We start from the raw sequence: 1,153,433 nt of genomic DNA on the forward strand, positions 1-1,153,433 counted from the left end.
AGATGTCCCACCCGAAATCTGAGGTATTGACGGGAGGCCGGATGGATGGGAATATGAGTGTAGGCCTCCTTGAGATCCAGAGAGTATAACCAGTCATTCTGCTCGAGGAGGGGATAGAGAGAAGCCAGGGTCAACATGCGAAACTTCTCCCTGACCAGAAACTTGTTGAGCACCCATCTTCTTCGGAACAAGTACCGGGAGTAAAAACCCTTGTTCTGTTGGTCCACAGGGACTGGCTCGACGGCACGAAGCCGGAGCAAAGCCTGAGCTTTCTGAAGAAGGGCGGTCTGGGTTAAGTTGGAAGGATACTCTCTTGGAGGCTGTTCCAGAGGAACTTGATGGAACTGAAGAGAGTATCCCTCTCTTACAATGGAAAGGACCCAGAGGTCGGTGGTAATAGTTGTCCATCGATGGTAAAAGTGATAGAGATGACCTCCGATGGGAAAAAACAGGGAGGGCAGAACGATGGAAGTTTTGCTCCCTACGAGACAGTCAAAAAGGCTGGGGAGCCTTGGGGACAGCAAAAGGTTGAGGCTTTTGTCGGGGCTTCTGCTGGTGCTGCCTCTTCACAGGCGAATGGATGGTGGGTGCCTAATTCGGCGGATAGCGCCTCTGATAGATCATAGGCGGGCGAGACGGACGAGCAATAGCAGGCTTGGGCTTCTGGCGGAGAATAGATTGAAAAAACTTTTCATGTTTGGACAGCTTCTCCGTCGCCGCCTCGATGGACTCATCGGAAAGGTTTAAAGGCTCTGGTAGAAACCCATTTACAAATAAGCAAAAAGACTTTATTAATTTGGAAATATTAATTGGGAAGAATACATGCTTTGTAAACGGGTTTCTACCAGAGCCTCTAATGTTTATAGATTTTTATCAACACAACTAATATACTATTTTATCCTGAAGCAAAAAAAAAAAAATAAAAAAAAAAGAAATAGAATTCTTTTCCTACCTTTGTTGCCTGGTTTCTGCTTTCCTCATGTTCTCATTCAATTCCTTCCATCCACTGTCTCTCTTCCTTCTGCGTCTTCCATTTGCTCTGTTACTGTACCTCTCCCTTTCTCCCCCCCTTCCAAATTGGTCTGGCACCCATCTTCTTCCCTCCGCTCCCCCATTGTCTGGCATCTCTGTCTTCTTCCCTGCCAGCATCTTCTCCCCACTCTCTCTTCCCCAATTCTTTTCAGGAAACAGTGCTAATTACATGGTTGAGAGTTTGCTTGGAAAATTATAAGATAGGGAATATATGGTTGCGAGATTACTTGGAAAATTACATGATTGGGAAAAAAATCAGATTACAAACATGTGTGATCAAGTTAAAGCATTCCAATGTAAGCTAGTTCTTGGGAAAAGCAGCTGAAAAATGAAGATTTCATGCACTTTCCAACATGCAACATACACAAATCAAGTTTAGGTGAAATCGCAGTTATCAAAAATATGTAGAAAAAATTTTTAAGCCTTAGAACTAAGTTTGATTTGCAGATTTTAAATCTTTTTGAAAACAAGTTCTTTCTTTCCTTCAATTTTCTTTCAATTTTCTCAATAAATATAGAATCAGTACCTATTCATATGCAAATGGAAGTAATTGAGATCAAGTGCAATTCAGATTTGAAGACAAAAATACAGTGAAGTTGGTTTGCTTGAACTTTACAAATTTTGCCAACCAGGCTTGAAAATACTCAAAAATACTTCTTGGTGTGAGCAGCCAGCACGGTTTCAGCAAAGGCAGATCTTGTTTGAAGAACTTGCTGCACTTCTTCAGGGGAATAAACAGGCAGATAGACAAGGGCGACCCGGTTGACATTATATATCTGGATTTTCAGAAGGCAATTGACAACAATCCGCATGAACGACTTCAGAAAATTGCAAGCTATGGAATAGAGGGTGAAATACTCATGTGAATTAAAAACTGGCAGAAGCATATGAAACAGAGAGTGGGTGGTAAATGGACAATACTCGGAGCACCAGTGGGGTGCCACAGGGCTTGGACACTTGCTCTTCAACATCTTTATAAACAATCTGGATATAGGTACGATGAGTGAGATGATTAAATTTGCGAACGATACAAAGTTAGTCAGAGTAGTGAAGACGCAGGGGGATTGCGAAGATCTGCAATAGAGAATGACACGGGGAAAAAAATCTGTCCCCGTCACCGGCCCACCATCCTCTGCACCGCCCTTCCCTTCACCGCCATCCCTTTCACCGCCCCGTCACCGCCACTGCCATCCTATTCACCGCCCCGTCACCGTCCCCGCTGCATCCATATAAGCCTTAGTACTGTAATATTTAGCTTATTCCTTTCTTATAAATCAAAGTTCCTGCTGCTGAACTAGAGAAAGAGATGTTCAGCTGGCAGGGCTTTGTTTATAAATTTTTATCAACACAACTAATATACTATTTTATCCTAAAGCAAAAAATAAATAAATAAATATAATTTTTTTTTCTACCTTTGTTGTCTGGTTTCTGCTTTCCACATCTTCTCATTCAATTCCTTCCATCCACTGTGTGTCTTCTCTCTGCGTCTTCCATTTGCTGTTACTGTGCCTCTCCCTTCACTCCCCCCCCCAATTGGTCTAGCACCCATCTTCTTCCCTCCGCTCCCCCATAGTCTGGCATCTGTCTTCTTCCCATTCTGTCTTCCACATTTCCCTTCAGGGTCTGTTCCTCTCCACCCTCCTTCAATGTCTGTCCTATTCCTTTCCACCACCACCCTTCCCTCCCTCCTTTACCATCTGTTCCTTTCTACCACCCTTCAGCTCCTCTCGCGTGGCCTATCTATCTACCTTCCTCCCTCTTATTTTCATGGCACGTTACAATGTAATTTGTGCAAGCCACTGGAGCCTGCGAGCTCGGTCCCTGTCCCATCCCCACAAACCATCTCGCTTCTGTGCTATTTTCCCCATTTCTAATATCTCCCCTATGTATCTGCCATTGCTCCTCCCCCCCCTGTGTCCATATACCATCCCCATGGCATGTCCCCTTTATGTCTCTGTCCCTATGCCCCATGCACATAATTTCCCCTCTTTCTGTTAACTTCCTGTGTCCAGATTTCCCCTATCTTCCTCTTCCATACCAGTGTGTCTCTTCTTTTCAACCCCATCTAGCTTTTTCCCCTCTTTCTTCCCCCCCCCCTACTTCTAGCATCTGGCTCACCTGCCTGTCCTTCCCTTTCTTTCCTGCTGTGGATTTTTCTTCCGTTTTCATCCCCTTGGCCCAGAATCCTTTTCCCTTTCACTCCCTCCTTCCAATTTGAGCCGGGAACACTAGCGATCGCACGGTCCCCGCAGCCACTACCTGCCTGCCCAATCGATCCTAGTGTTTAGCCAGCTCTCTCCCTTCTCCTCACCTTAGTTTATAGGTTTTCTTTTTCGGTGACCCGCACGCGCGGCTGCTCAGTGTTCAATCTTCTCTGCTGCAACTTCCTGTTTCCGGTTGCGTCAGAGCAGAAGATTGAACACTGAGCAGCCGCGCGTGCGCAGCTCTCTGATAGCGTGCGGGTCGCCGAAAAAGAAAATCTACAAACTAAGGTGAGGAGAAGGGAGAGAGCTGGCTAAACACTAGAATCGATTGGGCAGGCGGGTGTGAGCTGCGGGGACCGCGCGATCCTTCATGCCTCACTGCGGGGACAAGACCATTCACCGCCCCGCGGGCGGTGAATGGCCTTGTCCCCATCGCCGCAGCGACTGCTAGTTTTCTTCCCCGTTTTCGGCGGGTGACCCGCGGCTAAAATGCAGTGGCCGCGGGTAAACCGCCACCGTGTCATTCTCTAATCTGCAACATAACATAATCAGGCTCGAGGAATGGGCATCGACATGGCAGATGAGGTTCAACATCGATAAGTGTAAAGTGATGCATGTCGGAAACAAAAATCTCATGCATGAATACAGGATGTCCAGGGCGGTACTTGGAGAGACCTCCCAGGAAAGGGACCTGGGAGTTCTGATCGACAAATCAATGAAACTGTCTGCGTAATGTGCTGCAGCAGCGAAAAGGGCGAACAGAAAGCACAGTTACTTACCATAACAGGTGTTATCCATGGACAGCAGGCAGCTATTCTCACTAATGGGCAACGTGATCCAACGGAGCCCCGATGCAGACGCCTCACAAGCAGATTTGCTTGAAGAAACTCGAAGTTTTGAGTCGCCCACACCGCGCATGCGCAAGTGCCTTCCTGCCCAGCAGGGTGCGTCTCCTCAATTCAGATAGCTAGCAGAGAAGCCAACCCGGGGAGGAGGGTGGGACGTTAGAATAGCTGCCTGCTGTCCCTGGCTAACACCTGTTACGGTAAGTAACTGTGCTTTATCCCAGGACAAGCAGGCAGGAATTCTCACTAATGGGTGACCTCCAAGCTAACCAAAGTGGGAGGTGGGAGAGTTGGCAATTTAGGAGAATAAATTTTGCAATACTGTTTGGCCAAACTGTCCATCCCGTCTGGAGAAAGTATCCAGGCAGTAATGAGAAGTGAAGGTATGAACCGAGGACCAAGTAGCAGCTTTACAAATTTCCTCAATAGGTGTAGATCTGAGGAAAGCCACAGAAGCTGCCATTGCTCTGACCTCATGGGCTGTGACTTTACTATGAAGAGAAAATCGAGCCTGGGCATAGCAGAATGAGATACAAGCCTCCATCCAATTGGAGATGATACGCTTAGAGATAGGACGTCCCAACTTGTTCGGATCAAAGGAGACAAAAAGTTGAGGAACAGTTCTGTGCGGTTTGGTGCATTCCAAGTAGAATGCCAAAGCACGTTTACAGTCCAGAGTATGTAGAGCTGATTCTCCAGGATGAGAATGAGGCTTTGGAAAAGACACTGGAAATACAATAGACTGGTTGAGATGAAACTCTGAGACTACTTTTGGAAGGAATTTCGGATGAGTGTGAAGAACCACCTTGTCATGATGGAACACTGTAAAAGGTGGATCCTCAACCAACGCTTGAAGCTCACTGACTCGCCAAGCAGAAGTGAGGCCAATGAGAAACACCACTTTCCAAGTGAGATACTTCAGATGAGCCTTGTCCATTGGCTCAAATGGAGGTTTCATCAGCTAAGCAAGAACAATATTGAGGTCCCAAACCACCGGAGGCTGTTTGAGAGGATTGACATTGAAAAGTCCTTTCATGAATCTGGAAACCACTGGATGAGCAGAGACAAGTTTCCCTTCAATAGGCTGATGGAAAGCAGCAATTGCACTAAGATGGACCCGGATCGATGTAGACTTGAGACCAGACTGTGAAAGGTGCAACAGATAGTCCAAAACAGAAGGAGAAAAACTTGAGGCTCCTTGTGATGAGAAAAACACCAAGTAGAGAATCTAGTCCATTTTTGGTGAAAGCATTGTCTAGTAGTAGGCTTCCATGAAGCTTCCAAAACATCCCTCACAGATTGAGAAAACTGTAGAGGAGCTATGTTGAGAGGAACCAAGCTGTCAGGTGTAGAGACTGCAGGTTGGGATGAAGCAGAGATCCCTGATGCTGCGTAAGCAGAGAGGGAAATACTGGTAGAAGGTAGGGCTCCCTGCTGCTGAGTTGAAGTAGAAGGGAGTACCAGGGTTGGATGGGCCACCGAGGTGCAACCAGAATCATGGTGGTGTGGTCGGACTTCAGCTTGACCAGCATCTTTTGAATGAGAGGAAATGGAGGAAACGCATATAGAAAGAGATTCGTCCAGTCCAGAAGAAGAGCATCTGCCTCGAGGCAATGAGGAGTGTAGATCCTGGAGCAGAACTGAGGCAGCTTGAAGTTTTGGGGGGCTGCAAAGAGATCTGAGGTGTTCCCCACTGAGAGATGTGATGAAGGGGCGTGGAATGGAGGGTCCATTCATGAGGCTGTAGAAGACGACTCAAGTTGTCCGCCAAGGCATTTTCTGCCCCCTGAATGTAGACAGCTTTGAGGAAGGCGTTGTGGCGAATTGCCCAATCCCATACTTTCAGATCTTCCTGACAGAGGGAGGCAGATCCCTTGCCTCCCTGCTTGTTGACATAATACATGGCGACTTGATTGTCCGTGCGAATGAGGACTACACGGTCGTGAAGCACATGCTGAAAAGCATTGAGAGCATTGAAAATCGCCCTGAGTTCTAGTAGATTGATATGACACTGACGATCCACACTGGTCCAATAGCCTTGAGTACCATTGACCATGACCTTGATCATCTAGATGAGCCCCCCCAAGCTCAAGCTGAAGAATCAGTCATGAGAACCTTCTGATGAGGGGGCGTGTGAAAAAAAAAGCCTCTGGATAGATTGGAAGAGAGCATCCACCAGCACAGAAACGGTGTCAGTGCAGGTGTGACCTGGATGTGTCGAGTCAGAGGGTCAGAAACCTGCGTCCATTGAGATGCCAGGGTCCACTGAGGAATTCTGAGGTGAAGTCTGGCAAAAGGAGTCACGTGCACTGTAGAAGCCATGTGACCCAGAAGAACCATCATGTGTCTCGCCGAAATGGACGGGCGAGAGATCGACTGACAAAGACAGAGAACTTCCAGACGTTGAGGAGGAAGGAGCGCTCTGAGTTGGACAGTATCCAGAACAGCTCCAATCAATGGAAGAGTCTGAGAAGGTTGGAGATGGGATTTCGGAAAGTTGATTTTGAACCCCAGACTCCGCAGGAACCAAATAGTGCGTTGGGTCGCTAAGACGACTCCCTGAGACGTGGAATCCTTGATGAGCCAGTCATCCAGGTATGGAAACACCTGCAGACCATGTTTCCTGAGCGCAGCGGCCACCACCATCAGACACTTGGTGAAGACTCTGGGCGAAGAGGCCAGGCCGAAAGGGAGCACTCTGTATTGAAAATGAAGATTTCCCACCCGAAATATGAGGTACGGATGGGAGGTTGGATGGATGGGAATGTGAGTGTAGGCCTCCTTGAGATCCAGAGTGCATAACCAGTCGTTCTGCTCGAGGAGAGGATACATGGTGGTCATGAGTTCCACAAACTGAGCCTCCAGAAGGGACCGCAACAAAGCCGATATGGAGGGATTCGCACCAAAAGGGGGGCCTTCCGCACGGTCTCCACGCTCCTTCGGTGCCGAGTGCTTTTGCTTGCCAGCCTTCGGCACTTTGAGCACCACCGGTGGAACAGTAGGGGTCGGTACCTGGTCCGAGGAGACGGAGGAAGGCACCGGCGCCGAGGCCGAAACTGGCGTGAACGATGCCAGTTTCAGAAGACTCGAAACAGCCGGGGAGGCCGAGGGCTTCACAGATGGAGTCAAAGCACCAGTCGATGTCGAAGCTGAAGGATCCAACGCAGCTTCCATCTTGAACATGGACTCCCACAGAAGAAAGCGACGCTTAAACGCTCGCGCTGTCAGAGTGGAGCAAGGCTGGCACGATTTTGGAAAGTGATCTGGACCCAGACACTGGAGGCAGCGTCGATGCGGGTCCGTGAGCGAAATCGCACGCTGGCACTTGCTACACTTTTTAAAACCTGTTATCGGCCGGGACATAGGCCGGAAAAGCTCTGCCGCAAGGTCGAAGGCGCGGGGCCTAAGCCACGCGGCCGACCCGGTGTCGGAAGAAAATTTTTTTTTTTTTTTTTGAAAAAAGAAATCAAAGAAAGAAACAACACACGGCAAGAGTAAAAGGAACTCAACCCGTGGCGATGCAGAAGGCAAAAAATCGAATTCAATGGGCGCAGAAATGAAGTAAACTTCTCAGCTCCGCGGAAGAAAAAGAACTGAGGAGACATGCCCGGACCATCGGGCGGGAAGGCAATGGCGCATGCGCGGTACGGGCATCTCGAAACTTCTGAGTTTCTTCAAGCAAGACATGCTTGTGAGACGTCCGTATCGGGGCTCTGTCAGATGACATCACCCACTAGTGAGAATACCTGCCTGCTTGTCCTGGGATAATTTTTTTTTTTTTTGAAAAACAAGAAAAAACACTACGAAAATCAGCGATTCTGAGAAAAAAACAAAACAAAACCGCGGACTAAAGAAGGCACAAGTGAAATCCACTTCACGCAGATTTGAAGACGGACTTCTCAGCTCTGCGGAAATGTAAGAACTGAGGAGACACGCCCTGTGCTGGGCAGGAAGGCACTCGCGCATGAGCGGTGCAGGCGACTCGAAACTTCGAGTTTCTTCAAGCAAGTCTGCTTGTGAGGCGTCCGCATCAGGGCTCCGTTGGATCACGTCACCCATTAGTGAGAATACCTGCCTGCTTGTCCTGGGATAATGCTAGGAATTATAAAGAAGGGGATCACGAACAGATCGGAGAAGGTTATCATGCCGCTGTACCAGGCCTGGTGCACCCTCACCTGGAGTACTGTGTCCAGCACTGGTAGCCGTACATGAAGAAGGACATGGTACTACTCAAAAGGGGTCAGAGAAGAGCGACTAAGATGTTTACGGGGCTGGAGGAGTTGCCATACAGTGAAAGATTAGAGAAACTCGGCCTTTTCTCCCTCGAACAGAGAAGATTGAGGGGACATGATAGAAACATTCAAGGCACTGAAGGGAATAGACTTGGTGGAAAAGTACAGGTTGCTCACTCTCTCCAAGGTAGGGAGAACAAGAAGGCACTCTCTAAAATTGAAAGAGGATAGATTCCATACGAACGTGAGGAAGTTCTTCTTCACCCAGAGAGTGGTAGAAAATGAACGCTCTTCCGGAGTCTGTCATAGGGGAAAACACTCTCCAGGGATTCAAGACCAAGCTCAAGTTTCTGCTGAACCAGAATGTACGCAGGTAGGGCTAGTCTCATGGCGCTGGTCTTTGATCAGAGGGCCGCTGCGTGAGCAGACTGCACGATGGACCACTGGTCTGACCCAGCAGCAGCAGTTCTTATGTTCTTAGTTATTTACACTTATGAAAGGAAATAAGTATCAGATCCAGAATTATCGACATTCACCTTGGGTCAGTTTTAAAAGTAATCACTGTGGACAAAGATTTTTCCCGAAATAGAAAAAATAGCAGAGAAGAGATGCCAAATGTCAGGAAGAAAACATTAATTTTATTGTTCTCGTTTTATACTGTACTTTTCAAAATAAATCCAAGTTTCTATGAAAAATTACATTTTTGCAGTCCACAAACTTAAACCTTGCTCATTTGGCTTGTGTTTGACATGCTTGTTTTAGTCCCTCCAGATTGGCACAGAACCTTCCCCAGTGTTTTGCTCTTGATTATGCAGTTGGGGTTTTTTTTCTCAGGAATGCTAAATGGCGATTTTTTTTGCACCTTCCTTTTTCTTGGGAGCGTAAGCGGTTGTGGAGCAGCAGCATCTGTTTCGTCTGGTTTAGCTGGCAAACTGTGGGGACCGTTTTAGTTACCTGTTCCATCCTCCTCCAATGGTTGCGTAAAAAAAAAAAAAAAAAAAAAAATTCCTTAGATTGGAGGTCCTATTCTTCCAGTTGATATATTTTGCTAAAGTTCCTGTTTGACTATTCATCATACTGCACAGCCCACTTGTATGACTGCTAAAATTCAGTGTGTTCTCAGTCTCCAGCTGCTAGCAGAGGAGCATAAATCCATCCATCTGTGCCAGTCTGGAAGACTAATTTCTCCTTTTCAGGTCAGTATCCACAGTCAGATAAAGCAGTTACTCACCTACAGAAGATGCTCTCCAAGGGCTGCAGGATGCTTACCACCAGAACCCCAATGCCGAGACACTCCCCCATCTTCCAAGTTTATTAGTTATTTATATACCAGGTTGTCTTAAGCATTCTTTATATTCAGATACTCCAACCTTTTTTCCCCTATCTGTCCTGGCAGGCTCACAATCTACCTAACAAACCTGGGGCAATGGATTTGAACCCACAGCCTTAAAGTGCTTGAGGCCACTAGGCTACTCCTCCCTATTTCTAGAAACTTTAGAACAGGAGCATCCAACCTTGGCTTTTTCCAGGTCAGGTTTTCTGGATTTCCCAAATGAATATATATGAGCTCTATTTGCATATAATGGATACAGTGCATGTAAATAGACCTCATGCAAACTTATTGGGGAAATTCTAAAAACTTGACTGGACAACCCTGCTTTAGAAAACATCCTACCACACGTGCAAGAGATCACAAGGGAACAGGCAGTCTAATATAATAGCTACAGGCCTGTAAATAACATGTACACTATTTTGTTCATATCACAGGAAGGCAATATATCAATTCCATTACAACCCCTCCCCCTTGAAGAACACCCTTTATAGAATGCTGATGAGCACCTCTGAAGTGGGGGCGGCATCAGTTAGAATACTAGATCCAGCTTGTCCTTGGAGGAGGCGAGACCAGAGATCTTAGAGGAATTGTTCCCACACTAGTTCAAGTGAAGGGCAGTTTTAAGCAACTGGTTCCAGGGAAGGAAACTAGCTTTCAGTGTTTATTACTGTACTTAAGTCAAAGTTTTGACACTTTTACTTGTAAAGTACAGGATAACATTTGCTACTTTTACTTAGTTACATTTGATGCTTGCACTTAAAAGGAAAAAGTGGAAGGGAGATGTAAATGACAATTCCTCAGTAAGCCAAACTGGGAACAGGATTTTGCTACTGCAAATTTCATCACACAAACAGTGGATCATTTCATCTGAAATTTTGCCTGTTTGAACTGGTTCAATGAGCTGGATCACTTTAAAAATGGAGAGAACGCTGAAGCTAGAAGCTCGATGAACAAACATTGTAGTTGCACTTACATTTTTGACTTGTTTTTCATTAAAAACTTTTTACTCAAGTTAAACCTGGTACTTTCAACAATCCTGCTAGCTTAGATTACTCTGCCTTCATTGTCTTGCAGTAGAGGTGAGACGTCTCTTCAGCTATGTAGGAACATAGAAACATGACGGCAGATAAAGGCCACATGGCCCACCCACTCTCTCCTCCTCTCCCCAGAGATCCCACGCTTTCTTAAATTCAGTGTATGTGATGCATTTTAGGCAGAACATGGTCAGCCCATTCCCATGTGGTAAAAGTTGCAGCAGTTTACAGAAGCTGATCAACTACTTAGCAAAAAAAGTCTTTAATCTGTAGTTATACAAAATGATCTGAGAAGAATTTTAGTATCTGCTCAGCATCTCAGTATCTACTCCTGCTCAGCAACATTTAAAATATCACATACAACTAGATAAGACAGTAGGAGAACAAATAGCTAGACCACTGCCATGTATACATAACGTACATGATCACCCGACTCGTGATTGGGTTAAAAACAGCCTCAAGTACAGATGTGAGTGAATGACACAATAGCATTAGAAGTCAATTAGATGATGAAGGCCTGTCTCTCCATGGCAACAGCCCTTGCCCTAGTGTTCACAGAAGGCAGACTTCTGTCACCAGTTTAAGGGCATAACCACACTCTGCAGAACATAGTCTGGCACACTGTTATGCCGATGGCTTCATGCGTGCAGAGCCAGATTTTGAGCTGAGAAGTTTCTCCACCATGGTGCGGGCATAGCGCAGGCGACTGGCCAGTTCCTTGCAGCAGCCATGCTCTTCTATCAGGCTAAGCTTGTATGTGCGGAAATCCCGCTTCTCATCGATATAGGTGATAGCAGCCATAAGTGGGCATAGAATAATCTTAGTGTGGTCCTAGAAGAAAAACAAAATGTTTCAGGAGTCAAATTCCTACCTAGCAGCTTTCAGCAAACCCCGTTCATGGAAACACACTGGCCAGTCATGTTTTCAGAAATGCCGCATTGTAAGATTTATGTAAAATTCTCCAGCATATTCATTGTGCCAATCCTGAAAAACTGACTAGCTTCCCATACACCAGCGGTCTCAAACAAGCGGCTCGTGGGCCACATGTGGCTCTCCAAGTTTTATTTGCGGCCCGCGGTCTGGACTGGATCATTCCCTTCCTTTTGGAGCAGCAGCGGGTCTGGCCGGTTCGTTCGGTTCAAAGCCGCGGGTTGGCGGCTCCTTGCGCTATTCACTCCTGCATCGGAAGCCTCTCTGACATCACAACATCAGAGAGGCTTCAGACGCAGGTGCGGATCTCGCAAGGAGCCTCCACCCGTGGCTTTGAATGGAATGAGCCGGCCAGACACGCTGCTGCTCCAGTGGCGTACCAAGGGGGGGGGGGGGGGGGGGGGGGGGGGGGCGGTCCGCACAGCTGGTCACCCTCCACTGTTCTTCCTAGAGTGCGGCTCGTCTAGAGCAGGGGTGCCCAACTGCTTCCCTTCCCTTCTCACCGCTGCCATCGGGGAACAGGCCGGCACCATGCTCTTTGATCTCCCTGCTTCTCTCGCCGCCCGACCTCAATTCTGACGTCGAGAGGACGTTCTGGCTAGCCAATCGCTGCCTGGCTGCCCGGAACGTCCTTTCCAATGTTAGAATTGATGTCGGGCAGCGAGAGTTGGTCGGCCCCGTGGAGATCTCGGCCTGTCCCCAATGGCGGCAGCAGCAGCAGCCTATTCCCCGGCGGCGGTAGCATGGGGGAGGGCAGGAAGGAAGGAAGAAAGAAGGGGGGGGCAGGGAGCCAGAAGGAAAAAAGAAAGAAGGGGGGGGGGGGACAAGGAGCCAGAAACAAAGCAAAAAATGGGACAATGAATCAGAGAAAGACAGACATAGAAAAAGAAAGAAAAAGTTGGGGGAGGGAATGAGGTCTGGAGGAGAGGAAGCATACAGGAGGCTGAAAGAAAAGAAGAAATATTGGATGCACAGTCAGAAGAATAAAGTGCAACCAGAGACTGATGAAATTACCAAACAAAGGTAGGAAAATGATTTTATTTTCAATTTAGTAATAGAAATGTGCCAGTTTTGAGAAAGAAAAGATATTAAACTTTAAATGCGAGTGCTGCAGAAAAAATAGAGTACTTGGAGGGCCGCAGAAAAATAGTTAATGTCTTATTAAAGAAATGACAATTTTGCATAAGGTAAAACTGTTAAAGGAAAGTTTTATAAACTATAAAGAGTTTAACCTCATGCAAAATTGTCATTTCTTTAATAAGACATTAACTATTTTTTTCTGCGGCCCTCCAAGTACCTACAATCCAAAATGTGGCCCCGCAAAGGGTTTGAGTTTGAGACCACTGCCATACATTGAAACAACTCCAAGCCCCCAGAGACCAACTCCAATCCCAGCAGTTAATGGCAGCTTTCAGTCAAAACTTACAAGTCCTAATCTAGACGCAACACATTTCTAGGCATTCAGTTCTCAGAATATCATTATCTAGTGTCTGAAGCATTATTCCCATCAGCCATAAAACTCCTTACCTGGAAGAAGTTAATCTGAACAGTGCCATTGCTGAGGTGCAGGATGATGGCACTTCTGGTCCTGAACCATGTGCGGAGGAATGGAAGGCGTGCTAATTCATCCCCCTCACGAGGGGGAATGTTGGCACCAGCCTTCAGCAGGTGCTCACTCATATAGTTACGAAAATATTTTAGTAGAGTGATCTGTAAGAGAACATAAAGCCCATTAACACCTTCTTCTACAGCAAATTTGTGGAACCTTTTTTGTAATAAGATCTACATTAATGTTGATATTTTAACTTAATAAATGGTATGTTAGAAAATCCAGTGGCATTATCCTATAATACTGTACTATTTGGCATGTCAATGAGGGCTAAGAGCCAAATATCATCTAAGAATAACAGGCTTCTACTTACTATGACTGGGTTGCCATACAACAGATTACGAGTAATTGGAAAAACTGGGAGAGACTTAATTACAATTTCTGGTGGAACTCTGTCACATTTATAAAATGGAAAGGACAATAGCCACACAGCAGGGGAATTTTAGAAAATGGATATATTTATGTATACTTATTGTCTGTTTTAAAATGACTCAAGAAATTTAGTTACTTTAAGAAGGTTTGGGGTGGGGATGTATATTTTGTTCTAGATGATATGATTAAGAATTTCAAGTGTTATATTGAAAGTTTAATGGATATTTTATTGTACACTTAAGATTTAAAATGAATAAAGAATTTAAAACAAGAAAATTTCAAGAGATTTGGAAGCCATTAACAAAATATTGTAATGATTGAATATTATATTTCCCCTTAAAAATGCACATCCAGGGTAGGGGAGAGGGGTTTTCTGATTTGAATATTAAATAAGGTATATAGGAATGGGTTTATATAGGTTTTCTTAATTTAAAAAATGTAATTGATTAGGAAGGAGGGGGATAAATTCTGAAATGGTGTTTTAACAGAATATTAAGTGTTGTATTGGAGTTTAAAATGCTATAAATGCTGTTACACTTATTGTAAGTTTGTTTAAAATGAATAAAGAATTGGGGAAAAAATAATTGAACTTAATAAAAAATTTTCAGGATAAAATAAATTGGAGTAAATCAGAAGTTCTTCCACTTAATGTGCATTGTACAAAAGGTTTGTTTGACTCATTTCTCTTTCTATGGAAAGAGGAAGGAATAAAGTATTTAGGCATTTGGATAAAATACGCTGGAAGAAACAATGAAGGTAAATGAGAAATCTTTATTACAGACGGTAACAGAAATGTGTGAGCAATGGAATCCTTTACATTTATCTTGGTGGGGAGAGTCCAAACGATAAAAATTATGATTTTGTCTGTGGTTTGTTACCAAACGGGTACGATACCAGTTGTTTTTCAGGGGTCTTTTTACAAAAAGTTAAATAGTATTCTTACAAAATTTGTCTGGGGAAAATGGCTAGAATTGCTTTAGTGTCTTTACAAAAGCCAATTACTGAGGGAGGGGTAAATTTTCCCAATTTTTATAGGTTTTATCAAGCCTATATTTTGCGCCAAGGTATGTATTGGGTCCTCCCAGAGCCCATTGAAAATATTCCAGATTGGTTGTGGTTAGAGTGGCGACTCATTTTTCCTCTGAGATTGGGGTGACATTCGCTATCCTCCAGTCGTCCGGTATCTGTCCAGTTCTGATTGTCAGGTTTGCAAGTTTTTGCTATAACTCTCCGATTTCAACCTTCAATTCCTTTAAGACTCTCGGGTGAATTCCATCCGGTCCAGGGGATTTGTCACTTTTAAGTTTGTCGATCTGATAGTATATCTGGTCTAAGTCCACTTCAACTGTGGTGAGGCTGTCTTCTATTTCTCCTGCAAACACTTTCTCCGCTTCAGGTATTGTTGAGGTGTCCTCCTTCGTAAAGACGGACGCAAAGAAGGAATTTAGTTTGTCAGCGATTTGTTTATCTTCCTTGATGTACCCTTTTCTTCCCTGGTCGTCCAAGGGTCCCACTGCCTCTTTTGCAGGTTTTTTCCCTTTCACGTATCTAAAGAAGGGCTTGAAGTTTTTGGCCTCCTGGGCTATTTTTTCCTCATATTCCTGTTTTGCATCCCTCACCGCCTTGTGACATTTCTTCTGATCATCTTTATGTTTGTTCCAGGCTTCGGTTGTCTTTATGTATTTCCATTTTTTGAAAGAGTCCTTTTCTTTTATGGCTTCTTTCACCTGTTTGGTAAGCAATGCCGGTTCTCTTTTGTTCTTTGATCTCCGATCTTTGGAAATCCTCGGAATGTAGAGATCTTGTGCTTCTGTGATAGTATTTTTCAGTAGGGACCATGCCTGATCTACCGTTTCAAGTTTGTCCACCTTCTTCTCGAGTCGTTTTTCTACCATGGCTCTCATGCGATCGTATTTACCCTTTTTAAAGTTCAAGGTGGTGGTTAAGGTTTTGGCATGTTTCCCTTTCCCGATGTCAAGTTTAAAGTTGATTACATTGTGATCACTCGTTCCCAGTGGAACCATGACTTCCACTTCTGTTATCGGTCCCGTGAGGCCATTTAGGACCAAGTCCAAGGTGGCGTTGCCTCTTGTCGGCTCTTTTACCATTTGTTCCAGGAAGCAATCCCTTAGCACCTCCAGGACATCAGGCTGCACAGTGGTATAAACTGATATCTGGATTTATGAATAAAAAACCAAGAACTGGTCTTCGGGACATTTGGAGCATTGAGATTAAGCATCAAATTACTGCGTCTCAATTGCCACGAATTTGGTCTTGGAGGATGAGATATACAATGTTGGCATCTATAAGACAAACTTGTTTTTTTCTTTTACATAGAGCTTTCTGGACCCCTGTTCGTTTACAAAAATTAGATAGCCCTAAGTCTAACAGATGTTGCATTATAATCTCAAAGCAGGGACTTTAGATCATCTATTATTCTATTGTCCATTCATTTTGGCTTTTTGGAAATCGATTTGAAGCCAAATAAATTATTAGAAAATCCGGTGGCTCTATCATGATATATATTATTTGGAATGTCAATGAGGAAGAAAAATCAAATTTCTTCAAAAAATAATAAGCTATTATTTATGACAGGAGTCACCATTCAACAGATTACATTTAATTGGAAAAATTGGAATAGATTAAATTACAGTTTCTGGTGGAATTCTCTGTGTCATATATACAAGATGGAAAGAATGTTAGCCATACAGAAAGGAAATTTTAATAAATTTCAGGAGGTTTAGGGACCATTAATAGATTATTGTAATGAGTAAATTTCATTTTTCTCTTATTGGTGTAATTACAAAGTGTGGGGTGAGGGGGGAGGGATTTCTTATCTTGTATTAAATGTTTAGTTTAATGGAGCAGAATATATATACCGTATTTGCCGGCGTATAGGACGACTGGGCGTATAAGACGACCCCCCAACTTTTAGTTAAAAAATAGAGTTTTGTGTTATACTCGCCGTATAAGACGACCCCTTCTTCCTTCTCCACCCCTTTGTATTCCCCCATGTGCTTTCAGCGTTCTTCTCCCTCCTCTGTCTTCAAGTGCTTTCAGAGTCCTTCCCCCCCCCCTTCTCTACCGCCCCGGGTGCAGCACAGCCAGCCAGGTCCCCTTACTTTTGTGGCACTTCCCCGACCGACCGACAACAGTCCGGGTCCGACAAACTTCCCTGCCCTTAACCGCGAATCTAAATTACCTTCTTACAGCTGCTGTAAGAAGGTAATTTAGATTCGCGGCTACAGGGCAGGGAGGATTGTCGGACCCGGGCTGTTATCGGTCGGTCGGGGAAGTGCCACAAAAGTAAGGGGACCTGGCCGGCTGTGCTGCAACCGGGGCGGGGCGGCCGCCCCTCTCTCTTGGTACTCTCTCTCTCCTTACCTGCCATGCCTGCAGCAGAGCCGAACGGAAGTCTTCCCGACGTCAGCGCTGACGTCGGAGGGAGGGAGGGCTTTGTTTAAGCCCTCCCTCCCCTCCGACGTCAGCGCTGACGTCGGGAAGACTTCCGTTCGGCTCTGTGCTGCAAGCAGAGAAGGTAGGGAGAAGAAGAGCCGCGCGACTGAGTACATCCAGCCCCGCAAGTAAGGGCATGTAAACTGTACACGGCGTATAAGACGACCCCCGACTTTGGGGAGGATTTTAAGGTACTAAAAAGTCGTCTTATACGCCGGCAAATACGGTAATATATTACATGATATATAGAATTACATATGAAATAATAGGTATGGGAGGGAGGGTTTAAATATATTCTTAATATAAATTGATGATAGACAATCAAGTGATATTGTATGTGTTCAATTGTTATTTTCTGATGCACTTGTAAGATGTAACAATGAATAAAGAATTTAAAACTTAATAAAAAAATCTAACCTGTGATTTTTAACAAAGTCACATATCTTCATTAACAATAAAAAATCAAACAGCCACTTTAGACCTCCCTCCCATCTAACCAAATCCTTTCAACCCGATTTAATGCTTAAAAAATGGAACGGTAAGAAACAAAGATTGTGGCCGCCAGCAGCACTTTGCAAACCATCGGAGGCAGGCAGACACCGCAGCAGTCCCAGCGTCCAGCACAAGAGGGGTCCTTGGAGGCCTGATAAAAGCAAGGGGAGCTGTGAGGAGGGAGCCTCCAGTGCCACTAGCAGCACTCTGTAAACCATCGGAAGCAGGCAGACACCGCAGCAGTCCTGGCGTCCAGCGCGACGAGAGGGGTCCTTGGAGGGCTGATAAAAGCAAGGGGAGCTGTGAGGAGGGAGCCGCCAGTGCCACCAGCAGCACTGTAAACCATCGGAGGCAGGCAGACACCGCAGCAGTCCCGTCGTCCAACGCGACGAGAGGGGTCCTTGGAGGGCCAATAAAAGCAAGGGAAGCTGTGAGGAGGGAGCTGCCAGTACCACCAGCAGCACTTTGCAAACCATCGGAGGCAGGCAGACACCACAGCAGTCCCAGTGTCCAGCGCGAGAGGGGTCCTTGGAAGATCCATAAAGATCAAGGGAAGCCACGGTACACGGCCGTGTGTCCGAAGGGGCAGGACACGCCCCTTTTGAGCCTCTTCGGAGCTTTAGAGGAGCAGAGGGCAGGAGAGTAATTCCCTAACGATATGGGGAAAAGAAAGGCAAAGATAGTATCGACTTTGCCTTTATTAGAGCCAATAGATCGCCATTTCCAGTCTTTGACATCACCAATGTTAGGGAACAGAATGGTTCCATCTCCACATACTGCATCTCTCTCCTCAGGCGAACTGTCCCCACCTCGTCAACCAGCAATGAATTCTACTGGGAGTTTTGTTTCTGCTCCCAAAGAGGAGACAGCTTCACCTCCAGAACAAATATTTTTACCAAATGCGAGTACCGACATACATACAAACAAATATATCTTCTCAGGGAATGAAAACTGTCTCCTGTCCGTATGGTGATAAGAGTCAAGTCAAAAGTTACAAAAGCTCTAAGTCTAATAAATGTTGGCATTGTCATCTCAAAGCAGGGACTTTAGATCATTTATTGTTCTACTGTCTATTTATTTTGGCTTTTTGGAAATCAATATTGGGCCAAATAAATTGCTTATTAGAAAATTCAGTGGCATTATCCTATGATACTGTGCTTTTTGGCATGTCAATGAGAGCTAAAAGTCAAATATCATCTAAAAAAAAGCCAGGCTTTTATTAATGACAACAGGAGTTGCTATACAACAAATTCCGAGCAATTAGAATTGGACGAGGCTTAATTATAGTTTTTGGTGGAATTCATTGTGTCATGTGTATAAAATGGAAAGAATATTAGCCATTCAGAAAGGGAATGTTTAATTAATGTTTTTCCCTATGTCATGCACATCCGGGAGGGGGGAGGATGGGGGTCTGTTAGATTAATAAATTTAGATATAGTGGGGTTCATTATAGAAATTTTATGTGATTGCATTGTGATTGTTCAGGAGGGAGGGGGGACTAATTCTGTAATGGATATTAATGGAATATTAAGTGTGTGTTATTGATGTATAAAATGTGGTATTTATGGTTACACTTACTGTAAGTTTTGAAAATAATAAAGATTTGGAAGAAAAAAAGACTCTATACCTAATGATGTCTGGTTGGTTGTAAATAGGATAGAGTCCTCATTACAGAGCACAGTTACCAATCTTTGTCGATTTTCATCCGATATAATAGTTAAAAGTAAATGAACAACAAAATCAGTTATCTTTAATTATTTCTTGATTAGATAAAGTAGATAATTCTGTGATGGTTTTTCAAAAAACTGCTATTTCTAATATTAAAGATAACTTATCTATACATAATCAAATGGAAAAGATGGAGAATTTAGCTAGAGCAAAAAAAATTTAGATTTCCGAATTTCCCTATATCACATTATTTGGCACCTTTGGAACTCCTGAAGATGTATATGAGGGATGTTTTACAATATACTCAGGTGGAATCATTTACTCCTGATATCTTATACTACATCCCCAAGAGAGTTGGATAAGATTGTGTCTCCAGATAGTTTAAATATTTCCCAATTTCTAGAATCCTCCAAGGATCTGATTACGAAAAGGGCCATGGCCCATCTAGTCAGCCCACACTAATGGCCCACCCCCTAACTACCTCCATATTCGATTCACTATGTTTTCTCATCCCAACAATATTAATTTTTTGGACATCAGTCTATGCTATCGGAGCGGACAATTTGTCACCTCAATTTATTGTAAGCCAACGGATACCAATACGGTACTTCACTATCAGAGTTATTATCCGAGACCGCTGCGTGTAGGTCAGATGCTAAGACTTAAACGTCTTTGTTCTTCCGATAGTGATTTCAAAATGCAAAGCCATATTATGGCGCATAGGTTTAAACAACGTGGCTAACCCACTAAAGTTGTTAAGACGTGCGGTTAAGCATGCTTCTAATGCCATAGAAACATAGAAGATGACGGCAGAAAAGGGCTACAGCCCATCAAGTCTGCCCACTCTGCTTACCCACCCCCTGTCTATGCCCTAATGACCCAATTTCCTTATCTTGACCCTCGTAGGGATCCCACATGGGTATCCCATTTATTCTTAAAGTCTGGCACGCTGTCTGCCTCGATCACCTGCACTGGAAGCTTGTTCCAATGATCAACCACTCTCTCTGTGAAGAAATACTTTCTGGTGTCGCCATGAAATTTTCCGCCCCTGAGTTTGAGCGGGTGCCCTCTTGTGGCCGAGGGTCCCTTGAGAAAGAAAATATCATCTTCCACTTCGACACGTCCCGTGAGGTACTTAAATGTTTCGATCATGTCTCCCCTCTCCCTACGTTCCTCAAGAGTGTAGAGCTGCAATTTGTTCAGTCTCTCTTCGTACGAGAGACCCTTGAGCCCCGATATCATCCTGGTGGCCGTCCGCTGAACCGATTCAATTCTGCGCACATCTTTACTGTAATGTGGCCTCCAGAATTGCACACAGTAATAGCAATGGCTATTTCAACCAAGATCTTTAAATGCCACAGTGGATTAAAGAATTACTTGCGTTCTCCCTTTTTCCCCCTTGTCTATTCAAGTCCAGAATATTATAGGCCATCATTGGCACTTACTTGGTTATCATTCTGTATTCATCAATCGTCCGAGGTTTGCCATCAAGCGGGGGGAAAATTTAGGAGAACGTTTTAAAACTGTCAACCCCTCTATTGATTTCTCTCATACTGAGGTTGGGCACACTCCATGTAATGGATGTAGATATTGTCAGTACTCTTTTAAGTACTGACAAGGTCTCTATACCCAACACCAATATACAGTTTTCTTTACGTCAAAGAACAGACTGTAATTCTGCCCAAGTGGTATATGGCATATTTTGCCCTTGCTAGAAGCTTTACGTGGGCCAGACTCAACGAGCCATTAAGGCTCGCATTGCTGAGCACCTTAGCTGTCCGGTCCCATAGCTTTGTTCACCTTGAGTCTTGATAGCTCCTTGTAGACACTGCTGGGCGTAAACTCAAAATTTCGAAACGGGTCTTCCGAGTTTTCCCTCTTCGGCAGCTGAGGGCCGGATCCTGGCGCCTCGCAAGTGAAGACCGAGCAGAAGTATTCATTTAAAAGTTTGGCTTTGTCGGAGTCCGATTCTACTTAGTTCCCGTCGGGTTTCCTAAGGCGTACTATCCCATCTGTGTTTCTTTTTCTGTCACTAATATACCGGAAGAAGGATTTATCGCCCTTCTTGATGTTCTTCGCAAGGTTTTCCTCCATTCGGAGTTTGGCCTCCCTGACTGCCGTTTTGACTTAGCCAGATGGTCTTCCCTGGATTCTCGCTTCCCTGATTGTTTGTAGATGATGAACGCTCTTTTCTTCTTTTTTATGAGGTCTGAGATCTCCGCAGAGAACCACTGTGGTCTATTGTTTCTTTGCCGTTTACTTACTGATTTGACGTAGCGGTTGGTTGCTTCGTGTAAGGTTGATTTCAGAGTTGACCACATTACCTCTACATTATCTGTTTCGGCATGGTTTTGCAGTGCCCGATGGACAAAATCTCTCATGCTTTCGAAGTTTGTGCCCTTAAAGCTGAGGACCTTGGTTGATGTGCTTGACTTAGTGAAACCTTTCCTGAGGTTGAACCATATCATGTTGTGGTCACTGGAGGCCAACGTATCGCCTACCGAGATCTCTGTGACACTTTCTCCGTTGGTGAATATTAGGTCTAGTATCATCCGATCCCTAGTGGGCTCTAATACATTTGTCTCAGTCTCGCTCCCTTTATAGAGGTTAATAGTTTCCTGCTGCCACTGGTCGTAGCGGAAAGATTGTTCCAATCCACATCAGGCATATTGAAGTTTCCTAACAATACTGGTCTCCACGCAAAGTGATATTCTCAATATCTTCGACTAACCTTGTTGGTGACATTTAAAACAGAAATTGAAAAACTTATACTTAAATTGTACTTTGCAAGCAAGCATTGTTTTGTAGACAACAACTAATGATTTTTCCTGATGTGTCCAGACACACAACATAGGAGGAAACAGTTTCTACAGCTTAAACCTAAAGTTATAGCTGTGGGAGTTACTTTTTTTTAATTCCCTTGCAAGTGTGTTGTAAACTATAAAGCTGATAAATTTGTTTTTGTAGATCCATCACAATTGCAGAATTTTTTGATTGATAAGGTTTCACTGAAAGTTTCAGATATAAATGTAATTGTTGAAGAAGGTTAAGGACACAATGGATTTGGTCATTTTGCTTGTCAAGGATGATTGTAAATTGTTTCCTATACAATTGTTATTTAATTATATTTTTTGTACTGAGCGGCCCATGTTAATGTGGACTTGGCATAAGTCTTAATCTGAATTTTAAGTTGTTTTCTCTGAATTGTTTTCTTTTTGCTTTTCTTGATTTTTGTTATTGATGTAACAAATACTAATAAAAATATAAATTAAATAAGAAACAAAGATTGTGGCTGAAAATACAATAGGCTAAATGATTATACTATTCAAAGAAGGGGTCTCAAAGTCCCTCCTTGAGGGCTGCAATCCAGTTGGGTTTTCAGGATTTCCCCAATGAATATGCATGAGATCTATGTGCATGCACTGCTTTCAATGCATATTCATTGGAGAAACCCTGAAAACCCGACTGGATTGCGGCCCTCAAGGAGGGACTTTGAGATCCCTGTACTAGGGGATGAGGACATCTGCGGAAGACCTAGGTAAATAGTTGTTTCAATCCCATCCCAATTTCTAGGTGATTCTTATCCACATGTATTCCAACTAATCAATACTGGAAGGACTTCATAAATGTGGAATCGACCCAATTCCATCAATTTGTGACCTGGACGCTGATTAAATATTTGTCAATGGATGATTTTTTTGGTACAACTTCACCAATTTACAGCATTTGCAAGTGAAACCACATGCTTCAGGATCAATAACTAGATTACTTGCCAACTCAAAATGAGCTAGAGGTTTTGAGCAGCCCACCTTCTTGGTAAGTGCAGGAGGATATGATCGCATGTTGAGGTAGGATTCTGTATTATTCCTTTCTATATACTGCAGACTGTCACCATCATTGTACATAATCAGTCGTGTAGAGTCATTGAAGAGAACGCCAACACTGTTGTCACAAAGTTGATACCCTAGAATACAATGCAAACCAAGTACGAAAGTCAGGAGCATCCTTTTGGGCATTTTTATGCTGACCATCTCAGCAACAAGCTTAAGTCTTTTCTTGTAGCCTTTCCCAGCTACTAGAGGAAACGGCTGTACAAGAGAAATAAAACCGTAGCATTCTAGCTGGGAACTGAATGATTCACCAATCTGGCCCATAACTAAGAGTTTAGTCTTTAAAAAAGCACAAACTAGCTGTTAAGGAAAAATCCTTTTAATGCCAACCTGGAAAAAAAGCCCCCCCACACAATATCCCTAAGGTTTTTCACCTGTTATATCAACAAATGCATTATTTCCTCTCAGTACTGGAAGATATAAATTAATCCACTGTACACAACTAACCTCCATTAAGCTGATACTTTTATGCTGTATTTGAATTACTCAATACTCACCCAGGCCATACTTGTCTGAATAATCCACCCATTTGCTAACCCAGAAGATGGGATTACAGGCTGGATCTTCAGCTTCCTCTAATAAAATAAACACAGATTTAAGAGAAAAAAGCTAAAAGATATCAGTTCATCTCTAGTTACTCATTCCAAGACTGTCGATGGGTCTCAAGAGCTTTCATTAACTAGTTATAGCTTCCTTATCTTGCCAGACCAGACACAGGATTTATGCTCTCCTTATATAGGAGAAATTACCGTATATACTCAAATATAAACTGAGATGTTTGGACCAAAAAAAATGGCCCAAAAATGGGGGGGTCTCTGTTTATATTCAGGTCAGCACCCCCCCCCTCAGGACCTATTGCAGACCTCCAGCGGGCCTGAATACTTGGTGGTCAAGCGATGGGCCGGGACAGGAGGGAACTTGCAGCAGTCACTCAGGTAGTGGCTCTGCACAGGAAGATCACTCCTGTCCCGGTTCACCAGTGGACCGCCAGGGATTTGAAAGGTACGCCGGGGGAAGTGGTTTGTTTTGGGGTTTATTTTGGGGTTTGTTTTAGAGTTGGCTTGGACAGGAGGCAGGAGGTATCCCTCCTGTCCCAACTAACCACTGGATCACCAGACCTGGTGGAGGCCTGCAAGGCATCAGGATGGAGGGGGGGGACAGAGCCTGGAAGGGCAGGGAGCGAAGGGATAGGTGCAGTCGGGCAAAGCACTTGAATTTCCTGATCTGCCCTGGAACCTTTTTTAAAAATAGGCTTACGCCACCCTCCAATCTTCAGGTATTACAGATGATTTTAGTAACAGGATACAGATCACTAACAGCAGGTCAGCAATTTCATCTTTGAGTTCTTTTTGTACCCTGGGATGGATACCGTCTGGTCCAGGTGATTTATCACTTTAAACCGACAGTGCACTTCGTAGTGTCCATATCGGGTTCTGTCTGCTTCTCCTCAGTCAGAGCATAGCTGTTGCCAACATGCAGTTCAGGCCTTTGGCTCCTACCACCTAGATTCTAGGATCAAGACTTTTTTGGGGGAGAGAAGAGGCATTCAATCATTGAAAGCGAAGGTAAGAGGGAAAGGAACTGGACTCTTCTAGAAGTCCCCAAAAGCTATATCCTCTGAATTGGCCAGCACCAGCTCTCCAGATCAATTCAGAAACCAGCTTCACAAAAAGTGACTGGTCAGAATCTGCTGGAAACAAAATACAGGTAAGCATTATAGGGGCAGTGCTTGCAAGATGTTGAGCTCTGTCTTCATCTGCTGACAGGCACAACCCACTAGTTCTGGTCTGGTGGATAATCTGTGCTCTCTCTCAAATAATTTCTATACAAACCTGGGACTACTTGCTAAGTCTGGTCATCACAACTAAGCTGAAGACACCAATGTGCTCATTACAAGGATCCCAAAATCATTTTCATGAAAGCTGCTTCTTAATATGAAACCCAACATTACATACCTATAGTTAAGATTATTTTTCCCTTAAGTGCATCACTTTGTGATTGGCTACCTAGAATTTCATCTGCTTTATAGATGTCCATGTCCCCAGTCTGACAATATTCTGCGACACAATTATCTAAATAGAAAAGCACAGTTACTTACCGTAACAGGTGTTATCCAGGGACAGCAGGCAGATATTCTCGACATGTGGGTGATGTCATCCACGGAGCCCCGTCGCAGACAGCTTTTCAAGCAAACTTGATTGAAGATCAAGTTTGCTAGCGCTGCACCACGCATGCATGTGCCTTCCCACTCAGCTAGGGGGCGCATCTCCTCAACGTGGTCCTCAGTTCAGATAGCTAGCAAAGAAGCCAACCCGGGGAGGTGGGAGGGTTGTGAGAATATCTGCCTGCTATCCCTGGATAACTCCTGTTACGGTAAGTAACTGTGCTTTATTCCAGGACAAGCAGGCAGCATATTCTCGACATGTGGGTGACCTCCAAGCTAATCAGGATGGGATGGTAGGAGAATTGGCAATGTAGGAGAACAGATTACACAAAACAGACTGGCCGAACTGGCCGTTGCTCCTGGAAAAAGTATCCAGACAGTAGTGAGAGGTGAATGAATGAACCGAGGACCAAGTGGCGGCCTTGCAGATCTCCTCTATAGGCGTGGACCTGAGGAAAGCGACAGATGCCACCATCGCTCTGACTTTATGCCCCGTGACCCGACCCGGCAGCGGAAGACCAGCCGTAGCAGAAGGAAATGCAAGCAGCCAACCAGTTGGACAAGGTGCGCTTGGAAACAGGACGGCCCAACCGATTGGGCTCAAAAGATAGGATGAGGAGCCGTCCGGTGAGACTGGGTCCGTTGGAGGTAAAAAGCCAATGCTCTCTTACAGTCAAGAGTGTGAAGCGCCACTTCACTAGGATGAGAGTGGGGCTTTGGAAAAACAATGGACTGATTGACGTGAAAACCCGAAACCATCTTGGGCAAGAACTTGGGATGAGTACGAAGGACCACCTTGTCATGATGAAAGACCGTAAAAGGCGGTTCCGCAACCAGAGCTTGCAGCTCACTGACTTTGTGAGTAGACGTGAGAGCAACTAGGAACACCACCTTCCAAGTGAGGTACTTCAGATGAGTCTTATCAATGGGTTCAAACGGAGGTTTCATCAATTGAGCCAGAACCACATTAAGATCCCAAACCACGGGAGGAGGCTTGAGTGGAGGATGAACATTAAAAAGGCCCTTCATGAATCGAGAAAACAACGGATGGACGGAGAGCGATTTCCCATTAATTGGCCGATGAAAGGCTGCAATCGCACTAAGGTGGACTCTAATAGAAGTTGATTTGAGACCAGACCAAGACAAATGCAGCAGATAATCCAGCACGGAAAGCAATGGGGCAGACAGTGGCTCCATGCGATGTGTCGCACACCACACAGCAAATCTAGTCCATTTTTGAGTGTAGCACTGGCGAGTGGAACTTTTCCGAGAGGCCTCGAGAACATCCCACACCGATGGAAAAAACTCGAAGGAGGGAGTCAGGTGGAAAAGAACCAAGCTGTTAAGGGTAGAGACTGCAGATTGGGATGCAGCAGCGAACCCTGACTCTGAGACAGCAGAAAAGGAAACACAGGCAGAAGCAGAGGCTCCCTGACGCTGAGTTGGAGGATAAGGGAGAACCACGGCTGCTGGGGCCATCGAGGAGCTATCAAAATCATGGTGGCGTGAGCCGACTTGAGCTGCACGAGAGTCCTCAGAATCAGAGGAAAAGGAGGAAACGCGTAGAAGAACCGGCCCATCCAATCCAGAAGGAAAACATCCACCTCGAGGATGTCAGCATAGCTATTGCTAGCAATCAGCATTTTTGGTTGCCCTAACCAATGTCAGCAAAGGCCTATGGGAAATTATATCAATCTGACTCTGGAATGTTGATGCAGAATTCTGGGCTCCTGCACAGAATTCACAAACATTAATCATCCAGCCAGACTGGATTGTTTATCAAGAAGATGAAGAAGAGCCGCCAGGCGCTGAGGAGGAAGGAACGCTCTGAGTTGAATAGTATCCAGAACATCTCCGATGAAGGGAAGAGTCTGTGAAGGTTGAAGATGGGATTTTGGAAAGTTGATCTCAAATCCCAGACTCTGCAGAAACCAGATCGTCCTCTGAGTGGCCCGGACGGCCCCCTGAAATGTGGAATCCTTCATGAGCCAGTCGTCGAGGTAGGGAAACACCTGCAGACCATGGTTCCCGAGTGCTGCGGCCACTACAACCAGGCACTTGGTGAAGACTCGGGGTGACGAAGCTAGGCAGAAAGGAAGCACTCTGTACTGAAGATAAAGGTGTCCCACCCGAAATCTGAGGTATTGACGGGAGGCCGGATGGATGGGAATATGAGTGTAGGCCTCCTTGAGATCCAGGGAGCATAACCAGTCGTTCCGCTTGAGGAGGGGATAGAGAGAAGCCAGTGTCAACATGCGAAACTTCTCCCTGACCAGGAACTTGTTGAGCACCCTGAGGTCCAAAATAGGACGCAAGTCGCCCGTATTCTTTGGAACAAGGAAGTACCGGGAGTAAAAACCCTTGTTCTGTTGGTCCACAGGGATCGGCTCGATGGCACGAAGCCGGAGCAAAGCTTGAGCTTCCTGAAGAAGAAGAGCGGTCTGGGTTAAGTTGGAAGGATACTCTCTTGGAGGATGTTCCGGAGGAACATGATGGAACTGAAGAGAGTATCCTTCTCTTACGATGGAAAGGACCCAGAGGCATTTCCCACCCAGGAAAACTGGGGACTTCCCTCTCCTTCAGACTCATCGAGCTTTGGAACAACCTTATCTCCCCCCTTCGAAACCTAAGTGCTCTCCAACCCTTCCATAAACAGCTGAAAACCTGGCTTTTCTCTAAAACCTAACACTCCCCCCTCTTCTGACATCCTAACCCTCTAACATTCTCCTCTCCTCTGATCATCATCTAGCCCTTCCTTGGAGTTCCTTTCTCATTACAATTCCTGTAAACCGTGCTAAGCTCCACAACTATGGAGATGTTGCGGTATACAAACCCAAGGTTTAGTTTAGTTTAGGTCGGTGGTAATAGTCGTTCATCGATGGTAAAAATGATGGAGACGACCTCTGATGGGAAAAAGCGGGGAGGACAGAACGATGGAAGTTATGCTCCCTACGAGACAGTCAAAAAGGCTGGGGAGCCTTGAGGACAGCAGAAGGTTGAGGCTTTTGTTGGGGCTTCTGCTGGTGCTGCCTCTTCACAGGCGGGCGGATGGTGGGGGCCTGCTTTGGCGGGTAGCGCCTCTGATAAATCATAGGCGGACGAGACGGACGAGAGATAGCAGGCTTGGGCTTCTGGCGGAGAATAGATTGAAAAGATTTTTCATTTTGGACAGCTTCTCCATTGCCGCCTCGATTGACTCGTCGAAAAGGTCCGCTCCCGCACAGGGAACGTTCGCTAGCCTGTCCTGGAGGTTCGGGTCCATATCAATGGTCCGAAGCCACGCCAAGCGTCTCATGGCCACCGAACAAGCAGCAGCTCTGGCCGAGAGTTCAAAAGCGTCGTAAGACGATTGCATCATCTACAAGCGGAGTTGGGACAACGACGCCAGTACCTCCGAGTACTCGAAGCGAGCCTGAGAGTCCAGATAGGGCAAAAGCTTTTGAAGAATGGAGAGAAAAAACTCAAAGTAGGTCGCAAAATGAAAACTGTAATTCAGGACTCAAGAAGCCATCATCGAGTTCTGGTAGATGCGCCTGCCAAATCTGTCCATGGTTTTGCCCTCCCGGCCAGGAGTGGAGGCATAGACCTGGGAGGGATGAGACCGCTTCAGGGAGGATTCAACCAATAGGGACTGGTGAGAGAGCTGCGCCCCGTCGAAGCCCTTATGGTGCACCGTGGTACCTAGCATCCAACTTCCCTGGGACCGCAGGAATGGAGTATGGAGTCTCGAAGCATCTCATGAAAGTCTGGTCCAGAAGCTTATGTAGAGGCAGATGGAGAGACTCAACAGGAGGTTGGGGAAGATGCATCGTCTCCAAATATTCCTTAGAAAACTTGGAACCCGAATCCAGGGTGATATCCAGATCCACCGCCATCTGCCTCAGGAAGGACGAGAATGGCAACTGGTCCGCCAGGGCTGGGCCTCGAGACGGGCTCGAAGAAGATGAGGCGGCCTGGTCCGCCGAGGCCCGGCAGGGGGAGAACGAATCCCCGCAGTCCTCGAGTTCTGGCATAGGAGGAGAAGGCGAGTACTCCGGTGAAAACTCCAAAAATGGTTGTTTAAGACGAGGCGAGGCGTGTCTCGATGAATGCCTTGATCAAAGACCAGAGCTGTGTCGAGAAGCAGGCCTTGAGTGTCAAGGCGAGCGAAGCCCAGACGAGACAGTCACCGAGTAGATGGGACTGGAGGCTGTGGATCGAAGCAGCAGAGGCTGAGACGAAGCCCCGATGTGCTCCCCCAGGCTCGAGGCTCGGCATCGAGGAAGTCTCCGGTCCAGGCAAGCCGTGCATCGACTCTGCTCCTTGCGAGGCATGCCCCGAAGCCAGACCAGACACTTGCCGAGACTCTGTTCCCAGCAGTGAGAGTGTGCGCCGAGGAGGCACTGGAGGCGGCTCGACCTCGCGGGAGGCTTCTGCATGCCCAGGCTGGATCTGGGAGAGAAGCGTCGACCCAATCTTAGTAAAGAGCTCGACAAATCGCTTCTCCATCATGGCATTGAACGAAGCCAGCAAAGAGGGATCTGCATCAGCAATGGGACCTCCAGCACGGACATCGCTAACTCGGACGCCAGGGGGCTTGGGCTTAGAAGCCTTGGGCACCTTGAGCACCACTGGAGAAATGGGAGGCTGCGCTACCTGACCTGAGGAGACAGCGGAAGGCACCGCAGCAGGCGTCGGAGTCGAAGCCGGCACGAACGAGGCAGGCTTGAGCAGACTCGAGGCCGAAGATGTTGAAGCGGAAGTCTAAGGCGTGGCGCTGTGCGATGAGGACAGCTCCGGGGATGTCTCCATGCTAAACAGCGACTCCCACAAAATACAGCGACGCTTAAAAGCATGTGTTGTAAGTGTGGAGCAAGGCTGGCACGATTTCGGAAGATGTTGAGGCCCCAGACACTGAAGACAGCGTCGATGAGGATCCGTCAACGAAATCGCGCGCTGGCACTTGACACACTTTTTAAAACTGGTAACAGGCCGGGACATAGGCCGAAAAAGCTCTGCTGCAAGATCGAAGCTGCGGGGCCGTGGCCCTGCGGCCTGCCCGGTCGAACAATTGAAATAAATTTTTTTTTTTTTTTAAACAAGAAAACGCAACGTGAGCCAACGATAATGAGCCCAAAAAACCTCAAAACCGCGGGCACATAAGGCACAAGTGAAGGAACTTCGCGCAGAGTCGAAGACAGACTTCTCAGCTTCGCGGAAGAGAAAGAACTGAGGAGACACGCCCGGTGCATCGAGCGGGAAGGCACTCGTGCATGCGCAGTGTGGGCAACTCGAAACTTCTAAGAGTTTCTACAAGCAAGTATGCTTGTGAGATGTCCGCATCGGGGCTCCGTTGGATGACGTCACTCACTAGTGAGAATACCTGCCTGCTTGTCCTGGGATAAGCAGTGCCTCTATTGGGTCAGACCAGAGGTCCATCATTGCCCAGCAGTCCGCTCACACGGCGGCCCATCAGGTCCAGGACCTGTATAGTAATCCTCTATCTATACCCTTCTATCTCCTTTTCTATCAGGAAATTGTCTAATCCCTTTTTGAACCCCAATACCGTATTCTATCCTATCACGCCGTCCGGAAGCGCACTCCAGGTGTCCACCACCCTCTGGGTAAAGAAGAACTTCATAAGAACACTCGTAAAGATCAACCTCTACCGGTCTGGAGGGTGCTAAAGAAATGTGTCTTGACTTATTGGCTTTCTCCCGAGCCACCCTCCTTCTGGTATTGGAGAAATAGGTTACATGAGCTACTTCGCTGGGAAGCTCAGTTGGCTTCTTCTTCTCGACAACAGAGCAGTCTTTGTGAACACTTGGACTCCATATTTGAACATTCTGTCTCCAGAGAGTCTTATTCGTATCTTCAATAGACTTAAATTGTATACTGCCATTCTTGTATAAGCTCTGGTCCCAGTCTGTGCATTGTTTTGGGTGGGTTGGGAGTGGGGTGTTCGGGAGGGGCTCTGGGTGGGGATAACGGAGCCTTGATGTAACTGTGGAGGATATCAGAGTACAGTCCTCCAAGGTGGGTAGGGTCTATTCTATAAAATTGAGGTGTGTCCTTCTTTGTTTTGTTCTGGTTGTAACTGTTTAATAAAAAAAAAATAAAAAGATTTAAACTAAAAATTCACAGTACTTGGATGAATGCAGGAAAACAAAAATCCAGGGAAACAAACAAAAAAACAAACAAACAAACAAAACACAAAAAAAGCAGACATTTATTAAAAAGTCAAAAGCAGCTGTACTCTGTTGCAAAGGATGTGCAGTGAAAAGCAAGTGTCCTTACTTTTCACAACACATCCTCTACAATGGAGTACAGCTGTTTTTCTGATCTTTTGGTTTTTTTAAATAAGACATTTTTATATACAATTGTTTCCCTAGATTTTTATGTCTTTATATTTTCCTGTATTCATCTGGATACTGTGTATTTTTTTGTTCCATCGTTTTCCATGTCTTTTGTGCTGTGGATCTTGCATTTCCCCTTTTTTTTCATTCTATAGTACATCTCTACAGCAGGAAATATGGGACATCAACTACTTAACTACCATTCCCTGTATTAAGGGGAAGTGACATCTCTTCCTTTTTAACCATCTTACCTTGCCGAATAAGCGTCCTTTCAGAGGGTTTGGTTAAGTTGACACTGTTCAGCTGCTGTAACATTTCAGACAGGTAACAATCCGTGGGCTCAATCAGTTCTTCTTGTATGGCTTCATCAGCTTCAGGTTGCTTCTCCAATGGACTTTCAGGCCCTGAAGTAGGGAAGAAAAAGATTAGGTTCTTACCTCAATAATCTTTCTTGTAGATGTGTCTAACTGTCCTGAATGCTAGGGTTTTGCATCTGAACCCACAAGTTGCTTGCAGAATGCTGTCTATCATCTCTTGAACTCTACTTCCTTCCCAGGGAACTGCTCCTGCCCCCTCAGTTTGTACAAAAACAATCAAGTAGCACTGCAATGAGGCATATCTGGAAGGAGGAAAATGATGAAAAATCCCCGATACTACAATTCAGTTCTGTTCTGTAACAAACATTTCCATTAATATTATAGCATTCAAGTAACTGATCAAAACAGTACAAAAATTGTGTGCAACCGGCACTTCTTATATAGAACTCATAGCTACTCATATGTCCTGCTATCAAACAGACAAACCAGAGACTTTACATTTTTGAGTGTTTGCAGGACAGAGCTTGTAACCCTTCTGAAGTGCCTCTTACAAAAAAAGTCCAGGACTACCAAAATTGGAGCTCGTACATCATCCACAGAACACCAGTGCTGAAAGGACATCAAAGCCTTGATACAAGCTACCACCGTTGACAATAAGCAGGGTTGAAACAACCATGTCTGACTAACCCTTTCTTGTCACTGATGGGATGTACCAAAGCAGTACCTATCATGAGTGGGACCCCCGAAGGGCTGCCAGCCAGAAAACGCTCACCGAACAATGCGTTCCGACATGCTTGAACGTCCAAATGGTGGTGACGCACAAAGGAATGCAGAGAAGACCAAACTGAAGCTTTTCAAATATCCACTGGAGGCACAAGCGAAAACTCAGCCCGAGAGGCTGCCTGACCCCTAGTGGAATGAGCCTTGAGAAATTGTGGAACAAGCTTTTTTCTGAAGAAGATATGCGGAAGCAATAGTCTCCTTGATCCAGCGCACAATGTAAGCCTTAGAAGCGCCATCCTCCTTATGAGGACCTAAGAGTACAAAGAGATGATACGATTTTCGGAACTACTGGGTCCGCTGAACCTAAGAGCGAAGGACCCAACAGACATCCAGCTTGTGCACATGCCTCTGCTCCCGACTTCCTAACACTATGGACTGATTGACATGGGGGGCATGGCTTCGCGGTGTGCTGAGATGGACGGGTGAATGAACGGCTCCGTGGTGAAAGGCTAATATTGTGGATAAAAGTAGATTAAAAGTTGTATAAGTCGGGTAGAAAGAGTGTGTTTAGTTTTAAAATGGCTTCGGGCAAGCATAATAAAAACAGTTCGGCGGGATTAGGAGCGGGAAGCGTAAAGCGATCAAAATTAGAGTCGGTCTCCCCGTCAACGGTCCCTTTGCCATCGGAGGACATTGAAAATAGAGATTTGATGAAAGAGTTACAGAGCATTAAGGAAATTGTGCTGGAAAGTGCCAAGAATATAAAAGACCTTAAAGAAGAAGTGGAAATCTTAACGACGAGAATGCAGGCAGCTGACTTTAAAATAGAGCAGTTAGAAAAACGCGCTGAAAAATCTGAGGCAGAAATTCTGACATGCAAAAAAGATCATAAGGAAATTGACATGTTAAGAAAGGATCTGGAAGAGGTGTCGAATAGAGAAAGGAGAAATAATTTACGTTTGATTGGGGTACCAGAAGGTGTAGAAAAAAATGACCCTATAGTGTTTCTAATGAACTTTATACCAAAAATTCTACCGTTAAAAAATCCTTATCCGTTAGAAATTGAAAGGGCGCACCGAATTCCATCAAAAAGATTAAATAGTCAAAAGGGTCCCCGTCCGCTGATTTTTAAACTGCTTAGGTATCAACAGGTGGCAGAAATCATAAACCTGGCTAAAGATAATAAAGATTTGAAGTGCCAAGATTCAAAAATCTTTATAGTTCCGGATTTTGCGAAATCCACTGCCTATAAAAGAAAGCAGCTCTTAGACTTGCGCCCTCAACCAAGATCATTAGGTGCAAGATATGGGCTGATATATCCGGCAACAATGAGGGTGACCTATGAAAATAAAACTCATAATTTTGATGAGGCATTTAAATTAAAGGAATTCTTAAATCAATATAATTTGCCTATGGATTCTTGAACAATGATTTGGTAACTGAACTTCTTATACTTTTAATATTGCTCATGCCCATTTGTTTTGTATGGATACTTTAAAGGTTTTTGTTGTTTTTTTTTCCTGAAGTTTTGAGTTTATAGAGATTGAGAATTCTTCAACATGGAATTGATATAGTAAATTTGAAAAAGGCTTAACATTCTGAAAATGACACGTGCTCACTTAAATCAGTTATAATCAATAATGGAAGATCTGTAAATGGATATGGCAAAATGGAAAGTGATATAAGATGTGAGGTGCAGTACTGGGATTGTTGAGGATCGCTTGTAAGATACGGCTAGATCCTCACATTGAGATAATATTATTAATCTGACCTTTTGCTGAATTCAGAGGTTAGAGCTGTACAGGAACAGAAAAGAGATGCTGTGATTGCTCTACCTTGGATATAAAAGAACTTGAAGAGAATCTCCAGAAGATTTGCAGCAGTGTGTATTCTTGAAAAGGCTGAAAATGGAATGGATATTATATACTGCGCTTTGGGAAGTTTCCTCGACTACTACCGTATTTTCACGCATATAACGCATGCGTTATACACGATTTTTACAAACCGTGCGCGTTATACGTGTAAGCGCGTTTTACAACTTTTTTTTTCAATCCGATCCGGCATCCCCCCTGCGAACTGGCATCCTCCCCACCGCTCATGTCACCCCCCCTCCCCCGCGAGCACCGCAAAACATCTTACCCGATTGGGCACCGGCACCAGCACCAATGCACAGGATGTGCCAGTGCCCGAAGATCCTCCCTCGTTGGGTTGGGCTGGGCGGTGCGAAAGAGATCCTCCTTCTTCCTGCGCTGGGCTGGGCTGGACTAGGCTTTGAGCATTTGCGCATGCTCAAAGCCTTCTCCGAGAGCGAGACCAGAAGGCTTTGAGCATGCGCAAATGCTCAAAGCCTAGTCCAGCCCGGCGCAGGAAGAAGGAGGATCTCTTTCGCACCGCACCGCCCAGCCCAACCCAACGAGGGAGGATCTTCAGGCACTAGCATTGGCACATCCTGTGCATTGGTGCTGGTGCCCAATCGGGTAAGAGATGTTTTGCGGTGCTGGGGGTATGTAGGATCGTGGGGGAGGGGGGGTGACGCAAGCGGGGGGGGGGGGAGAATGCCGGTTTGCAGGGGGAATGCCGGATTCGAATGAAAAACAAAAATGCTCTCTCGGGTAAGTGAGCGGGGGGGGGGGGGGGGGGGGATGCCGGGAGGAGGTTTTAGCATGCGCGGTATACGCGTGTGCGCGCTATGTTAAATTTTTTTTTAACATAAATTTGTGTTCCCCGCACGCTATACCCATGTGCGCGTTTTACACGGGTGCGCAGTATATGGGTGAAAATACGGTATATTATATGATGAGAGATCCTGTGGTTGGATATGGCAAAATGGAATGAGTTATGAGTTATGGTGTGCAGTGCTGAGAAAATGGGGGTCGCTTGTATGATACGGTTGGATCCTCACTCGGTCTTATGCTGTTACTCTGACCTTTATTAAATTTAAAGATGGAGATGCATAGAAGATGGAAAGTGAATTGATGGTAGATACACCTTGGATTTTAAAAGAACTTGAAGATAGTTTTTCAGAAGATTGAAGGAATTGCAGCATTGTGAATACTGGGAAATGTCGAAAAGGGAAGAAGAGTATATGATGCACTTTGGAAAATTTCTTGAATTGCTATATTTTATGTATTGCATAATTAACTTCAAGGTTAAGATAATATTGGTAAAGAATGTTTAGTTGTATACCAAATTATGAATCTTCCATGGTGGCATGAGCCTGAAGTTTCATAATATGAAGTGTTTGAAGAAAAGAGAAAAGAAGGAGGAAAGGGAAGGGGAAAAAAAAAGAAAAAAAAAAAAAAGGAGCATGTATAGCCTTATGTTTATTTAAGGTAATATAATGTTGTACTAATAGAATATAACTCTTTAGTTGCCTTTATAACAAAATTTAATATGAGATGAGATTGAAAGGTTTTATTTTAGGTATAATCTCTTACTTGTTTTTTAGGTTTGAATGGAAGTATGAGTACATGGGGAAGTAAGCATTATAAAGGGTAGCAAATGTCTTTGTATGTTATCATTAAAAGAATAATAAAATGGGGTAATATTGAGTGGGAATTGAACTTTAATGAATTTGGTCAATAAATGAATTACATTATATTTTCTAGATCGATTAGTGTACTTAGGTGAATTAGTATGAACTTAGCCTAGGAAGTGTTTTTCATTTACTTGTTCCAATATGTACGTTTTGAAGCTGGCAATGATATATTGGGAGGGAAGGGTGGGAGTGGGGTGGGGGGGTAGTGGGAGGGTATTTGGGATGGGGGAAGATTACTTTGAAGTTTCAAAATGGAGGGAAAAGTATTTAAAGCAATGTTACTTACCATAACAGTTGTTATCCAGGGACAGCAGGCAGCTATTCTCACTAGTGGGTGACGTCATCCAACGGAGCCCCGATGCGGACATCTCACAAGCATACCTGCTTGTAGAAACTTTTAGAAGTTTTGAGTTGCCCACACCACGCATGCGCGAGTGCTTTCTCGCCCGATACACCGGGCGCGTCTCCTCAGTTCAGATAGCTAGCAGAGAAGCCAACCCAGGGGAGGTGGGTGGGACGTGAGAATAGCTGCCTGCTGTCCCTGGATAACAACTGTTACGGTAAGTAACATTGCTTTATCCCAGGACAAGCAGGCAGGTATTCTCACTAGTGGGTAACCTCCAAGCTAACCACAATGGGATGGAGGGAGAGTTGGCAACTTAGGAGGATAAATTTTGTAATACTGTTTGGCCAAACTGTCCATCCCATCTGGAGAAAGTATCCAGACAATAATGAGAACTGAAGGTGTGAACCGAGGACCAAATGGCAGCCTTACAAATCTCCTCAATCAGTGTCGATCTGAGGAAAGCTAGAGGTTGCCATTGCTCTGACCTTATGGGCTGTGACTTTACTGTGAAGGGGCAATCCAGCTTGGGCATAGCAGAAAGAGATACAAGCCGCCATCCAGTTGGAGATGGTGCGCTTAGAGATAGGGCGTCCCAACTTGTTCGGATTGAAGGAGATGAAAAGTTGAGGAACAGTTCTGTGAGGCTTGGTGCGTTCCAGGGAGAAAGCCAAAGCACGTTTACAGTCCAGAGTGTGAAGAGCTGATTCTCCAGGATGAGAATGAGGCTTTGGAAAAAACACAGGAAGAACAATGGATTGATTCAGATGAAATTCCGAGACCACCTTAGGGAAGAATTTGGGATGAGTGCGAAGGACCACCTTGTCATAAGAACATAAGAAGTTGCCCCCGCTGAGTCAGACCAGAGGTCCATCTTGCTCAGCGGTCCGCTCCCGCGGCGGCCCATCAGGCCTAGTGCCTTAACAGTAGTCCCTGATTAATTTGTAACTTACCTCTAATCCCATCCCTATAGTCATGATGAAACACTGTAAAGGGCGCATCCGCAACCAATGCTTGAAGCTCACTCACTTGACGAGTAGAAGTGAGGCCAATGAGAAACACCACTTTCCAAGTGAGATATTTCAGAGGAGCCTTGTTAAGAGGTTCAAATGGAGGCTTCATAAGCTGGGAAAGAACAAGATTGAGGTCCCAAACCACTGGAGGCAGTTTGAGGGGAGGATTGACATGGAAAAGTCCTTTCATGAATCTGGAAACCACAGGATGTGCAGAAAGAGGTTTCCCCTGAAGAGGCTGATGGAAAGCAGCAATTGCACTAAGATGGACTCTGATCGATGTAGAATTGAGGCCAGATTGAGACAGGTGCAAAAGGTAGTCCAAAACAGAGGACAAGAAGGCATGGTGAGGCTCCTTGTGATGAGAAAAACACCAAGTAGAGAATCTAGTCCATTTCTGGTAATAGCATTGTCTAGTAGCAGGCTTCCTGGAAGCTTCCAAAATATCCCGCACAGCTGGTGAAAACTGAAGGGGAGTTACGCTGAGAGGAACCTAGCTGTCAGGTGTAGCGACTGCAGGTTGGGATGAAGCAGAGATCCCTGATGCTGCGTAAGCAGAGATGGAAACACTGGCAGAAGGAAAGGCTCCCTGCTGCTGAGTTGCAGAAGAAGGGAGTACCAAGGTTGCCCGGGCCACCGAGGAGCAATCAGAATCATGGTGGCCCGGTCGGACTTGAGCTTGACCAGAGTCTTTTGAATGAGAGGAAATGGAGTTAAACGCATACAGAAAGAGATTCAGCAGACTGCCTGAGACAGGAGATGGCCGGTCACCCCCAATATCTGGCTTCAGCACCCCGTGGTCGGTGCAGTCCTTTTCGCCGCCTCCGCCTGTCTCCTGCGCACCTGGCTTAGGCGGCAGCGGTCTGATCGGCGCTTGCCCGGCCCGGAGTCTGGGAACTTCTGCCCCGGAGTCTCATCGTCCATCAGCCCGGCTTTTCTCCAGAGCTTCCTGCCAGTGTAGCACAGTCTGTGCGCTGTGATGAATGCAGCAACAGCAGGGCAGGGGTCCCCTGTCAGCCCAGCTCCAGTGGCGCCAGCACACACCGACAATCAGTACAGGGCGGCTTTTCCGCAGAGGAGGAAATCTTGTAGTCACTGTGGGCCTCATCTGGGGCAGTCTCCTTGGAGAAGAAGCCCTTTTTCTGGGAAAGTCATCACTCCTCCTAAACTTACTTGCTCCACTTCATCACTGACGCTGAAACTGTGGATTGAAGACAATGTTTTCTTTTCCTTTCCAATTTATGAATTATTTTTAATCTTATTTATTGTTTTGCCACTTGTTTTGTTATGTTCTATTTCTATCATTTAAATTTCTCCAGAATTCTATTGTTCAACGGTTCCTCCTTATGCATCTATTCCTTTCTCTCCTCTCTTCTACCTTCCAAAGTATTTAGATCAATGCAGTGCTGTTAGAATGTTTATTTTCTTATTTTTTCCTCTATCTCTACTTTTCACTTCTTTATTACTCTCCAGGGACTTTAGTTAGATTGTGAGCCTTCGGGACAGTAAGGGAATTTTTAAGTACCTTTCTTATTTATAATTTTTATGTATATTTTCTGTAAACCGCTTGGAACCTAACGGATTAGCGGTATATAAGAAATAAATTACATTACATTCCCCCAGTCCAGAAGAAAAGCATCTGCCTCAAGACGATGAGGAGTGTAGATCCTGGAGCTGAACTGAGGCAGTTTGAAGTTGTGGGGAGCTGCAAAGAGGTCTATCTGAGGTGTTCCCCACAGGGAGAAGATGTGATGAAGGGGCGTGGAATAGAGAGTCCATTCGTGAGGCTGGAGAAGACGACTCAAGTTGTCCACCAAGGCATTGTCTGCCCCCTGAATGTAGACAGCTTTGAGGAAGGTGTTGTGGCGAATCGCCCAATCCCAAACTTTCAGAGCTTCCTGACAATGGGGGGGCCGATCCCATGCCTCCCTGCTTGTTGACATAATACATGGCGACCTGATTGTCCGTGCGAATGAGGACCATCATGTCGTGAAGATGCTGAAAAGCAGTGAGAGGATTGAAAATCGCCCTGAGTTCCAGGAGATTGATATGCCACAGACGATCCGCACTCATCCAATAGCCCTGGGTGCTGAGAGCGTCCAGATGAGCCCCCCAAACATAGTTCGAGGAGTCGGTCGTAAGGACCTTTTGATGGGGAGGCATGTGAAACAGCAAACCTCTGGAGAGATTAGAAGAGAGCATCTACCAACGAAGCGACTGTAGCAGAGCAGGAGTGACCTGAGTGTGTCGAGTCAGAGGGTCGGAGATCTGCGACCATTGAGACGCCAGGGTCCACTGAGAAATCCGCAGGTGAAGTCTGGCAAAAGGAGTCACGTGTACTGTAGAGGCCATGTGGCCCAGAAGCACCATCATGTGTCTCGCCGAGATGGACGGGCGAGAGGAGACCGAGCGACAAAGATGAAGAGCCGCCGCCAGGCGTTGAGGAGGAAGGAACGCTCTGAGTTGAATAGTATCCAGAACAGCTCCGATGAAGGGAAGAGTCTGTGAAGGTTCTAGATGGGATTTGGGAAAGTTGATCTCGAATCCCAGACTCTGCAGAAACCAGATCGTCCTCTGAGTGGCCTGGATGACACCCTGAGATGTGGAATCCTTGATGAGCCAGTCGTCAAGGTAGGGAAACATAAGAACATAAGAACTGCCTTCTCCGGATCAGACCTTCAGTCCATCAAGTCCGGTGATCCGCACACGCGGAGGCCCTGCCAGGTGTACACCTGGCTTAATTTATAGTCCAAATATAATAAAGGTACAATCGTATTCTGTAAAGAACAATCACAACTCAATGTACGTTGTAGAAAGTTAGAGCAGGGGTTCATTCACTCAAAACATCACAAAAACAGGACAGTTGACAAAATCATAAATGAACAAAGAAAAATAAACGGAGAAAAATAAACCTCAATTGTGGGTCGCCAGGACTACACAAGTACCAAAGCTCACCACCTCATCATGGGTTTATGAAAAAAACTCCGTACAATTATAAATTGCTTTCATACTTTAATATCTCTTTAGAAGAATAGTTTTCAAAAAATTCTCCAAGGATTTGAAATTTAAATGTCCTGTGATTTTCTATTAGTAAGTGAGACAGCCCCAAGCTAACTAAATATATGGCAATCAGCTACAGCTGTGAATACATTCTGAACAACGTTTAGTAGCGTGGCTAAACACTATTGCAACTTAGCGTATATAAGAGTCAAACACTCATCTGAAGAAACATCTTCGTCCCGATAGATAAGATCTTCTATTTCGCCTGCAAGCAGGCTACTTCAGGGGATTCTTTAACAATGTTGTCTTCTAAAGAGATATTAAAGTATGAAAGCAATTTATAATTGTACGGAGTTTTTTCATAAACCCGTGATGAGGTGGTGAGCTTTGGTACTTGTGTAGTCCTGGCGACCCACAATTGAGGTTTATTTTTCTCCGTTTATTTTTCTTTGTTCATTTATGATTTTGTCAACTGTCCTGTTTTTGTGATGTTTTGAGTGAATGAACCCTTAATTTATAGTCCACCATATCCTTATATGCCTCTCTTAAGGAGATATGCATCTAGTTTGCTCTTGAAACCTAGGACGGTCGATTCCGCCATAATCTCCTCTGGGAGGGCATTCCAGGTGTCAACCACTCTCTGAGTGAAGCAGAACTTCCTGACATTAGTCCTGAACCTGTCCCCCCTTAGCTTCATTACATGTCCTCTAGTCCGTGTCAAATTGGACAATGTAAATAATCTTCTCTGCTCTATTTTGTCGATTCCTTTCAGTATTTTGAAGGTCTCGATCATATCCCCACGCAGTCTCCTTTTCTCAAGGGAGAACAATCCTAGTGTTATAAGTCTGTCCTCGTATTCCAGTTTCTCCATACCCTTCACCAGTTTTGTTGCTCGTCTCTGCACCCTCTCCAGCAGTTTTATATCCTTCTTTAGGTAGGGAGACCAATGTTGGACGCAGTATTCCAAGTGTGGTCTGACCATTGCCCTATAAAGCGGCATTATAACTTTCTCCGATCTACTCGAGATTCCTTTCTTTATCATGCCCAACATTCTATTTGCCTTCTTTGCCGCTGCCGCGCATTGTGCTGACGGCTTCAGGGTCCTATCTATCAGTACACCCAGGTCCTTTTCTTGTTCACTCTTCCCCAGAGTTGCACCTGACATTGTATACTCGTATTCCTTATTTTTATTGCCTAAATGCATTACCTTGCATTTCTCCACATTGAACTTCATCTGCCATTTCTCCGCCCATGTTTCTAACCGACACAAGTCGCTCTGGAGTTTCTCTCTATCATCCTGCGATCTGATCGCCCGGCATAGTTTTGTATCGTCTGCAAACTTGATGATCTCACTGGATGTTCCTTCCTCCAGGTCATTGATATAAATATTAAAAAGGATCGGCCCAAGTACCGAGCCCTGGGGTACACCACTAGTCACTTTCTCCCAGTCGGAGAACTTCCCATTTATGCCCACTCTCTGCTTTCGGTTTTCCAGCCATTTGCCTATCCACCTTTGTATATCCCCCTCTATGCCATGGCTTTGTAGTTTCCTGAGAAGTCTTTCGTGTGGAACTTTGTCGAACGCTTTCTGGAAGTCCAAGTATATTATGTCCACCGGCTTCCCACTATCAATTTGCTCGTTCACGGTCTCAAAAAATTGGAGTAAATTCGTCAAACATGATTTCCCTTTCCTGAATCCATGTTGACTGGGTTTCATCAAGTCATGTGCGTCCAAGTGCCGGACTATGCTATCCTTGATCAGTGCTTCAACCATCTTGCCAGGGACAGACGTAAGACTCACAGGTCTATAGTTGCCCGGTTCCCCTCTCGATCCTTTTTTGAAAATTGGGGTGACGTTCGCTATCCTCCAGTCGTCCGGTATCTGTCCAGTTCTGATTGTCAGGTTTGCAAGTTTTTGCAATAACTCTCCGATTTCAACCTTCAATTCCTTTAAGACTCTCGGATGAATCCCATCTGGTCCAGGGGATTTGTCACTTTTAAGTTTGTCGATCTGATAGTATATCTGGTCTAAGTCCACTTCAACTGTGGTGAGGCTGTCTTCTATTTCTCCTGCAAACACTTTCTCCGCTTCAGGTATTGTTGAGGTGTCCTCCTTCGTAAAGACGGACGCAAAGAAGGAATTTAGTTTGTCTGCGATTTGTTTATCTTCCTTGATGTACCCTTTTCTTCCCTGGTCGTCCAAGGGTCCCACTGCCTCTTTTGCAGGTTTTTTCCCTTTCACGTATCTAAAGAAGGGCTTGAAGTTTTTGGCCTCCTGGGCTATTTTTTCCTCATATTCCTGTTTTGCATCCCTCACCGCCTTGTGACATTTCTTCTGATCATCTTTATGTTTGTTCCAGGCTTCGGTTGTCTTTATGCATTTCCATTTTTTGAAAGAGTCCTTCTTTTCTTTTATGGCTTCCTTCACCTGTATGGTAAGCCATGCCGGTTCTCTTTTGCTCTTTGTTCTCCGATCTTTGGAAATCCTCGGAATGTAGAGATCTTGTGCTTCTGTGATAGTATTTTTCAGTAGGGTCCATGCCTGATCAACCGTTTCAAGTTTGTCCACCATCTTCCCGAGTCGTTTTTCTACCATGGCTCTCATGCTATCGTATTTACCCTTTTTGAAATTCAAGGTGGTGGTTAAGGTTTTGGCATGTTTCCCTTTCCCGATGTCAAGTTTAAAGTTGATTACATTGTGATCACTCGTTCCCAGTGGAACCATGACTTCCACTTCTGTTATCGGTCCCGTGAGGCCATTTAGGACCAAGTCCAAGGTGGCGTTGCCTCTTGTCGGCTCTTTTACCATTTGTTCCAGGAAGCAATCCCCTAGCACCTCCAGGAACTTGGCTTCCTTGCCGCAGTTAGAGGTTGCTAGTTTCCAGTCTATCCCTGGGAAATTGAAGTCTCCCAATATAATTACATTGCCTGTCTTGCATTCTTGTTTGATTTCCTCCATCATTTCTGAGTCAGTTTCCTCCGCCTGTCCTGGTGGACGATAGTAAAGGCCAATTTTCGTATCTGCGCCATATTGACCAGGAATTTTGATCCAGAGTGACTCAAGCTTCTCTTTCATTTCTGTTGTAACCATTTCAACAGAATCTATTCCCTCCTTAACATATAGAGCAATACCTCCACCTTTCTGCCCTACTCGATCTCTTCTATACAGTTTGTATCCCTGTAGTACTGTGTCCCATTTGTTTTCTTCATTCCACCATGTTTCTGTTATGCCAATGATATCCAATATGTCATGTCTTGCTATTGTCTCTAGTTCCCCCATTTTGTTACCCAGACTTCTAGCATTCGTATACATACATCTAAGTTCCCTTCGTGTTACCTTTTTGGACCTTCTACTCTTGGCTGTCCCTGTAGTTTCAATTACGGTATCATTTACTGCTCCTGTGTTATCACCCTTGTTTGTTGTGTGGTCGTCCCCTCCTGCAGACCATGGTTCCTGAGTGCTGCGGCCACTACAACCAGGTACTTGGTGAAGATTCTGGGTGACGAAGCAAGGCCAAAAGGGAGCACTCTGTACTGAAGATGAAGATGTCCCACCCTAACAAGTACCGGAAGTAAAAACCCTTGTTCTGTTGGTCCACAGGGACCGGCTCGACAGCACGAAGCCGGAGCAAAGCCTGAGCTTCCTGAAGAAGAAGGGCGTTCTGGGTTAAGTTGGAAGGATACTCTCTTGGAGGATGTTCCGGAGGAACTTGATGGAACTGAAGAGAGTATCCCTCTCTTACGATGGAAAGGTCCCAGAGATCGGTGGTAATAGTCGTCCATTGATGGTAAAAGTAATGGAGACGACCTCCGATTGGAAAAAACGGAGAGGGCAGAACGATGGAAGTTATGCTCCTTACAAGACAGTCAAAAAGGCTGGGGAGCCTTGGGGACAGAAGAAGGTTGGAGGCTTTTGTCGGGGCTTCTGCTGGTGCTGCCTCTTCACAGGCGGACGGATGGTGGGTGCCTGCTTCGGCGGATAGCACCTCTGATAGATCATAGGCGGGCGAGACGGACGAGCAATAGCAGGCTTGGGCTTCTGGCGGAGAATAGATTGAAAAGACTTTTCATGTTTCGACAGCTTCTCCATTGCTGCCTCGATGGACTCGTCGAAAAGGTCTGCTCCCGCATAGGGAACGCTCGCCAGCCTGTTCTGGAGATTCGGGTCCATATCAATGGTCCGGAGCCACGCCAGGCGTCTCATGGCCACCGAACAAGCAGCAGCTCTGGCCGAGAGCTCAAAGGTGTCGTAAGACATTTGCATCATCTGCAGGCGGCGTTGGGACAACGACCCCAGGACCTCCGAGTACTCGAAGCGAGCCTGAGAGTCCAGATATGGCAAAAACTTTTGAAGAATGGAGAGAAAAAACTTAAAGTAGGTCGCAAAATGAAAACTGTAATTCAGGACTCAAGAAGCCATCATCGAGTTCTGGTAGATGCGCCTGCAAATCTGTCCATAGTTTTGCTCTCCAGGCCAGGAGGAGTGGAGGCATAGACCTGGGAGGGAGGAGACCGCTTCAAGAAGGATTCAACCAAGAGGGACTGGTGAGAGAGCTGCGCCCCGTCGAAGCCCTTATGGTGCACCGTGCTGTACCTGGCATCCAACTTCCCTGGGACCGTGGGGATGGAGTATGGAGTCTAGAAACATCTCATGAAAGTCTGGTCCAGAAGCTTATGGAGAGGCAGACGGAGAGACTCAGCAGGAGGTTGGGGAAGATGCATCGTCTCCAAATACTCCTTAGAAAACTTGGAACCCGAATCCAGGGTGATATCCAGATCCACCGCCATCTGCTTCAGGAAGGATGAGAAGAACAACTGGTCCGCCAGGGCCGGGCCTCGAGACGGGCTCGAAGAAGACGAGGCGGCCTGGTCCACTGAGGCCGAGGACCGGCAGGGAGAGAACGAACCCACGAAGTCCTCGAATTCCAGCATAGGAGGAGGAGGCGAGTTATCCGGTGAAAACTCCCGAAAAGGCTGCTTCTGACGAGGCGAGGAATGCCTCGATGAATGCCTTGAGCGACGACCAGAACTGTGTCAAGAAGCAGGCATCGAGGCGAGCGAAGCCCAGACGAGGCAGCCATCGAGTAGATGGGGCTAGAGACTGTGGATCGAAGCAGCGGAGGCTGAGACGAAGCCCCCGAGGCACTCCCCAAGGCTCGAGGCTCGGCAGTGAGGAGGAAGGTTCCGTTCCAGGCAAGGTGGATGTGCCATGCATCGAGGGTATCGGTTCCAAAGGTGGCATGGGCAAAGACTCTGCTCCTTGCGAGGCATGCCCCGAAGCCAGACCAGACACTCGCCGAGATTCTGCTGTCAGCAGCGAGTGTGTGCGTCGAGGAGGCACCGGAGGCGGCTCGACCTCGCGGGAGGCTTCCTCGTGCCCAGGCTGGATTTGGGAGAGAAGCGTCGGCCCAATCTTAGTATAGAGCTCGACAAATCGCTTCTCCATCATGGTATGGAACAAAGCCGGCAAAGAGAGATCCGCATCCGCAATGGGACCTCCAGCACGGACATCGTTAACTCGGCCGCCAGGGGGCTTGGGCTTAAAAGCCTTGGGCACCTTGAGCACCACTGGAGAAATGGGAGGCTGCGCTACCTGACCTGAGGAGACAGCGGAAGGCACCGCAGCAGGCATCGGAGTCGAAGCCGGCACGAACGAGGCAGGCTTGAGCAGACTCGAGGCCGAAGATGTTGAAGCGGAAGTCGAAGGCGTGGCACTGTGCGATGAGGGCAGCTCCGGGGACGTCTCCATGCTAAACAGCGACTCCCACAAAATACAGCAACGCTTAAAAGCATGTGTTGTAAGTGTGGAGCAAGACTGGCACATTTTCGGAAGATGTTGAGGCCCCAGACACTAAAGACAGCGTCGATGAGGGTCCGTCAACGAAATCGAGCGCTGGCACTTGACACACTTTTTAAAACCGGTAACAGGCCGGGACATAGGCTGAAAAAGCTCCGCCGCAAGATCGAAGCCGTGGGGCTGTGGCCACGCAGCTTGCACGGTCGAACGATCGAAATAAATTAAAAAAAAAAAAAAAAAAAAAACAAGAAAACGCAACGTGAGCCAACGATAATGAGCAAAGAAAACTCAAAACCGCAGGCACAAGTAAAGGGACTTTGCGCAGAGAGTTGAAGACGGACTTCTCAGCTCCGCGGAAGAGAAAGAACTGAGGAGACACGCCCGGTGCATCGGGCGGGAAGGCACTCGCACCTGCGCGGTGTGGGCAACTCGAAACTTCTAAAAGTTTCTACAAGCAGGTATGCTTGTGAGATGTCCGCATCGGGGTTCCGTTGGAAGACGTCACCCACTAGTGAGAATACCTGCCTGCTTGTCCTGGGATAATAATTATTATGTGGAAATATGTGAGTATTAAAATTTAATTTGTATAATGGATTTCAAGATTTATTCTTTAAATGTTAATGGCCTTAATCATCCGATAAAAATGAAAAAAAACATTACTATATTTAAAACAGCAGAATGCGGATGTTTATTTCATACAAGAGACTCACCTTAATGGAGATGAATCAAAGAAATTAATTGGTAATTGGGTAAAAGATTGTTTCTTTGCACCTGCGGTGGGGAAGAAAGGTGGGGTAGCTATTTTGATTAACAAAAAGTGCTCTGCAGGATTTAATATGGGGGCTGCAGATCAATCAGGAAGATGGGTGCATGTGAACATGAGTGTGGGCAATAATACTGTGGCACTTTTTAATGTGTATGCCCCTAATTCGAATCAATTTGAATTTTTTAAAACTCTACAACAAATAGTTTTACCACTGGCTACTAATGACTTGTTAGTTGCAGGAGATTTTAATGCTGTTATGGACCCTATATTAGATAAAAAAAACAAGCAAAATTTTAAAGTCATTAGGGTTGGATAATTTTGTAAATTCTTGTAATTTAATAATAATAATAATAATTTTATTTCTTATATACCGCTATACCATAAGTTCGAAGCGGTTTACAAAGAGGGTCGTGCCGGAAGAGGGTGCAGTGTTTACAGCAGGAGACATATGTTTACAACAAGATACATATGTTTGGAACAGGAAATAAGCTAGGTATTGGAACCAGGGATTTGAGAAACATAAGCTTTGTGGAAGAGTGTGCATGATAAGTCGGAATTACAATGAATAATATACAGGGAAATTACAATGTGCATGAGATAATGGGGGAAGTTTACAGTGAGAAGAGGATATTACAAAGTGAGCAGGAACAGGAGATGATTACAATGCGATACATGATAATACAAAGAGAACAGGATATTACAAAGGGAACAGGAGGTGAATACAGTGCGATACAGGATAATACAAAGTGAACAGGATATTACAAAGTGAACAGGAACAGGATAAGTTTACAGTACGATACAGGTTAATACAAAGTGAACAGGTACCGGGGAGGTTTACCATAAGATAAAGTAAATTACAGAGTGGACCGGTACAGGATGTTTACAGTAAGATACAGGATATTACAATTTGAACAGGATACAAGAGTTAAACACTGATTTACGGGAGGAAATATACAATGTGAGTAAGAGAGGAACCCAGCCATAAGCGTTGGAGGGGGAAGGAAGGGTAGGGGTGGGCATTCGGAGGGAATATAGCTGGAAGAGGGGGAGAATCTTAGGTGGTGTTGAAGAGACGGGTCTTCAGAGACTTTCTGAAGTCAGTGTATGATGTGGCCTCGAGTATTGGTTTTGCTAGCCATGTGTTCAGTTTGGCTGCTTGGAATGAAAGCATTCTGTCTAGGTACTTCTTGTAGTGACATGATTTCAAGGATGGGTAAGTAAAAAGGTTAGCTCTGCGGGAGATCTTTTGTGGGCAGTTGGTGAGGATTTGGGAAGCTAGGTAAGTTGGAAGCATTCCGAAGATCGCTTTGAAACTGATGCAGGCGAACTTGAAAAGTATTCTGGATTCTACTGGCAGCCAGTGAAGAATTTGGAGATATGGGGAGATATGTTCCCATTTTTTTAGCCCGAAGATGAGGCGGACTGCTGTGTTCTGGATTAGTCTTAGCTTGTGGAGTGACTTTTTGTAAGCTCCCAAAAATATGATGTTGCAGTAGTCCAGAGTACTCAGGATGGAGGCTTATACTAGTAGACGAAAGGATGACTCGTCGAAGAATTTTTTGATAGTGCGAAGTTTCCAAAGAGTAGAGATGCATTTTTTGAACATTAGATCAGTGTATTTTTCTAGTGTTAGATGTCTGTCAAGGGTAATCCCTAGTATTTTAATAGATTGGGCAATTTCGTAATTTTTGCCGTTCACGTGGATCATGTTGTCTTTAATCTGCTCCTTGGGAGAGGCTAGGAAGGAGAAATTAGGTTCTTACCTGCTAATTTACTTTCTTTTAGCTTCTCCAGACCAGTAGAGGTTAACTTTACGATTGGGTATATATCTAATCATGACCAGCAGGTGGAGACTGAAAACAAAACTTTGGGACAGTATATCCTAGCCCCTCCTCTCTATTTCCCTCAGTCTGCCGAATAGCCAAGCAGAACCAAGAACTGGAAACAACAGAGAGAAAAAACAATACTCCGAAAGGAGTAACCAATAACATACCCAAAAAATGCTGTTGGAAAATGCAGAGGAGAAATTCCCGAAGGAAGAAGGTCCCCACAGCTCGCCAGCTAAGCCAGCCGAGCCACAGCCGCTGTTCTTCAATTCTCCCCGGCCCTAGAAAAATACTAGAACCCGCAGCAAAAACCAAAAACTGCCCGCGCAACAGCCCCAACAACAACAACAACAGACAGGGTGGGGACCTCTACTGGTCTGGAGAAGCTAAAAGAAAGTAAATTAGCAGGTAAGAACCTAATTTCTCCTTCTTTAGCACTCTCCAGACCAGTAGAGGTTAACTTTACGATTGGGACGTACCAAAGCAGTCCCTCTCACGGGCGGGACCCCCGAAGGGCCGATACCAGAACACGCTCACCGAACACCGCGTCCCGACGCGCCTGAACATCTACCCGATAATGCCGAACAAATGAATGCAAGGAGGACCAAACCGCAGCCTTACAAATATCCACCGGAGGCACGAGCGACGACTCAGCCCAAGAAGCCGCCTGACCCCTAGTGGAATGAGCCCTGAGAAACTCCGGAACCGGCTTCTGACTCAGAAGATAAGCGGAAGCGATCGTCTCCTTGATCCAGCGCGCAATAGTAGCCTTAGAAGCGCCAGCCCCCCGACGAGGACCCGCCAGAAGCACAAAGAGATGATCGGAGCTCCGAAAATCCCGGGTCCGCTGCACATAAGCATGGAGGACCCGACCGACATCCAACTTGCGCAGCTGTCGTTGCTCAGAAGAACCCTCCCGACTACCCAAGACCGGGAGGACCACCGATTGATTGACATGAAAAGGAGAAACTACCTTCGGCAGAAAGGAAGGAACAGGCCGCAAAACAACCCGCTCCTTTGAAAACTCCAGGAAGGGAGCCCTACAAGAGAAAGCCTGTAGCTCCGACACCCGTCTAGCGGAAGTAATGGCCACCAAAAAGACCGACTTCAGCGTAAGGTCCTTCAACGAACAGCCATCCAACGGCTCGAAAGGAGGGCGCACTAGAACAGAGAGAACCAGATTGAGATCCCAAGAGGGAATCGAGGGCCTTATGGGAGGCCTGAGCAACTTGGCCGCCCTAAGAAAGCGAATCACATCAGGAATGGCTGACAAACGCTGACCTGTCACCAGCCCCCGAAAAGCCGACAGGGCCGCCAGATGAACCCGAAGAGAAGACCAGGCCAGGCCCCTATCCAGGCCATCCTGCAAAAACTCTAGAATGTTAGGCAGAGAAGCGCGAAAGGAGACCACTCCCCGCGCTCGGCACCATTCCTCAAACAGACGCCAAACCCGTACATAAGCCCGAGAGGTAGAAAGCCTCCGGGACCCCAAAAGTGTAGAGATCACCTTGTCGGAATATCCCTTCTTACTCAGGCGGCCCCTTTCAAGAGCCAAGCCGTAAGACAAAAGGGAGACGGGTCGAACATGGGAATGGGACCCTGCGTCAGAAGATCGCACTCGAGAGGCAGAGGAAGAGGATCCGCCATCAGATGCCTCACCAGATCCGCATACCACGGACGACGAGGCCAATCCGGAGCCACCAAGACCACCAGCCCCGGATGGCGAACAATGCGAAGCAGTACTCTGCCTACTAATGGCCAAGGAGGGAACACATACAACAGCCCCTCCGTTGGCCACGGTTGGACCAGAGCATCCAGACCCTCGGCCAGACCGTCCCTGCGACGACTGAAGAAGCGGGGTACTTTGGCGTTGCCACTTGTAGCCATCAGATCCATCAGGGGCTGCCCCCAAGCACGCACTAGCAACTGAAACGCCTCGGCGCCGAGACACCACTCTCCCGGATCCAAGAAGTGACGACTGAGGAAGTCCGCCTGAACGTTTTCTACCCCGGCAATGTGAGAGGCCGAGAGGTCCAGAAGATGCGACTCCGCCCAAACCATGAGCCGAGCCGCCTCCTGCGCCACCAGAGTGCTCTTGGTGCCCCCCTGACGATTGACATAAGCCACTGCCGTGGCATTGTCCGACAGGACTCTGACCGACTTGCCCAACAAAAGGGAGTGGAAAGCCAACAGCGCCAGCCGGACCGCCCTGGTCTCCAACACGTTGATCGACCAGGAGGCCTCCTCCGTGGACCAGGTTCCCTGAGCAGAGTGACCCAGACACTGGGCCCCCCAACCCAGGAGACTCGCATCCGTAAGGAGCACCGTCCACTGCGGAAGATCCAGACCCACCCCCTGAACTAGGTGAGGGGTCCGGAGCCACCAACGCAGACTGCAGCGCGCCAAGCCTCGCAGGGGAACCGGAACATCCATCCCGTGCCTCTGGGGAGACCACCTCCGGAGCAGAGCATACTGAAGAGGACGCATGTGGGCCCGCGCCCACCTCACCACGTCCAGGGACGCCGCCATCGACCCCAGGACCTGGAGGAAATCTCGCGCCCGAGGACACCGGGACGCCAAAAGCAGGCGAATCTGAGACTGCAATTTGCTCACCCGGGCCTCTGGGAGGAAGACCTTCCCCAAGGAGGTGTCGAACAGCACCCCGAGGTACTCCAGACGCTGAGCCGGAACCAACCGACTCTTGGAAAGGTTGACCACCCAGCCCAGCGACCGGAGAAACTCCACCACCCGAGCCGTAACCCGGTAGCTTTCCTGCAACGACTTGGCCCGAATTAACCAGTCGTCCAGGTAGGGGTGTACCAGAATGCCCTCCGACCGCAAGGCTGCCGCGACGACCACCATCACCTTGGTGAACGTCCGGGGAGCCGTGGCCAGCCCAAAGGGAAGCGCACAGAACTGATAGTGCCGACCCAAGATCGCAAAGCGCAGGAAACGCTGATGAGAGGTCCGAATAGGAACATGCAAGTAGGCCTCCGTCAGATCGAGAGAAGTGAGAAACTCCCCCGGCTGAACCGCCAGAATGACCGACCGCAGCGTTTCCATACGGAAAGAGGGAACCTTGAGAGCCCTGTTGACCCCTTTCAAATCGAGGATGGGCCGAAAAGTCCCCTCCTTCTTGGGCACCACAAAGTAAATGGAGTACCTGCCCGTGCCCCACTCCGGGGGGGGCACCGGAACTACTGCCCTGAGATCTAGCAAGCGCTGAAGGGTCTGGCGAAAAGCCTGCTTCTTCCCCGGAGTCTGACACGGAGAAGCGAGGAAAAAATCCGGCAGAGAGCGGGCGAACTCCAGGGCATAACCGTCCCGCACCACCTCCAGGACCCACTGATCGGACGTGATCTCGGCCCATTTGGGAAAAAAGTCGCGCAGCCGGGCCCCCACCGGAACCAAGGGGGGCGCCGGCAAGGCGTCATTGTGCAGGACGGGAAGCGGGGGAACCGGCGGAGGGGTTCCCTGCCCCCCGACGGGCCCCCCGAAAGGGCTGCATGCGCTGGAAGAACCGACCCCGGGAAAACCCCGGAGACTGGAAAGAAGCAGCCCCACGCCCAGGGCGATACTTGCGAAATTCCCGCAAACGCCCCCGGGCCGCACCCCCCCGAGACGCCGGGCGGGCACGGTCCTCCGGCAAACGGGGAACTTTCGAGTCCGACAGAGTCTGAATTAACTTATCCAAGTCCTCTCCAAATAAAAACGACCCCCGAAAGGGAAATTTAGTAAGCTTAGCTTTGGACGCAGCATCCGCCGCCCAAGCGCGCAGCCACAACACACGCCTTGCGGCCACGCCAAAAGCCATGGACTTAGCCGAGATCCGCACCAAGTCATACAGAGCATCCGAGAGGAATGAGGCAGCCATCTCAATCTTTGCTACCTCCTGATCCACCAGAGACCAGTCGTCAGACTCTCGATCCAAGACCCGCTCCGCCCACCGAAACACGGCGCGAGCGACCAGTCCCCCACAAATAGCCGCCTGGACCCCAAAAGCAGAGACTTGAAAATTTTGCTTAAGGATGTTCTCCAATTTGCGCTCCTCAGAGTCCCGCAAGGCAGAACCGCCCTCAACAGGCACGGTATGCCGCTTGGAAATAGCCGAGACCACCGCATCCACGACTGGCGAAGCTAACGTAGCCCGATCCCCTTCAGGAATGGGATACAGGCGAGCCATGCTGCGCGCCAGCCGAAACGGCGTCTCCGGCGTTTTCCACTGCTCAAGAATAATATCCCGAATATCCTGATGCATAGGAAAAGAGCGGGAAACGGAACGGATCCCTCGTAACAGAGGGTCCCCCACACGCGGAGTCTCCGGCGGCGCGTCCTCAAAACGCAAAGCCGAAGAAACCTGTTGAATAAGGTCAGGCAGCTCATCTCTCTGAAAAAGGCGCACCACGGACGCCTCGTCACTGGAGAACGGGAAACCCGACAACCCGCCGCCAGCTTCCGTCCCCTCCAGAGGGTCCTGGAATTCCTCAGAAGGGTCCAGGTCCTCCTCCATACCGACACGTTCCTCCGACCACAAATCCTCGTCCCACGACACCCGCGGACGCTTGGACAAGAGAGGCGGCGGAGGGGACGTCACGTCAGACGAGAGAGGCAAAGCCGCAGGGAGCGCGGAGGAAACCCCACCCCCCGAGACCCCCTGGGCGCAACCGGGACCCCCAGCCGCCTGAAAATAGGCTTTGCATAATGAAAAGAAAAAATCAGGGGAAAAACCCCCCGAGGGTCCCAAGGGACTCCCTGCCACAGCAGGGGACCCAGCAGAAACCTGCCCCTGCTTAGACAAAACAGGGGGAAGGTCACCTGAGGTGGAAGACAAAATGGAGGGGCCAGACAGAGAAGATGGCGTCTTTCCCGCCAAAACAGCTCCCTCCACAGCCTGAAGCGGCTGAGAGACCTGAATAGTCTCAGCCGCTAAAACAGGCAAGCCGGCATCAGCTGTCAAAATATCAGCTGAGAGGGAATCCTCTAAAACCCGACCGTCGGCGGCTCGGGGAATCCCTCCGTGGGCGGACGGAGAAGACCGGGCTTCTCCACCGTTCCCTGCCGACTCGCGAGGCACCATCGGCGGGGAGCTCTGGGCGCCTGCAGCCGCTGCCGACGGAGCTCCTCCACCGCACCGGCCTGAACACCGCTTGCACAGGCCGGCCGCGAGTGCCTCGCGTCTGGAGCACAATGAGCACTTTTTCCCTTTAGAAGTGCTCATTGCTCCATACGCGACCTAGCTGTAAAAAAGTGCCGGTTAGTTGAAAAAATACAGTAAAATACAGTTTTCTTAAAGGGATACAACCCTCCAGACCAGCACTACCTCAGGATTTTTTTTTTTTTTTTTTTTTTTACAGAACAAACTCCACAGGCTCTCGAAGCAATATGCCTTGCTTGATTTAGGGGGCAAGGCTTACTGCTGAGGCTCCTCTAAAAAAATATGGGGAGGTGGAGGAAGTGGGGGGAGGGACCCCGCTCGTGACCCGCCGGGTTTGACACCCCCGAGGTCGGACGAACCCCCAAACAGAGTCCGTCCAAGCTCCGTCCGGCTAAAAAACAGGGACAATAAACCTCTAAACAAATTCCAACAGCCCTACCAAGGGAGATGGGTACAGATCACTCAACACCTGCTGGAGACTGAAAGAAGACTGAGGGAAATAGAGAGGAGGGGCTAGGATATACTGTCCCAAAGTTTTGTTTTCAGTCTCCACCTGCTGGTCATGATTAGATATATACCCAATCGTAAAGTTAACCTCTACTGGTCTGGAGAGTGCTAAAGAAATATTTGGTTTCTTCTGTGTTCAGTTTGAGTTTGAAGGCCTTCATCCAAAGTTCTATTTAAAGGATATTTGGCGTATTCTTCATTTTAATGATCGAGAATTTTCGTTCTGTTCGCATGTTCATAAATCTTTCTCTAGAATTGATTATATTTTTATTTCTGATAATTTAGTCCAAGATGTTACTAAAGCTTCTATAGATCCAATAATATTATCTGACCATGGCGGTGTGTGGATTAGTTTTAATTTTACTGACCACGATAATGTTAGGCCTGTTTGGAGGTTTAATAATGCATTGCTTGCATATCCAAAATTTTGTGAAGAATTTCAAGTAAAAATTGACGAATATTTTCAAATTAATAATACAGAGGAAGTATCTATAGAAATATTGTGGGATGCTTTTAAAGCAACAATGAGAGGACAAATTATATCTTTTTCAGCTTATTCTAAAAAGACAATTAAAAAAGCAATTTTTTAAGTTAGAACAAGAAATTAAATTTTTGGAGTCAAAATTGATTAGAAATTGGGAGAATTCTACGTTGCAAGCGTTATTAAGAGTTAAATACAAGTATAATGAGATGTCTTCTAAATTGGCTAGGAAAAATATTCTTTGTCAGCAAGCTTTGTATTATGGTAGTTCAAATAAGGCAGGAAGATTACTGGCTAATTTTCTTAAAGTGAAAAAAAGAAAGACGAAAATAAATGCAATTAAAGATGAGAAAGGAAATATTCATTTTCAAATTAGACCTATTTTAAATTAGTTTTTAAATTATTATAAAAAAACTGTATTCTTCTGAGTCTTATTTAAATAAAGAAAAGGATGGTGTAGAGTTTTTAAATTTTATTGAAGGTCCGAAGGTTCCTGATCATATAAAAAGAAGTTTAGAAGAACCAATATCACTAAAAGAATTACAAATAGCATTGCAATCTCTTAGAGTAGGGACCGCTCCAGGTGGTGATGGTTTTATGGTAGAGTTTTATAAAGCATTTCAAAATACCCTATTACCTTATTTATTAAATTTGTATCAGAATCAACTTAATAAAGGTTGTATATCGGGCACTATGGCAGAATCATTGACCATTGTTTTGCCAAAGTCAAATAAAGATCCCATGTTGGTTTCAAATTACAGGCCTATTTCTTTGATAAATGCTGATGGTAAATTATTAGCCAAACTTTTGACCATGCGTTTGGCAAAGGCTCTTCCTTATATAATTGGTATGCACCAAACAGGGTTTGTTGCTCAGAGACACTCTTCTAATAATACTAGATTGGCCTTGCAGATGTTATATTTAACAAAAGACGTAGGAGATCCGGTTTCTCTGTGTCCCTAGACGCAGAGAAAGCTTTTGATCATGTGGAATGGTCATTTATGTATCAGTACTTTATTATATCACAGCTCTAATTCGCATTTTACAAAACATTACATTAAAAACAAAATTGTCCTTACATATTCTGATTCAGTGTTCATAACACGCTGGAGAACCTCTTAGGGCCAGTATAAGACTAGCCGTATCTTCCCTGTATTCCTGCCTCAATTCAGAAAATGGCAGGGGGATTTTTCGCTATAAGAGTCCAGCGGAAAGAGTAAAGTCTGGTGCAAAAATGTGCAATTAGTGCAAAAAAGCAATGGTGCAAGTAGTGCCATAAAGTGCCGAAAATCACATTTGTTCAATGCCTTGGCCCCCGACCCGAGTTTCGTGTTCTTCTTCAGGAGGGGTCTACGTTGAAAATAAAAACTAAGATATGGTTTTATTAATCTTTTTAATCTAACTAAATATCTGAATCATACTAATACTGACATTTAATGGTACTTTCATACAACATTAGATTAGAATAAACATACCTACTTAGGCGAACTAAACCGGGTACGGCACCGGAACAGGAACAGACTGAGAAAGATTAATTACACGGATACGTATATATACTCTCACCTGTTACAAGGCCCCACTGACAAAATAGGACCGGAAATGACATTAAACCAGAGAATACCACGCATTTATCATAAATTTGACCACTCTATTTTGTCAGTGGGGCCTTGTAACAGGTATTGGCTGAAAAGTTATATTTTTAATGATATATGAAAGTTAATCAAGTGTATATTTATAAGTTCGAATGATTTTTCTTATACACTTGTTGTAATGTAAAAATGAATAAAGAATTAAAAAAAAAAACCATGCAAGTAGGCCTCCATCAGATCAAGAGAGGTCAGAAATTCCCCTGACTGAACCGCCAGAATGACCGATCGTAGAGTTCCCATGCGATAAGACAGAACTTGCAGAATCCTGTTGACCCTTCAGATCCAAGATGGGCTGAAAGGTCCCCCCCCCTTTTTTGGGCACCACAAAGTAAATGTAGTACCGGCCAGTGCCCCACTCTAACAGAGGCATGAGCACCACCGCTTTGAGATCTAGCAATCTTTGAAGCGTCTGGCGAAAAGCTCACTTCCATGCCATCTGACACGGAGAAGCGAGAAAATGTTCTGGCAACGAGCAGGAAAACTCCAGTGCGTAACCGTCCCGAATCACCTCCAAGACCCACTGATCTGACATGATCTGGGCCCACCACTGGTAAAAATCTCTCACCGAACACACAACGGAACCAAGGGAGGCACCGGTAAGGAGTCATTGGGTGGGTCATAGAAACATAACATAGAAACATAGAAATAGACGGCAGATAAGGGCCACAGCCCATCTAGTCTGCCCACCCCAATGACCCTCCCCTACCTTTCTCTGTGACTAGATCCCACTTGTTTATCCCATTTGGCCTTAAAATCAGGCACGCTGCTGGCCTCAATAACCTGAAGTGGAAGACTATTCCAGCGATCAACCATCCTTTCAGTGAAAAATAATTTCCTGGTGTCCCCGTGCAGTTTCACGCCCCTGATTTTCCACGGATGCCCCCTTGTTGCCGCGAGACCCTTGAAAAAGAAGATATCTTCTTCCACCTTGATGCGGCCCGTGAGATACTTGAATGTCTCGATCATGTCACCCCTCTCTCTGCGTTCCTCGAGTGAGTACAGCTGCAACTTATCCAGCCGTTCCTCGTACGGGAGATCCTTGAGTCCCGAGACCATCCGGGTGGCCATTCTCTGGACCAACTCCAGTCTCAGCACATCCTTACGGTAATGCGACCTCCAGAATTGCACACAGTATTCCAGGTGGGGCCTCACCATGGATCTATACAATGGCATAATGACTTCAGGCTTACGGCTGACGAAACTCCTGCGTATGCAACCTATGATTTGCCTTGCCTTGGATGAAGCTTGCTCCACTTGATTGGCAGTCTTCATGTTCTCACGACGATCACCCCTAAGTCTCGTTCTGCTTCAGTTCTTGTTAGGATCTCGCCATTAAGGGTGTAAGTCTTGCATGGATTTTGGCTGCCCAGGTGCATGACTTTGCATTTTTTGGCATTGAAGCTGAGTTGCCAGGACCTAGACCAGCGCTCCAGTAGGAGTAGGTCGTTCATCATGTTGTCGGACATTGAATTTATGTCTGTTGTGCTTTTGTCCACTACATTGCTTAGTTTGGCGTCATCGGCGAATAATGTTATTTTACCTCGCAGCCCTTCTGCCAAGTCTTTTATAAAGATGTTGAATAGGATCGGGCCCAGGACCGAGCCCTGCGGCACTCCACTGATTACCTCCGTCATTTCGGAGGGGGTGCCGTTCACCACTACCCTCTGAAACCTACCTCCAAGCCAGTTCCCAACCCATTTCATCAATGTGTTGCCCAATCCTATAGAACTCATCTTGCTCAGCAACCTGCGGTGTGGTACGCTATCAAATGCTTTACTGAAGTCCAGGTATACGATGTCCAGGGACTCCCCAACATCCAGCTTCCTCTTTACCCAGTCAAAGAAGCTGATCAGGTTGGATTGGCAGGATCTCCCCTTAGTAAATCCATGTTGATGGGGATCCCGTAGATTCTCCTCGTTCAGGATCGTATCCAATTGGTGTTTGATTAGAGTTTCCATTAGTTTGCACACTATTGATGCGAGATTCACCGGTCTGTAGTTTACTGTCTCCATCTTAGAGCCTTTCTTGTGGAGTGGAATGACGTTAGCCGTCTTCCAGTCCAACGGGACGTTACCAGTACTAAGGGAGAGATTGAAGAGCGCGGATAGCGGTTCCACCAAGACATCACACAACTCCCTGAGCACCCTGGGGTGTAGGTTGTCAGGCCCCATTGCCTTGTTAACCTTAAGCTTTGACAGCTCGCAGTAGACACCTGGGTGTAAATTCGAAATTACTAAACGAGTCATCCGCGTCAACCCTTGTCTGTAGCTGAGGGCCGAGTCCTGGCGCCTCGCGGGTGAAGACTGAGCAGAAGTATTCATTTAACAGTTGGGCTTTTTCCGAGTCCGCTTCTACATAGTCTCCGTCTGGTTTCCTAAGACGTACTATCCCGCCTGAGTTCTTATTTCTGTCACTGATATACCTGAAGAAGGATTTATCTCCTTTCCGGATGTTCTTCGCTAGAGACTTCTTCATGCAGAATTTGGCCTCCCTAACTGCTGTTTTGACGGCTTTTGACTTGGCCAGATAGACTTCCCTAGAGTCCTGTTTCCCTGATTGTTTGTAAGAGATGAATGCTTTTTTCTTCTCCTTGATGAGGTCCGAAATCTCCGCAGAGAACCACTGTGGCTTATTGTTCCTTCGCCGTTTACTTACTGATTTAACATAGCGGTTTGTTGCTTTTTATATGGTGGCTTTCAGATGGTAGAGCGGCTGGCGGAGGAATCGCGTCCGTCCGTCCCCTCCACAAGGACTGCATGCGCTGAAAAAGAAAAACCCCGGGACACCCCAGAGACCGGGAAGGAAGCAGCCTCTCAACCAGGGCGATATCTGCAGAACTCACGCAAACGCCTCCGAGCAGTGCCTCCCCGATCAGCCGGATTGGCATGGTTTTCAGGCAGGCGGAGTACTTTTGAGTCCATCAAGGTCTGAACCAACTTGTCCAAATCCTCGCCAAACAAAAAAGACCCTCGAAAGGGAAATTTTGTCAATTTGTAGTCTTAGAGGCTACATCAGCTGCCCATGCATGAAGCCACAAGGTACGACGTGCAGCAATTCCTAGAGACATGGACTTGGCTGACATCCGCAACAAGTCATATAGGGTATCCGAGAGAAGAGGCAGCCATTTCAATCTTTGCCACCTCCTGATCCACCAAGAACCAGTCATCAGACTCATGGTCAAGGCCACGCTTGGCCCACCAAAACACAGCCTGAGCCACAAGACCATCACATATGGCCGCTTGGACCCCTAAGGCAGACGCTTCAAATTTCTGCTTAAGAAAGGCCTTCAACTTATGCTCCTCAGAGTCCCTTAAGGCTGAGCCATCCTCTACTGGGCATCATATAGATTTAACAATGAGGAATCCACCCCTTACACTTCAACATTTGGAATTCCACAAGGATCTATTTTGTCTCCTCTATTGTTTAATATCTTCCTTGCACCTCTATTAGAACTTTGTCAGGCCATAGGCTTCATTCCCTATTCATACGCAGACGATATCCAACTCATACATCCTTTAGACCCAGAAAACACTACAGATATTTCCTCAATAAATCTAAAGCTAGAGCACGTACAAAACTGGTTAAACACAAATAAATTGGCATTAAATATTAATAAGACCCAATCCATCCTATTCAATTGGAAAAAAGATATTTTTCTTTCTAAACCTTTTCTTCTTAATAACACCCCCATTAATATGGTATCTTCAACAAAAATTCTTGGCGTTTACATAGACGACAAACTATCCTACCATGAACATATATCTTATATGATTAAAAATTGTTTTTTTAAATTACGGCAGATAAGATCTATTGCTAAATTTCTCACTCCTTCTTCTTTAAACATATTAATTCATTCATTTATAATAGCGAAAATTGACTACTGTAATGCCCTATTCCTAAACATCACACAAAAAGAAATAAGAAGAATACAAATAATTCAAAATACAGCAATAAAATTAATTTATAATTCTAAAAAATTTGACCACGTATCTCCACTACTGATAGATGCTCACTGGTTACCAGTAAATCATAGGATCTGTTTTAAACTAATGCTCCTAATTTTTAAAACTTTATCATTCAATGAACCTCAATTTATCTCTAAATCTTTAATTCCATATAAACCTCATCGATCTCTTCGCTCTACTGATCAATGCTTATTAGCAGTTCCATCTTTAAAAATCATAGGCACCAGAAGAGCAGATATTTTTACTGTTGCCAGTCCACAAAGGTGGAATAAACTTCCTCAATTTATTAGAATTGAAAAAAATATCACAACATTTAAAAAACTTTTAAAAACATATTTATTTAAAGATGCCTTTGATTTTTAATAGTTCCTTTAAATCTCTTACGTTTTAGTATTATTGTATATGGAGTATGATCAAGCCATTTTGTGCTACCTCTTTTACCCTACCTTTTGTACTTTCCCTTTTTCTCACAAAACCCGAAATTGTAACCTTTTATCCTTTCCCTCTCCCCTCATGTACGTTTTAAATGTTTTTTTTGTTATGCTAATATAATTACAATGTTAAGTTTCTTATCTCTTTTTATTATACTATGTACATCGCTTAGAAATTTTTATAGGCGATCCATCAAAAGATTGAATAAACTTGAAACTTGGTGATAGCTGAGCCCACTGCGTCCACTACTAACAACTTTAAGGTATCCCTATCATCCTCCGTGACGGGATACAGATGAGCCATGAAGCGTGCAAAACGAAAAGGCGCTTCCAGCGTCTTCCACTGAACCAGGATAATATCCTGAATATCCTGATGCATGGGAAAGGAGCGGGATGCAGAGTGGATCCCCTGAATCAGAGGGTCCACCACATGTAAGGTCTCCTGCATCTCCTCCTTGAAGTGCAACTTTGAGGAGACCTGAAGAATCAGCTCTGGGAGCTCATCCCGCTGAAAATACCATGGATGCATCCTTGCCAACAGACGGAACCACAAAGGCCCCGCTACCAGAATCAGTCCCCCCGAGAGGATCCTGGAGGTCTCCCAGAAGGTCCAGGTCCTCATCCACAGAAAATCGCTCCTCAGAAACAAAATCCTTGTCCCAAGCCGTCCTGCTCCAGGCCATCCTGCAATAACTCCAAAATGTGAGGCAAAGAGATGTGAAGGGGAACCACGCCACAAGCGGAACACCACTCCTCAAGATGATGCTAGATGCATGAATAGGCCCGAGAAGTGGAAAGTCTCCAAGAGCCCACGAGGGTAGAGATCGCCTTATCAGCATATCCTTTCTTGCTTAGGTGGTCCCTTTCAAGAGCCAAGCCATAAGACAAAAAGGACCGGGATCGATCATGGGAATGGGATCCCGAGTCAAAGGATCTGACAAGAGGGACAGAGGAAGGGGATCTGCCACAAGAAACACGATAAATCACTTTTCACAGGGGTAATATGTAACACTCATAGGACTGGTGCAAATATCAGTAATGCATCAACAAACCAACCCAATCAATCACTACTACAATTTATATATCAGGGTAATCTTGTTTAAATTACCATCGAGCCTCAAGAAGTGGCTTCAATTTTCAGGAAAAATTGCCCGATAGATATTTTACAGCCGCAAGCTTCACAATATAAATAAATATAAATGCTTAAATATTACATTGTAATAATTTTACTCATCTTAGTAAATGAAGTAGTGTCACACCCAATGCCAACATGCATGTTTCGCTGTCTGCGTCAGGGCAGGGTATCAACTACGAGAAACAAACATATAACCCTAATAAGTATAGCCTTATACAATTTATATCAAAAGATTATTTAAAGAGACTCAATACATTACACAACATTCACTGTGCTTGCTTACTCAAATTCATTCTTGCAAAATGGCGTATAAACACCAAAGAGCACAACTGATTTAAGGGAACAAAATCTCATCGCGCAGTTGCAAAACCATCCTACATCAGTTATGTGAGACACATCCAATCAAGTTCAGCGTTGAGACCACTGGGTCCTAATGTATTTAATTTAAAAAATCCACCATTGTTCTTTATGATTTAAAAGTGATTCAATGTTACCACCCTCCCACCCTGAAATTATTTGTTCAACAACGTTCCACTTAGTCAGAAAACACATATCCCACTTGTTCCCAATGGGCTAAGAGGCCAGAGCCTTTTTGTTCTTTAATCTAGATTTATACTCAGTCAAGTGTCTTAATAGGCCGCATAGATCTGCCAATGTAAATTTTATCAAATCTGCAAGTAATTGCATAAACAGAACTAGAGGTATTCGTACAAATTTTTCTAGTACTTCAGGAGGTATCCAAAAAGGATCTGCAATAAAATCACACCCAAGACCCGCTCTTCTGTCATGCACATAATTTCTTCACCTCCTAAACTGTACCGTTCCTTCAGGTTTTGCAGCACAAATGCATGATCTTGCATTTCTAAGCATTAAATTTTAGCTGCCAAATTTCAGACCATTCTTCAAGCTTCGCTAGGTCTTTCTTCATATTATTCTCACCATCCGAGGTGTCTATATTTCAGATTTTGGTATCATTTACAAAGAGGCAAAACTTACCAGACAGCCCTTCAGCAATATCACTTATAAAAATGTTAAAAAGAACAGGACCAAGAACAGAACCTTGAGGCACAGCACTGGTAACATCCCTTTCCTCAGAGCAATCTCCATTGACCGCTACCCTCCATTGTCTTCCATTACAGTTCCTGAACAGATCCACATACAACGGGCACCAGAGCCGGTCTGGAGCTACTAGGACCACTCGTCCTGCATGCCAAGCAACTCTACCACCAGAAGTCACGGAGGAAAAACATATAGCAGACCATCCTGTGGCCACACCTGCACCAGAGCATCCAGTCCCTCAGCCTGGTAATCCCTGCAGTGACTAAAAAACCTCAGTGATTTGGCGTTGAGACTCATAGCCATGAGATCCATGAACGGACAGCCCCACAACTGAACTGTCAAATTGAAGGTTTCCATCCTGAGACATCACTCGCTGGGATCCAGCATATGACTGAGGAAGTCCACCTAGACATTGTCCACCCCCGCTATATGGGTAGTAAAGAAGTCCAGAAAGTGAGCCTCTGCCCATTCCATGAGAAGAGCTGCCTCCTGTGCTACCAGATGACTCTTGGTTCCCCCGTTACGATCAACATAAGCCACTGCTGTGGCATTGTCTAAGAAAACCCACAAAGCTTTACTCTCCAGCAATGACTGGAAGGCCACCAATGCCAACCAGATGACTCATCTCTAGAAGATTGATTGACCAGGAAGCTTTCATTGGGGACCAACTGCCCTGAGCAAAGCAACAGACATTGGGCTCCTCAACCAAGGAGACTGGCATCTATGAGAAGCACCGTTCACTGGGGCTGATCCAGACTCACTCCCTAAACCAGATTGGAAGACTGAAGTCACCAGTGCAAGTTTGATGAACCAATCTGCGAAGAGGGACCAGAGAGTCCAGATCGAGCATCTGCAGGGACTATCGCCGAAGAGGAGCATACTGAAAGGGACACATGTGAGCCCGGGCCCAATGGACCACCTCCAAGGAGGTCATCAACCTCAGGACCTGAAGAAAATCCTGTACCTGAGGGCAATGAGAATACCTCAGAGAGCAAATCTGCAACTGCAACTTCAGCATTCAGGCCTCAGGAAGGAAGACTCTTCCCAAGCTGTTGTTGAAGAGAACTCCGAGATACTACAAGCACCGAGACAGAGACAACACACTTGGAAAGGACAACAACCCAGCCCAATGACTTCAGCAATTCTACAACCCGAGCCGTGTCTTGAGAGCACTTAGAAACATATAGAAAAATACCTAACACTAATAAAGCTGCAGAGCAGAAAAACTTCTGAGCAGAACCCCCCCCCCCCCCCACTTCTGAGCAGCTCCCTGGGAAGAAGGCAGATTTCAAAAGTTCAACAGCATTCAGGACCACTAGACACATCGAACTAGAAAGTACAGTTACTTACCGTAACAGATGTTATCCAGGGACAGCAGGCAGATATTCTCACATGTGGGTGATGTCATCCACGGAGCCCCGACATGGACAGCTTTCCAAGCAACCTTGATTGAAGATTTCAAGTTTGCTGGTGCTGCACCACGTGTGTGTGCCTTCCCGCTCCACTAGAGGGTGCATCCCCTCCTCGTGGTCTTCAGTTCAGATAGCCAGCAAAGAAGCCAACCCCGGGGAGGTGGGAAGGTTGCGAGAATATCTGCCTGCTGTCCCTGGATAACACTTGTTACGGTAAGTAACTGTGCTTTATCCCAGGACAAGCAGGCAGCATATTCTCACATGTGGGTGACCTCCAAGCTAACCAAAAAAGGGATGGAGGGAAGTTGGCAATTTAGGAAAACAGATTACGCAAAACCAACTGGCCAAACCGGCCGTCGCTCCTGGACAAAGTATCCAGACAGTAGTGAGAAGTGAAGGTATGAACCGAAGACCAAGTGGCAGCCTTGCAGATCTCCTCAATTGGCGTGGACCTGAGGAAAGCGACAGAAGCCGCCATTGCTCGGACTTTATGTCCCGTGACCCGACCATGCAGCAAGAGACCAGCCTGAGCGTAGCAGAAGGAAATACAAGCAGCCAACCAGTTAGACAAGGTGCGCTTGGAAACAGGACATCCCAACCGATTAGGATCAAAAGACAAGAACAACTGAGGAACCTTCCAATGAGACTGGGTGCGTTGGAGATAGAACGCCAACGCCCTCTTACAGTCAAGAGTATGAAGCGCCACCTCCCCAGGATGAGAGTGGGGCTTCGGAAAAAACACCGGAAGAACGATAGACTGATTAAGGTGAAAATCTGACACCACCTTAGGCAAGAACTTGGGATGAGTGCGCAGGACCACCTTGTCATGGTGAGAAACAGTAAAAGGTGGGTCCGAGATCAAAGCCTGCAGCTCACTCACTCTGCGAGCAGACGTGAGTGCAAGCAGGAAGATCACCTTCCAAGTAAGGAACTTCAGAAGAGCTTTGTCCATGGGCTCAAAAGGAGGTTTCAACAATTGAGCGAGGACTACATTGAGATCCCAAACCACCGGGGAAGGCTTGCGGGGAGGATGGACATTCAAGAGCCCCCGCATGAAACGAGAAACCAAGGGGTGGACAGACAGCGATATCCCATAAAGCTGCTGATGGAAGGCGGCAATCGCACTAAGATGTACACGAACCGAGTTGGTCTTGAGGCCAGACCGAGACAAATGAAGCAAATAATCCAAAACCAAAGACAAAGAAGCAGACAAAGGTTCCAACTGATTTGAAGCACACCACGTGGCGAATCTAGTCCACTTCTGGGCATAGAAGCTTTCCGAGAAGCTTCCAGAACATCCCTCACCGACTCAAAGGAAGGAGTCGGGTGGAAAGGAACCAAGCCGTCAGATGTAGAGACTGCAGATTGGGATGCAACAGCGAACCCCGACTCTGAGACAGCAGAGAAGGAAACACAGGCAGAAGCAGAGGATCCCTGACACTGAGTTGAAGGAGCAGTGAAAACCAGGGCTGCCGAGGCCACCGAGGAGCTATCAGAATCATGGAGGCGCGGGCCGATTTGAGATGGACAAGCGTCCTCAGAATCAACGGGAAGGGAGGAAACGCATACAGGAACCTGCCCGTCCAATCCTAAAGGAACGCATCGGCCTCGAGACGGTCCTGGGAGAACACCCTGGAGCAGAAAAGAGGCAGCTTGTGATTGAGGGGAGAAGCGAATAGATCTATCTGCAGAGTCCCCCACCGAAGGAAAATCTGACGCAGAGTCTGGGAGTGAAGAGATCATTCGTGCGGCTGCAGGAGGCGGCTCAACTTGTCCGCTAGGCAGTTTCGCTCGCCCTGGATGTAAACCGCACGAAAAAAGACATTGTGGCGCAACGCCCAATTCCAAAGGCGCAGAGGGACAGGGAACCCGTACCTCCCTGTTTGTTGACGTAATACATCGCCACCTTGTTTTCCATGCGTACCAGGACTACCTGATCTTGAAGTAAATGGCGAAAGGCCACCACTGCATTGTAAATGGCCCGAAGCTCCAACACGTTGATGTGGCAACGCCGTTCCGCACTCTACCAAAGGCCCTGTGTACGCAGACCGTCGAGATGCGCCCCCCAAGCATACGCCAAGGAGTCTGTTGTCAGGACAAGGTGATGCGGAGGAGCGAGAAAGAGCAACCCACTAGAAAGATTTGGAAGAGTTGGTCCACCAACGGAGCAAGCGTTTCAAGGAAGGGGTCACCGCAATGCGATGAGAAGCGAGATCCCGGATCCTGTCGCCACTGAGAGGCCAGCGTCCACTGAGGGACCCTTAGATGGAGGCGTGCGAACGGCGTGACATGCACGGTGGAGGCCATGTGACCCAAGAGGACCATCATCTGCTTGGCCAAAACCGTAGCCCGCAGGGAAACCTGCTTGCTCAGCCGTACTATTGTGGCCTGCCGAAGAGGAGGCAGGAATGATCGGAGGCGAACCGTGTCCAGCACGGCCCCGATGAACTGTAGGGATTGAGAGGAGCATAGCTGAGACTTTGGGAAGTTTACCTCGAACCCCAGACTCTGAAGGAATGTAATAGTCTGTCGGGTCGCTGAGATAAACCCTCCCTCAACGGGGCTTTGATCAGCCAGTCATCAAGGTAGGGGAAGACCTGAAGGCCCCGGGACCGTAAGGCTGCCGCCACCACCACGAGACACTTCATGAAGACCTGTGGGGACGAAGCGAGCCAGAACGGGAGGACCCTGTATTGGAGATGCAGATCTCCCACCTGAAAACGAAGGATCCGGCGACAAGATGGATGCACCGGAATGGAGAAATTAGGTTCTTACCTGCTAATTTACTTTCTTTTAGCTTCTCCAGACCAGTAGAGGTTAATCTTTACGAATGGGTATATATCCAATCATGACCAGCAGGTGGAGACTGAAAACAAAACTGTGGGACAGTATATAATATACTCCCTTCTCTATTTACATCAGTCTGCCGAATAGCCAAGCAGAACTAAGAACTGGAAAACAGAAAGAAAACAATACTCCGAACAGGAGTAACAAATAACATACCCAAATGCTGTTGGAAAATGCAGAGGAGAAATACCAGAAGGAAAATATCCCCACAGCTCGCCAGTTAAGCCTCAGCCGCTGTTCTTTAATTCTCCCCGGCCCTAGAAAAATACTAGAACCCGCAGCAAAAACCAAAAACTGCCCGCGAAACAGCCCCAACAACAACAGTAGGGTGGGGACCTCTACTGGTCTGGAGAAGCTAAAAGAAAGTAAATTAGCAGGTAAGAACCTAATTTCTCCTTCTTTAGCACTCTCCAGACCAGTAGAGGTTAATCTTTACGAATGGGACGTACCAAAGCAGTCCCTCACACGAGCGGGACCCCCGAAGGGCTGACACCAAACACACACACCGAACACCACGTCCTGACGCGCTAGAACATCTACCCGAAAGAGTCTGACAAAGGAATACAAGGAAGACCAAACCGCAGCCTTACAAATGTCCACTGGAGGCACGAGCGACAACTCAGCCCAAGAAGCCGCCTGACCCCGAGTAGAATGAGCTTTGAGAAACTCCGGAATGGGCTGCTGCCTCAGAAGAGAAACGGAAGCAATAGTCTCCTTGATCTAGCATGCAATAGTAGCCCTAGAAGTGCCAGCCCCCCTAAGAGGACCAGTCAGAAGGACAAAGAGATGATTTTATTTCCTGATCTCCTGGGTCCGCTGCACATAAGAGCGAAGGACCCGACCAACATCCAACTTGCTCAGCTGTCTTTGCTCAGAAGAGCCCTCCCAACTACCCAAGACCGGGAGGACCACAGATTGATTGACATGAAAAGGAAAAACTACTTTCGGCAGAAAAGGAAGGAACAGGCCTCAAGACAACCTGCTCCCTAGAAAACTCCAAGAAGGGAGCCCTACAAGAGAAAACCTGTAGCTCAGAAACACGCCTAGCGGAAGAAATGTCCACCAAAAAGACCGTCTTCAGAGTAAGGTCCTGCAAAGAGCAGCCGCCCAACGGTTCGAAGGGCGGGTGCATCAGAATAGAGAGAACCAGACTGAGATTCCAAGAGGGAAGAGAGGACCGCACGGGAGGCCTGAGCACCTTGGCCGCCCGCAAAAAACGAATCACATCAGGAATAGCTGTCAAACGCTGACCTGTCACAAACCCCCGAGAGGCTGACAAGGCCACAAGCTGAAGCCGAAGCCAGGCCTCTATCCAGGCCAACATGCAAGAACTCTAGGATGTTAGGCACAGAAACGCGAAGAGAGACCACTCCCCTCACCTGGCACCACCCCTCAAAGAAGTGCCAAATCCACACAGAAACCTGAGAGGTAGAAAGCCTCCAGGACCCCAAGAGTGTAGAAATCACCCTATCTGAATACCCCTTCTTACCAAGACAACCCCTTTCAAAAGCCAAGCCATAAGACAGAAGGGAGACGGGTCGAACATGGGAATGGGACCCTGCGTCAGAAGGTCGTCCAAGGAAGGCAGAGGAAGAGGATCCGCCACCAGAGTGTCACCAGATCTGCATATCACAGATGTCGAGGCCAATCTGGAGCCACCAGAACCACCAGACCCGGATGGCGAACAATGCGGAGAAGAACTCTGCCCACTAATGGCCACGGAGGGAACATGCACAACAGCCCCTCTGTTGGCCATGGTTGAACCAGAGCATCCAGACCCTCGGCCAGTCCATCCCTGCGATGACTGAAGAAGCGGAACACCTCGGCATTGCCACTCGTGGCCATCAGGTCCACCAGGGACTGACCCCAAGCCTGCATTATCAACTGAAAAGCCACGGGGCTGAGACACCACTCTCTGGGATCTAAGATGTGACTGAGGAAGTTCGCCTGAACATTCTCCACCCTGGCCATGTGAGAGGCCGAGAGGTCCAGAAGGCGTGACTCCGCCCCAAAGCATGAGCCGAGCCACCTCCCCCGCCACCTGAGCGCTCTTGGTGCCAAAACGATTGACATAAACCACCGCTGTGGCATTGTCAGACAGGACTCTGACCGACTTGCCCATCAAGAGGGAGCGGAAGGCTAACAGCGCCAGAGGGACGGCTCTGGTCTCCAACACGTTGATCGACCAGGACGCCTCCTCCATGGACCAGGTGCCCTGAACTGAGTGACCTAGACACTGAGCCCCCCCAACCGAGGAGACAGGCATCTTTGAGAAGCTCCGTCCACTGCGATAGATCCAGACTCATCCTCTGGACCAGATGAGAGGTCTGAAGCCACCAAAGAAGACTGCAGCGCGCCAAGCCTCACAGAGGGACAGGGACCTCCAAACTGTGCTCTGGGGTGACCATCTACGGAGCAGAGCATACTGAAGAGACACATGTGGGCCCGCGCCCACCTCACAACATCCAGGAACGCTGCCATCGACCCCAAGACTTGGAGGAAATCCTGCGCCCGAGGACACCGGGACGCCAAAAGAAGGCGAATCTGAGATTGCAATTTGCTTACCCGGGCCTCTGGAAGGAAGACCTTCCCCAAGGAGGTGTCGAACAGAACCCCAAGGTACTCCAGATGCTTGGAAAGGTTGACCACCCAGCCCAGTGACCGGAGAAACTCAACCACCGAGCCGTAACTCGGGCGCTCTCCTGCAACGACTTCGCTCGAATCAACCAGTCATCCCAGTAGGGGTGCACCAGAATGCCCTCCGACTGTAATGCCGCCGTGACGACCACCATCAACTTGGTGAACGTCCGGGGAGTCGTGGCCAGGCCCAAGGGAAGCACACAGAACTGATAGTGCAGACCCAACATCGCAAAGCAAAGAAAGAGCTGAGGAGAGGTCCGAATGGAAAAAGGCAAGTAGGCCTCCGCCAGAGCGAGAGAAGTCAGGAACTCCCCCGGCTGAACCGCCAGAAGGACAGACTGCAGTGTGTCCATGCGAATAAAAGGGAATTCTGAGAGTCCTGTTGACCTCAGTTTAAACCAAGGATGGGCCGAAAGGTCCCCTTCCTTTAGGGCCCCACAAAGGAAATGGCGTACCAGCCGATACCGCACTCCTGAGGGGACACTGGACAACTGCTTTGAGATCTAGCAAGCGCTGAAGGGTCTGGCGAAAGGCTAGCGTCTCTCATGCCACCTGACATGGAGAGGCTAGATATGATCCGGCAGAGAGCGGGCAAAATTCAAGTACATAACCGTCCCGCACCACCACTAGGACCCACTGATCGTACGTGATCTCGGCCCACTTGGGAAACAAGTTGCGAAGCCGGGCACCCACGGGAACCAAAGGGGGCGCCGGCAAAGAGCCATCGCACAGGACGGGAAGCAGGGGAACCGGGGGGAACTCCCAGCCCCCCCGACGGGCCCCCTGAAAGTACTGCATGCGCTAAGCCAACCGACCCAGGGGAAAAACCGGAAGCCTGGAAAGAAGCAGTCCCATGCCCCAGGCGAAACTTGCAAAATTCCCGCAGACGCCCCTGGGCAATGCCAACCCGAGACGCCGGGCGGGCACGGTCCTCAGGCAGACGGGGCACCTCAGAGTCCGTCAGAGTCCGAACCACCGGATCTAAATCCTATCCAAACAAAAACAACCCCCGAAAGGGAAATTTTGGAAAGTTCAGTTCTGGACGCGGCAACCGCCGACCAAGTGTGAAGCCACAAGGTACAGCGTGCGGCCACCAAAAGTCCCAGACTTAGCTGCACCAAGTCACAAAGAACAACCGAGAGGAACGAGGCAGTCATCTCAATCTTCACCACCTCCTGATCCACTAAGGACCAGTCATCAGACTCACGATCCAGGACACGCTCAGACCACCGAAACACGGTGCGAGCCACCAGTCCCACACAAATACCCCCAAGGCAGAGACATCAAAATTATACTTAGAAGTGTCTCTAACGTACGCTCCTCAGAGACCCTAAGAGCAGAACCGTCCATAACAGGCACGGTATGCCGCTTAGTAAGTGCTGAGACCACTGCGTCCCCCATTGGCGAAATTAAGGTAGCCCTATCCCCCTCTGGGATGGGATACCCATGAGCCAAGGCGCACACCAAACGAAACGGCGCCCGTAGGCCACTGCGCCAGCACAAAATCCCGAAAATCCTGACGCACAGGAAAAGAGCGGGAAACAGGACAGACCCCCTGAAGCAGAGGGGCCCCCATACGCGGGATCTCCGGTGGCGCTACTTCAAAAATGCAGCACCAAGGAGACCTGCTACATCAGGTCTAAAAACTCATCCCTCTGAATAAAAAGCGCACCACGGACGCATCTGCTCTGGAAGACGGGAAACCCGCCGCCCCGCTGCCAGCGGGCGTCCCCTCCAGAGGATCCTGGAAGCCCGCCAAAGCGGCCAGGTCCTCAATCATGCCAACATGCTCCTCCGACCACCAATTTGCAATCCAAGCCCCCCCGCAGGCGCTTAGATGAGGGAGGAGGAAGAGGGGACGCCAAACGAAAAGAGGGAGGCAAAGCCATAGGGGGCGCGGAGGGAAACCACCCCCGAAACCCCCCAGGTGCACGTGGGACCCCCAATTATCTGCAAAAAGAAAGAAATTAAATTGGGGGCAAAAAACCCCTGGGGGTCCCCAGGGACTCCCTGCCCCAGCAGGGGTCCTTGCTGAAAACTGCCCCTGTTCTTGCAATACAGGGGGAAGGTCACCTGAGGTTGCAGACAAAATGGAGGGGCCAGACAGAGAAAATGGCGAAGTTCCCGCCAAAAATGCTCCCTCCATGGCCTGTAGCGGCTGAGAAGGCTGAACAGTTCCAGCCGCTAAAACAGGCAAGTCGGCATCAGCTGTCAAAAAATCAGCTGAGAGGGAATCCTTCGGCTCCGTGGGCGGTTGGGGAAGACCGGGCTTCCCCACTGCTCCCAGCCGACTCGCGAGGCACCATTGGCGGGGAGCTCTGGGCGCCTGCAGCCGCTGCCGACGGAGCTCCACCACCTCACCGGCCCAAACTACCGAATTCAGTCCGGCCGCGAGTGCCTCGCGGCTGGACCTAATTGTGTCCCACTCCCCCGGAGAAGGGCACAATTGCTCCATACGCGACCTAGCTAGAAACAAAGTGCCGGTTATATGAAAAAATACAGTAAAAACCATTAAACTGACAGGGAAGCAACCCTGCAGACCGGCACTACCTCAGGATTTTTTTTTTTTTTTTACAGAACAGACTCCACAGGCTCTCGAAGCAATATGCCTTGCTTGATTTAGGGGGCAAGGCTTACGGCTGAGGCTCCTCTAAAAAAATGTGGGGAGGTGGAGGAAGTGGGGGGAGGGACCCCGCTCGAGATCCGCCGGGTTTGACACCCCCGAGGTCGGACGGACCCCCAAACAGGGCCCGCCCAAGCTCTGTCCGGCCAAAAACAGGGACTAGAAACCCCCTAAACAAATTCCAACAGCCCTACCAAGGGAGATGGGTACAGATCACTCAACACCTGCTGGAGACTGAAAGAAGACTGAAGTAAATAGAGAAGGGAGTATATTATATACTGTCCCACAGTTTTGTTTTCAGTCTCCACCTGCTGGTCATGATTGGATATATACCAATTCGTAAAGATTAACCTCTACTGGTCTGGAGAGTGCTAAAGAAATGAGTGTTAGCTTCCTTCAGATCGAAGGAGCACAACCAGTCCCCCTCGTCGAGCAAGGAATACAGAACGGGAAGGGAGAGCATCCGGAACTGCTCCCGAACGAGGAATTTGTTGAGCCTCCGGAGGTCCAGAATCGGTTGAAGGTCCCCGGTCTTTTTGGGGACCAGGAAGTACCTGGAATAAAAACCCCGCCCCCTCTGGGAGGGGGGAACCACCTCCACTGCACGAAGGCGAAGAAGCGCCCAGGCCTCCAGAAGGAGCAAGGGGAGCTGCGTCCGATTGGAAAGAGACACGCCTGGAGGACTGTCCAGCGGTAACTCCCGAACGTTCAAGGAATACCCCTCCCTGACCAAGGTCAGGACCCCAAGTGTCCGAGGCAATAAGAGCCCAGAGTGGGTAAAAGGCTCGGAGACGGCCTCCGATGGGAAGGAGGGCAGAAACCATCGCGGAGGGGGCCAGCTCCATCCGCTCAGCCCGTCAAAAAGACGGCGCCGGCTTAGACACCGCCGGGGTCTGAGGCTTCGGAGCAGCCCACTGCTGCTGCTTTCGGCAAGGAGGCAGGCATGAGAAAGCAGGAGTAGACTTCTGCAGGTACCTTCTGGGCGGTAGCCGATAGGCCTTAGAAGTGGACTTCAGCTTAGGCCGCACCAAACCAGCTAAGGAACGCTCGTGCTCCGAGAGGCGCTTAGTGGCCGCCTCGATCGAGTCATCGAAGAGCTAATTCCCCAAACAGGGTAGATTGGCCAAGTGGTCCTGCAGGTTGAGGTCCATGTCCACAATGCGGAGCCACGCCAACCGGCGCATGGCCACTGCAAAGGCGGAAACCCGTGAGGAAAGTTCAAAATCATCGTAGGCTGCATGGAAAAGATGCAACCAAAGCTGAGAAAGAGTGTCCATCAATTGCCCAAACTCCGCCTGGCGGGAGGCGGGCAAGTCACCCTGAAAGGCGGGCAGGGACTTGACCAAGACCTTAAGGTACGATGTAAAGGTAAAATTATAGTTCAAGACCCTGTTGGTCATCATAGAATTTTGGTAGAGACGCCTGCCAAATTTGTCCATGGTCCTCCCCTCCTGTCCCAGCGGGACAGACGCGGAGACCCTGGAGGGATGGGACTTCTTAAGCGAAGACTCCACCAACAGAGACTGGTGGGACAGTTGAGCCTTCTCAAATCCCGGGCAGGGGACAGTCTGGTACTTAGATTCCATTTTGGACGGAATAGCTGGAACCGCATAGGGGGTTTCCAGGTTCCGGAAGAATGCTTGGTGCAAAACCGGGTTCAACGGGAGCCGCAGAGACTCCCGCGGAGGACACAGCAGGTCCATCTCCGTCAGAAACTCCTTGGTATACTTGGAGTCGGCCTGGAGATCAAGGTCCGGCGCCCTCCCCATATCCCGTACGAACCTCGTGAAGGAGGAGGGGCGACACTCGGACCGACCCCCGGGGGGGGGGTCGAACGAGACCGAGGCGCCGCCAAAAAGGAGGGAGAAGCCTCTCAAGAATAATGAGGTGGCTGATCAGTATCCCCGTGGCCCGAACCCCAGGACGCCCCGCTGAGGGAACGCAGCGGGGACGAGGACAGGCGGCGCTTCGAGGACCCCCCGAGGCGAAAACCCCGGGGTCCGAGGCACCGCAGCCCGCTGACGCCGAGGAGACAAGCCCCGGGAAAAAGCAGGAGGACCCCTCGAAGTCGGGGCCTCCCGGACCGGAGCCCCGGACCAGGAAGGCGACTTAAACAGCTGGTGGTTGGAGAGGGACAACTCCGAAACCCGGAGAGCCCCTCGGGGAAGAGTCCCAGGGGCGCTTCGCCGAACGACGAGACAGGGTCAAGGCACGCGCCGACCAGCGCTTCAACCTCGGGCACTCCAAAGGCGAAGAACGCCACGAGGCCTAAGGCGAGAAGTCCGAGGAAGAAAGACACCGAGACAGACGCACCTCGTCCTCCGGAGCTTCGACGTGACGCTCAGGCTGGTCTGCCGCCTGTGAGGTCGAGGTCGGGGCCAGGCGGGCCAAGGCCAAGGAGAGCTCCGAGGATATCATGGCCCGAAGCATATCCTGGAGAACAGGCACCGACACCATAGCAGACAAGTCAGTGGCCGCGGTGCATTCCACCGAGGGCAACCTTGAGGAAGAGTATTCCCTTGAGGCGGAAGCATGCCTGGAGTGCTTAGAATGCCTCAACGAGGCCGGAGGCAGCGCCCCGCCGACAGGGACCCGGCTGCCGAACCGAACAAAAAAACAACAAAATGCACGTAGACAAGAAAACAATGAGGCGCACAGTGGCTCCGGCTGAAAAACAACAAAGACGCGGTGCTAGAAAGGCACGATCACACGGAGAAAAAAGAAACAGGACTTTCTGGCTCCGCGGAAAACTAGAAACTGAAGACCATGAGGAGGGGATGCTCCCTCTAGTGGAGCGGGAAGGCACACACATGCGTGGTGCAGCACCAACAAACTTGAAATCTTCAATCAAGTTTGCTTGAAAAGCTGTCCGCGTCGGGGCTCTGTGGATGACATCACCCACATGTGAGAATATGCTGCCTACTTGTCCTGGGATAAACCGAGTTATTTCCAGGGAAAAAGTCTCCTTAAACATGAGCTTAGCCAGGAGTACTCACCTTTGTTCAGAGCAGTTAGAGGTTTCCGTATGCTGGGATCAATGGCGCTGGGAGCAATAGAGAAGCGTGGAGGAACAGTCAAGCAGGTAGTAGGTAACCGAGTGGGGATATAGCCAGAAACAAAGAATTCATCATTCAATAACTCCTCAATTGTGGGTCGAGTGGCTGGATCTGATCGCAGCATCTTCTGGATAAGTGCAGCAGCTACAGGGTTAATATGCTGTATGGGGAAAAAAGGAAAAATTAGTTTCTTACCTGTTACCTGCTAACTTTCTCTCTTTTAATTTATCCAGACCGGCACAGAAACAGATGGTTTACGTTTCTCTGCCAGCAGGTGGAGACAGACTAACTTTTGGCTGTAGTATAAGTGGGCTTTGCAGTCTGACGTAGAACCAAGCAGAGCTAAGAACTTAACTGAACTATAAACACCAACACTCCCAGGAGAACATTGTCTAAAAGCAGACTGAAAACCCACCTTTTTGATATAGCTTTCAATCCTTAACACTAAGCTTCTGCCCTCCAACCCAGCCGCCTACACGGGAGGTTCCCCTGCTGCCGGTCAGGACAAAAAGGATTCCCTTATCCTTTTCTGCCGGCTTACCTGCTTTAGCAGATGGGGCAATTCAGGCCTCCGGAGCTCCATTTTTGCCGGGAAGCACCTCCAGTTTTTCTTTAGCCTCAGGTGACTTTCCCCCTGCCTAGAGGGGATAGCCACTTTGCTGTAGTTGATTTATTTGTTTCTGGATATACAAACTTAAATTTGCCTCTCAATCGATAAAGATTCTTATACACTACTGCAATACTCATATCTTTTTATACCAAAAATTAATCTAACTGCAGTACTCTAGAGCAACTGCAATTTTTTGATCAATTTTGATGTTGAGTTCAAATATAAAAAATTACAGTAATCAAGTTGAGGTAATAACTGAACCAACTGCGCAAACTGATGTTAAAAAAAGCAAAAACCTCACTAACCTAAGTTTCCTCATAATATATAAAATCTTCCTCCATAAATTTGATCTTCAAATGTAAGAAGAGAGTCTAAAAGAATACCCAAAATTTTAGACGTTTTATCTACTTGCAGGGTAAGACAAAGGAAAAAAGAGTGAATTCTGAAACCAAAGTACCTGAATGCAGCAAGATTCTTACCCTTGGGATACTGTAGTCATTTTTTTTAATCCGCATGTACGTTTCTTTTAAGCAGGAAGTCTCAAAAGGTGGCTTTCCCACTAGTAACGTGTACCTGCAGAAAAAGATTTTGTGTTAGTATGGCCTAAGCACCACTTTATCACATCAATGGGAGAAAAACCAGGCCTGACAACTGAGTTATAAAGCTGACCACTATTTGCCTATTGCAGTTGACTGTTCTAGGAAAGAGGACAGCATTTTTAAGCCAAGTTCTCTGTCAAACACTAAAGTACCTTAAGCAGTGGATTCAAAATGACCGATTTGTGTGTCATTGGTTCATAAGTAGTCTGAAAAAGTTATTTGTTTGAACTTCTGTAGCTTTTTCATTTTTCACATATGGGGTCTGAACTGTTGTATTCTATTTTTTCATTTTTTGCTCTAATGAAATTAAAGACACTTGTTTCTGGTAATTTGAGTCATCTTTTCCCAGAGATGTCACAAATGATTGAAAAATGCAAGAGAAATATTATAAAAGGTACAGGAAAAAACCAATTCTTAGTTTTTTGTTTTTCCAAATTCTTTATTCATTTTACAACAAGTACACAATATTACATCATTTAAAACTTTTACACATCACTTGAATTTCTTTCTATTGTCATTGTAAATACATAAATTTATTCCCTCCCCACCCACCCTTCCCTCAAATATTTCAATCAAAAATATCATATAAACATTGCAGTCAAATGCTCTAATCCGCCATTCAGCATATCACCAAAAATTGGAAAAAACCACACAAGACTTATTTACACCTTCTGGTGGAATTCATTGTGTCATATATAAAAAATGGAAAGAATAATTGCTATACAAAAAGGGAATTATAATAACTTTAAGAAGATTTGAGGGCCATTGACTACTTATTGTAATGATTAGACGCCTTGAAAGTATAATTATGGGGGGGGGGTTATAGTTATAATATAGGTTTAATCATTAATTATGAAGATACATATATATGTTAACTTTTTATTATAATATCTGTGAATAGTTTCAAGTTTAATAAATTCTTTGATTAGATTGCAAAATCTCAATTCAATGCGATTTACATCAGATAAAAATATAAAATAATAAAATCCACAAATATCACATATACTGCTAATTAACATTAAAACATTAGGAAAGAGGGTATCTTAAATTACAATATTAAAAATATAAAACCTAAACCTATACCCAATTTTATTTTTGAACACAGAGGATGGGAGATAAATACCCTCATATTACAGTGAACCTCCTTGTCCTATCCTAAGATATAGTAAGGGTCGGTGGGAGAGGGGGATAATTTATGTACTTCAGATAATAGAAAGAATTTCAAGTGATGTGTATGAATTAATTGATGTAATATTGTACACTTGATGGAAGATGAAAAAAAATGAATAAAGAATTGGAAAAAAAATATCATATAAATATTGTATTCTTATCTATTGATTAACCTTTAAATAGAAATTTATATCATCCCCCCTCCATATAAATATATTGTCAGTGGAAAATGATGTCTAATCATTACAATAATTTGTCAATGGCCCCCAAATCTTTTTAAAATTATTATAATTCCAATTCTGTATAGCAATTGTTCTTTCCATTTTGAAATGTGGCACAACAAATTCCACCAGAATGTATAGCTAAGATTATTGTAATTTTTCCAGTTACTGGTGATATGTTGCATGGCGACTCCTGTCATAATCAATAGAAGTTTGTTATTGCTTGATGAAATTTGACTTTTTGTTCTCATTGACATACCGAACAGAATAGTATTGTATGATAATGCTACATGGTTTTCTAATAAACAATTTATTTGAGACCAAATTGATTTCCAAAAGGCCATGATACAGGGACAATAAAATATTAAATGATCTAGGGTTCCTGCTTCCAGATTGCAGTGCCAGCATCTATTAGACTTAGAGCAATCCAACTTTTGTAAACTAACTGGGGTCCAAAATTCTCTATGTAACAAAAAGAACCAAGTTTGTCTCATAGATGCGGACACTGTACATCTCATTCTCCAAGACCAAATTCGTGGCCATTGAGATGTAGAAATTTGATGCTTAATCTCAATGCTCCAAATGTCTCTAAGACCATTCTTAGGTTTTTTTATTCATAAATCCAGATATCAATTTATACCACTATGCAGCTTGGTGTCCCATAAAATCCGCCTGAAAGCATAAGAACTCCAGACTATACTGATTATTGAGATTTTTCCATTCCCGGTCAAACGTACGAACAAAAAATTTTTTTTTTTTTTTTCCAAAATCAAAAACGCAACTTGAGCCAACAGGAATGAGCAAAAGAACCCAAACCCGCGGGCACAGAAGGCACAAAAAGGGAACTTCACGCAGAGAGTTCAAAGGCAAACTTCTCAGCTCCGCGGAAGAGAAAGAACTGAGGAGACACGCCCGGTGCATCGGGCGGGAAGGCACTCGTGCATGCGCGGTGTGGGCAACTCGAAACTTCTAAAAGTTTCTACAAGCAAGTATGCTTGTGAGATGTCCGCATCGGGGCTCCGTTGGATGACGTCACCCACTAGTGAGAATACCTGCCTGCTTGTCCTGGGATAATAGCCTGCTTCAGTTGCAACCATTTAAAACTTTGTGATTTATTAAGACCATATTTATGTTGCAACTGTGAAGAATCAAGCAGTTTATCATTTGAAATATTATCTAAAGTCCGTATACCTGCAATAATCCATTGCTTAGTTTTAATGCAGATTTTCCTTTGCACAGAGCATATGAAGAAAAATTTTTACCTGTTAAGTCTCCCCAGATCAGACCAAACACACAGGTATGCACTCTCCTGCAGGAGATGGAGACAGTGCCACTGACTAAATTATAAATTACCTTATTAAGGTAAGGGGAGGAATATGTAGAAGCTGATTAGGGGAGGAATATGTAGAAGCTGATAATGAAAAGCCTGAATTGCTTAACATATATTTCTGTTCTGTGTTCACGGCTGAAGCGCCGGGAGCGGGACCGCAGAAGACAAACATGAATAAGGATGGAGAAGTAATAGACCCTGATCGATTTTCAGAGGGTTATATTCGTGAGAAGCTAGCTAATATAAAAGGTAGACAAAGCAATGGGGCTGGATGGTGTACATCCGAGGGTGCTGAAGGAACTTAGGGAAGTTCTGGAAGCTCCGCTGACTGACCTTTTCAACGAGTCTCTAGAATCAGGAGTGGTACCGGAGGACTGGCGAAGGATGGATGTGGTCTCTCTCCACAAAAGTGGAAGTAAGGAAGAAGTAGGGAATTACAGGCCGGTAAGTCTGACTTCTGTGATAAGCAAATTAATGGAAACACTTAAAACAGAGAATGGTCAAGGTTCTGGAATCCTGTGGATTAAAGGATCGGAGGCAACATGGATTCACTACAAGTAGGTCTTGTCAGACAAATCTGATCCATTTCTTTGACTGGGTGACCAGAGAATTGGATAGAGGATGTGCGCTAGATGTGGTGTATTTAGATTTTAGCAAAGCCTTTGACAGTGTTCCACACAGACATCTTTTTTTTTTTTAATTCTTTATTCATTTTCAAATCTTGCAACAAGTGTACAATGTTCAAATCAATTAATTCGTACAAAATCACTTGACATTCACACAGACATCTAATAAATAAACTGAGTGCCCTCGGGATGGGTCCCAAAGTGATGGGCTGGGTCAAGAACTGGTTGAGTGGAAGGCGACAGAGGGTAGTGATCAATGGAGATCGCTCTGAGGAAAGGGATATTACCAGTGGGGTGCCTCAAGATTCTGTTGTTGGGCCTGTTATTTTTAACATTTATATAAACGATATTACTGAAGGGTTGTTGGGTAAGATTTGCTTCTTTGCGGATGATATCAAAATCTGCAACAGAGTAGACACGACGGATGGTGTGAATAACATGAAGAAAGACCTGGCGATGCTTGAAGAATGGTCTGAAATTTAGCAGCTAAAATGTAATGCTAAGAAATGCAAGGTCATGCATTTGGGCTGCAAAAACCCAAGGAAATGGTACACATTAGGGAGTGAAAAGCTTATGTGCACGACAGAAGAGCGGGACTTGGGTGTGATTGTATGTGATGATCTTAAGGTGGCCAAACAGGTTGAAAAGGTGACAGCAAAAGCTAGAAGGATGCTAGGTTGCATAGGGAGAGGTATGGCTAGTAGGAAAAGCACAGTTACTTATTGTAACTGGTGTTATCCAGGGACAGCAGGCAGATATTCTTGACATGTGGGACAGCTTTTCAAGCAAACTTGATTGAATATCTCAAGTTTGCTAGTGCTGCACCGCGCATGCGTGTGCCTTCCTGCTCAGCTAGAGGGCGCATCTCCTCAACGTGGTCTTCAGTTCAGATAGCTAGCAAAGAAGCCAACCCGGGGAGGTGGGAGGGTTACGAGAATATCTGCCTGCTGTCCCTGGATAACACCTGTTATGGTAAGTAAGTGTACTTTATCCCAGGACAAGCAGGCAGCATATTCTCGACATGTGGGTGACCTCCAAGCTAACTAGGAAGTGACGGTGGGAGAGTTGGCAATTTAGGAGAACAGATTACGCAAAACCAACTGGCCGAACCGGCCGTCGCGTCTCGAAAAGTATCCAGACAGTAGTGAGAGGTGAATATATGAACCAAGGACCAAGTGGTGGCCTTGCAGATCTCCTCAATAGGCGTGGACCTGAGGAAAACGACAGATGCCGCCATCGCTCTGACCTTATGCCCCGTGACCCGACCCGGCAGCGGAAGACCAGCCTGAGCGTAACAGAAGGAAATACAAGCAGCCAACCAATTGGACAAGGTGCGCTTGGAAACAGGACGGCCCAACCAATTAGGATCAAACGATAGGAAGAGTTGAGGAGCTGTCCAATGAGACTGGGTGCATTGGAGGTAGAAAGCCAACGCCCTCTTACAGTCAAGAGTGTGAGCGCCACTTCACCAGGATGAGAATGGGGCTTTGGAAAAAACACCGAAAGAACAATGGACTGGTTGAGATGGAAATCCGAAACCACCTTGGGCAACAACTTTGGATGAGAACAAAGGACCACCTTGTCATGATGAAAAACAGTAAAAGGCGGGTCCGCAACCAGAGCTTGCAGCTCATTGACTCTGCGAGCAGACGTAAGAGCAACTAGGAACACCACCTTCCAAGTGAGGTACTTCAGAAGAGCCTTATCAATGGGCTCAAATGGAGGTTTCATCAATTGAGCCAGAACAACATTAAGTTCCCAAACCACAGGGGGAGGTTTGAGTGGAGGATGAACATTAAAAAGGCCCTTCATGAATCGAGAAACCACCGGATGGACGGAGAGCAATTTCCCATCAATTGGCTGATGAAAGGCAGCAATCAACTAAGGTGGACTCGAATAGAAGTCGACTTGAGGCCAGACCGAGACAAGTGGAGCAAATAATCCAGTATGGAGGACCAGGAGGCAGAACGCGGCTCCACGCGATGCAAAGCACACCATGCAGCATACCTAGACCACTTCTGGGAGTAGCATTGTCTAGCAGAACTTTTGCGAGAGGCCTCAAGAACATCCCACACCGACTGAGAAAAACCAAAGGAGGGAGTCGGGTGGAAAGGAACCAAGCTGTTAAGTGTAGAGACTGCAGATTGGGATGCAGCAGCGAACCCTGACTCTGAGACAGCAGAGAAGGAAACACAGGCAGAAGCAGAGGCTCCCCGACACTGAGTTGGAGGATAAGGCAGAACCACGGCTAACAGGGATATCGAGGAGCTATCAAAATCATGGTGGCGTGAGCCGACTTGAGCTGCACAAGAGTCCTCAGAATCAGAGAAAAAGGAGGAGGAAACACATAGAGGAACCGGCCTGTCCAATCCAAAAGGAAAGCATCTGCCTCGAGACGATCCAGGGAGTAAATCCTGGAATAGAAGCGAGGCAACTTGTGGTTGAGGTGGGAGGTGAATAGATCTATTTGGCCGTCCCCCATCGAGCAAACACCTGACACAGAATCGAGGCATGGAGCGACCATTCGTGTGGCTGGAGAAGATGACTCAACCGGTCCGCAAGGCAGTTTTGCTCTCCCTGGATGTAGATCATTCGAAGGAAGATGTTGTGGAGTATCGCCCACTCCCAGAGCCGAAGAGCCTCCCGGCAAAGAGACAGGGAGCCCATACCCCCCTGCTTGTTTACATAATACATAGCCACCTGGTTGTCCGTGTGTACCAGGACAACCAGATCCGGAAGCAGATGGCAAAAGGTGACCAGGGCATTGTAAATGGCCCGAAGCTCTAGCAGGTTGATGTGGCAAAGACAGTCGGCGCTTGACCAAAGGCCCTGGGTCTGGAGGCCGTCGAGGTGAACCCCCTAGGCATACGCACAGGAGTCCGTTGTGAGGACCTTCCACGGCAGGGGAATGAGAAAGAGCAAACCTCTCGAAAGATTTGAACAGTGCGTCCACCAGCGGAGCGAACGTCTCAAGGAGGGAGTCACCGCAATGCGCTGAGAGGCGGGATCCCGGTCCTGCCTCCACTGGGACGCCAGGGTCCACTGAGGTATTCGGAGGTCAAGTCTGGCAAAAGGATTCACATGAACTGTGGAGGCCATGTATCCCAACAGGATCATCTGGAGGCCGTGGACTGAAGGGAGACCCTCCGGCACAGGTGGATGAGGGCAGCCTGCCGAGATTGAGGCAGAAATGAGCGGAGGCGAACCGTGTCCAGCACCGCCCCAATGAACTGCAGAGACCGAGAGGGGCACAACTGGGACTTGGGAAAGTTGACCTCGAAGCCCAGACGCTGACGGAATATAATAGTCCGTTGGGTCGCTGAAATAACCTCCCGTCGTGACGGTGCTTTGATAAGCCAGTCGTCGAGGTACGGGAATACCTGAAGACCCAGGGACACGGACCTGCGGCTGGTGAATCAGGAGAAGACAGCAACTGTCGTGGGGACTCCATCATCAGACAAGTTGACAGCCACATAGCGGGAGGAAGACTTGATCGGCTGTAGAAGACATAGTGAGCCGCATCAACAGGATCCTAAACAGTGTGGAAGAAGAAGATACGGCGGTGGTGATCCATGTGGGGACGAACAACGTGAGCAACAGGAACTACAACAGGGAAGTACTGAAGGACCAGCTCCGGATGCTAGGAAACATAGAAGATGACGGCAGAAAAGGGCTACAGCCCATCAAGTCTGCCCAATCTGCTTACCCACCCCCTGTCTATGCCCTAATGACCCAATTTCCTTATCTTGATCCTCGTAGGGATCCCACATGGGTATCCCATTTATTCTTAAAGTCTGGCACACTGTCTGCCTCGATCACCTGCACTGGAAGCTTGTTCCAATTATCAACCACTCTCTCTGTGAAGAAATACTTTCTGGTGTCGCCATGAAATTTTCCGCCCCTGAGTTTGAGCGGGTGCCCTCTTGTGGCCGAGGGTCCCTTGAGAAAGAAAATATCATCTTCCACTTCGACACGTCCCGTGAGGTACTTAAATGTTTCGATCATGTCTCCCCTCTCCCTACGTTCCTCAAGAGTGTAGAGCTGCAATTTGTTCAGTCTCTCTTCGTACGAGAGACCTTTGAGCCCCGAGATCATCCTGGTGGCCGTCCGCTGAACCAATTCAATTCTGCGCACATCTTTACTGTAATGTGGCCTCCAGAATTGCACACAGTACTCCAGATGAGGTCTCACCATGGCCCTGTACAACGGCATTATGACTTCAGGCTTTCGGCTGACGAAACTTCTATTGATACAACCCAATATCTGCCTTGCCTTAGATGAAGCCTTCTCCACTTGATTGGCAGTTTTCATGTCTGCACTGATGATTACTCCTAAATCTCGTTCTGCTGAAGTCCTAGTTAAAGTTTCTCCGTTCAAGAAGTACGTCCTGCATGAATTTCCGCTTCTGAGGTGCATGACCTTACATTTCTTAGCATTGAAGCCTAGCCGCCTGGTTGAGGACCAACTTTCCAATGTAAGCAGGTCCTGCGCCATATAATTCTGTAAACTGCATTCACTTACTATATTACATAGTTTGGCGTCATCGGCGAATAGTGTTATTTTACCTTGAAGCCCTTGAGTCAGATCCCCTATGAATATGTTGAAAAGGAGTGGACCCAGGACCGAGCCCTGCGGCACTCCACTGGTCACCTCCGATGTTTTAGAGAGGGTACCATTAACCACCACCCTCTGAAGTCTGCCACTCAGCCAATCATTGACCCATGCAGTTAGTGTCTCTCCTAACCCCATCGATTCCATCTTGCTTAGCAGCCTGCGGTGTGGGACACTGTCAAAAGCTTTACTGAAATCCAGGTACACGACGTCCAAAGACTCTCCCAAGTCCAACTTTCTTGTTACCCAGTCAAAGAAGCTGATGAGATTGGATTGGCAGGACCTACCCTTGGTGAATCCATGCTGACTGGGATCCCAAAGATTCCCTTCATTCAAGATCGTGTCCAATTTGCTTTTAATTAGTGTTTCCATGAGTTTGCACACTATTGATGTGAGACTCACCGGTCTATAATTCGCAGCCTCTGCCCTGCAACCCCTTTTATGCAGAGGAACGACATTAGCTAATTTCCAGTCCAGGGGAACTTTCCCCTTACTTAGGGAGAGATTGAATAGCTCAGCCAACAGTTTCGCCAGGACATCGCTCAATTCTCTGAGCACTCTTGGGTGCAAATTGTCTGGTCCCATAGCTTTTTTCACCTTGAGTCTTGCCAGTTCACTGTAAACTTCACCTGGTGTGAACTCAAAATTCTGAAACGGGTCTTCTGTGCTTTGTGTTGCCTTCAACTGCGGACCGTGTCCCGGTGCCTCACAGGTGAAGACTGAGCAGAAGTATTTATTCAGTAGTTCGGCTTTATCGGAATCTGCTTCCACGTAACTTCCGTCCGGTCTTCTAAGGCGTACTATCCCGCCTGTGTTCCTTTTTCTGTCACTACTATACCTGAAGAAGGATTTGTCCCCCTTTTTAATGTTTTTTGCCAGAATTTCTTCCACTCGAAGTTTTGCCTCCCTAACTGCCATTTTGACCGCTGTAGACCTGGTCCTATATTCTACCTTTGCCTCTCTTTTCTCCGTGCGCTTGTAGGAGAGAAACGTTTTTTTCTTCTCCTTAATGAGGTGCGAGATCTCCGTGGTGAACCATTGGGGTTTATTGTTTCTTTGTCGTTTATTTACTGATTTTATGAAGCGGCTAGTTGCTTCATGTATGGTTGATTTCAGTGTTAACCACTTAGCTTCTACATCATCAGTCTCCGCTTGGTCCTGCAGCGTCAGATGGATGAAATCTCCCATGCATGCGAATTCTGTGCCCCGGAAATTGAGTACCTTTGTTTTCGTGTTTGATCTTGGGAAGCCTTTCCTAAGGTTGAACCATACTATTTTGTGGTCGCTGGAGGCTAGCGTATCGCCTACTGAGACGCTTTCCCCGTTGGTGAGTACCAGGTCGAGGATCGCCTGGGCCCTAGTGGGCTCCGTTACCATTTGTTTGAGATGTGCTCCCTTTATGGAGGTTAAGAGCCTCCTGCTACCGCTGGTTGTCGCTGAAAATGAGTTCCAGTCTGCATCAGGCATATTGAAGTCCCCAAGCAGTACAGCTTCTCCTCGTAGAGTGATATTCTCTATGTCTTCAATTAATTCTGCGTCCATGTCTTCCAGTTGTCTTGGGGGTCTGTATACCACACCTAGATACAGGCATTTTTCTCTGCCTCTTTGTCAGGTTTACCCAGAGGAACTCCCCGGTGTACTTGACATCTGTGATCCTGGTGGTTTTGATGTCCTCTTTAATGTATAGAGCTACCCCCCCCCCTCCTAACCTGCCCTCTCTGTTCTGACGAAGTAGATTGTAGCCCGGTAAAGCCATATCTCACCCATGTGAGTCCGTGAATCAAGTTTCAGATATTTCAGTAAGGAAGCTGAAGACCAGAACGCAGAGGATAGCATTCTCGGAGATCCTGCCGGTACCCAGGGCAGATGAGAAGAGGCAGATGGAGCTGCAAGCATAACAGTCCCGCACCACCACCAGGACACACCGATCGGACATGATCTCGTCCCACTTGCGAAACAAGTTGCACAGCTGGGTGCCCACTGGAACCAAAGGGGACGCTGGCAAAGAGCCATCATGCAGGATGGGCAGCAGGGGAACTGGGGGGGTGGGGGGGGACTCCCAGCCCTCTGACGGGCCCCCTAAAAGGACTGTATGCGCTGTGCCAACCGACCCCGGGGAAAAACCAGAAGCCTGGATAGAAGCAGCCCCACACCCTGGGCAAAACTTGCAAAATTCCCACAGACGCCCCTGGGCAGTGCCATCCCGAGATGCCGGGCGGGCACAGTCCTCAGGCAGAAGGGACACCTAAGAGTCTGTCAGAGTCTGAACCAACTTATCTAAGTCCTCTCCAAACAAAAATGACCCCCGAAAGGGAAATTTGGGGAAATTCAGTTTTGGACGAGGCAACCGCCGACCAAGCACGAAGCCACAAGGTACGGCGCGCGGCCACCAAAAGCCCCAGACTTAGCCGCACCAAGTCACAAAGAGCATCCGAGAGGAACGAGGCAGTCATCTCAATCTTCGCCACCTCCTGATCCACTAAGGACCAGATATCAGACTCACGATCCACGACATGTTCAGACCACTGAAACACGGTGCGAGCCACCAGCCCCACACAAATAGCCGCCTGGACCCCCAAACCAGAGACATCAAAATTCTATTTAAGAAGTGTCTCTAACGTACACTCCTCAGAGACCCTAAGGGCAGAACCGCCCGTAACAGGCAGTATGCCATTTAGCAATCCAAAACAGAAACCACGCATCCACCACTGGTGAAATTAAGGTAGCCCTATACCCCTCTGAGCCAAGGCGCGCACTAACCGAAACGGCGCCCCGGTGTTTTCCACTGCGCCATCACGAAATCCTGAAAATCCTGATGCACAGGAAAAGAGCGGGAAACAGGACAGACCCCCTGAAGCAGAGGGGGTCCCCATATGCGGGGTCTTAGGTGGCACAACTTCAAAAATGCAGCACCGAGGAGACTTGCTAAATCAGGTCTAAAAGCGCATCCCTCTGAACAAAAAGTGCACCACTGACGCATCTGCGCCGGAAGACGGGAAACCCGATGCCCCACTGCCAGTGGCCGTCCCCTCTAGAGGATCCTGGAAGCCCACCAAAGCAGCCAGGTCCTCATCCACGCCAACACGCTCCTCTGACCACCAATTTGCAATCCAAGCCCCCCGTGGACGCTTGGATGAGGGAGGAGGAAGAGGGGATGCCAAATAAAAAGAGGGAGAGAAAGCCACAGGGGGCGCGGAGGGAAAACCACCCCCGAAGTGCATGTGGGATCCCTAACTGTCTGCACAAATAAAGAAATTAAATTGGGGGCAAAAAAACCCCTGGGACTCAGCAGGGGTCCCTGCTGAAACCTGCCCCTGTGTTTGCAATACAGGGGGAAGATCACCTGAGGTTGTAGACAAAATGGAGGGAACTGTGTTAAAATGACGAAGATCCCGCCAAAAATAACCCCGCCAGGGCCAGTAGCGGCTGGGAAACCTAAACTGTTCCAGACACTAAAGCAGGCAAGCCAGCATCAGCTGTTGAAAAAAATCAGCTGAGAGGGAATCCTTTTTCCCCTACGTCAGTGGTTTGGGGAATCCCTCCAGAGGTAGTGAAGGCAGACCCGGCTATGACCACACCGGCCCAAACCACCGAGTTCAGGCCGGCCGCGATTGCCTCGCAGCTGGACCAAATTGTGTCACACTTCCCCAGAGAAGGGCACAATTGCTCCATACACAATCTAGCTAGAAGAAAAAGTGTTGGTTAGTGCAAAAATACAGTAAACTGACAGGGAAGCAACCCTGCAGACCAGCACTACCTCAGGATTTTATTTTTTTTTTCCAAAACAGACTCCACAGGCTCTCAAAGCAAGGGGGCAAGGCTTATTGCCGAGGCTCCTCTAAAAAAAAAAAAAAAAAGGTGGGGAGGTAGAGGAAGTGGGGGGAGGGCTCAAGACCCGCCGGGTTTGACACCCCTGAGGTCGGACGGACCCCCAAACAGGGCCCGCCCAAGCTCTGTCCAGCCAAAAACAGGGACTAGAAACCCCCTAAACAAATTCCAACAGCCCTAACAAGGGAGATGGGTACTGCTCACTCAACACCTGCTGGAGACTGAAAGAAGACTGATGAGAATAGAGAAGGGAATATATTATATACTATTCCACAGTTTTGTTTTCAATCTCCAACTGCTGGTCATGATTGGATATATACCCATTCGTAAAGATCAACCTCTACTGGACTGGAGAATGCTAAAGAAATAATAAATTTATTTTTATATACCACCATACCCGGGAGTTCTAGGCGGTTCACAACAATTGGATAAGATACAAACAATACAAGTTATTAAAAAAACAAACCAAAAAAAACCCAATTGAAGGCAGCTAAGGAAAAGAAATACATACAGTGGTGCCTCACACAACGAACTTAATTGGTTCCAGGAGCAAGTTTGTTATGCGAAAAGTTCGTTATGTGAAACGCGTTTTCCCATAACAATACATGTTAAAAAAAATAATTCGTTCTGTAGCATAAAATATGCTAAGATGACATAAAAAAAGATAAATTTTTTGTTATTATTTTTATTTAGATACATCTAAAAACATAATTGTTTTTTAAAACAACACACATTTTTTAAATTTAAAGACAGACTAAGTAGAGTCTAATTTTACAGTGAGAGAGGGCAGAGTCTCAGCGGCAAAAACTGGGACTTAACTGTTCATTTTTTTTTTTTTTCTAGCATCGGGGAAGCGGCGAGAGTAGCTCCGCCCCCCCCAACGCATCAGCAGTAGGCGCCGGGCCCCTGCGAGCCGACGGTCCGCCACTGCACAGGGAGCCAGGCAGAGAGAGGGCAGTTAAGCGCAGTGCCTGCGCGGAAGGATGCAGCTCGGGCGACTTCGTTGTGTGAAACGAAGTTCGTTGTAGGAAGCAAGACGTTGTAAGCAGCGTTCGCTGTGCGAGGCGTTCGTTATGCGAGGCACCACTGTAATTTATAAAATGCATGTAGTATAAGAGAATGTGGAGAAAAAAAAAGTATTAAGCCCTAGCCTATTAAATAATTGAGTTTTTATCTGTTTTCTAAAATCGAGGTAGGAAGTGGCTTCTAACACACACTGGGCAAGCCAAATGTTAAATTTAGCTGCCTGAAAGGCAAAGATTCTTTCACAAAACCTTTGTACTGGCAAAATTTAACTGAATGAGAAGACTTCCCTTCAAATTGGCATAAATAAAATTCAATGGCTCTGTCTCAGGTTTTTTTATGTTTTGTTGTTTGTTTTTTTAAAGGAGCAGACCCCTACTGGCTTTCCAAGCTGTAGTCAGTGGGGAGGTGAGAGAATGGGGGAGGGACTCTGCCTTCCAAATATGATAACCCCCAAGGTTTAACAGGCCCCCATGTGGGACCTAAGCTCAATCTGGGCAATAAAAAGATCCCTGCCTATCCTCTCCAAGGCAAGGCCTAGAAAATAGAACAGAACGACACAGGCTTACCACCTCCATCTGCTGGAGACTGAGAACAGACTGGTTCTAAGAGGACTGCACAGCCCACTTACACTACTGGATAAAATTCAGAGTATTCTCAGTCTCCACCTACTGGTAGAGGAGTGTAAACCGATCCATCTGTGCTGGTCTAGAGGGACGATAAAGGTGGTAATGTAAGTCAGTGGTTCTTGGTCTCCATCACACAACAAGAATTCTAGTTAAACTTGGGAAATAAATTGAACTCAAGAAAATACCATAATTCTGATAAAACCTCAAAATGGTTAGTTGTTATAGCAAAGACTGGCCACACCTTAAGACTTCCAGGTTTACTGGAATATATCTGACAGACTTACCTCTTTTGGCGTTATACCCAATATAGATCTGGGCATCAATAAGGTGCCGATAGAGAATGACACGGGGAAAAAATCTGTCCCCGTCCTCGGCCCACCATCCTCTGTACCGCCCCGTCACCGCCGTTCCCTTCACCGCCCCGTCACCGCCATCCCTTTCACCGCCACTGCCACTGCCATCCCATTCACCGCCCCCGCAGCATCCATATAAGCCTCAGTACTGCGAAACACCATGAAGACAGAAGAGAGTCCTGCCATTACTACTACTGCACTGAGAATCTGTTTCAGTGCCTCTGCCCTGTAGTAAAAACAGAACATAAAATAAATCAATTGACTTGTCCTCCCTTGCAATGACGTGTCCCCCATATTCACCTATAGCTCGAATCAGGTCAATTGTGCACATTAAAAATGCAGGAGGATCTGGAACGTGAGCGCAGGCAGGCAGTGATACAAAAACAGCAGACACCCGACCGATTGCAGTGTTCCGCCATCTCTCTCCCTCCATCTCACCTTAGATGTAGAGTATGCCGGCTTTCTTTTTTGCCCAGCCGCACGTGCGGGTGCTCATTTGTTCAATATTCTTCTCTGACGCAACCGGAAACAGGAAGTTGTAAGAGAGGAGAAGATTGATCAACTCGAGCAGCTGCGCAAGCGCAGCTTTTTGAACGCGTGCGACTGGGCGAAAAGAAAGCCGGCATACTCTACATCAGTGTTTTTCAACCTTTTTACACCCGTGAACCGGCAGAAATAAAAGAATTATTTTGTGGACCGGCAAACTACTAGGACTAAAATTTTAAAACCCTGTCAGTGTTCTCCCCAGCGCTTTTCAGCCGGGTGCTCCGCCCAGCAAATTTAGATTACCGCCCGGCTGTCATCTGCAGAATCTTGCTGCCACCACTGCTTAATGCGCAGCCTGAAGAGCCGCCAAAAGACTCCTGCCGGGCTTTAAACAAAACAAAACCCAGCAAGTGACTCAAACCCGGCTTCCCTCCGAAACCAGAAGTTACGTTGGGGGGGGGGGGGGGGGGGGGTAGGGAAGAGAAGTCGGCACAGACCATTAGAGCCCCGGAGCATGCGGGAGATAGGCCAGCCACGGAGGGAAGCTTACTTGCTCTTGCTTACTTCGGGCCTTTTTCGCTGCCGGGTCCTGCCTACTTTCTGTTTCCACGAAGGCAGGACCCGGCAACGAGAAAAGCCCAAAGTAAGCAAGAGCAGCAAGTTGTAAGCTTCCCTCTGTCGCTGACCTTTGGGAGATAGGTCAGCGACGAAGGGGAACTTGCAACTTACCTTTGTCTGTAGCGAATCTGCCGGGTGTGTGAGACAGGGGGGGGGGGGGTGAATGGAAGGAGAAATAATGCTGTATCCAATTAGAGGGGGAGGGGGGAAGAGAAATGCTGGTGCTTCTGCTGTACCCAATTGGGGGGGGGGGGGGTTAAGAGAAATGCTGATGATGCTACTGCTGTACCCAATAGGGGGAGGGGGAAGAGTCATGCTGCTGCACCCAATTAGGGGGGAGGGAGAAGAGAAATGCTGCTTCTGCTGTACCAAATTGGGGGGAGGGGACGAGAAATGCTGCTGCATCCAATTGGGGAGAGAGAGAGAGGGAAGGAGGGAGAAGGAAGATCGGGAAAAGGAGGAAAGAGATGCAAACACCATGGGAGGGAGGGAAAGGAGATACCATACCATGGAGTGGAAGAGAGAGAGAGATGTCAGGGCATATGGGGGGGGAAGCAGGGCCAGATTAAAGGATAGGCCCAGTAGGCACAGGCCTAGGGCCTGAAATGGTCAAGGGGGGGGCTGTGCTTTGGGGCCTCACCCTTGCTGGATTCGCTGGCAACAGCAGCAGCCTCATCATCATCCCGGGCGCCCCCCCAAACCCAATCTGACCCTCCTATCTCTCCCTCCTTCCCTCATCAGTGACGTGCCAGAGGGAATCACGGCAGGAGAAAGCCCTGAAGCAGCCTGCTTTAGAGTAGAGCAGTGCTGTTTAGAGTTTCATGATGGGAGGGAGAGAGAGTTAGGAGAGTTGTGGGGGGGGGGGAGAGTAGCAGTCTGCCCCGGGTGCTTGGCCTGGCGTCATGAACTTCTTCAGCTAGCAACAGCATTTACAATTCACTGCTGTTTCCAGCTTCAGGCCTTCCTCTCTGCCGGGTCCTGCCTACTTCTGTTTCTATGAAGGCAGGACCCGACAGAGAAGAAGGCCCGAAGCTGGCAACAGCAGCGAATTGTGAATGCTGCTGCTTGAAGAAGTTCATGACGCCAGACCTTGGGTGACAGAAGGAGGAAAGGGAGCAGAGGGGGAGAGACTTGCTGCACCCAACTGGAGGGAGAAAGAAGATGAGGGAGGGAATGAAACGAGATGCCAGGGATTGGAGGGAAGGAGAAAAGTATGCCAGACCAAGGGAAAAGGAAGGAGAAGAAGTCAGAGCATGGAGGGGGAGGGAGAAATGGAAGGAAAGAAGTGAGATGCCAGAGAATCAGGGAAGGGAAGATACCAGACTGTGGGGTGTGAAGGAAAGAAAGAAGAAGAGAGAGTTGCCAGAGCATAGGGGACAGGGTGTTGACAGAGAGAGAAAAATGGAGAGGTGGCAGAGCTGAAATCAATCATGTACAAAGGAGAAGAGAAGGGGCACAGGATAAACAGTTTATTGAAGGAGCATAAAAAGAGGGAAGATGCCATATGGAACGGGGAGAGGGCGGACAGTGGATGGAAGGGGCTGATGCTGCATGGAAGACAGAGCGGACAGATGCTGGCTAGAAAGAAGAGTGAAGACAAGATGATTAAAGCAGAAACGACAAAAGGTAGAAAAAAATTTTTTTTGTTGCTTTACGTAGAATCAAGTAGTATTGTATCTATTGATTAAAGTTTATAAATAGGAAATGGAAATAAGGCAGTTTTTTGGGGACTAAACCCCTTTCCTCAGGTCAGGACAAGATACCATAACAGCAGGGGTGCCCAAATGGTCGAGCGCGATCGACCAGTAGATCCCAAAGGCAATGTGAGTCGATCACATTGCCTTGGCAATCTTTTTCTTCCTGTCTCCCTGAGCCAAGCCAGGCCAGGCGCGTACAAGCGCCGGATTCACAAGACTTCACCTCCGACGTCAATTCTGATGTCAGAGAGGAAGTTCTGGGCCAGCCAATCGCTGTCTGACTGGCCTGGAACTTCCTCTCCGACGTAAGAATTGACATCAGAGGTGAAGTCTTGTGAGTCCGGCGCTTGTACATTCCTGGTCTGGCTCGTGGAAGCAGGGAGAAATCGGCATGGTGGCTTAGGGGGTAGGGAAAGAATCGGGGAAGTGGAGAAATTGGAGCGAATGCTTGGGGGGGCAGGGGGAGAGAGAAAGAAAGAGAGACAGAAAGAAAAAAATATTGGATTTATAGTCAGAAGAAGGAAGTGCAAACAGAGACTTATGAAATCACCAGACAAAAAGGTAGGAAAAATCGGAGGATTTCAAACCTTGCCTCCTACGAGACCCGTAATAGCCGGCATTAGCCTGATGGTTGATCAGGAACGGTTTCTCGTCGAAGACAACGGATTGCACCTCGAGAAGGAACGAATCGGTGGAGATTTCTGGCTCCTGGTTTTATTGTGCCGGTACCGGACCTGTCTTGGTAAGTGAGAAGTTGATTCCTTCTCTATCCTGTCTCTACCTCTTCTGTCTAGTAACTTCTTAATCCGTTGTGAAGCTCAGAGAGGTATATAGGATTCTGGTTTCTGGAAATTGGAACTTTTGTTGGGTGCATATATAGATTGTATAATATGGGTCAGAGCACCACCGACCCCCTTCAGATCATGCTTAAATATTTTACAACTGCCTTTTCTGGTGATTATGGCGACCCTAAGATTTTTTATTGTTTTCTTCACCCTTATTTTTATTGTTGTCAAAGGCTTAGTATTTGGAATTTAATCAACTTTTTGTCATACTTGTCAAATTAAAAAAAAAAAAAAAAACAAAAGCTCTGGGGACACCTGACAAGACACAGAGAACGAGAAATTGGTGATGTTGAGAAATTACCCGGGGAGATGGAAATAGCATTAGGTTGGAAACCTGGGAAAAGTTGGTAAAGCAAGCCAGCATGATTGTTTTGCCGAAAGTTGCAGACAGGATAGTGTAAGTTGCTTAACAGGGTAAAATGCATGTGGATCAAGACAGAATTAAGAATGTGAGTTCGCACTGATGAACGAGAATAAGGACTGTGATTTTAGATATATGTTGCGTGCAGTGGATTTGTTACAGACAGTGAGCAATTTAAAGAAAGTTGAGCCAGATAGTTTACGTGTTCTCGCAGTTGTCAAAGTGTGTCTGCTGGTAATAAAAAAAAAAAAAAAAAAGCAACCGTTTGTCAGACATGTGGGGTTTGTGTTTGGCACATCCCTGCCTTTGTATCCCAGTGTTGGGGGATTTAAAGTACAAGACTAACAATGATAGAGGTTAAGTATCCATATTTTTCTGAAAATTGAAATATTTGCTAAACATGGGCTTGATAATTCAAGTTCAAGTTTTATTATTATTTGATGAATCGCCTATACAAACATTCTAAGCGCTGAACAATTAAAAAAAAAACAAAAACACATTTTAGAGGACAAACAATTTTAAGACACAAGTACAAAGTTAAATAACAAAGTTTTTAAGAGTTTTATAAAAGAGATAAGATCTTTTTCTTTTCTGATGTACAGTAGCAGTGCATTCCACGTTTGTGGCGCTGTAACAGAAAACATGTCATTTCTTCTTCTACCCACAATTTTTAAGGAAGGGACAGTTAATAAGTCTTGTGATGATGATCGTAGAGAATGAGGGGCATAATAAGGAATGATCATTCTAGACATGAATTGAGGCTCATTGAAAGCTAGAACTTTAAAAACCAAGAATAATATCTTAAAAGTAATTCGGTGGCTAATAGGTAGCCAATGGGACTTAATCAATAGCGGTGTAATGTGGTCAACTTTTTTTTTTTCCTTTATGAATGAGTTTTATTGATAACGGATGGATTGAGATTACTTCTTTTGTGCTAACAGTCTCCCTTGCTTTCCCGTATTGTGTCCTTATCCTGGTGTTCTTTATGAATTCTTTCTTCCCATGCATGTTTGTATAAAGTGTTATTATCAATCTGATTTTAAATACAATTGGAAACAGAAATACCTTTCAAATAAACTTGGTAGCTCAAACTCCAGAGGAAGGGGGTAGTTATTATGTAAGGACAGTGCAGAGTAAAGTAGCTACATCTAGTCTGCAGCAGTGCCCACTCCTCAGAGTGTAGTGGGACCCAGGTGGCAGACAAGGGTTCCAGGTCTGCCTGCAGGGAACATGGCTAAGTGACCTCAGGGGTGGTGTCACGTTAAAATGTCTCTTCTTTGTCTTCGCAGTCATACATACAGAGCTGTTCTGGACCTGTTACAATGAGCCTTTTTCTACCCAGAGAAGGAGGACAATGTTCTGCTTTCAGTAACCTTGAAATGACCTTGCACTTAACATTTAACATGTTTCTTTTTTTCCCCTTTGAATTGACATTGCCATACTTCAGAATACCTCTATATTTAACATTGTACACTGTATCTTACTTTACCTAGTAAGTTTTGCTTATTTTTCAAGATTGAAGCACACCCTAGCAGTTGCGTCCCTGTCTGCCTTATGAATGTAATTGGCAGGGCACCAAGCCAGAGTGATCACATTCTTACGTTTTCTCTTTCGGACGTTCCAGTAACCATTAATAGATGCCTTTTATGATTATGTGATTATTATGCCATGTGTTATATCGCACTTTACTTTGCCACTGTGTGCACACAATTATGATTCGTGCTATGATGGACGTTTGTTTTTGTATAACTGTGCATTTCTCTGCAGATCTAAGTTCAGCTCTGAATCCTTGCCAGCTGGAAGAAAAGTTCCACGCCTTTTCTGTTTTCTATGTTTGTTTATGCCCTGTAATCTTTGTGTTGTCTATCTGTTTGGTTTGTGGGGTACCCCGGGGAAACCAACTATACCATTGGCCATTTTTGGAGATTTTTCTCTCCCTTTTTGCATTTTTGTTTTTTTCCTATCTAAATTGCCTTTCTAGCTGTTCACGCCCATGCTGCCCTCTGGCGCCAGCGCTCCTTCCTCACCTCCTCTGGATCCCCTATCCAACACCACCAACTCATCCTGGACCTTTTGGATGCTATCCTGCTACCCTCCAAAGTTTCTATCATGCACTGCTGGGCCCACCATCGCCTTCGTGATTTCATCAGCCGCGGTAATGCCTTGGCTGACCGCTTGGCTCGCCAGGCGGCCCTCCAAGGTCCGCCCACACCCCCTCTTCTGTTATCCCTTTCCTCCCCTCAACCTTTCCTTCATTCCCTTTCCCCCCAGTACACTGACCCGAGCGCAAGTAGGCCACGCAGCAACCTGGCCATTGCACCCTCCCATCTGGATGGATTACTATACCTTCCTCCCACACATCCACCCCCCTCCTGTACGTCCCTCAACTCCTGGCCCTCACTGTTGTCCAACGTGCACACGATTTTTCTCATGCCGGTAACCCAGCTCTCCGCACTCTTCTCCGACAGAATTTCTATATCCCGAATCTCTCTCAACTCATCTCCCATGTTCTGCTCCGCTGGGTCATTTGCCTTCGACACAACCCCTCTTCTGTCAGACCCCCCGTTCCTGGTCACCAGCCTATCGGTTCACACCCCATGCAAGTCCTCTCTACTGATTTTTACCCACTTGCCCCCCTCCCATGGGTTCCGTTGCCTCCTGGTTTTCATTGATTCCCACACTGGGTGGCCAGAGGCCTACCCAGTGTGCACAGAGAAAAGTAGGGAAATAGTAAAGGTTTTACTCCATGACATCATCCCTCGCTATGGCCTGCCCCTAGTGATTGGCAGCGATAATGGCCCCGCCTACATATCACAAATTACACAAGCTGTCTCTCGGGCTCTGCAAATCACCTGGAAATTACATACGGCCTATCACCCCAGAGCTCTGGCCAAGTTGAACGCATCAATAGAACTATTAAAACCCTCCTCGGCAAAGCAGCAGAGGAAAGCCGCCTGCCATGGCCCAAACTGATTCCTTCTGTTCTATTTCGCATCCGCTGTACCCAGGTAAACGCAATCAGTTGTCCCCATTTGAGCTCATGTATGGCCGACCCCCGCCGATAGTCAGCCCAGACCCTGAGTCTCTTGAACAGATAGGGAACGCTATCACAGACGCAGAGATAAAGCAGCTAGGAAAGACCATTATGAAATTACAGAACTGGGTCATTTCTAGAGCCCCGCTACCAATTACAACCCCTGTCCACCTCTACAAACCTGGGGATCAAGTGTGGCTGAAAGTATGGAAGAAAGAACCGCTGAAACCCCTTTGGACAGGGCCTTTCACTGTCTTACTTGCTTCTCCCACAGCTGTCAAATTGTCCCGCCACAAGTCTTGGATTCACTACAGCCGTGTGAAGCCTGCTGCTGAGTATATTTGTGAAAAAGGGCCCACTGACCTTCAACTGAAAATCACGCGGCTGCCCCACACTCTGGAAGAGTAATCACGCACGTCTGATCCGGAGATCTGACAAGATATTTAACATGAACTCTGTTGTATATTTACTGCTTGTGATTTACGTCTTGCCAACATTGTCCATGTCCCCTACCCCTCCCACGCCTGGGTGTGCCCCTTGTGTGGCACTAGTGGACAATGGGGGCAAAACGGAAAATGTTATTAGATTCAAACTAATTATGAGTGTAAGGGTCAACTAGTGATCCCTGTATGTATATAAACAAGGTTGAATATTCTATATGTAATAATGGAGATTCACAGATTCTGTTTCGACCCCAGAGCAACTAATAGGGATACTTGGATAGAGGTCAGGTCAGTCTGGGATCAGGGCCCCCTGATTCAACAAACCCTGGTCACTAATCCCCATGTCCCGCCTCAGTCCTCTTTGATGCTTGCCATGCCATGGACCAGAACCCCACCTTCCTTGGATGTTGTGGTGCCCTAGCATGGAGGAGGGAATATATGCACAATGATAAATACATGTGCCTGGCGGGACAGAAGCCGTCCCACTGTGAAGGGTCTTCCGAACACTACTACTGTAACTACTGGAAATGTGTAACCCACTTAACTTCACTATTCTACAGCCGTTTAAATGGAATCTCGACGATAGCTTCCGGAAAGCTCGCTATCTTGTGGGCCTACAGATATATGGTAAGGGCACAGACCCTGGTACTGTCTTGCACATCAAACTCGTTGAGAGACACCGATCCCTGAACAACACAGCATTGTGTTTCCCAGACTTTTAAACATATGAAACTTGACCAACAAGACTTTGTGCCCTCTGCCACCACCCGCAACCTTTTCATACAGTTCGCTGAAGCCATAGGAGCCACCTTAAATCTGACAAACTGTTATGTCTGCGGGGGCACCCAGCTGGCCCCTGAAAAACTCCATTCTGGCAAAACACTGCATACAGCGCCTCGGACCATCCTTTACCACTCGTTGGACACCTGCAGTGCCAATCCTTATGGACTAAAAACAGCACCTCTCAGCCCGGATTGGACTTATTGGACCGGAGATCCTAAGTTAAAAATACCCAGACGATGGAATACTACTGGCAATGCTACCACATTAAATGTCTACTCAACCTGCCTGCTTCTGCCCCTTGGGCTGCACCGAAGGATACTACTGGATCTGTGGGAAAAGGCATACCCCACTCTACCCTCAAATTGGACTGGCACTTGTGTTCTGGGCACTATCAAACCAGCCTTCTTCCTCCTCCCGTTATCCGAAGGAGAACATCTGGCTGTCCCAGTATTCGATCAACGGGCCCGTTCTGAAAGAAGCCTGGAAATTGGTAAATGGGAAGACACTTGGCCCCCGGACGCATCATTGCTGTCTACGGTCCTGCTACTTGGGCTGATGATGGTATGTTTGGGTACCGGACCCCAATCTACATGCTTAACCGCCTCATACGACTGCAGGCGGTTTTAGAAGTTATCACCAATGAAACAGCTAGGGCCCTGGGAGCCCTGGCCAAAGCGAACACTATGATGCAAACCGCCATCTATCAGAACCGACTGGCCTTAGACTATCTATTGGCCGCTGAAGGAGGGGTATGTGGCAAATTCAATCTTTCCAACTGCTGTCTACAACTGGATGATGAAGGATTTGTGGTTGAAGAGGTCATAGATAAAACTACCAGATTAGCTCACGTTCCTGTCCAGACTTGGAAGGGTTTTTCTGCTGATATGTTTGGACTCAACTCACTGACTGATTGGGCCTCCAAACCGGGACTCTTTAAAGCCCTCACCATAATTTTCCTGGTATTCTCTGTCATATTTTGTGTTCTTCCTTGCCTGTTACCATGTTTATTGAAAACCCTCAACCGTACTATTAGGACTATGATTGACAAAAGTACCACCGCCCTAGTCCTGGCCCTTTCCTCCTATCACCCAGTCCCCACTTCTGATTTTTATTTTCAGTTTAGTGTTCAAAATGTGTCTGTTTTAAGAATTTATATCTGCTGTCTATATTTTGCACTATGGCCCCCTTTTACTAAACCGTAATAGTGGTTTTTAGCGCAGGGAACCTATGAGCATCGAGAGCAGCGCAAGACATTCAGTGCATCTCCCTGCTCTAAAAACCAGTATTGCGATTTATTTTTGAATAGTTGTTCCTGAGGTGACATTGCATAGAATCGTCTGCCTTGACCTCTTTGAAAACCCGCGGAATATAAATGATAATTAACATTTCCCTAGCAACAGCAGCAGATGAATCCAGAGACCAATGGGATAGCCCACATCTACCAGCAGGCGGAGATAAAGAAACTGATTAACAGGTGGTCCTATTGGCTGGCACACCTCCTGTCTCATCAGTATGCTCTATCTCCCAGCAGGTGCAAGTCGCTGTTCAACTAGCTCCTGGATTATGGCGGTGGCTGGATAACTAATTTCTCCTGTTGAGGTTTGCTCTTCAGTGAGACTGCATTTCTATTTCTCCTGTTGAGGTTTGCTCTTCAGTGAGACTGCATTTCTATTTCTCCTGTTGAGGTTTGCTCTTTAGTGAGACTGCATTTCTATTTCTCCTGTTGAGGTTTGCTCTTTAGTGAGACTGCATTTCTATTTCTCCTGTTGAGGTTTGCTCTTTAGTGAGACTGCTTTTCTATTTCTCCTGTTGAGGTTTGCTCTTTAGTGAGACTGCTTTTCTATTTCTCCTGTTGAGGTTTGCTCTTTAGTGAGACTGCTTTTCTATTTCTCCTGTTGAGGTTTCCCTCTTCAGTGAGACAGGGGTGTCCGGCTGGATGGTGCTGGCTTTAGAGGTTACACTTGGGCCCTCCCTTGTCCCTGCCTCACCCTCCCTCCGGTGATAGAGGGCCTGCCTTGGTCTCTCATTTCTTCTTTCCCTTAAAAAAAAAAAAAAGACACCACATGGGCTGAATTGCATTTCTACCCTGCATGTGCTGAGAGACCGGTATTTCAGGCATCTATCTGCACTGAAAGCGAGGTTGTAAATATTTGCTCACATGGTTGGAACTGTGCGTTTGCGGGTTTTGTCCTGTCGTGGTGTGGCATGGCGGTTTTGTGGTTTCTCGTTGCCGCACTGAATTCGGTGCGATGGTGACAATGTTTTCTTGCCTGTCAGGTATGACGGATTGGTGTATTGTATTCAAGGAAGGGCCCGGGTATATACTTCGGGTTACTTTGAAGAGTTGTTCCATTCCCGCGCGCGGGAAGCACGTTTGTTTACTGCCCTGTAGAGCACGTCGTGGCTTCGCAAGTTGGCTACGGGGGTGTTATTACGGCCGCTCTATGGAGCAGGCACATTTCTCCTTGTTAAACGGTATTACTGGTGTTCTCCTCGGACCTGTCATGCGTCAGGGTGTACTGCGGCTGGGTTTTGCTTGTTTCCACCGGTAAGCTGATTTTCAGGCATGCTGGGGCTGGTATCTTCTGGAGAGCATGGGGCTCGCGCTTGTGCTTCTGCGCTGGTGGGACCGCCACAGCGTTCAGGGAGTTTCATTGACCGCTGGCTTTGCTTCCTGTCTGCCGCGGCCCCGGTGACTTCGGGGTCAGAGGTATGGGTGGTTTCCAGCTGCTGCTGAGTCGCGTGAGCTCGGAGTGTGTTTTTCTCCCGAGTTGCTTGCTGGCATCGCAGGACGGGCGGGAGGTGCGCAGTGTGTTATTTCCCTGCAGTATGCCGTTGCATTGGCGCCCTTCTTCTTCTCCAGCGCGGCCTTGGTTCAAGGTTCCGCGGGATCGCACGTCCCTCTTGTTATGTTCAATCAGGGAGGCTTTGCTGTTCGTGCTGCGGGCGACCTCAGTGGGTTCTTTGGTTCTCATGAGTTGGCATTTGAGTCGCAGCCACTTCCTCTTCATTGTGGCCCATTCTGATCTGCATGAGGGCGTTTTGGAGGAAGACTCGGTTCTGTTCCCTGCTTCCAGGTTCTGCTTGTTCTGGCCTGTGTCAGGGGAAGGCAGAGCGCTGCAGAGTGCGATCAGAGGTAAGCGTGTCTTCTATTCAGGGGCATCTCTTACTCTCTCCTGGGGTCCATGCATGGCATGGATTTACTGCATTGCATATTTTCAGGCTTCTTTGTGCATTTATACAGCACTGCATGGGTCTGGTGGCGCTATAGACTTGGTTATTAGTGGTACTATTTGGAGTTCGGGATTGGAACAGTTTTGGGGCGGCTGTGCTAGGTGCCCTGGCGGAACTTGTCCACTTATGGTGGGGGGAATACCTTTATTCCTTTCCTATGCTTTTCCTGTTCCTACGCTATTGAACAGGCCTTTCTGGCGTTCCCCTAGTTCATGGTAAAGGCTACTCCGCTCCGATTCTTTCTGTACCCGAGCTGCATGCAGGCGCTCTCTCTTTTCAAATCTGACCCCTAAATGGGACGGTCTAGGGTCATTACTGGTATATATTGTATTCGATATATCGCCATTAGCTTGATAGCGCCTCACTCTGGTCAACCTGTCATTGCCGCTTTTCCGGTTTCTTTTCCAGACATTTGTTAAATGATCTCACGATTCCTGATTGCCCTCCATGATTCCGCCACATACTTCTTTTACCCATGTTTTTCTCCATGGCAGTGCTGAGGCTAACTCTTGTGGTAATCCACCAAGAACTGAAAGGTATTGGCGGGATTGACAGCATCCATTTAATGATATAGTATTGGAGGGGTGGCATTCATGGAATCCATAACTTGGCAGTTAGTTCCATCCCTATGATTTTTGTTTGGGTTCTTGCTGTGGTAGGTGGCGAAGGACAGCTCTTCGGCCTTTGGGGGTTGGAGGCATTCTAGCTTTCATATAGTGCGTTTTTCCTTTTAGGGACATATGGGCATTGGATCCCATTCTGCTGAATTAGTTTCTCAGGGTTACACATTTCTGCAGAAACTCTGGGAGAATATTTACATTTTCCCTATGGTCTCCGTGTCGGCACTAGGTTTGCTTGCCTCTCTTTAAGCAGCGCTTTCGGTTTTGGCACATGCCTTTTCACCTACCCAAGGCTTCAGGCACATTTTAGAAAATGTGGGCGGTGGTGCTGTTTTGGCGCTACCAGGTGATTCACCTAATTTATTCTTGACTGACTGCTTGATTTGGACGTCTTCCAGTCGGGCCATCTGACTGACACGAACTAGGTGGTTTCTTTTCCTCAGATCTTTGGACGTGAATCTTCGAATTTGCACAACGCTCTTTTCTCCTGTACTATTTGTAGATATATCGAGGAGAGGTTTTAGTCCTATAGAAGAGGTATGTGTTCTTCACAGAGACTAGGGTGACGAGTCACGGTCTCGCGTTTGCATTCTTCTTTGGTCCCCATGACCCAGCATCTGGGATTCTGTGCAGGTTATAGGATCCATATTGCTGACTCCACTGGGAACTTCGGCTTGCCTTCCCATTGTCGCGTTACAGCAGTCGCTTTTGTTCCGGTGGTTCCCGGTATTTCAGGGCTCCAATTATTTGGTTGGCTCCTCATGCATCTCTCTGTATGATTTGATGGCTCAGCAAGAGTTCTCTTTTAAATGGCATACCTCGGTCTTTACTGGACTAGCTCAGGGCCTCGTTACATCCCGGGCTGTCGGGTTGGGGGGCTCGGTGCCTTCCATCCTCAGCTCCAGGAGTCTGGTTTTATGAGGCACCTCAGTACTTGTTCATTCTTCTATTCTTGAGCAGGGTCTGGCTACCTTTCTGGAACTTCAGACCCTTCTTACTGAATACCGCTGAGAGTCTTTTCAGTAAGTATTGTGATGGGGGTATTTCTCTACAGCTTGGGCAGTAGGTGATGTACTCGGTTGCCAGGTACAGTTATTGTTCTGCTTCAATAGGTGGACCCTCATCTTCCTCTTCTGTTGTCGGCTCATTTTACGGATCAGGCAAAGAGTTTGGATAGTCTTTCTCTCCGTGTAATCTGAGCATGGCCCGTTTATTGTATGTTGCAGTGTACAGCACTGTGTACGCTCTAGGACGTGTACACGTTGGTAGTAGTGTATTTTCTACATCCTGGATATTGGGAATTTTGGCTCAGGCGTGCCAGCTCTTGTTATGGACGTGAGATCTCCTGGAACTAGACCTCATGGCCTCGTCTCGCAATTCTATGCTTCCTAGCTTCTTCAGCGGACACAGGGAGTGGGAGTTAGAGGGGGTAACAGCGTGGCTTCTTTCTCACCTCTGGTTCTCTTTTTCAGTGTTTACCCCTGGCTGATGTTGGCTGGGATTTGACATCTCAAGCTCGCTTTCCGGGCGCAGTATTTGTAGAATCTCTGGCTTGGCTGCGCCATCCTTGCTGTGTGGATCTGATGAGTCTTTCGTCAGCCGGACTTAAAAGTTTCCTGGTATCTCCGGATTTGCTCGCCTGGGGTCCGATCAACATGGATAATCGTATTTCTTTGGTATTACGACCTAGCTTTTGTGAGGTCATGACTGACGTGTAAGGGTTATGCGGAGCAGGTTGTTTCTTCTCTTATCCAGGCGCTGCAGACTCTTGCCTGTGGCTTCTGCTTCCTGTTGGAGGTTTTTTCCTTTCTTGGATACTTCTCAACTTTGCTCCCTTCCATGGTTCCTTTTTGGCACAGGTGTATGGCCAAGGGCTTAGCGTTCAATTCCCTTCAGCTTCAAGTGCCATTCTTATGGCACTTGAGGTATAGAAAATTTTGCATACGCTGACAGGTTAAAAATGCTGGGGCTGTTCTCCCTGGAAAAGAGGAGACTTAGAGGGGACATGATAGAAACCTTCAAAATCCTAAAGGGCATAGAGAGAGTAGATAAGGACAGATTCTTCAAACTGTGGGGACCCACAACCACTAGGGGTCACTCGGAGAAATTGAAAGGGGACAGGTTTAGAACAAATGCTAGAAAGTTCTTTTTTACCCAAAGGGTGGTGGACACATGGAACATGGTTCCGGAGGAGGTGATAGGCCAGCGCACTTTACAGGGGTTCAAGGAAGGTTTGGATAGGTTCCTAGAGGATAGGGGGATTGAAGGGTACAGATAGAACTAGAGGTAGGTTATAAAAGTGGGCAAAAACCACTTCACAGGTCACGGACCTGGTGGGCCACCGCGGGAGCGGACCGCTGGGCGAGATGGACCTCTGGTCTGACTCAGTGGAGGCAACTTCTTATGTTCTTATCTTGTTACAAGGGCTAGGTATATTGCTCTTCGATTAATTCTCAGCTTCATATAGTTCAGTTCCTAACAGGAGTACGGTATATTTGTACCCCTCTTGGAAAGCCCTGTCCGGAGTACAATTTTCAGGTTCTTCCTTGCTGTTTACCAAGGACTTCATTTCCTCCTTGTGCTGTGGAACACGGGGTGTCTTGTGGCCATGGTTTCGGCTCTGCAGTTTCCGAGTTGCTGGCCTTGCTCAGCGGGGATTCCTATTTCTGGTTTCCACACTCTGTGGTATCAGTTCAGATGGTACTGCAATTATTTCTAAGGCGGTGTCATCCTTTCTTTTATGACACGCTCACTTTTCCTTCCTTCTTCCGGGGAGGGGAAATGGGGAGCGGTGCTTTTATTCACTGCATTCTTTGAAAGTGCGTAGCATTCTCAGCGAGCAGGGTTTCTCATGACTTTTAGTTGTTTAGATTACCTTTATGCTTGCTTGATGGCAGGAAAGCGATTGGCGAAAGCACTTCATGACCATTCCGCCAGAGCGGTGGCTACTTCTTGGACTCGGTCCAGAGGTTTTTTCCTTGGAGGAGTTTTGTCTCGCGGCTGCTTGGTCTTCTGAGAGTGTTTTCTCTCGGCATTACTGGTTGGATGTGGGGGCGCATGCGGTAGATGCGTTTAGTGCGTCGGTTGTTGCGGAGCCGGCGTTTATTTCCCACCCTGATTGAGGATTGCTTTGCTACATCCCATTGGTCTCTGGATTCATCTGCTGCTGTTGCTAGGGAAGGAAAAATTATGTTCTTACCTGTTAATTTTCTTTCCCTTAGACGCAGCAGATGAATCCAGAGCCCCACCCTTTCTGGTATTTGGCTGTCGGTTTTTTCGTGTGCGACTTTCGTGATTGGTTGTTGTTGATGGTTGTATTCTGTATCGTTGCCTTTTGCGATTTGTTCTGGGAAAGAAGTTTTTTACATGCTATGCCTATTGATGATTAAATGTGCTTGGGCAAGGAGCTATACTGATGAGACAGGAGGAGTGCCAGCCAATAGGACCACCTGTTAATCAGTTTCTCTATCTCCGCCTGCTGGTAGATGTGGGCTATCCCATTGGTCTCTGGATTCATCTGCTGTGTCTAAGGGAAAGAAAATTAACAGGTAAGAACATAATTTTTCCTTTCTCTGCTTTGTGTTTTTTTTTTAATTTTATTGTTTGTAGATCATTTGGACTTGGTCATTTTAGAAGTAGCTCGCAAGCCCAAAAAGTGTGGGCACCCCTGCTGTAGAGCCATTTCTTGTATGACTGGATGAGCTATATTTATCTTGTTTTTTAGTTGTTTAAATTCATGCAGAAATAAATGGCTAGATTGAACCTAATGACTTCATTAATGCCTTTCCCTTTTTTAAACCTCTATACCATTTGAAAGAGGGTAAATACTTCTTAAATTTAGTAAAAATATTCTGGCACAAGTGTCAAACCTTAAAAAAGGAAGTCATATTGAGCATTGGAAAATAATAATAATAATTAACTAATAAAAACAGTATACATTTAGGGCTCCTTTTACTAAGTTACGATAGTGGTTTTAGTGTGCGCTTAGCGCGCGGAGGAATTGCCATGCGCGCTAGATGCTAATGCCAGCAATGAGTTGGTGCTAGTTTTCTCATGTAGCGCAGGGGTTTGCGCGCGCTAAAAATGCTAGCGCACCTTAGTAAAAGAGGGGGTTAATTTTCCCCACCACCAAATTTCCCCATCCCACCCCATCCGGCTACTTTTTCATGCCACCCGGCTGGAAAAAATTTCTGGGGAGAACACTGCCTGTTTCCGCCCCATCTCCGCAAGCTCGGTCACCTCAGTAACTATAGAAAAATAGACAAATATAGTGCAAAATGTAGACAGCAGATATAACTTCTCAAAACTGACACATTTTGATCACTAAATTGAAAATAAAATCATTTTTCCTACCTTTGATGTCTGGTGATTGATTTCATGAGTCTCTGGTTGCGTTTCCTCCTGTCTGTGTATCCTTTCTTTCTGCACTCAGGCCCAAGAATTGTCCCTTTCTATTCCCTCCCTCTTTCCTTCCCATGTCTTTAGTGCCCCCAGTGCCTCCTTCCCATGTCCTTAGTGCCCCCAGTGCCTCCTTCCCATGTCTTTAGTGCCCAGTGCCTCCTTTCCATGTCCTTAGTGCCTCCTTCCTGTCTTTAGTGCCCCCAGTGCCTCCTCCCCATGTCTTTAGTGCCCCCAGTGCCTCCTTCCCATGTCCTTAGTGCCCCTTCCTGTCTTTAGTAATCCCAGTGCCTCCTTCCCTTGTCTTTAGTGCCCCTAGTGCCTCCTTCCCATGTCCCTCTCACTGCCTTCCACACTTTGTCCCACCCCCACCCCCGAATCCTGCCTGCCTACCTTTCTCCCTCCCTAGCCAATGCCAGCCTGCTGCCTCCCTGCCGCTCAAAAAAAAAAAAAAAAAAAGCCTCCTTCCTTTTCCCCTGCTCATGCTGCAGCTACTAAAGCCAACAGGAAGTCTTTCCGACTCAATTCTGAAGTCGGAGAGGACGTTCTGGGCCAGCCAGGCAGCGATTGGCTGGCCCAGAATGTCCTCTCCGACGTCAGAATTGACGTCAGAAAGACTTCCTGTCGGCTTTAGTAGCTGCAGCATGAGCATGGCGGTAAGAGCAGGGGAAAAGGAAGGAGGCTTTTTTTTCGCGCGGACCGGCAGAAATTCAACCGGCGGTAAGGAGGGAGGGAGATGGCGGGGACCACGCAATCCTTGATTGCCTCACTGCGGGGACAAGTCCATTCACCGCTCCCCGGGGCAGTGAATGGCATTGTCCTCATCCCGAAGAGGCCACTATTTTTTCTTTCCCGTTTCGGCGGGTTGCCCGCGGCTAAATGCGGCTAGCCACGGGTAACCCGCCACCGTGTCATTCTCTAGGTGCCGCCAGCCTTTATCACAATTCAAGATAAGTCCTGGCATTTCTAAATACAGTAGGTCTGTGAAATCAAAGGAAACTTAAAACCAAGGTTCTGTATCACATGAAGTTAGCAGAGCTAAAGTCTCAAGTAAAATTAGAGGCATCAACTTCAGTTAATTGCTGCTTAGGAAGGGGGAGGGAGAACAAACACTTACATAATGCAGCCGATGGACCAAACATCAACTTCGTAACTGTGTCCCTTCTTCCCCAGCACTTCTGGAGCAATATAGTTTGGGGTTCCACAGAGAGTCTTCTTACGCTCCCCATCAAATTCTACTCTTGTTGCCAAGCCAAAGTCACCTAGTATGAATAGATTTATCATGTTTACGGAACCAGTTACTAAACTTAATTTCTGCCTACAAGAACTACAGTTTAAAGATCAGCATATGTAATTAAATGGGAGATGAGACCCAAGTTCTTTTCTTCAGAAGAATTCATGTCCAGATGGACCCGAGTGTACACCTTTCAGTACTATATAAGTGATTAGTAGTACAGCTCTCCCTTCGTATTCATGGGGGTTAGGTGCAGAGCCAGCCCACGAATAGTAAAAAATCACAAATAAGTTTTTGGACCGGCTCTGACATACCCCCACCTCCCTCCTGTATCCCCGGACCCTACCTGGTAGTCTATTGGTGACAGTGAGCAGGAGCAATCTTCCTATGCTCCTGTCCCATGCAGAGCCGTCATCTAAATGGCTCGAGACTACAATGGGAACTCACAGCAGCCATTTTGACGACGGCTCTGCACGGGACAGCATAGGAAGATCGCTCCTGCCCCCTGTTGCCGCTAGACCACCAGGAAAGGTCTAGGGAGGTTCGGGCAGCCTGCAAATAGAAGGGGGGAGAGAAAAAAAAAAATCGCCAAAATCGAATTCACAAATAGGGAAACCGCGAATCTGGAGGGAGAGCTGTAGTAGTATGGGCATAGCAGAAAATTTGAAGACACTATTTTCTACCTCATACCCTTCTTGCAATTAAGTATTTCATTTAAATTACAATAAAAAGTACAGTACTTGAAATGGGGGAGAAAAAGGGTAGATGAATGTTTCAGATAACAATTTAGAGCAAAATCAAAAACAATCTGAAGTGTGGCCAGCTAGACAGTCCAGACTAGTAGGCTCTGTCCCCAAAAAGCAGATGGAAGGAGGGAACACTGAAGTTTCTGCAAGCAAGTATGCTTGTGAGATGTCCGTATCGGGGCTCTGTCGGATGACATCACCCACTAGTGATGTTAACCTGCTTATCCTGGGATAATAGTAGGCTCTGTCCCCAAAAAGCAGATGGAAGGAGGGAACACTGAAGTCCAGTGACATCACTGCTACTATAAGGTTTGGTAGAGTCTTAGCTAATGCAACTAGTCTGTCGAAGCCGAAACTCACAGATCCAGCCACAAAACAACTTGAGAGCAACTTTATCCTCTAATGTTTGAGATCTGCAAGAACTTCTCTTTACAGCCAAGGAACAAGAAAATATAAGACCACCAGAAACTTGTGGAAGGAACGAACCGATCTAGAAGGAAATTAGCATGTGACCCGGAAGCTGCGACAGGCCGGCGTCAGTCTGGGAGCCCGGTGCGCTTAAGTCGGTTGTAGAATGTGGAGTGGACTTCTGCCTCATGGTGCGACTGAAAGTGATATTGAATTAAGTTATGATGATGAGGAGAGTACATCTTGTACTAAAGAAGAGAAGGGAGACCTCCAGTCTGCTATTGAGACCTTAGATTCTCAGACAGATGAATTTACAAGCACTACCGACACACAGGACATGGCTAAAGCAGCAGAGGCCAAAAGTGAAGGAGAAAGCTCTTCTGGAGTCCCCGCAGATGTGTGGAATAAATTTCAGGAATTACAGAAGTATTTTGAAATAAAAACTCAAGCAAATGAAAGAGCTCAGGGTCACAGAAGACATAGAAAAGATACATTAAAAATAAGAAAAACTGAAGAAACAGATAGCCAAGAGCCACCAAAAGAAAGTCCTCTGGATGAACTGAAGCACTTCTTTGGTATAAATGACAAATGTGAACCACCTGTGACCGCCAAGAAACTTCATAAGTCTGGCCTTGAAATCAGCATAGATTAGGCTGTGAACAGAGGGGATATTGAAAAAGCAGAGGAGCTGAGTGATGCCTTAGCCACTCGTAAGCTGGGTGTAAAAATTGCCCACGCTGTGGCTTGCCGTAACTTTATGAAAGCTAAGCAAGAGACTTCACAAGAATCTCAGAAGAGGAGGAAACTTGCTTAGGGATTTGAAGCCAAGAAAAGGTGGGAAACAAAAAGCAACATGGGCTACATGTGACAGTGTCCGGCACCTCTTTTGGGAAGATGTACGAGGATAATGGCCAAGAATGGGGTCTCTGGATTTGCAAAGACCATGTTAAATGAACATGGAGCTCATGTGTATTATAAGGAGAATGAACATTTACAGCGTCTTCAAGTAGAAAGAGTCTGTTGTGCTCTTGTCCAGTATCTGCTCAGAGTGTAAGAAAGTGCCTGGCTCAGGTGCCTTGAACAGTACAGGAACCTCGAGAGCCATTCATCTGGACCTTCAAAGAAAATGAGATCTGATGTACAAAGAAGAAACACAAATCAATGCACTGTATATTTTATGAGAACAATAGAGGCTGCTTTCCCAGTTAATTTGGCACTAGGAGGGGGCGTGGCTTGGGAGTGCACGCGAATGGACGGGTAAGGCAGAGGCTCCGTATATACAGACATTTATATCTTAAACTACTAAAATAAAAATTTCAATTTTAGTTTAAAATGAAGGAAATTGACATATAATGGCTTCAGGAAAATAGAATAAATCTGAAATGGTGGTTTCCAATACCGGCAGTGTCAAAAGATCCAAACCGGAGCCGGCAACACTATCAAAGTGTCCGTTGTCAAGGGACAAGAGCGACATCGATTTTTGGAAGGAAATTCAAGAAATAAAGGAAATTCTCTTAAAAAACGCTAAGAAATTGGATGACATACAGGAAGAAGTAACGACTTTAAATAAACGTACAGAAGTGCTGGAGATTAAAACTACTAAATTGGAAATGCGAATGGACAGTTTTGAATCTGAAAAGAGACCGTATAAGCTGGACAGAGATAAAATCTTTACACTTACTAGAGAGGTGGAGGACTGCCAGAATCGCATGAGACGGAGTAACCTGAGACTTTTAGGCATACCGGAAGGGGTGGAGAAAAATAACCCTGTCTCATTTGTTGAAAACTTTTTGACGAAAGTCCTGCCTCTCAAATCCAAGTACCCGCATACCAATGAGACGACCTGATACTTTAAAGGGTCCTCGCCCTATAATCTTCAAGTTGTTATGGCACCAACAAGTTTTAGAGGTGTTACGCATGGCTAAGGAACATGCGAATTTAAAGTGTCAGGATGCCAAAGTTCATATCGTTCCTGACTTTGCCAAAGCAACGGCAGATAAAAGAAAGAAATTTTTAGATGAGGCCGAAATTGAGAGAAATCGGAGCTAGATATGGTCTGATATACCCTACGATCATGAAAATTACTATTGAAAATAAAACTATGAGTTTTGATGAGCCTGTGAAGTTGGAAATGTATTTAATTCAAAAGGAACAACCAATGTCAGTTTAATTTGGCTCATTCATTTCATGGAATTGGAAATAGTTTTCTTTCTTAGATTTTTGATCTTTATTTATTATTCTTGTTTGGTGTACTTGAGAAACTTCTAAAATGACGGTTTGGTCCTGTATTTATTTTGAATGGTAATGGTGAAATGGAACTCAGAAGCTGCTTACAGTTAGGTTCTGTATGCACCTTTATTATTTTTTCAAAAGATGACTGTTAAAGTTAAGACTATTTTTTTTTTTAGGGTTTTTTTTTACATATTTTGAATAGATATTCTGGAAAGCTCTGCTCTATTTTATTTACCATATTTTACGATGAAGATATATTGATGTGCAGATCTTATAATTGTAGATCAAGTCACAGTTTATTATGAGTCAATGGAGGTTATGACAGGAGATCTGAAAAATTGATTTCTGCTGGAGGGTGTTTTCAACTGATTCTAAAGTTTTGGTTTTAACATGTTCTTTTAAGAATACTTTGAAGGGGGGAAAAAATATATATATATTGAAGTGATTATTAATGTTTAATTTCTTTCTATGGGTTTACTACTAATTTAACTCTTTTAACATCTATGTAGAGTTTGAGAGTCTCTTTTGTTATTTGAAATGGGGTTGGAAGATCTTTAGTCTTCTTATTCTGATTTTCAGGATTTAGAGTTTATTGCATTTATTATATGTGAAATCCTATATGATTATTACATACAATATTGTTTTATAATTGAGGTCTGTGTAGAGCTTCTCTTAGCTTTGCTTGATCTTGTATGTGCAGTTCCAGGTTTTTACTGTCGTTATCAAGGGTGGGAGAGGGTGGGATGGGAGGGGGTTTATGGGGATTTGATGATTGAGATGGGGATGTATTGTGGATAGATATAAATGAAAATGGTGTTTCTTCATTTCAGCTGATCTCAGTTTTTGTTTTTTTGTTTTTTTATAATAAGTGGAAGAGTTATTGTAAAAGATATTTGGTTTGATGGAGATTAAAATCTTTTCTCTCAATGTTAATGGCCTTAATCACCCAGTAAAAAGAAAAAAATTGTTAGCATTTTTGAAAAGACAACAGGCCAATGTATATTATATTCAAGAGACACATCTGTCTGTGATAGAATCTAGGAAACTCGAGGGTAATTGGGTGAAACACTGCTTTTTTGCTCCTGCTAAGGGGAAAAAGGCTGGAGTAGCTATATTAGTTAACAACAAATGTTCAGCTTCATTTAAAATGATGGATTTTGATCCTTTAGGAAGATGGATAAAAGTGGAAATGAGCATGGGAAATAATACTTTGACTTTGCTTAATATCTATGCTCCGAATTCGAATCAAAATTATTTTTTTACAAATTTACAAAAATTAATACTCCCACTGGCTGCTTCTAATTTAGTAGTAGCCGAGATTTTAATGCTGTTATGGATCCTTTTTTGGATAAAAAGCCGAGTAAAAATATAAAATCATTAGGGTTAGACAATTTGGTAAATGCTTGTAATTTAAAAGATATGGCGTATTCTTCATTTTAATGATCAGGAATTCTCTTTTTGCTCACCAGTTCATAAGTCTTTTTCAAGAATTGATTACATTTTAGTATCAAATTCAATGGTGCAACAAGTGACACAAGCTTCCATTGATCCAATTATTCTGTCTGATCATGGAGGGGTGTGGATTACACTTAGATTAGATAATAATGACTATAATAGATCATTATGGAGATTTGATAATGCATTGGTTTTGGATTCAACTTTTCTTGAAGAGATTAAGTAAAAAATTTTGGACTTTTTCCAAATAAATACTTCAGCAGATATTAATGCAGAAATTTTATGGGATGCGTTTAAAGCTACTATAAGAGGTAATATTATTTCATATGCTGCATATATTAAAAAACAACTTGTTAAACAATTTTCAGATTTGGAAAAAGAAATTAAATTGCTGGAGTCCAAATTAATTGAAAAATGGAATCAAGATACTTTGCAAGCTTTATTAAAGGCTAAGGGTAAATATAATGAGATTTCTTCAAGAATGGCAAGGAAAGATTTGATTTCTTTGCAAACCTTGTATTATGGAAAATCTAATAAGGCAGGAAGTTTACTTGCTAATTATCTTAAAGCAAAGAAGAGAAGAATAAAAATAATAGCAATAAAAGATGAGAAAGGAAATACGCATAATCAAATTAGTAATATTTTAAATCAATTTTTGATTTTTTATAAAGAGTTGTATTCTTCCGAGTCTTCAGTTGATAAAGTTCAAAAAGGTATGGAATTTTTAAATCTTCTTGAGGGTCCAAAACTTCCTGATCATATAAAAAGAAGTTTAGAAGAACCTATATCATTAAAAGAATTAGAAACAGCGTTGAAGTCTCTTAGAGTTGGATCCGCTCCAGGTGGGGACGGTTTTACTGTGGAATTCTATAAAACATTTCAAAATTCTTTATTACCCTATTTACTAAATTTATAGCAGTTTCAACTTACTAAAGGTTGTATTACGAGTACTATGGCAGAATCTTTGGTGATTGTTTTGCCAAAGCCAAATAAAGATCCCACTTTGGTTTCAAATTACAGGCAATATCATTAATCAATGTGGATGGAAAATTATTGGCTAAGACTCTGGCATTAAGATTGGCAAAGGCTCTCCCTTACATAATTGATGTACATCAAACGAGATTCATTGGAAACAGACATTCTTCTAACAATACAAGATTGGCGTTTCATACTTTAAATTTAACTAAAATGATGAATGAACCAGCTTTTGCTTTATCTTTAGATGCAGAAAAAGCTTTTGATAGGGTAGAATGGTCATTCATGTATCAGGCTTTGGATTGGTTTGGTATAAGCCCTGGTTTTGTTCAAATGATTAAAACTTTGTATAGCTCCCCTATGGCAAGATTATATATTAATAATAATTTATCAGATTGTTTTAAATTGCATAGAGGAGTTAGACAGGGATGTCCATTGTCTCCTTTGCTGTTTGATATTGTTTAGAACCCTTATTGATAGCTATTAATCAGGCAAAGGGGATACAGGGTATTCCCCTAAAGGAGTGGGAATATAAATTATCTGCTTATGCGGATGACATTTTGTTATATTTGCGCAATCCAGGTTCAACCATTCCATGTCTGTTAGAATTGATTGAAAGGTTTGGAAAGTTCTCAGGATACAAAATTAATTGGGGTAAATCTGAAATTCTTTCACTTAATGTACATTGCATAAAAACTATGTTTGATTCATTTTCTTTTGTTTGGAAGGAAGATGGATTAAAATATTTAGGAATTTGGATCAAAAATTCAGTGGATGATACAGTAAAAGAAAATGAAAAACTTTTATTAAAAAAGGTTTCGGAATTATGTGAACAATGGAATCCATTACATTTATCTTGGTGGGGGAAAGTTCAAACTGTGAAAATGATGGTGTTGTTTGTGGTTTGTTATCAAATGTGTATGATTCCGGTGTTTTTTTCAAAAATCTTTTTATAAAAAATTGAATTTGATAATTATTAAGTTTATTTGGCTTGGTAAAACTCCTAGAATTGCTTTGGTATCTCTACAGAAGTCAATTAAGGAGGGAGGGGTAAATTTTCCAAATTTTTATAGGTACCATCAAGCCTATATTTTACGTCAAGATATGTATTGGGTCCTCCCAGAGCTCATTGAGTACACGCCTGATTGGTTATATTTGGAATGGCGACTCCTGTATCCTTTACATCCTTGTCACATTCTCAGTATCAAGATGCCCAGATTGTATAAAGAAAATAGAATTTTATTAGACACTTGGAAAACTGTGAGGTATGTCAGTAACTTAACTGTTAATCCTATTAATAAATCAACAAATCAATCTACCGTATTTTCGCGGATATAACGCGCGCGTTATACGCGTTTTTACCTACCGCGCATACCCCTCGCGCGTTATACGCGTGAGCGCGGTATATAAAAGTTTTTCTACATAGTTCCCACCCCGCCCGACGCCCGATTCACCCCCCCCAGCAGGACCGCTCGCACCCCCACCCCGAACGACCGCTCGCACGCGCTCCCACCCGCACCCGCGATCGGAGCAAGAGGGAGCCCAAGCCCTCTTGCCCGGCCGACTCCCCGACAATATCGGGCCAGAAGGGAGCCCAAACCCTCCTGGCCACGGCGACCCCCTACCCCCACCCCGCACTACATTACGGGCAGGAGGGATCCCAGGCCCTCCTGCCCTCGACGCAAACCCCCCTCCCTCCCTCCAACGACCGCCCCCCCCAAGAACCTCCGACCGCCCCCCCAGCCGACCCACGACCCCCCTGGCCGACCCCCACGACACCCCCACCCCCCTTCCCCGTACCTTTGCTAGTTGGCCGGACAGACGGGAGCCAAACCCGCCTGTCCGGCAGGCAGCCAACGACGGAATGAGGCCGGATTGGCCCATCCGTCCCAAAGCTCCGCCTACTGGTGGGGCCTAAGGCGCGTGGGCCAATCAGAATAGGCCCTGGAGCCTTAGGTCCCACCTGGGGGCATGGCCTGAGGCACATGGGCCCAACCCGACCATGTGCCTCAGGCCGCGCCCCCAGGTGGGACCTAAGGCTCCAGGGCCTATTCTGATTGGCCCACGCGCCTTAGGCCCCACCAGTAGGCGGAGCTTTGGGACGGAAGGGCCAATCCGGCCTCATTCCGTCGTTGGCTGCCTGCCGGACAGGCGGGTTTGGCTCCCGTCTGTCCAGCCAACTAGCAAAGGTACGGGGAAGGGGGGTGGGGGTGTCGTGGGGGTCGGCCAGGGGGGTCGCGGGTCGGCTGGGGGGGCGGTCGGAGGTTCTTGGGGGGGGCGGTCGTTGGAGGGAGGGAGGGGGGTTTGCGTCGAGGGCAGGAGGGCCTGGGATCCCTCCTGCCCGTAATGTAGTGCGGGGTGGGGGTAGGGGGTCACCGTGGCCAGGAGGGTTTGGGCTCCCTTCTGGCCCGATATTGTCGGGGAGTCGGCGGTCCTTCGGGGTGGGGGTGCGAGTGGTCCTGCCGGGGGGGGGGGCAGGGCAGGGCGGGTAAACGGAGAGTCGGGACAGCGCACGGAGAGTCGGGGAGGGCGAAAGGAGAGTCGGGGTGGCCAGAGGAGAGTCGGGGCGGGCGAAAGGACAGTCGGGCAGCATGCGCGTTATACCCGTGAGCGCGGTATACAAAAGTTTTTATACATATTGTGGTTTCTGCGCGCTATACCCGTGTGCGCGTTTTACACGGGTGCGCGTTATATCCGCGAAAATACGGTATATGGCTAAACTCCACGATTCAAATTGGCGGATCTAAGATTGTCTGGAGGCATTGGTTAAGTGCAGGAATACGAACTTTAAATGATGTTATTTCAAATGGAAAGCTGCTTGAGTTTACACAACTGCAACATAAATTTGGGCTTAATAAATCACAATTTTATCGTTGGTTGCAATTGAAGCAAGCCATTCAGGCAGGGTTCCCCGAATGGAAAAGTCTTAATTCTCAATATAACATGGAATTTTTATGCTTCCAGGCAAACTTTCTGGGTCACCAGGCCGCGCAGTGGTACAAAGTTATTAGTGAATTGGTTAATAAAAAACCTAAAAATGGTCTTAGGGATATTTGGAGCATTGAGATTAAGCATCAGATTTCAGCATCTCAATGGCCACAAATTTGGTCTTGGAGAATAAGATATACATTGTCAGCATCTATGAGGCAAACTTGTTTTTTTCTTTTGCATAGAGCATTTTGGACCCCCAGTTAGATTACAAAAGTTGAATAGTTCATTATCTAATAGATGCTGGCATTGTAATCTTGATATAGGGACTTTGGATCATCTTTTATTTTTTTGTCCCTATATCTTGGCCTTTTGGAATTCGATCTGGGATCAAATAAATTCTTTATTAGAAAATCCTGTAGCATTAACTTATGATACTGTGATATTTGGCATGTCTATGAGGAAAAAGAGTCAGATATCGGCAAGCAATAACAAACTTTTATTGATTATGACAGGAGTTGCCATTCAACATATTACTAACAATTGGAAAGATCATAGCAGATTTAACTTTAATTTTTGGTGGAATTCGCTATGTCATTTATATAAAATGGAACGTTCAATAGCGGTACAAAATGGAAATGATAAAAGTTTTATTAAAATATGGGAGCCATTAACATTGTTTTGTAATGAATAAACACCATTTTTCTTTTGAAAATACATCATTTAAGGAAGAGTGGGGGGAGGGTTTGTACACTTGAAGAGAGGGTAAAATGAATTAAGAATAGTGTTGGGAGGGAGGGTGGATTATAGGTTTATATATATATATATATATATATATATATATATATATATATATATATATATATATATATACACACATACAATTGTTATTGTCTTGATGGATTTATCAAGTGTTGTTTTTGAGCCTATGTATGATTTTTCTTGTACACTTGTTGAATGATTAAAAAGGAATAAAGAATAAAAAAAATATATATATTTGGCACCAGGAACCCCACACAAACTACCTGTTAGAAACAAATAACAGGATTTTATTTATGAAAGGTTATTGTTAAGATCTTTGTCTCAGGAAATATTGTTTGCGTTTCTGCTACCACTGCTGTAGACAGACCTGTATAGGCCGATTCATAGGTATCAGGTTCCTGCACAGAAAATTGATCGAGTAAATCTGGGAACGGACAATGAGCACTCCACTAAGAAACACCAATGTAAAACCAACTTGTTTATTTCATAAAAGGACACAAGCAGAAGCTGTGGGCCCGACAGCACTGTGTTTCGGCGTCTGAGGAACGCCTGCATCAGGGGTCACTCGGTCCAACTAACATGCCAGATTAACTAAAAACACTGAAAAGCTAAGGAAGCACCCCACGCACTTGGGTGTGTATCTTTTACTCCTTGCTTGTGCTGCATTTTTTTTTTTTTTAATTCTTTATTCATTTTTACAAATTACAACAAGTGTTTCAATAAATGACAATTGAAATGGAATACATCACTTGAATTTCTATCATGTTTAATATTAAATCATAAAATGCTGATGGACAGGGGGGGGCAGAAAAAGGAAGGGAAGCCTACTGCTGGACAGTGGGAGCAGGGAGAGGTGCTGCAGGACAGGGGGGAAGAAAAAGGAAGGGAGGCCTATTGCTGGACAGGGGGAGCAGGGAAGAGGTGCTGATGGACAGGGGGGAAATAAAAAGGAAGAGAGGCCTACTGCTGGACAGGGGGAGCAGAAAAGAGATGCTGCTGGACAGGGGGGAGGTAAAACAAAGGGAGATGGGTTGCTGCTGAAAAAGGGGAGCAGTGAAGGGGTGGTGGTGGACACAGGAGAGGTAAAAGGAAGAGAAAATGGACAGGGGGAGCAGGCAAGGGGTGGTGGTGGACAGCCGAGGAAAAAGAAAGACAGATAGAAAAAGACAGAAATACAGAAAGCGGCTAAGGAGAGAGAGAGAAAGAAATAAATAAAGACAGACACACACACACACATATATTCTAGCACCCATTAATGTAACGAGCTATAAGACTAGTAAGATTATATTGTGTGTACATGAAAAATGAATGGAAGAAATTGCATTACAATTAGTAAGTACTATTATAATGGGGTTGGGGTTAGGGGTGGAGCTTGGGCTGGGGTACTTGGTTGGTATTTGTTAGACTTAGGGGGTACTTGGCTTGAAGAAGTTGAGAAACACTTGACTAGGTAAATATGGAGTTCATTCAGTAAGGGCCCATTTTACAAAGCCACAGTAGCAATTCTCCCATAGCAAATGCATCAAAGTCCATTCAATTCCTATGGACTTCAGTGCATTTGCTTTGGCAGAATTGCCATTACATCTTTGTATAAGGAGCCCTAAGGCAGGAATTACTGTCTCTGTGCTATGGGGATGCAAAGCATTAACTGATTCAACATGGAGTTTGAAGTTGGTTCAATACCACTCTCTCAAGTACAGTAGTTTTGAAAGAAATGGAAGGTTTGATACTGGTCAGTAGTTATTTGGAATAAGAGGATCTGCATTGCTTTTTTCAAGGGTGGCTTAAATGCTACTGGAATACGCCTAAGTGTCAAACCTTAAAAAAGAAAGTCATATTGAGCATTGGAAAATACAGTAATTAATAACCAACTAATAAAAATAGTGCACATTTAATTTTCCCCACCACCAAATTTCCCCATCCTGCCCCGCCCCAACCGGCTATTTTTTCATGCCACCCGGCTGGAAAAAATTTCTGGGGAGAACATTGGAGGCCCATTACAAAAATATGGGGAGGTAGAGGAAGGTGTGGGGAGGGACCCAGCACAAGACCCACCGGGTTTAACACCCCCGATGTCGGACGGATCCCCACACAGAACCCGCCCTAGTTCTCTCCAGCACAAAAAGGGGAATCAGGAGTACAGAAACAAAGTTCCAACAGTGCTAAGAGGGGAACTGAAAAGCCTTACCAGCGACTGAGGAAAACTGGAGTATTAAGAGGGGCATGCTATACTGATATACAAGTTTGATCTCAGTCTCCACCTGCTGGTAGCAGTGAGGCATATTACCCATTCGTAAGGACTATACCAGTCTACCAAGCAATACAGAAGCTGCATTTACTGTAAAGCTTTCCTGTTCTCTGTCACCACTAGCTGCTGAGTTTTCTGCACATAAAATTTGCATGCCATTAGTTTTCTGCGTGGCACAGTATTACACTCACGGAAGAAACCACATTGTTAAACATCTGTTAAGTGGCTTTACCATAAGCTCCCCTGTGTTAAAGGAGAAGGCAGCTCAATAAAGTCAGACCCTTAACGCACCCCAGCAGGCTACTGCCAGACATACAATCGGCAGTCCCCACCCAGATCTTTTACCTCACTCCAGTCTCCATTCTGTATCCTTGTCTGCCATATTCTGTCTACTCCCCATCCTCAGTCATTTTTCATCACAACCAGTCAGCCACTGGCCTAGCAGGTTCTTAAGAGCCAGTGATCTTACCTTTCTTTATTTTGCAGCCACCATAGTAAAACTTCCTCCTCCCTACACTGTGTGAGCTTGAACTAAACAGTGCTTGAGCTCTCAAGACCAAACATGAAAAGTTCCAGTATGTCTTAACTTGGAGCCATGTTGTGCACAGAGAAGCTGCAGCAAGATGGCACACAAATCCAAGGTATGAGAAGCACATTGCTAGTTGCAAGGGTGGATTGATGCCTAGGTCATTATTGAGCCCCAAGATAAACAGCTGAAATAGGGAAGAGATGTTTTAGCTGAAGAGATGTTACAAGATCTTTGTGTACCCAGAGAAGGAACATGCACAAGTCTTAAATTCCTTCAGAATATAAAATGCATAGGAGAGCAGCTTAGAAAGGAAATTTTGACATGGGGGAGGGGTTTGCAAAGCTGAAGGTAAAAGATATAAAGTATAAAGTCAAGAGTTGTTTAAAAGAAATACTTTTTTAAAACTTTGACAACCCCAGATGGATTCGGGGAAATGCACTGCTTATTGCTAGGATATCTTGAGATCTTGCCAGGACTCTGGGCTTGTATGTCAGCTCTTATGACTGGCTGAGTGTCTTATTGCAGCGGTTCTTAAACCCTCTTGACTGGCCACATTGAACCCAGGGGCTGCTCGTACTGTACCTATTTTCACCTCCATGTCGTCGTTGAGGAAGAGGTTGCCCAGCTTGAGGTCGCGGTGGATGACCCGGTTGGTGTGCAGGTACTGGCAGCCCAGGATGGTCTGGCGCAGGTAGTAGCGAGCCTCGGGCTCCGTCACCGCCTTCCTGCGCTTGTGCAGCTCCAGGAGAGACTGGAAGGGAGAGAGAGAGAAGAGCTTCAGACCCAGCCTAGCCACCTCCACCCTTAGGACTTCCCGCCCCTCTGGCCCTCGGGCTCACCCGCCGGCGGCAGAGCTCCAGCACGACGAAGACGAAGTCCTGGTCCTCGAAGAAGCCCTGGAAGCCCACGACGTGCCGGTGGCCGAGGCTGCGGTGGATGGCGATCTCCATGGACATCTTCTCCTTCTGGTGCGGCTTCAGCAGGAGGCTCTTGGGCACGATCTTGCCGGCGAACACCGCCTTGCTGTCGGCGTCGGTGATCTCGTAGCACTTGGCGAAGCCGCCCTTGCCCAGGAAGCGGCCGCGGACGTAGCGCCGGCGGCCGCGGGGGTCCAGCAGCACCTCGGGGATCTCCTTCGCGGGCGCGCTCTCCGCCACCGCCGCCGCCTTCTGCGGCGCTTTGCCGGCCACCGAGGTCATGGCTGAGCCGAGCCGAGCCTGTGCGAGCGCCGCCGCTGCCGCCGTTAGTTCAGAGCCGCCAGCGCGCTCCTCATTGGCCCGCACGATTTAAAAATCCAACCCGCCGCCGCCGCAAGGCACCATGGGAGCCCGGAGTCGACGGAACTTCAGCGACAGCGGCTGCGCGGCCCGCGAGGGCGCGAGGCGAAGCCTGGAACCGCCGAGCCAGCAACTGGAGCGTGCCACTTTTAAAGGGGGTCCCTCAAAGCCACACTCGATGATAAAAAAACAGAAATTGAGCGGTGACAACTAACTTTTGCTTCTTCACACTTTTCTGGTCCCGCCTGCCTTCTGGACTTCCATTTCCTAAACCCTGTCCTTTCATTACGCGCTCAACCTGCCAGCTACTTTCTACGTCCTTCAGTTTGTTAGTTGAACAAAATCCATGGTCATATTCTCCACTTACTGAAGGCATTGTGTTCTTACAGTTACAAAAACTATGCCAAGAATGCCTCATCCCCCTCCCTCACTGCCTCTGCAACAAGTCACATTGCCATACACCAACAGGATTAGTACTTTTCTCCCCAACTTGCAATAATTAGTATCATACAAACTGTTCATAAAAATATTTATCCCAGGACAAGCAGGCAGGTATTCTCACAAGTGGGTAACGTGATCCAACGGAGCCCCGATGCGGATGCCTCACAAGTAGACTTGCTTGAAGAAACTCAAAGTTTTGAGTCGCCCACACCGCGTAAGTGCCTTCCCGCCCAGTACAGGGCACGCATCTCCTCAGCTCTTACTTTTGCGCGGAGCTGAGAAGACCATCTTCGACTCTCTGCGTGAAGTATTTTCACTTGTGCCTTCTTTTGTCTGTGGTTTTGTGTTATTTTTACTCAGAATCGCTGGTTTTCTTTGTTTTCTTCTTTTCAAAAAAAAAAAAATTCCGTTCATTTGACCGGGCAGGCCACGCGGCTGCAGTCCCGCAGATTCGATCTTGCGGAGGCACTTTTTCGGCCTATGTCCCGGCCTGCAACCAGTTTTAAAAAGTGTTCCAAGTGCCAGTGCGCGATTTCCCTGACGGACCCTCATCGACGCTGTCTTCGGTGTCTTGGGCCTCAACATCTCCCGAAATTGTGCCGGCCTTGCTCAACACTTAAGTCTCATGCTTTCAAGCGTCGTTGCATCCTGTGGGAGCAGCTTTTCAGCATGGAGTCTTTGATGGAGCTTTCGTCCTCGAGGGGTGCTTCACCCTCGACATCATCCGAAGCTCTCCAGGCTTCCACAGCTTCTGCTCCAAGCCTCATCAAACATGCCTCGTTTATACCGGTTATGTCTTCGACGCCTGCTGCAGTGCCTTCCTCTGTCTCTTCAGGTCAGATAGCACAGCAGCCCATTCCCCCGGTGGTGCTTAAAGTGCCCAAGGCTTCTAAGTCCAAGCACTCTCACACTGCCTTGAGGGAGCACAAAGCCCGTGCAGGTGGTCCCGTTGGAGACGCAGATCCATCCTTGCCGGCTTCGTTCCAGACCTTATTAGAGAAGCAATTCATTCAGCTCTCTACTACCATGGGGCCGAAGCTTCTCTCACAAATCCAGCCTGGGCATTCGGAGGCCTCCCGCTAGGTCAAGCTGCCTCCTGTGCCTCAGTCGCATGCACACTCTCTGCAGGGAGCAAAGTCTCTGCGAGTGTCTGGTCTGGCATCTCGGCATGCATTGCAAGGAACAGTCTTTGCCCATGCCTACATTGGAACCCTTACACTCGATGCAAGGAGCAGAGTCTTTACGAGTGCCTCGAGGTTCTTCCACTCAGCCTCTTCTGCTTCATTCCACAGCCTCCAGCCCTATCCATTCTCTGGGGGTTTCGACTGGGGCACGCTCTTCTCGATTGTCGAGGCCTGCTTCTAGGGCACAGCTCGCATCATAGATCGAGGCATTCTTCGAAGCATTCATCCAGGCATGCCTCGCCTCATCGGAAGCAGCCTTTTCTTCAATATTCCCCACCGCCTGCATCAACCCTTTCGCTTCCGGATCTCAAAGACCCGGTGGGTTCTTTTTCTCCATCCAGATCTTCTTCTTCACTGAAGCAAGCTGCCTCAACATCCTCGAGTCCCTCTCGAGGCCAGGCTTTGGCAGATCAGCTGTCTTTTTCATCTTTTCTGCGTCAGATGGCAGTTGACTTAGATATTCAACTTGACACTGGATCTAAGTTTTCCAAGGAGTATCTCGAGACCATGCATCTCCCTCAACCTCCGGCTGAATCATTCAAGCTTGCTCTTCACAAGCTTTTGGATCAAACCTTTGTCCGCTGTCTGGAAACTCCTTATTCCATTCCAGCTGTTCCAGGCAAATTGGATTTCAGATACAGGACTGTACATCATAAGGGGTTTGACAACGCTCAATTGTCTCACCAATCCCTTCTGGTTGAATCTTCTTTGAAACGGTCTCACCCTTCTCAGGTGTATGCTACTGTTCCTTCGGGAAGGGAAGGCAAAACGATGGACAGATGACCTCCAGAGTCCTCAACTATAATTTTCATTTCATCACCTACTTTGAGTTCTTTCTCTCCATCCTTCCTAAGTTCATGCCCTATCTGGATTCTCGTGTGCATTTTGAATACCAAGAAGTCCTTGCATCCTTGTCCCAACTCTGCCTGCAGCTTCTTCAGTCATCCTATGATGCTTTTGAGCTGTCTGCTCGAGCTACTGCTTGGTGGCCATGCGGTGTCTGGCGTGGCTCCGGACCATCGACATGGATCCTAACCTGCAAGACCAGCTTGCTAATGTTCCTTGCGCTGGCAATGACCTCTTTGACGAGTCTATAGAGGCAGCCACCAGAAGCTTTCGGACCACAAGAAGTCTTTTGCATCCATTCTCCGCCCGAAGCCAGCTTCTCCTCGACCTGCATGCCCTCCTCAAATTTACCAACGGCGTTTTCCACCTAAACAGGCTCCTTCCATTCATCAGCCTATCAAGAGGCCACATCCTCAGAAACAGCAGAAGCCTCAACCACCTGCTGTACCTAAGGCTCCTCAGCCTTTTTGACTATCTAGTAGAAAGCATAACCTCAGTCATTCTGCCATTTCCCGTTTTTCCCCCTATCGGAGGTCGTCTCCATCATTTTTACCACCGATGGATGACCTCTGGGTCCTTTCCATCATCAGGGAGGGATACTCTCTTCAGTTCCATCAAGTTCCTCCAGAATATCCTCCAAGAGAGTATCCTTCCAATTCTGCCCAGACCACCCTTCTTCCTCAGGAAGCTCAAGCTTTGCTTCACCTCCGAGCTATCGGGCCAGTTCCTTTGGCTCAGCAGAACAAGGGATTTTACTCCTGGTACTTCCTTTTTCCAAAGAAGACGGGCGATCTGCGTCCTATTTTGGATCTCAGGGTGCTCAACAAGTTTCTGGTCAGAGAAAAATTTTGCATGCTGACCCTAGCATCTCTGTATCCCCTCCTCAAGCAGAACGACTGGCCTACACACACATTCCCATCCATCCGGCCTCCGGTCAATATCTCAGATTTTGGGTGGGAAATCTTCATTATCAATACAGAGTGCTCCCTTTCGGCCGGGCCTCGTCACCCAGAGTCTTCACCAAGTGCCTGGTAGTGGTTGCCGCTGCGCTCAGGAACCATGGTCTTCAGGTGTTTCCCTACCTGGACGACTGGCTCATCAAGGATTCCACGTCCCAAGGAGTCGTCCTAGCGACCCAGCGGACTATCTGGTACCTGCAGAGTCTGGGATTCGAAATCAACATTCCAAAATCCTATCTCCAGCCTGCTCAGACTCTTCCATTCATCGGAGCTGTTCTGGATACTGTCCAACTCAGAGCGTTCCTTCCTCAACAACGTCTGGAGGCTCTTCTCCATCTTTGTCATTCAGTCTCCTCTCGCCCGTCCATCTCGGCGAGACACATGATGGTTCTTCTGGGTCACATGGCTTCCACAGCACATGTGACTCCTTTTGCCAGACTTCACCTCAGAATTCCTCAGTGGACCCTGGCATCTCAATGGACGCAGGTTTCCGACCCTCTGACTCGACACATCCATGTCACTCCTGCTCTGACACAGTCTCTTTGCTGGTGGATGCTCTCTTCCAATCTATCCAGAGGCTTACTTTTTCACACGCCCACCCATCAGAAGGTTCTCACGACCAATTTTTCAACTGACGCTTGGGGGGGCTCATCTCGATGGTCTCCTTACTCAAGGCTATTGGACCAGTACAGATCGTCAGTGTCACATCAATCTACTGGAACTCAGGGCGATTTTCAATGCTCTCAATGCTTTTCAGCATCTACTTCACGACCGTGTAATCCTCATTCGAACGGACAATCAGGTCACAATGTATTATGTCAACAAACAAGGCAGCACGGGATCTGCCTCCCTCTGTCAGGAAGCTCTGAAAGTTTGGGATTGAGCAATTCGCCACAACACCTTCCTCAAAGCTGTCTACATTCAGGGGGCGGACAATGCCTTAGCGGACAACTTGAGTCATCTTCTACAGCCTCACGAATGGACTCTCCATTCCACGCCCCTTCATCACATCTTCTCTCAGTGGGGAATGCCTCAGATAGACCTCTTTGCAGCCCCCCACAACTACAAACTGCCTCAGTTCTACTCCAGGATCTACACTCCTCATCGCCTCAAGGTAGATGCTTTTCTTCTGGACTGGACGAATCTCTTTCTATATGCGTTTCTCCATTCCCTCTCATTCAAAAGACACTGGTCAAGCTGAAGACCGACCATGCCACCATGATTCTGGTTGCTCCTCGGTGGCCCAGCCACCTGGTACTCCCTTCTCCTTCAACTCAGCAGCAGGGAGCCATACCTTCTACCAGTTTTTCCCTCTCTGCTTACACAGCATCAGGGATCTTTGCTTCATCCCAACCTGCAGTCTCTACACCTGACAGTTTGGTTCCTCTCAACGTAACTCCTCTCCAGTTTTCTCAATCTGTGAGAGATGTTTTGGAAGCTTCACGAAAGCCTACTACTAGACAATGCTATCACCAAAAATGAACTAGATTCTACTTGGTGTTTTTCTCATCATAAGGAGCCTCAACATTCATCCTTATCTTCAGTTTTGGACTATCTGTTGCACCTTTCTCATTCTGGCCGCAAGTCTACATCGATACGAGTCCATCTGAGTGCAATTTCTACTTTCCATCAGCCTATTGAAGGGAAACCTCTCTCTGCTCATCCTGTGGTTTCCAGATTCATGAAAGGACTTTTCAGTGTCAAACCTCCTCTCAAACCGCCTCCTGTGGTTTGGGACCTCAATCTTGTTCTTACTCAGCTGATGAAACCTCCATTTGAACCAATGGACAAAGCTCATCTGAAGTATCTCACTTGGAAAGTGGTATTTCTCATTGGCCTCACTTCCGCTAGACGAGTCAGTGAGTTCCAAGCATTAGTTGCGGATCCACCTTTTACAGTGTTCCATCATGACAAGGTGGTTCTTTGCACTCATCCGAAATTCCTTCCTAAAGTGGTCTCTGAATTTCATCTCAACCAATCTATTGTTCTTCCAGTGTTTTTTCCAAAGCCTCATTCTCATCCTGGAGAATCAGCTCTTCATTCTAAGCGTACCATCTCCAATTGGATGGCGGCTTGTATCTCTTTCTGCTATGCCCAGGCTGGATTACCCCTTAACAGTAAAGTCACAGCCCATAAGGTCAGAGCAATGGCAGCTTCTGTAGCTTTCCTAAGATCTACACCTATTGAGGAAATTTGTAGAGCTGCTACTTGGTCCTCGGTTCATACCTTTACTTCTCACTATTGTCTGGATACTTTCTCCAGACGGGATGGACAGTTTGGCCAAACAGTATTGCAAAATTTATTCTCCTAAGTTGCCAACTCTTCCACCATCCCACTTTGGTTAGCTTGGAGGTCACCCACTTGTGAGAATACCTGCCTGCTTGTCTTGGGATAAAGCACAGTTACTTACCGTAACAGGTGTTATCTAGGGACAGCAGGCAGCTATTCTCACATCCCACCCACCTCCCCGGGTTGGCTTCTCTGCTAGCTATCTGAACTGAGGAGACGCGCCCTGTGCTGGGCGGGAAGGCACTTGCGCATGCGCGGTGTGGGTGACTCGAAACTTCGAGTTTCTTCAAGCAAGTCTGCTTGTGAGGCGTCCGCATTGGGGCTCCGTTGGATCATGTCACCCACTTGTGAGAATAGCTGCCTGCTGTCCCTGGATAATACCTGTTACGGTAAGTAACTGTGCTTTATTAGTATACATAACGCTTCTTAATCGCGTAACCATGAGCTCTACGCGGTTCTGTGTACTTCCAGATAAACATGACTAAACTTAACATGCCAATGTAATATCGAAACTTCTCTAATGTTGCTGTCTGTAGTCTCTTCCCTTGTATACCGCTTAGAACTGCTTGTGGTATGACGGTATATAAAAATAAAGTTACTATTATTATAAACAAAAAACAATATTTAAGAATGAAAAAAAGAAATTATTTGACCAAGTATTTTGAAGTTGAGTTCTGAAATATTTATAAGTGCAAGCTCCAAGCAATAACAATTGAAATTCTCTGTTATTTCTTTTCATATTTCTCATAGCTAACACATACACTTTGGTGTAGTCATCTACCACTGGCGTTCCATACAAATATTCAATGTCTTCATGAAATAGGATAAAGCCTGCGATGCTGTTCAACTCCTTGCAACAAAGTCTCGTGCATGTTTTCCTATTCTTCTGTGGTTATAACACTGTTATTAGTGGGGTACATAAGAATTGCCGCTGCTGGATCAGACCAGTGGTCCATTGTGCCCAGCAGTCCACTCCCACGGCGGCCCCCAGGTCAAAGACCAGTGCTGTAAATGATCCCAGCCTCACCTGCGTACTTTCCAGTTGAGCAGGAACTTGTCCAATCTTGTCTTGAATCCCTGGAGGGTGTTTTCCCCTATAACAGCCTCCGGAAGAGCGTTCCAGTTTTCCACCACTCTCTGTGTGAAGAAGAACTTCCTTACGTTCGTACGGAATCTATCCCCTTTCAACTTTAGAGAGTGCCCTCTCGTTCTCCCTTCCTTGGAGAGGGTGAACAACCTGTCTTTATCTAAAAAATCTGACCCCGCTTGTTATAATAAGCATATTGGAGACTCTGCACTGTTATTTCTGTATTAATTTATTGTTCATTTTCAATAGAACAGAGGACATAAAATGTGGTGTTTTTTTTTTTTTAATCAATGTACCATTGCTCAGTGTGAAAACATCAACATTAAAGCTATACCAAGAAATTTGCTCCTTTAAGCAAAAAATAATAGCAAATTAAACAAACAGAGTTTTATGTACCGGTAATCAGTAGCTTTGAGTGATCCCAGGATGGGCTTTAAAAATAAAACAAACAAACCTATTTTCTGATCAAGTACAATCAAATTCATGGGAAAAACACAAATTTGCACAATTTTTCCAACTTTAGGTTTTACTGGACAACCCTACCCCACACACACTTTACAGGCACAGATTCTGGCTCATACTCAGACCAAACTCAAACACACACCACACTACTGTTAGATCTGGCTCACACACGTACACATGCACTACCGTCACAGGATCTGGATAACACAGTGCATTCATACACTATCAGTCACACATACAGTGTGGATATCTTTTGTTTCATAAGTAAATCAAGGAAAAAGTTTGTTGTTTACCTGTAATTACATCACTTTCTTTTCCAGAGATAAATAAAAAGATTTGACGTAGATACGTCAACATTTCTTAAGAAAGAACTGAATATTTCATGGGGTGTCCTAATTTTTTCACATGACTGTAAATCAGAGCTTAGACATTTTGGGGGATCATGTACAAATATCCAGTACCAAACATGCCCATTTTCAAAACGGCAAAATGTCTATCTTGCTTTTTTTTTTTTTTTTTTAAATGGATGTTTATTCTCAGTGCATATTTCTTTCTGAACCAATAAAAAAAATGTCAAAAAGAAAACTACACACAAACCATTGGGATGTAAGAGGGGCCAGCATTCTTAGTAGATTGGCCTCACCGACATCCCAGCTGAGCAGTGGGACACCCTAGGGGGGCACTGTAGTGAACCTCACATAAAATTTATGGGTACATAATATCTCAAGTCTATTTGTTCATGATAAAAACCAATACACAAAACACTTTACATGTGCATTCAAATTATAAAGTGCTCAGTCACCAACCAAACAGTGTCATAAAAAATGCCAGCATTGGTTGTCAAGAAGGACCATCATAACACTACGGGGGTCCCTCTCACTGCCCTTCATACAACAAATATATAAATGAAACTGCTTCTTCTATTTGTAATTCAAAAAATTACTTATCTGTTTCAAATGGAGTCACTTATGGGGGCAGACGCTTGGCAATACATTGAACTAGACATCACTCAAACCCATTTCACATGCTGTGGAACCTTTAAAAATCCGTGTTCAATAAACTAGTTGGCCTCCCTTCAACTCGAGTTTCGCTCGAAGCGTCGTCAGGAAGGGGGCACTAAAAATAAATAAAACAAACAAAAAACAACAGTGTAACAAAAATACATACCCACAAAGCACACTAAGTCTGATTGAAAAAATCAAATCTAAATATAAGCTTAAATACAACAAATAAACAACTTAAACCCATAATAAGGTATATAATACAACCACTTACTAATACGGCCAAGGAGTTCACTGAAACTCGAAGGGGAACTGCGGAAAGGAGAGAACGCTATCAATAACTAGACTAATTTAAAGGAGCTGGAACCAAAACGTCACAATGACGTATGTAATGAGTCAGACCAATGGAAACACTGGCTGATCCCAAACCCGCCCTTACCGGACAAACTGACCAATCACAGTTTGAACCATTCGATGTCTTCATTAAGAGTCCCCTATTGCTGAGTATTGCTGTGCTCAGAGAGTCCCCCGTGGTTTAAGGATTAACAAGGAACCTCGGTTTATGGACAATGAGAACTATGTACAAAACTGGAACAGTATTCTTACACAATGTTCCATTGATCTCATGCTCATCACTATTGATACTCTCATCCCGGTTATTGAAACCCAGCAGAATGATATTCAACTGAAATTGGACCTGTTAAAATTATCTGAAGGAGATGAGTTGTTTTGCCAACATAAACGTGATCTAGATATAGCCACGGAAACATACCGATTAGAACAGAAATCCATCAAGATAAAAAAATACAAACGAGATGAATATGACTTCACTAAAGGGTATGTGTACCCTTGGATGAATCGGGGTGTGAAATCCAAGAAAGGGAGACAGGTTAACAAAAGGGTTAACTTTAAATTTTGAACTAGTGACTCCTCTTCAGATGACAATAGAAAAACTATAAATAAATAATTAACTCAGAAGAGTTCTGAGTCTATTCCTATTTTGTCTGATTCTTTTTTAAGGATTCAGCCACAAGTAACGCCATCCGTTATATCGACAGTAACATCCGAGTCAACCTCCAAGGGAGCGCGAACAAGAATGATCAAGAAATAGACAAGGGTATTTATAACTTATCTTCTAGAACATTAACTCCGCAGGAGGAAGAAATCTTGAAGAAAGGTCTATCTTATGTTCCTACAGTTAAATATGATGATTTCCTCACTCGTTCTCATCTGTATCGGTTCTTCAGAATTCTTAGATTGAAGGTATTCTTTAAGGAATCTATTGATGAAATTAATGAAGAGTCAACAGTGGTTTTACAGCATGATTCCAAATGGTTGCCCCCGCGTCCGCCGGATGTGTCTATAGCAGCTTTTGAAAGAATGATTCTTAAGGAATTAGAAGAGTTGGAGTCCCTTCAGTTTAAAAGCTATTGTAATTTGTCCAGTGTTCAACGTCAAATTCTGAACAGTCTCAAGAACGACAGCTCTATTATTGTGCAGAAAGCGGACAAAGGTGGTGGTATTGTGGTACAAGATTACTGTAAATATAGAACTGAAGCTTTACGTCAATTAGATGACGAAACGTTTTACAGGAAAGTATGCACAGATCCCACATTTAATTTAATAACTGAGATTCAAGATATTTTATCGGAAGCCAAATATGATGGTATCATTACACAGAAGGAGTTTAAATTCCTGGAGCAAACTAAACCCCAGATTCCTCAGATTTATTTTTTACCTAAAATACACAAGTCTACAGTAGATCCACCTGGCCGTCCCATCGTTTCTGGTATAAAGTCTGTTTTAGAACCTTTGTCTCAATATACAGACTTTTATTTGAAACCGTATGTTTCTTTGGCTGAATCTTATGTTAAGGACTCCACACATTTTTTGAATTTGATCAAAGAACTCGAGGGTATGGATTTGTATGACTGTTTTCTAATCACTGCTGATGTCACCTCTTTATATACCAACATTCCACAAGATGCTGCTATTGATCTTGTACGTGACATTCTTCGTCTAATGAATCTTTCTGATAAGAAACGAAATCTTTTGACTAAATTTAGTGCGCTGGTGATTTAGTCTAATTATTTTAAATTTGAAGAACAATTCTATTATCAGACTAAAGGGGTGGCCATGGGAGCCACCTTAGCACCCTCCATCCATTGCATATGTCTAGGTTCGAAGAAACTTTTGTCTACCAGTCTCAATGTATTAACAAAATACTGTTATGGAAAAGATTCATTGATGATGTCTTTTTTATTTGGAATGGATCTGAGGGAGAATTAATGGGTTTTCTAGACGATCTTAACCAATTTGATACTAACATCAGATTCACTTTCAATATACAGAGAGAGAAGATCTCTTTTTTGGATATTTAGATTTTTAAACAACAGAACAAGTTATATTCTACTTTGTATAATAAACCCTCAGACCGTAACACCCTATTGGAATATAGCAGTCATCATCCTAAGAAATTAAAAGAAGGCATTCCAATGGGACAGTTTCTTAGAATCAGACGTTTATGCTCTGATGATCGAGACTTTCATATCCAGGCCAACATCTTATTTGAAAAATTTAGGGAAAGGGGTTATCCCTTAAAAATTTAAAAAAAAGCCTGGAAGAGAGCGTATTTTTGCCACCGTGATTGGTTATTACGGTCGGCACAAAAAGACCACATTAAACCTTTGGTCTGTGTTCTCCCATATTCTCCCCGATGTCATCAAATTTGTCAGATCATATGTAAACACTGGGCGATCCTAAAAGTACACCCCCCTTTACAACAGATCCCGAAATTTGCCTTCAGAAGGGGTAAGAATATAGGTGAAATAATTAAACATAATAATGACCCCATAGTATTTAATTGTCATTGAAATTCTCCCCATTAGCCTTGTGACTATGACTAGAAGGTGAACTCTTTCTCAGGGAGGTTTAACAGCCTTCCCTTCAGAGTTTCATATCTGAGCTTTTTTACAAGTCAATTGGGTCACACTTTATAGACTTGTTTTCATTGAAACCAGTTTGTCCTATGATACCTATAACTTTTTCTGGTTTCCTTTTGTTTGATACCTCATAACCCTGAACTACTCATAAGGAAATAAGATCTTTCAATTTATTTGGCAGGACGACTCTGTTGTGATCCCCTGGACTAGGAAAAGGTATTTTCTTAAGTCCAATACTACCTGTGATTCGGCAGGAGTGATATACTGCATTGTTTGTCCCTGCAGTAAACTTTACATAGGGCATATTAAACGGAAAGTTAAAATACGCATTGGGGAACATCTTTCCAACATTAAGAAAAAACAGTTGCGAGAGGACATGGCTTCGACGCATACCAAGACGGCTGTGTAACTAATCTGCTCTGTGGAGGCAGGCTGATTATTGAGCTATTAGTGGGGAAAATTTAGTGAGAATCATAACAGTGGAGTTATTATTATTGTTAAAATGGCTTCGGGTAAACAAAATAAAACTTTGGTGGCAGCTGGATCAGGTAGTGGCAAGCGATCAAAATTAGAAATGACATCTCCTCAGTTAATACCGTTGCCATCGGAAGAAGTGGAAAATAAAGACCTTATGAGGGAAATAGAAAAAATACAGGAGATTGTCTTGGAAAATTCAAAAAATATAAAAGAGGTTAAGGATGAAGTAGCAGGTTTAACAAAAAGATTGAATATAGTAGATTTGAAGATTGATAATTTGGAGAAACGTGTGGAAAAACTGAAGTGGAAATGGTGCAGTATAAAACTGTTCATAAAGAAATTGATTTATTAAAAAAAGAATTGGAAGATTTGTCGAATCGTGAGAGAAGAAGTAACTTAAGGGTTCTTGGATTACCTGAGGGGGTAGAAAAAAATGATCCAATTGCCTTTTTACTTCATTTTTTGCCGAAGATTCTGCCAATCCAGAGCAAATTTCCGTTGGAGTTAGAACGGGCGCACAGGATCCCAACGAAAAGGCTAAGTACTCAAAAAGGACCAAGACCTATGATAATTAAAATGCTTAGATACCAGCAAGCAACGGAAATTTTGAAATTGGCTAAAGAAAATAAAGACCTTAAATGTCAGGATTCAAAGATCTTTATTGTTCCTGATTTTGCCAAAGTGACAGCTTATAAAAGAAAACAATTGTTGGATTTGCGGCTGCAATTAAGGGCACTGGGAGCGAGATATGGCTTGGTATACCAAGCAGTTATGCGGGTTACTTATGGAAATAAAACCTTCAGCTTTGAAGATGCAGCGAAATTAAAATAATTTGTAGAGCAGTGTGAAGTGCCTATGAATGCATAAGACAGTCTCCGGAATTATACATATATTATAATTTCTTTTTATTCTTTACTATTATATTTGGTTTGGGTTTTTTTTTTCTTTTCCCTGATTTGGGATGGAAAGCAAAAGTTTATATTATTTCATGATTCCGTTTATATAACTCAACATTCTCTGGGTCTCGTGGACACTTGAATTATCACAAGACTCTATAACAGTTGATTTTAAGTGTCTTCTTACCTGCAGTAAAGTTACAGAGGAAAACATGAATGTTGGATAGTTTTCTTTTTAATTATATTGTTCTTTTAATTTTATAAAAGAATAACTGCTTAGGTCACTAAATGCTTAGCTGAATATTTTTCAAATCCTGCAATAGACCGGCTCGCCTGTATGGAGGATGGCGCTGTGCATAATACTGAGCGTTATTGTTAATGAGCGTATGAGGGAGTCACGTGCAATTTCTATTGAGAAATAGGAAATATGAAGACGGTTCTATGAAGATCGGAAAAGAACAAGAGTATTGATAGGAAATGATTGCTTGTCTGAGGATGAGTATTGTTTACATCTTTTGATCTAAGAGTTTTAATATGCTGTATTATCTGGATTGAGTTTTCAACGTGACTACTTTAATGCGCTATTAGCAGATTGATATTGTGATCTATGTCATGATTTGGCTTATACCTGATATGGAGGGTGAAATAATAAGTGTGATAAGCTGATTTATGGTCAGAGAGAGTGCCTGTAAGTTACGACCTGCTCTCTGATGCTTATCATACGGATATATTGGCTTCTTAAAGATCTTAAAGACATATGGACATTACTAAGTGATGGAATGGTAAATTAAGGGGTTACTGCATACTACACGTGGACTATGAAGAATTCAATTGGATATCTTAAAATTGTATGATAACAGCAAATGTGGAGGTGACTTCTATGGATTTTTAAGGAAGACTGAATTTTGGAGAAGTTTATGCAAATGATACTTCTAAGTTATAATATATCCGACATGATTGACTTAAAATTGGTTTTATATGTGTTCATATGATTTAAATTTGAAGGTATGATCTAAGGAATGTGTCTTCAATAAGTATAAAGTATTTTTTTCTTTTAATAAGTTATGAATTTGGTAGAAAGGTTTATTGGATTTTACCACTCAGGAGAGTAAAAGGATTGGGTGGTTGTAGATTGGTGTAATAATTAACAGTATCTCTGTTTTAGTTGCTTGAGTATTACGTTTATTATGATAAAGTATGGGTTTGGGTGGAAAAATAATATAATTTTTTCTTTTTTATCTTTGGTTGAATGGTATTATATTCTCTTTCATGTAGAAAGATTAAGGGGAAAAAAGGAAGGGGGAAAGGGAAAGAAAAAAAGAAAAAAAAAAACACCCATAAAAGAGGAAATAATAATAAAGTAGATAGGTTGTGAAAGTTTAATAATTAACAGTATCTCTGTTTTAGTTGCTTGAGTATTACGTTTATTATGATAAAGTATGGGTTTGGAAGGAAAAATAATATAATTTTTTCTTTTTTATCTTTGGTTGAATGGTATTATATTCTCTTTCATGTAGAAAGATTAAGGGGGAAAGGGAAAGAAAAAAAGAAAAAGATCCCCCCCCCATAAAAAAGGAAATAATAATAAAGTAGATAGGCTGTGAAAGTTTATTTAAAATTTTTCCTCTTTTCAGATGATTCTCTTTCATTATTAAGTTATTTAAGTTAATTATTAGAATTGTTATAGATTCCAGCCTGTGGGGAGTTTATCTTTTGCTTAGCCTGTATGTGCATTTCAAAGTTTGCATTTATTTTAGGGGTGGGAAGGGTGGGGGTGGGGGAGGGGGATATTGGGAGGGATAGGGGGGTGGAGATGTGGGTTTGTTTAGATTATTGGTTAGGGGAAAAAGACTATAGATTATTATTAGGGTGGATATATATGGATACTATAATTAATTTATATAATGGGTTTTAAAATTCTTTCATTGAATGTTAATGGCCTTAATCATCCGATTAAAAAGAAAAAAGTATTGTTATATCTCAAGCAGCAGAACGCAGATGTTTGTTTTTTGCAGGAGACGCACTTGTCTGGAGCAGAATCTATGAAGCTATCGGGTAATTGGGTGAAGCAATGTTTTTATGCACCTGCGACAAGGAAAAAGGCTGGAGTAACAATTTTAGTTAATAAAAAATGTTCTGCAACATTTAACATGGCTAAGGCGTATCCTCTAGGCAGATGGTTGCATGTTGATATGAGCATGGGCATTACTGTGGCGTTGTTCAATGTATATGCCTCTAATTCAACTCAAATTGAATTCTTTAGATCTCTACAACAATTAGTTATACCACTGGCTACTACTAATTTAGTGGTGGCGGGGGATTTCAATGCTGTTATAGATCCGTTATTGGATAAAAAACCTAGTAGAATTTTGAAATCGCTAGGGCTAGATAATTCTGTACAGTCTTGTAATTTGAAAGATATATGGCGTATTCTTCATTTTAATGATCGGGAATTTTCATTTTGTTCACATGTTCATAAATCATTCTCTAGAATTGATTGTTTTTGTTACTGATCAGTTGGTACAGCAAGTCGTACAAGCTTCCATAGAACCAATAATAATATCAGATCATGGAGGTGTATGGGTAGATTTAAACTTAACAGATCAGGATAATTCTAAACCTGTATGGAGGTTTGATAATGCATTGCTTGCGGATTCCAAATTTTGTGAAGACTTCCAGGTCAAAGTTAATGAATATTTTTTGCTTAATGATTTGGAGGAAATTTCTGTTGAAATTTTATGGTATGCTTTTAAAGCAACTATGAGAGGACAAATTATTTCATATTCAGTATATAATAGGAAACAGCTAAGAAACAATTTGTAACTTTAGAAAAAGAAATCAAAGGATTAGAATCACAATTGATTAGAAAATTGGAGCAGTCTACATTTCAAGCATTATTAAAAGCAAAATGTAAATATAATTAGGTTTCCTCTAGATTACTAAGGAAAGATATTTTTTCTCAGCAAGCATATTATGGTAGTTCAAATAAGGCGGGAAGATTATTGGCAAATTATTTAAAAGCAAAGAAAAGAACGGAAAAAAAATATGCGCAATTAAGGATGAGTTAGGTAATTCTCATTCTCAGATTGGAAATATATTAAAACAATTTCTGAATTATTATAAAACCCTTTATTCTTCCGAGTCTTATTTAGGAAAAGAGAAGGATGGATTGGAATTTTTAAGTTTAATTGAGGGACCTAAAGTTCATGATCATATAAAAAGAAGTTTAGATGAGCCTATATCACTAAAAGAGTTACAAACAAAATTGAAGTCCCTTAGAGTTGGGACCGCTCCAGGTGGTGATGGATTTACAGTAGAGTTTTATAAAACATTTCAAATTACCCTTCTACCTTATTTATTAAAATTATATCAGACTCAACTAAATAAAGGTTGTATTTCAGGCACTATGGCAGAGTCTTTAACTATTGTTTTACCGAAGCCAAATAGAGATCCTACATTGGTTTCAAATTACAGGCCTATTTCTTTAATAAATGTAGATGGTAAATTACTAGCTAAAATTTTAGCTTTACGTTTGGCTAAAGCTCTTCCTCATATAGTAGGTATGCACCAAACAGGTTTTGTTGCTCAGACACTCTTCCAATAATACTAGATTGGCATTCCATATGTTATATCTAACAAAAAAAAATTGATGACCCGGCCTTTTCTGTATCCTTAGATGCTGAGAAAGCTTTCATGGAATGGAATTTCATGTACCAAGCTATGGAGTGGTTTGGTATTGGATCCGGATTTATACAAATGATTCAAGCACTGTATAGTTCCCCTATTGCTCGTTTATATATAAATAATAATTTTTCAGATGGTTTTAAATTGCAAAGGGGAGTTAGACAGGGCTGTCCTTTGTCTCCTTTGCTTTTTGATATAGTACTTGAACCCTTGTTATTAGCTATTCAGCAAGTAAAGGACATACAGGGTATTCCATGTTCTGGAATTGAATATAAAGTATCTGCTTATGCAGATGATATATTGCTTCATTTGAGAAATCCGGAAACATCCATTCCATGTTTACTTGAAGTGATTGATACATTTGGGAAATTTTCAGGATATAAAATAAATTGGACTAAATCAGAAGTTCTACCTTTGAATGTGTATTGTACGGAAGGTTTATTTGATTCTTTCCCTTTTATTTGGAAAGAGGATGGAATAAAATATCTAGGTATTTAGTTAAAAAACACACTCGAAGAGACAATGAAAGTAAATGAAAAGATTTTATTACAAAAAATAACAGAGTTATGTGAGCAATGGAATCCTTTGCATTTATCTTGGTGGGGAAGAGTTCAAACTATTAAAATGATGATTTTGCCTGTGGTCTGTTACCAAATGGGCATGATACCAGTGTTTTTTCAGGGGTCTTTTTATAAAAAATTAAATAGTATTCTGGTCAAATTTATTTGGCTGGGTAAATTTGCAAGAATTGTTCTAGTGTCTTTGCAAAAGCCAATTAAGGAGGGTGGGGTAAATTTCCTAACTTTTGTAGGTATCATCAAGCCTATATCATGCGCCAAGGTATGTATTGGGTCCTCCCAGAGCTTTTGGAACAGCTTCTGGACTGGTTATGGATTGAAAGATCGCTCATGTTTCCACTTAGACTTGGTCTTCTTCTTAGTATCAAAATGCCTAGAATACGTTGTGACCAGCCAGGTATCCTCCCTGCCCTGGTCTCAGATAGGGAAAAAGAAAATGGAGCAGAAAAGAAAGCCCGGAGAGGAATTTGGAAGGGACAGGTAGTTTCTGAGCCAAATAATGACATTGACCACCGGGGGAGCCCAAGAGGCCCTTGGAACACTGCCAGGGCTGACAAAGCAGGGTGTCGCCCTAAGGTATTTAAACTTGTCCCAGAGAACAGGCAGGGAAGCAAGCTAGGGAGGAGGTTTAATCCTTTTCTCCCTAGGGAGTCCCCTCCGCCAAGCAGGAGCAGCAAACCAGTTCCAATGGAGGTGTTGGAGGAGGGTCAAGCTGAAGAGCCCATGTTTCCAGGAGAACAGCCCATGGAATTTGAAGAAGGTTTGTCAGAGTTTGTTCCTGAGGTTACTGAAGCCATGCAGGTGGACTTTGCTTCCACCTTCAAACAGTGAGTGTAGTTTGTGGGTGCTGGACTGTTTGTGGAACATTTTTGTTTGCAAGCTAGGGAGTGATTTTTGGGGCGAGGTTTTGCTGATATCTTGGGAGGGAATTGTGAGAGTCAAATTAAGGACTTTTGTGTGCAAAACCTATCACTCCCCTTTTTCCTGGCAGTGAGTGAAACTGGCCAGAGGCTTGGAGGAACTTTGAAATAGAGAGTTGCGTGGGGACAGAAATCTCACCCGTCCCCACCAAAGTCCCACCCGTCCCCGTGAGGAATCTCACCCGTCCCCACCCGTCCCCGCGAGGAATCCCCTCCGTCCCCGCCCGTCCATATAAACTTCAGAAATAGTTATTTCATTTAATTATGCTACTGAATTAAAGGCTCTGGTAGAAATCCATTTACAAATAAGCAAAAAGACTTTATTAATTTGAAAATATTAATTGGGAAGAATACATACTTTGCAAATGGGTTTCTACCAGAGCCTCTAATGTTTATAAATTTTTATCAACACAACTAATATACTACTTTATCCTGAAGCAAAATAAAAAAAAAAGAAATATAATTCTTTTCCTACCTTTGTTGCCTGGTTTCTGCTTTCCTCATGTTCTCATTCAATTCCTTCCATCCACTGTCTCTCTTCCTTCTGCATCTTCCATTTGCTCTGTTACTGTGCCTCTCCCTTTCTTCCCCCTTCCAAATTGGTCTGGCACCCATCTTCTTCTCTCCGCTCCCCCCATAGTCTGGCATCTGTCTTCTTCCCTGCCAGCGTCTTCTCCCTACTCTCTCTTCCCCATTTCCTTTCAGCGTCCTTCTCCCCCCATCTTCCCCATGTCCTGTCAGCGTCCTTCTCCCCCCTCTGTCTTCCACATGTGCTTTCAGTGTCCTTCTCCCCCCTCTGCTTCCCCATGTCCTTTCAGCGTCCTTCTCCCTCTCTGTCTTCCCCATAGCCTTTCAGCGTCCTTATCCACCCCCCCGTCTTCCCCATGTCCTTTCAGCGTCCTTCTCCACCCCTTTGTCTTCCCCATGTGCTTTCAGCATCCTTCTCCCCCCTCTGTCTTCCACAAGTGCTTTCAGAGTCCTTCCCCCCCGCCCTTCCCATGGCCTTTCAGCGTCCTTCTCCACCCCTTTGTCTTCCCCATGTCCTTTCAGTGTCCTTCTCCACCCCTTTGTCTTCCCCATTAGCTTTCAGCATCCTTCTCCCCCCTCTGTCTTCCACAAGTGCTTTCAGAGTCCTTCCCCCCCGCCCTTCCCATGGCCTTTCAGCGTCCTTCTCCACCCCTTTGTATTCCCCATGTGCTTTCAGCATCCTTCTCCCCCCTCTGTCTTCCACAAGTGCTTTCAGAGTCCTTCCCCCCCCCGCCCTTCCCATGGCCTTTCAGCGTCCTTCTCCACCCCTTTGTATTCCCCATGTGCTTTCAGCGTCCTTCTCCCTCCTCTGTCTTCAAGTGCTTTCAGAGTCCTTCCCCCCCTCCTCCCGTCTTCCCCATGGCCTTTCAGCGTCCTTCTCCCCACTCCTTCTCTACCGCCCCGGGTGCAGCACAGCCGGCCAGGTCCCCTTACTTTTGTGGCACTTCCCCGACCGACTGACAACAGCCCCGGTCCGACAAACCTCCCTGCCCTTAACTGCGAATCTAAATTACCTTATTACAGCTGCTGTAAGAAGATAATTTAGATTCGCGGCTACAGGGCAGGGAGGATTGTCGGACCGGGGCTGTTGTCGGTCGGTCGGGGAAGTGCCACAAAAGTAAGGGGACCTGGCCGGCTGTGCTGCAACCGGGGCGGGGTGTGGCGGGGCGGACCGCCCCCTCCCTTGGTAGCCACTCGAACCGCGAGGCTACTCTCCTCCTTACCTGCACTGCCTGCAGCACAGAGCCAAACGGAAGTCTTCCCGACGTCAGCGCTGACGTCGGGAAGACTTCCGTTCGGCTCTGTGCTGCAAGCAGAGAAGGTAGGGAGAAGAGCCGCGCGACTGAGTACATCCAGCCCCGCAGGAACCCCGCGACCCTCGGAGGCGTCCCCACAGGATCCCCGCGACCCTAGGGGGCATCCCCACGGGATCCCCGCGACCCTAGGGGCGTCCCCACGGGATCCCCGTGACCCAAAGGGGGAACCCGCGGGATGCCCGCGGGATTCCCGTCGTCCCCGTTCCCGTGCAGCTCTCTACTTTGAAACACTTGTGCTGTGAAGATAAGTGACTTGAACTGTTTGGTTGTTTTTTTTTCTGTGAAACTGCCTGCTGTGGAGCAGTCAGTGCTAGGCCTGAATTGGGCTGCTATCCTCAGACACAGCTGAGGTTACATCATTGTTGAATGCAAGGCAAGGACTTGATTGTATGCTGTTTTTGCTTGCTAAGTTTGCTATTTTTTTCGTTTCTTTATGCTGCTTTATAAAACATTCTGACCAGCTTAGCAGCTATCTTGAAAAGTCTACTTACCTGGATATAAAAAGGAATAAAAATAATATTATTTGTTTGAATGATAATGGTGATGATTTTGTTTTGTTTTTGATTCCAGTTTGGAATCCGGTCCTGTAGGGTGGTTCCATTTCGGGCCACACGTCAGAGTGCTATATTGGGGTTTCCACTGTAGGAATTATAAAGTACTGTTCTGCTCTACAGTGGGCCACAACGTAAAGATAATAGAATATTAATGGACACTTGGACAACTATAAGATCTGTTGACAAATTAACTCCTGTTCCTATTGGAAAATCTACACATCAATCTTTATAGGTAAACTCCAAGATCCAAATAGGCGGTTTTAAGATTGTCTGGAAAGATTGGATTAAAGCAGATATACGATCCTTAAATGATGTTATTTCTAATGGTAAGCTGCTTGACTTTTCACAACTGCAACATAAATATGGTCTTGATAAAAAAACAAAGTTATAAATGGTTGCAGTTGAAGCAGGCTATTCAGGTAGGGTTCCCTGAATGGAAATCTCTAAATAATCAATATAGTTTAGAATTCCTATGTTTTCAGGCAGACTTTCTGGGACACCAGGCCGCACAGTGGTATAAAGTATTATCTAATTATTTGAATAAGAAACCCAAAAATGGACTCAGGGATATTTGGAGCATTGAGATTAAGCATCAGATTAATGCGTCTCAGTGGCCACGTATTTGGTCTTGGAGATTGAAATGTACAATGTCGGCATCTATGAGGCAAACATGGTTTTTCCTGTTGCATAGAGCATTCTGGACCCCTGTTCGTTTACAAAAATTGGATTGCTCTAAGTCTAATAGATGTTGGCATTGTCATATTGAAGTTGGAACCTTAGATCATCTATTATTTTATTGTCCATTCATTAAGGCATTTTGGTATTCAATTTGGGACCAAGTTAACCTTATGATGGAAAATCATGTGGCATTATCTTATGATACGGTTTTATTTGGAATGAGTATGAGGGCTAAGTGTCAAATATCTGCTGCTAACAATAAGCTTCTGATGATTCTTACGGGTGTGGCTATCCAACAGATAATGTATAATTGAAAGAATTGTTCTAGATTGAATTATAGTTTCTGGTGGAATTCAGTATGCCATCTATATAAAATAGAAAGACTGCTTGCAATACAAAATGGTTATTTTAATAAGTTCAAGGATGTGTGGAGGCCAGTAATAAGCTATTATAATGATTAATGATTATTTGTTTTTTTTTTCCTCATGTGACAATATTGGAAGAAAGGGTGGGTGGGCGGGTCATGATTATTTAAGAATATATATATGAATATCATAAAATATTAATATTCATGATATATATTAGTTGTATATAAATTTGGGAGGAGGGAGGGGATTAAATCTTTTTGATGTATGATATTGAAGATTTTTCAAGTGATGTTGTACTATAATTGTTCGATATTTACTGTACACTTGATGTAAGTTATAAAATGAATAAAGATGAAAAAAAAAAACAACAAAACACAGTTGCAAGCTCCGTTAGTAGCCCATTGGGTGGAATGTAATCATGCACTTGCTGACTTTCGATATACTGTTTTGAAACAGGTATATCTTCCCAGGGGCGGTGATATTTCTCACAGGCTGCTTTTGGACGATTTGAGATTTATTTTTGATTGGCAGACTTTGAGTCCGGGAGGTCTTAATGAAGACATCGAATGGTTCAAACTGTGATTGGTCAGTTTGTCCGGTATGGGCGGGTTTGGGATCAGCCGGTGTTTCCATTGGTCTGACTCATTACATACGTCATTGTGACGTTTTGGTCCCAGCTCCTTTAAATTAGTCTAGTTATTGATAGCGTTCTCTCCTTTCCGCTGTTCCTCTTCGAGTTTCAGCGAACTCCTTGGCCATATTAGTAAGTGATTGTATTATATACCTTATTATGGGTTTAAGTTGTTTATTTGTTGTATTTAAGCTTATATTTAGATTTGATTTTTTCAATCAGACTTAGTGTGCTTTGTGGGTATGTATTTTTGTTACACTGTTGTTTTTTGTTTGTTTTATTTATTTTTAGTGCCTTCTTCCTGACGACGCTTCGAGCGAAACTTGAGTTGAAGGGAGGCCAACTAGTTTATTGAACACGGATTTTTAAAGGTTCCACAGCATGTGAAATGGGTTTGAGTGATGTCTAGTTCAATGTATTGCCAAGCGTCTGCCCCCATAAGTGACTCCATTTGAAACAGATAAGTAATTTTTTGAATTACAAATAGAAGAAGCAGTTTCATTTATATATTTGTTGTATTGAGGGCAGTGAGAGGGACCCCCGTAGTGTTATGATGGTCCCTCTTGACAACCAATGCTGGCATTTTTTATGACACTGTTTGGTTGGTGACTGAGCACTTTATAATTTGAATGCACAAATAAAGTGTATTGTGTATATCATATCATGAACAAATAGACTTGTGGTAGCACTTGTTGCACTGATTTTTTAACACAAGCAATTTATTTTTTGAGCTCCTATTTTTGTGTTAGTACATAATATCTCACCACTACACCACCAGGACTTCAAAGGTAAACTGTGGAGGCAGGAGGGAAGCTGCTTGTTTGGAGACTTGACTTGCAAACAACCAAATTTGCGAATCCCAAAACCAAATATGGATTTATAAGGGAGAGGAGGGAATAGTAGGTGGCAAGTTTAGGCAAACTAGATAGGCCATAAAGTCTTTATCTGCCTCCATTTTTCTTTGTTTCGAACTTACAGAATCAGATACTGCTCTACTGGACAGACCCATCTCTTTTCTTAAGGGGGGGGGGTGAGCCATGCCATTTTTCATGCAGCCAGCAGGTAGGTGGGTCATTCCCAAAGGAGAGTTAGGATCCCACAGTATGCATCTCCTACAATCCAATATCAGTGATAAATATTGATAACAAACTCTTGACTAAGATTTTAGCAAAAAGGCAAGTAGTAGCCCCACACTTAATCCATGTGGAACAGTCCAGTTTCATGCCAGCTGCCAGGTCTCAGACATCAGGAGAGTCCTCAATCTGATCTGATTAGCTGGCCATTCTACCAACTCCAGCAATGCTCTTGTCAATGCCTAAAAGGTATTCAATAGGATCCAGTGGAGCTAGCTAAATTGGGGTGGGCAGTAATACAGCAGGCATTCTATAGTTAGCCTCTTGTTTGCATTAAGATAAATGGAGGAAACTCTTAAGATCTTTTGAATTACACAGGTGCCCTGAAAAGACAGTATTGCATCAAAGTACTTAACCCTGAAAACAAATCAATTACTAACAAATGTTACAGTAGCAGTTTGTCTAGCCACTGTATGGCATGAAGGCAAATTTCAAAAAACAAAAGGAATTGACCCCAAAATCCTTTTGGGAATTGATCCCAAAAGAAGAAAATCCAGAGAAAACCAAAAAAACTCTGTGGCGTGACGATGTTCCCAAATGGACTTTATTTGAAAGTATCAAAGTTCCAAGGTACACTAAAATCATCCACATAAAATAATTCCATCCACATAAAAGTAAATCATCCACATAAGAGCCTTAAAGGACCTAGTCTGCTAGGGATACAGGACCCAACACGGTCCACGTTTCGACAAAAAGCAGTGTCTCACTTCCAGTTCACCCACAATTGTTTCCCACGTACTCACCTTTATAGGACCCCCAGGGACCCCTGAAGAAGACTTTTTGTCGAAACGCGGACCGTGTTGGGTCCTGTATCCCTAGCAGACTAGGTCCTTTAAGGCTCTTATATGGATGATTTACTTTTATGTGGATGATTTTAGTGTACCTTTGGAACTTTGATACTTTCAAATAAAGTCCATTTGGGAATATCGTCACTCCACATGAAGGCAAATTTCTACATCTTTGGAAACTCCTTAACCATAGTGGGTGCATCTACTCACACTCAATCAACAAAAGTAGAGATGAAAGAAATGCTTCAACCAGGATGTTATTGCACTGAAACAAAATTCAGACTCAACACAGCCTGTTTCGGCACCTTAGTGCCTTCCTCAGTAGTCAAACTGTTGATATATTCTGTTGTTTGGAGAATGACGCTTCATATAATGGTACACAAAAAGCCCAAACACCGCAACACCCAAACATCGATCTCTTATGTCCAAATAAATCAAACTAACAGGAAGCATGAGATATCGATATTGCGGTGTTTGGGCTTTTTGTGTATCATTATATGAAGCGTCATTCTCCAAACAACAGAATATATCAACAGTTTGACTCCTGAGGAAGGCAATAAAGTGTCGAAACAGGCTGGGTTAAGTCTGAAGTTTGTTTTAGTGCAATAAAGTCCCGGCTGAAGCATCTCTTTCATCTCTACTTTTGTTGATTGTGATATTTCGTACAAGTGCTTCTCTGTTTCTTTTGGATTGCATCTATTCACAAACATGACAAAATAAATGGGTTACATCAAGTAAGTCTGACATAATCATGCATTATATTCGACCATGCCTTAACAGTTCAGGAATGTGTAGTGTAGAGAAAGATCTGTTCCAGGTGATATGTTTGCTGTTCTTAATAGTAAGGGGAGGAGAAGGGGGCAGGGGCGGGATGACTTTGGGTCAAGGTATTAACACAAAATTACATGGCAATTAACAGTAGTAAGAACAAGGCATTGACAACATGGCATAATGTCTGTTACTCACTTGTTTGCTTTAATAAACATTTAATGAAAAATAAAAAACCAAAGACTCAATAATCACAAAAGCAGTTTTTTAGTCATGGAAAGTCAAATGAAAGAGAAAGCAAGCTTGTTTTTCTTTCATAACTCAATTGTTCATCATTTAGTATAATGTAAATATATTATCTATGCTGTGAAAGGGGCCAGTTACCTCCCTAAAAAAAATTAAAAGAAATGTGAATTCCAATAAATCCATCATTTAGGAGATAATACAGTACATCAGGAAGGCCGTGTTACTGGATGACTCTGGCATAGTATACGAGGGAAGCTCCATTACTGGGCTGGTTGGAGATAAATATAAGCAAGTAGCCTGGAGGTCCATCTGCAGAGGTCAGTTGCCTGAACCTTTTACTAGTTAGAAATTTCTCTTAAACTTGAGTAAGAGGTAGAAATTTCTGATAATAGCTCTTTGTAACATCAATCATCAGCTCTTGTGTGCATTCTGGTAGCTCACCATGGAAAAGACCTGCAAGAGATGGGGGCGGGGAAGAGAGGGCCATGAGTTCCAGGACCGGCACTAAACATTTAACAAATGCAGAAAACCATATCATAGTGCAGGCTGAGTGTGTCACTCACCTAATGCTACTTTCTGTTTGGCTCTACTGTATAAAATTTAAACATTGTTCACTTACAGACCAATCAGACATCTTCTGCAGTTCTACAGCTCCCAACTGATTCCTTAAGAGGTCTAGATGGGGATCTGCATTCAGGGAAAAGTATTTGTACAGAAACAGAGCCACTGGAGTGGAGCAAATATTTTCCTTTACATCCCTTTCTAACTTTAGTCCAGTCACTGAAGCAATAATGTACAAGAATAGACTCCCTCATTGCAGGGGCTCTGAATGCCAGAAGACCCCAGCTGGGAATCTGGACCATCTGAATGAAATGAGCCACGAGGCTTCTCTGACCTGAACAAATTCAAAAGAAATTTCAAAGCAATGAGGTGTCTGTTGCCACCACAATATGGTTTAGTATGCAAACGATGCGAGGTATAACCAAAACAATAAAAAGAAACCTCAGCATTAGCAAACAAACACTTTCTGTTTGAACTTCTGCAATATACCAGCTCTGCCCTTTTAAATACATTTGAAGAACTTCCAAAAAGGCTTTACTTAAACTACTGGACCTGAGACTATGAGTACTTATGAAAACAGACCAGTCCATGGAACTTTGCTGAAAATGTCTGTATTTAGTTTAATAAAAGAAGCTTTCAGACTTGAAGCTGAAAAGCAGCTATGCCAGGGGCTACAAGACTCCCATTAAATGCTGTAGTAATGCAACAATCAGCAGTCTCCTTTTAAGCTGAACGTTCCTGACAGATTAGGGCAGAAATTGAGGGGGCCATGATCTCTCGCCTTCACTGCCTTCTCCTCCAATCTCCCCACCTGTCATAATTACCGCACACAAAACAACTTGAAATGGGATGACTTCGTCACACAGAAAACAGACAGAAGACCTTCACCAAATACAAAACAAGGGACTGTCACAGAAATAGAAATATGAAGACCTAAACTAAAGTGGAAACCCCCCAAAAATAAACTCAGCAAGTGTAACACTGGAAAAAGAAAACCAGAAGTACACTTCTTTTTGTACTGAACATAGTCAGTGGAACAGCCACAGGGCTTCTGGGCTCAGCTCCCTCCTCCTCCAGTATCCCTGACCTAGAACCGGCTGAAGAGCTTGGAGAGTTCTAGCCCTGATGGTGCTTTGGGATCCTTGTCAGCTCAGGTGTTTACGCCAGTGAATAGAATACAAAGAGATCTGCGATGCACATATCCCAAAACTAATAAATTCAAAGTAATATACCTTTCTACCTTTGTGGTCGGGAAATGTTTTTTTTCCATCATGTTGGTCCCAGTTTGTCTCTTCTGCTATCCCTTTGACTTTTCTCATCTCTCCTGTCTTATTTCATTTCTTCACTACACCTAATCTCTGATAAACTGACCGTTCCCTTTTAGTTCTTTCCGCCTCTGTCCACCCAGATTTCACCCTCTTTCTCGCCTTTCTTTTTAACCTTCTATCTTCTTCTCTCCCATTTCCCATCTCACTCCTTCCCTACTACCTTTCATTATCTAATCTAATCTAATCCTTAGGTTTGTATACCGCATCATCTCCACGTTCGTAGAGCTCGACGCGGTTTACAGTAGGAGAAATAGGAAGGAACTACAACAGAGGGTTAGAGGTAGAAGTGTGAAGAAAATTTAGAGGACTTGGGATGCCAAGATATAAGAGTTTCCTTGATTCCTAAGTTGGAGGGAGACTTACATTTTTTGAGAAAAGCCAGGTTTTCAGATGTTTGCGGAAAACTTGGAGAGAGCTCAAGTTCCGAAGAGGGGAGGTAAGGTTGTTCCAGAGCTCAGTGATTTTGAAGTGGAGGGAGGTCCCTAGGTTTCCTGTGTGGGAAATGCCTTTTAGCGAGGGGAAGGATAGTTTTAATTTGTGGGAGGATCTGGTGGTATTAGGGTTTGAGGAATTCCAAGAAAGAGGGATAAAGGGAGGGAGGATACCATATAGGATTTTGAAAGCTAAACAGGCGCATTTATAGTGGACCATGGCGATTATCGGAAGCCAGTGGAGCTTGGCCAGGAGCGGGGAGACATGGTCAAATTTACTTTTAGCGAAGATGAGCTTGGCCGCGGCATTCTGAATCCGTTGGAGTCTGTGGAGGTTTTTCTTAGTTAGGCTTAAGTAGATAGAGTTGCAATAGTCCAATCTGGAGAGGATGATGGATTGGACAAGGAGGGTAAAATGTTTTTGATGAAAGCAGGATCTAACTTTCCTCAGCATGTGAAGGCTGAAAAAGCATTTTTTTTACCAAGGATTGGAGGTGGTCATTGAAGGACAATGTGGAATCAATGATGATGCCCAAGACCTTGCTCGAGAATTCAAGCTGCAGAGAGGAGCCAGAGGGTAGTGGGATGGAGGTGGGTAGGTGATCTAGTTTTGGACCGAGCCAAAGAAGTCTTGTTTTGGACTCATTCAATTTCATTTGCACAATGTGGGCCCAGGATTGTAGGTTCATTATATAAGAGGATATGTTCTGAGACAGGTCGGTGAGGTTCGAATTGGTCTCGAGGAGGATGAGGATTTCGTCTGCATAAGTGTAAATTGTTTCAAGTGGGGATAGGTGGAGGAGTTTTAGGGAGGACATATAGATGTTGAAAAGGATAGGGGATAGTGGAGAGCCTTGCGGGACTCCACAATTCGGTTTCCAGGGGGAGGATGAGGTGCCATTCATGTTAACAATGTAAGAACGAGAGCGGAGGAATTTAGAGAACCAACCTAGGACTGTGGAGTTAATACCTATCTCAGAGAGTTGGTAAATAAGAATATCATGGTGAACAACGTCGAAAGCAGAAGAAAGGTCAAATTGTAGGAGGACGGCGAACTTGTTTCGAGAGTGAAGTTGTTGAACCCTTGAAATCAGGGAAGACAGTAGGGATTCAGTGCTGAAGTTAGGACGAAAGCCATATTGATAGGGTAAAAGAATAGAGAATCTCTCTAAGTATGATGAGAGTTGGGAAGAAATTATGGACTCTAGCATCTTGGTTAGGAGAGGGATATTTGCAATTGGGCGATAGCTGGATGGTATGGAAGGGTCAAGGTCAGATTTCTTTCAGTAGTGGGGTCAAGGCGATATGACCCATTTCTGGGGAGAAATGGCCCGACTGAAGGGCGGAGTTTATGAGAATGGTGATAGAAGAAATAGCCTGAGCGGGAATGTTCTCGTATAGGTAGGAGGGGAATGGGTCCAAGGAGCAATTACAGGATTTCAGTTTGAGGCAGAGATTGAGGACCAGGGATTCAGATACGCACTCAAAGGTGGTCCAGGATCTGTCAGCTGGGATAGGGTTGGAGACCATTAGGGTGGGAGTGGAATCGGTGGGCACTAGGGAGTTGTAAGAGACTGAAGGAGGGAAGGAGCATCTCAAGGAAGAAACCTTATTGTTGAAGAATTTTGCTAGAACATCGGCTGAGGGAGAGGAGGGGAGCACGGTGGGGTCTCTTTTGGAGGTTAGGGAGCGCCAGATGTTGAATAGAGTACTGCTTTGATTGTTGGACCTGGAGATTTTGTCACCATAGAAGTTCTTTCTTGCTTTTTTTAGTGCTGTATTGTACAGCTTGATATTGACTCTCCAGGACTGTCTGTCTATAGGACATTTTGATTTTTTTCCGTATGCGCTCCAGAGCTCAACATTTCTGTTTTAGCTCTCTGTGATATGGGAGGAACCAAGGGGCCTTGCGGGGATAAGAGATGGATTTAGTGGAAAGGGGGGCGAGGAAAAGGTAGGTGGATTTGGAGAGAGCGACCCAGTTATGCCAATTACCGTAGTACCTGAATCTGCAGGCTTAGGGGCAGAGGAGAATACATTGAGAAATTTAGACCAGAACAGGTCCCATTTTTACTTCGGTACTCACTATCCTTCTCTCCTTTCCACCTCTCCCATTGGCCTCTCCACCATTTCCAGCATCTCCCTTCCCTCTGCTCTTTTAGCTCAGCCATCTCTTCTCCTCTTTCCCTCTCCTCCTGGCCCGATATCTCCCTGCCTCTTTCTCGCCACCATCTTCCCAACTCATTTCTCTTCTACCCCCTTCCCCCACCAAGGTCCATTTCTCCTCCTCTCTCTCCTTCCCTCTGATCTGCTGCCTCAAAGCATTCTCTCTGATGTGTTTAGTCCCCTACTGCTACTTCTTGTTTCCTCTTGGGTGGAATGCAGTAGAGAGCAAGCTTCAAGGCAGCCAATCTGAGCTGTTGTTTTGTTGGTGAACCCCTGCCAAAGGAAATGTTTTTTCAATGTAGACCAAAAGGTGAGGCAGAAGGGAGGGAAACTTTCGTTCTGCTGGAGAAAAGATGAAGAGATGCATTCATCAGTGAATTATATGATTGAAATATGTACGTGGTTTTTCTTAGATGCTGTGATGTTGTGTTGTCTGATTTTTTTTTCTTATTTTATTATGTATGTTTTTATTGTAACCAGGGCAGAACTGGTGTATGTAGTGGGTAATAAATTTTTAAATAAATAAATTCTGGGCTACAGGGCCCCTTGAAGCTATGGAGTCTAAGGCAGCTACCTTGTTTGCCCCCCCCCCCACCCCACCCCCAATGCCAGTCCTGGTTCCAAAAATAAACCCTCATGAATCAATAGCTCTTCTCTTTTCCTCCATTTCTTGCTACTCTTTGTTGGTCTCTCTGAATGTAAGGTTTCACATAAAACCCAAGCTTCTGCTGCTTCATATAGATGGCACTAGATCCGACCCTCAACTATTCCTACAAAGATGGGCAAATTTCTATACTCCCCCCCAACAACTGTATGCTACTTTACCTGGACAGCCAGCAAACACTGTGAATGGAGGCACCACAGTTTCCGGGGGTAATACCGTGTTATCTTGAATTTTGCAGCAGTCTTTCAGAACACACCTCCTACCCTAAAATGAAAAAGAGCAGCGAGTCCTTCTGATACTTTTAAATTTTTATATGACTGGAACATTCTGCCTATCTGTGTATTTGAGGTACCAGAGCTGTTGAGATTCAATATGTGTTATCAGCTGGAAGGGGAGGGGGCAGAAAAGGAGTAATGGTCTTAGCAGTCAAAAATCAGGGGGTGTGAGCAGGCACGGAAAAGCTGCAGAGACAGAGTTGTGGGAGAGGGAAGTGCTGAAAAGCAAGACTTGAAGAGTGAAGGATTACTGTGTACAGTCTTTATTCTCTTGCTTCAAGCATGAACTGGATTCTACTGAGACTAGAGAAGCAAGAGCTTTCACAATAATGCAGTTTATGTATATTTTAAATAGTGTGCCAGCAGCTTAAAAAGTTTGGATCACACTGAATCTCGGGGCTGCGGCTGGAGGGCACCTGGAAATGTGCAGATGTTGATGCGATGACATCACGCAAATGTGCAACATCATCACATATGCGGATGTCCTCCAGCTGCAGCCTTTAGCCTCCTATTACCACTGATGGGAGGGAGGTTGCTGCAGAAGGAGAGGTACGGAGAAGGAGAAGAGGCGAATGCGCCGGCTGAATGACTACAGAGGCACGTCCTTTAAGCAGTCAGCCGGCACTGGCAACTCTCCTCCTCGCCAGCATCTCGGGGCACACTGTTTTGCATGAATAAATGAACTAATTTGGGCATTTTCTTGAATTCTGTCCCTTATCTGACTTACACATGCAGAATCACTTAATCCCCCCCATTGCCCCAGGTACATTAGATAGAGTTTGAGCCCACCAGGACAGATGATAAAGTACCTGAATGTGAAACCACTTAGGATATAAGTGGTATATAAATACTTAAATAAATAAGAATACTATATTAGTACAGATCATCCCAGCACCTAACTTTGGGTGTTGTTTACTGAAGCCCCCCCCCCCCTCAGGTGTTACCACTGTTGAATGACAGGGGTCTGGGACTAAATAACTACTTACTATGACACAGTTCTTCCCAATGTGCACATATGAACCAATCTGGGCAGCATTCACAACACAGTCCTCCTCTATGAAGACATGGTCACCAATGTGCAAGGGGAAGAAAGCCACCCTGCAGAAACAACGGGAGAGATGCAGGTTACACACACATATCACACACAATATACAACAGCATTGGAAGAGATGAATCGCCATAATACAGGATCTTGTTTCCAGCAGCGGCCAATCCAGGCTACAAGAACCTGGCAGGATTCCAAACAGGAGCAAAATTCCATGTAACTTACACTCAGAAAAAACAGCGGCTTTCCTCATGTCTACCTTAATAAATTGTTTATTATTATTTATTTGTATTTAGGTCATAGCTCTTTCAACATATAATTAAACTCTAGAATTTGTTGCCAGAGAATGGGTTTAAAAAAAGTTTAGATAATTTTCTATATTAGTGAAAGGAGGAAGATAAAAAATGGAATTGCTAGGCTAAAAGATGCTGGGAACCAATATGTGGAGAGTGATGAGGAGAAAGCAAATGTGCTAAACAAATACTTCTGTTCTGTGTTCACAGAAGAAAATCCTGGAGAAGGACCGAGATTGTCTGGCAAAGTTACACGAGAAAATGGAGTAGATTCTGCGCCGTTCACAGAGGAGGGTGTTTATGAGCAACTTGAAAAACTGAAGGTGGACAAAGCGATGGAACCAGACGGGATCCATCCCAGGATACTAAGGGAGCTCAGAGAGGTTCTGGCGAGTCCTATTAAAGACTTGTTCAACAAATCTCTGGAGACGGGAGTGATTCCTGGGGATTGGAGGAGAGCGGATGTGGTCCCTCTTCATAAAAGTGGTCACAGGGATGAAGCAGGAAACTACAGGCCGGTGAGCCTCACTTCAGTTGTTGGAAAAATAATGGAAGTGTTGCTGAAAGAAAGGATAGTGTATTTCCTTGAATCTAATGGGTTACAGGATCCGAGGCAACATGGCTTTACAAAAGGTAAATCGTGCCAAACGAACCTGATTGAATTTTTTGATTGGGTGACCAGAGAGCTGGATCGAGGACATATGCTAGATGTAATTTACTTGGATTTCAGCAAAGCCTTTGATACAGTTCCTCATAGGAGGCTGTTGAACAAACTTGAAGGGCTGAAGTTAGGACCCAAAGTGGTGAACTGGGTCAGAAACTGGCTGTCGGACAGACGCCAGAGGGTGGTGGTTAATGGAAGTCGCTCGAAGGAAGGAAAGGTGACTAGTGGAGTCCCTCAGGGTTCAGTGCTGGGGCCAATCCTGTTCAATATGTATGTAAGTGACATTGCTGAAGGGTTAGAAGGAAAAGTGTGCCTTTTTGCAGATGATACCAAGATTTGTAACAGAGTAGACACCGAAGAGGGAGTGGAAAATATGAAAAAGGATCTGCAAAAGTTAGAGGAATGGTCTAATGCCTGGCAACTAAAATTCAATGCCAAGAAATGCAGAGTAATGCATTTGGGGATTAATAATAGGAAGGAACCGTATATGCTGGGAGGAGAGAAGCTGATATGCACGGACGGGGAGAGGGACCTTGGGGTGATAGTGTCCGAAGATCTAAAGGCGAAAAAACAGTGTGACAAGGCAGTGGCTGCTGCCAGAAGGATTCTGGGCTGTATAAAGAGAGGCGTAGTCAGTAGAAGGAAGAAGGTGTTGATGCCCCTGTACAGGTCATTGGTGAGGCCCCACTTGGAGTATTGTGTTCAGTTTTGGAGACCGTATCTGGCGAAAGACGTAAGAAGACTTGAGGCGGTCCAGAGGAGGGCGACGAAAATGATAGGAGGCTTGCGCCAGAAGACGTATGAGGAGAGACTGGAAGCCCTGAATATGTATACCCTAGAGGAAAGGAGAGACAGGGGAGATATGATTCAGACGTTCAAATACTTAAAGGGTATTAACGTAGAACAAAATCTTTTCCAGAGAAAGGAAAATGGTAAAACCAGAGGACATAATTTGAGGTTGAGGGGTGGTAGATTCAGGGGCAATGTTAGGAAATTCTACTTTACGGAGAGGGTGGTGGATACCTGGAATGCGCTCCCGAGAGAGGTGGTGGAGAGTAAAACTGTGACTGAGTTCAAAGAAGCGTGGGATGAACACAGAAGATTTAGAATCAGAAAATAATATTAAATATTGAACTAGTCCAGTTACTGGGCAGACTTGTACGGTCTGTGTCTGTGTATGGCCGTTTGGTGGAGGATGGGCAGGGGAGGGCTTCAATGGCTGGGAGGGTGTAGATGGGCTGGAGTAAGTCTTAACAGAGATTTCGGCAGTTGGAACCCAAGCATAGTACCGGGTAAAGCTTTGGATTCTTGCCCAGAAATAGCTAAGAAGAAGAAAAAAAAACAAAAAACAATTTAAATTGAATCAGGTTGGGCAGACTGGATGGACCATTCGGGTCTTTATCTGCCGTCATCTACTATGTTACTATGTTACTATGTAAAACATGGACTTGGGAAAATCCCACTGCTTATTTCTATGATAAGCAGCATAAAATCTGGTTTACTATTTTGGGATCTTACTAGGCACTTTTGACCTGGATTGGCCACTCTTAGCAGTAGTTCAAGGTGAGTTATATGGTAAAATTATGTCCTTACCTGATAATTTTCTTTCCTTTAGTCACAGCAGATGAATCCAGAGACTACTAGGATTATGTCCATCAAACAGCAGGTGGAGATAGAGAGCACCGAGTTGTCCTCAGGTATATCTTGGATGCACAGCCTCAAGGCCAACCAATATAGGTGTTCTCAAAGCAGTTGAAATAAAGCACATAAAAGGCACGAGACATATGAAACTTTCCCTCACATGCGCTACCCGAACCACTAATGCTTTCAAATCGAGAATGCAATTTCAGCCGAAAAGCATGCCCAAACTGTGCCTGAGAGGGACAAACCCCGCAACAGGGTGGGGCTCTGGATTCATCTACTGGGACCAAAGGAAAGAAAATTATCAGGTAAGGACATAATTTTACCTTCCTTGTCATCAACAGCAAATGAATCCAGAGACTAGTGGGATGTACCAAAGCAGTCCCAAATAAACAAGTGAACTTGAAATCCTGCCCTGCAGCACATGTCCAAGGAGATACGACTTCCAGAGAGTATGTATCCCATGATCATACAGAGGCTAACCCTCATAGCATATGTGAGCAGGAGCAATCCTTGCCTGAGAGCACCACACTGCAGAATTCACAGCTACAGTGCCCATCCATGAATAGAATGAGTGCAAAGCAGCCTCCTATTGTGACCACCAGGCTCCAAATATTCTCCTGTGGAATAAAACCATCATGTCTGGCAATGGTCCTTAGCTGATGGCAGAACCCATGGGCACCATCATAAACCAGACCCTCTCCCTTCGCAAGGTTCTAGGGCATCAAGCCAGGAAACATGACAAGTGAGGACTCCACCTCTAACTGTAGCCCTCTCAAAGCACAAAGTCCATAGGGCTCCCACAGGAGGCAAACTGCTGACCATCCTCCCCAGAGTCCTAAAGAGATACTGTGGCACTGAAGTAGCTGATCCAACTTCTAGTCCACTCCTCCACATATATGAACCAAGAAGGAGAGGAAAGAATAAACTCTGATCAAGAGCCAAAGAGCTGTAAACTAGCTCGCAACTAACCTAGCCACATCTAACTGTCAGCCGGCCGGGACTAAACAAGGTACACTAGGCCGTAAGCGAACTGGCACCCCTGGCCAAGACCAACCCCCCCTGCGGTGACGACTGGGGCCTGCCGGTCAGTGACAGCAAAGGCAGCACTGCCAGAGGCGTCGTCCCTCCTCCAAGAGGAGAAAGACTGACAGCGGCGGTGATGGCAGCTGCAGCGCCAGTCCCCACCGAGCCACAGAGGGAGGGAAGGGCCTCGGCCAATCGCCCTCAGGTCCTCCTACCGCCCACTGCTGCCCAACCTAGCTGCAACCCTTGGACTCTGCCAAAGCACAGCCGCCATGAAACCACACTCATCCATACCATCATGGCCAACCCTGACCAGCGCAGGGAGCAGGAAGCAGCATCGCAAAACCCCTCCAATGTCACAAACGTTTCAGGGTGGGATAGTGGGGAAGGGACTGGAGAGAGCCCAGATGTTGCTCCCACTGTTGGCCCCGTACAGCCAACATCCTGCAGCTCAACCAAGGCCTAAGTGCCCGGAACATTTCTCCACCGAGGCCTGAGCCCCCGGAATATTTCTCCTCTGCGGCCTGAGCCCCCGGAATCTCTCTCAACTGAGGCCTAAGCCCCAAGAATCTCTCTCAACTGAGGCCTAAGCCCCAGGAACATTTCTCAACTGAGGCCTAAGCCACAGTAACATTTCTCCTCTGAGGCCTAAGCCACAGTAACATTTCTCCTCTGCGGCCTGAGCCCCCGGAATACCTCTCAACTGCAGCCTGAGCCCCCGGAATACCTCTCAACTGCAGCCTGAGCCCCCGGAATACCTCTCAACTGCGGCCTGAGCCCCCGGAATACCTCTCAACTGCGGCCTGAGCCCCCAGAATACCTCTCAACTGCGGCCTGAGCCCCCGGAATACCTCTCAACTGAGGCCTAAGCCCCAAGAATCTCTCTCAACTGAGACCTAAGCCCCAGGAACATTTCTCAACTGAGGCCTAAGCCACAGTAACATTTCTCCACTGAGGCCTAAGCCACAGGAACATTTCTCCACTGAGGCCTAAGCCACAGGAACATTTCTCCACTGAGGCCTAAGCCACAGTAACATTTCTCCACTGAGGCCTAAGCCACAGGAACATTTCTCCACTGAGGCCTAAGCCATAGGAATATTTCTCCACTGAGGCCTAAGCCACAGGAATATTTCTCCACTGAGGCCTAAGCCACAGGAATATTTCTCCACTGAGGCCTAAGCCACAGGAAGATTTCTCCACTGAGGCTAAAGCCACAGGAAGATTTCTCTATTGAGGACTAAGCCACAGGAAGATTTCATTAGAGACCAGCTCGGCCTCTCAATCACCGGAGGGAGGGTAGGGAAGGGACATGGGAGGGCCCAGGTGTAGCCCCCAAAGTTGGAATGTTATGCCAACACCTCTAAACTCTACTGAAGCCGAAGCAATAGGAGCAGACAGTCTTTCCCCAAGAGCTGAAGTCAGGAGCTAGAAGAATAGCAGCCATCCAACCTGCTGGAGTTAGAGTATACTGGTTGGCCAGGAGGCTGTACATCCAAGGTATACCGGAGGGCAACTCAGTGCTCTCTATCTCCACCTGCTGTTTGATGGACATAATCCCATTAGTCTCTGGATTCATCTGCTGTTGATGACAAAGAATCAAGTATACTAGGTACTTCCCTGTCTCCATAGAGGCAATTTGTTAAACAGTGCTCACTCCTAAGTAGTAGCATCTAAGAAGTCAGCACAACGGAGAAGTCGTGAGGATGAGATGTCAATTATTCAGCCACGGGTGTAAAGTTCAAAGTTCATTTTATTAGTAGTAGCCGACAGTGTTTTAGCATCTATGCCTTTGTCAAGAGTCTCGAAGGCTGATTTCTCTATCACCGGCCATCGTGGTAACAGCTCCAACACTCAAACAATTCCTTTCATGGAATTTCACTGGGCAGGAGAAGACCAAAGGCAGCCCCATCTCAACTGCAATTGTGGAATTTCACTGGTAATTCCTATGAGCGTCCAAGATGTTACCACCACAGCTGGTGCTAAAAACGCTAGTGCATCTTTGTAAAGGAGGGGGTAAGTGCTGATATTCAATCTTAAACGTCCAGGTTTAGCACATAAACGGACTACAAAAAAGTTTGCCCAATTTTTATGTGCTATCTCATGGCTGCTTTTTTTTCATTATTTATTTATCATTTTTCAATAAATATCAAGTATCCACTTGTTCATGGCTGCTTAAGTGCTGAATATGAATCAATTTAGATTCCAAAATTTTCATTTATATGTATATTTTATTAGTAATGTAATGTTTTAATATTAATCACTTGTTTATCAGTTTTAAAATGAATAAAGAATTAAAAAAAAAAATAAAAAGAATATCAATTTAAGCAGTTGTGTTAGCCAGCTCAAAAATAATTGGATATTCAAAGTTGAAGCCAAGACAATGGGTTCCTTTTATGAAAGTGCGCTAAGCATTTTAGCGCACGCACTGGATTAGTGCGCACTAGCTGAAAATCTACCGTCTGCTCAAAAGGAGACGGTAGCGGCTAGTGCACGCTATTCCGCGCATTAAGGTCCTAACGCGCCTTCGTAAAAGGAGCACAAGGTTTGGCTTTGAATATCCAGAAATAACTTCATTTGTTGGTGAGCTTAATATCGAACCCTAAATGTGTGCATTTATTTATTTATTTAATTTAAAATATTTATTATCCACCTAAAGCCTATGTGGCTTACAAAAAATACATACATCTAATATAATAAAATGGTAGGCCGCGCATGCGCACTAAAAAAAACGTGTTCCCTGATCCGTCGCGAAAACACGAGTGCGCATGCGCGCGTTTTACGTCATCACCTACTCTCCACCTTGCGCCACCAATCACTGTCATCACCTGCTCTCCACCTTGCGCCACCGATCACTGTTCCTCCTGCACCATGCCACACCAGGCATACCACAAGGATCTCCACTATCCCCTACCCTCTTCAATCTTTACACTGCTTCTCTAGGAACGCATCTGGACAATCTGGGCATAACCACCTATAGTTATGCTGATGACATCACCATCCTCATCCCATATGATCACTCTAAACCTACCATGACAGACAAACTTCACCAAACACTTGAAACAGTCACAACCTGGATGAAAAAACACAAACTTAAACTCAACCAAGACAAAACCAAATTCATCCTTCTCGAAAATGACAAGGTCCAAACCACAACCAACTTAGAAATAAACGCAATCAAATACCCAATCCAAACCACCATAAAACTACTTGGCATGACCATAGACAGATGCTGCACTATGCAACCGCAAATAAATAAAACAATTCAGAAATCATTCGCTGTCATGAGAAATCTGAGACAAGTCCGAAAATTCTTTGAAAGAACACAATTCCAACTTATAGTACAATCACTAATACTAGGTATATTGGACTACTGCAACATCCTCTTCCTTCCTTGCCCTGTAACCACGATTAAACAACTCCAAACAATCCAAAATACAGCTTTGAGACTCATCTACTCATTGAGAAAACACGACCACATCACTGAAGCCTTCATCAACTCACATTGGCTTCCAATCCAAGAAAGAATCCAATTCAAATTCTACTGCATACTATTTAAAACCCTACACGGAGACAGCCCATCATACTTGAATAATCGCCTCATCCAAGCACCCACTACCAGACACAGAAAAACACACTCCCCTTTCATACCCCCCCCAATCAAAGAAGTAAAAAGAACAAAACTACACGACGGCCTCCTAGCCACTCAAGCCGCAAGGCTGGACAACCAGATCTCCAACCTTCTGATGACCACTCCAGACTATAGGACGTTCAGAAAAGAAATAAAAACCACACTTTTCAAGAAATTCCTGAAGCAGCATTAACATCACGACCTCTTAGTAACTCTAAAACCGACATCTGATCTACCCATTACTGCACTAACAACAACAAAAGAACCTCCACTATAACCAACTATTAATTCTCTTACAAACCACCTCACCCTCAACAACCCGTTAATGTTTATAAAATCTACAACTTACCTATCTAGCCAATCAATGTAACTCTGTATTTCTAAATTAACCTTTTGTAATCCGCCTTGAACCGCAAGGTAATGGCGGAATAGAAATCCCTAATGTAATGTAATGTAATGTAATGTCCACAACCGGCCTCGAGCTCCTGGGGACCGGCGGCGCGAGCCGCCCGGCGGTGCAGTGTTGAGGTCCCGCCTCCGCCCTACACGGCGCCGCCAGACCCGGCCCTACACTGAGATCCGCGATTGGGTTGCCATGAAAACCCCGCCGCAGCCTCGCAGCTAGGTAGGGGGACAACAATCGCGCTTATGTTCAAGCCGCCGCCACGACTCCTCTCTCGAACCGCACCAGGATCGAGAGAGGAGCTGCGGCGGGGGCTTGAGCATAAGCGCCATTGTTGTCCCCCTACCTAGCCGCGAGGCTGCGGCAGCCTTCCTCACCCGGCCCCACCGCTCCTTCCTTTCAGTTCAGCTCCGCCTATGTTAAAAGGAGCTGCTTTGAAATTGGAGCCCTGCCGCCACCGTAACACGTTCCCTCTGCCGCGGTCCCATATGTCAGAGAAGGGGCGGGACCAAGGCAGAGGGGAACGTGCTACAGCAGTGGCAGGCCTCCGATTTCGACGCGACTCCTTTTAACATTGGTGGAGCTGCACTGCACCTGATGGAGGGAGGGAAGGAAAGGTGGTTGTGCGCTGTTGAGCCCCTCTTTGCCCTCAGACCCTCTCCTAACTGCTCCCTCCTGTCTCAGACCACTGGGGGGAGGTGCCTGTCTTCAGCTGCCGGGATGGAGGGAGGGAAGAAGAAACCAGGGGCCCTGGCAAGCGAGTTATCAAAAGCCAACCATAGCCTGGGACCCCTACATGATATGAATAATGACCAGACAACAAAAGGTAAGAAAAATAATTTTATTTTCTGTTTTGTGATTACAATATGTCAGATTTGAAATGTGTCTTGAGGGAGGCTGCCGCCACGGCTTTGGACAGAGGGGTACCATTTTCGTGGGAGCCGGCCTTCGGAGAGGCTTGGGACGCGGGGACGGATGTGGGAGGGGCTGCCGCTGCGAAGGGCTTTGGTGGGGGAGCCAGCCAGACCGCAAGTGTGGGGACGTTGTAAGCGCGGATTGGTCAAGGAGCCGCCGCTGCTGAGGCTTTGAAATTGCTCTCCCACCGTCACTCCCTCCCGCCCCGGCTCTGCCTCTGCCCCTGCCCAAGTTCAAAAGCAGGAGACATCTAGCACCCGTTAATCTAACGGGCTTAAACACTAGTAATTAAATAAAACATAAACCAAACAAATAGTTTAAAATAATCACTGGCTTATGTCTGTAAGTCCCTAATACTTACAAAACCTCTAAAATGAACACACATCAGGTCAATAAAATGCCTGCACAAAAAAATAGTACATAAGAACATAAGAGTTGTCCTACTAGGAACGACCAAAGGTCCATCAAGTCCAGCATCCTGTTTCCAACAATGGCCAACCCAGGTCCCAAGTACCTAGTTAGATCCCAAGTAGTAAAACAGTTTTTATGCTGCTTATCCTAAGAATAAGCAATGGATTTCCCCAAACCATCTCAATATTCCATTTTTAGCAAAAATGACAGAAAAAATAGTTTTCAATCAAGTTTCAGAATTCATAGAAAAAACTGGAGCATTACACCCTCATCAAACAGGATTTCGAGGTGGCCACGTCGTGAAGAGCAACATAGTTTTGAGGGATTGTGCCCTGAGGAAACCTGAACAGGGTGAAAAATGTTGGCTAAGTTAAGAACTTTATTTAAAATATTTATTAAAAATATAAAAATTTATGAGCTAAGCACATCTTATATTAGAAAAGACCAGTGACCCGATGACGATAGGGGGCATAAAGCCAGTTGCCATGAAAGTTTATTGAGCTTCTGGTGGCACCTCCGAGGGCCTGAAGAATTTACCTTATAAGCACTTTTGGTATAGAAGATATCCAGGGGAGGTTTAGATTACACCTTACCCCTAAAGGAGTCATATCCCAAAGCTAACATATTCCAGTTAATAGATTCAAAATAAAACCATTTTTTCTACCTTGTTGTCTGGATGTTTTGTTTTTCCATCATCTTGGTCCCAGTTTCTCTTTCTGCTTTTTCTCTATCTTCAACTAATTATCTTTCCAGTGTCTGCTGTCCATTTTTTTCTCCTCTTCTGTTGTTCCATTTCCTTCTTATGCCTATCTCCAAAGTATTGATTTTTTCCCTTTCAGCTTTCTTAACTTTTTCTTTTCTGCCTCTGTCCACTCAAATCTTGCCTTCTTTCTCACCCTTCTTCTTTTTAAATGTTCAGCTACCTCTCAATTCTCCATCTTCTCTCAGTCCCTAACTCTCCCATTTCCCATCTCACTCCTTCCCCAGCCTCCTATTCCCTTCTATCTACTCCCCATTACCACATTTTTACCACTCACTGCTCTCTCTCATCTTATCATTTCCATTTTAACCTCATCCACATGGCTTACCACTTTCAGAATACCATCCCTCTCTCCACTGGTCAGGCTATAACTCCCTGTCCCTTTCTTTCCATCCCCTTTCTTATCCCAGATCTCATCCCTCCTGCCCTCCCATTGGTCCATCTCGCCTCCTCTATCCCCATGGTCCAACATTTTGCTCCCTCTCTTTTCTGGTTTTCTTCTTCCCTCCCCCTTTGATGCTGAACAATAAGATGGAGGGAAAAAAAGAGAGATGCTGTATCTCTCTGCCTTCCATCCACAGGCCTAAAATTTCTCCCTACCTCCCTTCCATCCCCAGATCCAACTTCTCTCTTTTCTCTTCCCAACTGCCCCCACCCCATCTCTCCCCATGGGTGGCATGATAAAGTAATCGGGTGGGGTGGGGCAGGACAGGGAAATTTGATGGTTAGAATAGGGTCATTAAATCCAGTGGCGTACCTAGTATATATGACAGCCAGTGCTGATCATTTTTAACAACCCCTCCTCTATATAAAAAAGTTATTTTTAGTAATAATCCATGAGTCACACAACAAGGATGCACCTAGGAAAAGGCAGCATCTTAAACACTGCAGTGAGCACTAGAACACCAACACATACATTGTAAAACTAAACAAGCCAGATCCTACACAATCGATTAATCCTGTACAGTTGATGCTAACAAAAAACTATGTCCTTTTCATACACACAGAACAGAGATACACCCTCGCCCAATATGGAATAATCAAACTAAAAATAGAAATATGTAGACAAAAGTTAAACCAAGACTCTGCAACACCACAGAAACAGTGACACATGTCCCCTAATACTGTGCAAAATATAAAGACATTTGATTTAAATTTGAAAAAACTGATACATAACAATCACCACTTTACAAATGAACAAATAGAAGTAAAACAAATAACGAGAAATAAGAAAATACTATTTTTTTGGACTAATCCATTTTTCAATTAGCTTTCAGAGGCCAAATCTTTCTTCAAGACAGTACAGTATACTGCTATTATGGTATCCTGTCCTGACTTGAGGAAAGGGGGTTTAGTCCCCATAAAAATTGCCTTATTTCCATTTCTTATTTATAAACTTTTATCAATAGTAAAGCAACAAAAAAAAATTTCTACCTTTTGTCGTTTCTGCTTTATCTTCTCTTCACTCTCTTCTTTCTATACAGCCTTTATCACTTCCATGCCACATCTGCCCCTCTCTTTGCCCCTTCCACCCAGCCTCTGCCCTCTCTCTACCCACCCCTTCCATCTACTGTCCACCCTCTCTCTCTTCCATACAGTATGTTCCCTCTTTTTATGTCCTTCAATAAACTGTATACCCTGTGCCTTTTCTCCTTTGTACATGATTCATTTCAGCTTCACCCGGTCTCCATTTTTCTGTCTCCACCCCCTCCCCTATGCTCTGGCATCTCTATCTCATTCTCTTCCCAACCCCCATGCCCTGGCATCTCTCTTTGCTCTGGCAGCTCCTTTCATTCCTTTCCCTGTGGTCTGGCATTTGTCTCCTTAGTTTCCCTTCCCTACCTCCCATGCCCTGACATCTCTCTCCTCTTCTTCCATCCTTCCCCCTAGTCTGGCATTTGTCTCTTCCCCCCCCTTATATGCCCTGACATCTGTCCCTCCCCCCTCCATGGTCTGGTATCTCCTTTCCCTCCCATGGTCTTGGAATCTTTCTTCCCTCTCCTTTCCCTTCCCTGGTCTTCCTTCTCCATCCCTCCCACCTTCTCTCCCCCCCAATTGGGTGCAGCAGCAGCAGCATTTCTATTCCCCCCCCCTCCACTTGGCCACACTGCAACATTTATCCTCCCCCCCAACCACCCGCAGCACAGCATTCACAATTTGCTACAGGCTAAGACGGGGAAGTGAGGAGGAAAGCTTACAACTAGCTGCTCTTGCTTGCTTTGGGCCTTCCTAGCTGCCGGGTCCTGCCTTCGTGGAAACAGTAGGCAGGACCCGGCAGTGAGGAAGGCCCGAAGCAAGTAAAAGCAGCAAGTTGTAAGCTTCCCTCCTCACTTCACTATCTCCCACCATAGGCTCGTGCCCTCGGGGCTCTGCACACTATGCCGGCTTAGCAGCGTGCCCATGCGAAAATGGCGATCCACCGAGGCCAGAAACTCCACGGCTCTATGTTCCTCATACCAGGCGGAGTTGTTCAGGATACTCAGACTGCCATGCACCTTTCCCCCACACAAAAGCTCCCCGTTGGCATGCACATGCTGCAAACTCTCACACAGCCCGCGCACGTTCTGCACCAGTTGCTCAAGTGGCTCACGTAAGCCTATCTGTCCGCTGGGGTCTCCGATGCATGCGGTGGCCCGCCGATGAGCGCAATGGTGTGGTGGCCTGCGAGCTGAAAGTGCTCACGTGTAAGGAGTCAGCTGTGGGATCAAAGCCACTACACCGTCTGTGCGCCGCTCTGCTGTATTAAAAAGTCAGGCTGAGGCAGGAGTCAAACATTGAACTTCTGACGACTCTTCAGGCTGTGCCGAGTCAGCCTGGGGAATCCCCAAACCGGTGAGAGGGTGGGTTTTTTTTTTGAGGGGGGGATTAATGTTTGAATAGCAGCAGCAGCAGGATTTCTGACTGAGATGACAGCGGTCATCTAAATTAGCCGGGCGGAGTGCCCAGCTAAAAGGCTCTAGGGAGAACACTGCATGTAAAACACATATAAAACAAGTACATGAGCTACAGTAAATATATCCAAAAAACTGGTCCTAAGGTTCAAATGGACCAGACCGGACACTCCTTCCTCAGGGGTCCCTGCTGAAGGCATGTAATGTATCAGAAAACCAGAATAGATAAAATAAACACAAAAAAGAACAGGTCAGAAGTATCCTGTCTAAATTGCTGCATTATGAACCACCAACCCCTAAACGCTTAAATGATTTGTCTCTTGAGTTTGGATCCAGAAAAAGGAGGATGGATTGAGACATCTGGGTTTTACTTCCAATGTCTGAATCCATCCTCTTGAGTGCCTATCATAACTGCTGTTCATTTACATTCCCAAGCGGAATTCCAATTCTTCCACCACTGACAACAAGATTAAAATGAATGAGGATACAGGACCAAAATTTGGTATATACTTGGTGTGAGCGTTATAATGTGCCTTCCATCCACTCATTAGAAGCTTTCTAGTGCAATTTTAAAAATGCCATATTTCCAGAATGTCTAGGACTTGTTTGGGGACCTCTGCTTTAAAGGATCAATAAGAAAAATTGGAGTGATCAGAGGGCTCCACAAGTAACCTGCAGTGATAGGTTTCTACACATTCTGACTTACATCTTCCATAAAGAATAAATAGGACCAACAAGAAAAATCCGAGGGACCACAGGGCTCTACAGCAGTGTTTCTCAATTTGGCCCTAGAATAGCCCCTTCCCAGTCAGGTTTTCAGAATATCCACAATGAATATGCATGAAAGAAATTTGCATATAATGGAGGCAGTGTATGCAAAACAAATTTATGCCTCATATTCCAAGTTTATTTAAAATTTGATAAAATCACTTTTTCAAAATTTCAAAGCGAAGTACATTAAAAAAATGGGGGAGACAAACAATTTATTGGGGAAATGCTGACTTACTTCAAACGAGAGGAAAGAATAGGGAGGAACTACAATCAGTATAGGAAAGAGAATGAGTAAGGGAAAAACGAAGGGGAGTTATGTTGATTGTTGCTTGCCTGATTTAAATATCACTGTCTAATTAGCAATGGGTTTTTCAAAAGCGTCCCTAAATAGGTAACTTTTTAGTTTCCCTTTAAACTTGTTAAGGGTTTATTCTTCCCATAACTGGGCCGGTAATAGATTCCAAATTTGAGAAGCAGTGACTGAAAAAAGTGTGTTATGCCTGGTACTGATTGTACGCAAGATGTAAGAAGATTTTTATATTCATTGTGGATATCCTGAAAACCTGACTGGCAAGGGGAGTACTCCAGGACTAAGTTGAGAAACACTTCTCCACAGTGTACAAGCAACCCACAGAATCTCAGGAAGTCCAAGCATTGCAACATGTGTTTATACATATTTAGACTTACCCTTTGCTGAATTTCTTAAAAGGTGGACGGATAACACTACGGCTCTTGACAACGCAATGCCGTCCAACCCTGACGTTTGCCAGATCCCCACGAATAATGCAGTCATTCATGATAATTGTCTGTAGAACAAGACAGAAACATCATAGCAGCAATTTAGGGTCTGCATAAAGCCAACACTAGCTCTGCCTCCCCTGTGGGTAGCATGCATGTGTGCTGCTGGAGGAGATGCAGACACACACTGAAGCTCCTCCTACTCCACAAATGTAACTGTAGATGAATCAATAACAAAAAAGCATTTTATATACCATTCTGACCTTCAGCTCGAGAAGGTTTACAATTATAAAATCTATGACTAACCATGGGGGTCACATAGGCCCTGATTCTGAAAAGTGCCATCCTGATTTTAGGCAGCTGTAGGCGTCCTACAGCTGTCTAATCAACCAATCGGGATGCACGTTTTTAAAAAAAATGCTCCCCAGGCAGGCCGCCTATATTAAAGGCGCCTCCGGGAGCCTAGGGAGGCCCGCAAGACGCCTAAGCTCGCCTAAAGGCCTTAGGCGAACCTAGGCGGCTCCTATGCATCTCCCTACCTTTAATTGTTGGCCGGACGGACGGGTCTTGGTACCATCCAGCTGGCAAGCCCGCCTCGTCGAAATGAGGCTCTAGGCGCCTGGGCCAATCAGGCCTTAGACTTAGTGGGGATGGGCGGACCCGCTATGCCTAAGGCCTGATTGGTCCAGGCTTCTAGAGCCTGGGCCAATCAGGCCTTAGGCTTTGCGGGATGGGCCGGGCCCACCTCATTTTGACGAGGCGGGCCTGCCGGCTGGATGGTATCAAGACCTGGCCGGCCGGTCAACAATTAAAGGTTAGTTTGGGGAGGAGGTTAGTTGGGGGGGACGTTAGGGGTGGTCATTGGTGGCTGTTAGCGCGGGGGGAGGGCTGTTAGTGAGGAGGGGCGTCTTCCGGCAGGAGGGATTGGGCACCCTCCTGCCGGTGATCAGTAGTGTCGGGGGGGGGGGGGAGCATCTTCCAGCAGGAGGGATTGGGCACCCTCCTGCCAGTGATCGGTAGTGTCGGGGGTGGGGGGGGGGCACCCTCCTGCCAGTGATCGGTAGTGTCGTGGGGGGGCATCTTCCGACAGGAGGGATTGGGCACCCTCCTGTCGGTGATTGGTATTGTCGTGGGGGGGAGGGCGGCGTTCCGGCAGGAGGAGTTGGGCACCCTCCTGCCGGCAATCGGACAGGCGGCCACTATACTTATCGTGTCAGGGAGATCCTTTGCCGCGATAAGTGTAGTGGGTACATCTACTCTAACCCGATTCTGTAACCGGCGTCTGTAACATGGATGCCGGTTACAGAATCGGGGTTAGTGTAGGCCAGATTCTGTATTGGTCGCCCCTCTTGGGCCGTCCTATACAGAATCTGGGCCATAATGTATAATAAAGTTCTAAAGGGTTAAGAAAAGTTATACAAAGACGAGCTGTCAATATAAAGTATCATTACAAAAAATGCTTGGAAAATAATCAAGGCTTCAAACTTTCAAACACTTTGATTCATTTCTGATGTTATTAGGTACAGAGTGCCATAAAATTGGAGTAGCAATATTAAAAAGCTTTTTATAACAAGAGGTCAAACACAATGCAGAAACTAAAACTAATTCAAATTTATTCAGATGGTTTGAATGATGAGACACTATCCCCCTCTTTTACGAACACATAGCGTGGGTTTTAGTGCTGGCAGCAGCGGTAACTGCTCCGATGCTCATAGAATTCCTATGAACATTGGAGCAGTTACTGCTGCTGCCAGCGCTAAAACCTGCATTATGCATTCGTAAAAGAGGGGGTAAGGCAGTCTTTTACAAAAGGTGCGCTGCTGAGAATAAAAGTGGGCAGCTCACCTTTGTAAAAAGGACCCATAAATTAGTTTCAACTTTCAACAAAGATAATAACTACTGTAGACATTTCCCATACATCATCTTAAATGCTAGACAAAGTATTTTAAACTCAATCTGGGGCTCTACTGGTAACCAATGCAAAAATTTAGTAATGGGGTCAACCCTATCAAATTTTTTTTTTACACAAAACGACAGCAGAATTTTGAAGGAGCCGTAATCTTATCAGCAATGTTTATGTAATACCTAGAGAGAATTATGCTAATCAATATGAAACCCCCCCCCCCCCAAAACAAATGCATGAACCAGTTTTTACAAATAACCTAAATCCAAATATGTCTTGATCTGCCATTTCTGAAATACAGGTATACTGAATACCAGGTGACTAACTTAAACTTTGCTTTCCAATGTCAAATCTATCCATATGCCCAGATTACATGCATATTTTGTTAGAGTCAAATACCAACCCCCACCCCCAATATGCCCTGCCTGTGCAAATTAGATTGTAAGCTCTTCTGAGCAGTTACCATCTGTTCTATATTGACTATAAATTATTGCATATGCTTTTCAGCACTATAGAAATGATAAACAGTAGTAGACAGATATATTATCCACCTTAAGATCAGCAACTTATTTTTTACTTCCAATTTACAGGAGAGTTGATTTCACCTTGTTTAGCTTAATAAAGATTCTTAGTAGCCATCTATATGAAAATACTTATAAAGCAAGAATCCTATTATTATACCAGGCTTCTACTACTTTGGGCTCCTTTTATCAAGCGGCGCTAGCGTGGTTAACGCTCGCGACTTTTCATCACATGCTGGTCAAAAACTACCGCCTGCTCAAAAGGAGGCGGTAGCGGCTAGCGCGGCCGGCAGTTTAGCGCACGTTAAACCACTAGTGTGGCTTGATAAAAGGAGCCCTTTGTCTTTATAGTAGAGAGTTGCGCGGAGACAGAAATCTCACCCGTCCCGTGAGGAATCCCACCTGTCCCCGCGAGGAATCCCTCCGTCCCCACCCGTCCCCGCGAGGAATCCCCTCCGTCCCCACCCGTCCCTATAAACTTCAGGAATAGTTATTTGATTTAATTATGCTACTGAATTCACAATTATATTTTCATACATATTTCTATCATTCCTCCAAAATGTATTTCCCTATGGCCCATATCAACCCCCTTACTCCCCCCCACTCCCCTCCCCCTTCTATTAACATTGTATTGAAGTAATTAATCAAATTATAATAAATTATGATATTTACATACATATTTCTATCATTCCTTCAATATACATTTCTATATGACCTATTCCATCTTACCCCTGCACCTCCCCCAGTTCTCCTTGTGGATTCGTTTAAGTAAACATATCTTTTGAAAATTGTTGATACACAATAAAAAAGATAGGGTTTGTGATTTTTTTAACCTATGAAGTTATCTACCCTATCTAGGCTGAGAGTGAAGAAACACTGCTATGGACAAGGTTCTGAGGCTTTTTCCTCCTTTTCACAAAAGACTACTATTTTTTATTTTTTGTCACACTTTGCATGAACATTTTGTATTTTAAAAAAAACTATTGCTCATCCCTGGCAATGAGTTATGTATGATACATCTAATTTACTGTTGGGAATTTGCTAGGTACTTTTTTTTTACCTAGATAGGCCAGTGTCCACGATAGGTTGCTGAGCTCAGTGCATCTTAGTCCGAGTCAGAATGGCTTTTCTTATGATACAGAGCATCTTATGCCTAGGAATGGATGGTTTAGGAGAGGGCACAATGAGTCACAGCCTCTTATGGGTGGAACTGCATGAACTAGGGTTACCATGTGACTCTACAAAAAAGAGGACGTATTGAGAGTGACATCGGGCTATACTTCCTCTGCATTCTTTCTCCTACCTGCTCTGCTGCAGTACACAGCCGACCGGAAATCTTCCCCGATATCAGCGCTGACGTCGGAGGGAGGGAGGGCTTTGCTTAACAGCGCTGATGTCGGAGGGAGGGAGGGCTTTGCAAAGCTTAAGCAAAGCCCTCCCTCCCTCCGACGTCAGCGCTGACATCGAGTAAGACTTCCGGTCGGCTGTGTGCTGCGGCAGAGCAAGTAGGAGAAAGAAGACGAGCCTTGCGGCTCGAGTTGCTTCAACCCCGCAGGATCCCCATGACCCTAGGAGGCGTCCCCACGGGACCCCGCGACCCTAAGGGCGTCCCCACGGGATCCCCGCGACCCTAGGGGGCAACCGCACAGGATCCCCATGACCCGAAGGGGGAACCCGCGGGATTCCCATCATCCCCGTTCCCGCGCAGCTCTCTACTTTACAGAAGAGCATAAAAAAAAAAAAAAAGCCTGTGATGTGCATCAGACATACATATGACTATAAGTACAGCATGAGGGCAACTTCCATATTACCGACATTGTAGGGAAATTTCATGGGGATACCAGGAAGTACTTTTTCACAGAAAGAGTGGTAGACCGTTGGAATGAACTCCCGGAGCAGGTGATCGTGGCCAGCAGCACACAAGATTTTAAGAAAAAATGGGATGCCCATGTTGAATCTCTACGAGGGTAGTGTAGAGGTGATGCCACATGACACGGTGACAAAATTCATCACCGTTCCCTTTCCCGCAGGAAACCATCTTCATGTCATTCTTTAAGGAGAGAGGGAAGAATCAGAGTATGAATAGCCACAACCACTGACCCTCAAGCTTTGCTTTGAAAAATGCTGGTGTAGAAGGACTGAAGCTGAAATAGACACTAAAAAATGACATGGGATTATTTCCCGGGTTATCCACAGGGATGGGGATGGTGATGAATTTTGTCACTGTGTCATTCTCTACTGTGAGTGACCCTTTGGAGGGTAGTATGGGAGGGATAACAGAGTGGGCTATGGCCCTTTTCTGCCGTCATCTTTCTATGTTTCTATGAGACCATTTTAGCTGAGGAGTCTGATCATTATTAAAATCTATGCATGTACTTTTATGTAGGCAATTTTCAAAGGTTAAAGTTTCCACAGACACTTGAACCTCCTCTTTTTTTTTTTTTTGCAAGTACTCTTTCCAGTCCCAGAAATGTCAAACACAGACAACTTAAAACATAAGAATGGCCTTACTGGGTCTGACCAATGGTGCCTCAAGCCCAGAAGCCCGTTCTCATGGTGGCCATTCCAGGTCACTAGTACCTGGCCAAAACCCAAGAAGTAGCAACATTCCATGCTACTGATCCAGGGCAAACAATGGCTTCCCCCATGTCTTTCTCAATAACAGACTATGGACTTTTCCTCCAGGAAATTATCCAAACCCTTCTTAAAACCAGCTACCCTATCTGCTCTTACCACAACCTCTGCCAACATGTTCCAGAACTTAACTATTCTCTGAGTGAAAAAATATTTCCTCCTTTTGGTTTTAAAAGTATTTCCCTGTAACTTCATCCAGTATCCCCTAGTCTTTGTAATTTTTGACCGAGTGAAAAATCGATTCACTTGTACCGGTTGTACTCCACTCAGGATTTTGTAGACTTCAATCATTTCTCCCCTCGGTGTCTCTTTTCCAAGCTGAAGAGCTCTGACCTTTTTAGTCTTTCCTCATACGAGAGGAGTTCCATCCCCTTTATCATCTTGGTTGCTTCTCTTTGAGCCTTTTCGAGTGCCGTTTAACCATGAATTAATAATAAAATAAGCTAAATAAACATATGTACTTTTACTTGAGTTAGGATAAGGACTGCAACAGTGCACTTAGGTTTGAATTTACAAAAGTGCTGCTTCTTCTTCTTAGGTGCCATTGACTTGTGCTCGAATCCTAGTGACTTGCTGAAGTTTTCCCATCCTGAGTAAAAGTGCATTCACTGTGGCACTACTACTTCTATTTATCACTTTTATGGCGTATCATTTTGACTTTTACCTGTAGCGGGACATAAACCTTTTAATACAGCTCATTTCCAGACTGTTTCTGCATTTGGAAATTGCCTACACACCTTGCCATTCAGGACAATATTCTGGCTCCCACAAAGAACCGACTGTCTGCTAACTTTATTGCCAGAAGCCTGAGGAAAGAATGCAAAATACACAAATGAGAGCGTCAACCTCTTGGGGAGGGGAAGAAATGGACATTCACGAGACAGACATGCAAATCTCTTCATGAATATTCATTGCGCAAGGCACTTCGACGGGAGCCCCCCCCCCCCTCCCCTTCCCTTATCCCAAGACGTTAAGCAAAGGGGAGACCCGCCTCCCCCCACCCTCCCCTCGCACCGTCTCGATGTACTCGGACTTGTTATACAGCAGCTCGCTCAGCTCCATAGCGTCCAACTTCCGGGAACCACGGCGGCCTGACGGGAAGTCGCCGTCACTTCCGCTCGCAGAAAGTGGCGGGAAAATCGGATGCGGAAGCCAGAAGAAGAGAAGAGACGAGACGGTGGGGGCCGAGACTTTTCAGGATGAGGATGAGGGAGGGAAGAGACAGCCCTGAGCGAGACCTTCGGAGAGGTTTCCTGAAGTGAGAGTGAAGCAGTGCAGGGCCCAGATCAGGAATCTCAATGGAGGAAGCGCCTGGCAGATCACTCACCTGGCAGGAAAGACAAAAGGTACCAACCAAAATCCAAGAACTTCCTTTGAAATAGCATTAGGCAAGCGAATCCAGCTCTTATGATGTACAGTGCTGCGTAGGTCATAGTAACATAGAAGATGACGGCAGATAAAGACCCGAATGGTCCATCCAGTCTGCCCAACCTGATTCAATTTAAATTTTTAAATTTTTTCTTCTTAGCTTTACCCGGTACTGTGCTTGGGTTCCAACTGCCAAAATCTCTGTTAAGACTTACTCTAGCCCATCTACACCCTCCCAGCCATTGAAGCCCTCCCCTGCCCATCCTTCACCAAACGGCCATACACAGACACAGACCGTGCAAGTCTGCCCAGTAACTGGCCTAGTTCAATCTTTAATATTATTTTCTGATTCTAAATCTTCTGTGTTCATCCCACGCTTCTTTGAACTCAGTCACAGTTTTACTCTCCACCACCTCTCTCGGGAGCGCATTCCAGGCATCCACCACCCTCTCCGTAAAGTAGAATTTCCTAACATTGCCTTTGAATCTAGCACCCCTCAACCTCAAATTATGTCCTCTGGTTTTACCATTTTCCTTTCTCTGGAAAAGATTTTGTTCTACGTTAATACCCTTCAAGTATTTGAACGTCTGAATCATATCTCCCCTGTCTCTCCTTTCCTCTAGGGTATACATATTCAGGGCTTCCAGTCTCTCCTCATACGTCTTCTGGCGCAAGCCTCCTATCATTTTTGTCGCCCTCCTCTGGACCGCTTCAAGTCTTCTTAATCCTTCGCCAGATACGGTCTCCAAAACTGAAATACTCCAAGTGGGGCCTTACCAATGACCTGTACAGAGGCATCAAAAGGGAGAAAGAAATTTCCTTCTAAATGTTTAAATTTCCTTCTAAATGTTTAATTAAGTTACAAGATATTGAATATGCTTTTTGGGATACTATTCAATTACAACAATTTTTAGTTGCGAGAGAATAGAAATGATTTTGTTTCATCTAGCTGAGAATAAGAGGAGTAATTAATTTAATATCCCATAGTAAGGAATGATTCAAGGTAGGTTAGTACAAACCGAGAATCATTGTCCTTTAGTTTTAAATTTATTTTGATTAGAAATAGTAACATGTTCTCCCCATTGATGTGGGCTTGAAAGGAATTATGTATGTATGATTTGATTATATATTGCTTTGTATGAATTTGTTTCCTTTTCCTTTTGGAATAATTGGATATTGTAAAGTATTCAAAAGCATAATAAAAAAAAAAAAAGGGGAGAAAGAAAATCCAACGTAGTCTGCAGTACACAACAGCAACCAGAAAACAACGAACAGACTGCAGATAATGTACAAGATGCAGGCGTTGTTTATTAGTAAATGAAGTAACATATACAACCTTATAGCCAACCAAGGGATAACACGCCTTCCTCAGGGGTCCATGGTGGTTAAGGTATAAAGCAAACTGCATAAAAGATAACAAACACATGCCAATCACGATCAAATGGGGTCAAGCAAGTCTTGCACAATGGCACCCCAAGGTCCCTCTCCCCGTCCGTGCATATCAGCTTCTCTCCTCCCAGCATATACGGTTCCTTCCTATTATTAATCCCCAAATGCATTACTCTGCATTTCTTTGCATTGAATTTTAGTTGCCAGGCATTAGACCATTCCTCTAACTTTTGCAGATCCTTTTTCATATTTTCCACTCCCTCTTCAGTGTCTACTCTGTTACAAATCTTGGTATCATCTGCAAAAAGGCACACTTTTCCTTCTAACCCTTTAGCAATGTCACTCACAAACATATTGAATAGGATTGGCCCCAGCACCGAACCCTGAGGGACTCCACTACTCACCTTTCCTTTCTTCGAGCGACTTCCATTAACCACCACCCTCTGGCGTCTGTCCGACAGCCAGTTTCTAACCCAGTTCACCACTTTGGGTCCTAACCAGCCCTTCAAGTTTGTTCAACAGTCTCCTATGAGGAACTGTATCAAAGGCTTTGCTGAAATATAAGTAAATTACATCTAGCATATGTCCTCTAACCAGCTCTCTGGTCACCCAATCAAAAAATTCAATCGGGTTCGTTTGGCACGATTTATCTTTTGTAAAGCCATGTTGCCTCGGATCCTGTAACCCATTAGATTCAAGGAAGTACACTATCCTTTCTTTCAGCAACATTTCCATTATTTTTCCAACAACTGAAGTGAGGCTCACCGGCCTGTAGTTTCCCACTTCATTCCTGTGACCACTTTTGTGAATAGGTACCACATCCGCTCTCCTCGAATCCGCAGGAACCACTCCTGTCTCCAGAGATTTGTTGAACAAGTCTTTAATAGGACTGGTAGCACTGTACAAATGATTAGTAGTAGTAGTAAAAGCTAACGAGGTTCAGCTTGGAAAAGAGATGGTATGATTGACGTCTAACAGGATCTTGAGTGATGTTGAATGGGTGAACGTGAATCGATTGTTTACTCTTTCAAAAAGTACAAAAACTAGAGGATTCAATGAAATTACAGGGAAATACTTTAAAAACAAATGAGGAAATATTTTTAATTCAACAAATAGTTCAGCTCTGGAACTAGTTGCCAGAGGAAGTTGTAACAGCAGTTAGTTAAGTCTTGTTGTTGTTAGGTGTCATTGACTCGTGCTCAAGTCCTAGCGAAATCGGTTTTGTGCTAGTCTGGAAAGGTCCTCCAGCGTCATCCTCATGGTTGTTTTCAATGTGTCCAACCATTTAATTACAGGTCACCCTCTTCGCCTGGTTCCTTAGATCTTCCCAAACATGATGTCCTTCTCCAGTGATCTCTCTCTTCTGATGTTATGACCTAAATAAAACAGTCGCAACTTCAACATGTGGGCTTTGAGTGACATAGCTGGTTTGATCTCTTCTGGCAGTCCATGGCATGCATAAAATCCTTCTCCAGCACCAAAGCTGAAATGAGACAATCTTCTTTCTGTCTTGTTTCCGTAGTGTCCAGCTAGTGTATCTGGGGTTAAAAAAAGATTTAGACAAGTTTGGGAGAAAAAGTCCATAGTCTGTTGTTGAGAAATATATGGGAAAGCCACTGCTTGCCCTGAAATCGGTAGCATGGAATGTTGTTACTATTTGAGTTTGTGCCATGTTCTTGTGACCTGAATTGTCTACTGTTGGAAACAGGATACTGGGCTAGATGGACTGAGTATGGCTATCTTTAAGTTCTTATGACCACCATTCCACGGGAAAAGGGTTTCTGTCCCAATGAATAGTAAGTATTCCTATCTGGAATCCTTTTGCTACGCTTGTCACTTTCGCAAAAGAAATTGAGAATTGACTCGTTAATGGATTCGAATGGCAGATAAAATTTACAAATGCAAAGTGATGCACATTGGGAAGAATAATCCAAATCATAGTTTCCTTATGTTAGAATCCACTTTAGGAGTCAGCACCCAATAAACAGATCTGGGTGTCATTGTAGACATTACACTGAAATCTTCTGCCCAGTGTGTGGCTGCAGCAAAAGAAGCAAACAGGATGATAGGAATTATTAGGAAAGGGTTGTTAAATAAGACCAGCAATATTATAATGCCTGTGTATCATTCCATGGTGTGCCCTCGCCTTGAGTATTGCACACAGTTCTGGTTGCCATGTCTCAAAAAAATGTAGTAGAATTAGAACAGGCTCAGAGAAGAGCGACCAAAACGATAAAGAGGATGGAACTCTTCTCATGAGGAAACATAAGAATTGCCGCTGCTGGGTCAGACCAGTGGTCCATCTTGCCCAGCATTCCGCTCACACGGCAGCCCCTAGGTCAAAGACCAGTGCTCTAAATGAGCCCAGCCTCACCTGCGTACTTTCCAGTTGAGCAGGAACTTGTCCAACTGTGTCTTGAATCCCTGGAGGGTGTTTTCCCTTATGACAGACTCCGGAAGAGCGTTCCAATTTTCTACCACTCTGGGTGAAGAACTTCCTTACGTTTGTACGGAATCTATCCCCTTTCAATTTTAGAGAGTGCCCTCTACCTTGGAGAGGGTGAACAACCTGTCTTTCTCTACTAAGTCTATTCCCTTCAGTATTTTGAATGTTTCAATCATGTCCCCTCGCAGTCTCCTCTTTTCAAGGGAGAAGAGGCCCAGTTTCTCTAATCTCTCACTGTACGGCAACTCCTCCAGCCCCTTAACCATCTTAGTTGCTCTTCTCTGGACCCTTTCGAGTAGTACCGTGTCCTTCTTCATGTACGGCGACCAGTGCTGGTTACAGTATTCCAGGTGAGGACATACCATGGCCCGGTAAGCGGCATGATAACCTTCTCCGATCTGTTTGTAATCCCCCTTCTTTATAATTCCTAGAATTCTGTTCGCCCTTTTCACTGCCGCCGCGCATTGCACACACAGCTTCATCGACTTGTCTAATCTATCTAACTAGTAATCTGATGGGTGGTATGTTAAGAATAAAGTGAATTTTGAACCCACAGGTTCTGTACTAGTCTCTGGTGGAACTAAGGAAAGAAAATGAATGGGCAGGAGCTAATTTCTGCTTTTTTTGTTTAAATTCCCATATTTTGATATTTTTTTTGGTTCCATGTGCGACTACATTATCAGCAGCATACCTTAATTTAAAGAGGTCTTTAATGTTAATTGTTGTTGGGTTTCATAGGTTAAGGACACCTGTCATAAATGAAGATTTCTTACAAAGTGCAAATATATTTATAAATATAAAAGCTTTTAACAAATCTACCCCCTCTTTTACTAAGGCGCCCTAACCAATTTAGCGCACGTCCATAGAATATAATGGATGCATTAGCATTTAGCATGCACTAAATCGGCCAACTCGCCTTAGTAAAAGGACCCCCTTGATTTCCCCAACTATAAAAGCACGTTGAGTTTGGGCAGCTGTCAGTCCCAGCCATGCCACTTCAGGAGTAGGAAGAGAATGTTTTCATAGCTTTGCTTAATAGTTGCCCAAACCAAGCCTAGCTCTTTACTGGTGTGGCTATTGTAAATCGAAGGTATTTTATTGACCCAGCTGTGTTCATTCTGTGCCTCTTCAATTAGAACTGGCCTTTTCGGCCACAGTGCTATGAACCTTCACCTACAACAACTCAGTTTATATTTTCTCTCCATTCATGACATCCAATCATTGTAGCAACAGTCCTCAGCTGCAATTCAGCTTGTAATATCACTGTTTAGTGTCTGGGACTTGCTCTTCTAAGGGTTGTGAACATGACCTTTGCAGCATCTCCATTTCAAGGAAAAAAGACCAGCTGTGAGAATCAAACCTAGGTCTCTCCATGTAAATGTTGAGTTGGCATAATAATAATTAAAAAAAGGTTTTTCATGTTTTCGTTGGCTCTTAAAAATCTTCGCTGGATAAATGCTACTTGGATAAGAAGTTTCCTTGACTTACAAAAATAGGGAACCAAGCTTTTCTAAATGATTTCCAGGCTGTAGGACCCTGGGATTTTTTAATACTTTGGCTTCTTGTATATCTCCTGTTGCTCCTTAGCCTGCTAGTCTGATTCCTTTTCGTTTCTTCTTTCCTTACAGTTGAAAGAGAAGCTGGCAATCTTGAAACAAGAATATAAGAAAACGTTTAACCGGCTACAAGTAAGTAAACTGCATTCACAATCTCTGAACTTCATGATTTGTCTGAATTGATGTATAAGTAGAACTGATTGGGTGACACATTTCTGCAGCCAAGTATTAAATTGTGAATACAACACAAATACCTGTGCTAAGCTAGGGGAGACTTCTAATAAGTAATATAACATAGTTCCTTTGTGCCTAAGAGTGTAAAGTAATGGACCCTGGTTGCACTGCTTTTATTTAGTTAGTGAGTTTTCTCTCCCCCAACAAGCTCAGAACAGGTTACAGGAGAACGTGCATATACAGTCAAATGTATTACAATTTGTCATTATGAAACATTGTGTTCATCCTAATTTTACCTAGCCAGAGGATCTAGTTCCATATGCATCTTGTATACCTTTCTTTTTCACCCATATGGCATTAGGCAAGGGGATTTAGGTGGAGGTAAATTTTTTTTTATTATTGCTTTCCTAAAGTTCAGGAGCCCCTTAGTGGATCTGATTTGTGGGGATAGTTGATTCCAGTAGCTCAGTATGAAATGGGAGTAAGATCTTTGCCTGGCGTTCTGTAGATGGAAGGCACGACCGGGGGGGATTTGAAGATGTGTTTCTTCCTGGGAGGGGAGCGGCCTGTTTACTATGTATGGAGGAAGTTTAGTTGACATGTTTATGTATTCTTTATTAAATTTAAAGCTCCATGAGTTGCATATAAAATATCACATCTTATGAACTCCAGAAAGAAGCTGTCTTTGGCATAATGCAGTAAATTTGAGAGATTGAGATCATATTCCACATCCCCTGAGGTTCATTCCTGCATTCTTTGTGCAAAAGTAAGCCATTGGAAGAAATTGAATAAAGCCATTGTGGCCAGTGCTAAGAAAAGCAGAAATCAGTATAGCATGAAACATAGAAATATTCAAGTTTATTAAAATTTTGATTAAACGCCCATCAGCAGCATCCACTATGTTTATGTTTATTGTACATTTGATATCCTGCTTAATGCAAGAGGTTAAAGCGGCTTTACAAATTTAATAAAATAGGCATATCAAACTACCCTTTACGTCCCAGATGGGCTCACAATCTAAACTAGGAGTGTCTATAATATGGATAAAACAGGGAGTTAGGAAAGAGCAAAATTAAATAAAGCGTAGCAGAAAAAAACAATAAAATAAAATGAGATAAGAATTAAACCAAGACAGAATGTATAGGAGGATAAAAAACTAAAATCAAAATAGAGAGAAACTTAGCAGAAAAATCAAATAAAGTCCAACTTGAAATCCGGTCAGTCCAGTGAAGACATATGTCCATCTCTGATCAGTGTAAGGCCACAGTCAAATGGAGGAATTCTGCCGATAAACGGCCAATTAAAGAAGGTTCAGCGATGCATAAGGGGATGAAGCCAATTTCTGTGTCCCATGGCACGTGAAGGCAGGCACCTCTCAAAGCTGAAACGAGTGCAAGTCTGCCGAGGAGAGGGGAGGGAAGGCGGGCCACAGGAGATCCCACCCCTCCCCCCCTCCCCAGTGCTGGCATCAATCCACCACTGGTGAACCTGCCAGGGCTGTTTTGCATCCACTGATGGTCCGCTCCCTCCTGCAACTGGACAAGGGCCTGGGAACAGTTGTGCGCTGCTCCTCCACCAGAATCAGTAAAGTGGCTCCTCAACTTCGAGCTCCTGATGCCAACCCAGCAGCAGAAGAAGTGGCTGATCCTCATACTAGCCCATGCAGGAGGCTGACCTCCCTCTACCACAGCACCAGACCCTCTAATTCCGTCACTGCACAATGGCGACATCGACAGGAGGGAAACCAGTCGGAGCAGGTACAACAAAAGAGCAGTCTGGTGTACCCTGTGGGAGGGAAGAAAAGTACCATGATTTCCCCAAGGGGGATGGCAAGGTCTGCTGTCCAGAAGAGACTTAGGTTGACAGTCAGCTAAGCTGGCCATGAGGTCATCAAGCCCTCTGCTGAAAAGCATCTGCCCTTTGAAGGGTAGCCAAATCACTGGCCCACTGGTGGATCCAAAGTGTCCTGCAAGCAGTAACTGCATAAGCCGAGACCTTGCCTAGAACCCTTATAAGGTCAATAATCCACTCATTCCAGCACAAGCTGGAGTTAAGTTCAAGTTTATTGTTCTTTTGATATGTCGTCTATCAATAATTTTATCTAGACGGTTTACAATGATTAAAATAACATATAAATAAAGTAAATAATTTCCACATACAACTAATAAAATTTGCAGTGATGAGGGGATCACAAGACCAAAAGAGACTAACAGGACAGGAGGGGTCAAGTGTCCTCATCTACCATTGGCACTCAGCAGAGCCTCGTGTGACAGGCACGTGCAGCAAATGAGACTGCTGCGTTGACCAGAGCAGTGAGATCTGGATGTGCAGGAAAAAAGGATGTCATAGCATTAGAGAGGCTCATGACAGTACACTGAGAAGCAGAGGGCTGACCATCCAACTTCAGTTTTTTCATGGCGTCCACAATGAAATGATGGATTGAGACGGACTTAAATAGCCTGTCCATGGAGGGGGTCATCACCTGAATCCGGGCTCCCTGAGGTATCCTGCTTAACTGTTCCACAAATAGAATCAGTGTCATCCAGGGTGACACTGGAGACAAAAGAGACATAGTATGTGTGCTACCTAAGGCAATCTGGGTACGCAGGAACTGAGCAGTGACCTCCGCTAAAAAGGTATTGTCTTGGAGCCTTGTGGTGAGCCCACCGGCTGTGCCACGTGAGCTCTCCACATGAGCTGGACAAATTCCAGAGAAAATCCACACGCAGGGGTGAAGTCGACACCTGGTGGACTCCGGATGAAGCTTGCAAGTGGTCCTGGACTTGGCGCGCATGTGCTTTGCTCTATCACCACAAACAGGTACTGTGCAGGATTTTCTGCCTAATTCCTGGGCTCACATCAGTTCACCCAGCCCTTAAGAAGCCCGAGGCTCCCGCCCCTTTCTCACAGCACGCGGTGCATGGGCACTCCTCTGTCGGCAATCCGGCACAAACACATGAATTCAGGATATCAGATGCTGAGGAGTCCATCTCTATCAATTTATTTACTTTTTACAACATCGAGGGGTTTTGAGGAAGAAAAAAGTTGAAAATACAAGATAGCCACCATCAGAAAAGTCATGCCATAAACAGCCCATGGAAACTAATTAAAAAAAAACACCAAAAAACGCTGAAATAGAGGTTTTGGAGGTGGGAGACCTGAACCCTACCCCCAGAAACCTCCCAAAATGACTTTTCTAGACATCCCTCCCCCCCAATTTTCCCATAGAAAATAATGGGCTGTACTCAGTCTCTGCAGTTCCTGCCTGTCACCTCTCTCTCTCTCTACAGATAAAATAAAGGGAAAGGAATTTCTGTCTCAGAATTTCACCAAATTCTAATCTTTAGAGTCTTTGGGCTGCAAGTCAGAAGGATCCCGACCAAAACCTCAGCCTCCTCGGAACCTCAACACACGACTGGGGTCGGGAAAATGCAGCCTGTACCCTGATACCCTGAGGGCTCTTAGGGTGCATCCAGCCTGCGCTTAAACCTCCTGAAAAGTTCAGAAGGTAAGCTCTGTGGGAACTGCTTCCTTTCCTAGACAGAGAACCTCTGAATAAGGAGTCTCAAGGCACCGAAGTCACTGAAAAGAGCAAACTTATGTTGAGAAATAAAAATAAGTAGAGCGGATCAGAAACACTTCTGCATGGGTTGTTTGCAGAAAGAAAAAACTGAACAGAGCTCTGTGTTCATGTCCTTTGTGGGAGGAGCTGAAAGCATTGAATGTGGCTTTCTGCAAGACCCGGTTTGCAGGTACAGATTGAACACCTAGCGTACAGACCAGAGTGGATGTAACAGAACTATATAATCCTCACATACTGAAATCTTGTGACTTTAGCAGTTTCCATCTGGCTTTGTCGGTTCTGACCCTTTAAAATGTGTGAAGCTATGAGCTATGGGAAAGGGAAGGGTTGGGAAAGGCGGGGAGAGGATAGGCTGGAGAGGAGAGAGAGGGAGCAGTGTATGACCTGGAGGTGGATGGGAGAGAGACAGAAGGAAGCAACTTGGGATGTAGTATTGATTTATACACGGGTCACACATTTATAAGCCTTTTTTAGTTCCTCACTCGGGTTTTCCTTAAGTGTGTTCTTCTAACAGGTAATTGCTTCTGTTTTTCATTTCCTTCTCATGGATGCCTCACATCTGACTCAGTGAAATACCTGTATGTTAGTTATGTATGAGCTTCATTCTACGTATGTTGACAGTATATCCTCAGTGGCATGTTGGCTTTAGTCTTCCAATTGTCAGCTATAATTATGAGCACCATTGCTTGACTATTTGAAATACTGAACATTTCACGCTGCATGATACCCTTAAAGGGTGAAGCTCTTGGAACTATATTTTCTCTGCTTGTAGATGCACATAATCCATCCATTCTGGACTGATCTGGCATGACTAAAGGAAAGGAAATTATTAGATAAGAAACCTAACTTTCCCTTATCGTAGGATGGTTAGACGGAGCTTATGTCTCGGAAGTTCTTATTCTTCCACGACTGTCGTCATGATTGTTGTGGCTGACCAGGTCTTGCCACATCTGAGTAAACTGACATAGAAAGACCCAGACAACAACAACAATAATGGCTCAGATATTCACCTAGATGGCTGATGTTGCTTCTTCCTGTTCTGCTTTTATAATATAAATTCTCATTGGGTATTTGCTGTGTTCTAGGGTAAGGCAGTAAGGACAAAGCTTTGTAAGGGAAAAGTTTAATGTGTCTGCATGTATGCTTCCAAAATATTTCTGCTTTATGGGCTGGATGAAAGTAATAATTTCAGGGGCTATTTTTCAAAACCTCTAGATATGTAAGCCATGGTTTACCTATACAAGATGATTGAAAATTGCTCTTCCATGTGGAGGGTACTGAAGGTACTTTTACCTTTTCCATGGATGCTTTTATACCTGCTACAAAGTCTATGCTGACTCCCACCAACCAGGTATTCAAATAATAGAGTTGTACAAATAGCACAGTTTACTATTCGGCTCAATCTGAATAATGAAAAATATTATTTGTCCAAAAACAAATAATGGGCATTGAACTTAGACATAACAAATAATAAAAGAAGCAAGTGTTTATTTCAGTAGGATTTAGCACAGTAAAGCCCCAGATTATTTGTATTCCAATTTAAATCACTATTGTGCTTAAAGGCTTGAGGAACTGCATGTCCTAACTGTAATTTAAACCTCACGTCCACAAAAAGTTAATTACCACCTTCTCTGTGTAGCAATGCGGATGATAATGGATAATTGGGACCTTATTTTAATTTTCTCTTTTTAAACAGCGTTCACAAAGAGTTGAGCGAGTAAAATCTCATGTGAAGAAAAAAATTGCAGAACAAAATTGTTCCCTTAACGAGGAGCAGTCTGGCACGGACATTTCAGGTATAGTGCAAGCAGTGTACTCAATAGCTTATCACCAAAGCTACAAAATGCATCTGAACACCTCGTACTGTAAAGATAACTTTTTTACTTCTCTGTGGCAGACACTTGGATGAGATTAACCACCTAAAAAATGTCTCTGCCTATATTCTTCCAGACTAGTCCAGCCACTTGGGTTTATGCTCTCCTACCATCGGAAGGAGACTAAGCATCACTGGTTCTATGTCTTGTGCTGTCCACAACCAACCAGTATTTATTACTTTCTAACAGCATAGACTTGTGCAGTTTAGATCTACTCTGAGGAATCTGGATGGAAAAAGCTATCTATCACTTGAGCTGTTTGGACTCAGGTTTAAAACATAAATAAAGGAAACAAGGGCTAGAACCAAGCTGGAGCTGCCTCATACAGCCCAAGGGTTCCGAACTTTAGGCTAGATTCACTAAGCCCACCGATCAAGTCCCGACCACTTAGCGACCCCTTTGCGACCTGATTTTCCTCCGACCCGATTCACTAACCTCTGTCCCGATCATCCTCTGATCCGCGCATGCAAATGAGGGGGAACAGGCAGGCAGCGATTCACTAAAAAAAAAAAAAAGAGAGACACCAACTGGGTTGACTGATCAAAAAATAAGCAACTGCTGAGGACCAGTCGCTCAGGTCCTTTCCAATTGCCCTGCTCTCTGCCCCGAACCTGCTTCTCTTCTGTCTGCCCCAATCTCCTGCCCTTCCCCACAGTGCAAGCCCGTGGTTTTAATGCAGGTTAAAATCACAGGCTCGCGAAGTAAAGCAAAGCAGTAAAGTTCCTCCCGACTCAAAATTAAAAAAAAAAAGTTTCAAGCGCGGTGAGCATGCGCAGAACATCTACAGGCAAAGTAGATGGTCTGCGCATGTGTCGGGATCCCTGGAGAGCGATCCGGGCAGTCGGTTGGGGGCATGATTCTGAACGCCTTCATTTGCATGAAGATGCTTCGTGAATCAGCCCCCCGGCCATGGATTGGATTGGATTGGATTGCTCACAGATCGGATCCGATCCATGGCCTTAGTGAATCTAGCCCCAAGTATGACAGAATCCCTTCACCCCTCTCCCTCTTCTGGTTGAGGGGAACTTATGTTATTCCCTCTGGCTTCCTGCTCTATCTTTGGTTCCAATTATTATTATTATTATTTTTTTTTTTTAAAGAGTTACATTTAACATTGCAGCAACTTAGGGAGATGCTGGGACGCTTAGTCTGTGGTGGAGGGACTTGATCGGTGGACTTGACCTTTAGGAGAGGCAGCAGAGCAGTTCAAGGCCAAGTGCAGCTGCTGCTCTAACTTGAGAGTTAGTGGCTGGTAATGCTCGTGCAAAGAGGAGAAACGAATTGAGAAGTACAAGATCCAGGGCACAGTGTTGGCTTGTTTAAAATGGGATGAATCACCGTGCAGATAGTGACAAAATGATGTATGAAACAGCTGATGACAATCCTGGAGAAAAGGGAATTTGACAACTTTGGTGAGCCAGCAGTTTTGACAAGAATAACCACAGGTTTATTAAGAGGAGGAAGAACATAAGAACATAAGCAATGCCTCTGCTGGGTCAGACCTGAGGTCCATCTTGCCCAGCAGTCCGCTCACGCAGCGGCCCAACAGGTCCAGGACCTGAGCAGTAGAAAATAAAGAGGTGGACAATTTCTCAATGCTAAGCTTGGTGGGAGGTCAGAAGAATACTATCCTTATGTTTTAAAAAATGTTTTCATTGTTTAATTCAGTTTGAATTGAAAGATTGTAAAAGTTGGCTTCCATGCCTGGTTAGCTCTTAAGTTTGACTTTGGTATTGGATATTTGCAAGAAAATGAGCTAATGTAGTAAATAACAGCAGATAAAGACCCGAATGGTCCATCCAATCTGCCCAACCATACATGCTCCATAAATTAATCATTAATTTGAATGGTCTTTTTCTTAGATATTTCTGGGCCAGAAACCCAGAGCCCTGCCCAGTAGTGTGCTTAGGTTTCCGTCAAAGCTCACTCCAGCCCATCTTCAGCTTGGAAAGAGATGGCTTAGGGGAGATATGATCGATGTCTACAAAATCCTGAGTGGTGTAGAATGGGCACAAGTGGATCAAATTTTTTTTTTTTCACTGCATCAAGATTTACAAAGACTAGAAGACACTCGATGAAGTTACAGAGTAATACTTTTAAAACCAATAGGAGGAAATATTTTTTCACTCAGAGGATAGTTAAGCTCTGAAACGTGTTACCAGAGGATGTGGTAAGAGCAGTTAATATAGCTGGTTTTAAAAAAGGTTTGGACAAATTTCTGGAGGAAAAGTCTATAGTCTGCTGTTGAGACAGACATGGGGCGGTAGCATGGAATGCTGCTACAATTTGGGTTTTTGCCAGGTACTTGTGACTTGGTTTGTTTTCCGTGAACATGTGAACATAGTAACATAGTAGATGACGGCAGATAAAGACCCGAATGGTCCATCCAATCTGCCCAACCTGATTCAATTTAAATTTTTTATTTTTTCTTCTTAGCTATTTCTGGGCAAGAATCCAAAGCTTTACCTGGTACTGTACTTGGGTTCCAACTGCCAAAATCTCTGTTAAGACTTACTCCAGCCCATCTACACCCTCCCAGCCATTGAAGCCCTCCCCAGCCCATCCTCCAACAAACGGCAATATACAGACACAGACCGGGTTACTGGGCTAGATGGAGCATTGGTCTCGCCCAGTAAGACTATTCTTATGTTCATGTTTGAAGTTCTACTTGAATGATTTACTCTGAAATAAAAAGTTATCTGGCAATCTTATGGTCTGTCATTTTCTGACTTAACTATTCCAAAATCTAAAAAATTCCAAAATATGTGTGGTCTCAAGGATTTTAGATAAAGAATTGTGCACCTGTACTGAAAAAAGGTGTGAGCTACAGTCAAACAAAATAACCATCATCATCTCACGTTTGCAGTCTGTTTTAGTGCACAGAACAGAGGCATTCCTGGCCTGTTTGTAGAACAATGATTGAGTGTTAAAGAAATGGAAGAAGATTCAGTACTCTGCTCTGCTACATTGTGCTTCACATTTTATTCTGCTGCTTCTGCTTTACCATTCTTTTTTCATATTCTGTTTTCTTTGTCATTGTTCACAGCATTGTGGGTGCCTGTGGATACCCAGTATTGAGTAAGTTGTTTGGGTGTGCCAAACATTACAGATTACCCCTTCCGTGGACACAACAATCTTTATGAAATGTTGGCACTTATGAAGGCGTTAATTGCATAGCATTGTCTACTTTAGTTAGAGAAGAGGGTGCATAGGAAGAGATATGGCCAGTAGGAAAAAGGAGGTATTGATGCTCCTGTATAAGACTCTGGGGAGATCTCATTTAGAATATTGTGTGCAATTCTGGAGAATGCATCTTCAAAGAGATATAAAAAGGATAGAGTTGATCCAGAGGAAGGCTATTAAAATGGTGTGTGGTCTTTATGGGACAGACTTAAAGATCTCAATATGTGTACTTTAGAGGAAAAAGGAGATATGATAGAGACATTTAAATACCTTTGTACATGAGGCAAATCTTTTTCACTTGAAAGGAAGCTCCGGAATGAGATGGCATAGGATGAAGCTAAGAGGTATTCTAGGGAAATACTTTTTTACAGACAGGGTGGTAAATGTGTGGAATAGTCTCCCGGTAGAGGTAGTGGAGACAAACACACTGTCTGAATTCTAGAAAGCGTGGGACAGGCACGTGGGATCTTTTTGGGAGAGGAGATAGTGAATGCTGCGGAAGGGCAGACTGGATGGGCAATTTGACCTTTATTTGCTGTCATGTTTCTATGTTTAAGATTAATAATTGTTTTACTATGGTAGGAGCTTGTGCTATTCTATAGAACCTGCAGCTCTTTGACATGTATGCATTACTTTTTATTACTGTTTCCACAGATCTGAAAGAGGCTCAATCCTCTGATGTTGGAAGTCTAGACGCCAAACATGTGTCAGAAATGAACCTCAATTCAGAAAAACGAATGTCTGTATCCTTTAACTTACAACCTGAATTCTTCAACATTGGTAGTAACAAGCATCATGAAAGCTCACTGACAGAAGATAAATGTAATAATCAGAAAATTCCTATGACTCCTACAGAAGGTGGATGTGCACAAGAAAAGAATCAAGAAAAAAGTCTAAGAAGTCGAGAGAAATTGAAAAGGAACACATTGGAGTCGAAGGAGAGAAAATCCACTTGTGGATGTTCATCTTCTGTTGCTTTTATGCCAAAGGGGTTGGAAGGCAAAAAGCTGGACATAGAAGAGCAAGGTTCACCAGTATTTAAGAAAGATGACAATATTCTAAGCTTAGAAACTAGAAGGTCAAAATCCTTCAGCTCGTTGCTCACAGCCAACCATTTCATGCCTGAACATTCAGAGTCTAACAAATTTTTAAGTGAAACTGTCAAAGAATTTAGCCCTGTAAGAGTAACTGGATTTCCTTCCTACCCATCTTTGTCTCAGTCCAAGTCACCTACAGACAATTCTAGGCTCCTAGAACTGACACCATCACTTCTTGTTGGCATTGCTCAGGTCACTCCCATAAATGTTGAGAAAAAAGAAGATGTGGTTGTCTGTAACACTAATGAAACAAGACTTGAAGGAAGAGCACGTGGTTCCCCCCCTGATTTAGCTGTGTCCGATAGATACACATCTAGTACTGATGAACATTCTTGTTCTAACGGCAAGCCGCTGCATAATAATATGACCGAACAACCTTCATGGCAAAACTATGATGAGAAGCAAGTAGAGTCTGCTGCACTAGTGAATGTGTCCTCTACTACAGTAGAAAGCCCTCTGAACTCTTGCACAGTGGTGGAAGGTCTTCTGTTCCCTGTGGAATACTATGTGAGAACAACTCGACGCATGTCTAACTGTCAGAGGAAAGTAGACCTGGAAGCTGTAATATACAGTCATTTGGGCAAAAGCAGAAAAGGATCCAGAAGAAAAGTCAAACAGATGGCCAAGTCAAAGGAGGGAGGTCCAGAAGCAGCACAAAGAGAGGTGAAGGAGCAGCAGGATAACAACTCGGGCCTTTCTTGTAGCTTAAAGCAAGTTGAGCAAGTTGATTCAAGTAATAGAGCAGAAGATACCAATCTTACTACCAGTACAAACAGAATTACTGATATGTGTTCAGTATCTCACACATTGATCTGCCACAGATTAAAAGCAACCAAGAAAGGAAGAGGAAAAAGAAAATTGTGCAAATTGAAGACACAGTTGCCACAAGCATTCGCCTCCATAAACTTAAATACAAGCCCTAGCTGCTCTCCGATGAAAAAAGAGTCTCAGAACGGGAATAAGAACTATGAGCTGGAATGTAATACGACACTGTTAAACCAAGAGAGACCATTGGCTTTTGAGACTGATGGAGCAGAGCAAGTGAGAAGAGCTAAAGACTTTATGCCTTGTGGAAATCAAGCTTTGCAGCAAGAGGAGAACACTTATAATCTACTTACTCAAGATAATTTCTTAAATCTGCTGAAAGAAACCATGACCAATGATATAGAAGAGTTGAGGGAGCACAAGACTCCTAAACCAACAGCCAACTCTGAAAGGGTTCAGACTCGACAATTTACAGCACAGCAATTAATAACTAAAGAATTTTTCTTCTCTCAGGATACCTCTAATTCCTGTCTGCACAGCAAGAGAGGAAGGCTTCTTCAAGGTAAGTGGAAGATCTGATGATTCAGCATTTGGTAGCTTTGTCTCCCACAGCTGGTAATAGCGATGCTAAAACGTAGAATCTGTGTTGCCCTACTAGGGCAGGAAGCAGAGAAGCTACAACGTTGAGCATTAATCTATCTACTAAAATTTAATAGAATAAAAATGTGCCTTCCTTTTGACTTTTGTTCTGTTGAAGGTGCAAAATGCAAGTGTTTGTCCTGGCTGTAGGTATAAAATTAAATTAGAAGTATTTTTTCCATCTTTCTGCAATTTTTGTCTCCCCACTTTGTGTCATGTGCTGTATAACATGAAGTGAGATATCTAATCTATGGTTTCTAAACTAAACTAAACCTTAAGTTTATATACCGCATCATCTCCACGGATGTTGTGGAGCTCGGCACGGTTTACAAGAACTTAAAATATAGGAAGAGAAGGAAAAAAAGGTTTACATGAACTTATATATAGAAGAGAAGAGTAAGGGGGGATAGAATTACATTTTAGTGAAAAGCCAGGTTTTCAGTTGCTTGCGGAATAATTGGAGGGAGCCCAGGTTCCGCAGGAGGGTAGTAAGGTCGTTCCAAAGACCTGTGATTCTGAAGAGAAGGGATTTTCCCAGTTTGCCTACATAGCAAATACCGTGTAGAGAGGGGAAGGATAATTTATACCTTTGGGTGAGTCTGGTAGAGTCAGGACTCGAGGAGTTATAAGATAGTGGGATTAAGGGAGGAAGGATGCCGTGAATGATCTTAAAAGCCAGGCAGGAGCATTTGAAATGGATTCTGGAAATCACTGGGAGCCAGTGAAGTTTGGCTAGGAGTGGGGAGACATGGTCAGACTTGTGTTTTCCAAAGATCAACTTGGCTGCAGTATTCTGGATTAGCTGGAGTCTTTGAAGACTTTTTTTTGATAGGCTTAAGTAGATGGCATTGCAATTCTGCCAACTCCCCTTGGGTCCAAAGCAGATTACAGAAAGGTTATATGCAGGATACAAATATAAACCAAACCATAAGAAGAAAAAAAATGAAAAAAATCAGTTAGATGTCTTTAAAAAGCATTGAAAAACTAGATAAGTCCTAACTCCACAGGCAAGGTGTTCCAAATTGCACTACCCGACAACAGAATCTTCAAGTAGGAGATGTAGTGCCTACAAGACCAGCTGCAGACCACAGGATCAGAAATAGCAGTACAGTAGCACTAGGTGGGGAGGGGAGAGATGCAAACAAATGGGGATAATGACATGGCTGGGAAAAAGAGAGAGAGGCAATGGTGGTAATGGGGGGGGGGGGAGGTAGGGGACTGGTTTGAAGACAGATAAACATGGAGAGAGCTAGCTGAGGGGAAAGAGTGTGATTGGGCCTGGGTCAGGGAAGACTAGCCTTGGTAATAGAACATATGGTTATAACAGAGGAAGCCAGGAAAGTAAAAGGCTGAAATCCCTGCTATGAATCTAGAAGTGAACATCCAGGTTTTGATTGTGTTTTTCAAGGTGACAAACAAAACACATGTAAAATCATCCATAAAGTACAAAGCCAACCCCGACTGTAATTATAATACATCTCCCCAGTACCCCTTGGTTTTTTTTAACTAAAAACATTTTTATTGAAATGGATAAAACATACACAGCAGATACATCGTTCCACTGACAAATAGATTTCCCTATTTACTTTACAAGTGAAAAATAACCCCTCCTCATCCCATATACCCAACATCATCAAGCCAAAGCTCTTATGAGAGGAGGTTTTGTGTCTTATAACCTCCCCTCCCTAAAAGTTAAGTACCAGATTTCCATGCTCATTGCTAGAGAAATATTTTTCTTCCTTAAGTTTGGTTTCCTGACTTGCTCACAGAATTTAATTTTTTGACTCTTGATATACCATTTTTCAATCAAAAGATCAACATAGCAGTTTATCATAGATAAAATATATTTTTTACTTATTATTTTGTTGTTTTTAGGTAAGAGAGATGACCGTGCACAAAAGACCCATATCTCTTCTGATAGCATTGCTGGTATTCAGAGTGTCTCAAATTTTCCTTTCCATTTGCACAATGAAATGCTTGGCTCAATGAAATGCTTGGACATCACAGATTTCCAGCTACCAGATGATGAATTTGGTTTCTTGAAACTTGAAAAACTGAAATCCCCGCTGCTGCCACACGTAGAGCCCTGTGTTGCTGTGCTGTTCAAGGATGAGCATCAGACTACTGGACCTTATGCCATTGCTTCTGTTCCTGCTAGTAATGCTAAAAGTAAAAAGCAAGAAGATGGTGTTCTGGCAGCATGTGGCAATTCATTGTCTCGGGCATCTAACGCAGAGAGCCATGGGCCTCTAGAACAGTCTCTAGCTAAGGAGTTTTCTTCATCTGCCCTCCTCTCAACTCCTGCCTACACCATCTCCTTGTATCATGCTGTTACTCAGCCTCCTGTAGACACACACACAGCTGCTTTTCCCATCCTGGGCTTAACTCCAGCAGCCCCTCTGCAGGATCCCAACAAAGTTTCACAGGTTGCATCTTGCAGACAAGAGCTTCAGATTTTGCCTGATTCCCGCATAAAACTCAATACAGACATCGGCCAAATGAGGGATCCCACAAGTATTTTACTGGCTGCTACATCAGACATAAAGAGCTGTGTGTCTGACATGATGAGCACAGAGAACGCTACCTGTGTGCCTGAAGCCAGGAGAACATGTGAAACTAAGGTACATTCGCAAGCATGCCAAGCCTTGGTGGGCCAGAGTGAGCCACATTCCAAGGAGTGCTGCAGCAGAGGCACCAGAGAGGTACGTTGTTCTCTGCTCATTTACGTATCAAGTAGTCTCTGCTGGAATTGCTGGCAATTGCGGGTCAAAACTCTAAAGAGATCCAAACAGATTCCCAGTATATAATTTAAATAATGTTGTTATTTTGTATGTATTATCAATTATATCACAGTTAAGAGGGATTTTAAAAATTCTCCAAGATTTACCTGGGGAAAATGTCACTTGTCATACACTCCTTCCTCAGTCTCTTAAAAAAGAAAAAAAAAAAAATCCTGTATGCATCTTTCATTCCACTTGTTGTCCTTCCTAGGTGTATTCCTTTCTTCCTTCTCACTAACATTCTTGTGAAAACTGCTGTGTATCCTCCCAAGAATGCAAGGTTTTAAATCCATGCTAAAAGAGTTTCCTTAGCATCCTATCTACATCATTCTGGACAACTGGGATGAAGATAGAGAGCTGAAACTTGGTGACACTCGTGGAATGTTTTGATATTTCTGGTAAAGGTGTTCTGGCTGATGCTATTCCTAGACCTGGCTCCCCTATACAAAGGTCTTTTGATCTAGTTTAACGACCTCACTCCTACCCCAACCAGGTTCAACAGCTGGCCCAGTCATGCTCAATGTTAAGGCTCTATAGCCCCCAACTAACACTTACAAGTTCCCCACTAGTGATATTCAGACTTTATCCATTTCTTATATTCCACCTACACCAGTGGTAGGCAAATTCATTAGTCAAAAGAGCCAAAATCAGCAGTACAACGATTAAGATTTTTTTTTTTGAGAGCCATTCCCTGTGCCCGCTTGCGCTACGATGGCTACGTCAACCCAACTGACACACAGCTCGCCCGCACATAGTCGAAATCGATTCGTGGCAGGGCCTAGAGAATAACACGGGGAAAAAATTTGTCTCCGTCCCTGCCCCGCCGCCATGAGCTCGGTCCCCATCCCTGCAAACCACCTGATCCCATCCACACAAGCCTTGAATAGTTTTATACTGAACTTATTATATTAAAGTATAAAAAGAAACAATATTCTGTACAATTGTCAATTTATAAATCGGCATCTTCTCCCCACTCTCTCTTCCCCATTTCCCTTCAGCGTCCTCAACCCACTCTCTCTCCACTTCCCTTCAGCGCACGCACATAAAAAGAAGCAAGCAATTTTATATCATTTTCATTCTATTCGTTCATAGAAATTAAAGTCTAAATAATGCCAGTCACATAACAAAACATGATTTTACAAAAATAATTCCCTGCACAGTCAAGCCTGCAAGGATTACTAGATGTCTTTCAGCAGCTCCCCTCCCTCCCCCTTACTTTCGTGGCCAAGTCAAAATGATCTACCAACAATAAAATAAAAAAACACAAAGCACACACTGTACGCAGAGAAAATGTTAATTATCATTTATATTCCACGGGTTTTCAAAGAGGTCAAGGCAAATGTCTTTATGCAATGTCACCTCAGTAACAACTATACAAAAATAGACAAATATACCCCCTCCCTTTTTACTAAACTGCGATAACGTTTTTTAGCTGCGCTGAATGCCCTACGCTGCTCTCGATGCTCATAGGCTCCCTGCGCTAAAAACCGCTATTGCGGTTTAGTAAAAGGGGGCCATAGTGCAAAATATAGACAGCAGATATAAATTCTCAAAACGGACACATTTTGATCACTAAATTGAAAATAAAATAATTTTTCTTACCTTTGTTTAGTAATTTCATCAGTCTCTGGTTGCACTTTATTCTTCTGACTGTGCATCCAATATTTCTTCCCTTCTTTCAGCCTCCTGTATTCTTCCTCTCCTCCAGACCTCATTCCCTCCCCTAATTTTTTCTTTTTTTTCACCCTGTCCCCTTATTTCTTTCTCTCTCCATGCCCCCTTTCTTTCTTTCTTTCTTTCTTTCTGTCTCCCGTCTCCCTTCTTTCTTTTTTTCTCCCTGACTCCCTCTTTCTTTCTTTCTCCCTGCCCTCCCCCAAGCCACCACCATTGGGGAGCATGCTGCCACCGCCGCAGAAGAATAGGCTGCCACTGCCGCCATTGGGGAACAGGCCGCTGCCGAGTTCTGAGCTCTCCATGCTTCCCTTCCCCGTGGGGCCGACCAACTCTCGCCACACAACGTCAATTTTAACGTCGGAGAGGAAGTTCCGGGCCAGCCAGGAAGTGGTGGTGAAGTGGGGCAGGAGCGATCTTCTATACTCCTTCCCTGTGTAGATCCACTATCAAAAATGGCTCCCTCAAGTTCCCACATCGGTCTGGTGAGTTCCTGTGGTCTCGCGAGACCGACATGGGAACTTGAGGTAGCCATTTTTGATAGCGGATCTGTACGTGGCAGGATCGTAGGAAGATTGCTCCCACCTTGCTTCATCACTAGACCACCAGGGCTTTAAAGGCAAGCTATAGAGGGGTCCAGGAGTCAGGGTGGGGGCCCTAAAGTTATTCACAATTTTTTAATATGGGAGCTGTGCCTCTTAACTCCTGCAAATATGAAGGGAGAGCTGTAGTTCTATATAATTTCATTGAATGTCTCCCAGTCTTTGTACTTTTTGAAAGTGAAAAATCAGTTCACTTTTACTCATTCTACACAACTCAGGATTTTGTAGACTTCCATCATATGTCCCCTCAGTCATATTCAGAATTGAAGAGCCCTTACTACTTTAGCCTTTCCTCTTAGGAGAGGAGCTCCATTCCATTCCTTTCCTAAGGTGGCTGGAAAGGAACCCGAGGGCAAGGAATTTTTAATCCATTCAAACATCTGGAGACTAAAACTTACCGGGGTAGATCTCATAAATTGTGTTGGACAGTTATCTAATTGACAAAGTAACTGTGAAGATTTATTATTCAATTGATTCAACTCTGACCATTTCACAGGATGAAAATTGGCCTAAATCGTATCCATTCGGATTGCACTTCCATCAATGGGAAATGTCAATATTGGTTGCACTGTTGTGTTCTTAAATTGTGATCTAATATTGGTAACATTACTTTTAAAATTAGCTCTCAGTTGTAAGGCAGTAGGTGAGGTACCAAGGAATGTTGTTGTGACCTTTCATGAATCAAATAAGCTATCAACCACCAAAAATATATATATATATTTTATTTGCATCAACTTCTCCTATCAGTTTTTCAAAATAATTCTTTTTTAGTAATCTTATAGTAAGATTGTGCATTTTTCCAGCAGAGTTTGTTATGGTCTGACTTGACCTTTTCCCATTTCCTTTCCAGTCTCCTACTATTACGTCTGTTTCACTATTTGGGGTCATGGGGAATCTCATCTACTGCACCTCTCAAATATGTGCAAAAAGACCTCCTAGCTAGGATATCCACAAGTGGGTCTGGGTAAGACTTACTTGACAGGAGCAGGTGCTTCTGGTAGAACCAGCACAGCACAACAGCTTTGTCTAAAGCAGGGAGACAGACTAAGGGAGAGTCTTTAGAGGTCCTAGAAGACTTAGGAACTAAGATACCTTTGGTGAAGCCTGTGTTGCCAAAGGAACACAGCGAAGTTGCACCGGATCCCTCATTGGCTCAAGTGGGCCAACATCGCCTCAGACCAATAGGTGTTGGAGGTGGTGAATCAGGACTATGGCAAGTGTGGTTGCTGACGCACTTTGTCATTTGTTCCTGTTCTGTCCCTCCTGCAGAACAGGGCAGAGGATGCTAGTCTATCTATTTTGTGGTGCCAAAGAAAGGGGATTCTTTTAGGTGCTTTCTGGACCTCAAGGGCATCAACTGCTGTGGTTCCAGATGGAGACATTGCTTTCAGTCTTCACCTCTGTTTGACAAAGTGAGTTTCTTATCTCTCTAGATCTACTGTAACTGAGGCCTACTTTCACATTCCCATCTGAATAACTCACAAGAGCTACCTGCGTTTCTACATCCTGAGCTGGGTAGTGAACTGGGCAAAGAGACATTTGATTCCTTCCCAAAGGTGGGATTTGTACAGATCATTTGAGTGGAGTTCCCTTGAACTTTTGAGTGGATTGTGGTGCTATGGGATTGGGGGCTCACCATGGCTCAAAGATGTCACAAGGCCTTTGTTCTGGTCAGGCATGCACTCCTGGTGTCCTCCATTCTACAAAGCGGAGCAAGTCAGACGATGCTATGGCAGTGGTGTATATTAGTGAACAAACGGGCAGGGGAAGCTAAGCAGTAGTGTAGAAGGCATTAATGCTATATAATTATGTGGAGAACCACCTTCTGGTACTGTTGATGGTTGTTATTGCCATCCAGGAAGACATTCCAAACAGACTTACATAAGAACATAGGAATAGCCATACTGAATCAGACCAATAGTCCATGTAGCCCAGTGTCCTGTTTCCAACAGTGGCCAATCCAGGTCACAAGTACCTGGGCAGAAACCCAAAGAGTAGCAACATTCTTCCTTCCTCAGTGAGGCAACTCTGGACCCCAAGAAAGTGGGAGTTGAGTCTGGTGGCCTTTAAACTCACAAAGGACAGGTGGGGGAGGCCAGTGTTTAATCTGATGGTGGCTCTCCAGTTGCAGAAAGAAGGCCATATCAGATAGCATCAGTACCCTGGTGCTAAAGTGGCCCTGGCAGGAGCTGTGCTACATATTTCCCCCTTGACCCCTTATAGTGCAAGTGCTGCTCAGAGTGACCCAGCCCCCCCTTGTTGATCCTCCTGATGGCTACAGACTGGTCTTGGAGGCTTTGATATGGAAACTGGGGAGTTGGGATCTGCTCTGATAGGGGGCAGTGGAGATGACTTAAAGTTTGGCCCTTGAAAAGCGATTGCTCTTGGCCTCAATGACTTACACTTTTCTAAGGACTTTCCTATGTTTGGGTCTCAAAGATCTTTGAACACTGGTGTGAAGAACACTCTCTTTCTCCATGCCAAGTGGCTGTGGCTTTTCTAGATTTCTTGCAGGAAGGATTTCAGCATGGTTCCCTGAATGTTCATGTAGCTGCACTTGCCTATTACAGAAGGAAAATTGTTGGCCTTTCCCCCATTGTCACAGCCTTGCATCTTGCAGTTTTCAAAGGATGTGTCATAGTTGTGGCTGCCCCTGGTTCATTCTTCTCTCCCTTCTTGGGACTTGAACCTTATGCTGTATGCTCTTGTAGGCCCACCCTTTGAAGGTGGTCTCTTAAAGATCTTACACTGAAGACAGTTTTCCTGTTTGCAGTTCCCTTGGCACATAGGATTTTAGAGCAGTGTTTCTCAACTTCTTCAAGCCAATTACCCCCTAAGTCTAACAAATATCAACCGAGTACCCCCGCCCCAGACCCCACACCCATAATAATAGTACTAATGCAATTTTTTCTATTCATTTTTCATATACACACAATATAATCTTAATACATAAAGGTAACAACAAAATTTAAAAAAACCACAAAGCACACTGTACGCAGAGAAAATTTTATCATTTATATTTGTGTTTTTTTTCCGAAGAGGTCAAGGCAGATGATGTTAAAATATGCAATATCACCTCAGTAACAACTATAGAAAAATAGACAAATGTAGTCCAACTTTTCTTCCTCTCTCCTCCACCCCCATTGGCAACATGTCTTTCTCTCACTGTCCTCTCATTCCCTCCCTTGCTGCAAAGGGAGTGGGGAAAGAGAGAGAGAGAGATCCAGGGTGCATCTCTCCTACTCATTCTACTGCCACATCCAACATTTCTTCCTCTCTCATCCCCCAGATCATGTGCAGCATTTTTCACCACTGCCCACCAGCCCCATGCCCATTTCTCCTTCTATCACCCCTCTCCAGCACCATGCCACATCTCTCCCTCCATCACTATGTCCAACATTCCTCCTCCTTGCATCCCCTTCAATCTGTCCCTCTGTTTCCTCTCCACCACCATATCCAACATTTCTCCCTCTCATCCTTTTCTTCCCCATGCATCTCTACCTGAATACTCTCTCTATGCCCAACAATTTTCCTTTCCCCATGTGCACCAACTCTTTCCCTCTCACTCATACACTCATGCCCAACAATTCTCCCGTTAACACTTCCTTCCTCCCGAGTTCATGCCCCCCTTCCTTCCGTGCCCCAAGTTCATGCCCCCCTCCCTGCCTTCCACCCTTTGCCCCAAATTCCCCCCTCTTTTCTCCCTTTGTCCCATGATCATGTTCCTTCTCTCACTTATTTGCTACAACGTGCTTGCTCCCTTTAGGGCTGTCCAATTGGGCTGCTCCTTCCTGCCTCAACAGCACAGGGACATGTTGTGGGCAGTGGCTCTTACATGCTGCACGTGGCTGACCCACAAGTCTTCCCTCTGGGTCAGCTACGTTCAGCGTACAAAAGTAGCTGCCCGTGACGCGTCCCTGTGTAGCTGAAGGCTGCAAGGAGCAGCCCTGAAGGGAGGTAACTGAGATCTCCTCCTGACCCGAAAGGCTTCCCTCTGATGTCAGCTCTGACTTCGGAGGGAAGCCTCTTTGGTTTGACTTTGGCAGAAGGGGGGAATGCAGGAAGGAGGGCATGGGATCCCCAGCGGCGGTGCTTTGGTGGAGGGGGGTGGGCAGGAAGGATGGCATGGAATTCCTTGCGGCGGCAGTGGTGACAAGGAAAAAGGGGGGCGGGAGACCTGTGCAGTGCCGTGTACCCCGTGTTGAGAAACTCTGTTTTAGAGTTACAGGATCTTTCTTTTTGGGATCCATATTCAGCACTTGTTTTGTTGACTTGTCTGAACTTCAGACAAGTCCATCTCAATCCATACAGTCTTGGCCTTTCCGTTGATTGTTATTTCCCCATTCCATGTTAATCAGGAGGTTTGCCTCCCTCTGTTCAAGGACCAGGGAATGGGTATTCAGTCCAGAAAGCTTCATAAACTAGATGTACAAATAGTATTGCTCCACTATTTGCAGGAAACAAATGATTTCTGTCTCTCAGACCATTTGTTTGCACTGTTCCATGGGCCACACAAGGATCTGGTGGCTTCCAAGACAACCCTAATGAGTTGAATCAAGAAAGCTAGTGAGGCAATGTACGTCTGTCAGATTAAAGCAGTTCCAAGGAGCCCATTCTACCTGGGCATAGGCATCTCATGGATAGAGACCCACACAGTTTCACCTGAAGATATTTATAGATTAGCCAGTTGGTCATCTCTGCACTCCTTTGTGAAGTATTAGACTTGATGTCTAGAGAATGACATGATGACAGAATTCATCACTGTTCCCGTCCACAGGAAACCATCCCCATGTCATTCTTTAAGGGTATGAATGGGCACAACCACTGACCCTCAAGCCTTGCATTAAAGAATGCTGGTGTAGGACTGAGGTTGAGATAGATACTAAAGAATGACAAGGGATGGTTTCCAGCCACTGACCCTCAAGCCTTGCATTGAAGAATGCTGGTGTAGAAGGACTCAGGTTGAGACGGACATTAAAGAATGACATGGGATAGTTTCCCGTAGTTATCCGTGGGGACGGGAATGGTGATGAATTCTACCACCATGTCATTCTCTAGTTTTCTAGCTAGAGACCAGTCTGCCTTCGACAGGGCAGTGATCCAGGGATCCTTGTTTTCCCCCTCCCTTTGAGATTCAATTTAGATATATCCCGCTTGTCCAGACTGGTGTGGCTGGGATGCTAAGGACAGTGAAATGTAATCATACCTATTAATTTTGTTTCCTTTTAGTCCAGCCACACAAAAGTTTGGGATCCACTATGAAAGACTGTAGCCTGGGTATTCCCTGGGAGCTCTGCTTTTCTCTCAGCATGTACGTAAGTTTCAGTTAGAGGTTAATTGTTTAATTTCATTAGCCTGCAGTGGTAGAGGCGGTTTTGGAATGGCTCGCAGGACCTTATGCTGCTTTGACAGTGGCATATTGGAATGTTTCAGGTGATCACCAGCCTATATCTCAGTGATGTACTGTAAGTTCCAGTTGTTTATCTCCATCCTGCTGGTAGGAAAAGGAACACAATCCCACCTGCTAAGACTGGTGTGACTGGACTAAAGAAAGGGAAATGAACAGGTAGGAGCACATTTTACCAATTGCAATCAGAATTACTCTTTAGTATCCCAGAATGTAATGTGTTCAAATTCATTTTTCTTCCCAGAACAAAGGGAGGGTGGAATCTGTATCCAGTTTATGTGACATCCTTGAAGAGGGGAAGGAAAGCAGTCTCCAGCTGATCTCTATGTTACAGGTGTGTCTGAGTGGACCCACAAATGCTGAAATCCTGCCCTGGTTCAGTTCTTCTCCTGAAGTAAGGCTAGGAAATCTTGGATACTGCAGATAACTCCAGTGCTGGATCTCCATTGATTGAATAAATATATTTTTGGTTATATATTATATCTATTGGTATTATAACATAGTAGCAGATAAAGACTTGAATGGTCCACCCAGTCTACCTAATAGTTACATAAGAATAGCCTTACTGGGTCAGACCAATGGTCCATCAAGCCCAGTAGCTAAACTAAATTAAACCTTAGGTTTATATACCACATCATCTCCACAATCGTTGAGCCGACGACATTCTTGTCCTCCTCGAGACCGACTCCAACCTCACCAACCTCTCTGACAACATATCTTCTTGTATAACGAACCTCCAATCCTGGGCTCTCACCGTTCAAATGAAACTTAATGAGACCAAAACAAAACTTCTTTGGCTAGGCCCAAAATTAGATCAGCTGCCCACCCTCATCCCACTATCCTCAGGCACCAAACTGCCACTTGAGCACTCAAGCAAAGTTCTGGGAATCATCATTGACTCTACACTGTCCTTCAACGATCACCTCAACTCCTTAGTAAAAAAATGCTTTTTCAACCTTCACATGCTAAGGAAAGTCAGATCCTGCTTCCACCAACAACACTTCGCTGTCCTCGTTCAATCCATTATTCTATCTAGACTGGATTACTGCAACTCCATCTACCTAAGCCTAACAAAGAAAAGTCTTCTCAGACTCCAGCGGATTCAGAATACCGCGGCTAAATTAATTTTCGCAAAAAGCAAATTTGACCACGTCTCCCCGCTTCTATCTAAGCTTCACTGGCTCCCAGTTCTCCTCAGGGTCCACTACAAATGCGCTTGCCTAACCTTCAAGTCTCTACACGGCATCCTTCCTCACCTGTTTCCACTATCCTGGCTCTCCGCGAATCCCAACTCCACCAGATCCTCTCAGAAATTCATACTATCATTCCCCTCTTTAAAAGGCATATCCCATACAGGAAAACTGGGAACATCCCTCCTCTTCAAGATCACTGAGCTGTGGAACAGCTTATCTGCCCCTCTCCGGAGTGCGTCCTCCCTCCAACGCTTCAGAAAACATTTGAAAACTTGGCTTTTCTCTAAAATGTAACCACTCCCTCCCTCTCCTCTACACTTAATCCCTTCTCTCTCCCCTTTTTACCAAGCTCTTCTTCTTCCCATTGGAGTTCCTTTCTTTTGTAATTCCTGTAAACCGTGTCGAGCTCTACTTCTGTGGAGATGATGCGGTATACAAACTTAAGGTTTAGTTTAGCTCGGCACGGTTTACAAGAGTTGAGAGAGAAAGGAACTCCAATGAGGTTAAAGGGTATAGTGAGAAGGATATTTGGGGGGCTTAGGATGCCAAAGATGGGGTAGGTATTACATTTTTGAAAAAAGCCAGGTTTTCAGATGTTTGCGGAAGAGTTGGAGAGAGCACAGGATCCGGAGGGGGGAGGTAAGGTTGTTCCAGAGCTCAGTGAATCTGAAGGGGAGGGAGGTCCCTAGTTTTCCTGCACGGGAAATGCCTTTTAATGAAGGAAAGGATAATTCTCACGGTGGCCAATCCAGATCCCTAGTACCTGGCCAAAACCCAAGGAGTAGCAACATTCCAGAATCTCAAAGATTAGCAAGATTCCTGAACCCCAAATAGTAGTGACATTCCATAAAGAATCCCCAAAGAGTAGCAAGATTTTGGAATTCCCAGAGTAGCAACATCCCAAGCTACCGATCGAGGGCAAGCAGTGGCTTCCCCCATGTCTTTCTCAATAAGACTATGGACTTTTCCTCCAGGAAATTGTCCAAGCTTTTCTTAAAACAAGCTACGTTATCCGCTCTTACCACAACCTCTAAGAACAAGCAGTGGCTTCCCCCATTATTAAATGAAATCATCTTTTTTTTTTTCTTTGATATTACTGGGTCATAAACTGTAAAAGTCCACCCAGTACTATCCTTAGGTTACAACTACTGGAGTTGCCGTCGAAGCTCACTCCAGCCTATCTGAACCATCTCTTCTTTTGTGGAATATAGACTGTAACACGTTTGTATTCCCCTCCCCCTTGCGGCCCTCCAAACCCCCCACATTGCGGCTTCCGAAGCTTCCCCCTCCTGAGTCCACCACTTTTCCTTTGCCCCCCTCCTCTAACCTACCAGCTTTCAAAATCACCTTGGCAGCAACAACAGTGGTGCTAATTTCCTGTCCGGGCCAACCAGGTCCTGCCCCTCTGATGTAACTTCCTGTTTATGGTAGCACCTGGCTGAGGAAAGGCCTTGGGTCAGCCTGAACAGCGAATTAGTACTGCAGACGTGATTTTGAAAGCTGGTAGATGAAAAGAGGGGGGCCGAAGAAAGAGATGGTAGACTTGGGAGGGGGAGGGAGGCTGGCTGGCTGAGCAAGGTGCTGTACTCCAGGGAGGGGGGGGAGAGAGATGTGTTTTCACTCTTTTCTTAAATTCTAAAATGAAATCTTTTCATGGACTCCCAAACTAAGAAACTTGGACTTTAAGATATCAGAAGTGTGGTTAGCAGCCTAATCGTGACAGTGTTTATGCATGGTACATCTATATATATAAAATCGGAGGTATGTATGTGTGTATGTGCTGCGATCACGCAAAAACGGCTTGACCGATTTGAACGAAACTTGGTATGCAGATCCCTCACTACCTGGGATGATATGTTCTGGGGGTCTCGCGGCCCACCTGCACACGTGGGCGGAGCTACAAACAGAAAATCAGATTTCACCCATTCATGTCAATGGAAAAAATGTAAAAAGCTGCCATTCTCACAGTAATTCAAAAACGGCTTGACCGATTTGAACGAAACTTGGTATGCAGATCCCTCACTACCTGGGGTGATATGTTCTGGAGGTCTCGCGGCCCACCTGCACACGTGGGCGGAGCTACAAACAATCAGATTTCACCCATTCATGTCAATGGAAAAAATGTAAAAAGCTGCCATTCTCACAGTAATTCAAAAACGGCTTGACCGATTTGAACGAAACTTGGTATGCAGATCCCTCACTACCTGGGGTGATATGTTCTGGGGGTCTCGCGGCCCACAACTCTATGTTGCTTGCTCAAGGGTGGGTTCACCCAATAATTTATATGTTCTTGCTCCAGGAGGTGAAACTAAAATTGTTGTTTATAATCACGTTTTGCGTTAGTTGTATTGTATTCATTTTGTCAAATATTTCACATTATAATTTAAATATTGTATTTTTTATTAAGCTGTAAAAAATAATTTCATTCACCACTATAAAGTATCTTTATTTGAATCCATTTACAGTGTTATTGCTATAATTAAATACCAGTGCAACGCCAGGGCATCAGCTAGTATTTTATAAAATGCACACATAACTCTTCCCAAACTATTGCTGTGAGAACACCTATGCAAAAATCACCTAAAAGTAAGCACAGTCTTACACTAGTCAGTATTTAGCAGTAGTGATCAGCATTTTTATGCCCATTGCCAGCTCTGTTCCCAGATATTCAAAACTGTGCCATTTCCAGGCACTGACATTGAATATCCGGTTGTATGTGGCCACTAAAACTTATGTGGTAAAGTGCAATATTCAGCTCTTAACCACATAACATAGGACTGCTTTTTATTCAGCCTAACTTATGCTATAAAGTGCTGAATATCATCACTTAATCGCCAACTCCTTTCCTGACACTATTCAAGCCATTTAAATGTCTGAATATCAGACTCTTGTTTTACATGTAAAAAATGCTTTTTGAAATTATCCCCCAAGAGACCTATGTCCAAGTATTTACATTCAATCTCTCAGCAGACTACGTCAGACTCTCCTGCTGTGGATGTAAACAGCGTTTGGTGGAAAAGTGCTTGCAGCAGTGTCAGAGAGCTTCATATTGTGACAGCTTGTGAGTCCTCCATCTCTTTCTGGAAACCTGAGGATCCAGCTCATTGGAAACGTATTCATACATGGAGCTCTTCTAAGGTGAAACAGTGTGCACCAACCTAGTGGTGGTGATATGGTTTGTATATTTAGTTGTGACTGGCCTTCAACACAGCCTTGTGGACTTGTTTCCTCCTCATCCTTCTAGACCAGGGGTGCCCACACTTTTTGGGCTTGCGAGCTTACTTTTAAAATGATCAAGTCAAAATGATCTACCAACAATAAAAATACTAAACATATACCCCCTCTTTTACTAAGGCATGCTAGCTGATTTAGCATGCACTAAGTGCTAATGTGCCCATTATATTCTATGGATTAGCACATGCTAAATCGGCTAGCACACCTTAGTAAAAGACCCCCCATATTTATTTATATATATATATACCGAGTGCACCTCTTCTGTCCTCCAGACCTCATTCCATTCCCCAATCAACATATCTCTCTGGCCCTCCAGGAGTCCAACTTTTCTTCCTCTCTCCTCCACTCCTATTGGCAACATGTCTCCCTCCTCTGTTATGATCTTGTATCTCTGTTCTTCCTCAGGGTCTCTCCCCCTCTGTCTCTTCTGTCTGCACCTCCCATAGTCCAACATCTACCCCTTCTCTTCTGCCTCCCCTTTGTTTCAGGTTTCTCCCTCTCTTCCTTCTGCTAACATTTTGAGTCCTCCCACCTTTGATCCAGGTCTTTCTGTCTTTCTCACTCTCTTTGTCTTCCCCATCCCCAGGGCCTGACCTCTCTCTCTCCTCGGTTCAGGTTATTTCCGCTCTCTACCCCCTCTAGTCCAGCATCTGCCCTGTCTTCCCCCTTGGTTCAAGTCTGCTTTCCCACCCCTCCTCAAGGTCCTTTTGTCTCTCTTCCATCCCCACCCCCCAATCCAACATCTCTAAGGCAACACCCATCCCACCAGGGCCCTCGCAACAGGCACAGCCTTACCGCAACAGGCACAGCCTTACCCCAACATGCGGGGCCTTATCTCTGCTGCTTCCTGCCCACATTGACTGTCGGGACCTCAGACTGGATCATCCAACAGGATTGAGGTTGTCAGTTTTCGCCTATGTTCTTCCCTCTGGGCCTAACTACCACAGTTTAAAGTTAATTATGGCAGCCTGCAGAGTGAACCTAGCAGGCTGCCATCAGCCTCTGTAGCACGTTCCCTCTGCCGTGGTCTCGCACCTCCTCTGACGTCAGAGGCAGGACCGCAGCAGAGGGAACGTGCTTTGGAGACTGACGGCAACCTGCTAGGTTTGCTCTGAAGGCTGCCATAATTACTTTAAAGGTGAGACAGTGACCATGGGGGAACACTGGCTCTGCAATCTACCGGCATTGCCTTTGCGATCGACCGGTAGATCACGATCGATGTTTTGGGCACCCCTGTTCTAGACCAATTCATATGAATAGGTCTATGTGACTTTGTAACAAATGAAGAGAAAGAACACAATTTTTTAACTACTACTGCCAATAAGGTACTGTGCCTAGAAGAAACACTCCCGTATTCTCTGCCTCCATCAGATGGTAATGCATGCTATTCTAGCTAAACATTGAGGCTCCCTGGGTCCATCACAGTCTATAAGTTGAACGTTGGCCAGCCCATCTCCTAAGGCAATGACCTCTGGGTTGTGTCTTCTGGTGGAAGAGACTGCTCCTGGGGTGGGGTGGACTTTTCCCTGAATGAGCGTGTCCTGGGGCTCCCAAGATAATGGTCTTTAGGCTGTCTCCTTGGTAGAACTCCTATCAGCTCTCCTTAGGCTGCCATCTGTGGGCTGTCTACCTTAGCTGAGGTGTGCTTTTGAGTTGGGGTTGGCAGAGTTGTAGCTTCCAGACCAAGGTGTTAACTGGCTTTAAGAAGTGGGAGCCAAAGTGCCTTTTGAGCCCTCACTGACAGGGTGGTTAAGGATGATAGTGTCTGACCCCTGGACCATTTCATTATATGTTCTACTCTTTTTCCTCTCTCCCCCTCCTCCAGCTTTGAAGCCAGAGGTGGTCTTGGGGCGTCTGCCTGCCACGCGCTGCTGTTGAGAGGCAGTTGAATTTTGGAGCTGCTCCTCTGTGCCTCATGTATGAAGGAGTTGATTCAGCTTGGTCTCGGAGTTCCCAGACCCTTCCCTTTTTACTGGTGCCTGAGAGTGGGAAAAGGAAGGGGGCTTCTATGCCATGGTCCCAGATTTGATGGGGGAAGGGTTCCCCAGACTTTGTCCTGGTCATACACAAGTTTACTATTGACTACAGAGAAGCAGGGCAACTTCTGAGAGTTCCTCTTCAGTAAATGTAGGATGGAACCAACATTCTTAAAGGAGGGCAACCAGCAGGGAGAGCTTGTTGCACAATCTGGGTGTGTATCAAGTTCTCATTCGCTATCGGAAGATTACAAATTGCTTTCTGAAGACTGCTTCAAAGGCTTTCTTAGCCCACTGGCTACAGAATGACATTTCCTTAGTATCTTACCAGACCATTGGGTTATGTCCATCAACCAGCAGATGGAGACGAAGGAGGAAAGCAGTTTCTGTGATTTGCCTCTTAAGGGTATCATGAAGCTTGGAATTTTCAGTGTCTTCTCTATTTCTAAGTAGATGGTTGACATATATCGTGCAGCTCATTAGAACATACTGGGTCAAACCAATGGTCCATCCAGTATGCTCTTTCCAACAGTGGCCAATCCACTACTACTACTTATCATTTCTATAGCACTGCTAGATGTACACAACACTGTACATTAAGAGATGATCCCTGCTTAGAAGAGCTTACACACACAAACAGGACAAATATGGGTTAGAGAGTTCTCGCAGAGGGAATGATAAAATGTGTTTCTTACAAGTGAATGGAAGTTAGGAGTTAAAAGCAGCCTCAGAAAATGGACTTTTAGCTTTGATTTGAATAATGCCAGGTCACAAGTATGTGGCAGAAACCCAAATAACAGCAACATTCTTTAGCATCCCTCCAGACTGGCACAGAAATGGATGTGTTTACACTCCTCTGCCAGCAGGTGGAGACTGAGACATTGACTTTTGGCTGTAGTATAAGTGGGCTGTGCAGTCCCATCTACAATCAGTCTGTTCAGCAGGTGGAGTGAAGCCTGTGCAGTTTTTCCTTGGTTTAGTGTAGGGCCTGTTGGATTTGCTTAAACTTCTCCGGATGTGATTCGATTCTTGAGAGCAATGAAATTGCTGCAGTCTTCAGTTCATCCTTCAGTTCCGGCCTGGAATTTCAATCTGGTTCTTTCTGTGCTGGTTCGTCCTCCTTTTGAGTCTCTCGGCTCCTGCACGATGAAGGACCTTACTCTTAAGGCGGTGTTACTGGTGGCCATTACTTCCGTGAGGTGCATTTCCAAACTGCAGGCCTTTTCCTGTAGGCCTCCATTCCTGGAGTTTTCCATGGAGCGGATTGTGCTGTTGCCGGTTCCCTCCTTTCTGCCGAAGGTGGTTTTGCCTTTTCATGTCAACCAGTCCATTGTCCTTCCGGTCTTAGGTAGTCGGGAGGGCTCTTTGGAGCAGAGACGATTGCGCAAATTGGATGTCCGTAGGGTCCTTCTCGCTTATGTTCAGTGGACCCAGGAGTTCCGTCTGTAGAATCATCTTTTTGTCCTCTTAGTGGATCTTCATAAGGGGGATGGTGCTTCCAAGGTTACGATTGTGCGCTGGATCAAGGAGGCTAGCGCTTCAGCGTACCTTCTTCAAAAGAAGTCTATTCCGGATTTTCTCAAAGCTCATTCCACTTGGTGGCAGGCAGCTTCTTGGGCTGAGTCTTCTCTCCATTCCTTTGTGTGACACAACCGTGTGGATGTTCAGGCGCATCAGGATGCGGTGTTCAATGAGTGTATTCTTGTGGCGGCCCTTTGGTGGTCCCACCCATGATGGGTACTGCTTTGGTACATCACATCTGTTTCTCTGTTGGTCTGGAGGGATGCTAAAGAAGGAGAAATTAGGTTCTTACCTGTTAATTTTCTTTCTTTTAGTTCCTCCAGACTGGCAAAGATCCCACCCTGTTGTTTTTATTTGGTGTCTTTTCACGAAGAGTATGGTTTTTCCTGCGGTATATTTTTTTGTCAGGGTTGTTGGGGAGTTCAGTGAGAGCAGCGACGTTTGGTTCGTCTGGCTTAGCTGGTGAGTTGTGGGGACGCTTTTGAAGGTTCTTATTCTAATCAATATCCAACAGTCTTTTTCCTGTCCAATTACCTGATATTCTCCTGGGAGTGGCGTTGGTGTTTATAGTTCACAGTTATTAAGTTCTTATTTGGTTGCTGCTTGGCTATTCATCAGACTGATTGTATATGGGACTGCACAGAACATTTGCACTATTGCTAAAAATAATAATCTTTATTATATTACAGCTCTATCTCAACTTACAAAATTATATGTTATAAACAAATAACTTAATAACTCCAAAAACACACTGATTCAGTATCCAATAACGCTGGAAGAATTCTTAAGGCTAGATGTTAAGCCAAATCTTCTTAATACTCCTGCCATCAAATAATAAGAAGTGGCAGGGATGATATAAAGTCAAAAATGAAAATCAGCGTTAATTGGAATATTGTGCAACTAGTGCAATTTGTGTAAACAATTTTTGATGTGCAAAAAGTGCAATTAAAGTGCCTTGTACAAATTGATTCAATGCCTGACCCCCCGACCCGGGTTTCGTGTTCTTCGTCAGAAGGGGTCTAGGTTGAAAACACAAACTACAATTAAAACATTTTTTTGTTTAAAACCTATATTTCTTTAGCACTCTCCAGACCAGTAGAGGTTAATCTTTACAAATGGGTATATATCCAATCATGACCAGCAGGTGGAGACTGAAAACAACATATGAACAGTATATACTATACTCCCTTCTCTATTTCCCTCAGTCTTCTTTCAGTCTCCAGCAGGTGTTGATGTGATCTGTACCCATCTCCCTTGGTAGGGCTGTTGGAATTTGTTTAGGGGGTTTATAGTCCCTGTTTTTGGCCGGACAGAGCTTGGGCGGGCCCTGTTTGGGGGTCCGTCCGACCGGCGGGTCTCGAGCGGGGTCCCTCCCCCCACTTCCTCCACCTCCCCACATTTTTTTAGAGGAGCCTCAGCAGTAAGCCTTGCCCCCTAAATCAAGCAAGGCATATTGCTTCGAGAGCCTGTGGAGTCTGTTCTGTAAAAAAAAAAAAAAAATCCTGAGGTAGTGCTGGTCTGGAGGGTTGTTTCCCTTTAAGAAAACTGTATTTTACTGTATTTTTTCATCTAACCGGCACTTTTTTATAGCTAGGTCGCGTATGGAGCAATGAGCACTTCTAAAGGGAAAAAGTGCTCATTGTGCTTCAGGCGCGAGGCACTCGCGGCCGGCCTGTGCAAGCGGTGTTCAGGCCGGTGCGGTGGAGGAGCTCCGTCGGCAGCGGCTGCAGGCGCCCAGAGCTCCCCGCCGATGGTGCCTCGCGAGTCGGCTGGGAGCAGTGGGGAAGCCCGGTCTTCCCCAACCGCCCACGGAGGGATTCCCCGAGCCGCCGACGGTCGGGTTGTTGGGGATTCCCTCTCAGCTGATATTTTGACAGCTGATGCCGACTTGCCTGTTTTAGCGGCTGGGACTGTTAAGGCTTCTCAGCCACTACAGGCTATGGAGGGAGCATTTTTGGCGGGAAAGTCGCCATCTTCTCAGTCTGGCCCCTCCATTTTGTCTTCCACCTCAGGTGACCTTCCCCCTGTATTGGAAAAACAGGGGCAGGTTTCTGCCGGGTCCCCTGCTGTGGCAGGGAATCCCTTGGGACCCTCGGGGGGTTTTTCTCCTGATTTCTTTTTTTCCTTGTGCAGAGCCTATTTTCAGGCGGCTGGGGGTCCCGGATGCGCTCAGGGGGTGTCGGGGAGTGAGGTTTCCTCCGCGCTCCCTGCGGCTTTGCTTCTCTCGTCTGTTGTGGCGTTCCCTCCTCCTCCTCCCTTGTCCAAGCGTCCGCGGGTGTTGTGGGACGAGGATTTATGGTCGGAGGAGCGTATCGGTCTGGATGAGGACCTGGACCTTTCAGAGGATTTCCAGGACCCTCTCGAGGGGACGGCCCTGGCGGCGGGTTGTCGGGTTTCCCGTCCTCCGGCGAAGAGGCGTCCGTGGTGCGCCTTTTTCAGAGAGATGAGCTGCCGGACCTGATTCAACAGGTTTCTTCGGTGTTGCGTTTTGAGGATGCGCCGCCGGAGACTCCGCGTGTGGGGGACCCTCTGTTACGGGAGATCCGTTCCGTTTCCCGCTCTTTTCCTATGCATCAGGATATTCGGGATATTATACTGGAACAGTGGAAAACGCCGGAGGCGCCGTTTCGTTTGGCGCGCAGCATGGCTCGTTTGTATCCTATCCCAGAAGGGGATCGGGCTACTTTAGCATCGCCAGTTGTTGACGCGGTGGTCTTGGCGATTTCTAAGCGGCATACCGTGCCTGTTGAGGGCGGTTCTGCCTTGCGGGACTCTGAGGAGCGTAAGTTGGAGAACATCCTTAAGCAAAATTTTCAGGTCTCTGCCTTTGGGGTCCAGGCGGCTATTTGTGGGGGGCTGGTCGCACGCGCCGTGTTTCGGTGGGCTGAGCGTGTCCTGGATCGGGAGTCTGATGACTGGTCTCTGGTGGATCAGGAGGTAGCGAAGATTGAGATGGCTGCCTCATTCCTCTCAGATGCTCTTTATGACTTGTTGCGGATCTCGGCTAAGTCTATGGCCTTTGGCGTGGCCGCGCGGCGTATTTTGTGGCTGCGCGCTTGGGCGGCGGATGCTGCGTCCAAAGCTAAGCTTACTAAATTTCCCTTTCGGGGGTCTTTTTTGTTTGGGGAGGAATTGGATAAGTTGATTCAGACTCTGACGGACTCGAAGGTGCCCCGTCTGCCTGAGCACGGTGCCCGCCCTGCGTCTCGGGGTGGCGCTGCCCGGGGGCGTTTGCGGGAGTTTCGCAAGTATCGCCCTGGGCGTGGGGCTGCTTCTTTCCAGGCTCCGGGGTTTTCCCGGGGTCGGTTCTTCCAGCGCACGCAGCCCGTTGGGGGGCCCGTCGGGGGGCAGGGAATCCCTCCGCTGGTTCCCCCGCTTCCCGTCCTGCACAATGACTCCTTGCCGGCGCCCCCTTTGGTTCCGATGGGGGCCCGGCTGCGCGACTTTTTCCCCAAATGGGCCGAGATCACGTCCGATCAGTGGGTCCTGGAGGTGGTGCGGGACGGTTATGCCCTGGAGTTCGCCCGCTCTCTGCTGGACCTTTTCCTCGCCTCTCCATGTCAGACTCCTTGGAAGACACAGGCTTTTCGTCAGACCCTTCAGCGCTTGCTAGATCTCAAGGCAGTGGTTCCGGTGCCCCCTCCGGAGTGGGGCACCGGCAGGTACTCCATTTACTTTGTGGTGCCCAAGAAGGAGGGGACCTTTCGGCCCATCCTGGATTTGAAAGGGGTCAACAGGGCTCTCAAGATTCCCTCTTTCCGCATGGAAACTCTGCGGTCGGTCATTCTGGCGGTTCAGCCGGGGGAGTTTCTCACTTCTCTCGATCTGACGGAGGCCTACTTGCATGTTCCCATTCGGGCCTCTCAGCGCTTCCTTCGCTTTGCGATCTTGGGTCGGCACTATCAGTTCTGTGCGCTTCCCTTTGGTCTGGCCACGGCTCCCCGGACATTCACCAAGGTGATGGTGGTCGTCGCGGCAGCCTTGCGGTCGGAGGGCATCCTGGTACACCCCTACCTGGACGACTGGTTGATTCGGGAAAAGTCATTGCAGGAGAGCTCCCGGGTTACGGCTCGGGTGGTGGAGTTTCTCCGGTCGCTGGGCTGGGTGGTCAACCTTTCCAAGAGCCGGTTGGTCCCGGCTCAGCGTCTGGAGTACCTTGGGGTTCTGTTCGACACCTCCTTGGGGAAGGTCTTCCTTCCAGAGGCCCGGGTGAGCAAATTGCAATCTCAGATTCGCCTGCTTTTGGCGTCCCGGTGTCCTCGGGCGCGAGATTTCCTCCAAGTCTTGGGGTCGATGGCGGCGTCCCTGGACGTGGTGAGGTGGGCGCGGGCCCACATGCGTCCTCTCCAGTATGCTCTGCTCCGGAGGTGGTCTCCCCAGAGGCACGGGATGGATGTTCCGGTTCCCCTGCGAGGCATGGCGCGCTGCAGTCTGCGTTGGTGGCTCCGGACCCCTCACCTGGTTCAGGGGGTGGGTCTGGATCTTCCGCAGTGGACGGTGCTCCTTACGGATGCGAGTCTCCTCGGTTGGGGGGCTCAGTGTTTGGGTCACTCAGCTCAGGGCACCTGGTCCACAGAGGAGGCCTCCTGATCGATCAACGTGTTGGAGACCAGAGCGGTCCGTCTGGCGCTGTTAGCTTTCCACTCCCTTTTGTTGGGCAAGTCGGTCAGAGTCCTGTCGGACAATGCCACGGCGGTGGCTTATGTCAATCGTCAGGGGGGCACCAAGAGCACTCAGGTGGTGCAGGAGGCGGCTCGGCTCATGGTTTGGGCGGAGTCTCATCTTCTGGACCTTTCGGCCTCTCACATAGCTGGGGTAGAAAATGTTCAGGCGGACTTCCTCAGTCGTCACTTCCTGGATCCAGGAGAGTGGTGTCTCGGCGCCGTGGCGTTTCAGTTGATAGTGCAGGCTTGGGGGCAGCCCCTGATGGACCTGATGGCCACGAGTGGCAACGCCAAAGTGCCCCGCTTCTTCAGTCGTCGCAGGGACGGTCTGGCCGAGGGTCTGGATGCTCTGGTCCAACCGTGGCCAACGGAGGGGCTGTTGTATGTGTTCCCTCCTTGGCCATTAGTGGGCAGAGTACTTCTTCGCATTGTTCACCATCCGGGTCTGGTGGTTCTGGTGGCTCCGGATTGGCCTCGACGTCCGTGGTATGCGGATCTAGTGAGGCATCTGGTGGCGGATCCTCTCCCTCTCCCTCTCTTGGACGATCTTCTGACGCAGGGTCCCATTCCCATGTTCGACCCGTCTCCCTTCTGTCTTACGGCTTGGCTCTTGAAAGGGGTCGCCTTAGTAAGAAGGGATATTCAGATAAGGTGATCTCTACACTCTTGGGGTCCCGGAGGCTTTCTACCTCTCGGGCTTATGTGCGGGTTTGGCGTCTCTTTGAGGGATGGTGCCGGGCGCGTGGAGTGGTCTCTTTTCGCGCTTCCCTGCCTAACATTCTAGAGTTCTTGCAGGATGGCCTGGATAGAGGCCTGGCTTGGTCTTCTCTCCGGGTTCAACTTGCGGCCCTGTCGGCTTTTCGAGGGTTGGTGACAGGTCAGCGTTTGTCGGCCATTCCTGATGTGATACGCTTTTTGCGGGCGGCCAAGTTGCTCAGGCCTCCCCTACGGCCCTCTGTTCCCTCTTGGGATCTCAATCTGGTTCTCTCTGTTTTGGTGCGCCCGCCTTTCGAGCCGTTGGATGGCTGTTCTTTGAAGGACCTTACTCTGAAGGCGGTCTTTTTGGTGGCCATTACTTCCGCTAGGCGAGTTTCTGAGCTTCAGGCTTTCTCTTGTAGGGCTCCCTTCTTGGAATTTTCGAGGGAGCGGGTTGTCTTGCGGCCTGTTCCTTCCTTTCTGCCGAAAGTAGTTTCTCCTTTTCATGTCAATCAATCGGTGGTCCTCCCGGTCTTGGGTAGTCGGGAGGGCTCTTCTGAGCAACGGCAGCTGCGCAAGTTGGATGTCGGTCGGGTCCTCCGCTCTTATGTGCAGCAGACCCAGGAATTACGGAAATCCGATCATCTCTTTGTCCTTCTGGCGGGTCCTCGTCGGGGGGCTGGCGCTTCTAAGGCTACTATTGCGCGCTGGATCAAGGAGACGATTGCTTCCGCTTATCTTCTGAGACAGAAGCCTGTTCCGGAGTTTCTCAAGGCTCATTCCACTCGGGGTCAGGCAGCTTCTTGGGCTGAGTCATCGCTCGTGCCTCCAGTGGATATTTGTAAGGCTGCAGTTTGGTCCTCCTTGCATTCCTTTGTTAGACATTATTGGGTTGATGTGCAGGCGCGTTGGGACGCGGTGTTCGGTGAGCGTGTTCTGGTATCGGCCCTTCGGGGGTTCCGCCTGTGAGAGGGACTGCTTTGGTATGTCCCATTTGTAAAGATTAACCTCTACTGGTCTGGAGAGTGCTAAAGAAGGAGAAATTAGGTTCTTACCTGCTAATTTACTTTCTTTTAGCTTCTCCAGACCAGTAGAGGTCCCCACCCTGTCTGTCTGTTGTTGTTGTTGGGGCTGTTTCGCTGGCAGTTTTTGTTTTTGGCTGCGGGTTCTAGTATTTTTCTAGGGCCGGGGAGAATTGAAGAACAGCGGCTGTGGCTCGGCTGGCTTAGCTGGCGAGCTGTGGGGACATTTTTCCTTCGGGTATTTCTCCTCTGCATTTTCCAACAGCACTTGGGTATGTTAATTGTTACTCCTGTTCGGAGTATTGTTTTCTTTCTGTTTTCCAGTTCTTGGTTCTGCTTGGCCATTCGGCAGACTGATGTAAATAGAGAAGGGAGTATATTATATACTGTCCCACAGTTTTGTTTTCAGTCTCCACCTGCTGGTCATGATTGGATATATACCCATTTGTAAAGATTAACCTCTACTGGTCTGGAGAAGCTAAAAGAAAGTAAATTAGCAGGTAAGAACCTAATTTCTCCATACTTAACTACATATCTGAATCAATCTAGTTCATACTTTTAATCTTACTATTCATATATCATTACAGTTCTGCTGAACATACCTGCACAGGCGAACTGGACCGGGAACGGCACCGGAACAGGAACTGACTGAATGAACCTAAACTCCCGGATATATATATACACACGCTCACACACCCACCAAACTGAACCTCTCTAAAGATAGGAACGGAAACGACGATAGACCCGAGGATATCCACCATATACTTATATATTCAACCACTCGATCTCAGAATTTAAACCATTAGGGGATAGCGTGTTCCAATTATAAATAAACCGTTGTTCTTTTTGTAATAAGAGTTTACAAATATCACCTTCATATTGGGTGATATGAACTAACACTGTGTACTTAAGATCTTGCAATGAGTGATCCTCCTTCACCCAATGATCTACCAGGGGGGCGGATACTCTGCCCCTGCGGATATTGCTAAGATGTTCAATAATATGCGTTTTAATTTTTCTACTGGTTTGACCAATATACATGGTGTTCCCGGTCCAGTTCGCCTGTGCAGGTATGTTCAGCAGAACTGTAATGATATATGAATAGTAAGATTAAAAGTATGAACTAGATTGATTCAGATATGTAGTTAAGTATATATAGGTTTTAAACAAAAAATGTTTTTAATTGTAGTTTGTGTTTTCAACCTAGACCCCTCCTGACGAAGAACACGAAACCCGGGTCGGGGGGCCAGGCATTGAATCAATATGTACAAGGCACTTTAATTGCACTTTTTGCACATCAAAAATTGTTTACACAAATTGCACTAGTTGCACAATATTCCAATTAACGCTGATTTTCATTTTTGACTTTATATCATCCCTGCCACTTCTTATTATTTGATGGCAGGAGTATTAAGAAGATTTGGCTTAACATCTAGCCTTAAGAATTCTTCCAGCGTTATTGGATACTGAATCAGTGTGTTTTTGGAGTTATTAAATTATTTGTTTTTAACATATAATTTTGTAAGTTGAGATAGAGCTGTGATATAATAAAGATTATTATTATTTAATCATCACAGAATACTATTAATTGACTCCCTAATAGTGGATACTATTGCTAAAAGTCATTATGTCTTAGTCTCTACCTGCTAGCAGAGGAGCGTAAACACATCTGCTTCTGGTGCTGGTCTGGAGGGACTAAAAGAAAGAAAATTGGTAGGTAAGAGCCTAATTTATCCTTTCATGCTACCGATTCCAGGGCAAGCAGCAAACTATGGACTTTTTCTCCAAGAATTATGGAACTCGTAGACAAACATAGTTTAATAGGATAGAGTCAGCATGGGTTCAGCCAAGGGAGTCTTTCCTCACCAATTTGCTTGACTTCTTTGAAGGTGTGAATAAACATGTGGATAAAAGTAAGCTGGTTGATGTAGTATATCTAGATTTCAGAAAGTTTTTGACAAAGTTCTTCATGAGAGACTCCTGAGAAAATTAAAGAGTCATCGGATAGGAGACAATGTTCTGTTGTGGATAGAAAACAGAGGGCGGGGTTAAATGGCATTCTCCTCCATGGAGGAGGGTAACTAGTAGAGTGCCACAGGAATCTGTACTGGGACCAGTGCTATTTAATATATTTACAAATGAGGACCATGAAAAATTTTGGGAAGGCTTTAGGAAATTGGAAGACTGGGCATCCAGATGGCAGATGAAATTTAATGTGGATAAATGCAAAGTGATGCACATTGGGAAGAATAATCCAAATCATAGTTACCTGATGCTAGGGTCCACCTTAGGAGTCAGCACCCAAGAAAAAGATCTGGGTGTCATTGTAGACACTATGTTGAAATCTCCTGCTCAGTGTGCGACTGCAGCAACAAAGGCAAACAGGATGCTAGGAATTATTAGGAAAGAACTGGTAAATAAGATTGAGAATATTATAATGCCTCTGTATCATTCTATGGTGCATCCTCACCTTGAGTATTGTGCACTGTTTTGGTCATCATATCTCAAAAAAAGGTATAGTGGAATTATATCTTAGGGAGAGGAGGAGATTGTGGATGCTGCAGATGGGCAGACTGGGTGTGCCATTTGGCCTCTATCTGCTGACGTGTTTCTATGTTTCTTACAGTCTAGAAAAATGCAAAGTGATGCACTTAGGCAGAAAAAATAAAGAACACAAGTATAGTATGTCAGGTGCAACTCTGGGAAAATCTGAACAGGAAAAGGACCTGGGAGTATTAATCGATAGGACACTGAAGCCGTCGGTGCAATGTGCGGCGGCAGCGAAGAACGCGAATAGAATGCTAAGCATGATAAAGAAGGGAATCATGAGTAGATCGGAGAAAGTCATAATGCCACTTTATAGAGCGATGGTCAGACCACACTTGGAATACTGCGTCCAGCATTGGTCTCCATACCTAAAGAAGGATATCATACTGCTAGAGAGGGTGCAGAGACGAGCAACAAAGCTGGTGAAAGGTATGGAGAACCTGGATTACGAGGAAAGACTTAAGAGACTGGGGTTGTTCTCCCTTGAGAAAAGGAGACTACGAGGGGATATGATCGAGACATTCAAAATACTGAAAGGAATCGACAAGATAGAGCAGAAAAAAACGTTATTTACAATGTCCAATGTGACACGGACAAGAGGACATGGGCTGAAGCTAAGGGGGGACAAGTTCAAGACAAATATCAGGAAGTTCTGCTTCACACAACGAGTGGTGGACACCTGGAATGCTCTCCCAGAAGAGGTAATTGCGGAATCCACCATTCTAGGATTTAAGGGTAAGTTAGATGTACATCTCCTTATGAGTGGCATGAAGTGACATGGGTAGGGGTAGGCTAGATGCATTTCTCTTTACGAGAAGCTTGGAGCGATATGGGGACCAAAACTATGCCAGGCTACACCTGGCGGGGCCTCCGCGTGTGCGGATCGCCGGACTTGATGGACCTAGGGTCTGTTCCGGAGATGGCGCTTCTTATGTTCTAATGAAGACAGACAAACAGGACAAATAAAAGATTACGTAATTAAGTATGATGGGAATGATTAAAACAAACACAGGTACTAAAGTGACTATGAGTTAACATCCCATGCAGTTTTTTTGAAATGGAAGAAAAGAGTGAATGATCCCAGGGCTAGTGACTGCCCTACCCTTTTAGGTCTCAACCTGAAAAAGCTGAGCTTAGGAGGTGCCTCCCCTAAAATATTATCCTTAGTCTCCCTACAGAGCATACATACTACAGTATTTGGGTTTTTTGCCAGGTTCTTGTGACTTGAATTGGCCTTCATGAAGGCGGGCTACTGGGCTAGATAGACCATTGGTCTGATCCAGTAAGACATGTTCTTACAAGTTGAGTCCTGTTTTGAGCATTTGTTTTATATGGATTTCCAGTAGACTGCATTAGGCCACCTGCATGTCCTTTGGGTTTGGGATTGCATGGCAAGAGATTGAGACTTTCAGTGGTCAGTTTTCTTCTATTGTAGGAAACCTTCTTTTTCCACCTGGTCAAAATGCTGGGGTCTTTAGACGGTGGCATCTGATGTAGTTAATTACTTGGGGGCAATATTTTGATGATGCTGCCTTAATACCCTTTGACGAGCTGGCTCGTAACATAGTAGATGACGGCAGATAAAGACCCGAATGGTCCATCTAGTCTGCCCAACCTGATTCAATCTAAAAATTTGTTGGTTTTTTTTTTTCTTCTTAGCTATTTCTGGGCAAGAATCCAACGCTCTGCCCGGTACTGTTCTTAGGTTCCAACTACTGAAGTCTCCATCAAAGCTCACTCCAGTCCATCTACACCCTCCCAGCCATTGAAGTCCTCCCCAGCCCATCCTCCACCAAATGGCCATATACAGACACAGACTGTGCAAGTCTGCCAAGTACTGGCCTTAGTTCTTCAATATTTACTATTTTTTTCTGATTCTAAATCCTCTGTGACTATCAATTGCTGCCAAGAGATCATTTTGCTTATTTGAAGCCCACTTATTTATTTATCTATTAAGCCTGTTATCACATAGGAAGACACTTTCCTGCAAGATTTATATGAAGATTTTCAAAAATACTCAGTGCTGTATCGTTATCTTAGGGGCAGACTGCCCCTTGATCTCTTTCATAGAACTAAATGGGAATCGGTACTTGGTGCTCGATGTGAGGAACCACAGTAGATGCAGCATTGCTGCGCTTATCTAAAGCTGTTAAACTTTCAGAAAAATGGAGTTCAATTAATGTACTGTTGGTATCTTACTCCTGCCCAACTCCATCACGTTTTTCCTGCTGTTTTTGCGCTTTGTTGGAGAAAGTGTGATGTGAGGGGAACTATGGGACACATTTGGTGGACCTGACTTCAAGGTGCGCGCTTATTGGAAGATGTTGCGGTATAAGCTGCAGTCTTGGTTAAGTCATGAGATAACATGGGACTATCTTAATAGAACAGTTCCAGGAGGATGCTTGAGACAGCTACATCTTAATGCAACATGTCTCACTTTGGCTACTACCTGAAAATTGGAGGTACACTTCCACCTGCCTATAAATAGATTACAAAAACATGAAAAAAGATTATAGCACGGTGTATAGAATAATCAATCATTTTTCTGAAACCGAAGGTACAAAATACTACCTGTTAGAGATAAGGATGGCAAAGTCATCACAGATGAAGTCCAACGTTGAGTCAATCTTTATAGCAAAAGTGAACAGTTTCCCATCTCGCTAATATCTCAGAAGTTTAATCACTTCAAGTGGTATTATTTACCTTCCTAATTTTTGAACTTCTAATATTTAAAGCTAAAGAAAAAAAGCAAAGATAACTTTAATTAAAAAAAAAAAAAAATCCCTTTATATAAAAGGTACAGTAACTCAGGAATTTAGCAATATAAATAGAACTTTCAAAATTGTCCTTTTATGAGGAATAACGGACAGGCTACTTGTAAAATCCAGAAACTTTCCTCAGCTTGATGAGGCTCAAACTGTTAGACTCTAGACCATTTCTCAAGCTTTGCTAGATCCCTCCTCATTTGCTCCACACCTTCTAGGGCAGGGGTCTCAAAAGTACAGCCTGCAATATGATTTTATCTGGCCCGTGGAAGAATTGTGCAGAAATGCGCCAATTGGCCTAATTTTCCAATGAGAATCTGCAAAAAAAAAACAAACAAACAAACCACAAGGTGTTAATAGATTTCAAATGCATTAATTAAAATTATGTTCAAAATATATTGATATTCCATATTATGTTAATATTATTCACAACTTTATTTAATGTTGAATCGTAATTGTATACTTTGCAGTATTTCTTCGTACTTGCTCGGCCTCGATCGACAGTGTCAATTCGTGGCGTTGTAGGTAGCTCTGGCACTGTGACTAATCTTTAAATTGAATTTGGAAGTTCGCTACTAGTCGTTATGGTTAATTATCCATAAGAATACATGCAGTGGTGCAGTGTAATACTCAATTTGTAATTGTATAAATTTATATTTAAAGGTGCGTATTCACTTATTCACGTATTTGCTTGTACGATTTTCATAATTTCATAATTATTTATAAATGTATTCTCTTTTACAGTTTTAACATGAATGGGAAAAAGAAAAGTTGATCATGAATGTCGTGTGTTTAAAGAAATATCAAGTCAAAATACAGGCCAGATTTATCTAATGAACATTTGAAGTCACTACTTGTAATTAGCGTTTCAAAATTTGAACCTCGGTTTAATAAGATTTTAAAAACACAAAAACAGTTCCATCATTCACATTAATGGTTTTATTATAATTTGTGATGAAAATGTGAGAATTTGCTGGTAGTGTTCGTTATCATTAATATACGATAATTTAATCTCACATACTCTGCAATTAGTTTATAAAATTTTCTGCTTTCAATAAAATTCATATATCTAGAGTTATTTATCTTTTTTTTTTTATTTTTTACTACGGCCTGCTGAAAAGTGCTGAAATACCCAATGTGGCCCTCGTGGCGAAAAGTTTGGAGACCCCTGATCTAGGGTATCTACCCTTCTGCAGATTTTTGGTATAATATGCTCAAAGGTCGATCTTTCTTGCAAGAAAATATACCCCTGTTATACAGTCATCCCTATTTCTCTCATTTCCTATCCTTCAACTGTTCTTCTTCCCTTCCTATTGCAAGAGATCTAGAGGCTTTTTCTCCATAGCAAATACAATTACCCTACCAGCAGGAAGTAGCAAAAAACACCTCTTTCTGTCAGTCTCTCTTGTCTAATTCTTAAGACTGTTTTAATAAGTTAATTGCCAAAACGTTTCTGGGAGCAGCCTTAGAAAAGCCCTTACAATCCTGTGTATGCAACTGAGGTGGTTGTAAGATGTCCATTAATAAGTTACCCTGCTTTGTTTTTGTAGATGCCAGTAATCCAGGTTGTTCCTTTTCCTGACGTATATTGTTGTGTCTGCATAGCTTTAGGAAGTCTGGCAATTGAAGAGCTTTGGTAAGTGACTATTTCTTTCATACAGAAATATACTTCAGTCTTAGTATGGTTCTTCAGCCTAAGACACTAAATAAGTAATTTGTAGGTTTAGATGTTTATTTTGGAATCCATGTATAAGCTTGCATAGTTTTATACCAAACCAAAAATGGACTAGTCACTAGCCCAATTGTTCATCAGTAATGATACCAAGTGAGAATGTTGGGGTCCTTGCTCCTCAGCCTGGCTTGGTAGCTGTGGTGGAAGTAGTCACTAGAGGACATGAGATTGGGGGGAGGGGGGTCAGGTGGAATGGTCAGGACAGGTGGTGGATGCCTGGAATCCTTCTCTCCCTGGAGAGAAGGTAGAGGCAAAAGCAATGATGAAGTTCAAAAATGCACGGAATAGACACAAAGGGAAAGGGATTGGGGCTTGGATACTGCCTTTTTGTAGTTTTACGACCACACTCAAAGCGGTTTACATACAGGTACTTCAAACATTTTCCCTATTTGTCCTTGTGGGCTCAAAATCTATCTAATGTACCTGGGGTAATGGGGGTTTAAGTGACTTGCCTAGGGTCACAAGGAGCAGCATGGGGTTGAACCCACAACCTCAGTGTGCTGAGGCTGTAACTGTAACAACTATGCCATACTCTCCACCCAAAAGATCCTGAGTGAAAAGAAGATAGTTTCAACACAAAACAGAATAAGAGCTAAAATGTCATTCATGAGGTGCAGGAGTGGTCTGGGTCCAGTATGTGACAAGACGGATAGGGTCGGCTGGAGTTAGCTTGCACAGTGACTGTAGCAGTGGGGCAGTGTGACTGATGCTGGGCGGGCTTCTACAGTGAGTCTCTCGTGTGCGACAATATGGAACAGGAGCAAGAATGTACATTTTTACCATATTGATATAATCAGAGTACTGGTCTTGTCTCTCTCAGGGAAGAGGGGAAAAACATCTTATAGTGGAACTTAGCAAGTAAAATGAATAATTCTTGAATTGTTGGTTTAACATTGCCTCAAAAATGAAAGGGACTGTTGGGCAGACTGGATGGACCACACAGGTCTTTATCTGCCATCATTTACTATGTTTCACATTATATTACATTGTACTGTATCATATTGTATTCCACTGAATTCTACTGCATTTTGTGTCTTCGCATATATCTCAGTTCTCTTGCTGTGAACCGCCCGGAACTTCCGGTTGGGTGGTATATAAGAAAATAATTATTATTATTATGTTAGTATGTTACCCCAACTGACTCAAGAGGACGTGGCAATAGCTGTGATACTCTTACTTTTGTCAATGGCAGCATCTGAAGAGCAGCTCATGCAGAAATTTGAGGAATGGATACAGAACTTTGCTGCTACTTTAACATCATCAATGTTACATAGAAACATAGAAGATGATGGCAGATAAGGGCCAAGTTCAAGTTCAATTTTATTTGATAAATCGCCTATAAACAGAATTTTCTAAGTGATGTCGGTTAGAAAAATGGGCGGAGAAATGGCAGATGAAGTTCAACGTGGAGAAATGCAAGGTAATGCATTTAGGCAGTAAGAATAAGGAATACGAGTACAGAATGTCAGGTGCAAGTCTGGGAAAAAGTGTACAAGAAAGGGATCTGGGTGTACTGATAGATAGGACCCTGAAGCCGTCAGCACAATGCGCGGCAGCGGCAAAGAAGGCAAATAGAATGTTGGGCATGATAAAGAAAGGAATCTCGAGTAGATCGGAGAAAGTTATAATGCCGCTTTATAGGGCAATGGTCAGACCCCACTTGGAATACTGTGTCCAACATTGGTCTCCCTACCTAAAGAAGGATATAAAACTGCTGGAGAGGGTGCAGAGACGAGCAACCAAACTAGTGAAGGGTATGGAGAAACTGGTATATGAGGATCGACTTAAAACACTGGGATTGTTCTCCCTTGAGAAAAGGAGACTGCGTGGGGATATGATCGAAACCTTCAAAATACTGAAAGGAATCGACAAAATAGAGCAGAGAAGATTATTTACATTGTCCAATTTGACACGGACAAGAGGACATGAAATGAAGCTAAGGGGGGACAAGTTCAGGAATAATGTCAGAAAGTTCTGCTTCACACAGAGAGTGGTTGGCATCTGGAATACTCTCCCAGGGGAGATTATTGCAGAATCGACAGTCCTAGGCTTCAAAAGCAAACTAGATGCATATCTCCTTGAGAGAGGCATATAAAGTATGGTTGGCTATAAAATAAACCAGGTGTATACCTGGCAGGGCCTCCGCGTGTGCGGATCGCCGGACTTGATGGACCGAAGGTCTGATCCGGAGATGGCGCTTCTTATGTTCTTATGTTCTTATGTACAGTTTAAAACATCTAATGAGTGAACAAACAGTCCTAAAACAAATTTTAACACATTTTAAAAACAATAATATATATAACAAACATTATTAAAACTTAAGAGGTTCATGACTAACTAGATACACTAGGAAAGAGAGGGCAAAGTTACAATTTTCTTAGTCTAAGAAAGAAGAGACAAAAAGGGTAAAAAAACACTTAAGGACGGGGCAAAAAAGCAACAAATAATTAGATCATTAGTTAATAAAAGCATCATTGAATAAAAAGGATTTTAAAAGTTTTTTAAATGAGATGAGGTCCTTTTCTTTTCTAATATAGAGTGGCAGAGCGTTCCAAGATTCAGGAGCTAAAACGGAAAACATCTCATTTCTTCTTGTACCCACTATTTTCAAAGAAGGGACCGACAATAATTCTTGAGATAGTGACCGAAGAGATCGGGGAGAATGATAAGGAATAATCATTCTGGAAATGAATTGTGGTTCATTAAATAACAGAGCTTTAAAGACTAAGAATGCTATTTTAAAAGTGATTCGGTGATTAATAGGCAACCAATGGGATTTAATCAGTAGAGGAAATCCCATTGGTTGCCTATTAATCACCGATGGCCATAGCCCATCAGGTCTGCCCACTCTACTGATCCACACCCAAGTCTACTATCCTAGGGATCCCACTCCTGGTGGCAGTTTCCCTTGGCTTAACCCTCTAAGGGATCCCACATGGGCATCCCATTTGCTCTTAAATTCTTGCACACTGTTTGCCTTGATTACCTGCACTGGGAGCTCATTCCAAGGATCAACCACTCTCTCGGTGAAGAAATATTTCCTGGTGTCGCCATGAAATTTCCCGCCCCTGAGTTTGAGCGGATGCCCTCTTGTGGCTGAGGGTCCTTTGAGAAAGAGAATCTCTTCTTCCATCTCGATAGGGCCGGTAATATACTTAAATGTCTCGATCATGTCTCCTCTCTCCCTACGTTCCTCGAGTGAGTACAGCCGCAAATTTTTCAGCCTTTCCTCGTACGATAGATCCTTGAGCCCTGAGACCATCCTGGTGGCCATCCGTTGCACCGACTCTACTCTCAGCACATCTTTTTGGTAGTGTGGCCTCCAGAATTGCACACAGTATTCCAAATGAGGTCTCACTATGGTTCTGTATAATGGCATTATGACTTCAGGCTTCCGGCTGACGAAACTCCTGCGGATGCAACCTAACAACTGTCTTGCCTTAGATGAAGTCTTCTCCACATGATCAGCAGTTTTCATGTCTGCGCTGATGATCACTCCCAAGTCTCGTTCTGTTGAAGTTCTAGCTAAGGTCTCACCATTCAAGGTGTAAGTTCTGCACGGATTTCTGCTGCCGAGGTGCATGATCTTGCATTTCTTAGCGTTGAAACCCAGCTGCCAGGTCGAGGACCAAAGCTCCAACAAATGTAGGTCCTGTGTCATACTATCGGGTGAATTGCCGTCTCTCACTATATTGCATAGTTTGGAGTCGTCAGCGAATAACGTTATCTTACCTTGAAGCCCCTGAGTTAGGTCCCCTATGAATATGTTGAAAAGGAGCGGGCCCAAGACTGAGCCCTGCGGTACTCAACTGGTCACCTCCGATGTTTTAGAGAGGGTACCGTTAACTACCACCCTCTGAAGTCTGCCACTCAGCCAGTCATTGACCCATGTAGTTAGTGTTTCTCCCAGCCCCATTGATTTCATCTTGCTCAACAGCCTGCGATGCGGGACACTATCGAAAGCTTTGCTGAAGTCTAGGTATACGACGTCCACGGATTCTCCCAAGTCTAGCTGTTTTGTTACCCAGTCAAAGAAGCTGATGAGATTGGATTGGCAGGACCTACCCTTGGTGAATCCGTGTTGACTGGGATCCCGTAGATTATCCTCATCCAAGATTGTGTCTAATTTACGTTTGATTAGTGTTTCCATGAGTTTGCATACTATTGATGTGAGACTCTGCCCTGCAACCCTTTTTGTGCAGTGGAATGACGTTAGCTGTTTTCCAGTCTATGGGGACTCTCCCTGAACTTAGGGAGAGATTGAAGAGTCCTGATAGCGGTTCTGCCAGGACATCACGCAGCTCACTGAGCACCCAGGGGTGTAGATTGTCCGGTCCCATGGCTTTGGTCACATTGAGTCTAACCAGTTCATAGTAGACGTCGGCAGGTGTGAACTCGAAATTCTGAAACGGATCTTCCACGCTGGGCCTTGCCTGCAACTGCGGACCGTGCCCCGGTGCCTCGCAGGTGAAGACCGAACAGAAGTATTCATTCAGTAGTTCTGCTTTATCGGAATCTGATTCTGCGCAGTTCCCATCTGGTTTTCTAAAGCGTACTATCCTGTCTGTTCTTTTTCCTATCACTAATATACCTGAAGAAGGATTTGTCCCCTTTCTTCATGTTCTTTGCCAGAGTCTCTTCCACTCGAAGTTTGGCCTCCCTGACTGCTGTTTTGACCGCTGCAGACCTCGCCCTATGTTCTAGTTTAGCTTCCCTAGCCTCCGTTCGTTTGTAGGAAATAAATGCTTTTTTCTTCTCCTTGACGAGGTGCGAGATTTCTGCGGAGTACCATTGGGGTTTGTTGTTTCGAAAAAAAAAAAAAAAAGGAAAAGGAGAGAAATAGAAGACAGGAAAGGTACAATAGCCAACCAAATGTAGGTCAGCACTCCTGGCAAGACGCCAGAAAACGGTCCCACAAAGCACTGTATTCCTTCCAGTGATCCTGAGGACGAGAAGAATAAGTTTGCAGCTCATAAAGACCCAGGCCCTTCATGCGGACCAGCCAGAGCGGGTAAGTAGGGGCCTCGAGAGACACCCAATGTTGCAGAATAAGCTGCTTTCCCAGCATGATCGCATGAAGGATAAATTTCTGATAAGATGTGCTAAGCTGCTGCTGAGACAGGTCCTGCACATCCCCCAACAACAATGCAGGCGGATTCCAAATCAGGGTAGAACAGATAGTAGTGTCGAGTTTAGCACGGATAGAGTCCCAGAAGGAGAGAGTAGGACAGAGAAAGAAAGAATGTAGATAGGTTCCCGGAGAGATATGGCATTTAACACAAAGATCATCCTGCCAGAGGTTCATGGCAAAACCTTTTGATCTTGAAAGATAGGCACGATGTAATATCTTAAATTGGGTCTCCCTTAGCGGTACATTTTTGAGAAAAAGATATATATTTTGAAAAAAAACCTGTAAGTCTTGAAGAGATACCGTCAAGCCCAAATCCCGAGACCACTCATCCACTACAGATTGAAGGCAGCGTTCCCCTTGAAAATCCCGGCCCTCCCTATACCAAGTAGCAATCTTATTCTTGTGAGGAGGTGTAAGTAAAGCCTTCTAATCAATGGCACCGGAAGTCCAGTTGTCCAAAGAGACAGCAGATAGTGAGGAATAATAGTGCTTAATTTGGATATAAAGGTAAGCCTGTGTGGTGGGGAGCCCCCAGTGGGTACACATAAGGGGAAAAGAAGGAAAATTGCCTCCCCCTAAGTGTAACAAGTCAAGTATGGTAGAGTCACGTTCAGGACGATCCCTCAAACCTGGCAGACCCCGAATTCCGGGTGTGAACCCCAGGTTACCCACTAAAGACAAAAAAGGAGACGGATGAGGCATCTTATGTTGTAAACGTCGCCACCACGTCCACACCTTTCGAAAGGCGAGGAGAAAATCCAAAGTAGGGTAGAGTAAAGAGATCGACGAACCCAGGCTCCCATGGATAAACGATACAAAAGATATGGGAGAGCAGCAAGAAGCCAAAAGGCCCGGCGGGGAGTATTTACGGTGTAAAGTCAAATGTTCATGAATCCACCGGAATAGGGATGCCCCATTATAAATGCGAATGTCCGGGAGACCCAGTCCCCCTTGTTCCTTGCTCCGAGTCAGTTTAGGGAAACCGATACGGGCCCGCTTATCCTGCCAGATAAATCTACGAATAAGAAAGTTATAGTGACGTTCATCCTCTCGACTAACCCAAAAGGGGACAGTTTGAAGAGCATAAAGAAGTTTAGGAAAGAGAACCATCTTAACCAGGGCTACCCGGCCCATCAGGGATAAAGGAAGGGAGCGCCACCGATGACAGAGATCTCCGATCCGTCCAATAGTTGCCGAAATATTAGATGTATAGAATGTACTCGTATTTTTATATAAAAGAATCCCCAAATATTTCAATTTCCCAGGTGCAATGCCAACCCCCAGATGTTCAAACCACCTGTCACCCATCGAGTCACTGAGAAGGAGAGCTTCAGTTTTATCATAGTTAATTTTCAATCCAGTAAAGGAACCAAAGGAGTTAATAATATGCATCAGACGGGGAAGATGAACGTCCTCATGTTTGACATAAAGTAACATGTCATCTGCAAACATACTGATACGGAACTCAGACCCCCCCACACTCAGGCCCTGCAGGGTCGTGTCCTGGCAAATGCGGATAGCAAGGGGCTCGAGGGAAAGAAGGAAGAGCAGAGGTGATAAGGGGCACCCTTGCCTGGTACCACGGCCAAGAGAGAAAGGATCAGAGATCCCTCCATTAATCAATAGTTGCGATTTGGGTGAGGAGTATAGAGCAGATACCCAGTGCACAAAGTCCCCCGAGATGCCATATTTTGCAAGTATCCAAAAAAGATGACGCCAGGATACCATATCAAATGCCTTTTCTACGTCAAGGCTGGTGATTAAGGCTTTGTCCAAAGGTCGATGAGGCAATTGTAGTACTGTAAGGACTTTTAACAGGTTCATAGAAGCATGCCTGCCAGGGACGAAACCTACCTGGTCTTCATGGATCAGGTCCGGTAGCAGCACATTCAGACGCGACGCCAAGATACCGGCCAGGAGTTTGACGTCCTGATTGAGAAGTGAGATCGGCCGATAGGAGCCCAACTGGTCCAGAGGTCTCCCCGGTTTTGGTAAAATGATCACATGAGCAGTGTTATGTGAATTTCCCGGAGGGGTTTCCGATCGGAGGCCCATAAAGTAGTCCTGGAGGGCACATAAAGCGGAGGGTGGTAAAAGTTTATAAAATTCCGGGCCAAAGCCGTCCGGTCCCGGAGTCTTAGCCAATTTAAGACGTCGAATAGCTGATTGTAATTCCTCTCCACTGATCGGCCGATTAAGAAGAAGATTTTGAGATTCAGAGATGTTAGGCAGGCACAAGTCAGAAAAGAAGGTATCCCGGGCCTGATCATTAGAAGGCTGCTCAGCGTAAAGCTGTTGGTAAAACTGCAGAAATTGGTTCGTGATCTCCTGCTGCTGAGTATGCATGTTTCCCGCTCTATCCTTTATTTTCGTTATAACATGGCGAGTACGAGGGGGCCTGATCAGATTTGCGAGTAACTTACCAGTTTTGTTGCCCCAAGCATGCAATTTGTATTTGTAAAAGTAAATATTACGAGAAGCTCGTTGAGATAGAATATCATTAATTTGATGTTTAACAGCTTGGAGTCGGTCCTTCAGCTCCCGTGTGAGACTCGATATGTGAGAACGCCGCAGGTCCCGCAATTCAGCAGTCAAGGTCAGTAAGTCCCCATCTCTCTTTTTCTTAGCAGCCGCAGAGTACGCAAGCACGTGGCCTCTCATAACGGCCTTAGCGGCTTCCCAGTATAAGACCGAGCTGACATCCCTGGCACCATTAGTAGCGAGAAAGTCCTCCCACTTACGTTCCAAGTAGGACTTGAAATTAGGGTCGGAGTACAGATGAGGAGACATCCACCATATCCTGCCAGGGGAGGCAGAAGAAAATTGAAAAGTAGTGCCTAAAAGTGCATGATCCGACACCAGTGGAGCGGCCATAACAGCCCGAGACAGCTTCGGAAATAGTCCAGTAGAGACAAGTATATAATCAATTCTAGTGTATACATTATGAGGGTGAGAGAAAAAAGAAAAATCATTATTGTCCGGATTCAGGGTCCGCCAAGCATCCAACAGTCCCAGTTCCCGAAGAAGGAAGGGGATACCCCTGTCATAATGACCCCTGGTAGCAGCTTTAGCAGGTTTGCGATCCACGAGGGGCTCCGCCACCACATTAAAATCACCCCCTAGAATCATTTGGTGAGAGGCATAAGGCACTAAGAGTCCCACATCCATCCACTCCACACTCATACAGACACATACACACATCCCACCCCAATCCCCCAGATATTCCCTTCCCTCACCCCCACCCCCACCCCAGACTATATAGTCTACCCCTGCACAACATTACAGCATAGAAAAACTTCAGCTCCGGGCCACCCTAGCGGCCAATGATCAACAGAATATAAGAAAACCCAGAATGGGAGCAGATAAACACTGCAAACAGTGCAACCAGAAACTTGAACCATAACATGCCCCCGCAAATGGTGTAGAAAGAAAAAGAGAAAAAAAAAAAAAAACACACATGATGCTTTAAATATTCTTGCGTAGTATCAAAAGCCAGAGTAGTAAAATAGATAAATAATATATAAAGAGCATTGGCAAGAAAAACAAACAAAGACCAGGAAAAGTGCCCCCTAAGGAGAGCACCCACTATACAGTGGACTCCAGGAGAAACCAGAGGACTATATCACTGCATTCACAGGGTGAAACACACAGAAATGAAGAAATTTTCCACTGGTGAGAAAAGTGTTAGTCATATCACCGACAAACTTCAGGCTTTGGCCCTAATCCACAGGAAGCCCCCTGCAGAGTCTTGAAGCAGATCCAGGAATCTCAGAGGCCTCTGAGATTCGCGAGTAGCAAAGAAATCCAGTTAAATAGCTCTATGTCCACAGTCAGTCAGCTACCCTGGGAGGATCCAGGCCTGGAGGGAGCTTTTGTATGAATTGCTCCATTGCCTGCGGGGTTTCCAGGAAGAGAACCTGGTTGTTGTGGACGACTCTTGCACGTGCGGGGTACTGAAGAGTGACTCTGATATTTCTTTTGTAAAGCTCATTACAAAAGGGAGCCATAGCTCTGCGTTTGTAGGAAACCTGAGGCGAGAAGTCTTGAAATAGAAGAATTTTCAGCCCCTCAAATTGCACAGCGGCCCCTCTGCGATACAGGGAGAGAATTCTTTCTTTAACCGCAAAGTTGAGAAAACGCGCAATGACAGGGCGCAGGCGTTGTTCGTCGTCTCTGCGTGTGCCCACCCGATGAGCTCTTTCTATCAGCACCGGGGTTAAAGGCGGTTGGATGTCAAAGACCGTGGGTAACCACGCTTCCAGCCGTGTGCGGAGATCCACATCACGCACCGAGGCAAGTATCCCGATAAATCGCAGATTATTTCTGCGGCTGCGATTTTCTTGATCCTCCGCCCGATCTTTCGAAGTGGAGGCGGAAGTTTCCAGCGACCGCAGCCGTTCTTCAAAGTTGTCAGTACGAACCTCCTGCTGTGCTATACGGTCCTCTGCACGTTGCAAACGATTAGATTGGGATTCTAGGCGTTCCCGCATTTCCTCCATAAACGATTGAATCTTTGTAAGTTTATCCTCCATCACTAGAGTGAGAGAGCGGGTGAGCTCTTGCACCGCGGCTTCCTGGAGCGTGAACATAGGCACCTCGTGTTTCTCGGCCATTTTGGGCGCCGGCGAGGTGATTTTGGCCTTCACTCCCCGCTGAGGTTTAATCGGCATGCCCCTCGGAAGCACTGCTGAAAAGGTGACCGTCGCACGCTTCTAGGTGTAAGAAGGGATCCGGTGCAAAGCTGCAGGTCAGAGACGCGGATAATCGGGTTTATAGTTAGATTTTAAGACGAGGCAGCCCGGAGCTGAGGAGAGGCACGTCCGATCAGGTCTCCAGCATCACGTGACCCCCGTAGTTATATAACTACAGAAAGATGGTATACAAGTCCCAGTCCCTTTCCTAGTAGCCAAAGGGAAGGAATATGGAAAATACATAGTTTGTGTGCCTTTTTTTTGGTTTGTTTCAAAATTTTGTAATCATGTTACAAAAAAACACGTAGGAAAATGCACAAAGGCAAATAAGAAATTACAAAAAAACAAAATCTTGCATCAAGTCCACTTCAACAAAAGACTATCAAAGAAAGCTGACAGCACAAGATAATATTTATAAAATTATTTCATTTTTAAAGAACCCAAATTACATGCCAACCCACCTAACTAAAACTAATTAATAGCATATTTTTGCACCAAGGGGACAATTCGATAAAGGATGCCAATAACACCATTAAATTCTATATGGGCACTAAAGGTTTTTTTTTTAATTGTTGTTTGTTTTTTTAAATCTTTAATCATTTTCAGAAATTTCAACAAGTGTACAATAATCATTCAGAAATACATTAATTAATCACTTGATATTCTTACTCCAAATAAATATTTATAAAAGAGACCCACCCCTCCCACCCATATACTAATACTTAACATATATCAATTATTATCAATCATAATCCCACCTCTCTTTATCTTATCCAATATTCAGGTGTTTAAGATGTCTGATCACTAGAATAAATAGTTAATGGCTCCCAAATCTTTTAAAACTTATTATAATTGCCTTGCTGCATAGCAAATACCCTTTCCATTTTATAAATATGGGCACTAAAGTTTTATTGGAGTTCCATGTGAACCAGTCAGTCCTTCCAGCCTTTTTCTCTAAACATAAGAACATAAGAATTGCCGCTGCCAGGTCAGACCAGTGGTCCATCGTGTCTAGCAGTCTGCTCACGCGGCGGCCCTCTGGTCAAAGACCAGCGCCCTGAGACTAGGTGAAAGTGCAATGCATACTCTGGACTGAAAGAGAGTCTTGGCCTTTTATCTGGAGCAAATGAAGATCTGTAGAAAGTATCCAGGGTGGCTGCTATTACCTGGATACATGTTCAGGAGAAGTTCCACAGGATGAAAATTCCTCTTATGCATCCTGGTGGTTTGTTAAATTGGACACACAACACTGAATGCTTCAATAAAGCAGAATATTCAGGTTTATTTAAGAAATGAAAAGTAATAAAATGACAACAGCCTTTTGTATCCAAGGAAGGAAAATGTAGACCCATTAAATTCTCCTGATCAGATTCCTTCAAAGGAAAATCTGAAAAGGCTATACATTTTATCCTCTTCCCTGACATCGCTTACAACATTAGCATACAATAGTCTGATGTACAGCCTGGTACATTTACAAAAACATATATTTTCAATGTAATTATTCTGTTAACTTTCTGTCCTGGACCAAAAGTAAAATACAATGTAAAGACAGACAATTCACTTGCACATCAAGTCCAGTAGATGCCAGTGTTTCATTTTTTCTCCATATGACTTCTAAATAACTTCTGATCTTTTTGACCTTTTCAAGAGAGCGAATAAAATGCTGGGGATAATCAAGAAGGGTATTACAACAAGAACGAAAGAAGTTATCCTGCCGCTGTACCGGGCAATGGTGCGTCCGCATCTTGAGTACTGCGTCCAGTATTGGTCACCATACCTTAAGAAGGATATGGTGTTACTCGAGAGAGTTCAGAGGAGAGCGACACGACTGATAAAGGGGATGGAAAGCCTTTCATATGCTGAGAGATTGGAGAAACTGGGTCTCTTTTCCCTGGAGAAGAGAAGACTTAGAGGGGATATGATAGAGACTTACAAGATCATGAAGGGCATAGAGAGAGTAGAGAGGGACAGATTCTTCAAACTTTCAGAACATAAAAAAACAAGAGGGCATTCGGAAAAGTTGAAAGGGGACAGATTCAAAACGAATGCTAGGAAGTTCTTCTTTACCCAACGTGTGGTGGACACCTGGAATACGCTTCCAGAGGACGTTATAGGGCAGCGAACGGTACTGGGGTTTAAGAAAGGATTGGACAATTTCCTGCTGGAAAAGTGGATAGAGGGGTATAGATAAAAGATTACTGCACAGGTCCTGGACCTGATGGGCCGCCGCGTGAGCGGACTGCTGGGCGCGATGGACCTCAGGTCTGACCCAGCGGAGGCATTTCTTATGTTCTTATGTTCAGAAATCAATCATGTCTATACCAGCCTGCAACCTGATCTATAGAAATGCAGACATCCTTTTTGGTTCCCAGTACAAAACAGATTTTTCCTGTTTTTCTCTGGGAATCTTATCTCTGATCCCATACGTCCTCTTGTTTATGAACAATGGTTCATAAACTAACTCTTTTCCTTAAAAGTCACAATATCAACCTTTTGAACCCTCTCAGCATAGCTTGTGTGTAGTTAAAGCAATTTAAACATTTCAATCTTTAATTACAATGTCTCATACTCTTTCACTCAATCTCATTTTAATTCCCAAACTTTAATATATATTCACTTAGTTTTGATTTATTCACAAAGACTAGTATTGGTTTAATCCAACAACTCAGTTTCTGTATCACCTGTGACACCTGTAAATTCCAGGAAATCTTCAACAAAAGTCTGTCTAGCTTTTGGGCTTTTTTTTTTTTCCTAAATAGAATCAGCCTAGCAACTCAGCCTTCCTCAGTCTCCATTAAAGCAGGTGGTAAGACTATTCGGCTCCCCTCTTAGTACTGCTGGAATTTTGTTTTGTGCTGGATAGAGCTTGAATGGGTCCTGTTTAGGGGTGTTAAACTCGGCGGGTCTCGTGCTGGGTCCCTCCCCCCACCTCCCCATATTTTTGTAGAGGTGCCTCAGCCGGCAGCCTGGCCCCCTGGTTGGTCAGCCCTCCAGCTTTGAGAGCCGTGAAGTCTGTTCTGTAAAAGAAAAAAAAGACATCTTTTGTGGAAGGAGACGCAATTCTTGTGTCCCATTTTGAAAGCTCACGATCGGAGGTCACACCCTGAGGCAGCATTATGCAGGCCATCGTTGGTGTTCCGACCGAGTTAATGACAAAAGATAAGTTATTTTTGAGTGAAATTACCTATATAAGTGTGACCACCTAGCGATATATTTATTGATTTTTTTTTTTGCTATATTTGCACAACACACAGCCATTTGGCCCTTTGGGAAGTTTTTATGCCGATGAGATTCTCCGCCTGAATACCTTAAGCCACAGCCGTGGTGGTGGGAGGGCTTTGTCTGAGGCTTTTCCTCCTGGCAGAGCCTCGTCTGACTCGTTGTAGTTTCTTTATACCTTCCACATGACCTTGTGAATGTGTTTATTGTTAAAATTATTAGTATTGCAAGAGAGGGACCATGTGTAAGGTTTAAAGTGAGTTTTCCCTTTACTTTGGGAATAAATGCAGAGCTGCTATCAATTGGTGTGTTGACAGTGGATTACTGTGATAGAATCCATTTTACCCTGATGAAGATATTTCAAAACCTGGCCATGTTGGATATGTTTATGTTTATTAAAAATCTGATAACCGCTCCATCATCATCTGATCTAAACAGATCACAAAATTAAAAATTAAAGCAATAATTTAAAAGTTAGGAAAAGAACTCCATTAATGAAAAGGACAGACCCACACAAGAGACCATACATCCTTATGCCAACTCATAGAGGGATCATAGTGAACTTCTCTACCGACAGCATACCGGAAGACACTTAATAAACATTATCAAATGCTCGTTTAAAGAAAGACCTTTTTTCCTTCTGTTTTCCATGTTCCTCTTGAGTTGGAGCTTTGCCTGTCTGGTGTATGGAGTTAGGGGCAGCATGGGAATGGTGACTGCAGTGTGCATTTTGGGTAGGGCATAGTAAGGTGGGCAGCTGTGGGATAACAGAAGGGGCAAAATTGGGATGGGAATATAAGGTTAAAAAAATCTCTGTATAAAATGTACTCTTGAGTTACCTAATTTCCTCTCTTCTTAGGCTTTTGTTTTCATGCCCTGGTGAGGACACACTACAGGATCAACTCGTGAAATGTGGTTATATATACAGTGTGCTTGGACTAGCTGAACGCAGGATTGTCAGCAGCAGCCGGGCAGCAGAGCAGCAGATTCTAGAAATAATTTCATTGTCTGAGGGAGGAAGGTAAAAATAATTTACATTTCCTCATCCAAAGGACTGCTTAGTGAACAAGCCAAACGAGGCACTGTCACATGGAGTGATTTTATTTATTTGTAATAGTTCCTCCACTCTCTCCTTGGCAGCAGCCAACATACATCAGCGGGGGAAGGGTTCCATAGTGGCCAAGCAAAATGGTGTAAGCATCAATAAAAGCACTTAACACGGCAGACAGAAAAAGGCTCCATAGCAGCCAAGCAAATGGTGTACAAGTTTAGAGAAGTGGAAGAGCAGTAAAGGAGTTGGTGAAGGGGAGATAGTGTCCTTTTTGAGTATTATCGTATTTCCCCGCATATAGGCTGCACCCATATATAGAACATAAGCAATGCCTCTGCTGGGTCAGACCAGAGATCCATCGCGCCCAGCAGTCCGCTCACGCGGCGGCCCATCAGGTCCAGGACCTATACAATAGTTCTCTATCTATACCCTTCAATCCCCTTTTCCTTCAGAAAATCATCCAATCCGTTCTTGAACCTCAATACCGTACTCTGTCCTATCACACCCTCTGGCAGCGCGTTCCAGATGTCCACCACCCTTTGGGTGAAGAAGAGCTTCCTAGCATTGGTTCTGAATCTGTTCCCTCCTAATTTTTCCGAATGCCCTCTCATTCTTGAAAGTTTGAAGAATCTGTCCCTCTCCATTTTCTCTGTGCCCTTCATGATCTTGTAAGTCTCTTTCATGTCCCATCTAAGCCTCTGTTTCTCCAGGGCGAAGAGCCCCAGTCTCTCTAATCTTTCAGCATATGAAAGTTTTTCCATACCCTTTATCAGTCGTGTCGCTCTCCTCTGCACCCTCTCGAGTATTGCCATATCCTTCTTTAGGTACAGCGACCAGTATTGGACGCAGTACTCCAGATGCGTGCGCACCATCGCCCGATACAACGGCAGGATAACATCCTTCGTTCTGGTTGTTATACCTTTCTTGATAATACCTAGAATTCTGTTTGCCTTCTTTGAGGCCACTGCACACTGTGCCGATGGTTTCATCGTTTTATCAACCAGTACCTTCAAGTCCTTCTCTAGGCTACTTTCACCCATTACCAGCCCTTCCATTGTATAGGTGTACAGGTTTCTGTTCCTACATGCAAGACTTTACATTTCTCTACATTAAAATTCATCTGCCATTTTTTTTGCCCACTCTCCCAGTTTGTTCAGGTCCCTTTGTAGATCTTCACAGTCCTTTGTAGTCCTAACCCCACTAAAAAGATTTGTGTCATCTGTGAATTTTATAACCTCGCACTTCATCCCTGTTTTTAGGTCAGTGATAAATACATTAAACAACAGCGGTCCGAGTACCGACCCCTGCAGTACACCACTCGTGACCCTTCTCCAGTCCAAGTAGTGTCTCTTTGCTTCCTACCCACCAACCAATTTTTGATCCATCTATGTACATCTCCTCCCCCATGTACATCTCTCTTGACCCCATGGTCCTTCAGTTTCCATAGTAGGCATTCATGGGGTACCTTATCAAAGGCTTTTTGGAAATCCAAATATATGATGTCTATGGGGGCCCCTTCGTCCATTTGTTAATTCCTTCGAAGAAGTGCAGTAAGTTCGTTAGGCATGATCTTCCCTTGCAAAAGCTATGTTGGCTTGTTTTCATCAGTTTATTCCTTTCTAGATGATTGTCGATGCTGTCTTTTATCAGCGCTTCCGCCATCTTCCCCAGAACCGAAGTCAAACTTACCGGTCTGTAGTTCCCTGGGTCACCTCTTGATACTTTTTTAAAGATGGGCATAACATTTGCTATCTTCCAGTCCTCCGGGATCACGCCTGTTTTCAGGGATAGATTACAAACCTGCTGTAGAAGTTCCGCTATTTCCTCCTTTAGTTCTTTCAGTACCCTAGGGTGGATTCTGTCCGGGCCTGGAGATTTCTCAGTTTTTAATCTATCTGCTTGAGTACGTCTTCGAGGCTTACCTCTATGGATGTTAATTTTTCTGCTTGATCTCCTTTGAAGATTTTTTTCAGGTTCCAGCACGTTGGATGTGTCCTTTCTTGTAAATACTGACGAAAAGAACATATTTAGTCTATCCGCCACTTCTTTTTCCTCCTTCACCACTCCCTTCCTATCTCCCTCATCCAGTGGCCCTACCTCCTCCCTTTCCAGCTGCTTCCCTTTAACATATCTGAAGAACGGTTTGAAATTTCGTGCTTCCCTGGCTAGCCTCTCTTCATATTCTATTTTTGCTTTTTTAACCACTCGGTAACATTCTTTTTGATGCTTCCTGTTCTCTTTCCAGTTTTCCCCAGTTTTGTCCTTTTCCACATCCGGAATGATTTTTTTCTTATCTCCTATCGCTTTCTTTACTTCTTTAGTCATCCACGCCGGGTCTTTTATGTTCGGTTCTTTTTGCATCCTTTTCTAAATCTGGGGATATATTGATTTTGCACTTTGCTCCCCATGTTCTTAAATAAAGACCAGGCTTGTTTCACAGTCTGCGATTTCTTTGAGCTGTTTCTAAGTTTCTTTCTTACCATTACTCTCATCTCTTCGTAGTTTCCTTTCTTGAAGTTAAAAGTTGTCACTGTGGTTCTCTTTCCCTTTGATATTCCTACTTCAACTTTGAACTTGATCATATTGTGATCGCTGTTTCCCAACGGTTCCACTACTTCCACCTCCTTTGCAGGTCCTCTTAGCCCATTGAGGATTAGGTCCAGAGTGGCATTTCCTCTCGTCGGTTCTCTGACAAGCTGCTCCATGAAGCAGTCTTGTATAGCCTCCAGGAATCCGGTTTCTCTAGCACATTTTGAATTTCCAAGACTCCAATCTATCCCTGGATAGTTGAAGTCTCCCATAACAATGGTGTTACCGTTTTTGCATTCCTGCCTCATCTCGGCTTCCATTGCTTCATCGATTACTTCGGTTTGCCTAGGTGGACGATAGTACAGGCCCATCTTTATCTCGGGCCAATTTCTTCCTGGTATTTTAACCCATAGTGATTCCAATTTGGTGGTCGTCGCCGCTGTGTCTACTCTGGTTGAGTGTATGTCATCCTTTATGTATAGGGCTATTCATCCTCCTTTCTGATCTGACCTGTCTTTGCGATAGAGTTTGTACCCCCCTGTGTCCCATTTGTTATCCCAGGACAAGCAGGCAGGTATTCTCACTAGTGGGTGATGTCTTCCGACAGAGCCCCGATACGGACATCTTGCAAGCATGTCTTGCTTGAAGAAACTCAGAAGTTTCGAGATGCCCGCACCGCGCATGCGCCAGTGCCTTCCCGCCCGATGGTCCGGGCGTGTCTCCTCAGTTCTTTTTCTTCCGCGGAGCTGAGAAGTCTATCTTCAATTTGCGCCCATTGAATCTCTTTTTTGCCTTCTATTTTGCCGCGGGTTGAGTTCTTTTGGCTCTCCTGTGCATTTATTTCTTTCTTTGATTTCTTTTTAAAAAAAAAAAAAAAAACATTTTTCCTTCCGATACCGGGTCGGCCGCGTGGCTGGGGCCCCGCACCTTCGACCTTGCGGCGGAGCTTTTCCGGCCTATGTCCCGGCCGATTACCGGTTTTAAAAAGTGTAGCAAGTGCCAGCGCGCGATTTTGCTCATGGACCCTCATCGATGCTGCTTACAGTGTCTGGGACCGGATCACTTCCCGAAATCGTGCCGGCCTTGCTCCACTCTGACGGCGAGAGCGTTTAAGCGCCGCTGTCTACTGTGGGAGTCCATGTTCAAGATGGAAGCTTCATCGGATCCTGCAGCTTCGACATCGACATCGACGGGTGCTTCGACTCCTTCCGCGAAGCCCTCTGCCTCCCCGGCTGCTTCGGGCCTCCTGAAACCGGCATCGTTCACACCAGTTTCGGCCCCGGCTTCGGCGCCGGTGCCTTCCTCCGTCTCCTCGGAGCAGGTATCGACCCCGACAGTTCCACCGGTGGTGCTCAAGGTGCCGAAGACTGGCAAGCAGAAGCACGCAGCACCGAAGGAGCGCGGAGACCGTGCGGAAGGGCCCCCTTTTGGTGCGGATCCCTCCATATCGGCTTTGTTGTGGTCCCTTCTGGAGGCTCAGTTCGTGGAGCTCATGTAGACCATGGGGCCTCGGCTGATTGCCACCATCCAGGGTGACCTCCCAGCTTCGGCTTCGAGGGGCGGACCGCCCCTCCTCCTCCATCTCGCCGCACGACCTCGTTGCTCGGCAAGGAGGAGCGGCGAGCGGTGTCCGGGTCCTCGAGGAGGTCCTCCGTTAGTGCTGTGCCTCCTTTGGACCCGATTCCCTCGAGGAGGGCCTCCCTTACTGATATGCCTCCCTTGGAGCCCATCCCCTCGAGGAAAGCCTCGTTTAGTGACCTGCCTCCCTTGGAACCGATTACTCCGCCCCATGACTCAGTGTGGCGTCCACCTTCGGGGCCACCCAGTCCTGGGCATAGCAGGAAGCAGGACGAGTTCTTCCGAACCCCCTATCAAACCTGGGCGTCGTCGAGGGAGGCGCCAACTCTTCCGCCTCTGCGATCGACGGCATCGAGTCCGATCTGCTCCTTGGAGGCGTCTGACCCAGTTTCTCACAGACGGGCTCGATCCCCTTCCAGGCATCAGGAGGGGCATCGATCCAGACATTCTTCGAAGCATTCCTCTCGGCACTCGACCGTCTCGCCTCAGAAGAAATTGCCTCGGTTGGGGTATGCTGCTTCGACTGGGTCTCCTCCTCTGGGCCCGGAGTTCGAGGACCCCGAGGTTTTCTACTCGTCCTGTTGCTCGCAGGCCTCTCTGGAGCCTGAAGCCTCTTCTTCTAGTCCGTCTCGCAGACCGGCGACGGCGGACCAACTGTCCTTTTCATCGTTCCTCAGGCAGATGGCAGATGACATGGACATTACTCTCGATGCTGGGTCTCGATATTCCAAGGAGTACCTCGATACCATGCACTTGCCTCGTCCTCCGGCAGAGTCCTTGCGGCTTCCCCTGCACAAGCTCCTCGACCAGACCTTCATGCGATGCTTCGAGTCTCCTTACTCTATCCCTGCGGTCCCTGGCAAATTGGATGCGCGGTACCGCACGGTGCATCATAAAGGCTTCGAGGGTCCTCAGCTTTCTCACCAGTCCCTCCTGGTCGAATCCTCGCTCAAGCGGTCTCATCCTGGCCAGGTCTATGCTTCAGTGCCTCCGGGCCGCGAGGACAGAACCATGAATAAGTTTGGTCGACGCATCTATCAGAATTCGATGATGGCGTCTCGAGTCCTGAATTACAATTTCCACTATGCAGCCTACTTGGAATTTTTTCTACCTGTGCTTCGGAAGTTCACACCATACATAGAGTCCCAGGCTAGGTTTGAGTTTGAGGAAGTGGTTGCTTCGCTGTCCCAACTTCGGCTTCAGTTGATGCAATCTGCCTATGATGCGTTCGAGCTCTCAGCCCGAGCGGCGGCCTGCTCGGTGGCGATGCGCCGGTTGGCCTGGTTGCGGACCATTGATATGGACCCGAATCTTCAGGACCGCCTGGCGAACGTCCCGTGTGCTGGGGCGGATCTTTTTGACGAATCCATCGAGACTGTCACGAAGAAGTTGTCTGACCACGAAAAGTCCTTCCAATCTATCCTTCGGCCGAAGCCTAAGCCTCAGCAGTCTCGACCTTCTCGTCCGCCGTTGATTTATCAGAGGCGTTATCAGCCGAGACAAACTCCACCTGCGAGGCAACCGGCGAAGCGTCAGCCTCCCCAGAAGGGTCAGCCTAAGTCTCAGTCGCCTGCTGTCCCTAAGACCACTCAGCCTTTTTGACTGTCTCGTCGAGGGCATAACCAACCTCGTTCTGCCTCCCCCTGTTTTTCCCATCGGAGGGCGCCTCCATCATTTTTATCATCGCTGGGAGGCCATAACAATCGACCTCTGGGTCCTTACTATCATCAAGGAAGGATACGCTCTTCATTTCCATCGGGTCCCTCCGGACCACCCTCCAAGAGAGTATCCTTCCAACTTGACTCAGACCGCCCTTCTTCTTCAGGAAGCTCAGGCTTTGCTCCGGCTTCGTGCCGTGGAGCCGGTTCCGATGGACCAACTGAACCAGGGGTTTTACTCCCGGTACTTCCTTGTTCCGAAGAAGATGGGTGACCTGCGACCCATTTTGGACCTCAGGGTCCTCAACAAATTCCTAGTCAAAGAGAGGTTTCGCATGCTGACACTTGCTTCTCTCTACCCCCTCCTCGAGCAGAACGACTGGTTATGCTCTCTGGATCTCAAGGAGGCCTACACTCATATTCCCATTCATCCGGCCTCTCGCAAGTTCCTCAGATTTCGGGTGGGACATCTCCATCTGCAGTATCGAGTGCTTCCATTCGGCCTGTCTTCGTCCCCCAGAGTCTTCATCAAATGTCTGGTGGTGGTGGCTGCGGCCCTCCGGAACCAAGGTCTTCAGGTATTCCCCTACCTCGACGACTGGCTGATCAAGGCTCCCTCGGCCTCGGGGGTCCTCTCAGCGACCCTGTCAACGATTCGGTTCCTGCAGAGTTTGGGATTCGAGATCAACTTTCCCAAGTCTCATCTACAGCCGAACCAGTCTCTTCCCTTCATCGGGGCTGTCCTGGATACCGTACGTCTCAGAGCATTCCTTCCTTCTCAGCGCATGGATGCTCTTCTTCATCTCTGCCAGTTTGTGTCTTCTCGCCAGACCATCTCAGCGAGACACATGATGGTCCTCCTGGGCCACATGGCCTCTACAGTTCATGTGACGCCGTTTGCCAGACTCCACCTCAGAATTCCTCAGTGGATCCTGGCATTTCAGTGGACTCAGGTGTCGAATCCGTTGACTCGACACATCACAGTCACTCCTGCTCTTCGGCAGTCTCTGCTCTGGTGGATGACCTCTTCGAATCTATCCAGAGGTTTGCTGTTTCATTCTCCTCCCCACCAGAAGGTTCTCACAACCGATTCCTCGACCTATGCCTGGGGAGCGCATCTGGATGGGCTTCGCACTCAGGGATTCTGGACCTGTGCGGACCGACTCCATCAAATCAATCTTCTGGAGCTCAGAGCCATCTTCAATGCTCTTCAAGCTTTTCAACATCTGCTTCACGACATGGTGGTCCTCATTCGCACCGACAATCAGGTCGCCATGTATTATGTCAACAAGCAAGGGGGCAAGGGATCGGCCTCCCTCTGCCAGGAAGCTCTCAGAGTCTGGGATTGGGCGGTTCGCCACAACACCTTCCTCAAAGCTGTCTACATTCAGGGGAGGGACAATGTCTTGGCGGACAAACTGAGTCGTCTTCTCCAGCCTCACGAATGGACACTCCACTCCAAGCCCCTTCATCAGATCTTTGCTCAGTGGGGAACGCCTCAGATAGACCTCTTTGCGGCTCCCCACAATTTCAAGCTGCCTCAGTTTTGCTCCAGGATCTACGCTCCTCATCGCCTCGAGGCAGATGCTTTTCTGCTGGATTGGGGGAATCGCTTTCTGTATGCGTTTCCGCCATTCCCTCTCATTCAAAAGACTCTAATCAAACTGAAGTCCGAACATGCCACCATGATTCTGATAGCTCCTCGGTGGCCCAGGCAACCTTGGTTCTCCCTTCTACTTCAACTCAGCAGCAGGGAACCGTACCTACTTCCAGTGTTTCCTTCACTGCTTACTCAGCATCAGGGGTCTCTGCTTCATCCCAACCTGCAGTCTCTCCACCTGACAGCTTGGTTCCTCTCAACGTAACTCCGCACCAGTTTTCCCAGGCGGTGAGGGATGTCTTGGAGGCTTCCAGGAAGCCTGCTACTCGTCAATGCTACTCCCAAAAATGGACTAGATTTTCTTCAAGGTGTATTTCCAATTCTAAGGAGCCTCAGCGAGCCTCCCTATCCTCTGTTTTGGACTATCTTTTACATCTGTCTCAGTCTGGTCTCAAGTCGACATCTATACGAGTCCACCTGAGTGCTATTGCGGCTTTCCATCAGCCTCTACAAGGGAAACCTCTCTCTTCTCATCCTGTGGTTTCCAGATTTATGAAAGGACTTTTTCATGTCAATCCTCCTCTCAAACCGCCTCCAGTGGTTTGGGATCTAAATGTTGTCCTTTCTCAGCTTATGAAACCTCCTTTTGAGCCTCTGAGCAAGGCTCCACTAAAGTTTCTCACTTGGAAAGTGGTTTTTCTGGTGGCCCTCACATCTGCTCGCAGAGTCAGTGAGCTTCAGGCCTTGGTGGCGGACCCACCTTTCACAGTATTCCATCATGACAAGGTGGTCCTCCGCACTCACCCGAAATTCCTGCCTAAAGTGGTCTCTGAATTTCACCTCAACCAATCCATTGTGCTTCCAGTATTCTTTCCAAAGCCTCATTCTCATCCTGGAGAATCAGCTCTTCACACTCTGGACTGTAAGCGTGCTTTGACTTTCTACTTGGATCGCACCAAACCACACAGAACTGCTCCTCAACTTTTCGTCTCCTTTGATCCAAACAAGTTGGGACGACCTGTATCGAAGCGCACCATCTCCAACTGGATGGCGGCTTGTATCTCTTTCTGCTATGCCCAAGCTGGATTACCCCTTCCCTGTAAGGTCACAGCACATAGGGTCAGAGCAATGGCAGCCTCTGTAGCCTTCCTCAGATCGACACCGATTGAGATTTGTAGGGCTGCCACTTGGTCCTCGGTTCATACATTCACCTCTCATTATTGTCTGGATACTTTCTCCAGACGGGATGGGCAGTTTGGCCAAACTGTGTTACAAAATTTGTTCTCCTAAGTTGCCAACTCTCCCTCCATCCCATTGAGGTTAGCTTGGAGGTCACCCACTAGTGAGAATACCTGCCTGCTTGTCCTGGAATAAAGCAATGTTACTTACCGTAACAGTTGTTATCCAGGGACAGCAGGCAGCTATTCTCACGTCCCACCCACCTCCCCTGGGTTGGCTTCTCTGCTAGCTACCTGAACTGAGGAGACACGCCTGGACCATCGGGCGGGAAGGCACTGGCGCTTGCGCGGTGCGGGCATCTCGAAACTTCTGAGTTTCTTCAAGCAAGACATGCTTGCAAGATGTCCGTATCGGGGCTCTGTCGGATGACATCACCCACTAGTGAGAATAGCTGCCTGCTGTCCCTGGATAACAACTGTTACGGTAAGTAACATTGCTTTTTCTTCATTCCACCATGTTTCAGAGACCCCAATGATGTCTAGGTTCTCTTTTTTGGCCATTACTTCTAATTCTCCCATTTTGTTCCTTAGGCTCCTTGCATTAATATACATGCAATTTAAGTCCTGGTATTGCAAAATATTCTGAACATTCCCCAGATTAAGCTGAAAATGGCCAGTGACACTAGATGGCTGTCTCATGCCTCTGCAGTACAGTAACTACGACAGTGCATGATGAGTGTCATAGCTGCGCTGGAAAGAGAAGCCACTGAACGAAATGACATCACAGATGAAGGATTAAGCAGATGTATTAAAACGTACAATTTTGTTTCCTCTCTGATGATGCTTTCAGATGTATTACCTTTGTTGTCCAACTTATCTAAGGCTTGGCAAAGGCAAGATGTCAAATTTGTCCATGCCACAAAATTGTCCATCATGCAGTTGAAAGACACTCCTGGGAGATATTTTCATAGCCTTCATCTTTGTCTGGCAGAAGAATGGTCAGATCTCCGCATTGTCTATACACAGAGTGATGTAATGGCATTCAAAATTGCAATATATGATAAATACCTAGAGACAGTTGTCAAGCACCTAGATGCAAGATTCCCTGACATACCAATTATTTCCAGCTTTTCAAAAGTTTTCAATGCAGAAACTCGCGATTCAAGCGAGTCTGCTGAAATTCTTTTTGCTCATTACTCCAAAAATGGTAGTCCTCCAATTTTAAAATATGAAAGTAGCAGGCAAGAATGGACAGTTGCATCAAAAATGATCAGAAGTCAATCATACAAAGACGTCAATCCAAAACAAATTTTACTAAAAATGCAACAATATCAGAGCTCAAAGAGTCGTTTCCAAATTTAGCCAAACTAGCTCATATTGGGCTAGTGATCCCAGTGAGCACAGCTGAATGTGAAAGGGGGTTTTCTGCCCTTAAAAGGATCAAGTCATGTTTGAGAAATCGCATGAATGAAAGCACACTAAATAATCTCATGCTGATCTCCTTGGAGGGCCCAGATCCTAAGGACTTTGATTATGGGAAAGCTGCAGACAACTGGGCCTCTAGGAAAAAAAGAAGAAGAAATATTTAACTGAAGACACCTTCTGCATATGCAAGTTGGCTTTGAAGGTAAAATTATGTCCTTACCTGATAATTTTCTTTCCTTTAGTCACAGCATATGAATCCAGAGACTAGTGAGATGTATCAAAGCAGTCCAAACATAGGGAGAGAAATAAAGAAGCGAACGGGAAATCCTTCGCCCCCAAATCCTGCCCTGTAGCATGTGTCCAAGGAGATTCTACATTCCAGAGAGTATGTTACCCACGATCATACAGAGGCTACCCTCCCTAGCTTATGTGAAAAGGAGCCATCCTTGCCTGAGAGCACCATGCTGTGGAAAACACAGCTACATCCCACGAATAGAATGAGTGCAAAGCAGCCTCCCATCATATCTGACAGGCCCCAAATATCCTCCTGTGGAATGGAACCATCATGCCTGGCAATGGTCCTTAGCTGATGTCAAAACCCATGAGCACCACCGCAGACCAGACCTTTTCCTCGCAAGGGTCTAGGGCATCAAGCCTGGAAACGGGACAAGGGAAGACTCCTCCTCTAACTGAAGGCCTCTGAAGCACAAATCTATACAGCTCCCTCAGGAAGCAAACTGTTGAACAAAGTCAAGAAGAATGCCAGAGGAGAAGCAATACAACAAAACTGTACCTGGGCCCCAAAGTGACAAGTGCCTTTCCCAGAGCCCCCAAATAGATACAGCAACAACATCAGACACTGAGACATCTTATCCAACTTTTAGCCCACTCCTCCACATGAATGACCCAGAAGGAGTGGAAAGAAAAAAACTCTGATCCAGAGAGAAAGAGCTGCAGCTAGCCCACAACTAGCCTAGCCCCAGCTGTCAGCCGGCCAGGATTAAACAAGGTACACTAGGCTGCCAGTGAAATGGTGCCCCAACCAAAGCCAACCTCAACTAGGGTCTGATGAATAGTGAGGGCAAAGGAATCACTGCCGGAGGCGGTATCCCTCCTCCAAGAGGAGAAAGACTGACAGCGGTGGCACCGGCAACTGCAGTGACACCCCCCTCTTTTGTGGCGGGAGGGTAGGACCTTGGCCGACCACCCTCAGGGCCTGTTGCTGCCCGTGCGCGACTACGGCTGAAGCAGCCTCGGCTGTCCTACGCAACAAAGTAGTAACAAACTCCTCCCACCGGCACCTCTCCAAAGAGAATGGTGACTTCTTTAGCCCCGCGCCCACAGAACAAATGAGCTTATGGAACTTATGTAGCCAGGTTCTTCAGGGGGGAAGGGACCCGAGAGCCAGGTGTTGCCCCCCAAAATGGCACTGTACAGCCCCCATCCCGCAGCTCAACTGAGGCCTGAGCCGCATGAACCTTTCTCCCCTGAGGCCTAAAGCCGCAGGAACCTTTCTCCCCCACTGAGGCCTAAAGCCACAGGAACATTTCTCCTCCACTGAGGCCTAAAACCACAGGAACATTTCTCCTCCACTGAGGCCTAAAGCCACAGGAACATTTCTCCTCCACTGAGGCCTAAAGACACAGGAACATTTCTCCTCCACTGAGGCCTAAAGACACAGGAACATTTCTCCTCCACTGAGGCCTAAAGACACAGGAACATTTCTCCTCCACTGAGGCCTAAAGACACAGGAACATTTCTCCTCCACTGAGGCCTAAAGACACAGGAACATTTCTCCCCCACTGAGGCCTAAAGCCACAGGAACATTTCTCCTCCACTGAGGCCTAAAACCACAGGAACATTTCTCCTCCACTGAGGCCTAAAGCCACAGGAACATTTCTCCTCCACTGAGGCCTAAAGCCACAGGAACATTTCTCCTCCACTGAGGCCTAAAGACACAGGAACATTTCTCCTCCACTGAGGCCTAAAGACACAGGAACATTTCTCCTCCACTGAGGCCTAAAGACACAGGAACATTTCTCCTCCACTGAGGCCTAAAGACACAGGAACATTTCTCCTCCACTGAGGCCTAAAGACACAGGAACATTTCTCCTCCACTGAGGCCTAAAGACACAGGAACATTTCTCCTCCACTGAGGCCTAAAGACACAGGAACATTTCTCCTCCACTGAGGCCTAAAGACACAGGAACATTTCTCCTCCACTGAGGCCTAAAGACACAGGAACATTTCTCCCCCACTGAGGCCTAAAGCCACAGGAACATTTCTCCTCCACTGAGGCCTAAAGACACAGGAACATTTCTCCTCCACTGAGGCCTAAAGACACAGGAACATTTCTCCTCCACTGAGGCCTAAAGACACAGGAACATTTCTCCCCCACTGAGGCCTAAAGACACAGGAACATTTCTCCCCCACTGAGGCCTAAAGACACAGGAACATTTCTCCTCCACTGAGGCCTAAAGCCACAGGAACATTTCTCCTCCACTGAGGCCTAAAGACACAGGAACATTTCTCCTCCACTGAGGCCTAAAGACACAGGAACATTTCTCCTCCACTGAGGCCTAAAGACACAGGAACATTTCTCCTCCACTGAGGCCTAAAGACACAGGAACATTTCTCCTCCACTGAGGCCTAAAGACACAGGAACATTTCTCCTCCACTGAGGCCTAAAGACACAGGAACATTTCTCCTCCACTGAGGCCTAAAGACACAGGAACATTTCTCCTCCACTGAGGCCTAAAGACACAGGAACATTTCTCCTCCACTGAGGCCTAAAGACACAGGAACATTTCTCCCCCACTGAGGCCTAAAGCCACAGGAACATTTCTCCTCCACTGAGGCCTAAAGCCACAGGAACATTTCTCCTCCACTGAGGCCTAAAGCCACAGGAACATTTCTCCTCCACTGAGGCCTAAAGACACAGGAACATTTCTCCTCCACTGAGGCCTAAAGACACAGGAACATTTCTCCTCCACTGAGGTCTAAAGCCACAGGAACATTTCTCCTCCACTGAGGCCTAAAGCCACAGGAACATTTCTCCTCCACTGAGGCCTAAAGACACAGGAACATTTCTCCTCCACTGAGGCCTAAAGACACAGGAACATTTCTCCTCCACTGAGGCCTAAAGACACAGGAACATTTCTCCTCCACTGAGGCCTAAAGACACAGGAACATTTCTCCTCCACTGAGGCCTAAAGACACAGGAACATTTCTCCCCCACTGAGGCCTAAAGCCACAGGAACATTTCTCCTCCACTGAGGCCTAAAGACACAGGAACATTTCTCCTCCACTGAGGCCTAAAGCCACAGGAACATTTCTCCTCCACTGAGGCCTAAAGAGACAGGAACATTTCTCCTCCACTGAGGCCTAAAGACACAGGAACATTTCTCCTCCACTGAGGCCTAAAGCCACAGGAACATTTCTCCTCCACTGAGGCTTAAAGACACAGGAACATTTCTCCTCCACTGAGGCCTAAAGACACAGGAACATTTCTCCTCCACTGAGGCCTAAAGACACAGGAACATTTCTCCTCCACTGAGGCCTAAGCCACAGGAACATTTCTCCTCTGAAGCCTAATCTTTCAAAATCTTTCAAAGCCTAATCTTTCAAAATCCACCGTAGAATCCAGGAGCTGTGAGGAACCCCTGTAGTCTAGAAGGCACCACATCTAGTAGAGTAAGGGACCTGGGAGGTTTCCAGGTGTTAACTTGAAGAGGGTGAGGTAGGGATGCTGGGAGGGCCCAGGTGTATCTTCAAAGCTGAAACTTGATGGATGTAATCCTACTAGTTTCTGGATTCATCTGCTGTTGATGACGAGGAATATTTTTTTCTTTTTCATTAGGTTTCCCATATTTTTTTTTTTCATTGTTTTCACTTTTCTTCCTGACAGTGACAATACTTGTGGTGCTTGGTTTATGTCATAACATTTGTTATTTAAAATTTTTGTTAGGATTGCAGGATCCTGAATTGGATACTTTTTAAATTTAATAAAAATATTCTGGCACAAGTGTTGAACCTTAAAAAAGGTTGGAAAATAATTAATGATAATAAACTAATAAAAATAGTACACATTTAATTTTCCCCACCACCAAACTTCCCCCTCCCACCCCACCCAGCTACTTTTTCATGCCACCCGGCTGGAAAAAATTTCTTGGGAGAACACTGTAATGTAACTCCTTAGTAACTGACCATGTTTTCTGAATGTAAACCACATGGAACTCACAGTGGGTATGTACAGAATATAAGATATTTTTATTCTTCTTCTTACAACAAAAACAATGTCAAGCCTTTCCTGATCTGCAGAAGAGAAGATGCTTTCTGTATCAGGTAGCTTATTTCAGCCCTGAACTGTGTTCAATTGATAACATTCTTTAGCGTCACCTCCAGACCGGCACAGAAACGAATGCATTTACGCTCCTCTGCCAGCAGGTGGAAACTGAGACACTGACTTTTCAGATCAGTACAAGTGGGTTGTGCAGTAGTGCTGCCGGATTTACGATTCGAATCGATTAAATTTTTTTTAAAAATCGGCCTCCCGATTCGATGACCGACCCTTCCTAAAGTAGGAGCGGCAGCGCTGCCTCTTGCTGGTCATCTGCTGCCACTCCTGCTTGAGGGGGGGGGTCAATCAGAAAGGCCTGCATGTTCTCCCAGCTTCCCCGCTCTTACCTTAAGCTAATACAGCAGCCTGTAGGATCGCCGGTGCTGTAGTGATCCTTGCAGCTGCCCGTCGTCCCCAGCAGCACGTTCTCTCTGAAGTCAGGGTTGGGTTCATGGCAGAGAAAATATGCCGCTGAGGATGACGGCAGCTGCAGGGATTGCTATAGCACCGGCGATCCTGCAGGCTGCTGTATTACCTTAAGGTAAAAGCGGGGAAGCTGGGGGAACATGCAGGCCGGCGGGAAGGCAGGCCTTCGCGGGGAGGGGGGATAGTATAACACATTTGCTATACTCGTATGTTGAAGATTGAGAGATGCCTGCCAGGCCTGTGCAGAGGGAGGAGGAGGAAGGGGTAAGAGAGGGGAGGGGAGATGCCAGACCTGGGATAAAGTGAAGGGAAGAGAGAGACCAAACCAAAAAGAAGGGGAGGAAAGCAGAGGAGAGGTGCTGGACTAATGGAGAGAGGGAGAGAGAGAAATGCAAGACCACAAGGGGAAGGGTACAAAAGGGACAGATACTGCTCCAAAGTAGGTGGGCAGGGTGCAGGATGGCAGGAGAGATAGTAGGAGAAAGTCTGTACCTGGGGAAGGGGATACAGGAGGTAAGGAAGAGAGAAAGAAGAAGCTGGATATGGGGAGAGACATGAAACAGAGATAAGATGCTGGGCATGGAGGGAGCATAGGAACAGAGACACAAGGGGGACACTACTGGAGAGGAGAATAGGGACAGGGACACAGAAGAGAGATGCTGGATGAAAGGATAGTTGAGAAAAGGAGAGATGGTGGATCTGGGGATGGTGGGGTCCATTGCTGCAGCTGCGGGGGGGGGGATGGAGATAAAAATAAGGAAAGATGCCAGACCTCCGGGGGAGGAAAGGAAAACAGAAGGTGAGGACAGAGATGGAAGATGGATGGTTAGCATGGAGAAAGAAGGAGAGCCTGATCAGAAGATAACCAGAGCCTGGGCCCAAAATGATTTGAAAAATGACCAGACAACAAAAGGTAGGAAAATAATTTTCCTATCTTTTTTTGTTTAAATCTTTTATTCATTTTAATAACCAACATCAAGTGCAACAGTTTATCAAACAGTTTACAAAATTAACAGCACCTAATTCCATCAATTAATATAATAAGTTCATATCCCTTTCCCCCCACCAACCCATTCATATAGTATAAAGACAATCAAGAGTAATACAAATGACCAAGATAAACAAATTACAATTTAAAAATAAATTAAGTACATATCCTTCCCCCCCCCCACCAACCCTTTCTGGATGTATACAATCAACAGGCAAAACTAACAATCAATCTTTACAAAATTTTGTCAATGGGTCCCAAATCTCCTTAAATTTGTTATAATGACTCAATTGTATTGCACTCATAAGTTCAAATTTATAAGTTTGGCACAAGGATTCCCACCAAAAACTATAGTTTAACCTGTCCCAATTTTTCAAAATAAGCTGCATGGCAACTCCCATCATGATGAAAAGTAATCTATTATTATATAAAGTTATGGGACTCTTGGCTCTCAAAAATGTCAGTGCCAATGGAACTTCCAATATTTTATTGATATGACCCCCAAATGGATTGCCAAAATTTAAGTATCAAGGGAGAAAAGAATCTTCTTTTGCTCTTGAGCAGATGATCCAGTGTCAATAATTTTATTTTCTGTTTTGTGATTACAATATGTCAGATTTGAAACGTGTATCCTTCCAGAGCTGGGGTTAGACTGTGAATGTGAGCTAGGATTTAACAGAGAGAGGAAAAGTATTTTTTGTTTGTTTATTTTGTTTACACCACAGGACCAGTGTGGGTAGGAGAGGGCAAAGGGGATGAAGAGGCTATAAAATAAACCCACCAGGATGTTGGGCAATTGGGCAGGAAAATCAAATCAATTCAATAGGCTGAATCGAATCAATTATTTTTTTTTTTTAAATCGGGCAGCACTACATTCAGTCTTTATTACACTTAGTCTTTTCTCAGTCTCTAGCAGGTGGAGTGGTAAGATTGTGCAGTCTGTGCTGAGGTTTGTTTGGGCCTGATGGATCTGATTTAGGGAATCTTTCTTGTCCCTTTTGCTCTCTGAACAGAGCATGGGGGACCTTCTTTAGTCCCTCCCCCCATATCCCCCACCTCCCCAGGTTTTCTGAATTTAGAGGAGCCTCAGGTGTACACCTGGCCACCTGTTAGGCACAGACTACAGTTTAGAGTGCCAGTGGAGTCTGCGTCTGCTCTCTTGAGACAGTTGGTGAGCTGTGAGCACTTAAAAAAAAAAGACACAAGACACAAGAAATAAAAAGAGCCTACAGTGGTTTTTGTATGGCATTTTTGGTGCATTCAGTATGAGTGCTTCAAAAAAGCAGCACAAGTGTGTTTTCTATGGGCGCTGAGTGGTGGATGCGGCTGGCAGGTGCACAAAATGTTCCGGTCGCCTCGAGGGGGCCCAGATTCCGGTGTTGGCATGCCAGGTTTCATTTTGCGCACCGCTTATCAGCGGGAGGCAGTAGTGAAGCCCACTCCGGGCTTTCCTCATCTGCTGGCGGTCTGGCAGATTCGGTGTTGCAGACTGCCAGGGAAGCTGGGGATTCCCTAATCGCTGCAGCTAGGGTGGCTGGCGGTTTATCTGTAGCGGCATGGTCGAGTTTGGCTTTGGTGCCATGTATTATTTCAGGTGACAGTTTATTGACAGCCCTTCCCTCTGTATTGGCGGGAAGCACATCCATTTTGCCCACGGCCTCAATTGACCTTCCTCCTGTCTTGGAACGGCAGGAACAGATATTAAATGTGACTTCTGCTCCTGTTATGATTTCTGTATTGCCGCCGGAGGGGTTTTTGCCTTGATTTTGTGTTAGACATGTGCAAAGCTTATTTACATTACATTAGTGATTTCTATTCCGCCATTACCTTGCGGTTTAAGGCGGATTACATAAGATTTACCAGGAGGTTACAAGAATTGTAGCTTTACATGAGAATTGTCATAGGGATTACATATGAATTACCTAAGAGATTGTTGGGAACTTGAGATGATATATGTTGGGTAGTTAAAAACTTTTTAGATTTGAAAGGGGTTAGAGAGTGAGGTGGTGGAGTTTGGGAAGGAACTGGTCTTGTTATATAGGTTATATGTATTTTTTGAAGAGTAGGGTTTTAGTTTCTTTCTTGAAGGTTTTGTAGTCTGTGGTCGAAGATAGCAGATTGGTGATTTGTCTGTCTAGTTTTGCTGCTTTGGTGGCTATTAGATTGTCATATTTACAGGCGGCTGGGAGTCCTGCTTTGGTACTGGGGGTGTCGGGGTTGTCTGGGGGGGGGTGTTCCCTTCCACGGCCATCCCTGCTCAGTCTCCTGCTATGGCTGCCTCTGTCCAGCCCCCTCAGCCATCATTCAAGCAGCCACTGGGGTCTTAGGATGAAGATTCTTTTCTGGCTGATCTGTTTTCTTTGAATGAGGACTTGGGTTTTGAGATGATGATTCTTTTCTGGATGATCTGTTTTTTCTGGATGAGGACTTGGATCTTGGGGAGGACCTTCCAGATCCATTAGGGGGGGCCTGATGTTTTAGATGGAGACTTTTCAGAGGTGCCTGTTGGTGAGGATGCATCTGTTCTGTGCATATTTCATCAGGAAGAGTTGCAGGAGCTCATTCTTCAGGTGTCTTCAGTTTTACATTTTGAGGAGGAAGCTAAGGACCCGCTTGGGTTGTGGACCTTCTTAGAGGGATCCAGTCAGCATCCCACTCTTTCTCTATGCATCAGAATATTCAGAATGTAGTACACGTTCAGTGGAACGTTCCGGACATGCCTTTTCGGTTGGTATCCCGGGCTTGTTTCCAGTGGTCTGACAGAGTTCTTGACCATGAGCTGACTATCCTTAGTGGACCAGGAAGTTGCTAAGATTGATCTGGGAGCTTCTTATCTCCCTGATGCCATATATGATCTGTTGTGCACCTCAGCCAAGTCCATGGCTCTAGGAGTAGCGATCCACTATACCCTGTGGCTTCAGGGTTGGTTGGCAGATAAGGCAGCTAAGGCTAAGCTCAGTACGTTTCCCTTTCAGAGCTCCTTTAGCGCTTGGAGTATCTCGGCGTTCTGTTCAACACCTTGGGGGGGAGTTTTCCGGAGGCTAGGATGTGCAAATTGCAGATGCAGATTCACTCTTTGATGGATTGCCGATGTCCACTAGCGCAGTACTTTCTGCAGGTCTTAGGGTCCATGACAGTCTCCTTGGTAGTGATCTGGTGGGCTTGGGCTCACATGCGTCCTCTTCAGTATGCACTTTTTTGGCGGTGGTTGCTACAGATTCACAATCTGGACTTTCTTTTCCCGTTTCGGTGATTAATTCATTGCAGCCTGTGCTGGTGGCTCCAGTCATAGAAACATAGAAATAGACGGCAGATAAGGGCCACGGCCCACAATCTGGTTCAGAGAGTGAGTCTTGATCAGCCCCAGTGGACAGTGCTTCTGACAGATGCCAGTCTCCTAGGTTGGGGGGGCTCAATGTCTCGGTTGCTCAGCTTAGGGCTGTTGGTCGCTGGTGGAGGAGTCCTGGTCGGTCAATGTTCTGGAGACCAGAGCAATTCGGCTAGCATTGGTAGAATTCCAGTCCTTGTTGGAGGGCAAGTCAGTTTGCATTCTCTCAGACAATGCCACATCGGTGGCTTATGTCAGTTGTCAGGGGGTACCAAGAGTCATTTGATGGCGCTGGAGACCTCTCTGCTCATCAGTGGAGGCTCATCTTCAGGACATCTCTGCTTCCCACATTGCTGGCGTGGACAATGTCCAGGCGGATTTTCTCAGTCGGCATGTGCTGGATCCCGACAAATGGTGGTGTCTCAGGTTGGAAGCTTTCAAGTTGTTCAGTCATGAGGTCGGCCGATCATGGAACTCTAATTTTCTTTCTTTTAGTCACTCCAGCCTGTGGGGCATTTCTGAAAGGTTCTTGTTCTAATCAGTATCCAATATGTGATTTTTTATTTTTTTCCCCTTTGTCTTCTCCATGTGAATGTGGAGTCGCTATGTTATTATTCAGACTAGTTGATTTCTGTTTGGCTATTCGTTAAGACTGATGGATTGTAATACGTACTGCACAGCCCACTTGTATTGAAGCCAAAACTTAGTGTCTCTGTCTCCACCTACTGGAAGAGGAGCGTAAACCTATCCGTTTCTGTGCCGGTCTGGAGGGACTAAAAGAAAGAAAATTAGCAGGTAAGGACCTAATATCTCCTTTGAAAAATAGCACATAGAACAAGGAAAACATAAACCTATGAAAAAAAACATTACAAACTGGGGGGAGTGTTCCATTTATTGGGATTTATTGGCTGCTTTCTCATGTAGTGCTTTACAATACATTGAACAGTAATCAGGTATTGTTAATTATTCTCCTTATCTGTCTCAGTGGGCCCACAATCTAACTATGGTACCTAGAGGGTTGAGTGACTTGTACTGGATCACAAGGAGTAGCACTGGTACGAACCCACAATCTCGGGGTGCTGAGGCAGTAGCTCTAATCACTAGGCCACTTCTCCATGAATACATTTCGATGCTAGCATTGATGCTCATAATGCCGGATATGCACCTCTGCACTATTCTGAAAATGAAGACAATAGCATGTATTTTACAGGTGGGCATGCACATGGATGAACTCTGGGTCTAGGGGTGGGAGTGCATATTTGCACATGTAAATTATACTGTAGGATACCCTAAGTTATGCATGTATTACTGGCATTTAACTGGTGTAAGTGTTCACGCCTAAGCACGTAGCTGCATATATACTATTTATGCTGGTATTCTTTAAACGAAGTGCCTTACTGTCCCTCCGGATCAGTCCAGGTTCATGGGTATATACTGTCTTACCAGCAGATAGAGACTGGTAACTACTTACTCAGAATCACATGCAGCCTCTAGCCAGACAGTAGCTTAGTCTCCATCTACTGGAGAGGTACCCTGGCTGTGGTCTGATAGGTCCAGAGGGGCTGTCTTAGTAAAGAATAAAGGATCAATCTCCCCTAGTACTCTTTTGAAATAAATACAATTTTAGAAAGGAGGAATGAGGCTAGGCTTGATCTTTCTAGGTGAAAAAGCCTAGAATTTATTTAAAGATTTCTTATACACCGCAAATCTAAGCAGTTTACAACATACATGCATATATAAAATAGATATAACATTAAAACATACTCCTCTTCAATGTCTAAAATTTTCTGTTTTAGAAACATGATGGCAGATAAAGGCCAAATGACTCATCTAGTCTGCCCATCCGCAGTAACCATTATCTCTTTCTCTCTCTGAGAGATCCCACGTGCCTATCCCAGGCCCTTTTGAATTCAGACACAGTCTCTGTCTCCACCACCTCTTCTGGGAGGCTGTTCCATGCATCTACCACCCTTTCTGTAAAAAAGTATTTCCTTAGATTACTCCGGAGCCTATCACCTCTTAACTTCATACTATGCCTTCTCATTGCAGAGTTTCCTTTCAAATTAAAGAGACTCGACTCATGCGCGTTTACATTATGTAGGTATTTAACCATCTCTATCATATCTCCCCTCTCCTGCCTTTCCTCCAAAGTAAACAGATTGAGATTTTAAAGTCTGTTCCCATACGCCTTATGATGAAGACCACATACTATTTTAGTAGCCTTCCTCTGGACCGACTTCATCCTTTTTATATCTTTTTGAAGGTGCGGCCTCCAGAATTGTCCACAATATTCTAAATAAAGGTCTCACCAAAGTCTTATACAGGGGCATCAATACCTCCTTTTTCCTACTAGCCATACCTCTCCCTATGCAACCTAGCATACTTCTAGTTTTCACCGTCACCTTTTCAACCTGTTTGGCCACCTTAAAATCATCACATACAATCACACCCAAGTCCCACTCTTCTGTCATACATCTGTACTGTTCCCTCGGGTTTTTGCAGCCCAAATGCATGACCTTGCATTTCTTAACATTAAATTTTAGCTGCCAAATTTCAGACCATTCTTCAAGCATCGCCAGGTCTTTCTTCATGTTGTTCACATCATCCAGCGTGTCTACTCTATTGCAGATTTTGGTATCATCTGCAAAGAGGCAGATCTTACCCGACAACCCTTCAGCAATATCATTTATAAAAATGTTAAAAAGAACAGGCCCAAGAACAGAATCTTGAGGCACACCACTGGTAACATCCCTTTCCTCAGAGTGATCTGCATTGATCACTACCCTCTGTTGCCTTCCACTCAACCAATTCTTGACCCAGCCCATCACTTTGGAACCCATCCCGAGGGCACTCAGTTTATTTATTAGATGTCTGTGTGGAACACTGTCGAAGGCTTTGCTAAAATCTAAATACACCACTTCTAGCGCACATCCTCTATCCAATTCTTTGGTCACCCAGTCAAAGAAATTGATCAGATTTTTCTGACAAGACCTACCTCTAATGAATCCATGTTGCCTCCGGTCCTGTAATCCACAGGATTCCAGAAACTTGACCATTATCTGTTTTAAAAGAGTTTCCATTAATTTGCTTACCACAGAAGTCAGACTTACCAGCCTTTAATTCCCTACTTCTGCCTTACTTCCACTTTTGTGGAGAGTGACAACATGTGTCCTTTGCCAATCCTCCTAACTTTTACTTACTTGTCTCACAAAAAGGTTTGTCGCCCTTACAATTGTTCCTTTCAGTTTTTTTTTTTTTTGAAAATATTTTTATTGAATGAACCAGTCACGAGAAGTACAATCAGCATCCAAGCCAAAAGATAATAACAGCATAGATACAATAATCAGGTATACAATACAGCTAGGCCAGAGATCAGACAGTCAAACATAGCCGTCTCATGAAAGGTCGCAATTTTCATATTTAAAACAGAACAACAGAAAAACAAACCTCCCTCCCGTCCCCCGCCCCAAACCCCCCCCCTTGCATCCTAAGGAACTAACCCAGCTTAGAACGAGTCCCAGCACTCCACATAAGCCACTGATTGCCAGCTAGTGGCATCCTTCTTGCGTTGCCTCTCCCAGACCGCCATTTGGGACATACTAGCTCTCCATTGTTGGAACGTAGGGCACACACTACCCACCCAGTGTTGCAGAATTAGCTTCTTAACGAGCCCTAGGGCCACCAGCACAAAGCGTTGCAGAGGCGCAGAAATACCAGCCTCAGTTAGGGGAGCCGTGACACCAAGCAGCAGAGTCTTGTACGACCATTCCAGGGAGCACCCCAAAACATCCTCCACCTCTTGAAGTGCACGTACCCACAGCGATCCCACCAAAGAGCATTCCAAAAAATGATGCACCAGCGTCCCCTTGAGAGCAGGACACCTGGTACAAAAGGCATCAGGCCACAGACCCATAGTGTATCCAACGCTGCGGGTTATATAAGCCCTATGCACGATCTTAAGATGAATTTCATGTAAGGCAACGTTGGGAGTCGCCCCCGCACCATCCGCAAAGCAATGTGACAACTCAGCAACCGTAACCTCTTCACCCAACTCAGAGCTCCAGCCATCCGCCATTCGGGACAGAAAAACCTCAGCAGGCCTCCAATCTCTCCCCAGTTTGTACCAAGCCGAGAGCGAGTTAAATTCAAGGGAGAGGGAAAGGAAAGCCTTATCCAGCGAGGAAAAAGAGGGTAACTCCCCGGACGGCAGCCGAAGCGAAGAACAATAACTACGTAGTTGTAGATAGAACAGTACGGACCCTGCAGTCCACGCCCAGTGCTCCTGACATGCAAAAAAATCCGGCAGTCGCCCCGAGCCCAGCTCCACAAGCTGGCCAACAAATCGGCACCCGGATCGGCTAGCCCGCACAAAGAAGACATGTGCACCCGCAGGGAAAGCAGGATTAGCCACGAACTCCACGAAAGGGGAGGGGCCCGACGAACCCCCCACTTCTCTGCGCCACCACCCCCAAGCAGTCCGCAAAGGTCGCAACAAGGAAGCACAAGTGCCAGCCCCGGGTCTCAAGAGATTGAACACGGATACCGGGTCCGCCAACATGGACCAAAAACCCCTCGGGGCAAACTTAGTCTCCCCTGTGTAGATTTCGTGCACCCAACGAAGCAAAGCCGCCACGTTATAGAGTCGGAGATCCGGGAGATTCACCCCTCCCTGAGACCGTTCTCTAATAAGCTTTGGGTAACCAATTCGCGCCCTTTTAGAGCGCCATATGAAAGAGGAAACAATGCCTTTATATTTCCTAAAATCTCTACATGTGACCCACAGAGGCACCATCTGCAAAGGATAGAGCAGCTTTGGCAAGAGGACCATCTTAAAAAGAGCAACGCGACCAAGAAAAGAAATCGGAAAGTCCATCCACCGCTTGCAAAGCGATCCAACCGCATCTAGTTTGTCAAGCACATTTTTTCTATATACCACCCGAGGATCCGCATGCAAAAACACTCCCAGGTATTTAAGCGTGCCCCCAGACCATTTTAATGGGAAAGAAGGGTCATGGTGAGCCACACAGTGAGAGTGAACCGCCAAAGCTTCCGATTTTTCAAAATTAATACTCAAACCGGAAAACATGCCAAATTGTTGGATAATCTGAATTAGTGCAGGCACTCCCGTAATAACATCCCCCAAAAATATAAGCATATCATCAGCAAACAAATTGATTCTAAATTCTTGCGTCCCCAGATGTATACCCCGCAATTTTGTAGTGTGCCTGATCTTAATCGCTAGAGGTTCAAGGGCCAATACGAACAGCATAAGAGAGAGCGGGCATCCCTGACGCGTGCCTCGAGCTAGGGAAAAGGAGGAGGTGAGCGCCCCATTCACCAAGATCTGTGCAGTCGGCTGCTCATATAGTGAACGTACCCCGGCCAAAAAGCTCCCCATGATACCCATCTGTGGTAAAATCCAGAATAGATAATCCCAGAGAACTTTATCAAATGCCTTTTCCGCATCCAGGCTGACAATAAGGGCATTCTCCTGCCCCTGGTGTCTCCGGAGCAGCGCCGGGTTCTGAAGTACAGATAGGGCTCGCAAAACATTAGCTGAAGAATACCGCCCTGGGACAAACCCGGCCTGGTCCGGGTGAACCAGACCGGGCAGGACCTTGCCAAGTCGTGCAGCCATAATGGCCGCAAAGAGCTTAATATCTTGATTCAACAGAGATATAGGCCGATAGGACCCCAGCTGGTCTTCCGCCCGTCCAGGTTTCGGTAATACAACTATGTGAGCGTGAGTAAGCCGATGCGGAGGCAAACCCCCCTCACACATGGCCTGACATAAAGCCTGAAAGGGACCAATAATCCTCTCCCCCAGCAATTTGTAGTATTCGGGGCCCAGTCCATCCGGGCCAGGAGCTTTCGCAAGCTTTAAAGCCCGTATAGCTCTCTGGATCTCAATGCCCTGCACTGGAGCGTTAAGTGCGTCCCTCTGGTCCTGGGACAACTCAGGGAGGGGAAGGCCACGAAAAAACTCTGCTCTCTGCTCAGTGTCACAGCCCCCCCGATCATAGAGAGCCCGATAAAACTGTACAAAACTCTGTTGAATAGCCTCGGGCGAAGTTGCCTCAGAGCCATCAGGAGCCCAGATTTTGGGAATATGTCGCCTGCGGGCCCTGCGATTAACCAAGGAGGCCAACAATTTCCCTGCCTTGTTGCCCCACCTATGCAAACGGTATTTATACATCTGAATATCCCGCAGGGCTCTCTGTGCCAGTAAATCATTAATTTGACGTCGCAGCTCCACGTATTGACTCTTGAGGGCTGAGGAACTCTTTCTATGCAACTCCCCCCGCACCTGACCCAACTGACGGGACAGATCCAGCAGTGCCTTATCCTGTACTTTCCGTTTATGGGAGGTGTAAGCCATAATTTTACCCCTTAGAACAGCTTTACTAGCCTCCCAGTATGTCACCTCGGAAACATCAGAAGAGGAGTTATCGGTTAGATAAGAATCCCATTGGTTCGCCAAAAAAGTGCGGAAATCTTTATCCTCATACAAAGTGGGATTCATTCTCCAGCCCGACAAGGTCCTCTGGGGCGCCTGATGGTCAAGAAGCTCCATCCAGACCATGTGATGATCGGAGAGTACTCCATCCTCAATCATCACTCTACGGACTCTGGACACAAGGGGTGGGGCAACTAGCAAATAATCCAGTCTACTGTGTGCTTTATGCACTGGTGAATAGAAAGTAAAATCAGATTCGTCTGGATGGAGCGTGCGCCAAAGGTCCACAAGGCCCAACTGCGAGGCAACAAAGTTGATCCCCTTGTGTTCCCCTTGATGTAAGCGAGGCCTGGGAGGTTTACAGTCAATTAGGGGGTCAGCAGTAATGTTGAAATCCCCACCGAGCACCAGTTGGTACTCAGAAAAGGGAGCAAGGGCAGCAACTAATACAGAGAAGAAACGGTGAGAATACACATTAGGGGCATAGATAGAGCAAAAAACATATTTCGTTCCCTGAAACACCCCTGCCCAAATTACATACCGACCCTCAGAATCCGAAATCATTTTGTGCATAGTACAGGTATGTTTCTTATGGAAAAGCACAGCTACACCCCGCTGTCTGTTATTAAAGGAAGCAAAAACAAATTCACCCACCCAATCCCTGCGGAGCTTAGCATGCTCAGACGCGTTGAGATGTGTCTCTTGAAGAAGCAAGACATCCACCTGTAGTTTCCTACAGTACTGAAGTACCTTACTACGCTTAACAGGAGAGTGTAACCCATCTACATTAAAGCTAGCAATCTTAACCCCCGGCATAATAACCAGCTATATCCAAAATACACAAAAAAGACCAAAGATCATACGGGACTGCAGCACCAGCCTCCCAGCCGAGCCGGCGCTCCGTCCACTCATACAAAAGTTCAGACTGAGCCAGATTCCTAGGATGCACTCCATACCCCAAACTACCCACCAACTCAACAGTCAACTTCTTCAAACAAACCCCCCCCCTGCAGACAAAAGAACCCACCCCCCTCCCCTCCAACAAACCCCCCACCTTATTCCCCATCCACACTGGCGACCACACCCCCATGCCACCAACACCCACCGCACTCAAACACCGATGCTCACACTCCCCCCACACCCTCCCCCAACCCCCCCTCCCCCACGCAGCTCCCGCCACAAGCACCGGTCGCAGCCATGCCCAAATCAGCCTAAGATAAAACAGTGGAGAACAGAGGACAGGAAAACATCCCAGCCCCCGGACAAAAAGACCAAACACAAAGGGTCACAAAATAGTAAAAGAGATCCAAGACAGCCAGCCCCGCAGATTAACACAAAACAAGACAGCTAGCTCTCCTGGGCAGGTCTAAAAGGGATTCAGAATAATGTCATCAGAAGTCCAATCCTGCTCAAAAGCCGGCTGAAAGGGGTAGGAGCATCTTCTCCCCAAGTATCTTGCCAGCAAACCACCAAAGGCCCCTCAGCACGCATCCGGCAGCAACGCAACCAAATCCAAGCCAAGAAGCTCCATCCACATGGCAGCAAGGTAATCCAATCCAAACAAGCAAGAATAGTCTTCGTCCTAGAGGAGTCCATGAGAAAGCATAGGAGGCCCGAAGGCTCACTTCCAAAGCAAAAGTCTCCAAATCCTCCGACAGGGATGCCCCCTGAAGAACAAGCTCATCCCTGAGCAGGGAGACTCTCGATGAAGCGCTTCAGCTCCTCCGCTTTAGATACCGTAAAGGTGCGGTTCTCATGGGTCAAGCGCACCTTAGCCGGGTAGAGAAAGGCAAATCGGATTCCCCTGGAAACCAGTTGAGAGCAATAAGGCGTGAAGGTTCTTCTCAACTCCGCCACTTTAGTAGAGAAATCCTGAAAGATCAGTAGCTTAGCACCCTCATACAGCAGATGTCGCGCCCGCTTAAACAAATCAAGTAAGCGGGCTTTAACAGCATAATTGTGGAAGCGGGCCAGCACAGCTCGAGGTCTGTTATTACCATCCGGATCATGCCTATGCCCCACACGATGAACACGCTCCACTACCACAGGTCCCTCAGCGTCCGGAAAGCCAAGCTCCTTGGGCAGCCAATGTTCAATCAAGTGCTTAAGCTCAGAATCTGGTACAGTCTCTGGTATTCCAATAAATCTAAGATTCTTTCTGCGAGCCCGGTTTTCCTGATCTTCCACTTTCTCCTCCAGCTGGGAAACCCGGGCCTCCAGAGAAGCAAGCCTGCCATCAGCTATTCCAGCCCTGTCTTCTTGAGCCGATAGTCGCTCCTCTACTTGTTGCAGTTGTGCAGCCTGCCCCACCAGGGTATCTTTAAGGTCATCCATAGAGGCATGCAGCTTGGCCAGTTTTTCATCAAGCAGCTGCGAAAGGTGCCTCATGGAGACCTGCATCACCTCGTCCGGGGAGTGGGCCGTCACGGCGTCCGTTTGGGTCTCCGCCATCTTACTCGCCGGGCTCCCAGTGGTCTTTGTCGGCCGCGAAACCTTTGGCGGCATACTCCGCCGCTGAAGAGTGCAAGTCGCGGTGGTGCTCAGCCCCCGGTCGGTCCCGGTGCCTAGCAACAGCTGTGCCGGTAAGGATCTATCAGGGGTCTAACAAGAGCTGATCAGAGGCACACCGGGAAAAGAGAAAGTCAGTGAAAAGCAAGGGAGGCAGAGCGGTTCTCAGTGGTTCTCAGTGTGCAAGCTCACCAGCCAGCACGTGGTCCCCCGCCATTTTGTGCGCCGGGCTCCCCAAGGACCATGTCGGCCTCGAAATCGCTGGCGGCTTACTTCGCCGCTGGGTCGTGCAAGCCGCGAGTGCAGCCCTCCGCCGATTCCCGGTGCTTAGCAACGGCTGCGCCGCATAGTTGAAAGCCTGTGCCGGTCCAGAGTGCGCCGGGAGGGGAGGAAGTCGGGGGAAGCAGAGCGGAGCTCAGTGTGCAGACGTCCGATCAGGAACCAGCCATCACGTGACCCCCGTTCCTTTCAGTTTTACCCACTACATTTACACTCCTTCCAGACATTCCCACCCACACAACAATTCCTCGACGTAAACCCCCATTCTAACAATGTTAGTTTTTTAAAGTCTAGAACCTTTGCTTTTGAATAAGCCCTCTCTATACCCTTCTTAATATTAAACTATACCATGCAGTGATCACTGGATGGCAGATGATCACCCTCTATAACATCAGAAACACTTTCCCCGTTTGTAAGCACTAAGTCCAGTATGACCCCATCCCGCGAGTTCCATTACCAACTGCTGGAACAGTTCTCCTTGTAGAGAATCCAGAATCTCCCTACTTCTAGAAGACCCCGCAATAGGGATACCCCAATCAACATCCGGCATGTTAAAATCACCTATCAGCAAGACTTCCCCTTTTTTTAGATATATTATGAATGTCTACTATTAAATCTCTATCTACTTCTTCCGTCTGTGAAGGCCTATATATCACACCAATGTAAATATATTCATCATTTCCTCTTTCCAAATTGATCCACAGTGCCTCTTCCTTGCCCTGCAGATCCTGCAATTGTGTGGCTTTAATATGATCTTTAACATATAACGCTACTCCTCCTCCTTTTCTTCCCGGTATAACTACATCCCAGTCATGGTTCTCTGTAAACGCCACTATATCCAACTCCTCTTCTTCCATTGCAGCTTCTAGATCCAGAATCTTGTTTCCCATACTTCGAGCATTAGTATATACTGCTTTCCAAACAAATGCCTGAGAAAACAGATGTGCTTTTAAAAGTTTTTCTAAATGAACTCGAGGACTTAGTCTTTCTCAGTTCCTTTGAAATTCTGTAGCCGCTTCCAGCATTCGCCATGCCCACAGTGATGTTGGGTGGCTTAAAGGGCCTACGAAGACGCAATTCGGCACCAGTTTTTTAGGCATCTTGAAGCTCAGTTAAAAACGGTGGGGGTTTTTTATTTTTACTGAACTTGGGCGCCAATTGGCTTCAGTTAGAGAATTCAGACCTAAATGTTCTATTTCAATAGTATCCTTCAAAGATATTCCACACCAAACCATCTGCTCATGGGCGACTGTCGGCTTTCACCTCCATCTTAGTATAAAAGCTCCTTTTCAAATGATAGTAACAGCAGCCCGGTTCCATCCTGGTTAAGGTGGAGGTCATCCTTTTGGAATATGTTCCCCCTTTCCCAGAATGTTGCCCAGTTCCTAACAAATCTAAATCCCTCATCTCTTCAGCATTGTCTCAACCACACTTTGAGACTTCAGAGCTCTGCCTACCTTTTGGGTCCTGTTCATGGAATTGGAGAGTATTTATTTATATATTCAATTTTCTGTACCGTTCTTCAGGGGAGCTCAGAACGGTTTACATGAATTTATTCAGGTGCTCAAGCATTTTTCCATGTCTGTCCTGGTGGGTTCACAATCTCTCTAATGTACCTACGGCAATGGGAGGATTAAGTGACTACCCTGAAGGATCCTCACTCGGGGCCTTCTGGTCTTGTTCTGCCAGAGGGCTTTTAACTTCTGCCCTCATGGCCAAACAGATGAATATTCCCTGTTCTTATGGTGGATTCAATCCAGTGAGGAGGTGTTTCTTGTACCACCCACTCCTTCACACAACTATAATATCATTGGTCTGATCATAAGCATGGCAGCTTTCTGTTCTCTTTAGGGAGACTGTTAATATTATCATTCCTGGAATATTAATGCTATACCCAGTATTACATGCTGCTAATGCAACTTCTTTACCATATAGAAAACACCTCAACATTTCCCACACTCTTCTTCTGTAGAATCACAGAGAGACAGACTCTGATGCCTCCGAAAGAAAGCATCTTGGCCTTCAGTGAGGTGAAAGGAGAAAAAAGTGCTTTGATTGGCACAACTGTAGCGAGTAACATAGTAATTTGGTAAGTAGTGTGGCTTTTTAATTTGAGAAGATGCAAATTAATTATTGTTCTTGGTTAAAATTGTATACAACCCCAAGGGAAGGCAGAAGAGAGTCTGAAAGGCTGTGGCAGGATGGAAACCCAGTTAGAAGCCCTTCAGTTGAATCCCAAAGTCTGCACCTATCGGTTATTTAAGGGAGGCTCTGTGCCAGAGTAATGTTATTCTATGAAAAGGACTATACAGTTCTTTCTGATTTATAAGTAAGTGAACCTTAAAGGAATCATTTCTTGCATTTTGTTAGGAATTTGGTTACTGGACAGCTTCTGAAGATGATATCCATTGGTAAATCATACCAAGCTCCCATCTGTCACAAGGCCTACTCTGAGTCTGTAAGTCTTCTAAATATTAGACTGGGTGGTTGTGCTGCAGGAAAGTTGGCAGTGAAGCGTGCAAGGTTTGAAGGTCAGGTCCCCCACAAGGCGAGGTGGTAGGGGGTTACGTGAGAGGTGCCCTTACAAACGCCAGGTCCCAGGTTCAGTTCCCTCACAGAAGATTCACCAGGAGTAGAATCAAATAAGAAACACAGCCAGAGGTGATTGCATAAAGAATATATTATAGAAATAGGCTTACAGAAAAGCAATATTCATAAGCATTACAATTAAGCATTACAATTAATGAGAGAGCAAAGCAGTTTCCCTGCCTTACAGAGTTCAGAGGAAAAGAAAGACATAGAAGCGTGAAGTTCCAGGGAGATCCAGAGAGAGATTGAGAAAGGGGGATGGGGTGATGTTCTAAGCTTCGGGTTCCATAGATAAAGAGAAGGATAGACAGAGAGATAGACAGAGAAAGAGAGAGAGATAGAAATGTGTTGCAGAGAGGAGGCTTTTATAGCTTGGAATCTTATTCTGAATACAGAAACTATTGTATTTCCCAGTATCTTTCTGTTTAGAATTTGTAAACTGTTTGAAACAATGGTTAGTTTAATTGATAAGGAGGGTGTGATACTTGCAGGCGTGGTAGATGGGATTAGTCTCTGGCTTCTTTGTCCCATTCAAGCAGCCTGTCTTCTTGATAAATAATCCAGTCTGGCTGGATGATTAATGTTTGTGAATTCTGTGCAGGAGCCCATAATTCTGCATCAACATTCCAGTCAGATTGATATAATTTCCCATAGGCCTTTGCTGACATTGGTTATGCCAACTGAAAATGCTGCTTGCTAGCAATAGCTATGCTGACAAAGCGGTCGGCTAAAATTACAATGCAAATCTAAAGACTGACTGAGTAACCCTATATTTTAGAACTTACTTCCTAGGCTATCCCAGCTGTCCAGTGGTGCTTCTGTATGCTGCAATGTGAAAGACCTGTGTGTAACTCCCATGTTTAGTTTCTGCTCTCTAGGCCTGTTGGAGCTAGAAATGCTAAGAGAGAGCATTCACATACCTTGTAGGTGTTCTGTCCCCACCCCATCCCTGCAGACTCTGTCCTCATTTGTGCAAGCCCCAAACACTTGGGATTTTATAAGGAGCGCCCTAGTATCTAGAGCTACAGTTTCAGCATCCTGAGGTTGTGGGTTCTAACTAAGCCAAAAAAAGTGTAATCATGGCTTTGTCTCATCCAGGAATGTGCCAAGTGTACCAGGTAGCCTTTCTTGGGGTTTCTTAACACTGCCTGCTTCTTTGTGGTTGACAACAAACCTGTTAAAACTAAACTAAACCTTAAGTTTATATACCGCATCCTCTCCAAGGAAGTGGAGCTCGGCACGGTTTACAAGAACTTAAAATAGAAGAAGAGAAAGGAAAAGGTTTACATGAGCTTATATATAGAATGGAAGAGTAAGGGGGAAAATAGAATTACATGTTAGAGAAGAGCCAAGTTTTCAGTTGCTTGCGGAATAGTTGGAGAGAGCCCAAGTTCCGCAATGGGATAGTAAGGTCATTCCAGAGACCTGTGATTTTGAAGAGAAGAGATTTTCCCAGTTTACCTGCATAGAGAATACCGCGTAGAGAGGGGAAGGATAGTTTATATCTTTGGGCGGGTCTGGTGGAGTCAGGACTCGAGGAGTTAAAGGATAGTGGGATTAGGGGAGGAAGGATGCCATGAATGATCTTAAAAGCCAGGCAGGAGCATTTGAAATGGATTCTGGAAATCACTGGGAGCCAGTGAAGATTGGACAGGAGTGGGGAGACATGGTCAGATTTGCGTTTTGCAAAGATCAATTTGGCTGCAGTATTCTGGATAAGCTGGAGTTTTTGAAGACTTTTTTTTGTTAGGCATAAGTAAATGGCATTGCAGTAGTCAAGTTGGGAGAGGATGATGGATTTGACGAGGACGGCGAAATGTTTTTGGCAAAAGTAGGATCTTACTTTCCTCAGCATGTGGAGGCTGAAAAAGCATGATTTTGCCAAGGAGTTGAGGTGGTCGTTGAGGGAGAGAGAAGAATCAATAGTGATGCCAAGGACCTTGCTTGAGAACTCAAGGTGCAGAGCAGCGCCTGTGAGTAGTGCAAAGATGGTGGGCAGGTGTTCTAACTTTGGGCCGAGCCAGAGTAATTTTGTTTTTGATTAATTTAGTTTCATCTGTACCGAGAGGGACCAGGAGTGGAGTCTCATTATGCAAGATGTAATGTTCTCGTGGAGTAATCTGTAATCAAAGTGGTCATGTTAGCAGAGGAATGTAGGATGGTCATGTAACACCAATTTTTAGAAAGGGCTCTGGGGTCATTTGGAAATTAGTCTGATGCCTGTGCTGGGTGAAATGGTTAAGCTATCCTTAAAATACAATTATCAGTCATATAGATACCCAGCTTAATGGGAGTGTGTCAGTATGGATTCAGTGAAGGCAAATCTTACCAGTTTATAAGGTTATTTTGAAGGTGTAGACAAACAAGTTGACAATGGCAAGTTGCTTAATATAGTGCATTTGGATTGTCAGAAAGCATTTGCCTCCAAATGAGAGATGCCTTATGAAACTGAACAGTCATACGAAAGGAGGCCATGCCTTTTTGTGGATTGCAAACTGGCTGAAAGAGAGAAAACAGGAGTAGGACTAAATGATCAGTTATCCACATGGAAAAGAGTCAGCAGGAGCATACTTGATTGGTCTATATTAGAGACTGACATGGTGACAGAACACTGCGGTGGACCATGGTTCAACCTCAGAGATGTGAAAAATATTGGGCCATCTACCACTGGAATGGGAACAAGGCCTTTAACAACACCGTGGGAGCGGTAAAAGGTCTTGCTCCCCTGGAAAAAAGAAAAATTGCACCCAGGCTGGCATCTTCGTGAAACCAGAAGTTACCGTATTTTCACGCATATAACGCGCACCCGGGTATAGCAAGCGGGAAACCTATAAAAGATCATTTTAATTTGATCTCTTCAGATTGGTATTCTGCATTTATCTTGTAGAGTTTATCAATTAAATTTAAATTTACCACCATAATGCCAGGAATGAGATGAAAGTCATATACAGCGGACTTTAAGCTTAAAGTCATTGCGAAAGCTGAGGAAATAGGCAACCGGGCCGCAGCGAGAGAGTTCGATGTTGGAGAAACATCGGTACGTGAATGGAGAAAAGATAAGAAGGAACTGGAGAAATGCAATTCGCGAAAACGGGCACGTTGTGGGGCCAAACCAAAATGGCCTCAGTTGGAGGATGACTTGAAGCAGTGGATTCTGAGGAGAAGGGAGCAAAATCAATCAGTCTCTACCATTGCAATTCAGATGAAGGCAAAACTACTTGCCAATGGAAGAGGAATAACCGACTTCAAAGCTGGCTTCACATGGATCTCGAAATTTATGAAAAGGAACGGACTATCGGTTCGAATGAGAACAACTGTTGGCCAGCGACTTCCGGATGACTGGCAGCAAAAATTGATCGATTTCCGTGACTTTGTCGCCAAAGAAATATCTGAACTTGTCATCACTGCAAAGGACGTCATCAATGGATGAAATTCCAATGGCATTCGACATTCCAGCGACAAGAACCATAGCCCCCACAGATACTAAATCTGTTGCCATCACCACAACTGGGCATGAAAGAACATGTTTTACAGTAGTTCTTGGTTGCTCAGCTAGCGGGGTTAAGTTAAAGCCCATGGTCATTTTCAAAAGGGTCACTATGCCCCGTGAAAAACTGCCCACCAGTGTGGTTGTGCACTGTAACAAGAAGGGATGGATGGACTGTGACGTAATGAGATTGTGGGTAGATAAATGCTTTAGGGCAAGACAGGGTGGATTTTTTTCAAAAAAATCCTTGTTAATTTTTGATGCCATGGCTGCCCACAAAGAAAAAAATGTTCAGGCCTACATTAATTCTACTGGTGCCCACATCGCTGTGATACCTGGAGGCCTGACGTGTAAGCTGCAGCCACTTGACATCGCAGTGAATCATCCATTCAAGACTTTTGTTAGAAAGGAGTGGGAGGAGTGGTTGCAGAGCGGCACGCACGAGTACACACCCGCGGGGCGGCTGAAGCGGGCAACTTTCACATTGGGTGGTTTCAGCATTGGATAAAATAACACCAGATACTATTCGAAACGGATTTAGAAAAGCGGGCATTGTTTATGAAACCAATGACACTAATCATGCAGCGGAAGGAGGCAACAACACGGATATCAGCGATGATGATGACGACGACGATGACGATATCACTTCGGAAATAAACGAGGATCGTCTGCAGGCCGTGCTCACTTTATTTAATGACGATGATGACAATTCGGATTTTGATGGATTCAACGATTCAGATGACTGTGATGATGATGACTGAATAAACCAGTAAACTTTGTTTATTTACAACTTTACCGTAATTATGGTAACTGTATTTAGATTATTTTGTTTTAGATACTTCGTTTGATCTAGATTACCGGTAAATGTTATAGTTTATAAGAATGAACATGTGATTTCTGTTCTTGTTGCTGAATTCATACTCACTAACTCTATCTAGATTAAAAGTTATATGGTAGTTTATAAGAATGAACAGGTGTTTTGTTTTTTTTTTTGCCGTTTTTGGTTGGAGGGTGTGTGAATGGTGTGTGAGTTCTCCTATGTCTGGTTGAGTGGATTGAATTATTTAGCTGAAGAAATTACGGCAGTTAACCCCCCCCTCCCCCATTCCACACACATTACGGTAATTCTCTTCCATTTTTGTTCCCATTATAAAAAACACTGATAAGTTCCCAGAAAAAAATACATTAAAATAAGAAGTGAAAACAAAGGCCCCTACAGATGAGAACATAAGAATAGCCTAACTGGGTCAGACCAATGGTCCATCATGCCCAGTAGCCCATTCTCATGGTAGTCTATCCAGGTCACTAGTACCTGGTCAAAACCCAAAGAATAGCAACATTCCAGGCTACCGATCCAGGGCAAGCAGACTCTTCCCCCATGTCTTAATAACAGACTATGGACTTTTCCTCCGGGAATTTGTCCAAACCTTTTTAAAACCAGCAACGCTATCCGCTTTTACCATAACTTAGATCTTTCCTTCCAAACAGAGACCTTGCTAGATGTCAAATACAGAAAGAACAAGGTAACTTCACAAGGACTTAGCTGTGCAGGAAATGTGAATCTCCTCATACACCCACCATATAGTGCAAAAATGTGCAAAGGTCTGTTTTTTTCTTTCGATCACTACATAGCCTAATGCCACACAAACAGCGCTGTTACAAACATATTCTGAAGTTCAATGCTAAGGTTAACAAAGTTTCCCTCCTTGGACCAGAAGGAGATACTGACAAACCACTAGAAGAGATCCCAAAACAACTACCCAGGCACAACACCCAAAGACCCACAGTGTGAACCAGTTGAGTGGAGTGGACTAACTGGGGGGTGGAAATGGGCCCGGAGTTTGCTCAGCAGAATTTCCCAGACCACCTCTTCCTCTCAACACATTGACACACTGGTGGGTTTATTTTATAGCTTTTTCACCCCCTTTGGTTTCTCCTAACCACTTGCCCCCCCCCACCCTTTGAAGTCCTGTCCCCCCTTAAAGGTCTGCCAGTCCCCCCTTAAAGTCCTGTCCCCCCTTAAAGGTCTGCCTGTCCCCCTTGAAGTCCTGTCCCCACCCTGAAAGCCTGATGCTCCACCTCGAAGGACCGCTGGCCCCCCCCCACCCTGAAGGACCGCTCACACCCCCCCTGATGTCCGATTTATCCCCCAGCCCACCCGCACCGTTTGCGGTGGAGAAGCAGCCTACCGTGGGTTCACGATGCCAGTGAGCCCTGCTGCTTCCTCTGCCGGCGGTCCCGCCCCTTCTCTGAGCACTGCGCTGCGTCCTCTGCTGCGGTCCCGCCCTTTCTCTGATGTCAGAAGGGGTGGGACCGCAGCAGAGGAAGCAGCGCAGGGCACAGAGAAGGGGCGGGACCGCCAGCAGAGGAAGCAGCAGGGCTCACTGGCATCGCGCACCCACGGTAGGCTGCTTCTCCACCGCAAACGGTGCGGGGGGGGCTGGGGGATGAATCGGATGGCGGGGGGGTGCGAGCGGTCCTTCAGGGTGGGGGTGCGAGCGGTCCTTCGGGGTGGGGCATCAGGCTTTCAGGGCTGGGGGATGAATCAGACGTCGGGGGGAGGAACCAGCAATGTAAAAAACAAATTGTAAAATGCACTCACGCATATAACGCGCATGGTTATGCTCGGTTTGTAAAATCGTGTAAAACGCGCGCGTTATATGCGTGAAAATACGGTACATCAGCAAAGGACTCAGCAGCGGGAAGACTTCGGTGCAGACCTTTGAAGATTGTTCTCCGTGGTGGCTGAGGCTAAAGGTAAAATAGGTGCAGGCTAAGAGGGGAATTGAGGAGGAACGTTTAGATGTGGACTTGCATGGAAAGGGGGCTGCTGAACTCGCAGAGGAGGATTCTACTACTATGATCTGGTCTGGGGGCTGAGTGGAAGGCAGATGGAGGCTGGAGCTGGTCTTGGGGGCTGAGTGGAAAGGAGATGGGGGATGGAGCTAGAAGGAATGGAAAGAGGTGTTAGACACATGTGAGTAGGGCTGGAAGGGACAGAGGGACTGGACCTGCAGGGTGCTAGACTAATGTTGTGTGTGTGGGGGGGGGGGAAGCTGGAATGAAGGGAGAGAGGTGCTGGACTCATCTTGGGGGTTGATGAGCTGAATGAAAAGGAGAGAGTTGTTGGACCTGCAGGGAGGAGGAAAGGGAAGGGAAAGAGAAAATGCTGAGCCAAGGGGATGAAGGAAGTGAAATACTGAACACAGCACAGGGAGGGAGAAAAGAGAATGAAAGACATATTGGTGTAAGGGAGTAAGAGAGGGGAGAAGCTGGACACAGGGAGATATACGAAAAAAAAAAAAAAAAGGGAGACTCTGGTGTGTGTGTTAAGAAAAGACAGAAGGAAACAATTTTCTATTTTGTGATTACAATATATCAGATTTGAAATGTGTATCCTGTTAGAGCTAGTATTATGTAGATATAGCTGGGGGAGCAGTTGCCCTAGTTGCATTACCCTAACACTTCCTGCATGTGTGACTGCAATATTCTGTTAGTATGATTTTTCTATGTAGCATTCTGTAGTAATTTGGCTTGTTCAATTTTCTCGATAGTGGAGGGGATATTTGTGAGAGGGAGGGGAGACGGGTTTTGTTGATCCTTGTTCTGTATTATATGTGATTTATAAAATAACAATTGTACAGAATATTCTTTTTATACTTTAAAATAAGTTCAATATGAAATCATAACTATTCAAGGCTTGTGTGGATGGGATCAGGCGGTTTACGGGTGGTGGGGGTGAGAACCAAGCTCACGGGATTGAGACTGAGACTGAGCTTGCGGGGACAGGGTGGGGATGGGGACAAATTTTTCCCCCGTGTTATTCTCTAGTCTGTACTGACAGGATGGTGGGCTCAAGGGATATCTGAGTGTCATTGTAAACAATATAATGAAACTTTCCACCCAATATGCGGCAGTTGCCTAAAAAGCAAACAAGATGCTAGAAATTATTTAAAAAAGGGATGGTTAACAAGACTAAGAATGTTATAATGCCTCTATCGCTTCATGGTGTGACCTTACCTTGAGTATTGTGTTCAATTCTAGTCGCCTTATCTCGAAAACCCTATAGTGGAACTAGTAAAGGTTCAAAGAGCGACCAAGATGATAAAGGGGATGGAACTCCCCTTTTATGAGGAGAGACTAAAAAGGTTAGGGCTCTTCAGCTTGGAAAAGAGACAGCTGATGGAAGATATGATTGAAGTCTACAAAATCCTGAGTGGTTACAAAACTTGGGGACATTCAATGAAGTTACAGGGAAATACGTTTAAAGACAATAAGATGAAATATGTTTTCACTCAGAATAGTTAAACTCTGGGACGCCTTGTCAGAGGATGTGGTCAGAGTAGTTAAAGTAGCTGGTTTTAAGAAAGATTTAACATAAGAACATAAGCATTGCCTCTGCTGGGTCAGACCAGAGGTCCATCAGTGTTCTCCCCAGAAATTTTTTCCAGCCTGGTGGCATGAAAAAGTAGCCAGGTGGGGTGGGATGAGGAAATTTGGTGGTGGGGAAAATTAAATGTGTACTATTTTTATTAGTTAATTATTATTAATTATTTTCCAATGCTCAATATGCCTTCCTTTTTTAAGATTTGACACTTGTGCCAGAATATTTTTATTAAATTTAAGAAGTATCCACTTTTCTCTCTTTACCCCTTCCACCTACTGTCCATCCTCTCTCTGCCCCTTCCATCCACCGTCCACTCTCTCTTCAATACAGCATCTTCCCTCTTTCTATGTCCCTTCAATAAACTATATATCCTGTGCCCTTTCTCTCCTTTGAACATGATTCATTTCAGCTTTACCCCCTCTCCATTTTTCTGTCTCTACCCCCTCCCCTATGCTCTGGCATCTCTCTCCTCCTTTCCTTCCCACTGCACCCCATGGTCTGGCATCTCTCTCCTCTCCTATCTCTCCCTCTCCCTCCTTGCTCTGGCACCTCCTTTCCTTTCTTTCTCTCTGGTCTTGCATTTGTCTCCTTAGTTTCTCTTCCCTCCCTCCATGCCCTGGCATCTCTCTCCTTCCATCTCCCCCTCCATTATCTGGCACCTCCTCTCCTTCCTTTCTCTCCCCTGGTCTGGCATCTATCTCCCTCCCCCCTCCCTGGTCTGGTATCTCCTTTCCTTTCCATCCCTCCCTCCCATAGTCTTGGCATCTATCTTTTCTCTCCCTTCCCTGGTCTTCCTCCCCCCCAATTGGGTGCAGCAGCAGCATTTTTCTTCCCCCCTGCCTCCCACTTCCCTGTCTTACACACCCATCAGCAGCCCAGCATTCACAACTTGTTGCTCTTGCTTGCTTCGGGCCTTCCTCACTGCCGGGTCCCACCTACTTTCTATTTCCACGAAGGCAGGACCTGGCAGCAAGGAAGACCCGAAGCAAGCAAGAGCAGCAAGTTGTAAGCTTCTCTCCCTCCTTTCAACTCCCTCTTTGTCCTATTTCCCGCCTTAGCCTATAGTGAATTGAACTCATGCTTTGGGACTGTAATGCTAACACTGCATGCTGGCTTCTCTTCTCCTCCCTACCCCCATGACATAACTTCCGGTTTCAGAGCATGGGTTCAATTCGCTTGCTGGCACTTAAAAAAAAGTCAGGCTGAAGCGGGAGTCATAAGAATAGCCTTACTTGGCCAGACCATTGGTCCATCAAGCCCAGTAGCCCGTTCTCACAGTGGCCAATCCAGGTCACTAGTACCTGGCCAAAACCCAAGAAGTAGCAATATTCCATGCTACCGATCTAGGGCAAGCAGTGGCTTCCCCCATGTCTTTCTCAATAACAGACTGCGAACTTTCCTCCAGGAACTTGTCCAAACTTTTCTTAAAACCAGCTACATTAACTGCTCTTACCACATCCTCTGGCAAAGCGTTCCAGAGCTTAACTAGTCTCCGAGTGAAAAAAAATTCCTCCTATTGGTTTTAAAAGTATTTCTTTATAACTTCATCGAGAAGATGGGAATTTGATAGGTAGCTGAAAAGTAAAAAAGAGAAGGGTGGATCCAAGATGGATGCCACTACCTGCTGCTGAGAGGACGCCTTCGATATTCATCTTATTTTCCTGCAAGTGGAGAGAGATTTCTCTCTAATTATGCCTAAGAGAAGGGGAAAGAGTGTCGGTGGAGCCTCCCGACACCCGGAACCATCAACCATACCTATAGAGGAAATTCTTAGACGTCTTCAACAAGGACAAACACCGTCGGGGAATCGCCCGTTGGAGTAGCTGGCAGGGAATAATGCCGCGGCAGGACCTGGGCTAGATGTCATGCTGAGCCCCAACCTCAGGACTCCCGCCTCTACAACTGACATCGCAAAGAGCAAGCACTCCGCGAGAAGAGAATATCCCGGATGAGGAAGTTCTCTTAACCTCAGAAGCTAGTATTTTGGAGAGCTTGCCTATGGAAACAACACAGAAGTTTTTCTTCTCTGAACGGGAAAGCGGTTGGAACATTTTCGGCTTATGAGGCACAAGCGCCTCAGGAGGTAAAACAATCTCAAGAACTGTACTGTGCTACACCTGCAGTCATTTTTTCACCTTCTAAACCCCCAGAGGTTACCTTAGATGCCCTTTGGGATTTGGTGGCGAATTTAGGTAATTCTCTTAGTCCACGAATAGAGCATTTGGATAGAGAAATAAAAACTCAGAAAGAAGAAATAAAGCTTCTAAAACAAGACTTGTCACTGGTGACAGACAAAAAAAAATGGATACAGAGATAATCACAGTCAAACAAAATCAAGATTTAATTGTAAAAGATAATGTTATGCTAAGGAGGAAGATTGAAGCCCTTGAGAATTGTAATCGAGCTAACAACTTACGTTTGATAAATTTTCCCAAGATTCCCTCAACCACTCCTAGTGATATGATTAAAAGCTACTTTATTGAGGTATTGGAAATACCAGAAAATTCCCTACTTCCCTTACAAGGGTTTATTATTTACCTATGAAATCTCAAGAAATTCAGGATCGTGATCAGCAAGAGGGTCCTTTGGATGTTTCTGCATTATTGGAGAAATCCGATACTGAAGTAGCTGTACCAGCTACTTTATTGTTGACTGTAGCGTTATCTCCAGATAAAGATTGGATTTTTAAACTGTTCTTTAAAGAGAGAACTAAGGACTTTCTGGGGTTTAAAATACAGATTTTTCCTGACATTTCGAGAGAAACGCAGAAGAGGAGATGAGAATTTCTAATGTTGGAACAGGGGTGACCCAGTTAGGGGGTATCTTATTTTTACGGTACCCTTGCAAGTGTATTATCAAATACCGTTCTCTTAAATATGTGTTTGTAGAGCCTTCTCATTTAGTCAGTTTTCTCTCCTTAAAACGCTTGGAAAAGGATAGTGTAACAACAACAACTATTGTATAGAATGAATAAGTCCTTTGTTTCAGCAGTAGTTATACATATCTTTATTATATATATTATGTTTCAGTAAATACTCCTTTCTCTACATCTTGGATCATTTATGAGGACTTGAGTGTAATTAAGGAATGTATCATTGTTTTTATTTGATGAATCATAGAAACATAGAAAATGACGGCAGAAAAGGGCCATAGCCCACCAAGTCTGCCCACTCTAATGACCCACCCCCCACCCCTGGCTTTACACCCCTAGAGACCCCACGTGAATATCCAATTTTCTCTTAAATTCTGACACGCTGTTGGCCTCGATCACCTGCAGAGGGAGTTCGTTCCAGTGATCGACCACTCTATCGGTGAAGAAATACTTTCTGGAATCACCATGAAATTTACCTCCCCTGATTTTCAGCGGATGCCCTCTGGTAGACGAGGGGCCTATAAGGTGGAAAATATCATTTTCCACCTCGATACGACCTGTGATATATTTAAACATCTCAATCATGTCTCCTCTCTCTCTTCGTTCCTCAAGTGAGTACAGCTGCAATTTATTTAGCCTTTCTTCATACGGGAGATTCTTGAGACCTGAGACCATCCTGGTGGCCATTCGCTGAACTGACTCAATTCTCAGCACATCTTTCCGGTAGTGTGGTCTCCAGAATTGAACACAATATTCCAAATGAGGTCTCATCATGAATCTGTACAACGGCATCAAGACTTCAGGTCTCCTGCTGACAAAACCTCTACGGGTACAACCCATCATTTGCCTTGCCTTGGAGGAAGCCTTTTCCACTTGATTGGCAGATTTCAAGTCATCACTAATGATTACTTCTAAATCGCGTTCTGTCGTGGTTCTAGCTAAGATCTCACCATTTAGTGAGTAAGATCTGCACGGATTTCTTTTACCCAGGTGCATTACTTTACATTTTTTAGCATTGAAGCTTAGCTGCCAAGTCGTTGACCATTGTTCCAATAGTAGTAGGTCCTGCTTCATGCTGTCATGCAAAGTGCTTTTACCTACTATGTTACATAGTTTTGCGTCGTCGGCAAACAATTATATTTTTCCTCTAAGCCCTTGGGTCATATCTCCTATGAATAAGTTGAATAGAATCGGGCCCAAGACCGAGCCCTATGGCACTCCACTGGTCACATCCGACGTTTTGGATGAGATACCATTTACCACCACCCTCTGAAGTCTACTGCTCAGCCAATCCTTAACCCATGCAGTTATTGTTTCTCCTAATCCCAGTGTTTTCAGCTTATTTACTAACCTGCGGTGCGGGACGCTATCAAAAGCCTTACTGAAATCCAAATACACTATGTCCAGGGACTCCCCGGCATCCAGTTGACTTGTTACCCAGTCAAAGAAGCTAATCAGATTTGATTGGCAGGACCTGCCCTTGGTAAATCCGTGTTAGTGGGGATCACGTAGATTTTCCTCGTCCAGGATTGTGTCAAGTTTCTGTTTGATCAGTGTTTCCATGAGTTTGCTCACTATGGATGTGAGACTCACTGGTCTGTAATTTGCCGTCTCTGTCCTGCAGCCCTTTTTGTGGAGTGGAATAACGTTAGCTGCTTTCCAGTCCGAGGGGACTCTTCCTGTGCGTAGGGAAAGATTGAAGAGCTCGGATAATGGTTTCGCCAGGACTTCACTCAACTCTCTGAACACCCTGGGGTGTAGGTTGTCTGGTCCCATGGCTTTGTTCACTTTGAGTCTTGAAAGTTTGCAATAGATGCTGCTGGACGTAAATTTGAAATCTTGAAATGGGTCTTTCTGGCTTTCCCTTGTCTTTAGCTGAGGACCGGCTCCCGGTGCTTCACAGGTGAAGACTGAGCTGAAGTATTCATTAAGTAGTTCTGCCTTAGTGGAATCTGATTCTGCATATTTCCCGTCCATTTGTCTAAGGCATTCTATCCCATCTTTGTTTCTTTTCCTATCACTAATATACCTAAAGAAAGATTTATCCCCTTTCTTAATGTTCCGTGCTAGATTCTCTTCTACTCGGACCTTGGCCTCTGACTGCTTTTTTGACAGCTTTAGACCTGTCCAGATAGTCTTCTTTCGCCTCCCGCTTTCCTAAGTGTTTGTAAGCAATAAATGCTTTTTTCTTCTCTTTGATGAGATCTGAAATTTCAGTACTGAACCACTGGGGTCTTTTGTTTCTCCGACTTTTGCTTACTGTTTTTAAATAGCAACTTGTTGCTTCATGCAGGGTGGATTTCAGAGTTGACCACATAGCCTCCACATTGTCTGTTTTTGCTTGGTTGTGCAGCTCCCGATGGACAAAAGCTCCCATGCTGTCTGTGCCTCTAAAGTTGAGGACCCTCGTCGCTGTGTTTGATCTAGAGAACCCTTTCTTAAGGTTCAGCCATACCATGTTATGGTCACTGGAGGCCAGCATATCGCCCACCGAGACCTCCGAGACGCTGTCTCCGTTGGTGAGTACCAGGTCCAGTAACGCCTGGTCTCTAGTGGGCTCCAATATCAGTTGTTTGAGTCGAGCACCCTTTATAGAGGATAATATTCTTCTGCTGCCACATGTAGTTGCAGAGAGTGTGTCTCCGTTGGTGAGTACCAGGTCCAGTAACGCCTGGTCTCTAGTGGGCTCCAATACCAGTTGTTTAAGTCGAGCACCCTTTATAGAGGATAATATTCTTCTGCTGCCACATGTAGTCGCAGAGAGTGTGTTCCAATCTTGTTTAATTTCTATCTCTTAGATTATGCTTTCTGTACAAGATGTTAATGCTTGGAATATAATTTTGAAAAGTTAATAAAAAAAAAAAAAAAAGAGAAGGGTAAGAAAGGCAATTAGAGCTAGGACCTATCGGAGAGAGGAAAAGTCTTTTTTTTTATTTTTTAATTTACACCACAGCTCCTATGTGGAGTTGGAGAGGGTAAACGTGGTCGGGGGTGAAGAGGCTAGGTGCTGAATTCCACATTCAAATAGATCTGTAAGAGGTCATGCTCCCTCTCAAGGGTATGTCCATTTTATGCTGATAGTGACACCACAAGTAAGTTGAAAAACCCCAGAAGCCAGATTGCCCATGCACCTAAAACGTGGTGCAGAACATTGCAACAGACAAGGAAGAGAGAAAGCTGAAGGAGGTGAGAGTCAGAACTAGAAAGAGTACAAAATGTTTTGTTTTGTTTTTTTCTAGTATCCAAGTTCACTGATCATGATCAACTCTCAACTCATGGGGGGGAGCTAAACCCCCCTCCTTGGCACTTTCATTTTGTGGACATTACTGCTTTCTAATTTACTAATCCTAACAACCATGTGTTTTTCCTGTACTTATTTTCTAAATCACAAAAGAAAGTTCTAGAATTCAAGAAAACAGAAGACCTATTTGATAGGTCAGATATCAGATATAACAGAAAAAAATGTTAACATAGAAAGATGACGGCAGATAAGGGCTACAGCCCATCAAGTCTGCCCACACTATTGACCCTCCCTTTTAAGTCTATTGACCCCCTTAAGTATAATTGTAATTATACTGCCACTCTATGACCCGCTCTTTCAAGTCTATACCATAGTGACCCTATCCCTTGGCATGACCCTCGTAGAGATCCCACATAGGTATCCTATTTATTCTTGAAGTCTGGGATGCTGCGTGCCTCGATCACCTGCACTGGAAGCTTGTTCCAATGCTCAATCACTCTCTCCATGAAGAAGTACTTCCTGGCGTCTCCACGAAACTTCCCTCCCCTGAGTTTGAGCGGATGACCTCTTGTGGTCGAGGGTCCCTTGAGAAGAAAGATATCATCTTCCACCTCGACCCGTCCCGTGATGTACTTAAATGTCTCAATCATGTCTCCCCTCTCCCTACGCTCTTCGAGAGTGTAGAGCTGCAATTTGCTCAGTCTCTCTTCGTACGGGAGACCCTTTAGCCCCGAGACCATCCTGGTGGCCATCCGCTGAACCGATTCAATTCTGAGCACATCTTTACGGTAATGTGGCCTCCAGAATTGCACACAGTATTCTAGATGAGGTCTCACCATGGCTCTGTACAATGGCATCATGACTTCAGGCTTCCTGTTGACGAAGCTTCTCTTGATACAACCTATCATTTGCCGTGCTTTAGATGAAGCCTTCTCCACTTGAGTGGCAGCTTTCATATCAGCACTGATGATTACTCCTAAGTCTCATTCTGCCGTAGTCCTGGTTAAAGTTTCTCCATTCAGGGCGTAAGTTCTGTAAGGATTTCTGTTACCGAGATGCATGACCTTACATTTCTTGGCGTTGAAGCCCAGCTGCCAGATCGAGGACCAACTTTCTAAAGTACGCAGGTCTTGCTCCATAGCATCCTGTAGATTATAGCCGTTTACTATATTGCATAGTTTGGCATCATCAGCGAATAAGGTTACCTTGCCTTGAAGCCCTTGAGTCAGATCCCTAATGAATATGTTGAAGAGGAGTGGGCCCAGGACTGAACCCTGTGGCACTCTGCTTGTCACCTCCGACATTTTAGAGAGGGTACCGTTAACCACCACCCTCTGAAGTCTGCCACTAAGCCAATCTTTAACCCATGCAGTTAGAGTCTCTCCTAACCCCATCGATTTCATCTTGTTCAGCAGCCTGCGGTGTGGGATGCTGTCAAATGCTTCGCTGAAGTCCAGGTATACGACGTCCAAGGACTCTCCTGAGTCCAGTCTTCTTGTTACCCAGTCAAAGAAGCTGATAAGATTGGACTGGTATGTTATAGGCAACTAACCTTAATGAGGGAAAAAAAACCCTAAACTTCCAGATCACGATTTTTAACAGAAGCAGCAGGATAAAGATTTTAATTAACACAAACTAGGTGAGCAAAAAAAGGGTATGAGCTCTAGAACGATTAAACAATTATAAAACTGAGTATTAATGCAGATCAAATCGGCAGCCAGAGTCAACAAGCATTAAATTCACCTTACCTTGATAGGAGCTGTAGAAAACTTAACCTTGCGTTGGACCTTCTTCCTCAGAAATCCCGCTGACCACAGGACAATGGCGCGTCGACAATTGCACTGAGACCCGACATTCTCAAGGCAACCAAAAAAATAAAGGCGTCAACAATCGCGCACCAGACATTTGCATGCCAACGCACACTGAGACCCGACAATTTTTTATTTTTGAGGGTTACGAAGGGAAAGGTTATGAAGGGAAACCCGGCTCAAAAACTGGGTTACTTTGTAACCCTCAAAAATAAAAAATTGTCGGGTCTCAGTGTGTCGTGGCGCGCAAATGTCCGGCGCGCGATTGTCAGCGTGCCTTTGAAATGCTCCTAGAGTTTATTTTTTGGTTGCCTTGAGAATGTCCTTTTTTCAGCTCTGTTGCAGTAAAATCAATACTATCCGCAGACATGTCATTTCCTTCTTGACCCACGACCCCTTTAGTGGAAGCGGATTCTCCATTTTGAGGCAGTTGGCCTGGGCATGACACAGACCTCGATCCCTATAGCGTTAGTCACCCATCTTCTCTATCCTCCCCTCCCATGCAGACCAGGAGAGTGAGCTGTTCTTGCTCCTAACCCACGCCCCTCCCCCCTCCATGATAGACTGTTACAGGTCCCGCCCCATGAAGTGAGGATTGGCTCTTCAGTCTGCCTGTATACTGGATTCAGCTGAGCAAGTGACTGAAAGACCTAACCAGGAGTTGGAGATGTTTTGGTTTCTGATCCCAATGTTCAGATGTGCGAGATCACGAGGTGAGTCAGTCTCTGGTTGTAACCTCTTGGATATGGGCCCAGCATCGAGGATTAATTTGTGTACTTCTGGCGGCTCTTCAGGCTGTGCTAAATCAGCCCAGGGAATCCCCAAGCCAGTGAGAGTTTAAAAAAAAACCAAACCCAAAAACTGTTGAGCAGCAGAAGCAGAATTTGCGACCTTCCGAGTTGACAGCCGAGTGCTCACCAAAATTTGTTTTCGAAAGTTTGAAGAATTTGTCCCTTTCCACTTTCTCTATGCCCTTCATGATCTTGTAAGTCTCTATCATGTCCCCTCTAAGTCTCTGCCCCAGTTTCTCTAGTCTTTCAGCATATGAAAGGTTTTCCATACCTTTTATCAATCGCGTCGCTCTTTTCTGAACCCTTTCGAGTAACGCCATTTCCTGGAGGAAAAGTCCATAGTCTGTTATTGAGAAAGACATGGGGAAAACCACTGCTTGCCCTGGATCGGTAGCATGGAATGTTGCTACTCTTTGGGTTTTGGCCAGGTGCTAGTGACCTGGATTGGTCACCATGAAGAAGGGCTACTGGGCTAGATGGACCATTGGTCTAACTCAGTACGGCTATTTTTATGTTATCAAGCCAACATCCATTTTCCTGTATGGTATCTCATCTTGCTAACATCAACTTCTCCTTAGGGGCTCTGAAGTCTGCATTAAATCTTTATTGCTAAATTTTCTAGTACTGTTAAGTTTTCTTAGATTATATCAAAGGACGAATCTTTCTACAAATCCTACTGCAATATCACTGATAAAAGTACTGACTAGAACTGGATCAAAGACCAATTCGTGAGGCACTGACCACACTTGCTCTTGCACAACCACTTTCCATCATTGTTTTCCTCGAGTGGTATCCTAAGGAGGAAGGAGTGGTATAGTGGATAGAGCTACAGCCTCAGCACCCTGAGGTTGTGGGTTCAAGTCCCGCACTGCTCCTGGTGACCCTGGGCAAGTCACTCAATCCTCCATTGCCCCACTTACATTAGATAGATTGTGAGCCTACTGTGCCAGATAGGGAAAATGTTTGAGTACCTGATTGTAAACCACTTAGATAACTTTGATAGGTAGATGGCCGAATCACTGATCAGGGAAGGTATCAATGAGCATATAGAAAAAAATAATCTGATGAGATCAAGCCAGCATGGTTTCTGTAAAGGCCGATCATGCCAGACGAATCTACTGCATTTCTTTGAGGGCCAAGGTGACCCCGTAGACATCGTATATCTAGATTTCCAAAAAGCCTTCGACAAGGTGCCCCATGAACGCCTACCGAAGAAACTGTGGAGTCAGGGGGTGGAAGGGGATGTGCACAGATGGATCAAAAATTGGCTGGCGGACATGAAGCAGAGGGTAGGAGTAAAGGGGCACTACTCTGACTGGATAAGGGTCACAAGTGGTGTTCCGCAGGGTCAGTGCTGGGACCACTGCTGTTCAATATATTTATTAATGATCTAGAAACAGGGACGAAGTGCGAAGTTGTCAAGTTCGCGGATGACACAAAACTCTCCAGCAGGGTCAGAACTGTTGAGGAATGCAAAGAACTGCAGAGCGACCTGAACAAACTGAGTGAGTGGGCAAAAAAATGGCAGATGAGCTTCAATGTGGAGAAATGTAAGGTCTTGCACATAGGGAAGGGGAACTCCATGTACAGTTATACGATGGGAGGGAGGGTACTCGGGGAAGGCAGCCAAGAAAAAGATCTGGGGGTATTGGTGGATAACACAATGAAGCCGGCGGTGCAATGTGCAGCGGCCTCAAAAAAAGCGAGCAGAATGTTGGGCATTATCAAAAAAGGTATCACTACCAGAACGAAGGAAGTTATCCTGCCACTGTATCGAGCAATGGTGCGTCCACATCTGGAATACTGCGTCCAATACTGGTCGCCATACCTCAAGAAGGACATGGCAATACTCGAGAGGGTCCAGAGGAGAGCAATGAGGATGATAAAGGGTATGGAGAACCTCTCATATGCCGAACGGTTAGACAGGCTGGGGCTCTTTACCCTGGAAAAGCGAAGACTGAGAGGGGACATGATACAGACTTATAAAATCATGAAAGGCATAGAGAAGGTGGAGAGGGGCAGATTCTTTAGACTAGCAGGGACAACTAAAACAAGAGGTCACTCAGAAAAACTGAGAGGAGACAGATTCATAACGAATGCAAGGAAGTTCTTCTTCACTCAGCGGGTGGTAGACACCTGGAACGCGCTTCCCGGAGAGGTGATAAGCCAGAGTACAATTCTGGGGTTCAAAAAGGGACTGGATGACTTCCTGGAAGCGAAGGGAATAACAGGGTACAGATAGAGGTTTACCTTACAGGACACTGAGCAAATAGGGTATGGACATTTTAGGTTAGGTAGGGAACACTTTCAGGTCATGGACCTGGAGGGCCGCCGCGGGAGCGGACTGCCGGGCACGATGGACCCCTGGTCTGACCCGGCAGAGGCAATGCTTATGTTATTTTATAAACGCCTTAAATAAAAAAATTAATAAAGTGGTACAGTGGCGTACCTAGCATATGTGACACCTGGGACCCATCATTTTTTGACAACCCCCTCCATCTGAACAAAAAAACATGATTTTTAGTAACAAGCCATATGTCACACATGAGTACCTAGGAAAAGGCAGCATCTTACATATTGCAGTGAGCAGTACAACAGCAATACACCCATTGTAAAACTAAACAAGCCAGACTAGTAAAGATCAATCCTGCAGTCAATCCTAACAAAAAACCATGTCTTTCGAACACACAGAACACACTTTCGCCTATTATGGAATATGTCATCACAAACTAACCCCTTCCCCTTTTACAAAACTGTAATGTGAATTTTAGCCATGGTGGTAGCTCTGACGCTCATAGAATTCTGAGTATCAGAGCTGCTACTACCACAGCTGGCGCTAAAAAACGTTCCTCAGTTTTGTAAAAGGGGGGATCAAATAGAAATACATAGACAAAGGTTAAATTGAACCAGTAAGAAGCTGGAGTCTGCTTACAGTCCACCACAGAAACAGTGACACGTCTCCTAAAACAATAAATAAATACAAAATTTTTTTCTACCTTTGTCTTCTGTGGTTTCTGCTTTCCTCATCTTCTTGTAATTCTCTTCCTTCCATCCACTGAATGCCGTCTCTCTTCCCCTATATGGCATCTTCTCTCCTTCTATGTCCCTTCCAGAAACTGTATGCCTCCCCCTTCCATCTCTCCTTTCACCCCCATCTCTCTCCTCTCCTTCCCTCTCCCACACCTCTCCTCTGCAATCCCTTTTCCCTTTTTTCCCTCATTTTCCTTTTCTGCATCTGTCTAGATTACATTCTTACTACCCTCTCATCAATGTCCTTTTTTACTGTCTACCTAAAACTTGCCACCTCTTTCCCTCACCCCTCCAGTGTTTCCCTAACTCAATCCTTTTCTACCCATCATGTGCCGCCCTCTTATTTATCCCCTCCTTCCATCATGTACCCTCTTTCTCCAACCCTTCCATCCAGTATCTTCTCTCTCTGTCCACTTCCATCCAGCGTCTGCTCCCCTCTTTCTCTCCTCCCATTTCCTTCCTGCATTTGCTCCCTTATCTCTCCCACCTGCACTTCCATCCAGCATAGGCTCCTCACTACCATCCAATGTCTGCCCTTTCTCTCGCCATCCACCCCTCTTCAATCAGCATCTGCCCCCTTTCTCTCCCTCCAATATCCTTCCCCCTTATGTCTTTCCCCTTTCTCTGTATATCAATTCCATCAGCACCACCCTTCCATACCACCCTGCCCCCTTTCTTTCCCTCCACCACTCTTCCATTCCAGCAATCCTGCTCCTTTCTCTCCCTTCATGCAGCAAGATCCCACGATGATTGTAGCTGCCGGCTGCCAGTCCACCCCACTCAGTTGTACTTGCTCTGGAGCGGACTCAGCAGCCGCATGCTGGAAGGTCCCGCGATGACTCGTCTGCTGACTCTGCTTCAGAAGAAGTAAGTTACATCGGAGGGGGTGGACCCGGCAGACGCAGGAAGTTGTGGCAAAGTCCCGCAATGATTGCGTCTGCTGGGTCCACCCCCTCCGACGTAACTTACTTCTTCCAGAGCAGAGCTGGCAGACGAGTCAACGCGGGACCTTCCTGCACCTTAGCACTACTGCCGACTCTGCTGCAGCGAAAGTAAGTCAGAGGTAATTTGACCATTTATTTTTTTCATCAAAAGGTGACATCTATTAATTGACACTGCATCCTTTCTTTCATTTCTTTCTTTCTGCACTCAGGCCCAACATTTGTCCCTTTCTATTCCCTCCCTCCTTCCTTCCCATGTCCGTAATGCCCCCAGTGCCTCCATCCTGTGTCCATGATGTCTCCAGTGCCTCTGTCCTGTGTCCATGGTGCCCCCAGTGCCTCTGTCCTGTGTCCATAGTGCCCCCGTCCTTAGTGCCCCCAGTGCCCCCTTCACGTGTCCTTAGTGCCCCCAGTGCCTCCTTCTCATGTCCTTAGTGCCCCCATCCTATGTCCATAGTGCCCCCAGTGTCTCCATCCCATGTCCATAGTGCCCCCAGTGCCTCCATCCCGTGTCCATAGTGCCCCCAGTGCCTTCTTCCCGTGTCCATAGTGCCCCCAGTGCCTTCTTCCTGTGTGCATAGTGCCCCCAGTGCCTCTGTCCCGTGTCCATGGTGCCCCCAGTGTCCCCGTCCTGTGTCCTTAGTGCCCCCAGTGCTTCCGTCCTGTGTCCATAGTGCCCCCAGTGCCTCCTTATGTCCCCCCCCCCCCCACTACCTTCCAGATTTTGGCCACCCCAAAGCCAGCCTGCCTGTCTACCTATCTCCCTCCCTTACTGCCGCGCTAAAGCCAGCCAGCTTGCCTGCCTACATCCTGCCCTCCCTGCCATGGAAAAAAAAAAAAAGGCGCCTCTCCCCTTCCTTTCCCCCAACCAGCGCCGCTACGATCCTATCTTCCCCCGCCGACAAGAAGTCTTTCCGACGTCAATTCTGACGTCGGAGAGGATGTTCCGGGCCAGCCAATCACTGCCTGGCTGGCCCGGAACATCCTCTCCGACGTCAGAATTGACGTCGGAAAGACTTCTTGTCAGCGGGGGGGGTAGGTAGGATAGTAGCGGCGCGGCCGGGGGAAAGGAAGGGCAGGAAGACCCGGACCTGGCCGGCTGTGCACCCCCCCAAGCCGTGCACCCGGGGCTGACTCCCCCCCTTGGTACGCCACTGAAGTGATAAATGGAACAATGCGAAAGGCCTTGATGTGTTCCACTGGTATAATTTCCATCACCCAGTCAGTGAAGTCCTTTTTTTTTTTTACTTGATCTCTGCTGAATTCATGCTGCTTCATTTCTTGTATTCTGCAGATTATCAAATATTTCACACAGTTTTCCTTTTGCAGATAAGATAAGAACATAAGAATTGCTATCTCCGGATCAAACCCTAGGTCCATCAAGTCCGGCGATCTGCACACACGGAGGCCCCACCAAGTGTACCCTGGCATAGTTTTATTCCCCATATCACTCTAAGCTTCTCATAAGGAGATGTGCATCTAGTTTACCCTTACCCGTATCACTTTATGCCACTCATAAGGAGATGTACATCTAGCTTACCCTTAAATCCTAGAACGCTGACCATTTACCTAGTAATCACTAGAGGAGTTGGGCATTTAAACTGCCTTTTTTCTCCTGCCATGCCCGAGGGCTGCTTTTTTGTATTAAACAGTCTGACGTACATTTCTTTTCTCTGTGAATTAGGGCCTCTTATTTATTGTCTTAAGTCACCCATATGCCAGTGAGTGTCAGTCTTCTACTGGTGCAGTATTCACACTGATTGCAAGCAATCCCAAGCAAGCAGACAGCATTCCTGTGATGTCATACATACTCCCTGAGAGAAGCACTGGACGGTGAGTAACCTCAAAATATTTCATTAATAAGATTGTAAATGATATCTTGCATTGTGTAGGATGAAATCAAGTTAGCGAGTGCAATTATTTTTTGTTGCCAGCATTGACCAATATAACAATAACAATGGGTCCAGGAGAAATGCAGAAAAGCCACTGTAAAAGAATAACTGTGGGAAACCATCACCATGTCATTCTTCAAGGAGAGAGGGAAGAATCAGTATGAATGGGCCCAGCCACTGACCCTCAAGCCTTGCATTGAAGAATGCTGGTGTAGAAGGACTGAGGCTGAGATGGACACTAAAGAAGGACATGGGATGGTTTCCAGCCACTGACCCTCGAGCCTTGCATTAAAGAATGCTGGTGTAGAGGGACTGAGGTTGAGATGGACACTAAAGGAGGACACGGGATGGTTTCCAGCCACTGACCCTCAAGCCTTGCATTGAAGACGAATTAAAACTTTAGGTAAACTTTCTCATTCTCTGGCATTCACTATCAGAACCTCTCTTTCTTTGACATATTTATTTCAGAAATTTTTAACTGAGAGTTGAAGGGAAATACTTTTTAGGTATTTTTTAGTTAAAGACGGAAAGCGAATTTACTCTCTTTTTACATAAGAACATAAGAATTGCTGCTGCTGGGTCAGACCCGTGGTCTATCATGCCCAGCAGTCCACTCACGCAGCGGCCCTCTGGTCAAAGTCCAGCGCCCTAACTGACACTAGCCCTATCAGCGTACGTCCTTGTTCAGCAGGAACTTGTCTAACTTAGTCTTGAATCCCTGGAGGGTGTGTTCCCCTATGACAGACTCCGGAAGAGCGTTTCAGTTTTCTACCACTCTCTGGGTGAAGAAGAACTTCCTTACATTTGTACGAAATCTATCCCCTTTCAATTTTAGAGAGTGCCCTCTCGTTCTCCCTACCTTGGAGAGGGTGAACAACCTGTCCTTATCTACTACCTTGAATGTTTCGATCATGTCCCCTCTCAATTTCCTCTGTTCGAGGGAGAAGAGGCCCAGTTTCTCTAATCTTTCGCTGTATGGCAGCTCCTCCAACCCCTTAACCATCTTAGTCGCTCTTCTCTGGACTCTTTCGAGTAGTACCGTGTCCTTCTTCATGTACGGTGACCAGTGCTTTACGCAGTACTCCAGGTGAGGGTGCACCATGGCCCAGTACAGCAGCATGATAACCTTCTCCGATCTGTTTGTGATCCCCTTCTTTATTATTCCTAGCATTCTGTTCGCCCTTTTTGCTGCTGCCGCACATTGCACAGACGGCTTCATCAATTTGTCGATCAAAACTCCCAAGTCCGTTTCCTGGGAGGTCTCTCCAAGTACCGCCCCGGACATCCTGTATTTGTGCATGAGATTTTTGTTACCAACATGCATCACTTTACAATTGTCCACGTTGAACCTCATCTGCCATGTTGCAGCCCATTCCTCGAGCCTGATTATGTCACGTTGTACATTTTTGCAATCCCCCTGTGTCTTCACTACTCTGAATAACTTCGTATTGTCCACAAATTTTATCACCTCGCTCATCGTACCTATGTCCAGATCGTTTATGACAATGTTGAAGAGCACGAGTCCAAGCACTGAGCCCTGCGGCACCCCGCTGGCGACGCTCTTCCAGTCAGAGTATTGTCCATTTACCCCCACTCTCTGTTTCCTATGATCCAGCCAGTTTTTAATCCATATGAGTATTTCACCCTCGATTCCATGGCTCACAATTTTCCGAAGTAGTCGACGAAGAAATGGAAGCAGAGATGAGGCGGGAATGCAAAAACGGTAACACCATTGTTATGGGAGACTTCAACTATCCCGGGATAGACTGGAGTCTTGGATACTCAAAATGCGCTAGGGAAACCGGATTCCTGGAGGCTATACAGGACTGCTTCATGGAGCAGCTTGTTAGAGAACCGACGAGAGGGAATGCTACTCTGGACCTAATCCTCAATGGATTAAGAGGACCTGCAAAGGAAGTGGAAGTAGTGGGACCGTTAGGAAACGGTGATCACTATATGATCCAGTTCAAAGTCGAAGTAGGAATATCGACAGGGAAGAGAACCACAGCGACAACTTTTACCTTCAAGAAAGGAAACTACCAATCAATGAGAGCAATGGTAGGAAAGAAACTTAGGAACAGCTCAAAGAAATCACAGACTGTGGAGCAAGCTTGATCTTTATTTAAGGACACAGTGAGAGAAGCGCAAAATCTGTATATCCCCAGATTTAGAAAAGGAAGCAAAAAGAACAGACCAAAAGACCAGGCGTGGATAACTAAAGAAGTAAAGAAAGTGATAGGGGATAAGAAAAAATCTTTCCGGATGTGGAAAAAGGACAAAACCGGGGAGAAATGGAAAGAGCACAGGAAGCATCAAAAAGAATGTCACCGAGTGGTTAGAACAGAGGTAGGGAATTCCAGGCCTCAAGAGCCGTATTCCAGTCGGGTTTTCAGGATTTCCCCAATGAATATGCATGAGATCTATTTGCATGCACTGCTTTCAATGCATATTCATTGGGGAAATCCTGAAAACCCGACTGGAATACGGCTCTCGAGGACCGGAGGTCCCTACCCCTGGGTTAGAAGAGCAAAAAGAGAATACGAAGAGAGGCTAGTCAGGGAAGCACAAAATTTCAAACCGTTCTTCAGATATGTTAAAGGGAAGAAGCCGGCAAGGGAGGAGGTGGGACCGCTGGATGACGGAGATAGGAAAGGAGTGGTGAAGGAAGAAAAAGAAGTGTCGGATAGACTGTTCTTTTCGTCAGTATTTACAAAAGAGGACACATCCAACATGCCGGAACCTGAAAAAAACCTTCAAAGGAGATCAAGCAGAAAAATTAGTATCCATAGAGGTAAGCCTTGAAGACATACATAAGCAGTTAGATAGATTAAAAACTGACAAATCTTCGGGCCTGGACGGAACTAAAGGAGGAAACAGTGGAACTACTACAGCAAGTTTGTAACCTATCCCTGAAAATAGGCGTGATCCCGGAGGATTAGAAAATAGCTAATGTTATGCCCATCTTTAAAAAAGGATCGAGAGGTAACCCGGGGAACTACAGACCAGTAAGTCTGACTTCGGTCTGGGGAAGATGGCGGAAGTACTGATAAAAGACAGCATTGATGAGCATCTAGAAAGGAATAAACTGATGAAAACAAGCCAACATGGCTTCTGCAAGGGAAGATCATGCCAAAGAACTTACTGCACTTCTTAGAAGGAATTAACAAACAAATGGACAAAGGGGCCCCCATAGATATCGTACACTTGGATTTCCAAAAAGCTTTCGACAAGGTACCCCATGAACGACTACTATGGAAACTGAAGAACCATGGGGTGGAAGGAGAGGTGCATAGATGGATCAAAAACTTGTTGGCGGGGAGGAAACAAAGGGTGGGAGTGAAGGGCCACTATTCGGACTGGAGAAGAGTCACGAGTGGTGTTCCGCAGGGGTCAGTACTCGGACTGCTGCTGTTCAATGTATTTATTACTGACCTAGAAACCCGGAAGAAGTGCGAAATTATAAAATTTGCAAATGATACCAAGCTTTTTAGTGGGGTTGGGACTAAGGAGGACTGTGAGGATTTACAAAAGGACCCGAACAAACTGGGAGAGAGGGTGAATAAATGGCAGATGAACTTTAATGTAGAAAAATGTAAGGTCATGTATGTGGGAAACAGAAACCCAATGTACAGCTATACGATGGGAGGGCTGGCAAAGGGTGAAAGTAGCCTAGAAAAGGACTTGGGGGTACTGATGGACAAATCAATGAAGCTGTCAGCACAGTGCGCAACAGCCGCTAAGAAGGCAAACAGAATGCTAGGTATTATCAAGAAGGGTATCACAACCAGAATAAAGGATGTTATCCTGCCGTTGTATCGGGTGATGGTGCACCCGCATCTGGAGTACTGTGTCCAGTATTGGTCGCCGTACCTTAAGGATATGGCGATACTCGAGAGAGTTCAGAGGAGAACGACGCAACTGATAAAAGGTATGGAAAACCTTTCGTACACTGAAAGATTAGAGAAACTGGGGCTCTTTTCCTTGGAGAAGTGGAGGCTTAGAGGGGACATGATAGAGACTTACAAGATCATGAAGGGCATAGAGAAAGTAGAGAGGTACAGATTCTTCTAACTTTCAAAAGCTACATGAACGAGAGGGCATTCAGAAAAACTAAGAGGGAACAGATTCAGAAGCAATGCTAGGAAGTTCCTCTTCACCCAAAGGGTGGTGGACACCTGGAATGCGCTTCCAGAAGGTGTGATAGGACAGAGCACGCTATTAGGTTTCAAGAAGGGATTGGATGCTTTCCTGAAGGAAAAGGGGATTGAAGGGTATAGATAGAAGACTACTATACAGGACCTGAACCTGATGGACCGCCGCGTGAGCGGACTGCTGGGCGCGATGGACCCCTGGTCTGACCCAGCAGAGGCACTACTTATGTTCTTATGTGGAACCTTGTCAAATGCCTTCTGAAAATCCAGATATATAATGTCAACCGGTTCGCTCTTGTCTATCTGCCTGTTTACTCCCTCGAAGAAGTGCAGCAAGTTTGTCAAACAAGACCTACCTTTGCTGATCAAGGTGATCAGTGATGTGGTCCTTTATCAGCACCTCTACCATCTTTCCCGGTACCGAGGTCAGACTCACCGGCCTGTAGTTTCCCGGGTCTCCCCTTAAACCTTTTTTGAAGATCGGCGTAACATTCGCCACCTTCCAGTCCTCCAGAATCTTTCCTGTTTTGATCGACACATTGGCTATTAGTTGAAGCAATTCAGCTATGGTCCCTTTCAGTTCCTTGATGACCCTTGGATGGATGCCATCCGGTCCCGGGGATTTATCGCTCGAGCCTATCAATCTGCCTGCATACCTCTTCTAGACTGACCTTTAATCCTGTCAGTTTCCCTTTTTCACTTCCAGCTATAGCCTGATGGGTTCTGGTATGCTGTGTATATCCTCTTTGGTAAATACAGACGAAAAAAATGTGTTCAGTTTGTCGGTGATTGCTTTGTCCTCCTTTAGCACTCCCTTTATTCCTTAAGTTTTGTTAACCGGTTCGAGTCCCTTATGGGAATTACCCGATATATAAAGTAAAGGATTAGATTAGATTAGACTGAGGTTGAGAGACACTAAAGAATGACAGTCTCTGGTATCTAGAAGTGTTATTGTGATGTCATAATGCTTTATTCCAGCAATAAGAGCCAACCTCATCAGTGATGTCACAATGGGTTCATTACCTATACTTGGCTCACGTAAGAATCTGAGTGACTGGTTATCCGCGAGGACAGGGATGGTGACAAATTTTGCTACTGTCAATCTCTATGTTACATAATATAATAAATTCCATGGCACATTGCCCTGTATTCTCAGTGATGTATTAACAAGTTGTTGCTGCTGTTTACTCACTCTCTCTGTCTCTCATTTGTATATGGAGGTAGCTTCATACATCACTGAACATTTACTTTTTGTTCTTCATGTAACAGATATCTGGAAGGAGATGTGGAGCAGTGGTCTGCTGCAGCTGTGCTAACTTCTGGCAGTATTGCCATCTGGGATTTATCCGTGGGACTCTGTGCTGCTCTGCTGCCACCTACTTGTGATGGAGTCTGGGCTCTGGTCAGGTGGTTGCAACCAAATTCTTGCTTGATGGCGGGAAAGAAAGATGGGAGTGTATATCTGTACAAATACCAGAATGCCTATGCAGCAAAAAGCTAACCAGCTACCACTGGTGGCTACCTTTACTCCATTTACACAGGCATAGCTGTTGGGAGTGGGGACGGATTCTTACAAGTATTTTAAAATGGCAAAACTATTGTGTCTTCAGCTGAGAACAGTTTGCTCTCTGAACCATGAATGCTCAAGTAAGCATGCGCGGAAAGGAGAAAAGCTTCCATGGTTATTAAATAACAGTGACAGACAGATAGGGCATTACTTGCATATTTATTTTAGTATATTTGATGTACTGTTGTTTGATATGGATATCAAGGAGTAAACAGTATCAATAAAATTCTGACAAAAATTCCAATACATACTAAGCAAGAAAAAACCAAAGATGAGAGGATGAATAGAATGACAAAATTTTCCTGGACTCTGAGCATAAAACTAAGAAATCGAGTAGAAGTAGCTGGTTTTCAGTTTCATCCCCCAAAAGAGGACATTAAATATGTAATAGTTGGAGTAACCTAGCAACCACTTGAGTAGAAGGAGGCAAGTTGAGACAGGTCTATCTAAGGTGGCTGGTGCAGGCCTGGCTTCAAGAATAGCATAAAAATCAGTCTGAAATGTGCACGTTCTGTTCTTGAACAATGGAATCAGAATGCAGGATTTACTCCATTCTGCTTGCATTTATGAATGATGCTTCTTTAGCCTGGTTTATGTTGTCAATGTTCAATATTTTAGACATTTTCCTTATGTCCATACTCATTTGTAATATTTAAATAAAGACATGTAATAGTATTTTATTCTATCATCCATTCTGCACACAATTGTGAAACTCTTCCTGTAGGTACACTTGCCAAAACATGGCTGTGTCGGGTCAAATGTTCATAAATATAGTTTGAAGCCCATGACATATATAAGCTTCTATACTACTAACCAACTTCATTTCAAATGTATCCTCCTATTAAACCTTAAGGAATTCAATTAAAACCTATCTCTTTGATAAATTTCTCCGACTCCTTTCCTGTCTTGCTGTATCTTTGAAATACTTCTGGATAAATCCTGACTACTCTTGGCATGCTAATGTAATTTGAAAGTCTTTTTTTTTTTTTAACATCACTGTCTGTATACAGTCTCTTCTGTTGTAAACCGCTCTGAACTGCTTGTGGTATTGCGGTATACAAAAATTAAGTTGTTATTACTATTACTAATGACTGGGGCGTCAATTGAGCACGGGTTACCTGAGCTTCTGTAATGGTGGTACAATATATGAGCTTCTATAACGGTGTTACCATACAGAGTTCAAGTGTATTTATATAATGGTATTGGCACTATCAGCTGTTTTCCTTATCATCCACGCCAGGCCATTGCAAGTGAATAGATTATGTCTCAATGCCAGTAGATGGAGCTATAGAAGTTTCAAGTTTTATTAAAATTTGTTGTGCACGCAATGTCAAATATTTCAAAGTGTATTACAAGTTAAAAAAATTTGGGGAAAACCATAAGACATTTTGCTACAAAATAATAAAATATATATATATGTACAAATTTAGTACCGATACAGAAGGAGAGGGGGATGAACTACAATCGTTAAAGAAAATGGAGAAACATATATGGGTAACACATCAGGGGGGGGCAAAAAGTGAGAATAAAGAAGAAGAGAAAAAAGAAGAATACATTTTTGAGTCCTATAAATGAGGACTAAATAAAACTGGGTATTGGGATATAAAATATAAGGTTTTAACCGTAAACTGATTATCTTGTCTATGTCTCAAATGCGTCCTTGTACATGAAACTTTTTTTTTAAACCTATGAATTTTTATAATGAGGTTTCACCATGCAAATAACTTAAACATAGAAATAGACGGCAGATAAGGGCCATGGCCCATCCAGTCTGCCCACCCTAATGACCCTCCCCTACCTTTACCTTGTGAATAGATCCCACGTGTCGATCCCATTTGGCCTTAAAATCAGGCACGCTGCTGGCCTCAATCACCTGAAGCGGAAGACTATTCCAGCAATCAACCACCCTTTCAGTAAAAAAGAACTTCCTGGTGTCACCTCGCAGTTTCCCACCCCTGATTTTCCACGGATGCCCTCTTGTTGCCGAGGGACCCTTGAAAAAGAAGACATCTTCCTCTGCCTCGATGCGGCCCGTGAGATATTTGGTAGATAACTTGGTAGATTATTCCAGAGCTGAGGAGATATAACTGAAAAAACAGTAGATCTCCTAGTGCAGTGGTTCCCAACCCTGTCCTGGAGGACCACGAGGCCAATCGGGTTTTCAGGATAGCCCTAATGAGATTTGCATATAATGGAAGTGAGAGGCATGCAAATATGCCCCATGCATATTCATTAGGGCTATCCAGAAAACCCGATTGGCCTGGTGGTCCTCCAGGTCAGGGTTGGGAACCACCGTCCTAGTGCCTATTACTTTTAAGAAAAGCAGCTCAGAGTTGGTACAACTTTCAGCTCCTCTGTATTTCTCTGGCTCCAGTAGATGGTATAGAAGTGTGACCTTGTGCAGCAACTCTAAGTAGGTTGCTCCTGGGAAAGCTGAAGGTCCAGATTCTCGATTGAGCAAAGGACGCTGCTGGTATTTTATCCTCTTTCATTCTGCACAAAATTATAAAACCCTTCTTGCAGGTACACTTGCCAAAACATGGCTATGTCATGTCAAATGTTAATAAATATACTTATGGTTTTATACTGACCTCTGCGCCTTCATTATAATATTTTCTGTGGAGTTTGTGCCTTTTTCATTTTTGTTGCTGGAAACAAAGGAAGAGTATCCAAATTATTGTTCCCCCACCTGCAAAATGTTAGTCTTACATACATTCAAAGCCCAATTACTTTTTGGCAGCCAATTTGAATTATCTTACAATTATTATTAAGCTGAATCATAGGGTGGAGTGGGGGGGGGGGGAAACAGCCTTTCAGCCTACTGCATCATTCTCCTTGGTTTAAAAAGGTCTTTATAGAAGAAGATGTAAGAGATCTACCTGAACCAAAGGTTGATGATGCAGAGGAACTGAAAGAAATCTTGGTGAACCTGAAAGGTGTACTAAGCCAAATTGACAAGTTAGAATGATAAATCACCTGGACCAGATGGTATACATCCCAGGTTACTAAATGAACTCAAATATGAAATTAATCATCTGTTGTTAGTGATCTATAACTTGTCGCTATAATTGTCTATGGTCTCTGAAAATTGGAGGCTGATCAATGGTATGCCAATTTTAAAAAAGGGTTCCAGAGAACACTGGAAACAAAATTTTGATTGTAAAGTCCACTCCCATTCATTAAGCACCTTTCCCATAGAGCCAAAAAATATTAAAAAGAACAAGAACATAAGAAGTTGCCTCCACTGGGTCAGACCAGAGGTCCATCGCGCCCAGTGGCCCGCTCCCGCGGCGGCCCATCAGGTCCGTGACCTGTGAAGTGGTTTCTGTCTAATCCTATAACCTACCTCTACTTCTTTCTGTACCCCTCAATCCCCTTATCTTTTAGGAACCTATCTAGACCTTCCTTGAACCCCTGTAGCGTGCTCTGGCCTATTACAGCCTCCGGGAGCGCGTTCCATGTGTCCACCACCCTCTGAGTGAAAAAGAACCTCCTAGCATTTGTTCTAAACCTGTCCTTTTTCAATTTCTCCGAGTGCCCCCTTGTGCTTGTGGCTCCCCACAGCCTGAAGAATTTGTCCCTGTCTACCTTCTCTATACCCTTCATGATTTTGAAGGTTTCTATCATGTCTCCCCTAAGTCTCCGCTTTTCCAGAGAGAATAGCCCCAGCATTTCCAATCTGTCAGCATATGAGAAGTTTTCCATACCCTTTATCAACTTTGTCACTCTTCTCTGGACTCCCTCAAGTACCGCATGTCCTTTTTGAGGTACGGCGACCAGTACTGGACACAGTACTCCAGATGTGGGCGCACCATCGCCCGATATAGCGGCAAAATGACTTCCTTCGTCCTGGTCGTGATACCCTTTTTGATGATACCCAACATTCTGTTCGCTTTCTTTGAGGCTGTCGCACACTGTGCTGATGATTTCAATGTGTCCACCATCACCCCCAGGTCTCTTTCAAGTTTGCTCACCCCCAGCAACGAACAAGGGAAAGTTGGGAAACCTGTGTGACTCTACTTAGAAAAAACCAAGGTACAGAGATTTTATTCTTCATTGTCAGGTCATAGAGCATAATTGTTATACTCTAAGGCTCTTAACACTTGCATTGTGGTATGTCCTCTGGCATTGTGGTATGCCAGAGGACATAATTTGAGGTTGAGGGGTGGTAGATTCAGGGGCAATGTTAGGAAATTCTACTTTACGGAGAGGGTGGTGGATGCCTGGAATGCGCTCCCGAGAGAGGTGGTGGAGAGTAAAACTGTGACTGAGTTCAAAGAAGCGTGTGATGAACACAGAGGATTTAGAATCAGAAAATAATATTAAATATTGAACTAAGGCCAGTACTGGGCAGACTTGCACGGTCTGTGTCTGTGTATGGCCGTTTGGTGGAGGATGGGCTGGGGAGGGCTTCAATGGCTGGGAGGGTGTAGATGGGCTGGAGTAAGTCTTAACAGAGATTTCGGCAGTAGGAACCCAAGCACAGTACAGGGTAAAGCTTTGGATTCTCGCCCAGAAATAGCTAAGAAGAAGAAAAAAAAAAAATTTAAATTGAATCAGGTTGGGCAGACTGGATGGACCATTCGGGTCTTTATCTGCCGTCATCTTCTATGTTACTATATGAACTCATACTACTACTATTAATGATTTCTATAGCGCTACCAGATGTACGCAGTGCTGTACAGAGTCACAAAGAAGACAGTCCTTGCTCGAAAGAGCTTACAGTCTAAATAGACAAACAGGATGTTATGGATACAGTTAAGGAGAACAGTTAATCTGCTGGCTGGGTTGGTGGGCAGTGGGGAGTAGGGATATGGATTGAAGGCTACATCAAAAAGGTGAGTTTTCATTTTTCAGTCTGCTTTTAAACAAGGAAAGGGGCTTGGCAGATGAACTTGGGTAATTTATTCCAGGTATAGGGGGCAGCTAGATGAAAGGAACAAAGTCCTGAATTGGCAGGTGGAGGAGAAGGGTACAGCTAAGAGCAGCTTATCTGAGGAACGGAGATTGAACACACTTGTAAGTCAGCAATAGGAGCTTGAATTGTATGCGAAAGCCAATAGGGAGCCAGTGAAGTGATTTAAGGAAAGGGGTGACATGAGTGTAGCAAGATTGGTAGAAGATGGGTCTTGCAATAGAGTTTTGGACAGATTGCAGGGGGGAGAGGCACCACTGCGGGAGACCAAAAAACATAATGGCAGGTAAAGGCCAAATGGCCCATCCAGTCTTCCCATCTGCAGCATCCACTATCTCCTACCATTATTCCTTAGACCCCTGACCATATTTACAGTTGCCCATATTTGGACACTTACTCCTTCCCTCACATACTCGCCCTTCACGTGACATGCTCTGATCAGCTTTTTGAACAGCCCTTATGGTTAGTTATATTGACACCTCTAATTCAATGTTATTTTGACTGTATGTATTATGTTCATGTACAGCAGACCCTCAATATTCATGGGGGTTAGGGGCAGATCCGGCCCGCAAATAGGGAAAAATCATGAATAATTTTTTGGGCCAGCTCTGACCCACCCCTGCCTCCCTCCTGCATCCCCAACTTTACCTGGTGGTCTAGCGGTGACACGGGGCAGGAGTGATCCGCTTACGCTCCTGCCCCATGCAGAGCCATCTTCAAAATGGCTGCCGAATTCCTGTTGTAGTTTTGAGACTACAACGGGAACTCTCGATGAAGTTACAGGGAAGTGTTCTTAAAATCAATAAGGGGAAATTTTTTTTCACTCAGAGAATAGTTAAGCTCTGGAACGTGTTGCCAGAGGATGTAAGAGTGGATAGCGTAGCTGGTTTTAAGAAAGGTTTGGACAAGTTCCTGGAGGAAAAGTCCATAGTCTGTTATTGAGAAAGACACGGGGGAAGCCACTGCTTGCCCTGTATGGGTAGCATAGAATGTTGCTACTCCTTGGGTTTTGGCCAGATACTAGGGACCTGGATTGGCCACCGTGAGAACGGGCTACTGGGCTTGATGGACCATTGGTCTGACCCAGCAAGGCTTTTCTTATGACTGTGTAACCTGTCTTTTTTTTTTTTTTTCTTCCATTTTTTTATATTTTAAAATTTTGTATAAATGTAAATCGCTTTGATAATTAAAGTGGTATATCAAAACTAAATAAACTTGAAACTATTACTATTTTCATTTCTCACAGTCCTGGAGGGCCCCATTCCCAGTCAGGTTTTCAGGAGCTCCACAATGAAGATGCATGAAATAAATTTGCATATAATAGAGAGAGTTTATGCAAATCAAGTTTATGCATATTCTGAAAAGCTGACTGGAAGGGGGGGGGGACTCCAGGACCGAGTTAAGAAACAGCAGATCAGAGTAATAATGGCTGGACTTCGACTGGGGCAGTGAACAGACACTGCAGGTGCTCAAGTGGGCTTTAGCCATCGCTGCGCATGACTAGCACTGGTGTCCGGTCTTCTTGATGGGAGTAAGCTCTACAGATCAGGGGCTGACACAGCTTCCCAGTCTGAGAGACTACTGGAACGTACTGGCTTGTACTAGGAGTAGTTAAGGAGCGCTCGCCAGGCGTCACTTGGGGTCCCGGTGGTGACCGCAGAGGGCGCAATAGCGCTTATAGTCGCTCTAGCCGGCGCGGCTCGTTGGTCCCGACCTTGGCGCGAGACATTGTGGGTAGTGGGCGATGGCGGCTCGTGTCCTTTCCCGCTCGGCCTGCTGGGCGCTGTCGGGGCTTCGCGGCTTCTCCGCCGCCTCCAGGCTCCTCCACCCGGCCGCTTTCAGCTCCTGCTCCGCCGCCCCCGCTCCGATCCGTTTCCCGCAGGTAAAGTCCGACTCAGGGGAGGGAGGCTGGGTTCCGTCACCGCTGCTGCCGAGTGGCCCTCGCGCTCGCTCAACTCTCAAGCTCGCCGCGTCTCGCGCCTACTGAGCTCGCTCGCGCGCGCTCTCCCCTAGGTTCCTGGATGTTTCTCTCATTCGCTCCAGCTCTCACTGATTCACTTGTGCTCTCGGATTCGTTCTCTCTCTCTCTCTCTCTCTGATTCGTTCTCGTTCTTATTCTTTCTCTCTCTCTGATTCGTTCTCGTTCTCTGATTCGTTCTCGCTCTCTCTGTGATTCGTTCTCATTCTGATTCGTTCTCTCTCTCTCTGATTCGTTCTCGTTCTTATTCTCTCTCTCTCTCTCTGATTCGTTCTCGTTCTTATTCTCTCTCTCTCTGATTCGTTCTCATTCTGATTCTTTCTCTCTCTCTGATTCGTTCTCTCTCTCTCTCTCTGATTCGTTCTCGTTCTTATTCTCTCTCTCTCTCTCTGATTCGTTCTGGCTCTCTCTCTGATTCGTTCTCGTTCTAATTCTCTCTCTCTGATTCGTTCTCGTTCTTATTCTCTCTCTCTCTGATTCGTTCTCATTCTGATTCTTTCTCTCTCTCTGATTCGTTCTCGCTCTCTCTCTCTGATTCGTTCTGGCTCTCTCTCTGATTCGTTCTCGTTCTTATTCTCTCTCTCTCTCTGATTCGTTCTTGCTCTCTCTCTGATTCGTTCTGGCTCTCTCTCTGATTCGTTCTCGTTCTAATTCTCTCTCTCTCTCTCTGATTCGTTCTCGTTCTTATTCTCTCTCTCTCTGATTCGTTCTCATTCTGATTCTTTCTCTCTCTCTGATTCGTTCTCTCTCTCTCTCTCTGATTCGTTCTCGTTCTTATTCTCTCTCTCTCTCTCTGATTCGTTCTGGCTCTCTCTCTGATTCGTTCTCGTTCTAATTCTCTCTCTCTGATTCGTTCTCGTTCTTATTCTCTCTCTCTCTGATTCGTTCTCATTCTGATTCTTTCTCTCTCTCTGATTCGTTCTCACTCTCTCTCTCTGATTCGTTCTCGTTCTTATTCTCTCTCTCTCTCTTTCTCTGATTCGTTCTCGCTCTCTCTGTGATTCGTTCTCTCTCTCTCTCTGACTCGTTCTCATTCTTATTCTCTCTCTCTCTGATTCGTTCTCATTCTTATTCTCTCTCTGATTCGTTCTCGCTCTCTCTGTGATTCGTTCTCTCTCTCTCTGACTCGTTCTCATTCTTATTCTCTCTCTCTCTTTCTCTGATTCGTTCTCTCTCTCTGATTCGTTCTCGTTCTTATTCTCTCTCTCTCTCTGATTCGTTCTCGTTCTTATTCTTTCTCTCTCTCTGATTCGTTCTCTCTCTCTCTCTCTGATTCGTTCTCTCTCTCTCTCTGATTCGTTCTCTCTCTCTGATTCGTTCTCTCGTTCTGATTCTTTCTCTCTCTTTGATTCGTTCTGATTCTTTCTCTCTCTCTCTCTCTCTGATTCGTTCTGGCTCTCTCTCTGATTCGTTCTCTCTCTCTCTCTCTCTCTGATTCGTTCTCGTTCTCTGATTCGTTCTCGCTCTCTCTGTGATTCGTTCTCATTCTGATTCTTTCTCTCTCTCTGATTCGTTCTCTCTCTCTCTCTCTCTGATTCGTTCTCGTTCTTATTCTCTCTCTCTCTCTCTGATTCGTTCTTGCTCTCTCTCTGATTCGTTCTGGCTCTCTCTCTGATTCGTTCTCGTTCTAATTCTCTCTCTCTGATTCGTTCTCGTTCTTATTCTCTCTCTCTCTGATTCGTTCTCATTCTGATTCTTTCTCTCTCTCTGATTCGTTCTCGCTCTCTCTCTCTGATTCGTTCTCGTTCTTATTCTCTCTCTCTCTCTTTCTCTGATTCGTTCTCGCTCTCTCTGTGATTCGTTCTCTCTCTCTCTCTGACTCGTTCTCATTCTTATTCTCTCTCTCTCTGATTCGTTCTCATTCTTATTCTCTCTCTCTCTGATTCGTTCTCATTCTTATTCTCTCTCTGATTCGTTCTCGCTCTCTCTGTGATTCGTTCTCTCTCTCTCTGACTCGTTCTCATTCTTATTCTCTCTCTCTCTTTCTCTGATTCGTTCTCTCTCTCTGATTCGTTCTCGTTCTTATTCTCTCTCTCTCTCTGATTCGTTCTCGTTCTTATTCTTTCTCTCTCTCTGATTCGTTCTCTCTCTCTCTCTCTCTGATTCGTTCTCTCTCTCTCTCTGATTCGTTCTCTCTCTCTGATTCGTTCTCTCGTTCTGATTCTTTCTCTCTCTTTGATTCGTTCTGATTCTTTCTCTCTCTCTCTCTCTGATTCGTTCTGGCTCTCTCTCTGATTCGTTCTCTCTCTCTCTCTCTCTCTGATTCGTTCTCGTTCTCTGATTCGTTCTCGCTCTCTCTGTGATTCGTTCTCATTCTGATTCTTTCTCTCTCTCTGATTCGTTCTCTCTCTCTCTGATTCGTTCTCGTTCTTATTCTCTCTCTCTCTCTCTCTGATTCGTTCTCGTTCTTATTCTCTTTCTCTCTCTCTGATTCGCTCTCATTCTTATTATCTCTCTCTCTCTGATTCGTTCTCATTCTGATTCTTTCTCTCTCTCTGATTCGTTCTCTCTCTCTCTCTGATTCGTTCTCGTTCTTATTCTCTCTCTCTCTCTCTGATTCGTTCTCGTTCTTATTCTCTTTCTCTCTCTCTGATTCGTTCTCATTCTTATTATCTCTCTCTGATTCGTTCTCATTCTGATTCTTTCTCTCTCTCTGATTCGTTCTCTCTCTCTCTCTGATTCGTTCTCGTTCTTATTCTCTCTCTCTCTCTGATTCGTTCTCGTTCTTATTCTCTTTCTCTCTCTCTGATTCTTTCTCATTCTTATTATCTCTCTCTCTCTGATTCGTTCTCATTCTGATTCTTTCTCTCTCTCTGATTCGTTCTCTCTCTCTCTCTGATTCGTTCTCGTTCTTATTCTCTCTCTCTCTCTCTGATTCGTTCTCGTTCTTATTCTCTTTCTCTCTGATTCGTTCTCATTCTTATTATCTCTCTCTCTCTGATTCGTTCTCATTCTGATTCTTTCTCTCTCTCTGATTCGTTCTCACTCTCTCTCTCTGATTCGTTCTGGCTCTCTCTCTGATTCGTTCTCGTTCTTATTCTCTCTCTCTCTGATTCGTTCTTGCTCTCTCTCTGATTCGTTCTGGCTCTCTCTCTGATTCGTTCTCGTTCTAATTCTCTCTCTCTCTCTCTGATTCGTTCTCGTTCTTATTCTCTCTCTCTCTGATTCGTTCTCATTCTGATTCTTTCTCTCTCTCTGATTCATTCTCGCTCTCTCTCTCTGATTCGTTCTCGTTCTTATTCTCTCTCTCTCTCTTTCTCTGATTCGTTCTCGCTCTCTCTGTGATTCGTTCTCTCTCTCTCTCTGACTCGTTCTCATTCTTATTCTCTCTCTCTCTGATTCGTTCTCATTCTTATTCTCTCTCTGATTCGTTCTCGCTCTCTCTGTGATTCGTTCTCTCTCTCTCTCTCTCTGACTCGTTCTCATTCTTATTCTCTCTCTCTTTCTCTGATTCGTTCTCTCTCTCTCTCTGATTCGTTCTCGTTCTTATTCTCTCTCTCTGATTCGTTCTCGTTCTTATTCTTTCTCTCTCTCTGATTCGTTCTGGCTCTCTCTCTCTCTCTGATTCGTTCTCGTTCTTATTCTCTCTCTCTCTCTCTGATTCGTTCTCGTTCTTATTCTCTCTCTCTCTGATTCGTTCTCATTCTGATTCTTTCTCTCTCTCTGATTCGTTCTCTCTCTCTCTCTCTGATTCGTTCTCGTTCTTATTCTCTCTCTCTCTCTCTGATTCGTTCTGGCTCTCTCTCTGATTCGTTCTCGTTCTTATTCTCTCTCTCTGATTCGTTCTCGTTCTTATTCTCTCTCTCTCTGATTCGTTCTCATTCTGATTCTTTCTCTCTCTCTGATTCGTTCTCGCTCTCTCTCTCTGATTCGTTCTGGCTCTCTCTCTGATTCGTTCTCGTTCTTATTCTCTCTCTCTCTCTGATTCGTTCTTGCTCTCTCTCTGATTCGTTCTGGCTCTCTCTCTGATTCGTTCTCGTTCTAATTCTCTCTCTCTCTCTCTGATTCGTTCTCGTTCTTATTCTCTCTCTCTCTGATTCGTTCTCATTCTGATTCTTTCTCTCTCTCTGATTCGTTCTCTCTCTCTCTCTCTGATTCGTTCTCGTTCTTATTCTCTCTCTCTCTCTCTGATTCGTTCTGGCTCTCTCTCTGATTCGTTCTCGTTCTAATTCTCTCTCTCTGATTCGTTCTCGTTCTTATTCTCTCTCTCTCTGATTCGTTCTCATTCTGATTCTTTCTCTCTCTCTGATTCGTTCTCACTCTCTCTCTCTGATTCGTTCTCGTTCTTATTCTCTCTCTCTCTCTTTCTCTGATTCGTTCTCGCTCTCTCTGTGATTCGTTCTCTCTCTCTCTCTGACTCGTTCTCATTCTTATTCTCTCTCTCTCTGATTCGTTCTCATTCTTATTCTCTCTCTGATTCGTTCTCGCTCTCTCTGTGATTCGTTCTCTCTCTCTCTGACTCGTTCTCATTCTTATTCTCTCTCTCTCTTTCTCTGATTCGTTCTCTCTCTCTGATTCGTTCTCGTTCTTATTCTCTCTCTCTCTCTGATTCGTTCTCGTTCTTATTCTTTCTCTCTCTCTGATTCGTTCTCTCTCTCTCTCTCTGATTCGTTCTCTCTCTCTCTCTGATTCGTTCTCTCTCTCTGATTCGTTCTCTCGTTCTGATTCTTTCTCTCTCTTTGATTCGTTCTGATTCTTTCTCTCTCTCTCTCTCTGATTCGTTCTGGCTCTCTCTCTGATTCGTTCTCTCTCTCTCTCTCTCTCTGATTCGTTCTCGTTCTCTGATTCGTTCTCGCTCTCTCTGTGATTCGTTCTCATTCTGATTCTTTCTCTCTCTCTGATTCGTTCTCTCTCTCTCTCTCTCTGATTCGTTCTCGTTCTTATTCTCTCTCTCTCTCTCTGATTCGTTCTTGCTCTCTCTCTGATTCGTTCTGGCTCTCTCTCTGATTCGTTCTCGTTCTAATTCTCTCTCTCTGATTCGTTCTCGTTCTTATTCTCTCTCTCTCTGATTCGTTCTCATTCTGATTCTTTCTCTCTCTCTGATTCGTTCTCGCTCTCTCTCTCTGATTCGTTCTCGTTCTTATTCTCTCTCTCTCTCTTTCTCTGATTCGTTCTCGCTCTCTCTGTGATTCGTTCTCTCTCTCTCTCTGACTCGTTCTCATTCTTATTCTCTCTCTCTCTGATTCGTTCTCATTCTTATTCTCTCTCTGATTCGTTCTCGCTCTCTCTGTGATTCGTTCTCTCTCTCTCTGACTCGTTCTCATTCTTATTCTCTCTCTCTCTTTCTCTGATTCGTTCTCTCTCTCTGATTCGTTCTCGTTCTTATTCTCTCTCTCTCTCTGATTCGTTCTCGTTCTTATTCTTTCTCTCTCTCTGATTCGTTCTCTCTCTCTCTCTCTCTGATTCGTTCTCTCTCTCTCTCTGATTCGTTCTCTCTCTCTGATTCGTTCTCTCGTTCTGATTCTTTCTCTCTCTTTGATTCGTTCTGATTCTTTCTCTCTCTCTCTCTCTGATTCGTTCTGGCTCTCTCTCTGATTCGTTCTCTCTCTCTCTCTCTCTCTGATTCGTTCTCGTTCTCTGATTCGTTCTCGCTCTCTCTGTGATTCGTTCTCATTCTGATTCTTTCTCTCTCTCTGATTCGTTCTCTCTCTCTCTGATTCGTTCTCGTTCTTATTCTCTCTCTCTCTCTCTCTGATTCGTTCTCGTTCTTATTCTCTTTCTCTCTCTCTGATTCGCTCTCATTCTTATTATCTCTCTCTCTCTGATTCGTTCTCATTCTGATTCTTTCTCTCTCTCTGATTCGTTCTCTCTCTCTCTCTGATTCGTTCTCGTTCTTATTCTCTCTCTCTCTCTCTGATTCGTTCTCGTTCTTATTCTCTTTCTCTCTCTCTGATTCGTTCTCATTCTTATTATCTCTCTCTGATTCGTTCTCATTCTGATTCTTTCTCTCTCTCTGATTCGTTCTCTCTCTCTCTCTGATTCGTTCTCGTTCTTATTCTCTCTCTCTCTCTGATTCGTTCTCGTTCTTATTCTCTTTCTCTCTCTCTGATTCTTTCTCATTCTTATTATCTCTCTCTCTCTGATTCGTTCTCATTCTGATTCTTTCTCTCTCTCTGATTCGTTCTCTCTCTCTCTCTGATTCGTTCTCGTTCTTATTCTCTCTCTCTCTCTCTGATTCGTTCTCGTTCTTATTCTCTTTCTCTCTCTCTGATTCGTTCTCATTCTTATTATCTCTCTCTCTCTGATTCGTTCTCATTCTGATTCTTTCTCTCTCTCTGATTCGTTCTCACTCTCTCTCTCTGATTCGTTCTGGCTCTCTCTCTGATTCGTTCTCGTTCTTATTCTCTCTCTCTCTGATTCGTTCTTGCTCTCTCTCTGATTCGTTCTGGCTCTCTCTCTGATTCGTTCTCGTTCTAATTCTCTCTCTCTCTCTCTGATTCGTTCTCGTTCTTATTCTCTCTCTCTCTGATTCGTTCTCATTCTGATTCTTTCTCTCTGATTCATTCTCGCTCTCTCTCTCTGATTCGTTCTCGTTCTTATTCTCTCTCTCTCTCTTTCTCTGATTCGTTCTCGCTCTCTCTGTGATTCGTTCTCTCTCTCTCTCTGACTCGTTCTCATTCTTATTCTCTCTCTCTCTGATTCGTTCTCATTCTTATTCTCTCTCTGATTCGTTCTCGCTCTCTGTGATTCGTTCTCTCTCTCTCTCTCTCTGACTCGTTCTCATTCTTATTCTCTCTCTCTTTCTCTGATTCGTTCTCTCTCTCTCTCTGATTCGTTCTCGTTCTTATTCTCTCTCTCTGATTCGTTCTCGTTCTTATTCTTTCTCTCTCTCTGATTCGTTCTCTCTCTCTCTCTCTGATTCGTTCTCTCTCTCTCTCTCTGATTCGTTCTCTCGTTCTGATTCTTTCTCTCTCTTTGATTCGTTCTGATTCTTTCTCTCTCTCTCTCTCTGATTCGTTCTGGCTCTCTCTCTGATTCGTTCTCTCTCTCTCTCTCTCTGATTCGTTCTCGTTCTCTGATTCGTTCTCGCTCTCTGTGATTCGTTCTCGTTCTTATTCTCTCTCTCTCTCTCTGATTCGTTCTCGTTCTTATTCTCTTTCTCTCTCTCTGATTCGCTCTCATTCTTATTATCTCTCTCTCTCTGATTCGTTCTCATTCTGATTCTTTCTCTCTCTCTGATTCGTTCTCTCTCTCTCTCTGATTCGTTCTCGTTCTTATTCTCTCTCTCTCTCTCTGATTCGTTCTCGTTCTTATTCTCTTTCTCTCTCTCTGATTCGTTCTCATTCTTATTATCTCTCTCTGATTCGTTCTCATTCTGATTCTTTCTCTCTCTCTGATTCGTTCTCTCTCTCTCTCTCTGATTCGTTCTCGTTCTTATTCTCTCTCTCTCTCTGATTCGTTCTCGTTCTTATTCTCTTTCTCTCTCTCTGATTCGTTCTCATTCTTATTATCTCTCTCTCTCTGATTCGTTCTCATTCTGATTCTTTCTCTCTCTCTGATTCGTTCTCTCTCTCTCTGATTCGTTCTCGTTCTTATTCTCTCTCTCTCTCTCTGATTCGTTCTCGTTCTTATTCTCTTTCTCTCTCTCTGATTCGTTCTCATTCTTATTATCTCTCTCTCTGATTCGTTCTCATTCTGATTCTTTCTCTCTCTCTGATTCGTTCTCGCTCTCTCTCTCTGATTCGTTCTGGCTCTCTCTCTGATTCGTTCTCGTTCTTATTCTCTCTCTCTCTCTGATTCGTTCTTGCTCTCTCTCTGATTCGTTCTGGCTCTCTCTCTGATTCGTTCTCGTTCTAATTCTCTCTCTCTCTCTCTGATTCGTTCTCGTTCTTCTCTCTCTCTCTGATTCGTTCTCATTCTGATTCTTTCTCTCTCTCTGATTCGTTCTCGCTCTCTCTCTCTGATTCGTTCTCGTTCTTATTCTCTCTCTCTCTCTTTCTCTGATTCGTTCTCGCTCTCTCTGTGATTCGTTCTCTCTCTCTCTCTGACTCGTTCTCATTCTTATTCTCTCTCTCTGATTCGTTCTCATTCTTATTCTCTCTCTGATTCGTTCTCGCTCTCTCTGTGATTCGTTCTCTCTCTCTCTCTCTCTCTGACTCGTTCTCATTCTTATTCTCTCTCTCTTTCTCTGATTCGTTCTCTCTCTCTCTGATTCGTTCTCGTTCTTATTCTCTCTCTCTCTCTGATTCGTTCTCGTTCTTATTCTCTCTCTCTCTCTGATTCGTTCTCGTTCTTATTCTCTCTCTCTCTCTCTGATTCGTTCTCATTCTTATTATCTCTCTGATTCGTTCTCATTCTGATTCTTTCTCTCTCTCTGATTCGTTCTCGCTCTCTCTCTGATTCGTTCTGGCTCTCTCTCTGATTCGTTCTTGCTCTCTCTCTGATTCGTTCTCGTTCTTATTCTCTCTCTCTCTCTGATTCGTTCTTGCTCTCTCTCTGATTCGTTCTGGCTCTCTCTCTGATTCGTTCTCGTTCTAATTCTCTCTCTCTGATTCGTTCTCGTTCTTATTCTCTCTCTCTCTGATTCGTTCTCATTCTGATTCTTTCTCTCTCTCTGATTCGTTCTCGCTCTCTCTCTCTGATTCGTTCTCGTTCTTATTCTCTCTCTCTCTCTTTCTCTGATTCGTTCTCGCTCTCTCTGTGATTCGTTCTCTCTCTCTCTCTGACTCGTTCTCATTCTTATTCTCTCTCTCTCTGATTCGTTCTCATTCTTATTCTCTCTCTGATTCGTTCTCGCTCTCTCTGTGATTCGTTCTCTCTCTCTCTCTCTGACTCGTTCTCATTCTTATTCTCTCTCTCTCTTTCTCTGATTCGTTCTCTCTCTCTCTGATTCGTTCTCGTTCTTATTCTCTCTCTCTCTCTGATTCGTTCTCGTTCTTATTCTCTCTCTCTCTCTCTGATTCGTTCTCGTTCTTATTCTCTCTCTCTCTCTCTCTCTCTGATTCGTTCTCATTCTTATTATCTCTCTCTCTCTGATTCGTTCTCATTCTGATTCTTTCTCTCTCTCTGATTCGTTCTCGCTCTCTCTCTCTCTGATTCGTTCTGGCTCTCTCTCTGATTCGTTCTTGCTCTCTCTCTGATTCGTTCTCATTCTGATTCTTTCTCTCTCTCTGATTCGTTCTCGCTCTCTCTCTCTCTGATTCGTTCTTGCTCTCTCTGATTCGTTCTCGTTCTAATTCTCTCTCTCTCTCTGATTCGTTCTCGTTCTTATTCTCTCTCTCTGATTCGTTCTCATTCTGATTCTTTCTCTCTCTCTGATTCGTTCTCATTCTTATTATCTCTCTCTGATTCGTTCTCATTCTTATTCTCTCTCTCTCTCTGATTCGTTCTCGTTCTTATTCTCTCTCTCTCTCTCTGATTCGTTCTCATTCTTATTATCTCTCTCTCTCTGATTCTTTCTCTCTCTCTGATTCGTTCTCGCTCTCTCTCTCTGATTCGTTCTGGCTCTCTCTCTGATTCGTTCTTGCTCTCTCTCTGATTCGTTCTCGTTCTTATTCTCTCTCTCTCTGATTCGTTCTTGCTCTCTCTCTGATTCGTTCTGGCTCTCTCTCTGATTCGTTCTCGTTCTTATTCTCTCTCTCTGATTCGTTCTCATTCTTATTATCTCTCTCTCTCTGATTCGTTCTCATTCTGATTCTTTCTCTCTCTCTGATTCGTTCTCGCTCTCTCTCTGATTCGTTCTGGCTCTCTCTCTGATTCGTTCTTGCTCTCTCTCTGATTCGTTCTCGTTCTTATTCTCTCTCTCTCTCTGATTCGTTCTTGCTCTCTCTCTGATTCGTTCTGGCTCTCTCTCTGATTCGTTCTCATTCTGATTCTTTCTCTCTCTGATTCGTTCTCGCTCTCTCTCTCTGATTCGTTCTGGCTCTCTCTCTGATTCGTTCTCGTTCTTATTCTCTCTCTCTCTCTGATTCGTTCTTGCTCTCTCTCTGATTCGTTCTCGTTCTAATCCTTTCTCTCTCTTTCTCTGATTCGTTCTGGCTCTCTCTCTGATTCGTTCTCATTCTGATTCTTTCTCTCTCTCTGATTCGTTCTCGCTCTCTCTCTCTGATTCGTTCTGGCTCTCTCTCTGATTCGTTCTTGCTCTCTCTGATTCGTTCTCATTCTTATTCTCTCTCTCTCTCTGATTCGTTCTCATTCTTATTCTCTCTCTGATTCGTTCTCGTTCTAATCCTTTCTCTCTCTTTCTCTGATTCGTTCTGGCTCTCTCTCTGATTCGTTCTCATTCTGATTCTTTCTTTCTCTCTGATTCGTTCTCGCTCTCTCTCTCTGATTCGTTCTGGCTCTCTCTCTGATTCGTTCTTGCTCTCTCTCTGATTCGTTCTTCTCTCTCTGATTCGTTCTCATTCTTATTCTCTCTCTGATTCGTTCTCGTTCTAATCCTTTCTCTCTCTTTCTCTGATTCGTTCTCGCTCTCTCTGTGATTCGTTCTCTCTCTCTCTCTGACTCGTTCTCATTCTTATTCTCTCTCTCTCTCTTTCTCTGATTCGTTCTCGCTCTCTCTGTGATTCGTTCTCTCTCTCTCTCTGATTCATTCTCGTTCTTATTCTCTCTCTCTGATTCGTTCTCGTTCTTATTCTCTCTCTCTCTGATTCGTTCTCTCTCTCTCTATGACTCGTTCTCATTCTTATTCTCTCTCTCTCTTTCTCTGATTCGTTCTCGCTCTCTCTGTGATTCGTTCTCTCTCTCTCTCTGATTCGTTCTCGTTCTTATTCTCTCTCTCTCTCTGATTCGTTCTCGTTCTTATTCTCTCTCTCTCTGATTCGTTCTCGCTCTCTCTGTGATTCGTTCTCTCTCTCTCTCTCTCTCGTTCTCATTCTTATTCTCTCTCTCTCTCTTTCTCTGATTCGTTCTCGCTCTCTCTGTGATTCGTTCTCTCTCTCTCTGATTCTTTCTCTCTCTCTGATTCGTTCTCGTTCTTATTCTCTCTCTCTCTCTGATTCGTTCTCGTTCTTATTCTCTCTCTCTCTCTGATTCGTTCTCGTTCTTATTCTCTCTCTCTCTCTCTGATTCATTCTCGTTCTTATTCTTTCTCTCTCTCTCTCTCTCTCTCTGATTCGTTCTCGTTCTGATTCTTTCTCTCTCTCTGATTCGTTCTGCTTCTTTCTTTCTCTCTGATTCGTTCTGGCTCTCTCTGATTCGTTCTCGTTCTGATTCTTTCTCTCTCTCTGATTCGTTCTCGCTCTTTCTCTGATTCGTTCTCGTTCTGATTCTTTCTCTCTCTCTGATTCGTTCTCGCTCTTTCTCTCTCTGATTCGTTCTCGTTCTGATTCTTTCTCTGATTCGTTCTCGCTGTCTCTGTGATTCGTTCTCTCTCTCTCTCTCTCTGATTCGTTCTCGTTCTGATTCTTTCTCTCTCTTTCTCTGATTCATTCTGGTTCTTTCTCTGTGATTCTCTCTCTCTCTCTCTGATTTGTTCTCGTTCTGATTCTTTCTCTCTCTGATTCATTCTTGCTCTCTCTCCGATTCGTTCTCGTTCTTATTCTTTCTCTCTCTCTCTCTCTGATTCGTTTTCTCTCTCTCTCTCTCTCTGATTCCTTCTAGTTCTGATTCTTTCTCTCTCTTTCTCTGATTCATTCTGGTTCTTTCTCTGTGATTCTCTCTCTCTCTCTCTCTCTCTCTCTGATTCGTTCTCGTTCTGATTCTCTCTCTCTCTGATTCGTTCTTGCTCTCTCTCCGATTCGTTCTCGTTCTTATTCTTTCTCTCTCTCTCTCTGATTCGTTTTCTCTCTCTCTCTCTCTGATTCGTTCTCGTTCTGATTCTTTCTCTCTCTCTCTGATTCGTTCTCGTTCTGATTCTTTCTCTGTGATTCATTCTCACTCTCTCTCTGATTCGTTCTCGCTATCTCTCTCTCTGATTCGTTCTCGTTCTGATTCTTTCTCTCTCTCTCTCTCTCTGATTTGTTCTCACTCTCTCTCTGATTTGTTCTCGCTCTCTCTCTGTGATTCATTCTCACTCTCTCTCTGATTCGTTCTCGCTATCTCTCTGATTCGTTCTCGTTCTGATTCTTTCTCTCTCTCTCTGATTTGTTCTTGCTCTCTCTCTGTGATTCATTCTCACTCTCTGATTCGTTCTCGCTATCTCTCTCTCTGATTCATTCTCACTCTCTCTCTGATTCGTTCTCGCTCTCTCTGTGATTCATTCTCACTCTCTCTCTGATTCGTTCTTGCTATCTCTCTCTCTGATTCGTTCTCGTTCTGATTCTTTCTCTCTCTCTCTGATTCGTTCTCGCTCTCTCTCTGTGATTCATTCTCACTCTCTCTCTGATTTGTTCTCGCTCTCTCTGTGATTCATTCTCGCTCTCTCTGTGATTCGTTCTCGCTCTCGCTGATTTGTTCTCGTTCTGATTCTTTCTCTCTCTCTCTGATTCGTTCTCGCTCTCTCTCTCTCTGTGATTCGTTCTCGTTCTTATTCTTTCTCTCTCTCTCTCTCTGTGATTCGTTCTCTTGCTTTTTCTCTGATTCATGCTCTCTCTAGCTGTGGGTAACCCGCCAAAACAGTGGAGGAGGGAAAAGTGCTCACCGCAGGTATGGGGACAAGGCCATCTACCGTCCCGTGTAGCGGTGAATGGCCTTGTCCCTGCAGTTAAGGTGGAGAACGTGCACGGGTCACTGATCGCATGTGGCCCCCCTCCCTCCTTCCTACCTATCCACCTGAATATATCTATCTTCCTCCCTCCCCCTTACCTTCGCAGCACGTTTTAAGATTTGAGACTTGTTGAAAGCCACCGGAGCGTATGTGTAGTCGCGTGCGTATGTGAGCAGAAGCTTCTCTGATGCAACTTCCGGTTGCATCAGAGGAGAAGCTTCTGCCTACTTCCGCACGCGACTGCACGAACACTCCAGCGGCTTTCAACAAGCTACTCAAACCTTAAAACGCGCCGTGAAGGTAAGGGGGAGGGAGGGAGATGCATGGACCGCGCAAGGGGTGCCGAAGGGCAGTGAGGTGGCGAGAGGGAAGCGTGGATGCGATGGGGATGGGGCAGTGACGGGGACAGATATTTTCCCCGTGTCATTCTCTGCTGTCTTGCTCTCAGAGAGCCCCTTCTCCTGCTCATTACCACTCTTATGACTGCTTCCAACAGTGGCCAATTCAAGTCACAGAAACCTAGAGACTAGCAACATTTTCTGCTAGTGATCCCAGGGCAAGCAGTGGCTTCCTCCATGTCTTTCTCAATAGCAGACTATGGACTTTTCTCCAGGAATTTAAATCCAGCTATGCTAACTGCTGTTACCACATTATCTGGAAATGTGTTCCACACTTAACTAATGATAATGTAATGCCAGTTTTTTAAAAAGGTTCCAGAGATGATCCACAAAATTATAGACTAATGAGTCTGACATTGGCACTAGGGAAGATGGTAGAGAATATTATAAAGAGCAAAATGACAGAACCTCTACGGTACATAAGCATGGATTAATAATGAGAGAAAGACAGCATGGATTTAGTCAGGGGAAATCTTACCTCACTAGTTTATTACATGTCTTCAAAGGAGTGAATAAACATGTGGCTAATGGTGAGTAGGTTGATATTGTGTATTTGGATTTTCAAAAGGTATTTGACACTACCTTGTGGAAGAATTCCTGAGGAAATTTAAAGAGTCATGGGATAGGCGGTAATGTCCTAGTATGGATTTAAGTACTGGTTGACAGACAGAAGACAGAGAGTAAATTTAATTTATAACATTTTATTGAAAGAATCAAATAAATATACAATAATAAGATACAAAGAGATATTCATTACAATTCAATTCACAATAATAATATTTCCATACATATTTTTATCATTCCTCCAAAATATATTTCCATATACCTAATCCATTCCTTTCTATACCCCCTTGATCCCTTCCCCCTACCCTTCTCCCCCTTCATTCTTTTTATTTCATTTATAACATTTTATTGAATAATTACCATAAATATATAATGATATAATATATTAAAATAGTCATTACATTTAAATTTACCATTAAATGTTCATTCTCAATGAAGAAGAGCAAATAGTGGAATTCCTCAGGGGTCTGTGCTGGGACTGCTATTTTTAAACATATTTATCCATGATCTAGAGATGGAAATAACTAGTGAGATAATTAAATTTGCTGATGTGTAATATTGTTACCTGTATATGGCAAGAAGGTTGAGAAAAATTGCAAGAAGAACTTGTGAGATTGAAAGACTGGGCATCAGAATGGCAGATGGCATTTAATGTAAGGAAATGCAAAGTGATGCATGTGGGGAAAAGGAACCTGAACTGTAGCTATATAATACAGGGTAGAGAATGACACGGGGACAAATGTTTCCCCTGTCCCCGCGGGGACTCATTTTCCCGTCCCCACAAGTTGTTTTCTTGCCCTTGCCCCATTCCTGCAAGCTCTGTCCTGATCTGCACAATTCTCAATCATAAGGCTTGTACAGTTAAGGCAGAGCTTAAAGGAATGGGACAGCAACAAAACTCACAGGGACGGGGAATTAAGTTTCTATGGGGGGGGGGACAGATTTGTCCCTGTGTCATTCTCTAATGCAGGGTTCCACATTAGGAGTCCCTGCCCAAGAAGAATCTGGGTATCATTGACGATACTTTGAAGCCCTCTGCGCAGTGTGCAGTGGTAGCAATGTAAACAAATACAGTATAATGTTAGCAGTTATAAAGAAATGAATGAAAACCAAAAATGAGTCTGTTATAATGCCTTTATAGTGCTCTATGGTTCAACTGCACCTTGAATACTGTGTGTAATTCTATTTACCACATCTCCAAGAAAGATATAGCAGAATTAGAAAAGGTACATAGAAGGGAGATGAAAATGGTAAAGGGGATGGAACAACTTCCCTATGAGGAAAGACTAAACATCTAGGGCTCTTCATCTTGGAGAAGAGATGGGTTAGTGGACATATAGAGGTCTGAGTGGAGTGAAATGGGTAGACGCAAATTGCATAATTACTCTTCAAAAGTGTTAGGACTAGGGGGCAAGCAACGAAGCTATTAAGTAATAAACAGAATATAATATTTCTTCACTCTGTGTGTAATTAAGCTCTGGAATTTGTTGTCAGAGACTGGTAAAAGCAGTTAGCTTAGCAGGGTTTAAAAATATGTAGATAATTTCCTAAATGAAAATTCCATAAGCCCTTATTAAGATAGGTTGGGGAAAATCCACCGTACTACCTTGATAAAACCATCTGGAAACAATGCATTTTCAGGTTCATTATAGCTCCAAAACATGCAGTATAATGAGCCTTGGAGGAGAAAAAAATGCTAAATTAAATGGGAGGAAAATTGCCCCTTGAGCAACTCCACATTCTGTAAAATAGAGACAGAAGTAATCCCCTTGCAAATAACTATCAGAAATCACTCCAACCTTTATACACCAATATTGGAAACCTTGATAACAAACCATGTTGAAGGGGTCCATGATATGAAGCTCAAAGGGGACTGTCTTAGGTGAGGTTATCATATGTCTCCAGAAAAAGAAGGATTGATTGAATTTTTTTACACACGTACTTACTTAACTTGTCCCCCTTTCCTATTATATTTTTCTTTTATGCATTCTTTCTAAGAAATTGTAGTTCTTCCCTTTTTCCCAAAGTTTTCATGTCACAAGTATGTTTGTTTAGTTGGTGTATGTCTATTTAAAATGTTCGTCTTCCAGCTATTTTAAATCACTATGTACAACGCTTTGTACCTTTGGATAAGCGTTTAATCAAAATTTAAATAAACTATGAAACATCTGGGTTTTATTTTCATTGCTTTCAGTGGAAGTAAAACCTGGATGTGTCAATCCATCCTCCTTTTAATGGAGCCATATGGTAACCCTAGTCTTAGGAGTAGTCCCTGGTGGGGGATGGGGGAAGGGGTCTCCCATAGATGATAAGAACAGTAGCAGAATTCAGGCAGTCCTGGATTGAGAAACAATCCATATTAGGAAAGGGAGAACCATTGGTCAGCTGAGATCATTTTCTGTGATAGAAAAAAAGCATTTATGTTGAAGGATAAATCTTGGATGTCTGACTGCTCTTTTCTCTTGGTTTTAGGTATTTAGTCCCTTTGTACAATCCTGTCGGCATTATGGAGATTTGCCACCTCTGACGCTGGAAAGCATTAGTGAGCGTGTTCTGTATGTCTTGAAGCTCTATGATAAGATTAATCCAGAAAAGGTGGGAATTTGAAGCATTTCAACCAATAGTTAGTTGTGCTGTTGAAAATATTGAAGACATTTATTAGTCACCTATATCAACATGTTCATCAAAGTAAGATGGTCCCAAACAGGCAGCTACAACCCTCAGCATGACATACAAAAAAGTAAATCTCAAATATCAGTGCCTCTATGAGGTCTAAAAATGACAAGTATCACTAACCCACCACCATGAAACAGACATTCTCAAAACTGTCACAATAAAATATCTATTCTATTTCTTGCTTGTAGCTGATCCTAATGAGGTGATGCCCAGCTTCTGTTCCATTCGCCACTCCTGCATAGTGTGGTAGCTAATAAATACAACTAAAACGAGAGAGAAAATTAAGGTGATTGATTACAATAGAATAAGGGGTGGTTAGTTCATCCTCTTTACCCATTTTAGATGCTCAGTAAAACCCTCTTGGAACAGAGCTGATACAACTTTCTTGGCAATTTGTTCTTTATTTAACACATGAACAGACTATGAAATGTTTAATACCTTTAAATGAGAAAAATAGCTAAGATCAGCAGTGAGAGAGAAATTGGTCATTTATCTGGAATAATAATAACTTTATTCTTCTATACCGCCACAATCTTGCAACTTCTAGGCGGTTTACAATCAAGAGTGCTGGACATTCAGCGAAATACAATAAGTAAATATTCAGAGGAAATTCAGAGGTCAGAGACCTCAGGAGGCAATAGTATAGAAATACAATTTGCTGAGCGAAAATGTAATATATACATTTTAGTAGGTAATGTCCGACAGGACCTGTTGGAGATAAATAGCAATGTAAAGTTACGATAAGATGAAGATAACAGATTATATTTATAACAGTGCTGTAAGTTCAGGTGGAATAGGGAGGGGGGAGGGAGAGGGAGAGCGGGTCAATTGTTTAGGTATTTCTGGAACAGGTATGTTTTTAGGCGTTTCCTGAATTCCCCGTATGTAGTGGGCGAAAGCAGTTGGTCTAGGTCTTTGCCCCATAGGACTGCTTGGTGAGAGAGAAGGTGTTTGTGGTGTTTTTTCATTTTGCAGCCTCTAAGTGGAGGGGAAATGAGTTTTGGGTGTGTGTTTCTCTTGAGTTTGTTATTAGAAAATGCGAAAAGGTCCGTTATGTACTTGGGGGTCAGGCCGTATAGTACTTTGAAGCAGAGGCAGGCAAATTTAAACCTTACTCAGGCTTCCGTTGGTAGCCAGTGCAGCTGCCGATAGTAGGGTGTCACGTGGTTGAATTTCTTCAGCCCGAAGATAAGTCTGACCGCAGCATTTGCATTATTTGGAGACGTCTCATATTCTTTTGTGAGATTGCTAGATAGGCAATGCTGCAGTAGTCAAGCTGACTCAGTATGAGGGATTGCACAAGGATTCTGAATGTTGACGTATCGAAGTATGATTTAATGGTTCTGAATTTCCAGAGAGTAAGGAAACCTTTTCTGAATAGGGAATCCACTTGTTCCTTCATTGTTAGGCATTGGTGTAGAATAACACCTAGTATTTTCATGGTGGGCTGAATAGGGTAGTTGAGTTTATTGATGCATAGTGGGGTTTTATTGTCAAGCGGGTGAGGGGAGGCAACGTAGAATTTTGTTTTTTCTGGGTTGAGCTTGAGTTTGAAATCTGTCATCCATTGTTCCATCTCATTTATGGCATCGGATGCCTTGGGAATGGTTTCCGAGATGGAGTTGGCGAATGGGATGATGATCGTAAAGTCATCTGCGTAGCTGAATAGTTTTATTCCTAGTTGGGTTAGTTTCACACCTAATGAGGACATGTAGATATTGAAAGCATGGAGAAAGCGGTGACCCTTGTGCACTCTGGATGAGTTGCTCCAGGTGTCGGAGATGCTCGGGGAAGAGAAGGATGAGAGGGAGAAATGTTGGATATGGTGATGGAGAGGGAATGGAGGGACAGATTGAAGGGGGTGCATGTGGCATTGTGCTGGAGAGGAGTAATAAGAGAAATGGGCATGGGGCTGGTGGGCAGTGGTGAAAAATGCTGCAAATGATCCGGGGGATATGAGAGAGGAAGAAATGTTGGATGTGGCAGTAGAGAGGGGGTGGAAGAGATGCCTGGATCTCTCAAGACAGATGGACAGTGAGAGAGAGAGAAGGAGACATGTTGCCAATGTGGATAGAGGAACAAGGAAGAAAAGTTGGACTCATGGAGGGACAGAGAGAGTTGTCTGGGGGAGAGAATGAGGTCCAATAGAGAGGAAGCCTGCAGGAGGCAAACAGAAAGAAATATTGGAAAGAGAGTAATGGCCAGAGACTCAGGAAATCACCAGACAACAAAAGTAGGAAAAATGATTTTATTTTGTGATCGAAATGTGTCAGTTTTGAGAATTTATATCTGCTGTCTATATTTTGCACTATATTTGTCTGTTTTTCTATAGTTGTTACTGAGGTGACATTGCATATTTTAAAGTCATCTGCCTTGACTTCTTTGGGGAAAAAAATGAATCTAATCTAATCTTCCATTTGTGAGTTACACAAACCTATACATGCTCAAGGTGACAAATCGGAAGGGAAAAGGAGGTGGAGGGGGGTTCGTAGAAGCAATGGGAGGGGCCTAGGAGGAGGGGGTGATATACAAGAGCTGAAACAGTTAGTAGTCAGAGGTGAGTCTTCAGGTTTTTCCTGAATGCGGTGTAGTTTGTCTCCTTCCTGATTGCTTCTGGGAGGTCATTCCAGGTTTTTACACTCAGATAAGTTAGCATAGAGTGGAAGATTAGATTATAGTAGAGGTATTTTGTGGATGGCAGATTTAGTTGAATTCTGTTTAGGATTCTTCTTGTTGTTGACCAAGCAGTAGAGAATTGTTGGATGAGGGGAGCAGCTGAATTTCGTACATAATCTGGTGTAGGATGCATGAAATTTTGAAGTTTATTCAGGATAATATTGGAAGCCAGTGCAGTTGCCTGATGAAGGTTGTGATTGAATCATATTTCATTAATTTGTAGATTAGTCTAACGGCTGTGGTCTGGATGAGCTGCAGTTTGTGGCTAAGAGTGGTGTTGATGCCTAGGTAGGTGGAGTTGCAATAGTCTAGTTGAGGTAAGACCATCATCTGAACGATCAGAGCAAAGTGATGTGGGTGGAAGTATGGTTAACATTTTCTCTGCGTACAGTGTGCTTTGTGTTTTTTTAATTTGGGGGGGTTACCATTATGTATTAATAAGATTATATTGTGTGTATATGAAGAATGAATGGAAAAAAATTGCATTACAATTAGTACTATTATGGGGGTGGGATCAGAGGCAGAGCTCGGGTGGGGGTACTCTGTTGATATTTGTTAGACTTAAGGGGTAGCAGACCTCAGGAGTTTGTAGCCTTAAATAAAAGTGGAAGTGTTACTTGAGTTTTGCAACAAAAACATGAACAAATGACTAGAAAACATCTCTCAATTGTGCTTTCATTTCAGCTCACAGTTCAATCTCACTTTATGAAAGATCTTGGATTAGACAGTTTGGACCAAGTGGAGATCATCATGGCTATGGAAGATGAATTTGGTAACTAAAATCCACAGCTTCATAGATAGATCAAAACATTTCAAGCAAGCATTTCTTGACTCTAGAAGCCTGATGGACCTTGCAACTAATGTGATGGTTCTATTGGAAAGTTTGGTTTGTTTGTTTCCCTAGACTAAAAATGATTATCCCCCTGTCAGTGGGCTCCCTCATTCCCTTTCTCATTAATGATCTTATTTCTCTGGGGCATCCGGTCTCTGATGGTGGTTTGTGAACTGATTCTGCCATGAACTGGTTACCACACACACTGAAACTAACACTACAGCTGCCATGTGAGCAAGGCAGTTATGTTATATGTAATCTTATATCTCGGCAAATCCTGGCAAAGGATTTATAAAGTATGTCTCACTGTAGTGTTCTGTATCAGCTGAAGTTTTTTCTTTAATTTCACCTAAATTCCTGAAAGCAGTGCATTATAATAGTCCAGTGGTAACAGATCAGTTAGTGTAGTTGGGTTTAAAAGAGATTTGGCAAGTTATCATGGAGGATACTAGGGGTCATCATCGATGACAAATTTTCCTATCAAGAACACATTAGTAATACAGTTAAATGTTGCTTCTACCGTTTGCGTTTGATTCGCTCCATGTCCAAATTCCTAGAACCCAAATCTTTAAATATTTTGATACATTCTCTTGTCATCGGTAAGCTTGACTATTGCAATTCCCTACTGTTAAACATTACGCAAAAGGAAAAAAAATGCTTACAAATAATCCAGAACACTGCAATTAAAATTATTCATAATGGAAAAAAATATGACCATGTAACTCCTTTTCTTATAGATTCGCACTGGCTTCCCATTAATCAACGCATAACATATAAAATATTGCTTCTAGTATTTAAAACGTTATCCACCAACGAACCTCAATTTATCGACCGACTACTAATTCCATACAACACGACTCGTTCTCTTCGTTCCACAACTCAAAGGTTGCTTATGGTTCCTTCTTTAAAAATTATTGGAACCAGACGTCATGATATATTCTCAGTAATGGCCCCTCTTACCTGGAATTCCCTACCTTTATATATAAGAGAAACAAAAGACCTCAAAATATTCAAAACCCATTTAAAAACTTTTCTTTTTAAAGCTTCTTTTAATCTTTAAACAAAATTTTTCCTAATAATTTTACCCCAAACCTCATGTTTTTCCCTTACTTGGCTTTCCCTTTCTTCTCATCTGAAGAACAACAATTTTGTAACTTTAACCCTCCTTTTTTCCTTTCCACATGTACCTGAGTATGTTTGTTTTGTCAGTTTGTTTTTTCCCCTTTTTTAAAAACTGTACAATTTATATTTTATTGTTAATCGCTTAGTACGTAATAAGCGATTCATCAAACTTGATTAAACTTGAAAAATCCATAAACTATTAGTAAGGTAGTGGAGTGGAAAGGGTAGATGTGAATCGCTTGTTCACTCTTTCCAAAAATACTAGGACTAGAGGACTTGCGATGAAGCTATTAAATAGCAGATTTAAAACAAACTGGAGAAAATATTTCTTCACACAACGTGTAATTAAACTGTGGAATTCATTGTTGGAGAATGTGGAGAAATCAAATTGGACAACTGCAAAGTGATGCACATTGGGAAGATTCATCCAGATGATAGCAACATAGTAATAGGATCTACATTAGAAGTCACTACCCAAGAAAAATATTTATATTCCAGAGGAGGTGATTATAGTGGTTAGTGTAGTTGGGTTTGGACAAGTTCCTGGAGGAAAAGTCCATAATCTGCTATTGAGACAGACATGGGGGAAGCTACTGCTTGCCCTGGATTGGTAGCATGGAATGTTGCTACTTTGGGGATTCCGGAATCTTGCTACTCTTTGGGGATTCTGCATGGAATGTTGCTCCTATTTGGGGTTCTGGAATCTTGCTACTCTTTGGGGATTCTGCATGGAATGTTGCTCCTATTTGAGGTTCCGGAATCTTGCTACTCTTTGGAGATTCTACATGGAATGTTGATCCTGTTTGGGGTTGCAGAATCTTGCTACTCTTTGGGGATTCTGCATGGAATGTTGCTCCTATTTGAGGTTCCAGAATCTTGCTACTCTTTGGAGATTCTACATGGAATGTTGATCCTGTTTGGGGTTGCAGAATCTTGCTACTCTTTGGGGATTCTGCATGGAATGTTGCTCCTATTTGAGGTTCCGGAATCTTGCTACTCTTTGGAGATTCTACATGGAATGTTGATCCTGTTTGGGGTTGCAGAATCTTGCTACTCTTTGGGGATTCTGCATGGAATGTTGCTCCTATTTGAGGTTCCGGAATCTTGCTAATCTTTGAGATTCTGGAATGTTGCTACTCTTTAGGTTTTTGCCAGGCACTGTGACCTGGATTAGCCACTATTGTAAACAGAAGACTGGGCTAGATGGGACCATTGGTCTGACCTAATATGATGGTTCTTATGCTCCTGGTGGATTATAATGTAATACTTTACATTATATTCTTACCTATTCCACCAAAGCCCTTATGAGTTCATGGCAGATAATAATATATTCCTATTACTGGGAACAAACCCAGTTAAAACATAATGCAATGACAAATATTCAAATAGAACATTAACAGTAGAAGATACATTTCAAGATAAAACATTTTTTAAACAAGAATGTCTTTAAAGTTTTCTAAAAACAGTATATTGAACTGCTGATCTTATTAAAACAGGGAGATCATTCCAAATTAAAGGAGCCTAATAAAGATCCAATCTAGCCTGATCCTGTGGGCCTAGCCAAAAAAACTTAGTTTTATCTATATTTATCTTCAAGTTAAACCCATTTTTCCATAGTATCAAACATTAACTTTAATGCAGACCAATCAGAATCCTTATTATTAAAAGGCAAGAGAATACAGTTTCCTGGCTGTAGCTAGAGTGAGATGTTGCATTAAGACAGCATTGGATAAGTTGTTGCTGTCTCAAGCATGCACCGGGAACTAGTCTATTAAGCAAGTAGGTCCCATGCTACCAATCTAGGGCAAGAAGTGGCTTCCCCCGCATCTTTCTCAATAGCAAACTATGGACTTTTCCTCCAGGAACTTGTCCAAACATTTCATAAAACCAGCTATGTTATCCGCTCTTACCAGAACCTCTGGCAACGCTTTCTATTCTCTGAGTGAAAAAAAAATTTCCTCCAATTGGTTTTAAAAGTATTTCTCTATAACTTCGAGTGTCCCCTAGTCTTTGTAATTTTTTTTTTTCCAAAAACTTTATTCATTTCACAACTCAAATCAAGTACAATCAATATAAATAACATTTTACCTTTCAAATACACCTGACATCTTATAATTTGTTCTTATAAAATAATATAATAAATCTTTTCCTTAATCATTCATAAAGATGAATTAATTTAATTATAATCAAAAAATAACCTGCCCCCTTCCCTCCCTTAATATCTTAAACATTTTATTCAGAGAAGAATATTTTTAATCTTTACAATAGTCCATCAATGGCCTCCACACTTTTTGAAATTTGTTATAATACCGTTTTTGGACAGCTAACACCCTTTCCATTTTATATATATGACAAGCAGAATTCCACCAAAAGCAATAATTAAGACCCTTCCAATTTTTCCAATTATATATGATCTGTTGAATGGCAATCCCAGTTAAAATTAACAATAATTTGTAAACCGTGCCGAGCTCTACGACTGTGGAGATGGTGCGGTATATAAACTTAAGGTTTAGTTTAGTTTATTATTAGATGATATTTGTTTCTTTGCTCTCATTTCTATACCAAATAAAACTGTATCATATAAGGCCACATGATTTTCTAACAAAGAATTAATTTGATTCCAGATTGATTTCCAAAATTCTAATATATATGGACAATAGAATAACAAATGATCTAAAGTCCCTGCTTCAAGATGACAATGCCAGCATCTATCAGATTTAGAGCTATCTAATTTTTTTAACCGAACAGGGGTCCAGAAAGCTCTATGTAGCAAAAAAAACCCATGTTTGTCTCATAGAAGCAGACATTGTACATCTCATCCTCCAAGACCAAATATGTGGCCATTGAGATGCCGTAATTTCGTGCTTAATCTCAAAGCTCCAAATATCTCTAAGACCATTTCTTGGTTTTTTTTCAATAATCCAGATATTAATTTGTACCACTGTGTGGCCTGGTGTCCCAGAAAGTCTGCCTGAAAGCATAGGAATTCTAAACTATATTGATTATTAAGATTTTTACATTCAGGGACCCCTGCCTGAATGGCCTGCTTCAGTTGTAAAAACACAAGTATATTGGGCACTTGAATATATCTTTATAAGGCCTGCTTCAGTTGTAGCCACCTATAACTTTCTGATTTATTTAAGCCAAAATTTTGTTGCAACTGTGAAAAATCAAGCAGTTTACCATTAGATATTACATCATCAAGAGTACGTCTACCTCCTATTATCCATTGCTTCCAGATAAGCTTAATTCCGCCAATTTGAATCTTGGAGTTAAGCCAAATTGTTTGATTTGTCGATTTATGAATTGGATTAGAAGTTAAATTATCTACCAATTTTAAAGTTTTCCAGGTGTCAATTAATATTCTATTTTCTTTGTATAACCTAGGCATTATCCCAGGACAAGCAGGCAGGTATTCTCACTAGTGGGTGATGTCATCAGACAGAGCCCCGGTACGGACGTCTCACAAGCACGTGTTGCTTGTAGAAACTTAAAGTTTCTAGATGCCCGCACCGCGCATGCGCCGGTGCCTTCCTACCCGGAGATCCGGGCGTGTCTCCTCAGTTCTTTCTTTTCCGCGGAGCTGAGAAGTTCAACTTCTTCATGCGCTAGCTGAATTCAGTTAAATTTGCCTTCCTTGTCCGCGTTTTCGTTTTCTTTTAATTACAGTTAACAGTTCTTTTCTTTTTCAGTAAAAAAAAAAAAAAAAAAAAAAAGAAGATTATTTCCTCCGGCGGGTCGAACGGGCCGGCCACGTGGCTCAGGCCCACCGGCTTCGACCTCGCGGCGGAGATTTTCCGGCCTATGTCCCGGCCAATCACCGGGTTTAAAAAGTGCAGCAAGTGCCAACGCGCGATTTCACTCACGGACCCTCACTGGCGCTGTTTGCAGTGTTTGGGCCCTGACCACATCCCGAAATCGTGCAGGCCTTGCTCTACCCTTACGGCACGCTCATTCAAGCGGCGTTGCCTATTGTGGGAATTGATGTTCAAGATGGACGCAGCTAAGGATCCCTCAGCCTCCACTTCATCTGATACCTCCCCGGTTCGGGCGAAACCGGCATCGACCCCTCCTGCATCGAGTGTGGTGAAACCGGCATCGCTCACCCCGACACCATCCACGAGCTCGACGTCGGTGCCTGCCCCGGTCTCCTCGGTTCAGGTACCTCTTCCTTCCACAGTGCCACCAATGGTCATCAAAGTGCCGAAAGCTACTAAGCAGAAGCACTCGGCCTCGAAGGAGCGCGATGTCCGTGCAGGAGGACCCCCTTTCGGTGCGGATCCCTCCTTATCGGCTTCGCTACGGTCCGTGCTGGAAGCTCAATTCGTTGAGCTCATGCAGACCATCGGACCCGGGCTCATCGCTGCCATACAGGGTGACCTCCCGGTACCGGTCCAAAGGGGCGGCCCGCCCCCTCCCCCTCCCCCACACCGTTCGACCTCGACAACCGACGAGGACGAACGGGGGAGGGCGGCGATGCCCGCGCGGCAAGCCTCGCTTACCGATATGCCGCCATTAGAACCCATTACGCCTCCGCGCCAACATGGGACCAGACCCCCGATCGATACTCGAAGCCCTGGGCATAGTCAGGAAGAGTTCTTCCGTACTCCTTACCAGACTTGGGTAGCATCGCAAGAACCCGCATCGCAAACCCAGTTGCGATCCACTGCTTCCAGCCCTATCCACTTGGGGGCCTCGGGAGACCATGCGATGCACAGACGATCCCGATCCCCGTCCCGCCACCGAGACGGGCACCGATCGAGACACTCATCCTGGCACTCCTCACGCCATTCGGAGGTGTCACCGCAGAAAAAAACTGCAACGTAGGGGATACTCCTCATCAGAGGTGTCCCCTCCGAGGGGCCCGGAGTACGAGGAGACACCGGTGCCCGATTCTCCTTGTCACTCCCCGATGTCCACGGACCTGGAGGCCTCCTCCTCCTCCAGCCCGTCCCACAGACCGACGCTGGCGGAACAATTGTCCTTCTCATCATTCCTCCGACAAATGGCGGATGATCTGGATGTGACCCTTGACACGGGCTCCCGATACTCCAAAGAGTATCTGGACACCATGCATTTACCTAACCCTCCAACGGAGTCGCTTCGGCTCCCCTTGCATAAATTACTGGACCAGACCTTCATGCAGTGCTTCGAAACACCGTATTCCATACCGGCGATCCCCAGCAAACTCGATGCTCGATACCGCATCGTGCACCATAAAGGGTTCGAGGGCCCTCAACTCTCCCACCAATCCCTACTGGTCGAGTCCTCCCTTAAACGCTCTCATCCCTCCCAGGTCTACGCCTCTGTACCGCCGGGCCGAGAGGGGAGAACGATGGACAAATTTGGTAGAAAATTCTACCAAAACTCCATGATGGCGTCACGGGTGCTAAACTACAACTTCTTTTTCTCTTCCTATCTGGAGTTCTTCTTGCCGGTGCTCCGCAAGTTCACTCCGTTCATAGACAACCAAGCCCGATTCGAGTTCGAGGAAGTGGTAGCCTCCCTCTCCCAATTACGCCTCCAGCTGATGCAATCCTCCTTCGATGCATTCGAACTCTCGGCACGCGCCGCCGCAAGCGCGGTAGCTATGCGTCGCCTGGCATGGCTCCGTACTATCGATATGGATCCCAACCTACAGGACAGACTCGCCAACGTACCATGTGCTGGAGCTGACCTGTTCGATGAGTCTATCAAAACTGTTACCAAGAAGCTGTCGGATCATGAAAAATCCTTTCAATCCATCCTGCGGCCCAAACCCAAACCTCAACAGTCTCGACCTTCCAGGCCACCCCTGATTTACCAGCGGCGTTACATGCCCAGACAAACGCCTGCTGCGAGACAGCCTGCGAAGAGACAACCTCCCCAGAAGTCTCAGCAAAAAACTCAGCCACCGGCTGTACCTAAGGCTCCCCAGCCCTTTTGACGCCCCTCCCGGGAACATAACCTCGGCCTCTCCCATAGGGGGCCGCCTCCATCTTTTTTACCACCGATGGGAGGCCATAACCACGGACCTATGGGTCCTCTCCATCATAAGAGAAGGATACTCTCTTCAATTCCACCGGGCCCCCCCGGACCATCCTCCAAGAGAGTATCCTTCAAGCTCGACGCAGACCGCCCTTCTTCTTCAGGAAGTCCAAACCTTACTTCAGCTTCGGGCTGTCGAGCCGGTCCCGTCAGACCAATTGAACCGAGGGTTTTACTCCCGGTACTTCCTCGTCCCGAAGAAAACGGGCGACCTGCGACCCATTTTAGACCTTCGGGCCCTCAACAAGTTCCTGGTCAAAGAGAAGTTTCGCATGTTGACTTTGGCTTCTCTATACCCCCTCCTCGAGCAGAACGACTGGTTATGCTCCCTGGATCTCAAGGAGGCCTACACTCACATCCCCATTCACCCGGCCTCCCGAAAGTTCCTCAGATTTCGGGTGGGAAATCTGCACCTACAGTATCGAGTGCTACCATTCGGCCTATCTTCGTCCCCCAGAGTCTTCACAAAGTGCCTGGTGGTAGTGGCCGCAGCACTCCGGGACAGGGGTCTACAGGTGTTTCCATACCTCGACGACTGGCTCATCAAGGCCCCGTCAGCCCCAGAGGTCACTTCGGCGGCCTTGGCTACAACCTACTTCCCCCAGAATTTGGGCTTCGAGATCAACTTCTCCAAGTCTCATCTACAACCCGCCCAGTCCCTCCCCTCCATCGGAGCGGTCCTGGACACCACCCGACTCCGAGCATTCCTGCCCCGGCAACGCATGGAGTCTCTTCTTCATCTCTGCCAGTCGGTGGCTACTCGCCAAACCCTACCGGCGAGACAACTGATGGTGCTCCTGGGCCATATGGCCTCCACAGTACACGTGACACCCTTTGCCAGACTCCACCTCAGGATCCCCCCAGTGGACCCTGGCATCACAGTGGAATCAGACATCCGATCCACTGTCCAAACGCATCGTAGTCACACCTGCTCTTCGGCAGTCTCTACCTTGGTGGATGACCTCTTCGAATCTATCCAGAGGTTTGCTGATGCACTCTCCCCCCCATCAGAAAGTTCTCACAACCGACTCGTCGAACTACGCATGGGGGGCCCACCTGGAGGGTCTCCGCACCCAAGGATTCTGGACCAGTGCGGAAAGACTACACCAAATCAATCTATTGGAACTCAGAGCCATCTTCAATGCGCTCCAAGCTTTCCAACACCGACTCCACGACATGGTAATCCTCATTCGCACAGACAATCAGGCCGCCATGTATTATATCAACAAGCAAGGAGGCACGGGCTCGGCCCTCCTTTGCCAGGAAGCTCTACGAGTCTGGGACTGGGCGGTGCGCCACAACGCCCTACTCAGAGCAGTATACATCCAGGGGGAGAACAACGTCTTAGCAGACAAACTAAGCCGTCTGCTACAACCGCACGAATGGACTCTCCATTCCAACCCCCTTCACCAAATCTTCACGCAATGGGGGACGCCTCAGATAGACCTCTTTGCGGCTCCCCACAACGCCAAACTGCCTCAGTTTTGCTCCAGGATCTACACTCCTCATCGCCTCGAGGCAGATGCTTTTCTACTGAACTGGGGGAAACGATTTCTATATGCGTTCCCACCATTCCCGCTGATCCAGAAGACTCTGGTCAAGCTGAAACTCGAACGGGCCACCATGATTCTAATAGCTCCTCGGTGGCCCAGACAACCTTGGTTCTCCCTCCTACTTCAACTCAGCAGCAGGGAACCAGTACCACTTCCAGTGTTTCCTTCACTACTTACTCAACATCAAGGATCACTACTTCATCCCAACCTGCAGTCTCTCCACCTGACAGCTTGGTTCCTCTCAACGTAACCCCTCACCAATTCTCACAAGAAGTGAGGGAGGTCTTGGAAGCTTCCAGGAAGCCCGCCACTCGACAATGCTACTCCCAGAAATGGACCAGATTCTCCTCATGGTGTGTTTCTAAGTCAAAGGAACCTCAGCGAGCTTCCTTATCCTCCGTGCTGGACTATCTCCTACACCTATCTCAATCTGGGCTCAAGTCCACATCCATACGAGTCCACCTGAGCGCTATTGCGGCGTTCCACCAGCCTCTACAAGGGAAACCCCTCTCGGCCCATCCGGTGGTCGCCAGATTTATGAAAGGACTCTTCCATGTTAACCCTCCTCTCAAACCACCCCCAGTAGTTTGGGACCTCAATGTAGTCCTTTCCCACCTCATGAAGCCCCCGTTTGAACCACTCAACAGGGCCCCTCTGAAGTATCTCACCTGGAAAGTGCTTTTCCTTGTAGCCCTTACGTCCGCTCGCAGAGTCAGCGAACTCCAGGCATTGATGGCGGACCCACCATTCACAGTATTCCACCATGACAAGGTGGTCCTCCGCACTCACCCGAAATTCCTGCCTAAGGTGGTCTCCGAATTTCATCTCAACCAATCCATTGTACTTCCAGTATTCTTCCCTAAGCCTCATTCTCACCACGGAGAATCGGCCCTTCACACTCTAGACTGCAAACGTGCCTTGGCTTTCTACCTGGATCGCACCAAGCCACACAGAACCACTCCTCAACTTTTTGTCTCCTTCGATCCTAACAAGTTGGGAAGACCCGTATCAAAGCGCACCATCTCTAATTGGATGGCGGCTTGTATCTCTTTCTGCTATGCCCAGGCTGGATTATCACTTCCTTGTAAGGTCACAGCCCATAAGGTCAGAGCAATGGCAGCCTCAGTAGCATTCCTCAGATCAACACCAATCGAGGAAATTTGCAAGGCTGCCACCTGGTCCTCGGTTCACACATTCACCTCACATTATTGTCTGGATACCCTCTCCAGACGGGATGGACAGTTTGGCCAAACAGTATTGAAAAATTTATTCTCTTAAGTCGCCAACTCCCCCTCCATCCCACTGAGGTTAGCTTGGAGGTCACCCACTAGTGAGAATACCTGCCTGCTTGTCCTGGGATAAAGCAATGTTACTTACCGTAACAGTTGTTATCCAGGGACAGCAGGCAGCTATTCTCACGTCCCACCCACCTCCCCTGGGTTGGCTTCTCAGGCTAGCTACCTGAACTGAGGAGACACGCCCGGATCTCCGGGTAGGAAGGCACCGGCGCATGCGCGGTGCGGGCATCTAGAAACTTTAAGTTTCTACAAGCAACACGTGCTTGTGAGACGTCCGTACCGGGGCTCTGTCTGATGACATCACCCACTAGTGAGAATAGCTGCCTGCTGTCCCTGGATAACAACTGTTACGGTAAGTAACATTGCTTTTTAGTACTAATAATATGACACAGCCTTATAGGAGACATGAGTTGCCATTCTAATCTTAACCAATCTGGTAACTTTTCCATGAGTTCTGGGAGGACCTAATACATATCTTGGCGCATAATATAGGCTTGATGATACCTATAGAAATTTGGAAAATTTACCCCTCCCTCCTCAATTGATTTTTGTAAAGTCACTAAGGCAACTCTAGCAATTTTGCCCCGCCAAATAAATTTTGTAAGAACACTATTTATTTTTTTGTAAAAAGACCCCTGAAAAAACACTGGTAACATTCCCAATTGGTAACAAACCACAGGTGAAATCATCATTTTTACTGTTTGAACTCTTCCCCACCATGATATATGTAAAGGATTCCATTGCTCACATAATTCTGTAACCTTCTATAATATATGTTTTTCATTTATTTTTATTGTTTCTTTTATTGTATTTTTAATCCAAATACCTAAATATTTCATTCCTTCATCTTTCCAAACAAATGAAAATGTATCAAATAATCCTTTTGTACAGTAAACATTGAGTGGAAGGACTTCTGATTTACTCCAATTTATTTTATATCCTGAAAATTTTCCAAAATCATTAATCAAATTGAGTAAACTTCGTCGTTTCAGGATTCCTCAAATAAAGCAAAATATCATCTTCATAAGCAGAGATCTTATATTCCTGATCTCTACGAGGAATACCCTGAATCTCCTTTGATTGCTGAATTGCTAATAACAAGGGTTGTAAAACTATATCAGAAAGCAAAGGAGATAATGGACAACCTTGTCTAACCCTCCTCCGCAAATTAAATCTCTCTGAAAAATGATTATTAATATATAATCTTGCAACAGTGGAGTTATACAACGTTTGAATAATTTGTATGAATCCTGATCCAATTCCAAACCATTCCATTGCTTGATACATAAAGGACCATTCCACTCGATCAAAAGCTTTTTCAGCATCTAACGAAACACAGAAGGCTGGATCCTTAATATCTTTGGATAGATTCAACATATGTAAGGCCAATCTAGTGTTGTTAGAAGAATGTCTATGAGCTACAAATCCAGTCTGACACATACCAATGAAATGGGGAAGAATCTTAGCTAAACGCAAAGCTAATGTTTTAGCCAAAATTTTCCCATCTACATTTATTAAAGAAATAGGTCTATAGTTTGAAACCAATGTGGGATCTTTATTTGGCTTAGGCAAAACTATAGTAACTGATTCTGCCATAGTTCCTTTAATACTGCCATTATTTAATTGTGTTTGATACAAATTTAATAGATAAGGTAAAATGGTAATTTGAAAAGATTTGTAAAATTCTACTGTGAAACCATCACCACCTGGAGCGGATCCAACTCTAAGGGATCCCAATGTTGCTTGCAGTTCTTTTAGTGATATAGGCTTCTCTAAACTTTCTTTTATATGATCAGGAATTTTTGGTCCTTTAATTAACTTTAAAAATTCTAACCCTGCTTTTTCCTTCTCTGAATAAGGCTCAGAAGAATACAGGGACTTATAAAATTTCAAAAACTTTTATAATTACATCCGTTTGAGAAGATGTATTTCCTTTTTCATCTTTTACCATCCCTATTTTTCTTCTTTTTTTTACTTTTAAATAATTCGCCAATAATCTTCCCACCTTATTCGAATTTCCATAATACAGTCTTTTCTTACCATTTTAGAAGAAATCTCATTATATTGTCTTTTAATTTTTAATAAATCTTGTAAAGTAGAATTATCCCACTTATTCATTAAATTTGATTCTAATCTCTTTATTTCTTGCTCCAAATTAGAGAATTGTTTTTTAATTTATTTCTTATTAAATGTTGAAAAGGAAATAATTTGTCCTCTTATGGTAGCTTTGAATGCATCCCAAATTGTTTCTATAGACATTTGTAGTATTATTAAATTGAAAGTATTCATTAATTTTTGACTTAATTCTCTCAACAAAATTTGAATCTGCAAGCAATGTATTATCAAATTTCCATATTAATTTATTAATCATTTGATAAATTAAATTTATTTTGATCCATACCCCTCCATGATCAGATAGAATGATTGGATCAATTGAAGCTTGCGTTACATGTTGAACTAAGGAATTTGAAACAAATAATCTATTCTAGAAAAAGATTTATGAACCTGGGAACAAAAAGAAAATTCCCGATCATTAAAATGAAATATTTGCCATATATCATGTAAAACACAATTTTCTACCAAATTATCTAACCCTAATGATTTCATACATCTACTAGGTTTTTTATCCAAAATCAGATCTATAACAGCATTGAAATCCCCAGCCACAACCAAATTAGAAGCAGCCAGTGGTATTAATAATTGCTGAAGGTTTTAAAAAAAATTCAATTTGATTTGAATTAGGTGCATATACATTGAATAATGCCAAGGTGGTATTTCCCATTATCATGTCCACATGTATCCATCTTCCTAATGGGTCTGCATTTTTCATTTTAAATGAAGCATTATACTTTTTACGAATTAGAATTGCTACTCCTGCTATTTTTCCTATAGCTGGCGCAAAAAAACAATGCTTTATCCAATCACATTTTAATTTTTTAGATTCAATATCAGACAGGTGGGTCTCTTGGATAAAACAAATGTCAGAATTCTGTTGTTTTAGAAAAAGAAGTGTTTTTTCCTTTTTATAGGATGGTTGAGGACATTTACATTAAGTGAATATATTTTAACCTCCATTTAAAAAATTATTACTAAATTCATATACCTGAATAAATAATCTATTATATTTAACCTTTTCATTAATATTCCTCTCTTCCTATTATTTCCTCTTCCCTTAATTTAGTATTCATTGTCTGATTGAATAAATCCCCATATCCCAACCCTATTCCCACCCATATTCCTTATTCCCACCCATATTCCTACCCACTCAAACTTACGATAACTTGAAAACACCATAACAGGCAAGTTTCTAACACCCCTCCCTTGAAAATCTTAAAAATCCTTTCTTGTTTTGTTTTTGTTCCTTCACATAGAAATTAAATAAACTACATGACACCTCCCATTTCAAATTTCTCAATAAATGATATACAAATGTAACTTAAAAATATAATTACCTCTGGACACCTTAACTTAGTATTCTTAAAAATTATATATAAATATAATTCATCAATCAACCAATATATCCTAATAAATTCATTAGAGATATTTCAAATAGCTTTTTCCTTAAATCCCTACATGACACAAAAATTCATTCATATTCTATAATGCCATAAATAAATTACATTTTCAGTAAGCATCAAATATAACAATAAATCCAAAATTAATACAGTATACCTTGGATTACAAGTATAATCCGTTCCAGGATCATGCTCATAATCCAAAATGCTCGTTTATCAAAGCGAGTTTCCCCATAGGAAATAATGGAAACTCGCTTTGATGCGTTCCCCCCCCCCCGAGAACCGGCATTGCTCCCCCTTGCGATCAGGCATCCCCCCTGCCTAGAACCATCCCCCCCCCGCCACGATCCGCCCCCCCCCGCCACGATCCGACCCCCCCCCCGACATGATTGGGCACCCCCCTGACACGATCCAACATCCCCCCAACACAATTGGGCACTCCCCCCGCTGCTTCTTACCCTCATCTGGGCACTCTTGAAGATCGGCCTCCTCGTCTGCTGGGCCTTGAGCATCTGAGCATGCTCAAGGCCTGCGAGTTCACATTCAGAACGTGAACTCGCAGGCCTTGAGCATGCTCAGATGCTCAAAGCCCAGCAGACAAGGAGGCCGATCTTCAAGAGTGCCCAGATGAGGGTAAGAAGCGGCGAGGGGGTGCCCAATTGTGTCGGGGGGGGGGTCGGATCGTGGCGGGGGGGTGCCCAATCGTGGCGGGGGGGTGCCGGATTGCAGGGGGGGTGCTCGTAAATCGAGCCATGCTCGGTTTCCGAGGCACCGATTTTGCAAATGTTTTGCTCGTCTTGCAAAACACTCGCAAACCGGTGCACTCGTAAACCGAGGTACCACTGTATTAAAGAAAACTTCACCATCTTTATAGTTTATAAGTATTCCTCTTTAACATACATTAAGAATATATGGTTAGAAAAGCAAAAGGGAACTACGAAGAGGGGCTGGCCAGGGAGGCGAAGAACTTCAAGGCATTCTTCAGTTACGTAAAGGGGAAGCGACCAGCGAGAGAGGAGGTGGGGCCGTTGGACGATGGGGATAGGAAGGGAGTGATTAAGGAGGATAAAGAGGTAGCTGAGAGGTTGAACACGTTCTTCTCGTCGGTTTTCACGAGAGAAGACACATCTAACATACCGGATTCAGAGGAGCTCATAAGTGGGGAACAGGCTGAAAAATTGGAACACATAGAGGTAAGTAAGGAGGATGTCCTCAAACAGATAGACAGGCTAAAATGCGGCAAATCACCGGGCCCGGACGGGATCCACCCAAGGGTTCTGAAGGAACTAAAACAAGAAATAGCGGGCACAATCCAGCATGTTTGCAACCTATCCTTGAAAACTGGTGAGGTACCAGAGGACTGGAAACTGGCGAATGTCACACCTATCTTCAAGAAGGGATCGAGGGGTGACCCCGGAAACTACAGGCCGGTGAGCCTGACTTCAATTATGGGGAAGATGGTGGAAGCTATGATCAAGGATGGTATTTGCGAGCACATCGAGAGAAATGGCCTACTGAGAACAAGCCAGCACGGATTCTGTAAGGGAAGGTCATGCTTAACGAACCTTTTGTACTTCTTTGAGGGAATAAACAGTCGGGTGGACAATGGGGAACCCATAGACATCATTTACCTCGATTTTCAAAAGGCTTTCGACAAGGTGCCACATGAAAGGCTGCTTAGGAAGCTGTGGAACCACGGGGTGGGAGGGGATGTGCACAGATGGATCGAGCACTGGTTGTCGGGTAGACTGCAGAGGGTCGGAGTAAAGGGGCAATACTCTGACTGGCGGGGAGTCATGAGCGGTGTGCCACAGGGATCGGTGCTGGGGCCGTTACTCTTCAACATATTTATCAATGACCTGGAAAAGGAGGCAAAGTGCGAGGTTATAAAATTTGCAGACGATACCAAACTGTGCGGCAGAGTTAGATCCAGGGAGGAGTGTGAGGACCTGCAAAGGGACCTGGACAAGCTGGAAGACTGGGCAAACAAATGGCAAATGCGCTTTAACGTGGAAAAATGCAAGGTCATGCATATAGGGAAAAAGAACCCGTTGTTCAACAACAAATTGGGGGGGAGATTGCTGGGAGACAGCAGTCTAGAGAGAGACTTGGGTGTGCTGGTAGATGCATCAATGAAGCCATCTGCGCAGTGCGCAGCAGCCTCGAAAAAAGCCAACAGGATGCTGGGCATCATAAAGAGGAGCATAACAACCAGGACGCGGGAAGTCATCATGCCATTGTATCGAGCGATGGTGCGTCCACATCTGGAATACTGCGTTCAATATTGGTCGCCGTACCTCAAGAAGGACATGGCAGTACTTGAGAGAGTCCAAAGAAGAGCAACGAAACTGGTAAGAGGGCTGGAACACTGCCCATACGCCGAGAGGTTGGATAGGCTGGGGCTCTTCTCTCTGGAAAAAAGGAGGCTCAGGGGAGATATGATAGAGACCTTCAAGATCATGAGGGGCATAGAGAGGGTGGATAGGGACAGATTCTTCAGGCTGAAAGGGAAAACAGGTACGAGGGGGCATTCGGAGAAACTGAAAGGAGATAGGTTCAAAACAAAGGCAAGGAAGTTTTTTTTCACCCAAAGGGTCGTGGACACCTGGAATGCGCTACCGGAGGAAGTGATCAGGCAGAGTACGGTACAGGGATTCAAACAGGGATTGGACGGATTCCTGAGGGATAAAGGGATCGTGGGATACTGAGAGAGGTGCTGGGATGTAACAAAGGTATAGAAAGCTAACCAGGAAATAAGTATAGAAACCCAACCAGGTCGTGCATGTGCAAGACCGGAGGGTTAGGACTTCGATGGGAAGATAGGACTCAATGGGAAACCAAGGTGGCAAGGGAGCCCCTTCTAGTGATTCAGACAGGTCGTGACCTGTTCGGGCCGCGGCGGGAGCGGACTGCTGGGCAGGATGGACCTACGGTCTGACTCGGCGGAGGCACTGCTTATGTTCTTATATATATATTTATTTTTATTTTATTTTATTATTTTTTTCCCCCTTTTTATTTAAAAGAAACTTTCATAAAGTAGATCCTGCAGGAATGAAACCCAATAAAAGACTATCCATTTTACATGGGAATGCTGTGAAATTAAAGTCTTGCTTTCATTTCAAGAAACTCTGATGAATACTAATCACAAGAGATTCAGTTCAAATGCATACTCCAGACACCGTGGGGGAGGGGGGGTGGGAACTGTAGTTTGAAAATTTCACGGGGCCTAGTCCAGGATTTACTTCTTAATAGAAACCCAGATCCAGCGGTAAACATAGCCATTTTATTATATTCAAGATCAGTTATTTCAGGGCACCGTCATTGCTCTCATCTATATGCATATCTCCTGCATAAAGACTTATCGTGGCCGACTTTACCCGGTTGTAAAACCTCCCCGGAAACAGGAAGCTAAAGATCAAGCCACCTTGTTCCCCCCTCCAACTCCACATCCCCGGCATCTTTGGTGAATCCCTCATCTCATTTAACATTCTCAATCGACCACAGTCACCTCATAGGAATCGAGCACCTTCAGAGTTCCATTCCAGAGCCTCCCACACTTCAGTAAATATACTTTAGCATATGAAAGTTCTTCTTTTTATTTTTTTCCTCCAAAGAAAGTATGAATTATAAGATTCTAAATCAGTTAATAGGTTTTTTTTCCAGCAGCCATTTTAGACCATAAAAATAAAAACAGAATAAAACTAAGTTCCTTTTTCAAATTATCCATGTTTTAATCAATGGATTTATTTCGTTTTTTTATCTTTCTATTAGTTACTCCATTGGCATTTCTTGAACCGAAATAAAATCTTTAAGCTTTTCAGGATCTTGAAAAATATAAAGTTTATCTTTATAAGTAACCTTCATTTGAGACGAATAAAAAAGCCCATATTTAGCCCCAAAAATTTTTGTCTTAATATAACTGTTTCTTTAGCCAAGTCTGGAACTATTGTTAATTTAGAGTCTTTATATGAAAAGTTCTTAACTTCTTTTGCTGCTTTTATAATGTTCAGAACATCTTGAAATCTAAGTAATTTAAATATAATTGTTCTTGGCTTACCTTGCATGGATTTAGTGCCAATTCTATGTGCTTTTTTATCTCAATAGGAATTTTTGTTTTTATTGAAAGAATCTTTGGGATTGTATCTTCCAAAAAGGAAATAATATTTTTTCCTTCATATCCTTCCTTAAGACCAAACATTCTTAAGTTCTGTTTCCTGGAAAAATTTTCAAGATCAATTAATCTCTGTTGCAGTGTAGTAATTTTTTTATGATCTTCTTTATTTTCAATCTGTGATTTTTCCAAAATCTCAATTCTGTTTTCCATTTTGTTCATTCTATGGTTGATGATATCTAATTTTCCATTCATGTTGTTTATTTCTTGCTTCATTGTTACACTTATATTTTCCAATTTATCTAATATTTCAATAACATCCAAAGTATCAAGTGAGGATGATATTCCACTGACCGTTTGCAAGTCTTCCTTTAATCTTTTTGGTTTCACTGTAGATTTTCTTAAATTCTCTTGGGACTTTTGTTTAACAAAAGTCATCTTCAAAAATTATTCTTCCAAATATGATAAAATAAGAGGATATCATATAAATATTTCCTACTAAAGAAGTCCAATGGAGGGAGCTCAAACTTCAACCTGCCATACGCTGTGCCTCCAAGTTCCGGAATCGTCTTTGTAATTTTTGACGGAGTGAAAAATCGATCCATTTGTACCCTTTCTACTCCACTCAGGATTTTGTAAACTTCAATCATATCTCCCCTCAGCCATCTCTTTTCCAAGCTGAAGAACCCTAACCGTTTTAGTTTTTCCTCATACGAGAGGAGTTCCATCCCCTTTATCATCTTGGTCGCTCTTCTTTGAAGCTTTTCTAATGCCGCTATATCTTTCTTGAGATAAGGAGACATGAATTGAACGTAATACTCCAAATGAGATCGCACCATGGAGCGATACAGGGGCATTATCTGTGACGTGTGCTGTGTCGGGAGTTGTATTAAGACCTGCACTAAAATATGACTGTTTGCTATCAGGCCACTTCAAAGACTTTTCTATCTCTTAAATTGTTTTATTTTAATTTTTTGTATTTTCTTTCATTATTTCTATTTCTTTGATTTTTGATCTTGGAAATGTATTATATGTTGTTATTACTTATTTTTAACTAGAATTTAACTAGATTGTGAGCCTTCGGGACACATAGGGTAGTTTTTCTCAAGTACCTAATTTCATTTTAGTTTGATACATTGTAAACCACTTAGGTCAGTAAAATGCAGGAGCGGTAGATCAAATCTGAAATAAACATAAACATTATAACATTCTTAGTCTTGCGGAGAAGACAATTTTTTCCCCTTGTCATTCTCTAATGCAGACTTACGCTGGTGCAGAGACACCTCAAATGATGCATAAGAGAATTAGCTTTTCAGAGCAAAGGAGATTACGGTATGAGCTTTAAGGGAACACAATTTTCAAATAAAGTGATGAATTCACTGAATGGCCTCTTTAGTGGTGGCAGAAAGAGTAATAGTTCAAAATGGCTGTGGATAAATGTTTAGTTTTGTTTAATTATTTTTATTCCACTTTTATCCAAGTTGGATTCCAACAAAAAAGTACATGATCATAAAAAGTTTCTGTTTGCAGAGAAATATTGTTGGGGTGGGAGGGGGTTACTGTGGCAGAAATGAAACCGGGCAAAGAAGATGGAACTTATGCTCTTAAATTCCACAGGTCATATGGTGGGACCAGGATGGCAGCCAGTTGTTTCAGGCATGTTTGTTCGTGTGGTAATGGGTGAAGATGTTTTTGTGTTTCAAATGCTGACTTTGGAAGAATATGCTTCTTGAGGCTGAGAGAAAAACCTGGTAAACAGGGAATCTGGACTAATAAAATCTTGTCCTTTCTGCAGGATTTGAAATTCCTGATGCAGATGGTGAGAAGTTGATGACTCCACAAGAAATTGTAGATTACATTGCAGATAAAAATGATGTTTATGAGTGAAATGTTTCTTTGCACCAAAGTGAGTAAAAATGATCCTCCTGGGTGTGGGTGTTGGGAGGGGAGAGGCATTGTGTGATAGTTCCTTAGGAGATCCAGAGAGGCTGTGAAAAGCCAAAGAGCAAGCAGAGGGCTGTGTGATTGGGGGCTTGAGGAGAGCTTGCTGGGGAGGCTGTGCGGAGGGGGTTAAGTAAAAGATCTCTCAAGTTAGAAACTGGTACCTGGATTTGATATTTCATAAAATGTAGCTCCTAAGAGAAGCTGTTACTTCTCTCTCCATCTGAAATGGGGGGCACCAACCTGCATGATTAAAGAAATTGCTGCATTTGCAAGTGGCTCTTTTACATTCAAAAATGTTTCTGTCTTTAACAGGAGATTTATTGCGTGGAGGACTGTGGGGCCTATTCCATGCCAGATTGTGTAGACAATGGAAACCCTGCACCCTGTATTTAAATGTCAGTGTTGCTCTGTAGCTAATAAATGTAAAAATCACAGTGTGTATTCTGCTCTTTTCATTTATTTCTTTTGTGCAGTATCTACATCTAGGCAGTTTATTAATAAAAAGGACTGGAGGGGTCATATACAACACACCCAACGTAGGAAGGTTACAGTCCTTGACAGGAAAAAAAGTGGGAGCAACACAAGGAGGATAACTAGCTGTTATCACAGTCTTTTTCTCAACCTCGTCACAGGGTGATAAGCCAAGTTTTGATTGCTGCTTTCCCAAAATTGAAAAGTCCCTCCTAAATGTGAGAGTTAAATAGTTCTCAACTCAGTCTTCAGGACCCACCAAGCTAGTCTGGTTTTTAGGCTATCCATAATGAATATGCATGAGAAAGATCTGCATAGAACAGAAGTGGTGTATTAAAATGTATCTCATGCGTGTTCATTGTTGATATCCTGAAAATCAGATTGGCTAGGTATGTGCCAAGGACTGGATTGAGAGAAGCCTTACTGTACTCTGAATCTAGGGGCAAGATGGGGTATAATTAAGACTGATGATGAATTACTCGTAAATGGTTCTGGTTATAAAAGGAACAAGAAATGCTGCAAGGATGCACGAGTCCTGAAGTTTAGTATTAAACTTTTGAATTTAATCCTTGCTCTAAGAAGTTGGGGCTCCCTAATTAACGATGGGTTATCATGATCAAACATCATGGACACCATGTAACATCTTAGCTGCTTAGTTTGTAAAAGCTGAAGACATTTAGTGTTGGTAAGTGATGCCTATAAAAATGGAGTCAATAAGAAGTGGATTATGGCAGGCCTTGAACATTTTTCTTTTGACTTTAGTACCAGCTGCTGAGAATTCCCTCAAATGCTTCTCTTATCTTCCCAACCCTCCCTCCTCTCACCAGTCTACCAAAGCTCCTTTAGGGCCCATTTCTTTAGCACTCTCCAGACTGGTATAGGAAATCTTACAAGCAAGTGAAGACTGAAAACAAAACTGTGGAATAGTACATACATAGGTACCTTCCCCTATTCCTATCAGTCTTCTTTCAGTCTCCAGCAGATGTGAGTGAGCTGTACACATCTCCCTTGGTAGGGCTGTTGGAATTTATTTAGGGAACCTAGTCCCTGTTTTTGGCCGGATTGAGCTTGGGTGGGCCTTGTTTGGGGGTCCGTCCAACCTCGGGGATGTCAAACCTGGCGGGTCTCATGCTGGGACCCTCCCCCATTTCCTCCACCTCCCCAACCTTTTTTTTAGAGGTCCCTTAGCAGTAAGCCTTGCCCCCTAAGTCAAGCAAGGCATGCAGCTTTGAGAGCCATGTATGTTCTGTTTAAAAAAAAAAATCCTGAGGTAGTGCCGGTCTGAAGGGTTGCTTCCCTTTAAATTTTCTGTACTTTACTGTACTTTTTTGCTAACTGGCACTTTTGTTTTAGCTAGGTCACGAATGGAGCAATAAGCACGTCTCAGGGAAAAAAGTGCTCATTGTGCTCCAGACACAAGGCACTCGCGGCCAGCCTGTGCAAGCGGTGTACAGGCCGGTGCGGTGGTGGAGCTCAGTCGGCAGCGGCTGCAGGCACCCAAAGCTTCCCGCCGCTAGTGCCTCACGAGTCAGCTGGATGCAATGGGAAAGCCCAGTCTTCCCCCACTGCCTACGGAAGGTTTCCCTCAGCCGCCGATGGTAAGGGTAAACAGGATTTCCTTTCCACCGGTTCGGCTCAGGACTCTCTCTCAGCTGATTTTTTTTAACAGCTGATGCCGGCTTGCCTGCTTTAGCGGCTGGGACAGTTCAGGCCATGGAGGGGTTGTTTTGGGTGGAAACTTCGCCATTTTCTCAGTCTGGCGCCTCCATTTTGTCTGCAACCTCAGGTGACCTTCCTCCTGTATTGGAAAAACAGGGGCAGATTTCAGCTGGGTCCCCTGCTGTGGCAAGGAGTCCCTTGGGACCCCTGGGGGGTTTTCCCCCTGATTTAATTTTTGCATTGAGCAGAGCCTATTTTCAGGCGGCCCATGTGCACCCAGGGGCTTTCGGGGAGGGCGGGGGTTTCCTCCGTGCCCCCTGTGGCTTTGCCTCCCTCTTCTCCTTTGGCGTCCCCTCTTCCTCCTCCCTTGTCCAAGTGTGGCTTGGGATGAGGATTGATGGTCAAAGGAGCATGTTGGTCTGGATGAGGATCTGGACCCTTTTGAGGAATTTCAGGATGCTCTTGAGTGGACAGCCGCTGGTGGCGGGGCGGCAGTTTTCCTGTCTTTCGGCGAAGAGGCGTCCATGGTACACCTTTTTCAGAGGGATGAGCTACAAGACCTGATTCAGCAGGACTCCTCGGTGCTGCATTTTGAAGAAGCTCCACCGGAGACCCCGCGGGGGGACCCTCTTCTTTATGGGATCTGTATTGTTTCCTGCTTTTTTCCTATGTATTAGGATATTCAGGAAATACGCCGGAGGTGCCATTTCGGTTAGCGCACGCCATGGCCGTTTCAGTTAGCACATGCCATGGCTCGTTTGTATCCCATCCCGAGGCTACTTTAAAATTGCCAGTGAAGGACGCGGTGGTCTCAGCGATTGCTAAGCGGCATACCGTGCCTGTTGAGGGCAGTTCTGCCTTATGGGACTCTGAGAAGCATAAGTTGGAGACCATTCTTAAGCAAAATTTTGATGTTTCTGCCTTGAGGGTCCAGGCGGCTATTTGTGTGGGGCTGGTGGCTTGCGCCGTGTTTCGGTGTGCCGAGCGTGTCCTGGATCGTGAGTCTGATGACTGGTCTTTAGTGGATCAGGAGGTGGCAAAGATTGAGATGGCTGCTTCATTCCTTTCGGATGCTCTCTATGACTTGGTGCAGACGTTGGCCAAGTCTATGGCTTTTGGAGTGGCTGCGCGACGTACCTTGTGGCTTCACACTTGGTCGGCGGATGCCATGTCCATAACTAAGCTTACCAAATTTCCTTTTTTGGGGTTTTTGTTTGGAGAGGACTTAGATAAGTTGGTCCAGACTCTGACGGACTCTAAGGTACCCTGCCTGCCTGAGAACTGTGCCCACACAGAGTCTCGAGCTGGCACTGCCCACGGGCATCTGCAGGAGTTCCGCAAGTATCGCCCTGAGCATGGGGTTGCTACTTTCCAGGCTTCAGGGTTTTCCCAGGGTTGGTTTTATCAGCGCATGCAGTCCTTTTGGGGGGCCCGTCAGGGGGCTGGGAATCTGTAGTCCTCCCAGTGTTGGGTAGTCGGGAGGGATCTGAGCAGAAGCTGTTGCGCAAGTTAGATTTCAGTCGGATTCTTCGCTCTTATATGCAGAGGACCCAGGAGATCCAGAGAGATCCGGAAATCAGATCATCTCTTTGTCCTTCTAGCGGGTTCTCGTCAGGTGGGTGGCGCTTCTAAGGCTACTATTGTGCGCTGAATCAAGGAGACTATCTTCCACTTAGCTTCCACTTATCTTCTGAAAAAGAAGCCTGTTCCAGAATTTCTCAAGGCTCATTCCACTAGGGGTCAGGCAGCATCTTGGGCTGAGTCTTCGCTAGTGCCTCCAGTGGACATTTGTAAGGCTGCAGTTTGTTCTTCCTTGCATTCACTTGTCTGACACTACCGGGTAGATTTTCAGGCGCGTTGGGACGCAGTGTTCGGTGAACGTGTACTGGTGTCACCCTTCGGGGGTCCCACCCATGATGGGGACTGCTTTGGTACATCCCGCTTGTAAGATATCCTACACCAGTCTGGAGAGTGCTAAAGAAGGAGAAATTAGGTTCTTACCTGCTAATTTTCTTTCTTTTAGCTTCTCCAGACCGGTAGAGGTCCCCACCCTGTCTGTTGTTGTGGCTGTTGTGTGGGCAGTTTTTGTTTTTTGCTGTGGTTCTAGTATTTTTCTAGGGCTGGGGACAATTGAAGAAAAGCGGCTGTGGCTCGGCTGGCTTAGCTAGCGAGCTGTAGGGACATTTTCTTTCTGGGATCTCTCCTCTGCATTTTCCAATAGCATTTGTGTATTAGTTGTTACTCCTGTGAGGAGTATTATTCATTTCTGTTTCAAGTTCTTAGTTCTGCTTGGCTATTCGGCAGATAGATAAGAATAGGGGAAGGTACCTCTTATGTAGTACTCCACAGTTTTGTTTTCAGTCTCCACCTGCTTGTCGTGATTGGGATATATACCTGCTTGTAAGATTTCCTATACTGGTCTGGAGAAGCTAAAAGAAAGTAAATTATCAGGTAAGAACCTAATTTCTCCTTAACCTCTCCTGTGTCTGTGTGAAAAGAAAGGTTAATTAATGAGCCCTTAATGATACTGCACAGAGCAAACCGAAACCAATGGCCTTCCATGCTGTCAGCAACAGGCTGATGACCTCTGATATTTGTGTGTGAAGTAAATACCTTTTGGCTTTGCTCCCATCTGTCTTTTTCATTCACCCTTTTCTGGTTCCCCTGCAACCTGCCCTCATCTAGTGTCTCCACCCCTTTGCCTAACAAGTTAGCCACTACTCACCCTCAAGTTTACACTTAGCCAGGCACTCCCTTAGCCTGACAGGAGGTTTTTCTTCCCCAACTTGACTTCACCCAACTTCTCTATGTCTTTGTCCTGTCCTGCATGGACTACTGTAATGCACTATTTAGCGGATTAATAGCAAAAAATCTCCAGCACTTAGTGTGGCAATTAGACTCCTGAAAAACCTCTACGCCTGCAACTCTGTCTCAGAAACACTATCATCAGCCCACTGGCTACCCATTACCAAATGTATCTTTAAGGACCTAGTAATAACATACAAGTCCCTACACAACATGGCACCCAGCTACATATCAACCAAACTTCCTCCATACATCCCAGGAGGAAACACACCTGCAAATACCTCCTGGTTGCGTCCTGCAACTCCAGAATGCTAGATGTCGTTCCTACCAAGCTATTGGAATCGACTGTCTCCTCAAAGGGCTTCTGAACTTCAGGAAAGCAATAAAAACCTACCTCTTCCCATAAATCCAGTTCCTCCCTTCAAAGCATATGTATCCTAATGTACGCTGAACTAGATCCACTCTTGTTGTTAACAGAAGATGGAAATAACTGTATGTTAACTTAAGGACCAAATTGTATGCTAATCTTGACTCTGTATATCTAACCTTGCTGTACACATGTAAATTCATAATTTTTTTGTTTATGCTTTTTATATATATATATCAACCTTGTTACCCGTTCTCTACTCGGTGGGGAGGACGGGATATAAAACTAACCAAGGGCTCTTTTTACGAAGCTACATTAGCGGTTTAACGCACGCTAAACTTCTGGCCGCGCTAGCCGCTACTGCCTCCTCTTGAGCAGGCGGTAGTTTTTTGGCTAGCGCAGGGGTTAGCACATGATAAAAAGTCACGTGCGATGAAGCAACTATTACTATTACCGGGACAATAAACAGTTATGATATAGAATCTTTAGCAAATAGGCTGCATAACGCTGGAAGTAAAATTAATGATGCTTTAACTATACAAGCTAATTGGATGCCTACTATTTGGTACCCAATGACACTAGCGGCTGGCGTGGATAACGATATGTTAGATCTTTTTAATGCTAGTAATTCTCTAACCTTCCTTGTAGATACTAATATTACTCACATAATCAATTGGACTATATGTTCTTTGCAAACATTACAGCAGCAACAACAGAAAAATGTCTTTCAAACACAACTTTTGACAGCAAATGAACAAGTGTGGAGGACCGTCTTTTCTGATATAATCCATGCAGGCCATTGGCTACAAATACCTAGTTCGGGGATAAGGTGTGAGGAAACCCTATGTCAGGGATATTTTACCATTTACAATGTAACCAAACAGAGTATAATGTGTAAATACATAGTGATGCCTTTACTAATTGGGTCAGCTCCTAATCAACACTTTTGGACCCCCACCTTTTATGGACAGGTGATAGATATGTATAATCGTACCCATGATTTAACTTTTTGTGATAACACTTTAAGTGGAAAAGTTTGTAAATTACAATCTGCTGTATATGAACCATGTTTATTGCAAAATACTGTAAACAAATGTGAATGGACTATTATGCCAATAACCTATAGGTATATGGTCGAAATAGCACCACAAGTAGTATGTGTAGTAACTGATCAACCAGTGATACCAGGAATGGCAGTGCCTTTTTCGGGATGTATTCATAACATTTCAGTATTACACTGGGAAAATGACACATTCATATTAACTTCCGATGTGGATAAGAATGTAGCTATCATTTGGAATAGCACTAAATGGGATGTTCCAAATTGGGATTTAAATTTGACCAGATTTAAGCAAATATTAACTCAATCAACCAAAATACAGAGTGCCATCCGATACCTAAATCAAAGTATTATGGCTCATCAGCTTACCACCACTATTGCAGCAGACTCGATAGTGACAATAGGGTCAGGAATAGCTGATGCTACTTCACATCATTGGTGGGATATATTTTTAGGATACTCACCTTCAGCCAAAACGACTCTGGATTGGATCATCCATCCTCTGTTAATAGTTGTTATTCTGGTAATAATTTTATCTATCTGGAATTGTTATGTGGCATATGGCATTTGTTGTAAACAACAAAAAGTGATGATGGTTACATACAACACTCATTGTTAAGGACCGAATGTGATACGTATGGGATATATATGATATGAGAGTTGTTTTTAGTAACAATGGCTGTTTAAGAAACCATCTTCTACTAAAAGGATCCTAATACCAAATAACAACTTTCTTTTTTTAAAAAGGGGAACTAGAGTTCAGAAAGATAACTTGCACCTGGTGAGCCAGATTTAGTCAAAACAGGATATGGATGACTCAATCGAGAAAGGGGGAAAAGCAGGATATGCATAAACCGGATCCTGACCATAATACTTTGAGTAAAAAAGTGCCTATATGCTCATGTTTGAGCACAATACATAAACCGGATCCTGACCATAATCTGGGCATAAAAAGACAGGCAGAACTCAGTGGAATCGGGACTTCTCCACTGCTGAAGAGCCGTGTGATGCTGATATGAGATGAATGCGCTGCCTCCGATGTTTCGCTAGTCCCCTGATACCGGAGTGATGATGCAATATATGGTAACAAATTATTGATTCCTTACTGCATGATTTCATTATTATAAAATTGTATGAATAAACCTATATTATGCTTTCAGTCATCTGTGTATGCTATTAATTTTCCCAGTCAGAGAGCTGGTGAGGGGAAGGGAAAGTGGGATATAGCATTACCCTAAGAATAATAGCAGTACACTTACCCGGCAGCCCTTCAGCAATATTGCTTATAAAAATGTTAAAAAGAACAGAACCTTGAGGTACACCACTGATAACATCCCTTTCCTCATAGTGATCTCTATTGACCACTACCCTCTCACCTTCCACTCAACAAGTTCCTCACCCAGCCGGTCACTTTGGGACTCATCCCGAGGGTACTCAGTTTATTAGACGCCTGTGTAGAACATTATCAAAGGCTTTGCAAAAATCTAAATAGCACCACATCTAGCGCACTCTCTCCAATTCTCTGGTCACCCAGTCAAAAAAATTGATCAGGTTTGTCTGACAAGACCTACTTCTAGTGAATCCATGTTGCCTCCGGTCCTGTAATCTACCAGATTCCAGAAACTTCACCATTCTCTGTTTTAAAAGTGTCCATTAATTTACTTACCAAAGAAGTCAGACTTACTGGCTTGTAATTCCCTACTTCTTCCTTCCTCTTTTATGGAGAGGGACCACATCTGCTCTTCTCCAGTACCACTCCCAGCTCTAGAGAAGCATTGAGAAGGTCAGTCAGCAGAGCCACTAGAACTTCCTTAAGTTCCTTCAGCACCCTCAGATGTACATCATCCAGCCCCATCGCTTTGCCTACCTTTAATTTAGCTCCTCATGAACAATCCTCTGGAAATCGATCAGGGTCTACCAGACCTCCATCCCTTTTCGCATTTGTCTTCTGTTGTCCTCCCTGCACTTCAGCCGAGAACATAGAACAGAAATATTTGTTTAGCAATTCACCCTTTACAGCTTTGAGTCTCACAATGCCAGTTTTGCACTTCTTCCTATCACTGATATATCTAAAAAAAATGTCTTGTCGCCCCAATTTACCATGTCAGCTATTTTTTTCTTCCATTTGCATCTTTGCTTTCCTAACTACTCGACCAACCTCTTTTAACTTTTCCAGATATTTTTGCCTGTCTTCCTCTGTGATCTTTTGTAGTTTATGACAGCTAACTTCTTATTCCTTATATTCTCAGCTACTAATTTTGAGAACCAAAGCGGCCTTTTCCTCTTACTTTTACTTACTTGCCTCACAAAAAGGTCTGTCGTCCATACAGTAACTTCTTTCAGGTTTGCTCACTGCATTTCCATTCCTTCCAGATGTTCCCATTCAGACAATTCCTTGACATAATTCCCCATCTGAACAAAGTTAATTTTTGTAGTCCAGAACCTTTACTTTAGAATGAGCCCTCTCTATACCCATCTTAATATTAAACCATACCTTGCAGTGATCACTGGATGCTAGATGATCACCCATTAAGTCCAGTTTGACTGCATTCCACGTGGGTTCCATTATCAACTGCTGGAACAGCTCTCCTTGTAGAGAATCCAGGATCTCTCTATTTGTAGAAGACCCTGCAATATGGATACCCCAATCAACATCCAACATGTTAAAATCACGTCCCCTTTTTTAGATATATTCTGAATATCTGTTATTAAATCTCTGTCCACTTCTTCCATCTGTGAAGGAGGCCTGTATATCACACCAATGTGAATATATTTACCATTCCCTCATTCCAAATTGATCCCCTAATACCTCTTCACTGCCCTACAGATCTGGCAATTGTGTGGCTTTAATATGATCTTTAACATATGATGCTATTACCCCTCCTTTTCTTCCTACTCTGTCTTTCCTGAACAGATAATCTGTTCAGGAAAGACAGAGTAGGAAGAAAAGGAGGGGTAGTAGCATCATATGTTAAAGATCATATTAAAGCCACACAATTGCCAGATCTGTAGGGCAGTGAAGAGGTATTAGGGGATCAATTTGGAATGAGGGAATGGTAAATATATTCACATTGGTGTGATATAGCCTGGTATAACTACATGGGTCTCTGTGAACCACGTTTCCATGATCGCCATTATATCCAACTCATCTTCCATCACAGCTTCTAGAACCAGAATCTTGTTTCCCATTAGTAGATACTGCTTTCCAGATTTTGCCCTCTTTTCACATCTATGTAGAGGTATTCAGTTATTACCTGAGGGTTTATACTCACCCAGGGGCTTTGATTACCTTGTCCCATCACTTCTAGTTTAAGCCCTCTTGAGTAGATTAGCCAGCCTGCTGCCAAAGACACTTCTTCCCTTCTTTGATAGATGCATACCATTCCTGCTTAGCAGCCCTTGGAAAATCATCCCATGGTCCAGGAAGCCAAAATGCTCTTGATGACACCATCCACATAACCACACATTCATCTCCAGGATGCAAGCTTTTTTGCCCTGGCCTTTACCTTTGACAGGGAGGATAGACGAGAATAGCATTCTTACTGCTTTACCTTACTGCTTTACCTTCTCTCCCAGAGCCACAAAGTCACTTTTGATTCGTTCGCAGGAGTACCTGGCAGTATCATTAGTGCCAACATGGATGAGCAGCATCGGATAGTCATTAGGCTTGCTGAGTCTCGGCAACCTCTGGATTTTGACACCAGGCAGACAGCATGAATGCAGATGAATGCTTCTGAACCCCTTGGAAGGGAATCGCCAACCACTACTACTTTAAGCCTCCTAGTGGTCACGGATCCAGTAATTTTGGGAATTTCAAGCTTTGGCCCTTCCTCTCCCTCGGATGCTCTCATCTCCATATCGGTTCTCCAGTTCAAGGATGGGTGGAGTCACAGTACCAACCTTGCATGGTTCCGTAATGTTGAGTCCAGCTGTTTTCCCTCAGCACGGCCTCTTCTTCCCCACTTTGACGCCTCATGAACCATTTCATCAATGTACCTCTCATTCTGATGAATGCTTCTCAGTCTTGCCAAGTCCTCTCTCAGTTCCTTTACTTCCTTCATGAGGGATTCGAGCTGAAGACAGTTTGCACATGGAACCACTCCCTCTGCTTGTGTAACATTTTCTGTCTGCTCAGAGACAGAAGCTGTAACCTGAGCAGGAGCTTTGGTGACACAGTGTTTCCCAACCATACTGTGATTATAGAAGTACTTGCACCTAAAAGAAAGAGCAGAAAAATCCTACCAAAGCAATGTCCTGTACCTGGTTGGCTGAAGAGCCTATATATAAAAAAAACTCTGTCTTAGGGTAGACAGGAGGGAATTAACACCAGAGACTTTCCTCAACAGGTATTTGTACCCTAATCTGATTTTATGTAGGGTTACCAGATGCCTGGATTTCCCTGGACATGTCCTCTTTAAGAACTCTGTCAGGAATCTGGGTGGCTTTTCAATGTAACAACTTTTGTCTGGGAAAACTGGACATCTAGTAATCCTACAGCAGCTCAACCTATCCAAAGTCCTCCTCCCCACACACACCTATCTGGAGTTCCCCTCTCCCTCCCTCCACATACTTACCAGAGTTCTGTTGCCTCTCTCCCCCTCCCTACACACCTATTTGGAGTCCTGTTGCCTCCAGCCCCCTCCCTCACAGGATTCTGTCCTTGCTCACCCAGCACTTTTGTAACTCTTTGGCAGTCATCAGCATCAGTGAACTAAACGCTGCCTTTGGCAACCTGGAAGTTTTCTCTACAGAGAGCTCGGGGAAGGAAACACGATGTTCATGTAGTGGCGGGGCTGGGGGTAGAATGGTGTGGGACCGGAGGCAGAACAGGGCAGGGTCAAGTGTCCTTTTTTTTAAGAGGAAATCTGGTAACCCTACTCATACCAATCACTTTTTCTGACTTGCAGCACTAAGCCTAGGGACCTGAGCTTCAATCTATCCTTTTTGCACCAAGATGTTAATTTAGGACATTTCATAGTCGAGGGAGGGGCTTAGAATCAGTCTACCATCCAGCAGAATCTGGAGTGCAGCTCCTCTCATTTCCAGGCTCTCCCTCCTCTCCCCAGCCCCTCCCTCCCTCTTCCTGTTCATGGCATCACATCGCACGGCAGAGACTGAAAGGGAGAATCGGAGAGTATAGCAACTTGATCCTGGGCTCTGATGGCCCATCATGAACCAAGTCATCTGTCTGCTGCTTGCTGCTGGAGGATTTCTAGGGCTGGTGATCTCAGGTCAGCAAGTCATTAAATGACTTGAGGTTTCTTGGTTACACTGTAATTCAGAATTGAACTCAGATTTTTGTGGGATATGGGAATTTTATATAGTGGACATTTATGAGATATATATTGGGTTTTGTTATATAGGTTTTTGATAGTGAGATATGTAAAATATAATGATTTGTGTAGCAAGCAGAGCTGTTTTGTGTAGTAGGATACAAAACTGCTGTAGGAGTGCTGTGTAGTGCATGTTTTGTACAGAAGGCACTGATCTAGGAATGGTGGATAGTGGGCACAGAGCTCTGTATAAGTTTTGTGTAAAGGGCAATAGTGGACACACCATTTTGTGATTTTTGTTTGTACAGATGGCAGAGAGCTCTAGGGCTACAATGCTCAGATCAGTGCTCACCTCTTACTGCATAAATGTAGCCCTCCAATGTTCAAAGCTAATGGCATTCAAATTATAAGTATGCTGTGAGACTGAAAATAAGGGGGGAGGGGAACCTGTCTGGGGTATATGCACAAGAGTTTCACGGCAAGTGCCTAGGCAAACCTGAAATAACATAAGAATAGTCTTACTAGGTCACCCCAATGGTCCATCAGGCTCAGTAGCCTATTCTCACAGTGGCCAATCCAGGTCACTAGTACCTGGCTAAAACCCAAGGTGTAGCAATATTCCATGCTACCAATACAGGGCAAACAGTGGCTTCCCCCTTGTCTTTCTCAATTATTATTAACAGACTGGACTTTTCCTCCAGGAACTTGTCCAAACCTTTCTTAAAACCAGCTACGTTATCCGCTCTTACAACATCCTCTGGCAACACGTTCCACAGCTTAACTATTCTCTGAGTGAAAAAAAAATTCCTATTGATTTTATAAGTATTTCCCTGTAACTTTATCGAGTGTCCCCTAGTCTTTGTAATTTTTGATACAGTGAAAAATCAATCCACTTGTACCCGTTCTACTCCATTCAGGATTTTGTAGACTTCAATCCTATCTCCCCTCAGCCGTCTCTTCCAAGCTGAAGAGCCCTAACCATTTTAGCCTTTCCTCATATGAGAGGAGTTCCATCCCCTTTATCATCTTGGTCACTCTTCTTTGAACCTTTTCTAGTACTGCTATGTCTTTCTTGAGATCAGGAGACCAGAATTGAACACAATACTCCAGGTGAGGTTGCACCATGGAGCGATACAGGGGCATTATAACACTCTTAGTCTTGTTAACCATTTCTTTTTTAATAATTCCTAGCATCCTGTTTGCTTTTTTGGCCACTGCCATACATTGGGCGAAAGGTTTCATCGTATTGTCTACAATGACACCCAGATGCTTTTCTTGGGCACTAACCCTCAAGGTGGACCCCAGCATCCAGTAACTATGATTCGGGTTATTCTTCCCAATGTGCATCACTTTGCATTTGTCCACATTAAATTTCATCTGGCACTTGGATGCCTGCAAATTTTTACAATCTGCATGTGTTTTAACAACTTTGAACAGTTTAGTGTCATCTGCAAATTTAATCACCTCACTTGTCTTTCCAATTTCCAAATCATTTATAAATAAGTTAAATAGCATCGGTCCCAGTACAGACCCCTGTGGCAATCCACTGTTTACTCTCCTTCATTGAGAAAAATGACCATTTAACCCTATCCTCTGTTTTCTATCCGATAACCAATTCCTAATCCACAACTGCACTTTGCCACCTATCCCATGACTCTTTAATTTTCTTTGGAGCCTCTCATGAGGAACTTTATCAAAAGCTTTCTGAAAATCTAGATACACTACATCAGGGGTGGCCACATTTTTTATGCTTGCGAGCTACTTTTAAAATGACCAAGTCAAAATGAAATTTTAAAAAACACAAAGTACACTGTACGCAGAGAAAATGTTATCATTTATATTCCAGGGTTTTTTCAAAAAGGTCAATGCAGATGACTTTATGCAATGTTACCTCAGTAACAACTATACAAAAATAGACAAATATACCCCCTCCCCTTTTATTAAACCGCGATAGCAGTTTTTAGTGTAGGGAGCTGCACTGAATGCCCTGAGCTGCTTTCGACACTCATAGGCTCCCTGCACTAAAAACCGCTATTGCAATTTAGTAAAAGGGAGGCCATAGTGCAAAATATAGAGAGCACATATAAATTCTCAAAATGGACACATTTTTTGATTACTAAATTAAAAATAAAATCATTTTTCCTACCTTTGTTGTCTGGTGATTTAATGAGTCTCTGGTTGCACTTTCTTCTGACTGTGCATCCAATATTTCTTCCCTTTTTTTAGCCTCCTGTATGCTTATTCTCCTCCAGACCTCATTCCCTTCCCAAACTTTTTCTTCCTCTCTCCATGCCCCCTTCCCTTCTTTCTCCCTGCCCCCTTCTTTCTTTCTGTCTCCCTGTTCCCCTTTCTTTCTGTTTCCCTTTCTTTCTGCTCCCTGTCCCCCTTCTTTTTTTCTTTCTGGTTCCCTTCTTTCTGTCTCCCTGCCTGCCCCCTTTCTTTCTTTGTCTTTTTCCCTGTCCTCCACCAAGCCGCCGCCATCGGGGAACAGGCCCCTAAGCTGCCCGCTGCTGAGTTGTGAGCTCTCCCTGCTTCCCCACACGGTAAACAGAAGTGCCCCCTACATCAGCCTTCCCCCTACATCAATTCTGACGTCGGAGAGGAAGTTCCGGGCCAGCCAGGCAGCAATTGGCTGGCCCGGAACTTCCTCTCCGAAGTCAGAATTGCTGTCGGGGGGGGGGGGGGGGAGAGAGCTGGTCGGCCCAGCGCTTCTGTTTACGTCGGGAAGCAGGTAGAATGCGAAAGCAATGCGAGTCTATCACGGAGCCCGGGATGGATTCCGCAATTGACTTGTGTTGCCTTCATGATCTACTGGTCGATTGCAATTGACCTTTTGGGCACCCCTGCACTAAATCAACCAGCTCACCTTTATCCACATTTTTATTCATACCTTCAAAGAAGTCAAGCAAATTGGTGAGGTAAGATCTCCCTTGGCTGAACCCATGCTGCCTCTGTCTCATTAGAACATAAGAAGTTGCCTCCGCTGAGGCAGACCAGAGGTCCATCTCGCCCAGCGGTCTGCTCCCGCGGCGGCCCATTGCCTGAGCAGTGGTCCCTGACTAGCTCTTTAACCTATCTCTACTCCTATTCCTATAACTTACCTCTACTCCTATTCCTGTAACCTACCTCTACACCTATCTATACCCCTCAATCCCTTTGTCCTCTAGGAACCTATCCAAACCTTTGAAGCCCTGTAATGTGCTCCTGTCTACCACAGCCTCTGGAAGCACATTCCATGTATCCACCACCCTCTGGGTGAAAAAGAACTTCCTAGCATTTGTTCTAAACCTGTCCCCTTTCAATTTCTCCGAGTGCCCCCTTGTACTTGTGATTCCCCTTAATTTGAAAAATCTGTCCCTGTCTACTTTCTCTATGCCTTTCAGGATCTTGAAGGTTTCTATCATGTCTCCCCTAAGTCTCCACTTCTCCAGGGAGAACAGTCCTAACTGTTTCAATCTGTCAGTATATGAGAGATTTTCCATACCCTTTATCAGCTTAGTTGCTCTTCTCTGGACTCCCTTAAGTACTGCCATGTCCTTCTTGAGGTACGGCGACCAGTACTGGACACAGTATTCCAGATGCGGCCGCACCATTGCACGATACAGTGGCAGGATGACTTCCTTCGTCCTGGTCGTGATACCCTTCTTAAATCATGTTTGTCTGCGTGTTCCACAATTTTATTTTTTTATAATTGTTTCCACCATTTTGCCCGGCACTGTAATTTCCTGGATCTCTCCTGGAATAGAGATTGACACGGAGGAAAAATTTGTCCCCATCTCTGCAAACCATCTGATCCCATACACAAGCCTCGAATAGTTTTATGCTGAACTTATTGTATTATAGTATAAAAAGTGTGTGGTGCAGTGGTTAAAGCTACAGCCTTGGCACCCTGAGGCTGTGGGTTCAAATCCTGCACTGCTTCATATGACCCTGGGCAAGTCACTTAATTCCCATTGCCCCAGGTACATTAGATAGAGTGGGAGCCCACTGGGACAGTTAGGGAAAATGCTTAAGTACCTGAATAATGTAATGTGCATAGAATTGTAGGATATGCGGAATATAAATTGTAAATTTTAAAAAACAAACAAGCCAATATTCTGCACAATTATCATTTTATAAATCAAAGTTCTGGCTGCCGAACTAGAGGAAGAGATCTTCAGCTGGCAGGACTTTGTTTATAAATGTTTAGCAACATTGCTGTGAACAAGGCTGCCCTGTAAACATCTAAAAGCTAAGTTACTCAGCATTTCATATTCTGCTCTTTTGACTGGTTTTCAGCATTATATCTGCTTAATTTCTCTTCTCCTCCCTGTTTCTTACTAAAAAAAATATAAAAAAGCACAAAAAAATCCTTCTCTTTCCTCTGTTAAATCTTATTTCCTCTTCCTGCATTTTTGTTTAAAATACTGTGTTTTAGGTGGTATAGAGCCTATATTTCTGGTGCCTGTGGCTCAGGGTGACTAAAGTAGGGAAAATCCTGTTATAAATCCTGTGTTTTAGGGTAGCACTGATAGAACCTGCAGTTTTGTTTAAAATACTGTGTTTTAGGTGGTATAGAGCCTATATTTCTGGTGCCTGTGGCTCAGGGTGACTAAAGTAGGGAAAATCCTGTTATAAATCCTGTGTTTTAGGGTAGCACTGATAGAACCTGCAGTTTTGTTTAAAATACTGTGTTTTAGGTGGTATAGAGCCTATATTTCGGTCTTACTAGTATTCAGCCATTGTTTTCTGCTGATTAGGTGGTGAAGGGAGGGGCTCTAGTTTACTTCTAAGGTTAATTGCATTATCTTTGGGACATTGCTGTGCAAGGCTGCCCTGTGAACTTCTAAAAGCTAAGTTACTCAGCATTTCATATTCTGCTCTTTTGACTGGTTTTCAGCATTATATCTGCTTAATTTCTCTTCTCCTCCCTGTTTCTTACTAAAAAAAATATAAAAAAGCACAAAAAAATCCTTCTCTTTCCTCTGTTAAATCTTATTTCCTCTTCCTGCATTTTTGTTTAAAATACTGTGTTTTAGGTGATATAGAGCCTATATTTCTGGTGCCTGTGGCTCAGGGTGACTAAAGTAGGGAAAATCCTGTTATAAATCCTGTGTTTTAGGGTAGCACTGATAGAACCTGCAGTTTTGTTTAAAATACTGTGTTTTAGGTGGTATAGAGCCTATATTTCTGGTGCCTGTGGCTCAGGGTGACTAAAGTAGGGAAAATCCTGTTATAAATCCTGTGTTTTAGGGTAGCACTGATAGAACCTGCAGTTTTGTTTAAAATACTGTGTTTTAGGTGGTATAGAGCCTATATTTCTGCCTTACTAGTAGTCTTACTTATAGTCCCACCAACCCCAGGGACCACTATTCATATATAGAGACCCATATAATCAGGACTACTCAAATCAAGTCACTTCACAACCAATCAAGATGACCTTTATTCTATGCAATCACTGTGGTGCTTTAATTCCAAGACATACTATTTGGAGGCTTAAGGCTTGCCCCATCTGTCTTCAACTTGCCAGTATTAAGGAGGAGCTCTGCAAACTTAAACAGGAATTGAATACAATTAAAGCAGCTTCCATCACTCCACAAAATCATACCAACTTACCAACTCTACCTCAAAGAATAAAACAGCCCAGTAATAAATGGGTCATAGTAGGCTCAGGAAGACTGCGACATGTAACACAGAAACATCCACCTTCACTAATATTACCTCTACAGAATTCCTTCGCTCCACTAGTGCACTGCGATACTCAGGAAAACAGAAGGGAGGTGGGACTGGAACCAATGAAGGTAACTCAAGAGAACAAGCGCACCCTAAGTACAAATAAAAAAGCCAAAAACAGAAAACTATTACTGTTGGGGGATTCCATCATCAGAGGCATTAACCTTGGAACACAGGGCGAGGAGACCAAAATAGTGAAATGTCTTCCAGGATCCTCAGCTACCAGGAGTTCCAGGCAAATACTGACTATAATTAAGGAAGAAACTAAGGATTTTAATACTGATGTTGTTATCCATCTGGGAACAAATGACCTAGCCAACAACTCCACACTTGCAGCACAGAAAGCTTTTCAGGAGCTTGGTGAGGGCGTGAAACCTTTTGTAAAGACTTTAGCTTTTTCTGAAATACTGCCTGCATATGGAAAAGGAGAGCAAAGAGTGAAAAACACAGAGGACTTTAATAGATGGCTCAGAGCCTGGTGTCATCAAGAAGGCTTCAGGTACATAGGAGGATGGGGAAATACATGGAAGGACAAGAAGCTATTTTGCACTGATGGGCTACATATTACTACAGCAGGAAAAAGAAACCTTGCAGAGAAATTTAGACAATATTTTTCTAGGCATTTAAACTAGAAGGTGGGGGTGGTGTATGTACGAAGGACAATTATAGAGACCACCCCGGCAAAAGAAAAGATGTGATAGTAGTAAAGGCTGCAACAAAAGCAATATCAGCAACTCATTTCTTAGTATTGCAACGGAAAGTGAAACGACACAAAAATCCATACAAAAAAGGAGATTATCACTGAAAAATAGCTGGAAAGCGATGACCACAAATGCTCGCAGTCTAAGCAACAAAGTTCATGATCTGCAAGCCCTGATATTAGAGGCAGATCTAGATATTGTTGCTATCACAGAGACATGGATGGGATGCAAACATGCCGGGATATAATCTTTTTAGGAAGGACAGAGATGGTCATAAAGGTGGAGGAGTAGCTCTCTATGTAAAGATCAATATCCAAGCGACCGAAATGCAAGGGACCTGGGGAGAGGAAGAAGCGATATGGATTGCTCTGAAAAGAGAAGATGGAACTTCTATCTACGTGGGTGTAGTCTACAGACCTCCGACTCAATCGCAGCAAATTGATAAGGATCTGATTGTGGATATCCAAAAGTTTGGAAGGAAAGAGGAGGTTCTGCTGTTGGGAGATTTCAACCTGCCGGATGCGGACTGGAATGTTCCGTCTGCGGAATCAGAAAGAAGTAGGGAGATTGTGGATGCCTTTCAAGAGGCTCTGCTCAGACAAATGGTGATGGAACCCACAAGGGAAAAAGTGATATTGGATCTGGTCCTCACAAATGGAGAGAGTATCTCTAATGTTCGAGTGGGTGCTCACCTGGGTAGTAGCGATCATCAAACGGTTTGGTTTGATATAACGGCTAAAGTGGAGAGCGGCCGCACAATACTTAAAGTCCTAGATTTCAAACGTACGGACTTTAATGCAATGGGAAAGTACCTGAAGAAAGAGCTGTTAGGGTGGGAGGACATAAGAGAAGTGGAAAGACAGTGGTCTAAGCTGAAAGGAGCGATAAAAATGGCTACGGACCTTTATGTGAAGAAAATCAATAAAAACAAGAGAAAAAGGAAGCCGATATGGTTCTCCAACCTAGTGGCTGAGAAAATAAAGGCGAAAGAGTTGGCGTTCATGAAATATAAAAAAACCCAAGAAGAGGAGAGCAGAAAGGACTACAGGGTGAAACTGAAAGAAGCCAAGAGAGAGATACGTTTGGCGAAGGCACAGGCGGAAGAACAAATGGCTAAAAATGTAAAAAAGGGAGATAAAATTTTTTTCAGATATATTAGTGAAAGGAGGAAGATAAAAAATGGAATTGCTAGGCTAAAAGATGCTGGGAACAAATATGTGGAGAGTGATGAGGAGAAAGCAAAATGTGCTAAACAAATACTTCTGTTCTGTGTTCACAGAAGAAAATCCTGGAGAAGGACCGAGATTGTCTGGCAAAGTTACACGAGAAAATGGAGTAGATTCTGCGCCGTTCATGGAGGAGGGTGTTTATGAGCAACTTGAAAAACTGAAGGTGGACAAAGCGATGGGACCAGACGGGATCCATCCCAGGATACTAAGGGAGCTCAGAGAGGTTCTGGCGAGTCCTATTAAAGACTTGTTCAACAAATCTCTGGAGACGGGAGTGATTCCTCGGGATTGGAGGAGAGCGGATGTGGTCCCTATTCATAAAAGTGGTCACAGGGATGAAGCAGGAAACTACAGGCCGGTGAGCCTCACTTCAGTTGTTGGAAAAATAATGGAAGTGTTGCTGAAAGAAAGGATAGTGTATTTCCTTGAATCTAATGGGTTACAGGATCCGAGGCAACATGGCTTTACAAAAGGTAAATCGTGCCAAACGAACCTGATTGAATTTTTTGATTGGGTAACCAGAGAGCTGGATCGAGGACATATGCTAGATGTAATTTACTTGGATTTCAGCAAAGCCTTTGATACAGTTCCTCATAGGAGGCTGTTGAACAAACTTGAAGGGCTGAAGTTAGGACCCAAAGTGGTGAACTGGGTCAGAAACTGGCTGTCGGACAGACGCCAGAGGGTGGTGATTAATGGAAGTCGCTCGAAGGAAGGAAAGGTGACTAGTGGAGTCCCTCAGGGTTCGGTGCTGGGGCCAATCCTGTTCAATATGTATGTAAGTGACATTGCTGAAGGGTTAGAAGGAAAAGTGTGCCTTTTTGCAGATGATACCAAGATTTGTAACAGAGTAGACACCGAAGAGGGAGTGGAGAATATGAAAAAGGATCTGCAAAAGTTAGAGGAATGGTCTAATGCCTGGCAACTAAAATTCAATGCAGAGTAATGCATTTGGGGATTAATAATAGGAAGGAACCGTATATGCTGGGAGGAGAGAAGCTGATATGAACGGACAGGGAGAGGGACCTTGGGGTGATAGTGTCCGAAGATCTAAAGGCGAAAAAACAGTGTGACAAGGCAGTGGCTGCTGCCAGAAGGATTCTGGGCTGTATAAAGAGAGGCGTAGTCAGTAGAAGGAAGAAGGTGATGCCCCTGTACAGGTCATTGGTGAGGCCCCACTTAGAGTATTGTGTTCAGTTTTGGAGACCGTATCTGGCGAAAGACGTAAGAAGACTTGAGGCGGTTCAGAGGAGGGCGACGAAAATGATAGGAGGCTTGCGCCAGAAGACGTATGAGGAGAGACTGGAAGCCCTGAATATGTATACCCTAGAGGAAAGGAGAGACAGGGGGATATGATTCAGACGTTCAAATACTTAAAGGGTATTAACGTAGAACAAAATCTTTTCCAGAGAAAGGAAAATGGTAAAACCAGAGGACATAATTTGAGGTTGAGGGGTGGTAGATTCAGGGGCAATGTTAGGAAATTCTATTTTACGGAGAGGGTGGTGGATGCCTGGAATGCGCTCCCGAGAGAGGTGGTGGAGAGTAAAACTGTGACTGAGTTCAAAGAAGCGTGGGATGAACACAGAAGATTTAGAATCAGAAAATAATATTAAATATTGAACTAAGTCCAGTTACTGGGCAGACTTGCACGGTCTGTGTCTGTGTATGGCCGTTTGGGGGAGGATGGGCAGGGGATGGCTGGGAGGGTGTAGATGGGCTGGAGTAAGTCTTAACAGAGATTTCGGCAGTTGGAACCCAAGCATAGTACCGGGTAAAGCTTTGGATTCTTGCCCAGAAATAGCTAAGAAGAAAAAAATAAAATAAAATTTAAATTGAATCAGGTTGGGCAGACTGGATGGACCATTCGGGTCTTTATCTGACGTCATCTACTATGTAACACAACTACAATACTACTTTATCCTAAAGCAAAAAAAATAAAATATAATTTTTTTTCTATCTTTGTTGTCTAGTTTCTGCTTTCCTCATCTTCTCGTCATTCTATTCCTTCCATCCACTGTTTTCGGTTGCATTAGAAGAGAAGTTTCAGGCAGCTGCACACAACTTGTGAAAAGGCGGGGACAAGGCCATTTACCGCTCCATGAGGCGGTGAATGGCCTTATCCCTGTACTCGTGGCAACCAGGGGTTTTTTTTCCTCCCCATTTCGGCGAGTTACCATGTCATTCTCTACCCTGGAACCCTTTTTAGAAATCGACGTAACATTGGCCACCCAGCGCTTTTTGCTTTTTTTCTGTTCCTGGTTGTCGCCTGATGTCAAAGTGTTAGTGGCAAGCCAATTTAGTGAAGATTGCCCCGATGCAGCTTCGGTGAGCCAAGGACTGTTCCTGTCGGGTCCTGCGGTTATTCCTGCCGCTATTGTGAGAGTGCGTCATGTGGTCTTGTTTATGCAGTGGGTGGCTGAGGCGCCAGTTTAGTGATTACATAGTAACATACATAGTAAATGATGGCAGATAAAAACCCAAATGGTCCATCCAGTCTGCCCAACCATACATGCTCTATAAATTAATTTAGTTTAAATGGTCCTTTTTCTTAGATATTTCTGGGCCAGAAACCCAGAGCCCTGCCCAGTAGTGTGCTTAGTTTCCATCTACTGGAGTCTCCATCAAAGCTCACTCCAGCCCATCTTAACCATCCCAGCCATCGAAGCCTTCCCCAGCCTGTCCTCAACTGAATGTCCATATACGGGACACAGGCCATGCAAGGCTGCCCAGTACTTTAAAGGTCAGTAGCCATTTATTGCTCCTTTCAGCTTAGATCACTGTTTTTCTACTTCCCTTATGTCGTCCCATCCTAACAGCTCTTTCTTTAGGTACACTTCCATTTTATTAAAGTTCGTACGTTTGAAATCAAGGACTTTGAGTTTTGTGTGGCCGCCCTCCACTTTAGCTGTCATATCAAACCAAACCATTGGATGATCGCTATTTCCCAGGTGGGTACCCACTCGAACATTAGAGATACTCTCCCTAGTATTGCTTTTTCCCTCGTGGGATCCGTCACCATTTGTCTGAGCAGAGCCTCTTGAAAGGCATCCACAATCTCCCTACTTCTTTCCGATTCCGCAGATGGATAATTCCAGTCTGCATCCGACAGATTGAAGTCACCCAACAGCAGCACCTCCTCTTTCCTTCCAAACTTTTGGGTATCCACAATCAGATCCTCATCAATTTGCTGCGATTGAGTCAGAGGTCTGTAGCCTACACCCATGTAGATAGAAGTTTCATCTTGTCTTTTCAAAGCAATCCATATCACTTCTTCCTCTCCCCAGGTCCCCTGCATTTCAGTCATTTGGATATCGATATTTACATAGAGAGCTACTCCTCCACCTCTTTGACCATCTCTGTCCTTCCAAAAAAGATTATATCCCGGTATGTTTGCATCCCATCCATGGGAGTCACCAAACCATGTCTCTTGCCTCTAACATCAGGGCTTGCAGATCATGAACATTGTTGCTTAGACTGCGGGCATTACCTAATTTAGTTGCTGCTGATGGAACTGTGTCTTTAGTGCCCCTGTCCGGGATTATGGACCTCTCTCTGGATATATAGCACCATTTTGAATCTGTCTTTGGATATACAGCACTTTTTGTGCATTATTCGGAAGCACTGAAATATTGAGCATTGAATCATCGTATGAAAATACGTGGAGTTTTTTAACCAGTGAAGCCCAACTGAGGATTTTTTCTCCACTTATTATTCTTTTCCTTTTTTTTGCTGCTTTCTTTGCTCTGTGTACTTGGTTTGTGTGCGTGGACAGAGGGATGGTTCCTTGTAGTGTATATTTAGAGTGTGATTGCAGTGATCTAGATCTAGTAATTGAAATCACCCATTATTATACTGTTGCCCAATTCTCCAGCTTTCCTAATCTCTGAAACATTTCTTCATCTGTCTGCTCATTTTGTCTCGGTATGGTAGTATAACCCAACCTTTATATTCCTTCCCTTCACACATGGAATTTCTATCCATAAGGATTTCACATTGCTATCTATTCCCTCTTTAACATATAGCGCAACCCCCTCTCCAATTTGATCAATCTTTACGATATAATTTGTACCCAGGTAACAATGTCCCATTGATTGTCCTCCTTCTACCAGGTCTCTGAGATGCCTATTATATCTATCTCATCATTCAGTGCTATATACTCTAACTCTCCTATTTGATTTTTTTAGGCTTCTAGCATTTGCATACAGACACTTCAAATTGAGTTGTTTTCCTTGTAACTACAGGCTGCTGAGAAGACAGGGAAAGTTTGAATCTTTTACTCTGCCTTCCTCTTGAACCCTCCTGGCTTTCTTTCACTATTATTGGAACCTCTCTACTGGAACTCCCTAAATATCCTGTTTCAACATACCTCTAAACCTGTTTCAATATCCTCTAAACATACCTCACACTGAACCATTGGCATCATTCTTCTGTGCCTTTAAATATAAGCTTTTCCATTTGTTTCATTTGAAAAGCTTATATTTAAGTGCAGAAAACAGGTGGCAACATGGCCCATCTAATATAATAAAACGGTAAGCCGCGCATGTGCACTTTCTATGCGTGCATCCGTTTTCCGTGAGCTGTAGCGACCCATAGGAAGTGTGCATGCGCGGCATACGGTCTGGCCTCACGCGAGGCAAGACAAGTGGCATGCGCGCCCTTCCCTGCTCTCCACCTGCGGAGTGGCGGCTGCCGGCCACTAGCACCCCCTGCCCTCTCCGTCACCTCCCGGCTCCAGCGGCGTAGGCAGCACTATAAACACGCTGCTTTGCGCCCTTCTCTGCCGATTTCCTCTGCCGCGTCTCTGATGACATCATCGGAGAGAGACGCGGCAGAGGAAATCACCAGTGGAAGGCCGCGAAGCAGCGTGTTTAAAGTGCTGCCTACGCAGCTGGAGTCCCGAGATTTGTCGGTGGTGGGAGGGTCAGGAGCAGGCCGGATCGACAACGGCAGTAAAAGAAGGGGGAGGGGCCGAACGGAGCAGGGAAGAGAAGGGAAGAGAAGGGAAAGGGGGAGTGGGGAAAAATGCTGCTACTGCTTCTACACAGGAAAGGGGGGGATAGGAGGGAAATGCTGCTGCTGCATAGGGAAGTGGGATGGAAATGCTGCTGCACAGGGAAATGGGGAAAAATGACAGACAGACAGCGGGAGGGAGGGAGACAGAAAGACACAGGGGCAGGGAGAGGGACAGAAAGACAGACAGAGAAAGGGGGCCAGAGAGAGAGTCAGCTGGAGAGGGAAAGGGGGCTGCTTTGGGGGGAGGGGTGTACTTGGGGCAAACAGCTTTGCTCTGGGGGGGAAGACAGAAGGGGCCATGGAGAGACAGGGAGAGGGATAGGGGGCTGCTTTGGGGGGAGGGGTGTGCTAGGGGGAGACAGAAGGGGCCATGGAGAGATAGGGAAAGGGGACAGACAGCTTTACTCTGGGGGGGGGGAAAGACAGAAGAGGGCCATGGAGAGACATTTGGGGGGGAGGTGGGTGCTGGGGGCAGACAGCTTTGCTCGGGGGGGGGAGAGGGGGAGACAGAAGGATACAGACAGCGGCCAAGGAGAGAGAGATAAAGAAACACAGACAGACAGACACATCTATTCTAGCACCCGTTAATGTAACGGGCTTAAAGACTAGTAATCTATAAATACCTAAGTTAAGAGGAAAACGCCTTTACAAGTGCTGTAAGCATGGGTAGCGCTGGAAGAACCGTTGGGCACCGTAAAGTGCCTCTATAGGCGTGATTCATCTGTAAAGCATCAGAAATGTAGGCCTTGAAAACCCTGGTCTACATTTCCGGCGCCTACCTTTCCCGAAGGCGTGATTTTCTAAAATGGCACCATCAAGTGATTGACACACAATTGGTAGCTGCTTTTAATCAGTCGCCACAAAGACGCCATTCAGAGAATCTGGGCCTATGTGCTTTTATTTTCAGGTTTGCTTGGACTTGCACACATTTGTTTTTCAGAACCAGCACTTAGAGGTTTGCCTGGACTTCCTCTTCTGAAAGAAATCAAAACCAGAAATAAGAAATTCTTACTTCAAACTCCCTAACACCAGCTCCAAGCTGGTAAAAGCATCATTTGTTCTTTGAGCATTGGGAGAGTATAGCAAACGACCTCATTAACATCTATTTAACTACAATTTACAGCCAACTCTGGTGAACACGTTTCCTGCACTAAAGCCCTGTGACCATTCTGCTCAGATCAGTGCTGGACTAGCGCCAGCTTTAATTGACCCTACTGTCAGAAGTTAGGTTGTGAGCATCAGGGCCTAGGCATGGTGTGAAGTTGGCACAGAGCTCTGTGTGTTTTGTGGAGCAACTGTGACACCAAATCAATGCAGATTCAAACTATTTTTATATTTTCATATATATATGTATATATTACAAAGAAGCAGCTAATGTTACTTGCAGAAAGGAAGGTGAAAAGAGGATACTGATGATTAAACAGAGAATATTGAGAACCATGGCTGGACTATTAAAAAGGAATCACGATGCTTAAGATAAGTACAATACTTTTCTGGGCTTCCTTATATTTGACAGCTTTTCTCATATCTTGAGTGCCACCAAACTTCTGGAAAAATATGCAGTAGAGAAACAAAGAAACTTTGATATAAGATAAGAACGGTTATAACAAATGTTATACAAGTTTTAGAAGAAAAAAAAAATAAAATAAAGAGAAACAATTAATGAAAAGATTTAAAAACGATGCTATTTTAGATTTAAAAAAGGAAAGGTGGTGGTATTTCTGTCAATGATTCAATCAGGAGTACTGTGATCCAAACGGTGCTTTTAACTCCAGATCTGAGGCTTTTTTTCTCCACCAAAGGAGATATGCATACATACAGTATATATATATATATATAGTTTGAATCTACTGTACACTGGTTTGGTGTCACCTTTAGTATATTCTAAATATATGTTGTCCACTAGTAGTGAATTGAGATAAGGCAGAGTGCTGTTGGAAGTTTTTGTACAGACTGCGGGAGCTTTGTAGATGTTTTCTCTAAAAGGTGCTAATAATTTTATCCAGAAGTTACTTTCTGGCCAGGTAGCCTAGTGATATTATTACTCTGCTTCCAGGGGGAAGAGCAGAGTTTAGTTCCTGGGATGATGTGGAGGGTAGGATTCATAATTCTGGGATGGAAGGGGAGAAGAAGCCTCAGTGATTAAAATGAGAGGTTAACCATATGGCTCCAGTGAAAGGAGGACAGACTGAGACATCCAGCTTTTACTTCTACTGAAAGCAATGGAAGTAAAACCCAGCTGTCTCAGTCTATCCTCTTTACTTCCAGTGCTTTCAATAGAAGTAAAACCCTGATGTTTCAATCCATCCTCCTTTTTCTCGAGCCATATGGCAACTCGAGTAACACTTAACCTTCAGAAATCAGGTAACATAGAGCCTATCATAATTTATGGCCACTGCCCGAGGCCTCTCTCAGTTGAGAGTAAAAGAGAAAATTAGGTGAAATCCATGAGTAATGCTGGTTCACAGTATCATAGCTGAAAAGCCCAAGGAACAGAAAGAAATTTCTAGGCCAAAATCAAATTACTGTTCTATATTTTCATTCTTTATTCTTTATGTGCAGACACCAGATTTAGAGAATAATTTTAATTTACAGAGGGAGTTTCAGCAAAGTCTCATAGCAATTTCAGTGTTTCCTCTTTCCCTATACAAAAAAAATCTCCAGACCTAATGGGCCCTCCTCCTGTGGAAAGCAGATATGAGCAGGCACAGAATAAGCCAATTTTAGGCTTCATTGTAGAAGAAAAGAAACCCAACTTTCAACATTCAGCTTATGAGCCACACACTGCTTGCATGACCTGGACAAACATTTCCCTGAATCGTTCCTGCTGGTTTTTGCAGAGAAATAAAGGAGCACCCAACCAGACTCAGCAACAAAATACTGCAAATGAAACCCAACACAGAAGCTGGTTAGAGTTGGTTAAAGCAGGATCTGCTGTAAATTCTACTAGAGAGAGAATAAAGAGGCCAAATCATAACATTGACTGGCCAATGCCTAGTGAAAACAATCCCAGTCTAATGCAGGTTACTCAGCCTTGGGAGTCTCTGGTGACTGAAACTCTTCCTGCACGTTTGGGAAATGATGAAAGAAGAAAACCTACTGTCTCTAAGTTAGATAGATATAGAAATTATAGCAAAGCTAACCAACTGTATCTTAAGAAAATAAACTCTCTGACAAGCCATCACATGACATCCCAAGAACTGAAAAATAGCACAAGAGACTTTACAGAAGGGAAAACCTTTTCTACAATGCCAGATTTATCTACACAACACACAGAAACTCAACCATCCATTAATTCATTTACATCTCACCTGCTACAAGAGACCTTTCATAAAAGTATACCACTTGATGTTACAGTAGCACCCCTTGGAAATGAAACCATACTTACACCAGAGCACAAGCAACAAAGAAAGATCTTTTCACCCAGAAATCCAGAACTGCAATCTACAAATCCGAATATAACATCAATTGAAGAAGCTGGGTTGTCTAAACCAGTGGACTCTATTAACACTCTATCTGAGTTGCTGGATACCTTAAACATTTCTAAGACCTTCATTAATTCAGTTCGTCTCACCTCAATATGGAAAATGCTAAGTCCAGAAAATGCCTCCTCTTTAGAGATTCCAGAAGCTGTTTTACAAGGTCTCCCAAAAGAGAGAGAAAACAAACTGGACATAGGTTTAGAAGAAGAGTCTAATGAGGAACATTCAATATCATCTCTTGATCTTCACTCCAATAGCAGTGGAGTTTCTCTTTCACATATTAAGCAGCCTGTGACAACTCGTTCTGTTCTTTACTCACTCCTCAAACGCACAACTGACAGGGATTCAGCAACAAGGGTCTTAAAGGTCTCTGAATTTCCAGCTTCAGCTACGACTGCAACAGATTTTCAAAGGGTTACTAATTTGAGTTTGTTTGTAGGAAACAATAGTTCTGATTCTGCCCTTTTCTCAGAAGTCTCCTTTGAGACAAAATACAACAAACTGTCCTCAGCTGAACTAAATGCTTCTGCTAGTCAAGGATGGACAGAGTTGAGTACCTTGGCAAATAGACTCCTATCAGAACTTACCAGAAGCCCTTCTGCACCAGATGGACCCACTTCGTCAGGCGATCCTTGGTCAGAAGGGACCATGTCAGTGAGTCACTCTCCACCACAGCTAGGCCCAAGTGCTTCTCCATCAACACTTACTACACATTCCACTTTATCATCAAGTCCAATGACTGGATTGTATAACATGATATCATTAAAAACACTTGAAAACATACAAGATGTTTCTAGTCAATGGCCAACAATGCTTATGATATTACAAATTAACACAAAGTGGAAAGAGTCTAAAACATCTACAAAAATAGTAGAGGATAGCAGTGCTACAAAATCTAATGGGATATTCTTAAGCCCTTCTGTGGAAAGTTTAGAGATGCTTCAGAGTACTGCCAATGGCAGCATAACGATGGCAGCAGAAAACCAGACCGAAAAAGATTTTATGTCATCCTCTGGGACACCAATGTATTTTGTTGGCTTTGAGAGACCAACTTTGGAAATAAATGTTGACTCCCATATAACAAAATTAATTCCCACTATAGAGATTGAGAGTTATACAGAGTTCCCATACATCACATCTGCTGAGAAACTAGTTGAAAATCAAAGGCATTTCATTATGGAAGATCAACCCCCACTACTGAAAGGTTAGTAGGACTTCAATACCAAAACTATTGCTATTTGTTAAATGTTTATTGCTTGTGTTGCCAGGACTTCCATAATGTGAGAGTTAAATACATGAAAACAGAGCTCCTCCAGTAGTTCTCAACTCAGTCTTCAGGACACATCAAGCCAGTCAGGTTTTCAGGATATCCACAATGAATATACATGAGAGAGATTTGTATAGAATAGAGGTGGTATATGAAAATTTATCTCATGCATTTTCATTATGAATAGCCTGAGAATTTGACTGGCTTGGTATGTGCATAGGACTGGATTGAGAAGCCCACTGTACTATGTTTCTAGAGGCAAGAGGAGATATAATTAAGAGTCTTCCTGATGATGAATTAAGTGGTTGTCGGAGAATGTGGTGAAAGCAGTTAGCTTAGCAGGGTTTTAAAAAGTTTGGATAATTTCCGAAAAGAGAAGGCCATAAGCCATTATTGAGATAATCCACTGCTTATTCCTAGGATAAGCAGTATAAAATCATATGTTACTACTTGGGATCTTGTCAGGTACTTAACCTGCGATGGCCACTGTTGGAATCAGGATACTGGGCTTGATGGACCTTTAGTCTGTCTCAGTATGGCAACTATTTTGCTCTTATATTCAGAAACTCCCAGCAGCCTAAGAGTTGACTGCTGTAGCAACTGTTTTTCTTCCAAGTTTATTAAATATTTGATTAATCGCTTATTAACATTCTAAGCGATGTACAAAGTGGTTCTAAGTGCAGTATCTCTACTCTGACCAGGGCTGACGGGGATCAGAGATATGGGTTCAACCTCATTCAGAAGGTCTGTGACCTAATTTATTACATTACTTTTTTCTTCAGTATTGGGCAGAATTTTCTATCTAAAATGATTAAACATCTGATATTTTGGTTATCTGGTTACAATCTTCTGGTCCGGATCGTAAAAGTCTGAGTATTAATTCTGATGCTTTCCATCTAAGGTTGGCTTAACCATAACACAAGTAAGTTGTTAGCTAGAGCAGCAGCTGCAGCCACAGCAAAACTAGATCCTGATAGACACAAGCTCTGAGAACCAGCAGCAATTATTTCTACTTGCAGGGAGGGGGCAGCAAAGAGCAGTTGCAGCAACTAAAACAATAGGGCAAACTCAAAACCTATTACATTACATTAGTGATTTTTATTCCGCCATTACCTTGCGGTTCAATCAACATCCACCTGTACCCTAGAGGAGAGGGAGCAGTTTTCCAAAAGCCCAATTATCCAGCTCAATGGATTCTTTTTTTGGAAATTGCACTCATTACATATATACATCAAAAACAAAGTTTCATGTTACAAATATGATGGCTTCTCTGCATTTTTACAGTGGCTGATGGCTGATGTTGGGATTATCATGCCTGATTTTAATTATTAAAACCTTAGAGGGGGACCTAGTTTCATGAAAGATAATTTGGGGAGAAAGTAAGCTGCCAGTTGGATCGAGATTTGCAGGATGGGTTGATCCACTGCATGCTGGAACTTGTAGTCTTGCTTTTCTTAGGGCATGCAATGGGGAGATCAGAACTATAAGTCCCTGCATGCAACAGGGATCAACCCTTATTAGGAATCTGGATCCAATTGGCAACCTAATATCTTTGTACCAGCCCTGTTTACATCCTTCTGCTGTAAGTCACTTATGTTTTAGCTATGAGGCAAAATTGTAATCTTGAAGTTTTAATGCAGCCTAGTGTTTATTTTCCAGGGAATGTCATGCCTGTCACTTGCAGATTGATTTTGGAAAAGAGCTTCTGTCTGAGTTTTGAAAATCCAGACTCTCCTAAGTACAAGAAGCTAGCGCTGAGCTTTCAGGAAACGGTTAGTATAGTCTGGTTTATATCAGACAAGTTCCTCTTTGCTCACTTTGTGTGAACCACACTTGCTATAAGTTTAAGTTTATTAGGATTTTATATACCGCCTATCAAGGTTTTCTAAGTGGTTTTACAATCAGGTACTCAAGTATTTTCCCTATCTGTCCCGGTGGGCTCACAATCTATCTAACATACCTCTAAATATTCATACGTTGACTTCTGTCCTGGTCTGACCCAGTAAGGCAATACTTATGTTCTTATGACTCTAAAGAAGCAGCTTACCTTGATAAGCAGGATTCTGATCCTGAGTAACAAATCACCAGGTCTGGATGGTACACTCCCCAGAGTTTTCAAAACCTAACATGAACTTGCAGATCTATTGCTAGTGAACAGCAGCACTTCACAGATATGGCCAAAAAAGGTTTCGTCATCTATCACTAAAGGCATTCATGCAAAAATTAGTTTTGAAGCTGATTTTAAAGGGTTTTTAGGGGGGATTTAGTTCAATACTTTTATTACACTAAAATTAATAAAAATGTTAAACAAAAAAATAAGTTTTGAAATCTGACTCTGCATGGATTTTCATTTATTGTTCCAAAGAATAGGGCCATAAAATAAAATGCACTTCTAATCTACAAAAGATCCTACAGCCATTTCCTACCTCAGCTATGGAACCGACTACCCACACAGATCAGGTCGCTAGACTCACTAATGACCTCCTCGTCGACTGTAACCTATTTGTTGTCATGACTAGTCTGTTTTCAAATGATTGTGAATGTCTACTTGTAACCCGTTCTGAGCTTCTGGGAGAACGGGGTAGAAATCAAAATAAATAAATAAATAATCTAGTTGACTCCCAGTGGGCCTGAGTCGATGGTCATTAAGAGTGAAGAAAGTAGACAGGGATGTTTGGGATCCTTAATTTCAAAAACTAATCCAGTCTGGCTGTATGCCTTTGAGTCAATCCTCCCTGTGATGATTCAGGAGTAGTTTGCTATCGGGTGTGGCTCTGCTATATTGCTGCTTTAGGCTATAGCACCTGATATTCCCCAGTGGTTTCCCATCCAGGTACTAGCCAGGCTTGGCCCTGCTTAGCTTCTGATAGCAAGAGCAGGCCTACCCAGGGCAGCCAGGGTATATATTTTAAGTTTAATTCTATCATTTACAGGAAGCCAGTGCAATTTTTTGAGGAGTGATGTGGTCACTTCGTCTGGCATGTCATAGTACATGAGCTGCAGTGGCTGAATTCTTTTTAAGTCTGACTTAGCAATGCCTGCACAAATAACATTACAATATTCAAGTTGTGACTATAAAAACATGGTACTGTACCAGAGTATTACATTACATTACATTAGTGATTTTTATTCCGCTTGTACCTTGCGGTTCAAAGCGGATTACATAAGAAGAGAACTGGACATTTCCAGGAGGATATATGACATTGGAGAATACAGATTGAGGGTATAGACTTAATGACAGAATGAGTGTGTAGACTTAATAACATTGGAAGATAAATCAGAAAACCTCAAATAGATCTAATTTTACAAAGAGTGTGAAAACTAAAGTTATCGGAGATGATAATCCCTAGATTTGTTTTATGACTAGTTCTTCCTCTCATAATAGTATTTGATCCTTGGATTTTGGTACTCATAAGTGTGATACCATATGATTAGCTAGTTTCCTGTAGGGAATTTGTTCTAAGATCATTCGGTCTTCCCCAGTTGACCCCTACCAAGATAGGTCACAGATAGTAGACCACCAAAACAGAAAATTACTGCAGAATAGTGAATTTTGGCCATATCCTAATTACACCCATAACCAAGAATTCAAGAGTCTTTAGCCCTCGTTAGCAATTATCACCCAATTGCAGCTATTCCTTTCTTTATAAAAATAATGAAGGGACTAGTGAGTGTTGAATTGAGAAATGATCTAGACAGATTCTCAGTCTTACATCCATCCCAGTCAGGAGTTTGCTCTTTCCATAGCACAGAGACTCTTAGACCATCTTCACCAACTGTTCAGCAGAGGTAAAAGTGCCTTAGTTCTTCAGTTTGATCTTAACAGTGCATTCAATCTGTTTAACCGATTTGTAACCAAGAACTCGTAATACCTTTTCCTTGTACTCTACTTACATGCATTCTAAGACTTCAGTGTTGATTTTTTCGCTGAACGTCCAGCTCTTCTTATTGTAAACTTACTCTGTCCTCCTTCCTTCCTACGAATATTCATGTATTCTAAGACTTCATTGTTTTTTTTCAGCTCTTCTTATTGTAAACCGCCTCAAACTACTTTGGCTTTGGCGGTATAGAAAAATAAAATTACTGTATTATTATTATTGATCATGAGACTTTTGCTATAGGAATATCAGGACATTTTTCCTATAAGTTGTACCTATCAGGTTCGTAAAGATGAAGACTATTTATTTAAATGGAAAAATAGATGTGGAATGCCACAGGGATCACCTCTTTCTCCAACACTGTTTAATCTTGATTGTAGCAGTTTTCCAGGTCTTGCTGTGGCTTCATCGGTTCTTTCTACACAGATGCGGCAAGACCTGGAAACCTGCTACAATTGAGATGCCAACTGTGGAAGCCTAAGAGAGGTGCTGGGTGTGTAACTCCTTCTTTGTACTTCAGGTTGTTCCATTTTACAAGCTGGTGCCTGGCTTTAAACGGTTAGATCTGCTGAAGATCAGGTGGGGAGTAACGTCTGCTCAGATCAGGTACGGAGTGACTTCTGCTTTATAGGGTGTTAAGGTGCTTGTTTCCGAAGCACGTTCACCTTTTAGAATGCACAAACTGGCATTTCTAATTCATGTTTGTCTGATTCCAATTTTTTAAAACTGGGATATACAGGTGTAAGATGCAGAAATGGACTGAGTAAGTTTTGGACAGGCCTAAAAAAGAAACATGTACTACTACTGCTACTATTAATTATTTCTGTAACGCTACCAGATGCACGCAGCTCAAAGTCCCTGCTCAAAGAGCTTACAATCAAAACACTATATTGCACAACTGCCTTACCAATGAATTTGCAGTCGTGTTCTCTGTACAAAAATTTATTTCTTCAATTTGTTTTCCATCCCGTCCGCCCCAAAGAGCTCAGAACGGGTTACAGGTTGACATAAGATAGTTAGCCAGAAACTTGACACCTTCTAAAGATCTAATACCAATATACGTAATATATAGTAGCATAAAATTTGTACAGACCATCCAGGCCCAATGTAGATTGTACTGAGCAAAACAAAGGTATTCCGCCAGGCTGTAGAGTTACATTTAGAAGAGCAAAATCAGTCTGTTGACGTTTATCAAAACTGAGCATCTGAATTACTGTTATGTCTTTGGGGGTAGAAGTTGGAGGTTTGATTTGTTTCTGCTTTTTAATTATAGGAGTGTATAGTAGCTGTGGCACTTGATTGTTTATTAATTGGGGATTTTCAAGGTTTGGCAGAATAAAGAAGGGAGTGAAATAATTATTTGTTCACTGGTGCAACTTTCTTCACTTAGGACACATCTCACTTCCTCTACACCAGTAAGGAAACTGTTATATTAGTGACACAGGGGTGCAACGCTATATATGAATTTGATCCATTTCCCATGGAAATTTGCAGCTGGGCGTCCACTCACTGTTCTTTCCTCTCTCTCCTCTAGCAGGAAGGGTACTGTGGTCTTTGAATACAACGCCCTGTTCAGTGTGGACTTCTTCTGGCTAATGTTGAAAGACTTTCAGTCTATGCTGGACATGACAGGGCTGCCAAAATTAATCAAATCGGGCTTAACAATTGCTAATTCTACAGTGCTTAGCCTTTCCGTAGCAGGTGAGTAGACACTTGGAATCAGCCCCATACAATTATGTCTTCCAGTTGAAATGACAGATGAATTCTATTTTGTGAGGGAACAAATCCTGAATCTCATAAATATTCTCTACTTTTATGGGTTAGATAATTCAGGACAATTCTCCTGAACAAGGACGTATGCTGATAGGGCTAGTCTCAGGGTGCTGGTCTTTGACCAGAGGACCGCTGCGTGAGCGGATTGCTGGGCATGATGAACCACTGGTGTGACCCAGCAGCGGCAATTCTTATGTTTTGTCTGGAATCCCTAGAGGTGAGGGTCTAGCAAAAAAAAAAAGTCTTGTCTCAGCAGTGCAATATACTCTGTGCAGGGGGGGGGTGTCATTTGTTTTTGAGGAGGACATTGGCTAGAGGCACCAGGGTCACTACGTCTCCTCTAAACCAAGATGTTGCTCACTTGTTAAATTCCTTAGCAAGCAGCTAGACAAGCAGGTCAGAAAGCAGGCGACCAGCTGATTCTGCGATGTGAAAAAGGACAGGTGATCAGAGAGGGCAGATTTTCCTGTTTCTTGAGTTACTGTGCGGTGTCTGCAAGGCATAATCACTTTCTTAGGACACTGTAAAACTAATGGGTGCATGGGACACTTTTGGCATCAATGCAAGCTGCCCCAGTGGGGACCCCAGGCTCTGTTAGCAAAGCCTAGAAAAGCCACAGCTTCAATGCTGTGCAGCCAGTCTGCTCTTCAGTTAGCAGCAGACCTAGGCAGGAGAGAGAACATGAGGGGAAGGCATGGCTAAAGTGGGAAAAACATTTGAGGAGAGATGATGAAAAGACGGAATTGGAGAACCCATGGCCTATGAGCGAGGGGGACAAGAGGGAGAAAAAGCAGGTGTGGTAAGTGAATTGGGGTGTGGGGAAGGGATGAACAAACCGTAGAGTGGGTTGGGAATGTAGAGCAGATAGGGTTGGAGGAGTGTAGGAGGCCAAAGCAGGTCCTTAGATAGAGGTGCTTAAGACTGGGAGTCTACCATGCCTCCCCTCCAATCACAGGTCATGCAGTCAGGAACCATACTCACGGAAATTGCTGTGAAATTCTAGACTCATTTCATATGCTGAATTGTAAGGGGAATATCCCACTCCATTGTTGGGGGGTGGACACTATATATTAAAGAACTGCACCATGAAAATTTAGCTGCAGCCCGGGCAAATAGGAGCTTAGGGGTGCAGCTGCTTCCCAGAGCTGCAAGCTTGGAGTTTAAAATTATCAGTGCTGTGTACTGGTGTATGAAGGGCAGCCCCATGCAGTTTAGAACTGCATAATGTGGCAGTTGGGGTTGGATAACATCGAGAGGGTGTGAACTGGGGAACTGCCAAGTTGGGTTCCAGCTGTTTCCAGAAGCCTGAGAAACCCATTGAGAAGCGCAGCCAGTTTTTGGGACTTCCTGGTGGGTAGTCTCTGCTGTGACCTCATTTGAGATTTGTCTTTCTGATCAATGAAATTGGAGTTAGGAGATAAGAATTATAACATCACCTTTTGGAATAGTATAAATAGTTTGGACTGTGCAATTGAGAAGAGTAAAGTTTATGTTTGGACAACGCTGCAATGAAAGAGAGAGTGGATTGTCTGATGCTTTGCTTGCTCTGGTCCTAAGAAATAAAATTCACTTTGTGTGCCCCTTCCCAGGGGGGGGGGGGGTGTTACATCTCTAATGGATCCCAGATTTAACTTCCATGTAGAAAAATTGCTTGAATCCTGCTCTTGTGGTAGGATGGTGAACAGAACTGTTCCTTTAGTCCATTACATCACAACTCTGGTCCTTGAGAGCTGTAAACCGGTTGCCTTTTCAAGTAGCTGCATCCATGGGAGCCAAGAGAAATTCGCTCTCCCTGGACACAGTCAAGGAATTAGTTCAAGATTGAAAACCTGAATAGCTTGTGGCACTTGAACAGTCTGGAGCCCTCGCCAGGTTGGGTTTTCAGGATTTCCCCAATGAATATGCAGGTGATCTGGGGAAATCCTGAAACCTGACGTTGGACCCACCATTTGAACTTTCTACCCTCTTAATCTTCCAAGGACTAAATGAAGAGAGTGACACTGATGAGCTTTGCCACCTAGGGCTAGCCCGATTGTCAAACACCTAGAAAAAAACTATATAAGACATATGATGCCTCCACCTGAGGTTAAAAGATATTAAAGAGCAAGATGTCCCTCAGGAACTGATCACAAAATCTAGGTGAATTCAACCTTCATAAAATCTCTCACTTGTCTTCAGTCCTCACTGAGTTTCCACAGATGCCTCCCCTGAGTGGAGAGAGTGCTTGCTGATCTGTTCCCTCCTCAGAAAGCTGGGCCCCTTTCCATAGCAACAGTCGTCACGGAGAAAGGAAAATGACACATCTTATGACAACTAGCTCTCGTCGCACACACATCATTGTCAAGCAATCAAAATGCCAAATGATGTTCTATCAAAAGCCAGGCTAGAGATGGGTTTCAAATGCTAGAGGTGAACCCTGCCAAACAGTGGCGTACCGAGCATGTGTGACACCCGGGGCCCATCATTTTTTGGCACCCCCTCCCCCCATCTGTACAAAAAACATGATTTTTAGTAACAAGCCACACGTCACACATGAGTACCTAGGAAAAGGCAGCATCTTACATACTGCAGTGAGAAGTACAACAGCAATAACCCATTGTAAAACTAAACAAGCCAGACTAGTACAGATCAATCCTGCAGTCTTTCGAACACACAGAACACAGAAAACACCTTTGCCTAGTATGGAATGTCATCACAAACTAACCCCTCCCCCTTTTACAAAACTGTAGTGTGGATTTTAGCCACAGTGGTAACAGCTCTGACGCTCATAGAATTCTGAGCATTATTGCTGCTACCACCACGGCTGGCACTAAAAAACACTCCACAGTTTTGTAAAAGGGGGAATAGAATAGAAATTCATAGACAAAGGTTAAATTGAACCAGCAAGAAGCTGGACTCTGCATACAATGCAACACCACAGAAACAGTGACACATGTCTCCTAAAGCAATAAATAAATAGAAAATTTTTGTTCTACTTTTGTCTTCTCTAGTTTCTGCTTTCCTCATCTTCTTGTTACTCTCTTCTTTCCATCCACTGTCTGCCATCTCTCTGCCCCTATATGGCATCTTCTCTCCTTCTATGCCCCTTCCAGAAACTGTATGCCTCCCCCTTCCATCTCTCCTTTCACCCCCATTGGTCTGGTATCTGTCTCCTCTCCTTCCCCCCGCTCTGGCATCTCTCTCTCCGCTCCCTTCCTCCTGTTCTTCCCTGGTCTTCCTTCTCAATTTATTTTCTGCCTCTGTCTAAATTCTTTTTTACTATTCTCAATTTCCCTCTTTCACTGTGTCTACCTATAGCTTGCCACCTCTTTCCCTCACCCCTTCCAGTAACTAACTCTATCCTCTTCCCTCAATCCTGCAAGTGCCCTTTTTTTCTTTCTCCTCCCCACTTCCTTCCAGCATCTGCTCCCCCTTTCCCTCACACTTCTATTCAGCAGCTGTCCCTCCTCTCCCCCACACTTCCATTCAGTGTCCACCCTCTCTCTCTCTTCCATATGGCATCTTCTCTCTTTCTATGCTCCTTCCATAAACTATCTACCCCGTGCCCCCTCTCTCCTTTGTACATGATTGATTTCAACTCTGTCACCTCTCCGTTTTTCTCTCTCTGTCACCACCCCCTCCCCTATGCTCTGGCATCTCTCTCTTCTCCTTTCTTTCCTTCCCACCTCACGGTCTGGCATCATCCCTTCCCTGATTCCCGGCATCTCTCTCCTTTCCTTTTCTTCCATCTCTCCCTCCCCCTCCATGCTCTGACATCTCCTTTCTTTCTCCCTTCCTTTTCCCTTGGTCTGGCATACCTTCCTCCTTCCCTCCATGCCCTGGTGTCTCTTCTTCCCTCCAAGCCCTGGCATCTCCTTTCATTCCCTCCAGTTGGGTACAGCAACACTCTCTCCAATTCTCTTCCCCTCTGCTCCCTTTCTTCCTTCTGTCATCCAAGGCCTGGTGTCCTGAACTTCATCAGGCAGCAGCAGCATTCACAATTCACTGCTGTTGCCGGCTTCCGGCCTTTCTCTCTGTCGGGTCCTGTCTTCATGAAAACAGGAAGTAGGCAGGACCCGACAGAGAGGAAGGCCTGAAGCCGGCAACATCAGCAAATTGTAAAAGCTGCTACTGCCCGAAGAAGGTAATGGTGTCAGGCCTTGGAGCACCAAGGCAGACCGCTTCAATCCCCTCCCAGCCGAACCCCCGCTGACCCTCCTATCTCTCCCCAAGTGAACCCTTCCGACCTTCCCAGTGAGAGCAGCAAACCTCCCTCTAGTAACGTCGGCAACCACAGCCCTAAACAGGCTGCTTTGTGGCTTTCTCTTGCCGGTGAAGCGTCACTGTCATCAGTGATGCATCACCAGCAGGAGAAAGCCGCGAAGCAGCCTGTTTAGCTCTGCGGCTGCCGATGCTACTGGAGGGAGGTTTGCTGCTCTCGCTGGGAGGGTCAGAAGGGTTCACTCGCTGGTCACCTTAAGTAAGGAGGGAGGGAGCGCGACAGGGACCGGGCCGGCTGTGCACCCCCCTAAGGCTGCACCCGGGGCAGACCACCACCCCCGCCCCCCCTTGGTACGCCACTGCTGCCAAATAAGGGCAGGGGAGGGAATTTATCTACTAAGGGGGTGGGAGGGGATTCTCTTCCTTAAGAGTTTGGGAGGGCTGTATGTTTCGTGGATTGGAGGATGTCAGTTTCTTGCCCCAGACTGAGCATTTACGTCCCAATGGAAAGTGAGATGGAACAGAAAGAGGAGGAAAACAAGAGAATGAGAACAAAACTTGAAATTCTAGTTCTTAATTCAGTTCTGCCCATATTAGTGTATTCAGCTCAAAAATCAACCACAGCAGTTTACAGTAAAAATCATAGATTAAGTCAAGATAAATCATATGCAATGAATATTCTGGTTAACAATAAAATATGTTATTACATGACAGTAAAGTAAGGTAGCCAGTGACCACTTCAACTGTAATTACGCTCAAAACACAGCGTAGTCAAGGCTGTCCTAAAAGACAAATTGATAGTGCGTGTGCAGGAAAAGCATTCCAAAATGATGGTCCAGTGTAACAAATCAGTGTGCTTCACATTGACAACAGACTAACACACTTTAAGAATAGCAGTTCAGTCATAAGCTAGTGAGAGGCATAACTTGACAACATTATTGCTGAAGAATTTTAATCGCAAACAAAACAGCTTAGCAGGGATAATTTTCTAAAAGAGACATCCATAGGCCACTATTAAGCAGGACTTGGGGAAATCCACTGTTTATTCCTAGGATAAGCAGTATAAAATCTATTTTATTCTTTGGGATCTTGCCAGGTACTTGAGACCTGGGTTGGCCACTGTTGGAAACAGGATGCTGGGCTTGATGGTCCTTCGGTCTCTTCCAGTATGGTAACTCTTATGTTCTTAAGAAAACAAGAACTAATATTCTAAAGTGTGGCCCAATATGAGGTAACATTTGACTAGAGAAAGTATCTCGACCCCTCTTATATCCTCTATAATAAAACCCTAAGCGACAGTGTGTTCCCTGACAGCATGATGTGTCCCTCCGTGCCGATTTCCATTTTCGAACACAGAGGCAGGGAACACACCGGCAACTCCCCCCTCCCACCCTCACTCACTGTAAGGCCCCAAAATTTGGCGTTGCTGCTCTTCTTCAAAGCAGCCTGGTGAGGATTGCCGGGTGGCTGTAGCGAACCTCGCAGGCCACTCTCCACCTCGGTAGCATGTTCCCTCTGACGCGATCCCGAGGGTTGGGATCGTGTCAGAGGGAACGTGCTACCGAGGTAGAGAGCGGCCTGCAAGGTTCACTACAGCCTGCCGCCGATCCTCAGCAGGCTGCTTTGAAGAGCAGCAGCGGCGGCAGCAGTTCGTGCCAGTGGGCTAGAAGAGAGCAGGAAGCCGGGTTTGGGAGCAATACAGACAGGGGGCCAGGGCGAGAGGGAAAGGGGGCTGCTTTGGGGGAAGGGTGTGCTGGGAGCAGACAGCAATCATGCTTTGCTCGGGGGGGGGGGGGAAGAAGGGGGCCACAGAGCAGGCAGGCATGGCACAACAGGGGGAGAGAGGAAGGGGGCTGCTTTAGGGAGGGGCAGACAGCAATCATGCTTAGATCAGATAATCTTCTTTGATTTTCCTATTAAGCCTTTTTTTTAAACATTTTTTCCAAACCAAAGTTTCATTAAAAAAATTTTTTTAATACCCTTCCTGATGTTGCTCTTTTCCCAAATGTTTTTATTTTCGTTTTTTTCTTTTAAAACAAATGTAGTTTATCCTTATATTCCTTATGTATCTCTATTAACTATGGATAGGTTTGTATGTTTTTTGTCTCAAATGATTTTATTTATTCCCCCAAATTTTTAATATTGTTATACGCATTGAAAATACTTGATATTGCGTTTAAATCAAAGCTACAATAAACTTGAAACTTTGCTCTGGGAGGGGGGGAAACAGAAAGGGGGCACAGAGCAGGCAGGCATGGCACAACAGGGGGCCACGGGGAGAGAGAAAGGGGAATGACAGACAGACAGGAGGGCTAGGGAGAGACACAGACATGGGGCCAGAGAGACAGGCAGAAAGGAAGACAGACAGCATCCAAGGAGAGAGAGAGAAAGAAGGAAAGAAAGAAAGATGCACACATCTATTCTAGCACCCGTTAATGTAACAGGCTTAAAGACTAGTAATAAAAATAATTTATTTTCTTGTATACCGCCCCACCAATAGTTCTAGGCGGTTCACCACAAAGAAACTGAAACATTTCAGCAGAACATACAATTTCAAAAACACCCTTCTACATACATCAGTCAAATGCAGCAATAGCTAAGATCTCAACTCTTTGACCAGAGAGCCGCCGCGTGAGCAGACTGCTGGGCACGATGGACCACTGGTCTGACCCAGCAGCGGTAATTCTTATGTTCTTAACTCGTTGCTATCATTAAAACATAGGTTAAAAATAATTATAAAACACCATCGTAATTAAAAAAAAAAAAATCTGCATTCTTGTTTATCAAATAGATAAGTTTTTAATAATTTCCTAAATGTAAAGTAAGAATAGGCTTGAGCAATCAACGGCTCATCCAGGAGTTCATCTTCCCTGCCTGATATTCCAATGTCCTGTCCAAAAAACGACAGGCCCTCGGGGTACGGAAGATGAACATACCTGAGTTTCTGGTACATTTTATTGAATAAGACAATTTCAAGTAAAAAACCAAATAGGAAGGTAATAATCCACCTAAACTTAAAAAGCACTCTAGCCCCAAATGGCATCCAATGCAGTCTAGCATAAAAAGGACTAACATGATCATATTTTTTAAGTCCAAAAATCAAACGGACTGCAGCATTCTTAACTAATCGGAGTCTTAATAAAGTCTTTTTTGGTAACCCTAAATAAACAATATTACAATAATCCAAGGTAGACAACACAGCAACCAAAAGGACTCCTTAATGGTCCTCATTTTCACAATATTGCATAACTTTTTTTAATTAGCAAGTCTGTATGCTTCCTGAAAGTTAAGGTACAATCCAAAGTTATTCCCAAAATTTTCAAATATGGCACCATCTCAAAGCTTTGACCCTTCTATTGAATAATTGTTTCCTGAATTTTATCATTAAGGCTAGCTAGAAAAATCTTGGTTTTTTCAGGATTACGGTAAGCTTCAACCTAACCTCTAACATCCGCAATTCTACCTTTTCCAAAATATTGGAAATTTGAGTAATCAGTTCATTTGAGATAACCTTGTGGGGTAACAATATGGTAATGTCATCTGCATATATATATAATATTACATTTAAACTTTGAAGTAAATATGCCAAAGAAACTAAATATATGTTAAACAACATTGGAGATAGAGGAGAACCCTGCGGAACTCCACATGAGTTCTTCCATGAAAACGAGTATTTATCTTCAGTAAACACTTCATATGGTCTTTGTTTCAGGAACCTACTAAACCAGTTTTTTTTTTATATTACCACTGATCCCAGTTGAATCCATGCAATCCACTAGATGAAAAGCACTGCTTAGATCCAACTGCAGGATCAGGGCACTAGTACCAGCTGGTTTCGTAACGAAACCCAGATTGATTATCATGAAGGATATTACATTTTACCAACTCAGCATTTACCAATCCCTCCATTCTTTTTTCAAATGCTAGCTACTGGTCTGTAATTATTTTCACTCTTAAGTGATTCCTTAGAATTTTTTACAATGGGTGTAATTATGATTCTTCCTAAATTTTTCTCAGATTGTACCATCTGCAACTGAAGAATAAGTAAACAATACATTTCTCAGGCAGACATCTAAACGGCAATATTTTTTTGCATATTTTGAATATAATTTACAGAAAAAAATCCCAATCTGGGATCATATCTATCCTAACACCCTCTAATTCTCCTGATATATCTGTAAAATCATTATCTTGATCATTAAAAACAGTTTGCAAGCCACTAATTTTATTAAAAAAAAATTCTGCCAATGTATCAGCAGATGGAATAGTTTCCTTAATTGATAGGCTTTTTTGAATCAATCTCAAATAACTCATGAACCAATTTAAAAAGCTTTTTACTATTAGGGCTCCTTTTACAAAGCCACGCTAGCGGTTTTAGCGCACGCACTGCCTGCTCAAAATGAGGCGTGCGCGTTAAGGCCCTAGCGCAGCTTTGTAAAAGGAGCCCTTAGTCTTTACATCTCCTTAAAGTACTACGTTTCTCTAAAATCATAATTTTATACTCCTTCTAAGGGCCCTTTTTTGTTCTAGTAACTGCATCAAACCAAATATTATGTACTCTTTCTCTCCTAAACATTTTCTTCTGTGGTGCTATAAGAACATAAGCAATGCCTCTGCTGGGTCAGACCTGAGTCATCTAAAATTTGAGTTCTTAAATTTACGCAGTCTGATCAAAAATTTTCTTCTTGTCGCTCAATATTTTTCAATATTAGTGTGACCAAAATTCTACATGATCTACCCTACCTCTTCCCATGATACCAACCTTCTTTTTCATCATTATATCTAAACTCTTTAAAAAAGAAAATAAATCAACATCTGTACTCGCCTGATCCATGTGAATATTTATATCACCCAGCAAAAGGTGATATAAACCTAAATCACTCGTAAAAATCTTCTCTCACTAAATTCCATTTCTTAGGGGGAATGTACAACAAAGTGACTATTAAAAATTCATCCAATGACTCCTGAAACAATCTACAAGTCAAAAATTCAGGATTTCAAGTTGATATAGAATCCAGTATTGTAAAATCAAATATGTTTCAATAGTATTGCCAGACCTCCACCTCTTTTTGAACTTTATAACCCTGAGGTAAAAAATCATTTATAATATCAGAAATCATCCATGTTTCTGTAAGTCATACAATATCTTCTTTTGTTTCCGCCAGCCAGTCTCGTACCAGAACAGTTTTGTTCCTAATAGACCGAATGTTGAAATAGGCACTCTTTAAGTTAGAGAACTCGACTCCTTGTGCTAGGGTTGATGTCTCAATGGATTCTAAACATTTGTATCTTGATATTGATTTTTTGGATTTATGACGGTATTTGCCAAGACCCAAGACTCATTATAAACACCGCGGAGCTCTGATGCAATGTTTACATTCCAATGTGCAAGCACATACTTTTCTTGTGGGTTTTCTCCACATGAAGGAGAAACTTAGACATAGAATTATGTATTGCACGTGCCTTAGCTCCCACTACGATAATTTACTTATAATAGGTGGGTAAATAAAAATGGTAATAAGCCTACACCGAGGAGCTTTTTCTGTAAGACATTTCACACACTTGTGTACTGCAGTCCATGCAAAACACCTCTGTGGACGGATGTCCAATGGATGTCTTTTGGTTAGAATCCTGCTTTTTCAAGGTCCAGTAGAACCAGTGAACACACAGTTTCCTCCCATTAAACCTGGCTTCAGCTTGTATTCTGATGATTCCGCTGGTGTCCTGTAGAGAGACAGGGAGAACTGACTTTTCATGTGGTGTGTTTTTGGTTTTTTTCCCCATCTTTAGAGAAGCAAGCAGATCCGTGCAGGGAATTTCTGCAATGTCCTGGGGGTTTTGACTGTATCTATGGTAGAAATGGCAGTGCCAGATGCACATCACTGTGCCACAGGGGATTCTGCAAAAATAACGGGAGCTGTACACACCAGAGCAATCAGGAGCCCAGATGCAAGTAAGTAGGCAGCCTTTCCTGGGACACTATAGATCAGGGGTGGGCAACTCCGGTCCTCGAGGGCCGCAATCCAGTCGGGTTTTCAGGATTTCCCCAATGAATATGCATGAGATTTATTTGCATGCACTGCTTTCATTGTATGCTAATACAAAGGTTCCCAACCCTGTCCTGGAGGACCACCAGGCCAATCGGGTTTTCAGGCTAGACGTAATGAATATGCATGGAGCAGATTTGCATGCCTGTCGCTTCCAATATATGCAAATCTCTCTCATGCATATTCATTAAGGCTAGCTTGAAAACCCTATTGGCCTAGTGGTCCTCCAGGACAGGGTTGGGAACCACTGTGCTAATAGATCTCATGCATATTCATTGAGGAAATCCTGAAAACCCGACTGGATTGCAGCCCTCGAGGAGGGACTTTGACACCCCTGGCCTAGTATAAGTTGTTGATACTGATGTCTATCCAGAATCAGGCAGCTCCATTCCTCAGAGTTCTCAAACCTGTCGTGTTTTCAACATATCCCTAATTTACATAAACATAAAACATGATGGCAGATAATGGCCCATCCACAGTAACCATGGTCTCTTCCTCTCTAAGAGATCCCATGTGCCTATCCCAGGCTTTTTTAAGTAAGACAGACACACTCAATCTACCATTCTCAATGGTTTACATTCCAACATTATAGGACTATAACCTCCAATTCCAAGATACTGAGTATGGCAGCTGAACAGCCTGAAAAAGTATACATCATCAAATGCAAATTTTGAGGCATCTTGTTTCAAATGGCTGTTTGAACAAATTAGTCTTTCATGATTTGTTAAATAAGTCTGGCTCACAAATCAGGAGGCAAGAAATTCCTACAATATAGCAAATTAAATACGCAAACCGATTTTATCCTGGAAATCTTGCTAGTTTGGGGTCTGTGAGGACCTGAGTTGCCCACCCTTGAATGAGACAGGTGTGAGATACAACCCCTGCGTTTGCTTGCAGATCTGTCTAAATTCATACCTCATGGACTACAAACAGGTCAGGTTTCATGATATGCTTAATGAATATGCATGATTACTATTTCCATTGTGTGGAAATTTCACTCATGCATATTTATTAAGGATATTCTTAAAACCTGATTTGTTTGCAGCCCTCAAGGACTGAACTTCAACACCCCTGGGTTACAGGAAGAGATTGTTGATGCCATCAACCAGTCAGTTACGTTTTTAGGATATTCACACTGGATTTTCATTCAGTGGCAGCAATCCATGCAAATTTAGCTCATGTACGAGCTCCTATAGTCATTGTGGGTCTCCTGAAAACCACATTTAGGGAAAGGGGGGTATCCCACGGCTTGGGTTGACAGCCCTTGCTGTAGACAAACTTGTGGGACTAGATGAACTCTCTTTCTTGTCCCCTAGGTGCCCAGTTGGCCATGATTACTGGTTTATGGGTGCGAGTTGTGATCATCGAATGAGCCAGCAGAAGTTGGTTGGGTTGGCCTGTGCTGTAGTCCTCGGGGTTCTCCTCACATTGGTTCTCAGCACCTACCTTCTAATCCGGCGTTTTAAAGTGTTACTTAGAGAAGCTAAACTCAGTCCAACAAAAAGCAGGTGAGAAACATTTCGTATTTGTTACAATCACTGCCTGTCCCTTTCAGTCTCAACTGCACTTTAGCATAATGCTTTCTGAATCACAAATTATTTATGCACTAGTATTTTAGCCCGTTACATTAACGGGTGCTAGAATATATGTAGAATATATGTCTGTCTGTCTTGCCTTATTTCTGTCTCTCTCTCCCTCCCGCTGTCTTTCTTTCTGTCTTGTCTCTCTCCCTGGCAACCTTTGTCTGTCTGTCTTTCTGTGTCTCTCCCTGCCCGTGTCTTTCTTCTTTTCTTTCTGTCTCCCTTCCTCCCAGTCTGTCTTTCTTTTTAGCTGTCTCTCTCCCTGCCTCCTATGCAGCAGCATTTCTCTCCCCCCACTTCCTTGTGCCGCAGCATTCCCTCCTCCTCCATTTCCCTCCCCCCACACTACTTCCCTGTGCAGCAGCAGCATTTCCCCTACCCCCCTTTTCCCTTCCCGCAGTCTGGCCGACTCTCTTAGTCCCTTTACGCCCCCCCCTTCCCTTCCCGTGGTCCCGACAAACCTGCGACTCAGCAGCGTCTGCAGCATTATACACACGCTGCTTCGGGGCCTTCTACTGCCCTGATTTGCTCTGCCGTGTCTCTGATGATGTGGAGAGCAGGGAGTCCAGCACTGGCGGCCAGTCTTACGAGTATAGGTAGGGGCTGGGGACTCGCGCATGTGCACTCCTGCAGCCACGGACCTACATCTCATGGATCAGGGAAAATGGAACACGCAAGTAGGAGTGCGCATGCGCGGCTAGGGTTTTATTATATAGGATTGTTGTAGAAGACAAGAGACTAGAAAACCACTAAAGAGAGAATGCTATTTTGCCTCCCTAAACCCTAAATGGTATCCACAACTTAACATTCCTTTCTTTCTCCTTTGGGGGGTGCTTCTATAATATTAATAATCTTACTGAGCTACAAATGCAATCACTCAGCTGCCCCTCATTATCTCTCTTCACTCATCCCCCCTGTGAGTCTGATTTCTGTGGTAAGTAAATTAATGGAAATGCTTTTAAAACAGAGAAGAGTGATGTTTCTGGAATCCAGTGGATTACAGGACCTGAGGCAACAAAGATTCAGTAGAGGCAGGTCTTGTCAGACAAACCTGATCAATTTCTTTGATTGAGTGACCAGAGAATTGGATAGAGGAAGTATGCTAGATGTGGTGAATTTAGATTCTAGAAAAGCCTTCGACAATGTTCCACATAGATGTCTAATAAATAATAGAGTGCCCTCGGAATGGGTCCCAAAGTGACGGGTTGGGTCAGGAACTGGTTGAGTGGAACACGACAGAGGGTAGTGGTCAATGGAGATCGCTCTGAGGAAAGGGATGTTACCAGTGGTGTACCTCAAGGTTCTGTTCTTGGGCCTTTTTTAAAAAACATTTTTATAAGTGATATTACTGAAGGGCTGTCAGGTAAGATTTGCCTCTTTGCAGATGATACAAAATCTGCAATAGAGTAGATAGTGTGAATAACATGAAGAAAGACCTAGCGAAGCTTGAAGAATGGTCTGAAATTTGGCATTAAATATTTAATGCTAAGAAATGCAAGGTCATACATTTGGAGTGAAGAACTTATGTGCACGACAGAAAAGCGGGATTTGGGTGTGAACTGCTCATAGGTAAATAGTAATATACAGTATATTCTAGCCCAGATCTGCATAAGAACATAAGATTTGTTGCTGCCGGGTCAGACCAGTGGTCCATCGTGCCCAGCAGTCCGCTCACGCAGATCTTAAAGTGGACAAACAGGTTAAAAAGGTGATGGTGAAAGCTAGAAGGATACTAGGTTGCATAGGGAGAGGTATGGCCAGTAGGAAAAAGGAGGTATTGATGCCCCTGTATAAGACTCCAGTGAGACCTTTTAGAATACAGTGGTACCTTGGATTACGAGCATAATCCGTTCCAGGAGCATGCTCGTAATCCAAAATGCTCGTATATCAAAGCAAGTTTCCCCATAGGAAGTAAGGGAAACTTGCTTTGATATGTTCCCACCCCCCACCTTCCCCCCCCCCTCCCGAGGCCAGCGTGCATGCTCAAGCCCGGCACAGGAAGCAGATTTTCGGGCACCGGCACCAACGCACAGGACATGCTGGTGCCGGTGCCGATGCTGAGGCTACACTGGAAGTAAGAAGAGGGTTCAGGTGGGTTGGGGGATCTCAGGTTGTGGCAGGGGGGGTGCCCGATGGCGGCGGGGGTGTGCCGGATTGTGGGGGGGGGGGGGAAGGTGCCGGTTCGCGGGGGGGGGGGGGGGCGCTCGTACAGCTCGGCAAGCTCGGTTTACAAGGCACCAAGTTTGCGAATGTTTTGCTCGTCTTGCAAAACACTCGCAAACCGGTGCACTCGTAAACCGAGGTACCAATGTACTGTGTACCATTCTGGAGATCGCACCTTCAAAAAGAAATAAAAAGGATGGAGTCGGCCCAGAGGAAGGCTACTAAAATGGTATGTGGTCTTCATCATAAGGCGTATGGGGACTGACGTAAAGATCTCAATCTGTATACTTTGGAAGAAAGGCGGGAGAGGGGAGCTATGATAGAGACGTTTAAATACCTACGTGGCATAAATGCATATAAATAGAGTCTCTTTCAATTGAAAGGAAGCTGTGGAATGAGAGGGTATAGGATGAAGTTAAGAGGTGATAGGCTCAGGAGTAATCTAAGGAAATACTTTTTTTTAACAGAAAGGGTGGTAGATGCATGGAACAGTCTCCCGGAAGAGTTGGTGGAGACAGAGACTGGGTCAGAATTCAAGGTGGCGTGGGATAGGCACGTGGGATCTCTACGAGCTAATGGTTACTGCGGATGGGCAGACTGGATGGGCCATTTGGCCTTTATCTGCCATCATGTTTCGTATGCCTTTCAGCACTATAGAAATGATAAATAGTAGGAGGGTGCCTAGGGACAGAGAGGTGCAATGCTGGCCCTGGGGGACAGGGACACTTAGAAGGCAAAGGAGGAACATGAGAGGGACATAAAGGAGAGCTGCTGGACAGGACAAATAAGGGGTGCAGAGGGAAGATGGGCGGTGAGCATGGAGAGAACCTAAGTGCCAAATGGCAAGATGGTTAAGAGAAAACAGAGGAAAGCAAAAATCAGAGACTGGGACCAAGTCCATAAGAAAAATAAGAGGACCAGATGACTAAAGACAGAAAAAATAATTGTGGCATTTTCATGGAATCCACATCTGCCAGAACTGGTTTTAGACATGGCTGGGACCTGTGAGAAAACCCTCATTCACTGGCCTTCCAAGTCACTAGCTTTGGGATGGACCACCCTTGACATCTCTGCACTCATGACTTTGTAAAAGTTTTGGTCACCTCCCCTCTCAGGCTAAAACTTCAGGTCACAACCAGTGCATTCATGCTGCTTATGGCCTAAAGAGGAAATCTTTTTTGACATGCTGAGAACTTTGGGGAGGGAAAAGCAAAAGTAGAAGGAATGATAAGAGTTGGGGTAGAGGAAGATATGTTGAGACATGAACCGAGGCAGAGGAAGGCACAGAGCATTTGGAGAGGTGGTGGTGGGGGGGGGAGGGGACAGCACATCCTCTAAGCCCAGCTCTTGGATGTCACCAGCACTGACGCCTCCTCTCCAATAACAACATTCCTAAGGGACTGATAGGGCTGGAACTGGTGGAGTCTCTTCCTGTAATTCTAGTACTAATATCAAAAGCTGATAAGAGTATCTTCAGGAAACAGATGGAATAATACAGGAGATGTTCTGTGCACTGGGCCATCAGCCAGCATCAAGGACACATCACAGCAGAGGCTCCTTTTAGGCTCCCAGTTCAGGTAGAACTGGTCTCGCTAGGGCTATGGTACCTAGTGAGAAACAGGAAGCTTTGAGCACAAGTGAGCTGGGCAGCGATTAGCTGAGAAGAAGGGTTTTTTCTGTGTTGCTTGTTTGACTTATTCTTGCTGTTCATTGCCTTGAGTGAATCCCTTAAAAAGGGTAGTAAATAAAAAAAAAGTGAAATGAAGGAAGCATCTTTACTGGAGCAACTCAGATGACCCAACACAGGCACTGAAATTTTCCTAAAACAAATACCGAGATGTTCCCAACCAAATGCTGCATAGGGAGAGGTATGGCTAGTAGGAAAAGCCTCTCTCTAAGAATCTGGTGAGACCTCATTTCGAATATTGTGTACAATTCTGGACGCTGCACCTTCAAAAAGATGTAAAAAGGATGGAGTCGGTCCAGAGGAAGGCTACTAAAATGGTGTGTGGTCTTCGTGATAAGGCAGTTTGTGAGTAACGCAGTTTGCGAGTGTTTTGCAAGATGAGCAAAACACTCAAGCAAATCGTGCCTCGCAAACTGGCATCGCAGGAGCCAGAAGGCCTTGAGCATGCCCAGTGGCAAGAGGCAGGAACTTCAGGCACCAGTACCGGCATGGGTTCGTGCTGTGTGCAGGTGCCAGATCGGGGTAAAGGTTTGAGCGATGCTGGTTCTTGGGGGGAGGGGGGAAGGCCGTTATTGGGGTGGAGGTGGAAGCACGCCAGTGGCCTCGGGGGTGTGTGTGTGGGGGGGTCTTTTTGGGATGTGGTGGGGTGGAAGGGAGCAGCGCTGGTGGCATCGGGGGGGGGGGGGGGGGGGACACACCAATCAAGTGAGTTTCCCATACTTGCTATGGGGAAACTCGCTTTGATATACAAGCACTTTGGTTTGCGAGCATGCTTCTTGAACGAATTATGCTCGTAAACCAAGGTTCAACTGTACTTTGGAGGAAAGGTGGGAGAGGGGAGATATGATAGTCATTTAAATACCTACATAATATAAGTGTGCATGAGTCGAGTTTCTTTCATTTGAAAGAAAACTCTGCAATGAGGGCATAGCATGAAGTTAAAGAGGTGATAGGCTCCGGAGTAATCTGAGGAAATACTTTTTACGGAAAGGGTGGTAAATGCGTGGAACAGACTCCCGGAAGAGGTGGTGGAAACAGAGACTGTGTCTGAATTCAAGAGGGCCTGGGATAGGCACGTGGGATCTCTCGGAGAGAGAAAGAGATAATAGCTACTGCGGATGGGCAGACTGGATGGGCCATTTGGCCTTTATCTGCCGTCATGTTTCTATGTATAATGTGAGAAAAGCTTCAGAATTGGAAGCAGCAAAATAAAAAGACTTTCTTTGGTGTTTTATGAAGTGATATAGACAGAGAGAAGGCAAAGTTGGGACAGTGTGCAAAGGAACTGGTTTAGGAAACTTAATAGCTAGCTCGAGAACATTTAGGATGTGTACAGATACATTTGTAGCAGTCAATTTTCAAATGGCAGCTTTATAGGACACAGAAACATACCCAACAAGTTCATCCACTCTCTCAGGCAGTGGCCTCACCTACTCATCAGCATGTAAACTTCTTGCATTTACTACTCCTGGCAGTGGTTTAAGTGGCACAGGAGGAGGAAGTGACTTGCTGGGCAGCAGGTCACTTCCTCCTCTATTGCCTGAATTCTATGCGTATTGAGGGGGTGAGGAAATCTGCACTCGCCAAATTTCACCAAGAGTAATTTATTGCCAGTTCTTTCCCTCAGCCTGCAACAGACCCTTCACACTTTCTCCCATTCTTCTTAAATTCCTTCTCCCTTTTAACAATCCCGTTCCCACAGAAGACTTGCTCAGCCCTCTTTCTTTGACTAGAACTATAAGGGGCTAAATTGTGGAAAAATATGCAGATACTTTAGTCATGGTCATTTAAAAGCCTGGTCATTTAAAAGCCTGGTCATTTAAAAATTTGTAGGACAGTTGGCAATTCAAGGCTCCTGCTTCCTTAGCACAGGGGCAGTGGAAGACCTTTGTATTTGGAGGTGGCTAAGCTCTGCCCCAGACCCCAATGCCATTTCCTTCTTTCAAAACATACACATGCAGTATAAGCTTATTAACAATACATAATGGTAAACCGCAAAATTACATCGTGCATCTTGGAGGGAACACAACAGCACCTGAAAACACTCCTTCGCTCCCTCCCCTAGTACTTCTGTTACTGCACAGTATAACACTTCAGGGAATTATGTACCAAGAAAATCAAAACAATGCAACATATTAAAACAGATACACATTTGCAGTATTCTGGAAATACACGCAGGTACTTTTAACACTTGGCCTTAGCTCCCAAGTCCAGCCAGCAACTAACCATAAATTGACCTATCCATAGTTGGCTAGAGAGGGGAGTTCTTCTGGAAGTCAAGTGGTCTTGTTCCAGATAAGGTACCTCAAGGGAAATGCTTGAAGGACCTTTGAGAGAGGTTTTAAAACTACAAAAAGATGGTTTACAAGTCTCAATCCCTTTACCCATCTCCCAGTGTTTTCCCTGATGTCATCCTAGCTTTTCCTCCATTGTATCACATCCCAATATGGTCTAAAAAGCTTCCGTGCTCATCATCTCTGAACACAATTCCTCAAAAAACTTCTTAAATGTCTCCAGGTTGCTTTTGTAATACTAACCTCTCTCTCTCTCTCTCTCTCAAGTTATAGACGTTTCAGTCTCTTTGATGACATTTCCACCAAGTACTGGTCCAATTCTTGGCTGCCTTCTTCTGCAAATTCTCTGGATAATCCTGCTTACTATGGCTCTGAAGACCTGCTTCATCTTCACATGCTGGAAAGCAACCGCTGCAGCTGTCAGGAGGTAGCTCCTGGTACACAGGGGGAAACACAATTCCAGGCAGGAACCAAGCAAAGGTAAAGTCATTCACCAAAACCAACTTTACATCAAATCATGCAGAAGGGCAGAGAGCAGCCCTGATGCTCTCATTGCTGGCTTTATTTTTCTTCTCAAATTACATTTGTGTTTTTAATGCAATTACATTTATTTCAAACAAACCAATATGAAGCCCATTTCAGCCTTTTCACAAAATATGCAGACCTGGAAATTCATTTTGAAAATGAACTCCCCCACCTTTGAAATCTCCTGGCCCAGCTGCAGTGGCGTACCTAGCATATGTGACACCCGGGGCCCATCATTTTTTGACACTCCTCCCCCATCTGTACGAAAAACATGATTTTTAGTAATGAGCCACATGTCACACATGAGTACCTAGGAAAAGGCAGCATCTTACATACTGCAGTGAGCAGTATAACATCAATGCACCCATTGTAAAACTAAACAAGCCAGACTAGTACAGATCAATTCTGCAGTCAATCCTAACAAAAAAAACATGTTTTTCGAACACACAGAACACAGAAAACACCTTCGCCTAGTATGGAATATGTCATCACAAACTAACCCCTCCCCCTTTTACAAAACTGTAGTGTGTGAATTTTAGCCACGGTGGTAACAGCTCTGACACTCATAGAATTCTGAGCATCAGAGCTGCTACCACCACGGCTCGCGCTAAAAAAACGCTCCACAGTTTTGTAAAAGGGGGGATCAAATAGAAATACATAGACAAAGGTTAAATTGAACCAGTAAGAAGCTGGAGTCTGCTTACAGTGCACCACAGAAACAGTGACACATGTCTCCTAAAGCAATAAATAAATAAAAAAAATTTTTCTACCTTTGTCTTCTGTGGTTTCTGCTTTCCTCATCTTCTTGTAACTCTCTTCCTTCCATCCACTATCTGCCGTCTCTCTTCCCCTATACGGCATCTTCTCTCCTTCAATACACCTTCCAGAAACTGTATGCCTCCCCCTTCCATCTCTCCTTTCACCCCATTGATCTGGCATCTCTCTCCTTTCCTTCCCTCCCTCTCCCACACCTCTCCTCTGCAATCCCTTTCCCTTTTTTCCCTCATTTTCCTTTTCAATTTATTTTCTGCATTTGTCTAGATTACGTTCTTACTACCCTCTCATCAATGTCCTTTTCTACTGTCTACCTAAAACTTGCCACCTCTTCCCCTCACCCCTTCAGTGTTTCCCTAATTCAATCCTTTTCTCCCCATCATGTGCCCTCCTTTTATTTATCCCCTCCTTCCATCATGTACCCTCTTTCTCCAACCCTTCCATCTTGTACCTTCTCCTCTCTCTGTCCACTTCCATCCAACGTCTGCTCCCCTCTTTCTCGCCTCCCATTTCTTTCCTTATCTCTCCCATCTGCACTTCCATCCAGCATAGGCTCCCCACTACCATCCAATGTCTGCCCTTTCTCTCACCATCCACCCTTCTTCAATCAGCATCTGCCCCCTTTCTCTCCCTCCAATATCCTTCCCCTTTATGTCTCTCCCCTTTCTCTGTACATCAATTCTATCAGCACCACCCTTCCATACCACCCTGCCCCCTTTCTTTCCCTCCACCACTCTTCCATTCCAGCAATCCTGCTCCTTTCTCTCCCTTCATGCAGCAAGGTCCCACGATGATTGTAGCTGCCGGCTGCCAGTCCATCCCACTCTGACGTACTTTCTCTGGAGCGGACTCAGCAGCCGCATGCTGGAAGGTCCCGCGATGACTCGTCTGCTGACTCTGCTCCAGAAGTAAGTTACGTTGGAAGGGGTGGACCCGGCAGACGTAGGGAGTAGTGGCAAAGTCCCGCAATGACTGTGTCTGCCGGGTCCACCCCCTCCGATGTAACTTACATTTTCTGGAGCAGAGCCAGCAGACGAGTCAGCGCGGGACCTTCCTGCACCTCAACACGGCTGCCGACTCTGCTGCAGAGAAAGTAAGTCAGAGGTAATGTGACCATTTATTTTTTTTCATGAAAAGGAGACATCTATTAATTGACTGTGTATCCTTTCTTTCATTTCTTTCTGTACTCAGGCCAACAATTGTCCCTTTCTATTCCCTCCCTTTTTCATTCCCATGTCCTTAGTGCCCCCAGTGCCTCCGTCCTGTGTCTATAGTGCCCCCAGTGCCTCCGTCCTGTGTCCTTAGTGCCCCCAGTGCCTCCGTCCCGTGTCCATAGTGCCACCAGTGCCCCCTTCCCATGTCCTTAGTGCCCCCAGTGCCTCCTTCTCGTGTCCTTAGTGCCTTCTTCCCGTGTCCATAGTGCCCCCAGTGCCTCCGTCCCGTGTCCATAGTTCCCCCCAGTGCCTCCGTCCCGTGTCGATGGTGCCCCCAGTGCCTCCGTCCCATGTCCATGGTGCCCCCAGTGCCTCCGTCCCATTTCCATGGTGCCCCCAGTGCCCCCGTCCTGTGTCCTTAGTGCTCCCAGTGCCTCTGTGTCCTGTCTCTAGTGCCCCCAGTGCCTCCTTATGTCTCCCCCACTACCTTCCAGATTTTGGCCACCCCAAATCCAGCCTGCCTGTCTACCTATCTCCCTCCCTCCCTGCCACGCTAAAGCCAGCCAGCTTGCCTGCCTACATCCTGCCCTCCCTGCCGCAGAAAAAAAAAAAAAAAAAGCGCCCCTCCCCTTCCTCTCCCCTGGCCCGCGTGGCTACAATCCTACCTCCCTCCGCCAACAAGAAGTCTTTCCGACATCAATTCTGACATCGGAGAGGACGTTCCGGGCCAGCCAATCATTGCCTGGCTGGCCCGGAATGTCCTCTCCAACATCAGAATTGACATTGGAAAGACTTCTTGTTGGCGGGGGGAGGTAGGATCGTAGCGGCACAGCCGGGAGAAAGGAAGGGCAGGAAGACCCGGACCTGGCCAGCTGTGCACCCCAAGCCGTGCACCCGGGGCGGACTTCCCCCCCCTTGGTACGCCACTGCCCAGCTGTATATGCAAGAGTTCATCCTTTTATTAGTTGTAAATTCCTCTCTGTGAAGTGCAGAGGATTCATAATTAAAAAAAATACCCCATCTACTTTGCTGGAATGGCCCCTTCCCTACCTTGAGCTCCACTCTTTTCACATTTTAGGTGGGGGATCAATTTTCAAAAGGTCTTTCTCCACAGTTGGTAAAGCTACCCTTTCAAAATGTGAGTTCTGCCAGGAGAAATTTATAAGAAAAAGTTTGGTGATGCATTAGCAAAGTGCAAAGAGGGAGGCAAGCATTGTTAAGGTAGAACTAATTACAGATCTCAACATCCCAACAGTGCATCAAAGAAGCCAAATAAGAGGACTTCTCCTCAGGGCAGGATTAATTAGAGGGCCCCTAGGCACACAAGTACACTGGGTCCCCTGCCCTGCCCCACCATGGCCCAGGCGGAAACAGGAAGCTGCGTCAGAGGGAAGCTTTGGGCAAGCAGTATCGCTTGCAAAATTACTGTTCCCGTTGCCTTTCTTACCCGTGTTGCTTGCTTGTCTTACTTTCCGTTGATTGGGGGGCCGTGTTGCTGATCGTGGGGATGTTTGTGTGTGTGCTTGCGTTGCCGATCGATACTGGAGGGGCCCATCGCTGTTTGGAAAAAACAATGTTGATGCCCTCCTTCATAGGGCCCCCCTGACCATTTCGGGCCCTAGGCACGTGCCTACTGGGCCTATTGATTAATCCTGCCCTGCTTCTCCTCATAAGAGCCTAATGGGTGAAGACCAAAATCTTAAACAAAGTTCTATATACTTCCATGTTCTCTCCTTTGAACACTCCCCATCAATCTAATCCCAGCATTCTGCACAGCACGCAAATGTTTTAAACTAGCTAAGCCCAAATAAAAACATTACCATAATCCAATTTAGAAATAAGTAAAGAATAAAAAACAAGCAAAGTAGCTTCATCAAAATAAGAAGAAACCGCCCACCACATCCAGTGTGTATAGAATCTGCTTCACGCTACCCAAGAGGCCCTGCTGATCAAAATGCAATCCTGATAACGGAAGGCATCCTCTAAAAACCATCACGCAAGGTAGGTGGCTCTAGTCTTAACCAGATTTAAAATAAGTCTGAGATAGCAACCAAACAATCCTGCAGTAGAGTGAAATCTGGATTATAGGGGGGAACAGTACCTCACCAAAAAAATATCATCTGCAAAGACATACAGTCATGTGAAACAATTAGGACACCCCATGAAATATTCAGTTCTTTCTTAAGAAATGTTCATATATCTATGTCAATTTTTTTCATCTCTGGAGAAGAAAGTGATGTAATTGCAGGTAAACAACAAAACTTTTCCTTGATTTATTCATGAAACAAAAGATATCCACATAAATATGTATTCTGAGGAATAAATTAGGACACCCCCACATATCCTGACACTTAAAGTGGCTCAAATCACATACAGGTGTATCACATCAGGTGCATATGATTAGAACTTCATAACTCAGCATTTTGAAGGAGGCTTGCCCTACTTAAACCTCAAACATTTAGTTTGGTGTGCTCATGACTGCTCCAGTGAGAGTGGAGGCTTTCAGAAAGAAGATTGTAGCAGCTTATAAATTTGGTAAGGGACTTAAAAAGATCTCAAAAGAATTTGACATTAGCCATTCCACGGTCCAAAATAGTGTACAAGTGAAGGACTTTACAAACAACTGCCAACATGCCCAGGTCTGGCCATCCAAGCAAGTTAACCACCAGAGCAAACCGCAAGATGCTAAAAGAAGTCTCCAAAAATCCTAAAATGTCATCACAGGACCTGCACGTTTCAAGTTTTATTAAAATTTGATTTAACGCTTATCAATAGTTCTAAGCAATTTACAAGTTTAAAAATAGGGGATACAAAATGATAAATAAAATCACATACACAAGACATAACAAAAAAAAAAAAACCCCACCTAACTGATAAAAGGAGAAAGGGAGGAACTACAATTCTTAATAGGATAGAAAACATGTAAGGTAATAACATCAGGAAGGAGAAAAAAAGAGAGAAATAATAATTAATTGAAAAGAAAGAGGGCAGAGTTAAAAATCCTGAGTTTGATTGCTGATCAACTAACTTATCAGTCTGCAAAGGCGTCTCTAAAGAGAAAGCTCTTAAGAACATTGAAATCTTTATTTTTTTTTAAATGAATGATTTTACAAAAAAGAATATATAATACAATAATCTCAATACAAGATATAAATTACATTTTAACATGATTCATAACCCTCGATAAAACAATTAAAACAATCCCACTCCCTCCCCAGGAGGCCTGGACTCTCATTTCATAAGGATAGGATAATATATCATTTAAATCTTTCAAAAATCTTCTTTTTCCACTTCAATGTATTTCTCCCATATATCTTTAAACTTCGCCCACTGATTTGTTAAAAGGGCCGATAATCTATATTTTTCACACACTATTCCTAAACGATCTCTCATTTCTCATTTGGGAGTATGCCACAAATGCCAAATCCATAAGCTTAGATTGAGAAGATGATAATCCCTCTACTCCAACTCCTAATATCGAGAGGGATCTGGATTAACTTACTCACATAATCAAATACTTGAACCATTTGACAACCCCACCACATATGATAAAATGTACCTCTTTCACCACAGCCTCGCCAACAAACACAATTTTTTCCCTTAGTACATTTTCTAATTAAAACCATCGTACTAAAAGCTTAGTAGCATTTTCCACCAAAGTAGCTGCTCTAGCTATGGAAAAAATGAGATACAATTACCCCCCACTCATCAATTGACCATTCCTTACCCTAATCTTTTGCCCACGCTTTCAAATATGATGTTTTCATTTTCTCATTAACATGTATAATTTTATATAGCCAAGAAATACACCCTTTTGCAACTGGGTTCCCTAACCCCTTTTCAAATTCAGATTTCTTTAAAATTTATTTTCCCATCCCCTTACATGTCATAATATAATTTTTCTCCTGTAAATAAGGAAAAATCTCTCATTTCCAATTGATATTGGTCCTGAAGGTCTACAAAGGCTTTAACTTCCCCCTCCTCAATAAATTGACCAAAACACCTCAAGCCTTTTGCCGCCCACTTCTTAAAAATCCCCCCCCCCCAGCCTGGTATAAAATCTTGCACATATAACATAGGAGAGAAATTAATACTTTTTTCTTTTCCTAAAATTTTGTTCCCTACACTTTTCCATATTTCCATAGAACATCTACTAAAAAGGTTACTTATATTTATTTTCTTTTTTTTCTCCCACCCATGGTATTTCAAATCCCTAATACCCTCTAACATTTCTTGTTCTACCTCACCCATAATTTAAGTGGTTATGAATGCCATTCAACTATCGCTCTCAACTGAGCAGCTCTATAATAATTCTCCAAATGAGGTAAACCTAATCCTCCTTCCACCTTAGATTTAAACATTGCATAACTTCCAACCCTTGGACGCTTTCCTCCCCAAATAAATCTCATTATCATACTATTCCATTTTTTGAAATATAATTTTGGAATTTCTATTGGCAGTACTTGAAATAGATACAAAAACCTAGGAAGAATCATCTTTACCACTTCCATACGTCCTAGCCATGAGATAAACATCTTATTCCACCTTTCTAAATCTTTTTGAATATCTGCTACTAATGGTACATAGTTCTGCTGAAACAAAAGTGTACAATCTGTTCCCAAAGTTATTACTAAATAGTGAATGGGTCCCCTTACCCATCTTAAAGGCACTGATCTCTGTAATTCCTTAACCTTCACCAAGGATGCTGATATATTCATCACTTATGTCTTGGATAGATTAGTTTTAATTCCTGAAAGCTGACCATATTCACCCATTATATCTTTAAGAGCAGTCAAAGACAACTCCGAAACCTCAACAATAACCAATATATCATCAGCAAACAGAGACAACTTTTGTTCTTCTCCTGCCACCTTCAGACCTTTTATCTGTTGAGATTGTCTAATTCTCTGTGCCAGAGGTTCGATAATTAATGCAAAAATCAGAGGGGACAACGGGCACCATTGCCTTGTCCAGTGGCGTACCTAGGGTATGTGGCACCCGGGGCCCATCATTTTTTGACACCCCCCCCCCCATCTATATGAAAAATATGATTTTTAGTACCAATCTACATATCGCACCACAAGAGTGTACCTAGGAAAAGGCTGCATCTTAAACACTGCAGTGAGCACTAGAACACCAACACATACATTGTAAAACTAAACAAGCCAGATCCCGCACAGTCAATTGGTCCTGTAGTCAATGCCAACTGAAAACTATGTCTTTTTCATACACACAGAACAGAGATACACCCTCGCCCAAAATGGAATAATCACAAACTAAAAATAGAAATATGTAGACAAAAGTTAAACTGATCCGCCAAGAAACCAGACCCTGGATACAATGCAACACCACAAAAAACAGTAACACATGTCCTCTAATACAGTGCAAAATATAAAGACAGTAGCTGTAAATTTGAAAAAACTGATACATAACAATCACCACTTTATAAATTAATAAATAAAAATAAAACAAATAATGAGAAATAAAAAAATACCATTTTATTGGACTAATCCCTGTAAGCTCGGTCCCCATCCCCGCAAACCACCTGATTTCATCCACACAAGCCTTGAATTGTTTATATTAAAGTATAAAAAGAAACAATATTCTGTACAATTGTCAATTTATAAATCAGCGTCTTCTCCCCACTCTCTTCCCCATTTCCCTTCAGCATCCTCAGCCCACTCTCTCTCCACTTTCCTTCAGCGCACGCACATAAAAACAAGCAAGTAATTTTATATCATTTTCATTCTATTCATTCATAGAAATTAAAGTCTAGATAATGCCAGTCACATAACAAAACATGATTTTACAAAAATAATTCCCTGCAGTCAAGCCTGCAAGGATTACTAGATGTCTTTCAGCAGTTCCCCTCCCTCCCTCCCCCTTACCTTTGTGGCCAAGTCAAAATGATCTACCAACAATAAAATTTTAAAAACACAAAGCACGCTGTACGCAGAGAAAATGTTAATTATCATTTATATTCCGCGGGTTTTCAAAGAGGTCAAGGCAGATGACTTTATGCAATGTCACCTCAGTAACAACTATACAAAAATAGACAAATATTCCCCCTCCCTTTTTACTAAACTGCGATAGCGGTTTTTAGCGTAGGGAGCTGCGCTGAATGCCCCACGCTGCTCTCGACGCTCATAGGCTCCCTGCGCTAAAAAACTCTATTGCGGTTTAGTAAAAGGGGGCCATAGTGCAAAATATAGACAGCAGATATAAATTTTCAAAACGGACACATTTTGATCACTAAGTTGAAAATAAAATAATTTTTCCTACTTTTTTGTCTGGTGATTTCATGAGTCTCTGGTCCTTCTTCTGGTCCTTCTTCTTTCTCTCTCCCCCTGGCTCCCCTCTTTATTTCTGCCTTTCTTTCTCCTCCTGGCCCCCCTCTTTCTTTCTGCCTTTCTTTCTCGCCCCCTTGACCCCCCTCTTTATTTCTGCCTTTCTTTCTCTCCCCTTGGTCCCTCTCTTTCTTTCTGCCTTTCTTTCTCTCTCCCCCTGGCCCTCCTCTTTCTTTCTGCCTTTCTTTCTCTCCCCCTTGACCCCCTCTTTATTTCTGCCTTTCTTTCTCTCCCCTTGGTCCCCCTCTTTATTTTTTCCTTTCTTTCTCTCTCCCCTTAGCCCGCACAAAGCCATCGTGCCGATTTCTCCACTTCCACGATTCTTTCCCTACCCTCACCCCCAAGCCAGCAGCCGATTTCTCCCTGCTCCTTCCCCGATGTCCTGAACTTCATCGGGCAGCAGCAGCATTCACAATTCACTGCTGTTGCCCGCTTCAGGCCTTGTTCTCTGTCGGGTCCTGTCTTCATGAAAACTGGAAGTAGGCAGGACCCGGCAGAGAACAAGGCCTGAAGCCGGCAACAGCAGCGAATTGTAAACACTGCTGCTGCCCGAAGAAGGTAATGGAGCACCGAGGCAGTCCGCTTCTCTCCCCTCCCAGCCGAACCCCCGCTGACCCTCCTATCTCCCCCCCCCCCCCCGTGAACCTTTCCGACCTTCCCAGCGAGAGCAGCAAACCTCCTTCGCGGCTTTCTCCTCCCTCTGCCGCGTTACTGATTACGTCATCAGTGATGCGGCAGAGGGAGGATAAAGCCGACGCTACTGGAGGGAGGTTTGCTGCTTTCGCTGGGAGGGTCGGAAAGGTTCACTTGGGGGGGGGGGAGAGATAGGATGGTCAGCGGGGTTTCGGCTGGGAGGGGGGAGAAGCGGTCTGCCTTGGTGCTCCAAGGCCTGGCGCCATTACCTTTTTCGATAATGGCGCCGATGCTGCTTTCGCTGGGAGGGTAGAAGCGCGATAGGGACCGGGCCAGCTGTGCACCCCCCCCCCCTAAGGCGGCACCCGGGATGGACCTCCCCCTCGCCACGCTACTGCCCTGGGGAAACAGCCTGCAACAAGATCGCGCGATGCCAGAGATCTTTGCCTGCTTCGGCTGTTTCCTCCGCCGCGGTCCCGCCCCTCCTCTGACATCAGAGGAGGGGCAGGACCGTGGCGGAGGAAACAGTCGAAGCAGGCAAAGATCTCTGGCATCGCGATCTTGCTGCAGGCTGTTTCCAGACGCGACACCCGGCGCAGGGGGGGGAACTGGACCGGACCGGGAGCACCCCCTCAGGGCTTGGTACCCGGGGCGGACCGCCCCTCCCGCCCCCCCCTTGGTACGCCACTGGCCTTGTCCCTCTCTACAGTTCAAATATAGGGGAATAAAGCCCATTTATTTTAACACAAGCTAAATGACTATTGTATAATGTAAATATCCAATCTATAAACCTTTTCCCAAAACCCATACATCCCAACACTGCTTCCATAAATTTCCATTCAACTCAGTCAAATGCTTTTTCAGCATCGATCGAGACTGCCACCCATTCTGTTCCCTCCCTTCTAGCCCTCCAAACCAAATCTAACACCTTCCTGATCCCATCAGCCGCCTGCCTCCCACTAATAAAACCCACTTGGTCCGGATGAATAAGTGTTGGCATATATGATGACAATCTATCAGCAAGGACTCTAGCCATAATTTTTATATCTATTCCTAATAAGGAGATAGGTCTATAACTGGCACAGTATGTATTGTCTTTCCCTAGTTTAGGTAAATTTTAATTATCCCAGGACAAGCAGGCAGGTATTCTCACTAATGGGTGACGTGATCCAACGGAGCCCCGATGCGGATGCCTCACAAGCATTTTTGCTTAAAGAAACTCGAAGTTTTGAGTCGCCCGCACCGTGCATGCGCGAGTGCCTTCCCGCCCAGACCAGGGCGCGTCTCCTCAGTTCTTACTTTTCTGCGGAGCTGAGAAGTCCGTCTTCGACTCTCTGCGTGAAGATTTTTCACTTGTGCCTTCTAAAGTCCGCGGTTTTGGGTTAATTTTCTCTTAATCGCTGATTTTCATCGTTCTTTCTTGTTTTCAAAAAAAAATAAAAAATTTCTTCCATTCGTCCAACCGGGCAGGCCACGTGGCCGCAGCCCCACGGCTTCGATCTTGCGACGGAGCTTTTCCGGCCTATGTCCCGGCCTATCACTGGTTTTAAAAAGTGTGCCAAATGCCAGCGCGCGATTTCGCTAACGGACCCTCATCGACGCTGTGTTCGGTGTCTCGGGCCTGAACATCTTCCGAAATCATGCCGGCCTTGCTCCACACTCACCACACGTGCTTTCAAGCGCCATTGCATTTTGTGGGAATCGCTGTTCATGCAGTCCTCGACGGAGCAGTCTTCATTGAAGGGCCCCTCACCTTCGACTTCTTCCGCCACTCCCCAGCCTTCCACCTCTGCGGCGCCGTCTCATCAAGCTTGCATCGTTCGTGCCGGCTCCGACTCCAGTGCCCGCTGTAATGCCTTCCTCGGTCTCTTCAGATCAGGTAGCATAGCAGCCCATCCCACAGGTAGTGCTAAAAGGTAGTGCCCAAGGCTTCTAAGCCCAAGCACTCACACACTACTCCCGAGCAGGTGGTCCCTTTGCTGATGCGGATCCATCCTTGCCGGCTGCGTTCCAGACCTTGCTAGAGAAGCAATTCATTGAGCTCTTCACCACAATAGGGCCGAAGCTTCTCTCCCAAATCCAGCCTGGGCACGCGGAGGCCTCCCGCGAGGTCGAGCCGCCTCCAGTGCCTCAGCGATAAACACACTCTCTACAGGGAGCAGAGTCTCTGCGAGTGTCTGGTCTGGCATCGGTGCATGCATCGCAAGGAGCAGAGTCTTTGCCCATGCCTCCATTGGAACCGATTCACTCGATGCAAGGAGTAGAGTCTTTGCGAGTGCCTCCGTTGGAGCCGATCCACCCGATGCAGGGGCTCGGGCAATTCCAGCCATCCACCCCTGCTTCGATCAACGGCCTCCAGCCCCATCCACTATCTGGGGGCCTCAGCGAAGACACACTCGCCTCGGCCTTCGAGGCCGAGGTCCAGACACGACTCGCATCATCGATTGAGGCATTCATCGAGGCACTCGTCCAGACATGCCTTGCCTCATCGAAAACAGCCGTTTCTGCAGTATTCCACACCGGCTACTTCTCCGCCTCTGTTACCGGAGCTCGAGGACTCCCTGGGATCTATCTCACCATCATGATCCCCGTCCTCATTGGATCCTGAGTCCTCGAGCCCTTCTCGAGGTCCTGCTCTGGCTGACCAGCTATCGTTTTCCTCGTTCCTTCGGCAGATGGCTGCCGATATGGACATCCAACTGGACACAGGTTCCAAATTTTCAAAAGAGTATCTGGAGACCTAGCATCTCCTTCAACCACCTGCTGAATCCCTCAAGCTTCCTCTACACAAGCTACTGGATCAGACCTTTGTGCGGTGCCTCGAAACACCTTACTCTATCCCCGCTGTGCCGGGCAAATTGGATGCCAGGTACTGCACAGTACACCACAAAGGGTTCGATGGTTCCCAACTCTCCCACCAATCCCTCTCAGTGGAGTCCTCTCTGAAGCGGTCGCACCCCTCCCAGGTCTACGCTACCGTTCCACCTGGCAGGGAGGGCAAGACTATGGACCGGTTTGGCAGGAGAATTTACCAGAACTCCATGATGGCCTCCAGAGTTCTGAATTACAACTTCCACTTCATCACATATTTTGAATTTTTCCTCTCTGTCCTCCAGAAGTTCATGCCCTATCTGGACTCTGGAGCACAGTTCAAGTACCAGGAGGTTCTGGCTTCACTATCCCAGCTTGCAGATGATGCAGTCCTCCTACGATGCCTTTGAGCTCTCAGCTCGGGCTACGGTGTGTTCGGAGGCCATGCGTTAACTGGCGTGGCTCAGAACCATCGACATGGACCCAATCTTCAGGACAGGCTTGCCAATGTCCCATGCGCTGGTACCGACCTCTTCGATGAGTCCATTGAGGCGGCGACCAAGAAGCTCTCGGACCACGAGAAGTCTTTCCAGTCCATCCTTCGTCAGAAGCCCAAGCCTGCTCTTCCTCGTCCATCACGCCCACCGTTGATCTACCAGCGGCGTTACCCACCTAAACAGGCTCCGCCCATCCGTCAGCCTGTTAAGAGGCAGCACCCTCAAAAGCAACAACAGAAGCCTCAATCGTCTGCTGTCCCTAAGGCTCCTCAGCCCTTTTGACTGTCTCAAAGAGGACATAACTTCTGTTGTTCTGCCGTTTTCAAGTTTACCACCGATTAGAGGTCGTCTCCATCACTTTTACCATCGATGGACGATGATTACCTCCGACCTCTGGGTCCTCTCCATCGTCAAGGAGGGATACTCTCTGCAATTCCATCAAGTTCCTCCGGAACATCCTCCAAGAGAGTATCCTTCCAACTTGACCCAGACCACCCTTTTTCAGGAAGCTCAGGCCCTATTACAGCTGGGGGCTGTCGAGCCAGTCCCTTTGGCCCATCAAAACAAGGGTTTTTACTCCGGGTACTTCCTTGTTCCGAAGAAGACGGGCGATCTGCGCCCCATTTTGGATCTCAGGGCCCTCAACAAATTTCTGGTCAAAGAAAAGTTTCGCATGTTGACCCTGGCATCCCTGTATCCCCTCCTCGAGCAGAACGACTGGTTATGCTCTCTGGATCTCAAGGAGGCCTACACTCACATTCCCATTCATTCGGCCTCGTGTCAATACCTCATATTCAGGGTGGGACATCTTCATCTTCAATACCGAGTGCTTCCCTTCGGCCTGGCCTCGTCACCCAGAGTCTTCACCAAGTGCCTGGTAGTGGTGGCCACAGCGCTCAGGAACCACAGCCTCCAGGTGTTCCCCCTACCTGGATGACTAGCTCATCAAGGATCCCACGTCTCAGGGAGTTGTCCTCGCGACCCAGAAGATTTGGTTACTGCAACATCTGGGGTTCAAGATAAACTTCCCGAAATCCCATCTACAACCTTCCCAGACTCTTCCCTTCATCGGAGCTGTTCTGGATACTACCCAACTCAGAGCGTTCCTCCCTCCCCAACATCTGGAAGCTCTCCTCCATCTTTGCTACTTGGTGTCCTCTCGCCCGTCCATCTCGGCGAGACACATGATGGTTCTCCTGGGCCACATGGCCTCTACAGTTCACGTGACTCCTTTTGCTAGACTTCACCTCAGGATTCCCCAGTGGACCCTGGCATCTCAGTGGATGCAGATATCTGACCCTCTGTCTCGACACATCCAGGTCACTCCTGCTCTGCAACAGTCTCTTCGCTGGTGGACGCTATCCTCCAATCTATCCAGAGGTTTGCTGTTTCAAATGCCTCCCCCATCAGAAAGTCCTCACGACTGACACGTCCACTTATGCTTGGGGGGGGGGGGGTTCATCTGGACGGCCTCTGCACTCAGGGTTATTGGACCAGCACGGACCGCCAGTGCCACATCAATCTCCTGGAACTCAGGGCGATTTTCAATGCTCTAAACGCTTTCCAGTACCTGCTTCAAGACAAGGTGGTCCTCATTCATACGGACAACCAAGTCGCCATGTATTATGTCAACAAGCAGGGGGGCATGGGATCGACTTCCCTCTGTCAGGAAGCTCTGAAAGTTTGGGATTGGGCAATTCGCCACAACACCTTCCTCAAAGCTGTCTACATTCAGGGGGCGGACAATGCCTTGGCGGACAACTTGAGTCGTCTGCTGCAACCTCACGAGTGGACCCTCCATTCAACGCCCCTCCATCACATCTTCTCTCAGTGGGGAACACCTCAGATCGACCTCTTTGCAGCCCCCCCACAACTTCAAACTGCCTCAGTTCTGCTCCAGGATCTACACTCCTCACTGCCTTGAGGCAGATGCTTTTCTTCTGGATTGGACGAATCTCTTTCTATATGTGTTTCCTCCATTTCCTCTCATTCAGAAGACTCTAGTCAAACTCAAATCACACCATGCCACCATGATTCTGATTGTTCCACGGTGGCCCAGACAACCTTGGTACTCCCTTCTACTTCAACTCAGCTGCAGGGAGCCCTTCCTTCTACCAGTGTTTCCATCGCTGCTTACACAGCATCAGGGATCTCTACTTCATCCCAACCTGCAGTGTCTACACCTGACAGCTTGGTTCCTCTCAACGTAACTCCCCTCCAGTTTTCTCAACCTGTGAGAGATGTCCTGGAAGCTTCAAGGAAGCCTGCTACTAGACAATGCTACCACCAAAAGTGGACCAGATTTTCTGCTTGGTGTTTTTCTCATCATCATGAGCCATAACACTCCTCCTTGTCTTCAGTTTTGAATTATATTTTGCACCTCTCTCATTCTGGCCTCAAGTCTACATCGATACAAGTCCATCTTAGTGCAATTGCTGCTTTCCATCAGCCTCTTCAAGGGAAACCTCTCTCTGCTCATCCGGTGGTTTCCAAATTCATGAAAGGACTTTTCCATGTCAATCCCCCCCTCAAACTGCCTCCAGTGGTTTAGGACCTCAATGTTGTCCTTTCTCAGCTTATGAAACTTCCATTTGAACCTCTTAACAAGGCTCATCTGAAGTATCTCACTTGGAAAGTGGTGTTTCTCATTGGCCTCACTTCTGCTCGAGTTAGTGAGGTTCAAGCATTGGTTGCGGTTCCACCTTTCACAGTGTTCCACCATGATAAGGTGGTCCTTTGCACTCATCCAAAATTCCTCCCCAAAGTGGTTTCGGAATTTCATCTGAATCAATCCATTGTTCTTCCTGTGTTTTTTTCCAAAGCCTCACTCTCATCCTGGAGAATCAGCTCTTCATACTCTGGACTGTAAACGTGCTTTGGCTTTCTACCTGGAACGCACCAAACCACACAGAACTGCTCCTCAACTTTTCATCTCCTTTGATCCGAACAAGTTGGGACGTCCCATCTCTAAGCGTACCATCTCCAACTGGATGGCGGCTTGTATCTCCTTCTGCTATGCCCAGGCTGGATTACCCCTTCACAGTAAAGTCACAGCCCATAAGATCAGAGCAATGGCAGCTTTTGTAGCCTTCCTCAGATCGACACTGATTGAGGAGATTTGTAAGGCTGCTACTTGGTCCTCGGGTCACACCTTCACTTCTCATTATTGTCTGGATACTTTCTCCAGACGGGATGGACAGTTTGGCCAAACAGTATTATTTATTCTCCTAAGTTGCCAACTCTCCCACCATCCCATTGTGGTTAGCTTGGAGGTCACCCATTAGTGAGAATACCTGCCTGCTTGTCCTGGGATAAAGCAATGTTACTTACCGTAACAGTTGTTATCCAGGGACAGCAGGCAGCTATTCTCACGTCCCACCCACCTCCCCTTGTTGGCTTCTTTGCTAGCTATCTGAACTGAGGAGACGCGCCCTGGTCTGGGCGGGAAGGCACTCGTGGATGTGCGGTGCAGGCGACTTGAAACTTCGAGTTTCTTCAAGCAAAAATGCTTGTAAGGCATCCGCATCGGGGCTCCGTTGGATCATGTCACCCATTAGTGAGAATAGCTGCCTGCTGTCCCTGGATAACAATTGTTACGGTAAGTAATATTGCTTTCCTGCTAATTTCATAAAATATGGTAATTATTCCCTGTCTTTTAAATTATTAAACAATCTTGCCAAGAGAGGAGTTACAAAGGATATAAACTTTTTATAAAACAATCCCATAAATCCATCCATTCCCAGAGATTTACCTATCTTAAGAACATAAGAATTTGCCTCCGCTGAGTCAGACCAAGGGTCCATCGAGCCCAGCAGTCCACTCCCACGGCGGTCCATCAGGTCCATGACCTGTAAGTGATCTTTTGTCTAACCCTTGGATTCCTACTTCTTTATATCCTGAAAACCCTCTTCTTCCCTCTTATCTTTGCCCTTTTTGCTCCTGGGTCCTCAATCCCCTTATCTTTCAGGAATTTATCTAGTCCCTCTTTGAAACCCCTTAATGTAGTCTATCCTATTACATCTTCCGGGAGCGCATTCCAGGTATCCCTCGTATCTCATTCTGTTATATCCTCGTCCAATCCTTGAGTCTCTGATTCTTGAAGCTTCTTTAAATCTAATTGACAGATACTGCAACAGAGAAACCGCCTTTCCTTGATATTCTGATGTATATAATTCCTTATAAAATTCTAAAAACCTTTCATAAATATCCTTCTCTTTTGTCAAGATATCTCTTTGTTTGGAACGTACTCATGTTACCTTGCAAATGTTGTAACTTAATACTGTGTGCTAATAATTTCCCTGCCTGATTCCCAGATTCGTAATGTTTAAGTCTAAGGCGGTCTAGATTAAATTGAATAGCTTCATCTTCCATTTTTCCCAAGGCCATACAAATCTCTTTTGAGTCCTAAGCTGTTCACCCCCACACCCTTTTTATGTTGTATTACCAATCTCATCAATTTCTCTCAATTTTTTTCTTCCTTTTCTCGGGTCTTTTTCTTATGAGAGGCCATAGAAATCAGCTCTCCCCTTAGAACAGTTTTTAGGGATTCCCAAATCGTAATGGGTGAATATTGATCGATACTATTATTATCCAAAAAACTTCTAATAATCTGTTCTATCTTCTGAACTACACTAAGGTCTTTTAACAGATTATCATTTAATTCCAGTACCATGTCCCTATTTTAGAATGTCCCCATGTTAAGTCCACCCATATTGGGGCATGATCTGCCCAACTGGTTTCCTCTATTTTGGCATCTATTAATTTACCTCCCAAAACTTTATCCAAACAAATCATATCAATGCGGGAATCAACTTTAAGGGGGGAAGAGTAATAAATATAATCTCTTCCTAATATTTGTAAAGCCCGCCACCCATCCGATAGGTTTAATATTTCTAAAAAAAATTTTAATTGTTTCCTATCTTTTTTGGTTCTATTACCTTTATTACTTGTAGAGTCCCAGCAAGGATCCAAGACCAAATTAAAATCACCTACCACCAATAATAATCCTTCTTGATTTTTCAGAATTATACTCAAAAGTTCTTCAAAGAATTTCCCTTGGTTAATATTAGGAGCATACAAATTCACCAAAGTCACTTTTTCCCCATTCAGCTCCCCTACCCATATGATCCATCTCCCTTCATCATCCTTCCATTCAGCCTTTCCATTTTTTTATCAAATAATATCCCCACCCCTGCTTTCTTTTCTCCTTAATAGCTCAAATTCGTACCAGGTAATCTTTAAAATTAATCATCATCTGTGCTCCCATTTTTTGTAAAAGTGTTTCTTGTACTTAGCAAATATCATAATTTAACCTTTTCATCTCCTTTAAAAACAATTGGCATTTTTGAGGTCTATTAAGTCCATTCACATTTAAACTTTCCAATCTTATCTTACTTCCATTCATTCTTTAAATAACCGTTTCATTTTATTCTCTTCAACCTTCCTACCCTTACAGATCTTACAATTTTTTTCCAGGTCCTCCTTAATTCCCCAACCCCATCTCATCCACCCTCCCCTCCCCCCACTTCCCCTTTCCGCCTTTCTTCCCTTCCTCCAAGACTCTGTGTGATTCTCTCACCCACCTCAATATAACTTATCAAACTTCAAGCTTCTTCCCCCTCCTTCTCAACATTCACACATCCCAATCACTTTCTTCACAATTATGCCTAATTATATTCATTGTTTCATCTAGATTATTTAAATGAAGAACTTATTAACTTATTTTCAGTTAACTACTTTATATCATAGTCATTAATCTTGTATCAGTCTATCATCATGCAGAAGCCAAAGCACCCTTAGATTTCTGCCCCGGCTCCAATTGCTGTTCCTCCTGTTGCCTTTTCTTGGATGTAGCAGTAGATTCCTGCCAATGATACTTCTCCAATTTTTGTAATGCTGTTGAACCAATAGCCGGCCCAGTTGATTCCATCAGGCCCTCCTTAGATAAATAATCCTCTGCTTCAATCACAGTTATAACTTTCTTATGAGTACCACTGAATATTATCAAACGGCCAAATGGAAACAACCATTTATAACGCAAATTCTTCTGTTTCAAAAAACTGTAAAATTGGGCGAAATTCCCTCCTCTTTTGCAAAGTAATAGCAGATAAATCCTGAAATATCTCAATGTTGTAAGTCTGCCAGGTTACTGTACCCAATTCTCTGGCCTTACGGATCAGTCGCTCTTTATCCACAAAATTATGCAGGCATACAATTATATCACGACGCTTTTCAGACATTCTGGAACCTGCCATCCTGTGAGCCCTGTCTATTTTCACTGTGGCTAGGGGAGATTCTTCTGCACTCTCAGATGTTAGCATAAAGGCAAATATTTCCTGCGCCACTTTTGCAGCGTCTTTATATACCTCGGTGTCGGGGACCTCTCGTATCCGCAAATTCTGCTGCCGAGATCTATTCTTCAAATCTTCTATACAATTCACACAGTCTTTCAATTGCTGTTGGGTGTCTCCCACCTGGCTACCTATTGTCTTCAACATTATGTCTTGCTCACCAACTCGCCGCTCGGTTTCTTCCACTCGTTCCAACAGGTCCGCCAAATCTTGCCTTATTTCTTTTACAGCATCTTTAATTTTCCCCTTCACTGCAGCCACTTCACTCATTTCCAGGGCCCACTGTTGAAGTTCTTCCTTTATGGCTGAAACCGCTGGGTCTCCATGTCTCCTCCAGGGTAGAACCGTTCATTCTCTCTCCTCTGACGCACTCTCTCCTGACTCACATGGTGTCTCATGGACGGTTCCTGGTGTCAGTTGGAGGCCACCTTTCTCCTGCCCTCTTTCCTGAGAGCGACACTCAGGTTTTTATCCCACTGGCATCTCCCAGTTCTCCAAAGAATCTTCAAATGCTGCCTTCTTTCCACCCCCCTGCTTAAACTTCACATAGAGGGCGATTTGGAGCCACCGAGGTCAGCGCTCCCTCCTCAGTCCGCCATCAAGGTTAGTGACATCACCAGAAGTCGAGTGAACATTTAAATCTATCTAATGAGGTTTCCTCTCGTAAATGGGAAATAAGTTCCAGATTTGGGGACTATAACCGAAAAGATGTCCATGCGTCTAGTATTAATAACTTTCAAGGAGGGGATGGAAAATAGATGTTGTTCATTTGATCTCAGGGATTTTAGAGTATTGTAAGGAATTAATAATTTATCTAGGAAGGCTGGCATATTTGAATCTCTGACTTTGAAGGTTATGAGGGCTAATTTGTATGTTATTCTGTGTGTGATCGGGAGCCAATGTGCGTTTTTCAAGAGAGGTGTAACATGGTCAAATTTTTTTGAATTAGTGATAATTTTTATTGCTGTGTTCTAGATATCTGTAACCTCATTTTTTTGTGAGATACCTTTTAGTAAAGAATTGCAGTAGTCTGATTTGGATATTATGAGGGAATGGATTAAGATATTTATTGCTGCTGGTTCAAGTGTCCTTGCCAGGGATCTTATCATATGCAATTTATTACGGAAGAAAAATCACTATCTCAAACTCAGTCCTTCTATACCAGCATTCTCAGTGCAAGGCATGAGGGTCAGTGGCAGTGCCCATTTATACTCCGATTCTTCCCTCTCTCCTTAAAGAATGACACGGGGATGGTTTCAGTCTCCGGATGTAATCTCTTCCTAACTGGCAAGGTGATTGAGCACACTTGAGAGAGAATACCATTGGTCCTCCTCCCCCTCCCTTCATAAATCCCCATCTTACTTTGAATCCCTTGCCCTTAAAAGGGGCGTTAATGCTTGCAACAACTAGTTACACGATTTAGCGTAAAGGACTGGTTGTATAAGGATGCTTTTGAGACCTAATCACCGGAGTCTCTTTTGATCCCATTCGCTACTTAAACTCAGCTGTCCTCTGTCTTAGGCTCTGAGAAATTGAATTAAGAAAAAAAAGTTCTTAATTTTCGATTCCGTTTTTATTAATACTTTTAAAATTTCTTACCCTCTTTTTGTACTTTACTTTCATGTGTCCTTTACTATGCTTATTGTAGTTCTCCCTACTTCCCTTATGTATCAGTACGTCATGTTCGTGTGTGTCTGTTGTAGTTAATAATTAAGACTGTTTTTAATTGTAAATCGCTTTGAATTAATGATATTGCAATACATCAAAATTTTAATAAAACTTGAAACTATAGAAGCAATTCTTGACGACTGAGCCAATTCTGGAGGCCACATTACAGTAAAGATGTGCACAGAATTGAATCGGTTCAGCGAACGGCCACCAGGATGATCTCGGGGCTCAAGGGTCTCTCGTACGAAGAGAGACTGAACAAATTGCAGCTCTACACTCTCGAGGAACGTAGGGAGAGGGGAGACATGATCGAAACATTTAAGTACCTCACGGGACCTGTCGAAGTGGAAGATTCTTTCTCAAGGGACCCTCGGCCACAAGAGGGCACCCGCTCAAACTCAGGGGCGGAAAATTTCATGGTGACGCCAGAAAGTATTTCTTCACAGAGAGAGTGGTTGATCATCGGAACAAGCTTCCAGTGCAGGTGATCGAGGCAGACAGCGTGCCAGACTTTAAGAATAAATGGGATACCCATGTGGGATCCCTACGAGGGTCAAGATAAGGAAATTGGGTCATTAGGGCATAGACAGTGGGTGGGTAAGCAGAGTGGGCAGACTTGATGGGCTGTAGCCCTTTTCTGCCGTCATCTTCTATGTTTCTATGTGATATGATAACTTTTGATCCAATGTTACAACTAGAATTTTGATAGTGTTAACCGTTTGTAGTGGGATATTTTTCAGAGAAATATGAGTTTATTGTAAGATCCTCTTTCCAGGGAAATAACAAAAGCGCTAGGTTATTATTATGCAGCTACTGACTAACTTGGTTCTATCTTTTTGTTAATGTCTATTAAATCCTTTGGATTTCCGACATCGATAGGATGCAAAAGTTGTATATCGTCAGCATAGGCATATACTGAGAATCCAATTGATTGACAGAGTGTTAGTAATAGTGCCAAGATTTTGAAGAGAAGCAGTGACAGAATGGAACCTTGTGGAATACCATAAGTGTTAGTGAAGTTCTCTGATAGAATTGTTGAATCTCACCTTGGAGGATCGATCCATGAAATTTGAATGAAACCAACATAGAACTTGGTCGGAGATGCCTATAAAGTTTAGTCTATTAAAAAATAGGTTATGATCCATAGTATCGAAAGCTGCGGATAGATTGAGGGACACTAAAAGAACAGATTTATGATGGTCTAAGAAGTATAGTATGGTAATTGTTTTTTTTTTTTTAAATATCATTTTTATTAAAAAGGCAACAAGAGAAACAAGCATGATACAAAAATGAGAAAGCAGGCAGAGGCATCAATGAAAAAGAACACAATAACCATCAACAAGAGTACATAAGATGCCAGCAAGTCATAGGACTGTCCAGGAGCAAGAACAGCCTGCCAGTATGGTAGTTGTTAATCCAATCATAGAATGTTCTGTAGAGTAGTTAGTTCTGAAACGGGTTTGATTTGGGTGAAGTATCTGGGTTTTATTGATGAAGTCAGTAATTTGGTTGAATACAACTTTTTCTGCCAATTTTGTGAGAAAGGTATATTAGCAATTAGGCGATAATTTGATTCATTATCAATTGATCCTTAATGATTGAGCAGATGGTTGACTCTCCAAGATTTTGGAAGGTACCCCAAGGTCAAACTACTGGCGATTAAATTTTGAAGAATGGGGCCAAAGATGGGAAAGAAGCGTTTTATCAAAGAGGGAGGGAATAGTTCAAAGTGTGATCCCTTAGTATTAATACTTTGGAGAAGCTTTTTAAGATTGTTTAATGATGGCAATTTGAAGTTGTTGCATTTTGCAGTTGGTAGTTTTGCGAGTTGGTCCTCATCCACAGAAACTGGGATGAAATTTGTTTGAAAACGTTCTCTGATTTTAATAATTTTGTTGTTAAGTAATCAGCCAAAGTCTTGGGCTGAGAGTTTGCTATGTGATGTTGAATATTTTTTCAGTTTGAATGACAATGATTTTAGAATTGAAAAGAGAGCAGACTCTTGCTACTGTCGATGTGAAAGTGTATGCCTCTACAATCAGAAAGAGACTGCACAAATTTAACTTGAATGGGAGGTGTGCAAGGAGGAAACCTTTGCTCTCCAAGATAAACATCAAGGCCAGACTGAAGTTTGCCAGTGAGAACGTAGACAAATACCAGAACTTCTGGAATAGTGTTCTATGGACAGATGAGTCTAAAACTGAATTATTTGGACACCAGAAAAGAGGACATGTTTGGCGTTCACCAAATACAGCATTCCAGGAAAAGAACCTCATACCAACTGTGAAACATGGAGGTGGAAGCGTCATGTTTTGGGGATGCTTTACTGTAGCAGGACCTGGCCTAACCTTAATCCTAACCCTGGCCAGCTCACCATCATAGAATCCATCATGAATTCTATCATGTATCAGAGGGTACTTGAGGAACATGTGAGACCATCTGTAAGAAAATTAAAGCTGAAGCAGAACTGGACCCTGCAACATGACAATGACCCAAAACAAACCAGTAAATCTGCCAAGGACTGGTTGAAAACTAAGAAATGGAGAGTCTTGGAGTAGCTGAGTCAAAGCCCTGATCTTAATACCATTGAGATGCTGTTGGGTGATTTGAAACAAGCTGTACATGCAAGAAACCCCTCAAACATCTCATAGTTGAAAGAATTCTGCATTGAGGAATGGGCCAAATTTTCCTCAGTCCGATGTCAGAGACTGGTAGATGGCTATTCCCCTTTGGCTTCTTGCAGCGTCTCACTGCAGTTATTTCAACCAAAGGGGATAACACTAGCTATTAGGGTTTAGGGTGTCCTAATTTATTCCTCAGAATACACATTTTTGTGGGTATCTTTTGTTTCATGAGTAAATCATCAAGGAAAGTTTTGTTGTTTGCCTGTAATTACATCACTTTCTTTTCCAGAGATAAATAAAAATAAATTTGACATCCTCTTCCCCAACTTCATATGGCCACCCATGCTGAGGTTCTTAATACCCTGAGAGAACTCAAGCCCTCCAGCACCATCCTCGACCCCTGCCCATCTAGCCTCCTACTGTCTACAGAAGATGCCATTGTGGAATCTATCCTCCCCATCATTAACTCCTCCCTCTCCACAGGGACAGTACCTCTCAGCTGGAAGTCGGCTTTTATCAAACCCACTCTCAAAAAACCCACCCTCGATCCTAATGAACCCGGCAACTACTGCCAAGTCTCTAACCTCCCATTTGTCTCCAAACTCCTAGAACGAATAGTTCTCTGCCGATTACACCCTTTCATTGAAGAACAAGCTGCCCTGTCCCCTGCTCAATCCAGCTTCTGAACAGGCCACAGCACAGAGTCAGTACTCCTGGATATCACTGATCACAGCTGGTCGATACTCGACAAAGGCAGCGACACCCTACTAGTCCTACTTGACCTCATTGCTGCCTTTTTCAACCACCACCTCCTTTTATCCAGACTCTTTGACCTTGGAATCAAGGACTCTGCCCTCCAGTGGTTTACCTCCTTCCTTCACCAAAGAACCCAGTCTTACTAGGGACGCACAAATCTAACCCCAAGCCCATCAAATATGGCGTTCCCCAAGGCGCCCTTCTATCCCCCCTCCTATTTAACCTCTACATCAGACCTGTCATTGATATAGCCCAGAAGTACAACGTTAAAATCCACTCCTACGCCGATGATATCCAGCTGCTCCTCCCACTAGGCGAAAACCGATCTTCCCAAATCACCAACCTCCAACACTGTCTCTCTGACATGAAAACCTGGATGACAAACAACAAACTACAGCTGAACGCCTCCAAGACCAAATTTTTATGGATCAGGAAAAAAAGTACCAAATACACACGCCCAACACTATCATGGGACTCCACCTTGCTAACTGCAGCAGATCAAGTACACAGCCTAGGAGTAACATTAGATGGTCACCTGTCCTTGTCCACCCACAAATCTCAAGTAGTCTCTATCTCCTTCTACTACCTCCACAAACTGAGAAGGATCAAACCCTACATCTCCACACCCGACCTAGCTCAACTCCTCTACGCCTATGTCCTCTCCAGGTTGGATTACTGCAACTCCCTATTTAATGGAGTAGCCAAAAAAGATCTCAAGTGCCTCCAGCAGGTACAAAATGCAGCAATCTGCCTCCTACACAACCTCAACTACCACCGCGCTGAACACTGGCTTCCAATTAACCAACGCTGCACATTCAAGGCTCTGGTAATAGCGCATAATATAATTTACGCCACCACCCCTACCTACATAAAATCCAAGCTAACCCTGTACACCCCCACCCGCCCCCTCTGCTCGGAAATGGAGAAACGCTTATGCATCCCCCCAGGAAAGTCCCTATCAGAAACCGCCTGCAAACGCTCCTACAGCCACTTCATCCCCCAAATATGGAACCACAAATCAGATTACAGAACTCATTGATGACCTTCCGGATAGCGGTAAAGACCCTCCTCTTCAACTAAAATTCAACCACAGTCTACTCCTCACCCCCATTAAACCCCCCTCCCCTCTACCCTCTCTTTTCCATTCTTGACGTCTACTTAAATTGCAGCATAGTCCATTCTCAACCTGTACTCAAATTGCTGTACAGTCCTTGAATTTAAACTACTGTATTGTCTTTGTGTTGTCCAAATGTACTCCACTGTGAATGTTTACTTGTATGCCGTTCTGAGCTACTGGGAGGACGAGATAAAAATCTAAATAAATAAATAGAATATGTGAACATTTCTTAAGAAAGAACTGAATATTTCACGGGGTGTCCTAATTTTTTCACATGACTATATTCCTGTAGAATCCCCTTGAATCAAATGTACTAATGGCGCTGAATAAAAAACATTATAAGTAAGGAATGAAGTAAATCACTCTAAGTCTCCATCCTCTCAGGCCCAAGGCAGACAACCCATTCAGCAATTGATTATCTGATATATCAAACACTGATGTTAAGTCCAAGGAAACTGAAAATGGCCTCCTGGTCCCCATCTAAGTGTGCTCTAACATCACTCACCAACAAAGTTAACATTTCTTCGGAGGCAAGCAGGGATATGCAGGCACACTTGTTGGTGAAGTCCTCTGACAAACTTTGCCAGGCAGTTCTTCTGCAATATCACTCAAAAAGATGTTAAATGAAGCTGGCCCAAGGACAGATCCCTGCGGCACTCCACTAACATCGTTTTCCTCCGAGCAAACTCCATTTACCACTATCCTTGTCTCCTTCCACTTAACCAGCTTTTAATCCAGTTCATCACTTTAGGGCCCATTCTGAAGGCATTCAGTTTATTTATCAATCACCTATGCGGCACCGTGTTGAAAGCTTTGCTAAAGCCAACTGCATCTAGCGTCCCTCCCATATCTAACTGTTTGATCACCCAGTCAAAGAAATTAATCAGATTTGTCTGATAAGACCTGCCTCTCATAAAACTATGATGCCTCGGGTCCTGCAGTCAGTTCAATTCTAGAAATCTCAGTATCCTCTGCTTAAGAAGCATTTCTATAAGTTTACTCACTGAGGTCAGATTGCCTGGTCTGTAATTCCTCACTTCCTCTCTTGTATAGAAGAACCAGATACACCCATCTCCAGTCCTCTGGGACCACTCCAGACTCTAAAGAAGCATTGCAAAGATGAGACAATGGACCCGCCAGAACCTTTCCGAGTTCCTTGAGTACCCTGGGATGTATCCCATCAGGCCCCATCGCTTTGCCTATCTTTAATTTAGCTAGCATCCATTCTCATTTGCCAGAATTTTCTGCAGTCCTGCCCCTGGTTCCTACCTCCTTCCCCTTACTGCCCCGTCACTCTCCTATCTTCTACTCCTTCCCAAATCTAACTGATGTAATGCTACCTCGCTATCTTACAGCTCATCTTATTGTACACCGTCTTGAACTGAAAAGGTATGTTGGGATATAAATAAAGCTATTATTATTATCTGTGAACACAGAACAGAAATAACTTATAAGCAGTTCAGCCTTATCCTTATTCGTTTCTGAATATTTGTCCTCTTCACCCTTGAGCCTAACACAATGCCATTTTAACACTGCTTCCTATCACTTAAAACATTTTGTTCTCCAATTTTACTTATCAGTTATCTTTTCTATCTTTGCTTTTCTGACAGCTTTTTCACAAAGTTTTGTCTATCTTCTTCTCTGTGTGATATCTTGTCTTTTTTTTCCTTACCTTTTCAGCTACTACTTCATTTCTTGTGCCTTTTAAAGCTGAGCAGCCATAACGTTAAACCTTTCCATCCCTTATTTTTATTACCCTTCTCTGTAGTTTTTCTAGTATTGAGATAATTTGATTTTTTTTTTAAGCTTTCTTTATGATTGGGCTATGAGTTCCAGTGGCATTACCACTCACCCAATGGATTCTGGGAAGGTCAGTGAGATGTCATTATACAGCAAGCCAGTACAACCCATGGAGTGGATACCACAACCTAATGACAAGCAGACTGCCATTCAGCAAACTGTAAGACTACAGCTATTTTGTGTTATCACCAAGAAAGTTAAACATTTTTTTAAAATTTACTTACTAAACATAAAACAACTAAAACCAATATATAAAATAATGAAAATGTAAAAATGTTCTTAAAATACAATGCTCATTACAAATAGTTACACAAAGGCAAATAATTTTCCTTGCAAACAAAAATATGTAGGAGAAATTAGGTCTTATCTGTCCAGTCCAGATGCTTGTGTTTATATTCTCCTGCCAGTAAGTGGACACTGAAAATTAATGACATCATCTCTTACCAGTGACCAATCAGTATCACTAATAACAAAACCCTAAGCGCGCATGCGCACTACTACCTGCGTGATCCCTGCCTCCGTAATCCGTAACTCTGTGGCCGGCAGAGAAATGTTAAAGCGTGTAGCGTGCACATTCGCGCATGATGGTTTGGTACGAGTGCATACGTGGTGGTTTCCTCTATCCTTCGGTGGTTACTGTGCACTGGTTGCCCTTCACTGTATAAACGTAATAGATTTTAAAAAAAAGGTAGGTGGGAGAAGGGGCACGATAAACAGACAGGTAGTGGGGGCAGGGACATTGATAGACAGACAGAAATAGAGGAGGGCTTTGAAGAGGAGGGCAAACACAGCGGCGGCAGCAGTTCGTGCCGGTGGGCCAGAAGAGACCAGGAAGCTGGGATGGAGGGAGGGTAGGAACGGAAGTTTGGGAGCAAGGAAGAGAAGCTGCTGGACAGGGGGGGGGAGATAAAATGAAGGGAGAAGGGCTGCTGCTGGACAGGGAGAGCAGTGAAGGGGTGCTGCTGGACAGGTATTGATGGACAGGGGGGAGGTAAAAGGAAGGGAGAAGGGCTGCTGCTGGACAGGGGGAGCAGGGAAGGGGTGCTGCTGGACAGGGGGGAGGTAAAAGGAAGGTAGAAGGGCTGCTGTTGGACAAAGGGAGCAGGGAAAGGGTGCTGAACATGGGGGAGGTTAAATGAAGGGAGAAGGGCTACTGCTGGACAGGGGGAGCAGGGAAGGAGTGCTGCTGGACATGGGGGAGGTTAAAGGAAGGTAGAAGGGCTACTGGACAGGGGGAGCAGGGAAGGGATGCTGCTGGACAGCCAAGGAAAGAGAGAGACAGAAAAAAAGACAGACAGAGGTCAAGGAGAGAGAGAAAACCAGACAGAAAGCGGCCAAGGAGAGAGAGAAAGACAAGACACACACATGTAACGGGCTTAAAGACTAGTTTATCATAAGAAAGCAGTAAATGAAAGCAGCTCCTAAAGAACTGAAGTTAACCAAGTTTTACAGAATCCAAAGAAAAGCTAAGCAGCCAGAAAAGACATTCAACAGTTGCAGAAAAGTAAAAATGGCTTTTGAAGGTTAGGTTTCTAGACTGCTCTGGGGAGAAAGAAAAAAATTCAGCAGATAAGATCTAAATTTTCAGATATTTGGGATGTACCAAAGGGGTGATTTAGGGAGAGAAGCCACAAGCCTGAAAGCAGAACTCTGGCCCATAACGCTGCATCCTCTCAAGCCTTAACAATCAAGTCTATAATGACAGATAAAAGAATGCAGCAAAGTCCAGGTGGCTGCTTTGCAAATCTCGAGGCAGAAGCAATCTGGGTCAATCAGGATGCACCAGGGAGGGGAAGGCTTGCCATTTTGAAGAGACAGGCCTGCTGGTCGGAGATAGTAGGCATCCCTTTGGCCAGCCTTGATAAACAAGGTAAGAAGGGGAGTGAACATCCCTCCCACTGCAGGGGGTTGCTTAACATCAAAAGTGGGAGTGGGCATCCCTCACGTTACGGGAAAGGGGGGGGGCGTTGCTTGACAGCAGCAAAATTTTCTGGCAGGTCTTAGCTGTCGAGCCTTACTTTCCTGTTAATGCCTGAGCCAATCAGCACTTGGGAACTGATCAAAAAGTAAGCCTAGGACAGCTCAGACCTGCCAGAAAATTTTGCTCACAAATATAGGACAGCAGGGTTAGGGAATCACTCGGTGATAATAAAGAATTGTTTGGAGTGCTTGTTTAAATATTAATGACCTCGTTGTAATACATTTGCATGGCAGAGTTGGAGACTGCTCGGAAAACACCACGATAAACCGCTTTGATAATCCACTGCTAAAATACATGAATGCTAAACTGGCTGAAATTGGTTTAGCAACCATGTTAGTTTTGAGAATATTCCTGAGTGCCCTTGAGATGGGCCCCAAAGTAACGGACTGGGGAAGGAACTGATTGAGTGGAAGGTGACAGAAGATAGCGGTCAATGGAGATCTCTCTGAGGAAAGGGATATTACCAATGGTGTGCCTCAAGGTTCAGTTCTTGGGTCTGTTCTTTTTAACATTTTTGTAAGCGGTATTGCTGATGGGCTGTTGGGTAAAATTCGCCTCTCTGCAGATATCAAAAGCTGCAATAGAGTGGACATTGAAGTAAAAGGCTGCTTACTTTACCTCACTGGGAATTTTTGAATGCATTTCTGGAGAGAAAGAAGGAAAGACAGAAAATCCCCTACATCAGACAGTATGCATACCACAGTTAGAATAAAAGAACATAAGAACAGTTTCTCTAAATATAAAATTGATGAGAAGGACTTGCAAATTCCTGACACGGGATGAGCATTGTGCCACTGCATCAAAGTAGTGTTTTATAATAATTCCCTGTTCCTTTCTGCTAAGCACAACACAAATAAAAAAATAGACAATCTCCAAACATGAGAAAGGACCTAGCAAAGCTTGGGGGCTGAGGGTCATTTGGATTTCCTTTACCAAAGCAGTCCCCATCATGGGTGGGACCCCTGAAGGGCCAACACCAGAACACGCTCACCGAACACTGCGTCCCGACACGCCTGAAGGTCTACCCAGTAGTGTCTGACAAAGGAATGCAAGGAAGACCAAACCACAGCCTTACAAATGTCCACTGGAGGCACTAGCGAAGACTCAGCCCAAGAAGCTGCCTGACCCCTAGTGGAATGAGCCTTGAGAAATTCAGGAACAGGCTTCTTCAGAAGATAAGCAGAAGCAATAGTCTTCTTGATCCAGTGTGCAATAGTAGTGTTAGAAGCGCCATCCCCCTGACGAGGACCCACTAGAAGGACAGAGATGATCTGATTTCCGGAGCTCTTGGGTCCTCCGTACATAAGAGTAAAAAACCCGACTGACATCCAACTTGCACAACTGCTTCTGCTCAAAAGATCCCTCCCAACTACCCAACACCGGGAGGACCACAGCCTGATTGACATGAAAAGGAGAAACTACCTTAGGCAAAAAGGAAGGAACAGGCCTCAAAACAACCCGCTCCCTAGAAAACTCCAAGAAGGGAGCCCTACAAGAGAAAGCCTGCAGTTCAGAAACACGTCTAGCAGAAGTAATGGCCACCAAGAAGACTGCTTTAAGAGTAAGGTCCTTCAAAGAGCAGTTGCCCAATGGTTCAAAGGGAGAGCACACTAGCACTGAAAGAACTAGATCCCAAGATGGAACAGAGGGTCATACGGGAGGCTTGAGCAATTTGGCCACCTGCAAGAAGCAAATCACAACAGGAATGGCAGTCAAACGCTGACCTTTCAAGAACCCACGAAAGGCTGACAAGGCCACAAGCTGAACCTGGAGAGAAGACCAACCCAGTCCCCTATCCAGGCAATCCTGCAAGAACTCTAAGATGTTAGGTAGGGAAGCGCGAAAAGAGACCACTCCACGCGCAGCACACTACTCCTCAAATAGACACCAAACCCTCACATAAGCCCGAAAGGTGGAAAGCCTCCAGGACCCTAAGAGAGTTGAGATCACTTTATCTGAATACCCCTTCTAACTTAGGCGATCCCTTTCAAGAGCCAAGCTCTAAGACAGTCTCCAGCAGGTGTGAGTGAGCTATACCCATCTCCCTTGGTAGGGCTGTTAGAATTTGTTTAGGGTTTCTAGTCCCCATTTTTGGCCGGATTGAGCTTGGGTGAGCCCTATTTGGGGGTCCATCTGACCTCGGGGGTGTCAAACCCAGTGGGTCTTTTGCTGGGTCCCTCCCACCATTTCCTCCTCCTCCCCACATTTTTTTTAGAGGAGCCTCAGCAGTAAGCCTAGCCCCCTAATTCAAGCGAGGCATATTGCTTTGAGAGCCTGTGGAGTCTGTTCCAAAATTTCTCAAGGCTCATTCCACTAGGGGTCAGGTAGCTTCTTGGGCTGAGTCTTCGCTAGTGCCTCCAGTGGACATTTGTAAGGCTGCAGTTTGGTCTTCCTTGCATTCCTTTGTCAGACACTACTGGGTAGACCTTCAGGCGCGTCAGGACGCGGTGTTCGGTGAGCGTGTTCTGGTGTTGGCCCTTCGGGGGTCCCACCCATGATGGGGACTGCTTTGGTACATCCCACTTATAAGATTAACCTCTACCGTTCTGGAGAATGCTAAAGAATGAGAAATTAGGTTCTTACCTGCTAATTTACTTTCTTTTAGCTTCTCCAGACCAGTAGAGGTCCCCACCCTGTCTATTGTCGTGTTGTTGTGGCTGTTGCACGGGCAGTTTTTGTTTCTTGCTGCAGATTCTAGTATTTTTTCTAGGACTGGGGAGAATTGAAGAACAGTGGCTGTAGCTCGGCTGGCTTAGCTAGGGAGATGTGGGGACATTTTTCTTTCTGGGATCTCTCCTCTGCATTTTCCAACAGCATCTATAATAAAATGCTAAGCGCGCATGCGCACTCTTACCGCATGTTCCCTGAGATCTGATCTGTTGAGCTGTGGCCGGTAGGAGTGCGCATGCGCGCCAGACAAGCCTCCCTGCTCTGCTCTCCACCTCGCACCGCTGCAGTGGGTCCTCTCACGAGACACACCTGCGTCGGAGAAGGATTCCGATGAAGGTGGCGATTGTGAGGGGAGCCGCTATGGCACCTTCACAATTAAAAATAAACTTTGGCCAGAAACGGCCGCGGTGCGGAGCGGCAGCTGCCAGGAGGAGGGCTTTGAGGCGAGGTGGCTGTCGGCAATTTGCTTTTTGTCATTGGGGTAGCCGGACTTCGAGGAGCTGGAAGACGGTGAGGACCTCTTCACTTGCACTGTTTCTGCCATGGAGGTGAGGCTGCCCGGTTCCCTCCCTAAGTGCCAGGGTGGTGAAGTAAGACCTTTTTAAAGCTGCAGCTGCTGTCACTAGGGAGATCCCATTCCACCCCCAATCTGGCATACTTACTCCCCCAACTGCCACCTTTCCTAGGATTCAGCACACTCAATTCCAAGCCACTTCACTCCTCACTGATCTGACACAACTGCACAGGGAAATGGAGGGGAAGGGAATGCTGATGTGGCTACTGCACAGGGAAGTGGAGGGGGGGGGAGAGAAATGCTGCTGCATAGGGGGCAAGGAGAAAGACAGATAGTGGGAGGGAGGAAGACAGAAAGAAGAAAGAGACAGGGGCAGGGAGAGAGACAGAAAGAAAGACAGCGGGAGAGAGAGACAGAAGACAGACATATATTCTAGCAGGGGGAAGGTAAAACAAATAATAATAATTTTATTCTTATATACCGCCACAATCTTGCGACTTCTAGGCAGTTTACAATGAAGAGAAACTGTACAGACAGCGAATTACAGAGTATAGCATTGAACATCTAGTGATAGTAACAGGAGAGTTACAGGGTCTGTGTATTACACGGTTTCACAATGAGAAGCATTATACAGTCGACGATATTCAGAGCATAAGTAGGAGAAGAGAAAGGAGATTGCGCTTTGAGTTACAAAGGAGCAAGACTGCGAAGGTGAAAAAGATAACATAAGATGTTGATGAGAAGTAAGTTGTTAACTTGGTACATTTGAACGGACGGGCACCAGTGGGAAAAACTGGTAACAATTAAAGATAGAAATTTTGGCAGAAGAGGGTAGACGGACTCCTTGGGATGGGAGGAGGCTCCGATTTTAGGGGAGAAGTCTGGTTAGGTTATAAATTTCTTAAACAAGGTGGTTTTTAGTTCTTTCCTAAAGATACCATATGATTCTCTGGCGGCATCAGTGAAGTAGCCTGTCCAAGTTTGCAGTCTACCTGCTTGGAATTTGAATGTTCTATCAAAGAAGGTGCGATATCTACAGCCTATGATATTTGGGTAGGTAAAGAGGTTACAGTTTCTGGTAGGCCTAATAGACGAGTGGAATTCGAAGTGAGGTAGTAGGTAGCTGGGGGCCAGTCCTCAGATAAGTTTATAGCAGAGGCAGGAGAATTTGAATAGAATTCGTGCTTCAATTGGTAACCAATGAAGGAGTTTGTAGAATGGACTAACATGATCGCTCTTCTTTAGTCCGAATATTAGACAGGAGAGGGGCTGCTGCTGGATAAGGGGAGCAGTGAAGGGGTGGTGGTGGACACAGGGGAGGTAAAAGGAAGGGAAAATGGACAGGGGGAACAGGCATGGGGTGGTGGTGGACAGCCAAGGAAAAAGAAAGACAGAAAGTGGCTAAGGAGAGAGAGAGAAAGAAATAAAGACAGACACATACACATATATTCTAGCACCCGTTAATGTAATGGGCTATAAGACTAGTTTGAGTATATTAGTTATTACTCCTGTTCGGAGTATTGTTTATTTCTGTTTCAAGTTCTTTGTTCTGCTTGGCTATTCAGCAGACTGATAGGAATAGGGGAAGGTACCTCTTATGTACTATTGCACAGTTTTGTTTCAGTCTCCACATGCTGGTCATGATGAGATATATACCCACTTGTAAGATTAACCTCTACTGGTCTAGAGAGTGCTAAAGAATGTTTAAATACCTATGTGGTGTAAATGCACAGAGTCGAGTCTCTCATTTGAAAGGAAGCTCTGGAATGAGACGGCATAGGATGAAGTTAAGAGGCGATAGGCTCAGAAGTAATCTAAGGAAATACTTTTTTACAGAAAGGGTGGTAGATGTGTGGAATAGTCTTGTAAAGATGGAGGAGACAGACTGTGTCTGAATTCAAGAAAGCATGGGACAGGCATGTGAGATCTCTTAGGGAGAGGAGGAAATAGTGGATGCTGTTGATGGGAAGACAGTAAGGGTCATTTGGTCTTTATTTGGTATCATATTTCTATGAAACACATTTAAACTTCATCGAGCATGCTAAGCTCTCCAAATGGTGGGTAAGGGCGTATTTTCAGGCTCCTGCATACGGTAATAAAGTGGGTGTGCTCTTTTAATTGGGAAAGGATTTCAGCTATCCACTCAAAAATAATTCAGGATCCCCTGGGCAGATATGTAATAGTTTCAGCGACATTAAACAGTAAGCCATTAATATTACATATGTAATCTCTATGCCTTCTAAACTTTAGTTGTGGGATTTTTCAAGAATATTTGGAACATTTTACTTGGATTTTTAGATCTACTTCAATGGGCAGAGAATCTACAAAACAACTGAAAGGGGTTTCTCTATTGGGTTCTTCTCTGGACATAGTGGATGTGTGGAGAGTGTTACTACCTCCTCTTTTTGATATTTAACATAAGAACATAAGCAATGCCTCTGCTGGGTCAGACCTGAGGTCCATCGCGCCCAGCAGTCCGCTCACGCGGCAGCCCAACAGGTCCAGGACCTGTGCAGTAATCCTCTATCTATACCCCTCTATCCCATTTTCCAGTAGGAAATTATCCAATCCTTTCTTAAACCCCAGTACCGTACGCTGCCCTATTACGTCCTCTGGAAGCGCATTCCAGGTGTCCACCACACGTTGGATAAAAAAGAACTTCCTAGTATTCGTTTTGAATCTGTCCCTTATCAGCTTTTCCGAGTGCCCTCTTGTTCTTTTATTTTTCGAAAGTTTGAAGAATCTGTTCCTCTCCACTTTCTCTATGCCCTTTATGATCTTGTAAGTCTCTATCATATCCCCTCTAAGTCTCCTCTTCTCCATGGAAAAGAGACCCAGTTTCTCCAATCTCTCAGCGTATGACAAGTTTTCCATACCTTTTATCAGACGTGTCGTTCTTCTCTGAACCCTCTCGAGTAACGCCATATCCTTCTTAAGGTACGGCGACCAATATTGGACGCAGTACTCCAAATGCGGGCGCACCATCGCCCAATACAATGGCAGGATAACTTCTTTCGTTCTGGCTGTAATACCCTTCTTGATTACCCCTAGCATTATTAATGTGTATGGACACCTCTAAATTATTTTAATACTGATAAAACTACTTTGTGACACAAAATCTTTGTTAAACAAAAACAAAAAAATGGGGCACTCCAAGTTTCAAATCCTTATAACTGACGGTGGTGCTCAGAACCAAAGGTGACAAAAAAGGACACAAATGGGGCAAGCCCTTAACTGTGCTTTTTGAAGTCTATCATTGCACCATCTTTTTGTCAGTGAAAGAGAATTTTCAATGTGCTATTCAGCTAATGTGAACCTCATAAAATACAAAAAAGTATTTCAATAAAGTGCAAAAGGTTGAATAAATAGACTTAAGTACGAGTGCTTTATGCAATGTTCTTTGAAGATTTCACTGTAGCGTGTAAAGCAAGTTCTGATGCGTTTCAGCGTTGGCTTATTGGCTTCTTCAGAGAACCTACTCTCACTAGTTGTCAAGCAGTGAAAAAACTTCTTTCATGTAATCCTTTCATAAATGCTTCACTGTTAGCTCATTGGCAGGGTCTACCTTTAACACTAATGGGTAGGATTCATTTATACCAAATGGTGGTCTTCTTTAAGTGGCTATATGTTCTTCAATCACTTCCCTCTTTAGTTGTTTAAAATTACATGGCCAAAATACATATCTTAGTAACCACTTTTTGGAAGGGAAGTAAAAAGCCAAAACTGCAATGGAATTTTTTCCAGAGCTCCTGGGCTCAGGGTGGTTTAGGGATCCCACACATTAAACGTCATAATCAGGCCTGCCTGTAATGCCATCTAAGGGATTGTATTTTGAATGATCAGCTGTTTACAGATCTTAATCCTTGCCATTTTTAATTATCTCTTACATGCACATCTTTCTAAATTACCAAAGGTGGTCAGCGGCGTTCTCTGGCTGCTCTGGAAACAGCTGATACCATTATGGAACCAAGATCATCATTCCAGTATTTTTTTTTAAACCTATTATGGGGGAATGTGGATGTCCTCCTGTAGGTAGACAATTTGATGTCTTGACATTGAAAAGCTGAAGGACTCCACTTATTAGAGCAGATAGTGAAAGACAAAAGTCCCTGGAACTGGAAGCGATTTGCATACATTCAGTTAACACATTATGTAAGGAGCCTTCAGGTACACAGCTTATCTTTGGAGTCTGGTATCCAAATATGGCAATTTTTAGCAGGAAAACCATTAGAGAGAGTGTCAGTTTCCTGTCTTTGAAAATCAATAGATAGTATATAGCCTCAAAAAAAACCCTATCAGTCAATATTGGAAAGATGTTGGAAGATTTCTAAAAACTTTATTACCTTAAGAGATGAAGTTAAGAGGTAATAGGCTCAGGAGTAATCTTGTAAATCTTATTATTCCGGGAACCTGCCCTATATATTGCTGATTCACTGATTGTCTGCCTTACAAGTACTGGTAAGCTGTATTTCTGTTGTCTGACCAGCCTTTAGAAGAGTGCCATCAGACTGGGTTTTGCACTTAATTTGGGGGGGGTCCTTAGTTCAGGCTCCCCCGTCTGACAGTGCAGGCTCTCTCGCCCTTTAGCACTGTTTTGTCATTTAGGTTTTCAATGTTTTATAACCTGTTATTTCATTTTGCCTTGTTGCATTTGTTTATATGAGCAGAACTGATTTGCTTGCCAGGGAGTTCCTCTCTCTCTCTTGTTCCTCTCCTCTACAGATGTTCCTGGCTGCTTTAAGACTGACTGCCGGGAACAGGAGCATGTTCCGTGATGAGTTATGAGAAGGAGGGGATAAGTGTCTCTAAAGTGTTGAGGCTTCCTACAGATCCCTGGCGGGAGGAGGGAATTTGAGATGCAATGGATTGTAGATGAGGCCGAAAAGGGTACAGAGGATGGGAAATAGGACTAAGGAAATGACTGAAAGGTGGGGCGGGGATATGCGTCCTCCTTTTTGTCTTCACATATATGGCAACTCTACATCACACAAGTTCTGGACTGGTCAGGATGCTAAGGAAGGAGAAATTGGGTCTTACCTGATAATTTTCTTTTTTTAGGGCCTACTAGACTAGTTCAGAATTTCACCCAGGATTTGTATATTCTTGTTATAAAAGTAGTTCTTCATGGAATATGTGGGCTATGCCCTATTTTATACTAAAAAGGTTTATTATCAGGTTCTTAGTTTTGCTTGTTGCAATTCAAATATGTTTCAAGACTGGAGATCATTCATTTCATATTGCAAGTCACAAATATGAAAAACCCATTCAGCACTGCTTTGTCATGTAAAATACTGAATATCTGAGACTGCATGTTGCCCTTTTAGGGTAAATACCACAAATCTTTAATCTGTCTCCATCTGCTGGTCAATGGGCACAATCAAAAAGTATCAGGTAAAAGAATTAAAATCCTACCATATCAAGAACACAATATCTTGTCCTATCACTTACTGGAGACTGAGAAACAATATCTTGTCCTATCACTTACTGGAGACTGAGGGAGAACAAAAGGTAAGGGAGAACCGGCATGGCTTACCAGACAGGTGAAGGAAGCCATAAAAGAAAAGAAGGACTCTTTCAAAAAATGGAAACACATCAAAACGACCGAAGCATGGAAAAAACATAAAGACGAACAGAAGAAATGTCACAAGGCGGTGAGGGATGCCAAAAAGGACTATGAAGAAAAAATAGCGCAAGAGGCCAAGAACTTCAAGCCCTTCTTTAGATACGTGAAAGGGAAAAAACCCGCAAAAGAGGCGGTGGGACCCCTGGACGACCAGGGAAGAAAAGGGTACATTAAGGAAGATAAACAAATTGCGGACAAACTAAATTCCTTCTTTGCGTCTGTCTTTACGGAGGAGGATACTGCAAAAATACCAGAGGCAATGAAAGTGTTTAATGGAGTAATGGAAGACAGCCTCACCACAGTTGAAGTGGAGTTGGACCAGATATACTACCAGATCGACAAACTTAAAAGTGACAAATCCCCTGGACCGGATGGAATTCATCCGAGAGTATTAAAGGAATTGAAGGTTGAAATCGGAGAGCTATTGCAGAAACTTGCCAATCTGACAATCAGAACTGGACAGATACCAGAAGACTGGAAGATAGCGAATGTCACGCCAATTTTCAAAAAAGGATCGAGAGGGGAACCGGGCAACTACAGACCTGTGAGTCTTACGTCTGTCCCTGGAAAGATGGTTGAAGCACTGATCAAGGATAGCATAGTCCGGCACCTAGATACACACGACTTGATGAAACCCAGTCAACATGGGTTCAGGAAAGGGAAATCATGTTTAACGAATTTGCTTCAATTTTTTGAGACCGTGAACAAGCAAATTGATAGTGGAATGCCGGTGGACATAATTTATTTGGACTTCCAGAAAGCATTCGACAAAGTTCCGCATGAAAGACTTCTCAGGAAACTACAAAGCCATGGAATAGAGGGAGATATACAAAGGTGGATAGGCAAATGGCTGGAAAACAGGAAGCAGAGAGTGGGCATAAATGGGAAGTTCTCAGACTGGGAGAAAGTGACTAGTGGTGTGCCCCAGGGCTCGGTACTTGGGCCGATTCTATTTAATATATATATCAATGACCTGGAAGGCGGAATATCCAGTGAGATCATTAAGTTTGCAGACGACACAAAGCTATGCCGGGAAATCAGATCGCAGGAAGATAGCGAGGAACTCCAGAGCGACTTGTATCAGCTAGAGAAATGGGCAGAGCAATGGCAGATGAAGTTCAACGTGGAGAAATGCAAAGTAATGCATTTAGGTAGTAAGAATAAGGAACACGAGTATAGAATGTCAGGAGCAACTCTGGGTAAGAGCGAACAAGAAAAGGACCTGGGTGTACTGATAGATAGGACCCTGAAGCCGTCGGCACAATGTGCGGCAGCGGCAAAGAAAGCAAACAGAATGTTGGGCATGATAAAGAAAGGAATCACGAGTAGATCGGAGAAAGTCATAATGCCGCTTTATAGAGCAATGGTCAGACCACACTTGGAATACTGTGTACAACATTGGTCTCCCAACCTAAAGAAGGATATAAAACTGCTGGAGAGGGTGCAGAGACGAGCAACGAAACTAATAAGAGGTATGGAGAAATTGGAATACGAGGAACGACTCAAGAAACTGGGATTGTTCTCCCTTGAGAAGAGGAGGCTGCGAGGGGACATGATAGAGACGTTCAAAATACTGAAAGACATCGATAAAATAGAGCAGAAAAACAAATTATTTACATTGTCCAATGTGACACGGACAAGAGGACATGGTTTGAAGCTAAGGGGTGACAGGTCCAGGACAAATGTCAGGAAGTTCTGCTATACGCAGCGAGTGGTGGACGCATGGAATGCTCTTCCACAGGAGGTTATTAAGGAATCCACTGTGCTAGGATTCAAAGGCAAATTAGATGCACATCTCCTTATGAGAGGCATAGAGGGATATGGGTGATTAGAACAATCAGGTGTATACCTGACTGGGCCTCCGCGTGTGCGGATCGCCGGACTCGATGGACCATGGGTCTGATCCGGAGATGGCAATTCTTATGTAAATACTGACTGGCCAATGCTTACAAAGAATACTTAAGCGATAACAATCTTTTACTGTTGCCCCAAGTCAACATGTTAAATCAAATAATCATTTAGACTTTTTTGAAAACTAAGATGATTATGGAAATATTTTGATCATCAATTCCGTTTGCTGGTGCAATCGTTATTCCTGTCTCTATTGGGATTATTGCAATTACATTTTTAGACTGTCCCAGAACAGTATTAAAAACAAACAAACTACAAACTCTACAAAATAGATTGGAGTGATAGGATTACACCTTTTCTACAGGAGTTTCACTGGCTACCAGTTGAAGATAGGATCCATTATAAATTTTATTGCATATTAAAACTTGCTATGGGGACACTCCAGATTATAAACCACCACTTTTTAAGTTCTTCACTGAGATAGCTTTTAATTTAAGGCAAAACACCATCCTTTTCATTTTCCTGAAATTAAAAATATAAAATATACTAGAATTTATAATTCAACCTGGGCTTATCAAGCGGCTAAACTATGGAAAACTCTGCCTATTCAGATTATTTAGCAAATTAAGAGTTTTAAAAAAAGATCTGAAGACCTACCTTTTTGAGGAATTTGTACTTAAGTTATAATTGTAGGATAACCAATTCACAATTTTTGTAAACCACTGTGAACTTCTTTGAGGTATAGGCAGTTTATAAATAAATATTGTATTGTATTAATTCTCAGAGTCCACCTGTCTGACCTGATCTGAAGGGATGATATATTTTGGTCCTATTTGAACAGATATGAAAAGAGGGTAGAGAGGTAAGATAAAGCTACAAACAAGAGGGAACTTATGTTGGGTTGCATTTAAACATTTAGACACCACCATTTAGTATGGTTAGAACAATGAGATGGGGATTTGAAAAACCAGAGCTCAGATTCCAATTTTGCCACTGACACACCTTGGTCCTGATTCTAAAAACGGTATCCCGATTGTAGACAGTAGTAGGCATCCTACTGTTGTCTAAGTCAGTGTTCTTCAACCGTCAGTCCGCAGAAATTTTCTGCCGGTCCACAGGGCCGGCACCTCCATCGGGCCCAAGACAGTGTTCTGCAGCTGCCAGTCCACGGTACGATCAACGCGGCATCTTCGGCCAGCTCCCTGAGTGTTGAGGAAAAGGCTCCTACGCGCGTCCTGCGCCTGAACCCGAAGCCTTCTCTCTGACGTCGCAATGTCAGAGGGAAGGCTTCCAGATGAGGCGTGGGACGTGCGTGAGGAGCCACTGCCCACAGCTTTGTGCACTGCAGCACTCAGGAAGCCGGCCTGAAGACGCCATGTTGATCGCACCATGGACCGGCCCGAAGATAACACCGAGGTGGGGGGGCAGGCCAGAAGGCAAGGCACAGCATGGAGGGAGAGAGACAACGGTAGGTGGAATGTTTTTATTTAGTGATCGATTTACATCTGTTGTCTGTTCAGGAAGAAATGCATTTGTTTCTTTTCCTCTGGGGTTGTACTGCTTGCAGAGTCTTGCATCTTAGGGTTTGTTTGTAAATATTAGTATTTTTAGATTTTGGTCCTGCATTTGCATGGGGTTATCTGTTTTCTGGTAGGAATGAATGTTGAAAAGCATACTGTGTGCTTTGTGTATTTTAATTTTGTGGTTAACCATTACATGTTGTTAATACGATTATATTGTGTGTGTATATATATGAAAAATGAATGGAAAAAATGGTGTTACAATTACTACTATTATGGGGCGGGGTCTGGGTGGAGATGGGCACGACTTAGTCCAGTGTTCTTCAAGTGCCGGTCCACAAAATAATTATTTTATTTCCGCCGATCTATAGGTGTCAAAAGGTTGAAGTACACTGGTCTAACTGACCAATCGGGATGTATTGATGGGGCGAAGTTCACAAGCATATGGAGATGTCTAGGCATGCCAGCGTAGGCGTGGTTTACGCCAGAAGTAGCCTTAGGCGTCCTTAGGCATGCCTAGGCACTTCTCGCAGGCGCACGTCAGACGCCTTAAATGCAGGCTTGTGAAATGCTGGCCTACATTTAAGAACAAAAACTCCAGAAGTCTGCCAGAGAAACTTAGCAAGATACCAAATAAAGAGGCAGTAAAGATCAATTGGTTCTCAAAGAGACTGTTGACTGTCTAAACACACGTGAGCACACAACAGTGAACTCCACAAAGTGATTGAATTAATAAATAATTTGATTAAGGAGTGCCCTCAGTGTGATAAAGCAGTGAAAGGAGCAGTGCTCCTGCGCTTGAATCATGAGACAAGGACAGCCAGTCCCTGCCCCCACACCATCATAGGGCGCTTCCAAGGTGTGTGAAATAAATCAATAAGTGCAAAAAGTGCAAAAAATAAAGCATAAAGCAACACACACGAGTGAAGACAGAAAACAGTCTCTAAGAGAACCTCCCCCAAGAATCAAAAACGCCGACTTAGCTAAGTGTGTGCTCACGTGTGTTTAGACAGTCAACAGTCTCTTCGAGAACCAATTGATCTTTACTGCCTCTTTATTTGGCCTACATTTAAGGCATTTGTAGAAAAAAACAGATGTGATCCTGGATGCAGCGCCTACTGGTGACTGACCCATGGTAGGTGCCCGTTTTGCAGGTGCTGTTTCCACAATCGAGCCCCTTGTGTCTTTGGGCAAGTCACAATCTCCCACTGCCTCAGGTACCCCTCGAGGCAGGGAGCTATATGGAGCTTGTAGACAGCATTATTACAAATTTGAATGCACTAAATCTGATTTTAATGCTTTCCCAATTTAGCTGAGAGACGTGAGAAGATCTTATTGTGAAGGAACAGAAGTGGGGAGCATGCAAAGAAGCTGGACAGTTTAATACTCCTTTAAGGACAAAGGCTGAAGAACCACAACTTTCAGCTGCCAACTTGAATAATGAGACTTTATTCGTTTTGTGTTACAGAAGTTCTGTGAAAAAAAATGTTTCAGGACACTTGAATTCTAGAATAAAAGAAGCAGTTACACAGCAAAATTACACTCCAGAGGATGGAAGTCTGACCAGCTAAACTAGGTGGTCTCTCTCTGGGAGAGGTGGAAGCCAGCTTTGGTGGGTGTTAACCTACAGTACTACCTGTAACAAGTTACAAATGTCAAGAAACAAAGTTGATTAAAAATGATCCCACAAATAGGCAGGCTGGCGAGCAAAGCTGACAAAGTAACAACAGACATGCCAACGACATTCTATATACATTCTAGACAATCAAAGTATCTTTGCATCATTCATTAAGTGTAATACAACTGAGGTATACAAAGAAAGCAAGCTTACCTCTAAAGATCAAATGTGATCTTTCAACAAGATGTCCTTATTGAAAGAGCCCTGTACAAATATTCTTCCTGAGCACGCCTGGTGCCAGCTGATAAGCTTTTCAGTGACTGGAGCCTGTACATATTCCAGTCAGGCAGCAAAAAGCCAACAAGCTAATGCCTTCATTGTAGCTAAGACTGTTCCTGGAGCTGCCGTGTCAGTCTGCAATGTGTGTATCAGCAGCAGATCTGAAGAACATTTCTTTGCACTCTTCTCAATTAATAAAAACAATGTCACAACACAAATACAGTTGTAGCACGTGTGTGATTGCTTCGAGAGAGCATTCAAATAAAAGGTCACAAAAATTCAGCCCGATTGCTGAGCAGCTAGAAGTCCTGATTTATTCATCTGATAACTTCATAATTCAAAACAACCAAACTGTACAATCTACAATCACATACTATCTGTAAACAGTTAAAAAAGCCACTGACTGAGTCTGCATCTTAAGACACAAAACAGTTAGAATCAAGGCGATGAAATGAAGACATTTCAAGGTTAAAGGTGTATTTTTTTACCCTTGTTTTGTCTTTGACAAAACAAGCTTAATACCATTGATGGCAAAAAAATGTAACTTTTGCAAGAATGCATTTTCAAGAACTTTTTTTTTCAACATTAAAAAATGTAATTATTATACAACAAAGATTTCTGTAAGCCTGGTGCTTGGTTACAGTATGCATAGTTACTGACATTTCCGCTTCTAAGATATCACAAAAATAATAAATCTTACTAGAGCAAAATACATGTCACCACTGCACGGGGACGCCACCAAGAAGTGTGATGTCCTCCTGCAATCACAGCTGATCCTCAGCAAGAGAGGCAGCGACTGCAGCAGTTTCTCACTCCTTCCTAAAAGAGCAAGTCTGGAAGCAAGAGCTTCCCATTTTTGGCAGAGAAAGTTTCTGAGCAGTAAACAGCCTCAGTGCTAAATGCTGGGTCTTTCTAGAAGAATCTACAGTGGTTTGTTGGATTCATATGGGGAAGTGATTTCGTTTTCCTGAGGTCCCTATCCTTTCATCTGATTTAGGAAACAGGAATAAAAAAAAAAATTAAAAATTAAATGCCCCTTCCCAAAAAACACTGTGATATTCCCAGAGATATAAACAAAGCATTTTCTACTGCTATTTCACTTTCAAATGTTTTTTTTTAGCTTTGTCTAAAAAAAAAAAAAAAAAAGTCTTAAAATGACAGAAGACTAAACATTTACTTAAAAAAAAAATCCCCAACAAAAAGCAATATATTCTGTAAACAAGAGGTTACACACAGGTACCTCCGAAAGAAAATGTCAAAGCCTCTTCAAAGTGCTGGCCGGCCTGACTCGCAGGCTGCTTGCAAGTCACAGCTCTGGCCACAGTATTCACTTTTTTTTTTTTTTTTTAAATATATATGTGTATATATATATATATATATATATATACACACACACACACACTTTTTTTTATTATTAAAACCATACAGCTAAGTTCTTTAGTTTTAAACATGAAAAACTGGTGCAATACTTTCATTTAAGAAGGTTAAAGTTCGGTTTTCATAACTTGATCTTTAAACTCCGCAGGAAGGTAGGCGGAGGGTGAAGGCATAACATACTATGTCCTGTCCTTGCGGACATCCTTGAGTAAACATATCCAAACGTGTCGCTGCCCCCTGGTACTTCCATTAACCAGGGAGGGAGCACCATCCAATGGAAAGTTACAAAAACTCCAACATTACCAGCAAAGAAAAAAAACAAAGAGAATTAAAAGCCAGTTCTGTGTCTAGCAGTATGGAAGTGTAAATAGATCTCTTTTCACATTATCATATTGGCCTACATGATTCAAGTATTTCAACTGATATGTTTTGGGTTAAAACAAAGTGGAAAATGTGCAGAAAGTAACATTATTTCCAAAGTGGCCCCATCATGTGGCAAGTGAACAGTCCAAGTTAGTGCTGCTTTTCGTTATAGAATGGTGAGGTCACAGGTGAAAGATTACATGGACTCTCCACCACCGCCCAGGTGGTCAACTGGAAGGAAAGCGCTGAGGGGGGAGGGGCTATGCAAGACCCTGCTGTTGCCAGTGCTGCTATGCGTCTCCCACAAGCTGGTGGAATAGTTGGGACTTCCCCAGAGTGAAGTGCCCTGAAGGTCTGCAGCTGCAGGTCCCGAAAGCCCCACCCCATTCCAGTTAGAAAAAGGATGGGAGCCTTCCACAGAGCCCAAGCGGTTCTGGCTGCTAGCCAAAGACTGCCAGCCAGGAGAAGGGGTCAGAGACTGGCCTTGTGCAAAGAAGCGACTAATCTCCTCTTCACTGGCAAACTCCGCAAGGATAGTTGTGTTCCCTAATACACACCTGTAGGCAGGGAGGAAAGATGAAAAAAAAACACAAAACAAAACTTATCGTTACAACCCCTAATGGCATATTGATGAGGACAGTAAGAGAAAATAAAATTTCAGAATGCTAATTGAAGATGCATTTATTATATATTACTAATATCTATTAGTGAATGAAAACAAACTACCGCAAAATGCCTTGGAAGTGTTTTGTGGTATTTTGCCTGTTTGCATGCGCTATAATATATTATAATATTTGTGGGAAGGGTGGGTGAGGAGGGATAATAATAGAAAGATATGCAAGTGATGTGTATAAATTTATTATGATGTAATATTGTGCACTTGTTATAAGATGAAAAATGAATAAAGATTTTAGAAAAAAAAAAAAAAAAAAGAGTTTTTGAGGTTTTTTTGAGGAATGTGGCAAGGGTGGTGAATGGGGATGAAATGTTAACCAGCTAGCCCGATCATATCAGCACATGGGCTAACTGGCTAACACTGTGTTAATACGAGAACACTTAGCAGCTCCTAACTAGTAAGTGATTATGTGTTCAGCTAATGGAAAAATTAGCATAAGAGTTAGGACACACTAGAAATAGGCTTATTGTGAACCTGGTGTCATCTTATGACCCATCTAATGGTCTACCGTACAGTGATATGGCAACAACAGTTGTCTGCTTATCAGACTCCTACCATCTGTAACATCCTTCCATCATGTGCCCACTGTTCAAGCATCTTACTATTACTACAAGAGCTTCATCCATGGTTGCTAGCATCAAGGAGCATTTCCAACATTTAATAGACACTTATTTTCCTGTTCATCTACTATACACAGTTTAGGTTCTCTTCTACACCCATATCTGAAAGACAATCCAATTACCTTCCCAGATGACGTAAAAATATCTGACCACTGAATCTTTGGGAAGGTTGTACCAAAACCAGATCAAAATGGATTTATGAACAGTTTTATTGTCCCTTTTTATAAGTGTTTGAGGTTTGTGCAAATGAGGACAAAGCCCGCAGGGACAGGCAGTGAAAAACTTTCTGCCCATGTCATTCTTTAAAATTTGTGGCAAGACTATTGGTAAGAAGTAACTGCAAAGGGTTTCCAAGGGAAGTGGCCACTCTAGCCCTTGGAAAGCAAAGGCTTCTCAAGGTACAAGTGAGCAGCAAAAACTACTGAGAGGGAAAAAAGGAATCCTAATACAGAACAAACTCTGAGATGATAGAAAGCCAAAGTAGAATGAAAAGTCTGTACTAGAGAGCTTAGAGGTCACATAAAAATGATCTCGGACAACCAGGATTCAGTTTCTAGATACTGCGCAGACTCACATGTGCAGAGACTTTTGGGCCTTCACTACCTCCTCCTTGGAGCTGTAGCGGACTAGAGCATTTCCATGGGGGAGGTTCAGGTGGAATGTTATTAGCGGCCCATGCTGCATGCAGAGAGTACGCAGGGTGGAGCCATCAATCTAAGCAGGAAGAACAAGAGAAACAATTGTGAGCTTGCAAAGAGGACTATTTCAGGTCTCTTAGAGAAGGAGCATGCAAAAATATTTGTACCTGTGGTGTAAGGTTCTTCAAAACCAGCCAATTAGTTATTCTCCCTGTACTGCTTTCACCCCAATTGCAACCTGAAGGAGAAACAAAAATGAATGGAAACAGCACCAAACACCACTGCTTCTCACAATAAAATGTTGTGTGGATGTTGCCTATAGCCTCAAATGAAACCAGGTCAAATGTTTCAGCTGGATCTCTATTGGTTTCAGACTTAGAGGCTGTCGAATGTAGGTCACTCTCGGAGTACTGTACTCTGCGTAACCCAAAATGGCAACTTTGTCCTTGAAATTTTGCAGATTAATACAACCCCTGACACTAACTTCATATGCAAAGTTTAGAATGTAACACTAATTCATCTTCCCTTTTATGAGCCAGCAAAGTAGGCAGAAAATGTTATTAAAAAAATTTAAAGCCTACTTTGACTCCTCCTTGCTCCTGACCTGTATTTCGATTAAAGTTAGAACTTTACCAGCACATGCATGCACACAGGATTTGCAGCCAATTGGAAGCAAAGATATAATTACACCAGTGTCTTGCAAACTCTGCAAAGCCGTGGCACACTAAATGGGGTAACTGCGGCTCGAGGGCATCTGGAAGTGCGCAGATGTCGATGGGGCCCTGAGCTGCCAGTAGGGGGTGATGGAAGGGAAGAGGCGCTGGCTTACTGCCTACAGGATGTGCCTCTCACTGCGAGAGGCATATCCTGGAGGCAGTCAGCCGGTGCCTTTCCTCCCCAACATCTTGTGGCACACAGTTTGCAATATACTGAATTACACAAAGAAAAAGAGATAAGGTTCTTATCTTGATAATATATTTTCCAATAGATATCCCTTAGGGGACTCTGTCCATTCTCACTGCAGAAAGTTGTCAATCACAGCTTTTGAAACCTCATCCTTCTCCCAGAAGTTTGCTGCCCTCTTCAGTTCATTCCAAAGCATGCCAGAACTCTATTATAAAAGACAGGAGGGGGAACATGGGGAACGCCTGAAACCAAGGTTCTGATCTACTCGTATCTGCTATAATAATACCCTTTGCGCGCATGCACACTTCAAACTGTGGGTCCGTGATCCGTGCCGCTGCATGCGCAGTAGAGTAGAACTCTGCCTGCTGCGGTTTCCCCATCGCCCTCCCTCGGCAATGCTGCGAGCCTGGCGCCTGTGAGCGAGAAAAGGAGCACCCGGTACACAAGGTTTAGGACCCACTCCTCCCCCACACAGACTGAGCTGGTGCTGAGACACAATGAAAAACTGAGGAAGGAAGAGGGGCGCTGTGGGGACGGGACTCGAACACCCTGGAGCAGAACAGGGAGAGGATGTGAGCATTGGGGAGAGCTGGAGAGAAGGAGGCGCTGCAGGCACCCTGGCAATGGGAGGGAGGAGGAGAGGGCCTGGGGATCCGGGTGATAGAGGGAGAGAAAGTGGAGGGTGGTATGGGCACCCAGTGCAGGTGCTGCAAAAACCCAGGCAGAGGGTGCGGTTACTGCTGCACTGGGACAGTGGGCTCAGGCGAAGCAGCAAAGATGATCGCTGGGAACAGTACTGCTGAAGGAACTGAGAAGGGGGAAGGGGCACTTCCGGTTGCGGCAAGTGGACTTTCTTTTTACAGCTGATACTGCTGCTGCTCTGTAACCGAACTTGAAATGCTATAAGAGGATGATGGAGAGAAAGGGGATGACACTGGATGTTGGAAAGGGAAAACAGACAAAGGAAGCCATGTTGGATGATGGGGAAGGGATACAAGGGATTGACAAATAAGTTGGTGATGGATGAGGGAAGAAATATATACAGAAAGATGGGGTGATTCTTGATGGAGGGGAAGATAGACAGCAGCATGCTGGATGGGATAGCAGAGAGAGAGAAAATGAAATGATGCTGGATGGGGAGAAAAAGGTAGAAATAGGGAAGGTAAAAGGGGAAATGGGAGCCTGAATATGGGTAGGTAAAAGGAAGGGAGAAGGGCTACTGCTGGACAGGGGGAGCAGGGAAAGGATACTACTGGACAGGGAGGAGGTAAAAGGAAGGGAGAAGGGCTACTGCTGGACAGGAGGAGCAGGGAAAGGGTACTACTGGACAGGGAGGAGGTAAAAGGAAGGGAGAAGGGCTACTGCTGGACAGGGGGAGCAGGGAAAGGGTACTACTGGACAGGGAGGAGGTAAAAGGAAGGGAGAAGGGCTACTGCTGGACAGGGGGAGCAGGGAAAGGGTACTACTGGACAGGGAGGAGGTAAAAGGAAGGGAGAAGGGCTACTGCTGGACAGGGGAAGCAGGGAAGGGGTACTGCTGGACATGGGAGGTAAAAGGAAGGGAAGAGACAAAAAGACAGCCAGCCAGCCAGGGAGAGAGACAGACACACAGAAAGACAGGGGAGCCAGGAAGAGAGAAAGAAAGAAAGAAAGAAAGAAAGGGGACAGGGAGAGAGAAAAAGAGACAGAAAGAAATGCCTCAGCGCCCCATTGTGCTAAACGTCTACACATCTATTCTAGCAACCATTAATGTAGGCTTAAACACTAGTAACATTATAATAGTCAATAATGAAACTGTATAAATGAACGAACATTACTACTGAACAGTAAAACATATCAAATAAAAGAAACCAGCTAAAGGCCCACTCTTTTGAAACTGCTTTCAAATCTTAACTCCCACTCACTGCTGTCAGATGCTATACACACTGTATCATTTCCCATAGTATAATCTTTTGTTAACCACATTGAACTAATGATTATGCGGTCTAGAAATTTGCTATTATGTTATTTTATCATTTCCTCTATCATAATCTCCCCAACCCTGTAATGTCCTGTCTAAATTAGATTGTAAGCTCTTCTGAGCAAGGACTGTCTATTGTATGTTTTAAAAAAAATATCTTTATTCATTTAAAAGCCAAAAATAAGTGTAACATATTATACAGACATTTTACACTTTAACAGCACTTAAATTCTATCAAATTATATTTTATGACAAATACATATATCATCCCCCCCCTTTCTACATATCCAACAATTGCACTCAAATTAAAAGTATTTCCCCACCCTGGACGTGTATGATCAAAAGGCAAAATCAACAATCACTTCTTACAGAATTTTATCAAAGGCTCCCAAACATCCACAAATTTCCTATAATGTCCCTATTGTATGGCCATCATAAGTTCCATTTTAAAAGTGTGGCATAGAGATTCCCACCAGAAAGTATAATTTAACAGATCCCAGTTTTTCCGGTTCCTCTAAATAAGTTGTATGGCAACCCCTGTCATAATAAAGAGAAGTTTATTATTATGGGAAGATATTTGGCTTTTAACCCTCATTAATGTACCAATTAGCACCAAATAATGTGCCAAACAGCAAGAAGGATATTACAACCAGAACAAAAGAAGTTATCCTGCCATTGTATCGGGTGATGGTGCGTCCGCATCTGGAGTACTGCGTCCAATACTGGTCGCCGTACCTTAAGAAGGATATGGCGATTCTTGAGAGGGTTCAGAGGAGAGTGACACGTTTGATAAAAGGTATGGAAAACTTTTCATACACTGAGACACTGGAGAAACTGGGGCTCTTTTCCCTGGAGAAGAGGAGAATTAGAGGGGATATTATAGAGACTTGCAAGATCATGAAGGGCATAGAGAAAGTGGAGAGGGACAGATTCTTCAAACTTTCAAAAACTACAAGAACGAGAGGGCATTCGGAAAAGTTGAAAGGGGACAGATTCAAAACCAATGCTATGAAGTTTTTCTTCACCCAACGGGTGGTAGACACCTGGAATGCGCTTCCAGAGGGCGTGATAGGACAGAGTATGGTATTAGGGTTTAAGAAGGGATTGGACAATTTTCTGAATGAAAAGGGGATAGAGGGATATAGATAGAGGACTACTACACAGGTCCTGGACCTGTTGGGCCACTGCGCGAGTGGACTGCTGGGCACGATGGACCTCTGGTCTGACCCAGCAGAGGCACTTCTTATGTTCTTAATGCCACTGGATTTTCCAATAATTTATTCACTTGACCCCAAATGGATCTCCAAAATTTAAGTATCAAGGGACAATAGAACGGTAGATGATCCAATATCCCTACATTGAGATGACAGTGCCAGCATCTGTCTATTGTATGTGAAAATGTACAGCGCTGTGTACATAGTAGTAGTAGTAGTGGAACTCAATTATCTCTTACGGTTACAAATTGATTCTGAATTCAGAGTCTTAGATATGGAGAGGACCATGAAGTATAAGGCAGAAACAGGCACTTCAGAAATTACTGGGCAGGAAGTTCATCATACCATTCCTATCTACTGGAAAAGAGATTATCAAGGTAAACACCTAATCTCTTTTTTACCAGTGCAATAGGAATGGTATGCGGAACCTTAGGGACAAACCTAAGAAGTCCCTGAAGTCCTGGGAGAGATAAGCCTGGGAGAGATAAGCCTGTTTCAGCACTGAGGATCCAAAAGCGGAATCCTCATGTGCTGCCACATTCACCCTATAGAATTTCATGACAATGTGTAGGGAAAACCATGCTGCAGATCTACGTATCTTCTCCGAACGTATCATCCTCAATTCCACCCAAAAGGAAACTACTCCTCTAGTGGAATGTGTTTCAATGACGCCGGTGGTTGTTTGCTGCAGACAATGTAGGTGGAGGAGACCACTGTCCGAATCCACCAGGAAATGGTGGCCTTGGATGCCCTGGTCTGCCTCATGTTGGCTCTTTGGTTAGAAAATAGAGATAGTCCAATAGACGAAACTTATTACTTTCACACAAGAGAACTCTGTGGACATCCAGCAGCTTTAAAATCTTGTCTTTCTTCTTAGAATCTGGAGTTTAAAAGTCTGGTAGCCTGACTTCCTGGTTGATGTCAAATGCTAAACAACCTTTGTTAAAAAGGAAGGTGCTGTATGCAAGGTCACTCCTGTTTCCATGATCCTCAGAAACACCACTTTGATTGTAAGATCCATGAGAAATGCTTCATTCAAAGGCTCATATGGGGCCCTCCAAAGACCTTCTAAAACGATGCTGAGATCTTGGATTGGAAAGGGATCTTGGATTGGCGGCCATTGGAAAAATTCAAGATGACCACTGCTGGTGAATTTTAGTGCTAAAAACAGCTTGTTATAGGCATCCGCCAGGGAATAATGCCACTCCATTGCATTAGCACAACACAAGGAACCCTTAGGAGTCTCTTCAATATCTGTATGAATCCAAACAAGGTCAAGATGATCAGGAAAAGAGTTGTATTGTGACCTCTGGTCACTCTTGAGGTAACATTCTGTAGTGACAGGCAGCTCAGACTGAAGCTTTAATGCCTGTAGAGATTCAGAGATCAAATCCACAATAAGTGTGTGCTTGAAAACTTTTTTTTATTTAATTTTCTATATCGTTCTCCCAGGAGAGCTCAGAATGGTTTACATGAATTTATTCAGGTACTCAAGCATTTTCCCCTGTCTGTCCCGGCAGGCTCACAATCTAGCTAATGTACCTGGGGCAATGGTGAGATTAAGCGACTTGCCCAGGGTCACAAGGAGCAGCTTGGGTTTGAACCCACAACCCCAGGTTGCTGAGGCTGTAGCTTTAACCACTGCGCCACACTCCCCCAATTCAGGGGCTCCGCAGTGATCCAGATCCTGGAGAACCACCAGATCTGCCACTGCTGCCGCACCCTCCTGCAAAAGCAGAGGTATGGAAAGTGAATAGGGCACAACCATGGACACTGTTCCTACCGACATTGCCTAGGGGAGGCAAAAGACCCTGGACCACAGTCGCAGGGGTCTTTGTGCCTGGCATGGAGGCCAGTGGAAAGGAGAAAGGGTCCCCCCCCCCCTAATTATGCCTGACAAAGCATATCAACAAAATCCAGGGAAAACCCATTCTCCATGGCGGGAGTCAACCCCTGCATTCTAGTTGGGGACTGTTTAGAGCAGGGGTGTCCAACCTGCGACCCCATGAAGTATTTTGTGTGGCCCCGGTCGATGCAGTGTTTTCCTCTGCTGCCCCCGGGTGTTTACCGTCTTTCCAGCTCCCTCCTCTGTCTTGCTGCAGCATTTGCGTTTGTGCGGCCCCAGAAATTTTTTTTTCCGGCCAATGCGGCCCAGGGAAGCCAAAAAGGTTGGACACCCTGGTTTAAAGAATTTACCAGGTTTATTCCCCGAGACGTGCTTGCATTTCACCATAGTGTCACCTGAGAATCCCCTGGGCCCCTAATGCCATTTTCACGGGAGTCAGGACAGAAGGCGTTAGAAGATCTTCCACAGGGGTCAAAGGCACAGAATCCAGGGAAGTCTTTCACCCCTCGCTGGCTGCAGCGCACGTGGAATACGACTGCACATCAGACAGCCATCCATCACAAATGAGATATGAATCCATGACATCCAGCCCTGGGGAGGTCATCTATGTGGTATTCTTTCAAAAATGAAGCTGGCAAGTGTAAAAAATAACTTTAAAATCAAATTTGGAAAAATCTAAGATGGTCACTGAAGGCCTATTTTGACTAAAAATAGCCTGGGAAAACCACAGAGAACCCTCAAAACCAGCAATTTTAGAATTTTAAGGGAGGAGGGACTAAGGGCATGCACCCTTTTTAAAGACCCCCAAATCTCTGATTCAGGCTGTTAGCTGGTACTCACAGAAACATGTGCTGACAGGAAAACACTGCAGATGGAGCTAAAACAGCTCGCAAGGAGATTCCTCTGCCTCAACTTGCTGGAAAGCTGAATTTTGAATCTTCTGACTGCTCTACCGATCTAACTTCCACGGCTGGTCACCTCCACCACCTTCAGATGCACCACACAGCACACCTGGCGGAGGAACGCAGCCTGGGCACATCTCCACAGAACCACATAGCTTGCGCTCAACCCACCAGCGGACGAACCTGGGGTGAGCTAGCTCCCAAGGGAATGATCCCTGAGTCCCGATCTGATGTGCAGGCTTTCCAGAGGGCTTACTGACAAGCAGGGAACCCTCCAGAAACAGACTTTTTCCAAAGGTGTGCGATCTCCTACAGTCAGAGTTGTCTCCGCAGGGAACCTCTGCAGCACAAGGGCAAAAACCACGAACGCAAAGACTGAAATTACACGAAATAAAATACGAAAAGAAAAGACAAGTTCCTACAGCCTGGCTTGTAGGAAGAAAGACTGAGGAACTGAGGCATTGGCACAGTGATGAGGTATGAGGGGGAGGGGTTTAAGTCTCTAAAGTTTGAGGCTTCCTACAAAATCCTGGCGAGTAGATGGAAATAACCCACTGGTCCCAGAATAAAATGGGATTGTACAAGAAAAGCTAATTATTGATCCAATGTAATAAAGTTAATTAAACAAGAGTTAAGATGTGCTAAGTTTTAACGTAAGAGTACAGTAAAATGACTGCTATCTGCAATAATACCCAATGCAGTAAGATATGCAAAAGCACTATGCATTTAAAAATGTACACTAAGAACACATGCACAGAATCCAAATAAAAATGCGTGCTAAGCTTAGAGTTTTAGGAAGCACTTAAAAGTCTGTCCCTCCCAAACAAGTGTTTATTAAATGCATGTGGATCTAGATCACTCTGTCTGTTATTTTAGTATAAACACACTATATTATATGTATGTCAACCTGTAACCCGCCTTGACTATTTTTTATGTATGTTAACTTGTAACCCTTTCTGAGCTTGTTGGGGAGGACAGGATGTAAAACTAATTAAATGGACACTTGGTTCAGCCCATGATCCTTGGATCAAAGAACCTGTGATCCAGGACCCCTGAGCCAGGGAAGCCTCTGACCTATGATCAAAAAGCCCTAATCTCCATCCACTCATCAGGCCATCCGCCTAATACTTTCCCCCCTGTTCTTCATGTGATGCAGTGGCGACCCTGACCAGGCAGGAAACCTGGGCGGAGCACCCCCTCCTCTGGCTGGAGCACCCTACTGTGCACAGCCATTGGCTCTGCCGGGCCTCTGCCCCAAAACAGGAAGTAAATGTCAGAGAGGGCAGAGCCGAATGCTGCATGCAGGTGGACCACAGACCCATGACCACTCCAGCGCCCCCGAGCATCCTGCACTAACCCCCCCCCCCGCCCTTGGTACACCACTGCTGTGATGTTAATGGATATGCACTCAATTACAAAATTAAGAAAGGACTTCTGAAAACAGGGACAAACTGAATCTTGTTAACAGAAAAAATAGGAGGTAAATGTGAACACTTTAATGGAGCCCCAGTGCACCACTGGGAAGCTCTATCAATGCTCTTACCTGGGGTGTACCTGCTTTCAGAGCTTCCCCATCCCCCACCAAGGCGTAGTGAGCTGCTGTCCCATGCAGATAGTGGTGACTTCTGTGCACTCAGGCCAGGGGGAGGGCGGCAAGGAGCAGAGCTGCTTTTAGTTGTCAGAGGGACTTTCCACAGCTCATGAGCCAGAGACGTGTTTGCCATGGACCCAGGAGACCACGCGGGCTTAAGTTCATTATTTCTGGCTACTGGAAGAAAGAAATTTTATGTTAGTAACACAACAGCTGTCAGTCTACATGATCTACAATTATGTGATAGGCATCACCTGGCCAAACTGTACTTTCCAGTGAATCCTGAAGTAAACAGAAGTGGAGAGACAACACGTACCTGGTACATTAGACATGTGGTTTTTAAAGTTTAATTACTAATTGCTGGGTTTTTTTTTTTCCAAAGTCTTTATTCATTTTTCATCTTACATCAAGTACACAATATTACATCAATTGTACTTATACACATCACTTGAATTTCTTTCAGTTATTATCTTAAATACATGTAATTTATTCCCTCCCCACCCACCCTTCCCACAAATATTTAAACATAAATTTTGTATAAATATTACATTCTTATCTAATGATTAAACCTTAAATAGAACTTTATGCCACCCCCCCTTCCCCATATTATAAATGTACTTTCAGTGGAAAATGGCATCTAATCATTGCAATAAGTTGTCAATGGCCCCCATATTATTTTAAAATTATTATGTTCTGAAGTGCTCTACTTGTATATATAATAATCCACCTTCACATAGAGTTCAAGCTCCTATTGCTGACCTACAAGTGTGTTCGTTCTGCTACCTCTCAATCTCTCTCCTTATCCACCTCTCAGATAACTGTTCCTCAGATAAGCCACTCTTAGCTTTATCCGTCTCCTCCACTGCCAATTCCAGACTTTGTTCTTTTCATCTAGCTGCCCCCTATGCCTGGAATAAACTACCTGTGTCTGTCCGTCAAACCCCTTCCCTTGTTTAAAAGCAGACTGAAAACCCACCTTTTTGATCTAGCCTTCAATCCTTAACCCTCCAATCCAGCCAGCTGATTAACCGTTCCCCTGTTTGTCTGTCTTGGCTGTTTAGATTGTAAGCTCTTTGGAGGAGTGACCGTCTTCTCTGTATAGTGCTGCGTATGTCTGGTAGCGCTATAGCACATAAGTATTGCCTCTGCCGAGTCCGCGCCTGCGGCGGCCCCCCAGGTCAATGACTTGCAGTGATCCATTACTCTACTACTCTTTTACTCTACAGCCTTTTGTACTGTATAGTAACCCTCTAATTGTACCCCTGGGTCAGACCAGGGGTCCAACGCGCCCAGCAGTCCGCTCCCACGGCGGCCCATCAGGTCCATAACCTGTAAGTGATCCTTTGGCTAAAACCTTACAATCCTCATTATTCTCTTATCTATACCCTTTTATGAACCTATCTCTACCTTTATCTATATCCCTCAATCCCCATATCATTCAGGAACTTGTCCAATCCCTCTTTGACTCCCCTTAATGTACTCTGTCCTATCACAGCTTCCGGAAGCGCATTCCAGGTGTCCACCACCCTCTGAGTGAAGAAAAATTTCCTAGCATTGGTTCTAAACCTGTCCCCTTTCAATTTCTCCGAGTGCCCCCTTGTTCTTGTAGTTCCCAATAGGCTGAAGAATCTGTCCCTTTCCACCTTCTCTATGCCCTTCATGATCTTGTAAGTCTCTATCATGTCTCCTCTGAGTCTCCGCTTCTCCAGGGTGAAAAGCCCCAGCCTGTCGGCGTATGAAAGGTTTTCCATACCTTTTATCATTCTTGTTGCTCTTCTCTGAACCCTCTCAAGTATCTCCTTGTCCTTCTTTAGGTACGGCGACCAACATTGGACATAGTATTCGCACCATCGTGTGATGCAGCGGCATGATAACTTCCTTCGTTCTGGTTGTAATACCCTTCTTAATAATACCCAACATTCTGTTTGCCTTCTTTGATGCTGCTGCGCATTGTGCCGTTGACTTCATTGTTGTGTCCACCAGCACACCCAAGTCTTTTTCAAAGTTACTTCCCTCTAATACTAATCCCCCCATTTGGTAGCTGAACATCGGGTTCTTTTTCCCTATATGAATGACCTTGCATTTCCCTACATTGAAGCTCATCTGCAATTTATTCGCCCACTCCTCCAGTTTGTTCAGGTCCCTTTGTAGGTCCTCACATTCTTCCACAGTTCTAACCCTGCTACATAGTTTAGTGTCATCCGCAAATTTTATAACTTCACATTTCGTCCCCGTTTCTAGGTCATTAATAAATATATTGAACAGCAGCGGTCCGAGTACCGACCCTGCGGAACTCCGCTCGTGACCCTCCTCCAGTCCGAGTAGTGGCCCTTCACTCCAACCCTTTGCTTCCTGCCTGCCAACCAGTGTTTAACCCATCTGTGTACGTTAAGCAATGGTTACCTTCCTCAGTTGGTCCCCTGACTATGGGAACCTTTATTAAAGTAAAGGGGAGGTTTTTGAATGAAAGGATATTGGAGCTGCTTACTGCTGGATAGGGGGGTGGGCACTTTCCAAAGGCATTTGGCATTAAACTAAAAGTCATGTTTTTGTTTCAAGGAATGTTTGAGGCAGATTTATTTTAAGGAGGTGGAGAGCATTAGCTTCTTACAAGAGAACACCTTTGGCTATGGCATGAAAAACTATTTCAGCATAAAAATGCCCAATTATACAGTATATTTTGCATCCAATAGAGTTAAAGATAAAACAAATGGTGTAGTTGGAGCATTTGCACACAGCATCACCGGTGATCCATTTGCACCTAACACTGAACAAGGGGAACTTTTTGGAAAGCTCAGTAAGCTCATTTGTCAAAAGGCCAAGGCTAGACTTGTACTAGGTGGACATTTCAATATGATACTCGGTGCTTCTTTAGGCTTGGATAATGGACTATGGCAAAGCAGAAAGGAGAAAACTTGGAACTTTATAGATATTTGGTGTTTCCACTATCTAGGAGACAGGGATTATATGCACCAATCTATAGTGCATGACTCTCATTCCGGAATAGACATGTTGCTATTTTGAGTCAAGAGGGGCCAACTTGAAAGAATATTTTGAATTTAATGATTTAGCAGAAATTATGCCCCCTATAATCTGGGAGTGGCTAAAAGCAGTAATTAGGGACAAAATTATAGCTTTAAAAGTCCACAAGCGCAAAGAATAGAGTCAACAACTTTATCAACTGGAATAAAGTCATAAATGTGGTAGAATATCTAACCATGAGAGGTCTCTCCAATAGATAAAATTCAGGCAGACTTGCAAGACGTGGATTCAGAAGATATTAATAAAAAAATTACAGATATTACAGCAAAATTTTTTTTTAAATAAGTAATAAAGCGAGAAGGCTTTTGTCCTACAAATTAAAAAGACAATAGATCAGAAGTACGATTCTGAAGATTAAAGATCAATAAAGGCAAGATCATATCACTCTAGGCCAGACAGAACAAGCCTTTGTACAATTTTACAAGAATCCTTGGATGGGAAAGGCCTTTGTACATTGAGACAACTGGTGGAGGAGGGAGCTTTAGTTGACTAAGAAGAGTTAGTGGAGGAATTTGGTCTTTGGCAAAGGGATGAGTTTTTCCATAAGCAAGTGGTAGACTTCTTAATAGGTAAGAGTTTGAGGAAACTCTAGCTGGAGGAGACTCCTCAAGAGAACAGCTTGGCTGGAGGGTAATTATAAAGACACGGGGGAAGCCACTGCTTGCCCTGTATCGGTAGCATGGAATATGCTACACCTTGGGTTTTGGCCAGGTACTAGTGACCTGGATTGGCCACCGTGAGAATGGGCTACTGGGCTTGATGGACCATTGGTCTGACCCAGTAAGGCTATTCTTAGGTTCTTATTTAATAAGGCCTTATTGCTTCTATTGCCACAAACTATGATACCTATCATTTCTTGGGAGGGTATACCTGGTGTACGAGTCTAAGGAGTGGGGGAAGATTTTTTTTAAATCTCCTGCAGGACTCAATTGACAGTAATAGTATATAGAAAATGGGTAGAAGATACATATGAGAGATGTAACAATTTGTGCTAGGGATACGGGTACATTTCTACATATCTAGTGGACTTGTCCCAAAGCCACAGATTTCTGGGATCAAACTATGGGACTGGTAAGAAAGATTACTGGTGAACAAGTGGAGAAATGTATGCTTTGCTGTTTGTGAAGACTGGTATACTATATTTTGACAGCGAGCCATCTGGTATTGGCTACAGCATGAAAGCAAAAAGCGATTCCTGGAAGGCTGACAGAGGAGGCAAAGCTTAATCACATATAATTACTGTATGTCCAAACTTAGAAACAGAGAAACATGATGGCAGATAAATAATATTGCTGATATTGCAATCTGTGATGTGGAAGGCATTGTTTGGAAATCTGAGGATGAGTGAACACTGGTTGTACTCGTACTAAGAGAACATACACTGCATCTACCACAACTGTGGGGTCCCATCAGAGATTTGTCTTGTTGTTGGTCATCAATCTCAGGTAATGTTGATGATACAATTTTCTCTTTGAGATTTCTATCTTGTGAATATACAACCACCAGATGTTTATCTTTAAAGCATTCATGATTCTCAAAAATATGCCAATGAGATCTGATAATGCGATTGATAGCCCTACAAAGATATGAAAAACATAGCGTGCAAACAATATCTGGAGTTTGATAGTTTCTGTCTTAAGAGTGTCCCTACTCTTCATAACAGCCTTATGAAATCCTTATACTACACATCTCTGTGGATAACCCCTAGAGTAAAATCTATTTGACGTTTCTTTTGCCTGTTCTTGAAATTCAGTGAAATCTGTACATAACCTTCTTAGTCTCAAAAACTGACTATAGAGCAAATTGTCCTTAAGCACAGGATTATGGAAGCTTGTATAATCCAAAAGAGCATTTCTATCTGACGGTTTGCAGTAGATTGTTGTAATAAAGCCACATGGACCCTTCTTAATCATGAAATCCAAAAAGCTGATTGCATGTGCATGAAAAGGTAATTTAAATGATAAATTCTGGTCTCTGCAATTCAACTAAATATGAAAACTATTAAGAACATCAGCATTGCCATGCCAAAGAATAAAAATATCATCGATGTCTCTCTTGTAAAAATAAATATTGTCTTTAAAAGGATGGTTCTTTAAAAGGATTCTCTTCAAAGTTATGCACATATAAGAAAAGAACATAAGAACATAAGAAACGCCTTCACCGGATCAGACCCTTGGTCCATCTAGTCCGGCGACCCGCACACGCAGAGGCCAAGCTATGTGCTCTCTGTTGGAGACCCTGATTTCCTGTATCCCTCGATGTGATTTGCAAGAAAGTGTACATCCAACTTGTGCTTGAATCCCAGAATGGTAGTCTCCGCCACAACCTCCTCCGGGAGAGCATTCCAAGTGTCTGTGCGAAACAGAACTTTCTGACATTTGTCCTGGACCTGCTGCCCCTCAGTTTCAATCTATGACCTCTTGTCCGTGTCGCATCTGAAAAAGTGAACAATGATGTTTCTTAGTCTATTTTGTCAAATTCTTTTAATATTTTAAAAGTCTCTATCATATCCCCTCGCAGTCTCCTCTTTTCAAGGGTGAACAGTCCTAGTTTTCCGAGGCATTCTTTGTAGCTCAATTTTTCCATACCTTTGACTAGCTTCATGGCTCGCCTCTGCACCTTCTCCAGCAGGGCTATATCTTTCTTAAGGTATGGAGATCAGTGTTGGACACAGTATTCCAAGTGTGGTCTGACCATTGCTCTATAAAGCGGCATTATGACGTCCTCGGATCTACTCGTGATGCCCTTCTTTATCTTACCCAACATCCTATTTGCTTTCTTTGCCGCTGCCGCGCATTGAGCCGATGGCTTCAGGGTCCTGTTTATCAGTACCCCCAAGTCCCTTTCTTGCTCACATTTGGCCAAGGTTACACCTAACATTCTATATTCATGTTCCTTATTTTTCCTACCCAGATGCATCACCTTGCATTTGTCTATGTTAAAATTCATCTGCCACTTTTCTGCCCATTTCTCCAGCTGGTTCAGATCCTTCTGGAGATCCTCGCAGTCCCTTTGAGAGCCAACTGCCCGACATAGTTTTGTGTCATCTGCAAACTTGATTATATTGCTCGTTGTATCTTCTTCCAGGTCATTTATAAAAATATTGAACAAGATGGGCCCAAGAACCGAGCCCTGGGGTACGCCGCTAGTTACCGTAGCCCAGTCCGAGAATTTCCCATTTACGCTTACCCTCTGCATTCTGTTTTCTAGCCACTTGCTGATCCATCTGAGTACGTCTCCTTGTATTCCATGACTTAGTAGTTTCCTCATAAGCCTTGCGTATGGGACCTTGTCGAATGCTTTCTGGAAGTCCAAGTAAATTATGTCCACCGGGTCTCCGCTGGGTTATTCCATGTCAAGTGATCAAGGGCTCCCTGCATGACCATCACGGATTTTGATAAAACTTTATGCACAAAGTCCCACATGTATCAAACGAACTTTGGTAAAGTTTTAGTTTCGCCTGTGGAATATTCGTGGAGATATAGCCATTTGTTTGACCCCATACTGCAATGACTTACAGTACGACAGTGACATTCTGACAACTTTGAGACACAATATCTCACGAGCTATGTTTCCAAAAAAACTGAAACTTAGCTACCCTGCACAACTTTTGGAGCTCTATTCAGTGCTACCAATAATAATTTTTGTCGAGCACTGAGTGAATGGCTGAATTACAGTAAACTTGGCCGAAAAAATTAGTGCTCCCAAAAAAGTTAGTTTGACATTACTTAGCTCCCACAATAATTGAGTAATAAATGCGAAATTTGGCGCATAATGTCTCAGTACAACGTTGTTTTCAAAAGTACAATTTCAACTTCCAAGCTCTTTCCATTAGTTTACAAATTAAGTGTAAAGTTGCTAATTTGTGTAAAAAGGCCAAAAATAGGGTATTTTCAGCCTGCTTTTACAGAAAAATACCTTTCAGAAACTCTTTCAAATCAGTCTCATTAGAAAGAGCATATTTCAAACCCCCTAGAAAAGTGGGCTTCATTTTTCAATGCAGGTTAACAATGCCCAAAAAAGGGGGACAAATTTGGGAGATGTCACCATGGCAACGGCCTACGTTTCAACTTACAATTATGTCACTTTTCACACTGTTTTTCCCTGTTTATTTTTACTCAAGCTTTGGGTACAATTATAGTGTTCTTAATTAATGATTATTCCTAACTAGAAATTGAGGTGATAATTTTGTTGCATGCAGATCACAAATTACAACTTATTTTCTTTTTCAGATCCACATTATTATTAATTCAGTTTAAAATGGATGCCAACGAATCGACTAATAATAATCCTTTTCTGCCAGACTGTGCCATTGGGCAAAAATTGTTGTCAAAGTGTCATGACGGCACATTTTATTCTAAAAAATGTGGGCTCATTTTTTTACATAATTTGTCAACCGATGAAAAATTGCTTATCACTCGGCGCTCTGAAGTTGAACTGATGGATAAAGACCAAATCTGCCTCCACCAGAAAGCAAAGTATCTCGACAAATACGAATTAAAGCAAACATCGTGTTGTAATCCATTTGAAAAGAAAAGTCACATTGTTCAAAGTGGATTGTTAAAAGTCGATCTTGCCATGTCTAATGATTTTAGAAAAGTGGCAAAAATAAATATCAAGCCAGGTCAGAAACTTTGCAGTAGGTGCAAAGCCCAATACGTTTCAATGAGTGAAGCTACTGCAGCATCTTCATCTTCAGACGATTTTGATATCAGCATCTCCGATGCAGTTGATCAAAGCTTGACTGCTTTAGGAACCTCTCCATTGAAAATTTGAAGGTTAGCTAGTAGAGATAAAGACGGCTATGTGATACGAAAAATTGAACGTGTGCAGAATGTGATAACCAAGAAGATTACATCTGCTGCTGGAGTTTCAGCTGAAGAAGTTGGGCCGTCTCGCCAGTCTGTAGAATGCAAGTTATGTGAAGATTACACTGACCTCATTGAAGAAATGAAAACGAAAATTGCAATATCCAACAGGTCAATGAAAGTTCAATTATTGACGATGGCCCCAAAAAGTTGGTCAATAAAGAAAACAGCAATGAAGTTTGGCGTTTCAGAGCGCATGGTCAGAACAGCCCAAAAAGTAAAGAAAGAGAAAGGCATTTGTTCTATACCTGATGCAAAAATTGGCAAGTCCCTTCCAAAAGAAATTGCAAATAGAGTTCAAGATTTTTACGAAGACGATGAATTCAGCAGAATATGTTCTGGCAAAAAAGATTGCATTTCAGTCCGCCTCAATGGTTTAAGAGTACAAAAGCAAAAGTGGCTGCTGTTGTGTAATTTAAAAGAGCTGTACATGGCGTACTGTAACAAATACGGAACTGAAATTGGTTTTTCCAAATTATGTGAGCTCAGGCCAAAGTGGTGTGTAACCGTTGGTGCATCAGGTGCACAGTCCGTGTGTGTCTGCACGATACATCAAAATGTAAAGCTCATGCTACAAGGCGCCAATGTCAAAGAGAACTACAAAGTTCTTATGGAAAAAACTGTGTGCGACCTAAATGTCAAGGACTGTATGCTACAACGATGTCAAAACTGCCCTGGTGAAGAAGCACTAACAGCATACCTGGAAGAAATATTCAAGGATTTAGATCCAGAAGAATCAATAGAATTTAAGCAATGGGTTCACGCTGACCGTGAAACATTAGAAACAAGCGTACTAACCATGGACAACTTTATTGAAAGACTTGCAAGCAAGATTTGGAAGTTGACAAGCCACCATTTCATTTCAAAACATCAAAGTGAATATTTGAAGATGTTGAAGACAGGCTTAAAAGAAACGGAAATGATCGTTTTGATGGATTTCGCTGAAAATTACTCACTGGGAAAATTCACAAGCTACGGTACATCCTTTTGTTGCATATTACCTCAATGAAGTGGGCACATTGCAAGTTGTAAACTGTTGCATTATTTCTGATCATATGCAACATGATACGATATCTGTACATGTGTTTATTCAAAAGTTGATCGAATTTTTGGTAACTCAAACAAACATTACCAAAATATACTACTTCAGTGACGGCTCAGCTGCACAATATAAAAACTACAAGAACTTTGTGAATTTGTGCAATCACAGAAATGATTTCAACATTGAGGCTGAATGGAATTTTTTTGGAACTAGCCACGGAAAATCACCCTGCGATGGAGTTGGTGGAACAACTAAACGACTGGCTGCCCGGGCTAGCCTCCAAAGACCATCAACGGATCAAATATTGACGCCAAAGGATCTATTTAACTTTTGTGACCAAAATATACACGGAGTTAAATACATTTATGTTCCAAACGAAGAAATTGAAGAAAGCAAAAAGTTTCAAGAAGAAAGATGGCATGAAAGCAGCACAGTAGCCGGTACCAGAGAGCACCACCAATTTGTTCCAGTCGACTCAAACTCGGTTCGTGTCAGCAAAGTTTCAAATGACACAATAAATTTTGTTGCCAAAATTTCTGATACTGCCATTCCAAATTTGAAAGTGTCCGAAATCTTTCCTGGTTGCTACGTTGCCTGTACTTACGATAATCAATGGTGGATAGGCAACGTTGCTGAAGTCTCAATTGAACAAAATGATGCATTGATAAAATTTATGCATCCTCACGGTCCAGCTCATTCGTTTTATTGGCCAGAAAGGCAAGACGTTTGTTGGGTTCCAGAGCAACACCTCATCTGCATGCTTTGTGCCCCTTCAGTTACATCATCCGGCCGCCAATATCAATTTCCAGAAACTGCATTGAAGAAAGTGGCTCAAAAATTTAACAGAATGTTATAAAGATTGCTGGCAGTTAAAATCAAAGTGGACTTCACTTCGGCTTGGGAACCATATAAGATACCCAATTTAGGCTTGGGAACCTAGGATAAGACACCCTAATCATTGGCTTTGGAACCAGAAAGATACCAACAAAAGGCTTTAGAACCTTGACAAAGAAACCAAATGCGAGGCTTGGGAACCTGGACGAAGTGGCCCACCCGTGGCTGGTATTGCACAGCTATCGGGCGTGACCCCTATGGCGATGGGCGATGAAAATCAGGGGAGGGAAATTTCGAAGCGACTCCAGAAAGTACTTCTTCACCGAGAGAGTGGTGGATCATTGGAATAGACTCCCATTGCAGGTGATTAAGGCCAGCAGCGTGACGGATTTTAAGAGGAAATGGGATATTCACATGGGATTTCTAGGGGAGTGAACTCTGGGGGGCGGATAATTGGAATGGGCAGACTTGGTGGGCTATAGCCCTTTTCTGCTGTCTTTTTCTATGTTTCTAACTACTCATGAAAGATCAGCAGAGTCCACAAAGAGAAGTACTAAACATTCCACAGGCATAGAGTTCCAGAACAAGGCAGAAAAACCCACAATTCGCACATCAACAACGCTTCTTCTGTGAAAATTATTAAGAGGAGGAAAATGCCTCAGACCCCCCCCTCCGCCAAACCGAGAAACTCAGGTTGAAAACAGGTGGAGTTTTACAGGGTGTAATAAAGTCAGTGGCATAAAAAACCTCCTCAATAATATTTCAATAAAGAAAAGCTTTGTGCAATGCAAGTGGGATATACTCTGCCTTGTATCAGGACCCCTATGATCTGAAAATGATTTGAAAAGCCAAATTCTATTGAGTAAACAGAAAGACACCGCACACTGGAACAGTGGTCATCGACTTGGCAGCTATGCTTTAATGCTAAAAAATGTAAAGTAATGCACCTGGGTAAGAGAAATCCATGCAGAACTTACACACTAAATGGTGAGACCTTGGCTAGGACCACGGCGGAACGTGATTTAGGGGGTGATCATTAGTGATGACATGAAGGCTGCCAATCAAGTGGAGAAGGCTTCCTCCAAGGCAAGGCAAATGATGGGTTGTATCCGTAGGGGTTTTGTCAGCAGGAGACCTGAAGTGATAATGCCACTGTACAGATCCATGGTGAGACCTCATTTGGAGTATTATGTTCAATTCTGGAGACCACACTACCGGAAAGATGTGCGGCGAATTGAGTCGGTTCAGCGAATGGCCACCAGGATGGTCTCGGGGCTCAGGGATCGCACGTATGAAGAAAGGCTAAATAAATTGCAGCTGTACTTACTAGAGGAACGAAGAGAGAGGGGGGACATGATTGAGACGTTCAAATATGTTACGGGCCGTATCGAGGTGGAAGATGATATCTTCTGTCCTATAGGTCCTTCGACCACCAGAGGGCATCCGCTGAAAATCAGGGGAGGGAAATTTTGTGGTGATTCCAGGAAATACTTCTTCACAGAAAGGGTGGTCGATCATTGGAACAGTTTACCTCTGCAGGTGATTGAGGCCAGCAGCGTGTCAGATTTTAAGAGAAAATGGGACATTCATGTGGGATCTCTAAGGGAGTAAAGTTAGGGGGGTGGGTCATTAGAGTGGGCAGACTTGATGGGCTATAGCCCTTTTCTGCCGTCATATTCTATGTTTCTATCGACGGTGGCCAGCATTTCGCTAATTATAAGCTGCCTCAGGATGTGAAGTCACAGTCAATCCTGCAAAACACAAAGTTATATATGATCAAATACTTAACGTTTGAAGGATAGCTGCTCAAACCTCTCAATGAAATGGACCGGACACTTTTCAACGTACTCTCAAATCAACTCCTCGATCAAACATGGTGGTTCCCCAAACACAAAGAGTGGATTATGCCCCGCCTATTTAAATCCCATTGGTTGTGGTCACATGGGACAGAGATAGAACAGGATTGGATAAAATCCTACATGTTGAAACCTCTCCCGAAAGTCCTAACCCATCCCCCACACGCACCACACTACCACTGCTGTCAATCACAATGCATGATGCCATTCAGTTCTAGAGTTTAACCCTTTAGGTTCCTCAGTTTCCAAAGCACAAATCCAAAAAAGTTCTCTTTGTAAAAGCAGACGCTGGCGATTATGATGGTTTGTAGGAATATAATCTATTGCACAACACCGCAGGTCTTCAAAAACATGATTAAACTCCAGACAACGAGCAAGAGTGAACTTCAAATTCTACTGCTTACTTTACAAGGCTATCAACGGAGAAAGCCCAACTTAATGGAATAACAGACTAAATCAATCCTCCTCAATCAGACACAGAAGAACACATTCACTATTCTATTACCCACCATCCAAATATGTCAAATGAAAAAAACTTTGACAACCTAATAGCCTCCAAAGCAGCTAAGTTGGACAAACAACTCACCACTCTGTTATCTTCATCCACAGATTACAAAACCTTCAAGAAAGAAATTAAAACCATACACTTCAAAAAACACGTTAAACCTATCCAGCACAACAATCCTAACCCAACATCCAACACTCTATAAATCCTTAGTACTCTCTAATTTTTTTCTAATTACCAAACATTATCTAATACCCATAATTATCCCTTAAAATTTTATCTCATCGTTTATTCTATTACTTTAAAGTTGAAATGTAATTCTTGTTTTTAGTTTGGATGTAATCCGCCTTGAATCGCAAGGTAATGGCGGAATGGAAATCACTAATGTAATGTAATATTCAAATCTGTTAAAATTAGCACATAAGTAATAATTATGCATTAAAGTTTGCAGAAAGATGAGTTTATGCTTATAACATGTAAAGGTTACATCAGTTAGTGTTGAAACAGTTTGGCCAGGTGTGCCTAAACATTTGCATGCAAATGTATGTAGGAGTGCAGAGGCAGTTGTACCAGGTGTGCTTTGTGCTGTACTGCTGAAGGAGACATTATAGTTGGAGGCACGGATGGAAGGCCAGGCACTAGTTGAAGGCAGCGTGGTGTTCAAAGACGAGGATGACCCTGTGTAAACAAAACAAAAAAACAATAAGCAAAAAAGCCTTGTGATTACAATAAGTGAAATCTTGAGGCAAATATCCAAACTCAGAAAAGTCTACCTTGCAACTTCATTATATAGTATAGTGAGTCAGAGAGCATATTGTGATCTCACCTCCACAGGTTAAACCATGTCCAAAATAGGCCAGTGTAAGAGACCTTTAAAGGGAGAAAAAAAGGTGAGGGAGGGAAACATTCAAGAGTATATTTAATCCACAGCAACCTCCTGGGAATTGCACCTTTCTTCAGTAGCTGAAAATATATGATCTGATACACAGTGCAAGTACTTTAACTAGTACACAGATGAATATGTGCACATACAGCACACAAGGAAAAATGTCTTACCTGCCAATTTTCTTGATTCATAGCAGGCCAGTTCAAAGTAGAGTTTTGCTGTTCTAGCAGCAGATGGAGACAGACTACATGGCGAAATCTAGAACTGTCAAAACAGCAGTCAGAGATGCCAAACTTCGGATGGAAGAGAAACTAGCAAAGGATATCAAAAAAGGGGTTAAATCCTTTTTCAGGTATATTAGTGACAGAAAAAGGAACACAGATGGGATAGTGCGCCTTAGGAAACCTGACGGTAAATATGTAGAATCGGACTCCGACAGCTGAACTACTCAATGAATACTTCTGCTCAGTGTTTACCTGCGAGGTGCCGGGATCCGGTCCACAGCTTAAGGCAAGGGAGAGCTCAAATGCCCCGTTCCGGAATTTTGAATTTACCACCGGCAGCGTCTACCAAGAACTATCAAGGCTCAAAGTGAACAAAGCCATGGGACCGTATAAACTACATCCCAGAGTACTTAGGGAGTTGAGAGATGTCCTTGCGGAACCATTAGCTACGCTCTTCAATCTTTCCCTGAGTACAGGAAGAGTCACATTGGACTGGAAAACAGCTAACGTCATTCTGCTGCACAAAAAGGGATGCAGGACAGAGGCTCAAAATTACAGACCGGTAAGTCTCACATCGATAGTGTGTAAACTTATGGAAACGTTGATTAAACACAAATTAGATACGATCCTGAACGATGAAAGACTAAGGGATCCCCACCAACATGAATTTACAAAGGGAAGGTCCTGCCAATCCAATCTAATCCGTTTCTTTGATTTGGTAATGACAAAAGCTAGATATGTGAGAGTCCCTGGATGTCGTGTACTTGGACTTTAGTAAGGCTTTTGACAGTGTCCCACACCGTAGGTTATTGAACAAGATGAGTTCATTGGGATTAGGGGAATCATTGACAGCATGGGTTAAAGACTGGTTCAGCGGCAGACTTCAGAGGGTGGTGGTAAATGGTACTCCCTCCGAAACGTCGGAAATGATCAGTGGAGTGCCGCAGGGCTCAGTCTTGGGTCCCATCCTATTTAATATCTTTGTACAGGACCTGCCTCATGGACTTCGAGGTAAAATTGCATTATTTGCCGACGACGCTAAACTGTGCAACATAGTAGGCAAAAGCACAATGCCCGACAGTATGACGCAAGACCTACTCTTACTGGAACAATGGTCCGCAACTTGGCAACTGAGTTTTAATGCCAAAAAATGTAAGATTGTGCACCATGGCAGCAGAAATCCATGCAGTAATTACACTCTGAATGGTGAGACCTTAACAAGAACTGCTGCAGAACAGGACCTAGGAGTAATCATTAATTGAAGATATGAAGACTGCCAATCAAGTAGAGAAAGCTTCATCCAAGGCTAGGCAAATGCTGGGATGCATCCGAAGAAGTTTTGTCAGCCGGAAGCCCGAAGTTGTAATGCCGTTGTACAGGTCCATGGTGAGACCTCATCTGGAATATTGTGTTCAATTTTGGAGGCCACATTATCAAAAGGATGTGCTGAGAGTGGAGTCGGTTCAGCGAATGGCCACCAGGATGGTCTCAGGACTCAAGGATCTCCCATATGAAGAACGTCTAGGTAAGTTGCAACTATACTCTCTCGAGGAACGCAGAGAGACGGGAGATATGATAGAGATGTTCAAATATGTTACTGGCTATACTGAGGTAGAAGATATCTTTTTCCTTATAGGACCTACGACAACAAGAGGGCATCCGTTGAAACTCAAGGGTGGGAGATTTCATAGCAACACTAGGAAGTATTTCTTCACCGAAAGGGTGGTTGATCGTTTGAATGATCTTCCCCTTCAGGTAATTGAGGCACGCAACGTGCTCGATTTTAAGAAAAAATGGGATAAACATGTTGGTTCACTTTGAGGAAGTGCTTAGGGGGGAGGGTCCTTAGAGTGGGCAGACTTGTTGGGCCAGTGGCCCTTTTCTGCCGTCATATTCCATGTTTCTTTGCCCTACGTAAGACACTGTGTAGCTCTAAACATCCCAGTATATTCTCTAAAAGCATATGCAGACAATTCCTCCTTCGATATTAACCAAAGGCCGTGAGGAGAGAGAACTACATATTCCACATGACAACCCAGGAAAAAAAGCCCCTAAACAAATAAGGAGCAAGGAGAAATTAGGTTCTTACCTGCTAATTTTCTTTTTGTTAGCTTGTAGACTGGTATACCGTATTTTCACGCAGATAACGCGCACCCGTGTAAAACGCGCACACGGGTATAGCGCGCAGAAACCACAATTTTATGTACAAAAACTTTTGTATACCGCGCTCACGGGTATACCGCGCATGCAGCCCGACTGTCCTTTCGCCCGCCCCGACTCTCCTCTGGCCACCCCGACTCTCCTTTCGCCCTCCCCGACTCTCCGTGCGCTGTCTCGACTATCCGTTCACCCTCCCTGACTTTCCGTGCACTGCCCCGCCTCTCCGTGCGCTGTCCCGACTCTCCGTTCACCCTCCCTGACTTTCCGTGCACTGCCCCGACTCTCCGTGCGCTGTCCCGACTCGGTCGGGTTGGGCCCATGTGCCTCAGGCCGCGCCCCCAGGTGGGACCTAAGGCTCCAGGGCCTATTCTGATTGGCCCATGCGCCTTAGGCCCCACCAGTAGGCGGAGCTTTGGGACGGATGGGCCAATCCGGCCTCATTCCGTCGTTGGCTGCCTGCCGGACAGGCGGGTTTGGCTCCCGTCTGTCCGGCCAACTACCAAAGGTACGGGGAAGGGGGGTGGGGGTGTCGTGGGGGTCGCGGGTCGGCTGGGGGGGCGGTCGGAGGTTCTTGGGGGGGGGCGGGCGTTGGAGGGAGGGGGGTTTGCGTCGAGGGCAGGAGGGCCTGGGATCCCTCCTGCCCGTAATGTAGTGCGGGGTGGGGGTAGGGGGTCGCCGTGGCCAGGAGGGTTTGGGCTCCCTCCTGGCCCGATATTGTCGGGGAGTTGGGGAGTCGGCCGGGCAAGAGGGCTTGGGCTCCCTCTTGCTCCGATCGTGGATGCGGGTGCGGGTGGGAGCGCGTGCGAGCGGTCCTGCTGGGGGGGTGAATCGGGCGTCGGGCGGGGTAGGAACTATGTAAAAAAAATTTTGTATACCGCGCTCACGCGTATAACGCGCGAGGGGTATGCGCGGTAGGTAAAAACGCATATAACGCGCGCATTATATGCGTGAAAATACGGTAGTCCTTATGAATGGGTTATATGCCTTACTGCTACCAGCAGGTAGAGACTGAGCACAAAGTTGTATATCAGGCTAGAATCTGCTTAGTAACTCAGTCTGCCAAATAGCCAAGCAGAACCTAGGAAAGACTTTAACTGAAAACAGTATAACACACTCCGAACAGGAGTGGAAAAAACAACAAATACTTATAACCTACTGTTGGAACATGTGTAGAACTTAATCCTGGTATAGAAAACATCCCCACAGCTCACCAACTAAGCCAGCTGAGCCATAGCCACTGTTCTTACTTCTCCCCGGCCATAGAAAATTCTAGAACCTGAAAAAAAAAACAACAAAATCTGCACACGAGCAAAACAAAAACCCGCAATCACCGCACAAAGACAGACAGGGTGGGGGACTATACCAGTCTACAAGCTAACAGAAAGAAAATTAGCAGGTAAGGTAATTTCTCCTTCTGTATTGCTTGGTAGACTGGTATAGATCTTAAGAATGGGACGTACCAAAGCAGCACCCATTAAGGGTGGGAACCCCGCAGGGCCGACACCAGAATACGTTCACCAAATACCGTGTCCCGACACGCTTAACCATTCACACGGTAGTATCTTACAAAGGAATGCAGAGAAGACCAAACTGCAGCCTTGTAAATATCCACTGGAGGCACTAGAGAAGACTAAGCCCAAGAAGCTGCCTGACCCTAGTGGAATGAGCCTTGAGAAATTCTGGAAAAGACTTTTTTTTCAGAAGATAAGTGGAAGCAATAGTCTCCTTGATCCAGCGCACAATAGTAGTCAAGAAGCGCCATCCCCCTGACGAGGACCTGCTAGGAGAACAAAGAGATAATCTGATTTCCGGATCTCCTGGGACCTCTGCACATAAGAGCGAAGGACCCGACTGACATCCAACTTGCGCAACTGTCTCTGCTCGGAAGAGCCCTCCCGGCTACCCAACACCGGGAGGACCACTACCTGATTGACTTTAAAAGGAGAAACTACCTTTGGCAGAAAGGAAGGAACAGGCCTCAAGACAACCCGCTCCCTAGAAGCTCCAAGAAGAGAACCCTACAAGAGAAAGCCTGTAGCTCAGAAACACGTCTAGCTGAAGTAATGGCCACCAAGAAGACCACTTTAAGAGTAAGGTCCTTCAAAAAATAGTTGCCCAATGGTTCAAAAGGTAGGCGCACTAGAACAGACAGAACCAGATTCAGATCCCAAGATGGAACAGAGGGCCAGACGGGAAGCCTAAGCAATTTGGTTGCCCGCAAGAAGTGAATCACATCAGGAATGGTAGTCAAAAATGTTGACCTTTCAAGAACCCACGAAAGGCTGACAAGGCTGCAAGCTGAACCTGGAGAGAAGACCAAGTCAGTCCCCTGTCCAGGCCATCCTGCAAGAACTCTAAGATGTTAGGCATGGAAGAAAAGAGTCCACTCCTAGTGCATCACACCACTCCTCAAAGATGCCAAACCCTCACATAAGCCCATGAGGTGGACAGCCTCCCGGACCCCAAGAGCATTGAGATCACTTTATCTAGATACCCCTTCTTACCTAGGCAACCCTTTCAAGAGCCAAGCCATAAGACAGAGGGGACCCAGATCAAACATTGGAATGGGGCCCTGAGTCAGAAGGTCGTCCAAGAGAGGAAAAAGATCTGCCACCAGATGCCTCACCAGATCCATGTACCATAGTCATTGAGGCCAATCTGGAGCCACCAGAACCACAAGGCCCAGATGGCGAATTATGCGGAGAAGAACTCTGCCCACTAATGACCACGGAGGTAACACATACAATAGAACAGCCCCTCCGGTGGCCATGATTGAACCAGAGCATCCAGGCCCTCGGCCTGACTGTCTCTGCGACGATTGAAGAAGCGGGGTGTTTTGGCATTGATACTTCAGGCCATCAGGTCCATGAGGGGTTGACCCCAAGACTGCACCATCGACTGAAAAGGCACCGGGCTGAGACACCACTCTCCGAGATCTAGCACGTGACGACTGAGGAAGTCCGCTTGAACATTCTCCACTCCGGCTATGTGGGAAGCTGATATTTTTTGAAGGTGCGACTCCGCCCAGACTATGAGCAGAGTTGCCTCCTGTGCCAAAGTGCTCCTGGTGCCCCCCTAATTGATATAAGCCACCGCCGTGGCATTGTCCGACAGAACCCTAACTGACTTGCCCATCAGAAAGGACTGGAAGGCTAGCAATGCCAGACAGATGGCTCTGGTCTCCAAAACATTGATTGACCAAGAAGCCTCCTCCGTGGAGCAGGTGCCATGAGCTGAGTGACCTAGACACTGAGTTCCAAAACTGAGAAGACTGGCATCTGTGAGAAGCACCGGCCACTGCGGCTGATCCAGATTCACCCCTTGTACAAAATGGGGGGTCTGGAGCCACCAACGAAGACTGTCCCAAGTTAAGCCCGGAAGTGGAACAGGGTGATCCAGACTGTGCCTCTGGGCGACCACTTCTGAAGAAGAGCATACTGAAGAGGACGCATGTGGGCCTGCGACCACCTCACTACAAGCCGCCACAGACCCCAAGACTTGGAGGAAATCCTGCGCCCGAGGACACCGGGATGCCATAAGCAGGCAAGTCTGAAATTGCAATTTGCTTACCCAGGCCTCTGGAAGACCTTCCCCAAGGAGGTGTCAAACAGCACGCCTAGATACTTCAAGCACTGAGAGGGAGACAGCCAGCTCTTGAAAAGGTTGACTACTCATCCCAGCGACTGCAAAAACTCCACCACCCGAGCTGTGACCCGGGTGCTCTCCTGTAACGACTTCGCTCGAATCAACCAGTTGTCCAGGTAGGGATGAACTAGAATGCCCTCTTTACGCAACGCCGCCACGACGACCACCATCTCCTTGGTGAATATCCGCGGAGCCATGGCCAGACCAAAGGGAAGTGCACAGAACTGATAATGTTGCCCCAAGATCGGAAAGCGCAGGAAGCGACGATGGGAGGCCCGAATAGGAATGTGCAAGTAGGCCTTGGTCAGATCTAGAGAGGTCAGAAACTCCCCCGGCTGAACCATCAGAATCACAGACCGCAGAGTTTCCATGCGGAAGGAAGGCACGTGCAGAGCTCTGTTGACCCCCTTCAAATCCAGGATGGGCCGAAAGGTCCCTTGTTTCTTTGGCACCATAAAGTAAATTGAGTATCAACCTGTGCCCTACTCCTGCCGGAGAACTGGAACCACCAAATGTAGATCTAACAATCTTTGAAGGCTCTGGCGAAAAGCCTCCTGCTTCCACACCACCTGTGAAGGAGAAGCGAGAAAACGGTCTGGCAAGGAACAGGCAAACTCCAGAGCATAACCGTCCCGAATCACCTCCAGAACCCACTGATCGGACACGATGTCTGCCCACTTTTGATAAAAATCCCTTAGCTGGGCGCCCACTGGAACCAAGACGGGCGCCGGCAAAGAGTCATTGGGCAGGATGGGCGGCAGGGGACCCGGAGGGGGCACTACCTGCACCCTGGTGGGCCCCATGAAAGGACTGCATGCGCTGGAAGAACCTGCCTCTAGAGAGCCAGGGAACTGAAAAGAGGCAGACCCTCAACCAGGATGGAAACGGCAGAAATCACGCCCACGAGCAGCGCCAATTCGGGCCAGCGGTTGAGGCCTATCCTCAGGTAAACGAGGCACTTTAGAATCAGTGAGAGTCTGAACCAACCTGTCCAGGTCCTCGCCAAACAAGAAAGATCCCTTAAAAGGAAACTTTGTCAACTTAGCTTTGGATGCCGAGTCTGCCGACCAAGCACAAAGTCACAAGGTACGGCGAGCTGCCACTGCAAATGCCACGACTTGGCAGAAGCTCGAAAGAAGTCAGAAAGATAAGAATCACCCAATTCAATCTTTGTCACCTCACGCTTGAGCAATTCCTAATCCTCAGTTTTACAGTCAAGGACATGCTCGGCCCAGCAAAATCATGCCCGAGCCACCAGCCCGCCACACATCACCGCTTGGACCGCCAGAGCTGTCACATCAAAACTCTGTTTAAGGAGGGACTTCAACTTATGCTCCTCTGGGTCCTTAAAGGTCACACTGCCCTCAACAGACACGGTATGCCTTTTAGAGATGGCCACCGCATCCACTACAAGCGACTTCAGAGTGTCCCTATTCCCTTCAGGAATGGGATACAGGCGGGCCATGGAGTGCGCAAAACGAAAGGGAGCTTCCGGCACCTGCCACTGTGCGAGCATAATATCCTGAATATCCTGATGCATAGAAAAAGAGCGGGAAGCAGAGCGGATCCCCTTAAGCAAGGGGTCCACTGTACACAGGGGCTCCGACACAGTGTCCTCAAAGTGCAAAACCGACACCTGAAGAATTAACTCATGAAGCTCTTCCCGCTGAAAAATGCACACCACAGACGCATCTTCGCCAGCTGGGGGGTGCTCGAACCCCTCGCTGGCAGAATCTGACTCCCCAAAAGAATCCTAGAAATTTCCCCAAGGGTCCAGGTCCTCATCAATAACATCTTGCTCCTCAGGACAAAAATTCTCATCCCTAGAGTCCCTCGGGCCTTTGGATGAGAGAGGAGTAGAGGGGGCAAAACCGCCGCTTTGTGGGGCCACACTGGGGAAGACATTGAGGGCAACCCCCCCCGCCCCCCCCCCAGACCCCCGGAGTGGACACAGAAGCTCCAGCCGCCAGCACATAAGCTTTACAAAGTGCTAACAAATTCAGGGGAAAAAACCCCCAGCGGCCCAAAGGGACTCCCTGCCCCAGCAGGGGACCCTGCCATACCTTGCCCCTGTATGTCCAGAACAGGGGGAAGGTCACCTGAGATAACTAAGATGAAGTAGGAGGTTCCCTACGGAATTGGACCTGAAACCGCCAAAATCGGAGCTCCTGCAGCCTGCCACATCTGAAAACTCTGGGACTTTATTGACGCTGAGGCCAAGGAACCGACCGACGCGAAAAACGAAATCCCCAACCATTTCAGCGGTAAGTGAATCCTTTTCTCCCTGACCGTCGGCAGCTGGAGAACCTTCCGCGTGGGCATCCCGACTCACGAGGTACATGCGGCAGGGTGCCCTGGCCACCGGCATCCGCTGCTGACGAGGCTACCCCACCGCTCTGGCCTGCACAACATTTGCACAGGCCAGCCACGAGTACCTTGCGTCTGGAGCACAATGAGCATTTTTTCCTTTAAAAGTGCTCATTATGCTGAAAACTGCCCTAGCTGAAAGAAAAGTGCCAGTTAGATGAGAAAATACAATAAAAAGGCAGTTTTAAAGGGAAATGAGCCATTTAGACCGGTACACCTCAGGATTTTGTCTTTTTTTTTTTTCTTTTACAGAACAGACTCCATGGCTCTCAAAGCTGGAGGGCTGACCAACCAGGGGGCCAGGCTGCCGGCTGAGGCACCTCTACAAAAATATGGGGAGGTTGAGGAAGGTGGGGGGAGGGACCCAGCACGAGACCCGCCGAGTTTAACACCCCCTTAAACAGGACCCATTCAAGCTCTATCCGGCACAAAAGGGGAGCCAAATAGTCTTACCACCTGCTTTAATGGAGACTGAGGAAGACTGAGTTGCTAGGCAGATTCTAGCCTTATATACAAGTTTGTGCTCAATCTCCACCTGCTGGTAGCAGTGAGGCACATAACCCATTCATAAGGATTAGAGAGTTGCACGGGGACAGAAATCCCACCTGTCCCCACCTGAATCCCACCCGTCAGCATCTCCTCGGTCCCCACGAGGAATCCCCTCCATCCTCGCCCATCCCCAATAAAAGTTACCTGTCTCCTTAGTACTTATTTGTATTTAGGACAGTGGAGAGTTACATGACTTTCCCAGAGTCACAAGGAGATGCAGTGGGAATCAAACCTAGTTCCCTTGGATCTCACACCTCTGCACTATTAGGCTACTCTTTAACCTGTCTGACATTATTTGTTTAAGCTCTTAAAGAAGTTGACTAAGAAGCCTGAATTTGTCTATCATACCATTACTCCCTCCACGCCATTGTTCATTCATCTCTCTCCATCAATATGCAGTGTGCTGCTAATGTCTTATCAAGGGCTTCTGGCACCTATGTGCTAAGCTCACTGCTCAGAATGGCTATTCCTGTTGCGGCGCCGGACAGGTCTCATCTTGAAAATTTGATAGGGGAGGAGCTTAACTAAGATGGCGTCCTGAAGGAGCTGGCAAGAACACCATCGAGTCTCTTTTCCCTTACCAATGGTAAAACGGAAATCGAAGACCCAGGCCTTTCCTTCTGATCCTGGGTCACAACCGCATCTAACAGACCTGATGGACGCTTTTTATCGAGCGAGGGCCTAAGCTTTTGTCAAGCGAGGGCCTAAAGAAGATCCGGAAGAGAAGACCTCGGCTTGGAGGGAGAGCATGTCGGAGAGTTCTCTAATTTCTCTCGAGGCGGCTAGCCTCTCTCCAGAAGAGCGGAGAATGCCGGTGCGACCTCTACCCCAACTAGAGCTTCAGAACATGGGGAGTGAGGGGAGTTCAGCAGCAGCCTCTGAGGGCTGTGAAGAGGAGACCGAAGAACAGGCAGTGCGGAGGATTACAGCTGCTTCAATAGTACAACTGCCACCAAGTGTTACCGTGGAATTGGCAGAAGGTATTCAGGGACCCACGTTGGACACTTTGCCCTCAGGTATGGTGAAAGCTAAAGATTTGGACTTTAAAATTGTAATAGCTCCATTGCAGAAGCCCCCAGTTATAGACTTAAATTCTATTTGGGAAGCTATTTCAACATTACAATTATCTCTGGGATCTCAATTGCAAATCTTAGCTACAAATTGCTCTGGAATGCTATCGGAGACAGCAGTACTGCAAAATAGAGTGGATAAATTAGAGAATATAGCCAGGGAACAAGGACAAAAACTGGATTCTTTGGGAGCACAAAACCAGCTCCTGATGAGAGAAAATGGCAACATTAATTTTAAAATGGAAATACTAGAAAATATAACAAGAAAACAGAACTTAAGATTGATTAATTTTCCTAAGTCATCTACTATCTCAGCTATGACATGTTTAAAAGTATCTTCTGAAGATTCTGAAGGTCCCACAAAATTATTTTCTGCCTATTACAAAGATTTATTATATTTCCTTGGGAAAGAAGAAAACTTCAGAAGAACAACAGGAACCAGCAATGGACTTACTAGACTTAACAAATTTATTAGTCATCAGGAATAGAACAACTCACTGTAGCTACTCTTTTTTCCAGTTAGCACTAGACTCAGATAGAGATTGGCTTCTAAAGATGTTCTTTAAACATAAAGATGTACTCTTTTTCTATCAAAAAATTAGAATGTATCCAGACATATCTAGAACAACACAAAAAAAGAGAAAAGTTTTTGCTTTTCAGACCCCAGGTCTTAAAACTACTTTTGTATTAAGGTATCGTTGTAAATGTTTGGTTAATTATAATGGAGCTAAGTATATTTTCTTTGACTCATCACAATTATCTAGATTTATTGTTGAGAAAGATGTGGTAACAGCAAGTACCCCTACCAATAGACAAGAATAAGCTCGTAATTAATTTTAGGCCCACTTCAGGATGTCCACTAGGTTTCCTATGGATTTATCCTAATGTTTCTCCGATTTATTTCTACATCTCCTCTTTCAATTATTGTGGACTAACAAGCAGTTAACATATGTTTAGATTTTTATATTATATCTTTTTCCTACTTATATTTCCATGGAAACTGTTGATTTCATTTTGATTTCTGTTATTATAGAAATATATGAAACTTAATAAAGAATTATTGGAAAGAAAATTAGATAGGACTCAGAATGGGAGCCCCGGTTCCATCCCCGTGGGAGTCCCGTCGGCCTTGGAGGGGTCCTTGTGGGAGTCCTATTGACCTTGGAGGGATCCCCACAGGATTCCCACGATCCCCGTCCCATGCAGACCTCTAGTAAGGACTATACCAGTCTACCGAGCAATCCAGAATATATGTTTAACTGGGTTTCTGTAGAGAAAAAAATATATTTGTAAACGTATTGTAAATAATAATAGCAGCAGGGATTCATTCACACCACAATGACAAAAAAGAACAGTTAACAAAATCACAAAAAAACGGAGAAAAAATAAATCTCAATTGTGGGCTGCCGTGACTACACAAGTGCCCTAAGCCCCCCACATCATCACGGGTTTATAAAAAAACTCCGTACAAATATAAATCACTTTCATACTTTGAAGTATAATCTCAAAGGATTTTCAAAAGATAAATATCAGAAGTTTCAAAATCTTTAGTGATTTAAATGACAACGTCCAAAAATGTCTTATAAACAAGTGATTAAGTCCCAAACTCACTATACTGTGGCAATCAGCTCAGCTGTAAGCAATTCAAAATGGTTAAGTAGCGTAGCTGTAAAACCCGAGTATCAAAATATCTAAGAAAATCTATCACTCATCTGAAGGTGAAACCATTCTTCGTCCCGACAGAAAAGACTTTCTGTTTCGATTGAAAACAGGCTACTTCAGGTGATCCATATTAAATAGGTTACTTCCACGCTTCTCAGCAACATAACGAAAGGCTGGCTTCTCTCAAAATGGACCTGGGACTGCGAGACGCGCCCGACTCGTTCAAAAAGCAGGAAGGAGCCGGGCGTCATGACATCATCACAAAAACGTGATGTGTAATAGGCTAAACACCAGAACATAAAACATTACACAAAATCAAGTAAATCCGGATGAAAAACAAACTGCATTCTCACAAAAAAGGTTGCCAAATATCAAAGGGATGAAAAAGATTACGAAACTGGATACGTATATAGATGGATGAATACAAATTATAAAACCAAAAATGTTAGATTCGCTACATCGGGAGAATCTTCTGAAAATTTGAGTGGTGAAGGAACTTCTACGTCAGATGATCTGGATGGGGATCAAGGTCGGAACAGACAAATCACAGGCCAAACACATGGAGGCAGGGGTGTTGGAGGCAGAGGAGCACATCGATGCCGGACACGAACTCGACCCCAAAGGAAGCGGAATCAATTGTGATCAATATATCTAACCGAAATTTAACAGCAGAAGAAATAACTACACTCTCAAAAGGTCTTACCTTTGTCCCCACAGCATCCCATAATGCATTTCAAGCTCGTATTGATTTAGAAAATTTTTTACGTAGACTTAATTTATGTTCCTTCTTTCATGAACATCCCATTGTTGAACCTGATATATCTTGTGTTCGATCTAAATCCAAATGGAATCCTCCCGGTCCTCCTAATCCTATAGTACAAGCTTTCAAGAACTTAATGATTCAGGATCTTCAACAGATTGATGAAAATGCTAAACACCATAGGAATTCCAGTAATTTGTCTCCTGCAGAATGGATAGCCTTGCAACAACTGAAGAACGATCCTACAATAGTTATTAGGCGAGCTGATAAAGGGGGCGCAATAGTGGTATGGGGTTTAGATTTATATTTAGCAGAAGCTAATTCTCAACTTTCCAACAGAGACACTTACTTAAAATTGGATTATGATCCTTCCGTGGAAATTTTTGAAAGTATTGCTCAAATCAGTTCTGAAGCTTTGAAACAAGGCTTCTTAACAAAAAAAGGAATTTATGTTTCTCACTCCCCAATACTTTAAGGTCCCTATTTTTTATTTACTCCCTAAAATCCACAAAAACACACAGCGACCCCCCGGACGCCCAATCGTTTCTGCTCGAGATTCTCTGCTTGAAAGGACAAGTAAATATATTGATAAAAAATTAAATTGTTTTTTGAAAGATATCAGATCATACATTCAAGATACCACACAGTTTCTCAGAATGCTAAACGATCTAGAACCTGAGATTCTAAAAGATTGTATATTAGTTACATTTGACGTATGCTCGTTATATACAAGCATACCTCAAGAAGAAGCTCTTCAGGTTTTGGCCAAGCTATGGAACGATCAATTTAATTCCAGGAATTGTTTTACACAATTTTTGAAAGAATTATGTGCTATAGCTTTGAAAAATAATTATTTTATCTTTAATGGCAAATTTTTCAAGCAACTTTCAGGTATCGCTATGGGGGCGTCATTCGCCCCTACTATAGCGAATTTATATATGGCTTGGTTCGAGGAGACATTTATTTATAAATTAACTGAATTTCAATATGTGCTAAAATGGTGGCGTTTTATAGACGACGTGTTTGCTATTTGGGTAGGGATTCTACAACAACTCCAAGAATTCACCCTGTTACTAAATCAATGTCATGAGTCCATTAAATTTACTATGTCATACAGTAAAAATAAAATCAGTTTTCTGGATGTATTAGTGCAATGGGATGGAATCCATTTAGCAACATCTATTTTTCGAAAGAATACCGATAGAAATACTCTATTGAGATTTGACAGCATGCATCCTGTACATCTGAAGACTAGTATCCCCTTTGCCCAGTTTTTAAGATATAGGAGGATATGTAATACGAAAGAAAATTTTCTTCAAGAAGTGAAAATATTGGAACAAAGACTAGCATCTAGAAAATATCCTTTTCCTATAATCAAAAAAGCGAAGAAAAGGGCTTTACATAATCCTAGAGATATTTTACTGGATTATAACAAATCTCAAGAAGAAAAAGAAAAAATTGATTTAATTCCATGCATAATTAAACAAACTTGCACATCTCCACAGATTATTAAGAGATATAAAAGACATCTTCCATTGCTTAAAACACTTCCTTGTTTTGAAAATAAAAAATTTATCTTTCCTCAGTCTAGAAATAGAAATTTAAGTGACTGGTTATGCCATACATCTAAAGAAAGATTTGATGTCGATAGAATTGAAACCATTTTAGGACACAGCCCATGTGGACATTGTTCGAACTGTATGGTTATGGTTATGATCTCTAATTTCATTAACCCGAATGATGGAAAAAATTATGTCTTAAGACACACTTCCACTTGTCAAACAGCTAACGTCGTGTATGTAATACAATGCCCCTGTGAATTGTTTTATGTGGGCCAAACATCACGTAGCTTGACTATAAGGCTAACAGAGCATAAAAGCTGCTTGAACACACGTAAAGTTACAGCTCCGATAGTGGCTCATTGTTTAGACTTTGGGTTATTGAGAAAGTTGTTCCATCTTTAAGAAGAGGAGACATAAGAAAGTTGTTATGGCAGAAAGAACAACAATGGATAAATCGTTTACATACCATAGAACCGCAGGGTTTAAACTCCGCGTATGAATGGCAACCTTTTTTGTGAGAATGCAGTTTGTTTTTCATCCGGATTTACTTGATTTTGTGTAATGTTTTATGTTCTGGTGTTTAGCCTATTACACATCACGTTTTTGTGATGATGTCATGACGCCCGGCTCCTTCCTGCTTTTTGAACGAGTCGGGCGCGTCTCGCAGTCCCAGGTCCATTTTGAGAGAAGCCAGCCTTTCGTTATGTTGCTGAGAAGCGTGGAAGTAACCTATTTAATATGGATCACCTGAAGTAGCCTGTTTTCAATCGAAACAGAAAGTCTTTTCTGTCGGGACGAAGAATGGTTTCACCTTCAGATGAGTGATAGATTTTCTTAGATATTTTGATACTCGGGTTTTACAGCTACGCTACTTAACCATTTTGAATTGCTTACAGCTGAGCTGATTGCCACAGTATAGTGAGTTTGGGACTTAATCACTTGTTTATAAGACATTTTTGGACGTTGTCATTTAAATCACTAAAGATTTTGAAACTTCTGATATTTATCTTTTGAAAATCCTTTGAGATTATACTTCAAAGTATGAAAGTGATTTATATTTGTACGGAGTTTTTTTATAAACCCGTGATGATGTGGGGGGCTTAGGGCACTTGTGTAGTCCCGGCAGCCCACAATTGAGGTTTATTTTTTCTCTGTTTTTTTATGATTTTGTCAACAGTTCTTTTTTGTCATTGTGGTGTGAATGAATCCCTGCTGCTATTATTATTTACAATACGTTTACAAATATATTTTTTTCTCTATTGAATACGATTGTACCTCTACTATAACTGGGTTTCTGGACAGGTCTGGTAGGACTCAATGGAAATAAAAACCAATACACTTTACTGTTAAGATATTTTCTTTCCTCATTGTCCACTTGACAAATTCAGACTGAATAGGATTTAACAGAACCCCACTAATACGGGGAGGATTTGACTATCCCTGCTCTGAGCTCTTTTGCCCCAAAGGCAATTCCTTCTTGCAAGGATATCTAACCTGAAGTGCTTTAAAAACAAATGTGATGATGACCATGTTACTGCTTTACAAATCTCAGACGGTGAGACCAAGCAGACTTTAATTCATGAAGCTGCTATCCCTTTAATGCAGGGGTTCTCAACCCTGTTCTCGGGACTCATCCATCCAGTGACATTTTCAGGATATCCATAATGAATATGCATGAGAAATTTGCATGCAGTACAACAGACTCGGCTATCCAGCACCCATGGGGATTGGTGGATGCAGGATAACTGATTAATTGAGAGTTAGTGTAAAAAAAATACTACTGCTTTGGGGCCGAAGGAGGGAGGGGCGTTTGTCTGGGAGGGAATGCATGGATGGGAGAACATCGCAGGGGAGAAGACATAGGCATCCTGGGACTGTCGGCCAAGTCTCTTCCCTGAAGAAGCCCTTTCTGGATACGTCAATCGCTCCTCCTAAACTTACTTGCTCCACTTCATCACTGACGCTGACCCATTCTGCTTCTATTCCTTTCTCTCCTCTCCTCTACCTTCCAAAGTATTTAGATCAATGCTGTCTTTTTAAAATGTTTATTTTATTTTTATTTTTCCTCTAACTCTACTTTTCACTTCTCTATTACCCTCCAGGTACTTTAGTTAGATTGTGAGCCTTCGGGACAGTAAGGGAATTTTCCAAGTACCTTTCTTATTTCTAATCTTAATGTATATTTTCTGTAAACCGCTTAGAACCTAACGGATGTAGCGGTATATAAGAAATAAATTACATTACATTACATTACATTTGTCAGGATTGGCTGCTGCTGCTGCTGTCTTGGGCTCGGAAAGGGTGTGTGTGTGTTGTCAGGGCAGCTATTGCTGCTGCTTCAAAGGCTGCAGAGCAATTTGTGGCTGCCTATTGCATTGGGGGCTGGAGGTAGGGGGGTTGTTTGACCCTCTGTAAGTCCAATGTCAATATTCCTGTGCAAACTGCAGCCGCTTTTTGTGATGAAACCTCATGAGCATGGGTGCAGTCACCAGCCATCTGCTCCTGAGCCCAATTCGCAAAAGGGTTCGTTGCACAGTCATTTTGGACACACATCTGGAAGCCCCCTGGTTCATTTGGATGGTAAGTTGCTCCACAGTAGCGTGCTGATTGGCCTGCACCAACCTGCGCAGCTGACTCTCACCTCTCACATTTATGGCTCATGCTGCCCCCCAGTTACGTTGGGTTGTTGAAAAGGTTCCATTCATCCACTCATGGTACACTTTAACCACAGCAACCTATGAACAGTTCACAACTCAGCTGCTTCCAAAATGCTTCCGCCCTTGGCCCAGTGGCCAATCATGCCTTTTTCAATGCCTGATAAATTGCACTTTTTTCCCCCATGACAGCCATGGTTGCCATATTGGCAACTTGCTGACATCCCACCTTATATACCCATGAAGTCTGCACGCGACACGTGCATTCATTCATTGGCTGTGCATCCCCGACGTCAAAGGTAGGAAGTGGTTATCATAATAGGATTCAACTATGTATGACATACAACAGGCTCTTCTTCAAGGACCTGAACCACAATGCTGCTAATTGCTTTTTGCTCGTAAACATTTCAACGTTGAAGCATCTGGCCCTGCAGGGACAGCAACATTCTTGATATACCCCACTCTGCTTTAACCCTGAATTTGCCTCCAGAGATAGGGTGGGGGTCTTTCAATGGTGGGAACTTTGGGGTTGGTATGTGTGGGGCAATTTACTGATATAGAGGGGCAGATGGTGTGATCCTTTGAAGACCTTCAGGAAAGGTATGTTTTGGAACCTAGAGATTTGTTCCCATATCTCCAAGCAAAGGCCTATATTCAGCGGGCTGGGATTCTGGGTGAGCTCCACGGGGGCGAGGAGGGTTGTGGAGGTGGACTGAATTTGAACAACTGTTGAGCCCAGAGGTCAAAAAGGGCTTGATTTCTGCTATATATGCCTGCCTTAATTGCGGATCTGAAGTTCCCCTGAAATACATGTTAGCGTGGGAAGCAAATTTGGGCAGGAAAATAACCCCAGAGGAATGGGACATGACCTGGAAGCATACTGCCACACTGGGCTTAGACACTGTGATGGTGGAAAATGGGTGAAAAGCATTGATGTGCTGGTACTACACCCCTATTCTCCTAGCAAAACTCTCTGGAGGGGGGATGGGCAGTGTTGGCGGGGCTATGGGCTACCGGGCACTTTTTTGCATATGTGGTGGGATTGAGGAATCGCTCAGGGGTATTGGATTTCAGTGTTCCGAGCCCTGTCATCTGTTCTGCATAGAGATCTTGAGCCTTCCATTGGGTTAGTCTTTCTGCATCATTACGATGATGTCTGGGAGGAGGGGGAAGTTTACTTCACCAAACTATTCCTGATGGCAGCTCGCTTGGTGCTGGCGGCAGGTTGGAAACAGTCTGCTGCTCCAGACGTGGAATTAGTGCTGAATAAACTGGACGATTGGCACTCTCTGTATAGGCCAAAGGCCTTGAAGCATCATAGGATGGGGAATTTCATTAGGAAATGGCAATGCTATGAAGAGTGGAGGGTGATGTATGTTCTATATTTCAAGTTTATTAGTTATTTATATACCGCCTATCAAGGTTTATCTAAGCGGTTTTACAATCAAGAACTCAAGCATTTTCCCTATCTGTTGGATCTCGTGGGGGAGGGGAAGAGAGTTAATGTTGCTAGTTGCTTTCTGTACCATCTTGTTTATGATGCTTTTCAGTTCTATGGTTCTTCTGTTTATTGATCTTATGGATGTGTTGTTCTATATAATGTGCCTTGGCAACAAATAAAAGCTATAAGTTAAAAAAAATGAAAATGTGTATGTGAAATCAAGTCTGTCCCTGAAAATGCCCATAAGCAGGGTACGTAGAAATCGGTTGTCATCTTGTTAATAAGTACACAGCAAAGAAATTTTAATAAACAATTTTTCCAAATTTAAAATGGGCTTTATGGGAAAAGTGTTTAAAAAAAAAATTGTCCCTTATGGGTGGTGTAGAGATCACTAGTGTTTACTTTAATACCTTATGAACTCTCTACAGAGATTGCTTTTCATACTGTTCACTATGAGGACTGACTGAAAAGTAACGAGACTGCCTCTGGGTTTTCTTTCCAAGAAGCAGATGTGGCAACGCTGTGCTGGTTCTTGTGAAGCTCATACATCAATGTTTCTGAACCTGCAGTTGGACTGTCGTAGTCTTCACTGCTGGGTCACAGCGAGAGGAAGAACTTTGTATATTTCGTAATGGCAGATGAGGGAGATGTCTGTGAGAGTACGCCAGAGGTGTGTGTGTGATTGAATTTTGTATTGGACTTGGAGAAAATTAATCTTGCTGCAGTATTTCAGTGATGGAAGCACTTCAAAGAGAGTAACATGCAAGTGACTGACAAAGTGCATTCTGGGATGCCATCCACCACGGTTACGGATGCCAATATTGCCAAAGCTATGCAAACGTCCTGAAAACCCATTTGTGGAGAGGAAGAAAAAAGTACATTTGCTGAAGAAATAGTGGTTTTTGCTCCAAGACAATGCCCAGCCGCATGTTGCTGCTGTTGTCCTGGCGGCATTGACTTTAATTACTGGGACAGCACTAGAACACCAGACTTCTTATTGCCCTGTGATTTCTGGCATTCCTACTCCTGAAAAAACAGCTATGCAAAAAGAAGTTTTCTTCAGATGACATCACAAAACACGTGAAGGATGCTACTTTGAAAAAGAAAAATGTTCAGATCCTGTGGAGTCAACTGATTCTGAATTTAAAAAAAAAGTCTCATTACTTTTCAATCAGCCCTTGTATATTCATGATAAGATAGAACAGCTTTTGCAAACGTAAAAATCATTAATATTTTTCTCAAGTACTAAATAAAACAGGACAAACCTCTCCCCCCCCAAAACCCCCAACTGTACAGATTTTGGGGCAGATTCTACTCTAGCTAGTAGACCCAGCTTGCACACTGATGCTTTCCCTGAGTTAGTTATTTTCCTGGGGAAAAGGCCCCTATACAGACAACAATATGGGATTTTAGTCAAATTTCTAATGTAGGAAGTATGCACATACCAGTGTTCCTGTCCCTGAGGTGCTCCACGTCCCGCACAGTATTAATCGAAAGATTGTTGACGACACTGCCGGGCGTGACATAAGGGTCAGTTTCAGGGTCAATGTTTGGATAACCTTTCCATGGCTCACCAGGGCGAAATTCTGCAGGAAGATTTAACAGCCCATTACAGTATATACATAATCTATTGGTCAGTAAAATCACATGCTTCCCATGTCTTTCTTTAGTTTTTATTTAAAAGAGAAAACGAAACTTAATTCTGTGACAAATCCAGGCATAAATCAACTGATCATTAACACCACTGTCCATTTTTGTACAGGGCACACACAAAACTATCAGCTACATTCTTCATTAGAATTACAGGAGAGGAGAGGACAATCCTCTGGGTAAGTGAACATTATTTTTCTCTGTGCTTTGATAGATTTGGGATAAAAGATAAATTGTAGGTTCCTTTATAAAGGCAGTTTAAATCTTAAAAGAGCAAAGGGAAGATTATGTTCTTACCTCAATCTTCTTTCTAGTAGAAAGATATGTATATGGGTCTTGAACCAGTGGATTAGTCACCTCTAATCGTGAGTTTTGTATAAGACATCATCTACATTTTTCAACTCCACCTCATGTATCACTGGGTTGTGATGTTATCTTCTCAGTTCGTACCAAAGCAGTTGAAAACCAGTATAACCAGGGCTCAAGGGTCTCTCGTACGAAGAAAGACTAAACAAATTGCAGCTCTACACTCTGATTGTAAAAACCGCTTAGATAATCTTGATAGGCGGTATATAAAATCCTAATAAACTTGAAACTCCTAATAATAAACTCTAGAGGAACGCAGGGAAAGGGGGGACATGACTGAGACATTTAAATACATCACGGGACGTGTCGAGGTGGAAGAAGACATCTTCTTTCTCAAAGGACCCTCGGTCACAAGGGGGCATCCGCTCAAACTCAGAGGAGGGAAATTTAATGGTGACATAAGGAAGTATTTCTTCACAGAAAGGGTTGTAGATCACTGGAACAAGCTTCCAGTGCAGGTGATCAAGGCCACCAGCGTGCTTGACTTTAAGAATAAATGGGACGTCCTTGTGGGATCCCTACGAGGTCGAGTTAAGGAACTAGGTTATTAGTACTCAGACTTAATGGGGTGGGTCAGTAGAGTGGGCAGACTTGATGGGCTATAGCCCTTTTCTGCCATCATCTTTCTTTGTTTCTATGTTTCTAAATAAAGAGGGGCACAGGGAACTCACAGACAAAGCCAAGTCTGCTCTGTTCTTAAATGATTATAATTAAAGAAACCAACTGAAACATAACAAAACAAGGTGGAATCGAACAAGCCACCTACCTGAGTGCAACCAGCACTAATATATTTGCCTTTTTGCAATAAAGAGTTCTCTCAACACTCTTTTGACCTGTTTTACAGGAGAAAATCAAACATCTAGACATGTCTGAGACAGTAAGCAGGCTAATTGAAATCTGACAGGGCAGGCGTTTAAGATTCATATGCCTTTCTACTAGAAAGATTATGAAGGCAAGAACCTAATATTCCCTTCTAGTGCAAAAGGCATACGAGTCTTGAACCAGTGGGATGTACCAAAGCAGCACCCCGAGTCTAGGGCAGGGCAGAAGAGCCTCCTTGCTGCTAGCAACATGGACCCAAAAGTGTCATCTAGTCATGCTGTTACATCCACCCTGTAAAATTTTGTGAATGTATGAAGGGTAAACTATGTTGCCCTACAAATCTCCTCGGGTGGAACTGCCTGGGACTCTGCCCACAAAGCCACCACACTCCTCGTACAGTGTGTTCTCAAAGATTTCAGTGGTTGCTTACCACACCCAATATACACTGAAGAAATAGCCTTGCAAATCCACTTTGAAATATAAGCTTTAGAAGCCGGCTTCTCCGAGCGGCTAGGACTCATTAGTACAAAAGATGATCTGACATATGAAAATCATTCATCACCTCAAGGTAAAGGAGAAGAACTCTTCCTAACATCCAGCAACAGCAAAACTTTGTCCTTTCTCTTCTAACCCGTGGCATGGAGCACAGGTAGCTGGACTTCCTGATTTACGTGGAAGGCCAATAAAATCTTTGGAAGAATCTGAGGAAAAGCTTTCTGCAAGACAGAATCTGCAGTTTTGATACCCTTTTCGTTGAGGCAATAACTACTTTTTTTTTTTTTTTAATAATTTCTTTATTCATTTTTAAACTTACATCAAGTGTACAGTAAATATCAACCAAATATAATACATCATCACTTGAAAAATTTTCAATATCATACACCAAGAAGATTTAACCCCCATCTCCCTCCCAAATTCATATACAACTAATATATACCACATGAAAATAATATCTTACGATAATCATCTATATATTCTTAATGGAAAAACAAAAAATCCCCCCCCTCAAATCCACATGTGTATTAAGATTGGGAAAAGTGTAACTTATTCATTACTATAATTTAATAAAGGTCCCCACACATCCTTAAATTTATTATAATAACCTTTTTGAACAGCCAACGCTCTTTCCCCCTATGGGGGTTGAGCTAAGGATCTGGGTCATTAGCACTCAGACTTGATGGGGTGGGTCAGAAGAGTGGGCAGACTTGATGGGCTGTAGCCCTTTTCTGCCGTCATCTTTCTATGTTTCTATGTTTTACAGTCCTTCCAATTATGTGTTATTTGTTAGATGGCAACTCCTGTTAATATCAATAAAAGCTTGTTATTATTAGCAGATATTTGACATTTAGCTCTCATAGACATGCCAAATAAAATTGTATCATATGACAATGCTACATGGTTCTCTAACAAACAATTTATTTGATCCCAAATAGACTCCCCAAAAGCCTTAATGAATGGACAATAAAACAATAAATGATCTAAAGTTCCAGCTTCAAGATGACAATGCCAACATCTATTAGACTTAGAGCAATCCAATTTTTGTAAACGAACAGGGGTCCAGAGGCAATAACTACTAATAGAAAAAACATCTTAACAGTAAGATCCATCGGCGACGCCTCTTATGAAGGCTCATACAGGGCCTTACAGAGGGCATACAACACAATGTTAAGATTTCACTCCAGGAACATCCAGAAGACTGGCATCCGTGAGAAGCACCGTCCACTGTGGTCGGGACAGACTCGTCCCTTGAACAAGATGGGAGGTCTGAAGCCACCAACGAAGACTATAGCGAGCCAAGCCTGCAGAGGAACAGGGTGATCCAGACTGTGCCTCTGGGGCAACCACTTCAAAAGCAGAGCATACTGAAGAAGACACATATGGGCCCGAGCCCACCTCACCACGTTGAGGGAAGCCACCATCGACCCCAAGAATTGGAGGAAATCCTGCACCCGAGGACACCAGGACACCATAAGCAGGCAAATCTGAGATTGCAATTTGCTTACCCAGGCTTCTGAGAGGAAGACCTTCCCCAAGGAACTGTCAAACACAACCCCAAGATACTCCAGGCACTGCGAGGAGGCCAACCGGCTCTTGGCAAGGTTGACAACCCATCCCAGCGACTGCAGGAACTCTACCTTCCGAGCCGTGACCCAGGTGCTCTTCTGGAACGACTTTGCGTGAATCAACCAGTCATCCAGGTAGGGATGCACCAGAATGCCCTCTGTCCGCAAGGCCACTGTAACGACCACCATAACCTTGGTGAACATCTGTGGAGCTGTGGCCAGACCAAAAGGAAGCGCACTGATAGTGCTGACCCAAGATCGCAAAACGAAGGATGGGAGGCCTGGACTGGAACATGCAAGTAGGCCTCCGTCAGGTCGAGAGAGGTTAGATACTTCCCCAGCTGAACCGCCAGAATCACAGATCGCAGTGTCTCCATGCAAAAAGACGGAATACTGAGAACCCTGTTGACCCCTTCAAGTCTAAGATGGGCTAAAAAGTCCCCTCTTTAATGGGCACCACAAATTAAAATCGAGTACCTGCTGGTGCAACACTCCTGAGGCACTGGAACCACAGCTCTGAGATCTAGCAATCTTTGAAGGGTCTGGCGAAAAGCCTGCTTCTTCCACTCTGCCTGACAAGGAGAAGCTAGAAAATGATCTGGCAGGGAGTGGGCAAACTCCAGAGCATAACTGTCCCGAATCACCTCACGGACCCACTGATCAGATGTGATCTCTGTCCACTTGTGAGGAAACATTCGCAGCCGGGCACCCACCGGAACCAGAGAGGGCGCTGGCAAGGAGTCACTGGACAGGACGGAATCCCAGCCCCCCGACGTGCTCCCCGAAAGGACTGCATGCACTGAAAGAAATGCACCCGGGAAAACCCAGAAGTCGGGAAGGTAGCAGCCTCACGCCCAATGCAGAATCTGCAGAAATCCCAAAGACGCCCCCTAGCAGTGCCACCTCTAACTGCCAGGTGGGCACAGTCCTCAGGCAGGCGGGGCACCTTAGAGTTCGTCGGAGTCTGAACCAACTTATCCAAATCCTCTTCAAACAAAAAAAGACCCCCGAAAGGGAAATTTTGAGAGTTTAGTCTTGGATGCCGCATCTGCCGACCAAGCGCGTAGCCACAAGGTATGATGTGCGGGCACCCAAAAAGCCATAGACTTGGCGGAGGTCTGCACCAAGTCATAGAGGGTGTCCGAGAGGAAAGAGGCTGCCATCTCAATCTTCACCACCTCTTGATCCACCACAATCATCAGACTCACGGCAAGAACATGTTCGGCCCACCAAAACACAGCCTGAGCCATGAGCCCACACAAATAGCCGCCTGGACCCCCAAGGCAGAGACATCAAAATTCTGTTTAAGGAGAGTCTCCAACTTATGTGCCTCAGAATCACGTAAGGCAGAACCGCCCTCTACAAGCACAGTAAGATGTTTTGCAATAGTGGAGACCACTGCATTCACCACTGGCAATTTCAAGGTATTCCTATCCCCCTCCGGGATGGGATACAAACAAGCCAGGGAGCGCGAAAACCAAAACGGCACCTTCGGCGTATTCCACTGCACCAGGACAATATCCCGAATATCCTGATGCATAAGAAAAGAGCTCCTCCACAAGCGGGGGTCTCAGGTGGCGTTTCCTGAAAGCGTAATACCGAGGAGACCTGTTGAATCAAATGTGGGAGCTTGTCTTTCTGAAAAAGGTACACCACGGATGCCTCCTCACTGGTAGCCAGAAAAGCAGAGGCCCCACTACCAGCGGCCACCCCCGCGAGAGTATCCTGGAGGTCTCCCCAAGGGTCCAGGTCCTCATCCAGATCCACACGCTCCTCAGACCACAAGTCTTTGTACCAGACCACATGCGGACACTTGGACAAGGGAGGAGGAGGGGACGTAAAAGGAGTAGAGGGGTGCAAAGCCACAGAGGGTGTGGAGGGAACAACCCCCCCCCCCCCCCCGAGACCCCTGGGCCAACAGCAAAACTTCCGGCTGCCTGAAAATAAGCTCTGCACAAAGCAAAAAATAAATCAGGGGAAAAAAACCCTGGCGGCCCCATGGGGACCCCTGCCCAAGCAGGGGACCCAGCAGAAACCTGCCCCTCTTTTTCCAAGACAGGGGGAAGATCACCTGATGTGGCAGAGCAAATGGAGGGTTTGCTAATCAAAAATGGTGAAGTCCCCACCAAAAATAACCCCTCCAGGGCCTGTAGTGGCTGGGAAGCCTGAACTGTCCCAGTCGCTAAAGCAGGCAAGCCAGCATCAGCTGTTAAAGAAACATCTGTGAGGGAATCCTTTTTCCCCTCACAGCTAGGGCGGTAAGGGAATCCTTTTTCCCCTCACCTTCGGCGGCTGGGGAAAACCGGGCCTCCTTGCAGTCAGCTGCCGACTCACAAGGCACTTTTGGCGGGAAGCCCTGGCCGCTGGTACCTGCTGCCGACGAGACTCCTCCACTGCTCCGGCCTGCACAGTGTCTACATAGGCCGGCCCCGAGTGCCTCGTATCTGGAGCAAACTGAGCACTTCTTCCTCTGAGAAGTGCTCATTGCTCCATACACGACCCAGCTAAAAGAAAAGTGCTGGTTAGTTAAAAATACAGTAATTTACAAGGGAAAGAAACCCTTCAGACTGGCACTACCTCAGGATTTTTTTTTCCCCACAGAACAGACTCCACTTGGCTCTCCAAACAGTATGCCTTACCAACCAGGAAGTAAGGCTTACTGTTGAGGCACCTCTAAAAAAAAATGTGGGGGAGGGGGAGGTGGAGGAAAGGGGAGAGGGACCCAGCACGCGACCCCTGGGTTTGACATCCCCGAGGTCGAACGTACCCCCAAACAGGGTCCACCCAAGCTCAATCTGGTACCAAAAAGGGGACAAAGAGCCCTAAACAAATTCCAACAGCCCTACTAAAGGAGATGGGTACAGCTCACCAACACGTGCTGGAGACAGAGAGAAGACTGAGGTAATTAGGGGGGGAAGACACCTGATATGTACTATTCCAAAGTTTGTCTAAGTCTCCACCTGCTGGTCATGATGAGCTATAACCTGCTTGTAAGATTAACCTATGCAGGTCTGGAGAGCTGCTAAAGAATGATGAATGCACCATCCCAGTAAGGGCATGAAAAAAAGTTTAAGTATTGCCTTGGATGTATGAGGTCTTGTGGAAGAAGCCAGTTATATTCTTTATAAGTTTGTTTTCTGCACGTTTGGAATTTTGGTTCTTTTGAGCAAACTTAAGTTTTCCTTTACTCGTTTAGATATTTAACATGGACATATGTTTATTGAGAGCTTCTATACTGCTACTAATGACTGGGTAGTCAATTCAGAGCAGTTTACATGAGCCTCTAGGATGGTGTTACTATACACGAGGAACAATTCAGGAGCTTCTGTAATGGTGTTAGTTACAATACAATATATGAACTACTTTTGATGAGCTTCAGTGATGGTGTTAGCAATATGTGAGCTTCAATAGATAAGCTTTAGTACAGAGTTTGGATGTTTCTGTGGTGGTTATCTGAGGTGTTCTACTGATTGCTTTTGGTGTTTTGTGCTTGCATATTCTATGAATGTTCAGCATTTGCTCAATATCTTCACTCTATGTGTGCCTTTTGGATTTCTATATTTACCCTATATCTACATTTATCCTATTTATTTATAGATTACTATATTTATTCTATATCTTTTAACTTACATACTTATACCATACATATGTATATCTGCTATAATAAAACCCTTAGTGCGCATGCGCAGTTCAAAATCGTTAGGTCCATGATCCGTAGCTTCGTGCCTCCACATGTGCAGTACACCGAGTATGTGGCATTGTTCGCGCAGCGGTTTCCCCAGCAACAGCTGTATTTTCCGTGCGACGGTTTCCCCTGATGAAAAAGGAGACTGCGGCGGTGGAGGTTTTCACGCCTCATTTTCCCCAGCTGACAAAAGGAGCCTACAGCAAGCTCTACCCCAGCTGCCTCCGAAAGCAAGGGACACTTCGCAGATAAGAGGGGAGGAAGCCAAAGAAGTCAGCTGTTTGCCTGGCGTCTTTCTCTTGCCAGCGTGTAGCATCATCGAAGGCACTGACATTGAAGAAAAAGTATTCGCAGTCCTAGCAACCGCCGTATGAGGAGCACACAAGGCAAGCAAAAATAACTGTCGGCTTCCACACATGAACCCCTGACAATTACTGATTTAGAAGGTTGGGGGGGTTGTTTTTTTTGTTTGTTTTTTTACAGCAGTTTGCTGGGCAGGAAAAAATACTTGTGGTTTGTTTTGGGTGAAGGGTGTGTGCTGGGGAAGCTGTGAACTATCGTGCATTGATTTAGGTAAAGGGTGTGGGAGGTGCGCTGGGGAAGGGGCCCAGGGAGCAATCTTGCTTTCCTTTGGGGGAGGGGTGTGATTTCTTGGGTACAGGAAATGATCTTGCTTTGCTTTAGGGGGAGGGGTGTGATTGGTTGGGGACAGGTAGCGATCTTGGACAGGGGGAGAAGGAAAGGGAGAAGGGGTACTACTGGTCACGGGGGATCGGGGAAGGGGTGTTGCTGGACATGGGGGAGAGACAGAAAGAAAGAAAGACAATCAGACAGACAGGGGTCCAGGGAGAAAGAAAGAAATGCCTAAGTCTACACATCTATTCTAGCACCCATTAATGTAACGGGCTAAAAAACTAGTACATTATATTTCTATTATCTGTATTTTTATCATATACTCCTACTTTTTGTGAAATTTTCTGTGTATCTCCTATCATGTTCCATGTGGAGGTTAGGCCATTGCTTCCTCCTCATTTCTACTCCCCCCTGGCTTCTGTGAAAAGGATGGTCTGTATTCCTTTCTTGAACTTTCTGGTGTCCTTTTCTAGTTTTAATTCCTTTGGAAGGGAGTTCCACCACATTGGAGCCATCACTGAGAACATTCTTATCCTGGTACTTTTGTATTTGGTGTCTCTGAAGGAGGATATTTCTAGTAGGTATTCCTGGTTCGATCTCAAGGCATGTGTTGGTGTATGGTTGTGTAGTCTAGTTGCTAGGTATTGCAGTTCTGCAAAGTGATGCGTATTGGGAAGAATAATCCTAATCATAGTTATCTTATGTTAGGGTTCACCATCCAAGAAAAAGATTTTGGTGTCATTGTAGACACTGCACTTAACTCTTCTGCCCAGTGAGCGGTGCAGCAAAAAAAGTAAACAGAATGCTAGGAATTATTAGGAAAGAGCTGGTAAAAACAGATTACTGTATTTCAATGCTTCTGTGTCGCTCCATGGTGCGTCCTCACTTAAGAACGTAAGCATTGCCATACTGGGACAGACCGAAGGTCCATTAAGCTCAGTACCCTGTTTCCAACAGTGGCCAACCCAGGTCACAGGTACCTGGCAAGATCCTAAGTAGTAAAACAGATTTTATGCTGCTTATCCTAGGAATAAGCCATGGATTTTCCCGCTGCAGCACATGGACAAACCCGCGAAAAAAAAAATCAAAAAGGACTAGGAAGATAAAACAAATCACGAGCAGAATTAACTAAGATGATAGCATGCAGAGAAGCTGCAGAACAAACTGGGCAGACAGGAAGCTCCCGGGCAGGTAGCCCAAAGGGGAGGGATCATCTTTTAGCTGCCTGCAGTTGAAGCTAATAAAGATACAAGATCCCATCCGTTCAGCATCCAGAGAGATTGTACAAGAATGGCCTATTGACTTCTCTTTTAGGAAATTATCCAAACCTTTTTTTAAACTACACTAAGCTGATTTCACCACATTCTCTGGAAATGAATTCCAGAATTTAATTACATGTGTGAAGAAATATTTTCTCCAGTTTGTTTAAATCTACTACACAGTAGCCTCATCACATGCCCCCTTTTAAAACAAATAGGGGGATTTTTTTTTTTTTAAAATTCAAAGAATAGTAAAGCTCTGGAACTCATTGCCAGAGGATGTGGTTAAAAAAAAAAAAAAAAAAAGGTTTGGACAGTTCCTGGAGGCAAGTCCATAATCTGCTATTGAGACAGACATGTGGGAAGCCACTGCTTGCCCTGGGATCAATAGCATGGAATGCTACTAATAATTTGGGTTTCTGCCAGATACCTGTGACATGGATTGGCCACTGTTGGAAACAGCAAACTGGGCTATGATACAAATATGGAGGGCCGATGCTGGTGAAGCCAAATCATCACAGGCACACTTGCTTTGTTAGGCAGAAGGATAAATGCTTACCTGGAGGCCAATTGATGTTACTAGAGCCATTTGGCGATTTGGCACGAGGCCAGATTTCCCCCATAGTTCCTGGAGGGCTGGCTGGTAGATTACTGTTACTCATAAAATCATAAGAACCAAAGGGAGGATCTTCAACTCTAAACGCACTGGAGATAGCACCTACAAAGGAAGCAAAAAAGAAGGCTATCAGATAGCCCTTCACTCACTACTGAATGCCCTGAAATATTTATTTTATGCATTTATAACCCACTTACAACAAAACATACACAATAAATAAAACATAACAAAATCGGAGAAACTATAAACTCCTAAAAAACCCTGTTCCTAGTCCACAATTCATTAAATTTTCCTTGTACAAAGAGATGGGATGTCCAAAGGATATACAACAATGCAATGGCTGAGAGAGGAGAATTCCATATTGTGGTCCAATAACAGAGGAACAAAGTTCACCTGGAAACAATCTATTTAATGGGAAAAGATCATTGTTCCATCATTTCCCAAGGGTGGCCCTTTTGATCCTTAAAACAAGGCGCTGAGCTTGATGGTCTGGTTCACATGGCTTGTATGAAGAGAATCCCACTAGCTATCTTTCATCCCTCTCTGGGAACTCCATTCATCAGCTCAGTCACTTATCTGAACTCTTCTCCAACACCAACTCTTGACTCCCTGTTTCCTTCGATCTTGCTGTATTGTGTGCCTGGAATAGACTTAAATCAGTAAATGATGCTCTGTCTCTGGCCCTATTCAAACCCAGGCTAAACACTCACTTTCAGGCAAATTTAAATATTTATATTCCACATTATCTAAAAGATTTAGGTGGATTACAGTAAAAGGCCACCATTAAATGACCAGCACTATAAAACAGAATACAATGGGAGCAAGAGATCTCGATCGCACATCCCTCAACCTCTTATTCACCTGGTCAACCCATCTTATTTTAATCAGTCCCATAACTCTCTAACTGCTTATTTGTCCTCTCTCTTTCTTGAATGGATTGTAAGCTCTGTCAAGCAGGGACTGTCTCTTGGATCAAGTCTTTCCCAGAGAAGGGAAAATAGTAAAACTAGAAGACACAAATTGAAGTTGCAAGGTGGTAGACTTAGGAGTAATGTCAGGTGGTGGTCAATGCCTAGAATGCTATCCCAAGACAAACTGAGGGAATTCAGAAAGATACGGGATGAACATGGAGGTTTAAAAGAAACAAACAACTTAAATGGATGCATGTGTGTAGATGTGTCAAGTGGCATTTCGAAGGCAACTTTGAAAAACTAAGGCTGGTGCTGGGCAGACTTGTACAGTCTAGGTCCCATCCTATATAATAAAACCCTAGCTGCGCATGCACACTCTTAACTGCGTGCTTCCATGATCCGTAGGTCTGTGGCCGCAGGAGTGCGCATACGTGAGTCCTCAGCCTTACTTCTTCCCAGCACCTACCTACACTCGCCGACAGGACTGGCCGACAGAACTGGCCTCCCTGCTCTCCACAATATTCGGCTCCTCTGACCAGCCGCACCAGCGTTGGAGAAGGCTTCCAATGTTGGTGGGGATCGAGAGGAGCCGCGGCGACACCTCGCGGGAAGGGAAGCACCGACAAAACACTCCAGCCGCTAGGTTCTTCGTGGTCTCGACTCCAAACTTGCCGATTCCAGCAGCATGTGCAGCACTCTACATATGCTGCTTCGGGGCCTTCTACTGCCCTGATTTGCTCTGCCGCGTTTCTGATGATGTCATCAGGGACGTGCCAGAGTAAATCAGGGCAGTAGAAGGCCCCAAAGCAGCGTGTGTAGAGTGCTGCACACGCTGCTGGAATCGGCAGGTTTGTCGGGACCACGAGAAGGGAAGGGGAAGTAAGGGAAGCGCTACTGCTGCACAGGGAAGTGGTGTAGGGGGAGGGAATGCTGCTGCTATGGCTACTGCACAGGGAAGTGGGGGGGGGGAAAGAAAGACAGACAGCGGGAGGAAGGCAGACAGAAAGAAAAGAAGAAAGACACAGGGGCAGGGAGAGACACAGAAAGACAGACAGACAAAGGGGGCCAGGGAGAGAGACAGACAGAAACAAAGACAGTGGGAGGGAGAGAGAGCCAGAAATAAAGACAGACAGACATATATTCTAGCACCCGTTAATGTAACGGGCTAAAATACTAGTATAAACATAAAGCACAGTTACTTACCGTAACAGGTGTTATCCAGGGACAGCAGGCAGATATTCTTAACGTATGGGTGACGTCACCGACGGAGCCCCGGTACGGACCTTTTTAACTAGAAAGTTCTAGTTGGCCGCACCGCGCATGCGCGAGTGCCTTCCCGCCCGACGGAGGAGTGCGTGGTCTCCAGTTAAGATAAGCCAGCTAAGAAGCCAACCCGGGGAGGAAAGTGGGACGTAAGAATATCTGCCTGCTGTCCCTGGATAACACCTGTTACGGTAAGTAACTGTGCTTTATCCCAGGACAAGCAGGCAGCATATTCTTAACATATGGGTGACCTCCAAGCTAACAGAGAGGGAGGAGGGATGGTTGGCCATTAGGAAAATAAATTTTGTAACACAGATTGGCCGAAGTGTCCATCCCGTCTGGAGAAGGCATCCAGACAGTAGTGAGTAGTGAACGTGTGAACTGAGGACCAAGTGGCAGCCTTGCAGATTTCCTCGATGGGCGTGGAACGGAGGAAAGCCACAGAAGCAGCCATAGCTCTGACCCTGTGGGCCGTGACAGCACCTTCCAGAGTAGAGACCGGCCCGAGCATAACAGAACGCGATGCAGGCAGCAAGCCAGTTGGAAAGCGTCCGTTTAGAGACAGGACGACCTAGACGGTTAGGATCGAAGGTCAGAAAGAGCTGAGGAGACGAGCGGTGAGCCCTGGTACGATCAAGGTAGTATGCAAGGGCAGGCTTACAATCCAGCGAGTGTAACGCCTGTTCCCCAGGATGGGAATGGGGCTTAGGGAAGAAAACAGGCAATACAATGGACTGGTTGAGGTGGAAGTCCGAGACCACCTTAGGCAGAAATTTAGGATGGGTACGCAGAACCACCTTGTCATGGTGAAAAACAGTGAAAGGTGGGTCGGCAACCAGTGCATGCAGCTCACTAACCCTCCTGGCAGAGGTGATGGCAATGAGGAAAAGCACCTTCCACGTAAGAAATTTGAGTGAAGTTGTGGCAAGAGGCTCAAACGGAGATTTCATGAGGGCTGATAGAACCACATTCAGGTCCCAGACGACTGGAGGAGGCTTCAGAGGTGGTTTGACATTGAAGAGGCCTCTCATGAACCGGGAAACCAGGGGATGAGCCGTAAGAGGTTTTCCAAGGATAGGCTCATGAAACGCAGTGATGGCACTGAGGTGGACTCTGATTGAGGTCGACTTGAGGCCAGCGTCGGAGAGAGAGAGCAAATAGTCCAGTACAGTTTCCACCGCCAATGAGGTGGGATTGTGATGATGAAGGAGACACCAAGAGGAGAACCGGGTCCACTTCTGATGGTAACATTGGAGGGTGGCCGGTTTCCTGGAAGCATCCAAAATACGACGGACAGGCTGAGACAGATTCTCTAGAGAGGTCAGCCCGAGAGAAACCAAGCTGTCAGGTGGAGCAAGGACAGATTGGGATGTAGTAGAGACTGATGCTGCTGAGTAAGTAGAGTAGGAAACACAGGAAGAGGAATGGGCTCCCTGGAGTTGAGCTGAAGCAGGAGGGAGAACCAGTGTTGGCGAGGCCACCGAGGGGCGATGAGAATCATGGTGGCTCTGTCCCTGCGGAGTTTGAAGAGCGTCCGCAACATCAGAGGCAGTGGAGGAAAGGCATAGAGGAACCGATCCGTCCAGTTGAGCAGGAATGCATCCGGGGCCAGACGATGAGGAGAGAAGAATCTGGAACAGAACTGGGGCAGCTAATGGTTGTGAGGAGCTGCAAAGAGGTCCACCTGAGGAGTGCCCCAGCGAGCAAAGATGGAGTGGAGTGTGGGAGGATCCAGAGTCCACTCGTGAGGTTGAAGGATGCGGCTGAGATTGTCGGCCAGGGAGTTCTGTTCGTCCTGGATATAGACAGCCTTGAGGAAGAGACTGTGGGTCATGGCCCAGGTCCAGATGCGGATGGCCTCCTGACAGAGGAGGGGAGATCCGGTGCCGCCTTGCTTGTTTATGTAGTACATGGCGACTTGGTTGTCTGTGCACAGGAGCAGAACCTGAGGGTAGAGAAGGTGCTGGAAGGCCTTGAGAGCATAGAACATGGCCCTGAGTTCCAGGAAATTGATGTGATGTTGACACTCCTGAGGGGTCCAGAGTCCCTGGGTGCGAAGATCTCCCAGGTGAGCTCCCCATGCATAAAGGGAGGCATCTGTGGTTATGATCATGGAGTGAGGGGGTAGATGAAAGAGTAGACCCCTGGAAAGATTGGAGGAGTTCAACCACCATTGAAGAGATTGCTGAAGAGACGATGTCACAGAGATGGGATGAGAAAGAGGATCGGTGGTCTGTGACCATTGGTTGGCAAGAGTCCACTGAGGTGTCCTGAGGTGGAGTCGCGCCAGAGGAAGTACATGGACCGTCGAGGCCATGTGGCCCAGGAGGATCATCATTTGCCGAGCTGGAATGGAGTGATGAAGGAGCACCTGACGGCAGAGGTGGAGCAGAGTTCGATGGCGGTCGGAGGGGATAAATGCCCTCATTAGAGTGGTGTCGAGAACTGCTCCAATGAACTGAAGTCGCTGTGTGGGAAGCAGATGCGACTTGGGGTAGTTGATCTCGAAACCCAAGAGATGGAGGAACGAGATGGTGTGATGAGTGGCTTGTAGTACAAGCGGAGACATAGGTGCTTTCACCACCCAATCGTCCAAGTAGGGGAACACCTGAAGGTCGTGAGACCTGAGGAAGGCCGCCACCACAATAAGGCACTTGGTGAACACTCTGGGCGATGATGCGAGGCCAAAGGGTAGCACTTTGTACTGATAGTGATGGTGCTGTATCTGGAACCGTAGGTAGCGACATGAAGTCGGATGGATTGGGATGTGAGTGTAGGCCTCCTTGAGGTCTAGGGAGCATAGCCAGTCGTGGTGGGAGAGAAGAGAGTAAAGCGTGGCTAGGGAGAGCATTCTGAACTTCTCTTTGACTAGACACTTGTTGAGGTCTCTGAGATCGAGGATGGGATGAAGGTCTCCTGTTTTTTTGGGAACCAGGAAGTAGCGGGAGTAGAATCCCTGACCCCTTTGGTCCGGAGGTACCTCTTCGATGGCAGTGAGGAGAAGGAGGGATTGGACCTCCCTCAGGAGGAGGGGGGTTTGGGAGGAGTGAGAAGCAGACTCTACGGGAGGATGGTCTGGTGGAAGAGTCTGGAAGTTGAGAGAGTAGCCGTGGCGAATGATGTTGAGGACCCACTGGTCCGAAGTGATGACCTCCCAACGGCTGAGGAAAAGCTGAAGTCGTCCTCCGATAGGTTGAGGGAGAGGCAGCGATGGTGGGAGAATGGCTATGCTCTGGAGAAAAGAGTCAAAAGGGTTGAGACGGCTTAGATGAAGGAGGAGGCTTGGCAGGTTGAGTCTGTGGGCGAGCCTGAGTCTGATGTTGGTGGCGAGGACGGCGAGACTGTTGTTGAGGCGGGTTGAGAGGTCTGGCCGAGAACCTACGCTGGTAAGAAGACTGTTGTCTGTAGGGATGAGCAGGTGGAGTCTTTTTTTTAGGTTTGATCAGAGTGTCCCACCTGGTCTCATGTGCTGAGAGTTTCTGGGTTGTTGAGTCCAGGGACTCTCTGAAGAGTTCATCGCCCAGACAAGGTGCGTTAGCCAAGCGGTCCTGGTGGTTAATGTCTAGGTCAGAGACTCTCAGCCATGCCAAACGGCGCATGGCCACCGCCATGGCAGAGGCGCAAGAGGTCAGCTCGAATGAGTCGTAGATGGAGCGAACCATAAATTTCCTGAGTTGGAGGAGGCTGGAAATTTGTTGCTGGAACAGAGGGACCTTACGTTCAGGAAGATATTTCTGTAAGGAGGAGAGCTGTTGCACCAGATGCTTCATGTAGAAGGAGAAGTGGAAGGTGTAGTTGTTGGCTAGCATGGAATTTTGGAAAAGGCGCTTACCAAATTTATCCATGGTTTTTCCCTCTCTGCCAGGAGGGGTGGAGGCATATACACTGGAACCCTGAGATTTTTTCAAAGTAGATTCCACCAGGAGGGACTCGTGGGGCAATTGAGGTTTGTCAAACACTGGGATTGGGATAACCCGGTACAAGCTATCCAATTTACGCGGGGCTCCGGGAACAGTAAGGGGAGTCTCCCAGTTCTTATAGAAAGTTTCCCGTAAGATGTCGTGGACGGGCAACTTTAGAAATTCCTTGGGAGGTTGCTCAAAGTCTAGGGCATCGAGGAAAGCCTGAGACTTCTTAGAGTCGGACTCTAAGGGGATGGAAAGAGCTGCTGACATCTCCCTAAGGAATTTAGAGAAAGAGGATTGCTCTGGTTTGGAGACGGTGTCGGTCATGGAGGGTTCTTCGTCGGTTGACGAAGCGTCCTCTTCGGTACCGTGAGGGGAGTCTTCCCACAAGTCTGGGTCCCTAACGTCGGGGTGCGTACGTTTGGACATCGGCGTGGAGGGCTCGGCATGGCGGGTCTTTGAGAGAGATTTGCCTGAGCGCACCGAGGCGGTACTGGGTGAGGAAGACTGATGTCGTTCCTGGGACCGGACAGGGTCGGCAGTAGTACGGGTATGCACTGTAGGTGTTTCGGCCAAGAGCACCGGCATGGAGGTATTAAGCGGTACCGAGGGGGTCGACACCGATGGGACAGTGCGAGGCTCGGACCGGTCCTGTACCGGAAGGTGCGGTGCCGGCAACAGTTGTTGGAGTTGTTGTTGCAGCTGCTCCTGTAACTGTGTTTGGAGTATGGCTGCGATGCGATCATCCAGGGGAGGCACCGGTACCGTTTTTTTCTTCTTCGGTACCATAGGTGCCGCTCTACGCTCTGGCGATGAGGAGGCCGATGATGAGGCACTCACTGAGATCGGAGCGGAGCGTTTGCGGGGCCGGTGCGGTGCCGGAAGGGCCGGTGTCGCAACCGTGGCAGGAGGGCGCTCGAAGGAAGTGGAAGGCTTCTTAGCCGGCTTACCTGGGCCCAACGACCCCGAGGAAGGGTCCGGTGGTGTCGACGTCGTCGGTGCCGACTTTTGGGGTGCTGTCGACGTCGCAGCAGGTTCCATGGCAGATCCGGTACCAAACAAAATATTTTGCTGTATCTGCCTATTTTTCAAAGTGCGCTTTTTAAGCGTAGCACAGCGGGTGCAGGTGTCAGCCCGATGCTCTGGACCCAGGCACTGGAGGCACCAATTGTGCGGGTCTGTGAGAGAGATTGGGCGTGCACACCGCTGGCACTTCTTAAAACCCGGTTGAGGGGGCATGAAGGGAAACATGGCCTCCGCAAAATCAAAGCCGGAGGCCTGTATGATGACAACAGGCCCCGCCGGGGCCGGCTCGAAAAAATAAAGAAAACTCGACGAGTTTTTTTTTTTTTAATAGGAAAAATAAAGTAATCCAAAGGGGAAAAAAGAAGAAATTCGGAAAAAATACGCGAGCGGGAAGGCAAACTAAATTATTTCAACGGCCGTTGAAAAACATGCGACTTCTTCGCTCCGCGGAAACGAAGAAACTGGGGACCACGCACTCCTCCGTCGGGCGGGAAGGCACTCGCGCATGTGCGGTGCGGCCAACTAGAACTTTCTAGTTAAAAAGGTCCGTACCGGGGCTCCGTCGGTGACGTCACCCATACGTTAAGAATATGCTGCCTGCTTGTCCTGGGATAAAATACTATTTGTAAACCGCAATAAATACCTTACAGTTCTATGCATGTTAACAAATAAAAGAAACTGAACATCTGGAGTGAAGTACAAAAATCAATCTTCTAAAACCTCTGCCTACAAACAGGCTTTCAATAATTTCCTAAAATGTAAATAGGAGGGGGAACTGGATAACAATTGACAAAAGTCAGTATCCCAGCCAACACCTTGAAATGATAGTAACCGATTAAAAACTTGCTGGCTCAGAGGAGGAGGGAAAGGTGCGTAGTGGAGTCCCTCAGGGATCGGTGCTGGGGCTGATCCTATTCAATATATTTGTGAGCGACATTGCCGAAGGGTTAGAAAGAAAGGTTTACCTTTTGGCAGATGATACCAAGATTTATAACAGAGTAGACACCGAGGAGGAATGGAAAACAAAGGATCTGCAAAAGTTAGAGGAATGGTCTAATATCTGGAAACTAACATTCAATGCAAAGAAGTGCAGAGTAATGCATTTAGAGATTAGAAATCGGAAGGAGCCATATGTGCTGGGAGGTGAGAGGCTAATATGCACGGATGGGGAGAGGGACCTTGGGGTGATAGTGTCCGAAGATCTAAAGGCAAAGAAACAGTGTGACAAAGCGGTGGCTGTTGCCAGAAGGATGCTGGGCTGTATAGAGAGAGGCATGACCAGTAGAAGAAAGAAGGTGTTGATGCCCCTGTACAGGTGGATGGTGAGGCCCCACTTGGGAGTATTGGGTTCAATTTTCAAGATATAAGAAGACTTGAAGCAGTCCAAAGGAAGGTGACGACAAGGGTAGGAGGTTTACGCCAGAAGATGTATTGCAGAGAGAATGGAAGCCCTGAATAAGTATACCCTAGAAGAAAGGAGGGACAGAAGCATCCATCTGCAGACCAGACATGCTGTCACGAGAGGTATGCTGTCTGCCTGGTGCCAAAATCCAAGATGTTACGGAGAGCTTGCCAAGACTCATCAAGTCTGATGACTACTATCCTATGCTGCTCATCCGGGTACCCCTGCAAACATGTCAAAAGTGACTTTGTGGCTCAGAGAGAAGGTGAAACAATCAGGTGCGCAGGTGGAACTCTCGCCTATCCTCCCTGTCAAGAATAAAGGCCAGGGTAAAGAAGCTTGCATCCTGGAGATGAATGGGTGGCTACGTGGTTGGTGTCGTCGAGAACGTTTTGACTTCCTGGATCATGGAATGATTTTCCAAGGGCTGCAGTGCAGGGATGGTGTGCATCTATCAAAGATGGGAAGAAGTGTCTTCACCAGCAGGCTGGCTAATTTACTGAAGAGGGCTTTAAACTAGAAGTGATGGGGCAATGTGATCAAAGCTCGAAGGTGAGTATAAGCCCTCAGGTAAGTAAATAACTTAATACCTCTACACAGATGGGAAAGGGGGGCAATGTCTGGAAAGCAGTATATGCTCGAAGTATGGGAAACAAGATTTTGGATCTAGAAGCTGTGATGGAAGCAGAGGACTTGTATATAGTGGTGATCACAGGATCTGCAGGGCAAGGAAGAGGCACTGTGGATCCATTTGGAAAGAGGGAATGGAGAATATATTTACACTGGTGTGCTATACAGACCTGATTTAATAGTAGACATTGAGAATATATTTAAAAAAGGGGAAGTCTTACTTTAAAAAAAAAAAAAAATCATTTTTTTTTTTGGGGGGGGGGGGGGGCGTGGCTTGGCGCGCGCAAAATGGTGGCATAACCGTGGTGCTCCCTGAACCCAGACAACTAATTGAAAGAAAAAAGTTGGTTTGACTCGCTCATCCGCGTTATAAATAAATAAAAACAGCGTCGGAAATGGCAACAACAAGACAGGGGAAGTCGGAGAAGCCGTGTACTTCGGGTGTTTCGGCGAAAAGATCAAAGGTTACTCCGGTGTCGCCGTCAAGTGTGCCGATCCCGCTAGAAACTGAGGAGTACTCGGATAAAGCGGATATAATGGCAGAGCTGTTTAAAATTAAGTTGATGCTGACTGACAACGCTGGTAAAATATCGGAAGTCAAAGAGGAAGTACTAAGTCTGAAGCAGGAGATCCAGACTGAAAGGCAGAGGATGTCAGCGATTGAAGAGAGAGTCGAACTGCTGGAAGTTGTCACACAAAATGAAAGACAAGCTGTAGAAATCTTAAAAAATCAGCTGATAGATTTGGAAAATCGGGGAAAGAGAAAGAACATAAGAGTGCTTGGATTAGCTGAAAATCTTGAAGGGGGAGACACTATACAGTTTTTAGAGAACTTATTACCTAAACTGTTACAGTTAAACTTGAAGTGGCCGTTGGAAATCGAACGGGCACATAGAATCCCTTCAAAAAGATCAGTAAACCAGAATGGCCCCAGACCCTTGATTTTTAAAGTTTTAAGATTCCAGCAAGCTTTGGAAATCTTGAAAGTAGCAAAAGCGAATAAAAATTTAAATTATAAAGGGTCTAAATTGATGTTGGTCCCAGATTTTGCAAAACACACTGCAAACATAAGGAAGCAGTTTCTTACGCTGAGGCAGCAGTTAAAAGAAAAAGGATACATGTATGGCTTGTACTATCCATCAACAATGAGAGTGTCTAGTGGGACTAAGTCCTTGTATTTTCAAGATCCTGCAAAACTTAAAGTTTCTATCACAAGAGGAACCAATGTCTACATGAAGGAATATATGTTTAAAGAAAAAGAGAAAATGGAGAAGACTCATTTTGAAGGAGGAAAAAGAAAAAAGGGAGGAAAAAAAAGAAAAGAAGATAAAAGAGGAAGATGATTGATGTTGGAACAAGTTATTTTTAATGCATTTGAGGGTTTTTTGATTAAGTATTATAATATATTGAATGAAATGATATATTCTTAATTTACTAAGAAATTAATTTATCTATGAGAGTTATTACAGCTATATATATTTATGCAACTAATAACTGATATGAATGACAATAATTGATTAAATAAGGAGATAAATATAGGGAAATGGGTATTTAAAAAAGGGATAATTAATAAAAAAGGAAATAATTTTAGAGTTTTTATTAATTGATATGAAGATACCTATTTTATTCAAATATTTATTTATATTGAATTTATTATGAATGATTTTACATAAAAATGTTTAAAATGAATTGGTTAGTTGCCATTATCAAGATATATTAACTGTATGAATGAATTTATCTAAATTAAATAATGAATATTTAAATACATGGAATTAAAGTTGAATTTGAGATATGTTAAAATAATATTGAGGTAGGAAATATATTATTTTGAATGTGAGGATATGTTTATATTTTTTTAGGAATTAATTTAAATATGAGTTTTATTATTATCATATATTCATATAGATATTAATTGATATGAATGACAAGAATTTATTAAATAAAGGGATAAGTCTAGGGAATTGGGTTTTATTTTTAAAAAAAAGAAGGGATAATTAAGGGGTAATGAATTTTAGGATACTAACTAATTTATATGAATATTTTTACTTTAAGTAGATATTTATTTTGTATTCTATGAAGAGAATTTATGTAAGAATGTTAAAATGAATTTATTAATATTAATATCAAGAAATATTAATTGAATGATTGAATATATATAGATAAAATAATTAAATATTTAAATTTATGAATTTTGGGATATGTTAAATTAATATGGAGGGATATTAGTTGCCTGGGGGAGGGGATTTAGGGTCTGCTATACCAATGTGTGTTCCAGGTCAGACTATGATTGTGGGGGGGAGGGGAGGGAAAGTAAAGGGAGGGAAGGGGGTTCAGATGAACAATGTATTTATGAGAAATGAAATTGGAAGAACTGTAAAAATTGAAGTGTTTCAATATTATTTTATTTTTTGGGGGGGGAAGGGATGGGGGGAATGGGAAAGGGGAGAGGGGATGAGAATGGAAATATATCTAATAAATGTGCTGAGATCTGGTCATGTATATTATCAAGAAGTATATGCCAAAGTATAATTATAAAATAGATGGATATAAAAATTTATTCTATTAATGTCAATGGTTTGAATCATCTATTAAGAGAAAGAAAATGTTAGCGTTTCTAAAGAAGCAGAGTGCGGACATATATTTCATTCAAGAGACGCATCTTTCTGAGATTGAATCTAAGAAGTTATCTGGGGGTTGGATTTCTAAATGTTTATTTACACCTGCTGTGGGGAAAAAAGCTGGGGTTGCTGTTCTGATAAATAGGAAGTGTAATGCTGATTTTAAATTAATAAATTATGATCCTTTAGGAAGATGGGTGCATATCAAAATGGTTCTGGGAAATACAACCCTGGATTTATTTAATTTATATGCTCCTAATTCGAATCAAATGGAGTTTTTTTAAACAAGTTCAACAATTACTGTTACCACTGGCTGCTTCTAATTTAGTCGTAGCAGGAGATTTCAATGCTGTAATGGATCCAATTTTGGATAAGAGACCAAGTAGAATTATGAAATTGTTAGGTTTAGATAATTTGGTTCAATCTTGTGATTTAGTTGATATATGGTGTATTCTTCATTTTAATTATCAGGAATTTTCTTTTTGTTCTCAGGTCCACAAATCTTTTTCACGAATTGATTATATATTTGTGTCTAATAATATAGCGCAGCGTGTGTTAAAAGCAGTTATTGATCCCATTGTAATTTCAGACCATGCTGGTGTGTGGATTGACTTTCAGAATGATGATATAGTATATTTTAATTCAATTTGGAGATTTGATAATGCTTTACTTGCGGATTCGAACTTCCTGGAAGATCTTAAATTAAAGATGAATGAATTTTTTCAAATTAATAATTCGGATAATATTAATGCTGAGATTTTGTGGGACGCTTTTAAAGCAACAATGAGAGGAAATATTATTTCATATTCAGCATTTATTAAAAAACAACTTAAAAAACAATTTGTTGATATGGAAAAACAAATTACAGTATTAGAAAATAAATTAATTGAGTAATGGGAAAATAATACATTACAAGAGTTATTAAAAGTAAAAGTTAAATATAATGAGATTTCTTCTCAATTTGTGAGGAAAGATATATTCTATAGGCAAGTTCAATTCTATGGTAATTCAAACAAAGCTGGAAGATTATTAGCAAATTTTCTTAAAGCAAAAAAAAGGAAATCTAAGATTATTGCAATTAAAGATACACAAGGCAATACACACACTACCACTAAAGATATTTTAACACAGTTTCTTGATTTTTATAAAGATTTATATTCTCTGAATCTTATGAAAATAAAGAACAAGATGGATTAAATTTCTTAAATTCATTTATTGGGCCAAATGTTCCGGATCATATAAAAAGAAGTTTAGAAGAGCCTATATCTTTAAAAGAAATAGAATCAGCATTGAAGTCTCTTAGAGTTGGATCCGCTCCGGGTGGTGATGGTTATACTGTTGAATTTTATAAATCATTTCAAAATATTATTTTACCATATCTATTAAATTTGTATCAGTATCAAATGAATAATGAGAATATATCAGGTACTATGGCTGATTCAGTAATTATTGTCTTACCAAAACCAAACAGGGATCCTACCTTGGTTTCAAATTACAGGCCTATTTCTTTATTAAATGTAGGTGGTAAATTGATTGCTAAAGTATTAGCAATAAGATTGGCAAAAACTCTTCCTTTTATTATTGATGTACACCAAACAGGATTTATTGCTAAAAGACATTCATCAAATAATACTAGACTTCTAAGTCTAAGGTAAGTACCCATGCTATCCACGATAATTTAAAGGGAATTATCAATAAAAATTTAGGAGTCACTCTAACCCAAAAGGGAATCTCTTCACAGATATGGAGGACTATGTACGTCAATGCACACAGCTTGGGCAATAAAATTCTAGAATTAGAGACTGAGATAATAAACGCTGACCTAGACGTGGTAGCAATATCAGAAACCTGGTTCACGGACTCACATGGGTGGGATATGGTTATACCAGGCTACAACCTACTACGTCGCGACAGAGAGGGCAAGTTAGGGGGAGGGGTAGCACTATACACTAAGGATAACATCAAAACTACCAGAATTACGGATATTAGATACACTGGGGAATCCCTCTGGGTGAATCTGGCCAGAGGAAATGAAAAATGCCTATATCTTGGTGTGATATACAGACCTCCGAAACAACAAGAAGACAAAGACTTAGAACTGATAGAGGACATAGAGAACATCACTCTACGGGGAGACACAGTGTTGTTAGGGGACTTCAACATGCCCGATGCAGATTGGAACACACTCTCCGCGACTACGAGTGGCAGTAAAAGAATTCTGAACTCCATAAAGGGTGCACGACTCAAGCAAATGGTGTTGGAGCCCACCAGGGACCAAACGATACTGGACCTGGTACTCACCAACGGAGATAGCGTCTCAGATGTCTCAGTTGGAGACACACTGGCCTCCAGCGACCATAATATGGTATGGCTTAACCTTAAGAAAGGTTTCTCAAGGTCAAACACAGCAACGAGGGTTCTCAACTTTAGAGGCACAGACTTCGACCGCATGGGAATTTTTGTCGATCAGGAGATGCAAAAACAAGCACAACCTAACAATGTAGAGGATATGTGGTTGACTCTGAAGTCCACCCTACACGAAGCAACAAACCGCTACATAAGAACAGTAAGTAAGCGCAGGAGGAACAAAAGACCCCAATGGTTCAGCGCAGAAATTTCGGACCTCGTTAAAAAGAAAAAAGAAGCATTTATCACCTACAAACATTTAGGAAAACAAGAGGCGGAAAAAGACTATCTGGACAGGTCAAAAGCTGTCAAAATAGCAGTCAGGGAGGCCAAACTCAAAATGGAAGAAGATCTAGCACGGAACATTAAGAAAGGGGATAAATCCTTCTTCAGCTATATTAGTCACAGGAAAAGAAACAAAGATGGGATAGAACGCCTGAAGAAATCGGACGGTAACCTTGTAGAATCAGATTCTGCCAAGGCAGAATTACTAAACGAATACTTCTGCTCAGTCTTCACCTGTGAAGCGCCGGGAGCTGGTCCACAGCTTCAGATGGGAGACAGCCAGAATGACCCGTTTCTGGACTTCGAGTTTACGCCCAGTAGCGTCTACTACGAACTATCAAGACTCAAGGTGAACAAAGCCATGGGACCGGACAACCTACATCCCAGAGTGCTCAGGGAATTGAGAGAAGTCCTGGCAGAACCACTATCTGTTCTTTTCAATCTTTCCCTACGCACAGGAAGAGTCCCCTTGGACTGGAAAACCGCCAACGTTATCCCACTCCACAAAAAGGGCTGCAGAACAGAGACGGCAAACTACAGACCGGTGAGTCTCACATCTATAGTGTGCAAGCTCATGGAAACACTGATTAAACAAAATATTGATACAATCCTAGACGAGGAAAACCTACGTGATCCCCACCAGCACGGATTCACCCAGGGCAGATCCTGCCAATCTAACCTAATCAGCTTTTTCGACTGGGTTACTAGACAATTGGATGCCGGAGAGTCATTGGATGTGGTATATCTAGACTTCAGTAAAGCTTTTGATAGCGTCCCACACAGGTTATTGAACAAGCTGAAGTCGATAGGATTAGGGGACACTCTAACTACATGGGTTGAGGATTGGCTGAGTGGTAGACTTCAGAGGGTGGTGGTAAACGGTACCCCGTCCAAAATGTCAGGCGTGATCAGTGGAGTGCCGCAGGGGTCGGTCTTGGGCCCGATTCTATTCAACCTATTCATAAGAGATATGACCCAAGGACTTAGAGGAAGGGTATCACTGTTCGCCGACGACGCCAAACTTTGCAACATAGTAGGTAAAAACACCATGCCTGATAATATGACACAGGATCTACTGCTGCTGGAACGGTGGTCAGCAACATGGCAGCTAGGCTTCAATGCTAAAAAGTGTAAGGTAATGCACCTGGGAAAGAAAAACCCGCACAGAACTTACATACTAAATGGTGAGACCTTGGCCAGGACCACGACGGAACGAGATCTAGGGGTGATCATTAGTGATAACATGAAGGTTGCAAATCAAGTGGAGAAAGCTACCTCCAAGGCAAGGCAAATGATGGGTTGTATTCGTAGAGGTTTTGTCAGCAGGAGACCTGAAGTTATGATGCCGCTGTACAGGACCATGGTGAGCCCTCACTTGGAGTACTGCGTTCAATTCTGGAGACCTCACTACCGGAAGGATGTGCAGAGAATCGAGTCGGTTCAGCGAATGGCCACAAAGATGGTCTGGGGGCTCAAAGATCTCACGTATGAAGAAAGACTGAATAAACTGAGGCTGTACTCACTTGAGGAACGAAGAGAGAGGGGTGATATGATTGAAACGTTTAAGTACATCACGGGCCGTATCGAGTCGGAAGAAGATATCTTCTACCTCATGGGACCCTCGAACACCAGGGGGCATCCGCTAAAAATCAGGGGAGGGAAGTTCCATAGCGACTCCAGAAAATACTTCTTCACTGAAAGAGTGGTGGATCATTGGAACAAACTCCCACTGCAGGTGATTGAGGCCAACAGCGTGTCGGACTTTAAGAGAAGGTGGGATATTCACAGGGGATCCCTAGGGGAGTGAAATCAGAGGGCGGGTATTTGGAGTGGGCAGACTTGGTGGGCTATAGCCCTTTTCTGCCGTCTTTTTCTATGTTTCTATGTTTCTATGACTAGCATTTCACTCTTTAAATTTAGCAAAAAATATTAATGATCCAGCTTTTCTAGTGTCTTTAGATGCAGAAAAAGCTTTTGATAGAGTGGAATGGAGTTTCATGTATCAAGCTTGGAATGGTTTGGTATAGGCCCCGGTTTTATTAAAATGATTCCGACATTGTATAGCTCTCCTGGTGCAAGATTATATATTAATAATAATTTATCAGATAGATTTAACTTGCGTAGGGGAGTTAGACAAGGATGTCCTTTGTCCCCCTTACTTTTTGATGTTGTTCTGGAACCCTTATTAATAGCAATTAATCAAACTAAGGAGATAAAGGGAATCCCATACTCCAACTGGGAATTTAAACTTTCTGCTTATGCAGATGATATTTTATTATACTTAAGAGAACCGGGGAATACTATTCCATGTTTACTTAATCTTTTACAGAAATTCGGTAAATTTTCTGGATATAAAATTAACTGGAGTAAATCTGAAGTTCTTCCAATTAATGTTCATTGTACCAAAGGACTATTTGATTCATATTCATTTATCTGGAAAGATGAAGGTTTAAAATACTTAGGAATTATTAACAAAAATACAATTGAAGAGACAGTCAAAGAAAATGAAAAGCTTTTATTAAGAAAAATAACAGAAATGTGCGCGCAATGGAATCCTTTACATCTCTCTTGGTGGGGAAGAGTTCAAACAATTAAAATAATGATATTGCCTGTGGTTTGTTATCAAATGAGTATGATACCAATATTTTTTCAGGGGTCATTTTATAAAAAATTAAACAATGTTCTTACAAAATTTGTTTGGTTTGGGAAAAGAGCCAGAATTGCTTTAGTGTCATTACAAAGACCAATTGTGGAGGGAGGGGTAAATTTTCCAAATTTTTATAGGTACCATCAAGCCTATATTCTAAGACAGGGTATGCATTGGATCCTCCCAGATCTCATGGAGAATGTACCGGATTGGTTATATTTAGAATCCCATTACATTTAGAACATCTACTTAGTATAAAATTGCCTAGGAAATATAAAGATAACAGAATTTTACTGGATACTTGGAAGACCTTAAGATATATTAGTAGTCTATCACCAGAGCCAATTGCTAAATCACTAAATCAATCTATCTGGGTAAACTCCAGGATCAAGATTGGCGGATTTAAGATCGTCTGGAAACAATGGATAATTGCAGGTATACGGACATTGAATGATGTCATTTCAGAAGGATCACTGCTTAGTTTTTCACAATTGCAACATAAATTTGGCTTAAATAAAACACAATATTTTAAATGGATGCAATTGAAGCAGGCCATTCAGGCAGGGTTCCCTGAATGGAAAGATCTTAATACTCAATATAGTCTGCAGGTTCTATGTTTCCAGGCGGATTTTTGGGGACACCAAGCTGCAAAATGGTATAAATTGTTATATGGATTTTTAAATTAAAAAAAAGAAAACTGGACTTAGGGATATTTGGAGTACTGAGATTGGACAGACAATTTCTGCTTCTCAATGGCCACGATTTTGGTCCTGGAGATTAATTTACCTATCATGACCATGTTAGCAATATTGTCAAAGCATGTTTTTATAAATTGCATTTAATTCGCTCACTCACCAAATTCCTACAGCCTAAATCTATTAATATCCTAATTCATTCTTTAATAATATCCAGAATAGACTATTGTAACTCTCTCCTTCTTAACATTACTCAAAAAAAAAAAAGAAGGCTGCAATTGATACAAAACTGAAACTGATCTACAATGCAAAAAAAATTTGATCATGTTACCCCCCTGTTGATTAAATCCCATTGGCTTCGGGTAAGCCATCGTATTACTTTTAAATTACTGTTTTTAGTTTTTAAAGCCTTGAGTTTTAATGAACCACAATTTATCAACAGGTGGCTAATCCCTTACAGCACGACACGGTCTCTCCGCTCGACGTCTCATAATCTTCTTTCCGTTCCCTCAATGAAAGTTATAGGAATTAGACGGCACGATATGTTTTCAGTTATGGCCCCCCAATCGTGGAATCTGTTACCCCAATATATTAGAGAATTAAAAGATTTAACCTTATTTTAAAAAACTCTAAAAACATTTCTCTTTAAAGATGCTTATGATTCCTAGCATATTAATTATCGATTTTTACTTAAGCAGCTAAAACTACCCCCCCCTTTTTTGTTCTTTCCTTTTATGTTTTTCCTTCTCTCCTATCCAAACATTGTAACTTTTGCCCCACTTACCCACACAACTCTTGTAAGTTTTAACCCATAACAAAAGTTATTTTATATGTTAACACCAATATTGTATCTGTATATTTTATTATGTTGTACATCACCTAGCAATTTAAATAGGCGATTCATTAAGAACAAATAAACTTGAAACTTAAGGTCTACAAGGTCAGCATCTATGAGTCAAACATGGATGTTTTTGTTATATAGAGTGTTATAGACCCCTACGCACCTACAAAAGATAGATAGTACTAGATCCAATAGAGGCTGGCATTGTAGAATAGAAGTTGGGACTTTAGATCATTTAATTTTTTTTTGACCCTGTGTAAAATGCCTTTTGGAAATTAATTTGGCCCCAAATTAATAAATTACTAGAAAATCATGTAGGACTCTCATATGATACCATATTATTTGGTACTGCAATGAGAACTCAGAGTCCGATTTCAGCAAATAATAACAAACTACTATTAATATTGACAGGGGTCGCCATGCAACAAATTACTCAAAATTGGAAGGATTATACCAAATTAAATTATACATTCTGGTGGAACTCTGTCTGTCATATATACAAAATGGAAAAAGTGTTAGCGTTACAACAAGGGAATCTTCACAATTTCAAGAAAATTTGGGAACCATTGACTAATTATTCTAATGATCAGATTTCATAGCACATTGGTAGTAGGTATATAGGGATGGGTTGGGAATTGTATATTTTTTGGAAATAGGAAATGAAAAAAGGGGAGGGATTTATTACTTATGACATGATGTATTGATTGAAGTTACAAATGTCATGTAATAATTAATTATAATATGTATAATTCAATTGCTGTAAGAATGAAAAATCAATAAATAAAATTAAAAAAAAAATAAATCATTTTTATTAGCAAGGGTTCAACAGGAGAACAAGAACAACCCAGATACCAAAACACAAGTACACAGAATGAAGGCAAATATAATGAATAACAACAACAATAGTACATTCTCCACCAACAGCTGTGAAAAGACACAGGAAAGACAAAGAGTCCAGCATCTCTTGTCAACCCTATGCCATGATGCCACCATAACACCATGACAAGAGATAGCTGGCCCCCAGAACAAGTAAAATATTAAAATAGTGAACGCTCCAAATATCCTCAGATGCGGAGAGTGGGCAAGAGAGTCATCCCAATGTACCTAATCGACCCCTCAGTTTCATGTGAAGAAAAGAAATCCTCTCCTAAACAACTCTCCATTTATGGGAATTCTCCAAGCTCACCACACAACACAATCCAATCACACCAACATACACACCTTAGACGTACACCCAAGTCAATCTCCCCCCCTTTCTCCCATTGCGATGGGTGACTAGTGGTAAGTGCAAAAACACCTGCCATAGTGCCGTGTAGCTCAAGTAGTTGATGGTTCAGACTGAAATTTTATCTAGGACAATAATATTTAAACTTTAACCATCAAATTCCAGTCAGACCCACCACTCCACCGCTTAGCAAAGACTTTTAGCAGGGAGAATTACATGGCTCTTCATCATTGGCCCAATATCATATACCTTAAATTCTCTATTATAATTTATTTAACTACTTTAATAATTTATGGTAGCAGCTGAAGTCTGGACCGTGTCAGGACCCGAGGTCGAAGGTGTAGCCGAAGAGTCCATCCTGAACAGCTTTTTCAATTGAACTCGATGACGTTTAAGGGCTTGAGATTGAGGAGTAGCACAGCGCGGGCACGACTTCAAACTATGGTCAGGACTGAGCCACTTAAGACACCAGCAGTGTGGGTCCATAAGGGAAATCGAATGCTGGCACTGGCTACACTTCTTGAAGCCGAAACATAGAAGGCAAGATAGCCGCTGCGAAGTCAAAGCCTGCAGCAAGCGAGCGACCTGCCCCGCAAGTCAGTCAACGAAAAAATGAAAGTCTTTTTTTTTTAACAGAAAATAAAGAAATGAACACAGTGATTCACAAAAGAACTAAGACAAACCGCAGTGAAGAGAAGGCACGAAGCAATGAAGTTTCACGAAGAGCGTCAAGACAGACTTCTCGGCTCCGTGGTAAACTGAGAACTGAGGAGACTCGCCTTCTGCTGGGCGGGAAGGCACTCGCACATGCATGATGCGGCAGACTCGAAACGTTTCTACAAGTAAGTCTGCTTGCGAGGCTTTCCGCATCTGAGCTCTGTGGATGACATCACCCACATGTGAGAATAGGCTTCCTGCTTGTCCTTGGATAATCTATTTATCTTCCTCCCTCCCCCTTACCTTCGTGGTGCGTTTTAAGTTTGAGTAACCTGTTGAAAGCCGCCAGTGCTTACATGTAGTCGCGTGCGTCTGTGGGCGGAAGCTTCTCCTCTGACACAACTTCCGGCTGCGTTAGAGTAGAAACTTCTGCCCACATACGCACACAACTGCACGTAGGTTCTGGCGGCTTTCAACAAGTTACTCTAAACTTAAAACGCGCCGAAGGTAAGAGGGAGGGAGGAAGATGCTCGGACCACGCGAGGGGTGCCAAAGGGCGGTGAGGTGGCGAGAGGGAAGGGTGGTGGTGAAAAGGAGAGGAACAGACGCTGAAGGGAAATGGGGAACAGAAAGTGGGGAGAAGGCGCTGAAGGGAAATGGGGAACAGAGAGTGGAGAGAAGTTGCTGGAAGGGAAGAAGACAGAGATGCCAGACTATGGGGGGAGCAGAAGGAAGAAGATGGGTGCCAGACCAATTGGGGGCGGGGGTGTAGGGAGAGGCAGAGTAACGGAGCAAATGGAAGACGCAGAGAGAAGACAGATAGTGGATGGAAGGAATTGAATGAGAAGATGAGGAAAGCAGAAAGCAAACAAGAAGGGAAGAAAAAAAAAATTTATATTTATTATCTTTTTTTTTTAGGATAAAGTAGTATATTAGTTGTGTTGATAAAAATTTATAAACAAAGCCCTGCCAGCTGAACATCTCTCTAGTTCAGCAGCCAGAACTTTGATTTATAAGGAAGGAATAAGCTAAATATTGCAGTACTGAGGGTTGTATTGATGCTGCGGGGATAGTAGTCGTGGGGATGGGGCGGGGACAATGGTCGCGAGGACGGGACAGTGGTTCAGGGACGGGGCGGTGACGGGGACAAATTTTTTTCCCATGTCATTCTCTAGTAAGGAAGAAGTAGGGAATTAGAGGCCAGTAAGATCATGAAAGGCATGGAGAAAGTGGAGAGGGACAGATTTTTCAAAATTTCAAAAAATACAAGAACGAGGGGGCATTCAGAAAAGTTAAGAGGGGACAGATTCAGAACCAATACTAGGAAGTTCTTCTTCACCCAGAGGGTGGTGGAGACTTGGAATGCACTTCCAGAGGGTGTGATACGACAGAGTACGCTACAGGGTTTCAAGAAGGGTTTGGATGAATTCCTGAAGGATAAGGGGAATGAAGGGTATAGATAGAGGAGTGGATGATTTCCTGCAGGAAAAATGGATTGAGGATTACTGATAGAGAATTACTATGCAGGTCCTTGACCTGAATGGGCTTCCGCATGAGCGGACTGCTGGGCGGGATGGATCTCTGGTCTGACCCAGCAGAGGCACTGCTTATGTCCTTACTTCTGTGGTAAGCAAATTAATGTAAACGCTTTTAAAACAGAGAACTCTGAAGTTTCTGGAATCCTGTTGATTAAAGAACTGGAGGCAACATGGATTCCCTAGAGGTAGGTCTTGTCAGATAAATCTGATCAATTTCTTTGACTGGGTGACCAGAGAATTGGATAGAGGATGTGGGCTAGAAGTGGTGTATTTAGATTTTAGCAAAGCCTTTGACAGTGTTCCACTCAGTCATCTAATAAATAAACTGAGTGCCCTCAGGATGGGTCCCAAAGAGATGGGCTGGCTCAGGAACTGGTTGAGTGGAAGGCGACAGAGGGTAGTGATCAATGCAGATCACTCTGAGGAAAGGGATGTTACCAGTGGTGTGCCTCAAGGTTCTGTTCTTGGACCTGTTCTTTTTAACATTTTTATAAACAATATTGCTGAAGAGTTGTCGAGAAAGATTTGCCTCTTTGTGGATGATACCAAAATCTGCAACAGAGTAGACACGCCGGATGGTGTGAATAACATGAAGACCTAGCGAAGCTTGAAGAATGGTCTGAAATTTGGCAGCTAAAATTTAATGCTAAGAAATGCAAGGTCATGCATTTGGGCTGCAAAAACCAGAGCGAATGGTAGTTTAGAGCAGGGATCTCAAAGAACCTCCTTGAGGGCCGCAATCCAGTCGGGTTTTCAGGATTTCCCCAATGAATATGCATTGAAAGCAGTGCATGCATATTGATCTCATGCATATTCATTGGGGAAATCCTGAAAACCTGATTGGATTGTGGCCCTCAAGGAGGGACTTTGAGACCCCCTGGTTTAGGGGGTGAAGAACTTATGTGCATGACAGAAGAGCAGGACTTGGGTGTGATTGTATTTGATGATCTTAAGGTGGCCAAACAGGTTGAAAAGGCGACAGCGAAAGATAGAAGGATGCTAGGTTGCATAGGGAGAGGTATGGCTAGTAGGAAAAAGGAGGTATTGATGCCCCTGTATAAGACTTTGGTGAGACCTCATTTAGAATAGTATTGTGTCCAATTCTGTAGGCTGCAACTTCAAAAAGATATAAAAAGGATGGAGTCAGTCCAGAGGAAGGCTACTAAAATCAAGGTGGTCTTCGTCATAAGATGTATAGGGACAGATTTAAAGATTTCAATCTGCATACTTTGGAGGAAAGACAGGAGAGGGGAGATATGATAAGCGACGTTTAAATAAATACCTATGTAATGTAAATGCGCAGGAATCAAGTCTCTTTCATTTCAAAGGAAACTGCAATGAGAGAGCATAGGATGGGGCGTGGCTTGGACACGCATGAGGAAGGTCGGCTAACAGAAGAGCTCCCTGAAAAAAGTCCTTGAAAGAAAAAAAAAAGTTACTAAAAGTGGAGATTTAAGAATTATTTAATGATAAATAAAGAAAAAAACGCGATGGCTTCAGGAAAACAAAATAAAAATGATTTTGCGGTCTCGGGAAGCAGCAAGAGAGCAAAGCCTGAACAAGAAATAGGATCAAAAACAGGAGATCCAGAAGTAATGAAAGAATTGAAAGAAATCAAAGAAATGCTTTTACTTCTTACTAAAAAAGTTAACAATTTAACTGAAGATGTATCCACGTTAAATAAAAAAATGGATTTAATGGAGTTAAAGTGCAATGACATGGAAGAAAGATTAATAACAGCTGAAAAAGAAATTTCTAACAACATAAATGAAAAAAAGAAAATTGATTTGCTTACTAAAGATTTGGAGGATCAATCGAATCGTGAAAGAAGGGGTAATATTCGTCTGATTGGTCTCCCGGAAGGAGCAGAGAAAGGAAATCCGGTGGCATTTATAGAAAATTTACTACCTAAACTACTTCCTCTAAAAACCAAGTACCCCATAGAGATTGAAAGAGCACATAGAGTGCCTACAAAAAGATCAGGAAGGTATCAAGGACCGAGGCCACTGATCTTTAAACTGTTGCGCCACCAGCAGGTGATAGAAATTTTTCAACTTGCAAAACAAAATAAAGGATTACAATTTCAAGATGCCCGCATTCATTTTGTTCCAGACTTTGCAAAAAGTACGGCGATCAAAAGAAAAAAGCTCCTGGACTTGAGACCACAACTAAGAGAAATGGGAGCAAAGTTTGGTATAGTATACCCGGCTAATATGAAAGTAACTATTGCAGATAAAACTTTAACTTTTGACAATGCAGAAGAGCTACAAAAATTTATACAAAGCCAAGAATTACCAATGTCACCTTAATTTCTCTTTATTATATGTTATATTATTTTAACTGGAAAAACTTTTATTTTATTTTATGATATACACTTATTAAAATAATATTGTTTACCCATAGCAACGATTTAGAATGTTTTTAACCTTATTCAAAATTACACTTCAACGTTCTTTATGCTAATGATATGGTCTGGCTAAGTATTCCATAATGGAATGAAACAGTTAAGGCATCAGCTGAATTCTATTGATCTCAATTATAATTTTTAATATTAGGAAAAACTGTATGCGAATTGATTGTAGGATGGAGCTTCCTTCCTTTAAAATAGCAGTAAGACTATTTGAACTATATGCATGTGACTAATTTAACCCCTCAAGCAAATTGAAAAGATAATCAGTATTTCAACATCTTTACTATTCTTTAATACTACAAATACTACAAATCCCAGACATCAATGCGAAAGAATCTGCGAATAAGAAGACTTCACGAAACCGGAAAGAGGAATTATAAATAGGAGATGTTATTTCTCGAATGGATATTAAAGAATTACTTCACTGTATAACAAACTATTAAAATAAAATATGAATGGAACAGAAACAAAGACCAACTTATATCTTAAAATTGAACGACGAAGAAAAATAGAAATCACCTGGAATACAACAAAATGTGATAAGAATATTGAACTGGATATAAAAATACAAAGAGGCGGTGAAAGAAGAAGGAATGATTTTCTACGAAGAAGGAAGTACTGAACATTAAATATTAGTAAATAAAGAGCACGATATAAGAATAAAAGAGACTTCTGCGTTTGAAGGGGGGGAGCTCTGGAATATAATTTTTTTTTTTTTTTTTTTTGTCGCATACTTAACCTATACCTTATATATCTTTTAATCTTTTCATGTTTTTAAAGATTAATATTATAGAAAACAGTATATGATTGGGTTTGACATAATGAAAGATTATTTCATTTTAATATATATAAGTATAATATGATTATACAATGTGATATTTTTAAATTTATAAAATTAAATATATTTACATAAGATTTAAATTAAGGTCAAAAATAGTAATGGAACATATAATTTGATATACAGGAACCATAGAAGGGAACTTAAAATATAATCTATATTATATGATTTATTAGATTTAGATTAAAATAAGAGTGTATTGAATAATAGAATAATAAATTAATTTAAAGTCTATATTAACATAAAATCTCAACCGGATTTATAGAAATATGAAATGTCAAGGAAAATATTAATTATCTTTAAAACTACTATAATATATATGACTTATTTGTGAATCTTAACAGATTTGGACTTTCAGGGAGTGTTTTTTGATACCGATCTAATATGTGTGTTGCCAAGTGTGCACTGCTATTAATTAGGGGGGAGGGAGGGTGGGATGGGAGGAGAGGGGAAATGGGAATGGGAAATTATATTGTTACAATGTATGGATATCTGATCGTAAAACTTATATTACATTTAAATCAAAATAGTTCTAAAATTTTAAATGGATATTAAAATATATACAATTAATGTCAATGGTTTAAATCATCCTATCAAAAGAAACAAATTATTAGGATTTCTCCATAAGCAAAACGCCGATATATACATTATACAAGAGACTCATCTCTCAGATAATGAATCTAGGAAGTTAACAGGGGGTTGGATATCAAAATGTTTCTATTCACCTGCTTTAGGAAAAAAGGCTGGGGTAGCGATCCTGATAAATAAGAAATGCACTGCAAACTTTAAATTAATAAATTTTGATCCTTCAGGAAGATGGGTACATATTAAAATGGATTTGAGAAGTACAACCCTTGATTTATTTAATCTTTATGCTCCTAATTCAAATCAAAAGGAGTTTTTCAATCAAATTCAACAGATATTACTACCACTGGCTACTTCTAACTTAGTAGTAGCTGGAGATTTCAATGCTGTAATGGATCCAATTATAGACAAAAAACCAAGTAAAATCATAAAATCTTTAGGACTAGATAATTTAATACAATCTTGTAATTTAATAGATATATGGCGTATCCTTCATTTTAATGATCGGGAATATTCTTTTTGTTCTCAAGTCCATAAATCTTTTTCAAGAATTGATTATATATTTGTAAATAATAACATAGCGCAGCATGTATCAAAAGCAGTAATTGATCCCATTATAATTTCAGACCATGCTGGTGTGTGGATTAACCTTCAGAATTACAATAATGATCAATTTAATTCAATATGGAGATTTAATAATGATTTATTAGCAGACTCGAAATTCTTAGAAGATCTTAAAGCAAAAATGCAAGAATTCTTTCAATTTAATACTTCTGATGACATTAATATAGAAATTTTATGGGATGCTTTTAAAGCAACAATGAGAGGAAATATAATTTCATATTCAGCTTTTATTAAAAAACAACTTAAAAAACAATATGAAGATATGGAAAAACAAATAAAAATTTTAGAAAATAAATTAATTACAAAATGGGAAAACAATACATTACAAGAGTTGTTAAAAGTAAAAGTTAAATATAATGAGATTTCTTCTCAAATTGTGAGGAAAGATATTTTCAATAAACAAGTACAATATTATGGCAATTCAAATAAAGCAGGAAAATTATTAGCAAATTTTCTTAAAGCAAAGAAAAGAAAATCTAAGATTATTGCAATTAAAGATATACAAGGTAACACACATACCAACACAAAAGATATTATAACACAATTTCTTGATTTTTACAAGGAATTATACACTTCTAATTCTTATAAAAATAAAGAACAAGACGGATTAACTTTCTTAAATTCTTTTATTGGACCGAATATTCCGGATCATATAAAAGGAAGTTTAGAAGAACCTATATCTTTAAAAGAAATAGAAACAGCATTGAAGTCTCTTAGAGTTGGATCCGCTCCAGGTGGAGATGGTTATACTGTTGAATTTTATAAATCATTCCAAAATATCATATTACCATATCTGTTAAATTTGTTTCAATATCAAATAAAGAATGAAAATATATCTGGTACTATGGCAGAATCGATAATTATAGTCTTACCAAAACCAAACAAAGATCCTACTCTGGTTTCAAATTACAGGCCTATTTCATTATTAAATGTGGATAATAAATTAATGGCTAAAGTATTAGCATTAAGATTGGCAAAAGCTCTTCCTTTCATTATTGATGTACATCAAACAGGATTTATTGCTAAAAGACATTCATCAGACAATACTAGACTTGCATTCCACTCATTAAATTTAGCAAAAAATATAAATGATCCAGTTTTTTTAATTTCTTTAGATGCAGAAAAAGCTTTTGATAGAGTGGAATGGAATTTTATATATCAAGCTTTACATTGGTTTGGTATAGGATCCGGTTTTATTAAAATGATTCAGACATTGTATAGCTCTCCTGGAGCAAGATTATATATTAACAATAATTTATCAACTAAATTCAACTTGCATAGGGGAGTTAGACAAGGATGCCCTTTGTCTCCATTACTTTTTGATGTTGTCCTAGAACCTTTATTAATTGCAATAAAAAAAACTAGGGAAATAAAGGGAATCTCATTTACCAGTTTTGAATTTAAATTATCTGCATATGCAGATGATATATTATTATATTTAAGAGAACCGGAAATTACTATTCCATGTATGCTTAATTTAATAGAAAAATACGGTACATTTTCTGGATATAAAATTAATTGGAATAAATCTGAAATCCTCCCAATTAATGTTCATTGTACCAAAGGATTATTTGATCCATATTCATTTATTTGGAAAGAGGATGGAATAAAATACTTAGGAATTATGATCAAAAATACAATTGAAGACACAGTCAAAGAGAATGAAAAACTTTTATTGAAAAAAATAACAGAAATGTGTGAGCAATGGAATCCATTACATCTTTCTTGGTGGGGAAGAATTCAAACAATTAAAATGATGGTATTGCCTGTGGTTTGTTACCAAATGAGTATGATTCCAATATTTTTTCAGGGGTCATTTTATAAAAAACTTAACAATATTCTTACAAAATTTGTTTGGTGTGGGAAAAGACCAAGAATCACTTTAGTATCATTACAAAGACCAATTATGGAAGGGGGGGTAAATTTTCCAAATTTTTATAGGTATCATCAAGCCTATATTTTAAGACAGGGTATGTATTGGATCCTCCCAGATCTCTTAGAAAATGTACCAGATTGGCTGTATTTAGAATGGCGGCTCCTGTTCCCTTTAAATCCAGAACATTTAATTTCTATATCAATGCCTATAAGATACAAAGAACACAGAATCTTATTAAATACTTGGAAAACATTAAGATACATAAATAATCTGACACCAGAACCAATTGCTAAATCCCTAAATCAATCAATATGGGTAAACTCCAGGATCAGAATTGGCGGATTTAAAATCGTCTGGAAACAATGGATAACTGCAGGAATAAGAACATTAAATGACGTCATATCAGAAGGTTCCTTGCTTAGTTTTTCACAATTGCAAAATAAATTTAGACTAAATAAAACACAATTTTTTAAATGGATGCAATTGAAGCAAGCCATTCAGGTAGGGTTCCCTGAATGGAAAATTCTCAATACTCAATATAGTTTGCAAGTTTTATGTTTCCAGACGGATTTCTTGGGTCACCAAGCCGCAAAATGGTATAAATTAATAAATGGATTTCTAAATAAAAAAAAGAAAACTGGACTTAGGGATATTTGGAGCATTGAGATTGGACAGACAATTTCTGCATCTCAATGGCCAAAATTCTGGTCCTGGAGATTAAGATTAACAAAGTCAGCATCTATGAGTCAAACATGGTTATTTTTATTACATAGAGTGTTATGGACCCCGACGCGCTTGCAAAAGATAGATAATACTAGATCTAATAGATGTTGGCATTGTAAAATAGAAGTAGGGACATTGGATCATTTAATTTTTTTTTGTCCCTGTATAAAAGCTTTTTGGAATTTAATTTGGCCCCAAATAAATATATTACTAGAAAATCACGTAGGACTCTCATATGATACCATATTATTCGGTACTGCAATGAGAACACAGAGTCCAATATCAGCAAATAATAATAAATTACTTTTAATATTGACAGGAGTTGCCATGCAGCAAATCACACAAAATTGGAAAGATTTTACCAAACTAAATTATACATTCTGGTGGAACTCGGTATGTCACATTTACAAAATGGAGAAAATTTTGGCTTTACAACAAGGAAATATTAAAAATTTTAAGAAAATATGGGATCCATTGACTAATTATTCTAGAGATCAGATATCTTAACACATTGATAATAGTAATATAGGGTTAGGGTGGGAAATATAGATATTAATATGAAAGAAAAATGGAAAAACAATTAATAGGGGAAGGGATGAATATCTATGATATGAATTTGTACATACATATATATTTTATTATACATTTTATAATATGTGATTCATGTATTGAAAGAATGAAAATTCTATAAATAAAAAGTTAAAAAAAAAAAAAAAAAAAAAAGAGAGAGCATAGGATGAAATTAAGATGTGATAGGCTCTGGAGTAATCTAAGAAAATACTTTTTTACAGAAAGGGTGGTAGATGTGTGGAACAATCTCCCGGAAGTGGTGGTGGAGACAGAGACTGTGTCTGAATTCAAAAGGGCCTGGGATAGGCACATGGGATCTCTTAAAGAGAGGAAGAGATAATGGTTACTGTGGGTGGGCAGACTAAATGGGCCATTTGGCTTTTACCTGCCATCATGTTTCTTTTTAAATCTTGATCCAGTAAAAACAAAAAACGATCCACTTGTATCCATTCTACTCCACTCAGGATTTTGTAGACTTTGGTCATATCTCCTCTCAGCTGTCTCTTTTCCAAGCTGAAGAGCCCTAACCTTTTTAGTCTTTCCTAATACGAGAGGAGTTCCATCTCCTTTATCATCCTGGTTGCTCTTCTTTGAACTTTTTCTAGTGTTGCTATATCTTTCTTGAGATAAGGAGACCAGGTCTGAACGCAATACTCTAGGTGAGGTCGCACCATTGAGTGATACAGAGGCATTATAGCATTTTTAGTTTTGTTAACCATCCCTTTTCTAATAATTCCTAGCATCTTATTTGCTCTTTTGGCTGCTGCTGCCACACATTGGATGGAAGGTTTCAGCATATTGTCCACGATGTCCCCCAGATCTTTTTCTTGAGCACTGATCCCCCCAAGCATCTGGTAACTATGATTTGAATTTTTATTCCCAATGTGCATCACTTAGCATTTGTCCACATTAAATTTCATCTGCCATTTGGATGCCCAGTCTTCCAATTTGCTAAGGTCTTCCTACAGTTTTTCACAGTCCGAATGCGTTTTAACCACTTTGAACAGTTTAGTGGCATCTGTAAAATTTAATCACCTTAACTGAGGTTCCAGTTTCCAGATCATTTATAAATAAGTTACACAGCAATTCACCAGTTTCCTGCAGATTCTTTTGCTATTGTTGTATTGCTCTTTGTCTCCCCTTCATCCCCCCCTTGTGAAACTTACCATGTTTACCGGAATTTTGATCCAACGAAGGGTTAACAGATATACTGTCCACTGTGGTCCATTTTCTGAGCCGAGACTGTGGTTCCTTAATACTGCTCATGTCCACACCTGAAAAGCAAATACTCAAGTCAATGATACATAAGAACTCTCATGAGCTGGGCAATTGGTCACATTCATAGATAGAATTATTATTCCTTCTCTAAAGGCAGCAATATTAGAGACACACCTATAGGGAAGTTGCTAAAAGCAGTGGTAGCCAGTGGACCCTTAGGGAGCTCGGGAGCAGTATGGGGCAGAACATTATCCAGGAAGGATTTCACAGCTGGTTGTGGAGAGAGCGCACGTGGCTTCAGCAGGTTGGGATCATGCTGACGAGATGGCTGCATCATTTGCTGCATACCAAAAGGTCGACTCTGAAAAGAAAAAAACCCAAAATATAATGCTAAAAGCACACTGTACACTTTATTTCATGTCCTATTAAGCAGTACTGGACAGGAGTGGTGGCCTTCCATGAGGTTGGAAGTCTAGTTCATCAAAACATTTGTATGTTATGGAAATGCACATTACCTCTTTTTTCCCCAGCTGAGGATTTGGAATTCTGTCCTGGAATGATTTTCCTCTCAAGGATCCAGTTTATCACTTGGCTAGAATTTGGTTTATTACATGCTACATCTGGTATTGTGGCAGGGATGAGAGGCTGAATCTTCACTACTGGCCTTATCTCAACTGAACACATATGGCAGAAAACAGGGTATTTTAGTGAAATTAGGGGTTTTACTGTTCACACTTACTGGCTGATCTTGCTGGCGACTCCCAGAAGGCATTCCTCTGGGACATGGACCCTTCTGTTGTTGACCTAGCAAACGCTAAGACACAGAAAAGATAACAGAAAATTAGGGAGAAATACATTTTTCTTAACTACTCTACCAAAAAGAAAAAGGAAGCATAATTTGTTGCTTGGGGTTTGTATGCGTCATGTTTATGCACTAATTTTCAAGCAGCTGATTACTTCTAAATCAATACAGCTTTAGCTACTTTATAATACTTGATCTCATGCCTCACCAAATAAGCCCAAGGCAAAGTAGCAATTAAAATTCCCATAACCACCCATCCTTCTCACCCAGGTGTTAATTCTTAATCTCAAAACTTCTGACACAAAAAAATGTGTTTACTCCTCCCCCTCATCTTTTTTCAATGGGAAGATTCAATTGTGAATCTACAATCTTAAATTCCTGTATGTCTACCATCACTACTTCCACACAGTCCCTATACCATATCCAATATTCCACTCCTTCCCTTACTCAGAAGTAGGCTGAAACCCCACTTCCCTCTGCTCACCACCCTGGTATCCTGTTTTTTCTGTCTCCTTTATGACTTTGTAGTAGTAACCACCTATAATGTAAGACTCCTTTGGGTTTTTGTAGCCCACATATTGCCAAATTCTTCAAGCTTTGTTAGGTCCATCCTCATGACTGAATAAAGAATTGGCATTGTGATTAGAAGTTTTGAACTCGCAGTTTCAAACAGCTTAAAATTAAAGTGAAAATCTGCTTGAATTTGCAAAACCAGTTTAAGCTGGTAATGAAGGAGCCTAACACTCTGAAGATGAAGAGTGGATTTACAAGTACAGACAGAGCTATCATGGCAGGCAAAATACATTTCTAGTGAGAAACAATCAAGCTGCAAAGAAATGTTAACGTTCCTGTGCTTCTTACTTGGAGCTGGGATATCTGAGAAAGCTGGTTTAACTGGGAGAGCTGATTCAGCATGGCTACTTGCTGAGGCCCAAACAGTGGATTCAGGGCCCCATTGTTTGGTGCATACTTCAGTAATGAGGTGGGAACCTGTGCAGGATGAATGTAAACAAAGCAGAAGCGATGAGTATTAGAGGGGGTTGTAAATGCCAAACTAACTCCATATTTGGAGAAGCACAATATCTTGCATGACCAGTACTTCTCTGTTTGACTATTCAGTCAAGGTTCTAGTGCTATGATCTTGCAACTTGATCTAAGTAGTGCATTCGATTTGGTTGCTCATATCATTCTTTTGGACTGTTTGGAATCTCGGGAAATGTCCTGAATTGGTTCCGAGGGTTCCTGTCAGGTGTTTAAGGATGATACACTGTCCTATGTGGAGTTCCTCAGGGTTCCCCTCTGTCCCCCACCTTGTTTCTCTGGGAAATTTTTTACATAGCCTAAAGCTTAAATTCTACATTTATGCAGATGACATTTCTATAGTCATCCCTCTGATTTGTTTCTCATCCGAGTTTACAAACTCATTATCATCAATTTCAAATCAGATCGAACTTTGGATGGTTGCTTTTAAACTGAAATTAAATTACGAGCAATTGGAAGAATTGGAGCCGGCTTAATTATAGCTTTTGGTGGAATTCATTGTGTCATAGGTATAAAATGGAACGAACATAAGCCATCCAGAAAGGGAATTTTAAGAAATTTCAAGAGACTTGGAAGCCATTAGCAAAGTATTGTAGCATCTAAGTACTATTTTGCCCTATAAACAAGCACATCAGGGAGGGGGGAAGGGTGGAAATCTGTTAGGATAATGAATTTAAATATAATGTACTGAGGTTTATTATATAAATTTTATATGTTGGGCATTATAATTGTTTAGGAGGGAGAGGGAACTAATTCTGGAATGGATATTAATGATATATTAAGTGTGATATTGAAGTATAAAATGTTGTAATTATTGTAACACTTACTGTAAGTTTGAAAATAATAAAGAATTGAGAAAAAAAAGAAATTAAATTCAGAAAATACTAAATTTTTCTTAGCAGCCCCCAATGATAAAATTAAAGATACAATGATACATGTGAACGGGTTGAATTATAATATCGACCAATCCTCGAAAATATTGGGAGTAACTTTGGACAAATACCTTACATTGGAAAAACACTGATTTAATATTCAAGAAAAGTATCTCGGTGCTCTGGAAGCTTCGTACTATTAAGAAGTACTTTGACGAAGTTTCTTTTCGTTTGTTAGTTCAATGTTCCATCGTGAGTATTCTTGACTATTGTAATATCATATATCTGGGTGCTTTTAAGAAAATTCTTAGAAAATTCAGGGAGGTTCAGAATACGGCTGTTTGCCTCATTTTTGGTCTAAAAAAATGGGAATATGTCACACTTTTTTATCAAAAGCTTCATTGGCTGCCACTGGAATCCAGAGTTTTGTTTAAGTTTTCATGTATCTGTTTTTGGCATGCTACCAGCCTATCTTACCCCCACTTTACTTTGAGACACACAAATAAGAGCTCTCGAAGAGTACATTTGTTTGCATTCCCTTCTATAAAATCCGTTCACGACAAGAGGTCCCTCGAGAGAACTCTCTCCTTTCAGGCGGCTAAACTGAATACATGGCTTACTAAAATTGTGTTAGAAGCTTCCTCCTATCTTGATTTTAGAAAGCAGATAAAAACACATTTATTCAATAGGTCTAATTTTAAAATTTTTTTATCTTATTTTAAATTGTTGTATTCTTTATTATTGCATGTACTCACATTTGTTGTAGCCTAAATGATTTGTACTGTATGCATCATGCATGACTGTTGAAAACTGCCTAGAACTCTCGGGTATATTATTATTGCAATATCAGTAAAGAAGACTGCAGCTACTTCAATCCAGATCATGTGCTATAGATGGGACATGCTGTACAAGACTGCATGTGGTAAGGTCGATATAACACTTTAATACCAAAGCGGTTTACAAGGATAATAAAAAAAAAACAGGGGAAACGACATACATATAAAAATTTGAATTGGCAAGACAAGGTACAGGAGGGAAAAGGGGAGGGTTACAATTTTTAAAATAACAATGAGAAGGTATAATTAAACTGACCAACCTGAGGGGACAGTAATGGTGGAGGCACTTGTGCACGAAGATTCAGCTGAGATGAATGTAGAGGTTGTGCTGGAGGCAACTGCATGCCCCGTGCTTGTGCTGGAGCATTACCGACACCATATGGATTAGGACTGCCATTCTGCAAAGGCAGAAGAACTACATGTCAGCAGGGCCTGACCTTCTCTCAAACAGTGGGCAAGTGTTTTTGTTTGCATTTACTGAGGCTCTTCATCATACGCCCCATTAGAGATGATGGAGAACTTTTATCTGCTCTTTCCTTATGAGTTTATGCCCTTCTATCAGCAGATGAAGACAGAACTGGTTAAAGGACATCACTCCTATAGAGTTTCATGTAGACCTTAAGAGATCCAGTATTTCTGTATGAAAGAACCAAAACCTACCCCCTACAAACAGCCACCCTCCAACTATTGAAAAGTTCCCCAAAATTGGCAGAACAAAACCAACCTAGATGAGAACCATACCAGACAATTGCCAGTAGGTGTGTGTAGCTGTAAGGGTGTCTGGGGGAGTGCGGGGAAGCAAGACTGGTCTTTTAAGAAGTCAAGGAAAGAAACTTCATATGACATACCTAATTTCCCTACCCATAGAGTATGCCCAGACAACCCAGACTTGTGGTTATGTACCAAAGCAGTACCCCTTAAACCAGTGCCTCGCAAACTTTGCCAAGCCACGGTACACTAAACGTGCTGGCTATGGTTTGAGACATCCAGAAGTGTTCGGACGTTGACACAATGATGTCACATGCATTCGGGATGGCCCTCCAGACAGCCACCGGGCGGGGGGGGAGGGGGGGGAGGGAGAGGGAAGTGTGTGTGTGCTGGAAGGGAAGAAGCGCGGAGAGGAACGGCGCTGGCTGACTGCCTATAGGATGTGCCTCAGGCATGTCCAGTAGGCAGTCGGCTGGCACCGGCGCCTCTCCTCCTGCTCTGTGTCTCACGGCACCATCCCCCTTAGAAGAGCCAGCTAAAAGGACAAAATACGATCTAACTGACGGAACTCCTGGGTCCGCTGAATATAAACGCAAAGGACCCTACAGATATCCAATTTGCACAACTGTCTCTGCTCCAAAAAGCCTTCCCAACTACCCAAGACTGGGAGGACAACTGACTGGTTGACATGAAAAGGCAAAACCACCTTCGGTAGAAAGGAGGGAATTGGCTGCAACACGACCCGCTTCCTAGAGAAAGGGAAGATTACACAAAAAGGCTTGCTGTTTCGAGTAACATAGAAACAGACGGCAGATAAGGGCCACGGCCCATCTAGTCTACCCACCCCAATGACCCTCCCCTACCTATCTCTGTGAATAGATCCCACGTGTCTATCCCATTTGGCCTTAAAATCAGGCACGCTGCTGGCCTCAATAACCTGAAGTGGAAGACTATTCCAGCGATCAACCACCCTTTCAGTGAAAAAGAATTTCCCGGTGTCCCCGTGCAGTTTCCCGCCCCTGATTTTCCACAGATGCCCCCTTGTTGCCACGAGACCCTTGAAAAAGAAGATATCTTCTTCCACTTCGATGCAACCCGTGAGATACTTGAATGTCTCGATCATGTCACCCCTCTCTCTGCGTTCCTCGAGTGAGTACAGCTGCAACTTATCCAGCCGTTCCTCGTACGGGAGATCCTTGAGTCCCGAGACCATCCGGGTGGCCATTCTCTGGACCGACTCCAGTCTCAGCACATCCTTACGGTAATGCGGCCTCCAGAATTGCACACAGTATTCCAGGTGGGGCCTCATCATGGATCTATACAATGGCATAATGACTTCAGGCTAACGGCTGACGAAACTCCTGCGTATGCAACCTATGATTTGCCTTGCCTTAGATGAAGCTTGCTCCACTTGATTGGCAGTCTTCATGTTCTCACTGACGATCACCCCTAAGTCTTGTTCTGCTTCAGTTCTTGTTAGGATCTCGCCATTAAGGGTGTAAGTCTTGCATGGATTTTGGCTGCCCAGGTGCATGACTTTGCATTTTTTGGCATTGAAGCTGAGTTGCCAGGACCTAGACCAGCGCTCCAGTAGGAGTAGGTCGTGCATCATGTTGTCGGACATTGAATTTATGTCTGTTGTGCTTTTGCCCACTACATTGCTTAGTTTGGCATCATCGGCGAATAATGTTATTTTACCTCGCAGCCCTTCTGCCAAGTCTCTTATAAAGATGTTGAATAGGATCGGGCCCAGGACCGAGCCCTGCGGCACTCCGCTGATTACCTCCGTCATTTCGGAGGGGGTGCCGTTCACCACTACCCTCTGAAGACTACCTCCAAGCCTGTTCCCAACCCATTTCATCAATGTGTCGCCCAATCCTATAGAACTCATCTTGCTCAGCAACCTGCGGTGTGGTACGCTATCGAATGCTTTACTGAAGTCCAGGTATACAATGTCCAGGGACTCCACAACATCCAGCTTCCTCGTCACCCAGTCAAAGAAGCTGAACAGGTTGGATTGGCAGGATCTCCCCTTAGTAAATCCATGTTGACGGGGATCCCGTAGATTCTCCTCGTTCAGGATCGTATCCAATTGGCGTTTGATTAGAGTTTCCATTAGTTTGCACACTATTGATGTGAGACTGACCGGTCTGTAGTTTGCTGACTCCATCTTGGAGCCTTTCTTGTGGAGTGGAATGACGTTAGCCGTCTTCCAGTCCAACAGGACGTTACCAGTACTAAGGGAGAGATTGAAGAGCGCGGATAGCGGTTCCGCCAAGACATCACACAACTCCCTGAGCACCCTGGGGTGTAGTTTGTCAGGCCCCATTGCCTTGTTAACCTTAAGCTTTGACAGCTCGCAGTAGACATCGCTGGGTGTAAACTCGAAATTAATAAACGGATCATCTGCGTCAACCTTTGTCTGTAGCTGAGGGCCGAGTCCTGGCGCCTCGCGGGTGAAGACTGAATAGAAGTATTCATTTAACAGTTGGGCTTTTTCCGAGTCCGCTTCTACATAGTCTCCGTCTGGTTTCCTAAGACGTACTATCCCACCTGAGTTCTTATTTCTGTCATTGATATACCTGAAGAAGGATTTATCTCCTTTTTGGATGTTCTTCACTAGAGACTCCTTCATGCGGAATTTGGCCTCCCTTACTGCTGTTTTGACGGCTTTTGACTTGGCCAGATAGACTTCCCTAGAGTCCTGTTTCCCTGATTGTTTGTAAGAGATGAATGCTTTTTTCTTCTCCTTGATGAGGTCCGAAATCACCGCAGAGAACCACTGTGGCTTATTGTTCCTTCGCCGTTTACTTACTGAATTAACATAGCGGTTTGTTGCTTCTTGTATGGTGGCTTTCAAAGTCGACCACATTTCTTCCACATTATCGGTTTCTGCTTGGCTTTGTAGCGCCTGGTGAACGAAGTCTCCCATTTCTTTGAAGTTTGTGTCCTTGAATTTGAGGACCTTGGTCAGTGTGGTAGATTTAGTGAAACCTTTCCTGAGATTGAACCATACCATGTTGTGGTCACTGGAGACCAATGTGTCGCCCACCGAGACCTCTGTGACACTTTCTCCATTGGTAAGTATCAGGTCCAGTATTGCCTGATCCCTTGTTGGTTCCAACACCAGTTGCCTGAGTCTTGCTCCCTTCATAGAGTTTAATAGCCTCCTGCTGCTGCCGGAAGCAGAGGAAAACGTGTCCCAATCCACATCAGGCATGTTGAAGTCACCTAGCAAAACTGTGTCCCCACGCAAGGTGATATTCTCTATATCTCCGATTAATTCCATATCTAAGTCATCCTGTTGTCTTGGGGGTCTGTATATTACGCCAAGATACAGGCATTTGTCCTTCCCTCTGGCCAAATTTATCCAAAGGGATTCCCCAGTGTAGTGGACATCTGTGATTCTGGTGACCTTAATGTCATCTTTAGTATATAATGCTACACCTCCTCCCATTTTGCCCTCCCTGTCCCGGCGAAGCAAGTTGTAACCCGGTATGACCATGTCCCACCCGTGGGAGTCCGTGAGCCAGGTCTCTGATATCGCCACCACATCCAGGTTGGCATTCCTCATTTCTGTTTCTAATTCCAGGATCTTGCTTCCCAGACTGTGGGCGTTTACGTACACAGCCCTCCTTGTTATATGTTTGTTACGCCTCAGTGGGGATGTTCCCGCTTGAGCTACTTAGACACCTTTAGCATTATTCGCATGTTTTGTACTTTCCCTAGACCCAGAGTTACAACGTGCACCTATCCCGGACTCCCCAGACCCAGAACTACAGTGTGTTTCTATCCCAGACTCGGAAATGTGTGTATCCTGGGGGGGTATTCCCGCTTGGGCTCCTTGAACTCCTTTACTACAATTTGCAATGTGTGTTCTCTCGCTGGACCCAGAATTACAATGTGTACTCCCTCTAGACCAGTGGTCTCAAACTCAAACCCTTTGAAGGGCCACATTTTGGATTTGTTGGTACTTGGAGAGCCGCAGAAAAAAATAGTTAATGTCTTATTAAAGAAATGACAATTTTGCATGAGGTAAAACTCTTTATAGTTTATAAATCTTTCCTTTTGGCTAAGTCTTAATAATAATATTGTCATTTATAGCTAAAGAGATATGATCAAGAAACTGTTTTATTTTACTTTTGTGATTATGATAAACATACCGAGGGCCTCAAAATAGTACCTGGCGGGCCACATGTGGTCCCCGGGCCGCGAGTTTGAGACCACTGCTCTAGACCCAGAATTACAATGTGTACTCCCCCTAGACCCAGAATTCCAATGTGTACTCCTCTTAGACCCTGAATTACAATGTGTACTCCTTAGACCCAGAATTACAATGTGACCCAGAATTATAATGCGAGCCAACCCCAGACTCGAAAGTGTGTATACTCTCCCCTGACCCAGATCGGTGTTTACTTACCTTAGTCTCAAAAAAGTATTGGCAGCTTAGCTCGCCAGGTAGATTGTTTGTGCCCGTACCCTCCCCCAACTTACCTAGTTTAAAGCCCTGTGTAGTAAGTAATGGCCACCAGGAACACCGCCTTAAGAGTAAGGTCCTTCAACGTACAGGAGCCAAGATGCTAGAAAGGAGGATAAATAAGCACTGAGAGAACCAGATTGAGATCCCAGGCTGGAACCGAAGGACACACTGGTGGCTGGAGCAATTTTGCTGCTTTCATGAATCAAATCACATCCGGAGAAGAGACCAAATGCTGACCATGCAACAAACTGCGAAAGGAAGATAAATCCGCAATCTGAACCCTGAAGGAGGACCACGTAAGGACTCAGTCCAGGCCATCCTGCAAGAACTCCAAGATGTAAGCCAAATAAGCGTTAAAGGGAACCATGCCACGAGCAGACCACCACTCCTCAAAGAAACGCCCAAACTCGCACATAAGCTTGAGAAGTGGAAAGTCTCCGAGAATCCAAGAGGGTGGAGATTACCTTATCTGAATAGCCTTTTTTACTTAGGCGTTCCCTTTCAAGAGGTAAGCTGTAAGAGAAAAGGGACCCGGATTGAACATTGGAATGGGACTCTGAGTCAGAAGGTCAAATGTGAAGGGCAGAAGAGGAACTGCCATTAGAAGATGAACCAAAAAAAACCCCCCAAAAACCCGCCAGTGTGACAAGGCAGTGACTGCTGCCAGAAGGATGCTGGGCCGTATAAAAAGAGGTGTAGCCATTAGAAGGAAGAAGGTGTTGATGCCCTTGTACAGGTCATTGGTAAGGCCCCACTTGGAGTATTGTGTTCAGTTTTGGAGACCGTATCTGGCGAAGGACATAAGAAGACTTGAAGCGGTCCAGAGGAGGGCGACGAAAATGATAGGAGGCTTGCGCCAGAAGATGTATGAGGAGAGACTGGAAGCCCTGAATATGTATACCCTAGATGAAAGGAGGGACAGGGGAGATATGATTCAGACGTTCAAATATTTGAAGGGTATTAACGTAGAACAAAATCTTTTCCAGAGAAAGGAAAATGGTAAAACCAGAGGACATAATTTGAGGTTGAGGAGTGGTAGATTCAAAGGCAATGTTAGGAAATTCTACTTTACTGAGAGGGTGGTGGATGCCTGGAATGCGCTCCTGAGAGAGAAGTGGTGGAGAGTAAAACTGTGACTGAGTTCAAAGAAGCGTGGGATGAACATAGAGGATCTAGAATCAGAAAATAATATTAAATATTGAACTAAGGCCAGTACTGGGCAGACTTGCACGGTCTGTGTCTGTGTATGGCCGTTTGGTGGGAGATGGGCTGGGGAGGGCTTCAGTGGCTGGGAGGGTGTAGATGGGCTGGAGTAGGTTTTAACGGAGATTTCGGCAGTTGGAACCCAAGCACAGTACCGGGTAGAGCTTTGGATTCTTGCCCAAAAATAGCTAAGAAAAAAATTAAAAATTTAAATTGAATCAGGATGGGCAGACTGGATGGACCATTCGGGTCTTTATCTGCTGTCATCTGCTATGTTATGTTACTATGTTATTCGTACCACGGGTACCTGAGCCAATCCAGATCCACCAGGATCATACAACCTGCGTGTCGAGCAATGCAAAGGACTCTGCCCACCAGAGGCCATGGAGGAAAAACATACAGCAGGCCGTCTGTCAGCCAAAGCTGCACCAGAGCATCCAAGCCCCTTGGCCTGTTAATTAATCCCTGTACTGACTGAAGAACCTCAGTGCTTTGGCGTTCAAACTCGTGGCCAACAGGTCTATTACTGGCAGGCCCCAGGCTTGCACAATCAACTCGAAAGCATCTAGACCGACACACCACTCTCAAGGATCCAGCACATGACGACTGAGGAAGTCCACCTGGATGTTCTCCACTCCCATTATGTGGGAAGCTGTGATGTCCAGAAGATGAGTTTCTGCCCAATCCATGAAAAGAGATGCCTCCTGCACCACTAGACGACTCTTGGTTCCCCCCTGACGATTGACATAAGCCACTGCCTTGGCATTGTCCAAGAGAATCCGAACCAATTTGCCCTTCAGCAGCTGCTAGAAAGCCAGCAATGCCAACCAAATGGCTCTGGTGTCCAAATCATTGATCAACCAGGACGCCTTCTCCGGTGAACAGCTGCCTTAAGCCAAGCAAACAAGACATTGAGCTCCTCAACCGAGGAGACTAGCATTCGTGAGAAGCACTGCTGATCCAGTGGGGCTGATCCAGACTCACTCCCTGAACCAGATTAAAAGACTAACCTCCAGTGCACGCAATGAACTAACCCCCAATGAGGGACGGGACAGTCCAGATCGTGTGTCTGAGGCGATCACCGCCAAAGAAGCGCATAATGAAGTGGGTACATGGAAGCCTGAGCCCACCTGACCACCATCAACCCCCAAGACCTGTAGAAAATCCTGTGCCCGAGGACGCTGACAATCCAACAGAAAGCAAATCTGTGACTGCAAATTAACCACTCAGGCCTCCGGTAGGAAGACCTTCCCAAGCTGGTGTCGAAGAGAACCCCACAGTACTCCAGGTGCTGAGACAGAGCCAACCGGCTCTTGGACAGGTTGACTACCCATCCCAGCGACTGCAGGAACTCTACAACCTGAGCCGTAACTTGGGAGCTGTCCTGAAAGGACTTTGCTTGGATCAACCAGTTGTCCAGATAGGGGTAAACCAGAATGCACTCTTTGTGCAAGGCCGCCGCCATGACCACCATAATCTTGATGAAGGCCCGCGAAACTGTAGCCAGACCAAAAGGAAGAGCACAAAACAGATAGTGCCGTCCCAAGATCGCAAAGCGAAGGAACCGCTGATGGGAGGGGCAAATCGGAACACGCAAGTAAGCCATCAGATCGAGAAAGGTTAGGAATTCTCCTGGCTAAACCGCCAGAATGACAGATCTCAGGGTCTCCATGCGAAGATGGAACTAGGAGAGCCCTGTTGACCCCATTCAGGTCCAAGATGGGCCGAAAAGTTCCCTCTTTCTAGGGCATCACAAAGTAAATAAAATACTGGCTGGTGCAACACTCCTGAGGAGGCACTGGAACTACTGCTTTGAGATCTAGCAACCTTTGAAGCATCTGGCGAAAGGCCCGCTTCTTCCATGCTGCCTGACAAGGAGTAGAAAAAAAGTGATCTGGCAAAGAGCGGGAAAACTCCAAAGCATAACCGTCCCGAATCACCTCTAGGGCCCACTGATCCGTCATGAATTTGGCCCACCCCAGGTAAAAATCCCGTAACCAGGCACCAACTGACACCAGGGGAGGTGATGGCAAGAAGTAATTGAACGGGGAGGGCGGCGGGATCACGTCTCCCCCAACAGGATAGCATGCGCTGAAAGAAACAGCCCCGGGGAGACCCGGCAGCAAGACAAGAATCTGCCCCTCGACCAGGGTGGTATCTGCGGAAATCACGCAAATGCCACCCCACGCAGGCGGGCAGGCTCGGTCTTCAGGAAGACAGGGTACCTTAGAGTCCGTTAAAGTCTGAACCAACTTATCTAAATCCTTGCTAAAAAGACAGAACCCCAAAAGGGAAATTTCATCAACTTAGCCTTAGATGCCGCATTTGCCGTCCAAACCCGGAGTCACAGGGTATGACGAGCGGCCACGCCGAAAGCCATGGATTTGGCCGTTGCCCGCAACAGATCATACATAGCATCTGAAAGATAAGAAACACCCATCTCAATTTTGGCTACTTCCTGTTCCACTAAGGACCAGTCATCAGACTCAAGGACATGCTCAGCCCAACGAAAACAAGCCCGAGTCACCAGACCGCCACACATCACCGCCTGGACCGCTAGGGCAGTGACATCAAAATTCTGCTTAAGAAGAGACTCCCGCCTATGCTCCTCTGAGTCCCTCAAAGCCGAGCCGCCTTCAACTGGCACTGTATGCCATTTTGCGATGGCCGAAACCAATGCATCCACAACTGGCAACTTCAAAGTATCCCTATCGCCCTCTAACGAGACATAGAGCCTTAGAGTGAGCAAAATGAAAAGGTGAGACAGAGCCATAGAGCGCGGAAAATGAAAGGGTGACTCTGCTAGGACAAAAATCAGGGGAAACTCCCCTGGCGGCCCAAGCAGTGGATCCAGCAGAAACCTGCCCCTATCTCTCCAATATAGGGGGAAGGTCACCTGAGGCTGCAGACAAAATGGAGACGCTTCCCGCCAAAATCGGAGCAAACCCTGACGAAAAAAACGTCTCTGAGGCCTGAAGCGGCTGAGAAGCCCGAACCACCCCAGCTACTAAAGCAGGCAAGCCGGCAGCATCTGCAAGGGAGTCCCAAGCAGCACTGGCGGAAAGGGAAGCCTTATTTTCCTGTCAGCAGCTGGGGGAATTCCTGTGTGGGCAGCAAGGGAAGCTTGGGCTTCCCCACTGTCAGCTGCTGGCATGCGAGGCACTCGCAAAGGGGATCCCTGGACACCAGCACCCAAAGCCAACAAGGATTTCCCTTCGCAGCGATTGGCACACAGGCCACATCGACGTTGCGTCTGGAGCACAATAAGCACTTTTTTCCTTTTAAAAGTGCTTAATGCGCAATATGCGACCTAGCTGAAAGAAAAGTGCTTGTTAACAACAACAACAACAACAAAAAAAATCAGTTACAGTTAATTGAAGGCTCCCTTCAGACTGGCACTACACCTCAGGATTTTTTTTTTTTCTGTCAGAATAGACTTCACTGGCTCTCTAAGCCATATGCCTTGCCGGTATCGGTAAATTTTCAAAAAAGTCACTCCATGAAAATCAAAAATAAATAAATAAATAATGATTAGGCACCTTAGACACCTTTTTATTACATAAGAATATATTCAATGGGGGATGGGGATGTATGCTATATATTTTAATTAGTTTATTCCTAATGGATGAGATGGGGAGGGGGGGTTCTTTTATATGCTTTTGGCAATAATAATTGAGAATGTCAAGTGATTTGTACGAATTATTTGATTGAATATTGTACACTTGTTGAAAAATATGAAAATGAATAAAGATTTAAAAAATAAATAAATAAATATAATTTAATTTACTTGCATCTATAATGGAACTGTACTCAGAGACATGAAGGCTGACAATTCCGCCTCACCACCCAATCATCGCAGTGTTCAATGCAATTTCCAACTCATACTCATAGTTGTTCATTATATTGTCACTAGCTACTCGAGCTATGAAAAAGAGTCTCTTTGTAAATCAATTCAAAGTATATTGAGAAAACTGAGACTTAGCTTTGAACTTTTTCCTGGTTCCGACGTGCACAGGGAACCGATATAAAGTTTAAATACCGGTTAAACTAAAGGTGAAGTCTCATTAATTTTAAACATGACCAAACTGGGGAAAACTGGAAGGAACACAGAAAACGCCAAAGAGAATGTCATCAAGTGGTTAGGAGAGCGAAAAGAAAATACGAAGAGAGGCTGGCCAGGGAGGCAAAAAACTTCAAATCGTTCTTCAGATATGTTAAGGGGAAGCAACCAGCGAGGGAGGAAGTAGGACCGTTGGATGATGGAGACAAAAAGGGAGTGATAAAAGAGCAAAAAGAGGTAGCCGACAGGTTAAACAAATTCTTCTCATCAGTCTTCACAAGCGAGGACACATCCAGTGTACCAGAACCCGACGTGATTTTCCGTGGTGATCAAGAAGAAAAACTGTCAACAATAGAGGTGAGCCATGAGGATGTCCTCCAACAGATAGAAAGATTGAAAAGCGACAAATCACCAGGCCCGGACGGAATCCACCCTAGGGTACTAAAAGAACTAAGAAATGAGATAGCGGGAATACTCCAGCGAGTTTGCAACCTATCCTTGAAAACTGGAGAGATCCCGGATGACTGGAAGATGGCAAATGTTACACCTATCTTTAAAAAGGGGTCAAGAGGAGACCTGGGAAACTATAGGCCGGTAAGTTTGACATCGGTTCTGGGCAAGATGGTAGAAGCACTGATAAAGGACAGCATCGGCGAGCACATTGAAAAAAATGGGCTGATGAAAGCGAGCCAACATGGCTTCTGCAAGGGAAGATCGTGCCAAACAAACTTACTGCACTTCTTTGAGGGGGTGAACAGCCAGTTGGACAAAGGGGAACCCGTAGACATCATTTACCTCGACTTCCAAAAGGCCTTTGACAAGGTACCCCATGAGCGGCTACTTAGGAAGCTGTGGAACCACGGGGTGGAAGGGGACGTACACAGATGGGTCAAACACTGGTTGGCGGGCAGAAGACAGAGGGTTGGAGTGAAGGGTCACTACTCGGGCTGGAGGAAGGTCACGAGCGGAGTTCCGCAGGGGTCTGTACTGGGACCGCTGCTGTTTAATGTATTTATTAATGACCTGGAAACGGGGACGAAATGTGAAGTTATAAAATTTGCGGATGACACTAAACTCTGTAGAAGGGTTAGAACTACGGAAGAGTGTGAAGACCTACAAAGGGACCTAAACAAACTGGAAGAGTGGGCAAATAAATGGCAGATGAACTTCAATGTAGGGAAATGTAAAGTCATGCATATAGGGAGCAAGAACCCGATGTTCAGCTACCAAATGGGGGGATTAGTATTAGAGGGAAGTAACCTTAAAAGAGATTTGGGTGTACTGGTGGATTCAACAATGAAGTCAACGGCACAATGTGCAGCAACCGCGAAGAAGGCAAACAGAATGTTGGGTATTATTAAGAAGGGTATTACGACCAGAACAAAAGAAGTCATCCTGCCGTTGTACCGGGCAATGGTGCGCCTGCACCTGGAGTACTGTGTTCAGTATTGGTCACCGTACCTTAAGAAGGATATGGCAATACTTGAGAGGGTCCAGAGGAGAGCGACACGAATGATTAAGGGCATTTAAAACCTTTCATACACTGAAAGATTGGAGAGACTGGGGCTCTTCTCCCTGGAAAAGCGGAGACTCAGAGGAGACATGATAGAGACCTACAAAATCATGAAGGGCATAGAGAAAGTAGAGAGGGATAGATTCTTCATACTTTCAAAACATATAAGAACAAGAGGGCATTCGGAAAAATTGGAAGGGGATAGATTCAAAACAAATGCTAGGAAGTTTTTCTTTACCCAGCGTGTGGTGGACACCTGGAATGCACTTCCAGAGGACGTAATAGGACAGAGTACGGTACTGGATTTCAAGAAAGGATTGGACGATTTCCTGCTGGAAAAAGGGATAGAGGGGTATAGATAGGGAGCTACTGCGCAGGCCCTGGACCTGTTGGGCCGCCGCGTGAGCGGACTGCTGGGTACGATGGACCTCGGGTCTGACCCAGTGGAGGCATTGCTTATGTTCTTATGATAGCAATTACGCCAAACAAATTTTTGCTTCTTCTTCCTGTTCACTGCAATGATTGGGTGGTGAGGTGGAGTTGTCAACTTTCATGTCTCTGAGCAGAGTTCCATTATAGATGCAAGTAAATTAAATTAAATTTATTTATTTTTTATTTTCATGGAGTGACTTTTTTTGAAGATTTGCAGTTGTATCTTTAGTCACTCAACAGTGAATTAGTTGAGTTCATTACCCCTACAGTGATTTTTGACTGGGTTGCGGGTATCGGTGGCAAGGCCTACAGCTGAGGCACCTCTAGAAAAATTTTGGGGAGGTGGAGGAAATAGGGGGAGTGACTCAACTCGTGACCCGTCGAGTGTGACACCCCCGAGGTCAGATGAACCCCCAAAAGGGTCCCCCCAAGCTCAGTCCGGCACCAGACGGGGACATGAAGGCCACTAAACAACTTCCAACAGGCCTACACTAACCAAGGGAAGACTGGCTATATCTTACCACACATCTGCTGAGACTGAAAACAGAGTGGTTATTCTAGGGGGAAGCACAGCTACTTGTATTACTGCCAAAAGATTCTGTCTCAGTCTCCACCTGTATTGGTCTGGAGGGGCACTAAAGAATTGTCCTTTTTCTTAGATATTTCTGGGACAGAAACCCAGAGCTCTGCCTGATACTGTGCTTAGGTTCCATCTACTGGAGTCTCTATCAAAGCTCACTCCAGCCCATCTAAACCATCTCAGTCCTCTCCAGCCCATCCACGATTGAATGGCCTTATACAGGACACAGACTATGCAAGTGTACCCAGTACTGGCCTTAATTCTTCAATCTATACCATTATTTCTGATTAGAGATCCTCTGTGTTCATCTCATGCTTTTTTTGAACTCTGTCACCGTTTTCTTCTCTACCACCTTCCTCAGGGGCGCATTCCAGGCATCAACCACCCTCTCCATAAAGAAGAATTTCCTAACATTATTCTTGAGTCTACCACCTCTCAAACTCAAATTATGCCCTCTGGTTTTACCATTTTCCTTTCTCTGGATGTGTTTGAACTTCCAAAGCCAGAAAAACCTAGAAATGTTCTCCAACCAAATGGATTCCTTAACCTAACAGACTACTGCAGCCTTTGTTGATGTTTCCCCAACCTTAATAGAATAGACAATTTGGGCACAATATTCAGCCGGTGATCAGCATTCCAACCACTGCTACCAGTTCTATACTTCTTTTTTTAAAAAAAAATCTTTATTCGTTTTCATATCTTACAACAAGTGTATAATATTCAATCAAAAATAAATTTTACAAATCACTTGACATTCTTACTTATAATCATCAAAACATAAAAGAATCCCTCCCTACCCATCCCACCCATTAGTAATAAACCAGTTAAAACAAATTACCAGTGCTATACTTCAAAATTCAATGCTGAGCCAACATCTGGACTCCAGCAATGAATTTCTAGGTACAGTGTTCCCCCACGATTCGCGATATTCTCCGACCGCCTCTTCCTGTACTAAATTCAGGCTACACCAATCAGGAGCTGTGTGTCAAAGCAGCTTCTGATTGGTGTAGCCTGACTTTAGCAACAGGAAGAGGTGGTTGGAGCATACCGCGAGTGGTTTTGCACCTGCCAGCATCCCAACTGCCCTCTCCTGCCTATAAAAACCATATACGCAGTTTTTAAAAATTCACAGGGATTCCTGAAACGGAACCCCTGTGAATTTCAGGGGAGTACTGTAATTTGGGCTAATTTCCAATTAAAAAAAAAGTAGTACCTACTTGTACACACCATCAGACAATGGTTTCCCAAGATCATATTATGGACTTCATATATGATATTGGTACTCCCTGCGCCTCATCATCTTTTCCAGCATTTCTTCCACTGCCAAAGGCCTGACTTTTGCCCTGAAACCTAATTCTTTGTAGAGCTGTCTACTTTACTTAATACTTACGGAAGTCCTACAGATTTGCTTTGAAGGGAAAACCTTCCTTGGGGCTAATCTTCAGAAGACAAACATGGAGGAAGCCACTGCTTGCCTTGGGATCAGTAGAATGGAATGTTGCTACTATTTGGGTTTTTACTGGATACCGGTGACCTGGATTGGCCACCATTGGAAGTAAGATACTGGGATAGATGGACCATTGGTCTGACCCAGTATGGCTATTTTAGGGGGAGGGGGTTTACCTTGATTTCATGGATACCCCCAAATCCTCCAAAGGTTTCTCAAGATTTTCTCTAAATACAAACCTGCCCTGTGCCCATGCCTTCATCATATGTGCTGACCATTTTCAGAATCTCATAGCTATCTTTTTGCCCCGTGTCTTCAGGTCTCTCCTCAAAGGTAGGAGAGGAATGCACTTGCTTACCAACTGCTTCCCTGATAGAGAAGGGGAAGGAAAGAGTGATAAAGAATAGGAACCCAGATCTTGCCAGGTTTTGCATGCTTATAGCCCAAGCCTGAAATCAGTCCTCTTGTTCAGGATTCTCCGGTCACTTTTGACTGGCCTGGTCTGTTGTCTGTACAAGTTTGATACTCCATTTACCGGAGACAGAAATACTAGATCTCCAAGAACTGTACAAGTCCCATACAGGAGGGTTGTCATTAAACCAGGCCTGTCTCCATCTATTGTATAATATCAGAAACCCACACAACTGGTCTGGAGGGTTAAGGAAAAATAGCTGAGTTGAAAAAGGCTAACCCTTCTCCTCTCAGCCAGCTACTTTTACAGGACAGAAATTAGGGAGTAATGCTGAAAATGACAAAGGCATTTTCCATCCTGTTCTATTGTTATAGTGCCTGGTCTAGCTGCTTAGAAGAATGCTCAGATTTTCAAAGCTGACTTACCTGCCTGACAGTGTTCAGGTTTGGGATACCCAGCCCCACTGGAGAGATCAGAGACTGGTTAGGTAGTGCACAATTTGAAGTAGGAAGCTTCAAGTTAGGAGCTGACATACACAGCATGTTTTGGGACTCTTCTGCTACAATGCCATCCTGATAGGGCCATGATACACAGATGGATCAGTCAAGCAGGGAGAAGAAAAGACAGCCCATGGCCAAATTAAGATTTGCATGACAGACCAGACCAACAAAGGGAACAAAAAGAAAACAGAAAAGATCATGTTAGTATGAGCTGCATGGCAAGGTCATTAAGCTGCAGAGAAAGATTTTACAGGTAGTTCAAAAAGGCTTTCAAGTTCAAACAGAGGATATTTATTTTTTTTAACTTAGCTCTGATTAATCTTACTAGGAGCAAACTTCCTACCCACCATCGTGCTATGCTATGCTGTGCTAGGATTTTAAATCCTGCCATAAGCCTATATTCTGGTTCAAAGCAGCTTACTAAGAAAGCAATGTTACTTACCTTAACACGCGTTATCCAGGGTCAACAGGCAGATATTCTCACATGCTGGTGACATCATCCACGGAGCCCCGGTACAGACACTTTAAAAGTGCATTGACACTTTAAGAAACTTAGAAAGTTTGCGATAGCCCGCACCATGTATGCACAAGTTCCTTCTCATCTGACCTAGGCACGCGGCTCCTCGGTTCAGTAAGCCAGCTAAGACGCCAACCAGGGGAGGTGGGTGGGTTGTGAGAATATCTGCCTGCTGTCCCTGGATAACACCTGTTACGGTAAGTACAGTAACTGTGCTTTATCCCAAGACAAGGAGGCAGCATATTCTCACATGTGGGTGATCTCCATGCTAACCAGAATGGGATTGTGGAAGTGTTGGCGTTTAGGAAAATAAATTTTGTAATACTGACTGGCTGAAGTGCCCATCCCATCTGGAAAAAGATTCCAGACAGTAATGTGAGATGAATGTATGAACAGCTTTACAGATTTTGTCAAGAGGAGTAGATCGAGGAAAGCTACTGAAGCTGCCATAGCTCAAATCTTATGGGCTGTGACACGAGACTGCAGTTGCAGCCCAGCCTGAGCATAACAGAATGATATATAGGAAGCCAACCAGTCAGAAATCTTTCTTTTGGAAATAGTATGCCCCAACTTGTTAGGATAAAATGAGACAAAAAGTTGAGGCTTTGTCCTGCTGAGATAATAGGCCAAGGCTTGCTTGCAAACCAGAGTGTGAAGTGCCATTTCTCCTGAGTGAGAATGAGGTTTAGAGAAAAAAATTGGAAGCACAATTGACTGAGATGAAATTCGGTGTCGATTTTCGGCAGAAACTTTGGATGTGTGCGAAGTACCACTTTGTCATGGTGAAACACTGTGAATGGTGGATCTGCCACTAATGCTTGAAGTCCACTCATTCTTCTGACAAGAGTAAGTGAGATGAGAAAAATAACTTTCCACTTAAGGTATTTAAGATGAGCCATAGACACTGGTTCAAACGGAGGCTTCATTAACCTAGCAAGAACCACATTGAGGTCCCAGACCATTGGAGGTGGCTTGACATTGAAAAGTCCTTTCATGAATCTTGACACAACACAAAAAAGCACGAGAGCGGGAAGGCAAGCAATAAAAAAATAAAGACCATTAAGAAACGCGACTTCAATGCTCCGCAGAACAAAACAGAACTGAGCAGTCGTGAGCCTACATCAGGCAGGAAGGCACTCGCACATGCGCACTGCGGGCTATCGTGAACTTTCTAAGTTTCTTAAAATGGTGATACAGATGCACTTTTAAAGAGTCTATATCAGGGCTCGGTGGATGATGTCACCCACATGTGAGAATATGCTGCCTGCTTGTCCTGGGATAATCAGTGGTATACACTAAAAAGGAAAGTGTCCAAAGTCACATAAAGTGGAACCAGGATATCTTTTTTAAAAAAATATTTATTAAAAACAAAGAAGTGCAACAGTCTTTGTCGAGCAATACCAGAATTACAACATATCTCAGAATAACTGGAAACTAGACCCTACACAGGTCGTGTTTCAGCAATGAAATTGCCTTCCCCAGGGGTCCTTAAAAACAAAAAAATGAAAAGAATAACTGAACCTAATCATTATTGAGAAAATCAAAATATATGAGGGATGATAGAGTGAAACCCAAACAAAGAGATGAAATCAAAATATGAATAAAGATTCTAGAGCAGGGGTGCCTACACTTTTTGGGCTTGCGAGCTACTTTTAAAATGACCAAGTCAAAATGATCTACGAACAATAAAATTTTAAAAAACCCAAAGCACACTGTAAGCAGAGAAAATGTTAATTATCATTTGTATTAGGGTTTTTTTTTTTTTTTTTTTTCCCAGAGGTCAAGGCAGATGACTTTAAAATATGCAATATGCATATTTTAAAGTCATCTGCCTTGACCCCAGTAACAACTACACAAAAATAGACAAATATACCCCCTCCCTTTTTACTAACCCGCAATAGCGTTTTTTAGTGCAGGGAGCTGCGCTGCTCTCGATGCTCATAGGCTCCCTGCGCTAAAAACCACTACTGCAAAATATAGACAGCAAATATAAATTCTTAAAACAGACACATTTTGATCACTAAATTGAAAATAAAATCATTATGGGATGCATTTAAGGCTACCATGAGAGGAAATATTATTTTGTATTCGGCATATATTAGAAAACAACTTAAAAAACAATTTTCAGATTTGGAGAAAGAAATTAAACATTTGGGAAGCTAAATTAGTTGATAAGTGGGAGCAAAGTACCCTGCAGGTTTTATTAAAAGCAAAAGGTAAATATAATAATGAGATATCATCAAAATTTGTAAGGAATGATTTGTTTTCCCAACAAATTTTGCATTATGGAAATTCAAATAAGGCGGGAAGATTATTGGCAAATTATCTTAAAGCGAAAAAAAGAAGAACAAAAATTATTGCAATAAAGGATGAGAAAGGAGAGACACGTACTCAAATTGGAAGCATTTTAAGTCAATTTCTAAATTTTTATAAAGACCTATATTCTTCTGAGCCTTATGAAAATAGAGAAAAAGATGGTTTAGACTTTTTGAATCTAATTGAAGGGCCAAAAATTCCTGAGCATATAAAAAAAAGTTTAGAGGAGCCTATATCATTTAAAGAATTAGAAACAGCGTTGAAATCTCTTAGAGTTGGATCCGCTCCAGGTGGTGATGGCTTCATGGTAGAATTTTATAAATCATTCCAAATTACCTTATTACCTCATTTATCAAAATTATATCAGTCTCAACTAGTTAAGGGTTGCATTACAGGTACTATGGCAGAATCATTGACTATAGTTTTGCCAAAGCCAAACAAAGACCCCACATTGGTTTCAAATTACAGGCCTATATCATTAATCAATGTAGATGGAAAACTTTTGGCTAAGACTTGGCTCTCCCTTTATTATTGATATGCACCAAACTGGATTCGTTGCAAAGAGACATTCATCTAACAACACTAGATTGGCTTTTCATATGTTAAATTTAACAAAAGCCGTGAAAGATCCGGCTTTTTCTGTGTCCTTGGATGCAGAGAAAGCCTTTGATCGGGTGGAATGGACCTTCATGTATCAAGCTATGGAATGGTTTGGAATAGGTTCAAGATTTATACAAATGATTCAAACATTGTATAGCTCCCCTGTTGCAAAACTGTATATTAGTAATAATTTTTCAAAGCACTTTAATTTGCGGAGGGGGGTTAGACAAGGTTGTCCCCTGTCTCCTTTGCTTTTTGATATTGTTTTGGAACCCTTGCTATTAGCTATTCAGCAAGTAAAGGAGATACAGGGTATTCCTTATTCAGATCGGGAATACAAAGTCTCTGCATATGCAGATGATATTTTCTTCATTTGAGAAATCCAGAAACAACCATTCCATGCTTACTTGAATTGATTGAGAAATTTGGAAAATTTTCAGGGTATAAGATAAATTGGAGTAAATCTGAAGTCCTTCCACTGAGTGTATTGTACAAAAGACTTGTTTGATTAATTTTCTTTTGTATGGAAGGAAGGTGGATTAAAATATTTGGGAATTTGGATAAAAAACACGCTGGAAAACACAATGAAAGAGAATGAAAAATCTATATTGCAGAAGGTAACAGAAATGTGCGAACAATGGAATCCATTACATCTGTCTTGGTGGGGGAAGAGTTCAAACTATTAAAATGATGATATTGGGGGCGTGGCTTGGCACGCGCGATACATGGACGTGTGATTGTGGTGCTCTGTGCCCCAGGCAGCAAAATTTAAAATAATATACCTAATAGTGAAGAAATTTCAAGTTTTTCTTGAGTCGGGAGGTATATAAGTATGGCGAGCACAAGACAGGGGAAGATCGATTCAGCGTTCGCAAATGCTGGCACGGCAAAGCGCCTCAAACAGGATATGGTTGCCGCATCTAAAGCCCTGCTTCTGGATGAAGAGGAAAATGGGAGGAAAGAAATACTGGCGGAACTGAAAAAAATTTTGGAACAAATTCAAAAAAAATGCGGAAAGTATCCGTGAGGTAAAAGAAGAGGTTTTAAACATGAATAGGCAGTTGGAGACAGTAAGCCAGAAAATGACCGTTTTAGAATCCAGAATGGAGCAGGTAGAAATGGCTCAGCACAAACAAAGGAAGATAATAAACTGGTTAGAGAACTGCAGAAGAAACTGGTGGACTATGAAAATCGTGGAAGGAGGAAGAATATAAAAATTATTGGTTTGGGAGAAAATTTGGAAGGGGAAAATCCGATACAATTTCTGGAAAATTTACTTCCAAAGTTGCTTCAGTTAAATACAAGGTTCCCATTAGAAATCGAACGTGCTCACAGGATTCCTTTCAAACGGTCAGCTGGAAATTCAAAGCCTAGACCTCTGATCTTTAAGCTGTTAAGGTTCAGCCAAGCAATGGAAATCTTGAGTCTGGCAAAAGCAGACAGAAATTTAAACTATAAGGGACCTAAGATCATATTTTTGCCAGACTTTGAAAAAGGCACTGTAGCTGTGAGGCAGCAATTTCTTCAATTAAGAGCTCAGCTGAAGGAAAAAGGATACAAGTACGGGCTATAGTACCCGGCAAGAATGAGAATTTCTTTGGGGAACAAATCACTTTATTTTGATGACCCGGAAAACTTGAAAAACTTCCTTACAAATCCAGAACCTATGTCTATGTGAAGTTGGTCAAGAAAGAAGAAAGAAGAAGTGAAACAGATTGACTGTATTAAAAGACTCATTTTAGATCCTGCTAATATAGTTTAGTTAATTGAAATATCAGGGTATATTGGCAAAGGGGGATATAAAAATATTTTAATAAGTAATAGATATGATAGTAATGGATCATCAATTTACTAATAATAAATATTGTGTGATAAGTATTAAAATATTAAATATGGGGATATCTTGGAGTTATGAAAATGAATTTGAATGATATTAAAGGTAAATGAATTTCTTTGGAGGGATATTTAAGGTAAATATTAACTGATTTATAGGTCTGATATAAAAAAATATTTTAATAAGTAGTAGATTTGATATAAATGAACAGATATTCTTGAAGGGAAATAGAGATATATGAAATTAAATGAATTTGATATGAAATTAAATATTTTAAGTAAAAGTTTATGTCTTTTAAAGATTGTAGGGTATGGATGGAGATCATTAATTTACTAATAATAAAATATGGTGGGATAATTATTAAAATATTAAATATAGGGATAAAATTGAATTATGAAATGTAATTGAATGCTATTATAGGTAAATGAATTTCTTTGCATGGTTATTTGAAGTCAAGATATTAATTGATTCATAGGTATGATAATATGTGAATTGAATAGATTTTTAATAATATATGAGTTGAAATATTTTTAAAGGTTGTCTGGGGGAGTGTGGGGTTGCATTTCCTATGTGCGTTACAAATTTATCCATTTGGAGGGAGGGTTTGGGAGGGATAGGGTTGGGGGAATATTAATAATTTATTTAGTGATGAATTTGGGGAAGAAAGATGAAGGGCAATTGAATATTTGGAGGGAGGGAGGGGAGGGGTGTGGGATTAAGGGATTATTGAATATTTGTTTCAGAGTACATTTGGGAAAGAAGAGAAATGAGAATTTAAAGGATTTAATATTGGAAGTTATGAATGCATGGGTGCCTGATCATTTGATAATAATTATAAAATATGATATTATTAGAATGGATATATATGTTAATGATGATTAAGTTTTTTTCATTGAATGTAAATGGCCTCAATCATGTGATTAAGAAAAGGAAAATGTTAGATTTCCTTAAGAAACAGAATTCGGACATATATTTCATACAAGAGACACACCTATCGATTAATGAATCTAGGAAGCTGGGTGGATTTCCAAGTGTTTTTTTGCACTAGCGAATGGGAAGAAGGCAGGTGTGGCAATATTAATAAATAAGAAATGTTCAGCAAACTTTCAAATGGTTGCTGCAGATCCCTTGGGAAGGTGGGTACATATCAAAATGAGCATGGGAAATAATACCCTTGATTTGTTTAATTTGTATGCTCCAAATTCTAATCAAATGGAGTTTTTCAAAAATATACAAAAAATACTATTACCACTGGCTGCTTCTAATCTAGTGGTGGCTGGAGATTTCAATGCTGTAATGGATCCGATAATGGATAAGAGTCCAAGTAAAATATTAAAATCATTAGGTTTAGATAATTTGGTTCAATCTTGTGATTTAACAGATATATGGCGTATTCTTCATTTTAATGATCGGGAATTTTCCTTTTGTTCGCAAGTGCATAATTCGTTTTCAAGAATTGATTATATATTTGTTTCAAATAAAATAGCTCACAAAGTGAATAAAGCCATCATAGATCCGATAATTTTATCTGATCATGGTGGTGTTTGGATTGAATTACAATTGGATGAGCAAGTGGAGGCAAAGCCAATTTGGAGGTTCGATAATGCTTTGATTGCAGATCCAAAATTTATTGATGAGTTTAAATCAAAAATGAATGAGTTTTTTCAAATTAATGATTCTGGAGAGGTTAATATAGAAATGGTATGGGATGCTTTTAAAGCAACCATGAGAGAATATATTATTTCATATTCAGCATATGTCAGAAAACAAGCGAAGAGACAATTCTATGATTTAGGAAAATAAATTAAAATTTAAAAAAAAAAATTAATGGATAGGTGGGAGCAAAAGACATTACAAATTTTGTTAAAAGCTAAAGCCAAATACAATGAGTTACCGTATTTTCACGCATATAACGCGCGCGCTATACGCGTTTTTACCTACCGTGCATACCCCTCGCGCGTTATACAAAATTTTTTTTACATAGTTCCCACCCCGCCCGACGCCCGATTCACCCCCCCCAGCAGGACCGCTCGCACCCCCACCCCGAACGACCGCTCGCACGCGCTCCCACCCGCACCCGCATCCACGATCGGAGCAAGAGGGAGCCCAAGCCCTCTTGCCCGGCCGACTCCCCAACTCCCCGACAATATCGGGCCAGGAGGGAGCCCAAACCCTCCTGGCCACGGCGACCCCCTACCCCCACCTCGCACTACATTACGGGCAGGAGGGATCCCAGGCCCTCCTGCCCTCGACGGAAACCCCCCTCCCTCCAACGACCGCCCCCCCCAAGAACCTCCGACCGCCCCCCCAGCCGACCCGCGACCCCCCTGGCCGACCCCCACCCCCCCTTCCCCGTACCTTTGGTAGTTGGCCGGACAGACGGGAGCCAAACCCGCCTGTCCGGCAGGCAGCCAACGACGGAATGAGGCCGGATTGGCCCATCCGTCCCAATGCTCCGCCTACTGGTGGGGCCTAAGGCGCGTGGACCAATCAGAATAGGCCCTGGAGCCTTAGGTCCCACCTGGGGGCGCGGCCTGAGGCACATGGGCCCAACCCGACCATGTGCCTCAGGCCAGAGGAGAGTCAAGGCGGGCGAAAGGACAGTCGGGCAGCATGCGCGGTATACCCGTGAGCGCGGTATACAAAAGTTTTTGTACATAAAATCGTGGTTTCTGCGCGCTATACCCGTGTGCGCATTTTACACGGGTGCGCGTTATCTGCGTGAAAATACGGTATCTTCTAAGCTTGTTAGAGAGGATTTGTTTTATCAGCAAGCTCAGTACTATGGACATTCAAATAAGGCTGGAAAATTATTAGCAAATTATCTTAAGGCAAAAAAAAGGAGGACAAAAATTGTTATAATAAAGGATAATAAAGGGGATTCATACACTAAAAATGAGCATATTTTAAAACAGTTTCTTGCTTTCTATAAGGATCTATATTCTTCAGAAAACTATAGAAATAAAGAACAAGATGGTTTAAATTTTTTAAATTTACTTGATGGTCCAAAAATTCCTGAACATATAAAAGGAAGTTTAGAAGAACCTATATCTCTAAAAGAGTTAGAAGAAGCATTGAAATCTCTTAGAGTTGGATCCACTCCAGGCGGTGATGGGCTTACAGTGGAATTTTATAAATCATTTCAAAATACTCTTTTACCATATCTGTTAAATTTGTATAAGTATCAACTAACTAATGGTTGTATTACAGGTACTATGGCAGATTTGGTGGTTATTGTTTTACCAAAACCAAACAGAGATCCTACTTTGGTATCAAACTATAGGCCTATTTCATTAATAAACGTAGATGGGAAAATTCTTGCTAAAATAATGGCGTTAAGATTGGCAAAAGCTCTCCCATACATTATAGATACTCATCAGAAAGGATTTGTCGCAAGGAGACATTCTTCACATAACACTAGGTTGGCGTTTCATACTTTAAATTTAACAAAAACAGTAAAAGATCCGACGTTTATGGTCTCTCTAGATGCAGAAAAGACCTTTGACAGTGTAGAATGGAATTTTATGTATCAGGCATTGGAGTGGTTTGGGGTGGGATCTGGGTTCATTCAAATGATTCAAACGCTGTTTAGTTCCCCTGGTGCAAGATTATATATTAATAATAGTTTATCAGATAGATTTGACTTGCGGAGGGGGGTTAGACAGGGTTGTCCCTCATCTCCATTGCTTTTTGATGTTGTTCTGGAGCCCTTGTTAATTGCTATTAATCAAGCAAAGGGGATACAGGGTATTCCCTATTCAAACTGAGAATATAAACTTTCTGCTTATGCAGATGATATTTTACTTTATTTGAGGAATCCGGTGACCACCATACCAAGCATACTTGAATTGATAGAGAGATTTGGAAAATTTTCAGGATATAAGATTAATTGAAGTAAGTCTGAAGTTTTACCGCTTAATGTTCACTGTGTCAAAGGATTATTCGATTCATTTGATTTTGTATGGAAGGATGAGGGTCTAAAGTATTTAGGTATACTAATTAAAAATAATGTTGATGATACAGTAAAGGAAAATGAAAAACTTTTACTTAAAAAAGTTACAGAGATGTGTGAAAAATGGAATCCATTGCATTTATCATGGTGGGGGAGAGTTCAAACTATTAAAATGATGATATTGCCTGTAGTTTGCTATCAAATGAGTATGATACCAGTTTTTTTTCAGGGGTTATTCTATAAAAAGTTAAATGGTATTCTTACGAAATTTGTTTGGTTGGGTAAAAGACCAAGAATTGCTTTACTATCTTTACAAAGATCAATTATGGAGGGAGGGGTAAATTTTCCAAATTTTTATAGGTATCATCAAGCCTATATTCTACGTCAGGGTATGTATTGGATCCTCCCAGAGCTCATGGAGAATGTCCCAGATTGGTTATATTTGGAATGGCGGTTCCTGTTTCCTTTTCATTTGGTTCATTTGCTTAGTATAAAAATACCTAGAAGATATAGAGAAAATAAAATATTTGTTGACACATGGAAAACATTAAGGTATGTTAGTAACCTGTCACCTATTCCAATTGTTAATCTTTACACCAATCCATTTGGGTAAACTCCAAGATCAAAATTGGCGGAGCGCAAATCGTTTGGAAGCAATGGATTATTGGGGGTATTCGTACCTTGAATGATGTTATTTTAAATGGATCGCTGCTTAGTTTTTCACAATTGCAACACAAATTTGGTCTGAATAAAAATCAATGTACATTGTACAAAAAGTTTATTTGACTCATTTTCTTTTATTTGGAAAGAAGAAGGATTAAAATACTTAGGAATTTGGATTACAAAAACTGTGGATGAGACTATGAAAATTAATGAAAAAAATTTATTACAAAAAGTGTCAGAAATGTGTGAACAATGAAATCCTTTATGCATATCTTGGTGGGGGAGAATACAAACTGTAAAAATGATGATATTACCAGTAGTTTGTTACCAAATGGGTATGATACCAATTTTTTTTCAGGGGTCATTTTACAAAAAATTGGTTAAGATGTTAACAAAATTTATTTGGCTTGGAAAAAACCCCAGAATTGCTCTAGTATCTTTACAAAGACCAATTGCGGAGGGAGGGGTAAATTTTCCAAATTTTTATAGGTACCATCAAGCCTATATTATGCGTCAGGGTATGTATTGGATCCTCCCAGAGCCCATTGAACATATACCAGATTGGTTCTGGTTAGAATGGAGATTAATGTTTCCTTTACGTCCGAGTCATGTTATCAGTATTCAAATGCCAAGGTTATATAAGGATCACAAAATATTGGTTGATACTTGGAAAACTATAAGATATATAAGTAATCTAACTCCTATTCCAATAACTAAATCAACGACTCAAACAATATGGCTCAATCCAAAGATCAAAGTTGGCGGTTTTAAAATTATCTGGAAACATTGGATGATTGCTGGAATTCGGATTTTAGAAGATGTACCGTATTTTCGCGGATATAACGCGCACCATTGTAAAACGCGCACAGGGGTATAGCGCGCAGAAATCACGATGATATGTACAAAAACTTTTCTATACCGCGCTCAGGCATATAACGCGCATGCTGCCCGACTCTCCTCTGGCCACCCCGACTCTCCTTTCGCTCTCCCCGACTCTCATCTGGTTGCCCCGACTCACCCTGACTTTCGGTGCACTGCCCCGACTCTCCTCTGGTTGCCCCGACTCACCGTTCACCCGCCCTGACTTTCGGTGCACTGCCCCGCCTCTCCGTGCCTGTCCCCCTTGAAGTCCTGTCCCCCCTTGAAGGTCTGCCTGTCCCCCCTTGAAGTCCTGTCCCCATCCTGAAAGCCTGTTGCCCCCCCTCGACGTCCGATTCTTCTCCCCCCCTCGGCAGGACCACTCGCACCCCCACCCCGAAGGACCGCCGACTCCCCGACAATATTGGGCCAGGAGGGAGCCCAAATCCTCCTGGCCACGGCGACCCCCTAACCCCACCCCGCACTACATTACGGGCAGGAGGGATCCCAGGCCCTCCTGCCCTCGACGCAAACCCCCTCCCCCCAACGACCGCCCCCCCCCAAGAACCTCCGCCCGTCCCCCAGCCGACCCGCGACCCCCCTGGCCGACCCCCACGACACCCCCACCCGCCTTCCCCGTACTTTGTGTAGTTGGGACAGACGAGAGGCAGGAGGGATCCCAGGCCCTCCTGCCCTCGACGCAAACCCCCCTCCCTCCAACGACCGCCCCCCCCCAAGAACCTCCGACCGACCCGCGACCCCCCTGGCCGACCCCCCCACCCCCCTTCCCCGTACCTTTGGAAGTTGGCCGGACAGACGGGAGCCAAACCCGCCTGTCCGGCAGGCAGCCAACGAAGGAATGAGGCCGGATTGGCCCATCCGTCCTAAAGCTCCGCCTACTGGTGGGGCCTAAGGCGCGTGGGCCAATCAGAATAGGCCCTGGAGCCTTAGGTCCCACCTGGGGGCGCGGCCTGAGACACATGGTCGGGTTTGGCCCATGTGCCTCAGGCCGCGCCCCCAGGTGGGACCTAAGGCTCCAGGGCCTATTCTGATTGGCCCACGCGCCTTAGGCCCCACCAGTAGGCGGAGCTTTAGGACGGGATGGGCCAATCCGGCCTCATTCCTTCGTTGGCTGCCTGCCGGACAGGCGGGTTTGGCTCCCGTCTGTCCGGCCAACTTCCAAAGGTACGGGGAAGGGGGGTGGGGGGGTCGGCCAGGGGGGTCGCGGGTCGGTCGGAGGTTCTTGGGGGGGGGCGGTCGTTGGAGGGAGGGGGGTTTGCGTCGAGGGCAGGAGGGCCTGGGATCCCTCCTGCCCGTAATGTAGTGCGGGGTGGGGTTAGGGGGTCGCCGTGGCCAGGAGGGTTTGGGCTCCCTTCTGGCCCAACTACACAAAGTACGGGGAAGGCGGGTGGGGGTGTCGTGGGGGTCGGCCAGGGGGGTCGCGGGTCGGCTGGGGGACGGGCGGAGGTTCTTGGGGGGGGGCGGTCGTTGGGGGGAGGGGGTTTGCGTCGAGGGCAGGAGGGCCTGGGATCCCTCCTGCCCGTAATGTAGTGCGGGGTGGGGTTAGGGGGTCGCCGTGGCCAGGAGGGTTTGGGCTCCCTCCTGGCCCGATATTGTTGGGGAGTCGGCGGTCCTTCGGGGTGAGGGTGCGAGTGGTCCTGCCGGGGGGGGGGGGGATGTATCGGACGTCGGGGAGTCGGCCGGGCAAGAGGGCTTGGGCTCCCTCTTGCTCCGATCGTGGATGCGGGTGCGGGTGGGAGCGTGTGCGAGCGGTCGTTCGGGGTGGGGGTGCGAGCGGTCCTGCTGGGGGGGTGAATCGGGCGTCGGGCGGGGTGGGAACTATGTTTAAAAACTTTTGTATACCGCGCTCAGGCATATAACGCGCGAGGGGTATGCGCGGTACGTAAAATCACGTATAACGCGCGCGTTATATCCGCGAAAATACGGTAATAAATAAAGGTAAACTGCTTGAATTTTCACAATTGCAAAATAAATTCGGTTTGAATAAATCACAATATTTCAGATGGATGCAATTGAAGCAGGCCATTCAGGTAGGGTTCCCTGAATGGAAAAATCTTAATAACTATCATAGTATGGAATTCTTATGTTTTCAGATAGATTCCATGGGTCACCAGGCCGCAATGTGGTATAAATTAATATCTGGATTCGTACATAAAAAGAAAAAAAATGGTCTTAGAGATATTTGGAGCATTGAGATTAAGCATCAGATTAATGCATCTCAATGGCCACGACTTTGGTCTTGGAGGTTAAAATGCACATTGTCAGCCTCTTTGAGACAAACTTGGTTTTTTATTTTACATAGAGCTTTATGGACCCCTACACGTTTACATAGAATAGATAGCTCTAAGTCTAATAGATGCTGGCATTGTCATCTTGAAGCAGGGACATTAGATCATCTTTTATTCTATTGTCCATTCATATTAATATTTTGGAAATCAATTTGGCCTCAAATTAATAGGATGTTAGAAAATCTGGTAGCCTTGACATATGATACGATTTTGTTTGGTACTGCAATGAGAGCTCGAAGTCAAATTTCATCAAATAACAATAAACTTTTATTTATATTAACTGGAGTAGCAGTACAGCAAATTACACATAATTGGAAAAATTATGACAGATTGAACTATAATTTTTGGTGGAACTCAGTTTGCCATATATATAAGATGGAGCGTACATTTGCAACACAAAAAGGATATATGGATAAGTTCAAGATGATTTGGGGACCATTAATAGATTTTTGCAATGACTGATTTTAATTTTTTCCCATAATAAGATAATGGTTAAAGAAGGGAGGGAGGGAAGGGGTAAAGAATTTATTCTCTTTATTATACATTATAAAAAATATATCATAATGAATGAATGATAGTCTTATGAGAAATTAATGTGATAAAGGGAGGGAAAAGGGTTCATAATTAAATAATAATTGATAAAATCATTACAATATATATGTTATATAAATTCATAAGAAAAATAATATAAAATATGGTTTATATAAAATACATTATAGAGATATCAAGTGTATTGTTAAGATAAATGTATGGAAAATTTATAACACTTGTTGATATGTGAAAAAATCAATAAAAAACTTAAAACAAAAAAAAAAGATATATGCCTTGCCAGTATCGGTGGTAAGGCTTACAGCTGAGGCACCTCTATAGAAAAAAATATTGTTGGGGAGATGGGGGAAGGGACTCAACCTGTCGAGTGTGGCATCCCCCGATGTCGGATGGACATCCGAAAGGGTCCCCCAAGCTCAATCCGGCACCACAGACAGGGACAAGAAGGCTAATTTAAACAACATCCAACAGACCTACACTAAACCAGGGAAGACTGCACAGGCTTACCACTTCCATCTGGTGGAGAGAGCAGACTGGTTGTACTTGGAACTGCACAGCCCACTTATACTACAGCTAAAAGATTGTGTCTCAGTCTCCACCTGCTGGTTATGGTGAGCTATTACCCATCAGTCTCTGTGCCGGTCTGCAGACTATAAAGAATGAGCTACTTTATTGGATTTAGTTCACACCTTTTTAAGCAGTAGCTCAAGATGACAAACGTTCAGGTGCTCTAGAGTCTAATTTTCTTGTCCCTGAAAGGTTAAGTGACTTAACAGCAACAGGATTTGAACTGGGATAAGCACCTAATCCTGCTAAATCTTTACATAAATTTTTAAAAAGTGATAAAAATACACATTAAATCACTAACCAGAATGCCATAGACTGCAAGTGTCAACTAACCTTATCAAAGTAAGGATTGCGATCCATGGAAGACTCTTTGGAAATGTGAGACCGAACACCAGGGCCCTTCTCTGCAACACGGCAAAGGCCAGACTTCTCCAGGTCCATCCGCCTATCTTGTACAATTCCTGAACAAACAAAATGAAATGGTCAGATGAAGCAGTGCTGTCTTCTCCTTTACACTTATTACCACAGATACTTGAAAAACTCTAAATTCAGCTAATCCAGTACCTGGAAGACAAAAGCATCTTGAACATCTCCTAGTCTGGGTTTTGAACCCACCCTGACAGTATATGAATTTGGATAAGAATGTCAATGTTGTGGTGGTTCTTTCAAGGTCAACTCTTTTTCAGATAATCCCTAACATTCGGAATCCATGGCATGCTGGGCTAAATACATTAACATTTTGCACATGACAAGTCCAAAATCTTTTCTTGGGTAGTGATGCCTAACTAGAGTCCAGCAATGTGTCCTACATTTAAGATTATTTTTCTGTAATGTAACAATTCCAACTTCAACTAGAATTCCTTCTGCTTTCACCCTGGATAAACAAGTTCATACAACTGTGAAATTTATTTCGCATTAAGTCAGATCTGTTTTATTCAGTGTTAGAAGACCTAAGGGAGGTAGTCAATTTTAGAATTTACTAGAACATGGAGTACTGCAACCCATAGGACTCCTTTTAGTAAGCACTAGTGCATGCTTACCACACTTTAAAAGGGCTTACTGTGGGACATGCTGAGGCATTCTGTGGTAAGTTCCGCATGTGCGTGCACAAACCATGTGCTAAAAAATTTTTCTGGGTATTTCTACGCTAATGAAACGTAAGGAAATTCTTCTTCACCCAGAGAGTGGTGGAAAACTGGAACGCTCTTCCGGAGGCTGTTATAGGGCAAACACCCTCCAGGGATTCAAGACAAAGTTAGACAAGTTCCTGCTGAACCAGAACGTACGCAGGTAAGGCTAGTCTCAGTTAGGATATCCAGGATGCTTTTGGACAACAACTGTCCTCTTAAGGACAAAAAATGTAATCAAAATTATTACTTTTTACCCTAACCTACTGTATTTTCCCATTATGATTGTAGTTCTTCCCCATTATCCTATTGTCTGAAGTAGGTCTATACGTCTTATAAGTGCTTTATTATGACACTTGGATTTTAACCAGTATCCCCAGTTTTAATATGTTTTTATGTAAATTTTATATTGTACACCGCTTAGAAACTTGATTAAGCGGTTTAAAAAAATCTAATATAATAAAATGGTAGGACGCGCATGCGCACTAAAAAAATCGTGTTCCCTGAGCTGTCGCGTTTTTTTTAGTGCGCATGCACGGGTTTTACGTCACCGATGTTCCTCCTCCACCATGCAACGCAAGCCATGTCCGCCGCCGGCCTCGAGCTACTGGGGGCCGGCGGCACGAGCTGCCCGGACGGTGCTGAGGCCCCGCCTCCCGCTTCCGCCCTACACGGCGACGCCAGACCCGGACCTACAAAACGCTGAGGCCCGTCTTCCGACCTACACGGCGCCGCCAGATCCGGCACCACAAAATGGCCCTCACATCCGCGAACATGCTTGCCATGGAAACAGAGGGGATCAGGAGCTAAACATCGATTTAAAAAAACAAACAACAGTGCACAACGACAGAGACACACAGACACTCACAGAAGGACAGGGGGCTAAAGAGACAGATTTAAAAAAATAACAAAACACTAAGGAGAAAGAGAGACACAGGTAAGGAGTGCTGCTGGGCAGGGGGAGCAGGGAAGAGGGTCAGGGGGAGAAAAGAAGGAGTGCTGCTGGACAGACAGAGCAGGGAAGAGGAACAGGGGAGCAGGGAAGAAGTGCTGCTGGACAGGGGGAGCAGGGAATAATGACTGCGGAGCAGGGAAGAAGCTGGACAGGGGGAGCAGGGAAGAGGGACAGGGGGAGCAGGTAAGGAGTGCTGCTGGACAGGGGGAGGTAAAAGGAAGGGAGAAGGCCTACTGCTGGACAGGTGGAACAGGCAAGGGGTGATGGTTGACAGCCGAGGAAAGAGAGAGACAGAAAGCGGTCAAGAGGAGAGAGAGAAAAAGAAATAAAGAAATAAAGACACACACATCTATTCTAGCACCCGTTAATGTAACGGGCTTAAAGACTAGTCTTTTAATAAACTTGAAACTTTTTTTTTAATTCTTTATTCATTTTTACATAGTACAACAAGTGTAACATAGAAACACATTTGACCTTATACAACATCACTTGATTAACTTACATGTATCACTAACTAAACTAAATCTTGGATTTATTTACCGCACCATCTCCACATTTGTAGAGATCACATAAATATAATGAATAAAACCTCCCCCCCAACCCTGATAATGCATATTTTATATAGAATTCATTGTATTAATAATATTCCTAATTACAACTCTTCAGTGTTCTCCCCAGAAATGTTTTCCAGCCAGGTGGCATGAAAAAGTAGCCGGGTGGGGCGGGACGGGGAAATTTGGTGGTGGGGAAAATTAAGGGCTCCTTTTATTAAGCTGCAATAGAATTGCCGCGCTACACGGCTAGAACTAACGCCAGCTCAATGCTGGCATTAGCGTCTAGCATGTGCGGCAATTCTGTGCGAGCTAAGCGCGTGGTAAAACCGCTAGCACAGCTTAGTAAAAGGAGCCCTAAATGTGTACTATTTGTATTAGTTAATTATTATTAGTTATTTTCCAATGCTCAACATGGCAGCCTTTAAGGTTTGACACTTGTTCCATAATTTTTTATTAAATTTAAGAAGTATCCAATTCTAGAAGTGAATAATTAGATATTTGCCCTCTTTCAAATGGTATAGAGCAGCGTCTCTCAAACTTTTTTAACTCCGGCACACTAAACGGAGCAAATGTTTTTTGTGGCACACAATGCAGCAAATAGTTTTCATGGCTGGAAAATTTCTGGGGAGAACACTGATGCCCTTAGTTTTCAAGGTCCAATCACGTCAAGGACTGATGCTTATCTGGGCAGTTGTATAATCAAAAGAATGGATAAGATAACATGAGAAGTGAAAGGGATACATACCCTGTAGGTCCTAAAAGCAGGCTTGTGGATTAGATATAAACTATGAAGGCAGTGGTGTACCTAGCATATGTGACACCTGAGGCCCATCATTTTTTTACACCCCCCCATCTGTATGAAAAACATGATTTTTATAACAATCCACACATCACACAAGAGTGTACCTAGGAAAAGGCAACATCTTACATACTGCAGTGAGCAGTACATCCATACACCCATTGTAAAACTAAACAAGCCAGTCTAGTACAGATCAATCCTACACAGTCAATCCTAACTGAAAACCATGTCTTTCGAACACACAGAACACGGAAAACACCTTCGCCTAGTATGGAATATGTAATCACAAACTAACCCTTCTCCCTTTTACAAAACCATGGTGGTAACATCTCAGACTCTCATAGAATTCTGAGCAATTACCACCATGGCCGGTGCTAAAAAAACACTCTACAGTTTTGTAAAAGGGGGGATAAAATAGAAAAACATAGACAAAGGTTAAATTGAACCACCAAGAAGCTGGACTCTGTATACAATGCAACACCACAGAAACAGCGATGCATCTCCCCTAAAGCAAAAAAATAAATATAATTTTTTTCCATTGTCTTCTCTGGTTTCTGCTTTCCTATAGTCTTGTCTGGTTTCTGCTTTCCTATAGTCTTGTCAGTCTCTTCCTTTCATCCACTGTCTACCCTCTCTCTGCCCCTTCTATATGGCATTTTCTCTCCTTGTATTCCCCTTCCATCTCTCCCTTCACCCCTATTATTCTGGCATCCATCTTCCTCCCTTCCCTCCTCCAATGGTCTGACATCTCTCTCCTGTTCTTCCCTTCCCTCTCCCACACGCCCATGGTCTGGCATTTCACTCTCTCCTCTCCCTTCCCCCCACTTCCATCAGCATCTGCCCCATTTCTTTCCCTCCAACCCAATTCCATCCAGTATCCTTCCCCCTTATGTCTCTCTCTCCTTTCCCTGCACACCAATTCCATCAGCATCTGCCCCCTTTCTCTCCCTCCACCACCTTCTATACCACCCTGACCCCCTTTTCCTCCCTCTAACACCCTTCTATGCTCCTCTCTCCCTCCAAACCAGCAAGGTCCCTTGATGACTGCTTCTGTTGCCTCTGCCTCTGGAAGATGTAAGTGATGTTGGAGGGGGTGGGCCGGCAGACGCAGGGAGTTGTGGCAAGGTTCCGCAATGACTGCAGCTGCCAGTCCACCCCTTCCGATGCCACTTACGTCTTCCGGAGGCAGAGGCAGCAAATGCAGTCATCGCAGGACCTTCCTGCACTTCAGTGTGGCTGCCGACTCTGCTTCGGAATAAGTACGGCAGCCGCGCTGAGGTGCAGGTGCCATTTAGAGCAGCTTGGAAGGTTCTGGATCCAGCCGGCTGTGTACCCCCCTAAGGCTGGCACCCGGGGTGGTCTGCCACTATATGAGGGGACAAAAAATATTAAAAAGAATGGATAACTTGACCGATTTAGACATGTCATACAATTATAACCACAAAAATATGTCATAAAATGTAATTCTAAACTCAAAAGACTCCAGACGAAAAGCAGACTATAGAAAGGAAACCAGAAAAGATCGGGCAGATTATTATTATTATTATTATTATTAGGATTTTTATATACCGCCTATCAAGGTTATCTAAGCGGTTTTTTACAATCAGGTACTCAAGTATTTTCCCTCTCTGTCCCGGTGGGCTCACAATCTATCTAATGTACCTGGGGCTATGGAGGATTAAGTGACTTGCCCAGGGTCACAAGGAGCAGCGCGGGGTTTGAACCCACAACCCCAGGGTGCTGAGGCTGTAGATCCAACCACTGCGCCACACACTCCTGGGAAAGATCTAAATTATTGTTCAAATGAGCTTCTATTAAAACCAAAGAATACTTTTACCACTGGCTACATCTAATTTAATAGTAGCAGGAGATTTCAATGCTGTAATGGATCCAATTTTGGATAAAAAACCAAGTAGAATTATGAAATCATTAGGCTTAGATAATTTGATTCAATCTTGTGATTTAGTAGATATATGGCGTATTCTTCATTTTAATGATCAGGAATTTTCTTTTTGTTCTCAGGTCCACAAATCCTTTTCACGAATTGATTATATATTTGTTTCTAATAACCTAGCGCAGCGTGTGATAAAAGCAGTTATAGATCCTATTATAATTTCGGATCATGCTGGTGTGTGGATTAATCTTCAAAATTATGATATTGAACATTTAAATTCAATTTGGAGATTTAATAATACTTTTTTAGCGGATTCAAATTTTCTCGAAGAATTTAAATTAAAAATACAAGAATTTTTTCAAATTAATGATTCAGATAATATTAATGCTGAGATTTTATGGGACGCTTTTAAAGCAACAATGAGAGGGAATATTATTTCATACTCAGCATATATTAATAAACAACATAAAAAACAATTTCTTGAATTAGGAAAACAAATTAAATTATTAGAAAATAAATTAATTGAAAAATGGGAAAATAAAACATTACAAGATTTATTAAAATTAAAAGTTAAATATAATGAGATTTCTTCTCAATTTGTGAGAAAAGATTTATTTAATAGACAAGTTCAATTTTACGGAAATTCAAATAAAGCTGGAAAATTATTGGCAAATTTCCTTAAAGCAAAAAAAAGAAAATCCAAGATTATTGCAATTAAAGATATACAAGGTAATACACACACTAACAATAAAGACATTTTAAGACAATTTCTTGATTTTTATAAAGATTTATATTCTTCTGAATCTTATGAAAATAAAGAACAAGATGGACAAAAATTTTTAAATTCATTTATTGGACCAAATGTTCCAGATCATATAAAAAGAAGTTTAGAAGAACCTATATCTTTAAAAGAAATAGAATCAGCATTGAAGTCTCTTAGAGTTGGATCCGCTCCGGGTGGTGATGGTTATACGGTTGAATTTTATAAATCATTTCAAAACATTATTTTACCATATCTATTAAAATTGTATCAATATCAAATGAATAATGGAAATATATCAGGTACTATGGCTGATTCATTAATTATTGTCTTACCAAAACCAAACAAAGATCCTACCTTGGTTTCAAATTACAGGCCTATTTCCTTATTAAATGTAGATGGTAAATTAATTTCTAAAGTACTAGCAATAAGATTGGCAAAAGCTCTTCCTTTCATTATTGATGTACATCAAACAGGATTTATTGCTAAAAGACACTCATCACATAACACCAAATTAGCATTTCACTCTTTAAATTTAGCAAAAAATATGAATGATCCAACTTTTATGCTATCTTTGGATGCAGAAAAAGCATTTGATAGAGTAGAATGGAAATTTATGTATCAATCTCTAGAATGGTTTGGAATAGGACCCGGTTTTATTAAAATGATTCAGACATTGTATAGCTCTCCTGGTGCAAGATTATATATAAATAACAATTTATCAGATAAATTTAATTTGCAAAGGGGAGTTAGACAAGGATGTCCTTTGTCTCCCTTACTTTTTGATATTGTTCTAGAACCCTTGTTAATTGCAATTAATCAAACTAAGGAGATAAGGGGAATCCCATTTTCTTACTGGGAATATAAACTTTCTGCATATGCAGATGATATCTTATTATATTTGAGAGAACCGGGGATTACTATTCCAAATTTACTTAATCTTCTAGAGGAATTTGGAAAATTCTCTGGATATAAAATTAATTGGAGTAAATCAGAAATTCTTCCAATTAATGTTCACTGCACCAAAGGATTATTTGATTCATATTCATTTATTTGGAAAGAGGAAGGATTAAAATATTTAGGAATTATGATCAAAAATACAATTGATGATACAGTCAAAGAAAATGAAAAACTTTTATTGAAAAAAATTACAGAAATGTGTGAACAATGGAATCCTTTACATCTTTCATGGTGGGGAAGAATTCAAACAATTAAAATGATGATATTGCCTGTAGTTTGTTATCAAATGAGTATGATACCAATATTTTTTCAGGGGTCCTTTTATAAAAAATTAAACAATATTATTACAAAATTTGTTTGGTTTGGGAAAAGACCCAGAATTGCTTTAGTATCTTTACAAAGACCAATTATGGAGGGAGGGGTAAATTTTCCAAATTTTTATAGGTACCATCAAGCCTATATTCTAAGACAGGGTATGTATTGGATCCTCCCAGATCTCATGGAGAATGTACCAGATTGGCTATATTTAGAATGGCGGCTCCTGTTCCCATTACATTTAGATCATTTAATTAGTATAACAATGCCCAGAAGATACAAAGAAAACAGAATATTATTAGACACTTGGAAAACATTAAGATATATAAATAACCTATCACCAGATCCAATTTGTAAATCACTAAATCAATCTATTTGGGTAAACTCCAGGATCAAAATTGGCGGATTTAAGATCGTCTGGAAACAATGGATAAGTGCAGGTATACGAACATTAAATGATGTCATTTCAGAAGGTTCACTGCTTAGTTTTTCACAATTGCAAAATAAATTTGGCTTAAATAAATCACAATATTTTAAATGGATGCAATTGAAGCAGGCCATTCAGGTAGGGTTCCCTGAATGGAAAAATCTTAATACTCAATATAGTCTGCAGGTTTTATGTTTCCAGGCGGATTTCTTGGGTCACCAAGCCGCAAAATGGAACAAATTGATATATGGATTTTTAAATAAAAAAAAGAAAACTGGTCTTAGGGATATTTGGAGTATTGAGATTGGACAGACAATTTCTGCGTCTCAATGGCCACGATTTTGGTCCTGGAGATTAAGATCTACAAAGTCAGCATCTATGAGTCAAACATGGATGTTTTTATTACATAGAGTGTTATGGACCCCTACGCGCTTGCAAAAGATAGATAATACTAGATCCAATAGATGCTGGCATTGTAAAATAGAAATAGGGACGTTAGATCATCTAATTTTTTTTTGTCCCTGTGTAAATGCCTTTTGGAATATGATTTGGCCCCAAATTAACAAATTACTAGAAAATCATGTAGGACTCTCATATGACACTGTATTATTTGGAACTGCAATGAGAACTCAGAGTCCGATCTCAGTAAACAATAATAAACTACTATTAATATTGACAGGAGTCGCCATGCAACAAATAACTCAGAATTGGAAAGACTATACCAAATTAAATTATACGTTCTGGTGGAACTCTGTCTGTCATATATACAAAATGGAAAAAGTAATAGCATTACAACACGGGAACATTCATAATTTCAATAAAATTTGGCAACCATTGACTAATTATTCTAATGATTAGATTTCTTAGCACAATTATAATACTTATATAGAAAAGGGGAGGGACATGTATAATTTTTAGAATCATTAATTGGAAAAAGGGGAGGGATGTATAACTTTTGATTATATATAATATATACTATTTATAAATTAAGTTGTATTAATGATAGATACAATGATATATAGTAATTAATTATATCACTTGAATTTCAAACATTGTAAAAATTGAAAAATTCAATAAATAAAATTAAAAAAAAAAAAAAAAAAAAAAAAAAAACACCAAAGAATAAAACCACAGCACTCGGGAAAGTAAAAAAGGGAGAGTAAAATTCTTCACTATTACCTGTAATTAACTCTTCTCCTGTAATGTAATTCTACTGGAAATGCCCAGATATCATTTTTATTGTAATCCGCCTAGAACCGCAAGGCACAGACGGAATAGAAATCCCTAATGTAATGTAAAATGGACTTAATGAAAAGGTCTCTGCACTGATGAGATAAACTCGTACGCAGAATAAATGTGAACATGCGACAGTGGGGCTATGATATTTGATCTGTTGAAAGAGGCGCCAAAAAAGTGTCGGCAGTGGATTGAATGCACATAGATAGGGGAGGGGCATCGGGCTGTTAAAAAAGGCTGCTTTAATAAATAAATGAAAATACTGGTGAAAAACTAAATAAAAAACCAAAACCATGATAAAATGCCGAACCTGACTGCAAGTGGTAGTGAAAGTAGCATAAGGCACCCGTAGTACTGTTAATGCTAGAACTGCTTAGAATAAAGAACCGTGCTGTACATGAGGAGAAAAAAAGAAAAAATGAGGTGATAAGATGTAAAGTGCTGGCCCCTTACTGCACCACTTGAGAAAACTAAGGAGCGATTATCTAGAGCAGGGGTGCCCACACTTTTTGGGCTTGCGAGCTACTTTTAAAATGACCAAGTCAAAATGATCTACCAACAATAAAATTTCAAAAAAACACAAAGCACACTGTACACATAGAAAATGTTAATTATCATTCCTATTCCAGGGTTTTTCAAAGAGGTCAAAGCAGATGACTCTATGCACTGTCACCTCAGTAACAACCATACAAAAATAGACAAATATATCCCCCTCCCTTTTTACTAAACCACGATAGCAGTTTTTAGCGCAGGGAGCTGCGCTGAATGCCCAGCATTGCTCTCGACGCTCATAGGCTCCCTGCGCTAAAAACCTCTATTGTGGTTTAGTAAAAGGGGACCTTAGTGTAAAATATAGACAGCAGATATAAATTCAGACACATTTTGATCACTAAATTTAAAATAAAATCATTTTTCCTACCTTGTCTGGTGATTTCATGAGTCTCTGGTTGCACTTTCTTCTTCTGACTGTGCATCCAATCTTTCTTCCCTTCTTTTAGCCTGTATGTTTCCTCTCCTCCAGACCTCATTCCCTCCCCCAACTTTTCCTTCCTCTCTCCCTGACCTTTCTTTCTCCCTGCCTCCCTTTCTTTTTTTTCTGTTTCTCTTCTTTCCTTTTGTCTCCCTGCCTGCCCTTTTTCTTTCTTTCTTTCTCCCTGCCCTCCCCCAAGCCACTGCCATCGGGGACCAGGACCCAAACCGCCACCAATAACAGGCCCGAAAGCCAATGCCGCCCCAAGCTCTCCCTGCTTCGGTCGACCAGCATTCCTCTCCCCGACGTCAATTCTGCCATCGGGGAGAGGAAGGCTGATCGGCCCAAGATCGCAATCGACCTATTGGGGGAAATGCTGCCGGGTCCTGCCTTCGCGGAAACAGAAAGTGGGCAGGACCCGGCAGCAAGAAGAGCAAATGCTTCACTAACCTGTCTCCCGCCTTAGCAAGTAGCGAATGCTTGCTTCAGGGCTCTCAACATGTGCGTGCCGGCTTCTCTTCTCCTCCCCCCCCCCCCCCCCCCCCCCCCAGACATAACTTTCGGTTTCGGAGGGAAGAGAAGGGAAGCCAGCACGCACACGTTAGAGCCCCGGAGCATAAGTTCGCTACGGGCTGAAATCTCCAAGCCAGGTTTTTTTGTTTTTTTTTAAATGTTCAGCAGCAGCGGCGGCAGCAGATGATAGCTGGGTGCTCGTCTAAATTAGCTGGGCGGACCGCCCAGCTAAAAGGCCCTAGGGAGAACACTGCTCTTAATACCAAAAATGAGATCCCTCCCCTCCCTCCCTAATCCTTATATATGTCCATCCCTAACACTCCAATTATATTCATATATTTTATACATCAAACTATTTTCTAAAATATTACCCACCCATCCCCATCCCATCACTCCAATTATTTTATCTTTGGGAAAATGTTCATTACTTATTACAAAAATCTGTTAATGGTACCCATACCTTCTGAAATTTACCAAAATATCCTCTCTGTGTTGCTATTGTTCTTTCCATTTTATATATATGACAAACTGAATTTCACCAGAAGCTATAATTTAATCTGCTATGATTTTTCCAATTGAATGTAATCTGTTGGATGGCAACTCCAGTCAAAATAAATAAAAGCTTATTGTCATTTGAAGTAATCTGACTCTTTGCTCTCATTATTGTGCCAAATAAAATAGTATCATATGTCAAGGCCACTGGATTTTCCAACATCCTATTTATTTGAGGTCAAATTGATTTCCAAAATAATAATATAAATGGACAATAGAATAAAAGATGATCACAGTGCCAGCATCTATTAGACTTAGAGCTATCTAATTTTTGCAAACGAACAGGGGTCCAAAAAGCTCTATGAAGAAGAAAAAAACAAGCTTGTCTCATAGATGCAGACACTGTACATCTCATCCTCCAAGACCAAATTCGTGACCATTGAGACGCATTAATTTGATGCTTAATCTCAATACTCCATGCATGGCATGCTTAAGGCACTGGTCTTTGAGCTAAGAGCGGACTGCCGGGCACGATGGACCACTGGTCTGACCCAGCAGCGGCAATTCTTATGTTCTTAATCAGTTTATCTACATTGCTGCGTGGTTAATGCAGGAATAGCATGCAAGTCCTTATTGCCTTCAGGTGATTAAAAAGGCTCATGCACTAATTTTTGGGTAAGAGCCACAAACTCAAAAGAGCAGAACCCAGCATTATCAATACAGTGGTGCCTCACACAACGAACTTAATCCGTTCCAGGAGCAAGTTTGTTATGTGAAACGTTCGTTGTGTGAAACGCGTTTTCCCATAAGAATACCTGTAAAACAAAATAATTCGTTCTGCAGCCCTGTTGTCCCATAAGAATACCTGTAAAACAAAATAATTCGTTCTGCAGCCCTACATTTCCCTCCCTCCACCTCACCTCACATGCAGAGCCTGCCAGCCTTCTCCCTCACCCAGCCGCACGATCTCAAAAAGCTGAGCACGCGCAGCTGCTGGAGTTGATCAATGTTCTCTCTCCTGCAACTTCCGGTTTCCGGTTGCGTCAGAGGAGAAGATTGAACAACAGAGCATGCGCGCATGTGCTGCTCTTTGAAAGTGTGTGGCTGGCCGAAAAAGAAAGCCGGAAAACTCGGTTTTTAAGGTAAGGTGGAGGGAGATGATGGAACACTGCATTCAGACAGGAAGGTGCTGCTGTTCCCGGCTCACATTAGAAAGCGGCGAGAGTAGTTCCGCCCCCCCCGGGCCCCTCGGGCGACTTCGTTGTGTGAAACGAAGTTCGTTATAGGGAGCAAGACAAAAAGTTCGTTATGCGCAGCGTTCGCTGTACGAGGCGTCCGTTATGCGAGGCACCACTGTATATGAAAACTCTTCTACTATGCAAAAGAAAACTAATAAACATATAAAAATTTAGCTAAAGGTGCACAACAACCCCACATTAAACAGTTACTGGAGCTTAAAAAAGGAGAGGAAAAAGCCTCAGAACCCCACCTTCAAACTATGGAGTCCCGATAGGTTACAAACAGGGTACGGGAACCTCATTGACATAAGAAACATTAGCACATAGCCATCATTTCAGAAAATGGAAAATTGACCACTTTCTACCACAGCTTTATAAAAGGACATCAGAGCCAAGCTAGCAGGCGGCTTCATGCTTTCCGTGCACATTTGGCCAAAACTGAAATCCTTACAATGGTTTCCAATATTATTTTGCTCTCAGTTTAAGCTTATAGATTTTTTTGTTTTTAGTCTTTGAAAATTAGATTTCTTCTTTTTTTTTTTTTGGGGGGGGTGTCAAGTTATTTTTGTCTAGTTTAGGATACATACAAACATAAAAAAAAGTGATGGCAGAAAAGGGCCAAGGCCCATCAAGTCTGCCCACTCTATTGACCCTCCCTCCTAGCTACCCTTTGAGATATCATGCTCTGATGACCCATCCCCTTAACTCTACCCTCCTAGAGATCCGACCTGGGCATCCCATCTGTTTTTAAAATCAGACACGCTACTGGCCTCGATCACCTGCACTGGAAGCTCATTCCAATTATCAACCACTCTTTCGGTGAAGAAATACTTCCTGGTGTCGCCATGAAACTTCCCGCCCCTGATTTTTAGCAGATGTTCTCTATTAGGGGTTGAGGGTCCCCTAAGAGAGAACATATCCTCTTCCACCTCGATACAACCAGTGATATACTTAAATGTCTCAATCATGTCTCCCCTCTCCCTACGTTCTTCGAGAGAGTATAGTCGCAATTTGTTCAGCCTTTCTCCGTACGGGAGATCCTTGAGCCCAGAGACCATCCTGGTGGCCATTCGCTGAACTGACTCAACTCTCAGTACATCTTTACGGTAATGTGGTCTCCAGAATTGCACACAGTACTCCAGGTGAGGCCTCACCATGGTTCTGTACAGTGGCAATAGGACGTCAGGCATTAGGATAGAATTGGCTTATGAAAGATTTGCTTGAACATTTTACTTGATAATATTATAAAGCATTTCTAAGGTACTAATGCTTTATTTATAATACACTGAAAACATAAATAGTAAGCTAATTTATAAGTTGATGTATTTCAGTTTTTTAAAATTGTGTACATGCAGAGTTTTGTCTTTTTGTGGTAAAGTATTTAATTTTTATTTTGTATTATGTATATAAGAACATAAGAATTGCCACTGCTGGGTCAGACCAGTGGTCCATCGTGCCCGGCAGTCCGCTCACGCGGCCAGTGCCCTAACTGAGATTAGCCTTACCTGCGTATGTTCCGGTTCAGCAGGAACTTGTCTAACTTTGTCTTGAATCCCTGGAAGGTGTTTTCGCCTATAACAGCTTCCGGAAGAGTGTTCCAGTTTTCTACCACTCTCTGGGTGAAGAAGAACTTCCTTATGTTTGTACAGAATCTATCCCCTTTTAACTTTAGAATAGAGAATGACACGGTGGTTGTTACCTGCGGCTAGCTGTAGGTAACCCGCCAAAATGGTGACAAAAAAAAAAGGTCATCGCGAGTACGGGGACAAGGCAATTCACTGCCCCGTGGAACGGTGAATGGTCTTGTCTCTGCATTTAAAGGAGTGAGCACGCGCGGTGAACGAGCATGCGGTCCTGCAGCCCCCTCTCTCCCGCTGGAGTCGAGTTTTCTTGGACTGATGTCTCGGTATATAAAGCCAAGAATTAGATTAGATTATCCCAATAAAATGGCCTGTCACTTGTAATTCGAGGAGACTTTTTGGTTGTCATCTTACCAATTTAGTAAGAGGCCAAAAACGCTTCCAAGGCCTTGAATATTTAAACCACACTTTTGTGTTAGATTTCCTTTTCCTTGATCTCCTCTGAGATAGAAATAAGAGCTGAGGGGTATGAAGCCTGCCAATATAGTTATTTAGACCAAACAGAATATATTTTTTTTAATTGGCATTACGTTGGCCACCCTCCAGCCTTCAATGAGTAAACTAGTCCATCACATATGAAGCAGGAGGAGCCAGTGGCAACAACTTCCTGGCTCTTAGCTAGCTCGCAGGGCCTGCCATCAGGCATCCTAACCTGGACATGGATGCTGGGGATGCCCTATGTAGCCTCTGCTCTGCCCTGCTCCAGCGTGCTTGTTTTCTCACTCCTTTCCCTTAAAAAGACCAACATGGGTGGGGGTGGTGAGGGAAGGTAGAAGAAAAAATAAAATTCAAACTATTTACTTCAGTTGACAAAGCAGCAAGGGACTCCCACCAGCAAAGCACACCAAGTGAGAGCCAGTGGGCTAATGTCTGGAGCTAGGACGAACAGAAACTAAAGGCTTAACCAGGGAAATGGGAACCACTAGGAGTCTCATGGACAGAAGATTCCTGCCTGCATTATCTGATGGAGGAATAAGAAATGACGACTAGTTCCAGGCAGCACTATGCTATGTCAGTGACACAACTCAAAGAGTTAAGCTACTCTACCTTCATTTGCTGGTAGGACGATGTAGCTAATTGGTCTGCATGATGAAAAGAAAAAGATTTTACAACACACACATCTGTGCCACATGTAAAATTCCTCTGCGGTTTCTTCATTTTAGCCTAGGCTTACCTCCAGTCAGATCCACCTTATTGCTGTGCATGTCTTCATCTGGTGGTTCTCTCTGAAGCAAGAAAATGAATCAATTTTTCTATCTTCAAATTTAAAGAAACACTTTATAAACAAATTTCAAGCATACATTTTTATTCTATTCAAGCTTCTTGCTAGCAAAACATTTAGTATTGTTGAGCCTCTACAGCCAATAAAAAAATCTCAAATTAGAATGCTAATACAGACAGGAACATCTGGGATTAAAGATGACCTTGCTAACAAACTTGGTTCTTTTTGTTGCATAGAGCATTTTGGACCCCAGTTAGATAACAAAAGTTGGATAGCTCTAAGTCTAATAGATGCTGGCATTGTAATCTGGAAGCAGGGACTTTAGATCATTTATTATACTTTTGTCCCTGTATCATGGCCTTTTGGAAATCAATTTGGTCACAAATTAATTGTTTATTAGAAAACCATGTAGCTCTATCATATGATACAATCCTATTTGGGACGTCAATGAAAATAAAAAGTCAAATTTCATCAAATAATAAAACTTTTACTAATAATGACAAGTCGCCATTCAACATATCACCAGAAATTGGAAAAATTACACAAGACTTAATTACACCTTCTAGTGGAATTCGTTGTGCCATATATACAAAATGGAAAGAACAATTGCCATACAAAAAGGGAATTATAATAATTTTAAGAAGATTAGGGGGCCACTGACAACTTATTGTAATGATTAGACACCTTTTTACATTGAAAGTATAATTATAATTATGGGAGGGGGTGGTATATAGTTATAATATAGGTTTAATCAATATCTATGAATATAGCACATGTAGGTTATTTTTTGATTATAATATCTGTGAAAAGGGTGGGTAGGGGAGGGAGATAATTTAAGTATTTAAAATGAAAAGAGGAAGAATTTCAAGTGATGTGTACGATTCATTTGATGTAATATTGTGTACTTGATGGAGGATGAAAAAATGAATAAAGAATTGGGAAAAAAAAAAAGATGACCTTACTAATCTTCTTTCTTGAAAACAGGAATGGTAGTCTTGACTAGCGAGTTAAATTTGCCCACTGTTTTGTTTTCATGCTCCACTGATGGGACTGCTCTCCATCCCCTCAGTACCAAAGCTTCTAATGAGTCCTAGAGCAGTGTTCTTCAACCTTTTTACACCCGTGGACCGGCAGAAAAAAAAGAATTATTTTGTGGACCGGCAAACTACTAGGACTAAAATTTAAAAACCCTGTTTCCGCCCCATTTCCGTGAGTCGGTCCCCACAAATCATCTGATCCCATCCACACAAGCCTCAGTTATGATTTTATATTGAATGTATTTTATTAAAGTATAAAAAGAAACAATATTCTGTACAATTGTCATTTTATAAATACAAATAATTCAGAGCAGGATCAACAAAACCCCTGTCTCCCCTCCCCTTCACATATATCTCCTCTACTATCAAGAAAACTGAACAAGCCAAATTATTACAGAATGCTACACAGAAATATCATGCTAACAGAATACTGCAGTCACACATGACAGGAATAGTTTTAGGGGAGTGCAACTAGGGCAACTGCCCCCTGGTCAGAGAGCGCCCTATGCCAGCTGGAAGCTAAAGAAGCACTGCCTGGGCTTTGCAGTCCCCAGTTATGTCTAACATCAGCTCTAGCAGGATATATATTTCAAATCTGATATATTCTAATCACAAAATAGAAATAAAATTATTTTTTTCTACCTTTTGTCGTCTCTGATTTCTGCTTTCAATCTTCTTTTCACTCTCTTCCTTCCAGCGTCTGCCCTCTCTATCTCTTCAATCCAGCATCTGCCCCTTCCATCCACTGTCTGTCCTCTCCCCCTTCCATATGGTATCTGTCTTCTTTCTATGCACCTCTCCCCTTTCCATCCAGCTTGTGCTCCCTCTCTCCTTTTTACATGATTCATTCCAGCTTCACTGCTCTCTTCATTTTTATCTCTCCTACACCAGATCTATCATCGTTGTCCCTCTCTGCTTATTTTTCTGCTGACCCCTTCCTATCATCAATCTCTCTACTTTCTCTTGCCTGTGTCTCCCCTTCCCCTCCTCTAATCTCTCTGCCAGCTGTTTCCTTCCTTTTTTCATTCTCCCTTCCCTCCTCCTCCTGTCCAGCAGTAATTCTCTTCCCTCCCCTCCCAGCAGCATCTCTCCTTCTCCCTCTCCAGTAGCAGCTGTCCCTTTTTTTCCTTGCCCAGCAGCTTCCCAGATTCCTTTCCCCCCTCCCCTCCCAGAAGCATCTCTCCTTCTCCCTCTCCAGAATCAGCTGTCCCTTTTTTCCTTGCCCAGCAGCTTCCCAGATTCCTTTCCCTCCTCTCCTCCCAGCAGCATCTCTCCTTCTCCATCTCCAGTAGCAGTTGTCCCTTTTTTCCCCTGCTCAGCAGCTTCCCAGACTCTGATAATGGTTTTCTCCCCTCCCAGCAGCTCTTCTTACTTCCCAGCGCAGCGATTCACGAAGGCAGCCTCGGGTCCTTTGTTGGGTTGCGCCGCCTCTGAGGAAAGAGGATCAGAGGCAGCTGCGACTCAGCAAAAGCCCCAAGGCTGCCTTCGTTAATCGCTGCGCTGGGAAGTAAAGGAGAGCTGCAGAGAGGGGAGAAAGCTACTGTCGGAGGCTCCCCAAGATCTCTCCGACCCAGCGCACGCTTCACATGTTGATCTTGCCGGCCCTGCGCGGACCGGCAGGAAGTTGAAGTAAGTCAATCTTTCCGGCCCTGCGCAGACCGGCAAAAATTTCCTGCGGCCTGGCACCGGTCCGCGGACCGGCGGTTGAAGAACTGTGTCCTAGAGTACAAACATAAGAGACGGGTGCGGGGAAACTCCCCAAAACTACATAAGTCTGTTCTGTTCCAACTGGATCTATGTATATTTTTTTTTTTACATGCAAAAAATCTAAAATGAGCAACAAGATAAGATGGAGCTAACCCAAATCAAACTTTATCACAAATGCATCCAAATTTAAACAACATTCGAGCCTTGAATGGCAACCAGTAAAGTTTTTGATAATATGAACTAATGTGATCATGTTTTTTTAAATTAAAAATCAAACGAATTGCTGTGTTTTGAATTAATCTTTTTTTTTTTCAAAATCTTTATTAATTTTTACATCTCACAACAAGTGTACAATAATAAAACAATTGATTCATAAAGAACACTTGAATATCTTTCTTATTATTAACGTAAATATATAAATTGAAAGACCCTTCCCCCACCCTCCCTTTTCATCAATATATTAAATCATATTATACATATATTATATTCAAAATTAGTACAGAATCAATTATATATCTATACACCCCCCCTTCCCAATCTTATAACTATTTATATGTGCAGAAAATGTGTCTAATCATTACAATATGCTGTCAATGGCCCCCAAATCTTTTTAAAACTATTATAGTTCCCCTTTTGTATGGCAATAATTCTTTCCATTTTATATATATAACAAAGCGAATTCCACCAAAAGGTGCAACTAAGTCTAGTGTAATTTTTCCAATTGCTGGTAATATGTTGAATGGCAACTCCTGTCATTATTAATAATAATTTGTTATTATTTGATGAAATTTGACTCTTTAATCTCATGGATGTTCCAAATAAAATTGTGTCATACGAAAGGGCTACATGATTTTCTAGTAAACAATTAATTTGGGACTAAATTGAATTCCAAAAGGCCATGATGCAAGGACAGAAAAATAGCAAATGATCAAGAGTCCCTGCATCCCGATTACAATGCCAACATCTATTAGACTTAGAGCTATCTAACTTTTGCAATCTAACAGGGGTCCAAATGCTCTATGTAACAAAAAGAACCAAATTTGTCTCATAGATGCAGACACTCATGGCCATTGAGAAGCAGAAATTTGATGCTTGATCTCAATGCTCCAAATGTCTCTAAGGTCTTTGGTTTCTTATTCATATATCCAGATATCAATTTATACCACTGTGCGGCTTGGTGTCCCCAAAAATCCGCCTGAAAGCAAAAAGAATTCCAGACTATACTGACTATTAAGAATTTTCCACTCAGGGAACCCCTCCTGAATGGCCTGCTTCAGCTGCAACCATTTAAAGCTTTGTGATTTGTTTAAACCATATTTATGTTGCAACTGTGAAAAATCAAGCAGTTTACCATTAGAAATAATATCATTTAAAGGTCGTATACCTGCAATAATCCAATGCTTCCAAACGATTTTAAAACCGCCAATTTTAATCTTGGAGTTTAGCCAAATAGATTGATTTAAAGATTTATGTATTGGGTCAGGTGATAAATTACTAACATAACGTAATGTTTTCCAAGTATCTGTCAAAATGTTATTCTCTTTATATATCCTAGGCATTTTTATACTAATAAGATGAGATAGGTGTAAAGGAAACATGAGCCGCCATTCCAAATAAAGCCAATCTGGGACATTGTCCATGAGGTCTGGGAGGACCCAATACATACCCTGGCTTAAGATATAGGCTTGAAGATACCTATAAAAGTTTGGAAAATTTACCCCACCCTCCATAATTGACTTTTGTAAAGATACTAAGGCAATTCTAGGTATTTTCCCCAGCCAAACAAATTTTGTAAGTATACTATTTAACTTTTTATAAAAGGACCCCTGAAAAAAAACTGGTAACATACTCATTTAATAAGAACATAAGAAGTTGCCTCCACTGGGTCAGACCGAGGTCCATCTCGCCCAGCAGTCCGCTCCCGCGGCGGCCCATCAGGTCTGCGACCTGTGGAGTGGTTTCTGACCACTTCTATAACCTACCTCAAGTTATATCTGTACCCCTCTATCCCCTTATTCTCCAGGAACCTATCCAAACCCTCCTTGAACCCCTGTACAGTGTTCTGGCCTATCACATTCTCCGGAAGCGCATTCCATGTGTCCACCACCCTCTGGGTAAAAAAGAACCTCCTAGCATTTGTTCTAAACCTGTCCCCTTTCAATTTCTCCGAGTGACCCCTAGTGCTTGTGTCTCCCCACAGTTTGAAGAATCTGTCTTTATTTACTTTCTCTATGCCCTTAAGGATTTTGAAGGTTTCTATCATGTCCCCTCTAAGTCTCCTCTTCTCCAGGGAGAACAGCCCCAGCATTTTTAACCTGTCAGCGTATGAAAAGTTTTCCATACCTGTTATCAGTTTAGTCACCCTCCTCTGCACTCCCTCGAGTATCGCCATGTCCTTCTTGAGGTACGGCGACCAGTATTGAACACAGTACTCCAGGTGCGGGCGCACCATTGCGCGATATAGCGGCATGATGACTTCCTTCGTCCTGGTTGTGATACCCTTTTTGATGATGCCCAGCATTCTGTTTGCTTTCTTTGAGGCTGTCGCACATTGCGCCGATGGTTTCAGTGATGTGTCGACCATCACCCCCAGGTCCCTTTCAAGGTACTCACCCCTAGCAGTGTTCCCCCCATTTTGTAGCTGAACATCGGGTTCTTTTTCCCTATATGCATGACCTTGCATTTCTCTACGTTAAAACTCATTTGCCACTTTTTTGCCCAGTCTTCCAGTCTCGTTAGGTCTCTTTGCAGGTCTTTACAGTCTTCCGTGTTTCTAACCCTGCTGCAGAGTTTGGTGTTATCAGCAAATTTGATAACCTCACATTTTGTTCCTGCCTCCAGATCGTTGATAAATCTATTGAACAGTAGAGGTCCCAGCACCGACCCCTGTGGAACTCCGCTCGTGACCCATTGCCAGTCTGAGTATTGGCCTTTTACTCCAACCCTCTGTTTCCTGCCTGCCAACCAGTGTTTGATCCATCGGTAGATATCCCCTTGCACCCCGTGGTTCCACAGCTTTTTAAGTAGCCGTTCGTGAGGTACCTTGTCGAAGGCTTTTTGGAAGTCAAGGTAAATGATGTCTATGGAATCCCCCTTATCCATCTGGCTGTTTATTCCCTCAAAGAAGTACAGCAAGTTCGTGAGGCATGACCTTCCCTTTCAGAAGCCATGCTGGCTTGCCTTCAGTTGTCCATTGTTTTCTATGTGTTCGCAGATTGTGTCCTTTACCATTGCTTCCATCATCTTCCCTGGAACTGAGGTCAAGCTCACAGGCCTGTAGTTTCCCGGGTCACCCCTTGATCCCTTCTTAAAGATGGGCGTGACATTTGCTATTTTCCAGTCCTCTGGGATCTCCCCTGTTTTTAGGGAGAGGTTACATATTTGGCGAAGTGTCTCTGCTATTTCGTTTCTCAGTTCTTTTAGTACCCTTGGGTGGATGCCGTCCGGGCCTGGTGATTTGTCGCTCTTTAGTCTGTCTATCTGTCTGAGGACATCCTCTTTGCTAACCTCTAGTTGTACCAGCCTTTCATCGTGTTCTCCGTTTATAATCACCTCGGGTTCCGGAATATTGGATGTGTCCTCTCTGGTGAAGACTGACGAGAAGAATTTGTTTAACCTGTCCGCTATCTCTTTTTCCTCCTGTATCGCTCCTTTCCTGTCTCCGTCGTCCAGTGGTCCCACTTCCTCTCTGGCTGGTTGTTTCCCTTTCACATACCTGAAGAAGGGTTTGAAGTTTCTTGCTTCTCCTGCCAGTTTTTCCTCATATTCTCTCTTTGCTTTCCTGACCTCTCGATGACATTCTTTCTGGTGTCTTTTGTGCTTTTCCTGGTTTTCCTTTGTTGGTTCCTTTTTCCATTTCTTGAAGGATGATTTCTTGTCGCTTATCGCCTTTTTAACTGCCGTTGTTATCCACAGGCAATATCATCATTTTAATAGTTTGGACTCTCCACCACCAAGAAAGATGTAAAGGATTCCATTGCTCGCACATTTCTGTTATTTTCTTTAATAAAAGTTTTTCATTCTCCTTCACTGTATCTTCTATTGTGTTTTTTATATTAATACCTAAATACTTTAATCCGTCTTCTTTCCATACAAATGAGAATTAATCAAATAAACCTTTAGTGCAATGCACATTAAGTGAAAGAATTTCTGACTTGCTCCAATTTATCTTATATCCTGAGAACTTTCCAAATTTCTCTATTAGTTCAAGTAAGCATGGTATGGTAGTTTCAGGATTCCTCAAATACAGCAGAATGTCATCTGCATACGCAGAGACTTTATACTTCCAATCTGCACAAGGAATACCCTGTATCCCCTTTGCTTGCTGAATGGCTAATAATAAGGGTCCCAAAACAATATCAAAAAGCAAATGAGACAAGGGACAACCTTGTCTAACCCCCCTCCGCAAATTAAAATGCTCTGATAAATTATTATTAATATATAATCTTGCATCAGGGGAGTTATACAACGTCTGAATCATATGTATAAATCCTGAACCAATACCACACCATTCCAATGCCTGATACATAAAAGTCCATTCAACTCTATCAAAGGCTTTCTCAACATCCAAGGAAACAAGGAAAGCCGGATCCTTCATGTTTTTTGTTAAATTTAGAGTATGTAAAGCCAACCTTGTATTATTAGAAGAATGTCTCTTAGCAACGAATCCTGTTTGGTGCATATCAATAATAAAAGGGAGAGCCTTAGCCAACCGTAAAGCCAATATCTTTTGAAAAATTTTTCCATCAACATTTATTAATGAGATGGGCCTGTAGCTTGAAAACCAAAGTGGGATCTTTGTTTGGCTTTGGCAATACAATTGTTAACGAATCTGCCATAGTACCTGTAATGCAACCTTTAGTCAGTTGAAACTGAAATAAATTTAGTAAATAGGGTAAAAGGGTATTTTGAAATGATTTATAAAACTCAACTGTATACCCATCACCACCTGGAGCGGATCCAACTCTAAGAGACTTCGATGTTGCATCTACTTCTTTTAGTGATATAGGCTCCTCTAAACTTCTTTTTATATGTTCAGGAACCTTCGGTCCAACAATTAAATTCAAAAATTCCAAACCATCCTTTTCCCTAACATCATAAGGCACAGAAGAATATAGGTCCTTATAAAAATTTAGAAATTGTCTTAAGATATTTTCAATTTTAGTATGTGTTTCTCTATTTTCATCTTTTATTGCAATAATTTTTGTTCTTCTTTTCTTTGCTTTAAGATAATTTGCCAATAATCTTCCCGCCTTATTTGAATTTCCATAATACAAAGTTTGCTGAGAAAACAAATCCTTCCTTGCAAATTTAGAAGATATCTCATTATATTTACCTTTTGCTTTTAGTAAAGCCTGTAAAGTATTATGTTCCCACTTATCAATTAATTTACTTTCCAAATGTTTAATTTCTTTTTCCAAATTATAAAATTGATTTTTAAGTTGTTTTCTAATATATGCCGAATATGAAATGATATTACCTCTCATGGTAGCTTTGAATGCATCCCATAACGTTTCAATGTTAATATCTTCTGATGTATTCAATTGGAAAAATTCAATCATTTTTATTTTAAAATCTTCAAGGAAGTTTGAATCTGCAATCAAAGTATTATCAAATCTCCAAACAGGTTTACTATAATCTTGTTCATCAGACTGCAACTCAATCCACACTCCACCATGATCAGATAGTAATAGGATCATTGATGGCTTTTGTCACTTTCTGAACTATTTGACTCGTGACAAAAATATAATCTATTCTTGAAAAAGATTTATGGACCTGCGAACAAAAGGAAAATTCCCGATCGTTAAAATGAAGTATACGCCATATATCAATTAAATTACAAAATTGAGCCAATTTATCCAACCCTAGTGATTTCATAATTTTACTTGGTTTTTTTATCCATTAAAGGATCCATTACAGCATTGAAATCTCCAGCCACAACTAAATTAGAAGCAGCCAGTGGGAGTAATAATTGTTGTAAGCTCTTCCAAAATTCCATTTGATTCGTATTCGGGGCATATATATTAAACAAATCCAGGGTAGTATTTCCCATGCTCATTTTAACATGTACCCACCTACCTAAAGGATCCGAACTAATCAACTGAAAATTGGTGGAACACTTTTTATTTATTAGTATTGCCACCCTAGTTTTCTTACCAATTGCCGGGGCAAAAAAATTTTGTCTAACCCAACCCCCTTCCAATTTTCTAGATTCTACCAATAATAAGTGTGTCTCTTGAATAAAATACAAATTGGCGTTTTGCTTCTTTAGGAACCCTAACATCTTTTTCCTTTTTATTTGATGATTAAGGCCATTGACATTTAAGGAAAATACCTTAATCTCCATCAATTACTAAGTGAATGATCCATCGATGATAACCAAATTCATTAAATTTAGTATGATTAGACACCATTACACATAAATTAAACCATAAAAAGTTCATTTGATCTTCAATAATCCCTTCATTCCCAGTCAACCTACCCCTGATCTTAAAAAATCCCTCCTCCCTCATCCCCCCTCCCCCCCACACAAATTGATAGCGTTGGACCACACATTGGAATAGTAATCACAATACCCACCCCCCCTAGGCAACATTCATAACTCATATTCATACAATATATATATATACGATAAGAAACAATAATACTTTATGCAATAAATAATCTCACTTAAATACCCTTGCTATCTTATAAATTGATTTTCCTAGTATAGAAGTTTTCATAAAATCAATTAATAACTTATTCAATTAAAACCAGCCTTCATACTTCAAATTTTATCGTTATGACTAAAATTTTGTATTCATTTATCAAATAAATAAAAATAAACCGTATTCATCAAATATCTCTTAAATCTTCATCAATCCATAAGATTCATTTTATCCATCAAGCACCTTAAAACACATATTACATCAATTACTTTTACCATTTATTTAAACCTTTTGCATTAAACTCATTCCTAACTTTTAGAACTTTAGTTCAAAATAATAAAATCATCTTTCTTATTAAACCAATATATTGTAAATGAATAATGAATATCATCTGTTCATATTTTTTTTTTTTTACCTTTCATCCCCTTTACTTTTCCTTTTACTAAAATCCTGTAAATATCAGCAAATCATTCCATAAAACCACATCACAAAATCAAAATTTAACTATTTTGCGATAATTGATATTTTGAAAATTTCTTGTGAATCAGATAAAATTACTATAATTCTCCCCAAAAATTGAAGTACTGACTCCATTGCATCTTTCATCTGATCCAATAAATATTAAATCCAAACAGACCATCTTTCCTTTCTAATATTAAACAATTCAATAACATGAAAATACCATCCTTCAATACCATTACCAAAGATCATTTTATAACCAATATCAGTTATGTCATATTTCCTAAAAGATAGGTATATTAGAATTAATCCAAAACCCAAAATATCTAGTGCTGCATTACAAATGAGTTCCAATTCCTAGTATAGTCATTTGATCCTTCTTTAAATTGTTTTCATCTGTAAAATGTCAAACTCATTTTGAGGAGGCTTTTTCATATTTTCTTATAAAACTAATTTTTACTTCATCCTATTCAGACTAGATCCATTTCAATATAAGAAATCTTTTATAAAGCGATCAGACTCAGTACACCTCAGTATACTTTTAATTACTACTTCAAATCTTAAAATCAGCTATTTCCTTTAAGCCTACTCCTATAAGCATGAAAGTGTTCTTTTAATTTTGTAAATTGTAATTTGAATTATTTTGTAAGTTTCTTCTATTTAAATTGTAATATGTACATCGCCTAGAATCTGTAATAGGCGATTCATCAAAAACTGAATAAACTTGAAACTTGAAAGAGTGTAGATCCAGATGAACTTCACTTTTCTCTGAATTAACCATGAGAAAAGCCTCTTAAAAGAACTTCCAGTCAAACTCTTCACTATACATTAAACAAATCATTTGTTAATTTAATTCTCAAGCATCCATATGTCAAATATATTATCCAAATTTTCCAATGAAGATTTGTGCTAAATTGACATTGGTTCAGAATTTGACAAGAAGTCTTAACTTCTCCGGATCTTCACTTGAAACCTTCATTTTTGCTGGGTAATATAGACCACAGTTCTTCAACCGCCGGTCTGCGGACTGGTGCCGGTCCACAGAAAATTCCTGCCGGTCCGCACAGGACCAGTGAGATCAACATCTTCAATTTCCTGCCGGTCCACACAGGACCGGCAAGATCGAGGAGCACAGGGCCGGAGATATAATGGGGAGTCTCAGACTGTGCTTTCTTCCCTCCCAGCGGCTCTCCTTACAAGCGCAGCGATTCAGGAAGGAAGCCATGGAGCTTTTGCTGAGTCAGGCCGCCTCTGATGATGCAACTTCCGCTTTCCTCAGAGGCGGTGCAACCCAACAAAGGACCTGAGGCTGCCTTACTGAATCGCAGCGCTGGCAAGTAAGGAGAGTTGCTGGGAGGGGAGAAAGCTGCTGGGCATGATGAAAAAAAAAAGGGACAGCTGCTACTGGACCTAGAGAGGGAGATGGAGAGATGCTGCTGGGAGGGGAGGTGGGAAAGGAGTCTGGGAAGCTGCTGGGCAAGGGGAAAATAGGGACAGCTGCTACTGGACCTGGAGGGAGGGAGAAGGAGAGATGCTGCTGAGAGGGAAGGAGGGAAAGGAAAGGGAAGATAGTTACTGCTGGACAGGGAGAGGAGGGAAGGGAGAAGAAAAAAGGAAGGAAACAGCTTGCAGGGAGATTAGAGGAGGGGAAGGGGACAGACAGGAATGAGATGGGAAGGGGGTCAGCAGAGAAATTGAGAGGGACAAAGATGCTAGATCTGGTGTAGGAGAGATAAAAATGAAGAGAGCAGTGAAGCTGGAATGAATCGTGTAAAGGGGAGAGGGGCATAGAAAGAAGACAAATACCATATGGAAGGGGGAGAGGTCAGACAGTAGATGGAAGGGGCAGATGCTGGATTGAAGAGAGAGAGAGGGCAGAAGCTGGAAGGAAGAGAGTGAAAAGAAGATGAAAGCAGAAACCAGAGACAACAAAAGGTAGAAACAAATAATTTTATTTCTATCTTGTGATTAGAATATATCAGATTTGAAATATATATCCTGCTAGAGCTGGTGTTAGACATAACTGGGGACTGCAAAGTCCAGGCAGTGGCTTAGGGCTTCTATGACCAGGGGGGCAGTTGCCCTAGTTGCACTCCCCTAACCTTATTCCTGCTATGTGTGACTGCGGTATTCCGTTAGCATGATATTTCTGTGTAGCAATTCTGTAATAATTTTGCTTATTCAGTTTTCTTGATAGTAGAGGGGATATATGTGAAGTGGAGGGGAGACAGGGGTTTTGTTGATCCTTGCTCTGTATTATTTGTATTTATAAAATGACAATTGTACAGAATATTGTTTCTTTTTATACTTTAATAAAATACATTCAGTATACAATCATAACTGAGGTTTGTGCGGATGGGATCAGATGGTTTTTGAGGACCGAGCTCGCGGAGACAGGGCGGAAACGGGGTTTTAAAATTTCAGTCCTAGTAGTTTACCAGACCCCCTCACATTCCGGGGTCAGCTATCTGATCCACCACACCAGCTATGAGATAATCCAGGCCCTTGCCAAAGAGCAACTGTCCTTAAAAGGGGAACTTGCTCAGGGTCACCATGGAGGCAGTCTCCTGCTCACTGCCTAATTACATTAGAGATTTCTATTCTGCCATTACCTTGTGGTTCAAGGTGGATTACAAAAGATTAATAAATGGGGGTTACTATGGAAGAACAATTGTTATTTCTAGAGTTGTAAAGAGTAGTTCATTTGTAATTTCTAGAGTTGTTAAGAGTAGGTGAGATTAGGACTGTTTCAGGAATTTCTTGAAGAGTATAGTTTTTATTTCTTTTCTGAAAATCTTGTAGTCTGGGGTGGTTATCAGTAGGTTGGAGATTTGGTTATCTAGTTTTGCGGCTTGAATGGATAGGAGGCCATCGTATTGTTTTGTCCGTTTTACTTCTTTGATCGGGGGAGGTGTGAATGGGAAGTGCGTTTTTCTATGTCTGGTTGAGGTTGCTTGGATGTCTGGTTGAGGTTGCTGGATTACTGTAACTCCATCTACATAAGCCTGACAAAGAAAAGCCTTCATAGACTCCAGCGGATCCAGAATACTGCGGCTAAACTAAGCTTCACAAAAAGCAAATTTGACCACGTCTCCCCACTTCTGTCTAAGCTTCACAGGCTCCCAGTAATCCTTAGGGTTCACTACAAATGCGCATGCCTAACCTTCAAGTCTCTACACGGTATCCTGCCTCCCCTTTTTCCACTATCTTGGAACTCCTCTAATCTCAACACCACCAGATCTACTCAAAAATTCAAACTATCCTTCCCCTCTTTAAAAGGCATATCCCATGCAGGAAAATTAGGGACTTCCCTCTTCTTCAGGATCACCGAACTCTGGAACAGCTTTACTACCCCGCTTCGGAGCCTGACTTCCCTCCAACTCTTCCGAAAACATTTGAAAACTTGGCTTTTCTCTAAAATGCAATGACCCCTCCCTCATCGATATACAAAGTCCCTCTAAATTTCTCTTTCTAAGTCCTTCTACTTTTCATTGTAGTTCTTTTCTATACCAACTCCTGTAAACCGTGCCGAGCTCTACTTCTGTGGAGATGATGCGGTATACAAAATTAAGGTTTAGTTTAGTTTAGGATGGGCTGTTTCCATTTAAGGTTTTAAATAACATGCAGTAGAATTTAAATAGTATTCTTTCTTGTTTGGTAGCCAGTGTGAGTTGATGTAAACTTCTGTGATATGATCATGTTTCCTCAATGAGTAGATGAGTCTCAGAGCTGTATTTTGGATTGTTTGTAGTTGCTTGTTCATAGTGGCAGGGCAGGGGAAGTAGAGGATGTTGCAGTAGTCTAGCAGTCCTAGGATTAGGGATTGCACTATAAGCTGGAATTGTGTTCTTTCAAAGAATTTCCGGACTTGTCTCAGATTTCTCATTATTGCGAAGGATTTCTGTATTGTTTTATTTATTTGCGGTTGCATAGTACAGCATCTGTCTATTGTCATTCCTAGTAGTTTTATGGTGGTTTGGATGGGATAGTTGATTGAGTTGAGTTCTAAATTGGTTATGGTTGGGACTTTGTCATTTTCAAGGAGGATGAATTTTGTTTTATCTAGGTTGAGTTTCAGTTTGTGATCTTTCATCCGGGTCGTAACTGTTTCTAGTGTTCGATGTAGTATATTTGTCATGGTGGTCTTTGGCTGATCATATGGTATGAGGATGGTAATGTCATCCACATAACTATAGGTGGTTATGCCTAGATTGTCCAGATATGCTCCGAGAGAGGCAGTGTATAGGTTGAAGAGAGTAGGGGATAGTGGGGATCCCTGTGGTACACCGTAAGGGTTTGACCAAGGTTCTGATTTTTCTTTGTTTGATTTTACTCTGTAGGTTCTGGATTTTAGGAAGCCTTCAAACCAAGAGTATACTTTATCTGAGATACCTATTGCATCCAAGATTTGCAGAAGGATGTTATGGTCAACTAGGTCAAATGCTGCAGTCAGGTCTAGTTGTATGAGAAGCATTTTTTTTCCTGTGCTAAGGTGTTATCTGGCTGTGTCCATAAGGGAGCCTAGTAATGTCTCTGTGCTGAAGTTGGTTCTGAAACCAGATTGCATGGGGTGGAGTAAGTTATGGTCATCTAGATAGTTTGTGAGGAGTTTGGCTACTAGGCCTTCTGTAATTTTGACTTATAGCGGTATTGAGGCAATAGGTCTGAAGTTGGATGGTTGGTCTGTAGGTCGTTTTGAGTCTTTTTGAATTGGGGTAATGATGATTTCGCTGAGGTCAGTAGGGAAAATGCCATCTGTGAGCGTGGTTTGTATCCATTGCAGAAGTAGAGTACGGAATTTTACACTGGAGGTAGTAAGGAGATATGATGGGCAGTGGTTGAGGTCACAGGAGACGTGGCTGTATTTTTTGTAGAGTTTATTGAGTTCGGACCATTGTATGTTGGGGAATTGAGACCATGTTCTGTCTGCTGCAGTTGATTCTTGTTCTGTGGGGTGAATTGTGATTTCGTTTAGGTGGGATGGGGTAAAATTGAGAGTGACTCTGGCGTTAGTAATTTTGTTCTTGAAGTGATCTGCTAAGAGGGTAGCTGAGAGGGGTGGGGTATTGTTAGTGGTCGTGTAGGGTTTGGTGTCTGTTAGGTCTTTTAATATTTGGAATAGTTTTTTGGTATCTTGGGTTTCGGTGCCTATAAGATTTGTGCAGTGAGTTTTTCTCTTGTCTTTTAGTAGAAGTTTATATTGTTTGTTAATTTTTTTCCAGGCGGTTTTTGTTTGATCTAGGTTTGTTTTTCTCCATTTTCTTTCTAATCGTCTACATTGTCTTTTAAGTTGGAGCAGTTCGTTGTCAAACCATTGGTCTGATCTTCTGCTGGTTCTAGTTTTGGTTTATAGTGGGGCTAGTTCATCCAGGATGCTGGTAGTCAGATTATTCCAGTGAGAGATGAAGTCTTTTGGGTCGCAGTCCTGGATTGTTTCATCTATTTTTGTCCAGAATACGGTTGGCTCAATATGTTTGCGTGAGGTGTATGTTATTTTTTCGGATTTAGGTGTGGTTTTGTTCTTTGTCCAGTTGATGTTGAAATTGTAAGTGTAGTGGTCTGACCAGAGGGATGGGGACCAGGTTCCATTGGGTGTTTGAATTACTGGGGTGGTTGGTTGAAGGGTCATGAAGGCTGCAATGTCAAGTTGATGTCCTTTTTCATGAGTAGTTTGTGGGTTTAGGATTTGGAAGGATAAGGCATTGAGAAATGATGGACAGTTTTTTGCTGGTGTAGATGTTAGGTCTTCTAGGTGAAGGTTTAGGTCTCCTAGGATAAGGTTATATTCTGCTGTTAAAGAGTTTTGGTAAATTAAGTTTTCAAATTCAGGTCTCACTGTGGTCCAGTTACCTGGTGTTATGTAACAGAGCATGCAGTTTAGTGAGTTTTTTAGTGTGGTGCTTGTGAGAAGACAGGCAAGGAAGTCCATTTATGTGGTGGATGTTTTTCTAGTATATTTAGGGTTAGGGAGTCCTTGATTATTATTGGTAGACCTCCTCCTCTTTTTTTTTTTCTCTCTGCAGGTCATTGTTATTTTGTACCCCTGAGGGCATACCTCTGTTATTCTAGGGTCTGCATCTGAGGTTAACCAGGTTTCTGTGAGGAAAAGGCAGTCTAGGTTTTCGGGTTTTATCAAATTTTTTATATGTTCTGTTTTAGATCCTTAGGCTCTGATGTTTACATAGGCACAAGTTAGGGTAGTGATATCTGTTTGATGATTGTGAGTCGTTTCAGGGTAGATGAGTGTTTTAGGAGGAGGTTGAGGTTTGGTCTTGGGAAGTGTTGATCTTCTTCTCAGGTTAGGGTGATGGGATGTTGAGTGCTGGTTTGGTGGTTCGAGTTTCTTGTTATAAGGGTTCTCCTGTTGTGGTGTTAGAAATTGGTTGCAAGGAGCTTGTGGGTGTGGTGGATAAGTTATTTGCTACTACTTTCCAACTGTTAAGGAGGAGGAATATCAGTAGGGTAGCTTGAGTGTGTGTTTGTGGGGATAGCTTCATTTTTGGTGGCAGGGGGTAGGGGTCTGAACTGGTTCAGAAAGCCGCCTGTCCTGCTGTTATCGGTGAGGGAGATATATCTCGCTGTTGTGTGGGAGATAGGTCCTGCTGTTGGCCTATTCAAATGATTGAGCTGCGGGGAGGTTCGGGGGGGCAGAGCTGGTCTCCCACGCGGCCCGAAGTCCCTTCCCTGCAGCGGGAGGGCTGGCTTGTGTTGGGGCAGCTCCCGGTGGCAATGGAGCTGCCCTGAAGAAAGAGAGCTGTGAGTCGCAGGGAGCTTCAGGAGGCGGAGCTGGTCTCCCACGCGGCCCGATGTCCTTTCCCTGCAGCGGGAGGGCTGTTTTGTATTGGGGCAGCTCCCGGTTTCAATGGAGCTGCCCTGAAGAGAAGAGGCGGTGAAGCTGTTATCTGCAGGGGGCTTCGGGAGGCGGAGCTGGTCTCCCACGCGGCCCGAAGTCCCTTCCCTGCTGGCTTGCGTTGGGGCAGCTCCAGAGCATTCTGTGGACAGAGACCCTGCTCAGGTCAGAGAGCATCTGCAACATAGTCAACCCCCTCCAAGAGGAACTGGGGATTAGTATTGCTGTCCAGATCCCGACTTAGCTGAGAGAAGCATGCCTGGGCAATATAAGATATCGCTGCTGCTGCTGCTTTCAGTCCCTGTATAGCAAACCGCTGCTAGAACTCAGAATTCATAGAGTAGAACTTAACCATGGATTTAGCTACCCCTAAGGTCCCCTCAAGAATATTACAGTGATGTTAACACCTCAGTGATCTCTGGATGCAAGGGGAAACAGGTATTCTATTCTTTAGTGCTTCTCATGAGCAAGCACTAAGCCATGGAGGCTTGAGGCAGCTTCAACTTTAATTCCCGGAGAATCTCCACAATTAAACTCTGTAGACTGGAGGGTTTGAACAATCTTCACACTCTCAGGTCATCTCCAAGATCCAGGGCTGCCACATGATAATGGTCAGCCCCTCCCCCCCAGCTGGGATACTGAGTCTCCAAGAGCTGAGGATCTTGAATGAGAAATTAAAGGCATGGACTCTGAACTTCCATCTTCTGGGTTCACAAGAGCTTAGGTCCCCATGATACCTGCATGGCTCCTTGGGGTGGGGACCCTGTGCCTTTTGCTAAAAACCCTGAAACCACCTCTGCTGAGGTCCCTGCGGAGTTAGGTCAGCTTTTAAAACTTAAAAAGGCTTCATACATCATGTGTATGAATTTGGGAGTGAACCACTGCCCAGGTTGCCCAGAGGGTCCTGGCAGGAGCCCCTGTGCTGGCTTCTGGTGTTTGTCCACCAGCATGCAGGACATCCAGTCTGCATGCTGGCTCCTGCCAGGATTTCTGGCCCAGAAAATGCTCCATCTGAGCACCTAAGCCACCAGAAGCATATGGGAAGGCAAAGCCCAAAGCTCCTGTCCCTCTCCCCCAATGTGTCGCATGGCACATAGAACAATGGCCCCCTTCAGATATACATCTGTCGCAATCTGGAATGAATCCAAAGTATCTCCACCTAAAAAGTCTATCTAAACTGTTTTCTGTAAAAAAAATAAGGTGTATTGAGGCAGATGGAGGCTTTAAAAAAAAATAAAAAAAACTGGGAAATCCAAGATGGCCACCAAAAAAGCAATTCTGGTGCCTAAAACTGCCAGTGAAGAAAAAAAATGAGAACTAAAAAAATGCAGTAAAGGGGTTTTGGGATGTGGGGGACCTGATCCATAACTTCAGAAACCTTTAAAAATGACTTTTAATGACCCTCCACCCCAATTTTCCCCCCATAGGCTGCAATAGCCTTACTCACTGTGCCATGCTTCTGTGCTGGAGCTGCACAGGAAAACTCTGATCAGAGGGGAGTGAAGATTAACTGTCTCAGACAAGCCTGGAGTCCAATAGATGGCTTGTTTCTTCAGACTGTTGTCCAGTTCCTGACGTGGAACTGGACCCTCAGACCACCATTGGAACTGCTCAATGTTGGGGGAGGGGGAGGAATGAGGTCAGCACTGTGGACAGAACTTGGGGCGAGTCACTCAAGACCACGGCGGACAAACCTGGGACGTAACTGGTCCCAAGGGTACGGACTCTGAGATCTGAGAACTACTGATGCAGACTAGCCACACAGGAATCATGCGAGGCATGTGACTGTGGGCTACAGATCTCAGTCCTCAGAGTCTATCTTCTCACAGTCAGAGATGTCCTGTGGTGACCAGGATCTTCTGCAGTACAAAAAGCCTCCAATCAGATTGTAAAAAAAAAAAAAAAAATCCCTAAAATAATAAAGATTAAACTCTAGCAGAACAGACAGGCTCCCTACTACTACTCGCTTGTAGAGAGTAAGACTGAGATGGTGGAGCTCTTCTCAGAGAGATGGGAGGTAAAGCATGAAAATAAAACAGTGGAATCTATTCAATCCTCATGGCTAACCTCATTGCTGGTCAAGACTACCAGTCTTGTTTCACAAGAAATCTAATTAGGACTGCCAATTTGGATTTCTAAATTTCCAATACATCCTTCTAGTCTCTGCTGAAAAAACTGCTAAGAAAATAAGTTTTTGCCTAATGCGGATGCTATGGTCATTACCAAATATTATTTGCCTAAGAGAGTTCTGAAGGAAGCTTATGATAGTTGGTATCTGATGTGTTAACCACTGGAGCTAATAAGAAATTTATTGCTTTTCTTAGTTTTGTTATTTGTTTTTTAAAGAAATTTCAAGATAAAATCAATACACTCTCCTGGTTTTCTTTTCTTCAGAGCTAGATAGTGTTACAGTTCTGAAGAATTACTTTAGAAAGATTTTCAATTTTGTGGAGGGAAGATACAGATTTTTCCAAATGTGTCTAGATTACTCAACTGAAATGTTTTCTTCAATTGAAAGCAAGGGTCTTAGCATTTGGAACAAAACTTCAAAAAAAAGTAGCCCCAAGCATTTAACTACATTATCAAATGTTAACTATGTATTCTTTGAACCAGAGCAGTTCAGAAAGACATATCGGATAGGGAAGCTATGTAAGTTATCATGAGTTTTAAGAATTAACATTGTCTTATTGTTATTCAGGTTGAAAATGACTGTTTAGTCTTGGTTTTGGTTTAGTCTTGGTGTTTTATTTTTTTTTCTTCTTTCCTTCTTCCTTGACGTGGAATAGAATGTTCTTTTTTGAAAGTGCTTGATTGTATTGTTTTTGAATTGCCACATAATATTTAAAAAAAACAAATTATTATAAAAACATAGAAATATGATGGCACATAAAGGTCAAATGGCCCATCCACAGCATCCAACTCACCAAAAGGAAATTTAAAAAAGAGGAGGGGATTTACGTGGCATTGTCAAGCAAGCTGGGAATAACTCATACTTACTGAAAACCCCATTGTGTTGAACTGCTTTACAAAGGGATTCATCCATGTTTCTTCTTGCCTGTTTCCACATTTCATTGTTCCCTATAAAGCAGGATGGTTAGAACATGTTACATAACAAGCTAATATTACCAAGTTACCTGGAAAATGACTGAAAAAATAGAAAAAGCTAGAAAAATGAAAGCAAATAAAGACCATATGGCCTATCTAGTTCAGCTATCCATGCTATTTGCCACTGGATATGAGAGAAATGCAAACCCTGGGAGTATTTCAAATGGAACTTAATTTTTTTTCAATTAGCTTACCTAGGTTTATGATAAGGTGTAATTTATTAAAATTAAAGTGTACAATCTTATTTATGAAGAAGAAAATGGAGATTTGTTGCCATATGGAATGTGTTTTTAGAAATTATGCATGTTACTGGTTGTAATCCACCTAGAACATTTGAGATTGTGTGGACTGAAAGAGGTACAAACTTTTCTGCAAGACTTCTCCCTATAGTGGCATCTCTAGATAGAAATCTTTGAGGTGCCAATAAGACAAATTGGTTATGGAGGGAGAATGCCAAAGCAACATTTCTGCACATCATGCTCACACCCCCCCCCCCCAACTTTTAAATGAGCAATTTAAGATAGGAATTGCTCTTCAAAGCTAGTTTCAGTTGACAGATAAAACCGCCATTATAATCGACGGTATCATTTAGCAAATTATTCTGTATGGGAGTGGACTCAGGATTCGACAATCTCAATATAAACCATGACTCCATAATCGCTCACAATGGAGCTAGGCCCCTTATGACACACCATACGAAAAAAAAATCTCAATTGCAATTATTGCCTCAGGAACAGTACATGCTCTTTCCACTAAAACACTGTTGAAATCAGAAGGGTTTTTGTTTGTGTGGTGACTACAGGATATGGAGAGCCCCTAGCCTTAAGTATTTTCATGCTGGATGCCAATGGCTTGCTTTCAAATAGGGCCAGACACTTTGTAAAGTAACTCAAAACCATGCCAAGATCTTTCAAACTTATATAGCAAACAAACTATAACCCTAACCCACCTTTAAAAAGACAGTTCTGTAATTACACTGGGCCCTAAAGCACCAATCCATCTGTTGCTGGGAAAATAAGCAAGTTGCACTGTTACAGATTCCTACACAAACACATGCTAGCAGAATCCTTCACTTCAGTTGTACATGCAGAACATACACAGACCTTCAACTAATACAAAAGAGGGGAACACAAGCCACATGACGGCAGATAAAGGCCAAATGGCCCATCCACAGTAACTATTTCTTTCTCTCTCCTAGAGATCCCACATGCCTATCCAAGGCCCTCTTGAATTCAGACACAGTTTCTGTCTCCACCACCTCTTCCGGGAGACTGTTCCACTCATCTACCACCCTTAGATTACTCCGGAGCCTATCACCTCTTAACTTCATCCTATGCCCTCTCATTGCAGTTTCCTTTCAAATGAAAGAGACTCGACTTATGCACATTTATATTATGTAGGCATTTAAACGTCTCTATCGTATCTCCCCTCTCTCGCCTTTCCTCCAAAGTATACAGATTGAGATCTTTAAGTCTGTCCCCATACGCCTTATGATGAAGACCACACACCATTTTAGTAGCCTTCTTCTGGACCGACTCCATCATTTTTATATCTTTTTGAAGGTGCGGCCTCCAGAACTGTACACAATATTCTAAATGAGGTCTCAGAGTCTTACACAGAGGCATCAATACCTCCTTTTTCCTACTGGCTATACCTCTCCCTAAGCAAACTAGCATCCTTCTAGCTTTCACCCTGTTTGGCCACCTTAAGATCATCACATACAATCACACCCAAGTTCTGCTCTTCTGTCGTGCATCTGTACTGTTCCCTAAGGTTAAGGTTTTTGCAGCCCAAATGCATGACCTTTCATGTCTTAGCATTAAATTTTAGCTGCCTAATTTCATAACATTCTTCAAGCTTCGCCAGGTCTTTCTTCATGTTATTCACACCATCCGGCGTGTCTACTCTATTGCAGATTTTGGTATCATCTGCAAAGACACAAATCTTATCCGACAACCCTTCAGCAATATTATTTATAAAAATGTTAAAAAGGATAAAAACTGCAGATAAAAACTGAAATAGACCCCCCTCCCAAATCCAAGAAATTCAGATTCTATAAGCAATGCAATAATAATAATAATAATAACAGCTTATATACCGCAATACCGTGAAGTTCTATGCAGTTTACAGAAGATTAAGCAAAGGTACAAATTGATTGACTTTAAGAGGGGTGGAAGAAAGAGAATTAATAGGACAGGAAATCCATTGTTGAGGAAAGAGTGATTAATAGGACAAGTTAATCGCTATAGAGGGGACAGAGATGAGAGGATCAGTTGTCTAGATGCTTTAGGAACAGATGTGTTTTTAGACTCTTCCTAAATTCCTCATAAGTAGTGGGCGAAAGCAATTGCTCTAGGTCTTTACCCCATGATGCTGCTTGGTGTGAGAGAAGGTGTTCATGGTGTTTTTTCAGTTTACAACCTCTCACTGGAGGGGAAACGAAGTTGGAATGTGAGCTTCTCTTGTGTCTGTTGGCTGAGAAGAAGAAAAGGTCAGTTATGTATTTAGGGGCAAGTCCGTGTAGTGCTTTAAAGCAGAAGCAGGCAAATTTAAACTTTACGCGTGCCTCCATTGGCAGCCAGTGCAGCTGCCGGTAGTAGGGTGTCACGTGGTCAAACTTCCTCAGCCCAAAGATCAGTTTGACCGCTGCATTTTGCATCAATTGTAAACGTTGCATATTCTTTTGGGAAAGTGCTAAATAGGCGATGTTACAGTAGTCAAGTAGACCTAGTACGAGGGACTGGACTAGGGTTCTGAATGCCGATGTATCGAAATAAGCTTTAATGGATTTGAGTTTCCAGAGAGTAAAGAATCCCTTCTGATTAAGGAGTCTACCTAGTCTTTCATGGTTAGGCATTGATCCAAAGTTACACCTAGTATCTTTATGGTGGGCTGGATAGGGTAACTAAGTTTATTGATACATAGTGGTGATTTGGTGTCAAGCGGATGTGGTGAAGCAACAAAGAAAGTTGTTTTTTCTGAATTAAGTTTGAGCCTAAAGTTTGTCATCCAGTGCTCCATCACATTTATGGCTTCTGAAGCTTTGGGAATAGTTTCAGAGACAGAATTAGCAAATGGGATGATAATCGTAAAGTCATCTGCATAACTAAATAGTTTTATCCCCAGCTGGGTTAGCTGCGTGCCCAGTGAGGACATGTAGACGTTGAAGAGCAATGGGGATAGTGGAGACCCTTGAGGCACACCGGATGGATTGCTCCAGGTGTTTGAAAGCTCATAATTAAAACGTACCTGATAAGTGCGGGATATAAGGAAGCCACGGAACCAGTTCAGCACCTCATCCCTGATACCAATGGCGTCTAGGCATTGCAGCAGTTTCCCGTGGTCTACTAGATCAAAGGCAGAGCTCATATCGAATTGCATAACCAGGGCATTAAGGCCCTTACTAAAAGATAGCCGCAATTACTGTCTCAGTACTGAATAACGGTCTAAAACAGGATTGAGTTTCATGTAGGAGAACTGATCAAGATAATCCATCAGTTGGGTGTGTACCAATCCTTCCATAATTTTTACAATAAATGGAATGGATGCTACTGGTCTGTAGTTGGATATTAGGGCTGAAGATTATTTTTGATTTTTTAGAATTGGGGTTATTATTATGTGACCATTATTAGAGAGGAACTTCTCAGTTTTTAGGTTGTGAGCCAAGTATTGCATCAGCGATAGTTTAAATTCTAAAGGTGCCGCTTTCATGATTTCTGGGGGGCATGAGTCCAGAACGCAATAGGATTTAGAGTATTTGTTATATAGTCTGGTGTAATACTAGCACAAGAGAAAATCTCCTGCCTTCTCTTTCACCATCTTCTTAAACCCCATTTCGATCTTCACTCAACTCCTTTAGAGACCCATCTGCTTCCTCTCATACTCCCTTCAGTGCCCCTCATCCTCTCTCCAGTCATCCAGGTCATTCACATGATGTATCAGCCTTTCCACATTCTTCATCTCTTCTTTCTCACCCTGCCTCATACTTACCAATTGTCAGGTCTTCACTATCCCCTCAAATTTCCTCTTTCCTTGCAGTCCAGTATCTTTCTCCAATTGTGGTTCCAGTGTCCCCCCTCCCTTTCCAATCTCTATTTTTTCCACTCCAGCATCTCTGCCTCCCTGTAGTCTGACATCTTCTAATCCCTTTCCTTTCTTTCCCTCCTTCATAGGACATCCCTTGCTCCCTCCACCACCAAGTATGGCATCTTCTGCCAAAACTCCCCCAATACATTTGATATCTCCCCCCACTCCAAACAGTCCATCTCCCCGCTTGCAGCTCCAGTAATGAAGGCAGCCTGCCTCTGGATAGTCCTGAAAGTAGGTTGTCTTGAAAGACGATACCGAGGGGGTTAGGTGGGAGAGATGCCAGATCTTATGGACTTGGGGAAAGGGAGTTGTAAAAGGGAAATATGCCAGACTTTGTGTGTAGAAAAGACTGGTTTGATGTCAAAATCTGTGCCTTTTCTTCTGTCACATTGGTAACAGAGACCACTGATAGAGATAGTTCAGTGTTCCTTGTGGTGGCCTCCTGTGATGACTAGCTTTAGTTCCCTCACATCATCCAAATCATGCGACTATGCAGAATCCGTAGCTCCTGATCTAAGAGAGGACAAATTCTTATGTGTATTTTCAAAGCAGAAGTTACCTTTACTGGCATTTTCTTCAAATAAGGTGGCCAGTTTGAAGATGTGTTTATGTCCTGTGATGTATTACTGTTCCACATTCCAATTTCTACGTTCTCTTCCTCTTCCCAGCTGCTGTGGCAGCTACCAGACAATAATATGTCTTCTTCACACCAGCCATCTTGCATAGATTTTAGACCTGATTGAAAAATAATTCAATTGTGAATAGATTCAATGTCCAAGAGCTCTAAAGCTTTTGCCATACTGTGCTGTTTTGTAACAGGTTAACCAGGATTGGTAACAAGTTCAACTTTCCCAAGTGAATTACAATGCATTCAGTCTTTTACATCAAGTACTACAGTTGGTAAGAGGTCGTATGTGCTCACTTGATGCAAGCGCTCCTGGCTCTCAAAGAAGTCTGATATCTGGTGGTTGAAGTAGCAGACTTGAAGGAGCTGAGAGAGAGATTATAGAAACCAGCTATAGGGACAGAGTAGAAAAATCCTACCTCCAGTGTGGCAATGTCTGTGCAGCCTTGGAAGAGGGAGGTCACCTGAAAAGAGAGCATCATTTTGGTGAGGCAAGAAGTGATCCTATAGCCAAGGTCTTTCCCTATAGAGGATGTAATATCCTTACACCTAGGGTGTAATCTTCAGGGTAATTCTGCCCAAAAGCGAAGGGTTAGGGCAGCTGATTTGGTTGGAGATGTGACCATTAGGTGTGTAGACTGAAGGATGTCAGTTACCCAGCTAAGTACCAGTACTACTAGGTAAACCAACTGTACCAGTAGATACTTAAATTCTTGGGAGTCCTTATTAACTTTAGCTTGCAATCTGATAATCAGATCTCTAGTGCAGTCAAAAGAGAATTTTGTATTTTCAGAAAAATGAAGGCTGTTAGGCACAAATTGAATAAAGTTTGCATATGTTGATTCATGCTCTGTTGATTTCACAGCTGGACTATGGAAACAATTTATTTCTATCTACATTTATTTTTTATTTAAGCTGTAGGAATGCCTTCACTTGGTATTCTCCAAAATTTGGTAACACATCAACTTTTAAACAAACACCTGGTTGTCTGGATTCTCAATTTCTGGGGAAATACATTGAATCAGTCTCAAAACGAAATAGCAGGGGTAATCAAGCTCCTTTTACGATTGAAGTGTTTCTAGGACTTGGTGACAGAATGTCACTGCTATGTTTACTCAAAGTTGTCCAGAAATGACCATGTGATTATGTTCACCCATTGCAAAGATGCCATTGCTTTGGATGAGCTCTTCTCATATCACCACAATTCTTTCTCATTGCTGAAACTGAACCTTAGGTTTGTATACCGCACCATCTCCACAAGCGTAGAGCTCGGCACGGTTTACAGGGTTAGGTTGAAAAGGCGCTACAATGAAGGGTTATAGGAAAAGAGCTAGGAAGATAAAGGTCAGGGTACCAAAGAGCGGGATTGCTACCATCTTGCTTAAAGAACCTAAAACTATCAACTTTTTTGTTCATTTCTGCAATGTTATGAATTCTGACAGCATTTTTAACAATCCAAAATTTAAGAACTTACACTACTTAGTCTTACGACATGAATTTATTTATTTTGTTTTCTATTCGGTTTTCCCCAAAGAGCTCAGAACGGGTTATAGGTTAAACATACATACATAAACAGTTAACAGGTTACGATTTGCTATAACTACACAAGTAAAGTTTACGATACCAGTTATCCTAACTTGATACATACAAGGGGTATAACACCAATTACATAATATACAGTTTATAGGTTGCTATAAGGGCTATTTATATTTGTGTAATAGCTACAGTTTTCAGATTGATTAACTTAAATCATTAAGAATGTAATAGCAGCCACAATGGGTCAGACCAATGGTCCATCTAACCCAGCATCCTGCTTCTGACTGTGGCCAATCCAGGTCACAAGCACCTGGCAGAAACCCAAATACATATAGTAGCAACATTCCATGCTACTGATTACAGGGCAAGCAGTGCCTTCCCACATATCACTCTCAATAGTAGACTATGGACTTTTCCTCCAGGAACTTGTCCAAACCTTTAAACCTAGATATGCTACCTGCTTTTACTACAACCTCTGGCAACGAGTTTCAGAGCTTAAAGAAAGATTAGGTTTTTACCTTTGCTAATCTTCTTTTCTGTAGACATGACTGTCAGTCTTGACCAATGGGTATTTATCCTACCCAACCCATGAGGATCTGTAGGAACCCAAATTTGTATCTCTCGGCTCCTCCCCCCTTACACTCTGAGCTGTGCCTGAACTTCTCAGTCTGTTCCAAAGCAGTTGAATAGCCCAGGAATATAGACCGGTAAAACACATAACACAAGGAGCAGCCCCTGCAAAATATTTCTGTTCCGCTTGTTATGAAATAAGAGAAAGTTAGTCTGTAAACAATGAATAAACACCACAGAATGTATAAACTGTGCATGAACCAGCTGCATTGAAATCTTAGCTTATAACACACACACTGTAAAGAAAGTACAGTGGTAACATAGCGAGCATAATTCATTCCAAAAACATGCTCATAAACTAAACGCTCTTATATCAAAACGAGTTTCCTCATAGAAAATAAGGGAAACTCAGATGATTCATTCCACATCCCAAAAACAGACCACCCCAACACCCCCGAGGCCACTGGCGCTACTGGCTTCCATACCACCCCAACCCACCCCGGGAACCAGCTTCTCTCCCCCCGTGACACATCCCCAAAACAGCACATACCCCCCCCCCCCCCCCCCAAGACCACTGGGTCTGCTCGCTTCACCCCACACCCCCAGGAACTGGCTTCGCTCCCCCTGTAGCCCACCGCCAAACCCTTACCTGCAGCGGACAGCAGCATGCGCCAACCCACAGGACATATGAGTGCCGGTGCCGAAAGAGCCTACCGCTGATCCATGCTGGGCTGCTGCGGGGCCTTGAGCGTCTGCGCATGCTCAAGGCCTTCTGGCTCCCACCCTCTCCGAGATTCTCATGAGATGGTGGGGTGGTGTGGGGGCTCACATATCGAGTCAATGCTCGGTTTGCGAGTCAAAGTTTGCAGGAGTGTTTTGTTTGTCTTGCAAAACACTTGCAAACCGCGTTACTTGCAAACTGAGATTTGACTGTACTTCTAGAAATCTTCGCCTCCTGAACCCCCAAAAGCAAAGAGGAAAAAACATGTTGTTCGACTGTCCAGGCCAGACTAAGGAAAAAAATCAGGCTTACCAACTGACCAGGCAAGCATCAAGACTAACAATCATTTCTAGAGGAAAGACAATTAGTAAAGGTAAGAGCCTAATCTTTCATTTCTGTGCAATGTGACTGTCAGTCTTGACCAGTGGAATGTACAAAAGCATTCCCCTAAGAAAAGGGTGGAATGTATGACTTGTTGCCAGCACAGTGGCACCAAAAGTAGAATCAGCTCTTGCTGCTATATTCACCCAATAGAATCTGCTAAAAGTGTGAATGTGGGATCATGGTACAGCTTTACAAATCTCAGGTGAGACTGTCTTAGCTTCTGCCAATGAAGCCGCCATGCCTCTGGCTGAATGGGCTTAAGCCCTGCCAGAGGGGGCTTGGCACTGCCGATATATGCAGAGGAAATCACAAACCGGATCCACCTGGTGATAGTTGCCTTTGAGGCCAATTTCCCTCGGTGTACCGCCCCTTTCAGGACAGGCGAAACTCAGTCATCTCCAAGTATTGAATGGGGACTCTATGAATGTAGGACACTGCGGATTTCTGTCTTCCTTTTTCACTCCCATTGGTGAGAAGGCTGGGAGGCATACTTCCTGATTCACATGGAACATGGAAACCACCTTCAGCAGAAAGGAAGGAACAGTGCGCAATGATACTCTGGTCTCTGATATTCAGAGGAAAGGTTCCTTGCAGAACAAGGCCTGCAATTCTGATACTTGTCTGGCTGAGGCAATGGCCACCAAAAACACGGTCTTAACAGTTAAGATTTGTGAGTGAAGCCTCTTTCAAAGGCTCATAGGGGGCCCGAGCAAGTGTTCTGAGGACAATATAAGAACATAAGAATTACCGCTGCTGGGTCAGACCAGTGGTCCATCGTGCCCAGCAGTCCGCTCCTACAGTGGCCCTTAGGTCAAAGACCATGCCCTGAGACTAGCCTCACCTGCATATGTTCTGGTTCAGCAGATTCCAAGACAGGAAAGGCTGATGTACAGGTGGCCAGATCCTCAAAGCCCCCTTCAAAAATCTGGACATATCTGGAAGAGATGTTTGAGACCGGCAACCCGACTATTGTCAAAAGCACAAGCAGCTGGTGATCTGGACTTGAGAGAGGTCACTGATAGGCCCTTGTCCAGGCCCTCCTATAGAAATGCAAGTACCATAGGAATGGGAGCCTCTGAAGGCTAAGCCTGTCATTGGCTGCACCAGTGCTGGGAACATTTCCAAGCTTTCGCACAGGCAGAAATGGTAGAAGGTTTCTTGGAATTCACGAGGGTGGTGATCACTAGATCAGAATACTATTTATGCTCTAGAGCCGAGTACTCAATAGCCACTCTGTAAGACCAGAGCGGTCCGAATCCCCCAGAAGAACCAGCCCCTGAGATAAGAGGTAGGAGAGATAAGGCAATTGGAGACCCCTGTCCACTTGCAGATGCATTAGGTCTGCATACCAAGACCTTTGCAGCCAAAACGAAGTGATTAGAATCACCTGTCCCTTGTGGGTGGCAATCCTGCGATTTACTCTTCCTATCATCAGCTACAGAGAAAACACAAAGCAGCCCTCTGAGGCCAGAGCCGGACCAGCGCATCCATCCCTGTTCTTCCTGGCTCGAGGTTTTGACTGGATAACTGAGCAGCCTTCCTGTTGGAAGTGGTGGCCATGAAGCCAAATATCAGATGCCCCCAGTGCCTCCTGAAAGAGAGACCACTCCACCAGATCCAGAGTCTGCTAACTTAGAAAGTCTGCCTAGACATTGTTCATCCTGGCCACATGAGCTGTGGAGAGGGTCACCAAAATAGCATGCAAGCTTTTCGACTGAGAGGGGCGCTTCTGGTGCCTCCCTGCCTGTTGACATAGGCCACCGTAGTGGCATTGTCCGAGAACACCCAGACTGCCTTGCCCCTGAGAAGATCCTCCAGAGACCGAAAGGCTAACCGGATCGCTCTCAGCTCCAAATGGTTGATGGACTAATGCTCTTCCCGATGCACATTGGGAAGAATAATCCAAATCATAGTTACCGGATACTAGGGTCCACCTTGCAGGTCAGCACTCAACAAAAAAGATCTGGATGTCATCATGGACAATATGCTGAAACCTTCCACTCAATGTGCAGCAGTGGCCAAGAAAGCAAACAAGCTGCTAGGAATTATTAGAAAGGGATGGTAAACAAGACTAAGAATGTTACAATAGTGCGACCTCACCTTGAGTATTGCTTTCAGTTCTGGCCTCATCTCCAAAAAGAAAAGGTACTAGAAAAGGTTCAAAGAAGAGTGACCAAGATGATAAAGGGGATGGAACTCCTCTCTTATGAGGAAAGACTAAAGAGGTCAGGGTTCTTCAGCTTGGAAAAGAGACGGCTGAGGGGAGATATGATCGAAGTCTACAAAATCCTGAGTGGTGTAGAACAGGTACAAGTCTATTTTTTTTACTGCATCAAACTTTACAAAGACTAGGGGACCACTCAAAATTACAGAGTAATACTTTTAAAACCAACAGGAGGAAATATTTTTTCACTCATAGAATAGTTAAGCTCTGGAATACGTTGCCAGAGGATGTGGTAAGAGAGGTTAATGTAGCTGGTTTTGAAAAAGGTTTGGACAATTTCCTGGAGGAAAAGTCCATAAACTGCGGTTGCGACAGACATGGGAGAAGCCACTGCTTGCCCTGGATCGGCGGCATGAAATGCTGCTACAATTTGGGGTTTTGCCAGGTACTTGTGACTTGGATTGGCCTCTGCTAAGACGGGATACTGGGCTAGATGGACTACTGGTTTGACCCAGTAAGGCTATTCTTATGTTCATTAGTGTAACTGGGTTTAAAAAGGTTTAAGGGGAAGAGAAAGGGATCATGCATATTGCCTTTCAGTGGTTACAATAAAAGCAATTTACATATTATATACAGATGCTTATTTTGTAGCTGGGCAATGGAGGGTTAAATGACTTGCCCAGAGTCACAAGAAACTGCAGTGGGAATCAAACCCAGTTGCCTAGGTTCAGAGGCCACTGCATTAGCCACTAGGCTACTCCTTTCGATAAAATCCTGGAAGAAAAGTCCATAAGCTTAAGTTAGCCCAGGGGAAAACCACTGCTTATTTTGTGGTAAGTAACGTGGAACCTTACTATCATTTAGAATCCTTCTAGGTATCTGTGAACTGGATTGGCCACTGTTGTAAACAGGATACAAGGCTAGATGGACCTCTGGTCTGATTTAATAAGGCAATTATGTTCTTAATGTACAAACTTCTCTGGTTTACTCATTCTGCTGAAACGTTTCCAAGGTGGTAGCAATCTAGCAGCTCTATAGCAAAAGGAAGCCTCCCTCTGCAGCACTAGTTGTTTGCTGGATACAGACCTTCCAATATGGCCCAGAGCCTCATTTCATTAACTATCATGGACTTATAGAAACCATCTTTTAATACTGGATCTCTTGTAAAACCACATGTTGGCTTTTATTTAATCTATGCCCAATATAACATTCTCATCTGTATATCCAGTTCAATTTTCAGCATACCAGATTTATTTGAAGCCTGTGCGCCCAAAGGAGAGTTCTCCCAACCTGAGGAGCCTGTCACTCCCCAGTGTGCACCATCTGTTTCCATAGGTTTACCCCAGGCAGTTGTTCCATTATCTATAGTAGTTACAGGAACAGGAACCTCTGTCCATGGTTCTCCCCAACCTTTTTAAAAACAAGACACAAAATAAGAAACCCAAAGATTTGTTTCTCTAATATTAGAGATAAAAAGGAAAAGATGCACTAGTGAATTAGAAATAACCACAAACAAAAGGCCCTATGAAATGACAAGTTGCAGAAAAAAAAATTCTATTGAGAGAGCGAGAGCAAATAAGCTTACAAACTTTAACCTGCATGCAAAATACAATACAATACAAAATTCTACTTGATGTGCTAAATAAGGAGAAATTAGGTTCTTACCTGCTAATTTTCTTTCTTTTAGTTGTGCTTCCCTCTAATCTAACCAGTCTGTTCTCAGTCTCAAAGCATTTGTGGTAAGCTGTTGCCAGTCTTCCCTTGGTTAATGTAGGCCTTTTGAAGTTGTTTAGTGACCTTTTTGTCCCCGTCTGGTGCCGGACTGAGCTTGGGGGCAGGGCAGGATTAATTTGTAGAGGGCCCCTAGGCACACAAGTACACTGGGCCCCCTGCCCCGCCCCACTACACCATGCGCCCAGGCGGAAACAGGAAGCTGTGTCAGAGGGAAGCTTTGGGCAAGCAGCACCACTTGCACAATTACAGTTCCCGTTGCCTTTCTTACCCGCGTTGCTTGCTTGTCTTACTTTCTGTCAATGAGGGGGGGTTTGCCGATTGGGGTGGGGCCCGCGTTGCCGATCGATGCTGGAGGGGCCCATCGCTGTTTGGAAAAAATCAATGTTGATGCCTTCCTTCATCGGGCCCCCCTGACCTTTTTGGGCCCTAGGCACATGCCTACTTGGCCTATTGGTTAATCCCGTCCTGCTTGGGGAGACCCTTTCGGAGCTCCATCCAACCTCGGGTGTATCACACTGGCCGGGTCATGAGTTGAGTCCCCCCCCCCAATTTTCTCCACCTCCCCAAAATCTTTCTAGAGGTGCCTCAGCTGTAAGCCTTGCCACTGATACCGGCAAGGCATATGGCTCAGAAAGCCAGTGGAGTCTGTTCTGACAGGAAAAAAAAATTCCTGAGTCAGTGCCAATCTGAAGGGAGCCTTCAATTTACTAATTGAGTTTTTGTTGTTAACCAGCACTTTTCTTTCAGCTAGGTCGTGTATTGCACAATGAGCACTTTTAAAGGGAAAAAGTGTTCATTGTGCTCCAGATACGAGTCAATGCGGCCAGCCTGTGCTCACAGTGTGCCAGCCACCGCAAAGGGGAATCCTTATCGGCTTTGGGTGCTGGCGTACAGGGATCCCCTTCACGAGTACCTCTCATGTCGGCAGCCGACAGCGGGGAAGACAAGGCCTCCTTCGCCACGATTCCCCCAGCTGCCAACGGTCAGGGAAATACGGTTTCCCTTTCCGCTGATGCTACTGGGGACTCCCTTACAGCTGCTGCCAGCTTGCCTGCTTTAGCAGCTGGAGTGGTTCAGGCTTCTCAATTGCTACAGGCCTTGGGGGCATTTTTTTCAGTGGACTTTGCTTCGATTTTGGCGGGAAACACCTCCATTTCGTCTGAAGCCTCAGATGACCTTACCCCTGTATTGGAGAGACAAGGGCAGGTTTCTATGGGGTCCACTGCTTTGGCAGTGAGTCCCATTGGGCAGCCAGGGGGGTTTTCTCTTAATTTTGTTTTAGCTTTGTGCAAGGCTTATCTTCAGGCGGCCAGGGGTCCTGCATCCACCCTGGGGGGGGAGTTTTCCCTCTGCGCCCACTCTGGTTCGGCCCCACTCAGCGTCGGTTTCATCCCCGTCTCCTCCTCTTTTGTCCAAGCGGCCGAGGGTCTCTTGAGACGATGATTTTTTGTATGAGGAGCTGTTTTCGCTTGATGAGGACCTGGATTCCTTGGTGGACCTCTAGGATCCTCTCGGTGGGACGGATTCCACTGGCGATGGTTTTTCGGTTCTGCCAGCTGGCGAGGATTCGTTGGTGGTGCGCATCCATCAGCGGGAAGAGCTCCAGGAGCTTATTCTGCAGATTACTTCAGTGTTACGCTTCAAAGAAGACGCAAAGGAGCCCCCGTGTGTAGTGGACCCCCTACTTTGGGGGATCCGCTCAGCCTCCTGCTCTTTTCCTATGCATCAGTATATTCGGGATATTGTGCTTGCGCAGTGGAAGGAACCAGAGTCACCCTTTCTTTTTGCACACTCTATGGCTCGCCTGTAACCCATCCCGGAAGGAGATACGGGTACCTTGAAGTCGCCGGTGGTGGACGCGGCATCTTTGATGGACTCTGAGGAACGTAGGTTGGAGTCTCTTCTGTCCAAGCAGCAATGTATGGCGGTCTGGTGGCTCATGCTTGTTATCGGTGGGCCGAGCGGGTCCTTGATCATGAGTCTGAACAGGCAGTTGCCAAAATTGAGATGGGTGCTTCTTATCTTTCAGATGCCATGTATGAGCTGTTGCAGGCGTTTGCCAAATCCATGGCTCTCGGGGTGGCCACTCATCATACCCCATAGCTCCAGGGTGGTTGGCGGATGGGCATCTAAGGCTAAGCTGACAACATTTTCCTTTCAGGGGGTTTTCTTGTTTGGCGAGGATTTGGATAAGTTGGTTCAGACTTTAACAGACTCTAAGCTGCCCCATATCTTAGTGAAGACCGTGCCCGTCCACCCATTTGCATGATTTCCACAGATACCGCCCTGATCAAGGGGCAGCTTCTTTTCCTGCCGCCGGGTCTCACTTGGGCCATTTGTTTCAGTGCATGCAGTCCTTTTGGGGGGCCTCCACTGGTTCTCCTGCCGCCTTTCCTGGTGCCAGTGGGCGCCCGGTTATATGATTTTTACCAGGGGTGAGCCGAGATCACAACAGATCAGTGGGTCCTGGAGGTGATTTGGGACGGCTATGCTCTGGAGTTTTCCCGCTCTTTGCCAGATCACTTCTTGCTTTAACTTGTCAGACGGCATGGAAGCAGCGGGCTTTTTGCCAGACGCTTCAAAGGTTGCTAGACCTCAAAGTGGTAGTTCCAGTGCCTCCTCAGGAGTGTTGCACCAGCTGGCATTCTATTTACTTCGTGGTGCCCAAGCAAGAGGGCCCATCTTGGATCTGAAGGGGGTCAACAGGACCCTCCGGGTCCTGTTTTTTCGCATGGAGACCCTGAGATCTGTCATTCTGGTGGTTCAGCCGGGGAAATTCTTGACCTCTCACGATCTGCTGGGGCTTACTTGCATGTTCTGATTCGTGCCTTCTATCAGCAGTTCCTTCGCTTTGCGATCTTGGGACAGCACTATCGGTTCACCAAGATTATGAGCCTTACGCAAAGAGGGCATTCTGGTTCCCCCCCCCCCCCCCCCCAATCTGGATGACTGGTTGATCCGAGCAAAGTCCTTTCAGGAGAGCTCCCGAGTTACAGCTCAGGTTGTAGAGTTCCTGCAGTCGCTGGGATGGGTAGTCAACCTGTCCAAGAGCCAGTTTGCTCCGTCACAGCGCATGGAATATCTTGGGGTTCTCTCGATACCAGCTTGGGGAAGGTCTTCCTACTGGAGGCCTGAGTGGTCAAGTTGCAGTTGCAGATTTGCCTTCTGATGGCTTCCTGGTGTCCTCTGGCACAAGTTCTCCAGGTTTTAGAGTCAATTGCAGCTTCCCTGGACGTGGTTCGGTGGGCCCGGGCTCACATGTGTACGCTTCAGTATGCTGTGCTGAAGCGATTGTTGTCCCAGTTGCACGATCTTGACTCTCCCGTTCCTCCTCAGGGGTTGGTTCGTCACAGTCTCCATTGGTGGCTCCATTCTTCCAATCAGGTGAAGGGAGTGAGTTTGGATTAGCCTTGGTGGACCGTGCTTCTCACGGACACCAATCTCCTTGGCTGGAGAGTTCAGTGTCTCGGTTGCTCAGCTTAGGACAGCTGGTCTCTGGAGGAGGCGTCTTGGTTGATCAATGTTCTAGAGACCAGAGCCATCAGACTGGCATTGCTAGTGTTCCAGATGTTGATGACAGGCAAGTCTGTTCGGGTTCTCTTGAGCAATGCTATGGTGGTGGCCTATGTCAATTGTCAGGGGGGAGGGGAACCAGGAGTCGTCTGGTGTGCTAGAAACCGGAGAGTGGTGTCTCGGTCTCGCAGTCTTCGAGTTGATTGTGTGGACTTGGTGGTCACCCGGTCATGGACCTGATGGCCACAAGTGTCAACTCCAAAGCGCCCCAATTCTTCAGTCAGTGCAGGTATGTTCAGGCCAAGGGGCTGGATGCCCTGATACAGCCTTGGCCGACCTCATGTACGTGTTTCCTCCGTGGATGATGGTATTTATTTATTTATTGAATTTTCTATACCGTTCTCCCAGGAGAGCTCAGAACGGTTTACATGAATTTATTCAGGTGCTCAAGCATTTTTCCCTGTTTGTCCCGGCGGGCTCAGACTCTATCTAATGGACCTGGGGCAATGGGGGGATTAAGTGACTTGCCCAGGGTCACAAGGAGCAGCGTGGGTTTGAACCCACAACCCTAGGGTGCTGAGGCTGTAGCTTTAACCACTGCGCCATTCTTCTTTGCATTGCTTGGAACCCCGGCTGCATGATCCTGGTGGCTCCGGACTAGCCTAGATGCCCGTGGTACGCAGATCTGGTTCATCATCTCTTGGCAGATCCTTTTCCGCTGCCCCTCCCGCACGACCTTCTGACTCAGGGTCCCATTCCAATGTTCGATACGGGTCCCTTTTGTCTTACAGCTTGCTCTTGAAAGAGAACGCCTAGGTAAAAAAGGTTATTCAGATAAAGTGATGTCAACTCTCTTGTGGTCCCGAAAGCTTTCCATTTCTCGGACTTGTGTGTGTATTTTGCTTATTTTTGAGGAGTGGTGTGCCGCACATGGAGTGGTTTCTTTTCGAGCCTCTTTGCCTCACATTTTGGAGTTCTTGCAGGATAGCCTGGACAGGGACATGGCCCTGGTCTTCTTTCCGGGTTCAGCTTTTGGCTTTGTCCGTTTTTCGCAGGTTGCTGCAGGGTGGGCACTTGACATCTATTCTGGACGTGATTCGCTTTTTTGAGGGCAGCCAAATTGCTTCAGCCTCTGGTGTGGCCTTCAGTTCCAGTTTTGGATCTCAATCTGGTCCTGTTCATGCTCATGCACCCTCCCTTTGAGCCCCTGGGTTCCTGCTCGTACTCTCAAGGCGGTCTTCCTTGAGGCCATTACTACTGAGAGACATCTTTCTGAGCTGCAGGCTCTCTCTTGTAAGCCTCCTTTCCTGGAGTTTTCTAGGGAGCGGGTTGTGCTGCGGCCTGTTCCTTCCTGTATGCCGAAGGTGGTTGTGCCTTTTCATATCAATCAGTCCGTGGTCCTCCCGGTCTTGAGTAGTCGGGAGGGCTCTTCGAAACAAAGACAGTTGCGTAAGTTGGATGTCTGTCGGGTTCTTCACTCTTATGTTCAACGGACCCAGGAGCTCTGGAAATTGGATCATCTTTTTGTTCTCTTAGCAGGTCCTTGTAAGGGGGATGGCGCTTCCAAGGCTACCATTGTGCAATGGATCAAGGAGACTATCGCTTCCGCATACCTTCTTCAGAAGAATCCTGTTCTGGACTATCTCAAAGCTCATTACACTCGGGATCAGGCAGTTTCTTGGGCTGAGTCGTCTCTGGTGCTCTAGTCAATATCTGTAAGGCTGCAGATTGGTCTTCTCTGCATTCCTTTGTGCGACACTACTGTGTGGACATTCAGGCATGTCAGAATGCGGTGTTCAGTGAGTAATAATAATAATAACTTTATTCTTGTATACTGCCATACCCAGAGAGTTCTAGGCGGTTCACATAGGTTAAACATGGATTACATGCAGTTAAGAGTTGGTTGAAGAGATTTACATAAATTAAGTATAGTTATGTGCATCGTTACATGCGGTTCACATAAATTAAACATAGTTACATGCAGTTAAGTAATAGTTGAACAGAGTTGGGTGGAGTTAGGTGTTGAAAGGAGCAGGGATGCAGGCAGGGGAGAAGATAAAATTGGGGAGAAGGAAAAGGTGGGTCGGGGGGGAGGAGGGGCGAGATAGAGGGGGGAGGGGGGATCTATGAGGAGGGGGGCCATTAAGTGTTGTGGCTTTGGAAGAGGTGTGTTTTGAGTAGTTTTCTAAAGCTGGGGTAGGTTGGAGCCTCGAGGATTAATTGGGCTATCCATGGGTTTAGCTTGGCAACCTGGAAGGCGAGGGTTTTGTCGAAGAATTTGTTGGAGTGACAGAGTTTTAGGGAGGGGAAAGCAAATAACTGGATTCTGCGGGGGTTCTTGACTCTGTTATTCAGGATGAAGTGTGGGTTGATGTAGTTTGGGGTTAGGCCGAATACTGTTTTGTAGCAGAAACAAGCGAATTTAAATAGTACTCTGGATTCCAATGGCAGCCAATGAAGTTTGTGGTAGAAAGGGGTAACCTGGTCCCATTTTTTCAAGCCGAATATAAGGTGGACAGCGGTGTTTTGGATCATTCTGAGTCTTCTGGTGTTTTTCTTCGTGGAGCTCAGGTAAATGATATTACAATAGTCTAGTATGCTAAGAATGGAGGATTGGACTAGAAGGCGGAATGACGTGTCGTCGAAATATTTTTTTATGGTGCGTAATTTCCAGAGCGCCGAGAAGCTTTTCCTGACTGTATTGTCGGTGTGCTTCTCCAGGGTTAGGTGTTTGTCCAGTGTGACTCCTAGTATTTTTAGGGTTTGTTCGAGGGGAAAGGTCGATCCTTTTACTTGAATTGTGGTGTCTAATATTTTGTCTTTGGGGCTAGCAAGGAAAAATTTTGTTTTGTCGGGGTTTAGTTTCAGTCTGTAGGATTGAATCCAGAGTTCTATCTGGTTGAGTGTATTTGAGAGGGAGGTGAAGAATTCTGGTGTGAAGCTGGATAGCGGGATGACTATAGTGATGTCATCTGCGTAGATGAAGAATTTGAGTCTGTGGCTCTGCAGAAGATTACCCAGGGAGGCAAGGTAGACATTGAACAGGGTGGGGGACAGGGGGGAGCCCTGCGGAACACCACAGGAGTTGTCCCAGCTGTATGAAAAGGAGTCATTTTTGAATACTCGGTATGATCTGTTTCTTAGGAATCCCTGGAACCAGTTGAGGACCTGGCCGGAGATGCCGATGAGTGCAAGGCAGTCTAAAAGAATGTTGTGGTCGACCAAGTCGAAAGCACTGCTCAGGTCGAGTTGCACGATCAATGTGCTGGAGCCCTGGCTGAAGAGTGTGTGTAAATTGTCTAGAAGAGAGGCTATGATGGTTTCGGTACTGTGGTCAGCGCGGAAACCTGATTGATTTTCGTTTAGGATGTTGAATTTTTCCAGATATGTGGTTAGCTCGGTATTTACCACCCTTTCAGTTATTTTGGTGAATAGTGGGATACTTGCAATTGGTCTGTAATTAGACGGTGAGTTGGGTGGTTCTTTTGTGTTTTTTATAATTGGGGTTATCGAAATATGGCCCTGTTCTGCTGGAAAGCTTCCTGTGGATAGAAGGTGGTTTGTCCATGCCAGCATACTGGCTTTGAAGTGGATCGGTGCAGTTTTCAGGATGTGTGGGGGGCAGGTATCCAGTCTGCAGAAGGAGTTGGTGTATTTGTTAAAGTATTTGTTGAAGGTATGCCAGTCGATGGTAGTGAATTGATTCCAGCTTAGGTCCGTTCTGGACCCTGGGTCTCGTGTAGTCCTGTCTGTGTCCGGCAGGATAGGGAAATCCCCGTGGGGGTTTGGGGGGGAAGTTAACGATGATCTTAGTTTCTGTGTCTTACAGTTGAAGAAGTCTGCTAGGGTGTTAGCGGTTAATGAAGATTCGTCATCGTGGTTTTCGGTGAGTGTCTCTAGATTGTAGAGGTCGTTGACCAGTTTAAAGAGGTTGCTACTGTTGTTTGTGACATTTCAGATTTTGTGGGCATAGAAGTTTTTTCGTTTTTCCGTGATGAGATTTTTGTAGTTTTTTAGTTTGAGTCTTCAAGCTACTCTGTGCTCCTGGGTTCCAGATTTAATCCAAATTCTTTCTAATTTTCTAAGGTCCTTTTTTAACAATTGTAGCTCTGAGTCAAACCATCCCTCTTGGTTTGGGGTTCTGATTCTACGTGTTTTTATGGGGGCTATTTCGTCTAGAATGTTTGTGCTGTCTTTGGTCCAGGAGGTCATAAGTTGGTCTAGTTCTTCATTTTGTTTAACAGTGGTTTCATAGTGGGACCAGAATTCAACCGGGTCGATCTTACCTCTGGAGGTGTGAGTTTTGGTGTTTCTTTTTTTGCTGTTTTTGGTGGTTTTTTGTTGGCCCTGAATGGTAAAGCTACATAGTTTATGGTCGGACCATAGGGAGTCGGACCAGTTGTCTTGGTTCCAGAGGAATTTGGGATTGATTTGTTCGTTGGTGGCGAATGTCACCAGATCTAGTTGGTGGCCTCTTTCGTGGGTTTTGGTGGGTGGGGGTTTGAAGTATCCTAGTTGGGAGATTAGTGACCAGAAGTCTGATATATCTGGCTGGTCTGTCTGCTCCAGGTGAATGTCAATGTCTCCGCATTATAGGTTGTATGGACTTGCTAATGAGTTAGTTAGTAGGCATTCTGCGAAGTCCTCCTTGGCTAAAGTCCATTTATTGGGTGGGATGTAGAACAGTGTGACTGTTAGGGAGGAGGCCAATGACTTTGAGGTTAGTGAGATGGCTAGGGTTTCAGAGTTGGAGGAAGATTTGGAGTTAAGAGTGGTGCAGTTTAGGTGGTCTCTGTAGATTATTGCTAGACCTCCTCCCCTTCCCCAAGTTCTGGCTAGGGATAAGATCTTGAATCCTTGGGGAAGACAATCTTTGATAATAATGTCTTTATCTGATAGCAGCCAGGTTTCCATGAGTAGGACTAGGTCGGGGTTGGTTTCGGTTAGCCAGTCTTTGATAAGAATGGATTTATTTCTCATCGATCTTATGTTTAGGTAGAATCCTTGGAGGGTTTGGGTGTTAGTGAGGTCTGTTGGGGGGAAGTGAGAGTAGGCTAGTTTTTTCAGTGTTCTATGTATTTTTTTGCGGGGCTTGGTTGATTTGTGTGAGGGGGGGGAATTGAGGTGGGGGAAGAACCTGTGTCCATGGGTGAACTTATTTCTGGATAGTTGTAAGGCGTGTGTGATGTGATGGTGTGGAATTTGGTTTTTACCATGCGGTGTGAGGAGTGAAGAACTGGAATAGGGGCAGAGTAAATTGGGTCAGCTGTGCAGATCTTGATGGTAAGTAGAGAAAGTAGGAGTAGTGTGGCACATTGGTGGGAGTTTGGTCGGGCCATGGTGGCGCGTTTGTGGGTGAGTGGAGGGGGGTGTGTGCGAGGTTGTGGGGCAAGTTAGGTCGGGTTGAGAAAAGTGTTTGTCTGGGTGCTGTAGCCGTTTATGATATTGCATAGTTTGGCATCATCAGCGAATAAGGTTACCTTACCTTGAAGCCCTTGAGTCAAATCCCTAATGAATATGTTGAAGAGGAGTGGACCCAGGACTGAGCCCTGCGGCACTCCGCTGGTCACTTCCGACGTTTTGGAGAGGGTACCGTTAACCATCACCCTCTGAAGTCTGCCACTTAGCCAATCTTTAACCCATGCAGTTAGTGTTACTCCTAACCCCATCGATTCCATCTTGTTCAGCAGTCTGCGGTGTGGGACGCTGTCAAAAGCCTTGCTGAAGTCAAGGTATACGACGTCTAAGGACTCTCCTGAGTCCAGCCTTCTTGTTACCCAGTCAAAGAAGCTAATAAGATTGGACTGGCAGGACCTACCCTTGGTGAATCCATGTTGACTGGGGTCCCAGAGATTCCCCTCATTCAAGACCGTATCTAATTTATGCTTAATTAGTGTTTCCATGAGTTTACACGCTATTGAAGTGAGACTCACCGGTCTATAGTTCGCAGCCTCAGCCTTGCAACCCTTTTTATGCAGAGGAATGACGTTGGCTGTTTTCCAGTCCAACGGAACTTTCCCTGTGCTTAGTGAAGGGTTGAAGAGCACGGCCAACGGTTCCGCCAGAACATCTCTCAATTCTCTAAGCACTCTTGGGTGTAAATTGTCCGGTCCCATGGCCTTGTTCTCCTTGAGCCTTGTCAGCTCGCTGTAGACGTCTTCAGGTGTGAACTCAAAATTCTGAAACGGGTCTTCCGCAATTTGTTTTGCCTTCAACTGTGGTCCGTGTCCCGGTGCCTCACAGGTGAACACTGAGCAGAAATATTCATTTAGTATTTCGGCTTTTTCAGAATCCGCCACTGTGTAGTTTCCGTCCGGTCTTCTAAGGCGTACTATGCCGTCTGTGTTCCTTTTCCTATCACTAATATACCTGAAGAAAGATTTGTCCCCTTTTTTAATGTTTTTTGCCAAAGTTTCTTCCACTCGAAGTTTGGCCTCCCTAACTGCTGTTTTGACCGCTGCGGACCTGGTCTTATATTCTACTTTAGTTTCCCTTCTCTGCGTACGTTTGTAGGAAAGAAATGCTATTTTCTTTTCCTTAATGAGGTGCGAGATCTTCTCAGTGAACCATTGGGGTTTATTGTTTCTTTACCGTTTGTCTACCGATTTTATGTAGCGATTAGTAGCTTCGTGTATGGATGATTTCAGGTACGACCACATAGCTTCCACATTACCGGTCTCTGCTTGGTCCTGCAGCGTCTGATGGACGAAATCTCCCATGCGTGTGAAGTCGGTGCCCCGGAAGTTAAGTACCTTTATTTTTGTGATTGATTTAGGGAATCCTTTCCTAAGGTTGAACCATACCATGTTATGGTCGCTGGAGGCTAGCGTATCTCCTACCAAGACCTCTGAGATGCTTTCCCCGTTGGTGAATACCAGGTCAAGGATCGCCTGGGCCCTAGTGGGCTCCGTTACCATCTGTTTTAGTTGTGCACCGTTTATGGAGGCCAAAAGCCTCTTGCTGCTACTGGTGGTTGCTGAAACAGAACGAGACTTAGGGGTGATCGTCAGTGAGAACATGAAGACTGCCAATAAAGTGGAGTAAGCTTCATCCAAGGCAAGGCAAATCATAGGTTGCATACGCAGGAGTTTCGTCAGCCTAAGCCTGAAGTCATTATGCCATTGTATAGATCCATGGTGAGGCCCCATCTGGAATACTGTGTGCAATTCTGGAGGCCGCATTACTGTAAGGATGTGCTGAGACTGGAGTCGGTCCAGAGAATGGCCACCTGGTTGGTCTCGGGCCTCAAGGATCTCCCGTACGAGGAACAGCTGGATAAGTTGCAGCTGTACTCACTCGAGGAACGCAGAGAGAGGGGTGACATGATCGAGACATTCAAGTATCTCATGGGCCCCATCGAGGTGGAAGAAGATATCTTCTTTTTCAAGGGTCCCGCGGCAACAAGGGGGCATCCGTGGAAAATCAGGAACGGGAAACTGCACGGGGACACCAGGAAATTCTTTTTCACTGAAAGGGTGGTTGATCGCTGGAATAGTCTTCCACTTCAGGTTATTGAGGCCAGCAGCGTGCCTGATTTTAAGGCCAAATGGGATAGACACGTGGGATCTATTCACAGAGAAAGGTAGGGAAGGGTCATTGGGGTGGGCAGACTAGATGGGCCTTGGCCCTTATCTGTCATCTATTTCTATGTTTCTATGATTCACAGGAAATGTATGAATATTTCTGTGGGTCCTAGTATTTTTCTAGGGTTGAGGAGCTGAAAGAACAGCGGCTATGGCTCAGCTGGCGAGTTGTGGGGACATTTGCTGAAGGGGCTTTATCTATGCAATTTCCAGCAGTATTGCTCTATGCTAGTTGTTACTCCTGTTCGGAGTGTTGTTACTGTTCTACTTAGCACTTAGTTCTGCTTGACTATTCAGCAGACTGGTTAGATTAGAGGGAAGCACAGCTACTTGTATTACACCCATAATGTAATGCCTCAGTCTCTACCTGCTGGTCATGGTGAGCTATTACCATCAGTGAACTGTACCAGTCTGGAGAGGCACTAAATAAAGGAGGCTTTGTTTTTTACCTCCACAAGCTAATATTTGGCCATACTGACAAGGATAATACCAAACATACCACTAAGCACACTGCTACTGTTTGAAATCCCATTTGCTAAGCAACCAGAAGTGACGAGCCACTTAGTATGGGAGATTTCTTACCTTCTTAAATACACAATAAATCCCATCAAAGGGTATTCAAAAGAGATCGTGGAGGAAAATGGTCTCTCAAACCTACTTGGATACGGATATTGTAATCCGAGGATATCTTAATCCAATGCCAAGCTATCAAAGATTTAAGACTTCCATCACTGACCAGATTACCTCCACCTCCCTATTTGTGTAAATCAAGCTGTACTATATCATACATTAATTTTTGTTTTTTCTTACAAAGAGCAAAATTTCACTTATCTTTAAAGTGTGCAGAATACTGATAAGCCCGACGGGGACCCGTTTCGCCGCTAGACGTGGCTTTTTCAAGGGTTCTCAAGACACTTTATTCTAGCCTCCCGCTTCCCTGCCTAAATGAACCATTTCCTACTTAAAGGCATACAGTATCTCCTTCCACAGTTGGGAATCATACAGCTGAAAAGAAACCCTCAGATAGTAGCACTGCTAGGGGTTCTCACTAGTATCACGAGATACTGTCAGGGCTAATTACAAAGGTGAAGTGCCCCCAGCAGTTCTACTTCTACAAGCATGAGTGTCTTACCATTACTCTTGCTCAGAAAGACTGCAACCCTCAGAAAAATAGAGTCTGGGCTGGGGGGGAAGGCTTTTCTGGGTGGTTTTTAGTATGAGAAGACCTAACTTGAGAGATTCTCTCTTCTTCCCCAGGAAGCAAAAAAGGACAGACAGAGATACTCTGAATATGATTTATACTAATTAGCTTCTTTGGGCCACAACATGATTCTGACTACTACTGTGCACCAGGTCCTCACAGGTATGAACTAGAAGCAGTTTTATTAGATCCTACAAAATGGCACTGAAATTTGTGCATATCATACTTCTCAAAGGGAGTTTGCAAAGCCCTAATATGAAAGCACAGATAAGGCTCCTTTACCATAATTGCTTAAGTCATTGAATGGTAAACAGTTTACTACAGGGGCCCCAAAATGACCAGCATCTGGGTATAGTATACTTTAATCTTCATAGACACATAGTAGATGGGGGCACAAAGACCTATACAGTGCATCCATTATGCCCATGATAAACTCATAGCATAAGGGTATGTGAGCAAGATGAGTCTCTGGGGCCAGTATATTTAATCCGGACAGAATTCTGTGCAAAAAAATTAGCAAATTCTGCAAGTTTATTTGCCACAATTTAAACAAAATTTTGCTAATTATCCATAATCTATTTAAAACATTTAAAATAAAATGTTTTTCTTCTACCTTTGATGTCTGGATGTTTTTATTTTTCTATCATGTTGGTTCCAGTTTCTTTTTTCTGATTTCCTGTTGTCTGCTAATTCTCCTTTAAGTGGCTGCTATCCATCTGTCTTTTCTACTCTCACCTATCTATTCCCTTACTACACCTGCCTCAGACATATTGATCATTACTTTTTAGCTCTTTTCTGCCTCTTTCTTACCCTTCTCTTCTTTTCCACTTTTAAGCTACCAAACTAGGGGAATGGGCAATGAGATGAGAGAGATTCTCCATTCTCCAACACTACCAATACGGATTTAGGCCCAATTTCAGCACCGAGTCCCTCCTAGTTTCCTTAATTTCAAACGTGCAACAACTACACGCCCGAAACAAATTTGCTGTTCTCCTACAGTTCGATCTCTCCGCAGCTTTCGATGTCGTGCACCATGACATACTAATCTACCAACTTTCTGAGATAGGAATAGACTCCTTTGTCCTAAAGTGGTTCTCAAACTTCCTTCGCGCTCGTTCCTACAACGTCAACACAAACGGCTCCAAATCCGCTTCGTGGACACCATCCTGTGGTGTCCCACAGGGCGCTCCCCTATCCCCTATTCTCTTCAACATGTATATGACCTCCTTGAAGCTCCTCAAACTATCCCCCCTTGAAACAATTTACACATATGCAGACGATATCCTTATCCTCCTCGAAACAGATCAAAACCTTACAAACCTCCAAGAGAACATCACTTCATGCATAATGAGACTTCACGCCTGGTCCCTCTCTGTACAGATGAAATTAAATGAATCAAAAACAAAATTATTCTGGCTCGGCCCAAAATTAGCACACCTGCCCACCCTCTTCACTCTACTCACAGGCCCTGCTCTGCACCTTGAGTTCTCAAGCAAGGTCCTCGGCATCACTATCGATTCCTCCCTTTCCCTCAACGATCACCTGAATTCCTTGGCAAAATCATGTTTTTTCAGCCTCCACATGCTGAGGAAAGTTAGATCCTATTTTCACCAAAAACATTTCACCGTCCTTGTACAATCCATCATCCTATCCAAACTCGATTATTGTAATGCCATCTATTTATGCCTAACAAAAAAAAGTCTTTGCAGACTCCAACTTATTTAGAATACTGCGGCCAAGCTGATTTTTGCTAAACGCAAATCTGACCACGTCTCCCCACTACTTACCAATCTTCACTGGCTCCCAGTACTTTCCAGAATTCATTTCAAATGCTCCTGCCTAGCTTTCAAGATCATTCACGGCATCCTTCCGCCCCTAATCCCTCTATCCTTCCTCGCCCTGACGCCTGCTACCACCAGATCAGCCCACAGATATAAACTATCCTTCCCCTCTCTACACGACATCCTCCACGCAGGTAAACTGGGAAGATCCCTCCTCTCCAAAATCACGCCTTTGGAACGATCTCACTATCCCGCTGCTGAACCTGGGCTCCCTCCAACTATTCCGAAAAAAACTGAAAACCTGGCTTTTCTCTAGCATATAACATCTTTTCTCCTGTTTATATCCCCTCTTTTTATATGCTTTTGTAAATCCTTCTCCTGTCTCTTCTTATATTTTTAAGCTTTGTAAACCGTGTCGAGCTCCACTTCCGTGGAGATGATGCGGTATATAAACTTAAGGCTTAGTTTAGTTTAGATGGCAGATGAAGTTCAACGTTGAGAAATGTAAAGTATTGCATCTGGGAAGCAGAAACCTGAGGTACAACTATACAATGGGAGGGATGTTAGTGAACGAGAGTACCCAAGAAAGGGACTTGGGGGTAATGGTGGACATGACAATGAAGCCGACGGCACAGTGCGCAGCAGCCGCTAAGAGAGCGAATAGAATGCTAGGTATAATCAAGAAGGGTATTACAATCAGGACGAAAGAAGTTATCCTGCCGCTGTATCGAGCGATGGTGCGCCCGCATCTGGAATACTGCGTCCAATATTGGTCGCCGTACCTTAAGAAGGATATGGCATTACTCGAGAGGGTTCAGAGGAGAGTGACATGTCTGATAAAAGGGATGGAAAACCTTTCATACGCTGAGAGATTGGAGAAACTGGGTCTCTTTTCCCTGGAGAAGAGGAGACTTAGAGGGGATATGATACACACTTATAAGATCATGAGGGGCATAGAGAGAGTAGAGAGGGACAGATTTTTCAAACTTTCAAAAAATATAAGAACAAGAGGGCATGCGGAAAAACTGAAAGGGGACAGATTCAAAACAAATGCTAGGAAGTTCTTCTTTAACCAGCGTGTGGTGGACACCTGGAATGCGCTTCCAGAGGACGTAATAGGGCAGAGTATGGTATTGGGGTTTAAGAAAGGATTGGACAATTTCATGCTGGAAAGGGGGATAGAAGGGTATAAATAGAGGATCACTGCACAGGTCCTGGACCTGTTAGGCCGCCGCGTGAGCGGGCTGCTGGGCACAATGGACCTCAGGTCTGACCCAGCAGAGGCATTGCTTATATTCTTATGTTCTTTCAAATTTCCATCTTCTTTCCCATTCTCCATCTCATTCCTTCCTTAGTCCTCCATTCCCTTTCATCTTCAATATACAGTACCTCCATTACCATATTTCTACCCTCCGTTATATATATCCTTTCATCCGTATCCTTGCCACACTCTCCTCCCCCTCAGGTTTTTATCATTCATAGAAACATGACGGCAGATAAAGGCCAAATGGCCCATCCAGTCTGCCCATTCACAGTAATCGTTATCTGTTTCTCTCTCTGAGAGATCCCACATGCCTATCCCAGGCCCTGTTGAATTCAGACACAGTCTCCTTTTCCACTACCTCTTCTGGGAGACGGTTCCACACATCTACCACCCTTTCTGTAAAAAAGTATTTCCTCAGATTACTCCGGAGCCTATCACCTCTTAGCTTCATCCTATGCCCTCTCATTGCAAAGTTTCCTTTCAAATGAAAGAGACTCAACTCATGCACATTTATATTATGTAGGTATTTAAATGACTATCATATCTCCCCTTTCCAGTCTTTCCTTCAAAGTATACAGATTGAGATCTTTAAGTCTGTCCCCATACACTTTATCAGGAAGACCACACACCATTTTAGTAGCCTTTCTCTGGACTCCATCCTTTTTATATCTTTTTAAAGGTGTCGGCATCTATGAGACAAACTTGGTATTTCTTGTTACATAGAGCATTTTGGACCCCAGTTCGTTTACAGAAGTTAGACAGGTCTAACTTGAACCGGGGACACTGGATCATTTACTATTCTATTGTCCATCGGTACTTGCTTTTTGGAAATAAATTTGGGATCAAATAAATAATTTACTAGAAAATCCGGTGGCATTATCTTAGGATACTGTGCTATTTGGTACATCAATGAGGGTTAAGAGCCAAATATCTTTTAATAATAATAAACTTTTGCTCATATTGACAGGGGTTGCCATACAACATATTATGAAAAATTGGAAGAATTGGGATCGATTGAATTAGTTTTGGGTGAAATTCTTTATGTCACATCTTTAAAATGGAGAGGGTAATAGCCAAACAGCAGGGTTATTGCCAAACAGCATCAGAGGAGACGTTCTGCCCACACACGCACGCGACTGCACGTATGCTCCAGCGGCTATCAACAAATCTCAAACCATAAACGCGTCGCGAAGGTAAGGGGGAGGGAGGGAGATAAATAGATTTGGGTGGGTAGGTAGGAAGGAGGGATGAGGCTGTGTGCAATCGGTGACCACGCGCGTTCCCTCCCTTAACTGCGGGGACAAGATCATTCACCGCTCACTTGTGGTGAGCACCTTTCCCCCTCTACCGTTTTGGCGGATTACCCACGGCTAGCTGCGAGTAACATCCACGTGTCATTCTCTACATACCTCTCCCTATGCAACCTAGTATCCTTCTAGCTTTCGCTGTCAACCTGTTTGGCCACCTTAAGATCATCACATACAATCACACCAAAGTCCCGCTCTTCTGTCCTGCACATACATAGAAACATAGAAGATGATGGCAAAAAAGGGCTACAGCCCATCAAGTCTGCCCACTCTGCTTACCCACCCCCTGTCTATGCCCTAATGACCCAATTTCCTTATCTTGACCCTCGTAGGGATCCCACATGGGTATCTCATTTATTCTTAAAGTCTGGCATGCTGTCTGCCTCGATCACCTGCACTGGAAGCTTGTTCCAATGATCAACCACTCTCTCTGTGAAGAAATACTTTCTGGTGTCGCCATTAAATTTTCCGCCCCTGAGTTTGAGTGGGTGCCCTCTTGTGGCCGAGGGTCCCTTGAGAAAGAAAATATCATCTTCCACTTCGACAGGTCCCGTGAGGTACTTAAATGTTTTGATCATGTCTCCCCTCTCCCTACGTTCCTCAAGAGTGTAGAGCTGCAATTTGTTCAGTCTCTCTTCGTACGAGAGACCCTTGAGCCCCGAGATCATCCCGGTGGCCGTCTGTTGAACCGATTCAATTCTGCGCACATCTTTACTGTAATGTGGCCTCCAGAATTGCACACAGTACTCCAGATGAGGTCTCACCATGGCCCTATACAATGGCATTATGACTTCAGGCTTTCGACTGACGAAACTTCTATTGATACAACCCAATATCTGCCTTGCCTTAGATGAAGCCTTCTCCACTTGATTGGCAGTTTTCATGTCTGCACTGATGATTACTCCTAAATCTCGTTCTGCTGAAGTCCTAGTTAAAGTTTCTCCATTCAAGAAGTACGTCCTGCATGGATTTCCGCTTCCGAGGTGCATGACCTTACATTTCTTAGCATTGAAGCCTAGCTGCCAGGTTGAGGACCAACTTTCCAATGTAAGCAGGTCCTGCGCCAAATAATTCTGTAAACTGCATTCACTTACTATATTACATAGTTTGGCGTCATCGGCGAATAGTGTTATTTTACCTTGAAGCCCTTGAGTCAGATCCCCTATGAATATGTTGAAAAGGAGTGGACCCAGGACCGAGCCCTGCGGCACTCCACTGGTCACCTCCGATGTTTTAGAGAGGGTACCATTAACCACCACCCTCTGAAGTCTGCCACTTCACCCCACAAACTGCAACATTCTCTTTGGTTTTTGCAGTCCAAATGCATGACCTTGCATTTCTTAGCATTAAATTTTAGCTCTCAAATTTCAGACCATTCTTCAAGCTTCGCCAGGTCTTTCTTCGTGTTATTCACACCATCCGGCGTGTCTACTCTGTTGCAGATTTTGTATCATCCGCAAAGAAGCAAATCTTACCCGACAACCCTTCAGTAATATAGTTTATAAAAATGTTAAAAATAACAGGCCCAAGAACAGAACCTTGAGGCACACCACTGGTAACATCCCTTTCCTCAGAGCGATCTCCATTGATCACTACCCTCTGTCGCCTTCCACTCAACCCAGCCCGTCACTTTAGGACCCATCCCGAGGGCACTCAGTTTATTTATTAGATGTCTGTGTGGAACACTGTCAAAGGCTTTGCTAAATCTAAATACAAGTACCACCACAAGTTGATACTCAGGGAATAAAGCCTAAATGGAGGAAAAGATCTCAGACTCACCACTTAGGGATCATATGATTCACCCTAATATATTGTGGTGTTGAGTTTCTTTCATTGATCAAAAAACCTCCATCCTATCCTAATAGCTAATTAATGTTAGCATCATGCCAATGTTTGAATGAATCAAATTACACCATGCAGAAAAAAGAAAATAACTTATCTGCAATTGTTGAGGCATTATATGAAGTTAAAAGGCAAGTGCTGTATTGCACAGAGATGAAGCCTGTTTATTAGGGTGAAACGGGACCCGTTGTACTTTATTCCTGTGCGAGCAATACAGCATTCAGCACTTTAACTTCACATAGTGCCTCAACAATTGCAGATAAGTTATTTTCTTTTTTCTGCATGGTGTAATTTGATTCATTCAAACATTGGCATGATGCTATCATTAATTAGCTATTAGGATAGGATAGAGGTTTTTTGATCAATGAAAGAAACTCAACACCACAATATATTAGGGTGAATCATATGATCCCTAAGTGTTGAGTCTGAGATCTTTTCCTCCATTTAGGCTTTATTCCCTGAGTATCAACTTGAGGTGGTACTTGTCTTTGACTGTTGATACACATCTTTCACTATTCGTTTTGATTGTAAAATCTAAATACATCACATCTAGTGCATATCCTCTATCCAATTCTCTGGTCACCCAGTCAAAGAAATTGATCAGATTTGTCTGACAAGATCTATCTCCAGTGAATCTATGTTGCCTACAATCCACAGGATTACAGAAACTTGACCATTCTGTGTTTTAAAAGTGTTTCCATTAATTTACTTAGCAAAGAAGTCAGACTTACCGGCCTGTAATTCCCTACTTCTTCCTTACTTCCACTTTTGTGGAGAGGGACCACAACTGCCATTCTCCAGTCCTCCGGTACCACTCCCGACTCTAGAGACTCAATGAAAAGGTCAGTCAGCAGAGCTACCAGAACTTCCCTAAGTTCCTTCAGCACCCTCGAATGTACACCATCCGGCCCCATCGCTTTGTCTACCTTTATTTTACCTAGCTCCTCACGAACACAATCCTTTGAAAATCGATCAGGGTCTATTACTCCTCCATCCCTATTCACCTTTGTCTTTTGCAGTCCCGCTCCCGGTGCTTCAGCCATGAACACAGAACAGAAATATTTGTTAAGCAATTCGGCCTTTTCTTTATCAGCTTCTACATATTCCTCCCCTTCACCTTTGAGTCTCACAATGCCACCTTTGCACTTCTTCCTATCACTAATATATCTAAAAAATGTCTTGTCTCCCAATTTTACCGTGTTAGCTATTTTTCTTCCATTTGCATCTTTCCTTTCCTCTTTTAACTTTTCCAGATATTTTTGCCTGTCTTCCTCTTTCTGCGATCTTTTGTAGTTTATAGTTTACAGTCGCTACCCAGCTCTCTTCTTACCTAGAGAGATTCTCCATCCTCTATCCCTACCAATATGGCTTCAGACCCAGCTTCAGCACCGAATCCCTCCTAGTTTCCTTAATTTCTAAGGTGCAACAACTACATTCTCGTAACAAATTCGATGTCCTATTACAATTTGATCTCTCTGAAGCTTTCGATGTTGTCCACCATGACATACTACTTTATCAACTTTCCGAGATAGGAATTGAATCCACCGTCCTAAAATGGTTCTCAAACTTCCTACGCTCTCGCTCCTACACTGTCAACACAAATGGTACCATGTCCGTTCCTTGGATACCATCTTGCGGTGTCCCTCAGGGATCACCCCTATCCCCTATTCTCTTTAACATCTATATGTCCTCCCTGAAACTCCTCCAATTATCCCCCCTTGAAACAATCTACACATACGCTGATGACATCCTTGTCCTCCTTGAGACAGACCAGAACCTCACCAACCTCCACGAGAACATTACAGCTTGCATAATGAGACTCCATTCCTGGTCCTTCTCGGTACAGATGGAATTGAATGAATCAAAAACAAAATTACTCTGGCTCGGCCCAAAATTAGAACACCTGCCCACCTTCTTCGCACTACCCTCAGGCGCTGCACTGCAGCTTGAGTTCTCAAGCAAGGTCCTTGGCATCATTATCGATTCTTCTCTCTCCCTCAATGACCACCTCAACTTCTTGGCTAAATCATGCTTTTTCAGCCTCCACATGCTGAGGAAAGTAAGATCCTATTTTCGCCAAAAACATTTCGCCGTCCTTGTCCAATCCATCATCCTCTCCAAATTAGACTACTGCAATGCCATCTACTTAAGCCTATCAAAAAAAAGTCTTCAAAGACTCCAGCTAATCCAGAATACTACAGCCAAGTTAATCTTTGCAAAACGCAAGTCTGACCATGTCTCCCCACTCCTAGCCAAACTTCACTGGCTCCCAGTGATTTCCAGAATCCATTTCAAATGCTCCTGCCTGGCTTTTAAGATCATTCATGGCATCCTTCCTCCCTTAATCCCACTATCTTATAACTCCTCGAGTCCTGAATCTACCAGATCCACCCAAAGGTATAAATTATCCTTCCCCTCTCTACACGGTATTCGCTATGCAGGCAAACTGGGAAAATCCATTCTCTTCAGAATCACAGGTCTTTGGAACGACCTTACTGAGGAGGATGGATGCGCAGGTGGTCTTCTCCTCAATCCTCCCAGTAAGGGGCAAGGGCAGTGCCAGAAAGGATCGCATCCAGAGGGCAAACGACTGGCTGCAGGGATGGTGCAAGGAGATGAACTTTGGGTTCTTGCACCATGGAAAGTATCAAAAAGAATGTCACCGTGTGGTTCGAAAAGCCAAAAAAGAGTATGAAGAGAGGCTAGCCAGGGAAGCACGAAATTTCAAGCCGTTCTTTAGATATATTAAAGGGAAACAGCCGGCTAGGGAGGAGGTGGGACCACTGGACGACAGAGACCGGAAGGGAGCGGTGAAGGAAGAGAAAGAGGTCGCAGAAAGACTTAACATGTTCTTTTCATCGGTATTTACAAGCGAAGACACAACCAACATACCTGAACCTGAACAAATCTTCAAGGGAAATCAAGCACAAAAGTTAACATCCATGGAAGTGAGCCTTGATGAGGTGCGCAGGCAGATAGAAAAACTAAAAACTGACAAATCGCCGGGTCCGGATGGAATCCATCCAGGGGTTCTGAAGGAACTAAAGGAGGAAATAGCGGAACTACTGCAGCAAATTTGCAACCTATCTCTGAAAACAGGTGTGATTCCGGAGGATTGGAAGATAGCCAACGTTACGCCCATCTTTAAAAAGGGATCAAGAGGGGACCCGGGAAACTACAGACCGGTGAGTCTGACCTCGGTTCCGGGGAAAATGGCGGAAGCACTGATAAAAGAAAACATTGATGAACATTTTGAAAGAAACGAACTTCTGAAAACCAGCCAACATGGTTTCTGCAAAGGAAGATCGTGCCTGACTAACTTACTGCACTTCTTCGAAGGAATTAACAAACAAATGGACAGAGGAGACCCCATAGACATCATATACCTAGATTTCCAGAAAGCCTTTGACAAGGTGCCTCATGAACGTCTACTCCGGAAACTGAAGAACCATGGGGTGGACGGAGACGTGCATAGATGGATCAGAAACTGGTTAGAAGGTAGGAAACAGAGGGTAGGGGTGAAGGGCCACTACTCAGACTGGAGAAAGGTCACGAGTGGTGTTCCGCAGGGCTCGGTGCTCGGGCCACTGCTTTTTAACATATTCATAAATGATCTAGAAACAGGGACGAAGTGTGAGATAATAAAATTTGCGGACGACACCAAACTATTTAGTAGAGCTCGGACAAAGGAGGACTGCGAAGAATCACAAAGAGACTTAGACAAACTAGGGGAATGGGCAGAGAGATGACAGATGAAATTCAATGTTGGGAAGTGTAAAGTATTGCATGTGGGAAGCAAAAACTCGAGGTATAATTATGCGATGGGAGGGATGTTTTTGAATGAGAGTACCCAAGAAAGGGACTTGGGGGTGATGGTGGACATGACAATGAAGCCGACAGCACAGTGCGCAGCTGCCGCTAAGAGAGCGAATAGAATGCTAGGTATAATCAAGAAAGGTATTACAACCAGAACAAAAGAAGTTATCCTGCCGCTGTATCGGGCAATGGTGCGTCCACATCTTGAGTACTGCGTCCAGTATTGGTCACCGTACCTTAAGAAGGATATGGCATTGCTCGAGAGAGTTCAGAGGAGAGCGACACGACTGATTAAGGGGATGGAAAGCCTTTCATACGCTGAGAGATTGGAAAAACTGGGACTCTTTTCCCTAGAAAAGAGAAGATTAAGAGGGGATATGATAGAGACTTACAAGATCATGAAGGGCATAGAGAGAGTAGAGAGGGACAGATTCTTCAAACTTTCAGAAAATAAAAAAACAAGATGGCATTCGGAAAAGTTGAAAGGAGGCAAATTCAAAACTAATGCTAGGAAGTTATTCTTTACACAACGTATGGTGGACACCTGGAATACAATTCCAGAGGAAGTTATAGGGCAGAGTACAGTACTGGGGTTTAAGAAAGGTTTGGATAAATTCCTGCTGGAAAAGGGGATAGAGGGGTATAGATAGAAATTTACTGCACAGGTCCTGGACCTGTTGGGCCGCCGTGTGGGCGGACTGCTGGGCGCGATGGACCTCGGGTCTGACCCAGCGGAGGCGTTTCTTATGTTCTTATGTTGTTATGACAGCAAGATTCTGGAATCCCAAAGAGTAACAAAAAATTCCAGAACATAGGAGCATGTGAGCTGCCGCTGCTGGGTCAGACCGGTGGTCCGTCCTGCCCATCAGCCCGCTCACGCTCTAAATAAGTCCACCCAGTTTAGCAGGAACTTGTCCAACTTTGTCTTGAAACCCTGGAGAACCCCCAAAGAGTAGCAACATTCCATGCTACCGATTCAAGGCAAGCAGAGGCTTCCCCCATGGTGGGCACTCCAGAGGGAATGGATACCTGAAAAAGGATCTGCAAAGGTTAGAAGAATGGTCTAATGTCTGGTAACAAAAATTCAACGCAAAGAAATGCAGAGAGATGCATCTGGGAAGTAGAAATCCAAGGTAGCCATATGTACTGGGAGATGAGAAGCTGATAGGCACGGATGGGGAAAGGGGCCTAGGGGTGATAGTATTTGAGGATCTTAAAGTGAAGAAACTGCATGACAAGGCAGTGGCTGTAGCCAGAAGGGTGCTAGGATGTATAGACAGAGGCTTCCAGAGAGCGTAATAGGGCAGAGTACAGTATTGGGGTTCAAGAAAGGATTGGACAATTTCCTGCTGGAAAAGGGGATAGAGGGGTATAGATAGAAGATTACTGCACAGGTCCTGGACCTGTTGGGCCGCCGTGTGAGCGGACTGCTGGGCGCGATGGACCTCAGGTCTGACCCAGCGGAGGCATTGCTTATGTTCTTATTGCAAGGACTACAGGGACCAGATGGGTTACACCTGACCAGAAGAGGTAAGAACGTCCTTGGACACCGTCTAGCCCGCCTACTACACAGGGCTTTAAACTAGGTAAGTTGGGGGAGGGTACGGGCACAAACAACCTACCTGGCGAGCTAAGCTGCCAATACTTTTTTGAGACTAAGGTAAGTAAACACCGATCTGGGTCAGGGGAGAGTATACACACTTTCGAGTCTGGGGTTGGCTCACATTATAATTCTGGATTACATTGTAATTCTGGGTCTAAGGGGAGTACACATTGTAATTCTGGGTCTAAGGGGAGTACACATTGTAATTCTGGGTCTAGAGGGAGTACACATTGTAATTCTGGGTCCAGCGAGAGAACACACATTGCAAATTGTACTAAAGGAGTTCAAGTAGCCCAAGCGGGAATACCCCCACAGGATACACACATTTCGGAATCTGGGATAGGAACACACTGTAGTTCTGGGTCTGGGGAGTCCGGGATAGGTGCACATTGTAACTCTGGGTCTAGGGAAAGTACAAAACATGCGAATAATGCTAAAGGTGTCCAAGTAGCTCAAGCGGGAACATCCCCACTGAGACGTAACAAACATACAACATGGAGGGCTATGTACGTAAACGCCCACAGTCTGGGAAACAAGATCCTGGAATTAGAAACAGAAATGAGGAATGCCGACCTGGATGTGGTGGCGATATCTGAGACCTGGCTCACGGATTCCCACGGGTGGGACATGGTCATACCGGGTTACAACTTGCTTCGCCGGGACAGGGAGGGCAAAATGGGAGGAGGTATAGCATTATATACTAAAGATGACATTAAGGTCACCAGAATCACAGATGTCCACTACACTGGGGAATCCCTTTGAGTAAATTTGGCCAGAGGGAAGGACAAATGCCTGTATCTTGGCGTAATATACAGACCCCCAAGACAACAGGATGACCTAGATATGGAATTAATCCGAGATATAGAGAATATCACCTTGCGTGGGGACACAGTATTGTGAGGTGACTTCAACATGCCTGATGTGGATTGGGACACGCTTTCCTCTGCTTCCGGCAGCAGCAGGAGGCTATTAAACTCTATGAAGGGAGCAAGACTCAAGCAACTGGTGTTGGAACCAACAAGGGATCAGGCAATACTGGACCTGATACTTACCAATGGAGAAAGTGTCAGAGAGGTCTCGGTGGATGACACATTGGCCTCCAGTGACCACAACATGGTATGGTTCAATCTCAGGAAAGGTTTCACTAAATCTACCACACTGACCAAGGTCCTCAAATTCAAGGACACAAACTTCAAAGAAATGGGAGACTTCATTCACCAGGCGCTACAAAGCCAAGCAGAAACCGATAACGTGGAAGAAATGTGGTCGACTTTGAAAGCCACTATACAAGAAGCAACAAACCGCTATGTTAAACCAGTAAGTAAACGGCGAAGGAACAATAAACCACAGTGGTTCTCTGCGGAGATTTCGGATCTCATCAAGAAGAAAAAAGCATTCATCTCTTACAAACAATCGGGGAAACAGGACTCTAGGGAAGTCTATCTGGCCAAGTCAAAAGCCGTCAAAACAGTAGTTAGGGAGGCCAAATTCCGCATGGAGGAGTCTCTAGCAAAGAACATCCAGAAAGGAGATAAATCCTTCTTCAGGTATATCAGTGAAAGAAATAAGAACTCAGGAGGGATAGTACGTCTTAGGAAACCAGACGGAGACTATGTAGAAGCGGACTCGGAAAAAGCCCAACTGTTAAATGAATACTTCTACTCAGTCTTCACCCGCGAGGCGCCAGGACTCGGCCCTCAGCTACAGACAAGGGTTGACGCAGATGACCCATTTAGTAATTTCGAGTTTATACGCAGCGGTGTCTACTGCGAGCTGTCAAAGCATAAGGTTAACAAGGCAATGGGGCCTGACAACCTACACCCCAGGGTGCTCAGGGAGTTGTGTGATGTCTTGGCGGAACCGCTATCCGCGCTCTTCAATCTCTCCCTTAGTACGGGTAACGTCTCGTTGGACTGAGAGACGGCTAACATCATTCCACTCCACAAGAAAGGTTCCAGGATGGAGACAGCAAACTACAGACCGTTGAGTCTCACATCAATAGTGTGCAAACTAATGGAAACTCTAATCAAACGCTTAGTTTGGCGTCATCAGCGAATAATGTTATTTTACCTTGCAGCCCTTCTGCCAAGTCTCTTATAAAGATGTTGAATAGGATCGGGCCCAGGACCGAGCCCTGCGGCACTCCACTGATTACCTCCGTCATTTCGGAGGGGGTGCCGTTCACCACTACCCTCTGAAGCCTACCTCCAAGCCAGTTCCCAACCCGTTTTGTCCTGGGCCCGATCCTATTCAACATCTTTATAAGAGACTTGGCAGAAGGGCTGCAAGGTAAAATAACATTATTCGCCGATGACGCCAAACTAAGCAATGTAGTGGGCAAAAGCACAACAGACATAAATTCAATGTCCGACAACATGATGCACGACCTACTCCTACTGGAGCGCTGGTCTAGGTCCTGGCAACTCAGCTTCAATGCCAAAAAATGCAAAGTCATGCACCTGGGCAGCCAAAATCCATGCAAGACTTACACCCTTAATGGCGAGATCCTAACAAGAGCTGAAGCAGAACGAGACTTAGGGGTGATCGTCAGTGAGAACATGAAGACTGCCAATCAAGTGGAGCAAGCTTCATCCAAGGCAAGGAAAAAGATAGGTTGCATACGCAGTAGTTTCGTCAGCCGTAAGCCTGAAGTCATTATGCCATTGTATAGATCCATGGTGAGGTCCCACCTGGAATACTGTGTGCAATTCTGGAGGCCGCATTACCGTAAGGATGTGCTGAGACTGGAGTCGGTCCAGAGAATGGCCACCCGGATGGTCTCGGGACTCAAGGATCTCCCGTACGAGGAACGGCTGGATAAGTTGCAGCTGTACTCACTCGAGGAACGCAGAGAGAGGGGTGACATGATCGAGACATTCAAGTAACTCACAGGCCGCATCGAGGTGGAAGAAGATATCTTCTTTTTCAAGGGTCCCGCGGCAACAAGGGATCATCCGTGGAAAATCAGGGACGGGAAACTGCACGGGGACACCAGGAAATTCTTTTTCACTGAAAGGGTGGTTGATCGCTGGAATAGTCTTCCACTTCAGGTTATTGAGGCCAGCAGCGTGCCTGATTTTAAGGCCAAATGGGATAGACACGTGGGATCTATTCACAGAGAAAGGTAGGGGAGGGTCATTGGGGTGGGCAGACTAGATGGGCCGTGGCCCTTATCTGCCATCTATTTCTATGTTTCTATGTTTGTATTTCTATGTTTTAATACCCCGCTGCGGAACTTAGGCTCCCTCCAATTATTCCGCAAGCAACTGAAAGCCTGGCTTTTCACTAAATTGTAATTCTATCCCCCCTTACTCTTCTCTTCTATATATAAGTTCATGTAAACCTTTTTTTTTTTTTTTCCTTCTCTTCCTATATTTTAAGTTCTTGTAAACCGTGCCGAGCTCCACAACATCCGTGGAGATGATGCGGTATATAAACTTAAGGTTTAGTTTAGTTTAGTTTATTACATTACATTACATGCTTATATTCCGCCTGTACCTTGCAGTTCTAAGCGGATTACATCAGAAAGATAGCTGGACATTTCCAGGAAGAGAAATACAATTAAAGAAGTTGGTCCTAGTACAACAAAAAAGATAGCTGGACTTTTCCAGTAAAGGAATACAATTGAAGGCGTAAGGTCTAAAGCAATTTTGATGAGATGATTCTAAGAGGGGGTGAGAGGGGAAATGGGTGAATTTCTTGAATAGTAGGGTCTTGATTTCTTTGCGGAAAGCCTTGAGGTCAGTTGAAGCTGTCAGTAGGTTGGTGATAGTGGGATCCAGTTTAGCTGCATGTGTTGCTAGTAAGTTGTCATACATCTTTTTGCGTTTAGTTCCTTTAAAAGGGGGGTAGGAGAAAGGGGATTGGGTTCTCCTCTGTCTGGTTGAGAGGTTCCTATTTAGACGGTTGTTTAGGTGGGTGGGTGCCGTTCTGTTTAATGTTTTGAATAACATGCAGTATAGTTTATGAAAGCTAACCTCTTATTCCTTACCTTCCCAGCTACTACTTTTGAGCACCAAAGTGGCCTTCTTTTCCTCTTTCTTTTACTTACTTGCCTCAGCATCTTTCTTCCTCCACCCTTATAGCTCAGCATCTCTTCCCCACCCTTGTAGCCTGACATCTCCCTATCTCTTCCCTGCTGCACTCTCTCCCATGGTCCAGCATTTCTCTCATTCTCTTCCCTCTCCCATTTCCAAGCTTCTTTCCATCACTCCATTCTGCTCCTGAATCCAACATCTCCCTCCTTTTCCCCCTTCACCTCCTGTGTCTCTCTCCTTCCCTCCCTCTCATGCACCCTCCTTGTCTCTTTCCCTCCCTCCCTCTCATGCACCCATATGTCCAACACCTCTCTCTCCCTTACTTGTGCCCTGTGTCTATCTCTCTCCATGTATCCTCTCTCCCTTCTTCCCCTCCATTATGTGCAATTTCATCCTCCCCTTACCAGCATCTTTCCTTCCTCTCCCCTACCCTCCCAACCTTCTTTTTTCTCCTTCCCTATACTCTAAGGCTTGCTTCTTTGGGCCACAGTATCAGCAGCGACTCTCACATGCTGCCTGCCGCTAAGCTGAAGACTCCCCTCTGCCGCAGAGAAACTACTGGGTTAACGGCAGGCAGTGTGTGGGAAATGCTGCTGGTACCTCAACCCAAAGATGTTGACTTGGTTGAAATTCTGCACGGGAGAAGGGAATTTTGTGCAGTCATGCAGAATTCTGCCAAGAGTATATATATTGTAGGACTTTCTCTAAAGTCACTTCAGTAAACAATGATAAAAGAAATGTTTCTAAAATAAAACAAAATAAAATACAGCAGCAGATAAGGGGTTGGCTCACTTGCATAAATAATAATCTTTGTAGAACTTCTTTAACCTTGGGGTTGTGGGTTCAAACCCCGCGCTGCTCCTTGTGACTCTGGGCAAGTCACTTAATCCTCCATAGCCCCAGGTACATTAGATAGATTGTGAGCCCACCAGGACAAAGAGGGAAAAATGCTTGAGTACCTGATTGTAAAAACCGCTTAGATAACCTTGATAGGCGGTATATAAAATCCTAATAAACTTGAAACATTTTACGTTACACTGGTTCCAATCTTAATTATTTTAGCAAAGTTTTGTATTATTCACCGTTATCATTTACGGCTATTGTAAACATAATGTAAATAAGTCATAAGTCTGTAAATTCAAATATTTTGTGTTCCTGGCTCTTTATTAGTATGGGACATACGATGGCAACGACATTTTTGGAATGTCCTGTCATCTGGGACATATGATAGGAAAAGGTTAATAACCAGAAAATTAATATTCAGAATCGGAACTGATATTGAATCATAAATATCTACTGCAGTTAATTTGCTGCAAGAAATAGTCCATCAGCTTGATGCTTCTCTGCTGACCATAATCCTCTGAATGTTAGGAGAGAGGTGCTTTACAAAATTAATGTTTTTCAATTTTGTGCTTAGTAAATCAGCTCCTAATCAAGCATTGGAATGTTTCCTCTTGTTTTCCTTTAAATTTTGTATGAAACTTATCAAAGACTACTTTTGAAGGGTGTCTAGTAGAGAATGACACGGTGGCTGTTCCCCGCGGCTAGTCACGGGTAACCTGCCAAAACGGTGAGGGGGGGAAGTGCTCACTGTGGGTACAGGGACAAGGCCATCCACTGCCCCATGGAGCAGTGAATGGCCTTGTCCCTGCAGTTAAGGGAAAGAACGCACGCGATCACCAATCGCGCACGGCCCACCTCCCTCCTTCCTACTTACCTGAATCTATCTCTCTCCCTCCCTCCCTCTTACTTTTGCAGCGTGTTTTGAGTAACTTTCACAAAGCCGTCGGAGACTGCAAGTAGTAGCGTGCGTGTGTGGACGGAAGCTTCTCCTCCGACACAAATTCCAGTTGCATCAGAAGAGAAGCTTCCGCCTACACATGCACACTACTACTTGCAGGCTCCAACGACTTTGTGAAAGTTACTCAAAATGTGCCGCGAAGGTAAAGGGGAGGGAGATAGATAGATAGATTTGGATAGGTAGGAAGGAGGGAAGGAGTTGCACGAGGGGTGCCGAAGGGCGGTGAGGTGGTGAGAGGGAAAGGAAGACGCTGAAGAGGGTTGGAGAGGAACAGACGCCGAAAGGACATGGGGAAGACAGGGTGGAGAGAAGGATGCCGAAAGGACATGGGGAAGACAGGGTGGAGAGAAGGACGCCGAAAGGACATGGGGAAGACAGGGTGGAGAGAAGGACACCAAAAGGACATGGGGAAGACAGGGTGGAGAGAAGGATGCTGAAAGGACATGGGGAAGACAGAGTGGGGAGAAGGGCGCTGAAAGGACATGGGGAAGACGAGAGTGGGGAGAAGGGCGCTGAAAGGACATGGGGAAGACGAGAGTGGGGAGAAGGGCGCTGAAAGGACATGGGGAAGACGAGAGTGGGGGAAGGACGCTGAATGGACATGGGGAAGACAAGAGTGGGGAGAAGGACGCTGAAAGGACATGGGGAAGACAGAGTGGGGAGAAGGATGCTGAAAGGACATGGGGAAGACAGAGTGGGGAGAAGATGCTGAAGGGAATGGGGAAGAGATTGTGGGGAGAAGATGCTGGAAGGGAAGAAGACAGAGATGCCAGACTATGGGGGAGCGGAGGGAAGAAGATGGATGTAAGACCAATTGGTGGGGGGGTGAAGGGAGAGTAACAGAGCAAATAGAAGAAGCAGAGAGAAGATACGACAGTGGATGGAAAGAATTGAATGAGAAGATGAGGGAAGCAGAAACCAGACAACAAAAGGTAGAAAAAAATTTCAATTTATTTATTTTCTTTTTTTTGCTTTAGGATAAAGTAGTATATTAGCTGTGTTGAGAAAAATTTATAAACAAAGCCCTGCCAGCTGAATATCTCTTTTAGAGAATGACACGGTGATTGTTACCCGCAGCTAGCCGCGATTAGCCGCAGGTAACCCGCCGAAACAGGGAAAGAAAAATAATAGTCGCTGCGGGGACGGGGACCAGGCCATTCACCGCCCCGAGGAGCCATGAATGGTCTTGTCTCCCAGTGAGGCTTCAAGGATCGCGCAGTCCAGCAGCCCCCACCCGCCCGTTCGCAGTGTTTAGCCAGCTCCCTCCCTCCACCTCACCTTATATGCCGAGTTTGCCGGCTTTCTTTTTCCCGAGCCGCACGCACGGCTGCGCGCGTTGATCAATCTTCTCCTCTGACGCAACCGGAAACAGGAAGTTGCAGGAGAGGAGAAGATTGATCAACTCGCGCAGCCGCACGTGCGTGTCTTTTTGAACGCGTGTGGCTCGGGAAAAAGAAAGCCAGCAAACCCGGCATATAAGGTGAGGTGGAGGGAGGGAGCTGGCTAAACGCTGCGATCGGGCGGGTGGGGGCTGCTAGAACCTCGGCTCACACTAGGAAGGAGGGAGTGAAAGGGAAAAAGATTCTGGGCCAAGGGGATGAGGAGGGAAAGAAAGAAACCCACAGCAGGAAAGAAAGGGGAGGACAGGCAGGTGAGCCAGATGCTGGAAGCGGGGGGGACGGGGGGGGGGGGAAGAAAGAGGGAGAGACGCTAGATGGGGTTGAAAAGAAGAGACACACTGGTATGGAAGAGGAAGATAGGGGAAATCTGGACACAGGAAGGTCACAGAAAGAGGAGAAATTATGTGCATGGAGCATAGGGACAGAGACATAAAGGGGACATGCCATGGGGATGGTCTATGGACACAGGGGGGGGGGGCAATGCCAGATACATAGGGGAGATATTAGAAATGGGGAAAATAGGAACACAGAAGCGTGATGGTTTGTGGGGATGGGACAGGGACCGAGCTCGCAGGCTCTAGCGGCTTGCACAAATTACATTGTAACGTGCCACGAAAATAAGAGGGAGGGAGGCAGATAGATAAGCCACGCGAGAGGAGCTGAAGGGTGACAGAAAGGAACAGATGGTGAAGGAGGGAGGGAAGGGTGGTGGTAGAAAGGAATAGAACAGACAATGAAAGAGGGTAGAGAGGAACAGACCCTAAACTAAACTAAACCTTAAGTTTATATACCGCATCATCTCCATGGATGTGGAGCTCGGCACGGTTTACAAGAACTTAAAATATAGGAAGAGAAGGAAAAAAAAGGTTTACATGAACTTATATATGGAAGAGAAGAGTAAGGAGGGATAGAATTATATTTTAGTGAAAAGCCAGGTTTTCAGTTACTTGCGGAATAATTGGAGGGAGCCCAGGTTCCGCAATGAGGTAGTAAGGTCGTTCCAAAGACCTGTAATTCTGAAGAGAAGGGATTTTCCCAGTTTGCCTGCATAGCGAATACCGTGTAGAAAGGGGAAGGATAGTTTATACTTTTGGGCGGGTCTGGTAGAGTCAGGACTTGAGGAGTTATAAGATAGTGGGATTAAGGGAGGAAGGATGCCGTGAATGATCTTAAAAGCCAGGCAGGAGCATTTGAAATAAATTCTGGAAATCACTGGGAGCCAGTGAAGTTTGGCTAGGAGTGGAGAGACATGGTCAGACTTGCGTTTTGCAAAGATCAACTTGGCTGCAGTATTCTGGATTAGCTGGAGTCTTTGAAAACTTTTTTGGATAGGCTTAAGTAGATGGCATTGCAGTAGTCTAGTTTGGAGAGGATGATGGATTGGACAAGGACGGCGAAATGTTGTTGGCAAAAATAGGATCTTACTTTCCTCAGCATGTGGAGGCTGAAAAAGCATGATTTAGCCAAGGAGTTGAGGTGTTCATTGAGGGAGAGAGAAGAATCGATAGTGATGCCAAGGACCTTGCTTGAGAACTCAAGCTGCAGTGCAGTGCTTGAGGGTAATGTGAAGAGGGTGGGCAGGTGTTCTAATTTTGGGCCGAGCCAGAGTAATTTTCTTTTTGATTCATTCAATTTCATCTGTACCGAGAAGGACCAGGAATGGAGTCTCATTATGCAAGCTGTAATGTTCTCGTGGAGGTTGGTGAGGTTCTGGTCTGTCTCAAGGAGGACAAGGATGTCATCAGCGTATGTGTAGATTGTTTCAAGGGGGGATAATTGGAGGAGTTTCAGGGAGGACATATAGATGTTAAAGAGAATAGGGGATAGGGGTGATCCCTGAGGGACACCGCAAGATGGTATCCAAGGAACGGACATGGTACCATTTGTGTTGACAGTGTAGGAGCGAGAGCGTAGGAAGTTTGAGAACCATTTTAGGATGGTGGATTCAATTCCTATCTCGGAAAGTCAATAAAGTAGTATGTTGTGGTGGACAACATCGAAAGCTTCAGAGAGATCGAATTGTAATAGGACAGCAAATTTGTTACGAGAATGTAGTTGTTGCACCTTAGAAATTAAGGAAACTAGGAGAGATTCGGTGCTGAAGCTGAGTCTGAAGCCATATTGGTAGGGATGGAGGATGGAGAATCTCTCTAGGTAAGAAGAGAGCTGGGTGGCGACTATGGCCTCTAGCAGTTTAGTTAAGAGAGGGATATTTGCTATGGGGCGGTAGTTAGATGGTAAGGAAGGGTCGAGATCGGCTTTTTTCAGAACAGGGGACAAGGCAATGTGTCCCATTTCTGTGGAGAACAGGCCCAATAGTAAAGCAAAATTTATAAGCCTGGTAAGGGAGGAGATGGCCTGCGCGAGAATGTTTTCATAAAGGTAGGAAGGGAAAGGATCCAGGATGCAATTGCAGGATTTCAGTTTGAGACAGAGTTTAGAGATCCGGGATTCGGATACGAGTTCAAAAGGCTGTCCAGGATCTATCAGCATGGATAGGGTTGGAGTCGTTGGGAGGCAGAGAATTGTAAGAGACTGCTGGGGGGAAAGAACTCCGTTGAAAAATTTAGCTAGGTCGTTTGCGGATGGGGGGAAAAGGGAAAGGTGGAGTCGTTTTTTGAGGTTAGGTTGCGCCAGATGTTGAACAGTGTACTATTTTGGTTTTTTGATCTGGTGATTTTATCTCCATAGAAATTCTTCCTTGCTTTTTTTAGTACTGTGTTATAGAACTTGATGTTGTCTCTCCAGGATTGTCTGTCTGAAGGGGATTTCGATTTTTTCCATTTACGTTCCAGGGCTCGACATTTCTGCTTTAATTCCCTGTGGTATGGAAGATACCAGGGAGCCTTGCGGGAGTGGGAGATAGGTTTAGTAGACAAAGGGGCAAGAGCACGATAGGTAGTCCTGGAAAGGTAGGTAGACCCTGAAGGGAAATATGGAAGACAGAGTGGGGAGAAGACGCTGGAAGGGAAGAAGACAGATGCCAGACTATGGGCAAGCGGAGGGAAGAAGATGGGTGCTAGACCAATTATGGGGGGGTGAAGGGAGAGGCACAGTAACAGCAAATGGAAGACGCAGAGAGAAGACACACAGTGGAAGGAAGGAATTGAATGAGAAGATGTGGAAAGCAGAAACCAGACATCAAAGGTAGAAAAAAAAATTATATTTATTTATTTTTTGCTTTAGGATAAAGTAGTATATTAGTTGTGTTGATATAAATTTATAAACAAAGCCCTGCCAGCTGAACATCTCTTTCTCTAGTTCAGCAGCCAGAACTTTGATTTATAAGAAAGGAATAAGCTAAATATTGCAGTACTAAGGCTTATATGGATGCTGCGGGGATGGGGACGGGGCAGTGAAGGGAATGGCGGTGACGGGGCGGTGGGCCAGGGACGGGGCAGTGACGGGGACAGATTTTTTCCCCGTGTCATTCTCTAATCCAGGGGTGTCCAATGTCGGTCCTCGAGGGCCGCAATCCAGTCGGGTTTTCAGGATTTCCCCAATGAATATGCATGAGATCTATTAGCATACAATGAAAGCAGTGCATGCAAATAGACCTCATGTATATTCATTGGGGAAATCCTGAAAATCCGACTGGACTGCGGCCCTCGAGGACCGACACTGGACACCCCTGGATTAGAGAATGACACGGGGAAAAAATCTGTCCCCGTCACTGGCCCACCGCCCCGTCACCGCCATTCCCTTCACTGCCCCGTCCCCATCCCCGCAGCATCCATATAAACTTTAGTACTGCAATATTTAGCTTATTCCTTCCTTATAAATCAAAGTTCTGGCTGCTGAACTAGAGAAAGAGATGTTCAGCTGGCAGGGCTTTGTTTATAAATTTAGCTGCTCTAATCTCTTTCGCTAGTTCAGCAGCTAGAACTTTGATTTATAAGGAAGGAATAAGCTAAATATTGCAATACTGAGGCTTGTATGGATGCTACGGGGGCGGGGACAATGGTTGCGGGAATTGGGATGGGGCGGGGACAGTGGTTGCGGGGACGGGGCAGTGACAGGGTCATTGGTCTCGGGGATGGGGACAAATTTTTTCCCCATGTCATTCTTTAGTGTCTAGTTACTCACTTTTCGACAATCCAAGAAAAGATACCATGATTACGTTATTGTTTTTAAAACTGCTTCAACGTAAGAAACATAACATAACTTTATTCTTCTATGCCGCCACAATCAGACAATTTCTAGGCGGTTTACACTAAAGAGTGTTGGACCTGGAATTTAAAGAATAAAAATACCTTCCAGACTTACCAGACGCACTCTTGCTCTCTTTGTTGGACACGGCACTTGGTGGTGGCTGCTCTAATGCAGCGCTGCTACAGTTTGAGATGCTCTTATTCCACATATTCACAGTTTTAGAGTTGTATTTGCTTGGATCACCCCATGCTGAAGTCCCATCATCAATCTCCATTTTGCGACGTATAGATTCTGGAGATGGTTCTTCCCAACCTGTAGGCTCCTCTTCTTTAGATGTGGTTGGTATCGGTCCACCCAACCAACCTGAAGGTTTGCTGGTTGTAGATGGTGCCCCCCAAGATCCAATTGTATCTTGTTGCTTGCTACCAGATTTAGATGAATCCCCCCACCCCTGGGATGGATTTAGTTTGGAAGATTCTCCCCACCCTTGGGCCTGATTAGGCTTTCCATGTTCACCCCATCCCAAGGAATTATGAACATTTGCATTTTTACTGCTACCCCAAGTGGAGGAGTTTGATCTGCCAGGATCACTCCAACAAGACATGGACTGATCACTGTCACTACCCCCTGAGCTGGATTTCTGTGCTTCCCCCCAATGATTGCTTTTAGAGCTTTCTCCCCAGGTCTCACCTGGTGTTATCCAATTTTGACTTATTTTCTGACCATCAGTCCATCCCTGTTTCACTTGATGTGCCTCATCCCACACGGATTTGTCCTCTTTGTTAACTGCCCATGATTGACTGCTTTTGATCATCGTCGTAGTAGTCGTCGTAGTAGTAGTAATAATAGCAGCATCTTTATCCCATCCCCCTTGGCTTAGCGAGCCTTTGGCATCTCCCCACCCTTTAGCAGACTTTGGACGACCCCACCCCGATACTGATGAGGTACCATTGCTATTAGGGTTAGGCCGGTCTACCCATCCCCCTGAGTTAGAAGTCTGTGTTACAGAGCCTCCCCAGGCCTCTGTTCCATTGTCAGTTTTTCTTTTGTTCCTTGGTGAAAATTCAGTGTCCCAGGCAGTGTTTTGTTTAATTGGAGTCTGTCCCCAGCCAGAGTTGCAAAGGACACGAGGATCTAAGTCTGTCCTGTTCACAATATTTTGTAATAATGCATTCTGTTCAACCTTTCTCCTTTCTGGGGCACCAACTCCTTCCCCTGTCAACCTGTCATGGAGGCTTCCAGTGTTTTCTGTACCTGCAGTTGTGTCCCACATAGTCTGCTCATTTACAAGGGTACTAGAGGGGCTCTGAGTGTTTGGATCATTCTCGCTCTTCCAGCCATTTAATTTCCTATCATTAGCACCATTCATGCCTTCTTTGGAATGCAGCTTGCTCGACTGTTTGCTCCTGTCCCCATTTGATATATTAGTGCTACTATTTTGGGCTGGAGATCCCCATTCACTCTGACCTCCTCCAGAGGGTATCATATTTCCAGTTCCCCAATGCATATTTTGAGAGTTGACAGTCCCCGTCTCCCACATCACTATGCCTCCTTTATTCCCATTGATTTTATAATTTGAGCCTATTGTCCCATTAATTCCAGGCTGCATTACAGTTGCATTCACAGTGTCACTATTATTTTGCCCATTAAGGGCTGAACACTTGTCTCCACTAAAATTAGAACTGGAGGAGAGGTTCCATTTAGTACCACAAGATACACCATTTTTTGCCTCACCATTAGCCAGATGAGAAATGGAAGTGCCATTTGAAACTAAAGGGCTTTGAAGCTGAGAATGATTCATTGTGCTCAAACGCCAAGCCCCAAGCTCTGTAGCATTAGAAAGTTCAGCAATCTGCATTGAACTAGCAGAGTTTGGTAAACTAGAGGTCAGAAAGTTAGTAGTGTTATTTGGTCCATTCATTTCAGTGTTAAGGTTTTGAGGTTGTCCACTGAAAGAAACCTTCTTCGTACCATTTATTTCAGAATCACAATTTTCCTGAAGGTTTCCCCAAGAACCACTAGCCGAGTCACTCTGATTGTTCGGCATCTGACCTATGGTACTGCACTGAATATGTGTGACAGAAGTGCCACTCCTTGTAGGCTCTTTCAAGGAATGTCCATTGCTCTCCAGAACAGGCCAGGCACCATGGTTGCCATTAGAATTCAAAGTGCTTGGATTTAACTCTCCATCTGATGAAGAAACTACAGTGCCCCAAGCATTTGTTCTGTTGTGGCTACTTTCAGATCTAACATCAGAACCATCTACTGAAACTTGACATGTGCTTATGACGGTTCCATGGGACATATTCCATGGCCCACTAATACTTCTGTTGCTCACATTATTGCTGTTGCTACCAATCACCACCTTATTTTGAGGGTAATTTTCAAGGTCATTTCTGCTGCTATCACTTTCGCCGCCACATGTGCTCCCTGAAGCCATGATAATGAGGTTTTTTTCGGAACCAGAGCTCGAGGCAGAGTCTGTATCCATACATTCAGAAGAGAGCTCTGGGTCACCAGTGATTGATGGCCATGCTTCTTTATCAGAGCCGTTTACAATGACTTTGTTCCAGTTTGTGCTGGACTCGTTACTTAAGGAAACAGGTCCCCAGTGTGAGTTTTCATAGTGGGATCCTAGACTGCTGTGGTTCAGATCTGAATGAGAAGGAAAAGAAATAAATAAGCCTAACTTCATATTTATTAAAGGTTCTCAATGAAGAATCTATCTTGAAAGATCCATATTGCTGCTTCACCTAACCAGCACACCCCTGGCTTACTTCTTGCAGCCTGGAAAATCAATCTTTGTACATACTCCACAATGTAGTACTGATGGAAGGTAACCACCACAAATATGTTCTACCAACCCATCTCAACTAAAATCTAATATTGTTTTTATTTTAAAAAAACAAACCAACCCTATACAACTAAAATTATGTGCAAAAATCATCATCCAAAAGAGCCAACTGAGACAGATTATATCCTTTTTAATTCAGCGTGCAGGGCCTTTCCAAAATAAATAACTTGAGTAGTGAGTTCTAAAATGTAGTCTCTGATTCTGACATAGGCAATGTACCAAAATGCACTGTCAGATTTCAAACGATAGGAAACTAAGATTGAAGCTCAACAGATAAGATAGATGTTAACTAAGATAGCAACTTTTGGGTTTGTGAGAATTTTTCATTTGCCTCTCTTGACAATTATTATTTTGGCCCAAACTAAATATTTGACTGGCTTCTGACAGTGCATGGAGTTTAATGGAGCTTAACAAACATTCTTTAATTTTTGGGGGCCACATGCACTAGGCTCAGGCATAGCTGAAAATCTGATGGGGTAGCAGAGATAGGGCTAACCACAAGGGGGCTGGGTGGAAAAATTCACAAAAATTCTGCACAAAAACATTTGCCTAACAGATATGGCTTGCAGGCCTTCTTTGATCTATGCAATTATCCTTTTTTGTGCTCGTCTCCAATTTCGTTTTTGTGCATCTTTCCTACACTATTTTCTTTTGGGCATATTTTTTTCTCACCAGTTAAGGTATAGCAATAATTGAGCAGGTGTCCTGGGCATGGGGTGTCTTTCTGCCCCATCTTGAACACCTGGGCTTACCTCATGCATACTCCTGTTCAATTAGTAGCACCCATAAAATTAATTTTTGGGCTGGGAACACCACCACCTGTGTAAGATCTCATTATAACAGAAAAAGTATTATCTTTAGCTTATTATTTTGCAAAAGTATAGACATGATTTACATGAGAATAAAGACACTTTTTTATTTACCTGACCCTGGATGGGCTAACTGGCATTTTCCACTGTGGCCAATGGCAGCAGAAACATTAATTTCTGGCCATTTCTCATGTTCAGGGGACTTCTGTTAGAACCAGTGTGAGCCCAACAGAACTTCATTATATGTATGTCTTTCTATGTGGGGGTGATTGTGATTGGTCAGACGTCTCTCCTTTTCTTTCTGGGCGGCTGTGTTTCTATCTGGAATTAGGGGTTTAGATTTGTTGCTAACCTAGTACTTGCTGACAACTATCCTGCTATACATCCTAGAGTGTATCAATCTTCATCTGATTCTTTTTCATCAGCCCTTTAACCGTTGAAAAACTTCTATTTTTCCCAACCCCACTGTAAGGTTCTACTCTTTGTGGTTGTGTGATCGGATCATTATACTGCCTCAGCATTGTCTATGTTTTTGGGGCTGAGATATTACAGAAAATATCAGCTTCAGCTGATTGGGGAGATCCTACCTCATTTTCATTTATACTGATATAAGAGTATTTTCTTTTTTTCTAGCCTGCTCTAACTGTTCTTATTACCTGATATAAGACTCTGTTCTTGGAGATTTCATAGATGCCTTAGAATTTCCCTTCCATGTTTGTGTGTTAATGTAGTACTGTATTTTACACTCCATAAGATGCACCCTAGATTTAGAGGAGGAAAACAAGAACAAAAACATTCTGAAACAAATTTTCCCTGTCAGACTCTGCACACAACCCCACAATCCTTGCCAGGCTCTGTACCCTGTCCCCCCTCTGGTGGTGTAGTGGTGGGACGGGACAGGGCAGGCCAGCCTAGTGGCAGGCAGGCAGGGCCCCCACCACGAGGCAAGCAGGAAGGGCCCCCCTGTACCTCCCATACCTTATTTTAGTTCCTCCAGCGGTCCTGCCCTTCCCTCCGGCTGACTCCCAAACAAGCTACAGCAGAGTCAGAGCGGCACAAAAGGCAGGCGCGAGCTTTTCACATACCTGCCTTGTCTGGTTGCCATCAGTTCTCGTGCCTTTTGCACTGCTCTAATGCTGCTGCAGCTTGTTCGGCCCCAGTCTACCCTTAACTTGGCCTCCAAGTCTATGCATGCAAAAAATTATTTGTAGAACCAGTGTGAATGAGAGAAAAACAAAAAAGACATGCATCAGCATTGGTGCCAATCTTTTAACTCCCGGTGCACTAGCACTATGCAACAAATCCTCAGAGTACTGGCTTCAATCAGACAAAAGAGGTCATTCCCTGGCCTCATCTACTGGCACGAGGATGTGGCGAACTCCATGTGCACCAATGAGTTGCAAGTGACGGTCGCCATAAGTATGCGCCAATAGATCAGGTGACCTCCGATGCTGGTGGCCTGTGCACCAGTAGATGTGAAAACATAGCTGCATTCGCCAGTGCAGAAAGTAAGAGCGGCTGCTTTGAATTTATGAAAGAACATGGTACTTAGACGTTTTGGCAGACCCTGGATACGTAGTTGATCTGATTGCGGAGAGGCTCCTGCTTGTCCCGTGAATCCCGCGGAGCCCGTTCTCGTGCGGCTCTCTTGTCTCCAACATGTCTTTGAGATTGCGCGTCAGAAGCCCAGCACCTTTCTTTCTCTGGCATCCCATCCTTCTTTGATGCAACTTTTTTTTTTTTTCTATTCTCCAGCGTTCTACCTTCTGATGCAATTTCCTCTTTCTGGCAAGGCGGGGCTCATCTGAGGGAAAGAGGTTGTGTGGGAGGGGGACGGAGCTAGTTCAGGAGTCAGCCGGAGGGAAGGGCGGGACCCCCAGAGGAACTAAATAAGGTAATACCGGGGGGGAGGGGTAGTGTTGGGTAGCTTCATAAGTCGCACACTTATTTCCACCCACTTTCTTGGGAGAAAAAAGTGCATCTTAAGAGAAAAAAATACGGTACTTTAGGTTTTAGGAGTGTACCCTTCAGATTAGCTGACTAGGAAATGCTTTCTTTCTATGCATATATACACATACACATTCTCCCCAAGTCTACAGTTCCTGTATGCACTTGAAAAAGGCATTTTTTTTTTCTTCAGTAACATTCCTTATTTTCTGCTTTCCTGCATGTATCACCCTTCTGGGCTAAAGCGTGTACAGCCTAGTGAGTCAGGTTTTATAGAGACACTCTCCCTAAATAGCTTTAGATTGTTAGAAAAGTTTTCTGTTTTTATCTTTCCTACTTGTATATTTATCCTTTTTTTGGAACTTGTAGTTATTCTAGTTTGTAATAAATATATTGGATTATAAGATTTTCCTACCATATATGCTTCTTTTTTTCTGTATGTATATATTTTTGTGCTTCTGAAATAAAGGGCTATTTCAGAGAGAAGAGGTAGTAGGTTATTGTCTGTATGAGTAATTTCTTTGGCATTGAGAGGGGTTGTAGTGGTTGTGGGGGTGAAGTTACCTTAGGGGTCTTGGGTGTGGCTCCTGAGAGCCCCTACATTTCCAGACAAATGCTAGGAATTATCAGAAAAGGGATGATAAGACTAAGAATGTTATAATGACTCTATCGCTTCATGGTACGACCTCACCTTGAGTTTTATATTCCATTCTGGTCACCTTATCTCAAACAAGTAATAGTGGAACTAGAAAAGGTTCAAGATGATAAAGAGGATGAAATTCCTCTTGTAGGAGGAAAGACTAAAACAGTTAGGGCTCTTCAGCTTGGAAAAGAGACGGCTGAGAAGTCTACAAAATCCTGAGTGGAGTAAAACGGGTATAGTTGGATCGATTTTTCACTCCGTCAAAAATTACAAAGACTAGGGGACCTCGATGAAGTTACAGGGAAATACTTTTAAAACCAATAGGAGGAAATCTTTTTTCCACTGGAATGCATTGCCAGAGATTGTGATAAGAGCAGTTAATGTAGCTGGTTTAACCGTTTCCTATCGTAATACATTTTACGTTACGCTGGTTCCAGTTGTAATTATTTTAGCAAAGTTTTGTATTATTCACCATTATCATTTACGGCTATTGTAAACATAATGTAAATAAGTCATAAGTCTGGAAATTCAAATATTTTGTGTTCCTGGCTCTTTATTAGTATGGGACATACGATGGCAACGATATTTTTGGAATGTCCCGTCAACCGGAACACACGATAGGAAAAGGTTAAAAAAGGTTTGGACAAAGTCCTGGAGGAAAAGTCCATAGTGTGCTATTGAGACAGACATTGGGGAAGCCACTGCTTGCCTTGGAACGGTAGCATGGAATGTTGCTACTTTTTGGGTTTTGCCAGGTAATTATGACCTGGTTTTGCTACTGTGAAGATGGGTTACTGGGCTAGATGGACCATTGCTCTGACCCAGTAAGGCACATGTGTCAAAGTCGATCCTCAAGGGCCACAATCCAGTCAGGTTTTCAGGATTTCCCCAGTGAATATGCGTGAGATCTATTAGCATACAATGAAAGCACTGCATGCAAATAGATCTCATGCATATTCATTGGGGAAACCCTGAAAACCCGACAGGATTGCAGCCCTCGAGTACCGACTTTGACACCCCTGCAGTAAGGCTATGCTTATGTTCTAGCAGGCTAAATTCAAGTCTGACAATTGGATGACCCAACCTTGATGGCTAATGTCAGACGCTCATTCCAATTACACGTTGGTTAACCTACTTTTTGGGCAACTAAATTTAGTTGGTTAGTGATTTAGTTGGAAAGTCAAAAGGAGCCATTCTGTGGCTCCATATTTCACCTCAAAAGGATCTGGTTGGATAACCCTCAACTTAGTCAGAACATTCTGAAGGGTTGTCCTAGGGTGTATTTGCATATTTAAATTAAATATTGCATTTAATCAGGAATTTGAAGAATGGATGGAAGGGAGAAATTAGGTTCTTACCTGCTAATTTTCTTTCTTTTAGACTCTTCAGACCGGTACAGTTCACTGATGGGTAATAGCTCACCATAACCAGAAGAAGGAGCCTATGAAAACCTTTTATAACCAGTCTGCCGAATTAAGAAATATTACATTACATTAGTGATTTCTATTCCACCATTACCTTGCGGTTCAAGGGGGATTACAAAATCAGGCAATTTCCAGGGGAGATAAAGAGTAGATCAGGTTTCTTCGGGGAAATAGGAAGGTGCTTGCGGTATTAAGTCGATTTCAGGAATTTTTTGAAAAGTAGAGTATTTCTTTTCTGAACGTTTTGTAGTCTGGGGTTGCTATCAGTAGATTGGCGATTTGGTTGTTTAGTTTTGCCGCTTTTGTGGCTAGGAGGCCATCATACTAATTAGAACAATAACAACACTCCAAACAGGAGTAACAACTAGCATAGAGCAATTACTGTTGGAAATTGCATAGAAAAAGCCCCTTCAGCAAATGTCCCCACAGCTCGCCAACTGAGCCATAGCCGCTGTTCTTTATTCTCCCCAATCCTAGAAAAATACTAGAACCTGCAGAAAAAAAAAATAAAAAAATAAATCACACACTTCATGCGAATCCCGCAAGAAAAACAGAGAGACAGACAGACAGACACGGTGGGGATTCTACCACTCTGGAGAGTCTAAAAGAAAGAAAATTAGCAAGTAAGAACCTAATTTCTCCTTCATTAGCGCTTCTCCAGACCAGTACAGTTCACTGATGGGACATACCAAAGCAGTACTCATCATGGGTGGGACCCCCATAGGGTCACCACCAGAACATGCTCACCGAATATCATGTCCCGACACGGCTGGACATCCACACGGTAGTATCGCACAAAGGAATGCAGAGAAGATCAAACCACGGCCTAACAGATATCCACTGGAGGCACCAGAGAAGAGTCAGCCCAAGAAGCCGCCTGACCCCGAGTGTAATGAGCCTTGAGAAAGTCCAGAACAGGCGTCTTCTGAAGAAGGTATGTGGAAGCGCTATCCCCCTTACAAGGACCCGCTAAGAGGACAAAAAGATGATCCACCTTCTGGAACTCCTGGGTCCGCTGAACATTAGAGCTTTTTCCATGATGCCTGACAAGGCGAAGAAAGTGATCTGGCAAAGATCGGGAAAACTCCAGAGCATAACCATCCCGAATCACCTCCAAGACCCACTGATCCGTCGTGATCTCAGCCAACCACTGGTAAAAATCCTGTAACCAGGTGCCCACTGGCACCAGGGGAGGCACGGGCAAGGACGCGGCGTGCAGCGGGGGAACTGGTGGAGGGATCAAGTCCCTTCCAATAGGCCCCCTGAAAGGACTGCATGCGCTGAAAGAAACGGCCATAGGGGAGATCCGGAGGCAAGAAAAGAAGCTGCACCTTGACCAGAGCGGTATCTGCAGAAATCACGCAAATTCCCCAAAGCAACGCCACCTCGCGGGGAAATTTTGTCAGCTTAGCCTTAGATGCTGCACCCGCTGACCAATCCCAGAGCCACATGCCATCCTGAGAGCCAAGTACTTGGACGACACCCGCAACAGATCATACATTGCATCTGAAAGATAAGAAGCACCGATCTCAATTTTGGCTACTTTCTTTTCCAGTAAGGAACAGTCATCAGACTCACATAAGAACATAAGAAATGCCATCTCCGGATCAGACCTTCGGTCCATCAAGTCTGGCGATCCGCACACGCGGAGGCCCTGCCAGGTGTACACCTGTCGTAATTTATAGTCCACCATATCCTTACATGCCTCTCTTAAGGAGATATGCATCTAGCCTCTCTTAAGGAGATATGCATCTAGTTTGCTCTTGAAGCCTAGGACGGTCGATTCCGCAATAATCTCATCTGGGAGGGCATTCCAGGTGTCAACCACTCTCTGAGTGAAGCAGAACTTCCTGACATTAGTCCTGAACCTGTCCCCCCTTAGCTTCATTTCATGTCCTCTAGTCCGTGTCAAATTGGACAATGTAAATAATCTTCTCTGCTCTATTTTGTCGATTCCTTTCAGTATTTTGAAGGTCTCGATCATATCCCCACGCAGTCTCCTTTTCTCAAGGGAGAACAATCCTAGTGTTATAAGTCTGTCCTCGTATTCCAGTTTCTCCATACCCTTCACCAGTTTTGTTGCTCATCTCTGCACCCTCTCCAGCAGTTTTATATCCTTCTTTAGGTAGGGAGACCAATGTTGGACGCAGTATTCCAAGTGTGGTCTGACCATTGCCCTATAAAGCGGCATTATAACTTTCTCCGATCTACTCGAGATTCCTTTCTTTATCATGCCCAACATTCTATTTGCCTTCTTTGCCGCTGCCGCGCATTGTGCCGACGGCTTCAGGGTCCTATCTATCAGTACACCCAGGTCCTTTTCTTGTTCACTCTTCCCCAGAGTTGCACCTGACATTGTATACTCGTATTCCTTATTCTTATTGCCTAAATGCATTACCTTGCATTTCTCCACATTGAACTTCATCTGCCATTTCTCCGCCCATGTTTCTAACCGACACAAGTCGCTCTGGAGTTTCTCTCTATCCTCCTGCGATCTGATCGCCCGGCATAGTTTTGTATCGTCTGCAAACTTGATGATCTCAGTGGATGTTCTTTCCTCCAGGTCATTGATATAAATATTAAAAAGGATCGGCCCAAGTACCGAGCCCTGGGGTACACCACTAGTCACTTTCTCCCAGTCGGAGAACTTCCCATTTATGCCCACTCTCTGCTTTCGGTTTTCCAGCCATTTGCCTATCCATCTTTGTATATCCCCCTCTATGCCATGGCTTTGTAGTTTCCTGAGAAGTCTTTCGTGTGGAACTTTGTCGAACGCTTTCTGGAAGTCCAAGTATATTATGTCCACCGGCTTCCCACTATCAATTTGCTCGTTCACGGTCTCAAAAAATTGGAGTAAATTCGTCAAACATGATTTCCCTTTCCTGAATCCGTGTTGACTGGGTTTCATCAAGTCGTGTGCGTCCAAGTGCCGGACCATGCTATCCTTGATCAGTGCTTCAACCATCTTGCCGGGGACAGACGTAAGACTCACAGGTCTATAGTTGCCTGGTTCCCCTCTCGATCCTTTTTTGAAAATTGGGGTGACGTTCGCTATCCTCCAGTCGTCCGGTATCTGTCCAGTTCTGATTGTCAGGTTTGCAAGTTTTTGCAATAACTCTCCGATTTCAACCTTCAATTCCTTTAAGACTCTCGGGTGAATTCCATCCGGTCCAGGGGATTTGTCACTTTTAAGTTTGTCGAACTGATAGTATATCTGGTCTAAGTCCACTTCAACTGTGGTGAGGCTGTCTTCTATTTCTCCTGCAAACACTTTCTCCGCTTCAGGTATTGTTGAGGTGTCCTCCTTCGTAAAGACGGACGCAAAGAAGGAATTTAGTTTGTCTGCAATTTGTTTATCTTCCTTGATGTACCCTTTTCTTCCCTGGTCGTCCAAGGGTCCGACTGCCTCTTTTGCAGGTTTTTTCCCTTTCACGTATCTAAAGAAGGGCTTGAAGTTTTTGGCCTCCTGGGCTATTTTTTCCTCATATTCCTGTTTTGCATCCCTCACCGCCTTGTGACATTTCTTCTGATCATCTTTATGTTTGTTCCAGGCTTCGGTTGTCTTTATGTATTTCCATTTTTTGAAAGAGTCCTTCTTTTCTTTTATGGCTTCCTTCACCTGTTTGGTAAGCCATGCCGGTTCTCTTTTGCTCTTTGATCTCTGATCTTTGGAAATCCTCGGAATGTAGAGATCTTGTGCTTCTGTGATAGTATTTTTCAGTAGGGACCATGCCTGATCTACCGTTTCAAGTTTGTCCACCTTCTTTTCGAGTCGTTTTTCTACCATGGCTCTCATGCGATCGTATTTACCCTTTTTAAAGTTCAAGGTGATGGTTAAGGTTTTGGCATGTTTCCCTTTCCCGATGTCAAGTTTAAAGTTAATTACATTGTGATCACTCGTTCCCAGTGGAACCATGACTTCCACTTCTGTTATCGGTCCCGTGAGGCCATTTATGACCAAGTCCAAGGTGGCGTTGCCTCTTATCGGCTCTTTTACCATTTGTTCCAGGAATCAATCCCCTAGCACCTCCAGGAACTTGGCCTCCTTGCCGCAGTTGGAGGTTGCTAGTTTCCAGTCTATCCCTGGGAAATTGAAGTCTCCCAATATAATTATATTGCCTGTCTTGCATTCTTGTTTGATTTCCTCCATCATTTCTGAGTCAGTTTCCTCCGCCTGTCCTGGGGGACGATAGTAAAGGCCAATTTTCGTATCTGCGCCATATTGACCAGGAATCTTGATGCAGAGTGACTCAAGCTTCTCTTTCATTTCTGTTGTAACCATTTCAACAGAATCTATTCCCTCCTTAACATATAGAGCAATACCTCCACCTTTCTGCCCTACTCGATCTCTTCTATACAGCTTGTATCCCTGTAGTACTGTGTCCCATTTGTTTTCTTCATTCCACCATGTTTCTGTTATGCCAATGATATCCAATATGTCATGTCTTGCTATTGTCTCTAGTTCCCCCATTTTGTTACCTAGACTTCTAGCATTCGTATACATACATCTAAGTTCCCTTCGTGTTACCTTTTTGGACCTTCTACTCTTGGCCGTCCCTGTAGTTTCAATTACGGTATCCTTTACTGCTCCTGTGTTATCACCCTTGTTTGCTGTGTGGTCGTCCCCTCCTGTGTCTGAATTGTCCCTTCCTGCTTTTTCTCCCTTATTTGCCGTGAGGTCGTCTTCTCTTGTGTAGGAGTAGTTTTCCTTGGCTTCTTCGTCGGGGCATCCTGCTATCCGTGCCATCGACCGGTGGTCGACTGTCGGCTTTCCCCTATCTTTCAGTTTAAAGCCTTCTCGATTGCCTTCTTCATGTTGCCTGCCAAAACTCTTGCTCCTTCTTTGTTGAGGTGTAGTCCGTCCCCTCACGGTCAAGGACACGCTGGCCCACTGAAAACAAGCTCGAGCCACTAGACCGCCACACATCGCCGTCTGGACCACTAGGGCAGTGACATCAAAATTTGCTTAAGAAGAGACTCTAGCCTATGCTCCTCAGAGTCCTTCAAAGTTGAGCCACTCTCAGGCGGCAACATATGCCATTTTGCGATGGCCGAAACCACCGCGTTCACAATCGGCGACTTCAAGGTATCCCTATCTCCCTTCGGAATGGAATACAAGTGAGCCACAGAGTGCGCAAAACGAAAGGGCAACTCTGGCGCCTTCCACTGCACAGGCATAGGAAAAGAGCGGGAGGCTGAGTGGATATTTCGAAGGAGGGGGGGTCCACGACACCCGGTGACTCCTTCGCGTCTTCACCGAAGAAACCTGCAGAATAAGATCCTGGAGCTCTTCCCACTGAAAGATGCACACCACCGATGCATCCTTGCTAGGTGGCGGAACTGAAAAACCTCCACCAGTGGCATCCGTTCCACCGAGAGGATCCTAGAGGTCCACCAAGGGATCCAGATCCTCATCAAGCAAAAACTGCTCCTCCTACAAAAAATCATTGTCCCAAGAGACCCTCGGCTGGACGAAAGAGGAGACGACAGCGATGAAACCAGTGCTGAGGGGAGCTGAACCGGAGTGGATGCGGAGTGGACGCAGAGGGAACCCAACCCTTCCCCTTCCCCTCCCCCCGAAGTAGAAGTAGGACTCCCGGCCGCTTGAAGATAAGCCTTGCACAAGACTAAAACAAAGTCAAGGGAAAAAACCCCTGGCAGCTCAATGGGACTTGCTGCCAAAGCAGTAGACCCAGCAGAAACCTGCCCATCTCTCCAATACAGGGGGAAGGTCATCTGAGGCCGCCGACAAAATGGAGGCACTTCCCACCCAAATCAGAGCAAAGCCCGCTGAGAAAAACGCTCCCGAGGCTTGTAGCAACTGAGAAGTCTGAACCACCCCAGTCGCTAAAGCAGGCAAGCCAGCAGCAGCTGTAAGGGAATCTCCAGCATTATCAGTGGAAAGGGAAACCTAATTTCCCTGACCGTCGGTGGTTGGGGGAATCCCTGTGTGTGCGATGAGGGAAGACAAGGCTTCCCCGCTGTCAGCTGCCAGTGTGTGAGGCACTCATGAAGGGGATCCCTGGACGCCAGCACCCAAAGCCAACGAGGATTCCCCCTTTGGTGCAGCTAGCACACTTTGAGCACAGGCTGGCCACATCGACCTCATGTCTGTAGCACATATGAGCACTTTTTCCTTTTAAAGTGCTGGTTAACAACAAAAAAATACAGTCAATTGAAGGCTCCCTTCAGACCGGCACTGCCTCAGGAATTTCCCCCCCCCCCCCCCCCCGTCAGAACAGACTCCACTGGCTCTCTAAGCCATGTGCCTTGCCAGTATCTGTGGCAAGGCTTACAGCTGAGGCACCTCTAGAAAAATTTTGGGGAGGAGGAGGAAATGGGGGGAGGGACTCAACTCGTGACCTGTCGAGTATGACACCCCCGAGGTTAGACAAACCTCCAAAAGGGTCCCCCCCAAGCTCAGTCCGGCACCAGATGGGGACAAGAAGGCCAGTATACAACTTCCAACAGGCCTACACTAACCAAGGGAAGACTGGCAACAGCTTACTACACCCGCTGAGACTGAGAACAGGTTATATTAGGGGAAAGCACAGCTACTTGTATTACAGCTAAAAGGTTTTGTCTCAGTCTCCACCTGCTGGTCATGGTGAGCTATTACCCATCAGTGAACTGTACTGGTCTGGAGAGGTGCTGAAGAATAATATTTTTATCCACTATTTGATATGCTTTTCCCCAGAATTTTCATTGTATTTGAAGTTTACGTACCACTGGATCTTTTCTGTAATCTACAATTACTATGCTTTTTGGATTACAGGTAGTCCCCAGGTTAAGAATTTTCAACTTACATTGAACTCGTAGTTATGAACCGGGGTCCTGCTTCTCCCTTCCATGTCCCAACATGCCCCTCTTCGTCCTTCCCTCCCTCTATTACTACTACTATTTATCACTTCTATAGCGCTGTACAATCCCTCTATTCTGTCTCTCAAATTCGTGCCTACCTCCCAAGGGTGTTTACCTGTTCTGGCCAGCTCTCTCATCCCAGCTGCACTTCTCTTCACAAAGTCACATTAAGCTAATATGTGCAATATATATATTTTGGACTACTTGTGGACTATTTTGGATGACTTGTCTTACAGTACTTGTATGTATAATATAAATTCAGGAAGAATCCTTGCAAGTCATCAAGTAGGAATGTGTTGTGCACATCGATAGTTACCACGTAGCCCAAAATGATTAACTAGAACTTCTTGAGCAGGGCGTAGCACCCTACAACTACGAATAAGCATACTGAATAGCCCAACTGTTAAATTCCACACCTTAGGAGTTATTCTGTGCAATCACAAGGGGTGCACAATTAAATTTAAGATTGCCGATTGTTAATTACAGAACACAACCAGCCATTTGCTTGTAAGTCAATCTATTTGTGGTAGATCAGTTCTAAGTAAAATAGTGCAACCATGATATTCTTCCAAAGTACATGTGACAAGAAACACACTGCTACGGAAGCACATGATAAAGTAGCATGCTGCAGCCTAATGTAAAGCAATATATTTCACTGTAAGATATTATAATGTCTATATTAGAGAGCAATCACCTGACTGATTAGGGGAGTGGCCAACCAAATCATGGATGGGAGGCATACCTACAAAAAAAAAAAAGAAGAACAAAAAGTTAAGGATTTCTTCTTTTGAGAAACTAGCTCACAAAGCAATCTATCCTGAGGAGCTGATTTATTAAAAATGCATTTCAGAACAGAAAAGGTGCTTCCCAGGCTTTGCCAATCAAATGTTACGGAAACAAACACATGAAACTGCTTATAACTAGGGCTGCACAATTAACATGATTAATTAGTGTTAAACAAATGTACCTGTGATTAATTAAAATGGCCTCTCTTATTTGTTCTCAGCAGCATTCCTCAGTCGTAGCAATAAGGTACACATTCTGCTTTCAAGTCTGACGTGAGCAAACCAAGAACAAGTCGGTATGAGTTTGAAAGAGTAGCTCTGTTGCTGCTGCTACTCCTTCACACTTTTGCACACTCAGCTATAGCCTGATCACTGCCAATACTACACCCCCCCCCTCAAAAAAAATCACTGGCCCGAGCACTGTGTTCTTCTGTAGCCTTCCTTCAACCCCCCCTCCGCCCCCATTTAGCCTCTCATGTCTCCAACGCAGCCACAGAGCAGAGTGAAGCAGCTTAATGGTTAGTGCAGTCAGCCGAGATTGTGGGGAACTGAGTTCAATTCCCACTACAGCTCCTCGTAACCCTGGGCAAATCATTTAACCCTCCTTTGCCCCAACACCTAAAATTGTAAGTCCACTAGGGACGGGGTGGGCTGCCAAGATGAATTTTATAGCAAACCCAACCAAGATTTATCTTGTCAACCCATCTGTTTTGATGAGGTCTTTTTCCTCCATTTAAACAAATAAACAATTGTTTGTATGTGATTAAAACAAGACACCAAGCTCGTCCAGGCTCATGTGGATCTACTTTGCATTGGTATAAAAACTAGAACTAGCCATGAACCTGGAAGTGCTTGCAGTCAAGTCCTGGAGTTCCACAGATGGGACATACAAGAGAGGCTGCACAGGTGGCATTGTGTGTGAAAGGAAATATAGAAATGTGATGCCTGATATAAGCCAAATGGCTCACCCAGTCTGCCCATCTGCAGCACCACTATTTTGCCCTCTCCCAGACATTCTTGAATTAAGACAGTCTTTGTCTCCACCAACTCTTCCAGGAGACTATTCCGCGCATCTACCACCCTTTCTGTAAAAAAGGATTTCCTTAGATTACTCCTGAGCCTATCACCTCTCATTCCAGGCCTTCCTTTCAAATGAAAAAGATTTACCGGTACCTCATGCACATTTATGCCATGTAGCTATTTAAACATCTCTATCATACTCAGTAACTTCACTGGAAATGTCCAGTCAGCTCTTTTGTAATCCACCTTGAACTGCAAGGTATAGGCGGAATAGAAATCCCTAATGTAATGTAATATCTTACATCTATACTGCCCTTCCTCCAAAGAATACATACTCAGATCTTCAAGTCTGTCCTCATACGTCTTATGATGTAGACCAGTGGTCTCAAACTCACGGCCCGCCAGGTAATATTTTGAGGCCCTCGGTATGTTTATCGTAATCACAAAAGTAAAATAAAACAGTTTCTTGATCATATGTCTCTTTAGCTATAAATAACAATATTATTATTAAGACTTAGCCAAAAGAAAAGATTTATAAACTATAAAGAGGAGTTTTACCTCATACAAAATTGCCATTTCTTTAAAGCACAGTTACTTACCGTAACAGGTGTTATCCAGGGACAGCAGGCAGATATTCTTGACTGATGGGTGATGGCACCGACGGAGCCCCGGTACGGACAATTTTAGAGTGATCTCACTCTAAGAACTTTAGAAAGTTCTAGCTCGGCCGCACCGCGCACGCGCGAGTGCCTTCCCGCCCGACAGAGGCGCGCGGGTCCCTCAGTTAGTATAAGCCAGCTAAGAAGCCAACCCGGGGAGGTGGGTGGGACGCAAGAATATCTGCCTGCTGTCCCTGGATAACACCTGTTACGGTAAGTAACTGTGCTTTATCCCAGGACAAGCAGGCAGCATATTCTTGACTGATGGGTGACCTCTAAGCTAACAAAAAAAGAGGGATGGAGGGAAGGTTGGCCATTAGGAAAACAAATTTTGTAAAACAGATTGGCCGAAGTGACCATCCCTTCTGGAGAATGCATCCAGACAATAATGAGATGTAAAAGTGTGAACTGAGGACCAAGTAGCAGCTTTGCAGATTTCCTCAATAGGAGTGGAACGGAGGAAAGCTACAGATGCTGCCATTGCTCTGACTTTATGGGCTGTGACAGAACCTTCCAGTGTCAGTCCGGTCTGAGCATAACAGAATGAAATGCACGCTGCTAGCCAATTAGACAACGTGCGTTTAGAAACGGGGCGTCCCAAATTATTCGGATCAAAGGACAGAAAAAGTTGGGGAACTGATCTGTGGGGTTTCGTACGCTCCAGATAGTAAGCAAGAGCCCTTTTACAATCCAAAGTATGCAGAGCTTGTTCCCCAGAATGAGAATGAGGTTTTGGAAAGAAAACAGGTAGAACAATGGATTGGTTGAGATGAAATTCAGAAACAACCTTGGGGAGAAACTTTGGATGTGTACGCAGAACCACCTTGTCATGGTGAAAAACCGTAAAAGGTGGATCTGCAACCAGTGCATGAAGCTCACTGACTCTCCTGGCAGAGGTAAGAGCAATAAGGAAAAGTACCTTCCAAGTGAGAAACTTGAAAGGAGAGGTAGCTAAAGGTTCAAATGGAGGTTTCATTAAAGCGGAAAGAACCACATTGAGATCCCAGATAACCGGAGGGGCTTTAAGAGGTGGTTTCACATTGAAAAGCCCACGCATGAACCTGGACACCAGGGGATGAGCTGAAAGAAGTTTTCCATGGACTGGCTCATGAAAAGCTGCAATGGCACTGAGGTGGACTCTGATGGAAGAGGACTTAAGGCCAGAGTCAGACAAAGAAAGTAAATAATCCAACAACGTCTCCACTGCCAGGGAAGTGGGATCAAGATGATGAAGAAGACACCAGGAAGAAAATCTCGTCCACTTTTGATGGTAACATTGCAGAGTGGCTGGTTTCCTGGAGGCATCCAGAATGGAACGAACGGGCTGAGACAAAAGAGTATCAGTCGAAGTCAGCCCGAGAGATACCAAGCTGTCAGGTGTAGAGACTGGAGGTTGGGATGTAGAAGGGTTCCCTGCTGTTGCGTAAGCAGAGATGGAAACAGAGGAAGAAGAAAAGGTTCCCTGGAACTGAGTTGAAGTAGAAGGGAGAACCAATGTTGCCTGGGCCACCTCGGAGCAATCAGAATCATGGTGGCTCGTTCCCTCTTGAGCTTGAACAAGGTTCTCAACATGAGAGGCAGAGGAGGGAAGGCGTACAGGAACAGATTCGACCAGTCGAGGAGAAAAGCATCTGCTGCTAGACGGTGCGGAGAGTAAAGTCTGGAGCAGAATAGGGGCAGCTGATGATTGTGAGGAGCTGCAAAGAGGTCCATCTGAGGAGTGCCCCATTGAGTGAAGATAGACTGCAGAGTTACAGGATCGAGTGTCCACTCGTGAGGTTGGAGAATTCTGCTGAGTTTGTCCGCTAAAGAATTCTGTGCTCCCTGAATGTATATAGCTTTCAGGAAGAGATGGTGATCTATGGCCCAAGTCCAGATCTTCTGGGCTTCCTGGCATAAAAGGCGAGAGCCTGTCCCACCCTGTTTGTTGATGTAGTACATCGCAACCTGATTGTCTGTGCACAACAGAAGGACCTGAGGAAAGAGAAGATGTTGGAAGGCCTTGAGGGCGTAAAACATCGCTCTGAGTTCCAGGAAATTGATTTGATGCTTCTTTTCCTGGGCTGTCCAAAGACCTTGAGTCTGGAACTCGTTCAAGTGAGCTCCCCATGCATACAGAGAGGCGTCGGTGGTGATGACTAGTTGATGAGGAGGCTGATGGAACAGAAGACCTCTGGATAGATTTGAGGATACCAACCACCATTGAAGAGACTGACGAAGAGATGATGTCACAGATATGTGTCGTGAGCAAGGATCCGACGCTTGGGACCACTGAGTAGCAAGGGTCCATTGAGGAGTGCGCAGGTGAAGACGTGCGTGAGGTGTGACATGAACTGTGGATGCCATGTGCCCCAAGAGTACCATCATTTGTCTGGCTGAGATGGAAGGTAGGGAAAGCACCTGCTGACATAGAGACTGAAGGGTCTGAAGACGATTGGATGGTAGGAAAGCTCTCATTAGGAGTGTATCTAGGATCGCTCCAATGAATTGAAGTCTCTGAGTGGGGATGATATGAGATTTGGGTAGATTGATCTCGAACCCCAGAAGTTGTAGAAACTGGATGGTTTGGTTGGTGGCCAGGAGAACTGCTTGAGCGGATGTGGCTTTGATCAACCAGTCGTCCAGGTAAGGAAATACATGAAGGTGGTGAGAGTGTAGAAATGCCGCTACCACAATGAGACATTTGGTGAATACCCTTGGAGATGAGGCTAGACCGAAGGGCAGTACCTTGTATTGGTAATGACAATAATTGATCATGAATCGGAGATATGGTCTTGAGGTTACATTGATCGGTATGTGAGTGTAAGCCTCTTTGAGATCGAGGGAGCATAGCCAGTCGTTTTGATTTAGAAGGGGATAAAGGATGGCTAAAGAAAGCATCTTGAATTTTTCTTTTACCAGATGTTTGTTGAGATCGCGAAGATCTAGGATGGGTCTGAGATCTCCTGTTTTTTTGGGAACTAGAAAATAACGGGAGTAGAATCCCTGCCCCTTTTGATCTAGAGGAACTTCTTCTATAGCGTTCAGAAGGAGGAGGGATTGGGCCTCCTGAATAAGGAGGGCCGATTGAGGACTGTTCAAAGCAGACTCTTTTGGCAGGCTTTGAGGTGGAAGAGTCTGAAAGTTGAGAGAGTAGCCGTGGCGGATGATGTTGAGGACCCATTGGTCCGACGTGATTACTTCCCACCGGCTGAGGAACAGAGAAAGTCGACCTCCTATAGGCTGAGGCAGGAGAGCAGGAATAGGGATACTGGCTATACTGTGGAGAATGAAGTCAAAAGGGCTGTGACTTCTGCTGAGGAGGTTGTTTCACAGATTGTTGCTGCTGCTGCTGTCTGGGAGGCTGACGTTGTTGTTGCCTCTGACGCCTGGGTTGCTGAGCAGTGGTAGTTAATGGACGAGCTGTGAAGCGGCGTTGATAGGCCGACTGCTGTCTATATGGTTTTGGCGGAGGAGGCTTCTTTTTATTTTTAAGCAGGGTATCCCAGCGCGTCTCATGAGCAGAGAGCTTTTGTGTGGTTGAGTCCATGGAATCCCCAAAGAGCTCATCCCCTAGGCACGGGGCGTTGGCTAACCGATCTTGATGGTTAACATCAAGCTCGGATACCCGAAGCCAGGCCAAACGGCGCATAGCCACCGACATTGCTGTCGCTCTGGATGTAAGTTCAAAGGTGTCATATATGGATCTAACCATAAACTTACGTAATTGGAAAAGAGACGACAAGCAGGTGTGAAAAGAGTGATGCTTTCGTGAAGGAAGATATTTTTCGAAAGAAGCCATGGTGGTAAGGAGATGCTTTAAATAAAAAGAAAAATGAAAAGCATAATTACTAGCCCTATTTGCTAACATAGCATTTTGGTAGAGCCTCTTACCAAATTTATCCATGGCCCTTCCTTCTCTGCCAGGAGGGACAGATGCATATACACTGGTTCCTGAAGTCTTTTTAAGGGTGGATTCGACAAATAATGATTCGTGTGGAAGTTGAGGTTTGTCGAACCCAGGAATGGGAATTACTTTATATAGAGAATCCAGTTTACGTGGGGCCCCTGGGACAGTTAAAGGAGTCTCTAAATTCTTATAGAAAGTTTCCCTCAAGATGTCATGAAGGGGAAGTTTCAAAAATTCCTTTGGAGGCTGATCAAAATCAAGGGCATCCAAAAAAGCTTTAGACTTTTTGGATTCAGCCTCCAAAGGAATGGACAAGGATTCACACATCTCTTTCAAAAAACAGGAGAAAGAGGAAGTGACCTGTTTGGAGGATGGGTCAGGGACAGCCGAATCCTCCTCCTCTGAGGAACATTCGCCTTCAGAAAGAAAGGGTTCCTCTGAGTCTCCCCACAGATCAGGGTCTCTGACATGGGAAGAATGGTCCCGAGACTCAGGTGTTTGTATGTGTCGGGTTTTGCGCACCGACTTACCCGACCTCATCGATACCGAGTCAGGAGATGTTATCGGTCGCACCGGTGCCGAAGTCTGTACCGATTGATGGTGAGCTCTCGGCTCCGGTGCAAGGACTGGCATCGATACCGATGAGGTTAGGTGAAGCGGTACCGAAACAGTGGAAGCGGGTAACACGGGTTCCACAATCGGTATCGATACGGGTTGTTCCACAACCGGTACCGATAGCTCGGTGCGGGCCGGCACCGGAAGGTTCGGTGTCATGATAGCAGGAAGGAGCCGTTCTAATTGCTCCTTAAGCTGCACCTGAAGGATGGCCGTAATGCGGTCATCGAGGGATGGCACCGGTACCGCTTTTTTCTTCTGCAGTACCTGCGGTGCCGCTCGACGCCCCGGAGATGAGGAGCCCGATGTCGAGGGACTCACCTCTATAGGGGCGGAGCGCTTCCGCTGGCGTCTTACAGGCGGCAGGATTGGACTCACTGCACTCGAGGCCGGAAGACGTTCCAGCGGGGAAGGCTTCTTAGCCGGCTTACCTGACTGTTGAGACGCCGGCGTGGAATCACGCGGCGTCGAAGACGAGGGTGCCGACTGAATCGGTGCCGAAGCCGGAGTCGAAGGAACGGGGTCGGACATCTCGGCACCGAACAATAATCGCTGCTGTATTTGGCGATTTTTTAATGTCCGTTTTTTTAGAGTAGCACAGCGGGTGCAAGTAGAGGCCTGATGCTCAGGACCCAAACACTGTAAACACCAGTTGTGTGGGTCCGTGAGAGATATAGGCCTAGCACACCGCTGGCACTTTTTAAAACCCGGTTGAGGGGGCATGAAAGGAAAAACGGCTTCCGCCAAATCGAAGGCCGAGGCTTCGATGGTGGCAGAAGGCCCCGCCGGGGAAAATCAAATTAAGAAAAGAAAAATTATTATTATTTTTTTTTTTTTTAAAGAAAAAAAGAAACGAAATAAGGCCAATTAGCCAAAAAGTTTACGCGAGCGGGAAGGCAATAGAAAAAAAGTTTCAACAGCCGTTGAAAAAAACGCGTCTTCTTAGCTCCGCGGAAACTAAGAAACTGAGGGACCGCGCGCCTCTGTCGGGCGGGAAGGCACTCGCGCGTGCGCGGTGCGGCCGAGCTAGAACTTTCTAAAGTTCTTAGAGTGAGATCACTCTAAAATTGTCCGTACCGGGGCTCCGTCGGTGCCGTCACCCATCAGTCAAGAATATGCTGCCTGCTTGTCCTGGGATAATAAGACATTAACTATTTTTTCTGAGACCCTCTAAGTACCTACAAATCCAAAATGTAGCCCTGCAAAGGATTGGAGTTTGAGACCACTGATATAGACCACTGACCATTTTAGTAGTAGAGAATGACAGGGGGACATCCATCTCAATATCCTTGTCCTGTTCCTGTCCCGTTCCTGTAAGCTCTGCTTTAACCGCACAAGCCTCAAACACTTATGATTTTAAAGTGTTCGAGGCTTATGCAGATGAAGACAGAGCTCGTGGGGACAGGACTGGGATCGAGAGATCCCGTGAGGACAAGGAAAATTTGTTCCTGTGTCATTCTTTATTTAGTAGCTTTCCTCTGGACCAACTCCATCCACAATATTCTAATCTAATCTTCAGTTTATATACTGGGTCATCTCCCGAAGTAGCTCGACTCGGTTCACAATTGATTAAATTAGAATAACATAAGAATAAGCCTATAAGAGAAAGCCTATGAATTGAATAATTATTAATACATCATTTAAAAACAGCACAGGAATTAAAATTAAAAAAATAAAATTAATTAAAAACTAGAAAGATTAGGGTATAGTGTTGCTACAGCACTTCAGTAGGTAAGCTTGTCAGATATAGTGTAAACAACCAAGTTTTTAGATCTTTTCAGAATTGTGGAAGCTGTCCTATCAGTCTGGTGGAGTCAAGAAGCCTATTCCAAATTTCAACCAGTTTGAATGCCATAGATTTGTTAAGCTTCCCAGCACATTTAAGTCCTCTAGAGGAAGGAAATGATAGTTTATATATTGTGGAATTTAAAGATAGCACATGCACACTTGAACTGTATCCTATAATGAACTGGTAACCAGTGAAGTTTTCTCAGTAATGGGGATACATGACCATATTTCCTCTTTCCCAAAGATAAGTTTAGCCGCTATGTTTTGCAACAACTGCAGCCGGTCTAAACTATCCTGTTTAATACCCAAGTAGACCAAATTACAATAGTCCAACTGAGCAAGGACGTGGACTGTACCAATAATAAATGAGGTCTCACCAGAATCTTATACAGGGGCATCAATACCTGCACTTTCCTACTAGCTATTCCTCTCCCTGTGCACCCTAGCATCCTTCTAGCTTTCATTGTCACTTTTTCAACCTGTTTGGCTACTTTAAGATCATCAAATACTATCACACCCAACTTAACTCCTGCTTCTCTTTCAAGCATAAAAAATTCTTCACCCCCTAAACTGTACCGTTCCTTTGGGTTTTTGCAGCCCAAATGTATGACCTTGCATTTCTTAGCATTAAATCTTAGCTGCCAAATTTCAGACCATTCTTCGGGCTTTGCTAGGTCTTTCTTCATGTTATTCACACCATCCTCTATTGCAGACTTTGGTATCTTTTGCAAAGAAGCAAATCTTACCAGTCAGTACAACAATATCGCTTACAAAAATGTTTAAAAAATCCCGAACCTTGAGGCACACCATTGGTAACATCCCTTTCCTCAAAGCAATCTCCATTGACCTCTACCCTCTGTTGCCTTCCACTCAACCAGTTCCTGACCCAGTCCATCACTTTGGGGCCAATACCGAGGGTGCTCAATTTATTTATTAGACGCCTATGTAGAACAGTAGACTCTCTGTTAAACGGAACTCAAGAAACCAAAACTCTCAAGCAACCAGCACAAAAAACCCAAAAAGGAATACTGAAAAAAAAAAAGAAAAAAGAAAATCAATTTCTGGTGGAATTTTAAGTGTAAACTTGTTACGCAATACGCTTTGCCTACCAAATGTCCAGTAGTTTGTCTGGACCAGTTTATGGTATGGCATAGTAGAAACATAGAAAGATGACGGCAGATAAGGGCTATATAGCCCATCAAGTCTGCCCACACTATTTACCCACCCTCTTAAGTCTTCTGACCCCTTAAGTATAATTGTAATTATACTGTCACTCTACTGACCCGCTCATTCAAGTCCTAGTGACCCTATCCCTTGGCATGACCTCATAGGGATCCCACATGGGTATCCCATTTGTTCTTGAAGTCTGGGATGCTGCGTGCCTCGACCACCTGCACTGGAAGCTTGTTCCAATGCTCGATCACTCTCTCCGTGAAGAAGTACTTCCTGGCGTCTCCACGAAACTTCCCTCCCCTGAGTTTGAGCGGATGTCCTCTTGTGGTCGAGGGTCCCCTGAGAAGAAAGATATCATGCAAGGTCATGCATATAGGGAAAAAGAACCCGTTGTTCAACTACAAATTGGGGGGGTATTGTTGGGAGACAGCAGGCTTGAGAGAGACTTGAGTGTGCTGGTGGATGCATCACTGAAGCCATCTGCACAGTGCGCAGCAGCCTCGAAAAAAGCCAACAGGATGCTTGGCATCATAAAGAAGGGCATAACAACCAGAACACGGGAAGTCATCATGCCATTGTATCGAGCGATGGTGCGTCCACATCTGGAATACTGCGTTCAGTATTGGTCGCCGCACCTCAAGAAAGACATGGCGGTACTTGAGAGAGTCCAAAGGAGAGCAACGAAAATGGTAAAAGGGCTAGAACACTGCCCATACGCCGAGAGGTTGGATAGGCTGGGGCTCTTCTCTCTGGAAAAAAGGAGGCTCAGGGGAGATATGATAGAGACCTTCAAGATCATGAGGGGCATAGAGAGGGTGGATAGGGACAGATTCTTCAGACTGAAGGGGACAGCAAATACGAGGGGGCATTCGGAGAAACTGAGGGGAGATAGGTTCAAAACAAACGCAAGGAAGTTTTTTTTCACCCAAAGGGTCGTGGACACTTGGAATGCGCTACCGGAGGAAGTAATCAGGCAGAGTACGGTACAGGGATTCAAACAGGGATTGGACGGATTCCTGAAGGATAAAGGGATCATGGGATACTGAGGGAGGAGCTGGGATGTAACACAAGTATAGAAAGCTAACCAGGTAATGAGTAGAAACCAAACCAGGTCGTGCAGGTGCAAGACCGGAGGGTTAGGACTTCGATAGGAAGACAGGACTTAAATGAGAAACCAAGGTGGCAAGGGAGCCCCTTCTGATGATACAGACAGGTCGTGACCTGTTTGGGCCGCCGCGGGAGCGGACTGCTGGGCAGGATGGACCTGTGGTCTGACCCGGCGGAGGCACTGCTTATGTTCTTATGTTCTTATCTTCCACCTCGACCCGTCCCGTGATGTACTTAAATGTCTCAATCATGTCTTCCCTCTCCCTACGCTCTTCAAGAGTGTAGAGCTGCAATTTGCTCAGTCTTTCCTCGTACGGGAGACCCTTTAGCCCCGAGACCATCCTGGTGGCCATCCACTGAACCGACTCAATTCTGAGCACATCCTTACGGTAATGTGGCCTCCAGAATTGCACACAGTATTCCAGATGAGGTCTCACCATGGCTCTGTACAATGGCATCATGACTTCAGGTTTCCTGTTGACGAAGCTTCTCTTGATACAACCTATCATCTGCCGTGCTTTAGATGAAGCCTTCTCCACTTGAGTGGCTGCTTTCATGTCAGCACTGATGATTACTCCTAAGTCTCATTCTGCCGTAGTCCTGGTTAAAGTTTCTCCATTCAGGGTGTAAGTTCTGCAAGGATTTCCGTTACCGAGATGCATGACCTTACATTTCTTGGCGTTGAAGCCCAGCTGCCATATCAAGGACCAACTTTCTAAAGTACGCAGGTCTTGCTCCATAGCATCCTGTAGATTATAGCCGTTTACTATATTGCATAGTTTGGCGTCATCAGCGAATAAGGTTACCTTGCCTTGAAGCCCTTGAGTCAGATCCCCAATAAATATGTTGAAGAGGAGTGGGCCCAGGACCGAACCCTGTGGCACTCCGCTAGTCACCTCCGACATTTTAGAGAGGGTACCGTTAACTACCACCCTCTGAAGTCTGCCATTAAGCCAATCTTTAACCCATGCAGTTAGAGTCTCTCCTAATCCCATCGATTTCATCTTGTTCAGCAGCCTGCGGTGTGGGACGCTGTCGAACGCTTTGCTGAAGTCCAGGTACACGACGTCCAAGGACTCTCCTGAGTCCAGTCTTCTTGTTACCCAGTCAAAGAAGCTGATTAGATTTGACTGGCATGACCTACCCTTGGTGAATCCATGTTGGCTGGGATCCCGGAGATTTCCCTCGTTCAGGATCGTATCTAATTTATACTTAATTAGTGTTTCCATGAGTTTACACACTATTGAGGTGAGGCTTACCGGTCTATAGTTTGCAGCCTCAGCCTTGCAACCCTTTTTATGTAGAGGAACGACGTTGGCTGTTTTCCAGTCTAACGGAACTTTCCCCGTACTTAGTGAGAGATTGAAGAGCACTGCCAATGGTTCTGCCAGAACGTCTCTCAATTCTCTAAGCACTCTTGGGTGTAAATTGTCCGGTCCCATGGCCTTGTTTACCTTTAGCCTTGCCAGTTCGTTATAAACGTCCCCAGGTGTGAACTCAAAATTCTGGTATGGGATATAGTATTAGTTAGGCCTATTTTTAATAGTAACTCTCAAGCAACCAGAAACTACATGTATCCAGCATCCATCAATCTCTATGGGTGCCGATTAACTGAGAGTCTACTGTATCTACATATATGAGCATTTAGATGAAAAAGTTTATTACTTAACCAAAGTCTTTTTTTTTTTTTTTTTTTTTAAACAAAGAGCTTCAATACCTCTAAGCTTAGATGCGACTTTAGCGAACAGTTAATAATTCCTGCACTATCCCTCCCCCCTCCTCTATATACCCACTATTAGAGGACCCCATCCTTTTCAGTTCTGAGCAATAGTCCATTTTTCTCATAAAGCATAACATATATCTCAGATCTCCCTGTACTTCCTTGGTGATTTTCCCCTACCCTGGTTCCCTGACAGACACTATTTAGGATCCTCCTGTTTATCCATGCCCATCCACTGTCTAATTATATTCCATGCCTATCCTGAAAAATACTAAATCATTTTGCACACCGCATTAACCACAGGAGACTTAAAGGTTTTCTCTATCTCCGTTCGGAATGGGTACAGTCTGGCCATGGACCACATCAAGTGGAAAGGCACTTCCAGAACTTTCCGTTGAGCATGCACTACATTCCGAATACCTTGATGCATAGGGAAAGAGCGGGATGCTGACTGGATCTCTCTAAGAATAGGATCCAGAACACGAGAGAGGTCCTTAGCTTCCCTCTTCAAAAGTGTAAAACTGAAGACACCTGAAGAATGAGCTCCTGCAACTCTTCCTGATGAAATATGCGCACAACTGATGCATCCTCGCCAACCGGCACCTCTGAAAAATCTCCATCCAACGCATCAGGCCCCCCTAACAGATCTGGAAAGTCCTCCTCAAGATCCAAATCCTTATCCAGAGAAAATGGATCAGCCAGAAAAGAATCCTCGTCCCAAGACACCTGCGGCCGCTTGGACGTGGCTGAGGGGGCTGAACAGAGGCAGCCACAGAAGGAGACTGAATGGGGTGGCCGAAGAAGGGAAACCCCCCCAAATGACTCCCAGAACCGAAGAAAGGCCCCCCAGCTGCCTGCAAATAAGCCTTACACATGGCTAACATAAAATCAGAGCTTTACAATCATGGCGGCAATTCAGAAGATACATTTTAACATCAGTTCCTGTCTCTCTAAGAAAGGAGGAAGGCAGCCTGAGGCCATGGGCAAAATGGATGCACTTCCTGCCAAAACCGAAGGAAGGGTCATCGCTAAACTGTTACCTGAAACAATACACGGCACCAAAGTCAAACAACCCCGCCGCTAGAGAAACACTGCTAGCAGCCCCAGTCGCAGTGATAAGGAAATTCCCAGCATCTCTGGCGGTCCGCAGATGAAAAAGCCCCAGTGTGGGCAGCAAGTGAGGCCCGGGTATCACCATCGCTTCCTGCCAATGAGTGGTGTGTGCGCAAAGGGGAGCCTGACACGCCAACACCTAAAGCTGGAACATTTTGTTCACGTGCTAGCCACTTCCACCGCTCAGCGCCCACATAAAACACACTTGTGCTGCTTTTCTGAAGCGCTCAAATTGGAATGCACCAAAAAACCATGCACACCACCACCGTACAAGAATGGCGGCCTCAGGATCACTTTATGCTCCTTTTATTTCTTGTGTCTTTTTATAACTTTTCACAGCTCACCAACTGTCTCAAGAGGGAAGACCCCAAAGGCACTCTAAACTGTAATCTGTGCCAAACAAGTGGTCAGACGTTCAGTTGAGGCTCCTCTAAATTCAGAAAACCCAGGGAGGTGGGGGAAATGGGGAGAGGGACGCTAACCTTCTAAGTGTGGCACTCACGAGGTTGGTAGGACCCCCTGTCCGGACAGCAAAGCTCACTAAATCAGATCCAACAGGCCCAATTTTACCACTCCACCTGCTGGAGACTGAGAAAAGACCGAGTGTACTAGGGACTTGTACTGACGCCGAAAGTTAGTGTCTCAATCTCCAACTGCTGGCAGAGGAGAGTAAACCCATCCGTTCGGTGCTGGTCTGGAGGGATGCTAAAGTAGCAGATTTAAAACAAAGCAGAGAAAATATTTCTTCACACAACGTGTAATTAAACTCTGGAATTCATTGCTGGAGAATGTGGTGAAATCAGTTAGCTTAGCGAGATTTTAAAAAGGCTTGAATAAGTTCATAGTAACATTGTAGATGAGGCCATTATTGTGATGGCTTGGGGGAATCTACTAGTTATTCCTAGGATAAGTAGCATAAAACTTGCTTTACTACTTGGGATCTGGCTTGGGACCTGGGTTGGGCACCCCTGCTATAAAACGATTTGAAAAACCCTGGCTGGGATCCCACTGAATATGCATACGAAAGATCTTCAAATATCTGAGCCAACATATATGCAATTCTCACACATATTCATTAGATATATCCCAAAAGCCCAAGAGCTGGATATTCCCCATAACAGACCTAAACAGAACAGTAGAGAAAAAGATTCTACAGTGCAAACTAGCATAGCAAATATTCCCTCCGCCTTTAACAAAACTGCGCAAGAGGATTTTAGCGCCTGCAGGTACACTGAATGCTCTGCGCTATCCAGTCATAGAGTTCCTATAAGCATCAGAGCAGTATAGAGCATTCAGCATGCTGACCTGCTGACAGTTTTATAAAAAGGGGAGATTATGAACTAATATCCCAAGTGCTCCCCTGTTCTTACCTGATTGTGACTTGCTGTTGTTCTGTGCTTCTTGACTGTTCACGGATACAGTGTCTCCTCCTGACTCGCCCTTTAATTCTCTGGCAGCAACAGGAAGTTGCTGTCCCCGCTTCAAAAGCTGTTTGTGTTCCTGGTGTCGGAATCGTGGCGGGACTTCACGTGGAGGGTAGCGAGGCACGCTCTGCTGCTGACTGTTGCTTGCAACCCGCTTGGCATTATTAGAAGGGCCGTTACTGCAGCTGGCAGGCAGAGGCTGGCTTACAATGGGCTTGATCTGTTCTGGCACTGGCTCCCAAAAGAAAAAAGGGAAGTTTAATTCAATTTGAGAAGAATTCTTCTTTCAAAGGATGGTATATGGTGCTTTAATGTTTCTGATGTTAGAGGTGTATTAGATCTGGACTGTGTTTTAATTATGTATATTTTACTGTAATCCGCTTTGAATAAAAGCAGAGTATAAATAATAAACTATATGCAAGCTAAAATTTCCAGTCCCCAGGTAACGAATGTCCAGCTTACACTGAACTTGTAGTTACGAACTGGAGTCCGCATTCTTCCTTCTGTGTCCCAATGTGCCCCTCTTCCTCCATTCTGTGTACCAAGTTCATGTCTCCCTCCCATGGGCATTTACCTTTTCTGCCCGCTCTCTCCTCTTCCTTCCAGCTGCGCACTTGTTTCTCTTGACAAAGCCATGGGTAGTGGTTCTTACACGCTGCCCATGGCTGACCCAGAAGCTGTGGGCAGCATGTAAGAACCAATACCCATGGCTTTGTCAAGAGAAACAAGTGTGCAGCTGGAAGGAAAGAAGAGCAGGGAGTGGGCCAGAAAAGATAAATGCCCGCAGGAGGGAGGCATGAACTTGGGACGGAGAGGGGCACATTAGTATATGTTTACAGCTACTACCAGACACATGAACTACCAGACGCATGAAGTGCTGGATTGTAGAACTTGGGACAGGATAGAAGAATAGAGGGCAGGAAGGGAGGGTGCATGAACTTGGGACACAGAATGGAGGAAGGGAGGGTAGTATGAACTTGGGACAGGATGGAAGAATGGAGTGAGGAAGGGAAAGAGATGCTGAGGTGGGGAGGGAATAGAAATGGAGAATTGTTGGGCATGATTGTTTGAATGAGAAGGAAAGAGATGGTGCACATGGGGATTGGAAGAAAGCGGTGAATTGTTGGGCATAGGGAGAGAGAATTATTGGACATATGGTGGTGGGAAAGGAGTGAGGTAGAGATGCAAGGGGAAGAGAGATGAGAAGGAGAAATACTGAATGTGGTGGTGGACAGGGAACAGTGGGACGGATGGAAAGGGATCCCCCTTGCAGTATGCAGTATGATGAAGAATGAAATTAAGTATAAACCTCCTATCTTTTCTATTTAAACCTCAGTACTTCATTTTGAGGACCATTTCGTTAATGTTTTTACAGATTTTGTACTGTACAGGAGAACCTAAATGTACACATAATCCAAGTTACATACAAATTCAACTTAAGAAAGGTTTTAAAAATGGAACTCGTTCTAAACCCAGGGTCTGCATGTAACAGATTTCCAAAAAGAATGTGACAGAAGCACACACATTTTACACTTAAATATTTTACATAAAAATAAAATTAATATCCTGTGATAACATCCTTTAAAAGTAATTATCATCATTAAGGCAGCCAATGTTATGTGCCTGTGTCAACATACAAGCTGTTGAAGGAATCTGCACCTCAGCAATTTGTTATTAAAAGAGCAGATTTCAAACTGCAACAGCTTACCACCACCTGCTGGAGACTGAGAACAGACTGGTTACATTAGGGGGCTGCACAGCTACTTGTACTAAAGCCAAAAGTTTGTCTCTGTCTCCACCTGTTGGTCGTGGTGAGCTATTACCCACCAGTGAACTGTGCCGCTCTGGAGAGAAGCTAAAGAATAAGACATTTGGTTTTGTTACACCTGCTAAGACAATTCATCTGGCTGAAACAAAAGTCAGAATTTTCTCTGTTGCTGGCCCACAACTTTTAACTTACTACCTCTGAACAATCGTCTGAAACACTAGGACTTTGCATTCTCAAAAAACCAAGAACTCCTCTTCTACAGACAATTGAAAATGCTGACCTATGGATTCATGAGACCTTTGTTCTAGGCAGATATCAGTTTAACATAAAACAGTAATTACAAAATGGCATAAAAATGCATATAAATTAAACTATCTAATTTGGATTTGCAGGCTATAAAATTTGAATAAACATACTTAATATGTTGTAAGCACTCTAATACAAAGTACAGGGTAGCCAACAAATACTGTACCTTGCAAAGGTCTTCATTTTGATCTCCACAACTTAATCTATACTTTCAACATGATAAAATAATTATACAAATATTCAACAAAGTTTCCCAAATTCTGGGGAAGGGAGAGGCTGTTTGCATCTGGCTCCTGCAACTCAGGTTAATAAGAGCATAGAACATAAGAAACACCTTCACCGGATCAGACCCTAGGTCCATCTAGTCCGGCGACCCACACACGCGGAGGCCAAGCCAGGTGCTCCCTTATGGAGATCTTGATTACCCGAATCCCTCAATGTGATTTGCAAGAAGGTGTGCATCCAACTTGAGCTTGAATCCCAGAATGGTAGTCTCCATCACAACCTCCTCCGGGAGAGCATTCCAAGCGTCCACCACTCATTGTGCGAAACAGAACTTCCTGTATACACAATCTATTTCAGGTACTGGCCCTCAGTTTTATTACACAGCAACTTCATTAAATGTCCCCTAGTCCTAGTATTTTTGGAAAGAGTAAACAAGCGATTCACATCTACCCTTTCCATGCCACATCTTCCCTGAGCCGTCTCTTCTCCAAGCTGAAGAGCCCTAGCCACTGCAGCCTTTCCTCATAAGAAAGTCGTTCCATCCCTTTTATCATTTTTGTTGCCCTTCTCTGCACCTTTTCTCATTATGTTCTATCTTTTTTTGAGATGCACATAGTATTCAAGCGATACAAGGGCATTATAACATTTTCATCTTTATTTCCATACCTTTCCTGATAATTCCTAACATTCTATTTGCTTTCTTAGCTGCCGCTGCATCTTCAGTGATGACACCTAGATCCTTTTCCTGCATCGTGTAGCTATAGTTCAGGTTCCTCACATGCATCATTTTGCACCTACCATTTTGCTGCCCAATCTTGCAAGATCCTCTCAGAATTTTTCACAATTCTCTTGTGATTTAACTTTGAACAACTTTGTGTCATCAGCAAATTTAATCATTTCATTAGTTATTTCCATCTCTAGATAATGTATAAATATGTTAAAAAGTAGCACTCCTAGCACAGACCCCTGGGGAACCCCACTGTCTACCCTATGAATGGGAGAGGTTTGCATGCATTACCTCCCATAAATATTCATTGTGGATATCATGAAAATATGATAAGCTGGGTTTTCCACAGGTTAAATTTGAAAGGGAATGGGATTTAATATGCTGTCTCTGTGAATCTAATCAGAGCACAAGCAGGATAATCTTCTCACATGTGAATGACATAAGAACATAAGCAATGCCTCTGCTGGGTCAGACCTGAGGTCCATTGTGCCCAGCAGTCCGCTCACGCGGCGGCCCAACAGATCCAGGACCTGTGCAGTAATCCTCTATCTATACCCCTCCATCCCCTTTTCCAGCAGGAAATTGTCCAATCCTTTCTTGAACCCCAGTACCGTACTCTGCCCTATTATGCTCTCTGGAAGCGCATTCCAGGTGTCCACCACACATTGGGTAAAGAAGAACTTCCTAGCATTCGTTTTGAATCTGTCCCCTTTCAACTTTTCTGAATGCCCTCTTGTTCTTTTATTATTCAAAAGTTTGAAAAATCTGTCCCTCTCTACTCTCTCTATGCCCTTCATGATCTTGTAAGTCTCTATCATATCCCCTCTAAGTCTCCTCTTCTCCAGGGAAAAGAGACCCAGTTTCTCCAATCTCTCAGCGTATGAGAGGTTTTCCATCCCTTTTATCAGACGCGTTGCTCTCCTCTGAACCCTCTCGAGTAACGCCATGTCCTTCTTAAGGTACGGCGACCAATATTGGACGCAGTACTCTAGATGCGGACGCACCATCGCCCGATACAATGGCAGGATAACTTCTTTCGTTCTGGTTGTAATACCCTTCTTGATTATGCCTAGCATTCTGTTTGCCTTCTTAGCGGCCGCTGCGCACTGTGCCGTCGGCTTCATTGTTATGTCCACCATTATCCCCAAGCCCTTTCTTGGGTACTCTCATTTAATAACATCCCTCCCATCGTATAGTTGTACCTCAGGTTTCTGTTTCCCACATGTAATACTTTATATTTCTCAACGTTGAACTTCATCTGCCATCTCGTCGCCCATTCCCCTAGTTTGTTCAAGTCACTTTGCAATTCTTTGCACTCCTCTTTAGTCCGAGCACCACTAAATAGTTTGGTGTCGTCTGCAAATTTTATTATTTCGCACTTTGTCCCTGTTTCTAGATCATTTATGAATATATTAAATAGCAGCGGCCCGAGCACCGAACACTGCGGGACCTCACTCGTCACCCTCCTCCAGTCCGAGTAGTGGCCCTTCATTCCTACCCTCTGTTTCCTACCCGCCAACCAGTTTCTGATCCATCTATGTACGTCTCCTTCCACCCCATGGTTCTTCAGTTTCCGGAGTAGGTGTTCATGGGGCACCTTGTTAAAAGCTTTTTGGAAATCTAGATATATGATGTTTATGGGGTCTCCTTTGTCCATCCGTTTGTTAATTCCTTCGAAGAAGTGCAATAAGTTCGTTAGGCACAATCTCCCCTTGCAGAAACCATGTTGGCTGGTTATCAGAAGTTAGTTTCTTTCAAAATGTTCATCAATGTTTTCTTTTATCAGTGCTTCCGCCATTTTTCCCGGAACCGAGGTCAGTCTGTAGTTTCCCGGGCCACCTCTTGATCCCTTTTTAAAGATGGGTGTAACGTTGGCTATCTTCCAGTCCTCCGGGATCATGCCTGTTTTCAGGGATAGATTGCAAATTTGCTGCAGTAGTTCCGCTATCATCTCCTTTAATTCCTTCAGAACCCTTGGATGGATTCCATCCGGACCTGGGGATTTGTCAGTTTTTAGTTCTTCTATCTGCCAACGTACATCTTCAAGGCTCACTTCCATGGATGATAATTTTTCTGCTTGATTTCCATTGAAGAATTGCTCATGTTCTGGTATGTTGGATGTGTCTTCGTTTGTGAATACAGATGAAAAGAACATGTTAAGTCTTTCTGCCACTTCTTTCTCCTCCTTCACCACTCCCTTCCTGTCTCCGTTGTTCAGCGGTCCCACCTCTTTCCTAGCCGGTTGCTTCCCTTTAACATATCTAAAGAACGGGTTGAAATTTCGTGCTGCCCTGGCTAGCCTCTCTTCATACTCTCTTTTGGCTTTTCGAACCACTCGGTGACATTCTTTTTGATACTTCCTGTGCTCTTTCCAGTTCCCCTCAGTTTTGTCCTTTTTCCATTTCCTGAATGAATTTTTCTTATTGCCTATCGCTTCCTTCACTATTTTAGTTATCCATGCCAGGTCTTTTGTTCGACTCTTTTTGCACCCCTTTCTGAATCTGGGGATATACAGATTTTGCGCCTCGCTCACCATGTTCTTGAGAAAAGACCAGGCATGTTCTACCATTTGCCATTTTTTGGAAGTATTCTTACGTTTCTTCCTTACCATTTCCCTCATTGCTTCGTAGTTTCCTTTCCTGAAGTTGAAAGGTGTCGCTATGATTCTCTTTCCTTTCTGTATTCCTACCTCAACCTTGAACTTGATCATAGAAACATAGAAAAAAGCAGCAGAAAAGGGTTATAGCCCACCAAGTCTGCTCATTCCAAGTATCCCCTCCCCTGAATTTACTCCCTTAAAGATCCCACGTGAGTATCCCATTTTCTCTTAAAATCCGTCACGCTGCTGGCCTTTATCACCTGGAGTGGGAGTCTGTTCCAATGACCCACTACTCTTTCGGTGAAGAAGTACTTCCTGGAGTCGCCATGAAACTTCCCTCCCCTGATTTTCAGCGGATGCCCTCTGGTGGTCGAGGGTCCCATGAGTCAGAAGATATCATCTTCTGACTCGATGCGTCCCGTGATGTACTTATATGTTTCAATCATATCTCCCCGTTCTCTTCTTTCCTCAAGTGAGTACAGCCGCAATTTTTTTTATCTTTCTTCATACGTGAGATCCTTGAGCCCCAAGACCATCCTGGTGGCCGTTCGCTGAACCAACTCGATCCTCAGCACGTCCTTTCGGTAGTGTGGTCTCCAAAACTGAACACAGTACTCCAAGTGAGTCCTCACCATGGCTCTGTACAACGGCATCATAACTTCAGGTCTCCTGCTGACGAAACCTCTGCGGATACACCCCATCATTTGTCTTGCCCCGGAGGAAGCCTTCTCCACTTGATTGGCAACCTTCATGTCCTCACTAATGATCACCCCTAGGTCGCGTTCCGCCGTGGTCCTAACCAAGGTCTCACCATTTAGTACATAAGTTCTACGCGGGTTTCTCTTACCCAGGAGCATTATCTTGCATTTTTTAGCATTGAAGCCTAGCTGCCAAGTAGTTGACCATTGTTCCAGCAACAGTAGGTCGTGTGTCATATTATCAGGTAATAAGCTTTTGCCTACTATGTTGCAAAGTTTGGCGGCGTCGGCGAACAGTGATACCCTTCCTCTAAGTCCTTGCGTTATGATCGCTGTTTCCCAACGGTCACACTACCTCTACTTCCTTTGCAGGTCCCCTTAACCCATTTAGGATTAGATCCAGAGTGGCATTTCCTCTCGTTGGTTCTCTAACAAGCTGTTCCATGAAACAATCTTGTATAGCCTCCAGGAATTCTGTCTCCCTAGCACATTTTGAGCTTCCAAGACTCCAGTCTATCCTGGGGGTAGTTGAAGTCTCCCATAATAACCGTGTTACCACTTTTGCATTCTCGCTTCATCTCGGCTTCCATTTCTTCATCGATATCTCCGGTTTGCCCAACAGAGGCCAGGTGCAGATTCTGCCAAATATTCTGTAGTTTCCAGAAGTCTTTGGCAAGCCCCCCACTGCATGTATGTGTCCTTGCGAGAATAAACAGTCTGCCATTTTGAAATCTGATGTGAGCAAGTGGAAAGTGATGCATGTGGGAATGATGAACCTGAATTATAGCTAAGTGATGCAAGATTCCACAAAGCTCTCCTGTTTCTCTTGTCCCTTTTAATGTCTTCATTAGGTTTGTTCAAACAGAGTGATGAACATCTTATACCAGGATTATCAGGCTACCTGGGAGCTATTTTGATTCACTTTAAACACCTTTGGCCTGCAGTAGAATTTTGAACTTATGATCAAGATAATGTGCTGAAGTTGGCTGGTTTATTATGCAATCTCCTGGAATTAAATAAGGGAAGTACCAAGGGGATGGGTTGGGGGGAGGAAAATGAAAATGCTATGTTTGTTGAACTTTTGCTTGGTACTTTAATACTCTGTTCAACAATAAAGAAAGATTTAAACATACCGAGATTGTCTGTGTATGAATAGTGTCAGATGTAAATCAGAGAAAACAGGAACTAATAGAGAGAAAGTACCTGTAAGTAAATGTAAACCACTTTGGTTGTATCACAGAAAGGTGGTATATCAAGAATCTAATAAACAAAACAATAATACATAACAAACTATATTAGTAATAAAAAAAATTATACTTGAATTAGTAATAAAATTAGTAATAAAATTAGTAATAAAAAAAAGTAACTCCTTGAACTTGAGTCCAGCAGTCATTCATACAAATCCATTTGAATATCTGCTGGTGGATCATCTGGTGTAATATTGGACTCCTCTCGGATGAATAATTTTGGGGGTTTTCAAGCTTAAGCTTATCCAGTCCTATTTTTATTAAGCTCATTTTACATTACTAGAATAAAAAGTTTAATATCACAATTAGACTACAATAATTTACTATACTCTGGTGTTCCCATTGTATTACTTAGGAAGATTCAACTTTTCCAGAGTAGTGCTAGGCTAATATTTATATCTAAGAGGTTTGTCAGGGCCACCCTGTTGCTAATTAAATTTCACTGTCTTCCAGGTCATGCAAGAAAAAAAGTATTTAAATTGGCGTGTTTTGTATTATCATCATCATCTTTTAATTGTATGATAAAGGTCCCTTGTGGGAGGCAAAATTCTAGTATAACTAATATTTTGTGGGTTTTGCCAAAGTTTAGATGACTAAAGTTACACTGCTATAAACAAAGTGATGGACTGGGTCAAGAACTGGTTGAGTGGAAGGCGACAGGGTAGTGATCAATGGAGATCGCTCTGAGGAAAGGGATGTTACCAGTGGTGTGCCTCAAGGTTCTGTTCTTGAGCCTGTTCTTTTTAACATTTTTATAAATGATATTGCTGAAGGGTTGTCGGGTAAGATTTGCCTCTTTGCAGATCATACCAAAATCTGCAATAGAGTAGACACGCCAGATGGTGTGAATAACATGAAGAAAGACCTGGCGAAGATTCAAGAATGGTCTGAAATTTGGCAGCTAAAATTTAATGCTAAGAAATGCAAGGTCATGCATTTGGGCTGCAAAACCCGAGGGAACGGTACAGATTAGGGAGTGAAGAGCTTATGTGCACGACAGAAGAGCGGGACTTGGGTATGATTGTATGTGATGATCTTAAGGTGGCCAAACGGTATGGCTAGTAGGAAAAAGGAGGTATTGATGCCCCTGTATAAGACTTTGGTGAGACCTCATTTAGAATATTGTGTACAATTCTGGAGGCCGCAACTTCAAAAAGATATAAAAAGGATGGAGTCAGTCCAGAGGAAGGCTACCAAAATGGTGTGTGGTCTTTGCCATAAAGCGAATAGTGACAGACTTAAAGATCTCAATCTGTATACTTTGGAGGAAAGGTGGGAGAGGGGAGATTGTTTAAATACCTACGTAATATAAATGTGCATGAGTCAAGTCTCTTTCATTTGAAAGGGAACTCTGCAATGAGAGTGCATAGCATGAAGTTAAGAGGTGATAGGCTCCAGAGTAATTTGAGGAAATACTTTTTTATGGAAAGGGTGGTAGATGCGTGGAACAGTCTCCCAGAAGAGGTGGTAGATAGAGACTGTGTCTGAATTCAAAAGGGCCTGGGATAGGCACGTGGGATCTCTCAGAGAGAGAAAGAGATAATGGTTACTGTGGATGGGCAGACTAGATGGGCCATTTGGCCTTTATCTGCCATCATGTTTCTATGTTTCACATTTTCCTCCTTTATAAGGTTTAATCTATTCTCAATATTAGCAGCTAGTCATAGCTACAGAGTTGGGCAGGAGGCAGCGAACAAGCCCAGGTCAAGCTCCTGTTAAAATATCACTGTTTGCCATTCCCACTGATGGGGCGCTTTTTGTACACATTGGACGCTTAGGGTGGGCAGAGAAATAGGAAGGAAACTGGGGAGGAAACTGAAACTGAGGACAAGAAAGATAGCCTTCTCGGAGATCCTGCCAGTACCGAGAGCAGACGCAAGGAGGCAGAGCGAACTACAAGCAATAAACGGTTGGCTGAGGAGATGGTGCAAAGAGGAGGGTTTCCACTTTGTTCGAAACTGGACTACTTTCTTGGGGAAGAACAAGCTCTACAGGAGAGATGGACTGCATCTGAGCACAGCAGGGACGAGGATGCTGGCACGCAACGTCCAGAGCATCATAGACTTGGCTTTAAACTGAGGAGAAGGGGAAAGCCGACAGTCGATCTGACCTCGACACATCGAACAATAGTATCAAATAAGGATACTGGGAAAGGACATTGTAAAAGAGGGCTCGAGACTGAGTGGGAATTTTTGGAAAAAGGACCTAATGACGCAATGCAGGAGCCCAGGGCGCAAATGAAACTAGCAATCAGGAACAACAGAGAACAACGGGAAGCAGAGGGGCAACCAAAAATGGGGAAACAGGCTGAGGACAGAAAAGACACACCGCAGGTGGAAGATGACCGAGACGAGGCTCAGGGACTAGCAGCCCATGAGGTGGTCGCCAGAAACACCAAACCACGAGAAAAAACAGCAGGGAAGGCAAACAACCGGGACTTACATTGCCTATACACCAATGCTAGGAGCCTAAGGGCCAAAATGGGAGAGCTGGAAGTCATAGCCAGAAAGAAGGACATAAACATAATTGGAGTCACAGAAACATGGTGGACTGATGACAATAAATGGGATGTGGCCATGCCAGAGTACAAACTCTACAGGAGGGACAGGACACACAAAAAGGGTGGAGGAATAGCGCTCTATGTAAGAGATTCCATACACTCAACCAGGATGGAAACAACAGTAAAGGCAGATGGTTTGGAATCACTCTGGGTTAAGCTACCGGGAGGAACTGGAGCAGATATAAAATTGGGTCTGTACTATCGTCCACCTGGACAATCGGAAGAAATCGACCATGACCTGGAGACTGAACGGAGGCAGGTATGCAATAGTGGAAATGTGGTGGTGATGGGGGACTTCAACTACCCTGGGATAGACTGGAGTATCGGGTACTCAAACTGCACGAGGGAGACCAAATTCCTGGAGGCCACGAGGGACTGTTTCATGGAGCAGCTGGTCACGGAACCAACACGGGGAGATGCCACTCTTGACCTAATCTTCAATGGACTAGGGGGACCCGCAAAAGAGGTGGCGGTACTAGCCCCACTGAGAAACAGCGATCATAACACAATCCATTGCAGGCTAGAAATTGGATCATCAAAGGTGAAAAGAAACAAAACGACGGCACTCAACTTCAAAAAAGGAAATTATGATGCCATGAGGAGAATGGTAAGAAAGAAACTCAACGGAAACGCAAGGAAGATGGAGTCCGTAGAAAAAGCCTGGATCCTACTCAAGGGCACAGTGCACGAAGCACAGAACCTGTGTGTCCCCAAGTTCAGGAAGGGGTGCAAAAAAATAGAACAAAAAAACCAGCGTGGATAACAAATGCAGTAATAAAGACGATAAGTGACAAGAAAGCATCATTCAAAAAATGGAAAAAGGACAACCAAAAAGAGCACAAAGAACACCAGAGGGAGTGTCACCGAGTGGTTAGGAAAGCAAAAAGAGAATATGAAAAGAGACTGGCGGGGGAAGCAACAAACTTCAAATCATTCTTCAGGTACGTTAAGGGGAAACAACCAGCGAGGGAGGAGGTGGGACCTTTGGATAATGGATACAAAAAGGGAGTAGTAAAAGAGGAAAAGGAGATAGCTGACAAGTTAAATGAGTTCTTCACGTCAGTCTTCACGAGGGAAGACACAACCAACATTCGAAACCCGAAGAGATCGCAAATGGAGACCAGGATGATAAGCTGGTCCAATTAGAGGTAAGCCAAGAGGATGTCCTCAGGCAGATAGATAGGCTAAAGAGTGACAAATCGCCAGGTCCGGATGGCATTCATCCAAGGGTACTCAAGGAACTAAGGAACGAAATAGCAGAGCCACTTCAACAAATATACAACCTATCCTTAAAAACTGGAGAGGTTCCGGAGGACTGGAAAATAGCTAATGTCACGCCCATCTTCAAGAAGGGTTCAAGGGGTGACCCAGGGAACTACAGGCCGGTGAGCTTGACCTCGGTCCCGGGAAATATGATGGAAGCGCTGATTAAGGACATCTGTGAGCACGTTGAAAAAAATGGGCTGTTAAAGTCAAGTCAGCATGGCTTCTGCAAGGGTAGGTCATGCCTCACAAACTTATTGTACTTCTTTGAGGGGGTAAACAGCCAGGTGGATAAAGGGGATTCCATAGACATCATTTACCTTGACTTCCAAAAAGCCTTCGACAAGGTACCTCACGAAAGACTGCTTAAGAAGCTATGGAACCACGGGGTGCAAGGGGAGGTTCACCAATGGATCAAAAACTGGCTAGCAGACAGGAAACAGAGGGTTGGGGTAAAGGGCCATTACTCAGACTGGCAACGGGTCACGAGCGGAGTTCCGCAGGGGTCGGTGCTGGGACCGATCCTGTTCAATATATTTATCAACGACCTGGAGGCGGGAACAAAATGTGAGCTCATTAAATTTGCGGATGACACCAAACTATATAGCAGGGTTAAAACCAAGGAAGACTGCAAAGATCTCCAAAAGGATCTGATGACACTGGAGGAGTGGGCCAAAAAGTGGCAAATGAGCTTCAACATAGGGAAATGCAAGGTCATGCATGTGGGGAAAAAGAACCCGATGTTCACTTACAAAATGGGGGGGATCACCGCTAGGGGTGAGTAACCTAGAAAGAGACCTGGGAGTGATGGTAGACACAACATTGAAATCGTCGGCGCAGTGCACCACAGCCTCAAGGAAAGCAAACAAAATGTTGGGTATCATCAAAAAGGGTATCACGACCAGGACGAAGGAAGTCATCCTGCCACTGTATCGTGCGATGGTGCGCCCACATCTGGAATACTGCGTCCAGTACTGGTCGCCGTACCTCAGGAGGGACATGGCAGTGCTTGAGAGAGTCCAGAGAAGAGCAACTAAGCTAATTAAGGGAATGGAAAACCTCTCGTATACTGACAGACTGAAGGAGCTGGGGCTGTTCTCCCTGGAGAAGCGGAGACTTAGAGGTGACATGATAGAAACCTTCAAGATCCTGAAGGGCATAGAAAAAGTAGACAGGGACAGATTTTTCAAATTATGGGAAACCACAAGTACAAGGGGGCACTCGGAGAAATTGAAAGGGGACAGGTTTAGGACAAACGCCAGGAAGTTCTTTTTCACCCAGAGGGTGGTGGATACATGGAACGCACTTCCGGAGGCTGTGATAGGCAGAAACACGTTACAGGGCTTCAAAGAAGGTTTGGATAGGTTCCTAGAGGACAAAGGGATTGAGGGGTACAGATAGGAGTAGAGGCAGGTTATAGGGATAGGAGTAAGAGGTAAGTTATAGAAATCGTCAGGGATCACTGCTCAGGCAATAGGCCTGAAGGGCCGCCGTAGGAGCAGACCGCTGGGTGAGATGGACCTCTGGTCTGCCTCAGCGGAGGCAACTTCTTATGTTCTTATGTTCTTGTAGGCAGTTTAGAGAAAGTACTTGATGAATCATCAGGTTTTCCAGATGACTGTCATCAGCAAATAAGAGCTGATCTCCAACCACCATTTTTTTTTTTAACCAGAAGTTGTTTGAAGGCTTTGAAATCACTAGGCAGTTTTTCAATATAACTGAGTTTCCTCATTTTTAATGGTGTAGATTACAAGAATTTTAGCAGGCTTTTTTCTCCTTCAAACTCTTTCAATATGGAAGAAATCTTCCATTATTTGTTAAAAGCTATTTTATCCACTGTTTCAAAAGCACTTGAGAGCATTTGAGTTTCCAAGTGAACTTTTATTTCACACAGATTATCTCCTTGTGTATTGTACAGTCAAACCTTGAATAGCGAGTAACGTGGTTTGCGAGTGAAGACGAGCAAAACATTTTATTAAATTTTAACTCAATAAACGAAAGTTGTCTTGCAGTACGAGCACATATTGCGTGTCACATCATCAGAACCCATAGTTGAAGCACGCACATCTTACGTTGAGTGCGGCTGAATGTAATAAAAGTGTCTCTCCCAATTTACCTATAGTTGAAGCACGCATGTCTTATGCACATCTTATACTGAGCGCGGCTGAACGTAATAGAAATGTCACACTGAATTTATCCATAGCTCAAGCGCTCACAGCATTCAGTATTTTGTATTAAAGTTTTTGGGTTGTGGAACGAATCATCTGAGTTTCCATTATTTCCTATGGGGAAATTCATTTTGATATACGAGTGCTTTGGATTACGAGCATGCTTCTAGAACATAAGAACTGCCATCTCCGGATAAGACCTTCGGTCCATCAAGTCCGGCGATCTGCACACGCGGAGGCCCAGCCAGGTGTATACCTGGTATAATTTTAGTCACCCATATCCCTCTATGCCTCTCGTAAGGAGATGTGCATCTAGTTTGTTTTTAAATCCTAGAACGGTGGATTCCGCAATAACCTCCTCTGGGAGAGCATTCCAGGTGTCCACCACTTGTTGCGTGAAGCAGAACTTCCTGATATTTGTCCTGGACTTGTCCCCCCCTTAGCTTCAGTCCATGTCCTCTTGTCCGTGTCACATTGGACAGTGTAAATAATTTTTTTTTTCTGCTCTATTCTGTCGATTCCTTTCAGTATTTTAAAAGTCTCAATCATATGCCTTCGCAGTCTCCTTTTCTCAAGGGAGAACAATCCCAGTCTCTTAAGTCATTTCTCGAATTAGGCTTGCAAACCAAGGTTTTACTGTATTTGATTTTGTATATTCTATGCTGTTTTGGACCAGTCAGCAGTTTTATAAATATTCAGGAATAGGAATATAACAATGACTGTATTCAGAAGATCTGAAACTCGTTAGTGACCTCCAAACAATGTAGGAGCACCCCACGCACATCTAATTTCTTCAGAAGGCGATCCCGAGTTCTGGCAGGCAAACACACTTCCTGATTGACATGGAATGCTCAAACAACCTTCGGCAAAAAGGAAGTATCTGTCCGCAAACAACTCTCGCCTCCGAAATACGGAGAAAAGGTTCTCTACAAGACAATGTCTACAGTTCGGAAACCCTACAGGCAGAGGCGATGGCGATAAGAAAAACAGTCTTGAGAGTTAAATCCGAGAGAGGAATCCCAAAGAGGCTCAAAAGGGAGCCCCAACAAGGCCCGACAGCATCAAATTAAGGTCCCAAGCCAGGAAAGGATTCATAACAGGTGCCAAAGAAAACCGACTGTTCCGGGATCTAAAACAGGATAGTCCGGTCACCTGAACCCACAGAGATGCCACAGTGAGGACTTTATTCAAACCTGTCTGAAGAAATGCTTGAATACATGAATAATTTGTAATCCGCATAGAATTGTAGGATATGCGGAATATAAATTATAAAAAAAAATATCCGCGTGACAGGAGCTGAATAAGGATCCACCTGGTCTTGGGCACACCCATGCTGGAAGGTCTTCCATGCCTTAGCATAGGCCAACACCGTGGATGACTTCTTAGCTCTGACAAGCATATCAACCACCGGATCCGAATATCCTTTATGTTCTAGGGCAGCGCGCTGAAAAGCCATGCTGTAAGTGCAAAGTGATCCAGATCTTCCATGGCCACCAGACCCTGACAGAGAAGGTCCGGATAGACGCTCAGACGGAGACTGCATCCTATGAACAGCCGCAGCAAATCCATGTACCAAGATCTTCAAGGCCAATGCACAGGATTGGGTAGCTGGTTAACAGAAGAAATCCAGGCACTGAAGTTGAACAGCTGGTTTGCAGGCAGATGTAGATGCAGTGGGCCTCAAATTTAAAGTGATAGCAGCAGTCCAACGCTACCATCTCAGCCTACCAAGTAAAGTCCTTGAGGGAAGCCATGTTTCATTCAAGGTGAGAAGATAAAGCAGATGAGAGAAAGATGATGAGATGAGAGTGAACATTTCATAAAGAATATGAAAAAGGGAAAGAACAGAGGGAGGAAGGGAAGCAGCAAGGTATAGATAACACTGAAGGAGGTAATGCTTTGATATGCACAGATGGGGTGTGTGTATGTTGCCATGGAGGACCAGGATTGGGATAAGGAGGGGGAGAAAGACTAGAAGAAGACAGAGAAAGAGGTTAAAGAGCAGAATGAGAGAAGGAAAACTAAAGCATGAAGAGTGGTCAAGGCAAGCGACAAAAAGGTTGGTGAGATGAAGAATATATTAGATATAATAGACGGAGCATAAAATAAGACAGGTTAGAATCAGAAAGAGGATGTGCAGCGGAGTGAAAGAAATAAAAAATCTACTGACTGAAGGTAAGTGGCAGAACATGTGGCTTTTGGCCAGCTTGTAATGGGTGTCCTCTGAAGTCTACAGAGATAGATGGGGGACATATGCAGACAAAATTCTAGTACATGGATGGCTACAGTAGTCCTGGTCCACAATAGAAGAACATACAAACTGTAAGCTCCTAGGCACACTACAAAGGTTTTGTGCTTATCTGATCAGGATAAAATATAAACTAAGATTCCTAACTGTTACCAACCAGCACACTTCCCTTTAAAGTTCTGTACTAACTTAAATATGTCCTAAACTAGTATGGTTCTTGTCTAAACATCCAGCCTGTTAAGTCACTTGCTTTTCCAGGCAATACCTTTTGTTGCACCAATTTGGAGAATCCCTGGAGGGTTTCAGGGTGATTTTTTTTTTTTTTTAAGATAATTGCAAATTTAAGAGTACTCATATCAGACAGCATATTGCATTTGTATATGTAGTGGTTAGGACATTACTGTTCTTTATTCTGCACTATATGCCAATCTGACTTAATATCCAAAGTCAGATGACCACCTACTCTGTAGCCTATTGGAACAATCCTGCTCCCTTTTTCACCTGGTTATCCCTACGGCCTGCAGTGTTGCACAGTGTAACAATTAATGCCAAGCCAACCAAGTAAAACACTAGTGCATCATCTGCTTTGCCACTCTGCAAGCATCTCGTCCTATAAGGCAATAGATTTCATTCCAAATGCCGTATCAGCAGGGACCTCACACAGCTCTGCTACCATATAGAAGCCAAGAGACATTTTCTCCCAATTTACTAAGCACACCAGTTTCTCCATTTTCCTTACTCTCAGAACTACTACAACCTGTTAAATGAACAGTTTAGGACTGTAGTAAGAATTCTCCATTATCCCAGTTACAAAACAAGTACAAAATATGTAAACTGCTTTGACTGGGTAACAACAAAAAGGCGGTATACAAGTCCCATTCCCTTAGCAGCAAAAGCAGATTCTAGCGTTACATTTCTCTAGATTTTTCCCTCCACTCCCCCCCCCCATTTCCCAATCTTTCAGTCATCTCCGTGCATGGAATTCATTAGTTTTGTGTGTTGCAAGGCAGCATTGCAAATAGCACAGCAAAGCTATCTATAAACTTCATAGTATAAAGCAGACAATACAAACCTGCAGATGGAGGAGACTGAGATTACAGAAAAAATACAAATGCTTCCAACTCCTGTTGCTTTCCCACTCTGCAGAATTCAGTAGAAAATGGAGAGGCATGGTGTCATTTTACTGCTAGAGCAGCGATGCCTGCCAATTTCTCTTGCTGTGGGGCCCACTGAAACTCCCCCCACCAAAACATGGCATTTGCTCAAATAAACCAAAGCAAACTGCAGCTTCAGCATGTCGTTTAAAGAAATTACTTCTTCATATTGCTGCTTTACAGATCTCTCTAAATTATCATCCACTTTCTTTGCATGTCATGCCTCAAGGACTGTCAGTTCTGGAATGCTGAAGGGAAACAAGAGGTATTCACTTGAAGACAAACAGAGCAGAGCAAGCACAATACTAGAAATTTCCTTATGGGAAAAAAAAGGCCCGAGCTGAAAAGCTCAGCTAGCTGATCTGGAAAATATCTCAACTATTTACAAACAAGTTAACCCTTGCAAGTCCTGAAACAGATGCATTCTAGTGCAGGCTTCGATTGCGAACCTTTAATGGCAGCTATTTATACCTCATTTCAGATGCTACTTGAACTTGTCTGCCCGAGGGGGAGAATGTTCTGAATGTCTGGAAGCAAAGATAATGCTTTGGCTTCAGAAAGCGAACAATAAGCACTTCTAAGCCAAGAAGAAATGGGGCAGAAACGAGCATCCAGCTACATTTCATGCAAATTATTACAGACTTAAACCCTCATGCATTAAAGATTCTTAATGTCTATTAACAAATGCTTTGCTTTATAAAGTCAATGCTGTATATTTTAGGGAAATAAACAACTTAAGAGTATAAGAGTTGCCTTATTGAGACAGACCGAAAGTCCAGCAAGCCCAGTATCCTGTTTGCAACAATGGCCAGTTCTTTTTGGGTTTTGTTCTTGCAACAGTGGCCAACCCAGGTCACAAGTACCTAGCAAGATCCTAAGTAAAACAGATTTTATGCTGCTTATCCTAGAAATAAGCAGAGAATTCCCCCAAACCATCTCAATGATGACTTATGGAGTGGACTTTTGTTTTAGGAAGTTACCCAACTCTTTTAAATACTGCTAAATTAAACTTTCACCACTTTCTCTGGCAACAAATTGCAAAGTTTAATCACATTTTGTATGAAGAAATATTTTCTCCAGTTTGTTTTAAACCTACCACTTCTTAATAGCTTCACCACATGCCCCCTAGTCCTAGTATTTTTGGAAAGAGAAACAAGTGATTCACATCTACTCTTTTCAATCCACTCAATATTTTATAGTCCTCTATCATATCCCCTCCCTCCAAGCCATCTCTTCTAGAGAGCTGCGCGGGGACAGAAATCAAACCCATCCCACTGGAATGAAAGATTAGGTTACTTACCTTTGCTAATCTTCTTTCTTGTAAATATCCTCTGGAATCTTCATAATAGGGTTCATGTATCTCTTTCAGACTTGAACTGCAGGGAACTCAAAATTAAACTCTAGCCCCTCCCTCTAGCCAGTTGGTACCAAAACCAGGTAGATCCTATATGGTATCTTTACTCCTCTTAAGAACATAAGAAGTTGCCCCTGCTAAGTCAGACCAGAGGTCCATCTTGCTCAGCGGTCCGCTCCCGCGGCGGCCCATCAGGCCTAGTGCCTGAACAGTGAATCCTGATTAATTTTATAATTTACCTCTAATCCCATCCCTATAATCTACCTCTACTCTTATCTGTACCCCTCAATCCCTTTGTCTTCCAAGTACCTATCCAAAGCTTCTTTGAACCCCTGTAGCGTGCTCCTGTTTATCACATCCTCCGGTAGCGCGTTCCATGTATCCACCACCCTCTGTGTGAAAAAGAACTTCCTGGCGTTTGTTCTAAACTTCTCCCCTTTCAATTTCTCTGAGTGCCCCCTTGTACTTGTTGATCCCCTTAATTTGAAAAATCTGTCCCTGTCTATTTTTTCTATGCCCTTCATGATCTTGAAGGTTTCTATCATGTCTCCTCTAAGTCTCCGCTTTTCCAGGGAGAAAAGTCCTAGCTTTTTCAGTCTGTCAGTATATGAGAGGTCCTCCATACCCTTTATTAGCTTAGTTGCTCTTCTTTGAACTCTCTCAAGTACCTCCATGTCCTTCTTGAGGTACGGCGACCAGAATTGAACACAGTACTCCAGGTAATCAACAATTTAAATTATCTCTTCCTTCCAAGAAAGGGATAAAAGAAGTCAAGATTTTTACGCAATCTCTGATTTTTAAGCGCTCTCAACTTTGGAATGATCTTCCACTCCTTTTAAGGAGTTCCGGTTCACTCCAATCTTTAAAAACCATTTTATTTGCTAAACACTTTGAAAATTAATCATCCGAAATTTAGTCTTATTCCTTATGGTTTTATTTGTTAAGTTAATTATTATAAACCGAGTTGAAATTTCTTGGATTAATGTTTTGGTATATAAAATCAAGCATTAGATTAGATTAGAGGTGCGGGGACTCCCAGCTACACATCAATTCTGCTCATGAGTAACAAAATCAAAAGAATTAGAGCCTTAAGGCCAACTTTGCATAACAACAAATTTGAACATTAACAAATTGAAAACAGGATAACTTTGGATACAGGAGACACAGCCTTAGGTTTCAGAAGGGGTCACCATCTAGGGACCCCTCTAACCCCACAAACCTTACTTAGAAGGAACAAGAATGGAATTCTCAGCGAGGCTGGTCAGAGACAGAAATCCAGCTTACCAGTTACTGGTCAGGCGACCTGCGAATCGGTCAGAATAGATGGGCAGGTGTGAAGATTCCAAAGGATACTTACAAGAAAGAAGATTAGCAGAGGCAAGTAACCTAATCTTTCATTCTTGTACAATAACCTCTGGAATCTTAACGATAGGGACGTATCAAAGTAGTCCCAACATATAGGTGGGGAGGGGGGGGGGGCGATAGAACTTGGTAAAATCAAGGCGATAGAACTTGGTAAACATATGCAGAGAGGCCAAAGTGGCCACCCTGCAAATCTCCTCAGAAGAAACCGCTGTGGATTCCGCCCAAGAGGAAGCCATTCTTCTGGTAGAGTGAACCTTCACCCCAAGAGGAGACTTCTTTCCCGCTGACACATAAGCGGCGGAAATGGTCATATGGATCCATCTAGATATGGTAGCCTTGGAAGCAGGCCGGCCCTGACGTGCGGGGCCCGCCAGAACAAACAGATGGTCCGAGAGACGGAAGTCATTCGTGACCAGGTATCTCAAAAGGAGACACTGCATGTCCAGAGACCGCAACACTCGGTCCTTGGACCTGGAGCTCAATAGAACAAAGACGGGCAACCGAACTTCCTGATTGACATGGAACACAAACTACTTTCTGAAGAAATGAGGGCACTGTCCATAAGAAAATCGTAGAATCCGTGATGCAGAGAAACAGATCTCTGCACGCAGAAGTGACCGCCACAAGGAAATCGGTCTTGATGGTAAGCTCTTTCAGAGAGATCTGATCCAGGAGTTTGTAGGGCGGACGAATCAGCAAGTGGAAAACCAAGTTCAAATTCCATGTTGGACAAGGTAGCCACAAAGGAGGCCTCAGCCTCCCCACAAGAAACGGACAAGTTCTAGGCGACTGATCGACCACCTAATCTCCAGTGCAGACCACCGGCTTTGCGCCGGAACAGATCTGCAAACTGCTCTCCAGCCGGACAGACTCATGTCCATTGTCAGAATCACCCAGTCCAAGACTCACAAAGGAAGCCCTCCGTCCAGAGTCACAGGATTCAGCCACCACAGCATGTTGCTGTGGGCTGCTGCCGTCCAAGGCAGTGTCACTCCCAGCGGATCCTGCTGGAGATTCCATCGAGTCAGGAGCGACAGCTGAAGAGGCCGGAGTCAAGCTCTGGCCCACGGAATCACATCTATGGTCGCAACTATGAAACCCAAGGCCTGCAGGTACTGCCAGGCGGTCGGGGCCTGAACCTCCAAATTGGTACTCCGGAGCTTGAGCTTCCTGGAGTCCGGCAGATAAACCTGGTTCCTCCCCATGTGGAACCAGACTCCCAGATACTCCAATTCCTGCGTCGTCTCTTCTGATTGATCACCCAGCCAAGACGCTCCAGAAAATGCACCACCTGGTGAACTGCCTTGCAACCCTCCTCCAGCAAGTGAGCTCTGATCAGCCAGTCATCCAGGTACGGATGGACTAGCATAATCTGTGAGCGCAGGTGGGCAGCCACTACCACCATGACCTTGGTGAATGATCTGGGTGCTGAAGTCAGCTTGAAGGGCAGCGCCGCGAACTGGAAATGCCACCCAAGCACATGGAATCTCAGGAACCTCCTGTGTTCCGGGAAGATTGGAATGTGGAGGTACGCTTCCGTGAGATCCAAGGAAGCCCAAGAACTCCCCAGGCACCACAGCTGCTACAACTGAACGCACCGTTCCCATCCAGAAACGCAGAACTCGCAGAAAGATTTTCACTGCCTTTAGGTCCAGAATAGGTCTCCAATCTTCGAACCCTTTCTTTGGCAGGATGAAGTATATTGAGTATCTCCCAAAGCCCAAGTTGTCGTTTGGAACAGGTTCTATTGCTGCTAGATCTAGCAATCTGCGAACCATGGCCCGCAAGTGTCGGGCTCTTTCCAGATTTCCCATTGGCGAAGTCAGGAAGAAATCTGATAGGGGTCAGAAAAACTGCAGTCGGAGGCCCTCTCTTAGCACTACAGGACCCACTGGTCCGAAGTCACCCTCTGCCACTCTGGTAGGTGGGCCGAAAGTCGCCCCCTGATCTGAAGGAGAGGTGCCAGAGGCCTAACGTCAAAACTTCCTCTTGGTGGGGACAGGAGGGCAGGTGTTTGAGGACTGTTAGTGGGCTGGGCTTCCAAAGCGAGGTCTGGAAGGGGCTCCAAACCTTTGCCCTGTCACCGGGGGCCCGGCACACTGGTGAGCTCTCCGGTAAGGACAAAAATTTGGTAGTCTCGAAACCCGTGTTAGGCAAGGCTTCAACCCGGGAAGCACCTTAGGCTTATGGTCCTAACACTGGCCATGAAGTCATCCAAACCTTGGCTAAACAAGAGCAAACCTTTGAAAGGCAACCAGCTCAGCGTAGCTTTAGAAGAAGAATCACCCGAACACTGGCGAATCCACAGCTTTCGCCTGGCGGAGACCGAATAAGCTCCAAGCTAGGGAAAAAACCTTCAGCATGTAAGAGGGCATCAGCCAAATAATTCAACCCTGAGACTAGGAAGTCAAGGTACCAAAGGACAACCTCCTCAGGATCCTGGCGGAGATTAATGTGAAACGCACAGGCAACAAAAGAGGTGGCCACCGTAGCTTTCACTCCCGCTGCTGCAGAATAGAAGAGGTGCTTGAGGACAATCAATTCAAAACAAAACTAAAAACATTTTTATTTTTTGATGCCTTTGAAACCTAACTGCCCTTTTAAGGGCGAGCCTATGTAGTTTTTGTCCACAGCAACCCTTCCTAATGTACTTCCCTTATCTGTCTCTTTTTTCTCAGAATATTGTAGTTCTCACCTTTTTCCTTCCATCTCTGTTTGTCCAAGTTTCAAACATAAGAACATAAGCAGTGCTTCTGCTGAGTCAGACCAGAGGTCATCATGCCCAGCAGTCCGCTCACGTGGCAGCCCATACAGGTGCAGGACCTATATAGTAATCCTCTAACTATACCCTTCTATCCCCTTTTCCTTCAGGAAACCATCTAATCCCTTCTTGAACCCCAATACCGTACTCTGTCCTATCACATCCTCTGGAAGCACATCCCAGGTGTGCACCACCCTTTGGGTGAAGAAGAACTTCCTAGCATTGGTTCTGAATCTGTCTCCTCTTAATTTTTCCGAATGCCCTCTCATTCTTGTAGTTTTTGAAAGTTTGAAGAATCTGTTCCTCTCCACTTTCTCTATGCCCTTCATGATCTTGTAAGTCTCTATCATCCCCTCTAAGCCTCCGCTTTTCCAGGGAAAAGAGCCCCAGTTTCTCTAATCTTTCAGCATATGAAAGGTTTTTTCATACCTTTTATCAATCGCGTCGCTCTTTTCTGAACCTTCTCGAGTATCGCCATATCCTTCTTAAGGTACAGCGACCAATATTGGATGCAGTACCGTATTTTCACGCAAATAACACGCACCCGTATAAAACGCGCACACGTGTATAGCGCGCAGAAATCACGATGATAAGCACAAAAACTTTGGTATAACGCGCTCACGATTATACCGCGCATGCTGCCCGACTCTCCGTTCACCCCCCTGACTTCCGTGCACTGCCCCGCCTCTCCGTGCGCTGTCCCGACTCTCCGTTCACCCCCCCTGACTTCCGTGCACTGCCCCGCCTCTCCGTGCGCTGTCCCGACTCTCCGTTCACCCCCCCCTGACTTCCATGCACTGCCCTGACTTTCCGTGCGCTGTCCCGACTCTCCGTTCACCCCCCCTGACTTCCGTGCACTGCCCTGACTTTCCGTGCGCTGTCCCGACTCTCCGTTCACCCCCCTGACTTCCGTGCACTGCCCCGCCTCTCCGTGCGCTGTCCCGACTCTCCGTTCACCCCCCCCTGACTTCCATGCACTGCCCTGACTTTCCGTGCGCTGTCCCGACTCTCCGTTCACCCCCCCTGACTTCCGTGCACTGCCCCGCCTCTCCGTGCGCTGTCCCGACTCTCCGTTCACCCCCCCCTGACTTCCATGCACTGCCGACTTTCCGTGCGCTGTCCCGACTCTCCGTTCACCCCCCTGACTTCCGTGCACTGCCCCGCCTCTCCGTGCGCTGTCCCGACTCTCCGTTCACCCCCCCCCCCCGACGTCCGATTCATCCCCCCCCCCCGGCAGGACCATTCGCACCCCCACCCCGAAGGACCGCCGACTCCCCGACAATATCGGGCCAGGAGGGAGCCCAAACCCTCCTGGCCACGGCGACCCCCTACCCCCACCCCGCACTACATTACGGGCAGGAGGGATCCCAGGCCCTCCTGCCCTCGACGCAAACCCCCCTCCCCCCCAACGACCGCCCCCCCCAAGAACCTCCGACCGCTCCCCCAGCCGACCCGCGACCCCCCCCTGGCGACCCCCACGACCCCCCCACCCCCCTTCCCCGTACCTTTGGTAGTTGGGCCAGAAGGGAGCCCAAACCCTCCTGGCCACGGCGACCCCCTAACCCCACCCCGCACTACATTACGGGCAGGAGGGATCCCAGGCCCTCCTGCCCTCGACGCAAACCCCCCTCCCCCCCAACGACCGCCCCCCCCAAGAACCTCCGACCGCTCCCCCAGCCAACCCGCGACCCCCCTGGCGACCCCCACGACCCCCCCACCCCCCTTCCCCGTACCTTTGGTAGTTGGCCGGACAGACGGGAGCCAAATCCGCCTGTCCGGCAGGCAGCCAACGAAGGAATGAGGCCGGATTGGCCCATCCGTCCTAAAGCTCCGCCTACTGGTGGGGCCTAAAGCGCGTGGGCCAATCAGAATAGGCCCTGGAGCCTTAGGTCCCACCTGGGGGCGCGGCCTGAGGCACATGGGCCCAACCCGACCATGTGCCTCAGGCCGCGCCCCCAGGTGGGACCTAAGGCTCCAGGGCCTATTCTGATTGGCCCACGCGCCTTAGGCCCCACCAGTAGGCGGAGCTTTAGGACGGATGGGCCAATCCGGCCTCATTCCTTCGTTGGCTGCCTGCCGGACAGGCGGGTTTGGCTCCCGTCTGTCCGGCCAACTTCCAAAGGTACGGGGAAGGGGGGTGGGGGGGGTCGTGGGGGTCGGCCAGGGGGGTCGCGGGTCGGCTGGGGGGGCGGTCGGAGGTTCTTGGGGGGGGACGGTCGTTGGGGGGGAGGGGGGTTTGCGTCGAGGGCAGGAGGGCCTGGGATCCCTCCTGCCCGTAATGTAGTGCGGGGTGGGGTTAGGGGGTCGCCGTGGCCAGGAGGGTTTGGGCTCCCTTCTGGCCCGATATTGTCGGGAAGTCGGCGGTCCTTCGGGGTGGGGGTGCGAGTGGTCCTGCCGGGGGGGGGGGGATGTATCGGACGTCGGGGGGTCGGCCGGGCAAGAGGGCTTGGGCTCCCTCTTGCTCCGATCGTGGATGCGGGTGCGGGTGGGAGCGCGTGCGAGTGGTCGTTCGGGGTGGGGGTGCGAGTGGTCCTGCTGGGGGGGTGAATAGGGCGTCGGGCGGGGTGGGAACTATGTTTGAAAACTTTCGTATACCGCGCTCACGCATATAACGCGCGAGGGGTATGCGCGGTAGGTAAAAACGCGTATAACGCGCGCATTATATGCGTGAAAATACGGTACTCTAGATGCGGGCGCACCATCACCCGATACAACGGCAGGATAACTTCTTTCGTTCTGGTTGTAATACCATTCTTGATAATACCAAGCATTCTATTTGCCTTCTTAGAGGCCGCTGCGCACTGTGCTGACGGCTTCATTGTCTTGTCCACTATTACCCCCAAGTCCTTTTCTAGGGTACTTTCACACATTACCAGCCCTCCCATCATATAACTGTACTTCGGGTTTCTGTTTCCTACAAGCAAGACTTTACATTTCTCTACATTAAACTTCATCTGCCATCTCGTCGCCCACTCTTCTAGTTTGTTCAGGTCCCTTTGTAAATCCTCACAGTCCCCTTTAGTCTCAACTCCACTAAATAGTTTGGTGTCGTCTGTGAATTTTATTACTTCGCATTTCATCCCTGTTTCTAGATCATTTATAAATACATTGAACAGCAGCGGTCCGAGTATCGACCCCTGCAGAACATCACTCGTGACCCTCCTCCAGTCAGAGTAGTGCCCTTCACTCCTACCCTTTGCTTCCTATCCGCCAACCAATTTTTGATCTAGTTATCCCTAAAAGATCTCTTATAATTTTATGTCTGTATTTTAAGTCAATGTATGTTTTTATGATCATTGTACACCTCTTAGAAGCCTGATTAGGCGCTATAAGAAAATTTAAATAAACTTGAAACAAAGTCCACTCACCTATCCTAAACATCTTTCAGGACCACCCCTCCAGAGGGTAAAGAAGTGCACTTAGTGACCTGTGCCACAGCCAAATTCACCTTCGGTGGTGCCAGGCATTTGGTGAGATCTGGGTCTATGGGATACAATCATGCCATGGCCCTGGCACATTTAAAGGAACCCTTCGGGGACTCCTAGACCTCTAAGAGCACCTAAATTAAATAATAAATAAATAAATAATAATAATAAAAAACCCTTATATATGGCAGGCAGAACTAGAGGCAGCAAGGCTTCAGTCAAGACAGGCAGCTCAGTCGCTGAAAGTACCCAGGGGATGGCTACGGTCTTCGTACAGACAGAGGGGGAGCCTGGACAGAGGTCTCTGTACAGACCGAGGCCATCCCCTCAAAGATGTCTTCAATCTCCACTCAGACGGAACCAACTGAACAGCCAGATGAAAGCCTTCTGCTAGAGCTGAGGAGCCTGAGAGAGGAGATTCAACGCTTAAGGAGCATCCGTGATGACGAGACCTTCATCGACGGAATAATACAGGAGCTGTCTCAGATCGCCGAACGAGAGCCTGACAAGACCATCCTTGAGACTCCCAAAGCTTCCAAAACTTCAGGCTTGAATCCAACCATCGGAATTCAGGAAGTCACTGGAGACGCTGATTCCTGGCAGCTGGTGACTTCCTCCACAGGAAAACGCAGAAAACCTCATTCTGTTTCTCTCTCTCACATACAGGGCAGCTCTACATCGACACCACATATCCCCCTTAAGAACAGATACCAGCTGCTACAGGAGGATCCTGACAACGAGGTACAAGAAGTGGTTGAGCAGACGGTTCCGGTTCCAGAGACAACAGGTCGGCCCGCCCCTAGAAAGCGCAGAGTTGTGGTCATCGGGGATTCGCTGCTAAGGGGCACCGAGGGACCAATTTGTAGACCTGATCTGCAATCAAGAGAGGTCTGCTGTTTGCCGGGGACCTGGACCCAGGATGTAACCGATAACCTGGACAGACTCATCAAACCCCAGGAACACTTTCCTATGATCCTCATCCACGTCGGAACCAACGACACTGCCAGGTGCACTCCAGAGAGCATACCTGAAGACTTCAGTGCCCTGGGAGAGAAGCTGAGGAGAATGGATGCGCAGGTGGTCTTCTCCTCGATCCTCCCAGTGAGGGGCAAGGGCAGTGCCAGAGAGGATCGAGTCCGGAGGGCGAACGACTGGCTGCAGGGATGGTGCAAGGAGATGAACTTTGGGTTCCTACACCACGGAGAGGCACTGCAAGGACCAGACGGGTTACACCTGACCAGGAGGGGGAAGAACGTCCTTGGACACCGTCTAGCCCGCCTACTACACAGGGCTTTAAACTAGGTAAGTTGGGGGAGGGTACGGACAGAAACAATCCACCTGACGAGCTAAGCTACCAATACTCTTTTGAGACTGAGCTAAGTAAATACTATATTTCTGGGACTCATTACAATTTTGGGTCTAGGGGGAGGATACTTAGCAATTCTGGGTCTAGAGGGGGTACACATTATAATTCTGAGACCAGAAAGAGTGCACACGTTGCAAATTGCACTAAAGGAGCTCGAGTAGCCCAAACGGGAATACCCCCACAGGGTACACACATTACCGAGCCTGAGATAGGAGCACACTATAGTCATGAGGAGTCCGAGACAGGTTCAAGCTTTAGCTCTGGGTCTATGGAGTGTAAGAGACAGGCGAATAATGTTAGGGAGTGTAAGAGACATGCGAATAATGCTAATGGGGTCCTAGTTGATAAAGAGGGATCGTCCCCACTGAGATACAACAAACACACAACGTGGAGGGCTATGTACATCAACGCCCACAGTCTGGGAAATAAGATCCTAGACTTGGAAACAGAAATGAGGGATGCTGACCTGGATGTAGTGGCGATATCTGAGACCTGGCTCACAGACTCCCACGGGTGGGACATGGTCATACCAGGTTACAACTTGCTTCGCAGGGACAGGAAGGGTAAAATGGGAGGTGGTGTAGCATTATATACTAAAGATGACATTAAGGTCACCAGAATCACGGAGGTACAGTACACTGGGGAATCCCTTTGGGTAAATTTGGCCAGAGGGAAGGACAAATGCCTGTATCTTGGCGTAGTATACAGACTCCCAAGACATCAAGATGACCTAGATAAGGAATTAATTGGAGATATAGAGAATATCACCTTGCGGGGTGACACAGTATTGGTAGGTGACTTCAACATGCCTGATGTGGATTGGGTCACACTTTCCTCTGCTTCCGGCAACAGCAGGAAGCTATTAAACTCTTTGAATGGAGCAAGACTCAGGCAACTGGTATCTGAACCAACAAGGGATCAGGCAATACTGGACCTAGTACTTACCAATGGGGAAAGTATCACAGAGGTCTCGGTGGGTGAAACTTTGGCCTCCAGTGACCACAATATGATATGGTTCAATCTCAGGAAAGGTTTCACAAAATCTACCTCAATGACCAAGGTTCTCAAATTCAAAGACACAAACTTCTAAGACATGGGAGACTTCGTTCACCAGGCGCTACAAAGCCAAGCAGACACTGACAGCGTGGAAGAAATGTGGTCAACTCTGAAAGCCACCATACAGGAAGCAACAACCCGCTATGTTAAATCAGTAAGCAAACGGAATAGGAACAACAAGCCACAGTGGTTCTCTACGGAGATCTCGGACATCATCAAAGAGAAGAAAAAAGCATTCATCTCTTACAAACAATCAGGGACACAGAACTCTAGAGTAAAATATCTGGCCAAGTCAAGGGCCGTCAAAGCAGCAGTTAGGGAGGCCAAAATCCGCATGGAGGAGTCTCTAGCAAAGAACATCCAGAAAGGAGATAAATCTTTCTTTAGGTATATCAGTGACAGAAATAAGAACTCGGGAGGGATAGTACGTCTCAGAAAACCAGACGGAGACTATGTAGAAACGGACTCGGAAAAAGCCCAACTGTTAAATGAATACTTCTGCTCAGTCTTCACCCGCAAGGCGCCGGGAATCGGCCCTCAGCCACAGACAAGGGTTAAATCAGTTGACCCGTTTAGTAATTTCAAGTTTACACCCAGCAGCATCTATTGCGAGCTGTCAAAAATCAAGGTCAACAAGGCAATGGGGCCTGACAACCTACACCCTAGGGTGCTCAGGGAGTTGGGTGATGTCCTAGCGGAACCGCTGTCCGCGCTCTTCAATCTCTCCCTTAGTACAGGTAACGTCCCGATGGACTGGAAGACAGCTAACGTCATCCCACTCCACAAGAAAGGCTCCAAGATGGAGATGGCAAATTACAGACCAGTGAGTCTCACATCGATAGTGAGCAAACTAATGGAAACCCTAATCAAACACCAATTGGATAGAATCATGGACGAGGAGAAACTACGGGATCCCCGCCAACATGGATTTACTAAGGGGAGATCCTGCCAATCCAACCTGATCAGCTTCTTTGACTGGGTGACGAGGAAGCTGGATGCTGGTGAGTCCCTGGACATTGTCTACCTAGATTTCAGCAAGGCATTTGATAGCGTACCACACCGCAGGTTGCTAAGCAAGATGAGTTCTTTAGGTTTGGGCGACACATTGACAAATTGGGTTGGGAACTGGCTTGGAGGTAGGCTTCAGAGGGTGGTGGTGAATGGCACCCCCTCCGAAATGTCGGAGGTGATAAGTGGAGTGCCACTGGGCTCCGTCTTGGGCCCAATCTTGTTCAACATCTACATAAGAGACTTGACAGAAGGGCTCCGAGGAAGAATAATATTATTCGCCGATGATGCCAAGCTAACAATGTAGTGAACAAGAGCACAACAGACAATAATTCGATGGCAGATGATATGATGCATGACCTACTTCTACTGGAGCGCTGGTCTAGGTCCTGGCAACTCAGTTTCAATGCCAAAAAATGCAAAGTCATGCACCTGGGAAGCCGAAATCCATGCAAGATTTACACCCTAAATGGCGAGATCTTGACAAAAACTGAAGCAGAAAGAGACTTAGGGGTGATTATCAGGGATGACATGAAGTCTGCAAACCAAGTTGAGCAAGCTTCATCCAAAGCAAGGCAAATCATAGGTTGCATACGCAGGAGTTTCGTCAGCCGTAAACCTGAAGTCATTATGCCACTATATAGATCCATGGTGAGACCGCACCTGGAGTACTGTGTGCAATTTTGGAAGCCACATTACCGCAAGGATGTACTGAGACTGGAATCGGTCCAGAGAATGGCCACCAGGATGGTCTCGGGACTCAAGGAGCTCCCATACGAGGAGCGGTTAGGGAAGTTGCAGCTCTACTCACTCGAGGAACGTAGAGAGAGGGGAGATATGATCGAGACATTCAAGTACCTCACGGGTCGCATTGAAGTGGAAGAGGATATCTTCTTTTTCAAGGGTCCCGCGACAACAAGGGGACATCAGTGGAAAATCAGGGGTGGGAAACTGCACGGTGACACTAGGAAGTTCTTCTTCACCGAAAGGGTGGTTGATCGCTGGAATAGTCTTCCACTTCAGGTTATTGAGGCCAGAAGCGTGCCAGATTTTAAGGCCAAATGGGACAAACATGTGGGATCTATCCGCAAAGATAGATAGGGAGGGTCATTGGAGTGGGCAGACTTGATGGGCCGTGGCCCTTATCTGCCGTCTATTTCTATGTTTCTATGTTTTCCCTGGAACTGCGCTTGCATTTCATGGAAGCGCCCTTTTTAGGCGCTCTGGACGCAGCAATTATGTCTCCGGTCGAATTGGAGGAAAGCAGGGCCTCTTCAGAGGAGGGAAGCATGGAATCCGTGCACAATTCACCCCCTCTTGGGCCGCGGCACACGCGATACACGGCTGCGAATCCAGCAGCTATCCGCCACAATTATGGCATGAATCCGTGCCATCCTGTCCTGAGGAGGCCATCTGTTTGGAGAAAAACGAATTTTGGAGCTAAAACGAAGCTCCTAAGATAAAAAAATACACTTTTAAAGAAAATCCAAGATGGCTGCCGAGGATGTCGATTTTGCCCTAAAACGGCCCGGGAAAACAGTGATTTTCCAATTTTACAGGTGGGGTGGACCTACCCAAAAACCCCTTTCCAGGACCCTCCAAAATCGCCAAACTTGTGGGTACACAGACACACAGAGACATGTGCTGCAATAGAAATCAATGGCAAGCCAGCTAAATACAGCATGGAGATCAGTACCTCAGGAGCTGAAAAAACTTCTGAGCGCCTCACCTTCCTTGTCACCCCAGACAGTGACTACCAGGACCTCACAGGAAAAATAGGGAAGACACGCGGTCCTACTCCGATCCCGGCACGCCTCCACAGAACCACGCAGCTTGCGCTCTACCCCTTAGTGGACGAACCCAGGGTGAGCTGGCTCCCAATTCTAGAGACCCAATCTGATCTGCAGACTGTCCAGGGGGCTTAATGAAGTTTTTACTAACAGGGAACCTCCCAGAAGCAGACAATATAAATGCAAAAGTCTGCGATCTCCCGCCTACGGATGTCCCTGAAGGGAACAAATTAAAGTGACTAGATATTTTTAAAATTAATCACGAGCAGAAGAGAAACATCTTGCAGCTAAGGCTGCAGGAAATTAGACTGGCCTTTCAGGGGTGAGCGACAGAAGATGATGATGGAGGGGCTAGAGTTTGATTTTGAGATGCAGATTGGAACAAACTTTCCGCCACGACCAGCAGCAGAAGAAGGCTATTAACCTCCATAAAGGGAGCACACCTCAAACAAATGGTATTGGAGCCCACTAGGGATCAGGCGATACTGGACCTGATACTCACCAACGGAGAAAGCGTCACAGAGGTTTCAGTGGGTGATATATTGGCCTCCAGCGACCACAACACAGTATGGTTCAACCTCAAGAAAGATTTCACTAGATCAAACACATCTACAAAGGTCCTCAACTTTAAGGGTACTAACTTCAAAAGCATGGGAGATTTTGTCCATCGGGTGCTGCAAAATCAAGCCGCAACAGATAATGTAGAGGTAATGTGGTCAACGCTGAAATCTACCCTACACAAAGCAACCAACCGCTATATAAAAACAGTAAGTAAACAGCGGAGAAACAATAAACCTCAGTTGTTCTCTGTGGAGATCTCGGACCTTGTAAAAAAGAAGAAAAGAGCATTTATCTCCTGCAAACAATCAGGAAAACGAGAGACTAAGAAGGACTATCTGGCCAAGTCTAAATCTGTCAAAACAGCAGTCAGAGAGGCCAAACTCCGTATGGAAGAGAATCTGGCAAAGAACATTAAGAAGGGGGATAAATCCTTCTTCAGGTATATTAGTGACAGAAAAAGAAACACAGATGGGATAGTACGCCTTAGGAAACCAGACGGGAATTATGTAGACTCGGTTCCCGATAAAGCCGAACTACTAAATGAATACTTCTACTCAGTCTTTACCTGCAAGGCGCCGGGGTCCGGTCCACAGTTACAGTCAAGGGAAAGCTCGGAAGACCCGTTTTAAAATTTTGAGTTTACGCCCAGCAGCATCTACTGTGAACTATCTAGACTCAAAGTGAACAAAGGCATGGGACCAGACAATCTATACCCCAGGGTGCTTAGGGAGATGAGTGATGTCCTGGTGGAACCATTAGCCGCGCTCTTCAATCTTTCCCTAAGTACAGGAAGAGTTCTGTTGGATTGGAAAACAGCCAACGTCATTCCACTCCACAAAAAGGGATGCAGGACGAAGGCTGCGAATTATAGACCGGTGAGTCTCAACGCGATAGTGAGTAAACTTATGGAAACACTAATCAACCACAAGTTAGATACGATCCTGAACAAGGAGAATCTGCGAGATACCCATCAACATGGATTTACAAAGGGAAGGTCCTGCCAATCCAATCTAATCAGCTTCTTTGACTGGGTAACAAGAAAGCTGGATATGGGGGAGTCCCTGGACGTCGTGTACTTGGACTTCAGTAAAGCTTTTGATAGTGTCCCATACCGCAGATTATTGAGCAAGATGAGTTCGATGGGATTAGGTGAAACATTAATTGCATAGGTTAAAGACTGGCTTAGAGGTAGACTTCAGAGGGTGGTGGTGAACGGTACCATCTCCGAAACATCGGAGGTGATCAGTGGAGTGCCGCAGGGCTCGGTCTTGGGCCCAATCCTATTTAACATCTTCGTAAGGGACCTGGCTCAGGGGCTTCAAGGTAAAATTACATTATTCGCCGAGGTGGAAAACAACATATTCTTTCCTAAGGGGCCTTCAGTCACAAGGGGGCACCCGCTCAAACTCAGAGGAGGGAGATTTGGTGGTGACACCAGGAAGTATTTCTTTACAGAAAGGGTGGTGGATCACTGGAACAAACTACCGGTGCAGGTGATCAAGGCCACTAGCGTGTTCGACTTTAAGAATAAATGGGACATCCAGTGGGATCTCTACGTGGGTCGAGCAGCTCTCTGACTTAATGGGGTGGGACAGTAGAGTGGGCAGACTTGATGGGCTATAGCCCTTTTCTGCCGTCATCTTTCTATGTTTCTATGATGACACCAAACTATGCAACATAATGGGAAATAGCACAGTGCCAGACAGTATGACGCAGGACCTACTCTTACTGGAACATTGGTCCACGACTTGGCTACTAAGTTTCAATGCCAAAAGGTGTAAGGTCATGCACCTTGGCAGCAGAAATCCATGCAGATCTTACACCCTAAATGGTGAGATCTTGGCAAGGACTACAGCAGAATGAGACTTGGGGGTAATCATTAGTGAGACGGCCAATCAAGTGGAGAAAGCTTCATCCAAGGCAAGACAAGACAAATGATGGGTTGTATCTGTAGAAGTTTCGTCAGCCGAAAGTCATAATGCCATTGTACAGATCCATGGTGAGACCTCATCTGGAATATTGTGTACAATTCTGGAGACCACATTACCAAAAAGATGTGCTGAGAGTTGAGTCGGTTCAGCGAATGGCCACCAGGATGGTCTCAGGACTCAAGGATCTCCCGTTTGAGGAACGGCTGGGTAAGTTGCAGCTATACTCATTCGAGGAGCGCAGAGAGAGGGGAGACATGATTGAGACGTTCAAATATGTCACGGGTCATATCGAGGTGGAAGATATTTTTTTTCTTAAAGGACCCATGGCAACAAGAGGGCATCCGTTGAAAATCAGGGGTGTGAAACTTCATGGCGACACCAGGAAGTATTTCTTCACCGAAAGGGTGGTTGATCATTGGAATGATCTTCCACTGCAGGTAATTGAGGCCAGCAGCGTGCCAGATTTTAAGAAAAAATGGGATAAGCATGTGGGATATCTTCATGGAAGAAATTAGGGGGGTGGGTCATTCGAGTGGGCAGACTTGTTGGGCTGGTGGCCCTTTTCTGCCGTCATTTCCTATGTTTCTATGTAAACCTTATCATGAAGATTCCAAGAAATTGAATCTGTCCCCGCAAATAATCTCTTCCGTCCCCATAAACTTCAGAAGTAGTTATTTCATTTAATTATTTATTTACAAATAAGCAAAGACACTTTATTAATTTGGAAATATTCATTGGGAAGAATACATACTTTGGAAATGAGTCTCTGCCAGAGCCTCTAATGTAAATATAAAATATAAATACTCCAGCTGATGAGGGACCTTCAAGCTATGTCAACTGAGGACTTCCCCTGAAGGTGGCCAGGGACCCCTTTTGCCAAGCTTGGAAGGCGGCAGCAGTGTCCCCGAGTCACAGATGCAAGCACCTCAGTAGCTCAGAGATGCTGCCAGTAACTGCTACGCTTGGTGGAGGGAAGTTCTGGCTGCCTATGGAGGTGGTCCTCAGCTGGCAGTCCTCAGCCACAAGAGTCAGCAAGTACTTTAACATTGGAGAAATAAAACCAGAAATGCATTTCCTTTTCTGTTGAACACAATACAAAGACATCTCCTATATACATGTCCTAAAGCTAAACATATTTCAGTCAATGAATTCCTATTTTGTCTGGAGATTTATTTTTCTATTAAGTTGGTTCCAGTTTCTCTTTTTTTCTGCTTTCCTGTCTTCTGTAAATTTTTATTCAAGAGGTTGCTGTCCACTGGTTCCTCTTACTATTGTCCAGCATTACTCTCTTCCCTCCCTCCCTCCCATTGTACAGCATTCTCACTCCCTTGTATCCTGGATCATTCTCCCTCTTTTCCCCTCCCCACTCCTGCACAGCATTTCTTCCTCTTTCCTCCACCCCCACATGCAACATGTCTCCCTCTCATTTCCTCCTTTGCTGCAAATGGAGTGAGATAGATCCAGGATGCATCTCTCTCCCCCCCCCCCCCCTTCTACTGCCATATCCAACATTTCTCCCTCTCTCATCCTCCGGACCATATGCAGCATTCTTTCACCCCTTCCCCCCAGTCCCATGCCCAACATTTCTCCTTCGATCACCCCTCTCCAGTACCATGCCACATCTCTCCCTCCACTACAATGCCCAACATTCCTCCCTCTTGCATCCCTTTTAATCTGTGCCAGTTCCCTCTCCACTGACATATCCAACATTTCTCCTTCTTACCTTTCTCTTCCCCATGCATCTCTAGTTCACTCCTCTCCCTCCCAATGCCCAACAATTCTTTTTTTTCCTTTCCCCATGTGCACTCTCTTTTTCCCTCTCACACACTCATGCCTAACAATTTTCCCTTTCTATTTCCTCCCCCCGTGTCCCAAGTTTGTTCCCCCTTCCTCCCTCCCTTCTGTGTCCCAAAGTTCATGCTCCCCTCCCAAGTTCGTGCCCCCCTTCCTGCTTTCCAGCCTTTGTCTCAAGTTCGTATCCCTCCATATTCCAATGTACTCTTTCCCACTCTCTTCTTCTTTCCTTTGTCCCACGTTCATGTCCCCTCTCTCCCTTACGTCCCAACAAGGTCGCCACCTCCCTTCTGTGGCCAAATTCGTGCCCCCTCCCGTAAGTGTGTACCAGGGCTGTCCAGGTGTGCCTCCTTCTCCCTGCCTTCAGCTATACTTGCTTCTTCACATGGCCACAAGCAGCGGCTCCTGTATACTGCATATGGCTGACTTGGAAGTCTTCCTTCTGATATCAGCTCTGACATCAAAGGAAAGGTTTCTGGGTTGGCTTTAGTGGCGAGCTGGGAGCGCTGAACACGGCTTTGTAGAGGGGCGAGTGTGGCTGGAGGGCAGGAAGAAGGTGGAAATTCTAAGGCAATACATGGGAACCCCTGGAGGTGCCTGCCTGCGAGTTCCCCTTCGGCCCCTTTCCCATGCAGCTCTCTAGTCTCTTCTCCAAGCTGAAGAGCCCTGGCCACTTTAGGCTTTCCTCATAGGGAAGTTGTCCCATCCAGTTCCTTTTCTACTTTCTCTATATCTTTTTTGAGATATAAGGACCAGAATTGCGCACAGTATTTGAGATGCAGCTGTACCATAGAGTGAAATAAAAGCATTATAACATTTTTATCTGTTTCTCCATTCCTTTCTTGAAAATTCCTGATACTAATTATCACCATCCTAGCTTTAAGAAGTTTACATTAACCAAATGGAAAAGCAACACAAGCAGGATCTTGCAGAAAAGACTGAGAAGCAGTGCTAATAAGAGTCTACTCCTCTCAAAGAGGCCCTGCCAAAATAGAAGTGGACATCCCTTCTTAAAAAAGGGGCATAACTACAGCTACGGCAGGTGCTATATTTTGTTTGAGACTTAGAAAGCTGCAGCTGAGATTACTTTTAGCCTGTCTTCCCCACTGAAGTTTAAGAGCTAAAGGGCAAAGAAAGGGGAAAAAGCTCCAGCAATTACTCCTCCCTCTTATTTTGCTTGCTGCTGCTACCAAACCATTTTTTTCCATTTCAGCTGGTACCGAACAGCCTTGAGCTGCACAATGTTTAAACTCCCACACTGGTCTTGTATCTTTTCTGAGGGACTAATGAGAGAAGAAGAACCCTGTCTAGACAGTGAACATTGCTGAAAGACTTAAAATTGGGACAGAAGAGAATGTGTAGGAAGGAAGTGTTACGATTGTAGTTTTTAAGTGGGGATTCGATCATTAGGCATGTAAAGAGCTGGGTGGCTGGTGGGCATGGGGGTGTGCTTGGTCACTTGCTTGACTGTGTGAAGGTAACAGACCTCAGGCATTACACCTAGATGGTATTTTAGACAGCACTGGGGAGGAGCCAGCAGTTTTACTGTTTATTAGGACTTATAAACTGTCATTTTTTGAGCACAACCAGCTAAAATAATTGATAAAAGTAAGAAAGGAATGCCATTAAAATAACAGTAAAGATAAAAATCACAGAAAAGATCCAATCATAACATGCAGCAAATTCTGCACAATGGTCTCACACCAGTAACAATGACATAGAAAAGTGATTCTGGAAGTCAATTTTAGGCTCTTAGTTATATAAAGTTGAAATCTAGAACATTCAAAGTAAATTTTTAGAAGTGCTGCCCATCCCAAATGCTGGATTCAAGACACACAGAGCTCCAGAGTTTCAATGGATGAGAATGGTACAGGGAAGAGAGATTTAGATTTGCTAGAAACTATGCTGGCGTCAGAGGGAAGTATTCTGGGTCAGCCGCGGGCCACGTGCAGGAGATGACGAAATGGGTTGGGAACTGGCTTGGAGGTAGGCTTCAGAGGGTAATGGTGAACGGCACCCCCTCTGAAATGACGGAGGTGATCAGTGGAGTGCCCCAAGGTTCGGTCTTGGGCCAGATCCTATTCAATATCTTTATAGAAGACTTGGCAGAAGGGCTCCGAGGTAAAATAACATTATTCGCCGATGACGCCAAACTAAGCAATGTAGTGGGCAAAAGCACAACGGACAAAAACTCAATGCCCGACAACATGATGCACGATCTACTCCTACTGGAGCGCTGGTCTAGGACCTGGCAACTCAGCTTCAATGCCAAAAAATGCAAAGTTATGCACCAGGGTAGCCAAAATCCATGCAGGACTTATACCTTTAATGGCAAGATCCTAACAAGAATGGTAGCAGAACGAGACTTGGGGGTGATTGTCAGCGAGGACATGAAGGCTGCCAATCAAGTGGAGCAAGCTTCATCCAAGGCAAGACAAATCATGGGTTGCATACGCAGGGGTTTCGTCAGCCGTAAGCCGGAGGTCATTATGCCATTGTATAGATCCAAGGTGAGGCCCCACCTGGAATACTGTGTGCAATTCTGGAGGCCGCATTATCGCAAAGATGTGCTGAGACTGGAGTCGGTCCTGAGAATGGCCACCCGGATGGTCTCGGGACTCAAGGATCTCCCGTACGAACGGTTAGATAAATTAAAGCTATACTCGCTCGAGGAGCGCAGAGAGAGGGGAGACATGATCGAGACGTTCAAGTATCTCATGGGCCGCATCGAGGCAGATATCTTCTTTTTCAAGGGTCCCACGGCAACAAGAGGGCATCCGTGGAAAATCAGGGGCGGGAAACTGCGAGGTGACACCAGGAAATTCTTTTTTACTAAAAGGGTGGTTGATCGCTGGAATGGTCTTCCACTTCAGGTGATTGAGGCCAGCAACGTGCCTGATTTTAAGGCCAAATGGGATCGACATGTGGGATCTATTCACAGGGTAAAGGTAGGGGAGGGTCAGTGGGCAGACTGGATGGGCGGTGGCCCTTATCTGACGTCTATTTCTATGTTTCTATGAGGAAGCAACTGGCCAGAGGAGGTAAACACCTGCGGGAGGGAGGCACGAATTTGGAGGGAAGGACGACGAGGAGTGCGTTGGGACACGGAAGGAAGGAGGCAGGACCCTGGTTCCTAAGTACAACATTCTAGAAATGAAGACAATCATCAGACTTATCTTTCTATCATAAACTGGATAGTAATCTACTACCAGTTTGAAAAATGAAATTCATCCCATTATAGAATTAGGATTCACAACAGGCTTTCTAACTAAGAAAAAGGAAAAGATTTTTGATGGTACAACATCCTGCTTTCCCATGATAGACATATTACCCAACATCCTCTTGGTTGACCCACTGTATCTGGCAATGGGTCATTTTCCACTTTTGTTGACCATTTATGCTCCTTACTGACTCATATGTTCATGACTCCAGTCACATTATTTCATCATTGAATGACTTTGATGGCGACACTTCTGACTTGATTCTGGTTTGTTTTGATATTGAAACCTTATATACTAAATTTTCCCAAGACGAGGAACTTGGCGTAATTTGTGATGTCCTGGATAACGGAACTACTAAAAATACAAGAGGCCCTACATCTGTTTTGGACACAGTTAGCAAGTTTCGCTCTCAAAAGAAATGACTTTTGCTTCTAAGGAAAACTTTATCTATAGGTGAAAGGTACAGCTATGGGGGCCTGTGCAAGTATAGAGCTAGATAGTACATAGTTGGTAATAGTTTCCTGCAGCTCATCACACAGGTTTAGTAATGAAACAGCGTATATATCTGTTTCTACTTCTTGCTGTGTTGTCAAGTACATGCTGTAGCCAAGTCTACCTCTCACCTACATGTGACCAGCTGAAATGAATTGACCAAGCTATGTAATGAGCATGAATATAATCGAGTTGATGTAATGTGCAAAACCATCACGCTCCCTGCACTGTGGCAAAAACTGCTAAATCATAATGACCCAATGCCCTGCAAGGATAATCTTACCTTTCCTGGACTTTCCTGAAACTTCAAGAACGATGTATTGAGTAACCTTCCCCTCTCTATAAGCCAGGCTGCACATCAGAACAAGAAGCTAACTGGCTGCTGTGACATCTGACTCAGAGTACGTCATCGTTTTCATATCGAATTGCCCATCTCCCACTGTCCACACACCTCTCCAAGAGACCTTGCTACTGAGTGGTAAATCATCTCTGTTATTACTCTGAGGTAGTATTTATAGCCCATTTTTGAGGCTTAGTAAGGGTTGGTGTGTGTTTTCTCTAACTTCTTGATAGATAATAAGTGCTTTTCTTTCTTCCATGCTGCATAACTTATCTAAAATTCTGACTCGCTTGTCTATTTCCATTAGACTGTACTGTAAATAAAAGCTTCTGCATTTGCTTATTAGAATTGGACTGTGCAGGGTTAGAACTTAGATCTGGGGAACATAGTCCAGAGACCTACATATCATACCATTACACAGACATTTTGTTCCCTGTGCATAGATTCCTTGTGGACTAGAAAGCCCTGTAGGCAGCCCCTGCACAAGTAATCCCCTACCAGCCTAAAGATCACTTACAGGCCACTATAACCCACGACTTAGCTAACCTCTGTGTGGTACTTTTCAAAAACAAATATTTAAGTACACATCTATTTATAAGAGAAATTAGGATGTGGAAGATGTATATACAGTAGATGATATTTTTATGCTTTGGAGAAACAGTACAAACGTCACAAGTTTCATGAGAAAGATCCTAATTCAAATTTACCATGTAATTTGATAACTCTACAATTCCATTCTTATCTGAAAAAATCTTTTTTTTTTTTAGTTCAATAATTTTTATTGAGTATTTTGAAAAATACAGGGAGCATTTCAAATACATAAAAACAAAATAAAGCTTTGTGTATAAAGAATCTGCACATATATATTTAACTGTAGAGGACCATAGCAGTAAGAAAAGCTCCAAGTATTGGAACTGCTTGTGAAGACTATATGAGAAAAAGATGAGGGAGAACAGAAATAGAAATTAAAAGAGAAAGGAAAGAAAGAAGAAAAGGAAGGGAAGACAGGAGTGTCTACGAAGCAGAGCGTACATAGGCATCCAGGAATGACCAGGGTGATTTTTTGCTCTTCAAATTCATGGAGGTTCGGAGTGTAATTTTATTCTCATATGCATAGGATTCAAATCTATGATACATATACAGAGAGTTCCACCAAAAAGTATAGTCTAGTAGCAAAGATGATTTCCAATTTTTCAGAATGTGCAGAATGTGCATGAGAGCAGTCACAAACATGGTATTGATGAGCTTAGGAGGACAGTTTGATTGTGCGAAACAGGGATGTTGAGAGCGAAGGATTATAATGTCCATAGAGATCTCTTCCGAGCAGTTAGTGATAGATTGTATGGTGTTCCAAATTTGAGTCCAAAAGGAGCGGACCAAAGTACAATGAAAAAACATATGATCAAGAGTTCCCTCCTCTTTCAAACAGTTCCAGCAAACAGAGTCTTGCTTTAAGTTGGCTTTCCACATGCGAAATGGGGTCCATACTGCATTCCACATAATAAAGAACATTGATTGTGAAACTCTAGAACAGTGGTTCCCAACCCTGTCCTGGAGGAACACCAGGCCAATTGGGTTTTCAGGCTAGCCCTAATGAATATGCATGAAGCAAATTTGCATGCCTATCACTTCCATCATATGCAAATCTCTCTCATGCATATTCATTAGGGCTAGCCTGAAAACCCGATTGGCCTGGTGTTCCTCCAGGACAGGGTTGGGAATCACTGCTCTAGAAGATAAAAGCGGGCGGTTTGTTGAAGACCAAAAGAGTTCCCAATCAATGTCAGAAAGCGGAGTGGTGAGTATAATATCCCAGTGTTTCATAGATTGAGGTGAAAAAGTGAAGGAATGATCTCTCAAAATATTATAGAAAAAAGATATAGCCTTGCCTTTTAATAGAGTCAATAAAGACCAATGGCGGATAGTATTTTTGGAAGTCATGAAGTCAAAACGTATATGCACAGAAGACAGCACTCCAATGAGTGAGAGCCACTGTGAATAAACAGAAGAAGGCAGCAGGTATGTGGAGCAAAGTATATCAAAAGGAACTGACGCAGTAAGAGTAGACAATTGATGGGCAAACCATATACCTGCCCGCTGCCACCGTTTCCATGAGATGGATTTGCCATGGTTTTGGATTTTGGGATTATTCCAAAGAGACATGAGTGGGCTAACATTAACTGAGATCTCAGCTAATGTATCTAAAAGATGAAGAGCATGCTGCGTTGAACCCAACAAAGAGTACCTTCTCAAATGTCTGGGTACTGACACCTTTAGTAAGCAGGAGATGTGTAAAGGCGTGCATAAAAAGCACTCCATTTCAAACCAAGCAGGAGGATCTTGGGGATAGGAGTCAGTAAGCTCCATATTTAGCTAGTGAAGCAATATAATAATGATAGAAATCCGGGAAGTTAAGACCACCGTTAACCTTAGAGGCTTTCAGCTTGGCGAGAGCAATTCAAGGTTTTTTCTTGTTCCAAATGAATTCAGATAGCTTCCTATTTAGCCAATGAAAAAACGACTTCCGGCATAGAAGAGGAAGCATAGAGAGAGTGTAATTAATTTGAGGTGCTAGGGTCATTTTGATGTTTGCTATTCTACCCCACCAAGACAAAAAAAGTGGAGACCATCGAGATGTAGTATTTAGAACTAGATTTTTGACTTTAGATATATTAAGATCTTGAGCAAGAACTGGATCCTTATGTATTAAAATCCCCAAGTATTTCACAGCTTCATGTGACCATGAGAAGGGAAAATGAGCCAGATCTGATTGAAGAATGTTATCATTCAGAGGGAAGATCTCTGATTTCTCCCAATTGACAGAGTATTCGGATAGGAGGGAATATTGTTTGACAATATGTATAAGATGAGGAAGAGAGGATAGAGGGTTCCTAAGAAAAATTAAAACATCATCAGCATAGGCTGCTAATTTGAAGTCCCGTTAATTAAGGGGCTTTGTCTAATAGCAGAAAGAAGAGGCTCCAACACTAAATTAAATAGCAATGGTGAGAGAACACAGCCCTGTCGAGTTCCTGGAGAGAGTTGAGCGTGGGAGCCCTTACTCCGCCCCTCTCCCAGACCAGCGGGGGACCCGAATTTAAAAATCTAAAGCGCCAACGGCGCACAGCCATTACCGGACCCCCTCCAGCCACCAGCAGGAGTTCCTGGAGAGAGTTGAGCATGGGAGCCCTTACTCCGCCCCTCTCCCAGACCAGCGGGGGACCCGAATTTAAAAATCTAAAGCGCCAACGGCGCACAGCCTTTACCGGACCTCCTCCAGCCACCAGCAGGAGTTCCTGGGGAGAGTTGAGCTTGGGAGCCCTTGCTCCGCCCCTCTCCCAGACCAGCGGGGGACCCGAATTTAAAAATCTAAAGCGCCAACGGCGCACAGCCTTTACCGGACCCCCTTCAACCACCAGCAGGAGTTCCTGGGGAGAGTTGAGCGTGGAAGCCCTTGCTCCGCCCCTCTCCCAGACCAGCGGGGGACCCGAATTTAAAAAATCTAAAGCGCCAACGGCGCACAGCCTTTACCGGACCCCCTCCAGCCACCAGCAGGAGTTCCTGGGGAGAGTTGCTCCGCCCCGAAGCCCAGAGACTCTCATCGCTCTCCTCAGAAGCAGCTCTCTGCCTTCGGGGTTGCTCCTCTCTTCGGCCCGGTGACTTCGGGTAGTGTGGGAGCCCTGCTCCGCCCCCGAATTCCCCTGCTGGACCGAGTTTTCTTCAAGAGCAGCACCTCTGGGCGTGGCCTGATCGCCACGGAGACCACACGAATGGTGTAACAGCTCCTCTTACACACACCTAAATTCAAATAAAACTGTGCTTTTATACTTTATTATTTTTACATAGTCGGGTATATTTTGCTGCCAGAATCCTCAAATCCTTAAAGCGTCGGCGAAATCGGCAAAAAAAAAAAAAAAAAGACCTGAATTCTCCAGCGCTGCTCAGCAGTAAGAGGCCTGGGGTCACGAGCGTCCCTGAGCTCTTTAGCCTGCCTAACGAATAAAATTATTCGAACTGTTTCTGCCTCACCTGTGGGCCTTTCTCGACGGTTGTGCATGTGTGGAGCCGTTTAAAAGCGCGCATCAGACAGGAATGCCGGTAAGATTGGCGAAAATGCCTAAACATAAATCAGCCTGCTCCGCGCTCAAAATGGCGTCGTCACCGACTCCCGCTCTAACCTCTGCGCACTGGGGTGAATGGGCCCAAGAAATTTCAAAAATGGTCACCGCGGCCCTGGAAGATAAACTTCTTAAATTACAGTTGGCTGTAGACTGTATTAATGATCGTTTTGAAGCACATGCTGGCCGTATTGCAGCAGTGGAGCAGAGGGTGTCTGAAGATGAGGATGCAGCACTGCAGGATTGCGAGAATGTGATTGCTTTGCAGACTCAAGTGGCAGCATTGACAACACAATTGGATGATCAGGAGAACCGTCAACGCCGCAATAATCTACGAGTTGTGGGGCTACCTGAACTCCGAGCTGACCAAGATCTCTACCACTTTTTTCAGATTTGGCTCCCAAAGCAGCTTGGCCTGGTGACCCCAGTGACTGGATTTCTTTGCGAGCGGGCACACCGCTTGGGCCAACGTATGGAGGATAACAACCGCTCACGAGCAGCAATTGCTAGATATATAAACTGGAAAGACAAAGAGCTCATCATGCAAGCCTTTCGGAAATCTGGTCGACTTGAATATGAAGGTCAAAAACTGCTACTATTCAATGACTATTCCTTACATGTATCCACCCTTCGCAAGGCGATGGTGCCGCTATGTTCCACGCTTCACCGTCGGGGAGTGCGGTTTGCACTTGTGTATCCGGCGTCTCTACGCATATGGAGTGATGGGAAACCACATACCTTCACAGACAGAGTAGCTGCACAACAATTTATAGACTCTATGCCTGTGATAGTGGCTAGCGGTACCCCAGTGATGGATCCAGCGGTTTAATTCTACTTGACATCAACCATGCAGTTTCCTTTGAGGTCTCTGCTTGCTCAAATCAATTCCAGACTTGGTACTCCAGATTGTGCCAAGAAGCTCTTATCTCACCATGCTATGTAATGAAATACATATATTGCATAGTCTGCTAAGTTAAGCACATTAATCTCATGTTTTCTATTATTGATTAGGTGTGGATTTTGCTAGTTGTTCCATGTGTTACTCTTCCGTGCTCACAGGAGCACCCTTAAAATGTTTTAAAATATGCATGATAATGTGGTCTATTTCTTTTCTGACCATACATTATGCTGATATTACTGACTTCTTTTCTCTTATTTTCATGCTCTTTCTATTTTTCTTCTTAGACAGGAGTGTCTGCCTGACCTTACAAATATATCAGTTATCTTTTCTAGACAGAGGAGATATACTCTATGTTTCACCACTGCATATCATATACTATGGCTGATTTACATGTTTTCTCCTTTAATGTGAATGGTCTGAACCATCCCATTAAAAGAAAAAAGATAGCTAATTATGTGTCCAACAAACACCCTGATGTAGTTTTCTTGCAAGAAACCCACCTCCCACCCGCTGCTGCCACGAAATTCCAACTAAAGGGATTTTCCACTCACTTATATTCCCCTGCAACTCATCAAAAGAAAAATGGTGTTTCAATATTTCTCAATGATAAACTTTCTCCCGTTATTCATTCTTTTAAAACAGACACGGAGGGAAGATGGTGTCTGGTACATGCTGCAGTGCACTCAGTGAATTTTGTTTTTCTCAATATATATGGCCCGGTTAAAGATCACCCGGATTTTTTCAAAGAGATTCAGCTGGCGCTGGTTGAATTTGGTTCTTGTTCTCTGATATTGGGAGGAGATTTTAATCAAATCTAAGACTTATATATTGATAGATCTTCTTCTTGCAAACCCTCCAAATCCAAGTCTTTCACAGCTCTTCATGCTCTAAATCAGGGGTGTCAAAGTCCCTCCTCGAGGGCCGGAATCCAGTCGGGTTTTCTGGATTTCCCCAATGAATATGCATTGAAAGCAGTGCATGCAAATAGATCTCATGCAGATTCATTGGGGAAATCCTGAAAACCCGACTGGATTCTGGCCCTCGAGGACCGACTTTGACACCTGTGCTCTAAATGATGCCTTCTCCCTTGTGGATCCTTGGCGCTTACTTCACCCGAAAGGCAGAGAATACACACACTTTTCACCACCACATAATACCTACTCGAGAATTGATTTCTTTCTCCTATCCTCTTCTCTTATTCAAGATCTTACCAATACTATCATACATCCAATCTCTCTCACGGATCATGCTGCCGTCTCTTTATATATTTCCATCTCGGCTCCACGCAAAGAATCCCCCTCTGGGCGGCTGAACAACGCTTTACTCCTAGATGAGGAAACTGTTGAAAAAAATCAATTCTTTCACAGCGGAATTTTTTGAAAATAACTCTAAAGATCCTGAAGTCTGTCCTTCCATTGTCTGGGAAGCATACAAAGCAACCCTTAGAGGTGAATTGATAAAAATTGCCTCTTGGAAAAAGAAACAGTCCATGATAAAGGAAAAAGACTTAGAAAATTCTATTAAAACATTAGAATTACAACATATGTCTAATCACCTACATGACCCAGCTACTCTCCAATGTATCCAAAAACTTAAATATGAATATAATACTTTAGTTTCATGTACAGCCAGGCGTGATATCTTCATTTCCAATTCTGGTCATTATATGGGAGATAATCTTATGGGTCGCCCTTTGGCCAGATACCTTAAAATTAAATCCAAAAGACTACATATCACGGCTATTCAAGATCCATCAGGTCAATTAGTCAAAACCAGATCTTTAATCTCCTCTCAATTTGAAAATTTTTATGCTTCATTATACCAATCCGAATTTGCTGCTCCTGAATCAGATATAGACTCCTTTCTTTCCTCCTTAACTCATCCGACCATATCGGATTCTGTTAAATTGGAACTAGATTCCCCGATGACTATATCAGAAATAGAAGCTGTCATATCTTCCCTACCTGCTGGGAAAGCCCCCGGCCCGAACGGCTTTACTAACGAATTCTTTAAACAATTTTGCACCATCTTAGCCCCTCATCTCCTTACATATTATGATTTCCTCCATTCCACTCCGGACAAACAATTCAATTTCACTGAAGCCACCATTGTAGTAATTCCTAAACCTGACAGAGACGCCACCTTGGTTAAAAACTTCCGCCCTATCTCTCTCCTTAACTTAGATTACAAGATAATGGCAAAATTACTTGCATTAAGACTTACCAAAGTGATTCCATCTCTTATACATAAAGATCAAACAGGGTTCATTAAACAAAGATATATAGGAGATAACCTGCGCCTCTTTCACCATATCAACGCTCACGCTAAAACAATGTCAGACCCTATAATAGGCCTAGCTATTGATGCTGAAAAAGCCTTTGACCGGGTGGAGTGGCCTTTTCTTTTCCGTGTCCTGAAATGGTATAATTTTGGCTCATTCTTCACGAATTGGATAGAAGTGTTATATCACCAACCCACAGCTCGTATTCTGATTAACAACTCTTTATCCAATAAATTTTCCCTTCAAAGAGGTATCTGAAAAAATCTATATGGCTTTGGTACAGCATAACACAGAAAACCTACAAAAAAGAACCCATTTTTACATTACTACAGTTGTCATTCATATCACCAGTTTAAAAAAGAATTTACCACACTCTCAATTTCTGAGGTTGAGGCAATTGTACGGTAATTTTAATGAGTTTGAGACACAAGCTGAAGAGATAAGAAAAATCTGAGCAAAGAGGATATACAGACAGATGGATAGCAGAAGGTTTATGTACAGCAAGGGCCACTGATGAAGAGCAACTACTGATCCTTAAAGCAAGCAAAAAAGAGCCCAACATCTTATGTACTGTGTGTTTTTCTAGGCTATTTAAACACATTAAAAAAAATATTACTTAAAACACTGGTACATTTTAGAACAGGGCTGTCCAATGTCGTTACTCAAGGGCTGCGATCCAGTTGGGTTTTCAGGATTTTCCCAAATAAAATCGGCATGAGATCTATTTGTATGCACTGCTTCCACTGTATGCAAAAAGAGCTCATGCATATTCATTTGGGAAATCCTGAAAACCCAACTTGACGTGGATCAAGGTTGAATACTCCTGTTTTAGAAGGTCATGAGTGTTTCCAAAACAAAACCTTTACAGTTGCTTACACTAGGGATAAAATCATTAGGGGCACTGATGCTCCTTCAGCTTTGGATCCCCACATAATTTCTGTAAAGACAAGGCATTATTAATAGAAACATAGAAACTTAGAAACATAGAAAGATAACGGCAGAAAAGGGCTACAGCCCATCAAGTCTGCCCACTCTTCTGACCCACCCCATCAAGTCTGAGTGCTAATGACCCAGATCCTTAGCTCGACCCCCATAGGGATCCCACGTGGATGTCCCATTTACTCTTAAAGTCTAGCACGCTGGTGGCCTTGACCACCTGCACCGGAAGTTTGTTCCAGTGATCTACAACCCTTTCTGTGAAGAAATACTTCCTGGTGTCACCATTAAATTTCCCTCCTCTGAGTTTGAGCGGGTGCCCCCTTGTGACCGAGGGTCCCCTGGGGAAGAATATATCGCTTTCTGCCTCGACACGACCTGTGATGTACTTAAATGTCTCAATCATGTCTCCCCTTTCTCTACGCTCCTCAAGAGTGTATAGCTGTAGTTTGCCCAGTCTTTCTTTGTATGAGAGACTCTTGAGTCCGGAGACCATTCTAGTGGCCATTCGCTGGACAGATTCAGCTCGAAGCACATCTTTTTGGTAGTGTGGTCTCCAAAATTGCACACAGTATTCCAGGTGAGGTCTCACCATGGCTCTGTAAAGCGGCATTATGACTTCAGGTTTGCGGCTGATGAAGCCTCTATTGATACATCCTCGCTCGCTCTGTCCTAATTTCCTCAATTCAGATTTATTCACAAACAAAAAAATATCAATCACGTACCCAATTCCAACTCATTGCATGCCCTGCAATCTTACAGTGGTGTGCAAGTCCTGCATTACATAGTGAAATTTGAGTATTTAGTCATGAGATTTAGTTAACATAATTTAAGCTACCAACGGAACATAATTTTGTTTGAAAAGTATAATTTCATGTAATTTCACTAAATTTCTGGTAATTCCTTGACAACTGTGACTATCCTATATAATAAAATGTTAGCCGCGCATGCGCACTCCTATCGGTGTGCTTCCGTGATCAGTAGGTCTGTGGCCGCTGGAGTGCACATGCGCGAATCCCCAGCACCTACCTACACTCGCCAGAAGGATTGGACCCCAGGCTGGACATCCTGCTCTCCTGTCGGCTTCTCTCACAAGCCGCACCAGTGTTACAACAGCCGCACAAAGTTTTTCGCGGTGGCGGCTCCTCAATCTCGGCAGTCGGGCGTCGAGGGAGGCGGGGAAGGCAGCCACTGCTCCCAGAATCCACTGTTGTTGCCATTGCCGCCACCGCCTCCTCCCCGGCCTGGGCACGCAGTGTGGGGAGCGGGCCAGCAACGGATGCAGCAGTAGTGGCGGCTCAGGGGGTGGTGATAGCAGCGACGCCGGCGGCAGTTCTCCCCGCACAGGGAGTCTCCGGGTAGGTTCAGGGTGGCTGTATTTGGCTGTTTGTCGGACCCCTATTAATTGTGCCTAGAGGACCGGCAGGAGAGTGGTGGTTGCGGTGGTGGTTTCACAATGGCGACGCCGGCAGTTTGTCCACTGTTGGAGGTTTGTTAAGGTCATCTCGCTGGGAGGGAGACATAAGAGAGTTACCGAGGGTTGGGCTGGGAGGGGAGAGAAGCGATCTGTCTCGGGTGATTCAGGCAGCAGCAGCAGCGTTTACAATTTGCTGCTGTTACCGGCTTCAAGTCTTCTTCTCTGGCGGGTCCTGCCTACTTCATGTTTTCATGAAGACAGAACCCGCCAGAGAGGAAGACCTGAAGCCGGCAACAGCAATGAACTGTGAATGCTGCTGCTGCTGCTGCTGCCAAGAGGAAAGGGAGCAGAGGGGGAGAGAATGGCTTGGAGGGAAGAAGACATGGCAGGGCATGGAGGGAAGGAGGAAGGTATGCCAGACCAAGGGAAAAGGAAAGAGGAAAGGAAGGAGGAGATGCCATATGGAACAGATAGAGAGAGAACGGACAATGGATGGAAAGAGAAGAGAGGGCAGTGAATAGAAGGGGCAAGACAGAGGGTGAATAGTAGATGGAATGGGTAGAGAGAGGGAGACAGACACTGAATGGAAGTGTGGGGGACAGGGGGAGCAGACATTGGAAGGAAGTGGAGAGGAGAAAGAAAAAAGGTCACATGCAGGATTGAGGGAAGAGCATAGAGTTAGAAATAAAGATAGACAGACAGGGGGCCAGGGACAGACACAGACAGAAAGAATGACAGACAGACAGAGAGGGTCCAAGGAGAAAGAGACAAATAATAAAAAAAAAACCCAGACATACAGACATCTACTCTAGCACCCGTTAATGGAGAGAGAGTCAGGGAGGAACTGGAGGGGGAGAGAGAAAAGGGGCTGCTTTCTAGCACCCGTTAATGTAACGGGCTTAAAGACTAGTTCAGTTATATTAGATTGATCAGAATGATTTTGATAAATGCTTGAGTACCTGATTGTAAAATCGCTTAGATAACCTTGATAGGCGGTATATAAAATCCTAATAATAATAACAGGCATAAGAGTTTGTGTGAAAATTGAATCAAAATTCACCAATCAGCAATGTAGCATTTGCAGCAAATCAGAAGTGATATTTTTGCAGCCAATCAGTATTAAAGATTCACTACATGGCAGGAAGTTTAAATTTCTGGGATTCCTCTGATTGACTAGCGACATCAATAGCAATGAAGTTGAAATTTCAGTTCTTGTTGGAGGAAAATTGGGTTCAAATAGTGGTTCTTAGTGAAAAGGGGTATTCAAGAAGGCAGATTGCACAGAGGGTGGGATACAATCAAAGTACAATGATTAGGGTGCTTCAGAAGAAAGAGATGGGAGGAACACAAGATAGATAGAGTTCAGGTGGACCAAGAAAGACAAGTTACAGAGTGTAGAGATGCACATCTCTTGGCAATAGGAAGCTGATATCACCTTAGTTGTTGACAGAATGGCAGGACAAGTGCTCAGCCCTGGTTAGTACAAGCACAGAGAGGCTTAGGTGTCTGGAACCTGGTTTGAGAGGGTGCAAAGCAAGGAAAAAAACACTGACTATGCAGCGAAGAATGGCATGGGTTGTGCGATATGGCAAGTGAACAAAGAAAATGGGGGAGAAGGTGTTATTTAGTGATGAGAGCATTTTCTGCACCTTGGATGATCAGTGCAAATATCCAGGAGAAGAATTTAAGCATGAATGCCTTAACCTATCGGTTAAGCATCCTACAAAGGTCATGGTATGGGGATGTTTGGCGGCAAGTTGTGTTGGTTGGCTTCACATTGTAGAGCAGGGATGTCCAAAAGGTCGATTGCGATCGACCAGTAGATTGCAAAGGCAATGCAAGTCGATCACAGACTCGTGTTGCCTTTGCATTCTCCCTGCTCCCTGATGCTGTAGCAGGCCAGACTGCAGAAGCGCTGGGCACACCAGCCTTCCCCCCTCCCCCGACATCAATTCTGAAGTCGGAGAGGAAGTTTTGGGCCAGCCAATTGCTACCTGGCTGGCCCGGAACTTTCTCTCTGACGTCAGAATTGATGTCAGGGGGAAGGCTGCAGGCCTGTTACAGCATTGGGGAACAGGGAAAACTCGGTGGCAATGGCGGCTTGGGGGCCTGTTCCCAGCCGGAGGCGGTGGCAGCTTGGGGAGAAAGAAAGATAGGGACAGAAACATAGACAGGGAGACAGAAAGAAAGGGGGGACAGGGAGAAAGGAAGAAAAAGTTGGACAGTCAGAAGAAGAAAGTACAATCTGAGACTCATGAAATCACCAGACAACAAAGGTAGAAAAAATTATTTTATTTTCAATTTAGTGATCAAAATGTGTCCGTTTTGAGAATTTATATCTGCTGTCTATATTTTGCACTCTGGCCCCCTTTTACTAAATTGCAGTAGCAGATTTTAGCACAGGGAGCCTATGAGCATCGAGAGCAGCACGGCGCATTCAGCACAGCTTCCTGCGCTAAAAACCGCTATCACGGTTTAGTAAAAAGGGAGGGGGTATATTTGTCTATTTTTGTATTGTTGTTACTGAGGTGATGTTGCATTTTTAACCTTTTCCTATCATGTGTCCCGGATGTCGGGACATTCCAAAAATGTTGTTGCCATCGTATGTCCCATACTAATAAAGAGCCAGGAACACAAAATATTTGAATTTACAGACTTATGACTTATTTACATTATGTTTACAATAGCCGTAAATGATAACAGTGAATAATACAAAACTTTGCTAAAATAATTACGATTGGAACCAGCGTAACATAAAATGTATTACGATAGGTAAAGGTTAAAGTCATCTGCCTTGTTCTCTTTGAAAAAAAAAAACCCCTTACATAAATGATAATTAACATTTTCTCTCCATATAGGGTGCTTTGTGTTTTTTTATAATTTTACTAGTATTTAAGCCCGTTACATTAACGGGTGCTAGAATAGATGTATGTGTCTTTATTTCTTTTTCTCTCTCTCCTCTTGACCGCTTTCTGTCTCTCTCTTTCCTCGGCTGTCAACCATCACCCCTTGCCTGTTCCACCAGTCCAGCAGTAGGCCTTCTCCCTTCCTTTTACCTCCCCCTGTCCAGCAGCACTCCTTACCTGCTCCCCCTGTCCCTCTTCCCTGCTCCCCCTGTCCAGCTTCTTCCCTGCTCCGCAGTCATTATTCCCTGCTCCCCCTGTCCAGCAGCACTTCTTACCTGCTCCCCCGTTCCTCTTCCCTGCTCCCCTGTTCCTCTTCCCTGCTCTGTCTGTCCAGCAGCACTCCTTCTTTTCTCCCCCTGACCCTCTTCCCTGCCCAGCAGCATTCCTTACCTGTATCTCTCTTTCTCCTTAGTGTTTTGTTATTTTTTTTAAATCTGTCTCTTTAGCCCCCTGTCCTTCTGTGAGTGTCTGTGTGTCTCTGTCGTTGTGCACTGTTGTTTGTTTGTTTTTTAAAATCGATGTTTAGCTCCTGATCCCCTCTGTTTCCATGGCAAGCATGTTCGCGGATGTGAGGGTCGTTTTGTGGTGCCGGATCTGGCGGCGCAGTGTAGGTCGGAAGACGGGCCTCAGCGTTTTGTAGGTCCGGGTCTGGCGTCGCCGTGTAGGGCGAAAGCGGGAGGCGGGGCCTCAGCACCGGCCGGGCGGCTCGCGCCGCCGGCCCCCAGTAGCTCGAGGCCGGCGGCGGACATGGCTTGCGTTGCATGGTGGAGGAGGAACATTGGTGACGTACAACCCACGCATGCGCACTAAAAAAAAACGCGACAGCTCAGGGAACACGATTTTTTTAGTGCGCATGCGCATCCTACCATTTTATTATATTAGATTGTTGGTAGATCATTTTGACTTGGTCATTTTAAAAGTTAGCTCGCAAACCAAAAAAGTGTGGGCATCCCTGTTATAGAGGGTATGGTGAATGCAGTAAAGTATATTGAAATCCCGAAGAAAAGCATGTTGCCTTCGGCAGAGAAGTTGTTTATTGGTGATTACTTCTTTCAAGATGATAATGCATCATGTTATTGAGCAAAAACTGTACTCGAATGGACGAGAAAGAAGGGAGTGAAGACAACTGATTGGACTGTTAAGTTACCAGGACTCAATCCAATTGAGAACCCATGGCACAAGCTGTCACTAGAAATATTTTTTTTAAAAAACAGACAACAATGAACCAAGAGCTCATTGTATCATTCATTGAAGCCTGGAATAGGATTATAACCCATGAGCATCTGGTGAAGCTGGTCCACTCTATGCCTGATAAGTGTCGGCATGTCCGTAAGAGCAAAGGCTGGCCAGTCAAATATTGAAAGCAGTAGACAGGACAAAACAGACCTCTTCAGGGCTAACTATAGAAATAAAACTAATAACAATATAACAGAATCTGTTAACACAATTTAATATCATACAGCTATATGAGCAAAGTACATTCATTGCCAATGCTCAACAAAATTTCTCTGGACTGAAAATTAATTTAAAGGCACAACTTTATCAAATATACATATACAGTAAATAAACATATGATAGTAGAATGGAAAATTAATAAGAATACATAATGAATGGTTGTATAGCTTAAAACGTATCAACCAAGTCAAGTGATGCAGGACTTTTGCACCCCACTGTAGCTTCACCTGACCAATATTCCTAAATTAAAGAATGGTGTTTTATAGGATTACTAATTTTTCAGAAATGATACACATCTTACAAATTCTGGCAGGGATATGTAAACTTGTCAGCACAACTGTATATGTTTACCATACCATATCATCTAATTTCTTATATCCACAAATTTCAACAATAATTCATTGAGGCTTACAATAAGATTATTAAATTTTTAGGTACAATTACAGTAAGATTCTTAGATTATAATTGAATGACGATCATGAGAATTGCAAAGACAAGAGATAAGTCTCTCATTTTCCTGAAATGGTAGTAGGAAGAGATCTCATACAGATTTCAGGTTTATATTTCCTGCCCTAATATACAAACTACAACATTAATAAATAACAACAAAAGAGCAAAAACTCATCCACTCTACTCATCACACAACACAAAGATACAACCAGAGCTTCTGATTTTAACCAATATTTATTTATTTATTCAATTTTCTATACCGTTCTCCCAAGGGAGCTCAGAACGATTTACATGCATTTATTCAGGTACTCAAGCAATTTACCCACAGCTAATGCAACAACAACAAAAAGGAGTATATACATAAAAATAAAAGGAGAAATTAGGTTCTTACCTGCTCATTTTCTTTCTGTTAGCCTATAGACCGGTACAGTCATTCTTTACTGATGGATTAATACCTCACAGTGACCAGCAGGTGGAGACTGACCAAAACTTGGTTGTGGTATATTGGCTGAGGCTCCCTCTACCAACCCAGTCTGCCGAATAGCCAAGCACAACCAAGGTCAATACTAACAGTAAACAGTAAAAACACTCCGAACAGAAGTGTAAAACAACAAAATATGGTAACAACTGTTGGAAAATGCATAGAACTAAAATCCTGCAGTGAAAGTGTCCCCATAGCTCACCAGTTAAGCCAGATGAGCCATAGCCGATGTTCTTGTAACTCCCCACCCCTAGAAAAATACTAGAACCCACAGAAAAGCAAAATCTGCATGCGAACAAAAAACACAATCACCGCAGAAAGACAGATAGAGAGGGGAACTATACCAGTCTACAGGTAAACAGAAAGAAAACTAGCAGGTAAGAACCTAATTTCTTCTTCTGTGTCGCCTGATAGACCAATACAGTCATTCTTTACTGATGGGACATACCAAAGCAGTACCCATCATGGGTGGGACCCCCGAAGGGCCAACACCACAACACGCTCACCGAACATCATGCCCCAACGTGCCAGAACCTCCACATGGCAGTGTCTGACAAAGGAATGCAAGGAAGACCTAACAGCAGCCTTAAAAATGTCCACTGGAGGCACTAGAGAAGACTCAGCCCAAGAAGCTGCTTGACCCCGAGTGGAATGAGCCTTGAGAAATTCTGGAACAGGATTTTTCTGAAGCAAGCCTCCTTAATCCAGCGAGCAAAGGTAGCCTTAGAAGCACCATCCCCCTTACGAGGACCCGCAAGAAGGACTAAGAGATGATCTGATTTCCTGAACTCCTGGGTCCTCTGCACAAAACAGCGAAGGACCCGACAAACATCCAATTTGCACAACTGTTTCTGCTCTGAAGAATCCTCCTGACTACCCAACACCTGGAGGACCACGGACTGATTGACATGAAAAGGTGAAACTACCTTTGGCAGAAAAGAAGGAACAGGCCGCAACACAACCTGCTCCCTAGTAAACTCCAGGAAGGGAGACCTACAAGAGAAAGCCTGCAGCTCAGAAACACGTCTAGCAGATGTAATAGCCACCAAGAAGACCGCTTTAAGGATAAGGTCCTTCCACGAGCAGGTACCTAAAGGCTCAAAAGGTGGGTGCACCAGCATGGACAAGACCAGATTAAGATCCTAAGATGGAACAGACGGTCACACGGGAGAGCTTGAGCAATGTGGCCGCCCGCAAGAAGCAAATGACATCAGGAATGGCAGTCAGACGCTGACCCCATAACAAACCATGAAAGGCTGACAAGGTCGCAAGCTCAACCCAGAGAAAAGACCAAGCCAGACCATCCTGCAAGAACTCTAAAATGTTAGGCAGGGAAGCAGGAAGAAACCCCTCCACGCACAGTATATCACTCCTCAAATATATGCCAAACCCAAAAATAAGCCCGAGAAAGATAAAGTCTCCGGGACCCCAAGAGGTTTGAGATCACTTTATCTGAATACTCCTTCTCACCTAGGCGATCCCTTTCAAGAGCCAAGTCGTAAGATAAAAAGGACCCAGATCTAACATTGGAAAGGGGCTCTGAGTCAGAAGGTCGGTCGAGAAAGGCAGAGGATCCGCCACCAGATCCGCATACCAAGTACGCCTAAGCCAGTCCGGGACCACCAGAACCACTAGGCTGGGAATCCGAACAATGTGCAGAACTCTGCCCACCATCGACCACAGAGGAAACATGTACAGCAGCCCCTTCGTCGGCCATAGTTGAACTAGAGCATCTAGCCTCTCGGCCAGACCGTCTCTGCAACGACTGAAGAAGCAGGGTGTTTTGGCGTTGACACTCGTGGCCATCAGATTCAAGAGGGGCGGATCCCAAGTCTGTACTATTAACTGGAAGGCTGTGTGACCAAGACTCCACTCTCCGGGATCTAGCATGTGACAACTGAGAAAATAACATAGAAAGATGACGGCAGAAAAGGGCCATAGCCCATCAAGTCTGCCCACTCTACTGACCCACCCCCCTAATCCTACTCTCCTAGAGATCCCACACCTAATAACCCAATTCCTTAACTCGACCCTCGTAGGGATCCCACATAGGCATCCCATTTATTCTTAAAATCTGGCATGCTGTTGGGCTCAATCACCTGTACTGGAAGCTCATTCCAATGATCAACCACTCTTTCGTTGAAGAAGTACTTCCTGATGTCACCATGAAATTTCCCGCCCCTGAGTTTGAGCGGATGCCCTCTTGTGGCCGAGGGTCCCTTGAGAAAGAAAATATCATCTTCCACCTCTACACATCCTGTGATGTATTTAAATGTCTCAATCATGTTTCCCCTCTCCCTACGTTCTTCGAGAGTGTAGAGCTGCAATTTGTTCAGTCTCGCTTCGTACGAGAGACCCTTGAGCCCCGAGACCATCCTGGTGGCCCTCCGTTGAACCGACTCGACTCTTAGCACATCTTTACGGTAATGTGGCCTCCAGAATTGCACAGGTGAGGTCTCACCATGGTTCTGTACAATAGCATTATGACTTCCGGCTGACGAAACTTCTACGGATACAACCCATCATCTGCCTTGCCTTAGATGAAGCCTTCTCCACTTGATTGGCAGTTTTCATGTCTGCACTGATGATTACTCCTAAATCTCGTTCCGCTGAAGTCCTAGCTAAAGTCTTACCATTCAAGGTGTAAGTTCTGCATGGATTTCTGCTACTGAGGTGCATGACCTTACATTTCTTAGCGTTGAAGCCCAGCTGCCAGGTCGAGGACCAACGTTCCAATATAAGCAGGTCCTGCGCCATACTCTCTTGCAAATTGCATTCGCTTACTATATTACATAGCTTGGCATCATCGGCGAATAATGTTATTTTGCCTTGAAGCCCTCGAGTCAGATCCCCTATGAATATGTTGAAAAGAAGCGGACCCAAGACTGAGCCCTGCGGTATTCTGCTGGTCACATCCGATGTTTTAGAGAAGGTACCGTTAACCACCACCCTCTGAAGTCTGCCACTTAGCCAATCATTGACCCATGCAGTTAGTGTCTCTCCTAACCCCATCGATTTCATATTACTCAATAGCCTGCGGTGTGGGACGCTATCAAAAGCTTTACTGAAGTCCAGGTACATGATGACCAGGGACTCTCCCAGGTCCAGCTTTCTTGTTGCCCAGTCAAAGAAGCTGATGAGATTGGATTGGAAGGACCTACCACTGGTGAATCCATGTTGACTGGGATCCTGTAGATTCCCCTCGTTCAGGATCGTGTCTAATCTAAGTTTGATTAATGTTTCCATGAGTTTACACAATATTGATGTGAGACTCACCAGTCTGTAATTCGCAGCCTCTGCCCTGCAACCCTTTTTGTGCAGAGGAACGACGTTAGCTGTTTTCCAGTCCAAGGGGACTCTCCCCGTACTTAGGGAGAGATTGAAGAGCACGGCTAACGGTTCCGCCAGGACATCACACAGCTCCCTGAGCACTCTGGGGTGCAGATTGTCCGGTCCCATGGCTTTGTTCACCTTGAGTCTTGTCAGTTCGCTGTAAACGTCGCTGGGTGTGAACTCGAAATTTCAAAACGGGTCTTCCGCGCTTGGTTTTGTCTTCAACTGTGGACTGTGCCCCGGTGCCTCGCAGGTGAAGACTGAGCAGAAGTATTCATTCAGTAGTTCGGCTTTATTTGAATCTGATTCCATGTAATTCCTGTCCGGTGTTCTAAGGCTGTGTTCTAAGGCTGTGTTTCTTTTTCTGTCACTAATATACCTGAAGAAGGATTTGTCCCCCTTCTTGATGTTCTTTGCTAAAGTTTCTTCTACTCGAAGTTTGGCCTCCCTTACTGCCGTTTTGACCACTGTGGACCTGGTCCTATATTCTATTTTAGCTTCCCTTTTCTCCATACGTTTGTAGGAAATAAACGCTTTTTTCTTCTCTTTAACAAAGTACGAGATCTCTGCGGTGAACCATTGGGGTTTATTGTTTCTTTGCCTTTTTTTACTGATTTTATGTAGCAGCTAATTGCTTTGTGTATGCAGATTTCAGGGTTGACTACATAACCTCCACATCACTGGTCTCAGCTTGGTCCTGCAGTGCCCGATGGATGAAATCTCCCATACGTGCGAAGTCAGTGCCTCGGAAGCTGAGTACCTTTGTTTTCATGTTTGATCTAGGGAAACCTTTCTTAAGGTTGAACCATACCATGTTGTGGTCGCTGGAGGCTAGCGTATCTCCTGAGACCTCCGAGACGCTTTCCAGGTTGTTGAGTACCAGATCGAGGATTGCCTGGGCCCTCGTGGGCTCCATTATCATTTGTTTGAGACGTGCTCCCTTTATGGAGTTTAATAGCCTCCTGCTGCCGCTGGTTGTCGCTGAAAGTGTGTTCCAGTCTGCATCAGGCATATTGAAGTCCCCTAGTAGTACAGCGTCCCCCCCGTAGAGTGATATTCTCTATGTCTTCAATTAATTCTATGTCCTTGTCTTCCAGTTGTCTTGGAGGTCTGTAGACTACACCAAGATACAGGCATTTTTCTCTGCCTCTGGCCAAGTTTACCCAGAGGGATTCCCCGATGTACTTTACATCTGTGATTCTGGTGGTTTTGATGTCTTCTTTAATGTATAGTGCTACCCCTCCACCAAACCTGCCCTCTCTGTCTTGATGAAGTAAGTTGTAACCCGGTATAGCCATATCCCACCCATGAGAGTCCATGAACCAAGTTTCGGATATCGCCACCACGTTATTTTGGTCTCCAATTCCAGAATTTTATTGCCTAAACTGTGTGCATTAACATACGTAGCCCTCCATACCTTGTGTTTGCTAAGTTTGCTAAGTCCCTGTGAGGCGTTTCCTACCTGAGTTAGTATGACTCCTAGAGAACTGTTTGTAATGTGGGTGCTTACCTCAGATTTAGAAGTGGAGTTTCGACTCACCTCATCAGGATAGTTCCTTACTGCACTGGTATGTGAGTGGATACCCTCCCCCAACTAGTTTAAAGCCCTACGAAGCAGGCGGGCTAGTCTATGTCCGAAGACGTTCTTACCTCTACTGGTGAGATGGAGTCCGTATGGTCCATGAAGTCCCTATAGTTCCTCTCCATGGTTGAGGAATCCGAAGTTCATATCCTGGCACCATCCCTTAGCCACTCGTTAGTCCTCAAGATACGCTCATCCCTGGCTCTTCCCTTGCCTCTAACTGGGAGGATCGAGAAGACCACCTGCGCTCATGTCCGCTTCAGCCTCTCACCTAGGGCTCCAAAGTCTCTGGCGATGTTCTCCGGGGTGTTCCTGGCAGTGTCGTTTGTTCCTACGTGGACAAGAAGCATGGGAAAGTGGTCTTGGGGCTTAAGTAGTCTATCAAGACAGGCAGTGACATCACGGATCCTGGCTCCAGGTAGACAGCAAACCTCCCTCGATTGCATATCTGGTCTGCAAATTGGTCCCTCGGTGCCCCTCAGCATGGAGTCCCCAATGACTATTATTCTGCACTTCTTCGGGGGGAGATGATCAGTTGTCCTCAGAGATGGAGCTATGTGTTGGACCTGCTCCTGTTCATCGTCAGCAGTCCCTTCCTGAAAGATCTGGAATCTGTTCCTCAGGGCGAATTGCGGGGTTGATGTAAAGCTGCCCTGTTGGTAAGAAACAGAAGTAGATGAAGAGGTTGAAAAAGGGGGGGGGGGGGGGGGGGGAGTGGTCTCCTGTGTTTGCCCGTGGAGGAGGTCACCAGCTGCCAGGACACATGCTTCGATGATTCATCCTTTCGATTACTTGTACAATCATCCATCTTGAGTATACTGGATTACTGCAACATTATATATCTGGGAGCTTATAAGAAGACACTTAACAAGCTGAGATTAATTCAGAACACTGCGGTCCGGCTCATCTTTGGTTTAAATAAATGGGAACATATCACCCCATACTTCCAGATACTTCACTGGTTGCCGGTGGAATCCAGAATACTCTTCAAGTTTGCCTGCATCATCTACAAAGCTATCTTTGGGATGCTACCAACTTACCTCGCCTCTCAATTCATCCTTAACAGCTCTAATAAGAGCTCTCGCAGAATAAATCTCTTTAATTATCCATCCCTGAAATTATGTCTTTACAACAAGTTCCTAGACAGAATGTTATCATTCCAGGCAGCCAAACTGAACACATGGCTCGTAAAACCCATTCTCGAGGCCACTTCTTACGCCGACTTCAGAAAATCACTGAAGACCCGTCTCTTTAACAAATTCTAATTCCTAATTCTTGCCCAATCCCCCTCAGCTATCCTCATCCCAATCTTCTTGATTTTAGATTAACTCATCCTTCTTCCCATTTGTAAAGGTATTCCACCCAAATTATTTTCCCCTGCACCCCAATCTCTGACTAGATACTTCCTTTTGATTCAAACCATCTTGGTTCTCTTCCATTTGCAATTTGTATCCCAGAAAGTACTTTTTCTGTTTCCCTTACATCTCATACACTCATTGTATATATCTCGTTGTAAACATCTCTTACTTCTTGTTGTAAACATCTCTTACTTTTTGTTGTAAACATCTCTTACTCTCATTGTATGTAACTTGTAAACCGCTTTGAACTTATGGTATAGTGGTATATAAGAAATAAAATTATTATTATTATTTTTACAGACTCAAAACCACATTCACGGTTTCTTGAAATTCTATGTACAGGTTATCTATACATGTATTCAAAGCAATAAAATGTAACTCCAGTAAGTCATTCAATGTGCAATGAGCTCTTTCAAAATCTATTAACCACAATTATATTTTAAAAAGCTGCCTTATAAAGCTCATAGTTCTTTTAAAATATCTTACCTTTACTCTTTTGTTCAGAGACCTGTAATGCAAAGAAAAAGGTCAATTTATAACATTGCTTATTGCTCTAAATGAAAAGCAGTTTATGCACTAAACGTCCATAGATACTTTCTTTTGTAGCATTTTGAATCTACAGTAGTGCTCATGTTTATACACTGTGTTTGGATAAAATGGGACCCCTTACAATATTTAGTGTGATCTTTGAAAATATATTAGTATAATGGGATTTTCTCTTAGTTAATTCATAGTTTGTATTCTAAATATTCTCCTCCAACCTTGACACATTCATGAAGCCTTTGATGCCACTAAGCTGTGATTCTGTGATTTCATTAATTAAGAGTTCAACTATTTTGGAGGGCCCAATGCGCTAGAGCTCCGACCTGTTGAAAAATAATCAGAAATGTCTTAAATTTCAGGCAGAGGTTTCTGCTGTAGTGGGATATTTTGGGTCTATTTGGAAAAATTGTTGGGGAGCCCCCTTTTTTTCTAGACATGAACAGTAAAACCTTGGTTTGTGAGCATAATTCATTCCAAAAATATGCTTTTAATCAAAGTTAATTTCCTCATAAGAAATAATGGAAACTCAGACGATTCATTCCACAACCCAAAAACTTTAATACAAAATACTGTATGTACTTATATTGCAAGACCTCACTTGTTTAGAACAGTCATTACACTCCTGCAGCGTCAGAGAGAGAAGAACCATCGGCTCAGTTGTGATGTGACGTGTGTATATTGTATGCAATTGTATTGCAAGACCTTGCTTGTATATCAAGTTAAAATATAATCAAATGTTTTGCTTGTCTTGTAAAACCCTTGCATACCAAGTTACTTGCAATCCAAGGTTTTACTGTATATTTGTTTATATGGCGATGTGAAAAAATAATCTACTCTCTTCCCAATTTCCCCTATTGCATATATGACACTGAATGGTTTCTGATCTTTAAACAATGTAAGTATTTGACAAAGGAGACCCAGGTATGCACATAAGGAGAAATTAGGTTCTTACTTACTAATTTTCTTTTCTTTTAGTCCCTCCAGACGGTTTACACTCCTCTGCCAGCAGAAGGAAACTGAGAACACAATGAATTCTTACAGTACAAGTGGGCTGTGCAGTCCCTCATAGAATCAGTCTGACGAATAGCCCAGCAGGAACTCAAAACTATAAGCTTTGCCAAATCTAGAAACCTATGCAATCAGATTGAATTGAACAAGAACAGTGCAAAAACAAGTACAACTGTTGGGGAAGGTACAGAACAGACAACCAGAACTAACCAATATCCAACTTATGCAACTGCCTCTGCTCCAAAGTATCCTTCGGAATACCCAAGACTGGAAGGGCAACAGCCTGATTCATGTGAAAAGGGAAAACGTCCTCAGGAAGAAAGGAAGGATGCTCCTTCGAAAATTCCAAGAAGGGAGCGTGACAAGACAGGCGCCAAGCTGAGGGAGTAAGGAAATTTAGGGTGCAGGAGCCAAGGGGCTCAAACGGATGACGAATCAACACGGAAAGCACCAGATTGAAATTCCAAGTTACATTACATTTGTGATTTCTAGTCCGCCTGTGCCTTGCGGTTCTAAGCGGATTACAATTAAAAGAGATCAGGACATTACCGAGAGAATTACATTACAACAATTTAAGTAAATTACATGTTGTGGTATAGAAATACAAGTATAAGATATCTGGATTTATCGATAGAATAACTTGACAGGGTTCAAGTAGTTACAGTGGGGAAAACAATATAGGCAACTGAAGAAAGGTACCTAACTTTGAAGGAATCAGTTAAATGGATACCTAAGGGAGGTGCTTATTTAGGAGTTTGGATATTTTTGGTAAATGAGGTTCAAGGGGATGACTAGTGTGTTATTTGCTGGGGAGAGTGCATGTGCGATTGGGGAGGGGAATATTAATTAAGGACGTGTTTTTTGAAAAGAAATGTTTTGTTTTCTTTCCGAAACACTTTGATGTCTGTTGTTTTGATCATCAGTTTGGTGATGGTGGGGTCAATTTTCGCTGCCTGAGTTGCTAGAAGGCTGTCGTAAAGTTTCTTACGTCGGGTACCATTATGAGGGGGGAAGGTGAAAAGATTCTGAGTTCTTCTTGATCTGGGTAGTCGGTAGCGGCAAAGACGGTTGTTCAGGTAATTGGGGGCCATACCATGGGTTACTTTGAAAAGTAAGCAGTAGAGTTTGAATTGAGTTCTTGCTTTTATCGGAAGCCAGTGAGAGTCTACATAGGCGGGTGTGACGTGGTCGAATTTGCTGAGCGAGTAGATGAGTCTGATAGCTGTGTTCTGAACGGTCTGTAGTTGTTTTATCATAGTATTTGGGCAAGGTAGGTAGAGGCTGTTGCTGTAATCTAAGGAGCTGAGTATGAGGGATTGTACAATGATCTTGAAGTGTTCTTTGGAAAAGAATTTTCTTATTTTTCTTAGGTTTCGCATGGTGAAGAATGCTTTTTTTATGGTTTTGTGTATTTGTGTTTGCATTGTGCAGCCTCTGTCTAGGTGTGTTCCCAGAATTTTGAGAGTATTCTGTATTGGATATTTGATTGTGTTTACATCTAGTTCTGTTAGGGATGGTTTTTGTTCCTTCTCTAGTAGTAGGAATTTGGTTTTCTCCGCATTCAGTTTTAACTTGTGGTTCGTCATCCATTTTTCTACAGTTTCCAATGTTGTTTTCATGCGTCCATTGGAGGTGACGTCTTGGATGTCGAAGGGGAGGAGGATGGTTATATCATCCGCGTAGCTGAAGGATGTAATGTTTAGGGCATCTAGGGCCGTGCCTAGGGATGCTATGAAGAGGTTGAAAAGTATGGGCGATAGAGGGGATCCTTGTGGAACTCCGCAGGGGTTTGACCATGAGTCAGATAGAAGATCATTTGACTTGACTCTGTATGATCTTGTTTTGAGAAATCCTTGGAACCAGTTGAGAACATTACCTGATATTCCTATGGCATCTAGTATCTGGAGTAGTATGGAATGGTCAACTAGGTCGAATGCTGCTGAAAGATCGAGTTGGATGATTAGTAACTTATTTCCTTTGCTGAGGTGCTGACGGGCTATGTCTAGTAGGGAAACCAGAAGTGTTTCAGTACTGTGATTGGTTCTGAATCCGGATTGAGTAGGGTGTAGGATGTGGTGGTCTTCTAGGTAATTGGCGAGATATTGTGCTACTAGACCCTCTATGAGTTTGATGTATAGAGGTATAGAAGCGATTGGTCTATAATTTGTTGGGCTGTCTATTGGGCCTTTGGGGTCTTTTAGTATGGGAGTAATTATGATTTCGCCAAGTTCCGGAGGGAACTGACCTTCCCTTAGGGTAGTTTGCAGCCATAGCGTGAGACCAGTTGTGAATTTAGTGGACGCTGTAGCTAGTAGATAAGGAGGACAATTGTTCAAATCACATGAAGATTTGCTGTATTTTTTGTACAGCCGGTCTAGGTCTGACCATTGTGTCATTGGGAATTCGGTCCAGATTCTATCTGCTGAGGTGGCTTCGTCTTTTGTGGGTTTTGTTAGTATCTCTTCTAAGATGTTTCGAGAGTTGTTGAATGTGGATCTGATTGTGATGATTTTGTGTTTGAAATGGTCCGCTAGTTGGGAGGCTGTTGGAGTTTGGTTTCCTAGGGTGGCGAGGTGGGGTTTGGTATCAGTGAGATTTCTGACAAGGTTGAAAAGTTTTTTTGTGTCCGGTTTATCAGTGCCAATGAGTTTGGAACCAAAGAGTGAACCAGAGGTCGAATCAACCACCAACCTCAAGAAGCAGATCACATCAGGAAGAGATGACAACTGCTGACTGCACAAAAGCCCTCTAAAAGAGGATAAGGCTGCCACCCAAATTCTACTGCTACTACTACTATTTATTATTTCTATAGTGCTGAAAGGTGTATACAGCGCTGTACATTTTAACATACAATAGACAGTCCCTGCTCAGAAGAGGCCACGCAAGGCCACGCTCTAGGCCATCCTGCAAAAACTCCAAAATATGTGGAGGGATGAAAGCAAGGGGATGATTGCCCAATCCGAACATCAGGCCTCCAAGAGGCACCAAATTTACACATAAGCCCAAGACGTCGAAAAGCAGCAAGATCTCAAAAGTGTAGAAGCCACCTTATCTGAATAACATTTCTTGCTTAGGCATTCCCTTTCAAGAGCCAAGCCGTATTACAAAAGGGACCCAGATCGAATATGGAAATGGGACCCTGAGTCAGCAGGTCACCTGAGAGAGGCAAAGGATGGGGGTCTGCTATGAGCAAACTAGATCCACGTACCATGGCCATCTGGGCCAATCCGAGGCTACCAGGATCACCAGGCCTGTGTCTTGCAATGCGAAGAAGAACTCTGCCCACTAGAGGCCACAGAGGAAAGACATACAGCAGGCCGTTCGTTGTCCACATCTGCAGCAGACCATCCAGCCCCTCGGCCTGACAGTCACTGTGCCGACTGAAGAGCAGCTGCACCTTAGTGTTTAAATGCGTGGCCATGAGATCCATCAGCGGATGACCCCTATGAGGAGGTCAAAGGCCTCCATCCTGAGGCACTGCTCAACAGGATCCAGAACATAACGGCTGAAGAAATCTATCTGGACATTGTTCACTCCTGCTATGTGGGAAGCTGAGATGTCCAGAAGATGTACATCTGCCCACTCCATGAGCAGAGCCACCTCTTGTGCTACTAGAGGACTCCTGGTTCCCTCCTGACGATTAACGTAAGCCACTACCGTGACATTGTCTGAGAGAATCCACACTGCTTTGCCCTCCAGCAACAACTGGAAAACTGCCAAAGCCAACAGTGTGGCCCTGGTGTCCAGAACATTGATTGACCAGGAGGCCTCCACCACCAGCTAACTACCCTAAGATGAAATACCGACACATTGGGTTCCCCAGCTGAGGAGACTGTCCACTGGGGCTGATCCAGACTCACTCCCTGAACCAGATTGGAGGCTTGAAGCCACCAGTGCAGGCTGTGATGAATGATCCTGCAAAGAGGAATCGAATAGTCCAGCTCGTGAACCTGCGGACACCACTGAAGAAAAGCATACTGAAGGGGGCACATGTGAGCTTGAGCCAACTGGACCACCTCCAAGAAGGCCACCGTCGACCCCAAGACCTGCAGAAATTCCTGTGACCAGGGACAATTTGAACCCATCAGGAAGTGAACACGAAACTGTAATTTCAGAATTCGGACCTAGGAAAAGGAACACTTTCCCCAGAGCGGTGTCAAACAGAACTCCAAGAAACTCCAATCGTTGACACGGTCAACCGACTCTTGGAAATCCAGCCCAATGACTGCAGCAATTCCACAACCCAGGCTGTGACTTGGGAGCTCTCCTGAAAGGACTTTGCATGAATCAACCAGTAGTCCAGATAAAGATGAACCAAGATGCCCTCCTTGCGCACCCTCCTCACAGATTTCAGATCCAGAATTGGATGAAAATACCCCTCTTTTTTGGGCACCACAAAGTAAATGGAGTACTTCCCAGTGCAAATCTCTTAAGGAGGCATAGGAACCACTGCCTTGAACTCTATCATCCGCTAAAGAGTCTGATGAAACACCCGCTTCTTCCAAGAGAAAAAGATCTGTCAAGTGCTAATTGAATTAGAGAGCATATTCATCTTGAATCACTTCCAGGGCCCACTGATCTGCTGTGATCTTGGTCCACCCCGTTCAGCTTGGAGGGGAGACGACTGAGGGGAGATATGATCGAGGTCTACAAGGTCCTCAGTGGTGTAGAATGGGTACAAGTGTATTGATTTTTTACTGCATCGGAATTTACAAAGACTAGGGGGACACTCAATAAAGGGTCATTCCATTCCACGCTCAACCCCCCTGAAATCCAACCAAATTTTACAGGGGTGTTTTCTAGAGTCTCAAATGAAACTCTGCAAAATTTTTTGGATCTATCTCGATTTGGTCAGGAGCTAGGGGTGGTTGAACAAAAGCAATTGATCCACTCTCATGCCTTGTGTGACCTAAAACACCAACCTGCACTGTGGCAGAAATTTTGCAGTTTGGTACAACACCTTGCGGCAAGTTTCTGTGCCAAGTTTGAAATCTTTTGCGAACGTGCTTCCATTTCTACAGGTCAGCAAAGTAGGCAAAAAAAATTCACGAATGAAAATTTTTGGCACAGTTTGGCTCCGTACTGCTGCTGGTAGGTAAGTCAGCTGAGGGTACAACTTTACCAGCAGACATGTACCATGAGGTACTTCCAAGATTTGCAATATGAGCTTTTACAGTCAAGTGAAGTTGAAGATATGACCATCCCAAAAATATGGCTTTATGCATTTATGCAAATTTTCACTGTTTTTCAGATTCAAATATCTTTAATGAGTAGTCTTGTTTTTGTGGGGATTTTTTTTTTTGGGGGGGAGCTTGGGGGGGTTTATATCATTTGAAAGAGCGTGTTTTCTTGCTACAGAAGCTATCCTGTTTCTTCTTGGACCCGACCTTTCTTTGGTGAGAATTAAAGCTTGGAGACCGCCAAACTTTGAACCAGCTAGTCCAATTCCTCTCCAAAGAGAAAAGGACCCAAAAAGGGCAACCTACTGAGCTTGAATTTGGGAGCCGTGTCTGCCAATCAACTATGAAGCCATAAGGTAAATCTAGTATCCACACCCAAGGCCATAAACTTAGCCGAAGCATACAAGTCATACATAGCATCAGAAATAAAAGAAGAGCCCAGTTCAATTTTAGCAACCTCCTGATCTACCAGCGACCAGTCAGACTCCCAATCCAACACATGCTCGGCCCAGCAGAAACAAGTCCTGGCCACCAGACCACCACACATCACTGCCTGGACTGCCGCAACATCAAAACTCTGTTTCAGAAGAGACTCCATCCTCCGGTCCTTAAGTCCCTCAGGGCCGAATGCCCCTCCATCGAACAGTATGCCTCTTGGCAATGGCCGAAACCACCACAACCGGAGACCTAAAAGAATCTTTATAAGGCTTAGTAATAGGATATTCCTGGGCTATTCAACTGCTTTGGAACGGACTGAGGAGTTCAGGCATAGCTCAGAGTGTAAGGGGGAGGAGGCGAGAGATACAAATTTGGGTTCCTAAAGATCCTCGTGGGTTGGGTAGGATAATTACCCATTGGTCAAGACTGACAGTCATGTCTACAGGAAACAAGATTAGCAAGGTTAAGAACCTAATCTTTTATTAAGATCTGGAATGTGTTGCCAGAGACTGTAGTAACAGTGGGTAGCCATATCTGGGTTTAAAGGTTTGGACAAGTTCCTGGAGGAAAGGTCCGTGGTCTGCTGTTGAGAGAAATATGGGGGAGGCCACTGCTTGTCCTGTGATCGGTAGCATGGAATATCTGAGGTCTGAAAATGCAAAGCTGCAGTAAGGTAATCCCCAGAAAAGCCTGACACACCGATAAGGGAATCCCCAGAACCTTCAGCAGAAAGGGAAACCCAGTCTTCCCCTCCACCTGCAGCCTTGATGGCTGGGAAATCCTCAGCATTGTTGGCGGTTGGGGAACCATGGGCCTTCCCACCGCCCATGGGTCTTCCCACCTTGGCGGTCATGGAAATCCTCAAACCGGCTGGTTCCAAAGCTAATGACGTTGCCCCTTCCAGCTGCGAGCAAAAACAACAAAGGCTGGCCACATTAATTTCTCGGTGGGTACGTACTGTGCACATCTTTGGTTTGTGAGAAATGCGTATTTTAACTGTGAGGCAAGCAGCTGAAAGAGACAGAAAAACACTGTCTGGGGACTATTTTTTTTTTTTTTTACTTTAAAAGTAAAAAGGAGCAGACCCCACAGGCATTCAAAATTGTAGTTTTTGCCCGATAGTGGTAAGGTGTCCAAATGAGGCTCCACTAAAGAAAAATTAGGAAGGTAGGGGAAATGGGGACAGGGACTCGATCAACCGAGTGCGAAACCCCCCGAGGTGGGGTGTAGGACCCCAGCTCAGTCTGACCAGAAATAGAGGGAGACAAAAAGGCCCCTGCCCAACAGAACCTTCCAAGGCCTAAATTTAGAAGACTACACAGGCTTACCACTTCACCTGCTGGAGACTGCAAACAGACTGTTTCTAAGAGGGTCTGCACAACCCAATTGTCCTGTAAGAATTCAGTGAGTTCTCAGTCTCAACCTGCTGGCAGAGGAGCATAAACTCATCCATCTGTGTCAGTCTGGAGGGATGATGAAAACCACTTTTTACATCACTAATTTAAGAAACAAAGTTATAAAATATTCTTATCCATGGAAAAATGTTGACCTCTGAACTTAATATCTCGTAACTTGATGCAACAGCTTTAGCAGTAATAATTGCAAATGAACACTTCCCATAAATTTGATGTTTTTCACATTGCTTTTGAGGAATTCCAGCCCACTCTTCCTGCTACAGTTTCTCTACTGCATTCAAGTCAGGGCTTTGACTAGGCCAATCTGAAATGTATTTGTATTCTGCATTATCTTTCTGCGTAACCTAATTATACTTTGGCTCAAGAACAAATGACCAAACATTCCCCTTAAAAATTTTCTGATACAGTGCAGGATTCATGATTCCTCTAAAAATGACGTTTCCTAGATCTTGAGGCAACAAAGAAATCCCCACACCATCACACTACCATATTTGACTGCTGGTATGATGTTCTTACTGTGGAATGCTGAATTTACCTTACGCCAGGCATAATTGGATCTGTGCTGTCCAAAGAGCTCCACTTTTGACCCATCTATCCACTGAACATTATCCCAAAAGGCTTGGGGATCATGCAGAAGTTAAGGTTCTGGAGCAACTCAAAGAAAATTAGTAATCGAGACCTAATTTCCCCTTCCTCTCCATTTCTCCAGGTCAGTCCAGATGTGTAGGAAATACCAAAGCAGTAACATTAGAGAGATTGTGAGCCCACCAGGACAGACAGGGAAAAATGCTTGAATACCTGAATAAATTTATGTAAACCGTTCTGAGCTCCCCTGGGAGAAAGGTAAAGAAACCTGTAACACATGCTCCAAAAGCTACTTCCTGCCAAGCCTGTACATCCAACTTATGATGAAGCCAAGAAATGTGCTTATTATCTCTTATGGATATGAAATGTACATAATGAGCTTTTTGAAGATTTGATTATTAAATTAAAAATTTATAATAGTTATGGGATAGAGTGGGGGGAGGGATATAGATTGATTTTTTTCTTGAAAGAATATTAAGTGATGTCTTAAATATAAAGTGTATTTAATTTGTATTGCACTTATTGAAAATGAATAAAGAATTAAAAAAAAAAAAAAAGAAATGCAGGGACATCCAAATACAAACAAAAAGAAATCCACCAGAAGAGTTCCACACGGAGAGCAGAGAGGCAAAAACAGACAACTATGGAACTGATGATCTTGATCAAACCTTTATTCAGACAATCTTGATAACCAAGATGCAGTTCAATAAAATCAATAAAAACAAGAGAAAAAGGAAGCCGATATGGTTCTCCAACCTAGTGGCTGAGAAAATAAAGGCGAAAGAGTTGGCGTTCATGAAATATAAAAAAACCCAAGAAGAGGAGAGCAGAAAGGACTACAGGGTGAAACTGAAAGAAGCCAAGAGAGAGATACGTCTGGCGAAGGCACAGGCGGAAGAACAAATGGCTAAAAATGTAAAAAAGGGAGATAAAAATTTTTTCAGATATATTAGTGAAAGGAGGAAGATAAAAAATGGAATTGCTAGGCTAAAAGATGCTGGGAACCAATATGTGGAGAGTGATGAGGAGAAAGCAAATGTGCTAAACAAATACTTCTGTTCTGTGTTCACAGAAGAAAATCCTGGAGAAGGACCGAGATTGTCTGGCAAAGTTACACGAGAAAATGGAGTAGATTCTGCGCCGTTCACGGAGGAGGGTGTTTATGAGCCACTTGAAAAACTGAAGGTGGACAAAGCGATGGGACCAGACGGGATCCATCCCAGGATACTAAGGGAGCTCAGAGAGGTTCTGGCGAGTCCTATTAAAGACTTGTTCAACAAATCTCTGGAGACGGGAGTGATTCCTGGGGATTGGAGGAGAGCGGATGTGGTCCCTATTCATAAAAGTGGTCACAGGGATGAAGCAGGAAACTACAGGCCGGTGAGCCTCACTTCAGTTGTTGGAAAAATAATGGAAGTGTTGCTGAAAGAAAGGATAGTGTACTTCCTCGAATCTAATGAGTTACAGGATCCGAGGCAACATGGCTTTACAAAAGGTAAATCGTGCCAAACGAACCTGATTGAATTTTTTGATTGGGTGACCAGAGAGCTGGATCGAGGACATATGCTAGATGTAAGTTACTTGGATTTCAGCAAAGCCTTTGATACAGTTCCTCATAGGAGGCTGTTGAACAAACTTGAAGGGCTGAAGTTAGGACCCAAAGTGGTGAACTGGGTCAGAAACTGGCTGTCGGACAGACGCCAGAGGGTGGTGGTTAATGGAAGTCGCTCGAAGGAAGGAAAGGTGACTAGTGGAGTCCCTCAGGGTTCGGTGCTGGGGCCAATCCTGTTCAATATGTTTGTGAGTGACATTGCTGAAGGGTTAGAAGGAAAAGTGTGCCTTTTTGCAGATGATACCAAGATTTGTAACAGAGTAGACACCGAAGAGGGAGTGGAGAATATGAAAAAGGATCTGCAAAAGTTAGAGGAATGGTCTAATGCCTGGCAACTAAAATTCAATGCAAAGAAATGCAGAGTAATGCATTTGGGGATTAATAATAGGAAGGAACCGTATATGCTGGGAGGAGAGAAGCTGATATGCACGGACGGGGAGAGGGACCTTGGGGTGATAGTGTCCGAAGATCTAAAGGCGAAAAAACAGTGTGACAAGGCAGTGGCTGCTGCCAGAAGGATTTTAGGGCAGGGTTTAGTGGTTTTTAGGGCAGGGAGCCTATGAGTGTCGAGAGCAGTGAGGGGGCATTCAGCGCAGCTCCCTGCGCTTAAAACCACTATTGCGGTTTAGTAAAAGGGGAGAGGGGTATATTTATCTATTTTTGCATAGTTGTTACTGAGGTGACATTGCATATTTTAAAGTCATCTACCTTGACCTCTGGAAAAAAAAACCCCGAATACAAATGATAATTAACATTTTCTCTGCGTAGAGTGTGCTTTGGGTTTTTAAAAATTTTATTGTTGGTAGATCATTTTGACTTGGTCATTTTAAAAAGTAGCTCGCAAGCTAAAAAAGTGTGGGCACCCCTGCTGTACTGTCTTGAAGAAAGATTTGGCCTCTGAAAGCTAACTGAAAAATGGATTAGTCTAAAAAAATCGTATTTTCTTATTTCTCATTATTTGTTTTATTTCTGTTTGTTAATTTGTAAAGTGGTGATTATTATGTAGCAGTTTTTTTTCAAATTTACATCTACTGTCTTTATATTTTGCACGTTAATAATAGGGGACATGTGTCACTGTTTCTGTGTCTTATTAATGAAATGACAATTTTGCATAAGGTAAAAACTCTTTATGGTTTATAAATCTTTCCTTTTGGCTAAGTCTTAATAATAATATTGTAATTTATAGCTAAAGAGACATATGATCAAGAAACTGATTTTACTTTTGGGATTATGATAAACATACCGAGGGCCTCAAAATAGTACCTGGTGGGCCGCATGTGGCCCCCTGGCCACAAGTTTGAGACCACTGGTGTAGATGGACTGGAGTGAGCTTTGACGAAGACTTAAGTAGTTGGAATCTAAGAACAGTACCGGGCAGAGCTTTGGATTCTTGTCCAGAAATAGCTAAGAAGAAAAAAAAACAAACAAACACAAATTTTTAGATTGAATTAGGTTGAGCATTTGGGTCGTTACCTGCTGTCATCTACTATGTTACTATGAGCTTCAAGGGGGATTGTCCACACAGGTGACATCGCAGAGGGGGTTGGCTTTATTTCTAAGTTCTGCAGCCAAGGCTGGAATAGATGCACTACCGAGTTCAGCCTCCAGCGGGATTATACAAGAATGGACATTTCTTTCAAGAATTTGTCCAAATCTTTTTAAATCCAGCTATGTTACCTGCTTTGACTTCATCTTCTTGCAGTGAGTTCTAGAGTTTAGCTATGTGTAATGTGAAAAATATGTTCATCTATTTTAAATCTATTACTTATGAATTTCATGGTGTGTCCCCTAGTCTCTGTACTTTTAAGAAAGAATAAACAATCCATTTCACTCCACTCAAGATTTTATAGACCTCATCATACCCCACCTCAGTCCAAACGCTTGCCAACAGACCCCCATATTCAAGGATTTTCAAAAATACCTTTTAGGGATAGCAGGTCTCAGTTCCTACTGCATGCATGGCAAGTGGTTATCCTGTATCCTCTCTTTTAAATCTAAGCAGAACATCATATGAAAAGTATATATACTGTTAATATCCTTTCTATTTCTAAGTGGAGAATGTCTTCACATTTCAGTGTGTGTCCATAAGCTTAATGCCACTTTAAAAATGTAAAAACTAATTATATTCAGTTCCTAAAAGATCTACTTTTCATTGAACCTTCAGATCATTCTTTCAACAAAGAGCTTACCGTTAACCACATGCATTACTCACTCAGCGAGCTCCTGACATTGACTGTTAACATGCATTACCTTTCGCTGAGTGGCTTCCTTCTTTTTCTTGTCGTCTTTTCTCTTTTTCCTTTCTTCCATCAACTGTTTTTCCTCTTTTTCCACTAAATTCCTAGAGCACATTGATTTAAGGAAAGTTAGTTGGAACCTATGCACACAATGTAACCCGCAAAGCCATACTACAGAGAGGGGTTTATTAGATAGTCAAACTGCAATTCATTTTCTGCACCAAATACAGGAGATTTTCATAAGGATTATGGTTGTTGGCCGGAGTTCCTAGAAAGTTTACCAAGTTCCTAATTTGACAGAGGAATTCTGATATTTTTCTTCAATTTCAGGAGACCATCTTGTGATCAAGAATTGTACTCTAATCTTGTCTACAAGAAAATTCCTTAATTTAGTAAGGGGGGGGATTTAAAGCTTTTAATCCATTTTAATTCATTTCTTTCCATTTTCCACTCTGGAAGATAAATGGTATAAAGAGGTTCTGTACATACCAACAGAAGTCACATCGATTTTCTTTCAAAAGGAAAAAAAAAAAAAAAAGCCTTTTACCCATAATCCAAATGCAAGCCTTAATACCAAATCCACAATCTAAACTGATGTAAAAAAAAAAAAAAAAAAAAAGCTGTCCCCCTTCCTGCGTGTGGCACACCAAATGGTTGCTGACCTTTAAAGAAAATGTGATATTAGAGAAAGAGCACCTGAGTAAACAACACCGTTTTGAAATAATTACCTCATTTAAGGAACAAATCATCTAACACTGCGACCCATGTGACAAAAAATTAATTAATAACTACCTCCTTAGTTACTCAACCAATTAACCAAACTAATTTGATTCTTAGAAAGATTCAGCTGACTGCACACAACCGTTCTGAATATTAACCTCACTATGGTTTATGCTTTGTTTTAATATACTGCCTTTCACAAAAAAAAGAAAGCAGTATACAATTAAATTAAATGAGAAAACTATAATATTAAACAGGAAAGGAAAGAAAATAAAGGAAGAATATAAACATAAGAGTTGCTGTACTGGGACAGACCAAAGATCCATCAAGCCCAGTATCCTGTTTCCAACTCACAAGTACCTAACAAGAACTCAAAACAGTTTATCCTAGAAATAAGCAGTGGATTTTCCCAAGCCAATCTTATTAATGGCTTATAGGACTTTTCTTTTAGGAATTTATCCAAACCTTTTTTAAACCCTGCTAAGCTAACTGCTTTCATCACATTTTCAGGCAACAAATTCCAGAGTGTAATTGGTCTATGTTAAGTTTCATTGCATGCTCTTTTGTCCTAGTATTTTTGGAAAGAGTAAACAAGCGATTCACCCCTTATACATTCTATTCTACGCTATTTCATAGACCTCTGTCGTATCTTTCCTGAACTGTCTCTTCCTCAGGCTGAAGAGCCCTAGCTGCTTAAGCCATCCTTATAGGGAAGTTGTTCCAGCTCTTATTTTCTTTGCCCTTTTCTGTACCTTTTCTAATTCCACTATATCTTTTTTGAGATGTGGTGGCCAGAATTGTACACAGTATTCAAGGTGTGGTCATATCATGGAGCAATAGAAAGGCATTCTAACATTCTCATCTTTGTTTTCCATTTCTTTCCTGATAATTCCTAACATTCTATTTGGGATTGGGACTATTTGCTTTCTTAATAATAATAATAACAACTTTATTTTTCTATACCGCCATAATCTTGCAACTTCTAGGCGGTTCACAGTGAAGATAAGCTGTACAGTCAGCGAATTACAGTGTGCAAATAAAGAAGAGATTGCAGCGAATTACAGTGTATAGATAAAGAAGAGATCATTGGGCGATCAATGATTACATGGTGCAAATTGGCAAGAGGAAAGATATACATAGGTTACTATATAATTTTTGACAAGTTACATTGAAATGGTTGAAGAAAACCAAAAAAATGCAGTGAATAAAAGCACGTCTCCCCATTTCTCCTCCCAGAAAGAAGGAAGGAAAAGTGAGAGTGTCATAAAAGAAAGTATGACACCGAAATTGTGGTACCATCCGAACTGACACCCCAGATTTTGTAAATCAGAAATAGGAATCCCCGCCAAACAAGGCCTGCAACTCAGAAAACTGCCCAGCTGAAGCTATGGCCACAAGAAACCCGGTGTTCAACGGCACAGCCCTTTAGAGTCTCAAAAGACAAGGATGAAATGAAGCCTTCGGTAAACTGCGAAGAAGTACCTTAAGACTGTACTCCGGAAAGGGCTTTCTAAGAGGTGTACGAATATACCGTACTCCGTTTAGGAACTGAACTACATGAAGCTGAGAAGTGATCGAAGAGCAATATACCTTGTAACAAGCTAAGAATGGCACTTGAAGCTGAAGGGAATTGAACGCTAAGCTCTTGGCAATACACTTGTGCCAAAAAAGAACTCTGGAAGGGTGCAAATGTTGAGAAGTACCCAAGAAAGGAAAAACATGCAAAAGGAAGCAGAAGCCACAAGTGAAGATGTCTGTATCGCCTGGATAAGAGAAGAAACAACCTGCTTCGCATAACCCTTACACATCAGCCATGACTTTTCAAAAGCTAGGTCGCAATACCAAAGTAGTACGAATATCTATGTTGATCGGACCCTAGGTGAGCAAATCCAGAGATACCAGGAAACTCAACAGTCCAGCTGTCGAAAGACTCATCAGATCCGTATAGCAAGGATGGTGCAGCCAATCCAGAGATCCTACAAAAACTGTGCCCTGAAAGCGAGCTTGAGATGGCAAATCTAAGCCATCATCAGCCAGGAGAAAACACTGAAAAAAGAGAAACCAGAGGCGAGAAAGAAGCCACGCTGCCACCCCCTCTGACTCCCACTCCCTGTGCCCGCCGAAGAAGCTAGGAAGCTTAGAATTTCGAGACGAGGCCATGAGGTCTAGTTCCAGGAGATCTCACTTCCATAAAAAGAGCTGGAACGCTTGAGCCAAAATTCTCAATATCCAGGATGTAGAAGATTTCACTAGTACTAACATTTACATTTTCTAGAGCGTACACAGTGCTGTACACTGCAACATACAATAATTGGGCCATGCACAGATTTCGTGGAAAGTCTATCCAAACTCTTTTCCTGACCCATAAAATGATCTGCCAACAGAAGAGGAAGATGAGGGTCCACCCATTGAAATAGAACCACAACTTTACCTGCCAACTGAGCACATCACCTACTGCCCAGGCTGTAGAGAAATACCCCCATCATAATACTGACTGAAAAGACCTTCAGCGTCATTCCGGAAGAATGGTCTGAAGCTCAAGAAACTGTAGTCTGACCATGCTCCAGAGTACAAGAATGAACAAGTACCGAGTCGCCTCTTAAGACCAGACTCCTGGAGCTGAGGATGGAAGGCGCAAAGACCAAGGCATGCCTTTGAAAAGAGAAATCTCGCTGAGCCACCAAATCTTGTGGAGCCTACCAAATAATTGGAGCCTGAGATACTGGGAACCACCGGAACAAAAGCGACTGCTGTAGTGATATAATGGGAAAGCAAGCCGAAGTTCTCAATGGAGTCAGCAACATGGATCCTAGAACCTGTACAGAATCCCATACTCTTAGTCATGGTAACCAAAGAAGAATGCAAACCTGAGACTGTGACCCATCGCTCTAGTCTCTGGGAAGAAACACATTTCTCTCCTATATGAATAAAAACATCTCCCCGATATACCTATAAATTGTACAGGAGAAAAGAGCGCTGTGCCAATTCGAAGATTCACATCCAAAGAACTGAGGAAAAGAAACCACCCTTTTCGTGTCAGTCAAATGGCCCGACTGGAAGACGTCCGAATCAAGAAGTCAGTCAAGAAGAAATTAGGTGAATCACCTGGTAGCGCCAAAACGGTACCACTGGCCACATTTTCTAAAATGTTTGTGAAGCCTTGGGTAGGTGAAATGGCATGTGCCAAAACCGAAAGTGCTGCTCCAAAAGAGGCAAGCAAACCTAGTGCAGATTCGGAGTCCATAGTGAAAATGTAAATATTCTCCCAGTTTTTCTGCAGAAATGTGTAACCCTGAGAAACTAATTCAGCAGAATGGGATCCAGCCTGCCCAATGCCCCCGTCTTGGGCACCATGCAGTAAGTGGAACAACGTCCCTTAGTTCCTGAAGAACTACAAGAACTGCCCTGAGGACCAGTAACACTTAAAAGGGAAACACAAAACATAGAGACTCCAAGAACTAACCGGAAACCTGAGGAGGATGCAAAGTTGCAAGCATCCTGAAAAAAGTTCACAGCCCCCTGACCTGACATTATAGCATCTTCTCCCTCATGAGAAAGCCTGAAGAGTCATTGGAAGAAGTCTAGATCCCTCAGAATGAAGTGCAGAAGGTCAGGGAACGGCAGGATGAGAACTGAAGGATCTGCAAGAAGAAAGAAATTCTCCTAGGAAAAATCAAGTTTCGCAATGTAGAGAGGAATATATTGGAACCATGAAAATAGTACTAACCCCATGCAACATGAGCGAAATACGTATGTCCTTTAAAGTGAATACGTACTAGACGCAATCAAGATGCTGCCTCTACCGCCCCGTGGAAAACAACAGCATCCTAACAGGTATCAGGCAAAGCTCACATTGCTAATGAGAGCTTCAGGGATGAGGCTAACCGCCACACAGCGCGCGCTCCTCCACGCGTTTGATAGAATAGGTAACTGGCTCCTGGTTAGAAGGAGCTGTACAGCCCTTCCTGTCTGGTCAGGGGGGTCCATCTAGCATGTGCTATGAGAAGATGGCGACAGGAGAAACCAGCGTGATAAGCATGGAAATCTGAAGTCCAGGCCCCCTCAGAAATAGAGAAAGAGAGTCCTGGCCGCAGAAAGATGCTAAGTGTCATTATGCCCATAGAGACAGCCTGAACTTGGAAACCGTTAGAATTACCTTTAAGCATATATATCCTATGACACTACTAGACACATGCAGCGCAGCACAGAGTCCCAAATAAGTTACCAACAGACAAAGGCTCAATCTGCAGGGACCCCAAGAGAGACAATGAGATACCCGTGTGAAATACAGGGCACTATCTTACGGCTGATCTCACTGTGCTGTGAGTTGCCGTATGTCGGCTCAGTCCGGAGACAAACCGAGACTGGGTGACCTAGCCTCGAGTGCTAACCCCAGAGTCCGATTAAATTAGCAGCTTCCTTCAAGTGAATACAGCAGGAACACAGACATAGACATATAAAACCTGCCCAAGCTTGTCCCAAAGCTGGTGAAACACGTACAACTTGTCTGAACCGGAAAGGAGAGAAGCCGCGGCATACCCTGACCAAAGTCAGCTGTAAATAAACTACCGGAACGCTGCAGCTCTCCCTCCATCACCGGAGACCCATGTGCATGCCTGATTCTCGCTGACATGTGGCCGCTGCATCAACGCTCCTAGAAACATAGTCGGATTCAAGCCCTGCAAAATTTACCCTGCTGCGGCATGCATAGAAAGAAAGACTCGGGGAATAACCAGAAGAATGGTGGGGTGCTTCCCACAGCGCCGGAAAAAACATGTCATAGTAACATAGTAACATAGTAGATGACGGCAGATAAAGACCCGAATGGTCCATCCAGTCTGCCCAACCTGATTCAATTTAATTTTTTTTTTTTTTCTTCTTAGCTATTTCTGGGCAAGAATCCAAAGCTTTACCCGGTACTATGCTTGGGTTCCAACTGCCGAAATCTCTGTTAAGACTTACTCCAGCCCATCTACACCCTCCCAGCCATTGAAGCCCTCCCCTGCCCATCCTCCACCAAACGGCCATACACAGACACAGACCGTGCAAGTCTACCCAGTAACTGGCCTTAGTTCAATATTTAATATTATTTTCTGATTCTAAATCTTCTGTGTTCATCCCACGCTTCTTTGAACTCAGTCACAGTTTTACTCTCCACCACCTCTCTCGGGAGCGCATTCCAGGCATCCACCACCCTCTCCGTAAAATAGAATTTCCTAACATTGCCCCTGAATCTACCACCCCTCAACCTCAAATTATGTCCTCTGGTTTTACCATTTTCCTTTCTCTGGAAAAGATTTTGTTCTACGTTAATACCCTTTAAGTATTTGAACGTCTGAATCATATCTCCCCTGTCTCTCCTTTCCTCTAGGGCAGGGGTGTCAAAGTCCCTCCTCGAGGGCCGTAATCCAGTCGGGTTTTCAGGATTTCCCCAATGAATATGCATTGAAAGCAGTGCATGCACATAGATCTCATGCATATTCATTGGGGAAATCCTGAAAACCCGACTGGATTCTGGCCCTCGAGGACCGACTTTGACACCTGTGCTCTAGGGTATACATATTCAGGGCTTCCAGTCTCTCCTCATACGTCTTCTGGCGCAAGCCTCCTATCATTTTCGTCGCCCTCCTCTGGACCGCCTCAAGTCTTCTTACGTCTTTCGCCAGATACGGTCTCCAAAACTGAACACAATACTCCAAGTGGGGCCTCACCAATGACCTGTACAGGGGCATCAACACCTTCTTCCTTCTACTGACTACGCCTCTCTTTATACAGCCCAGAATCCTTCTGGCAGCAGCCACTGCCTTGTCACACTGTTTTTTCGCCTTTAGATCTTCGGACACTATCACCCCAAGGTCCCTCTCCCCGTCCGTGCATATCAGCTTCTCTCCTCCCAGCATATACGGTTCCTTCCTATTATTAATCCCCAAATGCATTACTCTGCATTTCTTTGCATTGAAATTAAACGGGTTAAAACTACCCAATTAACCCTACTATCAAAATCCTTGGAGTCATCCTGGACCGATGCCTGACTTTCGAAGCCCATACTAATGCTCAGGTTAAAAAATGCTTTTGTACCCTCTGGAAACTTCGCACCATCAAACACTATTTCGATTTCCTCTCCTTTCGACTGCTGGTCCAATCACTAATCTTAAACATCTTAGATTACTGTAACATTATATACCAGGGATCCTTTAAGAAAACCATCAAACGCTTGAGAATCGTACAGAATGCTGCCGTTCGCCTAATCTGCAAAAATTAGATCATGTAAGCCCTTATTACAGAAAACTGCACTGGCTGCCGATGGAGGCAAGGATCATCTTCAAATATGCTTGCCTCTGCTTCAAAACCTTAACAGGCTCTTCTCCAATCTACCTCTTCTCAAACTTCTCAAAACTTCTCAAAACACACCTCTTCCGCGAACAAGACCCTTAGTCCTTACTCCCCGCATACACTCCAACCCCCCCCCACCACCACCTCCCTCTCCCCCCCCTCTCCTGGTTTCCCACTCCCTCCATTTTATCTTCTAACCCAACTATGATAAACCTGTGCCTCCTTCCGCGCTACCTGCAATTCCGATAAAATTTTTGTAAATCCGGGCTCAGACCGGATCCTAATGTAACGAATGTAAACCGCCTAGAACTCTTTGGGTATGGCGGGATATAAGAACCTAATAATAATAATAATAATAATAATACCTGTCGAAACATTTTGAATTTTCAGGCCCCACCTGCACACGTAATGCCTACCTGTTTGCCTTCCCGTCTTTAAAGGGCTGTATCTACAAGAGATTCCTTGATAGATCTGTCATTCCAAGCAGGCAAATGGAATAAATGTCTAACCACCCTCATTTCAAATTCACCCTCCTACCAAACTTTCAGGAAATCAATTAAAACCTATCTCTTTGATAAATTTCTCTGACTCTGTCCCTGCCTCGTATCTCTGATATGCCTCTGGATATACCTGACTAATCTGAATGTCTTGCATGTAATATTGCTGTCTGTGTACAGTCTCTTCCTCTGTAAACCGTTCTGAACTGTTATGGTACTGCGGTATACAAAAATAAAGTTATTATTATTATTACTGAAAATTCTTATGAAGAATGTCCTATTATCTATCTGTCCGTGAGCTGAATTTTGGTTTTGCATTTTGAATCATTGCCTTGCTGTGCATAACCCAATTATGATGTACATCTGAAAGTCCAAGGAGAAACAAAATTAAAGTTTTCAATTGGCCTAGCCAATGTCCTTACTTGAATGCAATATATAAGCTAGAGCAGGACCTGAAATTAACAGTTCAGACAAGTTTTTGTGCATGAATTGAAGCAGTTCTTCAAAGGAGAGTGGGCTGAGATTGTTCAACAGCTATGGGACAGATTTTGATATAAAATTATAGAAAACATTTGCTAAAGGTGGTGCAACCAGTGAAGTTTAGGGGGCAGCTATTTTTTCATATGGGTGAAATGGGTGTTGGACACCGCTGTTCCTTAAATAAATGAAGTAATTTAAAAACTTGTCTTTACTCAGGTTCCCTTTATCTAACATTACATTTTGTTTAAATATCAGAAACTATTCAGTATGGTATATGGGGAAAGACAGCAGGGACGAAAACACTTGACATCACTGTACGTTGCATGAAATTTGACTACTAACCATGGTCTCATCTTTTATGATCCAGTTAACAAGACCTGCTGGACTGTCAAACAGTGAAAAATGAGTTTAAAAGGAATCTACTTGCTTGAGGGTTTTTATCCCCTGTGACTGGTGTTCGATTGTGGAATTGCATGTACACTAGAGCATGTAGCCAGATTGCCCCAGCTACTAATTTAAGAGAATGCTTTGCATACAATGGAAGTAGTGCATGTATATTTATCTATTGCATATTCAAAATCCTGAGTGGCTCTTTATGAAAGAAAATTAGCAGGTAACAACATAATTTTTCCTTCCTTAGCAACAGCAGCAGATGAATCCAGAAACCAATGGGATGTAGCAAAGCAATCCTCAATCTGGGTGGGAAGCAAACGCCGTCTCCGCAACAACCGAAGCACTAAAAGCATCCAACGAAAGCGCCCCCACATCCAAATGGGAAGGCTAAAATAAAGCACTCACGGAAGACTAAGTAGCCTCGAGACAAACTCCTCCAAGGAAAAAAAACCTCTGGACTGAGTCCAAGAAGTCGCCATCGCTCTGGCGGAATGATCATGAAGTACTTTCGCCAACTGCTACCCTGCCATCAAGCAAGCGGAAAGAATGTCCTCCTGGGCCCAAAGAGTGATGGAGACCTTGGACGCCGCCAGACCTTGAGGCGGCCTGTGAAGAATACAAAAAGGTGATCTAAACAACAAAAGTCATTAGAAACCTAGCTCGCGGAGAACGCTACACACTTAGCAAAAAAAATAAAAATGCATTGAACAAAAGCACGTCTCCGCATTCCTCCTCACATGAAGAAGGAAGGAAAAAAAGAGTATGTCCTAAAGAAAAGAAGACATCTCCTGAGAAAGAAATCGTGGGACCGTCTGAACCGACACCCCAGATCTTGTGAAGCAGAAATAGGAATCCCCGCCAAACAAGGCCTGCAACTCAGAAAACCGCAGAGTTGAAGCCATGGCCACAAGAAAACCCTATGTACAACGGCACAGCCCTTTAGAGTCTCAAAAGACAAGGATGAAATGAAACCTTCGGTAAACTGCGAAGAAGTACCTTAAGACTGTACTCCGGACAGAGCTTTCTAAGAGGAGTACGAATATACCGTACCATGAGTAGGAACTGCACTACAGGAAGCTGAAAGGGAAGCGAAGAGCAATATTCATAGCCCGTGTAACAAGCTAAGAAAGGCACCTAAAGCTGAAGGGAATCAAACGCACCGCCCATGGCAATACACTAGTACCCAACAAGAACTCTGGAAGGGTGCAAATTCTGAGAAGTACCCAAGAAAGGAAAAAACCTCCCAAGGGAAGTAGAAGCCACAGTTGAAGACGTCTGTATTGCCTGGATAAGAGAAGAAACAACCTGCATCGCATAACCCTGACACATTAGCCACGACGCTTGATAACCAGGCCGTACTACCAAAGTAGTACGAATATCCATGATGATCGGACCCTAGGGGAGCAAATGCGGAGAAACCAGGAAACCCAATAGACAGGCTTTCGAAAGAACCAGCAGATGCACATAGCAAGGATGGCGCAGCCAAACCAGAGAGTCTCCACATACCTGGCCCGAAGCAAGCGGGAGAAGGCCAATCCAAATCAGCATCAACCAGGGGAAAACACTCAAAAAGAGAAACCAGAGGCGAGAAAGAAGCAACGCTGCTACTTCCACTGTCTGCCATCCCCTGCATCTGCCGAAGAATCCAGAATGCTTGGAATTTCGAGACGAAGGCATGAGGCCAAGGTCCAGGAGATCACACCCCAATACAAAAAGATGGAACACCTGAACCAATAGTTCCCAATATCCGCGATGTAGAAGAAATCACTATTACCACCACAGCATATTTCTAAAGCGCTGAAGGGCATACATAGTGCAGAACATTGTAACCTACAACAGACGGACCAGGCCCAGAATGTGCGGTGAGCAAGTCCATCGAAACCCATAGCCCGTCCTATAAAATGATGTGCTGACAGAAGAGGAAGACTCGACTCCACCCACTGAAGTAGAACCAGGACTGTACGCGCTAAAGGAGTACCGCCCATAATTTCCGGGCTGCCGAGGAATACCACTGTCACACCACCGTCCGAAAAGACCATAAGCGGCATCCCGGAAAAATGGTCTGAAACCCCTGAAACGGCAGTTAGACTGCGCTTCAGTCCAGAAGAAGAAGGAACAAGTACTGACTCCTTGTCCTGAGGAATTGAAAGCACCGAGCCCCCTAACCCGACAGCCCGGGATGTAAAGAGACTTGGAGCCAGGCCAGCAAAAAAACCGAGGCAAGCCTATGAAAGGAGTAATCTCGCTGAGCCACCAAATAACAGTGAGTGATGCTCGAGGAGCCCACTAGAAACTACAAGCGGAGCCTTGAGACACAGGGAACCACCAGAACAAAAGCGACTGCTGCAGCGTCCCCATGTAACAGCGAGCCGAAGTCCCCAGTGGAGTCACCCCAAAGGTCCTAGAACCTGTACAGAATCCCATACTCTTATTCTAGGTGACAGAATAAGGCAAACCCGAGACTGTAATCTGGCGCCCCAGATTCTGGGAAGAAACACATTCCTACGGGAACAATATCCCCTGATATTCCAACAATCAGTACAGGAGAAAAAAGCTCTTTGGAAACTTGAAGATACACATCCAAAGAACCGAAGAAAAGAAGCCATCCAGGTGTGCCCGACAAAACTACCGTGCCGTAAGACATCCGAATCAAGCAGTCGTCTGAGAAAGAAAGAACCTGAAATACCTGGGTGCGCCAAAGTGCACAACTGCCCACATTGTCTAAAATGAGCATGGAGCCGGAGCTCATTCAAATGGCATCTGCCGAACTGACAGTGCTGTCAAGGATGGCACAGCAAATACACCAGAGATATGACGGTCATATGTGGATAAGAAAGTAGACTTCAGCGAGACTGAGCCACTGTTGCCCCGCTGCAATAATCGATCTCACAAGTGACTTCCAGAAACATCTAACCTGGAAAAACTAATTGACCCAGATGAGATACAGCCCCTGAACGACAGATTCCCCCTGTATGAACACGACGAAGAAAACTGAAGAAATTCACTTGCCCCTTTGCTCTAGAGGAACAGGAACTACCGCCCCGTGTTCCTGGAAGCCTTGAAGGGCACCGTGCCCCCATATCACCTTAGGCTACTCAAGTTACATTGAGCCCAATACACATCGAGTCTCAGAAAGAATCAGGAAAGGGAGAAGAGTATTCAAAGTTGAGCAGACAGTCTCTCGTCCCCCCCCCCCCCCCCGTAAGAAATCTAAAGTGTAGACAGACCCCATGCAAATGATGCACGGGAGGCCGGGGAATGGGCTGGACGAGAGACGCAAGTTCTGAAGGAAAGAAAAGAACCGTCCTGAGCAAACTCCAGATAGCGGTGCAATAAAGAAGCGAAGGATATGATAACGGCCAACCTGGACCATACAGAATGAAATACCAAAAAAAAAACAGGGTCGGGAGGGCTAGAAGGAAAAACAACTCCACAAAAGCCTCTCCCTAATACTAACAGCTCGTAAAGTAAAAAAATCTTAAGGGAAAAGTAGAAACAATACAGTGCCCCTAGGAAAAGTATACATACCCGGATGTCTGAAAGATAAGACACCCAGTCCAAAAGAGAAACTTCAGAGAAGATGCAACGGACACATAGCCCAGGTTCCTCCCCCCTCTGAGAGTCGCCCGGTGCATTGCTGCAAGTTGAAATGAACCCTCGAATCACAGGGAAAAATAGGGGGGCTGAGCACCATACGTCAGGAGAAGACAGTAGCCTCATAAGTCTGAAAACACAGGACCTTGCATCACTCCTGAAAACAATAACACCTAGTCCTGCCCGAAGGAAAAGGCAAGGCGTCACCCGGCTACCCCATCCCTAGAGTGTAGCTCACCTGGAAATCTAGCACTCTAGGACAAAAAATAATTTCTATAGCACTAGCAGACATCCGCAGCCCTAAGGCGCAAGGCGCAAAGAAGAGTAAACAGACAAACTGCCGAAGCACCATACAGGGACCCCGGGAGTGAGGAGGAAAGATCCGAACCAAGACCCGGATATACCCCTGTTGCTGACCTCTGTCAGTGACAATCTGACTGCTGCCACCCCAGTGCAGGAACAAGCCGCAACCCAAGAGCCAAGCACCCAATGTCACTCCCTCTCCAGCGCCCTCAGGCCAGTCAGGATAGCTCCCATGCCAGAAAAAAAACAGATAGGCCCAAACAACCGCCTCGGGAGAGAGTCCAACTGCCGCATTAATGGCAACTGTAACCCGCAGACGCGGCTATGTCCAGAAACCGGGAGATCGCGGAGAGCGCTGTGAGAGGTCAGATGCCGAAACAGACACCAAAGACGCCACGGCGCACCCGCCAGCGTCGGAGCACAAGCGCGAGCCTCCAGCTCCCCAAAAGACACTGGCTCCACAAACAGCGACCAACTGCGCAAAGGAAACCCAGCCGCAGGATATGCTGTGCAAATAGCAGCCTCAGCGACCAGTCCGTAACTGCCAAGATTCTCCCACCCACGCATGAGGACAAGCTCGCGCCTCCCGCGCGCGGGAAGGCACCGGCTCGTTCAACTGAGTGCAAAATACACTTCTGGAGCCCTCCATCGAACATTTCCACACATTCCAAATTTTAACAAAGCTTAGCAAAGCTTAGCATTTGAGAAATAAATCATCTAATTGTTGAACCACGCGATCACACAGCTGAAGTTTCAAAGAATTACAAAACATAATAGCAGTTCTAAGACAACCCCAACAACTAAACACACAGCTCCAACACCACCAGAAAATATAACCTGCAGTTGGAACAGCAAAAGAAATACTCACAACCTGGTTGACAGGGCTGGTAGAGCCGGTAGACACCGGTCGAGCTCACAGACAGGGCACAATCATAGATAGCAAATGCGGTCTCACATTTTTTTTTTTTTTAAAGGGAAAGAAGAAAAAAATAGAGACCCAGTTAGACCCTCTATCACTGAAGGGAGGGTGAGGCAGGGACCTGGAGGGGCCCAGGTGTAACCCCTAAAGCCGGCACCGTTCAGCCGGACACCCCTATCTCACTGAAGAGAAAAACACTCAACAGGAGAAATAGAATGGTCATCTCACTGAAGAGCAAACCTCCACAGCCAGAATTCAGAAGCTAGTTGAATAGCGATCATAACCTGCTGGGAGATAGAGCATACTGGAGCTACAGGAGGAGTGCCAGTCAATAGGACCTCCTGTTAATCAGTTTCTCTATCTCCGCCTGCTGGTAGATGTGGGCTATCCCATTGGTCTCTGGATTCATCTGCTGCTGTTGCTAAGGAATGTATATTTTTGATTAAAATGTTAAAGGAAAGGGGGGGTAGGGAATAAATTTATATATTTGATGTTATATTAGAAAGAAATTCAAGTGATGTATTTAATTTCAAATGTTTTATTATTTGTACACTTGATGTAAGATTGAAAATGAATAAAGAATTAAAAAAAAAATTATTTTAATAATAATAATCCTATATAATAAAAGGTTAAGCGGCGCATGCGCTTTAAAAAAAGCGTGATCCCTGCCACTGTGGTGTGTGATCCTTGGCCATGTTCCATTTTAGAACCCGGCTACAGGGATCACTCTGGCCACTCCCCCTCCTCCCACGAACACAATGGAGCTTCAACTCACCAACCGCCGCCGTCGCTGCTCCTCCTCTTCCAAAGCAGCCTGCGATCGTGGCCGGCTTTAGCGAACCGCGCAGGCCGCTCTCCAAACTCAGTAGCAGTTCCCTCTGATGCACGGGATCGCGTCAGAGGGAACATGCTACCGAGTTGGAGAGCGGCCTGCGAGGTTCGCTAAAGCCGGCCACGATCGCAGGCTGCTTTGAAGAGGAGCAGGCCAGAAGATGCCGGGATGGAGGGAGGGTATTAATGGGGCCAATACAGGGGGGGGGGGACAGGGGGAAGGGAAAAGGGGCTGCTTTGGGGGGGAGGGGTGTGCTTGGGACACACAGCTGTGCTCGGGGGAGGGGGAAGACAAAAGGGGCCATGGAGAGACAAGAAGAGGGAAAGGGGGCTGCTTTTTTTTTTGGGGGGGAAGTGTGCTGGGGACACACAGCTTTGCTGTGGGGGGAAGACAGAAGGGGCCATGGAGAGATAGGGAGAGGGAAAGGGGGCTGCTTTGGGTGGGGGGGAAGTGTGCTTGGGACAGACAGCTTTGCTCTGGGGGGGAAGACAGAAGGGGCCATGGAGAGACAGGGAGAGGGAAAGGGGGCTGCATTGAGGGGAGGGGGTGTGCTTGGGGCAAACAGCTTTGCTCTGGGGGGAAGACAGAAGAGGGCCATGGAGAGACAGTTAGGGAGAGGGAAAGGGGGCTGCTTTGGGGGAAGGTGTGTGCTGGGGGCAGACAGCTTTGTTTGGGGGAGGGGAACACAGAAGGACACAGACAGCGGCCAAGAAGAGAGAGATAAAGAAACACAGTCAGACAGACACATCTATTCTAGCACCCGTTAATGTAACGGGCTTAAAGACAAGTAATAATAATAACTTTATTTTTGTATACCGCAGTACCAGAATAGTTCAGAGCGGTTTACATGACAAGAGACTGTACATCTACATCGAAGTTACAAATCAGTCAATCAATCAATATAACTTAGCAAGTCAGGAGCAGGCAAGAAGGAGATAGCGAGGTTATAAACAAGTCAATCAGCGTAGCTTAGGAGGTCAGGTGCAGGTAGGTAGGAGGTGTAGGTAGGTAGGAGGCAGGTAGGTAGGAGGTGCAGGTAGATGGGAGGTACAAGGCATAGTTAAAGGTAGAGTTACAAGGGGGGCGGGAGTCAGAGATATTTGTCAAAGAGATAAGTTTTGATTGATTTCCTGAAAGTTTTGTAGGAGGGAGAATTAGAGATGAGAGTGGAAAGACAATTGTTCCATTTGCCTTCCTGGAAAACCAGGGATCTGTCAAGGAATCTCTTGTAGATGCAGCATTTTAGGGACGGGAAGGCAAACAAGTGGGCGTTACGTGATTGGAGACGAGCCTGTTAGGGTTTTGAAGCAGAGGCAAGCAAATTTGAAGATAATCCTTGCCTCCATTGGCAGCCAGTGGAGCTTTTTGTAGAAGGGGCTTATATGGTCTGATTTTTTGAGATTGTAGATGAGTCAAACGGCTGCATTCTGAACGAGTCTTAAGCGTTTGATGGTTTTTTTAAATGAACCTAGGTAGATGATATTGCAGTAATCTAGGATACTCAGGATTAGTGACTGGACCATACTTTTCAAGAATGGATATTTTGCCGCTGCCAACTTTGAGTGACTAGCGCCCTACGTCCAAATCGGACATAGACAAATCTTTTGATCATGCCCCTCTATGGTATTGCACCAGCAATGAACCTGAACAGAAAATGGATAACTAATGTGCTAACAAATGCCTAACACTACTCAACACATACAAAGGTGATAGTTTTGAAATGGAAAGTTAAACCAATTAGGATTTCCTCCAAACAAATGTCACATTAAATAAATAACTTACTGAGAAGAAGAAATTAGGTCCTTACCTGCTAATTTTCTTTCTTTTAGTCCCTCCAGACCGGCACAGAAACGGATGGGTTTCACTCCTCTGCCAGAGGTGACGACTGCGACACTGACTCAGAGGTGACGACTGCGACACTGACTTTTGGCATCAGTACAACTGGGATGTGCAGTCCCTCTCGAAATCAGTCTTTACAAATAGCCAAGCAGAAATCAACTAGGCTTATTCAGAACCTATGACGCCACACTCACATGGAGAAAAAAAACATAAGCCTAGCCCCAAGCGGACCAGGAAAACATTGGTGGATACTGATTAGAACAAGAACCTTCCCCAAACATCCCATAGTTCGCCAGCTAAACCAGCCAAACCAAATGCTGCTGCTTCACGCAACGAGTGGTGGACACCTGGAATGCTCTCTCAGAGGAGGTTATTGCGGAATCCACCGTTCTAGGATTTAAAAACAAACTAGATGCACATCTCCTTACGAGAGGTATAGAAGGATACAGGTGACTAAAATTATGCCAGGTGTACACCTGGCTGGGCCTCCACGTGTGCGGATCGCTGGATTTGATGGACCGAAGGTCTGATCCGGAGATGGCAGTTCTCCCCCAACAACCAAACACCCGCAGGAAAAAAACCATACTCTTCGCAAAAAGCACAGAATAACACAACAGGATGGGGTTCTGTGCTGGTCTGGAACTCGAACAAATTTATCAATGGTTAGATATAAATAGGTTAGCCCTTAATATTGAAAAAACAAAGACGATGCTTTTCCCATGGAAAGAAACTCCTAAACTTATTGCCCCTATTACTATAAAAAATATTCCTTTGCAATTGGTTAATACCATTAAAATCCTAGGAGTTATATTCGACAGTAAATTAACTTTTCACGAACATATTGGTAGTATCGTCAAATCATCTTTCTATGGACTTCGTCAAATCCGTTCCCTCTCACAATAACTTTGTTCTAAATCACTTAATATTCTTATCCACTCCTTAGTAATCTCTAAAATCGATTACTGTAACGCCCTTTTTAAAGGAATTGCTCAAAGTGAAATTAGACATCTACAAATCATACAAAATACTTCTATCAAACTTATAACAAAAACAAAAAAATTTGATCACGTAACACCACTTCTTAAGAACGCTCATTGGCTTCCGATATCTCATAGAATAACTTATAAACTATGCCTACTTACTTTTAAATCAATACTTTTTAAAACACATAGAAACATAGAAGATGACGGCAGAAAAGGGCTACAGCCCATCAAGTCTGCCCACTCTGCTTACCCACCCCCTGTCTATGCCCTAATGACCCAATTTCCTTATCTTGACCCTCGTAGGGATCTCACATGGGTATCCCATTTATTCTTAAAGTCTGTCACGCTGTCTGCCTCAATCACCTGCACTGGAAGCTTGTTCCAATGATCAACCACTCTCTCTGTGAAGAAATATTTTCTGGTGTCGCCATGAAATTTTCCGCCCCTGAGTTTGAGCGGGTGCCCTCTTGTGGCCGAGGGTCCCTTGAGAAAGAAAATATCATCTTCCACTTCGACACGTCCCGTGAGGTACTTAAATGTTTCGATCATGTCTCTCCTCTCCCTACGTTCCTCAAGAGTGTAGAGCTGCAATTTGTTCAGTCTCTCTTCGTACGAGAGACCCTTGAGCCTCGAGATCATCCTGGTGGCCGTCCGTTGAACCGATTCAATTCTGCGCACATCTTTATACCCGCATTTATTTTTAAATCACTGATTCCTTACTCCTCAAACAGAACATTGCGGTCAAACGAACAACATTTATTGACAATTCCTTCTCTCAAGATCATCAATACTAGAAGACAATTTATCTTTTCCGTTACTGCCCCACAAATGTGGAATTCTCTTCCAATTTATTTAAGAGAGGAACAGAATATTGATAAATTTAAGACTAATTTAAAAACATTTCTTTTCAAAGATGCTTTTGAGCAATAATTTTTAATCTTTAATTTATTAATAATGTTGTATTTGACCATGCATCTTAAATTCCTAACCTTGTGTTTTTACCTGACTACCTTTTCTATAATAATTTGTAGTTCAAATCCCCTTCGCCTTTTTGTTCTTGTTTGTTAAGTTTGTATATAGTCTAGTTTATTTTAATGTTTATGTTTAAATAATGTATTACTTTTAATATTGTAATTTTAACTGTTTTTTATGTATGTTCATCGCTTTGAAGTATGATTAAGCGATTAATCAAAAACTTTAATAAACTTGAAACTTGGAATGACTAAAAGAAAGAAAATTAGAAGGTAAGGACCTAAATTTCTCTTTCTTTATCGTCCCTCCAGATTGGCACAGAAACGGATGGGACATACCAAAGCAGTACCCATCATGGGTGGGACCCCTGAAGGGCTGCCACTAGAACGCACTCACTAAATACTGTCTCGACGTGCCTGAATGTCCACATGGTAGTGTTGTACAAAGGAATGGAGAAAAGACCAAACGCAACTTTACTGATATCCACTGGACATACAATAGAAGACTCAGCCCAAGAAGCTGCCTGATCCCAAGTGGAATGAGCTTTGAGAAATTCCGGAACACACTTTTTCTGAAGGTACGCCGAAGCGATAGCCTCCTTGATCCTTTGCACAATGGTAGCCTTGGACGCACCTTCCCCCCCCCTCCACCCCCTAATAAGGATCCGCTAAGAGGACAAAAAAGACGATCCGATTTCCAGAACTCCTGGGTCCACCGAACATAAGAGCAAAGGACCCTATGGACATCCAATTTGTGCAACTATCTCTGCTTCAAAGAGCCCTCCGGACTATCCAAGCCCGGGAGGACCACGAACTGGTTGACATGAAAAGGCTAAACCACCTTCGGCAGAAAGAAGGGAACCAGCCATAGCCTGACCCGCTCCTGAGAGAACTCCAGAAAAGGCGGGGACGGAGGGGATTTCTGTCCCCGAGCAACTCTCTAGCTAGCTTTAACAAACTTCAACACAAACTGTACAAACAGACCACTCCACCTGCTGGAGACTGAGAAAAGGCTGATTGTAAGAGGGACTGCACAGCCCACTTGTACTGATGCCAGAAGTCAGTGTCTCAGTCTCCAACTGCTGGCACAGGAGCGTAAACCCATCCGTTTCTGTGCCGATAAACAAAATCAGTTTACCTACATAAGAGTCCTACTGTAGGTCATGTTTTCTGTAGTGTATTTAGAATTGTTGACAGATGCACAGACTCCAAAATTAACAAAGATAAATCAAGATTTATTCAAGTTACAAAATCTGAAACACTAGAAATCCTTAATTTGTTGCAGGATATTTCTTACTAGAATCCATTTCCTAGAAAACACACACCACATTTTTTGATGGTATTTGAATTGAAAATACAGTGGTACCTCGGTTTACGAGTGTTTTGCAAGACGAGCAAAACATTTGCAAAATCGGTGCCTCGGAAACCGAGCATGGCTCGATTTACGGGCACCCCCCCCTCGAACCAGCACCCCCCCCCCGCCACGATTGGGCACCCCCCCCCGACACGATCCAACCCCCCCGACACGATTGGGCACTCCCCCGACACGATCCGACCCCCCCCCCAACACAATTGGGCACCCCCCGCCGCTTCTTACCCTCATCTGGGCACACTTGAAAATTGGCCTTCTCCTCTGCTGTGCCTTGAGCATGCTCAGATGCTCAAGGCCCAGCAGAGGAGGAAGCCGATTTTCAAGAGTGCCCAGATGAGGGTAAGAAGCGGCGGGGGGGTGCCTAATTGTGTTGGGGGGTATGTCGGATCGTGGCAGGGGGGTGCCAGATCACAGGGGGGGGGCCTGATCGCGGGGGGGGCCTTCGAGGGGAGCAATGCCGGTTCTCGGGGGGGGGGAACGCATCAAAGCAAGTTTCCATTATTTCCTATGGGGAAACTCGCTTTCATAAACGAGCATTTTGGATTACGAGCATGCTCCTGGAACGGATTATGCTCGTAATCCAAGGTACCACTGTTCTAACATTGTTTTGATAAGGAAGAGATCAGATACATAAACCACAAAGAGATGTCAAAGAAAACACAACTTGTAGGCAATAAGATAACTGGATCCTGATTTTTTTTTTAAAAATCAAACTTCCCATTTTAAAAAAGGTTCCACCCAATTTCTCTTATGTACAAGCCCTTCATTCGGGCCTTTTCTCCCCAGAAATGGGTCATATTGCCTTGACCCCACTACTGAAAAAATCTGACCTTGACCCTTCCATACCATCCAGCTATCGCCCAATTGCAAATATCCCTCTCCTAACCAAGATGCTAGAGTCCATTATTTCTACCCAACTCTCATCATACTTAGAGAGATTCTCTATTCTCCTACCCTATCAATATGGCTTTCGTCCCAAGTTCAGCACCGAATCCCTACTGTCCTCCCTGATCTCAAAGGTTCATCAACTTCACTCTCGAAACAAGTTCGCCATCCTCCTACAATTTGACCTTTCCACTGCTTTCGACGTTGTCCACCATGATATTCTTGTTTAACAATTCTCTGAGATAGGCATTAACTCCACAGTCCTAGACTGGTTCTCAAAATTCCTCCACTCTCGTTCTTACACTGTCAACATGAATGGCACCTCATCCTCCCCCTGGAAACCGAATTGTGGAGTCCCGCAAGGCTCTCCCCTATCTCCTATCCTTTTCAACATCTATATGTCCTCCCTCAAACTCCTCCATCTATCCCCCCTTGAAACAATTTACACTTATGCTGATGACATCCACAGTCTGGGAAACAAGATCCTAGATTTGGAGATAGAAATGAGGAATGCCGACCTGGATGTGGTGGCGATATCTGAGACCTGGCTCACAGACTCCCACGCGTGGGACATGGTCATACCAGGTTACAACTTGCTTCGTCGGGACAGGGAGGGCAAAATGGGAGGTGGGGTAGCATTATATACTAAAGATGACATTAAGGTCACCAGAATCACAGATGTACAGTACACTGGGGAATCCCTTTGGGTAAATTTGGCCAGAGGGAAGGACAAATGCCTATATCTTGGCGTGGTATACAGACCCCCAAAACATCAAGAAGACCTAGATTTGGAATTAATCGGAGATATAGAGAATATCACCTTGCGGGGGGACACAGTATTGGTAGGTGACTTCAACATGCCCGATGTGGATTGGGTCACGCTTTCCTCTGCTTCCGGCAGCAGCAGGAAGCTATTAAACTCTTTGAATGGAGCAGGACTCAGGCAACTGGTAATTGAGCCAACAAGGGATCAGGCAATTTTGGACCTGGTACTTACCAACGGAGAAAGTATCACAGAGGTCTCGGTGGGTGAAACTTTGGCCTCCAGTGACCACAATATGATTTGGTTCAATCTCAGGAAAGGTTTCACGAAATCTACCACATTGACCAAGGTTCTCAAGTTCAAGGACACAAATTTCCAGGACATGGGAGACTTCGTTCACCAGGCGCTACAAACCCAAGCAGATACCGACAGCGTGGAAGAAATGTGGTCAACTTTGAAAACCACCATACAGGAAGCAACAAACCGCTATGTTAAATCAGTAAGCAAACGAAGTAGGAACAACAAGCCACAGTGGTTCTCTATGGAGATCTCAGACCTCATCAAAGAGAAGAAAAAAGCATTCATCTCTTACAAACAATCAGGGACACAGGACTCCAGAGTAGATTATCTGACCAAATCAAGAGCCGTCAAAGCGGCAGTTAGAGAGGCCAAATTCCGCATGGAGGAGTCTCTAGCAAAGAATATCCAGAAGGGAGATAAATCCTTCTTCAGGTATATTAGTGACAGGAAAAAGAACTCAGGCGGGATAGTACGACTCAGAAAACCAGACGGAGACCATGTGGAGACGGACTCGGAAAAGGCCCAACTGTTAAATGAATACTTCTGTTCAGTCTTCACCCGCGAGGTGCCGGGAATCGGCCCTCAACCACATACAAGGATTAAATCAGTAGACCCGTTTAGTAATTTCAAATTTACACCCAGCAGCGTCTACTGCGAGCTGTCAAAAATCAAGGTCAACAAGGCAATGGGGCCTGACAACCTACACCCTAGGGTACTCAGGGAGTTGGGAGATGTCTTGGCGGAACCACTATCCGCGCTCTTTAATCTCTCCCTTAGTACAGGTAACGTCCCGATGGACTGGAAGACGGCTAACGTCATTCCACTACACAAGAAAGGCTCCAGGGTGGATATGGCAAACTACAGACCAGTGAGTCTCACTTCAATAGTGAGCAAACTAATGGAAACCCTAATCAAACACCAAATGGATAGGATCATGGACGAGGAGAATCTGCGGGATCCCCGCCAACATGGATTTACTAAGGGGAGATCGTGCCAATCCAACCTGATCGGCTTCTTTGACTGGGTGACGAGGAAGCTGGATGTTGGTGAGTCCCTGGACATCGTCTATCTGGATTTCAGCAAAGCATTTGATAGCGTGCCACACCGCAGGTTGCTGAACAAGATGAGTTCTTTAGGTTTGGGCGACACTTTAACAAAATGGGTTGGGAACTGGCTTGGAGGTAGGCTTCAGAGGGTGATGGTGAATGGCACTCCCTCCGAGATGTCGGAGGTGATAAGTGGAGTGCCACAGGGCTCCGTCCTAGGCCCGATCTTGTTCAACATCTATATAAGAGACCTGACAGAAGGGCTTCGAGGTAAAATAACATTGTTTGCCGATGATGCCAAACTGTGCAATGTAGTGAGCAAAAGCACAACAGACAAAAAAGCAATGACAGACGATATGGTGCATGACTTACTTCTGCTGGAGCACTGGTCTAGGTCCTGGCAACTCAGTTTCAATGCCAAAAAATGCAAAGTCATGCACCTGGGAAGCCAGAATCCATGCAAGATCTACACCCTAAATGGCGAGATCCTGACAAGAACTGTAGCAGAAAGAGACTTGGGAGTGATTGTCAGGGAAGACATGAAGTCGGCAAACCAAGTGGAGCAAGCTTCATCCAAAGCAAGGCAAATCATAGGTTGCATACGCAGGAGTTTCATCAGCCGTAAACCTGAAGTCATTATGCCACTATATAGATCCATGGTGAGACCGCACCTGGAGTACTGTGTGCAATTCTGGAGGCCGCATTACCGCAAGGATGTGCTGAGACTGGAGTCGGTCCAGAGAATGGCCACCAGGATGGTCTCGGGACTCAGGGAGCTCCCGTACGAGGAGCGGTTGGGGAATTTGCAGCTCTACTCACTCGAGGAGCGTCGAGAGAGGGGAGACATGATCGAGACATTCAAATATCTCACGGGCCGCATCAAGGTGGAAGAAGACATCTTCTTCTTCAAGGGTCCCGCGGCAACAAGGGGGCATTCGTGGAAAATCAGGGGCGGGAAACTGCACAGTGACACTAGGAAGTTCTTCTTCACTGAAAGGGTGGTTGATCGCTGGAATAGTCTTCCACTTCGGGTTATTGAGGCCACCAGTGTGGCGGATTTTAAGGCCAGATGGGATAGACATGTGGGATCTATCCGCAAAGATAGATAGTGAGGATCACTGGGGTGGGCAGACTTGATGGGCCTTGGCCCTTATCTGCCGTCTATTTCTATGTTTCTATGTTTCTATCCTCGTCCTCCTCGAGACCGATTCGAACCTCACCAACCTGTCTAAAAACATATCCTCTTGTATAATGAACCTACAATCCTGGGCCCATACTGTGCAAATGAAACTGAACGAGTCCAAAACAAAACTTCTTTGGCTCGGCCCAAAACTAGACCAACTACCCACCTCCATCCCACTACTCTCTGGCTCCACTCTGCAGCTTGAGTTCTCGAGCAATGTTCTGGGCGTCATCATTGATTCCACATTGTCCTTCAACGACCACCTCCAATCCTTGGTAAAAAAAAATGCTTTTTCAGCCTTCATATGCTGAGGAAAGTTAGATCCTGCTTCCATCAAAAACATTTTACCCTCCTTGTCCAATCCATCATCCTTTCCAGATTAGACTATTGCAACTCTATCTACTTAAGCCTAACTAAGGAAACCTTCATAGATTTCAGCGGATTCAGAATGCCACAGCCAAGCTCATCTTCGCCAAAAGTAAATTTGACCATGTCTCTCCGCTCCTGTCCAAGCTTCACTGACTTCCGATAATCGCCAGGGTCCACTTTAAATGCGCCTGTCTAGTTTTCAAAATCCTACACGGTATCCTCCCTCCCTTTTCCCTCTTTCTTGGAATTCTTCAAACCCTAATACCACCAGACCCTCCCACAAATTAAAACTATCCTTCCCCTCACTAAAAGGCATTTCCCATACAGGAAAGCTAGAGACCTCCCTCCCCTTCAAAATCACTGAGCTCTGGAACAACCTTAACTCCCCTCTTCGGAACTTGAGCTCTCTCCAAGTTTTCCGCAAACATCTGAAAACCTGGCTTTTCTCAAAAATGTAAGCCTCTCTCCAACTTTGGTATCCCAAAACTTTGGTATCAAAAAACTTTTCATATCTGGCATCTCAAGTCCTCTAAATATTCTTCATACTTCGATCTCTAACCCTTTATTGTAGTTCCTTCCTATTTCATCTCCTGTAAACCATGTCGAGCTCTACGAACGTGGAGAAGATGCGGTATACAAACCTAAGGATTAGATTAGAATATAAATTAGATTTTTATTTCTGATTGCCAATGAATAGGGCTCTAAAACATAAACCCCTGAAATTTCCCAGTACACTTCTGCCTCCCTATTCGCGGGGCTTAGAGGCAGAGCCGGTCCACGAATAGGGAATAATTGCGAATAACTTTTGGGCAGGCTCTGACCCACTCCTGGAGGGGGTTGTTCAGAGCATGTACCTTACCTCGAGGTCTAGCGGTGACACGGGGCAGGAGCGATCTTCCTACACTCCTGTTCCATGCAGAGCCATGTTGCTGAGTTCCCGGGGTTTCATGAGACAACAGGAACTCCCTGTTGTAGTCCACGGGAACTCGCAGTACAGCTCTGCATGGGGCAGGAGTGTAGGAAGATCGCTCCTGCCCCGCGTCACCGCTAGAACGCCAGGTAATGTCCATCCTCCGATCGTCCCCCTCCAAGTCCTAGGGCCATTTTTTTTTTCAATGCCTCCCGGGGGGGGGGGGGGGGACCTGGGGGAAAAACTCTCGGATAATCGAAACCGTAAACATCGAAAACGCGAATAGGGAGGGAGAAGTGTAACTCAACAGCATCACTTTTGACGAAATCTAGAAGAAAAACCCAACAGCACAGAACACTGCAGTAGAGAGCTGTACGGGGACGACGGGAATCCCGCGGTGGGAGGGGGAAGAGAAGGACGCTGAAAGGACATGGGGAAGACAAAGGGGTGGAGAAGGACGCTGAAAGCACATGGGGAAGACAAAGGGGGGGAGAAGGACGCTGAAAGGACATGGGGAAGACAGGGGGGGAGAAGGATGCTGAAAGGACATGGGGAAGACAGAGGGGGAGAAGGATGCTGAAAGGACATGGGGAAGACGGGGGGAGGAGGACGCTGAAAGGACATGGGGAAGACAGAGGGGGAGAAAAAACATAGAAACATAGAAATAGACGGCAAATAAGGGCCACGGCCCATCCAGTCTGCCCACCTCAATGACCCTCCCTATCTATCTCTGCGAATAGATCCCACATGTCTATCCCATTTGGCCTTAAAATCTGGGGAGAAGGACGCTGACAGGACTTCGGGAAGATGGGCGGGAGAAGGACGCTGAAAGGAAATGGGGAAGAGAGAGTGGGGAGAAGACGCTGGCAGGGAAGAAGACAGAGATGTCAGACTATGGGGGGAACGGAGGGAAGAAGATGGGTGACAGACCAATTTGGAAGGGGGGGGGGAGAAAGGAAGAGGCACAGTAACAGAGCAAATGGAAGACGCAGAAAGAGAGATAGTGGATGGAAGGAATTGAATGAGAACATGAGGAAAGCAGAAACCAGGCAACAAAGGTAGGAAAAAATTCTATTTCTTTTTTTTTTTTTGCTTCAGGATAAAGTAGTATATTAGTTGTATTGATAAAAATTTATAAACATTAGAGGCTCTGGTAGAAAACCCGTTTACTAAGTATGTATTCTTCCCAATTAATATTTCAAAATTAATAAAGTCTTTTTGCTTATTTGTAAATGGGTTTCTACCAGAGCCTTTAATTCAGTAGCATAATTAAATGAAATAACTATTTCTGAAGTTTATAGGAACGGGAGGGGACGGAGAGGATTCCTCACGGGGACGGGTGGGGATGGAGGGATTCCTCGCGGGGACAGGTGGGATTCCTCACGGGGACGGGTGGGACTTTGGCGGGGATGGGTGGGATTTCTGTCCCCGCGCAACTCTCTACACTGCAGCTCACTCTCATCTAGAATTGTAATGGACTTTGATCATCATCTCATGTGACCAGATGTGATGATCCTGCTTCACAGTCCCTTAAGTATATAGAGTGTACTCCAGGGAACCAATGTGCATTTAATATAGTGCTTACCTTGATTGTTTCCTTTCAACTTCTTTGGTAGCTTTGGCTTCCAGTTCTCTGGAATACAAGAGCAGAGCATTACTAACCAGTACCAGGTCTAGTGGGAAAACAAGCCCTAAGCTTAAAAGCTACATACTGTATAACTGGTCTAGGTCACACCACTAACATTAGTCAGCAGCTGCAGTTTTGTCCACCTGCTCTAGTATCAACCTTACAAAGACTGGCCCATCTCTTACAATACACCAATGCAAAGGAAAAATGGTATCCTTCAACTGTTTGATTGACATTAACTACAGCTCTTAATTGGCAAGACTTAGGACCTTGGAAGACCTGCAACCTAGGGTAGGAGAATATATGGTCGCTGGCCAAAAACAGTCCCTGGTATGACTGTGGGTTAGAAAACAACATGGGAGGGAGGCAGGAAGCCCCATTCAACAGAGAACATTAGGTAAGACTGCAAGTCCTATGTGAAATCTGCATGAAATACAATATAATCATAGCGAAAGCAGGGGCTCCTTTACTAATCTGTGCCTAAAGCTAAGAAGGCCACAGGTATAAAGTGGGCTGCATGGCACTTAACGCACACTAATTCATTAGGGCACCTCAGTAAAAGGTACCCCAAGTTGTTAACCCTTTAACTGGCAATGGTGAAAGAACTGCTTTATGTAACTTGATGTTAAAGGGAGCAACAATGCCAAATAAAGGGTTAAGAAGAAAAAAAGAAACAGGGTTTGTGAGTAGGTTCCAGATTTTTTAAAAAAGGGGTAATGGGGTTGAGTTTACAGAGATCCGAAGCCACAAATCCCCAGTTTTTATACTTGTTTGATTTGGTTAGAGATGAGATGAAAGTAGTAAAATTAGTCTGATTGGTGTTAACACTTGTTTTTGTTTAGGGGGGGTCAGTACACTGTGTAGCCTTCTTTCTATTTTGGTATTCCTTGGGGTTTTCTTTACTACCTGTAATTGAAAAAAAATAGCTCAATATCCTCCTTTTCTAAACACAGAAGGGTGACCATAAGCTCTTCAGAGCAGGGACTGTCTCTTGTATGTTTTGCTGTACAGCGCTGCGTATGTCTAGTAGAAAATGTTATGCACAAGTAAGGTGAATGGGGGGGGGGGGAGAGAGAGAGGCCTGGCACATGCGCACAAAGATTTTGCGCTAAGCAGGGCTCGCTGTAGCGCTAATGCGGAGGCCAAAGCGTCAGCCCCTCCCCCTCCCCCTCCATCCCTCCTCCCTCGGGCCGTGTTTGTTGGCTAAGGGGGGAGAGAACGAGAACGGTTCCAGCCCCCCCCTCGTAGCACCTGAAGAGCCCGGCCCCTCCCCCACCGACTGACCTCCCGACCGCCCTCACCTCATGTAGTAAAGTGCACCGCAGGGAGCCAGCGAACGCGCCCGGGCCGGGCAGGGGGAGAGGTCGGTCAAAGGCCACCGGAGGGACCGCCTCAGCCCATCGTTTGCAGCATTTCGTGCGCGGAGCAGCCGCTCGCCCGAGCCGCCATTTTCTGGCTCTCAGGAATGCCGTGCCGGAAGAGGCCGCCGCGCGCCCGCTGAGCCACTTCCGGTTTGCGGCCGGGCGGAGCTTGTCGCCGTGGAAACGCGCTCCCTGGGCGGAAGCGGTCCTAGTCTTGGACGGCCTTCGCGCCACGACGTCATACTTAGAGCCGTGAAGCCTTCTGGGAAGCCGAGTAGGTGCTTCGAGCATTTTCCCCGGTGGGCTCACAATCTCTCTAAGTGACTTGGCCGGGGTAACCACTGCAGAAGTGAGCCATTGTGACGTCACTGATGTGGTTGGCTCTTAGGCATTATGACATCACAATGTGAGCTGGGGAATGTTGCTACTCTTTGGCTTTCAAGGGATTGGGACTTTTTGTAGTTTCACAACCACACTCAAAGCAGTTTACAGACAGCATTTTCCCTGTCTGTCCTGGTGGGCTCACAATCTATCTAATGTTCCCTGGGGCCGTGGAGGATTGATTGACTTGCCCAGGGAAAGTGTTGAGGAACCTGATGCGCCACTTTCAGTTTGAATATAGAAACAAGATGGCAGATAAAGGGCAACTGGCACATCGAGTCAGCCATTTTCTCTTTCTCTCTCCGAGAGATCAAGTTTATTAGGATTTTATATACCGCCTATCAAGGTTATCTAAGTGGTTTTTACAATCAGGTACTCAAGCATTTTCCCTCTCTGTCCCGGTGGGCTCACAATCTATGTAATGTACCTGGGGCTATGGAGGATTAAGTGACTTGCCCAGGGTCACAAGGAGCAGCGCGGGGTTTCAACCCACAACCCCAGGGTGCTGAGGCTGTAGATCCAATCACTGCGCCACACACTCCTCATGTGCCTAGCCAAGGCCCTTTTGAAATATGTGCTGGGGGAGTTGTTTGGGATTTAAATCCACAACCTTTTACCCAGCTTCTATCATATGCACAGATAACAACCACATGCAGCAGTCGAGAAGCAGACACACACTTGTTCTACATGCTGTGTCGGCATTGAACCACACCTGGCAGACCACAAACCAAGCTGCATGCAAAGAAATTTTCTTTGAGCCGCTACTTCTGTTGTTTTGGGACTCTCCCTATGGACTGTTGCTGGTAAGAGGCAGGAGGAGAAAGGAAGTTTGCACAAATACATCAGTGATTAATAACTTGGTTGTAGCTATTAAGTTCTGTAGTGTTGGGGGGGAGACATAGATTTGGCAAAAATAAATAACATGTAAACCATCTACTTTTGAGGATCCTGCCAGGCGTGGAGTAGCAGCTCAGTGCAGCTCCTTGTGACTCCAAGCAAGTCACTTAATCCTCCATTTATTTATCATACTTACAGGCTGCTAGATCTATAGTTCTCTGTGGGTTACAACAAAACATACATAACCAACACAATATAGAAATATAAACAAAAAGATAGAGAATGACACGGGGACCGTTTACTATGGTCACCACAGTAAATCCGCAGGAATGGGGACAAGATCTTTCACCGCCCCATGGGAATGGGGTCAAGACCTTTCATCGCTCCATCAAAGCAGTGAAAAGTCTTGCTCCTGTGGTAAAAAAAATTGTGCCCATGTCAGACTTGGCATCTCCTCTCCAGCTCCTCTTGTGCCTATTTTACCTTCAGGAGCCAGCCATGCCACGATGAAGACAGAAGGAGCCCAAAACCAAAGCCTGGGGCCAATGTGATTTGAAGAATTAAATTACCAGACAACAAAAGATTAAAAAAAAAATAAAATTATATTTTGTGATTATAATATTTCAGATTTGAAATATGTATCCTGCTAGAGCTGGTATTAGACATAACTGGGGACTGCCAAGCCCAGGCTGTGCTTCTTTAGCTTCCAGCTGGCTTAGGGCTCTCTCTCTCTGACCAGAGGGCAGTTGCCCTAGTTGCACTCCCATAACACACTATTCTTGCCATGTGTGACTAAAGTATTCTGTTAACTTGATTTTTCTATGTAGCATTCCGTAGTAATTTGATTTGTTCAGTTTTCACAATAGTGGAGGGGATAATTGTGAAAGGGAGGGGAGACAGGGGTTTTGTTGATCCTTGCTCTGTATTATTTGTTTATAAAATGACAATTGTACAGAATAATCTCTTTTTATACTTTAATAAAATAAGTTCAGTATAAAATCAACTATTCGAGGCTTCTGCGGGTGGGATCTGACAGTTTGCAGGGCGGGGACGGGGCCTGAGCACACAGGGTGTCATTCTCTACAAAGCATTATTATGAATAAAATCTTAAGAACTTCCATCTCTAGAACTTTTTGCATCTGGTCAAAAGTGCCATTGACATTCACTGAGAGGTATCACAGGCATGCATAAATAAAATGGGTTTTACTGTAGTTCTTTCTTAAAAGGACTGAAATTGGACATTGCGTAGACATCGGGGGATAAACTGTTCCATAATTTAGGACCCATCATTTCAAACAAAGACCTCCTATAGATTTCCAGATGTATTAAACAAAAAGAAGGAACTTCCAATCGTGTATCGTTTGAAGACCTCCAGGCTCTAGAAGGATGATATAATCTCAACATAAGGAAATACAAGTCCATTAAGAGTCTTGAAGACCAAACAGATTGCTTTAAACATAATTCTATATTCTATTGGCAGCCAGTGAAGTGAAATTAATATACCGTATTTTTTGCTCTATAAGACACTTTTTTTCCACCCAAAAGTGGGTGGAAATATCTGTGCATCTTATGAAGCGAAGGTACTTTTTTTAAACACCCCACCTCGACCTACCGTTTTAAATGCCCGTGCCCCATACGGCTCTCCCTAGCGTTGGTGAGCACCCGAAGCCTCTTCTCACTCACTCGTGGTGTCCAGATCCAGCATCCTGCCCTTGCGAACGGCGGGGCCTTACCGCCAAGCTGCTTCCTGACCCAGTGAGAGAGGTCATCTTCCTACTGTGACCGCTGCTGACCTAATTCTGGCAGCCTGCACAGCGAACTTAGAAGGCTGCCATTGGCCTCCGAAGTACATTGCCTCTGCTGCGGTCCCGCCCCTGACGTCAGAGGAAGGGCGGGACCGCAGCAGAGGCAATATGCTTTGGAGGCCAATGGCAGCCTGCTAAGTTCGCTGTGCAGGCTGCCGTAATTAGGTCAGCAGTGGTCACAGCTGGAAGACGACCTCTCACTGGGTCAGGAAGCAGCTTGGTGGTAAGGCCCTGCCTGTTGCACTTCTAGTGATCAGAGGGCAGTAAAAGTGCCTCACTTTAGAGCAGTGGTTCCCAAACCTGTCCTGGAGGACCACCAGGCCAATCGGGTTTTCAGGCTAGCCCTAATGAATATGCATGGAGCAGATTTGCATGCCTATCACTTCCATTATATGCAAATCTCTCTCATGCATATTCATTAGGGCTAGCCTGAAAACCCGATTGGCCTGGTGGTCCTCCAGGACAGGGTTGGGAACCACTGCTTTAGAGATCACAGGAAACCAAAGCAGGAAGAGGGAGTAAGAATGCCTCATTTAGAGATCACAGGGAAGGAGAGAGCAGGAGTGGAACAAGAGTACATCCCCCTAGATATGACAGGGAAGGAGAACGCAGGAGGATAGCAAACCGGCGGGACACTGGATTGGGGGGGGGGGGGAGAGGCTTTCAAAGGACGTTGAGGAGAGGCAGGAAAACAGACTTGAAGACAAGGCAGATGCTGGACTAGAGGGGGTAGAGAGAGGAAACACTCAAAATGTTAGCAGAAGGATGATAGAAAGAGGGAGAAACCTGAAACAAAAGAGAGGCAGAAGATAGGGGGCAGATGTTGGACTTGGGGATGTATAGAGGGAATAGAGACAGAAAGAGAATGCAGAGAGGTGGAATGATTCTGGACAAGGTAGGGAGGAAAGAAGGAGAGAGAAACAGAGAAAGATCTGCAAGAAAGGAGAACAAATGCTGGACATGGGGATGGGATGGGGGGCTGTAAGCAGAAGAAAGACAGAGATAGAGACCTGGACTCAAAGGGCATGGGGCTGGATTGTGAAATAAATGTTGGGTGCACAGTCAGAAAGAAGTCCAACTAGAAACTAATTAAATCACCAGACAACAAAGGTAGGAAAAATGATTTTATTTTCAATTTAGTGATTGAAATGTCAGTTTTGAGAATTTATATCTGCTGTGTGTATATGAAAAATGAAAGGAAAAAATTGCATTACAATTAGTAGGGGAGGGGGGACAGGGTGCAGGGCCTTGCAAGGAGTGTGGGATTGGGTGCAGAGCCTGGCAGGGAGTGAGGGGGTTGGGTGCAGAGCCTGGTATATGTTAGTACACAATTTGGTTCAGAATGGTTTTTTTCTTGTTTTCCTACTCTAAATCTAGGGTGCGTCTTATGGAGCAAAAAATACGGTAGCTGTCTTGGGACACCCGTTTAAAACAAGCAGCAGCGTTGTAGTGGCCTCAGAAGGGCTTTGTGTAGACCCAGCAATAAACTATCAAAATGTGGAAAAATAAGAAATGAGAAAAGTTCAAAAAATTCCTGAAGACCTCTCAATATTTTTAGTCTATAAAAACAATAGAAATGAATTTTGAGGCTTGTTTTGTAGATAGTTTTGAATCAAGAATTCAAGATTTAACATCTTATCCAGTAACATTAATTCCAGATTTCCAAATACAATACATCTTGGGATATCAGAAGATTAAAACTCTGATAACAGCATATTTTAAGTTTCAAGCAATTTCCCATTAGCTGTTAATCAATTGTAAATACTGTTACTCAGAAAAGGTCTCATCCGTTGCCCCAGGTTCAAAATACAGTGGTGCCTCACACAACGAACTTAATTCGTTCCAGGAGCAAGTTTGTTATGCGAAAAGTTCATTATGTGAAACGCGTTAAACGCAGTGACTAACGACTGCCTGCAGTGCCTGCGCGGAAGGATGCAATACATCAGCAGTGATCGTGGAAGCTCGGGCGACTTCGTTGTGTGAAACGAAGTTCATTGTATGAATCAAGACATGAAGTTCGTTGTGTGCAGCGTTCGCTGTGCGAGGCACCACTGTAAATACCTATTTACTGTATAATATGTGAACAACTTTGATTTCTGACCTCAACAGGCCACCATTCAAAACAGGCTATTGAGCTTCATGGAACATTGGGCTGATGAGCTTCCAGGCAGGGGCCTTCTACGTAACAGTGACCCTCGCCTGTACTGTGATAGACAGTGCAAGTCTTGGTTTATGCAGGTGGCATATAGGGGGGTGGAAAGGAGCTACCAAGGAAGAAACATGGCAGGAGGCCCGTTTCCCCCCCACATACATACAATCATTCATTCAGTTTTCTGAGCTCAGAACGGTTTACATTAATTTGTTCAGGTAATTGAGCATTTTTCGCTGTCCTGGTGGACTCACTATCTACCGTAATATACAGCGCAACCTGAGCAATTGCTTAAGGCAGTGTACCGCAAACTTTTCTGGTTGGCGGCACACTAAAACCAGTGCCTCGGCCAGAAGTCACCCGGAAGTGCGCGGAGGCCTGTCTGGCTGCGACCCTGCCATTACAGGGATCCAAGAGGTGTGGGGAGAAAAGGCGAGATGTCGGCCATGAGGAAAGTCAGCTGCGCCAGCTGACTTCCTACAAGACGTGCCTCTCGCCACGAGAGGCACATCCTGTAGGCAGGCAGCCAGCGTGGATGACTCTTCTCACCAGTGTGTCGCGGCACACCAGAAATCTCAGGAGGCACACAATTTGCGATACACTGGCTTAAGGGCTAGATGCAGCATAGTAAAAGACTATGGGGCTTATAATAAAAATTTTTAAAAGTTCAAAAACTGGCCTAAATCTGTACTTGGGTGATTAAAAAGACAGAGCGTCCAAGTACCGATAATCAAAGCTGGTTTTAGACATATCTAAAACCAGCTTAGGCCTTTACACTGCCTCTGAACACCTAGAGCGAAAAGAGGTGTTTTTAGAGGAGGGGAAAGGACAGAAGGTGGGCTCACCTATACTTAGTCACAAGTACAGCCAGAAGTTTTTAACAAGGTTGCTCAGTTGGAACTTATACATTTTGACTTAGACCAAGTCAAAACAGGTATAAGTTCCGAATAGGGAACGCTGAGCTGATCGCGGTTGCCGCGATCAGCTCAGCAGCCCCAGCAACCTGCCCACCCCCACCATCACAGCAGGAGAGATGCCTAATCTCTCCTGCCACGATCACGATCCCCCCCCCCCCAAACTGCCGCAAATCGCAGCAGGAGAGATGCTCATTATCCCAGGACAAGCAGGCAGCATATTCTCAACAGTGGGTGATGTCACCAACGGAGCCTCACAGCGGACAGCCTCGTAAGCAGACTTGCTTGAAGAACTTTATAAGAGCTTACGAGTGCTGTACTGCGCATGCACGAGTACCTTCCCACCCGAGTCAGGGCGCATGTCTCCTGTGAGGTACCTCAGTTCAATGTTTTTTGCCGAGCCGAAAAGTCCTTTTCACTTCAGCTCTGCAGCCCTTCGTTGCCTTCTCTCACCACGGCTTTCTTATTTTTGTTAGTTGCTGTACTCGTGTTTTCATTACTTGTCTTTTTTGTTGAGAAAAAAAAGAACTTTTTTTTTTTTTTTCTTCCAGCCAGCGGCCTTTTGGCCTAGACCTGGCCACTCAACCTCGTTCGTTCGTCGGCCTCTTACCAGGTTCAAAAAGTGTAGCCAGTGCGGCAAGGCTATTTCAATCAGCAATCCTCATCATCGGTGTATTGCTTGCCTGGGTCCTGAACATTGCCCCGACGCTTGTTCACGCTGTGCTGGCCTTCAACCTCGAGCCCTTCACAGACGCCGTGCCAAGTTTCTTCAACTATTTGGCCCTATGGAGCAGCCTGCTGAGAAGGTCTCGGCTTTGGGGACGGCCTCAAATTCCAAGACCTTGACCCTGACACCCGCGACTGCCTCCACCATAGGCCTTGACCTCGACACCTTCGATCTCGAAGGCCTCACCTGCAGTTCCTGCAAAGTCTTCTTCTCTGGGTAAGTCTCCTGTTTCTCCTTCAGGTACCCTTCCTAAGAAGCCTCCAGAGTCTCAGGCATCCCAGGCCATGCCTATGGTCCTGCCAGCCTATTCGAGACCTCCAGCTAAGCATGCCTCCAAACATAGGGAATACTCATCCTCGAGGTCACCCTCTTTGGAGTGCACTGCTGCAACTTCGAGACCTGATCCCATCGTTTCGATGTCCATGTTCGAGGACATGTTGAAAGCCATTCTGACCACTCAGATTTCTTCGGTCATGGCTCAGCTCCTTCCGGCCTCGACCCTGCTTCCTATGAGCCAGCCTGATCATCAGCTGGAACCTCCTGTTGAAGCACCTCGAGGCTTGGAAGTTTCGTCGCTTATCATCCAGTGACTCTTCGCATCCTCCTGGGACACAGTCTCCTTCACCTCGATTGAGGCATCGCTCAAGACATTCGAGGCATCTTGCTTCCAAGCACAGTCAGGAGTCTTTTCTTCAGCAGCAGTCCTCTCCTCCTCCGGATACTGAGTCTTCTATGCCTCGTCTATCCAAGGCTGTCGAGACTTCTTCAAAATCTAAACATAAGTCTCGCAAAGCTTCTGCACCGGCTCCTCGAAGTCCATCGAGGTTGAAGACTCCACCATCGAGACTACCTCCGAGGGAGCCTTCTCCTCCTGCCTCGACCCACTCTGTTCCTTGAACCCCGGGAACTTCACCGTCGAGGCTTTTGAAGCGCAAGCACTCTCTGACTCCTCCTGTTGCAGGTAGTGGAGCTTTTTCAATTACTGTGCGCCTGGATTCTGAGCCTCCTCAGTATTCCAGAGAGGCTTCTCCTTCCTATTCGGTGGTTCCTAAGTCTCGCACTCTTCCCTCAACCTCGAAGTCTGCCTCTTTTGCCAGGTTTGTCTTTGACATGGGAAAAGCTCTTCAGCTGGATCTCCATTCTAACTCCAATCTGTATATTGTAATTCGCTGCCTTTTAATATTCTGCATACTGTAATTCTCTGACTATCTTCATATTGTAACTCGCTGACTGTCCAGCTCTCTTCAATGTGAACTGCCTAGAAGTCTCACGACTATGGCGGTATAGAAGAATAAAGTTATAATTATTATTATTATTATTGGCGGACATGGAGTTGCCTCATCCACCCAAGGAGACTTTGAGGCTTCCTATGACTCCAGTTTTAAAGCAAACTTTCTTCAGGAATATGGAAACTCCTTATTCCATTACAGCCATTCCATCCAAGCTGGAATCCAGGTATCGCACCGTACCTTGCAAAGGCTTTGAGAAATCTCAATTGTCTCATCAGTCCTTGGTTGTGGAATCTTCTTTAACGAAAGCTCAACCATCTAAGCTCTACACTGCGGTCCCTCCAGGCAGGGAGGGCCGTACCATGGACAAGTTTGGCCATAGGCTCTATCAGAATTCCATGATGGCTAACAGAATTCTCAATTACAACTACACTTTCGCTGCTTATTTTAATCACTTCCTCAAATTGATGCCTAAGTTCTACCCGGCTCTTGAGGAGCAGTGTCTTCCAGAATTCAAACAGATTATCCAAACTGTCTCAACTTCGACTCTTCATGCTGCAAGCCACATACAATGCCTTTGAACTTTCTTCCAGAGTTTCATGCGTCACCTCGCCTGGCTCCGCATTCTTGATATGGATCCCAATTTTCAGGACTGTTTAGCGAACTTGCCTTGCCAGGGAAATGAGCTTTTGATGGTTCCATTGAAGCTGCTACTAAGCGTCTCTCTGAACATTAGCGCTCTTTTGCTTCCTTGATTTGGCCGAAGCCTAAGACTCCTCCTGCTTGGCCATACAAGCAACCACCACGTCGTTATCCTCAAAAAACGACGCCAGCTTTCTCCAGGCCTCCGCCTAGAAGGCCACCACAGCAACAACGACAGCAGAAAGGTCAGACTCCTGCTGCGACTAAACTAGCTCAGTCTTTTTGACATTCCCAGTCTGAGCATACCAACCTTCCTCCATCAGGCTTCTCTTCTGCCCATAGGAGGTCGTCTTCACCATTTTTATCACCAGTGGGAGGTGATCACTTCAGATCTCTGGGTTCTCACCATCCTTAGGGAGGGATACTCACTTCACTTTCTTCAGGTGCCTCCAGATCGCCCTCCAAGAGAGTGTCCTTCCAATTTGTCGCAACTTCCCCTTCTTCAGGAAGCTCAAGCTCTTCTTCGCCTTTGAGTTGTTGAGGAGGTTCCCCTGAACCAACGGGACATGAGCTTTTATTCCCGTTATTTTCTAGTCCCAAAGAAGACGGGGGATTTGCGAGTAATTGCGACCCATTCTGGACCTCAGAGCCCTCAACAAATTTCTAGTCAAAGAGAAGTTTCGGATGCTTTCTTTACCAACTTTATATTCCCTGATGAATTAGGGAGATTGACTATGCTCTCTGGATCTCAAAGAGGCTTACACTCATATCCTGATTCATCCAGCCTCTCACAAATATCTACGATTCTGGGTGGGGAATCTTCATCTACAATACAGAGTTCTTCCTTTCGGACTCATCTCATCCCCCAGAGTCTTCACGAAGTGTCTGTTGGTGGTGGCTGCAGCCCTCCATACCCAGGGTCTTCAAGTTTTCCCATACCTGGACGACTGGCTCATCAAAGCCTCCTCTCAACAAGGGGTTATTGCAGCGACCCTACAGACTATTATGTTCCTCCAATGTCTGGGATTCGAAATCAGCTTTCCAAAGTCCCAGTTGACCCCATCTCAGTCTCTTCAATTCATTGGGGCCACTCTGGATACTGTCCAACTCAGAGCGTTCCTGCCTCCACCACGTCAGGATGCCCTCATTCGTCTTTGCCATCAAGTGTCTCATCTCACATCAATTTCAGCGAACAAATGATGATTCTGCTCAGTTACATGGCTTCTACAGTTCACGTGACACCTTTTGCCAGACTTCACCTTCGCATACCTCAGTGGACCCTGGCATCTCAGTGGCAACAAACTACTGACCCGCTTTCTCAACAAATTACAGTAACTCTTTCGTTGAAGCAGTCGCTCCACTGGTGGATGCTCTCTTCCAATCTATCCAGAAGGTTCTCACAACAGACTCGTCAACCTATGCATGGGGAGCCCATCTAGACGGTCTCCGTACCCAAGGCCATTGGTCTCCCGCAGACCGTCTTTGTCACATCAATCTGTTGGAACTCAGAGCGATCTTCAATGCTCTCAAAGCTTTTCAACACCTTCACGACAAGATAGTCCTTATCCGGACGGACAACCAAGTTGCCATGTACTATGTCTTCAAACAGGGAGGTACGGGATCTCACTCCCTTTGTCAAGAAGCTCTGAAGCTGTGGGATTGGGCAATCCATCAAAACATCTTTCTCAGAGCGGTCTACATTCAAGGTCAGCACAACTGTCTGGCGGACAAATTGAGTCATCTTCTGCAACCTCATGAATGGACACTCAATTGCTCACCTCTCCATCAGGTGTTTGCTCAATGGGGGACCTCTTTGCGTCTCCCCTCAACAACAAGCTGCCTCAGTTCTGCTCCCGGATTTACTCTCCCCAGCATCTCGAGGGAGATGCTTTCCTCCTGGACTGGACTGGTCAGTTTCTCTATGCCTTCCCTCAATTCCCTCTGATTCTCAAGACTATAGTCAAACTCAAGACAGAACATGCCACCATGATTTTGATAGCTCCTCTGTGGGCCCGACAACCGTGGTACTCCCTTCTACTTCAACTCAGCACCAGGGAGCCTCTACTTAAACATAGAAACATAGAAGATGATGGCAGAAAAGGGCTACAGCCCATCAAGTCTGCCCACTCTGCTTACCCAACCCCTGTCTATGCCCTAATGACCCAATTTCCTTATCTTGACCCTCGTAGGGATCCCACATGGGTATCCCATTTATTCTTAAAGTCTGGCATGCTGTCTGCCTCGATCACCTGCACTGGAAGCTTGTTCCAATGATCAACCACTCTCTCTGTGAAGAAATACTTTCTGGTGTCGCCATGAAATTTTCCGCCCCAATCTGCAGTCTCTACACTTAACAGCTTGATACCTTTCAACCTAACTGACTCTCTACAGTTTTCTCAATCTGTACAGGACATTTTGGTGGCTTCCAGAAAGCCGTCCACTAGGCAGTGTTACGGCCAGTAATGGACTAGATTTTCTACTTGGTGTTCTACTCGCCAAATAAAGCCAATGTCTACATCCTTGGCTTCGGTTTTGGATTATTTACTTCACTTATCACCATCTGGACTCCAGTCTACATCTATCCGAGTCCATCTCAGTGTGATAGCTGCTTTTCATCAGCCTCTTGATGGGAAACCTCTGTCTACACCCTCTAGTTTCCCACTTCATAAAAGGACTTTTTAATGTACATCCACCACTCAAACCATCTCCAGTGGTCTGGGATTTCAATGTTGTCCTGGCTCAATTGATGAAGCCTCCATTTGAACCAATTGATAAGGCTCATCTCAAGTATCTTACTTGGAAAGTAGTTTTCCTGATTGCCCTCACATCTGCTCGAAGAGTCAGTGAGTTACAAACTTTGGTTGCGGATCCACCTTTCACATTTTTCCACCATGACAAGGTGGTCCTCTATACTCATCCAAAATTCTTGCCTAAAGTTGTTTCAGAATTTCACATTAATCAATCTATTGTTCTTCCAGTATTTTTTCCAAAGCCTCATTCTCACCCTGGAGAAGTGGCGCTCCATACTTTGGACTGTAAGCATGCCTTAGCTTTCTACTTGCAACGCACTCAAACTCACAGAACAGCCCCACAACTTTTCATCTCCTTCGATCCAAATAAGTTGGGGCATCCTGTCTCGAAGCGAACCATATCCAACTGGATGGCTGCTTGCATCTCTTTCTGCTATGCTCAGGCTGGTCTCCCTCTGCAGGTTCGAGTCACGGGCCACAGAGTTAGAGCAATGGCGGCGTCTGTAGCTTTCCTCAGATCAACTTCTATTGAGGAAATCTGTAAGGCTGCCACTTGGTCCTCGGTTCATACATTCACCTCTCATTACTGTCTGGATACTTTCTCCAGAAGGGATGGCCATTTTGGCCAGTCTGTTTTGCAAAATCTCTTTTCTTAACCTGCCAACTCTCCCTCCATCACACTATGCTTAGCTTAGAGGTCACCCACTGTTGAGAATATGCTGCCTGCTTGTCCTGGGATAAAGCACAGTTACTTACCGTAACAGTTGTTATCCAGGGACAGCAGGCAGATATTCTCACAACCCACCCTCCTCCCCTGGTTGGCTTCTTAGCTAGCTATCTGAACTGAGGTACCTCACAGGAGACGCATGCCCTGATTCGGGTGGGAAGGCACTCACGCATGCACAGTGCAGCACTCGTAAGCTCTTATGAAGATCTTCAAGCAAGTCTGCTTGCGAGGCTGTCCGCTGTGGGGCTCCGTCGGTGACATCACCCACTGTTGAGAATATCTGCCTGCTGTTCCTGGATAACAACTGTTACGGTAAGTAACTGTGCTATCTCTCCTGCCAAGGCGCCAAGCCCCCAACCCCCCTCTCCCCATGACAATACCGGCAGGAGGGAGCCCAAGCCCTCCTGCTGGAAGGCCACCCCCCTCAAATGCAGGCAGGAGGGATCCCAGGCCCTCCTGCCCATGGCGCCCCCCCTAACTTACTTTAAGGTTGGACAGACTGACAGGTCCCAAGCCTGTCTGGCAGGCCTGCCATCCTCCGAATGGCGGGCCTAGGGCCTGATTGTGTCAGACACCTTAGGCGCCTGGGCCAACTGGAATTGGCCCAGTTGCCTTAGGCCCCTCCTGTGGTTGTGGCCTTATGCACATGGGATGGGTTGTTAGAAGTTTTTTCACCAAGTGTGTTGGTACGCATTTTTCAAAAGTTCTCACAGGCTTTTGCTTATCATCATTTTTATTATGGTTTAATTGAAACCATATCAACCCTGGACCCCTGAAGAAGGCATGTTTACAGAAACACGGACCATGTGGGGTCCTTAGGTTTGTTTGAAGGGTTATAACATTGACCACATTTACATTTGATATGATAAACATAGCCTGCATCTTGTACATTTTGTTTGCAACTTTTTTGTTTTTTGGTTTGTCGACGCATTTTCACTGCAGTTCCTGTTGGATTTCTTCTTTAGTTTCTCTGGTGGCTAATATACCATCATATATTTTTTTGCTTTATATACCTTTGATTGGGGGGTGGGTAAAGTGTGCATGAGTTCTCCTTGGTCTGGAAGTGATTTTCCTGTTTAGGCAGTTGCTTAGATAGCTTGGTCCGTTTTCATTTAGGGTTTTGAATAGGGTGCAGTAGAATTTGTATTGTATGCGTGCTTGTACTGGGAGCCAGTGTGAATCTCAGAAGGCGGGGGTAATGTGGTCATATTTTTTCAGCGAGTAAATCAGTCTAAGCTGTATTTTGGACTGTTTGTAATTGTTTTAGCATGTTGGTTGGGTATGACAGGTATAGGATGTAACAGTAGTCCAGGAGTCCTAGGATTAGCACTTATACCAAGAGTTTGAATTATTTGTTGTGAAGTATTTTCAGATTTGCCCTGGGTTGAGCATGGTTGCAAATGCCTTCGGGATCATTTTGCTGATTTGAAGTTGCATGGTGCAGCCTTTGTCTATCATTATTCCCAGCAGTTTTAGGTTGGGTTGCATGAGGTATGTAATAGAGTCTATTTCTAGGTTTGATATGGTTGGGGTTTTGTTTTTTTCTAGAAGTAAGAAATTGGTTTTGTCTTGATTCAGCTTTAATTTGTGGTCTCTCATCCATTTTGACACTGTTTCTAGTGCAGTGTGTAGTTTGTTCATTGTGTTGGGGTTGGCTTGGTCGAAAAGCAGGAGGATGGTGATGCCAACTGCATAGCTGTATGAAGTTATGCCTATTTCATCTAAGTGTGTGCCAAGTGTGGTTATATAAAGGTTGAAGAGTGTTGGAGATAGTGGAGAGCCTTGGGGGCTCCGCAGGGGTTGTTCCAGGATTCCGACTGTTCCTTGTTTGCTTTAACTTTGTATTTTCTTGAGCAGAGGAATCCTTCAAACCAATTGTAGACTCTGCCTGTGATTCCTCCAGAGTTTGTAGTAGGATGTTGTGATCTACTAGGTCAAATGCCACTGTGAGATCGCGTTGTATGAGTAGCATTTTTTTGCCTTTACTTAGGTGTTGTTTGGCTGTGTCTAAGAGGGCGACTAATAGTGTTTCCATACTGTAGTTGCCTCTGATAGTGCTAAATATAGAGGATGCTAAATATAGAGGATGTCTAACACCTCAAGGCGGTGATCAGAAACAGGTGAAACCACCTTCTATTTATGAATCAATCATCCATTGATAAGTGTCAGGAATGTCTGGACCCAACAGCTGTTCCACGCATCCACCACCCTTTCTGAAAAGAGGATTTCCTTAGCATATTCCTGAGCCTATCACCTCTTATCTTCATTTTATGCCCTCTCATGCCAGAGTTTTCCTTCATTTGAAAAAGGCTCACCTCCTGCACATTATGCCTCGGAGATATTTATGACCCATAATAAAAGCATGTGTGTGTGTGGGGGGGGGGGGGGGGGGGGAGGTTGCATATATCCAAGGCAAAGCATGCAAACCTTGTGTGCATTCACTGTAGCTATTGGTCAATGTCCCCAGGAGAAGGTGAGAAAACAAATCAGAAACCCAAGGTTTCAAAACAGAAGCCAAGCCAATTTAATCCAACCATTTAATCAGGTCTCCCTCCTCTCTTCCCATCTTTCCTTTCCCTCAGACTTCTGTCCCATCATCTTTTCTTCTCTCTTCCCATCTTTCCTTTCACTCAGATCCCTGCCATAGAATATTTTATCTTCAAGTTTATTTAGTTTCTTTGATTACCTCGCATAGTCCAAATCCAATGCGATTTACACAAGTTCCAAAATTATGTAAAATATTAAAAACCAACAAACATGACATTCATTACTAATACAATAGTACATGTAAGGAGGGAAGGGGTTAACAACAATTAACATAAATACAATTCTTAAAAAAAAAACTAAAAGTAAAGATAAAACAAGGGGAGGGTTAAGTCACAAAAGGTTTGGGAACAAATACCCGCTTGATTCTATTAGATCGTCTTCCTGAAACTATTATGGGCTATGACAAATCTATTGGAAAGCGTCCTTGAATAGCCAGCTCTTTAGGAGACTTTTAAACTTGCTAAGTGATTTTTCTTCTCTTATATTGAGTGGAAGTGAATTCCAAATTTGTGGAGCTGTGACTGAAAAGATTATATATCTCTTAGAATATATAACTTTTAAGGAAGGTACTACTAGCAGGGCTTTGTCTTCAGATCTTAAGGATTTTATGGGGGAGTATGGTATTAGATATCTTTCTAAAAATATGGGAGCTTTATTTATAAGTGTTTTATGTGTAAGTAAAGCTATTTTGTAAGTGATTCTGTAGTTTACTGGTAGCCAGTGTTCTTCCTTTAGGAGGTTGGCTCTTAGGTATTGGTGGAATGAGGCATTATGACATCACAATCTCAGCTCTGATCTCTTGGTCTGAGCCTGGGGGTGGGGGAAGGGAAGAAGGGAGGATAACATATGGGGGAGAGGGAACAAACTGGAAGCTGGCTGACTGCTGGAGGGAGGATGGACAAAATATTCAGGGATAGGGGATGAAAGGAAAAAGAAAGCTAGAGAAGATAAAATATTGTGGGGCAGGAGGATAAAATAGGTCAATGGGAAAATCTTTGCAACACAGTACTAAACAAACTTGTCCCAATAGTAACAAAAACAATCTCAGATTGTGTTATACTTGGCTCACATAAGAATTGCCCTACTGGGACAGACTGAAGGTCCATCAAGCTCAATATCCTGTTTCCAACAGTGGCCAACCCAGGTCCCAAGTACCTGGCAGAAACCCAAAGAGTAGCAACATTCTAGAGCTGAGATTGTGATGTCATAATGCCTCATCCACCAATGCCTAAGAACCAACCTCAGCAGTGATGTCACAATGGCTCCATTGTCCTATACTTGGCTCACATAAGAATTTCCCTTCTGGGATAGACCAAAGGTCCATCAAGCCCAATATCCTGTTTCCAATAGTGACCAATAGTTAGATCACAAGGAGAAAAAAGCACAGTTACTTACCATAACAGGTGTTAGCCAGGGACAGCAGGCAGATATTCTCACTAATGGGTGACGGCACCGACAGAACCACGGTACGTACACTTCAAGAACTTGAAAAAGCTCTTGACACCCGCACCGCGTGAGTGCCTTCCCGCCTGACGTAAGTGCGCGGTCCCTCAGTTAAGATAAGCCAGCTAAGAAGCCAACCCGGGGAGGTGGGTGGATTGTGAGAATATCTGTCTGCTGTCCCTGGATAACACCTGTTACGGTAAGTAACTGTGCTTTATCCCAGGACAAGCAGGCAGTATATTCTCACTGATGGGTGACCTCCAAGCTAACAGAGATGGGATGGTGGGAGAGTTGGCCAAAGAAATACAATTGGAAAACATAATGACCGAAGTGCCCATCCCGTCTGGAGAAAAAAACAGACAATAGTGAGAAGAGAAGGAATGAACTGAGGACCAGGTGGCAGCTGTACAGAATTCCTCAGTAATGTAACTATAAGGAAAACAACAAAAGCTGTTAGAACTAGAACTTAGGGACTGGAACACGATATCCCCGTGCCAGGCCAGTCTGAGTAAAGAAGAACGAGAGGGAGGCAATCAGCCAAGCGAAAATCATTCCCATGAATATAGGATATCCAAACTGAGTTAAATCAAAAGAAAAGGTTGGAATAAAATCATTGTGGCTCCGACCTGTGTAACAAGGACAAAAAAACGCTTAAAGAACAAAACATATAAAGCCAGGATCCTTGTAGGGAAAAACGAGGTGCAGGAAACAACAGAGACAAAAGAACTGGCTAAGGGAAATGAAAATAGTAGAAGGAACTATGGACATGAACACAGAATCACCTTGGCTTGATGAAAGACTGATAAGGATGAAGCTGCTAGCAGGGCATGAACACTCACCGATCCCCCCGGAAGAGGAGAGAGACATAAGGAAAAACCATTTTCCAGGTAATAAACTAAAGTGTAGATGACGCCATTGATACAAATGGTAGCATCAACAACCAGAAAAGAACCACAGGAATAGTCCAGACGACAGAAGTAGGAATAAGGTGTGGTTACACACATGAAAAAAACCCCTGTCATGAGCCTAGGAACCAGAGAAGAAATCAGAAAGAGGTTGCTCCTTGACAGATCAAGGGAAACAATGCAATAGCATTAAAAAGAAGTCTGAGAGCTATAGACTCAAGCCTAGAATCAAACAAAGAAAATAATACCACCAGTTAGGAAGGTGGAAACAGTCAGAGAAAAAGACACCAGGAGAGAAAACAAAACTACTTTTGATATCAACAAGGGCGAGTGGCTGTTGTCCTGGCAGAAAGCAACAAACGGGCTGAAAAAGATGTAAATGAAATGGATGCAGCCCCAAAGAAAAAAACAATGAAGATTGGAAGAAATCAAAGAATCCTGAGTTGGAGTGAACCGAGCACGAAAATGAGAAGAAAGGGCTCCCAAAATTTGAGTGGACGAAGGGAGAACCCATGTTGACTGGGTCACCATGCATCATAAATAGTAACATAGTAGATGACGGCAGAAAAACACTCGAATGGTCCATCCAGTCTGCCCAACCTGATTCAATTTAAATTTTTTAATTTTTTTCTTCTTAGCTATTTCTGGGCAAGAATCCAAAGCTTTACCCGGTACTGTGCTTGGGTTCCAACTGCCGAAATCTCTGTTAAGACTTATTCCAGCCCATCTACACCCTCCCAGCCATTGAAGCCCTCCCCTGCCCATCTTCCACGAAACGGCCATACACAGACACAGACCGTGCAAGTCTGCCCAGTAACTGGCCTAGTTCAATATTTAATATTATTTTCTGATTCTAAATCTTCTGTGTTCATCCCACGCTTCTTTGAACTCAGTCACAGTTTTACTCTCCACCACCTCTCTCGGGAGCGCATTCCAGGCATCCACCACCTCTCTCGGGAGCACATTCCAGGCATCATGGTGATAACAGCTCTCATGAGCTTGATGAAAAAGCAAAGCCCAACAGGAGAAGAAGCGAAGGGAATGCATATAAAAATATGCTTCCCCAATCCAGGAGACAAAAATAACAGAAGGATGTCAGTGAAGACAAGTTCCACAACAAAACAACCGTGTGGAGGAAAAATGGGCAGGAAAAACCAGCCCGGGACAAGAGCCATGCAGAGGGGAGAAAACAAAATGGTGATCCATAAGGCCCCACTAGGCCATACCGACAACGTAAGAAAAAAATAAAGTATAATTTAATTTTTTTTTTTTTTTTTAGAAAGAACCTATCAATGACAGAAAAGAAGAAACTAACAAAAAGTAAGTAAAACTATGAGAGCGGGAAGGCAGCAAAATAAATTTTCAACAGCTGTTGAAATGCGACTTCTTAGTTCCATGGAAACTAAGAAACTGAGGGCGGGAAGGCACTCTCACATGCGTGGTGCGGGCGTCAAGAGCTTTTTCAAGTTCTTTAAGTGTCCGTATCAGGGCTCAGTCGGTGCCATCATCCATCAGTGAGAATATGCTGCCTGCTTGTCCTGGGATAACAGATTTTATGTGGCTTATCCTAGGAATAAGCAGTGAATTTCCTCAAGCCATCTCAATAATGGCCTATGGACTTCTCTTTTAGGAAATTATCCAAACCTTTTCAAAACCCTGCTAAACTGATTTCACCACATTCTCCGGCAACAAATTCCAGAGTTTAATTGCACGTGTAAAGAAATATTTTTCCCGATCTGTTTTAAATCTACTACTTAGTAGCTTCATCGCCTGCCCCCCTAGTCCTAGTATTTTGGAAAGAGTAAATGAGTGATTCACATCTACCCCTTCCACTCCACTCAGTATTTTATAGAACTCTTATCATATAACCCTTGAGCCGTCTTTTTTCCAAACTGAAGAGTCCTAGCTGCTTTAGCCTTTCCTCATAGGGAAGTTGTCCCATTCCTTTTATCATTTTTGTTACCCTTCTCTGTATCTTTTCTAATTCTGCTACATAATTTTTGAGATACTGTGATCAAAATTGCATACAGTATTGGAGGTGCGGCTGTACCCTAGAGTGATACAAGGGCATTATAATATTTTCATCTTTGTTTTCTATTTCTTTCCTGATAGAATATACACATATGTTGACGATATCTTTATCCTCCTCGAAACAGACCAGAACCTCACAAACCTCCAAGAAAACATTACTTCATGCATAATGAGACTTCACGCATGGTCCCTCTCAGTACAGATGAAATTAAATGAATCAAAAACAAAATTACTCTGGCTCGGCCCAAAATTAGAATACCTGCCTACCCTTTTCACACTACCCACAGGCTCGGCTCTACACCTTGAGTTCTCAAGCAAGGTCCTCGGCATCATTATCGATTCCTCTCTCTCCCTCAATGACCACCTCAATTCCTTGGCAAAATCATGCTTTTTCAGCCTCCACATGCTGAGGAAAGTAAGATCCTACTTTCACCAAAAACATTTCGCCATCCTTGTACAATCCACCATTCTCTCCAAACTCGACTACTGTAATGCCATTTATGTATGCCTTACAAAAAAAAGTCTCCACAGACTCCAGCTTATCCAAAATACCGCAGCCAAGTTGATTTTTGCAAAACGCAAATTCGACCACGTCTCCCCACTACTTACCAATCTTCACTGGCTTCCAGTGCTTTCCAGAATTCATTTCAAATGCTCCTGTCTGTCTTTCAAGATCATTCACGTCATCCTTCCGCCCCTAATCCCACTATCTTTTAACGCCTCAAGGCCGTCTACTACCAGATCCGCCCACAGACATAAACTATCCTTCCCCTCTCTGCACGGTATCCTCTACGCGGGCAAACTGGGAAAGTCCCTCGTCTCCAAAATCACGGGCCTTTGGAACAATCTCACTATCCCGCTGCGGAACCTGAGCTCCCTCCAATTATTCCGCAAAAAACTGAAAACCTGGCTCTTTTCTAACACATAATCATCTTTCTAACATAAGATCATTTCTTCTCCTGTTTATATTCCTTCTACCCATACACTCTTGTAAATCATTCTCCTCTCTTCTTATATTTTTAAGCTTTGTAAACCGTGTCGAGCTCCACTTCCGTGGAGATGATGCGGTATATAAACCTAAGGCTTAGTTTAGTTTAGAATGTTAGGAATTTGCTTTCTTAGCTACTGCAGCACATTGAGCCAAGAGTTTCAATTTATCCTCACAAATGACACCTAGATCCTTTTCCTGGGCTGGGACTCCTAACATAGTTTTCATGTAGCTATAGTTCAGGTTCCTCTTTCCAACATGCATCACTTTGCACTTGCTCACATTAAACGTCATCCGCCATTTTGATACCCAGTCTCCCAATCTCCCCCTGCAATTTTTAACAAATTTAACAACTTTGAATAACTTTGTGTCATCAGCAAATGTAATTATCTCACTAGTTACTCCCATTTCTAGATCATTGATAAATATCTTAAAAAGCAGCGGACCTAGCCCAGACTCCTAAGGAACCCATTTACCCTTTTCCATTGAGAATTGACCAGGTACTTTCTGTTGTCTTTCAACCAGTTCTCAATCCATAAAAGGACATTACCTCCTAATTTCCTCCAAAGTCTTTCATGAGGTAGTTTGTCCAATGCCTTTGCCATCTAATTACCACTAAGCTTGTTTGGTTCCATTCTTTTGTGTTTAGCCCATGTCTTTTTGAATTCCATTACCGTTTTTATCTCCACCACCTCCTCTTTCTTTGAAAAAGTACTTCCTGATATTAGTCCGGAGTTGGCCCCGATCTAAATTCATGTCCTCTAGTTCTTCTCCTATCTTCCCTCCTCTGGAAAAGGTTTGTTTGTATGTATGTCAGTGTACTACTGGACATCCTTCCCCGAGACAATCATTTTGTTTCTTTGAAAATTGATATGGGCAAGTCATTGTAATGGCAAGTAGAAGCATTTTGAACTCTGAGCCATTCCACCAACTGTTTTCAGGTTCTTATGTTTTGTAGAGGAACTGAAAACTAGAGAATAACACATAGGAACTCAATTTCCCCTTGAGTTTTGTTGCTGTCCCTGACCCATTCCTGTAAGTTCTGCCTTAACTGCACAAGTCTCTTAACACTTATGATTTTAAAGTGTTTGAGGCTTGTGCAGATGAGGACAGAGCATGCAAGAATGGGGCAGAGACAGGAAAAGAACTCACGGGGATGGGGAAAATTTTGCCCCCATATCATTCTCTGCTGAAAAGCTCATGAACTCTCTAATGACTTAAAATCATAGTTTGCATAACAGTTCCTACTGATATTTTATAACAAAAAGTTCAGGGTCTGTCTTTGGACAGGATATAGCTTTCCCATCACTTTGTGTGGGTTTTTTTTTTTTGGGGGGGAGCTTATATCTGGTTGTCACATAGTGTTATTTCTGCATCTTTGCTGGGATTCATGAATTCCTCCACTAACTAGACTTGCCCGGACTTGTCCCATGGCTCATTTTTTTCTTTGATGTCTGTTGTCAAAATTCACAAAAGCACTATTCTATTTTTTATAAACTGTATTCAACAAACTCTGCTTAGCAATTACTTGTACATTCAAAATTCACAACAGCTTTGCTTTTTTGTTGTTGTTGTTAAATCTAATGCATTCAAAGTAAATTGGGCTTTGCTTGCTTTTTAATCATTTCACCAAGTCTTCATTTCACTAACAGTATTTTGCATTCAAAAACAAGGATGCGAGAAATAGGGATTGTCATAGTGATAGGGACAAATTATGTAAAGTATCCTTCATAAGAACATAAGTGCCTCTGCTGGGTCAGACCAAAGGTCCATGGTGCCCAGCAGTCCACCCGCGCGGCGGCCATCAGGCCCAGGACCTGTGTAGTAGTCATCTATTTGTACCCCTCTATCCCATCAATCCTTTTTTTTTATATCCTACCTTATCTATATCCTTCTAACTGTATCCTTCTTCATCCTATATCTTCCCTATCTATATCCTTCAATAACTTCTTCTTTCAAGAATTTATCCAATTTCTCTTTGAAACTCTGTAAAGTACTCTGTCCTATAAGAGCATCCCTACCAACATTGCCTTATTGTGTAATAGTCTTTCCATCAACTTAAAGTATACAGATTGTCTTGCAAAACTAGTTAGTAGTTTTATTCCCCATTTCTGGTTATTTATCATCTGTTTATCCAACTTGAAAAAAAAAATTAAGGGGAGTGAATGTTGTTTTGCTAAAATTTTATACCTCTGCTACAAAAAACTATTTGAGTTGGAGAGGGAGCTGTTACATTGAACCTGTCAGACACACACACAATGATTTTAAATATTTCAGACTTTGCATGTTTTCTCTGACAGAAAAAGAACAGGGTACATCTATTAGGGGGTGGGAGGAGGAAGACCCCATTCTTCTGAGATTTAGAGCTGGTCACATTAAGGAAGATTTCTTATGGCACCATCACCATGGTGCATAAAGACAGCTGCTGGGTTTATATGAGCACACGAGGCAGCTATATTGGAGACATCATCAAGTAGGCATGTCTGTTGCACAGCAGGACAGGGCTAATGACCAGTTCCTGTAATGTCATCAGAATAGAATGTGGACAGGACATGGCATTTGAAATGGTTGTTGATTGGCTAAACAGGGAAGAAGTGGAGGCAGGGTTTGATTTAGAAATGAATGCCAAAAATCCATTAGGAAAATCTATGTAAATTGTATGACCAAGTTATTGGTTTTAACTTATTTCTAGGTAAAGCATACTTAGTCCTAAGAATCCCATTCTCCTTCCAGGCTTAGAGCTCTATAATGCTTTACCATTCATACTTGCAACTGCACACTCTCCAGCCATATGATATAGAGTCCCATTTTAGACAAGTCATAGAAGTAGGAATTGAGAAATTAGGTTCATGTAGCTCAAGTTAGCATCAGTATTTCAGAACAGAATCTGCCTATGTTTGATTAATAACTGGAAGGAACCTTATATGCTGGGAGGTGAGAGGCTGATATGCGGACAGGGAGAGGGACCTTGGGGTGATAGTGTCTGAAGATCTAAAGGCAAAAAAAACAGTATGACAAGGCGGTGGCTGCTGGGCTGTATAAATAAAATTACTTTATTTTTTATACCGCCACAACCAAAAGTTCTAGGCAGTTTACACTAAAAAGAGCTGGCCAATCAGTGAAATACAATAAAAAATACAAATATTTGTAAAATAGAATCTCAATAATAAAACTCTCATTAAGTAATAAATTTATCGAACAAAGTGGTCTTAATTAATTTCCGAAAACAGCAATAGGATAACATAGCTTGCTGAATACATTTACCTAAGCAAGATTGTTGTCTACCAGCTTAAAATGCTAGGTTCTTATCTAAAAAGGTCTTATATCTACACCCATTAATTTTTGGATAAGCAAATAAGTAGAAGTTTCTAGTTTCTCTTGATGATCTATGCCACAGTTCTTCAATCGCCGGTCCGCAGACCGGTGCCGGTCCACAGGAAATTTTTGCCAGTCTGCGCAGGGCCAGCAAGATTGACTCACTTCAACTTCCTGCCGGTCCGCGCAGGGCCAGCAAGATCAACATCTGAAGTCTGCGCTGGGCCGGAGAGATCTTGGGGAGCCTCCGACAGTGGCTTTCTCCCCTCTCTGCAGCTCTCCTTTACTTCCCAGCGCAGCGATTCACGAAGGAAGCCTTGGGGATTTTGCTGAGTCGCGGCTGCCTCTGATGATGCAACTTCCTCTTTCCTCAGAGGCGGCGCGACTCAACAAAGGACCCGAGGCTGCCTTCCTGAATCACTGCGCTGAGAAGTAAGGAGAGCTGCTGGAACGGGAGAAAGCCACTATTGGAGTCTGGGAAGCTGCTGGGCAAGGGGAAACAGGAACAGCTGCTACTGGAGAGGGAGAAGGAGAGATGCTGCTGGGAGGGGAGGAGGGAAAGGAGTCTGGGAAGCTGCTGGGCAAGGGAAAAAAGGGACAGCTGCTACTGGAGAGGGAGAAGGAGAGATGCTGCTGGGAGGGGAGGAGGGAAAAGAGTCTGGGAAGCTGCTGGGCAAGGGAAAAAAAGGGACAGCTGCTATTGGAGAGGGAGAAGGAGAGATGCTGCTGGGAGGGGAGGAGGGAAAGGAGTCTGGGAAGCTGCTGGGCAAGGGAAAAAAGGGACAGCTGCTGCTGGAGAGGGAGAAGGAGAGATGCTGCTGGGAGGGGAGGAAGGGAAGAGAGTTACTGCTGGACAGGAGGAGGAGGGAAGGGAGAATGAAAAAAGGAAGGAAACAGCTGGCAGAGAGACTAGAGGAGGGGAAGGGGAGACACAGGCAGTAGAGAAATTGATGATAGGAAGGGGTCAGCAGAAAAATAAGCAGAGAAGGACAACGATGATAGATCTGGTGTAGGAGAGATAAAAATGAAGAGAGCAGTGAAGCTGGAATGAATCATGTAAAAAGGAGAGAGGGGGCACAAGCTGGATGGAAAGGGGAGAGGGGCATAGAAAGAAGACAGATACCATATGGAAGGGGGAGAGGACAAACAGTGGATGGAAGGGGCAGATGCTGGATTGCAGAGACAGAAAGGGTAGACGCTGGAAGGGAGTGAAAAGAAGATTGAAAGCAGAAACCAGAGACGACAAAAGGTAGAAAAAATAATTTTATTTCTATTTTGTGATTAGAATATATCAGATTTGAAATATATATCCTGCTAGAGCTGGTGTTAGACATAACTGGGGACTGCAAAACCCAGGCACTGCTTCTTTAGCTTCCAGCTGGCTTAGGGCGCTCTCTGACCAGGGGGCAGTTGCCCTAGTTGCACTCCCCTAAAACTATTCCTGTCATGTGTGACTGCAGTATTGTTAGCATGATATTTCTGTGTAGCATTCTATAATAATTTGGCTTGTTCAGTTTTCTTGATAGTAGAGGGGATATATGTGAAGGGGAGGGGAGACAGGGGTTTTGTTGATCCTTGCTGTTCTCACTTGAGGAACGAAGAGAGAGGGGAGACATGATTGAAACATTTAAGTACATCACGGGCCGTATCGAGTCGGAAGAAGATATCTTCTACCTCAAGGGACTCTCGACCACCAGGGGGCATCCGCTGAAAATCAGGGGAGGGAAGTTCCATAGCGACTACAGAAAATACTTCTTTACTGAAAGAGTAGTGGATCATTGGAACAAACTCCCACTGCAGGTGATTGAGGCCAACAGCGTGTCAGACTTTAAGAGAAAATGGGATATTCACATGGGATCCCTAAGGGAGTAAAATCAGGGGGGCGGGTATTTGGAATGGGCAGACTTGGTGGGCTATAGCCCTTTTCTGTCGTCTTTTTCTATGTTTGCTCTGAATTATTTGTATTTATAAAATGACAATTGTACAGAATATTGTTTCTTTTTATACTTTAATAAAATACATTCAATATAAAATCATAACTGAGGCTTGTGTGGATAGGATCAGATGATTTGTGGGGACCGAGCTCACGGAGATGGGGTGGAAACGGGGTTTTTAAAATTTAGTCCTAGTAGTTTGCCGGTCCACAAAATAATTCTTTTTTTCTGCCGGTCCACGGGTGTAAAAAGGTTGAAGAACACTGGTCTATGCAACACAAAATGAGGAAAAAGGTAAGCTGGAGACAATCCCAATATCAGCTTAAAGCAGATACAGGAAAATTTGAATAATACTCTTGCCTCCAAAGGCAGCCAATGAAGTAAGTGATAATTAGCTATTATTTTCTATTGTTTTCAGAGATTAATTAGATTTCACTGTTTTAAACTCAAAATCTACATCTGATCTTGAAGTTTTATCTTGTAAATTAACATCTAATGGTAGAAGATGCTCTAATAATCACTTTGTGTTATTTCCCACCTAAAAAATGGACTCTAGCCAAGGAGGATTTTTATGAATTTTTACTAACGAATTCCATAGCTGGTTCTTATAATTTATTGATTGGTGACATCAATATTCACCTTGATAAGGTAGATCAAACTGAAATCAAAGATTTCCGGTCATTTATTTCTTTACTAGGCTTTTTTAACCTTCTCCTGAAAAGACTCACTATAAAGGCCATCAGTTAGACTCGGTTACTTTCTCTTCAAAATAATTAGTTAATCCTAGGATCTGTTGGAAGCAAGCTAGCTGGTCTGACTCTTTATGGTCGGACCACTGATTATGCACTTTTGAATTCAACTGGCAAATAAAAAGAACTCATACGAAAGCTAGAGAAACTAAAAGAAATACCAAATTTCAAACCAATAGAGGTTTAATTAACCCAATTGAATTTTGGTCTCATTATGACATTATTTCAAGCCCGAATAATAATAATGCCTTTGTGGATTCTTGGATAAATATCAGTACGCAGATCTTAAATGAAATGACCCCTAATAAACTGAGAAGAAAGAGACAAAGAAATTCAGATGGGTGGTTTGACACAGACCTGCTAGCTTTAAAAAGGGAACTAAGAAAACTGGAAAGACAGTGGGTAAAATTGGGAGATTTGGACCATAAGGTAGCCTGGAGATTAAAATTTAAAGAATATAAAATTTTGATCAAAGAGAAACGTACAGTTTTTTTGTGCACAAAAGATTGGTAATTCATCTATTAATAGCAAAAGCCTCTTTATATTGGTTAATGATTTAGAGATATTCACTGATACCACTGAAAAATCCACTCCCACTGCAGATGAGTTGGCAGATTTCTTCAACAGTAAAGTACATAAATTAAGAACCACTCTAACAGCTTTTACTAATAATCACCTGAGCTTCTTTATGTTGAAGAATTTGGAGGACCCTAGAGTTGATATGGGCTGGTACAATTTTGCTGCTCCTAACTGGCAAACTTTTTGTAAGTTTTACATTAAGTATACCAACTCTTTCTGTAGACGGACAGATGGGAACGGGTTTGATTCTACCGGGGACGGGTTTGATTTCTGTCCCTGCGCAGCTCTCTAGTCTGGTTCCTACATACATTTCAGAAAGTTATTGAAATAACTTTTGTTTATAAAATTTTTAGAGAATTAAAATGATTAATGATTATTCTGTAGCTCACTGGAAATGATTAGTTTTGTATCTTTTGTGAACCGCATCGATCCGTGAGGTTTTGCAGTTAATAAATGTAATGTAATTATCTTATATTGATCTATGGTAAGGCCTCATCTCAAAGACTGTGTGCAATTCTGGTCGCTGTACCTCAAAAAATATATAGTAAAATTAAAAAAGATACAGAAAAGGGTAACGAAAATGATAAAAGGAATGGGACAACTTCCATAAGAACATAAGACTAGCCTTACTGGGTCAGACCAATGGTCTATCAAGCCCAGTAGCCCATTCTCACGGTGGCCAATCCAGATCACTAGTACCTGGCCAAAACACAAGCAGTAGCAATATTCCATGCTACCGATCCAGGAAAGGCTAAAGCAGCTAGGGCTCTTCAGCTTGGAGACAAGATGGCTCAGGGGTGATACAGTATGATAGAGGTCTATAAAATATTGAGCGGAGTGGAAAGGGTAGATGTGAATTACTTGTTTACTCTTTCCAAAAATAGTAGGATTATGGGGACATGCAGTGAAACTACTATGTAATATATTTAAAACAAACTGGAGAAAATATTTCTCCACACGTGTAATTAAACTCTGGAATTTGTTGTCTGAGAATGTGGTAAAATCAGTTAGCTTAGCTTGGATAATTTCCTAAAAGAGAAGTTCATAGGCCATTATTAGGATGACTTGGGGAAATCCACTGCTTATTTCTAGGATAATCAGCTTATGAGGAAAGACTAAAACTGTTAGGGCTCTTCAGCTTGGAAAAAGAGACGGCTAAGGGGAGATATGATTGAAGTCTACAAAATCCTGAGTGGAGTAGAACGGGTACAAGTGGTTCTTTTTATGCTCTGTCAAAAACTACAAAGACTAGGGGACACTCGATGAAGTTATACAAATACTTTTATAACCAATAGGAGGGAAAATTTTTTACTCAGAATAGTTAAGCTCTGGAACACATTGCCAGAGGATGTGGTAAGAGCGGATAGCGTAGCTAGTTTTAAGAAAGGTTTGGAAAAGTTCCTGGAGGAAAAGCCCATAGTCTGTTATTGAGAAAGTCACTGCTTGCCCTGGATCAGTAGCATGGAATATTGCTACACCTTGGGTTTTGGCCAGGTACTAGTGACCTGGATTGGCCACCGTGAGAATGGGCTACTGGGCTTGATGGACCATTGGTCTGACCCAGTAAGGCTATTCCTATGTTCTTAAAATCTGTTTTTTTCCTTGGGACCCGGGTTGACCACTGTTTGGGCTTGATGGACCTTCGGTCTGTCCAAGTATGGCAATTCTTTTGTTCTGTTTCTAATCACTGTAATCTAAATTCAGGCTGTTCATCCTTTACAGATTTTACGGGTCATCATGGACAATCAATTAGAATTCCAGCCATACACAACTGTCAAGTTTAAAGAAACACTTTTGAAACAATCTTTCTTTGATCAACCACAACTAGCAATCTGTACATAAGCTCAGGCTTTAGCAGTTAGGCTGCCTGGACTATTGTAATGCCCTATTTTAGGGCATTCAAAACTATTTTCAGGAGCAAAATGCTGGGTTCTGAACAGTGGATTCCATTGCAGCTAGAATTCTGTATAAAATTATGATACTGGTCTACAATTCAGGATTTTCCTTATTCTTATCCTGTTTATTAATACTCTACTTACCTTTTTGTGCCCCACAGTCAATTCAGCAGAATTTCTTAATGGTTCCCCTATCACCCCAAATTTGGTTCAAAAACATCCAATGCTCCATTTTCATTTTACTGCACCCTCATGGTGGAATAACTTTCTGGGTTACTTGAATTTTGAGTCGTATCAGAAAAATATTCATAATAGGCTTAATAAAACTTTAGAAGACAAATTTACTGCTGTTCGGCCACTCACAAGGTGACAGAGGCAAGATTCCAATCTGCACTCTTTCCATATTCTATTGATTATTGTATTTATTCTTCATTTCCATTCTTTTCTATAGAAACATGACAGCAGATAAAGGCCAAATTTATTAACTGCCTAAGATGGTTCTTCTGATGGGTGGAATATCAAGAAGTAAACAAAGGTTTTCATCTTTCAGTAACTATGAGCCAGATTCTCTAAGCTCTGACACCACAGTAAAAAACAAATACCTTGGTGGGAGTGATTTTTGTTTTACTGGCGATTCACAGCACAATAGTATGCAAATTATATGCATGTTATTTGTGCAGAGAATAACCGGTAAAAAGGGGCGGGGGAGAGGGACTGTGCCTGGCACTTGCTCAGAACAGCAATTGCTAGGCACAGCTCTTTCCTCCTGTCAAAAATGAAAACAAAAAACCCATGCCCACGGCTGCTTCTCTCCCTGCCGGCTCAGCTGACCGGGGCTCCCCCTGCAGTGATTGGCTCAGCTGGCAGGGAAAGCCCCAATGCCTCCCTTCCATTTGCCCTCAAGGATAGCCCCCCTCCCTCACACTGGGCCGATCCCACCCGAAACCCCTACCATTAAATAAAATTGGCAGAAGGGATACCCACTCCCTCTTGCCAGCAAGCCTGCCACCCCCTCTGTACTGAAAATCATCAAGCGGGATGCCCACTCCTTCCTGCCATCCTGGTGGTCTAGTGCGGCACTCAACACCTCCCCGCCCACTCTCATACCTGTGACTGTCTGAATTCAGGAAAGCGTGGGAGAGACACATGGGATCTCAGAGAGGAAGAGATAATGGTAACTGTGGATGGGCCATCTACCATCATGTTTTTATGTTGTTATGAAGGCCAGCAAGAAGGCCTGCCCCTTCAAAATGATGAACCTTCCCCTTCTCAGTGCATCATGGAATGAATTGGGAGGGGTGTAAGGCCCTGATTGGCCCAGACACTTAAGGCCCCACCCAAGACTACTAGGGGGAGGGGTCTTATGGGCCTGGGTCAATCAGGGCCATAGTCCCCTCCCTGGATGCACCAGGAAGGAGAAGGCCCACTATTTTTAAGAGGCTGGCCTTCTTAACAAGGAAAGGGTGTGGGGGGCTGCAGTAGACTACCAGGGTTGGATAATCTTTTGGCAGGAGGGAGTAGGCATCCCTCCTGCTGATCTTTCACATGGGGTTCAGGGTGGCACTGTCAAGGGGCACTAGACCACCAGGCTTGGCTGCAGAAGGGGAGGGAACTATGGCCATTCATGTTTGGTGGTGGGTCTGAGCTGCTTTTATTTTCCTGTCAGTGCCTGAGGTGGAGTCTGCAACCAGAGGAAACACAAACATTTCTATTAAGCCAGACACTTTTTTTGATTGACAGGTTGATACCCTAATGAAGAGGATTTAGTAACAAATGCAAAATTCTGACCTGGACTATCCATATTTATATTTTAGGTGAGGGGGGGAAGTCACATTCAATTATTTAACTAAAGTAGTAATATCTTATAATGTATATCAAATTATAAACTTGATTACTTTAGTGGATGCACACTTGTCGTTACAGCTCTGGAGATTTCAAGCTGCCCACTGTTGACAATCTTTGCATTGCATATGCAATTTCTTCTTGAAAAAGACTTCTGCCTGGTTTGCTGGTGCTCAATAAAGTTTCAGACACTTCCATTTCCAGTTAATGACATCACAATCAGCAGCAGGAGCAAAGAATGATGTAAAGGGAAACCACAGAAATGTTGGTCCACTCCAATGCATCAAACGTATCTGCCCCCTAAGCCCCCCAGACACATCTGTCCCCTTCCAATGTATCATGCTCATCTGTCCTTTCACCCCCTACCCCATCAACACCAGATGTGCTTGTTGCCCTGACTTCCCTCAATGCATCAAATATGTTTTCCTGACCCACTCCATATCAAGCATGTCTGCCCTTAAGTGAACACCACTTCCAAATTGCTGTAACCTGCTTCCACTGCAAATACAAGCACATAAAATACAAATTCTTGAAAACATTTTATTCTAATCAAAAGGCGACATAACGGGTCTGTAACACTCTGCAAGTCAAGCAAAGAGTTTTAGAACTGATATCAATTTTCTTTTCTGCCAGGCAAATAAAATTAAAATAAAAACTTTGTGAAAACTTTCACAGTAAAGTAAACACCACCCAAACTAATGGTGGGAAAAACGGAAAATGCCCTCGCAAGAGCACTCATGTTACATGGTCACAAACGCACAATTCTGTACAAAACCTTCACTTTATAAAGCTCTGATGTAAAAATCAAATAACCAAGCAGCAATAGATTAAGTGCAGCACAGGGTCTTTCATGTCATTATTTACAAAGTTTGAATTTGTTTACATTATAAGAAAATTTAATACAGATGACTTAGGAATTAAGTCAGTTACTTTACTCTGTCGTTTCATAGTGAGACAGAAGATTTCAGTTTGAGGTCCTCTTTCTCCTTGTCTTTCTCTTTGCTCTTTTTGGATTTTTTCTTCTTGTGTTTGTGTTTTTGGCTTTTCTCGGATTCCGACTCATTGCCGGTGATATGCTTCTTATGCTTTTTGTGTTTTTTATGCTTTTTGTGCTTCTTTTTGTCCTTTTTCTTCTTTTTCTTCTTGCTGTCCTGACTCCCTGCTGAGCTGGCACTGCTGCTACGACTTCGTGGCTGGCTTTCTGAAGGGCTTACACTCGCACTGCTCTGACTTCCATTTCCAACTGCTCTTTCCGCTGTCTCACCTTTACTTCTCTCCAACTTTTCTTTGGCTTCTCCAGAATTTGTGCCTGGCTCCTCGTCTTTCACGGACAAATTGCTGTCACTATCACTTTCATTATAGTCTGGAACAAAGGAGGCTTCATCTGTTTCTCTGGTCAGGTCGGTGGACAGGCGAGATGAGCGACTGAGAAGTGTCTTGGATTTACTAATGTCTTCCTTTTCATTCTTATCAGGTGATGTATGCCTTGGTTGAGACTCTCTATTGCCAGTTAATTCTCTCTCATTGCTTCTAGGTTTTGACATGTGTTTCTCCTTCTCTTTCCCTGAACTCTTCTCCATTTTCTGATCATTTAACCGTCTGGAATCCGATGAAGCTTTGTAATCACTAAGCTGCCGTCGGTCCCTTAAGGGACTATAGTTACTTCTTCTAGAATCACCTGCTCCCTTTCTGGCCAGTTCAGTGTGTGCATCTCTGGATTTCGTTTTCTGTCCAGATGTGGACTCTCTATTTCGAGGAGAAGATTCTTTTCTTTTAGCAGTTTCATTCCTATCATCTCGACGTTTAGAACTGGGATAGTCTCTGCTGCTGCTGTTTTCTTTGACCGAGGACATGCGGCCCATTTCTTGCTTTTCTTTGCTAGACTGAGTGTGGCTTCTCTGGCTACCTTGGTCATTTGTTCGCTCACTGTTGTTATTCTTCTCTTGGTGGGTGCTACTTTTCTTCTTTTCAGAGCTCTCCTTGTTAGAAACAGCTTGATCCCGTTCTTTGGCCCGACTCTTCTCATGCATTGTGGGTGCTTTGGAAGTTTTCAGGTCAAGCTGGCAGCCCTCAGAATGTGAATCTTTTGACAATTTTAGCTTTTCCGAAGAATCAACTTCTTTCTCACCTTGTCTTATGGGATTCAGTGTCTTTATTAGGCCAACACTTTTGACTACACTGACCGGCTTCCCTAAACTTGAAGGTGCTTGCGGTGATGTCACATCTTCCTCTTCTGACTCAAAATCATCTTTATCCCATTTGGACTGGGGAACTTGAATCATGATGATGACATCTTCAGCTGGGGCTGTGATGTCATTGTTATATTCCTCCATAGTCTTTATCACAGTTCGCTTCATGTCTGGCTTATCCTCAGACTTTCTAACAGGGCTTCCTCCAGTGGAGCTGGTACTGAAGAGAAAAAAACAAAATTAATTCACTGAAATTGATCTCCTTACTCATTAAATGTCTTCTGATTCATTCAGAGGCCAAAGTTTAACAGGCATATACTACACTCTTTTTGGAAAGTGTTAGTAGTGGCTTTAACAAGTCTGCACCCCTTTCCAAAATGTTTACCATCGGTTGCTCTTTACCCTGGAAATAAAATGTATTAAAACAGTATTTTTTCCATGTTTCTACCCATATTACCCTATAACAGCCAAGTATATGCCAGAAATTCTTAGAAGATAAGGAAAAACATGGAATAACTTGTCCACCCCTCTTGTACTCCTGCAGCAATCACTTTCAAAGCACACACCAAGTACACTGGCGCCAGCCATGTTAAATTGTACTGATTTACATGATGACAGGATAAATTCAGACGTTTCCACTGGTGGCTTTTCTACTGGGTAGTACATTAAAAAAAACCCCAACAAACCCAAACATGAGTGAGCTGCAAATGCTAATGAAAGAACTTGGAGACAGAGTTATAAAAACAAACAAAAACTCCAAAGACCAAGAATATCTCCTGGAACATGGGCAAGACAATTATCAAAAAGTGGAAGATGTTTAGTATCACCAAGACCAAACTGTCAATTCCAGAGCAAGACTGATTATGGCTACAGGCTTCCATGGCCAAAACAGGTCAAAGTAGGCATGCAACAATATCCCAAGCATTCCAAAAACTGGGCCTGTATATGGTGGAAGCCCGCCTTAAATCTGTTTGGATATATCCAAAGGAACACTAGGGAGACCCTAGAGTTTGGTGAAAGTATGACAGAGCTTTTTGGCCTGAATACATTGTCCAATCACCTCCATTCCTTCTGTGAAGCTTAATGATGGCCGTTATCATGTATTGATAAGCTCTCTGATCAACACTGGCACTTATCAGGATAGAAGGGGCAAATGAATGGAGAAAAGTACAGAAAAATCCTTGCTATCCACAAGAAAACTGAAACCAAGATGACGTTCACATTTCAAGCATGACAATGACTCAAAACGCACAAAGCTACAGAGGCATGACTGAGCAACAAAATGGGATATTCAATTACATTTACCTGTTAGAAATCTGTAGCATGACAAAGGCTGCTGTCCATTTTGTAAAGAATGGTTTAATATTGACATAGCTAGGCTTCCAAATTTAGTGGAGACTCTACTGCACATGCTCACAGCAATAAGTGCTATCTATCAAAGGTGGTTCTACCAAGTATTAAGGGGATGGAACCTGGCCACTTATTGCACTTTTTTTGTTTTTCAGGTACATGTTTTGCCCCCAAATAAATAATTTCTCCTTTTAAGTGTAGAATAGAGTGTGGGGGAAAATAATTAAAATGCATGCAAGTCTAATGCACAATAAGATAAGAAAAATGTTCAAATATATAGAATCAAAACAGAATCTTATGACCTTTAAAGCATGCGGTGGGACCTATTTAGTAAGCTGGACTAGCTTTTTAAATAATCAATAATTAAATACTAATGTCTGCATTTGACAATATTGTGGTGGTGGGGGGGTACTGCACCTTAAAATTAACAAAGGTTGCTCCTTACACAGCAGATAATGCAGCTAACTCCATGTTAGCAGCTGTGCCATCAATACTGGATAGTGACTGTGCAGCCATCTTTCCCAAAGTGCTGGGAATACCTCTAATAGTTAAGTGAATTCATTTTACCTATTACTGCAAAACCCTAATTTAAACAGTTTAATGTTTAAGCACCTAAGTGATCAATAGAGAAAGCAGTTACTTATCTGTTACAGGTGTTATCCATGGACAGCAGGCAGATATTCTCACATGTGGGTGACATCCACAGAGCCCGGTATGGACAATTCAAAGTATAGTCACTTTAAAAATGTTTTAAGTCTTCAGACTGCCCAAACCACACATGCGCCAGTACCTTCCCACCCGATGTCAGCTCATGGGACCATCAGTTCAGTAAAAAAGCTAAGAAGCCAACTAGGGGAAGTAGGAAGGTTGTGAGAATATCTGCCTGCTGTCCATGGATAACATCTGTTACAGGTAACTGTGCTTTATCCTAGGACAATCAAGCAGCATATTCTCACATGTGAACCGAGTCGAGCTCCATTGGGAGATGACCCGGTATATAAATTGAAGACTAGATTAGATTAGATAAATTTTTTGAAGAACTGCTTGACTGAACCGACTATCCCGTCTGAAGTGATTCTCTAAACCACAGTTCTTCAACCGCCGGTCTGTGGACTGGTGCCGGTCCGCAAAGGATTCGGTCCCCGCCGCAACGAAAGGCCGGCGTCAGATGACTTGCAACTTCCTGTTGCAGTCGCTGTGCCGGGACTCCTGCCTTCCACCGCATTTGCCTCCTGCCTTGTTTCCGCACCTGCAGACCACCAGCGGCAGCTTTGTATGCTTTTAACTTCGGCACAGAGCTGCCCCTAAACAGTAGTTTAGCGCGGTTTCATGAGGCAGCCTCGGGGCCTTTGCTAGGCCGGCTCACATCGCATCATCGAAGCGGGCCGGCCTAGCAAAGGCCCCGAGGCTGCCTCATGAAACCGCGCTAAACTACTGCTTAGGGGCAGCTCTGTGCCGAAGTTAAAAGTAATAATAATAATAATAACTTAATTTTGTATACTGAACAAACAGTTCAGAGCGATTTACAGTGTAAGAGACTGTACATTTACAGCGAAGATACAATGAGGACTGTACATATTCAGTAAAGGTGTTTATACAGCGGTTTACAGTGTAAGAGACTGTACATTTACAGCGAAGATACAATGAGGACTGTACATATTCAGTAAAGGTGTTTATACAACGAAGAACAATGCAGATTTACCATGCAGGAGACTGTACATATACAGCAGAGATATTTATATAGTGGAAAAAAGCAGTGCGAGAGACTATAGAGCTAAAATGCAATGCAAGGGACAGAATAATGTGGTGAAGCGGTTTACTATGCAATGATAGATACATATATGGCGAGGATGTAGGGTGGTGAATGTCAAGAAAAGCAACCAGTATCAAGTTTCAAGTTCAAGTTTTATTTCACATTTGATGAATCGCCTATTTCGAAATTCTAGGCGATGTACATAATAATATAATATAGAAACTTTAACCTAATTACAATAAAATCAATTAAGACTCACATGAAAGATAGGGAAGGAGGGTAAAGTTACAATGTGGGAGAAGAAAAAAACAAAAAACCAGGAAAGAACGAAAGGTAGGGTAAAATTTTCAAAGTTTTTCTTGCATAAAAATTGATTAAAGGCGTCCTTTAGTTAAATTATAAATCAAAGGCGTCCTTAAATAAATAAGATTTTAAAAGCTTTTTAAATGTTAGGATATCACTTTCAATTCTGATGTAATGGGGAAGGGAGTTCCACCATTGTGGCCCTGCAACAGTAAACATTTCAGCTCTTCTTGTTCCGATGACTTTTAATGATGGCACAGTTAATAAGTTTTGATTAGATGAGCGCAAAGATCTTTGGGGTTTGTATGGGATAAGTGATTTTAAAATAAACTGTGGTTCGCTGAATGTGAGGGTCTTAAAAATTAGGAACATCAGCTTGTAGAGGATCCTATGGTTAACTGGTAACCAATGTGCGTCAATTAATAATGGGGAGACGTGATCAAATTTTTTTGCATTGTAGATTAACTTTATGGCCGTGTTCTGAATGATTTGCAGTCTTCTTTTTTCTTTTTGGCTGATACTTAGAAAAAGGGCGTTACAGTAGTCGATTTTAGTTATGATGAATGAATGGATTAAAATCTTTAAAGATGAAGGATAGAGAAATTTGGAGATTGATCTTATCTGTCGAAGTTTGTAGAAACAATGTTTAACAATGGAAGAGATATGTTCATGATAGGATAAGTTATTATCGAATATCACTCCAAGAATTTTAACCGTAGGTTAACCGTAAGTTCAGGATGGAAGTATTTGATTGAGGGGTAGAATTTGGTTATATGGTGATGGGGGGGGGGGGGGGGTTCGAGAAATTTGTCGTAGAGGAAAGATTTGAGAGATTTCCTGAAGGATGAGTAAGATGGGGCAGATGAGATGAGGGTGGTTAGGCAGTTTGTCCATCTGCCAGCTTGGTACGAGAGAGTTCTATTGAGGAATCTTTTGTAGGTGCATCCCTTTGGGGAAGGGTAGGTAAACAGATAGGCATTACGCGTGCGAGTGGTTCCAGGGAACACAAAGTGGTGAGACAGATATATCGGGGACAAGCCAGTTAAGGTTTTAAAGCAGAGGCAGGCGAATTTGAAGATGACTCTCGCTTCTATTGGCAACCAGTGAAGTTTTCTGTAGTAAGGGCTGATATGGTCTGACTTTTTGAGGCCATACATTAGGCAGGCAGCGGTATTTTGGATAATTCTCAGACGTTTGATAGTTTTCTTGTAGGAGCCCATATAAATGATATTACAGTAATCCAGTGTGTTTAGGATTAGGGATTGGACCAGTAGTCTGAAGGAGGGGAAGTCGAAGTAATGTTTGATGGTGCGGAGTTTCCAGAGGGTATAAAAGCATTTTTTGACCTGGGCATTGGTGTGGTCTTCGAAGGTCAGGCAGCAGTCTAGGATGACTCCAAGGATTTTGATGGTGGGATTAATAGGGTAACTTAGGCCGTTGAGTTGTAAGGTGGTGGTCGTTAATTTGTGGTTGGGACTTGCTAGGAAGAGTTTAGTCTTTTCTGGATTTAGTTTCAGTTTGGACTGAGTGGTCCAGTGTTCGACCATGGTAAGTACTGATGAGATGTGTTGCTCTGTTTCTTGTGACAATGAGTAGATGGGGATGACGATTGTGATGTCATCTGCATAGATGTAGGATTTCAGTTTTCGGTTAGATAACATGTCTCCCAGTGAAGTCATGTAGATATTGAATAGGGAAGGTGATAGGGGGGAGCCTTGTGGAACTCCACAGGGGTTGGATCAGGTGTAGGAGTAGGTTCCCTCATTGTGTACTTGGTAGGTGCGGTTTTTTAGGAAGCCTGTGAGCCAGGTTAGTACCTGTCCCGAAATGCCTATGGAATCGAGGTAACTGAGCAGAATGTCATGGTCTACCAAGTCAAAGGCACTACTGAGGTCAAACTGGAGTAGTAGGGCACTGTTTCCCTGTGAGACTAGTTGGAGGAGGTAGTCGGTTAGAGATGCTAGGACGGTTTCCGTGCTGTAGTTAGTGCGGAATCCAGACTGGGAGTCATGAAGGATGTTAAATTTTTCGAGGTAAGACATGAGGTCCTGGTTTACAAGGCCTTCCATAATTTTGAGGAAGAAGGGTATGTTGGCAATGGTTCTGCAGTTGGTGGCTATGGAGAGTGGTTCTTTGGGGTTTTTGATGGTTGGAGATATGAGGATGTGGCCGAGTTCCAGCGGGAAGTAGCCAGTGGACAGGCAGATAGTGATCCAGTTGAAGAGTTCCACTTTGAAGGGGGGGGGGGGGAAGCTATTTTCATGATGGAGGGTGGGCAGTTGTCTAGAAGGCAGTTGGATTTGGCATATTTAGAATATAGCTCAAGGAATAGGTTCCAGTCTGGGTTTTCAAAGCGATTCCAGGTCATGTCGGCGGTAATACCTTCATTGTTTGGGGTAGGCAGAAGGGTTGATGGGCTGGTGTTTGTTGTTGCTGCCGCTGTTGGTCTGGACTCTTGGACCGCTGAAGGATGGCAAAGAGCAGCTGTCCTGGAGGTTTCCCTTCCTCTCGCCTTTGCAGGTCCCTTTTTTTTTTTCCTTCAAACGGCAACGGGCCCCAGCATCGACATCAATCAAGTAAGTTCCACTATTTCTTGCAAGCGGTTCTGCTTAGCCAAATCTTCCCCTCTGACATGAGCCACCCTCAGGGGAAAGAAAGTGACCTGCAAAGGTGAGGGGAAGGGGGGCAGATGATGGAAGTTGGGGGGAGAGAGAGAGAAGGGGCAGATGATGGAATGGAAGAGATGAGAGAGAGAAGGGGACAGATGATGGAAGTGAGAAGAAGGGAGAGAGAGCAGAAGGCAGATGGATGTCAGTTGAGAGGGGAGAGCAGATGCTGAATGGAAGTGGGGAAAAAAACACATACTGGATGGAAGGAGGAGATAAATAAAGGGGGAAGAAAATAGTAAGATAATGGAGGGGTGAGGGAAAGGGGTGACAAGCTATGGTAGACACGGTGAAAAGAGGGAAACAGGACTAAATAGTAAGAAAGAATTTAATTTAGATGGAGGCAGAAAATAGAGAAGGAAGACCAGAGAAGAAAAGGGAAGAGAGAGCAGAGAACAATATCAGATCTGAGTGGAGGAAATGAGAAGAGAGAGATGCTAAAAACCACACAGGGGGGAGGGAAGGACAGAGATGCCAGACCATGAGGGGAACAGAAGGAAGATGATGGATGCCAGACCAAATTGGGGGGGGGGGGGGGCAGGAGGAGAGATGGCAGGGAAAGACAGACAGTGAATGGAAGGGACAGATGCTGGACTGAAGAGACAGAGAAGGTTATCATGCCGCTGTACTGGGCCATGGTACGCCCTCACCTGGAGTACTGCATCCAGCATTGGTCACCGTACATGAAGAAGGACATGGTACTACTCGAAAGGGTCGAGAAGAGCGACTAAAATAGTTAAGGGGCTGGAGGAGTTGCTGTACAGCGAAAGATTAGAGAAACTGGGCCTCTTCTCCCTTGAGCAGAGGAGATTGAGAGGGGACATGATAGAAACATTCAAGGTACTGAAGGGAATAGACTTAGTAGCTAAGGACAGGTTGTTCACCCTCTGCAAGGCAGGGAAAACGAGAGGGCACTCTCTAAAGTTGAAAGGGGATAGATTCTGTACAAACGTAAGGAAGTTCTGTGGTAGAAAGCTGGAACGCTCTTCCAGAGGCTGTTATAGGGGAAAACACCCTCCAAGGATTCAAGACAAAGTTAGACAAGTTCCTGCTGAACAAGAACGTGCGCTGGTAGGGCTAGTCTCAGTTAGGGTGCTGGTCTTAGACCAGAGGGCTGCCGCGTGAGCGGACTGCTGGTCATGATGGACCTCTGGTCTGACCCAGCAGTGGCAATTCTTATGTTCTTAGGGCAGACACTGGCTGGAAGAGAGTGAAAAGGCAATGAAAGCAGAAACCAGAGATGACAAAAGGTAGAAAAAAATAATTTTATTTCTATTTTGTGATTCAAATATATCAGATTTGAAATATGTATCTTGCTAGACATAACTGGGGAGTGCAAAGCCCAGGCAGTGCTTCTTTAGCTTCCAGTTGGCTTAGGGCTCTCTCTGACCAGGGGGCAGTTGCCCTAGTTCCACTCCCCTAACACCATTCCAGCCATGTGTGACTATGGTATTCTGTTACATGATATTTGTGTAGCATTCTGTAATAATTTGGCTTATTCAGTTTTCTTGATAGTAGAGGGGATATATGTGAAGGGGAGGGGAGACAGGGGTTTAGTTGATCTTTGCCCTGTATTATTTGTATTTATAAAATGACAATTGTATAGAATATTGTTTCTTTTTATACTTTAATAAAATATGTTCAATATAAAATCATAACTATTTGAGGCTTGTGCGGATGGGATCAGATGGTTTGTGGGACCGACCTCGCAGGGACGGGGCGGCGATGGTTTTTTAAAAAAATTTCAGTCTTAGTAGTTTGCTGGTCCACGAAATAATTATTTTATTTCCGCCGGTCCATAGGTGTAAAAAGGTTGAAAAACACTGCTCTAAACAGTAGTAGGATGTGAATATATGCATGGAGGGCTTTGTAGCTGCTTTATAGATGTCCTCTCCTTATTATCCAAGCTACCTGAATGTGCTGTTCACTGCCACTGTCTTGACTTTCCCTTGACCCGCTTCAATTGCTTATGGCTCTTAATCCATTTTTAACTATTTTGACTGTTTTTATTCCCTTCCCTATTGTTTTTAACCCTAATTGTATTAAGAACATAACATAAGAACATAAGAAATGCCATCTCCGGATCAGACCTTCGGTCCATCAAGTCCGGCGATCCGCACACGCGGAGGCCCTGCCAGGTGTACACCTGTCGTAATTTATAGTCTACCATATCCTTACATGCCTCGGAGATATGCATCTAGTTTGCTCTTGAAGCCTAGGACGGTCGATTCCGCAATAATCTCATCTGGGAGGGCATTCCAGGTGTCAACCACTCTCTGAGTGAAGCAGAACTTCCTGACATTAGTCCTGAACCTGTCCCCCCTTAGCTTCATTACATGTCCTCTAGTCCGTGTCAAATTGGACAATGTAAATAATCTTCTCTGCTCTATTTTGTCGATTCCTTTCAGTATTTTGAAGGTCTCGATCATATCCCCACGCAGTCTCCTTTTCTCAAGGGAGAATAATCCCAGTGTTATAAGTCTGTCCTCGTATTCCAGTTTTTCCATACCCTTCACCAGTTTTGTTGCTCGTCTCTGCACCCTCTCCAGCAGTTTTATATCCTTCTTTAGGTAGGGAGACCAATGTTGGACGCAGTATTCCAAGTGTGGTCTGACCATTGCCCTATAAAGCGGCATTATAACTTTCTCCGATCTACTCGAGATTCCTTTCTTTATCATGCCCAACATTCTATTTGCCTTCTTTGCCGCTGCCGCGCACTGTGCCGACGGCTTCAGGGTCCTATCTATCAGTACACCCAGGTCCTTTTCTTGTTCACTCTTCCCCAGAGTTGCACCTGACATTGTATACTCGTATTCCTTATTCTTATTGCCTAAATGCATTACCTTGCATTTCTCCACATTGAACTTCATCTGCCATTTCTCCGCCCATGTTTCTAACCGACACAAGTCGCTCTGGAGTTTCTCTCTATCCTCATGCGATCTGATCGCCCGGCATAGTTTTGTATCGTCTGCAAACTTGATGATCTCACTGGATGTTCCTTCCTCCAGATCATTGATATAAATATTAAAAAGGATCGGCCCAAGTACCGAGCCCTGGGGTACACCACTAGTCCCTTTCTCCCAGTCGGAGAACTTCCCATTTATGCCCACTCTCTGCTTTCGGTTTTCCAGCCATTTGCCTATCCATCTTTGTATATCCCCCTCTATGCCATGGCTTTGTAGTTTCCTGAGAAGTCTTTCGTGTGGAACTTTGTCGAACGCTTTCTGGAAGTCCAAGTATATTATGTCCACCGGCTTCCCACTATCAATTTGCTCGTTCACGGTCTCAAAAAATTGGAGTAAATTCGTCAAACATGATTTCCCTTTCCTGAATCCGTGTTGACTGGGTTTCATCAAGTCGTGTGCGTCCAAGTGCCGGACCATGCTATCCTTGATCAGTGCTTCAACCATCTTGCCGGGGACAGACGTAAGACTCACAGGTCTATAGTTGCCCGGTTCCCCTCTCGATCCTTTTTTGAAAATTGGGGTGACGTTCGCTATCCTCCAGTCGTCCGGTATCTGTCCAGTTCTGATTGTCAGGTTTGCAAGTTTTTGCAATAACTCTCCGATTTCAACCTTCAATTCCTTTAAGACTCTCGGGTGAATTCCATCTGGTCCAGGGGATTTGTCACTTTTAAGTTTGTCGATCTGATAGTATATCTGGTCTAAGTCCACTTCAACTGTGGTGAGGCTGTCTTCTATTTCTCCTGCAAACACTTTCTCCGCTTCAGGTATTGTTGAGGTGTCCTCCTTCGTAAAGACGGACGCAAAGAAGGAATTTAGTTTGTCTGCGATTTGTTTATCTTCCTTGATGTACCCTTTTCTTCCCTGGTCGTCCAAGGGTCCGACTGCCTCTTTTGCAGGTTTTTTCCCTTTCACGTATCTAAAGAAGGGCTTGAAGTTTTTGGCCTCCTGGGCTATTTTTTCCTCATATTCCTGTTTTGCATCTCTCACCGCCTTGTGACATTTCTTCTGATCATCTTTATGTTTGTTCCAGGCTTCGGTTGTCTTTATGTATTTCCATTTTTTGAAAGAGTCCTTCTTTTCTTTTATGGCTTCCTTCACCTGTTTGGTAAGCCATGCCGGTTCTCTTTTGCTCTTTGATCTCCGATCTTTGGAAATCCTTGGAATGTAGAGATCTTGTGCTTCTGTGATAGTATTTTTCAGTAGGGACCATGCCTGATCTACCGTTTCAAGTTTGTCCACCTTCTTTTCGAGTCGTTTTTCTACCATGGCTCTCATGCGATCGTATTTACCCTTTTTAAAGTTCAATGTGGTGGTTAAGGTTTTGGCATGTTTCCCTTTCCCGATGTCAAGTTTAAAGTTAATTACATTGTGATCACTCGTTCCCAGTGGAACCATGACTTCCACTACTGTTATCGGTCCCGTGAGGCCATTTAGGACCAAGTCCAAGGTGGCGTTGCCTCTTGTCGGCTCTTTTACCATTTGTTCCAGGAAGCAATCCCCTAGCACCTCCAGGAACTTGGCCTCCTTGCCGCAGTTGGAGGTTGCTAGTTTCCAGTCTATCCCTGGGAAATTGAAGTCTCCCAATATAATTACATTGCCTGTCTTGCATTCTTGTTTGATTTCCTCCATCATTTCTGAGTCAGTTTCCTCCGCCTGTCCTGGGGGACGATAGTAAAGGCCAATTTTCGTATCTGCTCCAAATTGACCAGGAATCTTGATCCAGAGTGACTCAAGCTTCTCTTTCATTTCTGTTGTAACCATTTCAACAGAATCTATTCCCTCCTTAATATATAGAGCAATACCTCCACCTTTCTGCCCTACTCGATCTCTTCTATACAGCTTGTATCCCTGTAGTACTGTGTCCCATTTGTTTTCTTCATTCCACCATGTTTCTGTTATGCCAATGATATCCAATATGTCATGTCTTGCTATTGTCTCTAGTTCCCCCATTTTGTTACCTAGACTTCTAGCATTCGTATACATACATCTAAGTTCCCTACGTGTTACCTTTTTGGACCTTCTACTCTTGGCCGCCCCTGTAGTTTCAATTACGATATCCTTAACTGCTCCTGTGTTATCACCCTTGTTTGCTGTGTGGTCGTCCCCTCCTGTGTCTGATTTGTCCCTTCCTGCTTTTTCTCCCTTATTTGCCGTGAGGTCGTCTTCTCTTGTGTAGGAGTAGTTTTCCTTGGCTTCTTCGTCGGGGCATCCTGCTATCCGTGCCGTACTTTATAACCAGATTGTAATTCATTCCTAGTTTTCCCTGTGTTTTTGATTGTATGTGTAATTTGACTTACTATTATGTTTTAGTAGATTTGGTACTTGTCATTTATGTTTGTCTTCCTTTACTTTGTAATTTTTATCACTTTGTACATCGCTTAGAATTCGAATTAGGCGATTAATCAAATGCCATAATAAACTTGAAACTTTTGTCCTCTTCATTCTACAGAAACTGCCCTTATGAAAGTCTCCAATGAACTGCTCCTGGCAAAATCCAAAGGCCTCTACTCCATCCTCATCCTTATCTATCCACAGCTTTTGCAACGGTAAACCACCACCTACTCATTGATATGATGTCCTTGCTTGGATTTCAAGACTCTTATTGCATGGTTTTTTCTTTTTCCATCTAAATTTCTTCCCTTGGTACTCTAATTTCCTCCCATGGCTTTCAGTATCATCTCTATGCCGACAACTCGCAGATCTCTACACCTGAAATATCAACAGACATTCAGTCCCAGGTTTCAACCCGCTTGTCTGACATCACTACCTGGATGGCTCACTGCCATCTAAAATTAAACATGTCTAAGACTGAGCTCCTTATCTTTCCACCTAAACCTCTCTCTCTCCTCATCTCCCGTTCTCTATTTTTGTGTACTTCCTCATCTTTCCTGTTTTATCAGCTCACAACCTTGGGTTAATCTTTGACATCTCTCTCCAAAAATACAGAGGAGGCAAAGACTTACCAGAACCCTGAGGGAGAAGTAACGTACCACACTAAGGACACAGACCTGAGACCAAAGAGGAAGTTGAAGAAGGGAAATTCTGCTATCGTAGTGGGAGACTCAATCCTGAGAGAAGTGGACAGTCATTTGGCAGGAGGAAGAGAGGACCGGCTGGTGACATGTCTCCCAGGGGCAAGAACAAAGGACATCACTGATAGAATCGAGAGGATCCTGGATGGAGCTGAGACGGAAGAGACAGCGGTGATAATCCACGTTGGGACCAATGATGTCAACAGAAGACACTACAGCAGAACTGCACTAATTGACCAGTTCAGGATCCTGGGAAGGAAACTGAAGCTGAGGACACGGAAGATAGCTTTCTCAGAGATCCTGCCAGTATCGAGGGCGGATGCGAAGAGGCAGGCCGAGCTACAAGCAATAAACGCATGGCAGAGGAGATGGTGCGAAGAGGAAGGTTTCCACTTCATAAGGAACTGGACAACCTTCTGGGGAAAGAGCAAGCTCTACAGGAGGGCGGACTGCACCTGAGCGCAGCAGGGACGAGACTGCTGGCAAATAACGTCAAGAGAGAAATAGAGAAGGCTTTAAACTGAGGAGAAGGGGAAAGCCGACAGCTGACCTGATGTTGACGCTTCGGACAAGAGTATCCAATAAAGATACTGAATGTGAAAAATGCGGGGAAGAGGTCAAAGGCGAACTACAGGGGTCCAAGGACCAAGTGAAACCAGAGATCAAAAAGAAGAGGAAACAGCAGGAGCATGAAAAATGTTGGGAAGAACCTAAAAGCCAACTACAGGACAAAAAAGACGTACCACAGGGAGAGGAGGATCAAAGCGAATTTCAGGGGTTGGCAGCCCTTGAGGGGGACAGCAAGAGAAACAAATCACGAGAAAAAGCAGCAGGGGTAAAAAAGAATCGGGACTTAAATTGCCTATACGCCAATGCAAAGAGCCTAAGGACCAAAATGGGAGAACTGGAGATCATGGCCATAAGAGAGGACCTAGACATAATTGGAATCACAGAAACATGGTGGACAGAGGACAACAAATGGGACGTGGTACTGCCGGGGTACAAACTCTATAGGAGAGACAGGACTTGTAAGAAGGGAGGAGGAATAGCACTATATGTAAGGGACTCCATTCACTCGGTCAGGATGGATACGGCAGCAAAGTCGGAAGGACTGGAATCACTTTGGGCCAAATTAACAGGGAAAAATGGAGCTGACACAAAAGTGTGACTGTACTATCGCCCACCTGGAAAACCAGAAGCAAACCTCCATGACCTGAAAGCAGAATTGAGACGGGAGTGCAAAAGCGGAATTGTAATGGTGATGGGGGACTTCAACTACCCAGGGATTGACTGGAATATTGGTCACTCCAACTGCGCAAGGGAAGAGGAATTCCTAGAAGCTGTGAGGGACTGCTTCATGGAACAGCTAGTCAAGGGACCAACGTGAGAGGACGCCACTCTCGACCTAATCCTAAACGGATTAGGGGGACCTTCAAAGGAGGTGGAAGTAGTAGGACCTCTAGGCAACAGCGATCACAACATGATCCAGTATAAATTAGAAGTAGGGACCTCAAGGGTGAAGAGAACCACATCGACAGCACTCAACTTCAGGAAAGGGAACTCCGATGCTATGAGGAAAATGGTGAGAAAGAAACTCAGAAACAGCTCTAGAAAGATGGGGACTGTAGAGGAAGCATGGTCCCTTCTCAGGGACACGGTGCAAGAAGCACAAAACCTGTACATCCCCAGGTTTAGAAAGGGGTGCAAAAAAAAAAAATCAAACAAAAGACCCGGTATGGATAACAAAAGAAGTAAAGAAGGCGATAGGTGACAAGAAAGTGTCTTTCCGAACATGGAAAAAGGACCAAACTGAGGAAAACACCAAAAGGAATGTCACCGAGTGGTTAGAAATGCTAAGAGACAATACGAGGAGAGGCTTGCTGGGGAAGCAAGAAACTTCAAAGCGTTCTTCAGATACGTGAAAGGGAAACAACCAGCGAGGGAGGAGGTGGGTCCATTAGATGATGGAGACAGAAAGGGAGTGGTCAAAGAGGAAAAAGAGGTAGCCGATAGGCTAAACCGGTTCTTCTCGTCAGTCTTCACAAGTGAGGACACCTCCAATGTACCGGAACCCGAGGAGACCATAAGTGGGGATCAGGATGAAAAACTGGAGACCTTAGAGGTAAGCTATGAGGATGTCCTCCGACAGATAGACAGACTGAAAAGTGACAAATCACTGGGCCCGGACAGAATCCACCCAAGGGTACTAAAAGAACTGAGGACGGAAATAGCGGACACACTTCGACAAATCTGTAATCTATCCTTAAGCACTGGGAAGGTACCGGAGGACTGGAAGCTAGCGAATGTCACACCTATCTTTAAAAAGGGATCGAGAGGTGACCCTGGGAACTACAGGCTGGTGAGCTTGACTTCAGTTCTGGGCAAGATGATGGAAGAATTAATAAAGGATAGCATCTGTGAACACATAGAAAGAAATGGACAGCTAAAACCGAGCCAACACGGCTTCTGCAAGGGAAGATCATGCCAAACAAACCTACTGCACTTCTTTGAAGGGATAAACAGCCAGATGGACAAAGGGGAATCCATAGATATCATTTATCTCGACTTCCAAAAGGCCTTTGACAAGGTGTCCCATGAGCGGCTACTTAAGAAGCTGTGGAACCACGGGGTGGGAGGGGATGTACACAGATGGATCAGGCACTGGTTGGCCGGCAGAAAGCAAAGGGTTGGAGTGAAGGGCAAATACTCCAACTGGCAGAGAGTCATGAGCGATGTTCCGCGGGGGTCGGTGCTGGGACCACTGCTGTTCAATATATTTATCGACGACTTGGAAACGGGGACGAGGTGTGAAGTTATAAAATTTGCTGATGACACCAAACTCTGCAGCAGAGTTAGGAACACAGAGGAGTGCAAAGATCTGCAAAGGGACCTAAGCAAACTGGAAGAGTGGGCAAACAAATGGCAAATGTGCTTTAACATAGAAAAATGCAAGGTCATGCATATAGGGAAAAGAAACCCGAGGTTCAGCTACAAAATGGGGGGAATATTGCTGGGGGAGAGTAATCTTGAAAAGGACTTGGGTGTACTGGTGGACACAACAATGAAATCATCAGCGCAATGTGCAGCGGCCTCGAAGAAAGCTAACAGAATGCTGGGCATCATTAAGAAGGGAATTACAACCAGAATGAAGGAAGTCATCATGCCACTGTATTGTGCAATGGTGCGCCCGCATCTGGAGTACTGCGTCCAATATTGGTCGCCGTACCTCAAGAAAGACATGGCGATACTTGAGAAGGTCCAGAGAAGAGCTATGAAAATGATAATTGGTATGGAGGACTGTTCAAACACTGATAGGCTGGACAAGCTAGGGCTCTTCTCCCTGGAAAAGAGGAGGCTTAGGGGTGACATGATAGAAACTTTCAAGATCATGAAGGGCATGGAGAAGATAGACAAGGATAGATTCTTCAAACTACGGAGGACCATAAACACAAGAGGGCACTCGGAGAAACTGGAAGGGGACAAGTTTAGAACCAATGCCAGGAGGTTCTTCTTCACGCAGAGGGTTGTGGACACATGGAACACGCTCCCGGAGAAAGTGGTCGGGCAGAGTACGCTACGGGGATTCAAAGAAGGATTGGATGGATTCCTGAAGGATAGGAGGATTGAGGGATACAGAAAGGGGTAGATAAAAACAAGGTGGCTATAGGACTAAATCATGATAACCTGACAGGTCATGGACTTGATGGGCCGCCACGGGTGCGGACTGCTGGGCGCGATGGACCTTTGGTCTGACCCAGCGGAGGCAAATGCTTATGTTCTTATGTTCACATATCCAGACTGCCAAGACCTGTTGTTTCTTTCTCTACAATATCGCTAAAATCAGACCCTTCCTTTCTGAGCATACTGCCAAGTCCAACATTCATACCCTCAGCATCTCTCGCCTAGATTACTGCAACCTTCTTACAGGCCTTCTGCTAAACCACCTCTCTTCCCTTCAATCTGTTCAGAACTCTGCTGCATGCCTCATATTCCATCAATGTCGCTAAGCTCTCATGTCACTTCATTGGCTCTCTATCCATTTCCACATACAGCTCAAACTCCTCTTACTGAACCACAGTGTATTTGCTCTATAGCTCCTCAGTATTTCTCCCCCCACTCCCACGCCACTTATCAGATAAGTTTCTCTCATCTGTACCCTTCTCCAGTACAGACAACTCCAGACTCTGAACCTTTTACCTTGTTGCACTGCATGCCTGGAACAAACTGCCTGACTCGATATGTCAGGCTTCATCTCTGGCAGTCTTCAAATCCAGACTCAATTCCAAACTCCAGCCCACTTGCTAAACACCAGTATCTGTCTTCCAGTATCATTCCCTCTGTAATTCCCCCACCTGAGCACTGTGTATTGATGCACCTTCTTGTCCAGTTTGTCTTGACTAGATTGTAAGCTCTTTTGAACAGGGACTGTCTCTTCTATGTTTTGATGTACAACACTGCGTATGTCTAGTAGCATTATAAAAATGATTAGTAGTACAGTGGTGCCTCACACAACGAACTTAATTCGTTCCAGGAGCAAGTTTGTTATGCGAAAAGTTCGTTATGTGAAACGCGTTTTCCCATAACAATACATGTTAAAAAAAATAATTCGTTCTGTAGCATAAAATATGCTAAGATGACATAAAAAAGATAAATTTTTTGTTATTATTTTTATTTAGATACATCTAAAAACATAATTGTTTTTTAAAACAACACACATTTTTTAAATTTAAAGACAGACTAAGTAGAGTCTAATTTTACAGTGAGAGAGGGCAGAGTCTCAGCGGCAAAAACTGGGACTTAACTGTTCATTTTTTTTTCTAGCATCGGGGAAGCGGCGAGAGTAGCTCCGCCCCCCCCATCGCATCAGCAGTAGGCGCCGGGCCCCTGCGAGCCGACGGTCCGCCACTGCACAGGGAGCCAGGCGGAGAGAGGGCAGTTAAGCGCAGTGCCTGCGCGGAAGGATGCAGCTCGGGCGACTTCGTTGTGTGAAACGAAGTTCGTTGTAGGAAGCAAGACATGAAGTTCGTTATGCGCAGCGTTCGCTGTGCGAGGCGTTCGTTATGCGAGGCACCACTGTATTTTATTTATTTAAAACATTTATATCCTGCATATCCCAAAATCTATGCAGGTTACAAACATACATACATATGAATAAATAGACAAACAACCAAACATGTATACATTAACAAAAAAACATTCTCTTATAACTCCCTTAAAAGGAAAAATATCTATAAAACTGTATCTCCCCTATATACTACCAAATGCCTCCCAAAAATAATAAGCCTTCAAGCACTTACGAAAAGAGAACAGTAGAGGAATCTGATGAATCTGCTCAGGAAGTGCATTCCATAATCATGGACCTGTAACACTAAAAATTCACGCACGGATCGCCTTTACAATATCTTGTAAAGAAGGCACTACTAACAGGTGCTGAGATCCCAACCTCAACAAGCAAGAAGGTACATACGGGGCAATCAAAGTACCCACAGCTTTCGGCAAGTCCTAACAACACTAGGACTAGTATCTTGAACTAGATTCTCTAAGCTACTGGTAACTAATGCAACTTAGCAAGCAAAGACATGGCATGCTCTTTACAAGGAAGATCTCCAATCATTCTAGCTGCCACATTCTGTGCAACTTGCAATGCCCTCAATGCTTTTTCTGGAAGCCCACAAAAGAAAGCATTAAAATAGTCCAAGTGTGGTAACAGAAAACATTGCATCACCTGCTGGAAGTTGACTGGTGAAAGCAGTTTTCTCAAATTCAAAACCAGACGAATCTTAAAAAATTTTATCTTAACTACCAAGGCAATGCGACTTTGAAGCGTTAAGTTGAATCTAACAACACTCCTAGACTTATTGTTTATTCAAAGTATTTGATTAAACGCTTATCCAGCAGTACAAAACGTTGAACAAAATTTAAAAAATTACAGGAAGACAGACGTGTCTGCAATGTAAAACATATATATATTAAATTATTGGACAAACCAGGACTAAACAGACAAACTCAAATCTTTAAAACAATAGGAAAAAGGAGCGGAAATACAATTTTTATAGAAAGAATATATAAAAGGAAAATACAATAGGAGAAGGGAAAATAAAAAAGTGATTAAGAAATTAACAGCATGGGAATAAAAAACAGTTGAATTTGTTAAGGTTGGTAGATAACTCATTAGCAATTATATGCATCCTTAAACAGAAAACACTTTAAACTGCTCTTAAATTTCTGCAAGTTACATTCTGCTCTTAAATATAAAGAAAGAGAGTTCCAGGTCAAAGGGGCGGTTACTGAAAAAATAAGGGTGTGATGAGTGCCAATTATCTTCAGAGATGGGACATTGAGGGTATGCTGGGAGGCTGATCTTAAGGCTCTAGGGGGATCATAAGGGATCAAGAGTCTGTCCATAAATGCCAGGGCATTTGTTTGTAGAGTTTTAAAAGACAAGAGGGCGATTTTATATGTTATTCTGTGTAAAACAGGCAACCAATGTGCTTTTTGTAATAATGGAGTGACGTGTTCAAATTTATTTGAACCCAAAATAATTTTTATAGCCGTATTTTGAATGAGTTGGAGACGTTTTATATCTTTTAGATATACCTTTTAATCTCCTGTTGAATTGGGATCAATACCCCATTGTATTCAAAATGCATAGGGGCATCTAGAAATCTGGCTGAAGACAGCTACAATATTTTTGTTTTTGAAACATTCAATCAGAGAACATTATTTGTCATCCATGCCATGATTGAATCAAAATAGGACAATAACCAAAATCCTAGAATACCATCAGCAGGCATATCAAAAAGAAATCGTAATTGTAGTAGTAGTAGTACAGTGAAACGTACATGAGCTACTGACATGGCCATAGCTCAAACTCTATGTGCAGTGACAAAACATTCAAGCATCAGCCCAGCCCGAGCATAGCAAAAAGAGATACAGTCCATCAGCCATGAGATGGTTCTATTGGTAAAAGGAGCTTCAAATCTATTTGGATCAAATGATAAGAACAACTAACTAGAAGTTCTGTGAGGCTTGGTTCGATCCAAATAATAGGCAAGAGAACATTTGTAGTCTAATGTGTGGAATGCTGCTTCACACTAGGGTGAGAATGTGGCTTTGGAAAGAAGACAGAGAGAACTATTGACTGAGATGAAATTCCGAGACTACCTTTGGGAGGAACTTCGGATGAGTACGGAGAACAACTCCATCATGGTAAAAAATGTTGAGGAAGGTGGATCTGACACCAGTGCTTGCAGTTCACTAACTCTCTGAGTTGATGTAATGCAGATTAGGAATTCCACATGAGGTGTTTGAGAAACGAAGTTGCTGGTGGTTCAAAGGGAGGCTTCATCAGAGTGAAAAATATAACATTAAGGTTCCAAGCAACTGGAGGGGACTTGGGTGGTTTAGTATAAAAAAGGCCCTTCGTGAATCTGAACACTAAAAGATGTACAGAAAAAGGCCAATGAGGAGCTATAAGAATAACGGCAAGTTTTGATGCCTTGGTGTGTGACAGAGAAGGTCCCTGGAGAGATTGGCTGGAGATAACCACAACTAAAGGGACTGACAAAGTGTTGGCTAACTCGTACATGTTGAGACAGTCGAAGTGGCAGCTTGAGACCACTGGGTCAAGAGTGCCCACTGAGGTTCTCTGAGATGTAGACAGGCAAATAGAGTTACATGTACTGTAGATGCCACGTGGCCCAAGAGATGCATCATTTGGCGCACAGTGATATGTTGGAGATAGAACCCTCTGACAAATGTACATCAGAATATTGCGTTTCTGTTGTGGTAGAAAGGCATGAGCTTGAGTCAAGTCTAGAAATACTCCAATGAACTCTAGAGTTTGAGTGGGTTGTAGACAAGACTTCTCGAAATTGACTACAAAGCCAAGAAGTTCTAGGAGACATACTGTAGAATACATGGCATAGAGGGCTTGTTGAGGGGTGGAGGCATTGATTAACCAGTCGTCCAGATAAGGGAATACCTGAAAAGAGTAGGGTTGCAGCCACTACTATTAAGTATTTTGTGAAGACTCTGGGTGCTGAAGCCAGGCCAAAGGGAAGTACCTTATACTGGAAGTGGCATGCACCTGCTCAAAAGCACAGATATTTCCTGTGGGCTGGGATGATGGGAATATATATGTATGTGCTTCTTTGAGATCTAAAAAGCAGTCAGTTCTTCTCCAGGAGGGGTAGAAGAGTTCCCAAGGAGACCATTATGAATTTCTCCTTCACTAAGTATTTGATGAGAGCGCAGAGGTCTAGAATTGGACGAAGACCTCCAGGTTGTTTTTTTTAATCAGAAAATATTTGACCAAAAAGGTGGAGGAGTAGCTCTCTATGTAAAGATCAATATCCAAGCGACCGAAATGCAAGGGACCTGGGGAGAGGAAGAAGCAAAATGGATTGCTCTGAAAAGAGAAGATGGAACTTCTATCTACGTGGGTGTAGTCTACAGACCTCCGACTCAATCGCAGCAAATTGATAAGGATCTGATTGTGGATATCCAAAAGTTTGGAAGGAAAGAGGAGGTTCTGCTGTTGGGAGATTTCAACCTGCCGGATGCGGACTGGAATGTTCCGTCTGCGGAATCGGAAAGAAGTAGGGAGATTGTGGATGCCTTTCAAGAGGCTCTGCTCAGACAAATGGTGACGGAACCCACAAGGGAAAAAGCGATATTGGATCTGGTCCTCACAAATGGAGAGAGTATCTCTAATGTTCGATGGGTGCTCACCTGGGAAGTAGCGATCATCAAACGGTTTGGTTTGATATAACGGCTAAAGTGAAGAGCGGCCACAAGATATTTAAAGTCCTAGATTTCAAACGTACGGACCTTAATGCAATGGGAAAGTACCTGAAGAAAGAGCTGTTAGGATGGGAGGACATAAGAGAAGTGGAAAGACAGTGGTCTAAGCTGAAAGGAGCAATAAAAATGTCTACGGATCTTTATGTGAAGAAAATCAATAAAAACAAGAGAAAAAGGAAGCCGATATGGTTCTCCAACCTAGTGGCTGAGAAAATAAAGGCGAAAGAGTTGGCGTTCATGAAATATAAAAAAAACCCAAGAAGAGGAGAGCAGAAAAGACTACAGGGTGAAACTGAAAGAAGCCAAGAGAGAGATACGTCTGGCGAAAGCACAGGCGGAAGAACAAATGGCTAAAAATGTAAAAAAGGGAGACAAAAATTTTTTCAGATATATTAGTGAAAGGAGGAAGATGAAAAATGGAATTGCTAGGCTAAAAGATGCTGGGAACCAATATGTGGAGAGTGATGAGGAGAAAGCAAATGTGCTAAACAAATACTTCTGTTCTGTGTTCACAGAAGAAAATCCTGGAAAAGGACTGAGATTGTCTGGCAAAGTTACACGAGAAAATGGAGTAGATTCTGCGCCATTCACAGAGGAGGGTGTTTATGAGCAACTTGAAAAACTGAAGGTGGACAAAGCGATGGGACCAGACGGGATCCATCCCAGGATACTAAGGGAGCTCAGAGAGGTTCTGGCGAGTCCTATTAAAGACTTGTTCAACAAATCTCTGGAGACGGGAGTGATTCCTGGGGATTGGAGGAGAGCGGATGTGGTCCCTATTCATAAAAATGGTCACAGGGATGAAGCAGGAAACTACAGGCCGGTGAGCCTCACTTCAGTTGTTGGAAAATAATGGAAGTGTTGCTGAAAGAAAGGATAGTGTACTTTCTTGAATCTAATGGGTTACAGGATCCGAGGCAACATGGCTTTACAAAAGGTAAATCGTGCCAAACGAATCTGATTGAATTTTTTGATTGGGTGACCAGAGAGCTTGATCGAGGACATATGCTAGATGTAATTTACTTGGATTTCAGCAAAGCCTTTGATACAGTTCCTCATAGGAGGATGTTGAACAAACTTGAAGGGCTGAAGTTAGGACCTTAAGTGGTGAACTGAACATAAGAACATAAGCAGTGCCTCTACTGGGTCAGACCCGAGGTCCATCGTGCCCAGCAGTCCGCTCACGCGGCGGCCCAACAGGTCCAGGACCTGTGCAGAAGCCCTCTATCTAAACCTCTCTATCCCTTTTTCCAGCAGGAAATTGTCCAATCCTTTCTAGAACTCCAGTACCGTACTCTGTCCTATTACGTCTTCTGGAAGCGCATTCCAGGTGTCCACCACACGCTGGGTAAAGAAAAACTTCCTAGCATTCGTTCTGAATCTGTCTCCTTCCAACTTTTCCGAATGCCCTCTTGTTCTTTTATGTTTTGAAGAATCTGTCCCTCTCTACTCTCTCTATGCCCTTCATGATCTTGTAGGTCTCTATCATGTCTCCTCTGAGTCTCCGCTTTTCCAGGGAGAAGAGCCCCAGTCTCTCCAATCTTTCAGTGTATGAAAGGTTTTCCATGCTCTTAATCATTCGTGTCGCTCTCCTCTGGACCCTCTCAAGTATTGCCATATCCTTCTTAAGGTACGGTGACCAATACTGAACAAAGTACTCCAGATGCGGGCGCACCATTGCCCGATACAACGGCAGTATGACTTCTCTCGTTCTGATCGTGATACCCTTCTTAATAATACCCAACATTCTGTTTGCCTTCTTCGCGGCTGCTGCGCATTGTGCTGTTGACTTCGTTGTTGTGTCCAAATCTCTTTCAAGGCTACTTCTCTCTAACACTAATCCCCCCATTTGGTAGCTGAACATCGGTTTGTTCTCCCTAAATGCATGACCTTGCATTTCCCCACATTGAAGTCCATCTGTCATTTATTCGCCCACTCCTCCAGTTTGCTTAGGTCCCTTTGTAGGTCCTCACACTCTTCCGCATTTCTAACCCTTCTACAGAGTTTAGTGTCATCCGCAAATTTGATAACTTCACACTTCGTCCCCGTTTCCAGGTCATTGATAAATACATTTAACAGCAGCGGTCCGAGTACAGACCCCTGCAGAACCCCACTCGTGACCTTCCTCCAGCTCAAGTAATGACCCTTCACTCCAACCCTCTGCCTGCCAACCAGTGTTTGACCCATCTGCGCACGTAACCTTCCACCCCGTGGTTCCACAGCTTCCTAAGTAGCCGCTCATGGGGTACCTTGTCAAAGACCTTTTTGAAGTCGAGGTAAATGATGTCTACGGGTTCCCCTTTGTCCAACTGACTGTTTACCCCCTCAAAGAAGTGCAGTAGGTTTGTTTGGCACGATCTTCTCTTGCAGAAGCCATGTTGGCTCGCTTTCATCAGCCCATTTTTTTCAATGTGCTCACAGATGCTGTCCTTTATCAGTGCTTCTACCATCTTGCCCGCAACTGGGTCAGAAACTGGCTGTCGGACAGATGCCAGAGGGTGGTGGTTAATGGAAGTCGCTCGAAGGAAGGAAAGGTGAGTAGTGGAGTCCCTCAGGGTTCGGTGCTGGGGCCAATCCTGTTCAATATGTTTGTGAGTGACATTGCTGAAGGGTTAGAAGGAAAAGTGTGCCTTTTTGCAGATGATACCAAGATTTGTAAGAGTAGACACCGAAGAGGAAGTGGAAAATATGAAAAAGGATCTGCATAAGTTAGAGGAATGGTCTAATGCCTGGCAACTAAAATTCAATGCAAAGAAATGCAGAGTAATGCATTTGGGGATTAATAATAGGAAGGAACCGTATATGCTTGGAGGAGAGAAGCTGATATGCACGGACGGGGAGAGGGACCTTGGGTTGATAGTGTCCGAAGATCTAAAGGCGAAAAAACAGTGTGACAAGGCAGTGGCTGCTGCCAGAAGGATGCTGGGCTGTATAAAGAGAGGCGTAATCAGTAGAAGGAAGAAGGTGTTGATACCCCTGTACAGGTCATTGGTAAGGCCCCACTTGGAGTATTTTGTTCAGTTTTGGAGACCGTATCTGGCGAAGGATGTAAGAAGATTTGAGGCGGTCCAGAGGAGGGCGACGAAAATGATAGGAGGCTTGCGCCAGAAGACGTATGAGGAGAGACTGGAAGCCCTGAATATGTATACCCTAGAGGAAAGGAGAGACAGGGGAGATATGATTCAGACGTTGAAATACTTGAAGGGTATTAACGTATAACAAAATCTTTTCCAGAGAAAGGAAAATGGTAAAACCAGAGGACATAATTTGAGGTTGAGGGATGGTAGATTCAGGGGCAATGTTAGGAAATTCTAATTTACGGAGAGGTAGTGGATGCCTGGAAATCGCTCCCGAGAGAGGTGGTGGAGAGTAAAACTGTGACTGAGTTCAAAGAAGCGTGGGATGAACACAGAGGATTTAGAATCAGAAAATATTATTAAATATTGAACTAAGGCCAGTACTGCACGGTCTGTATCTGTATATGGCCGTTTGGTGGAGGATGGGCTGGGGAAGGCTTCAATGGCTGGGAGGGCTGGAGTAAGTCTTAACAGAGATTTTGGCAGTTGGAATCCAAGCACAGTACCGGGTAAAGCTTTGAATTCTTGCCCAGAAATAGCTAAGAAGAAAAAATTAAAAAATTTAAATTGATTCAGGTTGGGCAGACTTGATGGACCATTCGGGTCTTTATCTGCCGTCATCTACTTTCTTACCATATTTGGAATAGAACCTTCAACCCTTCTCCTGCAGAGGTACTTTCTCGATGACATTGAGTTAGAAGAGGGCTGAGAGTTCTTGATTAAGGAGAATAGTTGGGAGTTGAAAGACGACTCTTTTGAAGGATAGTTTGGAGGTAGTTTTCAGAGGTGGAGAGCATAACCTCATCTCATAACCTGTAGGATCTGGGTGTCTGATGTGATATGGGCCCAATGATGATAGAAGACCTCCAATTGAAAGAATCCAAGGAGACGGTTGTTGGATGCTCGCCAGCCTCTCTATGAGAAAGTCAAAATGACTGCTGGATTTTCTGCTGAGACTGAAGTTGGGTCTTTTGGGGCCTCTGCTGCCTAGACCGTCTCTGTGTTGGAGCCTTGGAGGAAGTGGATGGAATATACTTCTGTCTAGAACAGGGATGGGCAAACATTTTGACTCGTGGGTCACAATGGGTTCTTAAATTTGGCAGAGGAGCTGGACCAAGAGCATCTTTCTATCTATCCCATCCCCCTGTGCAGCAGAACCCTTGCCCAGCTTCTATCCTTCCTTCCTTCCCTCCCATCCCTTGTGCAGCTGAACCCTTGTCCAGCTTCCATCCTTCCCTCCCTCCCATTCCTTGTGCAGCTGAAGCCTTGCCGCTACCGGCCACGCAGCTGAACCCCTGTTGGCCCTCCATCCTTCCCTCCCATCCAAACCCCGCCGACCGTGAGCCCTACATACCTCCCTCCAGAGCAGCGTTGGGACGGCAGCAATCTAAACAGGCTGCTTTGCGGCCTTTCCTTATCAGGGCCTTCTGGGTTTTGGCCAGGTACTAGTGACCTGTATTGGCCACCAAGAGAATGGGCTACTGGGCTTGATGGATCATTGGTCTGACCCAGAGGATGGTGCTGGAGCTGCAGTGCAGCACTGAACCCTGTAGAGAATCCAGTTTCCTTGGAGCACAGAAATTTCGCAACATGGTGTCCTTCATTAAATTGTGAAATGGGAGCTTGAGACAATCTCTTGGAATTTGCTCATAATCCAACTCTGGGTTCAGATTCTGACTCAAGTTTGAATGTCAAATCTTGACCCATCTGTCATAAACTTGGTAAATGAGAGACTATCCAGTGATGATCTCCTTCTATATGGTGGAGGAGAAGGGTCTGAAGAGATCCTATATGACTCGTCAGCTGAGAGCTCCTGGCATCCAGAGGAAGTATCGAGATGGACTGTGTTGAGAATGATGCTTAGTCGAGGGTGTATACCAACTATAACATCAAGGAGAGTGACGAGAGGTATTTCTAGATCTTTTTTAGTGATGATCTGATATTGAAAAAGTACCTTGATATCTGGATGTTTTCCTCGATCTTGACTGATGTCAATAGGGGGTGCAAGACCTGGTCCTCGAGGCCCATATAGGTCGATACTTGGGCTGGGCTGATACTGGTTGCATCATTGCAGGGCTTTCAGCTGCTTGTGACTGTAGCTTGTTAGCCAATTCTCCTATTAAAATCTCTTTTATCTGCTCCTGCAGAGGTCACCAGTACCGCAGTGGTTGGTACAGTAGGTGCCAAAGGGTGTCTAGGCGTTAGTGACTTTGATGAGGCATGCCTTTGAGGAGACAATCTGTAAAGGAGGAGTGTGCCTCAGTGCACCAACACTTGGGAGTGCGTTCATGGTGCATGTTTATGCTTTTCAGCTTTTTTGATGAATGACCCTGATAGCAAGGATGCCAATGCCGAGTGAAGTGTTGAAGTCAGTACTGTCTTCGATGCCAGAGAAGTTTTATGCGTATCTGCATCAGAAGTTGCAGACATTCTCAGTGCCATCAATGCTCCTGAAGTCAATGGAAAAAGTTTGTTGAACTGGACCTGTTTTGACTTTATGATCTTTTTGAAGTGAAGAGCAATGCTTACAAGACAGTGGACAGTGAGCAGGACCAAAACACTGAAAACAATGTGGTCTTGCTGCACAGAGTGCACCACTTAATACCACTAGACGGCTTTGACATGGGGGGAGGGGGGAAACACTGCCGATGCATGATCGAAAGACTCAATGGTCCCTGGAGGTCAAGTAGATTGGTGACCAAAAATGATTTGACGCTCCTGGCCTGAAAACAGGCTGGATAGGGGCTGAAGTTCCATAAATAAAAAGTGGAAGAAATAAAATTATTTTGAAAAGGGAGCAAGAAATAAAAAATAAAGTAAAATACTGAAGAAAATAAACATGAGTTTGATGCACTTTGGATTAACTCCAAAGAACACAGCTTCTAAGCTCCCAAAATCCAACATCACATGTGCTGTATGGGCACATGTGTGGTATGGGCAATCTTGAGAAGTAAAAAAAATTTAAAGTGACAGTATTCTGCACCGTCTGTACTGGGCTCCATGGATGACATCACCCACATGTGAGAATATGCTGCCTGCTTGTCCTAAGAATAACTATATTTAGCTGAAAGATTCTGTATGAGTCACTGTATCACCTCCACACCGTTGTGGCTATGGGACATATGAAAACCTGGCCCTGTCTTGGATCCCACCAAGCACAGAAAAGCTGTCAATGGATTCACAGGTGGCATCATGGCTGCAAGATCTTCAGAAACGAAGGCAGTTTTGTGTGTCTGTCAAAGACATACATATTTGAGAAGACAATAGCTTTAGAAAAAATTGCTGCTGTTGTATGCTGACAACGGATTAGCAGCTCTGCAGAAAGAATACCTAAAGAAATTTTGTCTACATGGCCTATGAGCTGAAAATTAGACACTCAAATTCTGCTTCTCCTATTAAGACTCCCTCAAGGCCTACAACTACCTTGACTTTAGAAAACTGCTCAAAACTCACCTATTTCGAAACCAAGACCCTTAATGCCCCTTTAATAGCCCCCCCCCGTCTGATCTTCTCCCCTCCCCCTCCCCCTCCTCTCCTTGCTGTTCGTAACCCTACGATCATTTTGATATGTAACCTCTTGTAACTACTCCCTCCTTACTGTTTGCAACACTATGTTCAATTTGATATGTAACCACTTGTAATCTTTCTCTAACTAATGTGAACCGCCTAGAACTCTTCGGGGTATGGCGGTATACAAAAATAAAGTTATTATTATTATTATTTTGACCCTGAGCAAACCACTCTCCTTTCACTATTTTGGGTGTTTACTTAGATCATAAGCTATTTGAGTAAAGGACTTTTTGTACTTGATAAAAATGTTGCAAACAGCCTTGAACTAAGCATTGAATAGCAGTCTATAAATTAGAGGCCAACTATACCTGGCTATTTTGGTTGTGGCAGAAACAATCCGTAGCCAAAATCTGTGGCTCGGTTTTGGTCAAAACTGTAACTGAAACCAGTCTGGTCCTACTCCCCTCTTGGGCTGCCTATCACACTATACTCCTTCCCCTTTCCTTAAAGGCCCTTGTAAAGGCCCTAGTGGGCTGGTGATGTCTTCAGGGCAGGAGCATCCCCAGTTGCTCCTGCCCATTGGCTCTGCTGAACAAATGGCAGCCGTGACTTCCAACAGCAAATTCGCAAGACTGCCACGGGATGTCACAGCCGCCATTTTGGAAATGGGAAAGGCCTGAGCAGGACCAAGTCGCTGCTGCTCAGGTCATTCCCAATTCCAATAGCAGCCTTGAACTCTTACGACAGTCTTATGAGGCTGAGCAGGAAGTTGCGGCCATTTTTCAGCGCAGCTGATGGGGACAAGAGTAACTGGGGATGCTCCTGCCCCGAAGACATCACAAGACTAGGGCCTTTATAAGGTAGGCCCGAAGAGGAGTGTGTGGTTTTTTTCAGGGTGTGTGGAAGGAGGTTGCCTTCGACAGGGCTACAGTTTTGGGTTATCTCCAAAAATACACAGGCATTTTTGCCAGAACCCAAACCTGGATTTTGGGTTGGTTTTGGTGGCAAATCCAAATTTGGTCAGCCTCTACTATAAATACAAATTATTATATATGATTCCATGTGAATAAACTGACAAAAGCATGAAGCAACTACTTGGCTCGAATAATAGATCTGCAACTGTGCAATAAGACCTACTTTCAAGCACACAGAAGTAAAGCTGCAGACAGAGCCTGGCTGTCACTAGCCATGGAAGATTAGAATTCTCACCTGGTGTAATCTACCAGTGTAGAGCTGGATCCATCGGCTGCATGCACTTTCCGCCTCATTTTTCCTTTCCCTTTGTCTTGTTTCACTTTTGTGGCACTTGCTTCTGGTTTACCAGTTGCTACTTCTGTCATGGCTACACTTTCTCCGCTCACTATTTTTTTCCCCATCTCTCTATTCAGTTTGATTTTTTTTGCAGGGGCAGTGGCAGAGCTGTTCTTTTCATTTTCAAGGGACTTCTCTGATTTTATGCTATCAGACTCTGAATTTCCCTTTGGTAAGGCCTTCCCTGGTTCACCAGTTTCTGCTTTGAGAAGCTTCACTGCTGAATGTTCAGGATCCTCCAGGACTTTCTCCTCTTTTCTTTTCCTTTTCTCTGATTTGGGGTCAGTAGTCTTGCTTTTCTCAGTAGTCTTCTTTGACTTTTCTTCCTTGAGGGGTTTTTCAGCTTTCATTTCTTTCTTCACTTTTTCTTCTTTTGCTGGTTTGGAATCTTGCTCTTTTGTGGTTTTGAGATGAACTTTGCGAGGGACAGGTGCTACTTTATCTTCTTGTTTGATGTTTTCACCCTTCTGTGACTCCTCTTTTGCCTTTTTCAGAGGTGGCTCAGTACGTGGGGACTTTTCAGGATCAGCTTCAGACAGTTTCTCTTGAGCCACACGTGTAGATTTTGCAACATTCTCCTTCTTGAGGACACCTCCTTCTGTCTTGCGTTTAGTCTTGTCTGTTTTTGCTTTCAGTTTCTCTTTTTTCTCCTTTTCAGACATTGGTTTTAAAGAAACTGCTTCCGCTTCCATGGGCTCATCTCTTACAGGAGTGGCATCATCCTTATTCTGAGGCATGAGGACAGAGTCATTCTTATTCTCCTCCCCAGTCAAATCTCTCTGTTTCCTTGCATTTTCTAACGAGTCTGAACAGGGGAAGCTTTCACTTTCCTCACCCTTTCTTCTCTTTCTATGTTTTTTATGCTTGTTCCCTTTCCCATCCCCCACTGGATTCTCAGCATCTTTGTCTTTTGATTTGAGAGCATCTTTCACAGGGTGGCTCTCTCTGTTTGGAGGTTTTTCTTGGAAGTTTCCACCACCAAGATTGCGATTTCGGAGGGCTTGCCCACTGCTATATTCCTCTCGCCGACCCCGTACATAAGGGGAATTGTCTCGCCTGGTTGGAGGTGGGCCAAAACGGTCTGGAGAAAAGTTCTCTCTGCTCACTGGTGACCGTGGTCTGGGCTGGTTTCCTGAACCATAATTCTTGTAATACTCATACCACTCTCTGTATTTTTCCCAGTCTCTGAGGCGCTCCTTGTCATAAGGATCTCGAAACTCATTTGGTCTCCCAAAGTAAGCTTTCATTTCATAGGGTGGAGCCTCTCTGAACTGATTAAAGTACTCTCTCTCATTCTCCCCTGGGGGTACACTGCGTTTGTTTGGAGATGGAGCTCGATATAGTGGAGATCTGGAGCGTGAATGATATCTTCTGTAAGGAGGTGACCTTGATCTTGACCGGTGATAGCCATGGGACCGTGATCTTGAACGATAGTTTCGATTTTTCCCTCTGCCTTTTCTTGGATAAGGTGGTGATCTTGAATAGGAACGGGAGCGGGAGCGGCTGAAGGATCGAGAGTAAGAGCGTGAGCGTGAGGAGCCAGATCGTGATTTGGAGTAGGAATAGGAACTTTTAGAGTAAGTAGAGCCACTATATGGTGATTTGGATCTAAAAAGAAAAAAGGAAACCAAACAAAATTTCAAATAATTTTCTCCTGGGTTTTTAATGTCTGCTTAGGAATGCTCTGTATATACACTGTAAATCTTACTGGGCATCTCCCTGTCAGATTTTAACTGGAATGCCTGATTGCATAGGTGATGTCTAGCTGCTTCATTTGACATATGTCACTCTGCTGCAAAGCAAACAACATGTGCCAGGTTAATTGTAACTAGGACCTCGCACAAACAAGAACATCCTGGGCCAGCCCAAGAACTGTAACCCAAACATTAAGACAGGATGTGAAAACAGTATTTGGCAATACACTGCTTAAAAACCAGTATCTAAACATAAGTTAGCCAAAATGACCTTTCAGCTTACAATATGCCTATAGGTGATGAGTGGCCTAGTGATGGAGCTGTTGCCTCAGCACCCTGTGGTTACAGGGTCAAATCCCAGTGCTGCTCCTTATGACCCTGGGCAAGTCACTTAATCCTTCTTTATCCTGGCTACAAAATAAGTACCTGTGTATATATATATATGTAAACTGCTCTGAATGTGTAACCCACAAAAAGGCAGATTACAAGTCCCATTCCCATAATACAACTGTAACGATACTGGCATGATCTGAAATGCGTTTTAGTGTTTATTACAAAGCTGCAGTGTATGAGGATTACCTAGAAAAGGATCGCCGGCGTTCCTTCTGAATCTTTTTATATTCCATCAGTTCCTTGGCAAAGTCATTGGTAAACTCATCAAGCTTTGATTTCTTTTTTTCCCTGTGAATAGCAAATCAGACACAGATTAAAAACAGAAAAGTACTGTTGGGCTCATCCAGTTTGCTACAAGGCTCCAGGTAATGGCACTCTCTTTACTTCTTTCCTAATGAGGATGCCCCACTCTCCTAATTGTTGCTATTATTCTACCAGCCCTCCTGAGCCTCATGTCATACTGTTCCCGCCACACTATTTAAACATCTGAGGTATCTGGATGTTTAGCACATTCCTCCTTCTCTATTTTCTCTGGATTCTACTCATTTTGCTAGACCTCCTTTCACTCTATAATCCAGTTACAGACACAATATTCCAGTGAGCCCTCACTAATTCACTAATGACCTGTAGGGAGCCAACTTTTTTTTTTTACACACTTGTTAACAACCCCCATGTTTCCACTCTTAACATTCTTCTGGCTCAGATAAATGTCCCTTTGCACAGTTCTATAATGCCGAGATCATCGCATATGATTACCTGGAGCTCCCTGCTATCTGTGCTGTTAATTCCCTTGATAAGGATACATAAGGTAGAATTGGCAACTCTTTATCAGACCCACAGTGCAAACCCCGTCATAACCCAGAAGCAGTTTACTGTGTTCTCTTTCAGAAGCACTGTGATACAAGCCCTAATTAGAAACTCACTCTTCTTTGAGTCTGCGCTGCTCTCTGTAAAATTCTTCTCTGGAGAGAGGTGGTGCTTGTGCTGGTGCTGGGATGGTGTTTGAAATACCCGCCTGGGGTACAGCTGGGGAGACCCATGGTGTAGATATGTTAGCAGGAGCTGGAGGGTAGCCTGGAGGAGGTACATTGTATCCAGCAGGTGGTGGCTGACCTGGGGGAAACTGAGGAGGAAACTGAGGTGGAGGTACACCTGGAGGGAGTGGGAGACCATGGGGAGGTGGAGGGAATAATGGAGGAGGAGGTACATATACAGGTGCAGATGCTGGCAACACTGGGGCTTGAGTTCTTGGTGTACGCTCACTATGCTGACGCCCTCTGTTGGAACTAAGAAGAAAAAAGTTAAACTAGCAGATTCATGTTAACTGTGATCACATACAGGTACTGTAAAAGGGGCAACTTGTCCTCAAAGCAATCTTATGGTTACTTGGTTTGCAAAATCTTGAGGATCTTGGTATTTTCACTCTGCCTAGTCTAATGACTATCTATGGTGAACTTTCAGTCCGTCTGATGTCAAAGCATCAAACAGAAAATGGAAAGTTTCTTAAAGTCACTGCCATTTAAACATCTAAGTCAGGGCTAGTGGATACAGTTCATAGCTGCTTATGAATCAGGTGGAAAAACTCTGGTGGGTACCCAGAAGAAATAATGATTTATTAGGTCTACATTTTGAATAAAATTTTATACATATACTGTATGTTTATTAAGTAAACAAACTGTAAACAAATAATGATTAAAAGTATGTCATTTATTTTTTCCTCCTAACTACAGCTTCTTGTGACTGCTGCAGTGGGGGGGGGGGGAAGATGGCATACCTTTAATTGCACAATTAATCATGATTCCAAATTTTAATCCAAATGTAGATCTAAAAAAAAAAATTAAAGAATAAAAAGTAACGAAATAAGAAATACAAATTGAAAAATTACAAATTAAAGAATCTAAAACAGCTTGCACTGAGACATGGACTCGCCCTAAGGACACCACTTCAGCTGCTGCTCCCACATGAGTTACCACTTCTCCCATACACCATGCCCTACTGGTTGAGGCAGTAGTACTGGGCTTCTTCTCCCACCTTCTTGCAGATTTCAACTTTTTCTCCCACCCCAATTGCACCGCTTTTCTTCATCCACCTATTCACTCCTCTCTACCTGTTTGGATAGCAGTCTTTTATATCCCCACTCCCACCCCAAAGTCCCCTTCCTCACTCCTTCCTTGATTCATCTCCCTCTCTCCTTCTTGGAGATTTTAACATTCACACCGATGATCCCTCCAACACTTATGTCTCTAAGTTTCTTACCTTAATCTCCTCATTTGACTTCCAGCTATGCTCCACTACCCCTACTCACTGGCATGGCCACTATCTCAATCTTTTCTTCTCTAACTGCTCCATTTCACTGCTCCCCATATCTGACCATCATCTGATAACCTCAATCATGCCCAGTCATCACCAACAGGTTTCAAAATCTTCAAGTCCTCGATCCTTCCACACACTCCACCATTGTTTCACCTCACGTCGCCTCCACTACCCTGTTTCCCCGAATATATGACACTGTCTTACATTTTTAAAAACTCCAAAATATGCACAAGGTCTTATTTTCAGGGGGATGTCTTATTTTTCCATGAAGAATACAGTACACATTTATTGCTGAAAAAAAGACATTTATTACCTGTATATGGTACAGGTCATCACAAACCAGAAAAAACTGTATCACAAACCAGAAAAACATTTAAGGCCCTGATTCTCCAAAAGTGCGTCCCGATTTTAGGCAGCTGTAGACGTCCTACAGCTGTCTAATCAGCCAATCGGGATGCACGTTTTTTTTAAAAAAATGCTCCCCAGGCAGGCCGCCCGGGAGAGGCGTCCTATACTAAACGCCGATTCTGTAACCGGCGTCTTTAGAGAATCAGGTTAAATTAGACGTGGCCGCTATACTTATGGCAGCAAGGGATCTCCCTGCTGCAATATGTATAGCGGCCGCGGTTGTTGCGGCTGCCTGTCCCATCACTGACAGGAGAATGCCTAACTCCTCCTGTCGGAACCCCGAGCCCCCTCCCCCCCAAACTCGTAATCGCCGACAGGAGGATGCCCAACTCCTCCTGTCGGAACCCCGGAACCCCCTCCCCCCCAAACTCGTAATCGCCGACAGGAGGATGCCCAACTTCTCCTGTCGGAACCCCCTCCCCCCAAACTCGTAATCGCCGACAGGAGGATGCCCAACTCCTCCTGTCGGAACCCCGAAACCCCCTCCCCCCCAAACTCGTAATCACCGACAGGAGGATGCCCAACTCCTCCTGCCGGAAAGCCCAACGACCCCCCGCCCCAACTAATCTCCCTCCCCCAACTAACCTTTCAATGTTGGTCAGCTGGACGGGTCTTGCTGCCGTCCAGCCGACGGGTCTGCCTCGTGGAAATGAGACGGCACGCCCCTTCCCAGCCCATCCCCGCTAAATCTAAGGCCTGATTGGCCCAGGCTGTAGAAGCCTGGACCAATCAGGCCTTAGGCATAGCGGGTCCGCCCATCCCCACTAATCCTAAGGCCTGATTGGCCAAGGTGCCTAGCCTGGGCCAATCAGGCCTTAGATTTAGTGGGGATGGGCCGGGAAGGGGCGTGCCGTCTCATTTCCACGAGGGAGACCCGTCGGCTGGACGGCAGCAAGACCCGTCCAGCTGACCAACATTGAAAGGTTAGTTGGGGGAGGGAGATTAGTTGGGGCGGGGGGTTGTTGGGCTTTCCGGCAGGAGGAGTTGGGCATCCTCCTGTCGGCGATTACGAGTTTGGGGGGGAGGGGGTTCTGGGGTTCCGACAGAGGAATTGGGCATCCTCCTGTCGGCGATTATGAGTTTGGGGGGGAGGGGGTTCCGGGGTTCCTACAGGAGGAGTTGGGCATCCTCCTGTCGGCGATTACGAGTTTGGGGGGGAGGGGGCTCGGGGTTCCGACAGGAGGAGTTAGGCATTCTCCTGTCGGTGATGGGACAGGCGGCCGCAACAACTGCGGCCGCTATACATATTGCAGCAGGGAGATCCCTTGCTGCCATAAGTATAGCGGCCGCGTCTAATTTAACCCGATTCTCTAAAGATGCCGGTTACAGAATCGGCGTTTAGTATAGGACGCCTCTCCCGGGCGGCCTGCCTGGGGAGCATTTTTTTTTTAAGAAACGTGCATCTCGATTGGCTGATTAGACAGCTGTAGGACGTCTACAGCTGCCTAAAATCGGGACGCACTTTTGGAGAATCAGGGCCTCGGTGTACAGAGGCTGTTCCTGGGCTTGTTTTCCTGGACAGCGGAAGCAGGAAGTTGTGTGACCACGCATACGGTACTGTACCAGTACTCTGGATCGCCAAGACATGCTTGCCAAATAGTGCCTTATTTTCGGGGGGGGGAGGGCCTTATATTTCCCAGGTGGGGAAAAAAAGGGGGTGTCTTACTAAAGGAGGAGGTCCTATAATGGGGGAAACACGATATGTTATCCATGCCTGTCAATGAGGCTATCTCATTGTATAACTGTTCTCTCCTCTGCTCTGCACACCCTTGCTCCTTCTGTCAGGCGTACCAAATCTCGGCCTTGGCTTACTCCCAGTAACTGCTACTTAAGTACCTGTACCTGCTCTGCCAAGCGCCTCTGGCTTAAATCTTGCACATATGCTGACTTCCTACACTTTAAACTTATGCTGATTTCCTTTAATTCTGCACTTACACTGGTCAAGCAAGAATACTACATCCAGTTAACTAACTCCTTTTCTTCCAACCTCTGCCATTTCTTTACCACACTGGACTCCTTTCTCTCTCATCCAGACTATGGCTGAATACTTCCATGACAAGGTTCACAATATTGCCCTTGAATCCACTGCAAAATCATATCTTTCTCCCCTTTTCCCCATCCACTCTTCTGACCTTCACACTATCCCTTCTTCCTTTGCCCAAACTCAGGAGGAACCCGCAAATCCTCCCCATCCTGATCCACCTTCCCTTGCCCAGTCCCAACCTCTCGATCCTCCTTCAACTCCCACTGACTTTTCTTTCTTCTCTAAAATTACAAAGGAAGAAACTGCACAAATTCTGTCCTCAGCCAAGCCCACTATATGTCACTTTTGATCCTATTCCAACTCCTTTAACTTGACACCATCTCACATACTGTTATTCCTGCTGTCTTATCCTCAACCTATCCATTTCCACTGCAACTATTCCCAATGCCTTTAAACATTTGGTGGCTAAGCCACTTATCAAAAAACCCTCAATGGATCCCTCCAACTATCGCCCTTCTGTTCCTATCCAAGCTACCCGAGCATGCTGTCCTCTGTCGCTTCCTTGACTTCCTTTTCATCTCGCCCAACCATTGATCCTCTATTGAGACTGCCCTTACCAAAGTCTGCAGTGACCTGTTCCTGGCCAGATCCAAGGGCCTTTACTCAATCCTAATCCTTCTGGATCCGTCTGCTGCTTATGATACTTTTAACCACTGCTTACTCCTTGATACACTGTCCTCACTTGGATTCCATGAATCTGTCCTCTCTTGGTTTGCATCCTACCTCTCCCATCACATCTTCAGTGTATGCGCTGGTAGATCCTCCTCTGCTGCTATTCTGCTAGCAGTTGGTGTACCTCAGGGTTGTGTCTTAGGACCTCTTCCCTGCTTTCTCTACACCTCTTCCCTCTGTGCCTGGATTTCCTCCCATGGCTTCCAGTATCACCTATATGCTGATGATTCCCAGATCTACCACTCTATACCTGAGATTTCATCAAAAATCCAAGAAAAAAGTCTCAGCCTTTGTCTGACTTTGCTGCCTGAATGTTCCACTGCCACACGAAACTCAATATGTACAAAACTGAGCTGCTCCTCTTTCCTTCTAAGCCCTCTGCTCTGCTCCCTCCATTCTCTGTGTAAATAATAATGTTATCATTCCTGTCTCTTCTGCTCGTAACCTTGGAGTCATTTTCGACTCCAACCTGGTTTTAAGAAAGGTTTGGACAAGTTCCTGGAGCAAAAGTCCATAGTCTGTTATTGAGAAAGACATGGGGGAAAACCACTGCTTGCTCTGTATTGGTAGCATGGAATATTGCTACACCTTGGGTTTTGGCCAGGTACTAGTGACCTGGATTGGCCACCGTGAGAACGGGCAACTGGGCTTGATGGACCATTGGTCTGACCCAGTAAGGCTATTCTTATGTTCTCTCATTTTCTATGCACATCCAACAGACTGCTAAAGTCTGCCACTGCTATAAAAATAGTCCACATTATAAGGTGAGAATATTTTTTTATAAAAGTAATATTAAAAATATAGGGGGTTACAACAACCACATGTCAAACTAAATAAATCATCATCAGTGATCAAACACTTAAAAAGACAGCCAGACTTGTGTGATTTAAGGGATCATTACACCTCTTACAACACAAAATTATTCCAAGTCCCAGTCTATAGATCCAAATCTTTAATCATTTGAAATTCTCCTGAAGCTCTTAATCCAAACAATGCCACATAAAATTGCCAGCAAAGAGGTTCATAAATATCAAAAAGCTTGTGATATCAAATTCAACCTCTAAATTTACTATGGTAGTGAGCAAACTTATCTTAGTCTCAAACGACTTCCAGCGCTGGATGAATACACACTTCCAACGCTCCTCCATTTTTACAAGCTTCTATGTCTACATCACCAAAATTTGCACCTTCCTCTCTAAGCACACTACCCTGGACTCTTGTCTATACCCTCGCAACCTCAAACTTAGACTACTGCAATTTACTTCTAACAGGTCTCCCATTGAACCACCTCTCCTTCTGCAATCTGTGCAAAACTATGCTGCATGACTTCTCTTCTGCCAACTTCACTACACTCATGTTCTTGACGTCCTCAAATCAGTTCATTGGCTCCTTATCTGCCTTTGCAAATAATTCAAACTGCTATTAGTAACCTATAAGTGTGTTCATTCTGCAGTCCCTTGGTATCTCTCAAATGCCTCCCTGAGAACTCCATTCCTCAGGTAAGTTGCTTTTATCCATCCTCCACTGCCAGTTCCAGACTTTGTTCCTTTCATCTTGCTGCCCCATATACTTGGAATAAACTATCTGAGTTTGTGCATCACACTGCTTCCCTTGTTCAAACGTAGGCTGAAAACCCACCTTTTTGAGACTGCCTTCAACTCGTAACCCTACTCCCCAAAGCCAGCAATCTAACCATCCCCCACTAACTGTAACCCCTACCCTGGCATTTTGTTTGTTTTGACTGGCTACATTGTGAGCTCATTTAAGCAAGAACCTTCTCCTTCATGTGTCTGTACAGCGCTACAAATGTCTGGCAGTGCTCTGAAAATAATAGTAGTAGTACAATAAACAATCTTACAGTTTTCATAGCTTACTTCAGAAAAGCAAGCCTATTATTCATACCTTTAAATAAACTGCTTGATACCCGTAACATAATCCATATCAACCAACACAAGTCTTAATTGCACTTTATAAAATCTCCCAGCCGACCCACTCTTACTTCCCACAAACTACACATTAGTCCAATCCAGTCTAAGACACCCTTAACTAATAGGCTTTAGTAAAAAAAACAGTTTTACAAGCTTTCATAATCTCAAATAATTCCCCTCTGCATGAGCTGTATGACTTTCATCTAGCAAAGTTCCACTGTCATGGTGTTAATACCAAGGAAATAGCCCCCCAAAAACTAAGGGGGGGCATTTAGTGCTATCAGTGTGATCAGATGTTTCAATGAAAGCTCCACGTGCAAAACAATCTTACCCTTCCCAGGCCGGTCTGTTGCTGGGTGGACGAGGAGCACTGGTCCTCATTGGCTGACCTAAGAAATTGAAACATATCCACTTGAACTACCACCACCTATTAAAACACTTTCTATGCAAAGGTGCCATTTCAGATCATCCTGCTCAACGAGAATATCACAAACTTTATGCTTTTCCTGACACATTGCTGTTATCAGCTATCTAGAACTACCTTCCCTAATGCTGGGTGGTTTATGCCCTTATAATTTGGGCATAAGATTTTTATAAGATTTTATATAAGATTTTTAAAATCTTGTGAAATTTCAAACTGCAAACGGGCTGTCAAGCAACCAGCAGAATAATTTTCCTTCTGCTAACTTTGAAAACGATTAAAATTAATATTCAATGTTTGGCTGTCTACAGTATATGGTTGGCACGGTAGAGGCTTGCCAACCAAGTGATTAAGCATGGGTGTCTGTGGCTTGCACAGAGTGGCAGATGCAGCTTTGACCATCTTTTTGGGCAGAATGGATATGGGTTAGCTGCCATCAAGTTTTACAAAATAAGAACCCACATTTGATACTAATTCAATGTCAACCCCATAAAGTACTTTTTTTAAAGAGATTCAGTTGAACATATGTGCAAGGGACCAGGATTTGGAGTATTCTAAGCCTAACAGCTACAAAATGTGTTTAAAGTTATACAACTAGGTGGCATGAGCAAATAGCATATGTATCTTGAAACATCCAGCCTGGATATTTCCAGTTACACCATGTTAATACCACTGAATACAGTATAAGCATGATTTGCAAACAGATAAGCAAGACATTTCAAAGCATACGTGCTTCGTGTGACCGGATTTTGACCTCTCTAACAGTTCTGTACATATAAAATCACACAGAAAACTTGAAATAAGGCACATCATAAACTAGTATTAATCATAAATGCAATAGTCTGAAACACATATGGTTTATACTATAATTATCTTTTTGTAAATAGGTCAAGTCCTGGGTAATTGATTGGACTTTGGGGAAATTTAACTGCTGAGTTCAGGTTCCTTTGGTCTTTAATAGGATACTTTGTTCTGGCTGACATTTTGATTGGTTGGGATGATATTGATGGTTTTATTTTTGATGTCTGCTATGACTGTTGCTTTTACAGGATTTCATGTGATTTAAAGTCATTATTAGTAGTGGCTCTGGATTTAAACAAAAGGGCTGATATAAACTTAGAAGTTAAAAAAATGAATGTAAATCCTTTATTATAGGTCAAAAATGTATTTTACAACATCAGTTGGAAGAAAGTCCACCCTCATTTTGGCATCGGAGGGCAGCATTTCATGCTCTTATTATGGAAGCTAGGGCGAACCTCCCCAGCTTATAAAATACAGTAAATTTTGGATGACCTGGGAATCTTATATACAGCAATTATTAGTCAGAGCATGCAGTTTTGTAGTGAACTCATTACATTTGTAATCAGAAAGTGAAGCAGTATTTATTAGTAATATTTGAAAATGGGATGGGGAAGGGGGGATGGGAAGGGGGAGGGTATGTTGGGAGGTACTTTAACGTGTTTGTATTGTGATAATGATTGTTGATTTCTTTGAATTTATATATCTACAATGTATTAACTGAGTTGAGATGATATTCTTTGTAAGATTTTTGTTATGTATATTTTATTTTTAAAACTCAATAAAAATTATTGAACATTAAAAAAAAAAAAAGTGAAATAATTATACTGGCTACATTGTTATTGACGGTAGCAATGGCACTGGATAAAAAGCAATATTACTTACCGTAACAGTTGTTATCCAGGGACAGCAGGCAGCTATTCTCACTAATGGGTGACGTGATCCAACGGAGCCCGATGCGGACGCCTCACAAGCAGTCTTGCTTGAAGAAACTTCAAAGTTTAGTCGCCCGCAACGCGCATGCGCGAGTGCCTTCCTGCCCAGCACGGGGCGTGTCTCCTCAGTTCAGATAGCTAGCAGAGAAGCCAACCCAGGGGAGGTGGGTGGGACGTGAGAATAGCTGCCTGCTGTCCCTCGATAACAACTGTTACGGTAAGTAACATTGCTTTATCCCAGGACAAGCAGGCAGGTATTCTCACTAATGGGTGACCTCCAAGTTAACCACAAAGGGGTAGTGGGAGAGTTGGCAATTTAGGAGAATAAATTTTGCAAAACTGTTTGGCCAAACTGTCCATCCCGTCTGGAGAAAGTATCCAGACAATAATGAGAAGTGAAGGTATGAACCGAGGATCAAGTGGCAGCCTTACAAATTTCCTCAATAGAAGTAGATCTAAGGAAAGCCACAGAAGCTGCCATTGCTCTGACCTTATGGGCTGTGACTTTACTGTGAAGGGGTAATCCAGCCTAGGCATAGCAGAAAGAGATACAAGCCGCCATCCAGTTGGAGATGGTACGCTTAGAGATAGGACGTCCCAACTTGTTCGGATCAAAGGAGATGAAAAGTTGAGCAGATCTGTGTGGTTTGGTGCGTTCCAAGTAGAAAGCCAAAGCACGTTTACAGTCCAGAGTATGACGGGCCGATTCTCCAGGATGAGAATAAGGCTTCGGAAAAAACACTGGAAGCATGATGGATTGATTGAGGTGAAATTCTGAGACCACTTTAGGTAGGAATTTCGGATGGGTGCAAAGGACCACCTTGTCGTGATGGAACACTGTAAAGGGTGGATCAGCCACCAAGGCTTGGAGCTCACTGACTCATCTAGCAGAAGTGAGGCCAATGAGGAAGACAGCTTTCCAAGTGAGATTCTTCAGATGAGCCTTGTTGAGAGGTTCAAAGGGAGGTTTCATAAGCTGAGAGAACCACATTGAGGTCCCAAACCACTGGAGGCGGTTTTAGGGGAGGATTGACATGAAAAAGTCCTTTCATGAATCTGGAAACCACAGGATGAGCAGAGAGCGTTTTCCCTTGCAGAGGCTGATGGAAAGCAGCAAATGCACTGAGATGGACCCGTATCAAAGTCAACTTGAGGCCAGACTGAGAAAGGTGCAAAAGGTAGTCCAAAACTGAAGACAAGGAGGAGTGTTGTGGCTCATGATGATGAGAAAAACGTCAAGTAGAAAATCTGGTTCACTTTTGGTGGTAGCATTGTCGAGTGGTAGGCTTCCATGAAGCTTCCAAGACATCTCGCACAGGTTGAGAAAACTGGAGAGGAGTTATGCTGAGAGGAAACAAGCTGTCAGGTGTAGAGACTGCAGGTTGGGGTGAAGCAGAGATCCCTGATGTTGTGTAAGTAGTGAGGAAAAAACAGGTAGAGGGTATGGCTCCCTGGTGCTGAGTTGAAGGAGAAGGGAGTACCAAGGTTGTCTGGGCCACCGTGGAGCAATCAGAATCATGGTGGCCCGGTCTGACTTTAGCTTGACTAGAGTCTTTTGAATGAGAGGGAATGGAGGAAACGCATATAGAAAGAGATTCGTCCAGTCCAGAAGAAAAGCATCTGCCTCGAGGTGCTGAGGAGTGTAGATCCGGGAGCAGAACTGAGGCAGTTTGAAGTTGTAGGGGGCAGCAAAGAGGTCTATCTGAGGCGTTCCCCACTGAGCGAAGATCTGATGAAGGGGCGTGGAGTGGAGAGTCCATTCGTGCGATTGCAGAAGACGACTCAAATTGTCCGCTAAGGCATTGTCCGCCCCTTGAATGTAGACAGCTTTGAGGAATGAGTTGTGGCAAATCGCCCAATCCCACACTTTCAGAGCTTCCTGGCAGAGGGAGGCCGATCCCGTTCCTCCCTGTTTGTTGATATAGTACATGGCGACTTGGTTGTCTGTGCGAATGAGAACAACTTGGTCGCGGATTAGATGCTGAAAGGCATTGAAAGCATTGAAAATCGCCCAGAGTTCCAGGAGATTGATGTGGCACTAGCTGGTCCAGTAACCCTGGGTGCGGAGACCGTCCAGATGAGCCCCCCCAAGCATAAGTCGACGAGTCGGTCGTGAGAACTTTCTGATGTTGGGGCGTGTGAAACAGTAAACCTCTGGATAGATTGGAGGATAGCATCCACCAACGAAGAGACAGTTGCAGAGCAGGAGTGACCTGGATGTGTCAAGACATAGGGTCGGACACCTGCGTCCACTGAGATGCCAGGGTCCACTAAGGGATTCTGAGGTGAAGTCTGGCAAAAGGAGTCACTTGAACTGTAGAGGCCATGTGGCCTAGAAGAACCATCATGTGTCTCGCCGAGATGGACGGGTGAGAGGACACTGAGTGACAAAGGTTGAGGAGAGCTTCCAGGCATGGAGGAGGGAGGAATGTTCTGAGTTGGGTGGTATCTAGGACAGCTCTGATGAAGGGGAGAGTCTGGGAAGGCTGAAGGTGGGATTTTGGGAAGTTTATCTCGAATCCCAGATGCTGCAGCAACCAAATCGTCTTCTGGGTTGTGAGGACGACTCCCTGAGACGTTGAATCCTTGATGAGCCAGTCGTCCAGGTAGGGGAACACCTGGAGACCATGGTTCCTGAGTGCTGCGGCCACTACTACCAGGCACTTGGTGAAGACTTTGGGTGAGGAAGCCAGGCCGAAAAGAAGCACTCGGTATTGAAGATGAAGATGTCCCACCCTGAATCTGAGGTATTGATGTGAGGCCGGATGAATGGGAATGTGAGTTTAGGCCTCCTTGAGATCCAGAGAGCATAACCAGTCGTTCTGCTCGATGAGGGGGTATAGGAATGCCAGGGTCAACATGCAAAATTTTTCTTTGACCAGAAACTTGTTGAGCACCCTGAGATCCAAAATGGTGTGCAGATCGCCCGTCTTCTTCGGAACAAGGAAGTACCGGGAGTAAAAACCCTTGTTCTGTTGAGTCAAAGGAACTGGCTCGACAGCCCTGAGCTGCAGCAAAGCCTGAGCTTCCTGAAGAAGAAGGGCAGTCTGGGTCAAGTTGGAGGGATACTCTCTTGGAGGGTGTTCCAGAGGAACTTGATGGAACTGAAGAGGGTATCCCTCCTTGACGATGGAAAGGACCCAGAGGTCGGTGGTAACAACTGCGGTGGTAAAAGTGATAGAGACGACCTCCAATCGGTGGAGCAACTGAAAACGGCAGAACGACAGATGTTATGCCCTCTATGAGACAATCAAAAGGGCTGAGGAGCCTTAGGGACTGTAGATGGTTAAGGCTTCTGATGCTGCTTTTGGGGATGCTGCCTCTTCACATGCTGCTGGATGAGTGGAGCCTGTTTAGGCGGGTAACACCGCTGGTAGATCAACGGTGGATGTGATGGACAAGAAAGAGCAGGCTTAGGCTTTGGACATAGGATGGACTGGAAAGACTTCTCGCGGTCCGAGAGCTTTTTGGTCGCCGCCTCGATGGACTCATCGAAGAGGTCAGTACCAGCGCATGGCACATTGGCGAGTCTGTGCTGAAGATTGGGGTCCATGTCTATGGTCCTGAGCCACGCCAGCCGGCGCATGGCCACCGAGCATGCTGTAGCCTGAGCCGATAGTTCAAAGGCATCTTAGGAGGACTGCATCAATTGTAGCCGGAGCTGGGACAACGAGGCTAGAACCTCCTGGTATTCAAACTGTGCTCTGGTGTCCAGATAGGGCATGAACTTCTGGAGTACAGACAGGAAGAATTCAAAATATGTGATGAAATGGAAGTTGTAATTCAGAACTCTGGAAGTCATCATGGAGTTCTGGTAAATTCTCCTGCCAAATCGGTCCATGGTCTTGCCCTCCCTACTAGGTGGAACGGTGGCGTAGACCTGGGAGGGGTGAGACCGCTTCAGTGAGGATTCCACCAAAAGGGATTGATGGGAGAGTTGGGAACCGTCAAACCCTTTATGGTGCACCGTGTGGTACCTGGCATCCAACTTGCCCGGCATGGCGGGGATGGAATAAGGTGTTTCAAGGCACTGCACAAAGGTCTGATCCAGCAACTTGTGTAAAGGAAGCTTGATGGATTCAGCAGGTGGTTGAGGAAGGTGCATAGTCTCCAGATATTCCTTCGAAAATTTAGACCCTGTGTCCCGGGGGATGACCAAATCAGCTGCCATCTGCCGGAGGAACGAGAAGGACAGCTGGTCGGCCAAAGCAGGGCCTCGAGAAGGACTCGAGGACGTCGAGGCCTCTGGATCCAATTAGGACGAGGATCGTAGTGGTGATAAAGACCCCAGTGTGTCCTCGAGCTCTGGCATCGGAAGGGGTGAAGTAGCTGGTGGGGAATACTCCAGAAAAGGCTGCTTCCGATGAGGCGAGGTAGAAACATAGAAAGATGACGGCAGATAAGGGCTACAGCCCATCAAGTCTGCCCATACCATTGACCCCCTTTTAAGTCTACTGGCCCCCTTAACTCTACTGACCTGCTCTATTAAGTCTATATCCTAGCGACCCTATTCATTGGTATGACCCTCGCAGTGATCCCACATAGGTATCCCATTTATTCTTGAAGTCTGGGATACTGCGGGCCTCGATGCTTGGATGAATGCCTCGATCGATGATGCGAACTGTGCTTGGAAACCGGCCTCGATGGACGAGGCGAGTGGGTCTTCGCTGAGGCCCCAGATAGTGGATCAACTGGAAGCAGTTGATCGAAGCAGAGGTGGTTGGCTGGGATCGCCCCGAGGTACTCGTAGAGGCTCGAGTCCCTGTATTGGGTGAATCGGTTCCAACGGAGGCACTCGCAAAGACTCTGCTCCTTGCATCGAGTGGATTGGTTCCAATGGAGGCACTCGCAAAGATTCTACTCCTTGCATTGAGTGAATTGGTTCCAACGGAGGCATGGGCAAAGACTCTGCTCCTTGCGATGCATGCATCGATGCCAGACTAGACACTCGCAGAGACTCTGCTCCCTGTAGAGAGTGTGTGTACCGCTGAGGCACTGGAGGCGGCTCGACCTCGTGGGAGGCCTCCGCGTGCCCAGGCTGGATTTGGGAGAGAAGTTTAGGCCCCATAGTGGTGAAGAGCTCAATGAATTGCTTCTCCAGTAAGGTCTGGAACAAGGCCGGCAAGGATGGATCCGCATCAGCAATGGGATCACCTGCACGGGCTTCGCACTCCTTAGGGGCAGTGTGTGAGTGCTTGAGCTTAGACGCCTTGGGCACTTTTAGCACTACCGATGGAATGGGCTGCTGTGCTACCTGACCTGGCGAGACAGAGGAAGGCATCGCAGCGGGCGCTGGAATCTGAGCCGGCACAAACGACGCAGGCTTGAGGAGACTCGGGGCCGCAGAGGTGGGAGGCTGGAGAACCGTGGATGATGTTGGAGGCAAAGGACCCTTCGATGAGGACGGCTCCGTCGAGGACTCCATGAATAGCAACTCCCACAAGACGCAACGACGCTTGAAAGCACGTGCGGTGAGTGTGGAGCAAGGCCGGCACGATTTCGGAAGGTGTTGAAGCCCGAGACACCAAATACAGCGTCGATGAGGGTCCGTAAGCGAAATCGTGCGCTGGCACTTGGCACACTTTTTAAAACCGGTGATAGGCCGGGAAATAGGCCGGAAAACCTCCGCCGCAAGATCGAAGCCGCGGGGCTGCGGCCACGTGGCCTGCCCGGTCGAGCGGATGGAAGAAATTTTTTTAAAAAACAATAAAGAATGACGAAAATCAGCGATTAAGAGAAAAATAACCCAAAACCGTGGACTTTAGAAGGCACAAGTGAAAAAACTTCACGCAGAGAGTCGAAGACGGACTGCTTGGCTCTGCGGAAAAGTAAGAACTGAGGAGACGCGCCCCATGCTGGGCGGGAAGGCACTCCCGCATGCACGGTGCGGGCAACTCTAAACTTCGAAGTTTCTTCAAGCAAGACTGCTTGTGAGGCGTCCGCATCGGGCTCCGTTGGATCACGTCACCCATTAGTGAGAATACCTGCCTGCTTGTCCTGGGATAAATTGGCTTATGAAAAATTTATTTAAGCATAAGCAGAAGGACTTTTTAGGTTTAAAAGTACAAATGTATCTGGATTTGGTCAGGGATACCCAAAAACGTAGAAAATAATTTTTGTTGTTGAAACCTAGGGTTCTGGCTATAGGTGTGACTTTTTACTTACGTCATCCTTGTAAATGTGTAGTACGTTATTCTTCTCAAAAGTATGTATTCTTTGAGCCTTCTCAATTGACAACTTTCCTATCACTGTCATGACTGGAGAAGGAAAAAGATAAGATCTAAAAGCCCAATATTAGGAATTGTAATGAGGTGATTAAGTCAACTTGATCTCAGTCAAGTCAGCCATTGTATTCTTTATTAATTTTTCTTTATTCCGTTAAGTTTAATCTTGGAATCTATTAATTGAGTACTAGAGCTAAGTTTAAGCAATATTGTTTCTTCATTTAAATAATTTTCATAATATTATTATTTTATTCTTAAAGCTTTCTGTACAAGTTTATGCTTGATTGTTTAAATATGAAAATGATAAATTAATAATTAAAAAAAAGAATGTTTGAAAGTTTCTTGGAAAAATGAAGATTTAATGTGCAAATAGCTAGTTTAACTTATGGGGGTGTGAATCTTCGATGCATTTAATTTTAGAACTTTTTTTTTAAATCACGAGTATTGTGCTAGGTTTTGCAATATTTTGTATTTTTAGGGCTGGGTTTTTTTCTTTAAATTTCAGATAATTGCCATTTTATACTAAATAAAGGAACATTTTTTAAAAGTAATACTATGGGGCTCATTTTCAAAGCACTTAGACACACAAAGTACCACAGGTTTCTGTAGTATTTAGACACACCAGTGTTTTGAAAATGAGCCTCTATATGTTTTTCTTGGTATACTATTTTTGGGTTAATTCTAAATTGGATACCGCTTAGCCCTATTATTGGGTATGTGTGAGCTATAAATATTGATTTATATAAATGTAAAAAAAAAAACCAAAAAACAAAACTGGATTGCAAAAAAATAAATTTGAAATTTTACATGCTCATTCTCAAAACTTCTCCTTCAGGGGCCAGTAAGTGGATCACATCAAGTTTTTTGTAGTAAAACCCTTATTCTGAACTGAAAACCATTCAGCTTCACTTCAATGAGGCCTTTCAAATAATGTACAACTTTCTATTTTGTTTTTAATGTGATTTTTATTTTACTCCATACTTGTCATTTCAGCACAAAGCCTCCCTCTCATTATTTTCCCTCCAATAATACTCCTGAGGATGTGGTAGAACAGATTCTTTAAATTCAAACAATTTTTATTGATGCAAACAATAGCAAATACAACGCTAGGGCACCCCAAAGGTGCATAGTACAAACAATGATGCATCATATATAATAATACAACGAGCATGGACAAAAGAAGAGGAACATCAACCAAACTCCCCCCCATACTACTCTACATAGGGTGAGCGAGATTAATGAGGATAGAAAGGCACTCTGAGGCCCTGGACTCTTATGAGCCCCGAAGATGCCGCACCACCCCCTCCCCCCCACCCGAAGCCCACTTATCCTATTTGTGACTAAGTGCTAGAACCTTCCAATACCCCTCACCTCTCCAATTCCCCCTCCCCCCCCCAATGGTACTCTCCACCCTGCCCCATCAGAACTCGCCATTACTCTCCCAGCCCGACCATCTGAGCACCCAGGTTAGGATACCCATCTTAAGACTGTACTGCGGCCCTTTGGATGCAAGGCTTGCAGATATGGCTCCCAGATTTTGAACAGATCCTTTTAATAAGTGGGCAATTAAACAAAAAGAGGCAAATGAGATGTCATAAATCAACCCAACAGTTACTTTATTAGTGCAAATATTAAATACCATAAGTCCATTATGTTGACAAGTCTATAACTGAGGACCTATCTTTGTGAGAAAGGTCTTTTAAATTGTTCCAACTAGGATCCCAGTTTGGGATCAGAGGATGCCTTCTTCAGGGGATTGTGAGAACACAGGACGATGTATTCCACAGTAAAAATCACACTAAAAAGCTAGTGCGGAAAGCATGCCTAGCCTTGCTTGTGGAATTCTTTCAAACCCCTCTGCATGTTAATGTGTGATTGGATGTGGGGAGAAAAGGCTATATGTATTTGTGTATGCATTCAGTGTATCTGATCAGGAGGACTACTACTACACATCCCCCTCCATATTCTTGGGTTCAGAACTCACTCCAGTTATTCACGATTTTCATCTGGGTGACCCACACCCACCTCCTGGACCTCTCCACTTACTTGCTTTTTAAAACCTGGTGGTCTAGCAGTGAAGCAGGGCAGAAGCGATCTTCCTATACGCCTGCCATGAGTTCGCACAGTCTCATGGGAACTCATGGCAGCCATTATTGTTCCCAGCTCTGCATGGGGCAGGAGCATAGGAAGATTGCCCTTGCCTCGCTTCACCACTAGACCACCAGGCTTTAAAAAGTAAGTACAGTGGACAGATCCGGGAGGCAGGAGGGAGGCGGGGGTGGGTCAGTCAGCCCTAAAGTTATTCGCAATTTTTCCACATTCATGGGCTGGCTCTGCCCCTAACTCCCTAGAATATGGAGGGAGAAGTGTACTACTAATCATTTCTATAGTGCTATTAGACATATGCAGCACTGTACACATTATGGGCTTACAAACTAAGACTTGTACATGGGCAGTGGAGGGTTAAGTGATTTGCCCTAGAGATGAAAGGAGAAGGCAGTTTGAAAAGTACAATTACTTAATCAAAATATTACAGCGAATTAGTGTATGTATATTGAAAGATTAGATTCTTACCTTGCTAATCTTCTTTCAGATAGAAGACATAGGATTCTGTACAGTAGCTGTTACTTCCCATTAGTCGCAAATTTGAGGAAGGGCGTCACACCAAAACTCTAAACTCCTCCCCTTCTGCAGTGGAGAACAGCTCACTCTTCAGTTGGTACCAAAGCAATCAAACTCCACTGAAACAGAAGAGAAGGAGGGGCACAGGGAGCTTCTTCAGCAACAAACCATCTTATGATAAAAGAACAATGATTAATAACAATTGATAATTAAGTTCAACTAGTAGGAAACATGACACCCCCCAAGGAGAAAGATAATAGGGGCCCCCATGTTCCTGTAGCATTTGGTTTGTTTTAATACTATGTATGTTATTTTGTACACCGCTTTGATTCCAAGCAGTTTATAATTTTTTAATAAATAGTCTCTGCTAAAACTTAAGATATTGGAGAAGAGGTCCCGAGGGACACTGGCAACATCTGAGGGAGAAATAAGGTGAATCAAAAGCTCTAACAGGGAGGGGCATACAGAATATTTATGTCTTCTATCTGAAAGAAGATTAGCAAAGTAAGAACCTAATTTCATTCAGTAACGAATATATAGAATTCTGTACAGTAGCTGACGTGCCAAAGCAGTTCCAGACATCTAGGGAGGGACAAATGAACCTGCCCGCATTATAGAGGACCCAAAAGCGGCATCCACTCAAGCCGTCAAATCCACTCTGTAGAACTTCATAAGAATGGACCATACACCAAGTAGCTGCTCTACAAATATCCTCAGGTGAAAGAGCCCAGGACTCCACTCAGAAAGAGTCACAACTCTACACTAATGTGCTGCAATTGAGATAGGGGGCTGTTACTGCAGGCAATGTAGGAAGATGAAATTGCCATGTGAATCCATCTGGCAATCAAGGCCTTGGAGGCTTGCCTGCCTTGTCTCAAGTGGCTGGTCAACACAAAAAAGGTGGTCAAAAAGCCAGGAATCATTAGTCCTCTCCAAGTAGACTCTACAAACATTCCATGCCTCCACAAAATCTTGTCCTGTTGTGCTGAACCCTTGAGGTGAAAAGTGGGTAAACAAATTTCTTGATTGATATGGAAAACAGAGACTACCTTTGGCAGGCAGGAATGTACAGTCCTCAGAGAAACACATAATTCCGTAAACCGGAGGAAAGGTTCCTTACAAAAAACATCCGAGATAATGGCGGCCAAAAATAGTCTTAACCATAATATCCAAGAGGGACACGTCTGGCAGGTGCTCATGCGGAACCTGAGATAGGCTCTTCACAACTACATTGAGGTCCCAAGATGGGAATAGACAATGGCCAATGACAAAAATATCCTAAAACAACAAAAAGAATCAGAGCTGATCATAACACACATTCTGAGTTTGCCTGCAGAAGGAAAAGAAGATAAGGATTGCCGCTGCTGGGTCAGACCAATGGTCCATCATGCCCAGCAGTCCGCTCATGCGGTGGCCCCCAGGTCAAAGACCAGTGCCCTGAGACTAGCCCTATCTGCGTATGTTCCGGTTCAGCAGGAGCTTGTCTAACTTTGTCTTGAATCCCTGGAGGGTGTTTTCCCCTATAACAGCCTCCGGAAGAGCGTTCCAGTTTTCCACCACTCTCTGGGAGAAGAAGAAATTTGAAAGAAACAAACTTCTGATAACCAGCCAACATGGTTTCTGCAAGGGGAGATCGTGCCTAACGAACTTATGCACTTCTTCGAAGGAATTAACAAACGGATGGACAAAGGAGACCCCATAGACATCATATATCTAGATTTCCAAAAAGCCTTTGACAAGATGCCCCATGAACGCCTACTCCAGAAACTGAAGAACCATGGGGTGGAAGGAGACGTACATAGATGGATCAGAAACAGGTTGGCGGGTAGGAAACAGAGGGTAGGAGTGAAGGGCCACTACTCGGACTGGAGGAAGGTCACGAGTGGGGTCCCGCAGGGCTCAGTGCTCGGGCCGCTGCTATTTAATATATTCATAAATGATCTAGAAACAGGGGCGAAGTGCGAAATAATAAAATTTGCAGACGACACCAAACTATTAAGTGGAGCTCGGACTAAAGAGGACTGCGAAGAATTGCAAAGGGACTTGAACAAACTAGGGGAATGGGCGACAAGATGGCAGATGAAGTTCAACATTGATAAATGTAAAGTATTACATGTGGGAAACAGAAACCCGAGGTACAACTATACGATGGGAGGGATGTTATTAAATGAGAGTACCCAAGAAAGGGACTTGGGGGTAATAATAATAATAACTTTATTCTTCTATACCGCCACAATCTTGCGACTTCTAGACGGTTTACAATCAAGAGAGCTGGACATTCAGCGAAACACAATATGCAGATTTACATATGAAATACAGATAGCATAGACTTTAAGAAAGTAAGAATATAGAAATACAATTTGCTTAGCAAGAGTATAAGATGTACATTTTGGTAGGTAATGTCCGAAAGGACCTGTTTGGAATAAGCCGTATGTTTAGAAAATAACAATGAAAAATAACGATAATATAAAGATAATAGATTATATGAATCACAGTTCCGTGTGATTCAGGTGGACTAAGGAGGGGGGGGATAAAGGTAGGGGGTGGTGGGAAGAGGTAAGGGGGGGGGGTAAAGGTAGGGGTAGGGATATGGGAGACCGTTCTTGGGGAGACGGGTCAGTTGTTTAGGTGTTTCAGGAACAGGTATGTTTTTAGGCGCTTCCTAAATTCCCCATAGGTAGTGGGCGAAAGCAGTTGATCTAGGTCTTTACCCCATAAGGCTGCTTGGTGAGAGAGAAGGTGTTCGTGGTGTTTTTTTAGCTTGCAACCTCTAACTGGAGGAGAAATTAATTTTGAGTGCGAGTTTCTCTTGCGTTTCTTGTTGGAAAATGAGAAAATGTCTGTATGTACTTGGGGGCAAGTCCATAAAGTACTTTGAAGCAGATGCAGGCGAATTTAAACCTTACTCGTGCTTCCGTTGGCAGCTAGTGCAACTGCCGATAGTAAGGTGTCATGTGGTTGAATTTCCTCAGCCCGAAGATATGACAATGAAGCCGACGGCACAGTGCGCAGCGGCTGCTAAGAAGGCAAACAGAATGCTAGGCATAATCAAGAAGGGTATTACAACCAGAATGAAAGAAGTTATCCTGCCATTGTATCGGGCGATGGTGGGTCCGCATCTGGAGTACTGCATCCAATATTGGTCGCTGTACCTTAAGAAGAACATGGCGTTACTCGAGAGGGTTCAGAGGAGAGCGACGTGTCTGATAAAGGGGATGGAAAACCTTTCATACACTGAGAGATTGGAGAAACTGGGTCTCTTTTCCCTGGAGAAGAGGAGACTTAGAGGGGATATGATAGAGACTTACAAGATCATGAAGGGCATAGAGAGAGTAGAGAGGGACAGATTCTTTAAACTTTCGGAAAATAAAAGAAAAAGAGGGCACTCGGAAAAGTTGAAAGGGGACAGATTAAAAACGAATGCTAGGAAGTTCTTCTTTACCCAACGTGTGGTGGACACCTGGAATGCGCTTCCAGAGGACGTAATAGGGCAGAGTATGGTACTGGGGTTCAAGAAAGGATTGGACAATTTCCTGCTGGAAAAGGGGGTAGAGGGGTATAGATAGAGGATTACTGCACAGGTCCTGGACCTGTTGGGCCGCCGCGTGAGCGGACTGCTGAGCATGATGGACCTCAGGTCTGACCCAGCAGAGGCATTATGTTCTTATGTTATGTTATGTTCTTATGTTTGTACGGAATCTATCCACTTTTAACTTGAGTGTCCTCTCGTTCTCTCTACCTTGGAGAGGATGAACAACCTGTCTCTATCTACAAAGTCTATTCCCTTCATTATCTTGAAAGCTTCGATCATGTCCTCTCTCAGTCTCCGCTTTTCAAGGGAGAAGAGGCCCAGTTTCTCTAATATCTCACCGTATGGCAATTCCTCCAGTCCCTTAACCATTTTAGTCGCTCTTCTCTGGACCCTTTTGAGTAGTACCGTATCCTTTATGTACGGCGACCAATGCTGGATGCAGTATTCCAGGTGAGGGCGTACCATGGCCCGATACAGCGGCATGATAATCTTCTCTGATCTGTTCATGATCCCCTTATTAATCATTCCCAGTATTCTGTTTGCCCTTTTCGCCGCCACCGCACATTGCACAGACGGCTTCATCAACTTGTCAATCAGTACTCCCAAGTCTCTTTCCTGGGGGGTCTCTCCAAGTACCGCACCATACATCCTGTAATCGGGTATAAGATTTTTGTTACCGACATGCATTACCTTACATTTATCCATGTTAAACCTCATTTGCCATGTCGTGGCCCATTTCTCAAGCATGTTTATGTCACATTGCAGGTCTTTGCAATCCTCCTGTGTCTTCACTACTCTAAATAACTTCATATCGTCTGCAAATTTAATCACCTCTCTCATCGTACCAATTTCCAGGTCATTTATAAATATGTTGAAGAGCACAGGTCCAAGCACCGAACCCTGCAGCACTCCACTCATGACGCTTTTCCAGTCCGAGTACTGTCCATTCACCCTCACTCTCTGTTTCCTACCAGCTAGCCAGTTTTTAATCCACATGAGTATTTCACCCTTGATTCTATGGCTAGCAATTTTTCAAAGTAGTCGTTCATGCGGAACCTTATCAAACACCTTCTGAAAATCCAAATATCAAAAACTGGAGAGAGCTGTTCTCCACTGCAGAAGGGAGGTGTTCAAAGATTTAAAGTGATACCCTTCTGCAGATTTGCAACTAATGAGATGTAATAGCTACTGCCAAAAAACAAAAGGAATTGACCCCAAGATAGCCACAGAGAAGAAAATCCAGAGGAAAAAAAAAAAAACAAACCCCTCTGTGGAGTGACGATGTTCCTAAATGGACTTTATTTGAAAGAGTCAAAGTTCCAAAGTTATACCAAAATCATCCACATAAAATAATTTCATCCACATAAAAATAGGTTATCCACATAAAAGCCTTAAAGGACCTAGTCCGCTAGGGTCCTGTATCCCTAGCAGACTAGGTCCTTTAAGGCTTTTATGTGGATAACCTATTTTTATGTGGATGAAATTATTTTATGTGGATGATTTTGGTGTAACTTTGGAACTTTGACTCTTTCAAATAAAGTCCATTTAGGAACATCATCACTCCACGATGTAACAGCTACTGTACAGAATCCTATGCATCGCTACTGAGTGCAGCTGTTGAACTGCTTCTTCTGAAGAAATGTGGCATTTTTGGAGGGGGGTTCATTTATTTTCCATCTCCCTCCAGAAGCAGAAACTTACAGCACACAGAAATGTTTCTCATACCACTTTCTCCTTTCCTGTGAGCTGCCTTCCAGTGCTCTGCCCCCAGTGTCTTCCCATTGGCTGGATCCTGCCTATAGTCTCAAGGGGGGGGAGGATAGTGTGGATGTGCAAGGGTAGTTATTACATTACATTGATGATACCTTTCAGTTCTAGGCGATTTACAACAAGAAATTAGCCTGGGCATTCCCAGGGAGATTACAAGGTTGATAGCTATAGTATAAGTTGGGATTTGGGAATGGTCGATACGGTTTGGTTAGATCAGTGGTTCCTAACTCTGTCCTGGAGAATCACCAGGCCAATCGGGTTTTCAGGATAGCCCTAATAAATATGCATGAGAGAGATTTGCATATAATGGAAGTGACAGGCATGCAAACCTGCTCCATGCATATTCGTTAGGTCTATCCTGAAAACCCGATTGGCCTGGTGGTACTCCAGGAGGGTTGGGAACCACTGGGTTAGATTATTTGACAAATTTCTTGAATAGTATGTTTTTCAGTTTTTTCCTGAATGTTTTGTAGTTGGGCGTTGTGGTCAGCAGATATGAGAGGTGGTGGTCTATTTTTGCTGTTCTGGTGGCTAGTAAACCGTCATATATTTTTTTTGCTTTGCATGCCTTTGATTGGGGGGGTGGGTAAAGTGTGCTTAAGTTCTCCTTGGTCTGGATGTGTTTTTCCAGATTAGGCGGTTGATCAGATAGCTTGGGTCCATTTCCATTTAGGACTTTGAATAGGGTGCAGTAGAATTTGTGTTGTATGCGTGTCTGTACTGGGAGCCAGTGTGAGTCTTGGAAAGCTGAGGTAATGTGATCTTATTTTTTCAGCGAGTATATTAGTCTTAGAGCTGTATGTTGGACTGTTTGTAATTGTTTTAGTATGTTGGCAGGGCATGACAAGTATATGATAGTCCAGGAGTCCTAGGATTAGTGCTTGTACTATGAGTTTGAATTGTTCATTGTTGAAATATTTTCGGACTTGTCTTAAGTTGTGCATGGTTGTGAAAGCCTTCTGAACCGTTTTGCTGATTTGAAGTTGCATGGTGCAGCCTTTGTCTATCATTATTCCCAGAGTTTTAGGTTGGGTTGTAAGGGATATGTTATGGAGTTTATTTCTAGGTTTGTTATGGTTGGGGTTTTGTTTCTTTCTAGAAGTAAGAATTTGGTTTTGTCTTGGTTCAGTTTTAATTTCTGGTCTCTCATCCATTTTGACACTGTTTCTAGTGCAATGTGTAGTTTTGTTCGTTGTGTTGGGGGTGGTTTGGTCGAAAGGCAGGAGGATGGTGATATCGTCTGCATAGCTGTATGACGTTATACCTTGTTTGTCTAAGCATGTGCCAAGTGTGGTTGAAGAGTGTTGGTGATAGTGGGGAGCCTTGGGGGACTCCGCAAGGGTAGTTCCAGGATTCTGATTGTTCATTGTTTGCTTTTACTCTGTATCTTCTTGAGCGGAGAAATCCTTCAAACCAATTGGAGCATATTACTCCTTTTTATCAAAAACTTCACTGGTTGCCAGTAGAGTGCAGAGTTCTGTTTAAATTTTCCTGTATTTGTTTCAAAGCAGTTTTTGGGATGCTACCAGATTATCTTGCTTCTCATAAGAACATAAGATGTTCCTCTGCTGGGTCAGACCAGAGGTCTATCGCGCCCAGCAGTCCGTTTGTGCGGCGGCCCAACAAGTCCAGGACCTGTGTAGTGGTCCTCTATCTGTACCCCTCTATCCCCTTTTCCTTCAGAAAATTGTTCAATCCCTTCTTGAACCCCAATACCATACTCTGTCCTATCACACCTCTGGAAGCTCATTCCAGGTGTCCACCACCCATTGGGTGAAGAAAAACTTCCTAGCATCTTTCTTTGAACTATTCTAATAAGAGTACACGTAGAATAAATCTATTTAATTATCCTGTCAATATAAGAAGTTTTTTGACAGAATTTTCTCATTCCAGGCCACTAAATTGAATACATGGCTTGGAAAACCAATATTAGAGGCTACTTATTCTGATTTCAGAATAAGCGCTTGTTTGACATGTTTACATCTTAGTTGTGTTATTGTTTAACTCTTCCTTGCTTTTCAACTGATATACTCCAATTTTAATTGATTGTTTTAATATATATTTTATCTACACTGACTGTATGTATTTTTTTTTCCTTTGTTTTGAACCGCTTCAAACCTTTTTGGTGTAGCAGTATACAAAAATAAATTATTATTATTTGCCTGTGATTCCTATTGCCTCCAGTGTTTGTAGTAGGATGTCGTGATGTACTAGATCGAGTGCCGCTGTGAGATCGTGTTGTACGAGTAGCATTTTTTTGCCTTTGCTTAAGTGTTGTTTGGATGTGTCTAGGAGAGAGACTAGTAGGTTTTCTGTACTGTAGTTGCCTCTGAAGCCTGATTGTGAGGGGTGAAGAATGTTGTGGGTTTCTAAGTATTCGGTGATAAGTTTTGCTACGAGGCATTCCATTAGTTTGATGTATAGTGGTATTGAGGCTATAGGTCTGTAATTGGATGGCTGATCTGTTGCTCCCTTTGGGTCTTTCAGAATAGGGGTTATGATGATTTTGGCGACTTCTTGTGGAAATTGACCCTCTGGAGGGACTAGTTTTGGTAGAGGGGGAGCAGCTGCAAAGAGAAATTAGGTTCTTACCTGCTAATTTTCTTTCTTTTAGTCCCTCCAGACCGGCACAAAAACTGATGGATTATAGCTCACCTCGACCAGCAGGTGGAGACTGAAACACAAACTTTTGGCTGTAGTATAAGTGGGCTGTACAGTCCCAAATACAATCAGTTTGACGAATAGCCAAGCAGAAGAAACTAGTAAGTGTGAACTATAACACCAACTAATCTAATCTAATCTTCTATTTGTGTGTCACTCATACCTATACAGGCTCAAGGTGACTGTAAAGAGAGGTAAGAGGGGAGAGAAAGAGGAGGGAGAGAGAGGAGGTGGTAGGTACGAGGGAGACGAAGGTGAGAAAGGAGGAAGGGATGAAGGGAAAGGGAGAGAAGAGAGGGTAAAAGAGATTAAGTACCAAACAGATGGGTTTTCAGTTTTCTTCGGAAGATGATGTGGCAAGGTTCAGTTCTGGTCTTTTCTGTAAGGCCGTTCCAAGTTTTGACTCCTAGGAAGATAAGCATGGAGTGGAAAACTCATTTATAGTGAAGATCTTTAGTGGATGGGAGATCTAGTAGCATCCGGTTGAGGGTTCTGCAGGAAGTTGAACATGCTATTGAGCAGAGTTGGATGAGTGGGGCTGCAGAGTTTCCATAAAGTATGTGGTGAATGATGCAAGATATTTTGAATGTTATTCGTGATGGGATGGGTAGCCAGTGAATTTGTTTGATGAAGGTTGTGACTGAGTCGTATTTTCTCAGGTTGAAGATAAGTCTTACGGCAGTGTTTTGGATGAGTTGCAGTTTGTGAATTAGAGCAGTGTTGATTCCTATGTAGATGGAGTTACAGTAGTCCAGTTGTGGTAGAATCATTAGTTGTACGATTAAGGCAAAGTGGTATTGGTGAAAGTAAGGTCTGATTAGTCTTAATTGTCTCAGGGTGTAGAGGGATTTCTTTCAGAGACTAGAAATTTGGGGTTCCATGGTTAGAGTGGAGTCCAGGATGCAACCTAGGATGAGGGTTTTGCCTGATCAAAGGGTGATGGCTTGTAGGTGCCGTTTGCTGGGCTGTGTGGAAGTATAGAACTTTGGTTTTAATTGTGTTTAACTTCAGTTTGTTGGTTGCTGCCCAATTTTGGATTTTTTCCTATATTGTGTGAGATTTTGTTGGGTAAGTCTGATTGATTTTTGGTTATGGGAATAAGGAGAAAAATGTCACCTGCATATGACATTATGCTTTCGTTTTCAAATTTGATGCTACCTAGAGAGCTCATGAAGAGATTGAATAGGATGGGGGAGAGTGGGGAGCCTTGTGGCACACCACAGAAGGCTTTCCAGGGGTTGGAGGTCTTTCCGCTCTTATTGACGATATATTCTCTGTTTTTTAGTAAATCTGAGAACCATTTTAGCATTGTGCCTGTTATGCCTATTTCTGATAGTTTTATTAGTAGTAAACTACACTGCCAGAAGAATAGCAATGAACAGAGAAATACTTTTGGATTTTGATTAGAATAAGAACCTTCAAATAATGTCCCCACAGCTCACCAGCTATGCCAGACGAACCAAACACCGCTGTTTTTAATCTCCCCTAACAACCCAGACAAAAAGACACCACAGAAAAAAACCCCAAAAGTACTCTTCACGCAAGACTCTGAACAAAAAATGACAGGTTTGGAGGGACTAAAAGAAAGAATATTAGCAGATAAGAACCTAATTTCTCCTTCTTTATCATCCATCCAGACTGATGGGACATACCAAAGCGTGGGTGGGGGACCCCAAAGGGCCGCCACATGAACATGCTCACTGAACACCACGTCCCAATGCGCCTAAACGTCCACACGGTAGTGTCACACAAAAGAATGGAGAGAAGACCAAACCATAGCTTTACAGATATCCACCAGCCCAAGAAGCTGCCTGACCCTGAGTGAACAAGCGTTGAGAAATTCCGAACAAGCTTCTTCTGAAAAAAGATATGTCGAAGCGATAGCCTCCTTGATCCATCGCGCAATGGTAGCGTTAGAAGCACCGTCCCCCTTACAAGGACCCGCTAAGAGGACAAAAGGCGATCCAATTTCTAGAACTCCTGAGTTCGCTGAACATAAGAGCGAAAGACCCTACTGACATCCAAGTTACGCAACTGTCTCTACTCCAAAGAGCCCTCCCAACTACCCAAGACCGGGAGGACCACGGACTGGTTGACATGAAAAGGCGAAACCACTTTCTGCAGAAAAGAGGGAACCGGCCGCATGACCCGCTCCCTAGAGAACTCCAGGAAGGGAGGCCAACATGAAAAGACCTGCAGTTCGGAAATGCGTCTCGCAGACAAAATGGCTACCAGGAAGACTGCCTTAAGAGTAAGGTCCTTCAACATGCAGGAACCAAGACACACAAAAGAAGGGCACACAAGCAAAGAAAGAACCAAATTGAGATCCCAGGCTAGAACCGAAGGCTAAACTGGAGGACGGAGGAATTTTGCCACCCTCAAAAAACAAATTACATCCAGAAAAGAAGCCAAATCGCTAACCATGCAACAAACCGCGAAACATAAACAAAGCCACAAGCTGAACCAGGAGGGAGGACCAGGCAAGGCCCCTGTCAAGACCATCCTGCAAGAACTCCAAGATGTGAGGCAAAGAAGCACAAATGGGAAGCATGCCATGCGTGGAACATCACTCCTCAAAGAGACGCCAAACTCGCACATAAGCCCGAGAGATGGAAAGTCTCCAGGAACCAAAGAGGGTGGAGATCACCTTATCTAAATAACCTTTTTTTTTTTTTTTTTTAAATTCTTTATTGCATTTCAATTATTTATATGTTCACAAACATCATTCCAAATAAGCAATATATTTTAAATCTTTACAAAAAAAACCCACGAAATTTCAAACAAGCAATATATTTTACATTGCTCAATTGTTAGTTCACAATATGTAGGGGAGATAAGAACATAAGAATAGCTTTACTGGGTTATACCAATGGTCCACCAAGCCCAGTAGCCCGTTCTCACGGTGGCCAATCCAGGTCACTAGTACCTAGCCAAAACCCAAGGTGTAGCAATATTCCATGCAGTGGCTTCCCCCGTGTCTTTTTCAACAACAGACTATGGACTTATCCTCCAGGAACTTGTCCAAACCTTTCTTAAAACCAGCTACGCTATCTGCTCTTACACATCCTCTGGCAACGCGTTCCAGAGTTTAACTATTCTCTGAGTGAAAAAAATATTTCCTCCTATTGGTTTTAAAAGTATTTCCCTGTAACTTCATCGAGAGTCCCCTAGTCTTTGTAATTTTTGACGGAGTGAAAAATCGATCCACCTGTACCCGTTCTACTCCACTCAGGATTTCAATATCTCCCCTCAGCCATCTCTTTTCCAAGCTGAAGAGCCCTAACCGTTTTAGTCTTTCCTCATACGAGAGGAGTTCCATCCCCTTTATCATCTTGGTCGCTCTTCTTTGAACCTTTTCTAGCGCCACTATATCTTTCTTGAGAAAAGGAGACCAGAATTGAATGCAGTACTCCAGATGGTCGCACCATAAAGTGATACAGGGGCATTATAACATTCTTAATCTTATTAACCATCCCTTTTTAAATAATTCCTAGCATCCTGTTTGCTTTTTTGGCCGCCGCCACACATTGGGCAGAAGGTTTCAAAGTATTGTCTACGATGACACCCAGATTGTTTTCTTGGGCTCTAACCCCAAGGTGGACCTTAGCATCTGGTAACTGTGATTTAGGTTATTCTTCCCAATTTGCATCACTGCATTTGTCCACATTAAATTTCATCTGCCATTTGGATGCCCAGTCTTCCAATCTCCTAAGGTCCGCCAGCAATTTTTCACAATCCGCATGCGTTTTAACAACTTTAAATAGTTTAGCTTTAAGAAGTCGGATAAATCATAATCATTATCAAATCTTCATAAGAAAACTGAATAGCATTCCTGAGAACTAACCTAGTTCTAAAGTCACAAGCATTCCTCCTGAGAATTAGTGGGGGTACTTGCAGAAATCACATCTTTACCCATTATAAACCTTGAAAGCTGTGATGACTCAAAAATATATATTTAACTCCTTGAAACTTAACACAACATTTACATGGAAACCTAAGTACAAAAGTACCCCTAAGTTTTAGACCTGAGGCCTTAAAAGGAGAAATTGTTTCCTATTTTTTTGGGTAACTCTGGAAACATCTGGATAAATTCTAACTTTCTGATCTAGGAATAGTTTATCTTTATACTTGAAATAGATTTTCAAAAGCCAATCTATGTCCGAGTCCAGTGCTAACTGGACAAAGAATGTAGCAACTGTCACCTGCTCAGAATCTGGGCTCTCCAAAATATTTGTTAAATTCAACATGTCCATTACTGGAGCTTGTTGATCTTCAGGTGTTTCTTCTTCCGGGAGATAGTAAATTTTTGAAACTGGGGGATACGCATTTTGAGGAATCTTCAAATTCTCAGTGAGGTACTTCTTGAACATATCAAGAGCATATTTTATTAATTTTGGAAAATTAATTAGTCGCAAGTTATTTCTTCTTGATGTGTTCCTCCAACATTTTTAATTTAAAGCTAATATTTCCATTTTCTTTCATCAGTAATTGATTCTGTATCCCCATAAATTCCACTTGTTTTTGTTCAGCTAAATCTGTTTCAAGTTTTTCAATTCTTTGCTGAGTATTCAATGATTCCGAAAATATTCCAGAACAGTAAGTAGTTAAATTCTTCATCTGAGTTTCCAATGAGGATTGTAACTCGGAAATTGCTTTCCAAATAGAGTTCAGGTCTACCACTGGCAGGTTTCTTTAAAGGAACTATCACAAAATTTACCGCGGACAATTTAGAGTTCACAGTACCTGCTGAGGAAATTACTGAAGATAAGTTCTGCCGTTCCTCCGCTAATTCCAGGAGTTCATGCGGTGAAAGTTGTTCTTTATAAACAGCTGATGACCATTGTGCAGCAAGCTCTTCACCTTCTCTACTGCTTGTCAACATCACTGTCTCACTTCGCTCACTTGCCAGATTTTAAGAAAAGATGGGATTGGCATGTGGGATCTCTTCATGGAGGAAGTTAGGGGGTGGGTCATTAGTGTGGGCAGACTAGATGGGCCGTGGCCCTTTTCTGCCGTCATTTTCTATGTTTCTAACCAACTTTTGGACAAGTTGACCACCCATCCCAGCAACTGCAGGAACTCTATAACCCAAGTCATAACCCGGGAACTCTCCTGAAGGACTTTGTTCAATCAGATAAGGATGAATCAGAATGCCCTCCTTGCATAAGGCCGCCACCACCATAATCTTGGTGAAAGTGCTTGCCCAAAATCACATAGTGAAGAAAATGCTGATAGGAGGCTTGAATCGGAACATGCAGGTAGGCCTCTGTTAGATCGAAAGAAGTCAAACTCCACAGGCTGGACTGCCAGAATGACAGATCTCAGTGTTTCCATGCGAAAAGACAGAATCCAGAGCACCCTGTTGACACCATTCAGATCCAAAATAGGCTGAAAACACCGAAAGATAAGAAGCACAAAGCTCAATCTTAGCCACCTCCTGATCCACCAAGGACTAGTCATCAGACTCACAGTCAAGAACTCACTTGGACCACCGGAAACAAGCCCAGGCCACCAGAATGCTACCAATCCCTGCCTGGACGGCTAAGGCAGCTACGCCAAAACTTTACTTAAGAAGAATCCAACTTACGATCCTGAGAGTTCCGCGAGGCTGAACTGCCTTCAACTGGCACCATATGCCTGTGTGCGATAGCCAAAACCACCGCATCTATCACAGGAGACTTAAAGGTATCCTATCCCCATCAGGAATGGGATAAAGCCGAGCCATGGATCGCGCCAAACAAGGACGACTTCCACTGCATGTGAACCACATCCCGAATATCCTGATGCAAAGGAAAAGAACGGGAGGTTGCCCAGATCCCCTGAAGCAGGGCTTTCTCGCAACCTCATCAAAGTGCAAAACCAATGAAACCTGAAGAATAAGCTCTTGAAACTCTTCCCGGTGAAAAATGCGCACCACCAATGCAACCTCACCAGCTGGTGTCTCCAACAAACACTTATCAGTGTCATCTGTCCCCCCTGAGAGAATCTTGGAGGTCCAACAAGGAGGTCCAAATCCTCATCAGGAGAAAACGCATCTCCAAACAAAAAATCTTTGTCCCACGAAACCTGCGGCTGCTTGGATGAAGGTGGGGGGACTGGGAGGGGCCAACGCTGAAGGGGGCCGAATGGGGTTAGACTTGGAAGGCAAAAGGCCCCCCCCCCCCGAAAACCAGAGACCCCCGGGGAAGAAACAGGACCCCTGGCTAACTGCAAGTATGCCCTGTACATTGGAAAAACAAAATCTGGGCAAACCTCCCTGGCGGCAAAGAAGGACTCACTGCCAAGGTAGGAGACCCAGCAGAAACCTGTTCCTGTCTCTTTAAGGCAGGGGGAAGGTCACCTAAGGCTGCAGACAACATAATAGCCTTACTGGGTCAGACTAATGGTCCATCAAGCCCAGTAGCCCGTTCCCACGGTGGCCAATCCAGGTCACAAATACCTGGCCAAAACCCAAAGAATAGCAACATTCCATACAGAATCTCAAAGAATAGCAAGATTCTGGAATCCCAGAGAGTAACAAGATTCTACAATCCCAAAGAGTAGCAACATTCCATGCTACTGATCCAGGATGGAGCTTCCTGCCAAAACCAGTGAAAAACCCACCGAAAAAACTCCCCCGAGGCCTGCAGCGGGAAGGAGGCCTGAGCAGACCCAGCTGCTAAAGCAGGCAACTTAAAAAAGAGAGTCCCCAGCATTACTGGTAGTAAGGGAAACCTCATTTCCCTAACTGTCAGCAGCTGGGGAAATCCCTGTGTGGGCAGTAGGGGAAGCCCAGGCTTCCCCACTGCTTGCTTCTGATGAGCAGTGCACGTGTTAAAGGTACCATACTCGCCGGCACCCAAAGTTGACGAGGATTACGCTTCGTGGCGGCCGGTGCACTTCATGCACACATCGGCCGCATCCATGTGCGCCTGGAGCACAATGAGCACTTTTTAAGTTTCTTGAAAGTGCTCATTGTGAAAACCGCTACAAGGGAAAACAAAGTGCGGTTACCTATAAAAATCAATTAACTTTAATTGAAGGCTTCCCTTCAGACTGGCTGGCACTGCCTCAGGACTTTTTTTTTTTCAACCCAACTTTAATTTAACTTGAACAGACCCCAAAGACTCTCATAGCCACATGCCTTACCGGTAGTTAGTGGTAAGGCATACAAGCTGAGACACCGCTAAAGAAAAAAATTGGGGAAGGTGGGTGTAATGGGGGAGGAATTCAACTAGTTGAGTGTCGGATGGACCCCTGAAAGGGTCCTTCAAGCTCAATACGGCACCACAACTAGGGACAAGAAGGCCAATTTAACCAACATCTAAGAGCTCTACACTAAGACAGGGAAGACTGCACAGGCTTACCACCTCCACCTGCTGGAGACTGAGAGCAGACTGATTATACTTGGGACTGCACAGCCCACTTATACTACAGTACAGCCAAAAGTTTGTATCTCAGTCTCCACCTGCTGGTCACGGTGAGCTATAGCCCATCAATTTCTGTGCCAGTCTAGAGGAACAATAAAGTTGGTGGCAGTTTTTACAGGAGCAGCAAGTTTGTGAGGTGTTGTCAGTGGCAGGTAGGGTATTTTTAGAGTATGGGATATTCTGTAGTATTTTTGGGGTGGTAACAGTTTGCAGAGTTGTGGGGCAGTTGCAAAGAGAATAGCTTTTGGTGGGTGAAGCAGTTTGCAAGGGGTAGATTTTTTAGAGGGCAGTTTAGGGATGGAGTGGCAATACAGAGGATAGTTTTTAAGAACATAACAAATAAACTGATTAATAGGGAGATGAAATTCTGTAATCTATGATGAGAATCCTAAACTACTATTTATCACAGCTCTAATTAAATTATAAACTTCTCAAAATAAATCCTTAATTAATAGTGAAGTGCTCAGACCTTACAACCAGTGCTTTAGTGTTATCACTAAATTGAGGTTGACAAGGGGACCATCATTGCCTTTACTGTCCCCTACCCACCCTAGTTGTCTATGACTATCGAAATGTACTTATCTGGATCGGTTGGTTGATTTCTTAATGTTCATCCTCAATTGTGATAAAATGCCAATAAACAGTGCTGGTGAGTTAAAACAGGTTATTGTCAGCCAATCTTCCTAGGATTCTCATCACAGATTACAGAATTTCATCTCCCTATTAATCACCAGCACTGTTTATTGGCATTTTATCACAATTGAGGATGAACGTTAAGAAATCAACCACCCGATCCAGATAAGTACATTTCGATGGTCATAGACAACTAGGGTGGGTAGGGAACAGTGAAGGCGAAGATGGTCCCCTTGTCAACCTCAATTTAGTGATCACACTAAAGCACTGGTTGTAAGGTCTGAGCATTTCACTATTAATTAAGGATTTATTTTGAGAAGTTTATAATTTAATTAGAGCTGTGATAAATAGTAGTTAAGAAAATAGCAGCCATACTGGGTCAGACCAATGGTCTATCTAACTCAGTATCCTGTTTCCACAGTGGCTAATTCAGGTTGCGGGTGATGGGGTGGGGTTGGGAGGCAGTATGTAGGGAGATGTACGGTTGCAGGGTGTAGATTCTGGATGTGGGTGGCAAATGTCTGTTGGATTGTACTCAATGATGAACAAAAAAAATGTAAAGAACAGGCCCAATGATACTCAGAACTCCCTCCCTCAACACTACATTCACCTCTGTGCATAGTCAAAACCTTTGCTATTAGTCTAGCATCAATATTTCTATGATGCTACTAGATATTCAGAATGGTCTCTTGCTTTAGTGGAATATGTGATTTATGCAGAATTTCTTATACTGCCATACAAAAAAATTTTATGCAGGCCATTCTACCAATGTTTGGGTTCCACTGCTGGTGACCCCAAAATGGCACATTAACACCCAGCTACCAATCAGTCAAGCTTCTTATATTTGCATACAATACTTTCACAGCCTATACTGAAGGTTAACAGAAAAGGATGAAGTTCACTGCACATCTTACCAGTAGTAGGAATAGAATGCCCCTGAGAAGGTGGCTGTCCAAGGACAGGAACCTGATAACCCTTGAAAGAAAGGAAAGAAAACTCAAAACCTTCAATTTCACTTGGTCCCTTTATTGGTAGAAATTTAGTTAAGAAAACACATCTGTTCACTTTTGTCTGACACTAGACGTGCCTATGGTTTTGATATTACAATGATCCAAGTCCTTAAACCCAGCAAAGGGAATTTCTCAGCTGTCGCTCCTGTTTCTATTAATTCAGAACGCTCAGTACCTTTTGGGATATGTCTGTTAGAGATCAGAACTGCTTTTTCCCCATGACCTAGATTTATTCTATTCCCTGAGCGAAAGTACCTAACAGTTTTGACTAAGTGGAGAGTGTAATAGAACCAGATCATCATCCAGTGTGTAAATACAATATGCAGATAATTCCAAGTGCGAGCCAGGGGCATGACATCCTTTGAACCCCTGAAAAAGGCTACCATGAAAAATCTCTGCGCATGCAATCTGTAGATGGGGAAATGTCCTAAAGTGAAAATATGTTTTCTACAAGTTTGCTGTAATAATATCAACCCAACCAGAAAATACGATATCTAAAACCATAAGACATAACCCTCAGCATTTATTACATGGCTAAGTACCTTCAAGAAATAGGGGTGATACATAGGAAATAAGCTTCCCTGTTCAACTGCAGTGGAATGGTCCATTCTATACAGAAGGTATGGAATATTCAGTCCATCCAGAGAGCTGTAAAGCGAGATGACGACCTACAGGCTTTACCTTTTCTTCCATCATGCTGCTGCTGCTCACAGAGCTGAGAGGCGTCGAAGGAATCACCGTAGTTTGAGTGATGTTCTTATCAGTCTCACTAACAAATGAAAAGAAAATCCACACAAATTAATTGATAAAGATTCCAGTAAGCCGAGGTAGGTGTTCAGACATCAAAATCTTCTGAGTTACTAATTAACATTTTAAAAAATACATAAAATCATGAATTGAGTGTAATGGATAAACAAAATTTGCTTGCTTACTCTTTCTAAAAGTACAAGGACTTGTAATGAAACTACTAAGCACTGCAGTACACTTAAAAAAAATCAGAACACATTTTTCATTCAACATGTCATTAAACTCTGGAATTTGCTGTCAGAATGTGGTAAAAAGGATTAGTTTAGTAAGAGTTAAAAAGAAATTTGGATAAGCTCCTGAAAGAAAAGTCCATAAACCATTAAAGTGGACTTGAGAAAACTGCTAATTCCTGGGATAAGAAGCATGGAATCTATTTAACTCTTTTGGGATCTTATCAGGTACTTACGACCTGGAATGGCAACTGTTCAAAAACAGGATACCGAGTTTGATGAATCTTCGGTCTGTTCCAGTACGGTAATGCGCCCGCATCTGGAGTACTGCGTCCAATATTGGTCGCCGTACCTGAAGAAGGATATGGCGATACTCAAGAGGGTTCAGAAGAGAGTGACACGTTTGATAAAAGGTATGGAAAATCTTTCATACGCTGAAAGATTAGAGAGACTGGGGCTTTTTTCGCTGGAGAAGCGGAGACTTAGAGGGGATATGATAGAGACTTACAAGATCACGAATGGCACAGAGAAAGTGGAGAGGGACAGATTCTTCAAACTTTCGACAACTACAAGAACGAGAGGGCATTTGGAAAAATTGAAAGGGGACAGATTCAGAATCAATGCTAGGAAGTTCTTCTTCACCCAACGGGTGGTGGACACCTGGAACGCGCTTCCAGAGGGAGTGATAGGACAGGGTATGATATTGGAGTTCAAGAAGGGATTGGACAATTTTCTGAAGGAAAAGGGGATAGATAGAGGGCTACTACACAGGTCCTGGACCTGATGGGCCATCGCGTGAGCAGACTGCTGGGCATGATGGACCTTAGGTCTGACCCAGCAGAGGCATGGCTTATGTTCTTACTACAATCTACGATTACACAAAGTCACATACCCTCAAAATAACGGTATGTTACATGGGATTATAAGAACCAAATGATTTCATATTTATGACAGGGGTGTCAATAAGCAACGTAAACACAGTCTCAGATCGAATTAAGATCCAACGTCCCAGTTAGAGAACGACACAGGGACTGTTTACTACGGTAAACCATGGTCACCGTAGTAAATCTTCAGGAATGGAGACATTTGCAACTGGTTTACTGCAGGAATATGAACAAGACCTTTCACCGCCCCGTGGGAGTGGTGAAAAGTCTTGCTTCTGTGGTAAAAAAAAAATTGCTCCTGTGTCAGACTCAGCATCTCCTCCCCAGCTCCTCTTGCACCTATTTTACCTTCAGGAGCCAGCCATGCCACGATGAAATTAGAAGGAACCCAAAATCATAGTCTAAGACCAATGTGATTGTACCAGACAACAAAAGGTAGAAAAAAAATAAATTTATTTTATATTTTGTGATTAGAACATTTCAGATTTGAAATATATAAGAACATAAGAACATAAGAAGCGCCATCTCCGGATCAGACCTTCGGTCCATCAAGTCCGGCGATCCGCACACGCGGAGGCCCTGCTAGGTATTCACCTGGCTTATTTTATAGCCAACCATATCTTTATATGCCTATCTCAAGGAGATATGCATCTAGTTTGCTTTTGAAACCTAGGACTGTCGATTCCGCAATAATCTCCCCTGGGAGAGTATTCCAGATGTCAACCACTCTCTGTGTGAAGCAGAACTTCCTGACATTAGTCCTGAACTTGCCCCCCCTTAGCTTCATTTCATGTCCTCTTGTCCGTGTCAAATTGGACATTGTAAATAATCTTCTCTGCTCTATTTTGTCAATTCCTTTCAGTATTTTGAAGGTCTCGATCATATCCCCACGCAGTCTCCTTTTCTCAAGGGAGAACAATCCCAGTGTTTTAAGTCGATCCTCATATTCCAGTTTCTCCATACCCTTCACTAGTTTAGTTGCTCGTCTCTGCACCCTCTCCAGCAGTTTTATATCCTTCTTTAGGTAGGGAGACCAATGTTGGACGCAGTATTCCAAGTGGGGTCTGACCATTGCCCTATAAAGCGGCATTATAACTTTCTCCGATCTACTCGAGATTCCTTTCTTTATCATGCCCAACATTCTATTTGCCTTATTTGCCGCTGCCACGCATTGTGCCGACGGCTTCAGGGTCCTATCTATCAGTACACCCAGATCTCTTTCTTGTTCACTTTTCCCCAGAGTTGCACCTGACATTCTGTACTCGTATTCCTTATTTTTACTGCCTAAATGCATTACCTTGCATTTCTCCACGTTGAACTTCATCTGCCATTTCTCCGCCCATTTTTCTAACCGACACAAATCGCTCTGGAGTTCCTCACTGTCCTCCTGCGATCTGATTGCCCGGCAGAGTTTTGTGTCGTCTGCAAACTTGATGATCTCACTGGATGTTCCGTTTTCCAGGTCATTGATATAAATATTAAAAAGGATCGGCCCAAGTACCGAGCCCTGGGGCACACCACTAGTCACTCTCTCCCAGTCGGAGAACTTCCCATTTATGCCCACTCTCTGCTTTCGGTTTTCCAGCCATTTGCCTATCCATCTTTGTATATCTCCCTCTATGCCATGGCTTTGTAGCTTCCTGAGAAGTCTTTCGTGTGGAACTTTGTCAAATGCTTTCTGGAAGTCCAAGTATATTATGTCCACCGGCTTTCCACTATCAATTTGCTCGTTCACGGTCTCAAAGAATTGGAGTAAATTCGTCAGACACGATTTCCCTTTCCTGAATCCATGTTGACTGGGTTTCATCAAGTCGTGTGTGTCCAAGTGCTGAACTATGCTATCCTTGATCAGTGATTCAATCATCTTGCCGGGGACAGACGTAAGACTCACAGGTCTATAGTTGCCCGGTTCTCCTCTCGATCCTTTTTTGAAAATTGGCGTGACGTTCGCTTTCCTCCAGTCGTCTGGTATCTGACCAGTTCTGATTGACAGGTTTGCAAGTTTTTGCAATAACTCTCCAATTTCAATCTTCAATTCCTTCAAGACTCTCGGGTGAATTTCATCCGGTCCAGGTGATTTGTCACTTTTAAGTTTGTCGATCTGATAGTATATCTGGGCTAAGTCCACTTCAACTGTGGTGAGGCTGTCTTCTATTTCTCCTGCAAACACTTTCTCCGCTTCAGGTATTGTTGAGGTGTCCTCCTTCGTAAAAACGGACGCAAAGAAGGAATTTAGTTTGTCTGCGATTTGTTTATCTTCCTTGATGTACCCTTTTCTTCCCTTGTCGTCCAGGGGTCCCACTGCCTCTTTTGCAGGTTTTTTCCCTTTCACGTATCTAAAGAAGGGCTTGAAGTTTTTGGCCTCCCGGGCTATTTTTTCCTCATAGTCCTGTTTTGCTTCCCTCACCGCCTTGTGACATTTCTTCTGTTCATCTTTATGTTTGTTCCAGGCTTCGGTTGTCTTCGTGCATTTCCATTTTTTGAAAGAGTCCTTCTTTACCTTTATGGCTTCCTTCACCTGTATGGTAAGCCATGCCGGTTCTCTTTTGCCTTTAGTTCTCCGATCTTTGGAAATCCTCGGAATGTAGAGATCTTGTGCTTCTGCAATAGTATTTTTCAATAGGCACCATGCCTGATCTACTGTTTCAAGTTTGTCCACCATCTTCTCGAGTCGTTTTGTTACCATGGCTCTCATGCAATCGTATTTACCCTTTTTAAAGTTTAAGGTGGTGGTTAAGGTTTTGACATGTTTCCCTTTCCCGATGTCAAGTTTAAAGTTGATTACATTGTGATCACTCGTTCCCAGTGGAACCATGACTTCTACTTCTGTTATCGGTCCAGTGAGACCATTTAGGACCAAGTCCAAGGTGGCGTCGCCTCTTGTCGGCTCTTTTACCATTTGCTCCAGGAAGCAATCCCCTAGCACCTCCAGGAACTTGGCCTCCTTGCCGCAGTTGGAGGCTCCTAGTTTCCAGTCTATTCCTGGGAAATTGAAGTCTCCCAATATAACTACATTGCCTGTCTTGCATACTTGTTTGATTTCCTCCATCATTTCTGAGTCAGTGACTTCCGCCTGTCCTGGGGGACGATAGTAAAGGCCAATTTTTATATCTGCGCCATTGCGACCAGGAATTTTGATCCAGAGGGACTCCAGCTTCTCTTTCCTGTCTGTTGTACTCATTCCAACAGAATCTATTTCTTCCTTAACATATAGGGCAATACCTCCACCTTTCTGCCCTTCTCGATCTCTTCTATATAGTTTGTATCCCTGTAGTACTGTGTCCCATTTGTTTTCTTCATTCCACCATGTTTCTGTTATGCCAATGATATCCATGTTCTCATGTCTTGCTATCGTCTCTAGTTCTCCCATTTTGTTTCCTAGACTTCTAGCATTTGTATACATACATCTAAGTTCCCTTCGTGTTACCTTTTTGGACCTTCTACTCTTGGCTGTCCTTACAGTTTCATTTACGGTATCCTTTACTGCTCCTGTGTTATCTCCCATGTTTGCTGTGTGGTCATCCCCTCCTGTGTCTGAGTTGTCCTTTCCTGCTTGTTCTCCTTTGTTGGCTGTGAGGTCGACCTCTCTTGTGTATGAGTAGTGGTCCTTTGTTCCTACGTCGGGGCATCCTGTTGTCCGTGCCATCGACCGGTTGTCGACTGTCGGCTTTCCCCTGTCCTTCAGTTTAAAGCCTTCTCTATTGCTTTCTTCATGTTGCCTGCCAAAACTCTTGCTCCTTCCTTGTTGAGGTGTAGTCCATCCCTTCTGTAGTACTTGCTTTTTCCCCAGAACGCCGTCCAGTTGCGCACGAAGTCGAAGCCTTCGTCTTCGCACCATCGTCTCATCCAGGCGTTGATCACTTGCAATTCCCCTTGTCTCTTTCCATCTGCTCTTGGTACAGGGAGGATTTCAGAGAAGGCCACCTTCACCTCCCTGATCTTCAATTGTCTTCCGAGTGAGCGGAGCTGGCCCTTCATCTCTTCCCTGTCATACTTCCGCCCGCTCACATCATTTGTTCCCACGTGGATAAGCACAGCGGTGTCCACTCCCCGTGCGCCATCTATGATCCTGGAGATCCTGCTGGTCACATCCTTTACTCTTGCTCCAGGCAGACAGGTGACGACTCTGTCCTCTCTTCCTCCTGCGGTGTGGCTGTCCACGTGTCGTATAATGGAGTCGCCTACGATGATCCCCATCTTCTTTATTCGGGAGTTCCTTGGGGGGCGTAGGTCCACGTCCTTGGAGTAGGGCCAGTCATCTTCCTCCAATGATACTCTTGAAATTGTTTCCTGTTCTTTGGGTGGGGGGACATCTTCCTGTGCTCTCACTATTCCTCCTGTTGTGCGGTTGTCTCCTATCTCGTCTTCGTTTTCTTCTGTGTTTGCATGGATGTCTTCTCTCCTCACATGTGTTTCCTGAGTACAGTTTTCCAGCCCTGGGAACTCTACGTGGTGCTGATGGGCTTCCTCTATGAACGTTTCTAGATCCTTGACCTCGTCGTTTGGGCTGTACTCCACTAGAATCTTCCCTTGTGCTCGGATTCTGTCTTCGAGTTCCATCACTGTTCCCTCCAATAGTCTTACCTGACATTTCAAGCTATCCATCTCCATGCATCGATCGCAAATGTATGCCTGGATCCCCGAAGGGAGGTAGTCATACATATTGCAGTCGATGCAGAAGACAGGAAAGCTCATCTTCTGACTTCCTTGGGCTTCCATTTCGTGCTTCACTCGTGGGTTGTCTGAGTGATTTGTTGTGACCTACTGCTGCTCTTTTTCCTACTGATCCTACCTCCCCCTTACCTTCTGACTTCCTGACTGCAAGCTTCCTATTTGAGTGAGTCTGTTTGTGTTACAGTGCCTGTGCCTTTGTGTGCTTGTGTCCCTTGCCTGCTGCTTCCTTGTGTTGCTTGCCTTGTTGTCTCTCTCGTGTGTGCTGTCTCTGCTCTACCTCACCTTGATTGTATGTGCGGGTTGGTTTCTTTTGTGTCTGTCTCTTCCTTACCTTCTGTGGTTGTCGGTTCCTTACCGGTCTGTTCTCCTCTGGTGTTCTTGAGAGTAGCGCTCGTCCCTTGCAAGGCCCTTCGCAAAGGCGCTCTCGCTAAGGCGAGCGCCTTTACCGCACGCCTTCGCCGCGCGCCGAACGGCTGGGCGCCGTTGGCTCCTCCCCTTTTCAAGGGGGAGTCCGGCGCTGCCTGTGACGCTTGGGGGGGGCGGAGCGAACTCTCGCCGCTACCCCGAGCCTACTGTCTTCCTCCTCCTGCTTGCTTCGGTGCCCGGCACCAACGCTGCCTGTCTCCTCTGCTTCCTGCTTCGAGCTGGTATTAGACATAACTGGGGACATCAAAGTCCAGGCTGTGCTTCTTTAGCTTCCAGCTAGCTTAGGGGCTCTCTCTCTCTCTCTGACCAGGGGGCAGTTGCCCTAGTTGCACTCCCCTAATGCACTATTCTGTTAGCTTAATTTTTCTATGTAGCATTCTGTAGTAATTTGGGTTGTTCAGTTTTCACAATAGTGAAGGGGATATTTGTGAAAGGGAGGGCAGACAGGGGTTTTGTTGATCCTTGCTCTGTATTATTTGTGTTTAAAAAATGACAATTATACAGAATACTGTCTCTTTTTATACTTTAATAAAATAAATTCAGTATAAAATCATAACTATTCGAGGCTTGTGCGGATGGGATCTGACAGTTTGCAGGATGAGGACTGAGCTCGCGAGGACGGGGACAGGGTGGGACCGGTGATAATTTTTTTCCCCATGTCATTCTCTAGTCCCAATAAACAAAAAAGCATTACGCCTCTTCTCAAATAATAAAATCTAATTCTTTCCTTATTTCAAACAGGGAGATGATTCCATAAAAAAGCACAAATGGGAAGAATATAAGAGAGTTGAGTCCTATGGAACTCCATGTTCACAATCTCTCTGCTCTGAACTCACTGACCTCACCATGAAATGGAAGTCAAATGAAATGATGTCTTTTTTTTTTTTTTTTATAAATCTTTATTCATTTTTAATTCTTACATCAAGTGAATTATACATAATAAAAACAATTTTCACATATCACTTGTATTTACAATCAATTATTCTTGTAAGATAAAATAAATACCCCCCTTTTTATCAATATTCCTATTTCCATATGATATACATTCCCCATCCCAACCCCAAATATAGACTACCCATGTGCTAAGATATCTGATCATTAGAGTAACTAGTCAATGGTCCCCATATTTTTTTAAAATTATGAAGATTCCCTTGTTGTAACGCTATCATCTTCTCCATCTTATATATGAAACTAGTCAAACCCTTTCTACAGATAGCCAATTCTGAATGTATGCATAACAGAATATAGTTATTCAACAGTGATTTACTATGTCAAATGCAGATGCCACATCCTGAAAATTCAATTACCGATTCCCCCTTATAGTCAATTAATAGGAGTACTGAATCAACATTGGATACCAATAACGTGTCAAGCTACGTTGTTTCAAGTCTAATAAAGAATGAAAGTCTAAGAACTCTCATAGCCATCTTCTCAATAATGTTTCTGCAGATTACTAAAAAATGGATGCTTGAAATTGATCAGGAAGTCTTCACTAGTTTAGGATCTCAACATCTCTCTTTTGTAAAATATAAGAATGCTGCCTAACTTTCAATTTAAAGAAACAATAGAGAAATGAACACAGCAATACAGGCAAATAAGCTTTGCAATATACGTATAGGAAGCAGTTTCATAGAATCATGAGGGCAGATAATCCACATCATCCACTATCTCCTCTTCCTCGAACTTTACTTACTGAAAAGGGGTGTCCTGCTTTTCTGGACATACAGAGGCAGGTAATGTCACACTAGTATCCACAGTGACCACAGGTGGTTGGCTGGCAGGCACAGTTGTTGCTAATGACTGGCTTGGGATGGATGAAGTTACTGGACTAGAAGCATGAGATGATGCAGAGGTTACAGGAGTTATCAGTGGATCTTGCTGTCGAGAAGGGATGGGCCGCGAAACTGGCGGCACACTATGCTGAGCCTGTGGTCTCTGTGGCTGTCTTGGTGGTGGCACTGGTTGCTTGCGAAGTCTTTTTGTGTACCCAGTTTCATTTTTGAAATTGTTCACTGCCTAGACAAACAAAAAAGTAGAAGATATGCACAAATGTATCAAATACAAATACCCAAGAAAGCAAAAATTTACTTGCTATAAACCTCTGTCATATCTGCTTACGATTAAAACAGCAACATCTCACCACTGTAAACGTGTGTCCTGCTACATCAGTTTAGCAAATTCTGATTTTTTTAAAATTTACTTTTTAATCTAGTCAACTGATCCATAGAAACTAAGGAATGGAGAAGTTAATTTATAGCTGGTACCAATTGTAGAGCTGCAGGACAATGAGAAACTTGTGGAGAAAACACAAGTAGAAGGATCCATCAACTGGAACAATTTTAAAACGGAAATATGGAAATATCTTAGTAATCAGCATAGTTTGCCATTCTTGTGCTTTCAGTGGACTTCCTGGGACACCAGGCTGCTCAGTGGTACAAATTAATAGATGGATTTATAAATAAAAAACCAAAAACTGGTCTTCGGGACATTTGGAGCATTGAGATTAAGCATCAAATTACTGCGTCTCAAAGGCTACGAATTTGGACTTAAGAACTGCCGCTACTGGGTCAGACCAGTGGTCCATCATTCCCAGCAGTCCGGATGAGATATACAGTGTCTGCATCTATGAGACAAACTTGGTTTTTTCTGTTGCATAGAGCATTTTGGAACCCAGTTCGTTTACAGAAGTTGGATAGCTCTAGATTTAATAGATGCTGGCACTGTCATCTTGAAGTTGGGACTTTAGATCATTTGTTATTCTACTGTCCATTGATTTTGGCTTTTTGGAAATCAATATGGGGTCAAATAAATTGTTTATTGGAAAATTATGTGGCATTATCGTATGATACTGTATTGTTTGGCATGTCAATGAGGACTAAGAGTCAAATATCTTCTAGCAATAATAAGCTTTTACTTATTAAGACAGGAGTTGCCATACAACAGATTACGAATAATTGGAAGAATTGGAATAGATTGAATTATAGTTTCTGATGGAATTCTTTATGTCATATATATAAAATGGAAAGGGTAATAGCCACACAGCAGGGGTATTTAAAAAAATTTCAGGATGTTTGAGAGCCTATAACAAATTATTGTAACAAATGAATACTATTTTTTCCCTTAAATATGCATGTCTTAAGTGGGGGGGAGGGTAGGTAGATTTTGATCTTTGTATAAATGTAAGGAATGTAAGGATGAGGACTATAATTTTTTTTTTGTGTTCAAAGATTATTATTGATCAAGGGGGAAGTGGGGAGATAAATTCTAAATTGATTTTTTGAAGATTATTAAGTGTTGTATTTAAATTAAAAAATGTTTTTATTTGCTTATACACTTATTGTAAGTTCTAAAAATGAATAAAGAATTTAAAAAAAAAACCTGAAATATTTTAACATCTTATTTTATTTATTTATATACCCACTTTATTCTTCTGTATTTGAAAATGGTTATACAATGTATGACTTTCTCCCAGCTGGCAAGAAGTTATATGTGTGTGATCACTGCAAAGAGCTCTTAGATTTCAAAGAACGAGTACGTTCCCTTGAGGCTAGAGCTGAGGGAGACAGAGAAGTACATAGAGGAGACCTAAAGGGATGTTGTAGAGAAGTCCCACCTCCTGTCTGGTAACCCCTGTGCTGCCTTGGAGGAGAGAGGTCTCCTAGAAGGAGAACTTCACCCTGGTGAAGTAGAAAATAATCCTGTAGCTATGACCCGCCCACCAGCGGATGCAACATCCTCTTGCACCAAGGATGTGTCTCCAGGGGCAGTTGTAGTTGGTGATTCGATTATTAGGCTTGTAGAAAGCTGGGTGGCTGGTGGGTGTGAGGATCACCTGGTCACTTGCCTGCCTGGTGCAAAGGTGGCGGACCTCACGCTTCACATAGATAGGATTTTAGATAGTGCTGGGGAGGAGACAACTGTCCTGGTACATGTAGGTATCAAAGACATAAGAAAATGTGGGAAGGAGGTTCTGGAAGCCAAATTTAGGCTCTTAGGTAGAAAGCTGAAATCCAGATCCTCCAGGGTTGCATTTTCAGAAATGCTCCCAGTTCCATGCGCAGGACCCAAAAGGCAGGTAGAGCTCCAAAATCTCAATATGTGGTTGAAACAATGGTGCAGGAATGAAGGATTTAGATTTGTTAGGAACTGGGCAACCTTCTGGGAAAGAGGTAGCTTGTTCCGAAAAGACGGACTCCACCTTAATCAGGATGGAATCAGGCTGCCGGCACTAACATTTAAAAAGGAGATAGAGCAGCTTTTAAACTGAGATGTGGGGAAAGCCGACAGTTGCCCAGGAGCGGATGGTTTAGTGTGAGGTATCCTTGGAGGATACTATTGAAACAGGATATTTAGGGAGTCCCCGTAGAGAGGTTCCAATAATGGTGAAAGAAAGCCAGGAGAGTTTAAGAGAAAGGCAGAGTAAAAGACTCAAATTTTCCCTGTCTTAGATACCAGGGCTTTGGGTGCGTCCTTTTTGCTCGCATATCCCTGTAAATGCATTGTGAAATATGCTCAAGTTAAATATGTCTTCTTTCAACCAGAGCAGTTAAGATCTTTTTTGGAACTGAAGAAAATCGCTGCAGGTGTTTAGGTGATTAATGGAATTGAGAATGCAGAGTGTTATGTTAGGCCTTTCATGGTACTTTTGATTCTTTGTTATGATTGATTGATTAGCTTCTCAATTACTTGCTTAAACCCCCCCCCCCTTCATAGCTTTTTGTGGTCTAAGAAAGCATATCCGTATTTCTTTTATTATTGTAAAATGTGATTTTGAACATTTGAACAATTATTCCTGCTGTATTTTCCTAAGCAAGATGTATTTTCTTGTAAAGATGTAAAACTAATAAATAATAAATTATTAAAAAAAAAAAATTTTCCCTGTCTTCTCAGCAGACTGTAGTTGCAAGGAAAAAACACAATCTGAAGTGTCTGTATGCAAATGCTAGAAGCCTAAAAAATAAAATAGGAGAGTTAGAGTATATAGCACTGAATGATGAGATAAATATAATAGGCATCTCAGAGACCTGGTGGAAGGAGGACAACCAATGGGACACTGTGTTACCTGGGTACAAATTATATCGCAAGGATAGAGTAGATCAAATTGGAGGGGGGGGGGTGTTGCGCTATACGTTAAAGAGAGAACTGAATCAAATAAAATAAACATACTGCATAACATAGATATCAATGTGGAATCCTTATGGATAGAAATTCCATGTGTAAAGGGAAGGAATATAAAGGTTGGTTATACTACCGTCCCCAGGGACAAAATGAGCAGACAGATAAAGAAATATTTTCAGAGATTAGGAAAGCTGGAGAAATGGGCAACACTATAATAATGGGAGATTTCAATTACCCCAACATTGACTGGTTAAATGTTACACTGGGGAGTGCTAGGGAGGTAAAATTCCTAGATGTCATAAATGACTGCTCCTTGGAGCAACTGGTCTGGGAACCGACAAGAGGGGGTGCTATTTTAGATTTGGTCCTTAGTGGAATGCAAGACATAGTACAGGAGTTACCTGTGTTGGGTCTGCTGGGAAACAGTGATCATAACATGATCAAATTTGAGCTGATACTGGGAATAACATCGCAAAAGAAATCTACTATAGGGACGTTTAATTTTCGAAAGAGCGACTATGATAAAATGAGGAAAATGGTTAAAAAGAAGCTAAAAGGATCAGTTTCAAAGTTTAGGACTGTAAACCAGGTGTGGATGTTATTTAAAAATACTGTCCTGGAAGCCCAGACCAGATGTATTTCACGTATCAGCAAAGGTGGAAAGAAGAGGAAACGAGGGCCAGCGTGATTAAAAGGTGAAGTGAAAGAGGCTATTAGTGCCAAAAAAACATCCTTTAAAGAATGGAAAAAGGATCCGAATTAAGAAAATAAGAAGAAACACAAGCACTGGCAAGTTAGATGCAAAGCAATGATAAAGACAGCTAAGAAAGAATATGAAGAGAAACTTGAAGAGGCAAAAAGACATAGCAATTTATTTAGGTACGTCAGAAGCAGAAAACCTGTTAGGGAATCTGTGGGACTGTTGGATAATCAAGGAGCGCTCGGGGAGGATAAGGCCATAGTGGAAAGACTGAATGAATTCTTCGCTTCAGTCTTTATGGAGGAAGATGTAAGAGATAGAGAATGACACGGGGAGTGATCCCTGCAGGGAGCCGCGGTTTGGCTGTGGGCTATGGAGACTCTATAGCCAAATCGCCGCAGACACGGGGACAAAAGTTTTCACCGCCCGCAAAAACGGTGAAAAGATTTGTCCCCACAGGCCAATGTACCCCCTTCTATGTACCGCTATTTACCTTGTCTTCACCGTGAGTCTTTGGTTTAAGTTTATTAGGATTTTATATACCGCCTATCAAAGTTATCTAAGCGGTTTACAATCAGGTACTCAAGCATTTTCCCTATCTGTCCTGGTGGGCTCACAATCTATCTAACGTACCTGGGGCTATGGAGGATTAAGTGACTTGCCCAGGATCACAAGGAGCAGCGCGGGGTTTGAACCCACAACCCCAGGGTGCTGAGGCTGTAGCTTCAACCACTGCGCCACACACTCCTCCAGGAGGTTCAGGACCGGGTGTCAGATTTTTTCCGGCGGCCATGTTTGTCTCCACGTGGTCTGTCTCCTCAACCCGACTTGCACGTTGCCGCATTGACTCCGCCCCCTAATATACAGGCTCTTCATTGTTCAGTTCTTTTTGCTCAAAGAAGAGGACCAATCGCTACTGCCACACCTGATATTTAATGGGTTGTAGTGCAGCAGTAGCGATTGGATTTCGGAGCCGAGCCCAGGATTTGAATTTTGTTTGCAGTCGCTGCCTCGCTTGGATTCACTCGTTTCACTTCGTCAGGTACAAGTAAGTGTTCTCCCCGGCTGATTTAGATGACCACCCAGCTAATCCTGCTGCTGCCGCCGATGCTCCTTCCTGGGCTAACTCGCCGCTGAAAATTTTGTTTGATGCCTGCCTTTTTTTGCCAGCATGCTTTTACTTGCTTTGGGCCTTCCTCGTTGCCGGATCCTGCCTACTTTCTGTTTCTGCGAAGGCAGGACCCGGCAGCGAGGAAGGCCCGAAGCAAGTAAAAGCAGCAAGTTGTAAGCTTCCCTCCGGGCCGGGGCTCTATCGTGTGCGTGCCGGCTTCCCTTCTCTTCCCCCCCTCCCCACCCCGGGACGCTACTTCTGGTTTCGGAGGGAAGATAAGGGAAGCCAGCATGCACACAATAGAGCCCCGGAGGGAAGCTTACAACTTGCTGCTTTTACTTGCTTCGGGCCTTCCTCGCTGCCGGGTCCTGCCTTCGCGGAAACAGAAAGTAGGCAGGTCCCGTCAACGAGTAAGGCCCGAAGCAAGTAAAAGCAGCAAGTGTAGTGGTATACCATTTGAGGGAAAAAAAAAACGCACGGACGTCGGACCTGATTCTGCTTGCTCTTGCCACGGACACGGACCGACACGGACCTCAGATTTTTAAGGCGGTACAGGTTTAGATCCACGAGGTCCGTCAGGTCCGCGTTTTACCCCTTCCCCAACCTTGGTGTTTATTGTGGTCAGCCAGGAAGAATGAAATCAAAAAAGTTCGAGTTTAGTCAAGCTGTGATTTGAACTTTATAGGCTTTTTTTTTTCATCCTTTAACTGGCAGGCAGAAGAATGCTTCATTTATTAATCTTGCAAAGTCTGATACAGGAAAAGCTAGAAGTGCATCAAGATTTAAGGAGCTTGGGGTGTGCAAATCTACTTAATGCAGAGATTACAGTAAAACAAAATCACTTTTCTATTTCACTGCAGCTCTATGAGGTTCTTTTGCCCTTAGCTATAGTCAAATGATGGATAGGAATATGTTTATTTCATTTAAGTTAAGGGAAAACAATATTTTTTCTTAGTATCCTTTAAATAATGGTTCACAAATTAATTCAGCCTGTTTTAAGGCTGGGTTTTGTTTTTCATATTATTGCTTCTATTTTTATAATCCTTAAAAAATAAGGGGCAATTTTCCAAGTGGGTTCTTCCTCGTAGGCACCCTGAGACTGTACAGGGAACGCCTATTCTATAGCAGTGAATGGGCTCCCAGGTTCCATTACAGAATGGTAGCATATAGCCTTAGATTCAGGCGCCTTACAGTTAAAGCAGCCTTAGAGCATGTCCACTTGTGGGAGAAATGATTTTATTTTCAGTTTAGTGATCAAAATGTGTCTGTTTTGAGAATTTATATCTGCTGTCTATATTTTGCACTATGGCCCCCTTTTACTAAATCGCAATAGCGGTTTTTAGCACAGGGAGCCTATGAGCATTGAAAGCAGTGCAGGGCATTCAGCGCATCTCCCTGCGCTAAAAACCGCTATTGCGATTTAGTAAAAGGGGAGGGGGTTATATTTGTCTATTTTTATATAGTTGTTCCTGATGTGACATTGCATAAAATCATCTGCCTTGATCTCTTTGAAAACCTGTGGAATATATATGGGGTGGGGGAAGATTAGTGATAGAAAAATGACTATTTTCAATTTAGTGATCAAAATGTGTCTGTTTTGAGAATTTATATCAGTTATCTATATTTTGCATTATATTTGTCTATTTTTCTATAGTTGTTTCTGAAGTGACATTGCATATTTTAGTCATCTGTCTTGACCTCTTTGAAACAAATATTAATTAATATTTTCTCTGCATACAGTGTGCTTTGTGTTTCTTTTAATTTTGTGGTTACCATAATGAATTAATATTATATACAGTAGTGATGCTGATGTTTTAAGATTTTGGAGAAATAAGCAAGAATGCTGGCCAAAATTAGCAAAAGTTGCACGAGGGATACTGTGCATTCCAGCTACCAGCACATCTTCAGAGAGGGCATTCTCTATTGCAGGAAGGACTGTGGAAGAAAGGAGAACTAGTCTGAATCCAGAGATTGTGGATGATTTGTTGTTCATCTACGGGTTAAAAAATAAGGACAATTAAAAGTACAGGTTGTGTTTTGTTTTTGTATAGTTAACTAAGTTGTAAAGTTGTAAAGAATGTTTCCTTTATACGTTAATAAAGATAAGTATATAAAATCATACCTGTTTGAGGCTTTTATGCATGCTGCGGTGACGGTGACGGGGCGGTGAATGGGATGGCAGTGGCGGTGACGGGGCGGTGAAGGAAATGGCGGTGACGGGGCGGTGCAGAGGATAGTCGGCCGGTGACGGGGACAAATTTTTCCCCCATGTCATTCTCTAGTAAGAGATCTATCTGAACCGGAAATGGTTTTCAAGGATAATGATTCGGAGGAAGTGAAAGAAATCTCTGAATTTAGAAGATGTACTGAGCCAAATTGACAATTAAAAAGTGATAAATCGCAAGGACCGGATGGTATACATCCCAGGGTACTAAAAGAACTCAAACATGAAATTGCTGACTTGCTGTTAGTGATCTGTAAACTGTCGCTAAAATCGTCTGTAGTACCTGATGATTAGAGGGTGGCCAATGTTATGCTGATTTTTTAAAAGTGGTCCAGGGGAGATCCAGGAAATTACAGACCAGTAAGCCTCACTTCGGTGCCTGGCAAAATGGTAGAAACGATTATAAAAAATAAAATTGTGGAACATGTAGACAAACATGATTTAATGAGACGGCGTCAGCATGGGTTCAGCCGAGGCAGATCTTGCCTCACAAATTTGCTTGACTTCTTTGAAGGTGTGAATAAACATGTGGATAAAGGTGAGCTGGTTGATATAGTGTATCTAGATTTTCAGAAAGCTTTTGATAAAGTTCCTCACGAGAGGCTCCTGAGAAAATTAAAGTGTCATGGGATAAGTGGCAAAGTTCAGTTGTGGATTACAAATTGGTTATCTGATATAAAACAGAGGGTAGGGTTAAATGGTCATTTTTCTCAATGGAGGAGAGTAAACAGTGGAGTGCCGCAGGGGTCTGTACTGGGACCGGTGCTATTTAACTTATTTATAAATGATCTAGAAATTGGAAAGACGAGCGAGGTGATTAAATTTGCAGATGACACTAAACTGTTCAAAGTTGTTGAAACACATGCGGATTGTGAAAAATTGCAGGCGGACCTTTGAAATTGGAAGACTGGGCATCCAAATGGCAGATGAAATTTAATGTGGACAAATGCAAAGTGATGCACATTGGGAAGAATAACCTGAATCACAGTTACTGGATGCTAGGGTCCACCTTGGGGGTTAGCACGCCCAAGAAAAGGATCTGGGTATCATTGTAAACAATAAGATGAAACCTTCAGCCCAATGTGTGGCGGCTGCCAAAAAAGCAAACAGGATGCTAGGAATTATTTAAAAAGGGTTGGTTAACAAGACTAAGAATGTCATAATGCCCCTGTATCGCTCCATGGTGCAACCTCATCTAGAGTACTGCATTAAATTCTGGTCTCCTTATCTCAAGAAATATATAGTGGCGCTAGAAAAGGTTCAAAGAATAGCGACCAAGATGGTAAAGGGGATGGAACTCCTTTCGTATGAGGAAAGACTAAAACGGTTAGGGCTCTTCAGCTTGGAAAAGAGACGGCTGAGTGGAGATATTGAAATCCTGAGTGGAGTAGAACGGGTACAGGTGGATCAATTTTCCACTCAGTCAAAAATTACAAAGACTAGGGGACTCTCGATGAAGTTACAGGGAAATACTTTTAAAACTAAAAGGAGGAAATTTTTTTTCACTCAGAGAATAGTTAAACTCTGGAACGTGTTGCCAGAGGATGTGGTAAGAGCGGACAGCGTAGCTGGTTTTAAGAAAGGGTTGGACAAGTTTCTGGAGGAAAAGTCCATAGTCTGTTATTGAGAAAGACATGGGGGAAGCCACTACTTACCCTGTATTGATAGCATGGAATGTTGCTACTCTTTGGGTTTTAGCCAGGTACTAGTGACCTGGATTGGCCACCGTGAGAACGGGCTACTGGGCTTGATGGACCATTGGTCTGACCCAGTAAGGCTATTCTTATGGTCTTATCACTGATATATGACCCCACAGTGCTTCTCCCAGATGTATGAGCACCAAGGGAATTTATGCTGGAGATCATGTTTAGTGGCACTGTCCCATTGTAAAAGGCTACTAGAATATGGCAGGTCAATTAATAGTTAGTATAACTGGTAAACATTGCCCAATATTGATGGAATGCTGTTTGCTTAATGCCCCAATTCCTGGGTATTCTGTACCAGAGCATCAATTCGTTCTGTCTTTTCTCTGACCAGGATGGCGTTAGCAAGAAACTGGCATTCAGAAAGGCCGCCAGATAAGCAATATTTAATAAGTAGGCTAGACTATGTCCACTTGATGTGCAAACCTAATTGCGGTATGTCTGTTATGGTTAATTCCTTACCAGAAATTTTGGGATGGGTATGTGGCCTGGAGGTCGGGATCACACCATTCCTGTCCTATACCTTGAGAGGTTTGTTGGGGTTTGATTAGGGAAGAGGGAAGGGTGAGGTGGATATAAGATACTCTTGTTTCTTTGTAAAATTGAGGTATAGAGTGGGGAAAGAAGTTGATCAGTGTTTCATGGTAATGTTCATACTACAAATTGTTACTGAGAATATATATACAGTGGAACCTCGATTTACGAGTAACCCGGTTTGCGAGTGTTTTACAAGATGAGAAAAACACTCAGCAAACTTTCGTTTTGCAAAACGAGTGTTGACTTGCTACATGAGCTCTCACTATGGTGGCCCAGGGGTGGGTATCTGCTTGTGGGTGCTGCAGCCCTTGCAGCGTGGTGGTTTCCTTTCCCCGGAGTCCCTGTGCGGCTCTCCTCCCTCTTCAGCCGATGCCTCTGCCGTCCACCAGCGCCTCCCGGCTTCCGATTCAAGACGGCCATCCTCCAGACGCATGTGCAAGACCTCTGAACTACCCCGTCAAGCCGGCGCCACTCCAACAACACGCGCACCACATACAAGCATGCAGGACGTCCTCGTTCTCGAGCAGACATGAGAGCAACCAGGAACACCACCTTCCATGTGAGGTACCTCAGATGGGTTCAAATGGAGGTTTCATCAATTGAGCCAGAACCACATTAAGATCCCAAACCACCGGAGGGGGCTTGAGTGGAGGATGAACATTGAAGAGGTCTTTCATAAATCGGGAAACCACCAGATGGACGGAGAGCGGTTTCCCATCAAGTGGCTGATGAAAGGCAGCAATCGCACTGAGGTGGACTCGAATAGATGTTGATTTGAGGCCAGACTGAGACAAGTGGAACAGATAATCCAGCATGGAAGGCAAGGAGGCAGAAAGTGGCTCCATGCGGTGCTCAGCACACCACAAAGCAAATCTGGTCCATTTCTGGGAATAGCATTGTCGAGTGGAGCTCTTCTGAGAGGCCTCGAGAACATCCTTCACCAACTGAGAGAAGCTGAAGGAGGGAGGCACATGGAGAGGAACCAAGCTGTTAAGTGTAGAGACTGCAGATTGGGATGCAACAGCAAACCCTGACTCTGAGACAGCAGAGAAGGAAACACAGGCAGCAGCAGAGGCTACCTGACGCTGAGTTGAAGGAGAAGGGAGAACCACGGCTGCCGGGGCCAGCGAGGAGCTATCAAGATCATGGTGGTGCGAGCTGACTTGAGCTGCACGAGAGTCCTCAAGATCAAAGGAAAAGGAGGGAACACGTAGAGGAACTGGCCCGTCCAATCCAGCAGGAAAACATTTGCCTTGAGATGATCTGGGGAGTAAATCCTGGAACAGAAGCGAGGCAGCTTGTGGTTGAGGTGAACAGATCTATTTGCGGCGTCCCCCATCGAGCAAACACCTGGCGCAGAATCGAGGCATGGAGCGACCACTCGTGAGGCTGGAGAAGTCGACTCAACCTGTCCACAAGTCAGTTGTGTTCTCCCTGGATGTAGACCGCTTGAAGGAAGATGTTGTGGCTGATCGCCCACTCCCAGAGCCAAAGAGCTTCCCGACACAGAGACAGGGAACCCGTACCCCCCTGCTTGTTTACATAAAACATTGCCACCTGGTTGTCTATGCGCACCAGGACGACCTGATCCTGAAGCAGATGACGAAAGGCGACAAGGGCATTGAAAATGGCCCGAAGCTCCAGCAGGTTGATGTGGCACTGACAGTCGGCGCTCGACCAAAGACCCTGGGTCCAGAGGTCGTCGAGGTGAGCCCCCCAGGCATATGCGGAGGAGTCCGTTGTGAGGACCTTTCGCGGCGGGGGCGTGAGAAAGAGCAAACCTCTCGAAAGATTGGAAGAGCGCGTCCACCAATGGAGTGAACGCCTTAAGGAGGGAGTCACTGTAATGCGCCGAGAGGCAGGATCCCGGTCCTGTCTCCACTGGGACGCCAGGGTCCACTGCGGTATGCGGAGTTGAAGCCTGGCAAACGGAGTCACATGAACCGTGGAGGCAATGTGGCCCAACAGGATCATCATCAGTTTGGCAGAGGCTGTGGACTGAAGGGCGACCCTCCGGCACAGGTGGATAAGGGCAATTTGCAGAGACCGAGGCAGGAATGAGCGGAGGTGAATGGTGTCCAGCACCGCCCCAATGAACTGCAGAGACTGAGAAGGGCTCAACTGGGACTTTGGAAAGTTGACCTCGAAGCCCAGATTCTGAAGGAAATAAATAGTCCGTTGGGACGCTGAAATAACCCCCTCCCACAACGGCGCTTTGACAAGCCAGTCGTCGAAGTACAGAAACACCTGAAGACCCTGCGACTGCAGGGCCCCCGCCACCATCACGAGGCATTTGGTGAATACCCGGGGGGGTGAAGCGAGCCCAAACGGGAGGATGTCTCCCACCTGAAACCAAAGGAACCTGCGAGAGGCTGGGTGGATCAGAATGTGAGTGTAGGCCTCTTTCAGGTCCAAGGAGCAAAGCCAGTCCCCCTCGTCCAGCAGGGAGTACAACGTGGGAAGAGAGAGCATACGGAACTTATCCTTAACCAGGAACTTGTTCAGCTCTCGGAGGTCCAGGATAGGGCGCGGGTCCACGGTCTTTTTGGGGACCAGAAAGTACCTGGAGTAAAACCCCGAGCCCCGCTGACACACCGGGACCTCCTCCACCACCCGGAAACGAAGGAGGGCATGGGCTCCCTGGAGAAGAAGGGAGAGTTGCGCTTTGTTTGAAGGACACCCTCCTGGGGGCCGGGCCGGAGGCAGCGCCCGGAAATGCAGAGAATACCCCTCCCGTATGACGGAGAGGACCCAATGGTCTGCCGTGATCAGAGCCCACCGGGGAAAAAAGGCACTGAGGCGGCCCCCTATAGGCAGAAGAGAAGGCTCGAGGATGGAAGGGCCCGGCCCGCCCCAACCCAGTCAAAAGGACGGCACAGGCTTAGCCGTTGCTGGGGCCTGAAGCTTCTGAGGGGCCCTCTGCTGTTTCTGACGCCAAGGAGGCAGCCTGGAAAACGCCGGCGTTGACTTCTGGAGGTAGCGTCTGGGAGGCAACTTATACGACTTCGGAGGGGCGGACTTTGCCTTGGGCCGCACCAACAAGGCAAAGGAGTGCTCATGCTCAGAGAGGCGCTTGGTGGCTATCTCGATAGTCATCAAAGAGTTGTTGCCCAAGCACAGGAGATTCGCCAGTCGGTCCTGCAGATTCGGGTCCATGTCCACGATGCAGAGCCAAGCCAATCGGCGCATGGCTATTACAAAGGTGGGACCCTGGAGGAGAGTTCAAAGGCATCTTATGACACCTGAAATATATAAAGTCGAATCTGGGACAAGGTATCCAGGAGCCGGCGAAATTCTGCCTGGTGACGGACTGGCAAATCCTCCAGAAAAGAGGGCATAGATTTAATGCACTGTTTGAGGTAGGAGGTGAACGTGAAGTTGTAGTTCAGCACCCTATTGGCCATCATCGAGTTTTGGTACAGGCGCCTGCCAAACTTGTCCATAGTACGGCCTCCCGGACGGGGGTACAGCCGCATAGACTCGTGAAGGATTGGACTTCTTCAGGAAACACTCTACCACCAGGGATTGGTGGGAGAGTTGAGCCTTCTCAAAGCCCATACAGGGGACTGTCCGGTACCTGGACTCCATTTTAGATGGAATAGCCGGATAGCATAAGGAGTCTCCAGATTCCGGAAGAAGGTCTGCTGCAAGACAAGATTCAAAGGAAGGCGAAGGGATTCCTTAGGAGGATAAGGAAGCTCCATCTCCTCCAAATATTCCCGGGTGTACCTGGAATCAGACTGGAGGTCCAATTGCAGCGCCTTGCCTATGTCCAACACAAACCTGGTGAAGGAGGACGGCTTACCCGCAGAAGGCCCCCCCCCCCAGGGGGAAGCCGAGCGAGACTTCGGGGCAGCAGAAAATGAAGGGGATACCTCCCTCGAATACTGCGCCGGGGTATCAGTGTCCACAAGCATAGACGGTAAGGAGGCCCCACTGAAGGAACGAGGAGGAGTCGACGACTGCTTGCATTGAGGAACCCGGGAAGGCGAAGACCCCAGGGTCCGAGGAACGGAGAACCGGGCAGCCCACTCCGGTGAGAAGAAATCTGTCGACCCTGGAGGTAGGCGGGAGTCCTCGACCTTGGCGCTCCACAGTCTGGAGACCGGGGCGGGAGAAGAGAGGGGTAAGACAGGACGAGGTCCGACGGCTTAATGGATCCTGTAGTGCAGGGGCTCGGGGACCGACCTTGCCTCGGGGGAGAATCCCTTGGCCACTTCGCAGCTCTCCGCCTCAAGGACAAGGCACGTTTCGACCGGTGCTTTGCATAAGGCCGGGCAGCGGGAGAAGTCCGCCCCGACGGAACCAGCGAGGAATCACTCGAGAACAAGCATCGAGACCGACGCAACTTGCCTTGAGAGTCCCCGGCGCAACTCTCAGGCTGGTCCACATCGAGCGAGGTCGAGGCTGGGGCAAGTTGGGCCAAAGCCGAAGAGATCTGCGAGGTTAAAATAGCCTTAAACATATCCTCGAACATCAGCATGGAGACCATAGGATTCGGACGAACCGGTGCTCCACTGCACTCCAACCAGGGCGACCTTGATGTAGAGTATTCCCTTAAAATGGAGGCAGGCTTTGGAGTAAGTCTCTTCGAGGCCGGCAGGACTACACTCGCTGCCTGGGTGGCCAAAGTCTCCGAGGAAGGCTTCTTCGGTAGCTGAGCTGAACCTGAAAGAGGAAGAGAAGACTTACCCGAAGCCGAGGTCTTCGAAGCCAGGGCCCCCGAGGACTTCGAGGCCGAGGGAGATTTGCCTGGGACCGAGGTCTTCAAGGCCAACATTGAGACAGAGACTGAGGCCGAGGCCGAGACCGGGGTCGAGGCGTCACCAGCTTCCATGGTCAAGTATCTTCGCCCGACGCCGACGAAGAGCCCGAGGCTGAAGGGTGGCACAACGAGGACAGGAGTCCGAGGGGTGATCGACACCGAGGCAAAGGATACACCAATGGTGCGGGTCCGTGATAGAGATAACCCAACCGCACTGCGTGCACTTTTTAAACCCGGTGAGATGCTGGGACATAAGGCAAAGAGAGGGGGCCACGGCCGGGACACAGAGAAGCAAAAACATAAATTTTTTTTTTTTGTGGTTATACGGAATTAAAAAAGAAAACAAAGCGCAGAGCACAGCGACTTCCAACTCGAAAACAAGAAAAGAAGCCGCGTTGCAAGAAAGGCACAGGATCACAGAGAAGATAGACAGGGCTTTCTGCCTCCACGGAAAACTAAGAACTGAAGACCACATTGAGGAGACACGCCCTCTAGCTGAGCGAGAAGGCACGCACATGCGCGGTGCAGTACTAGCAAACTTGAGATCTTCAATCAAGTTTGCTTGAAAAGCTGTCCACGTTGGGGATCCGTGGATGACGTCACCCACATGTCGAGAATATGCTGCCTGCTTGTCCTGGGATAATGTTTACTTTTATGTTGCTGTCATTTTGAAGCATGAAAATTTTCAATAAAAACCAAAACATTAACTAAAAAATCATGTAGAAATTGAAATTGAGTATTCTCTTAGCAAGCATTGTGGCTTGGAATACATGCATAACAAACTTGTTCAGGGTTCTACCCTCTCTGCCTGGTGGTGTGCTAGCAAATATGCATGAGTGAGCTGTTTTCACACTTCAGGGCTGACTCAATCACTAAGGATTGTTGTTGAAGTTGAGGTCTGTCACACCCAAGGCAAGTTTAAATTCTGTATAAGGAGTCCAATTTTCAAGGAGCTACTGGGCTAGAGGTGTTTCCCAGTTTTTGAACAAGGCTTTTTTCATCAGCTTATGCAGAGGGACTTTAATGCAATCCTTAAGCCATTTTTCATAGTCCAAGACCTCAATGAGCTCTGCATAAGGCTCCTCTTAAGACTTCATGCTAACAGGCAGTGTCTGTCCCATCTGTCTAATAAAGTTGGTAAAGGACAGACTTTCAGGTGTAGGGGATCTGTGTTGAGGAGGTGGTGGTGATGGATCCAACAGTATCTCACATGACTCATCTGCAGACACCTATGGAACATCATCAGAAGAGCATGGAGACAAATCAGAATCAAAGTCCTCAATGTCAGCACTTCTGGAAGTAACATAGAAACATGATGGCAGATAAAGGCCAAATGGCCCATCTAGTCTGCCCATCCACAGTAACCATTAATTCTCTCTTTGAGAGATCCCAAGTGCCTATCCCAGGCCCTCTTGAATTCAGACATAGTCTCTGTTTCCACCACCTCTTCCAGGAGACTGTTCCACGCATCTACCACCCTTTCCGTAAAAAAGTATTTCCTCAGATTACTCCAGAGCCTATCACCTCTTAACTTTATTTATTTATATACCACTTATAATCTAAGTGGTTTAACATTCAGGTACTTAAGCATTTTTCCCTGTCTGTCCTGGCAGGCTCACAATCTGGGCAATGAGGGATTAAATAACTTGATGAGGGGAGCATCAAGAATGTAATGAGGAATGTCGAAGAGAGGTTGGTATGCTCTGCTCCCTGGATGACAAATGCATGTATTGAGTGCCTTTTAGGCGTTGATGCTCAACATCAAGGCATCCACGATCAATGCAAAAAAATGCTACTTCAGCTTGTCTGCTGTGTTCTTTGCTCACACGTTTAAAGATAATAGACTGTTTTCAGTCCAATTCTTTATATGTGAGTTTGCAAACCATTGGACCCCTGAGGAAGGTGTGTTCACCGAAACATGAACCGTATAGGGTCCGGGTGGATTTTTATCACCATATTTTTTAGCATTGTACTTTTTTTAATTGAATTTTCATGGTTTTATATGTCAGTGTTTAATAAATTATCTCCAGAACATCTGTATCCACAGTTTTTGTTTTCATTGTTGCTTAGACTAGATTGGGGCTGGGTGTGATGTTGCAGGAACTTGCACAGGGTGCGACTGTAGTAACCCAGTTAGTTCTTGCTGCAGCAGTGCTCAAAGCTGGTCTTACAGTGATGGCGCTGGTACCAATGTTAGCAAGGGTACATTAGGTACTGGTTGAACTGGATGTAGAAGCATCAGGGACCTAGATGCTGAGGCACGCCTCTGAGGAGACACCAACTGTAATGACAGTGAGCAAATATCAGTGAATCAACGCTTGGAATGCATTGATGGAGTGGACATCTGAGATGATGCTAGGGGAGCCATGCCTGTGCTTCTTAGTTTGCTTATGAGGCTCCCCCGATGCTTGTACAACAGAAGACAAAGAAGCAGAATGAGTTATCGACGGAGCCAGTGCTGGAGTCGATATTAGAGGAAAGGTGGGAGAGGGGAGATAAGAGATAAGAATAGCCTTACTGGATGAGACCAATGGTCCATCTAGCCCAGTATCCCATCTTCACGGAGGCCAATCCAAGTCACAAGTACAGCAGTTTATGGACTTTTCCTCCAGGAACTTGTCCAACCCTTTTTTTAAAACCAGCTACATTAAATCGCTCTTACCACATCCTCTGGCAACACACTCCAGAGCTCAACTATTTGCTGAGTGAAAAAATATTTCCTCCTATTGGTTTTAAAAGTATTACTCTCTAACTTCATTAAGTGTCCCCTAGTCTTTGTAAATCTTGATGCAGTAAAAAAATCAATCCACTTGTACCCATTCTACACCACTCAGGATTTTGTAGACTTCGATCAAATCTCTCATCAGTCATCTCTTTTCCAAGCTGAAGAGCCTAACCACTTTAGTCTTTCCTCATACAAGAGGCGTTCCATCCCCTTTATCATCTTGGTCGCTCTTCTTTGAACCTTTTCTAGTGCCGTTATATCTGTTTTGAGATAAGGAGACCGGAAATGAATGCAATACTCAAGGTGAGGTCATACCATTGAGCGATACAGAGGCATTATAACATTCTTAGTCTTGTTTACCATCCCTAATTCCTAGCATCGTTTGCTTTCTTGGTTGCTGCCGCTGCACATTGGCTGGAAGATTTCAGTGTAGTGTCCATGATGACACCCAGATCTTTTTCTTGAGCACTGACCCCCCCAAAAGCAGACCCTAGCATCCGGTAACTATGATTTGGATTATTCTTCCCAATGTACCTCAATTTGTATTTGTCCACATTAAATTTCATCTGCTATTTGGACGCCCAGGTCATCCAATTTCCTAAGGCCTTCCTTCAGTTTTTCCACAATCCGCATGCGTTTTAACAACTTTGAACAGTTCAGTGATATGATAGAGATGTTTAAATACCTACATAGCATAAATGCACAAGGCAAATCTCTTTCACTTGAAAGAAAGCTCCGGAATGAGAGGGCATAGGATGAAGTTAAGAGGTGATAAGCTCAGGAGTAATCTAAGGAAATTCTTTTTTATAGAAAGGGTGGTAGATATATGGAATAGTCTTCCGGTAGAGGTGGTGGAGACAAAGACTGTCTGAATTCAAGAAAGCATGGGACAGGCACATGGGATCTTTTTAGGGAGATGAGATAGTGGATGCTGTAGATGCACAGACTGGATGGGTCATTTGGCCTTCATATTTCTATAATTACGAGGTTGAGTGTCAGGGTTGGAGTCTCCAGTCAAGCTCAATGTCCCTGAAGGTGTACCAAAAGTTTTTTTAAACTGTAATTTTCTGGCTTTTAAGTGACCTCTTCTGCATATGAGAACAGAATGTGTATGAAATATCTCGATGGTTGGGACCTAGGCATGATGATACACACCAGTTGTGTAGGTCAGAGCCTGATATGATCCTATTGCATCGAGTGTACACTTTGAAGCCATTAGGTGCCTTGTAAAAACAGCTGACGCAAAGTCAATGGGCTCAATGGCTTGGAGAGGTCGAGTAAATGGAAATGGGCTGAAAAGAGCTCAAAGGCCTAGAAAATGGAAAATTGGTTAAAAAAATTAAGATTTTTACAAGAAAACGAGATATAAAAGCAGTCAAAGAACGATGACAAAATTGAAGGAAAAAATGAAAGGAAGGCACAAAAAGGCAAAATTATGATGTGATTTGAGAACTCAAATACAGCTTCTCAACTCTATGGAAAATTAAGAACTGCAGGTCCTGCAAGCTAACATCGGCTGGGAAAGTACCAGCATGCACACGGTATGGGCAATCCTTAAAATTTAAAGTGACATTACACTATTGACTGGGTTCTGTGGATGATGTCACCCCACAAGTTAGAATATAATGCCTGTTTGTCCTCGGAGAATGCAGCACTCCCGTGTAATGAAGCTTTTTCTTCTAGTCTCCTATTATATTAATTACTGAGCTCTTCAGTCTATTCAAGGAGTGATTTTGAATAACAGAGTGAGTTCCATAAACTATAAATCATGGTTGTTTTAGGCTGGCTTTCCCTGGTTACAGTGGATAGTTAGTAGGAATGTTATTTGCTCTTCCTCTGCTTTTTACTGTTTTAGATTATAAAGAAGGATTATGGATTATATTGTACTTGTATTTGTGTGTGCTTTATAATTATGGTAATTTTTTGTGTATATTTGGGAGGGTTATATGGATTGTAGCTTGCCTTGGACATTTTTTGGTGAGGCTTGCTATCAAATACTATTAAATAAAATACATCTAAACCAAAAAGATCAAAGGCAAAATAAATAAATAAATAAAAACCATCATCACTGGCTGCGGAATACAGTAAGTATACAAAATGGAGTACCAGGAATGCATCAGTACGTTGAAAACCTGCACACATACCTAAAAATCTGTTGAAACATTCTGTGCACTAGCATATGGTGTTCCATTCTCTAATCATATGCTTCTCTTGCATCCGTCATCAAAGAAATGATACCACACTACATTCTTAACCCCTAGAAAGCTGCCACACAACAAAGACTCCAAACCTGGTTGTCTACATTATGCACTAATTAATGAAAGTCATTTTCTTAAAAATACATAAAATTACCTGGCGTAAGAATTTATTGGCAATCAAAGCATCAGGGGACACATCTGTTTGATGGCAGGTTGGACACATGTGGTCCTCTGATTCCAGCAGCGAGGTTCTAACACCTGCAGATAAAATATAATTTTAATTCAATCATGAAAAATCAGCAGCACTTCATCAGAAAATGTTTCTTCTTGTTAGAACATCTCATTTTATTCAGAGCTTCTATCACATTCTGATATCTCCAATCTCTTCCTGAAACAAAGACTCAAGGGAGCAGTACAGAACATGGAGTAAAGTACTTCTGTGCACAAAATAACAAGCTGGACCTGGGGGGTGGAGATCATATCTGATGATAGCAAAATTCAGAAGGATGCTTGGGTTCCTAGGGAGATGAATAGCCAACAGGAAAAAGGTGATATGTCTCTATATAAGTCTCTAGTCAGACCTCATGTGAAGTAAAGGGTAAAATTCTGGAGATTGCACTTTCAAAAAGATATTAAAATGCAATTGGTCCAAAGGGTGACTACTAAAGTATCAATGGTCTTTGTCAAAGCATATGGGGACAAAGATGTAAACATAGAAACATAGAAGATGACGGCAGAAAGGGGCCATGGCCCATCAAGTCTGCCCACTCTAATGACCCACCCCCCATGACATTACCCCCCTAGAGTTCCCACATGTATATCCCATTTCCTTTTAAAGTCTGGCACGCTGCTGACCTCAATCACCTGAAGTGGAAGTTCATTCCAATGATCAACCACCCTTTCAGTGAAGAAATACTTCCTGGTGTCGCCATGAAATTTCCCACCCCTGATTTTCAGCGGATGCCCTCTTGTGGCCGAGGGACCTTTAAGAAAGAAGATATCCTCTTCTACCTCGATACGGCCCGTGATATATTTAAACGTTTCAATCATGTCTCCTCTCTCTCTACGCTCCTTGAGTGAGTATAGCTGTAATCTTTTCAGCCGTTCCTCATACAGGAGATCTTTGAGCCCCGAGACCATCCTGGTGGCCATCCGTTGAACCGACTCAACTCTCAGTACATCTTTTTGGTAATGTGGTCTCCAGAATTGTACACAATATTCCAGATGAGGTTTCACCATGGATCTGTACAACGGCATTATGACTTCGGGCTTCCGGCTGACGAAACTCCTACGGATGCAACCCATCATTTGTCTTGCCTTTGATGAAGCCTTCACTTGATTGGCTGTTTTCATGTCTTCGCTAATGATCACCCCCAAGTCATGTTCTGCCCTAGTTCTAGCTAAGGTTTCACCATTTAGTGTGTAAGGTCTGCACGGATTTTTGCTGCCAAGGTGCATGACCTTACATTTTTTAGCATTGAAGCTTAGCTGCCAAGTCGAGGACCAATGTTCCAATCGAAGTAGGTCCTGCTTCAAACTGTCGGTCACTGTATACTTTGGAAGAACAGGAAAAGGGAGATATGATAGAAACATTTAGTACCTATGTGGTATAAAATGTTCAGGAGGTGGGTCTCTTTCAATTGAAAGGAAGATCTGGAACAAGGGGGCATATATGATGAAGGAGACACAATAAAACTATATTAGCCCAGGACTATATCAGAAATCAAGAAAGCATGGGATAAGCTCAGAGGATCTGAAAAAGAAGGGGTTATACAGCTTAGTAGTTGGTATGGATATGAAGGTTGGCTAGGTCATATTGTCTAAGCCATTTTTTAGGTTTCTATGAAGCATCCATCTGAAGTAATGTCATTCATTTTAGGAATTTAGCTTTACCCCCATAGAGGGAGACCAGAATACTTAATACCATCTATAGCAGTGCAAATTAAAGGGATAACTGCAATACACACTATATTAAGAGTTAATGGATAAGGCAAGCTGATATATTGCATTGAACGCATGGGTCACAAAATGTATAATGTGACAATTTCACTTTGAATTTGAGGAGAATGCCCCTCTATTCCCCTGTAACAGAATAATATGACAGAGCAGGATATTCTATATGGAACATACATTCATCACAGTAGCTATTTCCACAGCAGGGGATAACGACGGCATCATTCATAATATCTTTGCAGATAAGACACAGCAGCTCATCTGGAATAGGGTCGTCATCTTCGGATGAGGACGAGGGTTCTTCTGGTAGAAAGGGAGGCTTTTCCTTTTTTCCCATTGCATATGCCACTCTGAAAGGGAAGGAAAGGTACTGGTTTCTTGAGATATCTGTAGAAATGTGTTTGGATTGCTACACAGGTGAAACATGACAGATTTAAAACATCAGACCAATCTATAGAAAGGAGAAGGCTAGCAAGCATCCATGCTTAAGAGTAGTCTGCCTCTCAACACCATTAAAAGATACTGTCCTTAAAACTTACATAGCCACACACACATCCTAGAGAGAACTGGGCTCATCAGAACATAACACATTCACTTGTATACTGCAGTAACCTCTCAGTTCAACGTGGTTAATAGCAATCAAGAGACTACAAGCACAGTATATTATAATCAAATTCAGAAGAGTTTAGCATTTTTCTAAAGGAAAGATAGAAGTTGGAGTTTATTATCAGAACAGAAAAGGGTTTATTCTATGATCCAGCTTGAAAAGATAAAATTCTATGGGAAAATCTTTTGTATATGCAACCTTTTACAGTAAGAAATGTAAACAATCTAAAATGCCAACATTTTTTGTCAGTAAATTTAAAGCAATCAATAATATAATCAGGTATAAGGTGCGTTAGGGCATTAACGCACGGAGTAGTGCACGCTACAATGCCACATGCGCTAGACAATAATGCCTCCATAGAGCTTGAATTAGTATTTTTGTCTATCGCGTGCTAAAAACACTAGCGCACCTTAATAAAAGGAGCCCAATGTCTTGTAATAGATACAATCTAACATGAATAATATTCTTGACTCAACTGAGAGCCAATGGAGCTTCCGATAGAATTTAGCTACATGAACAACTAACAGCCGTGCTCTGAATGATCTGCAACCTTTTGATATTCTTATATCTTATCATCATTTTTTGCTAATATATGGCTGCTTTTCAAGTCAAACAAAGTACTATAAGAACTAATACTATCTTTAGGGGTAAAGAAATGGAAAATAAATCAGAATGTGCAAATGTTTTTTCTTTCTTTACAGAGTTCTCTGCAAAAATTCTGCTCTTTCCAGGGCCATAATGGCATCAATCTGGTGTACATAACATGTGTAATTAATTTATAGTAGGGAAAGTAATTATTAAAAAAACTATATAAAGTATTATTTTGCCATGGGAACTGCTATGAGTAACCATTATTTACAGTAAATATTTTGGCAATTGCTGAACTTTGTAGAGTGCATGTTATAAAGTGACAGGCTGATTGCTTAATACAGAGCAACGCTCCACAGTAGTAATAATAATAATAATAATAATAATAACTTATATTCTTCTATACCGCCATAGTCTGCTGTAGTTGCAGAGATGTTACTTACGCATCAATAGTTGGTATTGCATATTTTCCAGTGTTTGTAAGCATGGCACCTTTCATATTCGGATCTTCCACCTCCATCATAAAACTCCTGGGAATACCTGTACTCTTTTTAATTCTGGGCACAGACTCAAAATTTTTGTCCTGAAGAAAAAATTTGAGAAAAGTCAAGTTTTAAAAACAATCTTTAACACTAACAAAATTTATTTTTTAATGTCAAACTGGCTACTCTGCTTCCCAGATTACACTGGATATCATGAATGAAATACAAAATTAGTAAAAAAAAAAAACAAAAAACCAAACAACAAAATAACCCATTAACATATTACAGCAGCATTAGAGAGATTTATTATCCAGAAAACAAAGTTGCTGACCTGTAACTGGTATTCTCTATGGTTGGCAGTCTCATATGTAGGTGACATCACATGGCAACATATAAACAAACACATATCTGAGGACACCCAAGCTAAGGACTGTCTTGATGCCTCCTTCCCATCCTACTGTGCAAAACAATATCTCATTTGGGACTACAGCTGATTTACTGAGTCTATTCAAAAATATAGTTGAAGAACCAACTTTCAAATCTAGGCTACATTTTCATTGTGCAAATTAGTGCTGCCTGATTCAGGAAAAAAAAAATTTTGATTCGATTCAGCCTATTGAATCGATTTTTTGATTCGATTTGATTTTCCTGTCCAACTGGGTGGTTTTTTCCAAGCATCCTTGTGGGTTTATTTTATAGCCTCTTCACCCCCTTTGCCCTCTCCTATCCACACTGGTCCTGTGGTGTAAACAAAATAAACAAACAAAAAATACTTTTCCTCTCTCTGTTAAATCCTAGCTCACGTTCACGGTCCAACACCAGCTCTGGAAGGATACATATTTCAAATCTGACATATTGTAATCACAAAACAGAAAATAAAATTAGTTTTTCTACCTTTTGTTGTCTGGTCATTATTCAAATTTTGTTGGTCCCATGTTGGTCTGGTTGTCTTCTGATCAGGCTCTCCTTCTTTCTCCATGCTAAACATCCATCTTCCATCTCTGTCCTCCCCTTCTGTTTCCCTTTCCTTCCCCAGAGGTCTGGCATCTTTCTTTTTTTTCATCTTTATCCCCCGCAGCTGCAGCGATGGACCCCACCATCCCCAGATCCACCATCTCTCCTTTTCTCAACTACCCTTTCATCCAGCATTTCTCTTCTGTGTCCCTGTCCCTATTCTTCTCTCCAGTACTGTCCCCCTTGGGTCCCTGTTCCTATGCTCCCTCCATGCCCAGCAACCCATATCCAGCTTCTTCTTTCTCTCTTCCTTACCTCTTGTATCCCCTTCCCCAGGTACAGGCTTTTCTCCTACTATCTCTCCTGCTGTCCTGCACCCTGCCCACCTACTTTGGAGCAGTACCCTTCCCCTTGTGGTCTTGCATTTCTTCTCCTTTAGTCCAGCACCTTTCCTTTACTTTCCTCCGCCTCTTTTTGGTTTGGTCTCTCTCTTCCCTTCACCCCAGGTCTGGCATCTCCCCTCCCCTCTCTTACTCCTTCCTCCTCTTCCCCGCGAAGACCTGCTCCCCCCACAAAGGCCTGCCTCCCCTGCCGTGAAGGCATTCTTCGGCCTGCTCCCCGCCGAACGCCTGCTCCCCCCGCAAGTCTGTATCTTCCCCCAGCTTCCCAGCTCTTACCTTTAGGCTAACAAGGCAGCCTGCAGGCTCGTTGGTGTTATAGCGATCCCTGCAGCTGCCCGTCGTCCTCAGCAGCACATTCTCTCTGCCGTGATCCTGTCCCTGATGTCAGAGAAAGGGCAGGACGTAGCAGAGAGAACGTGCCTCTGAGGACGATGGGCAGCTGCAGAGATCGCTATAACACAACGAGCTTGCAGGCTGCCGTATTAGCCTTAAGGAGCTAAGAGCGGGGAAGCTGGGGGAGGCCTTTCTGACTGACTCTTCCCCCTCAAGCAGGAGTGGCAGCGGACAGCCAGCAAGAGGCAGCGCTTCAGTTCCTGCTTTAGGAAGGCACAGGGGAAGGGTCGGTCATTGAATCAGGAGGCCGATTTTTTTTAAATCGAATTGGTGAATTGATTCGAATCGTGAATCGGGCAGCACTAGTGCAAATCTCTTGAAGAAAAATACACCCAGTATAAGTCTCAATATGAAAGTAGTTTTGCTTTGCTGAGCATGCAGGAAAAAGTATGGACGATAATGTATAGACGATAATATGCTGAAATCCACTGCTCAGTATGCAGACTCAGCCAGGGAAGCAAATAGAATGTAGGAGTTAGGAGAGAAAATAAAAATATCATAATGCCTATGTACCACACCTTGAGTATTGTGTGCAGTTTTGGTCACCCCATCTCAAAAAAAAATATAGTAACATTAGAGCATATATTGAGAACAGCAACCAAAATAATAAAGTGAATGGAATAAACATCATATGAGGAAAGGCTACAGAATAGATGGCTGAGGGAAGGTCTATAAAATCATGAGTGGAGTGGAATAGCTACATGAAAATGGATTGCTCCTTCAAAAAGTATATCGCTAATAGGAGAAAAATTGTTAAGCTTTGGAATCCATTGTCCAGCAGTCAGCATAAGATTTGAAGTAGTTCCTGAAAGATAAGTACTTAAACCGAGGAAAACCACTGATTATCCCCTGGGGTAAGCATGGAATCTTTCTATCTTTTGGGATTCTGCCAGGTACTTGTGTTTTGGATTGGCCACTGTTGGAAACAGGGTACTGGGCTAGATGAACCTTTGGTCTGACCCAATACAGCAATTCTTATGAGGATAGCTGTCAGCATTTGAAGGACCATCAAGCCCAGTATGCCTCTGATGCAGCCTTGTTGGTGAAACGCAGCCACATTTGGAACTACAGTATCTCCTGGAAGCATTAAAAACCACTTTTCTTCATATAGTCTGCTTTTCGTCTTCTGTTCCACAATGGATCTAGTAGACTAGCTGCCTTTTTCAGGTACAAGCAGAAAACCTGTGAGGGAATCCATGGAATCATTGGATCATCAAGAAGCAAAGGGGACACTCAGGGAAGATAAGGCCATAGGGGAGAGACAAATTCTTTGCTTTGGTCTTTACAGAAGATGACGTAAGAGATCTACCTGAACTGGAAATGGTTTTCAAAGATGATGATGTGGAGGAACTGAAAGAAATCTCAGTGAACCTGAAGACATATTGAGCCAAATTGACAAGTTAAAGAGTGATCAATCACCTGAACCAGATGGTATATATCTCAGGGTTCTGAAAGAACTAAAACATGAAATTACTGATCTGCTGTTAGTGATCTTTAACCTATTGCTAAAATTATCCATTGTACCTAAAGATTGGAAGGTGGCCAATGTAATGGCAATTTTTAAAAAGAGTTTCAGGGATAAACCAGGAAATTACAATCCAATAAGTCTGACTTCAGTGCTAGGCAAAACAGTGGAAACTACTATAAAAAAATAACTCAACATCGGATTTCTATACCGCATTCCCTTAAAGTTCAATGTGTTGTACAAAAATTATAGAACAACAAAGGAAGGAAACAGCAGAATCTAATCGACCATATATTACAGAAGTCAAACATGGTTTAATGGGACAGAGTCAGCATGGGCTCTGCCAAGGGAGATCTTACCTCACCAATTTGCTTTATTTATTTCTTTTTTAAAAACATTTATAATCCGCTTTAAACCAAAGCGGCTCACAGTATGGAATACAACACATTTCAACAATAAAAACTAACCCAATAAAAACATAAAAGGCAAAGAAGAATACTACATCTCGTGTCTTTACAAAGATGAGAAAATTATCAAGATACATCACCTGCAATTAATCTAATCCTCTCATGTCAAGAAAAACACTTGTGCAAAACAAATGAGTTTTCAATAATTTCCTGAACTGTAATAATTTCCACAGAATCTCAAAATTCCTCAAAGGGCATTTCACAAATCAGGCCCAGCAATGGAGAAACAGGATTTCCTTGTACTTATGCATCTTACTGTGTTCCTTTTACATATATCAAGCAACAAACAGTTCTCAGATCTCTAGTTGGTTTGTACACAGTCAAACACTTAGCCAAATAATCTGGCAAGGTATCAAATTCCCTGCTGAACAAGCTTCAGAATTTTAAATTGTATACGAAAATGTATGGGCAACATAAATCAACATTTGGATAAAGGTGAGCTAATTGATATAATGTTATCTAGATTTTCAGAAAGCTTTTGACAAATTTCCTTGAGAGACTCCTTAGATAATGAAAAATTCATGAGATAGGAGGCAATGTTCTGTTGTGGATTTGGAATTTGTTATCGGACAGAAAACAGAGAGTAGGGTTAAATGGCCATTTTTCTCAAAGGAGGAGGGTGAATATTGGAGTGCCACAAAGATCTGTACTGGGACAGGTGCTATTTAACATATTTATAAATGATCTTGAAATTGGTTCAAAATGAGGTGATTAAATTTGACGATGAGACAAAACTATTCAAAGTTCTCAAACACATGAGGATTGTGAAAAACTGCAGGAAAACCTTAGGAAAATGGCAGGAGAAATTTAATGTGGACAAATGTAAAGTGATGCACATCGGGAACAATAATCCAAATCACTGTTACCTTATGCTAGGATCCAAATTAGGAATCAGCACCCAAGAAAAAGATCTGGGTGTTATTGTAGACACTATGCTGAAATCTTCAGCCCAGTATGCGGCTATGGCAAAAAAGCAAACAGGATGCTAGGATTTAGTTGGAAAGGAATGGTAAATAAGACCAAAATTATTATAATGGCTCTATCACTCCATGGTGTGTCCTCACCTTTTATCCTGCATCCAATTCTGGTCGTCATCTCAGCAAACATATAGCAAAATTAGAAAAGGTTCAAAGAGCAGCAACCAAAGTAAGAGGGGATGGAACTCCTCTCGTATGAGGAAAAAACTAAAGATGTTGGGGCTCTTCAGCTTGGAAAAGAGACAGCCGAGGGGGATATGTTTGAGGCCTACAAAATCCTGGGTGGTGTAGAAGGGGTAAAATTGAATCGATTTTTCACCTTTTCATGAAATACAAAAATCAGGGGAGGCTCAATGAAATTACAAGACTACTTTTAAAACAAAGAGCAGGAAACTTTTACTCAAAGATTAGTTGAGCTCAAACTTGTTGCCAGAAGATGTGGCTACAGCTGGGTTTAAGAAAGGTTTGGACAAACTCCTGGAGGAAAAGTTCACAGCGTGCTATTGAGACAGATGTGGGGGAAGCCACTTCTTGCCCTGATTTAGGAGAATGGAATGTTGCTTCTATTTGTTTGTGACTTGGATTGGCTGCTGCTGGAAACAGGAAACTGGGCTAGATTGACCATTGGTCTGGGCAAAGTATGACTGTTCTTATCACCTTCTTTCATATATCACAAATTCTTAAGCTTTAAATTGTTGGTCTTACCGAAGCTATAATTATCATGGAACACACATGGGATTTCCAGCCAGTTAATGCCTAGTGAATAAACTAAAGCATTTTACACTCTAGAGCTAATAGACAAGTGCATCTGAGAGTCCATAAGGAAAAGACATAAAAATCACACACTTACTCCATTTGTTGGACAGTTTTTGATATAATGGCCAGGTTTTCCACAACGATAACACGTATAAGTAGGTGGTGGTGGGCCAAGAGGTTTCTTCATGTAACTGAAAAATATTAATAAAAAATGTTTGTTTAAAATGCTTACTCACACCTGTAAACATACTCTGACTCCAGAGATGAGAGGATGAGTACTTACTTGATAGGATCATATTCATGGCCAGATTGAGACATCATAGCTTTAATTTTATCTTCTTCAGAAGCATTGGCTTCAGCCAGATTGGCAGTCTGTTTAATAGGTAATTATTTGACATGTACATTAGAAAACACAAAATCACCTTACAGTCAAAGACAGCACCATTCATCCAATCCTGTAAAGAGCAGCTAGATGCAAAAACCATTACAAGCTAACAACTATGTCTATTGGATAGTAGGCTGAAGATGTTCTGGGGAGTTCCTTCAGCCAGGCCATGATGTTTGTATACTTCCTTAGGCCCTGTTTATACCTTGGATAAAACTGGTCTGGCATGCCACCTCAACCATTCTCACTATAAACATAACAAAAGCAAAGAAAGAAGCAGCAACTGCTCTGTCTGATATCTTAAACAAACCATTTCCTCTAAAATGTAAAATTGGGCACTTGCAGTAGTAATACAGAAACAGAAAAAATGATGACAGACCATATGGCCTATACAGTCTTCCCATCCATACTATCTACTATCCCCCTCTTCTCCCTTAGAGATCTTGTGTGCTTGTACCATTCTCTCTTAAATTCAGATCAGTCTTCACCACCACCTCCACTGGGAAGCCGTTCCACGCATCTATTGGCCTTTCTGTAGAGGATCATTTCTTTAGAGTACTCCTGAGTCTATCCCCTTTCAGACTCACCTCCTATGCATTTATGCCACAGAGGTATTTAAATGTCTATCATATCTTCTCTCTCCCACCTTTCTTAAAAAATCTACATATTAAGATCATTAAGTTTGTCTCTATGTGCTTTATGACAAAGACCTCTGACCATTTTAGTAGTTAGTCTCTGGACAGACTCTTCTGCTTATCTTTTTGAAAGTGTCGTCTCCATACCTGTACACAGTACTCTAAATGGGGTATTGCCAGAGACTTATAAAGAAGCACCATCCCTTCTCCTTCCTGCTGGTCATTCACCTCCCTATGCACCCAAGCATTCTTCTGGCTTTAGTAATCGCCTTCTCTACTTCTTTGGCCACCTAAGATGTGATCACCATCAAAGTTCTTCTTATAGAGTTTCTTTACCATCTATCTATACCAGGATTCTTCAATTCCAGACATCAAAGTCCACAGGCAGGCCAGGTTTTCAGAATATCTACAATGAATATGCATGAGAGATTTGCATACCAAGGAGGCAGTACATCCAAATCTCTCATGCATATTCACTGTTGATATCCTGAAAACCTGGCTTGCCTGTGGACCTTGAGGACTGGAACTGAGTAGCCCTGCTTTATACTGTACCTTTCTCTTGAACTTAGCCACAAAATTCAACCATTCTTCATTAGATCTCTTCATGTTATCCACACCAGATCATAAGACTTCCCAGACCTCTCATCATGCATGGTGGTTTTCTGTACGTCATCCCTCTCCCATCCTCGATGAATCACTATCTATTAAATAGGCTTAGAAGAAATAAAGATCTAGATAACTAACCCTACCCCAAAAAGAAAATGCATAGGTTTGTAGCTTGCTGCACTGTTCTCAGAGAACTGTTATAGTTCAGCAATCTTGCTTTCTCAAACAAGCACAATCATCAATGCAGGTGCCATAAAGCAGTAAAAGGGATCAAAAGAGACTACGAGGAAAAAATAGCCAAGGAGGCGAAGAACTTCAAGCCGTTCTTTCGATATATTTGAGGGGAAAAGACCCGCGAAGGAAGTGATGGGACCATTGGATGACCATGGGATAAAGGGAGCGCTAAAGGAGGACAAAGCAATCGCCGACAAACTGAACACATTTTTTGCGTCTGTATTTAACGAAGATTTACACAGCATACCGGAACTCATCAGGCTATATGCTGGAAATGAAGACGGAAAGCTGACAGGATTGACGGTCAGTCTAGAGGAGGTATGTAGGCAGATTGATAGGCTTAAGAGCGATGAATCCCCGGGACCGGATGGCATCCATCCGAGGGTCATCAAGGAACTGAAAGGGACCATAGCTGAATTGCTTCAACTAATAGCCAATCTGTCGATCAAATAAGGGAAAGATTCCGGAAGACTGGAAGGTGGCAAATGTTATGCCGATGCCGATCTTCAAGAAAGGTTCGAGGGGAGATCCGGGAAACTACAGAGTCTGACCTCAGTACCGGGAAAGATGGTAGAGTCGCTGATAAAGGACCGCATCATTGATCACCTTGACGGACACGGGATGATGATGACCAGTCAGCCCGGTTTTAGCAAAGGCAGATTGTATTTGATGAACTTGCTGCACTTCTTTGAGGGAGTAAACAGCAGATAGACAAGGGCGTCCCGGTCGACATTGTATATCTGGATTTTCAGAAGGCGTTTGACAAGGTTCCGCATGAACGACTACTTCGGAAAATTGCAAGCCATGGAATGGAGGGTGAAATACTCACGTGGATTAAAAACTGGCTGGAGCATAGGAAACAGAGAGTGGGGGTAAATGGACAATACTCGGATTGGAAGACCATCCCCAGTGGGGTGCCACAGGGCTCGGTGCTTGGATCAGAGCTCGGACCCGTTCTCTTCAACATCTTCTGGAGTCTGTCATAGGGGAAAACACCCTCCAGGGGTTCAAGACAAAATTAGACAAGTTCATAATGAACAAGGATGTACGCTGATAGGACTAGTCTCAGTTAGGGTGCTGGTTTTTGACCAGAGGGCCGACACGTGAGCGGACTGCTGGGCATGATGGACCACTGGTCTGACCCAGCAGAGGCAATTCTTATGTTCTTAAATGATCTGCACATTGGTACAATGAGGTGATTAAATTTATGGATGATACGAAGTTATTCAGAGTAGTGAAGACACAGTGGAATTGCGAAGATCTGCAACGTGACATAATCAAGCTCGAGGAATGGGCATCAACATGGCAATGAGATTCAATGTGGATAAGTGTAAAGTAATGCATATAGGTAACAAAAATCTCATGCACGAATACAGGATGTCCAGGGCGGTACTTGGAGAGACCTCCCAGGAAAGAGACTTGGGAGTTCTGATAGACAAGTCGATGAAGTCATCCATGCAATGTGCGGCGGCGAAAAGGGCGAACAGAATACTAGGAATTATAAAGAAGGGGATCACGAACAGATCGGAGAGGGTTATCATACTGCTGTACCAGGCCATGGTGCGCCCTCATCAGGAGTACTGCGTCCAGCACTGGTCGCCGTACATGAAGAAGGACACAGTACTACTCGAAAGGGTCCAGAGAAGAGCGACTAAGATGGTTAAGAGGCTGGAGGAGTTGCCGTACAGAGAAAGATTAGAGAAACTGGCCCTCTTCTCCCTCGAACAGAGGATATTGAGCGGGGACATGATTGAAACATTCAAGGTACTGAAGTAAAGAGACTTAGTAGATAAGGACTGGTTGTTCACCTTCTCCAGGATAGGGAGAACGAGAGGGCACTCTCTAAAATTGAAAGGGGATAGATTCCGTACGAACATAAGGAAGTTCCTCTTTACCCAGAGAGTGGTAGAGAATTGGAACGCTCTTCCGAAGTCTGTCATAGGTGAAAACACCCTCCCCAGGGATTCAAGACAAAGTTAGACAAGTTTCTGCTGAACCAGAACTTACGCAGGTAGGGCTACTCTCAGTTAGGGCGCTGGTCTTTGACCAGAGGGCTGTCGCATGAGCGGACTGCTGGGCACAAAGGACCACTTGTCTGACCCAGCAGCAGCAATTCTTAAGTTCTTAAGTATATGCAATAAAGCCACATTATTGAGCCCCCCCTCTCATTGTGTTCCTTTCTTTTTAATCTGAACGTAAGATGAACAGTTGTCAACATAAGAATGTGAAAAATATATTTATGGTGGGGGTCAATTTTGTCTTAGGTTTCTGTGGCAATTTTCATTATAACAACTAAAACTGGGAAGGCAAAGGGATTGGCCAATATTCCAGCATACAGCTTCAAGGATGTAATTCAACCTTTGCAGCCAAAGTAATTATTGTGAATTAGTATATTAATGCTACATTGTATGAGGTCTGTTCAAAAAGTTCGAGAGTTTTAATTGCACACCAATGGGGAAGTTATTTTGAGACATGCTAGGTGGTGTTGAGTAGCTTGAAACCTCATAAGTAACCTCCTTTTTTCTGTTTGTTGATATCTATTTTCATCTCCGAGGCACAGTTTTTGTGAGTGTGTTTTTGTGATTGGCTATTTTTCATCATGTGCGACCTCAATAAGTAGCACTACAGCTTGAAGTTCTGTTTTAAACGGGGGAAGACTGCTACTAAAACTTATAAAATGTTGAAAGTGGCTTATGGGGAACATCATGAGTCATGGAAGACGTTTTGAATAGTATTCACGCTTCAAAAGTGGTTGTGAATCAGTGGTAGATGATTCGCGAACTGGAAGACCATCAACTGATGATCATGTTGCTCAAGTGAGAATTCTTGGCGCGCTAATCGCCGATTACCTGTTAAAGAATTGGCAGAGGAATGCAACATCTCCATTGGTTCATGCCACAACATTATAACAGAGAACTTGGGGATGTCTCATGTTGTGGCAGTTTGTTCCACAGTTGACAACCGTATCATTATATTGTCAGCTTAGCATTGCTAGCAATCAGCATTTAGCCTAACCAATGTCAGCAAAGGCCTATGGGAGATCATATCATTCATATCTGACCTTAGGGAATGTCATTGCAACAATCTTAATTCAATCAGTGCTTAGAGGACCTGGCAGTAAAAAGGTGCTAAAGACAGCAAAGAGGTGTTAAGATGTGTTAATGACTGGTGTTTAAGATGGATAGCTTAGGATGTACAATGGGTCCAGGTGCACAGATAACTAAGATTAATCAGAAACTATTGTCAGAGGAAAGTACATTTGACTCCAGTCTATTCTTCTCCAGTCTAGCACACCTCACTCACCTTCCTGATCAGTGAAACTAACCATTGTTTCAGACAGTTTACTAAGGATTCTGAATAGATTCTATTGAAGTTCAGTAGATTCTATTTGTTATAAAAGCCCCCTCTCATCATCAACCACCTCTCTTTCTCTATGTGGAACATCACACTTCTCTGTCTCATCATCACCCCTCTTTCCTGTCTTTCTTCCCCTTGGATTCTTTTCTTTGTCTGTCCTTTCTCATTCACAGGAGTATATTCTTTATGCAATCACTTCTGGCTGTGCTTGTTATTTGATTCTACTTCCTAATGAAACCTCTGTGAAGGAATTGAACCCTGGACCTGGTGTTTGTAAGGGCACATTAACATAACCCCTCTAACCTTACATTTTGGGGGCTCCTCCATCCCTACAGATATGTCAGAATCTTCTTGAGCAGGCAAATGAAGATGAAACATTTCTTGATAAAGTGATAACATGGGTCTAAGGTTATGAGAAGGAAACCAAAGCTCAATCGTCTCAATGGAGAACCAAAACATCGCCAAGACTGAAAAAAGCTCAACAAGTTCGGTCAAATGTCAAAGTGATGTTAACAGGTTTTTGTTTTTTTTTACAGCCCCGGTGTTGTTCATTATGAATTTCTGCCAAAGGACAAACTGTCAACCAAAATTACTATCTGAAAGTGTTGAAACGACTCAGTGAGAAAATCAGGATGACGCAACCTGAACTTTGGAGGGAGCAGTCGTGGTTCCTGCATCATGACAATGCGCCCATTGTCAAAATTAGCAAATTTTGCACAAAAAACGCAATGACAGTTCTTCCCCAGCCACCTTACTCTCCTGGCATGGCCCTTGATGACTTCTTGTTTCCTAAACTTAAATCCACACTGAAAGGAAAGCAATTTGACACCACTGAAGACAAAGCAAAAATTGACACAGCTACTTTTGGCGATTCCTGAAGTTGTGTTTAAGGACTGTTTCCAGAAGTGGAAACGACATTGGGAAAAGTGTATACATAGGGAAGGGGAGTACTTTAATGGAGACCCAATGAAAAAAGTTGCATGATTGTTTAATACATTTCTATAAAATCAGTCCTGGAACTTTTTGAACAGACCTTGTAACTTTGCAAATCTCTACAGAGGTAGACTAATTGCGGCAACCATCATTAGAACCCTTAAGGCATGAGACAAACAATACCTTTTTTAAAGGTCAGACCTGCCCAAACAGAACACTGAGGAAACACTCCAAACCAAAGAGACAATTAAAGAAGCTATGTTGACTATATGTTTCATCCACTGCAGCTCTCTTGCAATCCAGTGACACAAAGCTGTCACGTCTAATAGTGTAGTGGATTTTCAAAAAGATGTATGGACAAGTTCCTGGAAAACGGCAACAAAGAATGATCTAATCTGGATCATTTGGGTGCTTCTGCTATTAAACAAAACACTAAGCTCAGGAAGACACTAACCTGACCTATCAAGACATTTCTTATCTAGCCTCAAAAGGACCCTGAGCTGACCCACCAAAGCAAATCTTATCAGGCCTCATCATTATATGCACAAGAATAAAGGAAAAATGTTGGAAGGCCAATTACCTGATGAAGATCAAAGTTCGACACCAACTTAGGCAGGTACTTAGGATGAATGCAAAACACAATCATGTTAAGATAGATTATGAAAAATGGATTTATTATGAAGTCCTAAAGCTTTCACTAACATTAGAACCACAGTGTCTCCAGAAAACTTTACTTGACACATGTTCCATATAGACATGGCAAATAGATTATACGGAAATCTGGTGATATGCAGTAATTGTACAGAGGTGAACACCAAGTTGGTTTTCAGACCAGATTCTGAAAGTAAAAAGCTAGTCAAATAGTTTGTATTGAGGATCTAGGGACTTGTTTTCACACCAGACAAAATCTTTATTTCAAACCGCATCATTTTGTACACTCCTTTCTTGAAGCCAGGAACATCTGGAGATATTTTTTAGAATCTAAATATTTATATTGCTCCTCTCTCAATATTCAGGTTCTGAGATGACTGTTGCAGCAGAGTAAAAAAAAAACCCTTGATTCTCAATAAGGCTTGGAAATCATACAGGTCCAGTGGGGTTTGCTTATATTTTCAGAAGGAAAGGAAACCATACATGTCTCAGTCAAAATAGTGCTGCACAATTCCTGAGTTTTACTAAGGTTTATAAGCATTCAGGAACCTGTTCTCTAATAAAAGGTGGGCATATGTTGCTAAATTCATTATCTGAGTGTTAAAGTCAGCTACAAAGAAGTATTTGCTTTAATATTTACTTATCAAGCAACAAGTTGATGGCATTCCGAGTTTAAAAAGCTTCATAAATCTCTGAAGATTTTTTAATTCCAGAAATTTGTTCTCAATAATAGATGAAGAGTAGGCTGAATGCTTGTGATAGATTTCAGTAAGTTTTTCTGTGATTATTCCTGAGAATGCTCAGTTGTTCTCGATGTAAACTGCTATGAACTCTTCAGGCAATAGTGGATTACAAATGTCATATGTAATGTAACCTGCCTTGTAATCTTCTCCAGGAACATTTGACAAATACTTTCATGTTCAGAACTGTCAAGCAGACGAACCTTGGGTAGACCCCACTTGAGAAAGTGTGCTTTATCCTGATCTAGGTACCATGCACAGAAGCCAACACCTAATGACAAGCCTGTTTCCCAGATATTCAGCTCTGAGTTATTCTTTGAGACATCTATTTCACATTTTGACAGCTTCCTAGCAAGGCAATATTCCATTTTTCCTTACTTGTCCAGAAACAAATGACTCTTTGGTTGTCTGTGCCAGAATAATTACTGGCCATCTGATTTCTAATGGCTTTTGGAATGCACATAACTGCCCTTATTTTTAGGCTGTTATTCAGAATGATTTTTTCTAGTAGGCCATAACTGAGAACACATTCTTCTCCTTCTAGATGCATTTGCAAAAAGCACAGTTGCAAAGACCTAGAGAGTTGCTTAGGGATAGAAATATCCCCCCCAAATGGAATTTAACTCATCTCCTCCATCCCCACCCATATCCACAGGAGTTGATGCTATTTACATGCTCTCAACTTTATTTCTTCCCAATACCAATAGCCTCAAATAGGTTTGGGGTTTTGTTGTGTTTTTTTTTTTTTTAAACTGTATTCACTATTCAACCAATGAGTGTTCCAAGCCTCAGCCTGGTGGTTCCAGCTACCTCTCTCTCCAACTGCCTCTCTCTGTACATTCCAAGACTCATTCTGGAATCACAAGAGATTTTGACTGCATTCCCATGGGAATCCTACAGGAACTTCTTCCATACCCGCAGGAATCCCTTTGGGATTCCCACAGTCCACATTCCTGTGCACCTTTCTAGAGAGACCCTTTGTTACACTGGAATGGGAGTGCCATCAATACAATCTCTTAGCTCTTAAAGTACTGCAATCTGTGTGGCCAACAAACTGAAATCTCAAGGACCACTTGGCTGATCTCATTTGGAGATGTACCATAGGAGTAATATGAACTGTGGCAAATCTGAGAGGCCCAGCATTCTCAACACAGACCAAGCTAATGCCAGCTGATTCTGAATATTTCCCCTTTGAGGAGACAAGTATTGATCTGAGCTGGGTTTAGCAGAGCCATGTCTAAAATTCTACTCAAGATTGCTTTAGAAGAGACTTGTGAAAGTTGACGAAAATTCCTAGTGATACACCTGGATCATGAGCTATGCCAAGTTAATATCTGCTTGCATTCAACTTTTTTTTTTTTAATATTTTTTATTCATTTTTAAAACTTCAATTGTGCACAAAAGATGATGAATTTACATAATTTAATATCATTACAGCACAATATACTTAATAGAATAAAGACAAAACTTATTTTCTCACATCCATTTTCAATTTACATACATCTCATAAAATACTTGTAATCAACCCTTCTATATTTCTTAACAAATGCCAAAACATATCCCCCTCCCTGTATGTGCATGTTTTCCCCAAATTATACAAATAAATCAATCTTTACAATATTTAGTTAATGGTTCCCAAACTTCCATAAATTTTTTATAATACCCTTCTGAATGACCATAAACTTTTCCATTTTAAAGATATAACATAGGGATTCCCACCAGAATGAATAATTTAATCTATCCCAATTTTTCCAATTCTTTAAAATAAGATGCATGGCAACTCCTGTCATTATAAACAAAAGTTTGTTATTTTTTGCCGAAATTTGACTTTATGCCCTGATAGATGTTCCAAATAAAATGGTATCATTCGATAGTGCCATTAGATTTTCTAATAAATTATTAACCTGATCCCAAATCGATCTCCAGAATTTTAGTATCAAAGGACAATAGTATAGTAAATGATCTAACGTCCCAACTTCCAGATGACAATGCCAACATCTATTAGATTTAGAACTATCTACTCTATGCAAACGAACTGGGGTCCAAAATACTCTATGTAATAAGAAAAACCATGTTTGTCTCATAGATGCAGACATTGTACATCTCATCCTCCAAGACCAAATTCATGGCCATTGAGACACAATAATTTGATGCTTTATCTCAATGCTCCAAATGTCACGCAGACCTGTTTTTGGTTTCTTATTAAAAAATCCAGATATTAATTTATACCACTGAGCGGCCTGGTGACCCAGGAAGTCTACCTGAAAACATAAGACCGGCAAGCTATTTTGAACCTCCAAATTTTTCCATTCAGGGAACCCTTCCTGAATGGCCTGCTTCAACTGCAACCATCTATAATTTTGCGTTTTATCAAGACCAAATTTGTGTTGCAATTGTGAAAAATCAAGCAGCTTACCATCAGAAATAACATCTTCTAAAATGCATATGCCTCCAATCATCCAATATTTCCAGATGACCTTAAATCCGCCAATTTTAATCTTGGAATTCAGCCATACAGTCATTCAACTCTTAATAAACCAATTAAAAAAAAAAAAAAAAAAGCAAAAGTGAGAGTCACATTACTTAGAAGATAGGCCAAAGGAGTGGATATGATGCGGACATACTGTACCTCTCAAAAATCCCCGTACATAAGGGGTAGGCCAACTTAAAGATGCATTTGGAGTTTGAACTGTATTTATGTAGTATGGACATCACTGGGGTGGTTCATGCTGAGACTGGACAACTTAAACAACCTTTACTTTTTTAGACCTTTCTTTAAAATTGGGTGCTTTGTTACTTACCAGAAGAGACAACAGAAAGATTAGGTTCTTACCTCGATAATCTTCTCTCTTATAGATGTGTCTAGTTGTACTGAATGTTAGTTATGCATGTGAACCCACAAGTTGCTTGCCGAATGATCTCACTCATCTTTCAACTCCGCCTCCTTCCCAGTAGGCTTGCGTCTGCCCCCTCAGTTTGTGCAAAAGCAGTCCAAGAACCACTATAATGGAAGACATCACTGGAAGGAGGGCAACGGGGAGAACTCTGTTCTGTTCTGAAACAAGTATAAATATCAAAATTATACAAAAACTATGTGCAAACAGCACTAATATTTATGCAGCTTGTAACTACAAGGCGTGTTCAATAAGTTATCTACTGGAGTATGAAAGAAAGTAGCAAATGTGTTGAAATAAGTATGTTGTGATATATGTCAAGGTTACTCATGCACAGTTGTGGCTCAGTGCAAGTCTAAAATTCCAAGAGACAGGATGTCAGAAGAGTCTTTGTGTGAATCAAATAAGAAACTGCTAGATTTGGAGCAACATTCAGTGATAAAATTTCTCACAAAAGAAGGGAAAAAGCCAAAGAAGATCTAATAACACACGACTGCAGTTTATGGTGAGTCTGCCCCTCATCCTACAAAATAAAATTTTGGAGCAAGCAGTTTAAGTGGTATAAAGTCCATTGAAGATGACCCCCACACTGAATTGCCTGTAGAAGCAACTTCCACAGAAATTTGCAAGAAAGTCAAGGATTTAATTTTGTCAGACAAGCAAATTAAGGTTTCCTGAATAGCTGAAGAAATGGGCATTTCGGCAGGTACAGTTTGGAAAATGATTCATGAAAAGTTGGGCATGTCCAAGGTTAGTGCAAGATGGGTTCCAAGAATGCTGACGCCATGTTATAAGGCCACAAGGCTCCACTGCTGTCAGGAGAACTTGGAGATGCTCTGTGAAGACCAAATTCATTCTTTTTCATTGGTGACTGGAAATGAGACTTGGGTCTATCACAGAGATCCTGAGTCCAAAATGGCTCAATGCAGTGGAAACACAAGTCATTCCCCACACCAAAAAAGTTTCAAGACAGAAAAATCTGTAGGCAAAGTCATGGAACCTGTCGTCTGGGACGATGAAGGTCTTTTGAACGTTTAAATACCTACATAATATAAATGTGCATGAGTCGAGTCTCTTTCATTTGAAAGGAAACTCTGCAATGAGAGAGCATAGGATGAAGTTAAGCGGTGATAGGCTCCGGAGTAATCTGAGGAAATACTTTTTTACAGAAAGGGTTGTAGATGTGTGGAACTGTCTCCCAGAAGAGGTGGTGGAAACAGAAACTGTGTCTGAATTCAAGAGGGCCTGGGATAGGAACGTGGGATCTTCGAGAGAGAGAAAGAGATAATGGTTACTGTGGGTGGGCAGACTTGATGAGCCATTTGGCCTTTATCTGCCATCATGTTTCTATGTTTTGCTTCTGGAGTTCATGCTCCACAAGACAACCATAATCAAGGAGAATTACACCAACACAATTATCACTTTGCGGGAGTCAATCAAGGAGGAAAACTCACAACACGCGTGCTGCTTCTTCATGACAATGCACAGGTGTACATGTTATGACAATCACAGACTGCCAACCAAGAATGTGGATTTCAGCAGTTGAACCATCTACCCTACAGTCCTGACCTGGCTCCCTCAGATTACTTCCTGAACTTTAAAATCTCTCCGAGGACAGTGGTTTTCAAATGATGAAGACGTCAAAGAAGATGTGATGTCCTTGGTTTGAAGGTCAAACCGAAGAATTCTTTTCAAAGATTTGTTGAAATCTCTTTTTTTTCCTACTGAGGTAGATAAATTATTAAACACCCTTCGTACCTACATGTCCTACTAAGAAGATATCAAGGTCTGCCTCCACACATGGATAAGTTATTATAAATTAACCTTTTTTTCAACTTTGTTTCTGTTTATGTTTCATGAGCTGAGGAAGGATTTCTAATAAATTATATTTCAGGCACATAGCCTTGCCTAATTTAAAAAAAACAAAAAAGAAACTCAGACTTGATATCCCTTCTTTTATCTCCAGCTGAGAGACAGAGAAATTCTTCACAGTCAGACACAGACTGAAATTAAGACAAAAGGTAGGCAAGGCATACTCACAGGGCAAGATTTACCCATGGGGCAAATGAGCTTCAACATAGGGAAATGCAAGGTCATGCATGTAGGGAAAAAGAGCCCGATGTTGACTTACAAAATGGGGGGGATCACCGCTAGGGGTGAGCAACCTTGAAAGAGACCTGGGAGTGATGGTAGACACAACCTTGAAGGCGTCGGCGGAGTGCGCCACAGCCTCAAGGAAAGCAAACAAAATGTTGGGTATCATTAAGAAGGGTATCACGACCAGGACGAAGGAAGTCATCCTGCCACTGTATCGTGCAATGGTGCGCCCGCACCTGGAGTACTGTGTCCAGTACTGGTCGCCATACCTCAAGAAGGACATGGCGGTACTTGAGAGAGTCCAGAGAAGAGCAACTAAGCTAATAAAGGGTATGGAGGACCTCTCATATACTGACAGACTGAAAAAGCTGGGGCTTTTCTCCCTGGAAAAGCGGAGACTTAGAGGAGACATGATAGAAACCTTCACGATCATGAAGGGCGTAGAAAAAGTAGACAGGGACAGATTTTTCAAATTATGGGGAACCACAAGTACAAGGGGCACTCAGAGAAATTGAAAGGGGAAAGGTTTAGAACAAACGCCAGGAAGTTCTTTTTCACCCAGAGGGTGGTGGATACATGGAACGCGCTACCGGAAGATATGATAAGCAGGAGCACGCTACAGGGCTTCAAAGAAGGTTTGGATAGGTACCTGGAGGACAAAGGGATTGAGGGGTACAGATAGGAGTGGAGGTAGGTTTAGGGATAGGATTAGAGGTAAGTTACAAAATTAGTCTGGGACCACTGTTCAGGCAATAGGCCTGATGGGCCGCCACGGGAGCGGACCGCTGGGCAAGATGGACCTCTGGTCTGCCTCAGCGGAGGCAACTTCTTATGTTCTTACATCTACAAGAAAGTTTATCGAGGTACAAACCTAACCTTTCTTTCTAGTGCAATGTCTAGTAGTTCTGAATGCTAGGGATATATTCAAACTATACTGCATGTTATTCAAAACATTAAACGGAACGGCACCCGCCCACCTAAACAACCGTCTAAACAGGAACCTCTCAACCAGACAGAGGAGAACCCAATCCCCTTTCTCCTATCCAACCCTCCTATTCAACATCTTTATAAGTGACTTAGCAGAAGGACTGCGAGGTAAAATGACATTATTTGCCGATGACGCCAAACTAGGCAATGTTGTGGGCATCAACCCAACGGACGAAGATTCAATGCCAAACAACATGATGCACGACCTGCTCCTCCTGGAGCGCTGGTCTAGGGACTGGCAACTCAGCTTCAATGCCAAAAAATGCAAAGTTATGCACCTGGGCGGCCATAACCCATGTAAGATATACACCCTTAATGGAGAGATCCTAACAAAAACGGTAGCTGAACGAGACTTAGGGGTGATCGTCAGTGAGGACATGAAAGCTGCCAATCAAGTGGAGCAAGCTTCATCCAAGGCAAGACAAATCATAGGTTGCATACGGAGGGGTTTCGTCAGCCGTAAGCTGGAAGTCATTATGCCATTGTATAGGTCAATGGTGAGGCCCCACATGGAATACTGTGTGCAATTCTGGAGGCCGCATTATCGTAAGGATGTGCTGAGACTGGAATCGGTCCAGAGAATGGCCACCCGGATGGTCTCGGGACTCAAGGATCTCCCGTACGAAGAAAGGCTGTATAAATTACAGCTATACTCACTCGAGGAGCACAGAGAGAGGGGTGACATGATAGAGACATTCAAACATCTCACGGGCCGCATCGAGATGGAAGAAGATATCTTCTGCTTCAAGGGTCCAGCAGCAACAAGGGGGCATCCATGGAAAATTAGGGGCGGAAAACTGCATGGGGACACGAGGAAATTCTTTTTCACTGAAAGGGTGGTTGATCGCTGGAATAGTCTTCCACTTCAGGTTATTGAGGCCAGCAGTGTGCCTGATTTTAAGGCCAAATGGGACAGACAAGTGGGATCTATTGACAAAGAAAGGTAGGGGAGGGTCTTTGAGGTGGGCAGACTGGATGAGCCGTGGCCCTTATCTGCCGTCTATTTCTATGTTACCCCCCTTTTAAAGGAACTAAACGCAAAAAGATGTATGACAACTTACTAGCAACACATGCAGCTAAATTGGATCCCACCATCACCAACCTACTGACAGCTTCAACTGACTTCAAGGCTTTCCGCAAAGAAATCAAGACCCTACTATTCAAGAAATTCACCCAAACGTCCTAATCCCTCCCTTTTCCCCTCTTAGAATCATCTCATCAAAATTGCTTTAGACCTTACGCCTTCAATTGTATTCCTTTTACTGGAAAAGTCCAGCTATCTTCTTTGTTGTACTAGGTCCAACTTCTTTAATTGTATTTCTCTTCCTGGAAATGTCCAGCTATCTTTCTGATGTAATCCGCTTAGAACTGCAAGGTACAGGCGGAATATAAGCCAGTAATGTAATGTAATGTAATATATCAAGGCAGTCTCGAGTCTAGGGTGGGACGACTGAGCCTGCCTTTAATACTGAAGACCCAAAGGTGGGGTCCTTTCTGGCTGCCATGTCTACTCTATAGAACAGGGGTGGGCAAAGAGGGCCGCAATCCAGTCGGGTTTTCAGGATTTCCCCAATGAATATGCATAATATCTCTTTGCATGCACTGCCTCCCATTGTATTCAAATGGATCTCATGCATATTCATTGGGGAACTCCTAAAAACCCGACTGGCTTGCGGCCCTCAATGCCTACCCCTTGAACCTGGTAAAGGTATGAAAAGCTCTGCCTCTGGTGGAGTGTGTCTTCAAAATGATCAAAGGCTGCTTATCACAGCCCACATATGTTGAAGAAGTTGCTATTTTAATCCATCTAGACATCAAGGCCTTGGACACAGACCTGCCTTTCTTAGCATGACTGGTCAGAACAAAAAGGTCAGAACAGATCAGATCAGAGACTCAAAACTCATTAACTTAGAGATAGCAGGAAGCGCTCTCCTGACTTTTAGCAAATGCAGTATCTTGTCCTTTTCCTTCAACCCCGTAGGCTGAAGGTGGGCAAATGGACTTCCTTACTGACACGGAAGGCAAAGACGTTTGTTAGAAAGGATAGAACTGTGCGCAAGGAAACCCCTGCTTCCATAATCTTAAGAAATGGCTTCCTGCAAGAGAGAGCTTGTAACTCATACTCATCTTGCAGATATAATCACAAAACACAGTCTTGACCATCAAATCTAAGAGGGAAGCCTTCCTTAATGGCTCATACAGAGCCCTACTGAGACTTTGCAAAACGGTATTAAGATTCTAGGATGGGAATGGCAGACATACTGGAGGGCGCAACCTGAGATCCCCTTTAAAGAATCTTGCCACAGCTGGGTGAGAGGCCAGAGCTATTCTCTCTCCCTGAGCTCATAAAAGGCCTGTTAACTGCTCTTTCAGCACTCCAACCAACAGGCCCTTCTCAAATCCCTTTTACAAAAATTTCAGGATTACCAAGATCGGGGCTTGTAAGGGCTCTGCATTGGTCTTAGCACATCATTGTTGGAAAATCTTCCAGGTCTTGGCAATGGCCACTACCCGAGGGCTTCTTGGCTCTAAGCAGAGAGGAAATGACCACCTCAGAGAATCCTGCCAAGAACCATATCATAAGCCCAAAGTGTTCCATATTCTCTATGGGAATAGGGCCCCGAGTTAGGAGATTCATCTGAACTGACAATCTGAAACCTTCGTCTCTCTTTAGATGAACTAGGTCCACATACCACGGTCTAAGGGGCCAAATCGGGTGCCGCTAGGACAACTAGCCACGGACTTGCAATCCTGTGAATGACTTGACGATGACTTGACCTATGATGGGCCAAGGGAGAAACACGTACAAGTCCCTTATATCGCCACAGCTGGACTTGCGCATCTACCCCTATGCTTCTGGGCTCATACTTTCAGCAGTAAAAGTGAACCATCTTTGTGTTTGCCATTGAGACCATGAGATCCATCAGTGGTCACACTATCTGCTGAACACTTGTAGGAACCATTCCCCCAGGTCGTGTGTATGATGACCAAGACAGTCTGCCTGAACATTCTCCACTCTCGCAATGTGTACTGAGAGAGCCTGCAGATGAGCTTCTGTCCACCAAAAGAGGAGCCGAGCCTCTAAGACATAATGGGACTCTCCATGTATCTCTTTACTGGCTGACGTAGGCAATCCCTATCGCATTGTCTGAGAATACCCCAACTGCCTTGCCTTCCAGTGACTTCTACAGAGCCTACACCACCAGCTGAATGGCTCTGAGTTCAAGGCAATTTATGGACCACTTTTGCTGGGTTGGGGGACCAACAACCCTGAACTAGGTGACCACTGCAATTAACCCCCCCCCTCATCCCTCCCCCCCCAAAAAAAAACCCCCCGTAAAGGCTGGTATCGGTCAATAGATCTCCCAGGAAGATATATGAATGGAATGCCCTTTAAAAAGGGAAACTATCTGCAGCTACCACTTGTAAGCTGTTTCTTGCTTCCGGTGTTCACAGATATGATTGCTGAAGTGAGTCTGACTGAGGAGACCAGTGGAATGGAAGAGAGTAATGAAGGGGTCTCATGTGAGCCCTGGTCCCAAGTGACCACAACTCTATGGTTGATGCCATCGACCCTAGGACCTGCAGAAATTGCCATGCCGTTGGAGCCAGACTCAATAGCAGGTCCAATATCTGCTTCTGAAGCCTGTCTGTGTGGCTCTGGAAGAAAAACCAGACCTATATTGCATGTCGAAGAGAACTCCCAGGTACTTCTGGGTTGGCTCTAAATGACTCTTCTTGAAGTTGACTATTCATCCCAAGTCCTGCAGGAGGGCCATTCTCGAGACTGCTAGTTTACCCTCTTCCTTGGACAGGGCCCTGATTAGCTAATCATGCAAATATGGGTGTACTTGGATCCCTGCCTTCTACAGGTGCGCCAACATCACCCTGGTAAAGGGGCGAGGCACCATGGCAAGGCCAAAGGGGAGAACGGAGAATTGGAAATGCTGCTCCAGTACATGGAACTGCAACTATCTCCTGCGAGCCAGAAAAATGGGAATGTGAAAATAGGCTTCCTTCAAAATCGAGGGAAGAAATTCCCCAGGTGCTACGGCCGCAATGACCAAATAAAGTCTCCATGCGGAAGTGCAGTACTTTCAGTTCAGCATTGACCAACTTGAGGTCCAGTAAGCCGGTTGATGTAGTGCATCTAGATTTTCAGAAAGCTTTTGATAAAGTTCCTCATGAGAGGCTCCTGAGAAAATTAAAGAGTAATGGGATATGAGGCAAAGTTCAGTTGTGGATTAGGAATTGGTTATCAGATAGAAAGCAGAGGGTAGGGTTAAATGGTCATTTTTCTCAATGGAGTATAAACAATGGAGTGCCGGAGGGTGTCTGTACTGGGACCGGTGCTATTTAACTTATTTATAAATGATATGGAAATTGGAACGAAGAGTGAGGTGATTAATTTGCAGACGACACTAAACTGTTCAAAGTTGTTAAAACGCATGCAGATTGCAAAAAATTGCAGGCAGACCGTAGGAAATTGGAAGACTGGGTGTCTAAGTGGCAAATGAAATTTAATGTGGACAAATGCAAAGTGATGCACATTGGGAAGAATAACACAAATCTCAAGTTACCGGATGCTAGGGTCCACCTTTGGGGTTCGCGCCCAAGAAAAGGATCTGGGGGTCATTGTAGACAATATGATGAAACCTTCCGCCCAATGTGTGGTGTCAGTGGCCAAAAAAGCAAACAGGATGCTAAGAATTATTTAAAAAGGGATGGTTGACAAGACTAAGAATGTTATAATGCCCCTGTATCGCTCTATGGTGCGACCTCATCTGGAGTATTGCGTTCAATTCTGGTCTTCTTATCTCAAGAAAGATATAGTGGCATTAGAAAAGGTTCAAAGAAGAGCGACCAAGATGATAAAGGGGATGGAACTCCTCTCATGAGAAAAGACTAAAAAGATTAGGGCTCTTCATCTTGGAAAAGAGACAGTAGATTAATTTTTCACTCCGCCAAACATTATAAAGACTAGGGAACATTCCATGAAGTTATAGGGAAATACTTTTAAAACCAACAGGAGGAAATATTTTTTTACTCAGAGAATAGTTAAGATCTGGAACACATTGCCAGAGGTTGTGGTAACAGCTGACAGCATAACTGATTTTAAGAAAGGTTTGGACAATTTCCTGGAAGAAAAGTCCTAGACTGTTATTGAGAAAGACATGGGGTCAGCCCCGCGGGGAAGAAAAGCAGGGAGGGAGAAATCGGCGCCAGCCTGTTCCCGCTGGCTGCAGTGGCAGCCTTTCCCCGGCGGCGGTGGCAGCAGCATGTTTCCCAATGGCGGTAGCATGGGGGAGGGCAGGAGAAAGAAAGAAAGAAAGAAAGGGGGCAGGGTGAAACAAAGAAAGAAAGAAAAAAATAGGGCACGGAGAAAGAAAGAAGGGGGTAGGGTGAAAAGAAATGGGGCACGGAGAGAGAAAAAGACAGACAGAGAAAGAAAGGGGGCATGGAGAAAGAAAAAAAGAAGGGGCAGTGTGAAAGAAAGAAAGGGGGCACGGAGAGAGAAAGACAGAGAGAGAAAGAAAGGGAGCATGAAGAGAGAAAGAAAGAAGGGGCAGGGTGAAAGAACGAAAGGAGGCACGGAGAGAGAAAGACAAAGAAAGAAAGGGAGCATGAAGAGAGAAAGAAAGAAGGGGCAGGGTGAAAGAAAGAAAGAAATGGGGCACGGAGAGAGAAAGAAAGAAGGGGCAGGGTGAAAGAGAGAAAGAAAGAAGGGGCAGGGTGAAAGAAAGAAAGAAATGGGGCATGGAGAGAGAAAGAAAGAAGGGACAGGGTGAAAAAGAAAGAAATGGGGCACGGAGAGAGAGAGAAAGACAGACATACAGAAAGAAAGGGGGCATATAGAGAGAGAGAGAGAGAAAGAAAGAAGGGGGCAGGATGAAACAAAGAAAACATTGGGGGAGGGAATGAGGTCTGAAGGAGAGGAAGCATACAGGAGGCTGAAAGAAGGGAAGAAATATTGGATGCACAGTCAGAAGAATAAAGTGCAACCAGAGATTGATGAAATTACCAAACAAAGGTAGGAAAAATGAATTTATTTTCAATTTAGTGATCAAAATGTGTCCGTTTTGAGAATTTATATATGCTGTCTATATTTTGCACTATGGCCCCCTTTTACTAAACCGCAATAGTGGTTTTTAGCGCAGGGAGCCTATGAGCGTCGAAAGCAGCGTGGGGCATTCAGCACAGCTCTCTGAGCTAAAACCACTATCGCGGTTTAGTGAAAAGGGAGAGGGTATATTTGTCTATTTTTGTATAGTTGTTACTTAGGTGACATTGCATAAAGTCATCTGCCTTGACCTCTTTGAAAACTCGCGGAATATAAATGATAATTAACATTTTCTCTGCGTACAATGTGCTTTGTGTTTTAAAAATTTTATTGTTGGTAGATCATTTTGACTTGGCCACAAAGGTAAGGGGGAGGGAAGGAGGGGAGCTGCTGAAAGACATCTAGTAATCCTTGCAGGCTTGACTGTGCAGGGAATTATTTTTGTAAAATCATGTTTTGTTATGTGACTGGCATTAGATAGACTTTAATTTCTATGAATGAATAGAATGAAAATGATATAAAATTACTTGCTTGTTTTTATGTGCGTGCGTTGAAGGAAAGTGGAGAGAGTGGGCTGAGGACACTGAAGGGAAATGGGGGAGAGAGAGTGGGGAGAAGACGCTGATTTATAAATTAACAATTGTACAGAATATTGTTTCTTTTTATACTTTAATATAATAAGTTCAATATAAAACAATTCAAGGCTTGTGTGGATGGAATCAGGTGGTTTGCGGGGATGGGGACCGAGCTTATGGGGATTAGTCCAATAAAATGGTATTTTCTTATTTCTCATTATTTGTTTTATTTTTATTTGTTAATTTGTAAAGTGGTGATTGTTATGTATTAGTTTTTTCAAATTTACATCTACTGTCTTTATATTTTGCACAGTATTAGAAGACATATGTTACTTTTTTTGTGTTGTTGCATTGTATGCAAAGTCTGGTTTCTTAGCGGTTCAGTTTAATTTTGTCTACATATTTCTATTTTTAGTTTGTGATTATTCCATATTGGGCGAGGGTGTATCTGTTCTGTGTGTATGAAAAGAGCATAGTTTTCAGTTGGCATTGACTGCAGGATCAATTGACTGTGCGAGATCTGGCTTGTTTAGTTTTACAATGTATGTGTTGGTGTTCACTGCAGTGTTTAAGATGCTGCCTTTTCCTAGGTACACTCTTGTTGTACGATATGTGGATTGTTACTAAAAATCATATTTTTCATATAGATGGGGGGTGGTCAAAAAATGATGGGCCCCGGGTGTCAGATATGCTAGGTACGCCACTGCACCCAGCAGTGACTTACAAAAGAATGCAGAGAAGACCAAACTGTAGTCTTACAAATATCCACCAGGGAAACAAGAGAGGATTCAGCCCAGGAAGCCGCCTGACCTCGAGTGGAATGAGCTTTGAGAAAATCCGGAACTGGTTTCTTCTGAAGGTACGCCAAATTGATAAGCTCTTTGATCCAGCGCGCGATCGAAGCCTTAGAGACACCTTCCCCCTTACGACTGCTCACTAAGAGAATAAAAAGACGATCTGACCACCTGAACTCCTGAGTCCATTTCACATAAGTACAAAAGACACTGTGGACATCCAACTTGTGCAATTGCCTCTGCTCTAAATTACCCTCCCGACTACCCAAAACTGGAAAGGCAACCATCCGATTCACGTGAAAAGGGGAAACAACCTTAGGGAGAAAGGAAGAAACAGGCCAAAGCACCTACTCCTTCGAAAACTCCAAGAACGGAGCACAAGAAAAGATTTGCAATTCCAACAAATGCTGAACTGAGGACATAGCAACAAAAGTAAGGGCCTTCAGCATGCAGGAGCCAAGGGACTCAGAGGACAAGTCAACGTCGAAAGCACCAGACTGAGATCCCAAGCTGTAACAGAAGGGCAAACCGGAGGTCACATCAACTTTGCAGCCCTAGTCCTAAAAAAAAGATCACATCTGGAAGAGATGACAACCGTCAACCATGCAAAAGACCTCTAAATGAGGACAAATCTGCCACCTGAACCCTCAGGGAGGACCAGGCAAGGCCATGCTTCATATTGTTCTGCAAAATATCCAAGATGTGAGGCAGGGATACACGCAGGGGAACAACCGCCCGAATGAACACTAGTCCTCAAAGAGGCGTCAAATACGCACATAAGCCCTAGATGTCAAAAACCAGCGAGATCTCAAGAGGGTAGAGACCACTTTAGCTGAATAACCTTTCTTGCTTAGCCAATCCCTTTCAAAAGCAAACCATAAGACAAAAGGGACCAGGATCGAACATGGGAATGGGACCCAAGTCAACAGATCGTTCAAGGGGACAAAGGAAGGGGATCTGCCACAAGCAGATGAATCAGATCCGTGTACCGTGGGATGCCTGGGCCATACTGGAGCCACCAGGATCACCCAGCCTGTGTATCTCGCAATTCAAAGAACTCTGCCCACTAGAGGCCACATTGAAAGGACATACAGCAGACCATTTGTTGGGCACTCCTGCACCAGAGATCCAGCCCCTTGGCCAATTGAAGAACCACTGCGCCTTAGTGTTGAATTGTGTGGCCATGAGATCCATTATTGGGTGACCCCCAAGAGCAAACAATCAGGTCAAAGGCTTCCATCCCGAGGCACCACTCGCCAGGTTCCAGGACTTGACGGCTGAGGAAATCTGCCTGGACTTCTGGACATCTCAGCTTCCCACGTATCAGAAGGTGAGCTTCTGCCCACTCTATGAGCAGAACTGCTTCCTGCACTACCAGATGACTCTTGGTTCCCCCCTGACTGATGTAAACCACTACCATGGCATTGTCAGAGAAAACCTGCACGGCTTTGCCCTCCAGCAATGTCTGAAAAGCAGCTAATTGGTCTCCAAACGTAGATCGACCAGGAGGCCTCCACCGGCCAACAGTTGCCCTAAGCTGAACGACCCAAGACATTGGACTCTTCAGCTGAGGAGACTGGCGTCCGTAAGAAGCACTGTCCAGTGCGGCTGATCCAGACTCACACCCTGAACTAGACTGGAGGACTGAAGCCACCAGCGCAGGCTGCGACAAACAATCCCACGAAGAGGAATGGGGAGCCCAGCTCATGAACCTGTGGAGACCACCACAGAAGAGCTCATTGAAGGGGCACATGAGAGCCCAAGCCCACCTGACCACCTCAAAGGATGCCCCCATTAACTCCAAGACCTGAAGAAACTCCTATGCCTGGAGACGAGAAGTGAATCTGTGGCTAACTTCTGCATTCAGGCCTTGAGAAAGAACACCTTCCTCAGATGGAGTCAACTGACTCTTGGAAAGTGACTACCCAGCCTAATAACTGCGGCAACTCCATGACACAGGCCATGACTCGGGAGCTCTCCTGAAAGGACTTCGCACGAATCAACCAGTCATCCAAATTAAGGACGAACTAAGATACCTTCCTTGCGCAAGGCCACCACCACCATAACCTTGGTGAAGGTACGTGAGGCAGTGGCCAGACCAAACAGATGTGAACAGAATTCATAGTGCTTTCCCAAAATTGCACAGCAAAGGAATCACTGATGTGAGTCCTGAATGGGAATATGCAAACAGGCCTCCATGAGGTCAAGAGACGTCAGAAATTCCCTAGGTTGTACTGCCAAGATCACGGACTTCAGGGTCTCCATGTGAAAAGAAGGGACCCGGAGCACCCTCTTGAGCACTACAAAGTAAATGGAGTACTTCCCAGTGCGAATCTCTGAAGGAGGAATAGAAACCACTGCCTTGAGCTCTATCAACAGCTGAAGAGTCTGATGAAACACCTGCTTCTTCCAAGAGGCTTGACAAGGGGAAGAGAAAAATATCTGGCAAGGGCCAGTCGAATTCAAGAGCATACCCATCTAGAATCGCCTCCAGGACCCATTGATCCGTCGTGATCTCGGTCCATCCCTGTTAAAACTCCCTTAAGTAGGAGCCCACCTGAATCAGATGAAGGATCCAAGCAACGTCATTGGGCAGGTTCAGAGGCAGAGGAGAGGGAGGCGGGGTCTCAGCCTCCCCTGCAAGCACCCCAAAACGACTGCATCTTCTGAAAGAAACGACTGCAGGAGGAAGTCCCCACCAAAAATTCCCCACCAAAGATACTCAACCATGTCTATACCGTCCAGCCAGCTACCGCATCCTCAGAGAAACCCAGGGCCTCATCAGGGGTCACAACATCATCCAGGAACACATCGTCTCCCCATGAAACACGCAGCCACTTAGGTGGGGGTGGAGGTGGCGCTAGCACCAATAAGACCCCCCTGGACGAGGCTGAAGCCACCGAAGAGGAGACAGGGACACTAGCTGCGTGCATGAAATATGCCTTGTGCAAGGTGAGAACAAATTCTGGTGAAAAACCCACAGGTGGGACAGAATCACGCTCCCCAGCAGAGGAAGAGAACTGCAAGACCTGTTCCTGCCTCTCCAATCTAGGCAGGAGCTCCTGAGAAAAAATGGCTGCGTTTCTTACCAAAGAAGAAAAGCCTGCCGAAAAAACATCCCCGAGGCTGAGGGCACTGAAGAGGCCTGAAAAATCAAAGCCATGGTAAGGGAATCCACAGAAAGGTTTGACATGTCGGTAAGCGAATCCCCAGTCCATTCAGCAGTAAGGGAAGCCCGGTCTTCCCCACCACTGGCAGCTGCGGCAGTTGGGGAATCCCAACGGAACTGCAGACCTCCCCACCGCCCATGCACCCTTCGCAGCTGCTAGGGAAACCCTCAAGCCAGCCAGCTCTGAAATTAGCAAGGATTCCCCTTCTATCCATGAACAAAAACAGCAAAGGCCGGCAGCATTAAGCCCTTGGTGGGACTGAGCACTTCTTCAGCTTGCGAGAAGTGCTCATTGTGAATTGTGAGGCAGGCTGAATGAAACCAGCAGTTGAATGGGGGGGGGGGGGGAGGGGGGGAATATGAATAAACAGTCCCTGCAAACTAGCACAGAAAGAAAAGCACTGCTTCAGGTCTTTATTTATTTATTTTTTTTAAATGAAACTTTAAATTAAAAGGAGCAGACCCCACAGGCACTCAAAACTGTAGTATTTGCTTTTCCTTGGCAAGGTATATAGTTGAGGTTCCTCTAGAGAAAGGGAGATGGGGGGAGGGACTCAACCATCCGAGTGTGACACCCCCGAGGTGGTAATGACTCTGTGGGACCCCAGCTCAGTCCGACAAGACAAAAGGGCAGATAAAAATGCCAATGCCTAACCTATCCAACACACCCTACCAAGGCTTATTACTTCCACCTGCTGGAGACTGAGAACAGACTGATTCTAAGAGGGACTGCACAGCCCACTTGTACTGTAAGAATTCAGTGTGTTCTCAAGTCTCCACCTGCTGGCAGAGGAGCATAAACCATCGGTCTGTGCCGGTCTGGAGGGACAATAAAGAATAAGCATTCCACATCATGCTCACAAAATCTGGGGAATATAGTCTTCCAAAGATGAAACAGAAACGAGGAGCCATGATAGGCAGGAAATGACTACACATGCTTAAAAAGCTAAGGAAACATTGTCCATGCTGGCATGAGATGGAATAACACTTGCTTGGAGATTATTTCTTTTCAAACTAGGCTCTGCATGTTCAAACTATTGTTCTTCACATATAAAATACACGCACCATAATGGCACTCACACACACACAGGAACAAAAATAAAACAGCACACAATTTAACATTCATGTCCAGGAGTTTTTTTCTCCTCCTTTGAACCAGATATCAGTTGTCATCCCAGATTACTACATATCCATGCTATCTACTCAGTAGCCAGCTGAGGATATTATCCAAAGATCCCAAGCACCTTATCTGTTGTTGTATTTTATCTTCCAGTAGTATCTTTTTTTAAGATATTATATTACAATTGCACATTGGGTTTGCATGAGTCAATTAAGGTATCCTCATCTAAATGTTCTTTATGAGGAGTCTTGCACGTGGAAACCTGTCAGTTGATACTGCTTTCACATTTACTCACTTCAAAGTCAACCTAAAATAGCAGGGACTTTGTATGCAGATTGCTTAAAGCCAGCACCAAATTACAATGGGATGTATCCTAAATCATGAACATCTGTTCGTTTCTTCTATGAAATTAAAATTCAGCTATTTCACAGCATCTCACTAAGATTTTTAGATACTTCATGTTCATTCTAGAGGCTCTCAAGTGGCATTACCACAGCATTAACTATGGAATGTTTGAAAAGGTAGAAACCATGAAGTAAAAATACCTTATTTATAGATCAGTCCAGATATAAGCAGGGTCTAAGGGAAGAGCGCGCTGAACACTCAAGAATTTCAAGCATCTGGCATTCAAATCAAGCACTCCTCTAGTGTTATTTCACATTCATGTACAAAACAAGCAAAAGTTTTAATCTTTTATTATAAGCTTCTTAAATATACATTGCTTTCTCGTTAACATTAGAGCAAATTAATATACCAGTAAAGGTTACAAAAAATTTGTACAAATTGAACTAATTTGTTTGAACCCAAATTGTGCAGAAACATTGCAATTCAAAAAATATTTCTTAAACAAAGGAATAGACCAAAATACAGATATGGCATCCAAAACATTACAGTGGGAGAAAATTTCCCCAAACTAAAACATACAACCTTTATAATGAAGTTGCAATGCAGAACCAGATGGCATGGAATTAAACATTGCACAAGGTATTCAAGGACTGCTTTTGCTCATGTTGATTGATCACAGTATCAGTTTCAGATACAATCATCACTTTATGTACAACATTTGAACATTTTCACACTCTAGAAGAAGAAATTCTCTTTCCATGACCTTAACAGACCTGAAGACAGCACCAGGGATAGCATTTATTGAAATTTCAATCCTTTACCTACTAGTCGGATACACTTTTGTTGTAATGGTGAGAACAGGACAGTGTAGATCAAGATACCAAATCAGGTCACAAGCTGGGCTGCTCCCCTTACCTCTGAACCTCCATTTTAACTCATGTGTACAATGGCCGTTAGCATGAGGCATGCGAGTCACAGGGCCTGCCTCCTCCTGTTATGGGTTTCAAGACTAGAAACCCAAGCAGAAAACTGGGTCTGTGAGTGCACACTAGTGCTGCCCGATTCAGGAAAAAAAAAATTTGATTTGATTCAATTGAGCCTATTGAATTGGTTTTTCGATTCGATTTTCCTGCTCAGTTGGGTGTTGTTTTTTTTTTTTTTTTTTTTCAAACATCCTGGTAGGTTTATTTTACAGCACTTTTCCTCTCTCTGTTAAATCCTAGCTCATGTTTGCGGTCTAACACCAGCTCTGTCAGGATACACGTTTCAAATCTGACATATTGTAATCACAAAAGGGAAAATATAATTAGTTTTTCTACCTTTTGTTGTCTGGTCATTATTCAAATCTTGTTGGTCCCAGGCTCTGGTTGTCTTCTGATAACTTGCTTGTCAGGGTCTCCTTTCTTCGTGCTAACCATCCATCTCTGTCCTCCCCTTCCTTTTCCCTTCCTTCCCCTGGAGGTCTGGCATCTTTCCTTTTTTTCGTCTCCCTCCACAGATCCACCTTTTCTTAACTACCCTTTCATCCAGCATCTCTCGCTCCTTCCATACCACCCCAGGGTCCACCATCTCTCCCTTTCTTTTCCACACTACCCTACTATCCAGTATCTCTACCCCCCCCCCCCACACACACACACCATCCCTTGTGTCCAAGTTCTCTCCCTTTCTGTTCCTTCCCTCCCTAAATCCCATTGTCCATCATCTCTCTCCCTCTCCTCTATTTTCAGACCCATTTCTTCCCCCCCAAAGTACGGCATATGCACATCTCTTTGAACCCCCCCCTTTCCTCCCTGCCTCCGTGTACTTCTACACCAGGGCCCCCCTGCCCTGAAGGTCTGCCCCCCCCGAAGGCCTGCACCCCACCCCTAAAGGCCTGTGCCACATCCCTGAAGGCCCGTTTCCCCCTTGAAGGCTTGTCCCCCCCCTTAAAAGTGTGTCCCCCCCCTTAAATGTCTTCATCCCACCCCTGAAGGCCTGCCTGTCCCCTCGAAGGCCTGTCCCCCCCTTGAAGGCCGGTCCACCCCTTGAAGGCCTGCATCCCACCCCTGAAGGCCTGCCTGTCCCCCTTGAAGGCCTGTCCCTCCCCTTGAAGGCCTGCATTCCACCCCGAAGGCCTACCTGCCTGTCCCCCCCCCTTGAAGGTCTGTCCCCCCTGAAGGCCGTCCCCCCTGAAGGCCTGTCCTACCCCCCCCCCCCCGAAGGTCTGCGTGCTCCCCCTGGCTTCCCACTGGTGTCCGGCTTCCCCCCTGGCCTCCCCGCACTGTTTACCTTCGAGGAATAGCCTGCAAACAAGATCGCGGTGCTAGCGATCTTCATACTGCTTCGGAGCTGTTTCCTCTGCCACGGTCCCGCCCCTCCTCTGATGTCAGAGGCAGGATCGCGGCAGAGGAAACAGCTCAAAAGCAGTACGAAGATCGCTAGCACTGCGATCTTGTTTGCAGGCTGTTCCTCGAAGGTAAACAGTGCGGGGAGGCCTGGGGGGAGGAAGCAGGAGGCCAGGGTGGTGGAAGCCGGACGGGGGAAGCAGACAGTACCACTTCCCGACTGACCCTCCCCCCTCGCTCTCTAAAGCAGGTGCGGCAGCGGCTGGCTAGCAAGAGCAGCGCTGCCGCTCCTGTTTTAGGGGGCCAGAGGGGAGGGTCAGCCGAGTCGCGAAGCCGATTTTTTTTTTTTGTTTTGAATCGATTCACCCGAAGTGAATCGGTGAACCGATTTGAATCGGGCAGCTCTAGTGCACACTTACACAGGCTGACTGCTGTCACATTCATGCTTTGAATAAACAGAGAGAAGGAAATTGATGAGGCAGGGGCTGTGCATATACAGTGTACAATTTTGTATCATCTGGGGTCGTATGTATTTTTTAAAGTTAAAATGGGTTTCTACTAGATAAAAGTTTGGGAAGCACTGGCATGGAACCCAGCTTTCATACTCTGAACACTGGTTCTCGTTAGATTCCAACTGTTTTGTTTTCTTATTTAAAAAAGAAACATAAAACAGAATTTAGTTAAAAAATAAATAAATAAATAAGTAATCCAAGATTATAATTACTGCTCTCTGACCACTGGTGCTTTCCCAGACAAAACAACATGTGGCTGAAATTTTCATTGCATACATGGCACATACAACATTTTTGGCAGGTTATATTGCCTATATGCCATGACTATACATTGGTATATTCCTAGCAACAATTACATAATGCTATAAAAATAGTCTGTGTTCAAACAAATTAGATTATACTTTTTTACAGCATGGTGACTACAAAATTTAAAGTCTGCACAATATATCCAATCCTTTAGTTTATATACCGATCAATGTCTTTGTCAAATGCAGAATTAATATCATCACAATTGTCCTTATCTTAAGGACATAACTTATTTGGCTGCTGTAAACTTAGAAAAGTCCATACAACTTAGCAGCCAAAGTGGATATTTCTTGGGGGGAGGGAAAAAAAATTCCAACAATAATCCCCAAAGTACAATTAATGACAAAACTGGTTACATAATTCACTTCTTAGTGCTGAGAAAGTCAGTGCTTCTTGCTTACATTTTAGTGGTAAACATGGCTGAAAAGGCAACTTCCCTTTTATCTTCCCCAAAGTGGGAGCTACTCTTTACAGGATAGTACATTTCTTAATAATTCCTCAATACAAATAATGGAATATTGCACAAAACTGGTTACATAATTCACTTCTTAGTGCTAAGAACAGTCAGTGCTTCTTGCTTACATTTTGGTAGTGAACATGGCTGAAAAGGCAACTCCCCTTTTATCTTCCCCAAAGTGGGAGCTACTCTTTACAGGATAGTACATTTCTTAATAATTCATCAATACAAATAATGGAATATTGCTCATGCAATATGAAATATTTAATAGACAGCTAAATTATTCAATAATATATATATATATTTATATACAACTACCTTTGTAAGCTGGGCCAGAGAAATAGATGTAGAAGAGTCATCAATCTGTTTATAAAAAATTAAATAGAAACATTCAAGTTTTAGGGGGAAACAATCAATTATTCAGCCCCTAGATTTTGAAAGTTTTCTTTCATATTGTGATGGCAGTAGTAAGGTTGATGGATGCATTGTTTGAACTGCATTAGATGATCCAGAAACTGTCCCTCCCAAAACTAGGCCAATTGCTGGGTTATGTGGATAAATCCAGTCTAAGACTATTGTCAAAAGTGAGTAATATTCCTAAAGAGAGAGCTGAAAAAATGCTTATGAAAATACTCCATTGTAAGACCTTGTATGTGTTTGTGTATATATACATTTTTTTTTCTTAAGAGAAAGTATATGAACGAATGAAAGAATACTCCTGAACCCAGCAGTGTGCAGTGTCATACAAGACAGCTCCGTTTAATTCTCTGTCTTGGCTTTTACTGGCAGGGGCAAAGATGAGGAAAATAAAAACTGAAAGGGGAGGAAGGGGTGCAAATGAAAGCTCAATCTGAGCTGGATGCCCAAAGCTGCAAGAAAAATTTACTAGGCTGAAAATAATTTACATTTTCTGAAGTATTGATTCAGAGGTGAACACATGGTCCTTCCAATGAGCAGGCAAACCTCATACTGTACTTGCTAGGACATTCATTTTCTACTAGCAATGGCTGAAAATATTGTCAATAAATATTATGAGACCAAAAAATACATATTTCAACAAAATTAGGTGAAAGGTGCTCAGAGCAGCATGACCACACTGATTATTATATTTGCAATCATCATACCTCCAGTATGTTACACACATGAAAATCCTCAAATCTTCTACAGCAAAGCATTGTACTTATCTTATCCAGGCATTGAAGAGTCGGAGACAAACAGTCCCAGAAAATCCAGTTGGTAGGTCTTCCTCCCTTTTCCAGCGACTCAACATAAAATATGTTTATACAAAGTTTTGTTATCTAAAAAGACATGAAGTCACTAATGTTCAATATCCCATAAGAATTGTGGCATGGTGCCCAGGTTTCGCATGGAGATTCAGTTGTCCATATCAATACCAAGAAACTTCATATAAACATTTTTGTGCTGAATCTCTGGAAACGGGTGGAAGACCTACTACCGACTGTGTATAATATGCCAGATGTGTGATGATTGCAAATATGTGACCTTTCGCTTAATTTTATGATGTATATTTTTGGGGTCTCTTATTATTTACTGGACTGCATAGATGCAAAAAAACAAAACAAAAACTATTATATTTTACATTCCCAGGTTATTTATTTTGTGAAAATAATGCAAATAAAACGTAATCCACTCTGGTCCAGCAGCATTTTCTTGATCATGAGTGTGCACTGGAGGATAGGCAGGGAATAATAATCATTTTCTATCCACACTCAGATTCAAGAAAAATCTCAAAGCTAGCCTCCTCACACTAGGAGGTTTTAGCCCTTTTGGGCTTGGGTGTTTCATGAGTGGTAGCACAGTCTGGTTCCAAGTACAAATGAATTAGGTATGTATTACACAACAAACCACATGCTGATGTAAGGGCATTATTGAGGGATTCGGTCTAAGATTTCTTCTCCAGTCCTTGGGTCAGTGAGGGAATCCACTATAGGTAGGTCTTCATGAAAATAGAAAGCACAGGGTTAAAGAAATTTCTTTTTAACCCATGCATTTCATTCAGTGATACTCAGATCACAGGACTTTTAGTTAATAAAGCCAATTTTTTTTATTAAAGAAAATGCATCCTCTTTTGATATACACCATAAACTAATAAAATTAAAATAGGTCTGATCCACGACAATAGCAGGTGGTATTTAAGTGCCTGGAAATATCCATTATTGAAAGCAAGCCTGAAGCATGGTGTTGGGATTAGTACTCCTTTAAAAAATTCAGCTGCATGAACCACTTAAAACTATTTAGACACTAACTAATTTCCTGATCTTACCCAGAACCCATCACACTAAAAGCTTACCCCCTCTTTTACGAATGCACAGTACGGGTTTTAGTGGTGGTAACTGCTCCAACACTCATAGTTACCGCCGCTGCTGGCGCTAAAACCAGCACTATGTGTTCGGAAGAGAGGGGGGTAATTAACAAAAGATTTTTCTCAAAGAATACAAGAAAACCAATAATAAATTAGGTTGTAAAAAGTTTCATAATACCAAATAGACACCCACTGGGGAAAAAAAGATAGAAACGATTATCACAGATTAGGACTCCCATGAAATAAAATTCCATCTTGCTAGGGTTTAGGATTAAGTGCCTTTTTCAAATCAAAATGGTGCTTTGAAATTTTAGAATGGTAAAATTCTTTACATCTAGAACAGTTGCTAAATTCTGCAAATTTCAAAACAGTCCAGTTTATTCCTGTATGTGAAACTGTGGCTTCTCTTTTCAGTCCTTAAATAAGCAGTGAAGCTAATCAGAACCTTCAGAACAGTATGTACATGAATGTAACGTGCCTAGAGCTTGGATTTGGCAAAGATAAATGTGTCTTAAATCCAAATTCAGTATTACAGAACCCCATATTGGTTCAATTAAGTAGCAAAGGAATTATAGCTTGATGAGCATGTGTGTGTGTATGAACTAGACATTACTTGCTATTGAAAGATCAACTGGACATATATATAAATGAAGCAATTGATGAGAACTTTGAGTCCAAGTATGTTTTATGCTAGCTGCTGCTATTAATGTTGTTTGATTGCTGTGATACCCAGATGATGGGTGAATATTTCATGAAATTTTTAAAGGGATTATTTTATTGATTGTTAGAAATGGGGAGGCTCTTTGTGTGTAAAAGTATATGTAGGTTATGTGTGATATATTTAGGAGTATTTAATAAAATTATTTTATATTGATGTTAGAATTAATGATGAATAATGTGAATTGATTGCTTAAATAGCTTTTTGGAATTAATGTATATTGTATAAGTGATTGAAGCTATTGAAAATTTAGTGATAAGCCCTGGAGAGTTTTTTCATTTAAAGAATATGCATGAAATAGATTTGCATGCTTGTCACCTCTATTATATACAAATCTTCCTCATGAGAGATAGCTTGAAAATCTGACTGCCCCCCCTCCCCCCCACTGCTCAAAGGGTAGATACTGCAAAGTTTAAGCAATTCTACAAACAATACTACAAGCATGGGTAATAAAGAACACAGACATGTGGGCTCCGCATCTGAATTGAAAAATAGTGTAAAACTACTGATTTTATTTTAACTTTTAATTTAATTTTACACTTATTTTTATCATATGTAAACTGAATAGATATTTTGCCAATGTGGTATATCAAATGTTAAATAAACTTGGATTGATTACATGTTTGAAATAGAAAACTAGGTTTAAGCAGGTACTAAGCAATTTGATTATTCAGTGAGGAAATGAGATAGAAGGGCTTACATACGAAGAGCATCATCACATTTTGAGATTTACACTTGAAAATTAGGATGATCTGATTCAATACAATCCTGCAATTTCTAGGTTCTTTCTGCATAATTGCCTTAAAGCTACAGCCTCAGCACCCTGAGGTTGTGGGTTCAAGTCAACATTGCTCCTAGTGACCCTGGGCAAGTCACTTAATCCTCCATTGCCTCAGGGTATGCTAGGTAGATTGTGAGCTTACTGGGACAGATAAGGAAAAATGCTTGAATACCTGAATGTAGAACTGCTTAGACAACCTCCATGGATAGGCAGCATATAAATAATGAATAAACAAGTAGCCTGAGAATCAGGGAAGCTCAGTTCAATTCTTTCTGATCTTGGACAGGCCCCTTAACCATCCATTCCATCAGACACAAGTTGAGAATATAAGTCCTTAAGGGATATGACCTACTGAATCTGAATACAACTGAAAGACATGAGCTAAACCCCAAAATCCCTTTCTTCCAATTTGCTAATTTCAAGCACGTTCTCCCAGGTTAATTACTTTACATTTGAGGTTCTCAGGGGAGAAGTACAATATCCTGATCCTATGCAGGTTAGGGCAAAGAGTCCTTAAATGACCAATTCATATCTGTCTTCAAGATGTCTACATTGGGAAATTACAAAAATCAAAGGATCACAGCCTATATATACACTACCCTAAAAAGGGCTCCAAGGGAGATCTGGGAAATTACAGACCGGTAAGCCTCACTTCAGTGCCGGGCAAAATGGTAGAAACGATTATAAAAAATAAAATTGTGGAACATGTAAACAAGCATGATTTACTAAGACGGCGTCAGCATGGGTTCAGCCGAGGGAGATCTTGCCTTACAAATTTGCTTGACTTCTTTGAAGGTGTGAATAAACATGTGGATAAAGGTGAGCCAGTTGATATAGTATATCTAAATTTTCAGAAAGCTTTTGATGAAGTTCCTCATGAGAGGCTCCTGAGAAAATTAAAGTGTCAAGGGATAGGTGGCAAAGTTCAGTTGTGGATTAGGAACTGGTTATCGGATAGAAAACAGAGGATAAGGTTAAATGGTCATTTTTCTCAATGGAGGAAAGTAAACAGTGGAGTGTCACAGGGGTCTGTACTGGGACCGGTGCTATTTAACTTATTTATAAATGACCTGGAAATTGGAACGATGAGTGAGGTGATTAAATTTCTCTGAGTACATCAGGCATATATTCTCACATTTGGGTGACATCATCCATGGAACCCAGTACAGACACTACCAAGTGCACTGTCACTTTAAATCTTTAAAAAGTGCCCATACCATAACAGACTTTTGTAATGAGTAGTAACATTTTCCCTTTATAAGATAATTGAAATGAGGGGATAGGTATGGGTGGGAAGGATGATTTTTTTGATATTTTAATAGAATGTATATTGTATAATATAATATAAATGAATATTTTTGATGTGATAGGGGTGGGAGGGGAGGTTAACTTTCATGAATTTCAGTTGATGAAAATAGTAATCCAAGTGATGTTTTTCAATTCAAATGTTATTTCGTGATACACTTGATGTAAGTTGAAAAATGAATAAAATTATAAATGTTTAAAAAAAAAGTGCCCATACCGCGCAAGTTTATGTTTATTATCAGTGCCAGTGCTTTCCCACAACCATCAGTTCAGTAACAAAGCTAAGAAACCAAGTAGGGGAGGTGGACAGTTGTGAGAATATATGCCTGTTGTCTTTGGGAGAAAACCTACTACAGGTAAGTATCTTTCTTTCTCTGAGGACAAGCAGGCATATATTCTCACATGTGAGACTCCCAAGCTGCCGGGATTATGACTTTGGAAAAAGATAATGGATATAAAACATGATCCTGGTGAAACCTAAGTAGGTTGGAGGGAAAGTTGTCACTGAGGAAGTAAAAAGATTCTGCAGAACTGCTTGTCCAAACCGACCATCTCTTCTGGAGTTTTGTTCCAAACAGAAGTAAGAAGTAAAAGGTATGGATTGAGGACCAAGTGACCATTTAACAAATGTCCTCAATGGATGTACAGCAGAAATGAGCTACTGAAGCAGCCATAGCTCAGACAAACATTGTGCATCAGCCCAACCTGAATATACACAAAGGAGATACAGTCCACCAGCCAAGTGGAGAAGGTTCTCTTGCAAACAGGAACACCAAGTCTGTTAGGATCAAAAGCCATAAAAAGCTGGGAGAATGCTCTATGGAATTTAGAGCATTCTAGGTAGTATGCTTGAGCACATTTGCAGTACAAAGTGTGCAGTGCTGCCTCTCCAGGATGTGAATGCGACTTTGGAAAGAAAACAGGCAAAATTATGGATTGGTTGAGGTGAAATTCTGTTATGGTAGAATCTTGTGTGGGGAGGAGCCAACACAAAAGCTTGGAGTTCACTCACAAAGCGTGCAGACATAACAGCAATGAGAAAAACAACTTTCCAAGTGAAAAGTTTGAGAGAGCAAGATGTAAGCGGCTCAGAGGAAGATCTCATAAGAGCAGATAGCAAGCAATAGATGGCGATTTGATAGGTGCTTTCATTATAGAATAGTTCTTTCATGAAACAGGCTACCAAGGGATGAACAGTTAGAGGTTTCTTACTCATACGCATGGAAGAATAAAATACACCGACAGTGCTGATGAAACTGAATTGGTTTTAAGTCCAGAATTGGGAGAGGTGGTGGAGCAGGTAGTCTAGTATGGATGGAACTGGATATGTGACCAGTTCCAGAGAATGCATTGCACACAAGGAAAAAAAATCTGGTCCATTTAAAGTAGTAACAGTGCTGAGCAGCAGATTTTCTAAAAACTTCAATGACAGCAGATACTGAAGGCGAGAGGCAGAAAGCATTTAGTTGTTTAGTGAAAGAAACCTTACTGTTAGTGCTAATGAGCAGAGGTTAAGATGAAAGAGGGATCCCTCATACTACATCAGTAGTGTTGGAATTGGTTGCAACTTGAACGGTTTCTTGGATGAGAGCTTTAGGAGGAGCGGGAACTAAACCTGATGTGGGCAAAGAGGTGCTGTGATGATCACTGTGCCTCGATCTTTGCAAAGTTTAAGCAGTTTGTATTGTCTGGATATTATGTATGCTGATGCTGTGATCCGCCTTGGATAAAGGCCGAATATAAATAATAAACTATAACTATAAAAGTGTTTGTACCAAGTCCATGAATGACATAACCCACATGTGAGAATAGGTCTGCTTGTCCTCGGAGAAAAGCCTATGTATTTCACATGTCTGATCTATCATACCACAGAAAAGGTTAATTCTATATGGCATTTCTGCATTTAAACAATACTTTACATACAGAACTTGCCTTTTATAAATTTACCTGAGGTACATATACCTAAACTTATGTGCATATGTCCTGCTTATATATATTTATCCAGCCTTGTTAGGGGTGTCCCTAGGAATGGGGGTTGCAGTAATGTTTAAGCGTAAATAAAAAAGTAAAGGAAAAATACATTTAACGGCTTTAATAGAAGTAACTGTGAGCAATTGAATATATTAGTTTTCCACATAGTTCCCATGCAAGACAACACATTTGTTTGTTGTTCAACTAGCTTGTCATTCCTGCAGAGAAGTTTATCGGTTGCTTCCTTTCCTTTATCATGCTTTGTCTTTGCTCATCAGATCACAATGATGTACCCATGTCTCATCACCAGTGACAATTCTCTCCAGAATACTTGGATCTTCTTCATACTGTCTCAGGAACTTGGTTGCAACCTACACACGCTGTTCCTTGTGCAGATCAGTAAGCTGTTTGGAATTCATTGTACACAGATTTTTGTATATCCCAAGTCATCAAATTATGGTAAATGCAGATCCATCGCTGATATCCAAATTTCAGCCAATTGAGACACCGTTATCCATCGGTCTTCTCTAATCAAGGCATCTTCCCTATCAATGTGCTCGTGTGCACGATGTTGAGGGAAGACCAGAATGACCTTTGTCAGTTACACTTGGTCTGCCCTTATGATTAGAGCTGGATAAGACAATCTATCTGTACTTGAGGCAATGGAGAGTTAAAACGATTTGCCCCAAACAACAAGGAGCTGCTCCCGTGGTTCTCAGCCTGCTGCTCTAACCTTTAGGCTACTCCTAAATTGTGAGCTGGAAGCAGCCATAAAAATTGTCTGATTAGCAAGGATATTTGGAAAGTGCAGGCATGGTCATTGCACTACATGTATATTCAATACTGCTACCTATGTGGATAATGGTGCTAAATATATAGATTAAATACCTGCTCTTAACTCAATCCGCTAACCACACAAGCTGAGAATCTGGTCCAGTATCTTCAAGAGAGCCTAAACAGAAAGCTATCTTGCTTTTACTGGAAAAAAAAAACAAAGAACAGCTGGCACACTCCTCCATTGGTTTATCATCATTCAAATGAAACATTTTGGGAGGCTGATCCTGTATAATTACTTTTTTAAATAAGAAAAAGATTTCAAAACCACTGGAAGGAGCAGGTAGTGAAATATATTTATTAAAAGCATGAAAGCTCTCCTGTAACCATTCTAAATATGCACAGGATCAGAGATCCCATCAGCATTTACTCAGGATATCAGCTTGGTGGGTTTAGCTCCCCTTTTCATGGGCACATGGGATAAGAAAGGGAAGGAAGCTCCTCCATGTGGTAGTTGAAATCCATCCTGCAGGCAAGAGCCGCTACTGCACCCCATTTTGCCCTATTCAATCTGTGAGTTTCCTCAGAGTATGTGGGTCAAAAGCAGTGGCTCCCAACCCTGTCCTGGACCACCACCAACCAGTCGGGTTTTCGGGATAGCCCTAATAAATATGCATGAGAGAGATTTAATAATAATAATAATTTTATTTTTTATATACCGCCAAAGACAAAGTAGTTAGAGGCGGTTTACAATAAGAAGAGCTGGACAGTCAGCGAAGACATAACAATGAAGTCCTTGAATACAATGAATATTTAGAATAACAGTGATGTCTTTGAATACATGCATATTTGTGGGGAGGAAGAGAAAAGAATGGGTCACATTGTAGGGATGTCAAGTACAAGTAATTACGTAGGAATACAGGGGGGGAGTCATTGAGAGTTCTTGGTTACAAATCGGTTAAACTGGTTGGTTTTGACTAGTTTTCTGAAGTTAAGGTAGGATGAAGAATGCTTGATAAGATTATCTAGCCAGCCGTTCTGTTGATATGCTTGGAACGCAAAAGTTCTAGAGTTCTGTCAAGGAATCTTTTGTATCGGCAATTTTGTATTATTGGGTGGCTGAATATTTGTAATCTGCGTTTTGGTTTGGTGGAATAGTCCAATTTAAAATGGGCGACTAGGTATAGGGGGGCCAAAACCAGAATGGATTTGAAACAAAGGCAGGCAAATTTGAACATTACATATAATGGAGGTGACAGGCATGGAAATATATCCCATGCATATTCATTAGGACTAACCTGAAAACCTCTTTGGCTGGTGGTCCTCCAAGACAGGGTTGGGAACCACTGGTAAAAAGCAAGGAAGTCTTTAGGATATTTTGAGTAAAGCACAGTTACTTACCTTGGCAGGTGTTATCCGGGGACAGCAGACAGATATTCTCACATGTGGGACTCCATAGGTTACTGGAATGGGAAGGAGGGAGAGTTGGCCATTAAGAAGAAAATTAATTCTGTAATATTGCTTGGCTGAAACGGACATCTCGTCTGGAATAGGATTCTAGACAGTAGTGAGATGTGAATGTGTAAATTGTGGACCGAGTAGCTGTTTTGCAAATTTCATCAATGGGAGAATGTAAGAAAGCTACTGATGCTGCTGTAAGCTCGGACTGTGCGTGCCGTTACACAACCCTCGAGCTGCAGCCTAGCCTGAGCATAGCTGAAAGAAATACAGGCCGCTAGCCATGTGGAAATAGTTCTCTTGATTAAAGGCTTGCCCAATCTGTTAGGATCAAAGGAGATGAACTGTTGAGGTGAAGTCCTGTGTGGCTTAGTCCATTGAATGTAATAAGCCAAAGCATGTTTACAATTCAACGTGTGAAGAGCTGTTTCTCCAGGTTGAGAATGAGACTTTGGGAAGAAAACTGGAAGCACAATAGATTAAATTCCGTGACTACTTTTGGGAGGAATTTACGTGCTTGCAGATTACCACCTTATTATGATGAAATACTGTGAATGGTGGGTCCAAACCCAATGCTTAGGATTCACTCACTCGACAGGCAGAAGTGAGAGAGATCAAGACGACCACTTTCCAAGTGAAAAGCTTAAGATGAGTAGAAGCCATTGGATCAAATGGTGGTTTCATCAAAGAGGCCAGGACTACATAAACCTGGAAACAGGAGGAAGAGAGGCCAGCGTTATTGTTGAAAGGAACATGGAAAGCACTAATAGCATTGAGGTGAACCCTGACCAAAGTTGTTTTTTAGTCCAAAATTGGATAAATGGAGAAGATAATCCAATACTGAAGGTGGAGTAGATGGAGCATGTATGTGATGGAGAGTACACCATGCACTGAAACATGTCCACTTATGTTGGTAGCATTGCTGAGTAGAAGGTTTTCTGGAAGCAGTTAAATGGCTTGTACTGAGTTAAAAAGATTAGAATCTACTGAAGTCAGGCTTAGAGGTACCAAGCTGTTAAGTGTAAAGATTGCAGATTGGGATGTAAAAAGACCCTTGACTCTGAGGCTGCAGAGATGGAAAGATTTGCAAGGAAATTGGATCCCTGGCACTCAGCTGAAATAGAAGGGAGAAAAACCAAGGTTACCTGGGCCACCGAGGAGCTATCAGGATATGGTGGGTGACTCGAGCTTGAGTGTGATCAACATATTAAGAATGAGGGTGATGGGTGTAAAAGCCCAGTTACTTACCGTAACAGGTGTTATCCAGGGACAGCAAGCAGCTATTCTCACATATGGGTGACGTCATCGATGCAGCCCAGATGCGGACGCCTCACAAGCAGACTTGCTTGAAGAAACTCGAAGTTTTGAGTCGCCCGCACAGCGTATATGCGAGTGCCTTCCTGCCCAGCGCAGGGCGCATCTCCTCAGTTCAGATAGCTAGCAGAGAAGCCAACTAGGGGAGGTGGGTGGGTTGTGAGCATAGCTGCCTGCTGTCCCTGGATAACACCTGTTACGGTAAGTAACTGTGCTTTATCCCAGGACAAGCAGGCAGGTATTCTCACATATGGGTGACCTCCAAGCTAACCAGAATGGGATGGTGGGAGTGTTGTCAATTTTAGGAGAATAAATTTTGTAATACTGTTTGGCCAAACTGTCCATCCCGTCTGGAGAAAGTATCCAGACAATAGTGAGAAGTGAAGGTAGGAACCGAGGATCAAGTAGCAGCTCTACAAATTTCCTCAATAGGTGTAGATCTGAGGAAAGCTACTGAAGCTGCCATAGCTCTAACCTTGTGGGCTGTGACTTTACTGTGAAGGGGTAATCCAGCCTGGGCATAGCAGAAAGAGATACAAGCAGCCATCCAATTGGAGATGGTATGCTTAGAAATAGGATGTCCCAACTTATTTGGATCGAAGGAGACAAAAAGTCGAGGAGCAGTTCTGTGTGGTTTGGTGAGTTCCAAATAGAAGGCCAAAGCACATTTACAGTCCAGAGTATGAAGAGCAACTTCTCCAGGATGAGAATGAGGCTTTGGAAAAAACACTGGAAGAACAATGGATTGGTTGAGATGAAATTCTGAGACCACTTTAGGCAGGAATTTAGGATGAGTACGAAGAACCATCTTGTCATGATGGAACACGGTGAAAGGTGGATCAGCCACTAAGGCTTGCAGCTCACTGACTCGTCGAGCAGAAGTGAGGGCTATGAGAAACACCACTTTCCAAGTGAGATACTTCAGATGAGCCTCATCAATTGGTTCAAATGGAGGCTTCATTAGTTGAATAAGGACAATATTGAGGTCCCAAACCACAGGAGGCGGTTTGAGAGGAGGTGTGACATTGAAAAGTCCTTTCATGAATCTGGAAACCACTGGATGAGCAGAGAGGGGTTTCCCTTCAATAGGCTGATGGAAAGCTGCAATTGCACTGAGATGGACTCGGATAGATGTAGACTTGAGGCCAGAATTGGATAAGTGCAAAAGGTAGTCCAAAACCGAAGATAAGGAGGACTGCTGAGGCTCCTTATGATGAGAAACACACCACGTAGAAAATCTAGTCCATTTTTGGTGATAGCATTGTCTAGTGGTAGGTTTCCTAGAAGCTTCTAAAACATCTCTTAAAGATTGAGAAAACTGAAGAGGGATTATGTTGAGAGGTACCAAGCTGTCAGGTGTAGAGACTGCAGGTTGGGATGAAGCAGAGATCCTTGACTCTGTGTAAGCAGAGAAGGAAAAACTGGTAGAAGGTATGGCTCCCTGCTGCTGAATTGAAGTAGAAGAGAGTACCAGGGTTGTCTCGGCCATCGAGGAGCAATTAGAATCATGCTGGCATGATCGTTCTTCAACTTGACCAGAGTCTTGAGAATGAGAGGGAATGGAGGCAATGAATAGAGGAAAGATTCGACCATTCCAGAAGAAAAGCATCTGCCTCGAGGTGATGAGGAGAGTATATCCTGGAGCAGAATTGAGGCAGTTTGTAGTTGTGGGGAGCTGCAAAGAGGTCTATCTAAGGCGTTTCCCATTGTGAAAAAATGTGATGAAGAGGGGTGGAATGGAGTGTCCATTCATGAGGCTGCAGGAGACGACTCCAGTTGTCCGCCAAGCAATTCTGCTTTGAGCTTTGAGGAAGGTGTTGTGGGCGTTTTGCCCAGTCCCAAACCTTTAGAGCTTCTTGAGAAAGGGAGGCAGATCCCGTCCCCCCTTGTTTGTTTACATAATACATGGCGACTTGGTTGTCCTTGGTCGTGAAGCAGATGTTGAAAAGCATTGAGAGCTTTGAGGATTGCTCTGAGTTCCAACAGATTGATATGACACTGACGATCCGTACTGGTCTAGAAGCCTTGAGTACGGAGACCATCGAGATGAGCGCCCCAAGTATAGGTCGAAGAGTCTGTCGTGAGGACCTTCTGATGGGGGGGGCATTTGAAAATGCAAGCATCTGGAAAGATTGGAAGAGAGCATCCACCAACGGAGAGACTTCTTTAATGAAGGAGTGACTGAGATGTCGAGAAGGAGGGTTGCAAACTTGCGTCCATTGAGATGCCAGGGTCCACTGAGGAATTCTGAGGTGAAGTCTGGCAAAAGGAGTCACGTGTACTGTGGAGGCCATGTGACCCAGAAGTACCATCAGGTGTCTCGCTGAGATGAAAGAGCGGGAAGACACTGTATGACAGAGTTGAAGAAGAACTTCCAGACTTTGTTGTGGAAGGAATGCTCTGAGTTGGACAGTGTCCAGAACAGCTCCAATGAATTGTAGATTTTGAGAGGGCTGAAGTTGAGATTTGGGAAAGTTGATTTCAAATCCCAAACTTTGTAGGAACCAGGTAGTCCGTTGGGTCGCTACAATAACCCCTTGAGATGTGGAATCCTTGATGAGCCAGTCGTCGAGGTAGGGAAATACCTGAAGACCATGATTCCTTAGAGCTGCTGTTACCACTACCAGGCACTTGGTGAACACTCTGGGAGACGAGGCTAGGCTGAAGGGTAGTACTCTGTATTGATAGTGCAGATTCCCCACCCGAAATCTGAGGTATTGACGGGAGGCCGGATGAATGGGGATATGAGTATAGGCCTCCTTGAGATCCAGAGAGCATAACCAGTCGTTCTGCTCGAGAAGGGGATAAAGGGATGCCAGGGACAACATTCAAAACTTTTCTTTGACTAGGAATTTGTTGAGAGCCCTGAGATCCAGAATGGGTCGTAGATCGCCCATCTTCTTCGGAACAAGGAAGTAACGGGAGTAAAACCCCCTGTTTTGCTGTTCCAAGGGAACTGGTTCGATGGCATGGAGATGAAGCAGAGCTTGAGCCTCCTGAAGAAGAAGGGCGGTCTGGGATGGATTGGAAGGATACTCTCTTGGAGGAAGCTCTGGTGGAATCTGAGAGAAATGAAGAGAGTATTCTTCCCTGATGATGGAAAGTACCCAGAGGTCGGATGTAATTATCATCCATCGATGGTAGAAATGATGGAGATGACCTCCTATAGGGGGAAAATGAGACAGTCAGAACGGTGAAGGTTATGCTCTGTTTTAAACAGTCAAAAAGGCTGATTAGCCTTAGGTGCAGCAGAAGGTTGAGGTTTCTGTTGTTTCTGAGGCTGCTGTTTCTTTGGAGGACGATTATAAGGAGCCGTCCTCGGAGTAAACTGCCGCTGATAGATAGGAGCAGGGCGTGCAGGAGATGGTTTCGGCTTGGGTCTGACAATAGAAGCAAAGGATTTCTCATGGTCAGACAATTTCTTGGTAGCTGCCTCGATGGATTCATCAAAGAGGTCATTGCCATCACAAGGAATATTAGCCAAGTGGTCTTGAAGATTAGGGTCCATGTCAATGGTACGAAGCCAAGCAAGATGACGCATAGCCACAGAACAAGCAGATGCCCGGGCAGACAACTCGAAGGCATCGTAAGATGACTGCAAGAGATGCAATCTGAGTTGGGATAAAGAAGCCAGGACTTCTTGATATTCAAAATGCTTTTGAGTATCCAGATAAGTCAAAAACTTTGGCAATAGAGAAATAAGGAATTCAAAATAAGTGATGAATTGAAAATTATAATTGAGGACTTTAGAGGACATCATAGCATTTTGATAGATGCGACGTCCAAATTTGTCCATAGTTTTCCCCTCCCTTCCAGGAGGAATGGTGGCATAAACCTTGGAAGGATGGGACCTCTTTAAGGAGGACTCGACAAGCAGGGATTGATGAGATAACTGAATTGTCAAACCCTTCACGATGCACAGTTTTATACCTAGAGTCCAATTTTTCTGGAACAGCTGGTATGGAGAAAGGTGTTTCCATGCATCGACCAAAAGTCTGATTCAAAACCTTATGAAGTGGAAGCTTAAGAGACTCTGCCGGAGGTTAAGGAAGATGCATGACTTTGAGATACTCCTTAGAGTATTTGGAGCCAGTATCTAATTGACGATCCAAGTCCACAGCCATCTGACGAAGAAAAGATGAGAAAGATAGCTGATCCGCCAATGCTTTGCCTCGAGAAGGACTCGAGGACGTCGAGGCAGCCTGGGTCGAAGATGAAGCTTCGACAGGAAAAAAGGCATCAAAGGAATATGGTGACTTGGATGAGGCAATTGAAACCAAGACATCCTCGAGGTCCGGCATTGGGGACCTCGAATGAGGAGTTGGTGGTCTAGTCGAGATTGGAGTAGATCGAGGCTTAGTGGAAGAAGGTCTTTCTTTAGAAGAACTATGCCTGGAAGGATGCCTCAAAGAAGGCCTCGATCATCGATGAGAACTATGCCTGGAAGCAGATCTCGATGATCGAGAAGATTTCACCTCGGAGATGGAAGCAGCCAATGGTATCAACAAATGTATGGGACTAGAGGCTGTAGCTCGAAGCTCCAGAGGCTTGATGGAGGAACCTCGATGCACTCCCAAAGACTTAACATAGAAACATAGAAGATGACGGCAGATAAGGGCCATAGCCCATCAGGTCTGCCCACTCTACTGACCCACCCCCAAGTCTACTATCCTAGGGATCCCATTCCTGGTGACAGGTTCCCTTGGCTTAATCCTCTAAGGGATCCCATTCTGCTCCTTGTATAGAGTGTGAGGATTCCTTCTGAGGCACTTGCAAAGAATCTGTTCCTTGCTGTACGTGCACTGATGCCAGACCAGACACTCGCAGAGACTCTGCTCCCTGCAAAGAGTGTGTGTGCTCAGACTGAGGCAAAGGAAGCGGCTCGACCTCGCGGGAAACTGCTGAATGCCCAGGTTGGATAAGAGGGAGAAGCTTCGGTTCCATATTAGTAAGGAATTGAATGAATTGCTTTCCAACATGGTCTGGAAAGAAGCTGGCAAGGATGGATCTGCGTCTGAAACCGGACCACCTGCTTTGGCTGGAGGTTCCTTCGAGGTAGTGTGAATGTGCTTCGACTTGGAAGTCTTAGGCACTTTAATTACTACCGGTGGGGAACCGACTGCTGAGCTATCTGACCTGAGGAAACAGGGGAAGATACAGCAATGTCAATGAAAGAGCCGCTGCAAACGACGAAGGTCTGATGAGGCTCGAGGTGGAAGCAGTAGAAGCAGGAGGAACCTCGGTCGGTGTCGAGGCCGAGGTCGCCTTTTAAGTCGAGGGATCAGTATAAGATTCCATCTCGAAGAGCTTGTCCACCAAAATACAACAACGATTGAAAGCACGAGGCTGAAGCGTTTGTCAAGGCAGGCATGACCTAGGATGATGTTTCGGCCCAAAACACTTAAGGCAGCGACGGTGAGGGTCAGTAAGAGAGATCACGCGCTGGCACTTGTCACACTTCTTGAAGCCCGTGACAGGCCGGGACATAGAAGGAAAAATAGCCGTCGCAAGATCGAAGCCCTCGGGCTGCGGCCAAGCGGAGCGGCCTGTCCTGAGAAATGGACGGAAGAAGAAAAATATTTTTTGTTTTTTATTTTAACTGAAAATGAAAGAAATAAAATAAGAACAGCGATTCGTGAGGAAAAAAATTACAAGCCGCAGTTCAGAGAAGGCACAAGTAACGAAGTTAAACGCAGAGAGTCAAAGACGGACTTCTCGGCTCCGTGGAAAACTGAGGAGACGCGCCCTGTGCTGGGTGGGAAGGCACTCGCGCATGTGCGGTACAGGCGACTCGAAACTTTGAGTTTTTTCAAGCAAGTCTGCTTGTGAGGCGTCCGCATCCGGGCTCAGTCGATGACGTCACCCATATGTGAGAATACCTGCCTGCTTGTCCTGGGATAATGCATGTTTTATGTAATATGACATATCTATGTTCATTTTTAAATTTTTTTAGAATTTAGCAATGTAAAAGTTTTATTTATTAAGATTAAATTGAATTATATATAAGATATCCATGTTCATTTTTAAATGTCATTCATAGATGATGTTTGTGACAAGCTGCTGTACATGTATATTTATATAATATGTGTTTTATTTACATGGTTTATGTTTCGGTTCTTTTGTATGAAGAGGATGCTGACTTTAGCGTATATATATATTTTTTACATTCTTTATTACATGTTATATTTTAGACTCCTGAGGCAGGCCCTTGAGGGCCGAAACACTATTGTGTTGAGTCCATCATAATAAAAGACACTGAACACCAATTGGTCACCTTGGCTGTTTTGTTTGCTGTTCACTGCTGTGAAGGTAGTTTCTCCTGTTTGTTTCCAACAATCCAGAAGAAAGGCATCTGCTTCCAGATGCAGAGGAGAATACTGTCTTTCACAGCTCCATTTTCCTTTTACATCTTACATATCACCAGTCACTTGCATATCTACTGCATTAATGTATTATACCACTGCTGAATGGTACCACATGATTCACCAACACACAAGCTGTTTCTAATTTATATCTAATCTAATCTAATCCTTAGGTTTGTATACCGCATCATCTCCACATTCGTAGAGCTCGACGCGGTTTACAGTAGGAGAAATAGGAAGGAACTACAACAGAGGGTTAGAGGTAGAAGTGTGAAGAAAATTTAGAGGACTTGGGATGCCAAGATATAAGAGTTTCCTTGATTCCTAAGTTGGAGGGAGACTTACATTTTTTGAGAAAAGCCACGTTTTCAGATGTTTGTGGAAAACATATATGGAAACAAACAGGAGAAACTGCCTTCACATCAGTGAACAGCAAACACAACAACAAAGGTGACCTATTGGTGTTCAGTCTCTTTTTTGAGTTCATCATAATAAAAGACTGAACACCAATAGGTCACCTTTGTTGTTGTGTTTGCATTTTCTATTTCATATATATCATTACATTGTTACACCATTGTTTTTAGGACCCATGAGGAAGACTCTACTGTTGAAACACAGACCTTGTTGGGTCCAATGCTCCCAGCGGACTAGGTCCTTATGGTTTTTATGTGGATTGCTATGTTGATTTTCTCGAGACTACAGCGGGAGCTCAAGGCAGCCATTTCCTGTTGGCGATCTACACGGGGCAGGAGCTTAGGAAGATCACTCCTGCCCCGAAAGCCTGCTAGACCACCAGGGAAGGCCGGGGTGCCGGGGGAAGGCGGGAGAGAGGTGGGAACATGATAAAATATGGGTTTCCCCCCCTCAAAAAAAAAAATTCACGAATTTGTGAAACCGCGAGTGTGGAAACTGCTAATGGGGAGGGGGAAGAGTACCACTTATGGCATAGGTGGTTTACATTGAGGTACTCAAGCATTTTTCCCTGTCTAGGTGGGCTCACACTTATCTAATGTACCTAGGGCAATGGGGGATTAAGTGACTTGCCCAGATAAACTTATGAGCACAACTGTACACCAAGGACCTGACAGTATGCCCAAATATATAGTAAGATGTTCTTACTCAAGAGACATCAGGGAAAGCAGGTGGCATAAGGAGGTAAAGAGGGCCAAAATGGACGACGAGGTAAAAATAGCCAAGGAGGCAAAAAATTTCAAGCCATTCTTTCAATATATCAAGGGGAAACTACCCGTGAAGGAAGCAGTGGGGCCGCTGGATGACCATGGAATAAAGCAAGTACTAAAGGAGGAAAAAGCCATCGCTGACACACTAAACACATTTTTTGTGTCTGTATTTACCAAAGAGGATATACACAACATACCAGAAGCAGACAGCTATACGTAGGAAACAAAAATGGGAAACTGACAGGGAGATTTGCATTCTTTTAAAAAATCTTTGAAAACACACCTTTTTAAAGACGCTTTTAATTCTTAATATTATTTAATCTTTTCTTAGCATTTTAATTTTTTAACAAACCCTTTCCCTTATGTTTTTTTCCCATATTTGTTTTCCTAACTAAGACAGATGTAATCTTTTCCCTATCTTTCCTTCCATCTCAAGTTTGTCTTGTCTTAAATTTGTTACTGCGTTTTAATTTTGTATCTCTATATTTTATGTTTTATTTTGTACATCGCTTTGTAAACAGATTTAGCGATAAATCAAATGTTAATAAACCTTGAACCTTGACAGTCAGCCTAGAAGAGGTATGCAGGTAGATTGATAGGCTTAAAAACGATAAATCCTCAGGACTAGACAGCATCCATCAGAGGGTAATCAAGGAACTGAAAGGGGTTATAGCTGAATTGCTCCAACTAATAGCCAATCTGTTGATCAAATCAGGAAGGATTCGGGAAGACTGTAAAGGGCAAATGTTACGCCGATCTTCAAGAAAGGTTCGAGGGGAGATCCAGGAAACTACAGACCGGTGAGTCTGACTTCGGTACCGGAAAAGATGGTAGAGGTGCTGATAAAGGACCGCATCATTGATCACCTTGACGGACACAATCTGTTGAGGACCAGCCAGCACGGCTTCAGCAAAGGAAGATCTTGCTTGACGAACTTACTGTACTTCTTTGAGGGAGTAAATAGTAACATAGTAGATGACGGCAGATAAAGACCCAAATGGTCCATCCAGTCTGCCCAACCTGATTCAATTTAAATTTTTTTTTTTAACTTTTTTTCTTCTTAGCTATTTCTGGGCAAGAATCCAAAGCTTTACCCGGTACCGTGCTTGGGTTCCAACTGCTGAAATCTCTGTTAAGACTTACTCCAGTCCATCTACACCCTCCCAGCCATTGAAGCCCTCCCCAGCCCATCCTCCACCAAACGGCCATACACAGACACAGACCGTGCAAGTCTGTCCAGTACTGGCCTAGTTCAATATTTAATATTATTTTCTGATTCTAAATCTTCTGTGTTCATCCCACGCTTCTTTGAATTCAGTCACAGTTTTACTCTCCACCACCTCTCTCGGGAGCGCTTTCCAGGCATTCACTACCCTCTCCGTAAAGTAGAATTTCCTAACATTGCCCCTGAATCTACCACCCCTCAACCTCAAATTATGTCCTCTGGTTTTACCATTTTCCTTTCTCTGGAAAAGATTTTGTTCTACGTTAATACCCTTCAAGTATTTGAACTTCTGAATCATATCTCCCCTGTTTCTCCTTTCCTCTAGGGTATACATATTCAGGGCTTCAAGTCTCTCCTCATTAGTCTTCTGGCGCAAGCCTCCTATCATTTTCGTCGCCCTCCTCTGGACCGCCTCAAGTCTTCTTACGTATTTCGCCAGATACGGTCTCCAAAACTAAACACAATACTCCAAGTGGGGCCTTACCAATGACCTGTACAGGGGCATCAACACCTTCTTCCTTCTACTGAATACGCCTCTCTTTATACAGCCCAGCATCCTTCTGGCAGCAGCCACTGCCTTGTCACACTGTTTTTTTGCCTTTAGATCTTCGGACACTATAACCCCAAGGTCCCTCTCCCCGTCCGTGCATATCAGCTTCTCTCCTCCCAGCATATACGGTTCCTTCCTATTATTAATCCCCAAATGCATTACTCTGCATTTCTTTGCATTGAATTTTAGTTGCCAGGCATTAGACCATTCCTCTAACTTTTGCAGATCCTTTTTCATATTTTCCACTCCCTCTTCGGTGTCTACTCTGTTACAAATCTTGGTATCATCTGCAAAAAGACACACTTTTCCTTCTAACCCTTCAGCAATGTCACTCACAAACATATTGAACAGGCAGATAGACAAGGGTGATCCAGTCGACACTGTATATCTGGATTTTCAGAAGGCATTCGACAAGGTCCCGCATGAACGACTACTTCGAAAAATTGCGAGCCATGGAATCGAGGGTGAAATACTCACGTGGACTAAAAACTGGCTGGTGGATAGGAAACAGAGTGGAGATAAATGGACAATATTCGGACTGGAAGAGCGTCACCAGTGAGGGCACCACAGGGCTCAGTGCTTGGACCCTTGCTCTTCAACATATTTATAAGCGATCTGGAAATTGGTACGACAAGTGAGGTGATTAAATTTGCAGATGATACGAAGTTATTCAGAGTACTGAAGACGAGGGGGATTGCGAAGATCTGCAACATGACATAACCACACTCGAGAAATGGGCAGTGACATGGCAAATGAGGTTCAATGTGGATAAGTGTAAGGTGATGCATGTCGGTAACAAAACTCTCATACACAAATACAGGATGTCCGGGGCAGTACTTGGAGAAACCCCCCCAGGAAAGAGACTTAAGAGTTCTGGTCGACAAGTCAATGAAGCCATCTGTGCAATGTGTGGCGGCAGCGAAAGGGCGAACAAAATGCTAGGAATGATTAAGAAGGGGATCACAAACAGATCAGAGAAGGTTATCAAGCCGTTGTACTGGGCCATGGTGCACCCTCACCTGAAGTACTGCATCCAGCACTAGTCGCCGTACATGAAGGACATGGTACTACTCGAAAGGGTCCAGAGAAGCACGACTAAACTGGTTAAGGGGCTGGAGGAGTTGCCGTACAGTGAGAGATTAGAGAAACTGGGCCTCTTCTCCCTTGAAAAGAGAAGTCAGAGGGGACATGATCAAAACATTCAAGATAATGAAGGGAATAGACTTAGTAGATAAAGACAGGTTGTTCACCTTCTCCAAGGTAGAGAAAATAAAAGGGCACTCTCTAAAGTTGAAAGGGAATAGATTCCGTACAAACATAAGGAAGCTCTTCTTCACCCAGAGAGTGGTAGAAATCTGGAACGCTCTTCTGGAGGCTTTTATAGGGGAAAACACCCTCCAGGGATTCAAGACAACGTTAGACAAGTTCCTGCTTAACCAGAACGTATGCAGCTAAGCTAGACTCAGTTTGACCTAAGGGCCACTGCAGGAGCGGACTGCTGGACACGATGGACCACTGGTCTGACCCAGCAGCAGCAATTCTTATGTACAACTTTACCACAGAGGCCTTTGAACACTGTTGAAAAGTTTGCTTCATTATTCATTCTGGAGTATTCGAATTAGCTCAACTACTATAACTAGATATAGCAGGAGTCTATTTAACTTACTATGGGGTTTTAAGACAACTTCCAGAAATGGAGCTAATTTGGGTGTGCTACAACTAAGAGCATTAAGACATGCCAAGACTTGGTTTTTGTTTTTTTTTAAACTGCCCTTTAACGTTGAAGTATGCTTTGTATAGCAATGAAAAAATATTTTATCTTGAATTTTATTTTTAGACAGAATGTGAAAAGTGTAATTTTTCATACTCTTATACAAGGCACTGTATATTTACAACAGGGACGATACGTGTAAACGCTATGCATATTCACAGAGGATATCCTGAAGGCCTGACTGGTTAAGGCAGTGGTGGGGAACCTGCTGCCTTCTGTGGCTTCTAGTGCGGCCTGATACAATATAAAATGGTATAATAGAGAAATAGGATTTTGGGCACCTTCTTTTGTTTGGAGCACCCAAACAACTGCATGCACTACACTTGCCTGCCATAAAACAGAACATGCCAACAACCGCCAATCAATGTCACGTCTTACTGTTTTCAAGGCACCTGCCTTCAACAGTAAGGCATATCAGATTACTACTTTCTCTGCTGGCTAAAACTTACACCCAAATAAGTATTATAAGCTATAATGTCAATCATTTCTCATTAATAAGACAATCATGAAAAAGCTAACATTTTTTTTAAAGTACGTGATGCCTATTTAAAAACTTATTTCTTTCACTCTATTAACATATTAGAAGACCTGAGACACAAAGCAACCATTTTCTCTTTTCCTATACTTTACACAGAATTGAATTTCTTTTCTAGAAAAAAATTACTGTAAACTGATGTAATGGTATTACAACAGTAGCATTTTAAAATCTCTATATAAACTGTACAAGACAACAGATACCCTAAGTGTTCCTCTTCCCTTTATCTGTCCTATTTTATTCTTCTAGCTCATTTTCTATTTTTTTCTTCTACCCCATAACTATATATTCAAAATTTATTGTAAGCCACTTAACTGGACTTTTAACAGGTGATATTTCAAGATTAAAATAAATTTGAAATGAGAGAAAAGATTTACCTGTGGGTTTTAAAAATATTATTTACTAACAGCATCAAATCCTTCCAGTCAACATTTTTGTATTACCGCATATACTCGAAATTAAGTCAATCCAAATATAAGTCAAGACTCCCATTTTTCCTCCATAAAAGGAGAAAAAGCACAGTTACTTACCGTTAACAGGTGTTGTCCAGGGACAGCAGGCAGATATTCTCTACATGTGGGTGACATCACCGACGGAGCCCCCTAGCGGACATTTTCGCAAGCAGACTTGCTCGAATACCTTCAGGCTTGCGATTGGCCCGTGCATGCGCATGTGTCCCTCCCGCCCTGCCTAGGGCATGCGTCTCCTCAGCGTGTTCTCAGTTCAGATAGCTAGCAAAGAAGCCAACCATGGGGAGGTGGGTGGGTTGCGAGAATATCTGCCTGCTGTCCCTGGATAACACCTGTTACGGTAAGTAGCTATGCTTTATCCCAGGACAAGCAGGCAGCATATTCTCTACATGTGGGAGACTTCAAAGCTAAACAGAATGGGATGGAAGGAGAGTTGGCAATTTAGGAAAACAGATTTCGCAACACTGACTGGCCAAAATGGCCATCACGCCTGGAGAAAGCATCCAGACAGTAATGCGAGGTGAACGTATGAACCGAGGACCAAGTGGCAGCTTTACAGATTTCCTCGATGGGAGTCGAGTGGAGGAAAGCAACAGACGCCGCCATCGCTCTGACCTTGTGGCCCATGACTCGACCCAGAAGGGAGAGACCAGCCTGAGCATAACAGAAAGAGATACAAGTGGCCAATGGTCCGCTTAGAAACCGAGCGACCCAAGTGATTGGGATCAAAAGAGAGGAACAGCTGGGGAGCAGAATGATGAGGAGCAGTGCGCTTCAAGTAGAAGGCCAGCGCATGCTTACAATCAAGAGAATGTAGAGCCACTTCTCCAGGGTGAGAATGGGGCTTCGGAAAAAACACAGGAAGAACAATGGATTGGTTGATGAGAAAATCAGAAACAATCTTAGGCAAGAACTTAGGATGGGTACGGAGGACCACCTTATCATGATGGAAGACAGTGAAAGGTGGGTCTGCCACCAAGTCTTGAAGCTCACCGACCCGATGGGCAGAAATTAGAGCAATAAGAAACACAACCTTCCAAATAAGATAATTTAAGTGAGCCTGCGCTAGCGGCTCGAACAGGGGTTTCATCAATTGAGCAAGGACCACGTTAAGATCCCAAGGAGGAGGAGGTTTAAGGGGCGGATGAATGTGGAAAAGGCCTTTCATGAAGCGGGAAACCACAGGATGAACAGAGATAGGTTTCCCGTCAATCGGCTGATGAAAAGCAGCAATGGCACTAACCAAAGAGGACTTAAGCCCAGCGCCAGACAAGTGCAACAGAGAATCCAGGACAGCCGATAAGGAGGCAGACAGCGGCTCCTGCTGCAATGTAGCACACCAGGAAGAAAAGCGGGTCCACTTCTGATGGTAACATTGGCGAATGGACTCCTTCCGAGACACTCCCAAGGCATCCAGCGCAGGCTGGGAGAACTGGAATGAGGGCATTAAGTCTCGAGGAACCAAGCCATTAAGTGCAGAGACTTAACGTTGGGATGGAGCAGAGAACCCTGACTCAGTGTAAGCAGAGAAGGAAAAATAGGCAGAGGAAGAGGCTCCCTGGAACTGAGTTGCAACAGAAGGGAGAACCACGATCTGTTCGCATCTCCCCTCAATCACAAGTTGCCCCACTTCTGCTCCAGGGTTTACACCCCTCTCAGGATCGAGGCGGATGCCTTCCTTCTGGATTGGACGAACGAGTTCCTGTATGCGTTCCCTCCATTCCCTCTGATTCTGAAGACTCTCGTCAGGCTCAGGTCTTTGCATGCCACCATGATTCTGATAGCTCCTCGGTGGCCCCGACAACCTTGGTTCTCCCTTCTGTTGCAACTCAGTTCTAGGGAGCCTCTTCCTCTGCCTGTTTTTCCTTCTCTGCTTACACAGAAGATTGATGTGACAAAGGCGGTCGGCACGGGAACAAAGACCCTGGGTGTGCAGACCGTCCAGATGAGCCCCCCAAGCATAGGTCGACGAGTCCATCGTGAGGACCAGTTGTGGAGGAGCATGAAACAGAAAACCTCTGGAAAGATTGGAAGAGAGCATCCACCAACGGAGAGACCTCTTCAGCAAAGGAGTCACGACAATGCGTCGAGAGAGAGGATCTCGATCCTGGTTCCACTGGGACGCCAGAGTCCATTGAGGAATACGGAGGTGAAGTCCGGCAAAAGGAGTCATGTGAACCGTGGAGGCCATGTGATCTAGGAGGACCATCAGGAGTCGAGCTGGCGCTGAGGGCAGATGGGTCACCAATTGACACAAATGGATAAGGGCCTCCTGACGAGGCCGAGGCAAGAAGGAGTGGAGACGAACTGTGTCCAGGACCGCTCCGATGAACTCAAGACTGAGACAGGCAGAGGTGAGACTTGGGAAAGTTCACCTTGAAGCCGAGACTTTGAAGGAGCACGATGGTTTGAGTCGTTGCTTGCAGGACTTCGTCGCGAGAGGACGCTTTGATTAACCAGTCATCGAGGTAGGAAACACCTGCAGGCCACGGAGACGCAGGGCCGCAGCTACCACAACCAGACATTTTGTGAAAACCTCAGAGAGGCCGAAGGGAAGAACACGATACTGGAGATGGAGATCCCCCACCCGGAATCTCAAATACCGACGAGAGGCCGGGTGTATCAGAATGTGCGTGTACGCCTCCTTGAGGTCCAGGGAGCACAGCCAGTCCCCCTCGTCCAAGAGGGGATACAACGTGGGAAGGTGAGCATTCTGAATCGTTCCCGGACCAGAAACTTGTTCAGAGCACGGAGGTCCAGGTTCGGACGTAGATCCCCCGTCTTTTTGGGTACCAGAAAGTACCAGGAATAAAACCCAGAGTTCCACTGTTCCGGGGGAACCTCCTCGACCGCCCGAAGGTGAAGCAAGGCCCGCGCTTCCTACAGAAGAAGAGGGAGCTGAGCCTGAGCAGAAGGAAACTCTCTTGGAGGCATGTCTGGGGGGTATGCGACTGAAGTGGAGGGAGTACCCCTCCCGGATGACAGACAGCACCCAACTGTCAGTGGTAAGACTCTCCCACTGGGTATATAAATGATGGAGACAACCCCCGATGGGGAAGGGGGAAGACTCCAAAAAGGGAGCCCGAAGGCTCGGACTGGAATTGTCAAAAGGACGGCCCGGCCTTCGCCGGGGCCAGCGTCTGAGTCTTAGGTTGACGTGGCTGCTGCTGCAGGGACCATTTTGCCGGAGGCCTCGAGACAGCAGGAGTGGATTTTTGTGGGTACCTCCGGAGAGGAATTTTATATTGGCGAGCCAGAAGAGCCTTTGGCTTAAGTTTCACCAGAGACGCGAAGGACCGCTCATGGTCCGAGAGGTGCTTCGTGGCAGCTTCGATGGAATCATCAAAGAGCTCATGACCCACACACGGGAGACTGCCAAGGCGATCCTGCAGATTCGGATCCATGTCCACAATCCGGAGCCAAGCGAGGCGACACATGGCGATGGCAAAGGCTGTAACTCTCGAGAACAATTTCCAATGTTCCATGGGAACCTCCCGACTGCCCGAAGGCGAAGAAGGGCATGAGCTTCCTGCAGAAGGAGGAAGCTGAAACTGAGCAGAAGGAAACTCTCTTGGAGGCAGGTCCATGGGTACGCAACTGAAGTGGAGGGAGCACCCCTCCCGAATGATAGACAGTATCCAACTGTCAGTGATAAGACTTTCTCACTGGGTATAGAAATGATAGAGACGACCCCCGATGGGGAAGGGGGAAGGCTTCAGGAGGAAGGAAGCCCGAAGGCTCTGACTGGAATTGTGAAAAGGAGGCCCGGTCTTCGCCGAGGCCGGCAGCTGACTAGGCTGACGTTGCTGCTGCTGCAGTGGCTGTTTCGAAGGAGGCCTAGAGAAAGCAGGAGTGGATTTTTGTGGATACCTCCGGAGAGAAATTTTATATTGGCGAGCCGGAGGGGCCTTTGGTTTAAGTTTCACCAGAGACGCAAAGGCCCGCTCGTGGTCCAAGAATTGCTTCGTGGCCGCCTCAATGGAATCATCGAAGAGCTTATGACCCACACACAGGAGATTGGCAAGTCGATCCTGCAGATTCGGATCCATATCCACAAAATGGAGCCAAGCGAGACGACGCATGGCGATCGCAAAGACTGTAACTCTCGAGGACAATTCAAAGGCGTCAGAGGCCTGAAACACATACAGGCAAAGTTGGGAGAGAGTCTCCTCGAGGAGACCAAACTCCCACCACCGAGGCTCTGGTACGACCTCCCGGAACGAGCGGAGGGCATCTATACAGAACCGGAGGTAGGACGTGAAGATGAAATTGTAGTTAAGGACACGGTTCACCATCATTGAATTCTGATAAAGGCGGCGACCAAATTTGTCCATCGTACGGCCCTCCCTGCCCAGGGGAACGGCCGCGTAAACCTTCGAGGGGTTAGACTTCTTCAAGGAAGACTCAACCAACAAAGATTGGTGGGAAAGCTGAGCTCTCTCAAACCCTTTAACCGGGATAGTTCAGTAATGGGATTCCAACTTGGAGGAAATAGCCGTGATCACATATGGTGTCTCCAGGTTCCGGAGAAACGTCTGCCGGAGAACCTGATGCAACGGAAGGCGAAGCGCTTCAAGAGGCATATTGTCAACTTCCATTTCCGCCAGGTATTCCTGGGTAAAGCGGGAGTCGGACTTAAGATCCAAGTTCAAAGCTCTGCCCATGTCAGAGATGAAACGAGAAAAGGAGGAGGTCCGAGAAGAAGATTCATCCTCCAGGGGAGACTCCGACTGAGAGAGAAAGAGGGAGAAACTTCCCTGGAATAGTAAGCCGGAGCCTCAGAGTCCCGTGAACGGGAGACCGAAGAGGTTCGATTAAGGCGTCTAGGGGGCATCGAGGAATGGCCTCGTGCAAGATGGACCAGGGAAGACCCCAGAGTCCGAGGAAACCGCTATTGAAGCCTCGGAAAAGAGGGGATATAGTAAAATTCCCCAACCGGCTTTGAAGCAGGTCCTTTAGAAGCCAGCAATCGCCTCGATGGAGAACATACACTAGAGTCCAATTCGAGGACAAGTGTGCGTGTGTAGATGGTCTCGAGGTCGAAGACCTGCTCCGACAGGGCGGGGAAGACCGGGGCCTTTTAGAAGAGGCAAGCCTCGCCACAGTTGTGGGGGAAAAACAGGTCCCCAGCCTGGACCCCCAAAAAGTCTTCGGCGATTCAGGGGAGAAAGATTCGCTCAAGGAAACCTGATGAATCTTACGGGTGAGGCCTCGAGAGACGAGGGGACGCTCAGGCTGGTCAGACTGCGACTGGGTCGAGACCGAGGTCAAAGGCGTCAAAGTCAGGACTAGCTGGCTCACCATCGAGGAAAACTGTGTGGTAATGATAGCCTTAAGCATGTCCTCGAACATAGGCACAGAGACAAAAGGTAGGTGGGTCGGAGGTGCAGCAGTGCGCTCCTTCGGGGGCAACCTTGAGGAAGAGTATTCCCTACGTGAGGAGGCACGCTTAGATATCTAGAAGACGCCGACGAGGCGGCACTGACATGAGACTCCGAGGTAGGATTCTTTGCTGGTACACCTGAGAAGGGAAGAGGAGACTTACCCGAGGCCGGAGTAGCAGGAGGGGCCGAGGCCGGAGCCTTCGAGGCTGACAGGGACTTTGAGGCCAGGGACTTCAAGGCTGAGGCACCCAATGAGGGTGTCGAGGCCGAGCTTGAGGTCTGTCCCGCAGGATCCATGGGGCCAAAGAGTTGGAGAATCTTGGCCACTCTTCGACAAAGAGCCCGCGGTTGTAAAGTCGCACAACAGGGACACGACTCAGCGCAGTGCTCTGCACCTGGCACTCCACACACCAATGATGAGGATCAGTGATGGAGATAACCTGATTGCACTTAGTACAGTTTTTAAATCTGGAACGAGGCCGGGACATAAGAAAAAAAGACGGCCGCGGCCCCACGAGGCCAGGCGGCCAGAGGAAGACCGGGAACCCGGTCAAAAATATATGAACTGAAAAAAATGAAAATAAAGGAAATTAAAGAAGCGAGCACAGCGACTCAACAGAAACTAACCAAACAAGCCGCAGTGCAAAAGGGACAACGAGATCACGCGAAGCAAGGGAGCAGTGCTTCTGGCTCCACGGAAAACAGAGAACTGAGGACACGCTGAGGAGACGAATGCCCTAGGCAGGGCGGGAGGGGCATGCGCGGGCCAATCGCAAGCCTGAAGGTCTTCAAGCAAGTCTGCTTGCGAAAACGTCCACTAGGGGGCTCCGTCTGCCATTTTGTGTCCCATACTCTTCAGTGTAGAGATGGACAATTCATTTTATCTGATCAAGAAAGGGTCTTTGTTGGCTTTTGTACTCAGACATGATACTTAGACCATAACAAAAATGCTTTACTATAGTCTGCACTGCACTACTTCAAGTAAAAATTCATCTTTAGAAAAACCCAACCCTGAAAAAAATGTATTTCTGGCCAATAAATCCATATGGAATTTATTTAAGGTTTGAAACAAAATACTATGGACTCAACCCATGCACTTTTATATGAAGCTATCCAAAGCTCATCCATATCGAGGGACAAGGCCTATATCAGATGGTCACTGGGAATCATTTGATATTGAAAAAATCTGTTATCTGCAGCAGAGTCCATAGGAATAAAATGAGTCCTATGGCAACTAACATACACTAAGCATTAGTAAAAGACCCCCCTAAACTAAGCATTAGTAAAAGACCCCCTAAACTAAGCATTAGTAAAAGACCCCCCTAAGCAAGTCCAAAAAATACAAAATGGTATTCTCTCTCTAAAGGTGGCTTTATAAATGTGTGATATTCCCAATTTCTTGCATTGTAGAGCCTTCCTTCCTATTACTCATATCTACCAAGACAACATACATCAGGACTCCCCCAAGAAAGCCAGGTTTTAGCCATTTAACATTACTCTCAAATCATGGAAAACTTCCCTTATTTCCAAACGTAGATATTCCATTGGTCCCAAATATACAATTTTACGATTATAAAATACCTTTTGATTTCTTTTGAGAAAACTGTGCTCACCTTGATATTAAGTTATAAATGCTCAACTTTAAACTACTGTACACAAAGGTGAATGAACCTGCCCTTCTTATGAAAAAAGGGACAGTGAGTTACAAGAAAGCAAAAACTCCTGCCTTATAGCTGTTATGTAAAGGAAACAAACTGAACAGTCTTATTTTCAGTCATTTGTTCCCAAATGCTTAATCGCCTGCCAAAAACTCATTTGGTATTTTGACTGTAAAGGCCTTGACCTGTAAAAAGTCCTCCTCCCCCTATAGGATTCAGCACTTACACTGCTCTATTTAGCTAAGAGCACTTGTTCCAAGACAAGACACCTGCATTTGGACATGTATAAACCCAAAAATGTGACAACTGTTCATATATCTAATGCACTTATTTATAATCTAACCTTAACACACACCCCTCAAAGCAATATACAAAAGTGCTTTATTTACTAAGGCTTTCCTCCCATTTTCTAATGGGGAAAAATGCTACGACTCCTTAGGAAACAATAGAAAAATCTGCAAACTTATGAACTTGCTTTCCAAATATTCATCCTTTTACTAGTTCATCTACCTCATTTCTTGGTGTTAAGTATGCCAGTACATGTTCCTTCCTTTAAGAGGTTTACAACAATCACAAACTGAAATTTTTCATTTTCCAGGTGCTGGTAGTTAATTATTTGAGCATGTCTCAATGTTAATACATTGAAGACAGTAGACACCATATAATGTCGCTCAATATAAGACAGGATCACTTATAATGCAGCCAAGATTTGACATTATATATTACAGTGTAGACCCTATTTAATGCAGTCAAATCCCTTGAACCACCACCATCAACTTTTTATGGAATTTACAGTGTAATAGTATAAACAAAACAAAATAAATAATTGGAATTGGACTAAAACACAAACGTTGTGCACACACTTAAGAGCATGAAATTATAACAGGGTGCTAACTAGAGAGTGACATGGTAACAGAATTCATTACCGTCCCCATCCCCCCGGACAACCGCGGGAAACCATTCCCAAGTCATCCTTTAAGGAGAGAGGGAAGAATCAGAGTATGAATGGCCACAACCACTGACCCTCAAGCCTTGCAATAAAGAATGCTGGTGCAGAAGGACTGAGGCTGAGAAGGACATGGGATGGTAATGAATTCTCTGGTGCCTATGTACCTTTCTAAAAGGCCTGATTGTGTGCAATTTCTCCAAAGGTGTAAGTGCATCTGTGTCTAAACAACCCAGCCTCTCTTCCACCCAAACTACCCCTGGACTTTCCACATGCAGTTCAACTGAAAGCAGGTTTTGTGAAATGAGCCCCTAGTGCATTATGCCATTTGTCAATTACCTAACATTATGTTTAAACAATCAGTGTGAGTTATTTATTATTTGTCACAGAACCTCTTTAGAAAAGCTCTGGAATTCTCAGGAACAGATCTTTGTCCCCCCTCCGAACTGCAGGAAAACTAGAATTTATCACAAGTTCTGTACCAAATTCAAAGTGCTTTTACAGTTCTACTTAAGGTCATTATTTTAAAGTCATCTAGACAAGCAAATGGTACTTTGTTTAGCCCAAATACATTTGCAAGTCTTTAGTCTAAATTGCAACTTCTTCAGAATACAGCTACAAAAATGATTTTTCATCTAACAAGATTTGAATAGGTATCTTTGATAAGATTACATTGGTTGCCTGTTAAGGTCAAAATTGTTTTTAAATTAGCAGGCATGATTTTAAAAACTGAGGGAACGAGTACAGAATATTTGATAAATCTATTTACTTTCCTATACAGTGTGTGTTTTACGTGGGCCTTAATCTCTCATCTAATTTTTTTTTCCTTCTCTAATAGATGCAAGACATAATAAAGAACTGAATAGTTCAGTATGTTATTAGGCAGTACAGGGTAGCACTATGCTTCCTTTGGAGTTAAAGCAGATTGGTGTATATTCTATTTGACAAAACCTGAAAACTTATTGATTTAGAAAATATTTTATGACTTCCCTTCAGAAGGATTTTCATATTTTAATCAAGTTTATTTTAATAGTTTTTCTGCTGTTATCTGTTATAATCCACTTTGGGTCTTGTTTAAAGGAGTTGGCAGAATATAAGAATCATCTAACATAATAAATAGCAATTTTATGAAGCCACTATTCACATGTGCACTACAGCCCCAATGCAGAGACTGAAAGGAGCATGGTGAGGGAGTTACTGAGGTATGGTTTGGACATGCCATACCCTAGATATGGCCTTCCCATTTTACAACTGGATATGAAAATATATGCATATAGAGTAGACTTCTGCTCCCACTCCAATGTGCATGTAAGTATCAGCTTGAAGGGGCAAGGGCAAAGGTCAAAGGAACCTCATCACCTTCACACCACTTTCACCCAAACCCCAAGGTCTCTATCAAGAATTTTCCTGGTGGTCTAGCACAGTGTTCTTCAACCACCGGTCCGTGGACCGGTGCTGGGCCACTGAAATTTTCTGCCAGTCCACAGGGTCGGCACATCCATTGGGCCAAGACAGTGTTCTTCAGCCGCAAGTCCACGGTGCGATCAACGCGGCGTCTTCGGGCCGGCTCCCTGAGTGCTGCAGTGCACAAAGCCGTGGGAAAAGACTTCTACGCGCGTCCTGCGCCTGAACTGGAGGGAAGGCTTCCAGATGAGGCGCAGGACGTGCACGAGGAGCTACTGCCCACAGCTTTGTACACTGCAGCACTCAGGAAGAGGGAGCCGGCCCAAAGACGCCACGTTGATCACAATGTGGACCAGCCCGAAGATAACACCAGGGGGCAGGCCAAAAGGCAAGGCACATGGAGGGAGAGAGATAACAATGGTAGGGGGAATGTTTTTATTTAGTGATTGATTTACATTGCTGTCTGTTCAGGAAGAAATGCATTTGTTTCTTTTCCTCTGGGGTTGTACTGATTGCAGAGTCTTGCATCTTAGGGTTTGTTTGTAAATATTAGTACTTTTAGTTTTTGGTCCTGCATTTGCATGGGGTTATCTGTTTTCTGGTAGGAATGAATGTTGAAAAGCATACTGTGTGCTTTGTGTATTTTAATTTTGTGGTTAACCATTATGTGTTGTTAATATGATTATATTGTATTGTATGTGTGTATATATGAAAAATTAATGGAAAAATGGTGTTACAATTAGTACTATTATGGGGCGGGGTCTAAGTGGAGATGGGCATAATTTAGCCCAGTGTTCTTCAACTGCCGGTCCACAAAATAATTATTTATTTCCACCGGTCCATAGGTATCAAAAGGTTGAAGAACACTGGTCTAGCCGGTAACAGGAACAAACCCCAGTAGCTCCTTTTCTGTTCAGTGCCAGGTTCAAAAATAGCACTTCGATCCCTGACAGTAGGGATTAAATTGCATTTTATTTGTTTGATCCCTAGAGGTAAAACCATAAGACTACTGCTAAATGCCAGAGCTCAGAGGCATCATTCTGAGCCTAGGCACTCAGAGCGGAAGTAACTGAGGATTACTTTTGCTCTCCACTAGACCTCCAGGGAAACTGGAGTAAGGCCGTGTTGGGGAGGGGAGGAAACATGGGTAAACTTAATCCTCCACAGGCAAACCCAACTTGGGACACCCTCCCCCACTGCTATAGCCAGGAACCTGGAATTAATGACCACATAAACAACTAGCAGAGGACAGGGTATAATATTTTTTGAGAACTTTAAAAAAAAAAAAATCCATGCATCCACTTTACATGCTGGGAAATGAATGTGCACTCACCATACATCCTTCTAGTTATTTTACAAAAAGCTCTGCATTCAGCAAAGCCTTCTGTATAATACAAGAGGAATTACACACTACCTGATCTAGATATCTCAATTCCTATCTCAATATTTTTTTTAAAAAAACCAAAAAGCACAAAGGGCCTCAATGAACAGGGACTTTGTCTTTATTGACCCAACACGAGCCGTTTCAGTGTACACTGCCTGTATAAAATATATATACCGTATTTTTCGCTCCATAAGATGCACCCTAGATTTAGAGGAGGAAAACAAGAAAAAAAAAAAAACCATTCTAAACCAATTTGTGTCAGCCAGCTAGGATGCAGCGCAGTTGGATCGGGGTCAGCCCAAGCAGTGACTTACTGCTGCTGGAAAAATAGAGAAGTCTGAAGGACAGAGGCAGGGTGGACCTAAGGGAGATTAAGGGTACTGAACTCAAAGAAGTGGGGGATCTGAGACAGAGGTGCTGAACTCTTTTTTTTTTTTTTTGGGGGGGAGCTTAGAGAAATGCTAGATAACAGGTGAGGGAACCAGGAAGGAGGAGTTAAATGCAATTTATATGTTGAAAAGAAGGTAACAGGCTAAATTAGCCCAATCTTTTAAATCCATTTTTACCCCTCTCTCACAAGGGGTAAAACTTAAATAGATCATTTTTATCCTGACAGATTCATGACTATTTCAATCCTACTCCTGATATTTTCCCCTGATTTTTTATGCTCATATTTTTACACTACTTCGCGGATGGAACTCAAAGCGGGTAGTGCAATTCCTCCTGAGAGAGACCAGGAATTTTTCCTGCCCATGGCAGTGGAGCTAGTTTGCAGAGGAGCAAAGAGGAAAAACAGTGGATTCATTTCTAATTTCAGGAGGGCCTGATGGAACAAAATGACAGAGGCGGGGGTTAAGGGGAAAGAGACAGACACGGAGCTGTCAAAATCGGCCTCTTCCCCTTTCCCTGCTACTGTCTGGTTCCTATTAACCACACCCAGAGGTGGTGCTAGCTGCGGGAGGGTTGGCGATAGTGGCGACAACGCTTCTAGGATCACAGGAAGCCATGTCAAGATAAAATGAGAACCCCGCTGGGGCCCTGCTCCACACTGGCTACTGCTGTTACTGTTGCTCCGGACACCAAGCCGCGCTCACTACTCCTCTTCGGCCCACCCCCACTCTGGCCCGTAGTGTGCTCCTCTGCACGCCTTTTAACATAATGGAACCTCGGCCCAAGAGGGAGGGTCAGCATGCTGCTACTGTGTGCAAGCCACGGAGTAGGTGATTTACATTCACTCCATAAGACGCACAGACATTTCTACCCACTTTTGGGGGAAGAAAAGTGCATGTTATGCAGCAAAAAATACAGTGTGTGTGTGTATGTATATATATATATATATATATATATATATATATATATATATATATATATATATATATATATATATATATATATATATATATATATATATATATATATATATTGTGTGTGTGTGTGTGTGTGTGTGTGTGTGTGTAGAGAGAGAAAGAGAGAGATATCATGTATCCCCAAAAATAAGAGTGTCTTATATTAACTTTGGCCCAAAAAATGCACTAGGGCTTATTTTCGGAGTAGGTCTTATTTTTATCATGTACATGATCATCTCTGCCTTCACCCCAATTCTTCCTCTTTCCTTTCTCTCCACCACATGTGCATCTTTCCTCCCCTCTTACCCATCCCCTTGTGCCTTCCCTCTGCAGCATCTTTCTATCCCTCCCTCCCATCCCCCTGTACAGCAGAACCCTTGCACTGTGCATAGCATCTTTCTATCCCTCCTATCCCTTGTGTAGTAAAATCATTGCACAGCTTCTATCCATCCCTTCCGTATAGCATCTTTCTATCCCTCCCCAGTGGGAGAAGGCTGCGAAGCAGCCTGTTAAGAGTGCTGCCGACGCCGCTGTTTGGAGGGAGGTATGTCAGTCTCGCAATGGGAGGGTTGGCAGGGTTCTGCTGCGTGGGGGAGGGGGATGGGAGGGAGAGCTAGAAGCTGTGCTTAGGTTCTGCTGCACAGGAGATAGGAGGGATAGAAAGATGCTATACAAGGGTTCCGCTGCACAGGGGGAGGGAGGGATAGAAAGATGCTGCAGAGGAAAGACACAAGGGGATGGGTGAGAGGGGAGGAAAGGTGCTGCACAGGTGGGGGAGAGAAAGGAAAGAGGAAGAATTGGGGTGGAGAGGAAGAGAGAGATATTGTACATGAAAAAATAAGACATCCCCTGAAAATAAGCCCTAGTGCATTTTTTGAACCCAAAATTAATGATAGTTTCTTATTTTCGGGGGAAACGTTACCATACACACACATATATATATATATATATATATATATATATATAAAATTTAATAAAAACCAAATACCTATAAAAATATTTAAAACAAATGACACTTAGGTATGAGAAGTAAAAGTTGATAAAATATAATATTAATTAACATTGTTATCAGAAGTGAACAAAGCAAAGGTGAAATACTTGAGTGGGAGTTATAGAGGATTAGAGCTTAATGCAAACATTGATAAATGAGATGAGAATTAAAAGATACGTGATACCCAAATGTCAGTGAGAAATAAAGTGAATGTGAGAAATGATCCAAATCAATTGTCATTATCTTATTAACCAATGAAAAAATATGATTACAAACTTTGGGGATCAGAATCAGTCCTAAAGCTGCCAAATGAGCTCAAGCTAAAAATATCTTGGTTACTAAAGGAAGCAGCATCAGCAATCAGAAACAATCCTTAAGCTGCCCAGTGAGTCAAAATCAACATGTTTCAAGAAAGTATAAAACCCAGTTGAAAAGGTTGAGCTCAAACATTTTCACATTATAAAGCAGAGATTCAAACACAGTCTATCTTGCAGGGTGGCAGGGGATCTACAGCTTAAACCATGATAGTAATTAGGTCACAGTGTGGTCTTCAAAATTCAATAAGTAATCTTATAGGGTAAATAGAGCTAACCTGGGAACAGCAGGAAAATGAAAGTAAAAAGCTGGGCAAGGCTGAAAGTGTCTATTTAAAACTCAAAAAAGTGTATGAAATAAAAAGTCATTGTTTCACAAGGACAAAGACTAAAAGCCAGCAACAAGAATGTCAGTACGGTATATACTGTATATATAGTTCAAACTAAAAATTACCAGCAAAAAAAATATATAGTTCCTGAATAACGAGACAGCCTCAACAATCGGAAACAATCTAAAAGCTGCTCAGTGAATCAACATATAAACAACTGAATGTTGTTTCAAGGTGTAAAAACCTGTTGACAGTTTCCGATTGCTGAGGCTGCTTCCTTTAGTAATCACATATTTTTCGCTTGAGACAAATATGGGGAATATAGTAAAACATTGGAATGCAAGTAACTTGGTATGCAAATGTTTTGCAAGACAAGCAAAACATTTTATCAATTTTTACTTCTCATGCCTTCTCTAAGCATCATTTGTTTTTAAATATGTTTATTGGTATTTATGTTTTTATTAAATTACTAGTGTTTAAGCCCGTTACATTAATGGGTGCTAGAGTAGATGTCTGTCTATCTTTTTTTTTTCTTTGTCTCTCTCTCTCCGTGTACGCTGTCTGTCATTCTTTCTGTCTCTGTCTCCCTGGCCCCCTGCCTGCCTTTCTTTCTGTCTCTGTCTCCCTGGCCCCCTGCCTGCCTGTATTTCTCTGTTGTGCCATGCCTGCCTGACTCTCTGTGACCTTCCTATGTCCTTAGTGTCCCATCTTATGTCTTTAGTGCCCTCAGTGCCTCCTTCCTATGTCCTTAGTGCCCCCAGTGCCACCTTCCTATGTCCTTAGTGTCCCATCCTATGTCCTTAGTGACCTCAGTGCCTCCTTCCAATGTCCTTAGTGCCCTCAGTGCTTCCTATGTGTTTAGTGCCCCCAGTGCCACCTTCCTATGTCCTTAGTGCCCCCAGTGCCTCCTTCCTATCCTTAGTGTCACATCCTATGTCCTCAGTGCCTCCTTCCTATGTCCTTAGTGCCCCTTCCTATGTCCTCAGTGCCCCCAGTGCCACCTTCCTATGTCCTTACTGTTCCATCCTATGTCCCCAGTGCCTCCTTCTTGTCCTTAGTGCCCTCAGTGCCTCCTATGTCCTTAGTGCCCCCAGTGCCACCTTCCTATGTCCTTAGTGCCTCCTATGTCTTTAGTGCCCTCAGTGCCCCCACTCCCAAAGCCAGCCAGCCTGCCTGCCTCCCTCCACCCCTGTACAATAGAACCTATCATTTTTCTATCCCTCCCTCCCATCCCCCTGTGCAGTAGAACCCTTGAGCAGCAAGATTTCATCTCCACCCTTCCATCGCGAGACGACCAGAAACCTCCGGGCTCGAGCAGCAGCTGCAGCACTCTAAACACGCTGCTTCACGGCTTTCTACTGCCCGCGATTCCCTCTGCTGCGTCACCGGCAGAGCAAATCAGTGCAGTAGAAGGCCGCGAAGCAGCGTGTTTAGAGTGCTGCGGCCGCTGCTAGAGTCAAAAGGTTTGTTGGGACCGTAGGAAGGGAAGGGGGGCGGCGGCAAGGGACTAAGAGAGCCAGCCAAACCGCGGTTGGAGGGTCGAATGCGAGGCTCAATGGGGGATCGGGTGCGCCGGGTGGGGGGGCAAAGACGACGACACTCAACCTCTCGCTGGGGGCAGAAAGGCTCTGGACGCAAGCTGGAAGACCGGTGTTTGCTGAGGCTGCGGCCGCCTGGAGACTGCGTTCAGCTGCCAGGAACCCCGTTACACTCTTGGTGCGCCTCAGGTCCACGTGTATGGCCTGCACTGCACACTCCAAAGAGGGGAGCAGAAGGAACAGTGGTGGCGACAGCAGTTTCTTTCATAGTGAGTGAGGGGGCGGGAAGCTCCAGAGCGTTCCCTGCCACTGCGTTCTAAAATAGAATCCGGCCACGGATCACACACCACAGCGGCAGGGAACACGAAACCCTAAGTGCGCTTGCGCGCTTAGAGTTTTATTATATAGGATGTTTGTGCGATATATACTTTTTTCCCCCCCCAGACCACTGATGCACAGAGATGATGATCTTGGAGGAGATGGATCTGAAGGTATGCCATATGACTCAGGGGCAGACAAAGCATGCTCACAATCAGTATGGTGATGTGAGAGATCAGAATTAGAGAACGACACGGTGGTTGTTACCCGCAGCTAGCCACGGGTAACCCGCCAAAACGGTGACAAAAAAAAGGTCACCACAAGTACGGGGACAAGGCTATTCACTGCCCCATGGAGCGGTGGTCTTGTCTCCGCAGTTAATGGAGTGAGCACGCGCGGTGAATGAGCTTGCGGTCTGGCAGCCCCCTCTCTCCCGCCGGCCGTGCATCTCCCTCCCTCCCTTCTCTTTGTGGCGATTTCTATAAGACTATCCGTTGTATTGCAGCCGGAGCCTTGAAGTCACGACGTGTGTGGCTGCTGGAAAAGTCTCCTCTGATGCAGCTTCCTGTTTCCGGTAGCATCTGAGGAGACTTTTCCAGCAGCCAACGCGATGCGACTTCAAGGCTCTGGTTGCAATACAACTGATAGCCTTATAGAAATCGCCACAAAGAAAAGGTAAGGGGAAGAGAGGGAGGGAGATGCACAACTGGCTTGCGGGAGGGAGCTGCTGGACCACGCGAAGGGTGGGGGGGGTGGGGTGGAGAGGAGAAGACGTTGAAGCAGCCTGAAGGGAAATGGGGAAGACAAAGAGTGGGCAGAAGACGCTGGAACGGAAATGGGGAAGACAGAGTGGGGGAAAGACAGAGATGCCAGACTATGGGGAGGGAACGGAGGGAAGAAGATGGGTGCCAGACCAATTTTATTTGGGGGGGGTGAAGGGAGAGGAACAGTAACAGAGCAAATGGAAGACGCTGAGAGAAGACAGACAGTGGATGGAAGGAATTGAATGAGAAGATGAGGAAAGCAGAAACCAGATAACAAAGGTAGAAAAAAAATTTCTATTTCCTTTTTTTTTGCTTTAGAATAAAGTAGTATATTAGCTGTGTTGATAAAAATTTATAAACAAAGCCCTGACAGCTGAACATCTCTTTCTCTAGTTCAGCAGCCAGAACTTTGATTTATAAGGAAGGAATAAGCTAAATACTGCAGTACTGAGGCTTGTATGGATGCTGAGGGGACGGAGTGGTGAAGGGGGACGGCGGAGACGAGGCGGTGAAGGGGATGCGGGACAGGGCAGTGACTGGGACAGAATTTTTCCCCATGTCATTCTCTAATCAGAATCAACTACAGGAACCCCAGGTGATTCTCTGTAAGAAGAATGTAGAGAACGATGAGACGATGCTCCTTGATGTCTTCAGAACTAATCCGCGGAAGAGGAGCAACAGGAAGTTCTTTTATCCTTGGAAACATGGGATCGACGCAATATAGAATGACGGTGCCTCTATGCAGAGCGTCGATGCGTTGAAGGACATCAATGCCTCGATGAAGAGCGACGATATTTTGATGGGGAGCATCACTGTGATGTTGAGGATTGATGCCTCGATAGAGAGCTTTCATTGTCTACTGGCAGATTGATGAGAGTTAAGACTAATGCCTCGATGGAGATCTGGAATTGGTACTCTGTGACCTTGAGGTGCTATGCTTAGGCTGGACTGGTATCGAGGAAGTCGATGTTAGCACCGGTGTCATCATGTAACTTAAATATTCCACCGATCTCCCTCCTGAAAAACTCATCGAGTTGCTCTTTGAAGAGCTGAACCAGTACCCTTGGTGCAGCAGAGTGTCAAGGGGTGGGTGACCTCAAGGAGGATGCACGTCCTGAAGTAGACACAACCTGAAGAGATGGAGGATGATGGCGTCGTCTTTTAGCTTGCATCAAGGGACTCGATGCTATAGAGGTGTGTGGTGAAGAGCATGACTAGATGGCTTACCCGATGCTGGAATCTCATCTGATGCCGATGTCAGCTTCTCCTGCTGAATGCAACAAGCTTTTACTGAGTGCTTTTGTAAGGTGAACAGTGCCTGCAGGTGTCAATACAATGCTTAGTGTAACACTACAAATATCAACTATGTGGGTTAGTGATTGAGATAGGTCGCTGGCACCAAAAGCACTTTTTAAAGCCGGTCAATGGTTTAGACATGGATAGAAAAATTGCGGTGGCAAAATTAAACTCAATGATGAAATCGAGAAGAAAACCTGCCAAAAAAAATCACAAAGGTTGAAAGGCCCAAGTGGGGAAAAAACATTATTTTTTTTTTTTTTTTTAATAAGAAAAGAAAATGAGTAAAGTAAGGAAAAAATAACGGCCAAAGGCCATGTAGAAAACAATACGGGTTGAAAGCAGTGCTGACTGGACAAAGTCCAGAAAAAAGCACTTCTTCGCTCTGTGGAAAACGAGGAACGGGCACTCATGAATATGTGGTGTGGGCAGTCACAAAGGTTCTTAAAACTGACAACTCACTTTAAACACCGTCTATACTGGGCTCCGTGGATGTCACCCACATGTGAGAATATACTACCTGCTTGTCCTAGGATAACATGACTTGTGTTGGGTCAATAAAGAAAAGTCCCAGTTCACTGAGGCCCTTTTTGCTTTTTATTTTTGCTGTATTGTGTTTGGTGTGTTCTCTCCCTGCTGGGCAATTTCTACCTCGACATTCTATGCAAAATGGACCTTTAAATCTACGTTATAGGCTTGGCTTACTAAGAATTTTAAACTATTTCAGAATGGTTTGAAAACTTCTTATCAGGCTGTAGGGGATTTTAAAAAATTGCTTCCCTAGAATAAAATGTTTTCTAAATCTTTACACTTTTGATTTTTTGAAGCAAGATTGAGGTTGTAAGACCTATTAAGCTTGCATACGAAGGGAAAATTAACAGAGAAAAAAAAAATGTGTGTAAGGACACTAAATCTGGGCATTTGAGGCTATCTAGACAAAATGCCTCAAAAACAAAAACAAAAAGAAAAACCTTGTAGCTGGTGGAATCATATTATTGATTCACATGTACATTCTTCATAGGAACTAGGAATAAAATGTCATCTTGTATAAGTCAATACACAAAGGAGATGGTATACTGTTAACCAACACCAGTCAATCCACTCAAATAAATTAGTCTTCTGACCCTCAGAAATGCCACAATTTCTGAGGGTCTGAAGACTAATTTATTTGAGTGGATTGACTGGTGTTGGTTAACTGTATACCATCTCCTTTGTGTATTGAACTGATATGCCTTATTCGACAAATATGTCAACTAAACTTCAACTACACCTCTCTTTTTCCTTTACCAAATATGTCCCCCCTGAAAAAATTCTAAACAAACAGTATTTATGTAATTCACCTCTTTATCAAAAAGGACCTCTCTGAATTTCTAAACTAAACTAAACCTTAGGTTTGTATACCGCACCATCTCCGCAAGCGCAGAGCTCGGCACGGTTTACAGAGGTTGAGAGGAAAGGAACTACAAAGAAGGGATATAGGAGAGGGACTGAGAAGATAGAGAGGGACAGGGTACTAGAGAACGGGAGGCGATTAGATTTTTGAAAAGAGCCAAGTTTTCAAGTGTTTGCGGAAGGATTGGAAGGAGCTAGAATTTCTGAGCGGGGATGAGAGGTTGTTCCAGAGTTCTGTGGTTCTAAAAGGGAGGGATGTTCCAAGTTTTCCTGCACGGGATATACCTTTTATAGATGGGAAAGATAGTTTCAGTTTTTGGGAGGATCTAGTAGAGAGCGGGTTTGAGGAATTCCAAAGGAGTGGGATAACGGGCGGAAGGACGCCATGTAGAATCTTGAAGGCTATGCAGGCACATTTATAGAGGACTCTGGAGTATACTGGGAGCCAGTGAAGCTTGGAGAGGAGTGGGGAGACATGGTCGAACTTTCCTTTTGCGAAAATAAGCTTGGCCGCGGCGTTCTGTAATACTGTAATTGCTGCATTTCTAAGATTCTGTATACTGTAATTTCTCTATCTGTATACTGTAAATCGCTGACTGTCCAGCTTTCTTCAGTTGTAAACCGCCTAGAAGTCGCAAGATTATGGCGGTATAGAAGAATAAAGTTATTATTATTATCCTCTCAAAAATGTTTATTTATTATCCTTCCATCAACATATTTCATATTATCTTGTATAATTCTGCACACGTGTGGAATCCTCTCAGGCATCACTAAATGGTATTGCTCATGTCATAAAACAAAGGCCTAGAATTTCTCTAGTAAAAATATGTCTTTAGAAGATTAATCATACAAAATCTTTATTTGTTTTATAAAAAATTTTTAAAGATGCAGAATACATGAAATGTCCAACTCCAAAGCACATTTAAAACTAGTATGATGGAATGACAATCTAATGTTAACAGACATGCCAGGGAACACGCAAGGCAAAAAATATATTAACTTTATTTTTGAACATGTAACATATCTGTACATGTGCTAATAAGACAAAAGAAAATTCTGTTTTCAAATAAAATACCATCTTCTAATAGTTCAAGTAACTTCACAATAATACAAAAGCTATATGGGTACAAAAGCTATATGGGTGCAAAAATTCATTTAGTGCCTCAATACTTGTTCATAAATTAAACCAAACCACAGCTTGTGCTCTGATCAAGGGATTTCCTGAAACCAGAATCGGAGCCACACTGCAATGTTTTTGCAACGAATCTCTCAAAACTATTCTGATAAGAGATGCAATGGAAAACCCAAGTACTGGAAAACCCAAGTACAAGGGATTGTGTACCATTGTCGTCAAACTCGAGTAACTTTTAGAAACAAAAATCTATCCCTAAACACTAAATGGAGTCTTCAAACTTGTAAAGAACATTAGAATGTCTATTTGAGGTCATTTTAGACACTAACTCCCAGATTCTATAAAAGTTGTGCACCCAAATTTCCAACATGCAAATTTGGGCACAGAAGTTATAGAATTGTGCCAGTTGTACGCCTAACTTAATTGTTAAATTAGGCACTAATCAGTCTTAAGTACCAATAGTGTGGCATAGTGGTTAGAGCTACAGCCTCTGAACCCTGAGGTTTAGGTTCAAACCCTGCACTGCTTCTTGTGAGCCTGTGCAAGTCACTTATCCCCCCATTGCCCCAGGTACATTAGATAGATTGTGAGCCCGCCAGGACAAACAGGGAAAATGCTTAAAGTACCTATATGTAAAACCGCTATGGGAAAAAAAAAAGGCAGCATACAAGTCCCTATCCTTTTCCCTTAATTGGCACTAATATGTAGTTTCATGTGTAATCTAGCACCTAAATGCTATAGTGCACAAGTACAAAGGGGGCATGCACATGAGCAGCTTGAGGGTGTGTAATGCAGTTGTGTTAAATTATAGAATACCATCACTTACACCAGCCTTTGGCATGGCATAAGCATTCAGACCTGTTAGCAATTTCCCGCGCAAACCTGCAGTTAAAAGCTGCAACTTAAAACACATCTCGGAAAAATGCAGTTCTCCTGGTTTTATGATCCCAGCTATACAGCACCTTGTCACATGTGTATACACATATGCAAATGTGTGTGTGTGTGTGTGTGTGTGTGTGTGTGTGTGTATGTATGTATGTATGTATGTATGTGTATATATATATATATATTTTTTTTTTTTTTTAATTACATACATAGATACACACTTGAATTTAAAATTTTGCAACTCAGAGGCTGAATACAAAATGGCTACAATATGCTAACCTAGTTTTATTACTTTCATTTTCTGCTAGTCCTAATCAGAAATAACAAAGCGAGACCATAGTGGTTGTCAACACACTTTTGAACAACATCTGAATGGGAAAAGATATGTATATTTTGATTTGTTTTTGAATCCTACAAATGCAAAAGTAAATGTAAGAATTTGAGGGAGAGACAGTAACCAGATGAGGACGGTAGAGAGGGAAGTGGGGTCAAGGTAAGTTTTTACTTGATGCTATACTTAATATCAGCTTATTTATTAATATGCCCTTCACACTCATAGTAACATATTTAAAATGGTCTCCTGCCTGGTGTATTACTATGTTCCAAGAAAAAGTTGATTATTTAAGAATTAAAATGATACATTTTAAAGAGATGAATTCAATAGATGTTTTAAACACTTGCTTTTAAAGACAAACAGGATTTCATATGTACATGTACATCATGCTTATATGTTCCAGAAATAACCCAATTCACAGTAGTCAACTTAACATTTACAGACCGTGAAGAGTTTAATGTTAATGTGCAGATTATCCTTCACAGAAAAACTACTGCACATTTCATATCATCACTGGCTTCATTTGTCAAACAGAGGAACAATGCCAAATCAAACAAAGCAATATCATCTAATTGAATTTTAATGAATTTCCAGAAACCAGATAAAAATGTAGTAAAGCTTGCTTGATACAATGTGAAAATAGCAATATACACACTTCAAGCTTTTATTGAAAAAATAAAATTCACAAAAACAGCCTATACAAACATGTATTACTAACTGAAGACAGACATGTAGAACATGACGACATGTTCAATACTGCAATTCTTTAAATCTATATGATTTGTAATCATACATTTCTGTACAACATCTAGTCATACAGTGAATTTGAGCAATTTCAATAAAAATACAGTGCATTAGCACAAATGTTTCACATTAAATTATTATGCTATATCAAATACATTGCATTTACAATATAGACTATGGCCACTGGAATTTAATCTATATGTCGAATAAGGAGAATCTTTACTACATAAAATTTTCACTAATAAAGAGCAATGTGTAGGAAAAAGTGTGAGATTGTGTTTTTACATACTGCTTTTGATGTTCCAATCACTGGCTCAGTTCGACTTCTAAAATACAAAATGAAAATAGTTAGGATTGCTAGTCAAAAGTTTCTGACACAAAGTTGAAAAAAAAAAAGGGGTCAGTTTTAATGTTAATATAAAGACAAATGCAGGCTCAGAAAAAAATTGCTCTTTCAGTTTGGCTGCAATTCTAGAGTAACTTGAAGGCCAAAGGACTTTTGAGACAAATCCACAAATTGCCATTTAAGATCACAAAAATATAGAAACAGAATATGAACCAGATTCAAACAATAAGCCAGACCCTGACAAATTTTCTTTGCATCTAGAAAATCAGTCAGTCCCAAAACTCCACCACCAACCAGCTGACTCCTGTTACCAACTACCAGCCAGTTCCACTTTCCCTCCTTTTCCTTCCACCCATCTAGCTTGAGCCAGTCACAACCCCCACCCCCACCACATTCCAGCCAGCCACTTACCTTGCTGTTTGCTGCTGCAACCACCATGCCCTCCATTCCAATCCCTTGGGCAAAGGCTCAAACACACAAAGGTTTGCCAACACCTACACAAGTCTCTCTGTTTCAAGTGTTGCAAGATAGAACAGGAGTTTGAATCATAAGGCTTGACCAGAAGGGAACAGCTGTTCCGGGGGAGGGGGGGTTAAGTCTGCTCAATTTATTTAAGAATTAACAATGCCAAACCCTAGCTTAGCATTTCCCAAAATTCTCTAGGCCCCTGCTATTCGTTTCCAGTTCTCAAGAGCCATCAAGGTATCAGGTTTACAAATACATAGAATCTCTGAAAGGGTGAAAGGAGAGTAAATGGTATGGAAGGGAGGACTAGATAGACCATATGGCTTTATCTTCCTTCATTTTTCTTCTTCTCTGTTAATATGCATGAGAAAGGTTGCATGCCTACCACCTCCATGTTTATAAAGCTCTCATGCATATTCATTAGAACATCCCAAAAACCTGACTTGTTGGTGGACCTGAGGACAGACAGAACTGCTCTCAAATCCCCTTCAAAATGCTATAATCTTTAAAGAGGATTATACAGTAATAAATGGTAGTTCTTTGTAAACTTCAGAATCACTTACTGTACACCAGCATTCAGTTATAGATTGCTATCCTGTGGCGTTAAAGCTTAAGTTCACATGTTACTTTCTACCAAAAATATTTTTTTGAATGGTTTAAAATGTAAATACCAGACAGTGACATGAAGAAATGAATGGGAGGGATATACAGGCAACCATTCCAAAAACACTTCAAACTCTGAACAACTTGTTACACTTGAAAGACATTAACTGGATTACTACTGTTTTAGGAAAACCATGGGAAATATCTAAAAGTGGTTTTCCCTTACAGAAGATGCTGAAGGTAAAGACTGGCCTTTTTCCTCATTTCCAAATGAAGAGAAAGTGACCACAGCAATCTAAGCATCACCAACTGCTGTGAATACATTTTCATAAAATATTTTTAAATTCTGTGAGACTAAGTACATAAGAACATAAGAGTTGCCGCTGCTGAGTCAGACCAGTGGTCCATCATGCCCAGCAGTCCGCTCACGCGGCGGCCCTTTTGGTCAAAGACCACCACCCTAACTGAGACTAGCAATACCAGCTTATGTCCTTGTTCAGTAGGAACTTATCTAACTTAGTCTTGAATCCCTGGAGGGTGTTTTCCCCTATGACAGCCTCTGGGAGAGCGTTCCAGTTTTCCACCACTCTCTGGGTGAAGAAGAACTTCCTTATGTTTGTACGGAATCTATCCCCTTTCAACTTTAAAGAGTGCCCTTTCGTTCTCCCTACCTTGGAGAGGGTGAACAACCTGTCCTTATCTATTAAGTCTATTCCCTTCAGTACCTTGAATGTTTCGATTATGTCCCCTCTCAATCTCCTCTGTTTGAGGGAGGAGAGGCCCAGTTTCTCTAATCTTTCGCTGTACGGCAGCTCCTCCAACCCCTGCCGTACAATGTATACTGTATGACTAATCTTACAAATTCTACTGGCACCCCAAGAACACAATCTTTTCTGATCCTGATCCTTAATATAATAATGTCTTCAAGGCATGGACCATGGCCTAGGGCAGTGGTTACCAACCTTGTCCTGGAGGACCCCCAGGCCAGTCGGGTTTTGAGGATAGCCCTAATGAATATGCATGGAGCAGATTTGCATGCCTGGTACCTCCATTATATGCATATCTCTTTCATGCATATTCATTAGGGTTATCCTGAAAACCCAACTGGCCTGGGGGTCCTCCAGGACAGGGTTGGGAACCACTGGCCTAGGCCATTCTATCCTTTAAAAACAGTTTGCCTCTTTTTCATTTATATTAAGGCTCAAATACCATAACATAACAGCCTTCTTCTATATCGCATAACAGTGAAGATCCATGCGGTTTACAAAAGTAGACATTCAAGATGGATACAGTTATTTCCTAAAAATTTGGTGAACAAATAGTCTTTTAGTTTTTCCTGAAATGTTGATACGACCCAGCATTAGAGATCAAGGAATTTAAATCTTTATCCCAAGAGGCTGTTTTATAAGCAGGCGTTGGTAGTATTTCTTATATTTACCGTATTTTCACACATATAACGTGCGCGTTATACACGATTTTTACAAACCGTGCATAACCATGCGCATTATACGTGTGAGCGTGTTGTACACGTTTTTCTTTCATTCGAATCCGGCATTCCCCCTGCGAACCGGCATCCTCCCCCACCGCTCACGTCACCCGCCCCTCCCCCGTGATCCTACATCCCCCCCAGCACCTCAAAGACAACTCTTACCCGATTGGGCACCGGCACCAGCACCAATGCACAGGATGTGCCAATGCCAGTGCCCGAAGATCCTCCCTCGTTGGGTTGGGCTGGGCTGGGCAGCGCAAGAGAGATCCTCCTTCTTCCTGCGCCGGGCTGGACTAGGCTTTGAGCATGAGCACCCTCCATTGCTAACCTTTATATGATGGATTTTGAGAAAATCTGGATTAAAAATTCCCCTTTCATTGATAAAATCTATTCGTGGCATAGATACATCGATGATGTATTTTTGCTATGGAAGGGAAATGAAAAAGAACTCCACTTATTTCACACTTGGTTGGGTTCTTGTGACGAAAATATCCAGTTTACCATGACTTACTCGAAAGAATCTATTCACTTTTTGGATGTTGACATTGTACAAATGAATGATACTTTTGTGACTAAAGTTTTCACTAAAGCTACCGATAAGAACACTTTTTTAAAATTTAGTAGCTGTCACCCTAAAAAATTAAAAGAAAGCCTTCCTTTTTTACAAATGTTACGAATACGGAGAAATTGTACTGAAAAGAGTTTAATAAACAGTCAAGAATTTTACAAGAAAAGTTTATATCCAGAGGGTATCCAAAACATGTCACAGAGAAAGCAAGACGTCGTGCAAAATTTGTTAATAGAGAACATCTTCTAGATCCTGGGAGAAAAAATATCTTAGAAGCTGATGTAGAGACTTGTGTACTTCGTTATTTTTCTAATAGCAACAAAGTAGCTGAAATACTGAGGAACAATTGGGAAATCATGAAACTCCACCCTATCTTTGAAAATAATAATCTTAGGATTGCATTCTCTAGGAATTCCAACCTTAAAGAAATCTTATGTCCTTCCAATATTCGATCGATTAGAACAACATCACGGAATATAATCGGTCATTTTAAATGCCAATCTTGTGCTATATGTGAAATCACATTACAAACAAAAATTTTCACTAACCCACAAGATATTAAACAATATACGTTGAGACATTTTACAAATTGCAGGAGTCAGTTTGTTATTTATGCTATTATTTGTCCTTGCAATCTGTTATATATAGGCATGACCACTAGGGATTTAAAGACCAGGATCTGTGAACACAAATCCAACCTCAAACGTAACAGAAGTGCAGAGGTTATTGTCGAACATTGTACTGCATTTAAACACACTTTCAATGACTTACGCTGTTTGGCGATAGATCAGGAACCCAGAACGTTACGAGGAGGGGATAGAATAAAAAGATTGAGACAACGAGAACTTAGATGGATTCATAGACTTAATAGCACGTATCCCTCTGGTCTAAATACAGTAGCAGATTGGTCAATATTCATATAAGTTTTTTACCGTATTTCTGCTGTTTTTACATGTTAACTTCTGATATCCAATCAAAATGCTTGAATAGCTTTGGGCCTACTGCGCATGCACTGGCGTTCTGTGCTTAAAAGCGCCATTTTTTAGTGTGGGATTGTGTGATAACAACCTAAAAGACAAACGCTTAAAGTAAGTACTTTAATTGCAAACAGTTAGATGGCAGACATTTTTTTATATTAATAACTTTGTTATATGCGTTTTTTCTCAGCCCGTATATCGATCTTAAACCCTGATGAAGCCGTAAAACGGCTCCCGTCGGATATTAATAATGGGAACTAAGCTTTCTATCTTGTAACACAACTACACAAGATAAGTGCCTTTGGGCTTTTTTGATATGTCTTTGCTTTAATTTGCTTATTTGCACCAGTTTACTGCTATTTTCTGTGTTCTATATATTTGCACAGTTTAATTGTTGCTTGTTTGCACATTCCAAGTTACTGTTAAGCAGTCACTATTTTTGCAAGTTTGCACAGTCTTTATATACAATAAGAAAAGAAAATTTTATATAAAAATATCTAACTTAAAACATAGGATAGACACTTTAATAAAAGAGTAGTGAAAGATACATTAAATTTGACGAAATAAGTCATATGTTCATCATGAAGGTTTTTTAGATCAATGAAAGACAACCACGCCACTATTCCATATGTGGACTATAACAATATAATCCGCAGGAGTGGCAAATCTGAGATCTTTTTCCTTCATGTTGATCTAATTACAATGGTCATTTAATTTGATGACTGTTTGGTTATTGGCTTTTCTGATTAACCTTTTTTGTGGATCCATTTGGTTTTGGTTAATCTTGTTCTCTATTTTTCAATTGAGAAGCTACTGCTGGAGCCAGTAGGTTTAACGGTCGTCTCGCGGTGGGAGGGTCAGTGGGGTCGGCTGCACGGCGGCGATAGTTGGGGGTAGAGGGTTCTACTGCACAGGGAGATGGCAGACAGGCTGGCTTTGGAGGGTGGGGGCGGGACAAAGTATGGAAGGCATTGAGGGGAGCAGGGAAGAGGGACCAGGGGAGCAGGGAAGAGGTGCTGCTGGCGGGGGGGAGGGAGTTCTACTGCACAGGGGGATGGCAGGCAGGCAGGCAAGCTGGCTTCGGAGGGTGGGGGTAGGACAAAGTCTGGAAGGCAGTGAGAGGGAGCAGGGAAGAGGTGCTGCTGGACCAGGGGAACAGGGAAGAGGTGCTGCTGGACCTGGGAGCAGGGAAGAGGTGCTGCTGGACAGGGGGAGCAGGGAAGAGGGGCAGGGGGAGTACAGAAGAGGTGCTGCTGGACAGGGAGAGGAAGGAAGAGGTGCTGCTAGAACGGGCGAGCAGGGAAGAGGGACAGGGGGAGCACAGAAGAGGTGCTGCTGCACAGAGAAGTGGATTGGGGGAGGGAAATGCTGCTGCACAGGAAAATGAAGGGGGAGGGTATGCTTCTGCTGCTACTACACATGTAAGTGGAGTGGGGAGGGAAATGCTGCTGGTGAGAAAAGGGGGCTGGGGCTGAAACGGTAAAGATGGGAGAAGGGGGCTGGTGGGGGGGTAAAAATGGGTTTAGAGCTAGAGCTGGGGCTGAAAATAGGGGACATCTAAGGGAAGGAGGCTTTACTAGCACCCGTTAATGTAACGGGCTTAAACACTAGTATTACAATAATCTAATTGACTCAAAATCAGGGGTTGTCTAAACCTGAATGATGAAACGTCAAAATATGATCTTATGGTACATAGTTTCCATAAAGTATGGAAACATTTGCACACCAAAGTGTTGATCTGATTCTTCATTGTTAAATTATAATCCAGAGTGATACCTAAGATTTTAATTATAGAGAGAACTTGGTGAGTTACTGCATTGTTTCAGTGGTGGACTGGCATGAGGAAGCAAAGAAAAATTTTGTCTTTTCTTGATTGAGTTTTAGTTTAAATTTGGCCATCCACTGTTCAATTACGAAAAGTACTTAAGATATTATATGCCTACGCCTTTGGAGTAGCTCCATTATACCTTGCTGACAGATTTGTGATAGTGTTGCAAGAGAACTGTAGAAAATCTCATGCTTTATTTACATTTCCATCAGCTAAGGGATGCAAAAGTGAGAAATATCATGGGCATACTCTCTCCTATCAAGCAGCCTATTATGATAAGGACTTTAGATTATTGCTTCTTAGATCTACTTCTTATGAACATTTTAGAAAATTGCTGAAAACGTTTCTCTTTTTTAGATTTCTGATCAATTAGATCCACATGTATTGAACTTATGGCCATGCGGTCTAGAAATTTATTATGTATCTGAGGGAGTGAAGTTGAAATAGGGATCAAGACAGTTATGTCGTCGGCTTAACTGAACAACTTAATCCTAAGTAAGACAGTTTAGTTCCCAGGGAAGATAAGTAAACATTGAAAAGAAGTGGAGACAAAGGGGAGCCTTGCGGGACACCACATTGATTACTCCAACTATAAGAATAGTCATCATTACTGAACACATTGTGTAGACTATCAAGAATAGAAACCATAATTGTTTCAATATTATATAAAGGCCTGAAACCAGATTGAGAGTCGTGCAAGAGTGAATGTCTATCAAGGTGATGAAGCAATTTTAAGTAGACCAAGCCTTCCATCAGCTTTACAAAGAATGGGATGGATGCGATTGGTCTATAATTAGTCACTATTAATTTAGATTCTTTAGAATTTTTAGGTACTGGAGTAATCAATGTGTGTCCCTGTGCAGATGGAAAAAACTCTTTTTGAGCATGAGACATCCAATCCAGAAGATCTAGCTGGAAGTTAGCTGGGGCTGCTTTCATGATTGCAGAGGGGCAAGAATCCAAAGAACAGTTTGATTTTACATACTTGCTATAGAGTCTATTAAAGTGTCGCAACTCGGTTTGCTAAATGAGTTTATATATATGAATTTTTTGTCTCCAATTCTCTTTGTCTCTCATATATCTGCCTGCCCCCCCCACCAGCCTTCAACCTAGTCCCTCTCACTCTTATACCCCACCTGCTCATCCCTCTTCAGCCTTCACTCAGACTCCTTCCCTCTCATACTTGCCCCACCATCCCAAACCTTCACCCAGTCTCTCTCCACCTCATACACAACTGCATAGCCATCTCTAGCCTCTCTCTCATACCGCCTCTCCTTCCTTCACCATGTCTCTCTCACTTTGGTAGGGTCATTCCAAGAAAGGTAATATGCTTGGGAGTCTCCCAAGTATTGCTCTTAGCTTGCCACTGAAAAGCTGCTACACAACCATCACATTTTCCAGCTCTGCATTGTGGTTTGGCTTGAGTCATATGGTACTGGGCTAATTTGGTTTGAATTCCAGCAAGATTTCCTGAACTTCCTGCACTGCGAAGCTCAAGTTTACATTCAGCAGCTGAACTGTGCTGCAGACCTAGGAAACATGATATCTACAAAGCAACTTAGCAAAAAATAAAACCAAACAAAAAAAGGAACATTGGGGGGAAGGAGGGGTATGAAATCCCAGTATGCAATTTCTAGGTGATCCACTGCCCTGAATTTGTTGAGCCCTGCCTTAAAGGTCATTTACCGTAGTAGCTTCTGCACTTATTTGTAACCTTTCTAAACTATTATCACTCTTGGTACATGTTGGCAATATGGTCTCCAGAATGGAACATCCTAAATGAGGTCTCATTGTATATTTAATATTTATTTCTCCATTAAGCCTCCATAACCAGCCACACTCATTGGAAATTCTGTTGCTCGCTGGGCCTGCAGAGAAGGACTAACTCTAAAAAGTAAATCCTTGGGTTCCAGTTTGTTATATGTTGTAACATTATCTCAGGACAAGCAGGCAGCATATTCTCACTGATGGGTGACGTCACCGACGGAGCCCCAATACGGACCACTTTAAAAGTGCATCGCCACTTTAAGTCTTTAGAAAGTTTGTGATAGCCCGAACCGCGCATGTACGAGTGCCTTCCCGCCTGACATGGCAGCGGGGCCCTTCATAAGAACATAAGAAGTTGCCTCCACTGGGTCAGACCGAGGTCCATCTCGCCCAGCGGTCCGCTCCCGCGGCGGCCCATCAGGTCTGCGACCTGTGAAGTGGTTTCTGACCACTTTTATAACCTACCTCAAGTTCTATCTGTACCCCTTCAGTTTCTTTGTTTCTGCGGAGCTAAGATGATACGTTTTTCAACAGCCGTTGAAGCTTTTTTATTCGCTGTCTTCCTGCTCTCGCGGATTTGTGACTTTTAGTCATCTTTTCTCTTTTTTGTTTTCATAAAAAAAAAAAAAAAAACAATCAGGGAATTCGGCCCAGTGGGGCCTGTCCGGGCACCTTGGCCTATGACTTTAATTTAGCAGAGTCTGTCTTTCCGGCGATGACCCGGGCATAGACGGGTTTTAAAAAGTGTGGACACTGTGCTCTGCTCATCTCAGTCACTGACTCAAATCACTGGTGCCTCCAGTGCTTGGGCCTGAGCACCGTCCAGAAACTTGCTCTTAGAGTAGTCCCTATTCCTGAGTTTGACAAACCCCAACTTTCCGAGTCTCTTCTCGTAGAATCTACCTTGAAGAAATCCTCAGGGGCTAGCATGTACCTCCTGGCAGAGAGGGCAAGGCCATGGACCGGTTTGGCCAACGTCTATACCAAAATGCCATGTTGGCCAACCGGTCTAGCAACTACAATTTTCATTTTTCTTTCTACCTTAAGCATTTACTGAAACAAGTGTCCACTTTTCAGAAATACCTTCCAGAACGTAAGCTTCCTGCTTTTCAACACCATATTTCTGACTTGTTCCAACTCAGAAAATACATGGTCCGTTCCATATATGATACATTTGAACTTGCATCTTGTGCTGCGGCCATGTCAGTAGCCATGAGACGTCAGGCCTGGCTTCGTGTTTCTGAGCTGTATGTATAATTTTGCCCATAGAAATGTGCATGTGACTATATTTATTAACTGAAATTTTTTTAAAAAATTACACTGTTGTGAACCGCCTAAAACTACTGGCAGGGTGGTATACAAGAAAATAAATTACTATTATTATTATTATTATTATTAAGACAGGCTTGCCAATGCTCCTTGTTTGGGTGATCAACTTTTTGGTCCCTCCATGGACACAACTACCCAGAAATTATCAGCTCATGAGACCAGATGGGACACCCTGGTCAAGCCTAAGAAGCAGCCTCCTCCTTTCCGGCCAGCTTCTTCTTACCAGAGACAATTTGCTGCTAAACTTGCACCTCCTCCTCAATCTCAACCTAAGAGGCAGAAACAGCAACCACGTCAGCAACCAAAACCACAGGCTGCTCCCCAAAAACCAACACAGCTTTTTGACGTGTTTCTCAAGAGCATAGCCACCGTCAACATTCTACAGTCTTTGCCTCAGCCCATCGGAGGCTGTCTTCAACTTTTCATCGCCCGTTGGAAACTCACATCACATCACATCATAACTTTCAAGCTTCCCCCATCTCTCTCTCTGGTTCCTCCCCTGCGGACCTAGATTTTCACATCACATCAAATCTCTGGGTCCTCACCATCATTCATCAGGGTTACACACTCCATTTTCATACCCTACCTCCAGATCATCCTCCAAGAGAGTCTGTTTTGGACCCTGCACAGTCCTCTCTTCTTCTCCAGGAGGTTCAATCCCTACTCCTGCTGAATGCAACAGAGGAAGATCCTCTCTCTCAGTAGAATCAGGGATTCTACTCCCATTACTTCTCAGTACCAAAGAAGACGGGAGGACTGCGAACCATTCTGGATCTCAGAGCTCTCAACAAATTTCTGGTCAAGGAGAAATTTTGGATGCCTTCCCTCACCTTGCTTTATCCTCTCCTCAATCAGAACGACTGGCTATGCTCTCTGGATCGAATTTCAAGTTTATTGAGATTTTGATTTAAACGCAATATCAAGTATTTTCAATTCATTCAGTTTCCAGAAAATATCTCGGTTTTCAGATCCACCAACGTCATTACCAGTACAAGGTACTTCCCTTCAGCCTGGCATCTTCTTCCAGACTCTTCACAAAATGCCTGATTGTAGTGGCCGCATCACTCCGTTCACACGGCCTTCAAGTCTTTCCTTACTTGGACGACAGGTTGATCAAAGCTGTTTCAGCTCAGGAGGTGGTCCAAGCAACATTTCAGACCATCTCTTTTCTTCAGATTTTGGGATTCAAGGTCAATTTTCTCAAATCAAATCTCCTTCCCATTCAACAACTGCAGTTCATTGGAGCTATCCTAGACACCACTCTCATGAGAGCGTTTCTTCCTCCAGATCGCCTTCAGGCTCTCATCCATCTTTGTCAGCAACTGCTTCCTCTACATACCAACCTGCAATCATTGCACCCGACAGCTTGGTTTCTCTCTGGCTGAATACCTCTGAGTTACGTCTCTCTCAGTCTGTTCGACACATTATTGATGCTTCCAGGAAACCAGCCACTCAGCAATGTTATCAACAAAAGTGGACTAGGTTCTCTTCTTGGTGTCTCCATCATCACGATCCACCTTCATTGGCAGTGGAATTGGTGTTGGATTATCTACTTCACCTACCTGACTCTGGTCTCAAATCTACATCTATCAGAGTCCATCTCAGTGCTGTTACCACTTTTCACATGCCAGTCGAGGGAAAACCTCTTGCTGTTCATCCTTTGGAATCCAGATTCATGAAAGGACTTTTCAATGTTAAACCATCTCTCAAGCCCCCACATGTCGTCTGAGATCTTAATGTGGTTCTTTCCAATTTGATGAAGCCACCATTTGAACCAATGGCCACAGCTCATCTCAAGTTTCTCACCCGGAAAGTGGTCTTTCTTATTGTTCTCATCTCTGCCAGGAGGGTCAGTGAGCTGCAAGCGTTGGTGGCAGACCCACCCTTCACAGTTTTTCATCATGACAAAGTGGTTCTACGCACACATCCAAAGTTTCTCCCAAAAGTTGTCACTGAATTTCATCTCAATCAGTCAATTGTCCTGCTAGTATTTTTTCCTAAGCTTCATTCTCATGCAGGAGAAACCGCTTTGCATACTTTGGACTGTAAATGTGCTTTGGCCTATTACATGAATAGGAAAAAGCCTCATCGTACTTCTCCTCAACTCTTTGTCTCATTTGATCCTAACAAATTGGGGCATCCTGTTTCCAAGAGAACTATTTCCAACTGGCTTGCTGCATGTATCTCGCTCTGTTATGCTCAGACCGGACTGACACTGGAGACTCATGTCACAGCCCACAAAATTAGAGCTATGGCAGCTTCTGTGGCTTTCCTCAGATCTACTCCCATTGAGGAAATCTGTAAAGCTGCCACCTGGTCCTCAGTTCATACATTCACTTCTCACTATTGTCTGGAGTCTTTTTCCAGGCGGGATGGGCACTTCAGCCAATCTGTACTGCAAAATTTATTTTCCTAAAGGCCAACACTCCCACTATTCCCATTCTTGTCAGCTTGGAGGTCACCCATCAGTGAGAATATGCTGCCTGCTTGTCCTGGGATAAAGCACAATTACTTAACGTAACAGGTGTTATCCACCCATCTCCCCGGGTTGACTTCTTAGCTGGCTTGTCTTAACTGAGGGACCGTGCGCCCACATTGGGCAGGAAGGCACTCGCGAATGCGTGGTTTGGGCTATCGGGAACTTTCTAAAGACTTAAAGTGGAGATGCACTTTTAAAATGGTCCGTACTGGGGCTCCGTCGGTGATGTCACCCATCAGTGAGAATATCTGCCTGCTGTCCCTGGATAACACCTGTTACAGTAAGTAACTCTGCTTTATGTTTTATCTATTTATTGTTATTCCCCTTCTCTTCATATTTTTATTATTGTAAACTGCTTAGATTTTAAATTTTATTTTTATATTTGCAGTATATCAAATATATTAAACAGCCTCTCTTTTCCTGGGTTGCAGAATATCCATGTACAAAAGAAACCCTCACAAGCTACCTACAAATCCTATAGGGAAGTTGCTCCTACTCAGTCAGCTGACCTGTTCCCTAGCAGAGTTGTGCAGCAAAAATTAATGGTGAAAGATCAGCCAGCAGGTGCTCAATATCCCTGCAACAGTCCTGTCTCCCCTCTAACATTTAGCAAAATCTTCCTTCCTGAAAGACTGCACTAGTGTTACAAATCTAAAATCATAAAATTAAAATACAAATATTAAAATATACTAAAACATGCTTCCTTTTCAAACAGGAAACCCATGAAATGAAAGAGAGCAAGACTACTTTGGGGATACACTACAGTTAATGCTATCAACAGAGTTTGCTTTGGGTGCTAAGTGGAGACATGAGATGGATAGGAAGGGGAAGTTGCACTTGTACTGCAAGAAATAGGACTCTTTTTGGAAGCAGTTTTGCATTAAATGCTCTCCCATTTCAAAAGGTCTTCTACACCTACTTACATGACATATGTTTTGCTTGTAGATTTGACTCCTCCAATAGGAATCCTCCTAACAATTACCGATGAGTTCTTTGGAATTAGGGCATTATCATCTGTGTATTCTGTAAACAAGGAGAATTAGTATTATCTTTCACAAAAAAACAACAAATTTTGCTGTCAGGTTGAAATATGGGTTGGGGGTGTTACTTATGGAGAAATTATGTCTTACTTGATCATTTTTTTTCTTCAGTCAGTGGCACTGTTCTGAAACAATGGGTGTTATCCCTTCTTGCCAGCAGTGTTCCCTAGAACAATTCAATATGTATTGGCACAAACATCAAAAGGAGAAATTAGGTCTTACCTGATAATTTTCTTTCCACTAGTCCTTCACACTATTCCAGACCAGTGGGATAGTCTTGTCCATCAAGCAGTAGGTGAAGATAGAACTCACAAAGAAGAGCTGCCAAATATAGGTTGTACCCGACCACAACCCTTCTGTATTTTCATCGACAAGCAGATTAAGCCTAGGAAGAGACCTGCTACTACTCAAGCTCATGCTGCCTCTACCACATTTACAGCTCCCAATCGCTCTTTTTTCTTTTTTTATGGAGATGGACTCAGTCCACCCAGAAGCATGCGAGTAACGAATATAAAGGCTAACGGCACTCCAGTCCAGAAGCACAGAACAAGAGTGGACCTCTGGAATAGTGTGAAGGATTAAAGGAAAGAAAATCAGGTAAGATCGAATTTCTCCTTTCATGGCATCATTCCCACTATTCTAGACCACTGGGATGTCCACAAGCAGACCCTATCAAGGTAGAGCCATTGGAGCCGCCGCCGCAGCCCACATCTCCACTCCAAACCGAGCATCCAAATGCACCCAGACATCCACCCAATAATGTCTGACAAAGGAATGAATAGACAACAAGGAGACAACAGCACCGATTCAGCCCACGCAACACCACCCGCTTAGTAAGAATAGACCTACGACTGGGCCGGAGGCTGCTTCTCTGACAGCAAATATGCCAAACCAACAGCTTCTTTCAACCACTTTGCAATCAAGTTTTCCCTGCAAACCCCTCATCACAAAAGCATGAGATCCTGAAGTCAAAGCTGAAGCAGCACAGCGGAAATGAGGGCACTCAATCTGTCTCGGTGAACGAGGCACAAAACTTTTGGGTTGTCCCCTCCCCAAAGGTTCTCAAGCTGAGGCTCCCTCTGAACAAACTGATGCGGCCTCAGATAGAAGTGGGGATAGTGAAGCCTCGCTGCCCCTGTCCACTAGAAGGTCCAAACAAAAACACTTGGGAGCTGGAGGAATAGCAACCCCTCCAAAGAAGGATCCCAGGTCTCTGCCTGGGCCTGAATCCCAGGAAAGGACCTGGAGGCTCTGCCTGAGCCTGCCCAAGGAGCTAAGCCTGGTGCAGAACCAGGACAAACTCCAGTGAAAACATAGAACTTTGCATGGACACCATGCCCAATAACCCAGAGGAGGAAGACCTAGAAGCTGCCAGAGACACAGGAAGGTGAGAAGACATGGATCCCTCAGGAACGCATGGCACTAAAATGGCCACTATTCCCATGTCCTGTTGAGAACTTCCTACCGATAACCCCTCAGAAACTGAACACTGCAAAGCAGCTTGCTGCTATATACAGCCTGCACCGGCACTCTCCATAGGCTTTTATCCCTTGGAGTGTGCCTTCTGAGAATTGCAAGGGCATTTGCCCAAAATCCACAGTGCAGCAGGAGCAGACATCGTGACACAGTGAAGCTGCCACAAACTCCCCGTCTCTCCCCCAAAACTGCTGACTCACCCTAGCTGTGCATCTTCTTCGCTCTGCGCTTATCCTCCATGGTGCGACCTCATCTGGAGTATTGTGTTCCATTCTGGTCTCCTTATCTCAAGAAAGATATAGGGGCACTAGAAAAGGTTCAAAGAAGAGCAACCAAGATGATAAAGGGGATGAAAATCCTCTCGTATGAGGAAAGACTAAAAAGGTTAGGGCACTTCAGCCTGGAAAAGAGAAGGCTGAGGGGAGATATGAATGAAGTCTACAAAATCCTGAGTGGAGTAGAACAGGTACAAGTGGATTCATTTTTCACTCCGTCAAAAATTACAAAGACTAGGGGACACTCGATGAAACTGCAGGGAAATACTTTTAAAACCAATAGGAGGAAATATTTTTTCACTCATAAAATAGTTAAGATATGGAATGCGTTGCCAGAGGTTGTGGTAAAAGTGGATAGCATAGCTGGTTTTAAGAAAGGTTTGGACAAATTCCTGGAGGAAAAGTCCATAGTCTGTTATTAAGACATGGGGGAAGCCTCTGCTTGCCCTGGATCGGTAGCATGGAATATTGCTACTCCTTGGTTTTTGGACAGGTACTAGTGGCATCCGTAAGAACGGGCTATTGGGCTTGATGGACCATTGGTCTGACCCAGTAAGGATATTCTTATGTTCTTAAAGGTTTTGGACAAGTTCCTGAAGGAAAAGTCCTTAGTCTGCTATTGAGACAGATATGGCAGTAGCCACTACTTGCCCTGGCATCGTAGCATAGAATGTTACTATCTGGGTTTCTGCAAAGTACTTGTGATCTGGATTGGCCAATGTGGAAAAAGGATACTGGGCTAGATGGACCACTGGTCTGACCCAGTATGCCTAATCTTGACCTACCACCTGTTGAAGGTAGAGAGAAATACTGGATTTTTGCAGGGACCACTGTAGCTTAAGCTGGCGATGTCACTGGAAGAATTCAGTTTTCTTTACCTCTACTTGCTGGCAGGAAGGGATAATACCCATTGGTTTAGAACAGCAGGGCTGATGCTAAGAAAACAATATTTTGTATATTTTAAATTGATGATATTTGTATAAAATGGTTGTGTGTATATTTTATATTGTATTAGCACTTTGCTGTAGGGCTGTACCAGATATTCATATTCAATTAAATTTGAATATGAATAATCTAGGGCTCTACAGTGCTAAATCCTACTAAAGAACACTTGCATCTCTGAATTCATGTTATTTCTTTTATAATTTTTTATGTTAAAGTTTACTGTCCATTATTTGTGTTTACCAAATAATAAAATATACTTTTTGGCACAGCTCTAACTTTGCTGTGATATTTAATTGGATTTGTAAACAATTAAACTGAACTATTGCAACAGGGTAAATTATTCTGCAATTTTTACAATTAACAATCCTAGATTGGGTATAAACATAGGCAAAAAATGGATGAATTAACCCACATATAAAGAATTATGATATTTGGTTTTCTGTTTGGTCTATTGTAATGATTTTAGGTATGGGCAAAGGTAAATTAAAATGTAATTATATCTCAGTCAGGAGGAAGACAATGTCCCATTGAGTCTTGTGATTCTTTCTATAACTTTTCAACAGGAGTACCAAGGCTACCATAACAATGAGAAAATTTCAGGTCTTTTACTGCTAGTCAAGGATTTTCATCTGGTCCTGGTCCTACATCTTCAGGTATAGCTCAGACACAACAGATAAAAAGCGAGAGACAGAAGAAAATATTTGACTTTCCTTTGGTATACAACTTGGGACCTGGCCAAGTCACTCAGTCCTCCATAGCCCCAAGTACATTAGTCAGATTGTGAGCCCACCGGGACAGATAGGAAAATGCTTGAGTACCTGATTGGAAAACCGATTCAGGGATCTCAAAGTCCCTCCTTGAGGGCCGCAATCCAGTCAGGTTTTCAGGATTTCCCCAATGAATATGCATTGAAAGCAGTGCATGCACATAGATCTCATGCATATTCATTGGGGAAATCCTGAAAACCTGACTGGATTGCAGCCCTCAAGGAGGGACTTTGAGACCCCTGGATTAGATAAACCTTGATAAGCGGTATATAAAACACCTAATAAACTTGAAACTACCAGTAGTGCATGGCAGTAAAAAACCTAGCAAAGGAAGATGTATCTACATCATCCATATCTTTGAAACCTGTGTATCCCACAAAGCCTTCAGCTGGGGGGGAGGGGGACATCCAACAAATCCCTAAGTAGTTTTAGATGGAAATGACTCTTAGGATGTGCAAATCAACTTTGTTTACTGTTTTCAGGGGAGGCTGTATTCAATTTGTCCTCCTTAGAGAATGATTTTGAGGATGCAGAGTCAAACCTTTTCAGGAACATAAGTATCTAGACCACAGGTGTCAAAGTCAGTCCTTGAGGGCCGCAATCCAGCCGGGTTTTCAGGATTTCCCCAATGAATATGCATGAGATCTATTAGCATACAATGAAAGCATTGGACAATGGGGAAATCCTGAAAACCCGACTGGATTGCAGCCCTCGAGGAACGACTTTGACACCCCTGGTCTAGACAAAAGAAACAGCTGGTATTTCCCTGGTTAAGGAGCACTCACTAAGAATAAAATTAGAACAGGGGTGTCAAAACTCAATCACATAAGGGGCCAAAATCACTGATGGGCACATGTACAGAAAAAATGCTGCTGTTAACGCTGCCGTAAAAAAAAATTTTAAAAACCCAAAAACACACCGCAACTGACCCGACCACCCTCCCCCCCTTGAAGCGGGACAGATGCCCACATTCTCCTGCTGGCAAGTTAATCCCCCAACAGCACTCCCCCCCCCCTCCACCCACAGATGGAGAGATGACAACTCTCTCCCACTGACAAGTAACCCCCCCTGCACTCCCCCCCTTATCTAAAAGATGAAGAGCGGGAGAGACAAGGACCCGCTCCTGCCAGTGTCGAGTATGGGAATTCCCCTCCCTGGTGCATCTTGAGATGCACCAGGGAGGGGCTTGAGGCTCTGATTGGCCCAGGTTGTATAAGGCCCCTCCCTGGATGCCCAAGCCCCTCCTATGGGGCGTCCAGGCCAATCAGAGCCTTAGAACCCCTCACAATGCATCTGGGGAGGGGCCTGAGGCTCTGATTGGCTAAGGCCCCTCCCAATCACAGTAACTCTCTTCCCTTTCCCTCCTCCCCTCCCAGAATCATCTCTCCTTCTCCCTCCAGTTCCAGTAGCAGCTCTCCCTTTATCAACCAGCTTCCCAGCCTCCAATAGTGGCTTCCTCCCCTTCCCTCTGTTCCCCTTCCAGCAGCTCTCAGTACTTGGCTGCGTCAGCACAACGATTCACTTAGGGGGCTTTTTTTGAGTCGCAGCCCACCTCTGATGAGGCAACTTCCTCTTTCCTCAGAGACGCAGTGACCCATCAAAGGACCCAAGGCTGCCTAAGTGAATTGCTGCGCTGATGCTACTGGTGCTGTTGCAGGCAAGTACTGAGAGCTATCGTTATAAGACTTTTTTGGACAGGACATTGGAGTATCAGGCAGGGAAGATGAACTCCTGGATGAGCTGTTGATTGCTCAAGCCTATTCTTACTTTACATTTAGGAAATTATTAAAAACTTATCTATTTGATAAACAAGAATGCTGATTTTTTTTTAAAAAATATTATGATTATTTTTAACCTATGTTTTAATGATATTAACGAGTTGAAATCGCATCTTAACTATTGCTGCATTTGACTGATGTATGTAGAAGGGTGTTTTTTAAATTGTATGTTCTGCTGAAATGTTTCAGTTTCTTTGTTGTGAACCACCTAGAACTGTTGGTGGGGCGGTATACAAGAAAATAAATTATTATTATTATTATTATTATTAAAACGTCTGAGCTCCCCTGATTTCGCCAGTCTGTGCTGATCGGCAGGAAATTTCTGCAGACTGGCACCAGTCCGCGGACCAGCTGTTGAAGAACACTGGTCTACAGTGCCTCCTTCAGAGAATGTAGATATTCGTTTTTAAATAAGGCATACATTACTCTTGTCACAGTTCCATCATATGGGTCTTTTAGCCAATTATCTGTGTATTAAGTACTTTTTGGAGAACGCTACCTATATTCATGCTTTCTGGACATGTCTGGGTGTGTGCCTCTTTTGGAAGAGGGTATGCACATACATGCGACTGATATTGGGTCAAGTAGTACCCTATACTCCTGAGCTGCTGTTATTGGACTTGTCAGAAGCTTCTGCTTTTCAGGGGAGGGGAACCTTACAATAGATTAGGAATACTAGTTTATTGGGTCATAAAACCATACTAAAGCCCCCCTCTTATTTGACTTGGAGGGCACACATTTCTCAGTTGATCATTTGGGAGATGCAGAATGCTAGGATGACTTATAAAAGAAGGAAGTTATTTTTGTCCTTTTGGGAGCCATACTTATAATTCCAGACACCAAGATCCTGAAGTCAGATACTGAATAGGTTGGGGATATATCTCCCTAGGGGCATTGACTCTTGTCCTGTTTTCTCTGGATCTCTTGCTTTTTCAGTTTTTCTTGCTAACCTGAGGTTTTCCTATCGCTGTTTTCTGACCTTTCTGTGATCCCTTTTTCTTTCTAGGCTGTGCTCCTGGATTCTAGGTTTGGTATTGGTGGGATAGTTATGGGGTATGGGTGTTGGAGCTGATTGTTTAAAAGCCTTTTGGTTGTTATATTTTGGTATTGGCCTCTGCTTCTGATTCCCATATCTTGTTTTTTGCAGCACTCACTCTACCAGGGTAAGGGGAGGGGGATAAGTTTTTCTTTTTGTTGCACATGTAATTTTCTGTGCTTTTGTATTGTTGTTTGACAATTTCTTCCTAATAAAACAGATTTTTACATTTAAAAAAAGAAGAGGTACATTAGGTTAGGACTTGAAAAATCCTGGGTGTCAGGATGCCATGGCACACGAAAATTCAACTCTGGTATTCTGGTATCTGGGATTTAAACCATCCCACCCTCTCTGTGAGCCTTGGCTGCAGCTATAGCAACAATAAGGTCTCTGTTTGCACTGCATAGTACAGGCACTATCTGCTGAGCTCATGCTTTTCAAATCTTTTACTCCCAAGGAATATTAGTGGTTTTTTGAAAGCATAAATTCAGCAGGAACATCCTATGCTAAGAGCCAGCTGAATCATGCAGAGGCCTTATTATTGTTAGCAGCATCATTAAACACAAAGATGAGGAATGGAGGTAAATACCTAATCAAGTCTCCTGGCTGGACTAGGGGTGGGGGGTGGGGAGGAAGGGAAGAGATATAACAGAAAAGCAGGTATACTTCTCCCTCTGTATTCGCGGGAGTTAGGGGCAGAGCCGGCCCACGAATACGGAAAAATCGCAAATAACTTTTTCTATGTACTTGTCCTGACTCTTTTAAATCTATTTCTGCAAAAGGACCATGGGAGATGTTATATTCGGTGCTGTGCTCAGAGAACGTCAGGGAGAAGAGCAAGTCTTGCAGCCTGCTCCTCTGCTCAGCTTTGCACTCTTCGCCACCTGCCTCATTCATCCGTGCCGCGCTTTCCTTTTCTCTCTCTCTCTTTTACTCGTCTTGGCGGTGCCTGTTTAAAAATCCAAGGACTGTTTCTAATTCCCCTTTGTGCCGCGGAAGGGGAGAAAGGGAGGGAGGACACTTCGCTATTTGGTGCATGCGCCTCAGCCCTGTTCCAGGAGAAACCTGTCCATCAAGTGGATTATCACGACGAAGGCGGCGGCAGGGACGGCTGCTGGCCAATCAGAAGAAGTAACCTATGCGTCGCCATGGTGACAGGGTTGTTCCCGGGGAAGCTGTGTTCACTTGACAGGTGCTTGACAATCGGAGCTTTCTGAAAGCATGTACACCAAAGGCAAGAGTAACAGCGTGCCGTCCGACAGCCAGGCCAGGAAAAATAAGTTTATTGCTATGGACATGGGATCGGGACGGGGGAAAGCCATAAAAAAAAACAAAAACGAATAATCGAAGTCGCGAGTAATACACCCGTGAATACGGAGGGAGAAGTGTAGTGCGGGAATATGATTTTTATTTATTTATTCAATTTTCTATATCGTTCTCCCAAGGGAGCTCAGAACGGTTTACATGAATTTATTCAGGTACTCGTGCATTTTTCCCTATCTGTCCTGGTAGGCTCTCAATCTATCTAATGTACCTGGGGCAATGGGGGGATTAAGTGACTTGCCCAGGGTCACAAGGAGCAGCGTGGGTTTGAACCCACAACCTCAGGGTGCTGAGGCTGTAGCTTTAACCACTGCGCCACACTGAGACACCAATTGTTCCTAGAACATGGTGACAGATGAAACCAAGAGAGAAATGCTTCAAACTGCTAAGGAGACTAGGGTGGAATGGGGAAGATGCTCTTTTGATTTGAAGAGCATGGAAAAACAGCCTCAGTAATCAGACTGTAATGAACTGCAGATCTTGGGGAGGGGGGATTACCCTCTCCCTAAACTGTACTGCAGGGGTGCCCAACACGTCGATTGGGAAGGCTCCGTGATACTTGTGTTGCCGTTCTGATCTACTGGGCCAATCAGACTTCCTCTCCCCGACATCAAAGACGATGACAATGGCCATCCACTTTAGTCTGTTTTTTGTCATTTCGGTGGGGGGGAGGGGGGGGCTGTGGTAGCGGCAGCAGCCTGAAAAAGAAATCTGGCCGGGGTCAGTGTCATGCTCTGGAGCTTCTACCTCTTCCAGCAGCCTTCCTATCTGGCCCTCTCCCTTCTACCTGTATCCGGCCACACCCCCTGCTCCGCGGCTCTCTTCAGCAACTCGTCAGCAGCAGCGATCGACCCAAGCTTCTGACGTCGGGCCCTACCCTCTGAAAGTTTCGCTTGTTTCAACTTCCTTTTTCCACAAAGGCGGGACTCGCAGAGAGAAGGCCTCAATGTCGGCAGCCTGTCTTGATCACCTTTGCTGATGAGTTGCTGAAGAGGGCCGCAGGGCAGGGTGTGTGGCTGGATGCAGGTGGAAGGGAGAGGGCCAGATGCAGGACTCGTGGGTGAGGGAGGAGAAGAGAAAGAGAGGAAAGGTAAACAAAAGGAAATATTTCATACTGGGCTGGGCCACAGTGGAGGGAGAGTGGAAAGATTCTGGCTACAGGGTGCAGTAACAAAGGAAAAGGGGGGGAAAGCTGAAAATGGAGATAGTGACACAAAGAAAAGAAAGGATAATCAGGACCTACTGAATAAGGATAGAGATACAGAGGGGACATGAAGAAGAGGTGAAATAAGAGACATAGAAGTAATGCTGAAAAAGGACGGGAGATAAAGACATTGAAAGGGCAAATGGTGAACATGGGGTAAAAACAAGGACAGAGACAAATGAAGATTCTGAAAAATTGGTGAGAGATAGGGATATAGATGAGATGAACACAAAGAAGAGTGATGCTGGAAAATATGTGGAATAGTAATTCTGACAGACACAGAAGGGAAATGCTGGATCAAGGAGAGATGGGACTCAGGCTGGATGGAATGGAGAGAAAGGAAAAATTATGTTCTTACCTGTTAATTTTCTTTCCTTTAGATGCAGCAGATGAATCCAGAGACCAATGGGATAGCACACATCTACCAGTAAGCGGAGATAGAGAAACTGATTAACAGGTGGTCCTATTGGCTGGCACTCCTCCTATATCTTCAGTATAGCTCCTTGCCCAAGTATCTGTAACCATCAATAGGCATAGCATGTAAAAAACTTCTTTCCCATAACAAATCTCAAAAGGCAATAATACAGAATACAACCATCAATAACAAACTTCAAAAGTTGCAAAAGAAAAAAACAACACAATATCTAGAAAGGGTGAGGCTCTGGATTCATCTGCTGCGTCTAAAGGAAAGAAAATTAACAGGTAAGAACATAATTTTTCCTTCCTTAGCAACAGCAGCAGATGAATCCAGAGACCAATGGGATGCAGCAAAGCAATCCTCAACTGGGTGGGAAGCAAATGCCGCCTCTGCAACAACAGAAGCACTAAACGCATCCACCACATGCGCCCCCACATCCAAACGGTAATGCTGAGATACAGCTCTCTCGGAAGACCAAGTAGCCACGAGACACAACTCTTCCAAGGAAAAAACCTCTGGACCGAATCCAAGAAGTAACCATCGCTCTGGTAGGAGAGGGTCATTGGGGTGGGCAGACTAGATGGGCCATGGCCCTTATCTGCCGTCTATTTCTATGTTTCTATGTAACTGCTTCCCTGCCATCAAGCAAGCGTAAATAATGTCCTCCTGGATCCATCGAGCGATGGAGGCTGTGGACGCCGCCATACGTTTGAGGCGTCCCTTGAAGAATACAAAAAGGTGATCTAAACAACTAAAAGTCGTTAGAAACTTAGCTCGTGGAGAACGCTACGCACTTTCAAACAATGCAGTGAATAAAAGCACGTCTCCCCATTTCTCATCACAGGAAGAAGGAAGGCAAAGTGAGCGTGTCATAAAAGAAAGGATGACACCTCCTTAGAAAGAAATTGTGGTACAATCCGAACTCACACCCCAGATTTTGTAAATCAGAAATAGGAATCCCCACCGAACAAGGCCTGCAACTCAGAAAACTGCCGAGCTGAAGCCATGGCCACAAGAAACCCCGTGTTCAACAGCACAGCCCTTTTAGAGTCTCAAAAGACAGGAATGAAATGAAGCTTTCGGTAAACTGCGAAGAAGTACCTTAAGACTGTACTCCGGACAGGGCTTTCTAAGAGGTGTACAAATATACCATATTCAGTTTAGGAATTGAACTACATGAAGCTGAGAAGTAAGCGAAGAACAATATACCTAGCCCTTGTAACAAGCTAAGAATGGCACGTGAAGCTGAAAGGAATTGAACGCTAAGCCCTTGGCAATACACTTATGCCAAAAAAAGAACTCTGGAAGGGTGCAAATGTTGAGAAGTACCCAAGAAAGGAAAAACCTCCAAAAGGAAGCAGAAGCCACAGGTGAAGACGTCTGTATCGCCTGGATAAGAGAAGAAACAACCTGTTTCGCATAACTCTTACACGTCAGCCATGACTTTTCAAAAGCTAGGTCGTAATACCAAAGTAGTACGAATATCCATGTTGATTGGACCCTAGGTGAGCAAATCCGGAGATACCAGGAAACTCAACAGTCCGGCTGTCAAAAGACTCATCAGAGCCACATAGCAAGGATGGTGCAGCCAATCCAGAGATTCTACAAATATTGTGCCCTGAAAGCAAGCTTGAGATGGCAAATCCAAGCCATCATCAGCCAGGGGAAAACACTGAAAAAAGAGAAACCAGAGGCGAGAAAGAAGCCACACTGCTACCCCCTCTGACTCCCACTCCCTGTGCCTGCCGAAGAAGCTAGGAAGCTTAGAATTTCGAGACGAAGCCATGAGGTCTAGTTCCAGGAGATCTCACTTCCATAAAAAGAGCTGGAATGCCTGGGCCAAAATTCTCAATATCCAGGATGTAGAAGATTTCACTATTACTGTAGGGGTATTTCTGTATTCACACCTGAAGGTTAGGCCTCTATGATGTCATCAACCCTACATTACTAACATTTACACTTTCTTGAGCATACACAGCACTATACACTGTAACATACAATAAATGGGCCATGCTTAGATTCCGTGGAGAGAAAGTCTATCCAAACTCTTTTCCTGACCCCATAAAATGATCTGCCAACAGAAGAGGAAGATGAGGGTCCACCCACTGAAGTAGAATCACAACTTTACCTGCCAACTGAGTACATCACCTACTGCCCAGGCTGTAGTGAAATACCCCCATCATAATATCTGACTGAAAAGACCTTCAGCGTCATTCTGGAAGAATGATCTGAAGCTCCAGAAACGGTAGCCTGACCATGCTCCAGAGTAGAAGAATGAACAAGTACTGAGTCGCCTCTTAAGACCAGACTCCTGGAGCTGACGATGGAAGGCACCGAGCCCCCCAACTCGACAGTCCGGGATGTTTGGTGACCATGAGCTAGTCCAGTAAAGACTGTGGCATGCCTTTGAAAAGAAAAATCTCGCTGAGTCAACAAATCATACAGAGCGATGCTTGAGGAGCCTACCAAATAATTGGACCCCTGAGATACCGGGAACCACTGGAACAAAAGCGACTTCTGTAGCGTTAGAATGGGAAAGCAAGCCGAAGTTCTCAGTGGAGTCAGCAACATGGATCCTAGAACCTGAACAGAATCCCATACTCTTGGTCATGGTGACCAAAGAAGAATGCAAACCAGAGACTGTGACCCATCACCCTAGTCTCTGGGAAGAAACACATTTCTCTCCTATATGAATAAAAACATCACCCCGATATACCTATAAATAGTACAGGAGAAAAGAGCGCTGTGCAAATTCAAAGATTCACATCCAAAGAACTGAGGAAAAGAAACCACCCTTTTCGTGTCAGTCAAATGGCCCGACTGGAAGACGTCCGAATCAAGCAGTCAGTCAACATAAGAACTGCTATCTCCGGATCAGACCCTAGGTTCATCAAGTCCGGTGATCCGCTCACGCGGAGGCCCAGCCAGGTGTGACCTGGCGAAAACTTAGTGACCCGTATCCTTCTATGCATCTTTCGAGGAGATGTGCATCTAACTTGCCCTTAAATCCTAGAACGGTGGGTTCGGCAGCAACCTCCACCGGGAGAGCATTCCAGGTGTCCATGTGTGAAGCAGAACTTCCTGGCATTTGATCTGGGCTTGTCCACCCTCAGCTTCAGTCTATGAGCTCTTGTCCGAGTCACATTTGTCATCGTAAATAACTTTTTATCCTGCTCTATCTTGTCGATTCCTTTTATTATTTTAAAAGTCTCAATCAGATCCCCTCGCAGTCTCCTATTCGCAAGGGAGAACAGTCCCAGTTTTCTAAGTCGTTTTTTGTAGTTCAAGTTCTCCATACCTTTTACCAGATTCGTTGCTCGCCTCTGCACCCTCTCCAGCAGTTTTATATCCTTCTTTAGGTAGGGAGACCAGTGTTGGGCACAGTATTCCAAGTGTGGTCTGACCATTGCTCTATAAAGCAGCATTATGACCCTCTCCGATCTACTCGTGATTCCCTTCTTTATCATGCCCAACATTCTATTTGCTTTCTTTGCCGCCGCTGCACATTGTGCTGACGGTTTCAGGGTCCTATCTATCAGTACCCCCAGGTCTTTTTCTTGTTCGCTCTTACCCAGAGTTGCACCTGACATGCTATACTCGTGCTCCTTGTTCTTTCTGCCCAAATGCATTACCTTGCACTTTTCCACTTTAAACTTCATCTGCCATTTCTCTGCCCATCTCTCTAACTGGCTCAAATCTCTCTGTAGTTCCTCGCTGTCCTTTTGTGATCTGATTGCCCGTCATAGCTTCGTGTCGTCTGCAAACTTGATGATTTCACTGGACGTTCCTTCTTCTAGTTCGTTGATGAAAATATGAAATAAGATGGGCCCAAGAACCGAGCCCTAGGGCACATTACTAGTCACTTTCTCCCAGTCTGAGAGTTTCCCATTTATGCCCACCCTCTGCATTTTGTTTTACAGCCATTTGTCTATCCACCTTAGTATGTCTCCCTCTATTCCGTGGCTTTGTAATTTCTTGAGAAGTCTTTTGTGTGGAACTTTGTCGAACGTTTTCTGGAAGTCAAAGTATATTATGTCCACTGGTTCTCCACTATCACTTTGTTTGTTCACGGTCTCAAAAATTGAAGTAAATTCGTCAAACATGATTTCCCTTTCCTGAAGCCATGCTGACTGGCTCTCATCAGGTCGTGTGTATCCAAGTGTTGGACTATGCTATCTTTAATCAGTGCCTCAATCATCTTTCCAGGGACAGACGTAAGACTCACCAGTCAGTAATTGCCCGGTTCTCCTCTTGATCCTTTTTTGAAAATTGGGGTGACGTTCGCTATCTTCCAGTCGACCGGTTTCTGTCCAGTTCTAATTGACAGGTTAGCAAGGTTTTGCAGTAGTTCTCCGATTTCTACCTTCAGTTCCTTTATTACTCTCGGGTGAATTCCATCCGGTCCAGGGGATTTGTCACTTTTAATTTTGTCGATCTGGTAGTATATCTGGTCCAGATCCACATCCACTTCTAATGTGGTGAGGCTGTCCTCTATTTCACCCTTTAACACTTTCACTGTTTCAGGTATTGATGTAATGTCCTCCTTCGTAAAGACAGACGCAAAGAAGGAGTTTAGTCTGTCTGCAATTTGTTTGTTTTCTTTAATGCACCATTGTCTTCCCTGGTCGTCCAGCAGACCCACTGCCTCTTTTGCAGGTTTTTCCCTTTTACGTATCTAAAAAAGGGTTTGAAGTTTTTGGCCTCTTGCGCTATTTTCTCCTCATAGACCTTTTTGGCATCCCTCACCACCTTGTCTTTGTGGCTATTCCAGGCTTCGGTAGTTCTTTCACGTTTCCATTTTTTAAAGGAGTTCTTCTTTTCTCTTACGGCATCCTTCACCTCTTTAGCAAGCCATGCTGGTTCTCCTTTGGCTATCCGTGGAATGTAGAGATTTTGTGCTTCCGTGATAGTATTTTTCAGTAGGGACCATGCCTGATCTACTGTTTTAATTGTGTACATCCTTTTCTTAAGCCTTTTTTTTACCATAGCTCTCATGCTATCATATCTTCCTTTCTTAAAGTTGAGGGTCGTGGTTAAGGTTTTGATACGTTTCCCCTTCCTGATGTCAAGTTTAAAGTTGATCATGTTGTGATCGCTCGTCCATAGCGGGACCGTGACTTCTACTTCTTTAGTCTGATCAGTAATGCCATTTAGGACCAAGTCAAAGGTGGCATTCCCTCTCGTCGGCTCTCCTATCATTTGATGTAGGAAGCAGTCCACTATCATTTCTAGGAACTTTGTTTCTTTGCTGCAGTTTGACGTTCCCAGGTTCCAGCCTATCCCTGGAAAGTTAAAATCTCCCATGATCATTATATTGCCTGTCTTACATCCTTGTTTGATTTCCTCTATCATTTCTGAGTGTCGGACTCTGACTGTCCTGGGGGTCGATAATAAAGGCCAATTTTTGTGTCCGTACCGTTGTGTCTAGGAATCTTAATCCAGAGGGACTCCAACTTCTCTTTCCTCTCCGTCTTCATCTCTCTAACAGATTCTATTCCTTCTTGAACATATAGGGCAATACCTCCTCCTTTCTGCCCTGTTCTGTCCCTTCTGTATAGCTTGTATCCCTGCAGTACAGTATCCTATTCATTTTCATCATTCCACCATGTTTCTGCTATGCCAATGATTTCTAGTTCATCACGTCTTGCTATTCTCTTAACTCTCCCATTTTGTTTCTCAAGCTCCTAGCATTCGTGTACATACATTTAAGTTCCCTTTGTGATCCCTTCTTGGGCTTTCTGAGCTTTGCTGTGTCTTTCGTGGTATCTGTCTGTGCTCCTACGTCGTCTCTCTCGTTTGCTTTGTGCTCTTCTCCCCCTATGTCTGAGTAGTTGTCCGTAGTTCCTTCTTTGGGGCATTTCGTCGCCCAGGCCATCGACTGGTGGTCAACTGTCGGCTTTACCCTGACCTTTAATTTAAAGCCTTCTCAGTGGCCCTCTTCAGGTTGCCTGCCAATACTCTTGCTCCTTCCTTGGTGAGGTGTAATCCGTCTTTTCTATAGTACCCGTTTCTTCCCCAGAACGCCGTCCAGTTGCGCACAAAGTCAAAGCCTTCTTCTTCGCACCATCATCTCATCCAGGCGTTGATCGCTCGCAGTTCCTATTGCCTCTTCTCATCCACTCTTGGTATCGGGAGGATCTCGGAGAAGGCCACCTTCACCTCCCTGACTTTCAGTTTTCTACCGAGTGAGCAGAGCTGGCCCTTCATTTCTTCCCTGTCATACTTCCGTCCACTCACATCGTTGGTTCCCACGTGGATAAGCATAGCAGTGCCCTCTCCTCCTGCGTTGTCTATGATTCTGGTAATCCTGTTGGCCACATCTTTCACTCTTGCTCCGGGCAGGCAAGCGACGAGTAGGTGAATCGGCTGGTAGTGCCAAAACGGTACCACTGCCCACATTTTCTAAAATGTTCATGAAGCCTTGGGTAGGCGAAAGGGCATATGCCAAAACCGAAAGCGCTGCTCCAAGAGAGGCAAGCAAACCAAGTGCCGATTCGGAGTCCATAATGAAAATGTAAATGTTCTCCCAGTTTTTCTGCAGAAATGTGTAACCCTGAGAAACTAATTCAGTAGAATGGGATTCAGCCCCAGTCTACCCAATGCCCCCATCTTGGGCACCATGCAGTAAGTGGAACAACGTCCCTTAGTTCCTGAAGAACTACAAGAACTGCCCTGAGGACCAGTAACACTTAAAAGGGAAACACAAAACATAGAGACTCCAAGAACGAACCGGAAACCTGAGGAGGAAGCAAAGTTGCAAGCATTCTGAAAAATGTTCACAGCCCCCTGACCTGACATTATAGCGTCTTCCCCCTCATGAGAAAGCCTGAAGAGTCATTGGAAGAAGTCAAGATCCCCTCAGAATGAAGTGCAGAAGGTCAGGGAACGACAGGATGAGAACTGTAGGATCTGTAAGAAGAAAGAAATTCTCCTAGGAAAAATCAAGTTTCGCAATGTAAAGAGGAGTATACTGGAACCATGAAAACAGTACTAACTCCATGCAACGTGAGCGAAATACGTATGTCCTTTAAAGTGAATATGTACTAGACGCAATCAAGATACTGCATCCACACCCCTGTGGAAAACAACAGCATCCTAACAGGTATCAGACAAAAGCTCACATCGTTAATGAGAGCTTCAGGAATGAGGCTAACAGCCACATAGCGCGCGCTCCTCCGCGGGTTTGATAGAATAGGTAACTGGCTCCTGGTTAGAAGAAGCTGTACAGCCCTTCCTGTCTGGTCGGGGGGTCCGTCTAGCATGTGCCATGAGAAAATGGCGACAGGAGAAACCAACTTGATAAGTATGGAAATCTGAAATCCAGGTCCCCTCAGAAATAGAGAAAGAGAGTTCTGGCCGCAGGAAGATGCGAAGTGTCATTATGCCCATAGAGACAGCCCAAACTTGGAAACTGCTTGTACTACTTTTAGGCATATATATCCTATGCCACTACTAGACACATGCAGCGCAGCACAGAGGTCCAAATAAGAAGGACAGTTACCAACAGACAAAGGCTCAATCTGCAGGGACCCCTAGAGAGAGGATGACTTTATATTTTGGCCACTTCGCTGTTTATCCAGCTCCTTTCGTTGTAAACTGCCTTGAATCATCATGGCTTATATTTGATGACAAGGTATTTTTCTGTAAAAGCAGGCTGAAAATACCCTATTTTTGGCCTTTTTACACAAATTAGCAACTTTACACTTAATTTGTAAACTAATGGAAAGAGCTTGGAGGTTGAAATTGTACTTTTGAAAACAACGTTGTACTGAGACATTATGCGCCAAATTTCGTATTTATTACTCAATTATTGTGGGAGCTAAGTAATGTCAAACTTTGACTTTTTTTGGAGCACTAATTTTTTCGGCCAAGTTTACTGTAATTCAGCCATTCACTCAATGCTCGACAAAAATTATTATTGGTAGCACTGAATAGAGCTCCAAAAGTTGTGCAGGGTAGCTAAGTTTCAGTTTTTTTGGAAACATAGCTCGTGAGATATTGTGTCTCAAAGTTGTCAGAATGTCATTGTCGTACTGTATTTCATTGTGGTATGGGGTCAAACAAATGGCTATATCTCCACAAATATTCCACAGGCAAAACTAAAACTTTACCAAAGTTCGTTTGAGACATGGTGGACTCTGCATATGAAGTTTCATCAAAATCCGTGATGGTCATGCAGGGCACTTTCCAAGAATCTGATCACTTGACATGGAATGACCCCTCAATCAGTCCATCGTCTTGCCCGTGTTTTTTCCCCAAGCCCCACTCTCACCCCGGAGAGGTGGCGCTCCACACTCTTGACTGTAAGAGAGCGTTGGCCTTTTACCACCAACACACTCAACCACACCGGAAAGTCCCACAATTATTTTTGTCCTTCGACCCAAACCGGTTAGGCCACCCAGTTTCCAAGCGCACCTTGTCCAACTGGTTGGCCGATTGCATCACCTTTTGCTACGCTCAGGCTGGTCTCGCGCTGCATGGTCGAGTAACGGGACACAAGGTCCGAGCGATGGCAGCCTCCGTAGCGTTCCTCAGGTCCACACCTATTGAGGAAATCTGCAAGGCTGCCACGTGGTCTTCGGTTCATACTTTCACCTCCCACTACTGTCTGGACTCACTGTCCAGAAGCGATGGCCAGTTCGGCCAATCGGTATTGCGAAATCTATTTGCTTAAATTGCCAACTTCCCTCCATCCCTTTTCAGTTAGCTTGGAGGTCACCCACATGTGAGAATATCATGCCTGCTTGTCCTGGGATAAAGCACAGTTACTCACCGTAACAGGTGTTATCCAGGGACAGCAGGCATATATTCTCACAACCCGCCCACCTCCCCGAGGTTGGCTTCTTTGCTAGTTAAGTGAACAGGAGACCACGAGGGGATGCGCCCCCTAGTGGAGCAGGAAGGCACGCATGCGTGGAGCAGCAGAGCAAACTTAAATCTTCAATCAAGTTTGCTTGAAAATGCTTTTGCATCGGGGCTCCGTAGATGACGTCACCCACATGTGAGAATATATGCCTGCTGTCCCTGGATAACACTTGTTACGGTAAGTAACTGTGCTTTTCCTACCTTTATCTGGTGATTTCATGAGTCTCTGGTTGCACCTTCTTCTGACTACATCCAATCTTTCTTCCCTTCTTTCAGCCTGTATGCTTCCTCTCCTCCAGACCTCATTCTCTCCCCTAACTTTTTCTTCCTCTCTCCCTGCCATTTCTTTCTTTCTCTCTTCATGCCCCCTTTCTATTTTTCTGTTTCTCTTCTGTCTCCCTGCCTGCCCTCTTTCTTTCTTTCTCCCTGCCCTCCCCCAAGCCACTGCCAATGCCGCTGTCATCGTGGAACAGGCCCCCCCAAGCTGCCGCCATCGGATAACAGGCCCCAAAGCCACCGCCGCCGCCACCCCAAGCTCTCCCTGCTTTGGGCCGACCAGAATTCCTCTTCCCGACGTCAATTCTGCCGTCAGAGAGGAAGTTCCGGCCCAGCCAGGGAGCGATTGGCTGGCCAGAACTTCCTCTCCAATGGCAGAATTGACGGGGAGCGAGGAAGGCTGATCGGCCCAAGATCGTGATCGACCTATTGGGAGAAATGCTGCCGGGTCCTGCCTTCGCGGAAACAGAAAGTAGGCAGGACCCGGCAGCAAGAAGAGCAAATTGTAAACTTCACTGACCTGTCTCCCATCTTAGCTCGTAGCAAACACATGCTCCAGGGCTCTAACGTGTGTGTGCCGGCTTCCCTTCTCTTCCCCCCCCCCGAACATAACTTCCGGTTTCGGAGGGAAGAGAAGGGAAGCCAGCACGCACACGTTAGAACCCCGGAGCATAAGTTCACTACGGGCTAAGGCATGAAATCTCCATGTTGAGCACGGCGGCGGCGGCAGCAGAATTTAGCCAGGCGGTCATCTAAATTACCCGGGCGGACCGCCCAGCTAAAAGGCCCTAGGGAGAACACTGAAGCCATCTCAATAATGACCTATGGACTTCTCTTTTAGGAAATAATCCAAGCCTTTTTAAAATCCTGTTAAACTAACTAATTTTACCACATTTTCTGACATTGAATTCCTGAGTTTAATTACACGTTGTGTAAAAATATATTTTCTCTGATCTGTTTTAAATCTACGACTTAGTAGCTTCATCACATGCCCACTAGTTCTAGTATTTTCAGAGTAAACAAGCAATTCACATCTACCCTTTCAAATCCACTCAGTATGTTCTTATATCACCCCCAAGTCGTCTCTTCTTCAAGTTGAAGAGCCCTAGCTGCTGTAGCCTCTCATCATAGGGAAGTTGTCCCATCCCTTTTATCATTTTCATCACTCTTCTCTGTACCTTTTCTAATTCCGCTACATCTATGAGGTACGGTGACCAGAATTGCCCACAGTATTAAAGGTGTGGCTGTACCATAGAGTGATACAAGGGCATTAGAAAACATTCTCATCTTTGTTTTCCATTCCTTTCCTGATAATCTCTAACACTCTATTGCTTTTTAGCTGCCACTGCTCAACACCACCTAGATCCTTTTCCTGAGCAGCGACTCCTAACACAGAACCCAGCATCACATAGCTAAAAATTTGGGTTCCTCTTTCTCACATGCATCATTTTGCACCTACTCACATTAAACATCATCTGCCATTTTGACACCCAGTCTCAAGGTCCTCTTGCAATTTTTCACAATCTTCTTGAAATTTAACAACTTTGTGTCTTCAGTAAATTTAATTATCTCACTAGTTATTCCCTTCTCTAAATCATTGTCTGAATCCATGTCAATTTGGGTTTAGGCAGGTGCATAATGTTTAACTATATTATTAATTTAAAATGTTTTTATACTGCTTACAAAAAAACTAAATGTTTACATCAATTAAAATATAGAAAAGATAAAAATAAACTGCGGGTTAAGTTTTGAAGGAGGGCTAGACAAAAATTAGACTATGTCTGATCTCTTTGAATATTTCATGTTCATTTGTCTGTCGATTAGCACCTTTTATCGAAATTGGAATCTTTGGGAATGACAAACTGTTTTACAATGGTTTGAGTCATACCTATAAAACCTATTGAATTGTTCTTTTCAAATAAGTAGTGGTGGGAGAGTTTTGCAGTTAGCAGCCATTGGTAGGCGAGTCCTTCAGGACTCTGCCCTTTCAGCCCTATTATTTAACATCTCTGTCTTTCATTGGGCCCTTATTTGAGTCTTTGGGTGGATTTATGTTAATAATATTCTTTTTTTCTTTCCAGTAGAGATCAAGAGTTCAGAGTGGAAGGCACGATTGAATGAATGCTTAAAACATGTGACAAACTGGATAACTGATCATGGTTTGAAATTGAAAATAAGACCAAAGAGATGTTGATAGAGAGAAATGAAGAATGTGTATGTAACGAACTCTGCAAAGGTGCTTTGAGTTACACTAAATTCCTCTCTAACATTCAAAGAGGAGAGCATCTCTCTGGCAAAGATGTTATTCTTCAGACTGAGACAAATGAGATCAGACTGCCCTGTCCCAAAGCAGTTTAAAATGATGGGGCAAACTGTCTTACTGCCCCAACTGACTACTGCAACTCCCTATACTACAGTGCCACAGAGAAAGAACTAAAGCGCCTGCAAGTGTTCCAAAATTCAGTGGCAAGGGTTACAGCGGCAATAGCCTTACTGGGTCAGACCAATGGTCCATCAAGCCCAGTAGCCCGTTCTCACGGTGGCCAATCCAGGTCACTAGTACCTGGCAAAAACCCAAGGAGTAGCAATATTCCGTGCTACCGATCCAGGGCAAGCAGTGGCTTCCCCCATGTATTTCTCAATAACAGACTATGGACTTTCCCTCCAGGAACTTGTCCAAACCTTTCTTAGAACCAGCTACGCTATCTGATCTTACCACAATCTTTGGAAATGCTTCCAGAGCTAAACTATCCTGAGTAAAAAAAAATTTCCTCCTATTGGTTTTAAAAGTATTTCCCTGTAACTTCATCGAGTGTCTCCCAGTCTTTTGTAATTTTTGACAGAGTGAAAAATCAATCCACTTGTACCCGTTCTACTCCACTCAGGATTTTGTAGACTTCAATCATATCTCCCCTCAGATGTCTCTTTTCCAAGCTGAAGAGCCTTAACCTTTTTAGTCTTTCCTCACACAAAGAGTTCCATCCCCTCCACATCTTTCTTGAGACAAGGAGATCATTCAGAACCAAACACAACACTTCAGATGAGGTCGCACCATGGAACGATCTGGAGCGCTGCGTTAAATTCTTGTCTCCCCATTCCAAGACATAGCAGCACCAGAAAAGGCCCAAAGAGCGACCAAGAGAGGGTTAGAATTCAATACAAGTTAGACTTTATGATTCACAAGTCCATCTTTGGGGAAAACTCCAGCAGACTAGTGGCCAGCATTCCGGTCTCACACACCATCCTTAACTTAAGGACCACAAAACAATTTAAAATACCGTTAACATCCTTTGAAGGAGTATGTCAGAAGAGGATGTTTAATTCCACCTACGAGTTCCTAGGTCCTTATATCTGAAACAGTCTACGTGTCTATCTGCGACTACTACATTGCCTGTTCAGGAAAAGATTAAAAATATCTCTTTCCCCAGTAGACTCAACTCTTCCCAGCTCTCTTCATCCCACAGCCTGCCATCCCTTAAACTAACCTGACAATATTAAACTCACTTATCAATAACACTATACCACAAATGTAACCCATCTTGCTGCAAGCCATGATTCCCTGTTGAAAATTGTGGGATATAAGTTAAATTGCTTTGTAGGGGATGATTGTTTGAATGTCAAAGCTGAAATGAATCTGCTGGGAGTGAAACCTGATGCTCATCTCACTATGCCACAGGTGTCAAAGTCGGTCCTCGAGGACCAGAATCCAGTCGGGTTTTCAGGATTTCCCCAATGAATCTGCATGAGATCTATTTGCATGCACTGCTTTCAATGCATATTCATTGGGGAAATCCAGAAAACCCGACTGGATTCCGGCCCTCGAGGAGGGACTTTGACACCCCTGCACTATGCAATCCCTGGTGATAAAATGATACAATCTTGCTTTGCACAAATGCATTTGTTGTTCCATTCTAAGCTTATGTTGCTCCCACTGGATTTTAGGTCAGTTGTTCAGATGTTAGTACTTTCCAGACTTGATTACGGCAATCCCCTATACATTGTAATTAATATAAAATGCTGCGGCTCGGTTGGTGACTAGAGTATTAAACACACATACCGTGTTTCCCCAAAAATAAGACCTAGCATGATTTTTAAAGATACTCCCCTAATATAAGCCCTATCTCAAAAATAAGCCCTAGTTAAGATCGACCTCTGACGCCAAACCTCCCCCCACCCCCGCCGAATGTCCCTGATATCATCCCTGACACTAGTGCTGCCCGATTCACCCAAGAAAATCAGACTCGTCAATTCAGCGACCCCACCCCAGTGAGACCTGACATACCTCTGTTCCGAGGCCTCCAAAACTAGCAGCAGCAGCACTCTGAACTAGTGCTGCCCAATTCAGAAAAAAAATTTTGATTCAATTAAGCCTACTGAATTGATTTTTCGATTCGATTTTCCTGCTCAATTAGGTGTTTTTTTCAAACATCCTGGTGGGTTTATTTTATAGCCTCTTCATCCCCTTTGCTCTCTCCTATACACACTGGCACTGTGATGTAAACAAAGTAAACAAAAAAACCTTTTTCTCTCTCTGTTAAATCCAAGCTCATGTTCGCAGTCTAACACCAGCTCTGACAGGATACACATTTCAAATCTGACATATTGTAATCACAAAACAGAAAATAATTTTTTTTCTACCTTTTGTTGTATGGTCATCATTCAAATCATGTTGGTCCTACGTTCTGGTTGTCTTCTGACCAGGTCTCCTTCTTTCTTCTTCCTCCGTGCTAACCATCCATCTTCCACCTCTGTCCTCCCCTTCCATCCCCCGGAGGTCTGGCATCTTTCCTTTTTTTTCAGCTCCATCCCTGCAGCTGCAGCAATGGACCCTACCATCCCCAGATCCACCATCTCTCCTTTTCCACCATCCATCCAGCATCTCTCCCTCCTTCCCCACAACCTTAGGGTCCACCAGCTCTCCCTTTCTCTTCCCAACTACCCTTCTATCCAGTATCTCTATCCCCCACCCCTCCCTTGTTGTGTCCTTCTCTCCCTTTCTGTTCCTTCCCTCCCTAAATCTCATTGTCCACCATCTCTCTCCCTCTCCTCTGTTTTTAGACCCATTATTTCTTCCTTCCCCCCTGTCTGGTATATGCACATCTCTTTGAACCTCCCCTTCCCTCCCTCTCTCCCCTTGTACTTCTACACCAGGGCTCCCTACCCCGAAGGCCTGCACCTCCCTCCCCCCGGAAGGTCTGCATGTTCCCTCTGGCCTCCCGCTCTTACCTAAAGATAATCGGCAGCCTGCAAAGAGGATCGCGGTGCTTTAACGATCTTTGCAGGCTGCCATCGTCCTCAGCACCACGTTCGCTCTTCCGCGGTCCTGCCCCTTCTCTGATGTCAGGGGCAGGATCACAGCAGAACGTACTGTGTTCTTAGTGCCCCAGTGACAGCGTACTGTGTCCTTAATGCCCCCAGTGTCTCCTTCCTATGTCCTTAGTGCCCCCAGTGCCTCCTTCCTGTGTCCTTAGTGCCCTCAGTGCCTCTGTCCTGCTTAGTGCCCTCAATGCATCCTATGTCCTTAGTGCCCTCAGTGCCCATTTCTATGTACTTAGTGCCCCCAGTGCCTCCTTATGTCATTATTATCTTCCAGACTTTGTCCCACCCCAACCCCCGATGGCAGCCTGCCTGCCTCCCATCCCCCTGAGCAACATGTTTCCATTTAACCCCCCCGATGCCAGTTCTCCTCCCATCCCACTGAGCAGCATGTTTCCATTGAACCCCTACTCCCCCCCCCCGATGCCTGCCTGCCTGCCTCCCATCCTCCTGAGCAGCATGTTTGCATAGAAACCCCTCCAACCTCCCCTCTGATGCCTGCCTGCCATCCCCCTTCCATTGAACCCCCCACCCCCATGCCAGCCTGCCTGCCATCACCCTGAGCAGCATGTTTCCATGGAAATCCCCCCCCGATGCCAGCCTGCCTGCCTTCCATTGAAACCCCCCACCCCCCTCTGAATCGAGTCTGCCTGCCTCCCATCCCCCTTCCATTGAAACCCCCCCACTCCCCCATGCCAGTGTGCCTGCTTCCCATCCCCCTGAGCAGCATGTTTTTAACCTCTCCCCCCCGCCGACCCTACCCGGGCACACCAGAAACCCCCGTTGACCCTCCCACCGCTACATGGCCAACAAACCTTGCAGCTCCAGCAGCGTCCCAGGCACACTAAACACGCTGCTTCAGCTCTTCTACTGACCTAATTTCCTCTGCCGTGTAACTGATGACATCATCGACGTAAGCATGCGCACTCTGCCGGCCACATCCCAACAGATCAGATCTCAGGGAACACGGGAGAGTGCGCATGCACACTTAGCATATTATTATTATAGATGCAGTTTATAACTGCTTAGGTGGTATATAAAGTTTAAAAATAAATAAATGTTAAAAAAAAACAGCAGCAGTCCCAGCACAGACCCCTTGGGGAACCCCACTATTTACCCTTTTGCACTGAGAATACTGACCATTTAAACTTACTCTCTATTTTCTGTTTTTCAACCAGTTTTTAATCCATAGGACATTACCTCCTAACCCATGACTCACTAATTTCCTCAGAAGTCTTTCATGAGGTACTTTGTCAAATGCCTTTTGAAAATCCAAACACACAATATAAACAGCTCATCTTCATCCACATATTCATTCATCCCTTCAGAGAAATGCAGTAGACTGGTCGTCAAACTCTGGTTAATGACACTTGTGTGGGCCATTTTCTATGTATGCTTCCATGGTCTTGGGGCATGCATAACATTCAATGGTGGGCCACATGTGGTCTACAGGCTGGAAGTTACCTTCCCTGTGATAAAGGAGTTTATTTTTGAATCTCTCTATATATAGAGAGAGAGAGATTCAAAAATGCTGAAATAGACATCCATGTGCTAGAAATGGGAGTTTTCAGCAGGACTAGGGAGGGCCCAAAATTAGGACATACAACAGCAATTATCAAAGAGAATAATAATAATAATTTTATTTTTTTATACCGCCATTACTAGAAGTTGTAGGCGGTTTAGACTAAGAGAAACTTGACAGTCAGCGAAATACATTCATACCATAAAAATAAAGTAATACAATAAAAAGTTAAAAATATGTTTACAATCTTAAGAATAGCAAGTAATAAATTTGTCAAACAGAGAAGACTTAACTAATTTTCAAAAAGAACAGTAAGAAGTAGCTTGATGAATACATTCACCAAGCCAAAATTGCAGTTTACCTGCATGAAATGCTAAGGTCCTATCAAAGAAGGTCTTATAACGAACACCATTTGGCTTAGGAAAGGCAAATAAATGGAAACTTCTTGTATTCCTTAGTACGTACACCACTTTGACTTGCAGAAAGGTAGTATAGTAAATCTTTTAAATAAACAAACATGTGAGACAGACATCCCCCAGTCTTTCCACAACAGTTGTATTGTCGTAAGCAGATAACCTAAAACTAGTTAAATTTGTAGTACTAAAAAAGTGCAAACTGCATTATTTCTTCACTAACCTGATAGAGAAAAGATCTTTGGCAAGTTGGGTTTTTTTTAGAGTTAAGTTAAATAAAAAGATATCATGTGGAATTTTGTTTTGACAAATTCAAATATATATTTTCTTCCAACAACCTATTTTAAAAAATGTTAAAGTCTTACCAAGCATCATGTTTTCAAGATTTTTATCTTTGAAAAAGATGAAGGATTCATCCCATCCATTTTTTTACTTCACTGTTTCTTACTGTGTATATATATTACAGATGTATACACTCCCATCTCAAGGTTTCCTTAGAACTGCTGGCTTGTCTATGATATGGTTTACACTAAAACTGCATTACTGATAGTTTGCACCATGAATTTTATACGTTTGTCTCATGAAGGATGGATATTCTCTTGTATGCACACTATATGTTTCTATGTGAAAATTGTAGTTTCTTTAAATCACTATGGGCTCAGTTGATAGTTGAGAAATGGAAATTATTCTCATTAGCTATCACTGGTCTATTTCACTGCAACTTTCCCACTACAGACAGCTAAAAATCTAGTAAATAGCGAATTCCATACAACTGGAATGCAATCTAGTTTTAAAAGCAGTGTTTCTTTTCAAGCCTTCGTTTAGGAAACGTGGCGTGACTTTTGTATTGTACATTTACCAACATTTCGGCCTCGCCTTCCATTCCAGTAGCAATCCCCCCCCTCCCCCGCTCGTACCTTCCTTAGTCTGGGCGTTGGTGATCTGCAGGTCGCAGTCGGCCGCCTTCAGCTTCTCTCGACCCATGATCTGCTTCTTCAGGTCACAGAGCGAGATGTGGAGCCCGTCGAAGGTGACGGTGTCATAGTTCAGTTTGGAGGAGAACTTATAGTGCACACAGGACATGTTAAAGGGCAGCCAAGCGCAACACACAAAGAAAGGCCAACACGCACGCACGCACACACGGGGCCGGCCCGGGCCTCACACGCGCTTCGCAGCCGAGACGACCGGGACGTGGCAGTGGCAGCAGCAGCAGCAGCGACTCATGGCAGAGCGTCCAGGCGAGCCGAGCTCACAGTCCCCGGCGGCGGCCCGGCAGTTCCATGGCCGCGCCAGCCCTCCTCCTCGTCCTCCTCTTGCGAGAGTCCGGCGAAGCAAAGTCCAAGTCCCGGCTGTGCCTCACACGTCCATGGCCCGCTTCCTCAGCGTCCAGGCCGCCACTGCCACCGCCGCCGCCGCCGAGGCCTAGGCCCGCTCCCCGCCCGATAGCCGCTCCGGGCCGGTCCCAGCCGCCGCGAGCACCTCCGCCGACCTTATTCCATTCAGCGCCGACTCTCCGTCTCCAGAGACCGGGCGAGCAGCCGCAGCCGCCGCTGCCCCAGTCTTCCTCTCACACGCACCAACAATGGCGCCCGACCGTCACGCTCCGGGGTCTCCGAGGCTGCGCCGCAAGGGCGACGTGGCGCGTCACAATCTGCGCCGCCGACGGCGCGCGGGGAAAGCGCTATTGTGACGCGCGGCGCGGCGGCCCGCGGGAAGGCTTCCTCGGCGCTGTCATGGCGACGGGGCGTACGCGTGCGCGTGCGCTGGCTTTCGGCGGGCTCTCCGCGCGCCACCTGCCTGGCTTCACTGTTTATTTTAGACGTTTCTATCCAAAGAAATAGACAATGAACAGTTAGTGATAACTAACAAAAAACACCAACCCAAGATGGCTACTCTCATGAAGACCCCAGAGGCACGAAGGCAAAGAACAGTCCTTGAGCTTTTTGTTGAAACATCCAAAGCTGGACGATGGACAGAAAGTTGAAGGCATGGCGTTCCAAGGTTTAGAGCCCATGACATTAAAGAGAAATCTTCTGGACCAATCATATGGAAGGAATCAGGGCCAGCGGGGGGGAGGGGGGGGGGGAAGCGAATAGGGTAGCTGCCCTGGGTCCCAAGGCTCTGGGCAGCCCCCCCCCCCCCCTTGGATGGCATGTTTTCCCCCTTCTATACGCCCTGGTCCAACGTTGCTCTCACCTTAAGTCTTCTTGACTGAGAGGAGGACGTGTCCATAGAAGCTATGCCACTAATAGACGCATCTGAGGCAGAGCAGAACTACGCAAGGGAAGAATGCCAGCTTTGAAACTCATTCCACAAATGTTTCATAAATTCAGAGAAAGCTTCCAGGCACACGGAACTAGTAGCCATGCCAAGCCCTGAAAATAAAGAAGGCCACCCCACCAGACTAGCCGACGGGAGAGGCTAAGCTGGATGCTGCTCCCTATGGCACAAGAAAACTCTTGAGGTGCTAAATGTGCGTAATCCTGGAGAGCCCAATGATTCCATCCCAATAAGTTTTGAGGCAAAAATTAGAGTTTTGGAGAAGCAGGGAGCTTTAAAAAAAAAGACTGCTAAAAATCCAAGATGGTCGTCGTTAAGAAAATCACACCAAAAACGCAATATTTTTTACATTAAACAAACTTTTAAAATGGCGATTTTAGGATTTTTCAGGAGGAGGAATGAGAGACATGCAGAAACCCTCAAAACTTCGAATTTCAAACTTCCTCTGATTCACCTCACAGGCTGTAACAGCCTTTTTACTCACTGGAACCTGTACTGAAAATGTGCTGCAGCTAGCCTCAGCTTTCTTTCAGTAGCTGGAATCAGAAAATCACTGTCTCATCTGGGAATGCCTCTGCAATGCTGATCTTCGGATTGCTAGTCAGACCTTATGCCTGATTGTACCTCCACCCCTGCAGACTGATGGATTCACTCAGGGACGGTAGAGGTGAGAAAATGCAGCCAGCAACCTGCAAGACACCGCCGAGTCTCCAATATGTAATGTAATTTATTTCTTATATACCGCTAAACTCCGTTAGGATTCTAAGCGGTTTACAGAAAAAAAATAGACAATAGGGTGCATTAAAATTATAAGTAAAATAGGTACTTAGATATTCCCTTACTGTCCCGAAGGCTCAAAATCTAACTAAAGTACCTAGAAAAATGACAATTAGTAGAGTAATGAAAAAAATTAAAATAGAGATAGATGAGAAAAAATAAGAAAATAAACATTCTAATAAGACTACAATGGTCTAAAGGACTTTGAAAGGTTGAAAAAAGAGGGGAGATAGGAAATAGAAGTAGGAGGGAGAACCGTTGAAACTATAGAATTCTTGGGAAATTTTAATAAAATTTAAATAATAAAGTAGGAAACAAAAACCAAGTGGCAAAACAATGAATGAGATTTAAAAAATAAAATATCATAAACTAAAAAAGAAAGTGAAAAAATAAAAAACAAACAGTCAAGACTGAAGTCCAGCTTGAAATGACTTCACTGCTTTGGCTGCAAAACTTCTCCAGATGTCATCCGATCCTTGTCAGCAAACCGGAAGCCCCAAATCCAGTGTCTCCGGTCATCAACTCGTCTAAGATGTTCACTCTCTCCTCCTGCATGTCAAATTCGCTGAATCTGTCTCCTTTCAGGACAGGCACCGCTTGCGTCTCTCTGACCGTTTGCGGCACCAACCATGGCCTCCCCCTCGTGGTGGCGGTGGTGGTCGTGGGGGGTCGCTCCTCATCATGGCCGAAGCTAGCAGCTGCAGCGCCTTCTCTGAGTCGATACTGCTCAGCAGGCCCAGGCTGGCGTCAGCAGAAGGAGAAAGATGGGGACGCCTCCAAGCTCTTATGAAGTAAATGTAGGCTGGCTGACAGGTACCACCAGGGATCGGCCTGCCAGCTGCAGACCGAAATTTTTGAAATCTTAATACAAGCGGAGCTGAATAATTAATTGCTCCAAGCACCAGAAACCCTGAAAAAGGGATGAAAAAATTACACCGAATAAAATAATAAATTGTGGAGAGCGGTACAATTTCTTAAAAAAAAAACAAAGAAACCCATGGTTTAACGCTTCCTTAGGCCTTTTAAAACAACAAATGCGTTCAGCGGAACGCAAATGGCGCTCCAAACCTACCCAGGAAAACTTAGACAATTATAATAAACATTCACAGCACTATCGGCAATCAATTAATATTACCAAGAAACAATTCTATGCTAGGAAAATTTCTAATACTAATAACTCATCTACCTTGTTCAAAATTCTTAAGCAACTAACAGTTTTTAAAAATGAAAAATTCAGCCTAACTGAAGAATCTCCAACAGCTCTAGCATTAGCAAATTATTTTCAAGAAAAAATTTAATTGATCAGATCCAAAATCACTAACAAAATATCTACCGTTACAAACTTAGCTAGTCCTTCTGAAAAAGACAATATAATAACTAGGACCCAGACATTTCACACTACACTTTCCAATTTCCTCCTTCCATCTTTAAAAGCTATTGAAAACATTTTACACTGTATTAACATTAAAGGCTCCAAACTAGAGCTCATTCCTCCATTTTTTTTTAAACGACATTTTACAGTATTCGGGCCATATATTCTTCAAATTATCCATACTTGCTTATCTACAGCCAATATCCCACCAGACTGGAAACATTCTATCATATTTCCAATCTTAAAAGATCCAAAAAATAATCTTGACAATTGCTCTAACTACCGTCCAATAGCAAATCTACCTTTTCTATCCAAGCTAACCGAAAAAATCGTGTTTCAACAATTGGCTGATTATGTTGAAAAAACGCATGTACTCCATCCTAATCAAACTGGTTTTCGAATAAACCATTCTACAGAATATTCTTTACTTGGTCTCACTACATCTATAAATTACTATCTTGATCATCATAAATCCGTTCTACTAATCTCCTTAGATCTTGCTGCAGCATTTGACACCATCGATCAACACCTCTTATTGCAACGCCTTTCTTCTATAGGTGTAGCTGATCAAGCCCTTGAATGGTTTCGCTCTTATTTTCTTGACAGCCTCTACAGTACATTTCAATAACTCAGTTTCAAAATCCTATCATTCTAACTTTGGTATTCCACAAGGCTCCATTTTATCACCTCTTTTATTTAATATCTATTTGGCCCCTCTTCTGACCCTCTGCCAATCAATAGGGTTTACTGTTTACGCCTATGCCGATGATCTTCAATTATTGCACCCCATTGATCCAAATTATTGCACCCCATTGATCCAAAAAGTCAATTAATCATAAATTAAGTAAAGTCCATGACTGGTTAAATACTAATAAGCTTTCTCTAAACATTTCAAAAACTAATACTCTCCTCTTCCCCGGGAAAGAGGGAGCACAATTAATTTCTCCAGTCATCATCGAAAACATTCCACTTCCACCAATCACAACTACTAAAATCTTAGGTGTCCTTATAGACAATAAGCTAACATTTCGACCACAAATTAGTGCATTGGTTAAAAATTGTTTTTATAAATTAAGAATGATTCGATCATTGGCCCCTCTTCTTGATATTAGTTCCCTGAACGTTCTGATCCATGCACTTGTAATATCAAAAATGGACTATTGTAACTCATTATTAAAAGGGATCTATCATAAAGACTTAAAACGCTTGCAGCTTATTCAAAACACGGCCATTAAGATAATCTCGGGCGCAAAGAAATTTGATCATGTTACCCCTTTGCTTCAAAATGCCCACTGGTTGCCTGTCCCACATAGGGTAACTTATAAAATCACCCTTCTGACATTCAAAACTTTGCAGACCAATACACCAGCATTCATAGACAGACTTTTGATTCCATATGACCCTCCGAGAGCTTTAAGATCTATTTCTCAATACAATCTTAACATTCCTTCTTTAAAAATTATTGGCACACGTCGCACCTCCACTTTTTCTGTGACAGCCCCTATGATCTGGAATGCTCTTCCTTTATACCTAAAAATGGAAAAAAACTTAAAAAATTTTAAAAGCAATTTAAAGTGCTTTCTTTTTAAAGATGCTTTTAATTGATCTATTGTATTTTAGAGATAACCTATACTTGTTTTTTTTTTCATTTACTTCCCCAGTCCCTTTTGTGTTTACCTTAAATGTTCCTCACATTTTCTATATCAATTGTATTTCCCCTCCTTTCCCTTTTGTATCCAGGGGCCTGTTGGTCCGTATTTACCTAGTATGTAATTGCTGTCAGTCTTGTAGTTTTAATAGAAAAGTATGTTTTAATTGTTATATTTTTGTTTAAATGTTATTTTAAACCTTGTACAATGCTTTGTAGTTTCGAAAAAGCGTTTAATCAAAAAACTGAATAAACAAACAATAAACAAACAAACAGTCCTGCAGGCAAAAGTACAGCAGAGGCACAGAGAAAAAATCCGGAGTGGATTCTTTCAGATGGATTCTTTGGCATATGGCCAAAGGGGCACTAATATCTGTCTAGAGTGTCACACTTACCTACTGGAAAAGAACTTACTAGGGTAAGTACATAATCTCTTTATAGCTTAATGAGTGGAGAGAGGGAGGGAGATTCTGGAAGTGGTGAGCCATATGGAAGAGGTCAAAAGGGGAATGACAAGAAGATGAGTAAGAGAACATGAGTATAGTGGTAGAAGTGTAGTAATGGGAAGTCAATAGAAGGAAATAGGAAACTGGGAAAGGAGTGAGAATGGAATGGGAGAGCTAGGGACTGAGAGGAAATGGAAAATTGCTAGGTAGCTGAAACTTAAAAAGAAGAAGGGTGAAAAAGAGTGCAAGATTTGAGTGGACAGAAGCAGAAAACGAAAAAGGGAGGAAAGCTGAAAGGGAAAAATCAATATGTTGGAAACAGGCATAGTGAGGGAATGGAACAAGAGAGAAGAGGAGAAAAAAATGGACAGCAGAAATATAAGATAGACAAAAAGCAGGTAGAAAAAAATGTTTTATTTTGAATTTATTAACTGGAATATGTTAGCTTTGGGATATGTGCATATAAATATATTTGTATTGTATTCAGTGGTATAGCCACACAGTTGATTTAGGAGGGGGAGTGACTTGAGCCCAAAATGAGTGGATGGCCACCAAATTTTCTCACCACCTGAATGCAAAATATAAATACTTGAGCTATTGGGGATCCCCAAGCCCTGTCAACTGAAGACCGGCTCCTCTAGTCTGGCAGCCCGAAATCTCCAAGCTTTGCAGCTAATGGCCCCATCCTCAAGCTGCCACTGTTTTCATGCATGCATGAAAGCAAAGGGAGAGGGGAGGGGCAGCAGCAGCTCTGAAATACACTCCGAGCTGCAGAACTTGGAAAGTTCTAGTTCCTGGACCTGAGGAGGTTGGGAGGAGGTGGTCATCAATTGGTGATGCTTGGGAATCCCTAGCAGCTACAGCAATGGAGATGTTCATTTTGAGGAGGCCTAAGCTCAGAGTAGGAGACCAAACCCCCTCTCATGGGTATGCCACTGACTGTGTTCAGTACTAAATGAAATACTGGCCGAGTTCAGTGTTTTGGGGTTTCCAGTTCAGTTTTGATATTCGTATGAGGGTCATTTCATAAATAATGCACACTATTTTTTTTAATTTACATGTTTTATTTTTTTCAAATATTTCTTTACAATCCTTCAATATAGTCTCCCTGCTTTGCAATGATCGAGTCCCAATGTCTGGGAAGCTTCATTATTCCATCCAAGACACCGTTTTTGTTCAGTTGCTGAATGGCTCGGGATGAAGCAGGAAACTACAGGCCGGTGAGCCTCACTTCAGTTGTTGGAAAAATAATGGAAGTGTTGCTGAAAGAAAGGATAGTGTATTTCCTTGAATCTAATGGGTTACAGGATCCGAGGCAACATGGCTTTACAAAAGGTAAATCGTGCCAAACGAACCTGATTGAATTTTTTGATTGGGTGACCAGAGAGCTGGATCAAGGACATATACTAGATGTAATTTACTTGGATTTCAGCAAAGCCTTTGATACAGTTCCTCATAGGAGGCTGTTGAACAAACTTGAAGGGCTAAAGTTAGGACCCAAAGTGGTGAACTGGGTCAGAAACTGGCTATCGGACAGACGCCAGAGGGTGGTGGTTAATGGAAGTCGCTCGAAGGAAGGAAAGGTGACTAGTGGAGTCCCTCAGGGTTCGGTGCTGGGGCCAATCCTGTTCAATATGTATGTAAGTGACATTGCTGAAGGGCTAGAAGGAAAAGTGTGCCTTTTTGCAGATGATACCAAGATTTGTAACAGAGTAGACACCGAAGAGGGAGTGGAAAATATGAAAAAGGATCTGCAAAAGTTAGAGGAATGGTCTAATGCCTGGCAACTAAAATTCAATGCAAAGAAATGCAGAGTAATGCATTTGGGGATTAATAATAGGAAGGAACCGTATATGCTGGGAGGAGAGCAGCTGATATGCATGGACGGAGAGAGGGACCTTGGGGTGATAGTGTCCGAAGATCTAAAGGCGAAAAAACAGTGTGATAAGGCAGTGGCTGCTGCCAGAAGGATTCTGGGCTGTATAAAGAGAGGCGTAGTCAGTAGAAGGAAGAAGGTGTTTATGCCCCTGTACAGGTCATTGGTGAGGCCCCACTTGGAGTATTGTGTTCAGTTTTGGAGACCGTATATGGCGAAAGACATAAGAAGACTTGAGGCGGTCCATAGGAGGGCGACGAAAATGATAGGAGGCTTGCGCCAGAAGACATATGAGGAGAGACTGGAAGACCTGAATATGTATACCCTAGAGGAAAGGAGAGACAGGGGAGATATGATTCAGACGTTCAAATACTTAAAGGGTATTAACGTAGAACAAAATCTTTTCCAGAGAAAGGAAAATGGTAAAACCAGAGGACATAATTTGAGGTTGAGGGGTGGTAGATTCAGGGGCAATGTTAGGAAATTCTACTTTACGGAGAGGGTGGTGGATGCCTGGAATGCGCTCCCGAGAGAGGTGGTGGAGAGTAAAACTGTGACTGAGTTCAAAGAAGCGTGGGATGAACACAGAAGATTTAGAATCAGAAAATAATATTAAATATTGAACTAGGCCAGCTACTGGGCAGACTTGCACGGTCTGAGTCTGTATATGGCCGTTTGGTGGAGGATGGGCTGGGGAGGGCTTCAATGGCTGGGAGGGTGTAGATGGGCTGGAGTAAGTCTTAACAGAGATTTTGACAGTTGGAACTCAAGCACAGTACCGGGTAAAGCTTTGGATTCTCGCCCAGAAATAGCTAAGAAGAAAAAAAAAAAAAAAAAAAAAAAAAATTTTAATTGAATCAGGTTGGGCAGACTGGATGGACCATTCGGGTCTTTATCTGCCGTCATCTACTATGTTACTATGTTACTATGTACTAGCAGAAAAAAAGCTCTTCTAGAGATGCAAAATGATGTCCACCCATAGGTTGTTTCAACTTTGAAAAAAGGTCGAAGTCTGGTGGACTCATGTCTGGTGGACTGTAGGGAGCATGAGGTAACACCTCCCAGCCGTATTTGCGTAATTTTTCATTGATGACATTCCCTATGTGCGGGCAAGCGTTGTCGTGAAGAATGAGTGGCCCAGCCAAGAGCAACATAGGTCGGGTTTTGTGCATTTTTCTACAAAAAATCATGATAATTCACTGCTGGGACATTTCTTCCACATGGAACTTTGTCTGTAACGATGATGCCTTCATGATCATAAGCAAAAATCATCATTTGTTTGACTTTTGATTGAACTCATCGAAGTTTATTTGGCCATGGGGAAGATGGAGCTCTCCACTCATAATTGTAAAACTACACAAATACGGCTGGGAGGTGTTACCTCATGTTCCCTACAGTCCAGACATGAGTCCACCAGACTTCGACCTTTTTCCAAAGTTGAAACAACCTATGCGTGGACATCATTTTGCATCTCTGGAAGAAATTTTTCCGCCAGTACCCGAGCCATTTGGCAACTGAACAAAAACGGTATCTTGGATGGAATTATGAAGCTTCCCAGATGTTGAGACTCGGTCATTGCAAAGCAGGGAGACTATGGGCTCCTTTTATCAAACTGCGCTAGCGGTTTAACGCGAGTAATAACGAATGTTAAACCGCAGGCCACGATAGACGCTAACACCTGCCTTGAGCAGTTGGTAGTTTTTTGGCCAGCGCAGGGATTAACGCATGATTAAAAGTCACATGCGCTAACCCCGCTAGTGCGGCTTGATAAAAGGAGCCCTATATTGAAGGATTGTAAAGAAATACTTGAAAATAAATAAAACATGTAAATTTTTAAAAATGGTGTGCATTAGTTATGAAATGACCTCGTATTTCTATTTCTAATTTATGATCTATTGTTCTGTACAGGCAGTCCCCGAGTTACAGACGCCCGACTTAAGTATGACTGGTACTTAAGAATGCAATTGCAGCTTCATTTGATTTCACCGAGCAGTATTTCTAGAGGCATAGACTCCTACACTTCTCCTGAAGCAGATTCAGGAATGATGATCCATGACCACATTAAGAACAGTTTGTGGTTGTGCATGCTGTACCTTTGATGGAACACTAGTAGGGACAGTTGGCTCTTTTGTCAGCTGGGAGCAGAGGTAAACAGCAAGAATCTTAAAATCTAAAGGTTCTGAGTTACATACAAATTTGCAGATGATACCAAACTGTACAAAGTTGTTAAAACGCATGCGGATTGTGAAACATTGCAGGCAGACTTTAGGAAATAGGAAGACTGGGCGTCCAAGTGGCAGATGAAATTTAATGTGGACAAATGTAAAGTGATGCATATTTGGAAGAATAACCCAAATCACAGTTACCGGATACTAGGGTCCACCTTGGGGGTTAGCGCCCAAGAAAGTGATCTGGGTGTCACTGTAGACCAGGGGTCTCAAAGTCCCTCCTTGAGGGCCGCATTCCAGTTGGGTTTTCAGGATTTCCCAATGAATATGCATGAGATCTATGTGCATGCACTGCTTTCAATGCATATTAATTGGGGAAATCCTGAAAACCTGACTGGATTGCGGCCCTCAAGGAGGGACTTTGAGATCCCTGCTGTAGACAATACGATGAAACCTTCCGCCAACAACTCCACACTTGCAGCACAGAAAGCTTTTCGGGAGCTTGGTGAGGGCGTGAAACCTTTTGTAAAGACTTTAGCTTTTTCTGAAATACTGCCTGCATATGGAATAGGAGAGCAAAGAGTGAAAAACACAGAGGACTTTAATAGATGGCTCAGAGCCTGGTGTCATCAAGAAGGCTTCAGGTACATAGGAGGATGGGGAAATACATGGAAGGACAAGAAGCTATATTGCACTGATGGGCTACATATTACTACAGCAGGAAAAAGAAACCTTGCAGAGAAATTTAGACAATATTTTTCCAGGCATTTAAACTAGAAGGTGGGGGTGGTGTATGTACGAAGGACAATTATAGAGACCACCCCCGGCAAAAGAAAAGATGTGATAGTAGTAAAGGCTGCAACATAAGCAATATCAGCAACTCATTTCTTAGTATTGCAACGGAAAGTGAAACGACACAAAAATCCATACGAAAAAGGAGATTATCGCTGAAAAATAGCTGGAAAGCGATGACCACAAATGCTCGCAGTCTAAGCAACAAAGTTCATGATCTGCAAGCCCTGATATTAGAGGCAGATCTAGATATTGTTGCTATCACAGAGACATGGTTCAGTGAATCACATGGATGGGATGCAAACATACCGGGATATAATCTTTTTAGGAAGGACAGAGATGGTCACAAAGGTGGAGGAGTAGCTCTCTATGTAAAGATCAATATCCAAGCGACCGAAATGCAAGGGACCTGGGGAGAGGAAGAAGCGATATGGATTGCTCTGAAAAGAGAAGATGGAACTTCTATCTACGTGGGTGTAGTCTACAGACCTCCGACTCAATCGCAGCAAATTGATAAGGATCTGATTGTGGATATCCAAAAGTTTGGAAGGAAAGAGGAGGTTCTGCTGTTGGGAGATTTCAACCTGCCGGATGCGGACTGGAATGTTCCGTCTGCGGAATCGGAAAGAAGTAGGGAGATTGTGGATGCCTTTCAAGAGGCTCTGCTCAGACAAATGGTGACAGAACCCACAAGGGAAAAAGCGATATTGGATCTGGTCCTCACAAATGGAGAGAGTATCTCTAATGTTCGAGTGGGTGCTCACCTGGGTAGTAGCGATCATCAAACGGTTTGGTTTGATATAACGGCTAAAGTGGAGAGCGGCCGCACGATACTTAAAGTCCTAGATTTCAAACGTACGGACTTTAATGCAATGGGAAAGTACCTGAAGAAAGAGCTGTTAGGATGGGAGGACATAAGAGAAGTGGAAAGACAGTGGTCTAAGCTGAAAGGAGCGATAAAAATGGCTACGGACCTTTATGTGAAGAAAATCAATAAAAACAAAAGAAAAAGGAAGCCGATATGGTTCTCCAACCTAGTGGCTGAGAAAATAAAGGCGAAAGAGTTGGCGTTCATGAAATATAAAAAAACCCAAGAAGAGGAGAGCAGAAAGGACTACAGGGTGAAACTGAAAGAAGCCAAGAGAGAGATACGTTTGGCGAAGGCACAGGCGGAAGAACAAATGGCTAAAAATGTAAAAAAGGGAGATAAAAATTTTTTCTGATATATTAGTGAAAGGAGGAAGATAAAAAATGGAATTGCTAGGCTAAAAGATGCTGGGAACAAATATGTGGAGAGTGATGAGGAGAAAGCAAATGTGCTAAACAAATACTTCTGTTCTGTGTTCACAGAAGAAAATCCTGGAGAAGGACCGAGATTGTCCGGCAAAGTTACACGAGAAAATGGAGTAGATTCTGCGCCGTTCACGGAGGAGGGTGTTTATGAGCAACTTGAAAAACTGAAGGTGGACAAAGCGATGGGACCAGACGGGATCCATCCCAGGATACTAAGGGAACTCAGAGAGGTTCTGGCGAGTCCTATTAAAGACTTGTTCAACAAATCTCTGGAGACGGGAGTGATTCCTGGGGATTGGAGGAGAGCGGATGTGGTCCCTATTCATAAAAGTGGTCACAGGGATGAAGCAGGAAACTACAGGCCGGTGAGCCTCACTTCAGTTGTTGGAAAAATAATGGAAGTGCTGCTGAAAGAAAGGATAGTGTATTTCCTTGAATCTAATGGGTTACAGGATCCGAGGCAACATGGCTTTACAAAAGGTAAATCGTGCCAAACGAACCTGATTGAATTTTTTGATTGGGTGACCAGAGAGCTGGATCGAGGACATATGCTAGATGTAATTTATTTGGATTTCAGCAAAGCCTTTGATACAGTTCCTCATAGGAGGCTGTTGAACAAACTTGAAGGGCTAAAGTTAGGACCCAAAGTGGTGAACTGGGTCAGAAACTGGCTGTCGGACAGACGCCAGAGGGTGGTGGTTAATGGAAGTCGCTCGAAGGAAGGAAAGGTGACTAGTGGAGTCCCTCAGGGTTCGGTGCTGGGGCCAATCCTGTTCAATATGTATGTAAGTGACATTGCTGAAGGGTTAGAAGGAAAAGTGTGCCTTTTTGCAGATGATACCAAGATTTGTAACAGAGTAGACACCGAAGAGGGAGTGGAAAATATGAAAAAGGATCTGCAAAAGTTAGAGGAATGGTCTAATGCCTGGCAACTAAAATTCAATGCAAAGAAATGCAGAGTAATGCATTTGGGGATTAATAATAGGAAGGAACCGTATATGCTGGGAGGAGAGAAGCTGATATGCACGGACGGGGAGAGGGACCTCGGGGTGATAGTGTCCGAAGATCTAAAGGCGAAAAAACAGTGTGACAAGGCAGTGGCTGCTGCCAGAAGGATTCTGGGCTGTATAAAGAGAGGCGTAGTCAGTAGAAGAAAGAAGGTGTTGATGCCCCTGTACAGGTCATTGGTGAGGCCCCACTTGGAGTATTGTGTTCAGTTTTGGAGACCGTATCTGGCGAAAGACGTAAGAAGACTTGAGGCGGTCCAGAGGAGGGCGACGAAAATGATAGGAGGCTTGCATCAGAAGACATATGAGGAGAGACTGGAAGCCCTGAATATGTATACCCTAGAGGAAAGGAGAGACAGGGGAGATATGATTCAGACGTTCAAATACTTAAAGGGTATTAACGTAGAACAAAATCTTTTCCAGAGAAAGGAAAATGGTAAAACCAGAGGACATAATTTGAGGTTGAGGGGTGGTAGATTCAGGGGCAATGTTAGGAAGTTCTACTTTACGGAGAGGGTGGTGGATGCCTGGAATGCGCTCCCGGGAGAGGTGGTGGAGAGTAAAACTGTGACTGAGTTCAAAGAAGCATGGGATGAACACAGAGGATTTAGAATCAGAAAATAATATTAAAGATTGAACTAGGCCAGTTACTGGGCAGACTTGTACGGTCTGTGTCTGTGTATGGCCGTTTGGAGGAGGATGGGCAGGGGAGGGCTTCAATGGCTGGGAGGGTGAAGATGGGCTGGAGTAAGTCTTAACAGAGATTTCGGCAGTTGGAACCCAAGCACAGTACCGGGTAAAGCTTTGGATTCTCGCCCAGAAATAGCTAAGAAGAAAAAAAAAATAGCTAAGAAGAAAAAAAAAAAAAAAAAAAATTTTTAAATTGAATCAGGTTGGGCAGACTGGATGGACCATTCGGGTCTTTATCTGCCGTCATCTACTATGTTACTATGTGTGGCGGCTGCCAAAAAAGCAAACAAGATGCTAGGAATTATTTTAAAAAGGGATGGTTAACAAGACTAAAGATATTATAATGCCTCTGTAATGCTCCATGGTGCAATCTCACCTGGAGTATTGCGTTCAATTCTGGTCTCTTTATCTCAAGAAAATATAGCGGCACTAGAAAAGGTTCAAAAAAGAGCAACCAAGATAATAAAGGGGATGGAACTCCTATCATATGAGGAAAATCTAAAAAGGTTAGGGCTCTTCAGCTTGGAAAAGAGAAGGCTGAGGGGAGATATGATTGAAGTCTACAAAATCCTGAGTGGAGTAGAACGGGTATAAGTGGGTTGATTTTTCACTCCGTCAAAAATTATAAAGATTAAGGAACAGTCGATGAAATTGCAGGGAAATACTTTTAAACCAATAGGAGGAAATATTTTTTTTTTCACTCAGAGAACAGTTAAGCTCTGGAACACGTTGCCAGAGGTTGTGGTAAAAGTGGATAGCGTAGCTGGTTTTAAGAAAGGTTTGTACAAATTCCTGGAGGAAAAATCCATAGTTGTTATTAAGACATGGGGGAAGCCTCTGCTTGCCCTGGATCGGTAGCATGGAATGTTGCTACTCTGGGTTTTGGCTAGGTATTAGGAACCTGGATTGGACACCATGAGAATGGGCTACAGGGCTTGATAGACCATTGGTCTAAACCAGTAAGGATATTCTTATGTTCTTATGTTATGTTCTTATGAACAGCTTTAAGAACATAACTAGTTCTTAACCTGTTATGTTCTTATGAACTTAAGAACATAACTAGTTCTTAACCTGTATTTGGTGAAAGACTGTCTATGTTTTGTGTGTGAAGTTATTCAAAGAAGATCACCAGAGGAATGACTATTATTTGTTCAGGGATGCAGTTCTCTCTCTCTCTCTCTCTCTCTCTCTCTCTATATATATATATATATAGATAGATAGATAGATAGATAGATAGTCATGTGAAAAAATTAGGACACCCCATGAAATATTCAGTTCTTTCTTAAGAAATGTTCACATAGAAACATAGAAGATGGCGGCAGAAAAGGGCTACAGCCCATCAAGTCTGCCCACTCTGCTTACCCATCCCCTGTCTAAGCCCTAATGACCCAGTTTCCTTATCATGACCCTCGCAGGGATCCCACATAGGTATCCCATTTATTCTTAAAGTCTGGCACGCTGCTTGCCTCGACCACCTGCACTGGAAGCTTGTTCCAATGATCAACCACTCTCTCTGTAAAGAAATACTTTCTGGTGTCGCCATGAAATTTTCCTCCCCTGAGTTTGAGCGGGTGTCCTCTTGTGGCCGAGGGTCCCTTGAGAAAGAAAATATCGTCTTCCACTTTGACACGTCCCGTGAAGTACTTAAATGTTTCGATCATGTCTCCCCTCTCCCTATATTCCTCAAGAGTGTAGAGCTGCAATTTGTTCATTCTCTCTTCATACGAGAGACCCTTGAGTCCCGAGATCATTCTGGTGGCCGTACGCTGAACCGATTCAATTCTGCGCACATCTTTACTGTAATGTGGCCTCCAGAACTGCACACAGTATTCCAGATGAGGTCTCACCATGGCCCTGTACAACGGCATAATGACTTCAGGCTTTCGGCTGACGAAACTTCTGTTGATACAACCCAATATCTGCCTTGCCTTAGATGAAGCCTTCTCCACTTGATTGGCAGTTTTCATGTCTGCATATGATTACTCCCAAATCTCGTTCTGCTGAAGTCCTAGTTAAATTTTCTCCATTCAAGCAGTACGTCCTGCATGGATTTCCGCTTCTGAGGTGCATGACCTTACATTTCTTAGCATTGAAGCCTAGCTGCCATGTTGAGGACCAACTTTCTAATGTAAGCAGGTCCTGCGCCATATAATTCTATAAACCACATTCACTTTGGCATCATCGGCAAATAGTGTTATTTTACCTTGAAGCCCTTGAGTCAGATCCCCTATGAATATGTTGAAAAGGAGTGGACCCAGGACCGAGCCCTGCGGTACTCCACTGGTCACCTCCGATGTTTTAGAGAGGGTACCATTAACCACCACCCTTTGAAGTCTGCCACTCAGCCAATCCTTGACCCATGCAGTTAGTGTCTCTCCTAACCCCATCGATTCCATCTTGCTTAGCAGCCTGCAGTGCGGGACACTGTCAAAAGCTTTACTGAAGTCCAGGTACACGACGTCCAAAGACTCCCCCAAGTCCAACTTTCTTGTTACCCAGTCAAAGAAACTGATGAGATTGGATTGGCAGGACCTACCGTTGGTGAATCCATGCTGACCGGGATCCCGAAGATTCCCTTCATCCAAGATCTTGTCCAATTTGCTTTTAATTAGTGTTTCCATGAGTTTGCACACTATTAATGTGACACTCACCGGTCTATAATTTGCAGCCTCTGCCTTGCAACCTTTTTTATGCAGAGGAACAACGTTAGCTAATTTCGATGTCAAATCTTTTTTTGTTTATCTCTGGAAAAGAAAGTGATGTAATTGCAGGTAAACAACAAAAATTTTCTTTGATTTACTCATGAAATAAAAGATATCCACAAAAATGTGTATTCTAACTTAGGAATAAATTAGGACCACACTAAAGATGGTGTATGGGAAAAAAAAAGGAAAAATCCACAGGGGAAACAAAATCCCAATAATTGGAGCATAGAATGTTAAGAAAGGGTGGTTGAGAATCTCAGAAACTAGCTTGGACAAATGAAATGAAATTTCTCAGCCTTATCTTTCACCCAGCAAAGAAATTTAGAAACTTCCGAATTCATAGCCCTATGGGACCCATTTTGCCCTTTTTCAGGCTTTCTCAAGGGTTCCATAATAACGCTGCATTTATAACTGCGTTTCTCCTGGTGAGAGCTGAATGCTCTAAGATGGACTATGAATTTGACATCTATCTAAGATAAGTTTATAAATTTCTTTGCTGGGTAAAAGTTAAGTGATTAAGAATATTAAAGAAAGCAACCATCATTGGAATTAATTTTAAAAAGAAGGAAGCATTAAAAGAGAAGTAATAAAAATTACAGTCAATAATTTTAGAGTGTTATATAAAGGTTGGGGGAGGTTTTGAGAATCAATGATGTAACAGTGAAATGTGTAAGTTTTGGCTGAGAAATTTCATTTCATTTGTCCAAGCAGGTTTCTGAGATTCTCAACCACCCTTTCGTAACATTCTCTGCTCCAATTTTTGGGATTTCATTTCCCCTGTGAATAAATTAGGACACCACCACATGTCCTCCCACTTAAAGTGGCTCAAATCACACACAGGTGTATCCCATCAAGTGCTCATGATTAGAACATCATTACTCAGCATTTTGAAGGAGGTTTGCCCTACTTAAACCTCAGATATTTAGTTTGGTGTGCTCATAACTGCTACGGTGAGAGTGAACACCATGGTGAGATCAAAAGAGCTGTCTGAGGCCTTCAGAAAAAAGATTGTAGCAGCTTATAAGTCTGGTAAGAGATTTAAAAAGATCTCGAAATAATTTGACAAAGGCACGTGGGATCTCATGGAGAGAGAAAGAGATAATGATTACTGTGGGTGGGCAGACTAAATAGGCCATTTGGCCTTTATGTTTCTATGTTTCTCCCTCTCATCCTTCTATTCCCCATGCATCTCTACCTCACTCCTCTCTCTCTCCATGCCCAATTTTCCTTTCTTTCCCTTGTGCACTCTCACTCACACGTATGCCCAACAATTTTCCCTTTCTGTTCCCTCCCCCCCATGTCCCAAGTTAGTGCCCCCTTCCTCTCTCCATTCTGTGTCCCATGTTCATGTCCCTCTTTCTTTCTGTGTCAAGTTTGTGCCCCCCTCCCCCTCACTGCCTTCCAGCCTTTGTCCCAAAATTAAGTTGCACCAAGGGGATCCCTGCTTGCCCCCCTCCACCTGTCCACAGAAGCCGCTGGGGATCCCTGCCGGCCTGTCCACCTGCTGCACCCCCCCCCACCCTTGAAGCCGTCCCTGTTACTTTCTCGGAGCTGGACTTGCTCCATCCTCTCCCAGCAGCAACTCCATGGAGGGTCGGCACTGCATTTACACGCCATTTACACACTGCACGTGGCTGGTCCACAATCCTTCCGTCTGATGTCAACTTTGACATCAGAGAGAAGGATGTGGGTCAGTTAAGCTGCAAGTGAGTCACTGCTTATGTCCCTGCATGGAGTTGCTGCTGGAAGAGGATGGAGCGTGTCTGGCTCCGACAAAGTAACAGGGACGGTTTCAGGGGTGAGAGGTGGTGTGGTGGGCGTTCAAACAGGCAGGAAAGGATCACCAGCAGCGGCTTCAGCAACAGGCGGGCAGGGAGGGATCACCAGCAGCGGCTTCAGCAGCAGTCGGGTAGGGAAGGATCCCTGGCGGCCAGGCCGCGTACCCACAACAAACGACCCACATATCCCCAAGGGTACGTGTACCGCGTATTGAGAAACATTGCTATAAACCACCTAGTTGAGGGCGGTATGTAAATTTTTTAAATAAATAGAATAAACCGACAAAACGCCACCAGCAGTCAAGCCACCATCTTAGCCACTCCCCCCCCCCCCCCCCAGTAACAGACATTTTCTATAATTTTTAGGTTTGAGCAATTAGGAAATTACACTTACTGCCCAGGAACAAAATCGTGTCACATAGTGTAATTCAGTGGTCTCAAACTCGAACCCTTTGCAGGGCCACATTTTGGATCTGTAGGTACTTGGAGGGCTGCAGAAAAAATAGTTAATGTCTTATTAAAGAAATTACAATTTTGCATGAGGTAAAAGACTTCATAGTTTATAAATCTTTCCTTTTGGCTAAATCTTAATAATAATATTGTCATTTATAGCTAAAGAGACATATGATCAAAAAACTTTTATTTTACTTTTGTGATTATGATAAAAATACCGAGGGCCCCAAAATAGTACCTGGCGGGCTGCATGTGGCCCCTGGGCCGCAAGTTTAAGACCACTGGTGTAATTTGATTAGCAGTTGTAAAATATGGAAATACATATGTACATATGTATTATAACAATACATCAACTGTGCAAGAACTAGATCTCATTACAGAGGTTATACTTAGTTTCCCTATGTTTCTGATTTTGGGAGACTAATCTACATATCAAAACCTCAGGTACCAACTACCACAGCTGTTTTCCTGGACATAGTAACAGCACTTGAATTCACAAAAGTGATCAGTTCTCCAACCCATGACAAGTCACATAGTAAGTAGATGTGGAGGGCCATTTTTGAAAAGGACGACTAAGTCCGATTTGGATGTTTCCTGCAAGACGTCCAAATTCAGAGGCACAGAAACCTCCATTTTTGAAAGGAGAACCACTAGCCTTCACCCTCCCCCCTTTTTTTCAAACCCATGGCACGGTTTTTAGCACCTGCTGCGGCGGTAACAGCTCCGATGCACATAGGAATTCGATAAGCATTGGAGCTGTTACCGCCGCAGCCAGCACTAAAAATCATACTACGGTTTTGTAAAAGTGGAGAGGGTAAATGTCCAAAAATGTGGGTTTTTTTTAATTGCTTACTTGGAGGTCTTGGCCATCAATATGTCCTAAGTCCAAAATGTCCAAAACCAGACCATTTGGACGTGGAAGGGGCCAGCATTGTAATGGACTGAAAATAAGAATAGTCTTACTGGGTCAGACCAATGGTTCATCAAGCCCTTTAGCCTGTTCTCACGGTGGCCAATCCAGGTCCCTAGTACCTGCCCAAAACCCAGAGAATAGCAACATTCCATGCTACCGATCCAGGGCAAACATTAGTTTCCCCAATGTCTTTCTCAATAACAGACTATAGACTTTTCCTCCAGAAAATTGTCCAAACCTTTCTTAAAACCAGCTACGCTATCCACTCTTACCACAACCTCTGGAATGCGTTCCAGAGCTTAACTATTCTCTGAGTGAAAAAATATTTCCTCGTATTGGTTTTAAATGTATTTTTCTGTAACTTCATCGAGTGTTCCCTAGTCTTTGTAATTTTTGTGAGAATGAAAAATCAATCCACTTGTACCCGTTCTACTCCACTCACGATTTTCTAGACATCAACCATATCTCCCCTCAGCCGTCTCTTCCAAGCTGAAGAGCCCTAACCTTTTTAGTCTTTCCTCATACAAGAGGAGTTCCATCCCCTTTATCATCTTGGTTGCTTTTCTTTGAACCTTTTCTAGTGCCCCTGTATCTTTCTTGAGATAAGAAGACCAGAAATGAATGCAATATGCTAGGTGAGGTCACACCATGGAGTAATACAGAGGCATTATAACATTCTTAGTCTTGTTAACTATCCCTTTTTTAATAATTCCTAGCATCCTGTTTGCTTTTTTGGCTGCCACTGCCACACATTGGGCGGAAGGTTGTATTGTCTACAATGACATCCAGATCCTTTTCTTGGGTGTTAACCCCCAAGATGGACCCTAGCATCCAGTAATTGTAATTTGGGACTGTCCACATAGACATACCAACAGAGCAGTGAGATACCTTAGAGCAGGGCTGCCCAAGTCCAGTCCTCGAGATCTACTGGCAGGCCAGGTTTTCAGGATATCCACAATGAATATGCATGAGAGAGAGATTTGCATACCAAGAAGGCAGTCCAGGCAAATCTCTCTCATGCATATTCATTGTGGATATCCTGAAAACCTAGCCTGCTAGTAGATCTCGAGGACCGAACTTGGGAAGCCCTGCCTTAAGAGTCACTGCTGTGAACTTCACATAAATGGTGCCAGATGTGATTCTCACCATAACCCCCTTATAATTTATGGTGAGTCCTCCAAACTCCCCCAAAACCTACTATACCTACCTGTCTACCATCACAGTAGCTCTTATGACTACAAGTGGCACCTATACGTCAATATAGTAGGATTTTGGTGGCATCACACTTTCCACCATAAATGTGGTTAGAGTGGTTTATGGGCCTAGGTCCTTCTTTCTATGATTTACTAGCCTGCCCACCAGGTTACTTAAAACACCTGTATGATGTTCTACTAGGCTTTCCCATACCAAGTGCTGCTATTCTAGAGACAGGTATGTACTGTTTCACTGAGATCTTTGTGGGATGGGAGTGGGTTAGTGACCATAGGGGGAGTATGTGAGGGTCATTATTTATTCCCTCTAGTGTTCATCTAGTAAGTTTGGGTACCTTTGTGGCAGGTAGACGCTTCTAGCCCAAAACATCTAAGTTCCATTTAGGACGTCCTGGGAAAGGTTAAATTATCACCGCAAGATGTCCAAGTCTAACCCGCCCAAAGCCCACTCATGACAAGCCTCCAAACATGCCCACTGGATCCAGAACACCAGACTAACACCGATGTGATAATATCTCTATCATAGGCAGAACACTTTCTAATTAAATTTTCTCTACCTGACCATCAGAAGAATGTGATGCCTTTCAGAGTTTAGAAGGAAATCAGAGACAAGAAAAATCTGGCTGCCGAAATTGTCCAAGAGGTTTTTGACTATGTCCATGTGGATGAAAAGACAACAGTATCAGAGCAGGTTGATATTTGGAATACACACCTAACCAAGACCATAGAGAAAACATCACCATTGAAAAAGGCACAGGTGTAGTTTGCTTACTTTCTTGGAGGAGGCAAGGAGTAGGGGATTCAGATTACTTATTCATTTAGCTTAAACTTAGTAGTTCAAGTCAAGTTTCCTTTAGAAACATAGAAACATGCTGGCAGATAAAGACCAAATGGCCCATCCAGTCTGCCCATCTGCAGCATCTGCTGTCTCTTGGGTACAGAAGTTATTTCCCTGTCCCCAAAGGGCTCACAATCTAAGTTTATACCAGAGGCAATGGAGGGTTAAGTGACCAAGATCAATAGCAGTGGGTGGTGGTAAGTGATCAGGTGGTAAATGTTTTTAATGGTTGTAACCTAATCAGCTTCTTTGACTGGGTGACAGGGAAGCTGGATGTTGGGGAGTCCCTAGACATCGTATACTTGGACTTCAGCAAAGCATTCGATAGCATACCACACCGCAGGTTGTTGAACAAGATGAGCTCTATAGGATTAGGAGACACGTTGACAGCATGGGTTAGGGACTGGCTTGGAGGTAGGCTTCAGAGAGTGGTGGTAAACGGCACCCCCTCCAAAACGACGGAGGTGATCAGTGGAGTGCCGCAGGGCTCGGTCTTGGGCCTGATCCTATTCAACATCTTCATAAGGGGCTTGGCTGAGGGACTTCAAGGTAAAATAGCGCTATTCGCCGATGACGCCAAACTATGCAATGTAGTAGGCAGGAACATGTCAGACCAAAGCACAGGGCCGGACGGAAACTCAATGCCCGACAGTATGGTGCACAACCTACTCCTACTGGAGCACTGGTCCAGGACCTGGCAACTCAGTTTCAATACCAAAAAATGTAAAGTCATGCACCTTGGCAGCCAAAATCCATGCAAGACTTACACCTTTAATGGTAAAATCCTACAAAGGACTGTAGCAGAACGTGACTTAGGGGTGATCATCAGTGAGGACATGAAGACTGCCAAGCAAGTGGAGAAAGCTTCATCTAAGGCTAGACAAATCATAGGTTGTATACGTAGGGGTTTCGTCAGCCGGAAGCCCGAAGTCATTATGCCATTGTATAGATCCATGGTGAGACCCCATCTGGAGTACTGTGTACAATTTTGGAGGCCGCATTATTGCAAAGATGTGCTGAGACTTGAGTCAGTCCAGCAAATGGCCACCCGGATGGTCTCGGGACTCAAGGATCTCCCGTATGAGGAAAGGCTGAAAAAATTGCAGCTATACTCACTCGAGGAACGCAGAGAGAGGGGAGACATGATCGAGACGTTCAAATATCTCACGGGCCGTATCGAGGTGGAAGAGGACATCTTCTTTTTCAAAGGCCCCACGGCAACAAGAGGGCATCCGTGGAAAATCAGGGGCGGGAAACTACACGGTGACACCAGGAAATACTTCTTCACCGAGAGGGTGGTTGATCACTGGAATGATCTTCCACTGCAGGTGGTCGAGGCCAGCAGCGTGCCTGATTTTAAATCAAAATGGGATCGTCACGTAGGATCTCTTCACAGAGAAAGGTAGGGGAGGGTTATTGGGGTGGGCAGACTTGGTGGGCCATGGCCCTTATCTGCCGTCTATTTCTATGTTTCTATGTAATGACAACATTAGTGCATGGCCATTAATACAAAAAGGCCGCGAGTTACAACTGCAGTAAAAATGGCCTTAACATTCAGGAAAACACCATATAAAGGTGTTTTAAGACTACTGATCACTGCAGCTTAGTAAAAGCACCCATAAAATTGTTATAGGAATTGTTATACCTCTGAGTACTGCTGCAGTTGGGAGGAAGGCTTTGGGTGGCACTGAATAAGGAAGATTGGGATTTTATAAGGAGAAGGGATGAATCTTCTTTAGTTTCTAAAATCATTTCAGAAAATGCATGTTTGTAGAAAAACTGAACTAGAGCTTCACCAAATTGCTTTATTTTAAACTAACCATTTATTTTAAATAAACACTAGGTGGCATATAGCATCCAGCCTTGCAAAATCAACCCTTGGGAATCCAGGCAGTGGATGAGATTCATTACCCTTTCAGCTGTCTGTCATGGGCAGAGAGCTGTCCTTGTAAGAAAATAAGAACATAAGCAGTGCCTCTGCTGGGTCAGACCAGAGGTCCATCACGCCCAACAGACCGCTCACGCAGCCGCCCATCAGGTCCAGGACCTGTATAGTAATCCTCTATCTATACTCTTCTATCCCCTTTTCCTTCAGGAAATTATATAATCCCTTCTTGAACCCCAAAACAGTACTCTGTCCTATCACACCCTCTGGAAGCGCATTCCAGGTGTCCACCACCCTTTGGGTGAAGAAGAACTTCCTAGCATTGGTTCTGAATCTGTCCCCTCTTAATTTTTCCGAATGCCCTCTCCTTCTTGTAGTTTTTGAACATTTGAAGAATCTGTCCCTCTCCACTTTCTCCATGCCTTTCATGATCTTGTAAGTCTCTATCATGTCCCCTCTAAGTCTCCACTTCTCCAGGGAAAAGAGCCCCAGTTTCTCTAATCTTTCAGCATATGAAAGGTTTTCCATACCTTTTATCAATCGTGTCGCTCTTTTCTGAACCCTCTCGAGTATCGCCATATCCTTCTTAAGGTACGGTGACCAATATTGGATGCAGTACTCCAGATGCGGGCGCACCATTGCCCGATACAACGGCAGGATAACTTCTTTCATTCTGGTTGTAATACCTTTCTTGATAGTACCCAGCATTCTATTTGCCTTCTTAGAGGCTGCTGTGCACTGTGTCGATGGCTTCATTGTCTTGTCCACTATTACCCGCAAGTTCTTTTCTTGGGTACTTTCACCCATTACCAGCCCTCCCATCGTAAAGCTGTACTTCGGGTTTCTGTTTCCTACATTTAAGACTTTATATTTCCTTAGCAACAGCAGTAGATGAATCCAGAGACCAATGGGATAGCACACATCTACCAGCAGGCAGAAATAGAGAAACTGATTAACAGGTGGTCCTATTGGCTGGCACTCCTCCTGTATCTTCAGTATGCTCTATCTCCCAGCAGGTGATGGTCGTTATTCAACTAGCTCCTGGATTCTGGCTGTGACTGGAACTTTATTTTCCCCTGTTGAGGTTTCTTTTCAGTGGGACAACATTTATATTTCTCCTGTTGAGGTTTTCTCTTCAGTGAGATAGGGGTGTCCGGCTGAACTGTGCCGGCTTTAGGGGTTACACCTGGACCCCCCAGGTCCCTGCCTCCATTGCTAGAGGGTCTGACTGGGTCTCAATTTTTTCTTCTTTTCCTTCTCTGTTTAAAAAAAAAGGGAGACCACGGTTACTACATTCTGCCCTGTTAGTGCTGCACAACCAGCACTTACTGGCTTCAACCGGCCCTAACAACAAGCTTGTGAGTATGTATGTGTTTTTTACTATTGTTTGAACTTCAGGTTCTGTTTGGGAGTCTTAGTACTGTAGGTTCGGTCAACGTACTGTGACAGGGAAGCTCCTGTCCCAGCTAAAAGAACTACTAAACCCAGCAAGCACACAGCCCTGGTCCCTGGAAAACCTGGCATGGAGCCCGGACAGCCGGCTCAGCCAGGAAGGAGAGAGAAAAGGCAGGTCACAGCACATCCCAAGAGCCAGATAGGGAGGGCACTGAAAACTAATAGTTTCCCCTATTACTCCTTTCCTCAGGCCCAGAAACATAAAACCAACCCAGGAGGGGGTGGAGTTAGGCCTCGGGGTGTGCCGACCAAACAGCCTCAAGTAGGAAGCAATGAGAGTAACCAAGGAAGCTCAGGTGGCTCTAATCAGGAGAGCCCAGGCACACGCTGTGACTGCAGCTTCCAGGGAGGTCCTATTCCCCAGCCTAGAATGTTACCGAGAGGCCAGCCCAGCAGGAGGGAGAGTGTAATCTCTGGGAGGTACTGTACTTTGCCCAACCAACCTTGGGAGGGGGACCCAGGAGATTTGCCTTAGAGAGGAAACGTTATCAGAGAGCTGACGAGCAGGCAAGGAGGGGGATGGGAGGAACAGCCTAGGATATGGGAATGGAGAAACAGCCTGGAGTCCCTGACTAATGAATGGGAAATGAATAGTATCCCCGATCAGAAGGAGTTTGAGGAGGACATGGATATAGGAGGGAATGAAATCTGAAAGGTCCTTCCTACCTTATGAGAAATTCAGTCCTGGTGGGTTTAAAACCCTGAGCTAGAGCAAGGCTGTGAATAAGGCAGAAGCAGCTCTGCCTAATTAAGAGAAAGAATTTCTTGGAAGTCCGTTTGCCAGGCTTTCATGAACACCAAAACATACCAGAAAAGTTATGAGTTTTGTTCCTTTTGAACTGAAGCCATAAAGGAGAAACCAGTGTGCCAGCACAAGTAGTGCCCGGCTGTAGGGGAGAAGGAACAGTGGCTGGGAAATGCCAGCAATTCCCCAGGAGGGAAATTCGGATCAGAAAACTAAGGACACATTTGAATTCTTGTTTTGAGTATGCCTTTTTCTTGTTTACCAGAACTGTTTGAGTCTGTTCCTAAAGCCCAGGGCGGGTTGCCTGGACTTGAGCAAGTGTGACTGCATTGGTGAACCTGGAGGATTAATTACTTGTTTGAACCACTCTTTCTTGTTTTCCTTTTTCCTGAAAGTACCAATAAACTTGAGTGCAGTTTTCCTGGAAATCCATTTTCCTGGTTTTTCTTTCTACCAGCCATATAAAAGGCGCTACATAATTCTACCTGTGGTCCGTCTCGGGCTCCGGCTTCCCACCTACTCGGGGACTGGCCCAGCCACAGTATGTTTAAGGAATGGATATTTTATTGAGGCTAAGTTTTATGACTAGAAATCCATTGAGGGAGCTGGGACTTTCCTGCCCTTTGCGTGTACGCGCTTGGTTTCCTTGTTGGTTACAGCGCGGCAGTAGCGGTGTGATTTCATACTCGCACTTGTTCTCCTCGTTGGATTTCATTGCAGCAGTAGTAGTCCTGTTTATTTCGAGGCACTCTTTCGTTGGTGTTTGTCGCGGCCATGTGCAGCTGATTGTGCAGGTGCCGGTTTATAGCAGCGCGCATGAGATGGGACATGTTTTCTCTGGCGCTATGGGAAGCACCGCACCGTTCTAGTTATTCCCCGAATCTGATTCTCTTTCTATGCAGGCCTTGGCAGGGTAAATTTTGCGGGGCTTGAATCTGACTATGTTTCTAGGAGTGTTGATGCTGCGGCCACGTATCGTCGAGAATCAGGCGCGTACTTGGGTCTTCGGCGATGGCGGGAGAGCTGCAGCATTCCGGTAGTTTATTTCCAGCTGACTTTGGTCAGGGTATGCTGCGGTTTCTCTCCTTTCCGGTTCAGACAAGTTGTACGTGTTTCACCAGCTTTGGGACAAGCTTGGGCAGATCTATATGTCTATGTCTGTGTTCCTGCTGTATTCACTTGAAGGAAGCTGCTAGTTTAATCGGACTCTGGGGTTACCCCTCAAGGGGATTACCAGAGAGACTCTGACCTGTGCTAGGTCACCCAGTCTCAGTTTGTCTCCGGACTGGGTCAACATACGGCAAATCACGGCACAGTAAGATCAGCTGTAAGATAGTGCCCTGTATTTCACAAGGGTATAATAATAATAATAATAATAATTTTATTCTTATATACCGCCAAAGCCATGAAAGTTCGAGGCAGTTTACAACAAGATGTGCTGGACAATCAGCAAAGAGTTTACACTACATTGTCATCAAATATAAGCCATGATGATTCAAGGCAGTTTACAACGAAAGGAGCTGGACAAACAGCGAAGTGGTCACAATATAAAGTCATCGTCTCTCTTGGGGTCCCTGCAGATTGAGTCTTTGTCTGTTGGTAACTGTCCTTCTTATTTGGGCCTCTGTGCTGCACTGCATGTGTCTAGTAATGGCATAGGATATATATGCCTAAAGGTAGTTTCCAAGTTCGGGCTGTCTCTATGGGCATAATGACACTTCACATCTTCCTGCGGCCAGAACTCTCTTTCTCTATTTCTGAGGGGGCCTGGACTTCAGATTTCCATGCTTATCATGCTGGTTTCTCCTGTCGTCATCTTCTCATGGCACATGCTAGACGTACCCCCCGACCAGACAGGAAGGGCTCTACAGCTTCTATCCAGGAGCCAGTTACCTATTCTATCAAACCCGCAGAGGAGCGCGCACTATGTGGCTGTTAGCCTCATCCCTGAAGCTCTCATTAGCGATGTGAGCTTTGTCTGATACCTGTTAGGATGCTGTTGTTTCCACAGGGCGGTAGATGCACCATCTTGATTGCGTCTATTATGTATTCACTTTAAAGGACATACGTATTTTGCTCATGTTGCACTGTAATTCTTGTTTTTAGTTTGGATGTAATCCGCCTTGAACCGCAAGGTAATGGCAGAATAGAAATCACTAATGTAATGTAATGTAATGTAATGGAGTTAGTACTGTTTTCATGGTTCCAGTATACTCCTCTTTACATTGTGAAACTTGATTTTTCCTAGGAGAATTTCTTTCTTCTTACAGATCCTACAGTTCTCATCCTGCCGTTCCCTGAGCTTCTACACTTCATTCTGAGGGGATCTTGACTTCTTCCAATGACTCTTCAGGCTTTCTCATGAGGGGGAAGACGCTATAATGTCAGGTCAGGGGGCTGTGAACATTTTTCAGAATGCTTGCAACTTTGCTTCCTCCTCAGGTTTCCGGTTCGTTCTTGGAGTCTCTATGTTTTGTGTTTCCCTTTTAAGTGTTACTGGTCCTCAGGGCAGTTCTTGTAGTTCTTCAGGAACTAAGGGACGTTGTTCCACTTACTGCATGGTGCCCAAGACGGGGACGTTGGGCAAACTGGAGCTGGATCCCATTCTGCTGAATTAGTTTCTCACGGTTACACATTTCTGCTGAAAAACTGGGAGAATATTTACATTTTCACTATGGACTCCAAATGGGCACTAGGTTTGCTTGCCTCTCTTGGAGTAGTGCTTTCGGTTTTGGCACATGCCATTTCGCCTACCCAAGGCTTCACAAACATTTTAGAAAATGAGGGCAGTGGTACCGTTTTGGCACTACCAAGCGATTCACCTCCTTTCTTCGTGACTGACTGCTTGATTCGGACGTCTTCCAGTCGGGCCATTTGACTGACACAAAAAGGGTGGTTTCTTTTCCTCAGTTCTTTGGACGTGAGTCTTCGAATTTGCACAGCGCTCTTTTCTCCTGTACTATTTATAGGTATATCGGGGAGATATTTTTATTCATATAGGAGAGAAATGTGTTTCTTCCCAGAAACTAGGGCGATGGATCACAGTCTCAGGTTTGCATTCTTCTTCAGTCACCATGACCAAGAGTATGGGATTCTGTACAGGTTCTAGGATCCATGTTGCTGACTCCGCTGGGAACTTCGGCTTGCTTTCCCATTATAACGCTACAGCAGTCGCTTTTGTTCCGGTGGTACCCGGTATCTCAAGGCTCCAATTATCCTCAAGCATCGCTCTGTACGATTTGGAGGCTCAGCAAGATTTCTCTTTTCAAAGGCATGCCTCGGTCTTTGCTGGACTAGCTCATGGTCACCAAACATCCTGGGCTGTCGGGTTGGGGGGCTCAGTGCCTTCCATCCTCAGCTCCATGAGTCCGGTTTTAAGAGGCGACTCAGTACTTGTTCATTCTTCTACTCTGGAGCAGGTCAGGTTACCATTCTGGAGCTTTAGACCATTCTTCCGGAATGACGCTGAAGGTCTTTTCAGTCAGTTTTATGATGGTGGTATTTCTCTCCAGCCTGGGCAGTAGGTGATGTACTCAATTAGTGTTTAAAGTTATGGTTCTACTTCAATGGATGGACCCTCATCTTCCTCTTCTGTTGGCAGATCATTTTACGGATCAAGGAAAGAGTTTGGATAGACTTTCTCTCCGCAAAATCTGAGCATGGCCCATTTATTGTATGTTACAGTGTACAGCGCTGTGTACGCTCTAGAAAGTGTAAATGTTAGTAATAGTGAAATCTTCTACATCCTGGATATTGAGAATTTTGGCTCAGGCGTTCCCGCTCTTTGTATGGAAGTGAGATCTCCTGGAACTAGATCTCATGGCCTCGTCTCGAAATTCTAAGCTTCCTAGCTTCTTCGGCGGAAACAGGGGGTGGGAGTCAGAGGGGGTAGCAGCGTGGCTTCTTTCTCGCCTCTGGTTTCTCTTTTTTCAGTGTTTTCCCCAGGCTGATGATGGCTTGGATTTGCCATCTCGAATTTGCTTTTAGGGCACAGTATTTGTAGAATCTCTGGATTGGCTGCGCCATCCTTGCTATGCAGATCTGATGAGTCTTTCGACAGCCGGAGTGTTGAGTTTCCTGGTATCTCCGGATTTGTTCACATGGGGTCCAATCAACATGGATATTCGTTCTACTTCGGTATTACGACCTAGCTTTTGAAAAGTCATGGCTGATGTGTAAGGGTTATGCAAAGCAGGTTGTTTCTTCTTTTATCCAGGCGATACAGTCTTCACCTGTGGCTTCTGCTTCCCTTTGGAGGTTTTTCCTGTCTTGGGTACTTCTCAACATTTACACCCTTCCAGAATTCCTTTTTGGCACAAGTGTATTGCCAAGGGCTTAGCGTTCAATTCCCTTCAGCTTCAAGTGCCAATCTTAGTTTATTACAAGGGCTAGGTATCTTGCTCTTCGCTTACTTCTCAGCTTCATGTAGTTCAGTTCCTAAACGTAGTATGGTATATTCGTACACCTCTTAGAAAGCTCTGTCCGGAGTACAGTCTTAAGGTACTTCTTCGCAGTTTACCGAAGGCTACATTTCATCCTTGGCTTTTGAGACACTAAAAGGCTGTGCCGTTGAACACAGGGTTTCTTGTGGCCATGGATTCAGCTTGGTGGTTTTCTGAGTTGCAGGCCTTGTTCGGCGGGGATTTCTATTTCTGATTTCCAAAATCTTCGGACAGTACCACAATTTCTTTCTAAGGAGGTGTCATCCTTTTTGTATTCTTCAAGGGACGCCTCAAACATTTGGCGGCATCCAAAGCCTCCATCTCTCGATGGGTCCAGGAGGACATTCTTTACGCCGGCTTGATGGCAGGGAAGCGGTTGGCGGAAGAACTTCATGACCATTCCGCCAGAGGGATGGCTACTTCTTGGACTCGGTCCAGAGGTTTTTTCCTTGGAGGAGTTTTGTCCCGTGGCTACTTGGTCTTCTAAGAATGCTTTATCTCAGCATTACTGGTTGGATGTGGGGGCGCTGCGGTAGATGCGTTTAGTGCATCGGTTGTTGCGTAGTCGGCGTTTCCTTCCCACCCAGATTGAGGATTGCTTTGCTACATCCCATTGGTCTCTGGATTCATCTGCTGCTGTTGCTAAGGAAGGAAAAATTATGTTCTTACCTGTTAATTTTCTTTCCTTTAGACGCAGCAGATGAATCCAGAGCCCCACCCTTTCTGAATATTGTCTGTCGTTTTTTTCTTTTGCAACTTTCGAAGTTTGTTATTATTGATGGTTGTATTCTGTATTATTGCCTTTTGAGATTTGTAATGGAAAGAAGTTTTTTTACATGCTATACCTATTGATGGTTACGGATGCTTGGGCAAGGAGCTATACTGAAGATACAGGAGGAGTGCCAGCCAATAGGACCACCTGTTAATCAGTTTCTCTATCTCCGCCTGCTAGTAGATGTGTGCTATCCCATTGGTCTCTGGATTCATCTACTGCAGGGGTTTCCAATGTCAGTCCTCGAGGGCCGCAGTCCAGTCGGGTTTTCAGGATTTCCCTAATGAATATGCATTGAAAGCAGTGCATGCACATAGATCTCATGCATATTCATTGGGGAAATCCTGAAAACCCGACTGGACTGTGGCCCTCGAGGACCGACATTGGACACCCCTGATCTACTGCATCTCAAGGAAAGAAAATTAACAGGTAAGAACATCATTTTTCCTTCTCTATTGTTTATTGTTTATTCAGATTTTTGATTAAACGCTTTTTCGAAACTACAAAGCGTTGAACAAGGTTTAAAATAACATTTAAACAAATTTAACAATTAAGACATATATTTATATAAAAAATTACTAGACTGACGGCAATTACATACTGGGTAAATACGGACCTGAAGACCCCTAAATACAAATAGGAAGGGGGGGAGAAATACAATTGATATAGAAAATGTGAGAAACATTTAAGGTAAACACAAAAGGAACTGGGAAAATGAATATAAAAAACAAGAATAGGTTAATCTCTAAATTTCAGTTAATCAATTAAAAAAGCATCTTTAAACTACATTAAACTTCATCTGCCATCTCGTCGCCCACTTTTGGGAAAATGTTATGTTGTATGAGTTTGTATAGGGCCATCTCAGATATACTATATTCCAACCCCAAGCAGTTCACCAAACAGAAATATGATATTTAAGTTCATAAAATTCAAGAAGGTGCGGGATAGGCACGTGGGATCTCTTAGAGAGAGGAAGAGATAATGGTTACTGTGGACGGGCAGACTGGATATGCATTTGGCCTTTATCTGCCGTCATGTTTTTATGTAAAATACTTTGAAAATACAATATCAAAGCACAGTTCAAATATACAGCTTAATAGTATATAGCATACATTCGTACATGGAGCCTTTTACATACAAAAATGTGGTCATCTATCCAAAATGCAAGAATCTCAACTTGGAAAAGACCTGGAAGCACTAAAAATCATCATTAAAACTATGTAGGTTGCTGTTGGCTGATTAATTGTCTGATTTTAAAACAGTGATCGATGTTCAACCAACTTTGCATTCCAATTAGTTTTGCGGAGGTTGGACGTAATCCCACCCCACCAGTCACTGGAAAAATAGAAACATAGAAACATAGAAATAGACGGCAGATAAGGGCCACGGCCCATCAAGTTTGCCCACTCCAGTGACCCTCCCTATCTATCTTTGCGGATAGATCCCACATGTTTATCCCATCTGGCCTTAAAATCTGGCACACTGCTGCCCTCAATAACCAGAAGTGGAAGACTATTCCAGCGATCAACCACCCTTTCAGTGAAGAAGAACTTCCTAGTGTCACTGTGCAGTTTCCCGCCCCTGATTTTCCACAAATGCCCCCTTGTTGCCACGGGACCCTTGAAGAAGAAGATGTCTTCTTCCACCTCTGCGGCCCGTGAGATACTTGAATGTCTCGATCATATCTCCCCTCTCTCGACATTCCTCGAGTGAGTAGAGCTGCAATTTCCCTAACCGCTCCTCGTACGGGAGCTCCTTGAGTCCCGAGACCATCCTGGTGGCCATTCTCTGGACCGATTCCAGTCTCAGCACATCCTTGCGGTAATGCAGCCTCCAGAATTGCACACGGTACTCCAGGTGCGGTCTCACCATGGATCTATACAGTGGCATAATGACTTCAGGTTTACGGCTGACGAAACTCCTGCGTATGCAACCTATGATTTGCCTTGCTTTGGATGAAGCTTGCTCCACTTGGTTTGCAGACTTCATGTCTTCCCTAACAATCACCCCTAAGTCTCTTTCTGCTTCAGTTCTTGTCAGGATCTCGCCATTTAGGGTGTAAATCTTGCATGGATTTTGGCATCCCAGGTGCATGACTTTGCATTTTTTGGCATTGAAACTGAGTTGCCAGGACCTAGACCAGTGCTCCCGCAGAAGTAAGTCATGCACCATATCGTCTGACTTTCACATATGCACAGAGCTGGCAGGGGAAGCCCCAAACCAGCCTCCTGCCGCTCAGCTGTGCGTGGCAGGAAGACTTTTTTTTTTAATGGGCAGATGTGCGTGTTACATGCTCAATACCTGTTCCCATTTTAAAAAGTGTTGGCCCCCCAATGATGGCAGCCCCTCCTGACAATGACCACCTCTCCTGACGAAGGTCCTTGATAAAAAAGAGACAGAAGGAATGCCCACTCCCTCCTGCCTTGGCCACCCGGACCCCCCACACACATAGCCAATCCCCTCTCCCCCCCTGATGATAGCCCCCCCTCCCCAATAACTTTTTTTTTTTTTTTTTTATTTTTTTTTTTTATATTATTTATTTATAGAATTTTTTTACAAAATTTCCAAGCATATACATCTTGTACAGTAAAGTGAGATCACACAACATATTAAATTAACATTCCAAAATTAATATTACTACAAGGAACTTCTAATCTAGCTGATCTCACACTAGTCCTCAATATTATTAGATCCATAATTAAGAGTAGAACAAATATAATTCAAATTAGTTAAATAAGAAAAAAAATCCTTTTCTGACTAAAGTGCAGGGAATTAACCTTAAATAGACGTTATGTTGTTATTATTCCTTTTTCTAGACGTTTCACTGAGATAAAGCTAATCAGCTGAGATGGCTCTGTAAATATATACTTAAATGATAAATATCTAACTACACATTTACATGGATATCTCAAAAAGAAAATACCCCCTATTTGAGTTACTCCAGGCTTAAGAATTAAAAATTCTTTCCTTCTTTTCTGAGTCTCTCTAGAGACATCAGGAAAAATCTGAATATGCTGCCCCAGGAAGTCTTTGGATCTGTTTTTGAAGAAAAGTTTTAATATCCAATCTTTGTCTGGAGCCAAAGCGACAGACAACAAGAGAGTAGCTGGAACAGCCAGTTCCCTATCTGATTGTTCCAGTATTGCCGAAATGTCCATTGATCTCTCCCGGGGTTCCTCAATTTTCCCTTCTTCTTTGAATATGGGCTTAGCAGGTAGGTAATACACTCTTGTAAGAGGAGGTAAGGAGTTTTCAGGAATTTCCAAAATTTCCATAAAATATCTTTTCACCATTTCTCTAGGAGAAGTTGACAGGATTCTTGGAAAGTTTATAAATCTCAAATTATTTATACGACCATTATTCTCCTGCACTTCCAACTTCTTCCTGAGTAATATATTATCTTTAACCAACATATCTTGATTTTGTTTCAGTAAGATTAACTCCTTATTTGTATTTTGTGTCTCAGTTTTAAATTGTAACATATCCTGCTTTAAAACTTTTATTTCTTCCTTTTGTTCTTTTAATTCTTTATCCAAACTTTTTATTTGAGGATTTAAGGAATTCCCCAAATTCACTACCAAGTCCCATAATGCTTCGAGTGTGACTGTAGGAGGTTTTGTAGGTGAAAAAAGTTGTAATGGTGTAGTATCTAAATGTTCAGAAATTAGCTTTACCTCAGTGTGGTCTTGTATTCCTCCAACCTCTGTTGTTGTCCCGGTCGCAAGTCCCGTTGTCATATTCAGCAAGCCCTCCATACTAGCCTCTGTGGACAAAGAACTAGCCACCTCCTCAGGTGGATTCTGGTCCCGTGGAGAGCTAGTAGCTTGCGGCGTGGGTTGGAGGGGTGGCGTCCTAACGTCGGGGCTAAGAGTGACTTCATGCTCAGGGGAGCCCACCGTACTACTCTCCGGGGGTATCCCCAATGAGCTAGCACCCGACCCTTCTTGTTCCCGTTGTAGGCGTCGGAGAAAATCATCAATAGTAACCACTGGAGTTAGGGGTCGCCGGGAGGCTCCTCCGGCGTTCCTTCCTCGTCTTTTTGGCATTATTAAGAAAAAGAAGAAAAGAGAAAAACTTCAACGCCGTCCTCACTGCAGCAGTTAAGGAATATATACTTCTTGGATCCAATAATAGGGAGCAGGATCTGATCCGGATCTAAATAATCCATATGAATTTCCCACTACCGGCTCCCGGTCTCCACGTGGCTCCTAAGGGGCTCCCAAGGGGCCTTGCGTGCCCCTTAGGGCACGCCCCTTCGGCCACGCCCTGCGGCCGCGCGGCTGCGGCCGCAACCACAGCAGCGGCTGCTTTAAATAATATCGGAGACGGACCCGGTGACGTCAGGGGTCCGTCTCTGTTAGTGCCTGCATGATAAAAAAGAGACAGAAGGAATGCCCACTCCCTCCTGCCTTGGCCACCCGGACCCCCCACACACATAGCCAATCCCCTCTCCCCCCCTGATGATAGCCCCCCCTCCCCAATAACTTTTTTAAAAAGTCAGCAGGAGGAATGCCCACTCCCTCCTGCCTTGGCCACCCATACCATCCCCACATACCTGACTGACCAAAACCTGGACCCCCCACAGCTTTGACATCAATGACTCCTTCTGCCGCCTCCAACCACCCCACCAGAAAATTCCCAAGTGAAGGCTCTGGTGGTCTGGGGAGAGTCAAGTCAGAACCCCCCAACTCAATCATACACCCCCAACTCCCCCCCCCCTCGTAACTTGTTGTAGAAAGCCAGCAAAAGAGATGTCCACTTCCTCTTCCTGGCAGGCTCACTTCTTCAAAATGGCCGGCTTTCCCATTCCTGGTACATCCTGGGGAAGGACCTAAAACTGATCCAGATACTAAAACCTAGGCCAATCAGGGCCTTTGGCCCCCTTCCTGGCTCATCCTAGGATTCATTGGGAGGGGTCTGAGACTCCAACTGGTTCAGATACCTTAAGCCCCTGAGTCTTAGGCCCCTCCCAGTGCATCCCAGGATGCTCCAGAAAGGGGCTAAGACTCTGATTGGTTCAGATACCTAAAGCTCCTGAGTCTTAGGCCCCTGCCAGTGCATCCCAGGATGAGAGGGGCCTTAGGTGTCTAGGTAAATCAGAGTGTTAGTCTCATCACCGGGAAGGGGAAGGCCTGTCATTTTGAAGAGGCGGGCCTGCCGGCAAGAGGGAGTGGACATCCTTTTTGCCAGCTTTCTACAACAAGGTATGAGTGGGGTTTGGGTTTGAGAATGGTATGCTTGAACTGGGGGGATTCTGACCTGACTCCCCAAAGCCCACCACACCACCAAGGCCTTCTCTTGGGGACTTCTTGGTGGGGTGGTGGGAGGGGGCAGAAGGGGAGCTGGGTGTTGGTGTGTGTGTGTGGGGGGGGGGTCCAGGATTTGGTCAGTCAGGGATGTGGGGGTGGTCCAGTGGCTGAGGCAGGAGGGAGTGGGTATTACTCCTGCTGACTTTTTTTTAAGTTGTTGGGGAGGTGGCCATCATCCGGGGGGGAGGGGTTCTGTGTGTGTGTGTAGGAGTCCAGGTGGCCAAGCAGGAGGAAATGGGCATCCCTCCTGCCTCTCTTTTTTTTCCCATGACTGTCATCAGGGGGTCTGTGTGTGTGTGGGGGGGGAGGTCCAGGTGGCCGAGGCAGGAGAGAGTGAGCATTTCTACTGCCTCTTTTTTTTTTTTGGTGGATGTCATCAAGGGGAAGAGGCAGGATATGTGGGGTCCAGGTGGCCAAAGCAGGAGAGAGTGGGCATTCCTTCTGCCTCTCTTTTTTTTTGGTGGCTGTCATCAGTGGGGTCTGTGTGTGTGTGTGTGGGGGGGGATCCAGGTGGCCAAGGCAGGAGAGAGTGGGCATCCTTCCTGCCTCTCTTTTTTATAAGCGGCCATCATCAGGGATGGGTGTCCATTGTCAGTGGGGCTCTCTATCATTGGAGTGGGGGCAGCACAACTTTTTTTTTAATGGGGACAAGTTTTGTGCATGTGTAACACACAAAATCTGTGCCCATTTAAAAAAAAAAAAGTCTTCCTGCCCTATATAGCTGGGTGGCAGGAGACTACTTCGGGGCTTCCTTACCGGCTCTGCACATGTATGAAAATTGCATTTCCAGTGACTGGGAGAGTAGGATTACAGCCGACCTCTGTAAAACTAATTTGCATGCAAAGCCGGTAAAACATCAATCGCTGTTTTAAATTTGGACAATTAATCGTCCAAAGCGACCCAAACGGTCTTAACGACAATGTTTAGTATATCCAGACCTCTATTTTGACTGTGGCTACAGAAGCTTTGTGGGAGGTTACAAAAGAGAAGGAGAGAGTATAATCTTAGCTTTTGGTTGTTTCTTTCTCGCACCAAAGACCAAGGGAGACTCTCAGAGCAATTTGGGAGGGAATTGACAAGATTGTGTAAATAATGGATTCTAAAGAGGTAAGAAGGTGATAAGGGAAAATCTTTTGGTGGAACTGGAGTACCTGTCTTTATGGAATGAGTGCAGTGTTCTCCCTAGTGTCTTTTAGCTGGGCGCTCTGCCCTGCTAATTTAGGTGAGCGCCTGGCTGCCTTCCTCCAGTGACGCACTTCCCCTCAGGAGTAAGTGACTTATTTTTTCCCCCACAACGCAGACTTTTGGGAAGAGGAAACCGCATGCGTTTTTATTTGGTTTTAATTTTTAATTTAGTTTATTTATTCAGTTTTCTATATCGTTCTCCCAGGAAAGCTCAGAATGGTTTATATGGGTTTATTCTGGTACTCAAGCATTTTTCCCTGTCTGTCCCGGTGGGCTCACAATCTATCTAATGTACCTGGGGCAATGGGGGGATAAAGTGACTTGCCCAGGGTCACAAAGAGCAGCGTGGATTTGAACCCACAACCCCAGGGTGCACCCCAGGGTGCTGAAGCTGTAGCTTTAACTACTGCGCCACACTCTCACTCTGCCATGGACCTGCCCCCTTATGTCAGAGGAGGGGCAGGACCGCGGCAGAGGGAACATGCTGCGGAGGCTGCCGGCAGCCCGCTAGGTTCGCTACAGCACCGGCAATCCTCTGCAGGCTGCCATAATTACCTTTAAAGGTTGGTCCTCAACAAGCGGCTGTCACAATGTGGAAGATGACCTCTCTCGCTGGGTGCGGAAAGCAGTGGAGGTAAGGCCTCGCCCGTTGTGAGGGCCCTGGTGGGATGGGGATTGCCATAGAAATGCTGGATCTAGACACCACAGGGGGAGAGACAGAAAAGGACCTTGAGGTGGGGCGAGAAAGCAGACTTGAACCAAAAGACAAGGCAGATGCTGGAATAAATGGGGTAGAGAGAAGAAACACCCTGAACCGAGAAGAGAGAGATGCCAGGCCCTGGGGAGGGGGAAGACAAAGAGAGTGAGAGAGACAGAAAGACCTGGAACAAAGGTGGGAGGACTCGAAATGTTAGCAGAAGGAAGATAGAGAGAGAAAGAAACCTGAAACAAAGGGGAGGCGGCAGAAGAGAGGGGGGCAGATGTTGGACTTGGGGATGTACAGAGGGAAGAGAGAGAAAGAGACTGCAGAGATGTGGAAAGATTCTGGATCAGGGAGAGAGGAAGGAAGGAGAGAGAGAGGCAGAGAAAGATCTGGAAGAAAGGAGAACAAATGCTGGACATGGGGAGGGGGTTTGTAAGCAGAAGACAGAGAGAGAGCCTGGACCAAAGGGGAAAGACAGGAGGCAGATGCTGGACTATGGGAGGTGTAGACAGAAGAGACAGGGGGAGAGACCCTGAGGAAGAAAGGGGGGGGGCAGGAGTTGTAAGCAGAAGAAAGAGAGGAAGAGAGACATGGATTAAATGGGAAAGACAGGAAGCAGATGCTGGACTATGGGAGACACAGACAGAAGAGACATGACTCGTTCTAGCATGTGGACAAAGCTAGAGTTTTCAGGTGGTGTAAAGCTAATGAAAACTTATTTGCAACTACTGGGTATCCAGGAAAAATGAAAAGCCAGCTTCTGGTCCATCATTTTGGACACAGCCAGCCCATCCTTCTTGGCTCTGACAACATTTAGACAAATTTAAGATAAGCCTAAAGACTTTTTTATTTTGTGACGCCTTTGGCTACGCTTAGACTTATCTTTAACTCTCCTTCTTTGTTTCTCCTCTTATTTTCTCTCTCTCCTCTCTCTTTATTTTTTTTTTCTCTCTCTTTCTATTCTCTCTCTCTTTTCCTTTTCTAATTACAACCAACCGCTTTGATAAAGCGACCTATCCCATATGTTCTTTCCCCTTTCCTACTGTCTCCATTTCTTCTTCAACATGTAACTTTTCCCTTCCCTTCCCTTTTACCCTCACTTTCAAGTCTGTCCAGTCCATGTTATTTATGTTCACCTATTTATTTTTAATGCCAACATTTTATCTTACTTTTATCGCTTTTTAGATTCATTGTAAACCGTCCAGATATTCGTTTGATGGTCGGTATATTAAAAACCAATAAAACTTGAAACTAGACAGAGGGGGAGAGACCCTGAGGAAGAACAGAGAGATGCAAGATCATAACCGAGGAGGGAAAGAGAGGGAGACATGTTACCAATAGGGGTGGAGGAGAGAGGAAGAAAAGTTGGACTCATGGAGGGACAGAGAGAAAGATGTTGGTTGGGGAAGGGAATGTGGTCCAGAGGAGAGGAGGCATGCAGGAGGCAGAAAGAAAAAAAATGTTGGATGCACAGTCAGAAGGAAGTCCAACCAGAAACTAATTAAATCACCAGACAAGAAAGGTAGGAAAAATGATTTTATTTTCAATTTAGTGATCAAAATATGTCAGTTTTGAGAATTTATAATCTGCTGTCTATATTTTGCATTATTACATTACATTACATTAGAGATTTCTATTCCGCCATTACCTTGCGGTCCCGTGATGTACTTAAATGTTTCAATCATGTCTCCCCTCTCGAAGAGCGTAGGGAGAGGGGAGACATGATTGAAACATTTAGGTACATCACGGGACATGTTGAGGTGGAAGATTATATTTTCATTCTCAATGGACACTCGGCCACAAGAGGGCACCCGCTCAAACTCAGGGGCGGAAAATTTCATAGCGACACCAGAAAGTATTTCTTCACAGAGAGAGTGGTTGATCATTGGAACAAGCTTCCAGTGCAGGTGATCGAGGCAAACAGCGTGCCAGACTTCAAGAATAAATGGGATACCTACGTGGGATCTCTACGATGGTCGAGTTAAGGAAATTGGGTCATTAGGGCATAGACAGGGGGATGGGTAAGTAGAGTGGGCAGACTTGATGGGCTGTAGCCCTTTTCTGCCGTCATCTTCTATGTTTCTATGTTCAAGGCGGATTACAAAAGAATTATAAATGGTGGGTTACAATGGAATATCATTTGTCATTTCTAGAGAGGTAAAGAGTAAGTCTGGTAGTTTCAGTGTGGTGGGAAGAGGGAGGGAGGAAGGGCGGTATATGTGATGTTAGGACTGTTTCAGGAATTTATTGAAGAATATAGTTTTTTATTTCTTTTCTGAACATCTTGTAGTCTGGGGTAGTTATCAGTAGATTGGAGATCTGGTTATCTAGTTTTGCTGCTTGAGTGGCTAGGAGGCCATTGTATAGTTTTTTCCGTTTTACTTCTTTGATCGGGGGGGGGGAGTGAATAGGGTGTGTGTTTTTCTATGTCATTGAGGTGGTTTGGATGAGGCGGTTGGTTGTTCAGGTAGGTTGGCCTATTTAAGGTTTTAAATAACAAACGGTAGAATTTAAATAGTATTCTTTCTTCTCACTATATTTGTCTATTTTTCTTTAGTTGTTACTGAGGTGACATTGCATATTTTAAAGTCATCTGCCTTGACCTCTTTGAAAAATAAAACAAATATAAATGATAATTAACATTTTCTCTGCATACAGTGTGCTTTGTGGTTTTTTTAAATTTTGTTGTTACCATTATGAATAAGATATTATATGTACATGAAAAATTGTACATGAAAAATTATATGTACTATTATAATGGGGGTGGGGTCAGGGGCGGAGCTTGGGCTGGGGTACTTGGTTGGTATTTGTTAGACTTAGGGGATACTTGGCTCGAAAAAATTGAGAACTGGAAATTTATTTAAAGTTGATTATAGAACAGTTTTTTCCCTAGCAACAGCAGCAGATGAATCCAGAGACCAATGGGATAGCCCACATCTACCAGCAGGCGGAGATAGAGAAACTGATTAACAGGTGGTCCTATTGGCTGGCACTCCTCCTGTTTATTCAGTATACTCTATCTCCCAGCAGGTGATATTCGCTATTCAACAAGCTCCTGGAATCTGGCTGTGCCAAGGCCTTTATTTTCTCCTGTTGAGATCTTCTTATCGGCTTCTTTTTGTTTCGGGGTTGGATCGTCAGCCCTGTTGGAAACAGCTTTGCCCCGTATTGCAGTGCTCAAGTTTGCTGTGTGTGTATATTCCACAGGCTTCTCTTGCCGGAAAAAAAAAAACCCCAAAAAAAGAATGCAGCTAGTTGTTCTTGGGGGGCTGTCCATTTATATCCCTAGGCACTTACACGTAAGGTTCTGCCCTGGGTTTGGCTGCCTGCGCTTGGTTGTGCTACCTTATGGGTTGGCAGACGGCACGGTAGAGTAGGTGACAAGGGCTTGCCTGTGTTTCATTCGGGTGGTTTATTGCCTCACTCGGGGTTCCGATAACGTGCGGCGGTGTTGGAGGTTTCCTTAGGCCTTCTGCCTATGTGCTGCGTGCGTCTGGTAGTGCTCTAGGCATGTTTCTTCATGGTAGTATGCAGGAATTCCGAGTTGGGGGTCTCTCTTGAGGCCTGATGGCTCTTTTCTTTTTCCAGTGGGCCAGCTTGTCTCCAGAGTTGGCTGATTTTTCACGCTTATCGCGTTGTGGTCGCCTTCATGGCGCGTGCTAGACAGCCCTCCGTCTAGTAGAACGGTCTAGGAGGCTGCTGATCCCTAGGGGCGAGAACCTCTGCTTGCGAGTTCGTAGGGTATGCCTATTGAATTCACCTCTTAAGCTCTCTTTTGGAGTGGAAACCTGGTCTGTTTTCCAGCCAGGTACAGCTCATTTCTCTGGAGAGGCATACGCTGTTTCTCGATTACGCCTGGTGAGCCTTGTCTTTCCTTTGCATGCATAAAGTTCAGGCAGGTTGCTGATTGTCCTCATGCTCCCTTTCACATCTTTTTCCAGGTTTGCATTTTTTCTCATGAGGGAGTAGTCACTTTACTGTCAGGTCAGGGAGCTGTGGACATGTGCTTGCACTTTTGCATCCTCCTCAGTTTCCAGTTCGTTCATGGAGTTGCTCTGTTTTGTGTTTCTCTTTGAAGTGTTACTGGTCCTCGGGACGGTTCTTGTAGTTCTTAGGGTACCACTTAATACTGGGTGGCCAAGACGGGGGCATTGGGCAGGCTGGATTCCATTCTGCTGCATTAGTTTCTCAGGGTTACCCATTTCTGCAGTCAACCTGGGAGTATATTTACATTTTTTCTATGGACTCCGAATCGGCACTAGGTTTGCCTGCCTCTCTTGGAGCAGCGCTTTCGGTTTGGGCACATGCCATTTCGCCACCCAGGGGTTCACAATCATTTTGGATGTTGTGACCAATGGTACCGTTTTGCGCTACCAGGCGATTCATCTAATTTCTTCTTGACTGCCTGCTTGATTCGGACGACTTCCAGTCGGGTCATTTGATTGACACGAAACGGGTGGTATCCTTTTCTCAGTTCTTTACATGTGCATCTTCGAATTTGCAGTGCTCTTTTCTCCTGTACTATTTATAGGTATATCGGGTTGATGCTTTTATTCTTATAGGAGAGACATGTGTTTCTTTCCGGAGATTTGAGCGTGGGGTCTCGATCTCAGATTGGCGTTCTTCGCTTACCATGGCTAAGAGTATGGGATTCTGTACAGGTTCTAATATCCATATTGCTGACTCCTCTGGGAACCTCGGCTTGCTTTCCCCTTCTTTTTTTTTTTGAATATATTTTTATTGACTGAACCAATCACGAGAGATACAATCAGCACCAAGCCAAAAGAGAATAACATCATGAACACAATAATCAAGTATACAATACAGCTAGGCCCGAGCTCAGGCACTCAAACAGAGCCTTCTCATGAAAGTTCACAATTTTCATTTTTAAAACAGAACAACAGGAAAACAAACCTCCCTCCCTCCCCCCGCCCCAAAACCACCCACCCCCCTCCCCTTGCATCCTAAGGAACCGACCCAGCTTAGAACGAGTCCCAGCACTCCACGTAAGCCACTGATTGCCAGCTAGTGGCACCCTTCCTGCGTTGCCTCTCCCAGCCCGCCATCTGGGACATACTAGCTCTCCATTGTTGGAACGTAGGGCACACACTTCCCACCCAGTGCTGCAGAATTAGCTTCTTAACGAGCCCTAGAGCCACCAGCACAAAGCGTTGCAAAGGCGCAGCAACACCGGCCTCAGTCAGGGGACCCGTGACACCAAGCAGCAGAGTCTTGTACGACCATTCCAGGGAGCGCCCCAAAACATCCTCCACCTCTTGGAGTGCCCGTACCCACAGCGGTCCCACCAAAGAGCATTCCAAAAAATGATGCACCAGCGTCCCCTTTAGAGCAGGACACCTGGTACAAAAGGCATCAGGCCACAGGCCCATAGTGTGTCCAACGCAGCGGTTTACATACGCCCTATGCACGATCTTGAGATGAATTTCATGTAAAGCTACGTTAGGAGTCACCCCCGCACCATCCACAAAGCATTGTGACAACTCATCAGCCGTAACCTCTTCACCCAACTCAGAGTTCCAGCCATCTGCCATTTTGGACAGAAAAACCTCAGCAGGCCTCCAGCCTCTCCCCAGTTTGTACCAAGCCGATAGCGAGTTAAAATCAAGCGGGAGGGAAAGGAAAGCCCTGTCTAGCGGGGAAAAGGTAGGTAACTCCCCGGACGGCAACCGAAGCGAAGAGCAGTAACTGCGTAGTTGTAGATAGAACAGTGTGGACCCTGCACTCCACGCCCAGTGCTCCTGACATGCAAAAAAATCCGGCAGTCGCCCCGAACCCAGCTCCACAAGCTGACCAACAAATCGGCACCCAGATCGACTAGCCCGCGTAAAGAAAACATGTTTACCCGCAGGAAAAGCAGGGTTAGCCACGAACTCCAAAAAAGGGGAGGGGCCCGACGAGCCCCCCAATTCCCTGCGCCACCAACCCCATGCGGTCCGCAAAGGTCGTAACAAGGAAGCACAAACGCCAGCCCCGGGGCTCAAGATATTGAACACTGATACCGAGTCCGCCAACATGGACCAAAATCCCTGCGGGGCAAACTTAGTCCCACCCGTGTAGATTTCGTGCACCCAACGAAGCAGAGCCGCCACGTTATAAAGACGAAGATCCGGGAGATTTACTCCTCCCTGAGACCGCTCTCTAATAAGCTTTTGGAAACCAATTCGCGCCCGTCTAGAGCGCCATATGAAAGATGAAACAATACCTTTATATTTCCTAACATCTCTACACGTGACCCACAGAGGCACCATCTGCAGAGGATAGAGCAACTTTGGCAAGAGGACCATCTTAAAGAGAGCAACGCGACCGAGAAAAGAAATCGGAAAGTCCATCCACCTCTTACAAAGCGCTCCAACCGCATCTAGTTTGTCTAGCACATTTTTCCTATATACCACCCGAGGGTCCGCATGCAAAAACACTCCCAGGTATTTAAGCGTGCCCCCAGACCATTTTAATGGAAAAGAAGGATCATGGTGAGCCGCACATTGCGAGTGGACCGCCAAAGCTTCCGACTTATCAAAGTTAATACTCAGACCGGAGAACATGCCAAATTGTTGGATAATCTGAATTAGTGCAGGTACTCCCGTAATTGCATCCCCCAAAAATATAAGCATATCGTCAGCGAATAGATTAATTTTAAATTCTTGCGGCCCCAGACGTATACCCCTCAGTTCTGTAGTGAGCCTGATCTTAATCGCTAGAGGTTCAAGAGCCAACACGCTAGAGGTTCAAGGGCCAACACGTGCTTTCCCCTTCTAACGCTACAGCAGCCGCTTTTGTTCCGGTGGTTCCCGGTATCTCAGGGCTCCAATTAGTTGGTATGCTTCTCCTGCATAGCTCTGTATGATTTGGTGGCTCAGCGAGATTCTTTTTTCAAGGCATGCCTCAGTCTTTGCTGGACTAGCTCATGACAACCGACCATTCCGGGCTGTCGGGTTGGGGGGGCTCGGTGGCTTCCATCCTGAGCTCCAGGAGTCTGGTCTTCAGAGGCAACTAAGTAACTTGTTCATTCTTCAACTCTTGAGCAGGGTCGGGCTACCTTTCTGGAGCTTCAGATCATTCTTCCAGAATGCAGCTGAGGGTCCTTTTGGTCAGTATTAGGATGGGGGTATTTCTCTACAGCTTGGGCAGTAGGTGTTGTACTCCGTTGGCAGGTGGAGTTGTTCTGCTTCAGTGGGTGGACTCTCATCTTCATCTTCGGTTGGCAGATCCTTTTGTGGATCAGGAGGTGAGTTTGAATGGACTTTCTCTCCGCGGAATCCGAGCATGGCCATTTCTTGTATGTTACAGTGTACAGCGCTGTGTGCACTCTGGACAGTGTGCATGTTAGTAATAGTGTAATCTTCTGCATCCCGGATATTGAGATTTGTGGCTCAGGCGTTCTAGCTCTTTTTATGGACGTGAGATCTCCTGGAACTAGACCTCATGGCCTCGTCTCTCAATTCTGAGCTTCCTAGCTTCTTCGGGGGGCCCAGAGAGTGGGTGTTAGAGGGGGTTGCTGCATTGCTCCTTTCTCGCCTCTGCCTTCCCTTTTTCAGTGTTTTCCACTGGCTGATGATGGCTTGGATTTGCCATTTCGAGCTCGCTTTCTGGGCACAGTATTTGTAGGATCTTTGGATTGGCAGCGCCATCCTTCCTATGCGGATTTGATGAGTCTTTCGACAGCCGGACTAAGAAGTTTCCTGGTGTCTCCGGCTTTGCTCGCCTAGGGTACGATCTACATGGATATTTGTACTACTTTAGTATTATGACCTAGCTTTTTGAAAAGTCTTGGCTGACGTGTAAGGTTTATGTGATGCAGGTTGTTTCTTCGCTTATCCAGGTGCTGCGGACATCTTCTCCTGTGGCTTCTGCTTCCTTTGGAGGTTTTTCCTTTCTTGGGTGCTTCTTAGCATTTGAACCACTCCAGAGTTCCTTTTTGGCACAAGTGCATTGTCGAGGGCGTAGCGTTCAATTCCCTTCATCTTCTAGTACCATACTTGACTTGTTACAAGGGCTAGGTATTTTGCCCTTCGCTTACTTCTCAGATTCATGTAGTTCAGTTCCTTATCAGGGGTTTCTTGTGGCCATGGCTTCAGCTCTGCGGTTTTCTATGTTGCAGGCCTTGTTCAGCGGGGATTCCTATTTCTGATTTCCGAAATATGGGGTATCAATTCAGATGATACCACTATTTCCTTCTAGGGGGGGTGTCATCCTTTCTTTTATGTCACGATCGCTTTTCCTTCCTTCTTCCTGGGAGGTGAAATTGGGAGCAGTGCTTTTATTCACTGCATTTTTTGGTTCGTACGTCATGTTCTCCGCAAGCTCGGCTTCGAACGACTTTTAGTTGTTTATATCTCCTTTTAGTATTCTTCAGGGGACGCCTCATACCTATGGCGGCGTTCGAAGCCTCCATCGCTCGATGGGTCCAGGAGGACATTCTTTATGCTTGCTTGCTGGCAGGGCAGCGGGTGGCGAAAGAACTTCATGGCCATTCCGCTGGAGCGATGGCTACTTCTTGGGCTTGGCCCAGAGGTTTTTTCCTTGGAGGAGATTTGTCTCGCGGCTACTTGTTCTTCCGAGAGTGCTTTCCCTCCGCATTTCTGCTTGGATGTAGGGGCGCATGCAGTAGGGGCATTTTGTGCTTCGGTTGTTGCGGAGGCGGCGTTTGCTTCCCACCCATATTGAGGATTGCTTTGCTACATCCCATTGGTCTCTGGATTCATCTGCTGCTGTTGCTAGGGAAGGAAAAATTATGTTCTTACCTGTTAATTTTCTTTCCCTTAGACGCAGCAGATGAATCCAGAGCCCCACCCTTTTTGGTTTTTGTCTCTTGGTTTTCTCTTTTGCAACTTTCGCAGTTTGTTATTCTGGCGGCTTGTTTTCTGTATTATTGCATTTTGAGATTGGCTATGGGAGAGAAGTTTTTTACATGCTATGCCTCTTGATGGTTAGGGCTGCTTGGGCAAGGAGCTATACTGATGAGACAGGAGGAGTGTCAGCCAATAGGACCACCTGTTAATCAGTTTCTCTATCTCCGCCTGCTGGTAGATGTCTCTTGGTCTCTGGATTCATCTGCTGCGTCTAAGGGAAAGAAAATTAACAGGTAAGAACATAATTTTTCCTTAACTATTTACACTCCAGTGTTCTCCCCAGAAATTTTTTCCAGCCGGGTGGCATGAAAAAGTAGCCGGACGGGATGGAGAAATTTGGTGGTGGGGAAAATTTAAATGTGTGTTATTTTTATTAGTTAATTATTATTAATTATTTTCCAATGCTCAATACGACTTCCTTTTTTAAGGTTTGACACTTAGGCAGTGTTCTAGTAGCATTTAAGCCACCCTTGAAAAAAAGTACCGTAATGCAGATCCTCTTATTCCGAATAACTACTGATCAGTAGCAAACCTTCCATTTCTTTCAAAACTACTGTACAAGTTTCAAGTTTATTTAAAATTTCTTATACTGCCTAATCAAAACTTCTAGGGGTTGTACAACTTCAAACTCATGTTGAATCAGTTAATGCTTTGCATCCTCAGCAATCTGTTTTTTGTTTAAGACATAGCACAGAGACAGTAGTTCCTGCCTTAGGGCTCCTTATACAAAGCTGCGATAGCAATTCTGCTACAGCAAATGCACTGAAGCCCATAGGAATTGGATGGACTTTGGTGCATTTGAAATGCTGTAGCTTTGTAAAAGGGGCCCTTACAGAGTGAACTCCATAAGACACCTAGACCAGTGTTTCTCAACTTTTTCGAGCCAAGTATCCCCGAAGTCTAACAAATACCAACCAAGTACCCCAGCCCAAGCTCCGCCCCTGACCCCACCCCCATTATAATAGTACTAATTGTAATGCATGCAAAGCATTAACTGATTCAACATGAGTTTGAAGTTGTACAACCCCTAGAAGTTTTGATTAGGCAGTATAAGAAATTTTAAATAAACTTGAAACTTGTACAGTAGTTTTGAAAGAAATGGAAGGTTTGCTACTGATCAGTAGTTATTCGGAATAAGAGGATCTGCATTACGGTACTTTTTTTCAAGGGTGGCTTAAATGCTACTAGAACACTGCCTAAGTGTCAAATCTTAAAAAAGGAAGTCGTATTGAGCATTGGAAAATAATTCATAATAATTAACTAATAAAAATAACGCACATTTAAATTTTCCCATCCACCAAATTTCTCCGTCCCGCCCGGCTACTTTTTCATGCCACCCGGCTGGAAAAAATTTCTGGGGAGAACACTGGAGTGTAAATAGTTAAAAGACTGTTCTATAATCAACTTTAAATAAATTTCCAGTTTGGTTCACTCATACCTTGGACTGATGATGAGTTCGAGTGGGGTGAGTGTGACCCCCTAGTGTCACCCATCCTCCAGCCTGCCTGATCTGTCCGGCCCCAGCCTGTGCCCAAGCTCAAATGTGAACTGTGAGTCCGTGAGTGACTGTAACCACCTGTATTTGTCACCAGCAGCATTGCAAGTTGCATCTTTTTCTGAGCCCTGGTGTCGGGCGGGTGATCCCCCTATCCTGAGAAGCTGACTAGAGCCTTGCGCCACATGGCAGGGGCAGGAGACAAGGGCTACAATGGCATGATTAGGCACACTAGATAGTCCATATAGTCTTTATCTGCCTTCATTTTTTTTTTTGGTGCATATTTTCACACAGGTTGTTTATTGCTGAACTTTGGTAGTGGCGTTAGGACAGGACAGTAGAGTATATGGAAGTCTTTTGGGTATTTTCACACAGATCAAACTGTGCATCTGGGAACAGCATCCATAGGTGATCAGCAGCAACAATAGCAGAAGGATGTAAATCTTCACCATGACAGGACTGTGCCAGGAGCACCAAGCAAACTGCGCTCTGCTTCACATGCCATGCTACTCCACACTACGATGTGCCACACCAAGCCTACGCACTCCTGTTACAGTTACTATGGTGATACTCCAACATGCTGGGCTGAAAGCCAGGATGTGGTTACCATGGATACCTTGACAGGCTGCAGTGCCTGGGTGCAAAAATGCTAGTGTCTGACAAATGCACTGCCTGAATACACCATCTCATCTCCTGGCTCCTTTCCAATTGCTCCATCCTTCCAACCTCTGACTGCCATCTACTCCACTTACCACTGACCCCCTTCAGGTACTCTTCTATTTTACTGTCATCACATCCAACATTCCTCTCAAGGCACCCTGTAGCTCTGTTTATGTGAAGCTGAATTATACCACTTGCAAGTCTGTGTGTTTTGAAAGTGAAACCTGAGAGTCCAGTTCTGCTATCTCTCTTCACTTATGTCCCATCCCCCCCCCTGCATGTTCCACTCAGCTGGTAAGTCCCTCCTATCTGTTCCCTTCTCTTCCTTTGCCAACTTCAGACACCATATCTTCTTCCTTGCTGCGTTGTATGTGTGGAACAAGCTGCCCTATGTCACCTCAGTAACAACTATACAAAAACAGACAAATATACCTCCTCCCTTTTTACTAAACCATGATAATGTTTTTTAGCTCAGGGAGCTGCACTGAATGCCCCACGCTGTTCTCGACGCTCATAGGCTCCCTGCGCTAAAAACCGCTATTGCAGTATAGTAAAAGGGGGCCATAGTGCAAAATATAGACAGCAGATATAAATTCTCAAAACGGACACATTTTGATCACTAAAATGAAAATAAAATCATTTTTCCTACCTTTGTTGTCTGATGATTTCATGAGTCTCTGGTTGCATTTTCTTCTTCTGACTGTGCATCAAATATTTCTTCCCTTCTTTCAGCCTCCTGTATGCTTCCTCTCCTCCAGACCTCATTTCCTCCCCCAACTTTTTCTTCCTCTCTTCCTACCCCCCTTCTTTCTTTCTGTCTCCCTGCCCCCTTTCTTTCTTTCTTTCTCCCTGTCCTTTCTTTCTTTCTGTTTGTCTTTCTCTCTCCATGCCCCTTTCTTTCTTTCTCCCTGTCCTTTCTTTCTTTCTGTTTCCCTTCTTTCTTTCTGTCCCCCTACCCCCCCTTTTCTTTCTCTATGTCCCCTTTCTTTCTGTCTCCAGCCCCTCCTTTCTTTCTGTCTCCCTGCCTGCCCTCTTTCTTTCTTTGTCTTTCTTTCTCCCTGCCCTCCCCCAAACCACCACTGCCACCATCAGGGAACAGGCCCCCAAGCCACCACCTCCAAGTTCTGAGCTCTCCCTGCTTCCCGATGCGGTAAACAGAACGCTGAAGCGCCGGGCCAACCAGCCTTCCACTCTGACGTCAATTCTGACGTCGGAGAGGAAGTTCCAGGCCAGCAATGCAGCGATTGGCTGGCCCAGAACTTCCTCTCCCACCTCAGAATTGATGTCAGGAGGGGGAAGGCTGGTTGGCCTGGCGCTTCTGCGTCCTGTTTACCGCGTTGGGAAGCAGATAGAATGTGAAGGCAACGTGAGTCTATCACGGAGCCCAGGATGGGCTCTGCGATCAACTTGCATTGCCTTCGCGATCGACCTTTTGGACACCCCTGCCCTACACTATCTACAAAGAGTCCAAAATGCAACAATCTGTCTTCTAAAGAACCTCCATATTTGTGACCCAATCTCTCCAGCCCTACACTCAGCACACTGGCTACCCATCAGCAAATTTATTTATTTTTATTTTAGGTATTTATATACTGCTTATCAAAGTTATCTAAGCGGTTTACAATCAGTTACTCAAGCATTTTTTAATATTTGTCCCAGTGGGCTCACAATCTATCTAACATACCTGGGGCAATGGAGGATTGAGTGACTTGCCCAGGGTCACGAGGAGCAGTATTGGATTTGAACCCACAACCTCAGGCTGCTGAGGCTGTAGCTCTTACCACTACACCACTCCTTCTTTAAGGGCCTAATGCTAGCCTACAAAACTTTCCATCATAAGATGCTAGGTTATATATCTGCTAAACACCCTACACACCCAGATGACCATGTCACTCTAAGGTGAGAAACAATTTAACATACCTCCAGGATGATCCCTCCACCTTGAAACAGCTAGCAAGTGATCCTTAACCCACTTCCTACCAAAACTATGGAACCTATTCCCCCCCACAAATCAGCTCATTGTAAGGCATGATGGGTTTCAGGAAAGTAGTGAAAACCTGCCTCCTCCAATGACCCAACACAACCCTCTTATCCATCCAAATGAACTAAAAAAACAACCACACTCACATCCACTTAAGTCCCCAAATGAGCCTGCACTCTGTAAACCAAAGCAAATTGTCAGGTTGATAAATCAAGCTAATTGTTATGCTAAACTGTATTCAGATCATCCCTTCAATGTCCTCACTCGGTGTTGATTATCTGTAACTTGGACACTTGTACAAACGCCCATGTTGATGACTCCAGTATGTTTAACTCTATGTATGTTAACTTGTAACCCGTTCTGAACTTTCTGGGAGGATGGGATATAAAACTAAGGGCTCGTTTTACTAAGGTACGCTAAATATACGCACCTGCTAAACACTTAAGTGGCCATTATAAGTCTATGGATGCATTAGTGTTTAGTGCTAAAATGGCTAACGCACCTTTGTAAAAGTGGGGCTAAATAAATAAATAGGTAAAATAGATTTAGTGGTAAAACAGAGTATTCAATTGTTAGGTATTGTATTAGATTTACAATTCACTATAAAAAAAACATAGTGCCAACATGATGTGGTCATCTTTTCAGCGCTTACAGTTATGTGTAGGAGATTTTAGGACTGTTGTCCAGAATATGGTATTGTCCAATTCACTATTCTTGGGGATACCTAGTTATCGGGTGAAGCTCCTGCGAGATTAGTATCAGTAAATTTGATCATGTTATGCCTGTGTTGAAAAACCTTCATTGGTTTCTGATACAATTTATTTATTTTGAACATTTCTGTTCTGCTTAAACCTAAGCAGATTACAATGAAAATTAAGTGGGTAACTATTTCTCATCCTATTGTTTTAACCCCTATGTTCTTTTTATTTGTTTATGAATTGAATTAAACCTATCTTCTTCAAGTGTCCTGTATTGTCATAGCTTTAACAATTGTGTGGTTTTTGTTTTTTCTTTTCTTACCTAGATTTTGTTACTATTTGTAAATCTCATTGGATTATGATATAGCGATCAAATCAAATAAGGCACTTAGAAACTTCCCTCTCTGTCCCGAACAAACTAACATTCTAAGCTAAAATGCCAAGAAAAATAAGGAACATGAAAACGTATTGTATGTATTTACATATCCATCAGAAATAAATTAGAAATTAAGGCAGTAAAATGAAATAAAACTTAATAGAACTTAACAGAAATAAAAATGGACTAAAATAAAATAAGTAAAACTAATAAAATATAATAAAGGCCAGTCAATGAAGGTCCAAGTTACACTCCAAACAAATCCCAAATGCACCAAATAGACAAGGGCTGGTTTAGGCAAATCCTCACTTGCTTCTTTCTCATTAATTATTTATTTTTATTTAAACAATTATCAAGAATAAACTTCTTGTACGGAATATGATTAAGACATCATTAATATCAACCAAGGAAAAATAATAATTAAATACAAAGCTATTCACTTAATCATTTTAAAGTTCCAAATATGGAGATCCAAGATGTAATCATGAGTGAGAAACCAAAATAACGAAAAAAGAAAATATCCACCAATTAGGCGGATAGCTGAGAATGATACAAGAGTGTCTAATAGATTACTTTGTTACTATCTCCCCTTCAAGGCATTTCCTGGAGAAGAATCCCGTTCGAAGAAAATATAATTACAAGACTTATACTTTACAATACATTTGCATAGGTATTGTAATAAAAATAATGCCCCCATTGCAATGACCCCTGGCTTAAGAAGCAAAAATTCCTTCCTGCGTTTCTGAGTTTCTTTTGTCACATCAGGAAATATCTGAACTTTGAGTCCAAGAAATTCTTTATGTCTGTTCTTGAAGTACAACTTTAATATCCAATTCTTATCTGGTGATAAAACCACCGTAGCTAGTAAGGTAGCTGGACTAGCTACCTCCTTCATTGATGATTCCAACATAGTTGTTAAGTCCACCTGTTCACCCTGTTCTTGTTGTTCTGAAGGATATTGTTCTTCCAATCTTTTTATTGGTAAATAGTATATTTTTGAGAAAGGGGGAAAAGTATCATGTGGAACATTGAGAACTTCAAGGAAATATTTTTTTAAGACTTCTTTTGCGGATAGTGAAGGTACTTTTGGGAAGTTCAAAAATATAAGATTATTTAGACGCATATTATTTTCCATCATTTCCACCTTTCTCCTTAAATTTAGGTTGTCTCTAATCAAAGTAGTTTGCACTTGATTTACTTCAGTTATCTTTTTTTCAATTTTTTCCACATTAGTTTTTACCAAAATATTGTCCTGCTTAAGTCCATTTAATTCATCTCTTTGTTTTAAGAATTTATTTTCTAAGTCCTTAATTTGTGGTGACAATGTCTGTCCCAGAGTAACTACTAAGTCCCATATGGAGTCTAGGGTGACATTAATAGGTTTAGCAACAGAAAATATACTTGCAGGTATTGTTCCAGCTTCCACAGGTTAAGAGATTTTCCCCCCCTGAAAGCCTTGCTCCTTTTCATATCCCTTCGCTGTTTCCACCGCAGATACGTTCTCCTCATGTGCTTTGCTCACTTCAGCCTCCCTGGAGATGGAGTCTGCCTGTTCAGACTGACTACTTCCCCGTGGAGAGCTAGCACTCTGCGGTTGAAGGGGCGAGGTCCTGGCGTCGGGGCTTGGCGTCGACTCTAGCCCAAGGAAACTCGCTGCAGCCTCACTCATTGCTAGCGATTCCAGCAGGCAATTCCCCGGCAGCATTGACTCTTGCCATAGGCGCATCAAAAAGTCTTCCATGGTCGTTTGCAGAGGAGTTTCCAGGTGCCTCAAGGCTCCAGAGGTGCTTTTCCTTCTCCTCTTCGGTATCGGAAAAGATTACTATGTAATTATTTGCCGAGTTTTTGCAAGCATCTCACACACCCTCATCGTCTCGCAGCCATCTTGGATCCCTTTCTGGTGCAAATATCAAATCCTCATTTGCTTCATGTGCACCTGCCAGAGGAGAAGAAATTAATGGCTGTCTCGAAACAGCTGAAGACAGGCACCTCCCCCAGCAGTGCAAAATAGGAGAGTGAATCCACTGAGGCAAGAGAGGGCCAGAGGCTGGGAAGGAATCCAAGGCAACAGTCTCCACTGTATGTCACTCCTCTGGCACCAACATGCTACACAGACTCCGGCAACTGTCCTTGGTCCCCAACCATTTAGAACTCAATTTCAGATTCTATGCATTACCCATCAAACTCTGTATGCAAAGATGCCATTTTTGGGAATGTGATTAACATCATTCTCTTCATGTGAGCAAGTGCAAAATGAAGCATGTGGGAAAGCAGAACCTGAACTATAGCTACATGATACTGGGTTCTGTGTTAGGAATCACTTCCCAAGAAAAGGATCTAGGTGTCATTGTTGAGGATACGTTGAAACAGTTCAATGTGCGGCGGCAGCTAAGAAAGCAAATAGAATGTTAGGAATGATCAGGAAAGGAATGGAAAACAAAGATGAAAATGTTATAATGCCCTTGTATCGCTCTATGGTACGGCCGCACCTTGAATACTGTGTGTGGTTTTGGTCACCGTATCTCAAAAAATATATAGTAGAATTAGAAAAGGTACAGAGAAGGGCGACAAAAATGGAAAAAGGTTTGGGACGACTTCCCTATTAGGAAAGGTTAAAGCAGCTAGGGCTCTTCAGCTTGGAGAAGAGACAGCTCAGGGGTGATATGATAGAGATCTGTAAAATACTGAGTGGAGTGGAAAGGTTAGATGTGAATCTCTTGTTTACTCTTTCCAAAAGTTCTAGAACTAGGGGGCATGCAATGAAGCTACTAAGTAGTAGATTTAAAACAAACCAAAGAAAATATTTCTTCACACAACGTGTAATTAAACTCTGGAATTTGTTGTTAGAGAATGTGGTAAATTCAGTTAGAATAGTGGGGTTTAAAACAGGTTTGGATAATTTCCTAAAAGAAGTCCATAGGCCATTATTGAGATGGCTTGGGGAAATCCACTGCTTATTCCTAGGATAAGCAGCATAAGATCTATTTTACTACTTGGGATCTGGCTAGGTACTTGGGACCTAGGTTGGCCACTGTTGGAAACAGGATACTGGGCTTGATGGACCTTTGGTCTGTTCCAGTATGGCAATTTATATGTTATGTACATTAGGCTATGACAAGAGCCTCTATGAAGAGAACGAGAGGGCACTCGCTATAGTTGGAAGGGAAAAGATTCCATACAAACGTAAGGAAGTTCTTCTTCACCCAGAGAGTGGTAGAAATCTGGAACGCTCTTCCGGAGGCTGTTATAGGGGAAAGCACCCTTCAGGGATTCAAGACAAGATTGGATAAGTTCCTACTGGAACAGAACATATGCAAGTAAGGCTAGACTCAAAAAGGCACTGATCTTTGACCTAAGGGCCGCCACGTGAGCGGACTGCTGGGCACAATGGACCACTGGTCTGACCCAGTAGCGGCAAATCTTATGTTCAGTGGCAAATCTTATGCTATTTGTAGCTGGATCATTACTATGGAATGGTTTGCCTGGTCAATTGAGGTATTGCAGGACTACTGCTTGCAGATTTCATAGTTCAGATTAGATGTCTGTCTATGCTTCTCCTATCTGTTTTGTGGAGACCAGTCAGCCCTTTGGGGCTAGAGAGAGTTTTGTGAATATGTTCTCCATGTTATGGTATTTCCTGAGCTTTTTTGAAGCCTATGTTGACAATTAATAGTGCTGTTTATTTGTTTTGAACAGAACACTTATTTAGCCTGTCATTGCAGGTGCCTCTACTTCACAGATGGTAGTACTTCTCTATGCTTGGGTACGGACTGATTGGAAGAGCTAAGCTAGCCTGTGATGTACAAGATAGCCTGTGATGTACCCTAGAAATGGAGTGAAAAACGTGGCAACCCATGCGAGTAAAGGGAAATAACCTATGGTCTAGAATGTCTCACCTATCTACTGGAAAAGAGTTTACCAGGGTAAGTACATAATCTCCCTTTTAAAATAAACTGAGGTGTATCCCAGAAGTTTCTGAGATCCCTACTGAAGGGATACAGCTCTGAACCAGGGCAAGGTCAGGCAAGGTCAGCACACTGATCTCAGGCCCTGTGTAAGGATCTGAGGCCCTGTGGAAGTATGAATCCTTTCTCATTCCCTCTCCCCTCCTGCCACGTACACATTCTACAGCAAGGAAAAGGTGCTAGCACCTTGTGACAGAATGCTGAGGCATTCCCCCCTCCTTTCTTGTCACATGACCCCTATCACAAGACCCCTGTCACATATTAACCCTTATCTAAGCTGTCCTTATTTGGAAAGGACATCAGCTGACAGGCATTGCATTGCATATGTGCAAAGACTCAGGTTCTGTCCACGTGTTAATCAGGCCCTTGCCTAAGTGCTGAGTTGAAGGGTGATCATGAGGTAAAGCACGAGGCAAAGGGCAGGTGATCACGATGTAAAAGTATGTACCTTTATATCCACCAATCATTAGATGTGTAACGAGGGCGTTACTATGATGTCATGTGCATAGAAGCATAATAAAAGGGACTCAGAGCTAGCCATTGGCAGTGCCTCCATCCCGACTCTTCAAGCCCAGTAGCCTGTTCCCACGGTGACCAATCCAGGTCACCAATAACTGGCCAAAACCCAAGGTGTAGCAATATTCCATGCTACCGATACAGGGCAAGCTGTGGCTTCCCCCGTGTCTTTCTCAATAACAGACTATGGACTTTTCCTCCAGGAACTTGTCCAAACCTTTCTTAAAACCAGCTACGCTATCCGTTCTTACCACATCCTCTGGCAACACGTTCCAGAGCACAATTATTTCCTCCAATTGGTTTTAAAAGTATTTCCATGTAACTTCATCGAGTGTCTCCTAGTCTTTGTAATTTTTGATGGAGTGAAAAATCAATCCACTTGTACCCGTTCTACTCCACTCAGGATTTTGTAGACTTCAATCATATCTCCCCTCAGCCGTCTCTTTTCCAAGCTGAAGAGCCCTAACCGTTTTAGTCTTTCCTCATCTCCTTTACCATCTTGGTCGTTCTTCTTTGAACCTTTTCTAGTGTTTCTATATCTTTCTTGAGATAAGGAGACCAAAATTGAACTCAGTACTTCAGATGAGGTCGCACCATGGAGCAATACAGGAGCATTATAACATTCTTAGTCTTGTTAACCATCCCTTTTTAAATAATTCCTAGCATCCTATTTGCTTTTTTGGCTGCTGCCACACATTGGGCAGATGATTTCTACGATGACACCCAGATCCTTTTCTTGGGCGCTAATCCCCAAGGTGGACCCTAACATCTGGTAACTGCGATTCAGGTTATTCTTCCCAATGTGCATCACTTTGCATTTGTCCACATTATATTTCATCTGCCATTTGGATGCACAGTTTTCCAATTTCCTAAAGTCCGCTTGCAATTTTTCACAATCCGCGTGCGTTTTAACAACTTTAAACAGTTTAGTGTCATCTGCAAATTTATTCACCTCACTTGTCATTCCAATTTCCAGATCATTTATAAATAAGTTAAATAGTACCGGACCCAGTACAGACCCCTGTGTATAATCCATAATCTTTGTAAATTCGATCATATATCTTCGTTTATGAAAAATGTTCATTGGCTCCCTGTAAAATACCACATTGTATATAAATTACTTCTAATTACATTTAAGGTACTGATCATAGATGAGCCACCCTACTTAGCTCGTTTGCTGAGTCAATACGTATCTGGAAGAAATTTAAGATCCACAAATAAGCAACTGCTTGTAATTCCATCGCATAAATAAATAGTCCATGAAAATGTCAGAGAAGCAATATTCTCTGTCAATGGCACAAAGTATTGAAATTCCATACCTTTAACACTTAAATCAATAACTTACATTGACAAGTTTAAGGGAAACCTGAAACTATATCTTTTTTCTGATGCATACTCTCAGGGGTAATGCGTAGCACTGCTGGTATCATGGACACCAGAAGAAAGTCCCCAATGTTCTTTTCCCCCCCTCACTTTTCTATACATATATGTATTTCTGTCCTCTGAACCTTAATTTTATGTATTATGTTGGCTTATTATTTTTTACAATGTTTTGTTGTTATAATTTGATTTAGATTGTAAGCTGCCCTGAAGGTTCCCACTAGGGTGGGATAGAAAAGTTTACATAAACTTGGAAACTTGGATATAAATTGTTGTTATTAATTTATCTAAGTTGGCTCCTGCATATTTGATTGATAAGTTACGTTCCGCAGGGCATTGCGATTTCTCTATACCAACAAGAAAAGAACTGTGACTATAAACAAGTAGAGCAAGTACTTTTTCATGCGCAGGCCCTTCAGAATGGAACAGACTTCCAGCCTATATAAAGCAGCAAGGGGATTTGAATACTTTTAAAAGATTGCTGAAACAGCACTTATTTGGTAAAATGAGGTATGGATGATAAGGAATTAGTTATTAAACAGAGGAAAATTTACATTATTGTCGAAGGATAAATTACTAAACTAAACTAAACTAAATCTTGGGTTTATATACCGCAACATCTCCACAGGTGGAGCTCGACACGGTTTACATGGTTAGTGAAGGAACGGAACTCCAGTAGATTTATAGAAGTAGGTAAGAAGAGAGGTTAGGTGTGATAATACTAGGGAGGGGATGAGGTTACGTTTTGGAGAAGAGCCAGGTCTTCAGAAGCTTACGGAATGGTAGAAGGGGGCTCAAGTTGCGGAGAGGGGAAGGGAAACTATTCCATAACTGAGCGATTCTGAAGTGGAGGGAGGAACCGAGTTTACCAACGAGGGAGATACCTTTTAAGGAGGGGAGGGATAATTTTAGTTTTTGCGTGGATCTAGTGAAGAATGGATTTGAGGAATTCCAGGATAGAGGAATAAGAGGTGGAAGGATGCCGTGGAGGATCTTGAAGGTTAAGCAGGCACATTTAAAGTGGACCCTGGAGATGACAGGAAGCCAGTGGAGCTTGGACAGGAGCGGAGAGACATGGTCAAATTTACTTTTTGAGAAGATAAGTTTGGCCGCTGTGTTCTGGATTAGTTGGAGTCTGTGGAGGCTTTTCTTTGTTAAGCTAAGGTAAATGGAATTGCAATAGTCCAATCTGGAGAGGATGATGGACTGTACGAGCACGGCAAAGTGTTTTTGGTGGAAGCAGGACCTCACTTTCCTCAGCATGTGAAGGCTGTAAAAGCATTTTTTTATCAGGGAATTGAGGTGGTCGTTGAAGGATAGCGAGGAATCTATGGTGATGCCCAGGACTTTGCTAGAGAACTCCAGTTGTAGAGAGGAGCCTGTGGGCAGTGGGATGGAAGTGGGTAGATGATCAAGTTTAGGGCCAAGCCAAAGTAGTTTGGTTTTGGACTCGTTCAGTTTCATTTGTACAGCGAGGGCCCAGGATTGAAGGTTGGTTATGCATGAAGAGATGTTTGCTGCGAGATTGGTGAGGTTTGCGTCGGTCTCGAGGAGGACCAGGATATCGTCTGCGTAAGTGTAGAGTGTTTCTAGGGGGGAAAGGTGGAGGAGGTTCAGGGAGGACATATAAATGTTGAAGAGGATAGGAGATAGGGGGGAGCCTTGTGGGACTCCACATGTCGGTTTCCACGGGGAGGATGAGGTACCATTCTTGGTAACGTTGTAAGAGCGAGAGCGTAAGAAGTTTGAGAACCAGTCAAGGACTGTGGAGCTAATGCCTATCTCGGAGAGTAAGAAGATTAGAATGTCATGATGGACAACGTCGAAGGCTGCAGAGAGGTCGAATTGAAGGAGAACGGCAAATTTTTTGTGAGAATGAAGTTGTTGGATCTTCGAGATTAGGGAAATCAGGAGGGTTTCAGTACTGAAGTTGGGTCTGAAGCCGTATTGATAGGGTAGGAGGGTAGAGAATCTTTCCAGGTAGGCTGAGAGTTGGGAGGAGACAATGGACTCAAGCAGTTTGGTTAGGAGCGGAATGTTCGCTATAGGGCGGTAATTGGATGGGATGGAGGGATCTAGGTCAGCTTTCTTCAGTAGGGGGGTCAATGCAATGTGTCCCATTTCAGGTGAGAAGAGGCCCGATAATAGGGCAGAATTTATGAGTTTGGTGAGAGATGAGATGGCCTGTGCGGGTATTTTCTCAAATAGATAGGATGGAAATGGATCCAAGGTGCAGTTGCAGGATTTCAATTTCTGGTAGAGCTTGAGGACCTGCGATTCGGATACTTGCTCAAAGGCAGTCCAGGATCTATTCTGCTGTATTGCTTTTATATATGTATATTTTGTTATATTTATGTATGTGGACTATAAATAAAAATTATAAGCTATATAGGAAGTCTCTAATAGTCTGGTTTTATTCTCAGACTAATAGGGTCCCATGGGTTGCCCTGTCCTTGCTCTTACAATGACATTTGGGTTTTTATGTCTGAATAGAGCACTCTGACACCGGGTTAGTCAATAGCTATTCTCATTGGTCTCCCTTCTTTACTCGCAGTGAAGAGTGCTTCTTAATTTTTCTTGATTGTCATAGATGTAGATAGGAAAGTACAGTAGGGGCAGGGGGGCAACCCCTGATAGATTTCTTCCCTTATTTGCTTCCCTGGATATTCAACCTCTCCAGGGCTTCCACTGTAGTTGCAATATTCCCTTCATAGATGTGCCTTATTCTTAGGCTGTTGTCTACAAAGACTTTTTCAAGGAAAACATCAGTTGGGTTTGTTTCTTGACCTTGTCACAACCCTAGCCCTAAAGCTCGGCTTATGCCAGGGAAGGCTCCGCCTAACCCTAGCCTTGTCTTGAAGAGGGCTAACCAATGTGACAGGTTAGACACAAATAGAAAGGAAGGCTCTGAATTCCCATTCAAACCCCATGTTATAAAACCCTGGGGAGGTGAGGAATATGGGGAAAACAGCCTGGAGCAGAGGGAGGTGCCTTATACAAAGGAACAGCCTCAGAGCAAAACCACAAGCTTAGGTAATTCACAGCTACTGGGCCTAATTAGAGCCCAGGGAAAAACCCAGCAAAAGCTACTGCTTGTTGAGTTGGTTGGGACAGGCCTGTTGCAAGCCAGGCCTAATTGGAACACTTCCATACAACTGAGAGATTGTAACAGTCTTATTCCTGCCCTGCTTGGGATTGCGGGCTTATTAGGACTGGACTATTATAGACTGTTACAGTACTTACCTCTTAATACCTAATCTAATCTAATCTAAATCTTGGGTTTATATACCGCATCATCTCCGCAGATGGAGCTCGACACGGTTTACATGGTTAGGGAAGGAACGGAACTCCAGTGGAATTATATAAGTATGAGAGAAGAGAGGTTGGTGTGAGAGTGCCAGGAGCGGGACGGGGTTACGTTCTGGAGAAGAGCCAAGTCTTCAAATGCTTACGGAATGGTAGAAGGGGGCTCAAATTGCGGAGAGGGGAAGGGAGACTGTTCCAGAGCTGAGTGATTCTGAAAGGGAGGGAAGAGCCAAGTTTACCAACAAGGGAGATGCCTTTTAAGGAGGGGTAGGATAGTTTTAATTTTTGAGTGGATCTAGTGGAGGTTGGATTTGAGGAATTCCAGGATAGAGGGATAAAAGGAGGAAGGATACCGTGGAGGATCTTGAAGGTTAGGCAGGCACATTTAAAGTAGACCCTGGAAATAACGGGAAGCCAGTGGAGTTTGGATAGGAGCGGTGTGACATGGTCAAATTTACTTTTTGAGAAGATAAGTTTGGCCGCGGTGTTCTGGATTAGTTGGAGTCTGTGGAGGCTTTTCTTTGTTAAGCTTAGGTAAATGGAATTGCAATAATCCAATCTGGAGAGGATAATGGATTGTACGAGGACGGCAAAGTGTTTTTGGTGGAAGCAGGATCTCACTTTCCTCAGCATGTGAAGGCTGCAAAAGCATTTTTTTATCAGGGAGTTGAGGTGGTCGTTGAAGGATAATGATGAATCTATGGTGATGCCCAGAACTTTGCTAGAGAATTCCAGCTGTAGAGAGGAGCCTGTGGGCAGTGGGATGGAAGTGGGTAATTGATCAAGTTTAGGGCCGAGCCAAAGTAGTTTAGTTTTGGACTCGTTCAATTTCATTTGTACAGTGTGAGCCCAGGATTGAAGTTTGGTTATGCAAGAAGAAATGTTAGCTGCAAGATTGGTGAGGTTCGCGTCGGTCTCGATGAGGACCAGGATATCGTCGGCGTAAGTGTAGAGTGTTTCTAGGGGGGATAGGTGGAGAAGATTCAGGGAGGACATATAAATGTTGAAGAGGATGGGAGAAAGGGGGGAGCCTTGTGGGACTCCACAAGTCGGTTTCCATGGGGAGGAAGAGGAACCATGTTTGGTGACGGTGTAAGAGCGAGAACGTAAGAAGTTCGAGAACCAGTCAAGGACTGTAGAACTAATGCCTATCTCGGAGAGTAGGAAGATTAGAATGTCATGGTGGACAACGTCAAAGGCAGCAGAGAGGTCGAATTGAAGGAGAACGGCAAATTTTTTGTGAGAGTGAAATTGTTGAATCTTCGAGATTAGGGAGGCCAGGAGGGTTTCGGTACTGAAGTTGGGTCTGAAGCCGTATTGATAGGGTAGGAGGACAGAGAATCTTTCCAGGTAGGCTGAGAGTTGGGAGGAGACGATGGACTCTAGCAATTTGGTTAGGAGCGGAATGTTTGCTATTGGGCGATAATTGGATGGGGAGGAGGGGTCTAGGTCAGCTTTCTTCAGTAGAGGGGTCAGTGCAATGCGTCCCATTTCAGGGGAGAAGAGGCCCGATGATAGGGCAGAATTTATGAGTATGGTGAGAGAAGAGATGGCCTGTGTGGGTATTTTCTCAAATAGATAGGATGGGAATGGATCCAAGGTGCAGTTACAGGATTTCAGTTTCAGGCAGAGTTTGAGGACCTGCGAATCGGATACTTGCTCAAAGGTAGTCCAGGATCTGTTGACTGGGACGGGGGTGGGGACCTTTGTAGTAGGATCGGGGGAGGCGGGCACCAGAGGATTGTAGGAGACTACGGGAGGGAAGGAGCTTCTCAAGGCGGTGACCTTTTCATTGAAAAAGTTTGCTAGTAGGTCCACTGATGGGGAGGAGGGAGGTATAGAAGGGTTGGTGTTGGGAGTTAAGGAGCGCCAGATATTGAACAGCATACTGTTCTGGTTTTTTGAACTGGAGATCTTGTCACCATAGAAATTTTTCCTAGCTCTTTTGAGTGTATTGTTGTAGAGTTTAATGTTGACTCTCCAGAGTAAGGAAGGTGTGGGCTTTTGTTTTACAGCCCGGTTATTCTTTTCATGTTTTTTTTTTTTTTGTTCATGAAATAAATGGACTAACCCTGGTAAGGGGCTAAGAACTCAATAAATTGAGACTCGGGTATATTTGAAACTTTATTGTTCCTGACTATTTTGTTCTTCCTTACTGCATAAGAACCAGCAGGATTTCCAGCGTCTTCTGGAGGCACGTCTATCGCGGTCTATTCTGAGCGCTGATCGGGAGCCATCGTTCAAACCGGCACCGGCAGCGCCACAACCTGCATATCTCTTCCATGATCTATCAGTGCTGTTTTATATTATTACTTCTTTATCATGGGAATCAAATCCTTCTCTTCAATACAATTGTCTTTCTAAGCCCTTCTGATTGCTCTTGGTTTTCTCTACTGCTGGAAAAGACCTCTTAATCTATTCCAGTTTATCTATATCTCTTTATTAGATTGGGCTAAAGCCTAAGCTTGGGGGATTTTTTTTTCCAGTTAATTAAATAGCTGCCTATTGGATAACTCAAATTCCTTAGCAACAGCAGATGAATCCAGAGACCAATGGGATAGCCCACATCTACCAGCAGGCGGAGATAGAGAAACTGATTAACAGGTGGTCCTATTGGCTGGCACTCCTCCTGTATCTCCAGTATGCTCTATCTCCCAGCAGGTAATGGTCACTATTCAACTAGCTCCTGGATTCTGGCTGTGACTGGAAATTTTTTTCTCCTGTTGAGATTTTCTCTTCAGTGAGTTATCAGTGCTATTTCTCCTGTTGAGGTTTCCTCTTCAGTAAGGGGTGTCCGGCTGAACGGTGCCAGCTTTAGGGGTTACACCTGGTCCCTTCCAGGTCCCTGCCTTACCCTCCCTCCAGTGATAGTGGGTCTGACTGGGTCTCTATATATATGTATATTTTTCTTCTTTCCTTTAGAAACATAGAAAGATGACGGCAGAAAAGGGCTACAGCCCATCAAGTCTGCCCACTCCATTTACCCACTCTATTAAGTCTGAGTGCCAATGACCTAGTTCCTTAACTCGACCGTCGTAGGGATCCCACTGGATGTTCCATTTATTCTTAAAGTCGAGCACACTGGTGGCTTTGATCACCTGCACCAGAAGAGACCTCAGGGAATATATATAATGTCTGCCCTGCTTGTGCTGAGCAACCGGCAATAACCGGCTTCAACTGGCTCTTGCTGTCCTCTGCAAGCCCTGAATCAGAGTTTATTGTGAATATGTTTTGGTTAGGCTTCTTGTTCATTGCGGGTTCGTTAGTTGTGGGTGCATGTTTGTGAGGGAGCCTTTCCTCTATGGATTCCGACGTCACGGGTGAGTGACTTTTCTGTGAGCAATTTTATTTCTAGCCGCATGCGTTGTGAGGCCGGGTTTTGGGTGATGTTCAACGCCTAACTCCTTTCGGCACAGGAGTGTCTGTTGGCTGTGGGGAGCTCCGGGTATGTGTTTACCGGAGCATGAAGGAGCGGTTATTTCCTGTGCGCGGGAACCGTGTGCTTCTTTCTTACGCTGCCGGCAGTGTTGCAGCGTTCAAGCACTTTTTCCCCGAGCTGTTTTTTACTTCACTTTTGCGGCAGCCTAGGTTGGCAGGGCAGTGCATATTTGCTGAGGGAGCTCTGGGTTTGTATTTACCGGAGCGTGGAAGGAACGGTTATTTCCCGCGCGTGGGAGCCATACACTTCTTTTCCTACGCTGTCGGTGGTGCCACAGCATTTGAATGGTTCTTCTCCAGGCTGTTTTTTCCTCCACTTTGGTGGTGGTCTGTTTGTTCGTATTAGCTGCATTACAATAGTGTCAAAGCTGTAGCTGTCAGGTTTGTTTTCTCCCAAGTGCTGCTTCTCATTTCATATGCGTTCTGCTGGCATGGGGCCCATCTTGAACGACCTGAGGACGTTTCAGGGGGAGTTTTCACTCAATGCTCTTCGGTTTCGGATGGTCTCTGACTTGGAGCGGCAGGAGGCTCATTGTAGCACAAATTGCTCAATGCCAGCAGAGTACCCAGCACAAGGCCTCACTTTTGTTTGAGTTCCACGCGTTGGAGGTTGTGCAGTCCCATTTTGCTTTGATGCAGCACTTGGGAGCTTGGTGAGTGTTTGTTTGTGCTTCTCGTAACTTGGGGGTCATGCTTATTAGGCCTGAGAGCATATTGGAGGGAGACTTCAGTTTATGCTCCACTGCCCAGTTCAGCTTTTCTCTGCACAGGGTGGCCAGAAGGTACATTGCTGCAGGTTGCTGTTAACAGCTAGAGATTACCCGGTTCTTGGTGTGGGTTTCTCTTTCTTTCTCTCAGGATCTCTCTAAAAAGAGCATATACATACTTGAATGTTTTCTTTTCGGCTCTCTGTGCAGTGCTTTGTGTGTGTGGTAGCGTTATAGAAATAATTTCTGGTTCTGGTGTTGTGATAATCTATTGGGGCACAGTTTGAGAGCACGGTGGCGTTTCTCTTTCGTATGGGCAGGGCTGTCTTTATTTCTGAGGCAGTGGAGCCTCTATGGTGCACAGCCTGTTGTACGAGATTTTACCACTGCCATTTTTTCATGGCAGGTGCTAGACAGAATTGGCAGACAGCGTTCTACAGCTACTTCTGGCCCTGGGTAAGCCCTGGGATGTAGCGCTGCCGGGGTACAAGCTCTATAGGAGGGACAGGACCCACAAGAAGGGGGGAGGCATAGCACTATATATAAAGGACTCTATCCACTCGATCGGGATGGATATGGCAACGAAGACAGAAGGGCTGGAATCACTATGGGTCAAATTACCGAGAAACAAGGGTGCGGCCATAAAACTGGGGCTGTACTATCGACCACCTGGCATGCCAGAGGGAGTCGGACATGACTTGGAAGTGGAATTGAGACAGGAGTGCAGGACTGGAAGTGTAACAGTGATGGGGGACTTCAACTACCCGGGGATAGATTGGAGTACGGGTCACTCCAACTGCACTAGGGAGACAGGATTTGTAGAAGCGGTGAAAGACTGCTTCATGGAGCAACTAGTCAAAGAACCGACGCGAGGGGGTGCTACTCTTGACCTCATCCTAAACGGATTAGGGGGGCCAGCGAGAGGGGTAGAAGTGGGAGGACCACTAGGCAACAGTGATCACAACATGATTAGATTCACACTAGAAAGAGGGACACCCGTGGTTAGGAGGACTGCAACAACTGCGCTGAACTTCAAGAAAGGGAACTATGCTGCTATGAGGGAAATGGTGGGGAGGAAGCTCAGAAACATCTTTAGGATGGAGACTGTGGGAAGCGCCTGGACCCTATTCAGGGACACCCTGCAGAAAGCGCAGAGAATGTACGTCCCCAATTTCAGGAAAGGCTGCAAGAACAAACGATCAAAGGACCCGGTTTGGATGTCAACAGAAGTAAAAAGGGCGATAAAGGACAAAAAAGTATCTTTCCGGAGGTGGAAAAAGGACCCAACAGAGGAAAATCACCAGACGCATAGGAAATGCCAAAAGGAATGCCACCGAGAGGTAAAAAAAGCAAAGGGGAAATACGAAGAGGGGCTGGCCAGGGAGACGAAAAACTTCAAGGCATTCTTCAGTTACGTTAAGGGAAAGCGACCAGCGAGAGAGGAGGTGGGGCCGTTGGACGATGGGGACAGGAAGGGAGTGATTAAGGATGATAAAGAGGTAGCTGAGAGGTTGAACACGTTCTTCTCGTCGGTTTTCACGAGCGAAGACACAACTAATATACCGGACTCAGAGGAGCTCATGAGTGGGGAACAGGCTGAAAAATTAGAGCACATAGAGGTAAGTAAGGAGGATGTCCTCAAACAGATAGACAGATTAAAATGTGGCAAATCACCGGGCCCGGACGGGATCCACCCAAGGGTTCTGAAGGAACTAAGACAGGAAATAGCGGGCACAATCCAACATGTTTGCAACCTATCCTTGAAAACTGGTGAGGTACCAGAGGACTGGAAAGTGGCAAATGTCACACCTATCTTCAAGAAGGGATCGAGGGGTGACCCCGGGAACTACAGGCCGGTGAGCCTGACTTCAATTATAGGGAAGATGGTGGAAGCTATGATCAAGGACGGCATTTGCGAGCACATCGAGAGGAATGGCCTACTGAGAACAAGCCAGCACGGATTCTGCAAGGGAAGATCATGCCTAACGAACCTTCTGTACTTCTTTGAGGGAATAAGCAGTCGGGTGGACAATGGGGAGCCCATAGACATCATTTACCTCGATTTTCAAAAGGCTTTCGACAAGGTGCCACATGAAAGGCTACTTAAGAAGCTGTGGAGCCACGGGGTGGGAGGGGATGTGCACAGATGGATCAAGCACTGGTTGTCAGGTAGACTGCAGAGGGTCGGAGTAAAGGGTCAATATTCTGACTGGCGGGGAGTCACGAGCGGTGTGCCACAGGGATCGGTGCTGGGGCCGATACTCTTTAATATATTCATCAATGACCTGGAAAGGGAGGTAAAGTGTGAGGTTATAAAATTCGCAGACGATACCAAACTGTGCGGCAGAGTTAAGACCAGGGAGGAGTGTGAAGACCTGCAAAGGGACCTGGACAAGCTGGAAGACTGGGCAAACAAATGGCAAATGCGCTTCAACGTGGACAAATGCAAGGTCATGCATATAGGGAAAAAGAACCCGCTGTTCAGCTATAAATTGGGGGGGGTATTGTTGGGAGACAGCAGACTCGAGAGAGACTTGGGTGTGCTGGTGGATGCATCACTGAAGCCATCTGCACAGTGCGCGGCAGCCTCGAAAAAAGCCAACAGGATGCTGGGCATCATAAAGAAGGGCATAACAACCAGAACACAGGAAGTCATCATGCCACTGTATCGAGCGATGGTGCGCCCACATCTGGAATACTGCGTTCAGTATTGGTCGCCGCACCTCAAGAAGGACATGGCGGTACTTGAAAGAGTCCAAAGGAGAGCAACGAGAATGGTAAGAGGGCTGGAACACTGCCCATACGCCGAGAGGCTGGATAGGCTGGGGCTCTTCTCTCTGGAGAAAAGGAGGCTCAGGGGAGATATGATAGAAACCTTCAAGATCATGAGGGGCATAGAGAGGGTGGATAGGGACAGATTCTTCAGACTGAAGGGGACAGCTAATACGAGGGGGCATTCTGAGAAACTGAAGGGAGATAGGTTCAAAACAAACGCAAGGAAGTTTTTTTTCACCCAGAGGGTCGTGGACACTTGGAATGCATTACCGGAGGAAGTGATCAGGCAGAGTACGGTCCAGGGATTCAAACAGGGATTGGACGGATTCCTGAGGGATAAAGGGATCATGGGATACTGAAGGAGGAGCTGGGATGTAACACAAGTATAGAAAGTTAACCAGGTAATGAGTAAAAACCAACCAGGTCGTGCATGTGAAAGACCGGAGGGCTAGGGCTTCGATAGGAAGGCAGGACTTAAATGGGAAGCCAAGGTGGCAATGGAGCCCCTTCTGATGATTCTGACAGGTCGTGACCTGTTTGGGCCGCCGCGGGAGCGGACTGCTGGGCAGGATGGACCTGTGGTCTGACCCGGCGGAGGCACTGCTTATGTTCTTATGTTCTTATGTAAGTCACTTACTTCTATAATCCCGACTACTTGTCTGCCTCAGTTAATGAAACAATACGTGTTTCGCTCACGTTGCATGAAGTTAGTACTGTTTTCATGGTTCCAGTATGCTCCTCTTTCCTTGGCGAGCCTTGATTTTTCTTAGGATAGTTTCTTTCTTCTTATAGATCCTATACTGCTCCTCCTGCTGTTCCCTGACCTTCGGCACTTCGTTCTGAGGGGATCTTGACTTCTTCCACTGACTCTTCAGGCTTTCTCTTGAGGGGGAAGACGCTATATTGTCAGGTCAGGGGGCTGTGAATTTTTTTTTTCAGGATACTTGCAACTTTGCAACCTCCTCAGGTTTCCGGTTCATTCTTGGAGTTTCTATGTTTTGTGTTTCCCTTTTAAGTGTTACTGGTCCTCAAGGCAGTTCTTGTAGTTCAGGAACTAAGATACGTTATTCCACTTACTGCATGGTGCCCAAGACGGGGGCATTGGGCAGACTGGGGCTGGATCCCATTCTGCTGAATTGGTTTCTCAAAGTTACACATTTCTGCAGAAAAACTGGGAGACTATTTACATTTTCCTATGGACTCTGAATCGGCACTTGGTTTGCTTGCCTCTCTTGGAGCAGCGCTTTCGATTTTGCCTCATGCCATTTCGCCTACCTTAGGCTTTAGAAAATGAGGGCAGTGGTACCGTTTTGGCACTACCAGGCGATTCACCTACTTTCTTCTTGACTGGCTGCTTGATTCAGATGGCATCCAGTCGGGCCATTTGTCTGCCACGAAAGGGGTGGTTTCTTTTCTCCTGTACTATTTATAGATATATCGGGAAGCTGTTTTTCTTCATATAGGAAAGAAATGAGTTTCTTCCCTGAGACTAGGGAGATGGGTCACAGTCTCAGGTTTGCATTCTTCTTCAGTCACCTTGTCCAAGAGTAGGATTCTGTACAGGTTCTAGGATCCATGTTGCTGCCTCCACTGGGAACTTTGGCTTGCTTTCCCATTGTAACGCTATAGCAGTCGCTTTTGTTCTGGTGGTTCCCGGTATCTCAGGGCTCCCATTATATGGTGGGCTCCTCAAGCATTGCTCTGTATGCTTTGGTGGCTCAGCGTGATTTCTCTTTTCAATGGCATGCCTCGGTCTTTGCTGGACTGGCTCTTGGTCACCTAACATCCCGGGCTGGGGGGCTTAGTACCTTCCATTCTCAGATCCATGAGTCTGGTCTTTGGAGGCGACTCAGTGCTTGTTCATTCTTCTACTCTGGAGCATGGTCAGGCTACTGTTTCTGGAGCTTCAGACCATTCTTCCGGTATGACGCTGAGGGTCTTTTCAGTCAATATTATGGTGGTGGTATTTCTCTACAGCCTGGGTAGTAGGTAATGAACTCAATTGGTGGGTAACGTCATGGTTCTACTTCAATGGGTGGACCCTCTTCTTCCTCTTCTGTTGGCAGCTCATTTTACGGGTCAGGAAAAGAGTTTGGATAGACATTTCTCTCTGCGAAATCTGAGCATGGCCCATTTATTGTATATGACGGTGTGCAGCGCTGTGTGCGCTCTAGAAAGTGTAAAGGTTAGTAATAGTGAAATCTTCTACATCCTGGATATTATGAATTTTGGCTCAGGCATTCTAGCTCTTTGTATGGAAGTGAGATCTCCTGGAACTAGACCTCATGGTCTCGTCGTGAAATTTTCAGCTTCCTAGCTTTTTCGGCGGACACAGGGAGTGGGAGTCAGAGGGGGTTGCAGCGTGGCTTCTTTCTCGCCTTTGGTTTCTCTTTTTTCAGTGTTTTACCCTGGCTGATTCTGACTTGGATGGACCATCTCCCGCTTGCTTTCAGGGCGCAGTATTTGTAGAATCTCTGGTTTGGCTGCACCATCCTTGCTATGCGGATCTGATGATTCTTTCGACAGCCGGACTATTGAGTTTCCTGGTTTCTCCGGATTTGCTCTCCTAGGGTCCGATCAACCTGGATATTCATACTACTTTGGTAGTACGGCCTAGCTTTTGAAAAGTCTTGGCCGACGTGTAAGGGTTATGCGATGCAGGTTGTTTCTTCTCTTATCCAGGCGATAAAGATGTCTTCAACTGTGGCTTCTGCTTCCTTTTGGAGGTTTTTCCTTTCTTGGGTACTTCTCAACAGTTGCACCCTTTTTTGGAACAAGTGTATTGCCAAGGGCTTGGCGTTCAATTCCATTCAGCTTCAAGGGCCATTCTTAGCTTGTTACAAGGGCTAGGTATCTTGCTCTTCACTTACTTCTCAGCTTCATGTAGTTCAGTTCCTTAATGGAGTACGGTATATTCGTACACCTCTTGGAAAGCCCTGTCCGGCGTATAGTCTTACGGTACTTCTTTGCAGTTTACCAAAGGCTTCATTTCTTCCTTGTCTTTTGAGACACTAAAGGGCTGTGCCATTGAACACGGGGTTTCTTGTGGCCATGGCTTCAGTTCGGCGGTTTTCTGAGTTGCAGGCCTTGTTCGGCAGGGCTTCCTATTTCTGATTTACAAACTCTGGGGGGGATCAGTTCAATCGGTACCTCCATTTCTTTCTAACGAGGTGTCATCCTTTCTTTTATGCCGCTCTCACTTTTCCTTCCTTCTTCCTGGGAGATGAAATAGGAAGGCGTGCTTTTATTCATTGCATTTTTTTAAAAGTGCGTTGCATTCTCCGCAAGCTAGCTTTCTAATGACTGGTGGTTGTTTAGATCACCTTTTTGTATTCTTCAAGGGACGCCTCAAACATATGGTGGCGTCCAAAGCTTGATGGGGCCAGGAGTACGTTATTTACGCTTGCTTGTTGGCAGGGAAGCAGTTGGCGAGAGAACTTCATGACCTATCCGCCGAAGCGATGGCTACTTCTTGGACTCAGTCCAGAGGTTTTTTCCTTGGAGGAGTTTTGCCTCGCAGCTACTTGGTCTTCCGAGAGTGCTTTATCTCAGCATTAACGGTTGGATGTGGTGGCGCATGCGGTGGATGCGTTTAGTGCTTCAGTTGTTGCAGAGATGGCATTTACTTCCCACCCAGATTGAGGATTGCTTTGCTACATCCCATTGGTCTCTGGATTCATCTGCTGCTGTTGCTAAGGAAGGAAAAATTATGTTCTTACCTGTTAATTTTCTTTCCTTTAGACACAGCAGATGAATCCAGAGCCCCATCCTTTCTGGATATTGTCTGTCGGTTTTTTCTTGTGCAACTTTCAAAGTTTGTTATTGTTGATGGTTGTATTCTGTATTATTGTCTTTTGAGATTTGTTATGGGAAAGAAGTTTTTTACATGCTATGCCTATTGATGGTTATGGATGCTTGGGTAAGGAGCTATACTGGAGATACAGGAGGAGTGCCAGCCAATAGGACCACCTGTTAATCAGTTTCTCTATCTCTGCCTTCTGGTAGATGTGTGCTATCCCATTGGTCTCTGGATTCATCTGCTGCGTCTAAAGGAAAGAAAATTAACAGGTAAGAACATAATTTTTCCTTCTTAAAACCAGCTATTAAATATTTAATACAAACAAGTATTATCTGAATCAATTCCATTTTAATCTTATCTCCCACAGTTCATTTCATTACAGTACTTTTACAACATACCAATACTTTATTTATTAATAAATATCAGAATAATTTATTAGATTGGGGAGATTAATGAATCATTTATTTGCAACATTCTTTCTCTCTATTTTTTTGAGGGTTTAGATCTTTTATTCCCATCCTATGTTGGGGACACTGCTTTGCAACATCCCATTGGTCTGGACTGGTTTGATAGGAGGAAAAGTTATGTCTTACCTGATAACTTTTTTTCCTTTAGTCCTATCAGATCTGTCCAAAATCCCTCCATGGTTGACTAATTTTATTTTGATGACAAGCTACATTTTTCAGATAGTTTGGATTCTACTTGTATGTTTCTCGTAACCTATTGTATGTCACATGTCTCCTGACTCAGTGAAATATCTGCATGTCAAAAGAGTATACTTTTCTCCCTCCTTATTCGCTGTGCTAGGGGATTAACAGAACTGCAAATACAGAAAAACCGTAAATAACTTTTTCATATGTTATTTGCTGGTTTCTATTAAAAACCATCGTGAATATAGTGAAACCATGAATAACATGGTGGGAGACCTGGTCTGTTCCTAAAGGAGAGGCAAAACACGGTGAAGAAAGTGCTGGGAATCAGTGATTTTAATAATAATAATAATAACTTTATTCTTATATACCGCCAACAATCTTGCGACTTCTAGGCGGTTTACAATAAAGAGAAACTGTACAGACAGCGAATTACAAAGTATAGCAGTGTACATCTGATTATAACAACATTAATCGTGATAACAACAGTTCGTATGCTGCAGGGCCATGCGGCTTACAAAGAATTAGAAAAATTCCATAAATTGAATGGAGTATTCATAGTTAGTGATTAGGGGTTAACAGTTTACAAGTTCGGTTTTGGGATGGTATTACGAAGGGGGGCTATTGACCTGGTTCGTTCCCTAGGTATTTCGAGAACAGGTAAGTTTTTAGGTGTTTCCTAAATTCTCCATATTTGTTTGTGTGTGTAATTAATTTTTCTAGGTCTTTGCCCCATAAGGCTGCTTGATACGATAGAAGTTGTTGATGGTATCTCTTATATTTGCATCCTCTAGCCGGTGGGGAGACGAATTTCAGGTGTGTTCTTCTCTCATGTCTGTTGGTTGGGAATGAGAAGAGGTCTGTTATGTATTTAGGGGCTAGACCGTGTAATACCTTGAAGCAGAGACATCCCAGCTTAAACTTCGTTCGTGCCTCCATTGGCAGCCAGTGCAGGAGTCGGTAGGAAGGGGTTATGTGATCAGACTTCTTCAGCCCGAAAATCAGTCCGACTGCTGCGTTTTGTATTAGTTGTAGTCTCTGCATTTGCTTCTGGGAGATTGCCAGATGGGTAATGTTGCAATAATCAAGGTGGTTTAGTATTAGGGATTGTACTAGAATTCTGAAAGCTGAAGCGTCGAAGTATGCTCTAATGGACCTAAGTTTCCAGAGAGTGAAAAACCCTTTTTTGATTAGGGAGTCCACATGGTCTTTCATTTTCTCTGTAAACGCTTGGAATCAGCAATTTCTCTATGCAAGCTGGTGTAATTTGGGGGGAGGAGCCAGCAAGCTAAAAACCGTGAATAATCGAAACCGCAAATATGGAGGGAGAAGTGTATGCTCATTACCTAATTGAGTCACTTGGTCTTGAAGTTTCAGTATTGGCCATTAGGCAGATTTTGCGTATCATTGCTTGGCTGCTTGAAATACACTTAAGGGGTGAGTCACAAGAATTGTTTTCTTCCTTTGTCACCATCTGCTGAGAGATGGGCACAACCCATTGTTTTGGACTGGTCTTATAGGACTTAAGGAAAGAAAGTTGTCAGGTAAAACATAACTTTTCCATCTGCTGCTTTATGCCGGTTTTGTGGGACGTTTTTCTGTTTTTAAAATGAGCCCCTGAACGTCCAGAATCCATCGCCATCATTATGTGACGTGATGTTTACAGGTGGCAAGAGTGAGTGCTGGACCTCCAGGGATTTAAATGCACCTGTCTCATGTATAACTGGTTTAGCTGTTCCTCATAAACTGAAGTCAGGCGGTGATGGAATTACTGTAGTTCCAAGCCCAGGAGTTCTGTATCAACAGCCCAGAGCTTAAAGAAAGGTTCTGACCTAATGTTTTGCTGTTTTTAAAATTGTGATTTGGGAGATGAATTCCCCCATCTGAGAGGGAGCTGCTTTGATTGCACCTGCTCCCTGACAGCTCCAGAGCTTGGCAGCATGTGAAAAAATGATGTATTCACTCAGCTCAAGTGAAAGACGATCTGATTTACAGTGTTACTTCTCTTAATGAGTTCCTGCTATTATACTCATTCCCAGACACAGATTAGTGGCAGCTCACATGCTACAAAATATTTCCCATTCAAGCCCAGGGCTCTTTTGTTAGTAGCAGCTGCTGAGGATGATAGTTATTATATTCCATCAAAATAAACTTTGTATCTGCTTAATGCCCCTACATGCAACTTTTACATACACAAAGGGGGTATTTTTTTATTTTTTTTGGGGGGGGAAGGAATGATGTAGCAGCAGTTTCCTTCTGCTCCTTTGGGTTTCCAGGTGCAGCAGGATCAAGTCTGGGGATTGGCATTATAAGCCTTCATTCACATTTATCCAGAGATTCCCACCCCCCTCCATATTATATTTCTCCCATCTAGAAGCCTGGACCAATCAGGCCTTAGGCATAGCGGGTCCGCCCATCCCCACTAAGTCTAAGGCTTGATTGGCCCAGGCGCCTAGAGCCTGGATCCAATATCCAAAAAAGTTGTGTCTTAAGCATAGAGGTATGAAGAGCCGCCCTACACTCCAACAGCAACAGGGCATGAGGATGATTCCTCCAACTCCAAAAAGAGGGAGCGTCCTCACTCACCCAAACTGACAAAATTACTCTCCTTCCTACCATCCCAACTTTGCGCAAAAACTGTCGTTGCCCCCAGGTAGGAAGCTGAAAGGCCTCATATTTATTAAGCAAAAATCACGCAGCAGAGGCTATTCTATTCATCCTATTACTGTGATATAATTTGTACCCTAGTTTGACAATGTCCCATTGGTTATCTTTCTTCCATCAGGTCTCAGAGTTCCTATTACAGTAGAACCTCAGTGATCTGGCACCCAAAGGGAATGGTGGATACCGGTTCACTGTTTTTCTAGTTAATTGAGAGCGTGACATATCAGAGGAAAGGCCCTGCTGGGGCTGGCCACGAGCAGCCTGTTTTGAGGCTGCCTCCTACAGATAGGCTGCGCTCAGGTAAGGGAGGGAGAAAGTTCGCAGTTCAGATTCTGCCACTTCGGGGCTTGAGGGAAGGAGGGCTTTGCGGCTCAGGACCGCTGCTGCAAGGGTGGGAGAGAGGGGGGGTTCGTATTTCAAACAATGTCTGTCTTATCTATTTACAATTTTCTCAGCAGTTAAGAGTGATAATTTAAGGACACCTGGTCTACTGTGTTCTCTAGTGCAACTTTGCCATCCCCATGGCAAGTCTAAACTGAGGTTTCCCGTATCTATTTTGTGCTTTATGTTGATACTATAGTAACTTTAAAATAGTCCCTTTAATGTTAGTCTGTGCAACTATAACAGATACTTTGTATGCTAAGAAAAAATATATCCCTTAAACTCTTTTGCTAAGTGAGCAGAAAAATAAAAAAGTTCATGAGCTCATCTATTTAACTTTAAGTCTACCTTTCCTCGAGTTTAAAAGCAATTTCCCAGCAAAAGATCTCTTCCTCTCTTTCCTTTTGTGCAACATGAATTCTATATCATATAGCACAAATTCTAACATATAATTTTTAAGATTTCAAGCAGTATTGTGTTCATTTCCTTGCAACTGAAACTCTCTTAGTTTTGCAAGTTTCATAAATAAGTTTAATTAGGCAAGAATTGAACTGAACTGAACTAATCCATCCATTCAGGTTGAACAGAATGGGGATGGCCTCTTTTCCAAGCCTGAATTTCAGTCAGTCCCCAGTTGCTCCTCATTCCTAATATGCAGATGTTAGTATGGAAATCGAGCTGAAGATGATTTAATAAGCATTGATTTTGGCTATATCTTCTCTAGAGGCCTCATATAAATGCTATCTTCAACTGTGATATCCAAAGTGAAAAGCAGCCTAGGACACATTTTTGAAAAATATGTCCAAAAATTTTTTGTTTCGAAAATCGTCTAACTATACGTCCTGCCGATCTTATCGTCCAAGTCGCTAAATTGTCCATCTTTATACCACATTTTCGTCCAAGTCAAAAACGCCTAGAATAAGCCCTGTTGGATGTGGGAAGGGGTTTGCAAAGTGATTGGCTGAACACCCAGACATGGCACCTAAATAGTGGGGTACCTTACATGGCAGTGCTGTGAACTTCACAAAAAGGGTGCCATGTATTCTCCTCACTACAGCTCCCTTATAGGTCATGGTAAGCCCCCCAAACCACCTCTAGAATCCCCTAGACCCACTTATCTACCACCCTAATAGCCCTTATGGCTGCAGGAGCCACTTATATGCCAGTAGAAAAGGGTTTTGGGGGTGTATAGGGGAGTACACATGTTTCATTATCAATGCAGTGATTACAGGGGCTTATGGGCATGGGTCCTCCTCTCCATGGGTCCCTAAGATGGCTTAAGCCGCCTCTGTGCTGGTCGACTAGGCTTTCCTATACCAGGCTGCCAGGTGATGATGGTCTGAAGGCTGAATTTTAAAGGTGTAATTACGATTTTTATGAGGTTGGGGGGGTTGGTGAACACTGGGGTAGTGTGTGGGGGGGTCTGTTTTTATGTGTTTGCAGTGCTTATCTGGTGACTTTAGGTGGATTTTTGTGATCCTGGGCTATATAACTTTCAGTTATACATGCTGTATGACCAAGTCTAAGCCGGCCCATGTCCCGCCCTCGACACTCCTCCTGAAATGCCCCGTTTAGCTTTGGTCATTAAGCGGCACTATGCAGGCCTAGGACGTTTAGAAATACGTCCAAAACCCGTTTTTATTATCGGCACTTGGATGTATTTTGACAATGTTCGTCCAAGTGCTGACTTAGGCCAGTTTTTGGATGTTTTTCTCTTTTGATTATGAGCCCCTTACTGTTTTAAGTGTCATGGGGAATATGTCTCTGTCGACTGTCTCTCTAGTTAGGTGTACTCCTTGTTTTTTCTCTTTAGTGCTTGTACAGAGCTTTAGTTTGCCAAAGGAAATAGGGAGGGCTACTCATTCTTATTGGCATCATGATGTTTAGAAAAATGGAAAAAGTGTTTTGATTGAGAGAGAGGGGACCTTACATGCCTGTGAATCCTCCTTTTACCTCAACAAAGACACTTTTGACAAGAGGAGAAAAGGAGATTGGCAAAGACAATTCCATAGTCTTTCCTTATGGTTTCAGGCAATGAGGAAGTCATGATGCAGTTCTGGTTTTCATTTTATACACTGAGAAGGTGTCAGAATGTTTTCAGATAGGAGAAGAAAGGCCAGGTCTGGCTTACCTCTTCCCCCTGATTTGAAGGAATTCTTCATGGGACCACTCCTCAACTCTGACATAATACGGAGGCTCTGTGCTGCTAGTGTGCTCTGCTAATGCTGCCCAGCCATTAGCATTTGGCAAAGCTGAAGGGCCTTTCAGGAGCAAGATCTGCTCAGACAAGACACACAAAGGGCCTTTGTGTATTTTTCAGGAAAGTTCCTAACTGCTAAGGCATAAGTGGATCTTTTAGCCCAGACAAAAATAGATGCCTACCTAACCTGAATTTGAAAATAAGATAAATTTAGGGACATTGATAACATGGCGTTTGTATGCATTTCAAAATCCCTTTACTCACATATTGCTGACTTGTGGGTCCTTATACTAAACAGTGGCCTTAGTGCACCCTTAGCATGGTTTTCCTGCATGCTGTTATAAAAATAGTCTTTTTTTATTTTTTGTGTTAATGGCCATGCTATTTTGCAGGAGATAAGGGCTCACGTGGTAATCCTATGTTAACCAGTTTGCATCTGGTAATGTGATGGAGCTAACTGATTTAGCACAGGAATGCCCACTATCCTCCCCCCAAATTAAAACTATATTTTAGGAGGCAGTTAGTGCCTGCTCATTTAGCAGTTACTGCAAGAATCCTGAGGGTATCCCATGGTGCACCATTTTAAGCTGTATTTGGTTCAAGTTAGTGCCTAACAGGGCTTAGTAAAAGGGCCCCTTCGTTAGGTAAATTAGAACTTTGAAAATTTACCTCAAAATCTTCCAGTCTGTAGAAATGACACAAAACTCAGTAGATACTTCCATTCATGAATTACTGACCCCAATCAGCCCCTGTTTACCGAAAGCTCTGAGGGTGAATCGGTCAGAGTAACAGGCATATGTGGAACAATAAATATAAATCGAGCAGGAGAAAGACGAAGGCCACGATGACACAGGAGTCAATCACTGCAAAGACTTTTCAAGATCGACATGGAAAATATTGAAATGATTTGCAGTAGGCATGAACAGATGAAGCAGAAGCATTTATCATAGCTAAAGAATACACACATGATAAATGTCATACCTGTTTGGCACCATGCAATATTTATTTCATTCACCACACCACTTTAAGTGAAACATGTCAACATTTTACTGCATCTTATATTTCCATGCATCATCTTAGCACATACTATGTTCATTAACATTGTGGCTTTATTGCAGTTAGCACCTAGGAACCATTGTATCCTAAAGGTTCAGGGTTTGCTGGTGAGTAAGCTATTTCCTTTTCTTTAAAGACTATTAGTGGAAGTGGCTGGAAAGATGCTTACAATTAAAGCTTGAGCAATTACCAGTCCTAGAGCTGCAGTAATTTACACATGTACCTGTGTGCCCCAGCCTTACCCATGCACATGCCCAATGACAAAGAATGCACCATCAAATAGCAGTGCCTACTTTCCCACTAGTTGGCATGATGAGACCAGGCACAGTACACGTGTTCATAACTATAATGCTGCCATTTAGATGTTTTCTGGCAACCTAAGGGAATTGACTTAGTAGAGAAAGAGAGATTGTTCACCCTCTCCAAGGTGGAGAGAATGAGAGGGCACTTTCTAAAGTTAAAATGGGATAGATTCCGTACAAACGTAAGGAAGTTCTTCTTCACTCAGAGAGTGGTAGAAATTTGGAACGCTCTTCCAGAAGCTGTTATAGGGGAAAGCACCCTCCAGGGATTCAAGAAAAGGTTAGATAAGTTCCTGCTGCCAGAACGTACACAGGTAAGGCTAGAATCAAATAGGGCACTGGTCTTTGACCTAAGGGCCGCTGCGTGTGCGGACTGCTTGGCACGATGGACCACTGGTCTTGCCCAGTAGCGGCAATTCTAATGTTCTTCAACTCAGTAGCTCCTTAGAGAATTACCTCTTCTATGTTCGAGTGGTTCATGGATGTATTGGTAGTTTTGTGCTTTCCAGAATTTAGAAGGAAATCCGAAACAAAACAACAACAACAAAACCCAGAATGAAAGAATTTCCTAGAGGCCTTGGATAGAGGCCTGCTGAAACTGGGCTTCTCAGTTTTGACTGAAATTGAACCAGCAACCAAAATTTGCAATTTGATTTTGGCTAAAACTGAAACTGAACCCCCTCCATACCATGATCACCCCTGTGATCACTCTCAGCACCCCCCCCCTTCCCTCTCAGCACCCACCACTCAAAGGCCCTCCCTGGGCCCTATCTTTATACCTCCTAGTAGTCTAGAGGTGTTAGGGCAAGAACGATCTCCAGTTGTTCTTGCCTTGTGGGTTCCATAGTCAAAATGGCTGTTGGGATCTTCCTCAGCAACCTTGCAAGCATTATTTTCAAACTTCTTTATGGAATATTTGATCCTTTGATTCCTTTATACTGGAATGCTCAAAGATCCTGCTACCTGAGGAATACACAGAAGTACAAATTATTGTTTCCGTCTTTCAAGGGAATTAAATCAGCTGGGAAACTTTGTCAATCCTATGCTTTCAAGTTGGTAGAGATTTGGAATGGACTTCCTGGTTCTATTAGAACGATAGACCAATTGCAATTGTTTCAAAAAACCTTAAAACCCTGCTATTCTCCTAAATACCTAAATAGTTTACTGCAGAATCTATTCATCACTAACACTGCAAGATCTACTTTTATGACAGACTAAATTAATTTCTACTATCCTTACTTCTCCTTATTTTATGTATATTCTGGTCTCCTGACTGCTCTAATGAGAGATGACCTGGTATATAAACCGAAGACTAGATTAGATTACATGAAGATTGCTCTTGTTTATACGGTTTCCAACTAGGAATCGCTCTTGCCCTGAAAACTCTTTAGACCACCAGGAGGTCCAGGGAGGGCCTTTGGATGGTGGGGGCACCAGGCAGAGAATGATCATGGGGGCAAGGGGGAGAGGTTCAGTTTCAGCCAAGAATGCATTTGCATTTGTTTTAATTTGTATCATGTTTAATGTCTACTTTTATTTGAATATTTTTACTGCTGTGTTTGTCTATTGCCTATGTTTGGCTTATTCTTGCTTTTCAATGCCTTGAGTGAATTTCTTCAAAAAAGTAGTAAATGATTCCTAATTAATAGAGCCATAGATAGATATATAGGGTTACAGTTTTCCTTTTCTGCCTGCTGCATATATCTCATATTACTCATTCTAATAATAAATGACAATTCTTATGTAAAGTTACAGTTCTTGTAACTCCTGATAAATCTTATGTAATCTGCCTTGAGCCGCAAGGTATTGGCGGAATAGAAATCACTAATGTAATGTAATAAATTGAATTAATAATAACCAAATTTCACCATCAAAATCTAGAGCCCCTCAAAAAAGCCACCAGATAGTTGAGGATGTGGTTTGAGCGTAATCAGTCATGTAATCTATAGTCATTAACAAAAGGGGGAGGAGAAAGTCAGTCCATTGCAAAAAAAACCCAAAGAGATACATCATCCATGGGGCAATTTCTTCCCTTCTGTTGGTACATGAATTCAGCTTCTTAGAGATAAGAAGTGTCAACTTTCTTAAACGCTGCCATGCAAGTCATGCAGCCAGTGTGGGCACAGCAGCTCCCATGGCACAGACAGCACCACTTGGTAATTTAAAACAATGCTGGAAACCAGTTGCATCAGTTGGCTACCTGGAAGGTGAGGGATGCGGGAGGGTCTAGGAAGCGGAAGATAGTCTTCTTGAATGTCTGGGAGCCATATCTGCAGTCCTTACACCCAAAGGGTCAAAGTGCGATTTTAAGATGGATGACCTGAACTGGATGCTCAGTTTGCTGGAGTGATAGAGCATTAGTGCTTTCTGGTGGGATGGGTGGGGCATACCAATGGGGGGGGGGGTTCGTATGGTTCTTTCACTTAGACATAGGTTTATGTATTGGGGATGAGTTGGGGGAGGGAGGTGGAGTGGCTTCTGCGGGGCTCATCAGAGTCCAGGGCCTCGGAGGGTCATTCTGCTGACTCTGGCCTTGTTAGTCACGAGTCGATTGAAGGGGGAGTTGTATTGCTGTTCTTATCTCTTGTATGTATTTGAGATTCTGTTGAATATAATGCTTCAGTAATTGTACAATGCATCTCTTGTGTTTCACTGTTTTGATAGCATTCTTGTTTGCATCAATAAAAATTGTTTGAACCTAAAACAATACTGGAGATTTTAACGAGAGAGGGAGAAATGGGGAAAGAGGCAATTAGTTTTCACTGATAGCTCTTGTGTTCAAGAGTACAAGTCATCATGATTTATTACAAATAGTGCAAAAACCCAAAAGTATCTCTGTTGAAATAAAAGCAGCCTTTTCTAAGTCCATCAGTCCAAACACTGCATGAAGGGGAACCCTGTGGCATACAGATGAGAAAATAAATACAGTCAAACATCAGGACGTCTAGGGCTGTTGGATCAGCATTCGAGCTTTGTGGTAATGATTGTTTTTTTTATTTGTTTAATAATATTTAACTTCCGTCTTACCAACGGCAGTCCAAGTTGAGTTGCAGCAATGTCATAATACACACAACTTAGAATAAAACTGAAGCATAAAAATAACCTGTAAATAATAAATAAACCAACTAAACTAAACAAAAACATTAAAACCCTACTCAAAAGATCATAATATCCTACATCAGATCATCCAAATACCTGCTGAAACAACCAAGTCTTAGCTCTGGTTGGGTGTTCTCTTCCTCACAAAAGGACTTCTGGGTGGTCCAGCAGAGAATGAGGCTTGTGGGATCTACAGTATGCCTTCTCTGTTACAGTACCTATGTTATAGAACAAATTGCCATATCAGTTTGAGAGGAATTCTGCCATTAAAAATAAAGTTGAGGCTTTTCTGTTCTCTAAAGATGGAGCAAGCTGCACGAAAGAGGAGTGGAGATGCCAATGACTTCAGCTAGTCTGAAGAGAATGATGGATAGAGGTTTTGTGGCGAGTTAGGGATTAGAATTGTAGCAAAATGAGCTGAGTTGCAAAATATTTTTAAAGTGATATTAAGATTTTATCATGTCTATTTTGATCTGTTTATACACTGTCTTCAGCCTTAGGAATTTCTAAATGTTTAAAAAATATAAATAAACCCTGCATGTGAAAGATAGAAGGTCGGAGAACTGGCGCTCAGATCCCACTGAGGTAAAACCCTTCTCTCTTAGACTTTGGAAGGCTGGATTGTCAGCCATTGCACTACATAGTTTACAGAGCATTGACAAAAGCTTAGAAAGGGTACTGGGCACCACCCTGCCCCTTCAACTGACTGCAAAAAGAGGCCTGGGCTTGCTCTAGACCAGTGTTCTTCAACTGCTGGTCCACAGACCGGTGCCGGTCTGCAGAAATTTCCTGCCAGTCCACAGGGCTGGCTCGTGCATCAGGCCCAAGACAGTGTTCTTTAATCGCCGGTCCAGGGTGCGATCGATGTGGCATAATCTTCGGGCCGGCTCCCTCTTTCTCAGTGCTGCAGGGCTCCTATGCGTGTCCTGCACCTGAACCAGAAGCCTTCTCTCTGATGTCACAACATCAGAGGGAAGGCTTCCAGATGAGGCGCGAGGAGCCGCTGCTTGTGGCTTTGTGCACTGCAGCACTGAGGAAGAAGGAGCTGGCCCAAAGATAACACCAGGGGAGGCAAAGCACAGCATGGAGGGAGGGAGACAACAAAGGTAGGGGGAATGATTTTACTTTTAAATTTAGTGATTGAATTGTGTCAGTTTTGAGAATTTACATCTGCTGATTGTATTTTGCACTGTTCAGGAAGAAATGCATTTGTTTCTTTTTCTCTGGGGTTGTACTGCATGCAAAGTCTTGCATCTTAGGGTTTGTTTGTATATATTAGTACTTTTAGTTTTTGGTCCCTTATTTGCATAGGGGTTATCTGTGTTCTGGTTGGAATGAATGTTGAGAAGCATACAGTGTGATTTGTGTAGTTTAATTTTGTGGTTAGCCATAATGTGTTGTTAATAAGATTATATTGTGTGTTTATATAAAAAATAAATGGAAAAAATGGTGTTATAATTAATATTATTATGGGGACAGGGTCTGGGGCGGAGACTGGGTGGGGTCTGGCCCATGAATTAGCCCAGTGTTCTTCAACCACCGGTCTGTGGACCGATGCCAGTCCACAAAACAATTATTTTATTTCTGCCGGTCCATAGGTGTCAAAAGGTTGAAGAACACTGCTCTAGACAACACTGGTTTCAAATGGAGCATTTGGTTAGTAGGCAAATAAAAAAAAAATGTAAATAAATGAATAAGTCCTGAAGTCTCCAGTACAGATCTGTTCTGTCATGGTCTTGTATTCTTAACTCAGCTTCTTGTCTATCTCTCTTGACTACCTCTACTGTCCATTATGTGATCCTGTGTAGTGCTATGTGGAGCTGGCTCTACACCACAGCAGTACTTCTCAAACCTATCCTTTTTAGGATATTTGCAATGAGCATGCAAGAGAGAGATGTGAAGACATTGCTTCCACTTCATGCAAATTTATCTTCTGCTTCTTCATTGTAGATATTTATTTAGATTTCTCTTCCATTCTCCCGAGAGCTCAGAACGGCTTACAATTGACATTCACAGTAAAGTTACAGGACAAAAAATTATAGGCATTTGAAGAAGAGGCAGGTGAGGGGATGTAGAGAGAGAAGGGGAGGGGGAGCAAGGAAAGGGAGGAGGGAAGAGGAGGGCAGAGATGGGGGAGCAAGGTGTTAGAGGAAGGGGAGCTAGGAGGAGGTACCCTGAAAACCTGGATGGTTGGTCCTACCCTGCAACTGGTTGGAGAAGCACTGTGATATGCAAATGATGATAATGACAACACATTACTCTGAATGTATTAACCCCCTTCCCCCCATTGCAAAGGAGCACACGGTGTCATCGTCCTCATTCCACTGGATGGTCTGTCCTGGGCTTTGGGGTGAGAAATATAGTGTGAAGGAGGAGCGGACGCTGGTGCAGAGCTGTGCTTAGACGGGTGTGGTTCGCCTGTTGGCTGAGTTGCCCTGCAAAACTTCCTTTAAGTCTTTAGGGAGGGTGGAGTGCATCTGCAGCTCCCTCTCAGAATTGAACAGTGCTCCCATGGTGACTTTGGGGGGGTCTCTTGTCAGGGTGTAGAGAGAAATACTGGAGGGAGGAAGTGTGCTGAAGCCTTTGCTGATAGGAGAGGCACCTCTGGACCTGGTTTCTGTGGATCGGGAGCTGGACTTGTGGCGGAAGTGATACCGATAGCTGGGAATATGGGCAAAGGTGGGCTTCTTAAAGAACTGTAAGCGGCCCTTAGCTCTGGCCTGCCGGTGTCTCTCAATGTACATGTGCACAGCGATGACCCCCACAATCTCGGCAATGATAAAGGACAGTGCCCCGAAGTAGAAGGACCAGCCGTATGAGTAGTTGCTTTTCTTGGAGTCCCTTTGCCCTGGATCTCCAGTATTTGCTGAGATGTAAACAATGATTCCAATGATGTTACTTAACCCTAGAGGAGTAAAGGAGTGTTCAGTGCACACAACAAACAGACAAAATGGCTCACTTACAAAGCAGCCAAACACTGCCACAAAAAGCTGAAAGAATGCACTCTGTAGTTATTCAGTGGCTACATCCATCAGAGGATGATATATGGCTATATTAGAGTGGCTAAAATACATGCATATAATTAGCCAGGTTAAAAAGAAGCATTCAGGCATGTACACAGCTTCGGGGAGTCCTGCCGACTCAGCTGATTGGGGATTCCCCTACTGAGATCAGCTGATGGCAAGCTGTGTACTATTTTCGGGATACCCCGGCAAAGATAGGCGCCAAAAATGTAGGCTAGGGTTTTCCGGGACTATCTTTGAATGAACCGTACCAACATAGGCACTTTAGGCCACCTACCCTACTTTTGGCATTAGCCATGCGTACTTTGCTGTTTGGAAGCCTAAAGCATCTACGTAGGCATGATTCCAGTGCCTTTTATTTAGGTGCTGGTAGGTGCTTTATTTTTACCATTTTTTGCCATTTTAAACAGTGTTTCTCAATTAACTTAGGTGCCAATATGATGCTTACCGGTGCCTAAGTTTTGGCATCATTTATAGAATATCCCCTAAATGGCTAAGTACTTTGCACCTATATAGCTCACTGAAAATTCCCCTGTTTATCAAAGGAAGTACCTGAGACCTGGATTGGCCATGGTAGGAAAGAGGATACTGGGCTTGATGGCTGGCAGTTCTTATGTTCTTATATACATGAGACCCATTTATTTAATCAAACAAGAACGGAGCCTTTTAGCGTCCATGTGAAATGGTTGAAAGGAGAAAAGCCAAGGAGCTGCTGCTATCACAGGGCCGAATATTCAAAAGCAGTTGCTATGGGACAATTCTGTAACTAGATATCTATAAAAACACACCCAGAGGGCACCTACTTTCCTTTCTAAAATACCAGTGTAACAGTTAAAAAGTGCCATGGAGCTGCTTTGAGGGTTTGTTTTCAAATATGACCCCCACCCTCCACCTGGGTGTACTCCCACCTATAAAATATTCGCTATGGAAGATCGGGTGCTGATGAATGCAGCTGTTAGTGTGTGCAAAGATGACAGCATGGAACATGTGTGCTATCTGGTTGGGTCTATTTAGGAAAGGGCCAATTTTACCACAGAATCTGCTACAGAATACTGACCAAACCAGGTACTGAGCATTCTAGAATTTACATGTGTAACTGGCAGCCCCGCCCATTGCCTGTCCATGCTCCGCCCATGTGTACACCCCCTGGCACTTACTATGCTGCTTAGTGTGCCCTTTCAAAACAGCGCTTAGAAATCCTGCTGGTACTTTTGTGGGTAAGTGTACACTTATGCACATAGATCATTTTATCGTTTATCTTAGATCTACTATCCTAGAATTTTCCATATGCAATGGGTGAATAAAATCTGGCACCCAGCTATATAATTGCCCTTTTAACCCCTCATGCTTAGCAGGACACTTAAATTTGTAGAATATTGGCATTTATGCCTGTCAATGTTCCTGTAATGTGTTGGTGTTAGCAGAGAACTCAATGCTATTCTCTCACTGAAGCACTACTAATACTAATCACTTATATAGCACTGAAAGGTGTACCCAGCGCTGTACATTTTGACATTTATAGATGGTCCCTGCTTGGACGAGCTTACTAACTTTGACAGACAGAAATGGCATATAGGGTTGGGGAGAGGAGTTAGGAGTCAAAAACACTCTCAAAGAGCTGGACTTATAACTAGGCCTTGAATACTGCCAGAGACGGAGCCCACCATAGGAATTTGAGCAGCTTGTTCCAAGCATACAGCGCAGAAGGGACGTAGTGTGGAGTTGGCAGCCGAAGAGAAGAGCACAGAAACGAGGGACTTACCAGCTGAGTGGAGTTCATGGGGGGGGGGGGGGAGATAAGCGAAGAGAGAGAATGAGGGGCAGCTGAGTGAGTGCATTTGTAGGTCAGTAAGAGGAGTTTGAATTGTATTTGGAAACAGATGCGAAGCCAATGAAGTCTAACATATACACATGCACCTTATAGAATACTGTAGGTTTTATGCATTCGTGCCATATTTCATTCTGCGCATTTATGCCAGCCACAGACTTGGCATACATGGTGCCTACACGTAGGCACAGGGATGCCAATATTCTATAAGAACTTTCCACACAAAAGTGTACAACAGATACCTGAACTGTGGCATCCAGTTACAGAATTGTCCCCTTAGTGTTTTGGCTCCTACATTTACACCAAGAATCATCTCTTATGAGATCTAAAATTTATTGTTTCTGAAGATTTTTAGGAGGGATTCTAGACATCGAGTTAAAAAATGAAAGCCAGAAAAGACCAAAACTAAGCACTGTTCTATGAAGGACATTGGCCTTTTAGAGAATACTGTTCTCCCATCCAACTCTGCCTGCTGAAACTTGGTAGAAATCCCGGCACAGAATCCAATGGTGTAGAACAATGGGTGGAACTTTTTGGTTATAAAATAGCATGCAACCAGATGCATGGTGTTAATTACTACTACTATTTCTTATTTCTATAGTGCTGAAAGGTGTACGCAGCACTGTACATTTTAACATACAATAGACAGTCCCTACTCAGAAGAGCTTACAATCTAATTTATAGTTGTCAGCATCCAATTATTGATAGTAAGTTAGGCGTACATCTTGGAAGTACGTATTTTACACCATTTCTTAACCAACTAAGACTCCAGATTTCTCCAGTGAGACATTGTAATCCAAGGCCACATCTTCACTTAGGAAGTGCTAGGACCCTAGACAGGAAAGAGATTTCCCATAAGAGAAGGCAACACTGTGTCTCCAGTAATGAATATTCCTGGTCCTCTCACCTACCTGCTGACACAAAGAAGATTCCGGCACTAAGGATAATGTTGTGCTTGCCTTTGTAGAATTCGTTGGCTGCTATACAGAGGCCTCCAAAGAAAAGCAGTCCAACACTCAGGATAGGGAAGACACTGGATGCTCGAACAGCCCCTGTGGTAATTAGAAAGAGCAAGAGAATCACTCCACTTGTCTGTTTTATCAACAGAGAGATGAAACAATAGTCAATTCTCTTCTTGGAGGACTGGCATCTTTTAAGGAGAAGGCATATGCCACCCTCTCCCATATTTTCTTGTACAGCAGAGAGAAACATCTGAACCATGACTGTGCTACCTAAGGCAACTTGTATCCTCTGACATGGTTATACCATGACATACATTTTCCTTTATACTGCAAGTTTCAACAAAGATTTCTAATCAGTGATCTTGAGCAATGAGGTAAAATGTCTATCCTTTTTGAAGAGAAGAAATGAGTCTAATATTATGGATGTGCACTGTGGGTTTTCTTTCCAGTTCTGATGGTCCTAGAGAGCTCAGTTTGCAGTGTCTCTGGGCTTTTCCAGGCTCATCAAAACTTCTGCTAGCCGGAAAAGCAAGGAAAGAACCAGTATGTGAACAGGGAAGTAAGAGGACTACCTTTAGCACAGTCAATCGGTGGTCAGAGGCAGGAAATCCTTAGGGTGGGAGGATCAGGACTGGGTATGGATAATACAGCTGGAAACCTTACAAGGCCTGATCAGCTTCATTGTCCATAGAGCAGACATTGCAGTAAGTCGTGTTTAAAGAGCCTTTTGCTGCCCAACATGTATTCCAGTTTCAGAGTCTACCTAAGAAGTAGTAGCCTAATGAAGACAGCAACATCCTGAGAACCTGGGAAGCCAGGGTTCAAAACCCACTTCTGCTCCTTGTGATCTTGGGCAAGCTTAGATTGTGAGCCTTGCTTGGTTTTACTAAACGGCAGTAGAAGTTTGTACCGTGGGCTAGAATTCCTATGAGCGTCGGAGCATTTACTTCATCAGCCCGTAGTAGAAACCTCTAGCACCGTTTAGTCAAAGGAGCCCTTAGTGTAACTCAAAGTCAATGACTACTGAAAGACCTGAGCTAAAGTGATAACAAGTTTGTAATAAACTTATCCCACCACCTCCCACAGAAGAAAATTGCAAGCATCAACTACCTTCTCCGTCTTCATATACTCCACTGTCTCATCAATATCTGTAAAGTGTTGTGTACATCTTGTAACACGATAGAAATGTTTAATAACAGGACTTTCTGATTTTATTTATTTTTATTTCTGGATTTGAAATAATGGCATTCAGGAGTAACATCATAGTGGTTTACACTTACAGTCTTGTAATAATCCCTATTGTCCTGGATATCTATTGCTGCTATTTCCTGTTAGAATACTTTTGCATTTGTTAAAATGGTTTTGACTTGTTTTAGCAGCTTTTACCTAGGTTTTCATTTTATGGCTTTATTGTTTCTGATTTTATATTGCACTTTACTCTGAGTGAAGTTGCAAGAAGATATAAAAGAATTGTTTAAAAGAACAAATGGAAAATGAATGATAAAAGTGACATCGACTCCCAGCTCAAGGCTACAGTTGACTGGTTACAGTAACCTATTATCCACCCTTAATTATTGCACAGTGCAAAGGGAATTCAGTGGACAGGATGATATTGGCAGACAGTGGACAATGTATCAGAATTGCAAGCCACATCCATAAATCCACGTTCCACTTTCGCTGTACAATAACTGTGTAAAAAGTCACATTAGCCAGACAGCACAGCAGATGTGCGCTGGGAGTCAAATGTCAGCAGGGCATTACCGGAACGGCTCTCAGCGACAGAGGAACATTTACTGTGCATCACGTCTTACGCAGTAAGTACTCTGCAGCGTCCTGTTCGTAATCAGCATCTTCAGGGAAATGATCAATCTTCTTACACATTCCTCGGGAAGTTCCTGCAAGAAGAAATTAATCTGTGCTTAAATGTGAATATCAGACCACCTGTAGGGAAATGACCCCACCCACTCTGTAAAAATGATCTGTTACCCTTACTCTTTCTTTTAGGGGCAGAAGTGGAAGGGTTATTCCTATAGCACCTCGCAATGAAATACATTCAGGTATTAGTTGTTATTACGATACTGCCTTTCACAAAAATAATTATATCAGAGAGACTTACAGTCCAGATTGGAGACATAAAAACGCAATATGAAAACATCACAGGTTTCAAACTAGAGAGTGATGCAGGGACAAAAAATTCATTTTCGTCCCCTCACCGTCCCTGCAGTCAAGTACATTTTTCATCACCATCCCCTCCCCTCCCCATCTTCGCATTTTTCATCCCTGTCCCCTTACCATCCCCACAGTCTTAATTGTCTTCCCTGCATCTCCCTTCTCAAAGGAAAAAGATAATTTTATGCAATTGTATGGGCCTAAGGCACTGCAAATAAACTTTTTAAGCTTGTAATTGATCTTTTTTTTCCTACTTATTTGCTTCTGGTTTATAGCTATTCTGAGTAAAATTCAGATACTGGATGTTTAGTTCAGCTAAAGAAGCACACTGCTCCCCCTGCATGAGCATCTCTCTTAAAAATAACAAAGAGACAATACTTCTGTTACTGATGAAATTATACATGCTGTATACACTCAGAAGAGCAATCACTAAGCACAGCTCCTCCTGCCCGTAACTGCCATTCTCCTTCCCTCTGCCCAGTTGATCAGTGAATTAGCAGAAGGGAGAGTGGCATTCAGCTAATTCGTGGCTTCCCCTGTCAGCTCCAGAGCCACGATCAGTTTTTTTAAAAAGAAGAGTGCAGCTGTTGTGCGTGTGTTGTGTAAGCGCACACCATACGCACAACAGCTGCGTCTTTAAACAAACAAAAAAAGCTGTTCACAGCTGAGCCAGCAGCCCCTGCTCTCCTTGCCGGCCATATAAATGTTTTTTTTTTTTTTAAACCACAGCTACCGGTAGCTCCAGAAAATTATGATCCTAAAAGGGGAGATATTCCTTTTTATGCATCACAAAGAGTTCATTTAAAAACTTCTGATGCATTTGCATAGGATTCTCAGTGGCTGCTACCAGTGGCATACCAAGGGGAGGGCGGGGGGGGGGGGGCGGTCCGCCCCGGGTGCACGGCCTGCCCCGGGTGCACGGTCCAAGGGGGTGCACAGCTGGCCACTCACCGGAGAATAGGCTGCCGCCGGGGAGAGATTGCCATTGCCGTCATCAGAAAGAAGCCGGTGCCGAGTTCTCCCTCCCTGTTTCTCTTCCCCGTGAGCTGACCAACTCTAGCCATCCGATGTCAATTCTGACGTCGGAGAGGACGTTCTGGGCCAGCCAATCGCTGCCTGGCTGGCCCGGAATGTCCTCTCCGAAGTTAGAATTGACGTCGGGCAGCGAGAGTTGGTCGGCCCGCGGGAAAAGAAGCAGGGCGAACTCGGCGCCGGCCTGTTTCCAATGGCCAGTGGCAGCCTTTCCCCAGCAGTGGTGGCAGCAGTATGTTTCCCAATGGCGGTGGCATGGGGGAGGGCAGGGAGAAAGAAAGAAAGGGGGGGAGACAGGGATCCAGAAAGAGGGAGGGGGGACAGGGAGCCAGAAAGAAAGAAAGGGCAGGGTGAAAGAAAAAAATGGGGCATGGGGAGAGAGAGAAAGACAGACATAGAGAAAGAAAGGGGGCATGGAGAGAGAAAGAAGGGGGCAGGGTGAAAGAAAGAAAGAAATGGGACACGGAGAGAGAGAAAGACAGACATACAGAAAGAAAGGGGGCATGGAGAGAGAAAGAAGGGGGCAGGGTGAAACAAAGAAAAAGTTGGGGGAGGGAATGAGGTCTAGAGGAGAGGAAGCATACAGGAGGCTGAAAGAAAGGAAGAAATATTGGTTGCACAGTCAGAAGAATAAAGTGCAACCAGAGACTGATGAAATTACCAAACAAAGGTAGGAAAAATGATTTTATTTTCAATTTAGTGATCAAAATGTGTCCGTTTTGAAAATTTATATATGCTGTCTATATTTTGCACTATGGGCCCCTTTTACTAAACCGCAGTAGCAGTTTTTAGCGCAGGGAGCCTATGAGCGTCGAGAGCAGCGTGGGGCATTCAGCGCAGCTCCCTGTGCTAAAAAACGCTATCGCGGTTTAGTAAAAAGGGAGGGGGTATATTTGTCTATTTTTGTATAGTTTTACTGAGGTGACATTGCATAAAGTCATCTGCCTTGACCTCTTTGAAAACCCGCGGAATATAAATGATAATTAACATTTTCTGTGTGTACAGTGTGCTTTGTGTTTTTTAAATTTTATTGTTGGTAGATCATTTTGACTTGGCCATGAAGGTAAGGGGGAGGGAAGGAGGGGAGCTGCTGAAAGACATCTAGTAATCCTTGCAGGCTTGACTGTGCAGGGAATTATTTTTGTAAAATCATGTTTTGTTATGTGACTGGCATTAGGTAGACTTTAATTTCTATGAATGAATAGAATGAAAATGATATAAAATTACTTGCTTGTTTTTATGTGCGTGCGCTGAAGGAAAGTGGAGAGAGAATGAGCTGAGGACGCTGAAGGGAAATGGGGAAGAGAGAGTGGGGAGAAGACGCTGATTTATAAATTGACAATTGTATAGAATATTGTTTCTTTTTATACTTTAATATAATAAGTTCAATATAAAACAATTCAAGGCTTGTGTGGATGGAATCAGGTGGTTTGTGGGGATGAGGACCGAGCTTACGGGGATTAGTCCAATAAAATGGTATTTTCTTATTTCTCATTATTTGTTTTATTTTTATTTGTTAATTTGTAAAGTGGTGATTGTTATGTATCAGTTTTTTCAAATTTACATCTACTGTTTTTATATTTTGCACAGTATTAGAAGACATATGTTACTTTTTTGTGTTGTTGCATTGTATGCAGAGTCTGGTTTCTTAGCGGTTCAGTTTAACTTTTGTCTACATATTTCTATTTTTATTTTGTGATTATTCCATATTGGGTAAGGGTGTATCTGTCTGTGTGTATGAAAGGGACATGGCTTTCTGATAGCATCGACTGTACAGGATCAATTGACTGTGCAGGATCTGGTTTGTTTAGTTTTACAATGTATGTATTGGTGTTCTAGTGTTCACTGCAGTGTTTAAGATGCTGCCTTTTCCTAGGTACACTCTTGTTGTGCGATATATAGATTGTTACTAAAAATCATATTTTTCATATAGATGGGGATGTGTCAAAAAAATGATGGGCCCCGGGTGTCACATATGCTAGGTACGCCACTGACTGCTACGAGGATCAGTAGCAAGAGAGCTTTCCACAGCAGTAAGACTGCTTTAACGAGTCTTACTGCCCTGGAAAGCTTTTGAGCATCGGGGTCCAAATTACCAAAGATTTGACTACCATCCTCTCTAGACTCGATTACTGTAATTCCATCTACATAAGCCTAACTAAGAAAAACCTCCATAGACTTCAGCTAATTCAGAACGCCGCGGCCAAGCTTATTTTCGCAAAAGGCAAGTTCGATCACGTCTCCCCACTCCTCTCCAAGCTTCACTGGCTCCCAGTATACTCCAGAGTCCTCTATAAATGTGCCTGCTTAGTCTTCAAGATCCTACATGGCGTCCTCCCTCCCGTTATCCCGCTCCTTTGGAACTCCTCAAACCCACACCACACTAGACCCTCACAAAAACTGAAACTGTCTTTCCCCTCTATAAAAGGTATATCCCGCGCAGGAAAACTTGGAACATCCCTCCTCTTTAGAACCACAGAACTCTGGAACAACCTCACACCCCCGCTCAGAAATTCAAGCTCCTTCCAATCCTTCCGCAAACACTTGAAAACTTGGCTCTTCTCAAAAATCTAATTACCTCCCGTTCTCTTGCAACCGGTCCCTCTCTATCTTCTTAATCCCTCTCCTTTATCCCTTCATTGTAGTTCCTTTCCTCTTAACTTCTGTAAACCGTGCCGAGCTCTGCGCTTGCGGAGATGGCGCGGTATACAAACCTAAGATTTAGTTTAGTTTAGTTTAGTTTAGCCCTCCCCCCTTTTACTAAGCCTTGGTAGAGGTTTCTACCATGGCCTGGAGTGCTAAATGCTCTGACGCTGCTCCGATGCTCATAGAATTCCTATGATTCTATTTGATTGGACTTTAAATATATATTTCAATTAGCTTACAGAGGCCAATACCACCTTCCTCAGGTCAGGACAGTATATTGCACTTAGGGTATTTTGTTCTGACAGAAGGAAGCCGGGTTTGCTCTCCAACAGTTGAATAAAAATAAATCTTCTTATTTCCATTTTCTGTATTTATAAATGTTAAATATATTTAAATGTGTTTATTCAATTTCAAACTTAACCATAACAGCAACCAAAATACAAACCTAACCAGTATACAATGCAATAAAGTTTCCTCCTCCCACCCCAACTCAGAAAAGAAAAGTCTCTCATGCTACAATCCAAAAAGAAAGAGAAGGCAAAAAGGTTCCCACCCAGTCTGCAAAATCATGAGGGATCTCCAAAGGGATTACGAAGGTGTGTCCACTGTGAGCCATGCAGTCAAAATCGTTTTTAGCCCCAAAAGAACAGCACACATCCCCCCACGTTTGGAAAGAGAAAGTTTGTGGAGTAGGCGTCCAGCGACGCATTGCCACACTACTTTATCCTACACTAAAAATAAAATCTACTGTTTGTACCTTTGTTGTCTGGCCATTTACTTTTTCAAATGATTGGTTCCAGTATCTGGTTTCTGCTTTTCTTTGCTTTTCCTTAACTCTCTTTGTCCATTGTTATTTTTCTCTCTTTTCCTTTCAGCTTTTCCTACTATACTGTTTAAAATCCCCCCCAGGTTTTCAGATCATACAGAATTAGTTAGATCTGCATACAACGGAAGTAATACATGTATCTGGGGCAATGGGGGATGAAGTGACTTGCTAGGAGCAGCGTGGGTTTGAACCCACAACCTCAGGGTAGCTTTAACCAATGCACAGCTTAGTGGAAGATGAAAATCTCTCAGGCATTTTTCTCCTTCAATTTTCCCAGTTTAAGCAGAAATGCCTCCAACTCACAGTAAAAGCAAAACTTAGAGTGAGTAGGAGGCCGAGAAGAACATACACAAACACGATTCATCTCAAAGAGGTTCAAAAATATCTACTAAATACCTTAACAATAAATTGCTTCATAGGATTTGATTAAAAAAAAGCAGAAGACAGGTAGATTCTGTTACTTTTCTCCTGGAAAGGAAATGGTGGGGCCACACCTTGAGTAGAGACACCTTTTCAAAATCATTGGGAGTGCTAAACCCAAGAGAAATCAAGGAGTTTGCTCAATATTGGGGGTATTCAGGAACTCCGAAATGTGCAATTCTGCTTGTCTCATCCCAAGGAGCCAAAATGATAAATGGGATGTAACAGCTTCTGTATGAAGAAAGACTAATAAAGAAATTAGGAGAGACAGCTGAGAGACTGTGCGACGTGGAACATTTATTTACCCTTTTAAATAGCACAAAGACTAAGGGATAGAAAAGTAGAAAGTATTTTTTACCTAGCTGTGGAAATGATCACCAAAGGCTGTGGTTCATAAACCATTACGAATCAATTTCGGAAAGCCACAAGGAATGGATCTACGTATTTTTGGTCACATCTTAAGTTCTTATGCAAGCTCAAAGGGAAAAGGACCCCCTGGCACATCATATTCCTTCCTTGGCGGGTAACATCAGTTCCACTGTAGGAGTGGATATGAAATCCAGGCAGGAAAGGGTTAACAGAAAGAGTTGCTCATTCTTCCAAATAATGAATCTTTGCAATGTTCCAATATTAACTCTGACATTTATCAAGAAGTTTTGTCTATTCTGTTCATTAACTACTGATAGTTTCTATGGAAACAGACATCAAATGGCAGATACACCTCACAGATTCACTTGGCATAAAAACATAAACTGATACCCTGCAAAACTCCTCACATGCACACACATACAGTACACATAACAGTGAGCCCTAGAGACAGACTGAGTCACAGCACAAATGTGTCATACAGCCTCCAGCAAACTCACAGCCAACCAATACAGCTGAGTTTGAAAGAGGGAGTGACAGGGAGATTAGATTATTATTTTTCTTGTACATTCGGACCAGCAAGTTGCTGGTGTATACCAGAACTGCAGCTGTTCAGAATTTACCCAGCTGCTCTAGGAGGAGCCTTGTTCTGGTTCCCCTGCCTTCGTTGAATGAGAGCTGCATTCCTGCCTTCATCACCTTTGCTGAATAGGCTTATATGCTCTTGAATCTCCTGCTTGGACCAGCCCAGAGAGCTGGAGATTTATGTGCCATGCCTCTGAGCTGGTACAGTGCTGGGTCATTGACATTATTATCTGTGCTCTTCGTCTCTGTCACAGATTCCAGCCGGACTTGTTTCTCTGCATCCAGGATGCCTTGTCTTCAGATTCCAGCTGGCTGTGTTCCTTGTAATTCCAGTTGGCCTTGTTCCCATGTGTTCTTGAATGCCTTGTCTTGAGATTTCAGCTAGCTATATCCTTTCATTAAGTCACTAGGCAAATCGATGGCACTTAGCATACATACATATCCTTGTAATTCCAGCTTGTCTTGTCTGTATTTTGTTCCCATGTATTCCTGAATGTCTTATCTTGAGTTCCAGTTGGCTGTGTTCCATGTAATTCAGCTGGCCTCATTCCTATGTGTTCCAGGATGCTTAGTCTTGAAATCTCAACTGGCCATATTCCTTTTAATTCCAGCCGGTCTTGTTTTTCTGCATCCCGGATGTCTTGTCTTCAGATTCCGGCTGGCCGTAGTCCCTGTAATTCCATGTGATCTTGTTCCCATGCATTCCTGGATATCTTGTTTTCAGATTCCATCCGACTGTGTTCTGTGTAATTTCTGTTGGCATCGTTCCCATGTGTTCCCAGATGCCTTGGCTTGAGATTCCAACTGACTGTGTTCCTTGTATTTCCAGATTACCTTGTTTCCATGTGTTCCTGGATTTCTTGTCTTGTGCCTCATGTAATGGATTTATGCCTCATGATTGGTGCTTCATCTCTGAACCTTGTACTGATTAAGGAGAACTGGAAGGTTGAGTGGAGGCAACAGGCCTATTGCACCTAGGTCAATGTTGAATTCAACTTCTACCATGAGGCTCTATGTTTTACTCCTAACCGTTCTGCTAAGGACGCTATCTCTTTGAATCTGAAGGATTCTTATGTCCATTCCATTTGTTCTTTCTTTATAAATAATGTAGTTCTACCGCTTCCCCCTGTACCAGTTCATCCATTAGTCTTGTACTGTTAAGTCTTTGTACGATATACCTCCACTGTACTCTGTAATTTTAAATACATATACTTTTAATATTGTATGTACACCGCCGTGAAGTCTGATTTGGCAGTATAATAAGATTTTAATAAACTTGAAACTAACTTTTAAGGAGCTCTTTTCCAGTTGATACCAAAGCTACATAAACAAAAGGGAGTCAAGTAAACTGAAATCAGGATCCAGATTTATGTCCCATAGGCATCTTTAAAAAGAAAGGTTTGAGGCAGCATTAGATTCTTGTCTCATAATTGAAGGGACGGAGTTCCACAAAGTGGGTGCCATTACTGAGAAAATTGTTTTGCGGGTTGTATCGTTGACTATCTGGGGAATGAAAGGAATAGCAAGAAGATTTTGTTGTGGTGATCGAAGAACCCTAGAAATTGTGTACAGAATTAGCAGTCTATCGATGAAAGCTGGCGAGTGATCTGTTTTTACTTTGAAGGTAAGAAAAAGCAATTTGAATGTAATCCTATGAGTGATAGATAACCAGTGTGCATTTTTTAAGGAGAGGAGTGACATAGTCATACTTTTTTGCCTTGAAGGTAATTTTTACAGCTATGTTCTGTATTATCTGAAGCCTCCTGATTTCCTTGGTTGCTGGGACCCAGTTGGTTTAGAGCTCATTATCCAACTTATTTGCTTGCACATCTCGGAAGTGCCATCTATAAAATCCGGGAGAAAGTATACAATGAGGATTTTGTGGAATGTATTATTATCTATCTAATATGTTTGAGATTCAGTCTTAATTTTTGTATGCACAATGATCTTCTCATAACATTTGCAATTGGGTAAAGGAAGTGCATAGATCATGTGCATGGATTGACGTCAGCAGGACATATGGGCAAAGTACTCAACCTGCTTGCCTATGTCAATCTAGATAGATCTACTGTATATCTCTCTATATATATTTATAGTGAGCAAAGAACCTAGTTAATAGCTGGACACAAGCTACGCACAAGAGATCCCCAAGTGCTTTTTATTCAAACAGGAGTAAATACTTCCCAAATAAACCTTTTATGAGCTATGAGTGTTGTTGAGGAAATCATGGCACTACTGACCAAAAACCTAAAAGAGCAGTGATGAACCAACCTTTATGGTGTGAAGAAGCCTGAACGGGGATGGCCAAGATCACCCAGAACTGACCATTTTTTAATCTTCTGCTGATACTTTAGCTTGCTTTTCTCAAGATAAAATCTCTCTTATTAGACAATCTTTTTCTACAAGCGAAATTGAGTATCTCCCTATACATTTCAAACATTCTACAGAGGAGATTACAGGTGATCGCTATTGGCATTCTTTCACTCCAGTATCTGAACTTCAAGTTTTTAGACTGTGTGAAAGGATGAGAAAGTGTAAATGTTCATTGGACCCTTTTCCATCTTACTTATTCCTTAATATTCCTCCTCAAGCTATAACATGGCTAACCGCTTTACTGAATTTTTCTTTAGAAAATGGTTACTTCTCACAATCTATGGGACAAATAACACTTACTCCTCTTCTAAAAAAAAAAGCAGATTTAGATACCACAATTTCTTCTCACTATCGACCAATCGCTAATATACTTCTATTGACAAAAATGTTAGAATCAATTGTAGCTGGTCAACTCACTGACTACCTAGAGAAATTCTCGTTACTTCAGCCATTCCAACATGGATTTCGTTCTAACTTTAGCACTGAAACCCTATTGATTTCTCTTCTGTCAAAAATTCAACAAATTCATTTCCAAAATAAAAGCTCTATTCTACTCCAGTTTGATCTATCTACAGCGTTTGATGTAGTTCATCATGATATTCTTCTCCAGTTACTTTCAGACATAGGTCTTCATCAGGTAGTTTTGGATTGGTTTTCTACATTTTTTTTTGTATCGTTCCTATTCAGTGAACTTTGAAGGTAATATTTCCAACTCTTGGCAGCCTCCTTGTGGGGTTCCCCAGGGTTCTCCACTTTCTCCAATTTTATTTAATCTTTAAGGTGTCAACTTGGGAAACTTTATTTACTTATGCGGATGATATTTTCATATTGATTGAGATAGATTTGGATACTATTGATCTAGTATCCAAAGTAAATCTTTGTATCTCCAAACTTCAAGCCTGGGCCCAGTCTGTTCGAATGAAGCTTAATATAACTAAAACCAAATTATTATGGCTAGGTCCAAGATTGGATGGTCTTCCTTCCTCTGTAGCTCTGGTTTCCAGGTCCTCCTCACAAATTGAGTTCTCTGCCAAGATTCTGGGAGTCTTTTTTGATTCTTCTCTCTCTTAAGGATCAAATAAACTCCTTGGTCAAGAAATGCTTTTTTAATCTACGTATGTTGAGGAAGGTTAGGCACCTCTTTCATCATCGTCATTTTTCTATTTTAGTTCAGTCAATTATATTCTCTCATCTTGACTACTGCAACACTATTTACAAAAACCTGTCTTCATAGATTGCTACTAATTCAGAATACTGCTGTGAAATTGATCTTCGGGAAACGTAAATTTGACCAAGCGACTCTGTTGCTTCAGAGTCTTCATTGGCTTCCTGTTTACTTTAGAATTCAATTTAAATGTGCTTGCGTTGTTTTTAAAATTCTATATGGTATCTTTACTCCTTTTATCCCTCTATCTTAGAATGTTTACAGATTCTCTTTTGCAAGAGGTATCCAACAATTTAAACTCTCCCTTCCTTCTAGGAAAGGGATTAAGGGAGTCAAGATTTTTAGTCAATCTTTGGTTTGTAAACTCTCTCAACTTTGGAATGATCTTCCTTTTATTTTAAGGAGTTCTGGTTTGCTTCAATTTTTTCGTAAATCTTTAAAAACCTCCCTATTTGCTAAACACTTTGAAAATTAACTTTCTTGAATTTTTGTTATTGTTTTTCATGGTTTCTATTTATCAATTTAACTGTTGTAAACTGAGTTGAGCTTTCTTAGAATGATGACTCGGTATATAAAGTTAAGCGTTAGATTAGATAAAGAGAACCTATACCGTGGGCTGCCTTAGGGATATAGAACAGGCAAGTTCACTCTCTGGGACAGATTCTATCAAGGGCGCAGAGAAGAATCAACAATATTGGCACTGCTCGGCACGGCTGTCAATTATTTAAAAAATGGCACCATTTATAGAATCAAGCCTAGTGGTGCCTAAGTGCATCCTGGTCAAAGGTGCCATTCCATTAGGCCAGATTTTCACTTGCCTAATTGGGTTCACCTATGTTAGTCCTGTAAAAAAAAAAATCTTATTTAAGAAACATAGAAACATGATAGCAGATAAAGGCCAAATAGCCCATCTGCAGTACCCATTATTTATTTCTCTCTCCGAGAGATCCCACATGCCTATCCAATGCCCTTTTGAATTCAGACACAGTCTCTGTCTCCACCACCTCTTCCGGGAGACTGTTCCACGCATCTACCACCCTTTCTGTAAAAAAGTATTTCCTTAGATTACTCCGAAGCTTATCACCTCTTAACTTCATCCTATGCCCTCTCATTCCAAAGTTTCCTTTCAAATTAAAGAGACTCAACTCATGCGCATTTACATTACGTAGGTATTTAAACAGCTCTATCATATCTCTCCTCTCCCGCCTTTCCTCCAAAATATACAGATTGAGCTCTTTAAGTCTGCCCCATACACCTTATGATGAAGACCACACACCATTTTAGTAGCCTTCCTCTGGACCGACTCCATCCTTTTTATATCTTTTTGAAGGTGTAGCCTCCAGAATTGTACACAATATTCTAAATGAGGTCTCATCAAAGACTTATACAGGGGCATCAATACCTCCTTTTTGCTACTAGCCATACCTCTCCCTATGCAACCTAGCATCCTTCTAGCTTTCACTATCATCTTTTCAACCTGTTTGGCCACCTTAAGATCATCACATACAATCACACCCAAGTCCCACTCTTCTGTCGTGCACATAAGCTCTTCACTCTCTAATCTGTACCGTTCCCTTGGGTTTTTGCAGCCCAAATGAATGACCTTGAATTTCTTAGCATTAAATTTTAGCTGCCAAATTTCAAACCATTCTTGAAGCTTCGCCAGGACTTTCTTCATGTTATTTACACCATCCGGCATGTCTACTCTATTGCAGATTTTGGTATCATCTGCATTTACCTGACAACCCTTCAGCAATATCGTTTATAAAAATGTTAAAAAGAACAGGCCCAAGAACAGAACTTTGAGGTCCACCACTGGTAACATCCCTTTCCTCAGAGCAGTCTCCATTGATCGTTACAATCACACCCAAGTCCCATTCCTCTTTCATGCACAAAAGTTCTTCACCTCCTAAGTGTACCATTCTCTGAGGTTTTTGTAGCCCAAATGCATGACTTTGCATTTCTTAGCATTAAATCTTAGCTGCCAAATTTCAGACCATTCTTCATGCTTCACTAGGTCTTGCCTCATGTTATTTCTCTTTTGAAAATGAGCCCCTTAGTGCTGTAATTAAAACATTCAGTATTTCATTACAGGACAGAGAATCATGTTAAAGTAACACATCACTAGGGTTTATGAGTGCTGCAAATTTGTCCAAAGTGGAGCTATTTTTCTTAGAAGAAAGATAACTAACAGGAAAATCTAGTTTCTTCATCAGTGTATCCCATAAGGATATCACAAGCCATCTTTATGCTATAGGAGCAACCTCTCTCCCCCATCCCCATAAAAAAACAAGGTGTAATAAATTGCTCTGACCTCAGAGGAAGGGATATTTTTTTCTAACAAAAGATCCTGAAGTAAAGAGCTCATGGGGGAGCCAGAGATGACCAGGGGTCTCTCCTGTTGCAAGATGAGGTAACTGGTGCAGAATGATGTGCCTTACAGCCCCCATCTGCTGTGAAATTTGGTAGGTTGAATTTACTAAGAACCTTTTCCATCCTCTGCCTATGGGGAAAGTTTTAGTACATCAGGGCCTGTGTTTTCAAAGAATAGCTTAAATTCAGTGATCTGATGACGAGATTAGCTCTGGAGTGTTTCTCATTATTAATTCAGTGGAAAGCCATCACCTACAACATGTTTGTTGACCTTTATTTCTACATATTAAAGGGTCTAACTTGGCAAAATTTGCTGAAAGTGATTAAACAAATGAACATTTTATCAACAGAGAGGCTCATGGCTAGAAGAGTAAAAGAGAAGTGGTGTTGGACATGCTGGGTGGGGTCTAGGGCAGAAAGTGGAAGGGTGGCCAAAGTCTTCTTAAGCTCTAGTCAAGGCTGGGGGTCCCCTCCCCCAATGTATGATCAAGGAAATGTACAAGAAGAGGAATAGCCTAATAGAACAGCAAACTGGAAACCAGAATTCAAATCCAACTGACAGTCTTTGGGAGAAAAAAAATGCCGTTGAAAAGGGAAAGAAAAACTGTTGGACAGACAGAAGAAATCTGAAACTGATCTTCTTTCAGCTTAACCAGATGTGTATGACATATAGTTTATAGAAATAAATATTAAAATTCTGTAACCAAGCTGCAAAAATGATAAGGAGAGTGTGGCGCAGTGGTTAAAGCCACAGCCTCAGCCCCCACGCAGCTCCCTGTGACCCTGGGCAAGTCACTTAATCCCCCCATTGCCCCAGGTACATTAGATAGATTGAGAGACAGGGAAAAATGCTCGAGTACCTGAATAAATTCATGCAAACCGTTCTGAGCTCCCCTGGGAGAAGAGTTGGATTTTACATGTACTTTTGGCTGCTACTTTCCTCCTTATAGATAGCCATAGCTCTTATGTAGATCCTATTTTGTGAATCTTTGCATTGGTACGGCATGCATGTTTCTTGACTTGTTAACATTTATTGTACTTCATCTACTAAACTCAATAAAAAAAATATTTTCACTTTTCTAAGTGAAACATAAAAAAACAAAAGAAATTTGTAAAATGGGCAAATCCTCCTAACTACATCTTTCAGATTCTTTGCATTACTACAATACAGCTTTAAAAAGTCCACTAAATCTGCTGGGGAGCTCAGTCGATCTTTTCTTTTCCAGTTTGTAGAGATCTGGAATGAACTTCCTGACTCCATTAGGCTCTTAGGCCAGCTGCAATTATTTCGTAAATTCCTGAAATCTTTGTTGTTCTCGCAATTTTTAAATGGTTTAACTACAGCCTCAACAAAATGATAATATTATAGCTATTTTTCTTATGCTTTTCTTATGTACTTTAGTTTTTAATTAGTTCTTCTTTCTATGTTTTCTGCTATATATTCTAGTCTTAATTATATGTGAACCGAGTCGAGCTGGGAGATGACCCGGTCTATAAACCAAAGGTTAGATTAGATTAGAATCCTTAAATCGGAACAAATCCTTGGTTCATTGACTAGTATAGGATTTGCAAGGGAAAGTCTAGCTGAGCATTGGTGGTGTAAGGAGAATTCCTTCCCAACCTAGAATTACATCACCTGTGAGATTCATCAAAATTTCCCTGTTCATCTAAGTATACTTTCAGGACAGCTAGCCATCTCAGTCATATCCAGGTTTTTAACAGCTGGTACTTCCTCTGAAAGGGAAAAGTAGGAATATGAGGTCTGACAATTAAGTTTGCAAACTCATCCTAGAAAAAGTGCTACATACTTCATTGCTGAATAATACTATGATCACATTTGAAGCTATGTGTTGATGCCAGCGCCTTGTCCACCCTTCAAAGGAATTTTGGAACTCTTTTTCTGAAATGCCCATCAGAACTGTCATTATTTTACCCTTGATGTCCTCAAAATGTCTTCCTTTCAATATTTCCTTTATCTTCTGGTAAAGAAAAAAGTAATTGAAGTCTAGATTAGGAGAAAGGGGGAGGGGGTTTGCAATGCAGTTATTTGTTTTACTAGTATTTTAGCCCGTTACATTAACGGGTGCTAGAATATATGTCTGTCTGTCTCTCTTTATTTCTGTCTCTCTCTCCCTCCTGCTGTCTCTCTCCCTGGCCCCCCTTTGTCTGTCTTTCTGTGTCTTTCCCTGCCCCTGTGTCTTTCTTCTTTTCTTTCTGTCTCCTTCCTCCCACTGTCTGTCTTTCTTTCTATCTATCTGTCTGTCTCTCTCCCTGCCTCCTATGCAGCAGCATTTATCTCCCCCCACACTACTTCCCTGTGCAGCAGCAGCGTTTCCCCTACCCCCCCTTTCCCTTCCCGCAGTCTGGCCGTCTCCCTTAGTCCCTTTCCGACCCCCCCCCTTCCTTTCCCACGGTCCCGACAAACCTGCGACTCCAGCTGCGTCTGCAGCACTCTACACACACTGCTTCGGGGCCTTCTACTGCCCTGATTTGCTCTGCCGCATCTCTGATGATGTCATCAGGGATGTGCCAGAATAAATCAGGGCAGTAGAAGGCCTCGGAGCAGCGTGTGTAGAGTGCTGCAGGCTGCTGGAGTCAGCAGGTTTGGAGTCAGGACCGCGGGAAGGGAAGGGAGGGCGGGAAGGGACTAAGTGAGCCGGTCGGATCGCGGGAAGGGAAGGGGGGGTGGCGGGAAGGGACTAAGTGAGTCTGAAGCCGAGCAGCAAGTGTGGGGCCGTTTCTGCAGCGGCACAAGGTGGAGAGCAGGGAGGCTTGTCTGGTGCGCATGTGCACTCCTACCGCCACAGCCCGACAGATCAGGGAAGCACACGGTAAGAGTGTGCATGCACGCTTAGCATTTTATTATTATAGATGGCTAAAAATTCCCTCACAGACAGTGCAGTGTGAGCTAGTGCATTGTTGCGATGCAAGAGCCATGTGTTGTTGGCAAAAAGTTCAGGTTGTTTTTGTCTAACTTTTTCACTCAGCCTTTTCAGCACTTCCAAATAGTAAACTTGGTTAACTGTTTGTCCAGTTGGTACAAATTCATAATGAACATAAGAACATAAGAACTGCCATCTCTGGATCAGACCTTCAGTCCATCAAGTCCGGTGATCCGCACACGCGGAGGCCCAGCCAGGTGTACACCTGGCGTAATTTTAGTCACCCATATCCCTCTATGCCTCTCGTAAGGAGATGTGCATCTAGTTTGCTTTTAAATCCTAGAATGGTGGATTCCGCAATAACCTCCTCTGAAGAGCATTCCAGGTGTCCACCACTCGTTGCATGAAGCAGAACTTCCTGATATTTGTCCTGGACTTGTCCCCCCTTAGCTTCAGTCCATGTCCTCTTGTCTGTGTCACATTGGACATTGTAAATAATTTTTTTTCCTGCTCTATTTTGTCAATTCCTTTCAGTATTTTGAAAGTCTCAATCATATCCCCTCGTAGTCTCCTCTTCTCAAGGGAGAACAACCCCAGTCTCTTGATTCACCCCTTCAACCCTGAAAATACTATTGAAATACATTTAATTAATCAAAAACTTGAAAAAATCAAAAATTGGCTTATACATAACAGATTAGCTTTAAACATAACTAAGACAAAAGCACTACTCTTTCCAACTAAACAGGGATTAAAACTAACGGCTTCATTTTTAATTGACAATATACCCATAAACCTAGCATCATCATTAAAGATACTTGGGGTTATTATCGATGAAAATCTTTCCTACCATGAACACATCAGTAATATTATCAAATGTTGTTTCTGTCGTTTGCGTATGATTCGTTCTGTGTCGAAGTTTCTAGAATCCAAATCCTTAAATATTCTAATACAAACTCGCTTGTGATCGCTAAGCTTGATTATTGTAATTCGCTATTACTAAATATTACTCAAAAGGAAAAGAAACATTTACAAATAATCCAAAATACTGCAGTTAAAATCATTCATAATGGATAAAAATTTGATCTCGTAACTCCCTTCCTAATTGATTCACATTGGCTTCCCATTAACCAAAGAATAACCTATAAAATTTTGTTTTCAGTATTTAAAACGCTATCCACCAACGAACCTCAATTTATAGATCGGCTACTCATCCCTTACAACACGACACGTTCACTCCGATCCGCATCTCAGGGACTGCTAATGATTCCTTCTCTGAAAATTATTGGAACCAGACGTCACGACATATATTCTGTAATGGCCCCTTTAACCTGTAACGCCTTGCCTTTACATATAAGAGAAGTCAAAGATCTCTGCAAATTCAAAAATAATTTAAAAACTTTTTTATTTAGAGATGCATTTAATGTTTAAATAATTCATTTCTACCAATCCCAATCCTATTCCTCATGTTTTTCCCTTATTTGGTTTTTCTTTTCTTCATAATTATGATAAATATCAATATTGTAACTGTTCTCTCTTACTTTCCATTCCCTTATGTATCTGAGTCTGTTTGTTTTGTCAGATTGTTTTTAACCCTTATTAATGATGTATAATGAACTCTTGACCTATCTTATATTTTAATGTTGCTCGCTTAGTATGTAATAAGCGATTTATCAAATTTTAATAAACTTGAACTTGAACTCATATTCCAAGTTCTCCATACCTTTTATTAGCTTCATTGCTCATCTCTGCACCCTCTCCAGCAGTTTTATATCCTTCTTTAGGTTGGGAGACCAATGTTGGACACAGTATTCCAAGTGTGGTCTGACCATTGCCCTATAAAGCAGCATTATAACTTTCTCCGATCTACTCGTGATTCCTTTCTGTATCATGCCTAACATTCTATTTGCTTTCTTTGCCACTGCCGCACATTGTGCCAACAGTTTCAGGGTCCTATCTATCAGTACACCCAGGTCCTTTTCTTGTTCGCTCTTACCCAGAGTTGCACCTGACATTCTATTCTCGTGTTCCTTGTTCTTTCTGCCTAAATGCATTACTTTGCACTTTTCCACAATAAACTTCATCTGCCATTTCTCCGCCCATTTCTCTAACTGACACAAGTCACTCTAGAGTTCCTTGCTATCCTTCTGCGATCTGATTGCCCAGCATAGCTTTGTGTCATCTGCAAACTTGATGATCTCACTGGATGTTTCTTCTTCTATGTCATTGATGAAAATATTAAATAAGATGGGCCCAAGTACCGAGCCCTGAGGCACACCGCTAGTCACTTTCTCCCAGTCTGAGAACTTCCCATTTATGCCCACTCTCTGCTTTCTCTTCTCCAGCCATTTGCCTATCCATCTTAGTATATCTCCCTCTATTCCATGGCTTTGTAGTTTCCTGAGAAGTCTTTCATGTGGAACCTTGTCGAACGCTTTCTGGAAGTCCAAGTATATTATGTCCACTGGTTCTCCACTATCAGTTTGTTTGTTCACGGTCTCAAAAAATTGAAGTAAATTCGTCAAACATGATTTCCCTTTCCTGAAGCCATGTTGACTGGCTCTCATCAGGTCGTGTGCATCCAAGTGCCAGACTATGCTATCTTTAATCAGTGCTTCAACCATCTTTCCAGGGACGGACGTAAGACTCACAGGTCTGTAGTTGCCCAGTTCTCCTCTTGATCCTTTTTTGAAAATTGGCGTGACGTTCTCTATCTTCCAATCGTCCGGTATCTGTCCAGTTCTAATTGACAGGTTGGCAAGTTTTTGCAAAAACTCTCCGATTTCAACCTTCAGTTCTTTTAAGACTCTCGGGTGAATTCCATCAGGTCCAGGGGATTTGTCGCTTTTAAGATTGTCGATCTGTTAGTATATCTGGTCCAAGTCCACTTCCACTGTGGTGAGGCTGTCCTCTATTACTCCTTTGAACATTTTCACTGCTTCTGGTATTGTTGCAGTGTCCTCCTTCATGAAGACAGACGCAAGAAGGAATTTAGTCTGTCTGCAATTTGTTTGTCTTCCTTGATGTACACTTTTCTTCCCTGGTCATCCAGCGGTCCCACCGCCTCCTTTGCAGGTTTTTTTCCTTTTACGTATCTAAAGAAGGGCTTGAAATTTTTGGCCTCTTGCGCTATTTTCTCCTCATAGTCCTTTTTGGCATCCCTCACCGCCTTGTGACATTTCTTCTGATCATCTTTGTGTTTATTCCAAGCTTCGGTTGTTTTCGTGCATTTCAATTTTTTAAAGGAGTCCTTCTTTTCTTTTATAGCTTCCTTCACCTCTCTAGTAAGCCATGCCGGTTCTCCTTTGCCTTTAGTTTTTCTTTCTTTGGAAATCCGCAGAATGTAGAGATTTTGTGCTTCCATGATAGTATTTTTCAGTAGGGACCATGCCTGATGTACCGTTTTAACTTTGTCCCTCTGATATAAAAAAAGGTTAGCAACATCATTTTGATTCTTGATTTGGACTGGCAGAACTTTTTGGGTCGTGGAGAATTGGCTGACTTCCATTGTGCACTTTGATGCTTTGTTTCAGGGTCATATTGGTACACTCATGTTCCATCACCAGTGATAACAGCAGTCAAAACATAATCTTGCCTCTCCAAAAGGTCTTGGCAAACTTCGATTCTCCTTAGAACCATTTTTGCACACACCTTTCTCATACCAAGATTTTCAGTTAAGATATTCCTGTTTCTGTATCAATGCTTACTTGGCCTGCTATGCTTCTCACAGTCAGCTGATGATTTTGACACACAATTTGACAAACATTTGCAATGTTTTCATCAGTTCTGCTCGTTACTGGTTACCCTGACCTTTCTTCATCAGTGACTCTTTCTCTCCCCTCAGAAAAACATTTAATCCATATGTACACTGCCATTTTCTTCATGGCATTATCCCCATAAACTTGGACTAACATGTCCCTGATTTCACTTCCACTCTTACCAAGTTTAACAAGAAATTTAATGTTTGTTCATTGCTCTAATTCAAGCTCTGATATTCTTGCGATGGCACACAAAAACACGCAACAATAATAATGAATTCCACTCAGGAAGGCACTGCCACATGTTGACATGAACACAGCTGTGAGACACTAATATACCAAGGCTATGAGTTGTTTGTACAGTGCTGCCATCGTAAGCTCATGGAGGCAAGTTTGTGAACTTAATTGTCAGACCTCATACACAGGCACCATAATCTAAAACATTTGCCCATAGACTAAACTGGGAGAAACTCTTCAGTTGTTTGGCATTTTGGGCCTATGTTTCTGATCTTGCAACCCAAAAGTCAACTACATTAAATGGTAATCTAATTTTCAATTTCTGGGTCACTGTGTCCAGTATATGGACATTCAGTTGAGGATGGGCTGGAGAAGGTTTCGATAGCTGGGATGGTTAAGATGGGCTGGAGTGAGATTTGATGGAACCTCCAGTAAATGGAACCTAAACACACTACCGAGCGGGACTCTGGGTTTCTGGCCCAGAAATATCTAAGAAAAAGGACCATTTAAATGAAATTAATTTATGGAGCTTGTATGGTTGGGCAGACTGGATGGACCACTTGGGTCTTTATCTGCCGTCATTTACTAAGTTACTATGTATGTCTATCTAGGGTCAAGGGATTTACATATCAAGAAGTTTACATTATGTTTAGTAAATATACTCCCCTTTTATGAAGCCGCATTAGCATTTTTTATTGCCGGTCAAATACGGCGTTTCCCAAGGCGCCCTTCTATCCCCCCTCTACATCAGACCTGTCATGGATATAGCCCAGAAGTACAAAATTAAAAACCATTCCTACTCCAATGACATCCAGCTACTCCTCCCACTAGGCGAAAACCGACCATCCCAAATCGCCAACCTCCAACACTGCCTCTCTGATATGAAAACCTGGATGACAAACAACAAACTACAGCTGAACGCCTCCAAGACCAAACTTTTATGGATCAGGAAAAAGAATACCAAATACACAAGTCCAACACTATCTTGGGACTCCACCTTACTAACTGCAGCAGATCATATACGCAGCCTAGGAGTAACGTTAGATGGCCACCTCTCCCTGTCCTCCCACATATCTCAAGTAGTCTCTACCTCCTTCTACTACCTCCGCCAACTGAGAAGGATCAAACCCTACATCTCCACACCTGACCTAGCCCAACTCCTCTACACCTATGTCCTCTCCAGGATGGATTACTGCAACTCCCTACTTAATGGAGTAGCCAAAAAAGACCTCAAGCGCCTTCAGTGGATACAAATTGCAGCAATCTGCCTCCTACACAGCCTCAACTACCATGATCCAATCTCCCCAGCCCTCCGCCCTGAACACTGGCTTCCAATTAACCAACGCTATGCATTCAAGGCCCTGGTAATAGCTCATAAAAGAATTTACGCCACCACCCCTACCTACATAAAATCCAAGCTAACCCTGTACACCCCCACCCGCCCCCTCGGCTCAGAAATAGAGAAACGCCTATGCACCCCCCCAGGAAGGTCCCTCCTGTCAGAAACCGCCCGCAAACGCTCCTACAGCCATTTCATCCCCCAACTCTGGAATCAACTCCCCCCCCCAAATCAGACTACAGAACTCATTGATGACCTTCGGAAAGCGGTAAAGATCCTCCTCTTCAACTAAAATTCAACCACAGTCTACGCCTCACCCCCCTTAAACCCTCCTTCTACTTAATTTGCTGTGCGGTCCATTCTTAACCTATACTTAAATTACTGTATAATCCTTGTATTTTAATCTTCTGTATAGTCTTTGTATTGTCGAAATGTACTGCACTGTGAATGTTTGCTTGTAGACCGTTCTGAGCTACTGGGAGGACGGGATAAAAATCTAAATAAATAAATAGAATTCCTATAAGTGTCAGAACTTTTACCACCACAGCTGGCAATAAAAAACACTAATGCGGCTTCATAAAAGGGAGATAATTTTTAATGATCAGTTGTTGAAAGTCATTTTTAATTCACCTTGTTTTAGATCTGGTCTCAGAAAATTACAATTTAAAAAAGTATATACATTTTTAAGGGAAGAACAAGTGAGGAAGAAACTTAATAGAAAGGTCTATCTGGCCAGGTAATTATCTGAATCAAAGAACACTTTAAAGATTAAAGCAATGACTTCAATATTTCAGCTCTAGCATAGAACACCTATCTCCTTCATATGCCGATGCAAGATATCTCTCCAGTGGAATCGACTGTATGGGTGTTATCTATTTCGCCTTTACCTAATCAGTTCAAGGTCGAATTACATTACAAGAGGTTGAGTCAGTCAATTGATCTCAGCTTCCTGAAAAGAGTATCAGTTCAGAGGCAAATCTGAATAATCAGAAGCTGATTTTATCTCTAATATTTTAGAGAACACCTATCTCCATTTAAATATTATTATAGAATTGACTATTCATTATCCAAAATGTAATGCGTTTTATTATAGTTTTCTATGAAAATCAACCCATGCAAATTTAATTTATTGTTACTCATCAATAATACATATATTGAAAGAAAAGCCAATGATTTGACTTTGTTTCCCTCCTTGACAGCAGCTGTGGTCCTACCTGTGCCTAGCAATAAATAGTTACAGTAGTGGGCTTTTGGTGCTCTTGAGTAAAAGGTGATGGCAAAAATAACTTCCAGTGCCCGGCCACATATTTCACAACCTGCCCAGTTTATTTTGCCATGCTAGGAAAAGAAATCTGTGGGTGTCACAAAGGTGGGCGAACAGAGCTTTACGGTAATGTGCATAGCTGTGAAAAATGTGTTCACAGCGTCTAAGGAATGCCATCTAGTAATGGTAACGATTCACCTTCATCAAGACTGCTGGCAGGAAGACTCGGGTCTGTAAACTGCTTGCAGATGCAGTTCAGAAATACCCCACTAAGAACCCGAACAGACTAGCACATTGCATTGCAGACGTGTTACAAAGTGCTCTAGACCTCCAGTGATTTAAACATGCCAACTTCAAAATGATAAAGGAACTTTCTCGCTTGTATTTCTCTAACGAAAAAGTAATGCCATGCCCAATACCTTCCAGGCAGCATGTTCTCCACAAGCCCGAATGTGTCATCACCTCTTCGTTCTTTTTACTGGTGTCATTATCATTTGTGGATTTGGACGTGCAGACACCTCTGGAGTACAGCCAGTAATCTGTGCCTACTGCAATAGTCATTAAACTAAAAGCTGCAAATGCTCCTATAGTGGTGATCAACATCTGGACACCTCTGTCACACATCCTCATAATTCTTCATTTTATGCTGCTTGGCACCTAGGAAAGAAGAGCCGAGCGGTGCTTAGTGATGGAGAGTAGGCTAACCCACAGTGAAGTCTCAGTCCTTGCTAGTAGATAATCCCAGGCAGAAATGATCTGGACCATTCTCGCTTGATCTCAGTCTAAAATCCTCATTGATGATTGGAATTCTAGAAAGCAACTGCACTTCTGAGATTAATGTCCCTGGGTCCATTAGTATTCAGTACAAATAGGCTCCCGATTGCGTCTTATGTAGGTTGCTCATTCTTTGAATCGTCTGTATTTAAGACATTTTAGGAGGTAGATGGGGACCTTTGAGTGCTTTCGGGTGGTGATTACAGAAAGAAGCTCTTCTTAACACCAAAGAAAATCAAGCCACTCATCCACATCAGGGCTTTTGTGTTTTCATGGCGTTAATCCTTTTCTGTGAGCCCAGGTTTAAGGCTGAAATCTCTTCAAATAGAGAGGAAGCCGAGCACTGAGCACTTACTGGGGCTTCGAGGTGCTGAATGGACAGTTCCGGCACCACCGATTCTTGTGAAGAATTTGCATCCAAAATGAAGTGCACAGCGGCGCGAGTTTCCCTGTCTCTTCTTTGGGAAACCTAGGCATTTTGCAGCTGCAATTCAAACTTTCATTATGCAAAAGCTAAAGCCACTGATGCAGAGAGAGAAAAACAGCTCTCTTAAAGGGGAAGTTTGATTATTCATCGCATCTCTGGAAACCTCCCAAAAGCAGAGTTTAAGGGTGTTTTTACCTCCCATATTCGCTTTCATATTTATGTTATTTTTAAAACGGAAAATTCCTAGAATGCTACACAGTAGCATCATATTACTAGTGGTGACCTTAGTCTGTTTGAAAAGGCACAAAAAAGGGTCAAGAAACACAAAATATAGGAAATGAAATGAAAAGTGTGGAATAACTGGTAGGTTTCATGTCTCCACATCATTCTTTTCTTGGTTGAGCTGAGAACTTTTCAGCAGCTCCTCCTATATAAATGTGGTATTACTTAGGTTGCACTTTTTATCCCTTTGGAAATCTTATTTCATAAGATTGGAAAGATGGGAATAAGTCTGATCTTTAAAGGTAAAATTCAACATCCTCGGGATGAGGGTGAGCTATGGGGAGGAGAGGGGAAGAGATGAAGGGTGGTGGGTTGGGTACATGAAAAGAAAAAGGAAAATAAATATGTTTATCCTCAAATGGTTGTGCTCTGGCCTGTCTCAAAGTCCCTCCTTGAGAGCCACAATCCAGTCGGGTTTTCAGGATTTCCCCAATGAATCTGCATGAGATCTATGTGCATGCACTGCTTTCAGTGCATATTCATTGGGGAAATCCTGAAAACCCGACTGGATTGCGGCCCTCAAGAAGGGACTTTGAGATTTCTGTTCTATGCTGATGACTTGTTAAGGGGGCCATACATTTGATATAATGCCTTTCTGTGGTACAACCAAGGTATTTAAATACTTTCTCTCTATAGTGATCTCACAGTTTAAGGGCTTAACACTTAACTAAATGGTAAGCCCATAAGTAGAAATGGACTTCTTAATATTTAGCACTCCCTAATTCCATTAGCCCACACTAAACTTTAGCAAAAGAACCTATAAGTTGGTGGGGGGTTTTTTTTTTTTGTATGTGGTGCAATGGAGGGTTAAGTAACTTACCCAAGGTCACAAGGAGCCACAGGGAGAATCAAATACCATTCCCCTGGTTTTCAGCCCACTGTACTAACCATAATGGTTTATGATTTATTAAATTTTAATCTACTGCCTCTCCTATAACAATAGGAAGGTGTGTATAAAGCAAAAATATTGAGAAAATGAAATTGAATGCCATTATAATACAGGAAATCAAGAAGCAGAAACTATAGAGCTTAATAAGATACTACAATCAATCAGATTAAGTTTTCAACTGAGAAGAGTCACACACATTACAGGGAACAATCAGCAAAGGGAAAGAGACAATGCTGTCACACAAGGTGAGGAGACCCTTCTCACCCATAAAGTCTCAAGGGAAAGGAAAAGGAGAGAGGCAGAGAGTTCAGCCATTATATCCAGGCAGCCCATATATCACGTCCATGAGACACAATATCTAGAACAGAGTGGAGAAAAAGGCTGAGAAATCTGGAGGGTTAAGTAGCATCTATGCTGAAGGTCATGTATAAGCTTAACATCGCACCCAGCAGTCTGCTCACGCGGCGGCCCAACAGGTCCAGGACCTGTGCAGTAATCCTCTATCTATACCCTTCTATCCCCTTTTCCAGTAGGAAATGGTCCAATCTTTTCTTAAACCCCAGTATTGTACTCTGCCCTATTACGTCCTCTGGAAGCGCATTCCAGGTGTCCACCACACGTTGGGTAAAGAAGAACTTCCTGGCCCTCTTGTTCTTTTATTTTTTGAAAGTTTGAAGAATCTGTCCCTCTCTACTCTCTCTATGCCCTTCATGATCATAGTTATATTCCACTTACACCTGCAAATACTATCTGTGTAATACCATTAGCCTTTCTGATTTTGAGAAGGAGGAGGAGGAGAACTTTTGTGCATGACAGAAGAGCGGGACTAAGGTGTGATTGTATGTGATGATCTTAAGGTGGCCAAACAGGTTGAAAAGGTGACGGTGAAAGCTAGAAGGATGCTTAGGTGCATAGGGAGAGGTATGGCCAGTAGGAAAAAGGAGGTATTGATGCCCCTGTATAAGACTTTGGTGAGACCTCCTTTAGAATATTGTGGACAATTCTGGAGGCCACACCTTCAAAAAGGTATATAAAGGATGGAGTCGGTGCAGAGGAAGGCTAATAAAATGGTATGTCATAAGGCGTATGGGGACAGACTTAAAGATGTCAATCTGTATACTTTAGAGCAGCAGTCTCAAACCCGCAGCCCTCCAGGTACTATTTTACGCCCCACAATCTCAGAAGTGGCACACTGGCTAGGAAGAGAAGCTCCAGTGCTGGCATCAGCTGACTTACTTCCTGCCTTCTGCCGCTGATACGCTGCCGGCACTACTCTTCTTCTCTCCCCACCCCTGGACCAGCAGCAGCAGCTCAGTGTGTTTTAACTTAGCCACAGAGCTGCTGCTAGGATTAGTTTAGCTGCGGTTTCATTAGGCAGCCTCGGGGCCTTTGCTAGGCCGGCCCGCTTTGATGATGCAAGTTGGGCCGGCCTAGCAAAACCCCGAGGCTGCTTGATGAAACCACGGCTAAACTAATGCTAGCAGAAGTTGTATGGCTAAGTTAAAAGTACACAGTGAGCTGCCACTAGGCTACAGAAAGGAGAGGTTTTGTGGACAGTTAAAGAAAAGATTTATAAACTATAAAGAGTTTTACCTCATGCAAAATTGTCATTTCTTTAATAAGACATTAACTATTTTTTCTGCGGCCCTCCAAGTACCTACAAATCCAAAATGTGGCCCTGCAAAGGGTTTGAGTTGGAGACCACTGCTTTAGAGGAAAGGCGGGAGAGGGGGGGGGGGATATGATAGAGACTAGCTTTTCGTTTTCTTCTGTCTTGAGAAAATGCAATTTGTAACTTTTACCCACCTTTGTTCCTTCCTCATGTACCTCAGTCCGTCTGTATTGTCTGTTATTGGTTTCTTATCCCCTTCTTATGATTGTATATAACATATTTTTAATTGTTACTCGCTTAGTATGTAATAAGCGATTTATCAAATTTAATAAAACTTGAAACTTGATTTAAATACCTACGTGGTGTAAATGCACAAGTAGAGTTTCTTTCATTTGAAAGGAAGCTCTGGAATGAGACGGCATAGGATAAAGTTAAGAGGTGATAGGCTCTGGTTAATCTGAGGAAAGGGTGGTACATAGAAACATAGAAGATGACGGCAGATAAGGGCCATAGCCCATCAGGTCTGCTCACTCTACTGACCCACCCCCAAGTCTACTATCCTAGGGAATCCCACTCCTGGTGACAGGTTCCCTTGGCTTAACCCTCTAAGGGATCCCACATGGGCATCCCATTTGCTCTTAAATTCTTGCACGCTGTTTGCCTCGATCACCTGCACCGGGAACTCGTTCCAAGGATCAACCACTCTCTCGGTGAAGAAATATTTCCTGGTGTCGCCATGAAATTTCCCGCCCCTGAGTTTGAGTGGATGCCCTCTTGTGGCTGAGGGTACTTTGAGAAAGAGAATCTCTTCTTCCATCTCGATATGGCCGGTAATATACTTAAACGTCTCGATCATGTCTCCTCTCTCCCTACGTTCCTCGAGTGAGTACAGCCGCAAATTTTTCAGCCTTTCCTCGTACGATAGATCCTTGAGACCCGAGACCATCCTGGTGGCCATCCGTTGCACCGACTCTACTCTCAGCACATCTTTTCGGTAGTGTGGCCTCCAGAATTGCACACAGTATTCCAAATGAGGTCTCACCATGGTTCTGTATAATGGCATTATGACTTCAGGCTTCCGGCTGACGAAACTCCTGCGGATGCAACTTAACAACTGTCTTGCCTTAGATGAAGCCTTCTCCACATGATCAGCAGTTTTCATGTCTGCGCTGATGATCACTCCCAAGTCTCGTTCTGTTGAAGTTCTAGCTAAGGTTTCACCATTCAAGGTGTAAGTTCTGCACGGATTTCTGCTGCTGAGGTGCATGATCTTGCATTTCTTAGCGTTGAAGCCCAGCTGCCAGGTCGAGGACCAAAGCTCCAACAAATGTAGGTCCTGTGTCATACTATCGGGTGAATTGCCGTCTCTCACTATATTGCATAGTTTGGCGTCATCAGCGAATAAAGTTATCTTACCTTGAAGCCCCTGAGTTAGGTCCCCTATGAATATGTTGAAAAGGAGTGGGCCCAAGACTGAGCCCTGCGGTACTCCACTGGTCACCTCCGATGTTTTAGAGAGGGTACCGTTAACTACCACCCTCTGAAGTCTGCCACTCAGCCAGTCATTGACCCATGTAGTTAGTGTTTCTCCCAGCCCCATTGATTTCATCTTGCTCAACAGCCTGCGATGCTACACCTCCTCCCATTTTGCCCTCCCTGTCCCGGCGAAGCAAGTTGTAACCCGGTATGACCATGTCCCACCCGTGGGAATCTGTGAGCCAGATCTCAGATATCGCCACCACATCCAGGTCGGCATTCCTCATTTCTGTTTCTAATTCCAGGATCTTGTTTCCCAGATTGTGGGCATTTACGTACATAGCCCTCCATGTTGTATGTTTGTTACGTCTCAGTGGGGATGTTCCCGCTTGAGCTACTTGGACAGCTTTAGAATTATTCGCATGTTTTGTACTTTCCCTAGACCCAGAGTTACAACGTGAACCTATACCGGACTCCCCAGACCCAGAACTACAGTATGTTTCTATCCCAGACTCGGAAATGTGTGTACCCTGTGGGGGTATTCCCGCTTGGGCTACTTGAACTCCTTTAGTACAATTTGCAATGTGTGTTCTCTCACTGGACCCAGAATTACAATGTGTACTCCCTCTAGACCCAGAATTACAATGTGTACTCCCCCTAGACCCAGAATTACAATGTGTACTCCCCTTAGACCCAGAACTACAATGTGACCCAGAATTATAATGTGAGCCAACCCCAGACTCGAAGGTGTGTATACTCTCCCCTGACCCAGATCGGTGTTTACTTACCTTAGTCTCAAAAAAGTATTGGCAGCTTAGCTCGCCAGGTAGGTTGTTTGTGCCCGTACCCTCCCCCAACTTACCTACTTTAAAGCCCTGTGTAGTAGGCGGGCTAGACGGTGTCCAAGGACGTTCTTCCCTCTTCTGGTCAGGTGTAACCCGTCTGGTCCCTGTAGTCCTTGCAATGCCTCTCCATGGTGCAAGAACCCAAAGTTCATCTCCTTGCACCATCCCTGCAGCCAGTCATTTGTCCTCTGGATGCGATCCTCCCTGACACTGCCCTTGCCCCTTACTGGGAGGATCGAGGAGAAGACCACCTGCGCATCCATCTTCCTCAGCTTCTCACCCAGGGCTCTGAAGTCTTCAGGTATGCTCTCCGGGGTGCTCCTGGCGGTGTCGTTGGTTCCGACGTGGATGAGAATCATGGGGAAGTGGTCACGGGGCTTGATGAGTCTGTCCAGGCAAGCGGTTACATCCTGGATCCTGGCCCCTGGCAAACAGCAGACCTCTCTTGATTGCAGGTCTGATCTACAAATTGGACCCTCAGTGCCCCTCAGCAGCGAATTCCCGATGACCACCACTCTGCGCTTCTTAGGGGTGGACCGATCTGTTGACTCCGGAACTGGAACCGTCTGCTGAACAACTTCCTGTTCCTCGTTGTCAGGACCTTCCTGTAGCAGCTGGTATCTGTTCCTCAGGGTGATTTGTGGTGTCGATGTAGAGCCGCCCTGTATGTGAGAGAAAGAGACAGAATAAGGTCTTCTGCGTTTTCCTGTGGAGGAAGTCACCAGCTGCCAGGAATCAGCGCCCCCAGCCACTTCCTGTATTCCGACAGTTGGTCTCAAGTTTGCAGGTTTGGATGCTTTGGGTGTCTCTAGGATGGTCTTGTCAGGTTCCTGTTCGGCGATCTGAGACAGCTCCTGGATGACTCAGTCGATGAAGGTCTCGTCGTCTCGGATACATCTTAAGCGCTGAACCATCTCTCTCAGGCTCCTCAGCTCTAGCAAAAGGCTTTCATCTGGCTGATCCATCCCTTCCGTCTGTGTGGAGATTGTAGACATCTTTGAGTGGATGGCCTCGGTCTGTACAGAGACCTCTGCCCTCCGTCCTGGCTTCCCTTCCATCTGTACGAAGACCGTAGCCATCCCCTGGGTACTTTCGGTGACTGGACTGCCTGTCTTGATAGAAGTCTTGCTGCTTCTAGTTCTACCTGCCATTTACAAAAGTTGTTTGTTTTTTTAATATTTGTTAGGATGGGGGCTGTTAGGTGTTGTCAGAAAGTGTTGAGGTTGGAGAGATAGAGGTAGCTAGTTAGTTCTTGGTCTGGGAGATAGAGTAGTTAGTTAATTGTCAGTTAAGGTTGCCTGCTTGTTAGTGTGCTAGTGAGGTCAGTCTGATTAAATGTTAGAGGATAGCGTAGTCTGCCTGTTAAAATGGTTTGGGGATAGAGTGATTGGTTTGGTCCGCCTGTTAAGTGTGAAAGGTTTAGTTGCTTGTTGGTTAGGTAGAACGTTGAAAGTTGAAAGACTTGGAAGAAAGTTGAAGAAAGACTGAAGTCAATTGGTTAATTAGCTAGTTGTAGAAGTTAAGAGACCGGCTAAAGTTGATAGCCCTTCCTTGATGCCCTTCATGAGGCCCTTCGCAAAGGTGCTCTCGCTAAGGGATAGCACACATCTACCAGCAGGCGGAGATAGAGAAACTGAATAACAGGTGGTCCTATTGGCTGGCACTCCTCCTGTAACTCCAGTATTCTCTATCTCCCAGCAGGAAATGGTCGCTATTCAACTAGCTCCTGAATTCTGGCTTTGACTGGAACTTTATTTTCTCCTGTTGAAGTTTCTCTTCAGTGAGACTGCCATTCTGTTTCACCTGTTGAGGTTTCTCTTCAGTGAGCTGGCAATGCTATTTCTCCATTTGGTTCAGCTGGCAAACTGTGAGGCATTCTGAAAGGTTCATGTTCTAATCAGTATCCAACAGTGTCCCCTGGTCCGATTTGGGACTGTTCCTTGGTCTACTCCATGTGAGTAAGGAGTTGTATGTTCTTGTTCAGCCTAGTTGTAGGAGGGACTGCATGGCCCACTTGTACTGTAGGCAAAAGTTAGTGTCTCAAGTTTCAAGTTTTATTAAAATTTGATAAAATGCTAATCACAAGTACTAAGTGTTTGAGAATAAAAATTTAAATGGGGAACAATCAACGGACTTAAAACACAACTTTGCTTACATGAAAACGACAGGAAAGTGGGGAGAAATACAATTTTAAAAGGAGAGAGTACAATTAAGGTTAAAAACAAAAGGGAAATAGGAGAAATCATATTGATGTTGAATATGAGTAAAAACAGAATGTGGCAAGAAAGGAGCCAGAGCTCGATTAGCAGCTCCACCTGCTGGCAGAGGAGCATAAACCCACCCATTTCTGTGCTGGTCTGGAGGGACTAAAAGAAATAAAATTAACAGGTAAGGACCTAATTTCTCCGTATAAATGAAAGAGATAGAAAGTACAGAGCTAAGAAATAATTAGATGAAAGTAGATGCACATTACCTAAAGGCAGTTCTGTGACATGTTAGTTGTCAGCAAGCATACACACAACTGAAGGAAAACTAAGATGTTTCATCAAACACAAGCATCCAGAATTGCATACACACAGTCAGGCTGACCAAAATCCCAAAGAACAGTAGAAATAGCAGCCTACAATCAGCCCTCCCTGACCTTCAGGGCCAGATAAATCAAATTTTCCCAATCTTTGAAGTGTCAGTATTCCCATATGAATCATAACTATACAAGATAACACTTTTTTGTTATAATGAAATCATACACAGGTGTTTGTAATTCCTTGCCAAGAAATAATTTCAAGGGTACCACTGAACTGCAACAAAAAGAACTCTCGCAGAATCAATCTATTCGCCTTCCCCTCCCTAAAACTATGTCACCTCAAAAGGTTCTTCGACAAAACCTTCGCCTTCCAGGCGGCCAAACAGAACCAATGGCTAGCCCAAATTATGCTCGAGGCCCCCACCTACCTCGACTTCAGAAAACTACTCAAAACTCATTTATTCCACAGACGGAATCCCTAATCCCCCCTTTCTTCCACTTCTCTCACCCCCCCCTCACCAACGATATGATCTCTCCCTTTACTCCTTCTTATTGCTCTCCCCCAACCTGCTAACTCCAATGACTTATACAACCCCTTCATGCTTACCTCAATGACTTCGCTTCTTGTAAATCTGATTAATTGATGTGAACCGCCTAGAACTCCCTGGGTATGGCGGTATACAAAAATAAAGTTATTATTATTATTAATTGGTCTCGGCTATAGATGAGGCAAATCCAGGTGTTCAGGATGGGGGCAAAAAGCACCAAACTATCCATCATTTTGGCAGACTAGGCCACATGCCCAAAAACCCCTGTTCAGTATAGGTATACCTTATCTGAGGGGACAAAGCAATCCAATTAAATAACCTTGAGCCTACACTCCATGACCCAAAGAGATTGGCCTATACTAAAAGAACATGATGACTGAAAAAAAGGCAGAACAGAAGTCAGATTAAAACAGTCATAAGAAAAATATAAAATAAATAATAATAATTTTATTTTTTATATACCACCATACCCGGCGAGTTCTAGGCGGTTTACATCAATTAAAAAAGGATCTACGTTTTCAAGCAGATTTACAAACAAATAAAACAATTCAGTAACAAGTAAAACTGAAATTGACAGAGGATGGCGGGAGGTTGTTGAAGACGGGGAAGAGAGGAGCTGAAAAGGGGGGTGAGAGCAGGGGGGGGAGAGGAAAATGTGAGCGGGTGGGGCCACTAGGGGTCTTGTTTGCTGAAAAGGTAAGTTTTGAGAGATTTTCTGAAGTCGAGGTAGGAGGGGGCCTCGAGTATCATTTGGGCCAGCCATGTGTTGAGCTTGGCTGCTTGGTAGGCGAAGGTTTTGTCTATGAATCTTTTATAGTGGCAGAGTTTTAGTGAGGGGAAGGCGAACAGTTGAGTTCTACGGGATTTCTTGTTTATGTGATAGAGGTTAAAGTGGGGGTTGATGTAGCTTGGAGTAGCACCATCAACCGATTTGTAGCAAAAGCATGCAAACTTGAAAAGGACTCTTGAATCGAATGGCAGCCAGTGTAGTTGGTGGTAGAAGGGGGTGACATGTTCCCATTTCTTTAGGCCGAAGATGAGACGCACGGCGGTGTTTTGGATTAATTTTAATCTCCTGGTGGTTTTCTTCGTGGCGTTTAGGTAAATGATGTTGCAGTAGTCAAGAGTACTGAGGATGGAAGATTGAACCAGTAGGCGGAAAGCGGAGTCGTCGAAGTATTTTTTTTATTGTGCGTAGTTTCCATAGTACGGAGAAGCTTTTCTTGACCAAGTGTTCAGTGTGGTTTTCTAAGGATAAATTTTTGTCCAGAGTGACTCCCAGAATTTTTAGGGTGGGTTCAAGAGGGAAAGTAATTCCTTTCAATTGAATAGTGGTGTTTTTGATTTTGTCATTGGGGGTGGCTAGGAAGAATTTTGTTTTGTTGGAATTGAGTTTCAGTCTGAACGAGAGCATCCAAAGTTCAATCTGGTTAAGAATATTTGTGATGTGGTTAAGTAGTTCTTGTGAGAAATTGGTTAGAGGGATGGCAATTGTGATATCATCTGCATATTTGAGCTTGAGGTAGTGTAGGAGGTTACCTAGGGAGGCTAGGTAGATATTAAACAGGGTGAGTGACAGGGGGAGCCCTGAGGGACCCCACAGGTGTTGTCCCAGCTGTATGAGAAGGCATTGTTTTTGAAAACCTTGTAGGATCTATTTCTTAGGAATCCCTGGAACCAGTTGAGGACCTGATCAGAAATGCCGATGTGTGCCAGGCATTCTAGGAGAATGGTGTGATCGACCAGGTCAAAGGCACTACTGAGGTCCAGTTGTATTATCAGGGCACTTGAGCCTTGGCTGAAGAGCGTGTGGAGGTGGTCAAGAAGGGAGGCTATGATGGTTTCGGTGCTGTGATCTGCGTGGAAACCTGATTGACTGTCACTTAGGATGTTGAATTTTTCTAGATATGCTGCAAGTTCCGCCTTTACCAACCCTTCTGCTATTTTGGTAAATAAGGGAATACTTGCGATCGGTCTGTAGTTGGATGGGGAATCCGGTGGTTCTTTCACATTTTTTATGATTGGGGAAATCATGATATGACCTTGCTCAGACGGGAAGTTTCCTGTGGATAGAAGGGAGGTAACCCATGTCATCATATTAGCTTTGAAGTGGAGCGGGGCAGCTTTCATAATGTTCGGAGGGCATGTGTCCAATTTGCAGAAGGTGTGTGAGTATTTGTTGTAATAGGTATTAAAGGTGTGCCAGTCGATTGTTTTAAATTGTTTCCAGCTAAGGTCTGTTCTGGTTCCTGGGTCAGGGTTAGATAAATCCGGGACCGGGAGAATTGGGAACTGCTCGAGGGGATTGGGTATGGTGGGCAGTATGGACCTTAGTTTTTGGATTTTGGTGTTAAAGTGGTCTGCAAGTGAGTTTGAAGTTAGTGTTGATTCTTCGTTTGTGTTTGTGAAGGTCTCGATGTTGTAGAGGTCATTGACCAGTTTGAAGAGGTTACTGCTGTTGGATTTAGTGTTGCCGATTTTGTGGGAGTAAAAATTTTTCCTTTTTTCATTAGTGAGGTTTTTGTAATTTTTTAGTTTTTGTCTCCAGGCCAATCTGTGTTCTAGGGTTCCGGATTTTTGCCATATTCTTTCTGCTTTTCTGAGGTCCTTCTTAGCTATCAGCAGTTCTGCATCGAACTAGCCCTCTTTGTTAGTGGATCTAATTCTGCGGGTTTTGAGAGGGGCTATCTCATTTAGTGTATTGGTACTATCTTTGATCCAGGTGCTCGTGAGTTGTTCTGTTTCTTCAGTTGGATTAGTGTTGATTTCGAAGTGGGACCAAAATTCCGTAGGGTCGATTTTTCCTCTGGTGGTGTGAGTTTTGGTGATTCTGGTTTTATTATTTTTGGGGGGTTTGTGTTGGCATCCTATGGTGAAGCTGCATAGCCGGTGGTCAGACCATAGAGAGTCTGACCAGTTGCCTTGTTTCCAGTAGAAGGTGGGGTTGAACTGTTCCTTGGTGGAGAGAGTCACCAGGTCTAGTTGGTGGCCTCTTTGATGAGTTTTGATAGGGGGGTGTTTGTTGAAGCCTAGTTGAGTGAGCAGTGACCAGAAATCCGAGATTTCTGATTGGTCCGTTTGCTCGAGATGGATGTTAATGTCCCCGCATAGTAGGTTGTAAGGACTAGTTAAAGCGTTGGTTAGTAGCGTTTCCGCAAAGTCCTCTTTGGACAAGGTCCATTTTTTTGGAGGGATGTAGAATAGGGTGATGGTTAATGCGGAGGGCAGTGGTTTTGATGTTAGAGAGATGGTTAGAATTTCTGCATTGGGGGAAGATATTGTGTTGAGAGTGGTGCAATTTAGTTGGTCCTGGAAGATTATTGCCAGGCCTCCTCCTCTTCCCCAAGTTCTGGCTAGTGAGAGGATCTTGAATCCTGGGGGAAGACAATCTTTAATGATGATGTCTTTGTCAGATAGCAACCAGGTTTCAGCAAGAAGGACGAAATCGGGGTTTGTTTCGATCAGCCAATCTTTGATCAGAGTTGATTTGTTCCTCATTGATCTGATGTTTAGGTAAAAACCGCGTAAGATCTGCTGGTTGGGGTAGTTGATTGGGGAGGAGTGGGTGTATGTCAGTTTTTTTAGAGTTTGTGGTTTTCTTGAGTGGGGCTTAGTTGGTTTGTGTGGGTGAGGGGGGATAGTGGGTGGATTGGTGTGAGGGTGGTCTTGTGAGTAAGGGAGAGTGTGGGTAGGGAGTTTGGGTTTTGCTGATCGGTATGTTGTGACAGTTTAAGGAGAATGAGGCCTGCAAGCCTTGTCTAGCTGGCAAATATTCTTGGTTCACAATTTCTGTGAATATTTCCATCCAGCCCCCTTGGGGATTAACCCTTTGTCTCTCTGTTTGCTCACTGGTGTTTCAGCTAGCCAGGCCTTAGTGCATGTGTAAGAAATTGGATGTCAAAAAATGAAAACATAAAAAATTAAGACTGCTTATACTCTTTGTTAAGCTCCATGCTCTTACAATCTCCAAAGAATTCTTCACATGGACTTGAGCCCATCTGCCCCTCCATCCGTTTTCCATATTTATTTATTCTGAGTTTTCAAGACTATTATTTCATTTGGATAAATGTTTGCTATGTATCATTGGGAGAAGGAGGGGATTTGCTACACTTCATGTTAAGAAATCCAATTTATCTATGGGAAATTATTAACCAGAAAAGCAAAATTAATTCTATTATTTTAGGAGGTATTATTCTGGCTTCAGAGAGAACATATGAAACAAACGCAGATCTAATCCAAACAGAGTAAACTGAAAGAACTGAGATTATTGGCAGCAATGATGTGAGATTTCTAATTTTGTCTTACAGACTGAAAGCAGAACTCAAATGTCTGTTGAATTATGGTGAGAGTGCCTTAGCTTTAAGAACACGGCACCATTTTAATATCTTTTTAGCCAAGAAGAGACTCCCACACAGTTTAGGGCAGGTGCAAAATGTGGGGGAACTTTTAGCAGTGCTTCTGCATCACTTTTCAAAGGGAAAGTATAAAAATCATTTCTTTTGAAATTGCTCAATTAAAAAGTATGCATCAAATTGTTTTAAATGTAGATTTTATTCATTTTCAAATATAGCCACAAACAAAACATTGCTCTAAAGATATACAAGGAAAGTATGGAAATCACAGAAACATAAAAAAAAAGAAAATCAAGAAAGAATCATATACATTACTCTAAAGGTCTCCATAGGAACAGTCAATAAAGCAAGACTCAGGTGTGATGAAGCTCACAGGTCCAACTTGTTTACGTTAGAGACATCTGTATTAGACATTGCAGAAGGTTTTGTGTGGTTGTCCCCAGGCTATGGAACACCGCTCACTATAGGGTTAAAGGCCAAAACTTGTCTAAAAAGATTTCAAACTGGACTGAACACATTTTTATTCAGGGAATGCATTTTCAATGTAGAATCCTTTTCTAATAGAAAGGCATGGTGGAGGACCAAAGGTGGGTCTGGAGAACCCAGAAGCATGATACTAGCTTTTTTGTCTTCCTTTTCTCTTTATGTTCTCATGTATTGTTAATGGAACTCATTTACCTTTTTCTCTTTTTGATTTTTATTCTTTTTTTTTCTGTTGAACTCTAGCGTACGAAGGATGGGGTGGTGGAGGTGGTCCACCCTGGGTGAAAGGAATTGGGTAGTACTGGAGCAGTCACGGGGCCACAGTCCAGATGTGCAGGGCCATCGGCTCTGCTGACCCCACCCCCTCTGATGTCAACTTCAGGTTCCAGGGCTGGAGACCGGCAGTGCTGATGCCTGCGTTCATATGGACCACAGCCCCACAACCACTACATGCACCCCCTGCTGCCTGGAATTGCAACCCACACTGCTCCACCAGGTAGCCAGCAAGCCATGTACACTGCTGTTGAATATATTATATGAACTGAAAAGAAAAAAAGGAGCAGAGCATATGAACACAAGAACAGCCTTCCTGGGTCAGACCAATAGTTCATTAAGTCCAGTAGCCCGTTCTCATGGTGGCCAATCCAGATCACTAGTACCTGGCCAAAACCCAAGGACAGTAATTTTATACAGGAAATAATGTCCAACATGGCTGCGTTTCACCAGAATTGAACATAAGAACATAAGATTTGCCATACTGGGCAGACTGAAGGTCCATCAAGCCCAGTATCCTGTTTCCAACAGGCCACAAGTACCTGGCAAGATATCAAAAGAGTAAAACAGATTTTATGCTGTTTATCCTAAGATTGGCCTTACAGAAACAGCCAGAACTGAACCTTGCCACATCATCTTCCGAAGAAAACTGAAAACCCATCTGTGATGGAGAGAAACAAGATGGCGACGAGAGCGGACGCCTGAGAAGGAGGCTCCCTCTCTTGTAGTCGGCCGGTGTTTTTTTGAACCAGCAGTTCCCTTATCTCAGCATGGGTAAGCGGAAAGGAGCCCTTCGTAGCAACCCTCCAGCGGCGATAGTGGCACCGCGTCTGGTGCAATCTACAATCGAGGAAGCGCTGGCCTGCTCGGGTGAATCTGTGGGGGCTACTTCAGGGGCAAGCCCGAACAGAGGCAGCCACCACCACAAACCGGAAGCAATGCAGTCTTGGGAGATTCTGAGGCAACGTTGACCTGAGAGGAGTCTTCGATCCCCAGAAAAGGAGGGCTGGCAGCTCCAAATTCATCTGGAGCTGAAGAAGCTGTAGAATATCGACAGCTAATCTACACTGCAGAAGAGGAGAGAGGAGCTTCGAGTGGAAGTAAGATCAATTTTGGGGTGTTGGAGAAGCCTAAGAAAATAGATATGGAGGCTTTATGGCAGGCCATTTCAGTTATGGATGCTAATCTCAAATTGTCTTTTTCCACTTTAAATATCGACTATGGGACTATCCATTCTAAAGTGGAGCAACAGGGTTTGGCCATTAAAGATTTGAGTGAAAAAATAGAGAAACAGGAGACAAGAATTTCTGAAATGAAAACTTTGGACTTAGAATTAGTAAAAGAAAGATCATTTATTGCTAGGAAAATGGAAAGTTTTGAGAACCAATTCCGGAAAAATAATTTGAGACTCCTAAATTTTCCAAAATGCCCCTTAATTTCACCAATGGAGATGGCAAGAAAGTATTTCAAAGAAATTCTGCTTATTCCTAATGAAAGTTTGCCACCTATTGTTAGAGCTAATTATTTTCAAATAAAGAAACCAGACGAAGTTTCCACTCCTAATGAGATTCAAGTGACAGATAATGAAAATATGAACTTAACAGCTTTTCTGGAAAACTCCTTAGAGGTTATAGTGGCAAGGAAAACCCTGTTAATATCTCTTGCTTTGGAAAGAGATAGAGAATATGTACTACGTTTGTATTTTCGTCACATTAATGATCAGTTCAAATATTTCCTGATATGTCTTTAAGATCACAGAAGCGTAGGAAGGAATTCTTGGCATTAAAGCCAAGAGTCCTAGCCCTGGGAGCCAATTTTTTATTGAAATTCCCTGTAAAATGTTTTGTTCTCTATCAGAATAAGAATTACTTACTTTTTGAACCTAAACAACTGTTAGGATTTATAGAATCCAAAGAGCAAGTAGCACCTATAGCTGAAAATGTGTAACTTGCCGTGAATGGCTGTAGCACCGCAGATTATTGCTGCTTTCTAGGTTGGATAAGATTGTTCCAATTGTTAATTTTTCTAAAAGTCTCTCTCCAATGTTTGTGGACTAAATAATTGTTACTGAAATATGTGGGTATGTCTCCCAGCCTGTGTGTACTAAACCTATACCCAATTTTATTTTGGGTTTTATTTTTTTAATATTGTAATTTAAGTTGCCTTTTTCCCTAATGTTATATGTGATATATGTGGATTTTATTTTTTTATCTGATGTAAATCGCATTGAAATGAGATTTTGCGATCTAATCAAAGAATTTATTAAACTTGAAACTTGAAAGAACCAAAAACACTGATTTAAGTGAATTTGGGTTTATAGATTTTCTTTTTTAATAATTTTTGTAAATCTGAGTACAAGTATGTGAATTGTTTGTTTGTATTAGATAAAATTTGAATAAATAAATAAATAAATAAAAAAGAAAGAAAACCCATCTGTTTGACACTTAACCTCCTGCATTCTTTCCTCTCCTCTTTTCCTCTCCTTCCCCTCCTACCTCCTCTCCCTCTCTTATCTCTATCCTCCCTCTCCAAGTTTCCAAGGTTATCAAAAACATACCTACACGATTTACAATTATCAAAATATTGTTAAAATAAAACATAAACTTAAAAGTAAAAAGTGGAGGGGACGACAAAACAAATAGACTTACTGGAATAAAAAGAAAAAAATGGGAAATGGTAAAAGCTTCAATAGAATGAAAAACTAAAATCTTAAAAGGGAGGGAAGAAACGGAGGGGCTTTAGCATACTAGGATAAGGGTCGCTTCAAAGAAGCGTTTCAGTTCGGTACTGCCAACTGCGTAGAAGTTGTTAGGGCTTTAAGTGAGTAGAATCAAACTGAGGAGGAAGGTTTTCGTTTACATGTGAATTTTTCAAGAGATGTTTCTTGTCTAAGATCTGATGGAAGATTGTTCCATAACGTGGGGGCAGTGACTGAAAAAATGGTTTTGTGGGTAGAATCGAGAACTAGTTCACGAATAGAGGGGACAGAAAATAGATTTTGAGTCGTGGAATGCAGATTCCGGGAAGGGGCATATAGAATGCAAAACAAAACTACTTAGATCCGCTGCCCACCCTCATCCCACTGTCCTCTGGCACCATCTTGAGTTCTCAAGCAAAATTCTGGGCATCATCATTTACTCTACACTGTCCTTCAATGACCACCTCAACTCCTTGGTAAAAAAAAATGCTTTTTCAGCCTTCACATGCTGAGGAAAGTGAAATCCTGCTTCCATCAACAACACTTCGCTGTCCTCGTACAATCCATCATCCTCTCCAGACTGGACTATTGTAACTCCATCTACTTAAGCCTAACAAAGAAAAGCCTTCAAAGACTTCAGCGGATTCAGAATACCGCGGCTAAGCTAATGTTCGCAAAAAGTAAATTTGACCATATCTCCCCATTCCTATCCAAGCTTCACTGGCTTCCAGTAATCTCTAGGGTTCACTTTAAATGCGCCTACCTAACTTTCAAGATCCTAGTCTGGGGGTGGGTTATTAGCGTGGGCAGACTTGATGGGCTACAGCCCTTTTCTGCCGTCATATTCTATGTTCTATGTTTCTACACGGCATCCTTCCTCCCCTTTTTCCACTATCTTGGAATTCCTCAAATCTTAATACCACCAGATCCACCCAAAAATTCAAACTATCCTTCCCCTCATTAAAAGGCATATCCCATGCAGGAAAACTAGGGACATCCCTTTCCTTCAGAATTACAGAGCTCTGGAATAACCTTACTACCCCACTTCGGAATCTGGGCTCCCTTCAACTTTTCCGAAAACATCTGAAAACTTGGCTGTTCTCAAAAATATAATACTTCCTCCCTCTTTGGTATACTATGTCCCTCTAAACATTCTCTATACTAATTCCTGTAACCTTTCATTGAAGTTCCTTCTCTATACCAATTCCTGTAAACCGTGCCGAGCTCTACGATTGTGGAGAGGATGCGGTATACAAACTTAAGGTTTAGTTTAGATTTAGTTTAGTTTAGGAATGAGAAGTTTGTCGATGAATGCAGGTGAATTGGACTGCTTGGTTTTATAAGTGATGTGATGAAGAATGGGTAGCCAGCGAGCTTTGAGCAAGAGGGGAGTCACATGGTCAATTTTTGTAGCTTTATAGATGAGTTTGACTGCAGTGTTTTGTAATACACTTTCCCCTCCCTATTTGCAGTTTCGATTATCTGTGATTTTTTTGGGGGGCAGGGAAAAAAAAAAGCATAGTTTAGGACCTTCCTGCCTCCCTACAGGACTTAAAATGTCTAGTAGCGCTATAGAAATACCTGTAAGTAGTAGTAGTAGCAAAATGTCATTTATATATTTAAGTGCCTCATTCAGAACATGACATCTCAAAATAATTCAGATATAATTCAGCATTTCACAGATTACTCCTTACCTGGTGGTCTAGCGGGCTTTCGGGGCAGGAGCGATCTTCCTCCGCTCCTGTCCCATGTAGATCGTCAATAGGAAATGGCTGCTGTGAGCTCCCGTCGTAGTCTTGAGAGACTACAGGAACTCACGACAGTCATTTCCTATTGGCGATCTGCACGGGGCAGGAGCGTAGGAAGTTCGCTCCTGCCCTGAAAGTCCATTAGACCACCAGGTAAGGCCAGGATGCCGGGGGGAAGGTGGGAGGGAGGCGGGGGTAGGGCAGAGCCGGACGAGAATTTATTCACAATTTTTCACACTTCACGGTCCAGCTCTGCTCCTATCCCCCATGAATACCGAGGGAGAAGTGTAGTTGAAGCCAGCGGATTTCCTTTTGGGTAATACCTTGGTACAAGGTATTTCAATAGTCAATGTTGGAAATAACAAGGGAGTGAATCAGGATGTTGATAGAAGAGGGATCTAGTAAAGAAAGAATAGAACGGATAAGTCTCAGTTTGTAAAAGCATTTCTGAGTGACATTGCTGATTTGGTGATGAAAGTTAAGATCTTTGTCAATAATAACTCCTAGGAGTTTGATTTTATTGTCAAGTTGGATGGTATGTGAATCATTGCTGATTGGATGGTTCAGAGCACTTTTTGGAAAAATACGCCCTTGGATTTGGAGATGTTTAAGGAAAGCTTGTTGAGGCCCATATTTTATTTAAGTTTTGTTTTGTTTTTAAAACTTTGAATGGTGACATACCTGAGGGTTTTCTTTTAGGTTTCAAATTTTAGGTGGCAGAAATAGTGAATGTTTAATTCTGTCTTTTCCATCAATGAAGGGAGAAGCTTAAATCTGCCCATGAAAGGTCTTTCCGTTATAGTGCAATTAGTATGTGGAATTCCTTACCTTTGAACATTCGTCTAATTATGAGTTATAAGGAATTTAGAAAGAAGCTGAAAACATGTTTTTTTAGTCGTTGATTGTTAATTTTTTATATAAATGTTATTTCATTTAAAATTGAAGACTTTGATGATGTTTTTATCTGCTTTGAACCTGATTGATTAGGGGTTTGGATGGATACAATTTGGGCTCCTTTTGCAAAACTGTGGAAGCGAGTTCCAGCGTGGAAAATGCAATGCAGCTCATAGGATTTGAATGGGCTGCTGTAGCTTAGTAAAAGGGGCTCTTTGTTTTATAACTTAGGCTCCTGCTATTAATGTTAGAGAAAGTTTTATCTGTTCTCACAGAGGAGCTCAGACCGGTTTACAATAATTTATTTAGGTACTTAAGCGTTTTTTCCAGCAGACTCGCAATCTAAATAATGTACCTGGGGCAACGGGGGGATTAAGTGACTTGCCCAGGGTTGTAAGGAGCAGTGTGGGTTTGAGGGTGCTGAGGTTGTAGCTTTAACCACCGCACCACACTTGCAAATATCAAAAGCCTGCCTACAAGCTTCATACTGACTTCTTAGGGGATTTAGCCCTTGCCCTTTCAGTGGTGGTTCAAAGCAAGCTCCATTCAGGAACCATTTCAACTGTCATGTGATGCTGCCTCATCTGTTCTCAATGCAGCCATGAGTCCTCCATGTATGCTCTTGTTAAGGAATCTTTAATATGTGTTCCATATTTAATAGATCTCAATCTCAATTACATATTGCACAGGTCTCTTGCTTTATGAACTCTCTTCTGCAAGAAATCCTCCCACAATCCCTGCAATAATCCTTCATATCTAGTCCCAGACATGTTCCACTAAAAAGAATTCATGTCCTGAAGGAGTGGACGCACACTGGATGCAAACATTATGGCTTACGCAGTGCTTAACACTTTCTTCTAATGACTACAAAGGTTTCTGCTGGCTGTACATTTTAATTGATTTGATTTCAATTATTTGATGGAAGAGTGAATAAAACATAATGAAGCAAACAGAATTTTAATGCAATAAAGTGGCCCAAGGGGATCCCCACTGAAGGTCAGTCTGGCACACTGGAGAAAGTCAATGTTTGGAACATTAATGAGCCTGTACTTTTATCCTTGTCTCTTACAGACGAACCTCTGCTCTGCATGTTTTCTGAGATGGATGAACTTGTGATTTTCACATCATCTCTCATGGTTGACTTTGTACTGTTCACCTATCTTGTATGGACAAGTCTGTATTTTTCACTTTTGCTCACAAATGAGTCCACACTCTTCACTTTTGCACTCATGGATGAGACCTCACTCTACACTTGGAACTCACGGATGAGTCCACAAGCTACATTTTGTTGCTCTCAAATGAGTCCACACTCTTTACTTTGATGATCTCAAAGGAGTCTGCAATCTTCCTTTTGGCATTCATGGAGGATTCCATACTCTTCATTTTGATACTCATGAATGAGTCCAAATGCTTTCCATCACTTGTTATAGACGACACTGACTCTTTACCTTTCTATGATGGATGAGACTTCAGTTTTTATCTCCTCTTTTATTAATGAATTGGTATTCTTTATTTTATCTCCCTTGGACAATTCTATTCATTTTAACTTGGATATATATTGTCAGCATCCCAGAAGATGGTGTAGCAAGACTTGTTGATAAAGAACCCGATAGGAGCATAAGAACATAGAAATCTAGAGGTAACCAATCCAGGTCACAAGTACATGGCAGAATCCCATATCATGTTACTGATTCCAGGTTAAGCAGTGGCTTTCCCCATGTCCAACTCAATAGCAAACTATGGACTTTTCCTCCAGGAACTTGTCCAAACCTTTTGTAAGCTCAGATAGGCTAACTGCTGTTACCATATCTTCTGGCAATGAGTTCCAGAGCTTAATTATTCATTGGGAAGTTCAAGATTTGCCACAGACTCACTTATACATGAAGCCCTAGGATAAATAGGAATAAGGAGGTGCTTGGGTACATAGAGAGTAGCCCCTGGATTTTACATATGGTATCCAAATTTGTGGGTGCATAAATTAATTGCATAACAAGCTCAATGGCATCATTAATTGGGTGTTAACAACCAATCACTGATGTTAATTGGGAGGCGTATGGGCATGTCATCATTCCAAAAATTGGCATACATAATTAGAGACCATGAGGACGGGCTACTGGGGTCAGTAGCATGGAATGTTGCTACTTTTTGGGTTTTGGCCAGCTTCTAGTGACCTGGATTGGCCACCGTGAGGACGGGCTATTGGGCTAGATGACTGCCTCAGCACACCTATCTTGGATGTCAGCATTTATGCCAGGTTTCAGCAGGCCAAAGTTAGGTGAGAGATCTATGCTTAGGCGCTGTTCTATAAAGGGCACACATCCTTTACAAAATAACGCTTAGTACCGATTTTGAGTGCTATTGATACAGTCCAGCCCTCTGAATTGACACACACCTAGTAGGAGCAGTCACTAAGCAAAAAAGTATGTTACATCTGCATTTGCCTGCATGTCGACATATAATATTGTACAAATCCATGGACACGAGGTGCCAAGATCTACACATTGGCGTTTTGGCTTTTTTAGATGGTCCAAATGAGCTTACACTTCTGTGTGATCCAGAGAAAATCTGAAATGAGTCATACATGTTTATTTTGAAAGTCCACACACACCACGCCCTCACGAGATCTGTATGTACTCTGGATTGTCACGTGTAAGCAGCAGCTTTCCTAAAATTGCAGTTTACATGAGACACATGTGGATCAGCTCTTTATACATGCAAATGGCGTCAAAACCAGGCTTTAAGGCACCAGATGTGGCATTTCAGCCCCACTGGCAGAAGACAAGATATCAATCAGATCGGGAGCACTGAAGAGACTATTGCAGGAAATAAAGGAGATTAAGCATCTGTTCATCAATAATAAGCTTGCAGGATCAGAGAATAAAGCACAAACTCTTCATGGATTAGTAAGGAAAGTTTCAGGGAACAGAAATATTGAGAGTCTCTTGCCCAATTAATCAGTAGAAGGGGGATAGTAACAAATTTCTAGTATAGTGGATAACCGTGGACAGCAGGGTGCAACAGATTCCCAATGTAGTGGATAATATGGAAGATCAATGGGCTACAGTGAGGAGGTTGAAGTGAAAGTGGAGTGGTGAGGGACAATGGTACTGCCAGTGGGGAAACAGGACTGGAAAATTTCTTAATATCCTGACAAAGCTGGAAGTCATGAAAAAAACTTTGGGTCACCAATGTTTATTTGGAGTGACAGTGCTCAAGATGTGTCACTTTTTCACCATGTGATTAATCATTTCCTACAATCTCAGATAATCAACAATAAGAGCCATTTTGAAGGAAGGAGGGACAGGGTGAAGAGCTGTCATATTACCACCCTGTTTCCCAGGTACAAGTACTAATGAAAGTTGTGGAAAAGGGGGGATGGAACTTGCACACTGCCTTTTTGTGGTTACCCAGTCAAAGTGGTTTGTACCTGGGCCAATGGAAGATTAAGTGACTTGCCCAGGGTCACAAGGAACAGAGCTGGGATCTGATCCTACAATCTCAGGGTGCCGAGGCAACAGCTCTACCACTAGGCCACTCCTCACCTCTGCTTATAGTTCAATTATCAATGTTCTTGCTAGTGATGGATGGTGTCAAGGCCCAGCAGATCATGGAGGAGATGTGCCATAGAACCAACTGGATGTGTCAGCAGCATTTGACAGTGCCCCTCGTGGCCAGTTCCTATCTGGAGATCGGCCATCTATTGGAAGCATAAAGCTCAATT

At 44.1% G+C, this 1,153,433-nt stretch overlaps 8 protein-coding genes across 27 annotated transcripts; 3 read left to right on the forward strand and 5 right to left on the reverse strand.

The window, feature by feature from the left end:
- Positions 1-10,923: 10,923 nt before the first annotated feature.
- PLK1 (polo like kinase 1) lies at positions 10,924-122,322 on the reverse strand. The gene is made up of 10 exons (XM_033914859.1): positions 121,755-122,322; positions 121,498-121,666; positions 108,516-108,660; positions 76,969-77,062; positions 75,820-76,039; positions 31,848-32,000; positions 23,595-23,672; positions 23,017-23,171; positions 13,138-13,320; positions 10,924-11,511 (listed from the first exon to the last, which is right to left on the reverse strand). The coding sequence occupies exons 1-10, from the start codon at positions 122,112-122,114 to the stop codon at positions 11,305-11,307; spliced, it is 1,764 nt and encodes a 587-aa protein (XP_033770750.1). The 5' UTR covers positions 122,115-122,322; the 3' UTR covers positions 10,924-11,304.
- A 24,581-nt stretch (positions 122,323-146,903) lies between these two features.
- Positions 146,904-173,806, reverse strand: DCTN5 (dynactin subunit 5). 2 transcript variants are annotated; one of them, XM_033914143.1, is made up of 7 exons: positions 173,652-173,806; positions 173,375-173,443; positions 167,529-167,647; positions 153,380-153,491; positions 152,280-152,382; positions 147,588-147,655; positions 146,904-147,421 (listed from the first exon to the last, which is right to left on the reverse strand). In XM_033914143.1, the coding sequence occupies exons 1-7, from the start codon at positions 173,697-173,699 to the stop codon at positions 147,380-147,382; spliced, it is 561 nt and encodes a 186-aa protein (XP_033770034.1). In that variant the 5' UTR covers positions 173,700-173,806; the 3' UTR covers positions 146,904-147,379. The 2 variants fall into 2 exon arrangements, with proteins under 2 accessions (XP_033770034.1, XP_033770035.1); XM_033914144.1 differs by lacking the exon at positions 147,588-147,655 and having other exon boundaries at positions 173,652-173,803.
- PALB2 (partner and localizer of BRCA2) lies at positions 173,796-296,645 on the forward strand. 8 transcript variants are annotated; one of them, XM_033914135.1, is made up of 13 exons: positions 173,796-173,983; positions 179,469-179,528; positions 184,850-184,949; positions 188,865-190,634; positions 192,587-193,413; positions 201,416-201,505; positions 205,332-205,502; positions 222,340-222,425; positions 236,422-236,583; positions 266,879-266,995; positions 267,277-267,364; positions 289,737-289,885; positions 295,365-296,643. In XM_033914135.1, the coding sequence occupies exons 1-13, from the start codon at positions 173,936-173,938 to the stop codon at positions 295,594-295,596; spliced, it is 3,900 nt and encodes a 1,299-aa protein (XP_033770026.1). In that variant the 5' UTR covers positions 173,796-173,935; the 3' UTR covers positions 295,597-296,643. The 8 variants fall into 8 exon arrangements, 6 of the variants coding, with proteins under 6 accessions (XP_033770026.1, XP_033770027.1, XP_033770029.1 ...); XM_033914136.1 differs by having other exon boundaries at positions 205,335-205,502; XM_033914138.1 differs by lacking the exon at positions 289,737-289,885 and having other exon boundaries at positions 295,365-296,645.
- Positions 296,646-302,260: 5,615 nt separating this feature from the next.
- On the forward strand, positions 302,261-342,296 carry NDUFAB1 (NADH:ubiquinone oxidoreductase subunit AB1). Its single transcript, XM_033914890.1, has 5 exons — positions 302,261-302,459; positions 318,576-318,698; positions 322,140-322,227; positions 341,709-341,819; positions 342,170-342,296. The coding sequence occupies exons 1-4, from the start codon at positions 302,322-302,324 to the stop codon at positions 341,798-341,800; spliced, it is 441 nt and encodes a 146-aa protein (XP_033770781.1). The 5' UTR covers positions 302,261-302,321; the 3' UTR covers positions 341,801-341,819; positions 342,170-342,296.
- Positions 342,297-353,305: 11,009 nt separating this feature from the next.
- LOC117345590 (interphotoreceptor matrix proteoglycan 2-like) lies at positions 353,306-438,760 on the forward strand. 6 transcript variants are annotated; one of them, XR_004536465.1, is made up of 11 exons: positions 353,306-353,450; positions 368,815-370,836; positions 372,559-372,671; positions 375,298-375,383; positions 376,312-376,478; positions 386,541-386,703; positions 388,114-388,305; positions 394,789-395,001; positions 421,584-421,737; positions 435,001-435,078; positions 437,049-438,760. XR_004536465.1 is itself a non-coding variant. In XM_033914463.1 (10 exons), the coding sequence occupies exons 1-10, from the start codon at positions 353,390-353,392 to the stop codon at positions 437,118-437,120; spliced, it is 3,243 nt and encodes a 1,080-aa protein (XP_033770354.1). In that variant the 5' UTR covers positions 353,306-353,389; the 3' UTR covers positions 437,121-438,760. The 6 variants fall into 6 exon arrangements, 5 of the variants coding, with proteins under 5 accessions (XP_033770354.1, XP_033770355.1, XP_033770358.1 ...); XM_033914463.1 differs by lacking the exon at positions 435,001-435,078; XM_033914464.1 differs by lacking the exon at positions 435,001-435,078 and having other exon boundaries at positions 376,315-376,478.
- On the reverse strand, positions 437,922-769,280 carry TNRC6A (trinucleotide repeat containing adaptor 6A). 7 transcript variants are annotated; one of them, XM_033914459.1, is made up of 26 exons: positions 769,035-769,280; positions 767,692-767,739; positions 741,428-741,518; positions 728,883-728,904; positions 667,698-667,982; positions 653,153-653,200; positions 638,035-640,575; positions 602,132-602,296; positions 595,931-595,975; positions 595,446-595,621; positions 590,690-590,770; positions 570,945-570,996; positions 556,224-556,351; positions 541,651-541,797; positions 526,651-526,788; positions 524,503-524,631; positions 523,579-523,653; positions 523,014-523,200; positions 522,788-522,895; positions 491,890-492,048; positions 482,298-482,438; positions 462,443-462,550; positions 449,678-449,902; positions 441,475-441,545; positions 441,244-441,383; positions 437,922-439,930 (listed from the first exon to the last, which is right to left on the reverse strand). In XM_033914459.1, exons 1-26 carry the CDS (start codon positions 769,037-769,039, stop codon positions 439,570-439,572), a joined length of 5,676 nt encoding a protein of 1,891 aa, XP_033770350.1. In that variant the 5' UTR covers positions 769,040-769,280; the 3' UTR covers positions 437,922-439,569. The 7 variants fall into 7 exon arrangements, with proteins under 7 accessions (XP_033770350.1, XP_033770347.1, XP_033770346.1 ...); XM_033914456.1 differs by lacking the exon at positions 769,035-769,280 and adding an exon at positions 768,640-768,713 and having other exon boundaries at positions 449,678-449,899; XM_033914455.1 differs by lacking the exon at positions 769,035-769,280 and adding an exon at positions 768,640-768,713.
- Positions 769,281-800,003: 30,723 nt separating this feature from the next.
- On the reverse strand, positions 800,004-1,019,243 carry RBBP6 (RB binding protein 6, ubiquitin ligase). Its single transcript, XM_033962792.1, has 17 exons — positions 1,018,499-1,019,243; positions 991,851-991,950; positions 979,366-979,402; positions 934,498-934,542; positions 905,281-905,369; positions 905,092-905,188; positions 899,546-899,685; positions 898,085-898,257; positions 896,109-896,212; positions 876,567-876,889; positions 868,594-868,681; positions 867,817-867,877; positions 840,229-840,286; positions 833,456-833,818; positions 832,719-832,820; positions 830,344-832,053; positions 800,004-801,892 (listed from the first exon to the last, which is right to left on the reverse strand). The coding sequence occupies exons 1-17, from the start codon at positions 1,018,662-1,018,664 to the stop codon at positions 800,428-800,430; spliced, it is 5,121 nt and encodes a 1,706-aa protein (XP_033818683.1). The 5' UTR covers positions 1,018,665-1,019,243; the 3' UTR covers positions 800,004-800,427.
- Positions 1,019,244-1,102,773: 83,530 nt separating this feature from the next.
- Positions 1,102,774-1,130,517, reverse strand: CACNG3 (calcium voltage-gated channel auxiliary subunit gamma 3). The gene is made up of 4 exons (XM_033914787.1): positions 1,130,307-1,130,517; positions 1,108,267-1,108,350; positions 1,106,405-1,106,545; positions 1,102,774-1,103,547 (listed from the first exon to the last, which is right to left on the reverse strand). Exons 1-4 carry the CDS (start codon positions 1,130,515-1,130,517, stop codon positions 1,103,042-1,103,044), a joined length of 942 nt encoding a protein of 313 aa, XP_033770678.1. The 3' UTR covers positions 1,102,774-1,103,041.
- Between the last annotated feature and the right edge of the window lie 22,916 nt (positions 1,130,518-1,153,433).

The sequence above is a fragment of the Geotrypetes seraphini genome, chromosome 11 (genome assembly GCF_902459505.1).
Source record: "Geotrypetes seraphini chromosome 11, aGeoSer1.1, whole genome shotgun sequence".
NCBI classification, from domain to species: Eukaryota; Metazoa; Chordata; class Amphibia; order Gymnophiona; family Dermophiidae; genus Geotrypetes; species Geotrypetes seraphini.

What these genes read in the sequence shown, in the direction of transcription:
- PLK1 (XM_033914859.1), bottom strand. Translation starts at nt 122,114, where the DNA reads ATGACCTCGGTGGCCGGCAAAGCGCCGCAGAAGGCGGCGGCGGTGGCG. An exon ending in CGACATGGAGGTGAAAATAG is followed by an intron (nt 108,661 to 121,497) that starts GTACAGTACGAG and finishes TATTCATACTAG; the next exon opens with GTGACTTTGGCTTGGCAACA. An exon ending in ATGACTACAGTATCCCAAGG is followed by an intron (nt 76,040 to 76,968) that starts GTAAGAATCTTG and finishes TTCCCCATACAG; the next exon opens with CATATTAACCCTGTAGCTGC.
- DCTN5 (XM_033914143.1), bottom strand. Translation starts at nt 173,699, where the DNA reads ATGGAGCTGAGCGAGCTGCTGTATAACAAGTCCGAGTACATCGAGACG. An exon ending in AGTCCGAGTACATCGAGACG is followed by an intron (nt 173,444 to 173,651) that starts GTGCGAGGGGAG and finishes TTCTTTCCTCAG; the next exon opens with GCTTCTGGCAATAAAGTTAG. An exon ending in ATATTGTCCTGAATGGCAAG is followed by an intron (nt 167,648 to 173,374) that starts GTGTGTAGGCAA and finishes CTTGTTCTACAG; the next exon opens with ACAATTATCATGAATGACTG.
- PALB2 (XM_033914135.1), top strand. Translation starts at nt 173,936, where the DNA reads ATGGAGGAAGCGCCTGGCAGATCACTCACCTGGCAGGAAAGACAAAAG. An exon ending in CCTGGCAGGAAAGACAAAAG is followed by an intron (nt 173,984 to 179,468) that starts GTACCAACCAAA and finishes CTTTCCTTACAG; the next exon opens with TTGAAAGAGAAGCTGGCAAT. An exon ending in GTCTGGCACGGACATTTCAG is followed by an intron (nt 184,950 to 188,864) that starts GTATAGTGCAAG and finishes CTGTTTCCACAG; the next exon opens with ATCTGAAAGAGGCTCAATCC.
- NDUFAB1 (XM_033914890.1), top strand. Translation starts at nt 302,322, where the DNA reads ATGGCGGCTCGTGTCCTTTCCCGCTCGGCCTGCTGGGCGCTGTCGGGG. An exon ending in CTCCGATCCGTTTCCCGCAG is followed by an intron (nt 302,460 to 318,575) that starts GTAAAGTCCGAC and finishes TCTTGGTTTTAG; the next exon opens with GTATTTAGTCCCTTTGTACA. An exon ending in GGCTATGGAAGATGAATTTG is followed by an intron (nt 322,228 to 341,708) that starts GTAACTAAAATC and finishes TCCTTTCTGCAG; the next exon opens with GATTTGAAATTCCTGATGCA.
- LOC117345590 (XM_033914463.1), top strand. Translation starts at nt 353,390, where the DNA reads ATGAACCAAGTCATCTGTCTGCTGCTTGCTGCTGGAGGATTTCTAGGG. An exon ending in TCAACCCCCACTACTGAAAG is followed by an intron (nt 370,837 to 372,558) that starts GTTAGTAGGACT and finishes TTTATTTTCCAG; the next exon opens with GGAATGTCATGCCTGTCACT. An exon ending in CAGGCAGGAACCAAGCAAAG is followed by an intron (nt 395,002 to 421,583) that starts GTAAAGTCATTC and finishes TTTTTTTTTAAG; the next exon opens with CTTTCTTTATGATTGGGCTA.
- TNRC6A (XM_033914455.1), bottom strand. Translation starts at nt 768,698, where the DNA reads ATGGTCACCCTTCTGTGTTTAGAAAAGGAGGATATTGAGCTATTTTTT. An exon ending in AGAGAGCAAGAGTGCGTCTG is followed by an intron (nt 602,297 to 638,034) that starts GTAAGTCTGGAA and finishes GTTTTTAAAAAG; the next exon opens with GTTGGGGAGAACCATGGACA. An exon ending in GTCGCCAGCAAGATCAGCCA is followed by an intron (nt 523,201 to 523,578) that starts GTAAGTGTGAAC and finishes TTTTCTTTTCAG; the next exon opens with AGTCGACCTTTTGGTATGCA.
- RBBP6 (XM_033962792.1), bottom strand. Translation starts at nt 1,018,664, where the DNA reads ATGTCCTGTGTGCACTATAAGTTCTCCTCCAAACTGAACTATGACACC. An exon ending in GCAATACCAACTATTGATGC is followed by an intron (nt 898,258 to 899,545) that starts GTAAGTAACATC and finishes CTTCCCTTTCAG; the next exon opens with AGTGGCATATGCAATGGGAA. An exon ending in AAATAGCTACTGTGATGAAT is followed by an intron (nt 896,213 to 898,084) that starts GTATGTTCCATA and finishes TTTTATCTGCAG; the next exon opens with GTGTTAGAACCTCGCTGCTG.
- CACNG3 (XM_033914787.1), bottom strand. Translation starts at nt 1,130,517, where the DNA reads ATGAGGATGTGTGACAGAGGTGTCCAGATGTTGATCACCACTATAGGA. An exon ending in CGCTGCAGAGTACTTACTGC is followed by an intron (nt 1,106,546 to 1,108,266) that starts GTAAGACGTGAT and finishes TAATTACCACAG; the next exon opens with GGGCTGTTCGAGCATCCAGT. An exon ending in AATCTTCTTTGTGTCAGCAG is followed by an intron (nt 1,103,548 to 1,106,404) that starts GTAGGTGAGAGG and finishes TTACTCCTCTAG; the next exon opens with GGTTAAGTAACATCATTGGA.